Source organism: Canis aureus, chromosome 5 (genome assembly GCF_053574225.1).
Source record: "Canis aureus isolate CA01 chromosome 5, VMU_Caureus_v.1.0, whole genome shotgun sequence".
Taxonomy (NCBI): Eukaryota; Metazoa; Chordata; class Mammalia; order Carnivora; family Canidae; genus Canis; species Canis aureus.
The window spans coordinates 14,482,065-15,635,497 of NC_135615.1; the positions used below are offsets into that span (position 1 = coordinate 14,482,065).

The following is a 1,153,433-nucleotide window of genomic DNA, read 5'->3' on the forward strand; positions in this document are numbered from 1 at the left end:
GGAACGTCAGAGGTAATGGCACCTCATATACATACACACTGTTCTGTACTCCCTCATCCCAAATGCTGATGCTGTTGGCAGCCAAGTTATACCCTTCCTGGTACCTCCCTCATGCTCAGGAGGCAGAAACATAAAAAGAGTTGTTTCCAGGAATGTTTTTTGTTTCTGCTCCCTGTCCTCTTGCAGACTCTGCTCTTGGCCTCAGTGGAATGTACACAAGGTATGTGTGGGGGTTTCGCTGAAAGGATTTTCCTTCCTCACAGGCTTCACATGTACTCGTGGCACGATCTCCACACGATGCTCTAATGCAGTTGTATTTGTCTTTATATTTGTCAGTATTGAAAATGTTTGCTAAATATTTTTATATTTGAAATTTTTTTTTCTCTTTCTCTCTTTCTTTCTTTCTTTCTTCCTTTCTTCCTTTCTTCCTTTCTTTCTTCTTTCTTTCTTTCTTTCTTTCTTTCTTTCTTTCTTTCTTTCTTCTTTCTTTCTTTCTTCTTTGTTTCTTCCTTTTTTTATATACATAGAGGCTCAAAAATGGAGGTGACTCATGTCTGTCTGTGTCCACCCTCCTGGTTTTATCTTGGCATTTCCATGCTCTCTGCCCAGCACCCAAAGATCAGCCATCTGGATGATTCCCCTGGCTCTCTCCCACCCCACATGGCCTGCATCACTGATCCTCTGCCCTTTTACCTTCCATCTTTATCAGATTTTGGTGTCAGGGTTATGTGATTTGTTAAATGAATTAAGTAACTTTCCTCCCTTTTTTGGTACTTTCTTAAAAAGTGTATATAACTTAGGAGTTAATCTCACCTTGACAATTTAAAAGAAATCCACCAGAAAATCTGTCTGGTGCTGAGTTTACATTAAAGGTGGTTCCTGCCTAACTTCTTTAGGTCCTGTTGGTTTCAAAGTTTCCACATCTGGTTGCATTGATTTTGCCTATTTATATTTACTCGAAAAAGCATTTTTTAAAAAAGATCTCCAGAATTATTACCATAAAATCATGTATAATTTTAATTTTTTAATCTTTGAAGTTTATCACTTTCTCATTTCTAATCTTTTTTTTTTGTTCTTAAAACAGTTTTCTTTATATTTGCCAAATGTTAATCGGTTTTGTTTCTTCTCAAAGAACTAAATTTTTAATTTACTTATTCAGTTCATTTCTCTACTAATTAATTTTTTCTACTTTTATGGTCTCATTTTCACTTATTTCCTTTCTTTTTATTACTTTTTTAAGTAATAAAAATATATTTTAAAAATATTTTATTTATTTATTCATGAGAGACACACATGAGAGAAAGAGGCAGAGACACAGGCAGAGGGAGAAGCAGGCGGCTCCATACAGGGAGCCCGACTTGGAACTTGATCCTGGGACTTCAGGACCACGCCCTGGGCTGAAGGCAGCGCTAAACTGCTGAGCCACCTGGGCTGCCCAGTAATAAAAATATTTAAGGCCATGATGTTTCCTTTGAGTTTAACTCTTTAAAAAAAAATAGACTCTATTTTTTAGAGGAGTTTTAGGTTGACAGCAAAACTGACATCAAGGTCAACAGGTATGGGTTCTTCCTGCTATCCAAAAGTAGAGTTTTCATGAAAACTTTTGTAAAATGGTATAAAGCAAAGAGTTTCTCTCTGCTTTCTGAAAGTTCATGTTTCACTGCTTTGCTTTTATAAAAGACCTGCATTGGGTACCTACTCCCTGCACAGCGTCCTCCATATCAACATCCACCACCAGACTGGTACATTTGTTACAATCAGTGATTCTACATGGATCTTTCATAATCACCCAAAGTCCAGAGCTTACCTAAGTCATCAGTCTTTTTTTTTTTTTTAAGATTTATTTATTTGTTATTTTAGACAGTGTGTGGGGAAGGGGCAGAGGAAGAGAAAGAGTCTGCTGAGTATAGAGCCTGACCTCCTGACCATGAGATCATCACCTGAGCTGAAACCAAGTGTCAGACGCTTGACTGACTATACTTCCCAGGCAGCCCCTAAGGCTTCAGTTTTAATGCTGTCATTCTATGGGTTTGGCCAAGTTTGTGATGGCATGTCTTCACCATTATTGTGTCATTTAGAGTAATTTCATGGCCCTAAGAATCCTCCGTGCTCCTCCTATTCCACTCTCCTCACTCTTTTTCTTTGAACCCAACTGGTTTCATATTTTATTGTTTTTTCAGAGTAGCCAATGACTAGATTCTTAATTTTCTTCTTAAATCATTGCTTTTTTGATGACTGTTTTTTAATATCCACGTGACTAGGATTTTAAAAATCATTGTTTTGCCTAGAGTCTGATTTTCAGTTTTTGTTTGTTTTTGTTTTTATTGTTTTTATTGTTTTAAAGTAGGCTCTACATCCAGAGCAGAGCCCAACATGGGGCTCAAACTCATTACCTCAAGATTAAGACCCAAGCAGAAATCAAGATTCTGATGCTCAATCGACTGAGCCACCCAGGTGTCCCTGATATTCAGTTTTTATCATTTGAGATCAAAGAACATGGACTGAGAAATTTCTTTTCTTTTCTTTCTTTTTTTTTTTTTTTTTTTGACTGAGAAATTTCTGACCAAAATTTGGGAGAAATTTTGGTTTTGTTAACTAGCATTTCATCAATTTTTATAAGTACTTTGCATAAACTCAAAAAGAGTGTGCATTTTGTTTCTTTAGGAACTATGAAATACTTCAACATTGTGACCAGGAAGTAGACTGTATATTGTTTTCAATACCTTGATATTCATGGAGATTTATTTTACTGACCAGCCTATGGTGAATGTTCATATGCGCTTAGAAAGAATATACACTCTGAAGTTGGGAGCTGTGTTCTATAAATGTTAAGTAGTAAAGCTAGTTGATTCACACCTTTTATATTTTTCCTGGTATTTTTTCCATCAATTATTGAAATACAGATGTTAAGAAATCTTCTATATTTGCCACCTTGTCTATTTCTCCCATTAGTTCTTTTTTTTTATTTTAAGTAGACTCTACACTCAACATGAGACTTGAACTCACAACCCTGAGATCAAGAGTCACATACTCCACTGACTTGAGCCAGCCAAGCACCTTGATTTCTCCCTTTAGCTCTTTTAATTTTCTAAGTGCATTTTGAAGATCTGCTGTGAGTTGCATATGCACGTCTTCTTGACGAATTGATCCTTTTATATTAGGAAGCGACCCTCTATCTCTAGTAACACTGACTTAAAGTCTACTTTGTTAGATACTGATTACAGCTACACCAACTCTCTCATGCTTATAACTTGCATGGTATCTTTTCCCCCCTCCTCTTTGCTTTAAACCGGTCTGTGTCTTTATACACAGCAGCCTATATTTCATCTTGCTTTTGTATCCTGGTTGTCAAATTCAGACCCCTAATTGGAATGTTTGTCCCATTCACATTCAGTGTAATTATTACATGATTAGATTTATGTTTCCCAGGTGAACTGGCTATTATTCATCTCATTAGCTCTGTGTTCCTTTGTTTCTTCTTTCCTGACTTAAAAAACCCACTCCTTTGAAGTACTGTGGATATACAAAAGGCTGTACATACTTAATATATACACTTGATGAATGTGGAGATAAGTGTACATTTGTGAAACCATCACCACAATCTATGCCACAAAGCTACCCATCACCTCTAAAAATTTCTTCCCCTCCTCCTCCTCCTTCTTCTTTCTCCTTCTTCTTCTTCTTCTTCTTCTTCTTCTTCTTCTTCTTCTTCTTCTTCTTCTTCTTCTTCTTCTTCTTCCCTTTTATTGTGGTAAGAACACTCAACATAAGATCTACTGTCTCAGAAAATTTTGGAATATATGATACAGTATTATAAACTATAGGTTCTGTGCTGTACAGTAGATCTCTAGGATTTTTTTTAAAGATTCAATTTTATTTATTTATTCTTGAGAGACACACACAGAGAGGCAGAGACCAGGCAGGGGTAGAAGCAGGCTCCCCATGGGGAGCCCAATGTGGGACCTGATCCCAGGACCCAGGGGATCATGTCCTGAATCAAAGGCAGATGCTCAACCTCTGAGACACTCAGGTGCCCCTAGACATCTAGGACTTTCCTTGTACTCTTTATCTTCCTGTTTGCCTCTCCCCCTATTTCTTGCCCTTTTTAGGGGTGGGAGGTTACTGGGTATTTTTTAGTATTCTATTTTTTCCCTCGTATTGACTTTTTAACTATATCTCTTTGTGATATTTCTTTTAATGGTTGCTCTCAATCTCCCCTTCTAATAATGTGCTACTTCATGAGCTGTATAAGAATTCCATTTACTATTTTCTGTATTTTGTGTTATTATTGTCTTATGCTATGAAACCTATGATACATATTATTATTTTTGGTTTAAATAATAAATAGTGTTTTTAAAATTATTTAAAAAATATACACACATGCTTGAACATACACACACATACACACAATCACACAACTACAAAGATGAAATCTTTTATATTAACTGCACTGATGTTTACTCTTCCTGTTGCTCTTCATTCCTTCCTGCAGATCAGGGGTTCTATATATTCCATATGCTGTGTTTTTTCCCTTAAGAAAGATATAATTCTTTCAGACTGAAAAATCTTTTAATATTTCTTGTCTTCTTTTAGCAATTCAGTGTGCTGGCAATGATTTCCTTATGTTTTTGTATGTCTGAAAATATCTTCATGTTGCCTTCATTTTCGAAGCAGCTTCGTATTGGGTATAGAATTTTACATTAACATTTTTTTTTCTTTTAGCACTTTAAAAAAGATATCATTCTATTGCACTTTGCTCTCTATTGTTTCTGGTGAGAAATGACATATCCTTCTTCCTTGGCTACTCTTAAGATTTGATGTTTATATTAGATTTTTAGTAGTTTGATCATGTTGTGCCTAGGTATGGTTATTTATTTATTTATTTATTCATTCATTTTTAAGATTTTATTTATTTATTTGACACACACAGAGATAACACAAGCAGGGGGTGGGCAGCAGGCAGAGAGAGAGGGGGAAGTAGGCTCTCCACTGAGCAGAAAGCCTGACATGGGGCTTGATCCCAGGACCACAGAAGCATGACCTGAGCTGAAGGCAGGCACTTTACTGACTGAACTACCCACGTGCCTTGGTATGGTTTTCTTTTAATTCCTTGTGCTTGAGATTTGCTGAGTTTTTTTTTTTTTTAATTTTGGATTTGGAAATTTATTGGCCATTATCCGCTCAAATATTCTTTTGCCCATTTCTTTCCGTCCTCTCCCCTGGGACTCCAATTACACATGCATTAAAATGTTTGATATTTGTTATTGTCTCACAGATCTCAAATTCTTTATTCTATTCTTTTCATTCATTCATTCATTCATTTTTATCTTTGTTCCAGTTTGGAAATTTTCAATTGCTCTGTCTATAAATTTACTTGGTTCTTTCCTTTGCTGAGTCCAGTGTGTCATGAAGGCCATCAACTGAGTAATTTATTTGGGATATTGTATTTTTTATTGCCAACATTTCCATTTTATTCTGTTACAGTTTCCATGTCTCTAGAAATTCTTTGAATGTTTTCCCCCTTCCTACTAGATACTTTAACATTTCTATCATTGTTGTTTTAAAATTCCCTGTTTGGTAATTCCAAAGATGATCTATCTGCTTCTACTATTTCTTCTTTTGATCAAATATCATATTTTCTTGGTTTTTTCATGTGTCTTCTAATTTTTTTTATTGATGCCAGCTATTTTATATTAAAGAACAATAAAGAATGAAGTAAACAGTATTTACTTCCAGGAAAGGGTATTAGAATTAAGAGGCTGAGTTAAAATTTGTGCAGTTGGGTCTGTATTTTATTATAGTTTTATTTCTATTTGGTCTGCTGATAGATACCAAATGTCTCAGAATATTTTGAGAGTATAATCAAAACTTTTCTTTCTCCGGGTCTTGGGGCCTGGGTTAGCAAGATTCTGGAGAATTTGTTGTTTTTATAGCTGAGCTGACAGCTTTCTGAGGCATAGGAGATCTCTCACTTGACTTAGAGCCTGACAGCATTTTGAGTTGTGACGAGTTCTCTTTGCTCGAACCCCAGATTTTCTGTACCTGTCTGCCTAGAATTCCTGGAGCCATTTCCTTCAGCTATCCTTCCCTGCTTCATTTTGTGGCAGTCAAAAGTCCAGAGTATCTCATATTGATTTTTCTCAGCTTTCTTCCTTTGCTCTGCTACTTGCATACTGTCTTGAGCTTGGTGGAAGACCCACATACTTCAGGCAGTATCTCTTTCGGCTCTTTTGCTCTGCTCTCAGCCTTTGACACACTCTTCCTGAGAATTCAGTGAAATCTGTGGGAAGTCATTGGTGGATGGGAACAGCATGGCTCTGTGGCTTGAACTCCTGGGAATTCTTATCTATAATACTAGTCAATTCATGCTTGTTAAACAGTTTTGGGGGTTTCAGCTGGTTTCTCCTTATCCAAAACTACGGAAGATTCTTCCTCTTCTTGCCACTTTACCAGAGACCAGGTGTAGGAGCAGTTGTAGGTATCTTATTTCCTACAGATACAGCTTGGCACTTTTGGTGGTCGAATCCACTCAGGTTACTTTGCGTTCTCAGCTCTCTGATGGGTTCTGAAAAACTATGATTTTGTAGCTTATCCAGTCTGTTTCAGTTGCAAAGGTGAGAGTGAGAATATCTTGTAATCTTTTACATCTTTATCAGAAGCAAAACTCAACGTAATGTAATTTATTGTAATTATTGTTCAAATCTTCCTTCTTTATCTGCTACTGGTAAATCACAAATTCATTAGAACATCCCAGGGCAATTTTGCTGCTGTTAATATTCTATGTATTTCTAGATTTTTTACATTATATAATTTGTTGCCATACTTGGTAAATAAAGAAAGCAATGTATTGAATCAATAAATCCCAAAATGGTTCTTTGGCATACTACTAAACAAACAAATGAAAACCCACAAAATAAATAATTCTCTCAAATTCAGTTGATTTTACCTTTGACAATATGAAATTGTTATTTTAACTATTTGTCTTAATTCCACTTGTGCTATATTAATTAATCTTTTCTTTGTGCTCATGTTTCTTATTTTTGACTACCACAATCCTTTTATATTTAGCGCTTTATGTTATTTATGATATTATGCTTTAGAGATAACCTTATAAGCAGAAAAGTTTTAGATTTTGCTTTACAATTTAATCTAAGTCCTTGAAGATATTTAAGCCATTTATATTTATTGTCATAATTTGATGCTTATTATGACTTTTTATTTACTTATTTATCGAATATTTGTTGAATACCTTTCTAGAAAAAAAAGTAAACAAAGCAAAATTTTTGCCTTTGGGAGGTCACAGTCTAGTAAAAGATTGTGATTACCACTACCGATGATAATTTTACCTAGGGAATATGAAAGAGTGAAATGAGAGAACTGATTCCAAAGAAAAATGCATTTTTCAGTTCTAATATATTATCCAGTTGAATTTATATGGGGGTACAAAATATATGCTTGTTCCTTGCTCCTTTTTATGGCTACAAAGGGGATTTTTTCACTTTCAAGTGATATGATATATAAAGTGGTTTTCTTAAATCTACTCAGTGTACCATGATCCTAGAAGAAAAATTTTATTTTTGTAGCCACTTTGGATCATCTCAATATTTTTTTTTTGGACATCTCAATATTTCAATATAATTTCAGTATAATTTTGCCTAGAGGTTGAGGATAAGTTCTGCTGTAGAACAGTATTTTGCAGGCCAGTGTTGAATTTCTACTCTAGAAGGGAATAACCTTTTTTCAGTGAATGAAGACGTTTCCATCATATAGTTAATAGGTCTTGGGGGGCACTTGACGGGATGAGCACTGGGTGTTATGCTATATGTTGGCAAATTGAACTCCAGTAAAAACAAAAACAAAACAAAACAAAACAAAAACCTCTTTGGTTCTTTGGGGTCTGAGGAGAGAAAAGTTATAATATGATTATTTCAGATAATTTTGTCCCTGAAACTAGAGGAAGTTGTTTCTTACCAAACTGCTGGCTGGCTGGGTTAAATGGGGGGCGTAGAAGGAGATGGCATCTGACCTTCTAGCATTGCTCAGGGTGGGAAAGGATCTTGAGCAGTGGGCCTATCACTGCACCCGTTTAGAATGGATAAAGGACCACACCTTCTGCCTGGAAGCCAAGGACAAATGACTGTTGCAGTCTGTCTTCGGATAGACTTCACAGAGGCCTGAGGGAGGAGAGTGGACTTGAAATTCCAAACTCAGGACTCCTCAGGACTCTGCTGTCTTTTGCACTTGGAGAGGATTGGAGAGGAAGTTGGCAGAACTATCACTTTGCCGAGAGCAGTGAGCAGCTTAGACAAGGAACCTGGCTTTCCTCAAGTCTGTGGCAGAGCAAGCTTTCTCTAACCCTCTCTCTCCCTACTCTCCACTCCCCACCCCTGTATAGCTTCAGAAGGTCATGGCTGCTGACAGTCACCTTCTGTTCCCCCCTCAATCCCTTCTACCTTGTTGGGCCCAGGGTCACTTGGATCCAAATGAATGTCTAATATTGGAGCTGACACCCGCTTAGAACTCACAGTTGATAGGGTGACTCTACGTTCCAGTTTTCTGGGGACAGTCACCCTCTATACTTCTTGTTTCGGCCTAATTATTAATAGCTCTCCTTTTCACTCAACAGTGACCAGAGTTAGGCAATAAATCATGTGGTTACTCTAACTTTTTATCTGTAATGAGACCCATTCTTTGGCTTATACTGACACCTGTAGGACACAAAATGGCTTTGAAGAAAATGAAAAGGTAGAAGACTCGCTATCCTCAATGGCCAGGATGTTAGCCCACCTCCTGAGTATACTGAGAACCCTGATTGTTTGGCATGTTCTAGAAAAGGACAATGTTGGGGAAACATTTCCACTTGAAGATGCTACACACTCTGCTGTGCCGAGTGTCCAGGTTATACTAATAGTTGGAGGAATGTCAGTGCTCTGAAGAGGACATTTTGACTCCTTCTGTTGGTGACCATAATTTCTGATCAAACAGCTCTAAGAGCTATGAAAGACGGTGCCTGGGTTGGGAGGTGTGACACTTGGACCCTTCTCTGGGACGGACAGTCGTCTGGAAAGGGCAGGGAAGGACTCTGTGAGGACAGCCATATGAGCCTTGAGGCTTTGAGTGTTCACAACTAGGAAGGCTTAGAAGAAGGATTTCTGTGGGTCATTGTCAAGGCATCTTGGCTCATCTGTTGGAAAGTAGGTGATGTTGGTCCATATAGACAAAGACAGGGCCATTAGAGAGACATGTGCTGTAGAGGAGCATAACCTCCTTTCTCCTCTCCCTCAGGTTCCATTGTGACACCTGGGGTCTATTCTGAATGTCAGCAACAGCACACCACACTTAAAAAAAAATAAATTCAGAAGTCAGGACAGCTTTGAGCAGAATTAGTCAGTAGGCTTGGCTGTCACAATGATGGATTTGCAGTGCATTAACCCTTGGGCTCCTGGGCCCAACTGCCCTGTGGGGCCACCTTTTCCTGCATAAGACTGACTCCTCATGGGGTCCCCTGTCCTGGCAGAGGTCACCTCCTCCTGTGGCCTCCCAGCTCAAAGCTCAGAAAAGTGAAAATAGACTGTTGCCAAGATAAGAAAGGAGGCTTGAAAAGCGTGTTTGCCCTATTCAGAGTAAATCAGGATAGGGAAGGGAAACACAGGATGTTGTCTGACTTCCAGGTATTCTTGTAGGTTTTTACTGGAGCTTTTGTTTCTGAGTTGTTTTTTTTTAAGACACTAGTTGTTGTAAAGTTTTAGTTAAAGTGAGGCCAGTTAGAAACCCCAAGCCTCACCAATTCCCTTGGAAAGGGCTTGCACTGGCTTTTTCCAGACTCTCTGTGAGAAAATCCTGGCTGTGCCCCCTGACCTGCATCTTGGGAATGTGAGGACTGAGGGGGCCGCCTTCTGGCTGTCACTTGCTGAATGAACAGCCCATAATGAGTCAATTCTCTGCTGCCTGCTATTTAAAACAACGGGTTCCTTCCTGTTTCCTACGCGCTGACTGAGGCTTCTTCTGTGTGAGAGGAAAAAAAAAGGAACTCCGGGATAAAGTGCATCCTCGGAGACTGAATGAGCTACACATCTCAGCCCGCTGTGGCACAAAAGCTTCTAACTGTTTTATCTGTACAGATGGCTCTAATTTGGTGTTGGTGGCATGACTCTGTGAGCTAATTTCCTAAATACTTGGTTCATTAAATCAGGAAAAAAAAAAAAAAAAAAAAAAAAGAACAAATCCTCTAAGCCAAGTTAGACTCATTCCAAGAAAGAGAATTGCTCCTAGGCTTGCATGTTGCATTTTTGCAGAAGTCCCTAAGTATTTAACTGCAAGGTTGCCTCCAAGAGGGAAAGAAGGAGAGTGTGAAAAGCCCCAGGCCAACATTGAAAATGTCCAGCTGTGCGGATTCTTTGTCCTTCACCCTGGGGAAGCGCAGTTACTCACTAGGATGAAGCAGGTCCTCAGTGATGCCCACATCAGGGCCTTTCTCAGGAAGGGCCCTAACTTTGACTCTTTCACATTTCTCCAATCAAGTGTAAGGGATGTAGGGGGGAAGCCGGGTGCCCTGGCGGTAGTGACAGTTGAGTTGCCTTGCAGCAGCGGTAGGAGACAAGGAACTCTTGCTTTCCTGAGGACACCACCGAGCTGTTGCCGAGCCCCGTGGACATCAGGACTATGCCACCTCTGGCTGGTGTGCCTAGTGGCTCTGGGAACCAGAGCTTTTGAGGGATGACAGAGAAGCATGCGGACAGCTCAGAGCGCTGCCAGGAGTGTGTTCACTTGCTCATGCAGCAAGCACACTAGAGCCTCACGGCAGGCCACGGGAGGCGGACAATTAGTGACTCAGGTCCCCACCAGCAGGGCTGTCATTTCTAACTGAGCCAGGCATATAAGAGATGCATCAGGGCATCCAATCCACCTGGGACGCAGGCAAGAGATCGCAAAAAGGGTGCCACTGAGCCAAACTTCAAAGAAAAGGGATAGACCTACATTAGTCACGAAAGGAGGAGGACATTTCCCACTGAGCACATAATAGAAAACACGTTTGTGATATGTTTAAGAAATGGTCAGTGCTGTATCCCAAGCACAAACAGTTGGCACTCTGTCAATAAGTGCACACACGATTGACTGGTAGGGCATGACCAGAACAGAGTGTGCATGGGTGTGTATGTGTGCATATGTGTGTATGCATAGGTGTGTATATGTGTGTGCACGTGGTCTGTAGAGGAGTAGAGGACTCGAGGCTTTATAGAACAGGCTGGAACCTGTTGGTTCCAACCAAGGCCTCAGATTGCCAAGAGACTGTTGACAAAGGGAAGCCTAGAAAAAATTTTTTAAAGTCTCAAAATATGTAAGCATCATTTAGGATGTAATAATCAGACATGTATTTCCAAAAGCTTATCCTGGCTGCTGTTCAGGGGTGAATGGGAGGGGCACTGATTGGGAGGCGAGTGTGGAGTCAAGGCAATGTGCTGCTGGGACTCAGGGAGGGACAGTGGAGGTGGAGAGACATCCAGAAGGCAGGGCTGGTGCTTGAGCAGCTGGGGGCAGGGTGGGGAGGAGAGTCTATTGTGACCCTCGGGGTCCCGACTCCAGGGCAGCAGGGGATCTAGACTCCACACTAGGTGAGGAATGGGAGCAGTAGGTCCAGGGAAAGAGGATGAGTTCAATGTCATCGAATCATAGGTTCTGAGGGGCAGCAGAACCAAGGAGAGCATGGGCATGGGGGTGAGGGGGCTCCTCGAGAGGGAGATGTCCCAGCAGTGACGAGAGGAAGTTCAGGAAGGAACCAGGGACAGAGGAGACAGATGCCCATGGTGGAGCTGGAAGCCTCCACGTCGAGTCCAGGAGAACAAGGGGCCAACCAGAGAGCTCGAAGGGAGAACAAAGTGGAGAGAGTCTGCGGTGTGCAGCAGAGAGAGGCGCGGGCCTACCCGGCCCAGGGTGGCTGATGGCACAGGATCTCAGGGAGGCAAGACAGGCCTACAACCACGGTTGTAGGTCCCCCCTGATTCCGGGCTTGGGTTTGGAGGTAGACTTCTCAGGGTGCTGGGGGAGCCGTTGGGGGGGTTGTGCATGTGGGGGGCAGAGGGTGGCAGCCAGACTGGGCTGAGGGAGGGACATGCGCTCCCCTGACAAGCTCACCCATACAGGCACCCCAAGCCCCCAGGCCAGCTCCCCAGCCAGGCTTGGGCTCTGGCTGCTTATTTCAGGGGGTCCCAGGGAGAGGGCGCCCCCACGCCCTGGCTGCTGCGTTCCAGGGGCAGCTCCGCTGAGGTGACATCTGGAGGGGGTGCCAGTCATGGCCTGTGTGCTATGGGAAGGGTAGGAAATTTTGTGCTGCCACTAACAGGGCACCGTGGGGCACTTTCTACCATGACCCTGTTGGAACACAAGGCTTTCCTCTTCTTATTGGGCCCGAGTGTGAAACCGGGGACAGCCTCCTCAGACTGCTCCATCAGCTGCGGGGCCTCTGGGAGCAACAGCAGAATGAGCCAGCCCGGACCCCCAGACCCCCCGACCCTCAGGCGCAGAAACTGCTCTGGGTTGTGTCTTGTGCAGCTGCTCGCAGCAGTGCCTGACACGGGGAAACGCTTCAGAACACCTGATAGACGGAGTGAGCTGAGGCTCCCAGCTTGCCCAGGCTGGAAAGATGGAATATATGAGTCCTCCCGGGGTACCTGGGTGGCTCAGTGGTTGAGCATCTGCCTTTGGCTCAGGTCATGATCCCGGGGTCCCAGGATCGAGTCCTGCATCGAGCTCCCATTGGGAGCCTGCTTCTCCCTCTGCCTGTGTCTCTGCTTCTCTGTGTGTCTCTCATGAATAAATAAATAAAATTAAAAAAAAAATGTGAGTTCTCTTTCTCTCCCATGACTTTTCCTGCCCCCGATTTCTTTTCCTTTGCCCGGTGCCTCTCCATCATCTTGGTGTGGTTTCTTCTGCCTTCCTCCTCACCTTTCCCTTGCTCACCTTCTCTCTCTCTGTTTCTTATTATCTTTCTATTCCCCTCCTTCCCTTCCTGCTGATATGAGGGGAGTAGTGTTCCTCCCCCCCACCTCACCCTCGAAATTCATAGGCACCTGGAATCTGTGAGTATGACCTAATTTGGAAATGGAGTTTTTGTGGATATCATCAAGTTAAGACGAGGTCATACTGGATTGAAATGGCCCTAAATCCAACAGGACAGGGGGCCTTACCAGAAGAGGGAAGGCTGGACACAGAGACCCCGGGAGATGGCCAACAGTGCCCGAGGGCCCAGGTGGGCAGAGGGATACTGTTACAGGTTTCCTGCCACCCCCCGAGAGGTAGGAGCCACCCAACCAAGGCCTCCAGCAAAGCTACCAAAAGGCATTAAATCAAGCCCACCCACGCTGATTTCAGACTCCCAGCCCCAGAACTGCAGGAAACTTGCTGCTGTTTGGGACCAGACTGGGCTGGGGGAGGGACATGCACTCCCCTGACAGGCTCACCCATACTGGCACCCCAAGTGTGGTCCTTGATGAGGCAGTCCAGGGAAGGGACACGGGCCCTTGTCCATCTTCTCTGCATGGGGTTGTAGGGACCAGGACGTGACTTTGTCCTGCGGAGCTGTGCACACTTGTCGCTGGGCCCGGAGGTGGGGGGCCTGCAGGCCTGCTGTGTACCCCTAGCCTCACCTCTGGTTCTGAGTCACACGATGAAGTCACACAAAGTGCCACCAAATCACAGAAAATACCTAGGGCGGCGGGGAAGTCGCTCTGGGACCCGTGTGAGGAGAGGAGGGAAACAAGACTGGCTGGCCAGCAAGCCGGGAGTTTGAGGCCTGCTAACAAATGCATTGTCAGAACTCGCCACAGGTCGGCCCTGGGAGCAGGTGAAAAATGGGCTGCGGAGATGCGTGCCGGCAGCTGTGCTTCCAGAACACATCTATCTCAGGTACTGGAGTGGCCGGGAGGCAGGCAGGGAGTTTCCACAGGGTTCGTCACCCACATAGACCATCTATGGCCCGGGCACTGTGGGCGGCCTGGCACCAGAGGGGGTGCTGCGCAGGCAGGGGGCACCCTTAGTGAGTTCTCGGGGACGTGGGTGCTCCCTGCACTCATTCTGCCAGGGGGCCAAGGGCCAGCAGCCCTGCTCGGAGGTCACATGCCGGCCAGTGCTCATCTAAGAATCCTTGTTCTTCTTTCACCCGGAAGAGTGTGGCACAAAAGGGTGGGGGGCAGCTCGGTCAACCTCTGCAAGCTCCCCACGGAGCTCTGGACACAGCAGCATCATGGGGAGAAGACAGGGATACAGAGGTACTGTGGGCAAAGCAGAGAGGCTCACACTCTCGAGAACCCCAGAGCCAACAGTGCGAGTGGGAAGGCATCATCTCCTGCTCCCTCAGAAGGACTTCAGGCCTCTTCAAGGAAGAAGAGCCAGGAAGAACACTGCAAAGAAAGAGAACAAGGCTGCACGGCCCAGGTGGAGTCTCTCCACCGTCCCCTCAAACGGATAAGGCCGGGCCACTTCCTCCAAGGGAAGGGCATCGTGGGGGCAAAGGCAGAGGCCAGGAGCAGGACAGGGAGCACCACAATGGTCCATACCCGGGAGAAGGAAGCCTCGTCCAGGGAGATGTGGTGGGTGGGAAGCCTGGGTGCGGAAGCGCTCACGTCCTCAGGGTGTCCTGGCTGAACGTTCCAGGGAGACCCAAAGTGAAATAACAGCAGCAGAGCAGTAGCAGCAACGTGCTGGAGACTCTTGCTTCCCTCATGGCCAGGGAGGAAGAGTCCTAGTGTGGTCAGGGGGAAAAATACGGTGGGACTGCAATTAGCTTAGGGCAGGGATAAGCTGGTCAAGCGGTTGAGCCATGTGCCGCCTGTGCTCACCTAGGGGAGCCGGGGAGAGCAGCGCTGTCGCCCACATTACCAGCGGGGTATGTGCTGTGTTGATGATTCCCTGGGGAACTGAGAGGGCCTCTGTCCCAAGGCTGTGGTGTGAAGGAGGCCTTCCTTCGGGGCGGCTGGGGAGAGCGGTCTGCTCTGGGTGCCGGCACCTGGGAAGGGAGCAGCACCAGGGAGCCCCACGTCTTCCAGATGGGGTAGCTGCAGTGTTGGAGAGCCACTCCCCCGGCTCCAGAATTTACAGGAACAGAAAGGAAACCTGTCTTTCAGGGTTTTAAAACCTGTTTTGTATGTGTCTGTGTGTGAGCCGGGGACTGCTTCGTCAACTTGGTAAAGCCTATAAGACTCCTTAGAAATGGTTTTAAGTGGATAAAATAGTAAACTAGATTGAAATTTGTCCTGAAATACAGTTATTAAGATGTAAAAAAATAATTTGATATACATATCTCTCCTAAAATTTATTTATTATTATTTATTAATTTTATTAAATAACAAGATATAAATAATAAGGGGGTGGTTTAATAACCACCAATTATTTATTTATTTATTTATTTATATTTTATTTATTTATTCATGATAGACATAGAGAGAGAGAGAGAGAGGCAGAGACACAGGCAGAGAGAAAAACAGGCTCCATGCTGGAAGCCCGACGCAGGACTCGATCCGAGACTCCAGGATCATGCCCTGGGCCAAAGGCATGTGCTAAACCGCTGATCCACCCAGGGATCCCTGCACCAACTCTTTAAAAAAAAAAATTTTATTTATTTATTCATGAGAGACACAGACAGAGGGAGAAGCAAGCTCCCTGCCAGGAGCCGGATGTGGGGCTTGATCCCAGGACCCCGGGATCACAACCTGAGCTAAAAGTAGACACTCAGCCACTGAGCCACCCAGGTGCCCCACCCACCATACTTTTGAAGTAGTGATGAGTATAAACGATATTTTGATATAAATGCAACTGTAAGGTGATGTGAAAATATCTTTGATTTCCGTTGGTGATGACATCATAGGCATTGTCAATACTAATGTGACTTATTGACTGCATTTATTTTTGAAGAAAGTGCTAAGTTTACAGAATATAAAGATGTAGCTTTTTTTCTATCCAAATTCACAGATCCCCTGAATTCTCTCTAAGGATCCTTTGGAAATGCTGGATGTAGGTTAAGAACTACTGTTTTTGGATGAAGCCATGGAGATTTTGGAGTTTGTGCATTCCAACTGCAGCTAGCATTAATTATCCTAACATATTTGTTGACCTGCAGAGGGGCACCCTGCCTGTATAAGGAAGTTGAGCTTCATGCAAAGTTACCATGATAGGCTAAATAACGCCCCCCACCCTCCAATTGTCCATGTCCTAATGCCCAGAACTGTGTATGTTACCTTAAATAGCAAAAGAGGCCTTGCAGATGACGATTAAATCAAGGATTTTGAGATGAAGGGTTTATTCTGGATTATCTGGGTGGACCCAAAGTTGTCACAAGGGTCCTTACCAGAGAGGGATCAGGTAGTAAAAGGTGCAGTAGTAGGAGATGTGATGGCAGATGCAAGAGGTTGGAATGACATGAGAAAGGGTTGTTAGTCACAGCATGAAGGCAGCTTCTAGAAGCCGTAAGAGGTACGGGAGGCAGATTCTCCCCTGAAGCCTCCAGAAGGAACTTAGCACTGCTGAGGTCCTTTGGTGGTAAACTTCTGACCTCTTGCAAGATAACAGGCCTGTGTTGCTTTAAGCCACTAAGTCTGTGCTAATTTGTCACAGCAGCAATAGGAAGCAAATACACTATATAGGATGTATCATTCTATCTTGAGAACATTTTTTGTTGAGGTATGTTGACATTCATGAAGCGTCTGGGTCTTACACACACAGCTTTGTGACCTCTCACATCATGCTCTGTATAACCATCCCCCAGACCAAGCTATGGAGCATTCTAGCACCCAGAAGCCTCTTGGTGGTCCATCTCAGTCAGCAGGCCAGGAGTGACCACTCTTCTGATCTCCATCCCCAGAGATTAGTTTTCATTTTGCTTGCTGTTGAGCTTCGTGTAAATGGAAGCATGCCCCATGCACTCATTTGTGTCTTGCTTCTTTCATTCGACCATATGTCTGTGAGGTTCAGCCACGCTGCTGCTTGTCACTGTTCCACATTCCATGTAGTCCTTTTATCAGTTTAGTGGGAAATTCTTACAACCATGCCAAAAAAGGAAAAAGAAAAAAGAGGTGGAAATAAAATAAAGGCACCATCTTGTATTTTTTCATTGCATGGCTTCCCTTCAATGGCCTAAAGCATTCCAAACTTCTTCCTCCTTCCTCCACCAGGAGACCAGGGCCCTGCTCAGCAGCCCGCTTGGAGGTATTTGGACCTGGGTTCTTTTTTCTCCACAAACCGGTGCTACAGGCTGTGCCAGCAGCATCTGGGCAGAGTGGGGGGCCTGTCTGCCACACAGTTTTCTTAAGGGGAACCAGCCTCCCGACTCTTGATATCTCCTGAGATTTTTCTGGCAAAGATTGTCTTTAGGGCCCTCTTGTCACCTGTGTCCTCTGCCCCTCTTCACACCTTTGCTTTAGAATAACTGTATTCCTGGGTCGCCTGGGTGGCTCAGTGGCTGAGCATCTGTCTTCAGCTCAGGTCATGATCCCGGGGTCCTGGGACTCGAGTCCCACATCGGGCTCCCTGCATGGAGCCTGCTTCTCCCTCTGCCTCTCTCTCTCTCTCTCTTTCTCTCTCTCTCATGAATAAATAAATAATCTTTTTTTAAAAAAGGTGGCACGGTCACCTGGAGAGTCTGCGTTCGCTGAAAAGGAGGTTGTCTTCTGCTCAGCCGGGGCGGCTCACAGAGAGGACATCCTCGCGGGCCTCCCTGCCTCCTTGCTGCCGCGCAGGACGCTGTCGGGCCTCAGCTCCGGGACGGCTCCCCCCGCTCTGCCCCTGCCGGCCCAGGGAGACCCCACGGCCCAGGGTTTCCCGGTGCTGGGAGGGCAGCAGGGGCAGCAGAGCCCCCGAGGAGGGCGGGAGGCAGGTGGGCCCACAGGCCCTCATCAGAGCCCCGGGGCCCGGCTCTGAGTCCGGGATCACAGGCTTCTTGCCGGGCTTCCAGTCCTTGTCCCCTTTGTCCTACCCCTGGTCTGCGGTTGGCACCACTGTGTACGCGTGTGCTTGAGGATCAAAATATCCCGGGTATCACTGATACACCTCTCGGAGAAGGATCTGCGGCCAAGAAGGCTTTCCAGTATTCCCCGTTCTCTCCTTTATTGGACTCATTACCCCAAACTTCCAACCTCTCCCCTTACTCTTAAACCTTAGGGTGCGATTCGTCTTCACCCGAGGCCCCGCAAGGCGCGGGGGAGGCCCGAAGAGCGCGGGCGGGTGGACGCGGAAGGAAGCAATTCTGCTGGTTCACATCCTTTCTCTAGTCTGAAAAAGTCACCGCTCCCCCCCGCCCCCCCCCCCCCCCAAAAAAAACCCTACAGACAAAACCCTGGTGAGAGTGTCTGAAGAATTTTGTTTTGAAAGCTGATCCCCGCCCCAGGTCCCCGGGAAGGAGACAAGGGTGCGGGGGGCTGCGGCCGGGGCACCCACCGCCTCCCTCCGGGAAGTTCAGGGCCTCGGCCCCCCCCCCCCCCAGGTTTTCAATAATAAACATTTGTTATCCTTGCCCACATTCGTTGCATTTTTTGAAACGGAAAACTAAGCCATACAAAGAGGAGCCGTGGGCAGAAAAAACCTGGCTGCAGCCGGGCTGGAGAGGCAAGGAAGGAGGGGCCACCTACCATTCATTTTTATAAACATCGTAATAAAAACGCGAGTTTGAAGCGGCGACGGCTATAAATAACGCGGGCTGTTCTCACTCAAGGTTTGCCCAGGCCCCAAGGGCTGGCGGGGCCCGGAGCTGCCCGTCCCGTCCTCCCCTCGCGGCCTCGGGCCTCGCTGTCTTGGCAGGAGCGCCCCCCCCCCCCCCCCCGACCCTCCTGGGGCAGGAGGACAGGAGGACACCTGACGGGGAGGCGGATGGGTCGCGGCTTCCTTCCTCAGCGACTCACGGGCCGCAGCCTCGCAGATGTTCTCCTCGGGTTTGTTTTGATAGCTTGTTTCAAAAACAGTTCATATCCACCAACTGTTCAGATAATAATATTCCAAGTGGCAAGCAACTGTGATTATTTGGGTTGCTGTTTATCCTAGCAGGCCCAGCCCAGCTGGAAAACTGGGGCCGGGGAGTCCTTGCAGCTTTCTTCCCGTGGGAGCCCCCTGTCCCCCAAGGGGCGGTGGAGTCAGAGGCAGGAGGCCCCGTAGTGGGGACTTCCCGGCTCTGAAAACCCCCTCAGGGACTCAGCCTGGTCCACCATCCCACCGAGAACCTCCTGTAGGCGCCTGTGCTGGGACTTCTGGGGGCCTGGCTGAGGGTGGGGGTGCTCATTTGAACCGACTCCCTCTCCAACCTCCTGAACGGTCCAGGCTGAAAATCCAACTTCCCAGATGTGTCCCCCCCACCCCACCCCCCGCCCCCCGACCACCAAGCCCCAGGCGCCCTGCCCTCTTCCCTAAATGTGCAAAGGCACCTCCACTCGGCCTCCGCAGGCACCCAGGCCGGGACTACTGGCCCCTAGGACATTCCCCTCCCTTGACCCCAAAGTCAGTGATTTGCCAAGTTCTACTGATTCTCCTGGGCCGTTTTTATCTCTAACATCCATCTCTTGTTCTCCATCCCAGCTGCCTCCACTCACACGTGGCCCCGTCACCTGTCCCTTCAACTGTGGCAGGAACTTGTGACCTTGGTCCCAGATTTTCCCCTCCCCCACCCGTTACTAGGCTCAGCTTCCCGCAGCTTCGCTGTCACTCTCCCACTCAAAAGCCCTTACTGACTGCTGGCTGCATGCAGAGTCATCACAAACCATGATGCCGGGCCCTCCGTACTCTCACTCTAACCTGACTTTGCCCCTGGTCTCTCTCTACTGTCTACACAGACCCTTCCCACTGCCCAGGCTGGCTCACTGTTTCCTGACCACATCAGTGCTTTCCAGCTGGACCACCATATGGCCGATTCTGGGGCTGGCCCCTCACCTGATAAACTCCAGGAAGATACTTTCTGGTGTTGTACAGCCGGAGTGACCAGAGGGCCCCTGGGCCTTTGCACAAGCTGCTTCCTCATTCTGGGGTACTCTCCTCTCCCAGCTCCATCTGTCAAAACCATACTATTCTCAAGCGCCACTTCTTCCTTGAGCCTTTAATCAAGGCTAGCAAAGGTCACCTTTGCTAGAAAGGGTAGCTCTTGTTCATGAGTCCCTGAGAAAAATTATAGCCCAAGGGTTTACTATTTCTTTGTGTTTGTGTGTCAGATTTTGTTATAACATAAGCCTCCTTATGGAGAAAGACCATAGGTTACTTTTCTGTATATAATTTGCTGTGCCTAGCACTCGGGATGGTACGTAGTAAGTGCTCAGTGGATTCTTGCTGGACGAATGAAAGAACGGACGATTTATGTTGGGCTTGGGCCTGCCAAATTTCACCATTGACCTCTGGTTGCATTAAACTTAGGCACATCTATTAGGCTTTTTCTCATCCTCTTTTGCTCCTAGATTGCAGACAAAGATCAAGTAGAACACTGAGGATGTTCCCTGTGTTATCCGGACTCACATAACAGTGAATCAGGGATTCTGAGGTATGCGAGTCCACAAAATCCAAGCCATGGTTCCAAGGCCTGAGCCCAGGTGAGTCTCCAGGGTGCAGGGATACAGGGGGCAGGGGCTATGGGCTGGGGAGCTTTGGGCCCCTGCCTCCCACTTCATCTCCAGCAGAGATCAGCTCTGCTCATACCTGTCTCATTCTTGAGGTCTGATAGAAGCTGTATGCAACCAGAGGCTAATTTTTTTTTTTAAATGAAAAACCAAACTAAGCCATTGATATAATCCATAGATATGGTCCTAGGTAAAGATTCCAAACTCTTAAGAGAAATGCCTGTTTAAATCTCTGTGTCAGGGTCTTACAGTATGTGCTACAGCTTTCAATCCAGAGAAATCAGGGCCCTGTGCCAGGACAGCCCACAACAGAGTCAGCATGTCCCAATGTCCTGGGTCCAGGAGAAGAGCAGGAGGGTGGGAGCCTGGGTGCCAGGTTCCCACGCTCCTGCTCTGCCATGAACAAGTTGTGTTGACTTAGTCCGGGTTCTCAGCTCCCTAGACTCTGCACTCACTCAGAAGTGCAGAGTGGCCTGAGTGGCCCGAGTGGCCGCTGCAGGGTGTTGCGGAGGTCACAGACGCGGGTGCCCGAGCCCCAGGGAAGCTGTCCTGGGCAGAGAGCCGCGGCGGGAGGTGACGCCCGGGGAGAGGGCACCAGGCGAGGGCTCGGCCTCAGCCCGAACCTGTTGATCTGGAAGGGGCCTCTCCGGCTCTAAGGTTTCGGCCTCTGACTCAGCTGGCAGCCGCGAGGGCCCGGTGGCTGGGGGAAATGCTGCGTGCACATTTATTCTGGGTTTGGATATTTAAAGAGCAGGGAGTGCTGCGCGACATTTCGGAAGTGCTTGAAGAGGGAGGGGGCTGCAGACTGGGCTTTTCTTTAAACAGTTATAGATATCCTGTCCTGAGCTCTCGGTCCACAAAGAGCGATTTTCTTCCCCTAAGAATCTGACGTGGGTCCTGCCCATTGTGTCTGCCCGGCTGGCTCCGGGCTGCTCGGCCTGGCAGGAAGCAGGTGGCCCGAGGCAGGACATGTGCCCGGTCCCCTCCCCGGCCGGCCGTGGGTCCCCATCCAAGTGCCACCAGACTCCCGGAGGGCTAAGCGTGGCGGTGGCCCCCGGGGCTCGGTCCCCCGGGGCCCGGGGCTGACCGTCTCTGGGGGGTGCAAGGAGGAGATCCCTGGCTTGCGGGGGTCTTGGCACAGGGGGCAGCCCCAGGGCCGCGGGGACACCAGGGAGCCCAGGCTTCCTCTTCCACGCCGGCTGTTTTCACTGGCTCAGGAAACTGACCGGAAGCTGGGACTTTGTTTTCAAAGCCCTGCGTCATTTTTACTATTTAAATGGCCACTTTGGGCTGCTTTTGGGGAGGTGGTTCTTTTGTCGCTTTTCTCACTCAGGATGTTGTTTCCAGTCAATTTCCTCCCAGGCTCCGTCTGCCGCCTTGGGCCTTTGTTTGGCTCCCCCGCTGCACACGAGGGGCCTTCCAGACCCGCGCCCCAGCCGGGACGGGACCACCAGCTCCCTTTGGTTTGCCTCAGATGGCGTTTATTGTTCTCGGGTCTGCTCACGGGGGTCCTCCTGCCCACATGCTCGTTATGGCACATTTGAGCAACGGGAATCAGTGTAGGTGATCGAGGAGGACAGTTACCATCACCCAGAGTCCCACCGGCAGCCCTCGCGTGTGGTTTGTCTGTCTGTCTGTCTGTCTTTCGCACTGGGCTCATACTACACAAATCATTAAGGAACTGGCTTTTACACCCAACACGGTCATTGACATCGCCCCAGGCTCTTGGATGTTTCCTAGGCATAATTTTGAAGTCTCTTTCGCTCTCCTTTGGCTCTGCCTCCAGCAAAGCGGCATCAAAGACATTGGCCACTATTACAGAGAAAAGAAGATAAACCATAATTCGCATCTATATGGAAAGCCTAGATGGCTGGGATTGTGGGTAACTCTTATTTTCTCGTTTCTCTTCTGTGGTTTGCACGATTTTCTGGAGCAAACCTGGGAGGAGAGGCAGGACGGTGTAGTGATCAGAAGTGCGTGCTCAGGCAGCTGGTGGCATGGGTTCCTTGCTGCCACTGCCTGCTGAATGGCTGTGACTCAGTTTCCTCGTCTCTAAACTGTGAACACGGATGCTACGAGTGATGCACTAGAAGCTGAGTGAATCTTGGGCAAACAGTAATCATTGTGGCTTTTACTTACATTTATGTCTCCATTATAAATAACAACCATTATAATAAATTATACTTTCATTGTGATAGTAGAAATTCTGAGTTAGGGGCTTATGTGAATCGTGTCCATCTTTCATGTCCTAACCTCCCATAGCTCAGAATCTGACTGTATTTGGAGATTGGGCTTACAAAGGTAATTGAGTTAAAGTGAGGTCATCTGGATGGGCTCTGATCCTATATGATGGGTGTCCTGATAGGAAGAGATTGGGACATGGATACCCACAGAGGGAAGACCATGCGAGGACACAGAGTGAAGCCAGACAGAGAGGCCTCAGAAGAACCCAACACTCTGATCTTGGGCTTCTGAAATTATGAGAAAATAAATTTCTGTCGTTTAAGCTCCCCCAACCTGTGGTACTTTGTTATGGGCAACCTAATGAAGTTCCTTAGTATGAGTATTGGTGCCGCTGGTGTTTATGGCCTCTCTGCCCTGAGATCCTTACAATCCAAGAGCGGCACCAAGAGGTCTAACGACGGTGGAAAAATCTCAGAGAGAGGAAAGAGCCCCTACCGTGGACCCAGCAAAGCAGACAGCCCGTGGCCACCTCTGGAAGCTCCCTCATCTTCCTGACATGCTTGGTGTCCTGGGGTATCCTTGGGGCCCCCACACCTATGCTTCACCAGGACTACTTGTCCATAGAACAGCCACAGCTCTCAACTCCATTTGGAGAGAATTCACTCCTTCCTCCTCCAGGAACCTTGGCCAACCATCCTCCCACAGAAGGTGTCCTCTTTCCTGAAGGTGTATCTGCATTTGAATGAAGTGGTTTTAATGCTGCAGGTACCAACAGGAGGGTATGTTCACATGTGCTCCGTTTGGATCACAAACACAATGGTTTCTTAGGGTAGGACTTTTTTTGAATGCTTTATTATTATTTTTTTTAAATTTACTGTCTTGTGGTAAGAATACTTAATAAGAAATCTACCTTTTTAACACGTTTTTAAGTGTATAATACATTGTTGTTGACTACAGGTACAATCTTGTACAGTAGTCATCTTTCTCGACTATTCTCGAAACTTCATGCCTGTTAACTAGTACCTCCCCTTAACCCCTCTTTCCAGCCCATGGCAACCACCATCACACTCTCTGAGTCTGTGCATCTGACTTTTAAAAAATTTTAGCTACTTCATATAAGTGGGATCGTGTCTTTCTGTGACTGGCTTATTTCATGGCACAATGTCCTCAAGGTTCATCCATGTTGTCCCATGATACAGAATTTCTTTAAGTCTAAACAATATTCCATTGTATGGATACACCCGATTTTCTTATCCATTCATCTGTCGATGGACATAGGCTGTTTCCACATGTTGCCTATTATGAATAATGCTGTGGTGAAAGCCAGAGTACTAGCATCCCTATGAGATCAAGATTTCAGTTTTTTAGGATAAACACAGGGCAGTGGGATCACAGGGTAGGTTTTTGAAGACAGGGAGAGGAGGTCCCTAGGAGATGCCTATGCAGTGCCTCCTCAAGTTATCCAAGTACAGCTAGCCCACCACAGAGAGGGACCAGTGGGGGAAAAGCGGTTGTTGGACCAGAAAATTTTGTTTTTGAGGGTCAGCTCCTTTTCTTGGGCTGGAGAGTTAACCACTGCACCTTGTCTGCTAAGCCAGCCCCTCTCCAGCCCTATTTTCTCAGGAGACAGTCTTATAAATCTGGCTAATAACTCCCATTTCATTTCCCCAAACTCCATTAGAGAGAAATTATAATGAAGCTCAAATACTTGCCAGGTTATTCATGGGAAAGACCTTTGGCTTTTAAAGAATGCATTTTAGATGGCTGGATTAATCTAGTGGCACATTACAATATGGCCCTGCTGAAGCTTGCAGGAGATCCCTGGCACCCAGCATTGTGCATTACACAATGCTGCCAGGGAGCATGAATTATCTTTACAGGAAGAGGCAGGAATTAATATATCTGATGGAAAAGACCCACTAGCAGGCAGCACTTGATGAAAGCCCAGGACCCTTGGTTCTCGTCAAGGTCCTGCAAGGTGGAGTCATGATCACACAACTCAAGAGCAAGCCCTCTGGGCAGGCTCCTCTCCAAGAAGGGCACGGGGCAGAGCAGCAGAGAATTTATGCACTACCCCTTTCCATCTGGCCCGGCTCACCCACAGGGGCCGGGGCAGGAGTGTTTGCAGCCTTGGAAAGAGACACTTACTTAGATACCTAATTTATGACAGGCACGTTGAAAAAGAAAATGCTGATTTCATTCATTTTATTACCTCCCTGGCACAGCAAGTTAATTTTAAAAAAGGTATGATTGCTGCCTTGTGCTCACTTAAGAGTTTGATTTGTAATGTAAATATATGCATCTGTGTGGTACATACGTTGATATAAAAGTAATAATAACGATGAGAGCGTCTATCAGTAAATGGGTTCCAGACCCCGGGGAAGGAGTTATTTATAATCCTGCCAAGCCAGTATTATTCAATTCATTTTATTGATGGAGAAACTGAGGCTCAGGATGGTCACGGACCTTGCCCAAGGTCACACAGCTGCTATGCTGGAATTTGACCTCACTTATAAGACAGTGTTCACGACAGGGTGAACCAGAACTTCTGTCTGTACACCCTGCTCCATCCCACCATCTGCGTCTCTCTAATTTAGTAGTAACTAGTACTAAATTTAGTAGTAACTAGTCTAGTTAGTCTAGTCTAAAGTTAGTCTAGTCTAGTCTAAACTAGTACTAGATTTAGTAGTAACTAGTCTCGACTTCATAAGGGCTATCTACAAAAAATGTATAACTAACATTATTGATGGCGGGAGACTAAATCCTTTTCCTCCCCTAAGGTCTGGAATAAGAGATGTTTGCCTCACAGTCAAGGGAGGACCCTGGGCATTAGGGAGAAGCAAGACTGCCAACCACGTTCACTGTTCCATAATACGAGGAGGCTGAGGACTGTGACTCAGAGCAGACTATATGCTGCCACAGAAATGCAATTTTAATGAGACACAAGGAGGTTAAATGTCAAAGGATGAAAAAAGATACATGCTGCTAACCATTAATCAAAAGAAAACTAGGGAGAAGATATTAATATAAGACAAAGTAGATTACAGAGCAAACAATATTTCCAGGGGAAAAAGAATGTCATTTCATAATGATAAAGAGATTAATTAATCAAGAGGACATGGCAATTCTGAATCTTTGTGTACTGACAGTCCTTCAAAATCCACGAAGCAAAAACCGACAGAACTGCAAGAAGAAATACACAAATCCACAATTACAGTCCAAAATTTCAATACCACTCTCTCAACAATTAATAGAACAGGTGGGCAGAAGATTAACAAGGACACAGAAGACTAGGACAACCCTATCAGCCCACTCAGCTTGACTGACATTTATAGATCAATCAGCAGGAGTGGAATACACGTGTTCTGCAGGTACACACAGAAGATTTACCGACCACATTGTACTCTGATCTATAAAACAAGTCTCAGTTTATTTAAGCAGATTCAAGTCATATAAAGTATATCCTCCGACCGTGGTGGAAGTCAATTACAAATCAAGAACCAATATTCAGAAAATCTCCAAATAATTGTAAATTAAGCAGCACATTGGTAACCAGCCAGTGAGTCAAAGAAGAAATTATATGATTATCTTAATAGCTGTATAAAAAGAATTCAACAAAATCCAACTTTTGTTCCTGATTAAACACACACGCAATGTAAAAGATTTAGTAGTAACTAGTCTCGACTTCATAAGGGCTATCTACAAAAAATGTATAACTAACATTATTGATGGCGGGAGACTAAATCCTTTTCCTCCCCTAAGGTCTGGAATAAGAGATGTTTGCCTCACAACTTCTGTTTGACATAGTACGGGAGGCACTAAACAGGGAAACTAGGAAGATAAAGACCTAAGAGACACTGAGACTGAAAGGGAGAAGCAAAGCTCTCTTTACTTGCAGACAATATAGTCATCTATGATCAAAGTGATCAACTAAGAAGTGAATTATTGCAAGCCTGCAGGATACAATATCAATATAGAAAAATCATTTTTTGTTTTGTTTTTGTTTTGTTCTGTCTTTTTTTTTTTTTTTTTTAAGAGAGGGAGAAAGAAGGTGGGGGCAGAGGGAGAGGGAGAGACAGACTCTGCAACCAGCTTAGAGCCTGATGCGGGGTTCCATCTCACAACCTGCGATCACGACCTGAGCCAAAATCAAGAGTCAGAAGCTTAACCGTCTGAGCCACCCAGGTGACCCCAAAGTCACTTTTATTTCTGTATACTGGCATTGACCAATCAGGAGTTGGAATTAAGAAAAAATAATGTCATTTACAACAGCATCCAAGAAAGTGAAATTGGAGTACATTTGACAAGAGATATGCAGGATCTGTACACCGTGAACTGTGAACCATTGCTACGGCAGTTGGAGAAGACCTAAACGAATTGAGAAAGATGCCTTGTTATGGGTGAGGAGACTGACCCCAGCTAAGATGTCAGTTCTCCCCACATTGATCTATTTCTAGACTTAACCCAACTCCTACCAAAATCTCCATCGTTTTTACGTAGAAACTCAATTGATTCTAAAATTTGTCTGGAAATGTAGAGAACCTAGAACAGTCAAATAACTTTGAAAAAGAGAAGAGGCTACCTGATTTTAAGATCATTGAAATTAGGAGGTTAAGTTCTTTCTCATATCTCTTTTTCAGTGCAAAACCTTACCTGTGACTCCCTAGGAGTCTTCTCATTGGCCTGAGGTTGAGGATGATCTTGTGGGGAGGATGGGTCCCCAGAGGAAACCCTGGGGGCTGTTCCAGAGAAGAGGAACAGACAGATGTGGGACACACAGAAACCACAGATATCCATCGCAAGGGAGCCATGAGAAGAATTCAGGGCCAGCCGCTCATTTCGTCTGGTAACTCCCAATAAAACAAATGTGGTTGTGGAGGTTGTGCACATGCTAGACAAGCTACACACCTCAGGGCCACAGAACCTGGGAAACAGTGGAGGGAGTATTCAAGACACACTTGAAGAGTACGTAAGGTTGTGAAATGTCTTCCCTTGTGAGGCACAGCAAAAGTCTAAGGGAGCAAAGGTGGAACCTTTGCTTCCCCTCCAGTGATATCACCTTTAAAGCTATCCCCATTGTTCAGTGGAGAGTCTCTCACAGGGAGCACAGTCCAGGGCACTGGCCAGCCAGAGGTTGGCAGCACTGTGTGGCCCTAGGAAGTGGGAAGGGGGCTCTTCCTCCTTCTTTGCTAGTCTAAGCTCCCAGATGGAGGACTGAGGAAAGGGTGGCCTTGGAGAAAGGCCAGGAGCTGTGGGATGCCAGAGAAAGTCTGTGAGGGGGACAGCAGATGGGGGTGGAGGGGGAAAGGGGATTAACGCTCAGTCTTCAGATTATGCTGTGGATTGGAATGGCCAGCCTTCAGCCTTTAGCTGCAGAAAGGGCTGCTGCCTGAGGAATACTGGAGTGGCACGTAACAAGCAAAGTAACTTGCAAACTTCTCTGAGAAGTAGTTGCTCTTAGAGCCCACAGACCCAGACTTGGCCCCAGGGGCCCCTTTCCTGCCCCTGCCCCTACTCTAGCTCTCTGTGCCCCCATCACAGAAACTTCCAGGTGGCAATCTCCATGCTACAGGGGCTGGGGAAAGCAGGTAGGAGGGCCTCAAGTGGAGGAAGACATGTCCCCCCCCCCTTCACTTCAGGCTCATTTTTGGCTCCCAATCTGACATCTTCTCAGATCACACACAAAGATGTGTTCTTGTCCTTGGGCCACCAGAAAGATATTCCCAGTATATTAGAATGATAATAAAGTTGCAAAACTTACTTAACGCCTGTTAGGTACCAGGCACTCTTCAAAGCGCTGTACCAATCGTAGCTCTTTGAACACTTACGACTGCATGTGGGAGTTACTATTATCATTCCCATTTAACAGTTGAGAAAACTGAGGCACAGACATATTAGTAACTTAGCCATGACAGGCCTCTGTGTCTTCCCTGAACTCCTTTCCATTCAGCCCCAACCTTTTTGGAAACAGTTGCTCCAGAACATACCCGGTGCCTTAGGAGAACCAGGTGATACTGAGAAAACCACCCCACTATAAATACATACACTCAATTCTCATTATTTAAGAGAAATCTTGACTTCCTGGCCTTTTTCAAATGACTTTACTGTGTTCAGGTTTCTGAACAGGTTCTTATTTTACTACCAGTGGCCCATAATGGTGACTTTTTCTTCCCCCGGAGGAAGGACTATTTGTCCCAGGATGACTTGGTTTCTCCTTGGAAGACCGAAACTGCTAGACCTGTAAAAATGGGATAGTTTGTCTCTAGCTAAAGAATTCGTGGTGGGCAAGGCTGTGTGGGGGGAGTGGGGACAGGAAGAGAGGGCGGCCCCCGACTTTCACTACAGGTCCCTAACACAGAGGATGTCAGACCAAATATTGGAAACCAGGCAGCTATGTCCAGACTTTATCACTCTCCTTTTAACCTTCTATTTTGAAGTGGTTACAGATTCACAGGAATTTGCAAGGCTAGTAGACAGACGTCCTATGGACAGACTATTTACCCGGCTTCCCCTCAAAGGTGACACCTTACACAGCAAGAGAACAATGAGAAAGGCAGACTGACACTGGTACAGTGGTGTCACACATCGGGCCATTTCATCACACGTGCACATATGTGTGATGGGGGCTGCAGTCAGGACCCAGAACTCCTTCCTCACGGCAAGACTCCCTCCTCCTCCTCCTCCTTCCTATCCTCTGGCCATCACGAATCTGTTCTCCATATCTTTCATTTTGTCATTTTGAAGATGTTATGTAACTAGGAACATCGACTATTTACCTTTAATGTAATTATTGGTATATTAGGAGCTAAACCAGCCTTTTTATTTTTTTGTTCTCTGTTTTTCCCTTTGCTTTCTTCTGTTTTTGCTTTTCTGTCTTACTGTTGGTTACTTGAACATTTGTCAGGATTCCATTTTGATTTTTCTCTACTGTTTCCAAGCGTTTCTCTTTACAGAGATGGTTTAGTTGTTGGTTTAGCTATCGTACATTATGCATACATAATTTATAGCAGTCTGCACTATTGACATTTTACCAGTTTGAATAAGGTGCTGAAAGCCTCCCTCTTTTTCAGTTCCTATTACTCTCCCTTGTTTATGATATAATTTCCTGGAGTATTTCCTCTCCATGCATTTAGAGCCAATTGAACAATGTTGTAATTTTTGTTTCAACCAAACACAATTTAGAAGATTCAAGAAGTCTATTGTCTTTGTCTTTTTCATGTTCTTCCCATTGTTCTTTTTCCCCTCCCAGATGTTTCTTTCTGTTCAAGAATTTTTTTAAGCTATTTTAGAATATGTCTGCCCACCACAGATTCTCTTTGTTTTCCTTCATTTTAAAATATCTTGATGTCTCTTTACTCATTAAGGATTTCTTCACTGGATACAGGATTCTGGGCCAATAGCTCTTTCAGCGCTTGAAAATGTGGTGCCACTTCCTTTTGGCCTCTGTGGTTTCTGATGAGAAATTCACTGTCATTCAAATTATTTTTCCCCTCAAGGTAAGGTATTATTTCTCTCTTATTGCTTTCAAGAAGTTTTTGGTGGGGCACCTGGGTGGCTTAGTTAAGTGTCTGATTCTTGATTTCAGCTCAGGTCATGATCTCAGTGTTGTGAGATCAAGCCCCATGCAGGGCTCTGCGCTCAGTGGGGAGTCTGCTTGAGACACTCTCTCTCCCTCTGCCCCTCTCCACCTAGTGCTCCTTCTCTCACAAATAAATAAATCTTTTTTAAAACAATTTTTTTTTGGTCTTTACTTTTTAGAAGTTTAACTATAATATGACTTGGTGTGGTTTTCTCTGGCCTTATCCTCTTTAGGCTTCATTCACCTTTTCAGATCTGTCAGTTTAGGTCTTTTGCTGAATTTTGGAAATCTCCAGCTATATTCCTTCTAATGCCTTTTCCACTCTTCTCCTCTCTTTTGGGGACTCTGGTGACATGAATATTAACTCTTACAAGGCAGTCCCACAGGTCCTGAGGTTCCCTTTTATTTTTTATTCTATTTTCTCTTTTGTTTAGACTGGGCACTTTCTATTATTTTATGCTCAAGTTTATTTATCCTTTCATTTGCCATTTCCATTCTGTTGTTGAGCCCATCCATTAAGTATTTAAAATTTTGGTAATCATCTATTTTTCAGTCTTAAAAATTCCATTTAAAGAATTTACATCCTTACATCTTCTATTTCCTGGTTGAGATTTTCTTTTTGTAAGTGGGCTTGTAATTGTTCATTGGAGCATTTTTAGGATGGCGGTTTGAAATTCCTTGTCACATAATTCTAACATTTGTATTGTCTTGGTGTTGGTGTGCGTTGAATGTCTTTTCTCACTCATAGTGATTTCCTGCTTCTTGGAGTAGTGATTTTTGCTTGTATTCTGAACCTGGATATTGTGTTACAAGACTTTGCCCTTTATTTACATCTTCTCTTTTAGCAAGTTTCTACGGATACATGGGTCAAGCCAAGCAGAGCTCTGCCCCACTTCATGGTGCTGAAAATTGTGGATTCCCACCCACTTTCCAGTGATACTGGGGGAAGGGGAGGTGCTGCCTCATTACCACTGTGTGAGTGTGGAAGTTCAGTGTCCTCACATGGTCTTCACTGGCTCTAGAGAGAGGGTGGGTGGGACTGAAGTTTCCAGATCCCTACTCAGTCTTCTCCGATGCCACCCTAGTATGCAGGAGGAGGAAGGGCACCTTGTTAGAGTAGGCGAGGTGGACATGGAGGCTCCCTGTCCTGTTTGTGCCAATGGAGTGGCAGTGTGACAACATTTTTTCCTTGGTGTTTGGTTGAGGGTGGAGTGGTTATTGTCTAAAAGTTTTCTGGGCAGCCTGGGTGGCTCAGCGGTTTGGCACCGCCTTCGGCCCAGGGTGTGATCCTGGAGCCCCAGGATCGAGTCCCATGTTGGGCTCCCTGCATGGAGCCTGCTTCTCCCTCTGCCTGTGTCTCTGCCTCTCTCTCTGTCTGTCTCTCATGAATAAATAAATAAAATCTTTAAAAAATAAAATAAAATAAAAGTTTTCCATCTTGCTCGGTTGCCCCTTTCCTGGTCCTTTACCTAGGGAAATATATTTACATTGCTAGTATTTACATTTATATTAAATATTTGTATATAAATATATGTAAAATATATCTATATATTTATTACAAAATATAAATGTATCAATAGAAACATATATTTATCCAAGTATTTTTATTTGTATTTAACAGGTGGAACAGAGAAAGTGTGTATACCCCATCTTGATGTGGAGATCTAATCTTAGAAGAAAAGAACTCTCCACCCCAAAGCACAAAAAGAAAGATAAGCTTGACCACTGCCAATGCCCCAGCAGCAGCAGCTCAGTGGACAGATCACCAAGATGGGAGAGCTCTAAGCAGTGAGCTCTCAGCTTTCAACTCACATAACACACTCAATCCATTCAGTGTGTTTTCAACTGCTTAACCATTTTACTCACTAGATTTTGTTTTGTAGGAACAAGCCCCCCTTCTGAAAGTGAAAATTTGTCACTCTAAGATTTAAAAGAAAAAAAACCTACTGACCCTGAAGACTTTTCTAGAAGCAAAGTTATAGCACTGCAGTTAGAAAGCACACTGTCTTCCAAGAGAACTTGTTTATTTGGGGTATCATTTCTGAAGGTATTGTCAGACAAAACCAAACAGAAAAAAGTCACCTTCCTTCTTTCAGAAATAATCTCTCCCTTCTACCTTCAGTGGGTCATGGGGATCCCTGAGGGCTTCTGTATTATTAATAACTTCATGGAGAAAGGCCAGGCTTTAGGCTCCAATAAATGAACAAAAATGTGTTGTATTGATGGAAGCACAACATTATTAGCTTTAGCCCTGGAAGGTTTGTTAAGGATTCAGTGACTAGTTTCACTTGCAAATAACAGTTAGTTACCAAACACCTAAAAGGCTAAATTTAACAAGAAGTACAGCATTTCTACCAGTGTTTTCTTTTTTTAAACCTTCATTCCATTACTTATTCAACAAATATTTACTGAACACTTATTTTGTGCCAGTCACTGTTCTGGGTGCTGGAGATACGGCACCAAAGAAAACAAAACTCTGCCTTCATGTTGGCTGACATTCTGCTGGGAAGACATATGATAAATGTAATAAATAAATAAAATATATAGCACATTAGAAGGTCATAAGTGCTCTGGAGAGAAATGAAGCGGGAAAAGGAAGTAGGAAGTGCTTGTAGGTCGGATTGCATCAGTGTGGCCAGGGGAAGCCTCATTGAGAGGATGACATTTGAACAAGAACTTGAAGGAGGGACAAGGTAGCGAGGGGGTGAGGCATTTGGACTGCAGGGCAAAGGCCCTCCCCACAGTGCTGACAGCCTTGAGCTGGGAGCATGCCTGACCTGTTCGAAGACTGTCAAGAAGGCAGAGGAAAAGACTCCATGAGGTGGACTCCTAGTCAGGGCAAGTGAACATGGTGAAAATAATGTTTTAAGATTAATCTGGCAGTGGGTCCCAGAGGAGACTCACTACTTTGGTCAGAAGGGAATAATCGTGCACCTGGGAGAAGCAATCAGAATAGGCTGGTGTGAGAGCCTCCTGAGGGAAGCTTCAGTGGAATGGGCAATTACTGGTTATTGGGGAGGACTTTAAAGTACATGTGTGCATGTACCTGTGTTCTGGCGCTTTTGACAGTGAGATGCACACCCCCCCCCACACCAGTTTCCTTCCTGCTAGCCCGGAAGTTATATAGCTCCCAAGAGGTTCCTTCTGGCTTCCCCCTCTTATATTGCTTGCCCCCCACGAATGACCCTCCCAGTGGAATAGTGGAGTATCTTGAAGTTCATGGCCCATCATTTCCCCCAGTGGTCTGCTCCTGGGTGGGGAGGCATAGGTGGTGTTGACGCAGCCAAAACTCTACTGTAAATTCATGAAATTTTTGAATTATAGAGGCTCCTAATTAAGAAATAACAATAATAAGTTTGTCATCCATTTGCTGGTGGGGTGCACTGTGCCGAGCAAAAGAGGAGCCTGGCCCTTTCACTCTGGGTTATCAGTGATAACCAGAGCTTCTCTTTTAGATACGCTGGCCCAAAGGTAAGTGTGCGTGAGTGGTGGCGGGGTGGGGGGGTCTTATCAGACACAGCAGGTGTTGGTTCCCCCCAGCCGGTGCTCTGTCTCCCAAATGGTGGATCCAGTCGTTCTTTAGGTATCCTCAGACATTCGGGTCTTTCAGACAATCAGGGACATACCTCGAGTTCCAGGCCAGATCGGGCCAACGTTCATTTTTAAAGTGGAAAAACTGATTAAATCAGACACAAAGTGTATCCCATGGGATTCTGGTCTCATGAATGTCTCTTCACGAACAGCTCTAATAAGCTGAGGAAATGCTTCATTCTCTGTTTCCTGTTACATGACTCACAGTGCATGTTAGCACATTGAAAGCTCTGAGAAGTCCTGTAATAAGGAAACTTTTAGTCTATTTAACTTAGCATTTACTAGTCTTTGCTGACCATAGAATTTGTTTTCCTTTGGATAATTCACCTCAGAGTCAGGCCTTTAGTGTCACCCTCTTCCCTTATCTTTCTCTGGTCACACAGGACGTGGCAGCCCTTTGTACCCTTGTTCCAGGGGCCTGAATCAGTTGGGGACCCTTGACAAATGAGGTCTTCAGTTCAGAACACGGCTGCCACTCAGACAGCCCGGATGTGACAGCGCTGCTCTGCCATTTGCCCCCAAACATCCTGACAGCTTATCATTTCTTAGATACTTGGAGGGTTCCATCTGCTGTCTTATCTTAGACCTTCCTCCAGGGTCCTCAGGTGTAAAGTGAGGTAAATAGTAACAGTACTAACTTTGCAGGGTTGCGATGAAGTTACCAATACGTGTTCATGCATGTCCGGTGCTCAGGACAGTTCCTGACAGCCTGTGAGCTCTATATGCATTTCCAAGTCTTGGCTTGAGGATCTTTCTTTCTTTCTCTTTCTTTCTTTCTTTCTTTCTTTCTTTCTTTCTTTCTTTCTTTCTTTCTTTCTTTCTTCTTTCTTTCTTTCTTCTTTCTTTCTTTTTTTTCTTTTTCTTTTTTCTTTCACTTTTTTCCTTTTCTGGCCTGAGGACATTTGTTAATGACCTTTTTTGTACTCATTATTGTTAAATTACAATTATTGTATAATGTTAGTTGTCTTACACACACACAGACACACACAGACATGCACACACACTCCACTCTCTTCTTCTGAATTCACTGATTCCCATTGATCTATGTCTCAGGGCCTGGGGCCCAGTTACAGGCCCCCTGAGGTATTAACTCAAAAGATGAGAGAAAGAGAAAAAAGAGGCTTTCTTTGGGGAAGAGAAATGGGAGGAAGGGGGTGGGGTCTGCAGATATACAGGATCATTGTTCAGTGAGGGTCCTGGACAGTTTTATAGGAACAACACAGAGAAGTGTGGGCCAGCCATTCCCACTGAAGGGAAGAAGAAGCCACTGGGCTCTGTAAAGTCTCTCCAAGAGTAAGGTATGTGTATCATGTGTTAGGAAACACTGTCACACATGCCGGGAGGAAAAAAGATGTAAGCAAATGGGAAAGATTCCCCTCAGAGGTAACGGCCAGCTGAGAAGGCAGCGGCTGCCTTGTCCAGAGGAGGGGAAATGGCCGGTTTGGGGGTGCTCCTTGCCGCCCACCCTTCCACCTCCCTCACAAGAAGCAGAGAGGCACTAGAGATCCGGGAATAGCAAAGTGTGTGTTTTGCCTGTCACCAGTGAAGGAACATTTCTGAGGAAGGGGGCAGGTTCTGGAGACCCCAGCCTTTCCTCCCAGACCAACTTTTCTGAAGTGACGAGGATAGAAGGGATGCCAAGGAGACTGCATTGACATTTCCAAACCGCAAAAGTGTGTCCCTGACTCTCAGAGGGCAAGACCCGGGCAGGCCCAGGGGCCACTTTGGGAACCGGGCTGTGGAGTAATGCAGTGTTGAATGCATGTGCTCAGGAAGGCGTGTCACCTTACACTTTAGTGACAAAGAAAAACACTCTTCAAAAAATATACGCCTCCTTGTGCATCTTCAGTAGCTAACGGATTGAAGGTGACAAGGGAACACAAACCTCAATGGCTTGCCTGTCTCTCAGGCAGGAAGGAAGCTTCCATCAGCATCGCTCTGCCCTGAAAGGTCTTTGTTCGCGGTCTCCCCTGCCCTGGGATGACTGAAGTCATTCGGAACCTCCAAAGTGAGGCCCAGTCCCATCGGTACCTGGCCACCTGGGCCTGCAAGTCTGGCAGACCCTCATCACCCTGCCACCAAACAGAATGCAAGGTTGGGTCCCCAGTGACTGCTCACACACAGGAAAGGGACAGGTCCAATTTAAATTGTGTCACTGTCTCCATGCCCAGACTGGGAGGGACAGTGCTCAGTGGAGGCATGGGCAGGGTGCCAGTAGGCTGGGGAAATGATACACTGCCTGCCAGCTAGCCCCCCTCCCCCCTCCGTGTTTTCCCGAGGATGCCCGAGTAGGCCTCACAACTCAAACATGGCCCACTTCTCCCTGGAGGTGGCTGTGTCCTTCTGACCCGCACCCAGGTCTCTACCTGCAGAGCAGGGCTGAGGATGAGCTCTCAGCCGGCCTCTAGATTTACTGTTGCACCAGGAGGGCTTGGAAAGCCTTCAAACAGGACCCCTGCCCGGATGGGCACCTCAGGTAGTCAGGTCCCCTGGAGCCCAGCCTCTGAGCTGCACGGCCACCCCTAGCAGAGCTGACTGCTTGGCGTGCTCTGCCCCGATCTGTGTGTCATGTAGTTTTGTTTGAAAGACTTGTCCTCTGCTGCTGCTGCCATGGGCCTGCTGGCCCCTGGCTGCCTGGTGAGCAGCTCCCGGCTGGAGGAGGGGGGCATCTGCAGGCGTCGTCCCTCCCCCAGCCAGGCCTGTGGCTCTGCTCGGCCAGGCCCTGTTCGCCATGGCTGCCTCTCAATTCAGGGTGTGTCTCTTCCATTTGTTCTGGAAAAAGTCCCCAGGGACAACCTGGACCTGCCTGGGAAGCCAAAGCGCAGGCTTCCAAGAATGCTGGGGCCGGTCTCAAAGCTCAGCTCCTCACAGCTCCAGTCCAGGGAGGCATATGGAGGCGGTTCTTTGTGTCCAGTGGAAGATACCAAAGGCCTGCGTGAGGAGGGGGCCACCCAGCCGGGACAAACCATTTCATCTCATCTTTCCTGAAGGCTGAGACAAGGCAGGACAAAGCCCACGTTTTCCCTTCCCCTGGTAGCCATGTAGAGGCGTCAGTGAGGTGGGGCTGAGGCCTGATTCAGTGAGCTCAAGAGCTGTTATCTGTGGGCAGATGGCTTCTCCTTGCTCGCCTTGGACTAATTGTCGGAGGCAGGCCCTGGGCCTCCTACCACAGGCCCCAGCCCAGGGAGATCCCCAGGCTCCTGGACCTCCACCTGCTCTGGGACCAAAGCTGCGGTGGGGATCACTCCTTATAAATAGCACTCACCTAATCCAAGTGCTGAATTAAATGAGACTTAAAATAGTCACACAGTCAATACCTGGTTTACTGCTCCTGGTAACCAACAGCTCCCACTTTGAAGTGCTGGTTTTCTGTGGCAGCTCCCCACTTTCCAAAGCTCTATCTCTTGAATTGAACCCAAGGCTGATTTTCTTCTGTGCTGCATGTGGTCTTTGTGTTGACAGCCAAGTCTGCAGAGGACAGTTTGACCAACATCATTACCCTGTGTGATCCTGAGCTTGCTCTGGCTCCCTCCACTGACTGGCCCAGCAGCAGGAGAACTCATTTCTCTTCACGTCTACCCCACAACCCCCGCTTCCATCCACTTTTTCTCTGTCTCTTGGCACTCACAAGAATGACCTGCTCTATGCCCTGGCCCCATCCACCACACCCTCAGGTCCTGCTTTCAGCTCAGCGTGCCCCAGCCTCAGGCTACTGCTGCAAATACTCTCCTCACCTGCTGGGGTCACAGCACCAGGGCCCCTCAGCCACTGCTGCACAGCAGGGCCCAGTGGGTAAGCAGATGGGTTTGGGTTTTCAACGAACATTAAGTATTAGCTAAGTGTCATGCAGCACGTTATACGTGGGGGTTACAAGAGGAATGGCCATGGTTCCTGCTCCTGAGGCATCAGAGGCTTTGAACAGAAGGGGCGGCGGTGGTCCTGTGTTGTTTATTCTCTCCTTCATTTACTCAAGCTTTACTGGGGGCTTGTAGGTGCCAAAGACAAGGACACTCCATATCCAAACTGAATGACACCTAGTCCCCACTACACAGGAGCTTGCAGCCCAAGTACAACATTAGATAAACCGCTGTGTTCAGGGTAGGAGGCCACAGATGATTGCAGAGATATGCAGAGTAAATGGTGGGGGCCCCCTGGGAAGGTTGTCTACAGCAGAAAGCTGCAGTCCAGTTCTCTGATGATGATCCTGGAGCTGAGTTTTCAAGGGCGGTGTGGTAGATTCACGATGGTCCCGGTCTTTGCCACTCCTCACCCTGAGAAGTAGGCTCTGACTCTTCTGCCCTTGAGTATGGGATGGGCTAACTTGCTTGACCCATAGGATACAGTACAAGTGATGTTCTGGAATTCCCATGTCACCCCTCCTGACATGGGGGTGCTCTTATTGACAGTCCCACCTGGGTCCAACTAATGGACCCATTCCAGGGAATGAAGCTCTCCTGGATGCTCCAGACCAGCCCATCTGCTAGCTGAGTAACACTGAGTGACCTCTGTTGATACCATGAGGGACAGAAGAATCACTCAGCTGAGCCCTGCCCAAATTCCTATTTTAGAAAATATTAAATACTAGAAGGTAAGGCCTACAGAGGGGTGGGCAGATATATCCCCAGGATCATATTCAGGTTAATGGGGATAGGGAGAGTATGCAGGTTGTCATCCTGGTCACAGAACTTAGCATAGGTTGCTGCTGGGTGTCTCAGGCATGTGCTCCTTTCTCTTCATCAAGATAAATGATCACCCCCCACACACACACTCCCTAGACGACCACTCCCTACTCTACAATTAGGCATCCTGGCATTCGCAGATTCATTTTCTTTTTTTAAAAAAGATTTAATTTATTTATTCATGAGAGACACACACACAGAGAAAGAGAGAGAGAGAGAGAGAGAGAGAGAGAGAGAATGAGAGAGGCAGAGACATAGGCAGAGGGAGAAGCAGGCTCCATGCAGGGAGCCCGATGTGGGACTCGATCCTGGGATCCCAGGATCATGCCCTGAGCTGAAGGCAGAGGCTCAACCGCTGAGCCACCCAGGCATCCCCAGATTCATTTTTTGACTCGTTTGAAATACAATAATTTGATGTATATTCATCATACTAGCAACACTGATTTCGCCACTTCTCAGGCACTGGATTTAACACTTATGGGAATTATCTAATTAATCCTCATGCTGTCCCCCTCATGAAGCAGTTAGTACAGCCAGCTTTGCTATAATACTAGTTTGAAAAATGAAAATTTGTTTCACCGTAATTGATGTATGAGGAGAACAATGTGATCATACTGTGAGTTTTGTGTTCAATTTTGTCCACAGGCACAGACAAAACTGGGATGCAAAAGACTGCCACCAGCTGCACGTCCAGCACGTCCTGGTGCCCTTGTACAGGAGCCATACCCACCACATCCCGCCAGTACTTTCCCCCCAGTGTCAGACAGCCCTTCCCCCTCTACTGTGAGGGGAACTCATACACCAACATCCACCTCTGCAAGCAAACTCCAGGTCTTCCGCAAAGTAGAGCACCAGACTTATTTGTAGTAGTTACATATTTCTTAACCACTGAACATGTGTGCAATGATGCTACAGTTTCTACCTTATTCTATGTGTCACTGATTAAATTTTGGGGTATTGTACCCCAACCCCACTGCCTCGAGTTTTCTATCTTGTGATTTTGCAGAGCAGTGATTTTTAGGAACGCGTGTGTCATGTTGTGGCAGAACTGAGTGCACAGTTCTCTCCGCCTTAAAGATGGAGAAAGGGAGATTTGCCGCTAAATAGTACCCAGAAGTCAGAGGCCTGGGTTGAGAAACTGGCCCTGCTCACTCCCCTGTCTCCTGGATCAGGGGCTTGAAGCCCTGTGTTCAGCGCCTTTCTGTGCTCTTCTAGGTGAGTGGAGAGGAAAGACCACTGAGAAAGGGCAAGGCTTTGAATCTCTCCGGTGCCCTAATTCAGTTTGCAGCTCGCAGTTTGTCAGCAGGCCTTTCCTCTCCAGCCCCCCTGCTCCCTGCTCCCCAGGCTTGCTTCTGACTCTGCAGCGTGTGGTGCGGGGCTGGCACCTGTCCCTCTGGGCCTCAGAAATGCTTCTGGAGCCTGCCACCCTGAAGAGATGGCCTGGCTGCGGGGAGCAGAGGGGCCAGCCTCCTGGGGCAGGCATGGCCAAGGCCGGGAAGGCTCAGTGGCAGCCTGCACAAACACAGACCTGTAGTGAAGCAAACTGCTGCCTCAGAGCTCCAGGTGCGATGGGAAGTCTGCCCCCATACCTGATGGGGAGTCAGTGGGGACAGTGGCCTGCAGCCTGTTGAGACCCTGGGAGCTTCTAGAAGTGAAAGCAAGCTCCTTGCCCCTCCTATTTATCCTCGAGCCTGTGTAGCTGCTTTTCTTTGCTCTTTTTTGCCTGCGTTATCTGTTATCCGAAGCCCACCTAGGATTCAGAGCTGATCCCACACTTCCATGGTCTCCAGGGAAACTCTCCACCCCAACACACTGCAAGCTGCAAGATTCTGTGTCTTTAGAACTCAGTGTCCTGTGGTTTCATGCTCCTTTGGTAATTAATCACATCTGCTCCGTGATGAGGCTTAAGTCATCATCTGGTGCTATTAACTCCTCAGATACAGGCAGGTCCCCCCTAAGACGAATTGTGTTCTCAGGTCAAAGGTAAGTGCTGCTGGAATCAGAACACATGTTCCCATAGAAGCTGTGTTGCAATGGAGGGTGGGCCCCTACGTCATCACATAAGAGCCTATGTAACCCATAGTGTGGCTGAACCAGTAGTTGGTGTGCTGAGGTGTGGGGAGGCCATCCAGCAGGAAAGGGAAAGCAGAAAAGAGTTGATTCCTCCTGAGCATAAGACCAGTTGCCAGGAAAACACACAAACAGTCAAAATAAACAAAAAACTCCAAAACAAACAAACAAAAAACAATATTGAAAGGATTGGATGACTCTATCTCTCCTTCTGGAACCTTCTCCCACCTGCTGTTCTTTCTCCCCTTACCTGTCATCCTCCCTTGTGCCTCATGCCTGCATTTGGAGCACCTAGTGAGACGTTCCTGTCTCCAGAATTCCTAGAACTGTCTTTCCCAAGGCTCCCCAAGCCCATGAACATTCTTATTTTGCCTAAAGGGTTTATCCAAGAAAAACATTGAGACTAATAAATGCACTGCTACAAGGAGGATGGCAGAGAGGTCAATAGCAGAGGATTGGTTAGGCTGGTGACCTTGGGTGAGGAATGAACCTCCAGCTACAGCTTCCTCCTCTGATGACAATGCAGTTATAAGGACAGAGAGGATGTGGGTGGACCTAAATGCTATCCTGAGTGGGTGTCTTAAGAGCTCAATGAGCGTTTGCTATTTGGTGGCGTAGGCTCACTACCTAGGCCTGCAGGCATCCCTAATGGGAAACAATCCAAGCTTCTCTAATATGTCCATTTGGACAATTATATTTCAGACTCTATTTATTTTTTATTATTTTAAAAAGATTTTATTTACTTATTCATGAGAGACAGAGAGAGAGAGAGAGAGAGGCAGAGACATAGGCAGAGGGAGAAGCAGGCTCCATGCACCGGGAGCCCAATGTGGGACTCGATCCCAGGATCCCGGGATCACAACCTGAGCCAAAGGCAGATGCTCAACTACTGAGCCACCCAGGCACCCTCAGATTCTATTTCTTTAAATATTACTTCTTCTCTATTTTCCCTTATATGTCCATCTAGGCCTCCAATTTCATTTATTTGAAACATTTTTACTGATTCTTATATGTCTGTTAAGCTTGAAGAAGCATCTTTTTCCCTCTGTCTGTGCTGCTTCCTCCTGGATACTTTTAACTCATCTCTCTTCCAAGTCACTAAACCTGTTTCCTGCTGTGTACTATTGTTTAATCTACTGGATTCTTATTTTCTATTATTGTGGTTTTCAGTTCTAGGAGTGTCCTTTCCTCTAGATTCCAGTTCTCTGGTGAAATTCCCTGTCTTCTCCATTATTTTCTTGAACTGTTGATCATAGCTATTTAAAACCTGTGTCTGTTACATTTAGCATCTAAATCACCTCCCTCTGGTTCTACTTTCTGCTTTGTCTCTTTCTATCCCCTCCCCTTACCCCATGTGATTTGTTGCTGTCTCCTGGTCGTCTGATGATTTTTTAATGTTGGGCATTATGTAGGATAAGTCACAGAGAGTTTGGCTGATGTTACCTTCTTTAAGAAAAGACTTAGTTTTCTTCTGAGAGGCTGATAATTTGCTGATCTCCTTGAGATTATTTCAGGCTCTTACTCCTATGGGCTAGCTCTTCCAAGTCCTCAACTAAAATCAGTGCCCTTCCTTCTTGCCGCCCTTGAACTCATTGCTGTATCTCTAGCACTGTAAGATGACCGAAGTTAATATTGGCTTTCTAACCTCTTAGAGGCCGATTTCTGCTTGGTTTCTCAGTGTGTGATGGATGCTGTGATGCAATGGCCAGGTACCTTCAGAAATGAAAGATTTATCCCCCTAACTACTTGGAGTCTCATCAGAAGGCAGCCTCCAGCAGTGCTTGGGTGGCTCAGTTGGTTGAGTGACTCTTGGTTTCGGCTCAGGTCATGATCCTGTGGGTCATGGGATGGAGCTCCATGTTGGGCTTCATACTCAGGGGGAGTCGGCTTATAGGTTCTCCCACTCTGCCCCTCCCCTCACTCATGCACATGCTCTTTCTCTCTCTCTCTCTCAAATAAATAAATGTATCTTAAAAGAAAAAAAAAAGAAGAAGCCTCCAGTCATCAGCCTTCTTTGGGGATTGCCTCTTCTGAAGAAAACTGCTTCTCCACCTCATTCCAGCCTGTACCCTGTTCGACAACTCAGGATAACTCAGAAGGCTTCTTCTAGCTCTAGAACTTGCTATGGGTCAGCAGAGGCTGGACCTGCAACACAGCCCTGCCTTCTTCCTCTCCCCTTCACAGAGGTTGATCCTAAATACCCTCTGGTGAGCATCATGCTTACTAATCTGTTTTAGGGAACCCAATCTTCAACATTAGGCCTGTATAAGCACAACTGAGAAGTCAGCAAATGCCTCCAGGGGAAGTCCTGCACAGAATATTAGGCACATATCAATGCATTTCCTGTGCCTTCAGGATCTTGGCCCCTTTGGGGCCCTGGTTGCCTTGGTTGCTCTCCAGTGCTTTCCAACAGTTGGCCTTTGTATTTTATCCAGCTTTATAGTTGTTCTCAGTGGGGGATTAATCTGATATCATCCATTCCATCATAGCTGGAAGCATGTTCACTGTTTTAAATCTCAAAAGTCAGAAGGAGCGATGAGGGAAACTGTTGTGGTAGATCTAATTCTGTTCAACAAAGAACAGTTGGTTGGAAATGCAGAAATGATGAGAATGTGAGGAGGAAATGATCTGGTTGTCTCGGACTATGCAGGACTCCCAGGCTGGGACGTACAGAGCATAGCCAGATACATGCTCTGGACTTTAGAAATATAGATTTCAACCTTCCAAGGAAAAGATATAGATACCAGAGCCAGATAAGTAAAAGTGAAGAATTATCAAAAGACTCTCAAAGTGAAATTTTGCTATAAAAAGTGAATTTCCCTCTAATGACAAAATCTCTTACAGAAAGAGAAGCAAATCTAAAATATGGGCTGATATGCAGTATGCCTTTTGGTATTTCTTTTTGGAGAATAGATAATAAATAATGGCTATGAATAGAGATATTAATAGTTTGAACAATAGGAACAACATCAGAAGGACCTAAAGGAGAGGCTGGAAGGCTGGGAGAAACCTAACAAGATAAGATTTAACGGGGACAATGAATTTACTCAGGTCCTGAGAACCTAACTTCACAAGAGCAGGGTGATAAAAATCAGGTTTAGTAAGTGTTGGTGTGAAAAACAACCAACCAGCAACATACCTTAAGCACTTCAGTTTACTTAAAAACACAGGTTGAATTAATAGTATGAAGTTGTCATCAAAAATAATCTTCAGTCATGCTAAGAGAAGTATAAAGTCTCAAATGAAGAAGCTGGAAGAGTTCTGTGATGTTCCGTGCTGTGCGCCAGCAGGGTAGTAGAAGGAGTGGATCACATGAAGTGCTTCTGAAGAAATGAGAAGAGGTAGGTGTGTTGAAGGTGTTGTCTTCAAGTCTGTCTTTGGCTATCACACTGAGGGGGCTTTTGTTTCTTTTTTTCCCCCTTCACATCATGAAAGACAGATTGTGAGGATACAGATTTAGATTCAAATAAATGAAAGAATTTTAAATGAGCAGAACTGTTGGAAAGCAAGGGGGGCTTCCTTTCAAAATAGTGTTGTCTCGCTCACTGCTGTGTGACTAAAGGTCAGTTGTTGGCTGAAAGGTGGAGGAGATAAGGGAATGTTTTGGTTGACTCATACTGTTTAGAAAGTTTGAGTGAACATTCAAGTTTGGGAGATTTTACTTTATTTTAATTTTTAAAAAATATTTTATTTATTTATGAGAGACACAGAGAGAGAGGCAAAGACAAAGGCAGAGGGAGAGGTAGGCTCCCCACAGGGAGCCCGGTGCGGACTCAATCCCAGGACCTTGAGATCACGCCCTGAGCCAAAGGCATTCAGTCAACCACTGAGCCACCCAAGCAAGCATCCCTTTTGGGAGGTTTTAAGTAAAGTATCAAGTGTCTGGATTCTGTTGAAGAATCGGAAGATCTGCCAACACCAGGTCCTCTTTTCTGCATGACAACAAACCCACTGGAGCTAATTTTCTCCTCTCCTTCATACCAGGCTACATTCTCCAGTTCTCCCAAGTCTTTCCCACTCAAGCAATGCATGCTCTTGACCAGACAATTGGACACAGCTCCATCACCTGTCTGGCCACTGTAGGCACTGGAGTTTGAAAACCCTACTGAAGAGGACACTCAACTGTTAGATCAGGGTAGAGCAATCTCACAGCCTTGCTACCCCTCCCTTTCTAGTAGGAACAGCCCACCCAGAGCCCCTGTGGCCAAGATGGCTGTGTTTTGTACTGTGTTTCTCCATGTTGGACTGAACAGTTTGGGTTGACACCTGATCTCAGGGCTGTCAATTCACAGGGTGACAGTAACACATAATCGGGCCTGGTGTGTAAAAAGGTACTGAATAAAATTTTCTCAGATTCTAAAACTAAGAAACGCATGTGAGCCAGCAAGTTTGGTTTTGATGCTAAGGGGAGGCTGGAAAAGTCATAAAGGACCACGAGCAAGTTGAAAGTGTGAGGCAATTAAAAAGAGTTCATTTTTATAGGGATAGGAGGGGGCATGTGAATGAAGAGGCAGAGGTATACCCCTGAGAGGGCAAATCGTGTGGTCTGAGACAGACAAACCAAGTCGCTGGGCCCCAAGGCCGTCTTGGATCTTTATAGTTTTTCAGCTTCAGACCTGGTTCATGCATCTTCTTACTCGAGCTAAGTGGAATGTTCTCTTGTCCTTGCACTTGAGAAAAGCTAATCAGAGCCATTATTAAGGCCTCTACTAACCTGAAAGTCTGTGAGTCTACAAATTGAGTTTAAGCATCTACCTCCCTGATATGACTTCCCTAGGCCCCCATCACTGTGGACAGATAACAGATGCAGTAGGACTCCATCTCATGCCCCCCTTTTGCTTCTGCAACAAAGGTATACGTATAATTGCAAGGCAAAAAAGTGCAAGCATGTGAAGATCTAATTTTATCACATTATCATATTCCCAACAAGAAAAAAAAGCGTGTAGGTAAACCTCCTTGCTTCTTATATACATCTGTCAGCCCTAATCAGAAAAACCCCACTTAAGTGATGGAAAACTATTCAGAGGTTGTCATCATTCTTGTGAACCTGAAGAATATTTAACTTGTTGATTAAGCACTTAACATTACAAATGAATGCAAAACTGTCTATCAGTTCTGGTGTGATTATTTTGGAAATGGTGTGAGTTTTGAGGGTGCTGTGATAATGAATGACCTTTGTGACACTTATGGCTTGCATCAGCCTTTTTTTGAGGAGTCACTCTGAGGGCTCAAGGGGAGAAAAATAAAAAGAAAGAAAGATGCAGATTATAACATCATAAAGTCGCTGATTTGTCTTTTTCAAGCAACTGGTGTTGAAACGACATGACAAAGAATTTCAGGCTGTAGCTGGAGGGAGTGAAGGGCATTGAGGAAGTGCAAGGAAAATGTGTTATTGAGGAAAGCTGCCAACTCTGATGGGTCTCCCTGGCATCCGCCAAATAATCTGACACCAGTCTCTGAGCAGTCCCAGAGACTGAGAGACACACAGAGACAAAACAGCTGGGGAACGGACTACACTTTCCTCTGTGCAGCCAAGTCTTTTGGCGTCACAGAGATTAGGACTTGACTGATCTCACCGGAAAATTGTTCCAGCCTTTGCTATGCTCTGTTTTCGTAGACACCGTTGAGCCTTCCAAGGGAAAAAAATATCCACACCTGCTTAATCATTTCAAAAACAATAGAATACAGGGCACTTATTACCAAAATAGTGCAACAAGCAATTGTTTCCCTTCTCCCCGTTTTTGCTAGTTTCAAAGGGTGTCAGAAAAAAGGTATCTTTGCAATTTCTGGTGATAAAGACAAATTCATAAGAAAGCACCAGGGAGAGAGAGAGAGAGAGAGAGAGAGAACACGTTTTATTATCTACTTTTAACATTTATTTATAAGTCATATGAAGTAGAATACAGGAAAATAGCTCTTTGTGGTGTGTGGGTTTTGACAAATGCACAGCATTATACTTCCATCCCCAGGATCCATAGGGCACAGCTCTCGGAGCCCCAGGGTATCCCTCCACCCTCACCCTGGCAACCACTCATCTCTCCTCCGCCTCTGTAGTTTGCCTTTTTCAGAATATTGTATGAATGGGATCATTCATATAATTGTTTGTTTATTAATTATTGACTCATTAACTTTTGCTAAAGTTTCCACAGATATAGTGGTCTGTGTCGAGAAAAGAAAATCTGGAAAAATATTTTGGTTCCTCGGGATCTTAAAAGATAAGAAGGAGGAAGTGGGGAAGTGGCTGGGCCTGTCTGCAGAATTACTTTCATCTGTGCAGAGGATGTGTCTTAAAGGTGGTAATAAGAACTGATCCCAAAGCTCTAGGCACCCAAACTTGGCCTCTGTAACACACAAAGGAAGAACCCATGTGCTTAGCCCTTGGCCACCTTTAACCAGCCTTGGGATCTGACCCAGGGTTGGGTAATTAACACAAGTAATTAGCTCCTATTTAGTTATGAGCGTAGTTGTGGTGTATGCAGCATCAGGCTTGTGGAGAAAAGTGCAAATTAACTCGGCGTCCTGCTCCATAGCAGCCACCTTTATTATGCTTTATCAACATAGCAGCTGGATTAGCCCTCCATTCAGTTTGCTTTCCCTCATTACGATAATTGCCTTCTGAACAATGGCATGTGTCAGCTTGATCCTCCTTACTCGGGGAACATGATTTGTTTGTACAAGTAAACCTGCTGGCAGAAGGGGCAGCTGGCTAGGCTAATATTTGGTTCTTGAGATTGATATTAAGTTTTAAAAATCAAGTTAGATTTGCTCTACTAGAGATTCTTGGAAGGCTCATTATTAAGTCAGGCCCTATGCCGGTTGTGTTCACCCAATGATGGGTACCCCCATTTTTCAGATGAGGAACTCCCATCCAGCTTCTCTGCCCCTCCCCCCCCCCCCCGGGAGACTTTCCCCCATGTTTGTGGGCTCCACTGGTTTTGTTCTTCAAGATGTTTGATAGGTTCTACAAAGTGGCTGCCATCATATGGAGCTTCTACCAAGAGGCAATGATACCTCAACAGGGGTCACATGTTATGTTTTGTCAACATACTTGGAAACTTTCTGAGAGTTTCACAACCACTTTATGAAGTAGACTGAGGGCATGGGAGTCAAGTCACTTGAGTTCCTTAGAGGCTTTTTAAAATGGCCACTCCTCCATCCTCTCCATGGGCATCTTCAACTGTTGTTTACAAGGAGATTTAGGAAAGACTTTTGAGCCCTTGGCCATCCCAACAAAGAAGGGACTGGCCTCAGCTCAGGCCCTCTAGAGGAGACTAACTCATAACTTCTAGCAGTGAGTGGGCCCAGCTCTGTACAGCTGCCTGGAAGGAGGTCTCCTGCAACCCCAGAAGGTATGGAACCCTCATTAATCCCATTGCAAATTGTTACTTCTGGAGGACTCTGTGTGTGTACCCCATGCAGGAAAGTCAGAGGGAGGGAAAGTACAAGAAAAGGGAAAGACAGTCTGGTTTGTTCCTTCTGGGAGTTAGTTGGGGGAGAAAAAACAGTTATCTCAAGTAACTTGGTGACTTAGGTCCTTAAGATGTACATGTTTCTATAGTCATATCTTTGTAGGAGTAGTAGTAATACTGGCAAAAGATACAACCCCACCCCCACCCCCAGACTCTGGGGTCAGGTAAATGTTGGCTCAGTTTCCAACTTTCATTACTCTCTGTATAACTTTGAACGAGCTCCTTAAATTCTGTGAGCCTCAATTTCCCCACCTGTAAAAGAGGATATTACTGTTCTTGTAGGGTTATTGTGATAGATAAGATCATGCAGCTAAAGCTAATCAACTGAAGGCTATTTAACCTCAAAGACCATGCTCTTGGGCATTAAGCAGATACATAAACTTTTGTTTCTGTGTGAAAGACAGGTGACTGTGTCTGTGCATATATTTCTATTACAGAGCTGGACTGAGAAAGAGTCCATTTAAGGTTCCCTCCCTCAAAAAAAATCTGGGAGTCTTAGGATATAGCCAATAGATTGAAGGTGGGCATGTAAGGCCTGCTAATAAATATTTGGAGTACATGGTAGCATCTTGGCTTAATTAGGGATTCCACCTACTAGGGCTGGAAGGTGGTTTCTTGCAGCATTGTGATTCAGTGGTTTCTACCAAACCCTCTGCCGCAAGTGGTGAGCATAAAGTTATCTGCACTGAGTATAAAAGACTGGTGATGGAGGGTTATGTGCCCTACTCCTAGCCAGCCTGCTATTATCTAGTGGGGTTATTTATGGTTAGGTAAAAAGGACAATCATGAGAACCATCCTTTAAATGGTTTTGCAGGGGTAATATGGAGTCATCAGACGGTGTCTAGGCACCTCATGTCCCACTGGGAAACTGCAATAAAGCGATATGGGAACAAACATCAACTAAACTCCCCTAACTTCCCTCCACCCCTCACAGAAAGCAGAAACAAAAAAACCCTACAACTGTGAGCTTTCTATACTTGTTTATTAGAAAACTGCAAGATGCTCATTTAAAAAATAACATTAGAAAACTATCCAATGAATATGTGTTTATTGTAGAAAGATGGGGAAATGTGGGTAAGAGAAGGAAAGTAGTTACCTATAAGCCTTCTTCCTCTCTCCTTCAAGATAACCGTTGTTAACATGTCGGTATCACTTCGGGATCTTTAAGCCACACACACACACACACACACACACACACACACGCGTGAGTGCGCGCACCCCCACATGTATAGACATATGCATATGTTTGTTTATAGAAATGGGATTGCTCTATACACACAGTTTTATAAACGGAATTCTTCACATACTATCTCATAAACAATTCCAGGTTATGAAATCTTTGAGGTGCTGTATCTTTTTATAGGGGTTAGCTGGCTCCAACATCAGACATTCACAGTGTCCCTCCAGACGCAGCCCTCTGAAGAGGCCTGGCCCCGGGGATTACTTTTTGGGTATACTGTGAATTCAGGAAGCTTGAGTGGGCTATGGGAGCCCCACATGCAAGAAATCAGCTTTCATAAATCCTAAATAAGAACCAGAGTTATTGTTGCTTCTTCATAAAAGTGAACTGGAATAACAAATGCCACCTGACATCTCAGCCAGCAGGGACCCTTTGCTGTGTGCGTACATTTGCAATCCAAATAAGGCATCAAAACCTAAGAAGAGAATGGGCGACAGAGCCGGGTGAGGCTGAGAAATGCTTCCCTGTCACTTCTTTGGCAAGAGAACTGATCTTTCCACCACCTTCTTACCTCCATCATATCATAAACCTGCAGCATATTTCCCTCTGTGGGCTTTTGGCAGCCAGACCTTTAGCCTGTGGATGAAAGACATGGGCTCATTTTATCAACCACCTCTGCATTCCTCTGTTCTTACGAGCTTTCACGCTAGCTCAGACCAGCGACTCTTGGTGTCTTGATTCTGACATGAACTAAGTCTTGAGGCTTCAGAGAAAAGGGTTTGATGTCATTTCAAAATGATACAAATGCAATTAACTCTAATTTGTTAATGCAGAAGCAAGACATTTCCAAAGTTGTTACTAGTGAGTAAGGGTAGCCTATTTCTGAGATGTGGGGTGTTTTCCTGCTTCCTGGTAGGGGTTCCTCTGGCCTCCTAGGTGGCTGGGTGGGCTGCTACCTCTCAGCCTGCAGCTCAGCCTCACAACCGGTATTCCTGATCTCTGGCACCATCTCATTTTTGTGCTCGCAGCCCTGTTGGTGGCAAGCAGTACTCACTAGAATCAGCTGGGGCCCAAGCGGGAAGAATGTGTTGGGGGGCTTCCTGTATCCAAGTCACAGGAAGGACGGTGGTGCGGGTGGGCTCCAGGGGTCCTTGGATGCTGGGGACCATGTGCCTACTGCCTCTTTCCTCTGCTGCTCTCTGAAGGCCTATTTCCTTCTCTCCTCAAGAATATTTCTGTAGCTTCTGCCGGCAAGGGCCCTGGGTGCTGGGGTGGGGATGGGGGTATCCGACTGGCCTGACCTGGCTAACTCGTCCCTGGTAACTGGGAGGGAGCTGATGGCAGCCCCTCTACAGCCCCATGGATGGCATGCAAGGGAGGTTTATCTAAAGGTAAGGAAGTGTGTTTCTCAGAAGCTGGCAGATTTAAAAAGCACAGATATACTCAGCTCTTCCCATCCAGCTTTGCTTTTCAGTTCCTTTGGATGGATGTCATTTTCACACTGGTCTCTCCTTGGTCCTCCTTGGCCTCTGCCCACCCCTGTCCATATGATTTTGTTTACACTGGTTCCCAGGCACAGATGCCTCCTCTCCTCTCTATTGATCCAAATCCCGCCTGTTACCCGAGGGCTGAATCTCATCCAGAAGTTCTCCCCCACCTATTCCAGCCTGTTTGAAGCTCCTTTCCCCAAGCTTGTGATGATAAACTCTTCCTGTACTCTGTTGGCTCCTGTTTTCTGAGTTGAGTCTTATCCCTGTCGCCCTCCCTATGTCCCTTCCGGGGAGAGCTGACCACTCAGTCTTTCTCTGCCTTCTAGTTTCCCATGGATAACTTTAAACCATTTCACTCTGGCTTCTTTCTCTCTTTCCCCAAATGCTTTTGCTAGATCCACCCATGGCATGTGCACTGCCCATTGGCCACTTTTTAGTTTTTATCTTACTTGACGTTTCAGAAGTACTGGACTCAGCTGGCCACTTTGTCATCCTTAAATCCTCTCTTCTCTTGGATTTCATGGCACCAAGCTCTACTTGTTTCTCCCCACTTGAGATACTCAAGTGTTTTAAAAAATATATTCCTTGTCTTCTGGGGTACTTGGGTGGCTCAGTCAGTTAAACATCCTACTCTTGATTTTGGCTCAGGTCGTGATCTCAGGGTTGTGAGATGGAGCCCTCAGTCAGGCCCTGCACTCAGTGTGGAGTTGGCTTAAGATTCCCTCTCTGCCCCTCCCTCCACTCTCATGCATGCTTATGTCCTCTCTCTCTCAAATAAATATTTAAAAATCTTAAAATGTATATATATTTTTTCTTATATACATATTTATTATTTCTTCTTTCATCTGGCTCATCTTATATACATATTTATTATTCTTCTTTCATCTGACATCTCTGCTTGTATGTCCCACAGACATCTCAAAGTTAACATGCCCAAAAGTGAATTTCCCTCAGAAATGTGGCTTTTCCCTAGGCCTTCCCATCTGAGTAAATGGCACCTTCACACAACAGTTGTTTTTACCAGGGTAAACCTTGACACTCTCCTCTCCCTCTACCCACATCCATCACCAAAGGACAGTTCCAAAACATATAAGTTCGTCTGTTTTTGTCCGTGTACCCTGTCGCTGCCTCATTGTACACTAACAAGTCCTCTCACCTAAACTAGCTCCTGACCTCACCTGTTCCTTTTCAGGTCACCTGTCCCACCTTTCCCGCTCAGCAGCCAGACATCTTCCCACATCATTCTTCTGCTCTCATACTTCAATGATGACTTATTGCTATTTAAAAGAAATCCAGAATCCAAACTCTGTCCTATGGAGACCTGATTAGGTGGCCGCTTCCTCTCCAGCCTTATTTTCCCATCAGCTTCCTGCTGACACTCCCACCCACACACTTCTGAGTTCCTGCAATCCCAGGCCCTGGCACACACCTTCCCACAGTTCCTGTCTGGAACTTCCGATTCCTCACTCTTTGTGAGGTCACAGACTAGGTCACTCCCAACACAGGCCTTTCCTGACTTACCCAGACTAAATTGAGACCATGTATCCTAGACTCTATTGGATAGCTCTATAGCGCTCCTACTTTTCTACATAACATTTATTACAATTTTAATTCTATGTTACTTGTGTGATTGTCTGTGTCCCATTAATGGTCTGTTTCACAAGGGCAGGGATCTCCACTTTGTCACTGTTTCCCCAGGAACATGGTGTGTGCTCAATGAGAAGATTTTGAATGAAGGAATGAATAAACAAAAATAAATAGATTTTAATATCCCCAAAGGACAAAATGGTTTTCATTCTTTCACCCTTAGCTAAGAGTTAATAAATACTTATTGACCTCAATACTGTATCATGAAAAAAAATAGTAATAACAAGGAAGAGAATCACAGCACTATAAATCAATGTGACAGTATAAAGGTTATGTACTCTAATATAATTAGTCCCAGCCAGTAAGGGACAGGATTCTCCCCATAGGATTCCTGAATCTGTGAAATAGTAATGCGCTTAATAATGTAAGTTTATTATATTTTGAAATAGCAGATGAATTGAACACACACATCTGGATATTTGGAATTGTATAGACAAAAACATCTGGATTATTGGCAGAATATTTCAACTTAACTAATGTATTTTAGAGCTGTGTAAACTGTCACAGATTACTCTGAAATTATGTTTCTTGGGAGATGGCCACATGAATAAATGACAGAGGAGATTTCTAGTTCCAGAAAGATGATGGACTAAGAAACTTGAAATCCCTCCTGTCACAAATGCACTGAAATTCTGGATACATATACCTTAAAAATTGTATAGCTGAGATCATGAATATCTGAAATGAGGAGAAAATGGAAAATGGAGCAGTAAGTGCAAGAACTGATGTGGAGTTTGCTTTTGGTCCCAATAAACCTAGGCGCTTGGGTTTTAACACCTATTTGAGGAGAGGAGACAAGGTCTTGGGATACTGAGAAGTATAAATTAGGACTTTTGAAAAGCTGAACTCTCAGTGGAAAGGGAGATTAGAAAAAATCTGTCTCTTGGCACAAAGAGAAGACAAGGAAGCAGTCTCAGCTTGGGTCTAGGGAAACAGTCTCCCTAGAGAAAATTAAGCCCTGGGCTAGCCCTTGGGTTTTAGGTCCAAAACATGTCTTTAATCCACTCAGAAACATGCAAATATCTCTGCAAGTCTCAGGAAACTCCTAGCAGAGAAATAAACATGACAATCTGTCCCAAAGTGGATACCCCTGGAATGCCTGGAGTCCTGAATCACCCTGAAGTGACACTCCAACAACACAGGCCTCACTGTATTTTCTCAGAAAATAAGCTCCATTAGCGATGAGCTCATGAGTTTAAAAAATTAAAAACATACAATGAAATAATTCACTGTGAGCAAGAGTCAGCAGACACAACAAACAGTAAGATTCAAGTTCCATGAGCTTGAGATAACAGAAGAACAATTGGAGAGGGAAAAGTATGCTAAAAATGCTTTAAAACATAATAGAAGGAATCAAACTCTGTAGGAAAGATCAAGATACTAATAAAGAAAAGAAGTTTAAAATAAAACTAAATAAACTTTCTAGAAATGAGAGATATACTCACTGAATGAAAAACTCATTTTGATGGGTTACACAACACATCAACACATGACAGGTGCAAATTATTGAACTAAAGGTTAGAAGATTTTAGCTAAAATACAGCAGAGAGAGATAAGACAGAAAATAAGAGAAAAGATAATGAGAAAGTCCAATACAAGGTAGTAAGAGTTCCAGAAGGAGATAGTAAGGAGAAAACTTTAGAGGAAAATGGATGATAATTCTGAACCGATTAAAGCCATGAACTCTCAAATGGAAGAATCCTAAGGAATCCCAAACTGGGTGAGTCTAAAAAAAAAAAAAAAAATCCACGCCTAGATATTTTCTAATGGAACTATTTAAACACCAAGTAAAAAGACAAAATCTGCAAATCACAGAGGGATAAGAGATCACATCACATAGTAACAGGGGTTAAAATGATGGAAGATTTCTCAATACCAACAATAGAGACCAGAAGATAATACAATAACATCTTCTTAGAATTAAAATATTAATCAAGAGAGGGGAAATAATAAAGAGAGTTTAGCTGACAAATAATGTAGAGGATTTGCCTCTCATAGAACTTACTTAGAATAATTACCAAAATATGGATCATCACAGCATGAACTCTTTTTTTTTCTTTATTGTCTGTCTTTTTTCCCTTAGTACAATGCTTTTTTGAGATTCATCTGTGTCATTGGGTATACTGGTAGTTCATTTCTTTTTTACTGGTGAGATGTATTCCGTCTTTTTTATCCATTTACCAGTTGATGGACATTTGGATTTTTCCAGTTTTCAGTTATTATGAATAAAGCTGCAGTGAACATCACAAAGGGTCTTTGTATGAATATATTTTTTTATTTCTATTGGGCATCTGAGGAATGATACTGCTGTGTCGCATGGTAAGTTTATGTTAATTTACAATAAACTGCCAAACTGTTCTCCAAGGTGGTTGAACTATTCTGAATTTTCATCATTAATTGAGAGGTCCAACTGTTCCACATTCTCACCAATACCTCTATACTTCCACGACAATTTACTACAAGTTTAGTGGCTTAAACAATACAAATTTATTGGCTATGAAGCTTTGCTAGACTAAAAATTAAGGTGTTGGCAGGATTGTGTTCTTTTCATGAGGCTGTAAGGGAGGAACCATCTCTTTGTTCACTGCTCATTTTCTTGCTGGCTGTAAACTGATGTACATTCTAGCTTGACTTCTGGCCCCCTTCCTCCAATTCAAAGCTTTCAATGGTAGGTAGTGGCATCACATCTCTCTAACCCATCTTCCATCATTATATCTCTCTGACCGCAACAGGGAAAGTTTCTCCTCTCCATGTGATTAAATTGGATCTACCCAGAACACCAGCATAATCTCCCTGTCTTAACATCCGTACCCTTAATTACACCCGCAAAGGCCCATTTGCCATGTATGGTAACATATTCACAGGTTCCAGGGATTAGAGCACAGACATCTTTGGGGCCATTAGTCTGCCTTCCATAGTGAGTTCAGTACTTTCAATTTTAGCCATTCTAATGGGCATGTCATTAGTAGTATCTCATTATGGTTTTAATTGCTTTTCCCTAGTGACTAATGATGTTGAACATACTTTTATTTGTTTGTCATTTATACATTTTCTTTTGTAAAGCAACTATTCAATTGTTTCTTTTTTTTAAAATTGGTTTATCTTTTTGTTAGTGGGTTTTAAGTGTTCTTTACACATTCTGGATGTAAGTCCAGCACAAATGTCTTATAAATATTTTTCCCAGTCTCTGGCTGACCTTTTAATTTTTTTAACACTGTCTTTTGAAAAGTGAAAGTTGATGAAGTCCAATTTTTCAAGTATTTTCTTGTGGTTCTGCTTATCATATCCTACCTAAGAGTCAGCTTAACCCAAAGTCATAAACATTTGACCTACATTTTCTCATACAAGTTTTACACCTTTGGGTCTACATTTACGTCTGTGATTCATTTCAAGTTAATTTTTGTATAAGGTATAATATAAGGATCAAGTTCCATTTTCTTGCATATGGATGTCCAACGGTTTCAGCACAATTTGTTAAAAATACTGTCTTTTCCCATTGAGTTAACTTTAGTACTTTTGCTTAAATTAATTGGCCAAATATGAGTAGGTCTATTTTGGGAGTCTCCATTCATTGATATATATCATCTATCCTTTGTCAATATCACACTATCTTTCTTTTAAAAGACTTTTTAATTTATATATTCATGATAGACACACGGAAGGAGGGGCAGAGACACAGGCAGAGGGAGAAGCAGGCTCCATGCCAGGAACCCGATATGGGACTTGATCCTGGGACTCCAGGATCACGCCCTGGCCCAAAGGCAGGCACTAAACCACTGAGCCACCCAGGGATCCCCACACTATCCTTTTTAATATGCTATTTAGTAAGTCTTTAAGACAGGTAGTATAACTCCTCCAAGTGGTTCTCCTCCATCCCCCAGTATATTTGACACACAATGTTACATTAGTTTCAGGTTACAACAGTGATTTGACATGTTCATACATCACAAATGTAGCTACCCTCTATCACCATACAACACTATTACAATCATTGACTATATCCCTTATACTGTGCCTTTTATTCCTGTGACTTATTCATCCCATAACCAGAAGCCTGAATCTCCCACTCTCCTTCACCCATTTTGCTCATTCCTTCACTCACCTCCCCGCTGGCAATATATTGTGCAGCCATAAAAAAGAATGAGATCATGCCATTTGGAAAACATAGAGTATATTATGCTAAGTAGAACAAGTCACACTGAGAAAGATAAATATCATAATATTTCACTCATATGTGGGATCTTAATAAATAAATAAAAAGAAATAAAAATAATAAATAAATAAATAAATAAAAATACAATAAAATAAAAAATAAAAATAAAAAAATAAAAAGAAACAAAGTCAAAGCTATAATAGAGAACCAACTTACTCTTTTTCAAAATTGTTATGGCTACTCTAAGTCCTTTGCATCTCCACATAAATATTCAAATTAGCTTATAAATTTCTACCAAAAAAAAAAAAAGACTTCTGGGATTTTACTGGAATTGCCTTGAATATTGAAATTCAGAAATAATTGATATCTAAGCAATATTGAGTCTTCTAACCTATGAACATAGATGATGTATCTACGGTGACATACCTCACCATTTATTTGGGTCATCTTTAATACTGCTTGGCAATGTTTCGTATTTTTAGTGCATTGGTTTTGAAAATATTTTGTTAAATTTCTCCCCAGGTACTTCATACATTTTGATGCCACTCTAAATGTTATTATTTTTCAATTTTCAAACGTTAACTCATATATTTTGTATGTTGACCTTTAATCTTGATACTTTGCTAAAGTGTCTGTTAGCTTTTTTTTTTTTTTTACTTTCTATAAGTTTTTCTCTATAGATGATGATACTGTCTATATGCAGTTTCTTTTGTTGTTGTTGCTTAATTTCCTTTGCTAGGTACTCCAATTTAATATTGAATAGATGTAGTAAGAATGAACATTCTTGTCTTATTCTCAATATTAGGGGTAAAGCATTGTCTTTCATCATAAAATGTGACAGTAGTTACAGATTTTCATATATGCCTTTTATCAGATGGATAGTTTGTATAGCATGAACACTATTTCATCCTTAAAAATGTGAAATCAAAGAAACCATCTGAGCCTGGAGTTTTCTTTGTGAGAAGGGTTATAATTACAAATTCATTTAAAAACAAACCGAACTAAAAAAAAAAAAAAAAACACAAAAACAAACCGAACTTCAGCTGTTCCAGTTTTATGTGCTTTTTAGTGAGCTTTGGCTTACTCATTTGTGATCTCCAAGAAATTTGTCTATTTAATTTGTCTAATATATTGGCATAAAATTGTTCATTATATTTCCTTACTATCCCAGTAATGCTACTGGATCTGTAGTGATGGTTCTTCTTTCATTCATAACATTGGTAATATGTTTTTTTTCTCTCTTCCTGATCAGTTAGGCTAAATGCTTGCTGGTTTATTGATCTTTTCAAACAACTAGCTTTTGGTTTCATTGATTTTCTTGATTCTTTTAAAATTATCTTTTCATTTCTATTTCATTGATATCTACTCTTACTTTTATTATTTTTTTCCCTTTGCTTCCTATGGGTTTAATTTTTCTTTCCTCAGGTGGGCATTTAGTTAATTGATTTGAAATCTTTTTTACTGTAAACATTCAACTACCAATTTCCTCTAAATATTGGTTTGGCTATATTTCATAAATGTTGTTTGTTGCATTTTCATTTTCATTCACTTCAACTTTTTTTTCCTTGACTTATGGGTAATATAGAAGTGTGTTCCTAAAATTTTGAATATTTGATCATATTCCAAATATATATGTTATTGATTTGTGGTTGTGTGAAATTACACTGTGTTCAAATAATGTACTTTGCATAATTCCAGTTCTTCTAAATTTATTGAGACTTGTGTTATAGCCCAGGATTTGGTTTATCTTGGGGAATCACCTGTGTGCCCTTTAAAAGAATGTGTAATTCTGCCATTGTTGGTGGAGTATTCTCTAAATGATTAATTAGGTCAAATTGGTCAATAGAGTTGTCAATACTCTATTTTTTTAAAAAAAAAATTATTTATTTATTCACAAGAGATACAGAGAAAGAAAAAGGCAGAGTCACAGGCAGAGGGAGGAGAAGCAGGCTCCATGCAGGGAGCTCAACATGGGACTCAACCACTGAGCCACCCAGGTGTTCCAAGTTGTCAATATTCTAGATAATTACTGATTTTCTATTTATTCTAACAGTTATGAGAAAGGAGTGTTGAAATCTTCAATTATATTGCGTACTTGTCTATTTTTCCTTTCACTTCCAGTAGTTTTTGCTTCATGTATTTTGAAGCTCTGCAAAAGAGGGCATTCACATTTAGTTTTATTATCCTCATGGTGAATTGATTTCCTTATCATTATGAAATGTCCCTCTTTACCTCATATAATCTCTAATAATATATATTTCTCCAAAGTCTACTTTGACAATGACATAGCCATTCTAGCTTACTTTTTTTTTTTTTTCAAGATTTATTTATCTGAGACAGAGAGAGACCATGAATGGGAGAGGCAAAGGGAGAGGGAGAAAATCCCCAGCAGACTCTGCACTCAGTGCAAAGTCTCATGACCCCAAGGTCAACAACCTGAACTAAATCTAGAGTTGGGTGTTTGAGTGACTCTGCCACCCAGGTACTACCCCCCCCCCCCAGCTTACTTTTGATTACTATTTGTGTGAAGTATCTTTTCCATTCTTTTAAAATCTGACTTTATACATGAAGTGGATTGCTTTAAAGGGCATGTGGTCGGGTCTTACTTTTTCTTTTTTCCCCCAAAACGATAATCTCTGCCTTTTAACTGCATTGGTTAGAACATGTACACTCAAAATACTTCATCATGTCATTGGGTTTAAATCTATCATCTTGTTATCTCTTTCCTGTTTGTTCCATCTTGTCTATGTTTATGTTTCTTTTTTCTCTTTATCGGCTTTCTTTTGGATTAAGTATTTTTAATGATTCCATCTTATCTCCCCTACTGCCTTTTTATGTACGCCTCTTCTTGTGTGTGTGTGGTTGATGTGGACTTTACGATGGACATTGTTCTTTTAAAATTGTCTATCTTAAATAACATTAAGTCACTGCAAGTACATGTAGGAACTTTACAACAATACAGTTAGGATTCACTTCCATCCTGCATGCTCTTGTTGTAAATTGTCCTACATATGTTATAAACTGCACAATATATTCCCATTACTTTTATTCTAATCAGTCAATTATCAATTAAATAAATTCAAACATGAGAAATATGCCATTTATATTTACCCATTTATTTACAGTTATGGCCCACTTCATTTCTTTGTACATCAAAATTGCCATCTGGTATCATTTTTCTTTTGCCTCAAGAAGTTGCTTTAATACTTCTTATAGTGCAGGTGTGCTGGCAATGAATTCTCTTTGCTTTTGTTAGTCTCAGTGAGGATGAATATCATGAAAAATGAGAGTGATAAATGTAAATCTAATATTTTTACTAAAGGTGCTACATTTGAATGTATTTTACTACCAGATACAACATAGTGGCTCGGACTGGATTTTTAAAAATCCTATCCTATGCTGCTTACTAGAAATACACCTAAAACATAATGACACAGAATTGTTCACAGTAAACTGAGAAGCTATAGTAATAACAGAAAAGATACACCTTAAGGCAGAAAAGCACTATTAAGAATAAAGAGGCTTGTCACATAATGATCAAAGAAAAATCCAGCATAAGACATGAAAATTCTGAACTTTTAAGTAACTAATAATTTAGCTCCAAATCATATAAATACAAAATGGATAGAATTATAAAGAAGTTCACAAATCTATAATCTTGGTAGGACATTCTAACAACCTTTGCCTTGCCTTGATGGATGAAATAGGCAAAAAATTAAAATGATACAGGGAATTGAAGTATAATGACAAAGCTTATATATTGGTGGTCTAAATATCTATGTCTGTATCTATATCTGTCTTTATATAGAGAACCTCTCTCTCAACAATTCAGAAATTCACATTCATCCATGAATGTAATTTATAAAAACAGAGAAAACTTCAAAAATATTAAACATTTAATATATGATACCCCATATTCTCTATAACGAGGGGGGAAAATAAATATCTCAAGAAAACATGCAAAACTCACTTTGTTAAATTTTAAAACCCACTTCTCAATAATTGATGGTCAAAAAAAGAATTATAATAAAATCTAAAAAATTAATCATACTTGTGAGAGATATAATAAAATCTAAAAAGTTAATCATACTAAAAGAGTTTTTTATTATTTATTTATTTTAAAAGATTTTATTTATTCATGAAAGACACAGAGAGAGAAAGAGACAGAGACATAGAGGGAGAAGCAGACTCCCTATAGGGAGCCCAATGTGGGACTTGATCCCGAAACTCTGGAATCACACCTTGAGCGGAAGGCAGACACTCATCCACCAAGCCACCCAGGCATCCCACTAAAACAATTTTTAAAAATAAATCTATATCTTTAAATGTAATGAAATGAAGCAATATACTTATTAGGAAAAACAGCAACAGATTAAATAGAAAGGAAGTAAAAGAGAATAACTCCTCAAGAACAGAAATTAACAAAATAGAACACAAAAAATAGAATTGAAAAAAATTACTAAATCCAAACAGCTAGTTCTTTAAAAAGACTAATAAAATAAATAGATTACTCACAAAGTTTAGCTAGAAAAAAAGGAGACCTAGTTCACATATTAAAAACCTTAAGCAAAGTCTATCAATAAAAATATGACAATTGAGGTTAGAGTTTCTTAGAAAAATCTAACTTCTAAAAATTTGCTTGAAAAAAAATAAAAAAAATAAAAATTTGCTTGATAATAGATAGAAAACCTTACTAGATCTATAACCCATTAAGAAAATGAATTTAAAGTTAAGGATCTAGTTGTTTCCCTTCTTTAACACAAACAGAATCCTTGAATTCTCCAACACTCTAAGAGACAAATACTTTTTATCTTATGACAACTGTTCCCAGAATAAGGAAAAAAGGGAAAGACCTTCCTCTAACTTCTTTTATGAGTTCATATAACCCTAATACCAAAGCCCAAAGAAGAGTAAGATGAAGGAAAATTATTGAACAATTTCACTTATGAATATCGATACAAAGTTCTAAATGAAATGTGGACAAAATAAATCCAGCAATACACAAAATACTCTATCACCAAATTCTGGGGTTTTCCTGGAATACAAGAAGGGTAACCAGGGATCCCTGGGTGGCGCAGCGGTTTGGCGCCTGCCTTTGGCCCAGGGCGCGATCCTGGAGACCCGGGATCGAATCCCACATCGGGCTCCCGGTGCATGGAGCCTGCTTCTCCCTCTGCCTATGTCTCTGCCTTTCTCTCTCTCTCTGTGACTATCATAAATAAATAAAAATCTAAAAAAAAAAAAAAAAAAAAAAGAAGGGTAACTGAACACATTAACAAATCAAGGGATGAAATAACGTAATCATTTGAATAGATGCAGGAAATAAATTTTATATCATTCAAAAGCCATTCCTTTTTTTTTTTTTTTTAAGGTTCTATTTATTTATTCATGAAAGACAAAGAGAGAGGCAGAGACACAGGCAGAGGGAGAAGCAGGTTCCATGCAGGAAGCCCAATGTGGAACTTGATCCCGGGTCTCCAGGATCACACCCTGGGCAGAAGGCAGGTGCTAAACCACTGAGACACCCAGGGATCCCCTCAAAAGCCATTCCTAATGAAAATCCTTAGTACACCATGACTAGAAGGGAAGTTTCTTAACTTAATAACCTACCAAGAACCCACAATAAACATTATTTACTGGTAAAATATCCAAAGCATTCCTTTTAAAATTAGTATCAAGCTAAGGATACCTGCCATCACAACTTCTATTTAATATTAGCCCTGAAGTTCTAGTAATAAGAAAAAGAACTATGATGGTTGGAAAAGACAAAATCCTAACTAACAATATTTCAAGAAAATAAGTTGAAAATATGTGCTGCCACTTGTTGACAAACTATTGAATAAGCTAACTAAGTTGCAGATAAACTACTGGGAGAATTTAGCAAGGTTGCTAGATATAAGACCAATGTTCAAAACCTAATAGTTCCATAATTATTAGTAAATGGTATTACAGACAATATCAATATTCTCTGACTAACAACAAAAAGTGGCAATAGGATGCAATGTGGCAAAAATAAGAGGTCTTTATAAGAAATCACATTTATTGAAAGACAACAAAAAAAGATCTATATAAACAAAAATACCTTCATGATGGAAAGGCTCAATATTATAAGGTTAATAGTTCTCCTAAATTAATTTATAAATGCAATGCAATTCCATTCCTGACTGGGAATTTTCCAAACTGATCCTAGAATTATTATGGTATAGTGGAAAAGGCCAAGAATAGAAAAAGTAGTTTTGTGGAAGACTAAAGATGGGGAGGCGTGAGGGGTTGTTGCAGATACCAAGACTTATAAAAGAATAATGATAAAGGCAGCAGAACTGGTAAGGTATAGAGAAACAGACCAGTGGGGCAGATTATTAATTCAGTAATACATATTTGGTAACAGTAAAGTGTCATTACCAATCAAGACTGTTAACAGAGACGACTGTTCATAGACAGGACTGGGCCAATTGGCTGCCCATAGAGAAAAAGAAAAATCGGTTTTTATCTTACTTCATTCACAAATTACAGACTTATATAGAAGCTGTAAACTTTTTAGAAGAAAATATAGCTGAATATGTTTTATGATGTTACGGTCAGGGAAGCTGTTTTTAAGAAACGAAAGGTACAAATGAAACAAATGACAGGCATGAACATTTTGATTAGATGGTTTTAATGTAAAGAGACAAGCCACGGAGAGGGAGAATATAACTGCAATCCCTATACAGTAACAGAATTGATCCACGCATGTAAAGTAGTCCTGCAAATGAATACAAGGAAAACAATCCTATAGAAACATGAAGAAAGGATGTGCACAGACAATTCTGGAAAGGAAATCTAAGTGTGTCAGTATGGAGATCTCAGCCACACTCCTAATCTGGGAAATAAAAATTAAAAAGTTATCACTTATACTCTTCAGAAAGGCCAAATTTAGAAATCTGGTAAGAACTGGCAAGGATGTGGAGAAGTGGAGATCCTGATACCTGGCTGGTGGGAGTATGCATTGGCATGACGGATCCCTGAGGGAAGTGGGGTGGATGGTGTTTGAAGATGCGCATATGCTCTGACTCAGCGGTTCCCAAAGGAGCCCAGAGCACAGATGTGTATTGTAAGCCAGCCCCCCTGTGGAAGAGTCATCATTTCACCAAGGATAATACCAGGTAGTGGTTAACTGGAAGCACTGTGCCCTGTCTGAATTGCCAACCTTGCTCCCCACCCCCAAACACACCCTCTATCCCCTTTCCTTCCTTAAATGTTCTCCTTAGTACTTACCACTACCATAGTATAATTTTCCATGTACATTGTATTTCATATATATCATAGAGATGATCTCATATTCATATTTGACATTTTAATCTTCTCTACTGTCTATCTCATGAAGGTAGGTTGTCTCTGTCTTGTCTTTTTTTCCTAATCCTACCCCCTAGCACCTAAAACAGTGCCTGGTGTATTGTTGGAACCCTATAACCATGTGTGGCAAAAATGAATGGGACAAGTCACAAAAACACAATACTGAAAGAAAAAAATGAAGATATGAAAGAGTATGGATACCATTCATTAAAACACATGATGGTACATAGTTTATGGCTATGGATGTGTAGTAAACAAAATAAATAAAACATGCATATTAACTAGCAGCTCTCTCTGGGGAAGACCCTGGGATGGACGGTCAAGGGCTGGGGTTGTGGAGGGGAAGCTTTGGGGTTGGATTTTGGTCACATCTATAACATCTTATTTCTTAGATTGATGGGCCTGACATAAATTTGGCAAGATGTTGACATCTGCTATCTGTGGTGCTTGAAATATTTTAGGATTAAAAAAATTTGCCGGTAAGTAAGGAAGAGAAAAGTTATTAGGGCATCTCCTTATATGAAGGCTGTCCCTCCATTTCCCATGCCAAGGCCGCCTTGGACATAGGGAATTCTTCACATTAACTCCCTCTCCTTAGAGTTGCTGACGCAGCCCTAGGCAGTCAGGCATAGGTGTTTCTGGTTCTACTTATCTTGGAAGATCTAATTCTTCTGGGTTTTATTTAATCAGGACTCTCTATTTGCCTGCAGGGAGAGGGCATCAGCTACTGGAAATGAGCTCTTCCCCAGTCAGCCATAACGTCAGTGTCCACTAACCAGGGTTGGGAATGGACACCGGCATCTCAGTGATCAGATGATGGGTGCATGCCAAGCAGAACAATCTCTAAGGCCAGCACAGACATACACATGTATTAACACAGATAAGTTTTGATTGAATTAAGAAGGAGCACTTAGAAAGAAGACTCTAGGGCGTAAGAGGATTAAGTCATTCTGAAACCTTTTTATCCTGTCAAGTGAGCAAATGAAACATCAGGGTGGCCATCCGGCTCTGGTTCTCTCTTGCCATGTGGAATGGAAGTGAATGACCCATAGGGTCCCAGGAAAAGCGTCTAGGGATAGGAGTGAGGAAGGACCTACCTACAGGACATTTCCATGAGCAGAACATCCAGAGAGTACACCACTCTGATAACAAAGGAAGGCGATGCGTAAGGTACCATGGTCTTTTTTTTTAATTAATAAAAAAACACAATTTTTAACAAAAAGTGTTGATGTACTTTTCTTCCTTGATAGGTTGCTTTTAGGTAGTACACATAAAATGCCCACCATCTCTGCCACAACCCTGTAGTGGCCATTAGTGTCCTCACTGTGATGATTAGGCTTTGAGGCTCCAGTGAGGTTAAATAATGCTGGTCACAAAGCAGGGGTGGGGTTCCAGGTGCCGCCACCTTCAACACCTTCACCTCTTTCCCTGCTTCACTCCCCCCAGCACCACCCCTGCCGACACACAGACACACACATACACACAACTGAGACTTTGACGACTAAGTATCTTTGGTTCATATTCTGAAAGTGAAATTATGTGTGAGAGATGGTTGGATGTGTTCTGAGCTGAGAGTATCCTGTACAGACTGCTACCTCAATTATTATAGTTTTCATTTCCAGGATTTCTAGTTGGTTCTTACCCCTAACCTTTTCTATTTCGTCACATTCTAGTTTTGTTTCATAAAATCTGGTTAATATCTTGGCTTGCCTTCCTTTATATCTTCCAGAACTTAAACATGCTCTTTTTTTTTTTTTTTTAGATTTTTTATTTATGTATTTGAGAGAGAGAGAGAGAGAGGGCATGAGCAATGGGGAGGAGCAGAGGGAGAAGCAGACTCCCCGCTGAGCAAGGAGCCCTACTTGGGACTCGATCCCAGGACCTCAGGATCATGACCTGAGCCAAAGGCAGACGTTTAACCTACTGAGCCACTCAGGCGTCCAAAACATGCTCCGTTTAAATTCTTTTTGAGATTGTTTCTATTACATGCATTCTACAAAGAGTAGGTTTATCTGTTGATTATGGAGTTGGTGGGAACTCTGTCTTAGAGCTGCATCTCCCGTGTCCCTTAGAATTTTGTTTGTAAAACCACCTGGCCTGGAGTTTGTTTCTGATTTCTCTCCATCCCTCTCATTGCACACCTCTTTGGTTTTCTCGTTGCCTCCAGCTGCCCACCCAAGATGGCCTGTTTCTCTGACCGGGGCCTCCTCCGTTCCTTGGTGATACCTTCACTGGTGAAGACTTTCTTGGCTCCTTCCCCAGCTGTGAGGATGAATCATGACACGGGCTGTGTTCTGTCCTTCCTGCCCCACTCCCCCTGAAGCTGGCCTCCAGGAAAGTGTTCAGTGTCAGCTCCCCCCATGGTTGAGTTCTGGTTTCCTCTGCTTGGAGCTCCACAAGTTTGTGACATCAGCACTTACCACTGTGTTCACTTTCTAGTCCTTAGATGTGTTTATTTTGGTTCTAATTGTGACCTTGTCTTTTTTAGGTTAAAAAAAAGTCATCTATAACTACTATGCTTGCAAAGCAGGAGAGAGTCAAAGGGTAAACTCATAATATTGCTTTGACCTGAAGCCCAAAAGCTGCTATTAATTTTTTATTCTTTGAACAGGAATGAATGTTTTTTTAAACTATTTTTTTTCTGCTTCTTCTGATTTTTTTAATCTAAAAGTAGAATGCAGGACATTCTCCACCCCCTGTGGAAAGTCTTGATTTCTGAGGGTATTGGCAAGGTGGTTTGGATTTTTTTTCAGATTTTTATGGTAGTACATTCATCTATAATGGGTGGAGTCTGACCCATTCCTGTATTAGGAGGACTAAAAATTGGAGGAAGGGAGGGAGGGGATAAGAGCTGCATTCCATGCCTTATCTTTAGCATTTACAAGAACCATATAAATGTATTCAAAATCCCTAAAGCAGGAAGAGAGTAGTAAAACCCATGTGTTCATAGGAAATTCCGTAGCTATTTGCTCTGCAGTGTGTTCTGGAAAGAGCCAAGAGGTAAATACCCAAAGGGAGGTGTCCTGGGTCTCAGAGAGAAGGTGGCAGGGCCCACCCTGGCTTCCCGCTGGGGCCACCATGCCCAGTCGGCCCTCCCATGCTTCTCCTGGATCCCTGTGGATTATGGATACAGAGTGAGAAGCTTTGTGAGCCAGGATGGGTTGGTGGTTGTTGCCAGGCCTGAGCATCTGCATTATTGTGTCTCAGGGCTGAGAAGTCACGGGACTGTCTTCCTACTTGGCCGCTCTCCACCTTCCACAATAGAATGGACAAAATATCAGAGTCTGCCCATTCAGTGTGGCAGATAGCATGGTACAAAGGCCAAAAAGCACAGACCTAGGAATCAGAAGTACTGGGTTAGTGAGGCACCCTTGGCCCCTACCTGCCACGTAGACAGGCTCCTTAGTCCCTCCAGACCTCAGGCTCTCGCTATCACTAGAGTGGGACTCAGGGAATCTGGCTCACTGAAGGCTCTTGTGAAATGATGGGAAAGAATGTACAGTAAGCACTTAGCACAGGTAAGTACTCCATGCTGTGTTATTCTTTTTTGCATCATTTCATCATCTGGTCTCATAAAGGCAAACTAGAAAGCCAACATATTTTTTGTTCCTGGCTAAGTTCCAAGAACTAAGCCATCCTTCCCCCACCTCTACCCTGAACCCAACTGGGACACTCTTTTAAATAAATCTCATTCTGATTGCATATCTATGCCTCTTAAGGTTTATTTGGTCTTTTTTTTTTTTTTTTTTTTAGTGTTCAAAGTTTATTTGCATTTTGCATTCGGCAGGTTTTTCACATTCTCAGCACTGATGAATGTGCTTGCATAGAGTTGATCTGCCTGAGACAAAGGAGTCGGGTCTTGATTTCTACTCCCCATCTATCTGATATATGGCTGTTTCTACAAAAGTCGGAGAATGCATCTTTACTGGGACTCAGCAGCCTCAATTTGGGAAGTGGTAGGGAGCCAGGGGCTCTAAGGCCTTGGCTGAACTGAAATTTCATGCATCCCTCACCCACACCCCACAGGACAAAGCTATCACCCAAAGGAACCACTAGTACCCACTTGTATCTGTTGGGCCTGTGCTACCAAGGCCTCCTGACCCACTCCCTCCACCTGGAGGACTTCTGTGGAAAACAGGAAATTGTTTTGCTCTTCACAAATTGCAAAGAGCTGTGTACCACTCTTTTTAAGATGAACCATGTTTGTTGAGGAGAATCACAAATTTACCTCTGCTATAATATAAACTAGAGTATAAGCAGGGGTGGGAATATTTGTGCTTTCAAGAGAATCTCATCTATACATTTTGTGCTTCAGGTACGTAAATATGATTAATCTTCAAAATATGATTAATCTTATTTTAATCTGTTGTATTTTCTCCATCAACTAATTATTGTTTCTCAGCATTGATATGCTTTCTTTTCCTCACTGAATCAACAAGCCACTTTCCCCAGTCAAACATAACATTTTAGAACAAATTTTTCTTTTTCTCCTATTTATTTATTTATTTATTTATTTATTTATTTATTTATTTATTTATTTTAGAACCAATTTTTCTACAGCTCACTTGAATTCTCTAACAGTATCATGAGGGACCCTAGGGTTCCAAGGATGAGAACACATCAGGAGAGGAAGGGGGTGGGGAGTAATCAGATGGATGAGGCTACCCTACCTTGTTTTAATCTAGCCAGTCCGTTTTATATAGCATATTGTACTTCTGTGCAAGATTTCACCTCGAGAAAAAATTCTACTGTCCAAAACAGTAATTCCAATGCATTTCATGTGTGCCCACATCTTATGAATTGTGAATGTATGAGTGTGATTAAAATGGTGTAGCTATTTTAGTCAACCAGAACTCATACTTAAGGAAAATGCTTCCCCTTTGAAGTTACCACATTAATATAGTATAGACATATTCCAATGGTGTTGCCATTTCTCCAAAAAATTTTTGGCGTGTTTCAAGAATTGATTCCAGGGTTAGTTGTATATTACTTTGGCTATTTTCACTAGAAACAAGATCTCATACATGAAATGGTGATAAAAATAATACTTACTTCTGTTGTAAGTACTTCCATTGATCTGGAGAACCAAGGAAATGTGAAATTTATTGTGCAAAATGTGAAACACTAAACAAATGTTTTTAAAAAATCTCTGAGGATGGGCTGAAATGTTTGAAATGATCCCAAATCACTCTAAATTAAAACTACTAAACAAGATAGATAATCAAGTGAGTGGCCCACAAATAGGGGCAACTGTAATGCAATGGGGTTAACCTCCTTGGTGGTTTAACATTGACTCAAAAGGCAATTCCAGAAGGGCAGCTTTCAAGATTAGAATATTTTAGGGCAGCACCTTTGGGAGGTACCATTGGTGAATATACTCTGCTAGTTACCATTGTCCTATGTCTGGATATGGGGATTTGGAGAGTATGAATCCCATAAAGAAGTGAATTTCCCTACTCATCATCCCCAGAACCTGGCACACTGGCAGGAGGAGGCAGACAAAGAATGGATATTGGTTGAAAATAAAACTTTCTCAAGGCTAAGTATGTACATATTTATAGGAATACTGATTCCTAAAAGATTGTATTTATGAATTGCAAACTAGATTAAAAAACTTGAATTTTCCTCACATCTTTGTTCTTTATCTTGGGTTGTTAGATGACCCAGAGAAGCTAAGTGACTCACCCATAGTCACCCAGCAAGCACATGGCATGTTGAGAACCAAACCAGAGGCTACCAATTCTCAGCCCCGGGCTCTCTGCACACTACCTTGTTGCCCAGGCTGGCTTCATGAGCATGCCACCTGTGTATTCACACAGAGTCCCCACCTTGGTTTAATGATCTGTTGTTGCTATCTTGAAATTCTTAATCATTTTTAAAGAAGGAGACCCTCATGTTAATTTTCCACTGGACTCCACAAATTAAATGGGTCCTGCCAGTACCTTTGTGGATATGATTCAAGGATTAGTCATGTTGGGGAATTGTGATCTGGAAAATTCTGGTCAAAGACAGAGGCTGACAGTAAAGGAGGATCTTTACTCTACCCTTGGTTTTGACTTCTGTTTGGTGCTTCATTCATGGCAACTGCTTACCTATTGGCTTGCTCTACTCCAAAACCAGTTCTTCCTGTGGCAACTCCCCTTGCTGGGAGGTAGCTTGGAAGTAACACTGGCCAAGACAACTACAACCAGCTAATGTCAAAATGGCTGGTTGAAGAGTGAAAAATCTTCTCCTTAAACTCAATCACTGCTGTTTAGTATATTGCCAAGAGAATTGAGCTACTGCTTTTTGTTTATTTATTAGTTTTCCTGCTGAACTAGTTGATGTTTCACTGAAGTGCCTCAAACGCACAGTTTTGATGTTTTGTGGGGATGGCCACTGGCTTTTGTTGTATGGAAATTGGTTTCTTTCCTAATGGGACCTCATCAAGTCATGTGTTCAGCTGATGTGATTAAGTGTGGAGCCCGCTCATAAAAGCTCATTTATCAGCTTGACCATCTTCTTCCAACCGAGGCTGGTCTTTGGCAATGCTAGGAGATGAATAGTGCCTGTTTGGCACCTTCCTCCATTCCTCTGGGCCTTCTCTGACTTGCTTCTTCACACATAAAACAATCAAGTCTCTGGGCCACCACTGTGGCCCCTACCCCCACCCCCCACCCCCTGGCCTAGGACTTTGCTCTGCATTTTTAGTGTTGCTTCCTCATCACAGTTTCCCTGGGCTGGCCCTTGTTTCCACAGAGATCATGCCCTGCTGCCCAACTGTGCACAATCTTCAGTTGTTGCCTCTACCCCAGCACCTGTCTTGCATTGGCTTGCTAGCATGTCCCTGTGCAGGTACATATGCCTCAGCTCATTTAAAAACGTCTGCAGGCTGTAGCAGATGCGGTCACTGTCCTGAACCATCTCACAGCACTGCACGGTTCTAGTCTGTGTGGACAGGTGACTGCAAATACTTGCTATTCTCTGCCTGAGGGCTTTCTCTCAGTTGCCTGGGGGTCACATTGGGGTGACACCTCCAGGAGTCAGTGGAAGTTGAGGACAATGCCTCAGCCTTTACAGCAGGTGAGGATTCTGAAGCTCGTGTCATGTTAGCTCCCAGAGATTGCAGCAAAATGGAACCCAAGTTGACCAAATTGGTAAATTGCTGTGAACATCCTATTAGTGACTTCTCTTCATTTCCTGTCTCACTTCCCACTCCCCTGTTGGTGTTTCCCGGTCTACCTGCCAAATAAATCACTTACATCCAAATCTTTGTCTCCAGATCTATTTGTCAGGGAGCCAGCTTAAGACATTGGTGCCAGAGGAAGCTTCAGAAGCAGAACGATGGGTTTGGCTTCTGGGTGACATCATTGCTGGCTAGTGGGGGTTGACTTACCAGGCTATGTGCAATTACATTTACTAAGGCTTATGCCTGCTTTGGATCAAAACAGGCTCTAGGCTGGAGGGCAACTCTAGTGACTGAAGATATAGGGGGAATGACCATTGTAAGGATTCATTGTAACTGCCATAGTAGCCCAGAAGAAAGACAGTAGCAGGCCCAGGCTGGGCAGTTATCATTCAGGGCACAGAGTGAAAGCCAGGTGTCTCTGTGGAAGCACTTGAAGAGCTCCTTCTCTCCTAGACAGAGAGAATGTGGAAAGCCAGCCCAAACCTGGTTGTAGGGATGGTAGAGATACAAGTACTGGCAGGTCTCATCTGCTGAAGTCAGGACTCTGGTAGAGAACAAGTGGAAACCAGAAACCTGTGATGAGGCCTTTTTGTGGATGAACTTGATCCACTGAGTCCTTAGGACTGACAGGGATGGCACCCTCCTTATTTCCAGTGGTGAGCACTCTCCCATTGTCTGTATACCACAGAGAGGCCTCACATGGGGCAGATACTCTGCAAGGTGATGTATATTTTCCCCAAGAACTTTCCTGCCTTTCCTCCTGGCTTCGAGCTCAGGAGCGAGGGTCCTAACTTAGCCTGGCCTGAGCAGGGAAGAATAGCCTGTCCCTGCTACTGGAACAAAAGGGTATGGTCCCAAGTGCTGCAGGGTCTGCCTGGCATATGCTGGCAAGGACTGGGTAGGACATGCCCAGGAATGGCTCATCAATGGAGGTTGTGAGGACCAGGGAGCAATGAATATAAGCATAGATGGGAGTTTATTGACATAGTGCCACATTTCTGTGACTCAGCAATTAGCAAGCTGGCAAGCACAGCCGAAGCTAGCCCTATGCATTGACAGCATGGCTTCTTGAAGCTCAAGAAGTCAGTGAGGTGGAGATGCTGTAATGAACTGGCATCCAGTATTAGTACATATGACACAACTCCACACTTCTGAGTCCAGGTAGCTGAAGGTAATTCCCATAACAGAGAGTAAGAACAGAATGGCCACTGGAGACATTGACCCACAGAGATCTCTGGTGAGGGTGAATAGACCTGGAGCTCCAGTGTCGAGGTGGACAGGAAACCCATAAGGATATTGCTTGACTTGTTCTCAATGAGATAATGAGAGACTGAGCAGAAGGTTGATATCTACCACAACCGTGAAAATGACTATTCCTTGCCTAGTGTTCAGGACTGAATCTGTTCTCAGACCCAGAGACCAATAAAGGAGAAGCCAAGTTTCCTTGAGGAAGGACCCTGCAGCAAAAGTATGGAGTAGATACTCCTCTAATCCTTCCCCAAAGGAGTATGCAGATATTTCTAGAATATATCCACTAGGAGAAGGGGAACACTGGAATTTTTTGAGGGTTTTTGGTTCCAAGTATATTGGTTATTTATTGTTGTATAACAGATCACCCCAACAGTTAGTGGCTTAACATGGCAATGATCCTTTACTATCTCTTACTGTTTCCATAAGTCAGGAATTTGGAGGGACTTGAAGGCAGGCCCAGAGTGTTCAGGAGCTAACATCCCGGGGCTGCCCATAGCCACAGGTGTCTGTTAGTGGGCTCCAGACTTCCAGCTAACTGTGTGCTGGCTTCTCTCCCTTCCCAGTCTGACTCACCCACTTCCCTGTTGGTGCTTCCTGAAACCACTTCTCTGTTAAATCAATCACACTTCAATCCTCGTTTCAGGGTCTGCTTGTGGTGAACCCAGCCCAAGACACAGGCCCATGTAGCATAGGCTCTCACCTGCTTGGGACCGAGGCACTGTGTCTTTGGGGCAAAGAAGAATATACTGAACAGACTGTAGGAAGAGCCCATGACCTTCACCAGCCTTTTAAGAAGAGTAGTTTAAATCGGTGATTTCCTGGGTACACTGCCATGGCTTGTGCTACTCATAAGGGTCACCATTACTGCCACCCTCACCACAGGTGACAGACTAGGATTGTTGTCTGAGTCAAAGACAGTGATGGCACAAGTTAGACACCTCAGTAGATGATGCAAAATTGCCAAATCCGTGCTTCAGATCATGTGATGACAAAAGACCAACGTCTGGGGAATGTAATGCTGGGCAGACAAAGAGAAGGCAAGTCACTCCATGCCTCATCAACGCCAAGGTGTCATGGTTGATTCTCCCTCAGGTTTGCAGCATGCCCCAGGTGGGAAGCCCTGCAGTGAATGTGTGGTTACTGAGAAGCTCTCTTCTCGTGTATCCTGTCACCTGAGATTAGCTAGGCATCTGTTTTCTTTAAAATTTAAGGAGCCCTTGGAATCCCATCATGTGGCCTCCTAAGGATCCTCTTAGCAGCATACTAGGATCATCATGCTTAAACCAAGATCTATATAAGGTCCCAACCAAAGTCCCAAAACCATAAGTGCCTCTTGGGTTTACCAGGGTGTAGTACCATGACCTTGTGTTACCTTACTGACCCTAGTGCAGTGCTTCTCAACTCTGGCTGCCTTTACTCTCATTGAAGAGTTAAAACACACACACACACACACACACACACGCACACATACACATACACATATATTTACCTGCTCCCACCCCTAGAAATTCTGATTCACATGTTCTGGTTTTTGTATTTAAGATTTTATTTATTTATTTTTAAGAGAGAGAGCATGAATAGCGGGAGAAGCAATTGGAGAAAGAGGAGCAGACTCCCTGCTGAGCAGGGAGCCTGACGAGGAGCTGATCCCAGGACACTGGAATCATGATCTGAGCCAAAGGCAGATGCTTAAATGAGTGAACCACCCAGGATCCCCATACATGTTCTGTTTTGAGGCACTTTTTATTTTGAAGTAATTATAGATTTAAAAAAAAAGTCTTGTGTACTTTCAAACCATCTTCTCCCAGTGGTAACTTTTTGTATAATATAGTAGACTATCAAAACCAGGACACTAACATTAGTACAATACATAAAGCTTATTGAGATTTCACCAGTTATACCAACATTCTATGTGTGTATGCACATCTGCCACGTGTGAGCTCATCTATGTGTGTGCACATCTGTGTGCATGTGCATATGTGTGCACACATCTGTTCGTGCACACGTGCCACCCACTCCATCTCCTACTTTAGGGCAGCCAGCCTTCAACTTTTTGTACTTCAGTTCCATGGGAACCAGGGAGTTGAGTTTTATTATCTCCAAGTCTCTTCCAGGTCCATCACTGAGAATCAGGCCACTTGGATTGGGCCTAAGAGATGAGCTTTGTGTCTCCCAGGAGCTGGGAAGGACAGAGAGTGAGCCAAGCAGGTCCTTGCTGTGGGGGCGGGGTGGGCCGTGGAGGGGCATTGCGAGCACCTAGAGGAGTAGGAGTGACAGATCGGGGAGGACACTGTAAGTACTCACTTCCCTTCTCATTGCTGCCTTTCCAAATTGTGGAGAATGGCCCTTGGTAGAGTGGTGGCTAATGGACCATGGCCAGAGTCCCTGAGTGGCCCAGCAGCCAGATTGACACATATTTCTGAGCTTCAGTATCTGAGAAAAGATATTTTGCAAAGCTACCCATCTGCTCCTGGGCAGGGTGAGGGCTGTGGTTGGGGTGGGAGCTTGGGGAACCCTGCTCTGGGTGGGTCTCTTCAGTTGCATGGGAGGGAGGGAAGAGGGGGACAGAAGAGAGAGTCGGGTGACCGTGAGATCCGTAATGCCCAGGGCTGAGAACACCGTTAATCCAGCATGGGCCTGAGGACAGAATCTTAATAGGTCAGCGCTACCTAGTAACATTGAGGAGAAGGTACAGAGATTTCCCACATACCCCTCCCCTCACATGCATAACCTCCCAGCAGAGTGGTATGTTTGTTACAAGAGATGACCCTGCATTGATCCATCATTATCTGTACATTATATTTTTAAATCCCTAAAAATGCTCAGTACTAATATTATTTGTAGTAGTTGTGTGGGCTTGTTGGTTTGTCAGTGGATTTATAAGACCTTCTGGGGCTGACAGATACCAATGCAGAGATAGTCTCCTCCTGGATCACCAATATTAGGGGATGAGGACAACGTGCTGTGACAGAGACAGAGCATGCCCTGGCACAGGGCAGCTCTTCTTCAAAGGAGAAACCATCACCCAATGGTAAAGGCTACAGTTCACCAGAAAAATATAACAATTTGGAATCTTTATATACCTATGTTCACCCAATGTGTAGCCCTCAGATATGTAAAGGAAAACCTGACAGTCACAGGAAAAGTTGGCAGACCCACATTGATAATGGGAGAATTTAAACTTTTTTTTCAAGCACACGTGGAACAGTTTAAAAAAATGATCACATGCTGGGACATTATGATCACCAATACACCTGGAGAAATGACAACACTTCAGTACCGTCTAGGCCAGGTTCTCTCAACACAGTGCAATGAAATGAGAAAACAAAATGGTAGAAAAAATTCCCCAATTTTCCATGCTCTTAGAAATGTTAAAATACTTCTGAATAACTCATGATAGAAGAAATCATTTGGAAAAAGGACAGTAGGATGGTGGGTAGAGGCAGGGAGACTGGTGAGGGGATGGCTAGAATGGTCCAGAAAGATGATGGCAGCATGAGTGACAATGGCCATGAATGAAAGAAAGAACTGGGATCCTATTTGTGATATACTGAGGAAGTGAAATTGATGGAAAGAAAAAAAAAAAAAAAAAAGGCACCGTGGCTCTCTCTCATCCCCCTGATTGGAACATTGACTCTTTACCCCTGCCATCTACTTCTGGTTTTCATTGCTGGTTTTAAGTGCCATTACAGTTATGCCCGGGGAGATTCTGGTCCCCGGGCATGGGGTGGGACAGACCATCCTCTGTCCTCAGCCACTGAAAGACTGGAGAGGGACCCAGATCTCTCTCTTCCCCCTGCCTTGCTAAATGCAGCTCTGGGTTGGAGAGAACAAGTGTGTGTGGCTGAGGGACACAAGCTCCACTCATTTCCACGGTGCATTCCTGGAAACCAACACAGAGCTGGTTGCTTAAAGAAAATCTTTTTCCCTGCTAAAACAGTGTTGTAATTAAGGGCTATATCCTGTCCGCATAACTCATAGATGTGATGCCCTCACCATGTAAATACTATGCAGTGAATTACAGAATGTAGGTGACCTAATCCAGCTCCTTATTTTACAATTAGACTAAATGTTCCATAAAGTTAACCATGATGGCTTTGCTCACTATCACATTTTCAAGACCCAGAACAAAGAACAAGATATAGAAGAGGTTCTAATTGTGTTTTCTTAGATTTTTTGTTTATTTGCCATCCTTTCATTATTGGGTCAATTATATTAACTATATTTTCTTTTTTCTCTCAGTTTTATTGAGGTATGATTAGCAAATAAAAAATGTACATGTTTTCATTTACAGTGAGAAATGGTGACCATGATCATATTAATTAGCATATCCATCGCTTCATAAAGTTACTATTTGCATGAGTGTGGTGAGAACGTTTAAAATTTACCGTTAGCAAATTCCGAGTGTACAATATAGCATTAATCACGATAGTCAACATGGTATGCATTAGATTTCTATTTCATTTATTTCTGCTCTAATCTTTATTATTTCCTTCCTTCTGCTAACTTTGGGCTTAGTTTGTTATTTTTCTAGTCCCTTGAGGTATAGAGTTAGGTTGTTTGAGATCTATTTTCTTAATGTAAGAATTTATTTCTATAAACTTCTTAGAGCTGCCTTTACTCCATCCCATAAGTTTTTGTATTTTATGTTCTATTTTCACTCATTTCAAGATAATGTTTATTTTCCTTTTGATTTCTTCTTTGTCCCATTGATTGTTCAGGAGCATGCTGTTAATTTCTATTTATTTGTGAATTTTCCAGTATTGCTCCTGTTACCAATTTCTAGTTTCAAACATTGTGGTAAAAAAAAAGAAAAGATACTTGATGTAATTTCAAACTTCTTAAATTTGTTAAGACTTGTTTTGTGGCCTAACATACGGTCTATCCTGAAGAATGTCCTGTGTGCACTGGGAAAGAATGTGTATTCTGCTGCTGGTGTTTGGGATGTTCTGTTTATGTCTGTCAGGTCCATGTGGTCTAAAATGCAGTTCAGGTCCAATGTTCCTTATTGATTTTCTGTCTGGATGATATATACATTGTTGAAGTGAGGTATTGAAGTCATCATCTATTATTATTATTTATATTATATATAATATAATATATATATATTATTTATTATATCCCAGTCTACTTTTTCAATCCTGTTAATATTTGCTTTGTATATTCAGGTATTCCAATGTTGAATACACATGTGTATTTACAATTGTATATTTTCTGAATGAATTGATCCCTTTAGCATTATATAGTGATCTTGTTTGTCTCATGTGACAGTTTTTAACTTAGTCTATTTTGTCTTGATCTAAGGATAGCCACTCCCACTCTGCTTTGGGTACCATTCGCATGGAACATCTTTTGTTTCTTCACTTTCAGCCTATACGTGTACTTAAAGCTAAAGTGAATCTCTCATAAGAGCATATAGTTTTTAATTGTGTTTTTAATCCGTTCAGCCACTCTAAGTCTTCTGATTGCAGAATTGAATCCATTTACATTTAAAGTAGTCATTGATAGGTAAGGACTTATTACTGACATTTTGTTAATTGTGTTTTCATTGCTTTGTAGTTCCTTTCTTGCTCTTTTGCTGTCTTCCTTTGTAATTTGATGATTTTTTTTCTTTTTTTGGTAGTGGTATGCTTTTATTCCTTTCTCTTAATCTTCTGTGTATTTACTATAGGTTTAGGTTTTTTCCTTGTGATTACCATGAGGCTTACAAACATCTTATAGTTATTACAGTCTGTTTCATGCTGGTAACAACTTAACTTCGACCACATACAAAAACTCTATATTTTTACTTCTCCTTCTCCCACATATTGTGGTTGATGTCACAGTCTACAAATTTAATATAGAACAACTCATTAACAAATTTTTGTAGCTATAGCTTAAAAAATACTTTGTCTTAACTTTTACACTAGAGTTAAAAATAACTATATGCCACTATTACAGTACTAAAGTATTTGAATTTGACTATTCTTCCTTTTACAGTGAGTTTTATATTTTCATATGTTTTTATGTTATTAGTATTCTTTCATTTCAACTTAAAGAACTCCCTTTAGCATTTCTTGTATGGCAGGTTTATTGGTGGTGGACTTCCTCAGATTCTTTTGGTCTGATAAATTCTTTATCTCCTCTTCGTTTCAGAGGGACATCTTTGCTGGATATGGTAATTTTGGTCGGCAATTTTTTTTTCTTACAACACTGACTATATCATCCTTTTTTCTCTAGGCCTGTTTCTGCTGAGAAATCCACTGACAGTTTTATGGGGTGTCCCTTGCATGACAAGTCACCTTTTTCCTGCTTCTCTTAAAATTCTCTCTTTGTCTTTGACTTATGAGAATTTGATTATCATGTGTTTTGGGATAGTTCATTTGGTGATGATCTCTTTGTATTGGATCTATTTAGAGTTCTTTGGGCTTCATGGGTCTGTACCCCTTCAGATTTGGGAGGTTCTCTGTCATTATTCCTTTAAGTAAGTATTCTGTCTCTCTTTCTTTTCTTGCTTTTCCTGGGACTTGGGTAATGTGCATACAACTTCCTTCACTTATGATGGGGTTATGTCTCAATAAACCCATCCCAAGTTGAAAATATTGTAAGTTGAAAATGCATTCAATACACCTAACCTACCAAGCATCACAGCTTAGCTTAGCCTATCTTAAACCTGCTCAGGACACTCATGTTGGTCTGCAGTCAGTCAAAATAACCTAACACAAAATCTATCTGATAATAAGATGTTGTTCTTCCTTCTGCTTGATTGAATCTACAGTTAAAACTCTCTTCAATTTCTCAGTTCAGTCATTGTGTCCTTTAGCTCCAAAAATTATTTGGTTCCTTTTTATGGTTTCTGTGTCTTTGTTGAACTTCTCGTTTTGCTCATTATTTTCCTGGTTTTGTGTGGTTATTATTTATCTGTGTTCTCTTGTAGCCCACAGAGCTTCTTTATTTTTACAATTATTTTGAATTATTTGCAAGGCAGTTTGTAGGTTTCCATTACTTTGAGATCAGTTACTAGAGCTTTATTTTATTACTTTGGTGTTGTCATAGTTCTCTGATTATTCATGATCCTCAATGCCTTGTGTTGATGTCTGTGCATTTGAAGAAATAGTTACCTCTTCCCATCTTCACAGATTGGCTTTGGCAGGAAAAGCTCTTCACCAGTCAGCCTGTCCAGAAATTCTAGATAGGCCAGCTGGGGGAGTGGGGTGGTCCATGGGCTAGTTTGGTACTAGAGTCCTCAGTGGGGCTGGGCTTATGTTTGGGTCAGTGGGCTGGTGTGCTGATGCCTGGGTCCATAGGGATTCACTCAGAACCTGAGGATACTGAAGTGGGCCTCAGCCCTGGGTTGGCCTGGGCGGGCCTGACACTAGGGTTCACAGAGGCATACCTAGAGACTGAGTCTTCAGGGATGGTCCTGGTACCTGGGTCTTTGGGGACCCTCCTGGTGCTGGGGCAGGCTTTCAGTCTGTCCTCAGGGGACAGCTTGGCACTGGAATGGGCTAGATGCCTTGATCTACAGGGATGGAGCTGGTCCTGAGTCTCTAGGGGCTGGCCTGGCACCAGGGTTTACTGAAGGAGGTCTAGTGCCTGGGTCCATGGAGGTCAACCTGGCCCTGAGGTCAGCTTGGAGCCTGACTTTCTGGGGACTTACCTGGAGCCTGAGTCCATAGGGGCAGGCCAGGCGCCTGGGGTAGGGGCTGCCTTGTCACTGAGAATGAGCCTGGAGCCTGAACCCTGGCTAGCCTGTGCCTAGGTTCATTGAGGCAAGCCTGATGCTGTTGTCCATGGCAAAGATGGGTGCTTGTATCACTGTCCTACCTCCATGCAGTGTATATCATTCTCTGTGCTACGGTGTAAGGAGTAGAGGAAGGTGTAGTGTGGTGTCAGTCCAATCAGGCTGCTATAATAAAATACTACAGACTGAGTGGATTATAAACACAGAAATTTATTTCTTATAGTTCTGGAGACTGGAAGTCTAAGATCAGGGTGCTCGCATGGTCAGGCCCTGGTGGGGACCTCTTCTGCATTGCAGAATTTTTTATTTCTTGCTGGGTCCTCACACGGTGAGAAGGGCAAGGGAATTTGTGGCCTTCTTTTATAAGGGCACTAATCTGATTCATGAGGGCTCTGCCTCCCAGAGTCCCCCAAGGGCCCTGCCTCCTAAAGCCATCATAGGGAACATTCGGTTTTGAAATATGAATTTTGGGAGAACACAAGCATTCAGACCATAGCACGTGGGTAATGGGAAATTGTCCTTCCTATCCTCTTCAATGCATTTTCTTATTCTGTGCTCTACTCAGGTGCTACCAACTGTCACCTGGATTCCTCAGCTCTCATGAAGGTACTTTTGTGTGAATCATTGTTCAAATTGAAGTTTCTGGAGGGACAAGTGCTGGAAACTCCTATTCTGCCACTTTGCTAACATCACTCCTAATAACTATATTTTCTTATTTTTTGCATTCTTGATACTCTGGCATTTGGGGGTCTTGCAGACCCTGGGAGAGATTGCCCTTCCCAGGACTAGCCATTTCTTAGAACGAGCACATGACTTGGTCAGGAGCATCTCTCTCACATGCAAACCAAACGGTCTCAGGTCTGCCTCCTCCACCACCTCTTCATCTACCTCTCACGCACCTAGCCGCACTTCCTCTGCCCTACATCATCCCAGGGCCAGATGCCAGGTAACTAGAGACCATCCTTATTGCCCAAAGCAATTATTCAATTTACTCAGTCTTAAATTCTTTACCCTGCTTTGCTTTTCCTGAGGGAGCCTTAATAGACTGACTCAGACTTTCCCCTTGCTTTTGTCATCTGCCTCCTGGCCAGTCTGATGCTTCGTTGGTGGCCCTGCTTGGAGTGGTGTGTCCCTTTCTCTTGGAAAACAATAAAAATAAATAAAAAATAAATTCTTCTTTCAATAGTGTTGGCCTCTCAGTGTCGCCTCCATAAATTAGAACTACAGAGTCTACATTTCAGAATAGAAGAGGCCTAATAAATATTTGACTGTCTTAATGAAAGAACAAATGTATTAATTAAAAATGATCTTTGGTGATCTTAAGTGGCTAACCCAAAGTCACCCAGCTAGGCAACAATCAAACACCTAAACCCTTCCTTTGGAGGTCTCCAAGTACTGCCATATTGGTGTACAGGAGCTGTTATATAATCTAAAGAATATACATGGCCAACAAAATACAACTCTGCTGTATCATAAATTTGACCTCCCAAACCATACTTTCAGGCTGTTGCAAATAAAATATATATTTCCTTCTTAACTGGATGTGCTTTTTTCAGAATTTAAGAGGATTTTAGGGATGATTCCTATTTTTTTGAAGTTGTTTCAGGGAGAGCTGATGAGAGCCCTATTTTCTTGTAATATGTTGCCATACAACAAGCAGAGCCTTTTAGAACAACCTCATTGATCAGTCTTCTTAAAGCAGTTATTACCTCTTCAGAGTTTTTGAAGGCTTTGCTAGGGGACCTTAGGTGAGAGGCCAAGGAAATGATGACAGGCCTTTGGGAGCTGCTCTTCTGTTAGATAATTGGACAGTGTTGGAAGATGAGAATATGAAATGGAAGCTAGAATCAAGGACTGTCTGTATGCCGTGATGGTTTAGAGAAGAGTCTTCTAGTTAACCAGACTTGGGTTTGAACTCTACCTGTATAACCCTAAATATGCCAATTAATCCTCAGTATGCTCATCTGTAAAATGGAACTAAAAACATCTACATTCCCAGCTTATTATTAGAATTGGATGACACAGTCACATAGAATCAATTAAGTATTCACCAAAAGGAAGCTGTTGTCACATTTCAAAGGCCAGGTCTATGGAGAGGTGATGATTTCACAGAAAAGGGCTGTGTGTATGGTGCTAATGTGAGGGCAGCCTGGTTGCCTGGTACCTTCCAAGTGCCCAATCACCCTAAGTGCCCATTTGTATCTTTCCTGTGTGCATGCTGATCACCAGCTAGCAGCACAGTGAGTGGGATGTGCTCAGTTCCAGGAATTTGATAGTCAACAAACCAATCAGACAAACATTGAACAGACTGTAACTGATCACCTACTGTGTGGAATGCATCAGGCTTAGAGAATCTATTCTTGTTCTTCCTCGTGAACCAAAAGAGAAGCTAAACTTCCCTGGAACTGAATAGGCTGGAAACCACCTGCTTCTGTCAGGGGTTGAGGTTTTCCAGAGCACTGTGGGCAAGAGTCATTGCTGACCTTAAAGTCAGTGACTATTTTGGACTTTCCAATACAATTCAATGAAAGGTTAATTGCAAAACTTAGGAAAAATTAAGATGTGATTTTCAAAGCTATGAGTTTCTGAGAATTAAAAGAAGTAACTATTCAAGGGTAGTTTTTAAAAAGATAGCTAACATCCTGGTGAATGATCTACAACATTTGAAAATAATTTTGTCTTATCTTCATTAATGTTTATTTTTATTGAAGTAGAGTTGACATACAATGTTATATTAGTGTCAGTTGTACAACATTGTGATTCAACAACTCTATATGTTATGCTATCCTCAGCACAAGTGTAGCTAGCATCTGTCACCATACAACACTATTGTAATGTCATTGACTATATTCCCTATGCTGTGCCTTTCATTCCTGTGACCTATTCATTTCATAACTGGAACCTTGTACCTCCTACTCCTCTTTGCCCATTTAGCTCATCTTGCTCTCCCCCACCTCAATTTGTTCTCCATATTTATGGGTCTGTTTCTGCTTTTTTTGTTTGTTTCTCTGTTCACTAGTTTTGTTTTTTAGATTCCACATATAAGTGAAATCACATGGCATCTGTCCTTCTCTGTCTGACTTATTGTGAAATTTAGCATAATACTATCTAGGTCCAACCATGTTGTCACAAATGACAAGATCTCATTTTTTTTTCTGAGTGATATATGTATACATAACAATGTTTATTTTTAAACTTTAAAAATAATATATGTGCTCTTATTTTACATCATGTACAAAAAAAGTAGGATCAAAGACCTACACATAATATATTATATATTATATTTATAATATTTATGATATTATAATTAATATTATAAAGACTCTTAGAAGAAAAATAGGGGGAATTTTCATAACAGTGGATTTGACAATAATTTCTTGGATGTGATACCAAAGCTTAGGTGGGAAAGGAAAAAATACATAAGCTGGACTTCTTCAAAGTGAAAACTTTTGTGTATCAAATGATACAATTAATATAGTAAAAGGCAAACTATGGAATTGGAAAAATACTTACAAATTATATATCTTATAAGAGATTATTATCTAGTTAAAATCTTTCTGGGAGGTGGGGTGCCTGGGTAGCTCATTTGGTTAAATGTCAGACTCTTGATTTCAGCTCAGGTCATGATCTCAAAGCCTTGAGCATAGTACCTGCTTAAGATTCTCCCCTCCTCCCCCCTCATGCTAGCTCTGTGTGTGTGTGTCTATCTAAAAAAAGAGATTAATAACTAGAATATGTAAAGAACTCCTATAATTAAGCAACTAAAACCAACTCATCTAAAAACTGACTTGAAAAAAAAGATTTCAATAGACATTTTTCCAAAGAAGATATACAAAGAAGACATAAACATGGTCAGTAAACACATGAAAAGATATTTAACATCACTAGTCCTTAAGGCAATGCAAATCAAAATCACCATGAGACAACAGTTCACACCCATTAGGATGGCTACTATCAAAAACAAACAAAAACCTGTAAGTGCCGGTTGTTGGCAAGGATGTAGAGAAATTGGAACACTTGTGCATTACCAGTGAAAATGTAACATGCTATGGAAAACAGTTTGGCAATTCCTCAAAAGGTTAAACATAAAATTACCATATGATCCAGCAATTTCACTCCCAGATGTATCCAAAAGAATTACAAGCAGGGACTTGAACAGATACTTGCACATTAATGTTAACAGCAATATCATTCACAATAATGAAATGGTAGAAGCAGACCAAATGTCCAACAGATGAATGGATTAAAAAAATACACGTGGTATATATATACAATGGAATACTATGCAGCTTTAAAAAGAAATGAAATTTTGACACATGCTACAACATGAACGAATCTTGAAGACATCACACTAAGTGAAATAAGGTGGTAATGGTCCCACCACAATGTGAAAGTACTTAATGCTACTGAACTGACACTTAAAAATTGTTAAAATGGTAAATTTTATGTATATTTTTCTGCAGTAAAGGAGAATGAAATTCTAATACATGGATGAACCATGAAAACATGCTAAGTGAAATAGTCCAGATACAAAAGGACAGATGTTGTATGATTCCACTTATATGAGGCTCTGAGAATAGACAAATTCATAGAGACAATTGTATTGAATTGTGGTTACCAGAGGCTGGGGGAAAAGTGCAATGAAGCATTACTGTTGAATAGGTTTCTGTTTGAGATGATGGAAAAGTTCTGGAAATGCCTAATGGAGGTGGTCATGCAACATTGTGAATGTACTTAATGTTACTGAACTATAATTTTAAAAAGGGTCACCTGGGTGGCTCAGCGGTTGAGCGTCTGCCTTTGGTTCAGGGCATGATTTCAGGGTCCTGGTATCAAGTCCTGCATCGGGCTCCAGGAAGACAGCCTGCTTCTCTCTCTCCCTGTGTCTCTGCCTCTCTCTCTGTGTCTCTCATGAATAAGTAAATAAAGTCTTTAAAAATAAATAAATAAATAAATGAATAAATAAATAAAATGATTAAAAATGTAAAGTTTGTGTCATGTATTTTACCACAATAAAAAAGTAATATGTGCACAAGTTAAAGGCGTCACATAATATAAAATAGTATAAAATGAGAAAGGAATCTCTCCTCCTTCTATTAAATACTTTTAAGCATTTCTAGTGGTTATCACCATTATTCTAAATCACCCATGTGTATCTTTTTGCCTTGATCGTCCCACCGTAGATGATGCCTGGGCCTCTTCTCAAGGACAGATGAGGGATTGAGTATACGTCCACTAACCCCCATCGACCTTCTGACTGCTGATATTCAATATTTACATGATACTTTTGGACTTTCTACTGGTTAATTTTAGCTTTAAATAGCACACTTAAAACTTTATCTTCTGAAACTTTTAAAATACAGAAGTGTTCAAACATACGCAAAACTAGAGAGAAGAGTATAGTGAGCTATGTCTCCAGCACCTAGTTTCCCCTGTGAACCTATAACCAATCTTGGTTCATCCATGTTCCCACTCACTGCCCTCCACTGATTATTTTGAAACAAATCTTAGACATTGTATCACCTTATCTGTAAATATTTCAATACGTATTTCTTAAAAATAAGAATAAAAAAATCCTACAACATGATCACAATGCCATTACCATGCCTAAAAAAGAACAATAATTCCTTAATAGGCAGTTACTGTTGATATTTTAATCTTGGGTTTTTTTTTTTTTTTCAGTTTATTTAAATCAGGATCCAAACAAAGTCTTAGATTGCAATTGGGTGACATGTCTCTTTCACTTCTCAATCTATTGATCCCTCACCCTACTATTTCTTCCTATTGCAATGCACTTTGTTGAAGAAACTGTCTTTTGGTTTGTAGTTTCCATTGTCTGGATTTCCACGATTCTGTCTTGATGGTGTCACTCAACATGTTTTCCCCTTGCGTTCTCTGGTATTTCCTGTAACTTGGTAATTAGATCTGGAGACTTGATCAGATTGAGATTTGATTTTATGGCAAGAATACTTCATACGTAGTTTTATTAAATTCCACCAGGCAGTGCATCATGTCTGGTATCTTTTTTAATGATTCCAGCAGTCATTGATAACTATTGCCTGGATCCTTTAATTCATTAGTAGTAGTGATGGACTCAGTTTGTATTCAGTTAACAGTTGAGATGCTTCTATAAACAGAGATTTCACCTCTGCCTATTTGATAATCCTCAGATACAGGAAAAGTAGAAATGATTGCTGGATCTTAATTAGTTTAAAATGTGTTTAATTACCAGTTTTGAAAGTGATGAGTTCAATCTCTAGCATCCTATAATGGTAAGGGTTAAGTTTCTTTTTCTATTAGTATCATAAGTGAACCCATACTGGATGTGTTTCAAGTCACTGTATTTTGGTTCTTACTGGTGTTGAAATTGTCTTGTTTGGGGCCAATGAAAGTCTCTTCAAATTTGCTCGAATCCTCTTGGTTTGATTCCAAGAGTCTTTGGTACCTTCCTCACTTTCTAGCATGAGTAGGTGTTCCAGGCACATGTGACATATTTGCTGTCCCAGGCCTGTGTTAATTATTTCTCCAAGGAGTTATGGTTGTTTTCAGTAGAAAATGATATTTGGAGGTCACAGTTTGAGTATTTGAGTTCTCATTGCTACTAGTTTAGTCTTTGTTTTTTGTTCTGTTCTGTTTTTAAATTGATAAATTAATTTTTTGAGGGAGAGAGAGTATGCACATGAGAGAAAGAGCATGCAAGAGAGGCAGAAGGAGAGGAAAGAAAGACTCTTAACCAGGTTCCATGCTCAGCATGGAGCCCGGGACCAGGCTCTACCTCAGGACCCTGAGATCATGACCTAAGCCGAAATCAAGAGTTGGATGCTGAATTGAGTGAGCTACCAAGGCACTCCTAGTTTGGTCATTGTTAAATCTTTATTTCTAAATCCATAAAATTCAGACCATTTTTCTTAACTCCTTTCCTCAGATAACTGAAAAATTTAGCATACCTCCATTTTTTCCTACTTTTCTCTTTAATATTCTTAATTTCTGTCAGCTATAGCATTACTTTTACACATCTTTAAAACTTATAACCTTGGCATTTGGTTCTTTGACTATAATCTTCCTGATTTTGTCTGTAGACCAATTTATAAGAACCATAAACTAAAAGCCAGCATTTGTAAAGTTACAATTATGTAAATATCATCTACTGATGGGCCTCAAAAAAAGGTGGCTAGATCCATGGCAAAGGAAATGTAATCATATTCCACTGCCCTGGGCCACTGGGGAAAACTTTGTAAACCACGTGGCCAAATGGATTCTTTTTTATTTATAATTATGATTATTTGCTCAATATCATGCCACCTTTTATTCTGCTTTATATTTGTACCATGATGTTGTTCAGCTATTTATTTTCTCTGGAATTTGTAGCTATTTATTTGTTGTTGTTGCTGCTGTTGACAGAAGCATATGCTTTCATCTGATTAAAAATTTCTAGGTTCCTAATCACAGAACTGTGTAATGAAACCCTTTAGATTTCGAAGGCATTCATGGTGGAGTCTTTTGATACAACTCATTTTAATTTTGACCTGTTGTTTTCCAGGCCTGTCACAGAATTTCAAGCTAAGATTTATTTTCATTGCACTCCTGAGTTAATTTCATTTTTTTTTTGGATCATAGATACTCCTCCTCTTTATTAGATTCTTATTTTCTCTGATGAAAGATGGAATACATCTTCAAATATTTTTTTTTAATTTTTGAAAAGTTTATGGAAGATGAACTTTCTGATTCCTCTCTACCCGAAACTGGCTTTATTTTATCTCCTATTTGATAGTTTGGCTGCATATAGATTTCAGGTTTGAAATATTTCTCACCTGGAACTGTAAATGAATTTCTTTTCTGTCTTCCAGCATTTAGTGTTGTCAATGATAAATCTTATATCTGTCTTAGTGATACCTCTTGGTAGTAGACTACCAACTATCTAGCATTTTTTCTTCCTTTTTAACAAATCTTGATTTTGTTCAAGTGTCAAGACCACCGTTTTAGAAGGAGGAGGACCTCTTTCCCAGCCCCAGGGAAGGACTAATGACTCATTTAAGACAATCATGATAAAGTCATTTCTCATCAGTGATCAATTTAGAAAGAGGCTTTTGGATATTTCTGCTTGAGCATTAATGATGTTAAATGGTTAGCAGCCAAGTGACCATAAAGAGAACTATAAAATGTCAGAGCTAGCAGAGTAGAAAAATGGAAAGAATCCAAGTTATTGATGCTATAATTGTGCAGTTGAATTAATCAACCTTAAAGCTAACTACTTTACAATGTAAAATTTTCATTTGTAAACAGATTTTAGAGAGTCTTAGATTGTGGGTCACTTTGCTTCTTGAGATTACTTTTACTACTATTTATTTATTTATTTATTTATGTAAAGATTCTGTTTATTTATTTATTATTTATTTATTTAGAGCAGGAGTGGGAGGAGGGGCAGAGAGAGGGAGAGAGAGAATTGCAAGCCGACTGCGCTGAGTGCAGAGCCTGATGCTGGGCTCGATCTCATGACCCTGAGATCATGACCTGAGCCAAAATCAAGAGTTGGACAATGAACCGACTGAACCACCACTCAGGTGCCCCTTTTTATTACTATTTATAACTCTTAGTTTGAATCATTGACACCTCAACATGGCTAACTTTTGTATTAAAATGATTTGGGTCTGATGTTTCTCTAATCTCTTCTTCATGGGGCAATAAGGAATTACCAAAAAAAGAGAGAAAAGCATCTTTAAAATAAATTTGATAGACTTGCATACCTGAAAAGGCTGTCAAGAGTTAATTTAGTCTATTGCCTTGACTCTAAGCAGGCCTGATGAGAAACTACCCCATAAAATTGTTCATATGCTTTTCATAGACACAGAATGTCATCACCTCCCTTGCTGGGGTGCATTCCAGCACATTGATGCCAAAGAAGGAGGCACAACCTCAGAGTTTTATGCTGAAATAAATGTGATGGCATTTGTCCTGGTAGAAGCAGTTTTCATTAGTGTATAAAGGCATATGTTGCTGCAAAAAAATAAAGTGCAAATTTGCAGAAGAGAAAGATTTCAGGGAAGTGAGAATTTGAACTGCAGAAATGGCTTTGTTTTACAGAAAGTTTCTTAGAGCGTTCCTTTAAATGTAGAGTTCACCAAATGGATTAAAAATATAACTTAATTTCAAAACTAAAAATTCCAAATACAAAACATTGAATGGATAATCTATTTCAAGTGAAAATGCTGTCAAATGTACAAAATCCCTCTATTATGTAGTAGCCATGTGGAAGCCTCTACTTTGAGAGTAGCATTTGCCTTCTCTCCATTGGGGACTTTCCTAGGGTGGGGTCATGCTCAGCTACCCTAATTCCTTCCACATGGAAGCTATGGACATCTGCAGTTGTAAACCACAATTCTCTGACACGCAAATCCCAGATGGTGCTTTGAATTTAAGGCCCATATTGCATGCAGATTCCTACCACATGTAGTTTAATTTTTTTCTTATTGTTAACTCAATGCCTGCTCATTGTGGGTGAAAAAGTAGATAAACACATTATGGAAAGAAAAAAAAAGCCTCTCATAGCTCCGTGACTGTTAATATTTTAAAATTTATCCTTCTAGATGTTTATTCATTAATATGTATAAATTTATTTTTTCAAAATATCTATTTATTTATTTCGGAAGGGAGGGGGTAGAGAGAGAGAGAGAGAGAGGCAGGGGGATGGGGCAGAGAGAGAGAGAGGGAGAGGGAGAATGTCAAGCAGACTTTCCGCTGAGCATGGATCCTATCGTGGGGCTTGATCTCACCAGCCTGAGATCATGACCTGAGCCAAAATCTAAGAATTTGAGAGTTGGGTCAGACACTTAACCGACGGAGTCACTCAGGCTCCCCTAACTTTATTTTTCCTTACAGAAGTGGTATTGTGCCCTGCTCACCTCTGGGCTGCTCCTACCCTGCCCTGTATATTCATGCTGTGGATGCCATGGCTCACAGGTGACCCGGACGTCCCCCTCATGAACTATAATAGCTCCGGAATCCATGATCTAATTATCATAGTTGACTGCAGTTCACTAACATGAAAGGAAGAACAAAGGGGCCACTGAAACCCAGAGCTACAGGGTATTGAGTGCCTACTGTTTGCTAGTTGAGATTCTACATGCATTATTTAAATTCTCATACCTACCCTCAGGGATGGTTTGTCACCACCTCTTTGCAGATGAGGAAAACTGGCTCTTGGCTGGGTCAGAATTTCAACTCAGAGTGATTTGGCTGCAAAGCCAGTATTTCCGATGGTACCACAGTGCTTCCAGCAGGGGAGTTGCGATTTCCTTCACCCATAGAGATCTGGCATGAAGGCAGCTGGAAGGAGAAGGCACCACTTGTGGAAGAAGATGGAGATGGGGATGGCCTAGAGTTACCTGTGATGGACTGAGAGGGTGCCCAGGGGACTGCTATCTGCATAGTCAGGAGAACATGCTTGTGGCTGGGATCAAGTCTCCATGGGAGAGGCAGGAACGAGGGCAGATGAGTCACTTTGGGCAGGGCTGGCCTGGCGGAAGTCATGAGGCTGAGAGGTTGATTTTGACCCATCTACAAAGCCCTCAAGCTCACCAGGTGCCTGCACCCCCCCAAGGCCCGGGACCCTATGCCCACCTCCCAGGCCTCCTTGAGCAAGACCATGCCACAGCGCAGGTGACCTTCCTGTCACATCCTAAACTCCCACTTCCTGAGCTTTCATAACACTTTCTCTGCCAGAGCTCACTGAAGGGCAGCGTTCATGTTGTTAGGTTAGAGGATATTATTGGTTCAGTGGGTTTCTCTCTCCTGAATATTTGCCCTTTTACAGCAGTGTTGGCACCGGGAGCTGGAAATACAAAGCCCAAGCTACCTTCTCTTAGCAGCTCCTTGTGGCGGGAGGATAGACACTTGCATAAATGAACATGATGCAAGAGGCTGTGGTAGAGGCGTGTGCGGGGTCACGCTGTACTTCTCCCCTCAGAGAGACGTGGGTGATCATAGTCTGGGAAGGATGTTTGAATGGGGCTTTGAGGGATGAGTAGGAGATGTGAAGCAGGCCCAGCAGGGGTGGGGGGTGGTCACTGAGCCAGCAAAGCAGCATAGCTGATGCAGACGGCCTCTCCTCTGGCTACAGAGTGCGGGCAGAGGCCAGCGGCCTGGGCCACGCTTCGGAGAGCCTCCCTGGTATCATAAGACACTGGGGCTGTATCCTATGGGCAGCAGGCCTCATCATATTTAAAAGTGTTTTAATCAAGGGAAAGACTTAATTTGTGTTTTGGAAGGATATTCTTGGTAACAATGAGGAGGCTGGATGAATCACTTGGAGAGAAGGAGACAGTATTCCAGAGAGTTCAGAAATATGGACTTTTCCAGCAGATGGTGAGGGGGAGTCAGGTCAAGGAGGCCTTTTCCCAAGGTCCTGGTGAGGGAAAGACTAGCTCTGTCTTCAGAAAAGGTGGAGGGTGCTATCTGGTTTCCAGCAGGTTAGAGGAGCCATCACCCACCATCCTGCTTCTGGCCCTCACTTTGAAGCCCTGCAGGGACCTAATGCGGGGCCCTGAAGGGAGTGGACCGCCGTTCTTAAAGAAATGAAGACTTTTGTTGTTCATGAGTCCCCATAAATTCTGGGACTGGCCAGTGGAGGCCCTGGATGCCTTTCCTGTGTTCACTCCCTGGCTCCCCCTCCTCCACCCCCTACCACCAGTCCCGTGTTCACTTTTTAATGGCAATCAAGCTTTGTACAACTCTTTTGCTTCTGGAGGTGGGGCACAATATAGGAAACCGGTTCTGGTTGAATTGTCAGAGCTCTGGAGGGGAAGAGGTGTCCAGGTGGGCAGGAGGGCTCCCACCTGGAGAGAAAGCCAATCACAGACCTTGTGGAACCTTCCAGGGGATGAGAGCCAGCAGACAGGGTGTGGTCTGTTTCTTGGGCAGAATAGTTGGTTTTAGGGGCACCTGGGTGGCTCAGTGGTTGAGCATCTGCCTTTGGCTAAAGTCACGATCCTGGGGTCCTGGGACGAGTTCTACATCGGGCTCCCTGCGAGGAGCCTGCTTCTCCCTCTGCCTGTCTCTGCCTCTCTCATGAATAAATAAAACGTTAAAAACATAGTTGGTTTTAAAGTTCACTTAAAGAGGCAATGTAGTGTGTCCTGGTTAAGAGCAGGGACTCTAGAGCCAGATCATGGGTTCAAATCCTAACCCTGGCACTTCCATGCTGTCTTCCTTGGGAAAGCCACTTAACTCTCTGTGCCTTGGTTTTCTCATCTGTAATATAGAGGCAATGATGGCATCCCTTTTCCAGGTTTGTTGTGAGGATTAAATGAGCTAATACACCTATAGGATTTAGAGCAGTGAGCCTCATGAGCACCACATATGTATTCCCCTTTGCTGGAGACACAGAGTGGCGTAAGCTCCCAGAAAGTAAACCTGCCCAGACTCACCCTGGCCGAAGACTCTTCCTTGCCCAATGTAGGCTCCAACGTAGGCAGCAGCCGCACCCCAAGACACCACCCGTCTCTCCTCCCAGCTCTCCTCCCAGATCCAAGGACCAGCTGGTGCCCAGACACATCCAGCCAGGGGCGGTGTGGGGCAGCATGGCTCTCCCACCTGTCCGGAGCCCAGCACAGCCGGGGAGGAGCCCTCCCTGCCCAGACTGTCCAGCTATACCTGGGCCTAGGCCTGTCAGATCACCCCTTACCTGCAATTTCAAAGTGGTTTATTTTTTCCTTTTGCATTTGGATTCCAGGAATATTTAATGGGGCGTGTTAGAGCAAAACAGCCGTAACTTGCAATCTTTCTCTCAAGATTAAACAGGTGCATAATCCTTCTTTAGCCAAGCCCGTCAGCTGCAGCAGCCTGGGAGCTCCCCATCTGTGTGGGCCTCTGTGGCTGTGCTTTCCTCCTGTCTTCGGGGCTCCCCAAATGCTCTTCCATTCAGGGCCTTCCCAACATTCCCAGCTGTCCTGGCCCAGGGCAAAGCACTGTCTTCCCTCACCATGTTGGGCAAAGCCATCTTAGCTGAGAGAGCTGAAGTAAAAATGAAAAATATTTTTCTGTCAGCAGGTGCTTTGGGCTGAATTCACAAGGATTTTGGAGGTGGGGTGTGGTAAGCCCAGTGGAAGCCACCCCATGACAAGCATGTGGAGCCGTTGAGGTGGGACTCACCCCTGTCCCCTCTGATGTGGCTCTGGCTCCCACGTCAGAGAATATTCCGGCATCTCCTCAGGGACAGCCTGGGAGAGAATGGGCTCAGGCCATGACCCACCTCACGCCACTGGGCCTTGGTGTGGTCTGCCTCCCTGCGGGTGAGGCGGCTGGGCTGGCCCAGTGGCATGCTCTCTGCCACCTCTCTTCTTTCTGGAAGTTTCACAATCATATTCTAATGTAAACAGTGCTGTCAGAGAGTCCAGTGGGCCCTTGGGAATTGCACTGAGCAGTGATTGATGGGCCTGAGGACCCACACCAGTCACACCTCCCGCCTGGCTCCAGCACCGGCCTGTTAGCACAGCCTGACTTGGATCATTTGTCTCCAAGTACCAGGGGATTTTCAAACAGCTGTGGAGTCAACCATTTCAAAAAGGAACACAGTTCTGGTTTGTGGTAAGAATAACACACACCGCATGTGCTCCAGAATCCGGGCCTCGGAATTCCTGGGTGTGATGGCCTTTCCTCTCAGGGCCTGCTGTGTCGCCGCCTCACCTCAGCGCACAAACGGTGATGCCGTTTAGAGCCGCCGTGGGACTCCCACTCGGGGCATGCTGAGGTGGAGGAGTTTTTCCTCTCTTTTCCTTCCCCTGTGACCTCATTTCTGCCGAACTCCAGGGGTGGGAGCCGTGCTTGGCGCCAAAACCTGGGCCAGGAAGGACGTTTCTTTCCACAGATGCAAAACTGTGTTGTGTTCTTCCTCTGTCCTCTCCTTGTCCCTTATCCCTTAGCCTGCGGTGTTAGTACAAGAAAGCCAAGAAGCCAGTGCAGGGAGTCGGCGGGGTGTCCGCGGCCACTTCCCTTCTCCCTCCACAGCCTCCCCGGGAGCCACATAGGGCGGGACGCTTCCTCCCTCCGCGTCCTTCTGCGGGGAGGCAGGCCTCACCCCTGGGAGAGCCGGGAGCGCAGCGTGGGCCCTTGGTCCGGAGAGCGTGGGTTAGCCTTGTGGGCTTCAGGAGGGCTGGTGCCGGCTTCCCAGAGCGGATCATGGAAAAGGCTGGCAATAGATACACAGTAAAGACGCTAAGAGGGAGAAAGAGACCAAGAGAGGGAAGATAGGGTACCGGAGGCCAATGACCAGCCAGACACAGTGGCCCGAGGCGGAGAACAGGAGAGGGAAGTGAGAGGGAGAGCAGAGGCACACAGCCACCCTAGGCAGGAAGGAGACCAAGGCCACGAGGACCCCGGGGCCCCACTGCCTGTCCCACACCCTGGGCCAACCTCTCGGGCTCTTGATGGGCTGGGCCTCCAGGCAGGGCCTGGAGACTGGGACCCCCCCTTTATCTCTTCCAGAACTGCCAACCCAAGTAGAAGGGAAGGGAAGAGAGTCTTCCCAATACATCCTGCCCGCCCCAGGGCTGGCTGGCAGAAAGGGTGCCTCTGAGAGCTGGCACAGCTTCCTGGGCCTCCGTAGTTGTGTCCAACCGGGCAGGAAAATTCTGGAGCCCAGTAGACGGAGCCAAGAGCTCAGGCAGCATGCAGACCAATGTCTTCCAAAGATCCCCTCTTCCCCCTGCCAAGTGATTGGGACACTGAGGGACACTTGGGGGGATGGGAATTCAGGACTAGTAGGTCCAGCAGTGTCTGTGAGATTGGACAGTTTGTGTACTGGGTGTCATGGAGCCCAGCTGGGGTTTAGATTCTTTGTCTGCCTCAGAGCTATCTCTATAGGGAAGAAATTTTAGTCTTGGGGTTGTCAGCCCAGGTACGGTCCTCAAGGATGACATAAGCAGGCCACCCGGGGACACGGGCCACCCTCACTGTGACTCCCCTGCCCACCTTCTCGCCAGGTGACTGACATTCGCTAAGCCCAGATGGTGCTTCCCCCCTCCCATTCTTCCACCTCAACTGCAGTGTGTGAAGCGAGGGCTCCACACTTAAGTATCCCACTCATACATGCATACACGCACCCGTGCACGGACATGTTCACTATAAAAGTAATCATAGCCCCATTACAGAACATTATGAAAACAAACATAGAAGGAAAAAAATCCCAAATCCCTTCATGATCTCACTTAACACAGCAGCTGTGACAATTAGAGGTTTATACCCCTTTTCACATGAAAATGCCAATGTAAACACAGGGAGTAGTTTTACTCTCATATATTTTTGTCCCCTCCTTTTCTCAATATTTTGTTATAAGAATTTTATTTTAATTTTTTATAAGAATTTTAGATGTTGTTGTAGATGTTCGGTTTTCAGTGAAAATGAGAGATTAATATTCCAGGAAATGGATGTACAATGGATAATAGTCACACGTTTCGTTTTGGACATTTAGGTGATTTCTGTGCTTTCCCTTCTTGGCAGTGTAGCTTAGTAACAATTTGAATTTGTTTCTGGGAGAGATGAACCACCAGTTTCACATTCCTCGTGACAGACAAGGGCTACTATCTTTCAACCCCATGCCATTTACCACAAGGGAAACTGTGTGAAGAGAGTGGGTGAGTCGGGGCACCCGGTAGCTCAGTCGGTTAAGTGTCTGACTGTGGATTTCAGCTCAGGTCATGATCTCAAGATCATGAAATCAAGCCCGTGGTCAGGCTCTGAACAGTTTGGAGCCTGTTGGGGATTGTCTCTCCCTCTGCCTCCCCAACGTGCAAGCTCTCTCTCTCTCAAAAAAAAAAAAAAAAAAGAAAGAAAAAAAAAGAAAGAAAGAAAGAAAGAAAGAAAGAGAAAGAGAGAAAGAAAGAAAGAAGAAAGAAAAAGAAAGAAAGAAGAAAGATAAAGAAAGAAAAAGAAAGAAAGAAAGAGAAAGAGTGTGACTGAGTCTGTGCATATTCACGACCACTCCTGGGTTGGCTCAGCCCCTTCTGGTGAGAGGTGTTGCAGATTACTGTGGCATAGGTTTTTTTTTTTTTTAAGATATTATTTATTTATTCGTGAGAGACACAGAGAGAGAGAGGCAGAGACACAGGCAGAGGGAGAAGCAGGCTCCACGCAGGGAGCCTGACACGGACTTGATCCTAGATATCCAGGATCACACCCTGGGCGGAAGGCGGCACCAAACCGCTGAGCCATTGGGGCTGCCCTGTGGCATAGTTTACAAGTCAGCAGATGAATTGTTGGAGTAAAGCAAGTTACTGGTCCACCATTCCCAGTTGGCTGGGCTTTGGAGAAGTGGCCTTAGCTGGGACTGCTGAGAAAAGTTTTAGGGGACATTTGTGGCACTTTTGAAATATATCAGGTGCCTCTCAGTGGGAGACACCTGTCCACTTTCCCACATTACTGAGCAGGAAGCAAAATTACCTTGACAAAAGTGCAGTCAACTCTTCCATGGGGGCGGAGGGGGGGATACTTACTGCCCCTCATTTGCCTGAAACTCCAGGATCCCATGCAAATGTCCCCAAGAGCAGTACTAAGGGCACCCGTGTTGTGGGGGGTACTGGCTGAGCCATGGATTTCTCAACGTCACTTTTTGCTTTAAAGGAATTAAATTCAACAAGGAGATATAATTCCCAGCAATTTTCATTTGTAAATGTGGAAAATTTGAAAAACACAACAATGTAACAATAGAGGACACTATTAGAAACATTTGATTGATATAGGGTTCTATTTGCAATGCATGTTTGTGGGGAAAGCAGGATCCCAATTTTTACTGAAAAAAAAAATGACACACATGCAAGTCTGGAAAGCTAAAAATATACACTTGAATCTAAAAATGTTATTTCTGGATAGTGAAATGATGAGTGAGCTTTATTGTCCTTTTTCTAGCTTAATTATATTTTCTACTTCAATACAGTTAGCACACAATAGTGGTGTAATTGTTAAAAGGTGCTCTTTATAGTACAAAAATATCTTTCATCCACATTTCTATTCACTTCACAAAGCCTTTCATAAGTACTATTGTATTTGGTCATCCCAGCAACACAGGAATAAGTAAAGAACAGTATTAAATAAAATTTATTTAATAAAAATTTGTAAAATAAAATAAAACAAATCTCACACCCCATTTTACAGATGAAGTAGATCATGTGGGGGTTCTCTTTCCGGATGGAGTGCTCTCCATTCCAGGCTGTCAGCTCCCTGGTTCCAACAGCCACTCCTGGGCTGCATTCTGTTTTTTTTGTTTTGTTTTGTTTTTAAAATCAATTTCCTAACTCATTCAATATGGACAAGGGAGCTAAGAACACATCTCTAATCATATCACTGCCCTGCCTAGAGCCTTCAGTGGCTCCTCGTGACTCTAGTGTGGAGGTTCTCAATCCTGGGCATTCCCAGCTGATGATTCCTTATTGTGGGGGGGTCCTGGGTGTTGAAAGGCTATTAGCAGCATCTCTTGACTCTGGGTAGATGCTCATAGCACCCTCCCCACCCCGAACACACACCATTGCATCAACCAGAAAGCCTGCAGACATTTTGTCTCTAGACAAAATTGCACCCAGTTGGGAACCAGCCAAAACCCAGGAGCTGCCACCCAGGCCTCAAGTTAGCTCTGCGTATCCCCCTTGCCAGGGCCCGTCACACGTATTAACCTGGGCATCTGCATCATCCTTCACCTCCACCTTCTTCACTTACCTTCTCCGGCAGGTGAAACCTGCTCTTTGTCCTCTCACAGTCCCCGGGGGCAGGAGGCTTCCTCTGTACCCCCCTAAGCCCTTCCTGCCAGTGGAATTCCTCACCTGCTCAGCAGGGTGAGCTTGGGAGCCCTGTGCTCTGTTCACTTCGGAGCAACCACGTGCCTGGGAAGGGGACACTGCAAATACTTCATAAAATATCTGGGTTAGAAAGAAGGAGAGGAGGTAAAACAGGGCAAAGTTACTCGCATTTTGGTGATCCAGCACTCTAGTTTTTGTTTGTTTGTTTGTTTTTTGGAAAGGTCTGTTTATGCCTGTCAAGTTTTGTTTTGAATTGGAAGAAGACTATGCAAGGGAGTCGCAGCCCAGCTTGTCTCTGGCAACCTGAGAAAGGGGGGGGCGGACATCCAAAGAGCATCCGTAGAGCAGCAGCAGCAGGAGGCAACCCGGGGATGTGACACCCAGTGCACATGGGTGATAACCATGCCCGCCGGGGAGTTGAGAGCAGGGATGCATTGAGCTGGAACATGGGGCTCACCCGGCTGGCCTGGGTGCATAAAAAAGGTTCCGCCCATAGTGATTGAATGAGGTTTTAATCTGACCTGTCGCATCGGTAAGACCCCGTCCAGCAGCCGAGGAAAACAGGTCATGATGTGACCTTGGAGCTTACACTGAGGGATAGCCTTTCTGGTCCAGACCTTCTGAAGGGAGCTGAGAGGACACCCTTCTGCTGGCGGAGGTCCTGCAATTGCATTTTCTACCTGTTCTCTGGGTTATTCCCTGGCTGTCAGGGCTTTCTCCCAGGTTCCTGGACCCTTCCTGTCCCCTGGGCTGCGGACTGGCTGCTGAGGCAGTGGGCCAGCTGCAGGTGCCTGCTGCGGACAAGGCTTCCAGGAGAGGTGGTCCCTGGGGGGCCTCTTGAAGTGCCCCTGCTCCCCTGTCTCTGGGGTCTGGCTCCAGGGAAGTGGCCATCCTGCTGGCAGCCAGAAAGGCCCTCTCCCTGCAGCAGGCCTCATGGCACCTCTGGGTTCCTGCCCTCAGGGGCTGCAGGTCTGGAGTGGCTAGCACGGCGTCCAGGACCACAAACATGAAATCTGCCACTTATATCATTGCAGGGTGCTGTTGCGTGTGTGGCCAAGAAAAAAGATCTGGGGCTTCAGGGGCGCCTGGGTTAAGTAAGGATTCTTGGTCTTCAGTAAGTTAAGTGAAGGATTCTTGGTTTTGGCTCAGGTAGTGATCTCAGGGTCATGAGATGGAGCCCCATGTCTCGCTCTGTGCTGAGCACAGTCTGCTAAAGTTTCTCTCTCCCTCTCCCTTTGCCCCTCCCCACCTTTCTCTCTCTCTCAAATAAATAAATAAATCTTAAAAAATGTCTGAGGTTTCAGCATCAGAAAAAGCTGTGCTTCCTCTAAACCATGGGTTTACTTTTGTCTCATGGATACCATGGCCTTTGCAGTTGCTTATTTCCCTCATTGTTTAGGCTGTTAGGGGAGCTCAGAGTCCAAATTGGGTCCTGCTTCTCTATACCTGAGGCAGATCAGGTCATCTGACTTTTATTTTCTCATTCATGTTTCTCTTCAGTCCCTCATTGGTTTTTATTGTTATTATTCTGAATAAAACCTGCTTGTTGTCTGAGGTTCATGGAATCATGTCTCTTGACAACCAGTGAGCTGGCCAGTGAGCACACCAGCACCTGTGTCCCATTATCCTCACACGGTTGCCGAAGGCTGCAGGAGTCAGCGGCCCAAGGATGCGTTGTATTTTCTATGTTCATTTAAAATCCTGCCCTGTTGGTTTATTTTCTTCCATTCCCACGTGAGGCTGTGCGAGTTTTCACGGCTCCTCACGGGATTCGATGCCTGGCACTAAAGAAGAATTAAAGTGGATCTGCGTGTCAGGCACATTTTTCTTAAGTCAAATGATTTTCAAAAACAATTCTCTGAGGCTTCTCACAGCTCTTCTTAAGATGTTCCTTCTACCCCACCCCTTGCTCCTTCTTTCTCCCTCTCTCTCTTTTTCCCTCTCTCCCTTTCCGTCTCTCTCCTCTTCTTTCCCTCCCTTTCCCTGCCCCTCTCCACCACCCCCTGTCTTTCTCTCTCTCTCTCTCTCTCTCTCTCTCTCTCGTGCACCCCCTTTGCCCTTCTTTCCTTGCATCCAACATTCAGTCACTTACCCGCTAAATAAGTGACTTCACTTATTTGAGACTCTGTTGTTTTTTTTAATCCCTAAAAAAGGAATTGAAAAACATCTCATAGGAAGATTGTGTGAATTACATTACATTTACTTGTGTAAAGCACTCAGCATATTGCCTGACACAGAAGTGTAAAAAACGCTAGCTATTTTTGTTCATTTGTTCAAGAAACATTTATGATAGACCGTATGTTAAATGTTGGATGTACATAACCAAACATTTCTCAAAGAAAAATAATTCTTGTTATTTAGACGCATGTACCCTCACAAGAATTTGGGAGCAGAGAGGTCGTGAGATTCCACTAATGGGGGCACCTCTGGCGTCCTAAGAAAGGCTGGAGTGGCCTGTTGCCTCGTCCTCTTTTGGAAGCCTCCGCGGCGTTGCTTATCATTAGTTCTTATCTCCTTGTCTTGCTCCTCCCCCTACTCCTTTTGCTTCTGAGATACTCCTTCTCTGGTTTGGGGTTACCTTTGGGGCCCTAGCCCTTGCCGCCCCCCCCCCAACCCCAAGCAAGCAATTCCCATAACTGAACTTTGATGTTCGTCCCTACCTGGGCTACTTGAATTGTCACTAGCTTTATGCAAATTAGTTTAAAAGAGATGAGTCTCAGTGTAAGATTTGCTTCCTCCCCCTTTTTTTTCTAATCATGGCCTAATTGCTTTCTGTTTCCCTCTCTGCTTTTGTGGACCTGTTGTCCCCGTGGCTCTCACAGACTCTAAACACCCTCCATTCAGTGATGCCATGAGTGATTAATCTGTGGCTCGTTTCCTCCCATGTTCCCCAGAGCATGTGCAGTACCCATTCATCAAGATGCCCAGATAATTGAAGCAATCCACCTTCATTCAGGGCCATGCTCTGGGCAGCGATGCTGGGCCAGAGATCTGTTGTGCTCAATGTAATTACTCTTCCTGAGTGAATCCCTGGGGCCCCTCCCCGCCTCCTACAGATCCCCATCACCTTGACCAGTGTTTCCATGTGTGCCTTGCCTCCTCCCCTCCTCCCCACCAAGTCCTTCTGTGGACTTCCCCCCTGGGCTAGCTTTCATGACGGTCTTATCCTGATCCCGAGAAGAGCTATTGGCATTGAAGGAGCAGGCAGATGGATGCACTAAGATCAGTTTCAGAGAGCTGAGTTGGCCATTGGAAAGAACTGTCTTCCCTGAGGCTTGAGAGGCAGAGATCCCCTGTTGTGGAGGTGGTGTGGTGTTTCTCAGAAAGCTCAGGATAAAGGCCAGAAAGGGAATCTCTCTTGAGTGACGACTGGAGAACTGAATGTCTTCTCTGACCTGTGCCCAGAGGAAGAAGAGCTCGTAGGGTCAGAGGAGGCCTTAGCCATCGTGAGCTTCAACTGCCCTCCCATCCCAATCTTGGGATGCCTCTTCTCAGCACAGATCCTCTTTAATTTTTCACTTATTCATTCATTTACTCATTCCTCAGATACCTGTGACTCAAAGCACTATGGTGCCATGTCTTCACTGTCCTAAGCACCACGTGGCTGGAGGTGACAACAACAAAGTGGTGTCCCAGTAACCCAGAGGAATGAAAGCGCTGTATGAGTATCATCAATATCATCTCCAGACTGTCAGGTTAATAAGAGCAATAAACATCACCAGCTGTTATAGGGGACATTCTGCAAGGGGGGGCTTTTGTATTCAAGAGGGTATGATTTCCTCCAACCAATGCCAATCAATAGCAGCAATAAAATGAGAAGGCATAAATCACCACAATAAAGAAAACTCTCCTGTGTGTGGCCTTGTATGCTATGTAGTGAAGGATCTAACTCCAGTGTTAGACTAGAGGTAGAGAATGTGAGGTTGCCAGTGGCCTTGAAGCTCTTTGCACAGCAGGGTGGGTAGGCTTTGATTGCCTCACTTGGAATTCAAGTCCTGCAGAACATGACCCCAGCTTGATTGTCTCCTAATGGGCTGCATCAGACCTTTCGAGGAACAAGCACTGATATGATCATGCAGTCTCACTTCTGTCTCCATAGAAGGGATTATACATGATTAAAATGTAAGTGTAAGGAAGCCCAATTCTGTTCTAATTTTTCCCATAAAGACTTCTGCATGCTTTTTAAAAAACTATCAAGCCACAAATTCTTAAGCAGAGAATTGTTGGTGTCCTTGCTGGGTATGTATTCAGTGTGATAGAGGGGACCCCGCATTGTCCACTTTTGCCCCCATGAGAACCCTCCATTCAATCCACTCTGAATCTGACTTTTGCTGTTTCATGAACTTTCTCTGTGGCTACAGTCTCTCTCTTTCTTCTCCAGCTACATATTTGTCATCTCCAGCCTTGCTCACTTCCTGGATGAGCAGTATGGCTAGACCCTCTCCCAACCGAGAAGGCTCCATGATCATTCCCATACAGGGAAAGCTCTCTTGCATCTGACCTCATAGAAAGTGTTGTCCACATCACTTAATAAAGTGCCATTTTGTGACACGTCTCACATTCTTACTTTATGCTTGTATTTAATTTTTTTAAGTGTCCCTGTGTCATCTTCCTAATGAGCCCATGAATTTTTGAGGAAAAGACTCCGGTGTTGCACTTCTGTCTCTCACTATGGTGCTGCCAGGTACATAGACAGCTCTCACATTTCAAGGAAGCTTATTCCTTGAGTCAGTACTTCCCAATCTGAGGAACAAAGACACTCTCTTTAGAAGTAGAAAATTCTCTGAAACGTTGAGAATACATTCTACTTTGAAAACAATGCACTAAAAGTTGGTGAGCCCTCCATGCCAATGGGGCAGTAAATTAAAATGCACAATCGAGTACTGATATTAACATGAAGTGAAAATACAAAACTTCAATGTCCTTAAAACTCTCAGACTGTCCATAATATATCCCTAGCACCCTCTTCCATCCCAATCCCTGTTCTCTACCGTCTCCTTCCACTATAATCCACATTTGAGAGACACTGAGCTAAGTCTGTGAGAGCTGCTATCAAAATAATGAAATAAGTCATCTGTTAACACCCTGGCTTCTATGATTTCACTAGATAAGTTAGCCTTCGCTCTGTGATGCACCAGGAGAGCAGACACAGGCTGGCTGCATCTCTATGAGGTGAGAAGAGGTTTTGGAAAGAGGTTTGGAAGAGCTGTGGATCCTTAGAATATTTAGACCCTGGTACAGCTTCTGTAGGTCAGGCTTCTTTGTGTTAGAACAAGAGCCAGGAGGAAAACCATCTGGAGGAGTGCCTGTGTCAAGACTCAGAGAGTGGATGAGTGGGGCCAGATGCTGCAGACAAGCTGCACGAGTTCTGGGACTTGGGCATAGCTCAGGATGCACTGCTCATGGGGAAAGAGGTGCAGGATTGCAGTCTAAAATGGAACTGGGGGATATGGGATAAAGAATCTCACACACATGCCTTCAGAAGAATGGAATTTAAGAGCCAAGAAACTGATTTCCTATCATTGTCTGATTTACAGAAGAGTGAGACTCATCTCCTGACTTATGAACATCCCTCAAGAATGGCTCCCCATCTTCAAGCCCGTGACTTGCGTGCTTGGACTCTGGCTGGACGTCCCCCTCTTGGCACTCCTTGCCTACAAATCTAGCCTGCCTCAAAACCTTAGTGGCCCTGCCCAATGCTGCTACAACATACATTTTCTGAATCGCGCTTGCTCTGTTATCCTCAAATAAACCCGGTTTCTGGTGATTTGAGCTCGCCTCAGCTTACCTCTTTATTTAGGTGAGCAGAGGGAAGATGAGAGGGAGCCGGATCATAGCAGTAGATTGGGTATCATAGGAGGTAAGGAAACAGAGGTAGAAGGGAAGGGACTGGAGCTTGGAGGAGGAAAAAGAGTTGAAAATCTTTGTTTTATTATTTAGTTTTTGGATATAGAGATGAGCATATTTCTATCCCCTGTAGGTCATCAGCTTTGTCAGTCTGAAGGGGGACACAAGGCAGACAGCTGTAGCCACAGGAGACAAACTGGACTGACTCAAAATTCTGTGGAAAGTTCTCACTGGCTCAACTTGAGTCTTTAGGAGCCCGGTTGGGTCAATAAATTGTGGCATGGGGAGGAGGTCCCATGTGAGTATGTGGCAGCGCCCATGGGGGCCACACAGAGGGAGCAGAAAAGAGGGCAGTTTTCATCAAAGAGGGGTGTCCATCAATATATGTAGCTTGGAGGTCAAAGAGAGTGTAGAAAGTTCAAGAAGCTCATACTTCAGATTTATTTTGTTTTTGCTCTTTGTTCTTGAAGAAGTTAGGGCCAGTGCCAAGAGTTAGAGGGTAGGTGGAGATTTGGGTTACCTAAGGCTTGGAATATTACCATGTGAACCGAGAAAGCCCGCAGAGCAACTGAGTGATGCTGAGATGCATTCAAGGGTAGGAAGCATAACTGTGCAATGGTGTCAATCCTGATTTATTCACTTAACAAACATTATTGATGACAATCTCTATTATCTCCCAGCATCCCAGACACAGATAGCACCAATAAAGGAGATGGTTGAGCTGATCCAGAGTTGGAGAGTGGAAATATAGGGGCCTCAGGGAAGAGGGCAAATCAGCAGAGGAGAGAGAGGAAGGGCTGAAGTAGGTGTTCACAGAAGAGGACTAGGACTGATTTTTTTTCTTCATTTTATAAGTGAATATTTAGGGATGCCTGGGTGGCTCAGTGGTTGAGCATCTGCCTTTAGCTCAGGTCATGAACCTGGGGTCCTGGGATCAAATCATTGGACTTCCCATGGAGAGCCTGCTTCTCCCTCTGCCTGTGTCTCTGCCTCTCTCTCTTTGTGTCTCTCATGAATAAATAAATAAAATCTTTAAAATAAATAAGTAAATAAATAGATAAATAAATATGAATATTTAATTCAGCACTGCAATAAGAATTGAACAGTATTAAAAACAGGAGCAGGGCAGCCCAAGTGGCTCAGCGGTTTAGCGCCGACTTCAGCCCAGGGCCTGATCCTGGAGACCCGGGATCAAGTCCCACTTTGGGCTCCCTGCATGGAGCCTGCTTCTCCCTCTGCCTGTGTCTCTGCCTCTCTCTCTCTCTCTCTCTCTCTCTCTGTGTGTCTCTCATGAAAAAATAAATAAAATATTAAAAAAAAAACAGGAGCAGCTTAAAAATGAATATTAATCTTTAGTTTCCTTTGGAGGAGTTTGCCAGTTCCCTACAGCAAAGTGATGCTAGGAAATCGTCTCTAGAAGACAGACATTCTTGCAAAATGCACATCTAAAATTCTTAAAAAGGATGAAGGATTCAGGGAGGGAGGAGCTAACCAACTGTCCTGTTTCAGCAGTATCAGCAGTACCTTCTATCATGGCCCCTGCAGATGGAAACAACCCCTCAGGTAAGGTGAACACACCCTGGTTTGCTCAGGAAAGTTCCATGCAATTATCAGTGGCACCTCTTTTCATTATTGAGAGGTTCCAATGTGGATGCTGGATCACTTGGTCAGCCCAGACTTGGTCACGTCTGAACTGACTGGGGAAAATTGCCTCTCAGTAATGTCACTTCTTTGTGTGGTGTGCTGCAGGCCTGGTGATCTGGAAAGAGGAAACCTTAGCTCTCCACCTGCTTCTCTCCTCTTGGTGACACCAAGGGACAGGGAGACTCCTGGAAGTCACCAGTGCCTGCAGATCTGGCGTTTAAAGAGAAAGGATCCACAATAGAAACAAAGCTACCCTGTCCTGCTGGTTCCCCGTAGGGAGAAGCCACATAAGCGAACGCTCCATTCCTTGTAGGCAGCTGACTTAGAAAATACTGTCCTACCCAAACTGGATTCCCCTGGGCCATTTGATACACCCAGGGTGCCTCAGGGCAGGAAGTCCCAGAAACCACATGCAGGTTCTGACCGCCCACTTCAGCTTTTTTCAGCATGAAAAAGACACAGCCATGCAGGAATCATCTTTGTTTCTGCCACAGTGAAGACCAACGACATCTTGCCTAAAGTGTATTCCCTGTACATACTCCCAGGATTGAATGGATGTCCTCTACAGAACAGATCGGAGCTGTTTTGTCTCAGAGGCGCTTCAGCTGCCAGGCTTCGGCTTGGTCTGCAGACCTAGATGTGCAACAGTACAGCACAGAAGATGGGGCAGGTGAGGATGGGGAGGAGGCTGGCACGAGCTGGGATAGATTTTTTTCCCCCTGAGCCCAGCTGGTGATCAGCTTATACCCTAAAGCAGAAGGATTAATAACCAGAGTCATTTTATCCCCATCAGAATGTAACTACAGATGTGGGCTTATTGGGTGAAACAGCTAATCCTTTCTACATTTGGCTCACTCGTGAAATATGATGCCTGGGGTTGTCAAAAGCACTGTTTCCACATGGGCGTGCGGCTGGTGTGCTGCCCTCGTGGGCTGAGTGGGCAGCTGTCGACTGCCTGTGCGCTTGCTACTGGGTGAGCCCATTTCTCACTGGCCTGATGGAGGAGGGGGAAGGGAACAGGCCTGCGTGTGTGTGTGTGTGTGTGTGTGTGTGTGTGTGTGTGGACACTGAGGGGAAGAAGAGAGTAGCTGAAGGAAAATAAATGTCAGGTGTTGGAGGAGGTGGGTTCACAGAGAGGCTGGGAGGAAAAGGACTCTTGGAACAGCCTAAGTAAGGTTCATCGCAACCACAAGTCCTAAGGTTTCAGGGAGAGGGAGGCAGCAGGAAGAGGGAAGGAGGCTGAAGAAAGGGGGTGCACCTGGGCGTACACGCGCTCCAGATGGGAGCCAGCAGGCACCAGGGGTTTCCAGCGGGGCAGTGGCTCGACGCTCCCACGCCAGGAGACTCCATTAATCAAAGGGCTGCTGCTGCTGGAGCAGAGAGGAAAGGGTTTCCAGGCCAGGCAGTGAAACGCTTGGAGCTGAGCCCTGGGCTGCCCCTGGGGTGGGTAACAGGAGACGCGGTACCTCGCGCGCGAAGGTCTGCGAGCTCGGCGCCGCCAGCCCCGGAGGCCCCTGCAGGCAGCCCGGGGGCCGCAGGGGGCGCGGCCTGGGCGCGGGGCGTGGCCCAGCAGCCGCCTCCGCCTTCCGCCGCGCGCACCGCCTTCCGCCGGGCGGGGGCGGGGCCGCCGGGCGGGGCCGGGGGGCCGGGGGGCCGGGGGGCCGGGGGGCCGGGGGGCCGGGGGGCCGGGGGGCCGGGGGGCCGGGGGGCCGGGGGGCCGGGGGCCGGGGGCCGGGGGCCGGGGGCCGGGGGCCGGGGGCCGGGGGCCGGGCTGCGGGCCCCCCTCCCCGCGCGCGGCCGCTGGGCTCGGCCGGTCGCTGCGGCCCGCTGGCTCACCCGCCTTCTCGGTCCGGGCGGGCGGGGCAGGAGAGTGAAAGCTCCGTTCCGGCGCGCTCCGTTCCCGAGACTTTAAAACACGCCCCGGGGTTCCTGGAAGACGCGGAGACGCCAGCAGCGTCCGACAGCCCCACCCGCCAGCTCGGGATCCGGGGACGCGGCCTTTGACGGAGGAGCGCCGGGGGCGGGAGGAAGCGCTCAGTGGCCAAGGGGCTTGTCAGGGGCCCTCTCGTCCATTTTTCTTCCTGTCCCTTCCCTCTGACCCTGCGTTTTAATTCCTGTCCCCTCCTTCCCTCAGGCCCCAGCGCCTGAAGCCTCCACCCCTCCCCCGGGCGGGGCGGGGCGGGGCGGGGCTGCGCGGGGCAGGTGTCCGGGCTGGGAGGCTCCCGTTGCCGTGGCAACGAGGGCGCCCTCCTTCCCTGGGGATAACCAACTCCCGGAAGAGCAGCAAATTGGAAAGGGAGCTGCTGAGGGCCGCTGGGAGGTGGGGGGTGGGTGCCCGCGAGCACCACGCGGGCCACGCGGGCGGGACACGTGACGCCCCTGCTTCCGCCGGTGGCAGGTGTCGCTGTCCCGGTGCAGCAGCCACTGCCCAGCTCTGCTCCGGCTCAGGGGCACCGGCCCCCTCTGTTCTCCGCTCGGAACTTTTAGCTACGGAATTCGGTTCTCGGTGGCTGAGGCCATTCATTTTTTTAGACTTTTTTTGGAGTTTTAAAACTGGTTTTAGTGGTAAAAAGAAAAAGTGTTTTTCCCCCCAATTCTTAAAAGTGTAAAGAAGGAGAGGAGAATGATCCACAATTCCCAACTCTTATACCCAAAGGTAACCAGTTTATATTTTGTTGTCATCCTTCGAGATTCTTCCTGCACACATGTTCGCACACGAATGTACTATCTGCAAAAGTAGATTATGCTGCACATGATGCTTTGTCATCTGCATTTTCACTTAATGTATCACAGACATGGTCTTTCTCTTTCTTTCTTTCTTTCTTTCTTTCTTTCTTTCTTTCTTTCTTCCTTCCTTCCTTCCTTCCTTCCTTCCTTCCTTTTTCTTTCTTTCTTTCTTTCTTTCTTTCTTTCTTTCTTTCTTTCTTTCTTTCTTTCTTTCTTTCTTTCTTTCTTCTTCTTTCTTTCTTCTTCTTTTTCTTTCTTTTTCAAGATTTTACCCATCTATTTGAGAGAGAGCGAGCATGAGAGGTGGGAAGGAGCAAAAGGAGAGGGAGAAGCAGACTCCCTGCTGAGTAGTGAGCTTGACTTGGGGCTCTATCCCAGGACCCCGAGATTATGACTTGAGCAGAAAGCAGGTGCTCATCTGACTGAGCCATCCAGGCGCCCCAATTTATACTTTCTAATGGCAACATAGAATTACTCTAATGTATTAGCCAAGTTGCTAGTGCTGGAAATTTTAGTTGCTTCCCAATTTTTACTCTTCTACATGGAAATAGATATCCTCACACATGCATTTTTGCACACAGTCTGTTAGTTTTCTTAAGTGAAACTTTTGCAAGTAGAAGTATATGGGCTTTTAAAATTTCAATGTACGTTTCTAAAATCTGGGGCTGTGTGTTGTTTCCAAAGCAAGAGGGCTTTTACCCTCCTCCATCGGTACTTGGAATGGCAGGGAAAGTTCATTATCTATGGTGTCTTGATTGCTATTCCTGCCAAAACAAGATCTGAAACAAGAATTTGGATGTGAGTAGTTTTTTTTTTTTTCCCCCAGGGGTGATCCTAGAAGCACTCTGAAGAGTGAGCAATAAAAGGGGCACTGGTGAAGGGGTTACTACTGTGGGTTGCTGGGGTCCAGTTAGGCTGACGACCCTCCGAGACAACACATGGAATGCCTCTCAGAATGGGTCCCCGTTTGTTTCTGCACGACGTTAACTCTCCACATCTGTGTCTTTCCTTGCTGTTATTTGGAAAATTTCTTCAGGTAAGTTCTAAGGTAGGCCAAGAGGATATGGCTGGAGCATCTACAGCCTCAGCTACAACATGAACTATTACAACTTCCCCTGAACCTGAGCCAAGGCATGAGGTTAATACAGGACAAAATTGCGTAACGGACTAGAATTTTCATCAACTCCTCCACCTTCCCTGTCTGTTCCCTGAACCATTTCTTGGTGCCAACATCAGCTGTCCAGGGCTCCCAGAGCATATGATCCTCTAAGACACATCAAAGAGGTCTCTGTGATTTGCTCTAGACACAAAATCTATTACTTTTCCAGGGACTTTTGCGTTTTCAGACAGGAGGAAGCAGAGGGGAGAAGAATTCTTCACCAGAGGAGTTGATGAGAATGCTGGCATTTCAGGCGTTGTGGTGGCTGGAAGCTTCTCTGGCAGAGGCACTGGAGTGTGAGGCCCGTCCAGCAGAGGAATTCTGCTTGTCCTCACCTGACCTGCAGCAGGTGAGGGGCAGTGAAAAGGCGAAAGTGGAACACGAGAGGACGCTCCAGAGCCTCGTTTCTCTCATAAGGACGACACTCAAGGGGCACCTGGGTGACTCAGTGGTTGAGCATCTGGCTCAGGTCGTGATCCCGGGGTCCTGGGATGGAGTCCCCCATCGGGCTCCCTGCAAGGACTCCACTTCTCCCTCTGCCTGTGTCTTTCATGAATAAATAAACAGACAAACAAACAAACTTAAAAAAAATAAAGGATGACACTCACTGGCCTGTGAATTTAGAAAATGAGGCCGGCAGGAGGAAATAAAGCTGAATCTGCTGGAGGCACTTGGGAAAGCCATGAGCCACCAAGGCAGGTGTAGAGGGAGGAAGAAGCACCTCAGGGCTCTGGGGGGAAGGAGGCATTTGAATGAGAGCCTCAGCCTGGGATCCCCTCTTCCCTGCCTAGAGTCCGGTCTGCCGCTCTTCCTCTTCCCTGGCGCCACCAGGGGCCCACTGGTTTCTGCCTGTGCCCGGGCTGCTGGTGCTACCCAGAGTCCTGCTGGTCACCTGCTGTCTTCCCCAGCGGGTCCGCCAGAGGGGAGGTCAGCGTCCCTCCTGGGCCCCTGCTGTACCGCCCCCCTCCCGCGGCCCTGAGGGCCCAGGCCGCTCTGTCTCCGGAGCTGCCCCCCCCCCTCCCCGGCCTGACCCGAGTTCCCCGGCGTGGCAGGACTCGCGGGACAGACAGCAATTCCCTTCGGGCTGTGTTCTCTGGGTGTCACGCTTGGAAGTAGAGTCCCTAAGGAAGTGGTGAGCCGCGTTGGGCTGGGGGCTGTGGCTTGCGCTCCCCTCATCAGGCCGGGAAGTGGCCAAAGGACAGTGGCCGAGTGGACTGCAGAAGGGGAGCCCCTCCCAGCCCTGCCGCCCGAGCCCGCTCCTCTGTGGGCACCTTGGTGTTCACTGCCTCGCCCCGCTTCCCCTCTGCGGTCCGCGGCCCTGGTCCCTCCGGCCTCCGCCGCCGCAGCCTCCCAGCCTTCCTCTGTCCCGTGAGCCGTGTCCCTGCGTCCCCGGCCCCCAGCTCTGGGGCAGCGGGCCGTGGGGCAAAGTACGCAGGTTTGGGAGCCGACTGCCCGTGTCTGCTTCTGAGCCGCCTCGGTAGCTGGGTGACGTTTCCGGCCTCGTTTTCTCAGCTGTGAAACGCAGATGCGGCGGGGCTCGGAGATGGCAGAGGTAAGGGCCCGACCCAAAGTAATGGCTAAAGGCTTGCGCCCAGGGGCGTCCTCCTGGGACTGCCAAGCATTCCCCGGCCCGCCTTGGCGCATGCTCAGCTCGGAGCTGAGGAAGGGCAGTGCCCCCATCCCGCCATCCCGGACTGCTCTTCTGCGTCCAGCCTCTGTCTCCCCATATCTGCCAAGTATTCCCACTTGCGATGCCCTGCCGTGACCTCAGTGTCGGCCTGTGCGCAGAAACCTGGTCCCTTCTCCAAAGCTCGTCCTGTCGGGATTTCCCTGCTTCAGTCGTCCACACAGCTATTCTGCAGACTCTTAGCCTTGAAAAGCTCGGAGGTGTCTTCCTTTGCCCTTCTCATTTGGAAATAACGATTATTATTGGTAGAGTGCCTTCACGTGCATTTCAGACTTGCCCTCAACAGTGTTTTGAAGTAGGCTGTTATACAAGTGCCGCCCCTGGAGAGGCAAAATAGTCTGCCTTCGGGGGAGAGGCAGAGCCGGACTCAACCTAAATCCTGGGCTTATCCCATATCTCAGAGAAGGCCTTCCACAGACTGGTAGCCAGGCTGATCCCAGTCTCACTGACCCAAAACGCTGAAGTCTCTCCATCCTAAGGACCAGTTGACAAACCCTTCCCAACATCTTCCTTTAGCTCCCAATTTTCTCTCAGTACCTCCTCCCCCCTTCAGAGACAAGCTCCTTTAAAAATTTATACACATCTACCAGTTTGATTTATCCTCTTCTCTTTGGGTCCTCAGGGACTGCTGTACAGCTTTCACCAGCTTGCTTGGCCCTCACCAGGGTCATTAGGTCACTGGGCCCTATTTAACCCTTTCACACACATATATTCCCCCTCCCCAACACCCTTTCCCCTCAGTGTCTCCCCTGAATCCTTTGTGTCTCTCTGGCAACTCTGCCTTAGGGTCTTTGGCTCAGCCCATCTCTTTTTTCTTTTTTTCTTTTTTAAAGATTTTATTTATTTATTTAAGAGAGATCAAGAGAGAAGGAGAGCATGAGCAAGGGGGAAGGGCAGAGGGAGAGAGAGAAGCAGACTCTTCACTAAGCAGAGAGCCTGGCTCGGGGCTCGATCCCAGGACCCCAAGATCATGACCTGAGCCAAAGGTAGATGCTTAACTGACAGAGGCACTCAGGCACCCCGAGATGATCATTAATTCTATTTGAATGTCTCATAGACACATCTACTCAGCATGTTGTAAACTGAGCTAATCCTCTTCTATTTCTGTCTTAGATTGGGTTCCTTAGAAGCCAAATCTGAGACAGGGATATAGATGCATGAGACTTATTGAAGAAGAGGGAGAGAAGGAGTGAGGGAAGAAAGCAGGATAGGGCAGGGGAAAGAGCTAAGCATGGCTGTGATCTCAACTGGAATCTAGCTTCATCCCACAGGGACCTCTGGAGTTGAATTGTACCATTGAGGTAATTCTACTTTGAGACAACCCTTCACAAGCCAAGATCAGGGTTTTTCTTCCTCCATTAGGTCTTAAGTGTGAATCAAAGGAAAAACATTATTATAACGGTAGTGAGTGACATGATGGTTTATGTCACTTGTTGATACAGCTTATATACAAACTTTAGACCTGAAAGTCCAATTCTAGATGTATTATATACATTTCAGTGGATCTCTACTGGGTCCTTTCAACCTGATGATTTGGTCAGTTTAAGAGTACCTAGTTCTGGCTGCATAGTCACTTGACGGCTCATCACCAGATGCTCAATCTCTGAAGTATAGTAGCATGTCAGGAGCTGTTTTTCAAACATCATGGAGGTCACTGCTGTAGATTGCATGTCCTTTCTCTAGATCTCTAAGAGTTATCAATATGGTAGATAAATACAAGGTTCTGTGCAATGTTCAGGTTGCCTAGGTTCCTATAGACTAAGACTGTAGATGTATACTATGGTCCATCCTATGTGAATGCAAACTGTTTCTGACTCTCCTCTTTTATGGGTACTAGAAATAATATATACTATGTATCGAAGGCTGTGTTAATTTGTTCTAGTGAAGATACCACACAGCACCTACAGGTGGAGCTACTACTAGACTAAGCGTGAGGTGGTCCATTGTCAGCCATCATTGTACATCCAATTTTTTGCAGGAGCCAGATAGTGGATTAAATGGAGATACAATGAGGACCATCCCCTTAAAAGGACCAGTCCGTTAAGTTTTTGAGGGTAGCACTAATCTCTGCCACTTCTCTCAGGATGTGATTTTTAAAATTTACTATTTTGGCTGAGTAGTGGGGTCAGTTTTATTGGTTTATACTTGGGTTTTCTTACTGTAGTAAGGTTTACTCTACAGATCAAGGAACCAATAAGGATTATGTCAATGGCTAACATCCATCCCCATTATGAACTTGGGAAACAGGGATTTATGAACCCACTGTGGACAATAGTCTCTTTATTACTAGGTCCTCATGTAACACAATTCTAGCAGGAGGTCTAATGGCATGTGGAGATACAGGATATCTGCATCTACTCAGATCCTATATCCAACCATTCTCAAAATATCTGGGTATTCTTTCCTCACTGTATAGTTCTCTAGGTAAATGGCCATAGGTCCCTTTGGAGGGAAGACTGAAGTATCACTGCTGACCCAGACCCTTCCTGGGTCTGAAAAGTGGTTCAGATATGAAAGATTGTGATTTTTTTTCCACTGGGGCTGCTGACAATCTTCTACTTACTTATTTTTTATCTCTCTTGCTTGTATATATTAGACAATACTTTTGCTAGTGACCCATCTATCTTCCCTTCAGGAACATCATATTCTGTTGGTCAGTCATTCCCATAGCTTACTATAGCTCGGGATCTGTGGTTGCCCATCCAAACTGTTCTCCATTACAATAACTATGTTTATATGGCTTCTGATGGCTAAGTGCTGCCATTGGCCTCTGCTATTCCAGAATCCAATATTATCCTCATTACTACCAAAAAGCCCAGTCTGTGGGGGACATAGGGGTAGACAGGTGAAATAAGTGATAAGAATTAAGGGATAAAAAAAAATTAAAAAAAAAATAAAAATAAATAAAAAAAAAATAAAAAAAAAAAGAATTAAGGGATACACTTGTCATGATGAGAGTACTGTGTGGCGTATGGAAATATCGATCATATTGTACACCTAAAACTAATATAACACTGTATGTTAACTCTAATGGGATTGAAATAAAACTTAAATAAAAAGCCTGGTCTGTGACCACATCTCTACAACAACCCTAGATTAGAGGAAGTCACTACTTACTTGATGGTGCTCTCCTTAGCACTTTGGCAGATGCCTGTCCTCCAGACCCTTCTGAGGGAGAAAGTCAGCCAGTGGGTTTTCTAGTCTGCAGATTTGTTCTAGCACACCCACATCTATGGCCTTTTGATCCCATCTTCCATAGTTGGACATGATGATTCTGGCATTGCTCTTTCTAAGAGCCATTTCAGTAATATAAAAGGACTTCCCTCTTTCATCTGCCCTTAAGTCCTTGCTGTAATGTTAAATTCATATTATTGAAGTATATTCCCATAGCAATAAGTTTGCCTTATTTTCTTCCCTTCATGATCCACCACTCTTTTTTTTTTTTTTTTTTTAAGATTTATGTATTTGAGGGAGCAGGACAAAGGCAAAGGGAGAGAAAGTTTTAAGTAGACTCTGAGCTGGACATGGAGCTAGACACAGGGCTCAATCTCATGACCCTCAGATCATGACCTGAGCCAAAACCAAGAGTCAATGGCTTAAACCAACTGCACCACCCTCGCACCCTGGTTTACCACTCTTAAGATGCATCTAAGCCATAGACCTCCAGTTCCTGCCAGTACATGTTACCTCAATCCCACAGCAACCTTGATATATAATTCTTTTTTTTTTTTTCCCTTTAGCAGGCCCAGAACTTTCCATGAGTCACTCTATACTTAGCCCTAGTCATTGGTCTGGGAGCCAGGAAGAAGGGGAAGAGGGAAGACCCTAAGAGAACAAGCATGATTGTGATGGGCATTTGCCTCAGTTGAGGCTTCTGCATACTGTTCAGCAAGGGAAAGTTGCTCTCTTCTGACAAGATGGAGTGGGACACCTCTGCAAACTGAGAAAGTTAGGGGGATCTGGCCTCTCTAGCACATCTCCTAGAAACAACCCCTCCTTATCTCAGGCCCATTCAGTCCCTTCCAGGTTGTCTCAGGACCTGACTTTGATGTAAAAGGTCTGCTTCCCTACAAGTCTTGAGTTTGGTTTTGGTTTATAACTTGGTTACCTGCTGGCTATAGGAGACGGTTTTTTTTTTTTTTTTAAGATTTTATTTATTTATTCATGAGAGACACAGAGAGAGGCAGAGCCATAGAAGGAGAAGCAGACTCCCTGTGGGGAGCCCCATGCAGGACTCCATCCCAGGACCCTGTGATCACAACCTGAGGCAAAGGCAGACGCTCAAACACTGAGCCACCCAGGTGCCCTGTTTTGTTTTGTTTTTTTTTTTTTTGTTTTTTTTAATTTATTAGTTTGTGGGATCCCTGGGTGGCGCAGTGGTTTAGCGCCTGCCTTTGGCCCAGGGCGCGATCCTGGAGACCCGGGATCGAATCCCACGTCAGGCTCCCGGTGCATGGAGCCTGCTTCTCCCTCTGCCTGTGTCTCTGCCTCTCTCTCTCTCTGTGACTATCATAAATAAATAAAAATTTAAAAAAAAATTTATATATAATTTATTAGTTTGTTTGCTTAACATTTCCCAGGAAGCCTCTGTCTCTTACCTTTTGCTTTGAATTGATCATTGATTGCCTGAGCCTGTCATTTTCTCTTTAATGTGTGTGGTTTTTTTTAAGATTTTATTTATTTATTCATGAGAATACACAGAGAGGAGAGAGAGAGAGGCAGAGACACAGGCAGAGGGAGAAGCAGGCTCCATGCAGGGAGCCCGATGTGGGACTCAATCCCAGGTCTCCAGGATCAGGCTCTGGCTGAAGGCAGCGCTAAACTGCTGAGCCACCTGGGCTGCCCTCTCTTTAATGTGTTAATAATGATCAACAGTAACCACCAATCCCACTGTCCTTTAATTACCATTTGTCCTATATCTCTCAAGTGCCAGAGATATTGCACAAACCAGTGTGTCTCCTTCAATTTGTACCCCTTTCAACTTGCCACAGGTGAGTGAGTCTTTGCATTGCTGCATCAGGGCGAAGTCTTTCACATTTCCCACTCTGCCACTAACAACAAACCCTCAATGCCAGCTAGTTGGCAAGTGATCGACTCCAGGATTCATCTTTAGAATTTGCTCTGAAGATTACTCTTTGTATCTATCTATCTATCATCTATCTATCTATCTATCTATCTATCTATCTATCTATCTTAGAGTGGGTTTCCTAAGAGCAGAGCCTGAAACAGGGATTTGGACTGCTGTGGTTTACTGAAGGAACGCTCTTCGGAGAAAAGAGGTAAGAGAAGTAGCATAGGCCAGAGGAAGGACCTAAGCATAGAGCTGGAGTCTAGAAATAGCTTCGCTTCTCAGGTAGCCTTGGAGCATGAAGGGTACCCCAACACTAGTCCCACTCTGAAGCAAAAGAGCTAGCCCTTTGTACTTCTGTGCCAGTTGGTCATTAGCCGCCGGTTTCTGGGGGGTGTGACCTCCTGCCCGAGGCAGCTCCTGGATTCTGTTTGGCTGAGGATAATTTTCTGGTATTTGGCAGATGGGTGTAGTGGCCTGTAAAGTGATCCGGGCAGGACACCAACAACTTCTAAGACTGTTTCAGTAAATAACTCCTCAGTCCACCAGTTGCTCAAGCTAGAAACCTGGGAATCATGCATTTCCCTTTTCTTTTTTTTTCAATTTTCAGCCCAACCAAATCAATCTCTAAAAAATACGTATTCAATCTCCTAATCATTTCACTAAGTTTTCCCGTTTTCACACTCACTACCCAGTTGATGTCTCCACCATCTATTGTCCTTGTTACTGCAATATCTCTGAACAAACCTCTGTAGTTTCTGATCTGAAAGACAGCCAAGATAATCTTTCTAAATCCTCATCTTTTCACATCACTTCCTTTATTAACCCTTCAATGGGTTCCATTGCTCTTATGATAATATAAAACTGCTTTAAATAACTTAAAATATCCTTCATGACCTTGGTCCTACTCGTATTTCCTGGCTCATCTCTCACTACTTACAACCTCAGATAGCTGACCCAAATGAGCTTCTTTTAGTTACTTGAGTATACCATAGTCTCTCTTGATTCTATGTCTTGCATTCTATGATTTTTTTTTGTCTGCCAGGACACCTGTACCACCTCTCACCTGATTACTTCTTTTTCATCTTTAAGGATCTGCCTAGTTATGCTTGCCCTTGCAAAGCCCTCCTTGCTCTCAGCTTCTAGAGTCCCATAACACCTCGTACTTTCCCATCATGTTTCTTATCACATGGCACTGCAATTGCTTCTTTATTTCATTGCCTATGTCTTCTCACTACAGTGCTATTTCTTTACCAATTTCTTCATTCTGTTCTCACCCTTCTTCCTTTCCTGTATTTCTTAAGGCAAATTTCCTTCCATTTTTCTCTTCTTTAGTAATTTTGCAGTAATACAACTAATTTTTACACTTTAATGGTTTAGGATTAGATAATCTCAAATTGTAAGGTCTGTGGAAGCAGGGATGATGCTTATTATTTATCACTGTGTTATCAGTGCTTGGTATATGGATGGAACTCAATACATTTTTATTATATGAACTAATGCATGTATAAGAAGATTTGGTTTCTGTTTTCATTGCCACTCTAGGTGCCAGCAACTTGCAACAATGCCTTGCATATAGTATGTGCTTAATGAATATTTGTTAAATTCATTAATGAACTTAGCCTTTCTTCCCAATTTGCATGACAGCTCTCCTGCGTGATTTAGGCCCTCAGCACCTGTGTGTCAGAGTCAGGCATTAGATACTGGCACGAGCAAAGTGACAGGCCAGAAAGATCCTTGTTCTCATTTTCCTAAACAAACATCACAACAAAACCCAAGATGTCTTAAACAACTTTGAAGGAGCTCTGGAAACTGGTTAAAGATTACAGCAACTAAGTAATGCCCAATTGTAAAAACTCATTTTCAAAATGGTAAGAAATTTTGCAGTTTTTACTCACCCTCAATTCAGCCCACCTCACCTCTTCCAGCACAGTAGTGATTTTGGTTGGGATTTTGGTTTGGTTAGTGATTTTGGTTGCAGGTGGCAACCCAGCTCATGGTTCTCACCAGCCAGAGGGCACAGAATAGACCTTATTTTCAAATTACCATGTATGTCTGTTCTAAATAGTCCGGAAGTACTAAAGGACCAATGCAAGGCAATATCCCTGTTCCACATAACTTAGAATGCAAGTAGGGAAAGCACTGGGCAATGTTTGTAAAAGTTGCAGACTGGTTACAATCCTACAGACAGCTGGGGCTAGAGATTCTCTGAGTGGAGGCATACAGTAGACCATCTAAGGCCAGGAGGATAAACTGAGGCGAGATGCTTTGGGTAATTAGGACATTCAAAGTAGCCATGTATATAGGGAAATTTATAAACACATGTGCTAATCCCTAGGGTCATAGTAAGCCTACCTAAATGGTGAAGGGATGACCCCAGACCAAACCATTCCGTAGAATGGTTAGAAGTGGTGGATGTTCTCTTTTTGTCTTTTTTTTTTTTTTTTTTGTATTTGTTTGTTTTAGTTCCTAGCATTTCAGGAAACCTCTATCCAAACACTAGCTGAACACAAGCTAAAGAAATAGAAACCTCAGTGATTACACATGACAAGGCATATTGTCTTTGCCAAAATAGTTTGGAAAAGTTTTGAAACAAATGTATTGTTTCCACAACAACCACAACAACCACCTCCAGAAGAAATAAAGAATGGAGGAAAGAAAGAAAGAGAGAAAATTAGCAATCTTTGAGGTAGAGGGAGAATCTGATTTATAGAGTTACCACATGATAATAGTCAAATGCCTAATTTTCAACCAAAAAAAATCCCAAGGCATACAAAAAGTAAGAGCACAAGTCTCATTCAGATGAACAAAATTAACTGACAGAAGCTGACCCTGAGGAAACCCAGACATCAGAATAAGTAGGAAAAGACTTTAAGCCAACTATATTAGATATATTTTACCCTTATATATTAAGGGAATACATGGGCAAAGAACTAAATGAAATCAAGAAAACAATATATGAACAAGATGAGGATATTAACAAGGATATAGAAATTGTAAAAAGGGGGGCACCTGGGCGGCTCAGTGGTTGAATATTTGCCTTCGGCTCAGGTTGTGATCCTGGGGTCTTGGGATTGAGTCCTGCATCAGGCTTCTGGAGGAAGCCTGCTTCTCCCTCTGCTTATGTCTCTCTCTGTGTCTCTTATGAATAAATAAATAAAATATTTAAAAAAATTGCAAAAAGGAACTAAAATTCTGGAGTCGAAAAGCATAATAGCTTAAATAAAAGTTTATTAGAGGGGTCTGACATCAAATTGGAGCAAGAAGAAAGAATCAGAGAACTTTAAGATAAGATGATTGAAAGTATTGAGTCTAAGGAGTAGGAGGGGAAGAGCAAAGAAAAGTGAACAGAACATAAAGGACTTATGGAATGTTATTAAATGGACAAATTTATGTATTATGGGAATTCCAGAAAAAGAAGAGGGCAAAAGAGGTAGAATAATTATATAGAGAAATAATGACTGAAAATCTCTCAAATTTGAGAAAATACATGAATTTACAAATCCAAGAAGCTCGATTAACTCCAAACAGGATAAACCTAAAGAGACCCATAAGGAGGCATATAACTAAACTGTTAACAGCCAAAGACAAAGAGGAAAAATTCTTGAAAATAGAAAGAGAAAGTAACTTGTCACAAATAAGGGATTCACAACTGACTTCTCATCAGAAGCCATGGAGGCTAGAAAGCAACTAGTATGATTTATTTAAAATACTAAAAGAAAAACACCTGTTAAGCAAAAAATCCATATCTGGTAAAAATGTCCTTCAAAAAATGAGAAATTAAGACATTCTCAAAATAAATAAACAAAAGCTGAGAGTTTATTACCATTACCCTCACTCTCCAAGAAATTCTGAAGGGGTTCTTCAGTTTGAAATGAAAGATTTTAGACAGTACCTCGAAGTGATATGAGTGCTCTAGTAAAGGGAAAAATATGGACAAATATAAAATCCAGCATCATTGCAGTTTTGATTTGTAACTTCATTTTGAATTTTCTCTTATATCTAAGAGACAAATGTATAAAAATAATTATAAATCTGTTATTAGGGACACAATGTATAAAAATGTAATTTGTGATATCAGTAATATATAACTAGGAGTGACGGAACTGTATAGTAGTTTTGTATGTGATTGAAATTGATATCAATTCAAATTAGATTGTTATAACAATAGTATACCATAAATAAATCCCCATGGTAACTACAAACAAAATATAAACATACAGAAAGGAAATGAAAAGGAATTCAAAATCTATCACTACCAAAGAATCAAGTAAACACAAAAGAAGGCCATGACAGAAGAAATGAAGAAGAAAAGACCTAGAAGACATAGAAAAAAATAGCAAAATGGCAGAGGTATTTCCTTGTCAGTAATTATTTTAAATATAAATAGATTGAACTCTCCAGTCAAAGACATACATTGTGTCACACAATAAAGAAGGACTGGGTGAAAATCTCCCATAACCTATTATAATATGTCCCAAGTCTTACATTATAAAGACCTTAGGAAAGAAAATAAAATGTAACTATTGGAATCGGAAATGTAATAAAACATTAAAATTAAAGATATATTTTAAAGAAAAAGCATAGATTGACATGTTGAACAAAATAGACATACAAACTATGTGCTATCTACAAGGTACTTATGTTAGATTTAAAGATGCAAATAGGTTGAAAGTGAAAGAATGGGGAAAAAACTCCCAGGCAAATGATAAACAGAAGAGAACTGAGGTGGCTATATTATGATTATACAAAGTAAACTTTAAGTAAAAAACTGTTAAAAAAGACAAAAAAATGTCAAGTCACAAAGATGATATGCAATTAATAATACATATGAACCAAGCATCAGAGTCCCAAAATATATAAAGCAAACATTGACAGATTGAAGATAGAAACAGAAAACTCTGCAGTAAAAGTAAATTTTAATATTACATTTTCAATAATGGATAGAGCAACCAGATAGAAGTTCAGCAAGGAAATATAGGACTTACACAACAAAATAGACCAACCAGATCTAATAGGTATATATAGAACACTGAGTAACAGCAGAATACACCTTTTTCTTAAGTATGCATGGAAGATTCTCCAGGAGAGACCAAATGTTAAACCACAAAACAAGTATTAATAAATTTTAAAAGATTGAAGTCATACAAAATTTCTTTTCTGATCATAATCGAATAGAACTGAAACTCAATGACAGAAGGAAAACTAAAAAATCTGCAAATATATGGAAATTAAATAACATATTCTGAAACAATCAATGGATGGAAAAAGAAATCACAAGGGAAATTAGAAAATACCCTGAGATGAATGAAATAAAACAAAACAATACTCTAAAACCTATGGGGTGAAAGAAGTACTAAAAGGGAAATCTATAGCATTAAACATATATATCAGAAAAGAAGACAGATCTCAAATCAATAACTTAACTGCATACCATAAGCAACTAGAAAAAGAAGAGCAAACTAACCCCAAAGCTAGCAGAAGGAAAGAAATAATAAAGGTTAGATCAGAGATAAATAAATTAAAGGATAAGAAAAACAATGGAGAAAATCAGCAAAATCAAAGGTTGACTATTTGAAAAAACCAACAACATTGACAAAGTTTTAGCTAGGCTAAAAAAAAAAAAAAGAAAGTAGATGCCAGTAATAAAAATTAAAAATGAAAGTGGGAATATTGCTACCGATTTTACAGAAATAAAAAGAATTGTAAGAGGATACCATGAATTATAGTAAGCCAACAAACCTGAATAACCTAGATGAAATGGACAAATTCTTAGAAACACATATATACCAAAATGGAATCATGAAAAAGTAGAAAATCTGAATAGACCTATAACTAGTTGGAGATACAATCAGTAATGAAAACCTCCTGACAAATAAAAGCCCTGGACCAGATGGCTTCACTGGTACATTAGACCAAGCATTAAAAGAAGAATTAACACTAGTCCATCTTAAACTCTTCCAAAAACTGAAGAGGGGGGACCATTTCTTAAGTCATTTCATAAAGTCAGCACTACTCTGACACCAAAACTAGACAGAGATACTACAACAAAAGAAAACTACAAACCAATATTTTTTATAAATATGGATGCAAGATCTTCAACAAAATACTGGCAAACTGAATTCAACAACATATTAAAAGTGTTACACAGCATAACCAACTAAGACTTATTCCCAGATTACAAGGATGGTACAACCTATGAAAATTAATCAGTGATTCACTACATAGACACAATAAAGGGCGGGGGGGACACAGTCATTTCAGCTGAGGCAGAAAAAGGATTTGACAAAATGCAAAATCTTGTCAATAAAAATACGCAATAAACTGTGACTAGAAAGAAACTTCCTGAACATAACAAAGGCTATATATGAAAAACCATCAACCTGCCATTATGGTGAGAGGCTGAAAGCATTCCTGTAGGATGGGGGCCAAAGCAAGAATGCCTATTCTCACCACTTTGATTCTACATCTTATTGGAAGTTCAGACAGAGCAATTAACCAAGAAGAAAAAAAATGCACTTAAACTGGAAAGTAACAAGTACAATAATCTCTATTTCAGATGACTTGATTTTCCATATAGAAAACTCTAAATTAGAGTCCACACACATCCACACACACACCACAGACACACCACACACACAGTATGTTAGAGCTAATAAATAAATTTGGCAAAGTTACAGTATACAAAATTAACACTAAAAAAATCAGTTGCATTTCTATTCACCAACAATAAGCAATCCAAAAAGAATACTAGAAAAATAATTGCACTTATAAAAATATCAAAAATAATAAAATACACAGAAATAGATCTAAGCAAGGAGACAAAAAAACTTTTTGCACTGAAAATTACAAAACATTGCTAAGAGAAAAAAAGACAAAAATAAATGGAAAGATAGCCCATGTTTATGGATTAGAAGACAAGATGAAAATACTACCCAAAGAAATTATAGATTCAATGCAATTGCTATCAAGATTTCAATAGTTTTCTTTACATAAATAGAAAAACCTATCCTAAAATTCACATAGGATCTCAAGGAACCCCAAATGTCAAAACAATTTGAAAAATTACAAAGTCCGATGACTCACATTTCCCTGATTTCAAAACTTTTTATAAAGCTACTGATGTGACCACTGTGAAGCATTGACATAAGGACAGGCATAGACCAATGGAATAGAATAGGGAGGCCAGAAATAAATCCTTGTATGTATGATCAATTGATTTTCAACAAGAGTGCTAAGACTACTCATTGGGGGAAAGGACAGTCTTTCAACAAATGGGACGGGGAAAACTCGATATCTGTATGTAAAAGAATGAACCTGGACCCTTACCTTACACGATATACAAAAATTAACTCAAAATGGATAAAAAAAAAAAAACCCTAAATGTAAGATCTAAAACAATAAAACTCTTAGAAGAAAACAGGACAAATTCTTCACATTGGATTTGACAATGATTTTTTGGGTATGCAATCAAAAGCACAGGCCACAGAAACAAAGCTGATGAATGGAAACTACATTAGACTTACACATTTCTCCTTGTTAAAGGAAACAATAAAAAAAAAAATAAAGGAAACAATCAACAGAGTAAAAAGACAACCCATAGAATGGGAGAAAATATTTCCAGGTTATATATCTGATTAGGAATTTACATGCGAAATATAACTCAACAACAAAAACTGGACAGTATACTTAAAATGTTTTGTTATAAATTTTGTTTTGTGTATTTCACTACAATAAAAAGTCAGTGTAGCGGCTTCTTCACTGCTCTCCCTACCTTCTGGGTGTTTCTTCCTTAAGTTGCTCTAAAAAGAGAGCAACTTAAATGCCTCGATTGGTGTTTAACATGATTAGCTTATAAATTAGGGAAGAAATAATAATTCTGTCTATATGGCCAGATTAATTGTCCCAAAGTCAAGCTTTGATAATGTTGTTATCCTGTTTACATTTCAGTGGTTCCCCACTGCCTACAGGGCAAAATCTAGGTTCTTTCTGATTTACAATCTGATTCCAGTTTATCCTTTCTCCATGCTTCCCTCTCCCACTGTTTCTACTGCAGCCAGATAATGTCCCCAACAGACACCCCCATGTGGGGCTGTCCTTCTCCTCCTCTCCGATCTTGATCCTAATCCATCCTCCTAGGGCTATCTTGAACTCTGTCTCCTTCAGGAAGTGCTTCCTGCAACTTCCGATGCTGACATGTCATTTTTTCCCTCAACAGCACAAGTGCATTCTGTCTGTGTAGCTATGGTTTAGTCCTTCACACAGACTTCCTGGCTGGATTTTGAGCACTGTGCCCTGTACTTTTGTATTTCCCACACTTCCTAACTTTGCATATTGTTATCTGACCACCTGGCTTCCCAGGAAGTTTTTTCAGTGGCCTTTCTGGGAATATCGTTTGCAAAATTTCAAAAAGAGGAGACTGAAGTAGATGATAAGGCAGGTCTCTTGAGTTGTAAGGGTCCATGCCTGTTTCCATGAAAAACAGGTCAAGGCCTTAATCCACATGAGCCACTCCTCTTCATTTAAACCAGAGGGTTGGAATCCCTGGGTGGCTCAGTGGTTTAGCGCCTGTCTTTGGCCCAGGGTGCGATCCTGGGGTCCTGGGATCGAGTCCCACATCGGGCTCCTGGCATGGAGCCTGCTTCTCCCTCTGCCTGTGTCTCTGCCTCTCTCTCTATATATATGTCTATCATAAATAATAATAATAAAAATATTTAAACCAGAGAGTCCTGAGCAGCACTGGGAGGGAGGTGAGTTCTGGCAGTCCTGCGGGCGACCGCTTAGCCCACGGGCTCTGGACTAATAAGATCTTTCTCTGGATTCTGCCCCTCCTTTTTCTTAGTCTAATCTTTCCCCCAAATGCTATAGGAGTATTTCTGTAGACATTGGTCAAAAACAAATTCTAAAGATTGAGTGGTAGAGACTCCAGGGTAGCCTTGTGACTCCTGCCTCCCGGTATCTCTGACCTTGCATAATCTCCTGTAAGTGCAAGTGGTACCTGTGCTTCTGAGAGAGAATACGACAAAGGTGATGGACTGTCACTCCCATGATTAGATTATATCAGACTTAGCTAACTGGGGCTAGAGATTCTCCTTATGATCGGAAAGGAATGATGCAGCCATTTTGGAAAAGGTCACATGTCAAGGAACTGTGGGCAGCCTCTAGCACCCAACAGTGGCCTCTAGCCAACAGCCAGCACATAGCTGTCGTCTGTACAGTCACAGGAAGTGCCTTCTGCCAACAACCTGAATGAGCCTGGAAGCAGAGTCTTCCCCACATGAGCCTTCTGATGAGACTGTGGCTCAGCCGCCACCTTGACTGCAGCCTTGTGAAACAGAGCACTCAGTCCAGACTCGGGACCAACAGAAACCGACATAATAAACGCGTATTGTTTTAAGCCATTAAGTTTGTGGTAATTTAGTGTACAACTAGGAAACCCACACAGATTGTGTTCAGCTAATACACAGTAGCTGAGAAATGCAATGTCCCTAAAGAAATCTGACTATACTTTCCAGCTCCACCTTGGAACCCACGAACCCTGAGCAGGAAGGTTCCAAGGGCCATGTTCTCATGGTGTTTGCTTTCTAATCGTGACTAATCTACTTAAAATTCAAATGTGTGAACACATAGAAAGACAAACTGTCTTGCTGGGTAGAGCCCAGCATGGTAGTTCCTGTAGAATGGAATGTGATGAAGACTCAGTTTCGGTCCTCTGTTCCCACCACAAACACAGGCACCAGTTCTCCAATGGGGTCTCTAGGGGTGATGTTACTGAGGAACAGTTTTAATTTGAGTCTCAAATCAGTGATAAAACCAAATAAAAAATTTCAAAATAAGTTGCCTTAATACTTTTAAGCAATTAAGACAAGACACAACATTTAATGAATTCTTGTTAAACTTGCTTTTATGATTGGATAAGCACACTTTGTAATTAGCAAAGTACTTGCTGATATTCAAAAGGGAGTGTGAAGATTTTAGTTTTTTTTAAGACAGGCTAAACATTATCACAGTCTTCTTTGAATTATTTGTGTTTTAAGAGACAGATACGTTCCAATGGTACCCTCTCTAAATAGTCACAGATAGCAAATAAGTTGGATACCAATGATCAGACTTTTACTTTGTGCTGGAAGGATGCCCATGAACCCCACCGCGCCTCCCGACGGCCCTCCGGCGCTGCCAGAGGTCACAGAAGAGAGAAGGGCATGCGTGTGTTCTCTGTCTGCAGCCAGGAGGGAGCGGTGCCAGCCTTGGGCTGCCTGCCTTGATAGAATCTAACATTTCCTCTTTCTCCCCTTGGAAAGCCCTCCAGCAGCAGCCCCACAGTCCACATGGGGTGGATGCAGGGCTTGGGAATACCAAATGGTGTTAGGGTAATCAGATCCTTTCCAAGAGAATCTTGAAGTTTGACACAAAACCCAAGTTAGTCTGATAATGTGCAATCGGTGTTATGAGGTCACAGTCCTTGACTAGGAGGTGAGGGAGTGCCATTCTGGTCTTAGTTTGTTCTCGTGATGGCTGAGAACGCTTTCCCTCCCTTCTTTCACCATCACTCCCGAAACCACGAAGACAATGCCGAGTGCCCCACACTGTCCATCTCGAGCAGGGAGTGACACTTTTCCCTGCAGCATCCAAGTCAGCATCTCTTCTTGGAAAAGTCCGTGTCTTCCCTGTGGCAGGGGTGAGTCACAGCCGAGAGGGGAGCTGGAGCTCAGTTTTTGCCCAAACTCCCTGCAGTACCACCTTTCCTTCCAGAAGGTTGACCTCTAAGGCCAAGGCACTGAACTGTTGGTAAAATGCTGCACGCTGCCCCGAGAGGCAAGGCAAGGCAGTTGCCACCCCATCTAGCGTCGCGCTGGGAGGACGGGGCAGCCCGTGCCTGCCCAGGACAGCTCCTCTTCCAGAGCCTGCTCTTGGCTCCCAGGTGTCCGTGTGGTCACCAGCTGTGCTCCGGGGAGGTCCGGCAGAGGGAGGTGAAGGCAGCCGAGCTCGGGGCCGGGTACTACGCCAGCAGAGAGGACCCTGCACCCTGGGCCCGTGGCCCCCTGCCAGCAGTGTGACCCTGCAGTGGACCCCTGGGCAGCTCCCAGCTAGGCTTCTCTCCCCTGCGGAACCTGTCCTGGTCCCCGCCGGCATGTCAAGTTCCCGCATTTGTTTCCGCATGTCCCCGAGTGTGGCATCAATTGCAGAATCTCTGATGATAAGGATCAGAACATAATTTTTCCTTTTCTTATATTAGGGAGGATTTATTGGGCTGCATGTAAAAGAAGGTTTCTTTCCCTCTGCTGTAAAAAGTCTGAATGAGGGAAGCACTGGAGGGCAGGATGGATGGTCCCCAAACCAGGTTCTCCAGGCCACCTGCTCAGCCATCCCGAGGGCGTGGCTCCTCCAGGTCCCAGGTGAGTCAATGCCCCCCAAGCAGGGTGGAGGACCCGGAAAGGAGAGGCATGACCCTTTCTTTAACAGATCTTATCTCAGATGTTTGCACGTATCCTTTCTGCACACTCCATTGGCTACAGGAAGGCAGAGAAATGTGGCCACAAACCCAGCTGAATATCGACAGATCTATTATTGTGGAATAAAGAGCGAATGATTATTGAAGGCACAGCATTCAGCCTCTGCCGCCTTTTTTTATACAAAACTCTCTACTATATCAATTTTTTAAAATTTCAAAATACTTGCTCAAAACAAATTGTTATAAAAGTATAAAAAGGAAGACCTCTATGCATCCCCCACCTGGAACTCCTATGAAGAGATTGATGTGCCTTCTCTCATGCCTTTCTTGACAGTCATTTAAAAATATGCAAAGCTTTCTGTCTCCCTGACCACGTCTATTTTTTTAATGAGATCATTCTAGACACAATATTTTCTATGATTTGCTTGTTTCTCAATACATAATGCATCTGCTTATTGGTAACTACATGTAGCTCTAAACCATTCTTTTTAATGACTGCATAGCTCATAATATGGGTTTCTTAGTCGGAGCCACTATAATTTCTTCTACCACTCCCCAGCAGAACATATAGCTTATTTCCTTTTATCATCACTGTGAATAATGTGGCAAGAAACAGCCTTGTGCACACATCCTCAGGTGTTTCTTTTTGTAGGATACTTGATTAAAGGATACGTACAACTAAAAGTGCAACAGATTCTCCTCGGTCACTTTATGGAAAGACCATCATAATTTGCAGGCTGGGGGGTCGCAGATGAGAATGAGGGGGTCCTTGGCAGCACACCCCGCCCCCCCCCCTCGCCCCGTGCTATTGGAAAAGAAGATGAGAGGACAGAGAAGGATGTTGAGCAGAAGAGTGATTTCCAGGAACCGGTTCCCTGGTCTAGTAGCTGAGAAACTGTTCATTCTACCTGCTCTCGGAGAGGCCAGGAGGACACCTCTGTTTCTGCCAAGAAGAGGGTGGAAGGAATCACAGCGTCGGCCGCACAGCAAGCTGCCCTGGCCTGGGGAGGACTATGACAGAGATGCAAAGGCTGAGGAGGATGGGCCTGGGTGCCCTAGAGGGACATGAGCCCTCGCAGCCCCGTGGCCAGGCCAGGGTGGCACTGCCTGGGGGACAACCCAGCCCCGCAGGCGGACGGAGCGCTGAGCCTGCAGCCCAGACTCACACAGCCCCTTCTCCATGGTCCAGAGGAGGGAGCACGGCTCAGGGACAGCATGGCTTGGCCAAGTCCACGGAGGAAGGCTGGGGGAGGCTCTGGGGATGAGAACCCACTGCTAGGACTCCTGAGTCATTCCCCTTGCCCATAGTCCTGCACTTGGCCAGCATTTCTGGGGTTTTTGGCTTGGCTTATCTTTGTTGATTCCAGTTTGCAGCCTGGAGAAGCTCATGGATCGGCCACACCGGCTTGTGATTTGTGGGTGTGTGAAGGTTGGGGAGGGCGGAGGAAGGCTTTGCAGGGTTTGGGGCAGCTGGGAATCACAGCTAGGGGTGGAGAAGCAGGAGCCGCTCCCTCCTGCCCCTCCTCTCTCTCCCTCCTCTGTCTTCTCAGCAGGCAGGCTCTAGGGAGGTGGCAGGCCTACAGGATGACAAGCATGAGCCATCCCCCAGCTGGCCACCACAGGGAGAGGGCTGGCATGTGGGGAGCCTTCAGCCCCAGTTACAGACTGGGAACTGAGAACTCTGAGCCCTCTAGCTAGTGCAGTGCTGAGCTGGGAGCTGACTCACCCCCCAAACCCTTGCCTTCTCCTCCATGGCCACAGGTGCCCCTGCCTCCCCTGCACAGAAACCCAGTGCTCACCCCCAGCTGTAGTCCTTCTGTCTCAACAGGGAAAGGGGAAGGATGTCGGGAAAGACAGGCTAATTCTTGTTCATGCTCAGCACTTTACAGGGCATCCTGTTTTTCTGTTGGGGGTGTTCAGCCCATGGGCCAGGACGGTTGGTGCTTAAGGACGTCAGGTCAGCTCCTGGCAGGCAGCCACACCCCCTCCAGAAACCACTTGGCTTCCTGGATTCCTGGAATCTCCACTTCCGAGGTTCATCTCCTGGAAGGGGGCCACCAGCACCCCCAGCCTCCCCACACTCACGATTGTGTCCTGGATGTATGGCAGAGACTGACCACTACCCAAGCAATTTTACTTGCCACCAACAAGAGGAAATGACCCACACAGCCGGGTAGAGGAGGGCAGGCTCTTTCGCCTTGGGGGGTCCTGTGCATCTTGTGTCTTCTGGCAAAATGGCTGCTGCCATTGTGCACAGACAAATCAAAGTTATTACATCTAAATAACTTCAAGAAACTGCCTTGCTCACTTGGGCCTGGCTGCTGGGAAGATGATCAGTGTTGCTCAGCCTGGGTGTACTGACCTGCCCAGCGCAGCCCAGCGCAGCCCAGCCCAGCATGTAGGGCTGGGCCTGGGAGCCAGCCCCAACGCTCTGGGCCTCCCCTTTTTATCTGCCACTGACTTGTGCTGCATGGGGACACCTCATTCCCATGGGCCTACCCTTTGTTACTCAGGAGCTTATATTTAGCTGTTGTTTTTCTCACATTTTGGGAAGTGCTGACTTGGTACCCATGAGGGTGAAGCCAGAGGCCAGAAGCTGTCTCGTGTGTTTTGCCGAGCAACTGAGAAAGCTGTTGTATCTCAGGATATTCTGACTTTGGAAGAGGAGGGAAATAAAACCTTCCAGGACAGTCCTGGATTGTTGTAGGGCCAGAGCAGCAGATATCTTGTCCTTTGGGTCATTGGAAGATGAGCTCCCTGAAGGGCCGTGATCTGTCTTATTTCTGAATCCCCAGCACCTATCAGGGGCTGGCCTGGAAAGTGCTAGTTAAATATTGCTGGGCAAACGTAGAGAGACGGGGAAATCACAGACCGGCCACAGGCCAGGAATAACCGTGCCCAAGAACCCAATGTCTTTTGTGGTAGGGACTCCAAGAGTGGCTACGGCTCAGGCCAAAGGGGTCCCCACAGCACCCCATCTGCCCCTGGGGCTGGCTTTTGGAGGACTTGGGGGGGGGGGTTAGCTGTGTGTTTGTCCCTTGGCTTCCCGGGGGCAAGGCCACGAGGCATGAGGCCACAGAGGTTGTACCATGGGAACAGCTGTGCCCCGTGAACATCCCATGGGCTCTGGGGTGGCGGGCTGGAGGCTGTGCACCCTGGAAGCTCTCCTGGGAGCTTGATTTCTCCCGGAGCTTTATTTCTGCAGTGCAGGCTCTGCTCCAGGCGGTGGCCAGCCACTGGCCGGCCCTGGCAACAGTTTCCAAGATAAACAAACAGCAGAGGATGCCTGGATCACAGCTCGTTCCCTTTTGGGGCTGGCCCTGAGGGAGACAGGTCGGCCCCCTCAGATGGTCTGGGGGTGGGGTGGGGTGGGCGGAGCAGGGAGCCCACAGAGGGCTCTTGGGATTGCTGCACAGCACAGAGATGAGCACAGCCATTTGTTATGTGTAATTAAATTGAGCTAATTTCATTCTGTGGCACAGAGCCGGAGAATCCGGGTTCTCAAAAAATGTTATTATCTTATCTCATTTTGTGTAAATGTCATCATGGCACAGCTGGAACGGGAAGAAAGGACATTTTTGAGATGTTCCTGGTCCCCTAAATGGATTGCGTTCTGTTCCTTCAGCATTAAAGTCAATCTGATGCCAAAGCCTCCAGGAGCTGATGTAGATGAAATGTTACATTTATATAATCATTCCACAGACAGACAGGAAAGTGCTTTTTCTGGATAAATCTCAGAACTGAGTGAGGGAGGCTGAGAGATCAGAGGATCGCAAGCCCCTGGGGGCCCCTGGCATCTCTGCTCCTGAACCAGCTACAGCCACTCATTTTTCTAGCCTCACCGCAGAGGGGAAACGACCGAAAGAGATGGGGAAATAAACCCGAGGCCAAGCTCCCTTTAAGTCCTTGTCCTGCAGTGGCTCCGTGACAGTAGGCAGCCCCCAGGGGCGTGGCTGGAAAAACAGTCAGTGAAACAAAAAGAATGGCCATACGATTCTTCTCAGTGTAAGGATATGACCAAATGTATGGCATGTGCCGTCAGAGGTCATGACCGCAGACTCCATGAGGCCGTTCCAGAGCTCAAGGGAGAAGGCCCGGGGAAACACACACACGATGGACAGTCTCTTCCCAGGGGGCTAAGAACCTTCTGGGCCCTCCTGCCACGCAGCCCTGGCCTGGGGGATAGAGGTAGGCATCCCCAGCCTCCCTGCCTACCCACCCCCCCCATGACCACACCCCCGGCCTCAACCCCTTTTAGAATTCTCTGTCCCCGAAGCCACTCGCTGTCCCACTGCTGTCCTCGTGGCAGGAATGGCCACTGGGGATGCTGTGGCCTCGCCTGCATCAGGCTCCCGATGACGGCCACCGCGTCCTGGAGGGACCGAGGGCCCTGTCACGTCAGCAGGAGCTTAGCCAGACTGTGGTGCCTCCATCAGCACCGGGGAGTTGGGAGATGGATCCCCATTGTCGCCGACTGGCCGCAGGAGCCGCGGGGCCGAGTATCCGATTGTCCTTGCGCCCCGGGCCTGGGGGCCACCCCACAGTCCTTCCCGGCTCCTGGAAGGTCGGGAGGGACTCGGATCTTAGGGGTGAACCAGCCAGTGGAAAAGTGTTCCCAGCTCCTTGAGGAGGCGTGTCCACTGCTGAGGACCACCCGGGGCATTGCTGTGGTACGGCTGTTTCCCCGCAGAGCCCACCGGCCCTTGGGATGGCCTCGTGCCTGTGTCACTGGGAAGATGGCCCGGCGACACCAGCTCCCTCCTCCCGCTGCATGCCCGCACCTCCTCTGCAGGGTCACCGCGCTGCCGGCCTTTCTGGGTCCAGATTTTGCAGAGACGCACAGCTTGGCTCTGGAAGGGACCCGGGCAGTAGTTTGTATTTCTGTCATGCTACTGCTGTTCATTGCTGTCAGGTCCATGTTCTCATTTCCTCAAAAGATTGTCATCCCCTCCCCCACACCCCTCTGTGAGGACACAGAGGTTGGGACAGGTTAAGTGGTCGGTCCAAGGTCATGCTGTCCCTACTGGGGGCCCTGCCCCTTGGTTTTCCAACCCCGATGCCTCCTCATCCATGTCCCGCTTGGACTCCCCACCGCCTCCCGTGCTGAGTGGATCCGTCACCGAGTGGACATCCTAGGGCCACCCTAGTGGGCAGTGACCTGCCCCGATGCCTCCGAGATGTGGACAAGCAAGTCTTGAGGCCCTTGTCTAAATGCCCCATCCCGGGGTGGGGGGTCCAGGCAGGGTCAGCCCGGATGCAGATGCACTAAAGCCACACTTTGACATGGGTCACCCACGGCAGAGACTGGTAGGTATGGTCGTAGGCGCCGGGCAATTTCATCTCCACCCCCATGTAGCGCTTTGGGGCCATGCGTGCAGTGGCCCCGCCGCCTGGGCCTTTGGACCGTGCTCCCGCCGACGGACCCTCATCTCAGTGAGCTGCATGCTCTGGCCTTCCTCCCCACCAGTGTGCAGCCGGGAGGACGGAGGCCCTGGACCCGGCCGCTGAATGAAGATTCTAGGGGCAAGGCAGTTCCTGGGGATTCTCCGCCAGGGTGGCCTCAGACTCCAGGTCAGCGTGCTGCCCGGTGGTCCGACCTGCATGGAGTTCAACCGTCCCGGGCGTCCGAGCTGCTCCGGCTGGGGGAAGCGACTCCCAGCTCATCACAGGCAGACCGGGCTGACCTATTTTTTAAGGCCAGTTGAGGGAGGGGTCCTGTTACCTGAGGACACAGACCAAAGACGCTGGTCGGCGGCCCTGCTTCCAGATGCCATCGGGAGCCTGCCATCCGGCAGCGGGACAGAGAACACGTCCCGCCTGGGGATGTGGTGCCCACTGGCTGAAGGTGGCGCAGGAGGAGGCAGCTCCCTGGGCCTGGCCTGGGGGAAGAGGAACAGCTGAGGCGTGGAGAGCTTCAGTGGGGTGGGGGTGGGAGGCAGGGGATGGAGAGGCGCATTTGAGGCCAGGCGAGGAGGGCATCTGGGGCCCGCATGCTGGCTGGACGCTGCAGAGACTGGGGCGGGCGGCAGGAGAGCCAGCAGGAGCCTCACGTGTGGCCTGCCGGTTTGCCCTTCACCCCGCAGGCCCCAGGGAAGCCCTGAGCTGTTTAAGCCTGGCAGTGACCACTTCCCTGAGCCCCTGCTCCCACCGCCAGCTCCTGGAAACTACTGATTCATTTTCTGTTCCTGTCATTCCTGTCTCCTCCAGGATGTCGTAAATGGAACCATCAGCCTTTGAATCTGGCCCCTTTCAGTCAGCAGAATGCATTTGAGATGCGTTTGCCGTGTTCTCTTTTCTTGTTTGCTTATCTCTTCTACCATTGAGAGAATTTGGGCAATCAAGCATAAAGCCTCTAGAAACATTTGCATACAGGATTTTGTGTGACCATAGGTTTTCCTTTCATTTGAGTAAATACTTGGGACTGAGAACACTGGGTGTTATTGGTAAGAGCTTTTGTGTAACTTCATGAGAAACTCCTGAAATATTTTCCAAGATAGCTGTACCTGTCTTGCGTTCCCACAGCAGTGTGAGATTTCCAGCTGCTCCCTGTCCTTGTCAACACTTGGTACTGTCAAGTTCTAGGCTTTTCCCTCCATTCTAATAAGTATGCAATGGTTTTTCAGCATTTTGTCATGGCTTTGATTTGCATCTCCCTAATGACCAGTGATGTTAAGCATGTTTGCATGTGCTCATTTGCCATCTATGTATTTCCTCTGATACATTGACTAGACTTTTAAGTTGGGTTGTTTTGTGACTTTTGAATTCTTCGAATATTTTCTGCACCAGTCCTTTATCAGCTATGTGATTTGCAAGTATTTTCTCCCAGTTTGTGTCTTGTCTTCTCATTTTTTTTAGTGATCTTTTTTAAAGAGCAAAAGCTTTAATTTTGATTAAATCCAAATCCAATTTACACATTCTTTCCTTTTTGGATTGGCCCTTCAGTATTACCTCTGAGACCTTTTGATCTCTGCCACTATCATAAATATTTTTGCCTGTGTTTCCTCCTGGAAGTGTATAGTTTTAGATTTTACCCTTTAGGCCCTGGTGATCTTTCAGATGCATTCAACAATTATCTACTGAAGATGGAGGAAAATCTATTTTCTTTAAATGAAAATTTTCTACAGTAATAGTCATTAAAAAAAAAATGTAGACAAAACCAAACCAAACCAAAACTGAAACAGAAACAAAACAAATACACAAAAACCAAAAAGTAGACCAAAGGGCTCAAATCTGTGTCCTTTAATGACAGGGCAAGTCCACTTTCAGCATATCTATCAGACATGGCTGTAGCCAGACTTCAGGCTCACATAGAAAGGGTTGAGTCTGTTGCAGTTTACAGCACACTTTTATCATTGACATTAAAAATATGAAGTATGCTCAGTGTGTTACCCCTCCTTAGCAGATGCAGGGTTCAGTGCAGGATCTCAAGGAATGCATCAGTGCAACATTTTATCAATCCCTGCACATGTCTCTGTCATGTGCTGGTTCTGATGACTTGTGCCTCTGATTTATACTAAATAAACTTGTGCCCCTAATGTACTCCAGAAGAAAAAAACAAGGTGGTTCAATATGCAGAAAAATAAAATAGTATTCATGCTTTCAGATTTAATGGCCACTGTATATATGCATCTTTATAAAATATATGATATTGTGATATATTTCTGTTTCTATTTCCTTTTTTTTCCTACTCAGTGCTGTTTTTAAGACTCCCTCCTGTTGCAGTAGGCAGATCAATTTTGTAGCTTCTAACATTGTACAGCATTAAACAATATGCCTTCCACATAGTTTCTTGCTTGTTCCCAACACAGATTTCTGACCTTCCTGATGTCATAAACAATGCTGTGAATTGCCTCCTACCCACCACCAGGAAAGACCTCTCTGAGAATTTCTCTGGGTTATATGCTCAGAGGAGGGACGGCTGGGTCACTAATATGGGTGTACTTAACTTCACTACATACTACATACTGGCAGGATGGCTGGACTGGTTTACTTTCCCATTAGTGGTATATGAGGGTTCCTGTTTTTGCATTTTGTTTTTTTCACGTTCTCACTCTCATTTCATTTGATCCATTTTCACTTTATCCTCCTCGTCTGGCAAATGAATGCTCTTACTTTTGTTTATATTTGGATCTTCTTGTGAGTTTGTGCATCTCATCATATTTTTCCTAGTCATTTGGATTTTCCATTTATAAAGTGTCCATTCACATACATTTCCAAGCTTTTCTTTTCTTTTCTTTTCTTTTTTCATTTCCAAGCTTTTCTATAGGATTTTCTGTTGTTTTTTTCTTCTTATTTTCCAGTTATTTCTTGCATATTCTGGACATTAATCCCCTATTGGTTTTAGAGAGAAAAAAAATCTCTTTCCTTAGTCTGTTATATGTTTATTAACTTTGATTAGGCTATCTTTTATGATAAAGAAATCTTTAATTCTACGTAGTCAAGTATTTCAATTTTTTTACCTTTTTGTTTCATTCTTTCCAGGTCTTCTTTAAGAAGTCCTTTTCTGCCCATAAATCAGAGATATTCTCCTCCATTTTCTTCCATTAGCCTTTTAGTTTTTCCCTACAAGATTCAGTGGTCCTTAATTCCTCTGGATCACTTGAGGAATTATTGAAGATCAATTGAGGATATTATTTATATCAAATGATATAAATAGTTTTATTTTTCCACATGATGACTTAATTTACTCAGCAACACCTACTAAATAATCTGCCCCTTCCCATTAACTTGTGATGCCAACTTTATAAACGCATACACATACACATTGTTCAAAGAAAACTGAGGCATATTAAAAATTTTTTAAGTTTATTTGAGCAAAAATCGATTTGAATAGGGAGGCACCAAGCCAGAAGAGGTTAAGGACACTCTGCCAATAGGAGCCGGGAGAAGGGCATAGGTGTAGAAGCAAAGAATGGAAATTATTTGAGGGGCTGTAGCTTAAAGCCTGTTTGGCTCTTTGTGTTTGGTTGTTCCTAGCATTTCAATTTCATGACCTTGAGGTATTTATAGGCTTTGGTTCGGGTTGCTTAAATGGGGTGCTAGGGCATCAGATCCACCTCAGTCTAATGGCCTCCCTGTTTAATTAATTTAACAACACACGCACACAGTCGATTCTCATTACTCCCTGTAGTTGTCTTCTGCTGCTGGGTTCATGAATAGTGCTAAATTGATACAAAAGTGGTGAATAGGAAACCATTGTTCCCAGGGGAAATACAAGGTCAAGTTTCTTTGAGCCTCTGATCACAAGGTTTTCATCAACCAATACATACAGAACCTTGTTTTGTAGGTGTTTCTGTTTAAAGACAACTTGTTTAAGATATATTTCTCACAAATAATTACATTCACTATCTTAGAGTGATTTAAAGCCAGGGACTTTGAAGGCCACTCACATTTTATAGGTTCATTTGCCAACATCCTTGTAAAACAAGACGGTCTCATCAGCATCGAGAGCCTGCTCTTCCACGTAGAACTCTTTTCCTGCATAACACTTAGCAGGCATTTTTAAAAATTCTTCTGCAGCCTCTTGATCTGTGGAACCTCCCCTTCTGCAAGTTTAACATTTTTCAGACTGTATTGCTTTTTGAAACTTGCAAGCCAGCCAACACCAGCCAAGAAGGATTTAGCATCCCCTGCCCCTGGGTAAAATGTGATAGCAAATGTCTTTGGCTTTAATGGCACACAACAATGCTGTCTACTGTGCTTTTCCTATGGGTCATCATTTTGAGAGTTGAGTCCACACCCCGCTGCCATAGCTTCATCATGCACTCTGAATGTTACTCTAGTCCATTCCTGAGCAGCCTCCTATACAGATTAGCAAATTTCCTTGTCCTTTCTGTGGATATATTGTATTGTTGGATCCTTAACATTGAAGTCATCATGGCCAACAGCACCCTCACACATACCTGAAAAATATTTATCAAAAAAATGTATTTTTTTTTCCTAAGGCACATCACAACTTTTTTGCTTAGGAACACTAGACAGTACTTCAGCACTATGCCTGCAGACCATCTTAAACATTAAAATCAACACCCACCCTGCCCACCAAGAAATGTGAAAAACATGGCACTGAACAAACCACAAACATTGGTTCACAATATGAAAGCTGAAACAAGAAGACAGTGTTGCCTTGTTTGCCTCAGCTATGAACATGTACATCCAATAAGTCAAAATTTTCACCACTCAGCACATGTTCTCAAATGACCCCTAAGACATTGTGAATATTGATTGTGGGTTACAAATAAATTTTAGTGAGTAGGCAGATTTATAAATGTGCAATGCACAATTAATGAAGATCAATTACATTTGTTTCTGAGCCACTTTTCTTCTCCCTTTATCTATTGTTATGTACCTGTACCACTGCCAAAGTTTTATTATCATTGTTTTGGATTGTGTCAATGTCCAATAGGATGGATTTCTCAGTGCTTTGTTCTCAGTTTTCAAAATTGACTTCTCTATCTGTGTATCTCAGTCTTTCTGTAGACAATTGTAGTAGAATCTTTGAACTCCTCATGTAATCCAGCTGGAATTTTATCAGGCATTCAGTTTATGGATTAATTAGAGAATAATTTAATGTTAACTCATCCATCCATGAACATAGTATATCTCATTTGTTTGATTTTCTTTTTTATCAATTACTATTTTTATATTATTTACTATTTTAATTCCTATATACATTATAGATCAGTTGTAACCATTGTGAACTCTATCTTATTTTTTATTTTATTTCTAAGTTGGGTGTCATAGATGAAGAAAAAAATTACTTTTTGTGAGTTCATATTTTATCTTATAGTATTGGTAAATTTTCTTATTATGATTTATCTAATGGTCCTGTTGGGTTTTCTATGTAGATTATCAAGTTTGCAAATAAAGACTGTTTTATTTCTCCTCTTTGAATTCTTTAAGCTCTTATTTTCTCTTTCTTTCTTTCTTTCTTTCTTTCTTTCTTTCTTTCTTCTTTCTTTTTTTTGTTTTTATTTTTTATTTTTTTTATTTTTTTATTTTTTTTAATTTATTTTTTATTGGTGTTCAATTTACTAACATACAGAATAACCCCCAGTGCCCGTCACCCATTCACTCCCACCCCCTGCCCTTCTCCCCTTCCACCACCCCTAGTTCGTTTCCCAGAGTTAGCAGTCTTTACGTTCTGTCTCCCTTTCTGATATTTCCCACACATTTCTTCTCCCTTCCCTTATATTCCCTTTCACTATTATTTATATTCCCCAAATGAATGAGAACATATAATGTTTGTCCTTCACCGACTGACTTACTTCACTCAGCATAATACCCTCCAGTTCCATCCACGTTGAAGCAAATGGTGGGTATTTGTCATTTCTAATAGCTGAGTAATATTCCATTGTATACATAAACCACATCTTCTTTATCCACTCATCTTTCGTTGGACACTGAGGCTCCTTCCACAGTTTGGCTATCGTGGCCATTGCTGCTATAAACATTGGGGTGCAGGTGTCCTGGCGTTTCATTGCATTTGTCTCTTTGGGGTAAATCCCCAACAGTGCAATTGCTGGGTCGTAGGGCAGGTATATTTTTAACTGTTTGAGGAACCTCCACACAGTTTTCCAGAGTGGCTGCACCAGTTCACATTCCCACCAACAGTGTATGAGGGTTCCCTTTTCTCCGCATCCTCTCCAACATTTGTTGTTTCCTGCCTTGTTAATTTTCCCCATTCTCACTGGTGTGAGGTGGTATCTCATTGTGGTTTTGATTTGTATTTCCCTGATGGCAAGTGATGCAGAGCATTTTCTCATGTGCATGTTGGCCATGTCTATGTCTTCCTCTGTGAGATTTCTGTTCATGTCTTTTGCCCATTTCATGATTGGATTGTTTGTTTCTTTGGTGTTGAGTTTGATAAGTTCTTTATAGATCTTGGAAACTAGCCCTTTATCTGATACGTCATTTGCAAATATCTTCTCCCATTCTGTAGGTTGTCTTTGAGTTTTGTTGACTGTATCCTTTGCTGTGCAAAAGCTTCTTATCTTGATGAAGTCCCAATAGTTCATTTTTGCTTTTGTTTCTTTTGCCTTCGTGGATGTATCTTGCAAGAAGTTACTATGGCCGAGTTCAAAAAGGGTGTTGCCTGTGTTCTTCTCTAGGATTTTGATGGAATCTTGTCTCACATTTAGATCTTTCATCCATTTTGAGTTTATCTTTGTGTATGGTGAAAGAGAGTGGTCTAGTTTCATTCTTCTGCATGTGGATGTCCAATTTTCCCACCACCATTTATTGAAGAGACTGTCTTTCTTCCAATGGATAGTCTTTCCTCCTTTATCGATTATTAGTTGACCATAAAGTTCAGGGTCCACTTCTGGATTCTCTATTCTGTTCCACTGATCTATGCGTCTGTTTTTGTGCCAGTACCACACTGTCTTGATGACCACAGCTTTGTAGTACAATCTGAAATCTGGCATTGTGATGCCCCCAGATATGGTTTTCTTTTTTAAAATTCCCCTGGCTATTCGGGGTCTTTTCTGATTCCACACAAATCTTAAAATAATTTGTTCTAACTCTCTGAAGAAAGTCCATGGTATTTTGATAGGGATTGCATTAAACGTGTATATTGCCCTGGGTAACATTGACATTTTCACAATATTAATTCTGCCAATCCATGAGCATGGAATATTTTTCCATTTCTTTCTTCTTTCATCTCAGAGTGGTTGCCAGTACCTCAGGATTTATATGTAGTGGTAAGGATGATGGTAGGCATTTTTTATATTGATAGCTTTTTGAGTTTTGTTTTGTTTGTTTTTTTTTAAATAAAAATCATCAACAGATGTTGAATGTTACCTAGTACTTTTCTGCATATGTTTTTATAATAATATGATTTTTGGTTTTAGTCCTTAGTACCTTAATCCCTTTTTTTAAAAAAAAGATTTTATTTATTCATTCATGAGAGACAGAGAGACAGAGAGAGAGAGAGAGAGAGAGAGGCAGAGACACAGAGGGAGAAGCAGGCTCCACACAGGAAGCCTGATGTGGGACTTGATTCTGGGACTCCAGGATCACACCCCCGGCCAAAGGCAGGCACTAAACCGCTGAGCCACCCAGGGATCCCTAATACCTTAATCCTTAATGTGGCTGCTTTCCTGATGCTAACACGTCCTTAAATTTCCAGGATAACCTTTTCTTGATGCTGTCACATTGCCAATACCCATTGACTTGGTTAGCTAATATTTGTTTAGGGTTCATGAATAGAAAGAACTGTTACATTTCTTGTACTCTCCTTATTCAATTTCAAAATCAATCATACAAGAGAGATTATCTATTTCTTTGATAGAATGCACCCATAATACCTGTCTTAGTTCAGGCTGGTATAGGAAAAATACCATAGACTGGTTGACAACAACAAACACTTCTTTCTTAACAGTTCTAGAGGCTGGGTGTCCAAGATATAGGTGCTTATAGATTCCCTGTCTGATGAAGGTCTGCTTCCTGGTTCATGAACATCCATTTTTCGTGCTGTACTCCCACACAGTGGAAAGAGAGTAAGGGAGCATTCTGGGAGTCTTTTTTATAAGGACACTAATTTCATCATGGACACTCCATCCTCATAACATAAGTAACCACTTTCCAAAGGCCCCATCTCCAAATAACATCACACTGGGGGTTAGGCTTCAACAAAGGAGTTTTTGAAGGATACAGTCAATCCGTAGCAATACCCTTTGGGCCTGGGAACTTTTTGGAAACTTTAATTTCCCTAATAATTATTAGTCTACTCAATATTTCTTTCTTGTGCCTTTTTTTGTATTTTATATATTTCCAGAATTTATTCATTTTGTCTAGATTTTCTGCATTGGGTTCTTAATGATTTTACTCTGTTGATATCTCTGTTGTGTTATAGTTAATCCTCCTTTAATTCAGGATTTGATTTACACCATTTCTTTTTTTCTTGGATAGTTATGCCAGGGGTATGTGTACCTGGTTAGGCAGATTTATCTTCTGATTTGTTTGTACTGGCCAAAGCAGATCCAATTTTCTTTAAAAATCAGCAAAGCTTTCCCATTTTTTGTTAATTATTATTCTCTTTTTAAATTTTCTTTGGGATTTTTCCAAACTAGACAACCTTTTGGTAATCATATCACAGGGTTTAGAGTATGTAAGTTAAATGTAATTTCATGTCATATATGATAGAAGAGAGAGACCAGATCCCTTTATCTCAGGAAGATTAGGGTCTAGGGGAAATTAGTTACATCAAAGCAAAAATTACACCTGTGGTGAGTTCTAAGGAGTGGAGAAAGCCTATGAGAATTTTGGCAGTTAAGGAAGGTTTCTCTTTGCAAATAATGAGATTTAATCTGATGAGGAAGAGAAAGAACAGCATTTTGTATGGGAGTAGGGGGACAGCATGAACAAAGGTTCTAGTGCAGGGAGCCAGTATGACCGAGTGAAGAGAAAGAAAAATAAATACATCCAGGGATTCCTGTAGTTAAGTCTGAAACAGTGGGGATGATTGTATGCTTAGACAGTAGTGTTGAGAATGAGCATGAGATTATAAACCCAAAGAGGTATGAATTACGGTTGGAAAAAAACAAAAGACAAATTGGAAGATATAAATCTTATTTGCATCCAGAGAAGAACGACAGAGAGAGATTTTAATAAGTGAACATACTCTTCAGAAAACACTTCTCCCTCACTGCAAGTGCCATAACAAATATTGTTTTGGGAAGAGTTTGAAATTGTTCCTACATTGATTTGAAATAATTAAAACTCAAAATGTTTTAGTTTAAAATAAAAATTTAAATTTAAAATGACTCTTTGGGTGAAGGGGTCAAAAGGCACAAACTTCCAGTTATAAAATAAATGTAATGGATACGTAATGTCCAGAATTATGATTATAGCTAATAGTACTGTATTATAGATCTACAAGTTGCTAAGAATAAATGTCTTTTTGTGTGTGCATGAATAAACACTTTATTTTTTATGAAATTATTTTGTAATGTAATTTTAAATTCTAATAGAGTTAATGCACAGTATTTTATTAGTTTCAGGTATAAAATACAGCGCTTCAACAATTTCATACATCACTCAGTGCTCATCACAAGTGTGCTCCTTAATCTCATCATTTATTTCATCTGTCCCCCCACCCACCTCCCTGCTGCTAACCATCAGTTTGTTAAGAGAGTAAATCTTAGAAAGTCTTATCACAAGAAAAAAAAAAAGTTTCTTTGGGATGATATAATCCAAGGGAGCATGTTAGATCTGGAGTAAAATTTGTTCACCTTTCCCATCACTTAATATTAAAGATTAATACATTTTCAACTTATAAAATAATATTTGCCTTTAACTTAATTTGAGGGAAAAGGTGCTGATTAGGAAACTTCCATTATGCAACAACCAGCCTTTCTTAAGAACACAAATTCAGAAGCAATGCATGATGACATCTCACCTTGATTCATTGAGAAAGTGGTGTGCACACATTGACACTTCTGTCTACGTTGTGCCATATACTAGCTTTTTGGTTGAAAGAGGATATCCACAAGCACTAAATATCTCTTGAAGTGAATAGGCTTCAGATTTGCTTACAGAATACAGACTTCAGCCACCCCAAATATGTGAATGTAGGCTGCAAATCTGAGCCAAAAATGAGCCAAGAAATTGGGAGGATGTGATTTATAGCTTCTGTTTCAAAGAAGTTGAAAAAAAAATTTGCTCAGCCTAATAGGGTTTTAATAGATTCTTTCCCATGACACATATTGCAAAATAGAACATTAAGCATGACAGAAGCCTTATTATGACTATAGATTTAGTAATGTGACAAACAAATCGCCTTGGTTATAAAACCTGAGATTGCTTCATTTGGTTTTGCAGCATATGGAATTCTTCTTGGTAAACCATTACACATATAATATGCCTTTCTAATTAAAACCAGTGATTCCTTTGTCACCATTTATTTCATCAGTTCTAAATTTTTTTTAAATTTTATTTATTTATGATAGTCACACACACACACACACACAGAGAGAGAGAGAGAGAGAGAGGGGCAGAGACATAGGTAGAGGGAGAAGCAGGCACCGGGAGCCCGACGTGGGATTCGATCCCAGGTCTCCAGGATGGCGCCCTGGGCCAAAGGCAGGCGCCAAACCGCTGCACCACCCAGGGATCCCCTATTTCATCAGTTCTAGATGCAGAAACCTTCATAGCATCATATGATAAAGGCCAAATATCACAGTCTGCAGTGCAACTCCCCCACAACCTTCCTTCGTTGTCCTGCCACCCTTCAGGCTCTTATAGGAAACTTAGAGATAAGTTTCATAATTTTCCCTGAATGTGACTTGAACTTGCCTGCCTCTGTAGTTTATGGAATGCTGCCTGGAAAGTCCTTTCTTTCATCTTGGTATACTGAAATCCTTGCGACTCTCTTAGAATCAGCTCATATGCACCATGTGTCCTGGAAACTTTATGTGTTCTTCATGATTATGTTTCCCAACCTCAGAACACCAGTCTTAGGCTCATAAGATCTTTATGATCTTAAGGACTTTGCTTTTTGGAGAGTCACAAAACAAAAGCAGTACCTTAAATGCTCTGAGAAGTCATATAGCAAAGACACCTGTTAATTTTTGTTCAGCTCAGGAGTTCATAAACATATTTGACCATGTAATTCTCCCCTTGCCAAACAACATCCATTAGTATTTTAGAGAGCACACTTAGAGAAATGTTTCCCTACTATACTGTGTTCCCTGTTCTCACATCCTATTTATTCATTCATTCAGTTAAGATGGTCAAACACGAATGGGTCAAACAGGGTCCTTAAGGAAGATTAATAGGGCAGTATGTGAAGATGAATAGTCAAAAGAGGAAATCTATTTGTTAAGCATCTACTACATATAGCACATGCTCAAAACACTTGTACACATTTTCTCATTTAATTCTCAGGACAGAGCATATTAAACATTTTATGGATGAAGAATCTGAGGAGTTATTCCTCACATTCTGAGAGTTAAGCCTAGGTTTATCCAACTGGGGGAAACCAAAAGTTTCTTTGTGATAGGATAAGAAGTAAGAGATTTGATTATAAGAATGGAGACAAAGACCCAAATGATAGAGAAGCATGAGGAAAAAGGGAGGGGCCCTATGCTCTGTAAATTTCCTTGTGTTCTCCTGTGTGTACTTGTGTGTATGACAGTATCCTGTGGTGTACTAAGGTATTCCACACATGCTTTACCTTCACAATACATTCCTCATCATAGGTAATCACAGCTAACATTCAGCAGTAACAATGTCCACCATTTTAAGTGCTTTCAATGTATGAACTCATGTAATCATCACAACACCCTTTTGAAGTGGGTTCTGTTACCACCATCTCCATTTTACCAGGAAGGAAACAGATTCAAGATGTTAGGTAGCTTGCCAAGGATCATGGAGCTGTTAGGTATACATAACTGTCTCAGTTGGGATGTGAACATGTCAATCTGGTCCATCTGTAATATTATGCATACTGTCTTCCAACTCAATTTCAATAACTACTGAGTGAATTAATCTCTCATCTGTAAATGGACATCTGGGCTTTTTCCACAGTTTGGCTATTGTGGACATTGCTGCTGCAAACATTGTGGTACAAATGCCCCTTTGAATCACTATGTTTGTATCCTTTTAGTGTAGTAGTAATAGTGCAATTGCTGTATCATGGAGTAGATCTATTTTTAACTTTTTGAGGAATCTCCTATTGTTTTCCAGAGTAGTTGTATCAGTTTGCATTCCCACTAACAGGGTAAGAGGGTTCCCCTTTCTCCACATCCTCACCGACTTCTGCTCTTTCCTGAAGAGGTGATATATACCATGGAATATTACTCAGCCATCAAAAAGAATGAAATCTTGACATTTGTGATGATGTAGATGGGGCTAGAGGGTATTATGGTAAGTGAAATAAATCAGAGAAAGACAAATACCTTATGATTTCACTCATATGTGGAATTTGAGAAGCAAAACAGATGGACATAGAAGGGAAGGAAAAAAAAATGAGAACAGAGAGGGAGGCAAACCATGAGACTCTTGACTATGGGAAACAGAGCTGCTGGAGGTGAGGTGAGTGGGGAGATGGGGTAATGTGGTGATGGGCATTAAGAAGGGCACTTGATGTGGTGAGAATTGGGTGCTGTATGCAACTGATGAATCACTAAATTCTACCCCTGAAACTAATAATAAAAAGAAAAAAATACTGAGTGAATTAAAAGACAGCTATTCCTTCTCATAGGTCTAGATTTTTAGCTTTTTAACCTTGCTAAATGTTAATGTTGTAACTAAAATAATGGTGCCTATGGCAGTCAGAAAGATAAAAACTGCTGTTTTCATTTTCTAAAGGGAGAATAAGAGATCAGTTTCTTCCAAGATATTCCACAGGAGAGAAGATCCCTCCTCCATGCTTTCTTCTTGCTTCTAAAATGTGGCCTGAGCCTCTGGGTGAGTGGCAGTAGTATCTATTGGGATGGGGATTGCTGGGGAAGAAGTAGATTGTGGGTAAGGGCAGAGAGGTCTAGAGTCAGTGCAAATCAAACCCACCATCAGATACCATCTCATGCCCTTTAGAATGGCTATTATAAAAAAAAAAAAAAAACAAAAAAAAAAAACGGAAATAAGTGGTGGTGAGGATGTGGACCAAATGGAATGCTTGTGTGTAGCTAGCAGTATACAAATGTCTTCCACTGCAGAAGACAGTTGGGCAGCTCCTCAGAAAGTTTAACGCAGAATCACCATATGACCCAGCAGGCCCATTTGGTATACACCCCAAAAATTGAAGGCAGGGACTCCAATACTTGCACATCAATGTGCATTGAAGCATTATTCACAGTAATCAAAAGGTGGAAACAATCCAATGTCCATCAACAGATGAGTGGGTAAACATGTGGCATATACATACAATGGAATGCTTAGCTTGAAAAATAAATGAAATTCTAACATGAACTACAGCAATGATGGATCTTGATGGCTTTATAAATACTGCATGATTCCACTTATATAAGGTGCCAAGAATCGACAAATTCATAGAGACACAAAATATAATAAAGGGTTAACAGGGGCTGGAGAGAAGGGAATGATGGGGGTAGGTTTTATTGGTTTAATTGGTCCAGAGTTTCTCTTTGGGATGATGAAAGATAGACAACATTGTGAATGTCCTTAATGCCACTGAACTGCAGATTTACAAATGGTTAAAAAGGTAAATTTTATATTTCATGTGATATATTTGACCACAAAAAGGAATATACAAGCCCAAGAAATAATAGAGAACATTTTTCTGAAGATCCAGATGACTTGGAAAAAAAATGTAACTTGCAATTTGCCTTGACTACGCTTGCCATTTCAGGGATATATCTTTCCACCTTCCAGTATTTGAAAAGAAACTTAATCAAAAAATAGAAATATTAAGTCCCTGCACAAAAACAATGGCAATTCAACCCAAATATATACTTAGAACAGAAAACCAGTGCTTATTACCTGCTGTTTTGATATTTTAATTAATAAAGGAGATGGAGGGTGTTAGTTAACATTTCTGATTTTTACAATTTTTACATTTACAATTTATACATTTTACAAATGTATATACCTGTGTAGCCAAAACACAATCATGTTACACTTAGCATATATCTGCTTTTGAGATTCATCCATGTTGTTATGTGTTTGTTGTTATTATTGCTGAGTGGTATCACAATGTATGAAAATACTGCAATTTGTTATTAATTCAATGTTTTATAGACATTTGGGTAATCGTCAGTGTGGCTATTAGGACTAGAACTGCTATGAACATTTTAATATGAGTCTTTGGACATACGTTTTCATTTATCTAGAGTAAATACCAAGGAAGGGATTGCTGGGTATGCTAAACATGTGTTTAACTTCATAAAAAACTGACAAACTATTTTTGAAAGTGGTTGTACTATTTTAAATTCCCACCACCAATGCCTGGAAATTCTGGCTGCTCTATATTTTGGCCAACATTTGGTATTACTGAACTTTAGTAATTATGAATTTTAGCCTTCTATTGGGTGTGTAGTGTACACGTGATTTTATTTTGTCTTTCTCTAATCACTAATGATGTTGATCATGGTTTCATGTGCTTATTTCCCATCTGTAGACCTTCCTTGATATAATTATCTTTTCAAATATTTTGCTTAAAAAAATTGGGTTGTCTTACTATTTTGTATAGTTCTTTATATATTCAAAATTCATACACATGTATTTTTAAGTTTTTTTGAGATGTAATTCACACATCATAAAGTTATCCATTTAAAGTTCCAGAGATTTAGTATAATCACAGACTTGTGTAAATATCAGCACAGTCTAATTTAGGACACTTCCATTATCCCCAGAAGAAACCCATACCCATTAGCAGTCATTATCCATTCACTCCCCACCCCCAGCCCTGGACTCCCACTAATGTATTTGCCTATTTTGGACATTTCATAGAGTGGAATAATAATGTAGTATTTGTGACTAGCGTCTTTCACTTAGCATAAATTTTTCCTGGTGCATCCATGTGGTAGCATGCATCAATACTTCATTCCTTTTATTGTCAAATAATATTTCGTTCTATGGATATACCATATTTATTCATCAGTTGACTGACAGTGGAGTTGTTTCCACTTTTTAGCTATTATAAACAATGCTTGTATAAACATTATATACAGGTTTTTGTATGAATGTATGTTTTCATTTCCTTTGGGTATACAGATATTCGTTTGCAAATATTTTCTCCAAATCTATGTCTTCCCTTTTGATTTTCTTAACAGTATCTTTTGGGGAGCAAAAGTTTAAAATTTATATGAAGTTCAATTTGTCAACTCTTTTATGATTCATTCATGTTTCTTGTGTCTTATCCAGAGAAATCTTTCCTTAACCCCAGGTCACAAAGAATTTGTTTTCAACGAGATTTACAATTTTAGCTTCTATATTTAGGTCCATAATTCATTTTGAAACAATTTCTGTATATGGTATGATGTTGAAATCAAGTTCATTTTCCTGCATATGGATATTTAATACCAGCACTGCATTCTGAAAAGATGGGTTATCTTGGCACCTTTGGCAACGATTGACTGTAAACGTGTGGGTCTTTTCTCAACTCTTAATCCTGTTTTCTTGATGTAGGTCTATTCTCATGTCAATAAAATCCTATATTAACTACTGTAACTTTATAGTAACTCTAGAAGCAGTGTTAAGTCCTCCAACACTATTCCTTTTTAAAACTGTCTCGTATACTCGAAATCTTTTGCGTGCCCATTTCTATAATTATGAGGCTGGGATTCACCGAAATTGTATTGAATCAATAGATGAATTGGGGAGGATTGACACTATAATGATATGGAGTTTTCTCTTTTATATGTATAAAGAAGGAATATCTATTTTATTTGCATCTTTAATTTTTTCAGCAATGTTTTACAGTTTTCAGGGCACAGGTTTTGTTTTTTTGTGTGAATTTTGTTAAATTATCCCTATTTCTTTTTTTTTTTACTTTATTTTTTTTAAGATTTTATTTATTCATGAGAGAGAGAGGCAGAGACACAGGCAGAGGGAGAAGCAGGCTCCATGCAGGGAGCCCGATGGGGGATTTGATCCTGGGACTTCAGGATCACGCCTTGAGCCTAAGGCAGATGCTTAACCGCTGCTTGCCCGCCACCCAGTCACCTCCAACCCCGCCCTCCTCCCCTTCCACCACCCCTAGTTCGTTTCCCAGAGTTAGAAGTCTTCATGTTCTGTCTCCCTTTCTGATATTTCCTACCCATTTCTTCTCCCTTCCCCTCTATTCCCTTTCACTATTATTTATATTCCCCAAATGAATGAGACCATATAATGTTTGTCCTTTTCTGATTGACTTACTTCACTCAGCATAATACCCTCCAGTTCCATCCACGTCAAAGCAAATGGTGGGTATTTGTTGTTTCTAATGGCTGAGTAATATTCCATTGTAGAGTTTTGTATACCTTGTATCCTGTAACCTTGCTCTCACCATCTCTAGTTGCTTTATGTGTAAATTCTTTATTTTCCTTATAGACAACCAAGCTGTCTGCAAATACAGTTTTACTTTCTTTCCCCCACCTGTGTGCCTTTCATTTCTTTTTCTTGTCATGTTGCACCTGGTGTGACCTCTGGTGCAGTGTTTGATAAAATTGTGGGAGCAGACATTCTAGCCTTAAATTATAAATTTAAGAAGAAAGCATTTAATATTTTATAATTGAGTATATTAACTATAGGTTTTTTTGTGAGATGACTTTTATCAGATTTTGGAAATTTCCTTCTATTCCTAGACTGCTGAGAATTTGTATGACTTGGTGTTGGATTTTGTCAGATGCTTCTTCTACACCTATTGTGATGATTATATGGGCATTCTTTTTGTTCTGTAAATATGATGCATTACTCACATTAATTGAATTTTGAATTCAATTCAAAATCAACCTTGCAATCCTGGGATAAATTCCATTTGGTCGTGAGATATTTTCCTTTTGATACACTATTCAAATTGATTTCCTAATATTTTGTTAAGGATTTTTGCATCAATATTCATGAGACATATTGGTATGTAGTTTTTGTTTCTTGTAATGTCATTTCTTGGTTGTGGTATCAGGTTAATCCTGGCTTCACAGACTAAAGTGGGAAGACGTGTCTTCTCCTTTTTTAATCTTCTCAATGAGTTTATGTAGAATTGATACAATGTCTTTCTCACATGCTTGACAGAATTCACCAGTGGAGCTGTTGAGGCCTGGGGTGATTTTTTCTTTTTCTTTTTTTTTTTTTTTAAAGATTTTATTTATTCATGAGAGAGAGAGAGAGGGAGGCAGACACAGGCAGAGGGAGAAGCAGGCTCCATGTAGGGAGCCTGACATGGGACTCGATCCTGGGACTCCAGGATCACGCCCTAGGCCGAAGCAGGCGCTTAAACTGCTGAGCCACCCAGGCTGCCCCTGTGGGGTGATTTTTAACTAGATATTTAACTTCCTTGACATTGGACTATTCAGGCTATTTCTTCTTTTGGTATTTTGGATCTTTTGCAAAATGTTTCATTTGCATCAAAGTTGTCAAATTCACTGGGATAAATTTCATGTTTTCTTTTTATCCTTTTATTCTGCAAGGGTTTTCTCTCTCATTCTTGATATTAGCAATTCATGTCTTTTCTTTTTCTTTGATCTATCTGAGGGTTTATCAATTTTATTAATCTTCAAAGAATCAGATTCTAATTTCATTAATATATTACTTTTGTTTCCTATGCCATTAATTTCTGTCCTTTATTATTACCTCCTTTCTGCTTGGTTTGGGTTTATTCTTTTTCTAGTTCTTAGGGTAAAAGCGGATACTTGACGCCTCTATTTTTTTTAGGAAGGGGGGGTCTTGCTTATTTAAATTCAATCTGCCAACATATAGTATAACACCCATAAGCATTTAATGTTATAAATTTTCAAATATGCATTGCTTTTGCTGCACACTATAAGTTTTGATATAGTGCATTTTCATTTAGTTTACCCTATTTTATAGTTGTTAATTTCTTTACTTTTTATAGATTACTTTTTTGGGGGAGTGTTTTTTAAAATTTTTTTTTCAATTTGCCAACATATAGAATAACACTCAGTGCTCATCCCACCAAGTGCCCCCCTCAGTGCCCATCACCCAGTCATTTGTTATACTTAGACATGTTTGTCTTCTTTCCAGTAGTTTTTGGGGATTTTCTACATATATTTCTGTCATAGATTTCTAGTTTAACTTTTTTTTTTGTAATCTGAGAAAACATTTGCAGTTCTTTTGAATTTGAGAGTAGTTTTATGGCCCATAAGGCGGTTTATGAATATCCCATATGATCTTGGAAAAAAAAAGTATTCTGCTGTGTTGAATGGAATGTATTTGCTCGTTAGAGTAGAGGACCTTCTGCTTTTTCTTTAGGTTCAAAGTCCATATAGTTATTGTTCTAGTATCCTCCCTTGATCTTAAGAGGAGAAATCTAAGTTTACACTTTCATTTTTCAAGGCTAATTTTAACTTTGCACACAGATTTGAAAAACCTCATGCTCCTATGCTCCTTTCCTTTTTCGTCCTGTTATGAAATGTACATTGGTCTTGCTGACATTTTCTTCTAATATTCTTTAAGGCCAGGTTTGAATTTTAAACACAGAGTGAGCTTTTATATGAGATGTAGTATTGGCTAGTTAAGAACATGGAGTTAGAGTCACCGAGGCCTGTATTTAAATCCTTATTCTGCTGTGTTTGTGGGCACATGGTTTTTATATATTTTTTTGTGAAAATTAAAAAAAATTTAAATTTACATGGCACAAGTAAAAAACACATGGCCCTATTGTTATGTGATCTGAACAAATACTGGCAAGTGTCCAAAACTTCTCTGATAATGGCTAATTTCCTTTGTTAGCCATTTATCAATATGTATCAAGCACTGCCTTCTTTGAGCTTATTACAGTGATTGCAGTATAAATGCTTCCTAGAAAGGGTTACTTACTCTTATTTTTTAACCCTATATGGTGAATTTGTTTATTGGGTAGCTATTCTCAATGACAAAAGAGATGAATCAATATGACATTCATGAGTACTTAGGAATGTGTGGCCATAAAATGGGAAGTGGTTCCTAAAATAGAGTCTCCTAGGACTGGTCATATCCTTCATACTGGAGGCAGTCACATCCACAGGCCTTGAATGCTTGTGTCATGTACCATGAGAGGAAGCGTCAGAAAGACACCTAGAAATAAACACTCAAGTCAGAACAGTAAGGCAACAGAGGAGGCACAATTTACTGTCTATGATGTCAAATGTTTAATAGGGCCTAAGAAAAATATTAGATTGCTAGATTTAACATACATATTCTTGGATTAGAAGGAAAAGAGTAGTAAAGACAGCTGAGCTCTGTTAACATGCAAATTACATTTTCAATCAACAAAGTTTGTTGTACCTCCTAGGTCCGGGCACTCTGCTAGGCAGTGGGGATGTGAGAGTGACTGGCAGACATGGTTCCTGTCCCTAGTGGGGAAGGAATATAAGTCACTGCGTAAGAGTTATGGCAAGAAAGGTACAATGAACAGGGGGTGTACAAAGGAAAGGCATCTACAACCCAGGCTTCCCTGAAGTGACCTGAGTATGGCAAGTCCTAGAATCAAGAGTGGGAGGAGGTGGGTAAGGGTTTCAGGAAGAGGCAGCAACCTCTGAGGAAGCCTTTAGTGGCCAAATCTGATCTTCCCAGAAACATTTAGCCATGGGGAAGTCCATGACTTAATGGTGAATGTCTAAAACATTTAGTTTCTTACTCAAATTCAGCCCAAGATAAATCGAATACAGGATGACTGTGCAATACCCCATTTCACAGAGAGATTTCCAAAGAAAATCTTGATAATAAAAGAATGACAGCAGGTCAGGCTTGTTGATGCATTTTATTGTGAGATGGGGGAGTCTGGTAAAAAACTAGAAAATGACCATGGTGTAACAAGGAACTGAAAAATGAAGAATCAGATTTGTAACTTACATACATGAATACAGGAACAAATTGGCACAAAATGTTAAACATTGTTCCCAACACTGTTTATATAAGGTTATCCTAATTTGGCTTACTAAGGAAATGAGTTTTATGGTTAGGCTAATCTCTTAATAAAACTGCAGAGCATCATGCTATTAGTCACACAGTGAATTTCAAAATTTAAGAGTTTTATATTAAAAACTGGGTAAAGGTAAAATGACTTGATTGTAGTTGTAAAACTAATACATTCCCATTTAAATTCTGTTCTACAGTCCAAGGCAAGTATAAATGTTAACATAATACTGTTAAATCAAATCTCAATGCAAGAGAACCAATTGCATCTCTACTTTAAATCTTATCAACTTTCCAAATTTTCATACTAAAATATATTATTGTATTAATACAAACTACAGTATTATACACTACACTGTGTAATAAATAAAGAAATATAAAAATAAGACACATAAATATAAAAGTTTTCTAAAACTAAAAGTACATGTCAGTAAGAAGGGTATTAATACTGCCAGGTTTGAAGACATACAGTACAAAAATGTTGCACAGATCTATAAACTAAAAGAAATAAAATAATACTGATAAGTAAAACTCAGCTAATGTTGTTAATAAACTCGGTCCATAATAACTAACATTTGGAAACAGTTATGAGCCAGATAATGATGGCATGTCCATGTCTGAAACGCAAGTACATGGACAGAGCAGATCAGAAAATTTCCCTTTCATTTCTGTAGAGAAATTTTGAAAGTCAATTAACACAAAATGAATACTGAGGAATTAAAGGATGAAATGTCCCAGTGTTTAGGTTTCTCTGACAGAGTCAGTGGTTTGAAGTTTTATTTGGAATTTTGATACAACAAACAAATCAACAAATGCTAGTTATTGTAGGCCACATATTGAAGAAAGGCGGTTAGAGCCTTGAAAATACTGATAAATGGCACTTACAGCACACAGGTCTTGCTTAAGGCCAAAGGAGATACAAAGCTTCATATCATATCCTTCATATTTGTCACCACATACTCAAACACAATAGCGAACACTGATTCTGACGACTCTGCTACCCTTCCCAGGATTAACACTGTTAGTCCCTGCAATCAGAACTCAACGACAATCTTCTGAACTCCATTTTAAACCACATGAGTAAGAAACTTCAGTTCTTCTATCGGCTGCTTTCTTAAGGCTAACAATACACTTTAAATGATAATACTCCACTATGACATCTAAATATTAGAAATTACTACCTTCTAGATTGAATTTATAAAAGGTAGTTAGCATGGTTTAGAACTGCGTTATACTTCTCTGTGAAGGGAATTTTGTAGTGCAGAAGTTCTCACATTTTAAGAAACATAATAAAATACTGAAGCGGATTTAGCATACGTTTACCAATAAAAAATTATAAAATTTCTCCCAATTATACAGCTTAAGAATAAACCAACATAAGAGTGATAATACTGACAAAATGAAACAATGCCAGACGCTTATCTAATTAATCAGTTTCCTTTAACCTGTTAAATCTTTGCTTTCCAAGTCACTGAAGTTTTCTAATCTGCTTCGTGTTACAAACTTGTTCCTAACTTTGAAAAATGCATGAAAAATTACTAGGGCTGAGATCAGGCACACCCGGATTTTTTTTTGTGTGTGTGTGTGATTTTTTTTTTTTTGTATTTTGTATTTTTTTAAATTTTTACTTTACACAGTAGTGAACAGAAACAACAGTATACAGGTTACTGTGTTTCCATGAAAAGCATGTATAATATAGAACAAACTTCATTACCAATTAGAATGTTATTTTCCTTCTAGAAAAACTATTAGGCTTCATTTGTTTTTTCTTCAGACACCTGCTCACTATTCTTGCTTACTTTTTGTTCTAAGTTGCTCTCTTGATTTACAACTTCATCTTCCTTCATCAGACCTTCAGTTTTTGCTTCTTCTCCCTCATTCTCTGCCTCTTCCCCCTCCTCCTCCTCCATCTCATCTTCCTCCTCCTCCTCTTCCTCCTCCCCTTGTGGTTTTTCACATTCTTTCTCTTCCTGCAGTTCTTCCATCTCTTTGTCCTCCTCCTCCTCTTCCTCTTTTTCACTGTCTTCATCCTCTTCCCTCATCAGGCTCTCCCTCTCATCGGAGTCGGCCTGTGAGGGAGACCCCCGGGCACCCACGTGCTCACTGGCCAGGACTTCTGGTCCAGCCTCCTCCTGCTCGGTGCTGTCACGCTCCTCAGCTTCCCGCTTGCAATAGGAGTAGCGATGATTCATGTGTTGAGAGTAAGACCCAGAGTGTGAGAAACGCTTTCCACATTTGTCACATTGATAGGGCTTTTCTCCAGAATGTAACCGCATGTGTTCAATCAAATGATGTTTGTGTTTAAATGCCTTTTTACAGATTCCACACTCGTGAGGTCTCTTACCTGCAAAGTAAGAACACAGCCATGAAACAAAATCCTCAGAAGGCTTTTGGGGGTGCTTCAGTTTGGGGAAAGGGTTAGAGAGTCATTTTTCTAAAGTTGTCAGGTTCATTGACATACCTGTGTGTTCATATTTATGTCTCAATAATGAGCTACTTTTTTGGAATATCTTATCACACAAATCACAAGCATACATTCCATTTTCTGTCTTCCGCATTTTCTTTTTGGGTGGTGTAGAATCAGAGTCATTCTGATCCTCTACATTTGATACACCTTCTGAGCTAGTGTCTTGCCTTTCCTCCTAAAGGAAGAAGAAAATTTATTTTCAAATTAAAAGGTAAACAAGAGACCTATATAAAAGCACAAGTTAAAAAAAACCACTTTGATTTATACTTTCAATAGCTTGACCAAAGCAAGCATACTCATCCCTGCAGACTGGCTGGAAGGGGGGGGGGGGGGGCTAGATGCTAGGTGGGGGTGGATACAGACAAAAAGTGAGGTTGGGGGCAACATGGTCACAACATGACAAAAACAAGTGATCAACGGAGGAAAAGAAAGAATGTAAAATGTATAGTAACAAAATTTACCTGGCTCCAAATGAGAAGTTTGCAGAAAATATTAACTTACTGAGTTTGCTGCATAATTACTAATTTCTAACCACATCATTTACCTTCACTGTTTTCCTTCTGGGTTTTACTAAGAAAAAACTAAGATTCTGTTTTTTAAAGGTGGTGTTTCACCTGTATCCTCCAGAACTTTAGTGGTCTATGAACTGACCACTATGGTTTCTTTGAAAAGAGAGAGGTTTGTTCTAGTACTTTTCTAAGGAACCAGATGGCAAAACAATGCAGGGGAGGTCTAGATTTTGAAATAAGAACACTTGTTAGACAAAGTAAATCTTTGTGCAGGGAGCTCTCATGTAGGTAAGCAATGACTGGTAGTGGGATTGGGTCCCCCGAGACCCTTACATCTTTCCTAAAGTCTTCCATCCTATTCCCTCTAAACTCACAAATTTTCTAAAAGCTCAAAGGTTTTTCACAACAGTTCTTAAGAGCAAAGTGGGAGAGGCACATCCATTTGCTTGGGTCATTTGTGAGCTGCATTTGTGCTAAAGGAACTTGATACTTCCGTGGCTGTTTGACTTGGTCCTATGATTATGTGAATGTTGGTGGGTCCACCTTTATTATTCAAAGGTGTGCACAGTGTTTTATGAGTCTAGATGAGTTAATTAGTTGTGTGACAATTTTTTTCAAGAGTAACCACGACTGCAGGAAACTTATTCAATAGCAATATTTAAGGGGAAAAGAGCAGCAGTACACATTTGAACAGGATACTGTAATTATTTCGACTGCACCTACTTATAAATAACATTTGGATAAAAGATCAAACATCTCTAGTATTCTAGTGTTTATCTCTAGGTTCAATCAGAAATTGATGAAAAAGACGGGGGGGGGTGCACATCATGGTTAGTAACCTAGAAAACATTTGGACAATGAGCTGCACAATAGTCACACAAAATCACTCTATCTAAAACTACATCATAGATTTTGGGGGGGAAGATTAAAAGGAAAATGCATCTATAGATTCAGATATATTAATTATGACTAAATGCTGTTTTAGTTTACAGCTCATGAAATGATGAGCAAACTCACTAGATGAGCTCATTGTATACTTAATTCTTGATTAATTAAAGCCTTTAGTAAACATAGGTGTTAACACATAAAAAGTAATATCTCAGTTTTGCTGGTGTGAAAGGTCTGTGAATGGGAATGTATTTTCATGTATTAATGATCATACAGCAGAAACTGTTACTAATTTGGGAATATAACTCTAAAAACAGAACTCCAATTGGTGAATATTCCAATTTTTCTTTTCTGTTTCAAATTTCAGATAGTCAAGTCTTTAGCTGAGAGTTGTCATTTCCACAGCAGAATAACACAACTAGAGTTGATAGCCATACCTTGGGTTAACTGGTAAGAAACCAAAGGTGTGATGCTATGGAAGTTAAAGCAAACATTCATCTATTTTCTTTCAAAAAAAAAAAAAAAAAAAAAGACAGTTTGTAACAACCTGCTCAGCTCTCCAGAGACTGATTTTTATTTTCCCAAATAGCTTTAGGATGGGGGCCTTTTCTTTACCTGATTCCCATTTGGCTGGATCACCTTCAAGGGTGGTTCCTGGACCGCAGGGCTGACTGTAGTTGAGTACGTGTAAGCCACCTGGGGAATCAGAATAGTCTGCTTATTGGCAGCTAGTGCTCGCAAGCATGGGACACTGTTCTGGTCAGCAATGGCCACGATCGTGGGTAACTGGGCAGTGACTGTAGGTATAGCAATATTTATGGGGTTGGCACTTGGTGGGATTACATTTACAACTGGTTCTGAGTCTGTAACACAACTGTCCTTTTGTGGCTCCTTTTTTGCGCAAGACAAGTTCAAGGGTTCTTCCTGGACAGAATAAACACTGTTCTGGTAAACACTAGTGATAGTTGACCTTTCCAATAATTCTCCCTGTTGCTTTGGTAGTGAAAGATCAAGAGGTTCTACTTGTGGCTCTTCTTGTGCACCTTCTGCTGTGTACAAGTAACCCTGTGTATTTCTGGATGAGGAAAGGTTTAGAGGTGATGGGGATGATGGACTGCTTCTGGAACCATTGGTGGTTGATCCCGCTGGTAAAACTGGAGAGTTAGTCATCTTCAGAGGACTTTGTAGATTTACTGTGCTGTCCAGGGGTTCATTTGCATTTGTAGATTGAGGCTGCTCATCGTTCTTTGTAGGGATATTTACTTTGCCTGTTTCAGGAGAAGATGGTTCAGAAGACTGCACTGAAATTTGGCCAGCTTGCATCTTTTCAAACCACTTTTTTACTACATCCAGGGGTAGGTTTACTGAATCAGCAATTTTTGAGAGCTCTTCTGCACTTGGTTGTGCGTTCAAAGCATAATATGCTTTTAGAAGAGACAAGAGGTTCTTTAAAGGTGGCTGACTGGGAGACAAATTGCCATCTCCACCTGATGACACAGAGGACTCTGGCTTCTCAGCTTCTGGTGCAGGGAGTGGAGGAGGCTGAGCAGGCTGTTTTAGGTCATAGTGCTTTAATTCTGGAAGTGCATTAATATCTCCTGGACATTCGTCACACAGAAGGCAAGTGCTATCATTCACTCCTCCTTCAAAGTTTTTGTCCTTCTCTGATTTAACAGTAAGATCTTCTGGCAATTTTTCACTTTTGCAACTGTTTGTGGGGACTGGATTCTCTGTTTTTAAATTCTGAGGAACAACTTGAAGTTGGCTAGGCTGCTCAAGACTGTAGTTAATGATAATTTTGGTTGTTCCATCCTGATCAACCAAAGGAAGACTGATGGCAGAAATAACAGAATGGCCACCTTGCTGTATGGATGAAGCACTGATTGTTTCTTGTTCTTTGGATGCAAGACTGGCTTGATTATTCTCCAAAACTTGCCTTATTACATTACCATCTACTGCCACTTTGAGTACATTCTGAATATCACTTAAATTGATACTTATGGGAGATACCAAACCAACTGTTGGCAGAACAACAGCTTGCACCACACCCTGAGGAGAACTGGTTGCCTGTAATGGGCCACCACCACTAAAAACCCCATTCTGTAAAGGGGTTGAACAGTTGATTCCTGAAGCAACCACTATGGGTTTGAATTCATAATCCACAGGTTCAGTTTTAATTTGGTTTATAGAAAGTTGCTCTTGAAGGGGCTTATTTTCTATCTTTTGCCGTATCTGTGGTCGTGTGGGACTGCCTGGGGATGCAGAAAGAGATGGTGAGGAACACTGAGGTGTCTTGAGTCCTGTTCTTGGTCGCCCATTCACAGGCATCAAGCTGATACATTTCTTACTGCTTATGTGTGAGCTATAGGAACCAGAATGGGAAAAACGTTTCTTGCAGTTTGGGCATTCATATGGCTTCTCTCCTAAACAACAAAAAAAATCATATTTGCTCAATTATTACATATAAATTTTTATGTGTCCACATTTTCCTTAAAACAATTTTAAAAGAGATTAACATGTATCTTGCAATACAGTTTTATTTAGAATTATTTTAAGTTCAAAACTGACGTAAATGTTATGAAGACTAGTATTTGTGCTAACCAATAAGGGAATCTTCTCAGCATGTGTGTATAATATTCCTGCTAACCTCTAAAACTTCAAATAATTCTCAAATGCCAAAATTAATTACAATTGACCCTTGAATAACATGAGTTTGAACTGCATGGCTTGACTTAACATGTGGATGTTTTCTGATAAATATCCTACAGTACTGTAAATGTATTCTCTCTTCCTTATGATTTTTTCCCTTTTTTAAAAAGATTTATTTATTTATTCATGAGAGACACACAGAAAGAGGCAGAGACAGAGGCAGAGGGAGAAGCAGGTTCCTTACAGGAAGCCCAATGTGGGACTTGATCCTAGGATGCTGGGATCATGCCCTGAGCTGAAGGCAGATACTCAACCACCGAGCCACCCAGGTGTCCCTGATTTTTCTTAATTCCCTTTTCTTTTCTCTTGCTTGTTCTAGTGTAAGAATATAGTATATAATATATGCAACATACAAAATATGCATTAACTGATGGTTTATCTTATAGGTAAGGCTTCTGGCCAGCAGTGGGCTATCAGTAGGTAAGTTTATGGGGAGCCAAAAGTTGTATGTAGATTTTTGACTGCATGGGGGGTCGGCTCCCATAACCCCTGCATTATTGTTCAAGGGTCAAATGTACATTTACTCTTTCAAAGTAGATTTTTTTCTTAACATATTTCACCTATTTATATAATTTTTCTATATTTTACTACACTTAACCATCTGCAGGAGAAATTAATATTAAAGGAAAGAAAAGTAAGTAAAGCCTTGATTATAAAAGACTTAACAAGTACAAATAACTATCCTTCCCATATCCATAAGGTTTTAAGGTTTCCTTGAAAGATCTTTCTCAATGGGAAGAAAACTTTAAATATGAGGTATTGCTATAAGCCTTGGTTTATTAAACTGGGAGGCACGTACTCCTGGAGATATAAGGCAATGTTCTAGTGGGTATGCAAAGCTTTCTTGTAGTTTCAATTTTAGTGACAGTGGTTACAGTAATTTAAAACATTATAATATCAAAACACAGCTTATACTATGGAGAGAAATACAACATTCATGTGAATTGTTAGGAACCCCCCCCCCCCAACAATATCAAAGAAGCTCCTTGTTTGTAGAGGCTTCTGTCAAGTTGCCTCTCTAGTCCTTCCAAGATATAAGGCATTTATTATTCTTGTTGACTGTTAGGGATACTTTGGTAAAAACATTTTGAGAGGTATGGAACCAAATGGAATACTTTCAAAAACCCTAATTTTTCACCTTAATTTTAATTTATATTTATAGTTTATTCACCTGTAACTTATAGGTTAGAGACTATCAGTTTCAATGGGGTAGTAACTTAAGTCTTGTGTGTCATTTATGCCTTGTACCTATTGAAGTGTAGGTCACAAAAAATATTCAAAAAACCTTTTTTAGATGAATGGATGGCTAATTGCAAAATTATGAAATATGGTGATGCTTTTTATCTACCCAGCATCAAGATAAAGCTCTTTCTCTCCTGTTATTTTTATAAAACGAAAGTAGTGAGAAAGTCAATATAAGCTCTTCTAATAAAGTAGTTTCAGTTTTGTAAAGTTTTTAAAAAGTTGAGTTATATTTTCTCAAATTACTTCAAGAATTGGATATTAGAAGTGGAAGGGATCTAAGAAGCCCTCTTGTACACAGTAAAAGTTCATTTTCTAACATTCTTGACTTTAGTCTCCTGTTTAACCTCTTTTATTAAAGGGACTGCTGGACTGCTCTATGGAAGATGGTCTAGTTTGGCTCTGCTGAGGATCATAAATTTGGATTCAAAACCTGCTTTTGCCACTAGTTTTTCAAAAAAGATTTTATTTATTTATTTATTTAGAGAGAGAGAGATTGAGATTGAGCAAGAGAACACAGTAGGGGAAAGGGGAGAGGGAGAAGAGGATAGAGAATCATAAGCAGACTTACCCCGAGCACAGAGCCTCATGCAGGACTCAATCTCATGACCCTGAGATCATGACTTGAGCTGAAATCAAGAGTTGGTCACTCAACTGACTGAGCCACCCAGGTGCCCCTGTCACTTAGTATTTTCTTAATCTTTCCAAGCCTCAGTGTTTTGGTGTGTAGATACATCCTCATTGGGATGCAATTATAAGACAATATAGCAAAACTGTGTGTGGTCTCAGTATTGTATTAGTGATTCTTTACTATGGTTGAGTACTAAGCTAGAATTCGCTTGTTATAATGCCTACTTTCCTGTCCTAGTCTGCCCTCTGATGCCACACAGAGTAAGTCTAACTTTTCTTCTAAACATCAGACTTCCAAATTAATGAGAAGCTGTCACCTGTAACCTTAAACTTCCCTTGTGTGGATTAAATATACCCAGGTCCTTCAAAGACTCCTCATAGGACATGGGGTTTAGAACCCTTCCCACTTACCCATTTGTTGACTCATCTCTAGAAATTCTCCAGTTTATCACTATCTTTCCAATGGGACACCTGAAATATGATTCAGTACTCAAAGTGCACCAGGTAAATTTCAAGGGCAGGTAATACAAGGGAATACATTTTAAATTGTTGTATAACATTTTTAGATGAGCTATATATTGGTTCTCTTGTTAGAAACACTCAGAAAATAAGATTCTATGATATAGATTATTTTTAAAAAATATTTTATTTATTTGAGAGAGAGAGAGAGTGCATGGAGAAACTGGGGCAAAGGACAGAGGGAGAGGGAGAAGCAGACTCCCTGCTGAGCAGGGAGCCTGACAGGGGCTCAATCCAGGATTTGGAGATCATGACCCAAGCTGAAGGGAGATGGCTGACTGACTGAGCCACCCAGGCGCCCCATAGATTATTTTTATCTTTAAATAGGGAGATAGAGGAGCACAGTGGCTAAGGCAATGGCTTTGGAGTCAGGACACCTACACTGGGACTCTGGCTTTGCCAGGGACTAGCTGAGTGCCTCTGGAGAGGTTAATTAAAGCTCTCTAAGCTTCCATTCTCTCATCAGCAGAAAGTGAGGAAATAATAGCATCTATCTCATGGGGCTATTGTTTAGGACTATATGAGTTAATGTATACAAGTAACTCAAATGTGGCTGTACATAGTTAAGTACTCAATAAATGCTAGTTATTATTATTATTGTTGGGGATTACCTGATATTTTGTCATTGCCAGAAAGAAAGTCCAGAGCAATTGTTCTAAAGCCAAATTCACTATGTTTGTTGGAAAACCCCATTTCTAACTTCATAGCTTTATGGTTTATAGCTGAAGTCCCTTACCTAATCTGTCTGTCTGGCGACTGTCAAACCCTGGAGGGGAAGTCGTGCTATAAAAAGTCAGATGTCCTATGAATGTTCCTTTTTTTTTTTTTTTGCAATGGTTGGGGTGTGTGTTTGGTTGCATCTGATGTAAAAACTTTCCAGGCTAAAGTTCCTAGGACCATGGAACAAACCCCAGTTCTTTTCTGGGGAGGAACAGAGGCCGGGGAGCAGGAGCTTTTGTGTCTCATCTCTGAGTGTAGGTGAGATGACCTACTCCTCATTAGAGCTCAACTCTCACATGAGGACTTCAGATGATGGCTAAAACACTTAATTCTCCATAGGGCTCATTTTAGTGGCAGTATCAGAAGACAGTAACAGTCCAGGTAATTTTAGGGAGTATAATTTGAAGATTCTGATTAAAAACTCAGCCGAGAAGAAGATTACAGAGGTTTCTTGAAGGATATGAAGCTAATCTATTATTCAGTGATCTAAACGCGCTTTCAAAACTATCTGTGTTCACCAGATAGTGACTTTTTTAATATTCATTTCTCTGTTTTAAATTTCCAATCTACTATACAATCAATATTGTATAAAATATAATAAAATTGTCACAGCATTTTCTTCATATAATACTTTCTAAATTACTTTCAATTTCTGTATTTATTTCTTCAAGAACCAGTCTCAAAAAGCTTACAGACTGGTCCAGTCCTAGGAGGGCACCCAGTCATCTCAACTCAGAAATCTCCCTTTGGAATGGAATAAACATGAGATATACAAGCCTCATCTTAAGTAACCTTAAGGATAAGACTATCATATATGCACATAATGAACAGACAGTGTAGAGTACAGTGGATGCACTATGTCCACGATGTGCCCTAATTTGTAATCAGCTACTTCAGCAGCAGCAGCAGCATGCTGTTAACAAGCCTATATAGAGCTCTCGACCAGCTACACTCCTAAAATTTTTCTGTCAGTACTACAGACGATAGCTCCCTACTCACTACTTGACTGAGACTGATTTTTGAATATCAATGCAGAATTTTGTGATAAATACCAACTTCCTGTTTCTAGTCCTGTTTCAATCTTTAGAATGTTCCATGCTTCCCAATTCTGTACTATCTATGGGTCTGACAGATCCTCCTATATACAATGATTTTGTACATGAGTCTTATTCTAAAATTTATTTTCCTTCCTCTACCCCAATCTCAACATTCAGGAAACTCTCCTGAATTAGTTATATCCCTATCAACAACTTCAAATCATCTGTAGTAAGAAAGCAGGTCATCAAAAATATATTATTTTTTTCCCCCAAGATTTTGTTTATTTATTCATGAGACACACACACACACATACAGAGAGAGAGAGAGAGAGAGAGAGAGGCAGAGACACAGGCAGAGGGAGAAGCAGGCTCCATGCGGGGAGCCTGATGAGGGACTCAATCCCAGGTCTCCGGGATCAGGTGCTGGGCTGAAGGAGGTGCTGAACTGCTGAGCCACCAGGGCTGCCCCCAAAATATATTCTTGATGAAAATTTTTCAGTAACCCAGGAGCCAAGAAATAGGATTTTGTGCCAGACTGCAAAAGACAACTTTTACTTTTCAGAAATATTAAAGTGTGAAAATAAATGTTTTTGCAAAAATCTTGGTTTACACAAATTGGTAACTTTAACACTTAGCCCCCTCAATGAATAAGATAGTAAAACTTCTAAAAATGTAGTTCCAAAATAAAACAGATATCACCAGTCATCCCTCACAAAGCCACCTGCTGTACGTTTTTTGTAGAATGTTTGTGAGATGTCAATATAATAATTTTCACAAAATAAGTAATGTGCAGATACCCGTCATTTCTCATTAATTAGAAAATAGGTGTTTTCACTATTTAAATCTAAAACAACATACCAAAATTAATCAGATGAACAGACGTCACAGTGCAATGTAAGATGCTACCCAGTTTTTGCTATAGCTTTTGTTGAAGTAGAGCCTCTAAAGACATGCACATACAGTTTTTTTGTGTCTAAGTTTCTAAAACAGGCATATTTTTTCACATACCATTTTGTAAGTAATAATTTAGAAAAGGATGTGAAATAGAAATGTGAAATGACAGGTGAACATAGTTTTCTTTTAAATTCTCAATGCTGCCCTGCCTGGGTGACTCCAAATCATCCTGACCACTTCCTATTTGGAGTTTACATTTTTACTTCTGTCATGTAAAGAGTATCTTCACCTCCTTACTTTCTTGTGCAAACTGTACCTCTATCTCCTTTTTCATTCCCTAGTTAATTGTGCAAAAGAGGCAATGAAACTAGCCTTCATTGGAAAGCTCAAGAAAGTTGTACTTTTTTGTTAAAACATGCTATATCCTAATTAGGAAATTTGGAGTATGTCATATTATATTAGCTTAATATGTTTAAGTTAAATATTAAGACTCCAATAAGATACCATTTATAAATAGAAAATTTCTCCAGGTTAGTCTTTGTAAGAAAAGCAAGAACTTTCTGACCATGTGTATAGACCACATGTTATAGATTTATTTATTACCACATGTGCTATGATATTCAAGGTGAAGAAAGAAAACAAATATTTACCACTGTGGATTCTTAAGTGCTCTTTTAGATGATGTTTGTATTTGAAAGCTTTCCCACATTCAGTGCACTTGAATTTACGATTACCCCCGGACTGTGTCACATGTCTCTGTAAGAAAGAATTGATATTTTAATTATAAAGCAAAAAAGCTTTGGACATAGAAGAATAGCCAATCTGCTAAAAGTAGTATTTTGGTGAATTCTGCTTCTCAAAGGCCTCAAATTGAGGCAGGCAGTCACAAAAATCTAACACTTGGAATATTACCAAAAAGAAAGGATAGTGGGAACAGAATTTTGACATACAGAAAAATCTCCATTTGCTAATTTAGAGTATTAGAATCATACTTTATTGAGTAATATAGTTATTTAGCAAAAATAAGATAATATACACTTTACTAGAAACTAGAGATATCTCTTCTGCGGTCAGGCTTTTTCCAGTAGTTTATCCTACTGCTTAAGAGCTTGCTATTTCCAGAATGTACTTTAATCTGATGAATTTAAAAAATACTTCCATCTTTTCATTCAAGTATGGAGTATTATAATGGCTTTCTGTCAAATTCCCACTTTTATATATTTCAAATATATTCTGCATTCTTAGATTTTTTCCAGATCCCATTACTTTGTTTACTTTTGTTTATTCATTAAATTTATTTGTTATTAAGAAATGTTTTTCAATCAAGTATAGTTGACATGCAATGTTAAGTTAGTGTCAGCATACAACACAGTGAGTCAACAACTCCATATGTTATGCTGTGCTCACCACAAGTGTCTACCATCTGTCACCATACAACACTATCACAATACATTGACTATATTCTCTATCCTGTACCCTTCATCTCCTGACTTGTTCATTCTGTAACTGGAAACCTGGACTTCCCATTCCCCTTCACCTGTTTTGCTCCCCCCACCCCCACTTTGGCAACCACCAGTATGTTCTCTGTGTTTATGAGTCTGTTTCTGCTTTTTTGCTTTGTTAGATTAATCATACAAAAGGAATGCTTAAATTGAATTCTATCATAAACCTTATAAACCATCAATTGCTCATAAACCTCCAAAGGCTCCCCATTAACCCTGAATATAGATTCTGAGTTTATATATTCCAAGTTTACCTGAGTTTCCAGGCTGATCCTTCACCAGTTCCCTATAAGAAGTTTATGCCATAGTCACTTAGTGAGTCCCGGGTTTTGTACATATACTACTCTTCTCTTCTCTACTCCTTGCTTTGGTTTATACTTATTCCTTCTTGGCTATATTTCCCTACAATTATGATTATTAAGATTCTAGCCATACTTCAAAGGTTTATTAATTCAGGTACTACTTGCTTTATGCTCACTCTAGCTGGAATCTCCCTTCTTTTGTTTTTCATACAGGAAGGAAAGAGGAATACTTACTATGTATCAGGCTCTACTGCATCCAAACCCATGGCTTTAAGCACCAAATATATGGTGATAATTCCCAATGGTGTATCTCTGGACCTCTTCCCCTTAACTTTAGACTCTCATAGACAATTGTGTCCTTGATGTTGCCAGTTGGAACACAATGGGCATGTGAAACTTAACACAATTAACACTGAACTCTTAACTGCCTGTCAGAGAGCACCTCCTCTGGTGTTTCCTGTCTTTGTGAATGACATTTTCATTAATTTGATTATGCTTAGGCCCTGTACTTTAGGGTAACACTTGATTCCTCGCTTTCTTTTAACACCCTTCATCAACAAAACCATCTGAATATACTCTGAATTTAACATTCATCATTATGTCGTATCTGTCACCACCAGTGATTTCAAAGCCACCACCACGTTTGGCCTGGATTATAACAGCCTCCACAATGGTCTCCCTGCCTCTAAATGGTCTCCCTGCTTCTGTTCTTATCTTTCTTGACCTACTCTCCACCCAACAGCCAGTGTTCCCTTAAAAATAAAAAATAAAGACAAAATTCAGTATCTTTCAAAGGCTTCCCTGTCACATTTTACAACAAAATCAGTCTCTATCATGGTCTATACAAGGGGATATATCATCTGGCCCCTGATACCTCTTGTCCTTACCTATCTTTCTGCCTTTTATTCACACTGGCCTCCTTGCTATCCTTTGCGGATGCTGGGCAGGCTTCTGGCTCAAGGCCTTTTCATGTTTCCCTCTGTTCCTTTTGACCAGAATGCCCTCCTCCCAATCATCCTATGACTGGCTCCTTCCTTTCATTCAGATTTTAGTTCAGATGTCCCATTCTTAGGAAGGTCTCCCTAACCTTAAAAAAGTTGCAACTTTCTACCTTCTGCTTTATTTTTCTACACACTATCTGTTCTTATATTTTATATCACCTGCTAATGTATGTTCCCTACTGTCTTGATCTTTGCTTATCTTTTTCACTATTGTGCCTTTATCAGCTAGAACAGGGCCTGACATGTAATAGAAACACAAATGTTTGCTTAACGAATAAATTAATAATACATGGAAATGCTTAATTAAGTCCTAACATGACTTTTCAAACTCAGGTTTGTTGCCCCATAACCTAAATTATTTCTAAGACATCCTGATCATATTTCCTCACATTGTTGGTCCCCATATTAATCACAGCTCCTTTCTAACATTTGTCTGATCACATACTTCATATATAAAACCTACTACCTTTCACCCATTAGAAAAATCACCACAAAATTGGCTGGCATGCTCATCATTGGTCTTACGATTTGTTTCTATAATGGCCTCTCTCGTTTTCACCAAAAGGATCTGCCTGATTAGTCTGCAGATCCTTTTCTTTGACAATGGCCCGTGGTACAGAAAGGATATTGGGACAACAGTTGGAATTTGGGTCTGCTTCCCAAATGTCACACGAATAGGTTCTTTTCCCAAGGCCTGACTGTACTGTAGTCATGTTAGAACTCAGATGGAAAAAAGATGATTCTTCTGCATTGTCCCTGATAAGACTTGTATAGGGGTAGATGGTAGATAGGTGGTCTTTGTCTTCAGAAGTTCCTGCTCTGTATCAATTTCTTCCTTCTTTTGGTATTCTCCCCAATTTCAAGTGTTCCCTCATGGATTTAACCATTAACCTAAGAAAATCTTGGTCCTATACTTCTTGATTGCCATGCTCTCCCCCTTCATCTTTTGATTTTCTGAGGGTTACTGCCAAAATCCTGAGAAGGTAGGTTGACCCTGCTCGATGAGTCTACTTTGGCTATAGTTTGTTTGGTTTAGCCATCGATGTAGAAAAGGTTTAACTGGTTCTCTATGAGATACAGGACTTACGTTAGGCACATGAATAGGGCAGAGTTCTCACAGATTTGAGTTTATGGATGGTCATAATCCTTTAAGAAACTGGATGCATGTCCTAATCATAACACATACCCTTAAAATATCCTATACAGCTGAATATTTATTTGGTTTTTAAAATTAGAATCACGTTGATATTAATTTGTTCAGAGTTGGCACTTATCAGGATCTTATAAAAGAAGGTCAACTGGCAAGAAGAGCTTCTTCATCTTTAATCCTTAAATACAGAGCCAACATTTCAAATGTAACTTATTGAACAGTTTTTTTTTTTTTTTAGTCTTGGTTTTTATACATCTAGAAATCGAGGCAAAGTGACAGAAATAGAACAAACCATGTGAAAATTGAATCTTCAGAATAAAAATGTTTAGAATCTAAGCTTTAGATTCTTAGAGGAAGCATCTTCCCTTCCTACAGTAAACAGAACCCCGTAACTTATACTGAGAGTAAATATAGTAGTCTTTGTTTCCCAGAAAATTAACTTTTATTATTATTATTTGACTTTCCTCTAAATTTAGTTAGTACTTAGGCATAGGTTTATGAAATGAGTATTTATTTTTCCTACACTGAACATTTTAGTAGAATGCATTTTGAATCTAGTTCTAAACTTAAGGGAAATACTTGTTGCAGTATAAGCAAAATAAATCAAGATTGAAGGGATCTTATCTGAAAAAGAATTTAAAAACTTAGTTACTGCTAAAAGAATGTTCACATGTACTTTGGAACTCAGATAATTCATATAATTACTTTAATTCTTGTAAGGCTGAAGATGCTGCCTAGTACATCCTTTTAAGTATGTTAGAACCCTTGCCTTCAATAGACACTGGATTTCACTTACTTGATCTCTTCCTGATTTATGTGATGTCATGTGACGTTCAAGTTGGGTTCTGTACGCAAAGGTGTAACTGCACAGGGAGCAACTAAAATTATCTTCATTCTTTTCATGGCGATATTTAATGTGTTCTTTCAGAGAGGTAAAGCGTTTATAGCCTCTATCACAATATGGGCAGGTAAGTAACTGGGAGAATGCATCTGGTGTTCCTATAAAAGAAAGATCATATATTTTGAATTTAAGCATTCAAAAAATATTACCAAAGCTACCACTTACTCCCTATGCTTTGTGCCAGATATTATGACACCCACTTTATATTTTATCCTTAAAACAATACAATGATACTCATCTCTATTTTATAAAAGAGAAAACAGGAAGCTCAGAAAAGTTAAATGACTTAAAATTATAAGGCTGGTAAATGATGAAGTCAGGATTCAAATATGTGCTGTCCGACTTCAAAGTCCCATATCTTTTCCACTAAACTACAAGTCTTCCCTTCTTTTTGTATGATTAGACAAAGAAAACAAAGATAAACTTAGAATACATTACATTTGTAAATGTATACATATTGAAGAGGATTTGTATGCCACAATAGAATCTTTCCACTGGTAAGGATGTATCATTATTTATTTAATGCTTGTTCTTTCTAACTTGGAAATGACACCACAAAGTTATTGTCATCAAACAGTAAGTAGTACATAAGTAGACTATGTTTTCAAGACATTCCTGCAGTTAGGTGTGGCCATATGACAGAATTCAAACCACAAGCACAAGTACTAGGGGAAGTGAGTAACAGGAGCCAGATCTAGGCCTGGCCTACAAAGACTTCCTATGCAGGCTTCTTTATGCTCTTTCCCTTACTGAATTATACAGACACATTTTTTTGTAGAATTTTATATGGATAAATACAGGATAGCTTTTAGAAAAAAAGGCAATATGGAAAAACTGGGAGTTCACTGCATGAACCATTTATTATTTTTTTTAAGATTTATTTATTTATTTAGAGAGAGGTGTGCGACTGGGGGAAAGAGCAAAGGTAGAGAATCTTCAAGCAGACTCCTTGCTGAGCACAGAGCCTGCATGTGGCTTGAGGAGGCTTGATCCCAGAATCCAGGGATCATGACCTGAGCCGAAACCAAGAGTTGGACACTTAATCGCCTGAACCACCCAGGCACCCTGAATGAACCATTTTTTTTCCCCCACAGGAACCACCTAAGCCTGACAATCCTAAAATGTAATATGGTTTTGCTAATTAATATTATTTAACTAAGAGCGCTTTTCCATATTTTATTTCTTCAAAAAAATAAGTTCCTAAAAGATAACTTACTGTAAATAGTATCTCTACCTTCATTTTGAAATTTTTATTGAAAAAGAGACTACCAGGGATGCCTGGGTGGCTCAGCGGTTGAGTGTCTGCTTTCAGCTAAGGGCATGATCCTGTGTCTGGGGATAGAGTCCCACATTATGGTCCCTGCAGGGAGCCTGCTTCTCCTTCTGCTTATGTCTCGGACTCTCTCTGTCTCTCATGAATAAATAAATAAAATGTCTTAGACAAAAGAAAAAAAAAGAAAAAAGAGACTACCAAAGAAAATTTCATTACAGTCTCAAAATCCTTCATAAACATGTATCATCTTTATTGAAATTCAAGTCTATATAAATTAAAAGACTTTCCTGAGAACCAGCCTGCGTATAAGAGACTGAGCACCTAACCCCATATAGTTAATTATGTTGAAATATGTATCAAATATATGAATAAAATCAAACAACCAAACCTCCCACAGTTTATGAAGGTACCTTTATTATCAGCTAGCAAGGCAACTGGAATCAGTTGCCTGTTGGTGATATCTTTAAAATGACCTACTTCTGTGGAGACTAGATTAGCCACATGAAATTGTTTTGGAAATCATGCTATGTTTTGTCTAGTATTAATTTCCTTTTGAACAGGCAGGTAGGAAATCAACATTTGGGGCACTCTCCTTGCCAGGGTACCTAGTCTATCCTATTGATTTTATCTGGTTACAATGGCAAGAGTCCAAGTCAGCCGTTGCAGATGCTTCATTATTGGCACCACAATCACAATGTGATTTCCATTACTTAAGCTGCTTATACTCTATAGCGTAATACAGCTGTCTGCTCTCATTATGTACTATTTTCTTCTTTACTTTCATCATTAATAAACAAATACTAATTTTGTAAAATGACAGGTTACTCATGATATTTTACCAGCAAGTTATTATTTTCATAAATCGATTTCTATTGAATTTCTCACACATATGAGGTATGAATTTATTCTTTAGGATACTAGCATAAAACAGTTTTTGTTCCTATTTTTTTAAGAATATTGAATATTTGCTTTTTTAAAAGAATCACTTTTTTAGCAATGAAGGCTTGTCATATAAGGAAAAAAAATTTCTTTTTAGAATTCTTATAATCAACTTAAGGTAGTGATTCAAGACTACTTAAAAATCTAACCCATGTCATATCCTTTGACTATGAATATGCTTATTTTTTAAAAAATCTTTAATTTTTGTATCCTAAATTTCCTTTGCTATGTAGTGTAACATTTCAGACTGATAGTAAGTAGTACTTTATATAAAACCTTTGAAAAATCTCCTTTGTTTGTGACCCACTGATTCAGAGTTTGTGATATTTCAGTCTGCTGGAATAAATTTTGCCCTTTCACAATTTTTGAAGTGCAGGAGAGCATATTTAATCCATTAAAACTTTATAAACTTAAGGGCTTCTGAAGACAATCAGATGTTACTGGTGTGACAGAGTATCTCCTGTGAAATAGTTTATCAGCTGTATACCTGAAAGTAATAACTACCTGAATTAAAAACAGATTCTAGAATTCAAATGTTTCATTTATTTTATTTTATTTTTGTTTTTTTTTCAAATGTTTCATTAATTCAGAATGTTAAATCCTAATTTTTATGGGATTTTACTGTGTTGATTAGTATCATTGGACTTTACAAAGTTTAACCTTATTTTGATCTGTGCAATGAAACACTGCTTTAGTTCTTATTTTCTTTCACGAGGCTTCTTGAAAAACATTTTGTTGCATAAAACATTTACATATATATATACAATTATATTGAAGAATTTTTATTCTTTTTCATTTTTATTATAACCTATTGCTTCTTCAGGTAAAAGTTAACAAATTTTTTTTTTTAAGAAAAAAAAAAAGAAACTGAAGTGCCTGGGTAGTTCATTGGTTAAGCATCCAACTCTTGGTTTCAGCTCAGATTATAATCTCAGGATCATGACACTGAATCTCATGTCAGGCTCCACGCTCAGTACAGACTCTGATTAAAATTCTTTCTTCCTCCCTCTGCTCCTCACGTACAACTAAATAAATAAAATCTTGAAAAAAAAAAACACCCCCAAACCTTGAGGAATCAAAATAGAAATGGTAGGGCTCTACAGGATTACAATGCCTACAATTATATGCAAATATATCAATACAACACTATTCATAAAGCTTTAATGCTGTGTCCCTAGGGGCAATTATCTATAGTCTTCAAAAATGTGTCCTTTTGGCACACTGGAGGAATCAGTTATAGAGTGCCCTACTTCTATTTCCTTTGTCACTGATTTAGTGACAGAAAATCCTACCTATTCTGCGGTGAAACTTCTGTTTCTGCTTTTTCATAGCTGATTCCTGATTTAAGGAAGGCAGTTGACTCTGCAATGGAATATATTTTTCTATACCATTCTTCTCAATTTCCTTCAGATATTTAAGAGTTGATTGATTAGTAGCTTAGCATTTATTTAGCACCAAAACACCAAAATACTTATGTATAAATTTAACAAAATATATGTAAGATTTATATGAGGAAAACTATAAAACTCTGCTGAACAAAATCCAAGAACTAAATAAATGGAGAGACATTCAATGTTTAAGAATAAGAAGACTTAATATTGTCAAGATGCCAGTTCTTCCCAACTTGATTCAATGCAATTTCAATTCAAATCTGGAGAGTCCTTTTACAGATACTGACAAACATTCTAAAGTTTATATGGAGAGGCAAAAGACCCAGGATAGCCAACACAATACTGAAGGTGAAAAATAAAGCTGGAGGACTGACACTATTTGACTTTAAGACTTACTGTAAAGCTATAATAATGAAAACAGTGTGGTATTGGTATGAGGATATAGAAATAAACTAATGGAACAGAGAGCCAGAAATACCCTCATATAGTCAACTGGTCTTTGACGAAGGAGCAGAGGCAATACAATGGAGTAAAGATAGTCTTTTCAACAAATAGTAATGGAACTTAGGAAGCAAAAACAAAAATGAATTACTGGAACTTAAAGTAAAAAGCTTTTGTACAGCAAAGGAAACAATCAATAACCAAAAAACAATCAATAACTAAAAAGCAACCTTCCGAATGGAAGAAGAAATTCACAAATGACATATCAGATAAAGGGCTAGTATCCCAAATCTATAAAGAACTTAGAAAACTCAACACACAAAAACAAAAAATGCAGTCAAGAAATGGGTAGAAGACATGAACAGACATTTCTCCAAAGATGACATACAAATGGCTAACAGATACATGAAAAAATGTTCAATATCACTCAGCATCAGGGAAATACAAATCAAAACCACAATGAAATACCACCTCACACTTCAGAATGACTAAAATGAACAAGTCAGGAAACAACAGATGTTGGTGAGGATGTAGAGAAAGGGGAACCCTCTTATACTGCAGGAGGGAATGCAAACTGGTGCAGCCCTCTGGAAAACAGTATGGAGGTTCCTCAAAAAGTTAAAAGCAGAGCTACCCTATGATCCAGCAATTGTACTACTAGGTATTTATCCAAAAGATACAAAAATAGTGATTCGAGGGATCCAGGCACCCCAATGTTTATAGCAGAATGTCCACAACAGCCGAACCATGGGAAGAGCCCAGATTTCTATCAACAGATGAATGGATAAAGAAGATGTGGTATATAAATATACAATGGACTATTAGCCATGAAGAAGAATGAAATCTTGCCATTTGCAACAATGTGGACAGAACTAGAGGGTATTATGCTAAGCGAAATAAGTCAGGGAAAGACAAATACTGTATGATTTCACTCATATGTGGAATTTAAGAAACAAAACAGACGAACATAGAAGAAGGAAAGGAAAAATAAAATAAGATAGAAACAGAGAGAGGCAGGCTAGGAAACAAAACGAGGGTTGCTGGAGGGGAGGTGGAGGAGAGATGGGATAACTGAGTGATGGTTATTAAGGAGGGCACCTGATATATTGAGCACTTGGTGTAATATACAACTGATGAATCACTAAATTCTACCCATGAAGCTTTTAATACATTATATGTTAACTAAAATGAATTTAAATTAAAAAATTTTAAAAAGTAATGGAACAACAAAACATTCAGGACATGCATAAAAATGAATCTAGACACAGACCTTATGTCCTTCACAAAAGTTAACTCAAAATGAATCACAAACCTAACTGCAAAATGCAAAACTATAAAGCTCCTAGAAGATAACAGGAAAACCTAAGTGACCCTGGGTATGACAATGTCCTTTTTAGATATAACACCAAAGGCATGATCCATGAGAAAGAACTGACAAGCTGGACTTCATTAAAATGAAAACTTCTGCTTTGTGAAAAATGTTCTCCAGAGAATTAGAAGACAAGTCACAGACTGGGAAAATATTTGCAAAGACATATCAGATAAAGGACTGTTATTCAAAACATCCAAAGGATTCTTTAAAACTCAACAATAAATCAATAACTTGATTAAAAAATAGTCCAAAGACCTTAGCAGACACCTCACCAAAGAAGATATACAGATGACAAATAAAGACACTCCACATCATATATCATCAGGGAAAAGCAAATTAAAACAAGATATCACTACACACCTATCAGAATGTCCAAAATCCAGAACACTGACACCAAAAAATGCTGGTGATGATGTGGAGCAACAGAAACTCACATTGCTGGTGGGAATGCAAAGTTGTACAGCCTCTCTGGAAGACAGCTTGGCAGTTTCTGACAAAACTAAACATACTGTTACTATTTGATCCAGTATATGAACTTCTTGGTATTTACCCAAAGGAGTTGGAAAACTTAAGTCTACACAAAAATCTGCACATGGTTGTATATAGCAACTTTACTCATAATTGCCAAAACACGGAAGTAACCATGTGTCCTTCGTCAGGTGAATGGGTAAACAAACTTATGATACATCCAGACAATGGAATATTATTCAGCACTTAAAAGAAATGAGCTATCAAGCCATGAAAATACATGGAGGAAAGTGGGAAAAAAAGTGAAAAAGCCAACTTAAATATTACTAAGTGAAAAAGAAGCCAACTTAAAAGATTACATGTTGTATAATTCCAACTATATGACCTTTGGAAAAGGCAGAGAATTATGGAGACACATAAAGATCTGTGGTTTCTAGGGGTGAGGGGAGGTGGGGAAAATGGAGGATTTTTAGAGCAATGAAAATACTCTAGGAGATATTATAATGATGGATACATTATAATGATGGATACACACTTATAGACTTTGGGTGTTTATGACGTGTCAATGTAGGTTCTTCCTTGGTAAAAAATGTACAATTCTAGTGAGTTATGTTGATAATGGGAAAAACCATGCACATGTGGGGAGCAAGGGGTATATGGGAAATACCTGTACTTCTATATCACTTTTTTTTGAAGCCTAAAACTTCTCTAAAAATGTCTTTTAAAAACGATTATTTAAGTATTAAGTTAAATCTATCTATTAAACTGGGAATCCAAAAAATAAAAAAATAAAAAAATAAACTGGGAATCCTGAAAAACAATCAAACCAGATTTAGGTAAACAAGCCAGTAACTTCTTAGTTCTTGGTGCAGATCTTTAATAAGTTTTCTTACAGAAATATCTGCATGCGAGTCATCTGTTTCTAGCATGGAAGGAGAGAATGGTAGCCTGCTTCCTTTCAGGAGAGTATGAACATATTAGTACTGCATTTTGCCACTCTTCATACACTGGCTGTTCATGTCAGAATGGCCTAGAGCAGATATAAAAAACCCCACTTGTCTCCAAATCGGTATGTTTTGAACCTGACAACCACGTTTTGCTTGCTAGCAGAGCAGAAAAACATCCAGAGTCAGAAAAAAAAGTCAAGAATTAGTTAAGGATCATCCTAGCTCCCATTTCTACTACTTGCTGCTATGTAAGTGAGTGGAAGTCAACATCCAGGCATTATTCCAAACCTCACTGCAGTGGTCTTACTGCAATACACTACGAGATGCCACTAATTTTAATACGACACTGTTACCATAAATGTGTTCCTTTCTCTAAAGAGATTATTTTCTATGGGCACTTGCCATAAATTTTGAATTTCAGATCCCTAGAGTAGAGGAGGTTCCCATTGTACAATTATAGATATAATAATCCTGTACATATGAAAACAAAAACAACTGTGCAGCTCCACTTACCACTGTCATCATGACCACTGGCTTCTGGGGTACCCTGCCTCTGGTCCTCTTCAGGTGCTTCGGGGTAAATGACAGCAGTGTCTTGTTGTTGCAGGAACTCTTCAACGTTAGGATCATGGTTTTGCTCATTTTCTGCATCTGAGTCACATTCATCATCTTTTACTAAAAGAAATGCATATTTTATAGAAAGCTTTCACCACGTTGTTACAAAGTTTTTCTAAATAAAAAAATATTTAACTTAAGAGAATTCACTATTATTCTTGAATTTGTTGGAAATATTTACCAAAAGTTTAAAACAAAATTCACTCATTCTGTTATCCTCTATTAAAAAGTCTTTTAGAAAGCAATATGAAAGTTCTGAAATTTTTACAATATCCCTTTTAAACTTTAGAGTGTAATTCTAGTCCATGTGACTGATAAGCAAGACACAGAAAAGGTAATATAGTTGACTGAATTCTTAATTTCTCAATCAAGGAAAAAAGGAGAAAATCTTACATCTCAAACCTTAGTCCCTCCTAGCAACCTACTGGATATTTATTTAGAGTTGTAGCTTAAATCCGAATCATTGTCAATTTAAACCACTCTGAAGTTCATTGCAGTTATGTGATGATGTCTTCGAAAAAAACAGTGTAAATAGTTATCTATAATTAGAAAAATTTCTAGTAAGAATCAAAGAGTATCAAATCCATAAAACTGCTTCTTATCTCCTCTAGTATTCATATATAAACATGGCTATTCTTTATTTTTGCTTCAATAATGTTTAATGGTGGGCTAAGGGCAAAGGCATTTTTTCCTTTGATTAGAAAGGCTCAAGTGAAAATCAAATGCTTTCACTTTGAGAAGGTACTCAAAGTGCTGCTGAGTTTCTACAGCAGCATTGCTGCACCATGGTTTCCTTCCATTTCCTCCACTGGCTCTAGAGGACAGTGTCTACTCCATGCTGGTGGTAACTGTAGCACATTGTATGGCTCCCAGATGTCTCATGGCTGACTTCTTTATACACTTTGGGCTGAACTGTCAGTTTTAAATTTGTAAAAGAGCATTTCCCAGCAGACTAAAATTGGGCCAAATTAAAATGCTGAAGTATGGGCATGTTTTTGTTTAACAGTTATTGAAAAAAATCTTGCTAAGTGAACTTCTCAGGGCAGCTGCTGTTTTAAAACCTTAAAGCCAATGATATAATCATAATGGTGAGCCACCATTTCCCCCTCCTTTATAATACAGCCAATATGATATCAATTATTTAGCACTGAGTTATTGGATCCAGGGGTAAGTGAAGACTCAAGAGGTAAAGCTGGTACTGTGGGTTTTATGGGAGTCTATTTCCAAATCCTCGACTTCTGTGTATATTCTTTCTTAGAACCTGGAAGATTCTTCTCTCTACTCTCCCCTTTCCACAGTATCTTTTGCTCACATCTAAAAGGAAGAAGAGAAGGGGTACCTGCATAGTTCAGTGGGTTAGGCATCCAACTCTAGATTTCGGCTCATATCATGATCTCAGATTCAATCTCAATCTCGTGAGACTGAACCCTGCATCAGGCTTTCTGCTCAGCTGGGAGCCTTCTAGTCCCTCTCCCTCTGTTTCTGCCACTCCACTCTGCTCACACTGGTACTATCTCTCTCAAATAAATAAAATCTTTAAAGAAAGGAAGAAGAGGGGCACCTGGGTGGTGGTTCAGTCTACCCAGTCTTCACTTAGGTTATGATCCTAGGGTCCTGGGATCAAACTCCACTTGGGCTTCCTGCTCAGCAGGGAGTCTGCTACTCCCTCTCTCTTTGCACCTCCCCCTATCCACTCCTGTTCTCTATCTCTCATAAATAAACAAACAAACAAACAAACAAATAAATAAATAAATAAATAAAATCTTAGGGGAAAAAACGGAAGAAGAGAAAAAAGCATATCCCAGTACATTAATATGGTGCATCGCTTGAAGTGTAAAAACTTTTGGGTTGCCAAAGGAAAAAATCCAAAATACTGATTGGGGAATATTTTCCCCAGTTGATTATTGATTAATCAAAGCAACATAAAACCACCACAATCCTTCCAGTTTTCCTGTTTATATGGATTTCTATCGGGGATAAAACATGGCAATTTTCTGAAATGAATTATTTTGGTTTAGTAAGGAAGTTCTGAAATCAAGCTATATAATAATAATATGGCCAGAGGGAGTGGGAGTTTTCCTTTAATGACCTCATCTGTTCCATTCCGCAACTATTATTAAAACGTTCATTGCTCTTCAGGAAACTGGTCAGAGCAAAGCCAAGAGTATTCTCAAAAATCATTCCTACAATCAATCTGTCATTAGTTGGAAAAATAAGCATTTTTGAGCAGCTAAAGCAGTACAAGTCAGTGCACTGAGTATTTTCAATGTAACTTCAAATTTTCAAGTTAAACTAGATAAAACTTATGAAATTTATATTTTTATGTGACTGATTAACAATTCCATATAGATTATAAGATGCTTAAAATATTTTAATCAAATTATATTTATTTCAATTATAGTCTTCACCTATAAAAATTTCTATTTTCTGCATCTTATTAAGTATGTGTGTACATATGTGTGTGTAAAGGCTAGATGCTAGAATAATGAGTTTTTAAAGTATACATGTTACAGAATAATATAATCTGTATTTTACACATGAAACTTACATCTTCAGTAAGTTATAAGCTTATATATGTACTGACTTGCTCTAAATGTACTACTCATTTTGGTAACATAAAAATAATATTAGATATAATCTTCATCTCACTATTGAAGAATCTATTTTTTAAAAACAATTATTAAGTTTTTAATTTTAATTCCAGTATAGTTGACAAATAGTATAATATTAGTTTCAGGTGTACAATATAATGATTCAATAATTCCATACAATACCTGGTACTCCTCACAACAGGTGCACTCCTTAATTCCCATCACCTATTTCACCCATTCCCTATCCTTACCCCACTGGTAACTATCAGTTTGTTCTCTATAGTTAAGTGAATAATCTATTTTTAAGAAGATATGTTTATTTATACTTTGCATATTCCTCCTTATTTATAATTTATTTCTCACAGAGGAAATTTTTATAAAATTTCTCAAATTGTGTTTTGGCAAAATTACTTGAATTAGAAAAATGAGAACACTTTTTTCTTGACAGAAAGTCTGATTCGGCTGATTGGTATAATAGTAATAATACCTGGCTTTGCTAGTTAGGTTATTAGGTACAAAATTCTCGGAAACTGAATGAACTAAGTCTGTAGCTCTAAGGCATTAATGACAATATTATTATCTCAAGTGATAAAAGGATTTTTGTTAAAATTTGTAATGTATTTATGTTATCATCAACTGTGTAGTACTGATAATTATATGGTAAATCAATCCACAAATTTAAAAAATCTTAAGATCCTGTGCCTAGAAATTAAAAAGAAACTTAAATTTTAATTTATATACATATTTTTCTTATAAAGAAATGACAGCTGATCAGAAATACCTTCAAACAGGAAATATATACTCTGTTAGCATCAAATTCTATTGGTTTATGAAAACAGAAATATGAGTTCAAGGAGTAAATATTATGATATAACACTTCTGACTTTTAAAGAAGAGCTTATAACCAAATTGAATGATTAGCAGGATTAAATTGTTATGGATTTCACATATAAGAGTGATGTTAAAAATGCCATTTTTAATATGTCAGAAATTATATTGTAACTACTTATACTTAAGATGAAAATTTTTAAATGTACATTAAGAAATATGTGGCACAGTGTATAATCGATTAGTTTACATAATATAAAGTTTGGAGGACAATAACAGTACCTCTTAGGGTAGTTGTGAGATTTAAATTAATTAATAGTGTGTTTATTACTGTACCTGCATACGTAAGTGCTATTTAATTGTTAGCTATTTTCCTCAAAGCAGTCCTGGTAAGGTAAACATTATAATTTCCCAATCAAAAGTTTTCCCAATAAAAAAAATAGGGTCAGAAAGCTTAGATAACTTCCAAAGTCACATAGTAAAAAAAATATTACTATTAGATTACATGATTTGGTATTGGGTATGGTATCAACTTCTGGGCTCTTTCCCACTGAACTACACTGTTTCCATGAACCTGCATCTAGCCAAAACAACTTCAAGCTGAGACCAGAAATTCTGCAGTTTTACCTATAAATTTTAAGTGCTGGGAAGTGCATATTGTAAAAAGGTCAATTATGAAGCAAAATTTCTAGTCCTAAGACTGATAAACTTACATATTTCAATAGTAGAGAGATAAGCAAACACATAGGGATGTAATAATAATTTGGCTTCTTGAGATATGACGAAACTCAGAGCTTTCCAATATAAAATTATTTTGGACCATAGAACTATATATGACCAAAGTGTAGAATTCTGAGGTTATAATCACAAATTGGAGCAAAGAGAGAGAGAGAGAGAGAGAGGTAAACTTTTAATATAAAGATAAAAAATTATTTAGCTATTAATATTTTAATTCTACTGGAAAATATATCTTTAGGCTTCTTCCTAGCTTTATCTTCCATTTTTCAAACTTTGTAAACTATTAACTATATAAACAAAAAAGGGATGCTCAGAAGGAACAAAGGATGTTTTGGGTGGATTTTTCACTCTATGAATACTAAGTGAGACTACAGTTCTCTTAACTTCATGAACTGCAAAAGGAAATCAGCTGAAGAAAGGATCTGACAAAGTTCTGAACTAATGATGGTGACCTTTGTACAATGTTTTTGTTTACTTTGTCAGCAGATTATTCCCTAGCAGTCAAGGAAATAACAAATGCAAAGGCAGAACATAATTTTTAAGTTTAAATGCACAAAAACCTCAACCATCTAATTTCTAACCTTTTTTCCCTTGAAACTACACTTATCAGGGTTTTATTAGATGCTTACTTGCTCCCAACTCTCCAAGTTCCAGGGAAATAATGCAGCAGGGATCATCTTCCACTGGGTGGGGGACCTCATATTTCAGCAACAACTTAAGTTACTACAAGATTACCTTACCTTCCAGATGTGATTTTCTGGGGAGAGGAGTTAAGGGAATTTATATACTACTCAGTACTAACTGAAATAATTAATTTTTGTAGTGAAGAGCAAAGTGTAGGTTAAACACTGAAACCTGAAATTGTGAATTTTTTTTTTTTATAGCATTTTGCCTAAAAGGGCAAATGATCTTCTGTTACTCTGGTAATGTAAGTCATCCAACTTCAACATTAGGCAAAAGAATAATGACAGCATTCTTTTGTGTTCATTAATACCATTTTACTAATAACAAATATCCTGTTTAAATATTTTATGTAATGTGTAAGTTAGTATGACAAATATTTGATAACAACATATTTGAATACATTATTCATGTAAGTTAAACGCAACCAAGTTAAAGGCAGAATATAAAATCTTAGGAAGTAGGTACCATAAATGATCACATATCTCATTATTATTTAATTATTTTGGAATCCATCTTTAACAACATGAGGATTTACTCTTTGTTTTACAGAACTGACTGACAAGTATGGGAGTGTCTGTTTATACCATAGATGAAATCTATTTTTGACATATTACTATGAAATATACTCATCCTACACAATGAAAGATAATTTATAGGGCTCTGTGGAATATTCCTAAAAGGCACTGCAGAGAAAAGAAAAAAAAAAAACTAGAAGTGTTAAACCAAAAAAAGAGAAGAAAAACAGAAAATTTAATTAAAGTTATATGATAGAAATTTCTAATTTATGGTTAAATATACAAAATACAATTATACTACTTTGAAGTACAGTGTTTTGAAGAAATGTTTTAATAACTCAGAATTCAGTTTTGAAGCTTTCACTCTAGGAGTTCTAGCTGACTTATGTGACACAATAAAAAGTGCCTGGTGTTATCATACATAAGATCTTGATTTAAGTTTTCCACTTACTCTTTTGCTTCTTAAATCTGATTTGAATCCATTATAGAAATATAGCTTTAAGTCTCAGGGAATATGTACTTTTAGTCACCTAGAAGCAAATTTTCTTGTTTACTAGAATTTAACTTCATCTTGGCCTTTTTCAAAATCATAGAAGTTATAAGAAAAAATTTTGAATCTTTTGTTTGCTGTGACATGTTCACTCAGCTCATCAATATTCATGACTCTCATCTGGTTTATAGATAACTCATGATATTTGCTTATTCTTCTGCTTTCTGTCTTGTGGGCAACTTAATGTAGATCCTGGTAACTAATAATGAAACTCAAAATAGTTAAATCTGTATTTCTGTAGCTTTGGTAAACAATTTGATATAAATTCAAATCATGATTTAAACACTTATTTTTTAGGTTTATCTGTAGGTTGTACTTGTCATCCTTATAAAATGGAAAATATGCTCTGTTAGATGAATCTGCAAATTTATACTGTATTTAAAGAATATAAACTTCAAACTTTTATATAGTGTCCTATATGCTTGGGTACTGAAACACTGAAAGAGGTCAAGATAAAAGAGGAGGAAATAGATTAAATTCATGACTCACAAATGCAAAAACCAGTGACACAAAAGACCTTGTTCAAAGACTACAGTATGAAAGAAAACAAGGAGAGAGTACCTGCACATCTCGCTTCATCTGCCTGAGCTTCAGGCCCCAGGATTTCTTGTCCTTCCTTTCCTGCTAAAATCAAAGAACAAAGGATTAAAATAGATCCATGTGGCACAAACATTTTTAACATCTAGAAATATGAAAAGGAACTTTTAGATTATATTTAATTTGGATTTTCTTCCCTTTTAGAAGTAATGTACCCTTGAAAAGTGAACTTTTTAAAAAGAGGTCTAGCAGACAGTTTTACCAAACTCACAAAGGTATCTTAAAGAAGCAAAATTAGTGAAGATTTCTATATAATCCTGGAATTATACATGCATTAGAATTATACACATACTGGGATTTTAGTGTTTTTTTGGGAGAGGAGTTCTACCTCTAGGTAGCAGGATTCCTTTTTAAAAATTTCTTCTGCAAAACACAAGTTTCCATGTTTTAGGCACTGTGCTAGATGCTTTATAAACTTATTTCCTTTAACCTTCATAACTACCTATTTTATAAGTGGAAAAAAAAAAGAAACCCAAAACTTCAGGCTTGAAGAGGTTAAACAGCCCAAAGACACACTGCTATTAGTAGAAGAGGAATTTTTTTAAAAAGATTTTATTTATTTATTCATGAGAGACACAGAGAGAGACAGGCAGAGACAGAGGCAGAGGAAGAAGCAGGCTCCATGCTAGAGCTCATACAGCAATTCGGTAGCGTGGCAGGATACAAAATCAATGCCCAGAAGTCAGTGGCATTTCTATACACTAACAATGAGACTGAAGAAAGAGAAATTAAGGAGTCAATCCCATTTACAATTGCACCCAAAAGCATAAGATACCTAGGAATAAACCTAACCAAAGATGTAAAGGATCTATACCCTCAAAACTATAGAACACTTCTGAAAGAAATTGAGGAAGACACAAAGAGATGGAAAAATATTCCATGCTCATGGATTGGCAGAATTAATATTGTGAAAATGTCAATGTTACCCAGGGCAATATACACGTTTAATGCAATCCCTATCAAAATACCATGGACTTTCTTCAGAGAGTTAGAACAAATTATTTTAAGATTTGTGTGGAATCAGAAAAGACCCCGAATAGCCAGGGGAATTTTAAAAAAGAAAACCATATCTGGGGGCATCACAATGCCAGATTTCAGGTTGTACTACAAAGCTGTGGTCATCAAGACAGTGTGGTACTGGCACAAAAACAGACACATAGATCAATGGAACAGAATAGAGAATCCAGAAGTGGACCTTGAACTTTATGGGCAACTAATATTCGATAAAGGAGGAAAGACTATCCATTGGAAGAAAGACAGTCTCTTCAATAAATGGTGCTGGGAAAATTGGACATGCAGGGAACCTGATGTGGGACTCGATCCTGGGATTGATCATGCCCTAAGCCAAAGGCAGATGCTCAACCACTGAGCCACCCAGGTGTCCCAGGAATTTGAATTCAGGTATGAATGGCTGTAAAACCTACTTTCAACTCCAGCCTTGCCTGTATGACTAGAGTATCAGACAATCAACTAGAGAGAAGACCATACTAAACTTCACTGTGTCCAGAGCAAATACCTACGGCACTACTTTATCTTTCACTCTAGTCACTATTCTAACTACTGATAAACCATCATAATAATAGTACTGGTAAACATTTTTAGATGCCAGTTGTCCTCCTTTGCTACCTAAGGCTTATAGTGAGCTGACTGTAGTATTCTATACAGAATAAGATCAGAGTAAATAGGCATATCATTTTGGCAAGCAAAAAGTATGTTTTGTATATTCAGGTATATTTTATTTATTATAATGTTTATTAAGGACATGTATAGATATAAAAGACATCAAGGAGTTAAAAACTGCTTTAAAAAAACTAGCAGAATATATATAATTATGATCAGAATACTTAGAAAGACATGCTAAAACATCACATCATGTAGTTAATCTGCACCCCAATCAAATCCCATTGAATGTCAGTCAAAAATCTTGATTTAGATTTCCCCTAAGTTTGATAATTGAATTGAGAAATAGAACACTAATCAAGTAAAATCTTTGCTCACATTAAGCATATTTTTCTGTAAGTGCCTTGGATTATCAGCTGGATTTATTTATTCAGCAGATTTTCTTTACTCATTAACTTTATATTAGTACTTAAAGATGATCACTATGTGAAAAATAGTTAAAATATGTATAAACCTCTTTAGATCAGCATAAAAACACGGTCTAAAGTAGGTAATGAAGAGATTAACGTCTGATAAATAATTCTCATTTTATACTTGCTATCAGCAAAATGACAATTAAAAACCTCATGTTAAAGTGTTTATACTATAGTAAGACAAACACCAGTATTGGCTAAGTGTTTGCATATCTCTAACATCTTTTTTTTTTTCTCTCTCTCTGAAGCATCTACTTAAACTAAAATAATAAAGACTATGACAATTGGATAATTATATGATGGTAATATATTCATTCATTTACTGTTGATCAATCTATACTCTTTATTTCTCCTCAAATGAAAATTAAGATAGCTGGAGTTTTTACTTACAAAGATGGAAGATGACAGTGATATTCAAAGTTAAAATGGTATTTCGGACATAACTAATTTTTCTACTTATAGTTATTATAGCTAATTAAAAATCTGCAATTCAATTAAGTGATTTCTTCATTTCTGCTCAGGATAAAAATCTAGGCTCCTTCGATTTAACATACTTCATAACATAACATAAGCATTTAACTTCATAACAAAACATAAACATTTAACATACTTTATTTAACATACTTTATTTAACATACTTCAGAATTTTGTCCTAGACTTCTTTACTATGATTTAAAAACTGGATGTCTCCATTCCTTCTCTCATCCCTGGGGCTGGAATTTTGGTTAAGCAACTAAAATCATATTGTCTAATGGGAATAGAAAATATCCTAATGTTGGTCTGTAGCATAAACATACTTCTTTCACTATAGAGTGCTGCCAGGAGCAGGCTCCTTTCTGCTTCACCCATGGATCAGCACAAGGGTGGACTGAAATGGCTAACTACACTGTTCAAGTAGCCTTCTCCCCTATGTGTCCCCTATTTCTAAGCTCTGAGAGCTTAGAAAACATAAGGGTAGTAAAGTAAGAGAATCTCCTTGTGCATAAGATTTTCTCTCCTGCAAGACTTACTAATGTCAACACATTGTGACCGACTAACCTAAATGCAATTTAGAAAGGTAAACTAGAATGCTCCTAAGGCTTTTACTTTTAGTTTAAATTCCAAAGCAAATACACAAATGAGGAAAAACTCTCAAATGACAAGACTTTCTTTTTTCAAATAATGGCAAAATATAGCTGAAAAATAAGTCATGAAATACTACTCAGAAATCAAAAAGGACAATTTATTGATACATCCAACAATTCAGATGAATCTCTCAAGAAATTATGGAAGGTGAAAAAAAATCAATCCAAAAGATTATATAACGGTATGATTCCATTTGTATAACATTCTTGAAGTAACAAATTTTTTAAAATGGAGAAGAGGTGTGTGGTTGTGAGGGGTTAGAGTTGGGACAGGAAGGTAGGTGGGAGTATACAGCATTGCTCTATCTTGTCTATATCAATGTGGATATTCTGGTTTCATACTGCACTAAAGTTTTGTAAGATGTTACCACTGGTGAAAACAGAGTAAAGGGTATACAACAGGACCTCTGAATTATTTGTGAATCTAGATTTGTGAATTACTTGCAAATCTATAATTATCTCAAAATTAATAGTTTAAGTGAAAAATAAGTCAATGCCTGATATCACAAATTTAGATCAAATGGATAGCACTTGTTTATTTTGCCATGTCATTCCTGTAAGTAAAAGCAAGAATGGTAAATGCAATTCATTTTAATCAAAAATCCAGAAGGCTTAATGCCAATGGCAGGATAGAATAGCTCAAAGTACAGACTGGTTACTAAGCACACGTTGAAAATTCTAAAACTTTCATTTTAAATTCATACCAGTGTGTTTTTAACCATTTCAAATGTGTTTGTGGGAAGATTTTATAGCAATTTCTAATAAAGAATAAGAAGTGGGTAACTGAACCAGATTTTCCTTTCCTGCTTTCATCTCTTCCTCTATAACACACATGCACAGATGCCATGCACATTTATACCTACCTGTCTTTTCTCAAGTTGACCCCTCTATCTAGAATGCTGTTACCCATTCCATCTGAAAAACTTTTACTAATTCGATTCTTTAAAGATCAGTTCACATTTATCTCATTCTGTAAGCTGTCCTTCACACTGCTCTGAAGTAAATGCCAATAGATTTCTGAATTCAAACATAAAGTGTTCAAACTTTAATTAAAAATTATTTTTTTACTGTGTACTTTTTCAGAGTATTCTCAAGTGGCTTCATTTTTCTCTCTTGTGTCCTCTAGTTTCTACATATATGCATATATTTTTGGTGTAACTATCAAAGTCACAGTAAATGTAATTCACAGTCTCCACGAATACATGTTAACTTAAACAAAGGTAAAAAAAACATGTAACGGAGGTTAGATATTGTTAAGATAAAATGAACACAAACCACCCTGTGTGTCCCACTGAATGCAGCTAGAACAACCTGGGGAGAATTTAAGAAGTTATTTGAAGACTCTAAAAGGTAACCCATATTAGGAAGACCAGGGAAGGCGACATGACAAGAATTCAAAGTACCACTGAATCACTGAGTAATTTCTCCTACTCTCTAGTCTGGATTCAAGGCAGCCTAGATTTAGAAGTGAGCATGGGAGCAGAGCAGAGAAAAACTCCACAAAGAACACTCTAATCTAGGCTCACAGAACAAGAAAGGCCCCAAAGAAGGGAAAAATCATTTTTTTTTTCCTTGATTCTCTTGTGTTCCAGTCCCTAGATCATCCCCACGTAGTAGCTGAGATTATGGAGAAACCAGGAAAGTAAAGATACCTAAAATGCCAAGAATGGGGAACCTTCTTATCCACTCAGAGAAACAGTGGCCCCAAGAGGATGGTACAATTTTCCATCAAATTTTCTCTCACTGAAAATGAGTGGGAAATATCAGTGAGGGTGACAGAACATGAGAGACTCCTAACTCTGGAAAACGAACAAGGGGTGGTGGAAAGGGAGGTGGGCTGGGGGTTGGGGTGATTGAGTGACGGGCACTGAGGGGTGCACTTGACAGGATGAGCATTGGGTGTTATGCTATACATTGGCAAACTGAACTCCAATAAAAAATATACAAAAAAAAAAAGGGGATTGATTCCTTAAAAAAAAAAAATCTCTCTCACCATCTTTCACCTCTTCCTGCAGGCACAGTTGCAGGAAGTATGTGGCAACGTATGATCAAGGAAATCCTAGATTTTTGGATAGAGAACTGACAAGGGCAGTCCCACGGAACTGAAGGTACTAGGGAGATCATGGATAGGGAGTTGCACAGGAAAGCAACCCGATAACACTGCATGTGAACTTCTGGTTTCATATCCAAACTTCCCATGTGTGGATCTGACCACAGGCTTTGAGAACTGAAGTAAGGATAAGACCATTAATCATGTCCCAGAATGGCCAATATAGGGCGCCGATCCAAAAAGCACTGTAAAGTCTTTGAAAACTGAACTGATATTGGAACCAAAACCCACAGAAAGTTATTTAGAAATTATAGTCTGATACAACTGGATAAGTTGCTTGCTAAGCCAAAAATACCAAAATGCTCCACAATATTTAAATAAGACCAAGAATCTCATAATATTAAAAATGTCCAGGATACAATCCAAAATTACTTAGCACATGAAGAACCAGGAAAATCTCAACTTCTGGAGCAAAAGGTAATCAAAAGATGGCAATATGAGAAGACACAGATGTTGAAACTTTCAGAAACCAGCTTTAAGCAGCTATTAATTATGACAGTACTCCAAGGCCTAAGGATGAACACTCGAAAAAAATGGAGAGATAAAAGGTCTAGGCAAATTCTTATCAACAAAAAGAAGGTATAGATAACAACCCAAAGGAAATATAGAATTAAAAATACAGTAAGAAAAAATTTTTTTTAAATCACTGGATGGATTCAATAGCAAAATGGAGATGAAAGAAGACCAGTGAATTTGATGATAGGTAAATGGAAATTATCCAGTTTGGACAACAAAGTGAAAATACTTTTAAAAACAGAGTATCAGGGGATCCCTGGGTGGCGCAGCGGTTTGGCGCCTGCCTTTGGCCCAGGGCGCGATCCTGGAGACCCGGGATCGAATCCCACATCAGGCTCCCGGTGCATGGAGCCTGCTTCTCCCTCTGCCTGTGTCTCTGCCTCTCTCTCTCTCTGTGACTATCATGAATAAATAAATTAAAAAAAAAAAAAAAAAACCAAAAAAAAAAAACAGAGTATCAGTGTGTAGAACAATAATAAAATATCTAACATTCAGCCATTGGAGTTCCAGAAAGAGAAAAAAGAGTATAGTACAGAAAAAATAGTTGAAGAATTAGTCTAAAAACTTCCCAGATTTAATAAAAAACACAAACCAATAAATAGATAAGTTAACTGAATCTCAAACAGGATAAAGGCCCCCATATCCAGGCCTAGATTATCAGTCAAACTCTGAAACTAAAGGTCAAAAAAATTCTGAAAAGAGAAAAAATGATATAGAACTTTAAGGAAATAATGATTTAAAACAAAGCAAATTTATCATTAGAAATGAAATATTTCATAAGGCAATGGCACATTGTTAGAGTGCTAAAAGGAAAAAATACCTGTCAATCGCAAATTCTATATCCAGTGAAAATATACTTTAGAAACAAAGGCAAAATAAAGATATTCTCAGATGAAGGAAAGTGAATAAAGTATACTGCCAGCAAACTTGATATATTACTAAAGGAAGATCTTCAGAAAGAACACGAAGTAATATTAGATGAAAATTCGAAATGTCAGGAATGAAAGAGGACACAAGCTATGATGTAGTATACATGACAACTGTAACATAAAGGAAGGAGGGTAATGGAATCCATATGAGCGTAAAGTTTCTATATTTTACTTGGAGTGGTGAAATACTTAATTCTAAGTAGACTATGAGAAGTTAGGTATATATACATTTTCATTTACAGAGCAACTACAAAACATCTATACAAAAAGCTATAGTAAAAATGAAATAAACAAATGGAAATAGAACACTAAAAATATTCAAATGATTCAAAAGAAGGCAGGAAAGAAGAAACAGAAGAATTAAAAACAGGGAAAAACAGAAAGCAAATAATACAATGATAGACCTAATCCAAACATCAAAACTTACATTATGTGTAAATGGTCTAAATGAGCCAATGTAAAGGATTAAGACTGTTAGAATAGATTTTTAAAAAACCAAGCCCCATTTATAGCACTCTACAAAAAAATTATCTCAAACATAATATAGACAGGTTAAAGTAAAAAGTTGGAAAATATATACTGTGTAAAGATTAATCAAAAGAAACCCAAAGTGACTATTTTACATCAGAAAAGTAGACTTTGCAGCTAAGAAAATTACCAGAAATCTAGAGAAACATTACATAATAAGAAGGTCAAAACAATCTAACAACACAGCTTCAAAATATGTGCCCAACAGAATAGAGAAAAATCTATGTATATACCTGGAGACTTCAATACTCTTCTCACATTAATTAACAGAACAAGCAGAAACTCACCAAGGATATAAATGATCCAAGCAACACTAACAACTACTCCATTCAATTGACATTTGTAGAACATTCCACCCAACAGCAGACTACACATTCTTTTCAAATACACATAGAATACTAATGAAGACAGACCATATCCAAGATTATATAACAAAAACTTAAACTTAAATGAAATCATACAAAGTATGTTCTCTGACCATAATAAACTAGATATCAGTAGCAAAAAGATAAGAAAATCTCCAAACACTTTGGGAATTAATGAACATATTTCTAAAGAACCCCTGGGTCAAAGAGAAAAATGAAAAATACCACATCAAAATTTGTGGGATGTACATAAAGCAGTGTTAAGGGAAATTTAAAGTATTAAATGCTTATTATGTTACACAAAAGTTCTCAAATCAAAATTCTAAACTTTGTTAAAAAACAGAAAAAAAAGACCAAAATATGTCCAGAGCAAGCAGAAGGAAGAAATAAAGAGCAGAGAGCAATACAACGAAAGAGACAGAGAGAGAGAAAGAGAGAGAAACAATGAAAAAGAAACCTAGTTCTTTGAAAAGATCAATAAAATTAACAAGCCATTAGCAATACTGATAAATAGAGGCTAGCCACAAACAACTAACATCAGGAATGAAAAGGGAATGTCACTACAGAGCTAGGAGGTAGTAAAAGGATAATAAGGGAATACTCTGAGTTCAAGGAGTAAACATGATTTAACACATTTGACTCTTAAAGAAGACCTTATTATTTTTTTAAAAATTGAATGATAGGTGTTAAATTGCTATGGATCTCATATATAAGAATGTTAAAAAGCCAATATATTTGATATGCCAGAAATTGTTTTCAAGTATTTACACTTAAAATGAAAAATTTTGCATGCCCATTAAGAAATCTGTAGACAATGCATAATCATTTTATATAATATAAACTTGGAGTATTTCTTATATAATATATATAAAATAATATAGTATAATATATACTATATATTTTATATATTTATAATATATAGTATATATAATATATGCTATATATTATATATAATAGCATTTCTTAGGTTAGCTATTGAGGATTAAATTAACTATAGTATGCGCTTAGTACTTTACCTGGCATATAGTGAGTGTTATGTAATTGTAAGCATTTTCCTTAATACAGTCCTATAAAGTGAACATCTCTACACTCATACATTTGAAAACTGAAATGGAGCAATTCCTCAATAACTAGAAAGTGTTAAAACTAATCTGAAATAAGAAAAGCTAACCTGAGTATTCCTGTAACGGTTTTAAAAATTGAATTTGTGGTTTAAAATCTTCCCCCAAAACAAAACTCCAGGCCCAGATGGTTTTCCTTGCAAATTTTGCCAGACCTTTAAACAAGAAATAATACTAATTTAAAATAATCTTTCCAAGAAAATAAAAAATAAAGGAACACTTTCCAATTCATTTTATGAGGCTAGCATTTTCCTGATACCAAAACCAAATAAAAATAGTAGAAAAAAGAAAGAAAACTATAGACCAATATCCCTCATGAAAATGGACCTAAAAATTTTCAACAAAACTGTCGAATTGACCAATATGTAAAAGGAAAAGGACTGAGTGGGGCTTTCCAGGGAATCTCAGGCTGGTCCAATATTTGAAAATCCATTACTGCATTCACTATATTAACAGACTAAAGAAGCAAAACCACATGATTGTATCAACTGACAGAAAAAAATTCAACATCTATTCATGATGAAAACTCTCAGCAAACTAGGAGTAGAAAGTTACTCAATTTGATAAAAGGCATTTACAACAAATCTAATGTTAACATTATAATTAAAGGTAAAAGACTGAATAGTTTCCCTCTAAGATTAGGAAAAAGGAAAATGTCTACTCTCACCACTCCTGACATCTTATGTCAATAAACAGGAATAAAAAGCATATGGATTAGAAAGGAAGAAATAAAACTGTCGCTACTTGAGAAGATTGTTTATGTAGAAATCCTAAAGAATCTACAAAAAAATTCCTAGAATTAGCAAGTCCACAGTATACAAGGTGACTATAAGACACTGATACACTATAGGACACTGATACAAAAAACTGAATATGATACAAGTAAATGGAAAGATACTCAATGTTCATGAATTAAGAATTAATATTGTTAAAATGTCCATACCATCCAGAGCCTCTCTCTAGATTCAATGAAATCCCTACCAACATTTCAATGGCATTTTTTTTTAATTTTACAGAAATAGGAAAAAGCAATCTTAAAAGGCCCTATATAGCCAAAGCAATCTTGAGAAAAGGAAGGAATGGGAGTTTTGCTTCTTTCTGATCAGGATTTTTAAGAACTTAAATTTAAAATAATTTTAGACTTACAGAAAAAAATGTAAAACTAGCACAGACTTCCAGTATACCCTTCAATCAGCTTCCCTTAACGAGAATATCTTACAGAATCACAATACTCTTATGGAAACCATTAAATTAGTGTTAATACAATACTATTAACTAACATACAGACCTTATTTGACTTATGTCAATTTTACCACTAATGCTCTGTCTTTTCTGGTTTAGAAACCTGTTCGGGACCCATAGTGCATTTGTCAGGTTTCTAGAGCCTTCTCCAAAATCTTACAATCCAATCACATCTGAGAAGTTGCTTCTAGTCTTTGCTTTTTTATGACCTTACCACAATTGAAGATTTTGTAGGGTGCCCTCAATTTGAATCCCTGACATTTTCTAATGATCAGATGAGGAAATGCACTATGAACAAGAATACCACCGAAGTGATATGCCTTTGTGAATAGATCTCACCAGTGGTATATAATGTCACTGTATCTTCTTATTGGGACATTAACCTTGATCACCTGGTTAAGGTATCTGTCAGGTTTCTTTATACTAGTTATTATATAGTTACGATTAATAATTATCTGGTGAGGAAATACTTTGATACTATACAAATATCCTTTTTTCATATACTTTCACCAATTTTAGCATTCATTGAGGATTCTTTTTTATTAATGACTTATTTATTTATTGGAGAAAGAAAGCACAAGCATGTCTGAGTGGGGGGAGAGGCAAAGGGAGAGAATCTTCAAGCAGACTCCCTGCTGAGCCTGACACAGGGCTTGATCTAAAGACCCATGAGATCATGACCCGAGCCAAAACCAAGTTGGACACCTAACCAACTGAGCCACCCAGGCGCCCCCACTGATGGTTCTGGCCTGCAACAATTATTACCATGGTGTTTGCCTAACAATGATTTTCCATTTTCCTAATTACGTCGTAATTTATAACTGAAATTCTACTATAAGAATTATTTTCCTTCTCTCCCATGTATTTATTATTTATATCAATATGGATGTGTGGATATTTATGATTATAATCCAGTACTATCATTATTTATTTTGCTGCTAAAATTGTTCCAAATTTGGTCAACAGGCACTCCCTTGGTTGGCTCTTGTGCCCTTTTCACAGGTTGACTTTTAAAAAATACTCTTACTTGTTGTTCTGAGCTTACCTTACATTTTCCGTACCTCAGTTGTAGAATCAGCCATTTATGCAAAGAGTTTTGGCACCTTTTATTGGTGAATGGTATTTGAATCCCAGATCTGGGCACTAGGTATACTTACTGCTACTGGGTATTACTGTCCACAGGCATTCTCAGAAGACAGAATTAGGAAATAGATGCATGTATACTAATACCTGCATATACCCCATCTATATTTTTGTATCTATCTATCTTATATAAATTAAGAACCATGAGTTCATTGACAACTCTGATTCCAATAGAAAAATATAGGATTTATTCTAGCCTTCTCACTTTTCCTTGTTTATAACCTCTTTCTCTGATAGGGAGGAATTTTGGTCTCATTATCCTCTCTCTCTCTCTGTCTCTCTCTCTATATATATACAATTTATATATTGTATAATATATAATTATATATTATGTATTGTATATAATTTATATAAGTTTATATTATATATTATATATATAATATAATTTTTTTGTTCACTTCTAGTATATACATATGTTCAGAATAAACTTTACCTTTTAAGAAACAAATTTATTAACTATAGGGAAAATGGGGGTGGGGGTAGTAGGCATAGGGGTATGGACACATCTCTGAGTATACCTCTTTGTATAGCTTACATACAAAGCTATACAGAGCTATGTAAGCTTACATACATAGCTTACATATATAAACATGAAAATGTTTCCCATTCACACAAAAATAATTTAAATCACTCAGCAGAGATAATGGAAAATGAAGTACAAGCAATGACAAATGAATCTGAATGTATTATAAATGAGTTATACAACACATTGAAGGGATTATTCCTTCATTACTGTCATCTCTTAATGCTTAGATAGAGGTAATTAAATACTAGAGGTATATATTAGTGCAAATGAAATTGGATTCTCTTATAAGTACAGCTAAAAAAATATCTCTGTGGTTGTCTGGGCCAGTCTTTTCATTTTACAGATGCAAAAGTGGAATTCAAGAGACATAGTGGTATAATGAAGACCAGAAAGCATGTGCTGAGCTTTTTCTACATTACATACTACCTTTGGTTGAAAAGTTCAAAGAGTAGGTTAAACTGATTTTTGAGAGGTAAGTATAAAATGGTTCAATGATGAGTTACATAGTGATTGATATATTCTTTGCATAAGATTATTTATAGTATTTTGTTATAACCTGTGCCTAAGACAGCCTTTTTGCTAGAGTAACATCAGGATTTTAAATATTTTTATCATAAATAAGCTTTCATTTCCTTGGCATTTTTGTAAACAGGTAAATTTCTATGGAGTTTTAAACTTCAAGTCAGAAAAATGTTTTACTCATTATTGGTATCATTCTTTTCAGCTCATCAATTAAAAAAAATAAGAAAAACATACTGAACACTATTTTACATCATCAGATCAGTTTTACATGCTTTTTTAAAACTCAAATTATGAGAGGCCTATAAGAACAGGTGTTTCATAAATAAGAGTATATATTTAAAAACAAGAGTATATATTTAAAAACGTTTAATTGACACAAGCATGAATTTTGTGCTGAACCACAAGAAACTCTTATGAATATAGATATGTTGGAGCACTGCCAAGTTATACTATCTTCCCTACACACAACAGTACTTAATTAACCTAGTTTTATTTATTTTTGAAAGTGCACATGTAGTAGCTTACTTAATATCTACAATAAAAATATTGTTTCTTCTATATATTCCTTCTAAGAACTTGATCCTAACGAGATTTCATTCACAGCCAAAAATAGCTTTTTAAAGGTACTTATTACAAAATTAACATTTCAATGGCACGTTATATTTTTAAATATACTTAGATTATTGATTTACACTATGCTACAGATCTGTGAATATCAGAGTCCCATGTGCTGGTCTCTAGCATGGTTAAATGTTATTGATCACTTTCTTCTCTGTTTTTCCCTATTTAAAAAAAAGTCTTTAAAGTAACTCACTGGCATAAATGGTGTGCTTCCACTAACTAAGTGACAGTAAATGGCCTTTGCTTCACTATTTCTTGGTCATTCTTGAGTAACTAGAGAGGAAACACTTCACTGAGCAATTTGCATTCTAAAAACCTAAGTTGCAGCTACTCTATTTTGTAAGCAAAAACACTGTTAATCTCTTTTTATAACAGCTGGAGATTTCACATATTGCTATCTTCTTGGAAGTTTTAGTAGCGAGATGATCAAAACACCCTACACTCTTCCCCTTGTGTTTGTTTTTCACATTGGTAGTAGTTTACAAATGGAATGCGCAAAAAAGAACACAAGAAGAGCAGTGCAGCAGACAGCGCTCATGAAAGAAAAGAATCAGGAAGTAACTGAAAACAGTGGAGTTCAACTAAGCAGACTGCCCTTCAGAGCAAGCCCCTCTCTTGGAAACTCCAGTATTCTTTTTCTGCTTTAGGAGCAGGTTGGTTTTGTCAACCATGTACAATTTGATAGATTAATTTTTCAAATTTAGCCACAGGGATCATCTTGAGAAGCCTTAAAACAATTCAAGAGTAGAAGTTCCCTGTTTGGATCTGAAGCCCCACCACATAAACTTTCATTTAAATGCATGACTTAATGGTTACCAACTAAATGAACTATTAAGGATTACTAACCTTGATATTTGTGAACTTAATTTACTGAGGATTTTGAACCAGTATTCTATCAAGAAGTCTTGGTTGCCTTGCATCACTGGGCAGTGTTGCAGATCTATTGTGCACATTTTCACAAAGACATTTTAAACACTCACAATGGGAAAGGATACTTTTTAACTGACGGAATGCCAGAATTATCTTGATTTGTGATTTCTGGTGGCTGATAATGATTTTCTTACTTTGGTCAAAATTGTTTACCAGTTTTGTGTTTACTGGTTTGTTCTATTTGGTCAGGCAATATTGTTTTGAACATGGTATGGCACATTTCATAAACCTTTCATTTTTTAAAATTAGATGAGGTAAAACCTAAACTAGTGCTATATAGGCTTAGAAATATAGTTTCTTTACAAAAGAAATGTATCTTCAACTTGAGTTTTTTTTTTTTTACAGGAATTTTAAGTAGCTTTCAGTATCTGAGAGTATTCTCTTTAAAATAATGCATGTTGAACAATAATGACTCAACTGAAAATAGTTGTGTTAAGATAGGAATTAATGTATAATTCTAAATATCCCATAACTTTATCATAAAAGTTGGTTATATAGAACTCTTTAGGTAGGATGTACACAAATTATTATACAATTTATAATAAGTATTAATATTCACTGTATATTTCATTAATTTTATTTTTATTTATTTTTAAAATTTTAAAAAATTAAATTTTATTTATTTTTTTAATTTTATTTTTTATTTTTATTTTTTAATTTTATTTTTTAAAAAGTATTTATTTGAGAGAGTGAGAGATCACAGTAGGGGGTAGGGATAGAGGAAGAAGCAGATTCCCTCCCCACTGTGCAGGGAGCCTAATGCAGGACTCAATCCCAGAACCCTGGGATCACGATCCAAGCCCAAGGGAGATGCTCAACCGACTAAGCCACCCAGGCACTCTCATCAATTTTATTTATCCCTACTCTTGCTTCATCATTATACATAATTAAGAAAACTCTAGAAGGAAATTATATTGTATATACCCATATTTTTACTCTTTCTCATGTTCTTCCTTCCTGATATTCCAAGATTCATAATCTTTTACCATTTCTTTTCTGTTTAGCAGGTTTCTCCTAACTGTTCATTTAGGCTAGATCTGCTGCTGACAAAATCTCTTAGTGTTCCTTCACTTGAAAATGTCCTGATTTCTTTTTCATTCTTGAAGGATATTTTTTCTGGATATAGAAATCTGGGTTGGATTTCTTTGGATTTATCCTGTTTGGGGTACAGGTTTATGTCATTTGCCCAATTTTGGAAATTTTTAGCTATTAATTCTTTGAATACTTTTTCAGCCCTATTCCCATTCTTTTCTCCTGGAATTCTGATTCTAAATTGTCTATTTGGTGCTTCTTTAAATTTCTATTTCAACAAAGAGACTGTCTCTTTCTCCATCTTTTTTTAAAATGTGTAGTGACACAAAATATATTTATTTTTTGTTTTTTTACACAATATTATATTTAGATGCACAACATAATGATTTGACATTTGCATATACATTGAGAAATGATCATCACATTAAGTCTATTTACTGTGTCACCACACGTATTTACAACTTTTTTCTTTTGATGAGAACTTTTTAGATTTGCTTTCTTAGCAACTTTCAAAACTACAATACATTATTGAAGTCCATCTATGTTGTCACAAATGGAAAGAATTCATCCTTTTTTTAATAGCTGAGTAGTATTATATATAAATATGCCACTTCAACTTGATCCTTTCTTCCATATCTTTGCTATTACAAATCATACTGCAGTGACCATATGGGTACATGTATCTTTTCAAATTAGTGTTTTCCTTTTTTTTCAGATAAGTAGCTGGAAGTGGAGTCACTGAATTGTATGGCAGTTCTATTTCTAAGCTTCTTAGGAAACTCCACTGTTTTCCATAATGGCTGTACCAATTTACATTCAACAAAGCATGAGGGTTCCCTTTTCTTCACATCCTCTCCAACACTTATTTATTTTGTCTTTTTGAGAATAGCCATTTTGATAGGTGTATAGGTTGACATCTTATTGTGGTTTTTATTTCTATATCCATGTTGTTTAGTACTGTTGAGCATCTTTCCATGTACCTGTTGGTCCATCTTTGGAAAGATCATTCTTGACATCCTCTGCCCATTTTTAATTGGACAATTTTTTTGCTATTGAGTTGTTTGAGTTTATATACTTTGGATATTAACTCTTCACTGAATATATGATTTGCAAATATCTTCTCCCATTCAGCATTTATTTTGTCAATGGTTTCCTTTACTACGCAGAAACTTTTAAGTTTGATGTAATCCCATTTTTTTTTTTTCTTTTGGTGTCATTGTTTCTAGTATCAGATCCAAATACATATCAATGAGTCTAATGTTAAGGAGCTTGCCACCTATGTTTTCTTCTAGTAGTTTTTTTATGGTTTCTGGTCTTAGACTTACAAGTCTTCAATACATTTTGAGTTAATTTTTGTGTGTGATGTAAGATAATGGTCCAGTTTCATTATTTTACATGTGGCTGTCAAGTTTTTCCCACACCGTTTATTGAAGAGACTGTCCTTTCTTCATTGTATAATCTTGCCTCCTTTCTTGTAAATTAATTAATTATGTATCTGTGAGTTTAATTCTGGGCTTTCTCCTGTTCAGTGATCTACACATCTGTTTTTCACACCAATATTATACTGTTTTCATTCCTATAGCTTTGTAGTGTAGTTTCAAATCAGGGAGCATGATGCCTCTAGCTTTGTTCTTCTTTTTCAGGATTGCTTTGACTATCTGGCATTTTTTTGTGGTTTCATAAACATTTTAGGATGCTTTGTTCTATTTCTGTAAAAATTCCACTAGAATTTTGATAGGGATTACACCGAATGTGTATACTGCTTTGGAAAATACGGATATTTTAACAATATTAATTCTTCCAATTCATGAGCACAAAACAGCTTCCCATTTCTTAGTGCTTTCTTCAATTTCTTTCAGTAATTTCTTATAGTTTAAAGTGTATAAGTCTTTCACCTCAGTTAAATTTATTCCTAGGTATTTTATTCTTTTTGATGCAATTGTAAAGGGAACGACTTTCTTAATTTCTCTAATAGTTCATTGCTATTGTATAAAAATGAAATGGATTTTCATATACTTATTTTGTACCCTGCAACTTTACTGAATTTGCTTATTAGTTCTAAAAGAGCATTCCCTTCGCTTTAATTTTTTGGAAAAATTTGAGAAAGATATTAACTTTTTTTTTTTTTTTAATGTTTGGTAGAATTCACCAGTGAAGCCATCTGGACTTATGTTTGTTGAGGTTTGTTGATTACTAATTCAATATCCTAGCTAGTAATTGGTCTATTTAGATTTTGTATTTCTCTATGATTCAGTTTTGGAAGACTGTATGGTATCCATTTCAGTTTGTTGTATTTAATTGTTCACGGTATTCTTTCATGCTCCTTTGTTTTCTTTGGTGTTAGTCTAACTTCTCTTTCCTTTCAGATTTATTTGAGCTCTCTCTCTTTTTTTCTTGCTGAACAGAGCTAATGGCTTACTGATTTTAATCTTTTTAAGGAACCAGCTCTTAGTTTCAATGATCTTTTTTACTGTATTTTCAGTCTCTATTTCATTTATTTCTACACTCATCTTCATTTTTTTCTTCTTTTTGAGACTGTATTTTTTTAGTTGAAACATGTTCATAATTGCTTGTTGAAACATTTTTATCATGGCTATAATCCGTGAGGATCCATGTCAGGTAATTTGCCACCTCAGTGTTAGTCTGTTGATTGTCTTTTCTAATTAAGTTGAAGTTTTTCTGGTTCAGGTATGACAAATGATTTTTGAATGAAACTTGGACATTTAAGTTATTACAAAAGAAGAGACACTAAATCTTATTTAATCTTCTGTTTTAGCAGGCCTCTTGTGAGAAAGAAGGCATTGTCCCATTACTAGCAAGTGTTAAGGTTTTTGTGGTTTGGCTTCTCTAGCACCCAGTCTGACCTATGAGGGATGTATAAGAGGGCACATAAGCTCAAATAAAACCCAGGGAACTCACTGTAGTATTGTTGCTTAGTTCCTGAGGTCCCTAAGCCTGTCTCCTTCTATTTACCTTTCAGACTCTTCTGTTTTTTTTTTTTATTTTTTTTATATGTAGTATGTTGAGATTTTGGCTACTTAATAGGAGGAATAGTCTATCTACTCCATATTTCTAGAAGAGAAAGTATAATTTAAAAAAAAAACTGATAAAAGGATTATATAATTATCTTATTTTACTTCTTCCTAGATGCCTTATATAGGGCCACAAAAACTCCTTAATGTCTATTCATATTTAATATAAGAAATGTTTCTTAAGAAAAGTGGCAGGATCCCTGGGTGGCGCAGTGGTTTAGCGCCTGCCTTTGGCCCAGGGCGCAATCCTGGAGACCCGGGATCGAGTCCCACGTCCGGCTCCCGGTGCATGGAGCCTGCTTCTCCCTCTGCCTGTGTCTCTGCCTCTCTCTCTCTCTCTGTGTGTGTGACTATCATAAAAAAGAAAAAAAAGAAAAAAAAGAAAAGTGGCACACAGATAGAATTTCCAGGAAGCTCAGATTTTAAAAGTATATTTACAAAGAACAGAAAGAACATCATATAACTAGGGTTAAATTCTGACTTAAGGCAATGTAAGGCCTGACGAGTGCCAAGAAGATAAAAAATGTAAAATACACGAAGCTCTCAAAATGCTAGGGAAACCAAGGAGGGGAAAACCATTTTCTTGAAATTAATGGTATAATTAATGGAAATTAAAAATTAAAAAGGAAAGCATTTTAGCTCATTCACTCATTTGTAGGAGATTTTTTAAAGTATATAATATGGATTAAGCATTAGTAGTAAAAGACAGATCACTAAGTTACAGTTGTTGCCCTCAATAATGTTTTAGTGACACAGAGTGATCAGTCAATCACAATACAATGTGTAAAAGCTATGAACAATTGTGGAAAGCTAACTTACTATGTCTATGGAGGTCAGGCAATGGTTTATAGAGGTGATACAAAAAAGAAGAGAAGGAAATGCTAGGAAGGTAGAAGAAGATATAAGGGCTTAAAGAAATGGATGAGTATTTACAAAGGGAGTGGTGCAAAATCAAGTTTGGAAAGACAATGTGTAGCTGTCATGCTAAAGAATTTAGACTCAAATTCTATGTGTAACCAGGGTCTACAAGAATTAGTTTTGATTTTTCTCTTCTAGGAAGTCTAAGTTCAGGAAGCAAAAGATAATAAAAACTCAGGATAGATTAAATCATTATAGAGAAGATCTTGGGTCTTCTGGCTCAAATAAAATATCTTCAGAAAATGTAAAGGCACTTGAAAATAATCACTGATCTGGTTATAATCTTTGAGGAATAGTGAAGTTTAGGAGAGATGAACAAATGTCATTCAATTTGTACCTTATACCTCTGATTTCCTTTTGTAAACTATAGAGATATTTGATTTCTATCCTACAAACTAGATTATAAAGGTGTGTCTGTGTGTGTTTAAAAAAAGACACATTGATCATGAGCATTCAGGGATGCATTCACTGAAAAAAAGTCAAAGTGGCCTCAGATCCATTTTTGACAGTATTTCATATAATATTTTTGAAAATATGGATGGATTAAAAATAATTGAATAAACTTATTTAAAAAGTCATGATTTATAGAATGATGACAATGGAAGAAAGCTAGTGCCATGTCATTAGGTCTGCTCTTGGCCTGATTCAACACATTTTTGGATGATAAGAAGGATATGGACATGATAAATAACAGAATCAGAATAAAAACCAGATACAGGGACTGGTTCCAACAGGATTAAGAGTAATAAATGTCTTATAATTAGATCCCCTCTAAACATAATCATCAAATGGAGGAAATCATGGAATCATCTTAAGCTCCTCTTTCTTTTGCAATCCTGATCCTATTAGCAAGTCCTATTGACTCTACTTTCAAAATATAACTTGAATTTGTTATCTTCTCACAATTTTTACTGCTTCCTTCCTAATTCAAATGGCCACCTTAGGTAATAGTAATAACCTCCTTGTTGGTCTTCTCGCCCTTACCTTTGGCCTTCTATAGTTTATTTTCAAAACAGCAGCCAGAGTCATACTTCCAAAATAAAAGTAAAATTACACTACTTTTCTGTTTAAATTCTTCTATCTAGTGTCTCCACATTTCAATGAAAGTATTCCTGGGATGCCTGGGTGGCTCAGATGGTTAACTGTTCAACTCTTGATTTTGGCTCATGTTATGATCTCAAGGGTTGTGGGATTGAACCCTGTGTCGGCATCCATGCTCAATGGGGAGTCTGCTCGGAATTCTCTGTCTCCCTCTGTTCCTCTCCCCACCTGCACTCTCTCTCTAAAAATAAATAAATAATATTAAAAAATATTCCCAATGAGTTTTAAGACCTTTAAATGCTCTTGTATTCCATTAATTCATCACCTTCATTTCCACTAATCTCTCCCTCCTTCACTTTGCTCATGAGCTTCCTGGCTGTTCCTCACATGCCAGGTTAAATATCACAGTGATGTCCTAGGTTGATCTAAATTGTCCTGAACTGACTGAATTGTTGAATCATTATATTGTACACCTGAAAGTAATAGAACACTGTGTGTTAATTATACTTGAATAAAAAAAGAAAAAAACAACAAAAAATTAAGTTCATGAGATTACTAGGAAAAATAATCAAAGTGATGGCTTGAGGCTATCATATGCCCACTGATAGGAAGTTGATGAGAAGGGCATTTTACCCCTGTGTTATTCTTTTCAAAATTTCACACTCTCATATAATCATGAGAAAAATATCAGACAAACTTAAACTGAGAAACATACCACAAACACCTAAACAGTACTCCTGAAAATTGTCAAGAGCACGAGAAACAATAAAAGGCTGGTTTCCTGAGACTGAGAAGACATAACTAAATACTATGCAGCAGGCTGGAGTGGATCCTGAACAACAAGAGGATGTTGATGGAAAAACTAGTGAAATCAAAATATAGTCTGGAGTTTAGTTTAAAAAAAAATTGAGTCTTCTAATTTGTGAGCATAATTTGTACCTTCACCTTACTGAGAAATTTGCTAATACCTCTGATAAGAGTTTATAATTTTTTTCATGTGGCTTTATACAGCTATTCCCATTTTATAGTTCTTATTGATGTATAAAGATGACTTTGAGTTCAGTATATTGGTTGTTTCCAAAAACTTGTCAAATTCCCTTATTAGTGTAATCATTTGTTTAGATTCCTTTTTATATACAGTTATATCATCTGTAAATAATGAGGGTTTTTTTTCCTTCTAATCCCTATCTTTAGTGACTTATTTTCTTGTCTTCTTGCACTGGGCAGCAATTCTTTTTTTTTTAAAGATTTTATTTATTTATTCATGAGAGACAAAGAGAGAGAGAGAGAGAGAGAGAGAGAGAGACACAGGCAGAGGGAGAAGCAGGCTCCATGCAGGGAACTTGATGTGGGTCTCCAGGATCATGCCCCAGGCTGAAGGCAGCGCTAAACCACTGAGCCACCAGGGCTGCCCATGGGTAGCAATTCTAATAAAAGACTGATTGAAAGTGGTGATGTAGATATCATTACCTTGTTATTGACTGCAAAAAAAAAGTTCACAACATTTTGTCATTACATATAATATCTGCAATAGATTTTAAAGAAATATACTTTATTAGAACAAGGAAGTACCCTTTTTTCCTGGTTTTCTGGCTTTTATGATATCCATTCATATGTACTAAATTTTACATACTTTTTTCTGTCTGTTGGGATGAATATTTGTCCTCATTAAGTCTGGTAAAGTGATATTGTTTAATTGGTTTAAGTGCTGTTCTGACCTTGTATCCCACATATGTACATACATATATATTGTATAATATGCAATATACATTTTTTGCTTGGAATTTGTATACAACTGAGTGAGTCTGTAATTTTCCTTTCTTATACGTTTTTGTTTTGGTATCAAGATTATTGCAGCTTCATACAAAGAGCTGGAGAATCTTCCCTTTTACACTAGGCTTTGGAAGAGTTGTCTAAAACTAGAATTATTAGTCCCTTGAATGTTTAGAAAAACCAGTAAAGCCATCTGGGCTAGTGTTCTCTTTGTAGGAGAAAAAAAATTATATAAATTTTATAATATATACATGTATAATATATATGATATGTATCATATACATACACACAAACACAAGCACATATACAGATATATAAATTATCATACAGCAAATTTTACTGTTTTTTCTTTCAGAGTATGGATCTTTGAATTTTAACACATGTACAGATTCATATAAACACCACCAAAATCAGGATCCAGAATACTTTAAGATTTATTTATTTATTTATGAGAGAGAGAGAGAGAGAGAGAGAGAGAGACAGAAGCAGGCTCCATGCCGGGAGCCCGACATGGGACTTGATCCCTGGGCTCGATCCCAGGACTGGATCCCGGGATTCCAGGACCACGCCCTGGGCCAAAGGCAGGCGCCAAACCGCTGAGCCACCCAGGGATCCCCAGGATCCAGAATACTTCTATCACCCCCCAAAACTCCCTAATGCTTTTCCCTTTAGAGTCACACTCTCTCTAGCTCCAGCCCTTGGCAACTGCTGATTTGTTACCCAATGTATATGTTGTCCTTTTAAAAATGTCATATGTATGGAATCATATAGTATGTATGTAACCTTTTGAGACTGGATTTCTTTGACTCAGCATAATGACTCTGAGTGAGTCATCACTCACTCAGTAAATACACCCAACTTGTTGCTCCTATGAATAATTTGTTCATTTTTTACTGCCATGTAGTATGTGGATGTACGACAGTTTTCTTATCCTTTCACTTGTTAAAGGACAATGGGTTATTTCCAGTTTTTGGCAATTATAAAGAGTGCTTCTTTAAGTGTTAATGTAGAAGTTTTTGTGAAAACCTAAGTTTTGATTTCCCAAGGAAAAACACCCATGAGTGGGACTATTGGAGCATGATTAAATTTATATTTAATTTTATGATAAACTGACGTTTTCCAGAGTGACACTTCACTTAAAATGAGCAAGATACAAGAGTTTGTTGTTCTGTATCTTCACTACCTCTTTATGGGAATACTTTTGACCATCATTTCAATTTTTTTAGAGGACTGACAACTATTCATGTTTCCTAATTATTCTCCAGATACTTTTGGTTAAGAATTTCTAATATCTTTCCATACTTTCAAATTTATTGGCATGTAGATGATCCAATGCTTTATTTTATCTTGTCAATATCTGTAGTATCTTAGTTATAGCCTCTTTTTCATTCTTGATTTTGGCTGTTTTATATATTATTTTTTAAAAAATTCTTGGCCAATCTTGTCAAAGGTTTGTTAACAGTTTTCAAAGAATGGAGTTTTGCCTATGTTGACATTTGTATTGTAGGTATATTTCTAATTTTATGTTACTTTTTTGTTTTTGCTTTCAAAAATTTCAGCTTGCTGTTCTTTTTCTAAGTTCTTAAAACAGATGGTTAATCCATTTACTTTTAGCCAGAATCTTTACTAAAGTATATACTTAGGTTTCTAAATTTTCCTCTAAAAACTGTTTTATAAATATTCCATATAGTTGAAAAATATTTTGCAATTACTATGTACATTGCTTATACATCTTATGTATATTTTCAAATCTACACTCTCATTGGTTTTGTGTGATTATTCTATCAATGACTGACTAGGTGTGTTAAATCTTCCACAATGATTAGATTTGTATTTCTCTCCTTACAGATTGCCTGTTTTTCTTTCTGTATTTTTTGAAGCCTTATTATTAGGTACAAACACATTTAAAATAATATTTTATTAGGGAATTTAGTCTTTCATTATTATAAAATGATCCTATTATCTATAATCATGATTTTAAGCCTTAAAAGTTGGTAACATCTGAAATTAATTTAGTCACATCCACCTTTTAACATATTTTCATAGGAAAATCTCACAAATTCACAGGAAATATATCTACTGTATCTATTTTTTCCATCTGTTTGTAATTTTCTCTGTTCTTACATCTCAGATCTTTATCAAGGATCTCTTTCCTCATGCCTAACATACATTCTTTAAAATTCACTTTAGCAATAAGTGTTTACTGATAAATTTTCTATCTTCAAACTTGCCTGAAATCCTTACCCGTACTTCATCTATTTTTGCGAAGTATAGAATTCTGTATTGGCAGGCATCTTTTTACTGTCTGGCTTCCATTGTGGTTACTGAGAACTCAGTTGTCAGTTTAATTGCTGCTATATCTCAAACACAATCTGACTTTTTTGAATTTACTTTTAAGAATTTTCTTTTTGTCTCAGATGTTCTGCAATTTCACCGTAATGTGAGTGGGGCTAGATTTATTTATGCTTCTTGAGATTTGTCTTCTTGGAGTCTGTGGTCTGCTGTCCTTATCAATTCTGAAAAAATCTCAGCCATCATCTCTTCAAATATTGCTGTTTCCCTATTCTCTCTTCTCCTAGAATTGAGACATATATTGGAACATCTCATTATACCCTTCATGTTTCTTATCCTGTTTTTAGTTTTTGTTATTTTAAGATTTTATTCATTTATTCATGACACACACACACACACACACACACACACACACACACACAGGCAGAGGGAGAAGCAGGCTCCATGCAAGGAGCCCAACGTGGGACTCGATCCTGGGACTCCAGGATCACGCCTCAGGCCAAAGGCAGGCGCCAAACTGCTGAGCCACCCAGGGATCCCCTTATCCTGCCTTTTTTTTTCCCCCCGTATTTTTCTATATCTTTCTGAGTTGTATTTAGTATAATCTCCCCCACTTTCCAATCCTTTAATTTTTTATTTATTTCTATTTACTTTATACAGAAGCCATCCTTTGAATCTGAATTTCTATTATTCCAGTTTTTCATTTTTATAAGCTCCATCTGGTTCTTTTTAAAACCTGTTGGTTATATTTTATTCCCTCAAAGCAGGCAATTTTAAATTTGCCTTGAAAAATGACATTTTATCATTTCTATCAGATAACTCTACTAATTAAAGTCTTTATGGGTGAGTTTCTGCTTCCTTTTGTTTTTGATAATTGTCACTTATGTTGTTCTCTTCTTATTAACTTATTTGGGAGATTTCTGTAGTGTTAGGATAAAGGTATGTTCTTCCAAAATATCTGTATTTGCTTCTTCTTGGTGTCTATGAGTATTAGCAGTAGTTCTACTTTAAACTCAGTTATGGCTTGAGATTTATCAGGCTATATAGTAATGTGAATTTAATCTGTAAATCAACACAAGGTAGCTGGCGGTTACTCCTTGCCAGAGACAATTCTCCACAGCCAAGGCAATTTTGTTTGCTAACTCCTGAGGATGGTAGGGATGGTAGAGAGTTTGCTTTTAGTTCACCGTAGTTCAATATATTGTCAAGATGAAATTCATACTAGGGGAGAATCCGCTATTAAACTCTTATGTGGTCCTAGGCTTTGTTTCTTCTCATAGGCTTTAAAACCACCTCTTATATTACCCTGGTTAGGTGAATGTCCTTAAGGCCAAAGAGAATTCTATGCTGTGCTCTGCTTACCTCTATGGGTTCTTGTCTCATTTAGATGTAGATCTGTTAATGTCTTAGTATCTAGTTAGCTCTTTTAAAGCTTTCAAGAAGATTTATTTAATTTTAAATCTAGCATCATTAGTTATTCTCAGTGAGACAGTTCAAATAACTTATCCCAACATATTTTCAGAAACAGAACCTCTTCATTGATTTTTCACCTTTCTTTTTCCCCTCTATCTCATTCTCCTATCTCCTATCATGGCCTTCTTGTTTCCATATTAACACTCTGGATCAGTGGATCAATTCTGGTCCCAGAAAGGAAATATATAGGAGATCCTTGATCCCAGAAATTTTGAGCTCAGTATTACAGTTTAACAAGCTCTTCTATTAATGAGATGTGATTTAAAAAAAAAAAACAAAACCAAGCCATTTTATTTCTCTGGGTTCTACTTTTCAGAAGCCTGGGAATTGTCAATCTTCACTTCCATTACCTTCCACGTAGAAGAAACCAAATCTTATATATACTACCCTCCTGTATTCCTGTTAAATCTCTCCCTTTTATTCTCATTCCAAGGGCCATTTCTTCAGTTCAAAACTCTCATCATTTTCTGAATCTTCACATTCTCCTTACTGAAGGGACCATCTGTCTCTAGACTCCCTCCCTCCAAAATTCTTTTTCCATATTGCTACCATACTTATTTCTGAAGTACATATCAATGACATTCTTATAGCTTCTAAGGTAAAAGTTCAAATTCCTTGACTTATAAAGCATACAATGCCCTTCATAGTCTTTTCCTTACGTACTTCTCTGATCCCCTTTTCTGCAAACACCACTGGTCCACTTGTCCAAACTTCTATGGCTTCATGTATATTGCTTCTTCTGTGGAAACACATTCCTTTCTTTCTCCTTTACCTAATTGACTTCTACTGGTCCTTTATAACTAAAGACCAGTGCTGTTTCACTTAGAAATTTTTCTAGGACATCTCTTCCCTCTCTCTGATTTGGACTTTCTGCTTAATGTTCACAGAATTCTAACATATACATCAAACTGTAATGAATTTGTGACTTACTTCTCACTCACTAAATTATAAGTGTTTTTCATATAGGATTGTCTTATTCAAGTTTGCAACTCCATTCCTGCAGAATTTGCTTAATGGACAATTAAACAATGCTATGAGGGAGCCAGCTACATGATTTTGAAAGTTCTTTATTAACCATAAATTTGCCCTATCGTACAAATTTTAGCTACTGCTATACTGCATATTATTAGATCCACATTTTATCTAAGCTTCCATGCTTTGGTATCCAGATTCTCTGACCTGCAAACCTGACTCATTTTCCCAGACTGCCTAGACTGAGTTTTGAATCTTATTTAGATTATCTCCTCAAATATGAACTCTTGCTGAGGAGGCTTCTCCTTTGACTGACTTTGAATGTGATCACTTGCATGTTCCTCTTTGCCTTTGCTGATGCCTCCATTCCTGATCCCCAATCCCTCTCACAATACCTTCCGTCTCCATATTCTTCTGTTTTTATACTCCTATGGTTTAAATATTGGCAAGACAGGCTAAATAATTTAATTAGTTTTATTAGGAAAAGCAGAGAGGAGGAATTTAGATCTAGAAGAAAAGACTATAGTCCAATTTCTTCATTTGATAGATGAGGAAGAATGTTAAATATTCAATGTAAGTAAATAGAAACATTCACCTGGAGAGACTCACTAATCCTTCCACTCATTCATGCTTGATATTGGTAAAAGAAATTTTACTTGAGTGAAAATTTAAAGCATTCTGATATAGATGGGAGAAGGCAGAGAAGTAAAAGGATGGGGAAGAGGAGGGAGAAGCTTTCAAACACTAAAAATACTCCCATGATATATCTGTTTTGGGGATTTTTGTTGAATTACGTTATAATTTAAAAGTAGGTTCAATTATATCAACAGTATATGGAAAGTTTGATTCTGGTTTTAAAATACTACTAAAATTCAATTAATATTTAATTATTAATTAATATTCTAATCAATCAGAATATTATTCCTTTTAACAATCTACTCTTTGGTAAGTAGGGTACTTTCTAGAGATTAACAAAGTCACAGATTATTTCAAGCTTTCATCAAATTTATCTTTTCAGGTAATATATATTTTTTAAAGAATCAGGAGACTAGAATATTATGAAAAAAATTAAACTTACCATTATCCTCCCAGCAGCTCTTAGCATTGCCTTCTCTTTCACTGCTCCCCGGTAACACTGTCTGGTCTGTTGGCAGGTCATCTTCTGGCACACCACCTTCACAATCTGCTGCATCTGTAATACTTTCTTCTTCCACAATATGGAGTTTGTCTTCATCATCTGAATCTGAATTTGTTTCTACCACAGTATTATAATTTGTAACTGTAATACAAACAAGAAATAAATAATCAAAACCAACTAGTATAAAAACCAGTTTTTATACCTCAGTAAAAAGGGATTTTAAAAAGGACTTAGTATGAGTGTTCTATCAATAGTAACTCATTTATTCTTACAACAACCTTATAGCAATCATATGAAATAGAGTATCTGCCATCTACTACTCATAACCCAGCAACAAGAAATGGAAACCAAAACATAGGAATGTAGCTTGTTCAATATATAGCTAGGAAGTAGGAGGGTCAGGATTTAAATCCTAGCAGTCTGGTTCTATATTCTGTGCTCTTAAACACTACATTAAATATCCTCTCCAGTCATAATGAGTTTATTCTATATGATACTGCTTATGTACAATTAGGGCCTCAATTCTTGAAAGCATTACAATTAAGAAAAGAGTTAATATCTCCTAATAAGACAACAAAATCTCATCAAATTTACCAAAGAAAGATATTTTCAAGATGCCAATTGGGCCCATGCATTTCATATTAATCCCACACTGACTTTAGAAAGAATCCATCAAATCAATTTAGTCAAACTTCTACATAAATTAAGGCATGATTTAAGTAATGTTTGTATATAAGCCTGTAATTTTGGAAAAAATAACTGACATTCCAAAGTTTTCAAATGGGCATCCTTTCCACATTTTTAATGAATTTCAAAAAAATTTAAACCTAGCATTATGAGGATAAATAAGTATTTGGAATGACCACAGCTCACAGAACCATCAATAATAGCTGAGAATAAAATTCTCTAAAACAAATAATACAATATAATCAATATTTTTTCTTCAGAGTCCTTGTAATATTCACTCTACTGGGATAAATTATTTAGTACCTCACTGGATATGATCACTCGAATACCTCTTTTCAATTATTTGCAAGGTGATTCTTATTTGCTAAGCAAAGATTGAGAGGGAGAAAAAGGAATCTCTGCTTCGTTTAGATAATAATTACTTTGTTATTCTTTCCATTTCTTCCTTAAAATTTCCAGTCATTCTTGAGAGAAGGTAATAAGCTAAATGTTTAAGCGAAATGAATATATCCCCCCTTACCATATAAAAACACACACACGTCTTAAAACAGGAAGAAAGAAACAATCAGAAGTATGAATGTATTTATCTCAGTGAAAATGAATAAGCAAAAATCTCAAAAACTGATTTATAAACCTTAGAAAGACCCCGCTGTTCAAAAGACTACTGGAATTAACCTTTTACCCACATTAGAAATTTTTTTTTCACATTAGAAATTCTTCAACATTTTGTGTCAGAAGAAAAATACCAAGTTTTGTTGTGTCATTAATATTTTAGCGAGAATACATTTTTCCAAATCTTTTCCTAAGAGCAAATTATTTTCTAAGGTTATTACAAAAGTAATACAAATTTAGTGAAAAAAAAATCAGATAATATAAAATGTGTAAAACTAATGAAAACCCTCCCACTAAATATTCCTTCCTCAAATCATTCCTTAAAGATAACAATAACAGCAAGTTTTGATTTATTAATGCATGGCATACTAAGCATTTTATATACCTTATCCTATTTAATTATAATGCAGACCTCAACTTACACACACATCATATTTAATATCACTTCTCTATATAAATACATTATACATCTTTTTTTAAAAAGCTTTATTTATTTATTCGTGATAGACATAGAGAGAGAGAGGCAGAGACACAGGAGGAGGGAGAAGCAGGCTCCATGCCAGAAGCCTGACGTGGGACTCGATCCCGGGACTCTAGGATCGTGCCCTGGGCCAAAGGCAGGCGCTAAACCGCTGAGTCATCCAGGGATCCCCTACATCATACATCTTTAAATACACACATATGGGATCACATTGTACTGTTTGCCACCTGATTTTTTGCCACTTAATAACATACCTTAGAAATTTTTCTATTTTAGTGTATATGAAGTTGTCTCATTTTCCTCTCACTGGTTACCCATCATTACATTGTACAGACAGGATTTAGCCAATAACCTATATTGATAAAATTTATGTTTCCAAGTGTTTTTTAAGCATTAGCAATAAACTTCCTTGTAAATAGATCTTTGGCCATCCCTTAAATATATTTGTCAGGTATACTAGTAGAGATGGAAGAGCTGAGTCAAAGGGAAACCTTATTAAAAATAGATAGATATGGAAACATGGAGAATTCATTGTACTCCAGCCACACAATGAGCAGAGTAAATTATGCAATTGTATGTGTGGATAAAGGGAATGATTCTCAAAAGGTTGTTCTATTGCTCTTACTGCACTTGGACACGTATGGATAGTTGAAATTCTGACTATTTTGTGAAAAGAGGGCTTAGTAATTCTTCAGTACCTTGAGATGCCCACAGTTTTATATTGGCACTATTCTTGCCTTTTAATGATATAATACAGTTTTATCCGTATCAATTTTGTTAGCTGTTGGTTGTCTAGTCCTACATTTACATTAAGAGTACTGCGGCTTAAAAAGTATCCTATAATTAGTCTTTAGACATATATATCTTTGGTTCAAATATTTGTTTGCATGCTTCATAGTTTTCACTAAATTCCTTTACCCTGAGCTGCACTAGGCTCTTTTCACCCAGAGTTCCCTCACCTTGTTTTGCCTGGGTCAGCTGTAGCTCAAAGTACTCTTCAAGAATACCTGTTAATTCTAGGATTCTAGTCTCCAGTATGAGCTGCCATTGTGGTACGGAAGACTGTAAGATTGTAATCAAATACCCCAAACCATAAAGATTGCATATATTTTATATTTATCTTGGGAATTTTCCCACAGCATGTTTTGCATATGTGGCATAGAACTTACAAAATTTTAAAAACCACTACATTTTACTGGCTAAGTTGGAAAAAAGACCAGTAACTATTTTCCAAGTCTTCTTACTGTCTCTGCTTCACAGTCACTCAGGTGATAGAAAAAGCAGTGAAAACTGCTTATGTTGATTAGTGTAATTCAGAAAAAGTCAAGCTTCCTATGTTTCTGTATCTACCCTTTTATGGATCTACAGAGCTAATTAAAAAAAATAGAGTCCCAGCATGAAAAGCATAAATAATAATGCAAGCCCTGATAAATTCTAGTTGCCAATGAAAATGTCCATTATCTTAACTGCCCATTTATCTCCATACCTCTGTATTTTTAAACCTCTGGTTAAAAAAATGACGAAAAATAGTTTATCTGAAGAGTGGCATAGTCTTAATAATTAAGTGGTTATTGCATCTTGGTTTGAGTTTTAATTAAAATAATAAAATTCAAGAAAACAAAGATAAAGGAAAATAGAAAATGTAAACAGTTTTTAAAATCTTTACATATAATTTACAATACACAATATGAAATTTCTATAGAAAATGGTAATATTTCAATACATTTGTTGTCACTAGAATGTGTTTAAGGACACAATAACTTCTTGGTGGTAGTTCTTGTTGGTTTTATTTGCTAACATTTAGTGCCAGCTATAACAGTATCTACTGAATAAAGTATTTGTGAGGGTCCAATGATTTAAAAATGTACTGTACAGTGTCTGGCACACAGTAAAGACTACAGCAGTATCTTCCATTATTATTATTATTATTATTATTATTATTTTATTTTATTATCATCATCATCTCACTGAACCTTTACAATTCCTAAGAAGCAGGTATTTTTATAGCTCCCATTCATAGACAAAAAAAAAAAAAAAGCCAAAACAAAACAAGAGTAGTTAAGTAAATTGTTTGAGGTTATTTAGCAATTAAGTTGTGGAGCTAGACTTAAATCCTTGTGTGTCTGATTCCACAGATCATATACTTTACCTATTTGTGTATAAAGCCTCTTGATTAAAAATTATTACACTAATGATAAATATTCTTAAACTTGTATTTTGTGTATGGCCTATTCTGGGGCTCTGAAATTCCATACTTAACAATATGCTACTAAAACATTTTCAAATGACTAATATCAACATTATAGTCAATAAACCTTTGAAAGACTTTCATATAACATACTATTTGAAGCACCTGATAGCATGTAGCACCATATCAAACTGCAATAATTAAACTCCCATGAAAACATCTGTTTCTTAGGTAATGTAAAATTATAATAAAGAATTATAAATTAGATGAATATAGTTCAAAAAAAGAGCAATACAATCTCAACTTTAGTCATTAAGATAAGAGTAAGATCATCAAAATGCTTTAAAAATAAGAACTCTCAGGATCTCTGGGTGGTTCAGTGGTTTACCACCACCTTCAGCCCAGGGCGTGATCCTGGAGTTCTGGGATCGAATCCCACATCAGGCTCCCTGCATGGAGCCTGCTTCTCCCTTTGCCTGTGTCTCTGCCTTTCTCTCTCTCTCTCTCTCTGTGTGTCTCTCATAATAAATAAATATATATATATATTTTTAAAAGAACTCTGCCAAGTACTGTTTACCAAAGGTCTGAATAGCAGGTTAGGCCTCACAGGGGAAGAGAGAGGGAAGGGAGAGAGAGGGAGGGGACATATTTAACCCACAGGACTTTGATTCTTATCAGGTGATAACTGTGGCATGTGCTGATGAAAGCCACAGACTAAGGCCACATGTCAACATATTTTCAGGCAGAAGGTTTTTTTCTTTTTCCTAGAGAGAGTAGTTCTGCTTACATCATGCCATTAATACATGCTTAGCGATGTCACACTCATTTCTATCAAACACACACACTCTTCAACAAGGTAGAAAAGAAAGATAAAATCTCGGTTAGGAAAAGGGACTGATCCTTAAAAAAAAACACACAAATGTACTTCTAACAAATTTATCCATATCCATTAGACTAATCCAGTGTCATAAATTAAGAAATACCCAGAAAAACATACATTTTGAGTCATGTTCTCAAGAGTAATGGATTATAGCTTGATTAAGTAACAACGTTAGCATTATGCTGAGAACAACATAATTTAGGATGAATGTTATGAAATATGAAGATAAAGGTGGAGACACTGAACAAGTATTTCCACTATTCACTGACATCAGTTGGGACAAAACCATAATACCACTACTTAATATGCTTTTCTTACCCTGAAGAGAGTCCCTGGCACACTGCCTTCCACATAGTAGGTACAGAATTATTTGTTAATTGAGTGTGGGGCCACATTTCTTTTTCCTGAATGAAGAGGGAAATCAATATACTTAAGTGTTACTGATGATTCAGGATACTGCAGTGATAACCAAAGAATTGGTAGATCAGTACACAAAATGAAAAAGAGAGGTCATCTGACAATCCTAAGAGTGAGAGAAACCTTTATAAATAATGTTACCCCGGGACAGAGGAGCTTGTGTGTCCATGAATACTGTATCTGCCATACTGTAAATATTTGTTAATATGGCTCTTGACATAACTTATAGATAACATTAATGTATATGTATTTTACTGTATAATAAATGTCATGACATAATATGCATATTTAATGTAATATGTAATATTACATGCAATATATATATTATGTAGTTACAACTTAAGTCTTTTAAAATAGGTATCAATGATTTTAGAATGTTCTAAGCACAATGAACATATTAGGTTTATTTATTTATTTGAGAGAGAGAGAGAAAGAGCACATGTGCACATAGAGGGGTGGTGAGGGGCAGAGGGAGCACACTCCCTGCTGAGCGTGAGGGTGAGCATGCAGAGTCTGACATGGGGCTCAATTTCACGACTCATGAGATGATGACCTAAGCCAAATCATGAGTAGGTAGCTTAACTGACTGAACCACCCAGGAAACCCTGAACATGTCAGGTTTAAATAAATACTAATGGTTCAGCAAATTTGGGTCAAGTTTTAAAATCTCTTTCTAGGTAAAGTTCTTTTTAATTTAGGGTGCCTATTAAATTGAACCATAGACTGTTTTTACATTTTAAAAATAATTTTAAAAATCTAGCTCCAATAAATGTCAGTGATTCTGACATTTACCCCTGCAAAGGTTTTCAGTATCTTCAGAAACAAGCCATTCATAAAATGAGAACTAATAGGCAAAGACAGGAGAGACAGTTGCCATCATGCACAGAATCTTAGTTCTTATTTTCCCCCCTTCCCATTACACAATCATTACTTAAGTATTCCTGGGATTTGTCTCTGATTGTTTTCTCCGTTTTTATTCTGGCCTCTTTCTCATTCTCCACAGGTCCTCTATGTACCCCAACAAAAGTCATCCCAAATTACCTTCTTCTTTCCCTGATTGATCAAAGCTCCCACTCTTCTGAGAGCTAATTTCAGCTCACTAAGAAATAGATGAGGGCAGCCCCGGTGGCGCAGCGGTTTAGCGCCGCCTGCAGCCCGGGGTGTGATCCTGGAGACCTGGGATCGAGTCCCACATCGGGCTCCCTGCATGGAGCCTGCTTCTCTCTCTGCCTCTCTCTCGCTCTCTCTGAATGAATAAATAAATAAATCTTAAAAAAAAAAAAAAGAAATAGATGAAACAGTTAAATAGCAAAGTTCTCTAGCAGATTAAACCAAAATCAGTCCCAGGGACAGGTGGTTCTTTTGTATGTGTGAGGAAAAGTATCTAGACTAAAATAATTCATATGAAATTATCAATAACAAATATTTCCTTCGTAGGTAAAATATGCATTTATAAAAAGGATGCTTTTTAATTTATAGGACTTGTTACTTGTAGAATACAAGCAGGATGACAAAATTCCAGTGAAGTGTGAAGACTGAATTAAAAATACACAGAAATTGTAGAGAAGCTATATAATCGATAAATCAATCCAAAGACAGATCTTTGAGGAATCAATAAAATAGATAAATCACTAGTCCACTTAGCCCTGAAAAAAACTGAGAGGCACAAAGATTCAATATTAATGCAGAGAAGTAATTATAGCTATAAAGGAATTTAAGAGACTTACTTTATAAATATTTTGTACAAATCTAAGCAAATAAATTTAAAAACATGGATAAAATAACTCTCTAGGAAAATATTAATAATTACAACTACATTTATTATTTTATAGAATTTATAAAATTATACAAGAGATGGTAAAGGTAGACCATAGACCATATTCTATGGTCTACCAGACCATAGAATAAATTTAGGAAGACATCGAAGAGTTAACTACCCAAAAACTGCCAGATGTTTTCCCAAGTGAATTTCTTCAGATCTTCAAAGGCCTGGTAATTCTGTTGCTTTTAGAGTCTAAATTCTTTCTATGAAGCCAGCTTTGTAACAGTCAACTAAAATCTGAGAAAGAACATACTTGTATGCATGTGCATGCACATGACACATACAACCATAAACTCAGTCTGACTGATGTAAAAATGCTAAAAAAACTATTAAATCCAGTGGTACATTAGAAGTTAAATATATCAAGCATTATTCAACATTAGGAAATATTTAAGATAAGCTCACTATCTTAACACACTAAAGAAGAAACAGTATGACCACGAGAGGCATTTGGTAAAATTCACTCTTCCTTGTTGATACTTTCTCATAAAAATAAGGGTGGAGTTAGTAGTATGATAAATGATTATGTATCAGTCATTTATAAGATAAAGATGATTAACTGTCATCATTACTTATAGCACTTTAAAAGAAGTTATTTTTTTACAAAGAACAAAAGGAGAAAAAGCACAAATAGTAGAAAAGAAAGCAAAATTATTATTTGCAAGGAATATGTTGATGTTCCTGGAAAAATCAAGAAAAAGGACTGCAAAAAGCTACCAGCAATTAGAGAATTTGGTAAATGACTAATTACAAATTTAATAGAAAAAAGAATCAATAGCTTTCCACTAAACCAATAATAACCTAAAAACATAAAAGAAAAAAAACTATCAATCTCTCAATTTCTATCAACTCTATCAAGATAACCCATGAGGCAAAAAACAAAAAAACAAGGACCTATATAAAGAAAATTTAGCATTCTATTGAGGGTAATAAAAATTCAAAGGGATACATGCACCTTGATATTTACAGCAGTTTTACCTACAACAGTCAAATTATGGAGCAGCTCAAGTATCCGATGACTGATGAATGGATAAGACAATGTGTATATGTGTGTATATTCCACATAACGGAATATTACTTGGTCATAAAAAAGAATGAAATCTTGCCAATGGCAATGATGTGGATGGAGCTAGAGTATTAAGTTAACATAAACTAGTCAGAGAAAGATAAATACTGTATGATTTCACTCATGTGGAACTTAAGAAACAACAAACAAGCAAAGGGGAAAAAATAAGGACACACCAAGAAACAGTTCTTACTGGTAGAGAACAATGCGACGGTTCCCAGAAAGGAGAGGGTAGGGGGATGGGTGAAATAGATGATAGGGATTAAGGAGTGCACTTGCTGCGATGAGCACTGGGCGATGTATGTAAGTGCTGAATCACCATATTGTACACTTGAAACTAGTATTATACTGAATGTTAACTAGCTGGAATTTAGATAAGAACTTTAAAAAAGATTTGAATAAATGAAGACATGTCTTGTATTTGGGTAGAATGGTTTCATATTATAAAGATGTCAATTCTGGGGATCCCTGGGTGGCTCAGCGGTTTAGCCCTTGCCTTTGGCCCAGGGCGCGGTCCTGGATTCCCGGGATCGAGTCCTGCGTCGGGCTCCTGGCATGGAGCCTGCTTCTCCCTCTGCCTGTGTCTCTGCCTCTCTCTCTCTCTCTCCCTCTATTTCTATCATGAATAAATAAATAAAATCTTAAAAAAAATACAGATGTCAAAAAAAATAAAGATGTCAATTCTATCTAAAACAATCTATAAATTCAATGCAATACTGATCCAAATATTAACATGATATTTTGGATTCTAAATCTAAGTGATTTAGGCCAAGTGATTCTAACATTTACAAGGAGATGTAGGAACACAATCTCTGCAATAAGCCTGCCTAATTCAAAACACAGCTTCACTACTGATTATCTATGTCACCTTGGGCAGGTTTCTTAATCTTCTTATGCCTCAGTTTCCTTATTTCTAAGGTGGAGATAATAATAGTATGTCCCTAACAGGGTTGTCACAGAGATAAAAATAGCTATATATGCAAGACTTAATACAGTACTGCATGTAAGTGCCCAATACCTATTGCTAGTATTATTATTTTCTAGCAAAATAAACACAAAAATATTCCAGAAAATTCAGAGAAATGATAGTAATTGTGGTGGTAGGAGAACAAGGATTTAGCCATACCAGACATAAAATGAATCTTGAAGCTACAGAAATGGAAACAGATTTGTACTAATACAGGGATAGGCAGAAAATTAATAGACTTAAATATAACCCAGAAATAGACTTATGGTTGTGTGGCTAATCAGATTCCACCTCACAAATTTAACCAAAATAGAATCTACATGAATTGAAGATTTTCATTAAAGAAAAAGGAATTAAAAAAGTAATAGAAGAAAATATAGGCAAATCCATTAACAGTCTTGGAATAAGTAGGGCTGGACTGTTATAAGCATGATACAAAATCCATGCTTGTACACAGAAAATATTTCAAATCAAAAGACAAACTGTGGAAAATATTTGCAATACAGGTTACCAAAAATGGATTTTTATTATACAGAGAATTCCTTAATATCCATGGGAAAAAATGAATCACTCAGTAAGAATATGCAAAGAAAATTCATACACACAAATATGAATGGTCAATAAACATGTAATAAGATGTTCAGCCTCACTAATTAAAGAAATACCTACTTTAATCCTATATCGTTTTAGTCACTCCTCACAAATACTCTTAATTCTCCTGTCTCTCATTTAAAAACCATATTCTGGGGATGTCTATGTGGCTCAGTGGTTGAGCATCTGCCTTTGGCTCAGGGTGTGATCCCAGGGTCCTGGGATCGAATCCCACATCGGGCTCCCCTCGAGAAGCCTGCTTCTCCCTCTGCCTATGTCTCTTTCTCTCTCTGTGTCTCCCATGAATAAATAAATAAAATCTTTAAAATAAAATAAAATAAAAACCATATTCTAATTTTTTAAAGATTTCATTTATGAGAGAGAGAGAGAGAGAGAGAGAGAGAGGCAGGCTCCATGGAGGGAGCCCGATGCGGGACTCGATCCCGGGACTTCAGGATCACGCCCTGGGCCAAAGGCAGGCGCCAAACCGCTGAGCCACTCAGGGATCCCCTAAAAACCATATTCTAGTTAAATCCCTATTTTGATTAAATCTTACTTTTCCAAATTCTATGCTTCAGGCCCTTTTACTACAAAACTTCTTGAAAAAGTTACCTATATTTGTATCTCCAATTTGTTTCTTCCTATTCTCTCTTAAACCCATACCCATTCGGGTCACAAAACTGTTGTTGTCATGATTATGAAGGACCTTTACATTGTTCAAGGCAATGACCATGATTAATCCACATCTTATCTGACCTACTAGCAGCATTTGACATAAAATCTCTACTTTTCAAACCAATCTCTTCTCTTGACTCCCGTAATTTCTCTAACTCACTGACTGCTGCCTTTACATTTCTTTCCTCCACCTCCTGGACCTCAATCTGTCTCATGGCTTTAAAATACTGTTTGATGACTCCCTGCTTTATATCCCAGCCCCAACTTCTCTGCACTCCAGACTTGTAAACTCAATCGCCTACTTGGATGACTAGGCAAATATGCCATATCTAAAATGTAGTCTTGATCATCTCAGTTTTCTCTATTTCAGTCCAGCTACTCTTCTTAGCTGGTCAGGCTAAAATGTTTGGTGTCCGTTTTGACTCCCTTTCTCCCCCCCCATAACCCACATCTAATCTAGAGAGAAGTGCCTTAAAATTTATTTGACATCTGACCCCTTACCAATAACTCCCCACCACCATCTCTCACCTAGAGTGCCAAGATTGGCTGCCATGAGGTCTCCTTGCCTTCACTTTTGCCTTCCTGTAGAGCATTATCAACACAGCAGCCAATACAATCCTTCTAGGGCATTAGAGAAATTCTATTATTCCTCTGCTCATACCATCTAATGGCATCTCACCTCACTGTGATCCAAAGGCTTTTCATGAACTGGCTCCCACTCATCCACTATCTCTCATCTTCTACTTTAAACTTGCTCACTCCATTCCACATACACTGGCCTCTTGCCTCAAAGCTTTTGTACTTCTTCTTGCCCTCCCTGGAATGTTTTTTGATCATGGCTCAATTTTACCTGCTTAGTGAGGACTCCATTTAAATTCATAGACCTTCAACTAAGAGCACATCTCACTCTCCTATGATTTATTTCTTCTTAAAATACTTATCACTAAATGGCCTAATATATTATTATTTTTTATTATCTCCTTTCACTAGAATACAAATTCCATGTAGTCAGGATTATTTTGTTTTGTTTACTGCTGTGCCCCCTTGCATGTGTAACACTGACTATAAGTATTAACTGCTCAATAAATGTTTAATAAATTAGCAAAAAAATAAATCTCAATAACACTGGGTACATACATGTTAAGGAAATGAGTACGTATTTACATTGCTGTTGGGTTGTTTATCAAAACAATTTTTTTAAACTAATTTTTATCAAAATTTAAAAGGTTTACCCGTTGATCCAGAAATTTCTTGGAATTTACTCTAAAATTAACTTATACACATTTGCAAATACAGATCTGTTTATCTGCAAACTTGTTTTTAACTACAAAAAGCCTAAATAATCACCCAAGATATATCCCTTTGTATGGAGAGAGGGGTCCTCCAAAATAGTTTGATTTCATTTTGCAGAAAATGAAGACATAGTAGTATGTGTACATGTACCTGAAAAATGAATAGGATCTAGAAGAACATACAAATGAAATATGGTAAAGAAAGAGTTGACTTGTCTTTTCCATTTTATGCTTTCTATATTCTTTATTTTTTATTTTTTTCTATATTCTTTAATTAAATACATATATTTCTTCAAAAAATTTTAAAGATTTATTTTAAATGTGCAAGGAAAAAGCCTGAAATAATATTCAGCATACTGTTGCCAATGGTGAACTTTAGAAAACTGACCTGGAATTAGGGGAAGTATCTTGATATTTTTGTTATTTGAATTTTGAGAACAGTAGGTAGGAGGTGTAATTAGAAACAGCAATCAAAATACTAAAATGAAATTATAAAAATAAAGGTTAAAATGAAAAAAAAATAAACGTTATCTTATAAACATATATTCTGTGGATTTTGAAATAAAACAATTTATTTTAAGTTTTATTTGGAAACAATCTTTATTTGTCAGGTGTGAAAGCCAGTGATCTGTTTTAGAGTATGAATAAAACTCACCTTTTCTATTCATAACTACATAAAATGTGAAGTTATTGTAAAATGAAAAAGGATGGTAGCACTTGCAAATGAAGTAAGTGAAGACCAAGACAAGTGAATCCTGCCCCTCCTCACTAGTGCTGAGGGCAGGTGTGCACACTCTGCAGACATCCCAAAGAATGCTGTTGTGGAGAGCATATACTTCCCTTTGCCAGAGGCAACTACTACCCCCCAAGTACAGGTTAGAGCCACATACACATCCACACACACACACACACACACACATACACACTTATATGTTTAATAGTTTCTACTATAGGAGTTGGCTTGATTCTAGTTTTTTCTTAATTTACAAATAAGTCTTTTTTTAAAATAATTTATTTATTATTTATTTATTTATTTATTTATTTATTTATTTATTTATTTATTTATGAGAGAGAGAGAGAGAGAGAAAGAGAGAGAGAGAGGCAGAGACACAGGCAGAGGGAGAAGCAGGCTCCATGCAGGGAGCCCGAAATGGGACTCGAGCCCGGGACTCCAGGATCACACCCCAGGCTGAAGGCTTGCTAAACCACTGAGTCACCGGGGCTGCCCTACAAATGAGTCTTAAGAAATATTTTGTCTTTTACCAATCTCAGAAGGCATTTTCCCCTAACTGGTTTTGAGACTCACTGATTCATAGCTGAACTGGTTATGAAAAATAAGATGAAGGAAGAGGATAATTTTATTTGAATTCCTTTCATTTGGGTTTCTCAGATTCCTTTAAACTAGTAATATAGTGTGTATAATTTAAAACCGTTGGACATGTGCTAGATACTAGTGCTCACAATGGGAAAGGAAATCATAAGAGAAAAGAAACAGGTCAAAAACCACATGGATGCAGTCTGAGGACCAATCCTTCCTTGTTTCCGAGGGAGTGGCAGTAAACAATAATCCAAGTAAGGCTTCATGGTACCCATCCAGGGCACCTCCTCTTGGGAAAGCTTTCCTGAGGGCCAAATTTTAATGCAGATGTGCTAGTTCTCTGAGTCTAAAGTCCCTCTCACTCCTCTATTGGCTAGACATGGAAGATCAAGGATCATGGTAATAAAAATTGATTGGAAGTTACTTCTTAATGAACCATTAAAAACAATCAGAGTTTAGTTTTACTGAGACCTCCTAAATATCACGTGTTACAAGCTTGTGAATTATCACATTAGAAGGAATAATTTAGTTCCTCTGACTTAAGTGCTCCAGAAAGTAGAAAGAAGACATAGACTACTTATAATCTCTGCTTCTGAGATACAGGCACTATTTATAAAATATGAGTAATGTACATTAAATATTATAGGTTAAATGTGACAATAAATAATTCAGTGCTAAATTAAGAACAAACACTAAAGGATTCCCTATCCCACTGTATCTAATCTTTTATGCTCTGTTGATGTTCCAAAGAAATAAAATTTTACTTTTTTATTTGAAATATATTGTTGGAAAGTTAAATGGATTTGAATTATATAGTATCAAAGACTTCCTGGTATTTTCTCTTACCTGATTTATCAGAAAAACAGTTAAAATGGTAACCATCTGTGAATACAACTTATACAGAAAATAAATATCCAATAAACAAGAAACCACATGAACTCGCCCACACTCACATTTTCATATAAATTTTATCTTAGAGAGTAAATGGACTTAGTGGTGAAAGAAGTGGACACACCTTGGAAAAATACAGACAAATGGAAACTTTAATTCCATATGTAGAAACAAATATTTTTTAAGTATTTCAAAGAAATTATGTTCTCTCTGGCAGAAAGAAAAGTTAAATCAATCAATGCTGATGTAGTTTTGCATGCTGCTCCCACTCTGCTCCATGAAGTACTTAAAGTATTCACTGCTTTATAATACACTGAATTGCTTAATCCTAGTATTAAAGAGACACATGAAGAATTACTATCCTCATTTTATAGATAAAGGAACTGAGACTTAGAGATATCATTTGCCAAAGGGAGACCAGTTAGTACTGGAGCCAGGATTTCAACCCAGGCCATTTGGCTCTAGAGATTTTGCTCTGAACCTACATATATTGCTTCTCTGAAGCAAGCAGATTATAGTCAACAAACGAGCAAAAAATCCTCAAAAACGAAACAGAAAAGAGGTTACAATGAATTATTAAACACTTCATTGACAAGAACTTAATCAAGTTCTTTCTTAGAATCTAAGAAAATAAAACTTTAAATATCCTTACTATTCGTTTTTGCATCAGAATGACAATGGTAGATATGTAAAACCATAAAACCTTAGTTCAGAAACTGTTTTATTCCCTTGATTTAAAATTCTGACAGCTCTCCACTGTATATACTATGAATTCCAAACTCCTATGCATAGCAAATAAGGGTCTCTAGACTGTGAACATTAGAGCCTCAATTACCTATACTTCCTACCATTGCCCAATATATTCTATTCCCTAGACATTGCTGTACTTTCATGCTTCCCTTTGCCCTTTTTCCTCTACTGCCAAATTCCCACTCATCTTTCAAAATTCATATCCAACTCATCAACAAATCCTGTTTGTTGCATCCCTCCATCTCCGCTGCTGCTACTCTATTTCAAATTGTCACGTCGCCTTCCTGGGTCCCTGTCTCCATTTACCACATAGCAACCAGGGTAACTTTTACAAACCATAAAGTAGAATGTCATTCTACTTCTTGAAAACTTTCAATGGTTTTCCAGTGTTCTATCATGGCCTGCAAGGGCTCACATGCTTGGGTCCTCACCCTACTCTTCCACATCCTCACTGAATACTCTTTTCTTTCTTTGCAGGTGACAAGCCCTTGCACTTGCCTTTTCCTCTGCCTAGAATGCTATTCCTAGTTCTTTGCAGGCCTGGTTCTTTATTTCCCCCATATCTCTACTCCAATGTCCTGGCTTCAACAAACCCTTCTGTAACCACCTAATCAAATATGTTCCATCCTTTATTCCTCACATCTTGTTTATTTCCTTCAAAGCATCGAATCTGTAATTATCTTAGTTACCTGCTTATTTTCCTTTTCTCTACATTAGTTTTCATTGCTGCTGTAACAACTTATCACAAACTTAAGAGGCTTAAAATAACACTCACTTGTTATTTTACAGTTTTTGAGGTCAAGAAGCCCAAGATGGATCTCACTAGGCTAAAATCAAGGTGTTGTAGAGCAGTTCTAGGAGAGCCTGTTTTCCTGCTTCTTACAGTTTCTAGAGGCTGAATGCATTCCTTGGCATGTGACCCCCTTCTGTCTTCAAAGCCAGCAGTGGCCAGTTGAGACTTTTCTCATATCACATTAGTCTGACATTGACCCTTCTGTCTCCTGCTTGTACTTTTAAGGACTCTTATACTGGGCCTAACTAGATAACACAAAATAATCTCCCTACTTTAAGGTTAGCTGGTTATCAACCTTAATTTCTTCTGCTACTTTAATTTCCCTTTGCCATGTAATAGAACATATTCACAGGTTATGGGGATTAGTATACAGGACATCTTTGGGAAGACATTATTCTACCTACCACACTTCTTCACTAAAAGGTAAGATCCATGAGGGCAAGGACATTGTCTTGTTCAGTCCAGTAGCCTAAGTTCCAAATATCAAAGGCACTTAGGGTATTTGTTGAGTTAATGAACAAATTAAAACACTATTGCTTTGTTGATGCTCTTGACTTTTTTCTGACTCTTGTCCTAAACTTTGTGCTCCTATATAATTTTTTACATCTCCCAGCAATAGTGCCATATCCCATCTTGTTTTCATTATGTTCACATGCTTATCATTAAGACCTTGGTCAAGGGTGAAGTGTCGTGATAATATGTCAATAAAGGATTAAGTGCTGTGAAAGATGTGTTGAATCAATAAATTTTATTTTATTTTACTTTTTTGAATCAATAAATTTTAAAGTAAAAGGGACAGTAAAAGTTTCCAAAAGATTTATGTTAATGATTTTGTAATTATTTTCATGATTCCTAATAAAATATGGAATATTCTAATAATGTGTTGGTAAAGGATTACCTTCCTGTAAAGTGTGTATTAAATTAATGAATTTTAAACCTGTTAAGATAAATCTCAGTTCCATATTTTACCCTTGAGGAAACTGAAATCCAATGAAGCTAACTAATTTGTATAGTTACACAAAAAACTGTGAGCCTGGCACAAAATCCAGTGGACTTTCTGTAAAAATCAACCTCCTAAGATTGCCATGAAGATTAATTTAATGCATTTAAAAGCACATAAATAAACACAATGACTAGCACAGAGCAAGTGTTCTATAAGTAAGGGACACAGTAGATGCTTTTACTGGTATGACCATTATCATAAACACTATATATTACATTTCTCAACAATATAAATAACTTATACAAAGAACTCAATAAAATACTTGAATCTATAAATGATATAAAATACAAACATGATTAAACAATTTTAATAATGAAACAAATTAAACAATTTTTATAGGAAAATGCAGGAAAAAGAAAGCAGAGCATGCATTTCACAGTGATCTCTATCATGAAGCCTTCCCCAACTTATTCTAGCTAACAGCAATTTCTCTCCTCCTTTCATGTCTATGCCAATAAGGTCAAAATTGTTTTTATATTAGTACTAAGGTATTACATTATTTGCCTTTTTAATTCTTGACGTTTGCACTGATGCAAAGGCAATGGAAAACAGAACTCTTGGTGCTTTAGCATGATTCAAGGCCATGGCAGCAAACCATATATATCCTACACCCTTCACTGATACTCATTCCCAATAAAAAATAAAAATAAATAAAAAATAATTACCAATTTCATTTAAGAATGTCCCTGATAAAGTAGTAAAAGTTACTTTATTAAATAATACCTCTTAATACATGTTTCTGTGTGAGAAAATATATAAATATATAAACTTCTGCTGGGTATTAAAGTACGTAGTTGTTTTGAAATGCCAGCTGAACCAGCTGCTTTTTTCATGGTACACCAATTTTACAAAGGAATGACGACTATGGTTTTTCTGACTTGAATATTTGAAAGACATTTTCTAATAAACAAACCAAATAATAAGCCTGTCACTTCAAGGAAAATAAAAGACCAAATGTGTTGTTGATAATTAAATTTGAACTTTCAGGTATAAATTAGAATTCTGGAAAACATGCAACTGCCACTGTGAGTTACGCAGCTTCTCAATTTTAAAGACCCTTCTGAAGAAAATGATGCTAGTATCAGTGGGGTTTTTTAATAGGGTAAATTGCAATAACTCAACAACATTTGAAAGATCTATACAAGTAAGTGAACCAATATATTCCAAATGAGTAGTACAGGAAATACAAATTCATGAGTGTGTAAAGAAGATCCATTTAAAGTTCAAGACAGAATTCAAGGTTTCATATTCTGCATCGCAACTAAACTTTAAGACCTGCTACTTGGTAAGTTTTGGTGCAGTAAACAAATAACACTCAGAATTACCTGAAAAGGCTAATTCCACATACATATCTATGTGAGGCCAAGTTTTAATATATTTCAACCATAACAAGTTACAACAGATTGAAAGCAGAAGCAAATATGAAAACTCAGCTGTTTTTATTTATTTTTTAGACTTTATTTATTTACTTGACAGAGAGAGAGAGAGAACAAGCAGGGGGAGTGGCACGGAGAGGGAGAGGGAGAGGGAGAGGGAGAGGGAGAGGGAGAAGGAGGCTCACAGTGGAGCAGGAAGCCCAACGCAGGGCTGGATCCCAGGATCCTGGGATCATGACTTGAGCTGAAGGCAGATGCTTAACCAAATGAGCCACTCAGGTGCCCCTAGCTGCCTTTATTATTAAAGACCAATTAATAAACATTTTTAAATTTTTTTTCTTTTTTAAAGATTTATTTATTTATTTATGATAGAGAGAGAGAGAGAGAGAGAGAGAAAGAGAGAGAGAGGCAGAGACACAGGAGGAGGGAGAAGCAGGCTCCATGCCAGGAGCCTGACGTGGGACTCGATCCCAGGACTCCAGGATCGCACCCTGGGCCAAAGGCAGATGCTAAACTGCTGAGCCACCCAGGGATCCCCTATTTTTACGTTTTTTCACTTTTAATTGTGAATATAGTAAATAGTGATAAATATAACCCACATAATCAAACAGTTTGAGGTATTCAATATTTTAAAAGAGTGTAAACGGATCCTGGGATCAAAAATTTTTGAGACTCATACTGTTAATAAGTAGCCACTCATCACACATGTCTAATCATACTAAAGTTAATTAAAATTATAAATAAGATATGAAGTTTGGGTCCTCATTCATACTAGACACATTTCAAGTGCTCAATGACCACATGTGGCTAATGGCTATGAGATATAATAGATATAGAAAGTCCTATGGGACAGTGCTGGTCTATATTTGGGGGGCAGTTAATTAGCATATTAGTAAAAATATCACTTGTATAATCCTACAGTCTTTTATCATACCTGCTTTAACTCCTTAAAAAGAATATATGCCTTTTGAGGGCTAAGACTAGAACACTGATATATCTATATATGATATTGTTTTATATATATATATATGATGTTATATTCCATAAAATGCTTTATATATATATTATTCGGAATAAATACAACGAATATGATACTTGTTAAACTGATTATTTATTAACTCAATAAATACTTATTCAGGGTTTACGTAGCCAGGTGCCATGCAATTATGATTATCTTTCATATTTCACTAATGTTCATAGCCAAATTTATAAGCTCTGGGTCTCCACTTTTCCTGTTCTCATGTGATTATAATAAACTATTCTATCAACAATTTAATATTTACATTGCTTCAAGTCACATTTTTCATAAATGAGGATTAAAGATAATCTTCCCTCTATTGGTTATATTATTATTTCTTTTTAATTTATTTTTTATTGGTGTTCAATTTACCAACATACAGAATAACCCCCAGTGCCCGTCACCCATTCACTCCCACCCCCGCCCTCCTCCCCTTCTACCACCCCTAGTTTGTTTCCCAGAGTTAGCAGTCTTTACATTCTGTCTCCCTTTCTGATATTTCCAACACATTTCTTCTCCCTTCCCTTATATTAAATAGGATTTATAGTTCATAATTATGGACTACTAATTATGACTTTCAAGTTTTCTAAAGACTTCCATACACATGCTAAAAACAATGTTTTAAAGGTTACATTAAATCTGTAAACAAGATCTGAATTTGTTTTGAATGAATTAGTATCACCTGGGGTTTACTGCTTGATTTTATTTCCTTCATAGCTTTGTAGGATTTTGACTTTTTGAAACTGTAGCACCTATTATTTAAATTTGACAATCTTTATTTCTACTAATAGTGGTGAATGGAATTTATAAAAGCTTGTTAAAATGAAAAATTAAAGAAGATGTGGTTTATGTATACAATGGAATATTACTCAGCCATTAGAAATGACAAATACCCACCATTTGCTTCAACATGGATGGAACTGGAGGGTATTATGCTGAGTGAAGTAAGTCAATCGGAGAAGGACAAACATTATATGTTCTCATTCATTTGGGGAATATAAATAATAGTGAAAGGGAATATAAGGAAAGGGAGAAGAAGTGTGTGGGAAATATCAGAAAGGGAGACAGAACATAAAGACTCCTAACTCTGGGAAACGAACTAGGGGTTGTGGAAGGGGAGGAGGGCGGGGGGTGGGGGTGAATGGGTGACGGGCACTGAGGGGGGCACTTGATGGGATGAGCACTGGGTGTTATTCTGTAAGTTGGCAAATTGAACACCAATAAAAAATAAATTTATTATAAAAAAATTAAATTAAATTTTGTTTAAATACACTTCTGAGATTTTTATATCTCAGAACTGCAAAGGACTTTGGGATGCCAAAAAGCTAGGGGCTGGCTTGTTGTGTTCTAGCTGCCCTCTATTGCTCTTTGTGCAGTAATCAGAGATTTATAGTGCAATGAATGTTGCTTGTTTCCAGTGTAGTTTAAGGCAATGCTCCTGGCAAGCAAGACCACATTTGTAAGAAGCAGAATAACAGGAGAGATATGTGGGCTTCTGGCCAGGTACTTTTCTGGTCAACAACCAAGATATGTACCTGGAACTAGGTGAGACCAGCTGCTGTATGTAAACACCAGCCCTCTGCTAATTTAGGACAATGCATCACCCTCTCCATATACTTCTAGAGAATGTTTGGAAAAAAGTATATAAAATATTTCTTAAGCCTGCTTTTTGGATGAGAAAAGCAAAAACATGATCTACAAAACTGACATATTATTTGTGCAACAGGAAGTAGGCACTGAAAAGCCTTATATAATCAAGTCGACTCCATGCAAAAGAATGTGTACTATAAATTGAATCATTGGAATTTATTTCTTCCATAAAAGCAAAGAAAATAATTGCTATTTAAATAATTTTCGTAAGCTGTAAACTTTATATTATGCTAACTTCTAAAGTTTGTTTTCAATTTTGCTTATAGAAGTTAATTCTAAACAATGTTTCTATAGCTAGAAAGGCTTATGATCTAAATAAAAGCTAACATTTTCATAAACTGCTTTGCTTTCCATACAGATTGGGTGTGTGTCTATGCAGCAATTTATTTTCCAAGTAACAATCTACAGCCAAGGGTAAAATTTTTATACTATATTTTAGTGGTAGAAATTTTTTTAAAAAGTAAAACCAGATTTTATGGTTCAGATTGGTTTGTTAAATTTTAACACAAAAATTAGAAAATTTAGATAAAAGTCATATGACTAAGTAGTTATTAAACTTAAAAAAAGAATTTTTAGGAAGTTCAAGACATGTCTATTAACAGTAGCAATCTATGATACTATATTAAAAGGCAATATTTATTTAGCTTGCATAAGGAGGCAGTTTATTAATAAAAGATATAAATATATAATAAGACAATGTAACAGGCTTTGGAGTCAGGCTGGTATGAGTTCAAATTATGGGTCAAACACTCAATGATTGTTTTGGGAAAAGTATCCTTCCTAAGTCTTGGTTTCTTCACATATAACGGGATAATAAAAATCACTTATAAGACTGTTTAAAGGAGCAAATTAGGTGATTTATGTAAACTGCTTAGCACAGTAAGTGATATACAATAAGTGATAAATAATGCCTTACACACCATACATATACAAAGTTTCCTCAGGGGATCCCTGGGTGGCGCAGCGGTTTAGCGCCTGCCTTTGGCCCAGGGCGCGATCCTGGAGACCCGGGATCGAATCCCACGTCGGGCTCCCGGTGCATGGAGCCTGCTTCTCCCTCTGCCTCTGCCTCTGCCTCTCTCTTTCTCTGTATGACTATCATAAATAAATAAAAGTTAAAAAAAAAAAAAAACAAAGTTTCCTCAGGACACAACCATATTTATAAGCATTTCACCTTGATTCATTCTAGTAATCTGTACCTGGTAGAGTAGGAAATTTTAAATAGTCTATTATTTCAAATACCATTTAGAAGTATAAATAATTAAAAGATTTAGACTTCAAAATCATAAGCACAATTGCATACTAAGAACATGAAAAACAAGATCTCAGAATCCTTTGAGACTCCTCCCCTCAGTAAGAATTTAGTCTATAGGGGATCCCTGGGTGGTTCAGCGGTTTAGCGCCTGCCTTTCACCCAGGGCTTGATCCTGGAGTCCCGGGATAGAGTCCTACATCGGGCTCCCAGCATGGAGCCTGCTTCTCCCTCCTCCTGTGTCTCTGCCTCTCTTTATGTCTATCATAAATCAATCAATCAATCATCAATCTATCTTAAAAAAATTTTAGTCTATAGTATTCCTGACAGACTCACTGGCTTTTAAAATAACCATTTCAAGCCCTTTATAACTCAGATGGGAGATGATGAGAGAAAGAATTAAAAACAGAAAAAGAGACTGAGAGAAACAGATCAAGACTGAGTTTTGATGATATAGTTTGAACCCCTGGATCAATCAAAGAATCCACTCCTTGTTCTCTTCCCTCTTTTAGTCTATGCCTAAGTGACTGAGCTGGGTTTCTAAAGCTCATGACCAAAACAGTCTTTATTAATACACTAATTATGGGTGAGAATGTAGCAATTAGACAGAAGGGAGGTTTTATTTACACCATACCATTAGAATTCTTTCGTAAGTGATGGATTTAGCATTTGTAGTCAGGATATTGATTCCAGAGCTTGTGTCCATAATCATAAGGCCTAATCATAAGGCTGTAGTAAACGGCAGCAGTAATACATATATCCTCTTGAGATGTAACAATAGAGTTCTTTTCTGAATTAAGACAAGGTTGCACACATCTATATGCATCTATCTTTTAACCACACATTTGACACTTTGTAAAGAGAATGGAATAGCAAGGGAGACTACAATGATGTAAATGGTATTTTCCTATTCTTAATGATTTAGATAAGAAGATAATTAAGAAATTCTCTCTCTTCCCAGAACAATCTTTTCTATTTTTATGGGAAGAGGTGTACAATTCAAAACCTATTTCCTCCATTATACAGAAAGACTACAGCCTTGGATTTGTATTTTAGATATGTCTTCCATCTAAATCAACTGGAAATGCATGCAAAGTATGACTACAGAAACATAATTAAATATGTTTTATTATTTAATCTTGCCTTTTTTGAGCAAAGAGACTCACCTACAAGAGGTGTTTGATTAGGGAGAAGGTAAATAAACACTCCAACTAGAGAGTTCTATTGTAGAGGGTGCTATATAATCTGGCACTAGAATTTCCAGGCATCCATCCAATTATTCACAAACAGGATACGGGTGGGATTAGCTTGTGCACTTGAGCGGTCAGAATACAGGACGTCCCCAGTTGTAAAACCTAAACAACACTAGGGTTCTTTGCACTACTGTAGAATTATAAAGTTAGACTGGCTTTATAGTCACAATATCGCAATATTCTAGGCTTTGGAGTGAAGTTACAGACATAAAACTGTCTTTCAAGAAAAGCATTTCGGAACACCAAAATGAACTTGAAGTCAATGAATATCCATAGGGAGCTCCCCACACTATCATGTTTTTTCCCAAGTCATCTCTTAACTCTGAACACCTGGCAACCTGAGTCACCCTGTGTGGGGGAGGGGTGTGGTCGCTTGTGTATTCAACCTGAATCTTCAAGTTGACAAGGAGTAAAATTACATCTTCAGACTTTAAAACTCTATTGCAATTTACAAATTGCAAAGCACTCCAACCAGAACAGAATACTGTAAGACTGACTGGTAGAGTTGGTATTACCACTTTTTAAGAAAAAGGCATATGAAGCTTGAAGAAATTAGGCAGGCTACTCAAATTCACAGAGAAAGTAATTAGGAAAGTTAAGAGTTAAAAACTTCTCTGGGCATTCTCTCCAAAGTACCAGGGTACTCCAGGAATAAATGTTCTTGCTGTGTGGGTGCTTTGAATACATCACATTTAATTTTCACAAAACCTTTGGGCTGTTTATATGTATGCACATACAGTTCTGTTTGATACCTTCAACCAGTTTTCCCACCCTATGGTAAATATTTGCATTCCAATTTCTCAATAGATGGGAAGATGTTCAATTTTAGAAAAATATGCCCTTAGGTACCATCAAAATACAAGCTGCTTCACAATGATTTTTCAGACTTGGAAAAAAATAAAGCAAGGGAAAAATGAAATGAAAAAGTAAGTTTCAAATCAGGCTTTAAAAACTTTAAAAATGGGTACAATTTACATACTTCAAAATGCTACAGATCATGACTAAAAACAGTGGATCAAGTAAGGAGTTTAGGAAGTTTATCACGCTGAGAGATGTGGTTTACTCTGAAATTTTTAAAAAGATTTCTCAGACTAACAGTGAAATATATACCGAGTAATTTTTATGGATATTTCCCTAACCTTTGTTTTTTGTGAAGCTTGACTTTCTCTGTTTCAATTTCACTAACCTCATTCTTTTCAGAAACTTAACCTCCTGGCTGGTAAGGGATAAATGAGTGACAATGCTAAAATGGATATTAGATAAATCTGTAGTGTATTTTAGAATGCACACTGACAAAGTGCTCTGAATGTATGGTAGCAGTGAAAAGTCATTAGGTTAATTATTGGTTTACTCAAATTTTAAAATACTTTCCTACCTTTCTCTTTATTCTTAAATAAAAATATTATCTAATAAATTCAATTAATTCAAGTTCATATTTTTCTGGTCTTGATATTTAAAATTAATAAAGGTTTGCTGAAATATTAAGTATACAGCTCTTTTTTTGGATATATTGTGCTATCCCAAATATCTTCAGAAGTACTGACATTCTCCACCAAAGTAACAACTGGTGAATATCAACTTACTAAACATTTTCAAATTTTCTGTAAGAATTGTTTTTTCCATTAAAAAAAAGAAACTTGATTGCATTTGTCTTATTGGAAAGGTTCAGATAGGAGACCAATGCTGTCTATATCGGATGTTTGATTAAACCCATATTAAGGTTATAATTATTAAGCATAAAATGCTGATTCATTAAGTTGAAGAAAATATGAAGCATAAAGTAAATCAATAAAATACTATGATTTGGTACACAACTTTAAAGAGAAAAACCTATGGAATATATTGCGCCAATAATACACATGTCAAAAGAAAAATTCCTACCTTAGAAAAATAAAGTACATCTGAGCAGCATAAATGTTCTAACACTAGTTTAGCAAACCAGGAGCTGTCAAGTTCCAATAACCTATTATTCACACCTCTTTAATCACTGACACACAGTCGATTATAAATAGCCTCATACATTTTTAAATAAGGTCATTCTGAAATGAAACAAAGAAGGTAGTAAATATTCTTGTACATAAGGAATTCAAATCTTAATGTACAACAGAACTGTATACTTCTTAAATGTTCAATATAAAGAAGGTTAACCAAATCTTTTATTAATTATGTCAAGTACAGACTCTATGTGGATTCAGCGCAATAAACTAAATTGTAGCACCATTTAAACACATCCTCCTAAAAAAAAACCCTTCCCAATGAATTTCATTCATTAATTAATTCATTCATTATGAGGCATTATTCATGGTATAATAAAAACAAAATACAATAATTAATTTGTTGATCTACCTGAAACAATGCCATGGAAAGGCATGATGGATGAGAAGACCATTCTATAAGGAAAAATGTATAATATCACTGATGATGCCACTGGCTATTAATTACCCCATTTAGCTGATAATCTGAATGTATTTCTTCAACATGAATTTAGTAAACATGTTAGAGAAGATGTAAAATGTTTTAACAGAGTGGCAAAATATCTTTCTGAAAAAAATTAAATTAAAATTTAGAATAAAGGGATAAAGTACCACTTAGAAGGCAAAGACCTAAAATAACAAGCTAAAACAAACAATCAAAATAGGCAAAACAAGGACAATATAACAATGAAAAAAAAAAAACAAAAGAAACAATATGGTTTTGCACAACAGGTCCTTTATAGTAACTGATCATTATAGAATCTCTAGGAAAAATCTAAATTATTTCCATGATTCCAGAGTGCTCTGGAATGATTATAGAATCATGACACTTTTGGAGATTACCTGTTGAAATGACAGTGGCACACTACTAAAACTCCTCATTTAAGGACTAACAATACCAACAGATTGGGGCTAAAGAACATTTGATAACAAGTAACTACAATCAGATTTTAATTGACTATTTTAAGATTTCCTATTAAGTTTCAGATTAAAAATCCTACACAACCCACTTTCCCCCATTTTTCCATTTCTTCCTACCAGTGTGCCTGTTTAGAGATAGCAAAAGATAAAACATTACATTTGGGGAAGAGATAAACGAGAAGTCTATGACTACTTAGTTTCTTAAAATCTGACCTTACATATTCACATTATATGGTAATACAACCTTGTGGGAGTATGCCTACTGCATAAACCTTTGTTACCTGAATAATTTGAAAACAGAAAAAGAAGTTGGAAAATCATGCATAATATTAAAATGTTTTACGATGAAAAAAAAATCACATGCATGTCTCAATTTTTACTGAATCATTTATTACCTTCACCTGGTTTTAGAGCTGTTAACTTAAAAACATCATTTATGGCACAATAAAAAGTCATCTTGTGGGCTCAATTTTTCATCCACAAAAGATTCTTTTTTAAACAAGAACTTTTAGTTAATTATAGTCAGTTGAATATCTTCTGATGAAGTAAGTACCAACAAAAAATGATGACCAGAGAAAACCATGAAACTAATTTCTGTTCATATTCCAGAAGAAGAGCCACATAGAGATTTCTGAAATCAATGACGCATTGTTATCCGTATCACTAATTCTATATTCCTATGCTACTGTCATTCGTATTTTATAGAATTCTCAAATTAAAAAGACATTTCCAATTGGACGTGATTGTTCTTCCAAGGCCATATTTCTAGTGATGCTACTTTATCATCTTTAACATTGCTTTTCAACAGTCAAATACACAAGGGTCTTAAATGGAGATGATAATCTGAAGATACTATCTCTGCTAAGTATGAATTAAAAAATTAGTTTCCTTACTCCAAAATATTATAAAACCTTAAAATTATTCATCCCCTACAGTCTTAAAAATGTAGGTTACATTTCCAAATGGGATTTCTGAAGGTCTTCCTTGGCCCATACCCAAACCTAAGGATGCTGGGATGATAGCCCTTATTCTTCCATTTCACAGGCTCAGAAGTTCACTCAAATGTGAAGAATTATAATGAAGATCCTTGGCTATTTGCTATACCCTGTGCCAAGCGCTTTCTTTTCCTGTACTTTCTGGAGTAACTTATGCGGCTTCAAGACAAAAAAGACTGTCCCAGCCATAGTCCCAGACTTCTTTTTGGAAGTCTGGTCTAGTAACTTTAAAACATGCCGGGACGCCTGGGTGGCTCAGCAGTTTGGCGCCTGCCTTCATCCCAGGGCGTGATCCTGGATATCCGGGATCGAGTCCCGTGTCGGGCTCCCTACATGGAGCCTGCTTCTCTCTCTCTCTCTCTGCCTGTGTTTCTGCCTCTCTTTCTGTGTCTCTCATTAATAAAAAAATAAGTAAAATCTTTAAAACATGCTGATTGGTGTGGGAGGGGAGCGGGGAGAGGGAGGCAAAGAACTCTAAGTCAGACCAAACTACCTACAGAACAGATGGCAGTACTTCTACTTCATATATGGATATATATATATATATATATCCATGGAGCAAAGTAAAAAGAGGTTTCTCAGGGTTGATGTCTATACCCAAGGGAATCGGATCTGGTCACCTGAAGTAAAGTGGGTGAGAATATTATGATTTGGGTTAGTGCAATGATTGATTCATTTACTTATTTAAAACACTTATGAGGCATTGGTTATGTCAGGCACTATAGTTAAGAAAATGAATATATCAGGACCCCTGTGCGGCTCAGTCAGTTAAGCGTCCAATTCTTTAATTTGGCTTGGGTCAGGGCTCAGGGTTATGGGATTGAGTCCTGCTACAGACTCCACGCTTAGTGAAGAGTCTGCCTGAGATTCTCTCTCTCCCTTTGCCATTCCTCCTGTATACTCTCTCTCTAATAAATAAGTAAAAATTTAAAAAGAGAAAATGAATATATCCTTTCAAATAAATAAAATCACTTTTAAAAAATAAAATGAATATATCAATTTCTACCAGCAAGGATCTAACTAGTATGGTGGACAAACATGTGAATAACTAAGTTGTCTAATATATTATGATAGGTATAACTGACATAAATCTGGAAAAGGAGAAAAGGATGAACTTTCTCAAGGATAGATACTGGGGGGTGCAGGTTTCTAAAAATGAAAGTACTTTAATAGGGAGATAATGTCTAAGCTTTTTTTTTCTAGGATGATTTTCTTAAAGATTTATTTATTTGAGAGAGAGAGAGAATGAAAGTACAGAGTAGGGAGGGGCAGAGGGGAAGGGGGGATGAGAATCTCAAGCAGACTCCTCCCCAACATGGGGCTTGATCTCATGACCCTGAAATCACAACCTGAGCTGAAGTCAAGAATCAGGTGTTCAACCAACTGAGCCACCAAGGCACCCCTCTAACCTGGTTTTTAACAAACCAATCAGATAAAAAGAGAGAGTTAGGTCATTTCACAAAGAGGAAAGGCACTGCTTTTCCCAAGTAAATTCCTCCAAGCTATTCCTAAATTAAGACTACAGAAGACTGAAGGCCTTAAGTTGTATGCAAGATACTTAATTCTGCTAGAGGACAGAGGTCAAATTCAGGCGAAAATACTACAGCTACACTTAAATTTTAAGAATGTATTTGTTTTTAATTTTTTTATTAAAACTTCTTCATCTTGCAGGCGTGAGTTCAAGCCCCACATTGGGTGTTGAGTTTATTTAAAGTTTTTTCAAATCCATATCCCCATCCTCCTTCCCTTTTAGCAATCTCCAGTGTGTTCTCTGTATTTAAGAGTCTGTTTTTTTCGTTGTTCATTTGTTTTGTTTTTTAAATTCCACATATGAGTAAAATCATGCAGTATTTGTCTTTCTCTGACTTATTACATTTAGCATTATACCCTCTAGGTCTATCCAAACATAGAGTTTTCCACAGTGGCTAAACCAATTTGCATTTCTACTAACAGTGCACAAGGGTTCCTTTTTCTCCACATCCTCAGCAACACTTGCTATTTCTTGTGTTTTTAATTTTAGCCATTCTGAAAGGTGTAAAGTAATATCTCATTGTGGTTTGATTTTGTATTTCCCTGATGGTTAGTGATGTTGAGTATCTTTTCATGTGTCTCTTAGCCATCTGGATATCTTCTTTGGAAAAAGAAGGACCTGTCTTTTCAGGTCCTCTGCCCATTTTTAATTGAATTATTTTTTTGGTATTGAGGTGTAGAAGTTCTTTATATATATTTGGATATTAACTCCTTATTGAATATACCATTTGCAAATATCTTTGTCCATGTTAGGTTGCCTTTTTGTTTTGTTGATGATCTTCTTTGCTATGCAAAAGCTTTTTATTTTGGTATAGCCTTAAGAGTTTAATTTTGCTGTTGTTTCCCCTGTTAGAGGAGACACATCTAGAAAAAAAAGTTTCTATGGCTGATGTCAAAGAATCTATTTGTTTTTAGCAATATACTTTGAAATCATTGGTTGGTGAATTAGCACACTGTTGCCCAACTCATTCATACCTGGTCCCTCTCAATAAGTCATGACCACACTCATATTCTTCTAAGGAACAAGACAATACTCTCTCATGCTATTGCAGCTACATCTTCTAGACTCAGCTGACACAACTCCCTATCTCCTAACCTGGTGAAGTTTTCCCAACCATCCTCGAGGTTTTCTTCACCATCCATGAACAACTTACCCTACCTGAAGTAGCTAGAGCTGAACCAATAATGCTCCTCTAAGCTAGGAATCTTCCCGTTTCTTCCCAAATGGATCCAAGAATGGCAGAATAATAGATGGCTTTTATTTTACTCATTTATCTCACTAGTTTGTGTTCTTCAGCAAGTGATTGAAGGAAAAAGAATGTGCTGTTAGATTTATTTTTAGTAGGAAATTGGTCCTTGGCCAGTGCAAAACAACAGATACAGGGTCAAGAAACAGGATGGAGGGTTAATGGGATATTCTGGGGAACCTCAACATTTACAAAATGGAGAGACCATCAGAGAGACAGAGATACTAAGAAGAGCATGCCTGGTTGGAAGCCAACAGATACCGAGATTTAAAAAAGGGCAATTGTGACAGGCAGAATAATTCCCTCCTGAATATGGATAGGAGCTATGAATATGATGGGATACCACTCTCATTATAATGTTTGGTTATATGACAAATGTGAAGGGATCTTGCAGCTGTATTGCCAGTTTCTAATCAGTTGACTTTGCGTTTATCAAACAGATTATCCTGAGTGGCCTTGACTTAATCAGGAAAAAGCTTTAAAAGAGGTCTTAGGCCTTCTGAGCTATGAGATTCCAAGTAGCAGAGACTCGCTCTCTTCTGTGTCCTTGAAGGAGCAAAGAGCCAGGTTGTGAACTACCTATGGAGAGGGGCATAAGGAAATGAATTCTGTCAACAATCTAAGTGAGCTTGGAAGAGGAACCTGAGTTACATGTGAGAATGCAGTATGACTGATGCTTTGATTGCAGTTTTGAGTGGAGAACCCAGTTACACTGTGCTGGACCCCTGACCCACAAGAAATGTGACTTAATAAAAATGTGTTGTTTCAGCCACTACATTGTGGTCATTTGTTATGTAGCAATAGAAGGATAATCCATTAAGCAAGTTCTCAGCCTTTTTAAGAGTAAAGGAGGATTGGGATTCAATCTTTAGGTTGTCAGATCTCTGACATATGTGTTAGGATTTTTTAGGGGCTGAATTTTCAGTGAAGATAAAGGAGAAACCTAGTAGTACAAATTAGAGCCAAGAGGAGGTAAGGAAAAGATAGTTTAATTCACAAAAACATTGTATGGTTCATCTAGGACATTCCTGATGCTGAGGCTGGGATAAACCGACAAATTCCATGCCACATCGTTTCATAGGGATTAGGCCAAAACTGCTGGCTTTGCTTAGATCTGTACATCTGGCTAACCAGACTAGAAGTCACTTGATGGCAGGTATAATCACTATTTTATTTAGTGATTCTATGTCCTCAGCCCCAGTAAGTACCTGATATTTTAAAACCGCTTAGTATTTGTTGAATGAAAGAATGAATGATGGATTTATTTCACATTAGTCAATGTGAAATAGTAGTTTAAAAATACGAGATTTTGAGGAAACAGGAGTATAAACTGGCACCACTCTTTGTGACTTCTTGAAAATATTCAAGCTAACTCTGTTAAAGTATGAAAAATTTGAGATGTCACAACAGATACTGTGATATAGTGATCATCTAGCTAATCCAGAAATATCTACTGATACCCTACTGTGTGCCAGATTCTAAAATAAGACTTCTGTAATAGTTTCTCAGCTGATGTCTCTGTATCCATTCTAGCTCTTAGCCAATATCCACACATCAGCCACAGTAATATTTTAAGACAAATCATCTTAATCATTTCCCTGTTGAAAACCTTTTAATGGTTTCTCATTATACTGAGAATAAAAGCCAAAGTCCTTAACTTGTCTTTCTCTACTCTGGCCTCTGCCTCTCCAACTTCCATCCCTTGCTACTCATCTCATCACCTCCAAGCATTCATGTATGTTATACACCCTGCCTAGAACATTGTCTTTGCCTACCTCCTACTTATTCCTCAGATCCTAGCTTAAATCTCTACTTAAATATCACTTCTTCAATGATCTCCTAATACCAATTATACACAGCATTTATTGTATAGTTTGTAATTACATTGTATGATTACTTTTTAATATCCATAACCTCCATTACACTGAAGCTACGTTAGGTCAGGTATTATGTCTATTTTGCTTAGAGAAATATCGCTAGTACTAAGAATACTTCATACATATTTGTTGAATAAATAAAATCAAAGGTTCAAGTACAAATTTTGAAGCCACTGCTACCATCATTAGAACAATGAATCCCTACCTAGTAATGTCACTCTAGAACACAATTCGTAACCTCAGTGGAGTACAGAGGCAAGCAACCAAGACACTATCACCCCTACCACTCCAACATCTCACCATAAAAACTAAATAAACATTAAACAGCACCAGAAGTAAAAATAAAGTGATTTTCCTTTTATTATTACTATTTTTCAGTACTGAATTACTGGGTAGAACTTTAAAATTCTCAATAGTTCTAATGCTAGGAAAGCAAAACTTTTAAAAGGATAAGGAGGTAAATATTCCAAATGTTTTTTATAAAGAATATTTTTTGAGAGTAAGAAAGTATAGAGTAACATTTTTAGAAATCTGATTAATAAAAGATATGAAAATGAACTAAACATCTAAATTGGGCTTAGAACAACTCTGACATTTAAACAGGATCCCGTCATTTTTCTTTCACCTAAAACCTTTCATTAACTTCCCATTGGTTTCATGAGAAAGAATCATGAATCATGAAGCCTTTAAAGCCCTTCACCACCTGACTCCTGTCTACTTCTACAACGCATCTATGACCATTTCTGCTTCACCAACCCTTCCAACCAAATCTATATGTAGACCTTAGAGAACTACTCCCTCTAACTCGCCATCTTCTCTTTTCACCACTGGCCTTTGTTCATGTTCCCATCCCAGGAATATTCTTGGTCCTGTCTCCTTGAGAATGACTTTCTACATACCCCACTTAGACTTCCCTTCCACTTAAAGGTGGCTCCAGAATTTCTATATGAGAAGGTTTAGTGGTGGCACTCTGAAGGGAAAGAAAACTGGACGTTTGTCTTACAGCTATATTTGGATAACAAAAAACCTGCTACTTGGATTATAAATTTCATCTGGTACAGTTTGGGGGACTGAAGACTATAAGGAGTTTAAGCTTCCTAATTCTCTCCTTGATACTGCTTCTACTGGAAAAAGTTTGCCTAATACTTTCTTTTCTTTTCTTTTCTTTTATTTATTTATTTTTTTGCCTAATACTTTCTGAACTGAAAAGGTACCACATAATATTATGTATGTACTTCTATCAGAGAACTTACACTGTACTAGGTATTTCTGTCTACTTGTCTATCTCTTCCATTAGTCTGAAAGCAAGTTTAGAGCATAAACTGTCCATAACTATAGTCATAAAGTCCTATGCCCTGGCCCATAGCAGATTTTTAACAAATATTTTCTGACAGAATGAGTCAAATATTTTATGAAAATCTACTCTATACAAAGTACCATATTAGGTGTTCGGAGCAGAGGAATAGAAACAATTACTGCCTGATTAAAAATATAAAACATATAAAATATTTACAATAGCTTCAAATAAATAAAACATCAGGAAATATGAAAGACAGTAAAATTGACATTTCCATTAACCAGCATTCCTATACATCAAAACTTCTAAGTGAAAGCCTTCTATATCATCAAAGAAGCATTAACTATATTGCAGTATATTTTCTCATAACGTTAAGTTGACTGAATAAAGAGTGCTTAGCATTGTTAACCTACGAGTAATATGTGATAAGCCACTAATTAACTAGAATACTCAACTTCCTGATGATGCTTTCAGGATCCAGAACAAAGAATGATCCAGATTAGAAAATCAATCTAAAACTCAAACCTAACAAGGTATTTTTGGCTGTTGTTTTAAATTATAATCAAGGAGGAGTATATCCTTAAAGAGAAATGATGAGGTACCAAGACAAGAAGTGGGATGCCATGCTGAAAAGAATAATTGTTACCATGAAGAAACTGTGCTGAAGAGTAAGAATAAGCAGGATTTGGAAAATGTGAAATTGTAGGTTGAGTTTTTGATTTGGTAACTAATGGAAGACTACTAAAACTCCCAACTGGAACTTGGAAACATAAAGATATTGCTTAAATAAATTTAAGCAGGGCAAAACGGAGGCACAGATTCTAGCATAGAAGATACAATGAACCAGATGTAAAAAGATGAGAGCCAGAACTAGGGTAGCAGCTGCAGAACTGGATAGTAATGGTTTTGTAAATAATCTGACAGCCCAAATATTTGCACTGGAGCTGATTTCATTAATCAGAGTAATGCCACAAATACAAACTTTCAGGCTGTTATGGTACAATCAAGAAAATGTTTGCTTTATAGAATCATTATATTTGGAAAATATGTGCCCAAGTGGTTGAGCCCTTGGATTAGCTATAAAATGTGCATTGGATTCATTCTTTCTATGTACTTCTGTATTTCTCTCTAGTGCTCTCAAAATAAGACTTAGGTACATCTGTAGTATCTCCTAGCTTGCAAGGTACTTTAAATCTCTAATCAAATAACATTTTAAATTAATTAATTAATTAATTTATTTATTTATATCAAATAATATTTTAAAGTTTACTTCAGTATCTTAGAGGAAAATAGCTAAAGAGTTCACAAAGGATTCAAATTCAGTATTTTCAATTTCTTATTTTCCATTTTAAACAGTCTGGTGCATTACCGTCATGTAGATATCTAAGCTTATGACATAAAGACTAGAAAATACATATTACACACATCATATGAGAGTAAGAAAGAAATTGGAATTTCATTTTTTAAAAGATTTTATTTATTCATAAGAGACAAAGAAAGGGACAGAGAGTCAGAGACACGGGCAGAGGGAGAAGCCAGCTCCATGCAGGGAGCCTGATGTGAGACTCGATCCCAGGACTCCAGGATCACGCCCTGGGCTGCAGGCACTAAACCACTGAGCCACCCGGGGATCCCTGGAATTTCATTTCTTATAAAATGTTTTTCCTGAATTTTTAACTTTTTAGCAGCTTTAATGAGATAACTTTGACATATAAAATCATATATACTTTTGGTTTTCAACTTGATGCTTTGATGTATGTATACAATTGTGAGAAGAGCACCATAATCAAGCTAATTAATATATCATCACCTCTATATAGTTACCATTTAGAGTGTGGTGAGATTTAAGATATATCCTCTTTGCAAATTTCAGGTATATAATACAGTATTGTCATCACCATGCTGTACATTAGATCTGTAGAACTTATTTGTCTTGCATAACTAAAACTTTGTATCATTTGATCAACACCACTCCATTTGCTCATTCCTCCAGCCCCTGGCAAATCATTCTACTCTCCACTTCTATGACTGACTACTTTAGATTCTCCATAAAAGTGAGATCATGCAGTTTTCTCTTTCTGTGTCTTGCTTATTTCGCTCAGCATAACATCCTCCAGTTCCATCCATACTGTTACAAGTGGCAGGATTTCCTTATTTCTTTTATGCCTGAATAATATTCCTTTATGTTTCTGTATACATATGTATTTTTTCTTTATCCATTCATCGGTCAAAAGACATTTAGATTGCTTCCATATTTTGATCATTGTGAATAATGTTGCACTTGGGAGTGCAGGAGATTTTTTCAAGATTCTGATTTTATTTCCTTTGGTATATACTCAGAAATGGGATTGCTAGATCATATAGTTCTATTTTTAACTTTCTTTTTTTTTTAAGTCTTTTTTTAAATTTATTTATGATACAGAGAGAGAGAGAGGCAGAGATACAGGCAGAGGGAGAGGGAGAAGCAGGCTCCATGCACCGGGAGCCCGACGTGGGATTCGATCCCAGGTCTCTAGGATCTCGCCCTGGGCCAAAGGCAGGTGCTAAACCACTGCGCCACCCAGGGATCCCTATTTTTAACTTTCTGAGCAGTCTCCAATCTCTTTTCCATAGTGGCTATACTGAGTCAATTTCCACCAACAGTATACAAGGATTCCCTTTCCCCTTACATCCTTACCACTACTTGCTATTTCTTATCTTTTTGACAATAGTCATCCTGATAGGTATGAAGTAATATGACCTAGTTTTTATTTGTATTTCTCTGATGATTAGAGATGATGGGTACCTTTTTGCATACCTCTTACCCACCTGAATTTCTTTTGAGAAATGTCTATTAGGTTCTTGGATCATTTTGAATGGGTTATTTGTATTTCGGTATTGAGTTGTATGACTTCCTTATATATTTTAATTACCCTCTTATTGGATACGTAGTTTTTCCCATTTTGTAGGCTGCCTTTTCACTTTATTTCCCTTTGCTGTGCAGAAGCTCTTTAGTTTGCTGTAATTCCATTTGTCTATTTTTTTTTTTTTTTGCATTTGTTCCTGTGCTTTTGGTCTCATTTCCAAAAAAACTGCTAAGACCAACATAAACTTTTCCCTTTGTTTTCTTCTATCAGTTTGATAGTTTCAGGTCTTACATTTAAGTTTTAATCCATTTTTGTGAATGGTGTAAGAACTTCATTCTTTTACATGTAGATATCCAGCTTTCCCAACACCATTTGTTGAAGAGATTATCCTTTCTCTGTTACTTATTTATGGGAATGCTTATCAAAGACCAGCTGACTATAAATGCATAGGTTTATTTTTTTCTCAGTATTATTCCATTGGTCTACTTGTCTGTTTTAATGCTGGTACTGTTATGATTACTGTAACTTCATAATATAATTTGAAATCAGGAAGTATGATGCCTCTAGCTTTGTTCTTCTTGTTCAAGATCGCTTTGACTATTTGGGGTCATGGTTCCATACAAATTTTAGGATTGTTTGTTTCCATAAAAAATGTCTTTGATATTTGGACAGAGATTGCATTAAATTTATAGAACACTTTGGGGAGGCTTCTGGGGGGCTCAGTCAAGTGTCTGATTTGATTTCAGCTCAGGTCATGGTCTCAGGGTCATGAGATCAAGCCCTATTCTGAACTCCACACTCAGCAGAGGGTTTGCTTGAGATCCTCTCCCTCTCTCTCCCTCTATGCCACCCCCCAACTTGTGCTCATGTGCTTGCTTTCTAATAAATAAATTTAAAAAAATTATAAATCACTTTGGGTAATACGGACATGTTAACAATAGTAACTTTTCCAATCCATGAATATGGGATCCATTTATTGTCTTAATTTCCTTCATCAGTGCTTTAGAATTTTCAGTGTATAAGTCTTCGCCTATTTGGTTATTTCCTAGGTATTTTATACTTTGCCTAGCTAATTTGAATGGGACTATTTTCATATTTCTTTATCAGATAATGTATCTGTCAGTGTATACAAATGCAACTAACTGTTGTATGTTGATTTTACATCCTTTAACTTTGCTACATTATTAGTTCTAAAGGCTTTATGGTGTGTGTTTGTATGCATCTGAGTATTTGGAATCTTTACAGTTTTCTACATACATAATCATGCTATCTATGAAGAGCAATAATTTTACTTCTCTTCTGATTTGGATGCCTTTTATTTCTCTTTCTTGCTTGATTATGCTGGCTAGGGTTTTTTAATGCCATGTTGCTAGTTGTGGTTAAAGTGGGCATCCCTGCCTTCTGCTGCATCTTAGAGTAAATGCTTCCCAGTTTTTTCCCATTGATTATGGTGTGAGTCTTGTGTTTTTCATATATGGCTTTTGTGTTTTAAGTATGTTCCTTTTATACGTACTTTGTGGAGGTATTTTATTAAAAGATTTGAATGCTTTTTCTGAATCTATTGAGATTATCACATAGCCTTTTTTTGGTCTTTCCTTTTATTAATGTGGGGTACACTACATTGATTATCACAGGTTGAATCATTCTTGTATCCAAGGGAGAAATCCCAGTTGGCCATGGTGTATGACTGTTTTAATGAGCTGCTGCTAGCATTTTACTGAGGATTTTTGCATCTGTGTTCATCAGAAATATTTACCTGTAGCTTTTTAAATTTTTCTTGTGCTGTCTGGTAAAGCTGGCCTCAAAATGAGTTTAGGAGTATTCCATCTATTTCATTTTTTTTTTTGGAAGCATTGAAGAAGGATTGGTATTAGTTTGAGTGTCTGTTAGAATTCCCTCAATGAAGTCATCTAGTTCTGGCCTCTTCTTTGTGGGAAGGTTTTCTTTATCACTTATTTAATCTCTTTGTTATAGGTTTGTGCAGATTTTCTATTTCCTCTTTATTCAGTCTTGGTAGGTTGTATGCCTCCAGGAATATACTGATTTCTTCTAAGTTATCTAATTATTGGTGTATAATTATCTTAATAGGCTCTATGATCCTTTTTGTTTCTGGGTCATTTGTTGTAATGTATCCTCTTTATATTTGAGTGAGTGTTCTTATTTCCTTGAACTAGCTGAATCATTTTTGTTTATATTTTCAAAAAACTGATTCTTAGTTTTGTTGATTTTTTTATATTGTTTTTCTATTCTGTATTTCTGCTCTAATATTTATCATTTCATTCCTTCCACTAATTTTGGGTGCAGCTTGTTCTTTAGTTCCTTGAACTGTATGTAATGGTAGGTTGTTTGGGACCTTTCTTTTTAAAATGCAGGCATTTATTGCTATAGATTTTCCTCTCACTGTTGCTTTTGCTTTATCCCAGGTTTCGCTGAATTGCATTTTCATGGTCTTCTTTGTCTCAAGTTAGCTTTAAAATTGCCTTTCATTTCCTCTTTCACTCAATGGTTGTTCAAGAGTATGTTGTTTATTTTCTACCTAATTGTGAATTTTTCTATTTTCTTTCTGTTGCTGATTTCTAGCTTTGTTCTTCTGTGGGTCGAGAGGATATGATTTCAATCTTCTTTGTTAATATTTGTTAGATATGTTTTATATCTAACATGCGATCTATCCTAGAGAATGTTCCATGTGCACTTGAGAAGAATGTATATTCTGCTGCTGTTTGGTGGAAAATTCTATGTCTGTTAGGTCTATTTGGTCTATAGTGTTAAGTCAGCTGTTTCCTTATTGATTTTATGCCTGGGTGTTCTATTCATTTACTGAAAGTGGGATACATTGAAGTCTTCTACTATTATTCTACTGTTGTCAAGTTTTTCTGTTTAGATCTGTCAATATATGTTTTATATATTTAGGTACTTTGATGTTGGGTAAATATCTACCTGTTTATCTGTTATAGCTTTATCATTACATAATGACCTTTGTTTACAGTGACAACTTCTTAAAGTCTGTTTTGTTGAATATAATTATTGCCACCTTGGTGTCTTTTGGTTACCATTTCTATAGAATATCCTTTCTATCCCTTCACGTTCAGCCTATGATATCTAAAGTGAGTATCCTGTAGTCAGCTTATCATTAGATCTTGTTTTTTTATTTTTCTTTAAAAAATCCAGTCAGCCACTCTATCTCTTTTCATTGGGGAGTTTAATTCATTTATACTTCAAATAATTATTGATATGTAAAGACTTAACTATTTGTTTTATTAATTGCTTTCTGTTTTGCAGTTATTTTTATTCTCTTCTTGTGGTCTTCTTTCATAATTTTTTTTATAGTAACCTGGTTTGATTCCTTTCTCTTTCTCTTTTGGGTATGTGTGATAAATTTTTCCTTTGTGGTTACCAAGAGGCTCATATAAAATTTTTTTTATTTATAATCATTTATTTTAATTCTATAAGAACTTAAGTTCAACTGCATAGAAAAATATTATGCTTTGCCCCCACACACACATTTGTGTTCTTGAAATCAGTGTTTACTTCTTTTTATACTGTGAATTTGCTATCCAATTTCTATGGTTATAGTAATTCTTACTACTTTGTCTTCTAATTTTTATATCAAATAACTTGTAGAGTGTTATATTATTCTGCATTTGCCTATGTATTTACCTTTACTAGTGAAATTTATACTATAATATTTATATTATTAATACATTTTATTTTTTTTAAAGATTTTATTTATTTATTCATTCATGACAGAGAGAGAGAGAGAGAGAGAGAGAGAGAGGCAGGCAGACACAGGCAGAGGGAAAAGCAGGCTCCAGGAAGGGAGCCCGATGTGGGACTTGATTCCGGGACTCCAGGATAGCACTCTGGGCTGAAGGTGGGCACTAAACCGGTGAGCCACCCAGGGATCCCCTATTAATACATTTTAATGTTCTTGTTTAGAAATGTTTTAATTCCATTTGAGGAATTCACTTAGGATTTCTTGCAAAATAGGCCTAGCAACAAACTGTCTTCAGTTTTTGTTTATATAGAAGTGGTTTTATCTCCTCTTCATTTTAAATAGTTTTGCTTGGTATAGTAACCTTGGTTGGCAGTTCAGTACTCTGAGTTATATCATCCCACCCTTTCCTGGCTTGCAACGTTTTTATCAAGAAATCCACTGATAGTCTTATTGTGTGTATGTGTGTGTGTGGGTCCTCTGTCATGTGATGAGTCACTTCTTCTTGATCTTCAATTCCTCTTTGTCTTTGACAGTTTAACTGTATGTTTCTTGATGTGGAATTCTTTATGTTCAATCTATTTGGAGTCCAGTGGTTTCATGAGTCTGGATATCCATTTCACTGCCCAGATTTGTAAAGTTCTCAAATTACTATGTCTTTAAATAAGCTCTCTGTCCTTTTCTCTGTTTCTTCTCCTTCCAAGACTCCAGTAATATGTATATTGGTTCATTTAGTAGTGTCCAATAACTTCTGTAGGCTTTTTTCACTCTTTGTCAATCTTTCTTTTCCTCTGACTGGATAATTTCAAATGAACTTTCGCCACATTCATTGATTCTTTCTTCTGCTTGATCAACTCTATTGCTGAAACTGAATTGCATTTCCAGTCTAGTCATTGCATGGTTTCAGCTCCATAATTTGTTGTGTGTGTGTTTTTTTTAAAGATTTTATTTATTTATTCATGAGAGACACAAAGAGAAGCAGAGACATAGGGAGAGAGAGAAGCAGGCTCCATGCAGGCAGTCTGATGTGGGACTTGATCCTGGGACTCCAAGATCACACCCTGAGCCGAAGGCAGACGCTCAACTGCTGAGCCACCCAGGCATCCCTTTGTTGTTGTTTTTTATTTTTATTTTTATTTTTTTATTTTTTATTTTTTTTTTTGTTTTTTTTTGTTTTTTTTTTTTTATTTTTTTTGTTGTTGTTTTTTAATACTTTTCCTCTCTCTTGTCGAACTTCTCTTTTTGTTCTTGTTTATCTGTCTAATTTCAATAAATTGTTTATTGATGTTCGCTTCTGGCTTGCAGAGTTTCCTTAGGACAATTATTTTAAATTCTTTTAAAAAATTTTTAGGGCAAATTGCGAATTTCCATTTCTTTGGGGATAGGTTATTGGATGCTTATTGTTTTTTTTGGTGGTGCCATGTTTCCCTGATTTTTGGTGTTTTTTGTTTCCTTGCATTGGTGTCTGTGCATTTGAAGTAACGGTCACATTTTCCAGATTTTAGAATTGGTTTCCATGAGAAATGGCCTTCTCCACCTGTACAGAGGAGCAGAGGGGAGGTGTGTGGGTGCCACTTGAAGTGTTGTGTGTGAGTGCACTATTGCACCAGGTCTAGTTGTTCATGGGACAGCAAGTGCAGGAGTATACAGCAGCTCCAGGTGTCAGGAGGGGCCCAGTGGCATGGCATCTAGGGTCCATGACATAATCCCCTGCATGGTACTGAGTGGTGATGACGGTGGGGTTTAGCAATGACTGGCAGTGCTAGTGGGGGTCCTCAGCAGTGCCTCTAGTCTAGGAGTGAGTGTTCTTAGGCTGGTTCTGACTGGGTACATGGTAGTGGGGGCCAGCTATAGGCCTGAATGTGGCAGCAGGGGCCAGCCAGCTGTGTGCAATTGTTCTGCTGTGGGAGGTCATATCCAGCAATACACTGAGTAGTACAGCCAGGGAGGTGACAGGAACCAAATGCAGCCATGGGGGGCCAAATGTGTGGTGGCAGCATGCTATAAAGAGTTGTGTGGGGGCGGTGCCAGCAGAGTGTGGGTGTAGCTGTAGAGGGTGACAACTACTGTATGCATGGCAATGACAATTGATAGTGGAAGCTGGGCAATAGAGGCTAGTGGCTAGCTTGCATGTGATGGCAGAGGCTATTTAATTTTTATTATAGTAGTAAAATATAAAAATGTTCAACATATTATATTATTATTTCAGCTTAGAAATATACATCACAAAAAGACAGATATTAAGATACCACTTATAAATATTCTTAAAACTAAACTTTCTGCCTTCTCAAATACAAATACTAAATTATAATCAATCAAAATAAAAATATTTAGCCAAGATAAGTCTTTATAACTATGTTAATAGTAAATACTATTGTATATTAAAAATCTGGGGGAAAAAAGCACTCTTCAGAAAAATCACATTTCTGCATAGGACCTAAAATATAGCAGAAGAAATAATTTCAAACATTTCAACACGTTTTTATACCAGCAATAAAGTAGAGAAGAAAACCAATAAGACATTACCATTTATGTCTAAGATTATTACAAATAATTCAGCATTGATTAACAATTAGCTATCTCATGTTCTGAAGCCCTCTCAAATTTTTGAGAATCAAATTTGGTTAGCTCTTAAAATACTAATTCTAAGTAATTTTTTTGTTCTTATTCACAGTGGAAGAGAAATTAATATTTATCACTAATAATGATTTATAAAGAGAAAACAAAATAACCAATCAATTCAGTGTTTCTAAATTATCTTTCAGAATGAAAAAAAAAGGCAATAAATATCTCAAATACAGGTTTTACATTCATATGCATTTTTCACTTTTCTACTTAGAATCACTAAGTATTTACAAAATTGACAAAGTATGTCAAGGTATTGAGAGTAAATTGTAAATGGCTCTATTAATGTCAGAAATGAATTATGTAAATGAAAAATAATTGGTGTAAATAAGCCCAATAGGATAGGATTTTTAAATTAAAAATGAAAAAATACATAAAAAGATTTTAAAAGAGATGTGATCCAACCACCCATAATCACTGCCCCCTTCCCCATCATGAGAGAGATCTTTTTCTATACTAGCAATAGTATAGTTATAAGTACTAGTAGTAGCAGCAGCAGCAGCAGTTACCATTATTAAGGTATCCTTCCTTAATTTATACAACATATATGGGCTAAATGTTCCTAGCATTACTTCTCAGAAATGTAATTTGGTTTATACGTATATATCATGTCAATGGTTAAGAATTTTTTTTGACATTGGAGCTTTCAGAATTAAATGAACAAGGTAAAAACAAAAATCTATTTTTATAGGACTGTTCTATATTTCCACAGAAATCTTGTTATCCCTTTTGAACAGCTAATTATATTGGAAACATAAAGAGTGTATTGGAAGGAGAGACATCAGGACAGTGCATTTCACCATTAGCAATGCCTACCAGATCAAAGGTCTTTGTAAAGTAAGGATATGGAGGTAGACAAAGAGGAGAACAAAATGATTCTGAGTAAAAAAACTACAATCAGTTATTATAACTGATATAATTTGGGTTAGATGAAATCTATGATTCCTGTTTCTCAATAAGCTTGTCTGAATAAAACTGATCTGCTCATCTTAAGTTTCAGTTCCAATCTTTCATTAGTAGTTAAGCATTATAAAGTATGAACAATGCTTTTATCATTCCTTGAGTGGTGTTATTTAATATATCTAAAAGTCTAGTTGACAATGCTATTTATAACAATCGAGGACTTAATTTTACTTTACTAAGAGATCTTGAAAGACAGTAGGAGATAGTTATGACAGGTAAAAGGCTTCATATAAATATTATGAAGTGTCCAACAGAATGCCACACATGTCCAGGATATAATGATTGGATAATCTATAATGAGTCATTACAGATAATAATGTGAAAACATTAAATCACAATCTCTAAAATCACAGTCATTGATAGAGAGATGGAATTAGAGAGGTAGCCTTAGTCTGAGAAGCAAATAATTTCATAACTAAACTGAGAGCTAAGTATAATGTGTCTCATATAACAAGACCTCTTACTAATTTTCAAAATGTATCTCATATAACAAGCCCTCTTACTAATTTTCAAAATATGCCTCATGTAACAATCCCTCTTACTAATTTTAAAACTTATTTTAAAATAGTTATGTTTTTATGGATTGTTTAAAGACAATGTTTCATTTTCTTATGTCCCAATTAATCCTTTAAAACAGCAAAGCAACTAAGGTAAAAACACTCAATAACTTATCTAATGAGAACAAGTTTATACATAATCCACTGTGTAAGTACAAGTCATAATTTTAGCAAATATCACAGTTCATTTAAAATGTTTTCCCTAAATTATCTAGAGCTACTATTACCGGTTGAAAAGAAAAGCAAATAACATTCGTTGAACGAAAGCTCAACTGTTATGTGCCAGGCACTATGTTAGGTGCACTCACTTAACTCTGAAAGTGACAATAAAATTTTATTAGCCCCATGTTACAACTCAGAAAAATGAGGCACAGAGAGATTAAAGCAATTTACAAAAATTATATCTAGGATTAAAAAAGAGTAGAGAAAAGAGAGAAAATAGGACTTTGCTAGTCCTTAGAAATGCTATTAAGAGAGAAAGGAAGTTTGGGAGGGGACAGGGCTTTGCCCAGAAACAGCATGGAGGAGCATGTGACAATGGAAGTGTCTCTGTGCAAAAGCAGACAACCAAAAGAGCAGTTTTAGGGGCAGCTGGAGACACACACTAGCACAGAAACTAAGACATTTTATCTTTTTATGTTTATGAACACCAAGTTTACTTTAATTCCCATAAAATTATAAAAATATTCAATCTACAAAATTAAACTGTAGCCAACTCTCAATATTAAAAGTATGAACCATCTCTGTATTCTTGTTTTTTTTTTTTTAGGTTTTTATCCATTTATTCATGAGAGACAGAGAGAGAGAGGCAGAGACACAAGCAGATGAAGAAGCAGGCTCCCTCTGAGGAGCCTGCTGCAGGACTTGATCCCAGGACCCCAGGATCACGACCTGAGCCAAGGGCACTCAACCACTGAGTCACCCAGGCATCCCCCATCTCTATATTTTTAACAGAATCAAAGTTTTATAGGTAGCCTTAATAAGAGACTGTATTTTGTCTCTTTCAAACTTTTTACTCTGGAAAAAATGCCTAGTAGTGAACAACTGGGCACATCAGCTTCGCTCTGCATCAGCTTTCTCCTCATCTCTTTTATGTTTGTCCCTTTTCTCTCTTTTGACAAATATGTTCAGCTCTTTAGCCCAACAGGTTTTGCTTTCTAGTTCCACACCACCGCAAGTCTATGGCCACAGATTCCTAAAGTTGGTGCTTCCTTGCCACTGTATCTGTAATCACACATTCCCTTCCTTTTTTAATTGCAACTTGTTGAAAGCAATTTATCCCACCATCCACATAACTAAAATCCTATTTCCTCTGTAAAGCTTCTTTAGGCTAAAGAAAAAGATGCATTTTTTGCTGGACTATTCTAGCAGAAACAAAGGTTTATTATCTGTGAAGCCAAAAATGCAGTAGTTTATCAATATATTCTCTAACTTCCGCTGTTTGTTCAGTTGCTTACATATCTTCTAAAGGGCTGCGTTGACAGTATGTAAGCTTTAGGTTTCTGATGAACAGATATATTTAACTTTATATTTATAGCTATTAACTTATACAATACCATGCAAAACTAGATGCAGAACTAATGCTTCTAATGTAGTTTATTTTCTATATAATTGTACAACTCTGGATAAAAAGAAGTGCAATAAAATCATTCTTATCCATAACTTAGAATCTATGGCTTTTAAAAATTGTTAACTATATGACTCTTTAATCATTTCTTCCTACAACAGGATAAATTGCAGAGTAAATCATGGGTTTAGGGTTCTCTCTGTTAGTTCTACTTTTAGGATGTAGAAAACTTCCAACACCCTTACTAGACTGACATTATTCCTGCTTAAACCTTCAGCCTGATGCTTCCCGATAGCTTTTTGGAATACTTTATAAACCCAGCTGGTTAAAATATTTTGGACTGAAGCCAAGGAGAACTAAAATCAAGCCAATAAGTCCTTAAAATTATGTAAGAAAGAGTCTTACAGAAAAGTGGGCATGTACTTTCACTAAATTAGCAGAGAAACAAGTAGTGTTGTTATTTTTCCACACTCCTATCTTTTTTACAATTTTGCTTCTAAAAGGAGTAGAGTCTCCTATTTCATGCTGTTTAAATATAATGAATTCTGGCTGAGATCTGTAAAGTAGGATTACATATAGCAGAGAATCTTATCCTGGCTTACTTAAATTTTCAAAGATTCTTATGAATTTAGGCAATCCTCTCCCCCACCCATATTTCATATGTTATTAGAGTAAAAGAACTCTCACATGAAATAATGTAAAAAAAAGTTTAGTTTTGTTTTAGCTTTGTTATTCAGTAAATGAAATTCAGCTTAAGCAAGGAAGAATCTGGAAAAGTTGTCTTGGTGTGATAGGAACAATAGATGAATACTATGTAACTATCAAATAAAAGAAAGAAACAGACAAGGCTTCTTATAAACTACTTAAAAACTGTTTGGGATTTTGAATTTCTAAATTTTAATTTCCAAAACTTTTTAAAAATATATTTTTCAAACATTGTGAAGGCAAGGAACAATGACCATGTCAGATACAGTAACAATATTAGACATAATCACCAAACAATAAAGCACTGCACTGAATAAAAAGTCTCAGGCTCTGCAGGTGAAGAAAACACACTGTGGTTTGCATAAACACGTAGTAGGTTCACTCAGGAATAAAATCCTGCAGTTCCCATTGTTTTTACTTCTCAAACTATATATACTGTATACTTACTTGGTAAAGTCTCTATTGAAGTTTGATCCAAACCTTTGATATTTTTATTAAAAAATATTTAAAAGCTCTTACTTCCCCTTACCCAATTCTTTTGGAAGTGAATCAAGTACAGATGTGAGTAAATATATTATCACTTTCAAATTAGGCTAATTTTCTATAATATTTCATTGCCTGTAAGTCATACTTTTAAAAATAATTCCCATTCTGGCTATACTGGGAAAAGGAATGAAGAACCAGGAGACAGAAGAAATCTCTGCTTCTTTTTCTCCTCTGTTATTCACTGATTTGCACAATCAGCTATATCATTTGGGAGATCCAGTGAGAAATGAGAATATTGGGAGGACCCGTGTTTGCTTATTAAAAATTTAAAGATGGTTTACAGCAGAGCATTCAACCAAATGCTGTTGGACCCTGAATGACCACTTAAATCACCTGTCCATGAAACTATCCCTATTCTTTTCCCTATGTGACCTTGACTTGTTTCACTCCCTCACCCAGTCTTCTGCTGAAGACTTATTTCCTCTAAAGTCAGCCACATCTGCTTTCACCTCTTAGCCACCACATGGCTTCTGGCTGAGATCATATTCATTCTCTGATACTGCCACTATCTTCAGAGTGACTAATAAAAGGAGAGACGCAGTCTGAACATGATAAAAGGCAAGGTCCTCTGTTTAGCACAATACCTCTCAATGGTCTTTGAGTTATTTTAATTGTAACCTGGTCCTTACAGGACAAGAATAGTATGTAATAAATCCACAAAAAGATCAACTTGCTAGAAAACTATACAAACACAAAATGCAAACAAAGTGATACATGAAAGTGAGCACAAAGTAAACTTAAAACATGACCAAATACGTTTTTTTTTTTTTCTACAAAGGTAAAAACAAATCCTCTCAAGTAGGAGGTTGAATTTCACTTTTAATTTTTTTTAAAGTAAATTAATACTTGCTTGCACAGGCTAAGTGCTATATATAGGAAAGTAAAAAATGTATAAAGACAGATAAACAGAAGCCTGAAATTTATTAACAAATAAATAATCATTTATGTTTCTGAAACAAGGGGAATCACTATAATGAAACAAACTTTAAGAGTTAAAAATAAAAAAAAAAAAGAGTTAAAAATAAAAAGGTTGTAGAAAAGGGACTGATTTTTAATTAGGAAAGCAATGATTGATTTTATTAACATACACTCTTCAAATATAATTGCAATCACATAAAGTATTTCAAACACACTATTCCTGCCCTTAAAAAGAATGTGATTTACTTTTAAATGCCAGAAGGATAATGTATTGAATCTTTTATAATTTAAATAGGTATTTAATAAATATAGGCCAGTCTGTTCATACTCAATGCTTACAGAGTTTATCCCTTTAACACTATGTGAATTTTCAGTAGCAATGTGCCTTCCATATTTCCTCCATCTATTTTAAAAGTTGTTATCATTTCAGAAAATAATATAGGATTTCTACAAAAACATGATTTTTACCATATTATTAGCATCACGTTTTTATTTAAAGCAAAACCTAAGAGATATCAAGAAGTATCTAGATTTCAAATATTTTTGTAGCTATTTAGATAAACTTTATAAAAGCAAATATAAAAAATATACTAATAAACAATCATCAATACATAAATATCAGCTATATTTTAAAGGAAGTAGTATAAACAAGATTCTGTAAGATACTCTTTGTCTTACTTTGTCTGATCTAGCTAGATTACTAATATGAAGAATTACTTTTGAAGAACTTTTTCATATTTGTTTCAGAAATGCAAGAATTTTTAAATGCAAGAGAATAGAGAAAGTCATCCAGATTTTACACAAATAACTCTTCTCTAAACAAAGGAACGATTTGATTTCCGTGTTTAAATGGCAGAAGAAATTAGTTTACCTGGAACAAGGTCATTTTTTGACTCTATTGCTAGAACCCAGTAAAAAAGAGTCACAAAACAAGCTTTAACACATGTAATTCAAACATTATTAATTTTTAATTGGTTGAGGTGGGGTCAAGTAAAGTTACGCAGTTATTAAGTGTAGTGGCTTTCAAACTATGGTCCTTGGAACAATAGCATCGGTTCCATCTGGGAACTTGTTAGAAATTTCTTGGAAATTCTGGGGCCCCTGCCTAGATCTACTAAATCAGAAAAAATGGGGGAAAGGTCCATCAACCTTCATTTAAACAAGTTCTCTAGGTGATCCAGGTGCATCTAAAGTTTAAGAACCAGTGGCTTAGTAGGTCTTCAAAATGTATCACAAGGTATTTGAAATTAAATGGTCTAAATTTCATGTATTTTTTTATTTATAAAGGGTCCCTAGACCAAATGAATAGTTTAATTGCAGCTTAGAAGAAACACAGAATCAATTTTATAAATATATTATATCTACTCTTTTTAGTAATAATATAATCAAACATATGAGAGAGAAATTATGATTGAATATAATTTCTTGGTCAACAACAGATTAAAAAGAACCACCAAAAATGCTGTAAGTAACACTGTATAATAAATCTTAGGAATTGAGAAATCATGAGTGCACAACACCTACTGACCTCACACCAGGTACAAAATGCAGCATAAAAGGAATGCAACATAAGAGAAAACCATATGCCTGTTTCTTAAAGAAATCTGGTCTCAAAACATAGCTAACTTATGACAGTTTCATCACTTCCAGCATATAATAGGTACTCTGATAGTATACCATTGGCATTAGTAATATTTGCATCTCTATGCTTCTTTAGTATTCAACTTGTCTTTTCTCTTGAAGATAAATAACCTTTATGCTCATGTAATATATATTCCAAGTATTAGGGACTTTAAAAATTTTCCTTTTAATTTTTCATCTTTTCCTATTTTGCCTTCCTGATTAACATCTTTCTTGATAAACCAAAAAATCATTTTCATCCATCTTTTCTTCGTTTTGAAGCTCATGATATGTCTGTATGAACCTTGTTCCCTCACTTACTACTCTTTCTTCCTCCACATGTTTGAATAAAGAACTTTCTGGGCTTCCTTTAAAAAGTATGTATCAAGCCAGTGAAGCACATCCCCCTTTCTTTAGATGCCCAAAGTTCCTGGAAGAGGCCACTGAGAACCACAAGAAACTTCCTCTAGTTAAATCCTAGGGCAATTCTTCTGGCTCTGGCACCAGAAATAATAATTTGTATGTGGTATGGCAACACTCTGTATAACATTATAAAATATAACCAATAATCTATAAAGAAAAGGAAACAAGCCTTCCTGATTCCTATCACAAAACATTCTGCATTATATGACCCAATCCCCTAAAAGTATACTTCCGGTGATTTTATTGAATGATGGTCTCAATCTAACAAGTGTCCTTACAAGAACAGTACAAGATGGGCATTTATAAGGAAACAAACATTTCTTTAAAAAGAAGCATTATCCCATCTGAGACCTAAATGTGCTGAAACTGTAGGATAAGAATTTTTAAAATAATTCTTTAGTTTTGACAAATCATTTAAAGCTGCCAAGAAATTGAATGGTAGAAATCCTAAGGTCTCACACACACATATGATCCTAATTACAGGATAAAAATATAGAGTAAGTGTTTCATACAGGTAAGATTTTGAAAAAGTGTTAACTAAGTACACATACTAACAATGACTGTTACTTTTTCATTTCAACCTGTCTAAAGAGACACAATACAGTAAAAAGAGTGATATTTGAACCCAAACTAATTCCAAAATCTATAATCTTTCTGCTATAGGATACTGCTCCCCTAGATTACACTTATTATGTTTATTTTACATACATATTTACATGACATTATAGTTGACTACATTAGTCAATATGTAATTGAATTACAGTCAATTTTTTTTCTGAATAAGTTATTGGGATTTCTGGTAGCTAATAACAGTTTAAGAACCCTCAAAGTATGTTTTAAAGAAAATTCCAGAGTGCCTTTTCCAAGTCTGGCCTTAATCCAATCTTCCTTGTTCTAAATTCTGATCTATGAGAAGTTCTGGCTGAGAAAGATAAAATGAAACAGCAGCTCTGCACTTCCTGTGTCAAGTCAAGTGTTTCAGTATTAAGGGATGTTTAATCTCCAATAGACTCAGGATTGAGCATTTCATGGTCTTTTCATTATAAACCGAAGCTTTCTTGAAAGGTCACTAGAAAACAGTGAGAAGAAACAGGAATGAAGTTCAAATAAAACACAAGACACAGCAATTGTCCTAAAGTTGGAAGAGCCTTCAGAAATCCTCTAGTAGTCCAATACTTATTTTGCAGATGACAAAACTGAAAGTTCAAGAAGTGAATGGCTATCCAGGGTCCCACATGATTAATCAAACTTTTCTGACACTTAGGTCAGTAGTACTAAACATATCATTTCAAGAATACCTCTCTTTCCACTCACAGAATTCTTTCTGATCCTCTATTCTTTTCTTAGGATCAATATTCCTTAGCTACTCAGGATACTTTGGAGCAATCTTGGACAAATATTTATTTTACTTCCTCTTTATCCAACATTTACCAGGAAACGAATCTTACCACTTGCATTTATGCTTTCTTTTCCATTCTTACTGCCACCATGCTGGATGGCAACCTCCAAAAGGAGAACAGTTTATTAATAATAAACATCAGCAATATGGTCTATTATCAGTCATTTAAAAAGATAAAAATGGAGACTACAATGAAACATGGAAAATGGATGTCATATTTAAGAATCAAAATGAAAAAAAAATAAAAATGAAATACGTATTATGACTATAATTATTTAAAATAGTCACACATGCAGTCAAGACAGAAAATATGAACATTTGAAAACCGTAGCTATCTGGTGGTTTATAATGGTTATTTTAAAAAGGAATAACCTTACAAAAACTACACTGGCAGGCTTAATTAGTATTCATCTTATGCTTTTGGAAGCTTGCAAACTTATAAAACATAAAACAAGGGTCCTGAAGAGTACAGTCTTTTTACTATTTTTGCAACTCTTCTACAAATCTAAATTATTTCAAAGTTTTAAAAACTAAGAAAGGAAGACATACTGCGCTAAATGACCGATACTTTTAATGACAAAAAGATTTTTTATAAATATCCACATTGTACCATACTCAAATTGTAATATTTAATTTCAAATAGTAATTATTTTTTCAGCATTCTACATTTATAAAATTGGACAAGTAAGGGATGCCCAAGTGGCTTGTTGGTTAAGCGTCCAACTCTTGATTTAAGCTCAGGTCACCATCTCAGAGTCATGAGATCGAGCCCCATGTCAGGCTTCGTGCTGGGCATTGGAGCCTGCTTAAGATTCTCTCTCTCCCTCTTCCCCTGCCCCCCCCAAACCCTGCATATAAGATCCCTCTGGATTGCTCAAAAAATAAATTGGATAAGCAAATAATCAAAACCAAGGATTTGTTCAAAGAAGAAACTTAATTATGTTATAATATCAATTTATACATATTCTAACACCTTAGTTTCATGCATGCTATCTACTGAAATGTTTGAACACTTATTAAATGATCCAAGGGCTCTCAAAATCCCTGAGTTATTTTTAAATTTTTTGTGTTGTCAATTTTCAACTGCATTCATTCATTCAACGAATACTGAGTGAAAAACATGAGCCAAGCACTATACATCTATGTGCTGAGAATAGAATAGTGAACAAAGCAAACAAAATCCTTCCCTTTCATTCTAGTGGAAGATAGAAGAAAATAAACAGGAAAAGGAAGTAAAATATGGGATGGGAGATGGCAATAAGGCTTACAAGAAAAGAAACATATAGGAGGAAGGAGAATTATAGTGGTTTAGGGGAATTACAAAATTTTAGATTGAGTGGCTAAAGAAAGACTAAATTGGCTTGAATAAAAATCCCATTGTGATTAAGAGACTGAGCTGTACAGGTAATAGGGAAAAGCGTTACAGGTAGAGAGAAGAGCCAGTGTGAATCTTCTAAAGCAAGAACTTGCCTGATCCCAAGACCAGCAAAGAGGTCAGTACAACCAGAGCACAGTTAGTTGGGGGGAAAAAGTAGTTGAAAGTCTAGGAGTAACAGGGGCCCAGGGGATAGACCTTGGGAGGCCATTTCTTGGACTCTGGCTCTTGTTTTCATAGAGATGAAAAGTCAGTGCAGGGTTTTCATCAGGAAGTGACATGACTTATATCTTAATATACTAACTCTACCTGCTGTATTAAAAACTGATTGAAGAAAATCATGAGTAGGAACAGCATGAAGACCAATCACAGGAAGCTTTTTATAAGAACACAGGCAAAATGTGAAGATGACTTGGATCACAGAGATAGCTGTGGGAATGGTGATGAGTACTAAATTTTAAGTATATATTAAGGGCATAGACGAGAGAAAAGACAGAGATATGGGGAATTATTAGGCATGGGGTAAAAGAAAGCTAGGAATCAAGGATGACACCAAGGTTGATCAAAAGGATGCAGCTATTTACTGAGAGGGGAAAACCTGGGGGTGGGGGAGTTCTGGTGAATTCAGTTCACTACATTATATTTTGAGAAAGCTAAATGACTTCTGCTCATCAGCAAATGGATGGTCATCTAAAGCCACGGTATTGGATGGGGTCATCAAGGGAGTAAATATGGGGGGAAAAAAGAGGCCCAAATTCCAAATGTTGGAGCACTACCAAGGTAGAGATTGGAAAGTAAGAAGGAATCAGCAAAAGAGATTTAGAGTATTAGCCAGAGAAGGAGAAATTTGGAGAGTGGAGTAACTGAAAGCCTTATAAATAAATAAAGTGCTTGGTGCTGCTGCCAGGTAGGTCAAGTAAGACAAGGACAGGGAAGTGACCAGCACAGGGGTCAGTAACGGGGGCAGTTTTGGTGCCATGGCAAGGGTCACAGAAAATGAATTTAGAGCACAGACAATTCTATCAAATAGATTGGTTGTAAATAGAAAGACATAGGGGAGTACACAGAGGGAGAAGTGGAAACAAGAACTTTTTATAAGACGGATGAAAAAATCCAATACTTTTCTATGTTGATGAAAAAGATCTGGTGGTGAAGGAAAAAATAATAATGCAGGAGAGAGAAGTCAGAATTGCCCTAATTGTTGTCCATTAATAAGAATATTTCAATATTTATCTAAAAGTTGGAATCACAGTATCTCATATATTAATAATTAAAAAGTCAAAAATATATTTAACAGTTTCAAAGGTAAGTTTAATGAATAAACCAATGAATAATACACTTTATAGCAACTGCCCTGCCCAACAAGTTATCAGTTAAATGTATGTTGTCTTTTTCCTTTATACAATATACTTGCTTTATGTAAATGGTATCTTCAAAAGTAAAGATTATATTTTTAGGGTAAGGTGAAGATCATATTTTAATATTTATCAATGAGGATCTGTATTGTGGTTGCTGCACTATGTATTTGTGAAGAACAAAATCTACTTTTATATTCACATAGTCCTTTGAAATGGGTCACTAAGTCCACATTTTGTCCATATACTTTCACTGCAGAATTTAAAAAGCTGAATACCCTGCTATGATTATCTTACCTAATCAACTCTGCTAGAACTCTACAAATATATGCCCAACTCCTAAAACATCCACAAGCAATGTATCCTCTTGTAGCATAACATATGTATTTGGAAGAGCATAAAAAATAAACTACTTTTAAACCAAGGATTGGCAAGAAAGCTAAAAAGTAAACATTTTAGGCTTTGAGGGCTAAACTGTCTCTCTTAAGTATGCTTCTTTTTCAATCTTCAATCCTAATCACTTACCATCCTTTATTTTATTATTTTAAAATGTAAAAATAATTCTTAAGTTGTGGGCCATATAAAAAGAAGCTGAAGACTAGATTTGGCCCATGGGCTATAATTTGTTGACTCTTGCTTTAAACTGCTGTATAAAGGATTAGACATGACCCAGGTGAGTCACATCTCAGGATTAAAGTTGGACATTTATTTAAAATGCTTTATATTCTATAGAAAGGAGATATATATTTTTTCCAAAAATGGGAAGAAATTTCTACTTGAAGTAGCATGCTCAGAAATATGCTTGTATCTAAAAAATCAAGTTAGTAGTTCTTTTACTGAAAGCTACAAAACTTAGAATATAGCCACAATCTCTGATGACATAATGAATCCAAATTGATACTATTTAACTCTTAATTACTGTACCTGTAAATCGTGAAAGAAAAATGTCCAATAACATTTAATATGTTTTAATTCTCCTATTTTTCCTATATTACGATTATTTATATAGAAAGGAATTAGATTAAAAATATTTTAAGTCAGGAGAGCAAAAGCTGTTTTATTAACTGCTTTTGGCTTGTCAGATCCTTTAAGACTCTGATAAAGGTAATGGACTCTTCCTCCAGAAAAGAGATATATCCAAACTTCTGCCTTAATTTTAGAGAAATCCAGACTCCCTGAAACTAATCCACAGATCTTAGGTGAAGATTCTTCAATCACTTTACCCCAGCAGGTAACCTTAAATGAAGTTTCTAAAAAGATAAAAATCTAAGGAATTACCACATAATGACAAGTAAAATTATACTATATATAATCTAAAAATCAACACAACAATCCACACTCTTATTGCTGGTGGATGTTTGAGTAACTCAAAGCTTCTTACAACATGGTCTTAATGAAACGTTTTTGTCTCTCCACACACAGTCTGTGTCTCTGCTGCAGTCTGGCCAGTTTCTCACTGTGCCCAATATATGCCATATTTATTTCTGTACTTTTCTCATGATGGCACCCTTGCCTGCAATGCTCTTGCCACACATACTCAAATTCTACTTATCCACTGGGACCAAAATTAAATTCTACCACCTCCATCATTTCTTCTCTGATAGCATAACTTTTTTTCCCCTGAATGCACTGGTTTTACAACACTATTCAGTTAATCCAATAATAATTTGCATTATCACACTGTTTTTGTATGTTTAGTCTCCCAACTATTGTGCCAGTAACAAAAGGCAGAAATACTTCTTTTGCATCATTATCCTAGGCTATAAAGCTGTTACAAATATGGGATATTTTTCATAAATGTATATTGAATAAATTAATCAACTCCAATGGCTTTAAAAAGTACTGGTTTGATTTCCCTATATAAATGTTGATTTGGCAAAAATTTGAAACCAAACCAAAAAAATAAAAAAATAAAAACCCCAACTCCATGAAGTGAAATGGGAGTATTTAATTTTGAAAACACAGAATAAACAGTGACAGATCCTAAAGCTAGGGAAAATCCCATAAACTGAAAATTATGATCATGATTGCTTACTGGTGTTTTCCATGGACATAATAAAATGCTTTTAGTTCAAATTTTGTGGGCTAAATAGAACACTAAATCATAACTTAGTGGTGTAAACTGCCAAGTCTATTAAGTATTCCACTATGTGCTAAGCATTTGCTTATTAATTCAGTGCTATATCCAGTATTCCTCTTCCCATAAAATTTCCCAAGGGCATCAGTCCCAGGCAGCACTGCAAAGTACGCAGAGTTCCTACTTCATAATTCCCATCTAGCCCCTTTAGTATCTCATCCCTCTAAAACCAGGAGCTTTCATTCTGCTTCCTGACATCTAAGATTCTCTGCAGCTCCCTACTTAGTCTTGTGCTTAGGCTTCAGGTTTCACCTCATTTTTATCACTCCTTTCCTCTACCAAAATTTAATGAATATTTATTGCAGTCACTTTAAATGTTGCCAATCATTCCATATGAATAAACTCACTTTAAAGTGTGGCAATTGTACACTAATTCAAGATTATAATGATAGAAGCACAATTTTTAAAGTACGGAGGCATTACAATGCCTTTTATATCATATGTATGGGAAGATATGACTTCACATGCATGTTGTTAGCAGTACAGTAGGGGAAATATAACTATACATACAGATATATGGAAAAAAATAAGATAGGACAAAACCATGCCTACAAACATTAGAAACCGTACCTTATGAAATTTGTAAAACAAGAGATAGTGAGAAGATAAGATTTACAACTTTCCCCAAGTATAAGAGTTCTTTGTTAGCGCCGTTATTAATGAATGTCAAGTCATGCATTCATTCAGTTAATAAACAGGTCTTTAGCTGTACAAAGCAGACCTGTGCAATGGTTCATACCTCAAATATATGGATGCTAACCTCATTATCCCCTTCTACCACTAAAACTCATACAATCCATTCCTCTCCAGTGTTTGGACTTAAAGGGTACCACCACCCACTCCTGCTCAAGTCAGAAACCCATGAGTCATCCTGGTGTCTCTGTATTCCTCAGCTCATTTAATTAATCTGCATGCGCTAAAAATTCTTACTCCTAAATCTCTCTCTAATGTGCCCACTTCTCTTCATCCTTACTGTCACCACACCAGCTCAAACCCCATTATCTCTCCCCTGGACTTACTGTGAAACTTGCTGACTTCACATCTTTCTATCCTTCATGGGGCAGATGTGGCAAGTCTCACGGTACATTGATATGAGGCATATAGCCACAAGACTAATCAGCAACCATCATCAGTAATATGGGCAAATCTCAAAATCAGAATATTGTGTCTGACTTCTTTCACTCCTCTGAAATAAGCATATACTGTAAGGCCCCGTTTATATAAAGTACAATATAGGCAATACTATCTATGTAGTAAGAAGTCAGGTGAGAGGTGTCCTTGTGGGTGGGGTAGCAAAACTCACTGGAAGGAAAGAGGACAGGGAACTTTTAGGGGCTGATGCTGTTCTGTTTTCTCATCTGGGTGATGGTCACATAGGAGTATTCACCTTGTGAGAATTCATGGAGCAATATACTTATGATATGCTCACTTTTCTACTGTATTATTATGCTTTCATTAAAAATTCTAGGAAAAATAAAATACAATGTTCAATGTCTTCCCACTGTTCTTAAGCTAAAGCCCAAAGGCCAAATATCTGATAATGATTTTAAAGATACTTTAAAGATCCTTTCCCTCTCTCCTAAGTATTTTCTCTTCATTGTGTCTTATTTCTTCCTTCAGGGCTTTCACGTATGCTTATTCTGCCTTCCCATTTTGTTTGACAACCCCTAAGAATGCTTCAGGTTCAGTTAAAATTTCATTTTGGCAAAGAAGTCTTCTCTGACCCCCAGATTAGGTTAGAATCCTATCTTCTTCATACCACTCCATCACACATCTTTAGCAAGCTATAGTTTCTAGGAGTGCAGGGAATTTATTTTATCTACCACTCTATTCTCATAATTTTCTATATGTTTGATGACTGATGGAATAAATTTATTTCCTAAACAAGAATATGAAAAGCAGTTGTGGCAGTTTCAAAGTCTATGTACTGCAGTATAAACAGTGAAACTGTTAAAGAGTTTTGACACATGAACTGAAAAGAGTTAAATGCTAAATTGTTTATACACAGAAAGATATAAGCCATGCATGTAGGCATGCAGAGGCTACTTTTAATTATTTTGGTTTATTTGAAACTTCTATTTTTTTTGAAACTTCTATTTTAAACCATAATCTATGTTAATGAAATTGATATGAAATTGACTGTTAAGTAAACTTCTACTCATCTATGTTCAGATGTTGGATTATTTTTAAGCTGCCATGTAAACCAAACTTGTACTACTGATTTAATGAACTGAGTAGGTGAATTAATTTTATCAATTTCTTTGAAAGCATAGAATATTTAAAATTGCTCTACCTCAAATTAAAGAAAAACTATTTCTAAATATTTGTAAATGTTCCTAAGAAAAAATTAAGCTTTTCTATTTTAAACATAAAATAATTTGATGAATTAAAAGTAAAAATACAACTTTTATTTGTTACAATTACCTACAGAAAGTAACATAAATGGCTTACTGGGTAGCATATACAAACTGTTCTTCTTGGATGAAAAACCAAATCTGGTTCTCTTGAAAGGTTAGGTTCTACAAAAGCAAAGCAAAAGAGCATAAGTGATAAATAATCACTTTGAGAATTCCCAAAGGGAGGGAAGGGAATCAAAACTGTAATCTATTTCAGAAATCAACACCATTTTCTATAATGAGCTTTATATTATGTATTTTAGAATCTTTAAGAAAAATTAAATTATTAAATATTTAATTATTAAATATTATTAAAAATTAAATATTAAAATTAAATATTAAATTTAAATAAAAAATAAGGGTGGCTCATTTGGTTAGGCATCTGCCTCGGCTCAGGTCATGATCCTGGGGTCCTGGGATTGAGCCCGAACTGGGCTCCCTACTCAGATGGGAGTCTGTTCTCCCTCTTCCTCTTCCCCGGCTTATATGTGCACGCTCTCTTTCTCTCTCTCTCTCAAATAATAAAATCTTTAAAAAATATATAGGTAGTGTCCTAAGTTGTCTTACTGTTTTCTGCTTTTGGGAAATGACCGCTTTTTTGTGAATCATCCCTCAAATTTCTCTTCATTCTAACTTCAAAAATGGTATAAATTCATTACATCCTGAATTAGGCACACTTTCGTGGCTACCAGAAAGAAAAAAAAAAAGTAAAAAAAGGTATTTCCTTTATTTTGAAAAAGTATTAGTTTCCTTAATACAGAATTTGATTACTTACTAAAATTCTACTGTAATAATAAAACATCTTCTAATAAAAAAATGAATAACCTTAAAATACTCTCATCACAGAAAAACGTGAAGTATGTACAGTCTACTGTAGACTTTCTTTAGAGATAGAACTAGAAGGAGTCTCAGGCAACACTGCTCAGTGTGATGTTAATTAAAGCAATTAACTGCTTTTTTAATATTCTCAAAATAACATTATTTGCCTATTTTCTTGAGTTTTACTCTCTTTGAATAAGGGATTTGAAAAGAGGAAAAAAAGTAGGAATCAAATTATAATAGATAATTCATTTTTTCTTTAACTGATCTTTAAGAATAGTCTCACTCTTTACTGAGGGGCCATTTTTATGTAACAGCTGGTAAAGATTACAGTCAAAGGGTAGAATGGAAGAAACTAGTAGCAAATAAACTGCTCCCCGTTAGGCTGATATTCTCAAATTTAATTAATTCAAGGTAAAACTTTTCCTTCTAAAAACAAGTACAATGTTTTTTTAGAACCAAACTTTATACTTTTTACAAGTATTAAATTTCAAATGAGTAAAGGCAAATAACGTATTCTTTAAAATTCAGCTTATCAGTAAAGTGATAGTGTTAGACTTATCAGTGGCTGTTAACCAAATTTTTTGTTGCAAAACCCTTCAAGAATAGGATGAAAATTATGTACACTCTTCCCAGCAAAATACACATACATGTGAAATTTTATTATAATTTCAGGGGATTCACAGACCCTTTAAAGTTCATCCAAACATCACTGGGTAAAAAAAGGAACTACATTTTAAGATATTTTACAGCTTTAAATTTTGGTTTCAGAAATAAGGTTAAAATCTTTAAACCAAAGGAAGTCAGTCTTGAGAATAAAAGTGAAAACCCAAACACAATTCAGAAATTTACTCATTGCTGTTAAAGATATTAACTCACAAAGGCTGAACACCTTATCTATATATAGATGTAGGTGTTAATTTGACAAAATAATTCATACCTCAGACCTTAGAAGTTAGGCAAAGTAAGATTCTTACATAAACCTGGATATTTCTAGACATGAAAATGTGTGATATTCACAGCTTTCAAATGACAATAAGTTGTCTCTTCCCACTCCCCTCCTTTCCAGGTTCAATTCCTTCTTAGACTGAGGAAGAAAACTATTATATAACATAGGCTATATTTGAGACTTTTTAGGTAACTGTTTCAGGAAAAGAGTAATACTTTCAGATCCTTAAATTTCTTATATAAAAATAATTTTTGGATCACTGCAAAAAAGAAAAAAACCAACACATTAAAACAAACCTTACCTGTAATTCTTGTTCTCTGAAGGAAATGCAGTAATTATAAACATATCCACACTCTTGGGTACATTCTCCTAAGCATGAATGGATTTGGAATGCGCCATAGCTTAAACTGAACTGCTAAACTGCAAACCGCACTGGCGGCTGGATCTATCTGCCTTGCTGGTAATGCAGACCTGTTACCTAAAGTCATTCACCTCGTGAAGGCAAGTGTTCCCCCTGAGAGGGAGTGTGGAGCTGGTGTAATTACTGTCCTTAGAGAACACGAATTATAAATGGTCTCCTTTTTAGAGGTTAAGAGGGATAGATCTACTACTATAGAAACTGTTACATGCTTCAAAATGGTGCTAAAACTTGAACATTAAGAATGTTAAAAAATAAGGATGAAAGCTGTTCTTCTGAAAAAGAAGCCCTCAGGCTGTCGACTGTGTCAGGGTCCAATGATCAATACCAGAGCACAGAATTACAAGTACTTAAATACTTGCCATGTAAAATAAGTCTTATCTTGGCATTTAGCATCCTAATATTTTGTGTTAATGCTTGCCAACTCGAGATGATGTGATAGCTGCAGTGGGCACCAATGGTAAGAAACTAACTTGAAATAGCTAAGACCCTGAAAACTGCCAAGACTGTTATCAAGGGTAAAATGTTTTTCATAAGAGGTGATACTAGCAATATGCTTTAGATAATTTCTATTTTAGAAACTCAAGTAACTAATCACGCAAGCCATAAAATTTTATAAACCTTTAAGCTTAATGTAATAATTTAGATTTATAATGTTTAAATTTTAAGGATTGAGTTTCCACGATAAAAACCCATCTTCTGTCTTAAATATCTTAGAGAATTACAAAGAAACGGGCTGTAGATAGTTTCTGGTTTGCACGCTGATTTTGAGGGGGTTATCAAAATTCCCTGCAGAGGAAGAGATTCTCTACCCTCTAGTCCTACAAGTATCTAGGAAGCCTGATGATGTCTTCTACTTAGTTAAAACCAGCATAGGATTGCCATATAAAATACAGGCACCCAGTTTAATCTATATTGCAAATAAACATTTTTTTTTCCTACGTACATTCCAAGTATAGCATGGGTGACAATTATACTGAACAGTTACTCGTTATTTACCAGAAATTCAAATTAAACTGGGTATTCTGCTTTTTGTTCTTGATTTTTTTGTTTTCTGCTAAATCTGGCGACTCTAAACCTGGGTAAGGGTAGCTTACAGAGTCACCCAGTGGAATTCAGCATGGATGAGGCTAAAAATGGGAGCTTCACTCTTGGTGTAGATCTGCACTAATACAGATCTATTACTATTACTAATACTATTAGCTACATGTGGCTGTTGAGTACTTGAATGTGGCTAGTTCAATAGACAATTTTCTGTAAGTGTAAAATACACATCAAATTTTGAATACGTCATTGAATAAAAGTAAAATGTCTCATAAATTTTTATACTGATTACATGTTGAAGTAATATTTTAGATATATTAGGTTATTTAAATGTAATTAAAATTAATTTCACTTTTCTTTTTCCCTTTTTAATGTGGCTACAAAACAAACTTACAGCTATATATGTATTTGTGGTTTGTATTATATTTTTACTGAAGAGTGTTGGACTAGATGGCTCTAAGGAGAGGGCTGGGCTAAAATGTCCTTGTTCTTTCTCTAAAATATCAATACTGGCAAAAAAAAATATCAATACTGGTAAACATAGAGCTGCCTCTCTTACCTCCCTTTAGCTATTAGAATAGGTAGGGAGTATGATTATGTCAAAGAAACTAAATTTCTAGTAGGGACAGTTTCCATGGATTAGCTATGACTCTTTAAAAATAAAAACAAAACCTGACATCTAAGTGCTAGTGAAAGACAAATCAGAAACCTGATCTTTGACAAATCATTCTTACATAATTCAAAAGAAGAAATAAATACTAGGATGTATATGTGTATATGATTAAATGTGCATATGTATACATAACAGATCCTAGTTCCATTTCCAAGAGATGAATTCCTTAGTGCCAATATGTTGGGTTTTCACTTCCATATGTTATAAAAATCAAAGAACAATAGTTTACTTTAATGCCTAATATGAATGGAAGTCTTATGTTATTAATAAGAATTGTTTAAAAAAGATCTTATTTTTCATACCCTAGATACAGAAGGCAAGATCTTAGTGGTCCCCATTATATATATCCATGCTACATAACTTATTTGAAATTAGAACACTAGTTGCAATGTGGTGAAATAAATTTTTCTTTTTATAAAATATATTGCCAATACTATTGTAAAACAACTCATTTTTAAAAAGATGGGGTAGTTTTTTTATTTAAAAAATTCAGCTACAATAATGCTTTAGTCTAGGCACCACATAATAATCTATTTAGTTATTCTTATATCCTTACATTTTCAGTTGGTTTGACTTTCAATTCAAATTTTTTTCTAAACGGGCTCAAAGAGTTAATGCATTCATCTATTCTGTCTCATGCCATTATAAAAGTTAAAAATGTTTAACATACTCTGACAAATAAAAGTTCAAAAGAATTATATATAGGTTATTTCCAAATACACAGTAATCTCTACATCTTCACTATATTAGCTATATCATACCTACTTTGAAGATTTAAATATTTTAAAGTTGCTGACAGTTACAATAGCAAGACCAGTTCTAATTCCTCAACTATTTTCATAACAAAACAGTAAACTGGTTCTCAAAGTTTTTCCAAAAAAAGTCTCAGCTCCATTTTTTCCCCATTCTAACAGCAAATGCAAAGGGTTTTTTTTTTTCCTCCTTAATATCTTTTATTATGCAGATATAGGAAGAATAATTATTTTAAAAAGACAATAAAATTTATCATAAACCAAAGATAGAGCTACTAGATAAAAATCAACAGATTTCTCCCAAATTTAATGCTTCATTCTAGAAGTTCACATCTTTTAGAACTAAAGTTTCCAAGGTCACTTTAAGGAAAAAAAAAAAAAGATAAATGAAACTAGATGTATACTAATTAATTTCTTCATCAGCACCTTAAATCATCATTGTCAATACTATAGTATCCTGGTGACTACAACACGAATGTTTTGTTAGACGTTTAATCTCTTGGTGGCAGCCCAAATTATCTTATTTAATGCTAACCTACTTTTAATCTTGACATTTTCAAAATCAACATGCTCCTGTTCTTCTTCATAGTCAACGAATGGTATTCAAATGACAATTTAATTTAGAGCTGGTCTTTTTGGGAGGTGTCAATACACTGTATGATAGAACAATAAGGTTTTCTGATATTAGAGTTTAGTAGAAGTAAAAGTGAGACACTAATTTATTTGTCCTTTATGAGGTTTGTCTTATGGAACCAACAATGTATATTTCTTTATTTCCTAGAGATAGGGAAAAGCTGTAAGATAGGAAAAATACCTCTCATTTTAAGTAACTTTTTTCAATTAGGATCTGCCATAAGCAATTTTATGATCATATACTTACTAAAGATTAAGAAGGTCTTTGCTTCCATACTTTCTGAATCTTAATACAGATTTAAAAAATGGTTTAAGAAACTTTCTCTGAAGGTAAGAGACAGCTTCAGAAAGATCATAAAAACAACTCTTCAGAGTAGTTTATATCAATTTAAGCTATTAAATCACCAGACTGCTTAAACCGCTATTACTGCTTCAAAATTCTTGAATGTAAACCTGAAGACATCCAAGAAGAGTTCTTGATGAGGGATCAACCATAGCAGTTATTAAACTGATTTAAATGCCGGCTGAACTAGAAGACAAGTTTTATTAAAATTGGGATTTAAAACAAAACAAAACAAAACAAAAAAACCCCACCCATACATCTCTAGGATATGCCTCACTTCTAAACAAGGAAAACCATCTCTTGATGTACGTGTGTGATGCCTTGCCCACAAGTGGCTGCCTAGGCCATCCGTCTATGAATGAGGAAGTCTGATGGCCTCAAATCCTCAATGGAGCATTCCAAAACCAGACCTGCATTAGGAGCTTGGGCTCATGAGTGTGCACTCACTACACAGTGCTTACCTTTAGAGAACAAGGTGGTTGACACAAACTGATCAAGTTCTCACACCCCACACCTCCAAGAACACTGAAAAAGATCTGCAGATCTTTCTTGGTGCAGGAGGGACCTCTTTTTAATCTTCTTGTGGTGGAAGTTAAAGATTTTCCTGAAGGAGGAGAGAAGAGTAAAATATTATACTGAGATCATACCATCTGGTTCAAGCTTATCTACCTATAGTACAAAATGTAGGTTCTGAAAAAAAGAAATTAGATAAAATCCTGAGTATTCCAAAACCACATTATCATCTTCAAAAAAAAAGAGTATCTTCTCTAAGGAATATTGCATGCTCCAAATACTACTCCTTAAGCCTAAAACCTTCAGTGGCTAGTTTAACTTTATGTCAGCACTGAATTATCAGTTGGGAAGTTGAGAAAAATGCAGAGAAATCTTGGGTTGACAAATGATCATTCTTGTAAATTCAATTAAAAACATCAGTAAAGCTAAATTCATCACAGAACAATGAGCGAGACTCACTGAGTTAGAAGAAATTTCCCCCCATTTTTCTGTATCTCTGTATTTCCAAATAATGACATAATGCATTTACTGACAATAGAAAACTAGCCTTCTGGTTGTGTTAATTGCCACAGAATCATATATGAAGCAATCCACTAGAATATAAGCTTGCAAAGGAAAAGGGTTTTAGCTTGTTTTTTAAACACTGATTACCTAAAAAACCTTAAATAGTTTCTAAAACATAAGCACTAAAAAAAGGGAATAGGAAAAATATTAACCCATCAGTCAATATCCTCAAGGTCAAAACTTGCATAAAATAAAATAGAAGACTACAAATATTCTGAGGAGTCTGAAGCATGATAAATAGAAATAATATTAGCAATATAAAACTCTATTTACATATTAAATGCTGTACCTTAACATACTTAATGAGAAATGCTATAAATCTATTATTACAACCCAAATCCTAAAAAGAAATGGAATACTTTGTTCAGATCAGGAATCATATACTGTACCTTAAAAACATATTACCAAATATCAAATAAAGTAAGATTAATAGAGCTAAGAAGGAACATGCTTAACACATTAGCATTATTTTTCATCTTTTAAAGATACTATACTATGTAAACCAAGTGATAATTATCTAGAATTCTGCTCAACTAAAGCAAATCAAAATATTACAATGAAATCAGAAGATGCCATTCTATCAGCATATTTATATATTTTTTAAATAAATACGTACAATTTGTTCAATCTCAAAAAACACAAAATTTAAACAAGAAATGCTGAACACTACTCATTTATTTTTCTGTAACTTATAGACTGTTATTGAAAACAGACTGATTTCCATCAAGTGTTTTCTAATCTTTTTCAAATTTGATAAACTAAGGAGAAAAAGAATGCTAAAATCAGATTAATCAGTCATATTGACTGATTCATATTGAATCAGTCATATTCAAGGACTGAATATGATTTTTAACCCAAAATGCAAGGTCCCTAGAATCAGAAGAAAGAACAATTATTTAGTACTTGCTTCCATTTGACCCCAAATTCCACAAATATGGAGTTGGTCCTCAAAACAAACTGGACAGCCCATAAGGGGCATTTCATTTCAGGGAACAGACATTCATGATATACTGCCAAAATCACAATAAGAATACAGGTAGTAAGTCTAGGATTATGCTTACCCTGTATCATTAAAACAACGGTTTAGCTGACAGATTATACCTTAATTACAGTAGTAAAAAGCTTTCCATATTTCACAAATAATTCAATTGAATGTCTTGTATCAGGGAATCAAGCATAAACTTGAAAAGGGGAAATTTTAAAACAAAGCATGAGAAGCTCAGTCTAAAACAATTTTCCCATTTTGGACATTTTACAAGCCTCTGAAACAAACTTTGTGGGGAAGATATGAAAAGAGTTACAAAGAACTAAGTGTAACAGTATGCCAAAAGGAGCTTAGAAGGGGTAAAGGAAAATGTGAAGTTGGAAATTCTGCTAAAAGAAAAAGATTCTGCTAGCTGGCTGGATCCCCTCCATGCGCAGGAGGAGAAGAGGGAACCTAAAATAGAGGCATTGACTAGGAAGAATTCCTTTACAATCCTTATTCACACTGTTGAAGAATGAATCTTTTGCCTTGTTTCTACAGCAAGGAGGGATGAAGTCTATCATGTTCAGATATTTAGTGTTCAATTTTTAATTTCACTTGCAACTATATTATTATGCTATACTAACAACTTAAGTTCCTTACAAAATTGCCCTGAGCAGCCTTTCTCTTTTTCCTCTTGACCTGTTTTTCATCCTGCCTATAGTACTGTTTTTCTCCCCAAATTTGTACTAAATTCTAGTTAATCTACAGTGTAATATTGATTTCAGGAGTAGAATTAGGGATTCATCAGTTGTATATAACACCCAGTGCTCATCACAAATGTCCTCCATAATACCAATCACCCATCTAGCCCATTCCCCACCCACCTCCATCAACCCTCAGTTTGTTCTCTATCATTAAGAATCTCTATGGTTTGCTTCCCTCTTTTTTCCCCCCTTCCCTTATGGTCATTTGATTTGTTTCTTAAACTTCACATATGGGTAAAATCATTTGTAGTAAAGAACTGTTTTTATTCCCATTGAGAATCCATACTCGTGGACTACTGCTCACAGCTAATACTCAGCTCATACTACATAGAATTCTACAGGCAGCTTCATTAATAACTAGATCAGTTCAATGAGATAAGATAGGTGATGTGCTTGCATGACAGATAACTATTGTATTGCTATAAATGTTGCTAAACAAGTATGAAATTGAGATGAAGCATTTAGTCATGGAATGATATAATCAGAACTAATTGGCAGCCCATACTTTATGGAGTGCTGATCTAAGTTACAAGTATAAGGTCTTATGATACTGTTCCTTACACTTTTTACTAAAACCACTTTCCAGTTTTAATTCATTTGTGCTCTTAGAAATTATTGACTAATACATAATCAATGACTCGTTGCAGTACATTCTTTTATCAGCTCTGTAAATCTATACAACAGCATTTTTTGCAATGGTAGAAATGTTCTATATCTCCTCTGTCTAAATGGTAAACATTAGCTATGTGTGCTACTGAGCACTTGAAATGTGGCTAGTGTGACTGAGGAACTGAATTTTTAGTTTTACTTAATTTAAATTAATTTAAATGAAAATTGCCACATCAGGCTAGTGGTTATTATACTGAGCAGCATAATGCTAGAGTGATGTATTGTTTTCAACTGATGTTTTAAATCAGCATTTTTAAAAAGTCACCCATTTCCTCCAATCCTAACACAGATATTTTAATTCTGAGTATTATTCTCCTTATGTACATACAGGAATTTACATGCTTGCTTTTTTTATTTTTTTTCTTTATTTATTTATGATAGTCACACAGAGAGAGAGAGAGAGAGAGGGGCAGAGACACAGGCAGAGGGAGAAGCAGGCTCCATGCACCGGGAGCCCGACGTGGGACTTGATCCTGGGTCTCCAGGATCGCGCCCTGGGCCAAAGGCAGGCGCCAAACTGCTGCGCCACCCAGGGATCCCGAATTTACATACTTGTAATCACGTCATATAAACTTATTAATTTTTTGGCAATTACTAAATTACTAACAATTTATTTTTTTCCACCTAACATTTCTCTGTATTTCTAGCACTGCACTGTCCAATACCATGGTCACTAGCCCTACATGAGTATTTCAGTGCAAATAACGTTAAATGAAATGTAAAATTAAGTTCCTCAGTTGCTTTAGCCACATTTCATGTGTTCACATGTGCCTAATAGATACCATATTGGGAAGTGCAAATTACAGAACTTCTCATCAACATGAAAGTTCTATTGGACAATTGTTTTAGAGTCCTCAAAAAAAAACTATTTAAAGAAAACATGATATTTTACATTGTGTCCTATTTAAGTCATTTTTTCTATATCTATGACTTATAATTAGCACAATATTTATTTCCTAAATTCCTTATTAGTGAAATATCTGAACAGTATTGTGACTCTCAGCATATACTCCTGGTGTTACATTCCAAAAGTGTTTGGCGTTGATCATGGCTTATCTTGCCAATATTAGATTTCTTTCTAAAAAAATTTAATTCCTTTAATACAGTGAAAAAACTGCAAAATCATTTTACTCATAACTTTGTAATAAGTACATGGGTAGGTATTTTCCTGCATTTATTATTCATATTTATTTTCATATTCTTAATCTATCATATTTTCTCTCACTTATATACTAGGATCTTGATGCCTAAATTAGCAAATTCTGCAATAATATAAAATTATTAAAGCTATTATCATTTTATTTGCAACTTCAAATGCAGAGATTTCCTACAATCTCCCATGATCCTTTTAATTACAATATTTCAGTCTAACAATTTTTTTCAGATATTCAAGTACATCTTTATATCTTGGTGACTTACACTAATGCATCAAACATGAGATGCAAAGGTATAGTATATGCTTTTTCTTTTAAATTCCTATGGTTGTATAAAACACAAATGAAACATTTTTTTTGGTCTAGTCAGTTTTGCAGTTATACCACCGAAGACTACGATCTAACAATATTGAATAAATAATCCTTTAGGTGGTCTCTCCTATAGGAAAGAGTTTTTATCATATATTCAGTTGTTATATGTAGATGGGACTAATTTTGGATTCCTAATAATGCTGCAATGATCCATGTTTTACAAAATGGAAAAAAGGTTTAATCTTCAGAATTCCCCTTAAGAAACCAACTATATTTACTTAGGAAAGAGGGCATGGATGTGGACAGTAACATTTTGCTCAAAGACCAAGAAAAAAAGTCTGCTGGTAAACTAAAAACTGCTAAGTTTTTGAAACTCGCTAAAGGGGCCAATTTCATACCTGTATTGGCACTAGCAGAAATCAGGGTGGCATGCAAGCAGAAGTAAGAAATATGAAATGCATTAGTCAGGCACAGAAATCTCATCTGTAAGTCACAGCATTTCTCTTAACTCTCACTGACCAGGAAGTCAGGGTCAAGTAAAGTTTATATTTAAATCTCCCAAGAGGCACAGAGGTCTCTTGTAGTTAGCCAGGCTGCCTATCTATTCCTGCATCACTCTACTAATTTAGACATTGTTGCCTTAAAAGGTTTCTGATACATATCAGGGGTGAGACTTCCCCCACTGCAGAATCACTATAAATCACTTAGAGGGGCACCTGAGTGGGGCAGTCAGTTAAGCTTCTGACTCTTGGTTTCAGCTCAGGTCATGATCTCAAGGTCCTGGGACAGAGCCCAGGGATGGGGCTCAGTGGGTAGTCTGTTGGAGATTCTCTCCCTCTCCTGCCCCTCTCGCTGTGCTCTCTTTAAATAAGTATATGAGTCTTAAAAAATCACTAGGAATTTTGAAAATTAGAAGTAAACCCAGAAATCTATAAATTACTTATAGCCAATTTTCCAATATTCTCATGATTCAGAAAGTTTCCATTTATTTGATCTTAAAATATTTTCAAATATATTAATAGTTTCTTTCTAAAGGTCTAACACCTCTCTCAAATTTATTGTTAAGTATTATATTTTGATGTGTTACAATTCTGAGTTGGGTCTTTTTCCATTATTACCAATGTAAAGATACGTTGTATTCTGTACTTCACTGAATTTTTATTGTACATAAACAGTTTTAAAGCTGACTGCCATATGTTTCCCTAATCAATCATGTCATCTAAAAATGAAATATTTTGGTTTTATTTCTTCTTCTTCAGGTTTTGTCCATTGACAGTGTTAAGTAAAAATGGAGTTAGTGTTGATTGTTGAATAAACTAATAAAAATGGTGATTGTTTTATTCTTGAATTTATAATTATAGCAATATAAAATCATCCCTACCTATGCTACTACTCTGCTAGGAGATACGGGTTTAGTTTGCTGACTTAATGAAGTTTCCTATTCCTTGAAGCTCAACTTATCATCCATAACTTACCACAAGGCAGTACATCTGACCAAGCAGAACCAGGAAAAGGTCCTCAATTCCAGCCTGATCAAAACTGAATATGGTAATTATACAAAGTTATCCTAATACTGACAATGTTCATGAAAATCACATATGAAATACTTTTATTACATAAAAATCCTACAATTACATGGGTACGTAAGTGCCATGTGCTCCTCATATCTAAAGTTACTCTTGGGCATTAAACTAGGGATTTAAGATCTATCAAAAGCACCAGGTTTCTATTTAGGATGAACTATGTCAGGGAAATCCAAAAGCCATAGTTCACAAGAGAAATTCTTTATAGAAGAATTTCCACTAATGAATGTGGAAGGGGTAGCAGATTAAAAATTTATTATCTTGCAAACCCTAATGACAGAACTGATTGAGAGAACAACCAGCAAGGGATGAAACAATGAGAGGAGACTGGACTATCACCAGACCAATTTCAGCATCACTAAAAGCATGACAAGGAGACTTTATACGCTCTCTAATGTGATGCAGTCTGAAGGAGAAGTCCCATGTATGAAGTCTTCCTGTCCACCTGCCCCATCATGAGCCAAAATAAAAGCTGAACTTTAATTAAGTATGTTGAGCTAACTTCTAATTTGCAGGCAACTTAGAGGTTAGAGAAGTAAGTGAACTGAGAAAGCTGACAGAAAAATCCAGAATAGGGATGTTACAGGGGAGAACTTATTCAGTTTCTTTAATAAGTCATGAATAGGAAGTAAAGAGGAAGAGAAGAAGGATCCTGTGTGCATTCCTCATGAACAACCCCAAATGGTACATGGCATTTTTGAAACAAAAGTGGAGGAAACTGAATAGGGAGATAATGTCAGGTCATACATAATTATTATTAATTTTGTTTGATGTCAGAAAGATGTTATGTTTATGTAAAAAATGTCTCTTTTTTAAGAAAAAAAAGAAATGCATACTGAAGAATGTAGGAGTAAAAAGAGCTAAAATATGGGGTCTGCTTCAGAATAGTTAAGAAAAAAAGGAGGAAGTGGATGAAGCAAATGTGGCATAATTTGGCTGTTTAATTTGGGCCACCGACAGAGGGCATTTATTAGACTAGTCTCTCTTCTTTTGTATATGTTTGAAATTTTTTACAATAAATTTTTAAAATTCAGGCCCCAGGAATATCACCTAATAAGCCAAATATATTCTCATGAAAGTAAAAACAGAACTTTTATTTACTACCCTATTAAACACCAAACATTCACAATCTATACAAAGCAAGGATGCAGAATATATGATGGACTGTCCTGCAAATGGCAATAGACATGTTCGCATTCTAAAAGATTCATTTTAAAATTGATTTTTTCCCATTTGCTTTTCTGCAAAACCTCCATGTCACTGAACCTTCTATCTTTCCTTTGCATCTCAAATTACCTACTTGAGTTCTCCTCTACTCCCTCTCTCAGCCAGAATTCTCCAAAACGTAGCTCATACCTAGAGACCAGAATCCTCACTGTAGCTAAGGCAAACCCTTCCTGGTTGTCAGGAACCCAGGAAAACAAAATCAATGAGTTAGAACTTAATCTTGGTTAAATGTCTATTATGTAGAACAGTGGATTCTTTTTTTCTTTACATGTTATTTTACTGAATATCTCAACAGTTGTGTCAGAAATATACTATGATCTCTCTTTTACTGATGAGGAAACTGACACTGCACATGAACTATACTAAAAAAAAAACAATTAGACTTGCTTATATTGTTACAGTGTATATAAACATCTGTACAGAAAAAAATGTTTAATTCTAGTCCAATAGTACTTTAGGGAAAAAATTTTCAGAAGAAAATAATTTGTACCCCCAAAAGAAACAAACGATGTTACAGTTTGTTGGGCACACTGAATCAATGCAAGGTAGATTATTTTGCTACTTTCCTACCTCCTTCAAATCTCAATAAACTTATGCTGCTGCCTTATTTTAATGGTTGGGTCTTATTATATTAGTTGGGTCTACATTTTCAAAAATTGTTCCAATATTCAAATGACCCCTTCTTTAACCAATTGGATATTCCCTTCTCTGAATGAGACTGACTGGTCTCAGCTAAGTAACAGGAGGTAGTGTGTTACAGCCTCACTGTGCTAAGTGTAAAAGCACAAAATTTTATATTTAGTAAGTAGGTACTTAGGTATTCAGTGAATGACAGATAAAAGTTTAACATCCATAGGGATATTTGGATTTATATGCTTCTTTTAAAAATTTAAATGAATTTCTAAAGGGTGAAGTATGTGGCAGAAACACATTTAAACCTGAAAGATTTCCAGGAGCCCTTTATGCATGCCTTCATGAGCCTCTATCAAAGAGCAGTAGTGGTCAGGTACTCTTTCCCTTATAAAAAGAATTCTACAGCCTAAGATAGGATTGTCTACTTGTCATCTTATTTTCATAGCAATTAGGTTATTTTTGCTGGTTCTTGACTTCACTTTTACTGTATTAATGATTGCTTAATGATGTATAACAATTTTTTCCACATGACACCACAATTAAGCATTCTCCAAAGAAAATTTTTTCTTTGTTAATTTTATTTTCTTATAAATTTTAGTCTTCTTTCATATGATTGATTTAATATTTCCTCCAAATAACTTATAGACTTAAGTGTTAATTCTTGCCCCAAAGATATTTTCACTCAATACCCTTGTAGCATTTTAATACTTAAAATGTTGTAGCTCCTAATACAGGTGTTCTTAAATCTTCTATTAAGCTTAAAAAGGTATCAATTTTAATTCATTAATTTTTACATAAAAAATTATTCTAATTATGATTATAGTAGCATCTAATAGTTCAATAAACATATCAAGCAAGTTCTTATGGTTAGTAGATATAAATACAACATTTTCGACCCAATATTCACTTGACTTAAAACCAGTCAGGGCATAGAACTCTACAACACTAATAATATCATTGGTGCTTTGATTAGCTACTCCCAACTATCCTCTCCTCTTTAGCAGCAGTGAATGGTGTTTAAGTGAGTCACTGAGATCACTTTGTACAACAAGTGTGTGCGTGTGTGCGTATACACATAAATTATGCTTGTTTTCTTTTCTCTTAAAATGCTTTAGTCTTTCTTTTGATGAATTAGTAAAACTAATCTGAGAATTCATGATGCTACAGAACTAGGGATGTCTTAATAATGTTGCAACAGTAGAGCTGGTAATGACTGTAGCTATTTAAAACTGGTTTATAAAAAGTGAGTTGATATATAAAAATATATATTGGTATAAAAAATAATTTGGTTATCTACTGAAAATGTTTATTAGAAAAAAATGAATCACTTAACAAGGAAATCCAGTTTGAAATTAGGCACACTGAAGAAAGTTTATATTCCCTTTGTGAAATTTTGGAACAGTACATAATTTAAATGAAAATATTTGAGAGGTCCTAAAATAGTATATGTAAAAATCAGTAATGTTGTTTCCCGAAGGAAACATGTAAAATATTTTGTAGTACAGAATTCTTTACTCTGTATATTTGAATATTGAAAAACTTAATGAATTAAAAAAACTTAATGAAGTCTTATCCTTTTATTTCAATTCAGCACATTAATTTAGGATGGATGCATACATATGTGTACACATAGAGACATACATACACACATATATGATGATTAAACTTGAGATGCTAAGATGGCCTCACAATTTTAATAGGTTCTATATCTAAGATTCCTCTGTTTATTAGAAGCAGAACAAGATCTAGGTCTTAGATTTTCTGCTTCATGTCTAAGTATTCTTCCTAGGGCCTAAACAGAGTGGTGGTATGATTATTTTAGGTTACCATGATTCTATTGCTAGCAAGTGCTAGATAGTATGTCTTTAATAGATAATTACTGACTGATCTTATTCAAACTCATTGTGATCAAGGGAAACTACATGTGTAGTATTTAAAGAATTTTCTCTCAGCATTTTATAGTGAAAGAAGTATTTCCACGTTACAAATGAAAACTAGGTTATGAAATACTTTAGATTTAATTCAAATATTTTATCTGAAAACAATTAATTGGAGTACTTGCTTGTACTTAGTATGATAATTAAATTAAATCCACAGATTTAAATTATAATTTTACATATGCAGACTTGAAAATGTCATATTAAATTTTACCCTGAAATTGTTTTTCAACTAGTATTACTTAGCAAAAGTTATTTAAGTCTTACAAACATTTTTCTTGGCTATCAAACTAAAAGATACAGTAAAAGTCTACATAAAAATACATTTTTTTATAAATTTAAAAAATAGTTTCTCAAATTACATACAGAAGTAGTAATGTAATATACGACTATTTTATGGCAGAAAATTTATTTTCTAACATGAGCAAAGTAACAAGTAGTGCTACATATGGTTAAGTTTACAAATTTTACAAATATATTGCAAACCTATTATAAGAAGAAATCCATTGTTTAGATTTCTGCAGGAAAAAAAATACTTAATATCAACATAGTTACTTCCTTCCCAAACTTACTCTAATCTGGTTTGGGCTTATCTCCCATGGGTAAATAAGATCTTTGCTACTTCCTTTCTTAGACAAGGAGGATCAGTTCCATGATACTGGGATGCACCGAGTCTTAGGTTAAATGCTGAGATAACCCTGGCTCTGGAGATGGCACTCTATGGAGGCCTTTGAGTGACTGCTGTATAGCTGCTAAAGAGGGCCTAAAACCTGGGTGAGAATTTCACTGAGATTTTGTTAGCAGCAAAAAGGATAGTAGTTCTTTGTAGTGCAATACCTATATATTGAAAGCAACATTCTGAAATTACTTCAGTTGGCCCAACTTTGTGAATTAGGCAGAACATTTTGACATGGGGAAATTATTTCATTATTGTTATTGTTTTTGTTAACTTCAACAACACATGTGGCCCCGTAAGCATTTTCTATGGGCCAGATGCTGTTTTAGACATTTTATACACATCAAATAATATTTTATAAGATATGTTATAAAATTTTATATTATTATCCCCATTTTACAGATGAGGAAACTGAAGATCAGAAGAGTTATGCAAGTTTTCTGAAACTGCAAAGCATTCAAGTGTCAGTTATTACTCAAATCCAATCAGTCTAACTCTAAAGGGCAACTCCTTAACTACTATGACTTTGAAAATTTTCATGTAATACTGCTTTCATGATTTTATTAAATGATCTGTATAGTGTATAACATACATGAGGCATTATAAGTTTGTTCTACTTATATTCACATTTCTTGGTACTCATTTTTCCTTAGTAGTTTGTTTTAAATAAGCCATAGAAAAACCAAGACTATTTAAGTCTCTACTAATTTCTAAGACTGACTCCCAAAATTTTAGTCCAATTTTTATGTCAAAATGAATAACTTCATTTCGTGAAGTAAGCTGATTAAATGATTGGCATACTAGAGATCAATTCTCAAGGTATGCTTAAGAAAGGACTGCTTTGTTTTCAAAATGTCACAAGCCACTAAACTTTATTGTAATTATATGTTCAATCCCTATCTTCCCTGACAGACTATAAATTAGAGGGTCATATCAGTCTTATTCATGAGTATGCTTCCAATGTCTAGTGCCATGCCTGACATAAAGCAGGTTGTCAGTTAAGAATTTGTAGAATGAATGGATTGGATTTGTTCTTTTATTTCTTAACTTTATTTAGTAAAGATCCTACCATAAATAGTAGCATAAAATTTCTAGTGACAACTATTTTATATAATACTGTATATACTTATTATATGACTATGCCACAAATTTCCTCCAAATAATCCTTATGATTTATATCAGGAAGAATTCCTTCTTTATCATTTCTGTCATAGATTCTTAAAAAAATGGAAGACATTCCATTTTATTTTCCACATTTAAGAGGTTCTTCTTTATCTATTGAGCTGAAAACGTTTTTTCTTCCAACAATTGTAAACATTTTTACTAAAAATTTCCTTTCTTAAACTTCCAATTCAGCACCATCATTAATCACCATTTCTTCAGTCAGCAGTAGTCCCAAAATTCTGAAGAGAAGCCATTAGATGACAACTTATGTGCCCAATCAGACACCACATTGTTTTTTATACTGAAAAGTTACATAATTAAAAACTGATAACCTCTGGCAGACCTTTGCTTGCTTTGAAACAGGGTTATTTTTCATTCATTTCAGTAAAAGAAATGTATCCTCTTCCATCTGTGAGGCTTACATATCTACATTTAAAAAATATCTTTGTGTGGCTAATGCCCAGTTCTCCAACTGACGTCACAGACCAATCAAAGCAAACTGCACAGAAGCAAAAAGAGCTGTCAATAAAATAGAATATCATGGGCACTGCAAGGCATGTCACCCAGCAAGGAACATTTTCCCCAAAACAATCCTAGAAGTATGGAAGGGACATCTTTCTTCCAGCATTGATAGGCAGACCTGCCTAGATATTTGAGCTAAGAACTTCAAATCAGAATACTGAGGTTGGTGAACTTCTTTTGAGTATATCCAGGAAAAATTAAATTTAGAGGTCTCTGTAGAGATGAAATTCAACATAATTTTAAGTTAAAAGTTAACAATAGACTTAATTGCAATTTTGCTCTTTGAAAAAAGACATTTCTTGAATATTGTAAATAGCTTACATTATTTTAGTAGTAAGTTAGGGAAAGATCACTTCTGTTGTAAAACTAAGCTTTTCAAATTTTAGTTGCATACTAGATTGTATGCCCTAATTCAATTTGCTTATAACTATGAGATGAATAAAGAAAAGCTAGTCTTCAATTAGAGTTTTAAAAAATGTTGACAGATTGAACATACAAAACAACGAATTTTCTAATTCTTCAAACATCACTAGAGACTTTCCCTTAGATGAGATTCTGTGTGTCCCACAGAGAAAGTGTAAACATTAGGCCTATGAATGTTTTATTTTCAAAAATTTAATAAATATATGTTATAATATACAAAAGATACACAAATTTTACATTCTTTTCCTTCAAAAAGGGATAAAAGTTGATTAAGGTAATCATACTGCCATTAATAAATGTCTACATGTAACAACTCAGTGATTTGAAGGAATGATAAATAAATTCCTGTACTAGCTTGAAAATAGAATGGAACAGTTGCTAAGAAAGGAGAGTAATTATTTTATGGTTGACATCCTTTAATTAACTTAAATTCAGCTGAAGAAATCAAGGCCCTCATTCATTGCATTCAATCCTGAAATGTTAAAGCATCCTGTAACACTTTTCTCCTATAAGTGAAATTCTTCGAGGAGAATGCTACTTTGACTAAATTCTTGCTACTTTGTTTAAATTCTTCAGGAATATAATAAAATAACAGCATAAAAATGTATTTCTCCCCAGTTAAAATGTAGTCTTTCTGCATATCTTCTTTAGAAGATACCCACACTTAAATAGAATTAAACTTTAAAAGTTAAAAAAAAAAAACAAGTTATCAATTCACTTTAAGAAATAAATGTGTGGGTTCTGTGCTTTATTTACACACCCACCACATTTTTACTCTCAGAGCGACTTCTGCCTTTCCATAGTATTAGTTCCAGTGGCAATTTTACATTCGCAAAATTTTTTCTACACTATAATTACTATCTACAATGGAAGTTCAAGAGCAGGTAGAAAGTATCTCTATTTTTAACCATGCCATTTTATCCTCAGCACCTAGCTGAATGGATGACACATAACAATCTATAAAAATTGGAATTACGAGGTAGATAGATTGAAGGACAGATGTTACCATCTAGAGTACTTAGTTCACTGTCAATGTTTGAATGCTTACATAATGACAGATGCTGTACTAGGTGCTTGCCACATGTGCTATTCATGATATGTTTATTACTAAGCTCTAGAAAATTGTTAAAAACATGGTCACATTCAGTTATCATCACTTTGACATCTCTAATAGAGCAAGAAAAATTACTCAATCTCAAAAACTATAAATTTGACAAGAATCACAATATATTATTAATATCTGAGCTTCATCACCCATTATCCAGTTATCACAAAGCTACTATGTCCATAATGTTACTAAAATAAGCTCTGACAAACAGCAATTTCTGATTTCAACCTTTATAAGTTAACTACTGCCACTTCTGTCCGAAGTTAATGTGACTAATCACAAATCTGATGGGACACAGATGTCCAAATAAAGGGGTATAAAGAGAGCAAATACAAACAGAATAAAAATGTTAGGTTTAAGGTCACCTGAAGCATATAACTGACATTATTTTCTCAATGCAAACTTGTGTAAGGCAGGGGGAGATGTCTGATTTTATCACCAAAATTTGATAAATGCTATATTATGAATAGATATTCTACTTCATTTTTGCTATATAAACATCTAATCCTGATAATTTAATATTTTCCACAGAGATATAGTAGCAATGATACAGTTTTAAAGACCTAATGTTAAACTAAGTGGATTTCATTACATGATACACTTTCTTTCTCTCCCCCCAACACCATCATTTTACTATGGAAGTAAAAAACAAAACAGAGATCAACAGACTATTTTACTGCAAAACTTACGACTTACTTTAGTAAGAAACATCTATGAAACTAACAAATTCAGTTTGGTATAAATTTGTTTTTTAAAAAAGTTAAGCTTCACTCAAGCAATATTTATATGTTATTTTTTAAAGATAACCACAGAACTATAAGAAAGTCAAATCTGTTAAACTATATAAATTATGTAACTGATTCTTCATACTTTTAACTAGTATTTTCTTATCAACATTAAGCATATAAGATCACTTGTCTATAAAACTATTCTTTGCATTTATTTTATTACAAATGTAAATCACAGACATATAAATCCAAACATTTGTCTACATTTCTAAAGTTCTAAAATTTTAATTCAAATAAATTGATATGCTTTACACACACACACACACACACACACACACACACTGTAATTTAAATGAAAACTCTTACCATTGATTTTCTTTTGATAGTTAATCACTCCATTAGTTTTTCTTGATAGGGCCTTCCTATGTCAAGCAGACAGTAGCCAATTCACAAAAGGACATTTTGATGCTCACGTCTTCTGATGGGAGTTTTCGGCCAATTGCCAGTTGAGAATTTAAACTGAAACTAAATTACCCAAACTTTATTAAGTTGTTTCCACACCTACCAACTGATAATGAGCAATGACTCTAAACTGGAAAATAAAGTGAGCGATATTTATCTCCTTTCAAGTCATTACATTATGTTTAAGAAGAAATGCTAGGACAAAAGAAAGAAAAAAACCCTCTAAAATTCTAATATGTTCAGAGAACAGTTTTAAGTAAACTTCAATTTCTTCTAACAAAATTCCCTCAATTATTTTGTAATCCAAATTAACATATCTATAAATTATACAGTCTCAAAATTAAATTGTGTCAAACACTGACTCCACCTTAAAACTAACTTTAATACTTAGAAACATTTTGATAGTATTACCTACAATCACAAAATATATTAAATCATCAATTACTTGTAGTAGTACATACCATAAAAAGCTAAAGGTTACACTGAAAAGACATGCTCCGCCTGCAAATTTCATTCTTTTTATTGAAAAGACAAAGCTCTATGGATGTAAACTTCTAGTAACAGTGCAAAACAACTCAGTTACTTTTCTGCACCAAATTTAGGCTATTTTTCTCTCAATTATTATAGCTATCTTTGTAGAGCCTGTCAATTATATATGATTCTTAACCACTAACCTTTATGATTGTTGAGTTTTACAGTCTGTTTTGATGCTTCTCAAATATTAGGCATATTAAACTGTTCCCATATGCTATTAAGATATACTGCAGAGCTCCAATATTTCCACCCAGCTACACAAGTTGACCCATTTCAAAAATATTTTATTTTTGACAATTTAAGTGTTTGGAAAATATACAATAGAATAAAGCTGAAAGGAATGGAAAACAGGTCCTTATTTCCTGAAGTATCACATTTACCACTGATTAAAAGTTTTTTCTGCATGTCAGTAGTCTACTATTAAGTGCACATAACTAGATAATTATGTAATACTCAGACCAGAATTCTGAACATACCATGTAGCCCCAATTCCCAGATATCTATGCTTTCTCTCGTACACATACATGAGCACATGTGCATGGGCACATGTACATCTATCCAACCTAGCCCCTGACAAGCTTTCTGCTATCAACCTGATACTAAAGGATTATATATAGAGAATATAAGGCAACTAATTAATTTATGGTTAAATCAAGAGAAATTGACTTCAGAACAAGTGCAGAGCTTAACAAAACTGCCATGTCTTTTGAATTAATCACACTGACCCCAATTTGACATCTTAGAAAAGGCTCATTCTACTTTATCCAATAATTTTAATCCAAAACCCTCAATAATAATAACATTTATACATTATTTAGTGACTAACAGAATTCTTTCCTGGGTACTATGAGATAGAAAGGAAAGATTAAATTCCTTTCTCAGCAGGTTTATAATCCAGAACTTAACATGGGAGTAGAGGGAGGAGAAAAACAGCTCATAAAGACTTATAAATGGATAGATTTCCAAGAAAGAAACAAGCACGCTGGGGAAGCTTAAATTGTTTGAAAAGGTTTGCTGTATGTGTGGCTGATCTGAGAAGACTTTATTAACAGGAACATTTTTAAAGCTGAAAATACACAACCACTGTATTCTTATTTAGCCTGATGAAACTCACAAAGCAAAAACTAATTACAGAATATGGCTATAGAAGTAGTTATGTCCTTACTCTGGAAGAAGATCAAAGATCTATTCTTTAGTCAAATGAAATTACAGAACATTGAGTATGTAAAAAATACTGGATCTTCAGTATAAGAAACAATTTTCAACTTGCTCATGTCACTCATTCTAATAATTCCAATCATCATGTCAATAATTTACAAGATACATAATCCTGAGAAGTACTATCAGATTAACAAAATCATGAATCAAAAAAGCACAGTATGATTCTCTTGGTGTAATATTATCGATAAGGCACCCAACACAACAAAACTAGTTTCAGATTCCAACAATGACGAGTAGCAAGGGAACTGCCAATGTATTTATGTTTGTATACATCTTAAATATATTCTACTAATCTACTTATAGGAGTTTTAGATTTTAACACTACCTCTAATTTTATAAATGAATAGTTCCAGTAATATGACATTATTTGTGCAAAGTCACACAGCTAGTCAACAAACTTAAGACCTCTTAAGAACAAATGCTTTTTTTTACTATCATCAAGGAAAGAAACCGTTATATCTCAGAAACAGACATAATTTTATTAGAAAGATTTCAACTTTTTAACCTCCAAACCAAATCTCAAATATTCAAATTATCAGTCCAAGCAAATGCAAAGAACCAATTCATAAAGTTAGAGAAATAAAGCTCTATGATTAAATTAAACCTTTATACGCTTTAAGGCATACATTCAGTCTTATACACAACTCTTACAGTCTAAAAGCATGGATTTGAGGAATATATACAAATGTAGCAAATCTGTTTAATAAAAAACACAACTTCTTAGAATTTGCCATGACATCACTTCTATTTTTCCTTCACTGGCACCTTATTTTATTGTTTTTCATAGGACTGTCTAGCAATTTAAGCATGCTTCACGGATAGCATTAGAAAGAAAGTCTTATTTTGATTACTTCAGGTGATCTAACTAATTCCAACTACATGTAAATGGGCAGCAAGAGGGGTTCAGGATATTTGTAAATAGGAAATATAAAAAGAAACAGTCAAAACACTGCTTAGGTTTAGTTGTAAGGATAAAAGCTGGCTACTAACTCACATGAAATTTCATGGTCTATCCAGTCATAACTCGTAAGATGTTTCTAGTGAAATGCAACAGGCTTTTAGTTCAATTGGTCTCAAAAGTCAGAGTGAGTACTCATTAGGTAACACCTAAAATCATTCAACACTCACCAAAACTCTTTTGAACAGGCAATGATGCTAAGCAAATTAATTCTACCCTACCACTACCCCAACAATCACAGTCTGTACTTACAAATAAATCTCAATAATAAAGCTCATTCATTTCCTTTGGAAGTGAGACTCCTTGCTTCGTTAAACTGGACTCACTTTAAATCTCCTATCATTCTTAAACGTAAGAAAATTCTAAATCACATCTTTGACTCTCATTCAAACCCTGTCTCCAGCCCACCCACCTTCCCCCTCCCAGTCTTTTTAGAAAGCTTTTAATAGGCAATTTTATAGAATTTCATCATATTACACATACAGGTCTTCTCAATCAAGTTGTTCATACTACTATGAGACAGCTCTCTATAAGTCTTTTTGTTTTTTCCCCTATGGTACAATCAAAACTCAATAGCATGAGATGTGTATTTAGAGCGCTTAATAAGTGCATGATATCTTTATAATCTGATCTGTAAATGGACTGAATAAAAGCTGTGGATGATTATAAAATCTCATAGTAATAAATATGTGATTTATAAGAGTACTCAGACAGTACTGTTTCAGGTTTCTGAAGCTTGCTGCAATAGGGTGCATCACTGTTGTGGCACTGGTAAATACAAAATGACCTTGAGAATTCTGTAGAGTTTTTAATTTGTCTACATGGTTTTTAGGTTAACATCTACCTTTGCATTAAAGAAACAGCATTCACTCGTTTATTAACTCTTTGGAAATATCAGTAAAGTATTTCAATATGATTAATCCTATTGGCTGAAAAAAAAAAGAATCCCATTTTATTAAAAACGATTTTTCTTGCTTCTGTATTTGTATTTCAGTTTTCAAAAATATCTCACCTCATTTTATTCATATGACCAACCAAATTAATCAACAATATCTTGTCATATACTATTTATTTCTGATTACAGAGATATTAAAAGCTACCATATTTTAGGGATACTGACTCATTAAACATTAGAGTATAAAATGATACTATAATGGGCAAATATCATTTCTGAAGTAAATGGGTTACTTATTTTAAAACTTAAGGAAAGGGAACTAACATTTATTAAAGTATTTCCTACACTAGATTTAAGACCCATTATTTTTAAGCTCACAATCCTCAGATATTGGTATAATATACCCATTTTACAGCTCTGAATTTGCCCAAGATTCTGGCAGTATTCAATGATCCCGTTATAATCCCCATCATTTGCTTCCAAAATCTGGAACACATGCCAAGTACCATGCTTTTAAGGGAAAAAAAAGGGGGTGGGGTGGGGCTGGGCATAAGAGAGTGGGATCATGAAACAGAGGGGAAGCACCAAGTGAAATAAAAGTAAACATCGTGAAGTCCAAGAACTTCCCTCACTGAAGTACTCTTCAAGCCTATTAAGAACCTTCTTTCTCTTACTTTATTCACAAATACCCTTCCTTCTCTGAATGCTAGTAGCCATAAGAATTAATATCAAGCCTTGAAAAATAGAAACACCATTTAACAAAAATCAAAAGAACAGTTATTGAGAACGGTTTATTGTTAAAGACAAATGGCCCTATGACATACCTCAGTAGCCCCTAAAGACACTATATCAACAAATATTCATCACAATCCAGAATCATTAAAATATATAAAGCTTTCTAAGATTCTTTACAATAAGAATGGTTGAGATGAAATGTTTTAACAATCAAAGAAGGTAAGCACCTATTATCTGGAAAATTTACTAACTGAATATCTAATGATAATAAACTATTATCTAGGAACTTTCTTTTTTTTTTTTTTTTAAGGAACTTTCAAGAAGTATACATGCTGTCATTTTGTTTTCAAAGCAAGATACAGCAGGGAGAAATCAAGCATTATTAATTTAGAGTAAAAACAATATTAAAAATTCCAAAAGGTATAAAGTTCTTAATTTCAGCAAAACTATGGGCCCTGCATTAACACAAACTGCCATAAACTATATTCCTTTCAAAGTTAAAAATATTTCAAAGTAGCCTTTACTTTACTACTTCAAAAATGCAGGTGAAATATTTGTTGTTCTGATATACATTCCCTCTCCCCTTATCTCTGATACTACAACGCTTAAGATTTCTCATTTTATTTTATTTTTTTAAAAGATTTTATTTATTTATTCATGAGAGACACAGTGAGAGAGAGAGGTAGAGACATAGGCAGAGGGAGAAGCAGGCTCCATGCAGGGAGCCTGATGCGGGACTGGATCCCAGGTCTCCAGGATCAGGCCCTGGGCTGAAGGCGGCGCTAAACAGCTGAGCCACCCAGGCTGCCCCAAGATGTCTCATTTTAACTTGGAAGATCCTATCCCATCTAGTAGGACCTGTGAAACAAATTTACATTTCAGAGTTTCACAGGGTCTTTAGGAGTTTCAATGTTCCCAGTAACTGACTGCATACAGGTTGAAACTTTAAGAAATGGGAGAGCTCCTGTGCCCAAACATGGTTTCTTTAGTATCTTAAACAAGTTTTACACAATCATTAGTACTGCAGTAGATAATTTAACATTGTGTGACTCTGTACAGTAACAATTCTAAAACCCAGCAGTCAAGAGCACATTTATTTATTTGCTCTGTTCCCTTGATTCAGGGTAGGGAGAAAAAAAAAGACCAGTTCCGTACAAAAAAAATTAACATAGTACTCTGAGAAACAAGTAAAAGTTTAGTTGAAAGGGACCAAGTAACAGAAAGTCAGGCATAGTCAAACAGAGGAACTAAAGCTGGCAACTGAGAAGCATAAACCATTTTGGCCTAGATTTGTTTATAATGATAGTGTGACCCAGATACTAAATATTTGGCTAATATTTAGAAATCTGAAAACTGAAAGAAATGAAATACATGGTCAGTTGGTTAAAATTTTAAAAGCAAAAAAAAAAAAAAGTGAAAATGATAGGTGCTTAAAATACATCATTAGCATTTTCTACACAAAGATTTTTATTTATTTTGTTTTAAAGATTTTTAAATTTTATTTATTCATGAGACACACGGAGACAGAGAGAGAGGCAGAGACACAGGCAGAGGGAGAAGCAGGCCTCATGCAGGGAGCCTGATGTGGGACTCACTGGGGTCTCTAGGACCACGCCCCGGGCTGAAGGCAGCGATAAACCGCTGAGCCACTGGGGCTGCCCTACACAAAGATTTTTAAAACTTTAATAATAAGTATTTTTGTTTTGTAAATAATCTCATAAATTATATTTCACCTTTATAATCAGATTATAAGGATAACACTACCTATTACAGAGATCATGGTATAAAAATTCTTTGAAGAGCAAAAAGAGAATATACATTTTTTCAAAGTAAAGCTTATTTAAGAAACTATCTAAACTAAGTTTGTTCCATTCATGGTCCACAGTTTATTCTACAGAGTTGTCTATTAAGTGACAAGAAAATTTTTGGATAAAAACCTCAGTAGCATATAAATGTTTTGCTAATGAGACTGTTGAACTGAGACAAAACACATTCACCAGAGACCCACCTCATTCTTTGTGGTATTGACTGAGAGAGATGGTAGTGTTTCACAAATTTCAGACAGCACATACTTCTCCATATACCTGTAGTGCACCAGGCTGAGCTTATCCATCATTGCCTCGCTTTCTCCTTCCTAATTATTCATGATTGGATTCGGGATCCAAGTCTCTCCCAGTAGTCAGTGTGCCTCAGGGAAAGCTGACTGACCCTGAGCTAGGAAGGAGCCTAGACCACATAAGTCTAATCCCTTATTATGGTAAACCCTATCCCCTTCACCAATGATTATTTTAGGTATTTCAGAATCAGACAAATTTAGGTCAACGAGAAGCAAGCAGGGGTGAAGGTAAAGGGTAACTGCTTAGGGCAAACTAAAAAAGCTATATTGCCCTTGAAAGTAAAGTTACCTTCTCTCTGTGGATCTGAAAGAAGAAACATAATTCTGATTGCAACTGGCAGTCATTCTGTAACCACAGCCCTGGGAGAAAGGCAATACACCATATAGAATGGAAAGGCAAACTGAGTCCTTTAAGAAAATCACTGAGCTACTGGCTTCACTGACAATCTACATCTTACTTAAGATGATTTCTTACATGAGGCAATTAACATTCTTTTCCAAAATCAGATGAATTTGGAAACTACTTAGCTTTTGGAAAACTATTAAGTGCCAAGTTCTAAATAATTTCAGAAAATTATAAAATGTATTTTTACCTATTCCTGGCTTTTAAAGAAAAGTGCTATACACTACTTTTCTCTATTTTCTTAATTGCGTACAATGATTGCATAGTATGTGTTATTGGGATGGCAGTATTTAAAACCTCAATTGTAGCAAACAATTGGGCCTCTTTTTGGTCATTAATAACAAAGTCAAATTATGCTTTTAATAGAGTAATGCTTTCATGATCTATACTCAGTTTGCTGTTGTCTGATTTCTTTCTGATGTCACATGAACTGTTTAAGAACCACTAGACTTTCCTCTATATTTCATTGGCTCCCAATACCCTATACACACTCCCATCCCACTCTGAGTTCCCAGCTACCATATTAAGATAGTTGAAGTTGTTACAAATATGTTCTGAAGCATATAAAATTATGCTGGGGACTGTGAATTTCTTTTTGAACTTAAACTAAAAAAAAAAAAAAATACCACCTAGATAATTAATTTTGTATTTCTTTCAAAAAAGTATCTCATCTCTTCTTTCCTCTCTTCCCTTTCTCTTTCCCTATTTTGGCATTTACTTTGCCCAGGAATAATCTGATCTTTTACCTATATACAGTAGACCTCTATAAAGCAGAAGGTATAAAATAGAGACCTATAGGCCAAATATATTCCACAGGCCTATTTTGTACAGTAGTGTTAGAGCGTTTTTAAAACATCCGAATTAGTCGCCAACTGATTCACATAAAGATATGTATTTTAGGATATTTTTGAAAAACTAAAAAACTTGACACCGATATCAGTGTGAATATCTATGTGGCTACAACCAAATGCAACAGAATACTAGTTGTCCCCTGCCCTACTAAGATGAATATAAACTTTCTAGAAGTCCAGTCTCCAAATATTTCCCTAAATGCCCTAATTCTTCATAGTCAAAAGTCCTTCTAGGTATTTGATTATTCAGCCCCTGATACAACAGCTAATATTAACCAGAAGTATACAAAGGAAACTGTTAGCTAAGAAAATAAAGCAATTCATAAGGTGTTCAGGGAAATATATTTCTAAAATTATCTCTTCTTGAATCTTATAACTAGGAGCCTATAGACAATACACGTATCTGCCTATTTCTAAAGCCAATGATCCAGCAATAACTTTTTATCATAATAAAGAAAAAAGTATTTAATAGAATGTTACTTGAAACAGAATGGTTTAATGGTTTAAATTCACCTGAGTTTCAACCAATCGACCAAGAATAGGAGAATCTTAAAGATTCAGTCAACTTTCAAATCTGATACTGATTAAAGAGTGATGTAAACAAAATCACATGCACAATATGTATATGTACCATACATACAAAATTACTTCTATGCTTTACCAGGGGTGCCTGGGTGGCTCAGTGGGTTAAACTTCTGCCTTTGGCTCAGGTCATGATCCCAGAGTCCTGGGATGGAGCCCAAGTCAAGCTCCCTGCTTGGTGGGGAGTCTGTTTCTCCCTTTCCCTCTGAATCTCCCTTCAATACGGTTCTCTCTTTTTCTCTCTCAAATAAATAAACATAAATAAATAAATAAATAAATAAATAAATAAATAAGCAAGCCAAATTCTCTTTTGAAACTAAGCTCTTCCATTTAATGGAATTAAATGACAGGAATTCACTCAACTCACAAATTATTTAAGGAATAATGCTTTCTAAATTATTTAATATAGTCACTTCCTAACATTAAGCATAAGTTAGTGAAAGGATTTTGGCGATAATCTTGCAATCAAACTCTATAGATGAAACAATAATAATACTGGTTTCAGGTTTCTGTCAAATCCCTAAGCTTTGTCTTACCTCAAAAATTTCAACCTATCACCTTCTCTCCAACTCAACTGCTGTATCCATGATCCCCAACGTTGTGTGCAGAAATAGCTTGTAATAAAAGGCTTTTACATGCACTACAGATTCATGTTTTCTCAAATGAAAATGTAATCATATTATTCCTCTACTTAAGACTTTCCCAAGGCTTCCCAATAGTAGCCTTTAGGATAAAGGCTAAAATCCTGAATAAGATCTCGTTTGTTTCCTGCATTCTTCTCTATCTTTACCCCTCCTTCTTCTCAATGCTCAGCTAACACTGATATCCTTTCTGTTCTTTTGCTTTTGCAGTCACTATTTCTGCTACCTGCAACGTTCTTTGACTCAATGCTGATTCTTCCCATCTCAGCCGCAAAGTAATTTCTCTGGTCCTTGCCTGACTTGACCATCAATACTGCCATTCCAGGCAGTTCCGTTCTATGATATACTCTCATATCATCCTATAAATTCTCTTAATGTTCATTTAGTTGTAATTATTTGTTTAGTCTTTTCCAAAGTTTTTGGTTTCATGAGCACACAGATTTTGTTTTATTTACTGTCTTACAATATAATTTAACATAACACCTGGCATACAATAAGGGCATTTAATAAATATTTGTTGAATAATGAATCTCTTGAAATTGAAGTTAACTGATAACTAAATTACTGTTGAAAAGGCAAAATAGGGATCCCTGGGTGGCGCAGCGGTTTGGCGCCTGCCTTTGGCCCAGGGCACGATCCTGGAGACCCAGGATCGAATCCCACGTCGGGCTCCTGGTGCATGGAGCCTGCTTCTCCCTCTGCCTGTGTCTCTGCCTCTCTCTCTCTCTCTCTCTCTCTCTGTGACTATCATAAATAAATAAAAATTAAAAAAAAAAGAAAAGGCAAAATACTATAGTAGGCAATACACGTATCTGGAAGTATTGAGAATCTGTCCCAGATCTACCATTTATTATGTGACTTTAACTCTCAAAAATTCAGATTCTTTACCTTAGTAACACTTTCCAACATCTGCTCTGCCTTCCTTATGTAGGTATTGTGGGGGGAAAAAAAAAGAAATAGTCTATTTTCTCAACTCTAAAATGTGTATTCTTTCACTTTAACTTTTTTCAGATCAAGAGGAGTCTTACAGTAGATAACTAAGACACTTACCAGTCATTACATGTTATAATACCTTGTCACTGTCTATCCAAGTGTAAACTTAGACATGACCAAGAATATGCCTTTTATCTGTCACTTCAGTTATCTGCATTGATAGAACCATAATAGTTGCGTTTTAACCTAATGTTAAATTCTTCTGGGTGACTTTCAGGAGAAGTTACTTAACTTCTAGTAATAGGTAATATAATTAGTGGGGGAAAAAAAACCTACAAGTTTAATAGGAAAGGAAACCAAACCAAAGTAATTGCTACTAGGTGTGCCTCCCAAGTATGCTATCAATCATAAATGCGTTAGGGTCAAGAGTAGCATGTGGCTGCATTGCCTGTGCTTACAAGTAATTCAGAATAATCCCTAGAGAGAATGCTACTTTCTTCCCCAGGAAAAGTGACTCATTTTTCTGAAAAGAGAAGAAAAAGTTATTAAAGCATGTATCTTAAATTCTTGATTTCTTTGAATCAAGCAAAAATAATAATATGCATGCACATGTTCTCTAAATCAAGTGCTACACAAACAGGTAGTTTTAAAGGTGCCCATTGTTTGTATACAGAAAATCATGCTTTACATAAAACTCACAAGTTTCTCCCAAAAATCACTTATAAAGTCAGCGCTTAAAAATACAATGAAACAAGATTTCAATGTTACTATTTTTTTTTAGAAGAAATGAAGCACTGCCCCCTTTTAGGAGACAGACCTGACAAAACGGACTCCACTTCTTTTCTCCCATTCTTTCAGGGCTTCCCACACAATCCTTAACGCTATTTTACGTCCAATTCTTTGAAATATTCTCCTTGGAACCCTATTCTAATATACAATCGTTACTACTGTCCAAAAATTCTTCCTTATGTCTATCTCCATTTTCTCAATTGTCTGTTATATTTAATGTGATATTTTATTTGGGTCTTTGTAGATCTTGTTTAAAGTCAAATCAATATCCTATTCAATCTGATCTTCAAGAGAAAAACAGGACATGGACTTTCACTTATTTTTATACAAGTACTGTTTTCTACAACTTGCTTACCTGGTCACTAAAACTATGCACTGACAATATGACAGGTTGGTGGCACTGGTGACTACTGAGACTGGGACAAACAACTTCTGGCTCAAACAGAATCAAACCTTTGACAATTAGTACCAAGAACAATTCCTTGCTCTCTTGAACAAACAAAGTATAGAATCTCTATGCCCTCCCTTATAAGTGACCACTGGAAAATTATATATCTCTTCAGACTTCTTTCTTTAATTCAGTTTGTTAATCTTTATGTGAAGGACTTAAACATTAGATCATAAACAAATTCTGGAAGATGACCTAAAAAGACTGCTTAGGAAAAGCCACAAGACTTTCCTGCAAAGTGGAAGGCAGAATAAAATGTAGAACTATGGCAAATAAGGACAGCCAATTTGTTTAAACATTTCTACCAACCAGCAGTTCATTACTTTGTGAAACAGCCCATATAAAAGCAGTTTATAAAGAATTTTGTATGAAATAGATGCTTAGAAGACCTACAAATTATATGTACCTTATAAACTTTATTCAGAATGGAATTATCAAAATGCCTTGATGAGATGAGTAAGACTTTAGGTAAATTATGACTTGTCATTAAAAACACACTTTTAAGTACCATCATCACAAATATATATATATGTAAATGTGAAAGACATGAGACAAGGGCAGGAGAGGAGTAACTGAATTTCCAGCTCTATGCTGTGTACTTTCAAACAAATCATCTAAACTGCTAAATTATCCTGTGATGTTAACATTACTATGTACAGCTGAGAAAATAGTAGATAATAGCCCTTAGGTGATTTTAGTATAAAGTCAGTGTACAATCCTATGTGCCTGACTATACCAGTTTGTGAAATGTAGTAATGGCAAATAGCTAAATTAAAAAAAAAAATTCTATTCCCCTGTTATAAAGTTTAAGTTTCCAAAGTTGGCTACAACAATATATCTCATCCCATTTGCTCTTTTATAGTGTGATCTCCCCCCTCCAACAATTAAAAAAAAAAAAAACTACTGCCCCTCCCCTTGATCTGGACTGGTTTTGTGACGTGTTTTGACCAACAGAATGGGCAGAAGTGATTCTGGATAACTCCAGAATCTCATAAAAGAGCTGGTTTCTGCCTTTACTTTTTAGAACATTCCTTCTTGGAATCCAGCTATCCTACTGTAAAGGAGCCCAATTGACCTTAGGAGAACTAAGGATCGGGGGGCAGCAACCAGCATCCATTGCCAGTCAGGTGAAGGACCATTTGAGACTACCCTGCCTTCCTAACACACCCCAACAAAGACCATACAAGGCAGAAGATTCCCCAGTCAACCTTCCAAATGATGAGGAAAAATAAATTATTGGTGTTTAAGCCACTAAACCTTAGGGTTTTTTTGTTTTGTTTTGTTTTTTGTTAAGCAGCAATTGATAAGTGAAATACTATTCTCCTTAAAAATATAGTTCAAAAATAACTGGTGTCAGCACTTAAATGGCCAATAAAACCCAAAAATATTTGGTTTCTGTGACTAACGAAATATAATTGTGGAAAACTATGGTAAAGTCTAAGTTTGAAGAATTACTAAGGGTTACATTTAGTTTAAATTAAAAAACCCAATATAGTTCAGTGCTTAAAATCACAATGTGTCAAAAAATCACAATGACTATTTATGAATAAGGTTAATATGAACTGAATCATTAAGTCTTAAAATAAGAAAATAAGAAGGCATCACTTCAAGTTAAAGAAAATGAAGACAAATAGGTAACAGAGAAGAGTTTGGTTATATCAAAATAGATAATCCAGATCAGATTTAATTAGCCTATTATAGATTACCATCATATGGAGAACAGCATACAATAAAATATACAGCAATGAATTATACTAAGCATAATATTTTATCTCATTCAGAAACTTCTTCAAAGAAGAGGTAAAGTACTAACACCCTGGAGGAGTTGCAAAATATCAAATATTCATAGATATTTCCAGCCAACAGAAGTCTGGATTACAGTCTACAGTCTTACATTATATTTCTATTACATAAAAGTATTGTTATACTATGAAATATGCTGAATACACAGAAATTTAAAAAAAATTTGGGATATCAGATGCTGATTTATTACAAAAAATAAGTAGTTGATTTATAAAAAATAACCATCATCTCCAGTGGTGTCACTGTCAAATTATTAGGATAGACAACAGCTCTGATTCAATATAATCCTGAGTCTCTTAATGATTTAAACAGCAGAAATAAAACAATCTGGCATAATTCCTACTCTGGTGCTATAATATAATAGGTAGAAAAAAATGGAATTTCACATTAAATATTTAATGTAATCTTATCATCCTTAGGAAATAAAAAATTCTACAATATCATATAAAGAATTAAAAACAAAATTTCATGTTTTACCAGACTAACTCCGTGTCATTTAATCCAGTAAAAAGGCTTCTGAAATACTAGAAGAAATTCAATTATTTATTCAAATTTAAAACTCAATTTGATTTTGAGGCCGACACTATGAAAGATACTATATCTGGTAAGAAAAATGTCTTTTGCTAAAAGAAACTCCCAAAGAAACTTTACTATAAGGATAAGGTCTAGTGATTTATAACTACTATATATCTTTCAGCTGCTACTGGAGAATATACATTTAAAACAGATTCTTCATTTTCTTAGGTTGACCTCAGATAGTTAACACTAGTTGCAAGGATGCGGATTTCAAGCCCTTGTACATTCACACAAAGTTACTCTTTGCCTCCAAAGGACCCTTTCTAAAAGAGAGAAAATGAATATAATGGGGGAGAAAGGAACTGGGGAGAAAGAAAAAGCAGCTTTTGTGCCATATGAATTATTTATTCAGTCAAGCAATGAACTCACTATTTCTAACTCTAACAATCTATCAGGGAACTCTAAAGAGTGAACTCAATGACTAATAAGGTTTAAAAACTAACACTATTTAACAAACTTGATTTCTTCTACCTAAAAACATTTTAACTATATAAATTTTGTTTTTACAGGATAATTTATATTTCTCATTTATAAATTTTATAAATCAGATGAGAAGTGCCAACTTACAAAACAGGCAAAAAATCAGCTAAGAACTTTCAAGATATCAAGAAAAAAGTATTTTTTGTTATTCTTCATTTAGGAAGCTAATTACAGACATTCTCATTTATCAACTTTTTATTATTACTATTATTTTTGTCTGCTTAATAATTAAATATCTGAAACTGGTTCAAGGAAATTTTTCTCCACTGGTGATAATGTCATTGAGATGTTTTACAGAAATTTCTGGAAGGCAATCTGGTTCTTGAGAAGCAAAGTCAGGCTAGAGTCAGATTTCCCTCACAACCATTAATGATGTTTGGTTGCCTAAATTATTAATAGAGATTAAGTTTTTTTACTAAAGGCAAAGATAAAGTTGTTTCCTGAAATGAAAAATAATGAGGCTTAATCTACACTACACCTTCACCTTTACCTACATATTGGAGATGATGCAGAATTTCTGCCTCCTTTCTTGTCACAAAACAATTTACTCTTTTTTTTTTTATAAATGTCTAAATCTTTAACATTCTCTCTCCCTTTTTCTGGCTTGGATTAAGGCATCTTGTAACCTATAAGCCACACAGAGCACAACTTTTGAAAAGTTACATACAAATCTCCTTATTCTCTATTTAAAATTGTTTGAAAATCCTTAAGTCTCCACAGAAGTCTTATAATTTGACTGGACTGTATTCTTCTTTAGATAAAACACCTGAATAGAAAACCAAATGTCTTGTCCATTTGGCCTCCCTCCCTTCCTGTTTCAGGTACATCTGTTTCATCCTCTCAAATCATCTGCTCAGATGTCACCACTGATCCTCGTTTCAACTCATTTTTTTTTCCAATAGAATTAGAATCAGAGCTAGGAGAGTACTTAGAATTTATCTTGGTTTACGAGGAAACAGAGTTCCACACCAGTGAGGTTAAGCCAGATACCTACAATTTGTATGTGGCACAGCAGAGATTAGAGACCACGTTTCCAGACACCATCTGGCACTCTCTGCTACATGTCTTCACCAGCCTCCCCAAAGGATCCTGGAATTCACATCCAAGGATATCAACTGATAAAGCCTTTTGGAAAGCACTTTAGCAATATGTACAGTGAGGCTTAAAAGGGTTTGGTTTGCCCAATAATTCCACTCCTGGGACTCTATCTTAAGATAAATTGTCACACAAGCTTTATATATGAATATCCATGTTAGATATTTATATTAAGAACATTTAAGAAAATATATGTCTAGTAGTAAGAGGAGATGGTATATCCACTAAAAGAATTATAATGGAACAATCTGAAATGTTTATTAAAATTTTATAGTGCTATTATAAAAGGCACTTACCCATGTTAAGTGGTGCTATGTGTGTGGGGAGGAGGACAACTTACAAAACTTATGAATGAATACAAAACAAATAGTCTCAATCAAATCCTTATGGGGTGTGCGAGGGTTGGGGGGTGCTCAGTCAGTTTGATGGCTGCCTTCAGCTCAGGTCATGATCTCCAGTCCTGGGATGAAGCCCTGAATCTAAATCCCTGCTCAGCAGGGGGGTCTGATTGTCCCTATCCCTCTGCCCATCCCCCACTTCATACTCTCTCTCCTGCTCTCAAATATATAAATAAAATCTTTTTAAAAATCCTTAGCTCTTCATTGAGTGACATTCTATCACATTAAGATAGATGGAAGTAAGAGGAATCTTATTTTAAATAAGAAGAGATTGTAAGGGAAAGAAAATTATCTTTCTCTAAGAAATACATTCACCTTATTTTTTTTTAATTAGCAGTGCACAATTTCTTTTCTTTCTCTAGTGCTTTATAGGAAACAAAACCCTGCACTGATAATCAATCACTTTAGCTGGAAATAAAATGAATTTCCTAAACCTTATATAAAACTTCAAGACCCTCCTTATCTAAAGCTGAACTGCATTTTACTTAGTAGGATTGTAATAAATATCTTCCAAGTGATTTGAGAAATGTTTTTAAAGTTATTAAGGCACTATTAGCTATTAAAGTACTACATTTATCAAATCTTCTAATGATCTCAATAGAGGCCTTTCAAAAATCTCTCTAAAAAAATCTCTAGTTCTTGTCTAATCTAACCCCAAGTTTAGAGCTGAACTAGCAGAGGCACAGTTTGAAGACAGAAAAATATTTTGTGCTTCTATCAACAACCAGGCAGTACAGAAAAAAACTGCAAAGAATATTCATATTTAAGACTCAAAGGTCTGAGAACACATTTATTTATTCTGTAACTTATAGTGAAAGAAGACCTACCTGTTAATTGACATTACTGAACATGCATGACATGTGGCAGAAATAGGACACAAGTGGAACATATGTGAAAGTTCACAAGATTCATTAAGTTTATAAAAGCTTCTTTTTATAACCAGATTACAAGACAGCGAAAATGTATAATTTTTTTCTAACAGGATGTTTTTCTTTTAGTTACTATTTCATTTTCTTCAACAAGTGGCTTGTTCTTAAGTTACCAAGACACACTAGATAAAAACATTCAAATGCTCATCTACCTCAGAAAGTTCCATTTACATATTTATTTTTTTGCCAAAAGAAATAGTATTACCCTCAATCTCATTTAAGATAAATTGTTAAGGACAACTAGTAAAACATCTCAAAAAGGCATTGTTTCATTCAAATTTTAAGTATTAAACTCACATCATTCTATCTTTATTTTGGGTATAAGGTTTCCATATAGCAAAAAACCTTATACTCCCTTGCTATTAAGTCTCCCTAACTAGGATTCTGAAAAATGGTCTCGTTCCTAAAAATAATCGTCAAGTAGTTGAAACACCCAAGCTGGCAAAAAATTTCCCCGTAATTCCCATTTGTAGGAAGGTCAGAGTCTCTCACACGTTACTGAACGGTTTTTCATCGGAAACAAAGTAGATGAGTTGCAGTGAACAAACTGTAAAGTAGTAGTTCTTCTGTCATAGGGTCCCCTATAACCTCCCTACCTTTTACCAATGACTGTTCACACTTTTAACCAGCTAAACCCAGTAAGGAAATTGGAGCTTCCACCTCAAACTAGCTCTGTAATCTACACCAAATCACATAACTGTTTGAGCTGCTCAATTCCCTTCTGTAAAATGACCAGACCAAATGGATAGAAGTCTCTTTCCAATTTAGGAATTTTTATTTCATTTCTCTCAGTCTTTTTCAAATTGCTTTCAAAGTGATAAGGTACTTACAGTAAAAGAACACGTTCCACCTTTCTCTGATAGTCTGCACAGAAAAGTTTTCTGTGCTTTCCCAGCATTTTCAAAACCCTCCTTCAGATCTAGAGAAGCTGATTTCACTGGTTACATGATGATCCCTAGGAATGAATGAGGTCTCTGCTAACAGCCTCCTTTTGGTCACTCTCCACTTAGACTACTAGTTCCTACTGTCTTCTGCTTACTCAAGATGAGCACCATAACCTGTAACAGGCATTTCTCTCTCATAAAAGGTATTAGGATTTTGTTTTATTTTGCCTTTATACATTTTTGGGAAACATCAAGGCTTCTGGAAAGTTGTTTTGCATGGCTTGACAACTTACAGCACACCAGGTCCATATCCACCATATTAGCTAAAGAATGTGACAAACATAGAGAAAAAATTAATTTTGGGTTACCAGTTTACTTTCCTATCACTGAAAAAATTCTGAATGGTGAAATTAATGTTTCTATTTTAAATAGCTTTAATGGAACTTATTGCATTACATAATACAAACCACCAAAATTGTTTTCATTTATCACAACGTATGCTTTAATCTTTAGCTAAATGAATTTATAGATAAATGGAATAACTTTAGAGCCCTGTAAACAAAAAGACCAGTCAACAAAAATGCCTAAATGGTTTAGTGAAATACCCATGGATTTGTATACTTAGCATGTTAGTGGTTAGTCTGGGTTTAGCTACCTCCACAATTCACTTCCCCCTCCCTCAAATTATTAAAATTAAAACAAGTTCTGGTAGAAAACATCTACTTCTAGTCAAATCTAGACAAATATTTATTTTGATTTTCTATGTTCTACAATATCAAAATTATTGGACCTTACCTCCATGTGATTTCATTACATTTCATTAACCTAAGTTTTAACATTTCTTTAATAAATATGTTGAAAGGCCATAAGCTTTAATCATTAAATACTCATTCATCAAACAATCAAAAAAATTAATTAGCTAAGTTCTCAATCATTTCCTGACTCCAGCTCAGTGTGTTCAAAATACTCCTGAACAAGTTGAAATGATCAAGTTAGCAAGAAATATCCTACCAACTTCATCTAAAAAGAGGTAAGGGTCTTCTCACTCAGGGCACTGAATTGAGCTTTTCTTCTGAAACAAAGTACCTGAGGTGCAGCAAACTATAAAGGTAACCAGTTCTTTTGTCATATGGTCTCCTACAACCTTCTTATGTTTGAACAATTAATTAATGACTGCAGCTTCTAATCAATTATAGCCAGTAAGATGTAGTAGTGTCTGCTACTACAAGTCATGTGAGCCTAAGTATGTTCCTAATTTTCAAAGAGATTATCAGAACTGAAATGAGAAAGTTTAAAAGAATAAGATCCAAGAATTTTCTATTTTCATTACTATAAAATTAAAAAACTAATTTAATACTATTTATTAAGTATATTTATATTTAAGTATTTTATACTTTAGAGTTGACAAATTGGCATTTACAAAATTTACATAGAAAAACAAATATTTCAATATATATTATACACATGAACACATGAAAAACCTCATATGATATTAGCTACTGTGAGACAATCTAATCTAGTTCATTGATAATGGAAAAGTGAGATACTTTCCAATATAATGCCTTGATTTGTCATTTAACGTGTCTATAACAGAGAACTTGGGTCAAATGAGAACCATAAAAACTAATCAGTAACCCACCTGGTCTGCTTTCATTAAAATATCGAAATCAGCAAGGCCCAATGAGGCTGCAGGGAAAAGCATGAAGAAGACAGCAGTCTACCTACTCATGCTTTCTCCTCAGAAAGGAGTGTTAGCCCATCCCCCAAGAAGTCTCTAGAACAGAAAAAGATGAACATGGGGATTATGCTAAATTGACCCAAGCTTTGTTCTCCTCCTCAAGGCATGTTCAGTAAAAAGATCTAATTTGACACATCTAATTTGACAAGCATTTAGGTTTACAAAGAAAGGGGTGAAAGTGAAATTATACTTGGGGCATTCATGGGTTCTGTGTCAAAGGTCATTTAGCAGTACTTCAGTGGCTACTAAGATCTGAAGTGGGCAGAACATAGCGAACCACAAAATCACAGCATATCTGCTTTTGAAGGCACCCTGGAAATCATCTCTTCCAACCTTTTCATTATAAAAAAGTATTTCATAACATATTTGATTAACTCTGAATTTCCTAAAAGCTATTCAGGGGGTGATACTTATTTGTGGGAAAGACACATATATACACAAACAAAAGGACAAGCAGGCATAACTTTATAATACAAAATGAAAAATTCTGTAACTCAAAGTCTATGCTTTAAACTGATACAAAGATTGAATTTTAGGTTAAATATGCTCTTATAAGAAATTATTGGATCTTTATATTTTTCTGAAGGAAAATATTGACAGAAATTACAATGTTATCAAAATATATGAAAAGAAATTAGAGCCTTTTAAAGCAAACAAAATAGGAGATTGAATAATACTTTTTAAAAAGAACCTGGATTGCTTAGGTTACTGAAACATTCTGAAAATATTTTTTTTCTGAAAATATTCAACTTAAAATGTTAACTATAATTTAGTGCTAAAATAAATTTTACTGTTTTTCTCTGCCAAAATGTAAAGTAGAAAGAAAGCTCTCAAGAGCTTCTTGAAACAAAAGCATTCAAAAGAGACTTCGGGGAGGGGGGAGGGCAAAAGGGTCAGCAAGGGAACTGGGAATGAATGACAATGCACTGGGCAGTCACTGAAGAGTTAGAAGAACAATTGCATTTTATTTTCACCATCCTTGAGATGTGTACTCAACAGCTAACAAACAAAAAGAGGTGAGCCATGCTGCTTAGGACTCAAACAGAATATTGCTCTACTATATTAAGAAAAGTGTGGAAAGTTTTTTTGCAGGGGAGATATGTAACATTTAGAATTCAATTTTAAGCATGGCTGCAATACCAGGCAAAATTTTAAACATTCATATTTACATTCTGAGTACTTTTGAAGCTTTCCAACAAGATTATCTAAATAACATTCATCCATTTCCAATATTGTTTCTCAACTACACATTCCACAGAATTACTCTTCATTTATTGAAGACTGTATCATAATCTTCTCTACCCAAACTTCTATCATATTCTTCGAATTTTTCTTTTTTTTTTTTTTTAAAGATTTTATTTATTTATGCATGATAGTCACAGAGAGAGAGAGAGAGAGGCAGAGACACAGGCAGAGGGAGAAGCAGGCTCCATGCACCGGGAGCCTGACGTGGGATTCGATCCCCGGTCTCCAGGATCGCGCCCCGGGCCAAAGGCAGGCGCCAAACCGCTGCGCCACCCAGGGATCCCTTCTTCGAATTTTTCAACAGCTACATATATACTCATAGTTTCCACAATAAACATCTACTCCGCTGTTCTTAAGACCTGACCCTTGGTCATCACCCGGAACTCCACTTCAACAAATTATAAACTCTAATACTTTACTCTCTGACCAGACTTCCTCTTCTTCTATAATCTCCCACGCCTTTATTTCTACTGTATCCCATAGAGAACTCATGTCCTAGAATCCCTCAGTTGTTCACCAGCTCCCTCTGCTAGGCTCATACCGTTCCTCCCCACTAGCTCTGCCACTACATTGCATAAATTACTTAACCTCTCCTTACCCAGTTTCCGTATCTATAAAATGGGAATAATAATGTACTGCATCTTGACTCATTTATTCAACAGGTGTTTGAGCCCATTCTGTATGTCGGGCACGGAGACTATAGACAGACAACAAAATAACCTGCCTTCACGAAACTTAGATACTAGGAATGAGGTTGTGTGAAGCTGGTTGTGAGGATTAGATGGGTTAATAATTCTAAAGAATAATGCACAGCATATAATATGCAACATTTGTCACAGCTCATCATCTAAACTGCTCTAACTTCAACACTTCAATTTCCCTAGACTCATAACTTTTTACTGTTACCAGTATGGTAAAATCTCAATCTTAGACTAATGTTACATTCTAATCTCTATCACTTACTCAGGCTACAGAGGACATCTAAGTAAACCACAAATATATTAAGTTGTTCCATTAAAAATAAGTAGTTTGTAGTCTCAGCTGGATCCATAGGTTGGCTCACTGATTATTTCATTTGTTTTTGGTTAGCTTCTTCTCTCCTTTATGGGGCTTCTTTCTCTCTGCTAGACTCTAAAACACTGATGCTCCCCAAGATCTTGTATTCTGCCTTTTATTTTCTACTCAGCCCATATACACTCCCATATATTGTCCCATGGTTTCCAGCCCAGGGCCCCGAGTCACATCCCACAGCATCAGATTCAAAAGGTCAATTGCCTTGTTAGACCTCCCACACTGGTTATCTCACTACTGTCTCAAACTTAAAATATCCAAAACTTATAACTTCTAACTTGACTCTTATTCATGTATTCTCTTTGTTTGGTGTCATCACCATCCATGCAGTCACCCAAGCTAGGGACTCTGGATTTAATTTGTCTACTTCTCACCCACTGGCCATTTCCAAGTATCAAGTCCTAATGAATTTACAATTTACCAAGAACAAATGTAAAGTGTCTGAAATCTTTCCCTCTTCTCCACGTCTATTAACACAGCCCTAGTTTAAGCTCCCGTCAGCCAACTACTTCACAAATGCCTTCCCTGCCTCCAATCTTTTCCCCTTAAAATTTATCATTCACAACAGCTACCAGAGTATTCTATTAACCCTAACTATAATCAAACCACATGCCCACTTTAAAGTCTTCAATGGCTTCCCAAAACCTAGAATGAGAGATAAGTTCAAGCTCCTAAACATGGCAGTTAAAACTCTCCATGATTTGGTTCCATTCCACTCCATCATTCCCTGTCCCTTGTTTATACTACTAAAACACACATATGCTTATGCTTCCAGAACATACCATGCTGTTTCGTACCAGCCAGTTGGGTCCTCTGCTCTCATTCCTCTCTGCTTCCCTCACCTCAATTTTCTCTCTCTTTCTCTGATCTTTTAATATTCAGGTCGGATATTAACTCTTTCAGCAATGCTTTCTTTGGCCATTCTTTCCATTTCTATTATAGTGACTGCACTGTACCACAAATACCTGTTTTTGTTATTCTACCCATCATTTGTGAGTTCTGGAAGTGCAGAACCTGTTTTACCCATTTTGTATCTCTAGCAATTAACACAGTGACTACAATACAATAGGCAATTATTAAATGTTTGTTACATTATATTATCTTATCTCATACCAAGAATAAGTCATCAAGTACCAAATTGCAACACTATATAAAACTGAAAATGAAAACTTAGGTGATTTATTTATCTTTTATGAATGTTAAGTGCTATGTTATCAGTGGGTCTTCAAGATCAGCTGCAGCTCCATTAACAAAAACTAGACTTTTAAATTGTTATAGTTTATCCTCCAAATGGTTTCAAGTCTGTACTAAAAAATTCCTAAGTGTTTTGACATCTTAAAGAAAGATATCTTGTGCCAAACACAGGAGGTACTTGGTAGAGGAAGGGAGCAACAACATGGAAACTTGAAGCCACAGATTAAGTAAGGTAATCATCCTAGAAGACTCATTTGACCCAATTTTTAAAGGAAAAAAATTAATACAAATTCCCATAGTCCTTAAATTAACACACATAAATAAATTACAGAGTAACACAGCAATTTTGCATTAATATAAAACTTGAAATCAAGAAAAACTCCTCACTTTCTGGGATACATTTTATGAAGGTTATTGCCCAAAATCTTGAAGGATATTTCAAGAAGAATCATGGTAATACACTCTCCCCTGCTGTGTTGAGATGGATTAATCTAAAATAATTTAAAATACCATATATTATATGATCTAGTCTTGCTAGTAGAGAAGCAGGCAAGACAAATTCAGATGTGGATGGGATACTCTCATAATTACCCAGAATTCTTTGGGAGCATCTCAAATTACCTAATGGTCAGAGCTATAAATTGCTGTACATTCATATGTGTTCTTAAAAAATAAATGCATTAAAAAATGTCTTTATTCAATTGTAAAATAAATTTTCTTCTTCTTCTTTAAATATAATTTATTGCTTAAAATATACTACATATGTGCTTGATCTAACAAAATAAAAACAGGCCACTGAAGTAAATTAAGTAGGAAATACTGTCTCTTTGAAGAATCTCTGAAAAAGTATATTTAGGCCACATACAGAGTTTCAACTCTAAAGAACAAATCATAACAGTCATGTGTTTTGACTGATAAAACCACATGTCCCTAGAAATTATCTGAAGTGGCTGACAAAATGTCACAGACAAAAAAGTTGAACTTTTAGAGACAACATATAACATGAGCATATAGCTGTAGGAAGAGTTCTCTCAAGAACCCCTAAAGGCTCCACATGGGAATAAGGTTAGGGGTTGACCCATGGAAGGACTTTAATGCAGTTATAAAACTCTTGAATTTATACAGAAACTTCTGTAAGCTAACACATTCTCAAAAGAGTTTGACCCTCAATGGTAAAGAACCATTCAATGCTCTAAAGGATCTGTCTGATTCTCCTTACTCCTTGGTACATTACTTTCAAATATTACTACTAGCTTCTTCACAAATCACAATTGCATAATTTTCTCCATTCACAGTAACTATTTTATTGTAAGAATTTTCCAAAAGTACCAGGTCAACAACCCTGAATATTGCTTTCCTAAATTCATGCATGCTACTCTTAAAATTTCTGATTTTAAATTATGACTCTATGAACTTCAGAATAAGAAAGAGAAGTCACTATTACCATTTATGCATATGGTCATATCTGTAATTAGACTAACAGGTACTTTTATCTATATATTTTTCTCATCCCGTGAATCTATGGGCGTAAGTTTCATTTTAAAGCAGTGTCTAAAAACATATCAATTGTTAATATTTTTTACATTCTTGGATAAAAGAAAGGGAATTACATAATCATTGCATCATTGTGTGACAGCATGCTAACAGCCCTTAAAATTAGTATGCTATTTAGTAAAGAATACTGAAAAACATGGCACATTCCCCTAGAGATGTTTTTTTTTTTAAAGCTTAGAGGTTAAGTGCACAATATGGAGCCAGAGTGCCTATGTTTAAATAAAGGCTCTACCTACTAGGTATGAGATCTAAGACAATACCTGTGTCTTAGTTTCCTTACCAACACAGTAAGGATAACAATATCTTCCTCATAGGGTTAGATTCTCTTTCTCCCCTCACTCTGCCCTTCCAGCCCCACTCACAGGGCACATACCCTCTCTCTCTTAAAAAAAAAAAAAAAAAAAAAAAAGAAAAAAGAAAAGAAAAAGGAAATAAAAGAAAAATATAAGATAGGCAATACCTTTCTCAAACCTCTTAAAATGCAGCCAATAAACAAGAAAGATGTAAGGGAGGCCCGGGTAGCTCAGTTGATAAAGCAACTGATTTTGGCTCAGGTCAGGATCTCAGGGTCCTGGGATCAAGTCCAGCAAAGGGCTCCCTGTGCAGCAGAAAGTCTGCTTGTCCCTCTCCTTTTACTACCCACCACCTGCCCGAACTTCACTGCCCCAACCCTGGCTCGTGCATACTCTCACTCTCATAAATAAATAAATAAATAAATAAATAAATAAATAAATAAAATAAAATAAAATCTTTAAAAAGCCCAGGAAATATATGAAGGTGGAAAACATGTAAATTTAGTGCTAAGAAAATGAAAAGAATGACAATTGTACCCTTTGAAATAAATGAATAAATACATTTGGAGTATCTCACAATCAGTGCAGAAATTATTAGGCTCTATTAAAATACAAAAATACTATTAAAAGACTAAAACTAGCAAAAAAAATTGACATTTGAAAATTCAGATTAAATATAAGTGTACAGGAAATACACAGCATTCTCCCCAAAATGATTCACTTTTCTTTTTCCAGTTACTATTTTTCTTTTAAGATTTATTTATTTAGGGATCCCTGCGTGGTACAGCGGTTAAGCGCCTGCCTTTGGCCCAGGGCGCGATCCTGGAGACCCAGGATCGAATCCCACGACGGGCTCCCGGTGCATGGAGCCTGCTTCTCTCTCTGCCTCTCTCTCTCTCTGTGACTATCATAAATAAATAAAAATTAAAAAAAAAAAAGATTTATTTATTTATTCATGAGAGACACAAAGAGAGAGGCAGAGACACAGAGAGAGTGAGAAGCAGGCTCCATGCAGGGACCCCAATGTGGGACTCAATCCCGGATCCTGAGATCACACCTGAGCCAAAGGTAGAAAGAAGCCCAACTGCTGAGCCACCCAGGGCTCACTCCAGTTACTATTTTCAATTATCAGTAAACGTCATTCTTAAAATTAATTATCACTATTAAGTATGAAATAAATAATTCTATGAAATAAGCTTAAGGTAAAAAGAATACAATAATTATTTGAGTACTCACCATTCAGTTTAAAAAATAAGATAATTACTTTCACCTCTTGTATCTACACTGTGTTCCTTCCCAAATCCCTAAATTTTATATTTATCATTTCTTTTAGAGCTGTACTATATTCGTATTCTTAACATAACATCATTTTGCATGTTCTTAAATTTTGTATAAATGGAAATATGTTGTATATTCTTCTATGGTTTGTTTTTCCCCAACATTATACTCCTGAGATGGCCCAAGCTGCTGAGCATAGCTATAATTCATTCATTTCAGAATTGTGTAACACTCCACTGAATGAATATACCATGATTCATCCTAGTATTGATAGATATTTGAGTTGGTTTTTGTTGTTTTGGCATTATGAACAGGGCTATATTAACAACTATATACATCACCTTATCACCTGTATAGAGGTTTCACTCAGACATACTTAAGAACAGAGATATTGGATCATAGTGTACATACATCTTCAACTTTATTTAATGATGCCATTTTTTTCTGGTGCACATACCACTTAACATTACCACCTGCGCTGCATATATGTTCCAGGTGCTCCATATTCACATAAACAGCAATACCATTCGGCCCCGAATTTTTGAGCATCTAGGAGGCATGAAATGCCTTTTCACTGTGGTTTTAATTTGCATTTCTTTGATTACATATGAGGTTGAATATCTTATAATGTGCTTACTGGCCAAATGAATTTATTCTTTTATGAACGGCACATTCAACTGCTTTACTTAGTTTTCTATTAAGTTTTTGCCGTTATATTTAACTGTGTGGCAGATCTTCGTTTGCGCTAAATACTAATCCCCACTCTCTTTATGGTACTACCGGTGAAATTATTTTTATGAGGTGATATTTACCAATCTTTTGCATTGTGTTTTATACATTTTTATTTGAAATCATAAAACCATTCTATTGTCTATAGGAATTCTTAGTTTTATCTTAACTATATAATTACCTTATCTATATATTTAGATCTATAACCCAGTCTAATTTCTCTAAATAAAATGAGGTAGTGGCCCAAATCGATTTTTTCCACTTAATTAGCTAACTACCTCAACTATTGAAAGAGCCATCCTGTTTCCTCTGACTGGCAATACCAATGTCATTAAAGATCAAGTTTCTTTAATGAGTATCTTGCTATTATCCCTTGGATGTTTTAAAGAACTTGCTATATAACCTGTGTGGACGTGGTACACTTCTCTACAAGAATATTTTTCCTTTATATTTTAAGACTACCCAATTTTCTATTTCTTCTTCAGCTAATATGAGCTACTTTTTTCCAGGAATTTGTCCACTTGATATAAGCTTTCAATATACTAGCATAAAGATAACTATTCCTGAAACATCTGTAGTAACATCCCCTTTTTCACTCTATTTATTGCTTTGTGACTTCTCTTTTCCCTTGATTAATCTTGCCGACAGTTTTCAATTTTGTCTTTCCAAATCCATCTTTAGCTGCACTGTTTTGTCTCTGATTTACTTCTATTTTCTATTTCTTTAATTTATATTTATTTTTTAGTTCAATTGGGAGAATATTCTTTTAGTCACTTCAAAAGAATGCAGTTATTGGTTTTCAACATTTATGTAAGCATTAAAATCTATAAATTTTCTTAAAGTATCAGTTTATCACAGTTTATCATATAAGTTGTGATATATAGTATTTTATTACTGTTAAATTATATTTTCTAATATTCCTTACAAGTGCTTCTTTTACCTATGGGTTAACTGTAAATAATACATTTCAACTTCCAAACATACAGGAAAATTATGGTGCTTACAGCTAATGACATTGTAAACAGAGAATGTAGTATAATTCCAATCCACTGAAATTATGAAAACTGGTTGTATTTGACCAGGATGTTACCAGTTTTTGTAAACAGCTCTTACGTGCTTTTAAATAATTTTTTAAAAATAATATTTTAGAAAAGTATTCTGAAATGCAGTGTTTCCTAAATGTCCATTAATGCAAGCTTGTAAATCCTGTTATTAAGATCTTCTATATATTTTATTTATTTGGCAGAAGACAGCACAAGCAGGGGAAATAGAGCAAGATGGAGAATCAGGCTCCCCACTGAGCAGGGAGCCCAATGTGGGGCTCCATCCCAGGATCCCAGGATCATGATCTGAGCCGAGGGCAGATGCTTAGCTGAATGAGCCATCCAGGTGCCCAGATCTTCTATATTTTTAATTTTTCTCTGTTTATTCCAGTATTAAAGGGATTATTTTAAATAATTCACAATGCCGATGAACTTGCCTATTCCTTCTGTGGTCCTATTTTTTGCATAATGTATTTTCAGAGTATATTATCAGGTACATAGCAATTTCAAATTATCATTGCTTTTATAATTATTTAGTGACTCTCACTCTCTAGGATAGTTTTTCCACAAAGCCAACTTCAGATAATATTAGCATAGCCATACAACACAATCTTACTTCAGTATTACCAAGCATATCTTTTTACATCCTTTCTATTTTCAAGTTTTCTATATCCTTTTTAAAGTTATGTTTCTTAAAAATAGTACAGATCTAGATTTTGTTATTTTAGCCAATCTGACAATCAGCTTTTGTTAACTGGAGCATTTTGTCAGTTTATATGTGCAGTAATTACTAATACATTTGCATCTACTACTAATCTTACTTTGTGCTTTCCTCTTACCTTTTTTCTGTATTTCTTCTCCTTCCTTCATTTCTTTCTCTTCTAGATTATTTTTTCTCCTCTACTAATTTGAAAGATACCCATACTATATCTAGGTTTTTATTCCTCATCTCAGAGATTTCAACATGAATACATAACTTAACCAAAGTCTATAGCTGATCAATAATTTTATCCTCCTCCCAGGTTTTATAGTTTTTGTCTATAATTGCCTATATTTACCATTTCCTGTGTTCTTTATCTTTACATCTCAGACCTTCCATCTGTAACCACTTTCCTCTTCCGTGAGACTATGGTGATAAGGAACTCAAAGAACATAATGGCAGAAGTATGACCACTACTCTTACCTGACTGTTGACTCAATCAAATACAGTAAGGGCAGATGGAAATCCCCAAGCTCTATATGACCCAGGTGAACATGAACAAGATGGACATTAGTGTGGCCATGAAACCTTAAAATAGCTAATGCTTTGCTTCCCACCGCATATGCTTAATATATTAGTCTTAATATAATAGACACTCAAAGTTTGTCTTACTGCCCTGAACTATTTTTGGAGTTGGTACAGTAAAAGTCCTAATCTACTGCTAATGGAAAACAAAAAAAAAGAGGATGATATTCCCCACCAAAAAAAAAAAAAAAAAAAAAAAAAAAAAAAAAAGCTTGATGTGGTAGAAATTGAAATTATACAGCATTTTATGGGCTATTAAGTTTTACTGTTCTAAGACATAATACATAAAACAAGCATATAAATAAGGTACAGTAAGATATAAATTACTAGTGAAATGAAGTTAAGTTTTAAAGTTTAGATTAAAAAACACTCAGAATATAACTACAGAACACAAAAGCCCCTTACCATATAAATTATGTCACATGTGAAATATTAAGAAAAATGGTGTATAAATAAGGCATTTTTTAAAATAAGGCATTTTTATATAAATATTATTAATTTAGAGACTGAAACATGATAAAGTCTATTTTCTCAGCAACTGGACTAAAAAAAAAAAAACGGCGCTGTCTTTAATCTGTACATCTTGTAGCATATAGTGTAACGTGCAGAAAAGTTCAAATTTTTTTTTTTTTGTTCAATAAGAAAAACTCCTATTAGGCCTACAGCTAGTTTAGATTAGAAACACTCAGGTAAGTGTTTTATTTTATTTGGAATGTGAAGTTTTGTGGATGGCCAGTTATTTAAATGCAAACAATAAAATATCCAGCTTATTTATCAGCCTAATGTATCATAGGCGGTCAGGTACTGGGATCGTGCCAGCTAAAAGAATGGCAAGGATTATCTAACTGTATTTTATTAAATATCTGGAATAAAAAACTGATATCAAAGCACATGTAATAGCTTCTACAAGATGGGACGTTCTACACAGAATCATTAATAAGTGCCAGAAATAACCCAAAAATTTATCTAGTAATAATAAACTCAAGGGATTTTTACATGTTTGAAGAACCATCATTAATGACAATAAAACTAACACATCTATATAAGCTGTGATTTAATGACTGGGAAAGAGGAAAAATGAAAACGTAATTCCTCACAATAGTGTAGAGTTCAGAAATGCATAGCCAACTTGATGCACAGATTTTAGCAACCAACTCTAACCAAGGCCACTTTTGCTTCTAGTAAAGGATGCTTTTTATTGTTACTGATGATGACAGAAGTGGTGTAGTGGCAGCACCATTTTAGAGCAATTACCACATAAATCTATTAACATTATAGTGTATATAAGCAAAAATTCAGGAAAGGACAAATCAGTTTTCCCACTTTTAGTAAAGCATGTACTCTTGAATTTTTAATCACTTAAAATTTAATACATAAGTTTTAAAGAACTTAAAGTTCTTTAAGTTCAAAGAAAACATAAGTTTTCTTTCTTTAGAAAGAAGATAAAATGATGAGCTATATATTTACATTCAAGTCACTCCTACTTTAAGATCTTTGGAAATTCCTCAACACTTTCAAGACAGAATCCAGTCATGGCAATATAAAGCTTGTTTTTTCTTCTCATTTTCTTCCTATCTTATTCTCTAGCCTCGTGTTTAGCTTTTCCTCCACTCACCCTACAGAGTTCAGCCAAACCTGTAACTTGCAGGTCCCACATTATGTGTATGTGTGTGTCTCACATACTTGTACACAATCTATTTCCCTACCTAGAGTAATATTTTCCACATTTTTACTAAGATAACCCACACACATCCTTTAAGATTTGGCTAGCCCCTCTATGTGCATGCATGCACATGTGTCTCATGTGCTTTTACACATTCTACTCCCCTACCTGGAGTAATATTTTCCACATTTTTGTGAAAATAACCCACACACATCATTTAAGATTTGGCCATCCCCTCTATGCATATGGGATAGAATATCACAACAGTTACCAATATATACTGTAAAGGTTTGTTTCTCTGTGGTTCCCCCCCCCCCAGTATGCTGTAAGCTCTTTAAGTCAAGAAATTATATTTTGCATCTTCAGAGTCTCAGTGCTTAACACCCAGTAATCCATCATATTCATTCTACAGATGAACAGACTTAGGCCAATTAACAGCAAATTTAGTATTAGACTCAGACTTCTATCTAAGACTTCTCCTAGTTCAATGCTCTTTCCATAAATGCACCTACAGATACCAGATCAGAAGGAATTGGGTCACTAATGTCTAGAATGTTCAAGGCAGATCCAGAGCTAAATGGAGTATAGAAATGTGAGTGCTTTAAAAACAAAAATAAAACACTAGTTATGACAGATTTTCAAGGAATAGCAATAGGTGATAAAAATAGAAAAGTCAGAAAAATAGTCTTAAAAGTAAGAATTATGTGGGAGCTATTTCAGTGATATATACACTTTACCCATAAATATGAATAAGTAAATAAGTGCATCTGTAATCAACTCATCAAAGTTCAAAGGAACTAAAATAAACCTTTTTCTCTTTGACCATAACAAAATGAGGGGCAAAGTCAGTAGCTAAAAATTAATAAGATCAAGCAATTATGTCAAGGTAATTGGCATAATAATTTGTGCCAAGAAAAATCACCAATTTAAGAAGAAAGGATTGCAAAGGGATTAGACAAAGCATTTTTGAAGAAGTATCCTGTCCACCTTTCAAAATATACCAGAAAATATAAGATAGGGGAAAAAGGAAATAGAGTTCAGGTAGAAGAAACAGAAGTATATTCAAATGCATGGAAGGAAAAATAGGAATCTATAGTTAAAAGGAGGCAGGGAGAGTGGTCAGCAGACAGAAGAAATAGCAGGGATAGGATCATAAATCTGAGCCTTGTATGTCATGGAAAGAATCTTGGTTTTATCCAGCAAGTTACTAAAGATTCAGGGAAGGCATTTGATTAGGAGAAGGACTAAATGAGTTGTTTTTTTACAAAGATAATTTTTGCACGGAGCCTGCATGGCAAAGAAGAGTAGGGACAAACAATAAGCCAGTGTAAGAGTTTGCATAAGAAATGAGGATCCTAAACCAACAGAGAGAGAAATGAAGAGGAAAAGACTGATTTGAAAGACATTCAGAATATAGAACTGACAGATTTGGTGATCATCACAATATGGGAGGGAAGGTAAACCCCTAGTTTTTAACTTGAGTGTAATACATTGGCAGTGGTACTAACAAGATCATAAATGATAAGGAAATTGTTAAAACTTGGTGGGAAATAAATTAGTTTAACTTTGGACTTGTGAAACTTGACAGTCCTGTGGGATACATAGATGAAGAAGTTGTACAGACAACTGTATATATATTTGGAACTCAATCTAGTTCTGGGCAAGAGATAAAGATTTTGAAAACATGAGCATATAGGTGGTAGCTAAAACTAAAAGAACTGGGTCAGACTTCTAGGTAGGATGTGTTGAGTGAGAAGAGAAGCAGCCCTGGGCAATGCCAAAGAGAAAGAGGCTCTAGGAAAGATGAATGGAAAAAAATGAGAATTTAAGAAAAGAGTAAAAATGTAGAAGTTAAGGAAGTAAAACTTTCCAGGAAAGTCAACAATAATAAACATAGAGAACTCAAGTAAGAGAAAGGTTGAGAAAGGCTGACAGGATTTGAAGTTCACTGGAGACCTTTACTATGTATTGCAGCTTCAGTGCAACAGTAGGGTGGAATCCTTATGCTAGAAACATAAAAGTGGTTAATGAGATGTTATTTTCAAATGTATAAAATTATGTCCCTTAATGAATTCAAGATAAATGTAGGTTTGAACAAATTCCTAAGTAAAGATAAAAGCTATGGCATGCAAAGAAGAGTTGGTATAATGCTAAACTCATTAAAACTGTGTAGGGAATAAGAGACCATGAAGATAACATTCTCTACGGGCACCCTCTTGGAGAATCTTTCTCTGAAATGCTAGCTTACTCAATGCTAAGACATTACTTATGTCTCTGTGAATCAAAAATGTGTCAAGGACATGAAAATTTCTGAAAATGGCATTGCTCTCAGTTCAAAAATGCATAAAACCAGGAAAGCAGGATTTGCGTTTCTCTACAATCTTGAGGTCTGGTTCTCAGCTGGGTCCTGAAAAATATTTTTTAAATATTCAAATAGAATTCTCACACAAAACTTTGATTAGTAAGGCCAAGGTTTATTAACCTCCTGCAAACTATTCAGAGCTACCTCAGGCAGGCTTGTAGATGAAAGATCAAAACTGGTTAAGACAAAAATTAACCTGCAATGGATCATAGGTGTAAATGTTAAAGTTATAAACTTTTAAAAACACGACGGAAAAAAATCTTGGAATGAGCAAAGATTTCTTACAACACAAAAATCACAAAGGCCTAAGAGAATAAAATTATGTATTGGACTTCATCAAAATTTAAAACTTTTGCACTTTGAAAATACCTTTAAGAAAATCAAAAGATAAGCCACAGAAAGGCAGAAAACATTTTAAACACCTATATCCAAAAAAAGAACTTGGATCCAGAATATATAAAGAACTCTTAAACCTTAATAATAGAAATAATAGAAAGATAAGCAACCCAATTAAAAATGGGCAAATGAATGAAACAGACACTTCACAAAAGAAAATACACACGTAAATACATAGTAAGTACATCAAAAAAATACTCAAATATCATTATAGTGAAGTCCAAATTAAAAACCAAAGAATACCATGACATACCTATTAGAATAGCTAAAGTTAAAAACATGGACAAAAGTCTGTAAGGATTGGAACAACTAGAACTTTCATAAATTGGCGGTTTCTTACAAAGTCAAACATATACTTACTATGTGACCCAGCAATTCAAATCTTGGGTATTTACCCAAAAGAAATATAAGCATATATCCATATGAAAATTTGTATGTAAATGTTCACAGCAGCTTTACTCTCTCTATACTAAAAATCAGAAACAACCCAAATACTTTCCCATTGTAGGTGAATGGATAAACAAATTATGATACATTCATTCAACAGAATACTACTTGGCAATACAAAAAGAAAGAACTACGGACTCATGCAGTAACATGTATGAATCTTGAAAATATCACATGAGCAAAAGAAGGCAGACCAAAGAGTACATACTCTATGATTCCATTTATAGGAAACTCTAGAAAGAGTAAATCTAATCCCCACTCATCAAAAACAGATCACTGACTGCTTGGGCTAGACTGTGGAGGACTGACTGAGAGGAGGTGTAAGAGAACTTTTTGGGGATGATGGAAATATTCTATAGCTTAACTGTGGTGGTGGTTACACACGCGTGTAAGTATGTGGAGAGTCATCAAAATGTACATGCATAATGATGTATGTAAATTATACCTCAATAAAGTTTATTCACACACACACACAAAATGGTACAAGTTTAGCTTTTGTCTTAGGACTGCTCTGATCTATACCACAAGCACATAACTATGTATTAAGAAGACATACAATCATCTTCTTAAAAATACTCTCAGCTAAATGAATGAATCTGTGTGAAAATCTGTGGACTCCACACTCCTTAGGGCATTCAAATATGGAACATAAAGTTTAGCTTTCTTGGGCCTGGGTTCTTTGTTTTATGAAACAGAATAGCATGGGGACATTATCCTTAAAGTCCATGTAAATATTACAAATAAAAGTAATATGGTAAGGTCTCCCTCAATATAATACCCCTTAAAGAGTCCAAGGCAGCCTTCCTCAAGCTGAAAGATGTATCACAAATAGCATTAACATACCATTTTCTGTTACTCATTTAACAAAAAGCCTTATCCTTAAGGCCAGAACAGCTAAGCAATGTTTAAGGTCAAAGCTATAGAAACAATGAATAAATTTTATAACTACATCCTTTTAGACTGAAGTTATATCAGAGTTAATACTAGACAAAAGAATAAGAAATTGTCAGTTGATGGAAGATATATTTAAACCAAATAAACCTGGGAATCCCTGGGTGGCTCAGCGTGGCCCAGGGCGTGATCCTGGAGTCCCAGGATCGAGTTCTCCCTGCATGGAGCCTGCTTCTCCCTCTGCCTGTGTCTCTGCCTGTGTGTGTGTGTGTGTGTGTGTGTGTGTGTGTGTGTGTGTCATGAATAAATAAATAAAATCTTAAAAAAAAACATAATCAAATGTAAGTAAAATTTTAAACAAATACATACAAAGCACAGTGCTTGATACTTCTCATTTAGCCTTCCCACCTCTGAGATTATCATAACCATTTTACACACGGGGAAACTCAGGCATAGGGAGACTAACTTGATCAGGAGACTCAGCTAGCAAACTACAGAATAACCCAAACTCTTAACCACTCTGCTTCTCTTAAGAAAGAAATGATAAAGAAAAAAGGAAATCCTATATCCAAAAGGTGAACTTCAGATGCATTAAAGACTTAAACATGAAAGGTAAAATTACAGAACTATTAGAAGAAAACATAGGAAAATATCTTTGTAACTTGTAGATCAGGAAGGACTTTTTTTAAAAAAGGATTTTATTTATTTATTCATGAGAGACACACAGAGAGAGGCAGAGACACAGGCAGAGGGAAAAGCAGGCTCCATGCAGGAAGCCCGACGCAGGACTCGATCCCGGGACTCCGGGATCACACCCTGAGCCAAAGGCAGACGCTCAACTGCTGAGCCACCCAGGCGTCTCGATCAGGAAGGACTTTTGACTGCCTACAAAGTAAAAAATTTTAGGCACATTAAAATTAAGAATTTGTGTACCATAGTCAAAGTCAACACATGACTGACAGACTGGAACGATATCTGCCATATCTAAAACCACCAAGGGATTATTATCTCAGAGGATTCTGGGAAATCAACCAAAAAATGGAAACCCAGCCAAAATGAAGGGCAAAGTGTATGAATAGGCCAGATATGGAAAGGGAAACTCAAACGACTAGCAAGGATATGAAGAAATGATCAACCTCCCTGCTAAACAGAGAAACATATATTATAGCAACCATAAGATTTCATTTAACAGTTAAATTACTAAAATGTAAGATGTTCTACAATACCAAATGCTAGCAAAACTGGGAAAAAGTAAAAATTTGTATACATTTTTGGTGACAGTAAACACTGGTGTAGCCATTTCAGAAATAATCTGGCATAATTTAGTGATATTAAATATGTGACTAACCTATAGCACAGAATACCAGACCTGGATATGTATACCCAGAGAAGTTTTTCCACAGCTGTTAGCAACACGTATGAAGATGTTTATTACAGAATAGTTTTTACTCAAGAGTTGGAATCAACCTGAGCATCTATCATTAGGGGAAATGATAATCTGTGCTACATGCAAACCATGAAATATTGCTTAGTTAGAATCAATGAATTAAATGTACATAGAGCAATATGAACAGAAGAAAGTAAAATATATATCAAAATATATAGATGTAAAACATACAAATAACAACATTACTTTCCAAGGATAGAGACATAACTAAGAATATATATAAAACACACTAGATTGGGTACAAGTGAGGGTTGGGAAGGAGTTGAGATGGGGAATGAAGAGTAAAAATTATAATCCAAATAATGAGGGTATGCCTCTAAGAAAAACTAACCTAAAATGTTTTAAATGATATAGTTAGGCCAACTATTGAATTTGATAAGTTTATGCAAATGGTTAAGAAATTCGCTTTTCTGGGATGATTGAACATTCCTTACAATACATCTTGGTTTTAACCATGATAAATTTGAAAATTCACGGCATATAGTTCTTCCTTGTTGCCATCATAGATAAACATGTCCAAATGTTCTAATAAAAGGGATACTGAGCTATGAACCCGAAAAGCTGTTAGTTTAGTCCAAGGTAACTAGTAAAAGGAACCTGGCAAAGTCATTTACCTCCCTGAATGTTTGCTTACCTGAAAAAATAAATTTGAATGATTCTCCAAATCTCTCCAGCTCCAACATTATTTCATTCATTTTCCTAATTAATATTTATTCATATAGAATTATTTTCTCTCTCCCCAACTGTTTACCGCTACCCCCACCAAAACAGTAACAGAAACAAACAAAACAAATAAAAAGAGATTTAGAAAAGAGATGTAGCAATAGAAGTGAATAGCAACTTAGCTTTTTAAGTTAGAAAGAAGAAAACACTGAAGAAATACAGTGATTTTCACAGCCTTTTCAAGTATCTATGGCAGAGTATTTCAGCCCAAGTTCAGACAATCTACTCCCTGAAAGATTTACCACATGTCACTATTACCTCTTCTAAAACCTAAGTTAAAGTCTCTCATGGAATTTCTACTTGAAGGCCCTAAACTTCAGCTTATCTGTATCAGTTTTCAGATTTAAAAAAAAAAAAAATGAGATCTCTAAAGACCCCTTCTATATTAAACATGTAAAATTCCAAAAGAAAAATGAATCTTTAATTAACAAACTAGTCACACTCTGAGCATTTAACAAATAACCAAGCATTCAATTAGAAATGAGGATTAAATGTGGGAAAAGACCTTAAGAATAAGGAAAATCAGAATATACCATAAGTTGGTGACCATGAATAGTAACTGAGATATCTAAAAAATAATAGTATCACATGTTATAAAAAGAAAATTAAAATCAGAATATTAAAAATAACTAAAAACCAAAATTAAGATAGTTATTCCAAATTTCAAATACATAAAATCTGAAATTATATTTTAAAGGGGAAAAGAGAAGACTTGAAATTTCTTAGAATACAACAACAAACATGAGGAATTGACATCATTCTGGTATTTATCTCCCATTCACATTTAATTTTAAATACGGATGGGAAAGAGGGGTGGGGAATGGGAATTAAGAGGTCACAAAACATCTGTTACTAATAATTCCAGCACAGATGTAGTTGTTACTGCAGAAGAGATGACGAAGTTGTTCCCAGGCTGCCATACCGTAAGGTATGGCTCCTACCAACAGCCATAGTTATAGTCAAACTCCATGTATCAAATCTCAATAAATATGTAAAGTTAATTATGAGGGGAATTGTCTATATGGACAGATACATGCAATCTCTATAAATATAGTAGGCACGTATTAAATAACAGAAAGATGTTTGAAGAAATAAATGAGATAAAAATAACTTCTGGGAGAATGAGCAATCTAGTAACATTTCACAGCTAGAATACATGTGTAGACTTAAACTTGGTTGTTTTTGCTCCACCTTTTGGCATCTTTTCCAATTTACCGACACCTAAATGATATACTTCAAAAGAGGTTTTAACAAAATTAACAAAGGGAATTCTAAATATTAATTTTTTTCTCTGAAAACAATTGTAAGGGAGATTTTACTTATTAGAGAACACTTTTACATTTAAGTGTTATAGAATATTGCCATATTTTCAAGCAACCAGTTCCATATTAACCAGCAGCATAGCCCACCTGCATGAATGTTAAAAATCTAGACCTGCTCACACACACACTGAAAACTTTCATTAGTTAAAATTGATATCCTAAGCATGCTGCCTTTAGGAAAACAGTTCTGAAAATACTATACCATCCAAAGGAAAGATTATTTCCTAAAGTAATACCTATGGGATAGATTACATTTTAACCAGGGTTACTAAAAACTTGTTCTGTTAGGTGTAGACCCATTAATCTTCTTTCAACTCACATCTAGTTTAATATTTTACAAGTAATATGTATAAAATATAGCCTTCTAAAAAGTGTTTTTTGAAAATATTTTATTTCCTAACCAAGGTACTTTTCTAGTTTATGATTTATAAAATTTTCTTTTAACAACTATCACTTTTATTCTAGTTTCTAGCTCTATTAGGAACAGATATTTCGCCATAAATTAGTGATCATGCCACAAACATTAAGAAACCTTTTCCAATACCAAATGTTATTCTACAATTTCATCAAGTCCTCTAACCTTTCATTGCAGTTTTACATATTTAATGCACATCTTCTTCCAACATCTTCTCCTCTACTACAATTCAATACAGGTAGTTGAGAGCGGTTAACAATATAATTCCACATGATGTTGCATCTGTGTTTACATATGGCTCTAATCACATGCTTACGAGTAATTTATACAGGGGAAAGCAAAAAAAGAAAAAAAAATCACAATTATGAGAAATAATTGTTATTTTTAAGGTATCATTCCCAATGTTATTGAACTTTCTCACTTCTCACATGATTCAGTGCAACTACAACTGCAAACAGAGGGCATAGACTTTCAAAAATACTATTAATTAGAGAAAGAAAAAAGTAAGAACAAAATATTCCATATTCTTTTACCTAAGGCTCATCTTAACAAATGACTGATGCTTTCAATTTATAAGACGCTTTATGTTTTGCTCCATGCCACAATCATGTATGTTATGGCTTTGTGGTAAACTTCTTCAGTTCATAAAAGTAGTAAGTGAATCACACCTATTTACTACCGAGCTCTAGGAATTAGGTGAACACCAAATTCAAGAAACATCTGTCAGGAAATGTAAAACTATATTTATACACACACTCTCTTTCTCTTTCTCTCTCGAAAAACCATGACACCCTAAAATGAGAAATTCACACAGGCTTACCTGATAATTCAGGTAATTCCTACTTTAATTCAAGATAAACAGTACTACTATTGCATTATGAGATTGCTGTTGGTATATTTATAGAAACACCATTAAAAATAATTAGGGAAATAAATACGTGTAACATTTGACCTAACAAAAGCCTTCCAAAAGTTTACACTTAAATTAGTGTAATTGTATGAACACACACCAAAAAGATATTACTAAATACATTAAGTCTCATGCAGTTATATATATTGAAAGTTATGCCAATTTACAGTTGTTTGAAAAGAATTCCTGAATACAAACATACAATAATTATCAAACTACAGACATTTTTTGCTGCATTTAAAACACCAAAGCAAAATTATATTTCTTAATTTACAACTGATAAATGTAAAACTTATACTCTACCTACTTCTTTTTTTTAATTTTTATTTATTTATGATAGTCACACAGAGACAGAGAGAGAGAGGCAGAGACACAGGCAGAGGTGAGAAGCAGGCTCCATGCACCAGGAGCCCGACGTGGGATTCGATCCCAGGTCTCTAGGATCGCGCCCTGGGCCAAAGGCAGGCGCTAAACCGCTGCGCCACCCAGGGATCCCACTCTACCTACTTCTGATTCTTAACTAGAAGGGAAAGGAAAAGATAAAATCTAAAAATCACTACCATCTGAGTGACTGCTGGTTAACACCTTATTTAGAAGTTGTCTGCCCAATCCATGTATAGTTTAAGTTATGGAAAAATAATTAGTATTAACAATCAATTAATTGCAACCTTTCTTAACCATAGATGTTACATCTTTTAACATCTAAGATCTATGTTTTTAGGGAATCTTACAAAAATAAAAAGGTTTAAAAGTATAGTAAATACGCTAAATAAATACATGTTATTTTCCAAATATAACATAAAACCAAACTTAAAAAAAAACAATAATACAACTGGACTAAAATACGACTAAATTGATAGAAATATTAACCTCAGTATTTAAAAAGCTCAAATTTATAAAACTGTTCAAGTTAAAACATTCCTATTTCTTTCTATCTTAGCAGACTAGAAAACGCTTATGCCTAATTTTCCCAGGGCTAGTTTTCAGTAACACTAAGACCCAAAATTACACCAAAGGTCCCTATTAATGTAGAGGTCCCAATCAACAGGAGATAGACTTATGGTGCTGCTACACCAATAATCACTTTTGTTAGCATCCTCTACTGGCGGCTTCCAATGACAGCAAGTGGAAATGGTGCAAATGACAGAAAAATACGTACCTGCTATTCTATCTAAAGTAAATTAATCAGCATGTGGTCATTAGCAGCTAGAGCACATTTCTCTCCCTGCCCCCCATCCCAAATGTATATATACATACATATGAAAACCACACACAGAGTGAAGTGGAAAATCAGAAGACATATTTTTAAAATACAACAAAGCATTACATTACAAATGGTAAAAATCAATTTTACGCAATTCTAATGCCACTCCTTTATAGATAACTAACATCATCACCATAAAGTTACCACCTAAGGTTTGATGCTTGGTCAAACCTTGCTCAACTGGTTTACCCCTGTTAAGTTACATTACTTGATTCTCCTATTAATATCCTACTTCGAAGATATATTCCAGAAGGGAAATTAAAATGTTTTACTGGAGGCTTAGCAGTAAAATCTGCATATCTTATTTTTAAATGAACAAAAAATTATTTACATATAAATAACAACATAAAGTATCCCTGGGACTGTTGCCCACTGTACACATCATTTATTCCCTCATTAAAAAGATTTAAGAGTTAACATCTTTCATGCAATTCTCTCCAAAAAACAACTGCAACTTAAATCTGACTGCGTTGCTAAGAAATATTTAACCAGCACCTATTCTGAGGTTTCACGACACAATGGCATATAACTTCATTTTTAATTTGCAAATTATAAGGTTTAATCAAATAGCATGGCTGTAATCACCGGCAATGGATGAAATGCATTTGAGAACAAAAAGAAATACAAGGACAGAGCCAAAAGTGATGAAAATGGAAGATACCTGTAGTAGTATGGTGCTATCTTAAACACCTTTTGTTTTCTGTGAGTAATGCAGACTGCAGACAAGACATTTTGTGCTAAATAGCCCAAATCTGTTTTTCTAATATTAAACACAAAGGAAAAACACTGACAGCAAGCATGGTAAATAAATCCCTCCCTTGAGAATGAAAGCAGCAGACAGGAGGGGGCTGACATACATGCAGGAGAAAACTAAACACCATCTTTTTTCTACCTGCACAAGTTGCCATTTGCTGCAGCGATCGAGAACCTCTTTTCCTGTTGATTTCAAGTACCTTTCAGGATAGCTTTTTTCCCCCTTAAGTCATCTGTTGATATGCCTTATGAGTGTAATATTCATATCACGGGATCTTTAGGAGAAAAATCCATTCTTTCCTGTTCAGGTAAACATGTTTACAGCAGCTGCACAGACGCTGGGTGGTTCAGACTCACATGTCACACACATGTCGTCAGCAACAAGAAAAGCCCCTTTCTCCGGCGATGAACATTTTAAATAAGGTAAAAAAAAAAAAAAAAAAAAAAAACCAAAACCAGCAGCCCTTTCCGAACCAACTTACCTTTCATAAAGCCACATCAGCAACAGTGGCAACAGCTCAATATAGCACACTATTTGACGCTAAAACAGGAAATTAAAATTGCAATAGCCTATGCTCCGCTCCTTGCTGTAACAAGTCATCTCTCCACAATGACGATACCAAATATTAGTTATCAGTCATCATTAACAGACGTCTTTAAAATGCAAACGTTTATTTGAAGAACTAAAATCATTCACCAACGCAGTGATTTTAATGTCGGCTCAAATACATCAAAAATATTTTTACGATTGGAAGGAAACATCTTGAAACAGCTTAAAATCTTCGTATCTGCTTCTAGACAGGAAATCCCACACAAAAATCTAAAATTGCCAGGAAAGGTTACAAAACCTCGCGTTTCGCATCCCAGAGCGGAGGGAGGAAAGCAGCCCAGGAGCGGGGGTGGGGTGGGGCGGGGGGAGTGCGAGAGAGTTTGTACTGAAACACGTATTTCCTCATTTTCTGGAAGAAACAGCGATCCCATCATAGGCGCATTAATTTCCCTACAGTTAAAAACTCGTTTAAAAAATCCCGTGGGCAGCCTTAGGAGCCCCCGGGTCCGACATGCGCGTGTAATTCCTTATATAGCCTCGGCGCGGCCAGCGGCGGGCCGGTGCCGCCCATATTATACAAACAGGTACCGGGCGGCGAGGACCTCGCCCGCGCCCCCGCGCCCCGCGCCCCGCGCCCCCGCGCCCCCCGGTCTCGCCCCGCTCGCCACAGGAACCGTCCAGACAATACCAGCCAGCAGACATGTCGCTGCCGCACGAGACGGAGGGAAAGCACAGAATCGCCCCGAGATAAGCAGAAATAGAATCAACTTACAACGTCTCCCCAAACTGGACAAGGCGACTGTGCAACAACCACCACATGTTCGGGTCTCGCTCTCTCTTGCCGTCCGTATCGCTGTCTCTCATTTCTTTTTAAGTCCGAAGTCAGGCCGAGGGGTGCGTGCGGCCCCGGCACCGCGGCGCCCATCGATAATCCCCGCAGCCGCAGCGAGGGCAGCGGACCCGCGCGTCCGTCGGTCCGTCCGCCCCTCCCCCACCCTCCTTCCACCCGAGACCGAGCGCCATCCCAGCTCCATTATCCGGCTTCAGCGCTCCGCGCGTCCGGCCCAGGTAACAACTTCCCCAAAAACCGAAAGAGAACAGCGAGGCGTTCGCACGGAGCCCCGTCCCGGCGCGGGGCAGGAGTGTCCCCCGGGGTCGGGGATCTGTCTGTGGTGCTTCCCGGCCCCCAAGACCAGGTAACAAGTCCACAAGCACGCCCGCCGCCATCCACGCGGCTCCCACGGCGGCAAGTAGGTGCCCGCTCGCGCCCCGGCCGCCCCGCCGCCCGCCAGCTCCCCCGCGGGGCTCGGCTCCGGGGGCCGGGCCCGGGCCGGGGACACGGGGGCCGGAGGCGCGGGGAGGAGGGGCGCTTTAGGGACCCGTCCGCCTGCGCGCCTCGCGGGCCGGTCACAACTTTACCGCCGCCGGCCGAACCCCGTCCGCCCGTCTGCCCGTCCGCCCGCCCGTCCGCCCGCCCGCCGCGCGCCCCGCCGGCGCCCGCGCACACGCGCGCACGGACGACACGCAGCCCGCCGCCGCCGCCGCCGCCCGCCGCCCGCCGCCCGCCCTCCGCGCGCCCGCAGCCCGGCCCGGCCCGAGCCGGGGGCCCGAGCGACGCCGCCGGCCGGGGCCGGGCGCGCGGAAGCCACTCTGCAAGGGCAGCACCGGCCACAAGTTTGTTCCGCGGCTCCCGAGGGCCTCCGCGCCGAGGGAGAATAACGCGGAGGGGGCTGAGAGGAGGGGGAGAGGGGAGGCGCCGAGGGGCGAAGAGTGGGGAAAAGTGCGAAAAGAAGCAACAGCCGCTCCACCCGGGACCAGAAAAGTGGCGGCCGCGTCCCGGCCGCCCGCCCTGCGCCGGGGATGCGGCGGCTAACGGTCCAGGCGGCGGCAGGGGCGGCAGGAGCCGCTAGGCGGAGAGAGACCAGGTAAGAGACATAACGGTTCAGGGAGAGCGAGCGGCCGCGGCGCGGCTCCGGCAGCGGCGGCGGCGGAGGGGGGCACAGAGCACTACTTTCTACTTTCCCACTCCACTTTGCCCGTCCCTGCCCCGGCCGCCCCCAGCCCGGCTCGCCCCCCTCGCCCTCGGGGGCGCCCCGGCTGCCCGGCTCCCCCTGACTCCGCCGCTCCCCGGTCCCCTCCGCCACTCACCGTTATTGCGCCGCGGGTTCGCCTGCTTTCTGCGCTTACACCTGGGGCCATCCGCCATGATCCTCTCGCTTGTGTCTAAATGCTCGAGTCACCTCCTCCCCCTCCCTCCCCCTTCCCCCCACCCCTCCGCCTCCACCCCTCCCCCCTCCCCACCGCACCTGGTTTACGACACTCGCGGCTTTACGACATCACCTTCCTAACACCTAGAGCCGCTCGCTCTACGGCCGGAACCTTGTTGCTAGGAGAGGACGGTTTGCGGCGACCGTAGAAGCAGCTGAGTTTGAATTGAGGGCAGAGGGAAAAGTTTCCTTCAGGTGTTGGGGGACCGGGGAGGGAGCGTTGGGAGGCTGTGGGGACGCGGTCAGAAGGGTGGCGGGCGGTCCGAGTGGGAAAGGTAAAGTAGGAGGCTCAGTGGCGCTGCCCCTCCGGACTGGCCACACCCGCCGCGGCCGCCTGAGGTGCGGACGGGTCTGGCTGATCCCTTCAGGACCCGGTCCCCCCGCTCGGTCAAGGCTGGGCTCCGCGCCCACGCAGCGAGTGCTCGCTCAGCGCACGGTGGGGCGCGGGAGCGGGTTGTGCCCCAGGCCCCCGGGTGGTCCCCGGGGGCAGCGGGAGGGCAGGTGCGGGGAGCCCGGCGAGGGCTCGCGGCGTCACGAGGGAGGCTACCGGACCCTGACCCGTACGCGGACTCCCCTCCTTACGCGGACGCTCGGTTCCCCCCCCCGAGCGAACCGGGGTGGGAAGGGACTTCGGGCAGATAGAGCTCGAGCTGCACCGAAAGACAGGCGAGCAATTCCGCTTGCCGGCGACAGCGGCGGTAAAGCGGAATGAATAATACGCACCCGGCCGCGGTCTCACTTCCTCCTGCGCTTGGGGCTCTCACCTGCTGTCACCTCGGCCGCCCCCGCCCCGTGCCCTGCCCCCCTCGGAGCGGACGGGGCCAGGATCTGACGGCGAGAAACCGGGGCTGACAGATGTGGCCTCTGAAACGGATGGATTGTTGATCTTATCTCCAGCCCCTGACTTTGTACAAGTTAGAAGATTTCCGAAATACCATAGACGTTAACACTCCAAATCCCGAAAAAGTCAAGTTCTCGGTGTCCGGTAGGATTTAGCTTCCCTTCCTCCCCCCATCCCCCACGTTTTTCCCCGTTCAGATGGGGAAATGTCTTTGGTAGCAGCTTCATGGAACAAAATGAGCTGTATTTCAAGTTGTAAATGAGGCATGTGAAAGTTACTGAGAAAGAGATGGAGGATACTGAAAAGTGACGTACGGCATTACCAGCACGGTGCTGTCACGTAGTAGGTGCTCACTCAACACGTTTACGTCTATGATTTTTGCCATACCTATGGCAAAGATTATGGTGTTAAAATCATCCTTTAAAACTCCAGAATTTTAGAAGATCCATTAATAATCTCTCCAAACCTTTCAACTGAAATAAATTTACATTTGAAGCCTGGTAATTTAAAATTAGAAAGTTTAATCCTGAATATAGATGAAATTCTCCCTTCCACATTTTCTTTGGCATTTTGAGAAGTGAATGCATTATTTATTAGGGCATGAAATGTGACTAAATATTCTTTGCTATACATTATGCCTATACATCTACTCATCCTCAGTGCTGAAACTAGACTCATTACTCTTGACGAGTACATTCAGTCCTCAATTTCCTTAATTATTCCCTGTTAACAAATTGTGTATGTCAGAACCAGAACCATGTCCCTGTTTCGCTTGGTTCGGGTGGTAATTTTTTCCTGCCTTCTAAAAGCTGTACGGTGTTCTTCAGTTGCCTTCTGAATCCAGCAGTTCCCCCACCACCACCACCACCACCACACAACTCTTTTACAGGTACCCTAATTTCCAGTCCGGGAAAGCAAAACAAAACAACTTTGTACTTAGCACACACTACCTATTCCTGAACTTAGGAACTATTAATCATGTCCTTTTCTCTTTCTGAACCGTTTGTCCCATACCTCCCTAACTAAGCTTCGTTCAACGTTCGTCTTCACCTTAAAATCAAAGAAACAAAGGGACAAGTAGGTAGTCATTGTCTTCCTTATTTGAATGGTTACTGGTTTAGTTAGCTTGGCCTGGATTTTTTCTGTACCCCCATCACCTAGTGGAGTGCCTAGTTACATAGTACTTGCTCAGGGAAATATTTCTCAAATTAATATTCTTGATCTTTCCAATAGAAAGGGATTGTTTATCTGCCTTCATCACATTAGTTGTTAGGAACAGTTGAAATCATGGATATAAAGGCTGATTAGGGTCATTTATATCTTGCCTTATTTTGAAATTAATTGATGTTGATTTTAGTGTCTCCATAATGGTTTTCCCCAAGTGATTAACTCACTTCTATGTTTTAAATATGCACAGGAAATATTGTTCTCCTAAATCTTCTAATATAAAATTTCAGGTTTGTAAAGTCCTGGGATAATAGTATACATTACAAATTGAATATTTGATTAGTACATTTTGTTGACTGTCATATTCCCAAAATTATTGAAATCTAGACTGAAGAGAAAGCAGACAAAAGTAAATCTCAGGATAAAATTGCTGCTTTAAGCCTGAGCATGTGTAATGGTTGCTGCTTCTCTCTGAAAGAGGCGGAAAAAATCTTTAAGTTTAGAAAAGTAAGAACTTTATTAAAATTTATCTTTACTTAGTCCATTACCTCAATTAAAAATTTAGGGCATTTAAATCAACCATGGTAGGGATACTAATAAGAATTTAACATGTAACTTACTGTTGATTTTAGTTATTAGGATGTCATTATGCAGTATACATTCAACATATTTACTCCTAATTTAAGTGTAAATGTTAATATTCTGCTTCTAGTGTGCACTGGGATTGCATTTGCTGAAAGAGGTATTCTGCTAAAAATGGATTACAATCTTCTTTAAATATATAAAGAAAATGAAAATGGGTAGAATACTCAGTGCCGAATTTTTTTCTATAAATTTTTCATAAACCCTTTGCACCTGCTATTTACTTTCCATGTAAGATCCATGTATAAGTTAGGATAAAATTTGACAAAATTATTTTGAGTTTAAGGTGTAGATATTTCATGGTGTTCTGCATCAAGCATGTGATTTTCACATACTTCACTTCCTGAACACACTAGGAAGTATAACTTATAATATGATTCTATAATCTTCATCAAAATAAGTTGGTTTTCTTTGAAAGATAACATTAATTACACCAATTAACTTAATTACATTACCATGTAATTTTAATCGTAGAGCTTTGAAATGAAAAGAATAAATTTGATGCAGGTTATCCATCAAAGTACAGAATTTAGAAGTCCCTTAATGTTGCCCCTCAATCCTTTGCTTAATAGTGACTCTGGACATGGGGTTTGCAGTGAGACAAAAGAGGGCAATGGCGGTTTAACTGCTGCAAGTTTGACCAAGTTCTACAGTTGCTGAGTCAGGAAGGAAACATGACTGCAGAGTGATCCAGAACCAACAGCGGCCTTAGGGACCCACACCAACTTTTCTAATAAAGTCTCCCAGGAGGTCATAATAGGGACAGATTTTTTCTCTGAACCTCCATGTGGTTTTATGATATATTGCACCATAAAATGATTTTTCCCTCTAGGGAATAAGGCTCCTAATATAAGTCAATGAAATGTTAACACACAGCACTTCTTATCTTGGCGGCATTTTTTCAGGAACATGTCTAATACAGAGTGATATAAGTATAAATAAATGTAGGAAAAGATGTTTGAAGTGTGTCAATGAACATCCGAAAACTAAATCTAATCTTTCCATAAAATCACAGTAATTAATATGACTGTTTTCAAATGTTGCCTTCATGAAAGATAGATAATAGTTTCTAGTATTTTTTTTTCAAATTTTTATTTATTTATGATAGTCACAGAGAGAGAGAGAGAGAGGCAGAGACACAGGCAGAGGGAGAAGCAGGCTCCATGCACCGGGAGCCTGATGTGGGATTTGATCCCGGGTCTCCAGGATCACGCCCTGGGCCAAAGGCAGGCACCAAACCGCTGTGCCACCCAGGGATCCCAGTTTCTAGTATTAATATCAGAACACAAATAACTTTTTTTGGTATGCTTGACAACTATAGGTAGGTAAATTAGAGAGCAACATGCATATTCTGGATTTGAATGAATTTTAGGTATCTTACCAGAGATCTGGTCTTTTCCCCCTTTGTTTCCATATATGTTTTTTCTCTGACATCTTGGTTGGGTTTTTTTGTTTTGTTTTTAGCAGCTGACTAGTTCTGCAACAGAGTATAGCTATTTTTTTGACCTATACTCCACAGATCCTGCTACAATCACTACCACTTTTCATTCCTTGGAGTATATTTATTTAAAATACTTGCAGTCAGTAACAGGTTTTAGATGTCGTACAGTTGTGTTAAAGTCACATGAAAAGTTGGCAATAAGAAACACTATTCAAATATATCCACAACTTAAGATTACTGATCAGACCCTCCTCATTCCTTCTTATGCCTTTGTTTCTAGATCACTCTCTTTATCCTAATTACATAAATAGATCACAGATTCTGCCCTTCTCAACTGTGTTATGTTTTAATCATTCTCTTCACCTTTGGATAGCCTAGGTCTAACACATCTATTTGGATCAGTTCCATTTCTCTTTGTTTTATTTTTTTTATTTTATTTTTTAAAAATTTTTATTTATTTATGATAGTCTCACACACACACACACACACACACAGAGAGAGAGAGAGAGAGGCAGAGACACAGGCAGAGGGAGAAGCAGGCTCCATGCACCGGGAGCCCGACGTGGGATTTGATCCCGGGTCTCCAGGATCGCGCCCTGGGCCGAAGGCAGGCGCCAAACCGCTGCGCCACCCAGGGATCCCCATTTCTCTCTTTGTTCAAAGTTTTTGAGTCATCCCAACTCTCTAAAATGCTTTGATTTCTCATATTCTGGTATTTCTCTGTCCCTCAAGGTCCATTCTCTGTATTTCTCTGTTCTTAGAGGCTGATTTTTATGGACCACAACACCCAGGCTCCTTTGCCCTCTGGTTTCTGTTTGGTTTCAGCCAATTTGGAGGCCTTGGCAAATGATCACAGGAAGGAAAGAGAGAGGTCAGGATATTTATTTCCCCTTCCCTTCCCCCCGCCCCCACTCCCTCCTGCCTTTCTGTGGCTTTTGGCAATAGCTTCATTCCTCTACCTAAGGCCATGGCTCTAGTCATACAAGTCTGTCTCATGGCGACTGGTCTTGGCAAGTTCCAGAAGTTGCTTCCCTCTGTCCCTTCAGGCCTACGGATGGCAGTGGTGTCCTTGTGTTACAAGTCCTTGGGGACTTTATCCCTTATTGGTTCCCCTAAAGCCAGCCCACATCTCTGTAAATAAGTCTTTTCATCAAGCTGTCTTAAGTTTACCCTTTGAGTGTGCCATTTGTTTCCTGCTAGGTCCCTCAGTACTACACATGGCGGTGGGGGGGGCGGGGGGGGGAATGTATTTAGCCCTCTTTATCAACCAAGAATTCTATTTCTGTTGGTCACAACACTAAAGTTTGAATACCAAATAAATATGTCATTCATTGACCAAGTATATACTCATATTATACTGTGTGTACATGCAAAATCTGGCAAATACTTAGAAATATGCCAGAGTCTATTACATAGTAATTATTTGGAGACTATTTGTAGAATGAAGGCCCCTGTGCTAATGATCTGAAATCTAGGAGATGCTACTTTTATATACTTAAGACATGAAGGGGAAAAGAAGATCACAATACCACAGTATTAAAGTAGAGATAGCTGGTTGTCCCAGCATATTTCTTCTACTTAATAATGGAATCCTCCCAAGGCCACTTGAATGGTCTTTGCATGTATCTAGGTGCTACCATGCTACTCAGTTCTGACCAGTGACCTTTAAGTGGAGGTGACATATGTGATATTGAGGAAGTCTGTCCTTCAAAAGGAGGTGGTTAACCTTTCTTTTCTTAACTGGTTGCAATCAGACCTGCTAGCTAGAGCTCCTGAAGATTAAGAAAGGTAGAGAGGTAGAGCAACAAAATTAAAGGGGCCTGAGTCCTTGACACAATGGAATACCAAAACTAGCCCTGAACTGCCTACCTCCAGATCTCTTTTTTTTTTTTTTTTTTTTTTTTAATATACAGAAAGAAACATACCTTCTTTAAGACCGCATTATCTTGGGTTTACTGTTGTAGCCAGCCAAAGTTAATCCTGTTTTATGTAGGCATGTATATGAGCTTCCTAACAGTACTTCAAAAAATTATCACAAACTCAGTGGCTTAAAATAACACAAATGTATTATCTTACAATTCTTGAAGTCCAAAGTCTAAAATGAGTCCCACCAGGCTAAACTCAAGGTTTGGATAGGATTAGGTTTCTCCAGAAGACTCTAGGGGAGAAGCTTTCTTTGCCTTTTCCAGCTCCTAGGAGCCACCCACATTCCTTGGCTCATGGCCCCTTCCTCCATCTTTAAAGTCAGCATTGGGCAGAGTCCTTTTCAAGCTGTCAGCTCACTAGTTCTTCATATTTCTGCCATCCTCTTCTGTTTTTGAGGGCATTTGTGATTCAATTAGGTCCACCCAGATAATTCAGGATATCTCCCCATATCAAGATCAGCTGAGCCCCAAGCTTAATTCCCACATAACATATTCACAGGTTCTGGGGATTAGGGTGTAGACATATTTGGAGGCCACTATTCTGCTTACCAAAGTAGGCAAGCTTTAAGTTTCATGATTGGTAGGTCTTTTTATTGATTTATTTGTTCATCTTTAATTTATAGGCAGCTTTAAAACGTGGCAATTGTCATTACTTTTTATGTAACATTTAGCAGTGTGCCACATATAGAAGTTTTAATAATTACTCATTAGTTCATTTACTCAATTACTATTCTTGTGCATATTCTATGTGACAGATGTGTGGAGCTATACATGCTTCATATACTTTTTGACCTCAAGAGGTGCAGAAAGAAACAGATTGACAAAGAGGCTGTTAAATATCCGGGGGTTGTAGTATACATAGGAAAAACATCTAAACTAACTTGGAGTCCAGGAAGTCTTTCTTGGAGAGGTAATAGAATTTGTCAGGAAACTGAGGGAAGAATGTTAAAGGCAGAAGTTATAGCATATGCAGACCCCTCCAGATGGACGTACAGTGTTTTGGTGGCAGAGGATCCAATTGAATCAGAGCACCAAATAAAGGAATACTACTTATTCCACATGAAGCTGCAGAAGTGGGTAAGCAAGAGCCAGATCACATGAAGATTCTAAGGATTGGGGATCGTCTAGTGAAAGGAATTATAATCCATGAAAGGGTTTTTAAAAAGTCAAGAGTGTCCACATTATACAAGTATTCTGGGGGTCAGGGGATAGCAAGAGGAGCAGAGGAAAAGTGAGCAGAACACCAATCATCAAGGGAGTTTTAAAAGTTTTTTTTTTTTTTTCCTCTTGGATAATCATTTATAAAGGAATAACTCAGCAAGTAAAAGCCATACAAATACAAGATGCAGTTATCCAAATGAAGCGCAGATGAGGAATAACATTTTCAGATTATATTAACAAATAGTATAATTATGTTGTTAAATCTTAAGCAATATAAACTGTAGTTAACATTTCTAATGTTTATAATAGTAATAAGTCATTTCAAGTTGGACATTCTTGTAGTGGTCTTTCCACCTCCTAAAACTGTCTTACTATCTGCCAGGCCCTCAAAATTATATGATAAGTGAATGAATATTTTAAAAGTCTCCAATGTATTTTTAATACAATTTTTTTTCCTCTTGTGTTTGCAACAGCCTAATGCACTAAAATTAACATCCCCTCTGTTCAAATTCTGCTGTCCTCCAAATAGCCTTCTATATTTCCAAGAAAGCAGACTCATTTTCTTTCCCTGGATTTCAGTGTCTCAGCTCTTCTTCCATTGTGTCACAATTGGGAATTAGACAACCTGCCTTGCATAGCTAGTAATTTCCTCACATCCTTCAGAGTATCTTGTATACCCCACTGTTGCAGCATTGACCACTTTTACTGTGTCATCTGTCTTTTCTCCTAGCCTGAAATTTTCATCTTTGTATTTCTGATACCAAAAGCAATGCCTGTATAATGGGAAGCACATTCAAGAACTATGGAAAAGAGTAAAAGTTCCTGCCGTTTGTGAGGAATTCTGGCACAGGAGCTTTTGTGATGAGCAAATGAGATTGTATGTGAAGTGCTTTACTTGGTGCCTGGCACGTGGTAAACAGTAAATGATAGGTAATACAGCAAAAGCAAATTCTTAGACAAAGATCAGAGCCAGATTTTAAGAGCATAACCTATACCATTCCTTTCTGTTCAACAAAGCTAAACGGTAATATTTATCCCCAGAAATTGTCACTTCAGGCATAGATGTAATGATTCTAATTAAAGGACAAAAAGAAGAGATGCGATTAACATGTTTGTTTAGCATTAGTTGGAATATTTGTTGTATCATTTAGAAATACTGTTGGCTTCCATTAGCTATATTATCTAAGGAATTGTCTGCACAATAAGTAAATTTACTACCCTAGGAGAAATAACACTCTTTGCAATGTAATTAGATGGCATACAGCACTTTTTAAAAATATGTTAAAGATTATGAAAGAAATATAAGGGCTTAGTTTTATTTCTTGGTTTGTGTACAACAGACACCATTTCAAAATGGCCCAAGAAAAAAATATAGAAATTTATAATAAGGATGTAAGTTTGTGATTTTTTTTTTCATAGAATCCAAGAGTAGGAGAACAGATCTCTTAAGGAGTTAGAACACCTTTAGATATACCGACAGTAACTCTCCCATCTCTTACCTCTGCATCTCTGCACATCTGTTTCACTTTCTTTCAGGACTTATCACTGTGCATGAAAGTGGTATTGACTCAGAAGAGGTATGAGGAGACACTTAAACATGTCCACTATAAAATTACACAGTACTTAGAGGAAAAACAATCATTCTTATTCCTACCCCAACACCAGTATTATTCAGTCTTTTTTCATGTTTACTTTATATAGTTATAAAAACTATGCCTAGTTTTTGCCATATGCATATGAGAACTACGTATAATTTAGTATTATGCCTTTTCACTTTAACATATCACATACCTTTTCCCATACAGGCACATAACCTTATACTTGATTTTTTTTTACTTGACTGTAATATTCCTAGAATTGGTATACTATAATATACTAAACCAGTTACATATTATTGAACATTTGAATCACTTCCATTTTTTGTTTTGTGAATAATGAGCCCTGTTGTAATACAGTTATTTTTGGTTTTTGATCATTTCCTTGGGGAAATATTCTCAAAACTGAAATTATTTAGTCAACAGGAATAAATATAGTTCTAACTTTTTAAGCCTATTATGAGCCTGCTCTTGAAAAGGATTGTACCAATGAATGATGCCACTGAAAATACATGAGTTTTTCTCACCATGATTAAAAATTTTTGGAAATTGGTAGCTTATCTTCCAGAGTGGCTGAACCAGTTTGTATTCCCACAGCATAGAGATTCCTCAAAAAAGTTAATAATAGAACTACCCTACAATCCACCAATTGCACTACGAGGTATTTACCCAAAGGATACAAAAATACTGATTCTAAGGGATACATGCACCCCAGTTGTTTTTAAAAGCAATGTCGACAATACCAAAATTATGGAAAGATCCCAAGTGGCCTTTAATTAATGTATACATACACACACGCGCGTGCGCGCGCGCACACACACACATATCATGGAATATTACTCAGCCATAGAAAAGAATTACTCAGCCTTGTCATTTGCAGCAACAAAGTTGGAACTAGGGTGTATTATGCTAAGTGAAATAAGTCAGAGAAGAAAAAATACCATATGATTCCACTCATGTAGAATTTAAGAAACAAAACAGATGAACATGGGGGAAAAAAAAGCAAATCCTAAAACAGACTCAACTATAGAGAACAGAGTTGCTGGAGTGGGAAACGTGGGGAGGTGGTTAAATGGGCAATGGGCATTATGGAGGACACTTGTGAGCATTGAGTGTTATATTGAAGTGATGAATTGCTAAATTCTACACCTGAAACTAGTATACTGTATGTTAATTAGCTATAACTTAAATAAATTTTTGAAAAGAAAATTAGTAGCTTACTTACACTGTGAAAACATGAATTGTGTAATGGTGTAGAATATGTACATAGGAAAACACCTAAATATGTGATAAATTTCATATTGGAGTAAACCAATAATTATTTCAGCTCTGGATATTGGAACTTATTCAAGCTCTTTTATGCTTAGTATTACAAAATACAAAACAAAACAAAAAAACCTTGTAAGTATATATAAAATACCCTTACTAGTGAAAGAACAGTTTGTATTTCATTTAGCTTCTAATTAAACTTATCACTGGATTTTTATTTATTTTTTATTTTTTATCACTGGATTTTTAAAGAAGTGTCTAATAAAATAGACACTTCTTTAAAATTTAGAATTTTTCTAAGAATTAGAATTTTCTTAGAATTTTTCTAAGTTTCATATTCTTGATAGCTCTTATGCAGTAATCAATTAACTGCAAGGATTCCTGTTATATGCTAGCAAAAGTTAACCATTTTGGAATTCTTGGCCAAGTGTACTCAACTGCAAAATAAGTTGGAGAGTAATTCAAAGGAATTCCTAGTAATACTATGCAATCATTAGAAAAGATGAAGCAGCTAATCTGAAAAGCTCTCAAAGATAAAGATGTAAATTCAGGTGAAAAGGCAAGGTGTAAAGAACAGTGTGTAGTTTGCTATCATTTACTACACACACACACAATTATACACACCCAAATGTAGGTAAGTGCAGAGATTTTCTGTGGGAGGACACATGGTAGCAGTGTTTGCCTCTAGAGAGGAGTTCTGGGAGACTGAAGCACAGCAAAGAGACTTACTTTGTACTGAATATCTTCATATTTTTTGAATTTTGTCTTATGAACCCATTTATTCAAAAACATGAACAATGATAATTTTTAATAATGGATACAAAGGGCTAGGTAATACTCCTGAAAATTGTTTTGGGTGTAAGATTATTCACTAAGGGATGGTAGTTTTAAACTAGACAGACTGAGATTATGGAACAAAATTATGATTCCATTTATTAGTTCATTTATTCAATTACTATTCTTGTGCATATTCTATGTGACAGACGTGTGGAGCTGTACATGCTTCATACACTTTTTGACCCCAAGAAGTGCAGAAAGAAACAGATTGACAAAGAGGCTGTCAAACAAATGTCCGGGGGTTGTAGCATACATAGGAAAAGCATCTAAACTAGCCTGGAGTCCAGGAAGTCTTTTCTTGGAGAAGTGATAGAATTTGTCAGGAAACTGGGGGAAGAATGTTAAAGGCAGAAGTTATAGCACATGCAGACCCCTCCAGATGGAAGTACAGTGTTTATGTGGCAGAGGATCCAATAGAATCAGAGCACCAAATAAAGGAATACCCTTATTCCGCATGAAGCTGCAGAAGGGAGTAAGCAGATGGAATTAAGCTTGCTTATCAGCTGATCTTGAAATGGGGAAATATCTTGACTTATCTGGGTGGACCTAATTGAATCACAAATGCCCTCAAAAACATAAGAGGATGGCAGAAATATAAAGAACTAGTGAGCCCACAGCTTGAAAAGGACTCTGCCCAATGTGCTGGCTTTGAAGATGGGAGGAAGGGGCCATGAGCCAAGGAATGTGGGTGGCCTCTAGGAGCTGGAAAAGGCAAAAAAAGATTCTCCCCTAGAGTCTTCTGGAGGAACCTAATCCTATCCAAACCTTGAGTTTAGCCTGGTGAGACTCATTTTGGACTTTGGACTATAAGAACTGTAAGATAATAAAATTTTAAGCCACTAACTTTGTGATATTTTTTGAAGTAACGTTAGAACTCTTATACATACTTATATCAAACAGGATTAACTTTGGCTGGCTACAACAGAAAACCTAAGATAATGGTGTCTTAAAGAAGACATGTTTCTTTCTCTCTATATAAAAGTGATTCGATTTAAAGCTGTAGAGACATAGTCAATTCTTAGCCCTTCTAACAGGCAGAGGAATAACATGATCTGACAAAATTACAAATTTCTGTTAGCCAATATTTTTACTTTTAATTCACATCCAAACGATACAATTCTTGCCAGTTTTCCATTTTTCTGATTTTCTATGGTAATTTCTTAATTTTAAAAATTAATTTCTTAATCTCAGGTGGCTTTTCTTGTTCTCCTCTATCAAGTTTGCCTTCAATTGACAAAAGGCACTTAGGAAATGGAAGAACACTTTCAGTATTAACAAAAGATGAATGAATGAATGAGATTTGAGAGTCCACATTCAACTCTCTACTGTGGGTGTAACCTTGAGTAAATCACCTAACTTCTCTGAGCCTGACTTCTCTGCAAAGTCAAACCTAATTTCTCTACAAATTCTCTTCATATTCACAGGGTTTTGGTGTCACATGAGGTCATATATGGGGAAATGATTTTAAAAATCGTAAGATAGAATTTTTAATTTTTACTGTACAAATCTGCTATATCAACATAACTCTTCCCAGAGTCAAATACTAATGAATTTTGAATAACTGACTTTTTTTGTATTTTTAAAATATTTTATTTATTCATATGAGAGAGAGAGGCAGAGACACAGGCAGAGGGAGAAGCAGGGTCCCTGCAGGGAGCTTGATGCGGGACTCGATCCCAGGACCTTGAGATCACAACCTGAGCCAAAGGTAAACAGACATTCAACCACTGAGCCACCCAGGTGCCCTGGCTCTTTTGTATTTTATTACAGCCCCTATGATATCAACTCATTTCAGTTACATGAATTGAGTTGATATTTTTTTACTTCTTTTTGTTTTCTCTGCAATGGAGTTAAAATGTCAAAAACAGGTCTGAACTGACATGGCATATCAAATATTTGACTATTATGTTAAATCTACCTTGATATAGTTTTGAAAAATATTTGCTTTTTATCTCTTAAGGGTTTAGAAAAGGACTGGCTTTGGTTTTATGACCAGTTTTGTCTGAAATTATCGACTTGGATTTGGGCCAACTGTCAAATGCAATTGAATTTAATCTCGTTTTTCTTTCTAGGTTACTTCACAAAGTGTTTTTACAGATCATAAAGATGTCCACAAAGAGCCAAATTATTTTATTCCCACATTTGATATTGTTTTATAGTGTTGCTGTATATGTAGATAATTATGTTGTTTTATCTTTGTAACCATATTTTAGTTATAGCTGAATTTATTCCTAGCTAAAATAGTATGTAAAGCATGTGCATTTAGAACCAACATTATTCAAAGTGATTTGCTATTACTCACAACTAACAATTTACATTATTTTAATGTTGTAAATAGTTACGGAAGCTAGTCATTTTGTATACATTGAATTTATTATTGCCGTTAAATAAGTATCTTTGATCTTTAGTAGCTCAACTTATTTCCTGAATCTACTCATTTGTATTACCGATAAATATGTGTTTCTATTTTTCAAATAATGTCATAATAGTATGAAAGATTTTCTGGCAGATATTTTTATTCGCTAACTGGTAACATTTTTAGTAAATGCCAAAAAGTAATATATGAAGATAAAACATCATATGTTCAGCATCAATAGCAGAAATGGTTAGTAGGAGAAATTATTCAGATACTATCTGCTAAAGAAAATAATTTAAAACATGACTGTATGAGAAAAATACAGTTTTTGAGATGATTGAGTAAATTGTAGTTCTTCTCTATTATATATTTTTAAATTTTTTTATTGGAGTTCAATTTGCTAACATATAGCATTACACCCAGTGCTCATCCCGCCAAGTGTCCCCCTCAGTACCCATCACCCAGTCACCCCAACCCCCCACCCATCTCCCCTTCCACTACCCCTTGTTCATTTCCCAGAGTTAGGTGTCTCTCATGTTATTTTCTGTGCCTATTTTTTTAAAAAGATTTTTAAAATTTATTTATTCGTGAGAGAGAGGGAGGCAGAGACACAGGCAGAGGGAGAAGCAGGCTCCATACAGGGAGCCCAACATGGGACTTGATCCCGGGTCTCCAGGATCAGGCCCTGGTCTGAAGGCAGCACCAAACTGCTGCGCCACCGGGGCTACCCTATTTTCTGTGCTTATAGGAGAAAATGTACAACCTGATTTTTTTTTTTTTTTTTTTTTTTTTTTTTTTTTTTTGCTTATTACCTAGTTTACTTATGTTTTTGTCCTTCCCTGAACTCAGGTTCTTCAGACTTTGGATATGTTATGGACATACATCAAACTACTAAAATCCACTTTTGGTGGTTGAGGTTGGTTTTAAATCATGTCCTTGTTGTATCTGCTCTCCTCTCAGTGCCAGTCAGCATCAGGATGATCCAAAAACTCAACCAGACAAAAGCATTTCATGCAAAGAATTTTGACAGCCCATTAGCTAGAAAACCATCAACTAAATAATTCAAAATTGATTGAAGTTTTTCAATACAGAACAATATATGAAATTGTTCTGTAGTTCCATTCATTTTTGCATTTCTCTTTTGTAGCCTTGGAAAACATAGATCAGTGATGTAGCAGCAAAAGACATCATGATACCAAATAGGAAATGAGGACTTGGGAGATGCTTTGGACCTCTTAATTTTCAGGCCACTTGATAGCAGATACAGTTCATTACACAGGAAAATTGCTTGATCTTGGGAAAAGAGGGTGCTGGAGGTGAGGGAAAATGAGTTAGTCACCAATATGGTTCACCTTGCAATTCAGTCATTTAGATCTAACTGGAGAGTGATTGCTGCCATGTTCCAGATAAAGCATGAAAGCTCTTCTCACAATAAAATGGTGAATCACATATCCCCTGTGCAGATTCTGGAATAAAAAAGTAAAAGAAAGCAAATATCCTATGTATGTTAATACACCAATTTTAATAGAGAATGTACTATTTGTAGAGCCTTTATATACTACACATGGTTTTATTTGAGCTTCATAATGGCATTAATAGATATTTCCATCTCATATGTATAAAGACAGATTGAGACAGCCTATAGTCACACAGTTCATATAATCTAGACTGGGACTCAAATTCACATCAGAACTACAGATTCTATATGTAAATTCTGTTGTACTCAATAAACATAAAATCATACCCAGGGTGGAATGAAGACATGATTCTGAAGCATACAACTTTATTCTAAAACATAAAATTAATATTCAGAAAAAGAATTCTAAGCAGACATATTTTAGTGAATATTTTGTTATATGTTCAATATTTCTATAAATTTTCTTGTACAAAATTTTGCATGGCTTATAATTATTTCTATACTCCCATTTTCTACGTTTCATGAATGTAAAACATTCCCTCCTGCCCCCATTTCAGAAGATCTTTGTCCTTCCTTCCCACTCCCTATCCCTGTCTATCTGCCCTTTAATCTTCATTGATTCCTCTCATCTCTGACCACCGACCACAAGTTTTATCATCTCTATTTCATAATCAGTTGTTTCATGTCTTGTCTTTCATACTCTATAATAAGCTCTTTTGTGATAGAGACCATGGCTAATAATTCCTGTTATAGTGCTGAGCATATCTGGAAAAAATATTTTAAATATCTTTTATGATAGAAAACTACCATCTTTGACTGGTATAAGAAGAGGATCCTGGGACGTCTGGGTGGCTCAGTCAGTTAAGTGACCAACTCTTGATTTCAGGTTAGGTTATGATCTCAGGGTCTTAGGATCGAGCCCCATGTCAGGCTTCACACTCAGAGAGGAGTCTGCTTGGGATTTTCTCTTTCCCGCTCCCTCCACCCCTCCCCCACCTCTCACGTACACATGCTCTCTCTTGCTTTCTCTCTAAATCTCTTAAAAAAAAAAAAAAAGATCCTGATTGGATGCTAACATGGAAAAAAGATCAGTTTGCTTCAGTGTACTTGACAACCTTAACACAATAGGAAACAAAAGAATTGAAAAAATGGTAGCCCTTTTTAAATGAGCAGCCAGGGATTAGCTGTAACATTTTAGTACCATTGCATTGGTATTGATATTAGTATACCTGAGATCTGAGAGCCAAAGAAGGAAAGATTGATTTTTGGAGCAAACACCTTTAACATGACTAGACGAAAACAAAAAAGGAAGACAGCAGTGAGAAGTTGATATCCATCCTCTAAAACAACTGGAATTCTGGATTAGAATTTAGTACCTCTGGAATAGGAAGGGATCTACATTGTTTATGGATGTGAGGACACATGACAATACATCTTTAGAGTTATGGAAACAAAAGAAAATATATATCTAGAGGAGAATACCTCTAGTGGAGAAAACGAAGAGTTAGAAAAAAATCTAATACTGCATTGTTAGCATTACCTACAAACAGAAAGGTTTTCTTGAAACACAATTTTAAAGTTCTTGCATTAATATATGGAGGCAAGAGGCTGTAATTAGAGTAGTTCCTCCTGGACCAGAAAAAAAATGCCGACCAGATACAACACTAATTTGTAGGATATCATGCCTTAAATATTCTAATTTTAGATTAGCCAATGGAAAAATTCATAAATGGTAGAAATAGAGGTAAGGGGAGGAGAGATTTTTTTTAAGATATCACAAGATATTTTAGTTGTCACTAGTTGTCATAGAAGGCAAGAGCTCAAAAAGATGTATCACTTCTATCATGGTAATCTATTTTTTTTTTTCAAAATCAAGACTACCTGTAGTCAAAAATGACTGCAGAATAGAAATCTCAGAAGCCTACCAAAAAAGTTTTAAAAATAAAGTAAAAAATAAGTTTAAAAGTTTAAACATGTGTTTCAGAACCAAGACTGATTCTATAAGAATAAAGATAGTGTTACACAGAAGCACACATGATACAGTGATTGAGAATTTTAAAAAGTGAAATGAAATAAATATATTAACTGAATATCTGAGGAAAATGATAAAAAGACATGAAAGTTGGGAGAAAATCTGATATCCAAGAAAAAAAAGGGAAAGAATATAGGTACAGATAATAATTTTCCACAAAGAAAGAATACCTTTTAAGAATCAAGTCATGGGCACCTGGGTGGGTTCAGTTGGTTAAGTGTCTGCCTATGGTTCAGTTTAGGATCCCAGGGTCCTGGAATTGAGCCCCTCATTGGGCTCCCTGCTCATTGCAGAGCCTGCTTCTCCCTCTCCCTCTGCTTGCAGCTCCCCTTGCCTCTGTGCGCTCTCTCTCTCTCTCTCAAATGAATAAATAAAATCTTTTAAAAAAGAATCATTCAAGTTATTAACAAAGATATCAAAAAAAATCATAGTGAAATAGAAGGACGGATTTTTAAAGAATTTCTGAGTGAAGCCAGCTATTGATTTAAGGAATAAAAATTATCGTTCTGGGGCTCCTGGGTGGGCCCAGTTGGTTAAGCATCTGCCTTCAAGTCAGATCATGATCTCAGGGTCCTTGGATCAGGCCCTGCATCGCATCGGGCTCCCTGCTCAATGGAGAGTCTGCTTCTTCCTCTCCCTCTGCCACTGCTCTTCCTCCTGCTCATGAACACGCTCTCTCTCTCTCAAATCAATAAAATCTTTAAAAAAAATTTTTTTTAAAGAATTATTCTTTCATTGGTGGGGAAGGTCAATCATTACAGAAAATATTGCTGGATTGTTTTTAGAAAACTCTACAGAACTCTTGTGTCTGAGTGTGATGAAACTAAGATAAAATATTAAGCCAAAGATGTCAAAGCATGTCATTTAGCCTTGTAAGCCTAGCCTGAAAACAAGGGAGAGTGCCTAATCTTTTTTAAAGAGGGACACTTAAGAATTCATTTATTCATTTATTTAGCAAGTATTTATTGATCTGCTTCTCTGTGCCAGGCATTATTCTAAGTTTTGGGGGGAACATCAGGGAACCAGATAGACAAAAATCCCTGCCTACCAGAACTTACAGTCTAGTAAAATGAGACAAATAACAAATATAAGTAAATTGTATGCTAGAAGAGGATTAAGTGCTCTGGGAAAATAGAGCAGGATAATGATTGGAGATGCAGAAAGATCATGGTTGCCCTTTTAAATTACAAAATATAAAATTCCAGAGCTATGTAACGAGTTCTAAGAAAGGTGCACGTGAGTATATTGAGGATGTCCATGGAGCTAAGCCTTAGGATATGTCCAGTAAATGACTATTTGATTTTAACTACTGAGTAATTCGTCTTTGGTTCACAGCAGGTGTCATAGCAGAAAGTAAGTTGTGGAATTCTCATAAAAGAAATATATAGTTTTTTTTATGAGTGCTCTAATAAACAAAATCTGTGATGTGTACCATTAATTAAATCCCTAACACCTGTTCTCTATATTTACCTTACTTTTGTTTTTCATTTTGTTAAGTACTATTTCACTACTGTTTTAAAACAAAATAATTGAACATATGTGCACTATTAGTCATAAAACATTTACATTACATTCTTTCCATCATTATTAATGATAATATAATTTTCTGTTTCATAGGTTTAAAAAGATAGAAATAATTACCACAAATGAATATGTACATTTCATCTGTTTGCATAGGGATTTACTAAGTTAGGGGTAGGTGAAGGACCTTTGGCTTCGTGTACCTTTTGCTTAGTTCTTTTAGTTTTATGCAGCAACATTATCAGTGACATGTAAGTTCAAGACCACATGGCTATAGGAACTTCTGCCTCCTTTTCTTAACCTTTGAAAGGTCATTAGAAATAGGAGACTAATATATTAAACTACAATAATAATAGTTCAAAGGCCTTCGTGCTCTTTACTGCTTAAAATCTCACTTAATACTCGTAATAACATGATGTCAGGAAGATTCTTTGCAAACAGGCTCAGAGAGGTTATTTGACCAAGGTCACTAAGTAGTAGGGGTGGGGTGGAGAGCACAGTGCATGGGGCTGAAATGAATACCATAGTTCTTTAAACACGAACATCTCAGCTATGTTAAGTGACCTGGTTTTGTTGCGAAAACTGGAAAAGTATTTAATAGAGTTTACCAAATATAGACATTGTATTGTCTAGGTAAATGCTCATCATTAAATGACAAAGCATCTTTCTTGCTCCAGTGTTCCTTCCTCTGCCTCAGCCAACAGCTCAGCTCACCTCATCTCCCAGGGCAGAAACAGAATTGTTGTAATCTCCAATAAAGGACATGACAAAGGATGCACAAAAATTTTAGTTGGCTTATTTTCAATGTTACGCTCACTCAGGATATGAACTGTACAATTTTTGAGTGAAAAATATCTCTTGTACAGTCTTAATAATTCACGATTCTTTAAGATTGAAAAAATCTCAAAGTGGGTATCGTAAAAATATTTCAAAGTCAGCTTTTTGCTACTTTGTACATAATTTATGGATCAAGCCAAAATTTTGGAATTCAAGTTTGTGAAATTTTCCAGTTTCAATACTCATTACAGAGTAGAAATGCTAAACATATAGTCTTTTACTGTATATTAGTGTCTAGAACATTAACTGCCATAGGTATTGCCTCAGGCCTCTCTTTCAGGTTTGTCATTAAGCTTGCAAAGGAATAACCTGTCACATTTTCTTTAATGAAACTGACAATACAAAATTACTATTCTTGAAATCTAAAGGGTTTTTTTCCCTTTTCCAAAAATATTTTTGGAGTGTGCATATGTGTGTGCACGTATATGCGTGCATGCATGTCCACTCTATTAAGGGATTGGTAAGCAAGTTTAATTGCATGTTGAATAATGAGGTGAAATTTAACATTATCCAGCAGAAGTACCCTCCCCGTTCCCAGGTGAAAATCACTGTATTGTTTATCAAAAGTCCCTAAAGATTGAAGTAATACCCCAGGTAAGGAGATTTATTTTTTTTTAATTTTTATTTATTTATGATAGTCACAGAGAGAGAGAGAGAGAGAGAGGCAGAGACACAGGCAGAGGGAGAAGCAGGCTCCATGCACCGGGAGCCTGATGTGGGATTCGATCCTGGGTCTCCAGGATCGCGCCCTGGGCCAAAGGCAGGCGCCAAACCGCTGCGCCACCCAGGGATCCCAGGTAAGGAGATTTAGAATCTCATTCCGATCTTAACAGGTTTCTTAAGATACCATTTCTTATTGCTCAGACAGCTTACCACTTTTGCATTTTTGGATTTTTTTTTCTGGTTTTCTCTTTAACTGGTTAATAAGGCAGAGTGAATCCTTCGACTTATACACTGAATCCCACAGCTTCTCATCCACTCAGGGGCTGAAATTACCTCCTTTCTTCTCTATCCGTATTCTCTTCAGTACTACAATGTGCTATAATATTGTTAGACCCAGTGGTTCATTCTTAGTCCTCACATACCTTGTGATAAGCAAATCCCCAGTTGATCTTCTGTCCTCTTTGAAATACTTCCTGCAATTAGCTTTAGGACACTTGCCTAGCTTCTCTAATTCTTCTTAAGCTATTCCTTTTCAGTCTTTTCTTACTTGTTCTCCTCTTCCCAAATTCTAAATATTAAAATACCAAGGGTCAGTCCATGGATGCCTTACTTAAATGATCTTATCCCTTTTCTTGGCTTTAATTCTTGTTATATGGCGATGGCTCCCAATTAAGTATCTCCAAACTGGACCTAATCCGCGAATTCCAGGCTTATTTGGTGCCTCTATTTGGATGGCCAGTAGACGTTGCAAACGTAAACTGCCCCAGACTGTGCTTCTGGTGTCAGCCTCCCCAAACCTGCTTCATCTGCAATCTCAGCTTCTTATTTCACACAATAGTAACTCCATCCTTCTAAAAGCTCAGGTGAAAACCTTGGAGTTAATTATGACTTCCCCTTGTTCAATTTTCTCAGAAAATTCATATCTTCTACTTTAAAAGCACATCCAGAATTTGGCCACTTTTCATCAGTTTTCTTGCTACTCTCTCCCTCACTGGGTATTATTATTTCTGCTTTGTTACCCTTCAGATTGTTTCAATAGACCAGCCACAGTTATCCTGTTAAAATACTAGTCATGGTGTTTGCTCAAACCCATGGCTTCTCCTCTCAGTAAATTAAAGCTAGAGTCCTTACAATGCTTTTCAAGGTCCCCATGATCTCCCCACACTCAACTCTCCAACCTTACTCCTACAGTCCCCATCCTTTTTTTTTTAAGATTTTATTTATTTATTCATGACAGACACACAGACAGAGGCAGAGACATAGGCAGAGAGAAGCAGGCCCCTCAAGGGGAGCCCGGTGTGGGACTCCATCCTGGGTCTCTGGGACCACGCCCTGAGCCAAAGGCAGATGCTCAACCGCTGAGCCACCCAGGCATCCCGACAGTCCCCATCCTTAACCCTGTTCAACCACTTCTGCCTCCTCAGTGTTCCTTGAATATGCTAGGCATGTTTCTGCCCTAGAGCAGGGATTGGAAACAAGATCTCTCAGATTCCCAACACTGCCCCTAAATCTAAATAATTTAAAAGAAGATGTAACAGAATTCTGAGATGTATGATATAGACCATCTAATTAAACCAAAAGCATCTAAGTAATGTCTACAAATGTTCACTCAGTATTTATTAAGTGCTAGTATCTATTAAGTCATCTACCTTGACCACATGGGTATCAAGTCTCATGTTAGGGAGGGATACAGTGGTGAATGAGAGAAACAATCTAAGAGAGAGAAACAGGAGAAGGCCCAAGTGATTTTGCAACAATGATTAGCAGATGCCTTTGTCCAATAGGTAATAAGACATACGACTGTTAAATGATTCTGGGAATGCAAGTCTTACTCAATATTATAAGTTAATGAATTATCATATTAATAGATTAAAGAAAGAAAAAAAAGATTAAAGAGGAAAAAACTGTATCTGAATAGATGCAGAAAAACCATTTGATAAAATTCAGTGTTCGTTAAAAAAAACCCTCAAACTAAGAATAGAAGGAAATTTACTTAATCTGACAATGAGTACCTATACAAAAACTTAAACATTGTGTTTATCACTGAAATGCTGAAAACCTTCTAAGATCTGAGTGAGATAATGATGCCCAATACCAGCCTATCCAATCAATATTAAAATGATGTTTAATATTAAAATATTAAAATGCAATAGACAAAAAAAACAAGATATAGTATCTGAAAGTAAAACATAAAGCTCTTTGTTCACAGATGATATGATTGGGTCAAGGAGAATTCAAAAGAATCTTCAGATAAATTTTTAGAGTTAGAGTATTAGCAAGAAGGCTGAGCACACAATATACAAAAATCAGTTGCATTTCTCTATACCAGCAATAAATAGGACTTAGACAAAGAAAAAAAATTAAAGCACCATATAGAATAGTCTTAGGAAGCATCACATGCCTAGGAATAAGCTTAATAAAAGCTTAATAGAAAGCTTTCATATCCAGACAACCATAAAACATTATTTAAAGCATAGAAGACCTTAATAAATATGCATGCATTGGAAAACTTTCTATTGTAAAGATGTTCATTTTCCCTAAATTCGGTGATTTTAATGTGATGAATATATTCAACCAAACCAAATAAAAATTCCAGGTTTTTATGAAAACTGACAAGCTGATTCTAAAATTTATATGGAAATGCAATATATCAAGAATAGCAAAGAATCTTAAGAAAAAGAAATATGGAGATGTTCATTTCTCAAATATCATTATTTTTAAAATATAAAACAAAAGAATTAAGTGTGTGAATTGGCAAAAGGATTGAGACAAAGACCAGAAAAGAGATCTCAAAATTTACTCATATACATCTATGGACTCTTGGTTTATGACAGGTGGCATCTTTCAATAAGTAGGATGAGTCAATTGGCTATCCATATGATAAAAGAGGAAACAGGAGACTTCATACCATATACAAGAATCCATTACAAGTAGATTGATATAAATATGAAATAAATATTAAATCTTGCAGAAAATAAAATAGAGGACTATCTTCAGGGCATTAGGATAGGCAAGGTTTCCTAAACAGAACACTACCTAAAAAAAGAAGATTACTAATACATCACACTAAGTAGACTACATTAAAATTAAGAACTACCACTCAAAGAAATCGTTAAGAGAATAAAAATGAAAGCCACAAAGACAGTATTTGCAACTTGTGTAATCAACAAAGAACTCATATCCAAAATACGTGAAGAACTCTTATAGGTAAATAAGAAAAAAAAAAGTGGGCAGGAGACTTGAACAGACACTTCACAAAAGAGGATTTCCAGATGGCCAATAAAGATATGAAAGGTGACATCATTACTCTTCAGACGAATGGAAATTAAAACCACAAGGAGATAGCATTTCAAATACATAAGAATGGCTAAAATGAAAAGCCTGAAAATTTTATGGGGAGGATATAGAGCAATGGGTATTCATATTGCTGGTAGGGATGTAAATTGGTACTGGTAATTTAGAAAACTATTTTGTATCACCTACTAAAATTGAACGGGTTCATACCAATAGTTGCACTCCTTGATGGAAATGCATGCATGTATGCATAAATACCAGAAGACATGTACAAGAATGTTCATATAGATGTGTGTGTATATATGTGTGTATACACACACACACACACACACACACACACACACACACATACAGATATCATTGTAAAATGCCCATTCAAGCAATGGAAATAACCAGTGCTATTCCGTTTATGTGAAGTTTAAAAATAGGTAAAAATATGGTAACAAAAATGAGAACATTGATTATCTTTTAAGAGAAGGGAGGGTTTATGAGTGGAGAGGGACTAAGAAGAGTATTTTGAAAGTTCTAGTAATGTTCTATTTCTTGACCTGTGTGATGGCAAAAAAGGTGTTTACCTTATGATAATTCATTAAGTGTATGATTTTCACTTTAATATGACTTTTATACTTAATAATTTTTTAGAAATTTTATTGGAGAGAGAGAGAGGGAGAGAATGAATTGAAGGGAAAGGAAGAGAGAGAGAATTTTTCAAGCAGACACCTGCCTGAGTGTGGAGCCCAACTTGGAAGTCAGTCTCATGACCCATGAGATCATGACCTGAGCCAAAACCAAAAGTCAGATGCTTAAACAACTGAGTCACACAGGCATCCCTATACTTAATAAAAAAAAAGATTTTAAAAAATATCCACATACTAGGTGCCATTTTTACCAGTTTTGTCAATCATTTATATCTGTACGGTGTCTTAGAGCTGTTGAGAAAGGCATTATATGAGCTAATGCATATATTAGCACCTCAGGAAATCATAATCTTGGCACTAAAAATGATGGGATACTTAACTGGATATTTTCAGATAGCAAAAATGAGAACAAAATCTTAAGAGGCACTTTATCAAGTAAATACCTTTTCAAATAATATTTTAATTCCTAATTAAAATATTTTTCTATGGTTCTAGACATTAGTCTATGCCTGCATTTATCAATATATGTAAAAATATATAGTTTTTTAAGAGATAAAATGTAATAAATTACAATTTTGTGATTTATTTTTATACCTAAACATGTCTGAAATCGTTCTATTTGTTTATTTTTATAAAGTTATTATTCAAACTAAAAAGCTCTTAGAGTGGGAAGCAAATTCTATGACTTCCCATTCTATGATGGGAGGCTCCTCTCCCCCATCAAAATCTCCCCCATGCTAATCCCCATTAGCAGATTGTTTTTTGCATCCTTCCGTAAATTCACTATGTGTATGGAAATGTGGTTTTTGTTTGTTTGTTTGTTTTTTTACAGACTTTGAGGTCATACTCTTCTACAACTTTTTTTTATCAATATGGTTTCAGCATATTTACATATCAGTACATAAATATCTATATCATTCTTTTAAACCTAGATAACATCCATATAATTATTTTTAATGGTTGCATAGTATTCTAACAGAGAAATTTCATTATTTAGCCTTTCTCCCGCTAATAGGTAGGTTGCTCCCATTTTTGTCATTACAAAAATGTTACAACAAATATGTGGGTGTCTATTTGAGAGAATATATGTATAAGAATTGCTGAGTCAGAAGTATAAATATTTCTTGACATTGAAAATAACCCAAACCATACTTTATTTTTGTGAATAGTCATTGAGAATTGGATATAGCATCATAGCAAGAAAACAAATTTCAAGTAAAGCACCAAAATGGGAACCAATGAGTCTTTTAAGGCAGGTAGAATATACTAAGCCATTAATGGTGTAGGGTTTTAGTAGGAAGGAAGACATACTGGAGATAATTTTCCCTTGCTCCAAGACCATAGTCACAAGAACCACTTGAATTTGAAACGTAAGGATGGCCAAGCAAAACTTAAAATTACACCCTCTATTCACAAACAAAAATTGTAATACAATATAATTAAATCACAAATTTAGAATTCTAATAGTCAAGCAAAATATTTCACTTAGATTCCTTAAAATTAGAAATTGTCTTCTCAGGATGAGGCCACATTTACTCTGAAAGGTGATCATCCTTGAGACATGCTGTTCTAAGAATTGGGTTTCTCTTCTACCAGAGAATTGTTGATCGTTTAAGTCTGTACCTACTGCTGATAGTGATCCTTAGCTTAACACCAGGAAATGAAGGCATCAAAACCTCTTAGAAATGAAGCAGTGACACTATTTGTATTAATGCACTCTAAAAATAGTTGAATTTAGAAAGGCGTGAATGAAATTTCTTCTTTACAGTCAAAAAATTAGTTACTCTAGCTCTGTTATTTGCCGATTACCACACATCAAATTACAATCTTTCTTCACTATAATACAAGATTGTTGATAGTAACTGGAGACATGGCAGAAATTTAGATATCTGAATGACTTTAAGTTTTTGTGACTAGTCATAGCCAGTTTTTGAGAGCTTATTATGTGTTTGGTGCTCTTGTAAGTACCAATTTGTATTAGTCAATTTACCTGTTGTAACAACACTAAAGGTGGATGTTACAAAAGACACCATTGTACAGATTAGGAATAGGAAGTGTACACTGATTTCTAACCCAGGTAATGTGACTATTTCACTAGAAGTGGAGTTTCATTCAGTTCTGAATTTGTGAAGGTTGAGGCTCTGAATATTTTTTTGTCTTCACCCACTTTAGAGCACACAGTATCATTTGGTCACAAGATTCCCCTGCTATTGGGCAGAGGGACTAGATAAGGGCAGATATTTCTGTTTGTATCATTTGCGAGATGAGTGTCTTAACTTTTTGGATAACTTGTAATTTTTTGCTGAAACCTAGATATGATATGCCTGGTGATAAGAACTGAGGTATCAGGTTTGTAGTATGAGGTGTTAACATTAATCTAATCAGGAGCTGGGCTATGTTTAATGTTCGCTGTAGCTGTGCCAGAGGCTTTCGTTCCCTCTAGGGTTTTTTGCTTTCATTTGTGGGTTTGTTCGTGGGTTTTTTGTGTGTGTTTCTTCCCGTTGTCTTTAGGTTTCCCTAAGAACTCCTTCTTAAATAGTGTGTGTGTCTAGCAGCTCTCTCATTTGTAATCCACTCTTATTATACTGGAGCCCTGTTGATATGGTGGTAAGGTATTGAGGAGGGGAACTGTTCTGTAATCTTATGATTAAATGTCTGCTTTTTCTCATGGAAAACCATGCAGCTACATACCGCAGATAAGGTGGTATCCGCAGGAGATGGCAACAGTATCCAGTCATGCACATAAAATGTGGTGGTACTTGATAGGTCTGGCAGGTCTGGGTAGACTCAGTGGATATAGGAGTGTCCAGGAGATGTAGTGATAATCAGTGGAGTGGACACATAGAGAAAAAAAAGGGATTAAAATTCTACAAACTGATGAATTATCTTCATTTATTCTAACTTGGTGAAAATTGACCAGATTTGCTAATGCGCTCATGTGAGACAGTCCTCAGGAACTCACAGAAACACTTGGGGCAGGTTTTTAGAGGCCTAGGATGTTGTATTGGCAAAAAGATTGACTGAAAGATTGACAAAAAGATCCACTGAAATAAGAATTATGCTAGTTAACTATAGTTAAGTTTTTAATTTTAGTTTTAAAACCCAGAGCTCGGGGATCCCTGGGTGGCGCAGCGGTTTAGCGCCTGCCTTTGGCCCAGGGCGCGATCCTGGAGACCCGGGATCGAATCCCATGTCGGGCTCCCGGTGCATGGAGCCTGCTTCTCCCTCTGCCTGTGTCTCTGCCTCTCTCTCTCTCTGTGTGACTATCATAAATAAATAAAAATTAAAAAAAATAATAAAAAAAAATAAAACCCAGAGCTCTAAAATAAAGGCTATTAAATATTCTCCTATTTTTATCTCTATATTTTTGCTATCTAAAACTCCTTATTTGCCATTAACCCAGGTTTTTTTTAATTTGATCACAAGTTTACAAAGTGGTTTAACTGTTTTGGTCCAGAGCTCAGATTACAGAAGAGCCAGTATAGAAGACAGCCAAACATATTCTACCAGGACTTCAAGTTTCTAAGGCAAGCACAGGAATGCACATCATCTTTCAGAGCTCTTGGCTCAGTGGGGAGCAGGGACGGATGAGTTTTTATCTCTTTCTTGCCCCTTCTCTAAGCTCCATCCCTCCTCAATATTCTCTGGTCTCATTAGAGGTAATGGATATTCACAATATGATGTTGATAAATAATGTCAACAAGTACGCTTTCGTAGTTTCTCCTCTGTATAAGTTTCTATTCTTTGTTCCAAAGTGATGGGTACTTGATTTTTTATCATGAATGTTAACTTAGAAAGCCAGTCTCAATGTATGGTTGCCTTCCCACCAACCATCATTGTAGCTCCTGGACCACACTGCTGTGTCCTGTGGCACCATGGAGAACTCATGGAAGCTCTGGAAGATCTTTTAAATTTTCAAAAGAAACACTGTAACAGTTGGATGTCACATGAACTACTATTATTAAGTTGTTTATAAAAGGAATAAAAACGACCTGTTGGATATTTTCTTTGACACCAGAAAAAAGCTACTGGGGCAAGGGCAGTGTGGACAGAGGATGTTGGGCACCTCTGAAGTACCTCCTTCCCAACCACTATTTCTCTTTGAGGATGCACACAGATCTGAAACCTTGACTCTACCTTCAAATCCAAGTAACGGAGTATATGATTAAGTTAAATTCACCAATGCAGTGCCTCTTTAGGTCTCAATAAGAGGGGAGCATGTGTCCCAAATCAGCCCAGTCAAAGTAAACCTCAGGTCTCTTGCTTAAAATGTTTGAACAATCTCAATCTCCTCTCTCTGCCTCTGACTGAGAAAGCGTGTAGCTACTGGAGTTGTTGACAACTATCTTTTGACCATAAGAGCCAGCCTTCTTGGATGAAGTTGACACTGCTGATGGTAGAGTGGTGAAACTGAAGGAAACCGGGTCCTTGGTAACATCCTTGAGCCACTGGATCAAGCCCAGTCTGAAGCCTGAATGCTTCTTTTCATTTATGTTTGTTCCTCTAAATATTATTGTTTCAGCAAGTTTCCACCAGTTGCCTTGTTATTTTTAATTCATAGTTCTTGTTTTATTCTGGTTATTAGTCATATATGCTACTGCAAATATATTTTAGTTTTTCTTGCCTTATTCTGCTAACTAGGATCTCTGATGCAGTTTTGAATAGAAATAATAGTATTGGAAATGCTTGTCTCATTCTCAGTCTCAGGAAGAGAGCTTTCAATAATTCACCATTTAGTATTACACCTGTTCTGTTTTGTTTTTGTAAATACTCATTCACCAGATTAATGAAATTCTCTTTTATTCATTGTTGCTAAAAGTTTATATCACAGATGAGTGTTGAATTTGTTAAATGAGGTTTTTTTTGTTGTTGCCACGTGGTGGTGGGAAGTAGCCATTACTGTACCTGTTGTCCTCCTGGATTGCCCAATCAGTGTTCTGGGCCTGGAGCATTCCCCTATCTGGAAGCTGGGTTCCAGACTGTCATTTTTTCCCATTTACTTCTTTGTTATTAGAGAAACTTCTCTCCTGTTCTGGGTACACAGTGAACTTCCTTGTATTGATTGGCATTATCACATGCTTTCTCTGTGACTCTTGCAATGTCCACATATTTTTCCCCTTTTTTTTCTGTTAGTGAGGTAAATTATATGAACTGATTTTCAAATGTTATATTACCCTTTTGTTCCTATAATAAACTTCACTTAGTCATAATCTAATATTTTTTAATACATAGCTGGATTTGACCTGCTACTATGTGGCTTAGGAATTTTGCATCTATCTTTAAGAGAGAGATTGATTTGTAATTTTCTTGTAATGTTCTTGTTAGATTTTGCTATCAAGATTATTCTGGTCTCATTTCCATTCTCTCAACAACCGTAGAACCTGTTTGGGAACATACATAGTCATTATATCATACCATGTCTTGGTTTGCAATTAAATATTATTGTGTGATTGTAAAAAAAAAAAAAAAAAGTATCTAAGTGAGCAGCTACCTGAAATGTAATGCATACCAAAAATAAATACTCTGGTTTCATTAAAGAGTTGTGATTCATTCTGACCTTTTCTGCTCTTTATAAGAATTTATTAGTGTAAGTCTTCCTTATAATTTGTGGAAGACTTCACCAATGAAGCCATTTGGGCTTGGAGCTTTCTTCAGCATAAGATGTTCAATAATATATTTAATTATTTAGTGTGTTTTCATGCACACATGTGCTCACATGTATGATTATTCAGTATTTGTATTCTTTTGTCAGCTTTGTTCAAAGTGCTGTTTTTCAAGGATTTGTTCATTTCATTCAAACTGCCACATTTTATGGTATAAACTTGTTCCAGTTAGTCCTTTAATATATTCTTTATGTCCATAAAATCTCTAGTGATACTCACTTTTTTTCCCTAATGTTGTAATTTGTGTATGCTTTTTTTTTTCAATGATTGGTCTTGATAGATTTTCATCAGTTTTAGTTGATTTCTGCCATTGTGTTTGTTATTTTTTCTTGTGGTTTATATATTTCTTTTCCTAGCTTTTGAGATGGAAGCTTAAAAAATTGCTTTTTAGTCTTTTTTTCTTTTCTCATTAGTGCTTTTAAGGACATAATTTTTCATTATGTAAGGCTTTAGCTGCATCCCATGAGTTTTGATATGTTATTTCTTCTTTATAATTAGGTCAAAATATTTTCTATTTCTTTTTAATTTTCTTTTTTTCCCATGAATTATTTTACTGTATGTATTTTTATGGCATAAGTTTATTTACAAACATATTTAGTATGTTGAATTAAAAAATTTGACACATTTTTTAAAGAACTTGCACCTCTTAAAATGCTCCTTTTCACAACTGTGTAATGGATTATAGTGTATTGTAGTTGCTGTTGTTATTTTGCAGGGAGTTGGTATTAGTATCAGTTTCTAGCTGAATTCCATTGTGGTCAAAACCATACTCTAAGTGATTTTGTCTTTTAAAATTTGTTAAGACATTTTTGTAACCCAGAATATAGTAGAGCATGTTAAGTATTTCATATACATTGGAAAAGAATGTGAATTCTTTTTTTCTTCATGCTTAAATTAGACAAACTTTGCTGACTGTGTTGTTCAGATGTTCTATAGTCTTTCTAAGATTTGGCTTGCTTGCTCTGTCAGCTACTTAGATTAAATATTAAAATCTCCCTGCTATGATTATAATTTAGACCATTTTTCTTTTAGTACTGTTGATTTCTGTGTGTGTGTATATATGTATATATGTATATATATATATATATTTATATTTATATTTATATATATTTGCCTTATATATTTTGAATCTCTGTCTTTGAGTGCATACGGATTTAGAACTTTTATTTTTCCTGGGGATTGATCCCTTTATTTTTATGAAAAGTCCCTCTTTATCTCTGGTAATGCTACTTGTTTTAAAATCTATTCATCTGATGTTAATATAGCTAAGGCAACTTTTCTCATATTTTACTTTCAATCTTTGTCTTTATATATTTAAGATGTATCTTTTATATTTGGAATATAGTTGAATTTTTTTAATCTGGTCTGACAGTCTTAGTCTTTTACTTAGAATATTTAGGCCACTTACATTTATTGTAATTATACTGTTGGGTTTAAATCTGTCTTCCTTTGTTTTCTATTTGACTCACCTGTTTAATGGTTTTTTCCCTCTCCTTTCTTGCTTACTATTGTCTTAATTTTTTTTTATTATTTTGTTTTCATATGTTACTTGTTAGTCATTTTTTAACTTTTCTTTAGTGACTACCTTAGTATAATTTATGTTCTTGATTTATAGCAAGCTAATAATGTAAATGATTACTTCTAACACTTCCCAGATAATGCTAAGATCTAATAAGTTCTTAATTCAATTTACCCCCTTCTGCTTTCTTTATTATTCTTAATTGCATTTTAGTTCTTCTGTAGTTCAAACTCTGTAAGATGACATCATCATCATCATTCTGTACAGTCAGTATTAAATTGTTACTTTTTCTCCTACTCTTCATGACTTTATTATATTTGGTGTTTTCATCTGTGATCATTTTTCTTCTGTTGGTCTGCTGGCAACAGATTACCTCAGTGTCAGTTTCTGTTTTTCTGAAAAGTATATCACTTGTCATTTTGAAAGATTTTGAGGAGTACAATTCTAGATTGGCAGTTATGATCCTTCAGTAGTCTTAGTTATGTCATACCATTGTTTTATGGTTTCAATTATTGTTGACAAGTTACCAACCAGTCTGTAGATCCATTTTTTAAAGGATTTTACTTATTTGAGAGAGAGATAGCAAGAGAGAGAGCACAGCAATGGGGAGAGGGAGAAGCAGCCTCTGTTGAGCAGAGAGCCTGATGTGGTGCTTGATTCCAGGACCCCAGAATCATGATCTAAGCCAAAGGCAGAGGCTTAACCAACTGAGCCACCCAGGCCCCTGTGGATCCTTTTCAAGTAAAAATTTTCTCTGGCTGCTTTGAAAATTTTCTTTGTGTCTTTTCTTTTTAGAAGTTTTATTCTGATGTGCTACAAGTATTTATCCTTCTTTTTATTTTATCCTTCTTGAAGTTTACAGAGCTTATTGATCTATATTTTTATGTCTTTCATCTTTTGGAATAGTAATCTTTATTTCTTCAAATATTTCTTTAGTTTCTATTTCTCTTCCCTCTCCTCAAAAGACTCCAGTTACATTTTTGTTAGACCTTTGCACTATGCTTCACATGTATTTCATATTCTTTTTTGTGTCTCCCACTCATATTTTACTCTGTTCTTTAGTACTGATATTTCACAATTACCTGCCTTGAGTTTACTTACCATTTTAATCCTTTGTATATAATCTATGTTAAATCCATGTGTTGAATTCTTAATTTCAATTTTTGCCTTTTTCAGTATTTGAATGTATTTTTTCCTTCTCCTCTATTTCATTGAACATGTTAATCATAGTAATTTCAAAGTTGTTGTCTGCTAAGTCCAATCACCAAATCACATAGAGGTCTGTATAATCTCTTGAGTTTTGTTTGTATGATCCTTTTCTTGACATCCTTTTAAATATACAATATCTATTGTGTATCAAAAATGAGTATTGTGTATTAAAAATTATATAGGCTCCATATCATGTTCTCTTTCTGCAATTTTACCTTTTCTGCTGCTAGGTAGGAGTGAAGACTGAGGTTTTTGTAAGCTGTATGGAATATACAAAGAAGAAGGCCCCAGGAGGCATGGGAGACTATTGATCACAATTTGCTTGTGACTTTAGGGGCTGTTATCTAGGGTATGTACTTACACAAGGGGCTAGTGTCAGTTTGAAGCCCCTGCAGGCCATTTGACTAAACAAAATGTATGCTGAGGTAGCAATACTATAGAGTAGCTCAGCTGAAGTCTCAACAATCATTTTCAATTGAGTACTAGCCCTACAAATCTCTAATTTTATATCTCAAGTACTGCAGGGCCACCTAAAACTCTGCTGGTGTTTCTCCATAGTAGCCAATTCTCAGATTCTAAGATCCAGCATTGCCAAATTTCCCCAGGGAAGAAGCGGCTAGAGATTCTCAGCTTTTCTTTCCATGGTTGTCTCTTCTCAAGAATCTTCAGAATCTTGACCTCCCTTCTTTCTCATTGCTTCAGTAGGTCACTAATGCATTTAAATAGTGCATCTCATTTTCAAAATGCTTTAAGTAATGCATCTCATTTTCTATTTGTCTTTTTTTTTTTCCTCAGGGGGAGCATTGGTGTACTCCAAGGTACATTCCCTAAAATCGAAGTTGATTTTTTTTTTCACATTAAGCTTTCCAGTTGAACCGTGTTTTAAGGAATCCAGATTTTCTATGTGGTGCTGAGTGGAGTCAACTAACAAACACTATTATTTAAATACTAAGTACTTTAAGTAAGATAAGTTACATATAAATTTAGAAGGAATCTGGAAGTAATTCTCACTTAAAAAATATTTTTAACGTTTGTAATACAAACAAGACTTTTCAAATACTCCTTTTTAAATTAAAAGTAATGTATGTAAATTTCTGTATGTTACAGGAAGGGGGTGTTATCAACATATAGAAACTGTGTTATCTCTTTTCTTCCATGTGATACCTCCTAGGATTTGGGATAGGGACACATCTGACCAATGTCAGAAAGATAAGGAATTTTGTTGACTTAGAGGGATAGCCACATTTCTAAAGACCAGTTTAGAAAAACAGATTGAGAATTTTCTGTCCTTAGAAAGGAAAAGCCAAGGAGATAAAATCCCTCTAAATGAAGACCAAATTGGCAAAGGATAATCTATTGGGATATAGATACCCAGCTAGCATTAAGAACAAGTCATAAAAGTTAGGATAAGCTATTTGTAGTACATATAAATACCTAGAGAAATATATGAGAAATTTCCAATTAGCCATAGAGGTTATCTGTCTAAGTATAATGGAATTTTGTGCCTCATATCACTTCTTTTAATATCTTCAAACACACATTTGTATTTAAAGTTAAGGTAATATAATGCTCTGGAACAGTTTTGAAACCTATGTTAGCAGAAAAGAAGGAATTTAAGATTGGTAAATCATCAACTTACTGTGTCACCAGTTAATTCTAGTACCACTGATCGCTCCCCATCACTGATTCCCACTTTGTTTCTTCCAATTACTGATCCTTTTTAACATTTAGAAGCCTTTATTACTTACTTTTCTGGCCTCATCTTCCTCTCCTACCTTGTTGGTACTTATACTCCAAGCAGGCCACCTGCAGTTCTGGAAATATACCCTATATTTTTTATACCTCTAAGCTTTTGTTTATTTGGTCTATTTCCTTGGAATATATCCTGCCATTTTATCCAACCCCTTTGCTCTTCTTTTTCCAGTCTCTCTGTTTATGGTAATCTTTTTTATTTTTTAGTACTCTCTCCCATGCCTCTTTCTCTAGTAAATATTTCTATTCCCAGCCAGATGTGATCTGTTCTTCCTTTAAACTGCTCTAACACTTTGCTTATGTCTCTCTTAGGGCTTTTATTATAATCTGCCTTGAGGAAAATTATATGTGTTCTAGTGTTATCCCTCTTATTAGACACTGAGCCCTTTAAGAAACAGAACTGTGATTTTCAAAAAAAAAAAAAAATCACAGCAGAGCCCACTAGAGTCTTACATACAAATACTAGTCAGTTAGTAAATATTTGTCCAATTAAATATAGGTGACACATGGGCCCCATAGGCAGTTCACAATACTGCTGTTGTTTACTTCCAGGTCATTTGGAATACGTTTCTTTAAAGGCTTACCTGATTAGGTAAAACCCAACCGAGACAATTTCTCTTTTGATTACTCATAGCTAACTTATTATTAACTTAATCATCAGAGTGATACTCTGTCATATGTGTAGATTCCACCTGTACTCAAGGAGAGGGGCACAAAAATAACGGGGGCCATTTGAGCATCCTGCCTGTTGTATGCCCCTTACTTTTCTGCATCTATTTTGTGTATCTCACCCAAGTGGTTTTCAAAGTGTGATCCCTGGACTCTCAGCATCAGTAATACTTAGAAATGTAAATTCTCAGGTCCCATTCCTACCTACTGTATCAGAAACAGTCTGTGTTTTAACAAGCCTTCATAGAGATGCTGATGCACACTCAAGTTTGAGAACCAGTGGTTAACCCACTGGCCTTTTATTTAAATCCTGTGCCATATATAATTCCCTCTGTTCTGTGCCTTGATTAACCTTATTCTATTAGCTGTCTTATTCCTCATTTAATGAAGAATTTATAAGGAACATTGATTCCCAAAGCCAGGGTCTCTCCTATGCTGACTGTGACTCTGTGACTTCCCAACCCTTCACTTCCCTTCATGGGGAGGAATTCTGTATAGAAGCCAACTGGTTAATTGGGCAATTCTTTGTTCATCCCTTTGCACTTCTTTACCCTCTTTTTAAAATCTGAATAATTGTCGTGACTCTGTGTCTGTTGTCCTTTTTTGTTCTTATTATTGCTGCTGCTATGTGGGAATAAGTGGAAAATTCTCATGTAAGAGATATGACACTTCCTGAGGCTGATAGTAGTTGATTAATCTCAGACATTAGCACTGAAAATAGGTTAAAAAATGCTACTGAAGTAGAGATTTGCCACATTGAAGCAGAACCATGTTATGATATGGAAATTAGATATAATACTTTATGTGTAAGCTCTTCATGGTATAGGAAGTGAAATCTAAACACTACATATGTTTCCTCCATAATAAATCTATAGTATAGTTATTACTGAATAATTTAATTTATTTCATTATACTTTAATGAATTCTAACCATATAAATTAACCAATCTTCAACCTGTTTTCCAAATCCAAGAATATTTTGCACAGCAAATATCTGTGTATAACTAACTGACACATTTCTGTAAAAAGTCTACCTTCACATTGACTTTCCTTCCTTGCTTTGTTCCTTCCCAAAGTAGTTTTCATTAATGTAGGGCTTTCTGTATGTTTTGGCCTACTACTGAATCCTTAGCACCCAGGAGATGGTGCTCAACAAGTATTTGAGGAATAAATTTAATTTTTTTTATCATTTTATCAATGGAAAAATAAAATTGACTGAATTGCCTTGCCTGAAAATCCTCTAGGAATGTGAGGACCACTGGCTATTTTAGTAAGAACCAATTCCTAGCAAGAACATGGCTTGGGTTTTAGTCATAACAGTGTAGATTATATGTTAAGCTGAATTTTAAAAATCTAATCCAACTTTTTGAATTAAAATCAGAGATTTTCTAATGTGGAAAGGTGTTCCATGGAGTAGGTGTCTCTCTAAAGGAAATTTTTCTAACATTCAATATTTTATTAATTTCAGGTGTACAATATAGTGATTCAACACTTCCATACATCTCCTGGTGCTTATCACAACAGTTGAACTCCTCTATCTCCATCACCTCACACATCTCCCCATCTACCTCCCCTCTGGTAACCATCAGTTTGTTCTCTATAATTAAGAATCTGTTTCTTGAGGCACCTGGGTGGTTCAGTTGGTTAAGCATCTGGCTCTTGATTTCAGCTTAGGTCATGAGTTCAGGGTCACGAGATGGAGCTGTGTGTTGGGCTCCATGCTGGGTGTAAAGCCTGCTTAAGACTCTCTCTCTAAAAAAAAGAAATGTTTCTTAATTTGCCTCTCTCTTTCTTTCGCTTTCCTTGTTTGTTTTGCTACTTAAATTCCATATATGGGTAAAATCGTATGGTATTTGTCTTTCTCCACTGATTTATTTTGCCTAGCATGATATTCTCTAGCTCTATACATTCTGTTGCCAATGGCAAGATTTAATTCTTTTTAAATATACCACTGTATGTCTGTCTGTATATATATATATATACATATATATATGTGTATATATATATATATATATATATATATATATATATACACCACTTTTTTGTAGTTTTAACTTTTTATTTAAATTCCAGTTGATTAATATATTGTGTTTCAGGAGTAGAATTTAGTGACTCATTACTTACATGTAACACCCAGTGCTCAACACAAGTGCCCTCCTTAATACTCATTACCATTAACCCATCCTCCCACCCACCTCCCCTCCAGCAATCTTCAGTTCATTCTCTATAGTTAAGAGTCGGTTTTATGGTTTGCTCTCTCTTTTTTTCCCCTTATTTTCATCTGCTATATTTCTTAAATTCCACATGAGTGAAATCATATGGTATTTGTCTTTCTCCAGTGACTTACTTCTCTTAGCATGATACACCATAGCTCCATCCTTAACATCGCAAATGGCATGATTTCATTTTTTATGACTAATACTTCAGTGTGTGTGTGTGTGTGTGTGTGTGTGTGTGTACTACAACATTATCCATTCATCAGCTGGTAGACATTTGGGATGCTTCCATAATTTGGCTATTGGAAATAATGGTCCTATAACCAAAAGGATACATGTATCCCTTTGAAGTAATGTTTTGTATTCTTTGGGTAAATACCCAGTAGTGTGATTGCTGGATCATAGGATAATTCTATTCTTTTTCTTTAAAAAAAAAAAAAAGATTTTATTCATTTATTCATGAGAGACACACAGAGAGGCAGAGAGATAGACAGAGGGAGAAGCACATTCCCCATGGGGAGCCTAATGTGGGACTTGATCCTAGGACCCGGGGATCATGCCCTGAGCCAAAGGCAGACACTCAACCACTGAGCCATGCAGGTACCCAGATAATTCTATTCTTAACTTTTTGAGGAACCTCCATACTGCTTTCCAGAGTGACTGCACCAGTTTGCATTCTGAACAACAGTGCAAAAGGGTTCCTTTTTCTCCACATCCTCACCAACACTTGTTGTTTCTTGTGTTGTTGATTTTAGTCATTCTGACAGGCATGAGGTGATATTCATTGTAGTTTTGGTATGCATTTCCTGATAGTAAGTGATGATGAACATCTTTTCATGTGTCTGTTGGCCATCTTCTGTATGTCTTCTTCAAGGAAATGTGTAATTATGTCTTCTGCCCATTTTTAAATTTTTTTGTTTGTTTCTTGGATGTTGAGTTTGATAAGTTCTTCATATATTTTGGATACTACCACTTTATCAGATAATGTCATTTGAAAATATCTTCTCCCATTCTATAGGTTGCCCTATAGTTTTGTTGATAGTTTCCTTCACTGTGCAAATTTTTATTTTGGTGTGGTACCAATAGTTTATTATTGCTTTTGTTTCCCTTGTCTCAGGAGACATATCTAGAAAAAAGTTGCTGTGGCTGTGTCCTTTTCTAGGATTTTAATGGTTTCAGGTCTCACATTTCAGTCTTTAATCGATTTGGAATTTATTTTTATATGGTGTAAGAAAAATGGTCCAGTTTGTTTGTTTGTTTGTTTGTTTGTTTGTTTCTTTCTTTCTTTCTTTCTTTCTTTTTTTATTGTTGTTGCTATCCAGTTTTTCCCATGCCATTTGTTAAAGAGACTGTCTTTTACCCACTGGGCATTAATTGACCATATAGTTGTTGGTTTACTTCTGGGTTCTGTATTCTTTTCCATTGATCTACGTGTCTAATTTTGTGCCAGTGCCATACTGTTTTGATTACTGCAGCTTTGTATTAATAACTTGATGTCTAGAATTGTGATGTCTCCAACTTCGCTTTCCCTTTTCAAGAATTCTTTGGCTACTTAGGGTCTTTTGTGGTTTTATACAAAGTTTTAAGGCTGTTCTAATCCTGTGAAAAAAGCTGTCGGTATTTTGATAGGGGTTGCACTGGTAGTATAGATATTTTAATAATATTTGTTCTTCCAATCCCTGAGCATGCAATGTTTTCCTTGTGTCATCTTGAATTTCCTTCATTGGTGTTTTATAGTTTTCAGAGTATAGGTCTTTCACCTCTTTGTTTAGGTGTGTTCCTAGTTAATCTTATCATTTTTGGTGCAATTGTAAATCAGATTTTTTTTAAATTTCTACTTCTGCTGTATCATTATTGGTATATAGAAATACAACAGATTTATGTACATTGATTTTGTACCTTGCAATTTTACTGAATTCATTCATCAGTTCTAGCAGGGTTTTGTTTTTTTTTGTTTTTTTTTTTTTTTTGTGGAATCTTGGTTTTTCTATATAGAGTATCATGTCATCTGCTAATAGTGCAAATTTTATTTCTTCCTTACTGGTTTGGATGTATTTTATTTCTTTTTGTTGTCTCATTTCTGTGGCTTGGACTTCCAGTACTATGTTGGATAAAGTGGTAAAAATGGACCTCCTTGTCTTGTTCCTGACTGTAAGGGAGAAGCTCTCAGTTTTTTCCCCATTGAGAATGATATTAGGTATGGGTTTTTCATATATGATCTTTATTATGTTGAGATATGTTCCCTCTTAAACCTACTTTTTTTGAGTGTTTTTATCATGAATGGATGTTGTACTTTGTCAAATGCTTTTTCTGCATCTATTGAAATGATAATATAGTTCTTATCTAAAGGGAAAACATTTTTATATACTTTTTGTATTCATGTTTATTTTCAGTCATATTCAACTAACTCAGTTGATTTGTGTGGTACCTTTTGCAGTAATTAGTCTCCAGAAGAGTGTTGGTTAGAGGCAACTTATGAGCTAGCTGGCCAGCAGGCAAAGAACAATAATGAAACAAAAGTTGGGTGTAGAAAGCTAATAGGTGCCCTAAGAAACACTTGCCTTGCTCCTGCTCTTCAGAAGACAGGCCAAGAACTTAAGGAGAAAATGTATACTCCAGACCAGGGCTACTTTTATTCCTAGAATTCTTGTAAATATAATTAGAAATGATTAAAAAATAAATTACTGTATAAATTATTGTAGAATAAGCAGGCCATGTCTACATTTACCTTATAGAAAAGATAATGCATTTTTCTTCCCTTTTTTCACACAGTGTATAGGGCTTCAAACTTCTGTTCCCATAAATAATGGTGGCATCAAAATGGCCACTTTGGCTTTAGAATGATCTACCTGTGGCCTATAGTTTCCACAGTGTTGGACAGGCTTTCAGATTTCACAATACATTGGATGCATGGAAATGAGGCTTTAAATATCACTTTACCCAGAAACTCAGAACATTTGGAAATTTATGTAGCACAAATAGTTATTAAAGTATAGAAGACATAAAGGAGTATTAATTCAGAGTTAAACCTGTTTCCAATTAGGGGAGAAAAAAAAAACCCTACACTTCCAAGATCTTTTTCCCAGATCTTCATTTGCCCTACATCCTCCCCTTTTCCAGAGAAAACTGCTCTCTAGCCTGGGAATCCCCTGTTACAAATACATCGGGGAAGAGCTTTCAGCTTCTTTAGAAATGTTTTTTTTTCCTTCTCAAAACATGTTGGTTCTATTATTTTTTTAAATTATAATTAAATATATAACTTAATTCATGTATTTAATGAACTCTTAATATCCCTATAATTTCATAAGTCTCCTTTCTTGGGCTTGAAAGGGAAAAAATAAACCTTTCTAGGAAATAGTTTCAAATCAAGTTATCAATAAATTTTTAAATGTTTTATTTGCCTTCATTAAATCTCTTCCTTCTCATTGCTTTCTGTTTGTGCTTGTGGATGACCAGCACAGGTCTCTGTGAGTCTGTCTTCTTTCCCACTTCCTAATGATTATATAAACCTTTCCACGGTTCCTTGGCTTTCAATGTTACTTCCTTTTCAAGTTCTTTTTTCTAGCTTATTTTCTTTTCTCTCACTTTCCCGTCTTTATTTCTCCTCTTAGTGAATATCTCTCATCCTCAGATTTCCTGCTTCTTGAGTTTGAGGCACTAAAATTAACTTCCTAAATTCAGAATTTTTTTTTAAAGAGCAAAATTACAATCTTTAGCTATCAGATTAGAATAATTTAATATGGTTCTAAAAGCAACTTTTTAAAATTAATATAGACTCTCTGATGAAGGCTACCAACTCAAGATTAGTCCTTTTTAAATGTATTATTTATTTTTATTTTTTCATCTGGACCATAGCACAGGAGCATGTTTACATATTTTGAAATTTAAAAAACCTGAAGTCCATACAACTGAAACTAATATAATGTTATATATCAATTACCTCTCAATTAAAAAAAAAAAAACTTAAAGTCTTGTTGAAAAACAATACTCTCCTCATCATCCCTCTTCACTTCCCAAACTGATGACTCAGAGGCAACCAAATTCAATTCTTTTATCTGCTTCTCTACATTATAAGTAATATACTTGAATATAGTTTCTTGAATTCTAGACAATGTCAACTGGATATTTTGGTAAGTGGAGCTGTAGTTACAGTGTCCCACCCTCTCCATACCTCCTTTTCCCATCTTCGTTACAGAATGGAATTTCAATTTTTGGCTAAATCAGCAGTATTTGTTTACATGAATAGAACTACATAAATATTTTGTTTCCTTTTTTTGTAGCACTTTTATTCTTTTTAGAAGTAATAATTACCTTTCTTGTATTATTTGCTTAGTTTCTATGTATCTATCACTATATATTTTCCTCTAATGCTGTAACATACCTGCCAAACAACTAAAAGATAACTTACAGGAAATCAATCAATTCCATTTTCCCCTCTCTGGAGATTTTGCTCTAATGGCTTTCAATCTTCTTGCTGAAATATAGGCTTGCTGTCCAGGGCTGTTGCATAGCTGTCATTCTGGAACATTCTTTTACTAAGTCTTGGGAATTTCCTTAGTCTACTACATCCTCTATTTCCTGTTATCTCAGGTTTTCCTTTTTCCTCATTCACTTCCTCTTTTCTGTGGAGCGGATTCCCTAGTCGTTTCCTACTAGGAAAAAGAATATACAGAGGAGATAAAATTCTTGTGCCTTCGAATTTCATAAGATCTGAAAAAATTGATAATTTGGGTGTAATGTTTTATTAGGTCAGAAATCATTTTGCCTCAAACTTTTGAAGAGATTTCACCATTCTTGTCTAGTTTCCTGTGTTGTTGAGGAGTTTGATGCTATTTGATACCTGACACTTTTCAAGCAGTTTGTTTGCTTGTTTGTCTTTTTAAGAGGATTTTAGGGTCTTCGCTTCCTTCTGATAATCTTAAATTTCCATGATGATGTCACTTGATGTGGGTGGTTTCTTGTTCATTGTGCTAGCCCCTTTCAATTTGGAAACTTTTTAATTTGGGAGCATTTTGGAAAATTTTTTTCTTTATACTTTCTAGCATCCATTTTCTCTGTTCTCACTAGGACTTGCTAATAATTTCACTGTCTAATAACCTTTTTAAAAAGTTATTTTGTCCATAAGCCTCATTATGATAAATGGTTTTCATGATTTAATGATGGAAAAAGAGGTAAAGGGGGAGGAAATTAAGTCTAAATCTAAAGAATGATTTATCTTACCCCGATTCAGTTTTTTACTATATGTGTATCTTGCTTTTATAATATTTTTAAATGAAGAAATTCCTTTTTGTTTTACTTGCTTTTATTGTTAGATATTAATGCTTTTAAATCCCAACACTATTAATGACACTGTGATTATTAATAGTAATGGCTGCTACTGTGTCAATTATTGTGCCTCAGATCCTCATTGTAAAGTCAAGTCTGAAATAAAATCTATTCCTTAGAGTTGTTTTGAATACTAAATGAGTTATAGCACATGAAGTGCTGGCACCAAATGTTGTACATAGTAAGATACTCAGTGATAATAGATACCTATTTTAGCACTATTTACGATCCAATTTATGTAAGACTAGTACTACCCCCATTTTACAGATGAAGAAATTGAGGCTCAGAGGTTAAATTACTTGCATAAGGTGATACAGCTAGCAAGTGACAGAGCTGGAACCACCTTCTGTGGCTTTAAAATCCATGCTCTTTGCATTTTGCTACTTCAGTAAAGATGTTCTTGTCTTTCCTTCCATGCCCTTTTTTCTACTTATGGATGCAACTCACTCACCTATTGTAAAATGGAATAGTATGCAAGATCAATTTGGAGTCACCAAATAGTAGAGAATATTTTCTTGAAGACACTCCAGAAGCACATTGACAATACTCCGCCCCAAATATTCATGTGTGGAAGGAGGCAGGGACTGGGATAATGCATTTTCCACCTATGCAATTCTATGACATCATGGAAAGTTTAGGATTTGTCTCAAGGCTGTGATGATTTTCGGTTGGTAGTGCACTAAGAGCATTGCTATGCAATGCTAAGCTCACGTTAAAACAAGTGAGATATAGTGTCCCTTCTAGAAGAAGTAAACATTTGCCATCAATGTTCCTTATGACACTTTCCCAAAGTAAAGTTTCCATTTGTGATTGTACAGGCAATAAGTACAGGTTCCTAGTCAGTCACACAGAGTTCAGTCCCTTGAAGCTCTCCTGACATATCCCCCCATTGTGGCCAAGAGCTGGGGCAGCTGAACACCTTCCAGATCCTCAGACGTCGCCCTAACAGAACCAGTTCTATCCTGTGCCAAGTGTGGAATTCTCAGCATGCTGGCTACGATAGGTTTCACTTCTCATTTTGGAACTGGAAAACATTCTTTCTTGATAAACCTGGACACTTTTGCCCAAGTCCTTTGCATTAGACAACTTTTGAACTAGAAATAATATAAATTAGCTTGGGTTGAAAAGGATCATTGCCTTTCTCACCAGTCAAAACCTCTTAACATTTTTAACAAATGTAAAAAAGAACAAACACTGAAGGAGGTGATGGGCTGTGTTATTCTTGTGATCCTGAGCGTATGTCCTAGAAAGGAAGATGCCCAGGGCAAACAGCTAAAGATATTGAGACTATAGAAATACAAGGAATAAAAAATATATGCCAAAAATTTTATAAGCTGGTCAGTCTGTTTCCTTATTGAAAATCTTTTTCTCAGTGAAGATCCAGTTTTCAAAGATTGCTTTCATGCTTCTGACAGTAATGAAACACCTAAGAGTCTGGAAGCCGAAGAATCGGGCTGAAAGGAAATACTGTATATAATTTCCATAATGTGCTCTAACCCTTCTTGTCTTAAGGTTTACATTAATGAGAATGGACTGACCAGATAAGCCAGATTAAATAATCGGGTCAGAACCAGAGGGAAGAGAAGGTGCTAACACACATTGGGTACCTGCTAGGAGTCATGCATGCCTAGATCCTGTACATTTCCTATTTAATTCCTTAACTCAGTGAGGTAGTCATTTCTGTTTTCATTTTATAAGTGAGAAAATTAAGTCATTTAGAATTCGTTTAAAGCAAGTAACATATAGAGAAGGAGCTGGGATTAAGCTTGTGTTGACTTTAAAATCTATGCTTTTTTCAACTATATCATATTACACACACACACACACACACACACACACACACACAGCTATTGCAGTGTGACCTGACCTCTGGAGAGGTAGTGTAACATGGTTAATAGGAAACAGGCATGGAGCCAGGCTGTCCCTGTTCGGATCCTGGCTCTGTTAGTTACTGGGTGTGGTACTTGACAAATGATTGTACTTAACCTCTGTAACTCAGTTTCCTCATCTGTAAAATGAGGTAATATCAGACCCTACCTCATGCAGTTATTTACAAGATATAAATGATTCTTGAATGAAAAATACTTTAAATAATGCTTGTACAGGGGAAGCATTCAATAAATAAAAGTTATTTCTAAAAATCCCATAAGGGGAGAGAAGTACTCTAGATGACCCAGGTAGAGTGGTCATTGGAACATTGATCTTAAAAAATCTCATTTTTTCAGATACTCCAATTTTTAATATGACTGATTACCATGTATGTTTATTAATAAGAAAAGACACATTTCATAGGATTTGCAAACTCATAAATGTGAGCAGACCTATTGCTAGTAAGGCCAGAGCAAGTCTCAATAAGAAAACACTCTGCAATGAGAATTGTGAGAAAAAAAAAAAAAAAAAAGGGAGGGGGCTCCTGAAGTGCCTTATTTATTTATTTATTTATTTATTTATTTATTTATTTATAGATTTTATTTATTTATTCATGAGAGAGACACACACACACACACAGAGGCAGAGACACAGGCAGAGGGAGAAGCAAGTTCCATGCAGGGAGACTGATGTGGGACTTGATTCCAGGTCTCCAGGATCACACCCTGGGCTGAAGGTGGTGCTAAACCACTGAGCCACCTAGGCTGCCCCCATTTATTTATTTTTTATTATTTTCTTAGGCAGGAGGGAGTGGCAAAGGGGGGAGGAAGAATCTTTTTTTTAAAGATTTTATTTGCTCATTTACTTTAGAGAAAGAACAAGCAGGGTGGAGAGAAGGGAAAGAGGGGAGAGAGAGAGAATCTGAAGCAGACTCAGCACTCAGCACAGAGTCTGTTGCAGGGCCCAATCCCACAACTGCAAGATCATGACCTGAGCTGACACCAAGGCTGGGGTGCTCAACTGACTGAGCCACCCAGGTGCCTCTAGAGAGGGGGAATCTTAAGCAGGCTCCATGCCCAGTGAGGAGCCCAACGGGTGAGGGGGCTGGATCTCACAACCCTAAGATCCTGACCTGAGCTGAAGTTAAGAGCTGGATACTTGACCAACTGAGTCATCCAGGCACCCCTGCAGTGCCCCATTTATAGAGACCTATCATAGTGATGGTGTGAGAATTTACCCTCCTAAGGGAAGGAATTTTTGGATGAAATACTCCTAGATTAACTTATCTTATTATCAGAGTCTTTATAGCATGCCTCAGTGACTGATTCTGAGGCCCCTTAAGTGGAAGTAATCACTACATCATCTTTTTCATGGACTCCAAGATTTCTCTGCTCCTTACCCTTTGTTGCCTAGCTGAAGCGCAGTCAAGAAGAAAGGAAGTAGGGGTTTTCGGAAAGGTGAAGAGAGTTTTCAAAGTACAGAACAAACTTTCTCAGAAGCTCTGAGCCAGAGAGCAAAGCATGTCTCATTCTTATCTCCCCTCTGGCCCTGTTGCTTTAGGCATGAATACAGAAGGAAGACAGGGTCTAAAGATTGGGACCACCTTATGAATATTATGTAGCATATGAAGATATGGACTAGGGGGCCTGGCACTTTACAGCTGAACCACTTGTCCTGTGTGCTATCCAGGCAAGTCATGGGAAATATTTGGGCTTTGATATATCAGGGCAGTAATATCCATGGTTCTTTCACTTCTCACATCCTATGACTCTGTTCTATGATTCTTTTGCTCTTTAGGTCTGGAATTAATCTGGTCAATCCAAGAAAGCATCTGGTTGTATAAAATACACAGATGACAGTCTGAGAGCCAACAGCCACCCATCATTATTCTTAATCCCTTTTGTCAGTTCCAGGTGGTATGTACTACCCTGGGGACAATTTGTCCCTCTCAGCCAGCTCAAGAGTAGCACTGCCTTAGAAGACATAGGAGATTAATAATTTCACCTTGACCTCATGTATCTCCCTTCCCAGCATATCTTCGCTGTTCTTGTCCCTTCTAACCATTACTCCTCTTCCTCTTCTCTACCCAAGAGGCAAATAGAATCAAAGGCAAAGGGAGGTCCTTAGGCAAACGCTTTTTAGTAAAAGGGTAATTTATCAAATTATACAATAATTTTCCAATGCTCTGTGACCCAAAGTTGGAAAATCGGCTGAGTTTCTGACAGGCAAATAGTAAGAAAAATGCAATCACGAAGGTAGGCAGGATGGATAAGAAGAACTTTCTGTTTTGAATTCTAAATGTCAAACGGCCATTCTAGTTTTAATTGTAGGGCAAATGATCATTATTTGTTGAGATTCTTCTGCAAATAACAGTTTGTTAAGGCTTTTGAGGAGAAATTACATGGGGAATATATTTGGTTCACTTCCTACTTAAAATTCACATTGGAACAGCTATTTTTGAGTATAGGCATACCTTGGAGATATTGTAGGTTTGGTCCTAGACCTCTGCAGTAAAGCTAATATCGCAATAAAGTGAGTCAAATTAATTGTTTGGTTTCCTAGCACGTATAAAAGTTACATGTACACTGGATTGTACAATAGCAGTATGTCTAAAAAGGCAATGCACATACTCTAATTTTTAAAATATTGCTAAAAATGCTAATTATCATCTGAGCTTTTAGCAAGTCATAATCTTTTTGCTGGGGGGAATGTCTTGCCTCGAGGTTGATGGCTACTGACTGATCAGGATGGTGGCTGCTGAAGGTGAGAGTGGCTGTGGCAACTTCTTCTAATAAGACAACAATGAAATTTGCCACATTATTGACTTTTTCTTCTACTTTTTCTTTGTAGCATGTAATGTTGTTTGATAGCATTTTGCGTACAGAACTTCTTTCAATATTGGAGTTGATCCTCTCAGACCCTATCATGGCTTTATCAACTAATTTTATGTGATATTCTAAATCCTTTGTTGTCATTTCAACAATCTTCACAGAATCCTCACCACAAGTAGATTCCATCTCAAGAAACCATTTTCTTTGCTCATCCATAAGAAGCAGTCCCTCATCTGTTCAAGTTTTATCATGAGATTAAAGTGATTCACTCACATCTTTAGGCTCCAGTTCTCATTCTAGTTCTCTTGCTGTTTCTACTACACCTGCAGTGATGTCCTCCACTGAAGTCTTGAACTCCATCCATGAGATCTGGAATCAACTCCTTCCAAATTCTTGTTAATGTTGATATTTGACGACTTCCTGGGAACCATGATATTCTTAATGGCATCTAGAATGGTATCCTTTCTACAAGGAAAGTTTTTTTCCATAACTCAGTTTTCACTTTACTTTGCCCAGATCCATCTATGGCATCAGTAGCCTTATGAAATGTATTTCTTTAAAAAGATTTGAAAATCAAAATTACTTCTTAAGCCGTGGACTACAGAATGGATGATAGTTTAGCAAGCATGAAAACATTAATTAATTTTGTCCCTCTCCATCAGAATTCTTGGATGACCAGGCATATTGTCAATGAGCAGTAATATTTTGAAAGGCATCTTTTATTCTTGAGTAGCAGATCTCAATAGTGTGCTTAAAATATTCAGTAAGCCATATTGTAAACAGATGTGCTTTGTTGTCCCATTTATAGAGCACAGGCAGAGTAGATTTAGAGTAATCCTTAAGGGCTTGAGGATTTTCAGAACAGTCAATGAGCATTGGCCTCAACAAGCTACATTAGCCAATAAGAGAGTCAGCCTATCCTTTGAAACTTTGAAGCCATTAACTTCTCTCTAGCTGTTAAAATCTTAGGTGGCATCTTCTTCCAGCCTTCCAGAAGGCTGTTTCATCTTCACTGAAAATTTGTTGTTTAGTGCATCCCCCTTCTTTAATGATCTTTTCTAGATCTTCTGGATCACTTGCTGCAGCTTCTACACCAGCACTTGCTGTCTCCCTTGCACTATTCTGTTACAGAGATGGCTTCTTTCCTTAACCCTCTTGAGCTAACCTCTGGTAGCTTTAGACTTCTTCTCTGCACTTTCTCACCTCTCTCAGCCTTCACAGAATTAAAGAGAGTGAAGGCTTTGCTCTGGATCAGGCTTTAGCTTAAGTGAGTGTTGTGGCTGGCTTGATCTTCTACCCAGATCACTCATATTTTCTCCGTATCAGCAATCACGTTAGGTCACTGTCTCTTCATTCACTTGTGTGTTCACTGAAGTGACACTTCTAATGTCCCTCAAGAACTTTTCCTTTGCGTGCATGATTTGGCTAACTGGCACAAGAGGCCTAGCTTTTGCCTATCTCAGCTTTTGACATGTCTTCCTCACTAAATGTAATTATTTCTAGCTTTTGATTTAAAGTGACAGACATGTGATTCTTCCTTTCACTTGAACACTTAGAAGCCATTGTGGGGTTACTAATTGGTCTAATTTCAATATTGTGTCTTAGGGGATGGGGAGGCAGGAGGAGAGGGGGAAAGTGGGGAATGGCTGGTGGGTGGAGCTGCCAGAACATAAAACTGTTACTAAGTTTGCCGTCTTCCAAGGGCGTGTTTTGAGGCACCCCAAACCAATTACAGTAGTAACACCAAAGATCACTGATTTCTAGATCTCCATAACAAATGAATACAAATGACAAAGCTTGGAATATTGCAGGAACTACCAAAATGTGATACACAGACATGAAGTGGGGCAGATGCTATTGGAAAAATGGCACCAATAGACTTGCTCCACTCAGGGTTACCATAGACCTTCAATTTGGGAAATGAAAAAAGCAGTATCTCTGAAGGACAATAAAGCAACATATGCCTGTACAATGAAATGCCATTTTAATAATTGCATGTAATGTTTTAGTGATGAATATCTACTTTAAATTTACATGCCAACTATGTAAATGGCCTTAAGTGATTTTTCATTATCCTAAATGAAAGAATGGTAAGTAGTTTGAGATATCAATGTGAGCGCAATGCAAACATACCATTCATAGTTTATTAAATTAAAAGGATGCTAATCAATCATTATATTTAAAACAACATTCACTGGGGAAGGAGATTGATTTGCTACTTTTTAGAGTTAGAATTTACTCTAACAAGTATTTAATTTTACTAAGTAAATTGGTGGTAAGAACATACAATTATAGTTGCTAAGGATTAGTTTGACCGCAAGAGAAAACTGCACTTGTAGAGCCCAGGGGAGTGAGAGCAAGTGGGAACCCGTTGGAGGATTTCCTAGTATCTGGATTGACTTAACTTCTCTCGTATAAAGAAGACATTGATACTTGACAATCGTGTAAGCCCTAAAACTCAGTATTTCTATAATGACATCTAGACTCTGTACTACATTTCTTTGACTTTTTGTATTAAAAAGAGAGCTTTTCAGGGTGCCTGGGTGGCTTAGTTGCTTGGGTGTGTGACACTTGATTTCGGCTCAGGTCATGATTTCAGGGTGTGAGATTAAGCCCTGAGTAGAGTTGGCTCTAGCTCAGCATGGAGTTGGCTTGAGATTCTCTCCCTCTGCCCCTCTCTCTACTCAGTGTGCTCTCTTTCTTTCTCAAATAAATTTTTTAAAAATAGAGCTTTTCATTAAGCTTTAGTAGCAGAAGGAATGACATCAAGGAGGAGTAGTTTAGCCAAGAACAGCAACACAATCTTTTAAAAATCATATTTGTGAAACAACATGAAATTTGGTTTTTATACTGTAAAAAAATTTGATCTAGGTCTTTAAGTGAATTGTAGTAACTAGAGATGAATTAAATAACGTTTTTAAAGTAATTATATTTTTTCACACAGCTAATTTTTCCAAAGGAACGCAGGATAGATTTATGAATTGTTTTGACCAGATTTTGTCAGCAACGTATCAAGTTTGTTTCAGTGGGGGATCAAGCCCTTAGGTTCGTATTGATTACCTCTTATGAAACATATTTCCAGTTAATTATTATAGCAATGTTTCAACTGATTCAGAAATTGATCATTTTTCTTGGCAAGAAAAAAGTATACATTTGTATGTAAAGTTACTTTAAATGGTTAATTCATAATAACTTATTCTTGATTATATTATTTTATAATTCTATGATACTTTAAAAACTGGAGAAAAAACCTGAAGCATTATTATATAGGTACCATTTTTAAAGCCATTTCATTTTCTGTACTTTTTACATTACCAACTTTAGTTTTAGGCATATTTTGATGTGTCAAGGACAAACCTTGCAGAACATAGTTTCATTTGATGTCCTTTCAAAAGTAAAACCTTTGTGGGATTTGAAATTTTAAAATATTTCTCTCAGTGCTGACATTTTGCATATAAGGTATTTGCTCATTTATTTGATATTTATTTCAATAAACAGCTACTGAAAGCTTATTCAATATAAACCACTGAGCTAAATCATGACAAGCTTACAAAGAGAAGTAAGATATAGTCCCTGCTTCATGGGGGGAGCATATTTGTTAGGCTAATAACTTGGCTGCTATAACAAAGAGATCCAAAATATAGTGTCTTACATAAGATAGAAATTTATTTATTTCCCCTGTAGCAGTCCATAGGTAAGTGAGTCAGGGCGATAGGGGCGTTGTGCCACTCTGACCATGTGGCTTCCAACGTTGCTTTGGTTATCAAATTTTCTAGCCTGCAGGAAGGGAAAACTTAAGATGAACAATTTGCCATTAGGAAGGTGACCTGGAAGTCGCATATATTATTCCTGCCCACGTCTCATTAGAGTGAATTTAGTTTTGCAGCCACACCTAAGGAATGTAGTCTCCCAATAGGGCAGTGGGTACCCAACTAGAACTTAGAGCACTCTGTTACTGACAAGAAGAAGGAGTAGCTCAGCAATTAAAGGGGTCAAAATATAAACATATGCAAAATATGGTTGAATCTCAAAAACATTAGGTTAAGTGAAAGAAGTCAATCACAGGGGTGCCTGGGTGGCTCAGTCCCAGTTAAAGTAATCAAGCTGCCATCCGTCCCCTCACCCCTGCTGCTCAGCAGGGAGTGTGTTTCTGGCTCTCCTTCTTCCCCTCCTCTCCCCTCCCCTTGTCTACTTTCTCTCTCTCTCTCTCTCTCTCTCTCTCTCAAATGAATTTTTAAAAAGTCAATCACAAAAAGTTAGGCATTGTGTGATTTCATCTGTGTGAAACTCTGGAAAAAGTAAAATATTGTGTTGTAGGTCCATGCTTTTTGGAGTGACAGAAACCTTCTAGATCTTGGTTGAGGTTACATGACTATATACAATTACCAAAATTTGTGAAGCTTTACACCTAAAGTGAATTAATGACTGTTGTTGTTACTACTGGGGCTGTCATTATTATTGCCTTAAATGGGGTTCTTAGAATTTTAAGGGAGTTAAGAAAAAAAAAATCACTGGCTAAATTTGGAATTATTGAGTCAAAAAACTAACATTGCTGTATTTTGATTGAATTACTATTTTGAAAAAAAGGCAAATATTTGTTTTTGTGAAGGCAATGAAAATGACTGTTCCACAGGGGCACCTAGGTGCTCAATCAGTTAAACCCAACTCTTGATTTTGTTTTTTGTTTGTTTGTTTAAGATTTTATTTATTTATTCATGAGAGACACAGAGAGAGAAAGAGAGAGAGGGGGAGAGAGACATAGGCGAAGGCAGAAGCAGGCTCCATGCAGGGAGCCCAACGTGGGACTCGATCGTGGGACCCCAGGATCACACCCTGGGTTGAAGGCATGCACCAAACTGCTGAGCCACCCAGGCGTGGCTCAGGTCATGATCTCAGGGTTGTGAGATTAAGCCCTACTTGGGCTCCACACTAGGTGTGAAGCCTGCTTAAGATTCTCTCTCTCCCTTTGCCTTTGCTGCTCCCCCCACCCAAAAGACAAAGAATAAATAAAATGACTCTAATACAAATAAACCTGAAGCTTAATAGCTTCACAGAGAAATAAACACAAGAAAAGATGTATTTCTCATTCATTTCATAGTCCTCCTGGTTGGGTTGCTCTTCTAGCAGCAACGAGGGACCTAGCCTCTTTCCTCTAGCCGCTCCACCACTTTCTGGGGCTCTGGAATTGTTTGGGATCTTGGGACAGCCTCTGTGCAGCTGGTCAGGGCCAGGCTTGGCAGTAGCTCACTCCTAATATCCATATCCCATTGACCAGAACAGGTCATATGACCATACCTGGCAGGATGCAGGGAAATGTAGTCCTTCTGTGAGCCCAGAGCAAGAGGGAAATGCTTAGTAAACCTGTATTGCACTGTGTCTACTACAGTACAAAAAGTTATAAAGAAACAAAAAAGTTGTTCTTAATCCCAATCTGGAAATAAACATCAGACTGCTTTCCTTCTAAGGTTTCAATCTATGCATTTTAACATTTTTTCATCTATGGATTACATAATTGTATGTACTTATTTTTCACTAAATATTACTATATATTTTTCTATTATTAAAAAGTTCACACCCTATCTCTGCAATATACTAGTTGGATGAGTGTGAGACAGTTCCTAGACCTTGAGTTTGTTTTAATTTAGAAATGACATAAATGATACCTACTTACTACTCAGGGACCTGGTGAGGATTAAGTGAGATCATTCATTTAGAATCCATGGTATAGGGCCGAACACATAGTAGGCATCTAATTCTGAGCTACTCTACCTAATTGAGTTTTCTGCCTACTTTTCCTTGTATGAAGACCATACTGATTTAATCATTGTGGATTTATAATACGTATTAATATTTGATTGGGCTACTCCTTTATCATGTTTATATTTAATAAAGAAATTGAACACTGTTAATGATGGCTCATTCTTCCAAATAAATTGCAGAGTAGTATTTTCCCTGGACAAGTGTGTCTTAACCTGGCTTCTCTAGAAGGTAGAAGCCAAGACAAAGGACTTAAGCCTATTAGGGAGTGTAAGCCCAAGGGACACTGTGAGGGACAAGGGAGGGATGCAAGGGAAGAAGAGGGAGCCCATACAAGAATGTGTCATCTAGTTCACTGGGGCTCAGTGCAACTCACTGTTCAGCCTCACAGTAGTGCTTTCTGGGAAGTTGTATCTCAAGCCAGTCAATCCAGGGGGAGGAAGGGAGATTTTGCCTACCAGCCCTCATATCTCATTGATTAAGATATCACCTCAAGGGGAACCTATTCCAAATGCTTCAGGTTTGAACATGACCCACCAGAACCCAGTGGATCCCATGACATGTCATGCCCATCTATCAGAGAGAAGCCCCAGAGAAAGCCCAGGCAAAGCCAACACAGGATGATCAGTGAAGCAGAACCAGGTAGGTGAGGCTGAGAGCACTTGAGGAGATTCTGAGAGAGAGAAAATTTGGGATACGTTAACACCTTTATATTAATACTCAGTTTTCCTATTCTGGAACATAGCAATAGCATTTGCAAAAGAGAGTTACCCTATTTATTCCTCAAGACGTGTTCTTACATTCTCTTCGATTTGTCTCTGTTAGGATCAAATTAACAAATGTATTTGTGTATTAATGATGTAACCACAAGTCCTTGTAAGGTAGCTTCCCTTATTACAGAGAAAATTTGGACAGTTTGGCACTATTTTTTTAAAATAAAGGATTTACTACTGCCTCTGGAGATGAGATGAGACATCACGTGTTCTCTGGCCAAGGAGTCTAGGATCAGAGAGTTAGTGGGCAATTTGTACCCTCACCCCAAGCCACTTATGATCTGCCTCAAGGCACCTTCTCTTCTCCCCAGTTGCTTTTTAAGGTCCCTTAGAGCTGTCCTTAGCAGTAAATTACTCTTGTTTAAAAAATGATTTGAGAATGGACATGTGATGAATGTCCTCCAAAATACTTTTTTCCATTCAAACTTAAACTCTTGTACCAGAAATAATATCCTGGGTACTCTAAGAAGTATCTCTATGGATATATAAAGGGACTTTGCCCCATATTTTGACATGCTATGAATCTGACAGTCAGTTAAAGGTGATCATTTTGCATTCAAGAGAATAAACTGTGTGGGCTTGGTTTTCCCGTCTTGTTCAAAGTACTTTTAATGAGAGCCAGGTGGTAAATTTCTGGCCTGGGATGCTGAGCTGTACATGGGAGTTCTAATATGTGCAACCCATACCAATTCTTTGTCATGAGATTATTCTGGGATGTTCTGAGCTTTAGGTTGTTCCTTGTGTAACCACAGAATTGCTGCATGCCCTTTGGAATTATTTTACTCTGCTCCTCCATGTCTGGATGTAGTAGGGTTATTATATGATATCAAATTTCTCCACAAAATGCCATTGGCTATTCATTTGCGTACACCAACATTATTATGTACTGTACTTAGTCCATTTTGTCGATTCAGTAACCTTCACCAGAAGTTTAGCATCCTGGCAGGCATCTTTCCCCTTGGCCACAGAGGAGCCCTGTATTTCTCTGAATCTTTCCAAGAGTTGGGAATGCAACAGAAGCAGCTGGAGATATGAAAATAACTAAGAATAAAATAGACATCAAGTTCAGGAAAATACTGAAAAAGAATTTCAACAGAAGCAGTTCTCTTCTGACACTGCACATTCTGTAGGATTCAGTGATAGGTTGGCTGCCACTTGGCAGTTTTGAGCAGGGAAAAAAGGACTGGATGTATATTGATATGTGAGTTCATATTTTTTTAAAAGATTTTATTTATTTATTCATGAGAGAGAGAAAGAGAGAGGCAGAGACACAGGCAGAGGGAGAAGCAGGCTCCATGCAGGGAGCCCGACGTGGGACTCAATCCCGGGTCTCCAGGATCAGGCCCTGGGCCGTAGGCGGCGCTAAACCGCTGAGCCACCCGGGCTGCCCGTGAGTTCATATTTTAAATGCAAATGATAGAGTTCAGATTATACTCTTAGACCCATGTGGGTGATTAATATTATGGGCATAATTAGAAAAGGATAGAATTCTAATATAGTTCCATTTTCAACCAGACACAAAGAAAACTTTAGGACTTAACCAAAAAAATGAATCTAGTAGGTGGATGATGTCAGTGCCTAAATTTCTGTTAATACTTTCAAAGTGTTCTTTTTTAATGTAAAAAAGTATGTTTCAGGGATTAGAAAGCCAAAGCTTATTGAGATACACAATGTCTTTGAGTGAGCATTCAAAAAAAAAAATGAATATGTCATCCTGGCATGGATTGTTCTTTCTTTGCCATTCCCAGTTGACACAGCCACATTTCTTCAGTTACATGTTCTATGACCCCTGAGACTCCTGGGCCGTCCCACCCAACAGCATTAAGGTTGCTGTATTACCATAAAAGTCTACCCTGCAAGTAAAACAAATGGGCTGCATTAGCACAAAAAGCAGCCTCCCCTCCTGGATTGAAGAAAACATACACCCAACACTGTGGTTGCTGGAGTTTCAGTCTCTTCCTGAGAGGATGATGATTTCCAAAGTGCAGAAAGCTTTACTCCAGTACAACAGAGACTTCCCTAATCTTTGTGCTTTTTTCCCCCTTTAGGAGTTTTAATGCATAAAATCTTAAATCTAAAGCTGTCTTTGAGATCAGGGAGAAATATTTAAACATTTATGCATTCAGTTCATGATTCAGAGATTTATTTATAAGACTGTTGATTCTGGGACACCCAACTCTTGCATTTAAACTGCTGAAGTGAGTCATGTTTGTGGGAGGTAATTACTACCAGAAAGTACAACTAACTTGTAAGCTTCTCTTTAAAATGTCCACTCACAATCTACAATTACTGTAAATAACAGGCTACCGGGACTCTTGCTCTGTTTTATGGCTGCATATATTTATTATGAGTGCATTAGGCTATACCCAAACATACTTTTGTCACAGAGGGGTTTCTTGGAGGAGAAATGAGTCCCTTCATTGAAGTATCAGTATAGATTTCTGAGGATGTAGGTTTGAAAGATATAATATCACAAAGCTTCCTTCCATTATAGGGAACAAAGCCCAGAGAACAGCTGGCTCAAAGATGCAATAGATTGCAATTGGTAGAGAATGTATACATATGATTAGTGAATCATTAAAGATCAGATCCAACCCACTGAAATTTATAGCAGGCTCTTCCTCTTTACACCTCAGTACCTCTCTCAGACTGATATTGCGTCCTCCTAGAAGGCTGTCTGATCCTCCATGCAGTGAGTGATGAGGCCCACACTCATCTGACTAGCAGCAGAGTGGGTAGCTGCCTGTGGGCCATAATGCCAGAGTTTCTGAGAACCTGCAGTTAAAATATTCATGACTGCTTCTTCACCATTCAGTGCCTGAGATTTCACAGATAAGATGCCTAGAGACCCCATAGTGTAGAAAGGAGAAAAAGTAGGAGGGAATTTGGTGTCTGGAATCAGCTTAAAAAGGGAACTGCTATGGTAAGAATTGGCAAAAGCATCAAAAAAGGAAAGGCTGGAATTTCTGGCTACTTGATGGTTTTACCCTGCCTTTGACCTCACCTTGCTTAATACAACTCAGCTGTGATAGCAAGTCCTCCCAGTCTCCTCCAAAGTTCCTTGAATCCTAAGCCAAACACATACTTTTCTTTGGTGGGTTTGAGACTTAACCAACTATATAACCATGACTGCTTAGGGTGCCTCTGACTCGGCCACCTTCTTGGATCTGTTTACATTCATCCATTCTGCAACCATTTACTCCTCATGCATTCAATAACTGTTTACAGACTACCCTCTATATGTCAGTTGTCATGCTAAGGGCTGGGATACATCTGTGAATGTCACCCAGCCCCTGTCTTTGAGGATCATACTTCCTTGTTGGTAAATAAATCTCTGAATCAAGAACTAAAGGAAAAGTAGGAGATAGGAGACATAAGGGGAAGAGAAGGTAAAATATTCTATGCAGGAGAAGAGGAGCAGGCCAGAACCTGTGAGAAACAGGAAGATCCAATTTGCAGAAAAGCGTGATTAGTTCTCAGTGGAGGGAGCAGGAAGCAGAACAGTGGAGTGATGACTGTGAAGGCCCTTTTCTGCCAGGTTAGGGCATGTGAATGTAATTGGGATCTGCGAAGGATACATGCTATATACCATGTTTCCATTAGAACAGTGGTTTACTGATTCTGACATGCTGGTATCTAAGCATCCATCTGAGCAAGTTAATAAGCTCTCAGTCATTCAGCTAGCTTTCTTACTCTCCTGATTTTCCACAATTAGCCTCCCCTATGGCCAGAACGACTGCACTATTTGCGTCCTCTGACTGGTGGCATCACCCACGTTCTACCTTCCTTACCACACACTGCTGTTTTACACATTTTAATAAAAAATGTCTCTCTTGCTTAATTTTAACTTGAAGCAAAATCTGGAGCATATAGGAATATATGATCTTACTATCCACTCAACAAATATTAAGGAACTCTTGTGTGCAAGGGAATATGTGTTCCAGGTAATACAGTAATGACCAGAAAAGACTAAGCTTCCACTCTCATGGAGTTAATCTTTTAGAAGAAGAAGACAGACAAGTGAGCACTATATCAGGTAGTGATAATTGATGTGTCAAAAAAATAACTATGAGATAATGATTACTATGTAGAAAACTTTAGCAGGCAAGGACTGCTGGAGGGTGTTACCTTGCTGTAGGATTGTAATATATATATATGTTCAATAGAATAGATACATGCTACTGTTGTGTAAGCATGGATCAACAGGGTTTTTTTTTTTTAATGAATTGAGGATTCAAAAATTAGAGAATTCACACAACTAGTTTGAAATCCTAGACTTTGACAGTAATGTCATTGTCGCTTGTAAATTTCAGTATTTTCATGAGTCTCTCTGATTTTTAGCTTATTAAATTCAGTGTGTGATTTTAATTTTAGTTTCATAGTATAATACATAGGATTTTGTAATAATCCTTATACTCTAAACACCACTGTCTTAAATAATGTGATTTAGTGCATTTCTGAATGAAAATTTTGCTTTATGAAAATAAGAGTTAAGCACTTCACTATATTTTATATTAATTTTCCATTTGGAAGGGTAGACAAGCATTGTTGTTACAACCTTGTGAACAATAGTAGGGATTTTGGTAGAGAATGACACAAGTCCTCGACTATGCCTAATAGGAGTGAAGAAAAAGGGAATGGAGAAGCAATATTTGAAGAAAGAGGAGCTGAGATTTTCTAGCGTTGGAAGACGCATGAATACTCAGATTAAAAGTACACTAGTAGGGCAACCCAGGTGGTTCAGCGGTTTAGCGCCGCCTTCAGCCCAGGGCCTGATTCTCATGAATGAATAAATAAAATCTTTTAACAAATTTTTAAAAATTAAAGAAAAAGTACACTAGTAGTTGGGGCACCAACTCTTGGTTTCAACTCAGGTCATGATCTCAGGGTTGTGAGATTGAACCTGGCTTTAGGCTCCACACTCAGAGGGGAGTCTGTTTGAGATTCTCTCTCCCCCTCTCCCATCCTCCCCATTAAAATAAATAAATCTTTTTTTTTAAAGATTTTTAAAAATTTATTCATGACAGACACAGAGAGAGAATGAGAGGCAGAGACACAGGCAGAGGGAGAAGCAGGCTCCATGCAGGGGGCCCAACGTAGGACTCCTCGATCCCGGGTCTCCAGGATCACACCCTGGGCCAAAAGTGGTGCTAAACTGCTGGGCCACCAGGCCTGCCCAATAAATCTTCTTTTTTTTTTTTTTTAAAGTACCATAGTAGCAAATAAGATGAATGAAAATAAGTATAAAACATAGTGAAGTTGAAGAACATCAAGAATGAAGAGAAAAACCTTAAAAGCTATCAGGAATAAAAGATTTCATGCAGAGGAGCACTCCATGGACTGGTGGAAGACTGTCATTACTACAACAGATATGAGAAGAGAGTAATGTCTTCATGACCCTGAGAGAAATTAACTGTCAATCTAGCATTTTGTTATCAGATAAATTATTAAAAATGGAAAAATAGACATTTTTATGATTATAAAGATTTAGATAATTAACCAATCATAAACTCTTACTGTAGAATATACTTAAAAAGAAAAAAATGAACCTAAAGGGAAGGTATCGATACAAGATAATGGTGGACACAGATGTCAGTATAAACAAAAGATAGTGAATTAACCACTAAAAAGCTAGTAAGGTTTATAAAAGTTTTTAGGGTTATAGAAATTAAACTGAAAAAAACTTTTTTAAGAGAGAGACACAACACACACCAACAGGGAGGGACAGAAGGAGAAGGGGATAGAGTGCTCAGCATGGAGCCTGAGGTAGGGCTTGATCTCACAACCTTGAGATCATGACCTGAGTCCAAATCAAAAGTCTGATGCTCATCTGTTGGACCCACCCAGGTGCCCTTTAATTGAAACTTTAAATAACAATGTAAAATATCCAGTGGGAGAAGGTTAAAATACTAAACGACTTTAGATCTTAGCTTTAGAAAAAAATTATAGGTTGGAGTATATTTTTAAATTTTAATACTGATCACCAAAAGAATTGAATTGATAGCGTCTGAACAAGTGGAAGGGAGAAAGAGGAAGATCAAAAACTGATTCACTCCAACAGAAGACAGAAAAAAGGAAAACTACAAAGGAAATGAGAGTAAATTAAAATTACAAGTGTTGCAATTACATGCAGTATATCAACAATCACAATAAATATGAGTGGATTAAACCAGGAGTTGGCAAACTTTTTCTGTAAGGGACCAAATAATAAATGTTTTAGATGTTGTGGGTCACATACAGTTTCTTCAATCCTTTAAAGACCTAAAACAAAAAACAAAACCCAAACATTCTTAGCTTGCAAGCCATATAAAAACAGATTACAAGCCAGATTTAGCCTATGGGAGAAATTAGTCAACTTCTGGGTCAAAGTTTTAACGACAAAAATCTCCAGATTGGGTTTTTTTTTTTTTAAGCCAACTGTATGCTTCTCATAAGAGAAGAGCTTAAAGCACATGAAGGATTTATAATAAAGGATGGGGAAATATACACTTACAAGTGTATTAACCAAAAAGAAGCTAATTGGCAGACCTGGAGGCAAGGATTCAAGTGCAGGTAATCCACTGAGAGGGAATCTCAGAAAAGTGGAGGGAAGTGGAGACATGAGAAAGAGAAGAGAAGCCAATTAATCAAAGATGTGTTGTCAGCCACTTACCACTGTAGGCAACTGGAGAAGCCCCTGAGGAAGTCTGGGAGACAGAGCAGAATGTGCCTCAGAGCCATTCACCTGAGGAGCAAGGAAGCTTTATGACCAACTCTCTGTCATTGTTGAGCAGTGGCTCTGGAGACATGAACTCTTTGGCTCTCTTGGCTTGCCTTATAGATAGGTAGGTAGAGTGTTCTACCACAGCCAGGGAAAAAGCCCTCAAGCAGAAAGTCACTTGTTTGTTTAAAGATTTTATTTATTCATTCATGAGACAGAGAGAGAGAGAGAGAGAGAGAGAGAGAGAGGCAGAGACACAGGCAGAGGGAGAAGCAGGCTCTATGCAGAGTGCCCGATGTGGGACTCCATCCCGGGGTCTCCAGGATCAGGCCTTGGGCTGAAGGCGGCGCTAAACCGCTGAGCCACCTGGGCTGCCCCCAAAAGTCACAGGTTCTTGCAGCAAGCGCTCTTTACCGGTAGAGACAAATACTGAGGGAATAGGTGTTGGGCAAAGAGTGAATTCTGCTATGTTAGTACAATATTAATGGAAGTCAAATTGAATTTAGGGCAAAATGAACTAAAAGGGATAAAATGGGAAATTACATAATAACCGAGGAATAATCCACCAAAAAACCAAACCAATCATGAATTAGCTCAAAACATTGCATCAAAATATGCAAAGCCAATTGACATAATCACATGGATAAATTAACAAATTTAAAATCCTGTTTGAAGATTTTAATGAACCTTAGAAGAAATGAATAGATAACACAGACAAAAGTTAGTAAGGAAAATAAAAATGTGGAAAATATTAACTTGAGATCATTTATAAGAAGAATGAAAATGTGAAACAACTTTCTGACCAAAATTGTTCCCACTGGGCTAAAATCGATGTATCCTCAGGGCTGTGGGCTTTAGGAGAATACCCATTTCTCTGAATTTTTCCACTTCTAGAGGCCATATGCATTCCTTGGTTCATGGTACCTTTCTCCATCTTCAAGGCCTGGCATCTCTAAAACTCTCTCTGACTTTTCTTGCTTTTCTTTTTCACTTCTAGGAACTTTTGTAATTGCATCTGTTTCCCTCAGATAATCAGGATAATCTCACCATCTCAAAATCCTTAACTTAATCATGTCTGTTGAGTCCCTTTTGCCATATAAGGTAACATATTTACATATTTACAGCTTCCAGGACCAGGACATCGCCCAGAGGGTCATCATTCTGCACACCACACAGTCTATATAAAGTTTTGTACTGTGTATATTAGAGACAAAGAGACACATTTCCAAGGCTGATTTAGTTTCAGAAATTTCAGACCACATTCTTCAGCTGGTTTTTGGAATTCTGTTTTGGTGCTATAGTATAAGGTTTAGATAAACTGTTAAGGGTAACCAACCATAGTACAAAATAATAAAATTAAAAGTTACCTATAAGAGTTACTCAGCAACCTTATTTCATGACTTACTCCATATAGTGTTATAGGTGACATAATTTGATCTTACCTACAATGCTACTGAATGTACCTTTGCTTACAATAGTGTAGACTAGGGGGCAGCCCGGGTGACTCAGTGGTTTAGTGCCGCCTTCAGCCCAGGGCCTCATCCTGAAGACCAGGGATCAAGTCCAACGTCAGGCTCCCTGCATGGAACCTGCTTCTCCCTCTGCCTGTGTCTCTACCATTCTCTGTGTGTGTGTGTCTCTCATGAATATATAAATAAAATCTTTTAAAACATAGTGTAGACTAGTCATTTTTCTATCATAAAACACAAAATTAATATGCTTAATCGAATAGTTTTATATAGAGGGCTACATACCCCCTCCCCTAGGAAATACATTTTCTTTTCAAAAACTTTAGGATATTTCCAAATATTAATTATGTACTAAATAACAAAGGAAACAATACATTTTAAATAATTGCTAACATACAAAGAAATTCTCTAACCTGAATGAAATTAAGTTAGAAATCAACAATATAAGATAGGGAAAATATGCTTGGAAACTTAAGTAACAAAAAGGTGAAGAGAAAATCGCACCAGAAATTACTGTTAACACCAATCAGCAAAAAATGTACTACATGATAAACAGATAAAGTTATGGCACTTAGAGGTGAATGCATAGCACCAAAATACCTCTATTAAGATATATATGTGTGTGTGTGTGTGTGTGTGTGTGTGTGCGTGTATGTGTGTGTGTGTGTATTTAAGATAAGCTGGTGATTAAGAAGCTAGAAGAGAGCTGTAAAATGAAGCCAAGAAATATAAAAGAAATAATTTTATAAAAATTAATTAAATAAAAAATAAAGGAACAGTAGAGAGGATAAACAGAATCAAAGACTGATGTTTTGAAAAACCTAATGTTAGATCAAGATTTTTTTAATGTTTACTATGAACAAGTTTATGCTCCAAATTTAAATATTTAGATTAAAAATTTCTTTAAAAAGAATCACAAAAACTCCACCAAAAAGACATCAAGTACTTAGGATTTTATGGCTGAGCATAATATCTTCAAGGTACAGATAATCTCCAACTTATATACATTATTTCAGGGAATTGGAAGAGAAGAAAGGCTACTTATATCATTTTTAAACCTAGTGTGCTGTTGAGATCAGGGAAAATGTAAGAAAAAAAAAACCCTGTAGATCCATTTTATTTAAAAGCACAGCAAAAAAGCATTCTAAATAAAAAATAGCAGTAAATCAAATTCAGCGGTATTTATGTTTAAGTTGGGTTCATCTCAGAAGTGGAAGGGTGATTTCAGAAGGAATTCTAAAATCTTTTGGTATAGAGATTAAGAAAATCTTTATGATTATCTCAATTCCAGAAATGCATATGTTAAAAAATCAATTCATGATGATTTTTAAAAAGCAAGCTAGGAACAGAAGGGAACTTTATTTAATATTCAAAACCTACAATAATCATGCATATTTTTTGATTTACACTTGAAACATTTAAATATAAAGCTAATAATTATGCATATTGATGAGACTTTAAAACCATTTGCATTAAAGTCAGGGACCAAATAAAGATATTTCATGTCACCACTTATATTCAACAGTATGCTAGATGTTCTAGACGATCCAGTAGATGAACAAAAACATAAGAGGTACAAGAATTTGAAAGACATAAAGCATGTTTATATACATCTGAAACCTAAATGTAATATTATTTCTAGTAATAAACCAATATAAAATTCTAAAACTAATTTGAAAGTTGTCCAAATTTTTCCATACAAGCTCAGCATAATCAATAACATTCCAAATAATCCACATAAAGCAACACATAAAGCATACTTTTTGCAATGACAACAAAAACCATAATTTACCTAAGGATAAATCCAACAAATTGTACAATTAGAAAGAAAGTAAAACATTGCCAAGGTAATGAGGGACTCAAATAAATGGAAGAGTGTTCAATAAAAGCCATGTTTTGGGATTAGAAGATTCATTATAATAAAGAAGGCAAGTATTTGCAAATTAATTTATAAATTCAGTGTAAAATCCAATTCCATTTAAAATATCATCCCAGTTTTATATAGAACTTGACAAGTGTCCTTAATATTCATATGGTAGAGGAAAGGACAAGAATAACTTAAAAATATTTAAAGAACAAGCTGAGAAAGTGATAATACTTTTGGCAAAATTATGCTGATTAATACAATACAATTTTGGCACAGAGATAGACAAGATGCCCAATGGAATAGAATACAGAGCTCAGTCCCATGCATACAGTGACATTTAATATTTGTCAGGAGTTGTATTACTGATCAGTGGAGTAAAAAAATGATGTTGGAAAAATTAGTTACCAGTATGGAAAAAGAAAACACTTAATTCTTAGTTTATTCCCCAGGGTTAATTAAATACCAAATGTGTAGAACAGCATTATAAAAATTTAGAACATAGCTTTAAAAATGTCATTAAAATTTAAAGATGGAGGGCAGCCCAGGTGGCTCAGCGGTTTAGTGCCGCCTTCAGCCCAGGGCCTGATCCTGGGGACCTAGGATTGAGTCTCACGTCAGGCTCCCTGCGTGGAGCCTGCTTCTCCCTCTGCTGTGTCTCTGCCTCTGTCTCTCTCTTTCTGTGTCTCTCATAAATAAATAAATAAAAATCTTTTTAAAAAAATTTAAAGATGGAGAAAAGAGAGTTCTTTACATACAAAAGCAATCAAGGAAAGAATTGATAAGTTTGACTCCTTTAAAATTATTAAACTCCTTTACAAAAAAAGATACTATAAAATTAAGGTAAAATGCAAACTGAAAGAAGATATTGACAGTGTATTTAGTTAACAAAGGATCAGTGACCAGAGTATATCATGGTTGCCAACAAATTAAAGAGAAAGAGAAAGAAAAAGAAAGAAAGAGAACTCAGTAAAAAATAAGCAAAGTATTGTGTGTGGAGGGGGTGAAGAATGAATAACCAAAGCCTAAAGGATCTTTTGGGCAGTGAAAATAGTCTGTATGACACCATAATAATAGCTACATGTCATCATACATTTGTCCAAGGCTGTGGAATATACAATCCTAAGAGAGACCTGTAATGTAAACACTATGGACCTTGGTTGATAATGTAGATAATAGGTTCCTCAATCATAACAATTGTAGCACTTTTGAGGGTATGCTTATAATGAATATGTGGGTGCAGGGGTATGTGGGAAGTCTCTGTACCTTCCTCTCAATTTTGTTGTGAATTAAACTGCTCTCAAAGAATGAAGTATTTAATTTTTAAAAATAGGGACAGCTATATGAGATGGCAGTTTATAGAAGAGGATTGTCTAATGACCAACACACATGAACAATTGTTCAACTTTTGGCAGTAATCAGAAATGCAAAATAAGAACTTGCCATTTCACATTATGAGATTGGAAAAAATATTTAAAAGCCCGACAATACCAAATGGTGACTTGGATGTGCAGCAAGGAGAATTTTCAAATGTTTCTGTTGGAAATATTAATTTGAACAAAATATTTAGAGAATATTTTGACAATATCTAGTAGAGATGAACAAAAGAAAAAGGCCAGATTATCAACAGCAACTCTTCATCGGGGATGGAGAGAGGTGAACAGGATCCAGGAAGAGTAACATAGGAGGCTTGTACAATACTTCTTGCAATACTTAATTTCTTTAAAAAATATGGAGTGATTATGGTAATATGTTAAAATCTGATAAAATGGGATGTACAAATGCATTTTCAATTTTAAACTGTGTACTAATCTGGGCCTATTTATTCAAAATGAGTACCTAGCATGTGCCAAACACTCTTTTAAGAACTGAGAATAGAGCATTGAACAAAAAAGAAAATCTCCAGCTTCATAGAATTTAAGTTCCAGAGAGTGTTTAAAATATTCCATATTTTTCAAAGAAAAGAAAAGACCAAGAGAAAGATAGGAGAAGTGGATAGAACTTTTTTGAGAAAGGTTGGTTGGCATTGTGTAGATTCCAGTTGTGCTTGGTGATCATCAATTTATGGTGGTTAGAAATCTATCCATGAAAACGATTTTCTCTAGTGGAATTGAGCTGCCTGATTGCAAACAAGAAGAAGGAGCAACTGGGTTGGTCCAAAGTTGTTTTTGCCAGCTAGAGAAGTGTCATTAAAAACCAAAGGTACTGTGAGGATTCTGGGGAAATGGCAGAATAAAAAGCACAGGAATCTGTGTTCCCACTTAGACAACAATTGCACTGGCAGACTCTCTCCTATGTAACTATTTTGGAATTCTGGGGTCAAGCAACTTCCAAAGGAAAACTTGGACAGTACATTGCGGTTAAGGTCAATCAATTTCGGCTCATAGCATGGTAGTAGCTATACTCCGTATCCTTTCAGCCTCCCCAAACTGGCCCCCCCACCTTCTCTGGCTAGCAACCATGTATGTGTTCCTAAAGCAGCTTGCACAACTTTGGGGAGCCAGGATGGGCAGTAAGAATCCTGTCCTTCAAATACTGAAGATCTATGCACTGATCACGCTGATTGCTGCTCTGACCACAATGTGCAGACAAAGAAGACTCAGCCATTGTTGCAAGCCCCTCCTCCTCTGGCTGAAGTGACTTCCAGGGCATTTAAAATTCTGATGACTCCCCCTCTTTCACTTTTCTCTTTGTCCCCTATTGGGAGCCAGATACTGGAGACTATAATATTAAAAAGGAACTGCATATACAGGGACCATTAGAAAGTTACCACACATACTCAGGGAAAGGTGCAGCCTCAGAAAAGACCTGAGAAGACCTTAAGTTTATACCTTGGGCTGATCCTCAGCATAGAGACAGCCTATAAAAATCAGAAGAAAGAAAGAAAGAAAGAAAGAAAGAAAGAAAGAAAGAAAGAAAGAAAGAAAGAAAGAAAGAAAGAAAGAAAGAAAGAAAGAAAGAAAGAAGGAAGGAAGGAAGGAAGGAAGGAAGGAAGGAAGGAAGGAAGGAAGGAAGGAAGGAAGGAAGGAAGGAAAGAAAGGATTAAAAAAAAATCAGTGAACTCTGGGAAGGGGAAGAATATGATTTCCAGAGTTATCACTTCATTGGGAGAAAATTTACAGTTTTAAACAACAAAAACAACAACAAAATCACAAAAAAATATGAAGAAATAGGGAAGTATGATCCATTCAAAGGGGGAAAAAACTGTCCCAGAAGAAAACCAGATGATAGACCTACTAGACAAAGATTTAAAACAACTGTCTTAAAGATTTTCAAAGAACTAAAAAAGATGAGAAAGCCAAGTGAACAATGTGTTAACAAAATGGAAATATCTATAAAGAGATGTAAAATGTAAATAATAAAATTCTAGCTAGCATGTGGAAGCAACATAAGTGTCCAGAGAAGCAAAGTGTGGTATACGTGTGCCATACAATATTATTCAGCCCTGAAAAGGGTGGAAGTTCTGCCACCTGCTGTGGCATGAATGAACCTTGTTAGATGACATTATGTCCATATAGAAGTCAGTGTTGCTTTTCTTGCTCAGTGATTTTCCAGCATGACTTCTCTTTCTTTCCTAAATTGCATTCCTATTCCCACCAAAGTCACGACTCTTTGTATTGGCTACTACAGTATTTCAAAGTATTTGAGACATTTCTCTAAATTTCATACAACCCAAAATGTTCTTTTGTATGGATCACAAGTGCAGCATCCCTTAATTATTTCTCTTTGTCACAAGTGTTATTTAAAAAACCAAGTTTGTCTTACATGAAAACATTATGACCATTTCTTCTTGGTTTAAATCAACTCCAAGGTAACTGGAAAAAAATGTGTTAAGTGAAGTAAACTAGTCACAAAAAGACAAATATTGTACGATTCCATTCACATGAAGTACCTAGAGTACTCAAAATCATAGAGCCAGCAAGTGAAATAGTGACTGGCAGGCAGGAACTGGCAGGAGGGAGTATTGGAGAGTTTGTATTTAATGGAGACAGAGTTTCAGTTTTGTGAGATGAAGAAAGTTCTGTGTATGGATGGTGGTGATGATTGTATAACAGTGTGAATGTACTTGATGCTACTGAACTGTACACCTAAAAATTGATAATATGGTGAGTTTTATGTTTTGTGTATTTTACCACAATAAAAAAAATGGTGGTGGGAGGCAAAGGGACAAGGGAGTGTACAGTATTTGCAAGAATGTAGTTGAAATAAGGAGTCTTGGAATCCAAACTTGTTGGGAAGGAAATGGAGAAAGTGAAAAAAGGAGAGTTCAAGTTTGGAAGATAGACATTTCTCAGAGGTTGCAATAGAGTGAGTGCTAGTGGGGATACCCGAGCAGGCAAGCTGGAAAGCCAAAGTGCTACTTGGAGAGCTTTGAACTGGTGATTCTTGAGTGGAGCATTTTTCCCCCAATTAATGATATACCCTGGATATTTTTCCATTTCAAAAGTCAGAGTTCTATTTCATCCATTTTGACATAGAATTCCATTTTTCAGATGTATCATAATTTAATTAACCACTTTCTTACTGTAACCAGTTTGAAATTGTAGTAAATTTATTGTTTAAATAAATTATGATCCTTACAGAAATTCTCACCAAGAAGCCTCTGACTTCTTGAAACTGTGGAAAAAGCCCTGTGGTTCCAGAGAAACTGAGACCAAAGGTACCGACTGGCACCCTCCACCCCCACCCCAGGAGGAGGCACAGTCTTGAGGTGGACAGCCTAATTCCACTGCACACTCAAGTCGTGTTGGGAGAGAGATCAGATTATTCCTACTTGCTCATTATTGTATATGAATTACTTAGTTAATTCCACTGCATTTCTTCTATTTTAGAAGAACTGTATCAGGAACTGGGAGTGTTAAAATGCTGTCCACTAAAGAAGGCATAGTTAGATGAGGACATAGGTTACTACAATGTAAAGTTAAATCAGAGGCAGATTATCGTGAAGTGAAAGAAGCTTTGGTGTCAGTGTCCTTCACTTATATGTACTTCTTCTGATGCTCCAGGAGAAACCCTATAAGCATACTTATATGGTCATACATTTTGGTAAACTTTACAAAAGATAATTTTTTTAACTAAGGTTAAACTGTCTCCTTTCCTTCTTACTTTCCCTACTGTTGAATGGCCAATGACATTTTTGAGACTCAGCAAAGAAGTTGTATTAAGGACACATGTAGTTGAGTGTATTGAAATAGATGTATGGGGCTCACAAACACTTCCTTTTAGAATGAACTGATTGCCAGCTGCACCAGTGTAGGAGTGATTTCTACAAACATTAGTGCTGATTCTTTGGGTTCATGGCTTGAAGGTATAGAACAGAGGCTTTACCATGACAGGCCATGTGTAGCACTCAGCCCAGGAAGTAGGTGGGTCCTGGAGGGGATGAAAGGGTCCAAAGTGTATGCAGCCAGAAAAGAATCTGGAGAGTTTTCCCAGTCAGACATGTAGAACTGTAAATGGAGGATTTGGTTCTCAACAGTGCCTGGTTAGAATAGAACTTTCCGAAGTCAGGAATACTCTTAATAACACAGCATAAGAAATTATACACTTGAACATGCACCATCCATTCTTTCTTTTTTGCTGGCAATTGCACAAAATAATAGAAGTCTTGAGGCACAACCCAGTCACAGTACTACAAAGAGTGAGTCCATCTATAGGTGAAGTTGTATGTTCTATTCATTCCAATTATCAACATTAAAAACATGTGACCAGCCATTACAGAAGAAAGACTGAATTGTATTTCCATTTTTTTCTAGAAAATACTACAATTAAGTCACAATAACACGAAAATGTTATTTTTCTAGATTTTGAAATATTGTATTCATTAACTTTTTAAAATCTGATTTTGTTGTAGTTTCTTTGTTCTAAATAAATATGCATTTTTCACTAGGACTTTGTCCTAATCACTTTCAATTATTTTTCCAAAAGAGGTCTCCCCAAATTGTTTAAACTTCAGGACCTACAAACCCAGATCTGCCCCAGTACAAAGTACTGAGCATGATGAGAGAGAGATGAAAGAGGGTCTGTGGGAGTTCTGAGAAGACATTATTCATGAAAGAGATGATCAAAGAAGGGTTTTATCTGAGCTACGATCAAGTGGAAGAACTTGAATTCAGAGATACGGCAAATGACATTCTAACTGAAAAAGCGAATTCTTCATCATAACATTTTTTTAGCCTTTACACACAGTGTAGTTTTTTTTTTTTTTTAAGATTTTATTTATTCATGAGAGATACAGAGAGAGAGAGAGAGGCAGAGACATAGGCAGAGGGAGAAGCAGGCTCCACGCAGGGAGCCCGATGTGAGACTCTATCCCAGGACTCCAGGATCACACCCCAGCCTGAAGGCAGGCGCCAAACCTCTGAGCCACCCAGGGATCCCCACACACAGTGTAGTTTTAATGAGTTAAGCATTTGGCTGTTGCAATATCCTTCTATACTTACATTTGCAAACACATCTTAAGGAAATAAGGTCTTGCTGGAAAGATGATTTATTCACAATGTAGTTTCAATGAGATGAGCTTACGACTATTTCCATACACTTCTTCACATATGTTTGCGAACACTTATATCTTTTTATTTATGTATTTATCATTTATTTTTTCAAGTTTTCATTTTAATTCCAGTGTAGTTATCATACAGTGTTGTGTTAGTTTCAGGTGTACAGTATAGTGATTTCAACACTTCCCTACATCACCCAGTGCTCATTTTCATAACTTCTTAATAATTTCTATCCCCAGTTTTCCTCAAATACTCTGGTTGTCATTGACACATCCCCTTCTCTACCTTCACATCCTTTCTGATTCCATATCTAGAAACCTTTACTGCTGGTGTTTTGTGGACCTGAGTTCAAGTAACAGATTAGTGCAAACTTGGTGGGTGTGCAAGGACAAGAATTTCTCAGGCTGGATTCTGGGTTGGAGTTCAAACCTAGAGAAATGTAACAGTTCTGCAATGTAGTTTAGGTCCTGTTTCATAAATTAAGGCAAACAGAAATATGACATTAACAAAGCAAACTTTTTCCCCTGTTAATTTAATTATGATATAATTAGTGAACAGGAATTAGAGAAAGTCCTACTTGTGAGCTCTAGGCTGGAGTCTCCCTCATATATTCATGTGAAGGAGACAATCATAATCTTCAGAAGTCATGGGCAAGAACAATTTCTCCTGTGCAGCAGTACGGCCTAGATACCAGCACACAATATCCATGACTTAAGATTGCGTGTGCGTATCTGTGTTTGAGAGAGAGATACACAGAAAGACTAAGAGCAGAGACCAAGACTGAGACAGACCGTGTTCTGTAAAGCTTTGGTAGAGGATCCCTGAAGGAAGTGCCTGGTACTCTGTGTCTACATTTCCTTTTTTCCCCACCTGAGACCTCTTTTTACCACTGGTAGGCTCAGCCTTCCACAGGTCTGGTGACTCATCATGCAGCTCAGGCCCCTTGAGTTTGGATGACTCAGCATAGAGTAAGCTTACTATAAACCTAGCTGACATCAGCGGGGAGAAGACAGCAGGACAAACATAGACAGTCAGTCCCTGGGGTCTAAGGAACAAGGCTGGAGGCAGATCAAACAGCTGAGTAGTCGCTGAGTCATAGAAGGAAGAACAGAGAGATGTAATTCCTAGAGATGGGAATATGGGAGCAATGAATCCTGACAGTTGACTTCCTTGTTGTCAGGGGCTTATACTATAGACCCTGCTGAAATAATGGGCCATCTGACCAGTCATCTGACCAATCCTTCCCTAACATCATACCTCAGTTCCAGTGACTGGGCTCCTGCTTTGTGCTAATGACCAATCTGCTTTCCATTCACTGCTGCCTTGATTTTCCAGGCCTCTCAGGATTGGTGGCTGAGCTCTAGATTTCTGAGGCATATTATGTGCAGCTAGATGACCAATGCCAGCTTTTCCCGGTGCCAAGATTATTGTATGCGAATCTGGCCAGGCTCCAGTCCCTGCGCTCTACCAGCCTCTTGGGCTTTGGTAGGGACTTTAGTGTTTGCCACTGAATGCAATTTCCTCCTTGCAACTATCCTCCAAGACAGGTATCTGATCTGTTTTACAGGTAAGAAGGCAGAGACTCAGGTTATATTTTGCGTAGGTCCCACAGATGATCACCTTCACTCTACTTTTATTCTACTTTATCCTAGTGTCATGAAATGTGCTTCCTTTGCCATTTGTCAGAATTGAGGATAATAAAATCTTCATGAATGTTTTAAAGATTAAGTTAAATCCTCAGTATGAAAGTGCCTAATGTTATACTTAGCAAATAGTTTCCTTATTTCATACTATTTTAACTAGTACTTAGAAACCCTGGCTCTGCTGACAGAATTTGGGCTTGGCACACATCTAGTCCAGCACCAGAGCACATAGTAGGTTGTAGTAAGTGTTGGGTGGCTGAATTAATCACTAGTCAATGGAAGCATTTAAATTCCACTTAGGGTTTGTGAAAACCTGATGACCAAACTTACCCCCTACACTGTGCTCCTCTTGACTTGCTTACTATTTGGTTCCATAATCTGAACATTACATATGCTCCTTCACTGGATTTCTCTTCACTGGCAGGTGAGCCTCCTTTAGCTCAACCTCACCTGTCCACAAGAACATGCTTATCTGGGTTGTTTATACCTGTTTACCATATCCCAGGCTCTCCTAGTTTGCCTGTACCTTTTCTTTCCAAGTCACCATCCTGATATTCTGGACTATAGAGGCCAAAGAAGAGGGAATGTGTTTAGCTGTGTGATGGTCCTGAAGGGGCCAGTCTACCGAGATGCAGACTTGTGTAGGACACACACAGTGCTCAGCTGCAGTGTGGTTAGACCCAGGCTGTGCAAGGCCACCTGCTGGCTCAGCACCTTTCCAAATAATTAAGCAATCTGCTAAGAGCCTGGAGTTTGGAATCAGAGAGAAAAAAGCTTTGGATAGAAGTACAAGTAAGAATTCTATAGAATCTTTTTCTGCTAGCCAGCAGTTCCATTAAGGAAATTTATCTTAGTATTTTAGAAGCATGAAGATTTTAGTTCAGTCATAGACACTTCCAGCCATTACTCAGTCTTCAGTCAGCAAATTCAAAGGAAGCTAGGAGGGAAAAACCCAGAGCCCTGGGCCATCTGTAAAGCCTTGGCACAACTGTAGCCATGCCAGGAAGATGCCTGGCCCCTGTTGCACATTTGTTAGGAGTCACAAGAGTAATACCTGGTAATCAAGGCAAAAACTGCCTTTAGTTCTTAATTGATCTCCAAAATTAAGAGTCCTGGAAATGGATAGAGAAGCCCACAGATAAAAAGGTGTCTAGTAAAGAGTGATGCAGTGATGAAGCAATACCCTGGTTTTAAAGTTCTCCTCTCCCATAGCTGGGATCACTGAACAGGCTGCCTGGAGACTAACTTTGCCCCAGGCCCTAAGACCAATTTCATTCCTAATTAGGGAGACTATAGGAAGCCTTTAGGTATCAGTTTGGAGGCTCAGCACAAAGTCAAACTTGCTCTGGTGCCTACTCCGACCTTGCATTCCTGGATCTGGTACTTTATGCTTTTTTGGTCAGTTCACACCTGTGACTCAAAAGTTCCAGGTCTGCAGCCCTATCTTATTCGTGCACACCTGAGCTCTTTCCTGACTCTGCATATTTTAGGACTAGAAGCTTGCCTTGCTATCACAAGAACATGCAAGAATATAGTAAGACTACTCTGTTGCTTGTCCAGTCTAAAGTAGAATTAGCTTGCTCAGTGCTGAAATCCTCTAAGACAGTCTGCTCTGGCCCACTGGATCAGTCAAGTTTTGCACCATAACCCCGCTACAGCTCCATATGTCCAGACCTGAAGTTTGACTAGGCCCTGATCATGAAAGAGTAGAACTGGGTAGATTAATTCATCCGTGCCCAACATTTCTATCTGCATGTAGAAGTCTGGCTTCTAATTCTGCATGCATTCATTCACATCAGCCTTCCAAGACCTTGGTACTTCACCATATGCCTTCATTGCAAAAAACTATCCAGTGAAGGATCTTTAACTGCTGTGAAGCAATAAAAATTTCCCTAAACAATAACTATATAGAGGATCACTTCCAAGACTAAGATTTTGTTATCTCATTTCAGGCATTCTAATTAAATCCTGGAGAAACATTTTACTGCTAATAAATAATCACTGGTTGTAATATGTGTTATTGCTGAGATAATAGGTTCCATCAATATCTATTCATGTTATTGTAACTGGGAAATAAGACCTGAGAATACTACTCTGTGTCCCAGTATTGAGGAAAAACAAATGTTAATTTTCATAATGTCGTGTTTGGTTCAAATTATCTATTCTAAAATATAGGCATGTATTCACCTTCAATATAATGAATTCATTTGTTATCCAGCCACATTTGATTTTGATCAAATTTCTCTCCAAAAAGCCATTTTATATGATAGGACACAGAAAACAAAACAGTCTATGATTTACCAGTTGATAAATAACACATGGAAATATACTAAAAGGGAGTGTTGGGGCACCTGGGTGACTCAGTCAGCTGGGTGTTTGGCTCTTGGTTTGGGCGCAGATCATGATCTTGGGGTCATGAGATTGAGCCCTTTGTCAGGCTCCATACTCAGCATGGAGTCTGCTTGAGATTCTTTCTCCCTCCTTCTCCTTCCGCCTCTGCCCTTTCCCTCCTCACTTTCTCTAAAATAAATAAATAAAATCTTTAAAAAAGAAGAGTATTGATTAAATCTTTACATTTAAAAAAAGGAGCTCTATAATAAACTTTAAAATTCATATCTTGAAGGTTTAAAAAATCTTAGCTTAGATTCTTATGTGTTTCCTCCCTGCTGGGCTACATTACAGAATGTGTTGATTTTTTAAGTCCTAAACCTTTTATATATTCCAATTTTTAACAAGTATTATCAGCTCTTCAAATGGAAAGTCAAGACCTCTGGTTGACTTCCAAGTTTTGATTTGAGTTTTTAAGACATAAAATGAGATTGCTGTAAAATTACCTATTTTCCCCCAGTGGTTGTTTTAAAGTTTGATTTTTAAAAAATTCTTCCAAAATAAATTTAGATGGCATGAGACTCATGAAACAATTGATTTTGAGAGAATCTAAAGCTACTCCAAGATTTTTGTTTCTGATTTTGTGATCCATCACCTGTAAAGCCATTTAACTGAGTGAGGGGGGTTAATAGAGAGTGAATTGGCCATAAATAATCAATTTTGTAAAATGGGGCACGAGGGTGTCTCAGTCGGTTAAGCATCCATCTCTTGACTTCAGTTCAGGTCATGATCTCACAGTCATGGGATCCAGCCCTGAGTCAGGGCTCTGCTTCAGATTCTTTCTCCCTCTTCTTCCCCCTCTGCTCCTCCCCATTCACATGAGCTCTCTCTTCTTCTCTCAAATAAGTAAATTACATCTTTATTTTATTTTTTTAAAGATGTTATTCATTCATTTGAGAGGGAAAGAGCATGAGCAGAGAGGAGAGTCAAAGGAAGAAGCAAGCTCCCCGTTGAGCAGGGAGCCTGATACATAGGGCTTGATCCCAGGACCCAGAGATCATGATCTGAGCCAAAGGCAGACACTTAATAGGCTGAGCCACTCGGGCACCCCTAAAATATTTTTAAATATTTTTAAATATTTTTTAAAAATGAGATAAAATGTAGTAAAACATAGTTAACCAAAGTTAGATAGTTCCTAAAAGAAACACTAAATCAAGTTACAGAAATTGTGATGTTAAGTAAAAAAGGACCTTGAGTTTGCTGAACTTTGTAAAGAAGAATAGAAAAAGCATTAATAAATGGAAAATCATTTTAAAAGTTTTAGGTTTTCTTTTCATACCATAGGGTAAATTTTGGCTTCTGTACCTGACCACTGCTCTCACTGAAGCAGCCAGGACTTGAAGGGCTAGTATCCCAGAGAAAACAGATATTGAGGACAGGCCATTTCCTCAACATTTGGCATCACCAGTCTCTGTAAAGCATTTAATGGATCGTAAGCTGTGCAGGGCAAAGTATGCGAAATTAAGCAGAAGCAACTGAAACACAGAGTGGAATTTTTGACAGTGTCATGGTGCTTGGGAAACAAAAGTTGGATTTTGGAGTATGCCAAAGGGGAAGGAAGCCCTAGTATACACCAGGCTTTTCCTTGGGATCTCTAGAGGCTGCATTAAGCCTTAGAAAGATTGTAGCTCCATTTCAAGACAACTCACTTCCTGACTGAATTGAACTCATCTGATTGCATTCTGGATACCTCACAGAGGATAGGGGGATAGCTGCTTAGGAAAAAAAATAATAGCACCCAAAGCTATATATTTTTAAATCATAATGTCTATCATTAAATACCAGGCATACTAAGAAATAAGACCCATAGTTACCAGATATGTACTTAAAAATAATAGAGATTATTACGTAAAATATTAAGGAGAAAATTTTACAAAGGTACTAAATCTAAAATGAAGATTAAATGGAAATTCAAAAACAAAAATATAATAATAATGTAAATTAGTCTGTAAATATATTTTATAATTAACTATAAACAACTGAAGATTAGGAAATGTAAGCAATATGACTAACAAAATTAACCTAATTAGCAGTGTATCTAATAATAATAGAACTAATAATAATAGAACATACTTTTTTCAGGTCATATTTACCAAATTTTATCAAAATTAAGCCTTTGGTAGGCCATAAACAAGTCACAACACATTTCTTTCTTTTTTTAAAATAACCTGTTATTATTAGGTTTTCATGTATTTTTTTAATTGCACTATACATAGATGACATAATATTCAGCCAATTCCAAAGGATTGAAATTACTTTATGCAGTAGAGTTCAATTAAAAATAATCACTAGAAAAAAAAATAATCACTAGAAAATTCTTAAATATTTGGAAATTAAGCAATTCATTTTAAAATAAACTTGGGTCAAAAAAAAATGCCAATGGAGCTAAATGACATTTTGCACTGAATGAAAATAAAAATATGGCAGAGCAAAATATGTTGAACGCCTCTAATGCTGTACCTAGACAAAAATGTACAACTATCAAATCTATATGTGAAAAAATAAGTTTTTCAAAATAGTGATCTCACTTTTGAGCTCAAAAAACCAGGGAAAATAACTCCCAGCAAATTAAACTCAAGAATGTAGGTGGAAAGAAATAATTAAAATATGAGCAGATATTAATAAAATATAAAATGTTAGTATAATAGAAAAAAATCAACAGTGCCAATATTTGGTTCTCTGAAAGACTAAGTTCTCTGAAGGTTGAAAAAGAAAGAAAAAGACCCACACAATCTGTATCAGGAGTAAAAAAGAAAAAAAGGGAGTTACTACAGATCATACAAACATTTAAAAGATAATAAATAATGAAAATACATTTAGGTAAGAAATTTACAAATTTGATGAAATGGAAAATTCCTAAGAAAATACAATTTACAGGATACCTGGGTGGCTCAGTGATTGAGCATCTGCCTTTGGCTCAGGAAGTGATACCGGGGTCCAGGACTGAGTCCCACATCAGGCTCCTCATGGAGAGCCCACTTCTCCCTCGCTTGTGTCTCTGCCTCTCTCTCTCTCTGTCTCTCATGAATAAATAAATAAAAATCTTTAAAAAAATACTTGCTAAAAAAAGAAAATACAATTTACCACAATTAATACAAAAAGAAAAATAGAAAATTTGAATATCCATTTTAAACTCAAATCTGTAATTAAATACTTTCTCACTTATAAATCTCCAGGTACAAATGATTTCATTTGTGAACATTTCCAAATCTCAAGGCATATATAACACCAGTCTTAGAAAAACTCTTCCCAGGGACAGAAAAAGAGAGTGCTTTCCAATTCATTGTTATAAGGCCACCATAATCTTGATATCAAAACATGGCAAAAACAGAAGAACTCAGAAAGAGAGTTGTAGGTTATCTTTTCTCATGAACATAGATGCATGATCCTAAACAAAATATTGGCAAATTTATTTCAATAATTTATAAAAACAAAAACAAAACCACAAAAGATTAGATTTATTCCAGGAATGCAAGGTGATTTATCATTATAAAAATCAATAAAGTGCTATTCACCATGTCAACTAAATAAAGGAGATGCAGAAAAATCATTTGATAAAATTCAAACCCTAATAATGATTTGAAAAGAAGTAATTTAGCAAAGTGCATATAGAAGGAAAGTTTCTTAATTGGATGAATAAGTATGTACAAAAAACCTGAGAGCAAGCATTATACTTAAGTTTGATGTAGCAAAAGTTTTCCGCTAGATCAGGAATGAGATAAAGATGCCTAACATTACCATTTTCATTTAACATAGTAACAGAGATCCTAGCCAGTACAATAAGGTAAGAAAAAAATAGAATGACTAAAAAGTAAGAAATAAAACTGTCATTATATGTAGTATTCAGAATAAGCTACAAACTATTACCATTTATAAGTTAACTTAGTAAGAACACTAGATAAAAGATCAATACAAAAATGTTTCTTATGTCTGTGTACTAGCAACAAAGAACTATAAAAATGAAAAAAATTAAATATACCATTTAGGATAACATAAAAATTACCAAATATCTAAGAATGTATCTAATGAAAAATGTGCAAAAATGTTAAAAACATCATGGAAGTAAATTAAGAATATCAAAATCTGTGGAGAGTACCTAAATCTACGATACCATGGTCATGGATTGGAAGACTAAAATTGTTAAGATACCAAGTCTCTACAAGTTGAATTACAGAGTAAATATGATCTCAATAAAATAAAGCAGACTTTTTTGTGTGTGGAAATCAACAAGCTTACTCTAAAATTCTATTTTTTTTTTTTAAGATTTTACTTATTTGAGAGAGAGCAAGTGCGAGCATATGAATGGGGTGGAGAGGCGGGGGAGAAGTGGGGAGGGAGAGGGAGAAGCAGACTCCCTGCTGAGCAGGGAGCAGAGAGCCAGACATGAAGCTCAATCTCAGGACCCTGAGATTATGACCTGAGCCTAAGGCAGATGCTTAACTGACTGACCTACCCAGGTGCCCCATTTTAAAATTCTTGTATGGAACTACAGAAGTCCAGAAATAGCCAAGGTAATTTTGAGGAAAAGGTAATTTGAGGAACTTATACTCTGATATGTCAAACTGATGATGAGAACATAGTTAAAAAGTCAGTGTGGCATTTACACAAAGAGAGATAAACAGAAATGAAGCAAAATGGAAAGTACAGAAACAGACCCAAATATATAGCTAATTGATTTATGACAAAGAGGATACTGAAGTGCAATGCAAAAAAGATGGTCCTTTCAATTAATGGTGTCAGCTGGACCCATAGAATATACATATTGAGAAAAAGAAATCATACTCAAAATCAGTTCTAGGTGGATTTTATATCTAAAATTTCCAATATTAGAATCAATGTATAGACAACCCTTGAAACATTTAACTATCAATAGAGGCAAACTGCACATATTTTACATTGGCATTGACAATGTAAAATAGATCTATCAAAGGTAGATGTTAAAAGCTGTAGGAAAGGTTAGAGGCAATAATATTCTTCTACTGCAAAATCAGGAAATCAGAATACACAGTTGATGAAACAGGAAATAGAATTATAGAAATTTAGAGGTAGGGTTTTAATTCACAAAGCTAACCCAAAATGGGGGTGCAGAGGAGAAACAGTGACAAAACTATGAAATTTGAGAGAAGAGAGAAAGGAGATAAAATAATATAAATGTGCTAAATTCTCATCATTTCTAGCAGAAATTCAATAGATAATGACCAAAGCTATACTTTTTTTGTTGTTGTTGTTGTTGTTGTTTTTAGCAATATAGAGTTAATACCAGAAAACAAATAAAACAGAAATGGTTATAAGTGTTTGTCTCTGAAAACACAGGAATGGAAAGATCGGAGGGCTGTTCATTTTTATTATTAACACATTTCTGTATGATGAGTTTGAAAAATATGTGCCTGTATTACAATAAAATGTTTTTAATTTTAAAATAACACAATTAGAGCATGAGTATAAAGAAATTAAAATAAAGCCTCGCTGATGTAAAACTCTGGCATCTGAAGAAAATGGAGTGCACAAATCAAAGCAGAATAGAAAGAATTTTTAAATGAATGATGCTGGAACAGTCTTTATCTGCTGAGATATACTTGTCTCATATCATAGTCCCAAATGAATCCACATGTGCAAATGAAATAAAAGTGTCAATGAAATAAAAAACTAGAAGAAAACAGAAGTGAATGCTTTATTTCTTCTTGGAGGTATCTCCAACCACAGAAGCAGTGAGAAATAAAAACTTAAGGATAATAATTGATATATTTAAAAACATCAAAGTTTGAAGTCTTGTTATGAAGAAAAATAAGCTATCTTGTATTAAGGGAAAATAACTAATGGAGAAATATTTTCAATAATAAGGAAAGAAGTCTACTATGTTGATAGGTTCATATTTATTAATAATAAAAATATGCATTAAGAAATTATTTCAGCTGTCAAATTTAGAGGAATATTTAAAGAGAAACCATTTAGTGTCTGTGAAGGTTGAATGAAATAGGGACTTTCAGATACTTCTCAAAACATTCTAGAAATTTGTCAATATGGATAATGAACTCAGAAAGGTTTGTAACTTTTGGCATAACAATGTCATGCTATGTCTGTTAGTCTTAAGGAAAAAAATCAGAAATTCTAAAGATTTCATCTATTTATTTATTTATTCATGAGAGACACACACACAGAGAGAGAGAGACAGAGACATAAGCCGGCTTCTTACAGGGAGCCCGATGTGGGACTTGATCCCAGGACCCTAAGATGACGCCCTGAGCCACAGGCAGATGCTCAATCGCTGAGCCACCCAAGCGTCGCAAAATCAGAAATTCTAATAAGAGATATATATATATATAAATCAAAAACTTATTTATCTTTTATGAGAGAGTGGGGAAGAGGCAGAAAGAGAGGGAGGGAGAGAATCTCAAGCAGAGGTTCCCCACTCAGTGCAGAGTTGGACCCGGGGCTCAATCTAATGACCCTGAGATCATGACCTGAGCAAAACCAAGAGCTTGATGCCCAACCAACTATGCCACTGAGGTGCTCAGAGATTTGTATATTTAAAATTTTTTAAATTCAAAATGTTTAAAATGAGAGAGGGATGGTTAACATGTTGTAACCATCACATTTACACATGGGACAAGCATTGATTGTTTACTATGTGCCAGGCAATCATAACAAAACAGTGAGCAAGCAAACAAAACTTCACATCCTTATTGAGCTTACCTTCTAAGAGTATTTAATGATGGAGGAAAATGTTCAAGATAACAGGAATTTCTTATAATCTTAATTTTGTAAAACAATATGCAAATAGAACGAAACACACCAAATTCTTTGTGTGGTACAATGGGTGACACTTACTTTCCGGCTGATATTTCTTTAGTATTTTCCAACTTTTCTATTTGGAGCACATATTACTTTAGCAATTAGGAGAAGATACTGTATGGGTATGTGCTTATATATAAGTATATATACTTATAGGATAGTTGTGAGGATTAAATGAAGTATAATAAGTGCTTGGCAAAGAGTAGGCTTTATTTTTTAAAAAGAATTTATTTATTTATTCATGAGAGATACAGAGAGAGGCAGAAGCAGGCTCCCTGTGGGGAACCTGATGCGGGGACTGAATCCCAGGACCCCAGGATCACGACCTAAGCTGAAGGCAGAAGCTCAAGCACTGAGCCCACCCAGGCGTCCCAGAGTAGGCTTTTAATACACATCAGTTTTTCCTTTCCCCTTGCAGTCTGAACATTGATTTTGTCCTTTGCTGTTCTCCCTTTTTACTGTGGATGGTTTGGCCTGTTGCCGTCACATTTCTGCATTTCTTTATAGTAAGTATATGTTCACTTTTCATCAAAATTGCCATTATTATTAAATGAATTGCCTATTATTTTTGGAGAATTCCCATTGCTTTACATAGTTCAGACCTGTAGGAGAGAGAACTTCAAGGCAGAAGTGCTTGCCAGAGCACCTCTAAGCATTCCACAGAAGGAGTTGCTTTCTTTATCATGGAAATTGATTTCTATGGTTACTATTCTCTTATTAATGCTAAAAATCTCCAGTTTTGGCCTCCTAAATAAAAGCAAGGAGATGGGCTGGTCTTTAATGGCATGAATATATCATTGATGTTTTCCAGGCTCCTTTTAGTTAGGATGCTATTCTTTGTATAGTGCAGTTAATATTGTTTCAGACTTAACATACAGACTCCAATTTCCAGGAGTTTCTCAAGCAGCCATAAAATTGCACACTTGGCAGGAACTTGCCCAAAACATGCTATACATGGGGGTCTTTTCTGAATTTAGAGGATTATTTAAACTCTGACCTTTAGATTACTGGTATATACAGTATAAGAAGTAGAATCTCTCTCTCCTAGAATTTTACCAATTCCTGGAGACTTTCATTTACATGAGCACTTAATGATGTGGATTGTGTTGCAACCGGGAAACATCTGGCTCATATCTGCTTCCCTTTACTTCTTACTTTATTACATATTGCTTACCTGGTAATTTTGAGAACTAACAGGTACCCAGAGAGGGAATCTGAAGGGATAATCATCGCATCTACACATTAGTTAGGGACTTGGTCTTCAAGCAGAGTAGGGGTGAAGGAGGGTGACAGGACAGCGTGGAATGCTCCCCCTGCAAACAGATTGTGTACTAGCCCAGCACAGAAGGCTATGAAAAGTGCAGGCAAGAAAGATGAAGTTGGTTTGAAAGGGCGTCTTCATCTGTTTGAGCTGCTAATACAAAATGCCACAGGGTGGGTGGCTTGTAAACAACAGAAATGTAGTCCTCCGTCCTGGAGGCTGAAGTCCAAGATTAGGGTGCCCTCATGGTTGGGCGCCAGTGAGGACCTCTTCCAGAGTACAGACTCACTCTGTCCTCAGAGCAGGGCTCAGGGAGTGCTCTGGGGTCTTATAGAAGAGCACTAATCCCATTTATGAGGGCTCTATGCTCAACACCTACTCATTGGAGGTTAGGATTTCAACACAGGAATTCTGGGGGTGAACACAAACATTCAGACCATAGCAAAGGGAATCTCAAACATTTCCCAAAATGGGTATAAAGAGTTAAAATTGCTAATCTTTATTGAGCACTTACAATGTGCTCGGCAGTGTAACTGTTCTACGTGGGTTTACTCTCAATCCAGATGGTATGGGTGCTATCTTATCCCAAATTTATGAGAAATTTACATACAGGAGGAAAATAGACACACAGAGGTGAAGTGGCCTCCCCCAGCTAATAAAAGGCAGGTCCAGGGCTCAAACCCCACAGGGTGTCTCCAGGGCTGGCTCCCTGAGGGGAAGGCACTCCAGACACCAGAAGGATACAAAAGCAACCAGGCTCCTCCTCCCCTGACCCCATCTCTGCCCACCTGTTTCATCTTCAGGCTGCTCAAAACCAGATTACCTAACCCCTCCTTCCTTTTTTCCCTCAACTTACTTATTGCCATGTAATGAGAAAGGCACATTGCCCTGTATTGTTCAGCAGTCTCTACCTCCTTCCGTCTTAGAAATCACTCGGAACTACACACATGATGAAGTTAAAGGTCATGGACATTTGAGGAACATCTACCTGAAGATCTCTCTCTCTCTCTCTCTTCCTTCCTCCCTCACTCCCTCACTCCCTCTCTTCCCATCACCTCCCTCCTTCTCTCCCTCTCCCTTTTCCTCTACTAACAGGCAGATTTTTTTTTAAAGATTTTATTTATTCATGAGAGACACACAGAGAGAGACAGAGAGAGACAGAGAGACAGGCAGAGACACAGGCAGAGGGAGAAGCAGGCTCCATGCAGGGAGCCTAATGTGGGACTTGATACCGGGACTCCAGGATCATGCCCTGGGCCGAAGGCAGGCGCTAAACCGCTGAGCCACCCAGGTTGCCCTAATAAGCAGATTTAGAAAGAAATAGGAGACTTGGACTTCTTGTTTGCATACAACATTCAGGATAATCTTTGAACTCAGGTGCTAATAAGCCCTATTTTAACGTTTTTTTTTTAATTGAAGCATATAGTTGACACACAATGTTATATTAGTTTTAGGAGGACAACAAGTGATTCCCCAAGTCTTTATATGATCCCATGCTCAACAGACAACACTGCCGTCTGTCAACATACAATACCATTTATTATATTCCCTATGCCGTGTCTCTTACTAAATCTTGAGTTTTGATGAGAAACTATATAGGATCCTATATAGGATGTGTGTGTGTGTGTGTGTGTGTGTGTGTGTGTGTGTATATATATATATATGAAATATAATGGGATATTATTCAGCAATAAAAAGGATGAACTTTTGCCACTCGCAACAACATGGATGGAGGGAGAGAGTATAATGCCAAGTGAAATAAGCCTGTCAGAGAAATGCAAGTACTATATGACTTCACTCATATGAGGAATGTAAGAAACAAAACAAATGAACAAAAGGAAAGAAAGAGACAAACCAAACAACAGACTCTTAACTATAGAGAACAAACTGATGGTTCCCAGAAGGGAGGTGGGTGGGGAGATGGGTGAAGTAGGTGATAGGAATTAAGGAGGGCACTTGCTATGAAGAGCACCGGGTGATGTATGGAAGTGTTGAATCAGTATATTGTACAACTGAAACTAATATAACACTGTATGTTAACTACACTGGATTTAAAATTTAAAAAAAAATAGTACCTGCTCAATAATGTGTTTAAATTAGTGGAGGGGGCAGGAGTTTTCAACATTTAATCCAGTATCTTAGTTTTAGTCGGGAGAGTCATTCAGAGTACTCATCAGCCAGACCTCTGGGAACAGAAGGCCCAAAACCTACTCTACAGTGGTTGATTATTTTCTGGTAAGTGCTAAGCCTGGAGTTTCAATAGTGCTCTAATGTAATCATGGCTCTGTTCTGTGAACTATATTACAAATTACTGTTGGAAGAAACGATTCTTTCTTACCTAACATCAGAACTTAATTAGGCATGTGACCGAGACTTATCTGGGGAAGTGTGTGAGTGGTAGAAAGCCTCCCTGTTATTGGAATTACATCTTCACATTTTAAATCAGTCCAAACATTCTTCACTCTTTCCATTGTTGGAACAGTGGGAAGCTTGGAATGGGTTTTTTTAATGCAATCATTCTTCCAAATGCATAACATGGCACCAGTCCGAGCACTTGTAACCATCTCCAAAATGAGCAGAATGATTCCAAATTCTACTGTGACAGTCTAGCCTGTGGGAAAATGATTTACTGATTTATAGGGCTGGCCGAAGACCATAAAACTTATTGTCCAAGTTTGTTCTGTGAATTGTCTTTCTTTTCCTTGCCTCCTGCTCTTTACCTCCCACTTCTTTATCAAGTTTTTATAAAAGTCACTGGTTTGGAAATTCCGTTAAGAGATCAATAACAGGATTCATAAGTCAAGCAAGATAAAACAGTACATCCTGCATAGTTATTTTCCAGAATTAGAATTTTTCTCTTTTATAAGGAATCTATTTCTAAACAGTTATTCTATGGAAAAGGAAATCAGTTAGGAAAAGTGAAAAAATAAATATTTCATAATAATGCTCTTAAGAGGGAAATGCACAAGACATAATTAATGTTCAGTGTTCTTTTATTTTTTTTATTTTTTTCATAGTGTTCTTTTAGAATATTTTTCTTTCTATTCCTGTGAATTCACCACCAATCTTTGTTTCCACACCCCCCTGAAATCATTACAATTCTGAATTTTGTGTTTATCCTTGCCTTGACTTTTTTAGTTTATAGTTTTATTGAATACTTTCATATGTTTGAACAATATATTTAGTTTCATGTATCATGAACTTCATAAGAAAAGATGTGTAGCTTTATGAGACTTGTTCTTTTTTTTTTTTTTTATGATAGTCACAGAGAGAGAGAGAGTGAGGCAGAGACACAGGCAGAGGGAGATGCAGGCTCCATGCACCGGGAGCCCGACGTGGGATTCGATCCCGGGTCTCCAGGATCGCACCCTGGGCCAAAGGCAGGCACCAAACCACTGCGCCACCCAGGGATCCCGAGACTTGTTCTTTATTCAGCATTGTTGTGAACATTAATCATATTGTGTATATAATTTTTTGTCACTGCTAAATACCTTCTTGTATACGTTTCTAGACACTTCTGTGCAAGGGTTTTGGGAAGTTCTTTCCTAGGAGTGGAATTACTGAATTATATAATGTATAAATACTCAGCTTTCCAAAATAATGCCAAAGTGGGTGTTAAAGTGGTTGTGTCAATTTCTGTTCTGGTCTTCAATGTATCCCCTTATCTTCATACTATTCAGTATTTGGTATCATTAGATTTAATCTTAATTATTGCTGACACTTGACAAACGATATCTCCTGTGTGGTCTTGATTTGCATTTCTCTGATTCGTTTTTGCATCTCTCTGCTTCTTGAAAATCTAAGCATTACTTCATGTGCTGATTGGCTGTATATATTTCTTTGTGAAATGCCTGTTCATATGTTTTGTTCAGTTTTCTATTGATTTGCTTGTTTTTTCATTATCATTCTTGTAGTGTTTTGTAGATTTTTAATACATTCTTTATAAGGAAACTTTATTACATGTGGCAAATATAGTTTCTTAGATATAGTTTGTCTTTTCACTTCTTTTAAGAATAATCTTAAAAAAAGAGAGAGAGAATAATCTTCAATAAACAAAACAAGAGCCCCTACCCCTACCCCCCTCAACCCTGTGAAACATTTCATTTCAGTAAATAATAGACATTTATTTCATGCTAACTGTGGCTCCAGGTAGCAAGGATGTTACTCTGAACACAGCACATCAGGTCCTTCTTTTTGTGGAACAGACTTGCTGGTAGGCTCATTCCTGTCCCCATCATTCAACAGTCTGTGGGAACTTTCAAAACTATTTCAGATTTTGTCTCTATAAAGAGGAGTCTGAGATTCTCACCCCTGCCTTCCTGACAGACTCCAAGCAGGCGAATCAGAGGCTGTCTCTGCTTTGATGGAGAAACGCAGAACTAGTGCTCTTTCTCCTTTGGTGCTGTCACAGGCCTTTTCATTGGATGGTGTCCTCATTTCAAGGGACTGGTTGGCTCTGCATTCTAGCTCACCCAAGAGAAAAATGAGCTGTGTCACAATGAACTCCTATTCTCTGCAATGCTCGGCGGGTGGTGTTCAAAGAAAACAAATACTCTTAGATAAATTCAACCTAATACTCCATTGTTTCAATGCTTGTTTCCGGAAAATTCTCTAATTGAAAAAGAAAAATCTCATTCAACATCTTGATTGTAGCACATCCACAGATGAAATGTGTGCTTACTCTGGGCTTGGATGTCTCTTCTGTTACATACATGTATTCATGCTCTCAAATGAGGTAAAATTATGACAAACTGTGGGGCTGGCCGACTAGGAATCTGAGATTTTTTTTCTTTTCTTTGGAAATGATCACAATGTTCTTCTGTAGGGGAAATGTCTTCTTAGCTTTTTCCATCTAAATATCTGCCCCTGAGAATTAAAGGTCATGCTCCTTGAGTAGCTTGGGGTGGCACTTGATTTCCCACATTGGACCTAATTCACCAGCAGTCTCAGGGCAGGTAAGAATGACTGGCTCTCGGCATCCCTGGGTGGCGCAGCGGTTTAACGCCTGCCTTTGGCCCAGGGCGCGATCCTGGAGACCCGGGATCGAATCCCACGTCGGGCTCCCGGTGCATGGAGCCTGCTTCTCCCTCTGCCTATGTCTCTGCCTCTCTCTCTCTCTCTCTCTCTCTCTGTGTGACTATCATAAATAAATAAAAATTAAAAAAAAAAAAAAAGAATGACTGGCTCTCTCATGTGTGAGAACCATTCTCTGCTACAGCAGCTCCTACCAGTAAACATACATCCCTCCTTTACCTCTGTTCATAAGTACTCATACTCTTCATCTTCATGACCATGAGATGCAGCTGTGATGCTCCTCATCTTACAAAGGAGGAATGGAAGCAACAAATTTCCATCTAGTTGGTCCAGTTTGGAATCTTAAGGTGGAAAGGATCCCCTCCTCCCACCTCCTGTCCGGGGAGGGAAGCCTTACTTAGGTGGCCTCAGTCTGCAAACTGCAGAGATGGGGAGCTTTGGCCTGTGTCTCCAGGTGGAGCAAGTGGTGGCAGCCACTTTGTTATCTACCAGGGGACTACCCAATGGCCTCTGAGGACAGAAAAGAGCCCTAACTCCAAGCCCTCCCTTCACCCTCCTCCAATCTCCAAAAGATGGATAAGGTGTCGCTGACCAAGTCAGTGTCCTTCAACCAGGCCCTTAAAGAGCTCTGAGCCTTGCAAGCTCACCCCAGGGGAGGAGACAATGATGGGGCCAAGGGCAAACTCATCCGTTTGGCAGTGGCCCAAATACGGTAACACTTTCTGTAGCACTAATTGCTACGCTGGGCACTGCCAGCCTGATTAGTCTGATGAAAGGCTGCTTGGCCCAGAGGATCCAGGCCTCGCTGCCTCAGTGTGCGCCCTGCCTCCCTGGCCGGTGCTGCAGCCCCTAGAGCACACCTGTGGCTGTGGCCATAGCCAGGTCCACACAGAAGCTGAGTCCTGGCCATGCCAGCACCTGACCAGGAGCTGCAGTTGTCCTAATGTTTGATTTTCCTCAAGCAACCTCACTCAGTTGCTGTCAAACATGCTGTGTCATTTCGAGAGCTCAGCATTAAGCAGATTTACCGCAAGGCAATGATCACAAAAAAAGGAAATGAAAATATCCTTGATTAAAGGCCCTGACAAGCTTTCTACTTGCTTTCTTCTTTTATTGGTCTTGCAGGGACTGTCATCTTCCACCGTGAATGAGATTTCCCATAGCACCAGCAGCCAACAGGGCAGGCTCTGCACTTTGGGCTGGTTTACCTGAAAGGTGTAACATTTTAGACTCTCAATTTGACTGGTTTTGGCGCAGAGCACCAGTCCTCTCCGAAACATAAACTTGAAGTCATGGCTATAGGAAGATGCTTTCAGGGCTGAGCAGGTCTGTGGAGCTGCGATTTGTAGAGCCCGGGAGTTCTCTAGGACTTTCCCTCTTGGCTGACTGTGTCATCATCCAAGGTTAATGGAGTTCTGTCTGTGCGTGATCCTGCTCCAGATGTTAGCTCTCCCTTCCATGTAGGAAAAGGTGCCAGAGGTTTTCTTTTGGGATGCTCTAATTTGTAAACTATTTGCTGAATATAATAACAGACAAACTTGCCGACAAGCGATGGTTAAGGAATGGTTGATAGAAATGGTCTAGTTAATTGAGTGTTCTGGAAAATAAGTTTGGCATAACCATTAGAGTCAATTCTCAAAGAATTAGAGTTCCAGACGTAGCAAAATTGTGCCAAAAACCATGCAACTGTTCATTGATGAAACCTGGAAACGTTTGAGGCGCTTGTTGTATAGAGCAGCTCTTTTTGCACACGACTGTAGCTGTGGAAGTGCACCGATGTGGTGAGGTCTATGATTGCTCAGAACTTAATGATGACCATCAAGAAATAATTATTTGATGAGGGAGACATTTTGGGAAGTTTGGAGAAAAGCGGTTAGTCATCTTAGATTTCGCAATAGACAAGAACAGGATGTGGTTTGCAAGCCATTCCAGGATAAAGGGTGGGGGGGGGGTGGGGAGTGAGAAGCTGAGCCAACAGTTGGAAGAAGGCAGGATTATCAAGGGGTCTCAGGAAGAGGCTGTAGGAAGAAGAAACAGAGCAGTCAGGGCCTCGAGGAGCATCTCAGAAGATAATGTTTGTGGGGCCCATCCTTGAGCCAGGCTCCATCCAGATCCTGAGGACTGGAGAGAGGAGGATGAGGCCACAGTCCCAGAAGAGCAGGGACACTTAGACAGGTTCCAGGAAAGAGATATAGGCATTAGGCAAGGGAATAGGCACTGACAGGGTGAACTGGCTAGATGTGTGGGATGCCATGAGAGTAAGTACCTTTCTGGAAAGGGGCCAACAGGGAGCTGATGCACGAATGATGTTGGATGCGCTTTGTTTCCAGGACGGCTGGGGTGTCAGACCTAGCTGGAGATGGGGCTTGTGCCTTGTTGTGCTGCTGCCTGAACTTCTCCTGACCATGTCTGTGGGCACTTTGGGTGGGAGTTTCAGCTGCTGAAATTGGCCAGCAGCAAGGGCAGGGAATCAGGCCAATCTCTACAGAGGAAAGAACCCCAGTCACAGCCTGAAGCAGAGCTTGCAAGCTCAAATGTCTGCAGACACCAGGCAGATAAAATAAAATGCAGGAAGCAGTCAGATGTGTAAGATGATTGGGAGACATGGGGGCCAATAGGAAGTTCAAATTCAAATCTCAAAATTCGGCATTGGCCCAATCCAATCTTGTGTCTAATCTGGGCCAAACTCGGCCTGTGGACCATACTTCACAGGTCCAGTTTCTGGTGGGACTGAGATTTAGGAAAGTGAAATCTAAAGACTCAAGACAAAGACCCTGATCCCAAGACCAAGAAGGTCCAAAAGGGGAAGTAGAAACCAAATATTTACAAAACAACCACAAACGAACCTAAGAAGGAAGGAGAGATGGCATCTAAAGAAACCATGATTCCAGAAGTAGCTGGTCTATGAGTTCATGTTTTTTGTTGGGTTTGTTTGTTTGTTTTTTGTTTGAAGAGAGAGATAGTGAGGGAGAGGGAGAGAGAGAGAATCCCAAGTAGACTCTGTGCTGAGTGTGGAACCCTCTCATGAGCCCAACATCATGGCCTGAGCTGAAATCAAGAATCAGACTCTTAACTGACTGAACTACGTAGGTGCCTCCAGTAAGTTCATGTTTTTAATGGGCAGGCAAAAATGATGGAAGTGGGGAAAGTTGACCAAGAACAAACATAACAATAAATCAGAGCAGAAGAGCAAAGGTTCACACTGAATTGAGCCTGCAAAGATGCTGAAGGCATGAAGAGGCTGTTACAGCTATAAGAGCAATAAGAACGGAGAAGATCCTTTGCTTGCAGCTTGGAGGAATAGTAACAGAAGACCGAGAAAGCAGATAGAAATAGAAGCAACAATTCCTGTTTTAGTTCCTTCTTCATATTTAGAATGTTCTTCACACGTGGCACAGAGAAATGTAAACTTACATTGTCAAGCAGAATGATGCCTGAAATAGAGAAGGCCAGAGCAAGACCCCACTGTGCTGCTCTAGTCAATCTCAAATAGCCTTCAATGGACATCTCTCCTTTATCCAGGAGCGCCAGGGCCGGGATGCATTGCCGCCTGCACCCCCCACCTCTCCCACCAATACTCTAAACAAATGCCCAGACATTGTCTGAGAAAGTGCAGAGCCTCTGATAAAGTGCCTGGCACATGGACCCGGGCATGACCTCAGAGTCCCTTAGGCACCCCTCCAGCTCGGAACCTTGCTCAGCCTTCACCCTTTCAGGGTCACTCCCTCTGTTCAGTAGATCCTGTGTGTGAGGTGTGAGCTTGCTGGCTCCCAAGGCCATGGGAGGGGCTGCACCCGGCCCGTGTGGCACAGCAGTCCTCAGCACTGGCTTCCACTAATCAAAAGGGGCCTGGAGATTATAAAACCATGTGTGGAGGCAGATGTCCGGGCCCCAGTCCTTTTATCCTAGTACGGAGTCAGGATTGAAAACACTGAGCAAAGCAAGCTAGATGTTAGTCAGAAAAGGGGCGCAGGTCCATATTTGCCATTTATGCCACAAGAAAAATCATGTAGTCTCCTTCTGTTACCTTCCCATCTGGAAAGTAACAACAAACTTGCTGGCTTAAGAGGCATGGTGAGGTCTGCCGAGAGAGAATCTGTGGAAGTACCTGGTGCACTGAATAATGCTATTCATATGACCATTCTGCTGGGCCCTGGCACCCACAGAGAGAGAGCCAGGGGTTCAAAGGCAGCCACAGGGTCACCATAATAAAGAAGTGCATCACTGAGCATATGCAGCCTCATTTGGGCCCCCTTTTCCGATTATTAAACACATTTGCACAGCCAGTTGAAATTCAAAAGGTTTGTTAAGGTAACATTTTCATGAAGAAAATAAGACCAAGAACATTTCGATCTCCTTCATAGAAAAAAGTTTAAACTTACTCTGTTGTGTCTAGGGAGTGAACTTCTCTAGTGTGAGTACAGCATGTTAATCCCACTGTGTCCTGCTGAGTATAACCAAATGTACTCAAGTGTGGAGAGACCTCGCATTTAGGATTTTATGATTGTATCTCATAAAGAACATCTTAAGGTGGACAGCTTCTAACATTTCATGTTTCTTTCCTTCTCTTTGGACTTAGGTAAAGTTCAACTGTTAAAGTTATAAGAATACTTATTTGACCAGTAGCAATGAGGACTCAAAAGCTGTAATTTGAAAATGCATTGTATAAGCCAGGTCTTGGTCTCAAATTCCATTCTTAATTAAAAGGAACCAGGGCTCCTTGGAGAGAGAGTTGATTCCAGGAATAGGGCAGGGAAGGTACAACCAGGAGCCCAGGATACCCTACTGTGCGGGAAGGTAAGTGCTTGAGCAATGGTGGCCATATGTCAGAAGGACACAGCAGTCAATCTGCAGTGGTTCCCATTGCTCAAAGCTGGGGCATTTTGAGCATCAAAATATATCATGACATTCACAATGAGTAAGTGATGAATGTGTGAGTCCACATGCATACAAGTAAATAATTGAGGAAGAGAAAAAAAGCTCTTCCTTACAACAGAGTGCCAGTTCATAAACACAGAATAAGTGATAGGGTTAGAAAAAAATCACAATTTGATAACTATCATAGTAATAATGGATTCGGGTAATGGAATCATCAATGAGTGCTTCAAGTACTGGGTAAAACCAGGAGAAGACAGAGGATATTCACATAATTGCAAAATAGCTCTCCCCACCGAATTGCAAAATAGCCTTCCCCCAAATTGCTTATCAGTTACAAAGGGAAAGGTAATAACCTTACAGTGGAAAAACCTGACAGGCACCACCTCAACCAAGACATCAACACAAACTCATCCTACATCCAATCCCAACAGAAAATCCAATAGGTTCTACCTTCAGAATGTACCCAACCAGAGAGCCATCATCTCCCACCCAGAAGTTACAGTTCATCTCCTCAAGGGTGTCCCTGCTTCCGCCGCCCCGCCCGCTTCATTCCCCTACTGTCCGCTGTCAGCCTGCTGAGAGTCAGATCACATCAATTGTTGGAGCAAAACCTTCTTACACTCTATCTCACTCAGAACCAAAGCCATGTCCTGACAATGACCCCAGGCCCTCAGGGTCTGGCCCCTGTGTCTCTAAGGTCCCCAAACTGTTTACCCTTGCTTCTCCTATGTCAGCCTCTTTACTGTCCCTTCATTGCATCAGCCATGCCCTCATCAGGGTCTTGGCACTTGTTGCCTGCAAGTCTTCCTCCAGATAACTGTCCGGACTGCTCCCTCATCTCCTTCAAGTCTTTGCTCAGAGGTGTAACATCTTCAGTGCAGCGTTCCCTAGAAACCATTTACAACATGATTTCTCTGCTCGCCCACCTTGCCAATCCTTGTCTCTTCCTTGCTTTATTACTTCTGTATCTGCTAATGCTTTCTATATACCACATGGCTGGTGATTTACTTTTGCTAATTGTCTGTCTCCCACACTAGTATTTAAGTTGGGAGACACGTATTCCTGGGAGCTGGAACATAGTGGACCCTCAATGCATATGTGCCAATATGCTCGTTGAATAAATGTACTGATGACGTGCCTACTATAAATCACCAGGACTATGCTAGGTATGCTATCGGATACAAAAACAAAACAAAACAAAACAAAACAAAACAAAACAGAAGACAAAAAAATAACTCCAAACTAAAAACCAACCAACCGGGCACCTGGGTGGCTCAGTGGTTGAGCATCTGCCTTTGGCTCGGGTCGTGATCCCAGGGTCCCAGGATCAAGTCCTGCATTGAGGAGCCTTGCTTCTCCCTCTGCCTATGTCTCTGCCTCTCTCTCTGTGTCTCCCATGAATAAATGAATTAAATCTTAAAATAATAATAATAATAATAACCAACTAAGCAAACAAAACAAGGATAAGAAACTAAACTAAAGAAAAACCATGTTCTATGGTCCCCAGCTCGCCAGAACCTGACAACTAAGTTGGAAGAGGAAAAGCAACGCCGAGAAGCATCAGCACACCAATGTGAGCCGGGTTCCAGGAGGGGTGTTCCCAGTGGCTGGCCCCCTAGAGAACGTGGGGTAGGCAGTGGGAAAGGCAAGGAGAGTGATTCCCCCACCCCCACCCCACCCCACCCCCGCACAAGGAGACAGTGCTGAGATGCTTCTTCTAGAGCTGGGGGGAGGAGGCCTGGGGATCCTAGGAACAAAGGTCAGAGTGTGGGTCAGGCCAGCCTGGAGGGATATGTGGCTTTAGGGATCATTCATCCTCCCTCCCCCCTTGCCCCTTCCCCACCCCCCACCCCCAGCCTCTCCTGCCCAGCTGGCTCACTCACTGTATCCTCTTAGACGAGGACTTGAGGCTAGTGACATGTTCATGGGAGTAACCCCAGGAGGAAATGAGACAGGGAAGGAAAGGAAGCTGATCCATGTGCATAAGGGAGCAGGATGCTACTGAAGAGAGAGCCAGCTGATCCTGTGGGGGAAGGGAGAGGACTCAGGCAGTGAAATGGAACAAGTCTCCAAGGATTCTCTTCCACTCTTGGTCCTCCTCTGTGGGGTGCCGCTGGGGTACAGGGGACTTCACCTCCCTGGTACCTCCAGACTGCCCCAAGCAGAACCTGAGAGACAACCTGAGGGACAGAGGGCTTCAGGAGACCGGGATGCACAGCTGGCACTCATGAGAGCAGTGAGCTCCCAGGGGCTAGAGGCAGGCCCAAGGCTCCAGCACGCCTGTGGCTTATGCTTTTACAGTAAATAGAAAGCCAAGCTGTAGAAACCGTAAGAATGGCTTGTTTTTAAAAAGAGTAAGAATTCTGCTTGCACCACCTCAAAGCCTCACCCAATTTAGATTCCTAGGAGACCCAGTCCCTAACACTTGATAAAGACATGGAAAGACCTGGCACATCTAGTAAAGCAGGCTGATGGGAGCCTGCTAATCGCTCCCCTTGTCCGTTAGTGACTAAGCCGTCCTTCCTGCTAAGGGCTGCAAATCACTATCAATGTCATCGATGCTCTAAAGGCCTCTCCCCTGTGGGGACTGAGTATGAGGCCAAGAAACAAAACGTGAGTCACACTCGATTCATTTGCAAGGGCAAAGAGGCCTTATAAATGTGCCATTATTTAAATGGAAAATTAATTTAAATGTATAATGAAATTATAAACTTTTACATTTAGTATTGGAATTCAGTGCCACAATTCCCAGGTAAAAATATCAGGCAAAACCCACATGCCTCCTGCTGACAGGGCATTTTTGAGAAGATGCAAAGGAGCTCACAGGGCCTTTGTGGCAGAAGGGAAATGCCTCTGAGGCTGGCTTCCTTTGGAAATCCTTGGGTTCGAAGGAGAGCAGAGCTCTGTGCACACCGCTGTCTCCTGTGCCGGGCACTCGGGGTGCTCACAGGCCTGGAAAGGCCAAAGAGCAGGGACTTCATGAGAAAGGGAAGCACATCTCTACAAGATGAAGCAGGGCAGGGCAGTGCAGCCCGCGGCCTTGCCTGCCAGTGGAACACACCCCTGAACTCTGGAGGTCTGTCCAAACCATTTCCATCAGAAGCAGCCCCACCTTCCACCTGCTGGTAACTGGAGAACACCGAGGCACGTCTTGTTCTGGAGGATTTTTCTTGACTCCAGGACCCGCCAGGAATGCGGCTCAGGGGCAGCTGGCCAGGCCTGGGATGTGGGCCGCAGAGGCATTCCAGCAGCTGCTCGGGGGCGGGGAGGGGGGGGCAGCACGTTTTCATTGTCTTGGGGCAATTAACCCAGGGGTGCGTTTCCCCCTCCGACCTTTCGAGAAAGTGGGATAAAGGGGGCCTTTGTGGTCCTGTTGGGGAATTCAGGGATGGAGTCACTCATTAGGACCACTGCCTGAATCTCGGAGGCGGGAGGAGTAAGGAAAGAGCACTAGTCCTGTGTTTCTCTTGGGGGCTCACTGTGGACCCTGCCCGGCGATTTCCCTCCTGTCTGCAGGGTTCTGTGTGCACAGCTGCCCAGAAAGGAGCCCCCCTCAAGTTCATATGCAGACAAGCTTCGGCCCCTGGTCCTCCCAGGAGATGGTGGCTGCTTTTATCTTTGATGGGAGGGTGGGGAGGCACAGAGAGGCCGTGAGTGGGTTAGGGACACACAGCGGGCAGGTGGAACAGCTATGCTGTTTGGGGCTTTTGTCTCCAGTCCCAGGAGACAAGGGCTCTTCCCTTTTGATTGCAGTGTCTTCCCCTCAGCCTCCCATGGAAGCAACTATTTCATTTTGTTTATTTTTATTTTTAAAGATTTTTATTTATTTATTCCTGAGAGAGAGAGAGGCAGAGACACAGGCAGAGGGAGAAGCAGGCTCCCTGCGGGGATCCCAATGTGAGACTCAATCCCAAGACCCTGAGATCATGACCTGAGCCGAAGGGAGACGCTCAACCACTGAGCCACCCAGGTGCCCGCAAGCAGCAATTTTAAAGTACAAACCTGCTATCACATTATTAGCAGAAAAGGGACAAATGTTCCCCCACTACTCATTCCTCTACAAGTTCTGTTTTCCAAGGTCACTTTCATGCAAGGAAGGGTTCCCAGGTGGGAAAGACAAGGATGACAGCAATGACGCTGGCCACCTTCATTGAGTACACGAGTCACAGAGCTACGTGATTTATAAGCATTGTTTTCAAATCAATCCTTTAAACAACCCTATGATTTAAGTAATACAATTATCTTCATTTACAGATGAAACACGGAGGCTTGGTTAAATCCCGGGCCCTAGATCCCAAAGCTGGTAGTGGTCTGCCTGGGGACCCAAACCCACTAGGGTGCTCCTGACCTTGCCCCCGGCCTTGGGCCTCACTGGCACACCCTGCAGCAACCACCTCTCCTCAGGCTGTAACCTCCAAGCTGCCCAGCTAAGGGCCCAGAAGACCTGCCCCTCACAGGTGGTAGTGCCTAGGAAGCACGACAGCACGACTAGATGTTGAGCACTGTTCTCCTCGCCCTTGCATCCTAACTCATTTCATCCTCACAACAGTTCAATGAAATACAAAGGGTTCCCCTGCACCATTTTACAGATGGACAGCCTGAGGCACACAGAATAAGTAACGTGTCCAAGTGCACGGGAAAACCGGGGCCCAGAATTCATGATCCCACCACCGCCCTCAGTGCTCTGCTGCAGAGATGACAGGTAACAGGCCACCTTTCACCCTGAGGGTCAAGGGATGAAGATAGACTGGGTTCAACAGACACCGTATTCGGAAACAAGGTAGTGTTTGAATTTTTTTTTTCTTTTTTGAGGCAGAGGTTTCGCTCTGGCAGGAACATGAAAGAGCATTTGCTTCATCAGCCTCAGAAGCCACTGAGAAGCATTCTGCTTTTGGAACTGGGCAAGAGGGCAGTGTAGACATATGCTTTGCTAATAGCGCTGCTGGCAGCGCAACCCACATGGGTTGTCTGTTACCAGCACATCTTGTGCGGGGCGAGAGGATGCAGGAAGCCTCCAGCCCTGGGGATGACTTCCTGCTGAGACAGGGAGTCACCCCCTGCCCACAGAAAACACCACCCGATTCCGCAGGTGTGGGGATTTTCAGGAAAGACCAAAGCATATCTTTATATAGCATCTCGTGTGTGATTTGATTTTAAAGGGTTGTGTTTTCCAACTGGTATTTTTCTTGGTCTCAATTCGAACCTTTTTGTCTTCAGCTGTGAGCTCCGGCAAAAGGAAGGATCCCTGTCTCAAAACAAACCAGTCTAGGTGGGAGGACCTGAACATGAACGTGGCTTATGTATTTCATGGGAAATGTGGAGTATTTGCCAACAAGCACCACAGGCAGATGCTGACACAGATTCGAGGAACCCCATTGCCCCAGAGCCAATCTATCTTCCTAGGATACCTTCTTCCCTTCCTCTTTCCCTTTCCTGGGAGCTGGGGAGAGAAACCTATGTTGTCGAATGCCTTTAATGGGCCAGGTACTATGTCAGCTGCTTTCGGGGTATCATCTCATTTAGTCTTCACAGAAATCCCTTGACCTCAGAGTTGTTATTTCCATTATACAGACTCAGAGCTGTTAAGTGACTGATCCAAGGTCATACAGCTAAAAAGTGAACCCAGGATTCAAACTGAGGTCTTTTTGACCACATCCCTACCACCATTGAGCACGTTCTCAAGTCTGTAGCCCCGAAAATAATCTTACCACACAATGCTGCCCCACCCATGCCAAGCACAAGGTAGGGGCCTAATTAAAGCTTGTTGAGGGAATGAATAATGAATGAATATCTTTTTTTTTTATGGACACTCATTTTACCATAAGCTTCTCCTGTGAATCCCCATATCAGGCCACTCCTCCACTCTCCAATTCTTTACACCTATCCCAAAAATTGTCTATGCTATGCAGCCATCACTTTCATGTAGGCTTCCAGTAGACTTGGACTTATTTATTTTCAACCCCACATCGGTTGCTCAGTTGAATCATTTGGATTAACCTGCTTTGCTCTCATTACCCAAGTCAGTGCTGACAGGACTGCAAATCTGGTGAACCTCCAAATCTACTGGTCCAGAAATAGATTATGAAATAAACAAGAGGGTAAGGCAGTTATAATCATGATGCTATTAATACACAATGAATGGAATTCTTACTACACACCACTCTTGGTTGACCACCCAGTAGCCTCATTCATGTACTTTAGAGTTACAGAAACTTCAAGCATAAATTGTGCATCATTTAAGATCCCCAAATGCATTGTAAACTCATTGTCTGAAGCCCTAGGAAAATTCTATATCTATCCTCTATGCTGTATCTACTCTTCCATTTGGAGTGGTTAATAAAGGCAGTGCAGTGTTCAGCTGCTCAAAATTCCATAGTTTTCTACCCCAAAATGTACTCTAAATCCAATATTCTCAAAACTCAAATTTCTGTAGAAACTTTGTTTCCCTTCACAATAAAGGGAAAAAATTATCTCTGCTCATGGCCCCATTTAACCATGAATTAGTAACATTTTCCTGGAAGAAGATAGAAATCAAGGATAGTTAAAATTGAAGTGCACTATAATAGTCCAGCTATCGCTATCAATGCCTCATAAACTCTTGGTTTCTTGAGGCTTAAAGAAAAGAGAAAGAGAAAGAAAAGATGAAAATGAAAGGGAAAAATTTACTCGACTCAATATTTCTAGAGTGTATATTTCTACATGTTAATTAACAAATAGAATGGGTTGGATCGGGCCAATCATTATACACCAATTATTGGGTAAATGTAATTTTGAAATGGTGTTTTCAGGTTGATTTATTCCCTCCCACAGTGGAAAATGCTGTGCTCCTTTACTTTAGTGAGCTTCTCCCGAAAAAAGAGTGATTTTCATGGGAATCAAAGAAAACACTCACCAACATCAATAATTAATGTCCGCTCTTCACTCTCATCCCCTGAGAAAGGTGCCTTTAAGGGAAGACTGTTAAAAGATGGAAAACAAATCTAGCTAGTGGTGATATCACAGGATTCAAGGACTTCCCTCGAGAAGATGCCCCTTGAGGTCAGAAGGACATTATTTAGATGGACTAACTCTCAGTATCAAACTTATCAATATTTGATAAGGGCTAACGCTGGGCAGGTGCAGATGGGAAAGCTCTTCTTGCGCAGCCTGATCCACTGCCAAACAGCGACAATAAAGCCACACAGCCAAGCTGCACCCAGCACAAATGTGTGTTCAAATTTTATTTAAATGTATCCATTCTTAATTCATTCACTCAACAGACTTATTCAACTACGGCATAAGGTGATTTTCTAAGTGCTAGAGGTATAGCAAGGAACAAAACAAAGTCCTTGCCCAGATGGCATTTCTATTTTAGTGGACAAGAAAAAAATATGTACATATGAGCAATATATATATAATACACTATACAATATACATATATATACAATATATATAATATACTATACAACATGTGATATGATTATATATTGCATTAATAATATAGCATACAATAGTATTTATTATTATATATCATTTAATTATACATACACATATTGTCAGTGATAAATGCCATGGAACAAAAGACAGTAGAGGACAGTAGATGGAGGCATACACAGGGGGGTGCCATTCTTTCCCATTGGATGGTGTCAGGGACAGTCACTGTAATAAGGTCGCATTTGAGCAGAGGCCTGAAGGAAGGGAGAGGCGAGTCATTCTGACCTGAGGGAAGACTATTCTGGGCAGGGATTCCAGGGGCAGAATCTCTGAGGTAGGAGCAGGCTTAGCATGTCGGAGCAGCCGCAAGGAGATCCCGCACTGGCACACGGAGTGCAGGAAAGACCGCGCCCGCGGGATGAGCAAGGAGGCCAGGGGCCAGGCCACACAGCAGGGTGTGAGCCTTTGCCCCCAGTGAGAGTGAGACGAGTGAGAAGGGAAACACTGGAGCTGAGAAGGGTTCGCTGAGGAGGGACGTGACCCAGGTCTACTCGACACAAAACAAAACAGAACGCTTGACTCTTGAGTAGAAAAGAGACCCAACGGCAGCGAAAGCAGAAGCCGGGAGGACATTTTGGAATGTTTTTCAATAATCCAGGCCAAGAGATGAAATCAGAGGCTGCCGATAGCTCAGGTAAGAGGAGGACCACAAACTGGCCGCTGGATTTCGCTGTGGGAAAGCCCTGGGGATGCGATCAAGGGCGGGAGGGAGGTGAGGATAAAGCCTGACTGATGAATGAGTTCGAAAGAAAATGGGAGAAGAGAGGATAGACACTCTTCCCAGTGGCAGGGAATGAGGCAGTAACAGTAGGAGGTCATAGAGCCAAAAGAGTGTGTTTTTCTTTTATTAAAAAAAAATTAATGAAGTAGGGTTTGTATATAACACTACCTAAGTTTTATGTGTACAATGTTGTAATTTAACATCTGCACATTCTACAAAGTGATCACCACTAAAAGTCTGGTTACCATCCATTAAAATACAGTTGACCTCCTTCACCCATTTCCCCAACCCCCGGCTCCTTTCCTGTCTGTAAACCATCAATCTGTTCTCTGTACTGTGAGTTTGTTTGTTTAAGTAATTAATTAATTAATAAGGAGGCTCCGCACCCACTGTGGAGCTCAACCCAGGGCTTGAACTCAGGACCTTGAGCTCAAGAACTGAGCTGAGATCAAGAGTCCAATGTTTAACTGACTGAGTCCCCCAGGGGCCCGTATGAGTTTATTTTTTTACTGTCTTGTTTTATCATTTTTTTAGGTTCCATATATGTATGAAATCATATGGTATTTGTCTTTCTCCTTCTGACTTATTTCGCTTAGTATAAAACTCTCAAGGTCCATCCGTCTTGTTGCAAATGGCAAGACTTTATTCTTCTTTATGGATGAGTAGTATTCCATTACCTATGTATACACCACACTCTTTATTCATTCATCCATTAATGAACAGATTACTTCCATATGTTGGCTATTGTAAATAATGCTGCAATGAACAGGTGTGCATATATCATTTCAAATTAGTGTTTTCATATTCTTTGGTAAATACTCAGAAGTGGAATAGCTAGATCATATGGCAGATCTATTCTTAATTTTTTGAGGAGGGTCTATACTCTTTTCCATAGTGGCTGTACCAACTTATATTCCTACTAACATCGTGTGGGAATTTCCTTTTCCCCACATCTTCTCCAACATTTTATTTCTTAGCTTTTTGATAACAGCCATTAATGGGTGTGAGGTGATATTTCATTGTGGTTTTGGTTTCCATTTCCCTAATAATTAGTGATGTTGAACATCTTTTCATGTGTTTTTGTCACAAATTGTCTATATATGTGTGTGTGTTTATTTTGGGGTTCTCAATTGTGTTTCAGTGATTTGTGTGTCTGTTTTTATGCCAATACCATGCTTTTTGGTTATCATAGCTTTATAGTATAGTTTGAAATCAGGAAGTGTGAGACCTACAGCTTTGTTCTTCTTTCTCAAGATTGCTATGACTATTTGAGATCTTTTGTGGTTTTATTATACAAATTTTAGAATTTTTGGTCTAGTTCTGTGAAAAATGCCATTGGAATTTTGATGAGTTTTGCATTGAATCTCTAGATTGCTTTTGGTAGGATAGAAATTCTAACAATATTAATTCTACCAGTCCATGAACATGGAATATCTTTCCATTTATTTGTGTCTTCAATTCCTTTTTTTCAGTGTCTTATACTTTTCAGCGTACAGGTATTTTTACCTCTTTAGTTAAATTTGGTCCTATGTAGTTTATTCTTTTTGATGCAATTTTAAATGTGATTTCTCTCTTAATTTTTCTTTTTGATAGTTTATTATTCCTATATAGAAATGGCATGGATTTCTGTAGATTGATTTTGTATCGGGCAGCTTTACTGACTTTGTTTATTAGTTTTAAGAGTTTTTGTGGAATCTTTAGGACTTTCTATATATCTTCATATAGTGACAGTTTTACTTTTTCCTTTCTGATTTGTTTTTTTTTTTTAAGATTTATTTATTTATTCATGAGAGACAGAGCAAGAGCAAGAGCAAGAGCGAGAGAGAGAGAGACATAGGCAGAGGGAGCCTATGTCTGCAAGCAGGCTCCTTGCAGAGAGCCCAATGCAGGACTTGATCCCAGATCCCCAGATCACACCCTGAACTGAAAGCAGATGCTCAACTGCTGAGCCACCCAGGCGTCCCTTCCTTTCTGATTTGAAGGCCTTTTATTTCTTTTTCTTGCCTTACTGCTATGGCTAGGACTTCCAATAATACATTAAGAAGAAGTGGCAAGAGTGGACATTCTTATTTCTGATCTTAGAGGAAAAACATTCATTTTTTTCCCCATTTAGTATGATGTTAGCTGTGGGTTTTCATGTATGGGTTTTATATTATGTTGAGGAACATTTCCTCTATACCCACTTTTTTTGAGAATTTTCATCATAAATGGGTCATATTTTGTCAAGCACCTTTTCTGCATCTTTTGAGATGATTATATGAATTTGATCTTTCATTTTGTTAATATGGTATATTACATTGATTGATTTGTGGATGTTGAACCATCCTTGCATCCTTGGAATAAATCCCACTCGATCATGGTGTATGATCCTTTTAACATACTGCAGAATTTGGTTTGCTATGACTTGTTGAGGATTTGTACATTAAATTGTTCATTGTTCATTAAAGATATTGGTTTATAAATTTTCTTGCAGTTTCCTTGTCCGGTTTTGGTAGTAGGCATTTTTGTTTAGTCCTATGTTTAGATTACTTTTTCATTTTATTTTATGTATTTTTAAGTTTTTGCTTTGTAGCTACCATAGGTGCACATAATATATCCTATGTATATAACATTCAGTTTTAAATTGATAAAACTTAAATTTGAACACATTCCAAAACTTAACAATTTTGTTCATACCCTACATTTTATATTTTTGATGTCATATTTTATATCTTTTTACTTTATGTATCTCTTTATTCATTATTGTAGTTTTAGTTAATTTTTCTACTTTTGTCTTTTAACCTTCATACTTGCTTTATTAGTGAATAATCCATTATCTTTACTATCTACATATTTAACTTGCCCAGTGAGATTTTTACTCTTATATGTTTTCTTGTTATTAATTATTGCAATTTCTTTTCAGCTTAAAGAAATACCTTTCTTATAAAGCTGAGTTCATGGTAATAGACTGCTAGCTTTCACTTATCTGGAAAATTTTTAATCTCCTTCTTAATTCTGAATAATATTCTATCAGGGTAGAACATTCCCTGTTGAAAATTTTTTCCTTTCAGCACTTTGAGTATGTCATGACACTTTCTTCTGGTTTGCTAAGTTTCCACTGAAAAATCTGCCAATAGCCTTATTTAGTTTCCCTTGTATTTATTTTATTATTATTATTATTATTTTAAAGATTTTATTTATTTATTCATGAGAGACACAAAGAGAGGCAGAGACAGAGACAGAGGGAGAAGCAGGCTCCATGCAGGGAGCCTGACGTGGGACCCGATCCCGGGTCTCCAGGATCATGCCCTGGGCTGAAGGCAGACGCTCAACCGCTGAGCCACCCAGGGATTCCCCTTCCCTTGTATTTAACAAGTGTTTTTGTCTTGCTGCTTTTAAGGTTCCCTCTTTAACTTTTACCGTTCTAATGTGTCTTTATATGGATATCTTTGGGTCCATTTTATCTGGAACTATCTAGGCTTCTTGGACTTGCATGTCTATTTCCTTCCCCAATACGGAAGTTTTCAACCATTACTTTTTCAAATAAGTTTTCTGACCCTTTCTCTCCCTTCTCCTCCTACAACCCCTATTATGCAACTGTTATTTCACTTGATGTTGACCCAAGGGTTCCTTACTACCACTTTTTAAAATTCTTTCATCTTGCTGCTTTGTGTGAGTTCTATTGTTTTGTCTTTCATTTGATTCTTTCTTCTTTTTCATCCAGTCTGTTGTTAAACACCTCTCATGTATTTTTCAGTTCAGTTGTATTCTTCAGTGATGTAAATTCTATTGGTACTTTCTTATATTTCCTATCTTTTTCTTGAAGTTAACACTATGTTCATCCATTCTTCTCCTTGGTTCAGTGAGCATCTCTATGACCAGTACTTTGAACTTTTTATCAGGTAGATGCTTATATGTTTAATTAAAGTCTTTTTCTGAGGCTTTGTCTTATTCTTTCATTTGAAAATATATTCCTCTGTCTCTTCATTTTTCCAGACTCTCTGTGTTTGTCTCTATGTATTAGGTAAATCAACTGCCCCTTCCAGTCTTGAAGAATTGGCCTTGTTTGAAGATGTTCCGTGGGAGTTCAGAATTACTATTGTCCCTGACTACTGTGTGGGGCTGCAGCTGTAGCACAGGGTGAGTGCAGCCCTCTCCTGACCTGGCTATAACATGTAGCTGTGGCATCAGGGTAGGCAGGCCCTCCATAGGGCATACTCTGGCCTTAATAAGCTAGAGGGAAAGTCCTTAAGTGGTACCTGTCAGAGCTGGCATTAGCAAGTTAGAATAAATCACATAAATGGTGCCTGCCAGTGTCTCTGGTCCTCAGTGATAGTCCCAAGACATTCCTGCCTCTCCAGAAGATACCCCAAGTTTAGTAAATGGGTGCTTCATACACAGTCCAGGTACTTTCTGAATTGGTGTTTTTGTGCTAGGTCCCTGGATGAGGTAGTCTGTTTGTGAGCCCTTTCAAGAGCAGGTTCTCTGTTCCCTACAGTTCTATGGGTTCCTAGACATAATTCCCATTGGTTTTCAAAACCAGGCATTTGGAGAGCTTGTCTCTCCTATGCAGAATCTAGGGGTTAGGATGGCTGATGTGAAGCACAGTTTGCTTCTCAGGGAAAAGCTCTGCATTTTCTAGATCCTTCCCAATTGTGGATTGCTCTGCCAGGTGGGGTTTTTTTTTTCCTAGTGAGAACATGTCTCTGCCTCTCCTATCCACTTTGATGCTGCTCTTTTATCTTTTAATGTGGAGGCTCCACTCATCCAGTTTTCTGGTCTTTTTCAGAGGAAATTATTCCATACATACCTGTATCTGTGGAAGATGGCAGCTCAGGAGCTGCCTATGCCACTTTCTTAAACCATTTCTTAAGAGTCTGCTTCTATGATGGGAGAATTAGCAGGATGTTTGTATGCTGAAAAGAGTAATCCAGCAGAGAGTGGAAAAAGTGTACAGAAACAAAAGGAAACAGAAGCTGAAAAAGATGTAAGTGGAGTGGATTTTCTGTTTCATTTGGAGAATAGAGCTTAGATCGGTACCATCATAGATGGTTCACAGTTATGGGAGAGAAGGCAGTGTAGGTGGGTGGGTGGGTGGATCAGCTTATAGGGATTCAAGGGAGCCCTTTTCTGACCATCTGCTATCTCAATGGAATAGGAAGTAAGATCACATACACACAAAATCAGCACAGGGTGGAGATAGAGAAAGAAAATTTGAAGATCTCCAGGGAGAAGAGAAATTTTGAAATAGCCTCCTAGGAGGGGGAAGAGGGTAAAGGGACAACAGAATGTAATAGGGATTTCCAGGCTTGCAAAGATCCTACTTCATTTAATCTCTTGATTTTGAAATGAGAATAATCAGATTGGTTGCATGTTTTCCAACCACATTTAGCTAGCAGGTTCAAGTATGAAATAGGTTAGTGGTTGGATTCAACTAGAGTTAGGATTTTTCTCAGAGGAGCAGGACAAAGAGAGAGATCATGGGAGTTCAGAGTGTGTAATTGAGAGTTGCAAGTGAGTAATTATAATTCTATGTCATGAGGTCTGAGCTGTATAAGGAAGGAAGAGAGAACATGAGTGGGTTGAGAGATGGTATGATGATTATGGGATCAATGGATTGTAGGTGTTAGTGGGATCAAAAAATTTGTTACAGTTGGGGTACTAGTGGGTGTAAACTGTTAAGATAAGAGAGTGGGTTGCTCAGAGGCAAACTTGAACTAATTTGCTAGTGGAAGGAAAGTGTATTAGTTTCCTACTGATGCCATAACAGATTATCACAATTTATTGGCTTAAAATGATACAAATGTATTATTTTATAATTCTTAGATGTCAGTGCTCTGAAGTGGGTCTTGCTGAGCCTGAATTACAGTGTTGACAGGGCTGTGTTCCTTTCTGGAGGCTCTGGGAAAGGACCAATTTCCTGGCCCTTTCTATCCCACAGAGGTCACCACATTTCTTGGCTCATGGCCTTCTTCCTTCATCTTCAGAGCCAACAGTAGTGGGTCAAGCTCTTCTCACAGAGGGCCATTCCGATTTCCTCTTCTGCTTCTCTCATTCACACTTAAGGACCCCTGTTGTTACATTGGGCCTACTTGGATAATCCAGGATACTCTCTGTATTTAAAATCAGCTGATTAGTAACCTTAATTCCATCTGCTACCTCAATTACCCTTTGCCATGTAGTGCAACATATTCACAGATTCTAGGGATTACAAAGTAGGTATCTTTGACAGAGGTTGTTATTCAACCTACATAGAAGTAGTGTTGTTATTGGTAAAGACAAGATTTAGCTATGACTATGAGAGTGAGTGACTTAAGTGGGATAGAGAACAAGAATTAGATGCAGTGGAAGTTGGAGTCAAAGGAGAAGACATTTTCCAAGGTCTGCTTCTCTAGAAGAAGATTTATAAAAGGTGATCAAATGACCAAGAATTCCAGAAATGTGGAATTCCTTTATTACATGTCTCAAGGTGAGCTATCCTATGTGTAAGGTCTTGTTTTAAACTTTTCAAAACTTTTAAACATCTATCACCTTCATATATGGTCAATTGTAAGATGGAAACAGGTAAGTCCTATTGCCATTCTTTCATGGTTTGGAAAGAGAGGGATCAATTGAGGGCAAATAAGTGGAAACATTAGATCTATCTGTGCGCAATTACTTAGCTGAGCTATTGAAAATACTGTGAGAAATACAATAAAGTATCTTATAGCTTCTCTCCTCCAGGAGACTAACTCTTGGATCAAAATCCCTTTGAAAATCTGCCAAAAGATAAGGATTTTGGCCCTAAAAAGGTGCATAGGCACATACACACAAAATTTACTTGTAATTTCATGACATTCCCAGTTTCCCTAAAGTCACAAGGGATCCCGGCATCTTAGAATAAGAACCTCTTGTCTAATTGTTGAGGTAAAACCATACACAGTAAAAAGTGGACTAACAATGTAAGTCACAAGGGAACCACCCTCCCCCTCAAGGGCCCTCAGCAAGCTCTGGTCAATGGTAACTCCCCAATATCACTACCCAAGCATTGGCCTGTCTTCTTTGCTTTACTCCCATTTCTCTACAGTTTCTTCCAACAAGCACCAGTTACAAAAATAACCTCCAGGGGTGCCTGGCTGGTTCAGTTGGTAGAATGTACTACTCTTGATGTTAGGGTCAAGAGTTTAAGCCCCATGTTTGGTGTGGAGCCTACTTAAAATAAAATAAAATACAAATTTTAAGTTAAAAAGAACCCCTCCAGATCAATTAATGATCTAGGTGTAAAAATAAAACCACTAAAAAACTAGGAGGTATGTGGATGTATATTTTTATAATCTTGAGACAGGATAGGTTCAAGCATGACATAGAATCCAGAAACCATAAAAAAAAAATAAACTGACTTGGGGATCTCTGGGTGGCTCAGCAGTTTGGCACCTGCCTTTGGCCCAGGGTGTGATCCTGGAGTCCCAGGATCAAGTCCCACATCGGGCTCCCTGCATGGAGCCTGCTTCTCCCTCTGCCTGTGTCTCTGTTTCTCTCTCTCTGTATCTCTCATGAATAAATAAATAAAATCTTAAAAAACAAAAAAATAAGAAATAAACTGACTTGATTTAATAATTTAAGGCCCTCATATAAGAAAATAGTTCATTATAAAATAGTTCAAGGAAAATCATGGAATGTAAGAAAATATAAGAAAACCCTATCTAACAAGTTAGTAGCCAGACTTTATATAAACACTCTTACAAATTGAAAGGAAGAAGAAAAAAATTTAATTGGGAAATGGGTCAAGGATATGAACAGGTAACATGTAGGAGAACCATCAATGCTAGTAAATACATGAAAGAAATCATGATGAAATGAAACACCTTTTTCGCCTAACAGATTAGTAAATACTGAAAGGTTTTTTTTTTTCCAGAGGCAATATTTTATTTCAAAAGTATGTAAATAATATGGTCACATTAATTGGTGAGAGTTACAATGATGGAAACCTTTAAAATTCTTGTAAAAATTGGAATTCTGATAGGTTTGATAACCCCAGTGTTAGGGAAGGCTTGGGAAAACAAGCATTTGTACAGTTGGTAGAAGTGCAAATCTGTGCAACCTAGTAGAAGAGACAAAAATAGCAATATCTAAAAAAATAAAAATAAGTTAAAATGTGCATAAACATCTATTATTTGTTTTTTATGAATTTATTTAAATTTTTTAAAATGAGACAAGATATATGTACAAAAATGCTTGTCACACCATGGTTGTACCTGCAGATACTAGAAACAATAAATGTTCTCTAATAGGAGTTGTGGTTAGAAACCTATGGTGTGGCGACACACCATAAGGCCATTCAACTGCAAAAAAAGCTGCATGCGCAAATATAAATGCTCTCCAGGATATATCATTAAGTAGAAGAAAAGGTGCCAAGCACAGCATTAGAATTATTCCATTTAGAGAGGTTTAAAAGGATACATGTACATATATGTTTGTATAATCATATTTTTTTCTAGAAAGAAGGAAAGGAAACCAACAGGCATTACTTGTGGGTAGACAGATTAGAGGTTAAGAAGATGAAAGATGTTTGCTTTCCATTTTCTATCTTTTATACTTAAAAAAAAAAAGTACCATGTTCATGCCTCACCTTTAAAGAAGAAACTTTTTTCCCCCTGAAAGAAATAAGAGTGTCTTAGTTTGAGCTTTCCAGAAGCAGTCCCCGAGACAAAGATGTGAATGTGAGGGTTCATTTGGGAGGTAAACCTAAGAAAGATGCGTGGGGGATCTGGGAAGTGAGACAGAAAAGGGAAGGATGTCAATCAAGAGTGTGTTGTTAATCAAGTCACCACCGTGGGTGACAGGACACTGCAATCCAGTGTCACATGCACACCTCAGAGTTAACCCAGCAACAGCTGAAGGAGCTGAGGGGTGTATCTGTGAACTCCTGTGGATCACTGATTGAAGTTGGCTTTGAGGCATTCATTGCATGGCTCATATACAGAACAAGCTCTGGTGGCTGCAGGGAGCCCCAGGCAGAGAGTTGGGAGAGTCTGCACGGCCACAGTAGGTGCAGGGGAAGTGGTGGGCCACGAGGCACATCTGCTAGGAAACCATAGCCGTAATATCAGATTAGAGCAGTTAAATCAAATGTGCAAATTGCTGACCTAGCAAACTCACATGTAGGAATCTCCCTCCTGAGATACTAACATACCTGGGCCCCAATCAACAATACAGGAGGACAGGTTTTATTGCAGAATTTCTTTAAATTAAAGTATTTATTTATTTTATATACAGAGAGGGAAAGAGTGTGCACAAGTGGGTGGGGTGTGGTGGTAGAGGGAGAGACAATCTCAAGCAGACACCACACTGAGCCTGGAGCCTGACGCAGAGCTCAATCCCAGGACCCTGATACCATGACCTGAGCTGAAATCAAGAGCCAGTGGCTTAACTGACTGAGCCACCTTGATGCCCCTATTGCAGAATTTTTTTTAATACAGTAGAACCAAACCAAACCAAAGAAAACAATCAGTGTGAAACACATTAAATACACCATGATATATCCTATACGTGAAGCCAAGAAAATGATTGAGGTATATTTTACTAACTTTCATGAAAAAAAGTCTCTGAGACACGTCACATTGTGAAAGAATATGTAGAGTAGAATCTCATTTTTCTAAAGGATAAAACAAAATAAGCGGGTGAAAGCACATATAAACGCCTAGCCGAAAATGTGTGCATTTATGTGTACACAGAAAAAAGTCAGGAAAGAGTGAATGCAACCTAAAGTATAAATTATTATATATTTAATGTATTATTATATGTTCATTATATTTTAATGTATTAGTATAAGAACTCACATATTCTTATATATATGAGGAAAGTGAGAGATAGTAAGTACTTCACAGATTCTTGCAGACTGAGGTAATCCATGTAAAACAACCTAGCATGGAGCCACATGTATAGTGAATCTTCAATAAATGATGGATGATTGTTTTCAAGGGAGATGAACTTTCCACAGCACGAAGAAACCTTGGGTACAAAGTGAGTTGGATATTCTCCAGCTCATCCCACATCACTTTACCAGCCCATTTATTTGAATACTATCACGGAGGGCCTCCTACCAGCCAGGTGTAGGAGATGCATCAGGAAAGAGGACCCAGTCCCACCCTCAAGGACTCACATTCTACTCGGACAATTATCTAATAAATGTGCAATATGTCAAGAGGTGACAAGTGTTGTGGAAGAAGATACAGCAAGGTGAGGGGATTAGGAGTGTTGGGGGCAGGCTGCTGTTGTTTATAGATGGTCTCTCATAAAGTGGTATTTGAGGCATTTTTAAAAAGATTTTTATTTATATTTATTTGAGAGAGAGGGAGGGAGGGAAGGGGGAGAGCAGATGGATAAGCAGACTCTATGCTGAGCATGGAGCCCAATGCTGGGCTTGATCCCATGACCCTGAGATCAGGACCTGAGCCAAAATCAAGAGCCAGATGCTTAACTGACTGGACCACCCAGGGGCCCTGGTGGAGTCTGAGGCAGGTGGGGAGGGGGTGATGTGGAAAAGAGTTAAAAATTGAAACCAGCAGAGCCTAGTAATTAATTAGAAGTGAAGTAAGGAGGAAGGGGTGGAAGGGAGAGGGGAGGCGGAGACAGGGAGGAGGAGGATGGGGAGAAGAAAGTCAAAATGAGGTCGAGGTGAAATTGAAACTATAAGGAATGACTCTGAAAGCTGCCCTTCTGCCTGCCACACATTGAATTCTCCCACTGCACCGGATGGTTGGGCCACCCAGAATGCCCTTGCGTACTTGGCGGCCTAGAGAACTCATGTTCATTCTTTAAAACCCAGTTCAGACATCACCACCGGGCGGTGGCTTAATGCTACAGCTCAAATGAATCGTGGGCTCTTCTGTGCCACTCCGAGCCCAGTGCACAGTCTAGTGCAGGGCTTCCAACCCATGTTAGTAGCACAGGTTGTGTTGCAAATAGGTTGTGGGTGTGCACTTAGGCCCGGAGGTGTCCAAACAGGCTTAGAGCCTCTGGAGCTCCTGGCTAGTGACCTCCAGCTGGGAACAGCACATCCAGGGAGCCTCGAGGACCACACAGATACTATCATTTTCTGTCTGTGCTGTGCCCAGGGCGGGAGAGAGGGATGTACTGTGGTAATTGCACAGGATGCTAAATTAGAACTATTTTAATCTCAGTTTCCACTGAGGCCCCAAGCAATAGATGAAACATTCCAAAGTGAGCTGCAAGATTTGCAGAAAGTGCTTATGGAAACCAGTTTTCTACCCTCAGCCACCCACCCACCTCCAGACTATAAAAGATGATAGAGAGGCCAAGAAAAGAATTGAAGTTTCTAGTAGAGAATTTTGTGTGAGAGAGCTAAGCTGTGGGCCTCACCCAGAAGCGTGGGTGACTTGGCCCACCTCACACCAATGTACAGGGGCTCTGAGGAATATTGGGACGGTGAGCTTGTGTCCCCGGGGACACAGTGGCTGGAGTTGGGCTGAAGAGTCTGGGGGAGAGGCTGGCTGGTCAGCTGCTCTGATGGGAGGACAAGGGGTAGGAGCTGCCTTGAATCATCCAGCACTGAGATACAGGCAGAGGACCCCCAGTGAAAAGGGGAGCAAGAGGGCCATGTAGAGTGAGGTGCCGCCTAAGGGGAGGTGACTTCAGATTCCCAGGAGCTGAAAAAAGTGGAAAATGAGCAGCCCCACCAAAAGCACCACACTCGCCTTCTCCTTAATGCCCCGCGGGTCCTGGCTTGTCCGTTCTGGCCGGGCATGCCCATCTCCATTCTTCCCAACCACTCAGAGCTCCTTGCAGGCGAGACCACACTGACTCCTGTCGGGGTGCTCGAGTCGTGGGCTGTGTGGCACATGGCGTGCGGTGTGACAGAGTCACATGGATAGATCCAAACCCCAGAGTGTCCCGTTTCATTTCTCTCTCTTTTTGCCCAGTTTTCCCAACCTGAGCTTCACCTCTGCGCCTTGAGTGAGTTCCAGGGGAAGGGAGATCTCAGCCACCCCTGAGCATCCTTTATCCCAGCACATCTTCCCAAAGCCTCATTCCCACCCTCCTGCTCTCAATACCTTTGTTTGTTTCCCATCTCCCCCAAGTTCACCACTCCCTACATTGCTCGCCTCCCTGTTACCTCTGGAACATTCTTCCTTATGCCTGCCAGTTACACTTTGAAAACTGTATACCTTCTGCTCCACCTTGTCCCTGGCCACATAGAGATTCACAGTGTGACCCAGGTGGCAACCATAGTCACCGGAGAACAGGGGTGCCCACACGCATGGCCCCGGAACTGCCGTGCATTTAAACCCCCTTTGACCCTCCATGGGCCTGCTGTATGGCCACCGCGGGCTCCAACCCATGGGCTCTGCAGCACCCCTGGGGGACCCAGCCTCTGACTTAGGACTCGATCTAGGCACGGAGGGTGATGTGTGACAGTGACAGGCTCTCCGTTCATCCACGGGTGCCCAGGGGGCTCCCCTAGTCTCTGGCTGATTCCCAGCTTGGGTCCTATGTCTCCTTCTCAGCCACCTCTCCACTGTGGGACCTGCTGGACTCGGAGTGTGGCTGTCCCAAGCCCCGTGTACCTGCCCGAGGCCCCTCTTCTGGGCTCTGCTTCTCCCAGGTCCCTGCCACCAGCCTCTCTGGCTCATAGGGGCTCTAGGATCTGCTATCCTCATTTCTGGGCCTGGATCCTTCCTGGCCACCCTGCCTGTTCCGTGGCAACCCAACCCTGCTGAGGACTTCATGGGTCATGAAATCTTGAAGTAATTGAGTTTTTATTAGAAAAGATGAGGACAGTGGAGGAGGTGAGAAAACTCACCTGATGGCAATGATCATCTGAAATGAACTCGAAGGAGAATGTTCCTGGGGAACGGTCAGAAAACTCCACAGTTGTTGGTTTGGGTTGCCTGTCTCCAGCTCTGACCCACTGGTCTTGACTAGTCGCACCATTATTGGTAGATTCAGTCAAGACAGCAGATGAAAAAAATTGTCTCATGAAGCCTGCTTCATTCTGATAAAGCTGTTGGAAATATAAAATTTTGCCTTTTAGGCTGGGAGATATCTTGCTTTTTGAAATTACTACAACAATCTTAAATGAGAACCATGCTCCCTGAATCTCTGAGCTACATAAATCTCCTAATTTCATAGCTTGTTGTTATGGGGGCAACGACTTACAGCAAGTGAGTGAAACTACTTCCTCTTTGCCCAAGACTGTTCGAGAAAATGCGAGGCCTTCCTTATAGCATGTTCCATGTGTTCATCCTCTGTAGATTGGCTCACTCATATTCCTTCACGTTCTCATTCTCCACCACACACCTTGCCAGCTGCTCCTCCCCAGTGGTGGAATTCCCTGGAGGTGAGCAGAGGGCAGCCCCTGGGACACCCCTGTGGGAACACAATGGAGATAGAGTAATGTCTGCACCAGGAAGCCATGAGATGCTCCAAGAGCTTCCAACCCATTTCCTCTTGGGCCCAGGTTCTGGGATGGAGGTGAGGCAGCTCATTGGCTCCTTCTGTGGTCCCTCTCCCCTCACAGGAAGAAAGTGCTTAGTTAAGCAGCTGAAGCCTCTAGGCACTTCTCTTTCCTTATCCCTGGCATAGGGCAGGCACTTGGGGTGCCCTCTTCAACTTGGGACACCTACCCCAGGATCTCCAAGCCCCCACAAGACTACATTCTTCTCTTTTATTAGTCCTTGTACTGCCTCTGCTTCCCAGAGACAGGAAAACACCATGGCAGCCTATACAACATGACAAATCTGACTGTGACTTCAGGGCCACCGACAAACTGCTCACACCCTTCCAACTCCTTTAATGGGGGACAAAAACCTTCATTCCTCAAATAAAGATAGGGCTGCAGTGTGAACCAGAGCTTCCCAAACCTCTGTTACAATGGGGTGAATAGGTATATGCATAAATTGACCCCCTCAGCCCTTGGGCAGCTGGACAGGGGCTGGAGTCAATCCATGATCCCAGAGACCACACCAATACACTGTTCCCTGGGACAGCCATGATGCAAAAACTGTGAGTATTGGCAGGTCCTCCCCGAGGGAAGGTTCTGAAGAGGGAGGACCCACGTTCTGTTGGAGCCATGCCCCCCTCCCTCAGCTTGTGAGCTGGAGCACAGCATGGCCCAGCGGAGGGCAGCCAGTGGGCAAGGGCTGCGGGCTGTGCTCCACCACCAGCTGGGCAGGCCTGAGTCCTGGGGGGTGCCCGACCCCCACTCGCCCCTAGAATCTGAAGTGGAAGATTTCCCATAGTTCTAGCTGCCCTGCAATCCTTCCTGGCCCCCTTTTCTTTTCTTTTTTTTACCTGGGGATAGGGTCTGCCTTGGCAAGCATCGTTCCCTGAGCCTCACTGGGCTGGGCTCAGAATTCTCTAGCAGGTGTGAGAGCACATGGCTATGCCCTTTAGCCCGTGGCCCCAGGGCAAAGGGCCTCACATTTTCCCACAGGAGGAAGGCTCCAGAAATAGCAACTATGGTCACCATTGGGGGATTTTATAATAGAGGTTTCCCTCCCCTTCAAAAAAGTGAAGGAATATTTTTACATTAAAATATGTGATATTTTCTAGGCAAGAGCTATTCTGCTTTCCCAGTGGCAGTTTTCAAACATTTGAAAGATGTTAGCTGGTGAGTCAAATCTCCCTTTATTCTTTCTGTTTTCTCTCACTCTGAAAATATGTGTGTATATATGCACACATTACATTTGGAGGCATATTTTCTGAGATGTAAATAAGAAAGGAAAGTGTGTGGCGTTTGGAATTCTGGTGCTTAGAAGAGAAAGTATGCGCTCTCGATTCCAGCACACTGTTAGCACGTTGTCACCTACCTTACACGCCGAGCATCTGTTCGTTCATCTGCAACCTCTGCCACCCTCTTGCTCTGCATTTACCCGTCTGATCAACAAGGTGCTCGGGCTACTGTCCTGCTCTCATGAATGAGTGGAGACAGTTCCCAAGGCCAGCAATTCCAACCCAGGGCCAGGTCGCTACCTATTTCCAAAGAAATGTGTTCATATGTATTTCAGGCCCACCTTACTGCTGTTTGAACTGTTGTCAAGGAGAAATGAGCAGGCTTGGCGAGCACAAAAGCAAAAAGAGGATAACATTGGAAATTGCAATGTATGCTTATTTTTAAAAATTATAGGAGCCCTATTGTGATCTCGGGGCCAGGGTGCTGGTCTTGGTGTGTTCTCCAACCAAGGTTCAGAGGAAGTCTGCCCTTTCACTTGGTGTTTTGTCTTGGCCTTGTGATGCCTCGGCTCACTCCCCTTGCACACAGGCAGCGTCCTTTACACATGGCCGGGGTGTACTGCGGAAATAAAGCTAGTGTTGCGTGGTAAATTCCATTGCAGCCGCTCTCCTAGCAACATGGCGACACTAACAAACCCAACAATAACCTTTTGTCTTTAGCTCTATAAAGCAATGAGGCCATTAGTCTCACCAGAAAACTCAGAGGATATTTTGCAAGTGAAGAGTGATTTGAGCTGAAACTTTGGATCCGTTGCTTTTCTCCCATCTGCTCATATCAAACTGGGTGGGCAGCAGATTTTCACTTCCTGAGCAGAGCATACCCAAAAGGGGCACCAGCTAGGGACAAGACGAGCCTGGGAAGGTCCTAGTCCTGATCAGTGAGCCACCTGTTCCATTGGCCAAGTCAAGGAAGTCTCTAGAGCTTGCCCTTCCTCGTCTTCCAAATGAGGAATGACTTCCTAACACTTCACAGTGCTTGTGGACAGTCCAGACTCTTGAGTCTACACTAGGTTCCTGCTCAATAGGTATCTCTGGAATGCCATTCCACCAATGTCACTTTTAACCAAAGACAAATGGATGATGACATTGCTGAATAATTGTGAAGATGCTTATGTAACTAGCTTTCCAATGTTGTTTGCCTGGCACGAGAGGATGAATGCACAGTTTAGGATTGGTTTGTTACATGTATTGTGGGGAACATTGTTTTCTCCAACAGATTTTATAAAGGGTTAAAGTAGCCTGTTTTCTTTGCTGTTTCTGATTTGCTGTCCTCTATACAAGACTACATATCATGCATCCCTATCAGTAAAAATCTTTTGAGCATGGGCTTCCCATATATGTACATACTTTAAATAAAAGTATTTAATACTAATATCTGTATTTATATACTATATGTGCTTTAATGTTAACATATTACAAACATTTAAAAATACTTAACATAAATGTTTGAAAAGGAAAAATGCTGAAACAAGATTTAAAAAATCCAATTAGTGAAATTTTGGTTTGACACTGTCAAAAATAATTTGTGATGTTGGTTTTGAGCTCGCTATATTTTATTACTTCAATATAATAAATGAAAATATGCTTCACCAAAGTATGCAGAGTCAAGTGGTAGAAGTGAATTTTTTTACTACATTTACTAAATTATGATACTGATATTTTATTTTTTATTTTTTTTTATTTTTTTTTTTTGATACTGATATTTTAAATTCCATCTACTCCTCATCCCAAGGTTTCTTAAGGGCTAGTAAATTTCCAATTTTCTTGATGTCAAATGGATGTTGTGGCAAATTAACTGGGAAGTGTGACATTTACATTATCTAACAAACATATTCAAAGCATGATAAAATTCATTTGAAAAAATTGGGGGCATGTTGGAAAATTTTGTTTCTAGGATTCTTAGATGTTGTGTAGATAGTTTTTATATTTGTTTCTGCCAATAAAAACCATATAAATTAGTATTTCTAAACATTCATTTTCAAAATGCTTTTCTGTAGCATGGATTTCTCTCAGAAGTTATTACTTTGTATTACTCACTCATTTTATGTAATTTTCTCCTCACCTTTATTTCAAATGGACAGATTAAGCATATTTAATTTTTTGAAAATATTTGCTGGATTGTATGTCAAATCCTTATAACCATAAAAAAAAGCCAGCATATTAGGAACATTTGTATTTGTGAAAGAATAATGACTATTTCAAGTTCAATAATATTCTTAAGGGCTTTGCCATGAGATAACTTAGAACCCTCTATGGACACAAAAGATTTTATCCTCATTAAGATTCCATTCCTATTTTTCTTTCAAGTAATCACACTGATGACATTTTGTGGATTTTTGGTTCAGCTGTTTTGCTGCAATGACATCCTTGTGACTCAATCAGTCAATGAATGTCATAGGAGGGACAGGTCTGTGCATTTTTCCTTGGTGTCTTCTCTTTTTAAATTCTGTCAAACCTGTCATCCCATGAGGAGTATACTATGAAGTATACACACCAGCCTCATTTCTTCTTAATTAAAGAAGCCATTCATTGATGAGTATGAGTCTTTTTTTGGTACATCTTTCCTTTGGCAGACCATGTAGAAGCATTTCTGCATGTGTTCCATTATTGAAATGGAGTCAAGCAGCTCAATGATGGAGTCATGTTAGAAGTATATCAACTTTGATTCATCAGTGACCATTCATTCAGCTACCATCTGCAATGGGTGATTTTTACTAACACTCTATGTCCTCTACAGGGTTTTCTAACTAAAAGAGCATTGTAATATTTCACCATTGCCTTATGTAAATTATTTCTCTCCTGCAGTTTTTCTAATGGTATATTTTCTGTCAGATAAGAAATCCCAAATGTAGCTTTTAATTATGTGTAAAGGGGTACCTGGGTGGCTCGGTGGTTGAGCATCTGCCTTGGGCTCAGGTCATGATCCCAGGGTGCTGGGATCAAGTCCCACATCAGATTCTCCACGGGGAGCTGGCTTCTCCCTCTGCCTATGTCTCTGCCTCTCTGTCATGAATAAATAAATAAAATCTTTAAAAAATAAATAAATAAATAAAATATGTATAAAAGTTTAGTAAATTGCTTTAAAATCCTGAATTGAGAATCACACAACTTTACACTTCCAATGAAACCAATATATATATACTATATATATATAATATATATAGTATATATATAATATATTCATATATAAACCAATATATATGTTATATATATTCATTTCAAGTAGTTTGTTAGTCATGATAATTTTGTTTTCTAATATTGTAGGGAAACACTATACACTGAGGTCAACATTCACTGTTAATAATGGATGCAAAAAACAAACAAACAAAAAAAGCTATATTTCAAAAAGGTTTTTAGAAAGACCTTTTTAATTTGAGAGTAGTTCAGGTTTACAGATGAATTGCTGACCCAAAACAGAATTCCCATACAGGCTTCACGCAGCTTCCCTTAAAGTTAACCTCTTATAACCACAGCATAATTATCAAAACTAATTGATAGTTCCTTAGTTAACTAAAACTAAGGAATTAGCATTAGTAAAGTATTATTAACTACCGACTCTATTTGCATTTCTCCAAATCTTCCATCATTGCCCCTTTTCTGTTCCAGGATCCAATCCAGGATACTGTGTTACCAAAATTGTCATTGGTTAGTGCTGCATAATAATTCTGTGAAGATTTATTTAGCTTAAACTAAATCATATTATTTGTCATTCCACTTAACCAAGAATGAGTTAACTGCAAAATGTTACAAGATGCTAGAAGCAAGGGTGTCTTTGCCATTGTCAGTTGGGTCAAAGAATTAGAGTTTTCTCTTCTACTGTGCTTGAGATGAGGCAGTTTAGTTTGGCTTATGGACTGATGATGGGGCCAATCTCCATTTGTTTATTAAATATTGGGTAGTCTTCCTTGTTATTCCTTTTTCAAAGACAAAAATATGTATATATAAAAACCATCAAATTTCTTTTCCATAGCAAATGTCTTTGCTACAAACAGAGAGTCAGTGGATGTCTTTTGTATCCTCTGGAATATGTATATCTCATTTTGTAGAATACTGCTCTGTATTATATATATGCTCCTTTGGTTTCCCAGAGAACTTACCCTAAACTCCTACTAATATTTATAAGGTCTAAACTAGAGAAACTGGAAATTTCAAAGTCTAGTTCTCTACTGGCCAGTTCTTGCACTCCTGAATTGTTGATAGGTAATAATTATTGAGTAACCTGTGAAGGCAGTTAGTATTCATAAACGTCTTCCAGGATGCATGGCTTAAACCATCCCTCAGCAAAGTGTTAAAATGTCACTTTTTTTTTTGGCAGAGCAGTGTAGGAAACCTTGGGAGGTAAGGGCAGGTAGCCCTGCAGCACCCATTGAGTCACACCACAAAGGCTACCTATCCCCCATGGTTGGGCTTGCCCAGTGTTTTCATAATTGAGACTGGAAATTAAATCCTTGATAGCTGCACCATTCATTTACTGAAATAACAAATAATGTCCTGGATACCATCATGGACTACCTGAATCTTCTTTAAGAAGAAAGGGCTTATTCCTCAGCTTCTGGGAATGTACTAAAAGGCCCTGTCAGTTTTCTTTGGGTTTTGCTTCAGTTGAAGAATACTACCTCACAGGAGGGCCCCCTTCTTCCAGGGTCAGCCAGCATCCAGTGATTGATCAATAGAAGGTATGAAGGGCATCTCAGGACAACTCTGAGGGGCTACCCCAACTTCAGAACTCCCCAGAGAGTTGACTGAGGCCTTTGTTGGGAACCAATAACAGATCAAATTCTGCCCAATTCTGCTTCTTCCCCTTCCCCTATAACAGAATTTCATAAAAAATGTCCTGTGAATTAACCTCAGCTCAGAATCTGCTGCCAGAAAACCAACCTGCCACATAGGCAAGTGGCCAAAAGTCAAACAGTACTGAAAAGTGTGCAAAGGAAAATAAGGATACCACTTACTTGTCTGTGGATGCTTCCAGAGATGGTCTTATGTGCATGAATATGTATACATAAAAATACATACTGTACATGTCTGTACATTTTAGCTATTGTCTTATAAAATTATAGCACCTTATACTTTTGAAAATGTATATCTTGTTTTAAAATTTTAAAATTTATTTTTACATTTTGATACATAAAGTCTTAAAATTACTGCCTAATATCTCATGGTATGGATATAACATAATGATAACCACCATCTGAGTGCCAGCTATTTGCTGGACATTCTTGCAATGCCTGTGTTTATTCAACAACACACATTTAGTGAGCCACATATTTATTATGTGCCAGTCAATATTGTAGGAGCTAGGGATATGAGAAACCGTTATCTCACATTTCACTTCAACCTTAAGAACTAGCTACTACTATTAGTTCTGCTTACAGATGAGGAAACTAAGGTTTAACTAGTTTGGCCAAGATCACATGAAGTAGTAAGTAGCAGCAGAACAGGAATCCATTACCAGGCATCTGGTCTCCAGGGCTTCTACTCTTACCCCCTCCACTAGCATGCCTTCCAAGCAACGCTGCAGTGAACATCCTTTCTCTTGCATCTTTGGGTGCTAGCTACCCACTTTTTAAAAAGATTTTATTTATTTATTTTAGAGAGAGTGAGAGAGTGTGAATAGGGGAAGGGGCAGAGGGAGAGAATCTTCAAGCACACACCCTGCTGAATGCGGAGCCTAACATGGGACTTGATCTCAGGACCCTGAGATCATGACCTGAGCCAAAACCAAAAGCTGGATGTTCAACCGACTGAGCCATCCAGGTGCCCCAATTTCCCCACTTTTAAGGAGGACTGAAAAAGGGAAACAGTGAGCTCATTATTTAATGGATACCTGTTAGCAGCCCCAGCTCATTATCCAGATCATTTGAAAAGGTGCCTTTCCAAAAAATTAGAGGTTTAAGGAATCAAAAGATACTGCATTCCATCCTTAATATGAAAATCTTAGGTTAAGCTTTTAAAATACTTCCATGCAGGCCTTGTGTGTTGGATGCATATTTGCAGATAGGGTAATACCTGGATTACCATTGGCAGCGTCTCTGGTGGGAAATGGAATGTTTTCATTGAAATTTCTCTTGTTTGTGTTTCAGAAAAAAATGAAAGCCCTACAATCTGGGTCTGGTTTTAATCAGAGCATAATCTTTATGAGACAATGTGAGGCTAAAAATGTTTTAATCTGATATTTTTAAAGAAAAATACACGTCCAAAAATGATACAAACTAATCAGCCTCAGAAGAAAGATGGAAAAAAAATCACTTGCATAAAAAAGAAGCAGGAAATTCCAGAGAAGTTTCACAAGGAAGGGGGGGAAAAAAAGTCTTTATCACTATTTATTAGGTTATTTCTTAGTGCAGTGTAATATCTGGTTTTGTTGAACAACCAAAATTCAGTTTAGAAGAAATTAGAGAGTTCAGATTCCCTGAAGTGAGAACATAACAATTTACTGAACATATTACAAACCACTATGTGTCCTATGATCCACTGGCCCTTTAAATAAATCTTTTGTCCCCTTTAGAGAATCTTCTGGCCATAGATCCATCTTATACTCAATGATTTAATGTCTATGTAATTTGTAACATCCCTGTACAGATATTTGAAATTTTCATATTTTCATTTCATGGTGTATTTCACTGATTGGGGGTGGGTAGTAATTTGGCATGGGTTCAGCATTAGTTTTGGAGATTTAAAGGCATTTTTATATAATGCTTTACAACGGTGGGAATAGTAAAGTCTCCATCTTCCAATAAGCTGCAAAGCTATTAATGGATTTCTAGGTAATGTTGTTTAGTGTTAATACCCAGTGGAATATATTTTTCATTAAATATGAAAGTGGTCCAAGTATGTTTTATACCAAGTATGTTAACTTTACTGTTTCCTGGAGCGTCTATAATTTCAAAATTAATCTAGTCTTCTCTTCTATGGTTTTGCATGAGTGTTGGCTTTCTTTTTAACAGTCATAATGACTCAACTATGGAGACTGAAAACTGGCAAGAAAAAGCCAATAAAAGCATAAAGAAAGTCAGAAGTTTCAGGGAAATGAGATTTACCAAGTGATATACAGTATAGCTGCCTCTCTACCAAGGCTTTTGATCTTAAATTTATTCTGAAAATTGCTCATTTAGTGTTGGTTTGTGCCAGTTTCATAGCATGAATCAAATCATGAAGGTTAAATGAATAAATCAAGCACCATTTTAAAATTCATCCTTGGGTTATAAGAGAGACTATTTTCATTGTCTTGTCTTTTTCTTTCTTTCTTTTTTCAGATTTTATTTATTTATTCATGAGAGAGAGAGAGATAGAAACAGAGGCAGAAGCAGGCTCCATGCAGGGAGCCTGATGTGGGACTTGATCCTGGGACTCCAGGATCACACCCTGAGCCAAAAGCAGGCGCTAAACCACTGAGACACCCAGGCGTCTCATCTTGTCTTTTTCTAAAGCAAGAAACTTCAAATTTCATGTTACAAAATAGTCACATGTCAGAATGCCATAGAACTTAAAACTGCAACCACTTTGGCTTACACATTTTAATTTCCAAAATCCACTGCAAATCGAAAAAGAACACTGGAGAAATTAAATATCTATTATTTTCCTATCATTATTCTCCATTTATTTCCCTTTGCTACAAATGATACATGTTTACTAGGACAAATACTATTGCCTTGTCTCCTGTTGCTTAAATCCCTTTGTCTACAGAACATGGTAAGAGCTCATCCATTATTTAAGTTACTATATCTATAACTGAATTCATACATACATCTACTCGAGCAAATAGGTTAATAGAGTGAAGATCCACACAGATTTTCTGCCTAAAGTTGTCCCATTTCATAATCTCTGTTTAGATGCTTATTAGTGAGACACATTGCCAGAAATACCAGTTTTTAGTGTTATGCTAATGGCGTAGATAATACTGTAAGAAGAAAAACTCAAATGTTTTTAGCAAAAGGATGTTCTCATGGTTTACAAGATTCCTCTCCTACTCTCTTTCTTTTTTATTTTTTTAATTATTTAATTTATTTATTTATTTATTTATTTATTTATTTATTTATTTATTTTTTCTCTCCTACTCTCTTAATTCCCTCAGTGCCAGAGTGGAAAGATGAAGCCCTTAAGTCTTGCTTGGTGGAGTGTAAATCAGGCTGAAATGTATTGATTGCCCTGGATTGTTCAGTATAAAACTGTGGGGTTTGATCTCGCCCTCCTTAATCGGTCCAAACTCACTCTGCCGCTGCTGTGGGTTCCCCCGACTCTGGTTTCCCGGCTGTGACCCACAAGCCCCAGTGGCTGCGTCTGTGATGGGAGAAGGTGGAGCAAAGAGGAAGAAATTTCAGGGCAGCTCTGTAAAGAAACCTAGTGTGAAAACCTGAAGTTTGTAGGAAAATAAGATCTGTCACTTGCCCATTGGCCTCCACTGTTGCACCTGCATATGTGCATTTGTTTAATATATAAACTGATACACTTTAAGAGAAGATTTATTTCATTTTAACAGATTGCCAGTACATTCCAGCTTATGGAAGATAACCCTCAGCAAATGAGAAAATGAAATCCCACACATCTAAGTTGTCAGAAACATTTACTTTTTAAAATAAATGCATGGCAGGGGTAGTATGGGAAAGAGGACTGAAAAGGAACAAAAGAACTGATCATAACAATGCCCCACTTGGAGAGATTTATTGAATGAACTGGCTCATGTGATTGTGGAGACTGGCAAGTCCAGAATTTATGGGGCAGGCTGATAGGCTGGGATCTCAGGCAAAGAGTTGCTGCAGCTGTAGTCTTAAATCCAAAATCTACAGGGCAGGATAAAAACCCAGGCAGGATTTCTCTGTTAGAGTCTTGAGGCAGAATGCCTCCTGTCCACAGAAATCTCAGTTTTTGCTTCAACTGATTGGATGAGGCCCAACCACATTATCAAGGGTAATCTATCTTTAAAGTCAACTGATTGTAAATATTAATCCTATTTACAAAATATCTTCACAGCAACATCTAGACTAGTTTTGGCCAAACAACTGAGCACCACAGCCTAGCCATGTTCACATAAAATTAACTGCCACTTTACCCCAATTATAAAGGAGGAACCTGAAACTGGAAGGGTTAAGCATCTTGCTCAAGGTCAAACCATGAGAATGAATATCAAACTTTACCCTATATAGCCTCAATTTTTATGCTCTTAATCACACACTCTGGCTGCCTTCTTTGATGAATTGCTACATTTAAGAAAAAAGAAGGCCTAAAAGAGAGACAACAGAACTCAGCATATTTTCATTCAAGACAAAGGTTTTAAAATAGGGCGGCCAAAATGGACTAACAAGGACTGAATTTACCCACCTGTTTGAAGTAACTGAAAACAAAGTACTATATATGAAACAAGAATTGGAAAGACATTGGACATTAGGCAATAAAAGAGAGTAGTCTTTGAGATGAAAAACAAACCAGGTGAACCCTACAATTGCCTAACCGCACAGCAGAGTTTCCAAGCCATGGGAAGAGAAGGGTAAGCCATGCAGGTCCCAGCGATCTCCCTGAGTTAAGGAGACACAGAGGGAGTCTGGGAAGGTCAACGCGGCTAGAGTCAGCCAGAGAGGCAAGAACCATATGGAGAAAGAACTCCAGAAATAGAGGATAATAAAGATACAAGATCAATATACAAAAAATTGGTTATTTTTATATACTACCAAGGAACAATTGGTTATTGAAGTTTTTCAAAATTCCTTTGAAAATAGCATAAAAATGTAAAATATTTAGGGATAAATCTGGCAAAACATGTATAAGATCTATACACTTAAGCTACAACATGCTGCTGAGAGAAATGAAAGATCAAAATAAATGGAGTGATTGACTGATGTCACGGATCCAATGACTCAAAATAACTCATATGTCAAATTGCTCCTGAATTAACCACGAGAAAAAAATGCATTTTCAATCAAAATTCATTTTGTGGAGTTTATTTTTTTGTTTTGTTTTTTTTTTGTAGAAAGTGACAAGCTGATTGTAAAATTCATAGGAAAATGTAAGGGACCTAGGAAAACCAGATTTTATATTACCTTACTTTGATGTTTATTATAAAGCCTCAGTAATTAAGATACTGTAATATTGACATCAAGGTAGATAAATAGATCAATGGAACAGAATGCAGTAATTAAGATAATATGCTATTGGTAAAAAAAAAAAATATATGCTATTGGTGTCAGATAGACAATATGATCAATAGAAAAAAAATGAACAGTCCAAAGTAGACTCACACCAATATAGTTAATTGATTTTTTACACAGGTATAAAGACAATTCAGGGAAGAAAGTCTAATGTTTTCAACTCATAAAAATGGAACTGTCAGCTATCCTTATGCAAAAAATTAACTCTGTCCCACCTTTGTACTATGGACAAAAAAATAAGTTAAAATGGAGCAGAAATCTAAATGTAAAAGTAAAATTATGAAATTTCTAGAAGAGAAAATCTTTGTGGCCTCAGGTTAGGGAAAGCTTTCTTAACATCCAACACCAAAAGAATAAAACACGCTCATAAAAAAATTAATTGGGCTGCATCAAAATTAAGAACTGCTCTTTGAAGGACATTGTTAAGAAAATGAAAAGGTGAGGCACAGAGTAGGAGAAAATGTTTGCAAATCATGTATCTGATAAAGAATTGATATCCACAATATATTAATAACTCCCAAAACGCAGTAATAATAAAGCAAGCAGTTTTAAGTGAGCAAAAGACTTGAACAAAGAAGATATATGGATAGCAAATAAATACATTAAAAAATACTCAACATCATTGTTCATTAGGGAAATGCACATTAAAACCACAATGAGATAGTGTTGTGCCATCTCTTAGAATGTCTAAAGAAGGTTGACCATATTAAGTGTTGGGAATATGAAATGGTACAATTACTCGGGAAACAGTTTGCCACCTTCTTAAATGGTTAAACATACACTTACCATACCATCCAGCTGTTCTACCTCTAGATATTTACTCAGGTGAAATAAATGCCCGCGCCCATACAAAGACTTGAAGGCAAATATTTACAGCAGCCTTCTTTGTATTAGTGAGAGAGAAAGAGAAACGAGGGAAGGAAGGAAAGAGAGAGAGAGGAAAGCAAGCAAGAAAACATAGCAACACTGAAAACAACCCAAGTGTCCATCATCAGGTGAATGGATACACACACTACGGCACGTCCACACAGTGGAATACAGCTCAGCAACAAAAAGAGGAATAATGTAGGGATACCTGGGTGGCTCAGCGGTTGAGCGGCTGCCTTTGGCTCAGGGCATGATCTCGGTCCAGGGATCGAGTCCCACATCGGGCTCCCTGCATGAAGCCTGCTTCTCCCTCTGTCTATGTCTCTATTTCTCTCTCTGTGTCTCTCATGAATAAATAAAATCTTTTTTTAAGAAAAGGAATAATGTATTAATCCACACTACAACATGGACAAAGCTCGTAATAAATACGCTGGTGAAAGAAGCCAAATAAAAAACAGCATACACGGTATGATTTGATTTACATAAAACTCTAGCAAATGTAAACTGATCTGGGGTGATATAAAGCAGATCAAGGATCCATGGAGACAAGAGGAAGGGGTGAAGGAGAGATTATAAAGGGACAGAAGGAAAGTTTTGGGGGTGGCGGACAGGTGGATCACTTTGTGGTGATGGCTTCATGGGTGTGCACATATTTCAACATTTGTCAAATTGAACACTTTAAATATATTGAGTCTATTGTTTGTTCATTATACATCAGTAGGGCTGTTATAAAACAGGGCTAATCTTGCTGAGGCAATGCGGTGGTGGATCCTGGGTGTAGAGGAGGCAAGACTCGGGACAGCAAAATCATGCAGGAAGGTGCTGAGAAATCCAAGCATCCTTATACCTAGAACCGGCCCTGCAGGCACCAATTTTATAAAAATAACTCTAATATACACTTAAGAATTCAGGTCTGTTGAGAGTTACCTCATAATAACAAATAATGAGCAAGGCCCCTACTAGTACATTGGAAGCTTTTGTGCTACTTACAAAAAGAGGCCTCCTTGGCTCATGGTGCCCTGTCACCCATCAGCTGGGTGCCTTTGTGCAGTGCACAGTCTGCACAACCAACCACAGCAGTCCAGATCCTATAGACAACATGATATGACAGAAACAGCACTGACCACAAGAATCTTGGCTCTGTCATTAACCATATGACCTTTGATGAATCACCCAAAATTCCTCCCACCTTAGTTTCTTCCTCTTATGCCCTGTGGTGGAGATAGTCCTATGACGAGGCTTTACAAACAGACATGACCAGGAGGTGACAAAGAAAAAGTTGGTTCTGAGGTTAAAGTATTACATTCCTTCCTTGGAGGAAAGCTAATAAGAACACCCCAAGAACTGTTATTAAACTTTATTAAGATTCATGCTGAGTTACTGAACTCTCAAAGTGTGAGAGATAGGCTGCCTTCTGAAGCCTTTTTCCTTTCAACTCCCACACCCAGTTCCCACTCCTACCTCCTCAGCTACCCAAGACCTGCTGGAAATTTCCTCCTAGTGAGGTTTGCTTCCCCAGAGTCTCAGGTTAACCTATGCCTTGCTTCCATCCCTCCATCCCTTCTCTGTGTAGATGACAGTTGGGAGGAATGAGGATTACTTAATGGATTCACACTCAGGTGGGTCTCTATGACTAGGGCTACTCCCTTCACTTTTCAAAAGACACTTTCATTTTATTTTTAAAGATTTTATTTATTTATTCATGAGAGAGAGAGAGAGGGAGAGAGGCAAAGACACAGGCAGAGAGAGAAGCAGGCTCCATGCAGGGTGCCCAATGTGAGACTCGATCCCGGGACTCCAGGATCATGCCCTGGGTTGAGGGGTGCTAAACCGCTGAGCCACCCAGGCTGCCCGACACTTTCATTTTAAAAGAGATGTTTATATACTCCAAAGGGTGGCTCTCTAATGGTGGGATCTGATACCAAGTAGCTAGCTGTTGGGGCATAGAATCAAAGGGTGTCTCCCAAAACAACTTTCTAAATTCAGCATCACCAAATCTTTCCATGGTAAGCCTGTACACCGACTTTTCAACAGGACTTTCCAAGCTTATCTTTTATAATTATATATGTATATGTGAAAACTCTAGACTATATATTCATATGTATATGTTATATACACTACAGAAGTTCATATATATAAACATTTATATATAGGTATAGTATATGTAAACTCTAAAGTGCAAACTGCACAGGAAGGAATCAAGTGAAGAATCAAATATGGGTTTTTCCTTTTCTAATATTGCAAATTGATACACTGATCTAAGGCTGCTTCCACCCTTGGTAAGTTGTTTTAGATGCTCTTAATGCCTGAAGTTCAAGTTACTAGTTCAGTGATTTAGCTTAATATACTAATTAATGACCTAGAGGATGAAGTGAATGGCATTGTGGAAAATTTGCTGCTGACACAGAGTGTTTAGGTTGCTAAAAGCTAAGGAGGATTGTGAGGAACCCAAGATGGATCTAATAACTTGGATGACCGAACAAACATGAGGACTGATAATGGTTTACAGGAAAGGGCAAAAGGTAATAGAGACTGAAAAACAAATTATATAAGTCCTACATAATTTAAGCAGCACACACTGATGGACTTGGAATTTATGTTAGTCTCAAAGGAAAAAGACCTGCCATGGGAATTAAAATAATCAACATATTTCAGTAAAATCATCTAATCTGCAATAGTCCCTCCCACATAAGCCAAAAGAGTCTAGATATGTGCTCAGAAAATATAGGAGTAAACACAGGAAAATGTGGTGGACAAAGCTGGGTGCCTACCTAACACTTTCTTCTGCTGACTTTGTCCTGATATTTTCCCCTATTTACCTCTAACTCCACTCCATTCAGAGAAGGTGACTTTTCCCCAGCCCCAGAAAATGAAGTAAGATCTATTGGAACCAGTAGCCCTCAAAGAGTGATCCCCAGATGACCAACAGTAGAACAATCTGACAACTTATTAGAAATATGCAGTTCATTAGGCACTATCCCCAAAATATTAAATCAGGAACTCTGGTGGTGGAAAACAGCCATCTATAGTTTAACAAGGCCCCCAGGAGATTCTGATTCTGAAGTTTGACTACCACCGGACTAAATCAATTTTGATAATTCTATTCCCCTTTGCCAATGATTATATGAAGCATAAGAAGTGACTCCCTATAGGCTAGTGAGATACAAGTTAAGTCTGCTGGGGATTCTAAGAAAGATCTTTCTCTCTTCACATAAGATATTGAAGCATTTGGCCACACTTTGCATGAGGATGTGATGCCTGGAGCTGCAGCAGCCATCTTGAGGCTATAAGAAGGCACACCAGAGGACAGCAGAGCAAAAAGATGTCCTTGAGTCACCAAATTAACCACCCTTAGCACCACTCTACCTCTAGGATGTCTGGCTATGTGAGGAAGCAAACTCTACTTTTGGTCAGCTATCCCATTCTTAGCATCCAGAAGTATCCCCCCAAAAGCACATTCCTTCCTTCTCCATTGTGGTACAGGGGAAGCAAATCTGAATTGGCACACGTTCAGAAACAGCGATACAAAAAAAAAACCAGAATGTGTATCTTCTTATCCCTCTCACCTGAGCAGTGCGAGCTAGATTCCCCAATCTTAAAGCAAATGTAGTTTTGAGCCTCACTGCTCTTATATACTGTTAGTATAACAAATAGGTACTTTTCTCACAGTTCTTTGTAAAGCATATTTAGTAATGGAGCTATGTACAAACAGTACAAAACAAAAACAAAACACCCTCCTTCTGGGGTCAGCACACAATCCTCCCAGCTCAGGGCTCCGTGTGACTGAAGGACACGCCGGGAAGAAGGTTCAAGGCGGTGGCAGTGCTGGGCTCCCCCTTGGAGCTCACCCAGTGCACTTTCATGTTCCCTGAAAACCCAGGAGCTAACCATTTATGAATCTCAAGTCTTAATACTGCCCTTCCTTATGGATTAGGAGATCACACAGCAGAGGCAAAACCCTCGTCTCTGTTATCACTTTCATAGGAAATAAAATGGCAAGACGGAGGACCGGCTGCAGGTCCACAGAGAGCCGGCAGCGTCTCTTGCTGCGTCCTGGTATCTCCGCACCATGCCCTCTAGTGCATCGGCTGGGCCTGGGAACAAAGTCACAAGAAAGGGGAGGAGGAGGATCAGCCGGATACCTGCATCCTTTTCTCGCACCATCCCTGCTTAACTTTGGACCAGCTTTTTACAAGGAAGCCCCTCCAGTGACTCGCAGCAAGAGCAGACGGGTTTGTCATCATGACCGAGAGGTCAGGAAATCGAGGCTTTACAGGACTGACAGCAGGATCGGTTCCAAAATCAACCGGCCTCGACTGAGAATTGCCCGTTAGCTGTCAAAGGTGGCGGCTCCGTTCAGTTGGGCCCTCGGAGCGCAAAAGGGGAGAGGAGATGTCCGAGGGACGAAGAGCAGACCTCGCAGGCTTCTAGGGCGCAGGACCAGGGCCTTTCCCTGCAGCAGCATCTGCAACCCCGATGCCCCGGGCGGGCCTCCCTGGGAGCCGTGGCCGCATCAGCTCTAGCCCCGCTTGCACCGAAGCGCCCTGGAGTCGGTCTCTGTGTCAAGCATCCCTTGCCCTACCTGGTGCAGGTCCTGAATAAACCCCGGGGACCACAGCCGAGGGTGGGCCCAGGGCCCCGGGGGGCGGGGAGCAGGGATGGCGGCACGTTTGGAGAGAGGACTCGTGGTGCTCAGGTGGTGCCGTCTCTGCTCGCTTCACGATCCCCCCTTCTCAACGCTGTTACCCCGAATGAAAGCTGCGGTCCTTGTCGGGTTGTGTCACCTCCCGCCGGCTGTCGGTGTCTACGCAGATGGCCAAGGACGCTGCTTAAACAGACCTTACGGATTTCAGGGTCTGAAGGAAACGTACGTGGTAGTGGTGACGCCGTGGGCAGTAGCGGTGAACATCCCGCACCACCTGGAGATCCACAGGGGAGCTAAGAAGCCTAATGCAGCTTCAGAGTGGCTCGCTTGTACCGACTTCTTCCAAGGCCCTGGGAAGGGCCCTTAATGTGATTTTTCTTTTTTTAAATTTGCAGAAGTCAGATATTTTAACTGATAAGTAAGACATTTTAACTTAAAATCAGTTAAGACCTCTCTCCACTACAACTTGCGTCTACACACCTCCCCTTGTTTTGGATGGCATGAGAGGGCCCATGGGCATTTTGGGGAATCCTGCTAAGGGGAAGTTGAGTTGGGGATACATTTAATATTGGTATAGAGGGTTAGATTTATGTTGATTGCGGTTTCTATTGAACATAGCTAAGTTACTACTGGTCATCCCAGTACGGAAATACTTCTGGGAACACTCCTACCACCCACTGCGGAAACTCAGCAACATGAAGACCTGAAGGACATATGAAAGGGTCCTACACTACGTAGCAGAAGAAAAAAAGGTTTGAAATATAACAGCCATAAGTTAGCCTGCGGTAAATTTTTTCAAACATCAAACGTGTAAAATTGCAAGTGGAAACTTTGCTTTTCATCAATGCTGAACCAAAATGGAAGGTCTCTTCTGTTAGGATTTATATAGGATTTGATAATGCAGCATATACGATTATGAGTGCACCATACATTTGGTTCCTTTTTAACAAAAATTTCACAAAATAGAAATGGTCAAAATTCCTGTAGTTATAGGGCGACTCTTAAATCATGGTACTCTCAGCAGGGAGGGGATATGTTTTTAACAATTCATATATGAAAGAGACTTGAAAGAGGTTTTTTCCAAGTTTGATGACAATCTAAAAAAGGGAATTGTATTAGAAGTGATGAATGAAATTTTCTAACCTATCAATTACAAGAACCGCCATTCTGATCAATTATGCTGGAAGAAATAACTGAATTCTCTTTGTCTTCTTTCTGTAGAAAATATTATAAAACTATTGTTTTTTAAAGAGGTGTTTGAATATACACAGACCACAAAATGTGTGTTGGGGGGTGGAAGTGTCAGAGAGTGGCCTGAGGCAACTAATAAAAATATGTTACTGCCTGGATCATGTAATGCTTGTGGCATTTGTCAGGCTTTTCACAGCGTGGATTTGTGATTTCTCATTCCAAACAAAAGTTTACTTCCCTAACAAATTTGATATTTGTAATTGGAGACTCTTTTTCTTGAAAAATCATCTTTTCAAGATTGTCTAAGCTGTGGTCCCCACGAAACTTGGACCTGCCTCTGCCTACATACGTCATGTTTTGCCACCAATGACTCACCTTCCTGCAAAGCTAGACTCCTCTTTGTGTCTCTGGTACATCAAGGTCCCTGTGCTAAGAACATTACTGTGCTTACATGTTCATTTATTGACCTCCATTCCTCCCTACTCCCCTCATTCTGTATCAAACCAGCCCAGTGTCTCCTACTTCTGAAACTGCTTCCCCTCACTACTACACTCACTGCCCCCCTCACTCCCCATGTGAGTTACTACTGCTTGCTTTTCTTTAGTAGCCTTCTCTGGTGGGCCATATATTGAACCCCCACAGATCTCTAGCTCCTAATCCTTGGGACCATGAATGTTACTTTCCAAGGCAAAGCAGGATTTTACAAGGGGATTAAGTGAAGGATCTTGAGATGGGAGGTTAACCTGGGTTGTCCCAGGGGGCCTTAAATGTTCTGACAAAAAGGAGGAGAGATGTGATCCACACAGAAAAGGAGAAGGGAGGTGACCACAAAGGCAGAAATTGGAACGATGCTGCCATGAGCCAAGGAATGCCAGCATCCATCAGAAGATAAAAGAGGCAGAGAAACAGATGCTCTTCTAGAGCAACCCTGGTTGAGTTGAAATTGATTTTGGACTTCTGGTCTCCAAGAGCTGTGAGAGAAGAGACTTGGCTTATGATCATTTGTTATAATAGCCACAGGAAATGAATACATCTCCCAACACAAAGTCCATTCTCAGAGATCAAACATCCCCCAATCAGATCACTTCAGTTCCAATATTCTGGTTACAAGACACCTCTTCATGAGACATGTTCTATTTAATTAATTATTTTTTTTAAGATTTCACTTATTTGAAAGAGAGAGAGAGCAAGAGAGAAGGGAGAGAACACAAGCAGGGAGAAGCAGGCTCCCCACTGAGCAGGGAGCCTGATGCAGGGATTAATCCCAGGACCAAGATCATGACCTGAGCTGAAGACAGAGGCTTACCCAACTGAGCCACCCAGGTGCCTCTGTTCTTTTCACTCACAAGGACTTGGAGCCTCTCTTTGAAAATTCATGTAACATCCCCCACCCCCAACTCATTCCGTTTAGCAGCCCCATGGCCATGACATCCTTGAAATGGCTCCCTCCAGTGGAGCCCTCATGGATGAGGAGGCAAAGCCTCCCTTTGGTGTATTATCCTGATCCAATTCTTCTCCTTCCTCTGGAGTCACTCCATTTCCCTTCTCCAACATACAAAGCACAAAGCTTTTAAAACCTGCCTCCTCTAAGAATCTTTTCTTACAGGGAGGAATAGGTTGTATCGACTCCTGCCACATTTTCCTACCTTGTCTTTCCCCAGAGGGGCATGTTGAGTATTCTGGACTTCCGTAGAAGAAAAAACTCCTGGTTTTTGAATCAAGTAAGTTTCCACATATCCACTGAATGATTGTCAGCAGGGAGCTGGGCTAAACACTACTGACCCCTGAGACATGGCTCCTGTTCTTAGGAGCTTGGAGACTCAACTGGGGTAGGAGGGGAATGCAACAAGACCTGCACATTAGTGTTTACAATAAAAGTCTGATGTGCAAAATGCCATGACAAAGTGTGACGAGTGGAGTGGTGGGTGCAAAACAGGGACACATCACATGAAATGGGAGTCAGGAGAGCCATTTGAGAGTAGGTAATTTGCTCTGAGCAGAGTAGACTGGTTTAAGTCAGGGTGCAAAGGCAGGAAAGCCCAGACTGCAAGGAGATGAAGCTGGGAAAGAAATTTGGGACCATATTTTAGAGTGGGGATCAGTCAGCAAAACACTTTTGCTAGAGGGCCAGACAGTATTTTAGGTTTTGCCAGCCATGTGATCTCTGTCACAACGACTCCACTCTGCCACTGTAGCATAAATGCAGCCATAGACGATATGTAAACCGATGGGTATGGCTGTGTTCCAATAAAACTTTATTTACATAAATAGGCAGTGAGCCAGAATGCCCAGCTAAGGAAGCTCTGGGCCCCCTAGAAGGCACTGAAGGTCTGTGAGCAGGGGGGTGACTTTTTAATGTTACCAAAGCTGTGTATTTGAAAAAGTAATCTGGCTATGCAGCAATGCTAGGATCAGAGGAAGGGGAGTTGAGTGTGGAAATAAACAGTGGGCACTGGAGGCACCTGAGTGACTCAGTGATTGAGCGTCTGCCTTGGGCTCAGGGCGTGATCCCCGGGTCCCGGGATCGAGTCCCACATCAGGCTCCCTGCATGGAGCCTGCTTCTCCCTCTGCCTGTGTCTCTGCCTCTCTCTGTCTCTCGTGAATAAATAAATAAAATCTTTAAAAAAAAAAAAAAAAAAGCCTCTGGGAAGCTGTGAAAGTGTCTGAGTGAGAGGCCAGAGTTAGGGTACTGAGCTCAGAAAGGAGGAAGCCCAATGTCTAGGGCGGGGCAGCTCAGTGGGCAGGGCCAGGGGGCAGAGCCCTGAGAAAAACTGGCTTCTGACTTGGGAATGAGGACCTGGGATTTCGGGCCTGCAGGGAGAGTCGGGGAGCTACATAAGGAGGGGGACCTAGGGTCTGAATGCTTCGGGAGAGGGTCTGCGCTCAGGACGGGTGGGTGGGCACTGGCATCAGGTGACCTGGCCTCCCGGGAACAGGCACAGGGCCCGGGGGCACGGGTTCGGCAGGGCTCCGATCGGCCAGGCCCAGCTCCCTGAGCTGCTAGACATCCCGGAGGACAGCCAGGACGACAGCCAGCGCAGAGCAAAACCAGTCCCGCCAGAGGCGGGCTGAGGCCGTGCCAAGTGACCAGGGAAGCTGCGTGTGTGGGCCAAACTGCTTTCTAATTACATTGCGCTCCAGACAAGACAAAACTGTGTCTCTTGAAAAGCATGTATGCGGAGTCGGGGAGAGCCTAGGGGAGGTCAGGCCCGGTGGAAATCCGGAGCAGAGTCATGTTGCAGAATTCATTACCACCCCGTGGTCCCGGCGAGGGAGAGCAGGGAGGCGAGGCTGGGGACGCTGCAGTGGGCGACCCCCTGGAACCCTGGCCACACTTCTCCAAGCGTCTCGCACATTTAAATGGAGTAGGTGATTCTGAAGGAAAATGTGCCATTTCACTCCGAACATCTCATCATTTCTCCCCGGAATTTAATATAATGCCCTCCTGGAAAAATATTAAGAATGTTTCTTCTCACCTGTGTCCTATAGCAAACATTCCCCCCGCTGCTCTGCATGCTGAGACAATTTAGTTGAGAAGGAGCCACCTTAGAATTTGCCACATTTATGTTTGACAAAGAGGCAGTTTACTCACTAGTTACACACTTTCTCGCTGAGATGCAAATGTTGTTGGGCAGAGATTGAAAATGCTGTTTTGATATTTTATGCCACTTTCTTGGGAATTTATTTTAGGAGCAGAGCAATAAGAGAAATATCCTGACTTAGAAATATAAATATAAAACTACCACTTGGGGTTATTTATTTCCCAGGCAATCAATCAGGAGATGTTGGGAAATACATTCAGAGTGGTTTCAAACAGGATTCCAGTCAAGTGAGTCATCTTTCCATTTACTTTTCATATATTATTTAAAAAAAAAAAAAGATGAAATAGTAAAAGAATTAGAAGGCACTCTTGAACTTGGATCATAATTATGAATTTGAGACTGTCAATTTTTTAAAGGGATGAAATGGCTTCAGAGAAGCTGAAACAAACTTTGATAGTGAAACCAGATAACACTCATTGTATTAATATGCACAGTAATTTGTTATGTAATTAATTATTTTTGTTACTGAAATAGAGTTGACACATAAGGCCATGTTAGTCTCAGGGATACCACATGGTGATTTGACATCTCTAGGGTTATGAGAGGCTCATCACAAATGTAGCTGCCATCTGCATCACCATAGACCATGCTATTACAATATCATGGCCTATATGCCCATGCTATAATACACACGTTTTAAATACACTTGGTGATTCAGGACTTTTTGGCAACTTTTGTAGTTTTTTCAAAATGGAAGGTCAACCAGCCCTTATCTGGTCCCTTCAGCCCAGGCCCAGATGATCCACACCCAGTATGTCCTCAGTCATTTCAACAGTTGGGTTTCTATTGTCCTTGCACATCATGTGCTCTGCCTATACTTTCTGGCAAAATAGTTAAGAAGTGATTACAAGTACAAGTTAGATGTCTTTTATGTGTCCTTCCCGCCAGTGCTATCAGAGAGAACAGACTGGTGGGAGAGCTTGCCTGGCTAAGTCAGGCGAAGAGAGCAAGTGTCATGGGGAAGTATGTTAGTTTGGTCTTCTTGCAGTGCTCTTTCTGATAAGCGGTTCCTCTTCCTGGATGGACTATGTTCAAGGTTAGTTCAGCCTTTTGAAAAACCAGATGGAATGGTCCAGGTGTTTGGATCAAGAGCAGACTCTACTTTAACATCAGTTGTCCCCATTTGGAGATGCACATTGGCTGCGGGCCTATGGATTCTTGCCTGCACTTAAAGGCACGTCATAAGCCAAGTCTTGGTAACCAGAGTGCTGTGTCCCTGTGCCTACCACCAGGTGAATAAGAACTGGACCTCTAACCAAGTTAACTACTCCTGGCACTGCTTGGGGATGGGAGGCAGTCAGTGTAGTGCAGGGTGAACTGAACACAAGCCCAGCTTTATGTGCTATTGGCCTTGGCATCTGAGAGAGAGGCAGATTTCCTCCCCCTGAAAGGCCTAGCACACAAGCCTATTCCCTGATGATAGGAGAGTCTTCAACTGACAGCCAGGCATGTTGTGGAATAGTGAGGTTGGCTTCATTTTCTCTTCTGTCCCTTCTTGTGCACTATACCCGCTTCCATTTTCAAGGTCCTAAGGACCTTCTTATTCTCGACCACCTTCCATCCCCTCTAACAATGGCCTAAAAAGCTCACCCTCATGTAAGAATCTGTATGAGTCATTGAAATCTTAGTGGGAAATTTTCAATGAGCATCTTCTCCTGTCATATTGGCATAGAGTCCTTAGCTCAGATGGCAGAGTTAAGGATTTAGTTTCTTGTTTAAGGATTTCAGGCAGTAAACTGGCAGAGGAGGACATATAGAAACATCTCTTCATGCAGATGGCAACCCGAGTTTGGCCTCACTATATCCACATCCTGGGCACAAATATCAGGCAATATTTGGAGGCACAAGATAGAAATAGGCTGATTCTTAGAAATTCGTATGTGAAAAATCAGTTCATCTGTGCTAGTTTGGGTCAATTACATGGTTTGGACCATAGTATGTGACCTTCAGAAATAGAAGACAAGTGGGGACGATTCTAAGGTTACTCTCAGCAGATATGAGGTATCTACCTCATTTGGATCACAGACACCTCCAATAAACTCAGCCCAATTTCCCTCTCTGGCCAGTTCTGGTTTGGCCTCAAGAAAGCCCTCACCCTAGTTGATGCAGTTCTTGTGGCTGTGGCCTGAGAAAGGAAGTAACCTGCTGTGATGAGAAGTTTCCCTGGTGACATCCATCCATCTGTCCACTGTTGGGGCTCATCTGGGGCCCACACATACAGGAGATCAGAATGTGCCAAGATCAGCCAAGATCAGACCTTTGCACAGAATTCCTCCAACCAGAGGAGCAAGGAGACAGGACCAACTAACAAATCTGAACAGGGCTGGCTTCTCACATCTTTGGCCCACAGAACTAAACTACACTCTGGGAGTGGCCTGTTAAAGAGATGAGAAGAGACACATCAAGGTTGTAGCTGAAAAAAATTGGATCTTCTGTAGCCCTGAAAGGCCAGAGCATCCTACAGATAAGCTCCCATTGGTCCTGAGGCAGGAGAGTTGCTCTGGCCAGAGTTCCACTGAGATCTACCAGCAACAGCTTTTATTTGTTGAGCCCCACACACTCCCGGGCATGATCATTTTTCTCTTCTAATTGGTCTTGACATTGAGCTTAGGGACATAATGAAATTAGGAAAAGCATTCTGGAGGGAAAGAAGAAAACCAACTTGCAGTTTGGCCTTTGATAAAATATCTGCTCTAAATGGATACAGAGCTCTGGATCTGGCATGGCCTGATGGGCCAAGGTGGGTAGGCACGGGGGAGGGGGCAATTTCCATCTGATACCACGTGGGCTCCCCCAACCAAACAGTGAAGATTGGATCTCAGAACCCTAGCAAGGTGGCTTGCCACTTGGCATCTTCAGCTGTCCTGTACTTGATGAGCTTCGAGAAACACATGATCTTTCTACCTTTAGAAGGAAAAGTATCTGATGGAGCTGGAAAAGCATGAAAAGTTTTTTTGCCTACTTAAAGACTGGTGCTGATGTGTATTCTTGCAGAGGGCAGGATGATGGCTTCCTCCTCGGGGCGGAGCTTGCTGACACTCCTCAGCCACTGCTGTTGCCAGAGGGACCTGCCCGAGGCTGGGACTTGTTCTATAGGTTGAATGGCTGCTCTTCACTTTCCGTCCTCGGCCTCTGCAACAGTGCCCTGGACCGTCTGTGGTGCACCAGACTCTCCTGTGCGTGCATGTAAAAACAAAAAGAAAAACAAAAACTTGCCTTCAGTTAGTGCTTTGCTGTATGAAACAAGGACTGAGAAAGTTGGTCCTCTAACTTTCCAAGTTGATGATACTCGAACTTTCACAACAGATGTTTTTGCATTTATTTTCCCCTTGGAGGATGGTAAATGCAAATTGTTCATTTGAGCAATTTCCATCCCTTTTGGATGGCCCTTATTCCTCTTGCTGTGAAATGTGCAGGATCCTCAACTAAATTGTATGGGATGGTTTCGGAAGGAGAAAACCTAGTTTGCATACTTCAAATTAGAGGTCTGCATTAAAGTGTGCAGGAATCAGAGGCTCACATGGCCCCGGTCCCAACCATCTCCAGCCCTTAGGGAGGGAGATGCTTGAGGCTTAGCAGTTCTGACACCCCAAAGAGGTGGAAGGAGATCTACTGGCACTTATAAAAAAATGTATAGATCATTATAACATGTTTTGAAATTTTAAGTGGAGCATCTTCCTCATGCAGGTGTGCTAGGGATCAACACTTCAAAGCCTCCATCTCCACGCAGGCCGGGCTTAGGCCAGCAAAGTGTATCAAGAAAGGGGGAGGAATCCTAATTGGGTTTTCCTTCCTCAGCACTGAACTACCTTCTGCAGCTGAATTGCTGGCACTCCCTTCCTCGGCAAATTCAGTTTCTGTGGAACTCCAAGGCAAGCAGAAAACTCTGGAAACTGAAACCATGAAACCTACAGAGTTCCCAGAGGAAACTGGACCACCCGGAACCTTCCTAACCCTGGTGATCCCTGACCAAATTGAGTCAGGAAAATGGTCTTTGGTGAATGAGCATTTCTGAGGTCTTGGAACTTTTTCCTCTGACTGCGAATATTTGGGCTCAAGTTTTTAGTTTTGCGTCTGGATTGGAAAAAAAATACGTGGTGTGATTTTCTCCTCTGGAGAACAGAGCAAAAGGACAATGACTGTTGCGAGTGCTGCAGGGCCGCGTTCCTACTCCTTGTCCAGCTGTTTCTCTGGTGACTCTTGCTCTTTCCAGCCCCTATGCATGTTTATCCCTCTCCTGGATCTCCAGCAGCTCGAGCACACAGACTTTTGGTGACAAGGATTTTTAATTTAGCTGTAAAGTTTTGCTGTTTTTCTCAAGTAGATAAAAAGTCCTGACTTCCTTTGTTTCTAATTGAAGACATATGGGCAGAGGATGACCAGCTCCCTCATTTTACCTCTGTGTAAAAGAGGGTGGCCTAATGGCATCCCCATTTGCCTGTGACCAGCTTGCTGAGAAGTTTTAAACAGGCCACCCCGATCTCTCTGCAACCTGAGAGGAATGTGCACCTTGTTGATTGGTGTCCTGTGCTATTTCACTGTTGGGTGATATCAAGTGGTAATAAAAATGCTTTAGAAGCAACGCTGTGGGTTGTCAAAATGCCCATCCATCACCATAAGCAAATTTATTCCATAACACTTCAGGTCTTTAGAAGTAAATTGAATAACTGCAAAAAGTGTCTTTGAAATAAAAGGCAGAAGGATCAAGTAATAGCCTGATCCAAACGGTGAGTTAACTACCCTTTGGGAGTGGAGGTTTTTTTCTACTTGGGAGGCTTTAAGTCTGTGAGTGCAGCAGCACTAGGACAGCATAGACTAGTAACACGTTTCTATACTACCAAAAAGGCAAGCTACTAGTTATATTGGGTTCTTCGTGCCTTTTCCAAAAAAAGAAAAAAAAAAATATGCATTGAAACAAGACATAATTTCTGCACAGCAGTTACCATTAATGCCAGGCTAATCTTTCCAAATGAATCAGTGTTCAATTGATGTAAGATGTTTTCAGATCTATTGGTGGCAAATGATAATCATTGGAGGAGAAGGAGCTCACATTCACTGAGCACTTACTCCATGCCAGATACTATGCCAAGTGCTTGTATATTAGCTAATTAAATCTACATGAACTCTCAGAGTAGGAATTCATTCACTTCCTCCATTTTAGAGAAGACAAAATTGAGTTGCAAAGACATTAAGGAACTGCCCAAAGTCACATTTCTTGGATGAGATAGAGCTAGAATATGAACCTGGGCAGTGTGGTTTCAGGCTACAGTCTTAGCCACATGCTGTCCTGCCTCCAGGCTTCCTATGCTAGTCTGATGGAGGAGCCCTGCCGTGTTAGAATTCTGATTCACTAGCCATTCATTGACCTGGAATCCAGTAGTCACTCAGGACATACTACTGCCCTCTCCCATCCTCTCCTGTCAATCCTGTCTTACAGACATAAAGGGGATATATTTTCAAGAAAGAATCTTCTGAGGGTCAGGAGAGAGTAAGAGTAACCTCTAAGAAAAACAACAACCAAAAAAAAGATCTTTTTTTCTCTAAATTGCATAAGGATTTAAATAGGTAGAGGCTTTGTCAGTCACATCACAATAAAGCTAGAAAAAAATAAAGTGCATTGCTTAAGGTAAATTAAAAAATAAAAATAAAAAGTAAAAGGGTGGAACCTTTCAATATTTCTAAATGTGTGAGTCCCAAAATGTTGATGATAGCTGCATTAGATATTTTGGTAACGATCTTTGTCAGAGTCTAAAAAAACTAGTCATCCCCCTCAGTGTGACTCATCAGAAATGTGCTCAAAGCTTCTCGTGTTTAATACACATGGAAAATAGCACATCCACCTGCTAATGGAAGCCCCCTGAAGTGGTTCCCTGGGGATCCATAGGTGACTATGTTATTATATCTTCCTGGGATTGCCTTTTCTTTTCTTTTCTTTTCTTTTCTTTTCTTTTCTTTTCTTTTCTTTCTTTTCTTTTCTTTTCTTTCTTTCTTTTTTTTTTTTTTTTTTTTTTTCTGGAAGGAGGTCAGAAGCAAAGAGGAAGTTTCTGTCCTAGGACATACTGAATCGGGATCAAAACCTATTATAATTCTAACCCCTCGGACCCAAGTCCCCAGGAAGGAATCTATCCGAAACTTCAGCAGAGAGGCTCAACTGCTGGAAGGACAGAGGGAGGAAGATACATTAGCAAGAAGGGTCAGAAGAGGGACTCATGCTATAGTCACATACCCTGGCTCAGCTGGGTTCTTTGCGAGTCACCACCGATGAGCCACGGCTCTGAGTTTTGTCCATCACTCATGACTGTAAACCGAGGCACATTGGGTTTTATTGGGGTAAATATTGTGTTTTTCATGATTTTGTTGGTGGTTATCCATACTCAGAAGACCCTGAAAACCATGAGTTGGCCACCACCATGAGAACTACCCCAAATCCCAGTTTCTACTGAAGGAGACTCAAGTAAAGAGGTTTCAGGGGGCTTTGTGCTTATGTGGGGTTTTTTGTTGTTGTTGTTGTTTTAAACTGGTTAGCACCGTTCAGAGTCCTTAGGAGGATTTTTGCTCTGAGCCCTGGCTCTCCCAGCAGCACAGCCCCTCCACCACATCCTGCCTCCCCACTTCCTCCCCTTTCCCAGCTCCAGAAGCCAAGATGGGAAGTCTCTCACGACCCTGTGGCTTGGCCGGGAGGAAGCCTGAACTTGATACAGCTGGCTTTCCCGGGGCCTGGTGAGAGCATTTATCCCTGACTCCGGGCTTCTTTGCTCACCTATTTTTAGATTTGTGCTGCAGACCTTCCTGAGGGCTCCCACATCGGTCTCTTTCGGGGCTGGCTGGTGCCAGGGATGGGACCCACGTGTGGACTGTTGCGCACCTGAACGGGGATCCGGCATTAACAGCATCGGCAGCAGTTAAATGTGGTTTGCTTTAACGTCAAAAGGAAGAGAAATAAACACCCTAAACCAACTCCCTCCCTGTCTCCCAAGAACAAAGGGCTGAGTTTTCTCTCTTCTACTTTAGCGGCAAGCCGGCAAGCCCAAGCTGTCCCAGGGTGGAGGGTGGATGAGGACACGTGACCTGGGAATCTGGTCACATCCGAGGGGCAGGCAGGATGGCAGGAATGTCGTATCCAAGACCAGCACCAGGCACTCAGGCTATGCCTCAGCAGAGAGCCGCCCTCCAGCTGCCCTGGGACCACAGAGTCCCTGGCACGCAGGCCTGCCCTCCCCAGGCCACACCACTCCCTGGCCTCCAGGGCTGGGCACCTGTTGCCTCTGTGGAGCTGTTCTTTTTTTTTTTTAAGGTTTTCTTTATTTATTCATAAGAGACACAGAGAGGGAGGCAGAGACATAGGCAGAGGAAGAAGCAGGCTCTGTGCAGGGAGCTCGATGTAGGACTCAATCCCAGGACCCCAGGATCATGCCCTGAGCCAAAAGCAGATGCTCAACCACTGAGCCACCCAGGCGTCCCTGTGGAGCTGTTCTTGATGATCTGCTCTGTGCCCTTTGAGACCCAGATCAGACACCACCAAAGCATCCATCGTCTCAGAACAATGGGTGCATGGCTGTCACCCTCATGTGACTGAGCAATGTCGAGGGGCAGAGACCGACCATGTGTCCTTTTACACCAGGAGTGTGCCAGACAGTATGTGTGTGTGTGTTGGGGGGGGTGGCGGATGTGACGGAGATGCGTGGCAGAGGGGGCAGGAGGTGTAGTCCAGGGCGGCTTGTGAAACATCACAGGTGGCCCCACAGAACAGGTGTTCAGTAAAAGCCGAATGAATGCAGGAACAAATGACATACGACAAAAAGTTAAAATCAAGACACAGTAAATTGCCACAACTGGAAAAAAAAAAACTAGCTAGTTCACATTCTTGGTTTTATTTGGACTTATAAAGCTGTTTAAGCGAGACTTTATGAATTGACTCAATTTATCAGTTCAAGAGACTCATGGCACCAAACCAGTGTGGGTTGGTCCAAATATTACAAATGCAAGATTAAAACATAATTACAAGATGGGAGCATATGGTCCCTGACTGGTCACCAGTGTCAGCCCTACCAGGTGGAATAGCATATCCATATCACATCATATCAGACTTGACAATAGAAATTAAAACAAACAACCCAGAATTCATAAGCTGGTGATAGCTTTTGCATGATGCAAGCTGTTACCGGTCACTCAAACATGATATTATTGTGATGTCTGTTGAGGTCTGTAGATGGCCAGAGCTTGGTCCTGGACAGGCAGAGCAGGAGGGGTCTGGGCTGGGAGTGGAGGGGATGGGGGCGCAGGGGGAGAAAGCAACCGGGAAGCAGGCCAGAGGAAGGGAGCAAGCTGGAGAGGCAGGGCCGGTGGGGCTGGGTCCTGAGGTCCACCTTCTGGTCAGGCATCTAACTGTCCTGTCACGTCCCTCCCACACCCATAGGCACTTGACAAAAAACAAACAAAAAAACAAAACAAAACAAACAAACAAACATGTCCCCTCCCACCCCGGCCCCCCTGTTTGAGCTCTGTCACCAGAGCCCCATTCTTCTCTCACACTGACTTCTTCCTGTCTAGCTTCTGTGCGTGGCCGAGTCCTCCTGCCCAACTCCTCCTTTGGATTCGGCACCTTTCCCAAGTGCTTCTTTTCTGACTGCTGTGTCAACTCCACACACGTCAGCCCATGGGAAAGCAGTATGCTCCACCCAGGTGCCCAGGAATAGCCATTGGTGGCCCGGGTGCCCTGGGTCTCCACATGACTCACAAGAGAAATTGGCAGGGTTTTTAGAGCCAAGCGTAGAGGTCCGGTGACCAGGTAGGTTCAGCATAGGGAGAACCCAAAACAGCCCAGAACAAAGTACAGCAGAGAGGCATGTGGCCAGAGCTGGCATGACCCTATGACTAGAAACAGCCCCTTCGGACTGGGCAGATTCTCATGGCCATGAGCATGTTACTGCCGGCCCAGGTCAGGCACTGTCCGTCTTCAGATGACTCTCTGGTTTGGGTGAGGAGGAGCTCAAGGTTATGCTGCCCCATGAAAAGGATCTGAGTTCTACGGAATTCTGGGACGATCACTAGAGCAATGGTTCCTAACTCAAGGGTGTGATGAAAATTACCCTAGAAGTTTTTCCAAACCCACATGCCAGGGTCTCACTCTGGACCTAGAAAATCAGAATCTTGGATGAATTTGGGGTAGGGTACACAGACACCTATGACTTTATTTTTTTTTCAAGATTTTATTTATTCATGAGATACACACACACACACACACACACACATACACACACAGAGGCAGAGACACAGGCAGAGGGAGAAGCAGGCTCCATGGAGGGACCCCGATGTGGGACTTGATCCCGGGACTCCAGGATCACACCCTGGGAGGAAGGTGGCGCTAAACCACTAAGCCACCCAGGCTTCCCCACCTATGACTTTGGACTCCAATACAACCTGCCATTCCTTACCCAAGGTGGGCACCATCTTAGTTGTGCCACTTGGGGGCCAGAGATCATGTGGTCTTACTTTGTACTTGGCACAGTTCCTCCCACATAATAGATCTAAAATAATACGTGTGGATGAGTTAAATGAATGAATATGTGAATGAACGAACAAACATTTCCAGTGATTGAAAGAATTGTTGATTCTGTCAACACACACAGGGAAAGAACCAAGGTTCCCATAATGGATTTTAACTCCCTTGTAAGTAAGCCTTCCAGTTACCCATTCATAAGAATAGCTAAATATGACAACACTAATGTGTATTTCATGGACTAGTGTGGCTCAGGGATATATGGTATTGCTGAACAAAATAAGGATTTGTATTAACATCAGAGATGAGAGTATAAAATGAAAGAAGGCACTCTACTTCACTCACAATTAATTATATAATCTGAGGCTTAATTCTGGCTTTGCAAACAATGGGAACCGTAATTACATGTCTAAAGCCCAAGATGGAATCCCACAAGTGTTTGACAAGCAGAACATAAGGATGATGGAGTGGTTTACCCATGAGCTTGACCACAGGGCAACCCTGGTGAGTCACGATTTCAGGCTGTGGTAGGATTTCTCATTATCCTCCATTCTTCTATGGTGAGTATATTGAGCTCTGGGCCACTTGATGGATGTGACTCTGTTTGTGAATTCAGGCTGGCCTGCTGTCTTGGCGGATCTGACCCGTATATAGAATAGCCATGCAAATTAGCATGGGCCTCTGGCCAGAAAAAATTAATCCAGGCCTGAAAGCAATCAAGTAAAAGGTGTCAAAGGGCAAACAAAGAGGGAAAGAGGACTGGGAACACCTGGCACCCTAATTTTCAGGTTTCCCTAACTCACTACCTTGTGGGTTTTTTTTTTTTTTTTTATTGTTTTGTCACTAGAAAACTCAGTAACAGAAGAGCCGGTATAAATCTTTTCCAAATACTTATGGGATGAGAAAACAAAGTCACGTTGAAAGTTGAATTGAGGCGTTGAGAGAGGCCTTCCCTTAGGTCTGGAGGGGGCTCCAGGCCAATCCTCAGTGTTAATCTCACTGCCCTGTTGTGTCTGCATAGCTCGTGCCACACTGAGTGGTTCCAGTCATCTGTTTTATGGTGTTTGTCCCTTCATTGGACTGGAAGTTCCTTGAGGCTAAGAATTGTGTCTGTCTTCCCCACCTGACTCCCAGTGTGTGGCACAGGCATTGAACAAACACTCATTAAATGAATGGATGGATACTGCATAGGGATCCTGCAGTGACAGGAGTGACACTCCTGGCAGTGACAAGGCCAAGGTCACGGAGAAGGACATTTCTCTGTTTCACAGGAGAGCTGCCTGCCATAGGGGCACCGCTGACTGTTACAGCAGTAATAATAACTAATAGTTACTAAACTCTTACTATGTATATGGTGTGGAGTATCCTCCTCAGGGGAGTAATTGACCTATTTGAGGGACTGGTAATTGTCAGAGGTTAGAGGTCAGAGAGGTGACGTTTTGATGGCCAGGATAGTATTGTCGCTGGAAAGCCAGGAACACCCCTGGTCTCTGTTCGTCTTTCCTCGTCCCACGAGGTTGGTGTGTAATGACACACAAGGAGCATGTGTGCAATAGCACACAAGAAATAATGGCAGAATGGCAATCAAAATGCCACTTTATTGTTATCTCCCAATTGCCCCCAACAGAGAGCTCACTGGTTAAGCTGGATTGGATCCATGGTTTAGACTTAAGGCCAAACAGACCTCTTAACCTTCCCACCCTCCATCAAAACAAGATTAATCACAGAACTAGCAAATTAAGGGTGTCTGTAGAGCACACCCTGACCTCCCTGGTGAAGCCAGCAGTGTCCTGGATGAGGTCAATCAGAAGAGAGATTGCCTGAGCACACTTCTTCGGATGACGGTGGCCTGAGTCTCACAGTTGTGTAAGCAGCTCTTCTGCAGAGGAGAAGGATGTCTCACCAGGCAGGAGCAAGGCAGGTGGCCAGGCAGAAGCATGCAGACATGGGAGGCAAAGCATCCCTCCTCTATAATGATGACGATGATGATGATGATACATATTTAGATGTGATCATTTCCAGAGTGCATTTAAGTGTACTGTTCAATCTTTATGACTATCATTTTAGGTAGCCTGTTATTAGCCTTGGAATAAGCATACTATTTAAGAGATTTCTCTGGATCACAAACCTAGAAAGTGGCAGAGTTAGAGCTCAATATAAGAGGACAAAGCCCACCAGCTTGCTATCTACCACATAGGTAATTGAGTTACTCTAGCTGGGGAACATGAGTGGGATGTGAGGGCAGGCCTGACACTGTGCCAAGCATCCCAGCCAAGTCTTCTCCTTCCTATCACTGGTTCTTCTAAATGTCTGTTGACAGCATACTCTCTCTTCCTTGCTGGCTCCCAGCAGAGGAAAGTCTCCAACAGGCTATACCTTTCCAATGTATAATTATACATAATTTAAAATGTTTCTAATAATGGATTAATTCCCAAACATAGAGGTTAGTTACTAGCCTAGGATTTACAGCAAAAGGCACCACCTAAATATATTGGTAACTTACTGTAAATAAAATAGCATGGTCTAGGTGCTAGAATGAAACAGATCTAAGAAAATGGCTGTTTATTATAACCAAAAGTAGTCATTTCAAATTACTGATGAAAGCATGGATTATGTAATAAATGATGATTAACTGATTAATTTAAAAAATCCAGTTGGATCTTTATCTCATTTCTTGCCATCAGCATTTAGATGCATCAAATATTTAAGTATAAAGAACAAAGCCACAACTGCATAGGGTAAAAACATGGATGAATATTCTTATAATTTTGGAATGGGGAAGGGTTTTTTCACCCCAAGACCATATTGATTCAGCATATAATTTTAAATTTCATATAGCAAGTAATATGTAAAGATAAATAGCAAATTGGGAAAATTAATTGCAAGCTGTATAACAGAGTTATAAGAGTTATTATCTTTACTATACAGGAACTCCTATAAACCAATCAAAGGAGACACCCCCATAAAAATGGGAAAGGATACATATAGGCTTTTCACAAAAGAAGAAATACCAAACATGAAAATATACTAAATCCTTAATAATAAGTATAGTCACACAAGTAAAACAATAATTAAAGTGTGTGTGTGTGTGTGTTTACTCATCATACATAAAGAATAAAAAAACTGAGAACACAGTGTTGGTGATATGCTGAGCAATGACTATTTTCAGGCACTGGTATTTGGAAAGTAAATTGGCATAACTTCTGGAGAGAAGTTTAGTAATATATACCCCAGTTTAAAAGACATAAACTAACTCTTAGCCCCAAATTTCCAACTCAAGGAATTTATTTTTATTGCGTTAAAATATATGCACTCTAAAATTTATGATGTTAACCACTGCTAAGTGTCCAGGTCAGTGGCGTTAAGTATATTCACATTGTTGTGCAACCAGCACCACCATCCATCTGCAAAATTTCTTTCATCTTCCCCAAATTGAAACTCTGTATCCATTAAACACTAATTCCCCATATCCTCCACCCCTGCCCTTGGCAACCATATTCTACCTCTGTCTGTAGGAATTCAACCACTCCAAGAATTTGTTTGAAGGAAAGAATTGTACACGACAAATACATATATACATATATTTGCACAAAATATATATTCATCCAAAAAATATTTCTGAGGACCTACTCCATGCTAGGTAATGAACAAGACAGACCAAGTTACTTATGCGCAAGTGGTGATCTAGAGACGTAAGGTGGAACGTTAGCAAGCATACAAGCAATGAAGCGTTGGGTTGCCATAAGTACCATGAAGAAAATAATAGATTAATGCAATAGTGATTGTGGAGGATCCTTCAGATCAGGCAGTATGGAAAAGGTGTCTCAAACGCTACAATGAGAAACAAATTAGAAAACCCTAAACGTCTGAGCAGCATCCCCACTGAAGCTGAGAGTCCACCTGGCCGGATGTCAGCATATGACAGTTCACAGTAGGCTGGAAGAGCCTTCCTTAGAACAAACACTCATAATTCGGCGTGCCTTCTGTAGACTATTTTCCTGGAGAGAAAGAGTTTCCAAAAGTTGGGGGGAAGGGTAGAAAAATAATTCAGGAGGGTACATGCCAGTGCTGCTTTATTCTGAGAAGGAATGTGCAGATGACAGTTTCAAGTGTTTGATGTCCAACCCCTCCTAAAACTATAAAATAGCAGCAGGGTGATCAAGAGGCTGATCTAAATCTTCTCTCTGTGGTTTTACTTTTGTTCTGGCAGGCTGAGCAATGCTGGAAAAAAAGTTACAGTGTGTGCAGGGGAAACCTATTCTTCCCTCTTTCATGACTAACCTACACACTGGAAAGCAAGTGTGAGTAAGGGGCAATGGCATTGGTAGTGCTAGTACCAAAATATAAGAAACAATTATTTAGCTTCGGGGCCTGGCCTACCCTTAGCCTAAGGCAGGAAACTCAAGGGGAATAGAACACTTTGCTGCTAAGTAATACCATTGGAATAAAAGCATGTTTGGGATGACTTTTGGCTTAAACTAGGAATTTCTGTTTCATTTGCTTCCACAAAGAACTTTTTTCCCACCTAAAGTTCTTAACTTGTATTTCAGAAGTTTCTGTAGCTGCATAAACATGGTGTATACCAAGTGGCCTTGAATTAAAGCTGTGTATCATAAGAGTGTGCTGAAAAACAGATTCAGGATCTCAGTTTTAACTACGAGACTCTGGGGCAGCAGCTTTGTATACAAGTCACAGGCTAGAGACCTCTCTCCGCGACTTATTAGCTGTGTGCTCTTGGGTGATTATTTGACCCCTGATTCTGTAAAAGAGGAGTAACAATAATAGTAATTAGAGAGTTTTTGTGAGGGTAAGGTGCAAGAACGTGAAAGGCACAGTGCTAGCACACGAGAAGGCCGTCTCCTTTCCTGGGCTTCCTAACTAAGTCTGGCATTACTGACACAGAGGAGAAAAAGACGAAAATGGAGACCCCAAAATTATTTTTGTCAGAATAACTCGGGCCTGGTCGGACTGATTATGGTTTTAAGCCATACTCCTCCAGCGCTGCCTCCTGGAGAAGCAGAATTTCAGCTTGAATTGAAGCACTATCTTGAGCTTCAAAGGGACTTAGACCAATCAGAGCATCGCTAGGTAACTTGGGAGGGTACAGGAGACTCCCACCCATGGGGCAGAAACAGTTCAAGGACCCGGAGATGTTTCAGCTGGGAGAAGCCTCTGAGGGGACTGGGCGGCATTTCCAAATACTTCAAGTATAATATCACATGGAAGAGAGATTAGATTTATTCCGCATGGCTCTGTTAGAGGAAGCAGATTCCAGCCTCAGATACAAGAAAAGTTTATTAAAAAAAAAAAAAAAAAGATTCTCAAGGAAGGATGCTATCTTCCAAGGTAGGGAGCATATCACAGCATAGCTGATCACTCCCTGGGAGTGGAGCAGGGAATTCTGTATCAGCAAAGAGCTGGATGAAGTGCCCTCTAGGGTTCTTTTCCAGGTCAAGGGAGGCTCTAATTCAAATAGCTACAGAAGTGCAACATTTTGCTGCAGGAACGTCAAGAAGAACAGCCATGGCGAGGTGTAAGGCACACACAGATTGTGCTTATGTGTGAACTGTAACCTTCTAAAACAAAAGAATGTCATGGGCATGGAAAAGAGGGCTTTTTCACTGCTAGAAATGAAAATGTTCATACTTTAGCGTATCATATTTTATAGGTTCATGCAGACACGGGCCAAATGAAATGAACCAAGATCGTAGGCATTAAGTTACACACTTTAACTTTATCTTTTTTCCCCTGTGTTTTTGACACAAGTGATTAAAAATGAACCTGGACCTTTGACCTACTCCTTTGGGTTGTTGGTTTTGTTTTTTTTTTTTTTCCCCCTCCACCATTCACCTGTGAACCTCTGCTGATTGTTTCATAGAGCCTTGGTCAACTGCTTTTAACAGCTGAACATTAAAGCCACCGAGAGCATAAACAGGAAGCTGGTGTTTAGGTGGGAGTTCCTAGGAATTTTATACTACTGACCACAGAGGCCAAGAGAGAAAGGAAATAGGAAAAACAGTGTAAATACCTGGGTGACTAATGACTTTGCGCAGCATAGCTGGCTTTTCTGAACATTTAATGCTGTCTCTTCTATGGGAAACACGCTTAAAATTAATTTTTCAGGCCCTTGCGTGGCATCAAAGGGGCAGATACACGGGCGTTTACTGCAGGCCGTCGGCGGTTTTGTTCCCCGACTGCGGGGCACAAACGTTCTCCTGCCCGCTTCTCCAGGGGGGCGACTCCATTTGCATGCGCGGTGCAGACCCGCGGGGCGCCGGGGTTCCCAGGCCTCCGATTGTAAAGGATTGTAAGGCCAGCCCTTCCCTCGTTCACAGGGACAGCGCCTAAGAGGATTTAGAATCAAGTGGGCACATTTGCACGGCCTGGTTCTGGAGAGGCAGCTGGAGCGCGGCCGGCCGGCCTGGCGAGCCCAGCGCGGGTCCCCGGGGACCGCATTGTCCTCCGAGGGGCCGCCACGGGGGCTCCATTGTGCGCCGAGCAGGCCTTTTCTGCCGGCCTCCGTCTCCCCCGGGCTCCCCCCCCCGCCCGCCCGCAGACCGCCCGGATCCCCCCGCCGCCGCATTTCCAATGCAGAGCAGCGGGCAGGGCTTCGGGCTGGCCATCTGCACGCCGAGATTGACGGCGGCCCCGGAAGGTCAGTGCCTCAACGATTTCGCTCTCAACAGCAGGCCACCCAGGCCTCCCGAGCAAAACAGGGACATCTGCTCCCCTTAATTTAGAACACCGGTTCCAATTTCACCGGAGCCCCCAGCTCCACGCCGCGCTCCGGCTCCGGCTCCGGCTCCGGCTCCGGGGGAGGGGGTCGGGGAGGGGCCGAGCAGACGCGCCGCCTGCCCGCGCCCCCCGCCCCCGGGGCCCAGCAGCTGAGCCCGGCGGGGGCGGGGGCGGAGGCGGGGGTCGCTCACGTGACCCGGGTGACGTCGTGCGGGGGAGGGGCGCGCGCACACACACGCGCACACTCGCCCACACGCGCACACACGCGCGCACACGCGCACACACGCACGCGCACCTCCCCGCCGCCGCCGCCTCCAGCGCCCGCGACGCCCGGATTCGTCCCGGGTGTGCGGAGGCGCGGGCTGCGGCGCCCCGGGAGTTGGCCGGGGGCGGCCTGGGGCGGCCTGGGGCGGCCTGGGGCGGCGACCGGCTCGGCGGGGAAGGTCGTGCGGCCCCGTGACGCAGGCCCCCGGGCGGCCCCCCCGCGGGCGGGAGCGCGTGCAGGGCCGGGAAAGTTGGCTGCACGAGTGGGGACCCAGCTCGGCCCAGATCCCGCGGGCTCCGTGGAAAGGCTTCCTGCCCTTTCTGCTTCGTAGTGCGGGAAAGCACGAGACACCCGCGTTTCTGAGTGTCCCCACCGCATCCCGAGCTCCCTGGACGTAGACCCCGCACCTCACTCGTCACTGCGTTTCCGGTTCCCGGCGCGAAGGTGGGGAGACCACGTTAACGTGTGAAGTGGCGGCGGACCTCGAGCGCGGAGTCGAGCTCCCCTCCTTTTTCATGTGACGGAAAAGCAGGCCTGGTGGAGAATGAGCCCGTGCACCGCGCTGGGGAGCACTTACTTCCCAGCCTTCTTCCCTTTGCTCCTCTCAACGGCCAGGCGGCAGCGCTGGGCTAGGGATGGGGACAAACGAGGCCGGGCCCTGGGATGGGGCCGCCTTCCGAGGGGCGCCGTGTCCGTGTCCGTAGGCGGCCGGCACTGTGCGACCCGTGCGGCGGGCGGGTGCCTCCATCCAGCCCCGAGAGAGAGCAGGGGTCCGGGTGAGTCTGAAGGGTGCGTCGAAGCTTACTAGGAGAAGGGCCCTCTACCCGCACAGCTCACTGCCTGCGTTTCCCCCGACCCTATTCACCTCCTGTTCATTCTTCAGTCCTCGGGTGAAATGTCACGTCCTTGGTGCCTGGACAACCAGCATATGGTCGTCCTGTCAAGCGATCCTGTGGCACCTCCTGTGGCTCACCGCGTGCACAGCTGGGTACGGTTTATGGTCGCGATTCAGCCGTAAGCTTCTCGAAGCAGGAACAGGCCTCTCTGTTCTTGGAGAAAGTCTCCATACGCAGCACGGTGCCTGCCCCAAATACTCCCTGAATGTTTGGTGATCGGATGAGTAGTAATCAGACTCTCTTAGGGAGAAACCTATTCCTGCATCTTGTTTGGGATATGAAGCCAGACTACCAGGTGGGAACAGAATGACCTTTGAGAGTGTATTTCGTGGCATTCTGCAGCTCAGTAATTTCAGAACCCTCTTCTGCAGAATCGGCCTGAGGTTGGTGCTCCTCAAAAAGAGATACCATCACGGAACAAGTCTGGGGAAGACAGCAGTACACAGGGCCTTCAGGGTGCTCCTGCACCGAGTCCCAACCCAGAGAGCTTGTTTTCAGGAGCCTCAAGTAACATTTTGCAGGGGGGCGGGGGGGAGGGTCATGGATGAAGATAAATGATAACTCTGCGGCACCATCCTCCCACCACCCACCCCCAGGCCCTGGGAGGTAGAACAAGCTGCTGCGGGAAGAACTGAACCAGATTGATTTGCCAGCATGAAGGCTGCCTCCTTCCCCCTGGTTTCCTTGTTACACCTTGGACAAATTTGTTCTTGGCGTTTTGACAGCAGGGAGAGAATGGATGCGCATGGAGAGGCACTGCTGCCACACCTGAGCTGGAATGCGACTCTCCCACATCTTAGCTGTGTGATTTTGAGGTAGCCCTTTGCCTCTCTGTACCCCAGATGCTGTATCTGAATAGAAATAGTGGTATCTCATGATGTCGCTCTCATATGTACTTAGAATTTTCATGACGGATATAAATTTTATTTAACTGCTAGTAAATAATTAACTAAAAATTTAATATCCTACCTCTAATAGGTTAATTTAGCTAATTAAGTCTCCTGTGGGTAGAGCGGGATCACAGAGGACCAGGGCCTAAGGGAGAAATTTTTCTCAGCTCACCGCCTTCTTGGCTCAAGTGAAGCATTCTGAGCGTTCATCATTGCTTTTCCAGCGAGGAGGATTCTAATTCTTTAACAGCATTTGCCGAGCTCTCCCTCTAAGTAAATTTAAACTGTGACGTCATTGTACTTTATTCTCGAACAGAGGAGTGGAGTGGCTGTATATCAAGATTCACAAGTTTTGCCTACAGTCAGTTTTCCAGGGCTAACTTACTAGCCAAGAGCTAAGCGCCTCGGCAACAGGATTAGAATTCAGAAGTCCATATTATTTTACAGAATAGAGATCTGCTTACAATGAAAACGTGAATAGGATCCTGTCTTGTTTGTTGTAGCTTAATTTGACCCTGAAAAAATCAATACTGGATTCTCAGAGAAGAAAAAAATGTTCCAGGCCTGTACTTAGACCACAGTGTCGAAAATTCATATTGTTTCAACATTGCACCTAAATTTCCCAGCATTAAAGAAAGCTGCTTCTGGAAATTCAAAGGTACTCTGAAAATGAGTGTAGAAATGATTTCTTACTTGTATGTATAATACTGCCAGTTTTACTCCTTCAAGTCTTTATTTTACATATAGAACATTAACTTGTGTAGAGTTTGCTAGACTAGATGTTTAGAGTAAATCTGCTTTCAGATATAAATATTAGATGCATTCATGAAAGCTTTATATTTTGAAACAGGGAGCAAAGGACATACTTTCTAAATGTTGCCTCTGGGGGCACCTGAGTGGCTCAGTGGTTGAGCATCTGCCTTTGGCTCCTGCATCTGGCTCCCCATAGGGAGCCTGCTTCTGTCTCTGCCTCTCTCTCTCTCTCTTATGAATAAATAAATAAAATCTTTAAGAAAATAAATAAATAAATAAATAAATAAATAAATAAATAAATAAATAATTGTTGCATCTGTTCATGGATAGACTCTCCATGCCCAGAATCGCTTGGCCCAGTAATCTGACATAGCTTATATCTTGCAGGGGATCACTACTTAGATATCAGAAATTTGTTCTAGGTCAAAAGATTCTCTCAAAAGATGCTTTGAAAGCAACATCTAGTTTTAGATCTGAAGTATGCGCTGGGAACCTCTTGGGTACCACCTCTCACCTTTGGGCATCCCCTGCGCTTTGTTCCAGTCGTTGGTTCAGGCTCTAGGCAGCCTCCTTTGGGTGCAGCATGCCAGAGGCTTGCCCCATGCTCGGCCTCACGCCTCTGCTGGAGCTTCCCATCCACCCAGGAGGTTCCCTGAGCCACATGGGGCACATGCACTGACGAAACCTGGGAGTAAGTTTGGGTTCAAACTGTCGACCTACAAAGCATAAGCCCCAATGGATAAGTGCTTTCTATTTTCCCTCCAAGATGGACAGCCCTGATTGGCTTTCCTACAGCCCAGGCAGGACAGAAGGAGCCAGCAGCCACTTGCCAGGAGCTGTGACTCATCCCTGTGTTAGTTTCCCATCCTTCTCTGCCCCATTCTTCTTGTCCCTCCTCCTGTCTGGATCACACTCCACGGTAAAGTATTTGCACTCCAGCCTTTGTCCTAGGATCTGCCATCTGGGAGACCCAGGCCAAGTCATTTCAATATTATTTTTTACCAAATTAAGTTATATTGTTTAACCATCTTTACCGCACACAACACCCCCCACCCCATCCGATCCCTCTCCTCACTATCAGCATGTACATCTAGTTATTTTGTGAGACGGTTCATGGCCTTTCCTCTTTCCTTGATCTGGATATGGTGGGGCTTTGTGAGAGTGATTAACTGTGGCTGCCTTTGCTTCAGCCACGACGGGACCCAGGGGGAAGTTTGCCATCTGCATCTGGCAACTGGTCAGTGGCTTTGGCCCTGTGCTTTCATCTGCTAACTTTAACCTGGCTCTGTTTAATTTTTCCAATCTGTATTTTTAACTTCCTCTTAAGTTTTTTATTTGTTCATTTTATCTTGCTCTATTTATGGATTTCAAGAGTATAAATAAGCAAAGATTAGTGGAGTAAGACTTTAGAAAAAAAAAATCATATGGCCCAAATGTCCCAGAGCATATATCATACTTTTACCATGTGACAAAGCTTTTAAAATAGTAAGAAGGTCATAGGTTGGTTTTTTTTTTTTTAAGTGGTAGTGGAAAAACTTTGTTGTCTTCATTTGGAGACCATTTATTGAATTTGTTTAATCACTTAGCCTCTGGATTTGTATCTGCGTCTTGCTAAGGACCTGCCATATTGGTACAGTTTTTATGAGTGCAGTGCTCAGGGGCATGCCAGGACATCACATCCAAAGGAAGAGACCAATTTTTGCATTTTCCTCTTCCACCATAAAGATGGAAGTGTAAAACCTGATGAGTGCATCTGAGTTCTGGAAGCGGTGTGTTCCACTGCTTCAACCAAAATATCATTCCAAGCTTACAGCTTTGAGAAAGGACCAGAAAAAGAAAAGATTCTGCATCAGGTTTGGGTTGTGATGCAAGCAATCTTACCACTTGGGCCATATAAGCCAATAGGGTTTCTGGTGTTAGGTGTCAGTGCTGGGTAAAGAGGCCAGGTGGAGTTATTGGCAAGCCCCAGTGGAAAAATCGCAATACAGACCTCCAGGATTCTGGAGCATGGCTGAGCCATTGGCAGCAGAGAATTCTATAACTTTCTAACAATAGCTCTTACATGCTATGGGGACCTAGTAGAGGAGAGCTCCTAACCATGGGACACCACCTAACCATGTGGCCAAAACAGCCTATCAAGACTGGGTTCTGTCAGAACCACCACGTCATATCGTGGGGTAGGCCAAGGGACAATTCATTGCAAGGTTGGATTGGTGCACCTGGAACTAAGAACGAGAAGGAGTAGGGGACACAGCCTAGCTGCACAGGGGCTCATGTCACCCACTGTTACTGATCCAGCACTTCCCCTGGAGCTCACACCTATGACCATATGGAAGATCCTTTATGATCAGTTGATTGAAGGGGGAGGTGCTCAAGCTTGCTGGATGGGCCAGCTCTGTATGGTGCAAGCTGAAAACAATGAATGCATGGCTCCATTCACTTTTGGAAAACAGTGGTGAGGGAAAGGTTCCGGTGGTGTCCCTGGTCATCTGCTTCCTGTTGAAAGAGAGGTGGCCTGCGGTTAGACTCGTGGGCTGTAACAAATGGCTGAATGAATGGGCAGGGGCCTAAAACAGAAAATGGGCAGATTGGCAATCAGGAGGTCTGGAGTAGACATGTGCACCGACCTGTGAGAGGACATCCTGTGGGAAGATCTTGTATTGAATGACAGTGCTCACAAGAGAGAGGCACAAAGCATGCAGGGAGACAAAATGACTGACCAGTTAATGGCCCCCAGCCTCTGTCATCAGCCACTTCTAGTATTGGCACAATAGACCCCTGAATAGAAGAGCCATGGTGGCAGGGGTGGAGGCTATGCATGGACCACTGGCCTGGGCTTGCACTTACCAAAGTTTTTCTAGCTAATGCTGCTGCCAAACGGCTAACATTCCAGTAGCAGAGAGTGATACTGAGTTCCCAATATAGCACCATCCCTTAAGGAGACCAACCTGACACTCTGGCAGGCTGCCTACATTGGACATCTTCCAACATGGGAGAAATAGCAATTCATTTGAACATGAATGGACACATATTCTGGATATGGATTTATATTTACTGCTCTCAGGGCCTCAGGAAGCACTGCTATCCGAGGCTTAAACAGTGTTAAATCCACTGTCATGGAATCCAATATTACATCACATCATACCAAAGAACACATTTTTCTGCAAAAGAGTCATTGGAATGAGCACATGACTCCACTGTTCTGTCTCATGCTATATTTCTTGAAGCTGCCAGGCAGCCAGAGCAGAGCATAGACAAACCTGTTCAAAGTTGACCTGATGTGCCAGCTCAAAGGTGATACTTCTTAGAGTGGAGCACCATTCTTCAGGATTCACAGTTGATCTTAGATCAAAGACCTTTAAATGCCACTGTGTTCACAACAGGTAGAATGCAGGAGTCCAGGAGCCGAGGAGTAGAAGTAGAAGCGGTCCTGCTGACCATCACTCCCAGTGACCGCCTTGAAGAATTTGGGCTTGTTACCTTCACAAAATTGAGCTCTGTGAATTTCGAGGTTCTGGTGCCTAAAGAGTGTGTGTGTGTGTGGGGGGGATACTTCTGACCAGAGTCACAGTGACTGTCCCCCTTGAACTATAAGTATGGCTGATCCATGGGCATTTCTAGCTCCATGCACCAACATGCCAACAGGCAAGAAGAAAAGTCACTGTCTTGGAAGGGGTAGTTGAACCTGGTCACCAGGAAAAGGCAGGAAGATACTGTTATACACAGGGAAGGGAGGAAGAATGGAGAACCCAGGTGACCTAGTTAGGTACCTCTTGGTTTCCCTAGTCCAACTTTGAAGGAAAATAGATCACAGCCTGAGAGAGGCATCATGGCTAGTGGCTCAGACCCCTCAGGGCTGAGAGATTCTCACCACCAGAAAAACCACCAAGGTCAGCAGAGAGGCTTGTTTAGAGTGAGGAGGATCTTCAGTGGATGACAGGAGGGAGAAGATGAGTACCAGTTGCCACCCTGAAACCAGCTATAGCATCAAGATCTGTGCTTTGTCCCACTCACCTTTATCTGTTAAGTTCCCACTAGGAACAGAAGGCTCACCGGTATCTTGGAGAAGATTTCCCTAGAACCTCTAAGAAGAGGATCCAGGTGCTGCAAGGGGTGGACTGTAGTGGATGCTCTCATGTACTGTCCAGATTCCTATTCAGGAAGATTCCTATTCAGGGATGGAGACCTTATTCCCCAGCTGTGGGGAGTTCTGTGAGAAGCTGGCCCTTAACTCTTAGCCTGTGCAGTTTTGCCTCACGTAAGCGGTTTGCCAGTCTCTGGTCATCTGAGGATCACACCACCTTCCAGGGACAACTGCACTGAATGCTCCTCTTGCTGTAATTTGGGAAAGCTCTAAAAGGCTACTCGTGGTCCAGAGCTCCATGCAGGTTGGCTGATGCTTTCACCGAGACTGCATTACATCTTGATTTCTCCTTCTGCTAATCCTGCTTCCTCCCCACCACTCCCTTCCCAGTTGATCCCAAGAACACTCTTTAATAAAGTTTCCTGGGAACATGACCCATAACAGCTAGTAAAACTTGGGTTATTATCAGATGAAATAGTTTGTGTTTGAAGACTGGGGAACCCTGTGAATAAAGAAACTTCAGTTCTAAAAAGTAGTGGATTTGATTAATACCAAACTCTAATTATGAGTCTCTTGCTAGTTGCCAGTTGATTTTGATCAAATATACATATATGTAGAAAAGCAAACTCTGTGAGAATTCCTGAGTACATTCAATCTGGGCATATCTCACTTCAGATGCCAGATTTCCAACTCTGATTTCAATTCTCTGTTTGGATTTTAGCCATTTTGTACGAGAGAATGCACTTCCACAGAGTTAAGTAGTTGCAGACATTCCTCAGAGTTTTGATACATAGTCAGAAACTTGAGGAGAATCTGTGGATTCATATATTCATCTCTAGAATCCTAAGGTTTGGTGCCTCCTTTGCATGCATGGTTTGTTTCTCAGCCCAATCCATGCTTGAAACTGATCCACACTGATCAAGCAAACGTTTAATAATTCAGATATCTGCCGAGGCTAGAATTCCACGAGCAACTGTAGAAACTTAAAAAACATGATTCATTTTTATGAAACTGTCTGAATCTTCTTGAATTATGACCTTCTATTCATGCAATAGTAGCTCTTAAACCCTGTGGAGGTTTGGGGGAGCTCAGGACAGACCAGAAAAGAGGGATCAGTGTGTCCCCAGCTGCTGTCTGCTTGCTCACGTGTTCCTCTAACACTGAAACACCTGGACAAATCGTCAAAGCAAACTAGTCTTTGCCACTCTAAGTCCTGGTCTCTCATTGCATTAGCAAGAAAGTTCCATGTTGAGACACCTGGGGAAAGGAACAAGGTGGTTCCTCTGAGTTTTTTCATGAGCAAGAGTTATTGATCAGAGGAAGTAGTTCAGAAAGCCTCTTTGACAAGTTTGACCACCTTAGCACTAACTGTGCTATACAGGGTAAGCCCACACCACCCACCACCCACCCCCTGCAACTTCTTCTGTAAGTCTATACCCTGAGTGTCATGAGGAGACAAGTATAAAGAAAACGAATGCTGACACCTCTCATGTAATAAGCCTGAACGGCCATGTTCACAGATAAATTCTTCTGATAAATGATATGGTGGAAGTTGGGCACACATGCCTCTTCTTTTGACTTAATGTAAAGGACTGACAACTTTTCCCCCTTCTTGTATGATCCTTCTGAGGCCAGTGAGCTAGGTTTTCTATTTGATACCACACTTCTCGGACCTTTTGCTGGAAGGGGCATATGGACCAGTCCATCGTGAGCTGTTGTCATTGCACATGGTCCTGATGGGTTATTCCTCCCCTGCCCTCTCCTGCTTCCTCTCAGCCCCATCTCTGCCCTTTATGATCTGGATGATCCTGTCAGCTTTAAAAGTCTCTGGTTAGAGGGAGGGTAAGCACAAGGCCCCTCATACTTCCTGGTTTTGAAGCTTGGGGACATGAGGGCCCATTGGAGTGAGGGCTGCAGAGCGTAGGAGCAGCAGGTGGATGCGGCAGGAGCACTCCGGGAGAGCAGGGCAGGTGGGGCGAGTGACATCGCCTGGGACTGTGAGAGGTTGAGTCAGAGCTCACATCTTTGGGGCCCACGTGCTTTCCCAATTAGGTTAGGTCCTCTCCCCCACGCGGACTTCCCAATTGATTTACCCGGCACCAGGGGAGCTGGTTTATGAGAATGTTGAGCCCAGCCCTCCTGTTTGCCTCATCAATATGCATTTTGATGTCAAAATTCTTGCAGCAGTATTTTTCCTCTTCCTTTCAAAAACATCTGCGCTCTTCTCCCGGACTTTTCCATCGAAAAGGCAGCTGTTGAAAATAATAGTAAACTTTTCTGGTGTTGGTAACTCTGTCCTTTTCCGCTCTGATTGGCCATTTGATGGGCCATCTGTGCCCTGGGCTTCTCCCTCTCAGCGTGCCAGATTTAGTCCCTCCTGTGTTCACACGGGCAATAGGGTGGTGACCCCCACATGAATTTGCACCTGGAGTTGCAGACTCTCCCCCGTGCTCAGTTCCAAAAGAATCTTCCTTGGTGTTTTCAGGTCTGTTCTGCAAAGGATCTGGAATGGCTCCCTGACGCCCATTGTGTGTAAGCTCCACAGAACCAGGGGCGCTGGGCTTCTGTGCCACCACCGCTTCCTTGGCCGTGGGAACAGTGCTGGTTCAGGGGAGACACTCATAGAGTCTTTGCCGACGGGCACCGTGCGGGGCTCTGCACATGCAATGGGAGACCGGAGCTGGGGAGGCAAGAGAGCAAAGAGACTGTTGTTAACGGCTCATCTCAGTACAACGTGTTTAAGTGCAATGAGATGAGGGTGGAAATCGGGGGGGGGGGGGGGGGGGATCCAGAGGTGACGTCTGTGCAGAGTCCTGAGGACAGTAGGTATTTACCAATCCATCTACGCTCCTCAAGCTAACGATGGGGCCATTTGCCATCTGCTTCCAGTCCTGCCTTTATCTTTTTAATCTAAGTTCTTCTTGCTTCCCAGCCAGCCAGCCCTTCTGTTCCGGAGAACTAATCTACTTTCTGTAACCCCCAAGGACTGGCTGCATACTGTCTGGCCGCTTTCGTCTGCGCTAGCCTTTCCCTGTGAATATATGTTCATTACATCCTGAAAGGTCTTCCTCAAACCCGAGGGCTCTAGGCAACCTTCCCTAATGAGTTCTCTTCTGATCCCTTTATTTCCCTCCTACTCAGAGCGTAAACTTTTAGCTTGTACAGTCTCTTCTAAGAGCGCAGATAAATCACGCTGGCGCTGAGCATGATTTGGATGTCTATAGATAAAAATAATCCAGAGGAAGGTGTCAGGATTCTCCTCATGTACTTTTTATGAAGGCAGGAAATGTAGTGCATGCTGCATTGCATTTCCATGTGAAAGTCAGCACAGTAGAGAGTGCTCACCTCCTTTGCCCAGAGACTCCTGGTGTCCTCACGTCAAGACTTAGTTCTCTCTATAAATCTAGCACTGTTTGTAGAGATGAATATTTGGGGAGGAATCTGGAAGGAAAGTGTGTTAACATGGGTTTAATAACCACTGTCAAATGTTTATATTTGACTCCCCAACTGAGTTATAGATTCTTCAGGAATCTTGCATCTTTGTATCTGTGTAGAAGAGTAGTTAAGGAAACAAAATTATAATAATACCTTGATAATTTTGTATGGTGGTTTACACTTCACCTCTAAAGTAACTGTCACCTCCTCTGAGAAACCATCCCGAGTCTCCAGGAGAGTTGCCCTCACCTTTCTTTGTGCTCCATCACCTCTCGTCAAGCCTCTAGGGTGGTACCCTCAATGAACTACTGTCATTTATGTTACAGTGCCTGACTCCTCAGCAGATAGATTTCTTCAAGGGTGAGGAGCTTAGCTTTTTCAGGTGCACACATCTATGGCCTGGCTCAGGATAAAGCTCAATACACCTTAAAAATATCCAACAGATAAATGAATGAGTGAATGGATAACATATAAATGAATGTCATTTCTGCGTTAAGTGTTTGATAAAGGCTTATTATAGTCCTCTTTGATGGTGAGAGAATAATGAAAAACAAAAGCAGATAAATCTTCCTGATAACTATGGAAAACATATTTGTGAGAGAAAGTTTGGAGTTGGTGAAATTCTCTAAATTTTCCTAAGAGTTCTTTTATTCCCAGAATAGATACCAAAGAGTTCATTGTGCCCATTTGCGCCCTTACTTCTGCAGAGTTGGGAAATTGATTTAATTAAGTCCCGTCTTTTCCCTAAGAGTTAGAAGAGAAACTATTCCAAGGGTTGAAAAAACTCATAGAACAAATAGTTACCATGTAAATTATGGAGTATTAGGTGCTACTCTGAGTATTTTCTCCTTCATGATTAAATATTAATCTCTGAGTTATGCACTGTAATAATAGATCCAACTGAAAAAGTGTTTCTGGCACTAATGCATAAAATATGTGCATGCAATTTGAAGGCTGAAAAAATGGCACATTCTTGGGGTGGGGGTGATGAAGGATGGTCTGAAAGTTACTGCCACTCTGGGGAAACGGAACGTGATTATCTACAAGGTTAGCTGATTTTAAATACTGATTGCCAAACTGTTCAATAAAATATGAATACTTACTATGGCAATCCGTATCACATGTTACATATCCTATTTCGGGGGCGACGTGCCCCTTCTTAAAGAAACATGCGCTAACTAGGTAATGTCAAACATTATAAAGTGAGTAAAAATTGAGACTGAAGTTCTCCATTTCCTACTGGTTGCTCAACTAGACTCTAACCTCTAGGAAAAGACTAAAACTATAAACAACCCTCAGTATCCATGGCAACATGCATAAGAAGGTAATTATTTTTTCTTTACATTTTTACATTTTAGAGTTTAATAGCGTATTATATGCATTGCCTCAGGCCCACAGTTCCTGCAGTTAGTCATTAAGTATCAGGAAATGCCCTCTCTACCAGTCATTATTGCTTAAATAAAATGCCACTTACAAGCCTGGCGAACAAAAGAGCTACAGTGTCTATGTAAGGCATACCTTGACTATTGTAGTGATTTTGGCAATGAGTCCAAGTACCTCCAGAGCACCTGGCCCAGAAGCCAGGCTTGTGTCCCAGGAGCAGCATTCACAAGGAAGCCTTTTCAGTTATGGTTAATTAGACTCCAGAAACAGCTCCGTCCTTCAGGTGAACACACCAGAAGAAAGACCCCAAACCCATGTTCTTGTATGGTCAACCAGCTGCTGTAGGAATGCTGCCGGGCCAAGGGTTCTGGGTAAGTCCAGCATACCTTAATTCCATCATATTGTGGTGAACAACTCTGATGTTCCATTTTGAAAGTTTAGAGTTTGTACTACTTAGTTTTTTTAAGGAAGACTCATTCACAACAAATCCAGTGATTGAGAAAGTGTAAAGGGAGACTACTTACAAAATCTATCTGATATTTCTTCTAACCAGGCAGAGTGATTCACCCAGTAAGCCAGAAAATTCAATCCAAGTTAAAACCAAAACTCCTTTCCCTGGCTACAGAGGCTCCTTTCCCTTGCCCCCCCCCCCCCCCCCGCCCCCACACCGACCCTTCTACACCTGGGTGGCTTGTATCAGACGAGTGTCAACCTCATGGTTTTGGTTTGCCTGCAGAGGCAGCATCAGTAAACCTGTCCCCAGATGACTCGTGCAAACAAAAGGAAAAATCTGTGCTGAAAACTCAAGCTAATCTAGGAAGTTCTAAATTTAGATGAGATTTTTCTTCCAAGACTTTGTTTGTAAATCAGTTTTTGGAACCCGGAACAAACATTTCCCATAGAAATGTTGTAATAAAGTGGCTATGCAAATTTAACTCCTACTAAAGGTGAAATCTTACACATTAGCAAAAATAATTTTTTATCAGTTGTATTTTCTCAATCTTTTCCAGCTACAGTATGGACTCAATGGGTTTTTGTGGGCTGGTGTAGGAGGTAGACCACCATGTGCGATAGTGCCCATGGGAAATCAGTCCCCACTCAAGGAGCTGGGTGTGAGAAACTCTCCTCCTGCTGCCAAAATTTCAGAGAAGGCAGAGCTTGCTCCATGGCTTCTGAGATGCCACAAAGAAGTAAGAAGGGGCAGCTTTTTCATAAATTTGGTGTTTGTATTTTGGAAATTGCCGGCACTTAATTTAGAAAGTATTACAACTGTATTAGGCAGCAGGTGAACTTGAGAGTTTAGACCAGGAGGTTGAATAAAGAAACATAAATAGTAAAGTAAAATATAGAACCAAGATTTGAACAGAGATAGACTCTGCAACTATGAGCTTCATAGCAGAGTCATGAGCAAGACCAATGTTCTACTGCCAAACAAGGCAATGTGAAAACTTCTTTATTAGGAAAAGTAAAGAAATTTGAGAGCAGCAAAGCAATGGATCATGATGCTGATCACGCAAACTTTCTATTCCTCTTTTGCCCTTGCCTGATTTGACTCCAGAAGTTAATTTCTGAACAGTCTAAGCTACCACAAAGTCCTGTGTCCATCCCACAATGCATACACGATCCACATCCCAGCTACTTGCTCTACCCCTCAAAAAGCGAGCAGCAAAAGGTCTCGTTCTAGACAAGTCCCCAATTGTTTTTGCTCCAAAATGACAAGAGAGAGAGAAGTTTTTTTCAGTCAGGATGAGGAGTGAGGTGGGATGCAGGAGGGGAGCAAAAGATGGAGCCATGATTCATGAAGAAGAATAGGAATCAGTTTAAGAGGTTGTCAGGGACAAGGGGCCTTTTGGAAGAGAGAAAGAGAGAGAACCATGATTCTTGGGGGAAGGAATTAAAGTAGTGGGCTAGGAAGAAGGCAGAGGAGTGCTGTGTGAGATGCATGAAATGATGTTTGGAATCTTCTAGGAAAAACAAAACAAAACAAAACAAAACCCACAAATGAAAAATGTATGTGATGACACCAAATGTCTTGTGGTACCAAGGAGAGAGCAGAAAGTAAATTCCTAAGTGAGAACAGCAATTGTGGGGCTCACCAAGAACTCTCCAGATTGCCCAAATTGGGAGTTTGTGCCCTGTTTGTTCCAGAGCTCTTCAAGCTCTTCAGGAGTAATTTGACTTTCTGTTCTCACCATCTAGTTTGGGCACCTCTGGGGACTCTTGTGTTTGCATGTGCAATTCTAGCTGTGACCCCAAAGAACCACACTGGCTGGGTTGGGGGCCAAACTTTCTGTGCTTTTAAGGAAGTGGAGAGGGATTCCAATACTGTGTTTTTTGGTCATCACACGTGTCCTGTCATTTGGGGGCAGTTTGTTCCAATTGCCACCGTTAGAACCAAATGACAGATGATAGGGATTTTTCAAAGCTTTTTGGAAATTGCTTCTCTGAGTCAGTTAAGAAGAGGGCCATACTTAGTTATTTTCACTGTACCAAAACAAAAGCAGTGACTGTCTGTAAAGATGCTATTGGAAGGGCAAGTAACTGGCAGTCTGATGATTGCGAGAAATAGAAAGCATAATTTAAATTACATCAATGGTAGGAGACTTTTCCCGCTCCTCTAGACCTGGAATTTTGAGCCTCTGTGGGACTGGTTCCAGCCTCATTTTGCAGCCCTGAATATAGAGGCTTAACACCTTCAAATATGTTAATTTCAGAAAGAAAAAAAAAAAATCCCGCTTCTTGCTACTTAGTTCAAATAATCTCTTCCTGGATGGATTGAGTGAAGAGGAATAGGAAAGTCAATTTAAAAAATAGATTTTGTTCCAATCTAATGAGACTGTTGGAAGTCTGCTTGGTGGGAAACCCTAGCTTCTGGGATGTCTGCCGCGGCAGCCGTGCCCTCGTGGCACGGTAACTTCCCGGCTCTGAGATGTTTGGAGAGAGTGGTTTGGACAACACGGATCATAAAAATATATCAGCCTCCTGAATGTTCAGCCCAGAAAGTTCATGCTCAGGTTAACACCATACTTGTCATCTGGATCAGAAGGGCCACATTTCTCGGTTGGTTGGTTAATGCTCTAGCTCATTCCAAAACAGGCTCTGGGTTGGGTAAGAGGGATTATAGGTGCTATCCTGTTAGTTATTTCCCCAACCTCATTGTGCTTATTAATGGATATTAATCAGAGCAAGTCATTTTTTAAAACTTCACTGATTTGCATACATCAGAGGAAAAACTTTCTGAATCACTAAATGTCTGGATTGTGAAACAATTTGAAGTACACATGAAGTTTGGTTGGTTTTTGGTGTGTTGTTTGTTTTAAAATTTTTTATTTATTTATGTCAGAGAGAGAGAGAGAGAGAAAGCATGAGTGAGGGAAGAGGCAGAGGGAAAAGCAGACTCCTCGCTGAGCAGGGAGCCCCGCTGTGGGACTCAGTGCCAGGACCCTGGGATCACGACCTGAGCCAGAGGCAGATGTGTAACTGACTGAGCCACCCAGGTGCCCAAAATTTGATTGTTTAAAGCAGTTTCACTTGACCATGAGACTTCCCTAAGCAAGTTATTGGGGGAACACTTCAACAAAATAATATAAATGATTTGTCTTTGTGCATTCACTGTTTGGTTGTATTCTACATGTGACCTTAGATTGGGCTGGTTACATTCCCTTTGCCTCCAAGAATCACAGATCATCAAGAGGTGGAGAGGGATAGAGAGCTCCTCTCGAGGCCAAGGGCACAGTTTTCTGTAAAGGGCCAGATAGTAAATATTTCAGGCTTTGTGGGCCATGTGGTCTCCATCACAACTATTCAGCTGCCACTGTGGCATGAAAGCAGCTGTCGATGATACAGAAATGAAGGCGTGTGGCTATGTTCTAACACAACTTTATTAGAAAAACAGGCAACACACAGGATTTGGCTGGTGGGGTTTGGTTTGTCAGCCTTGATCTCATCCAACTTCCTCGCTTACAGATAAGGAAAAAGGAAGCTGAGAAGATTGGGAATTCCCCAGAGCCACTTGATGATTAGTGGCAAAGCCGGATCCCAAACCTAGAAATTAAATCTAGAATCCAGCTTTATTTCTACCATGATGCACTAGTTCTGTCTCGTTTCATGAAGCTGCTCCTGCCCTCGAGATGACATAGGCTTGAGTCAGAAAGCAGTGTTTGAGGAAATTATGCTCTAGTAACAATTCAATTATTTAATAAAAAGTACTTTGAAGAAGAGATTTTATAGGAGATTGTCACTAATTGTTGACATTACTCCCAGTGCCAGGGTTTTGCTTAAAGATGGCATCGGGGAGTGACAAATTGAAAGATTGTTATTATGTCATAGGGTCTCATTTTAACATTTTTCACTAGAGTTGATTTGAATAAAACTAGCAAACTAGGGATTCTAATTTACCAAAAAACAATCAGCCCCCAGAACAGAAGTCCTTATCACGGGATTCAGGGATCTAATGAATCCTTGAAATTCATACAGAAGTTTCTGTGTGTGCACTTTTTTCCCTCAGGACAAGGATACAGAGGGATTTTGTGACTTCCCCCTCCCCACAAAGTTACAGGATTTCAGATGATAGAAGATTCTTAACCAGCCAGGCTATCTGGAGAGAGAATGAAGAACCTCCAGTCAACCAAGTCCCTTCCTCACATGAGCCTTTAGTGGCAGGCACTCCACAGGGTAGTTAGCTGGCCACCAAAAGGGTGGAGAGGTGAAGGGAAAAGTAGTCATGGTTTGGTTAACACAGGTGGGTACAAAGTATAATAGTGGGACAATTTCAGCATCAGAGGGTCCGAAGCAGTGATGTGCAAGGTCAATGGGCAGCATCGCTGTAGTTTACGTTAGCAGGTGGCCCAGGGCAAGACTCCAGTCAGTGAGTAGGTACATGAGGGAAAATTCAGTTCCCAGGAGCTAGCATGTGGGCTTCACTTCTGGCAATATGGCAGACCAAGTTGACTCAGCCCTTCTGCTCCAGACACAGAGTAACCCTGGAGGAAAGAGACTGGAAAAAAAATTATGTTTTGTGTTGTTGGTTTTAAATACAAGTTGAATTCAAAAGAAAGAAATGGAAACTCTTGCATGCCCGAAGCAAAGATTGAACTAAAATCGGAATGGTTAGCTTCAGCTGAAGCAACAGTGGTCCAGGAGGAGAAAGCTAGACTTTTTATTCCCTTGCGTAAGAAACATGGCCTTGAGTCTACTCTAGGAAAGGAGTGAAAAGAGAAGTTTTAGCTTAAAGGCAGAACTCTTTAAGAGCTGTTGGTTTGTGCCATACGGTTCAAGAAAACTCCACCCTGTGGTCCAGGTAGGTATTAAGGAAGCTTTCTGCCCAGCCTGGGCTCCAGGTAGGAGAGAGTGTCTATAATGAATAACATTAAAAGCCAATCTTGCTCTTCATGCTCGGGGAATCTGAATTTACATGCCACACATGGATCGGGACTCCCTGCCTGAGGTAAAAATGTTCCAAACTGAAGAGTGCTCGATGCCCAGTGGGGGCCTGCACAGAACTAGGGCAGATACCTCATCGCCCATGGTGCACCGACTCCCACACAAAAATGCCCTCTCCTGTAGATTAGCTTCTACCAGAAGAGTTCACCTACACACACAGCTAAATCACCATGGGAGAAACACAAACCACAGAGACTGAACAACCTGGTAGAGACTATAAAATAAACATTTTGAAAAATCTAGAATAAGGTATAGAAACCACTAGGAAAGAATACATTAAAAACAGCAATAACAAAGGCTTGTAAAAGCACCACACAGAAATTATAGGAATGAGAATGACAGCCATTAATCACGGATCTGTAAAACTATAGTTCCCACATAAGTGAGGCACATTTCACTGAACTGGAAGGCAGATCTTAGGGAATGACTCAGAATGTTACACAGAAAGCTCAAGGCATGGAAATCCATTTTGACTAAGTCTGTGGAAGCCAAGGGAGCTCAGACTCTGAGGGCTTTGGCAGCAAGACCAATGCCAGACGCCCCCCGGCCAGGTTCCCACCCAGCCAGGACTCCTGTTCTCCTTAAGCCTAGTCAGAATGGCTTCAGGAGGGCCTGAGCCTGAAAATCCAGGGCCTTGGAGGCCCTTGGGGTACAAAGCTTGAGAACGGGGGGCTGTCTTCCTGACAGGTCTGACTTACCTACCTGTCCTCTCAAGACTTCTGTCCTAAGCTTAGATCTTACATGGAGAGGGAGAGAGGGAGGTATTCACCTGCCCTCCAATTTCTTACCAGGCCTGGAATCCTCTAGCTGAGAAGAGCCTTGCCATGGCTGGAATAGCTGTCAAGGATGGTTATCTAAAGGCCACACTGGTCAGTGCTTCCCTGAGTAAGGACCTGACCCTAGGAGGGGAGGACCGATGGCAAGACCTGTGGTAGACCTCATCAGGAGGCTTGGAGAAAGCGGCTTTCTCCTCTGAGCAGAATTATGTAACCAAAGGATGAATGGCAAGATCACTGAGCCGACTCCTTCTGTAACATCCCGAGGCCAGCAGTGAGTCCCTGATCTCTGACCCACTGCTGGCCTGGTCTCTGAAAATTGGCCACCGCTCCCTCCACATTTGCCTGCCCCTCCCAGGCCTGGCACCCCAGACACACACACTCCCTCTGCTTTGACACAGCCCCCAGGCCTGGCTTGGTCATAGCCCAAGGAAGACCGAGATACTGAGCAAGCAGGATCTTTCCAGAAGGCAAACCCTCCCTTGGCTTCTGTTCCTAGGAATCAATACTTTTTCTCAGAATCTTCTGACACGCAGGAAAGCATCGGGAAAAACACACTTGCCACAGGAGGCCTGGAACAATTTGATTTGGAAGCTGGCCCTTTGCTCAGGGGAACCCCAGAGAGCTGCGGTTATTAGCATTTTGCAGTGATTTGGGCAGCGCGCACTAATGGCCAATGCATTAGCACCGTAACGATGGGGCCGCCTCTCTGCAGACAGGACTCCCATTGACTTCAGAGGGACCCGGGCCTCAGGTGACGTTCAAATGCCCTCTACCTCCTTTCCTTGTTCAACATGTACCCGTTCCAAAGCTGAGTCAGCAGTGCGAGCCAATTCTAGGACAGAATGACGACCTTTGTTATCTTAAATTGCTCGTACCATCTAACTCCCTATATAAAGCAAAATGTCTCTTAATAAAAATCACCTTGATTTCCATAAGTATGTAGTACATCATCACAGTGCTGATTTTATTTGGCCACTAGACCCCCAGAGAGGGTTAAAAGGCTGGCAAAGAGGATGTCAATTTAGGAGGCAGGCTGAGTGTCCAGTTTTCTACCAGAAACTAAAATCTTGATTCTGGAGATCTGAGCAGGCATTCGTTTTACCTGATTTCTCAAGACCACATTGTAGTCATGATATTCTTTATTGTAATCCCAAATCAGATCCCAAAGGACCGCCCCTACCTGAGATAGGCTACTTCTAGCAAAGTATTATGAGAATAAAATATTTTGGGGTCAGCTTTTGCTCCTGTGTTAAACGTCACAAGCAGGAAGATCACCTATTTCGATTTTCTTTGCATTATTCCCCATAAAACAGACCCGATGCATTCTGGATCTGGCCCGTGTGCACATATGACATATTTCATGGGGCCTTCTGGTGCCGGGCAATTGGGAAGGTGGGTGAGATGGGAGGAGCACAAATGCCCTGCCTGTTGAGTGCCTTCCAGGGAGGCAGATAATGGCAGTGAGGTAGGGCCTGAGTCCCAGTCCTGCCATTAGTCGGCAGTGTGACTTTGGACCTATCACTTAACCTTCCTGTTCCATGGTCTCCTCGCCTGTTAATTGGAAATGATAACGGCCTGCCTCATACAGTGGTTTCGAGCATCACTGCATAATACCTGTAAAGCACTTACCTTACAATACTCTACTTAGCAGCTAAGTGAACTTCCCCTCATTTCCAGAACAACATAACATCACACACCCAAGAGAGGAATCTCTCCTAAATTCCATATGCAGGAGAAATCCTTTTATGGCCTCGTGACTGCTGAGGAAGATAGAAACATTTCCAAGAGGATTTGGGCATTTCTTAACTGAGAGGACATGTTTTTATTGAATGAGAACTAGATTTTGGAAGACTAAAGATGAAGAGCAAGGACAATTAGGCTGCACTAAATGCCGGCTCTTCTGGCCAATGAAGGTAGGATTAGCACCTGGCTCGCAGAGTTGTTGGAGAATTATATAATATAACCTTTGTGAGAGCACCTGGGTGGCTCAATGGTTGAGCATCTGCCTTTAGCTCAGGGCATGATCCTGGGGTCCTGGGACCGAGTCCTGCATCAGGCTCCCTGCAGGGAGCCTGCTTCTCCCTCTGCCTGTGTCTCTGCCTCTCTGCATGTATCTCTCATGAATAAATAAATAAAATCTTAAAAAAAAAAAAAAAACTATGCAAGAGTGATTAGCGAAGCGCATGGCACGTGGGAGGCGCTCAGGTTATGTTGGCTGTGCAATGCCTGAGGCTCCTGTACACAGCGCCCCCTCTAAAGCTCAGCTGAGCCCATTGCACAGGTGGTCTGCACAGGTAAGGAATCAGGGAACTGGAGCATTACATGAGGGTTTTATAGTGTGTGCCGGAACGGGGGCTGGAGCCAGGGCTATGGGGCTTCATAGCCAACGCTTTCTACCCTCTGCCTGCCTGTTCCTCATCTTGGTATTTTGCGAGTGTGAAAGACTCCTAACCTGCTCACAAGACTTGATCCCCTGGTAGTGCAGCTTTTACCATGTGTTCCTCCCAGCCAGCAAGGTGGCCAGCACGCCCTAGAGGGACTCTTACCTCCAGGGATTGTGTGAGGCCTATATAAGGCGATCATTGAGGAAGAATTGCTCCAAATCCTACCGTGTTTCAGTCCTCAGAACCTTCAGCCCCTGAAAGCACCCCATGACTGGGGGGAAATATATGACTGTAAAATGTTGTTGAGCGCTAATTAGTGGGCCAGCCGGTATTATACAACAGCACCCCATAACACCTCACAAAGCAGTCCTTTTGTAACACTGTTTATTCAGGTTTTAACTTTGAGGGTTTTTTCTCCTTTCTCTTCACTCGCTGCTAATCTCGGGAATTCACTGGCTCCTATTCATTACTGCGAGGGACCACAGTGACCTGTGACATGGTGTTTCTCATTTCAAATGACCCGAAGACTTTGGTGAGCAATGTGATCCAGCAACCTGGCTTTCTTGTTTTCTAAATATAGAAACAAACTGAAACAAGCAAGCACACAAACAAACAAGGGGTAGGAGGTATGGAAGTCCCTATTTAATCTGCGTTTGGATCTGGGAATGAATTTCTGGGAATGAGATGCTGATGAGCATCACGTCGTAGGCCCACCTGCAGGTGGGTTAGTCTTTGAAGGGGCTGATTGGCATTAATCCATCGATTGTATTGTACTGTCCAAGTTATAAGGGACTTGCATGTGCATTATTTTGTGTGATGGTACAAAAACCCTGTAAAGTAGGTAAAACATTTTTACAGGTGAGGACAGTGACCCTCTGAGAGGCGAGGCCCTTTGTCCCGGGTTACAGAGCTCAGCAAGTGCTCTGACCTGAGGCCGGGTGTACAGCCTGCTCTACCACCCGGTGTCCCACAGAAAGTAGCCAATGCAGCTAAGGCTAGGTCCGAGCAGCCCCAGGCTGGGTGCTGTGGGAGTCTGGGCAGATCACTGGAACAGGACAATTGGAACAGCTTTATGGGATCGAAACGTTGGAAGGTGTTCAGCATGGTGTTTCCAAATATGAAGGGAGAACCAGAGTCTGGGTCCCCCAGATAATGATGCTACCTTAATTTTGGAGAATGCTTTCATGTTTACACCCTCACAATTTTCTTGCTTGGTTCCAGACACACTCTGGGATGGGTGTGAAAAGTTTCACTTTCATTAATAAGTACAATAAAGTTTTGAAAAGAAAACAAGATGATGGAAGTGAACAGAAAGGAGACAGGCCTTCTCGACACCACTTACCAGTGAGCTGCTGGCTGAGAGTGCCCTGTGGGCCCGGATCTCTCTGCCTGTTAGGCCCCGTCCACTGGACTGTGTTGCCAAGTGAGCTTTCTGACCTCAGAGGGTGACTCTTTTACTGGCTGTGAAGGTGTTTTACTGACTTGAGTTAATGTCCACCGAGGCTCATTTGAAAGCAAGCTTACGGGGGAGCCCAAGAGTAGAGATGGGGCTGTGGGAGTAAAAGCTGGGCAGCACTGTGCGCCTGGACAGGTGTACGGTGCCATGAAGTCTGGAAGCCTCCCTGGCTGCAGAGCTAACAGCCCCCAGGTGCAAAGCTAGTCTTTTTTTTTTTTTTTTTTTTTTAAGCACTTCAGTCAGAGGGGATGCCCTGCCAGTCCTTGGGTCTCCTCTTTCTTGGGTAGTTTTCCCTGTAAATGCTCCTGAGGGCTCTACACTGTAAAGCTGTGGGGAAGAAGCCGGAAGAAATGAGGCCACAAGGGGCCCAGCCAGGGTGGAACCTGTCCTGAGCTCCCCCCCTCCTCCCCAAGCATGAAGGCAGGGGTAGGGGATGTGGGAGGATCAAGCCCGAATGACGATGTTCAGCGGAGCACAGAGACTCGGGCCTAAACCCCTGAAGGAATGTACACTTTCCCTCTGGACAATTAAATAGCTCTCTGGCTGGTCTTCATGCTTCCACACTTGCCCTTCTATGGTCTGCCCTCAAACAGCGGCCCCAGAGATTCTTTTGGAACAGACTGTGTCACTCTGCTGCTCCCAGCTGGTGTGACCAGCCCCTCCCAGGTCCTGCCCCTCTTCTGGCCTTTCTTCCTACCTCTCTCCTCTTATGATCTCCCACCACAAGGCCTCCTTACTGTCAGCCATGCTCACTCCCCCTTCGGGCTTTTGCACCAGCTGCACCCTGTGCTGGGAATGCTCTTCCTCCAGAAATTAACCCCCTCTAATCCTTCAAATCTTGCATCAGATGTTTCCTTCCTAATGCATACTGCAGCCTCTCAACTCTCCCCATCTCCTTACCCTGCCATTTTTCCATAGTACGATTCATTTTTCAGCCCACAAATTTAGTCATTGATTATTCTGTTCACTCTCTGACTTCTCCCACTAGAATGTAAACTTCCTGGGGAGGGGGAGGTGCAGAAATGTCTTTATCCTACTGACCTGTCCCCAGTGTCTGTGTAGTGCCTGGTGCATGCTGAGCGTTCAGTTAGTGTTGGTTGGGTAAATGGATGCAGAAGTGATGTTCCTCGGGTATGGATTGTGGCTGCTCCGAGGTACCCAGCATCCCGTTCATGTTGGAAACTACAAATGCCCATGTAGTTTGTAAGCATCCAGGCTTCTGTAAGAGGGGCTTGAAATGCTAGGCAGAGAGTCTGGCTCCTGTCAAGCCAGCTAAGATGATTCTCATTTCAGCCAAGAGCTACAGCAGAAACTTAGTCCTTTGGGCTGTGGACATGTGGTGTGGTGGGGGGCTCTGGGACAGGAGACAACCAACCACCAACCTATGATGGGGGCGGCAAGAGTCACTCAAAACCCCTCTACTGCATAGGGAAGGTGACCTCAAAACTTTCAGCCCTAGTCAGGATTGGCCCTAGCACTCAGCAGAGTTGTTCCAGGTTAAGACTTATACAGCTAGCTAGGAAATGATCAGGACCAGGACCCGATTTTTTTTTTTAAGATTTTGTTTATTTATTCATGAGAGACAGAGAGAGAGAGAAAGAGAGAGAGAGAGAGAGAGAGAGAGAGTCAGAAATACAGGCAGACAGAGAAGCACGCTCCATGCAGGGAGCCCGATGTGGAACTCCATCCTGGATCCCAGGATCATACCCTGGGTGGAAGACAGATGCCCAACCACTGAGCCATCAGGCAGGACCAGGACCTGTTACATAATTTACAGGGACAAGTTCAAAATGAAGATGGGGGGCCACATATTTAAAATGTAGTAAGAATTTCAAGGCATATCTCAGGCAAATGGGGACACAGGGGTGGGGGTGGGGGCGCGAGAGGGCACTGCTGCTGTGGACCCCTTCGGCTTCAGCCCAGAGCCCACACCTGAGGACATCTGCTGCCTTCATTCCGAGTTTGCTGCTGAACAGGACTGAGGCTAGTTCCACCAGACTCGGAGCCTCCTATCGGCCTTTGTGGGGGGTCTGGGGAGTTCATGGATCCCTTTCAGTAGAAGCCCGATAAGGAGACTGGCCCCCAAGCCTGGTGCCCCTAGAACTTAGGGATGTCTTCATCTACCTGATTAGCAGCCTGCTGCCATATCGATCTGCCTAAAGCAGTACTCTCCAAGGTGGACACCAGTTGGCAGGCTCTGCCCTCAGGAATACAGATTTGCCCCATGAGGCCACTTCTGAAGATGAAACTTGGGGCCTACAGACCTTGCCTGTGAGTCAAGAAACATGGGTGCAGGCCTAGAAACATGGGTGTGGGACTTGCAACTCAGCATGACATCTGAGAAACAGAGGGTGGCCTGGCCATGGAACTTTGTTCTAGTCCTTTCCTAACAGATCATGGACTAAGGGCCCTTCTTCCTAAGGTCTAAGGCCCAAGAACCTTTAGAAGACAGCCTCTTGGTATTTTTTTCAATCAATAAAAGTTTCGGTTAGCAAAAAACATAAAAATAAAAATTATTTAAAAAAATAAAATGTATGAAGAATTTCATGAAATGAATGTTTCTGCAACAGCAGAGCATTAAACCAAGGTGCAGGGCCCTTCTGATGACTGACAATGCTAATAATATTTCACAGATCTCCCTGCCTGAAAATTTTCCACAAATGCAGACTGCTTATACCTGAGATGTGTAGCATGTTTCTCCTTGAGGACAGTAGCCCCAGGATGCAGTGGGCAAGGGTTCCAAAAACCGTATCTGTGCAACTAGCCAAAGGACCTGATATTGTGTTGTAGGATAGGGGTTAGGTGAGGGGTGGCAGATGAGGTGACAATCGAAGGTGGCATCTGGGGCAGACTGGGTTAATGTCTATGGAAAATGAGCAGCCAGGACTGTGGAGCATTGTCCATTCAAAAAGGTGGTCAGTGATCAGCAACAGATCAGTAAAGAGATGAGCAATTCGAAGAAATAAAACCGAAGTTGAGTCATGTGGTTGTGACTTGTTATGCTGGGAAGCATAGGGTCTTTCCACATGAATCAGCAGAGAGGTGGTGTTACCAACATTTAAGTAGGCATCCCTGGGTATCAGATGCTGAGGGAGGTACCATCACCTTACAGTTGGATGGCACTTGACAGTTTAAAAAATGCTTTGGTATACATAATGGTTCCAGTGGACTCAATAAGCCTACTAGGTTAGCAGATTATTGTTATCTCCAGACAGTATGACTGACTAGTCCTGGTCCACAGAGTCAGTAAGGGCCAGAGAGGGCATGAAGAGACACAGCTCTGCGTCTAACACTTTGAGTCTAACACTTTTGTCCCTTCCCTCCATGATGCTTTGGGAAGCCACTGGTGATAGCTGCCATCTTTCTAGAGTTTGTGGCCTGAGACAGTCAAATGCAGCCCAGGGCATCACAAACATATGGCAGCGCACTGACTAATTGCCTCTGACATACTAATATCCTGCCAGCAAAGCAAAAGGGACAGTGAGCTGCTACGGATGCAGAGTATTAGCTCCGCTTTCTCAGGAAAATGTAGATTTTCAGAAGGATTGGATGTTTCCCTCATGCAAACATTACATGAACTGCTTTTCAGGGTCATCCGATGAATGTGAACTACAGATTAAGTAAAGATGAATACTGGGATGCTATCCTGAGTGAGTATGCGTTTTGAAATGGCCCATTAACCTCTTACCAGAAGGATTCCTTCCTTTGAAGTGTGTTGGTGGTTTCCTGCACTAAAAGGTGTGGAGACAATTTGCCAAATCACATTATTATGCACAGCTAACTCCAGTACCTGGAGATGCACAGTCAGTGGGTTTGAGTTAAATACCTCAATCATTAACATTTTCTCTAAAAACTAACAAGTGCAATTAGCTCATATTAATGAAATAATCTCAAGGAGTTCATTAAAAAAAAAACTGAAGCTCCATTTGAGTCACACAAAAAGAAAAATGCATCTAAAAATCATTTCCATTTTAGAACAGGCACATGTTAAAAACAGCTGAACTTATTTTTCCCTCTTCAAATTCTGCAAAATTCACTCCCAGGTTTACTCTCTATGCCAAGTTTCAGAGCTGAGCAAATTTTTATGGTCTAGTTATAAACCCTAGAAAAACAAGGTTTATAGGAAATGTTGACACAACCTTAACTAAAGTGGTGCTAGCTGACACCTCTATATTTTCAATTTGGGGATTTCTACTGGGAAAATATAAACGCTTATTCAGCAAAGGAAGCCAACTATAATAAAAATGTTGTAGTCTTCCTGTTCACCCCATGAAGTTCTACTTCAAAAGATGCCAGCACAACATGGAGGTGAGTTAGAATTAGTATGCTCAGTATGTAGGGCACCTGCAAATAGCTCAGCCTCCTGGTTACTATAAACTTTGCCTGGGAATGCATGACCTCACCATGAGTCATGGCTGCCCACTGCAATCCAGTTGGAGAGGTGGTGGAAGGTTCCAGGTCTTTACCCAAAAGGCATCTACTGTCCTTGCACCGCACACCTTCGAGTTTACCATAAATAGAGGCAAGAGTGGGTTTTTCACAGACCAGGAGAGCAAGCCTTAAAATGCAGAGAGGCCCAAATGCTACAAGTTGAGCAAAGATGCACCGTGGAAGTTGCTTTTGAACGTGGTCGGCTCAGGCTGGGGCAGTGCCAGGGGGAGGGGGACCCAGGTGTGAGGGCACGCCGAAACATTGGGACAAAGAGCCAATGACAGTTCTCATTTCCCCCATCCCGCTAAAGAGCCCAGATGAGAAGCACATGTGTTCCATATTTAGGCTTAGGGTTTTCTTTCTTTTTTTTTTCTTTTTTCTGTTCTGAAACAGGAGAAGATAGATGGGAACAGGGGTGAAGTTTGACTCAGGTCCAGAGATAAAGACTGACATACACAAATGGACCATACCAGGGGGCAAAGTGAGTTAAGCTGAAGTAAATGTTTGAAAATCCTCGGCTAGGTAGACTAAACAGTATTGGCCTAGGAGCCAAAAGACCCAGCTGTCTGCCCAGCGCTCCCACCGGGGAAGCGGGCGAAGCCTCCCTGGTGCCTCTGTTCTGTCATCTGTACAACGGAAGCCAGTCTCCACCACGCGACAGCGGTGATGGTGACGAGTGAGTAACCTCCCCTGGAAGTGCTTTATGAATGTTCAGCTGCGGGTTGAATGGGAGGAGCATGTGTCGCACCGATTGCATTTTTACTTTGGAAAAGTGTGTTCAGAAAATGGAAGTATTTTGAGTGGAGGGACACATCCATCCATCAGGATAAAGGAGGAAAAAACCCTTCCTAACATATTTGTGATTGCTTTTAGTTCACCCTAGGACTGATTTGGAGGCCCATTGCCCACTGACATCTCTGCTTTTGTGTTAAGTCTAATAGTCTACTAAAAAGGCTGTTTGGGTCACACCCCAATTACCATCACATATGTCTAAATGTCACCGGCTCACGAGGGACCACTAAGTTACGTATCTTCACGAACAGAAAGTATTTTGGATGACTTTTTTCCTCCCAGGTTTCTAAGCCTGTTGGCAGCATTTTCCCAGAGTGTTTTCAAAAGCTTTCACAAGATATCCTCATAGCACTGGCAACAAATATGAAGCATACTTGAAAGGCTAATGCTTAACTTTTGCAGACCCTGTTTTTTTTTTTTTTTTTTCAGGTTGAAAAGGAAGACAGTGAGTTTCTGGATGTACCTGTCAAGACTAAATGATTGTTCATTTCCTGTGAATTGGGAATAACGTAATAACATGCAGCTGGGGAGCTAGGCTGTTTCTTGCTTTTTCTTCTTCCAGAAGCTGGGTCCCTTACCAGCTGGGAAATATTACTGTATGAACGTGCTGAAAAACTGAACGGAAGTGAAAAGAACAACATTCTAGATGTCAGCAATCAGTTTGATGGTCTTACCTGTTACCAACCTGAGAGGATTTTAATAGCAAAGGTTTGCAAAGATTAATTTAATTTAAAAAGAGCTCTTGGAAAAATAAGAAGGAAGAAGAAGAAGGAGGAGAAGGAGGAGAAGGAGGAGAAGAAAGAAGAAGAAGAAGAAGAAGAAGAAGAAGAAGAAGAAGAAGAAGAGGAGGAGGAGGAGGAAAGGGGAGGAGGAGGAGGAGGAAGAGGAGGAGGAGGAGGAGGAGGAGGAGAATTTGCAAAGTCACAAAAATCTTTCTAGTAGAATGAACCCTGCCACAATTATGCATGCCAATGACTGGGTAAGTTTGAGAGAAACAATTTAAAATAATAAAGTAATTTCACCTCAGAGAAACGGATTAGTAGGAATCAAAGTATCTGTGTCTTGCTAATGCAGTCATTACCTGGAACAACAACAAGAAAACAACAACAACAACAAAAACCCCACATAAATTCAACGCTGAGTTTAAAATTGGAATTCAGCAAAATGTAATCTCAGGCACTTATTTTAATTGCACACTTATGTCTTTTAGTATCATAAGTTTTGTTCCGTGTTTCATTAGCCATTGCACTATACATTGTGATTATATCAGATATTAGATGCTGAGAGATGGGAGTCAACGTTTCACTCCAGTCCTGTTCCAACTCATCATCACAATTAATTAAAGAAATAGGAGGTGGGATGGGAGAGGAGATTGATTGGATGAGCCAGGTCGCGGCTTTCCCTGGGAAGGTGAGGAATGCAAGGAGAGAAGCCAAGGCAGAAGGAAAGTCTCTGCCAGTGGAAATCTTAAAGCATCGCTGCCCGCTGCACCCAGACTTGTGCTTGGAAGAAAATAAATGTGGGGCCTCAGGGGAACAAAAAGGGGCTTCCCTTGCCCTGGATCACCATGTGCCTGTGGTTCTCAAATCTGGCTAGGCGTCAGAATCACTGGGAGAACTTTTAAAAATAGAAACCACTGGGCCCCATCCAGTCCTGGGATGAAGCTTGTGCATGACATTGGTATGGTTTTGTTTTGTTTTTTTTTAATGTACAATTGATTCTGAATGCTGAGCCAGGTTTGAAAACCAGGGGTAGGTGATAGTACAAGGATACTGAAAGGTGAATTTGACAATACTGCGCTTTATCTAAATCTCTGCCCTATTGTTTGAATCCAAAGAAAGAGCTGTGTACATAAAACAGACATAAGATGATGAGGATGGCAGTAATAAAAAATACCTAACACTTGTGGGGCTCCTTGGGGATTCTTCTTGGAATGACACAGCACTTACACATCCATTAGGTCATTTCTTTCCCCTCGTCTGTCCCTTAGTGCTTTGAGGTTGGCAGTGCAAGCATCATTGTCGCCCCGTCTTACAGATAAGGAAACACGTCACACTCAGCTGAATCCCCCACCGTGGCAAGCGGGTGGGCTGACCCTCCTTTTGGGCTCATTCCCCTGTGGCCACTCCATGGGCCTGGCCTGACAGCTATTTCTGCGGCGTGCCTGGGGCAGGGGGCAGGGGGCAGGGGGCAGGGTAGTCCACTCTCAGATAATTTTATGCTCCTGTAGCCAAGAAGGAAGAATTGGGCAGGTGCACACTTACCTCTCAAGTTGATGGCAATTGGACCAAGAAGCTTTGTGTTTTGTTTTCATCTTAAAGACTTGGCTGACATCCAGCCTGTGGGATAGATTTTTGGCTTTCCAGTGTACACTAGTTCTTCTCTTAAATTAACACATTGCGTCTCCTATGTCCATATCATTGCTTCCTGGGACTTGAGAGAAGAGATAGTGAGGAGAGAATGACTCAGGGGAACAGTGAGCAGCAGGTTGCCCCTGGCAGGCCACGTGAGGCCAGAGCTGTGTAGGGCTCCTGCCTGCCAGCTCCGTTCACATCACGGGAAGCAAACTCTCCCCAGGTGAAGGATGGAAGAAGACACTAAGAAATCTTCCCGTCATATTTGGATTTATTTCCCTGCCGCCTGAGTAAGCTTTCAGTAACCTTGGTCTCCTGACTTAACTATTCTGATGGGAAGAAAGCATGATAACAGCATCTGCGTCTGATGGATGTTCAGAGCTAGAGATGATCCTTTTTGGGGAAGACTATTTGGGAATGGACTTGAGGACACAGACATTCCAAAGCATGAAGCTGGAAGCTCTGCACTTGCCAATATGATTTATCCGATTAACAAAATTCCCTCACGTTTTATCAAAACTGCCTAGATAAGATCATTTTTTGAAGGTGTGTGATGCTATGGTAGCTACTACTGTGGTAAAAGAGCACATTAAAGTCCAATGAATCCATCCCTCATATAATATTTTACAGGTCAATAACTTATTGTGCTTACAAGTTAACTCCATCATATAAAAATATGTTTGTAAATAAGTATCATTCAGGCTTTTATAAATTAGTAGGCCGACCATTCATGTCACCATATTTTCTATGTGCATGAAGGTAGAAGATCCGTGGTGTTTTAGTTAGGTTTAAATCACATCTGATTTCACAATAGCCTATGGAGAAACCTATTTTTGATAGTAACACAAAGGAATTGAATATACAGTTGAATATATAGAACTTAGCTAACCTTTTAAACCAACTGGTAGAGCCACTGTTTGTAACAAGAATGACAAATGAGTTTTACATGAGCACTAATGGGCAGCTCACTGAAGTGATATCTCCAGAAAGCTGGTCTGGGCACAGCAAACAAGTGTGACAGATTGATAGTGATATCTGCTGTGGAAGGACAAGGTGTTGGCACCACTTGTTTGCCATCTCCGCTAGGGGAGGCAAGGGGAAATACTGAAATATGTAGCAAATCTGTATTACACTACGTACAAAGTCTGTGAGATGCATAAAGAATCCTGGGTCAGCACGGGTGGCTCAGGGGTTTAGCGCCGCCTTCAGCCCAGGGCCTGATCCTGGAGATCCGGGATTGAGCCCCACATCGGGCTCCCTGCATGGAGCCTGCTTCTCCCTCTGCCTGTGTCTCTGCCTCTCTCTCTCTCTCTCTCTCTCTCTGTCTCATGAATAAATAAATAAAATCTTAAAAAAAGAATTCCTCTGATGGTACAGTTTTTGCTAGAGCAAAGACTCAATTGATGATTTCGAATAGTTTTAGATTTAAGAGCATTATTAAAACTATTTAATGCATATCTGGGTGTCTAAGAGAGTAAGGATTATTCATTTTTCTCAACATGTTACATGGTTATGTGAAATTCTGGAATTAGGTCTGTCATCATTATGGTAGTGAATGTCAGTCAGAATCTTCCAATTATGTAAGTGGCTCACAAATAAGTCTTTTTCCTTGAATTCCATCAGCACTCGGGTACACTGCAGCCTGGTTATTTTCATTAATTTGGCTTTCTTTGCACTCAAAGCAAATGCCATCGTTTGGTGATTATGATGCCTGTGCGGAAGTCATAAGGCCTGTCATATTTCTAAGTTCCACTTTACAGTATCAGCGAGGATGCAACTCTAGCCAAGTCATTTGTTTCCTGTTAAAGAGAATATCAACAGAAAAGCAAAGTGGGGTTACTGGAGAGACCCTGAGTTTAAGATGATTAATGTTGCAAAGAAATAGCTTTCTTATTGAATAAATGGCCTTTTCATCAGATTGTTTTAAATTGCAAAATTTAATTTCAGATGGAAGAAAACATTCCTCAATTGTATTACAAATAATGACATGTTTACACATCTTTAGCATGTTTTCTACCAAAGATTTATCATTTCAGATCATTTTCATTGTGTTTTTCTAGTTGCAGATTATTTCTCTTACTTGTCAAATGTATGGACACTTTTCGTTATCCATTGGCTGGGTTCTTGAAGACATAAGTTGACTACAAAGGGTTGGATTCTGGTTATTTTATATAGCCAGGTAGGTGACTAGTCATGAAAGATACCCTCCCAGAATTTGTCATTCATTACCATACCCCTCCTCTCTCTGTGGCTAATGAATCTGTTTTCTGGGATCTTAGTCAGCAAATCGTAGTCCCATATTTCCAAGCTGCCAGTCAGCGCATCTTGCTGCTTTCTCCAAACTAACGTGAGCCCAACCTAAAGTTGTTGTTGTTGTTGTTGTTTTTAACTCAAACTCTTCTCCTTTTCTTCATGGGTGTTCTAGATGCAGGACTTTTTTTTTTTTTTTTTTTTTTAGGGTGTGGGGGTGAAAGTAGAGTTTGCTTTATTTATTTTTTAAAAGATTTTATTTATTTATTCATGAGAGACACAGAGAGTGAGGCAGGATTCCTGTGGGGAGCCCAGTGTGGGACTTGATCCCAGGACCCTGGGATCAGGACCTGAGTCAAAGGTCAACCCCTGAACCACCCAGGTGCCCCCTGGAGTTTGCTTTAATTATGAAAGACGGAAGCAGGACATGATTTTTCTGAATTGTCCTTTTAATGGAGCACATTATCTTTCCTGTTTCCATATATCATTCATCTTTGGGGATCTCTGGGTCCTACCTGAAGCCATGAGAAGCGAGGAGTATTTCCTTTGAGGTCCCTGTTTCTGAGATAGTTGTATTCACCAAAATGGAAATTTTCTCCAAAATTATATATATGCAGAAGCTCTAGGAGAATAGATGTAAGGGCATAGTTTGCTTTTATTCAACCCTAATGGCTAGCACAATAGACCGCCCCCCCCCAAATTTCATATGTAGGTATTTCAAGCTGGGTGAGGACAAAGTGCTCATTTGCCTTAATTTCAGCATTTGACAGAAACTTCTTTTAGAATTGTGTCATGACTGCTGGTTGCCTGTTTAGTATCCACTCTCTCTTATTATGAGCAATGTGCCCAGTGAAAAGGTTTGGTTTGCCAGACTCCTTTGTAGGTGGAGAGGGCAGGGGGCCACTGAGAGGGAAGCCTATGTTGTTGGGTGGAACTTTTTCTATCGGCTGGCCCTTAGGTATCTCCAGGAAGAAGTGTCTCCTTTCATCCTTTGACAGCAGATTTCTGAGTCCTTAAAACTGGTCTTAGCTCATGTTCTTGTGATTGTGAGTCTTGCCCTTCCAGTGAGTAGTTTGGGAAAGATCATAAGAAATGAAGAACACGCTCTGGTCATGTTAATGCAGCAGCATATAAAACAAAAATGCAAAGATGCTGTGAGGATTTTACCAATTTAAATCTAATTATGAATACATTGCCTTGGAAAAATTCATATATGATAAATCCAAGTGGGAAGGTTATTTGCATTAGCAAAGATAGATTTGTTATTTTAATTAGAAAGTGTTAAGCACAGGGTAGGGCGCCTGGATGGCGCAGTTAGTTAAGTGACCCACTCATGGTTTTGCTCAGGTCACGATCTCAGGGTCCTGAGATTGAGCCTTGCTTCAGGCTCTGTACTCAGCACAGTGGAGTCTGCCTGAGATTCTTTCCCTCTCCCTTTGCCCCTCCTCCCTGCACTATCTCTTTATTTCTTAAATAAATAAATAAATCTTTTAAAAAAGGAAATACTGAGTACTAATACTTACCAGCAATAGTGTTAGGTGTCGAGAATAAAATCCTGAACAAGGAGACATGGTCTAGGGACTCTGGAGTTGACAATCTAATGGGAAAGACATATAGTAGAATAAGCCATCAGAGTGGAGGTGTACAGCCACACAGGGTATGCACTGGCCAACTTCAGGGGACATTTTTCACATAGAGTACAATATGAATGGTGTCCCATTGCAAAGCATGACTGTCCAATCATAAAGGTGGAAGCCCTTGAGGCGAGTTTTCTGAAGTGTACTAAGTGAACAGTGTTGGAGGACGTACTGTGCCACAGTAGGACAGAGCACTAGTACCTGGCCTAGCCTAGGAGGTGGTTTCTTGGATTACATGACATGACACCTGAGACTTCAAGATCAGCCCAAGTTATCCAGGCCAAGAGGAAGAAGAGTTGTCCAGATAGGAAGAACAGTGTATACAAAGGCCAGGATAAGAGGTGGTAGGGTCAAGTTAATCAAGGAATAAATATAAGGGATGTTATGGAATAAATATAAAGGATGGTCCTTCCAGCCATCTGGAAGGCTTCTTTTTCTTGCTTTACAAATCCAGATCAGCTGCACTTAAACTTGATGGATGGTGAAAAAGGAGGAACTCCTCACCTCCCACCTCTGTTTTCTAAAGGTCTCAGCAACATTTCCCCATCTAGTACAGTTGGTTCCAATGCTCCAGGAAGATTCCCTGCCTCCAGACAGATGGGTCCCAATGGTGGGCTCCCGTTCCTGCCACCTGTTCAACTTTATCAAATGTCAAGCATTTTGATTCAGAGAAACTAAATCAATCCAATGGTGACATTTCTCTGCTTAAAGTCTTTTAAGGCTTTTGTGATTAAAAAAACAGAACAAAATACTTTGGGGGATCAAGTTCAAAGTTCTTAGCCTGGCTTACATGGTAGAGTCGTCTCCCACAGAGCAGGGCCATTTCCATCTCGTCACTTAGCCTTTGGTATAATAGCTGGCACACAGAGTAGTATTACAGAATAAGCGAACGAATGAATGCATGAACGAATGGTCAGGCAACCTTGCCCTGTCAACAGCATCTCCCTTTAATCTATTCCAAAAAGAAGTGGTCTGGCTTCCAGGCAGGGCAAGCCCCCATCGAGAGCCTTGGTTGTCCCAAGAGAGAACCACCCCTGCCTGTTCAAGTTTTTGGTCTGCCCTTCCCTGGCATCCTGGAGCGTAGGCTCTCCAGACACGGTCTGGAGATGCCCAGTCAAGGGGCATAATTTTAATATCTCTGCAACTTGACACTTCTCAAAATTTTGGTTTACTGCCCTAAAGAGAAAATCACACAAGTGTGAAAGATGTATGCACAAGAATATAGGTTGCAGCACTGTTTATCATAGTGAAATTGGAATGACCCAAATGTCCATTAATAGAGGGCTGGTCCCATAAATTATAGAATATAACACACGGAGGAATATAAAGCAACCTTAAAAAGGAAGGAGAGTCTATTGTATTTAATCAAATCTGAGACACCATCATTTTTCAGATGCATTGTTATTTTATAATACTAAGAGATGCAGTCAATTAAGAGACACAGTACTTTCTTGTTACCTAGAATTTTTATTTTATATTCATTAGCTCTTTTTAAATTAGGTATATTTTTATATATTACTCTTATGCATACATGAAAGAAAAATATATAAGCATAGTAAGTTAACATGTTTCTGGGGGACTCTGGGTGGCTCAGTTGGTTAAGCATCTGCCTTTGGCTCAGTTCATGATCTCAAGGTCCTGGGGTTGAGCTCCATTGGGCTCTCTCTCTGCTCAGCAAGGAGTCTGCTTCTCCCTCCCCCTCTTCCCCTGCTTGTGCTCTCTTTTTCTCTCTCTCAAATAAATAAATAAAATCTTAAAAAAATATATGTTTCTGGAACTTCTTCATATTTAGAGTCCAGGTCTTCTGAATGCTTATTAACCCAGAGTTTTCAATGTCCATGTATTTCTCGATGCCATTAAGAGTGTTTTGGTGCTGGGTTTCTTAAGAAACTGTGAAAGACAGAAAGCCGTGGGCTCCTCAGCTGGCTTTGCAGTTATGTAGCACTGGCCAATTTTGGACTTGTGCTTGGGGAATATTGATAAACCAATTCAGATTTACTTGCAACAAAGCTCCCCCACCCTTCCCTCAATAATGTTGTTCCTGAGGGTTAAAAGAAAACTCACCTCTTGCTCATAGATTTTTCTCCTAAGCCATTAACACCCATTCTGTATGTTTTGATGTTTATGTGAATATGCCTCCAAGGCTGCTACACAACCAGGCACCACAGGGTGTTCAGGTGCAGCCCCACCCCAGGAGTGCAAAATGTTTTCTAAAAAGGCATTTTAGGGGTGCCTGGGTGGCTCAGTCGATTAAGCATCTGACTCTTGGTTTCAGCTCAGGACATGATCTCAGGATTGTGGGATCAAGCCCCACATCAGGGTCTGCTTGAGAATCCCGATCTTCTCTCCCTCATACACCTCTCTAAATAAATAAATAAGTAAAATATTTTTTAAAAAGGCATTTTAGAATCAATGAAATATTTTATATGTCCAAAACATGTCGAGGAGTGACAAAATATATAGTAAATAAACATATGTAGTATTTATATGAGTTTATACTATAAAACTATATATATGAGTATATATGTAGTTTATATATCTACAAATAGATGTATATATATATATCTATTTGTATCAACATGAAATTAACATAAAGGATGTTAAATATAAACATGAGGGATGTCTATCCAAATATTATCCGTAGTTTCCTCTAAGTAGTACCATTTAAGATGATTTTACTTTCTTCTTTGTATTGTTCTGTATACTTAGCACTTTTATTTACAGTAAAGATACAACATGTTTTCAAAAGTAACTTATTTATTAAAAGGAAAAATCGTATTATGGGAAATTGTCTAACATTTATGTACTTCTACTTAAAATTTTATTCTATATCCTATGGATAAGTTTTAAGAGGTCTGCAAGGCCCCTAAAATTAGAGCCATTCCTTTCATTTTCCTATCACACTTAGCATAAAATCTGAACTCCTCCCCAGGACCTCCTGCCTATAGCGCTGCTACTGCCCCTGCCTATAGCGCTGAAGTGACCCCCTCCGACTGTTCTGCACTCTCTTTCCACTAACCACACACACTGAACTGTGTTCAGTTCTTGAACACAGACTCCTGGTCCCCCTTGGCTCCCTCACATGGGCCTCTGACATTTAGCTACATGCTAAATGAATGAAGCCATCCTAATTACTTGATCTAAAACAGACTTCCCCTCATTCCTCACCTCCTCGCTCTGTTTTGTTTTCTTCAGAGTACTAATTACTATCTGAGAATCCTCTAGATTGTTGTCTCATTTATACTCTGCCTTTTGCCACTAGAACACGCACTAGGTCCATGTGAGCAGGATCCCTGACGAGGTACTATGACAACAGTACCTTGAATCATCAGTGGATGTGAGTTAGCTCCTTTGAAAAGCAGGTACTGAGATTTATTGGAGAATAAAGGTGAGGGAAAAGGCAGGGAGAGTCTTTAGACCCCAATGCAGGTCTCGTGCCTATGAAAGGAGAAAAGAAAGGAAGGAAGGTCAGGGTAAAAGACTCTCAGACCACAGTACAGCCTCAAGAAAATTTTGACCAGGTCCACGGAAGATCATTCAAGGACTCCTGCCTCTTGCAGGAATGGGTTGGCACCTTCCTCTCTGCCATGCTCAATCACTGACTGGCATTGGTAGCAGCTCGTGGGATGGTGGCCTTGGTGTGCATGGTGGTAGATTCAGAAGGGAGGCCTCCTCACAGCAGCAGATCCAAGCAGCTTATTCCCATGGCTTAGCATAACTTGGAACAAAGCACAATCTTTGCATATATGTGTTTTTTTTTAAATGAATGAATGTAAAGTTTTCACAAGTAGTCCACAACTCAGAAGAGATTAGAGCTACTGTTCTAAAAATTTCCCCAGAATAACTTATACACTCATACCACATGATTTATATTCCCATAGGCTTTCTTTTACTGAATTGGGTGATGGTATTTTGTCTTCAGTCATCTTGACAGCTGATACAAGAAACATCTTCACAAAATGCATTGCCTTCTTTACTTTCAAAGGCCGTTGTGAGAGTTATGGCTCTATTACTCAGTGCCTTCTTTACAGAAGACCCATGGGGGAAAAAAATCCCTGTGGTATCAATACCAGGAAGAGCTGTGCAACTGGTTTGTGTATTTAACTAATTAAATAATTAAGTAAATTAACTAAGTGATTAAGTAATTGACAATGTGATTAGAGTTCTCTTTTTTCGAATGTGTGTCTGAAACTTGGAACTGAACTTGAAGCCCATTTTCAGCAAATACAATAAGAATAAGAATGCCTATAAATATTTATGTATATTATTTTAACAAATATTGATTTTGGGTCACCCTTACTCATGAGTTAATCTTATTTTTCCTACCCTAAATCTCTTGCTCCATATTCACCATCTGCTTATTTTTACTTTCTCTTCTTGTATTGCATACATTTTCATAGGGCATCTTGCATACATTTTCATGTTTTGAAGTGTGGTGGGGTATAAATAAATTGGTTGTTGTTTTGTTGTTTAATGCTAAGGATGACAACATGTAGCCACAATTTAGCCCTCATCTTCAGCCTTTACATCCACCCCACACTCCTCTTCCACTCTGCCCTGCTGCTCACCGTTTTCTTCTCCATCTTCCGCTGGAGTCTTTACTACATTTTATTACCAAGATCTTGCCTGCCTTGTAGAAGAGTATTTTGATGTAACCCTATTAATTTAGCCACTTTAAAAAAGGGAAATCATTATTAATTACCAAGTGTCATGCTCACAGAAACTTCCTCCATTATTCCTTCTCCCACACCCTCCATTGCTAATTGTGGGAGACTTTCACCATCCACTCCATTCATTCCCAAATGGCTTATAATCTTTATGGGTATGAGTTCTTCATCATCAGAAGGGAAAAAATGAGAAAGATAGATTAAAGTCTACGGGTGGGCTAGCCTCTAAGAGGTGTTAGTCTTACCTCTCAACCATCATTATAATGGAGTTTTAGATTTTTTTTTTTTTTTTTTGAGAGAGAGAATGGGGGAAAGGGCAGGGGGAGAGATTGAGAGAATCTTAAGGAGGCTCCACGCTCAGCACAGAGCCTGATGCAGGGCTCGATCTCATGACCCTGAGATCATGATCTGAACTGAAATCAAGAGTCAGATGCTTAACTACCTGAGCCACCCAGGTGCCCCTATAATGGAGTTTTAGAATATTACCTAAGATGTGTATATACAGCAGAGAATTTTTTTAAAAGGCTAGAAATTTTCTTAGCTTAAAGCTGATAATAGAGGATCATATTATGGACAAAATATCCCCCCACTCTGATGTCCTATGTATACTAAATCAATAAAGATAACGAAATCAGAAAGAAAATCTAAAAAGCAAGAATGTCCCTATTGAAATGGAATGAATCCCATCATTGAACAGTTAAATCTGTTTATTACTAGAGCAAATGCATTTGACCACTACAACTTTAAGGGATCATCGGGAGAATCTGATATGATATTCAAGATTCATGTGAAATCAAGGGAAGGAGCAGACATCTTATTTAGAATGATTGATGGCTCCTGCTGTGATGAGCAAGTGTGAAAAACATATGGCGCCTGGTTTTCTGTGTTTTGGCTGCCAGATGGTGCCTAACCCCACCCCACCCTTGAACCTTCCCTCACTCTTACCCATGCCAATCCCTGCTGTACCCCAAACCCTTTCTTTAGTTATCTCCAGTCCCTGTAATCTAACTCCCCCTCAGAAGTGGGAGAGGGGGACAGTGCTGTGTGAGGCTCATGAAGTACAGATGTCTGTTTTGCATATTATTGGGCAAAATTAAAAGCTTAAATTAGACTGATTTGTTTCCTAGGATATATGTTGACAGCATCTAAATGTCACATACCTGTCTCTCTTATTAGAAGCTCATCTTCCTATTTTCATTGCCAACACAGTTCCTAGAACATGGTAGGTATGCAATAAACGTTTGCTGTATGAATGAATGAATAAATTAATTAATATAAGATCAATAAAAAAAAAAGAAATAAAGTGAATTTGGCGTAATCTGATCTCTGTAAACCCAGGCTTCTTCCCAGTATTCTTGAGTCATCTGTGTAATAGGCTGCTATAGAATTTGCTGGAGAATCAACTCAACCTTCTTGTTTTGTTATTTAGGAATTATACTGTTTTCCCTTCTGGGAGAGCTGGGACATCACTGGCTTCACTGCAGTCTTCCTGTACTGCTCCTCTTTTTTTTTTTTTTTTTTTTACTGCTCCTCTTTTTTAAAAGATACCCCCCAGTGGAATTGGGGGTCACATTTTTAATCACTTTTCATCACTAAGATTATAATTCATCTGGTTTTACAGACCAGGCTGTCTTTAGACTACATACTCTTTTACTGGTAATCAAATCCTTTCTCTTTTATATATAAAATTATTGAAATTAATGTAACCACCATACCAAGAAATCTAGAAAATAAGGATGAAGGGAGGGAAAAAAAAATCACTCCTAAGACCACCTCTCTAATACAATCACTATTAGGATTTAGGTAAATTTCCTTCCAGTACTTTTCCCTATGCAATTGTTTTTACATGATTTCATGTACACATACAATTATATTCCCTGATTTTTCTAGCCAGTCAGGAAAAAGTGGAAACAACACTAACGATTTAGCAGAGAGAATTTAATATAAGAAATTAGTTAAACAGGTATTGGAGCACTGAAGACACATAAAGAAGACTCTGAAATAAAACAGACATGGTAAGTGCAGAAAGCATCTACTACCCCTAGGGCTGGAGGAACAAAGGGAAAAAGGGTCAGGGTAATCGGAGCTCAGAAGCTTGGGGGAGGGGCTGCAGAACTGGGACCCAGACCTCAGGGAGGAGACCCCACCAGGGTTAGGCTGATGGTTCTGAGAGGAGCGGTGATGAACATGGGCAAACAGTTGGAACTGGTGAAATCAACTGCCACTGCCTATGGCAGGGTAACTGACATGACAGACAGAAAGCACTAGGGGAGAGTCCTGCCCTTCCTTTGTCCCACTCCTGCCTTGAAGTCTACCTGTTGGTGGAATATAATCGGGAGCCATGTGGCTAAGCAGAAATGTAGTTTGCCAAGTTCCAACTTCAGAGCTTGGGTTCCAAGACAGGGGAGCTCAGGAAGTGGAGAATAGCTCAGTGACCAATTTATACCTTTTAAACTTTGTTTTGGGTGTTACTACCCAGCTTAGGTTTTAAATGGCTGTGCCATATTTCATAGAGCAGTTGTATCTCATTTACTTCACCATTTCCTTATTGTTGAACATTCCAGTTTATGGCCAGGGTTTTGCTTTTGAAAGTAAAGATGCAATGGAAATTTGTGATTTGGTTTTCCATTCTCTTAGGTTAAATTCTCAGAAAACTAATACTCTTTGTGCTAAAGGACGATGAAAGTGGCATGACTCTCAGGACACATTGACAAAATGCTTTTCAAACCAGCTGTTTCAGTGTGTGCTGTCACGCCCATGATACAAAAACACAACAGCAGTGCTATGGCCAGAGCCTATCACATCCACAGAGACGGCAGTGCCCCTGTGCCATTTGAGACATCGCCTTCGCTCCTCTGACTTCACATCCTGATTTTATAAACAAATAACAAACACTTTCTCCATGTAGCTTATAGCAAGTATGATCTACATTAACACTTTTATTAACATTCTAGGCTAGTATATAGTGATTTGATATGCAAACTTTTTGGTATGGTTCAAAGGCCATCCTTATGACTTAGGAAACTCAGTTGAAGAAGCTTCTTTTTCTCTTCTCTCTTCACCTTTAATTGTTCTTTGAGCACATGCACCCCAGGAGCTCAGCCCTCTTGCATAGGAGCAGAAACTATTCAGAGGAGTCCTACCCACGTCTTGACCCCAGGGAGTAAGCGGTGTACTGTTGGGATCCATTCAGTTCGTGAACTCAAAAATAAAATACAAAGAGCTTGAGGTAAATACAAAACTCTTGACAGACTAGATGCAAAAGCTATCTTATCTTTTCCAAAGCTTTGTAAGTCTTTACAATAATGATATATATTAACCATACAATGATATATCATTTGATTCTATATCTTTATAATGTTCTTTGCATGAACAAATTTATAAGTAAAAAAAATTCCCTTTGGGTCTCAATGTTTTTTGAGTCAGAAAATGTTATATATAGATAAAGACACATGCTATATCTCTACACACATATTGTAGTGTACCTACACACAAATTTGTATATAGATTTATAAATTTGTATTCACAAGCTCTTTCAAGGAGAGCTAGATTCTGATAATAGATGACCATTTCCACTTCCTTTAATTAACTTTAATAAGACAGATTTCATGTAGCAGTTTGTTCTATTAAGTCTAAGTCATCTCCTCTCAGCGCCCAAATTTATGGCTCCTAATTTCAGCGCACCTCCCACTGATCAAAACCAGGAAAATGATGGCATCATTTCACAGTGACTTAGAGTATGCTGTAAAGATATTTCCTTTGTTCCATCCTTTGGCCTTGCAAGGTCCATGCAAGTCTGTCAGGTGCTCTTCTTTTCTTTCAAAAGTGTGGAGGGGAAGTGAAGAAGACAGGGAGCAGCCTCAATGTGGCTCATGGACCCCCCTCAGTGTGGGAGGTATAACAGGGTGTGGGGGGTACAGTTATCACTATTTTATGGTCTTTCCCAATTTACATGTTCGTCAACAGCAGAGCCAGAGAGCAGGGAGAGGAGACCATGTTTGTGGCCGGCATCAGGTTTCAGGGCTGGTGACCTTACCTCTTGAAGATAAATAAATAGAAGAAGCAACACTTGGAGCCAATTTTGAGGGACAAGTATGTGGTTGAGAGGAAAAACAGGTCGTGGGAGAAAATAGACATTAATTCACAGGCCAGCACCTGAAAAGACCTGGAAAATGTGGCCTCTGCCACAGCAAGGTGCTTGGGAGGTGAGCGTGAGGGCAGAGGGGCAAAGCAGGGGTGACAGAGGGCTCAGACTAGTGACAGGCTTTGTTGTCAAAAACATTTATCAGAAGTAAGAAATAACATCAGGAACCTAAGAATGCGCTTTGGGTGACTAAGAAGAGAGGGTTATTAAGAAAAAAAATTCTACCACGCTTAGGAAAATAGAATTGAATGAGTTGAGCTGTGCTGAGTGTTTGGATAGTAAACATAATGGAAGTGTTTGCTGTTATTGTTAGCACGAGCATCACATGGGCTAGATGAGGAAAAGGCGGGAGGAAGGGGAAAGGTTCAGAGGGAGGCCAGAGGACGGACAGCAAGAGGAAAAGCATCCAAGTACGCATCTGTCTTAAGTCTCATGGGGTTCTAGGACACAGGGTAAGTTGATAAGAAAGTTGGCCAAATATGTGCAAGTTCCAAAAATAGGCTTGGCAGGGGGCCCAGGCAGCCCTGAGCTGCTCCTCCTCCCAGATCTCTGGACGAAGTGGGTCAGAGCCTACCAACCTTTTCAGATCACCTACTCCAGTCATACTCAAAAGATAATTAGTCCACTGGCCTTCTACAATTTCTGCCGCCCACCCCCCCCACCCCGACCTACTAATTTGGAACACAAACTTTTGTTCCACAACTGAAGAGAAAACATCCTAAAATATTAATCCAGATAGTGGCATCTTGCCTAAAACTTAGGTCTACTGGATATAATTAATCCATCAGTAGCTAAAACCCACTCTTCCAAGAACCCTGGCAGAGTGGTAAAGAGCCCGGGCTCTGGTATCAAACAGACTGGGATTTCATTCCCAGGTCTGCCTGTTGCCCGTTATGTGATCTTGCGCAAGTTGCTGAATCTTTATGAGTCTCAGGTTCCTTGTCCATAAAATAGGGATAATAATAATATTCACACTTTGGGATTGTTACAAGGATTCAATCACCTATTACACACGAAGGAATTAGCACATGCCACAATCCATTTGGGGGTACAGCCATTGCTGTTATTATTCCTAAGGTGAGTGCTTTGGAAGGCAGGATGGTGCTGACCACAGAGGGGAAAGGGGGTAAGGACAGGAATAAAGATCCTGGATCCACAAGAGGTTGGCCTATGCAGCTTCAGCTTTATTTTGGTCACTCAGCTCTGTGATGACACTCTGCGTTACTCATATGTCTTAGGATCATAATTTTTTCTCTCTTTTTTAAAAGATTTATTTATTTATTTGAGAGACAGAGAAAGGGGGGGAAGGGCAGAGGGAGAAGAAAGTGAGAGAAATTTTAAGCAGACTCCACACTGAATGTGCAGAGCCCAACTCGGGGCTTGATCTCATGACTCTAAGATCACAACCTGAGCCAAAAACAAGAGTCAGAGGCTTAGCCGACTGAGCCACCCAGGTGCCCCAGCACAGTTTCATTTTAAGGAAGTTTTGTTCCCAGAAGCATCATTGGTTGAGGCCTGGCCAAGGGAAGGTGTTGGAGCTTGACCTCTGGGCCTGCTCACTTCAATCTCAAATTTCAAAAGGTCTGTGTGAACTTTCTGAAGAAACTACTAATTCAGATTATTCATTGGTGTAAACACCAAAATTCAGAAAACCTCCAAGTCATTTAGGAACCTCTAAGCTGAAAGGCCCATTCCCACACCCCTCTATCCAAAGGGCATCCAGCATCCCCAGGTTGCGTCCTGAAATACTTGCCTTGGTCCATTTTGCTGGCCACTTCCCTTCCCCAGCTGGTCCCAATTGTCCCAGGTCATGGCCCTAGACCTGTTTCCTGCTCCTTTGACCTGTGGTCCGATACAATTTCCATCAGGCTGACCTCTGGCTTCCTTCCTTCACTCCATTTTTCCCTTGTCCCTTTCTCACATGGCTTCATGACTGCTCTAAGCCAGGCTCCACTCTCTCCACGCATGGTACCAGCTCTCATGCTGGAGTACCTGCTTCCAGGGTCGCCCTGCCTTCATATCCCAGACCCACACATCTCCTCTTATCCTGTAAGAAATTAGTTTTGAGCCACTTTAGAGAATGGGCTGATACTAAGACTTTAGAATTTGGCCATCACTGAGAACCTAAATATGGATCGTGAAGCTAAAAAGGCCATGTGTACATGAGAATTGACTTTCTCCAGGTGAGCATATGTGTGAACCAAACCTCACTCATATAACAGGTAACAGTGATACATAATAGAGTTTTGCATATACAGTGGTCAACCCAATAGTCAGAAAATAATTATAGTTGATAAACTAGAAAAGCCAATGGTTTTTTGACTTTATATCATGATTTTAACGACTTTATCTCAGGTGACATGGGTTATGAGCCAGGCCTTGTACAATGGCTTTCTAGGCACCCTGTCCACATCCCAGCACATGCATTATTTTCTAAACATGTCTATTTTACAGATGAGAAAAGTAAAGCCCAGAAGTTAAGTGTTTTCCCAAGGTCATGGCTTGTAAATGTTGGAGTTGGAATTTGAACCTAGGTCATCTAGCTCCAGATTTCATGCTTTCAACCCCCTACATTATGCTATCTCTCAAAAGAATAGTTTCATTCAAGCATCCTGCAATAGTAACTCTTTTTATTGATTTTCTTGTTTTATGCAACTCTGCAAGGTGGGTGTGAATTTATTGGACATATTCAAGGTGGTTACTGACTGTTTTCAAATGCTAAAAGGATAAAGCATTAAGGAACCAGAAATACATGGAAGTGAGCTTTTTAAATCAGTTAGCCCAGACTAGGGAACTGTAAGCTGAGAAAGAGTGGACATTATGTCAATTGTTTGATAGTTCAGAGTTCTAACTTCTGATCCATCTTGGGGCAGCTAGACATTATTCATCCCTGGCTCAGCAGAACCTTCAATTAACTGGCATTTTGTTTGTGAAACTTTTTTCATTACCTGGTCTTTTCACAAAGAGGGCACTATCAACAAAATACTCCGAGACCCAGGCTGTTTGTTGGTTTCTTTACTTATTTATTTTTAGAGCAACTTCTAGTGGTTGCCTTGAGTTCATATAGTTTGGCCCAGCGTCCTTCATCCAAATGACCTTTAGCATGAGGACGGTTTTGTTCTCCATTTTCTCCTTTGGACTATACTGATTAAGTGAAACAAGCAGACATGAGGGCTTGATGGGTTCCCAAAAGCACTGGCTCTGAAAAAGGGTCAATAATATTATATTCCCTCAAGTTTCTAGTTGAATACATTTCTACTATTGACCTTTTTTTTTTTCATTTTATCAGTATAAATGGTGAGAAAAATATTTGGTATACTTACTTATTGAGTGTTATATGGACACAGGTTGCCATGGGCATTTCATAGCTGTAAAGAGAGCACACAGATTAGGGGCACTCAGCTAAGTGGTGCAAAAGGTCAACACTGCCTATTGAGCCCCCATTAGTGTGAGATCTGGTTTAGCTGGGTAATATGAGTGAATCAAAACTATGTAGGATGATGAACACCTGAGTGGCTCAGTTGGCTAAGTGTCTGCCTTCAGGGATTGATCCCTGCATCAGGCTCCCTGCTCAGTAGGGAGTCTGCTTCTCCTTCTCCATCTGTTCCTCCTCTCTGCTCATGCTCTCTCTTCCTCTCTCAAATAAATACATAAAATCTTTAAAAAAAAAAAAAGCTATGTAAGATGCAACCTTACAGATGAGGATAGCATAGGTGATGACAACATAGAGCAAACTGATGAGCTACAACACCATGGGATTCATAGAAATGTTCTCACTCAGAAATGGCAGGTTCCTGGCAATGCCCTGCCATACCCCTTGCCCAGGTCCATGGCAGACAATATCGATCAATCACAGTACTCTTCCACTGAGCCCCAGAATTAGCCTTAAGAAATAATGATGCCTGTAATAACATCTCTCTCCTTCCCTTGCATTTCCTTCTCAAATGGGACAGCAAGGAGTGAGTCACAGCTACCAAGCTGGGAATACCCATCAGGTCATGCATGTAAACACGAACATAAACTGTCACATGCAGAGCAATGGAGAAGATGGAGAATTTTGGTGGGGTGGGGCTGTTTTCAAGTTTCCATGATATTCACTTAAAAAAATATTGTGGCTTCATTTGCATACTTTTGGGGCTTAATTGTTAGTAAGAAATTGTTGCACCCCTCCCAACTCATTCCAACATACCAGGCTGTTGGGACACCTCCAGGACAGCTGCTCTGGAGGCTTAAACTCCAAAGACTGTTTCAGACCAAGGTGAAAGAACGAGCTAACTAAATAAAGCCACCTCAACACCTTAAGAAGTGACTAACCCAATCCAAAACAAACTATCCTCTTCCCTCCACATTTCTGAGCAGCTGTGCATGTTCTTCCTACACTTAGATGCTTACAATTCTTGGTTACCGAGTCAGTTATGACAAGTGAGAGCCAACACACTGGCTTTTTCATTTATAGACACCTTTCCCCCCAACCCCAAATATGAGTAAGGCAGGTGTGGCTGTGTCCTCCCTGGCAGCTTCCCATGTTCTGACCCTGTTTCAGTCGTGGCCATGACTCAAAGCAGTTCTCTACCTTCTCCTGGAGAAAATTTGCTCCACAAGGCCTCAGTAAAATGTGGGATACTTCACTGAAGGTTCTTGAGGGTTGGTGTCTGCCTTATGATCACTGTCTAGCACAGAGCCTGGCACCCAGCAGGTCCTCGATAAAGATGTTTGAACAAGTGAATTACTTGATGGATGAGAAATCAGTGAAGCTCCCAATACACATCTGTGTTCCCCTTCCAGAGCTTCTCCTCGGTCACAGGTGGCCCTCTGGCTTACTCTCCTTCCTTCCCCTTTACGGATTGGAGCCAGCCTTCCTCCCTTCTCCCCACCATCCAACACATCCTTTCCCAGGCAAGCTGCAGGCTCTGTCCTGCCCCGCTGTCCCCACACACACCACTTCATTCTGCCAAGGGTCCCCTTTAAGGATCATCCTTCCTTCAAAAGCAGCCAAAAAATTGTAAATACCAAAGAACTTCGCTCCCACAAATAACATTTTCCTGTCACTCACGTATTTGTCACTTTCCTTCTCTCCAAAAGGAGTAATATCTTTAAAGGCAAAGGACCCTGCCTTTTACTTATAATTCAAGTGGTCCGTGGGGGTCTGTGTGTTGCGGGAGGGTGACTGTTACTGTCATACTCTGCATAGGGAGGGCTCTTTCGATGCTTTGTGACTCTCAGAACACCACCACCGCCACCACCACCACCTTAGAAGTGTTGATACTTTGAAGAAATATGAGCGTGTTAGCAATTAGAGGGAATTAAGTTCCTACCTTATTTCTCAGGAGACAGAAGACTTCTGTAGAGAAGGGATCCTAGGGACTTAGAGTAAAGAAAACATGAGTTTGCCTCTCTTAAGACCTACAATCTAATGAGCATAAACACATTAATTTAGGCAGATGTGAAAGCTCCTCAATTCTGTCCAGTCACATGTAAACAGAAATACAAAAATCCCCATTTTGTCAGTTCTTTCATCTCTTCCTCTGACCTCTTTCAAACCTTCCCCACCCTTGAGTCTTTCCCTACCCATATAATATATAATATATAATATATATATATATTTGCTCATGCAGAAACAGGGGAAATAGAGTTGTCAGAGAATTTAACGCAAAGTTGTATGATTTATGGTTGAAAAATCTTTTTCTGAAACAATTTTCTACTTAAAAAGCCAGTTCCAAGAGCTCAGCTCCTTTTCAAATGCGCTTTGTGTGGCAATATTGCATATCTCCATTCCATTCCTTGGAACTTAATTTTTATTTGATTTTATTGACGCCGCTCGATTGGAATGTGTATCACTTGAGCCCCCACGGAGAACTGAGCAGGTGTGAGTAAAGCAAAACATCTTTTGTTAATAGAAGTACACCCTGGGAGTTCATGGAGATGCTGTAATTTCTATTGCTTTTATGAAAATTCTGTAAATTCCCATGCTGTGAATTTCAAACAGAGCTTGGGAGACCAACGGTCTTTAATACAAGCCAAGATATGGTTATTTCTACGACTGAAATAAATGTTCTGCTTTCTTTTTGCCAAAAGAGAAATTCAGGTATTTAATTAGAATGTTTAAACTGTAAAAATCATATTAACTTTGAGTTTGGCTCTCAATAGCTAAAATGAAGATCTTACTGCAATCGCCCCACAGAAGGGTGACTGGGTTTCCTGAGTAACTTCTGAAGCATGAAAGATCATTCATCCCACCTTCATCTGAATCCAGAATGACTTTGCAATAGCATTGACCATTTCCAGCCTAAGTCATATCTAATTTAGAAACCAAGGGAATGGGAACTGGTCCCCTAAACCTCTCAACTTAAGAGAGTGATGTATTAATTCTCTGCATCTAGGTCTCTTGGATCAGCTGCCACAGAGAATCTAGCGGTGAGGCCAAGCCCAACTTTCTTCCTGGTTTGGGGCCAGACACATATGGTGTTGCACTCTCCCAAGCTGGAAGGAAAGACGTAAGCTTGGTATATTACAAAATTGCATGTGTCATTAGAAAAAGATGTCAGAACGCTTTATTTAAAACTTTGTTTTCTCAGGTTGTGTTGCCCAAGTGTATCTTGGCATAGACAGCTTAGCTTCAAAAAGCCCAAGATGTATAAAGAGTTTCACATAGCTGAAGCTATTATATTTGGTTTTTTGCCACTAACACCTTTCCCCCCTTCATTCTTGCAGAGGAGTGAAATGATGACTGAATTTCCACTAAAAATTGTGTTCTCTTCTCCTTGTAACCATGGGATCTACTCTTGACAGGATCATTTATCTGCTCCAAAAAGACAAATGTAGGGTTCGCAGTGGTGTGGGACTTTGGGGGATTTCTTGGATAAGGCCTGTAGAGTCAAAGCTTTCACCGTTCCAGGACAACTTTCAGAAGAATGATCTAGCAGTCCGTCCTGGTAAACTTGCCAAATTGCTCGTACTTGGCTAAAAACCACGGGTGCTTGAAGGCCTTTCTTTCCCCTGTAGAGCAATAGAGTATCACTTGACAGGAGCTAAGCATATTCATGTGATGTGTCTGGGAGTTTTTCAGGCTGAGGATAAACTCCTGCAAAGGACCTGTTTCAAATGACATCTTCACATCCACTTAGTCACACTAAACCAAAGGTCACCTATAGAGAAACAGATGTGCTTTTTTTTAAAACATATGCCCTCATGGTTTCATATGCTACTTGACAACTGGCTGGAGCAGTAATAAGGGCTCTGGTTATTTTTTTCTCCAAACTTCTCCATCAGGCTCTTATGGGCCAGGGCTATTCTTAAGCGTAAAGATTCTGATAGACTTGAGGAGGCTCCCATACAGCCTATAAATTTCTCTGGAAATGTGGTTCCTATGTCTAGCATCCCAGGAAGTTCCTGGGCCTTGCCAATTACCTCAGCACAGAGAAATTGAAACGGGCTGGCTCAAGTGTAGTCACGTCTGTCCCCAGAACCTTGCTTCATTTCCAAGCTACATTACCTCAGCCTTTCAAAGTTACCACAAGCAATGTTGGAATTTAATGTTGGTCCCCTTGGCCACAGCACGTATCTTGCCAGTCCTGCACATATCTTCACTCCTGTACTGTTCATGATGGCTATTCTACCACCCTTTCCACTCCAGACAAGTCATGGGAAGGGAGAGACAGGGCCCTGGGAAGGTCAACGATGAGTGTGCAGAGCCTCTGGGAAGGAACCAAGGAGCTAGGACTTTAAGAGAACAGTCACGTGAGATGGGAAAGTCAAGATTGTGGCTGGTCTGGATGGTGATCCACCCAGGAAAGGAAGAGATTATTAATGACTTCTCATTTCTCTGGTGTCTCAGCTGTAGGAAACAGCCCATGGAACCACCCAGAGCCTATGCTATTAAGAGTTGGTGTTCCTCAGCTGCAGAGTTCATGGCCCTCTCCCACTGACTGCAGAAATGCTGAGTCAAAATGTTTTAAAGTAACATGGTGCACAGATTCTCATTTATGCCTAATTATCATGCAGTGAAGTAATGATTGTGTGTGTTGGGGATGTTGCAATTGTAAGGAGGTTTTTTTTTTTTCATGTTTTTGTTTTGTTTTGTTTTTTAGTAATAATACTATGGCATGATCATGGGTGCTCAGTCTTCATAGTTCTGGAAAATAGTTGGATCCTTATTCTCATTTATCATCCTGGCACCCAAATTTCTAGATAATAAAACCTAAACCAGCAGTTCTTCAATATTAATCTGTAGATTAATGCTAAAGTTTTATAGTGTTTGTTAAAATGCAGATTCCTGGGCCTCACCACCAGAAGCTCAAACTTTCTGGGCACCAACCCTGGGTAACAGCCAACATCATCTCCGGTAACTCAAGAATTGCCCCCAATAAATCCAAGTTCTAGTCTTTCCTGTTACATCCTCTGTCTTTCTCTGTGTTTCTCAATCGCCTCATCCTTGAACTATATTGAGCTAAAATCTCTACCCTGCATGCTTCTACTTTGTTACATTATTTGCATTTATTCACCTTAATATTTCTTTTGGAAAGTGCCCTCCTGTTCTAAGGTGGGATCCCAGAGTCTCTTTCCCTGCAGGAAGGCTCTAGGGACTCCATTTTCCCCCACTTGATGAAAATGATGGGATGATAGGAATGGGGACCTCTCACTCCCACTACCTAGGCAAGTGGTTCCCAGAGAAGGGGCTCCCTGGGGATGGGAATGGGGTTGCTGTGGGGACTTTGGTTGAAGGCTGTTCCCTGGGCTGTTTCTTTGCCTTGGGCCAATTAATTCTTTTTTTCCCAAGAATTCTTGGGTTTGTCCCACTGCTTTGATTTCCCCCATACCCACCTGTTTCTTGGGATCAAGGTTTCCTTCCTCCTCTGGCTCCTAAGCCTTGGGATCAACCCTAAATACCCTCCTACTTTCCAACTCCTGAAGCAAGCCACAATCCTTTAATCCTTTTGAAGTTGGAAACAGCTGGAAACAGACTGAGGGTAAAAAGGGCAAACAGAGACCCATGGATATTAAGTCCAAAGTGTCTATGGCACTTGACTGCTTCAGGCTCCTCAACGTGTCACTGGAGCTGAGGCCTAGATGCGAACCTGCAAGCTCCTTGTTCTTCGTGGGTCCTCCCAAACCCCCGACAGCCCCAGTCCCAGGGCTAATCGCCCTGGGCACTGCTGGTCTCTCTGTTCAACAGTCCCTCTTCCTGTTCCAGTTCATTTATTCATTCCATGCTGCCCCCACCCCTCCTCCCCAGGAGAAAAGGACACCGGGACAATGCAAATGATAGATTCTAGGATTACCAAAGATCCCCAGAAAGAGGCCTTTATGTTCTAGAGAAATCGTCCAACTATTTTTCCAGTATCTATTTTTTTTTTTAAATCAAAATAAGGCTACACTCTTCCTCTCAGGAGGCAGGGCTGGTATGAAAGCAGGAAAAGCACAGGCCTTTTGGGGCTGGCATCTGTAAGGAACAAGAAGTGGCAGGTGAAGTACCCAAAGTGTACTAGACCAGGAAGCTGTGGTATTTGTCCAGCATGCACTGGATCCCACCTTCCTTCCTGCTTTAGGTAACAAAAACTTCCTCACAGCTGCTCCCTCCTGATTCATGCCTCTGCCTGACCCTGGGGTGGGGAGCCTAGCCTGCTTAATTTAGGGCACACCATAAGCCTTCAGGCCGAAGCCCCAGCTCCAAATGTAGTCAGGCAGCAGCAAAAGTAGCCTTTGGAAAGGCTGTGCAGGCTCCGTAGGGGAAAGTCTGGGCTCAAATCCCAAAGTTAGCATTTATGTGACATTGGGCAAGTCATTTAACCTTTCCATGCCTCAGTTTCCTTCTCTGTAAAAGTGAGGTCATAAGAACCTACTTTATATTACTGTGTGAATTAGGTGGGTTAATCCACAAAAAGCCTTTGGAATTTGCTGCAAAGTATTTGGTGTTGTCTGAGTAGTAAGCCCTACTATTACTAGCTGGCCTCCATCAACCTCACTTCTGCTCTTCTTTCTCAGATCCCCAGCACTTGAATTCAGATGGATCCCAAGGCTCTCTTTCAGGCTGTCAAAAGCAACATGTTTCTTAGTAAATTGCTTTGTAATTTTTCTAAAAATATATAAAATTTCTTAACACCATTTTGGACACATTAGACAAGCTACAATGCAAATTGACTCGCATGCAATTGATCCATAGGAAATGAGTTAGCAGGATCAGGAAATTGCATGGGTTCATGATCTCTTTCTGGGCAAGGGGCACTGTTATAGCAGCACTAGAATCATAACTTCCAGCGGAAAAGGAAAAAGAAAACAGCTTGATTACCACACCACACTAGGAATCTATACCTGGGATCTTTAGGAAAATAAACATCGTTGGTCTCTGGGGCACCCTCCCCACCTGAGTGGCTATCACCCTGAGGAAGCCAGCAGAACCTCTGGAGCTCAGAGCCTCAGTCAGCAGCCTGCAGCCTCCCCAACCTGCTCTGCAGCTGCCCAGCCAGCTCTGTTCTAATGGAAATGTTCCCAGCACTGCCACTCGTTTGTTTGCTGTGGCATTTTCTAGACTCCCTGAGAGCTGCCTAACTAGGCTCTTGAGATTATTGTTCCAAGAACCAATTTTTGTTTTTATACTGCTCTGGTTACAGAGTCACATAATTTTAAGTGGCCTGCTCCAACCTTATTTCTTCAGAAACTTAGTTACTTTAGCACAGCATTTGGCAAAGCATAGTTTTGTAAGGAAACATAACACATCAGAGCAGAAACAACTGCAGTATTATCATTACCTTGAAGACACATTTTAACATTTAATTTCAATATGTCTACATTATCTTGGTAAATGGATTTCAAGTCCTTACTTTATGTCTTGAAATTACCAAAAGGAAAACTTAGATGGTCATTTGCCTGGAAATGAGATGATGTTCTAATACCTTTCATCCTGGGCAGCATTGGCTCCATGCTGACTAGTTTCTAAGATCAGTTGAAATCCCATCTAGACTTCAGCTTCTGAGCTGCATAGTGATCATATTTTTATGAAAGTGTTTTTATTTTACTTTTATGTCCTGTTTGTTCACTGTCATAGTTTCTCTCTCTCCCTCTCTCCTTCCTTCTCTCTTGTTGCTCTTGGAGGGAAGGGCTAACTTTGTTAAAGCCTAGTTCTTTTGTTTTCAGTGTTGTCAGTATGATCCATTATGGTAAGAGAATATTTTATATTCCTTGAAAAAGAAATGAAGACAGATACACCATATTAATGTTATGAACTTGGAGAGATCTGTCAGTATTCATACATCAGGCCTCCATTACCTTGTCATGTGATGTGAGTCATTTGCCCGTGATGATGATATCAAATCAGAAAAACTTAGCTGGTGTTCATATAGACCTTACCTCTTGCTATGAAATATATTCAGATGAAATCTTTGCTATCACATTTATTGAGCATTTATTTTCTTTATATGCATTATTTAATTTAAAAATCACGATAATATCTAACAAATGAGTAGCCAATGCTATTTTAATGCTATGTGCTAAGTATTAATCTTTCAATGGTATTAACTTATTTTTATACTCATATTTTATATTTATATTATATTTACGTATTATTTATATATTTAGATGTTTATAAGTATCTATATTTATATGTATTGTTTATATGATATATATTACATTATATATTAAAATATAAGCATATTTATATTATATTTGTATTTCAGTGATATTAACTCATTTAATCCTCAAATCTCCTCCTTGAAGATAAAGACCCTTATTGTGCTTATTTTTCAGGAAAGGAAACTGAGGAACAAAAAGGCTAATGTGCCTAAAGTCATTAGAGAAGTGGTACATAGTAAAGCCAACACTGAAAGCTAAGTAATTGGACTCAACGGCCTGCAGGATAAACATCCCCAGGCCTCACCACCGTGATCCTGCCACAGTGAGGAAAGAATTATCATGTCCATTATATAGTTAAAGAAATTGAGGCTTGAAAAGATAAGGTACTTTGTCCAAAGTCACAGACATTCAAAGCTAGAACAGAGATTTGAATTAAAAACATTAAGTACGGGATCCCTGAGTGGCTCAGCGGTTTGGCGCCTGCCTTTGGCCCAGGGCGCGATCCTGGAGACCCCGGATCGAATCCCACGTCGGGCTCCCGGTGCATGGAGCCTGCTTCTCCCTCTCCCTCTGCCTGTGTCTCTGCCTCTCTCTCTCTCTCTCTGACTATCATAAATAAATAAAAATTAAAAAAAAAACATTAAGTACTTGACCATTTTGGTTTTTCTTGAATTTCCACATTTCTCTGTTATCTTGGACTCCTATAACTACATTAGATCCTCTTGAATATTTTTGAGATTTCAAATGTAAAGGCCTCAGTGCTTTTCATTTATTACTTTTGAATTTGCATATTTATCATTTATTTCTAGAGGGTGGAGAAATAAGAATATCTGGTTTAAACCAGAAGTCTTTAGTAAAAAGACATCAATTTAAAAGAACCCTCAAAAAAGTTCTCAAAAGTGCAAACATTTTTTTTTCCCATTTAAAAAGCTTCTGAATTAACTTGGCAGAAGACTGGGCAGACCTGATAGCTTTGAAATTCCTTCCAATTTCTCTTTAAAAGTTCCTTGAAGATAAACAACAAGATTAGGAGTAGAAACTGAGAAGAGGGATCCCTGGGTGGCGCAGCGGTTTGGCGCCTGCCTTTGGCCCAGGGCGTGATCCTGGAGACTCGGGATCGAATCCCACATCGGGCTCCCGGTGCATGGAGCCTGCTTCTCTCTCTGCCTGTGTCTCTGCCTCTCTCTCTCTCTGTAACTATCATAAATAAATAAAAATTAAAAAAAAATTTAAAAAAAAAAAAAAGAAACTGAGAAGACCATATGCAAAAGGCCAGCCTGATTCTCCACTATCTGCACCATTCCAAGAGTTGTGTCGAGAAGCACATTTTTTTTTGGATTGAAACTCACACACACCACAGCCAGAGCCAGAATAGGACAGATGCTGCCCAAGGAGACTGGACAAGCTTCTGACTCACCATTCTGTTGTTGTGATACACACAAGCTGGTGATACACCAGCTTGGCAATAGTAAGTAAAACAGACACACTCTCTGACTTTTTTTTTTTTAGATTTTTATTTATTTATTTATTCATGAGAGACACACACACAGAGAGGCAGAGACACAGACAGAGGGAGAAGGAGGCTCCCTGCGGGGACCCCAATGGGGGACTCTATCACAGGACCCTGAGATCCAATGGTAGACGCTCAACCACTGAGCCACCCACGTGCCCCACTCTCCGACTTTGGAATTAGGAAAAGCCACGCTTCTGCCTTCCACCTACCAACGTCTCCTTTTTCTTTCCATCAACTTCTTCAGCCATTCATCTAGGACCAGAGTGGTGGGACCTATGGGGGAAGAAACAATTTAATAGCTCCCACTGGAAGAAGCCATTTTCAGATAAAGGAGCATGTTTTCCTAAGAATTAAAAGGTATAGGGTTAGCTGATAAAACCTGACCCAAGTCCATGAGATCTGCCCTAAAAGAAGACTAGACTTTATAAATTGAACTGGGTTCCATACATTAATTATATTCTCCAACCTGGGTAGAAGAGAGGGGTATTTGCCAGTGTCTGGACCCCTGCTACTGAGCCAGTGCATCCTTCCTCAGGCTCTGTGAGCTGAACTCCTCTCCAGAGTTGACAGGAACTGCCACATGGGGAAGGGCAGGGATGATAAAGCCCTTTTCCCAGAGGTGATGTCCAGCCAGTGACCGGCAGTATGCAAAAGGCCAGAGCCTTGTTCAAGGTTGGGTCAGTGCTGTGTGCTGCTCTTACTCCATAGCTCCCGCTGGTTTCAAGTTGAGACTAGACCTCAGCTGAAACCATGGATTCACCTTGCTTCTTCCTCAGCCCCAGTGCTGGTCCCTCCCCTCCTGCAGGGGCTCTCACTAAATTACTGCAAGCAGTCCCCATCTCAGCCTCTGCTTCTAGGAACACAAAGCCTCAGACAATCTACTAAACTAATGAATAGCAGGTCTAGGTACACTGAAAATCTCATAGATCAAGGTGTTACAAAAACCCCTACAAGAGTAGGGGTTTTTTTTTTCTTATTTTATAGATTTCAAATTCAATTCCACAAAACACAGAGCCAATATATTTTGTGGCTCTTGAAATGCATTGCCAAATTATTTTTTATAAGGTTTGTCCCAATTGTGCTACCTCCAGCCGTGTTTCAGAGAAGTAACAACAAAGCAGCCAGCACTAGCAACCAGCATTATTCTGAACTCTTGAGGTTATCTTACCGTGCCTGTTATTTCTGTATCTTAGATTGCTAATGAGGTTGAACAGTTCCCCATATTTGTTTACTCATGGTAGATCTTTCTTAGGTCAATTTCAAACCTAAGAAGAAAATGCTATGCCAGGTTTCTGAAAGTTTTGACACCATGAGATTAATGTCATTGTGTGTGAGGGCTTTTAGGTTCCATGTAAGACAATTCCAAGTTTAGAAACTCAGCGAAATCATCAGCACTGTTTTTCCTGTGTAGAAAGGTTAAAGTAAAGCAGATGTGAAACTAGCCTCAAATCCCTTTTCTCATGTGGTATGATTTGTCAGGGATGTTAACTCTTGAACCTACACACAAAAGAATACTGAAGAAATAAATTTAGTAGTCATTAAAATTACTTTTCTTGTCATTTTATTAATAAAAACAAACATACTAACTGTCACAAGCATGATTGTGATAAATGACCTCATTGGCTTTGCTCTCTCTTTCCATGGCAAACTTCCATGTTTTCCTTACTCTATATCACCCCCTTTCCTACTCTTCAACGGGCTTGATTCTGGGTGTTCCCCCAAATTTCTTGCCTTTTGTTATTTCCCTGTTACATTTTTTTCCCTTGATGATTTATTTACGGTGTGAAACTAAACTGTCGTGATTTTTTCCCCAGATCTTTCCACTCCACTCGAGAGTGTAAAATGCCTCAGGATTTCCCACAAACTCAGCAGTACTGTCTGATAGAGAACTTCATGATGAGGACACACTCTTGTCAGAAAGTGCTGCTCACTGGGAAATACCACAGAGATGGAATCTATGTTTCAACACAATTCCCACATCACCACCTGCCTGCTGATCTGGTTTATTGAGCTTGTTCTCCACAGGTTTCATGCTTTGTATTATGGGCATGAAACAAAAGTTTTGGACAAATGTAGCCCAAAGTTATGTCTCTAGCTTATGTTAAGATTTGAAATTACTACTTACCAATATCCAAAAGTTGGAGATTTTCATATCCAACTTCTTCTTGCTTCTCTTTAAAAAAAAAAGAATGATGATAATATTGGTTCCAAATTCCTACATGAGAAGAGACTATAAAAGCCTATAATGGCTCCCTCCTTTTAATGAGGAATGTACCTCTAGTTAACTGCAGTCTCCATGGCTCCCATTGCCTTAAACCTCTTCATATTTCTTTGCCTCTTTTCTTGACACACTTTCCCCCCTCTCTTCCTCCCTCTGTTTCTTTTTTTTTTAAAGATTTATTTATTTACTTGAGGGGGGGAGGGGCATAGGAGAGGGAGAGAGAGAGAGAGAGAGAGAGAGAGAGAGAGAAAGAAGCACAGAGCCCGATGTGAGGCTTGATCTCAAGACTCTGAGATCATGACCTGAGACCATGGCCTGAGCTGAAATCATGAGCCAGACACTTAACTGACTGAGCCATTCAGCCACTCTCCCATCCCTTTCCATATTATTTTATTGTATTGTATTTTTATGGAGAAAAGCAATTTATCACATTATATACATGTTTTTTCCCTGCCTGAGATTCTCTCCCCACATGCTCCTGTCAACTTAGCCCTCTGCGCAGCATACTCTACTCAGTTTTAGAATCCTATATGGTGTCATCTCTTCTGTATAGCTTTTCCTAGCACCCCTACCGAGTTAACTATTAGCTCCTTTCTACTTACTCTCTGTGACAGGTATACCCAGGTGTATTTATCAAAAAATATTGGGCAACCAATGTATATTGAGAAACTAGCATGCAACACTCTGCAAGGGACTGCACATGAAATCAAATAAAATATGGCCCTGGGAAGCAGGGAGTGCGTAGTTTGCAGGAACTGCCAGGATAAAAGGTTAAGTATAGTTTTCTGGAGAATACAAGAAAGTCTACTTCATTTGAAGCAAGCTTTCTAGAGTAAGAGACTTACTTGATCTGATATTTGAAGGACAAGGAGGAATTAGCTTAGCTAATAATTTGAGGAAAAATGAATTTCAGGGAAGGAAAGCATAATCTGAGAAGACTCATAAGCATAAAATACACAGTAAAGACAGGGAATTGCAATCAGCTCTATACTGCCATGGATGACAGTGCTTCCCCTGAAGTAGCAAAAAATGAGACGAGAATCATTTTAACCTTCTTTTATTTGAAACCTTCGGTTCCATTTTAAATGGTAGAATTAGAGGAACTGGGGCGGCTCAGTCTGTTAAGTGTCTGACTTCTACTCAGGTCATGATCTTGGGGTCCTGGGATTGAGCCCCACCTGGGGCTCCCTGCTCAGTGAGGAGTCTGCTTCTCCCCTCCCCCCTACTTGTGCCCTCTCTCTCTCTCAAATAAACAAAATATTAAAAAAGGAAATAAATGATATACGTAGTTAAACATCACAACTAAAATAAATAAAAACAATTGTATTTTAGAAGAAAATTTTAATTTTTAACTCAGGGCCTACAATTTTATTCTTAGTTGTATGATTTTATGTGCATATCCAGCCTGCTATTGAGCTTTCTTTGGAAACAAGAGCTTGGAAGCAAGAACACAACATAAACCATTTTTAACATCAGGGCTATCCTGCTATTTTGTTTTCATAGCCAGAAATATAAAAATTAAAGAAAAATGTTTCACAAATAGAGTGAATGAAAATTGGATAAGGGCATGCAAGGCCTGCTTACTTATTTTGGGTAAAATAAGAACGTATCTTATCCAAAACTTTTCCAAATTATTTTCTGGAAGTTACGGCTAGATCAAATTTGATTCCCTAAATCTCCTCTTGGGGATCGTTTGGCAAATACAATATGTTAGTGAGTAGAAATTTCCTTCTAAACTTCCAGGTGGAATTTTTTGCCACAGTATCAGGAAAATATTACCTGAATTTATCTTGCAAGCAGACTAAATGACATTTTACATTTTTTCTTTGAAATTACTTTTAAGAATCCAGTCAGAAAATAAGAGACCATTTTTTAATGATTTGCTTGCTCTCCCTATAGATGGATTTGGTCTTAACTGCCTGAAGTATATGTAGCACACATTAAAATTGGTGTTTACCTCTTGAAATGTCAGGTTCTATATACAAAATTCCAAATATATCTGGCAAATATGACAAGTGCCAATGAAAGTTATTACTTTTGAAAGTTTTAAGTAATTGGTAGTTTTCTTGATGTTCTAAAAATAAGGCCCCTACATTCTTCAGCCAAATATCTTTCCTTTTGATAACTAATAAATTTCAGAACTTTAAGAACTTTGTCATGAACATCCAAATAATGACAAAGTAAAATAAATACTCTAGTACTTTTCATGGGGTCAACTACCTTGATAATGATATGAATAATTCTCACAAATTGCTGGGTGGGGTTTTAGGTACTTAACAGTGAATAGTTCTGATTCCCCCTTTCCCTCCCACTGCGAAATTCCTCACTATGAATCCTGTGTTGCTGGAGTAACATCAATGCACATTCCTATCCATTTTTTTTTTAAGCCCATTTGTTCAGAAGAATTTTGACAGGGCTTCAAAGATATTATTAGGTTGAGTTGTAGCCCAAAAGTTTTGAGAAACAGCTTCTTTTCTTCCATGCCATTTTTAACCACAAGTATACATCTATACATGGTGCAGCCCAAAGTTCTTCGGGTCAATCATAAGATGCCTGAAACTAATAGTAAGAAAAGGCAATGATTGGATCTTCTGCAAAATTCAATATGTGGTATCATCAGGTAAGACATTATAAGGCCTGACTATAGAAAGGAAAATTCTGGAAAAGCTTTAAAATATCTTCTCAGGTAAAGTTCTGGCAGCATTCAGAAACCATAGTTCCCTGAAAATTTCTCCAGTATTGTGTAATTTGGTCCTCCAATGATTAAAAACGCTACTTTATACAAAGTCTTCATGGTTATAACAGTTTTTTCTTTAAATGTTTTCTTATATTATTTAATATTACATGCTGCAGAGAACTGAACTCTAATAATAGAGGCTACCCATATAAAAATAAGGTTCGTGTGAATTTGATTTAAACATCATTAATGCTGAGATAAGTGCAATATGGTTCCTTTGATTCATGTTGTTAAGTATAAAACACACTGAAGAAGTTAATCTTTATTTGCAATAAGCCTAGATCTAGCCTTGATATATAAGCGAGCCTCATTAGATCTGTTTTGGCTGCCATCTTCAGCTGTCAATTTTTTTTTCTTTTAACAAGAAGTATTTTCAAGGCTGCCAAGCTAATTTGGAGAAGTAAAGAGATACTGATAGCAGAAGATGGCGGCCTAGCCCTCCTGAGCCCAATAAGCAAATTATTTGTTCATTCTATACATGCACTTATGTCAACAACCTAAAACATGCCACATTTTAAAGGAGACTTAGACAGATTTTAAAATATTTTCATGATTTTCAGATTTTCCTGATTTTCTGTTGGAAAAACTCCATTGTCAAACAATAGAGAGATACATAAAGAAAAGTCATTCTCCTAGTCTCCTTACAAACTCATCCCTCTGATGTAAATCAAACTATCTCTCCACTTTATTCTTCATATTTCGACAAACACATACATTTGTATTTATGTTAACACACAATCAAGTAGTGTTTTTATTTTATAATAGTACTCTATTGCACATTTTCTTGCAACTTGCTTTATCAGTTAATGGTTTCTCATGGATGATCCAACTGGTCCATCCCTGGACACATAATTCATTTTAAGGAACACCAAAAGCTGAGATTCGGATTCAATTTGCATTAAAACATATTACAGTGGAGAAAGAATTTTTAATCATATTATATTGCCATCTAGTAACATGGCATATATTTTCATTTATTTGAGATTTTATGTCTTTCAAGAGAAAAAGTTCTTCATACAGATATTATAACTTTTTTGTTAAATTTAGTTTTGTTATTCTTTTTGTTTTTTATATCATTAGAAGGAGCATTTTATTTTCCATTTTTAGTTAACTGGTTATTGCTAGTATGGTGAATTGTATTGATGGTCATTATCTACTTTTCCTATCTAAGAAGAATATACATCCATGCTTGTTGGGTATGGTTTGCAATACCTTCCTAGAGATGAAGCATACTTCTTTCCCTCAATTGGTCTGGCCATATGACTTCCTTCGGCCAATGAATGTGAATGAAAATGACATAAACACATCCAAACAGAAGCTCTAAATTCAATTGTGTGATTTCACTTGGCCTCTTGAGCATCTACTTTCTGGCATAAAAAAGACCAGGTAGGAGCTGCTTCTTCAGTCTAGATCCTGGCATGAGAATGCTGTGAAGCAGACCTGCAGCCAACTCATACCTCAGAGTGGAATATAGCCTACTGTTAAGAACTGTGAAAGGTCTCATATTTTACCTAGCTTTGAGGCTAAGAAGTTACTTTGCCAGTTTCATGGATACTGACAGAAGACACTTAATTCCTGGGTTGGAGACAAAAACTATTACAACAAAAGCAGCATCCAGAATATCAGCATGATTGTGCTGCTTCCCTGAGTCTCTGTTCCCACATTGGTAATGTGAAGGGGTTCAGATGGATGCCTGGACACATAGTAGGTTGCATTACAGGAGAGGAATGCTGAACTTGAAATCCCATCATTTCATAGCAAGCAGTGAGAAAGCTTGCTCTTTGTCCCTGAAATAGAAATTATCTCTTCCTTCTAGGTTGCCCACTGCAAACACCCCTAAGAAATGGCTGAATAAAAAAATGGTCAGGGTCTTCAAGGCTTAGCAGACCTAATAGGACACATAGGGTCATGAGACGTATGGAACAGTGTCTCTCAACACCAACCTTCAGCCCCCAGGTAATGTCAGTGAGAAATAAATGTTTGCTATTGTAGGACACTGCAATATTAGGTTTGTTTTGTTACACAGCAAAGTTAACCGAAGCAAAAAGTATGGGGGAAAAAAATCCACTGATGTTTGTATATTTATCTTATATCCTGCCACCTTGCCTAATTCTCTTACTTGAAAAAAATAACTTACTATAGTTTCTTGGGTTTTCCAGGTATAACATCTTCTGTATGTAAAGTGATTAATCCCTTTTTTCACCCAGTATTTATATTGATTATTATTGATTATTTTGTTTTCTTACCTTTAATATTATCCTAAATCTTCAAAAACAGCTCTGATTAATGATGGCAGTAAATATGCCACTTATTAAGCTATTATCTCTTAGTTCCAGACCTACCCTTTGATGCTTCACTTCTAATGCCAGAACTGGAACTCTGTAAACCATGTTTTTGCTTTGCAAGGTGGCTCCCTGTTAACCTCTGCTGACAGAGGAACTGCTGAGAGATCTCAAGCTGGAGAAGAAAGACTTGTTTCTTCCTGTCTGCTTTCTGGGGGCTTCTTATTTGCTCCCAGTTCTTCTGGGTGTCATCTGATCAATGCTTCTTTATCTTGGCAGCAGCAGTTCCTTCCAATAGCAGCAGGAGAATCCCCAGGAGAATCCCATAAATAGTTTTCCAATATGTTCAGAAGCCACCTCTTTGCACTTCCCTACCCTCACTCAGAGATACCAGAGGTCTGAGTTTCATTTCCACAAGGGCCCTTCTCGAAGCTTCTAAGGTTTATTTTTGTTTTTAAGATTTTTATTTACTCATCTGACAAAGATGAGAAGGGGAGGGAGAGAAAACAAGCAGGGGGAGCAGTAGATAGAAGGAGAGGGAGAAGCAACCTCCCTGCTGAGTGGGGAATTCATTGCAGAGCTAGATCCCAGGAACCAAAGGCAGATGCTTAACTGACTGAGCCACCCAGCCCCCCCCCCCCCCCCCCCCCCGGAGCTTCTAAGTTTTCATAAATCCAACCTCTCTTCTTGATCTCATCCAATCATAGGATGGTAGGTGCTTTCTGCATTTGCTACCTCTGATTCCAAGATTCTTTTTTTTTTTTTTTAATTTTTATTTATTTATGATAGTTACAGAGAGAGAGAGAGGCAGAGACACAGGCAGAGGGAGAAGCAGGCTCCATGCACCAGGAGCCCGATGTGGGATTCGATCCCGGGTCTCCAGGATCGCGCCCTGGGCCAAAGGCAGGCGCCAAACCGCTGCGCCACCCAGGGATCCCTGATTCCAAGATTCTAAAACTCTTTTTAAAACTACCTTGTAAAAATAATTTGACACCTTGTTAGTAATTCCTTATATTAAGTTCTCCCTTCTAAAATAACTAGTGTGATTTCTGCCTCCTGATTGACCCCTGACTGATAAAGTAGGTAGGTACTCCTATTTATTTCCTGATTTTAATGATGATAACTATAATCACTCACCTGTTAGCTTGTGGTTGCTTGGCTTAGGTTAATTGCTGCTGAAGTTCATCAAATGTATTTGTTATATATTGACAAATATATTTTTTCCTTAATTGTTACCATAATAAACTAGGTATTTTTCACAATGTTGAATCATCTTTATAATTCTGGAATAAATAGCTAATAGTTAACACTTTTGTAGCACTTCCTACATATGCTCTAAGAACTTTATATATATTGATTCACTTAAAAAACCTACTTGATCATGGCTTATAATTACATTGCCAAATATGAACTACCAATGTTTATTTAGAACTTCTATTCATAGCTGAAATTAAACAAAACTTAGAAAGTTTTATCATTTTTATTATTACTTGTTTCCTACTATCTTGTCTCTATTCAACTGAAAGATCCTTCAAAATTAGTGCCTTACTGATATTTATCTCCTATTCAGTCAATATCACAGCATCTTGCAAGACCATATGATTGATGAGTGTTGATGAATAAACACATTTAATAGATCTTAAAGTAAGTCTACTTTTTGAAAAATCAGCATGCATGCATTCTATAATAAATTTTTAATTGTATATATATTCTAAAATATAAGAAATTAAAAATATATAATAGATATATTTAATATTAATTCAACTGGATCTTTCAGGGCATATGTGTTCATTTCAGAACCCTAAAATTTTGTAAACTGTTGCTGATGCTCTGTCTTTTTTTTTTTTTTTTAAGATTTTTTATATTTATTCATGGGAGACACAGAGAGAGGCAGAGACATAGACAGAGGGAGAAGCAGGCTCCTCACAGGGAGCCCAGTTGTGGGACTCGATCCCAGGACCAGGATCATGCCCTGAGCCAAAGGCAGATTCTCAACTGCTGAGCCACTCAGGCATCTCATGATGCTAAGTCCATAATATGTTTTCATAGTTTTTAAATTTTCCAACACTTAATTAATAGCAATAATTACTTTTGCATACTTTTGAGTTACTATGTTATATTATGTAGATTGTATCAACATTTTATCTCTTTCCAGAAGATTAAAGACAAATTAGTAAAAGATATGCATCAAAAATTCTTAATGTATGAAACCATTTTAAACAAAATGTTTTTTGTTAAGGTCAAAATTTGATTTCCATGGTTTGGGGCTTCAGGGCTTCTCCTGCTTTGCTCCCACAGATTCAAGACTTGAACTAGACACCAAAGGTTATCATGTTGCCCCTTTAAGGTACTAGCTAAAGGATTTGGCAACTATTTTCTATGATTTAGCTTTGCTTGGATTTTTCCCTTCAGAGCAGCTGTTAATTTGTCTTTGTGATAAAATTTAAGGACAAGACATGCTATTATTTATTTGTGTCTTTTTTAAATTGCATTTTAAGGATCTTCTGTGTACACAGCAAAAATATTGGCAAACAGTAAGTAAAAGTGTATCCTCTACCACCAAGGACCTTGAAATATGAGGGAGAAACCATATGCAGACTCAAATTTTGTATAGAAGTAACAGTGTAGGACAAACTCTTTTTTAATCCCAATAACAAGAGGAAGAAAAACCTATCAAAAGGAGCACGAAACTAAAATGGCAGTCTGAGGGTTTTTTTTCCCTATTGGTTTTTGTTGTTTTAATTCTAGGTTTTAATTTTATGTGGTTTGGGAGATAATGATTGGGCATTTACAATCACAATCCTAAAGGATGTTTTTCTCACATTGTCATGTCATGTTTGGGTGCAGTAATGTAAACAATTATACCACTATTTTTGTTTTTACCTTCCCTTTTATTCTAAAGTTTATAACTAATTTTCATAAAGAATGATTAGGATGGCATCCTTTTACTAAAACACTGTTTTATAGTTTGGGCTGGATTTATTTGAGAAAAGAACTGTATTTTAATTTATTATGTAGCCTGAAAATGACCTTAAGTACCTCGTTTAATTCAGTTTGTTTATCTCAGCTTCTATGGTGTGTGTGTGTGTGTGTGTGTGTGTGTATCACACCCTTGATGATGGCAAAACCTACACGTAGTTTTGAAAAACAAAAACACAGGGAGCTATTTTGAGGATACTCATCTAATTTTAAAAGTAAATTAGGTCAGAGAATTATAGTTTGATTGTATTAACTATATTCTGCATTACTATTCTATATTTTTATCTCATTTTTTTTACTCTACCTCTAAATATGAGATCCTTCTTTTAGAAAGTTTTCTGGAATTCTGATTTGAAGACAAGGAAATAAGAAATACATATAGTTTATAGGGTGTTAAGTGACAGACATGGGAATCTACTTCAGGAAATTAAAATGGCAACTTGGGGGAATTAGTTTTTCTTTTAAATTAGGTTTATTAAGAAATATAAATTGTCTCATTCAGATCAATTATGTGATATTTTAAAATATTAGAAAGTTTGTTGTTTAAAATTGACTAAGAGTAAAGGTTCATTCAAAGTTTTTCACCAACTGTCCAGAAAGCCAACCAGGGGATTAAAGTATAACACATTATCTATTTTTAATATAATGTTAGCAGTCCCTTTATTATATTGCTTACTATATATATTTTTAAATTTTTGATATTTTTTGTTTGTTTGATTGATTTTTTTGTTGTTTGATCCTTTAAAGAATGTTGATGCTATTTTCACAGAGGCAAAAAAAAAAAAAGCATAGACCAAAGGGAGAAAAGGATGTTGAACAAATGTTAATAAAAAATTATTTAGGACACTTACTTGGTTTTAAAATTGAAGTTGACAGTTTTGAGTTGTAAAGATTTTTTGTTTTGTTTTTTGTTTGTTTGGTTCTGTTTTTTGTTTTGTGTAATTTAAATGGAAATCTCTAAGAGTTTAGGAAAATGATTGAAACCAGGAGATGATCTAGAATGTGTAAAGATAAAAGACAGGGAAAAGGGTGAAAAAAGAAGAATGAAGAAACTTTAGCAAATGTCTTTGTTCCACAGCAACATCTTTTCTGTTTTGAAAATAAGTCTTTGCAGGTGCGTTTCCTATCTTGCTTTCTTGCGCAGGGAAGAATGTTTATCATTTTCTGAATTTACCAGCAATTGGTGTATGCTGAGGGCTCATTTATTTCTTACAAAATGTCGCTAACCCACTTCTGTCCTCTTAAATTTAAAACAGCTGCTACCCACAGGCAGGATCTAAATCTTAACAGAGACAGAATTCCGGATTCTTTGTATGCCTGTATTACACTATTGTTAATAATAATCTCTGTCCGTCAAGGTGACAAGGGCACAATATGCGTCTATGCACATAATTTCTCTGTACGTATATAAAAAGCTGAGGCTTTTATTTTGTTAATAAAAACTCATGATTTAATTAAAAAAGAAAACTGTTGCTGCCATTTGAAGTCCTATAATTTAGTTTTGCTTGAAGCATTGTATCTTTCAATGTTGTTTCCTTTCTGTGTTTTTTTTTTTAATATTATCTATGAACTGGAGCAGATAATTTACTGAGAGAAAAGAGCAGAGGAGTCAAAGCTAAATGTTAAAAGGCAAAGCAAATTTGGAAAAAGACAATAAAAAATTTAAATTTATAAATTTATAATTTTATTTTTAGAATACATTTCATAATTAAGAATTTATAATCCTCTCAACATTTATTTGTAAAGGACAGTTCCAACTTTTTTTTTCAATGAATACTTCACTATTTAAATTATGAATTTTGACATAATCCTTAAATACTGGGACTTTCAAAGATATATTGCTTTTTCTCATTTTTTTAGTTGTTTTTACATTGCTACCTTACCAAAAAGAAATAATTTTGTTTTTCTCTACTAGATTTTTCCTACAGAACAACTGTTCAATTTCTATAATGATAGGTTCATCTGTTTTGAGAAATGTTAAGGCTTATTTTCATGCATAAGATAAATCACTGAAAGAGACAGTGAAGAATTCAAGAGGTACTTCATGTTCTACCAGAGTGAAACCCAAATAATTCTTCTCCAGAGTGGATTCATGGTTTCCTGCAAGATAAGATCTCATCCTGTTAAGGACTTCATCTCTGAAGAAAGAGAATATAATTTCTCCAGGGAACTCTAGTATCATAATTCATAAAATCAAATATATCAATAAGCACAGCTCTTATTTTAAAATAGTCATCCAAGTCTCTGGAACCTAGAGTCTAGTATATTGATGTAAAATTGTAATATGCTATAATATAAATAAGTAAAAGAGAACAAATAGTTGTTTAATTATTAAAAAGTTTTCAATCTCATGAATAAAATTAAAATGCCAGTAATCCTTAATTAATACGTTTAGGATCCCTTCCTTGGTGATGAGAATTAACTTTGCAATTTAATTTGACACTTCACAGTGTGAAAAAGAAAGATAAAAAATAAGCCTCTTGGGAAAGGAAGGAAAATTTCCAGTCTCTAACCAGCCAATCCAATTTAATCAGGTTCTCTCTCCATCCCTCGCCTTTCTCTCTCATTTTCCCCCCTGAAATCATTGATTGGTGTTTCCACTCCAAGTCTTTCCCAGTCCTCTTTTTTTTTTTTAATATATATATATATATAAACAGAACTAACTTTAAAGATCTGAGGTTTGGATTTCATTTCATCTTGAAGTGCTTGCCTAGATTTGTTGCCAGTTAACGTGGTAGTCCAGAATCTTTAAAACATTAACAGATACATAGCTTCTTTCGATGGACACCGAGGCTCCTTCCACAGTTTGGCTATTGTAGACATTGCTGTTATAAACATTGGGGTGCAGCTGTCTCGGTTTTTCACTGCATCTGTATCTTTAGGATAAATCCCCAGCAGTGCAATTGCTGGGTCGTAGGGCAGGTCTATTTTTAACTCTTTGAGGAACCTCCACACAGTTTTCCAGAGTGGCTGCACCAGTTCACATTCCCACCAACAGTGTAAGAGGGTTCCCCTTTCTCCACATCCTCTCCAACATTTGTTTCCTGTCTTGTTCATTTTCCCCATTCTCACTGGTGTGACGTGGTATCTCATTGTGGTTTTGATTTGTATTTCCCTGATGTCCAGTGATGCGGAGCATTTCTCATGTGGTATATATATATAATGGAATATTACTCAGCCATTAGAAACGACAAATACCCACCATTTGCTTCGACGTGGATGGAACTGGAGGGTATTACGCTGAGTGAAGTAAATCAGTTGGAGAAGGACAAACATTATATGGTTTCACTCATACGGGGAATATAAAAAATAGTGAAAGGGACTATAGGGGAAGGGACAGGAAATGAGTGGGAAAAATCAGAGAGGGTGACAACACATGAGAGACTCCTAACTCTGGGAAATGAACAAGGGGTTGTGGAAGGGGAGGTGGGTGGGGTTGGGGTGACTGGGTGACGGGCACTGAGGGGGGCACTTGACGGGATGAGCACTCGGTGTTATACTATATGTTGGCAAATCGAACTCTAATAAAAAAATACCAAAAAAATTATTATTTTTATAATAAAAATAAAAGTGTATAAATAAAACATGGTAAAATATATATATGGTAAAAATATATATATATATATATCTTCTGTTAAAGAAGATACATGACATTCTAGGTATAAGATACCATGAGCCAAATATGGCAAAAATTTCCAAATGTTTAATACTTTTTTACAGTGCCCAGCTTATCTTGGTATATATTATTCACTTCTTCACCAAAAACATATTGAAAATCTATAATCCACGATGGCATAGGGCTCCTGGATTCTGCTCCTGGTAGAGAAGCTCACAATTTAGTATGAGAGTCGGATAGTTTTAGTATTAGATGCTTTATTGTTTTTTTTTTGTTGTTGTTGTTGTTGGTGGTGGTGGTTTATTTTTTTTATCCTAAACCTGACCAGAGTGAGAAGGATGGTCTCAAGGGAGGATACATTAATTAGAAAAAGATCAGATTGGATTTTGTGAAAAAAGAAAAAAAAAAGATAACGTCAGAGATGATGTCAAAGGTACTATGGAAATTCAGCTGGGGAAAGATAGTTGTTACATAAATGGCTCTGGAACAACTGGTTATCTATATGGGAAAATAAAGAAGCTCAACTCTTGCCTCACACTACACAACAATTTAATTCTAAATAAATCATATTCCTAGATATAAAAGTTAAAACTATAAAGCTTCTAGAAGAAATCAAAAGAGAAAATCTTTGTGACCTCAGGTTGGTCCAAGCTTTCTTTGAAAACAACTTAAGCGTTTCTCATTAAGTTAAGGATGTGCTAACCATGCAATCCAGCCCCATTACTAGATATTTATCCAAGACAAGAGAAAACATAAGAGTTGTATTCCAAAGTTTATATGTGTTTAATCTATAATGGACAAAAACTGGAAACGACTCAAATGTGTGTCGATGGGAAATTGGATAGACTGCAATATATCCATAATATTGTGTATTACTCACTAATAAAAAAAGGTTTGAGCTACTGAGACAATAACATGGGTAGATCTCACAGACATTTTTACTAGACAGAAGGTGCCATACACAAAACACTATTTACTCTATCTATATGAATCTATTTATATAAACACAAAAGAATCACTGGTACCAGGAGCCAGGGGAAAGGAGCAGATTGCCCACAAAGTAGTAAAAGAGAACTTTCTGGGTGATGGGAATATTCCATTATATATATATATTATATTTATATATTTTATATATATATATTCCATTATATATATATATTCCATTATATATATATAATAACTGTGTAGTAGAAATGTGGCTATATTTATTGGTTAAAACTCATTGAATTGTACATTTATTATTTATGAATTTTATTCTATGTATGTTACCCTCCTACTAAAAAGTGAAACAAAAATAAACGAACAGCTCTTAAACAGCCACTAAGGCTTATTTCATTCCTGTTTCTCAGAAAAATTTCCTTTGTATACCCTGCATTCATTCCTTGAATGAGGACTGATAGTGTACCAGGCTGCATGCTTTTTATAAATGTCCCAAAGGAAATCTAGGAATTAGATAACTGTAGTCTTAGTGCTTTTGATCTTAATAAATTGGTCACCAAGTCCATATTAAGAAACTGGCCTAACATTCCTGGAGGGAAGGGAAACAAAAGCAAAAATGAATTATTGGGACTTCATCAGGATATAAAGCTTCTGCACAGCAAAGGAAACAGTCAACAGAACTAAAAGACAGCCTATGGAATGGGAAAGATATTTGCAAATGACATATCTAATAAAGGGTTAGTATCCAAAACCTATAAAGAACTTATCAAACTCAACACCCGCCCTAAAACCAAACAATCCAGTTAAGAAATGAGCAGAAGATATGAATAGACACTTTTCCGAAGACATCCAGATGGCTAACAGACACATATAAAGATGTTCGACACCACTCATCATCAGGGAAATACAAGTCAAAACCATAGTAAGATACCATCTCACACCTGTCAGAATGGCTAAAATTAACAACACAAGAAACAACAGGTGTTGGGAAGGATACAGAGAAAGGGGAACCCTCTAGCACTATTGGTGAAAATGCAAACTGGTGCAGACACTCTGGAAAACAGTATGATGTTTCCTTAAAAAGTTAAAAATACAACTACCCTATGATTTAGCAATTGCACTACTAGGCATTTACCCAAAGAATACAAAAATAGTGATTCAGAGGGGTACATGCACCCCAATGTTTATAGCAACATTATCTACAATAGCCAAACTATGGAGAGAGCCCAAATGTTCATCAACTGATGAATGGATAAAGAAGATGTGGTATATATGCATATACAATGGAATATTACTCAGCCATCAAAAAAGAAATCTTGCCATTTGCAACAATGTGAATGGAGCTAGATAGTATTATGCTAAGCAAAATAAGTCAGTCAGAGAAAGACAAATACCATATGATTTCATTCATATGTATAATTTAAGAAACAAAACAAATGAACATATGGAAAAGGGGAAAGGAAAAAAGGAGAAAGGGAAATCATAAGAGACCCATAAAGAACAAACAGGGTTGATGGAGGGAGGGGTGGGGGACTGGCTGGATGGGTGATGGGTATTAAGGAGAGCACTTGTGATGAACACTGGGTGTTGTATGTAAGTGATGAATCACTGAATTCTACTCCGGGGTCAGTATTGCACTGTATGTTAACTAAATTTTAAGTAATAATAATAAAAAAACTGGTCTACTTTACATGACAAGAATAATATAATATTTCAAATTAAAAAGGAGGCTTTAGAAATAATATATGAAAGGAAAATTCAAAGCACCTTAGTATAAAATGCATGTCTTTTTCCTGTACTTTTTGGAGTGTAAGTATCCATTTAACTAGATGGATTTGGCAGGAATGAAAATTTTAAAGTGAAAAAAATTAGTTTTGCTACTATAAATCAGAAGATATTGATAACAAGGAAAATATCTAGTTAGGAAAATATTTGACCTTTTTCTCAAGTCGTATGAGCCAGAAAACACAAACATCTCTCTGAGTTTCACCATCCATACCTGGGGTTCTTCAGGTGTCATCCTAAATTTCTATTGATATCACCTCTCTGCTTTGTATTCACGCTAAACAGTAGCTTTATAGTTATAATCAGATAATAATTAGAGCATGAGAACTTATATATGACAATAAAGTATTGTTTAAATATAAGGTATTTTCCTGCACATATATATCAGCTTTTGTCACATCCACAATTTTGTTCCATGAGACTTGAGTCACAAGAACCATCACATTTCTTTAATTTTTCTAAATTAAATCCAATCTGACTTAGCTTCTACACTAGAGAGGTAGAAAATGCTATTATCTATCTATCTATCTATCTATCTATCTATCTATCTATCTATCTATCATCTATCTATCTATCTCTGTCTTCCTGACTCCTATCTTTCTCTTAGAGTTGTACACAAATCCAAAAACAATGGGAAAGAGCCTCAGATCTTCAGTGCCTGGTGGCTATCACCTCTGGTCATCCTAGCCCAAGGTTTGTGTCATCCATTCACACATATATGAAGCCTTAAGCCTCTGGATCATGTTTGGACTCAGGAATATCTACATAGAATCCTAGGCTGATGTGTGGCTTCCCTGGCACACATACTCCTTAGGGTCCTGTGTCTACATGAGCCCCTAACAGAAACTACAATGAGGGTAAACCCCCTCTCAATGACCCCATCCCTGGCCCCCAACCGTCTGTCTTCTTTTGCCTTTGCGGTTTTTCTCCAAGTACAGATCCTGGACCACCAATGGCATCTGAGTACTGCTTTTCATTTTAAAGTTTCTTAGGCATCTTTAATGCGTAGCCAGGGTTGAGAATCATTGTTCTAGACTTAAGAACAATGATGATGACAGAGATGTTGAGACTATTCATAACATAAATACATTTTAAAGTATTTAAATGAATAGACTCTAGTACAGGTAGGTTTTAAGTGAATTTAGAAGAGAAGTCAATAGGTCAGTCTCTTAATTAGCTGAGAAAAGCTTCTTTGAAAAAGTGGGATGTGAGGACTACAAGCTGCAGAATATTCTGGACCTTCTCCTTCCTGCATGATTACTGGAGCTAGGCTGCCATCTTGAACTACGAGGTGACTTTGGAAATGTAGGTCATGCATGACTGAGCAACAATCTAGAAAGATCTCAAGTCCCTGACACCTGACATGGACAAACATCATCTATGTTCAGACATTTTTACACATGAAAGAAATAAACCAATTCCTCTTAACCTGTTATTTTGGGGTTTTCCTGTCATTTGCAACCAATGTCAATAGTCGTACCTACTATAGTCTAGACAAGAGAATCTCACCAAAATAACAGACTAATGAATTATTCACATTCTATATAGCCTCAAAATTTAAAATACAATGTAAAAGTGACTGTGACTACCCTTTGTGGTATAGGATAAAACATAAACCTGATAATCAACAAATACTTCCCTTCTTTCATGTGTAACAAGAGAACTGTGAGGCCAGTAAAGAAAGTTGCATGCTGGGTAGGTGTGTATTCTGTGAATTAATCAATACAGTAGTCACATATGCCAGACCATACTGTGAACCCAATCGTCAATTTTGTGCTTCAATTTCTCTTAAGGATTTTTCTCTTTTGTTTAAACACTAAAAAGTAATACAGTATTGAAAAATCCCTAATGCACAAAAACATTTCTTCTCTGGAAGAAAAATATAAAAATTGTGAAAACTCTATTTATAAAGGAAAATGTGACTATTGACTATCATTACTTCACTTACAGCATTACTGAATTTCTGGGCAAAGCTTTTCTGATCCTTCTGAAACTAGAGACTTAAATGATCAAGCCCTTCACTTTCAAGATCTGTCATAAACTCAAGTGCCTCAGGGGCCAAGTGGGTAGGTTAAATAGTCCCCAGCTGGGGGTTATGGGAAAATAGGGAACATCTGCGCCTCTGAACCAGTCAGTTTCATTCCAATGATGAATGCCCTGGGTGAGTGGGCAGCCAAAATTGTCGGAGCTTTTGACTTTTTGGAAGAAGTCAAATGCTGGCTTTTAAAATGCGTTATCTGCCTTGTTAATTTGCCCCATTCTCACTGGCATGAGGTGGTATCTCATTGTGGTTTTGATTTGTATTTCCCTGATGCCAAGTGATGCAGAGCATTTTCTCATGTGCGTGTTGGCCATGTCTATGTCTTCCTCTGTGAGATTTCTCTTCATGTCTTTTGCCCATTTCATGATTGGATTGTTTGTTTCTTTGCTGTTGAGTTTCATAAGTTCTTTATAGATCTTGGAAACTAGCCCTTTATCTGATACGTCATTTGCAAATATCTTCTCCCATTCTGTAGGTTGTCTTTGAGTTTTGTTGACTGTATCCTTCACTGTGCAAAAGCTTCTTATCTTGATGAAGTCCCAATACTTCATTTTTGCTTTTGTTTCTTTTGCCTTTGTGGATGTATCTTGCAAGAAGTTACTGTGGCCGAGTTCAAAAAGGGTGTTGCCTGTGTTCTCCTGTAGGACTTTGATGGAATCTTGTCTCACATTTAGATCTTTCATCCATTTTGAGTTTATCTTTGTGTATGGTGAAAGAGAAATACAAATCAAAACCACAATGAGATACCACCTCACACCAGTGAGAATGGGGAAAATTAACAAGGCAGGAAACCACAAATGTTGGAGAGGATGCAGAGAAAAGGGAACCCTCTTGCACTGTTGGTGGGAATGTGAACTGGTGCAGCGACTCTGGAAAACTGTGTGGAGGTTCCTCAAAGAGTTAAAAATAGACCTGCCCTACAACCCAGCAATAGCACTGTTGGGGATTTACCCCAAAGATACAGATGCAATGAAACGCCGGGACACCTGCACCCCGATGTTTCTAGCAGCAATGTCCACAATAGCCAAACTGTGGAAGGAGCCTCGGTGTCCCTCGAAAGATGAATGGATAAAGAAGATGTGGTTTATGTATCCAATGGAATATTACTCAGCCATTAGACATGACAAATACCCACCATTTGCTTCAACATGGATGAAACTGGAGGGTATTATGCTGGGTGAAATAAGTCAATTGGAGAAGAACAAACATTATATGTTCTCATTCATTTGGGGAATATAAATAATAGTGAAAGGGAATAAAATGGAAGGGAGAAGAAATGGGTAGGAAATATCAGAAAGGGAGACAGAACATGAAGACTCCTAACTCTGAGAAATGAACTAGGGGTGGTGGAAGGGGAGGAGGGCGGGGGGTGGGGGTGAATGGGTGACGGGCACTGAGGGGGTCACTTGACGGGATGAGCACTGGGTGTTATTCTGTATGTTGGCAAATTGAACACCAATAAAAAATAAATTTATTATTAAAAAATAAAAATAAAATGCGTTTTCTTCTATAGTCAAGTAAAAAATGTAAAAACACAAATCAAACACCTCTGTGAGCTGAGTACCATCTCCAGTGTCAAGTGTAAATGCCATTACATCTGAGTTTGCAAAATCAGATTTTAAAATACTACTTCGATTTGGCCTTAGTATAACTGCTTTAATTGGTTAAAAATTGTGTGAACCCAACATAAAGGGTAAATGATAAATGACATTTTGTCAAGTGGAGAAGAGGCATGCTGAATTAATTGCCCAGGAGGACTGTCGCATACCTTTAGAGCCAGAGAGACCTTAACTAGGACAAAACTCGGAGGAAGTTGTGACTTTGTTGTCTCAGGTAAATGAGGTCTTGGGGATAACCACAAGTTTTGGTGACAACAGTCTCTGACTTTTGTCTCCTGGATTGCACCTACCTGTCACTCTGTCAGGGAGATGACATTCCTTCTTCAACTGATTTCAAGAAGTCTGTCAAATGTTGTTTATGTGCTAGAAACTACATTAGGGGCTAAGGACACAAAGTTGAGTAAATCCCTCTCTATATTCAAGGAATTCACAGCTTAGTGGGGGAGAGAAAGAAGCACCAGCAAACGTAACACAACACAGTATTGAAGATGCCATCAACTGTAAGATTCACCATTAGTTTCTGTATGTCTAAGAAGAAATTAATAGTTGTCAAGATTAAAGGTTTCACAGAGAAGGCTCAGCTTTAGATTTAAACAGGTGCTCAGTAAAGGTTGGCAATTATTAGCAGAGGTGATTAATGATAGAACCTGAATTTGAAGAAAGAGTAGGCCTTTTCCAAGAGATAAGGGAAAAAATAGATTCCAGGGAGGAAGAACAGAATACACAAAGACCCAGAGGCCTGTTTCTGGAACATTCTGCCGGCCAGTTGTGCTATAGTAAGTGAGGTTTCTTCCCTGAGGAATTGTAAATCTTTTCGACACCCTCTTCTCTCTCCTGCATCTTCCTCCCCTGCTCTCTAATCCTAACACACACACACACACACACACACACGCACACGCACATGCACACACGCACACACACACAAAGGCAGCTTGGTTCTTTCAACTTCATACTCAAAAGCATGCACCTGGCCTTGTACTTAATCATGAACTTGGCTCCTGAGAGCAATGACACTAGTTACTTGTCTTCCATTTCCCTCCTCACTCCCCCATCCCACCCTCTTGTTGTTGGGGGAAGCCTTTGTCCAACATCTTTTGTTTAAGAGGATTAATTGCCAGCTCCCAGTCCTGTCAGTTTCTTTCAGGGAACTTCATGCAAATAAGGCTCCAGGTGGCCTGCCCTGATTTCCCAGAGTTCCCCCAGAGTAACACTCTATTAGGACATTCACCACAAATAATATTGAGCCTTCTAAAGGCTCAGAGAAGTTACTGGACTTGCACAAAAGTACTCAGTTAATAACAGAGCTGACCCTGTTCACTGTTTTGCTATGATTCACTGCGTCACCATACAAAATGGCTTTTTCTCCTTAAGGATTTTTCTTCTCAGTATTATTTCTATTAACACAGTGCCCCCTTTTTAGGAAACAACTAGCATCCTGAGTAATAGGCCTAGCCAGTCTTTAAATTTGAGTTCATCTATCCATTCATTCCTCCCTCCACACATAGTTCCTGAGTACCTACTTAGGGTATTCGGCTACCAGTAGAGGATTTGAGGTTGAACAAGACCAACATTGTCCTTACTCTCACAGAGCTTACAGTCTAGCAGAGAAGGAAATCAAAATAATTTTCAAGGCCAAGAGCTAAGGCAGTGTAGGAAAAAGTTCTCAGAGGGAGTTCCTGCTAAGAAGAGACTAAAAGGACGGGAAGAATTAGCTAAATAAAGGGGGGAGGGGCACCTGGGTAGCTCAGTGGTTAAGTGTCTGCCTTTGGCTCAGGTCCTGACTCAGAGGTCCTGGGATTGAGTCCCGCATCACGCTCCCTGAGGAGAACCTACTTCTCCCTCTGCCTATGTCTCTGCCTCTGTGTGTGTGTCTATCATGAATAAATAAAATCTTTAAAAAATAATAAAATAAAGGGTTGGGGCGAGAGAGCTGATAAAATGACATATGAAATACTTTGCAAACTCTGTGCCAGGAAATCCGTGAAAGATTGTGTGGTTATTATTCACATATCCCTCCATAGCTCTTCAATCTTTGTCTCAAGTCTTCCTTCCACCAAGCTCCTTACCTCTGTTCCCTTCTCAGAATGACCTATGCTTTATTCTGTGTAACTCTCAGCTTATGGATGCTTATTATATTGTTATTAGTACACTTTTGGGCTTGTGCTGGAGACAAGAGCATTTCCGGATGTAAGAATGATCTGATTATTGTCTTTATTGCCTGGAAAGAGACCTCTCGGACCAGATCCTGGAGCTGAGACAAATGCAAGGAGTGGGAAGGAAATGCAAGGGGTTTACAGAGTAGGATTTGGTTTTCCTTGGTCTTGATTCTGAAAGAAGAAATATGCTAAGAAGTCAAGCAAGGGGTTGTAATAGTGTTTTTCACATTTTTTTTTTAATTGAGACTCATAGTAAGAAATACATTAGCATAGCAACTCAGAAAGCACACACATTATTACTAAAACAAGTTTCCCCAGATTTATGCTTTGGGAAAAATCATCCTTATCACATGTTATACAATCTGATCTTTCATATTTTGGATTTTGATTAGTGTTTCTCAGGGTGGCCATCTATTAATAGTTACAAAATCAACTCAGTGGGTTATGACGAGCACCTTAAACAATTAAATAGAAGCATCCATGCAAAGACAGGGTGGGGAATAGTGAAAAAGATACCCATGGAATCAGTCTTTTGGAGCTAGAATTTACGTATCTTGGACTTCCTGAGTCTGTCTTTCTTACTTTGTCATATGAAACTTCATACAGATCGGTGATTATGGCTGTGGAATCTGGAGCATGGATTCAAACCTTAACTTTGCTACTTAGACACTGTGTGACATGAGATTCTTGACTTAGCACCAGGTACCCTGCTTGCCTTGTGTGTCTGAGAGAGATAATGGCAGTGTTTATCTCATCCAGGTGCAAGGATTAAATGAGATAATGCAGGGATGAGTACATATAAAGACTCAATAGATAGTAACCATTGTATTTCCACCATTCATTTGTCCCTAGTAGTAGAGTTCAGTTTTTTTCTCAGTTTGCAGTGTAGGACCAAAGGAAGGAAGAGTTAGGGCGCAGAGTGCTCAGGGGGCTAGCTTGCTAGTGGCAGCAGATAACAAAGTGAAAGAACCACCAGTGGAAACCAAAACCCCAATGGCCAGAATGGAGGCCCTTAGTCCTTCTGTGCTAACCATCGAATGTCTGGGGTTTTATTTTCTTAAAGCAAGAAGTTCTTAGAGTTCCTCTCTCTAATGTCAACACATGTTTGACCCTAGCTCCTGGTTACTTATTTAGATTAGATTCCAGTTTGGCATAGGAACTTGACTGAATCTGAACGTGTAAATGTGTATATGCCCACAAATTTTTCCTTGACATTCCCTGTGGTTCCTCTTTGTTTGGGTACCCTTTCCACTTGTCAGTCTTTTCTTGGCCACATTACTTCTTTCCTACATCTCTACTAAGTTTTTGTTCTTGTTTTAAATCTTGGGGTACCAAGAAAAGAAAACTGAATAATGAGATGGGAAAAAAAGAATGCATCCTGTCAAACCGTCTTGTAGAAGCGTAACTATTCGATGTTACAAACATTCAATAATTTGATGTATACTTCTTAATGATTTCCACTCCAAAAAACGAGAGATGACACTTGCTTGTAAAAACAGTCCCATAGATATACCTAGAATCTCAAAGAGAATTCCAATGTTTGGCATGATATACATAAAACATTTTATACATATGTTAACAGCGAAATGTAAAATTTAAACTTTCCTAAAAAGTTGTTTCACAAAGAAAAATATCAGTATCATTTTAAAGATAAGTAGCCCTTTTAAAAAGCGCTAATTTTTCTAGAACTCCGCTCCACAGAAAAAATACTTCACTGTTAAAATGATCATTTTCAGACTTTACATTTACAATCCTTACATCATTTGATGATTAAGATCTTGTACAAAATTCTATTAACATAAATGTGCGAACAGTATCCAAATCGGAAACTTTTCAGAACTTTAGATTTTTCCTGAATAACATATTTATGTGTAGCCAGATTAGATGTCAGGAGTTCAAGACTAATATTCTCCTGTAATCATTTTTTTTTTCCTATGAAAATACTGCAGTATTTTCAACGAGAGTGTAAGTCCATTGTTTCAGGTTTTGTTTACGCTGGAGCTGCTGGGCAACATCCCACGGCCCATCTAGCCATTTGTCGTGGTTCCAAACGCATCTTCGATACTTCCTCCTGAGGGTCTATCTCCCAGGTCTGTTTTTCCTATTATTCTTCCCCCAGGACTGATTTGTGTGAGCCACTCTTTACCATAACGTTTATTTTCTCCCCCTGCTTCTAAGAGTAACGTAGGCACCGAGAAGCCAGAGATAGCCTGTTAATACGGTTAGTTTTTCGAGCTTCATTTTCCCTTCCGCTGAGCCATCCTTTAACCAGAACTCCCGGTTTTGCCGAGCTTAAGGAAGAGCAGACGCCGGGGCGCGGGAGGCGCGGGCAAGTTCACACGGGCTGACTAGTGCGCGCACTGTTTACACAGGCCGCCTCCGGGCACACTTTCGTAGACGTGCGCGGGGCCCGTGAGCGGCTTCACGCGGCCCCAACGGGAAACCCGGCAGGAAGGAGACCCTGGAGCCCCCACGGGGCGGGGCGGGGCGGGGCCAGCGGGGGCCGCGAGCGGGAGCCGGAAGGGCGGGCTCCAGCGGCCGCGTCTGGCGCCGGGGGAGGGGGCGGGGCCGAGCCGGGCCGGGGGCGGGGCCGGAGGCGGGGCCGGGGCGGGGGCGGGGCCGCGGAGCGCCGGCTCCACCCGCCCGAGGGCTCGCAGGCACCTGGCGAGGCGCGGATGGCTGCTTCCCCACACGTGGAAAACTTTTAATGAACACGTGAGGGAAGGGAGGCAATGTCTGCGGAAAGTCTACCTCACAACCCTGGCGTCCGACTCCAGCCCCGGGCGGCAGCTCGTTCGCTGTGCTCCCGCTGGGGGAGTGGAAGGGTGTGTGCGTCTACGTCCCCTCCCATTGGTGCCCCCTGCCCCAGCCGCACGCTCCGGGCCGAGCTCTCAAGCAGTCCCCGCCTTGGGAGGCGGCCAGGCAGGCCGTGTGCGCCTGCGCCCTGCGCCTCGCGGCGGGGTGGGGGTGGGGCGGGGGCGGGGTCGCCGAGGAAAGGGGCGTGTCTCCCGCCGCCGCGCACGGGGCGGAGCCGCGGGGGCGGTGCGGCCCGGCGCCCAGCGGCCTGACCTCCCCGAACGCCGGGTCCCGTGACGTCACCTCGCCGTGACGCGCACGCTGTAGGAAAACTGTAAGTTTCTGAGGAATCCTGCAGCTCCCTGGGCCTGCGGGCTCGCCCTGCTGCCCGCCTTCGCCGCGTCGGTGGTGGCCGCGGGCGTGTGATCCCTGGGCGATCGGGGCGCCGCCGAACGCGGCGAAGGGACAGGTGCCCGCCCCGAGCGGGAGCGCGCCCTCTGCGGCGGGCGGGCCCGGGGGTCGAGGAGGCGAGGCCGCGCTGCGCGGACTGGTCGCCGGGCCCGGCGAGCCGACCGGGAGGAACGGGGAAGGTCCACGTGGGAGCGGCCCCCCTCTTTCCCTTCCTTGATGAAGGGGCTTGGATTGACATGTGAAGTCTGGCCTGGAGGGTTGCACCAGGGACTCCGCATCTAGGCTTCCTTTGGGATCCTGCAAGTTGTAAAGATAACCACCTGCTGCCTCAGTTGCCTCTTTGTGTCAAACGGAGGTGAAGCAGCCTCTGGCCTCATTATCACTTGCAAAGAACGGGGACATTGTGAGAGCACGCGAGGTAGCACAAACATGTAAACGTGCCAGGTGAAAGCCCAGAAAGACCTCCGTTCTTCTGGGATGTGGTGGCCAGTGGCCAATGGCCATTTAACAAAGGTCTATAGGTAGGGATCTTTTTCACAGTTTTGCCTCCTCAACCCTCACGCACCCACCCACGCGTCCGGTCATGGGCAACTCTGGAGTCTGATGGGCGATCTTAGTGGCATAGGGGTCCAGAGACGACTGGTGCCGTTATCATTATGTTCTTGACGGTTATCAGGTTCCCTTGGCGGAGTTTGTCAGAGGAAGGGTTCAGCATGCCGGAACGAGTACATTACACTCAACACGATACACCGAGTTTCAGAGGTTGTAGCTGTGTGGACTTGGAACGTGTGACTGTTATCTGTGACTTTGAATGTTTTGGCTTGCCCAGGGTTAGTATGTTATTGATGAGTTAGTACTATACTACTCAAATGTTGAGATAAGTGTTTGTTAGGATCTTTGAAGGGAAGACCATTATACACATCCCGGGGAGTACTTATTCTAGAGATCGAGAGATCACATTTCTGTAAATTCAGAAATTTCTTTGAGAAGCCTTAGCATTAGAAAGCAGGGGTGCCGATTTTGGTTCTACCACTTAATAGCTTTGTGTCCAAAGACAAGTCACCCAAATTTGGGATTTTCTTTTTCTACCTAAAATGGGAGATGATAGTGTATATGCTGTTGCTTTTTCAAGGATCAGATGAGATCACAATGTAAGAATGAAAGGCCGAGTATGGTATTGTTATTAGGAAATTCCCATAGGTCTCCTAGCCTGGATAAGAGGTGTGCTTATTCAGAAGTCAGGTTCTAAGTCAGAACTGGGAATAGAGCAGCAAACAAGGTTGTCCCTAACCTGGTGGAGCTTATTTTCTAGAGGGGAAATAGGCTACAAAGAATAAGTACATAGTATTATTCAAGATAGCGATTTAAGTACAGGGAGGTAAAGCAAGATAAAAGAATGACAACAGGGGAATGGGGCAGGTTGTTTTAGATAGGATCAGGCATAGAAGGCCTTCCAAAAGAGGGGACAGCTGAATGGATTCGAGTTGAGAGGAAGAGCCTGAGCTAAGAACATTTCAGGCAAGGTTCCTAAGAGCAATCAGCACTTAGATGGACCTTACTATATGTGAGGCAGTCTTCTAAACACTAAATTTTTACACCTACCTTACGAGGTAAGTAGTAATATCTCCATTTTTGGAGAAGAAGAAACTGACACAGATAGCTTTGCTCAAGGTTGTACAGCTGAAAGATGACAGAGACACTATTCGAATTAGGGCAATCTGACTGCAGAGTCCTGCTCCAGATGACAATCCTATACAGCAAGGAGCAACCCAGGAGCAATGGTCTGATGGAGGAAGCTAGCCTGAGGTGGCCAAGGCCTAGCAGGGTGAGTGTTTAGATCATAGCAAGGGAAAGTGGGGGCAGATGATGTTGGAGGACCAGGCTGGACTTTGGGGGCCCTTGTAGGCTAGTAAAGATGTTATTCTAGGTGTGATAGAAAACCATGGGAAGGTTTGTATCAAGGAAATAGCACCTGATTTTGGTTTTGTTGGTTGAAGAATTAACTGTAAGGTCATGGAGTAGGGGGTTCTCAGAAATTGGAAGCTAGGAGCCTAGAAGACAGATGCTGTTGTCTTGGCTTAGGAGAAATGGTTGTAGAGATGATAGCAAGTGGTCAAATTCCTGATACACTTTTTGAGGGTAGAGCTGTTGGGGTGGATTTACTAATCTGGAATGTGAGGAAAAGGAAAAGTCATGACTTCTTAGGTTCTAGCCTGGAACAACTGGGAGAACAATATTGCTATTGACTGAGCAGGGAGAAAGGGGTTTGGTGAGAAAATCATGAATTCTGTTTCAGGCCAGTTTTAGATACCTTGTAGACATAGTAACCATAATACTAGAGCTAGTAGTAATAGTAAGTGCCTTGTAGGCATAAACTGTACTAGGAAGGGTTTTAAGCACTTTTATGTGTATTAATTAATTTAATCCTTATAGTAGTTGTATGTGCTAGGGGCCATTATAGTTCTAATTTTGCAGATGAGAACACAGAGGCATGGAGAAGTTAAAATTGTGACTTGTCTAAAATCACCCAGCTTGCGAGTGACCCAGCCAGGATTCAAAACCCAGCAGTCTGAAGTCTACATAATCAATGTCTGTAACTACCTGTAAGTCAGTTTGTTGAGCAAGGCAGTTGGATATATGAATTTGGAACTCAGGGAAATGGTCAGAAATGGAAACTCAACATTTATATTTCTGAAGAGAAAGCCTGTTTTGTTCCTCATCTAAGCCTTGGTTGGCGATGGAGGAGAAGAACTTAGGCAGTTGGGCTGTGCGGACTGGACTTTCATTACTTTGATTCAGTTCACAGAGCCAATATCCGGCATCCCCCTTCCAGGAAGTTCTGTGAGGGTGAGGTCTGTATCTTTTTTATTCACTGTCTCTACTTCCTGACCCAGTGCCTGCCATGTAGTAGCTGTTAGTCTGGCTTTATATGCAGAGCATTTGATTAAGTTTTGGGAGTTCAGAGATGAATAAAACATAGCAGTCTCCTTGGAGGAGCAGAGTTTGAGGAAAACCCTGCGGGAATAAAACCAGAGCAGACCAAATGCATAAGTGCATGCTGATCCTTTCATTTGGGTCTTCTGCAAGCCCCCTCCACTCCATATACTTGAGGGATGGGGCATGAAGGGGTCAAAGGAACAAAAAAATTGCCTAAGGAATTGTGCAGTGAAGTTGAGGCTCCCCAAGAGTCCTCTTCAACAAAAGAATTACTCCTAATCTTGCATATTTTACTATATTTGCATTATCTTTATTTGGCAATGGTATAATTTTTACCAAATGAAATAAATTCTGACATTTTAGTATTGTTGTGGAGTGATGAGTTTTTCCAATTGTATTACGTCAGTGTTGACAGGGTTTACTAGTGAAATAAGGGAGTTGGCTTGAAATGTTGCAGCTTGCATAATAGAGGGTGATGGAAGGGCTGTGTGAGGTATTTAGGCAGGTTTCCACTGACTTAAGTATGTCATGCCAAAGTTCCACACATCAGAGTAAGTTTCAGTTTCTCTGCTGATCATCTCCTTAACTTTGATATATATATATATATATATATATATATATATATATATATATATATATTTTGGTCATAGAAAGGTGATCTGGTGGTATATGTTATAGATGGAATTATAGATTACATCTCATATTTGGAGCATTGTAGAACGTAGAAACTAGAGCAATATGCACAAAAGCGTGTGTCTTATTTCTGTAGATCTTTTGAAGGATATACCCTAACATCAATACATTTGTCACAATTTTATTACTTCCTAACGTGAGTATTTCAAGTTTGAACCATTAAAAGATTATGTAAAATTACACCATTTTAGATTTTGTGATTAATTTCAGCATTTTTTTCTTGCAATATATAAATTATATATATTTTATAAATTATATTTTGTTTAGCTTTTTTAGCTTTGGGAGAGTTGATATGAATAACCAACTCCACCATCACTCTAAATGGGAACCCTCCACAAATATAAATGTAGAAATGTGCCATCTCATTTTGCAGTTCAACAAAACTTTAAATCTACTACTGTGGCTAACTCTAAATTTAATGGGGTTGAAATGATTAGTATTTCTTTATACCACAATTGCAGCTAGCTTTCCCAGGAATATCAGATATGCATATGTGGTATAAAGTATCTTGAAGGAGCTGCTGATTGCTCAGGCTTTGTCATTTTTTAAGTTTAGGCTTAGTGAGGGCAGGTTGATCATGATTTAATTGTGCTAGATAGCTCCCAACAGGGCAGGCATAATAATAAGTCTTCCTATTTGAAGACAGGATCCCCACTGACCATCCTAGAGAATGTATCCAAATTCTTTTAAGAATCTCTATTTACACGAGTGAATTTAGAAACTATTAGTTAAGAGTACAAAAATGTAAGTATATGGAAATTGTTTCTTGTAGAAAATTGTGTCTAGCCCAGTGATGACATGTAGTGGGCACTAAATATTTTTTAATATTTAAATTTCGTGTATTTTTTTTAAATTTTTGCATATTACCTTCAACTCATATATGTGTCTGTATGTGTATACATATATGTATATATATTTTGTGTGTATGTGTGTATATATATGTATATACCACATATAGACACTGTGTATTTGCAGTAATAGCTGAATATTTGTATACTTCTGCTTAGCATTGTAACTGAATATATTTAAATAATGTAAACAGTTAAGTATCACTTATATTTGATTCATTTGATACATAGCTACTTAGAAATTAAGATCTTGAGGTTTGATTTCTTTTCCCCACATAAACAGTAATGACTACTAATTAGTAAGACTAAGCTTTAGTGACAGATTAACCAAGTTGTCATCCCAAAAGAACATGCAAGAAGAAAATTCTCAGAGAGGATTAAGCAAAAATGGCATGTTGATAGAAGGAATAATTTAACCATAACCATAATTCACAGCTATAATTCTTAAGATATTACTGTCCTAGAGATAGCATTCTTTTCTTTGGTTCTTACACTGCAAAAGTGCTAGTTTGAAGCTGCATTCTGGATAAATGAGATAAATACTGGAATATATGGAATATATGGAACTATGGATTTAGCTCAGTGGATTTCCACTGGGGATGATTCTGTTCCTCCCTACCTCATTCTGAGGACATTTGGCACATGTCTAGAGACATTTTTCATTGTCACAACTATGTGTGAGGGCATTGCACCTGTCATGCAGTTGGTGGAGGCCAGGACTGCTCTTAAATATCCTACAAGGCACAGAGCAACCCAAACAATAAAAAAATTATCCAATTCAAAAAGGAAATTATCCAGTTCAAAATGCCAGTACTGCTGATGTTGAGAAACCCTGTAATATGTAACTATTTTCCTTTCTTCCTTAATTTTTTTTGTTTGCTTTTATTTGACGCTTTAGAGATTGAGGTGGTAGTTGTAAGTAGCAAACACCCGACTTAAACAAAAGATTGCATTGAACTTTTAGTTTGTTGGAGAGCTGAGGTAATGTGGTCCATTTATTGTAAGGAAAATAATTTTTGTAGCTATTAGCTACAATGTTGAATTTTTTTTGCCTGCCAATATGTCTAGTGTTTCTGGTTTGTATTTAGCTATGAATTTCTTTTCTTAGTAAAACTAATTTAATTTGGGCATTATACAATCCTGGGTTGTAATAGGTTTGCTGGTATGAATCGCCTTCATGTATTGAATTAACTATCTCACAGTTACGTGGTTGCTTATATATTTCAGAAATCCTGTCATGTTAATTTTTATATGTGATTTTCATGAACACCTCATGAAATGTGTAGGGCCTGCATTACCCTCACTATTTGCCAGATGAGGAAACAGACTTAGATCAAATAGTTTGCCATATATATTATAGCAAGAGACAAAAGCAAATCTAGGACTCAGAAGTTTTGATGCTTAAGATGTTTTTAAAGTTACTAGTTACCATAGTTACCATATTTGATCTTCCCCACTGTCCTGTTGAAAACTGGGAACTTATTTAAGGTCACCCAATTCATAATGTAGTTTTGACTATTTCCACTGACCTATGCTGCCTCCCCAGATATTCTCTAATAAATAAATTTGACAATTTCTGGATAAATTTACCAAATCCATGCTTAACCTAAATAAGTAGGTCTCTTGACACTGTAAGGGAAGAAAAATTCTCCTTTGTCTTTGGGTCTTAGTCTGGGCCTAAGTATTAAGCTGATACATGACAGATCAGCCGTAGAAAACCAGACAAATTTTATTAAAATTTTACTTGTACATGGGAGCCTTCAGTGAAGACCCAAAGAAGTAATCAGAATAGGTAGCTTTTATACATTTTAGACAAAGAAATAATAAATTTGTGAAGAATTGACAAGACCCAGAGGAGTTTGGGCTAGGGGTCGTAAATGGTGAAGATGTAACTAGGGAGATAAGGATTAATTTAGTAAGATTTCTTTGTACAGGTTTCTCAGCTCCCAGTTCCCCATCTCTGGTGATAAGAATGTCTTCCTTGCTCCTGGTACAAGGGAGGATACCTTTCACGTGGGAGTTTTATCTTTTATTTTCAAGATGAAAAAAAGGAGAGTCAGAGTGTCCTTGCACCTGCTGTTTCTTAAGTCTCTTTGATTCAAAATAATCAAAATGTCAAAATGGCATATTTGGGGGTGACATTCTGGTTTGTACAATATGAGTACTACAACATGTAGTCAGATGTTCATGTTATCACTTGAATTGATCGGTAATTCAGTATTTGTAATCCTTCTGTGATTGGACTTGAGTGGAAACTTCATTGAGTTTTGATAAAGCATAAGGTAGTGCTACTTGCTATGCAAAATTAATTTTTGAGCACACGAAGTCCAAAAGCAGGGTGAAGAGATGGCTTTCAGCTGTATTTGAGTATATTTGGGCGCAGCAACCCCTTGGCATGATTTACTTTGCCATTCTGTTAGAGGGATTTATATTTGGGATAGGACTTCTATTCATTCTAATTTTTAAATTAGAAACCATCTTATTCTCTTTAGCCGTTGCCATCTTTTATGTTACATTTGAGGCTGTTTCTCTTTCAAAAAGAATATCCACTCAAATATTTGATGAGTTATCATTTTGCTTGAAGATTATTTGATGATATTCAATTCTTGATGTGAGTTTCAGTAATTGGAAGAAAAATTTTAATACCCAGAAGTGGGATTGCTGGGGCATATGGTCATTTTATTTTTATTTTTTGAGGGATCTCCATACTATTTTCTATAGTGACTGCATCAGTATACATGGGTAGCAATAGTGCACCAGGATTCCCTTTTCTCCATAGCCTTTCCAACATTTGTTACCTCTTGTCTTTTTGATGATGGCCATTCTAACAGGTGTGAGGTGCTTTCTCATTGTGGTTTTGGTTTGCATTTCTCTAATGATTAGTGATACCAGGCACTTTTTCATGTTCCTGTTGGCCATCTGTATGTCTTCTTTGGAAAAATGTTTATTGAGTTCCTCTGCCCATTTTTAAAATCAGATTGTTTTAATGAAGTGTAGGTGACACAGAATGTTAAAATTAGTTTCAGATATACAAACATAGTGATTCCTTAACTCTATACCTTGTGCTGTGCTCACAGCAAGTGTAACCATACAAGCTATTACAATATCTTGACTATATTCCTCATGCTGTACCTTTCATCCTGGGGTCTTACTCATTCCACACCCAGAAGCCTGTACCTTCCATTCCCCTTCACGCATTTTTACCTATCCCCCACCTCCCACCTTCTGGCAAACACCACCAGGTCTCTACTTACAGGTCTGTAATTGGAAATTTTAATGTTTCATATAATAACCTCCGCTGTGGGCAATTGATAGAATTATATTGTGGGATTGAGAAGGGGAGGGAAAAGACCATTGTTAGTGCATTTGTGTATTGCGCATTGAGGATTATATTTAAAAGGTGAAGATTTTCAACTTTCCGTACAACTGAATTGGCATAACAAAGTATTTTTCTTACCTCCATGAGGGAAAATGCTATATCCAAGAAACCACAATATTTATAGTATTATTGAGGGGAGAGACCACTGTTAGGTTATTAAAACAGAGCTGGATTTCATACTTGCTGAGCAAGGGAGAGTGATGCTTGTAGAATATAATCCTCCAAACAGGCAGAGATGTACTTGGATAGGTTTTTTTTTTTTTTGGATAGGGTTTTGAAGAAGCATGGAGTTTTAGGATTGGCTTATTTTCAGTGAGACAATTTAGGGATTGGCCAACTTTAAGCTTGGAGTTTAGGGACTGGCTGGCATTGAGGAGCAAGGGTATGGAAGCAAGGCAGTTGCTGATCCGCTGACTTCCTCAGCTGAGTACTGAACTGGAAATGTTGGCTAGAGTTTAAGGATTGATAGATTGGGGCATATTTAAAACCCGTTCCGTGGTTACTTGTTCCCAGCTTGGAATAGAGCCAAAGAATAATCTTTTCCTTTCTTGAAGTTGGAGAATAGGTACTTTTATTTTCCATTGACATTTATGTCAAACATTTATGTTAGCATTGTGCTGATACACACTTCTGGTTTTGCTTTTCTTCTGAAACTTTTTAAAAAAAGAAATGAATGCAGTGAATATCATTTGTTTTCTATCCACCAGTCACAGGATTGTATGTTATTTGGGACCCAGCCTGCTTCAAGGATTATTTTTATATATAGTTAAGAAGGTAATACGTTATTTATGGAAATACTTTAATGTTTTAAACACTATGGTGAAAGCTGTTACTTTTATGTCTATATTTCTCTCTTGTGGGAGTGTGTCGTATCATATGCCTGCCAAAAGTCGACTTGATGGATGCTGAATTATAGATCTAAAACTTTGTTGTTTTTGCTGTTGTTAGAGATACATCTAGAAGTGATGACTTTTTGAAAGTTAGCTAACAATTCTTATCGACATTTTAGAAGGTTAATGATTATATGTCTTTTACATAAGGTAGGCTGAATTATTTTACCTGTGAATCATCTTACCACAATTATATCATAGAACCATTTTTATAAAGTATTTTGGTTTAATTTTTATTTTATAATATTTTTATTCAGAATGAAATAAAGGCTATTTATGACTGTTTACTGAAACTCTGACAAAAAGATATTTTTCTAAATTGATCTCACAGTAGTATTTTAGTTTTAAAAATATTTTTCTTTGAGATGCTAAAATAAACTCAAGGCATTTTTTATATTAGAACTTAGAGAAGGCAAATGAATTTTTGGTATACTTTCTTTGTTGTATTGAAGTTTTATTTAAGATAACCTGTGTACTGTATTTACATATGAAATGAGGTGATAATACTTAAAAAAAGAATAGATAATGAGTATTGTCATGTTTATATGCAGCCCTTGTTTCCTTCTTTAACCTACAGCTTGTGCCAGACCTCTCTGCCTTCCAGACCAGTATTATCTAGTAATAAAACTACATTTATGATTTGGATTAAAGCATTTTTTGCATGAAAGCTCTTTGAAAATGTGAAGCCTGATTCTTGTATTTATTTACAGTCCATATTTCTGACCTGCTATGATAGTTAATCTTAAGAGCTAATCTCAACCCAGTACTAAAATTAATATATTGCTTATGAAGAGCTATTGTTTAATTACTAAATGATACTCAAACATTTTTATCCTCAACATTTAAATTTTATAGATTAATGCTAAATAAGTACTTAAAATTTCTAGGAAAAAAGATGTCTTCAATGCCTGAATATTGTTATTGGGATTATGTATATGCTATTACTTATGTGTATGAAATAATGGATTTGAAATGTGGTTTTTCTCTGTGCATATTCAGTGAATAGTTGAGTTGTTATTGCCTAGTGATATGATCAAAAAAAGAATTCTAAGTTAAATCATCTTCTGTAGTAAGATGGAAAAAACAAGAGTTATCTACTAATATAATGGGTATAAAATGGTATCTCATAGTTTTATTTTACACTTTAATTACCAGTGGAGCTGAATTTCTTTTCCTTCACTTGTTAACCATGTAGATTTCACCTTCAGTTGTCAGATTTAGCAAATAAAAATACAGGACAATTTGTTAAATTTGAATATTAGATAAACAACAAATATGTTTTTAGTATAAGTATATACCCTCACATTAGTTGGGATATACTTAATACTAAATTTTTTTATTGCTTATCTTTAATTCAAACTTAATGGGGCATTCTGTATTTAATCTGACAACTTTACTCTCTGTAAATTGTCTGCTGCTGTCTCTTACCAAATTTTTAATTGCATTTCCTGTCTTCTTGTTATCTTCAAGAATTCTTGGCATACACTGGATATTAGCTGCTTTTTTTTTTTAGAAGTTGCAAACATTTTTCCAATCTTCTGTCTGCTTGTTAACTTTATAATGCTTTTTGTTGAATAACAAGTCCTTAATTTTGATGGAGTCAATTCTTTCAGTTCCACCAGGATGTTCCCATATTTTTTATACTTTTGAGATCTTAAATATTTTATTTAAAATATTCCAAGGTCACAAATAGGTCATCCTACTTTTTATTTCATTAGCTTCATAGTTTTACATTTCAAGTTTAGATCTTTAATATATTTAGTGTTTATTTTAAGGGAAGAGTATTAGGAAATGAAGAGAGAGAGGTAATGGAGAGAGCAGATTGCATGGGGGTTGTAGGCCCTGTGAGGCCTTTGGTTTTTTTGCTTTAGTGAAAGAGGAAGCCAGTGGAGGTTGTAAGCTGAAATCTGAAATATACTTCTAAAAAAATTCTCTGATGACTCTGGTGAATATGTTGTGTGAGATATGGCAGACTATTCATTCTTCCCCGGTATTTAGGATATCCTTTTCTCTGTTAGTATCTGAACCTCTCTTAGAGACTGTAGCTTCCAACTTCCCCTGACTATAGGAAATGTCTACATTAGATTAGGTTTGGACTAATTAAATGTGAGCAAAAGTGGTATGTGCAACTTCTGGGTTATCTTCTTAAAGATGAGGTGCTTGTCCTGTTCCTCTCCCTATGCCACCCTCGCCTTCCTACTGACTAGAAGACAGCAACAACTGCCTTGAACCCAGAGGTAGACATCCTGTGATGAGGATGGCAGAGCCGTCCCTTGTCAGCTTAGGTCCTGGATGACCTTGTGGAACAGAACCAACTACTACTCACCCTCCCCTAAGCACTGGCCTGTCTCTGGACTATTTCCAGGAAGAGAATAAACTTTCTTGTTTGAGACACCGTATTTGTCATCATTTAATCACAGCATCTGTACCCATACTCAATTTAATGCCAAAATTGGTACCTGAAGTGTGGTGTTGCACTAATTAATAGCTTAAATACATGACACTGGCTGAGTAGGTGGTCAGCAGAGAGTAGACACCATGTTGTAAGCTGGAAAAGTGGTGACCCACTTTTATGCTAATGGTACAACTCTTGATGGAGCTGTCATTTCTGATAACTTGGAAAGGCATCCATGTGTGTGTCCAGTTTGTACCTCCAGGTGGTTAGAAAGACTGCTAATGTGAGCCTGCTCACACGAGTTGGCTAGCTGCTTTAGCAAGGAGCTGAAAGAGGGTGTCAAGTAAGAGAACAGTTGGCTAGTTTGCAATTAGAGTTGCCCATGGCCTATGCTCTTACTGCACTGACTGAAAGGACAGTAGTATGGGGGTATTGCGGGCTTGGAAAAGTTATTTTCTTTTTCCCAAACAGCAAGAGGTTATATTCATTTTCAGGAACCTTTGTCAGATTTTCTTGGCCAGAGAAAAGTGGAAGCCAGGTGAGGCAAGGATCATGTTAAGATTTATCTTCCCTCTAAAAAAAAAAAAAAAAAAAAAAAAGATTTATCTTCCCATTTGAACCAGTCAGTTAGTTAGGTAAACCTCCAGTTACAAATAGAAGGTTTTAGTTTCCTACAACAACAACAACAAAAGTTTATTTCTTACTCATGACATGTCTATGGCTCTGTTCCACCATCCTCTGTCACTCTGAGCCAAAGGAAGAGGCTTTTTGGGGACATCACTGTTCTGTTTCAGAGGGAAAGGAGACATAGCAGAACCAGCTGCTTGGAAGTAGCATATGTTACTTTTGTTCACATTTTATTGGCTGAAGCTAATCAAGTGGCTGAGCCTGAAGTCACTCAGGCAGGAAGAACATTTTAAGTCACATAGCTTGACCGGACGTGAAGGGGTGTGGTGGTGGTATTATCATCCTGCCGTGTGAACGAGATGCTCTCAATTTAGCTAACCTTAATTCAAGGGAGAGAGGAATGAATCTGCCTCAGAGGTCAAGTCATAATAACAGGACAGAATTGACAAGCTTAGTATCTACCACCAGACTAAACCTTTAGTTGTGGTTACTTTCTGGGGGCACTGACTGAAGACAAAGAGATCTGTGGAGATTTTTGAGAGAATTGTGTTGATAAAGATGTCACAAGTTTAGCTTGCCAAAACCTGTGATGGTTTGACGTTGTTTGACAACCAACCAAAGCAACCTTTGACCCCCCCAAACATGTACCCCCCAGGAAATAAGCTGTTAGCTCGTTCCTGCCTCTTTGGAGCATGTACTGTCCCATGTTCACTTCATGGTTTGCCAGAAAGGATAATGGAAGAAAGTATCTTCCAGACTCCAGTAGACAAAGGGACATGAGAGTCCGTCCCCTTGTACTTTTTTTCTTTGCTTTGCTTTGCTTTGCTTTCTTTCTTTTTTTTTTTTTTTTTTTTCCTGAGGAGTGGAGGACTAGATAGAACCAGTAAAGCTGAGATGGCCCCAGAGCAGACCCTGGAATGAGAACCCCAGGTCCAGGCAAGGCTCTCAGGGAGATTATGAGAGAGCAGGACAGGGTGGAGGAGGGTGCCAAAGAAGACTCCAAATTCCCATAGAGTCCCACAAAGGTGAGTGTTGCTCCCTCCCCAGAACTAAATTTTAACCAAGGAATTTTCTTTCCTGGTAGAGTGGAGGATTCTTTGCCATTCCTATGTAGTAGTACTCCATCATTGGTAAGAATAGTATTTGCCATTCTTTTCAAAATGGAAGACTTAATTACATTAATCTTATTTGTATTCCATTGTGTATTGGCTGTAATGCTGGGGATAGAGAGCAGCATTACTTATCTAGTAGTTTGTAGGTCACCTGACTGGGACAGAGACACATTGGTATCTTTTGGAGAGGTTGTGTATCACCCAGAGATCTTAGACTTTGAGCTGAATCCAGTAACTGGATGGGACTTCAGGTTATCCCTTTAGAAAAGGAGAGGAATGTTTGAGTGGGAAGGAGGCACTCCCACCTCTGATATTTTACTGGCATCTAGCTCTTATTTCTTAGGCTCCTTGTAGCCAGATGAGACCGCATATCTAAGTTTTGGCTAGTGGATAGAAGTGAGGAGTACACCTTCTAAAACACATTTGTATTTAAATAATGCTGTTATATTCTTTTTGCCCTGCCCTGTGGATGAGGTGTGGGTGAGCCAGCTTCCATTGTACAGGCAAGGGCAGTGCCCCAGGGGAGTGGCAGGATAGGAGGGAAGGAGTCTCAGTCTCTGGACTGCAGAGAACTGCCCACCTTCCTGGGACCACTTGTCTGGGCTACATAAGAGAGAAGTGAACTCCTCTTTTGTTTGTGCTGCCACATTCCTGGTCTTGTTACTGCAGTTTAGCCTATACAGAGGGCAGTAAGGAAAACAGGAAACAAACATGGAAGATTAGATTTGGAGTTGTTCTTAGTGATTTTTTTTCACTTGAAGCTTTTCTCTTATATATTCTTCCTGTGAAAGAATGAAGGAAGATATTCTTATATATTCTTATATATTCTTCCTGTGAAAGAAGAAGGAAATAATATTCTCTTATATGTTCTTCCTGTTTGTCTTTCAAATAATCTAACAGAGTTTAGAAATAAGGAAACTCTTTTATTTGCACATCACTCGTGATTTCCGTTTTATTTCATATGCGTATTTACATATTGTTATAGAAATTTTGTATCTTGATATTTTCATGTGAATATTTTCTTTGTTGCTGAAGAGTTCTTATACTTGTACAATTATTGTTATATAACATTTGGTTTTACCACATGTGTATTGCTGTTGACTGCTATGGACTGAATTGCATTCCTCTCCCCCCTCCCAATTTATTTATTTATTTATTTATTTATTTATTTATTTATTTATTTATTTATTTTAAAAAAATATTTTATTTATTTATTCATGAGAGATACACACACACACACACACACACACACACACAGAGGCAGAGACACAGGCAGAGGGAGAAGCAGGCTCCATGCAGGGAGCCTGATGCGGGATTCGATCCCAGGACTCCAGGATCAGGCCCTGGACTGAATGAAGGTAGGCGCTAAACCGCTGAGCCACCCAGGGATCCCCCCCCCCAAATTTATATGTTGAAACCTTAATCCTTGATGTGACTATATTTGGAGATAAGGCTTTTAGGGAGGTGATTGAAGTTAAATGAGGTCATAAGGGTGATCCAATAGGTCCTATAGAACTGGTGTCCTTATAAGAAGAGGAAGAGACCCCAGAGGTCTCTGCCTTATGAGGATACAGTGAGAAGGCAGCTGTCTGTAACTCAGGAGGAAGGTTTTCACCAGAACCAGACTATATAGGCATCTTGATCTTGGGACTTCCAGCCTCCAGACTGAGAAAAATAATTTTGTTCTTTAAGCCACCCACTTGTGGTATTTTGTTATGGCAGTCCAAGCTAGACAGCCCAGGCTTTTAACTGCTACACCACATGCAGGGGGTTCTTCTCAGATCACAGTCAGTAACAAAGCAACCTGTGAAGAAAAGTCCAAAAGAGGAGGACACCAAGAAAGAGTAATGTTACTGAAGCCAAGAGATAAGCATTTTTTTTTTAAAGATTTTATCCATTTATTCATGAGAGACACAGAGAGAGAGGGAGAGAGAGGCAGAGACACAGGCAGAGGGAGAAGCAGGCTCCATGCAGGGAGCCTGATGTGGGACTTGATTCCAGGACTCCAGGATCATGCCCTGGGCCAAAGGCAGGCGCTAAACCCCTGAGCCACCCAGGGATCCCTGAGATAAGCATTTTAAAATTGAGAATGTCAATATTAAATTGACAGGTCTTATAAATTCGGAATGAATTTTCAGGTAAGAAGTCATCTATATTTTGGAGAGTTATGTTTGCACAAAATCCAGATTGCAAAGGTTGAGTAGTGAATTGGGAGTGTTGGTGGGAGTGGTAGAAATAATGAACTTAAAGCCTCTTTTCAAGACACAGGCTGCAAAGGGGAAGGCACAAGTAGGACAGTGGCAGGAAAGAGAGCCATCATACCTGGGGGAGTAGATGAGATTTGTTTGTTCATTTGTTTTATAATGGGAGAGCTTTAAGCATTTTGTTGGGGGGGAGGGAGTCAGAAAGAAGTGGAAGATTTGAGAGAGGAAGGTGGATAAATGATGGCATCAGATCCCTTAGGAAGAGAGGTGGCTTGAGTTTTGGAGCCTGGTTGGAGGTGAGCTTTGAGGAGGAAGAGGGGCATCCTTCCTCCCTCCCTCTCAGGAAGGAGGTAAGAGAGTGGTTGTTGGAGTGGAGGTGATATCATTTGCTAAGTGGAGGGGAGAAGAGGAAGCTTAAAGAAAGTGATGAAGTTTGGAATTGATTCTGTGGGATTTGGGAGAGCCCACAAAGAGCCTGATGTAGTGATCAAGAGCCTACTGGAGATGGGAGGCCATGTACTTGGAGAGGCTCCAGTCCCCTTGGTTGGGGCTTTGAAAGCAGTGATCTCTAGTCTGGGTGTGGGAGTGGAGAAGTAGGTTCTCAGACTGGTTTAGAGGAAGGACAAGCCAGCAAGAAAGTTCACTTTAGGCAAGGGAGTAGGCAAAGCTGGATGATCAGATCCTAGGTGTATAGAGGGCAGGAAGTGAAGCCTAGAGTTTGGTTGATGGATCAGGAAAAGAATAGAGAGGGCATGGGGAAAACCTGGAATCTTAAACATGTTAAGATTAGGTATGATTTATTCATTTATTCATTGAATAAATGTTGATCATTTATCTTCCAGACACTATTCTCTGTGGAGTGGCTCCTTAGATCAAAACAGTCATCAAAACAAAGTTCCTGCCCTGCTAGAGCTTATTTCTAGAGGGGAGGTAGATAATAAACAGATATACATATGTGTGTGTGTATATATATATATATGTGTGTGTGTGTATATATATATATATATATATATATTTACACACACAAAAATGTTAAGAAGAAAAATGAAGGGTAAGAGGGTAGAGAGTGATGCAGATGCTATTTTAGGTGATATGAACAAGAAAAGGCTCTTGGAGGAGATGACCTTTGAGTGGAGACTTGGAAGGCACAGCAATTGGAAGAGCATCCCAGAGTGTGCAAATGGCAGGAAAGAGCCCTGGCCCAGAGCTTGCATGAGGAGTGGCCAGGTAACTGGGGAGCGTGAGTGAGGAGGAGAGTGGAATTCCTGAGGGCCATGATACCTTAGGCCTGCAAGTGGGATCTGGGATTTCATTCAAGTGTCATAGGAAAGCCATTGGAAGGTTTGAATCAGAGAAGTGATGTGATCTGTTTTACTTTACTGAAGGTTCTGTGCCGAAGGCTCACGTTGGCTGTTCTGTGGAGTTTTGATTGGCAATGGTAGGAAAGGAATTTAAAGAGCTAGAAGGGTATGAGAATGTAGCCCATAAGTAGCGTATTGGAGTTGAAGATTTCAGCAATTGAATGCTTCTGGGTGAAGGATCCCACTGCTGCTCTTTTAAGCAGACACACCCAGTCCACAATAGGCATTATTTCCAGTGGATAAAGGTCTGACCCCGACCCTTGGTTTCTGCCGCACCCTTTCCTGTTTTTGACTCTGCTCCTCACCAGCTTCATTATTCATTCTCCCATTTTTGTCGTCATTGGTCTTTCAGATGTGATGCATACTGCTGTCTGCCTAGCCAAGACTTCTCTAGATTTAGGTTTACAGACCTTTTCGTCAGAGTCTGATTGTAGTCTTCAGAAAACTTCCCTGGAGGCCACAGTGTGAGAAGTAGGGGCGGAAGTAGGGTCGAGGGGAGCTGGCAGCGCTGTGTTCTGCCCACTGAGCCCTGTTCTCACTCCCTGAAGCAACCCCTGACACCTCCCGTGAACCCCACGCCTCTCAGCCCACAGCGTGCAAGAGCCCAGCACTGATGTGTGCTGCCACCTCCCTTCCCGGATCAGCTCAGGTCACACCATCCACGCTCAGCCTGTGCCGCCTCAGCCGCTGGCTCCTCGCTGGCTGGGTGGTGGGATGCACAGACTCCGTGTACAAAGTGGTCTGTTGAGGACACTGAAAACTGTGAGGCAGGCATGGCATATCATCCCAAATGTTAGTTTTACTCTGGCTGTTATTAAATTTACTGAATTTGCACAGCAAAAAATGAATGCAGCTCTAATTATGAACCATGAGATGTTGACAAATTCTTTTATTGACTAATTAAAAATGCCAACTTTTTTGTAAATAGGAAAATAGGTGTATGATAGTTTGGAATGTAACATTTGTGTGAACCCTTTAAGGAACAAAACGTAAGGCCAAGAGATGTAGATTGTGTGGGCCATTTAGTGCATGGCCTTCAGTCTCCAGGGGATTATTCAGTCCCTCTGCTTTGCATTAAGGATACTTTCATAGACAAGGTTAGAACTACCTTTTCAGGTGGTTGGATTTGTAACTCTGTATTTTTGTTTTTATGTTTAATGGAGCTATGACAACATTTTTATTCACATGGGTTAGGAACTGACTATAATATAGACTTTGAGCCTTCAGGCTTTCTGGTTAAAGGTAAAAATATGAGTATTTTCCTCATTTATTCTGGTTTCATTTTGACAGATGTCATTAAAGTAAACATTGCTGCATTATAAAAAGAATTTATAAGAGCCAAATGATGGCCTAGTAAAGTCAATACTCAAAACAAGATTATCCTGGGCCACAAAATAAGTTTGATGCTTCGGATTTTTTTTATTTTTTTTATTTTTTTATTTTTTATTTTTTTATTTTTTTTTAAAAGAAAAATAGGGTATCCCTTGCATTAAAATCTGCAGTGTTTCTTCTGAGTTAAGGGTAGATTTTTAAGCACTAAGATAAATTTCTTTATTTGGACTGTTTGCCATTAAGAAATTGATTTAGCACTAGGGATTTTGTATAACACTGCCAAATTCTAAGGTTAATGAAGGATTTGGTCATGTTCACTGATGCATCCTGAGCACAACACCTGCCACATAACACTTAATAACTATTTTTTGAATGAATGGATGAATCATCTTTGATATAATTGTGGAAATAATACTGTCTGGTTATTGATACAGGCAGTATCATGGTAGAATGAAGCACCTCCCTGGGTGTGCTATCACAGTGTTGCCATGAATATATGGCTTCTTTAAATTAATAAAAATAGGAGCATAACTATAAGTTTTTTTTTTGAGTCTGCCAGTTGACAAGTCTGTTTAATTGTGTAAAATGCTAATTCTTCTGGTAAAATGAGGATAGCAACACAGACTTTGTTTATTGAGTGTAAGTAACTGCACTAAGATTGGATGAGGTATAGAGAGTAGAAGAAAATACATATATGCAAATCAGTTATCTGATGATGGACTTGTATCCAGAATTTATAAAGAACTCTTACAACTCAGTAATAAAAAGAACAACACGATTAAAAAATGGGCAGAGGACCTGAATAGACATTTCTCCAAAGAAGAGTTATAAACTGTAAATAAACTCATGAAAATATGCTCAGCATCATTACTCATAGGGGTATACAAGTCCAAATCTCAAAAGATAGCCCTTCATACCAACTGTTTGATTATAATGAAAGGTAATAACAAGTGTTGGTAAGAATGTGGTAAAATTAGAACAAACATACATTGCTGATGGGAAAAACGGAGGCAGCCACTTCAGAAAACAGCTTAGCAGTTCTCTAAAAGATTAAAAAATAGAGTTACCATGTGTTACCTAGCAATTCCACTCCTAGGGCCATACCCCAGAGATCTCAAAACACATATCCATGTAAACATTTATATACTAATGTTCATAGCAGCATTATTCCAGATAGTTAAGACATGGAAACAACCCAAATGTCCATCAGCTGATGAGTGGATAAGCAAAACATGTATATTATTCATACAATCCAATGGAATATTTCTCATCATGAAAAAGGAATAAAGTACTAACACTACAAAGTGGACAAATCTTAAAACATGCTTAGGAGTTGGACACACAAATTGCCCAATGTTGTATGATTCCATTTTACAAAGTGTCCAGAATAGGGCAATCATAGGGACAGAAAGTAGGTCAGAGACTAGAAGGGGTTGGAGAAGGGAGATGCGGAGTGACTGCTAACGCATAGAGTTTCATTTTAGAATGATTAAAATGGTCTAAAAAATTGTTTGCGGGGCAGCCCGGGTGGCTCAGCGGTTTAGCACTGCCTTGGGCCCAGGTCGTGGTCCTGGAGACCCGGGATCAAGTCCCACGTCAGGCACCCTTCATGGAGCCTGCTTCTCCCTCTGCCTGTGTCTCTGCCTCTCTCTCTCTCTCTCTCTCTCTCTCTCTCATGAATAAATAAATAAATGAAAATTTTAAAAAATGCTTGAAAAAATTGCTTGTGATTTTTTTTTTAAGATTTTATTTATTTATTCGTGAAAGACACACACACACACACACAGAGAGAGGGAAAGAGGCAGAGGGAGAAGCAGGCTTCATGCAGGGAGCCTGATGTGAGACTCAATCCCAGGACTCCAGGATCACGCCCTGGACTGAAGGCAGGTGCTAAACCACTGAGCCATCCAGAGATTCCCTGAGGTGATGGTTTTATGACTCCACGAATATACCAACCAGTGAATCGTCTACTGTGAAAGAGTTAATTGCATAGTATATGAATTATGTCTCAATAAAGCTATTAAAAAAAGAATAAATGAGGTAATGTGTGGGAATATACTTTGAGCTACTTGAGAAGATATTATTGTAGTTTGACTGTGAGGCCTTTAAATAGTAGCAGGATGACTTAGATATTTTCACTTGCAGCTCTGTGATTTTTATGCCATGACTCAACTTTATAAGGCTGTAACTCAGCAATATAAAATATTGAAAATGTTGAAACATTAAATGAAAACTGCTTGGCTTACTGTTTTTATTTAATAGGATTTTCTGAATCTGTTAATTAGCAATGAGTAGAATGTCATTAAGGAATTAGGTTTTTGAATCATAAAATTTTAGAGCTGGAAGAAATTTTAGGAGTCGTGTATTCTAGGCCACCTCATTTTGTTTTATAAGTGAAAGAAACGGGCCCTATAGGGTAACTAAGGTTAACCAAGATGTCTTAGGTCACAGAGTTGAGTAAGTTCTAGAACCGAGTCAGGGTTCTTTCTCTTGACTACCATTGGTTTTGGTGCTGTGATAGTATTAGCACTAATAATCCTAATAGCAGCTATTTAAATGTTTCCTGTATGTATCCTAGGCATTCTGTTTAGTACTTATGCATATTTATTTTTCCTAGTTACTCTACACAGATTCTGAAATTGATTCATTTACCTATGTGTTAGTTTCCTATTGTTCTGTAATAAATTGAGAAAAACTTAATGACTTAAACACAGATTTATTATTCTATAGTTCTGGGGATCAGAAGCCCTAAACGGGTATTACTGAGTGTCCGCAGGATTGCATTCATTTCTGGAGGTCTTAGGGCAGACCTCCTTCTTGTCTTATCCAGCTTCTAGAGGCTGCCCACAACATGTGACTGGTGGCCCTCCTTCCATCTACAAAGCCAGCAGTGGGGGGTCAAGTCTCTCAGGCAGTCTTTTTGGTTCTGACTCTTAAACGTTTCTTTCTTTTCCCTCTAAGATCCCTGGTGGTTCCTGTGGGTCCACCTGGGTGTTTATTCCAGGATACTCTCCTTCTTTTAAGGTCAGTTGATCAGGAGCCTTAATTCCTCATTGCCATATAACATAACCAATTCACAGATTGCAGGGATTAGGATGTGGATGTCCTTGAAGGGCATTGTGTGCCTGCTATGCCTACCACAGTCTGTTGAGTGAAGAGAGTTAGAATCAGAGAGAGGTTAAAGTAAGTCATTTAATGATGCATCATTAGCAAATGAAAAAGCCTGCATTTTAACCCGTGACAGGGTTATTTAGCCTATCTTTCATGATTACATGGTCTTTTCCACAAATGCTGTTTGGTCCTGGTGTGGCAAAGTAAATAGGATTGTTAGCAGTGTTCCTATAGTAAAGAGGTCTTTCTGACTAAGGTAAAAATCCCATTTACTTTAATGATATCAAGAAATAGGGTATTTGAATATGGGACAATTGAGAGCATGGTAGAGGAGTATATTTGATATGGAAACATGTTTATGATTCATCAAAACCTTCAGTCCATCACCCCCCCCCCCCCTTCATGAATTCCCTTTGGCATCAGTTCTTCCTTGTCCAACCCAGCTGCCTCAGTTCAAATTGTTCCCCTGCAAATTCCCTGATTCCTTTGCCCTCTCCTAATCTGACAAAGCTGGAGGACTAGAGGAGCTCAATTACCTGCCTGTTGGTTACATTTGAGTGATGTCCGTGGCAGCCTCACATTTGCCCAGCAGCCTTCCCACCTGCCTCTGTGGTCTTACTCCTGTGGCCCACCTCCTCCATTCTTCCAAACACCTTATCCCCAACCGGTGTCACTTACCATCTTGGCTGTTTTCTGTGAAGTGGACTACTGTTGAGCCCCCTTTCAAGAACACTCTTCTCTTGGTCTTTGGCCCTCCACCCTTTCCTGTGTTGCCTTTTCCCATTCTGGCTGACCCTTTCCTGTATTCTGTTTTGGTTCCTCCACTTTTATCTGTGCCTGCTGAAAGAGGAGCTCCTCATATTTTCCTTACCTTGCACTTCTGGTTTAAAATTTGATCTGTTTGAGTATGTCTCCCATATTTATTTCTCTAGCATAAATCTTCTCAGCGACATCTTAGGCAGGGTCAGTGTTTGTCAGGGGGGCTGTCTTGTGCACTGTAGGATTTTCAGCAGCATCTCTGGTCTCTACCTACTAGATGCCAGTAGAACCTCCTCTGTCCCAGAAGTGGCAACCAAAAATGTGTTACATATTGCCGAGTGTCTCCTGGAGGACAGAATCACCTTGGGTGAAAAACCATTTATCTAACCTAAAGCTCTCTTCTGAGGATCTAAGGATAGTGCCTTCCTTGCAGCTCCACTGGAATGTCTCATAAGCATCTCATATTTAACATGTCCAAAACAGACTCCTGTTATTTCTCTCTGATACACTCTTCCTCCAGCTTTCCTCCTTCCATGTATGGCCTTGCTGGCCATTGGAGATATTTGGCTTTTATTCTGAGTGAACTAGGAAGCTATCAGAGGATTCTGGGCTTGGAAATGATAGGAGCTCACTTAGGTCAGATCACTATTGAGAAGTGACTATGTGTTACAAGATTGAAGCAGGAAGACTCACTGAGAAACTGCTATGGTGATCCAGGAGAAAGAGGGTAGAGTAGCTTAGACCAGGGTGGTAATAAAAGAGATGGTAAGAAGTGGTATCTTTGGATTAAGCCTTTGATACAGCTATCCTGGGGAAGAAGAGTATATTGTATTATATGAGATTAGTATCTTAGTGTGATATGTTTATCAAGTTATTTGCTGAAAACTTGCAGGAAACAGGTTTGGTGGATCAGAGTGAGAAGAGTGTAGCCATAGCCCAGAAACTTGTGGGGATGTTACTTGAATGAATCCAGGCCAGAATGGCCAGTAAAGCGAGAGTCCTCTTAGGAGGAGTAAGGAGGACATCCAGTCCAGCCAGGTACACTTCACAGTCTTTCCTGGGGCAGGCCCTATCACTGTGAAACATATACCTATGGCAGGTTGGATAGAACAACCTGCCACTTGAGAAGTCAGGAGATTTGCCTTCATTAGATATTGGAAGCAAGTCATATTGCCCTGTAAGCTAACGTAAAGTGGCCATTGGCACTTGGGGTGAGATCAATTTTTGTTGTACAAGATTGCCTTCTATGAAGTGAAATACTTAGGATCCTCACTGATAGGAAGGTATGCTCCCTTATGGTAACATCTAAAATGTGCCGTCTCTCAGAAAGGGAGACAGAACATAAAGACTCCTAATTCTGGGAAACGAACTAAGGGTGGTGGAAAGGGAGGAGGGCGGAGGGGGGGGGGTGAATGGGTGACGGGCACTGAGGGGGGCACTTGATGGGATGAGCACTGGGTGTTATTCTGTGTGTTGGCAAATTGAACACCAATAAAAATTTTTTTGGATTTAAAAAATAAAATAAAATGTGCCGTCTCCCCTCCAGTTTCCAAGCTTCCATGGGAGTCAGACATGCTCAACTGAAAACCACTTGACTAAGTCCCCCTTTCTAACTTGAAAACTGACTATCATAACATGAAGTCAAAAGGCTATGGCATGTCAAGCCCTCAAAGAAAACACAGATTGTTTCTAGTTTGGGGGACTTAGAAGAGAAATGTTGCCAGGATTACTTCAGAATTAGTGCTGATTTTTATTGTGTTGCATAAAATGCATCCTTTAAGTATTTTGTGTCCTTATATGTACCTTAAAATATTAATTCTTAATTCTTTCATAGAGGGTGTGGATGTCTCAGGGCCATCTCTAAAGATAGTGCAATAGGACACCTGCTCCTGCTGTTCTATTTGTAGCATTGTTAGGTAAGAGAATTTGAATTAAAAGGAATGAAGACATAAAAAAGAATTCTCTAGCTATATTTTGGCAAAGGAAATGGAAGCAGGGTAGGAAGAGGGAGATTAATGGCTATATGTCAGTGTTGTGTATATCATGTCTTTGTCAAGTCTAGCTGATATCAAGAGCTAAATATTTTTAAAATCACATTTTAGAAAACTCAGTAGAAAATAGAAGGTAGGGACACCTGGGTGGCTCAGTTTGTTAAGTGTCTGACTCTTAATTTAGGCTCAGGTTATGATCTTAGGGTCATGAGATCCAGCCAGACATGGGGCTCTGTGCTTAGTGGGGAGTCTCTCTCTCTCTCCTTCTCCCTTTGCCCCTCCCCCTGGAGCTTGCACATGCTTGCTCTCTCTCTTTCTCTCTCAAATAAATCTTTAAAAAAAAAAGAAAATAGAATGTAATATTTATCAGGTTTGTGATAGCTCAGTAAATCAGTATAGTAACTTAGTATTGGAGCAGTGAAAAACTCACCAAAGAATTGATAGGTCAGCGTGAATATATGACATTTAAGACTTATTCACAATGAAGAAAATAATAGACTGGGAAAAGTGCTCCTATCAGGTGTGATTAAGGGTTAATATCTATAATGCTTGAAGAGTTCTCTTAAACTTAATGAGGAAAAAAATGTCAAGACTTAGTACATAAGTGGACAGAGAATTTTAACAGATATGTAATATAATTAGTAATAAAAATGTAGGAATATGTTCATCATCACAGGTAATCAAAGAAATACATTTTAAATCCACTTTGAGTTACCCCTTCTATTCTCTTGCAAGTACTAGAAGTTAAAATAACTCCCAGGTCTGGTGAGATTTTGATGAAGTGGAAGCCATTCATGCTTACTTGTTTCTTGTGCTATGCTCTTAGCCACTGCCTTTCTCTGAACATGTGTGATTTCAGATTCTTTTGCCTTGTCCATATTACATTTCTCCCATCTTCCCCCTGACCAAGTCCTGTTGACTTCTCATCCTTTGGGAGCAGCACTCAGATGGGAGAGGCATCCCACCCTAATTATCACTGCTAGTGAGCCACCCTTGATTTGCGTTCAGCACTACAGTGCAGTGCCAGGTAAATGCGTCAACCCCTGCCACTTGAGTAGGGGTTCTTGAGGTTAGGGGTGGTCAGCTGTCTCAGGGCCTGACACATAGCTGTTCAATAAATGTTGAACTAAGTTACTGAGATTTGATGGATGTTTTAATGAACTAAAGGTATGTCAAGGTGATAAAGTAATGAGGTCACTGAAAGTGTAATTATGAGTGTAATTTATGGCAGAATTTTGTAACTGAATACAAAATGGTATGTTTAGTGTGATGTAACCACATTTGAGAAGTAATATGCAGAAAATAAATTTTTAACAATTTTAAATAACAGAAAATTTTCTTTATTACATAAAGATAACTTTTTAATCTTTATGATAAAATATATAATTTAAAAAGTCAGCTGGCAGACTTATCTCCTCCTCTCTTTACCAAAGGCTAAACTCTTCTTTTTGTCCAGTTATCTGGTTTAACTATCAGGAAACAAGGTAGACCTACCCAGATTGTGGGCTCATAAGGGTTAGCTGCATTTTTGTGAATGGGAATTAAGCATATTTAAATATGCTTTAAACTTTTACTATGTTTGGGTATATCTAGCTTAAAAGTTCTTTTCCTTTTTTGTTTTATTTTCGAAATGATTCCGTCTTATAGATATATGGTACTTAGTATTTTGTAGTTTATAAATGCATTCACATTATCAGTGATAAGTTCTATAGCTTTGATGATGTCAGATATAAATGGTAATTGACTGATTTTACATTTTTTGAGTATTTACCATCTGTCAGTGACTGAGATACAGAATGCCTTCAGGGAAGTCCTTGTCTGGCAGGGAAGATAGGCAGCCATGATCACATGATGAACATATGGTGGGGTGCAGGGGAAGGGGGAAGCAGTTATTTACCAAGAAAATTGGCAAGATAAGATGACTTTTTTTTTTTTTCCAGTGAGATGATTCTTGAACAGGACTTCAGAAGATGAGCAAGATTTTTGCCAAAAGGAGAAAAAAAAAGGAAAGCATGAACAGAAAGATGGAAATGTGGAAGTCCATGACGTGTTCAGAAGCCACTGAAAGACTTTAGAGAGGAATATGATGTGATCATATTTGTATTTTGGAAAGAAAACAGGTCAGTATGGGGAAAAATTGTTCTGAGGAGACTCAAGAGGAGTGGTTCTCAGTGTTTTTACTTTTACTTTTAGATGCTTTCCCATATGACATTTTTCTAAGTGTCCCTAGATTTTGATTGCAACATAGGTAAGACAGGTTTTATATTATGTACAGTTCTGTTCTGCCAACCATATGGCCTATCTCAAATTCATAGCGTATGTATAGAAGAGTATCTCTTATGAACTTCTGGATGAGAACCAATGGATTAGAAAAATGAGATCAACTAAAAGGTCATTGCAATGTTCCAGGCAAGAGGTGATGGCTTAAATCAGGCCAGTAACAAAAATAGACGGGAGGAAATATATATGAGACATTTTTCTGTGTAGACTTGGTGGACTTGATTTGTGAGAGTAAGGAGAAAAGGAATTATAGATCAGTGTTTCTCAGATTTTAACGTGTATATGAATTGCCTGGGGATTTTGTTAAAAGGTAGATTCTAATTCAGCAGGTCCAGAGTGGGGCACAGTCTTGTGTTTCTAAAAGATTCCAGGTGATAAACAACAAGCATTATTGGTTCATGGACCAATCTTTAAGTAACAAGAGTAAGAGAATTTGAGTGTCAGGTTTGAGTTTCCAGGTGGTAATGTCATTATCTGAAATGGGGAACACAAGAGAAAAATGTTGGAGTGAAGTCCTTACATTCAGGTATAAAATTATAGACACCTGGAAATTTGGATTTTTAATGTAAGAGAGAAATTAGGTCTAGAGATACAAATTTGGGAATTAGCATTTCATCGATTGCAGTAAAAACTTAAGAATGAATGACATTACCTTGGCATAATACCCTCTGGTTCCATCCACATCATTGCAAATGGCCAGATTTCATTCTTTTTGATGCCCCAGTAATATTCCATTGTATAATATATGCCACATCTTCTTTATCCATTCATTTGTCGATGGACATAAATAAGTCCGAGAAATACAAATACTGTATGATTTCACTCATCTGTAGAATTTAAGAAACAAAGCAGATGACCATAGAGGATGGTAAGGCAAAATAATATAAGAAAAAAACAGAAAGGGAAGCAAACTATAAGAGACTCTTAACTATAGGAAACAAACTGAGAGTTGCTAGAGGGGAGGTGAGTGGGAGGATATGGTAACTGGTTGATGGGGATTAAGGAGGATACTTGATGTAATAAGCACGCACTGGCTGTTGTATGCAACTGATGAATCACTGAATTCAACCTCTGAAACTAATAATACACTGATAATTAAATTGAATTTAAATAGTTAATAAAACCAAAACGAATGAATGACATTACCTGTAAGAAAGAGATAAAGGTAATATTAGAATATATACTTATGTTTGCTAGAATTTTAACACTCCATTTAAGTTACTTTATAAACTATCCATGTGGAAGAAATTGGATAGATAGCCTCCTTTCTATGAACAATGTGTAGGTATGAATTCAGGAGTAGAGAAATTTTTGGAAAACTGCTTAATCTCTTGGTAATGGGTATAGATAAAGGTAAATATTCTGTGGGCCAGGTTAAAAATGAAGTACCTCATTAGGTAAACTCATTCGTACAAACAAATATGTGTTAAACATCTTCAAAATGACAGCTACTCATCTATATTCTAGGGCTAAATAGTGTCAAGTAAGATGCCCCAAATACAGAGATTATGAGGAGGATAAACAAAGTGATTACGATACAGTGGAAGAAGTACTGGAGTGCGAGAGTCTAGCAGCAACCTGTGACTCAGTGTGGGGATAAGGAACTGTCTTCTTGAGGAAGTATCATTTAAGTTGAGACATGAAGGCTGAGAGAGGTGATCTAGAAGAGGTCAGGGAGGGCACGACAGCAGCATTTCTGCAGGTTGAAGAGGGCAGTGTGGCTGACCCAGAGAGTGTGCAATGTAGAGAGTAACGATGAGATTGGAGAGGTGAACAGAGTCCATGGCTAGGCCTACTCTCCTGGGACTCGGAAGAGGGTGGAGGGAGAAAATGATGTATTTTCCAAAGGAAAAAGTATTATTCTGCCTGGGTGTAGTTCAAACAATAGTTTTATGCATATGGTTTTATAAGGGTTTTGTGGACTGGCGCAGCAACGCAGTGAGTGACTCATAGTAATATTGTTTCTATAGGAAAAATGTTTTGGGCTTCAAAAACTGTCTTAAAATTTAGTTTCCAATTGTGTTTTTCACCATTTGGGGACTGCCTGGGTAGTCATACGTTTCTACTGCTTCTTGTTATTTGTGTTCAAATGGTACTTTCTCTGGTGTTTATCTACCTGGCTACAGTGTTGACTTTCTACCCCTTGATAAAGGAATCAAAGGTATCATTCCACAGATCTGGTTGAAATGTTTTCTTTTCTTGAACAGATTAGAAAATGTATGGAAATAAAAATAGAAATCTTTTTATACATTGTTTGGCTTTCGGAATGTTGTTCTTTCAAATTAAGGGTTCCCTCTGTAAACTACATTGTGGTACAGTGTTATATACCAAGAAAATTTGAAAAATTAAGACACAAAAATTGTAATAAACAGAAAGTAGAAAGTGTTGCCATGATTTCACTGTTGAAGTCAAATGAAATGCAGAAGGTAAGCAGTACAAGGATAAAATGCCTTTGCTTTAAAAAATACTTTAATAAGCATAAGCTTATCACCATCATCTTCATGACTTTTGTTATCATTAGAAATACTACATATTTTAAAGCAGAAAAGAGCTGGTAAGGCAGTCTCTTTATAAAATAGATCTATATAAGCTTCATTTGTTTAATAAATGAAACTTTAGTCTGAAACTCTCTCAAATTCCCATGTCTCCAAGAGGCAAAGTTAATTTCATTGACACTCCTCTCAGTGAAAATACCTTTCTGTATCAAAATGCTTTCAGCTGGCAAGTAAAGGAAGACCCAGCTGAAACTGAAAATAATAAGTAACTTTTATGATCTCATATAACTAGAACTTTGGAAGAAAGATGGTTTGATGGTTGGTTCATGTAGCAGCTAACTGCAGTCATTAGGCTCTCAGGATCTTTGGGTCTTTTCATTGTAACATCCTGTTAGCTTTTGTCCTCAGGCTTGTCCCCTCCAGGTCTGGAGATGTCAGGCACCTTGAGCTCCAAGATTTATATCCTCAATTCTGAGTATCCAAGATTGTAAGAAAGGAAGGTATCTCTTGTCTTGTACAGCAGCAGTTTGGGCTGTTATAGTAAAATACTGTATAGACTGGGTGGCTTAGACTGTTTTGCACAGTTAATGGAGTCTGGGAAGTCCAAGTTGCCTAAAGATTCATGGTAAGGGCCTCTTTCTGGTTTGAGGACAACCACCTTTTTGTTGTTGCCTCACATGGCAGAGAGAGAACTTTGTCTCTTTGTCATTTTGTAAGAACATTAATACTATTATGGGGGCTCCACCCTCGTGATCTAATGTAACTCTGATTACTTCCCAAAGGTCTCACCTTCAAATACCATCACAATGGGGATTAGGGCTTTAACCTGTGAATTTTGTGAGGTGGGGAGCCCAAAAATTCAGGCTATAGCATCTCTTTTATGTCTTTTTTTAGAGTGAAAAAACTTTCCCAAAAGCCTCTTAGGAGACTTCACTAGCTGAATGTACCTCATATAACCCATTTCTAAACCAATCAGTGGCAAAAGACATAAAGTCCTGTGATTGGCTTAGACTAGTCAAGATTCTTCCAGCCCTCTTAGAAAAGAGGTAAATTGGGATTCTGTTATCCTGGAAAGAGAGTGGACTGGGAAGGCAACCACTGGTACCTGCCATACCTCCCAAGGCCAGTTCCTCTGCTTGGGCTCTGAATCGTTTTCTGTCTTCTGGAGGACTTTATTCTGTTAATAATTTTTTTTTTTTTTTTGAGGAATAAACAGTCAATTTTATTGGGCTCAGACGAGGAGTCCATGGGTCTTGAGGAACTCTGTGTATTTGTCAGTTTTCTTCTCCACATTCTTTTTGGCCTGTTTCCATAACCTCATAAGCTGCTTCTTCTTCCAGTAATGGATCTTGGCCTTCTCCTTCCTATTCTCCTCCAGGGTAGCTGTTACTGCCTGGTACTTCCAGCCAACCTTGTGAGCCAGGCGCCCCAGGTAAGCAAACTTTCGTGTAGGCTTCAGGCGTACCACCTTGAGGGCAGCTGGAACCACCATTTGCTTTTTATTTTAATAGGGTGGTGGGATCCCATCAAACACCTTGAGGCGGTCCAGGGCAGCCTGGCCTCACTTGGTCTTGTGGGGCAGCATGCCTCGAGCTGTCCACCAAAAGATACGGCTGGGTGCTTGGAAGCGGTAGGGGCCACGGGATGGGTTGGTGTTCATCTGCTTGCAGAGGAAGGCCAAGTACTTCAACTTGTTTCTGTAGAAATTGCCAGAAATGTTGATGCCCTCATAGTGCACAACTACAACCTTGCAGCCCAGAGCACCTGTTTGGCTACAGTGGCTGCCAGGCAGCCCAGGAGATGGCCTCGGCCACTGAGCACCAGGACCCAGTGCTTGTTATATACTTGTGATTGTTGAAGGCAGAAGGATACAGAATCTAAAGCCAGACTTCCTGACAATGTGACTTTGGCTAAAAAATCTCCAGCTTCCTCACCTGCCCCTCCGCCATCTTTGGCAGCTGCCTGGGAAAGTGTTAATAATTTTTTTAATCATCTTTACTTCAAGTCTGTCTTCTTCAGGCTATATTGGAAGAAGAGTATATATGTGCTGTCTCCATTTCTCTTTTTAAAGCATATTCCTCAAATCTTCTGTAATCTGGATTCTGCTCCTCCTCATAATAACCTTTCCCTACTGTCATCATTAGTGTCCACCTGATTGCATGAACCTTTGCCAGTATTACGAGTGGTTTTTTGCCAGTCTTACCAGTGTTTGGCAGGATCAGTAGTTTTGCAGGTTTAGTGTACACCAGAATCATCTGGAGGGCAATTAAAAATACAGATTGCTGGGCTCCACCCTAGAGTTTCTAATTCAATAAGTCTGAGTTGGGGCTTATAGATTTGAGCTTACTTTTGTTATTATTGGTTTTATTAACTACTACCTTCTTCATGAGTTTCAAACCTGCACTTTTTTTTTTTAAAGTATTTATTCAAGAGAGACAGAGAGGCAGAGACATAGGCAGAGGAAGAAGCAGCCTCCATGCAGGAAGCCAGATGTGGGACTTAATTCTGGGAATCTGGGATCACGCCCTGAGGCAAAGGCAGATGCTCAACCACTGAGCCACCCAGGCATCCCTCAAACCTGCATTTCTTGTTCTTCCTGTATTCTGTCTTATTGATGAATACCAGTGTCCTTTTTCTCAAGTAAACTCTGGAACCCACCTTGTTTTTTTTATTCTCCTTTATCCCCATACACAGTCAGTTCATGTTTCATACTCTAAATATTCCTTAAATGCATCATTTTGTCTTCATCCCTATTGTCTCTGCTTATTTGGAGCACTCATTTCTTTTCACTTATGCCACTAGAATGATCTCTAAAGTGCTCATCCTATCTCCTATCTGATTTTCTCTTATTTATTCTTTTCCTATTGCAGAGTGATTTTTTAAATGCAAATCTGATCACATTATTCCTGAACTCAAAATTCTTTGGACTCCTGCATCTTCCAGATAAAACCCAGTCTCTGTACCATGCAAGCAAAGAGCTTCAGGATTGAGTCTCTGCCCACCTGTCTAGTGTTCTTTTCTCCCCTCTTCTGCTTTACTCTACTTCAGTACTGAACTTGCCTCCATTCTGAATGCTGTTGAGTTTTTGAGCCTTTGCATGTTTTCTTCTTGCCTGAAACACTTCTCTTACCCCCTTGACTGCTTTGGAAGGTCCTTCTTATCTTCCAAGACTTAGCTTAGGGATGCCTCTGCTATTGCCTCACTTCTCTGATACCTTTTCTTATTTTATTCCTGGAAATCAGGTGTTCCTTTTCTGTGTAACCATACAAGTTTGTAAATGGCACTCATTTAGCACTTAACCACCATTTAATTCTGCCAGTTTATTGGGTGCTTGCTCCCTCTGGACTATAATTTCTTTAAGGATAAAGATTGTACTTTTCATCCATTTCCTAATAGAGCACCTAACATAATAAGAAATGTTTGTCAAGTGACTGAAAGTTAAGGACCATTTTTAGTGATAGAAACTGGTCATAAAATCAAATCGGAAGCACTTAGGACTGGGAAACAAATAGGAGGGTGACACCTTAGGCTTTAGTTGGATTTGTTTAGATTCTAGTAAAATTCATGGTTCTTGTAGTCTGTACTGAGCAGCGATAGGGGTTGGTGATAGATTATAGAAAACACTTGAGTGATGTTCAAATTAGGTTGCTTTTTTCATTTCCTTGAGAGTTTGGATGAAATCTGGAAATAGCACTGCTGTTAAGAGTTCTTTGGTGTATTAAGAGCTCTGTCCGGTAAGATGAGAACAACTGATCCCAAAATTTTCTGATATATATATTTACATATATACATACATTATACATTAATATGTATAATATATATATGTGCATATATATATACTTCTTGTTTATTGCTTTTTTGAGAAATTTATACAGACTTAAAAATTATTATATTTATATTATTATAAAGCTGCCAACTCTGTGATACAGAAATTTTATTTTTAATATTTTAAATGTTAGCTTATTTATCCACTGTTTTTGAAAATTTGTATCTGCTAGAAATTTCATAGTAGTTATATGCTCTAAGCCTGCATTGTGCACGTGGTAGCCATCAACCACATGTGGCTATTTAAATTTGCATTTAAACTGGTTAGAATTAAATTAATAATTCAGTTCCTAAATCATGCTAGCCACATTTCAAGTGCTCAATAATTGTATTGGACAGCACAGATACAGGATAGGAGCAGTGGCTTTGAATGACATATTAGACCAGATGAACTTAACAGATATATATACATTCCATCCCCAAATACTAGAATATGTATTCAAGGTGCACATGGAACATTCTCCAGGATAGAGCATGTGTTAGGCCACAAAGTAAGTTTCAAATTTAAGATTGAAATCACATCAAACATTTTTATTCCAACCACAGAAGAATAAAACTAGAAATAAATTACAAGAAGAAAACTGGAAAAAAATCCCACAAACACATGGAGGCTAAATAGCATGCTGCTAAACAACAAGTGGATCAATGAAGAAATCAGAGATGCATTAAAAAATACATGTAGACAAATGAAAATGGAAACACAACAGCTCAAAATCTGTGGGACCCACCAAATGCAGTTCTAAGAGGAAAGTTTTTATAGTAATAAAGTCCTAGATCAAGAAATAAGGAAAATCTCAAATAAGTGATATAACCTTACACCTAAAGGGACTAAAAGAAACAAAAGCTCAAAGTTAGTAGAAGGAAAGAAATAATAAGGATCAAAACAGAAATAAATGAAATAGAGGCAAAAAAGAAAAGACCCATGAAACCAAGAGCTGTTTCTTTGGAAATATAAATAAAATTGATAAAACTTCCAGACTTGTCAAGAAAAAAGGACTCAAAATTAGAAATGGAAGAGGAGAAATAACAACTGATACCATATAAAGATATTGATATCATGAAATATAAAGGATCCTAAGAAACTACTATGAAAAATTTTATGCCAACGAATTGGATAACATAGGAAAATGGGTGAATTCCTAGAAACATATAACCTTCCAAAACTGAATGAGGAAGAAATAGAAAATTTGAAGTTGATGACTAATAATAAATTGAATCAATAATAAAAAAAAATTACCAACAAACAAAAGTCCAGGACCAGATTCACAGGTGAGTTCTACCAGACATTCAAAGAAAAATTAATACTGATTCTCCCTATTTCAAGAAATAGAAGAAGGAAACTTCCAAATTACCTTTATAAAGCCAATATTACCCTAATGCCAAGACTAGACAAAGACACTACAAAAAAAGAAAACAATAGGCCAGTAATCCCTGATGACCATAGATGCAAAAATCCTCAATAAAATAACAACAAAACAAGTTAAGTAATATATTAAAAGGATTATTTATGACGATGATGTGGGTTTTATTCCAGGGCTACAGGGAGGGTTCAGTATCTGCAAATCATTCAATATGATTCATCATATGAACAAGAGGAAGAGTAAAAACCACATGATCATCTCAGTAGATGGAGAAATTGCATTTGACAACATTCAGCATTCATTCATGATAAAAACTCTCCACAAAGAGAGGTTTAGAGGAAACATAGTTCAACTTAATAAAGACTATGACAGACGCCCCGCTAACATGATCTCAGTTTCAAAAACTGAAAGCTTTTCCTGTAAGATCAGGAATAAGACAAGGATGTCTGCTTTTACTACTTTCATTCAACGTATACTGGAAGTCCTAATTGCAGCAATCGACAAGAAAAAGAAATAAAAGGCATCCAGGTTGGTAAAGAAGAATTAAAACTCACTATTTGCAGATGACATAGTACTGTATATAGAAGCCCCCAAAAAACTAGAACTGATAAATAATTCAGTGAAGTTGCACTATACAAAATTAATTTACAGAAATCTGTTGCTTTTCTATACACTAATAGCAAACCAGCAGAAAGAGATATTAAGAAAATAATTCTATTTTAAATTGGACCAAAAAAAAATACCTAGGAATAAATTTACCAAAGAAGTAAAAGACCTATATTCTGAAAACTGTAAGACACTGATAAAATAAATTGAAGATTACTCAAACAAATGGAGAGATATAGCATACTCATGGATCAGAAGAATTAATGTTAAAATGTCCGTAGTACCCAAAACAATGTCCATAGTACCTGAAACAGAGTCAGTGCCATTCTTATCAAAATACCAACAATATTTTTCACAGAACTAGAACAAATACTCATAAAATTTTCACCTCATATAATTACAGTCTTTTTCTTTGTTGTGTACTGCTGATATTTTTAATGATTTTTTTTTGAGATTCTTTAAGTACTAAGTAATACACTAATGGGGCAGGCATATAACGGTGATGAAAACATACTTACTCTCTGCCCTCAGGGAAATTACAGTGTAATGGATGAGGCTAGACAGACAGTGAATACATCAATAAACTATATAATTACAAAAAAAACCCCAAAATTTGTATAGAACTACAAAAGACCTCAATTAGCACCCCCCCCAAAAAAAAAATCTTGAGAAAGAACATAGCTAGAAATATCAAAATGCCAGATTTCAAGATATACTACAAAGCTGTAGTAATCAAAACAATATGGTAGTGGTGAGCGGGTGCACACACGATACATAGATCAGTGGAACAGAGTAGAAAGAAATCCAAGCTTATATGGTTGATTAATCTGTGATGAAGGAGCCAAGAATACACAATGGGGGAAAAAATCTCTTTTAATAAATGGTATTCGGAAAACTGGATAGCTACATGCAAAAGAATGAAACTAGACCACTCTTACTCAAACACAAAAATAAACTCAAAAGGGATTAAAGACCTAAATGTGAGGCCTGAAACCATGAAAGTCCTAAAAGAAAGCATAGACAGTAAGCTGTTGGATTTTTTGGCTTTAACATCATATTTATGGATATGTTGCCTCAGGCAAGGGAAGGAAAAGCAAAAATAAACTAATTGTGACTATACCAAAAAGCTTTTGCACAGCAAGGGAAACCATCAAGAAAATGAGAAGGCAACCTACTGAACGGGAGAAGATATTTGCAAATGATACTTCTGATAACAGGTTAATATCCAAAATATACAAAGAACTTCTACAGCTCAACACAAAAATCCTCAAAATAATCTGATTAAACATGTGCAGAGGATCTAGATAGACATTTTTCCAAAGAAGTCATACAGCTGGCCAGTAGGCACCACAACTGGTAGTTGCTGGGGGGAAGGGGGAGGGAGAAGGGAGGGCAGTGAAGGGAAGAGTAAAATAGGTTAAAGGGATAAGGAAGTACAAAATTCCAGTTATAAATAAATGTCATGAGGATGAAATGTACAGCACGAGGAATACAGTCAATAATATAATAATGATGTATGGTGACAGATGGTAATTACACTTAATCATGGTGAATATTGTATAATGTATAGAATTGTCAAATCACTGTTGTATACCTGAAAATTAACACATATGTCAACTATACTTCGGTAATAAAAAAAATTTTTAATTCAGTTCCTCAGTCATGCTAGCCATGTTTCAAGTGCTCAATAATTGTATACAGATACAGGGTATTTTTATTGTTGTCTTAGCAATAATTTAGTCAGATGATTGGGATATAATCTCATATTTTAAAAATCCAAACATGTCCCTTAAAAATGTGTTTTTATTATGAAATAAAGCATAGATATGGAAACCCATTTAAATCAAATACATGGTTTATTGAATTATTACAATGCTGATAACACCCAGGTAGGGAATAGATCTTTGTCAGTCATCTTTGAAACTCTTCCATGTGTCCTGTGTCTATCACAACCTTCTCTCTTATGTAATCATTACCCCAATTTTCATAGTAATCCCTTACATTTTTCTTTTTATTATTTATGGAGTTAATTAGCTTCCTTAGACATTATAGTTTGGTTTTAACCAAAATAATAACATGGTTATTGTGATACAATTTCCATGCCATTAAATTAGCTCATTTAAAGTATATAATTTAGTGGTTTTAGTATAGTTACAGAATTATACAACATCACTACAATCTAGGTTTAGAACATTTTCATCATACCTGTTGGCAGTCACTCCCCATCCCTATTTTTCCAATCACCCCAGCCTTGGCAATCATTAATCTACTTTCTGTGTATACATTTGCTTATTCTGATTTTTTATGTAAATTGAATCATACTATATGTAGTCTGTTGTGTCAGACTTCTTTCACTTAGGTATAGTGCCTTTGAGATTCATTCATGATGTAGTAAATATTTTAATTCTTTTCATTGCTGAATACTATTTCATTGTATGGATATGTCACATTTTGTTTATCCATTCATCAGATGAAGGGCATTGGGTCGTTTCCACTTATTGGCTCTTATGATTAATGCTGGTATGACATTTATGTCCAAGTTTTTGTATGGATGTATGTTTTCATTGCCTTTGAGTACTTACTTAGTTGTGGGACTTGCTGGGTCAAATGGTACTTTATGTTTTAACTTTTTGAGGAACTACCAAAATGTTTTTCTAATTGGCTGCACCATTTTTCATTCCCACTGGCAATATAGAGGATTCTAATTTCTCCACATCTGAATCAATACTTGTTATTTCTCTTTTTGATTATAGCCATCATATTGGCTATAAAGTGTTGTCTCACTGAATATTAAATTGATTAAAAATGTATTGTGGTTTTCACTTGCATTTCCCCAGTGGTTAATGATGTTGGTCATCTTTTCATGTGTTTATTAGACATTTGTAAATCTTCTGCATAGAAATGTCTATTCAAACCTTTTGCTTATTATTTGATTTTTAATTAAGTAATTGTTTAGTTTTTATTAATGAATTAGAAGAGTTCATTATTACTGGTAACAGTTTCTTTTTTGGAAATATGATTTACAGTTATTTACTTTCATTCTGTTTTTTCCCCCAATTTTCTTGATAGTATATCATTTGCAGCATAAAATATTTTAATTTAGAGATGTCCTAGTTTATTTTTTCTTTTTGTCTCTTGTATTTCTGGTATATTTAATAAACCATTGTCTAATCCAAAGTCACAAAGATTTACTACTCTGTTTTCTAGAAGTTTTATTGTTTTAGCATTTACATTGATGTCTGTGATCCATTTTTAGTTAATTTTTGTGTGTGATGTAAGAAAGAAGTCTAGCTTCATGTTTTTGATTGTGGATATCCAGTTGCCCTTGTACCATTTGTTTAAAAAGACTATATTTTTTCCATTAAATTGTTTTGGATGATGCCCTATTAAATTAAAATTGACCATAGATGTAAGAATTTATTTCTGGACTCTCAGTTTCTTTCCATTGTTTTACATGTTTATCTGTATACCAGTACCTTACTATATCAATTAAACTATAAGTATACAGTAAGTTTCCAAATTGGGATATGTGAATCTTCCAACTATCTTTTTTATTTTTTAGGATTGTTTGACTCTTTTGGGTACCTTGCATATCCGTGTGAATTTCAAGATAAATTTTTCAATTTTTGCAGAAAAGGCAGCTTGGATTGTAATAAGAATTCTGCTGCATATGTAGACCAAGATGGAAAGTATTGACATCCTAACAATATTAAGTCTTAACAGTACATGAACAGGGTATGTTTTTCCATTAAAGTTGTCTTTAATTTCTTCTAACAGAATTTTGTAGTTTCCACTGTGCAAGTCTTATGCTATTTTTGTTAAATAAATTCCTAAATATTTTTATCTTCTTGTTGTGATTGTAAATGGAATTGTTTTTATAATTTCATTATTTCATTTTTGGGTTGGTCATTGCTGTTGTATAGAGAAAAGAATTTTGTATATTATTCTTGTATCCTGCAACCTTGGTACATGGTTGGTTATTCTAAAAGCTTTTTTTAAAAAGAGATTCCTTAGGATTTTCTATATGCAAAATTGTCATTTATGAATAGAGATGATTATAGTTGCTCCTTTCCAATCTGGATGCTTTCTTTTTTTTGTTTTCTCTTGCCTAATTGCATGGGCTAGAACTTGCAGTGAAATGTTAGGCAGCAGTAGTAAGAAATAGGACATAATTCTCTTGTTTCTAATTTTAGGAGGGACACATTCAGTCTTTCATTATTGAGTATGATGCTAACTGTGAGGTTTTGAGATGTCTTTGTCTGTTTGAGGAAGTTCCTTTCTATTCCTAGTTTGTTGAAAGCTTTTTATGAGGGTGTTGGATTTTGGCAAATGCTTTTTCTGTGTCTATTGATATGTAGTTTTAAAAAATTTTGTTAATGTAGGGATCCCTGGGTGGCGCAGCGGTTTGGCGCCTGCCTTTGGCCCAGGGCGCGATCCTGGAGACCCAGGATCGAATCCCACATCAGGCTCCCAGTGCATGGAGCCTGCTTCTCCCTCTGCCTATGTCTCTGCCTCTCTCTCTCTCTCTGTGACTATCATAAATAAATAAAAATTTAAAAAAAAAGTAAAAAAAAAATTTTTGTTAATGTAGTATTGGTTAACTTAGTTAATATAATATGCATTAGGTTTTTGTGTGCATGTGTGTATTGAACCAACTTGGCATTCCTAGTGTAAATCTCACTTGGTCATGGTCTTAATACTTTTTACATATTCCTGGATTTGCATTGCTAGTATTTTGTTGAGGATTTTTGCATCTGTACCCATAAAGAATGTTGGTCTGTAGTTTTCTTATGATGCCTTTGTCTAATTTTGGTATCAGAGTAATACTGGCTTATGGGAGTATTCTCTCCATTTATGTATATATGTGTGTGTATATACTTTTATATATGTGTATATATAACTAATGAAGCCCTTGGGTCTGCGCTTCTTTTTGTTGGAAGTGTTTTAATTACTAACTCAATCTCTTTATTTGTTATAGGTTTATTCAGAGTTTCTTTTTTTTAAATTTTTATTTATTTATGATAGTCACACACACAGAGAGAGAGAGAGAGAGAGAGAGGCAGAGACACAGGCAGAGGGAGAAGCAGGCTCCATGCACCGGGAGCCCGACGTGGGATTCGATCCTGGCTCTCCAGGATCAAGCCCTGGGCCAAAGGCAGGTGCCAAACCGCTGCGCCACCCAGGGATCCCCAGAGTTTCTATTTTTAATTCAGTCAATTGTAGTAGTTTGAGTTTTTCTAAGAGTTTGTTCTTTTCATCCAGGCACTCAATTGGTTGATGTACACTTGTTCATAGTATTACTTTATAATAACTTTTATTTCTGGAAGGTCAGTGGTAATGTTCTTTTGTTCATTCCTAATTCTGGTAATTTGTGTGTTCCTTCCTTTTTTTTTCTTGGTTACTCCAGCTAAAGACTTGTCAATTTTGCCAGTATTTTCAAAGAATCAGCTTCTGTTTTCATTGATTTTTTTCTTGTTTTTCTATTCTGTATTTTATTTGTTCGCACTTTAATCTTTATTGATCCCTTCCTTCTGCTTGCTTTTCTATTTTCTCTTTTTTTTTCTTGGTTCTTAAGATGGAAGTTTAGGTTATTCATTTGAGAACTTTCCTCTTTTTTCATATAAGCATTTAGAGCTATGGATTTTACTCTAAGCATTGCTTTCTTTAGCTGTACCCCATGAGTTTTGGTATATTGTTTTGGTTTTCATTCATGTCAGGGAATTTTCTGATTCCCTCTATAAGTTCTTCTTTGACTTATTGGTTATTTACGAGTGTATAGTTTTATTTCCACATATTTGTGAATTTCCAAAATTTCCTTCGATTACTGATTTCTAATTGCATTCTATCTGGTCACAGAACACTGTGTGATTTTAATCCCTTTAAATTATTGAGGCTTGTCCATGGCCTGAATTTTGTCTACCTTAGAGAATGTTTCATGTACACTTAAGAAGAATGTGTATGGTGTTGTTTTTGAGTGGAATGTTGTATAGATGCCTATTAGATCTCATTAGCCTATAATTTGTTCAAATCTTCTATCTCCTTGTGGATTTTCTCCTTGGTTGTTCCATCTAATATCAGAAGGGGATATAATGTCTTCCATTATTGGTTTTGAATAGTTTACTCTTTGATTCTTCCATCATTGTTTTAAATTTTATTTTTTCTGATTCTTTATGGTTCCTCTTTGCATAGTGTGTCTTTTTCCTTCCTTCCTTTTCCTTTCAGCCTATTTGTATCATTGAACCTAAAATGTTTCTCCTGTAGAGACACTGTTGTCCTTGAACAGGGAGTTTGTGGTGCTGACTCCCAGCACAATTGAAGATCCACATATAACTTTTGACTCCCCTTGAAATTAACTACTAATAGCCTACTGTTGACCAGAAGCCTTACCAATAACAACAGTCAATTGACACATATTTTGTATACATTGTATGTTATTTGGTATGTTACATGTTCCAATAAAGTAAGCTAGAGAAAAGAAAATGTTACTAAGAAAATCATAAGGAGGGGGGCGGTGCCTGGGTGTCTCAGTCAGTTAAGCATCTGCCTTCAGCTCAGGTCATGATTTCAGGGTCCTGGGATTGAGCCCCAAGGCAGGCTCCCTGCCCAGCAAGGAGTTTGCTCTCCTCCTCCCGATGCCCCTCCCCTGTGCTTATGTGTGCGCATGCTCACTCTCTTCTTTCTTAAATAAATAAAATCTTTAATAAAAAAAAGATAATCATAAGGAAAAGAAGAGAAAATACATTTACCAGTACTGTATTTTTTGAAAAAAATCATTGGATTTTAAAAAATACAATCTGATAACTCTGCTTTTTGATTGGGCTGTTTAATCTGTTCACATTTAATATTACTGATATTGTTGGATTTACATCTGCTATTTTGCTTTTTGTTTTCTATAGATCTCATGCCTTTTTTGTTCTCTTGAATTCTTTTAAATTTAACTGAATTCTTTTGAATTAAGTGAATGTCTTCCAGTGTAGTATTTTGAGTCCTTTAATCATTTTTAAATTATGTATCTTGAGTTATTTTCTTAGTATTTGCTCTAGACTTCGCAGTATACATTTTAACGTAGAAGAATCTATTTCTCAGTTTACTTACTTTCAGCAAAATATACTTTTCTCCTGTATGGTTCCATTTTTCTCTCTCCCCACTTTTTGCTATTATTACACATCTTATGTCTATATATTATAGAAATCCAACAATATATTGTTATAATTTTTACTTTATATAATCTCATGCTTTTTACTTTTTTATTAATTAATTAATTAATTAACTCATTTGAGAGAGTGAGAACACATGTACAAGTGAGGGGAGAGGCAGAGGGAGAGTGACAAGCAGACTCTCTGCTGAGCGGAGAGACTGATATGGGGCTCAGTCCCAGGATCCTGAGATCATGACCTCAGCTGAAGGCAAACTAAACAGATGGAGCCACCTAGGTGCCACTAATCATATGTCTTTTCAATTGTATGTTGAGAGAAGAAAAGAGAGCAAATACATATTTATAGAATTAATTATATTAGCCTTTCTATTTTTCATTCTTTTCTAGTATTCCTTTGGATTTGAGTTCCCATCTGGTGTTATTTCCTTACTCTAGTACAGCTTTACTCTTACCTGCTTTCTATATGTTGTTATTGCAAATATATAAAATTTTTGGACGTTATTAGTCCAACAGTACATTTGTATGCATATTGTTTTATTGAATTATTCTCTAAATCAGTTATGAAAAGAAAGGGAAATTAACTGAGTTTTCACACAATTAGAAAGCTGGCATAATTTTTAAGTGTGAATTTCTTTTGTTAACAGAGCCAAGAAAGTAACGGCTATCTGGGACACCTGGGTGTCTCAGCGGTTGAACATCTGCCTTTGGCTCAGGGTGTGATCCCAGAGTTCGAGGATCGAATCCCACATCAGACTCTCTGAATGGAGTCCCCTTCTCCCTCTGCTTGTGTCTGCCTCTCTCTCTCTCTCTCTGTCTCTCATGAATAAATAAAAACAAAATCTTTAAAAAAAAAAAAGAAGAAAAAGTAACAGCTATCACTTAACTTTGTGTAAACAAAGTAAATTGTAATTAAGATTGAGAGAGATAAGTTTAAAGAACAATCATTTGATCTAAATGAAAAGTCATGCTTTATAGAGTAATATGTAAAACCTCTCCATCTGCTTTTCTTAAATTGGTCTTAGAGTTAGTCATAAGCAGGGGCAGCGACATTGAATATTTCTTCGACTTCCACCCAAGACTGAAGGAGTTAGTTGTCTCTAACTATTCCTGTCTGAGCGCACTTTTTTTCCTGTGAGTGGCTTGGGTGCTGTCTTTGAGAATAAATTATCAGTTACAGCCCATCCAAAAGTGGGTTACTGGTCAAAGTCTTTCAGACTGAACTACATGTTAAATTGGCAGCTAGGGGATCCCTGGGTGGCGCAGTGGTTTGGCGCCTGCCTTTGGCCCAGGGCGCGGTCCTGGAGACCCAGGATCGAATCCCACGCCGGGCTCCTGGTGCATGGAGCCTGCTTCTCCCTCTGCCTGTGTCTCTGCCTCTCTCTCTCTCTCTGTGTGACTATCATAAAAAAAATTAAAAAATAAAAAAAAAATTGGCAGCTGGGTTCTCTGCACATGCATCTCATAGTGCTTGACAAGATAATGGCAGAACCTAAAAGTGAAAATCCAGAATTATTACACTGCTACCATTAAAAAAAATAGCACTGAATAAGAAAAATCTAAAAGAAATAATAAATTGAGTGGACACTGTGACAATAGGCATACATTGGGACTGTCTCAGACAAACTGACACACAAAGACACTTTACCAGAGATGTATTTTTTTCAAAAACCTTCTAACTCCAAACTTTGGATTACTGTTGTCCCATCAAAAGACTATGCCCTCAATATGATTCACTTGTTTGTGACTGTTTAGTAATTTCTACAGCATTACGTATGTGGAAAGAATGTGAAGCATTCTTCCTAGTTGGTTTCATTCATTTGGCATTTCTTTTTTGTGGAACATTTTCTATTCATCTTAAAACTTTTATTAAATTTTGTATGCCTTCATTTTTAAACTAAAGACATGTAATAAGTTTCCTGAATTATTCTCCCTTAAATTAGTTCTTTTGTTACCTTAATAAAAATATATAGTAATTAAAACTGAAGTTTAGGAATGAAAGGAAGGCAGTATCTACATATGTTTGATAAAAATGGATTATTTGAATATGATTATAATAATACTTTACATTCTATTACAGGATTAGTTAAAAGGATTTACTGTATGTCTTAGGACTATTTATTGGAGCTTTGAGAGATAGGTAAGTGACAAGCATTTTTTGAAGAGATATTTCTGAGACATTAAATAATTTGATCTCATAGATTCCTAACAAAGTTCCTGACAAAGTGACTTACTTCTTTTTCTCTTTAGAAAAACATTAGTAGAAATATCATGTTTACATGAATCTTAATGTTTCTCTAATATCTGATAAGTCATATTTTCCAGGGAGCTGAGTGTTATTCTCTGTCATGTTTATCATGAAGACATCTAATAAGACACACAAGTTTGGCATGTTCCAGAACTGAAAGCACTAAAAAGAAAAAAAAAAAATCAATACATGCAATGTGGTACTTGGATTAGACCTTACAACTGAAAAAAGGTGTTAGTGAAAAATCCAAATAAGCCTGCAGCTTAATTAATGGCAGTATATCAGCATTAATTCCTTAGTCTTGACAAAACCATGACGATGTGAGATGTAACTTCAGGGGAAATTGAGTGAGAGGTATAAAGGAATTCCATAGTATCCTTGCAACTTTTCTGTAAATCTAAAATTATTCCCAAATAAAAATTCAGTTAAAGCAGAAAAAAAATCAAGCTTTATTTATTTGAAAATTGTAGTTTTGCAGTAGCTTTTCTCTGTAATAATTTGAAAAATTAGAATTATCACTTACCTTTAAAAAATTCAGACCATGAATAGAGGTACAAGGAAATAATGTGACTATAGGTTTCATTTCACAGGAGGCGTGGGATTTTGGGTTTTGGATATTCGCTTGGTGTTTGTGACTGTCTGCTTATGCCTGGTTACATACTTGCTTTTTGATTCTTTTAAGGTGCATCTATGCCCTTTGGTAGTTTAGTGCAGTACTTTATATTAACATAAGCAGGTTCTAGGTGTACTGCCTTTTTTTCCTTTTTCTTCTCTTTAATGTACTGTTGGAGGCAAAAAAGCCCAGTGATGGGCCTTCATTGTGGGGTTGAGACGCTCTCAGTGCAGTGTTGTTCATTTAGACCTATGTGAGCTACTAGGTCAAGTACAAGACACAGTTGACCTATTGTTAAGGAGTATGAATAAAGATGAATGTAACTTTTAAATAACCATTTCTGTAATTGAGCTAAAATAATTGATTGCTGTCAGAGAATAGAAACTCTCAGTTTCAAAAATGAACTCTAGCAGTATAACTCTTAAATTTCTATAAATATTAAAAGACTACCAGAATGGAACTCTGTAGTTTGCTGAAACTATTATATAACTTTTCATTAATAAAAGTAAAATAGCCATGCTGGTCTCATAAATGGTTTCCTGCTTCTGTTGCCAACTTTAATGACTTTAGTTAAACTTAAATTTCATAAAGGGAAATAGAAATATATTATACTTAAAGGATATAGACATGTAAAACAACAACAGGCCTGAGTGACTGTTGCAGAATAATTACTAGGCTTAGAGGTTTCTGTTTTGCTTGATGGTATTTATTCAGAATTGGTGTTAATCAATGTCATGTTAATAAAATTGACATCTTTATCTCTTAGTTGTGTAATGTAATTTTGCCAAATCTTGGTAGGGAAGTTCAGAAAAATGGAAGAGAGCTTTTTCAGGACAAGTTTAAATTCTATTGATAACATAATAGTTCGTACATTAAAAAAAATCTTCTTATATTATTCTTTTTGCTAGGAGAGCACTAAAAATGTTTTTCAGAGACATATTTTATCATTCAGCTGACTGTCTTTTTGTGGTTCTCTAAAGTATAAATGAGAGTAGTTAATATGTATTGAGCACTGTCTATGTACCAGGCACTTTACTTGGAGTGATCCCATGTAACCTTCACAAATACAAAAATAGTTTGAAATTCCCTTTATAGATGTGGTGGGAAAGTAACAGATGTCTCCAGGCCAACACTGAGGCTTTGATGCAGAAAGAACAGGTACCCATGGCATGCAGTACCTACTGTTTGGTTCATAATGTTACCAGCTTCCAGGAAGTCCTTAATCCATGGATATGTGGTAAACTTCAGAGTACTTTAACTCTTCTGGGGAAAAGGATGTCTGACTACACTGGGTAACCTAGACCAGATTTCCCTGGGGTGACTAGCCTGGAGTATAATCTCTTGTTCTCTGTTCCAGCCTTGATCTGGCTCATTGTACAGTTCCCTAACATGTCAGTGGTTCTCTGTCACCTGATTAACTGCTGAACAGTCACTCATTGTGTGCTTCATTGATCATAAGCCAAGAACTCTTGGCAGCTCTGGGAAACATGATCTCAGCGTGTCTCCTGGTCAGTGTTGGGCAACTAGAAGTTGTTAGTTGGGGTGAAAATTTGGATTCAGAAGCCAAGACACATGCCAGAGGCCAGAGATCTGGTAATTGAGCAGCTGACACGTGAAATTCAGCTATCCAGACTCAGTAAATAGGATAGGAGTCAGAAATAGAGTAGGCACATGACTTTGAAAGGTGGTTTTTAAAGATTATGATGGGTGGCTATGTACTTTGTGGATAAACACTTAAACAATGTGGGCTTTAGGGGTCTTGCCCACCTCACAGTCAAATCCACATATAACTTTTGACTCCACTAAAACTTAACTACGCATAGCCTATTGTTGACAGGAGGACTTGCTAATAATGTAAATAGTCAATTAACACATATTTTGTACATTATATGTATTATATACTGTATTCTTAAAATAAGTTGGAGAAAAGAAAGTGTTATTAAGAAAATTGTAGGGAAAATACATTTATAATGCAGTACTATACCCAAACAATGATAACAATAACAAAACAATCACACAGTTTAAACCCATGCTTTTCAAGGGTTAATTGTAATTCCAGTTGTTTTTTGAAGAAGAAGAATAAGAGTTATTAACTTAGTCATCATAGTGCACATTATACTGTGCAAAAATCTATCTCTCTCTAACTTCTCCCCATCAATTCTAACTATATCTTTCTGTAGCTCTAAATCTTTAGTTCCTCTTACACTTGAAAGCATAAAATGCATCTGGCCTCTTGTTTTAAATGCCTCTGTTCTCCCAGGTTTATTCTTTACCTTGATCTTTCCTGTGAACTTCAGGGTCATATCTATGGCTGCCTATTCAACATCTATTTGAAAGTCTTAATAAACATTTCAAACTTAACGTGTTTGAAACAGAACTCTAGAACTCTCTTCCCCAAATTTGTTTCTTCCCTCCTTCATCTCACTAAGTGGTCCACATAGTTGCTTAGGCCAAAACTAGAGGCCATCTTGAGTTTTCTCTTTCCTTCTTAACCCAATTCCAGTCCAATCAGTTAGGTTATATACCCTCCTTTCAACATATATCCCAAATACTCCTGTATTACCACCCCTCTACTTCTTCCTAGTATAATCCAACCTGTCATCATCATCATAAGTTACCTGGGTGATAGCAGCAGCCTTGTATCTGGCTCTCCTTATTTCCTCCTTGCACCTCTCCAATCAGTTCTCCATATGGGGTCAAAAGTGTTTTTTTTTTTTTTTTTTTTTTTTTTTTTTTTTTTTTTTTTTTTTTTATGTTAAACAGTTCCTGTCATTTTCCTTTCCAGAACCCTTGAGTGTCTACCCCTCACACTCAGGATAAAACCCTGTCTTACCATGTTCTACCAGCCCCTGCAGACTTTATCTTCTATCATTCTCTGTCTTGCTCACTCTGCTCTAGCCGCAGTGGCCTTTTTTGCAATTCCTTAAATTCTCTAAGTCCATTGGAATCAACTAGATCCTTCTTACTCCCTACCCTACACCCTCATTCCAACCTGTTCAGCTTCCAGCCTGATACTCATGGAGGTAGATTTAGAACAAAGGTACATGTCTAAGGCTCTTTAGTGTATGTAGTAAGTGAAGTTACACTAGAAATGTTGCAGCTCTATTATTCTAAGTTTCTGTAATTTGCATTTTCTTTCTTTCTTTCTTTCTTTCTTTCTTTCTTTCTTTCTTTCCTTCTTTTCTTTTCTTTTCTTTTCTTTTCTTTTCTTTTCTTTTCTTTTCTTTTCTTTTCTTTTCTTTTCTTTTCTTTTCTTTTCTTTTCTTTTCTTTTCTTTTCTTTTCTTTTCTTTTCTTTTCTTTTCTTTCTTAGAGAGAGAGTAGATTTGCCGGGAGAGCACAGAAGAGGGGGAAAAATGGGGAAAGACTCTCAAGTGGACTCTGCAGAAGCCAGATACAGGGCTTGATGTCACAACACTGAGATCATGGCCTGAGCCAAAACCAAGAGTTGGATGCTTAACTGACTGAGCCACCCAAGCACCCATCCTACATTGCTTTCAAGTGGAAGAGGAACTGGAGATTTAGAACTGTAGAAAGACATAGCTAGACTCAATGGGAGAAGCAACAGAGAGAATTTCTGCTTAGTATAATGAGCACTATAATGAATAAGTTGGCAGCAATTACATCTACATGCAAATAAACTGGGCTCCTTTACTGGACCATGAGTTCTCCAGCCCTGGCAGAGAATGATTGAGGCTGATCAGGTTGAGGCCACAAAGATTTGTGGAGGGAAAATATGCTGGAGTAGAGGATGAGAGAACTGATATTTGATTTGCATCTTCCTATCTCAGATTACATAAGTTTAAAAAAAATTTTTTTTCCTATAGCACTCATTCTCAGAGTCTTCCTCAGATATATTCTCCTGTATTTGTATTGGAAACTTTTACCAATAAAGGGTAAGCACTTCTCGGTGAAGTTTCCAATAGTTGAAGACAAAGAAGAGCTACTTTCCAGGTTGACTCCAGTCAGATTGGCCAGGTCCTCATTTAAGGAAATTACTTTGAGGCATTTCTCTTTCTTCCATTTTTTTAATTTAAAATTTATTTTGATTAATTTTTGCTCTAAAATAAATAACACATATATGCACAAATTCCCTGATGGATTTCAGTTATTAAACAAAAGTTTACTGAGTCGCAGAAGTAAAGAGAATAAATAATATTTAGTAATAGCCTGTTTTGGGTTTTTTTTTTTTTGGAAATAGCCTTTGATCAGAGTTTACTAGAAATGGAAAATTTACCCCATAATTTCTCTTTTATCAGAAGCCCTTTGAGAATTAATGATCATGTTTGAATGTTTCCTTGAGGATGAAATAACCATTCCCTTATGTTGAAAGGTAAAAATATGACTTAATAAAGAAGTTTGTTATCAATGATTTTAAGTTAGGCCTGGATAACTCTATTCATGCAAATTCCAGTTTCTTATAACCCCTGGACTATAGAACTTGGAAGAATAATATAATAAAGAATAATTTTCAGGGTCTCTGGATACTAAAGTACTGTACTTTATTCCTTTGGTAGCTAGGACCTAAGTAATAAGATGGCACATTGCCCCCAGCCTGACAGCTTCCTGCAGCACCAGAGCAGGAAGCACACCCGGCACAGTGCTTGGCAGGCCAATATGAAATTAGCGCTGTGATGTATATACTGTACTGGCTAAGGAAGGCCTAAACTCCTTAACATGTTTTCACCTTGCATCTCATCTTGTTTCTCTATCTTTCCTGGGTTTCTGACTTTGCTGCCTCCTTTCCCATTACATCTATTTCTGTCTTTTAGATTTGACTCCTGTTCCTTCTTGGTCCCTATGTTGACTTTACCCAAACAAAACTATTGCTCTGATTCAAAACATACAGTTTGGATTGTCTCCTGTATTGATATTCCTGTCTTGACATGAGCCAGGGATTCTCCTACGTGGAGAGATAGACAGTAGTACCTCCTTGGTTGTAAAGGTAACATGAGCATTGCATATGCATCATGGTTCTTGACCTCTTGCACCTGGGCAATTAAGATTAATTTTTGCATCTGGCCTTAGCAGAATATTAATATATCCATGTTCCTTTTAAAACTGATAATGAAATAATATAGGAAGAAAGAGAAGATGCAATTTTTAAATGTAATGTACTTTTCTCTGTGAAACTCATCTATTTAGGACAGATCCTAGAATCAAGGATGAGATGATAAAGAGACTTTTAAACTACATACAGAAGATGTTTGAAAATTCAAACCTTAAAATGGTATATCAGGTTCACTTAGAGCCTCTTTATTTACTAATTTCTCCTTTTAATTGCAAGCACATAAATAACACCATATTCTAAGTGCTTTATCTGTTTTAGCTAACTTAATCCTCATAGCAATCCTGTGAGGTATCTATTACTATAATCCTCATTTAACAGATGAAGAAACTGTCTCAGACAGGTTACATCATTGCCCATAGTATACAGCTAGTTTTGTCAGAGCTGGGATTCAAGTTCAAGTGTACAACCACTTGCTATACTGATCTGTGAATTCTGTAACTCATATTTCCAAGAAACCTGATTAACTGGTATCTCACAGCAGGTTAGAAGTTTCAAAAAATTTTTAAAAGATTTTATTTATTTATTCATGAGAAACAGAGAGAGGAGAGAGAGAGAGGCAGAGACACAGGCAGAGGGAGAAGCAGGCTCCATGCAGGGAGCCCGACGTTGGACTTGATCCCGGGTCTTCAGGATCACGCCCTGGGCTGAAGGCGACGCTAAACCGCTGAGCCACCTGGGCTGCCCAGAAGTTTCAAATTTGAAAGAGAACATAAGGGTAGTTCCATTATAATGTTATCATAGAAAAATAATTATTATAGCAAAATAATTGAAAATAGTACAGAAGTTCAATAATGATAAACTAGAGCACTGCCTTTCAAACTTTAATGTACATATGAATCACCTGGATATCTTATTAAAATGAGATTTTGATGAAGTCTCTGGTGGGGCCCAAGATAATTACATTTCTAACAAGTTCCCAGGTAATGCTGATACTGATCCATGGACCCCACTCTGAGTAGCAGGGAATTTCAGTACCTTCATATTATGTTTGTTAAGAGCAGGTCTGGGACTAAGGAGAGAGAGGTGCCTCACTCACCTCTCTTTAGCCCCATTCCTGGCTAAGGATCATGTTTTAAAAGACCATTAAGTGACTCTTAGTTATGCTTATCACGTAATTAGAAGAAAATTCAAAAATGAAATTTGCACTATTACTCAATTTGTTTTAAAAAAAGGTATCAACTGGGTTTATGACAGCCTAGGCTTGGAGGAAACATTTGCTTCCTGCCACCCACATGTGTCTTCAGCCTCCCCAAAAACATCTCATTTTTTTCTCAATAAATGTATCAACTATTCAGTGGTTTGTGGGGGCCTCAGATTGGGCATCTACCGATACAAATAGTAAAGGACAAATATTTTTAAGAAAAAAGGTAGTGAAATAAATACTTTTTAATGTAATTGTGGTTTGGATGTAGAGAGTCCTACTTTTAGTATTTATTGATATTATTACCTTTTCAGCTTAAGTTTTTTTTTCTTTTAAAAAAATATTTTATTTATTCATGAGACACACAGAGAGAGAGAGAGAGAGAGAATGAGAGAGGCAGAGACATAGGCAGAGAGAGAAGCAGGCTCCATGCAGGGAGCCTGATGTGAGATTCAGTCCTGGGACTCCAGGATCACACCCTGAGCCAAAGGCAGGAACTCAACCGCTGAGCCACCCAGGCATCCCTAAGCATAAGTTTCTTAAGAAGCAAAATCTGTGCTTTTTCTGTATTAAGTTCCTGATGTGTGTGTGTGTGTGTGTGTGTGTGTGTGTATGTATAAATAAAATAAGTACCCTTTATGTCGCTGCCCCCTTTTTTAGTGAGATATGCCAAGCAAGTTTTTAAAGGGAGATCAGTTTTCCTTTCAAGCTTTAAAGCTCAGTAATGTGAATCTAGAAGTGAGTATCTTTTGCTATGGAGCAGGGAAGAAAGTAGTAAGGAAGCAAGATAGGAAAGTCTGATACATTTAAATCTCATTCTCCGAGGAGGGTGTTGGGCACAGAAAGAATTCCTGAAATCTGCATAGGGGTGTTCTTGAGGATCTGACTGAACACCAAACTGTGCATTCAGTTTGAAACCCCTAGAAGCTGCTAAGTACAAATTGAAAGAAGTGGAAATTTACCAGGTCTTCATAAGAATGAGCGCTGGAATAAAGGTTCCTCTACACAAGTTATAAAAGAGCTTAAAACCAAGTCTCAAAAGAATCATGTTAATCCACAAGTAATTTAAGTGTCTAGCAGAAGTTTAACACTCTATAAATTAATATAACAAAATCTGGCACTCAGCAACATAACATTCACAGTAAATTGCATCCAAACAAGCATTACTTGATAAAAAAACAAGAGAAAAATCTCATGACCAGGAGACAATAAAAATAGACCCTAAAATGACAGAGATGGTATAATTAGCAGACAAGTACATTAAAACAGCTCTTGTAAATATGGTCCATATAAATAAACATAACGAGAAATGAGATATAAAATATAAAAAAAATAATTGAGTCATCCAGAGATTGAAAAATACAGTTAATGAGGTGGGATTAGTGCACATTAGATCTTTTAGGAGAAGAGGTTAGTGAACTTGAAAACACTGAGAATTTCAGTTAAAAGGATAGAGAGAAAAAAGATTGAGAAAGATGAACAGTAACTTGATTCCCTATAGGATAAATCCTGTGAGTCTAACATAAGTGTAAGTGGAGTCTCAGAATTTTCGTAGGGAGGGCAAAAGAGAAAAAAATTTAAATAAATAATGGATGAAATTTCCCCCAATTTGAGGTCAACTCTAAACTCACAGATTTAAAAAAGTAAATAGACCCCAGGTAAGATACACACACTATCTCCCAAGGCACATCATAAGAAAATTGCTGAAAATCAGTGATAAAGAGAAAATTTTGAAAGCAACCAGAAGGAAAAAATACAGAAGAATAAAGTTAAGATTTTAGAGAGCAGACTTATCTGTTTGAACTAGAATGCAATTTAAAGCATTTTTTGAGTGCTAAAAAACTGTCAACCTAATATTACAAAGCTAACAAAAATATTTTAGGAAATTGAGGAAAAAACATAAGGGAGAAAGAGCTCTTTTAGACAAAAATTGAGACTTATGACCAGCAGACTTACATTATAAGAAATATTAAAGGAATTTCTTCAAGCAAAAGAGAAATAGTAACATGAAAATTTAGACTATAGAGGAATAAAAAAATCCCTGAAATGGCTCATGTGAAATGGCTCATAAAGGTTTTTTTCATTCTAAGTTTTTTTAAAGGTAACTGAGGCAAACAATAATAACATCTGTCTAGTGGGGTTATAACGTGTAAAAGTAAAGTGTATGACAACATTAATTCAAAGAAAGGGATAGGAGAAAGGAAGCATATTGTGGTAAGAGTCTTAGACATGAAAGTGTAATGGTTTTTGAAGGTAGGTTATAATAAGTTAGAGAACATTCACTGAAAAGATTGGAAAAACAGTTTTAACTAATAAAAAACCATTGGTGGATATGAAATGAATTCCTAAAAAAAATAATAATAATCCCCAAAAAGATAAGAAAAAAGGGGAAAAGGAACAAAGAACAGAAGGGACAAGTAGAAAACCTGCAATAACATGGTAGAACTACATACAGCCATATCAATAAACACATTAAATATAAATGATGTACTCTAATTAGAAGGCAAAGATTGTCAGATTGAATAAAAAAGTAAGAGTAAACTCTGTTGTTCTCAAGAAACTGTTGAGATGGATTAGAGAAAGGGTGGAAAAATATATACAATGTAAGTCTTAAGTATAAGAAACCTTGGGGTGGCTTATTAATGTCAAAGTGGGCTTCAAAACCAGTGATGTTAGTAAGGTTAAAAAGGGACACTTCATAATGATAATGATAAATGGTTCGATTCTCCAAAAAGAAATAATATAAGTTTAAATGCAACCAGTATACTGCATTGTCAAAATACATGAAGCAGAAACTGATAGAGTTGAAAGAATACATTGAGAAATCTTCTATAATAGTTGGACATTTCAACAGTGATACAAGTAATTAATGGGACAAGTACAAAGAATATCAGGAATGATATAGCTGTGTTTATAACAGCACTGTAAACTAATGTAATTCCATTGGTATTTATAAATCATTCCATTCAAGAATAGCAGAGCATATCTCCAAGTGCACATGGAACATTCATCAGCATAGCCCACCATATGCTAATATATAAAACAAGTCTTATTAAGTTTAAAACAATGGAAATTAGGCATAGTGTGTCCTCTGACTCCAACAATTAAGTTAGAAATCAGTATCAGGTATCTGAAAAATCCTCAATATTTGTGATTACACCAAATGCTTCTAACACATTGGTTAAAAAATAAATAAAACAGGGAAATTAAAGTTGTTTTGAAGTGAACCAGAATGAAAACATAAAAATCTGTGGGGTTTAGCCGAAGCAGTGCTCAGACAAATATTTAACTTTAAATGCATGTATTAGAAAAGAAAAAAGGTATAACATAAACGATCTAAATATTTCACTGTAAGAAGTTAGAAAAGGAAGAACGAATTAAAACCAAAGTAAGTAGAAGGAAGGAAATAATCACAGGAACAAATCGAAGAGAAAATCGAGGAAAACAAAAGCAGTCTTTTTGAAAAGATGAATAAACCTCTAGCTAGTCTAATCAAGAAAAATGAAGGAAGAAAACACATGTTGGTAAATATAACCTCAGAATTGAAAGAGGGGATGTATTACATACTATTACATATTCTACAGAAATTAAAAGCTTATAGAAAGAATATTAAAAACATCTAGAAATAAGTGTGACAACTTTGATGAAACAGATTAATTCCTTGGACACACATTACCGAAATTGATTCCAGAAGAAGTATAAAGTTAGAGTACTAGCATATCTTTTTAAGAAATTCTTAGTTAAAAACCTTGCCATACAAACAAAGCAAACTAGAAACAAAACCAAAAGAATTCCAAGCCCATACATATTTTAACTGATAAATTCCATCAAACATTTAAAGGAAATAATTCAGAAAATAGAAGAAGAAGGAACACTTCCCAGCTTATTTTAGGACATCAGCATTATGTTAATACCAATCAAGTTAAAGACATTACAAGAAAATTATGGACAAATATCCTTCATGAATATAGATGAAAAGTTTCTAAAAGTTAGCAAATCAAATCCAACAGTAATAAATGAGTTTATTCTGGGCATATAAGGTTGGTTTAACATTGGAAAATCCCCTAGCATAAGTCATCACTTTAATAGGAAAAATGGGGAAAAAGCTGTATGATCCTGTGAATAGTTGCAGAGAAAACAATGGACTAAATTCAAGAGCCATTCATAAAATGAATCTATTAGAAGGGAACTTTCTCAGCCTGACAAAAGACATCTACATAAAACCTCTAGGTAAAATCTCATTAATTTCACGAGAAGGCTTTTCCCCTAAGATAAGAAACAGGGCAAGGATGCCCACTCCCCTCCTTATGTCTTTCTAACACTGTGATGGAGATCCCACTGTAATAGACAATAAAAGAAATAAATGGTGTAGAGATTGGCAAAGTAGAAATAAAAATCTTTATTTTCACATAACATGATCATATATAGAGAAAATGCTGAGAAATCTCAAAAGCCATTAGAATTTATCTTTGAATTTAGCAAGATTGCAGGACACAAGGTAGATATACAGAATCACTTGTATGTGTATGTATATACTAGCAATGAAAAATTGGAAATTGAAAATTTTAATTTATATGGAAATACAAAGGACCTAGAAAAAAAAAAAAAAGAATTGACAAAGAAGAACAGTATTGGAAAGTTTCCATTACCTAATTTCAAGACTTCCTCTACTTAAAATAAAATTATTTATTTTAGAGAGTATGTGTGAGGCAGGGTGAGTGTAGAGCTCAACGCAAGGTTTGGTCCTGTGACCCCTGAGATCATGACCTTCGCCAAAATCTGGAGTTGGATGCTCAACAGACCAAGCCAGCAAGGTACCCCAAGGCTTTCTCTACATTTTAAACCTTCTTCTTTAAAGCCACAGTGATCAAAGCAGTGTTGGCCTAAAGTAGATCTACATATCAATGGAATAGAGTATAGAATGCAGAAATAGACCCACATATATATGGTCAATTGATTTTTGATAATGATGCCAAGGTGATTAAATAGAGAAGGGGTAGTCTTTTCAACATACAGTTCTCGAGCACCTGGACATCCAAATGTAAAAAAGTTAACCTCAACCATTACCTCTTCATGTACAAAGATATCCTTAAAAGAATCATGGATCTAAATATAGCAGCCTAAAACTACAAAACTTTAAGAAAAAAAATCACAGAAAAAAATATTCATGAACTTGGGGTGGGCAAAGATATCTTAGGACACAAAAAGCATGAGCCATAAAAAAATTTGACAAATGAGACTCTATCAAAATTTAAAACTTCTATTCTTCAAAAGACATCATTAAGAAAAAGAAAAGGTAATCTTTAAACAGAACATATGCACAATACATATACCTGACAGATGACTTGTGACCAGAATATATAAAGAACTTTTACAACTCATTAATAGTAAGACAACCCAGTTAAAAAAATATGCACAAGAAAATAATGAATGGCCAGTGCAGCACAGGAAAAGAGATGCAACATCATTAGCCCTCAGAAAAAAAGCAAATCAATACAATGAGATACTACTGTAGATTCATCAGAATAGCTAAAATTAAACATTAAAAAAGAGCAAGTGTTAGCTGAGATGTAGACCAATTGGATTTTCATATATTTTGCCAGGGGGAAGTTAAATGATAAAACCATTTTAGAAAAAGTTTGGTAGTGTTTTAAAGGCAAATATATTATTACCATAAGATGCAACAATTTTACTCTTACTTACCCAAAAGAAATGAAAACCAATTTATACACACACCTGTACCTAAATGTTCATAGCAGCTTTATTGATAAGAGCCTCAAGCTAGGACCATCAACTAGTGATTCGATAAACACATTGTGGTATATCCATGAAGTGGAATACTACCTGCCAATAAAAGGGTATAAAGTACTGATATACAACATGAATGACTCTCAGAAACATTATGCTGTGTAATATAAAACAGACACAAAAGAATACAAATTCTATGATTCCATTTACTGCTTTGGATTACTGCATCAAAAGTGTTAGAAAAGGCAGATCTCCTCAATGGTGACAATAAGCTGACAAGCTGTTGCCTACATCTGAGAGTTCAGTGTAATTGACCTGGATTAGGTATGAGAAAATTTTTTGGCATGATGAGTGTGTTCTGGTGGTGATTATATGGGTATGTAATATATATATATTATAATATATAATATATACAAACACATATATTTATATTATATATAATATATACAAACATTTGTATTATATATTTATATTATATATTTATATTTATTTATAAATATTTATATTATATTAATTATATTTATATTATATATAATATATATGTTTGTATAATGCATGCAAGTGTACATATTTTATTGTATATGAACTATATTTTGGTAATTTTTTATTTTTTAAAGACTTACTTATTTGAGAGAGACAAAAAGTGTGAGCAGGGGGAGGGGCAGAAGAGGAGGGAGAGGAAGAGGGAAAGGATACCAAACTGACTGTGCTGAGTGTGGAGCCCCATGCTGGGCTCGATCTCACAACTCTGAGATCACGACCTGAGCTGAAACCAACAGTTGGACACTTAACCGACTATGTCATCCAGGCGCCCCTGAATCTCTGTTATGACAGAGTGTTTATACGCCAATCCAAAGGAAAGGACTCAACAATTCCAAGTTTTTCTCTATATACTTTTGAGCCATATCCAATATTTTAGTGTGTAGTCTCAATTAAAATAATTTGGGAGAATATCTCTCAAAGTTCAAGTTACTTTTAAACTTTAGGTACTAATTATTAATACATTGATATACAGGTTTTCTTCAACTTACAGTGGGGGTTATGTCCTGATAAACCCATTGTAAGTTGAAAATATCTTAAGGTGACAGTGCATTTATACATGTAACCTACAAAACATCATAGCTAGCCCAGCCTACTTTAAACATGAATAGAACAGTTATATTAGCCTGCTGGGCAAAATTCTCGAAATCAAAGACTATGTTGTAATAAAGTGTTGGATATCTCATGTAATTTATTGGATGATCTAGTGAAAGTGAAAAACAGAATGGTTTTAAGGATATTGGTTGTTTATCCATGATTGCATGGCTGACTGGGAGCTGTAACCTGCTGCCGCTACTCAGCATCATGAGCGTTCAGTGTTATTGTTATCAGTTTTTCAGTGTTCTATTGTTTACCTGGAAAAAGCCAAAATTCAAAATTTGAAGTACAGTTTCTACTAGAATTCTATTTTGTTTTCAGCTTTTCTATAATTATTTTTTTGTCTAGTCTGTCAAAGGCTTAAAGATATAAATCGGTGATTTATTTTATTAATTTTCCTTATATCAGTTTTTGTTTGGAATGTGTGTTAACATCTCAATTGAGAATTACAGGGGATCCCTGGGTGGCTCAGTGGTTTGGCACCTGCCTTTGGCCCAGGGTGCGATCCTGGAGTCCCAGGATCGAGTCCCGTGTCAGGCTTCTGGCATGGAGCCTGCTTCTCCCTCTGCCTGTATCTCTGCCTCTCTCTCTCTCTATGTCTATCGTGAATAAATAAATAAAATCTTAAAAAAAGAGAGAGAGAGAATTATAACTTTCATCAGAATAATAGGACTTTCTTCCTAATTTTTGCTCTGTGCTTTGTGTTTTAGCTGACATGAATATTGTTACCTTAGTTTATATTTTCCAATATGTCTTTATACTTATTTTATTTGTTCTTTCTTTGTCATGTCTTTTAGATAATTCCTAAAAGTATTGTATAGCTAGATTTCATTTTTTAACCTAGTGAGAACCTTTGTCTTTTAAGGATATTTTAACTCATTTATATTTATTGTCAAATTGATCTAATGGGTTTTACTTCATTGATCTTGTTTTAAGCTTTTTGTTTCAAATTCTTATTTGGTTTCATTGTGTTTTGGACTTTTTGCTATTTGATTTAAAGTTTATCTTTGTTTAATTTGGTTTTGATTTTTTGAATTTGTGGGAACATTCCCAGTTATTTACTAGTTAGCTTGTTTTCTAAAATGTCCCTGTCATTACTATATCAAGTAACACAGGGCGTGGCATTTACATTCTCATTGTTTGCTTAGTGACAGAAGCTATCCTCTCACTGCTTTGAGTCTTTGATAGGCTGTTAGCCTCCACTTTAGGTCATGTGATGACCTAAAGTGGGTACTAGCTCCATTCCCTTTCTGTAATAATGGAGCCCATTTATGGGGCTTCCCCCCAACTTTTTTTTTTTTTTTTTTTTACAATATACTTGACTATTTAGGGAAGTAGGGTGATAGATAACACTCTATCTTGTCTTGGAAACAGTGTGGAAGGAAGAAGCCTGTAGTGGTTGCTAGGGGTATCTTTAAGAAAACAATGTGTTGCAAAGTTATTTTTAGAGACGGAAGTCTTGTCTTTTTCATATTTTTTTATAGCAGATAATTATGTTGCTGGACTACCAAGATGTAGGGAGTGAGGTGAAGCTGAGAACAGCCTCTCCAGGATTGCAGGTTATGGTGAAGTTCTTGGCAAGAGACTCGTCTTAGTGTGGTATGTGGAAAACACATGAGCTGAGGAGGCAAGAAAGCCTGTTTTCCAGCTTTGGTTCTTTGTTATTCTTTGTGACTGTAGCAAAATGCTCAACTTTTTTGGGGGCCTCAGGCCAGATCTATTAAATAAGAAAGATTACTCTCTGAGATCCTTTCTAACTTTAAAATTCCATGGCTGACCAGGGTACCAAGGATAGCAAAGAAGTTTCCATTTGACAGCATTTTTATTTTTAATTTCATTAAGCAAAGAAGTCAGCTTGATTTCATCTTGCAGAGTCAAGAGGAAAAAATCACTTATCTTACTACTTTGAGTAAGGAGAGTTAGAAGAAGGGATCATATATGACTTCTGTATTTCTGCTCTGACCTAATATTAGATAAGTGACACATGTTGTGCTGGAGATCCCAGTTATAATACCTGGAAGTAGTTTGGTAATAGAATGACTCAGAGAAATGTCAAATCACTACTTTTCCTTAAGAAAATGAGGATATTTATCTACACTCCCAGAAGATTATTGTAGGATGTATGCTTGTCTTGAGATTGAGAATGCTGGGAGGTAGACCCACTGTGTGATAATAATTAGACATCAGACTAAAGGTCACACTGAAGGTCTCTTATTGATGAGCTCCTGAGTGGTAAAAAGGCTGCTAGCATTGAATTCATGTTTCACAAGATCAGCAATAGGATGCTGCCCGAGCTGGCTTTTTGTCATAAGCTGAGCTGGGAATGGTTACAAGCTGGGTGAGAAGACAGAATTTTGAAATAATGAACATGTCACAATTGTGAGAGAATGAGGAAACAGTGCTGACTGAATAAAATCTATACAGCAGTCAAAGGGTGACTCTTTTGAAGAAAGGTTTTGTTCTGGCTCAATTCTGGAGGATGAACCACTGACAAAGGATCATCCACAGCAGCATGGAAAAGATCATGCAGCAGACATTGGTTGCTTCTCTTCTCTATAGTCATCACGTTGGGGAGTTTTATTTCCCTCTCTACCAACAGCTTCTAGGGAAAAAAGAGAATTGTTTCATTTCAGAAATGAATTTTGTTCTAGTAAATAAAGACATGTCATGAATAAATCCAAATAAAATTCAAAATAAGTTAGAAGCTTGGATTAAAAAAATACAGGTGATAGGCTTTTATGAAGTGCCATTGTATGGTAGGCCCACCTAGGAATGCAGAGATCAACATTCAGTGGCTTCTGTCCTCAAGAACTTAACTTGAGTAAAGCAGACAGATAAATAGCTAATACTTTTTTTTTTTTCTTGGTAGAACTTTGTTACTGGTGGTAACAACCTGAATTCTAGACTCTTCTTGGGACTCTAGATTCCTCTTTTCTTCAGCCTGTACATAGAGGGGTACTGTATGTCTTTATCATGCAGAAAGTTACTCATCTTCTGCTGGGTGATTTGGGTATTGAGTTGCTAAACAGCTCTGTGCAGAGGAATTGATGTCATGGCCATGGGCTTGCAAGGTTAAATTTTTAATACTACGTTTCATTAAGTTTTTATAGAGCGTCTACTCTATGCAAGGCTCGGTGCTAGATGTTTTTTTTTTAAGATTTTATTTATTTATTCATGATAGACACACACACACACACACACACACAGAGGCAGAGACACAGGCAGAGGGAGAAGCAGGCTCCATGCAGGGAGCCTGACGTGGGACTCGATCCTGGGTCTCCAGGATCAGGCCCTGGACTGAAGGTGGTGCTAAACCGCTGAGCCACCAGGGCTGCCCTCAGTGCTATTGAGACTACAAAGTAAGATAGAATCCCTGTTCTCACAACTTTTATAGTCCAGAGGGAGATGAGTAAATGGGTAAGTGAAGCCCAGGGTACATGGAGGAATACAGGAGTGACTAAATCATTAGAATGCACAGGAGAGAATGATGCAGGGAGCTTTGAGTGTGTTCTCATAGAACTAAACAATCTCAAAGAACCTATTTCTTCAATGGTTGTAGTAAGCTGTGCTTAAAGCTCTGTTTTTTCCCAAGAGCTGTACATTTCTGATGTTAAAGATAATAATAACAGCCAAGATTTTCGTAGTGTTTTAGTCTATGTCAGGCACAATTCTAGTGTTTTATGTATAACTGGTTAAGTGATCCTACAGTCGTCTTATAAGGTAGGTATTAGTATTAAGTAGAAACTGAGGCACAGAGCAGCTGAGTAGCTTGACCAATGACAGTTTGTAGTAGAACTGGGCCTTGCTTCCAAAGTACATGTTCTTAACTTCTGTGTGAAGTTAAGCTGTCTAAAATTAAGAGAGTTGACTAGTGGAGGAACCATTGTGCATTTTTGTAGGTACAGCAGCTTAATATTAATGAGTCCATAGCTGAACATCTAGGTGGAAAAAAATATCAATACATATGCTTGTTTTCTAGAAATGAAGCTGCATATTATTATAGTTATTGTAATTGCCCTTTAGCAGCTATAAAACTAGAATATTTTATTTGAAATTAAAGGAAGATACCTTTTGATCAAATACTATTCCCTATTATTTACAGAGAGGGGCTTTTTAAAATTTTGAATATATGTAAAGAGATTGCACAGCCTCCCACAATCACTGAATCCCACAGCTCTTTGAGTTGGGGATTTCCTGTTAATCTCAGTGTCTTCTGGACAAGGAAGAGACTACTTTCTCTATCGCTTATCCGTTGAAATGTTGGTCTCTTTTTTACAACACTGGAGGCCTTTAATTTATAAGCTGGATTTGTAAATTGAAGGGGCCCAGTCTGGTTAGGTCTGTGGTGCATGTGGCTTAGCTCCATGCCTGAACCACAGGAGGACCGCTATTTGCTGCACTGAGGGAGTTAATAAGAGCTTTTGTGACCTGGTTTGCCCACTGTTTATAGGCTCGAATCTAGATGATCTGAAAGAAAAAAGAATGGGATGAAAAAGTCGAAGTTATGGTTGTAAACTAGAAGGGAAGTTAGAATTTTAAAACCAGCATCAATATAGCACAGACAAGAATTAGAAGTTAGGAAGAGCCTAAGAGAAAAGATTTTTAATTAAAACAGCACTCAAGACATTTGAGATTATTATGATGATTTTAAATTAGCAACCCTTTGGCTTTAAAAAGAGTCAAGGACTTGACTCTATCTGTGGTTTATTACATGTAAACACATAGAAAATTTAAAAGGAAAAGTTAATCTTTTAATGTAAAACTGTTTTGATTTATGGCTTCCTGGACTTTGAAAGACTCCTTGCCCCTTGGTTAAATACATTGAGTTGTTCTAAAACTTAATAAAATATATTTTTTGTGCATCAACAGGCATTTTATTATAGCAATTAGAAATATCATTAGGAAGATTATTGAAAGCAGTAGGTAGCATAAAGCTTGAATGGTATTACTAAAGAAAATGAGGTTTCAGACATTGGATACATTAACTAAAAGAAGAAGTAAACTTTTCATGTGCTGCTGAAATCAACTATGAGATTGAAGAAACTTACAAAGATAAGATTTCGTGTAAATGTGTTTTCTGTTTTGCTTTTTAAAAAAATTAATTTTATTTAGAGAAGGAATACATACTTTTGTTTTTAAAGAAAAGCATTACAGATCAGAGTTTCCTTTGAGTACCACTGTCCCATCCTCCCAGAGGTCATCATTTTGTCATTTATTCCATCCAAGAGGTTTTTTTGAATATTTATATGCATGTTTGTATGCATAGAATGGGTATGTTGTGCATAAATGTTAAAAAAAAATAACCATGGAATGTATGGTTTGCTTGTTCATTTTACTTATGGCCTTCCATCATGTTTTGTTTTTAATTCTTCAATGATGTGACTAATGGCAGCCGACCTTTATGGAGTAGTTACTATGTGCTAGATAAGATATTTAGCATTTTTCTTATAATTTAGTTTAATAATCTTCATAAGCCTCAGTGGTGAGTAAAAATAGTTGGTTTTATATGAATACATTTTCACCATCCTTATATCTCACATGTACAGTAAATTACTAATGCCCAGAGTTTATTCTTTAATAAGACCTCAAAAATAAACATGTGGAATGATTTGTAAAAGTTGGTAAGAATATAACTTTTAGCTCTGTTAGTTTTGTTATTCTTGTCCAGTCAGCCTTTCGCTACCAAGTCCCTGGAGTGGATGCCTTTGCTAAGCCAGAAGGCCAGGAATGTCAGGGGGACTCCTGCTCACCTTTCAGGAATGAAGAGGTAGTTTGTGTCATATTTGACTCATTCTAAATGAAGAACAGACAGCCCCAGACATTTCCTCACTGGTTAATGGTTTTAAAAGCCTTTGCCTGTGATGATGTCCTTATTTGGGAGAACAGTTACAGGATCCAAGTCCTAGGTGGAAGGAGGTTTGTTTTTGGAAGATGCTCTACGCTGTGCCCTTAGTCATTCCTGTATGAGGAAAACAGAGAGGCTGCTGCAGTAGGAGCTCAGAGGTTTTCTTATGGGAATTGGTAGAAAGGGAGTGATACTGAGAGGGAAAAAAAGGTTGTGTTTATTATGTATTCCCTGATTTTGGAGTTTGGAGGAAGGTATTTTCAAAATTTCATGACAAAATAAAGAACTTTTAATGAATGAGATAGCTTTTTAGAAGGACTTATTTTTTTTTTTAAGATTTTATTTATTTATTCGTGAGAGACACAGAGAGAGGTAGAGAAATAGGCAGAGGGAGAAGCAGGCTCCTCTCAGGGAGCCTGATGTGGGACTTGATCCCAGGACACTGGGATCATGGCCTGAGCCAAAGGCGGATGCTCAACCACTGAGCCACCCAGGCATCCCTTTAGAAGGGTTTAAATCCCAGGTCTGCTGCTTAACTAGCTGGGTGACCTTGAAAAAGCCACTTTATGCTGTTTCAACCAAATGATAATAATATCCACTTTGTAAAGTTTGTGGGGCTGAAATTATATAAAATATTTTATACATTGGGAATTGTTGTACAAATGTACGAATATTAGGTGATATTCTTACTATTTTTATTACCATAATTCTTGTCAAGGCTGTCTGCAGTTTGCCTCTTCTAACTATTGCCTCAATAATGAATATTTAATCTGCTTGTTACTTTTATCCTTTATTACTTGTAGCAAGAGAGGCTCTGCTAGGGCTCTGTTACTTTTCAAATAGAAGAAGAGGCCTTATTGCTGAATCATTTAACAAATATTGAAGGCCTAATATGTATCTGTCACCATTTCTTCAGGCCCAGTATAAGAGCTGAAAAGGTCATTGACAGTAACTCTCCAGGAGAGATTTGCTGAAAGTCCCAGTTATCATCATCTCATTGTCATTATACTTTCTAAATATTTTTTTAATTTATTTATTCATAGAGACAGAGAGAGAGAGACAGACAGGCAGGCAGAGGGAGAAGCAGGCTCCATGCAGGGAGCCGGAGGCGGAACTGGATTCCTGGTCTCCAGGATCACACCCCTGGCTGCAGGCGGCGCTAAACCGCTGCGCCCCCGGGGCTGCCCTCATTATACTTTGGTGTTTGTAGGTTTTTTGATATTTTTGTCTTCAAGATAAAAGCAAACAGCTGTAAATTGACATCTATCTACTTTAAAAAGTATTTGTAATAAATTCTGTTGTAGTGGGACATTGTTTGAAAATACAATCAAACTATCTTGCTGTGATTTCTTTTTGGTTATAATGCTCAAGTTATTTTGAGATCTCAAATAACATTCAGTAGAGTATGAGGTGTTTGTGTTTATCAGAACAAGACATGGGTGAATGATGGCTAAGAAGTGCTAAAAGTAAGCTCTCATTTCCAGATAGGGAGGTGGCTGCACCGAGTTTCCATTTGGTGCATATCAGGGTCCTCATTTAATGGGGAAATGATCTTTGTGTGAAAGCCCAATCACAAGTCTGAGTTTCTTATTCAGAATTTGTTTATTATTTTGCTCCCTTGTCATTTCCCTAATGCTTTTTGTAACAAAAGATTATAGCAACTCAGAATCCCTGGAAAGAACAAGCCCCTTTAGCTTGTTGAACAGTCAGTCATTGGACTGCCTCTCTGGGAGCCAGAAATCGGACATCAGTTGTTTAAGGCAACTAGGAAGTCTCCAATTTAAATCTCATTTGCCATTTGATTGATGTGCTATTTATTATACAAAAAACACTACTGGTATATGCTGTTTCTTAGGAAGACCCGAGTACTTTAGAGGAGACACACACACACACACAAAAAAAAAAAACAAACCGTTGGTTTTATTGTTTCTCTTTTGGATAGTTCTAAAAAGCTAACACTTTTGACTTTACTGGTGGCTTCCTTCGTCATCTCTGTTTATGCTCATTTATTTCTTAACCTGCTCTTTGTGGCAAGCCATCTCTGTCCTGAAGTTATACCAATGAAAAAAGTTAAATCTAATTTCAAAGTGATCTGTGAAATTCCATTCCATATTTTAAGCTTAGCCCATTGGAAATATATTTTTCTTTATTTATTTTGCTGCCCCACCCATGCCCTCACCGTCTGAGGTATGGGTAGGTGTATTTTTTGGTTTGTTTTTAATTAATCTCTTAAACTCACCTGTTTATAGAAACTGAGCATTTCCCCTTTTCTGAAAGGCAGTTGTGGCAAGAGTCCCTTGTTTTCTTGAGATCACAAGCCAGGGGTCCCTAGAGGAGTCTAGTGTCTGCACAGTCACATCTGCTTTTTCAAATGAGAAGCAAGAAATATTTTAATCTGCCTTGACTACAACTAAACTCTTTTTTTTTTTAAACTCTTTTTTAATAGAGTTCAAAATTAGTTGAATTCTCTGAGCTTCTGGTTTATAATACTGAAGAACTTGTACATGGAGTAGATAAAGGATGGAGTAAGAATTTCTGATTCAATTGCATGTTATTTATTGTGGAAAGAATGTTTTCCCTACAGACTGGCTAGGAACAAGATGTTTAAACATAAGCCAGGGTGGAGACCTATTTGTTTGGTCAGCTTCAGAGGAGCCACATTTCCCTACTTGTGATGCGTCTGCCAACTATTCTGTCCCCCCACCCCGCCTGATGCTTCAAGTTTCTTTGGAATTTTTACTTAAGGCTCTGTTGGATAAGGCAGTGATACAGTGCATACGTGGCAATTAGAAAGGCTAAAGGCGGTTTTCTGGAGAAACATGATTTTATCATGTCATGACTTTTTGCTGGGCTGTGAGTGTGTATGTATGTGTGTGTGTGGGGGGTTGTATTTATATAAAATGGCTTTTTTCCTTTCTCCCAGTCCCCCTCTGCTGTTAGTCTGTGTATTCACATAGCTGGATGGCTGCAGGACTCCATTTATCACAGACGGTGGGAGGGGGTGTGAAGATATGAAAGGGTTACTGTTCACATTTCCTGTGTAATTCCCTCTGATCTTACTGAGCTGTAATTTCTTTCTTGATGTTAAACATTCCCAGGCTCCTATAACCTTCTAGCCTGCTTGCTCTGGCCAAGTTTGTCCCAGGTGATCATGTAGGCGAAACTCCTGTTTTTAAAGACTAGAAATCTCTGCTTTCTTCGTGAGATAGGCTTCATGCTCATTCCTTTGCAATCCCAGAAGAAATCCCTGCGATTTAACACAAGAACAGTGTATAATATACTGGTTTTAAAAATAAAATTTAGCAGCCAAGTTTGTTGTCCAATTGGTTTGTGTAGATTTTTAAATCTCCTGATTCCTAGTGAATTTTTAGTTAAATGAAAGCCCATTTATCTATTAAAGATTACATTCTTTCTCCTAACAACACACTTGAAAAGTGAGTTCTAAATCTAAAAGAGTTAAGTTTGACTCCACCATGTTACTTTTAGTTTGCTTAATAACTAGATCATTTTAAGTTGCCTCAGATGCAAAGCGACTTAGCTGAAACTGCCACATTTCTGCTTCAGTTCAGTTCAGAAGGTTGTAGTTGAGCATAGGGAGGCTACTGGTACTTGTAATTTTCTACCTTTTCTTTGGTTTTAAAAGTATATAGCAGCTCATTTTTATTCTGCAATTTTTTAAAAAAAACTTTGTGGTTGGCAAAAGATTTTCTATTTTTGCCTTTCCCCTTAAGTGTTAGAAGAGAATGCTATGCTCCTGTGAAGCATAAGAGTATGTCAGCAGCTGCTTGTGAATTGATAGGGGCAGGGGGCCCGTGCTCCAGCACTGCCCTCATTGTTAGCTAAGGAGTGTTTCTTTACACACAGCTCTGTGGAAGTTTGCTTGTATTGCTTATAGTGCATCTCTGAGTCTTCATTCAACAGCTTGGGAACTTTAGGGTTTGAGGACAGACAGAAATGAGACAAAATCTCTTTGAAGGAGTTTCTAGGATAATTTAAGCTTGCTGGTATTTAGGCCAAAGTAAACTTTTTGCATTGCTTAAAACAGCAAGATAAAATGCTCTTTATGCACCTTAACCATGTGTAATATGGTTTTACATGGAGGTGGGTAGATGAATTTTTGGATTAATTCTGTTTGGATCTGCCTTAGGGAACCAACAGGAATGGTTTATTTTTCTCTTTCACCATTAGTTCCCCTAAGCCTTAAACAGAGCCTGCCGTGCAGTTGGCTTTCAATAATGGTTGAATGAATGAATTTGACTGGCGGATTACTTTTGTAGATTCTTAATTGTTCTGTATGTGCATGATTATATATATGCCTAATAATATTTCACTTACCCTTCCTGTTAGTCCCTAATGATAGATCCTGTTCAAAGTCCTTTATTATTAAACAGTTAATTCCCTCAAAACATTTTGTGCCTAAGTCCATAAAAGTTGTACACCTGGCTGGTCTAACCATGCCATTGCTGTGTCATAGAAAAACAATGAGTATTTAAGTAATAAATTACTTAAATAATCAATAGTCTTTTAACATTTCTGAAAACTGGTAAGCCCCTTCACTATTCTCATAATGGAAAAACACTTGTATTTTCTCCCAAGGAATATCTATTCCTAAGGCTGTCAGAAAGCACTAAATAGTAATATCAATCATCAACAAATACTTACTGAATAAAATGTGCCACCTAAAGTCTTTTATGCTTTTTAATAAATAGAATATATACACTTAGTCAAATTACACAACATCTTATGGTATATTAATGTGGTTATGTGCTAAGTGAGAGGCCTGAACAAGAATCATACAGCTTAGTAGAAGGAGAAATTGTTTTGACTTGAATTAGAGAGTGGTGAGAGATTTCATAGAGGTAGTGTGAGTTGGGTATTAGACAAATAGTTGAGTTTTAGATATAAAGGAGTGAGGCTATTTTACATTTATAAATACCAGTGATAGTTATCGCACTTCCTATTCCCAACAACATGAAGAAACAACAACAAAAAAGCTTAAGTATATGATAGAGCCTTTTCTCCATTGGTGATTTATTTATTCCTTATTTTTTAGTGCAATTTCAGAATAATTTCCACTGAGGACATACAACTCTGTGAGTTAACATAAGGATCCACTTCAGTAAAAAGTCCCCTCAAATTCAAATTTCAGTGGGAAGACAGGATATGTGTTGAAAAGTTGTCATTATGATTATACTTTGGTAATAAAGACTCCATGGAATCTCAATGGCAAATATAACAGACTTCACAGCTGATTTATTCTTTGACTTGAAGTCTAATATATAAGGAGATAGATCCAAATTCCCTGTTTTTTGTTGTACAGATATAGGTAGCTATAGTAGCTATGTAAAAATATAACTTCATAGAAATTTTTTATCAACCTCTTAAAGATTCTTCTACAATAAAGCAATTACTGTAATAATATCCCAAACAAATCCAGTTCTTGGTTTTGTAAAGCAAATTAAAATATGGCTAAAATTTACATGAGGCCCTTTGATTGTATTTACTTGTTATTGCTTAGTATTAAAAGCAAATACTTTAGTGCATTTAATTTTAGAGCCAAATTTCTATCTCTAGTTTTATTCTATTATTGCATAAACAAAGAAAAAACAACAAAGAAATGAAACTAGCTTCTATAACATAGTAAAGATAGAATAAGATAGAATCTTAAGACAGTCTATTGACTTTTTTAAATGTCTTTTGGCCTGTAGCATATTTATGTGGTCCTAAGCATATTTCTTCATATCCTCATTTGTTCAACTGTTGCTGCCAGTGTGATGATGAAGGGAAACTATAACCAGTGCTTATTCCCCACATTGTATTTTTGCCTCAGTCTTTCAAGGTATCACTAGGTGATCCATGATTAAAGAGTTTGGTGGTCAGCTAATTTTATGAAAGGTGGGTGCATCTCAATGAATATTGATATTTTATTTAACCCAGTATTTCCCAAATGTATTTGACTTTGGAAATGTCCACTGCTGCCTGCCTGCTTGCCTTCCTTCCTTTTAACTTTCTTCTTTCCTTTTCTTTTTTAAGAATATGTTTGAAAATCTCCCGTAGAAAAAGTTTCAGGAACCGTTACTATAAAGTTTACACACACACACACACACACACACACACACACGCTGTTTATGTCCATTTTTCTCAATCTCCATCTTTTCTAGGTCATAGGATGGGATATAGAAGGAAAAAGAATAGTTTTTAAGTCTTGCTAGCTATTCTATATCATATGTAGTGGGAAGGAAGCTCCTTTATAAAACAAGATTTGAGATTGTCGCTGTGCAAATAGAGATTCTCTATTTTTGTGCTTAGGGACTGTCTTATTTGTCTCTGTATCTTTAGCACCTAACTGCACCATGCCTGATATTCAGTAAGCATTTGATAATGCTGATGTGGGTGTGTGTTGGGGGAGACTTAATTTCATAATTATTCCTAGGAGAATCCCTTAGTTATTGTCACTTTCAAATCTTTTATTTTTTTAGATTTTATTTATTTATTCATGAGAGACAGAGAAAGAGAGAGAGAGAGAGAGAGGCAGGGGACACAGGCAGAGGGAGAGGCAGGCTCCTTGCAGGGAGCCCAGTGTGGGACTCAATCCCAGGACTCCAGTATCACACCCTGACCTAAAGGCAGGTGCCAAACTGCTGAGCCACCCAGGCATCCCAGTCACTTTCACATCTTAAGAGGAATATATTCTTTTGAAATAATCTTTAAGATATATTTTATTTTAGTTTTGTATTATATCTGTCTTCCCTCAGAAAGAATTTAAGATGGTATTTATTAGTACACATAATATAAAATAAAACTTTAAATAAATGAATAAAGTAACAAAATTGGAGGACTTTTTTACTTCCCAAATTTGAAACTCAATATCACATGACAGTAACCAAGATAGTATGTCATTGACATAATGATAAAATATGCAGATCAGTAGAGTGGAATTGAGAGTCTAAGAATAAATCCTTACATTTTTGGTCCATTGATTTTTTTTTTTAAACAAAGTTGCTAAAGACTATCAATAAACAAGGGGTTATCTTTTAAACACATGGTTCTGGAAAAACTGGGTATCCATATGTGAAAAAATGTACTTCCTCACAAAGACCAATGATAAACAAAAATTAGCTCAAAATTAATTATGGACCTAAAGATAAAAGCTAAAACTATAAAACATCTGAAAGAAAGCATAGAAGAAACTTCATGGCTTTGGGTTGGGCAACAAGTTGTTAGATATAACACCAAAAACATGAAATAATGAAAAAAAATAGAGAAAAAATGGAGAAAAAAATGGATAAATTTGACTTAATTAAAATTACAAACTTTTATGTTTCAAAAGACACTGTTAAAAAACTGAAAAGACAAGCCACAGAGAAAATATTTATAAATCATGTCTGATCAAGAATGGTATCCAGAACATATAAAGAACTTCAACACATGAATGATGTAAAGACAAACAACTCAATTAAAAAATAAGCACAAGGGAATCAAGCAGGCATTTCATCAAAAAAGACATAAATGACTAATAATCACTTGAAAGTGTGCTCATCATCATTAGTTATTAGGAAAATGCATGTTAAAAACACAGTAAGATACTACTTCATACCCACTGAGATGCCTGTTGTCAAATAGACACATCATGTCTCCTGTCTAGGATGTGGGAAAATGGGAACTCCCATACACTGTTAGTGGGAATGCGAACTGATACTCCCACCTTGGAAGACAGTTTGATCATTTCTTTAAAAATTAAACCAACTTAACATATGCATTGGTCAGGTTTCCAGAGAAACAAAAGGATGTGTCTATTTTAAGGAATTAGCTCATATAAATGTGGAGGTTTGATGGGTCCAAAATCTGATGGGGAGGTTGACAGGCTGAGGGACTCACGAAGTGGTTATAGTTTGAGTCTATAGCTAAGTCTGCTGGAAACTAGTAAGAGCTGATGTTGCAGATGAATTCTGAAGGCAGTCTTCTGGAGAATTTCCTCCTGCTTGGTGAGGTTAGCTTTTTGTTGTGTTCAGGCCTTCCACTAATTGGATGAGACCCACCCACGTAATGCAGACGAATCTGCTTTACTCAAAGTCCACCAATTTAAATGTAAATTTCATGTAAAAACACTTTTCCGGAATAATGTTTGACCAAATATCTGAGCATTGTGCCCAATCAAGTTGACACATAAAATTAACCAGCACAGCAATTCTACTGCTTAGAGTCTACCCAAGAGAAATGAAAACATATATCCACAAAAAGACTTGCTTGCAATTGTTCATGGTAGCTTTATTCATAATAGACAAAAATGAGAATTCAAATGTCCATCAACTAGTAAATGGATAAGTAAAACATGGTATGTCCATACATTAGAATATTCTTCAGCAATTGAAAAAGTGAAAATACTGATATATGCTATAACATAGATGAACCCCCAAAATATTATGCTAAGTGGAAGATGCCAAATTCAAAAGACTAAAAATTGTATGATTCCACTTTTATGAAATGTCTAGATAGACAACCAGAGGAGTTTTGGGGGTGGCAACAGGGATGACTGCATATGGATTTAAGGGATACTGAACAGTGAAGGAAATGAAATTTTGAAATTGGATTGTAATGATAATTACACACCTCTGCAAATTGACCAAAGCATCATTGAACTTTACACTTATAACAAGTGAGTTTTATGGCTTGTAAATGGTACCTCAGTATTGTAAAAATAAGATAGGTGATAAAAATGGGACAAATGGACTAAGGGCCAGGCTTGCAATAAATCTCATAAAAGCCTCTATATTTCTTTGAAGTAGATCACAAATTTTGCTCCAAGTTTTCTAAAGTGGCCATTCTAAGATTAGATGTGTTTATTGTTGTTTGTTGTTGTTTATTGTTGTTCACAAGATATTGTTGTTCACAAGATCAAATTTATCAGCATTTTAAGAGAAACCTAATAATTATAATTCAAAGAAAAATGTATCCTTTTATTCATAGTGCAGCATATTCAACTCTGCCCTCAATAGCATTCTTGTAGTAAACAACTGAAGACTCATTTCTACAACTGTTTCTTAACTCTCCCTTCAATATAGACCAGTGGCTTAACGTCAGGGACATTACACTAAATACAGTAAATGCTGAGTAAAAAGGAAGAAGAGAGGTAGAAGGACAAAGCCAAGAATGCTGCTCTTTGGTGGTATGTCTTAGTCCAGATATGCAGTTTTACAATAATGAATGGCTGTACCAAATAGATATGCAGCAGTCCTGCAGAAGCTTTTTATAAAAACAGTAATAGTTAAGTTTAGCATTTTACTCCCTGGCAAGTACCTGAAATGTAGTTAGTCTCAGTTACAGGTTAGATATGGAGCCATTATTTTTAATAGGTAGATTGGGAGTATGATTGACATCCTCTCAGGAATGTTGGGAACCCTGAGGAGGAAAGTACCAGAATAGACCATCTACCATCTATGAATAGAGGTAGCCTGGAGAAATATGTGCCGATGGGTTATGATTCTCCCTGAGAAACCAATTGGCTCTTCTCCAGCACTTAGACCAAGGGATCATTCAGGCTCTGAAGACAGTATAACATGGCCATAGACATTAAACTTGGAATAGTGTGGTTTTCATTAAATTTTCAAAAGTGGTACATAATGTATTGTAAAGCATTTCTAACAGTTCAATTCATATATCAAGTAAAGAATATGTAGAATAAAAAATTAAAATCTTTTCTCTGTCTCCTTATTTTCATGGTAATATATATTTAAATTATTTCCAGATTTTTGCTGTTATAATGCTGTGATGAACATACTGGCACAGGACACTCCTCCATTTAAATAAAAATGAGTGACCATACAAACACACATAGTTACACAGTTACATATGCATATATATGTATATGTTTATATGTGTGTGTGTATATATATATATATATGTATATTATCACTTTAGTAACAGCTATTACCTGTTCTATACTTCATAATTTAACATACCAGTATTTCTTTATTTTATATTTTAAAATCACTGTTTTAGACTACTACCAATGATGTTTTATATTTGTAATTCTGGTCTTACTCCAATCATGAGAAAGTATCTAAATTACCATTTGTTAAATTAACTAAAGAACAACCTAAGTATGACTCTTTTGGATTGATTATGTACGTACAGTAGTTTATTTAGGAAGAGAATGTTAATTCTAATAACTTAGCTGAAGTTTATGTTTGGAAAATTGTTTGTTTTATAGTATCCCTGAAAAATGTTGGCCTTTTTATCTTTAAGGAGTAATTTTACCTTGTAATTAATTTTGCACATTATTTCTTAATTATATCTAGGTTTAGGCTTTTGCTTCCAGTTAGGTTATAGAAAGTGGTGGCAAGACATTGTGGCCCTTGTAACAACTTAAAAAAACTACAAAAGTCACTGTTGTGATGATCTGTTATTACATAATAAATTGCTGTAACACTTAGTGATTTAAAACAATTGTTTTATATAGCTTATGATTCTGTGGGTTGGCAATTAAGGCAGATCTCTGATTTTTCTATTTCATGTTGCATTGAATGAGATCACTGGATAGGTGAATTGGTTTGGAGGATCCAAGATCTCTTTATACATATATATGGTGCCTGGGCAGAGGTGGAATTCTAGGTTCACATGACCTTTCTAAAAGCATGGTAGTCTTAGAGTAGTCAGACTTCTAACATTTGAAATATTTTATACCAGAAGTAAACTGATTGGATTGAAGAGATCATCTCCTTACTCTGCCTGTCTAATAAAGGAAAAGATGGGTCCTATTAAGAAAAAATAATATCCAGCACAGTTATATGTTAGTTGCATTTACAGTATTAAGAATACACTAAAAAGTTACATTAGATGTGAAAAGTAAAAATCAATTAATCAATCCAAGGACAAAAAGAAATAGAAATAGATCTGTTAGTGACACTGATACAGGAGCTATCAAACAAGGATTTTATCAGTTATAAATATATTAAAAGAAATAAAGGAAGTGGTTAAAAATGGAGGAAAAGACAAAGAATAGCAACAGAAAGTTGGAATCTCTAAAAAATAAGTACTCTAGAGTTGAAAAATATATATGAAGTTAAGATTTGCTTTTAATAATAGTAGGCACAACCAAAACTTAACTAGAATAAGTAAACTCAGGAACAGTTCAGTGGGAAAATATACAAGCTAAAGCACAGGAACAAAAAACCAAGAATGGAAAGAACAATACAGGATAAGAGACATATGGGACTGGATCATTTTATCTAATATACATATAATTGGAGTCCCAGGAAAAGAGAAGAAGCAAAAACAATATTTGAATTTTTTTTTTATTTATTTATGATAGTCACACAGAGAGAGAGAGAGAGAGACAGAGACACAGGCAGAGGGAGAAGCAGGCTCCATGCAGGGAGCTCGATGCGGGACTCGATCCCGGGTCTCCAGGATCGCGCCCTGGGCCAAAGGCAGGCGCTAAACCGCTGCGCCACCCAGGGATCCCCAAAAACAATATTTGAAAAGATAGTCACCAAGGATTTTCCAAGCTGATGAAAGATTGCAATCTGCAGTCAAGAAATTCAAGAAACTTCATGAACCCCAAGCAAGATTAATATAAAGAAAACCACACGTGGATACAACATAATGAAACTTGAAGAAACTAGGTTGAAAATCTTAACCCAAGGAAAGAAACCACAGCAACTTCAAAGGAGCAATGATAAGATTTATGGCAGACTATTCTAACAGAAATTTTTAAAATTAGAACACAATGGAATGACATCATTAAAGTTTAAGTTCAGAAAGGAAAAATATTGCCAACTTAAAACTTTATGCCCAGTAAAAGTATTAAAATGAAGGCAAAATAAGGATATTTTTAGACAAAAGATGGGAGACTTTATTACAGGTAGAACCATAGTACAACAATATTAAAGGAAGGTATTCAGTTTAAAGAAAAATGACCCCAACTGGGATCATATAACTTTAGGAAAAAAATGAAGAGCATAAATATGTGAGTAAATATAAGAGATTTTTGCCTATTTAAAGCAGTAATAACAATATCTTTCAGGCTTAAAACATATGTAGAATAAAATAAATGAAACCATAGAACAAAGAGCAGGGATCCCCAGGTGGCTCAGCAGTTTAGCTGTTTTCTTCGGCCCAGGGCAAGGTCCTAGGGTCCCAGGATCGAGTCCTGCATCAGGCTCCCTGCATGGAGCCTGCTTCTCCCTCTGCCTGTGTCTCTGTCTCTCTCTCTTTGTGTCTCTCATGAATAAATAAATAAAATCTTATTAAAAAAAAAAAAAAGAACAATGAGCAGTTAGGTATAAATGGAGTAAAACCAATATTTTTGTCTTGTTAGGAAGTGGTAAAAGTCAAGTGTAGTAATTAAAGGAAGTATTTGTAATTGCTTTTAAAAAGTACAAAGGTGGTTGAACAGAAAGCTAACAGAAACAATGCTAAAATTTATAAAGAAACACAAAGGACCCAGAAGAGTGAAAGCAATCTTGAAAAAGAAAAGCAAAGCTGAAGGTATCACAATTCCAGACTTCAAATTATATTACAAAAGTGTTGTTATCAAAACAGTATGATAATGGCTCAAAAATAAGTACATAGGTGGAACAGAATAGAAAACCCATAAATACACCCACAACTATATAATCAACCTTTAACAGAGCAGGAAAGAATATCCAATGGGAAAAAGATAATTTCTTCAACAAATAGTGTTCAGACAACTGGCCAGTTACATGCAAAAGAATGAAACTGGACCATTTTCTTACACTATAAACAAAATCTAATTCAAAATAGACCTAAAAGTGAGACCCCAAACCATGAAAATCCTAGAAGAGAGCACAGGCACTAATGTCTCCATTGGCCGTGGAACATTTTTCTAGATATGTCTCCTAAGACAAGGGAAATAAAAGGAAAAATAAAGTCTTGAGACTGTCAAAATAAAAAGCTTTTGCTCAGTGAAGGAAACAATCAGTAAAACTAAAAAGCACCCTTCTGAATGGGAAAAGATATTTGCAAATGATGTAACTGATAAAGGGTTAGTATCCAAATATATAAAGAACTTCTACAACTCAACACCCAAAAAACAAATAATCCAATTAGAAAATGGGCAGAAGACATGAACAGACATTTCTCCAGAGAAGACAGTCAGATGGCCAAAAGACACATGAAAAGATGCTCAACATCACTCATTATCAGGGGGAAATGCACATCAGAGCTACCATGAGGTATCAACTCACACCTGCCACAAAATAAAAAACACAGGAAATAATACATGTTGGCGAGCATATGGAGAAAAAGGAACCCTCGTGCACTGTTGGTAAGAATGCAAACTGGTGCAGTTGCTGTGGAAAACTATATTGTATACCTGAGTCTAATATAATGCTATATGTTAACTATACTGGAATTTTTAAAACTAACAGATAAAATGCAGCAGTAAAAATTTACTAATTAAAAGAAGAAAAAAGATTAGATGGAATGAATAAAAAACAAATAATAAGGTGTTTTAAATATCAGTAGCTGATTACATGTAAATATGTTTAGTCCTCCAACCAAAAGCCAAAACATTTTGAACTACATTTAAAAAAAGACTCAACTATGTTCAGCTTGCACAAAAGAATATGAGAAGAAAAGGTACCCTGCACAAACGCTAAAAGAAGTCTAATATGGTAATAGCAGATAAAGTAGACTTTAAAGCAAGAACTATAATGAAAGACAAAGGGAGAATTTTATGATGATAAAAGGGTCAATTCAATAAGAAAATGGGGATCCCTTGGTGGTTCAACAGTTTGGCGCCTGTCTTCGGCCCAGGGCGTGATCCTGGAGTCCCAAGATTGAGTGCCTGCTTCTCCTTCTGCCTATGTCTCTGTCTCTGTCTCTGTCTCTGTCTCTCTCTCTCTCTCTGTCTCTCATGAATAAATAAATAAAATCATCTGTCCAAAAGACATCCGTCTTTTGTGGAAACCTCCCTTCTCAGATAAATTTATACACCTTTTAAGAGATAAGCAAACTGTTCTATTGACTTGCTGTAGCAAGAGAGACCACACAGATGATTCTGAAATGGTGCCTCCTTTGAGGAAATGAGTATAGGGTTTCTGCTGATTATAGGTTGAAGCTCTCAAGTTCTAGGGTCAGATATTAGAGATGAGGCAAGTCTTTGGACTTCTTGATTTATTAAGGTAATAGTTGATACATACAATGCATGGTTGTGATTGAAAAGAAAGGCCTATTGAAACCCAGGACACTGCATTTTTAACCGTATAATGGAACAGTGGTAATTATTTCAGTTCTCAGTCCAGCATAAGTGATGGAGTGCTTCTCATTTTCAAGCATATCTTCAGTGAATTTTTAACGTTTTACTTCCATTGCAGTTGCCCTGTTTTCTTCTTATTTTGACTATGGCAGTAGCAAAACAGGTCTCACTGCCTTTGGGATCTTTTCAGAGTAACTCATATTCTAAAACCAGAGCCAACATTCTAAAATACAAATTTAAACATGCTTTCTCTTGAAAATCATTGATGGCTCCTTTTATGTATAAAATAAAACCCCACATACCAAATACAGTATTCAACCCCTTCTACAATATGACCTGAACCCCTAATTCTAGTCCTTATCTATCTGTTGGCCTACAGTCCCCTTCTTTTCTTCCCTCTCTCCTTCCCTCCACCCCCATTCTCACTTATCTCTTCTTTTCCTCCTTCCAATCCCCAACCAAGCTATAGTCATATTATGGAAGTATAGTGACTTATTTCACACTGTACATTTTGGTCCATATGCCTGAAATAATTTTTGTTTCTTCATAGAATGTTGTTTCTTACCTTTATCCAATTATTAAAAGTCCTTTTAAAACTCTATTTAAATTTTACTTTACAGAGAATGTTAGTTTGCTAGGTCTGCAAAACAAAATACTACAGGCTGGGTACCTTAACAGAAATTTATTTGGTGTTTTAGAGGCTAGACATCCAAGATAAAGGTGCCCACAGGTTTGAGTTCTGCTTAGGCTTCCCCCTTGGCTTGCAGATGTGCATCTGTTTGCTGTGTCCTCACATGGTCTTCTGCTGGTGTGCACATCCCTGGTCCTCTCTGTGTACCCTAATCTCTTCCTGTATGACACCAGTCAGATTGTATTAGGGCCCACTTCAACAACCTGGTTTTAACTTAATTGCCTTTTTAAGGGCCTTATTTTCAAATATAGTCACATTCTGAGATACGGGAGATGAGAGCGTTACTACATGAATTTGGTGGGGCTATAATTCAGCCCATAACACAGCCTTCTTACATTTTTCCTTTAGTAATTAACCCTCTCCAGAATCCCATACACCTCATACTACTGGTTGCACTTATTATCTGCCTTGATACGGAGTTGTTCATGTTTGTCTCCTTTTGGGTTTCTTGAGGACCCAAACTGTCTCTTATGCAACTTCATCTTTCCCTGTTCTCCATGATATTAGTTCCAAAGAGGGCTTGATTATTGACTAAATTAAAGAATTCAGTGTGAATCAGGCTTGAATATCTAATAATATATTTTTCAGAATTTTGAGGAGATTGACATAAAAATGTATGAAGGGAATGTATTATATCTCCTATTTTAGAAGTCTTTGAACATAGCTTGAGATTTTTATCTGACGTTCTTAAATTATGCATAGTATAAGTAATGTGAGTTTTATAGTACTTCATATAACTCTCTTACGGTCTTTAAGGTGTAATCATATAATTGGCTTCTGTAAGCTACCTATCAATTCTTTCAATTTCATTACTTCCATTACATTTTTTTTCAGATAGAGATGGATGTCGTGTCTTATCCAGTACTGAAAATTTGAAGTTTAGAAGACATTTGCTAAGTCAGATCACTTCAAGTAAGTCTGCTCATATCCATTTTAACACCAATTTAAGATTGATGTAACTTGTAAAGAATTATAAGTTCAGTACCTTTGATACTTTATCAACTCTGAAATTTCTCTGAATATCTTAGAATCACCTTGTATTTTGAATCAGTGGCCTTGGAAAATAGTGGAAAGATTATTTCTTATTAAGTTTCATGCACTTATTAAAAATATAATGCTTAAACTCTTGGTATTATTTTTAAAATGAGATTAACACCTCAGAATCTTCCTTTATTTTACATAAGTCTACTCATCAGGTCCTGACTATTTGCCAAACTTAATGTTTTTAAAGGTAGTTTTTCCATTATAGCTAATACTACATTTTACAGTTTTTTAAGGCATTGTACGGCTTTTCTAAATGATTTATATGTTTGTGATCATTAGAGGGAGGTATTTAGTAATGAACTAGTACTTGAACCTTAAATGTTTATTTATTCAAAAGCTTAGCTTTGAGAGGTCATCTTAACCAACCTTAACTAATATAATTATCTCCTAATGGTCTTCTGTCTTCATTTACTCTTCCTCCATCCTGTATTCCACTGCTAGGTAGATCTGCATATAGTACTCCAGTACTTTTAAAACCTTTTTTTTTTTTTTTTTTTTTTTTTTATAAATTTTTATTTTTTTATTTATGATAGTCTCACAGAGAGAGAGAGAGGCAGAGACACAGGCAGAGGGAGAAGCAGGCTCCATGCACCGGGAGCCCGACGTGGGACTCGATCCCGGGTCTCCAGGATCGTGCCCTGGGCCAAAGGCAGGCGCCAAACCGCTGCGCCACCCAGGGATCCCCTTTTAAAACCTTTTAATGGCTCCCTATGCACTGTTGGATAGAATCTGTGTTCTGTTGCCTGGTATTCAGGGCCCTCTAACCAGCTCCTAAAAATATCCCTCACCTTAACCAACTGGGCTCTTTCCTATTCCCTGAATTCTCACCATTTTTTAATGCCTCCATGGCTTGATGTGTACTGTATTTCTTGATGTTTTCTTTATGGTGTTCTCCGCTTCCCCCTCACTACGTCCTATGATTGTTGAAATCTTGTACAAACTCAGCCCAGGTGCAAGCCCATCCATAGAGCTTTCCCTGATTGCTCCAGCTGAAGCACTAACTCTCTCTGCTGACTTCATCTAATATTTTGTTTTTATCCTATCATTGCACATTTTACCAGGCAGCTTTATTATTTATGTTTATGTATGTCTTATCTCCTATTTTAGATTGTAAGGACTATAGAATCCAGCTTCTTATCTGAGTAATTTTTGTGTCTCCCAGCATTCAGCATAGCCCCAATAGTGCTCAGTAAATACTTGCTTAATAAATTAATAATGTGTCTGGATTTTTTTTCATTGTCCTCTCTTTCATCCTTATAGTCACATATGGTCCATATTCATGGCAACTGTTCATTCCTTTTATGGACTCCTGGCAAGCCTCCACACTGCCATCTTACCCTAGGAAAATACTGACCATAGTGTACTTAATAAGATACAGTCAGTTCCTAATCTAAGCAACAAACTGTATTCTAGAAGTTCATATCTAATTCTGTTATTTGGAATGCAGAAAACATCTTCCTACAAAAAACAATGTTATAAATAGTGGTTAGGTTTTCAGCCAGTCCTCCCAAGACTATTTAATTCATAAGTACCAGGGCTACTTTAACTACAGGAAGCCACCATGCATAACGCTGTTTGGTAGAGAAGTTCTAGCTCTGAAAGTGGAATCACATCTCCCATGCCCTAGAAGCAGAATAGTACCTTTCTGGGGCAACTTGAACAATAGGAGAGCCTGAGCTGGAGCTCTGGCAGTGACTCAGCATATTAGATACTCTCCTACCAGTAGTTTTTGGTTTTCAGTATTTGCATAAGAGATGTTTACCTGTAGGTTACTGATACTCACATGTCTTCTAAACTGAGGGCAAGGGAATACTTGCTCTTTTGGTCCTTCCTGCAGTAGATGAGGATAATCCCCTATCTTGATTCTATCCTGATTCTTCTACTGTTTTATCACATGGGTGGGTCATTTTAAGTCAGGTATTGACACATTATGAACTGTTTTACTATTTTTCCCTTTCTGTTGTTCTGTGAACTTATGGAAATTGAATATATAAACATGGAAAATACTTTTATCTATAGGAAAAATACATTTATTAGGCATCAGCCAACCATGTGTTTGACATCGTATCAGCTTTTGTGGACAAGTGATTATCATTTCTGCACGGGCATAGTGATGCTTCCATGAAAAACGCATCACTGTATGCATAAACAACCCTGAAGGTTTATAATTTATGTTGTCAGTCTCTAAGAATATACTCTATAAATTTTAGGACTTTAATTTGTTTAGTCTTCATAAGCTTTGAGCACATGAGTGAATGCTTGATGTTTAATGCTTTCATTAAGTTCAAGGTACACGGGGCTAGGGAATGAGAACCAAAGATATTATGAAAAGTTTATTTTCCCTCCAGGAGGCAGGAGTGAAGTATGAAAAAAAAATGCTCACATTGCAAACGATATGTTATTAATTGCCATAAAGTACTTCATGAAGATAACATGCTCTTGGGGTTTTCAGAATGGCAGTATTGTTATGATTCACAATGGTTGTAAAGATAGTGGTGGGATATTAGTCTTAGAGGAATGGCAAAGATTTAAATTTAAATAAAGAGCCAGAAGAGGAAATGATATTCCAGGTTGGATTAACAGCATGAATGGAGAACTAGGGATACAAACAAACAAATCAGCTTTACTGGCTGGAACAGAAGGTTTATTAGTTCATGTTGGGTGAAATAATAGGTGTGAAAATTACACCATTGGTTCAATGCTGGCAGTGAATAAAAGTCATCCAGAGAGATTTTTAAAAATACTAGTCTCTGGATCTTACCCCAGAACTAATAAATAGAATTTCTGGGGCACAAGGTGTAAACCTGTTTATCTTTTAAAGCTCCCCTAGTGGTTGAGAACCACTGAATTAGAAAGATGGGCCAAATTTAGGAGAGCCATAAATGCCTAGATGAGGAGTTGAGCCTTTGTGTCTCAAGCAGTGGGGAGTCCTCAGAGGTTTCTGAGATGGGTGACATGGTGGAATTCATGTTTGCCAAGATAAATGATTTACCAACTGCATGTGAATGGAAGAGAAATAAGAAACAGCTTGAATTAGAGCAGTGGTGGCGGGAAAACAGAGGTCACATTTTGAAGGGTACTTAGATGTGTGGGAGTTGGCGGTGTCAGCCTTGACCTCGCCATGATTTGTTTTATAAACTGATTATACAACTTAACCCTCATTAATTTGATCTCTTTTCTCCTACAACCTGGCAACTTAAGCAGTAATTTCAGCCAGTTTGCATTTAATGGAAGGAGACCATTGTCTACTCATGTACACGTCTAACTCATAATAGTCAAGTTATGTGTATGAGGAATATGACCTTTAACATAGTCATTAAAAAGCATTTAATAGCCACCCACATATGTAATAACACAACCCCAGTTCTGCAGGATGGTGCCAAGAGCTGGAGTCAGAAATATAAGACAGCTATTGGCATATAATTCCCTAGCATTAAGTTAAAATTTGAAGAAATATTCTAAATCACGTTATGCATGTTAATATTTTTAGCGTCAGATTTGCTAATTACTTAGTTTTTGTGGTAGTAGGCCTGTGAATGCCTCCTGACATTAGCAGCTGTGAGCTTACACTTCTCTCCTCCCGCATACACAATTAGTGTAGTCCCTTGCCTCTTATTCAGGCCCATCCCCTGTAGTGTTGGTCATGCATGCCCCTACTTCTTCCTCACCCAAGTGAGCCAGCAGACAGGAGGTAGAAAGGAGTCAGCATTTAAGTTCTTCCATGGTACTGACAAGCCCCATGATCCTAGAAACTCCACTCCTGGCTGCTGCAGGACAGGACAGCTGTTAGGATAACCCATATTTGGAGTCTCAAACAATGCCATAAGTTGGAAGCATTTCATCCTTCTTTGATGTGTTCTGAATATTTTGTGTTTGGAAACAATGAGCCATGTTTATTACATGGCAGAAGTGTAAGTTCAAGGTATGATGTTTTGATGTGACCTGTCCTCCTTAAAAAAAGACTCAACATCATGGATTTTTTTTTAAGACACTCTCTTGGCAGTTCTGTAATAGCACAAGCATGACAACAACCTCTCCCGTGGTCTTCTTTGCCTTTGACAATGAACTTAGTGTTGAACCATCAGTGTCTCTGCATCTTTAGTTAGTTTTCTATGGCTACTTAAGATTTCACTAATCATCCAAATGTTTAACCAGAGAATGAGTGGTCTGCTTAGATTTAAGGGATCTTGTAGGAGAAAGCGAGAGAAAGGAACTGACATTTGGTGACCCCACTCTGCACTGGGGTGTTTATACGGGTTTTATTATTTTAACTCCATTTTACAAATGAGAAGCTTCAGATTTACAGAGTTTTTGAAAGATTTATCTAACGTCAGACATCAAGGGCAATTTTGATCACAGGTTTGGCTATCCTAAAGGCTGAGCAGCCTGGTCTTCCAAGTCTGCAAGCCTTATTTGTGGGAAGGGTCACTGAACTCAAAGTCAGGGGGTTTGCATGCAAGCTTCTAGCTCCATCACTAACAACCATGAACAAGTTACTTAAGGCTCTCGGCTTCACTCTCTTCATCTGTCACGGGTGGGGGTAGGGTAGGGATAAAACCAGCTTTACTGACCATTTGAGGTTTTGTGAGAAACACAAGTTAGTGAGTTTCCGTATGATTTTACAGGTTTGGAATGGAAGATTGAGATATTTTTAATTCAAGCAAAAAATAAACTTAAAAACCCCAAACCATTAAATGAAGATGACCTTGGATGGGTTTTGTGGTATTTCACTTCTTAACATTGCTCTACAAACTTTCCAAAATAATATTTGTCGATCTTGCAGGTCCCAAACACCACAGTGTGCCAAACTGCCTCACTGAATTTAATATCTCAATGTAGCAGAGAGAGTTCTGGCAATATATCAAGTACTTCTCTTTCCCTTACCAGCAGCAATCATTAGTTTCTATACTGAATCAAATAGGTCTGAACTCCTGTAGATACTGAAGACATGTTCATATCCAGTGAGGACTCAGGAGATTCTCTAAGGCTACTATATAGTGATAGACTTCTTGAACTAGAGTTGATATTCACAGTATCAGTACAATTCTTTATATTTTGGAAGTTTTTTTAAAACAAGCCTGAGAAATAAAGTTACATTTTATAAAACTGATTTCGTAGAACTCCTTTTCAAAAATGCTTCCAGATTTCTGGACAACTTTCATAGGTTATAGGAGGGTGAACACTGAAAGGCAACTATGAGCTATTGCAATCCACTTGCGTTTCTTTCAAGTATACATACAAGAGATAAGAAGTTTGGAGAACTAATTAAGTTATAAGCACAGTGCTATGAGTGAAATGGCAGTGAGCCTGAGCAGTACCAAGGTCAAATCCTAGACTGACCCCAAAGTTGTACCCAGTAAAGTTCTAAGTCTCTTATCCATCAGACTAACAAAGATAAAAGAAAAAAAAAAAAAAAAAGCTTTAGGAAGACCAGCTGACAGAATAGAGGAATAGTGTTAGACTCCAAATCCAGATCCAGAGGAGTGCACCCATTCAGAAGTGTGTAGGACTCTTCTGCATCTGCCACTGTACCTCAGAGAGGGTTCTCTAGTCCTGGAGTGCTGACTACCACATGGCTTCTCACACACCCATGCTATGCCTGAGTCCTAGGTCTGGTGGCTAGATGACTTCAATTAGGGACTGGTCAAGTAGAGTGAAAGGGAAAGTGGACATAAAAAATAAAGCAAACATAGAAAGCAGAAATCGTGGTCATATTTAGTCCATAGATGTGTCACGTTTGCACAGTGTTTTAAACAGGAAGTAGTTATTAACTAGTGTTATTTTAACTAGTTACTAATATAACTTGTGAAATAATTTAATGTACAAATCCACATTTCTGGGTTCTCATGAAAACTGAAGACTTGGTAACTTTTGTACTACCTTTCTATATGACAGTAATCAGCTAGAGCTGAAAAGAAGCTGCCTCTACTAGATGGGAGGCTGTGTTTTTCCATTCTCACAGCCCCACCCCTGGTTGTTGATTTTCTTTACATAGAGTTAAGAGGAAAGTTAAATGTTACTTATACTACCATCTGTGTGAAAATTGGAAATAACAGGTTGATAGGATGGTATATTTCAGTATAAGTGAAAGACAGTGTTAGTTTTCTAGGGCTGTCATGACAAAGTACCATAAACTGGGTAGCTGTAATCAACTAAAATTTATTCTCTTATTGCTCTAGAAGCTAGAAGTCTGCAACCAAGGTGTTGGCAGGGCCATGCTCCTTCAGAGACCTCTAAGGAACATTCCTTCCTGCCTGTTCTAGCTTCTGGTAGCCCCATGTGTTCTTTAGCTCATGGCAGCATAACCCTAATCTCCGCCCTGTTGTCTCATGGATTTCTTTCTTCTGTGTCCAGGTTTTCCTCTTCTTATGAAAGCAATCATAAAGCATTTATACTTAACCCAGTATAACATCATATTAACCTAATTATATTTACAAAGACCCTAATTCCAAATAAGGTTACATTCACAGGTACCAGGGGTTAAGACTTCAACATAATATTTTGTGGAACACAATTCAACCCATAATAGGATGGCATATTTCTTTGGACAGAGCAGAGTAATAGCTTAAGAACAGAGATCCTTGAGACAGAGTACACGTATTCATATTTACAACTTATTTCCTATGTGCTCTTGGATAGGCTGTTTACCCCTCTCAGTGTCTCTCCATGCTCTCATCTATAAAGTGAGGAAAATGGTACCTAACCTCATAGGATTGAAATGAGTACAAAATAACTTTATGTGTAAATCATTTTAGAACAGTCCATGGCACATACTAAGTGCTCAATAAACTGAACTATTTTTATCATTATTATTAGTTCTTATACATAATTTAGAGTATCAGTGCCAAAAAACTATTATTTATGATAGCACTGTGAAACAAACCATGGATGAACAAGGAACAGTAGACAGAAATGATGCATGAAAAAAAAAATTGAACCAATCAAAGAAGAGAGGTGAGAGACACTAGAATTTTAATAAGAATATTTTTTAATGCAGATGAGGTTATGCAATACATTAAAAATGTTTACCTTCTTCATTCTTTGAAATTACCTTCCTAGCCTCTATATATACTTGAAACCAATAAAGACCCAGGCAAGAACTTCAAACCCCGAAACTTAGACACTGACCATTGGATTGGCAAGCACATGGCCTGTAGATAATAATGGCGAAGTTACTCCAGGGAGTGCATCCAAGAAATACATGACTTCTGAGCTTTCCTACCTATCTCCTTAGAAGCATGTTATTACCGTCTACCTCCTTCCCACAAATACTTGGGTTGGAAATATCCTTGTTTCCAGTCTTTAGGTCAGAGATTGGGGCTGAATAATTTTTTGAATGTAAACCAGACTTTTCCTCCTAATGGAAATATTTTGAGATATATTATTTTCTTTTTCCACATAGCCTTTATGTAAGATAACCATGCAACTTGAGCTTTATTAAAAACTGAGAGCTCTGATAGAGAAGGTTTTAAGAAATGACGAGACTTCTTGAAGTACATGGAGGAAAATTAATTCTGTAGTTTAGTGGCTATAAGGTTTGTAATACTACAGAATATACATGACTCATTCTCAAAGATAACTGCTACCCTGAAAACATGAGAATACTCAAATAAAAGGGACATATGTATATATTATTTATGATTGTGATTTTATTTTAATAAAAGAAGTTAGGCTGTTTAATTTTTGGCAAAGAAGTAGTGTTTTATAGTTCAAGTGTTAGTAATTTGGAACATTTTGATTAAATGATGAATTCATCAGGACTCCTTCGCTTGCAAGTGAAAGAAAACCAGCTCAAGCCAGCTTATGAAAATAAAAGGAGCTTAATTGTTTATATAACTATGGTTTCCAGAGGTGCATCTGGCTTCAGGCATGGTTGCAGCTAGGAGCTCCAATGATCTCATCTGGACCCTTTTTCAGCTCTGCGGGTTTCTTTATTTGTCATTATTCAGAAAGGCATATGATCAGTGAAATAACCACGAGCAGCTTGAGACTGCCATCTTTCTGGTTTAGCGATCCCAACAGGAAGAGAACTTGTCAGGCCACCCGGCCAGCTATCAGCCTTAGAGAAGATATGACCCTACATGTGATGAGGAATTACCATGGCCCAGGGAATGGGGCAATCTGGTGGGCCAGCCTAAGGTATGTTTACCAATGCTACCACAGAGCTGCATTGTCTTGTGACCCTAGTGTGGGGTGAGGGAGGCTTTCTTCAAAGGAACTAGAAGAAAGGACATGGGAATGTGTGCTGAGCAGACTAAAACCGTAGTAAATTCAACCATTACAAATGGTGTGTGAGCTAACTTAGAAACTAAACTGTAACTTCTGATCTTGAGATGGCACATGAAGGACTTTCTGCCTTCTTCTACTGGAATATCCATCCAACTCAAAGGAAATAGGAAACAAAAATTCCAGCTCTTTCTTTGATAAAAAGTGGGTGACATCAGTAACTCTCATAAATTTGAACACAGAAAGTATATGATACTGTGACCTAGTAGAGTAGAGGAAGGCAGAACCAAGTACCTGCAGGGCAGGAAAACAATGTCAGGAAACAGTTTTGCCTCACGGAGCCGTAGCAGGTTCTGCAATGAGGGGTATCAGAGTAGGCTGAAGGAGGAGATAAAGCATGATGGTCCACATGGATGGTCAGCTGCACAGCCAGGTCGTTGTCTCACCCCAGTCAGATGAGTACTTCCCCTCACCCCCCACCCCCGGAAGATGGCAGGTTTAATCTCTGGAGAAGCTGAAATTAGCAAGAGTGTAAGCTTGGGGGATACAGGAAGAGTGAACACCAGGAGCCAAACATCTAATTACCAAACCTAGTATTGGAGGATTCTCTGGAGAAACAGAATGATCCCAGGGAGAAGACCTTGTAGTGCTTCCGCCACCAAGAAAGCCAGCCTGCTCTTCAGTGAAGCTCACCTTCTACAAGCTCACCCCCACCGACAGAGCTGCCAGCTTGCTTTACTAATAACTTACACTTAAATAAAAATAGGCATCCAAGGATCACCAGATATTCGGGAATGCCTCCAGTATGCAAGCAGAGATAAAGTCAACACAAATGAGGGCCTCTGAAGAGGCAAAAACTAGGGAAATAGCAGTGGGAAACCAAAGAAACGATAATTGTTGTCTTTGAAAATGTGAGAAGATTTTGCATAGAAAAAGTCTTTTTTATTTTTATTTTTTTTTAAAGAGAATTTTTTTTTTTAATTTTTATTTATTTATGATAGTCACACAGAGAGAGAGAGAGAGGCAAAGACATAGGCAGAGAGAGAAGCAGGCTCCATGCACCGGAAGCCCGACGTGGAACTCGATCCCGGGTCTCCAGGATCGCACCCTGGGCCAAAGGCAGGCGCCAAACCGCTGCACCTCCCAGGGATCCCAATAGTCTTTTTTAAAAAGGAGAATTAAAGGGAAGAAAAATTTTAAAAATAGGAAATAACTTTCAAAAATTAGAAATCTGAAGACTGAAAGAAATTCATTGAGCTCTTGAAAGGTAAATTTGAGGAAGGAATCATTAGTGATATAATCTAGCAGGTCCAGTAGCAGCTCACTGATGCAAGAGACAATGGGAGAGAATCATCCAAGAAATAATATATAAGACCATTTCCTAGAACAGAAGGAAAGATAAGCCTTAAAGTTTCCAGAGAAGAAAAAAAAAATGTCATATGCAAAGTGTTTTGAATAAAAGCAAATGAGGGACTTAACATCAGTGTTGATATGAAAACATATAAGTCTGTGAAGTATTTTTTTTTTTAAGATTTATTTGAGAGAGAGAGAGAGCATGACAGGGATGAAGGGAGGGAAGAGAGAGAGAATCTCAGGCAGACTCCCCTGAGATCATGACCTGAGCCCAAATCATGAATCAGACACTCAACCCACTGAAGCCACCCAGGCACCCTGGGAAGTATATTTTTAAGGGGTAATTTTTATCATAACAAAGGCTTATCTTCCTTTACCTGTTGCTATTGTCAATTATCTCTAAATAGTTTCCTTAAATGGTTTTTATTTTATTTTATTTTCTTAAATGGTTTTTAAAAGTATGTCACAACTTTCCATCATTTGACTTACTGAAATTTTTATATAATCTGAGGTATATCTGTAAATTTTTCTTTCAGAGATTTGAGGTATGATCATGGTACTTATTCTTATTTTTCTTTTTCTTTGATTCACTAATTCACCCAACAGAGTATTAGTGTGAACTTTTCTCAAGGTACAATAGAGTTGATATTTCTTGTTTTATATAGTAGCCCTTAATGTATCCATAGTTTTATAATCAGTGACAATCAATAACTGTAATTGAGTTAGAAACTTACTGATAATACTAGGATATATAATAGCAGGACTTGTAAAATATTAGCCATTGTTTCTTTGTGCCAGCATCTCATGGTTTCAAGTGACAGAGTTTGGGCCTTACTCTCTTAAAATGTTTGGCTCTTATTTTTAATACATGTATAAAGCTAAATGATTATGAGTAACAAAGTATTATATGGAATATCGTTTTTATATTCTCTTCTCTCAGTGAGGAAGACAAAGTCCTGATTGGGATTTTCTTCTGAAAATTAGAAGGGGCATCAAAAGCTAAAATATAGCAGATATATTTTTCAAGTTTTAGTTATTTGAACAAAATAATGTTTTTAGGATTCAGTGATTATTGTTGACTTTATAGCTAATTTTTTTTTATTATGGTATCTATCTTTAGGTTAAAAGTTACTCCAAATTTCATTTTTGTTTTTAAAATATTCTAGCTTTTAGTTTGCACATACTATAAAAGAATTGAAATTTTTAGGTACAATGCAGCTTCCCCTTTCTTTTTGGATTAGTTTCTAAAGCCTAATGAAATGGAAGGTAGGTGTCCTTTCCAGTTAAAAAAAAAAAAAAGTTATGTTTTATTCCTTAATGTACTATAATGAAACCAAAATAATATAGAGAAATTAAGAAATGAAAGAGTGCCAGGATTTTTCTTGCCAATATAACTTTTTCAAATTGTGCTGGGTTGCTTTTGCTGTAAAATCAGACCAACTAGTTTATTATGTATTCTCAGGTAATGACATTTTATAGAAGATTTTTGTAGTTCTTTTGGTTCAGTGAGGTCTGGAACTTTAAATTAGAATTATTAGAACTGGAAAGCATCCTCCTATTCACTTTCTAAGTGAGAGAACTAAAGTCCTGAGAAATCATGATTTATCCAGGGTTACAGAGCTAATAGTGAAGTTTGACAGAGAATCATGGCCTTTTGGCAGTCAGTTCAGTGATCTTTGTAAAAGACTTTTTGGATTTATTCTCACCACCACCAAATTATGTGCAGTGCCCATAATTTATTGCTTTGGACTCAGCAAATTCCAAGTTTATGTTTAATTTCCTAAAGCCAAGGGAATATTTAGAATTAGGAATTTTGACAGTGACAAAAACAGGAGGTGGCAGGAAATATTTTGAAGAATTTTTTACTAGGATCGAAGATATGCCTTGATTAGGCTGTGGTCCTCCTCTTTAGAAGGAATTCTATTGTTCATTATTCTCTAGGACATAATTCTGCCTTCCAGAAGGCTCTCCCTTGTTTATTTTCCTCCAAAGTCAACGTAGGTGGACACTGGGCAATATGTCCCCCATGGAGGTTATGTAACCTTTATTTCCTTCTTTCTGTCCCTGCAGTTTTGGTTGTGGGAACCTTGTTTGATGGGTTAAAGGCTCATAAGCAAGGCTTGTGGGCTTTTTGTCCATGTTATCCCCTCAGAAATTTAATTGGCTCTGATCTTTTTTTTTAATCTATCTTTTTGTAGTTAATTCCTTGTGCTGGTAATAGAGTGACTACATGTCCTGTCTGGCAGAAGGAGTCTTAGTTTATATATATTTCTTGTGCACGGTATGTAAGAATTCCCTCTTTCACTCTCAAAACTATCCTAACTTGGAAAATAAATTGTATGGTCACTCTAAACAAAAAGTGCACCAAAACATCCCAGCCACTTTTATTGTTTTGCTTCCTTAGTCCTTTCTTCCTGCTCTTGCCTTCTTACCTCTTGGGTGCTGTCATACAGTCATCTGAAATACGTTTCATGGGAGGTAACATACTTACCTTGATCTGCGGCAAGGCTGACTTCCTCTGTTTACCAGAGAAAACCTGATGGCCATTTTTGCCCACAGCGTTTCAGCCTTCTCTCTTACCATATGAAATCCAGAAGCAGCCAGCATTTCTAACCCTTGTAGCCTCCAAATTTCTGGATTCTTTATTCTCTCTCATTTCTATTCTCCAGTCTGTTATTTTTGCCTATGTGCATTCCTTGCTTGTAAATTCTCAAGAAAAGCAGTAGGTAATATTGTTATTCTGTTTTCCATCTCCTTTACCCCACAGATACACACTTGGTAGATGCCATTGTGTCTCTGAAGCTGTCTCAGGCATTTAAAAAAATCAAGGTATAATTTACATAAAGCAAACATGTAGCTCTGAAGCATTCAGTTCAATGAGTTTTGACAGTTGTATACACCTGTAAAACCACTGTCCCAAATAAGATGTAGAACACTTCCATTACCCCAGATGTCTGCCCCTTTCCAGTTAATTCCCTGCTTGGTTCCCTTAGAGGGAACCACTTTTTTACTTCTATAACCATGGACTCCTTTTGGCAAGTAATATTTTTATTAAGTTTTTGTGACTACATGACACAACTATCTTCCCACCCTTTCCTCAGTTTTTCTATTTCCTGCTGCCTGGCTTCTGAGCAGTTGCCATATATTTTAGATTGTTTTGTGTGGTCTGTACCCCCGCTTAAAGATACCATTTTTCATGTTAGTGAAAGCTACCTGAGCAGCAGGTACTGCTTTTAAATATCATAGATTAAACCAAAGTAAAATATATTTATTCCTAATAAATAATGTATTGAAGGCATTCCTGATTGATAGGCGACTTTCTGTAACCTGGGCCTTTGAGTCCTCTAGCAGTTGGGGAAAGAGCACGAACACACCTCACGTGCTTCTGAAAAGTTCAGGGTGAACCTGAGAAATGACAGTCTTGCACTGACATCCTTCGGAGGAAAACTATTCACAAGGCCACACCTGGTGTCATGGGAGTAGGTGGGGAGAAGGTTTAGAAATGTCGACTCTGGCTAGGCAGTCACTTCTCAGTGACAGTTCCACACTGTGACACAGGGGGAAGGTAAAATTTGCACAGTGTTAATGTCTACAGGTTAACAGGGTTAATGGCACAGCTTTTATTTTGTTTTAATAACATAATACCATATTGCTTTTCTTTTTTGTCTTCATGTTATTTCCTTTTTTGTGTGTTATACTCTTTTATGCCTTTTGAATAAACATTTCAGTATTTATTTATTTTTAAAGATTGCTTAACCAACTGAACCACCCAGACACCCAAAACATGTCAGTATTTAAAACTTAAAAAAACCCTACAATGACATTGCTATCTCTGTGGTGATGTTCAAAGTAAAACCAATTAACTGTTTTTTTAGATTATTCTGATGAAATTAAGATTATCTCTGGCCATCAAAAGAGATAATTATTTTTTAAAAGTTTTTTTTTAAGATTTTATTTATTTATTTATGAGAGACACACACAGAGAGAGGCAGAGACAGGCAGAGGGAGAAGCAGACTCCATGCAGGGAGCCCGACGTGGGACTTGATCACGCCCTGGGCCAAAGGCAACACTAAACTGCTGGGCCACTGGGGCTGCCCTTAAAAAGTTTTTTAATTCCAGTATAGTTAACATATAGTGTTATATTAATATGTTGCAGATATACAATACATTGATTCAATAATTCTATATACATTACTCAGTGCTTGTCAAGATAAGTGTACTCTTTTAATTCCCATCACCTATTTCATCCTCCCCCACTCATCTCCCCTCTGGAAACTATCAGTTCTCTATAGCTAAAAGTCTGTTTCTTAGTTTGTCTCTTTTCATTCCTTTGTTTTGTTTCTTAAATTCCACAGATGAGTGGAATCACATGGTATTTGTTTTTCTCACTGACTTACTTTGCTTAGTGTTATATTCTCTAGCTCTATCCATGTTGTTGCAAATGGCAAGATTTCATTCCCTTTGATGGCTGAATAATGTGTGTGTGTGTGTGTGTGTGAGAGAGAGAGAGAGAGAGAGAGAGAGAGAGAGATACATCACTTCTTTATCCACTCATCCATTGATGGACATTGGGGTTTGTTCCATAACTTGGCTCTTGTAAATAATGCTGCAATAAAAATAGAGGTACAAATATCCTTTCAATTAGTGCTTTTGTATTTTTTGGGTAAATAACCAGTAGTGTGATAACTGGATTGCAGAGTAGTTCTATTTTTAATTTTTTGAGGAACCTCCATTCTGTTTTCCATAGTAGCTGCACCAGTTTGCATTCCCACCAACAGTGTACAAGGGTTCCTTTTTTTCCACGTGCTCGCCAACATGTTACTTCTTGTGTTTTTTATTTTAGCTATTATAGGTGTAAAGTGATATCTTATTGTAGTTCTTATTTGCATTTCCCTGATAATCAAGTGATGTTGAGCATCTTCTCATTGTCTCTTAGCCGTTTGGATATCTTTTTTGGAGAAATGTCTGTTGATGTCTTCTGCCCATTTTTTAATTGGATGATTTGGGTTTTGAGTGATGAGTTGTGTAAGTTCTTTATATATTTTGGATACTAACCCTTTATTGGATATGTCATTTGCGATTATCTTCTCCCATTTAGTAGACTTTTAATTTTGTTGATTGTTTCCTTCACTGTGTGGAAGGTTTTTATTTTGATATAGTCTCAGTTTATTTTTGCTTTTGTTTCCCTAGCCTCAGGAGAAATATCTAGAAAAAGTGTTGCTACAATGTCAGAGGAGATAATTTAAGTCTTAAAAGATAAGGATCTCTGATACCACCATTTGTATTCAATATAGAATAGAATAGAGATCTTACCAGAGATCCTAGCCAGCCAAATGAGATGGGGGGGGCGGGGAGGGAGAGAAGATGATCATTAAAGAAAAGGTGTATGGGATTCGAAAAGAAGAAAAAACACTGTCATTATTGGCAAATTGATGTAATTGTCTATGTAGAAAATTCCAGAATTCTACAGCTCAATTCCTAGAATTAGAGAGTTTAGCAAAGTTTTTGGATACAAAACCATTATAGGTAAGCCAATTATGTTTCTATAGATCAGCAACAACATAAAACCAGAGAATATAATTTAGAAACATTTTATTCTGAAAAATTAACATCGTATGTGGCTACACTGTATTTTTTCAAAACTAAGAAATTGATATTGGTGCAATAATGTTAACTATGTTTTAATTCAGATTTTCCCAGTTTTTCTACTGATACCCTTTTTCTGTTTCAGAACCAAATTTGGGTAGCTGTATCCCCATAGTTTACACCAATTTACAGCTATTCTTTGCTCTTCACTTTTCAGAGCCCTGACACTTTTGATGAGTAGTGGTGAAGTCTTTGGTAGAATGGATCTCATGATTTTATCATATCATACAACATAAAGCTATTGGTAATGTTAACCTTGACCACTTGATTAAGGTGGTGTTACTGTCAGGTTTCTCCACAGTGAGGTTACTATAGTAAATGTAATTTTAAAACTACACAATTTACAATATAAAATGAAATACAGAACACAATATAAATAACACTGAATAAATCTAACAAATAATGTCTATGACCTTTTTTGAGAAAGTTATGAACTTCTATTGAATACTATGATCCAATTAAATGGAGAGAAATGCTATACTAATATATTGGGAGACTAAATGCTGCAAAGGTATTAATTCTCTTAATGCACTTAAAATCAAATTCCTAATAGGCTTGGGGGTTTTAAAATATTATTACTACTGCTACTATTATTATTATTGATAATTATTGTTGTTATTTTGGTAATGCCTAACATGATAATTCTGGATTTATATGGAAGAGGAGTGGTCCAACAGACACATGAAAAGATGCTCAACATTGCTCATCATCAGAAAAATACAAATTAAAACCACAATGAGTTGGCACCTCACACCTGTCAGAATGGCTAAAATCAGAAACTCAAGAATCAACAGGTGTTGGCAAGGATGTGAAGATAAAGGTGCCCTTGTGTACTATCAGTGGGAATGCAAACTGGTGCAGCCACTGTGGAAAACAGTGTGGAAGTTTGTCAAAAAGTTAAAAATAGAACTACCCTACAATCCAATAATTGCATCACTACTGGGTATTTACCCAAAAAATGCCAAAGCACTAATTCAAAAGAGTATATGCACACATATGTTTTTTGTAGCATTATCTGCAATAACTGGATTATGGAAGCATTCAATAGATGAATGGATAAAGAGGATGCCAGATATATATATATATATATATATATATATATATATATATATATATATATATATATAAAATATTCCACTGTGGAATATTATTCAGCCATAATAAAGTATGAAATCTTGCCATTTGCAACAACATGGATGAAGCTAGAGAGTATAATGCTAAGTGAAATAAGTCAGAGAAAGACAAATACCATGTGATTTCACTCATATATAGAATTTAAGAAACAAAACAAATAAACAAAGGAAAAGAAAGAGAGAGAGAGAGAGAGATAAAGCAAGAAACAAATTCTTAGCTATAGAGAACAAACTGTTGATTACCAGAGGGGTGATGGATGGTGGTAGGTGATAGGTGATGGATATTAAGGAGAGCCAATTGTTGTGATAAATGGAATTGCTGAATCACTATATTGTGCAACTGAAACTAATACTGTGCTAACTATACTGGAATTAAAACAAAAACTTAATAAAAAATGAAAAAGAAAAGATAATGTCATGTGATTATGTTCAAAGATATTAAAAAAAGACATTAGAAGAATTCTATAGAAAATTATATTTTAAAAAGTCTATCAATAAAGTATTGATGTAAATTTTTTTTAAATGATGGTCCAAAAATTACAGACACTCCTGGAGAATGAAGTGTTTTTCCTGCCTTATGTAATGATTTAATATAAAACTAATAATTAATCCAGTGTAAGGATATATATGTTGGTCAGTGGGAAGAACAGAAAATTCAGAAACAGATCCACCTATATATAGAACTTAGATTTATGACAAAATTGGTATTGTAGATCATTGGGGAGAGAGATGGGTAGATTTTTCAGTGTATGGTGCTGAGGCAAGAGGTTGCTCAGATGAAAGAGAATAGTATTGGATTCCTACCTCACATCATACACAAAATGGGAAATGGTTAAACTATAACCTATAAATTAATTATAAGTAAATCTAATTTATAAAATTAGAACTCAGGAACAAAGTTAAAGAAAAAAACAAAACTACCAAAGAAATGAAAACATAATTGGAAAGAGTGTAAGAAAAAAGAGATGGTACAGAAAAATAGATCCTAGAGATTAGAAATAAGAGAAGTGAGGGGTACCTCGGTGGCTTGGTTGGTTAGGTGTCCAACTCTTGATCTCAGCTCAGGTCTTAATCTCAGGGTCAAGCCCTGTGCTCGGCTCCACACTCAATGTGGAGCCTACTTAAAAAAAAAAAAAGAAAAGTAGAAATGAGAGGTGAACCAAGTCAAATACATATTTAAAGCAGGATGTAACATCTTTAGTTTTAAAATATTAATGTTTACAATATATCAGAACTGCATCATTTAATTAACTTTTCTCATCCTGCTTAGTTGCCAGAAATCATAAAATGATCTATAAACCATATAATGATCTATCTACTGGCAACTCAATTGCTCAATCACTTGTAGAAAGCGAAGTGTTAGAAACCACCTGACTTGCAGAGGGATTTATTATTACTTTGTCAGTTTAAGGAAGTTTATCAAAAATGGTTAATTAAGATTTCTCAAATGACTATTAAAACTTAGTATTCTTTTATTTAGAGGCACCTTGTTTAACCCAAAATACTTAGAAAAGGCTGTTTAATTTTAATACATATTTTCCAATATACAGTGTGTTTTTAGAGTAATTTTTGTCTTAACATATGTCTGAAATGTATTATCAGAACCTCGCAGCTATAAATGTAGATCACTCAATTTAAGGAAAATGGTTGTCATTTAATCTAATTGACAAAGCTTGTCTTCAGTTTCAAGTTTATCTTTCAAATCAGACTTCCTCTCGGGGTAAACGTCCAACTTGATTTTTCAGCTCAAATAAGTATGTTAATATATGTCTCCATGACAACCATCACACAGCTGAATTCTAATTCTAATATAGATAAATAGATATGGCACAGAGCCTTACTATGCGTTGCCTAGAGACAGTTAGATACTGCTGCCTTCAATATTTCTTTGCTTTGTGTTCACTAAAGTCTTCCAAAGTTGAGATGGTTCTTTTACAATAATAAGGGTATGAAAGATATAAGGTCCTTAAGTAAAAATTCCCTCATTACTGCTTCAAATCTACTATATATCTAAACTTATACTAACAGGCCCACATAGTCCATTTCTTAATAAAATTGATATTATTTCTATGCATATATGATGGGGGAAGAACATATCATTATTGTACGACTTTGATTAAAGGGAGGATGTACAGGTTTGACATTCTGGAGAGTTTTTATATTCCAGGGAAATGCACTAGTTAGGATTAGTGAGTGCTATGCATTTCTTTTGTTAAAGTGGGAAAAGTGATTGTGAATGAAGGGAAGAAGAAATGAGAAAGAGGCAGGCTTGATACCTTAGCTACAGGTACATTTGCAGAAAGATCAGTAGTAGAAAAGATGGACGTTGAGGATCTGGAATTTGATTGCTTTAAAACTATCTGTGCCCACATATCTCTTGAAAAGTCTTCGTGTAGCCCCAATGTACTTCAATTTGTAGATCACTGATACAGAAGACAGAGCAGATCCATCATATGTATAATTGCAGACAAAATAACCAAGCTAATGCAGTAAAACTAATGCTTAGAGATTAAACTTTTCTAAAATAAAAGACACCTAGAATCTGAAGATTAATTGGGCATACTGTGTGATTGGGTTTTTATAGTAAAGTTGCTGGACTTCAGAAGTCAAGAAAGATTTTTTAGGGGAGCCAGGCAAATAGGTTGAGTTATTTATAAGGAAGAAAGTTATATTGGCTAAAGATTTCACTTAGTGCAAGATTTCATACAGTAGAGTATACTTAAAAGATTTTCAAAAAAAGAATAGGTTAGAAAGAACTGCTCTATTTCTCAGGCCTTTGGTTTTTCCAAGAACTAGAAAGAGTCACAACTTTTCAGCAATCTCATCATTGATAGGATCCAAGACAAGATGTTTAAGAAAATCAACCACATAAATATACTTGTTTCACTGCCAGTTTGGCTTCTTAAACGTAAGGATGAACCAATAAGTTTTCAAGGTAACCAGTCTCAAAGGTTAGTTTATGATGAAGTAGAATCTTGGGCATCAACTTTGCTGATAACTCTGCTATCAGTACAGTTATCAGAAATCTTCCCCAGAAACATTTACTTTTTTTCTAAGCAAAACAAATCAAATCCATAAGAGACCTTATATATTTAAGTTATAAAAAGCCTGAATATATTTGGGGTGGTGAGAAAATAAAAAAAAATATATCACCTCTGTCAGTTTAGAAGAAAGCTATGTAGTTCATGAGCTGTGATAAAAAAAAAAAAAAAAAAAAAAAAAAAAGTTTCCTACCTTTCTTTTTGAAAAACCATCTGAAGGAGTATGTTATATATTTTTTTTCAGTTGTAAAGAGGTTCAGTGTTAAAACAAGATTTCTATTGCCTAAATACTCTGGTATTGCTATTCTTGACCTCTATGGGTGACAGCAACAGATGAGAAAAGTGGAAGTCTGAAGTGAATTTATTTGCAAGAGAGCTAACAGTGACCTTTGCTCCTCGTACTTCAGCCAGAGAGTTGGATATACAGGCCATGAATTGAGTTCTTCAGTTTGATTGCCTGAGGCTGCCAACTATTATTCACAGAGCAGATGGACCTGCTAAGTAGATGATGAAGCTTTATTAATTTTGCTTCTCCCAGAAAAAGAAAAAAGGGTGGTATAGCAACTTCTTGAGAAGGAAGTGCCTATGAAGCACATAAAAATCCAGAATACTTAAGGATATCCAGAAGAGAAACAAACAAACAAAAAACAATTTATAGCTGGAGTCATTTATAGCTCAAGATCAACATTAGAAGAATGAGCTCAAAGGTATTAGTATATATGTTGAATGATGAAGAAGCATTTGATTTGAGTAAGTTACCTTTACCCAAATATGTGATATCTTTTGGTCTTGCTGTAACACCATGGATAAGATTTCTTCAGAAAATGTAGAAAGAGCTGATTACAAACCTATTAATGAACCTAGCTAGGGCTCTGTCTCTTACCAACGACTAAGTAGAATTTAGAGTTTATTTCCATCCTTCAGGCAGGTAGGAAGAGACAGAAGCAGAGGAAGAGTTCAGGCTGGCCAGTGTTAGTAATAATAAAGAAAGGGAAGAAGAGGAGGAAAAGAGGCAGATGAGGGGGAAACTGGAAGAAAAAGTGGTAAAAACAAAAAGGCCTCCTAATACTGATGAGGTATAGTCTGCTCTTAATACTGAAGTGGCACAGAAAATCAAGGAAATCACAGAAACAATGAAAACAGTTTGAGTAAGAAAATAATGTTAACTAATGAAGGGAAGTTGGCTCACCTGTGGCCACCAATGTAGAAATGTGAAAGATACCAGGGAAGAGGATCATGTGAAAGGTACTAACCTTAATAAAGCAAAAGAAAGACTTCAGGAAGAGGACAAATTTGACTAAGAGTGTATGAGGGAAGTTAAGGAAAAGCATATGGAGAAAAGACTTAAAGAAGGGAAGCCAAGAACATGACAGAGTGAGAGGACCCTGCGCTTATTACTGTTCTACGTTTACAACTAGATATCATCCACATCCAAGGCAGTAAACCAGGGAGTGATCCAAAGACTGGAGGAACAAACTCCACAACTAAATATAGAGAAGAAGCTGCACCTGAAAGATTAGGAAGGTTAGAAGGATGGAGGGAGGCTTCCTGCAAGAGGGAGGGAGCTGCATGTATGGACAAGGCAGAGAAACGAGCCCTTGCAACAGGGAGCTCACAGGAAAGATTAATCCTCGTAGCATTTGGCTTTAAAAACCAAAGAGGCTGAGTTTTGGGAGTTTGTAAAACCAATGGGACTTGGAGCCTGGAGCTTTAAAAGCTAGTGGCACAGAAGTAAGCCAAGAGAACACATGAGAGCTAGGTCTCTGCCCTTAAGGAGACGGCAGCCTATATGGACAGGCAATATAAAAACAGCAGTTTACACAAAACCAGGGGCAAACAGGAGACAGATCTGTTTATACTGATTTCAGAGCATGTTGGGAACTTCTCTGGAAACAAGGGAGCTGGCAGGTGCCATTTTCCTCTCCATCCCTCAGCATAAACACAGAGCCATCTGTGGGAGGCAACACTCACTGCACAGACACTAGCTACCTAACCTGCTAGAAGTGGGCCATACCCATGAGTTCTTCTGAGGACTCCCGACTCCAAGCCTTGGCCCAGTGTTCAGGGCAAATTTTGTTACAGCCCTGCACACACCCCAGGCAGCCACAGTATGCACAGCTACTGGCACAAACTGTACCCAGCTGCTGCAGTATCGAGCCTTGCACCCCCAGCCGCCCTGGTGCACAGATGATGCAGTGAAAGCAGTTCTGAGAGGGAAGTGTATACCAATATAGTCCTACCTGAAGAAGCAAGAAAAAATCTCAAATAACCTAATCTTAGACATATAGGAGCTAGAAGTAGAATAACAAAACCTAAAACCAGCAGAAGAAAGATTAAATTAGATAAAATAAATAGATAAAGATTAGAGCAGAAATAAATAATATAGAAACTAAAAAAAAAAAAAAAAAAAAACCACCAGTAGAATGGATCAGTGAAACCAGGAGCTGGTTCTTTGGAAAAAAAAAAAAAAAAAAAAGTCAATAAAATTGAATAAACCTCTAACCAGTCTTATCAAGAGAAGAAGAGAAAGGACTCAAATAAAAACACCAATGAGAGAGGAGAAATAACAACCAATACCACAGAAATATAATTAAGAGAATATTATGAAAAACCATATGCCAACAAATTGGACAACCTAGAAGAAATTAATACATTCCTAGAAACATAAACTACCAAAACTGAACCAGGAAGAAATACAAAATTTGAACAGACTGGTAACCACAAAGAAATTGAATCAGTAATCAAAAAACTCCCAACAAACAAAAGTCCAGGACCAAATAGCTTCACAGGTGAATTCTACCAAACATTTAAAGAGGAGTTAATACCTGTTCTTCTCAAGCTATTCCAAAAACTAAAAAAAGGAAGGAAAACTTACAAATTCATTCTGTTGGCCAGCATTATCCTACTACCAAAACTGGATAAAGATAACACTAAAAAAGAGAACCATGAACGTAGATATAAAAATCCTCAATGAGATACTAGCAAACTGAATGCAACAATACATTTTAAAAAGTCAGGGGATCCCTGGGTGGCTCAATGGTTTAACACCTGCCTTTAGCCCAGAGTGTGATCCTGGAGTCCTGGGATCGAGTCCCTCATCGGACTCCTTGCATGGAACCTGTGTCTCTGCCTTTCTCTGTCTCTGTCTCTCTGTGTCTCTCATGAATAAATAAAATCTTTATAAAAAAAAAAGTCAATCACGATGATCAAATGGGATTTATTCCTGGTTGTAAGCGTAGTTCAATATTCACAAATCAATCAATGTGATAGACCACATCAATAAGAAAAAGGATAAGAACCATATGATCATTTCAAAAGATGCAGTAAAAGCTTTGACAAAGTGCAACATCCATTCATGTAAAAACCCCCAACAAAGTGGGTTTAGAGGGAACATATTTCAACATAATAAAGATTATATATGAAAAACCCATGGCTAACATCATCCTCAGTGGGGAAAAACTTAGAGCTTTTCCCCAAAGATCAGGAAAAAACAAGGATGGCTACTGTCACCACTTTTATCCAACACAGTACTGGAAGTCCTAGCCACAGCAGTCAGACAGCAGAAGAAATAAAAAGCATCCAGACTGGTAAAGAAGTCAAACTTTCACTATTTGCAGATGACATGGTAGTATATGTGGAAATCCCAAAATATTAAAAAAAAAAAAAACCCTGCTAGAACTGATACACAAATTCATTAAAACTACATGATGCAAAGCCATTGTACAGAAATCTTGCATTGCTATACACCAGTAATGAAGGAGCAGAAAGAGAAATTAAGAGAACAATCCCGTTTATGATTTCACCCAAAATAATAAGATATCTAGGAATAAACCTAACCAGAAAGGTGAAAGCACTGTACCCTGAAAACTATAAAACTTTGATGAAAGAAATTGAAGATGACACAAAGAACTAGACATGGAATGTTAAAATGTCTGTATTACCCAAAGCGATCTACATATTTAATGCAGTCCCTATTAAAATACCAACTACATTTTTCACAGAGCTGGAACAAACATTACTAAAATTTGTTTGGAACCACAAAAGACCCCAAATAACCAAAGAAATCTTGAAAAAGAAAAGCAAAGTTGGAGGCATCATAATTCCAGACTTTAAGTTATATTACCAAGCTGTAAAAATCAAAACAGTAAGATACTAGTCAAAAATAGACACCTACATCAATAGAACAGAAGAGAAAACTCACAAATAAACCCACAACTGTATGGTCAATCAATCTTCAACAAAGCAGGAAAGAATATCTAGTGGGAAAAGGACAGTCTCCTTAACAAATGGTGTTGAGAAAACACCATAGCTATATGCAAAAAGAAAGAAACAGGACCACTTTCTCACAAAAATAAATTAAAAATGGATTGAAGATGTAAATATGAAACCTGAAACCATAAAAAACTTAGATGAGAAGACAGGCAGTAACTTCTTTGACATTGGCCACATAGCAGTTTTTTTCTAGATATGTCTCCTGAGGCTAGGGAAACTGAAACCAAATATAGACTGTTGGGACTACATCAAAATAAAAAGCTGTGCACATTGAAGGGAACAATCACCAAAAGTAAAAGGCAACCTACAGAATGGGAGAAGATCTTTGCAAATGACATGTTCAATAAAGGGTTAGTATCTGAAACATGATAAAGAACTAATGCAGCTTAACACCCAAAAACAAATAATCCAATTAAAAATGGACAGGAGACATGAACAGAAAGATACATGAAAAGATGTTTATCATCACTCACTTGCATTGCATCAGGGAAACACAAATCAAAACTACACTGAGATATGACCTCAAACCAGTCAGAATGGCTAAAATCAACAACACAAGAAACAGCAGGTGTTGGCAAAAGTGTGAAGAAAAGGGAGCCCTTGTATACTGTTGATAGAAATGCAAACTAGTGTGCCACTGTGGAAAACAGTATGGAGGTTTGTCAAAAAGTAAAAAAATAGAACTACCTACAATCCAGTAACTGCACTAGTAGGTATTTACCCAAAGAATACAAAAACACTAATTCTAAGGGGTACACGTACCTGTATTTTATAGCAGCATTGTTTATAAGAGCCAAATTACAGAAGCAGCCCAAGTGTCCGCTGATAGATGAATGGATAAAGAAAATGTGTAGAGTATATGCACAATGGCATATTATTCAGCCATCAAAGAGAATGAAATCTTGCCATTTGCAACAACATGGATGGAGCTAGAGAGTACAATGCTAAGCAAAACAAGTCAGAGAAGGGCATTTACCATATAATTTTACTCATGTGGAATTTAAGAAACAAAACAAATGAACATAGGAGAAAAAAGAGGGGGATGGGTACCTGGGTGGCTCAGTTGGTTAAGTGTCCAATTTATGGTTTGGCTCAGGTCATGATCTCAGGCTCATGAGATCAAGCCCCACATCAGTCTCCTTGTTCAGCGTGTAGTCTGCTTGAGATTCTCTCCCTCTCTCTCTGCCCCTCCCACTCGTGCTCTCTCTCCATCTCTCAAATAAATAAATCTTTAAAGGAGAGAGAGAGAGAAACCAAGAAACAGACTCTTAATTGTAGGGAAAAAACTGATGGTTACTGGCAGGGAGGAGAGTGGGGGATGGGTTAAGTAGGCACTTGTCATGATGACCAGTAGGTGATGTATAAAATTGTTGAATCACTATGTTGTCCACCTGAAACTAATATAACACTATATTAACTAACTAGATTTAAAATTTTTAAAATAAAATTGAACACCAATAAAAAATAAATAAATAAATAAATAGATAAATAGATAAATAAATAAATAGATAAGTAAAATTTAAAAAATAAAAGGAAAGCCAAGACAGATACCTATTAGAGTTGGTGTGGTGATGATGAGGAATTTGATCCATTCATTCTCAGATTCTGATAATAAAGATGCTGAAGAATCAGTGAAGATATGGAAAATGAAATTAGAGATGCCAGGAAGAAGCAGAGAATGGGGAAAAGGAGAAATAATGAATTAGAAAAAGTAAAACAAACAAGTTGCAATAGAAAGAAGGCCAAATGGGAAACCTAAGAGCCTTTGGATACAGGCCTGTCTTTAGCAGAGACCAAAGAGCTATGTTATATATGCTCAAAACTCAAAGGTAAATACTTCTTGCTTTACTCTCTTTGAAACCCTTTGTCATGATTATATGGCCAGAAGTCAAGAGTTGGCTTTGGAATAGCTAACAAAGAGTCCATGCTTGAAGGATCTAGATTCTAGACAACTATAGACCAAAGTCATCATACACCTAACCCCTTTCTTAACCCATCATAGAATATACTTCAAGTGAGAGTGGATTAAAAAAATGTCCTGATCCTATTTCCAGCATGTATGCTCTTGGACTATATCCATGTCTTTATTTTACTTCCAAGTTGTAGAGTTCTTGTCCCATTTTTAGAAATTATTTTCTTACTATACAGAATGTACTATGTACTATTAGACAAAATTGCTCAGAATTTGATGTATTTAATATTTAAAAGAGAGTATATGATGGAGTGGCCTTAATAAATAATGAGTATTTTTTAATTGAGACTATCAATAATAATCTTATTTCCCATTTTTAATAAAATTAAAGTATTTAAGAATATATTAAAACATCTGTAAAATATTTATGTTGGAAACAATAAAACATTCTGAAATGTTTCAAAATTCTTCATTTTGTATAAGTGAAGAGAGATGACATGTTCATGGATCAGAAGACTCAATTAGAGGACAGCTATCTCCAAATTGATCTATAGATTGAACATAATCCTTACCATATTCACACAGGCTTATTAAATAACATTGACAAGGGAATTCTACAAATTATGTGGAAATGTAAAAGATTGAGAATTTCCAAAACAATAATAAAATCATAGCTGGAGGCCTTGACTTCATAATGTAACCATACACTACAATAACCAAAACAGTGTTGTGTTGCTATAAGGACCAACAGTTATTTGGTCATTTGATTTCAAAGATTCAAAGCAACCCAAGTTTTTCAATAACCAGTGCTGGAACAACTGGATATCTATATGGGAAAAAAAATCTCAATTCCTACGTCCCAACAAGCACAGAAATTAATTTGAGATGGATTATATTACTAAATGTAAAAGCTACAACTGTAAGGTTTTGGGGCAAAAAAAACAAAAAACAAAACGAGACTATCTTCATGACTTTGGAAGGGTCAGGTAAAACTACTCAGCATAAAATATAACCTGTAACAACATGGATGAATCTCATTATGCTAACTGAAAGAAGTTTTCTACAAAAGAATACATACAGTACAATACTACATTTTTATGAAGTTCTAGTACAAGCAACTTTTATAAGGGAAAGGATAGAATGTTTTTGTCAAGGATATGGAGCAGGAATTGACTGGGAAGGATTACAATGGAACTTTCTTTGTGATAGTAATGGTTTGAGTTACAAGGTACATGCATTTGTAAAAACTCATGGAATGGTACACTTAAGATTGATGCATTTTATGTAAATTTTACTTCAAATGAAAGAAAAAAGAGCTTTAAAAACATTACAAGGAGATACTATTTTATATCCACCAGATAGTTAAAAAGTATTGGAAGGAAGGAAGTATCCCGACCTTTCTCACCCTTGCTAGTGGTAATGTAAATTGGATCAACCATATAAAGCAGTCATTATCTAATAACTAGTGCATATACCAACCAAACAATTCCACATTGAGGGATAGAAACTCTTAAAATGTACGTAAGAGAAATGTATATGACAATATTCCAGAAAACTGAAAAGAACCGAGATATCTATCAACAGGAGAAGGCATAAATTGCGCTATATTCAAACATACCATCATGGATGAATCTTATGAACCTATGAGAATATGCCCAGTGTGATTTCAACCAATATAATTTCATCCAAAATCTTGAAAAATTACATACTATGTTGATCCCCAATCAACATTTCTTATAAAGGAAAGCAAAGAAAGCTTTCAGTGTATGGGAAGAAGACATGGCAAGGAGGATTGGAATTGGAATGGAAAAACCCATTAGGCAACTTCAAAGTTACTAGTAAGGTTTTATTCCCTAAAGTCGCTAGTGGGAAGAGTGTTTATTACTTTTCTTTATAACTTACACATGTTAAAATGTGCTTTGATATGTATTTTAAATATTTGATAATTTCATGAGAAACAAAATGTACATTTTAGAATTTAAGAATTGTTCATTAGCAACAATATGATAGGCAAAATTTAAGAAGTTAGCCATTTATTCAAATGTTTACCAAATGCATGCACACAGCCTGATAGAGATGTGACATTAGTTAACTCCTTATTTGGAGGCTACCACTTTGGTAGCTGTATCTTAAAAATGAATTTAAAAACCACTGAGATCTAAAATGATGACAATCTTATATAGGCCCGGCTTTGATCTCACTCCCCTAATGCTACTCCAGCAGACTTCTGAAGGCATACTATTATGAACTGGAATGTCAATTGAATTGATCATTGACCAGTCATAAAGATACCTTATCATCAGGTCATGGAGAAGGTATCCCATAATTTATTTTCTTAAAACCTAACTGTGATAAAAATTCTCAGGATGCTGTGGCTAACATGTAGATTTTACTGTTCTTTTGTTGAATCTTTAACATTTTTGAGGTATTTGTAGATTTTTCATTTCAACATTTCCTGCAAAATCCGTGAGTATTTTTCATTAAATCAACTTGCCAGAAAATAAAGGTTGAACTCTGTAGCTCTAATGTGGTCCTGAATTTGTAGCTTAAAATTAAAAGGGCTTACCCCAACCCTTTACTCTTTATAAGTATTCAAATATTCCTTTAGATGCCAAATAATAAATTCATAGTGCTACATATCCAGCAAGATGACAGTCTGGTTGCCTATATGAAGTACTTAAATATACCCAATTGCAATTCCAAAGCCTTATTGCTTCATTTATCACAGGAAGTGCCAGAGTTCTGAAATATTTTGTAAGAAAAGCTACTCTACTTGCATGAATTCTCATAGGAATGACCAAGAATATTATGCCAATTCAATCCTAAGTCCTGAAGTTAGGTTTCTAAATGACTTTTAATAGTATGATTTATTTTCTATCTTAAACTTTATAAGGCACAAAACAAAATCCTACCCTTTCATATTGCTTTTTATTTTTAAAGCATCTGAGTGATGATAAAAATCTAAGCTTAAGACCTGCCAGATGATTTATGATATTTCATTTATTTTTCAAAGGATTGGGGTGTCACCAGTAAGCCTATTAGAATTGTAGGTTTAAAGTTCTTCAATTTTAAAAAAGACCAGCTGCATAAACAAGCATGTTAGCTTTGTAATTTAATTCTATGTGATTTTTTTTAATACTTCAAAGTACCAAAGGAGGCAGTTCCTCTTAGGTCATAAATACTTGTTTATGTCATTATGATCTCAAACTTTCAAGTACATTTCTAGATCTACTTTTTAAAATATTAATATGTTTTTATTGCGTTCTTTACAACCTCAAGGCATTTCTCCCTTTGTCCACCTAAATCTGCCTTTCTTCATGGGCTGACACCAACTAAAGTGGAATGTAGATTAATTGGAGGAAGATTACTTTAAAAAACTGGATTCTGGAGTCAGAGACAATTTAATAACCATATTTGTATATGTACTATGAACACCTTGAAGCTATTTTTAAATTTTTTTTATTTTATTTTTTTAAGATTTTATTTATTCATGAGAGACACAGGGGAGTGGGGGAGAGAGAGAGAGAGGCAGAGACACAGGCAGAGGGAGAAGCAGGCTCTATGCAGGGAGCCCAATGTGGGACTCGATCCCAGGACTCCAGGATCACGCCCTGGGCCAAAGGCAGGCGCTAAACCGCTGAGCCATCCAAGGATTCCCCCCTATTTTAAAAAAATTTTTAACTTTATTATTTTTAAAGTTTTATTTATTTATTCATGAGAGACACGGAGAGAGAGAGAGAGAGGCAGAGACAGGCAGAGGGAGAAGCAGGCTCCTTGCAAGGAGTCCAATGCAGGACTTGGTCCTAGGACCCCAGGATCACACCCTGAGCCAAAGGCAGACACTCAACCACTGAGCCACCCAGGTATCCCCTTGAAGCTGTTTTTTAATTAAACTTTTAAGTTTGGGATAATTGTAAATTCACATGTAGTTATAAGAAATAATAGGCACCCAATGTAATCTTTATGCATTTTCCCCAAAATGGTAACATATAGAATACCATCCATATGATACACTGATACAATTCAGGTCTTATTCAGATTTCCCTAGTTTTATTTGAACTTATTTGCATATGTAAACATTTAGTTTCTGTGAATTTGTTATCACACGTGTAGCTTTTTTCACCACAGTTTATCACCAAACAGTTCTATCACAAGGATTCTTCCTGTTGCCCCATGCTCACCTACCCCATTTTCCCATCTCTAACCCCTGGCAACCTCTAATTTGTTCTCTATTTCTACAATTTTTTCATTTCACTAATGTTATATAAATGGAATCTTAGAGTATATAATCTTCTGTGATTGACTTTGTTATTTAGTATAGTTCCCTTGATATGCATCCCAGTAATTGCATGTATCAGTAGTTTGTTTTTTTATTGTTGAGTGGTATTTTGTCAAAATCTACTTTGATTTTTGGCATTCACATACATACACATAAAATAATAAGAGGTAACTAAAATATCTGTTCAAAACTTTTTAAAAATGTTACATTAACCTATTATTTAAAGTTTTAGGTAAGCTTTTAATGTCCTTTTAGTCATTTAGATTGGATTCGTCTATGTCTTGTCATATCAAGACTAGATGAATTGTTAACTATATACTGAAGATATATTTCCAGTAGGAAAAAGAAAGATATTCTGTTTCCTACAAATAAGTCATTTTAATAAAAAGTGGCAAGGTTGAAGAAAATACATGTACATATACACATATAGGAAATCCTGTCATTTGTGGCCACAAATGGATGGATAGATCTGAAGAGCATTGCTAAGTGAAATAAGCCAGAGAGAGAAAGATAAATGGGGAATCTAAGAAAAAAATTTGAACTCACAGGCAAAATTGAGAGTAGAAAAGTGGCTGCCAGGGGCTGGGGTGTCTGGAAAATAGGGAGAGGTTGGTAAAAGGATATAAACTTTCAGTTGTAAGATGGATAAGATCTGAGGATCTAATGTATGACATGGTGACTATGGTGTATCATTCTGAAATTTGCTGAGAGAATAAAGCTTAAATGTTCTCACATAAAAGAGGGGGGGTTACAGTATGAGGTCATGAGTGTTGACTGACTTGAGGAGGGGATTCTTTCACAATGTATATATGTGTCAATCATTAATTACCTTGTATACTTTAAATGTCTTGTGATTTTATTTGTCAGTTATACCTCAGAACTGAAAAAAACAATATTTGGGGTGATTTAAATTCTTTCATTGAAAGAATCTTCTAGTGATCCATATTATCATATATTTTATTTATCCTGCAAGACCTTTTTTTTCACCAGCAAGACTTCCAACTAGCGTAAGAGCAGAACTTGTATATATCTAAGCAAGCTGTTCATTGTGTATACCCCACAGATACTCACTAAATAAATGGTGGAAAAATGCTATAATGATACTGTGGGACACACTTTATTTGATCAGAGATTTTTAATAAAATTGTATACATTTTTGCAAACTTTTACTAAATAGATAAATGTTCTTATTTGAAATAACAGTGACTCCTACTTCTTTGACCTCCCAAGAGAATTACTTCCTCTTACCCAGTTAAACTTTATTTAATGTAGCTGAGAAGTATGAATCATAATTGATGTATTATATTTATTCTTAGTTCAGATTTTTTAAATTATGAACATTTCTATTTACTGGAGCCATGTTCCTCTACTCTATTTTTTTTTTGTAGTAATTCCCCTGGATGTTTTTAATTCTAGAATATATGAAATTTTAGTCTTGATTTTTGTTAGGAGAAAGACACTGAATATAATAGCTTCAGTTTTAACTCTATCAATTTAAAATTGGCTTAAGAAAAACAATGTTTATCCAAAAATTCCTTAAGAGATACTTTAAAATTATATATATATATATTTTTTTTATTCAGTTAGAGAATTTTGATATACTTTTGAAGTCTGATTTTTCTGTTACCAAATAAAGATAAAGATGGCAATGATTTAGTAGCAGTTCATGGATAGTAAGTGTGAGGTGCTGAGTATTTAATAAAAGATAATCAGAATCAAAAGTTAAGCATGTCTTTAGGATTTGTAACTTTATATAATTCAATAGTCATTATTTAAATTATATCTATGTGCATATACTTTGAAAAATCTTAGTACTTTACTGAAGTGGTAAGCTTTCATATTGTACAATAGAATAAGGCAAATATCTTCATGGATTTTGCTTAAGATCCCAATACTCTTTGTTTTTTTTTTCAATAGATGTGGATGTGGCCTTCATGATATACAAATACTGCTTTGTGTTTTTCTCCTAAGTTTGAAAATTCAATTATCTTTCCTGAGAATTTGAAGAAAGTCAACAAGTTTTATTTTCTAGACATTTTGAGACATCACATAATAAAAACATTATATAATTTGTGCACATTGATGTAGTTGTCACAGTTTTCCTAGACCTACCTCAAAAGGCCTATTTAAAAATAATGCATAGGACTTCCCAGAGTATCTTATCAATTTCATAAATTAAGTTTCTTAATCATAAAATTTATTTTGGCTAAATCAAATAATAGGATCTTTATTTTAGAAAGTGCTTAGGCAAACTAGTGTTTGAAATAACATTTTAACATTTCATTGTGCACTCGATAGTAATTTTTTATTATCAGGGTGTTTTACAATCCTTTATTTGCACCCAGGAGATAGATATAAAATTAATTAGGAAACCTAGAACAGCTACATTTTTTTCCTACTTTGCTGTCCTTAGAAGTTTTTTTTTTTTTTTTTTTTAGAACAGATGTATTTTAAGAGCAGATCCAAACTGAGAACTTTATTTTGCATACTTCTTACCATTAGGGTAATATGAAATGGAGTAATGTACACTTAAAAAGATGAGCCCCCTCTTAGATACATCAGAACATCTTGGGTTCCATTCCAACACTGTGAATTAACTAGACCTAAGAGACATGTATATAACACTCTACTCAACAAGAGCAGAATATACATTCTTTTCAATGTATATGGATTATTCTCCAGAATAGGCTATAGGCTATTAGGCTATAAAACATAGCTATATGTCCATTAAGCTATAAAACAAGCCTCAATGAATGTAAAAAGTATAAAAATCATACAAAGTATGTTCTCTGACCACAATAGAATACAATTAGAAATAAGTAACAGAAGGATATGTGGGAAACACACAAATATGTGGAAATTAAGCAACACATTCCTAAATAGTCAGTGGGTCAAGGAAGAAATCACAAGGGCAATTAGAAAATACCTTGATATAAATTAATCTAAAATACAGCATATCAAAATTTATAGGATACAGCTCAAGAAAACAGTGTTTAGAGAGAAATGTAGAGCTATAAATGTCTGTGTTTTTAAAAAAAGATCACAAATCAGTAACTGAACCTTTCACTTTAAGAACCTAGAAAAAGAAGAGCAAACCAAAGCAAACAGAAAAAAAAAAAAAAAGGTTTAAGCATAAATTTAAGAACTAGAGAATAAAAAAATAGAGAAAATCAATGAAAGCAAAGATTGGTTCTTTGAAAGATTAATAAAACTGACAAACCTTTAGACTGACCAAGAAAAAAGAGAGAACATTCAAGTTACTAAGATCAGCAATGAAAGAGGGTACATTACTACTGATCTTACAGAAAAAAAAAGGATTATAAAGGGACACTAGAAATAATCATATGCTAAAATATTATTAGGTGGCTTAGATGAAATGGACAAATTCCTAAAAGACAAAAGCTACCAAAACTAACTCAAGAAATAGAAACTCTGAACTGACAAGTGATTGAATTATAATTAAAAAGTTCCCACAGAGGAAAAAAAAACCTAAACCCAGTGGCTTCACCTGTGAATTCTATCAAATTTATAAAGAAAAATTAATACCAATGCTTTACAAAGTCTTCTAAAAATTAGAAGAGGAGAAAATACTTCCCAATTAATTAGTATACCCTGATACCAAAATGAGATGAAGACTACACAGGAAAACTACAGACCAATATTCCTTATGAATATGATGGAAAAATTGTCAACAAAATACTAGCAAGCCAAATCTAGTAACATATACAGAAGATTATAAACAAAGGCCAAGTGGAATGATTTTATCAGAAATGCAAGATTGGCTCAACATAAGAAAAGCAATGCAATACATTAATAAAAAGAAAAAGAAAAGCCATGTGATCATTGTTTAATAGATACAAAAAAACCTTTGACAAAATCTGTTCCTTTTATGATGAAAACAATGTAGAAATAGGTGGGAATTACAAAAACTTCACAGCTTATGTCCAGAAAAACATAAGGGTGTGTTCTCTTGCCATTTCTGTTAAGGACTTTAGGCAAAGGTAAGGGGGAAAAAATACCCATATTGGAAAAGAAGTAAAACTTTCTGTATTTGCAGGTGGCATGATCTTATATTTGGAAAACCTTAAGAAACCAACTGAAAAAACTTAGAGTTAATAAACAAGTTTAGCAAGGCTAAAAGATACATGATCAGTCTAAAAATCAATTGTATTTATGTACACTAGTGATGAACAATGCAAAAGTGAAATTAAGAAAACAGTTACATTTATAATAGCACTAAAAAGAATAAATACTTAGCGATAAGTTTAACAAAAGAAATGCAAGACTTACACACTAAAGCTTAAAAACGTTGAAAAGTAAAAGCAAATATATTGAAAGGTATCTTATGGTTTTTTAATTGAAGTATAGTTACATACAGTATTATATGGATTCAGTTGTACAACGTAGTGATTCGACAATTATATACATTATGAAATGCTCCCCACCATAAGTATAGTTACCATCTATCACCATAAAACTTATTATAGTATTATCGATCGTATTGCATATGCTGTACTTTTCATCCCCATGACTTACTTATTTTATAACTGGAGGTTTGTATCTCTTAATCCTCTTGAATTGGGAGGCTTAACATTGTTAAGATGGCAATACACTCAAATTGATCAACAGATTCAATGCTCTCTGTAAAAATCCCAGTTGCCATTTTTTATAGAAGTTGACATACTGATCCTAAAATTCATATGGAAATGCCAGGGACTCATAATAGCCAAACCAATCTTAAAAAAAAAAAAAAAATAGAAGAAGACTCACACTTCTCAATTCCAAAACTTACTATAAAAATGCAATAAACATGATAGGGTGGTACCGACAAAAAGGATAAACATATAGATTAGTGGAATAGAATTGAGAGTCTAAAATAAACCCTCACATCTATAGTAAATTGATTTTTCACAAGAGTGTGAAGATATTTTACTGGGGAAAAGAATAGTCTTATCAACCAATGGAACTGGAGGAAGTGGGTATCCACATGAGAGAGAATGCAAGAGGACCCATACCTCACACTAGCTCAAAAATTGACTCAAAATGGATCAAAGATCTAAATGTAAGAACTAAAACTGAAACTATAAAACTGAAAGGAAAACAGAGTTTGCAATCTTTATGACCTTGGAGTAGGTGATCGTTTCTTAGTTTAAGATGAAAAGCATGAACAATACAAGAAAAGTAGGTAAATTTAAAATGAAAAGTTTCATGCTTTAATGGACACCATCAAGAAAGCGAAGAGGCATCTCACAGAATGGGATATTTGCTAAGGGACCTGTACTGAGAATATATAAAGTACTCTTACAACTCAATAGCAAAAAGAAACTCCAATTTTGAAGTGAGTATCTACAAAAAAAGGTATACAAATTGCAGGGAGCAACTAACTAGTTGTTCAACATCATAGTCTTTAGAGAATGGCCACAATGATATACCACCTCATAGCCATTAGGATGGCTATAACTTAAAAAATGGACAGAGATTCAGTATGAATATATGGAAGTTGGAAACTCATATATTACAGATGGGAAGGTAAATGGACAGCTGCTTTGGAAAAGTTCTGGCTATTCCTCAAAAGATTAAGCACAGAGTTACCCTATGACCTAACCTATACCTGTATGGAATATACCCATTGCGTTCCTAAGTATATATCGAAGAGAATTGAATATCTCTACACAAAAACTTGTGCACAAATGTTCATAGCAGCATTATTCATAGTGGCTAAAAAGTGGAAACAATATATTCATACAATGGCATATTATTTGGCAACAAAAAGGAGTGAAAGTACTGGTACATTCTGTAACATTGACGAACCTTGTAAACATTATGCCCAGTGAAAAAAGTCAGACACGAAAAGGCCCACGTAATTCATGATTCCACTTATATGAAATTTTCAGAACAGGTGAATCTGTGGAGACAGAAAATAGACTAATGATTTCCAGGACAAGCAGGTAGGGTGATTGCTAATGGGTATGGTGTTTCTCTTTAGGGTGATGGTATATTCTGGAATTAGGTGGTGTGATAGTTGTGTGTGTGTATAAAATATATATATATATATATATATATATATGTTTTATGTATTTTTATATTATATATTTTATATTTATATTTTATACACAAAAAATATATATAATACATATATATACTGTGAATATACTATATTCGTGAATATATTATGAAACACAAAATAGTACACTTTAAAAGGGTGAATTTTATCACAAATACAAATAAATAAATATGAACTGAGATCCTCCCAAATACTCTGATATTGTGCCAAATGTTTAGGGTACCAGATGAACTGAAAGGGATATGACCACTGCCTTCTGGAGCTTCTTGTGTATTGAGGATACTAGGCATTACCTAAGTAAAATTACAATTGTGGTACATGCTTTGAGAGAGAAGGTACAGTGTTCACTGAGGTTATTAACAGGAGTATCTGAGCCAAATTAGGTCAGAAAATTCTCCTAAGGAGTTGATACTGCCTTGAGATCTGAAGGATGAGTCCATGTTATCAAGAAGAAAAGCAGCATTACTGGGAAGGGAACCAGCATGTGTAAAGGCTCTGCTGACAGAGCCATGCTGTGTTCAGGAAACTGAAGGATGGCTTGTGTGGCTGGGACACAGAAGGTGATGGTGAAGAGTGTAGGATGAAACTTTGGAGCAGGCAGAGACTAGACTGCAAACCTCATGGACATGCTGTGGTGTCTAATGGTTTTCATTATGGGATGGTTCATTCTAATTTATGCTTTGAAAACATGACTGTGGCCATGTTGGTTGGAGAAGGAGCAGGAGAGGAATACTACTTAATAGAGTAGTTTGTGGTCTCTGCAGGGAATGACACAGCAACTAGCACCAGGGAGTTAGCAGTGGAAATGAGAAGATATGGATGTATCCAAGGGCTTTATAAGAGATAAAACTGACACAACTGGGTGAAAACCTAGATCTGGGAAGTGAGGGAGATGTTGGACTTTTCCCCATGACTAGCTTGGAGGGCCATTGCTAAGCCAGAGAGATTCCTTCAGTATGTATTTTGTTATGAACAACTTCCAAGTACCATGAATGGATTTTTTTTTCTCTCAAGAAATAGCTCTTTCTTACCAAGGCAGTCACATAATATAGAACTGTGCAATTTACTGATAGCAAATATTTGGGGAAAGTTAAAAAAATTTTTGAGAGAATTAGACAAATAATTTTTGTATATTTGCCAGCTGAGTCTCTCTCTGGGAGTCTCTTTGTCCTAGTATACATCCTCAGTGTCTTATTTTAATATAGTTGGCCTTGCTGTTGATCCCCAATGCTGTAGAGATCATCTGTCATTTGGGTTTCTTCAGTTTGATATAAGTAATGGAAATAAATTCTGAAATAATTTTTTGGCAAGTAGGTACCTTCCAATGAGGAATAATTGGAATGAATTCAGTTTTAGCAATTCTTATTTCCTTGGCCAGCCAAAGTCTTAAAATGTCAAGTTCTTCAAAGATATTTTTATTCTGCAGTTATGTGGAGTGGTAGTGTTTTATTACAATTTCTAAAAGCCACTTTGGCAGTTTAAGCCTACACTGAAATAAATTTTAGTCTGTACCCTAAAATTGTTTTTCAAATGACCCTTGAAGAATTAGCTATTGGGCATCCACTCAGATTTGAAATGTCAGCACACAGAACCAACTGAAAAGTTAAAGACCTGGCAAAGAAAAGAGATCATATAAATACTTGTGATTTAAGTTATGTTATACTGTAACAGTTACAAGGAAGGCATCTCCCTTTTTATTAGTATTTTACTGCTAATGTACAAGTAATAAGAGAAACATTATAACTCTATAAAGGCCATTGTTTACAGCAAAGCTTGAGACAAATTTAAATTAGGAGAATCAAGAGTCATTTAGAGAAAATTGCAACGACCTGTCTTTTGCAATCCTCTTCTGGGGCATTCTCACCAACATCTGTTCTCATCAGCTGGTATACACACAGGAGGGAGGCAGGGATCATTGCTAATTTTTCCCTGAGAACACTGAAGCTTTAACCCATTTGAATCAAGTTTCCATTTGCTATCAATATAGGCTCAACCTTAGGATTAGCTCTTTACTTAACAGCATTAACTATATTATATTATTTTCTACACACACTTATCTCATTGTGCATTTTAATTTCTGAAAATCATCATTTTTCATATGTGCTCATTCCACTATGCATTTTAATTTCTGAAAAATGTCATTTGCAATGGGAACTTTAAGAAAAGAATGGGGACATTTTTGAGGTTGGAGCATTTGTAATTAAGAGCAGAACCCAATGCCTGTCTTGAAACTTTAGCTTCACTATTTACCAGCTGTATGAGCTTTGATAAATTACTTAACTTCTCTGTGCCTAGTCCCTCATTTATAAAATGGTGATCATAAAATATCTATCCCAAGACTGTGATGAGAAATAAATTAGAACACATTTAAAATGTTTAGAACACTATTTAGGGGCACCTATGTGGATCAGTCATTTAAGCATCTGACTCTTGATTTTTTTCTGAGGTCATGATCTCAGCAGAGTCCTGGGTTGAGCCCCCACTCAACCCCCCGCCCCCTAGTAAGACTCTGTGATCAGTGGGGAGTCCGCTTGGATTTTCTCTCTGCCCTTCTCATTGTTCATGTTCTCTCTGTCTCTCTCTCTCTCTCAAATAAATAAGTAAATATTTTAAAAATGTTTAGAACACTATTTGGAACATAGTAAGCTCAAAGTAAATGTTGGCTGTCATCACCATGGTTATACCAATAAAATAGCTAACTACCACCTGAAAATTAAGATGTTATTATTCAATTATGGTGGTTGTTTTTGTTGATTTTGTTTGTTGTTAGGGCTTTTTTTTTTTTTTTTTTTTTGGAGGAGGAGGAGGAGTCAGGACCATGTCACATGGCTAGCAAGTGGAAGTTTCTTAAAGAGTTGGTTTAGGTCCGGAGTCAGTAGTCTATGGCTTATAGGCCAAATTGGGCCAGTTTTTGTATGGTTTGCAAACTTAGGATAATTTTTACATTTCTAAATTATTGAAAAAAAATCAAAGGAATATAATGCTTTGTGACACATGAAAATTATATAAAGTTCAAGTTTCAGTATCCATAAATTAAAAAAAGTTTTATTGGTACATAGCCACATTTATTCATTTATATTGTCTATGGCTGCTTTCAAAAGCAGGAAGGATTAGTTGTAACAGAGCCCATAGGGCCCACAAGACTGAAAATATTAACTATATAGCCTTTAGAGAAAAAATTTTCTAATGGCTGGCTTGTGGGGTTGTTAATTGATTTGATGAATGAACTCCTACCTTTTATACTGTCCTACTTTGACAAAAAATGTAAGCTTGCATAAGAAAGCATATGACTTTAATTAGTTATCCTTGTGGCCAGAGAAGTTATGTTTTGTTTTGTTTTGTTTTGATTCAGAAAAAGTGTAACCTTCCACTTCAGTTAAAATTCTGCTGAAAGTGGAAAGTTCGTGAGTAGACCTAATTCAACTATAGTAGATTACATAAATTTGGACATGCCAAAAAACATACATATTCAGTAAAGAGTATTAAGATTTGGATTTCTCTCAAGAATTGTCACAGTGGAAGTCTGGCTGTGTGTGTGTGTGTGTGTGTGTGTGTGTGTGTGTGTCTATGTTTAAGGACATTCTCCATCTCATAATTCTTTCTGAAAGATTCTTGAAATAAAATGAATTCCAAGAGAATCTGCTAATAAGGCAAAGTTTTCAGTGATAACATACGTTAAGACTATAGTATTATATAATCCCATTTCAGAAGTTACTTGTGGTTATTTTTTCAAGGCTTTGGCTTTGTGACTCAGAGCCTAATATTTCTAAGATAGCCAAATTCTGGAGGCTTCTGGCAATTGTGCTTAGAGAACATATGCTTTGATTTTCTCAGACTGGTGGTTTAGGCAAATATCTTTTTCTTCTTTCCTTATACTATTTTTAACTATGATATGGATCTTTTTTTTATTGGTTACATAATCTTTGTTTAGGATCTGTGTTGCCCTTGAATATCTGTAAATCTTACAACTCCTGTTATTTAGGTTTACATCTTCCGAAGTCTGTTCATCAAATACTTGTGGAAGACTTCTCCCCCTCCAATGTCCTGGGTCTAATGGGAACAAGACAAACCTGGACCCTGCCCTGAAGAGTTTTGAGATTTTCCTGAAAGATAGACATTAGTTCAATATAAGTATGATCAGTGTTGGAAATTTAAATCATCCATTGGGAAATAGACCAATTGAACTTAAACTGTGGAAGAAGAGAATATTCTTTATAGGAATTTTTTTCAGTTTTATGTTGATTTTGAAAATCCATCCTTAACTAAATGTCTACTACTAAGCTGAAATCATTTTGAGCTGAACAAAAGTATTAAAACAAGAATTTTAAGAAATTACATCTGATGTTGCTCTTATTGATGTAGGCACAATCTACTAACTTCTGTTCATTGTAAATATTAGATGGTTGATTGGTGAGCCTTGTGCATTTGATCTTGACAAAAAATTATTTATTGATAATGGTGACTGTGAATTTAGAATGAGGAAAATACATAAAGACTATCATTTTTTAAAAGATTTTATTTGTTTATTCATGAGAGACACAGAGAGAGAGAGAGAGAGACAGAGAGAGAGAGAGGCAGAGACACAGAGGGAGAAGCAGGCTCCATGCAAGGAGCCTGACATGGGACTCGATCCCTAGTCTCCAAGATCACGCCCTGGGCTGCAGGCAGTGCTAAACTGCTGAGCCACCCAGGCTGCCAGAAAGACTATCATTTAGTTTGTTAATTTACTACTTGAAAATCAAAATATCAGGGTACCTGGTGGCTCCATCAAATGGGTGTCCACTCTCTTGGGTCATGAATTCAGAGTCCTGTATCACAGGATTGAGCCCCATTGACTCCACTCAGCATGGAGTCTACTTGAAATTCTCTCTCCCTCTCTGTCTGCCCCTCCTGTGTGCCCACATGCACACATATTCTCTCTCTCTCTCTAAAATAAATAAATCTTTAAAAAAAAAAAAAAGAAAATCAAAATGTCCATTTGTCTTTCTTAAACAGATACGTGTTTTTAAAGTGGAACCTAGGGTGTCTTCCTCTCTTTTAGGATAGTTGCTTATTGTTTTTAGTATTAAAAAAGATGGTAATGTGGTTTTCTGTGCACTGTATATGTGCATGCATAAACACAGGCACACACGCACACAATGTACAAAGAAGAAAGGAAAGTTCTACAAACCCAAAGTCCCAGAGGCAATGACTGTTGACAATTTGATGTTTCTGTAGCAACACACCTTTTCTTTTTAAGACAAGTGGGATCAGAGTATACCCACTGTTCGACAATTTGCTTCACTTAAGATTATTTCATGGACATTTTTCCCTGCTAGTGTTTATTAAGAACCACCTGTCTCTCTAGATCTGTTCATGCTTTTCATTGTTCTTATTGTTGATAATGTTGTCTTAAGTAGTATAACCATAAGGTGAAATATGCATAAGATTTACCAACGAGCACACAATGGCAAATCATTCTCTCTCCCAAGTGTTCATCTCTCAGTTCTCTTCTTTCCAGAGGTAGCTTCCCATAGCAGTTCCTTTGAAATCATCCTTTTATTTCTATATGCCTTTACTTGGTTAGACTAAAATTATCTCCCTACCCAGTCACTTATAGAGAACTGAATGCTGAGTGTGAATGTACTGCAGTCACCAATTGTTTTTGTAATATCAGTTTTTTGAGAACATATACCAAAATGAGAAAAGATTTCTCATTAGTAGGGCTTCATTTTTTGGATTTCATGCAGTGTGATTATTAGAGAATATAATCTGTAGGTGTACAGTGCTTACCAGTATTTTAGATCCTTCAACTATAACTGAATATCCCCAGAAGGCACTGCATGGAGGTGGGAGAATTATGGATGGGAGACTATTGCCTCCCACCCACCCTCACCCCTGTCTGTCTGTCTTACTGTCTGCGTTGTGAATACAGACCCAAGTCTTGGGAAGCCCAAGCATAAATAGCCTTACTGCTTTAATCTCAAAGCTAATTGAGGGGTTTACAGCTGAACTGTAAGATACCTGTGGCTGTTTTAATCTAAAACCACTCAGGTTACCTCGATTCTCTCAACTCAACTTTGATAGTGCCAAAGCCTAGGGAGTGGATTGAAGGAAAAGGGATAGACTCACCCCTGCCAGAGCCAACCTGGAGCTGAGAAAATGTTATTTATTGAGGCACTATCCCTATAACATTTTGTCAGCTGTTAATATTAAAGTAGTCTCATGAACAAATGTTACCTAGAAACCCCTTGCGTCTCTGATACACTCACCAGAGAATATGGTGTGATACACATTTGGGGACATAGAAATGAGCCAGATCTTGGGGTACCTAGGTGGCTCAGTCAGTTGAGCATCTGCCTTTGGCTCAGGTCATGATCCCAGGATCCTAGGATAGAGCCCCACATTGGACTCCCTGCTCAGTAGGGAGTCTACTTCTCCCTCTCCCTCTGTACCTCCCCTCTCCTGGTGCCCTTCCCCCATCTCTGGTCATGCTCTCTCTCTCTCTCTCAAATAAAAAAATAAAATAAAAATCTTTAGAAATGAGCCAGATCTAATCTTCAGAGTGGCTATGTTCACAGCCTATGGCCTGAGGAGCTCTAGACTAGGAATTTCTCTTTATAGGCAGTATTTATTTTTGTATAAATTATGTTCCTCAAGAAAATACACGAAAGTGTGTAATGCTATATAAGAAGATATTCTATAACTGGCAAACTACTAAAACATTATATAATTCCTTAATGCATCATTTCTTTTGACACAGATATGTATAATAAATAATGTATATTCTGTAAATATTCTTTAATTTTATTACTTTTTTTTCCTCACAACTACACACATATATATGGACTAAAGTCCAGCATGCTTCCAATAAAGGTTAAAGATTTGCTCACATAAAACACCCTGAATAATTGCCACTTTTGCCTAAACTCATATGGTTTATAAGATTTATTTTTTTCTTTTTTTAGAGACAGAGAGCACAAGTGGGGGATGAGGGTGGGCATGATGAGGGGGCAGAGGGAGAGTGAATTTCAAGCAGGCTACCCCCTGACTTGGGGTTCGATCTCAGAACCCTGAGATTATAACCTGAGCCAAAATCAAGAGTGAGATGCTTAACTGAGTGAGCCACTCAGGCACCCCCAAGACTTATTCTTCTTAATACTAATAAAATCATATTTACTTTTTAAAAACTATAATAAAAAACACATATAATTCATCATCCTAACCACTTTTCTGTCTTCATAGTTCCATAGTGTTAAGTATATTCACATTGTTGTATAACCAACATATAAAACTTTTGTCATCTTATAAAACTGAAACTCTATACCCATTAGACAACAAATCCCTCTCTGCACTTTCCCCCAGCCCTTGGCAACCACCATTCTACTTTCTGTTTATATGAATTTCACCACTTGAGATACATCATGTAGGTAGAATCACACATTTGTCATCTCGAGACTGGCTTAATTCACTTAGAATAATGTCTTCCAGATTCATCCTGTTATAGCAAGTGTCAAAACTTCCTTCTTTTTTAAGGCTGAATACTATTCCATTATATATATATACACAACGTTTACTTATCTATTCATTCATCAATGGATGCTTGTGTTACTTCCTGGCTATTGTGAATCATGCTGCTAATGCACATGGATGTGCATAGATCTCTTCAAGATCTTGCTTTCATATCTTTTGGATATATAGCCAGAAGTGAAATTGTTGGATCATGATAATTCTGTTTTTCCGTTTTTGAGAAACCACAATACTGTTTTCTAAAGCAGTTGCACCATTTTTCATTCCCACCAGCAGTGTTCAAAGGCTCTAATTTTTCCACATCCTCATCAAAACTTGTTCTGTTCCTTTTTTGTTTTGTTTGATAGTAGTCATCCTAATGGGTGTGAGGTGACATCTTACTGGGTTTTATTTGCATTTCTTTAACAATAAGTGATACTCCACACCTTTTCATATACTTGATGACCGTTTATATATTCTCTTTGGAAAAATGTCTCTTCAAGTCCTTTGCCCAATTTTTAACCAGATTATTTGTTGAGTTTTAGGAATTCTTTATATATTTTAGATATTACCCCATTATCAGATATATGATTTATGAATATTTTCTACTGTGTTGTAGGCTGCCTTTTCATTCTGTTGATTCTTTACTTTGATGCACAGAAGTTCTTAATTTTGATGTGGTACAAATTGTCTATTTTTGCTTTTATTGCCTGTGCATTTGGTGTCATATTAATCACATTTAATCTTTTGAGCTCCACTAATTTTTCTAAAATAATAACTACAAAATATAATGAAACATTCAAATCATTATAAAACAGAGATGGCTACCTTCATGTTGCTGCCAGACAGTGCCATCATGCATGAGCTTGAAAGATTGTCTCATCAGTTCTTGTGAAAATACACGTTTGGAGTACAAAGGGCAGTTTGCAATGTGGATCTATTAGCTATAAAACAATAGGTTGTGGGGAAAAAAACAAAAACAAAAACAATAGGTTGTGGGAACATGGTAAATACATAAAAACAAAAGATCAGGGAACCACTCCTAATTATATCTTTTGAATTGGAATCCCTGCATGTCCACAGTAAGCCATTGTAGAAACCCTTGCAAGAGAAAACAATTCTCTGCTTCATTCTGACTTTTTTTTTTTTTTTTTAATTTTTATTTATTTATGATAGTCACAGAGAGAGAGAGAGAGAGGCAGAGACACAGGCAGAGGGAGAAGCAGGCTCCATGCACCGGGAGCCTGACGTGGGATTCGATCCCGGGTCTCCAGGATCGCGCCCTGGGCCAAAGGCAGGCGCTAAACCGCTGCGCCACCCAGGGATCCCCATTCTGACTTTTTTCAAATCTTTCCGATGTAGTACTTCCTCATAGTTCTGTAACACTTCTAAACAAAGACAATTAGAAAATCTTATTTTAAAACTAACTTTTAGGACGCCTGGGTGGCTCAGTGGTTGAGCTGCCTTCGGCTCAGGGCATGATCCTGGAATCCTGGGATTGATCCTGCATCGGGCTCCTTGTGGGGAGCCTGCTTCTCCCTCTACCTGTGTCTCTGCCTCTCTCTGTGTATCTCTCATGAACACATAAATAAAATCTTTAAAAATAAAAACAAAACGAACTTTCAAATTTAGAGAAACAAAATGCTATTAAACTAATTTTAGCGGCACCTGGGTGACTTAGTCTGTTAAAGCATCTGATTTCGGCTCAGGTCATGATGTCCGGGTCCTGGGATCGAGCCCTGAGGCAGGTTTGCCCTCTCCCTCGGGTCACTCTCTCTGTGTCTGTCTCTGACTCAAGTAAATAAATACTCTAAAAAAAAAAAGTATTTAATTTTAGTCATCTTAAGTTTTAATAAACTATTGCAGTTGATCAGCAGCAAAATCATTTACCAAGTCATTAGTCACTGAGATTATTGAGACTATCACTGATGCACAGAACATCCTGGTCCTGTAAATGTCTTTACTAATTGCAAGAAAGCATATGAAAAACTACTTCTTAAATAGTTTTCTGTATCTTCTGAGATATTTAAAGAAACTGAAATTTAAGTGATTTTTTCCCCATTAATATGCCATTTCTCCTTTTAAAATAATGTTGCCATTGTTCCTTTTTCCTCCCACTCCTTTTTTCTTTATCTTGTGATTGCTACTTATTCATCTTTCTGCTGGTCTCACACAGATGTGGATAGTCCTTCTTCCCTACCTTTCCTTCCCATCCACCCAGATTTATCATTCTTTGTCCTTGGCCCTCATCTCTCTGCCAGCATTTGTAAGGATTAAAAGAATCCAACAGAGTCTGCATGGGTCATCATTCCAGTGTCAGGGCGCTAGAGGACACAGACAGCAAACACTTCCCACTTGCCAGGCGAGGCGGCTTCCTCTCCCATCTGGAGCCCAGGCCAGTGAGTGGTAATGAGGGGAAGACTGAGCCACCAGAAAAACTCTTGAAGTTTAGATGGAGCCTCTGGATCATGTTGTCCTCCAAATACCTAAAGCAGTTTGAGTTTCAGAAATTTAGCAGAAAAAGATGTTACTGAGATTTTCCTCCACATTTTATTTTCTATTTGGTGTAAATAATAGTAATAGGAGCCAGTCCCTAGTTCACAAAATAGGAGAAGTAGCGGACCATAGAAAACAAGTGGAGATAAACTGTCCGTGACTATTAGTTCAGTATTCTGCCCCTGTGAAGTTTTTCCTTTTTAAATAAAGCTTGTAAGAGCATTTTATACATAAAGATTCCATGTATGCTTATTAAACGTTTTAGTTAAGCTTTAGGTGAATGAAAATTCAGATTTTTCAGTGGTTACTTTGTTCAACTAGTCCTCTGGTGAATCATTTTATGATATGAGAGGATGCAGTAATCTTACTTGGGAAGTTTTATTCATTAACAAAAGGTACCACGATAAATTTAGCTTGGGTCACAGTGTTTAATTTAATAGTATTATAATAATAACTACCATAATTAGTTTCAGATTTGCCTTCCTTCCCAGAGGACAATATTTTTTTTTTTTTTTTTTTAGCTTTCTGATGCCTATTTAAAGCATGAGAATGACAGGAAAATTAATGTCATGACCTTTATAGCCTGTTTATGGTTTTCTGTGTTGTACCCTAAAGGATTTAGGGAGTAGTATACATCAAAAATAAACCACTTAGTAGGGACAAGTAAAAATTGGGTTAATTGGGTTCACCTGATCCTCAGCTGCTAGCACCTCAGTCAAGACATCATTTCATATTAGACAAAGGAGCACCATTTTTACACTATAATATTATCCTTTAAACTACATCTGTATATTCTGTGATGTCTTGCAAAGAAAAACATTTTTTAAAAGGCTAGTTTTTCAAATATGTAGGATTTTTTCTCCTGTTATTTTATCTGGTTTGTCTTTTTCAATTAGGAAATTGTCTCTTCATTTCATAGCAAGAATGTACTGACACCAACTAATGGGCGATGGTCCCCATGACATTAATACCTACTTCCTTTCGGTGATGCTAGGCAGCAGCACTTTCTTGTACAACTGACTCTTTTTTCCTTTTCCAGTCTGTCAGGGATTTTCCATAAACAATCACCTTTCTAAATCCTTGAGATGTGAAACTTGGTTTTCATTTTATTGTCAGTGTTTCTATATTTCAACAAAGAGCAATATTTTTATATGCAACTAAAGTTGGGAAAAATATCTAGGCGTGCTAGAATCTTTGAAGCTTTTGGATAGTTGACTGAAAAATCCCTGTGGCAATTTTTGCAAGTACTGGCTTAGAGTCATTTTTATACATTATTGGGTAAATCAGTATAACTTCTTTGAGTGATAATTTGGTAATATCTATAAAAATCTCAATCAACCTAATAAATCACTTACTGTGCTTTCATCCCACTTGCAAAGGTGTAAGTGTAAGAATGTACACTGCAACTTTGTGAGAGCAGAAGACTGAGAACAATCTCATGTCAGTCAGTAGGTAGATGGTTAAGAAGTTGAGGAGTCTATGCAATAAAATACTAGACAGCCTTTAAAAAAAGAATGAAGAGGGGACACCTGGGTAGCTCAGTCAGTTGAGTGTCTGACTCCTGATTTCAGCTCAGGTCATGGTCTCCGGGTCGTGGGATTGAACCCTGTGTCCAGCTCCACACTCAGCAGAGAGGCTGCTTGTCCCTCTCCCTCTGCTCCTCCCCTTGCACTCTCTCGCTCTCTCTCTCTCTCAAATAAATGATGACATGAAGACGAACCATAAGTGCCAATAAGGAGAGCTCTTGAAAATATATTAAATGAAAAAAGAGTAGCATGTATAATCTATTCTGATTTGGGGAGGGAAGGAGGATAAAACACATTTCTATGCATGTTAGCTTAAATACATTCAATTTCTGAAGGGAGATCCACATAGGTACTGAGAGTTGTCTCTGTAGAGGGAATCAGGGTTATAGAATGAGAGAGAGGCTTGTTCGTTTTTGCTTAGCTTTTTCCATGTTGGAGATAATCATTTTATGATAATCTGAGTATCAGACAAATGCCATTGAGGGCATAGAATAACAAAAATTTAGCTGATGCTTAGAAGGTAAATCGGTGACTAGAGTGTTCCAGGGAAACAATGAAAGTTTGAATTATTTTAAAAGAGGAAGAAAAATCACCAGAATCATTTGTTAAGCAGCAGCTCACACACCCACAAGAACATAAAAAATATGGATGAAGTTAGCAGGAAATAGAGCAGTGATGTGGTTTTTTTTCTTTAATTGAAACAGTCGTTGTAAAGCTAATTGATGGGATTTTAATTTAATGCAGACACTTTAGAGGAGAAAGAAAAAGCTAAAGATGGGAGTAGGGCTGAGAGAGAAATGGACCTTATTGGCAATGTCATGATGAGGTGAGAAAGGAAGAGATATGGGAGGTAGAACTAGAGTCTGTTGAAAGCACGCCAATTGGTTTATGGTAATGAAACCAAAACTCCATGGCACTTGGCAGCAGGTGAGATTTAGGAGAGGAAAAGAATGTGAGGAATCCAAAATGATATTGAAATTATACCAATTTTCTGTAAACCTGCTTCCTTTAAAGTTGATTGCATCACTAAATGTAGACAGGAGAAGAGCAGGAATGGTGGAGATGTGATTATTTCAAAGCAATAAATTAAATCTAAACTGATTGAAACATCGCCAGCCAGAATGGTCCAAGGAAGTGAAATAATAATGAACAGTTTCACATATGTATCTCTATCATGAATGTGTAAATGACAGCATCTTTATTTTAGGCATTTATTTTACTGTTGAGTGTCATTTATTACCAAATGGTGCAATTCTTCTTTGCACTGCTTTTATCTTCATCCTAGTAGTAACCTCACTGGCTTGAACAACTCCATTCTTTTAGCATTGAGAGTCCAGGCGGGAAATTCCAAGGATGCTCTGGTTGATGTAGAAACACCCAAATATTTTTCTTACATCTGTATGCTTAACATTTGAATAAATAAGAAATGGAAAGATCCCTGTTTGTGAAAACTTACCAAAACTTGAGTCTTTTTAAATGTGACTAAAAAGGTCTTTTCACAGAAAAGCTGCAGTATTCAAGTATTGCACTTACAGGTAATGCTGGGAGGCATTGTTTCCTAGGACTTTTTATCAGTAGGTGATGACACTTAAAGCAACATTGATCTATCTGAAAAGCCCCAAGCCTGGCACTAGAGAAATTGAAAGTAGGACCTTTTTTTTTCTTTTTACAGTTACATAAGATAGTTTTTAAGTCATTTTAGGAGTGTTTCAGTCCTTTTAAAAACACAGCCAGGCGATCTGTCGTGATCAAAGGAAATTTACTACTGAAAAAATTACCTTAGTCAATTAGCTGTCACTTTAGGTTATGGAAAAGTGTAATTATGGCAAAATTAAAAAGACATTGCTTCAGATTTTTAAAATCACTATTAATTACAAAAAATTACTTGTAGTTTTAGGAACTTACTATGGCAAACTAAAAGATTTAAATGATATGAAAAGCACTAGGTGGAACTGTGCATGTATTATTAAACAATTTTTAGCACTATTGTTTTTGTAAGAGTAGTGACATTTAGTCATTCAATAAACATTTACTAACCCTTACTATAGACCTAGACCTCTAGGTTCTAGAAATACAGAGATAAAAATGACATTGGCCCTGCTACCAAGGAACTCACAACGTTAAGTGGGAAACAGAGAAATTTAAACAAATGCTGCATGCTAAGAGAGAGAGCCAAAGTGTGTTGGAAGATAATGGACAGATCAATAAAAATGCCTCAGATGGGCCAGATGGACATTGCCGATGAAAGTAAATAGGAATTATGTAGCCAAACAAGGGAAAGAAGGCCTTTCCATGAAGAACTGTGGAAGCATATGAGTGGACCTGTTTGGTTACCTTGGAGATATAGCTCTTAATAATGTAGCATGGATGACCCCACAGGCCACTGTGTGGAAGGCCCCATGTGCTGTGCAAAAGAGGTCCAACTTTGTCTTGTGGACAACAGGGAACCACTGAAGGGAACCTAGGGAAAGCATGATTAGATTTGCATTAAAAAGACCATTCATGGGAGCGCCTGGCTGACTCAGTTGGTGGAGCATGGGATCCTTGATCTCAGAATTGTAAACCATTCATTGGCCACTGGGTAAAAATGATAATTGGAACTCAGTTGAACATTGGAAAATAAATTTTTCCAGAAAGAGAAAAATAAAAGAAAACCTAGGAAGAGGGGGAAGGAAAAGTATAAATGACCAGGGAGAATGGACATCTGAATAATAAGAGTTCAAGGGGGAAAAAGCAGAGAAAAGTAAATTAGGAAATTTCAAGAAAATAACTGAATAAGCCAGGATCTGAATGTAAGAGATTCCAGGTTAAAAAGGCCCACCAAGCACTTGGCGAATGGATGAAAATATGCTGAGATGCTAAGTTGTGAAATTTCTAAACATTGTTTCCATAGAGAAAAATAAAAACAGACTGCATACAAAGGACCACAGATACTTTTGGATTTGTTAACACCAACATTGGAAACCAAAAGACCATGGAATGCCTTTAAATTTCAACTTGGAATTCTATACTCACAAAAATTATTAAGCAAAATTTTTTTGATGGGAAGAGAGAAATAGAGATAACTTTTCATCCTCCACAGTGGATCATCAGTAGATACTGCCTGAAACTGAACAATAAAGAAGTAGGATCATGAGCATGTTATCCACAGATACAGAGATACAAATCCAGAAGAATCAGCTCTTAGAATTGAAAGTGCTTGTCTCTGGGGATCTAATGTACAGCATGGCAACTCTAGTTAGTATTACTGTGTTGTTTCCTTGAAATTTGCTAAAAGAGAGACCTTAGTGTTCTCAGCACACAAAACACACACACACACAAGGTAACTGTGAGATGAGGGGATATGTTAATTACCCTGATCGTGGTAACCATTTCACAAATATACATACATCAAATCATTGTATTGTACACTTGAAGATGTATGGTTTTTATCTGTCAGTTATCCCTCAACAAGTCTAAATAAAATTTAAAAAAATTTTTATTAAAAGGGAAAAATAGTTCTAGCTGTATCACAAAGAATAGATTGGAAAGATGGAAGCCAAGAGGCAGGAGAACAATTGAGGAGGCTGTTGTAGTAGCAGCAAGACCTGACCTAAGGCAGGAATGAGTTTGGAGTAGAGGAGATAATTTTGAAAAGCACTTCAGAGGAAGCAGGAGCTACATGTAGTCTGCCCGTAACCAGGTGGAGAGCCATAGTAAGCAGAGAACATTTCGCCCTGGAACCTGGGAACTAGAAATATAAATGTCGAGTTGTAATTAGAGCCACAGGAGTTGGAAGAAATTGTACAGAGAACCTGAGGAGGGAAAAGAAATGGAAGTCTCAGGCTAGAACATAATTTCCTGAATAGATTTTGATTGAGACAAAAAAGTGGCCTCCCAGACATCTGCCTAGTTCAGTGGCATGTAGAGCACCTGTTAAGGAACCTGAGTATCTATATGTACGTGTGCTTTATGAGGGTAAATGATTAGATCTTATGGTTGGAAATACCATTGTTTTTGTTTTTAAGTATGTTCTACTATATTCCCTTTTTCTACTCCTGGAAATGCCAAAGGTAGTTATAACCATTTCTTTATGTGTGGAAGAACTCTGGAGAACTTTATTAACAAATAAAACACACTAGTTTTTTTAATAGCTTTTTTTACAATATTTTTACATTTTACATTTTTTATAATATTTTTACATTTTATACTTTACCATATATACTTTCAACACATTAACATCTAGCCTAATGCTTTCTTCAGCCAAATGGTTTACATATTCTCTCTCCCTTCCTAATTTGGGGAAACTGAAACAGAAAAGAAGATAAAATGACTTCTCCAAGACCACACAGTAAGAAGTTTTAGTGGAAAACATACATGTTCTCACTCAATTTGCTGATCCTTTTACAACTTTTAGCTCATTGCATTGCATTTAATTCATTGAGATTGGGCTAGAACATGGCCCTGAAAATTAAAGGCCAGTCTCATCTTCTAAGATTTTCTGGTTTGGAGAACAGTAGAGAGCATCTGGTGAAACCACATTAATAACAAATCTAAAAAGTGAGGGGAAATAAGGACTATGTAATTCCAAAGTTTCCCCAACTCTAACTAGAAAAGAAGTTGCCTTTAAGGGTCTGAAAAATTAGTCCTGACTCTATAAAGCACTTTACTCTGTCAGTGGCTGACATTCAGAAATATTTGAATTTAAAGAGAGACTTTCTTACTGAACTCATTAGCAGTATGCAGCCATTTAGGGAAGGAAGGAGATTGTCAAATATTAATACATTATATTAATGAAACATGAAGAATTTTCTAAGTGGTTCAAAATGTATAGATTCTCTTTCAGCTTTTCTAATCCTTTAGTACCAACTTGAGAATTTTATTATTTGTTTCTTAAATATGACAGAGATAGGAATAAGCATTTATTACAATTGAGTGAATGATGAATACTCCTATTAGTCCAAATTTATGTACTATAAGCTTATATTATTTTAACAAAATTGAACCTTAAGGTATTTGGGTCCTGTCATTTATATAGAGATCCCAAAAAAACATGAATTCAATCATTGCTTAGAAGAGGTGGTTTTTTAAAACAATGAAATATAGTACAACCACTTTGGAAAATAAGCAATTAATTGCTTATAAAGGTAAACGTACATTTAATAGACCACCCTCGGCTAAATTCCACTCGTAGGCTTTCACCCAAGAGATGTAAACACATTTAGGTCTGCAAAGACTTGAACACAAATATTTGTAGCAGTGCTATTCAGGATAGCTCAAAACTGGCAACAAGACAAATGCCCATTCGTGGGTGCATGGATAAGCAAATCATATTACACTCAACAAGAGAGAGGAATGATTTGATGCATGCAATAAGAGAATTCATACTGTTTGATACGAAGTGATATAAAATCATAGAACAAGCAAAGCTAATTTATAGTGACACAGAAAGCATCAGTGATTGGTCCTGTGATGAGGGGTGGGGATAAAGAGCACAAGGGAACTTTTTTCAGGTGATGAGGGAACTTTTTGAAGTGATATTCACAGTTTCTTTTTTTGTTTTGTTTCCTTTTTTTTCCCCCTTTATAAGAGACACAGAGAGCAGAGATATAGGCAGAGGGAGAAGCAGGCTCCCCATGGGGAGCCCAACCTGAGCCAAAGACAGATGCTCAACCACTGAGCCACCCAGGTGCCCCCACATTTTATTTTTTCTTAAAATATATCTGGGATTTGTTTCAGATATAATAAGGTGAAAGACACAGGGAAAATTACCTTTAGAAGAAGAATTTATCACTTCCTAAGAGGAAAGGGCATGCCATGCATCCAGGGCCACATTGGGAAGTTCCAGGGTTGGTCAGGAAGCACACAGAAGGAGCTACCTAGAGCCTTTATTGTGTTTTTCTGGGAAAGGCAACACAGGGCAAGATAAACAGTTTGGGATTGGCTTGGTTGAAAGATTTCAGCAGTTCAAGGCTTTGGGTGGGCCTAGTTATCCAATACCTGGCCCTGAGGTGATTTAGGCCAGTGAAAATATTAGCAAGTTGTGTGACAGTCAGATAATGGAGGTGGTTGGGGATATGGACTCTGGTTTGTTTGCATATGAAATGAAGTTCACAGGGGAGCTGTTTGTCATCTCCAGGATTAGCTAGCTAGCCAAGAAGGGCACTCTGTCCTGTCAGCCAGGGCCCTAGTCTGAAAAAAGAATGTAATTACTACACTGGGGTATATGTTTGTTGAATGTAATTTATATCTCAATAAAGTTGTTTGGAAAAGTTAAAAAAAAATGGTGAAATATAATGGACACATGAAATTACTTAAAGCAAGCTAGGAAAATTCCTTCTCAAGTACATTAAATGTTTTCAAACAATACCTGAGTATATATAAAGGACAAGAACAACGCGAAGTACTTCGCAAGTGTAAGTTCATTCAAGCACTTCTTTTTTTCCTCTTCTGTGTCATGACCGGTTTCATTTCCTCAACACATAAAAGAAAGGTGGCTTTTTCAGTTATAGGTTGTCTGGGGTTATTCAACCTTTCTTAGTCCTTTGCTGCCATGTTCCTAAGGTATAGTGTATGCATTCCTAGGGCTGAAAACCAAAGCTTCAGTCAGCTTCTCCCTCAACTTTTTCAGAATTTAATATGTCCTTTAGCACTCCATGGTGTAGGTTCCAGAGTTAAATATCAGTAGTCATGAGGAAGTCCTAGCTTGTATCCATTTGGAATGTGCCCCCTATTACTTGTCTCCCTCACTGGTCTTAGGATGCCCACTGGAGCTACATAGGATCCCCTCCAAATTCTTCTTCTAAGTAACTGCTCTTCAGTTATTTGAAGATGACTATCATTCCCTCTCTGAATTTTTTTATTGCCCAGGTTTGCTCCTTTCCCAGCTTCACTAAGTCATTTTTCCCCATTACTTTATTCCCATTCTTTGTTTCCCTGATTGTACTTTGACTCCAGAATCCAGCACAAAAACGTTCTGTGCGTATTTCCATTGACTTGGTCCACACTTGTTTGTCTGTTCATGTGTGCATTAGAGAAAAAAGGAATGAAGTTGGAGAGGGAGGGAGAATCTGCATGTGGGAAAACAGAGCATATGTATGAATTTAGGAATCAGACAGTCCTGGAGAAATTAAATCTGGCTCATCCTAGTGACTTTGCACATGTAGTTTCATTTCTTTGAGCCTCAGTTTCTTGACTTGAAGGATGACAACTGCTGATCCTCAGGTGAGGATAAGAGGTATGTGTGAATTACCTGACAGGTCCAACACGTAGTAAGCACTCAGTGTGGGAGACTTCATGTCGGTAAAGCTCTCATCTGTGGATTTACCAATTCCATTAAACCTAAAGCTTGTGCGAGAGTCAGTGTACAATACTTGAAAATTAAAAGTCACAGTAGGATCAAAATGTGGGGAAGGCCTGTGGGATGAGCAGCTGCCCAGTCACATTATCTTAAGATACAAAGAGCCCGTTATAAGTTACCAATAGTAAGACACCCAAGACTTTATCACCTTTTTAAATTTTTTCGTATTTCAGGTTCTCCTGGCCAAATTTATTATACTATGGTATTTGTCTCAGTGACAGTGTATCAGACAGGTGATATATGACATGTTTATTCTCTATAAAATGATTCCCTAAAATAATAATCTAGATAAACATCCACACTGTAGCTCTGGTTGGTGCCCATATACACACAATAGAGCATGCACTTAAACACAAACTCACATCATGGGTTAATGTTAATAAGCTCATTGAGCATGGAGCCAGTGATTTTTATATATTCTGTAAGATTCTGTATCTAAATTTATTTTGAAGGCAAAGTGGCATAACAAAGACATCGCAACATCTCCCTGAGCTTTCCTCAACTAGGAGTAAATGGGAGATTTCCATTTCCAGAACCATTGAGCTATAACTTCTCAAGTGACCAATTCACCTAATTCATATTTTTAATCAACTCTTTAAATATGACATATTAAATAAAATTAAAAGTACTCATATGAGTGATTTATAAAGCATATTGTAATAAATCTTGCCATAATTGATGGCATTCACTGTTTGCATCCCTTAACTTTTTTCCTTTCAGGTAGATTTTTCTACTTAATAGAAGTCAAGCAAGAAAAGTTAGGTTATAATGATCAGAGATTGTGTATACTATGAAGGACACACTGACTGCTAATGTTGTATCATGGTGCCTTGACCTTGCTTGTGTGATATTTGAAAAATAATGTTAGATCTTATGTGACTTTTTTAATGCCACTTTTCCTCTAGCACATTTATATAATGCACTTTTATTTCCAGGCCAATCAGAAGATGCAATATTGTGATTATTCATAAGTTTTCTTTAATAAGCATTAGGTGCATTTATTACATAATTTATTCATTTTTCATAATACAGTAGAGTTAAATACAGCAGTGCTTTATGTGGTAGAAGAAGACATTAGACTCCATTTGAGCAAATTTTCTACTTTAAACACCAAAATATTGAGGGTACAGGTGAAATTATTTTAATGGCACTCCTTATCTCATATAGCATTCCAGAGCAGTAATATAAAGACTTATCTTTTTTTTTTTTTCTGATGGCAAAGATGGTATTTGTTCATTAAGGAAACTTAGTCATGTATCTATCCATAAGAAAGTAAACAGTAATTTAATTTTCTCTCTCTCTCCCTGTCTGTCATGAATAAATAAATAAAATCTTTAAAAATAATAAATAAATCTTTAAAAAAAAGAAGAAATAGTCCCTTTTAATATTTGGTAGTTTTTCTCATGCATATAGGGGAGAGGGTATTGAACCTACTACCTCTCTGTAACCAGCCCCTTTCATACATGTATGATAAGCTTTTTTTATATTTTAAATATTTTAAGAAACATTATTTGTAATAGCTTTATTGTAAAAATATGTCCTAATTTACTTAGGGGTTTTACATTTTGTGTGTATTTTAAATGGCACCCTGAAAAATTTTAAAAAGGTAATAAAGATGAAGATCATGAAGATGGATGGCTTTGCACATTATTATGATAACCTTCTGAAGTGGAAGAAAGGTCTGAATCAGAAGGAATGCAGAACTTTAAGGCTCAGGATGCCTATTGTAAAAATACCCCTCAAAGAGTCTCCATGTAAATATCTCCTACTTAGTAGATTGCCTTGTTTTGTTTCTCTTGCTATGCAAAAAGCAAAATTTTGGTGTAATCCCAATAGTTTATTTTTGCTTTTGTTTCCCTTGCCTGAGGGAAAAAATGTTGCCAAGGCTCATGTCAAAGACATTACTACCTGTTTTCTTCTAGGAGTTTTCTGATTTCACATTTAGGTCTTTAATGTATTTTGAGGAATTTTTTTTTTTTTTTTTTTTGTATGGTATGGTGTTAGAAAGTGATCCAGTTTCTTTTTTGCATGTAGTGGTCCAGTTTTTCCAACATTATTTATTGAAGAAACAGTCTTTTCCCATTGTATATTCTTGCCTCCTCTGTCATGATTGATTGACCCTGTAATCATGGGTTTATTTCTGGGCTCTCTATTGATCTGTGTGTCTGTTTTTGTGCCATACTGTCTTGATTACCATAGCTTTATAGTATGGTTTGAAATCTGGAATTGTGATACCTCCAACTTTCTTCTTGTTTCTCAAGATGGCTTTGACTATTTGGGGTCTTCTGTGGTTCCATGCATATTTCAGTATTATTTTGTCTAATTCTGTGAAAAAATGCTGTTGATATTTTGATAGGGATTGCACTGAATCTGTAATTGCTTTGGTACTATGAACAGTTTAGTAATATTAATTCTTCTAGTTTCATAAGCATGGACTATCTTCTCATTTGTTGGTGTTGTCTTTTATTATCTTTCATCAGGGTTTTTTTTTTTTTAAGATTTTTTATTTATTTACTAGAGACACAGAGAGAGAGAGACAGAGAGAGAGAGAGAGAGAGAGAGAGAAGCAGGCTCCATGCTGGGAGCCCGATGTGGGACTCGATCCCGGGTCTCCAGGATTACACCCTGGGCTGAAGGCAGCACTAAACTGCCAAGCCACCAGGGCTGCCCTCATCAGTGTTTTGTAGCCTTCACAATAGAGATCTTTCAACTCCTTGGTTAAATTAATTCCTAGGTATTTGGTTCTTTTTAATGCAATTGTAAATGGAGTATTTTCTTAATTCCTTTTTCTGGTATTTCATTATTAGTATACAGACATGCAACAGATTTCTGTACATTAATTTTGTATCCTGTGACTTTACTGAATTTATCAGTTTTAATAGTGGAATCTTTTTTGGGGGGGGTGGAGTCTTCAGAGTTTTCTATATATAGTATCATGTCATCTGCAAATAGTAAAGTTTTACTTCTTCCTTACCAATTTGGATGCCTGCTATTTCTTTTTCTTATCTAATAGCTGCAGCTAGGACTTCCAGTACTATGTTGAATAAAAGTGGTGAAAGTGGACATCCTTGTCTTGCTGCTGATCTTAGGGAAAAGCTCTCAGTCTCTCCCCATTGCGTATGATGTTAGTTGTAGGTTTTTCATATATGCCCTTTATTATGTTGAGGTAATGTTCCATCTTATCCACTTTGTGGAGGGTTTTTATCATGAATGTTTGTAGTATTTTGTCAAATGATTTTCCTGCTTCTATTGAGATGATAATGTGGTTTTTATTCTTTTTCCTGTTAATGTGCAGTATCATACTGATTGGCTTGCAAATATTGAACCACCCTTGTATCCCTGGATTACGTCTTAAGTGATCATGGTGAATAATCTTTTTCATGTGTTGTTGAATTCAATTTGCTAGTATTTCGTTAGGATTATTGCATCTGTGTTCATCAGGGATATTGGCCTGTGGTTTTCTTTTTCTAGTGTTTTTTGGTCTAAAATTTTGTTTGTAATATTTGCATTTATGTTATGAGGAATTGTCAGTCTGAAGGTTTTTCCTTCTATTGGCTTTTTGTCTGGTTTTAATATTGTATAATATCTGTATAATATTGGCCTCATAGAATTAGATTGTTAGAATTCTCTCCTTTTCATTTTTCTAGATTTTTTACATAATTGGTATTGTTTCTTCTTTAAACATTCAGTAGATTTCACCAAACCAATCTTGTGGACTGGAGTTTTCTTCAAGAGAAGCTTTTCAACTAGAAATTCAATTTCTTTGAAAATATAGGGTCACTTCTTGAGTGAGCTTTGGTAGTTTGTGTCTTTCAGGAAAATTGTTGATTTAATTTAAATTATCAGATTTTTATGGCCAAAATGTTGTTTGTAATTATCCCTATTATCTTTTTAATAGGAGTTAGCATCTGTAGTGAGGTCATCTCTCTCATTCCTGATATCGATCATATGTGTCTGATTAGTTTATCAAATTTATTGATATTCTCAAAGAATCTATTTTTTATTTAATTTATTTTTATCTATTTTTCTGTTGTTATTTCACTCATTTACTCTCCAGTCACCTATTTCTTTTCTTCTGCTTACTTTGGGTTAAATTTGCTTTTTTTGGTTTTTAAGGTAGAAATTGAGGTCGTTGACTTGAGACCTACTTTCTTTACTAAAGGAGATGCTTAGTACTCTAAATTTCTCTCTGTGTCCTGTTTTTTGATATGTTGTTTGTATCTCATTCAGTTCAAAAATATTTTTAATTTTCATTTTGATTTCTTCTTTGAACCCATAGGTTAGTTATAATTGTGTGACAACAAATATTTGAAGATTTTTCAGGTAATGTTTCTGTTTTTTTGTTTTCTACTTTAATTCCACTGGGGTCAGAGAACATACATTATATGACTTGAGTCCTCTTAAGTTTATTGAAACTTGTTTTATGGCCCAGAATATGTTCTGTCTTGATAAATATTTCATGTGCACTTGAAAACAGTGTATATTCTGTGGTGTTGGGTGGAATGCTTTATAAATGTCGATTAAGTCAAGTTAACCTTTAATACCTTTAGTGATTCTCTGTCTCTTATTGAGTATTGATTATGAATTATTATCTGTTTTTCCATGCAGTTCTATTAGATCTTTCTTTAGAAGTTCAATTATTTGGAACATAAACATTTGAGATTAGTATATCTTTTTGATGAGTTGACATTTTATAATTATGAAGCGACCTTCTTTTTGCCTGGTATAATAGTCATTGCTTTATAATCTTTTTCTGATACTAGTATTGCTACTCTATTTTTCTTTTGTCTCATGCTAATGTGATAGATCTTTTTCCATTCTTTTTACTTATAACCAGTTTGTATCTTTGTATTTGAAGTGCCTTTCTTATAAGCAACATAAAGTTTGGGTCCTGCTTTTTTAATACAAACTCTATCTTTTACTGGAATATTTAGATCACTTGCATTTAATATGATATTGATATGATTAGATTTTAATCTATCATCTTACTGTTTTATTTCTATTTGTCCCATCTGTTTTATTCTCTCCTATTTTCCCTTGGAAAACTGAGTATTTTTATGATTCCATTTTTTAATTGTTGGTTTTTTAGCTAAAATTCTTTGTTTTGTGATTTTAGTTTTGCTTTGAGATGTATAATATACATGTTTAATTTATTATAATCTACCTCCCAGTCATATTATACCACTTCACTGATAGTATAAGAACTTTACAAATGTATACTTCTATTATTCTTCTCTCAACTTTTGTCCTATTGTTATCATTATAAACCCCACATTACATTCTTAATTATTTTTATTCAAATAGTTGCCTTTTTAGAAGATTTAAATATTAAAAAGAAAAGCATTGTATGCTTACTATACAATTCCCATTTCTAGTATTCTAATGTTCCTGCCTAAAAGACATTGTTTAGCATTTTTATAGTGTGAGTGGACTTGTAATGTATTCTTTCAGCTTTTGTATTTATAAAATACCTTCATTTCTCCTTTATTTTTTAAGATACTGTCTCTAAACATAGAATTCTAGATTACAGGTTTTTCTTTCAGTATTTTAAAGATGCTGCTCCACTGTCTTCTCACTTGCATTGTTTCCAATGAGAAATCCTCTATATGTAATGTATTTTTGGAATGCCTTTACATTTTTTTTTCACTAGTTTTGAGCAATTTGGTCATAATATGCTTTGGTGTAGTTTTCATGTTTTCTTATGCCTCAGGTAATTTTGAGCTTTTGGGGTCTATGTTTATAGCTTTACTCAAATTTGGAAAAAAGTCTGCCATTCTTTCTAAAATGATTTTTTTTTGTCTTTCCATCTTTCTCCTCTCCAATAATTTGCATATTAGGCTGCTTGAAGTTGTCCTGTAGCTCACCAATCATTTCTTCTTTTCTTTTTTTTTATTATTCTCTGCTTCCTGAGTTTCATTTTGGAAAATCTCTAATTACTATGTCTTCAAGTTTGCTAACATTTTCTTTTGACATGGGTAATATGCTGTTAATCCTATCCAATGTATTTTCATTTTATATATTACAGTTTTCATCTCTGGAAATATCATGTGGGTCTTTTTTATATCTTTCCTATATATTTAACTTTTTGAACATATGAAATACAGTCATTACTTAATCAGTGTTAGAGCTTAATATTCATGACTGCTAATTCTAACGTGTGTCAGTTCAGAGTCAGTTTTGATTATTTTATTATGGCTCATGTTTTCCTGTTTCTTCATATGCTTGATAATTTTTAAATAGATGTCAGATATTATGAATTTTATTTTCTGGGTGATGGATATTTTTGCAGATCTGTTCTAAATGTACAGTTAAGACACTTGGAATTAGTTTGCTCTTTTCAGTCTTGCTTTACAATTTGTCATATGAAACCAAAAATGCTTGGTGTAGGGCTTGATTTTTTTTCCCTACTGAGGCAAGATCCTTCTTTGTCCTTTACTGGATGTCCAATGAACGAGGATTTGCTTCAATCTGGCTGGTAGGAGGAGGTGCTACTCCTGCCCCTCCGTGAGTGTTGAGCAGCGTGGATTTTCCCTTGACCTCACATAGTTTCTTCACTTGCATGTGCTGATCAGTACACATGCAAATACTTGATAGAGACCCTCTTCGTTGCTCTCTCTTTCTCTTTCTACAGTTCTGTCTTCTCCGTTACTCTGGGTGTCTCCACCAGGGTTCTCCCTTCCTACAAAATTGTCATACGGCTCATCTCATTTGTTTCCTGTCTCCCAAGAAAAGTCTTGTGATTTGATGTCCAATGTTTTGAAATATTATTTCACATATTTTGTCTATATTTTTTATTGATTCAGGCATGAGGACAAATCTGGTCTCTGTTTCTCCATCTTGGCTGTAGCAGAAGTCATGCCTGTTAATTTTGGCTAATTTTCTATTGAAAAACATTTAAAATTTTAAATAGATTCATCTGTCTTTACCTTAATGGTGTCTGTCTTTGGTGTCATGCTTGAAACACTTGTGTATTTGATGGCATATAAAATATTTACCTATATGTTTTTCAGTCTTTAACTGCCATATTTTTATATTCAAATATTTTTAATATATATTTTATTATAAACAATTTGGAAAATAGCTAAATTGGAAGTGAAAACACCTGAAATGCTTCAGCAAACACACTGCCAGCACACATCTTAACATATTTCCTGTCATGCATTTTGCAATACCTTTGTTTTTTAGATAGTTGTTACCCTAGAGTGTGTGTCATTTACCATGTTCATTTAATTTATTTTCCATCTTGCTGCATAATCTTTATAACTGTATCATAATGACTTAGTTATATTTCATCAAGTGAGTACACTGCAATTATACTACCTTTACCTCTATTGTTAAACATTTTCATTATTTCTTCTTAAATAGAGTATATGAAACATAATTATCTGGCAGGGCATTTTTAGGGAATCTTAATTTTGCTTTTTTCTTTTCTTTGCCACTCTGGGTAGAGATGCAGATATAGTCCCTCTCTCATTCTATCATCACTTCCCCCTCCAGGCCCATACCACTACACTCAGTAAAACCGTGTCTCTATAAAAATGAGAAGGAAATAAAAACATTTGTTTCCTAATAATAGTGCAGTCTATTTCTTATTACTCAGATAATTATAAATAGGAAAAATTTTTAAAGAGCCTGTAATATACATTTTCCATATGTATTAACAAGGCATTGAATTGTTTTCTAATTATTATTTGTGCTTGGTTCTTTTTAGAGAAGTTGCTATTCAAGTCAAATACATCATAATGCAGAATTCTTTATCAGTACCACCAAAAGATCAAGGTAAGATAAACCATGCTGAGGAAAATGGTAATGTGCATGTTATAAATAGTGGAAATTGACATATTCAGTGCCACTGTCCTCTGACCACAGGTAATTTATTTCCTGGAACTAAGAACAAAATTCTAATTATATCAGAAAGTTAATTTCCTTTGATAAATTACTGAAGTGTATATAAGGACATGTATCCTTGATAGAGAACTCCTCGAGAGCAGGGCCATCTCATCCCACACAAAACTCAGAGAATCCAGCCCATTCGCTGGCAGTTAGTTGGCACCAGTTGATGTGAAATGCAATTATCAAGTACTGGCTTTGGTGAAGCAGAACAACATGTTTTAGTGAAAGGACTATATATATATATATATATATATATATATATATATATATATATTCATACACATGCTGTAGAGATAGGGGATATTCACAATACATTTCTTTGACTTGTTTCTTCCCATTTTAAAAAGAAACATAAAAAAAGCCATTCTGCAGCCCCACGTGATTTATAAAGAAAATCATGTTTTTTTAACAGGAATTCCTGGAGGTTTTAGAAAAGTAATATATAGGTGGAAATAAAGTCTTTCTGAATACAGAATAATTAAATTTCCTTCACTGTCAAGGGCAAACTCTAACCCTTAGGAAGAATTCAAATCTTTCACCTACCCCTACATACTCTGTTCTACGCAGAAGTTTTGCTATGTATGTGAGGAAAATAATGTTTTAATGATGCCAAATTGGGCTTCCTTCACAGAAGATGTAACTTTTAATGAATGGAAGGAATTTGCTACAAAGAACCCATAACCAAAACAAAAGGCAGCATCGTAACTGGAGTCTATGTTTGACATTTAATTCTAGCACTGAATTGCATGTCTTAAGACACATCACTCGATCCATCTTTCTCATCTATAAATCTATAAAATGAACTTAGTAAGTACTACTTTACAGGTCATGTGGAGATGGAAGGAGATAATACATGTAAATCACCCAGCTCCTTCCTACTTGTGTATTAGGCACTATAAGATGACAGTGGGTATGCTCCTAATGGTTGTTTTTAATATCTGGGCTCCATCTGAGGAGGCTGATATAATGAGATGAGCATGGCTGCCTCCTGCTTCAGGTGCCTACTGGCCTGAAAAGGCCAAGCATGATCCAAGGGGATCCAAGGGGAAGAAACACAGAAGAGACTCTAGCTTAGTTTTGGTCTGGACATTTGGCCAAAGGAGAGTAAAAGTCCTTGAGACTCAGGCAAGATCCAGCCCTGGACACGAGGGCAAGAAAGGACATGGGATGAGAGAGAGGAGAGCAACACTAACTAGAAATAAAACTATGCATTTTCGGGGATCCCTGGGTGGCGCAGCGGTTTGGCGCCTGCCTTTGGTCCAGGGCGCGATCCTGGAGACCCGGGATCGAATCCCATGTCGGGCTCTCGGTGCGTGGAGCCTGCTTCTCCCTCTGCCTATGTCCCTGCCTCTCTCTCTCTGTGTGACTGTCATAAATAAATAAAAATGTTTAAAAAAAAAAAAAAAAAAACTATGCATTTTCTATGAGTTGTCTTCTGGCATAGCCTTTGGAAGATTTCTGCAGTAGTAGGTAGCTGATCAAGGGTTTGGAAACTTAGTGTCCTACCTGGTATCACCTTCTTCATCTGAGTTAGAGGTATGACTGCTTAGAAGGAAGAGCAGTAAGGGATCCCTGGGTGGTGCAGCGGTTTGGCGCCTGCCGTTGGCCCAGGGCGCGATCCTGGAGACCCGGGATCGAATCCCACGTCAGGCTCCCGGTGCATGGAGCCTGCTTCTCTCTCTGCCTGTATCTCTGCCTCTCTCTCTGTGTGTGTGATTATCATAAATAAATAAATAATTTAAAAAAAAAAAAAAAGAAGGAAGAGCAGGAAAGCTGGCCTCCTTTCCTACATCTACTGCCAACCAGCTGTGGAACTTCAGACTACTTATTTTGTCTGTAAGCATTGATTTAGTAAAGCCAGGATTACTAGATATTCTTTTCCATCTCTAAAAGTTGGTAAATCTATGTAACTACGCAATGAGCTGCTTGGTTTCTGGCTGATAGAGGGAAGTCATTCATGTCATCTCTCACACCTTCTGCCTACTTTCTCATCAAGCCTTGTTTTGTTTTCAGGTCTACTTCTCCAGCTATTGCATAATCTTAGTTACCTCTGTGGGCTTGGTGGGAAAATAAGATGCCTTCAAGCCTAGCAAGGAGTTCAGTAGCTCTAGTAAATACTTCGTCAGTCTTTTCTGAGACCAAAGATGCTTAAGCCTCAAACCCAGAATTTAACAGAGAAAAAGATGACATAACTAAAAGCTCAATTAATCAAGTGCCTCCCGTCACTTTAACCACATCTTTAGATTTCTTTGTTGTACTTAATCCTCACGTAAGTTAGATACAATCTTTATTTGAAAGTTTCAGGGAGATTGGTTACTTTTACCAAGATCACCAGTCAGGGAAGTGACTGAGCTAAGATTTGAACCCAGATCTATCAATATCCAATACTCACTATTTGTCCCCTATGTCACACTATAAATCTATAAAGAATACTTCTGGTTCTATTTTTAGATTATTCCCCTTTTCCTTCTCTGATCAAACATTAATTTATATTTCTGTCATCAAATATAATCAGTTATGTGACATGTGAAGTGTGCTGGGCACATGTCACTTGTTAATTAAATGCTAAGTAATTTATTTAACACATCATTGATGGCTATCTATAAATTACAATACTTATAAATTTCAGACCTGTAAACACACATGCACATATATTTTACATATTACTGTATGAAATTCAGGTAAGATATTACCAGCAGAGTTGTGGGGCTTAAGAAAATCCAGCATACCACATACTGTCTCCTAATAAAATTTCTGTAGTGGAAGCAGATTTAATGATCACCTGTATGATAGTTAACCAGGAATCATGTCAGGATTCAAAGATCTGAGGAATCCAGAGATAAGTCAGACACAGCTGGTGCTTTCACAACATATAAAATCCTGTTAGAAGAGCAGACATTGTATGTAATTAACACATGACAAATGCTCTCTTTGAAGAGAGTATGATGTCCTTTGCGAACCTGGGTGAACCTGGACAGTTGGTTAGGTCAGAAGTTTTGAGGCTGATGTTTTGGCCAGGAAATACAGCAGAGGAGATGACATTTGTTCAGGACATTAACACCTGTAGAAAACAACCTAGTGGAATTTAGAGGTCAAGGGATATGAGTTTAATGCTGAGAAAGAACTGGAGGAAATTAATTATAAATTCTAATGCCTTTTATTTAAATGTTTTCTAATTTTTATAAAGAAATTTAATATCACCGTATCACTGTAATGATAATTTATAATATATTGAAAGATTTCCATTGTAATTTAGTGTCATCATTATTTCTCTCTGCATTGAAGTATTACTTATAGCACCTCCAAAAGTTCGTTAGACTTGCTTCATTACCATTTTCTATCTTCTCATGCATTCAGGATTTGGGGATAGGACTTATGGTTTTCCCATAACTTTCTGTTCTTTTGATTGATATTTTCAAATGATAAGATAATAGAAATATAAGGGCAAGTATTTTGTGTTGGAAAATAGCAAATTGTAGCAAGTAATAAACCATGTTTTGAAGGGAAAAAAAAGGCATGAAAACCACAGGATAAGGCCAACTACAGTTGTTGTAGTTTCTACTTTAAATTTGTTGAAGGACAAACAGAACTACCACAGTGATTGAAAATGCCCATGAATCTGCTTACTTGCCAGATAAGGAAACATACAAATGAGTGGCTCTGCCAAATAGGTCTCTGACAGGGACAGTTTATGTTGTCCGTGTGCTAGATAGTTCACTGTGGTGATGCCAGCCAATGAAGGATTGAAGTTTGCATCTTGGAGAGGGCAGGATGAATTGTCGGTCTCCACGTAGTTGGTTAAAACACGTCCTGCTATCCACTAGGCAGGAAAGAGTCTTCATGTAAGCCCAGGGAGGGTCTGTTTTACTGGAGTCGTTGGAAATTCTTCATCCTCTACCAGCTTCACAGTTCAGCTTTGCCATTGATGAGGCAAGTGTGTCGCAGGTAGAAAGGTCTACTTCCATGAGTCTTCTAATGTTTTTTCTCAGCTCTGTCATATTTAGATTGTTCAAAGATAGTTTTAAAATTGTGAGCACTATTTTTAGTCAGTGAGAGTAATAATAAATGGGGGTGAGAACACAGCAGCTGCTTTGAGGCAAGAGGGTTTTTTAATGACCCCCTTTGGAACTACTGCAAGGAGCTGAATATGCACTGTCAACCCCGACTCACTTCCAAAACCTGGACAGTGTTTAACTGTGTGGTCATGGCCATTACTGTGTATCACGGGAATTCAGATTTGGATCTGGAAAAAAAAACTGGATTTTCTGATTTAATAAAATACTTTTAAAATAATTACAGTATGGCCTAAAAATATAAAGACTTAAAAATATATACTTACATACTGATGTAAACATTTTGATATTGGCAAATATAGCATGTTAGAACTCAGGGAACATTTGGGGAAAGTAGTGAAAATTCATTTTTTTTTTTTAAGTTTGGAAAAATAATCTTATTTTTAGGCTTCTAGTATCAGGTTCCTTATAAACTTCTTGATGATTTCTTGTGTGTGTCTCTGGCAAGCTTTAAAGCAGTTCGGCATGTAGTGCCTTCTCATATATACATTAAATTTTGTTGAAAATGCTTTAGACTCAAACTTCAAAAAAACTCATATGACTTAGATGCTGTGAAAACATTTTAATCTGTGCTTCTTGACGAAACACCCAGGTGGAGTTCCCAAGTCTGCATGTTCACTTAACAAATACTTATGGCCTTTGGAGAGGCCATGAGCAAAGCACAGGGGGAGAGAAGGAAACCCAAACTAAGCTCTCCTATTACAGCTCAGTTTCAGTAAAGGTGTGCTGCCTATCAGAATGGTTCGCTTTTTATGAGAATTTAACCTAAAAATGGTGTATTATCCTATTATCTAACTACAGTTTGACTTTTCCCAACATGGTATTAAAGCTACTTCTTAAGCTCCTGTCCTGTTTTCTCTTCTCCTCCTCTTCCGTCTCTCTTTCTTCCCTCTCAGTCTGGGGAAAGAACATGAAACTAAAAGCTGAAGGGTTGAGCTCTATTTATCCTTCCACCCTTCTTTTTAGGCTCTGTGTCTTGGCTCAATCAGTGAGCCTCAGCCCCTTCATCTCTAAAATGGGGGTAATAATACTTGCTCTGGAAGAGCCAAATGAGGTAAGATACAGTCAATCCTCATCATTCACAATAGTCACATTCTCTAAAGTCACCACAAACACTAAATTAGATAATACAGAACCGTGGCTCCACAGCATTAGGTTCCTGTGAGCTTCTAGTCAAACACAACATTTTCATTAACTGTCAATATAGAATCTAGGGTTTTGTTTTCTTTTTTTAAGATTTTACTTATTTATTCATGAGAGACACAGAGAGAGAGGGGTAGAGACATAGGCAGGGGGAGAAGCAGGCTCACCTCAAGGAGCCCGATGTGGGACTTGATCCTGGGACTCCAGGATCACACCCTGGGCTGAAGGCAGGCGCCAAACTTCTGAGCCACCCAGGAATCCCCAGAATCTAGTTTTATGTGGAGTCCTTAACCTTGAACTCCCAGACACAACATTATATAACTCATGCCTAAACAGAGCTTATCTGACACATATATTTTTTCTACAGAGCACATCAGTGTTTTCACGCTTAGGAACACTGGATAGCACAGCAGCCCTATGCTTGAGGGATATTTTAAACAGTGAAATCGCCAACCAAAAAGGAAAAAAATAAGAAAAATGTGACACTACATAGAACACAAAAGTGACGATAGAAGAGCTGAAAGAAGGCAGAGCATCAACCACTGCTGAGAATGTGTACATGAGTTGACACAGGTTCTTTGCTTGTACGAGTCCACAGATGACCATGCAAGTGTCATCAGTATGGGATTTGGGGACTGCAAATAAATTTTAGCAAGCAGAAGGATTTGAATCTGTAAACAATGAGGATCAACTATATATAAATGTACCTTGTAAATTCTTTTAAAGCACAATGTGCATTTCAGAATAATTTGCAAAATAAGTTACTTTGGGTAACATTTAACTCAGATACAATAATTTTGTATAAAGTTGATATTATCAATGTTAAGCTCAGTTAAGTGCCTGCAGCTCAGTCATGACCTCAGGGTCCTGGGATCAAGCCCCATATCATCTCCCTGCTCAATGGGTTCTACTTCTCCTTCTCCCCCATCCCTCTCCACAACTTGTGCTCTCACACTCTCTCAAATAAACAAAATCTTAAAAAAAAAAAAAAAAAACCTTTAAAGGGATGCTTGGGTGGGTCAGTGGTTGAGCTGCCTTTGGCTCAGGGTATGATCCTGGAGGCCTGGGATTGAGTCCCATATCAGGCTCTCTCTATGTATGGAGACTGCTTCTCCCTCTGCCTATGTCTCTGCTTCTTTCTCTCTTTGTGCCTCATGTATAAATAAATAAAATCTCAAAAGAAAAACCTTTAAAAATATAGTAATAAATACATTATTTGAAAAAGACTGCAAGTTCTTAGCTCAGTAAATCTATGAATATAATTATTATTACAAATTCCTTAGCTCTTCAGCACTCACATTTAATGCACAGTAGCTGGAGAACCACTATAATCTGACGCTTTGTGTTTAGTGGTTAACATGGCTTTGTGACCTCATAATTGGGAGAGGGAGGGAGAACATTCCCTATGTATTACCAAAATATTATGTTTCTAAATATGTGACATTCATATGGAAACATTTTTATCTTAACTAGTGGTGTAAATGCTGTTCTTGGGCTTTTGGTACCATTTTATTTCTCAGACCAAGTACAAATTGACATTTTCAACCTGGTTTTGGTTAACTTACTTAATGTTGGAAATTGGAACTTTCCAGTGTAATCACCTCTGCAAAATACCACTATGGATTATTAGTATGTTATGCTGTTGACAGAAGTACAAATGGAAAACACACACATACCTATAGGAATTTCCTCATAGAACAAAATGGAAATAACCTGAGTGGCCTAAAGTTTATCAGGTAGACCTAATATTGGAAGTTACTTTCCTATTTTGAGATAAAACACTAGAGTTTAAAATATTCTTATTGGTAAATTCAGATTATGAGTATTTTTGTTGTTTGAAATAACCATATTTCCACTGCTTAAAAAGCAGGCTACTAATCATAGTCTGCTTGGGCATGTATCAGTGTCAATGTGGCCATTTGGCAGCAGAGTCAGAAGCTCCAGTTAACCATGCAAATATATTTCATAGCATCACATTCCACTTTGTCAGAACCCCCCGCTGCCTTTATATTATTAACGTAAATGCAGGTGCAAATAGCATTTATGTTCTTTGATAGAAAGCAGTTGGAGACATTTCACTGAGGGACACAACACTTTCAGATTGTGTACATCTGTTCAAATAATGTATCCAGCCCCAGTGACATGAACACAAGGATGGAAACATCTGCCCCTGAGACCATTTGCCATATAGCAGGTGCTTACATCTTTATTTATGCAGATGGTTAGTATGATGAGTTGAGCTGGGATAAAAGCAAAGAAGTTTGACAGAGGTATTTAGTATGCTTTGCAAGCCAGAAATATAGGTTAGGTGTTTCATGTTTGTAAAAGTCTAATACTAATAAGAATAGAAATGCATAAGTCTTGTAAAGCTTTAATGAAATAAACATACTGTCCCTCTGTAGATTAATTGGCACCAAAATTATAAAGATATTTACAGAAATTCCAACATCCAACTTATGCTAGAAACAAAACTTAATTAGTTTTAATAAAATGATTTTGAATGCATTTTGTTACAAGTTCTTTAAAACAGTGTTTTATTTTTTAAAAGATTATATACTACCAAGAAAATCTTGTGATAACATTTCCTAAAACTAGGGGAAAATACAAATATCATTTTAAAAAAATATTTTTATTGGAATTCAATTTGCCAGCATATTGCATAACACCCAGTGCTCATCCCACCAAGTGCCCCCCCTCAGTGCCCATCACCCAGTCACCCCAACCATCTGCCCACCTCCCCTTCCACTACCCCTTGTTCATTTCCCTGAGTTAGTTGTCTCTCATGTTTTGTCACCCTCACTGATGCAAAATACAAATATCATTAATTTAAATATAATTTATTAGCTATTCCATGAATATAAATTCAAACTAAGTAAAATAAATTTTTGCAGCATTACATCTTTATAAGATTTTTGTCTAGCATTTTATTATTTAATCTTCATTCTAACATTTCCAATTACTGATATTTTAGTTATAATTGATATTTTTATTAGGATAAATTACCTTTAAATGCCTTATTTTCAAAACTGTGTCCCATGGACCTGCCATATTATATTCTCACAGGAAACAATAGTGAAGGGAACAAAAACTTATCAACCAAAAGCAAGACATTTCCAGATTTTGTCTTATGTTCTCATTCACCCACAGAACAAAAAATCATAGAATCTCAAAAGAGCTGGGACATTAGATTTTATTTAGTTCAGCAGTTCTCAAACTTTTATAAAAATTTGAGGACTCTAGAGAACATGTTTATGTCCATTATATCCAGTGGCATTTATCACTTTTGAGATTATAAACTGAAAATATGTATGTACTTGTGAATTCATTTTAAAATAACAATAACAAGCTCATTACAGCTGAATATAAATAACCTATTTTATGTAATTAGAAACAATTAGAAGACTGGCATAGACTTTGGTTTTTTTCAAATGTGTTGAAAGTCTAGCTTCATTAAAAATGTTGGAGTCTTATATCTGGTCTTATATTCAGTATGTTGTGATATGTCATTTATGTTGAAGTGTTTGTAGAAGATCTAGTTTTACATTAGCTGGAAAGAGAGAGAGTATATTAATAGCCTTTTCAGATAATTATGCTTATTTTTCTTGATACAATGCCAAAATGTGTCCAATAACTGTAACGGACTTTAAATGAGTCAGGTAACTTCTTAAAGTTCAGTTGTGATGAGAAATTTGAAACTTAGGTCAAGATGCTTCTTATATTCTGCTACTTTTTGATCTGGCTTACATTTGAGTTAGTCTTTTAACCATCCATGTAACATCAGGTATGGGTTATTTTGGGGGGAGGGGGAAGTTCACTGAGTTTGTGGATCTTCTATACATCATTTTAGCCAGTATTTTAAAGATCCTCTTTGTTCATGTGACCAGTCCCACCCCAAAAATCATTAAGTATTTGGAAGTTTCAGATTTCCAGTGATGGATTCATGTTTTCCAAAATTCTAACTGCCCCTTTTAAGAGTACTTTTTTTTTTTTTTTTTTTTTATCACTGGCAGTGGTTACCATCAGTTTTTTTTTGTTTGTTTTTTTGTTTTTTTTTTTCTTGTAGTGACAAGCTTTGTTCATCCACTTTTGGGAAAATATCTGCCAAATACCCACGTTTGACCATGCTCTTTCAACATGTGTCTGTCAGATGTTCTTTCAAGTAAAAGTGGTATTCCATGACAAAAGGCACTAGATCAGCTTCACAACTCAGTGGCACACGTGCTTTCCCTCAGGTCATCCTTCAGTATGCAGCAGAAGGTTCTATGCTATGAACCATTTCATCACACAGAATTTTAAAATGGCATGTAAGGACCATGGTTTTTATAACACTAAAATTGTGTGCTGCTTCTGCTGTGTTGTACTGAGAGAGTGTGTTAAGAATATGGCTGTGTGGACAGTTTGCTGTCATTGCCTGAACTCAGGCTAAGGTGCCAGAGCACTTTGACCCAATGCTTCCTTTTGTCCCATCAGTGCAACATATGCAAAGGTCAACACACTGGAAAAGGCAAATGGCATCTTGTTATTAGTATGAGAGGAGGGTGTTGGGACCCTTCCCAGGGTTTGCAGACCACATTTTGAGTACTGATGCTCCACTCTCATCCATTCTTGTTAAAGGAAGCAGCTAAAGATCAATAAGGATTATTATCTTGCTCAGACTAGTTCCAGTAGCAAAAGGAAGAACCAAAGCCAGCCCTCTGCTCTCCTTCTTATATGTAATTTGTTTGCTTTTCCCTGAGGAACTCCTTCTCCCCCAACACCACCAAAAAAGGGAAAAGCCCCCAGATCCATAGGCCACAGCACTGATGTTTGATCAAGCTTATTAAAGGGGCAGGGCTTTCCACAGGAGGAATTCAGAAATTCTTTCAACATTTTTAGACTTTTTTGCTCCCAGTGTTCCTCAGTGACTTCCATTTCAAAAGCCGGTGGTATGGGATTAGAAAATCTATATTATTTCTACACTATAAAAGACGTTTGTAATGATTTTTTTCTTCATTTTTGCACATCATAAAAAAGTACTTTAAGTCAGTACTTAGATGTGTCATTAAATATATTGTGTAATTGTTGCTTTTAAAAGGTTACTTTGGGTGTGAGCCTGATTTTCCCACTGGAAACTGTAAAAGAAGGCCACCTTTGCAAGAGCCTAGCTTTTAGTGCCCAGGATACTGTGAAGGGAATCACTCTGTGTATTAACTGCCCCTCCAGCATCCATGCTATGGATTCCTATTAGAAAAAGAAAGCTCACTCTCTCTCCTGATAGTTACACTGTGATTGGAAAAGGGTAGTCAAAAAGATCTTTATTTTCTCAACATAGAGATGGATTATGTGGCACTCATTAGCCACTGGGGGAGACTGACATATGACTAGATAAATTGCAAAACATCTTAATAAGTAATAAGTTCAGTGTGTTGGAATATCAGGGGAACAGCTTTGGTGCTAGACAGACCTGGGTTCAAATCTAATTCTCACCAGCCTTGTGCCCTTACAGGAAATATTCAGTTTCCGTGTCCATAGACTGGAGATGTTAATATTAAGAGTTGGTGGAGGATTAAATAAGATATAATAGATTAAGCACCCAATCTGACTCCTGAAAGTAGGACATTTTAGTATTCCACAATGGAATTTAAGGGGGTAGGGGACTGAGGGATGAATACAAGTTGATGAGTAGAGACAGGGACCATATATACTAACTACTATTAAATTTTCTCAAGAAAAGAAAGGAGGTAGGAAAGTAGCTTGAAGAGGAGATAAAGCCCAAATACTCTTTATTGGTGTTTTTGGTTTTATATTTTTGTGTTCAACAAAAGCAAAGGAGAAAGCAAGACAGTATGGTTGAGAGTTAATAGTTCACTCATTAGTGAATAACATATTGTGTGATGGCTGTGTACCAGAATCTGGGGACTGAGGTCCTGGAAGTGAATAAAATGAGCTCCTGCTTGCTTGGAGATAGATAATATTATACCATTATAATGAAGGACAGTTAAAGCAGAGAAAGAAACAGCAGGTGATCATATGGGGCTGAACAGGTACTTCTAGATAGGATGGTCAAGAAGGCTGGGAGCTCACTGATGGTAAAGGACCTCTGAGGCAGCATGAGGGGCCTGGAGAGAAGCATGGGGTGCAGAATAGGGTTGGAAATACTCCCATTTCCTTATTCTAAACTGCACATTTTTTCACATTTTACTGTCTTGGGACTTGAGGTAGATGAGTTGTATATTTAGAGTAACAGTGATTCTCCCTCCTTTTCCCTCACTTTTGAATAGGGAAGTTTATTTGTGTTGTCTAATTACATATAAGAATTTAGAAAAAAGGAGAAGGAACAGTACATGAGTTCCTACTTGATGACTTCTCTTTTGTGCACAAGGTCCTAGTTGCTCTAGGCTGCTATAGAAAAGTCTCATAGAATAAGTGGCTTATAAACTGTCACAATTCTGGAGGCTGAAAGTACAAGATCAGAGTCCCAGCTTCATCAGATTCTGGTGACAGCTGTTGGGGAGGAAAAATTTTTTCTCTACCCTTTTTGGTTCTTTGGCTGACCTAATAATCATATTAACAGAGGACAAGAGAAAAACAAATTTAATTATGTATGAATGGAGGCCCCACAAAGACAATGAAATCAAGGATAAGTTGGGCAATTGATATTTATAGGCCATCCTGAGCTAAGAAAGGAGTAGGGGCCTGAGGCTTCAAAGGGGAGGAAGGTAATTCATAGGATGATAAGAAGAGCAGGTGTTTGGTAATTAGATGTTTCCCCTGCTATATACAGATAAGGCATTTAGATCAAAGTTATCTCTGGTAATATATCTCTCTCTGATCCAGGCCCCCTAGCAAAATTCTTTTAGGTAGTTAGGAAGAGGTAAAAGTTTTTCTTGAGTCTTCTGGGTCTTGATTGCCTTCAGTTCAAAATAAGCCACATACCAAGGATGCCTAGGTAGCACAATCAGTTAAGTATCTGAATCTTGGTTTCAGTTCAGGTCATGATCTTTGGGTCCTAGGATTGAGCCCCACATTGGGCTGTATGCTCAGCACAGAGTCTACTTGAGATTCTCTCTCCCTCTCCCACTGCCCCCACCACCACTCATGCTCTCTCTCGCACTCTCTCTCTCTCTCTCTCTCTCAAATGAATAAATCTTTAAGAAATAATAATCCATATGCCAAAGTAGGACATTTTGGGGTCATGTATTCTGCTCCCCTTCAGAATCCTCTTCTGGGTTGCAAACCAACATCTTTTCATTGTATCTTCACATGGCAGAAAGAAAGCAAGAGAGTTCTGGGGTCTCATTTATGAAGACATCAATCCTATTCATAAAGGTTCTTCACTCATGACCTAATTCTCTCCCATTGGCCCCATCTTTGAATATCATTATACCAGGGCATTAGGATTTCAACATATGAATTTTGGGGTAACACAAACATTACATCCATTGCAAGGTCAATGCCAAAAATCATTGGTGAGAGAGAGAGACAAAGATAAATTGGGGGTGGAGGAGAAAGAGAGTGCCTCAGAAAAGCAATGAGAGAAACCTGAGTGAGGCCCAATGAGAAACTGAGGAGAGTCTCTTAGGGATAAAAAGAGATTGTGGAATAGGTCTGCAGTTCGACACTAGATACTTTAAATTTGTAATGTCTATTGTTCACAGTGGTTGGAGTTCTCAGCACTAGGCAGCAGGCAGTGGGAGTGGAGAGCAGTGTAGGACCAGGTAAGATAGATGCTGTAGGAAGACAGCAGTGGGGTGAACCCACCATATGCTGGCAGTGTGCATGGATGGTCAGCCATTAGGCCAGCTCCAGAACCAGGGGTCATCTAACCTAAGTACACACACATACAAATGTGCAGAACCTTGAGAAAAAAAAGAATGCAAGTGGACTGCATAATCACTGTATCTCTTCAGGAATGATGGAGAGTTAACTCTTACATGTTTCTAACATGTAGATGAGAGTACATGTTCCTTCAACCAGACTTTGTCATTGCCATCCAAATAACAATAAAGGTGTTGATGGAGGAGAAGCCAAGCAGAATTCAAAAGGAAAGGATTCCAAAGTGGTCCTACAGCTTTCCAACTCTGAGGATTCTGTACTAGCTTGTGTTGGCATCTGATTACCTTAGCTGCATCTCAGAATCTGTATTTGCTAGTTAACTCATATGCAACCAATCTGGTCAGTTCCACAAAGATAATCATCGCGCATGCAGTTAACTTAGTATCAGTGGGTGCCTGGTGCTTCCTTTTCTCTTTATTTTCTTCAATGTGTCAGTATCACAGGTAGTCTCTCTATATTAATCAAGGTGTATCCTGATTAAGAAATAATTAACAGCCAGGACGTACTAAGCAGGAGTTTTAGGGAATAATAATCTACATGACAAAGGTATGCACAGTCCTGTGCATTTGCACTTACAAATCATGAACTATTTGATATAAGAGCTGAGGTACAGAAAAACTTGCAGCAAAAAGGGTTATAAATCACTGTGAGTTGAAAATAAATTAGAAGTAAAAACAAAACATCTGTAAAACTATACTGTAAAGTCATGGAACAATTACTTCATTTTTAAAAATGCAGTTTGTGTACTCCTTAAAATTGCCCATTCTATAAAGTAAACCTACTTTTGAAATCACAGTATAAAAATATCTTTGTGATTCCAGTCCCTTGCTTTTAACCCTATTGTGATCTTCACCACGTTGATTTCATAGTCATGGTATTTTGACCAAAGGCAAACCTTCTATATGTGTCCTCATTTCATTGTTCCCACTGACTGCACATTCTCATGTTGAAAGCTTATCTTTCTGTTTATCTCACTAAGGAAAAGGTTTTCTTCACCAACTGTCATCTTGTTACTCATCCCAGATACTTAACTCTTCCAACTGATATTAAAGTAGAAGATTAAAGAGAAGGGACCCATTTTTTAATTTCTTGGTGGAAGAATTCTTGTCACAAGGCATTCATGCAGCCTACTAAAGCTCTTTTGCCAGAGACGTTTCCTTGCTTACTCATTGTGTTGAAAAACCACTGCCTCAGAAAATGTCAGAATCTTCTGGAAAGATGATATGCACAGATATTTGCTATGAGTGCTAAGACATCAAACAAAGTGATATGCTGCTTTTTTACCTGCATGAAGTTCAGTTATCAAGGTCTTCTGAATTTCAACCATGTGACCCCACTGCATCTTAATAATTCTAGTAATATTAACTGAAGAATGGGAGAGTGGGATTAATAAAGCATTTTAAAAGTTTCTATTTGTCTTGCTTTGTGTCCTCCATAGATCATTAGCTTTTCGTTAAATTTTCATGCTACTCAGTCATTCTTAGATTGGGGTAAAGATACAAAACTGAGTTTTGTAATAATGAATAAAATCTTGCCCATGTTATAATTTTTTTGGCCAAAAAGATTAATAACTTTATCTTTCTAAATGTATTAAAAATTTAAAGATTTCATATAGTTTTCAACTGCTTTTCATCAGAAGCACTTGAAATAAAAAATTCCTCCCAGAAATAAGGACTGATAGAAGAACTGATAATTAAAATGAAGGAGAAATTCATTGAAATTGGGATTAGTAAAATATATTTTAATGATAAAGCTTTTAAAATTTTCTTTTCATTTGGGACATGAATTATGTGGCCCAAAAAAAGAATAATTACTTGAACTTATAACAAACCACGTTGTATTAATTTTCCTTTTATTGCCATTAACATTTTAGGTAATTTGCATTTAGATTCTTCCATAAAGAATGCTTGTTTCCTCTTGCTTCCTTCTAATTTATTCAATTTCATGGGCTCCTCTTTCGGTACCCACCTTTTCTTTTCCAAACTCAACCTGTCTTAAATGTTTTTCTTAATGAGTTCCTCACAAAAATACTGAAATCTACAAGAAAGTGTGTGTTTTTTTTTTTTTTTAAGAAAGTGCTTTCAGAATCGTGGTTGACCTGTTCCTATCCTCTGTGAGAGTCCACATATTTTTCCTCCTGAACTGAAAAATCAGATGGCTATTGCTCTCATGGTGCTGCAGAACTGTGGCCAGCATCCCTGGTTCTGCTCTAGGTCTCTTTCTTCCCAGGGCCACTGAGACCTTGGCTCACCCCCTCCCCCTGTACAGGCCTGCCTAGGGTGGAGAACAACAACAATTAGCCTCAATACTCAATATAAACAAAAGCAGGGAAGAGTGTCCCCATAAAACAGCTCTTTAAAATGCGCATATGTTAACTCCTATTCACAATAATTGTTCATCTGATTAGCACTTTGTCAACTGGGATGTAAAACTTGGGGGTAGGGAGGTAGAGGGGGTGATCAGATAGATGAGATGAGGGGAAGGTCAAGCTGCCATGATAGGTGGCTGCAGAGCGGCAAGAAAGAAAAACTACTTTACAGTTTTATTGGGACCATTATTCACAAATAATAGCCATTTCTTCCCTCTTTTCTTCATTTACCTTTCAGAAAAGAAACATTAGTTTAAGATTCAGGACTATTTCCATATGATTAGCAATTCAAGATTTGTGCACTTTTTTCCTTCCCACCAAAAACAACCGTCAGGAACTGAATACTTTTTGTCAAGAGAAAGTGAAAAGCTAATGTCTGCTGAGCATCTCACTGTGATAGGCACTATCCTGGCACCTTCGTGGGTACTTTTTTCATTGAGTCCTGACAGTGACCTTTGCACAAGGTATTCTTATCCCCATTTCATGAAGGACAGTTTGGCTCAGAGTGTGACATTCCCAAGCTACGAGACAGAGCCACAAGCTGAAACCACATCTGTTTGAACCCAAACCCTATGTTTTTACTGGAGACTATGATAGTGGCCATAACCATGCATAATAGCTCAGTCAGCGTGGACAAGTAGAAAGAGCCCTTGGAATCAACTGGGCCAAGGTTTGAGTTCCAGCAGCATTACTTTGCCAGCTTTGAAATCTTTAACTATAAAAAGTACCTAATAATAGTTTCTCTTTAAGACTAGCTATTTGAGAGAGAGCCTGTGTGCTAGCACGTACAAGCGGTGGAAAGGGCAGAGGGAGAGAATTTCCAAGCAGACTCTTGCTGAGAGCACAGAGCCTGATGTGCTCTATCTTATGACCCAGGCGATCAGGACCTGGGCTAAAATCAAGAATTGGATGCTTAGGGATGCCTAGGTGGCTCAATGGTTGAGCATCTGCCTTTGGCTCAGGGCATGATCTTGGGGTCCAGGATCAAGTCCCCGGTCGGGCTCCTTGCAAGGAGCCTGCTTCTCCCTCTGCCTACATCCCTGCCTCCCTCTGTGTGTCTCTCATGAATAAATAAATAAAATCTTAAAAAAAAAAAAAAAGAATCAGATACTTAACCCACTGCACCACCTAGGCACCCCTCTCAGAAATTTCAAACTCAGGTTTTTGTGGCCATTCAATGACATGGTGCATGTAAAGTATTTGACGTGTGCTAGGACGTAAAGAAACTCTGATGCTCAGAAAGCAGGAATCCTCTTCCTTCCTAAGAGAGGCAACAAGTCACTGTTTGGCAGGACAGCTCTCAGCTGCCTGTGGTGCGGGGAGGGTGGCCGACTCTCACTGGCAGTGTGACAGGAAGGAAGGAGAAGGCGTTAGCTGAGACCATGGCTCTGCAGAGCAGGGAAGTGTGCAAGCGGAAGGGACCAGACTGGACTCTGATATAAGACACTCGATTAGGGAAGTGCCTCTTTCCTTTGTGTGGTATCAGATTGCCTAAAATTTGGGTCCTAGATGCACTGATTCTCGGAGGTCTTAGTGCTACAGATAAGGGGACTAGAGATGATGTTTGGCATCCCGAGTCCTTAGACTTGTGCCTGTCACCAGCACATTTTGCAGTGCACTCTGCAGTCAGTGCAGAGGAAATTCCTGTTAACTGTGGCTGCAAAGACTGAGTGGTATCTTGGGGAGCGAGTAGGCAAGGGCTCAGTGTGTTCATAGGTTTTTCAACAAAATTAAGTTGAGCTCCTTCGCGTCATGAAATTATTTCTTTTATCTTGTACATCTCCAAGATTTTACCATATTTGTTTTAACCAGAGACCATCTTGGAAAACAGTTTGAATCCCAACTGGAATTTATTATTTGAAAGCCAAGTGAGAGGGAGAATAGGGATGCCAGCAAATAAAATTTAAAATAGGGTTTTTCAGTTTAATAAAATTAAGACCTAAACAGCATCTGAAAATTCTGGCCCTTTGTGGCGAAGACTTTGGCAGCACTTTGGTTCAGAGCCTAGGTCCAGGGAGCCCATTTCAAGAGCAGGGACTCTCGTCTCTCTGCCCATTCACTATTCCATGCTCAGCAGAAGGCCCCAGAGTCAAAGGGGTGATGGAACTGTGCCCAAACCATCGAAGGGACGGGCAGGAACAACTTTACTCAGGAGCAACAGAGCAGACCCTGGTTCTCACTGTGGAAACCAAGGAGGCACTTGATGATTGCAGTCATCTATAGAATGGCCAGCCCTTGTAATTTTCTCTTACTCAGTATTTTCTAGACCTTGTTGTGAGACTGTGTGATCAAGCTGGCTGCCATACTGGCACTTTAGCACCATCAAGCCCACCGTCTTCTCCCTGCTGTCCCTCCCTGCAACCAACACCCATCATACCAGTTGTCTGATGGTGTTGGAAGAGGAGGAGGATACACATTGTCCTTTGTCCAGACAGTTATGATCTGGCAACCTTATTGGACTTGTTGGAGTCCTATGGATAGTAAAAGCAAACTCAACTTTTAAAAAAATCTGCTTTAATCTTCAAATGAATATTAATTTTTCGTGAATTCTCTCTAATGAGTGGGCTTTCAGAAAGTCTCATTTAATGATAATTGAAGTTTTGGGATATGACAAGTCGTTTCTATTTTGAGTTTCCTTTTTCCCCCTCTTCTTAAAATTCAGAGATAACATTATACCTTGTAGTTAATTGCGGCAACCTTGTATATAATTTAGTCCCTTGGAGGGGAGAATGAAGGAGAGGAAGGTCTTTAGTTCAAATCGGAATGGGACAGATCTGCAAGGTGTGGACTTTGGCACGTAAATTAATTTCCTCGTCTCATTTGTCTTAACCTGTGAAAAGGGAACAAAAATAGTTATTTGCAAAGTTTGTGTGAGGGTTCAATGAAAAGACCTAGCACAGATTCCAACTCATAATAAGGACTCCGTACCTCCGTTCTTCTTTAATCCATAGTTACATCCATTTTTCACCAACTGTAAATGCCACTTTGCAAAAGTTATTTTTAATACACTTAACATAGAAAAAAAAACAGCCCATATTTAAAATCCTAATATTAAGTTTCACATTGTATAATTGCACAACATTAATTTTACTGAGTGAGCCTTTTATGTTTTCAGTTAATAAAGTCCATGTTTAGTGCCCGAGAGCCCTGTGAGTCTCTTTAACTGTGTTATGGGAAATTTTGCAGGATTTCCAGAAATTATGAATGTCACTGGAAGTTTCTACCTCTCATTATTTAGTGCACAGTTCCTTGAGATCTACAATTCAGTAGGTGACAGGGGAGGGTTTTTAGATCACGCCATCTGGGGAGGCCTTGTAAATGCGTATGGAGCAAACCACTGTCGTAATTGCATTGCCAAGAAAGGCTTCCTGCAGTCACACCGTCCTAGTAGTTTAGAGTTTTAAAAAGTTAACAGCATTTTCACCTTCCTCTAAGGACTCCTGTTGTTCAAACTACTTTAAAAAAATTGTAGTCATTCTAGCATAACTGACCTTTATTGCAAATTGCGTCGTTCTGTCCTAAAGAGCCCAGTGTTTGCGGGACTCTCATTGTCCTTGGGAAGTAATGAGCTCTAGTACTTCTCAGTGTTTAACTTTGGGGGGTAGTTATGCACGGCCTGTCAGATTATTCGATTACTTCCCTCATCGTTAGCAATTCTTGTCCTTAAATAGGCAACAAGGAAAAGAGAAAACCGAAGACACTCCGTGTGTAATCTAGACATGCTCATTTATGCAGAGGCACACACATACCCACCACAACTAACCCCAAAGGTACCCGTTTTAAAAACAGATTCAAAAGGGAAATTTAATTTTCCTTGCATTCATTCAGCGGATATTTGTGAGCACCTCCTGTGTGCCAGGCAGAGGGAGTATTCAGTGGGAAATAAGCATGTGTCCCATGCTTCATGGGAAACATGCCCCCAACCCAAAGGCCACCACCAGTGCCAGTTTCTTTTGCTTCCCTTCAGAGATATACTGTGCATAGAAGGAATATATTTGTGTGTGTACCTCACTATTTTTTTGTAATCCAAGTGATAGCACACTATCCATCTCACATCTTGGAGAATATTCCAGATTGGTCTAGCTCATCCTTCTTTCTTACTGTTGCATAGCATTACACTGGATGGTTGGATGGTTATTTTATGATGTCCCTGTTGCTGGACATATTGAAGTAATTCCTAGGGGATGTTTTTCTTCTATTTTAGGGCCTTGTGTCTTTCTCCTCTGCTTTTACATTTCTTCTAGTGCATCACCCCATTCTGTGTCGTTCCATCAATAATGATTCTGGGAAAAGGGACACATCACCACCTTCATAGACACCCTCACCCTTGTCTGTACTTCCTGACTGATCCAAGCCAGCATGACAAGGTTACATTTATCCAAGGTTACATTTACCCACAGATTTCTTGTGATCGCCTTATAATTGTTGATCTTGAAGACAACAGATCAACTTTCCTACTCCAGGATCCACTGCTTTGAATTACAGCAAACTTGACAGTTGACTCCATTTGGCAGGCATCACCCCTGTCACCTAGGACTCTGGTTGCAGCTGCCCTGGCTGCTCACTGTCCAATGTTCTCCTGTGCTGAAGCAGCCAGGTACCCCAAGGGGCTCCCTTTGCTCCTGGATCAGAGGCGGCCTCCTTTTCCTTTGAATGGCATTACTCTTGCAGTGTGATTTTATTTCCACCATAACATAGAAACTTTTGAAGATCAATCAAAGCACAGTAACTTTAAATGCATCATAATTAGATCTCTCCCTTTTGGATGGCTCTATAAAGTGTATCTTGTTTCATTTCTGGAAACCTTAACTGTCAGAAGGTTGCTTTCTCACACTTGGTCATAAAAACATAGGAAGCCCCTTCCCAACTTAAATCTTTAGAGATTTTGAAGTGACCTTGACCACTGGTTGTTGCTTCAGCTGTACTTTCTGGTTTCTATTATTTCTGCTCTTCTTCATGTTGACATCACCTTTCTGTGCCTCTGAGGTTCAGTTTTTCCATTTCTAGTTGTTTCTTCTCTCTTCAACCCCTGCTTTCCCCCTCTGTGGATATCTGGTTTTTGTTTGTTTGTTTGTTTGTTTGTTTTTTAAAGCAGTTTCTTCTTCAGCACTGGCTTGTTGCTTTGACTGTGTTATCTTGTACCTGAGCAGCATAATTTACTGTTCTCTCTTATTCCCCCAGATGGTTAGTCAGCAGGTCTCACCAATCCCCTTTATATTAAAGGGTTTTATCATGATGCTAACCCAGTTTCTTATACTGGCAGTGAAATTAAATTGAAAAATATATATGATTTTCTAGAGATAGAGCTTTTCCTTTTTTAATTTTGAAATTTTGGAAAAGTTAACATTTGCTTTTGAACTGTGGCCCCCTGAGTGTCCAGTGGTTGAGCATATGCCTTCAGCTCAGATCATGATCCTGGAGTCCTGGGATTGAGTCATGCATTAGGCTCCTTGCAAGAAGCCTGCTTCTCCCTCCTATGTCTCTGTCTCTCTCTCTCTGTCTCTCATGAATAAATAAATAAAATCTTTCAAAAAAAATTAACTGAGGCCCCCTTTCTTCCTTTTTTTAAGACAATTTTCTAAACTCTATCTGTAAATTCTTTATTTTAGCCATTTATCACTTAATTGCCACTTACAGATTCAACAAATAATTATAACATTTCTGCCACATGCCCAACACTGTCCTGGGCCCTGGAGACTAGACAAGCTCTGCCCTCCAGAAATCCACTTTAGTGAGAGAGACAGTGGCCCATGATATAATCCAGGAGATGGAGCCAATGTGCTAGAAAATGACAACAGGAAAGCAGGTGGGGAGTTCAATTTTAATTAACGGGATTAGAGATGAGCTCCCCAGGAAGAAGCCATTTGACCAGACTCAAGGAAACACAGTAGCAAGTGCTGGGGATTTACCTGGAGGGAGAAAGGCATCCTGGCAGTGAGCACAGTGTGAAAGCGAAGGAAGTGGGTGTGTGACACCCGGAAGGAACAGCAAAAAGTCCCCCATGCTGGAGGGGAGCAAACAGAGGAAGTTGGTCAGAGAGATTCCCAGGAGCCCATGGCGGGAGGCCTTTCATACCATCTCAAAGACTTTGGCTCTGGCTCTGAGATGAAGAGCCATTGGACAGTTTTGAGCAAGTGAGTGAGGGGATATGTCTTGTTCTGTGAGGCACTATTGTCACATATTATTTCAGGGAGATTTATGACTGATTAAGAAAGCAGCCTTTCTTCTAGTTATTTTGTGTTTAGTCAGAGTACGAAATAGTTCTAAAGGACCTTGAGTTTTCTCTCCTCTTCCTTCCTCATTGTTGTGTAAATGCCCAAGACCATTATTATTATTAATATCATTTAATAAGCCTGGTCTTTCAGCAACCAAGAGCTGTCAGTAACATTAAGCTTTTTATAAACTCAATCCTGGGGGTGCCTGGGTGGTTCAGTCAGTTAAACATCTACCTTCAGCTCAGGTCATGATCCCAGGGTCCTGGGAAGGAGCCCCGCATCAGGCTCCCTCCTCAGCAGGGAGTCTGCTTCTCTTTCTCCCTCTGCTGCTCCCCCTGGTTGTGCATGCACACACGGGTGCGCGCGCGCTCTCTCTCTCTCTCTCTTAAATAAATAAATAAATAAATAAATAAATAAATAAATAAATAAATATCTTTTTAAAAATCAATCCTGATTTAATATATTTCTTTACAACTTATTTCAGTACTTCTTCCACAAGGATGAGAAGATAAGGCTGAAAATGAAAGACATTTGAATTCAAAAGCCACAAATACAGAACCAGAAAATAAATCACAGTATGGTAGGAAGGAGAAGCGAATATGGCAGACTCATTTAGGAGACTGTCAAGAGGTGATTGGCCTATTTACCCACAAACTTCATGGAAACCAAGCTAAAAAGGATACCAACAGATCACACAATTATCCTGACCTGAGTTTTTCCAGACCATAGTGCTTGTCTTTTCCCATCTTACTCTAATGCAAACTGCCATGTGATATAGGTTTTTAACATGCTTCTTCCTCCCCCAAAAAGTGATTACTTTCTAAAAGTTAGTCAGGGGCACGTGGCTGGCTCAGTGGTTGTGTGTCTGCCTTTGGCTCGGGTCATGATCCTGGGTCCTGAGACTGAGTCCCTCGCAGGGACCCTGCTTCTCCCTCTGCCTATGTCTCTGCCTCTCTCTGTGTGTGTCTCATGAATAAATAAATAAAATCTTTTAAAAAAATTTTAAAAATAGAACAAGTTGGTCAGTATGCATTTCACCATTATTCCTACTATGCGGCTTATTTATGTGAGGAGTGTCATTTTTGCCAAAAGAAATAACTTCCCACTAAAATTGTTAGTTTTGGTAATTGTAGACATTAAAATCAAGGCTGATTTTTAAAAATGTTTTAATTCTGTTTCAGTAGACTGAAACAGATTGCCAGCTTCCGGAGGCAGAAATTGTGTCTGTTGTTCACCCTTGTGTCCTTGGTACCCCCTGAACATCCCTTCAGGTCTTCATCCACAACTCCAAAATCTCAAAAGCTCAGAAAACAAAATTTTATCAAAAGTTGGGTACCAACACTCATTCAGAGGCTAGGCCTGAACTGAGTGAGCCTATTTAAAAAATATTCATCTGTCCCACTTTTTGTGAAAACTCATGTATATTACTACAGACGTGATAATAGATCTAATTTGAGCGCTTTGCAGACCCTGCTGGGTGTTCTCTAACATTTGGTTTATGCGTCTTACTACTTCTCTACAATTTTTTCCTAAAGGAAAAGATAATTCAGTTCTTAGAAGCAGTGCATCGAAATGTTGCCTTAATTATTCTCCTAGAGTAGTTGTAATTGGTCTTCAGCTAACCTAGTAAATCCCAAGAGTGGGAAGTGTTATTGTTATCAGTTAAAATTGTCCTAATTAGTGTCCTAGCAGGTGATTCTTATGGGATTCATGTTTTCGTTATGTTGTCTCTGTATCTTATCATTTTGTATCATTTTGTTTTTCTTCAACATTTTTTAAGGTGTCACATCAGCCTTTTTAATGCTGGCGACTTAATTGCAAAAGCACACATAAACAGTTTGAAAGGTGTGAGAAGAAATTCACAAGTCACATGAGTAACAGCAACAAAGCTAGCATTCAGTCTGGAATTCCTCCGCCGTGCAAAACAACCCACTGCCAGTGGGTCGAATGGTGTGTCTTGAAAGGGAGAGAGAAATGAGCTTGATACAAGAAACATTTGTTTCACACTGAAAATACAGTGGGAAGTATGGATGTAAATTAAATATAGGCTTTCCCCTCTCCAAGCTTAATAGGGAAAATGAGACGTGTCCATAAAATAAATGAAATACGCAGCAGAAATACCAGAGGAGAGTCCTTGCAGCTAGGGGACCGGGAAGGGAGATCAGGAATCGGAACATAGGTACTTGGAGAGGGTGAGCTCATGGAGTACAGATGGGAGAGGGAGTCCAGCTATCGAGAAGCTAGCTCTGTGTTGAGTAGTAGAGACACACAAACAAATAAATTATTACAGAAAGCAGTATATGTTATCCTGGGGGCTTTGGAACCATAGCGGAGAATGATCAGTCCTTGGGAAGGTGGGCAGGAGTTGACTGTAGGGCAGGGTCTTGAGGAACTTGGGAGTTCACCCAGAAGGGCCGGGGTGGGTAACCTCTCAACAGCCCGACAGCTGCATGAGGTGACTTGTCATATTGTATCCTCCCTACAGGTGAATCCCACATCTCTTCTGGAACGATTCAGAGTGGGAAAGGCTTGCAGAATAAGAGTCAGTTTAGGACCATTGCGCCCAAAATTGTGCCCAAAGTCCTAACCTCCAGGGTGCTACCATGCCATTCACCGTCGCTCTCTGACCCAGTGAATCCGGGCCCTTCCATCAACGCCAAGCCACTGGGGGTGCCTGCCCAGAATTATGCCCTGATGCAGGTTGCTGGACAGGAAGGGACCTTTTCTCTCGTCGCCCTGCCACATGTTGCTTCAGCTCAGCCAATCCAGAAGCCCAGACTGCCACTGCCCGAAAACCTCAAACTGCCTATTCCTCGATACCAACCACCAAGAAATAACAAAGGATCGAGAAAGAAACCTGTTCAGAGCTCCTCTGCGAGTGGCGGTGACATACCTCCTGCCCAAAACCAAACGCCCCCCTCCCCCCCTGACCGGCCTGAACCTCCGCACAAAGCCAGTACCTCAGAGCAAGCACTGTCGCAGTCACTATACCCAACCACCGCCAGCGTTGGCTCAGCGGTACCAACCCACCGAGGTGGCTCTGGAGACCCTCCGCCTCCAGCAACCAGTGACCGTGGAGACCTGCACCCTCTTGCCACCCCGACGCCATCCACACAAGCAGAGCCCTCTGCCAAGCAGGCCCCCGCCAAGACTCTAGGGAGAGCGGACGTGCTGAACAAGAAAACGTGCAGTAAACCTTGTGCCATTGCCGGTGGAAAACTTAAAGAGAAAGGTGATCTCGCAAAAGCCATGACCATTTTATCACCAGCTGTTTTTGGCAACACAGTGCAGCTGATCTCTCCAGTCCCCAGAGGTAAAGTGCCCATCCTGCCCTACGCCAGAATGAAAACAGTGGAGCTGTGCAAAGCACAGTCAGATGTTAACACCGCAGACAGCTCTGTCCCTGGGCTTGGGGCACCCTGTGCCAAGACACTGGCCGTCACAGGAGGCTTCCACGCCACCACCAGAATGGCTAGCAAGACGCCTGCCCCGCAGCCAGCAAGGCAGAGTCCCTGTGGAAGCGCTTTCTGTCCCGCCACCAGACTGGACCTCAGCCACAAAGCAAAACTGAACAATGGGGCAGCAAAGAGACGAGTAAGGAAACGAAAGGTACCAGATGAAATGTTGGCATTTCAGGGGAAGAGGAGGAAATGTATCATTAATAGGTGTAAAGACAGCAAAGAAAGGGTGAAACCCGATCCCCAAGAACCCAGGGACCAAAAACCTGGGGCTCTGAAGAAATACCGTAGCATTATGCCCAAGCCTGTGATCGTCGTGCCCGCCCTGGCTCCCCTGGCCTCTCCCACGGGTGTGGCACAGGCCCAGACACCTGGCAGCCTGGGACAGGACATTGTGTTAAATCATCCATTCACTCCTAAATACCTGGGCTGGAGGCAGGATGGCAGCGCCCCTCCTAAGCCCAGCTCTGCATTGAGGAACGGCTTCTCCGGCATCAAGAAGCCCTGGCACAGATGTCACGTCTGTAACCACCACTTCCAGTTCAAACAGCACCTCCGAGACCACATGAACACACACACGAACAGACGGCCCTATAGTTGTCGGATCTGTCGCAAGGCCTATGTACGTTCAGGCAGCCTGAGCACACACATGAAGCTGCATCACGGTGAGAACCGTCTGAAGAAACTCGTGTGCTGTGAATTCTGTGCCAAGGTGTTCGGTCACGTCAGAGTCTATTTTGGTCACCTAAAAGAAGTGCACCGGGTTGTCATCAGCACTGAGCCGTCCCCCGGGGAAAGGCAGCCAGGGGACGTGCCAAAGAGCAGAGGCCTGGGTGTGCGAGGGCCAGAGGGCCCCGTGGAGAGGTGAGTGCTGATGGGACGGAGGCCTGGCACTGAGGTCGGTCTGGATTTGGAGAACAGGGCATGATTTCGTATTTGGAAAGATGAGTTTGTAAAAACATCCCTGGATTGAGATTTGTAAGGTAGCTATGTCTTCCTCCTCGTTCTGTGAAGAGGTTTCTCTCTGGTTTCTGAGCAGTGGTGGGTTTTCATTGCTTTCTGTCCTGTCCGCCATGGCCCAGATGCTGGGGACAGCAGAGTGAAGGACAATTTTTGCAGCTGAATTAATTATGAAGCAGTAAATTGCTGCATACAGTTCCCAGGGCTTTGTACAAGTAAGTTTCCCCAAACCTGTGGCCACAGAATTTATATCTAAACATCATCCTTCGCCCCAGAATGCAGTCTGACCCATGGTGGGGACTCTGTGTGCCCTGCACGGCCGGCCCCCGGGTGCCAGACCCAGCCTCTACAGTTGCCCTGTCTTTCCTGTCGTGCTGGTTTCCCGTGTCACTGTTTCCTGTGGAAGTACTACTCTCTCGGGCTTCACAGACAAACAGGCTGTGTAGCTGGACAGCCTGGCTGGCAGGGCTTCAGGCACTGGGTACACCAGGGAGGCCCCTTCAGTTTGCCTGCTTTCTACTGAAATCTGTTCTCAGCAGCACGTTCTAACTTTAAAAGCTCTGCCCCTCGTCATTCTTAATTGTCCTGATTGTTCTAAACTCTTTCTATCCAGTTGTGTCTTTCTCTGTCACATTCACTAAAATCAGGGCCTCCTATCCTGTTTCTTCCTGGCTTTTCTGTAGTTTCCCTGCTTTTCTTTTGGGCATTCCCATCCACTTGCAGATAGTCTGTGCCTGATTTCTTTTTTTTTTATTATTATTTTTTTTAGATTATATTTATTCATGAGGGACACACACACACACAGAGAAGTCTGTGCCTAATTTCATTAACACATCTGGCGGCCCCACTAAAGAAGCCCCCCTTCTTAACAGCCTTCTGTAATACATTTTGATTTTTAAGTGAATGTCCAAACTGCTCTCTCTCCGTGCTCAGGGTTAGTGAGGACAGGCAGCAGTGACGGTGGCCCTGTGCTGCCCTGCTTCCCTTGCTCCTACCCGGGGTAGAGACCAAAAGGGAAAGCCTCCTTTACTCAGTGGACACCGGGAGCTTGAGGACTGCGGGGCTGGGGCCGGAGCAGGAGTGACATGGGCGTCCCCCGGCCTCTGCTTCCCCATCCCCTGAACTTCTCCTTAGAGGGAGTGTTCTGGATCCCTGAAGGCCAACGTCCCAAAGGAAAAGCTTCAGGGATATTTTCTGTGAAATCTGATGTTGGCTATTTTCCCCCTTTGCAGGGAAAACAAGTCAAGCCCGGAAGAAGAGCTCCTCCTGAGCCAGGCAGATGAAGTCAAATTACAGATCAGATGTGGCCGCTGTCAGATCACTGCCCAGTCCTTCGCTGAAATCAAGTTCCATTTACTTTACGTTCACGGAGAGGAAATTCAAGGCCGGCTACCAGAGGAGATCCTTCCAGGAAGCCCGGCAGCTCCAGAGGAACTGGCGAAACATGTGGCTCCTTTCTGGAAACAGCATCCTGAGAGAAGAAAACTGCTGAAGAAGCTCAGTCCCCCCGAAGATGAGCTCCCCGCATTTCCCAAATTGAAAGGGCAGCCCTGCCTGCCTCCTCAGAACAGTGTGGAGACGCTCAGGAAGATGGAGGGAGCCCTGGCAGGGAGGGAGCAGGAGTGGGGGGCGGCCCCCCAGGGCCCTGCGTGTCCCAGCCCCCACGCCCCCCCCTTCCTGGGGGCCCATTCAGGCCTGAACTGTGTCCTTTGTGCACAGACGCTGGCCAGGAAGGAAGACCTCCTCCTACACTGGGAGCAGCGGCACTGCTGTGAGGACCCGCCCAAGCTGTGGACCATCTTAAATTCACTCCCCAACCAGGGGGGGATCGCACTTTCTGGCAAATCTGAATCCTGAAATACTGGGGCAGGAGGGGGTTCAAGAGAGTGTTGCTTGCTCTTTCTCTCAAGGCTTTGTTCTCTTAGGGTGGTGCTTAATTATAAAACCCAAGCAAGTTAGGATCAGCATTAATGAGCACAAGGGATTTTGTACATAGCTATATTTTCTTATTTTCTTTCTCCTTCAATGTATATTTTTCTAACCATGTGCAGTTTTATTTCAGAATTCTGTGTACTGTTAATGTCTTAGACTTTATGTGAGAATAAATAAAAAGATCAAAACTTGGAGATTGAAATGTAAAAGATTATAGGCTGTTCTCCAAGTACAGTTTTCAGCGGGTTTGAGTGTGTGCGTATATCATTTTGTTCAGCTGGTTTCTGTTTAAGTAGACCGACAAATGTGATCTATTTCCAGGTGGCAAAACCAGTTCAGTCTCAACCATAGTACAGTGTTGATATTTATCAGATTTGCTGGTGTATTAGGAGAGGCTATAGAGCAGGATATTTAATAAACTTCGAGGCTCCCATAATTGAAAATCCATGTTTCCAGGACTTAAATTTTTTTTTTAATTTTGCTATTTTCTTAAATGTACACCACCTTGGAGATCAGATGTTGGTTAAGTCTTACAGCTGTAGCGTTCCGTATCAAAGTAATCAAAACGTATTTAGTACTCCAGCTAATAAAAAAACACTTTTTTTGGTTAAAAGTTCTTTTCAAATAGTCTTTCGGGCCAGGAAATTTACAACCTGGAAAGTGCACTAGATAGTGCAGTCCAGATGGCGAGGTGTCTGAATCCGCCCTCCCTCCCAAGGAACTTCGCGGGGCTGTCGCTAGCTGGGCTTTCGATGCCACTGGGCTTTTTCAGCCCAGGGTTCGCTTTGAAAGTCAAGAGTGAATGATTTGCCTCTTAAATTCCTGGGAAGTGACCTCGAATCAGCAAAGTTGCCATTTGGAGCTCTGGGCCGTCCTGGCTGCAAGTGTATTTTCTTAGAACAGGGGAGCTTGAGCTGTCATCCAGCTGAAATTTCAGCCTTTGGGCGAAAATGCTGTGCATGTGGCCACCTCGTCTGCGCAGAGCCAGGCCCAGGCAACAGTGGCCTGTTTTCCCGGTGCTGCAGGAAGTTACCCAAGCAAGAGGAACTGAATTTGAATAGATGAGCTCGTGGGTCTGTCTTAAGTCATCTGTTTTTAATGTCTTATTGTAAAAGCAAGCGTTTGTAAGCATGATTTGGCTCAAACAGTCCAGGAACGGAAAACTCAATCCTTGACCTTTTGTAAATCATTTTTGTAAATTTGAGAATAGGAGCCTAAGAGTGGAAATCTCAGAAAGATTTTGCCATGGTTTACGGAGCAATCGCGCTCTACCGAGTTTGAAAGGGATCATGGCAGACCTTCACTGATATTTTTAGAATGAGGTTGGTAATGAAACCACTTTACCATTCAGTATAGCACTCTGTGTGTTTGGGGAAGATTGGTCTGAAGACAAGAAGAAGGACATCCACTAAGAATCCTACTTGAATTCAAGCCATGAAACTCGGATTCAAACTGTAATTCGGAGACTCCTCAGTGCTCCAATACTAAGCAGCATTTCTGAAACACGAGCCAGTTGGCTAAGGCATAGGAGTGGGCGTGGAGTGTGTCTGAAGCAGAGGTGTGGGGTCAGGATGCACTCACCCAGCATGGAAAGTCCGGGTCCCCAAGGTTCTGGAGACACCACCCACCTACGGCCAGTGTATAACCACAAGGGCACAACACTGAGGGTATAGACGGCCTCTGAAAAGGAGACTTAGGAATGGGGCACCTGGCTGGCTCATGCTGGAGCTCCCTGGCTGGCTCCCCTTCTCATCAGGGCCTTAAACCCTAGGTTTGGAGGGGAAAAATGGGCATTCATCTTTAAGAAAACTCTTGTTAGGAGAGGAGATGGGCAGCGCACAGGGGCCTCACTGGGTGCTTAGGATGGGGGGTTCATTTGGAATAGAATGTTCTAGTTCTCTCTCCCCTGTATCACAGTGGGAATGGCCCCACTGCCACTTAAGGTGCTTCTGGCCCTTAAGAGTATAGCACGTTGGGCAGCCCGGGTGGCTCAGAGGTTTAGTGCTGCCTTTGGCCCAGGGCCTGATCCTGGAGTCCCAGGATCGAGTCCCACGTCGGGCTCCCTCCATGGAGCCTGCTTCTCCCTCTGCCTGTCTCTGCCTCTCTCTCGCTCTCCCTGTGTCTCTCATAAATAAATAAAATCTTAAAAAAAAAAAAAAAAAGTATAGCACTTCTTCAAGAATGGCATGGAGAGGGACCCCTACTAAGGGGCAGGGGTGGGAAGAAAGGAGAGTCACCCAGTTAAAGTACTCTGGGAACAGATTGATGAGCCATGGGTCTTCATTGATAAGCCTTCCTTGGGCACAGACCTGTAACTAACGCAGTCCTCACTACATCCTTGACCCAAAGGCAGGGAGGTTAGAAATGTGTTGCTCGGGGCACCTGGGGGCTCAGTGGTTGAGCATCTGCCTTTGGCTCAGAGCGTAATCCTAGGGTTCTGGGATCAAGTCTTGCATCAGGCTCCCCACAGAGAGGAGCCTCCTTCTCCCTCTGCCTGTGTCTCTGCCCCTGTGTATTTCTCATGAATTAAAAAAAAAAAAAAAATTGAAATGTGCTGCTCCCTTCATGTGACCATGAGAGGGTGGCCTGTCAAAGGTTCCATCCCCTCACCTGGAAAACGTGGTGCTTCTGTCTCAAAGCACCACTACAAAGGGCCCATGAGACACAAAGGAAATGTCTGGCACATGCAGGCATCATTGGAAGGGGGAGCTGATATTTTCTACACTCCCGGCCAGCCTTGGAGAAGAGGTATGTTACACCATAGAAAGACCACTTAAAACAGCTCAGGTAGGCCTCGGGTCCAGAATTCAAAAATGAAAACTCTACTGAGAATTGTAGACATTTATAGAAAATGTGTATTTTAATTTTTCAGTAATCTGAATTGTATGGAGGCTTGCTGAGTGTTTATTTAATCATTACAGAAAGCAGAATTCATGAAATCATGTTCAGTTCAGGCCCCATATTTCTCCCCGCGGTTGCCACTCCCTGGTCCTGCTCTAGCTGGTAGCACGCGGCACCCACCCCAGTCTTGAACTTGACAGTGGACTTGTCTACTTCCCACTGGACCATAACCCTCTTAAAGGCAGGGATTGTGTCCATTTGGCCTGTAGCCCCAGGGTGGCCCAACACCTGACATGGAAACATACAATAAATATTTGTTGAAAAATTGGAGACATTAGCTCAAAACAAACAGAACTGCCACTTGCCATAGGAGCAACCCATATCCCAGCTAGGAAGACATAGAGGCAAATTCGGTCTTTAGCACACTCATTTTGCTTCAATGTCTTTTGCTTCTTGGAAAATTGTCCCAAAGCCAGCAAAATGAGACTTTTTTTCCTTTTCTTTTGGCCCTAAATTATTTCTGAAAGTTACAGCATTTTAGATTTGTATTGTTTTATTAGCTGTCATTTTTATTCATGTCCTCTTTTGTTTCGCTCCCTTTCTCTGGACCTCTTCCTGGTCTAGCTCGGCTGTTCCTCCGTTAAGCTGTTCCTCATATGGAAAGTTGTCTCTTCATCAGCACGCCATAAATAATCAAACCTGGGTGCGTTCCATTACCTTCTCTGGCTCCACACTCCCACCTCCCAGATGCACGGCTCCAGTTTTCTGTGGCCCTAGTGACAGGACTGTTGGCAATAAATGCTCAACTTCATTTATTTATTAGAATCCTCAGATCTGGACTGGCTCGCTCCATTCAAGCCGCTGACATGCTTTGTTAGGTACATATTTTATGGAGTCTCCTCCTTTCACTGAGCTCCTGTAACGGTGTCCCGGTAAAGATGAACCGGGCTTTAACAAAACGGGCTTTTAGCTTCGACTTTATACTGACTTCCTTGACATTAGACAATCAGCAGCTTATCTAGGCTCATGGTGCAATCCAGTATATATTTCACCCATATCCACCTCTTTGGGAATGTTCCTTTTGAGGTGAAATGTTTATGGTAGTTCTTATTTGGTCATGGTTATCCTCATAATAAAACTACAGCCACAGTTTTGCAAGCATATTTTAAAGTTGTGTTCAGTATGCAGACGTTAGCTTAGTGGTACATCACATTTTCCATGCTCTGAAGTGCAAAAATGTTTCAGTGTGTTGCCTGACCCTAGGAAAAAAATTGCTATCTATGGAAGGAAACCAAATGTGGCAACTAAAGAGAAATAAATATTATCCGTTCTAATTTTGATGTGAAGCTAATCAGGATTTTGTTTGTATGAAACTTGCTCCCATCTTTAATATTGCTCCCCAATTTTGCAGCAAAGAAGTCACCTATAATAGGATGGCTCTGTTGCCTCTTCCGGGATGTTCCAAAAACAAAATTGCAAGCAATTAACATGTTGGCTCATTTCTGATAAGCCAAACAGCCACTAAGCACGACTCAAAAAAATAAAAGGTTTCACCTTCTATTATTAAATATGAATTTAATCTCCTACTCAGAGTTGTAAAAAGACCACCAGATCTTCCATAGGCTTTTGCAGAAACAGCAATGAACCTGATGTGACTATGGCCCGAGTTGCAGTGTCGATCGCAGTACAAAAATTTGGCCGTGGAAGAGGTCCAGGTGGCTCAAACATATGAGCTGCATAACCATCCCAAAGCTCTGGCTATATCTGGAAGTAATACTTAAGAATATGTTCTTAGGAAACTAAAACACTGCCTTTTCCAAGTGTAATCCAAATTAAAGCACAGTTCAGATTTTCACAAGACATTCAGGGAGCCAAGCCGTTTGAACAATGGTTACACCCAAGGAAAGTTAAAATATCCAAGATGACAAAGTCTTTTGAATGGTATTTACTCTTTCTTGAAGTAAAGGGTGGGGTGGGGGGAGTGAGAGGCCAGTCCTCCCGTGTCAGGATGGGGCATGAGGATATTTTTGATGATGAAAAGCCCCAACAGGGCACTGTGAAGGTAGCAGGGATCTGGATCTGGTGTCCACACAGCAAAATGCCAGTAATATTTTGGTACAGTCACAGTGGAGCAAATGAAATCTGACACACATTAGAATCTAAAACGTCCAGACTTCTTGACCCAGGAACTCCACTTCTGGGAGTAGGTCCTGTAGATACCAGCACAGAGGCGCACAGATAGATGTGTGAGGATATTCATGCAACACCGTTTATAATCAGTGGAAAACTTACAATCCACATGAAAGTCCAACTTCCTGAAAATAATAGAGTGTAGGCAAGAATGCACATTGCGCTTTGATAGGTTCTCTTCCAACTTATTTTTTAAAGCCTAAGGCTACTTCACATTAAATTGATTCCATGACCCACTAAGGAGAAAATGCAATACACTGAAATACACTGTGGTAGATTTGAGACTCTGTGACCCCTCCCTGTCCCATCATGGCCTTTCTGGGCTGTTTCCCATTCCTTGGGGCCTTACTGCCAGAGGCTAATGAGGGACTCTGCTCTCTCTGCACAAATGCGCACCTGCTAGACCTTTGAAGGGTGGCCTCAGGCCAAATGGATGACTAACACTGGGGATGGCGGACACCCTGTGCCCACAAGGAAGACCTTTGGTGCCTCTCCAGCAATGCCCCGGTGGATCATGAGTGCACCTCCAGACATGGGCAAGAAGAGACATTGCTGCCTTGCTGGGGCTCACCCCAGTAAGCTGCTGGGGTTTGACACCCTTTTTCAAAGTTTCACTTGAGGGGCACCTGGGTGGCTCAGTGGTTGAGCATCTGCCTTTGGCTCAGGGCGTGATCCTGGGGTCCTGGGATCGAGTCCCGCATCAGGATCCCTGCAGGGAGCCTGCTTCTCCCTCTGCCTGTGTCTCTGCCCCTCTCTCTGTGTCTCTCATGAATGAATAAATTTTTTTTTAAAAGTTGCACTTGACTAGAGTGACTCTTTGGGTTGGGGCAATGTTGCAATTGTCTCTAATTTTTCCCCTGAAGTCACATTAATGGCAGAGATCTAGTGGGCCGAAGCAGAGGCAATCTGTCAGCATTGACCCCCGACAGCCTTCCTCTACCCTCCACTCGCTCCCCCTCTGCTGCCCTGTGCTGAGAGGCCCACCTGGCCGGTTTTCTGAATACAAGGATAAAACCCCTCCCTCTCCTCCTCCCTGGAGAACCTTCTGCCATTTGCCAGGTCACGAGGGCAGAACGTGGTGTGGCCAAAGAAAGGGCCTCTGAGCCTTCACGGTGATCTTTATCCTCCCATTGTCTCTGCAAGGAGAGTTTCTGAAATTCAGCCAAGTCTCTAAATTGATGCAGACAAATGCTGTGCCCCCACCCCATGTCAGATACCCAGCTAGCTGTCCCTTGGTCCAAACCATTCAGAGGCAATACCTAGCTAATTCTTTCTGTATGTATTCCTCAGAGGTCACTCTTTTTCGTGTTTCACTGTGTTGGCGTCAAGAAAATAGATCTGATTCCCTTTTTTATAGTGGCTTAAATTCATCCTGAGTTTCCAAAAAAGTGTTTACTTTTTTGAACTACTCACAGGTCCTCCAGGGATATACCAAATCAACACACAGCTACTGAATGCCTGGGCTTACGTGGAGAGCTACACCCGCACAGGCCATGCTGGAGCCCGTCTGGTTCAGGCAAGAGCTTCTGGACTTCCAGTCGGATGGGCTTACCTAGGAGGTGCTACTGCGGGGCTGTACTTGCAGATGGACAAGACAGGACAGGAGAATTTGGCCCTCTCGTTGATAATAAAAAGGCCCTAGGAAAGAAGAAAATTGGAAGGTATGAGCCAATGATTGGATGTTTTCATTTTGCTTTGGTCTTCCCCAGGGCGCTGAAACATGACTTCAAACATGTTCGCCATCTTCCGTGGAAAATAATAATTAGAGCAATAATTGGTATAACTCTAAGGGCCTTTATTGTGGAAGAGGGGAAGCTTACACAGGTTTCACAAAAGACTCCTGCTCTTCTGGGTCCTGTAGGATTAATTGGGGATTTCAGTCCATTTAGAATTGGGAAAATTTCCACATCACAGAATCCATTGCTATAACGGACACTAATAGGTCTCATTGTTGACAGTCCCAGAAAAGAAAGCTCTTGGCCCCAATACTGAGCAAGGTGCTAAAAAGTTGAGACAGTAGGTAGGAAGGAAATCCTGCTGTCCTGACCAAAGGTTTGCTCTCTTCCAGGGATAAGGGAGCATTCGGGTCTGCAAGGGCACAGACAACCCATTCAGAAATAGTAAAAGACCTTCTGGTACGGCAAGGAACTTAAAACAGGTTCAGTAAGACCTCCAGCACACTCTGGCATGAATGGTCTTTGAACTTAGGGAAGAAGCCACTGGATTTCAGTTGGTGGCAGAGCAGATGGAAGAGGAAGAAGAAAGAGCGAATTCTCCTGGAGTCAAGAGTGTTTGACTGTATTTCAGGAAAACAGGCTAACTGCTCTCTCTTGATGAGTTGTGGCTGGGAGGTGCTATTTGCAGGGACCACAGGAGTCTCAGGTAATGCGAACAGGCTGGGAGGTTTGAATTGAACCTTTCACACTGATCAGAGTGGCATCCGATTGTTAGCTGTACTTGCCAATTTCCCTCAAGCGGGATCGGCCCTGGTGCCCATGCGGCCAGCACTAAGCCGTAAGTCATCCCCACATCTTCTGTCAGATTCATCACCAACACCTTTGAGAAAACGTCTTCAGTGGGCAATTCTCTTAGAAGACCATTAAAATAATAATCAGGATGCCTGGGTGGCTCAGCAGTTGAGCATCTGCCTTCGGCTCTGGTCGTGGTCCCGGGGTCCTGGGATCGAGTCCCACATCGGGCTCCTGCTTCTCCCTCTGCCTGTGTCTCTGCCTCTCTGTGTGTGTGTCTCTCATGAACAAATAAGTAAAATCTTAAAAAAAAAAAAAAAAAAAGACCATTAAAATAAGACACAGAAAAGATCCACCACCATAGTGGCATCTGTTGACTCTGCAGCACCTTCCCCCTTCCCCTCTCCCTTGGGTGCCTTATTTCTCCCCTTTGGAACCAACACTGACAGGGTAACCATGCTTTCCAGGCCTGGACACATACTTGCCATCCAGGGAAGATGGATGAACCACCTCACCTCTGGCTCTGAGGTCTGCCCCCCCTTTGGAGCTGGTCGGCTTTTCCATTCCCGGCCAGCCCACCCTGCATTCTGCCCTGGTGACAGGGGCTGGCCCCACCCTGGGTCTGCCCATGTGCTCACCTGACCCCTTGCACGTGGTGACTAATAAGGGAGCCCTAGCTGTGCTCCCATGCCACCCTCTCGATGCTGAGCCCTCCACCTCACACAGTTTTCACTAGTCCCCAAGGGGGGAGGTAGCCCTCAGTGTCTTACAATTACCCCTGATGGTCAGTTTGCCCTCTCCTGTCCACCCTGGGCTGGTGGGAGTTTGGCAGGGAGCTCCGGGGCCACTAGGTGCCATGCCCAGCTCCTTCCTCCCCTCGTGTGGCCAACGAACTCTTGGCCTTCCTCCCCACTGCTTGTGAGCTTTCTGCACTGAGTCCCTGGGCCATCACCCCGGCCCACGTCGGGCTCCCCCAAGGCAGGCCCTGCCTCCCTGTAGTGCCTCCTGCACAAGTCTCCCTTCAACACACGCTGATCCACGCCCCCCTCTGCCAACAACCCTGATGCCAAACAGGGGCTGCTCCATTCCCCCTGGAAGCACCCTTCTGTTTCTTGTCCTGGGAGTCACACAAATGAGCACCGAGCAGAGGCCCACCTTCCAGGGGGTTGAGTTCTAACCCTCTGCCGCACACACGCAAGGAATGCGGAAAGCAAACGTCACAGACACCGTCAAGCCTCCCTCTGGCCCACGAAGCACCAGGCCTGGGTGTAGCGAACACGGCGCAGGGCACCTACTCATAGCATGTGTGCAAAGTGCAAGCTGGCAGCACTCATCACGCGCACAGAAGGGGCTCAGAGAGGAAACTTTAAAGGTGACGTTGGACCTGCATCTTCCCTGGGGTGGGAGTGGGGCCTCCAGGAGCAGGATGAGGGGGGCACACAGCCCTGGGCACACACTGGGGCACGGCTCTGGGAGCGCAGTCCAGCTCTCGTCCGTCAGATGCAGGCACCGTGCCGCTGCTCCAATGCCTTATCCAAATCCTCTTGCTGTGGAGGTTGGGACTCGTCAAGGATCTTGGTTTCCTAAGTAAGTGGCGCTCCTCAATCTCAAAGGCCTCGTGCTGTTTCTTCCACTCAACTTGATCAACAACTAGGAGAAGGACCGATGGGTACGTAGGCCGCACAGGTGACCGCCAGGGCTCCTGCCCAGACCAGTGAAAGCCATGGACCGTCTGCATGCCCAGGACCCGAAAAGTCACGGCCCTTCCTTCCCAGCAACTGAAGATCCCGCCCTCGAACACTGAGGCAGAGGCCTACTCGTCACCAAAACAAACGGATCTGTCCTCTTTTCCCAAGTAGAAAATGTCACCAACTCACCAGCTTGGCCGGGGACGGTTTCTCCCAGCGACCCACGAGGCCCGAGGTGGGGATCCAGCCGCAGACCCTCCAGCAACTCCTGATTGTGATTTATTAGCGGAGGGAAATTTGGAATTGGACTTTACCGCGGGGATTCGCTCACATTTGAAAGCAATGCAGTTAGTAGTTCATCTTTCAACACTGAATGTATTTTCTCCGCTTTTATATCTTTCTGATGAATTAAGGGTTTATGTAAGGTGAGGGCTTGAAAGCATTAACAGCTGAATCTCTTAGTGGATCTGCTTGCCAGATATGGCTGGATGGGAAAACACAGGGACCAATTTTACATTGTTTCTCCACCAATTCATATCAGCCATGAACTGTGAAGCTTTCCCCGTCCTACAATGGGCGGATAATTTGAGTTCCTGGCCCTCGGGTTCTCCGGGCCGTTTTGAACAAGGTCTGCTAATTGAATTCAGTTGTTTGCCGTTTTAAATGCTCTGTGTTTTCCACAGAGCAAGAATATATTAAACTCATTTCATCTGTCATCCAAGAAGAATGGAGCCTAAATTTTATTACCAACTGACTTGTGTTCACCTTTATCCTAGATTTTTTTTTTGAGTGTTTACAATGTAATTAAAAATAATCAAGTCAAATTATCTATTTAATGGGTCCCTTTTGGGAAAGATTAGAGAAGAGAAAAGGTGCCTACAATTACTTCATTTTTGCTGAGCATTTCTGCTTTCTCACAGAAATACATCATGCAGCTGGTCACCGAGAGCGTTTTGTAATGTCACTGGTCACTCAACAATTACAAAATATCGTAATTAAATGTCCGAATACTCTCTTTCGTTTTCCCATTACAAATGATCATGGAACTTGATTAACTTCAGCCGGGTAGAAAGAACCTGGCTTTGGTGATATTGTTTTCCTGCAATGCACACCTCCAGGGAAAATGATGATCTAAATTTTGAAGTCAGAACCAATTAAAGTCTTGCATTTTTCCCACTACAGCTGTAAGATGAGCCACATTTTTCAGGCATGGCTCAAGCAGACTCGTCAGGTCTCTGGGGCTCTCTCTGTGCCTCTGGGCGCTGCGTGCCTACTGCCAGCTGTGAAAAAGCATTCCCTAGGAACAGTTGCAAAATAGGGAAGAGAAATGATAAATTCACAAAGGCAGGGGCCATGGTGGGCAGTTCTGCACGTTGATTGAGCATCAGGGCTGCCTGGACCTGCTAGAAAGCCCTGCCACCTGGTGAAAGAGTTTGGTACTTTGACATGCACAGCAGGGTGGATAGTTTTTTGTTTTATTTTTTTGTTTTGTTTTGTTTTGTTTTGTTTTGTTTTGTTTTGTTTAAGGACTTTATATATTTATTCACGAAAGACACAGAGAGAGGCAGAGACACTGGCAGAGGGAGAAGCAGGCTCCTTGTGGGGAGCCTGATGCAGGACTTGATTCCAGGACCCCGGGATCACGACCTGAGCCACCCAGGTGTTCAGGGGGGTGGGTAGTTAAGAAGTTGTGGAGCAGAAAATGAAACCTCAGTAGTAATGTCAGAGGGGGGAGGGCTTCCTAAAGAATTGGCCTTGGGGCTGATTGAATGGAAGAACAAATCCTCAGATAAGCTGTCAAATAAGAAATTAGCAAACAGGGGTCATTGATCAAGTCTCCTTATTTTTAAAGTTAGTTTTAATGATTCCCCAGATGATTTATAGAAACAACTTTAATGTCCTGAGTGTCTCCTCTAAAGAGTCGAACGCTGTGCAATTTTGTTCCATCTGACTCTTCCCCCCAACTTTGGTATTAAATAAACAAACAACCACCACCAAAAACTCCGGTATAATTAAGATGGAACAAATGAGTTGTCAGAGGGAACTGGCTCCTCTTCCCGGGAGGATTGTTGCCAGTCTGTTTGCTTTGGAGGATTTAAACAGCTCTGCCCTGGTGAGCAATAAACGCAAACCCCAAATTTGCTACTCCGAATGTTTGTTTGACAGAAGAGATTGGTTTTTCTGTTTTATTTTGTTTTTGCATTTTCCTCCCTGACCTAAAATGGGTCTTTGATATGTCATGTAGAGGCCAGTGTCTTTCTGTCACAATTAATTTATAAGGGCACCTGGGTGGCTCAGTGGTTGAATGTCTCCCTTGGGCTTAGGGTGTGATCCCGGGGTCCTGGGGTTGAGTCCCACATCGGGGTCCCTGCGTGGAGCCTGCTTCTCTCTCTGCCTGTGTGTCTCTGCCTCTCTGTGTCTCTCATGAATAAATAAATAAAATCTTGAAAAAATCCAATTAATGTATGAAGCAATCAGACAGCATGGAGACACCACAGAGGGCGAGGCCTTGTAATGAAGTCTGAAGGAGCCTCTGCCAGCCGCTCCCCTGGCATCTCACGCTCCTCACCTACCTGCTCGGAGGCTTCTGCTCAGTCTGTTCCTCTTCCCTCCTCTTGCTCTTCACATCAATATCTGCCCATGTATTAATCAGTCTTTAACATGTGCCCAAATTTTTCTAGACATTTCCCCAAAGTTCAGCAAAGTGTTTTTTTCTTTTTTTTAAGATTTTTATTTATTTATTCATGAAAGACACACAGAGAGAGAGAGAGAGACAGGCAGAGGGAGAAGCAGACTCCATGCAGGGAGCCCGACATGGGACTCGATCCTGGGACTCCAGGATCAGGCCCTGGGCCGAAGGCGGCGCTAAACCGCTGAGCCACCCGGGCTGCCCTTTTTTTTTTTTTTTTTAAATGTGACATGAGCGATATTAGCTCATTCTTTCTCATTAGTGCTGTCTCATTTGTGGCCATGCAGAACACGGCAGCACATCATTTGTATTTACCGAGATGTTATGTGCGACGTCATGATTCTTCTCAAGGTAACCAGCCGCCTTCCAGATGTGCCCCGGCACCACCCTGGGGTCAGAAGGGAGGTCGTGGCCTCCTGTGCTAAATGGAGACAGCCTGCCCTGGCCAGTCTGAGGGGCTGCACAGGCCCCGTGCCATCTTCCCCTGTATCTGAGCTGTGGCAAAGGAATGTTCTAGAGCAGCAGCACCAGCCATGTAGCCCCGCCCCCCATCCTCCTGGAGTCTGAACAAAGCCTGCAAGCCCACCTAATAGCCTGGGGCAGGAGGAAGACAGACCATTGTGCATCAACCAGGAGGGCAGGTATGGGGGATCCCGGAGGGGAAGTTGGGGGAGATCCCAATACCGTCGGGGCTGCACACAGAGAGCACTGGGTCTTGCTGAATGTAGGCCCCCCACCCCACCCCATCCAGCTGCCACTCTGCAACCAGGAAAGCACCCCAGGGTGTTTGCACAGCCTGGAGAGCCAGACCAACCCCAGACCTGAGGCTCTCGTTAGGCTAGTGCCTGCTGCTCAGCTCTAAACTGGCCACCTGCGGGTATGGCCCGGCAAGGCTTCGGGGCTTGGGAGCCCCAGCGGGAATTATAGTGAGCAGAGTCCTGAGGGTGAGGAATGGAAGGGATCAGAGAACGTGGAAGAGAAAGAAAAGTGGGTGGGTGAGCTGCAGGTGTCTGGGAAGGGACGGGATGGCCTGACGGAAAAGGCCAGTTTGGAAGGAAGCCAGCCCAGGCAGGGCCCTTCACAAGCCTGGCAGTGGGCTCAGCCCCAAGGTTCAACTCTGCTAGACTCAGCACTGTTTTCTAGAATGAGGGATGCTTCCACTAAGCCAGATTCTCCATCTTGGTGCTTCGGGTAAAAATCCCATTATAACTTCTGAAGCCCAGTCGGATTTATGACTGGAGAGGGCTGGCTAGGTGGGAATTGAGCTGTTTGTTATGCCTGCCCAGCCTCCCTCCCCCAGCCATTACCAGCCAGGGGCCAGTTTATGCTCCAAAACCCGAGCCCGGCTGAAATGCACCCCGCTCCAGACTGCAGAGATAAAACAGGATTTAAAGGCAATGCATTTTCTACCTGGCAACCTTATCTGGATTGACTGCTCTGGGTTCTCAGCTAAGTGTGAATGTGCAGGATAATTACCATCGGGTGTTACCTGAGATTACAGGGTTGTGTTCCAACTAATGACACCGCGAGAACCAAGCAGTTGTTAATATTTAATCAGTCTCTTGGCTTAACAATTGGATAAATGAGGTGTGTAATTACACAATTATAAAAGACATTTCAGATAGGAATGGTACTGGTATCAATACTGAAGGTAAGAGCTGCTGGAAAGACACCACCGGGTCATTTCAGAAACATTTACCAAAGAAGACCCTTTGGGGACTAGGTGTGGGGGTGCGGGTGGGGGGTTGAGGGGGCTCCCTTATGAAAATATAAGCCCAGATGTCAAATGCTTTTTCCAATATGGACTTTCACTCTTCCTTTGGGGCTGTCAATATTGAACATCAGGCCAGATGTTCTGTTGATGTTACAGACAATTATCACCGGAGTATTTAAATAGGCCCCAAGAGACAAGCTCCGGAGTTTGCTTAATCGCATCCTTAAGATGAGTCCTGTGTGGTGCCTATATGCACTGGATTTTTGCTTGTTTCTGATGTTTGGTTGACATTTGGGAGAGACTGACCAAAACCCAGGACAGTGAACCCTCTTGGGGCTGTTTCTACAACCCCTTCCCACTCCCTGCCCCGGGGGCACGCCTCTACCAAGGAAGCAGCCCCTGTGTGCCCACTAGAGGATGCCATTGACAATCACTGCGTGGTCGAACTGGGTGCCCTGGTTGTTCTTGGGTGTTCACAGCTCTTCAGCGGAAATGAGGGGCCCAGGCAACCACTTAGCTAAGCATTCTTCAGTGGCCAACATCTGAAAAACACAGTCGGGAGCCCATTAAAAGTGCCGGGCACATTTTAGCACCCAAGCTAGAGCTGTTACTGACCAGGATGATGGCAGTTCTGTGACATAAAGCAGAGCGATGTGTGTGGAATTTATTATGGTAAGATCATCCCTCAAGGGTGGTTTGTCAATGCTGCAAAGAAGCCCTCACCCCTTTGTTGATCATTTTAAGAACCACCTGTGTTCACCCCTGGCCAGTGACCCATGGCAGGTTATTAGCCACTGGGAATACACATCCTCACCTGCCCTGTCGGGCCGCCCAGCCTCCATCCCCTTCCTCCAGGTGTGGGCCCTCAGGGCTTCATGGCCTTCCTTTCTTTCTGAGCTGAAGAGAAGGATCAATTCAGAATCTCCTTTTGCACCTCACCTACCTAGCAACGTCCCTCCCTCGATATTCGAGGCCAGCCCATTGGCATATGCTCCAGCGCTGGCAGGAAGCAGAGCCCTCCTCACACCCCAGCCTTCTCTGAGGGCAACCACCAGGGCTCTCTGAGATGGATGACGTCAGCCTCTCTCTGAGGCCTTCAGCTTCTCTAGGTAGAGCCCACCTCCCCCCCTTGCTCTGGAACCCCAGTACCTTTGGCAAGGCTGAATGGTACATTGGAAAATTATGGGCCCCAGAGCCCAGATGAATCTGTGTTTGAATTCTGACTCTACCACTTATTCCCAGTGGGAACCAGGAATAGATTCACCTTTCTACGCCATCACACCCCCAGCTGTAGGATGTGAGTGATTCTGCTCCATCAGAGCACTGTCATGGCGACAGAGAAGCTCAGCCCCTTGGCAGGCACTCAGGAGATGTTGGTTTTCTTCCCGTCATTCTGGCTAGGGTTATTTATTGGTGCCACAGACTGTGGGCTCCTTAAAATCAAGTAACTGGGACTAGTTCATCTTGAGTCTTCAACTCTTAATACCATTCGAGCCTATAGTTAAGCACTCAACGAGCACTAGTAATAATTCTCAGCTACTCAGCGTTTTATGGTGGCTCCTACATCATTCCTAAAAATCAAAGCTTCCCATTTTACTATCTCTTCTTAAAAGCAAAGAGAAATTACGAAAACACCTGACATAAACCCCTACACCTAGCAGTTTGGCGAATAAACAGAATGCACGATGAAGCTGTGCCCCTCTCGCTGTGGTGACCTCAGGGATGTCCTCTCAGTGCTCCCTGTGGGCCACACAACATATGCCCTCATGACCAACATGAGGCCTGTGAAAGTGGGCCCCACCACAAAACCCCTTGGCCTGGCTCACTGCAGACACACATCATAAGCAAGTCCACCCAGAGCAGGCAAATTATCAAAAGTTTACAAGATAGAGCCATCTAGTTTCATAGGTTTTGGCTTCACATGTGCAAAGAAGCACATTGAGCAGGGATGCAGGGATGTGGCGTGGGAACATCTCTGAACACCTTGTGCTTAAACTGTCAGGGATGCTAGAGGAGAGGTATTTAAATCCTAACACAGCGCTGCCCCTTGTCCACATTTCCACTTCCTGGAGCTTTAGTGGCCCATGGTCAGCGAAGGGTCCAGAGCAGGTGATCCTCCTTCCCACTGATGGTCAGAAGGTCAGTAGTGGCCTGACGCCATGTCAAGATGCTCACGTCATGAATGTCACTTCGTCTCATCACTTAGGCATTCTATTATCCTACATCATCATGAGAAAGATGACTACAGTACAGTAATATTCTGGAAGAGAGATCGCATTCACGTAACTTATTACTGGTATCGTTTTATAATTGTTCTATTTTGTTATTGTTGATGGTAATCTCACTGTGCTTCATTTATAAATTAAACTTTATCACAGGTTATGTATGTATGAGAGCAAATAGTGTATACGGAGGGCTCTGTACTGTCCGTGGTTTCAGGCATCCACTGGGGGTCTTGGAACATATACCCCACGGACAAAGCAGGGGGACCACCGTAATCACCATTAACCAAGCAGGTGAAAGCCACCCCTCCCCAACCGAGAGTGTGGTTGCTGATTATAAGCCTGATTATGCAGTCCTTTCCTAAACACAAAAGTAAAACCCTCCAGTGTCTCTGTGCCTCAATTAGATGTCTGGCCAAGTAAGAAACGCAGCAGAGAATGGTGCCAACGTCTTTGTAACGCGTCCGCGTCATCCTCTCTCCTCTCGTCACACCTCCCCCAGGGCTCAGACTTCCTGGTCTTTCTCACCAGGCTGGTGTTGAAAGGCAGTTCTCAGCTAAGTAAATAATGTTGGGATTGAGCCAGGACACTTGAAAGTGAGTTAATCCTTTCCCCATCAAAATCCCCAGCAACAATCTGGGTTTGTTTAGCCATTTGGTACTGGTATTTCAGGGCTTTTTAATAAACACTGAGGGAATCGCTCACTTTGGCAGTGGCCAGCGTGGCCGTCACAGCCAGGCACCTAGTCGCTCTTGCTCGTGAGGGCTGGCCGCATCGTACCCTTCATGTTACAAGGTGGTCTTAACTCTGCGAGGTCTGCTCGAGCCTCCGGGTTAAGGATCGCAACGTATCTAGCAGCTAACACGGGCCGAGCACCGGGCCAAGCTCTTCATATACATTAGCTCCTTTAAACCTCGCTACATCCCTCTGAGGTCGGTATTTTTATTATGCCCACTTTACAGATGAGGGGACTGGATCACTGAGAGGCTAAGCAACTTGCTGTCAAGTGGTTGTTACTGGATTTGAACCCAAGAGCCTATTGTACAAACATGCCCGTTGCGCCCAGGCATCCTCAAGAACACCTCTCTCCCGAAGCCACACATTCCTGTCGGTCTACAGGTGTTTCTAGAGTCTTGGTGTCTCAGCAGACAGAGCCCCAGAGCGGGGATCAGGGAGGAGGAATCTGAGAGGCTTCTGTCACCCTGTGCCCTCAAGCACTGCCGTGTGCCCTGCGGAAACAGGACACCGCAGACGCACTGCTGGCCTGGCCTTCAGCTCTGCCCCGGGTGGCTGCTCAGCTGTGCACCTGCCAGTGGGAAGACTCTTCGGGTTCGGGGGCGTGCACCCTGCCAGGAGGGAAAGAGGGCAGAGAAGAGAGGCTGTTTGCAGAGCAGCCTGCAAGCTTTCTCTTCCCCTCTTAAGAGGATAGCGCTGATAGGAATGGTTTCCCCTTTGTATCATGGAGCTTTGTAATTTTCTCTTCCTGCTGATTCTGGAGAAGAAACTCCCTGGGCTTTTCTGAGTAATATTCTACAGTAATTTGCATTTTTGATGATGACACTTTGAAGTAAATGTTCTCTGTTTTTTTGTGTATTTATTTAGACATCAAATCGTATTTCTCGGGTCATTTGTCATGTTTGCTATTATGATTGTTGTAGCTGCTGATTGTCTATTTTTTGCTATAAGACCACGAGCCCTTGGATCTTTTGCATCTCTGGAGCACGGTTTTGAATTTGGCACATAGCAGGTACTCCAAAAGTGTCCATCAGCCAAGTGATTGGATTTATGGGAGGTCTCGGGTTCAAGTGGCAGAGTGGGAGAGGAGAAAGCAGGGCTCACTGGCAGGCATTGTGAAGAGGCACATTCTCTCCTATAATCACTCTGGACCTAAGCCATCAACCCCAGAACTGCTGGTGATGCACAAATTGAAAAGTCAGGCAGAGCTGTGGGCAACCTTCTCTTGTCCACACTTTCATCCCTACTTCAATGCCGCACCATTCTCCCCTTCTAGCTTTACCATCCTGGCACTGACCCTACTCTGGAATCCTGCACCAGCCAATGTCATGTACAATCATTTATCTCAGCTCTTCCCAATTGTTCATTTTCATCTTTTAAGGGTTTGGCATTATCTGCCGAGGGCTGTAAATAAAGTCTTTTCGATGAGCTTCCTAATGATCAGTGTATTAGGCTTGGTGGCCAGGGACAGAAACTCAGCTCAAACTGTCTTGAACCAAAAACAAGGTGGGGGTGGGCAAGGTGCTGAAAAGCTTAGACAACTACCTCCAGATACCCAGATGATGTTATCAAGGTTCTATGGCTTGTTCTACTCTTGGTTTGTTGAGTATCATCTCCAAACAGACTCTGGACGTGGAGACAAGATGGATGCCAGCAGCCCCACACCTACCAAGCCTTATATCTCACAACAACAAAAAGAGAAAACCGCTTTCCCCCAGACTGCTAACAGAATTCCTGAAGAGTCCTGATCATGGGTTTGGGTCAAGGGCCTGGTGCTGCCAAAACCTTGATCACAGGCCACTCTGGGCCTGGGGTGGGTGGTGTGAATAGAGAGTCCTACCCACTCAGTCGGTTGGGCATCCAACTCTTGGTTTGGGCTTGGGTCATGATCTCAGGGTCCTGAGAGTGTGCCCTGCATTGGGCTCTGAGCTCAGTGGGGAGTCTCTCCCTCTGACCCTCCTGCCTCCTGCTCCTGTCCCTGCACTCTCTAGAGTAGGTAATTAAATTTTCAAAAAGAAAAAAAAAAATGAAGGAAGGAAAGAAGAAAAACCCCCTCCACACCACCACCAAAGCAAACATGAGCACATGCCCTATAGAGAGATAGCTCCGTCAAGGAAGGCTTGCTGGAAGGACAAAAAATATCAGATGCCCATTCCAATAATGCAGTCCCCTAAGCATCCATCTAGAACAATTTTTTTTTTTTAGAACAAATTTTCAACAAGATTTCATAATGCCCAGTCAAAGAGAATCCAGACTCCTGTTGGAAGGCCCTGGATGGGCCTCTCCATGCGTTTAGTTGGCAGTGAGAGCAGGTGCTGAATACAGGAATCTTTCCTTACGAGTAGCACAGTTTTGGTGTCTCTGATTCTCCCAGTGACACATGGTTGGAATGACAGCCTCCACTGAGAGAAAAGGCTGGATTCGGGGGGGGATCTGGAAGCAGGGGAAGGGTCTGAGGTGGCACCACTTTCAAGGCCCAGCTCAGGCCTGGCCAAAGTTTATCAGCAAGATCCAATTCTTCTCTGAAGTATTTATTAAGCTTTTCCAAAGGCCACTAGGATTTTGGAAATCATTCCTAGCACCTTTATTTAGAGCTGAAATCTCTCACTCCTGGAGCCTTGCTCAAGGACGAGGCAGCTGAGGGGCTTGAGTGCCACCTCCCAGGGCAGAGCTTACCCCAGGCATACTCGTCTGGCCCAGAAGTGCTCCTCTGAGGAAGCAGAGGCTTTGCAAGCCCAGTGGAGCCAGTGTGCACCATATGCCACACCCTGAACCAGCCTGAACCTCTCCCAGCCTGCTGAGGTGCTATCATGGTCACCCTGTCCACACACAGGGGCCTCACAAAAGTTAAGGACCTGAGACCACACAGCTGGTAGGTGAAGAGGCAGCCCCTGCTTGCTTTCTTCATGCTGCGCTCCCTCGCTATCCTCTGCAATCACGCAGTTCTCTGAATTCAGTCATCCAGTTCTGGAAAGTCCCTACAGCCCCGTCTTCCCCTTGGAATCATATCCAAGTCTTAAGATTGGACCTCACATTGGCATGAGGCCATGATTCGCCAGCCACAGAGGAAGATGAGGCGGAGTCCCAGGGTTCATGGGTGAGTCCCTCTTGCTACTCACTGCCCCTCTCTCTAGTTCTTGGTGTACACACACACACGTGCCTGTGCTCACACTTACATGTGCACATGCACACCCACTCACACACATGCTTGCAAAGTGCACACCCACAAATGCAGGCACATGTGTGTACATATATGTGCATGCATACACTCACACACATGCACACAATACACACATTCGCACATGTTTATATATACATATTCTCACAGGACACACACTTGCACTCACATGCATGTGGACTCACACAATCACACGTGCACTCACACACAAACCTATACACACTCACACGTGTGTGAATATGTGTCAGTGTTATGCATATGCATAACATGCATTCACACATGCATGCACACACGTGACATTTCTGTCAGAGCTTGGAGGCACCAGGGTCACCGGGTCGGCATGGCCCCAGTGCCCATCGCGTCCCATTAGCATCTCCCTTTATAACAATTCCAGTAGTACAGTGATGCTCCAAACCTTTGTCTCTTTAGAGAGAGCAGGGAATGTGGAGACAGTGTGAATGACTTGGGGACATCAATTGTCCTCGGCCACACAGCCAGGTGTAGGTTCTCAGGTTCCACTTTGCTATACCATGTGTATTCCTCGTAAATCTCTGGTCACAAGGCAGCCTGGCATCCTCTGAATTCAGCAGAAAGTTGGGGCTTGGAAAGCAAGCCTGGAGGCTCCCAGCTCTGGGGGTGCCCGAAATCTCAGAGGGAACTTTCAAATCCCCCAGCCTAGTTCCACACAGAGACTGACACCCACTTGGCCTGCAGGTGGCCAGGGAGAGCAGCCTGGGCTGATGACCACTGCCTGGGGTGCAGCTGACTGGCCCATCCAGACGAGAGCGTTCCCCATCTGTCCCTGCATCCTGTCCCTTCCAGGAGGTCAGCCCCCCACCTCCAGCCCCTGAACCTTCCCATGGGCCAGGCTGGGCTCACAGCCCAAAGGTGGGGGAAACATGCCTGGCTCCCTGGTACCAAATAACAGGCTGCGGGAGAGCAGAGGGAAGAGGGGTGATGGCTGGGTGACTGTGTGGCCGGAGGGGGTGACACTGAGCTTGGAGGAGCTGGAAGGCAGGGCACTCAGAACCAGGAGCCCCCCAAGTGCGCCGCAGGGACACTAGTGCTGGAGCTCAGGCCCACCCCGGGCTTCGGGAGGAAGTGCCAAGGAGGCTGTGACATCAGTCCAGCCTGAAAATGATGGAGGCCAGGGTGAAGGAGGCCACCACCTCCGCCAGCAGCAATGCCTGGTTTCAGGGGGAGAGCCCTGGACAAGACGGTTGGGCCTCTTGCCCACACGGCACACCTGGAGCGTGACTGTCCAGCGGAAGGTGGGGCTCTTGGTCCACATGGCCCCCACGGTAGCCGCCAGCTGCAGGTGGCTCTGGAGCGCTCCCAAGGATGTGACTGTGACTGAGGAACCGAATCTTTCATCTTACTTAATTTTTAATAATTGAAATAGCCACACATGACCTGGGGCTACAGCACAGGCCGGGAGGATTGAAGGTGGATTTGGTAGGGCTCAGTGACAGACTGGACTGGGGTAGCTGGGTGGAGGGTGACACCATTAACAAAGCCAGGCCATCCTAGAGGCTGAGGGCTCTGGAGGAGGCTGGCAGGAAGAGGGTGAGGGAGGGAACTGTGCATCTTCCCTGTGACAAAGTCATCCTGTCCCTCGCTTTCTCTTTCCACCCTATCCCCATCCCCCCACCACAGTCAAGGCCTTCTTAGAGGAATTCAGAAAGTGTGGTGGCTGTTCAGAGTGAGGAAGACCCCTCTCGCTGGCTTGGCAGAGTCCCAGGACCTTCCCAGTGTGAGCCCACCGAGATGTCACCTCCTCCCCACGGCCTGCCCGTCTCTGCTCCTGGGAAGCCAAGCTGGGCAGCGGTGGGTTAAGCCAGCCTCATCAAATATGTGCTCATGAAAAATGTAAAATGTTCCAAGGATGCAGCTTAATAAATGTCAGCAGGTAAGGCACTGGGCTAATTGATGTGCTACCTAGTTTTGCATGGCCTCTGTGTTTACTTTCCTACTCCATTGAAACATGCACCTGACAACCCTGAGTTATTGTTTTTAAAAAAATTTAAAGATTTTTGATTTATTTATTTGAAAGAGAGAGAGAGAGAGAATGAGCACACAAGCAAGGGGGGAGGGGCAGAAGGAGAGGGAGAAGCAGAGTCCCCATTGAGCAGGGAGCCTGATGTGGGGCTCGATAGATCCCAGAACCCTGGGATCATGACGTGAGCTGAACTGAGCCACCCAGCCGCCCCAAGCCCTGCATTATTTATGCTCCTTCAGACACAGGACTCTTCCTGCCAAAGCCTGCCCCACAAGAGGGCAGGGACAAAGGGAAGAGCTTAGGAAGAGAAAGAACTGAAATAATCCACATTAAACTTGAAACTCGCTACAAAGAAGCCAGGCCTGTCCCACTGATTGAAGAGGGTGGAATCCAGCTCTGTCCTTTCCAGTTATCTGGTAGGATTTCGTTCCGTGCCTAAGTTCCCTCTCAAGCTGCTCCCCACTTATGCCTTCACCTTTCCTCCCCTCCGGCCCCCATTCTACCTTTTTACCACGTTCCTCTCCCCATCTTTCTCTTGTCTTCATTAGAGCATGTTTGACAACACAAGTTGGTGGTGGTTCCTCCGACCCACACTACGACTGCAAGCCTGTTTCTTCACAAGGAAGTCCTTGACTGGATGCTCTCTAGATTGCTCTCATTCACTGCCGTCCAACCCCGCTGCTGGAGCCACCACCCCTCCACCAGCCCCAACGCTGGCCACTAGCTGTTACAATATGTTTTACAGGCAAAATGTCCCAAGAATTTGAGAAAAACAGTGAATCACTAGTCCCCAAAGAACCTGGAAAATTTTCTTCAGTTCTTCAATAGAGAAATTTCACTGCCGCAGTCAAATCATTTATTGGCTGATCGTTTTTCTCCCCATGCTTAGAACGTAAGCACTTTTGCTCTGCTTCACTACTATGTCCCTGGGGCCCGGAAAGTGCCTGGTATAAAACAGAGCTCACCGTATATCTACTACTTATCTTGACTTGGGTCAAGTTCATCAGGCTCACATATTTGAGGTAATGTTGCATATTTGTGACTTGTTTCTTTGTACAAATCGCTGTGTTGTGATCCTACTTCTGAATTTTGCATAAACTTGAGAGAATTAAAGAAAGGCTATCCCCTTAATCTCCTATAACAAATAAAAGGAGTCTGCTTTGTTAGCTCTGGCCATCCGTCATTGGCACTGCTGTCCCATTCTCCTGGGTGGGAGCAGATAAAATGCACTTGGCAGAAAAGGATGTGCATCTGCAGAAGTTCTGCAGAACTGTCAGCAAGAGTTAATAAGCCACACTAACAAACTTAGTCCTGGGACTTTTGCTTGAAAGCTTCATCAGGCTTTCAGTATAAAAGACCCCAAATAGGAAGCAAATACTCATAACGGGCAGGAGGAAAGTCAGTTTTTAAACTGACCAGGAGCTGGTTAACGACAAACGCAGCTGGAGCAAGTCAGTGTTCAAGGGACCTCTTCTCGGTGGCATCTGCTACTGCATTGAACATTTCTGCTCTTGCCTCTTGGAGTTTGTTCCTAAAAACTAGCCCAAAATATATTAATGGAGGCAAATCACTGCATTAAAAAAGGGTCAATCCAAATTGCATTTAATCCAGTGCAGTCACTTTCTAGGCCGGAGATTGAGGGCATACCTAGCGAGGGGAGAATGGGAAAAGTGAACCAGCTTGGCAAGAACAAACCATTCCTAACCCCAGCTCATTTCAGTAAAAACAGGCATTAGAGTGAGGGCAAGTTTTCAAACTGAATTCTCTCAACGTGACTCAGGGGTCATCTTTCTTATGCCAATTTTCAATTTGTTTTTATAGATGGATGAATGGGGGCCCACAGCACAAGCCTCACACTAAAATGCAGAGTGAGCACATCTGCCATATCAGACAAGCCCAAAGTTGAAAGGGGCTCTTCACCAAAAACCTAGACAAATATCTGAATGCAAGTCTTAGAAAGGGAGATAATGTCCAATTGGTCTCTTTTATAATGCATTTGTGTACGGGCGGGGGGGCGGTGAGGAAATGGGATTTAAAAATAAAACCATCTACGTCAGAAACTTGGATTGTAAAAGCATAGGTTTCTCTTTCAGGACTCTCTGAAGTTGGAAAGTATGAATTACATACGCTCATTAAAACTTTTTATGTTAAATTCAAAGAGTAAAATTAGAAGCCATGTTAATGATCCAACCATGCAACAACTGGCCAACAGATGTTGGAGCCTTCTGGTTAAGAGATTACATGGTTCGAGCTGACAATTTACTGTATGTGTCCCTGGCACAGAGAAGGTGTAACAAACATATTATCAGACACAGAAAGTATGCAGCCCCGGAAGAAGGGAATGTGCAAATCTGACTGCCTGCAACACTTTAAAGCTGCACTTTCCACTAAAGTGCTATTTCAGAGAGGTGGGGTTTTTCTTTCTTTCTTTCCTTCAGAATGAAGAGTTAATCTTGTACACATTCAGAGCCAGAAATGTGTCATATTAAATCCCAGCGACGACCGACATTCTTTCCAACTTCCTTATTCACAATGTAGCTGAGTTTTCCACTGATCCACAAACTAACTAGCTGTCATGCAAAATGGAGCCACTCATCACCGCTTTGGGGATCCCTGGGATGTCTAGCTGGGGACAGGTCTCTTGGTGTGTTGGCCTCCCTTTGGTGGTGAAAGCTGCCTGGAGAACTCAAGGATAGAAAATCTGAAAGACTGGGAGGGACTTGGTGGGGGTGGGGGGGAAGGGGGGGAGGGTGTCCTGGTTTACACAGTACAGGTAGGTCACACTTTCGGTCCCCTGCAAAGGTGTCAGCACACTGGCGGAAAATGTTCCAGGCTCTGAGCCTCAGACTTGATTCCTACCCCCCCACCCCACCCCCGCTCAAAGCTGCAAATCACCAGGAAGAAGGAAAGCTACAAGTGAGCTCTGAAGGAGACAGTGCTTGCATGGGAGGCAGAGATGCTGCAAGGATCCCACCACTAGGGGATGAGCATGAGGGGAAATATATGAGATGATTCTGCTTGGTCTGAGCATCCAGGCTCCTTTCTCTTTTCCAAATTGCTTCCAGGATTGTAATTCTTTCTTTCAGGGACAGGCAGGACTCCACTGTTTTTCTGGTTTCCAGGGTGTGCCCCGTGGGTAACCCAGGGGTGGGTGGAGAAGTGAGGCCACTCTGAAACATCCTGGAGCAGACACAGCTGCCTAACCTCAAAGGGAATGGGTAGATCCCAAGAAACCAACCAGGAGGTAAAATTGGGGGATCCACAGTTTCCACACGTGCACCCCTATGGAGGTTTTGCCCATGCTAGGAATGTGCAAACAAAGGCAATATACTGGAGGTCATTTGGTGAATGCTTAGCTCACCTAACAAGCATCTAACAAATATCTATGGTGTACCAAGTGCTGAGCCAGTCACTGGGCAGAGAAGATGGGCCAAGGCCAAGCCTTACCCTCCAGAAGCTTGCAGTTTGGTGGAGAGACACTCACAGCACCAGAGGGTCCCGTCTGCTCTGTTTCTGAGTGAGGCTAAGTGCTTCTCACCTGCCTGCATGAACTTAGTGTCCCGGCCTGTCACCAGCCAGCCTGTGGTTAGCAAACCTCCAACCACTCCTGTTACCTGACTGCCTCTCTGGGCGGCTCATGGTCTCCAGGCTTCCCTAGGGTCCCAGCAAGAGGAGGACCAAATGTCTATATCGCAGCTCAGATGTCCATGGTGACTGCCTTCCCCCCACCCTTTGTGGCTGAGATCCAGAAAGCTGTGACGAGTGAGCTTCCTGGGGATGTGGGCAACGCCGGTGGCCAGATGGCTGAAGGTCTTCAGTTTGTGAATTGTACATCTTAACAGTCAGAGTCTCCTCTATTTCAAGAGCGCTTTCCTTCATTAAGCCGCGAATAGGCAGGGCGTTCAGATCACGGGCCTGCGTCAACACCTACTGAGAGGCTGGCCTTAGGTGCCCAGACAGAGCAGCAAGCAACGTGGGTGAAAATCCTGCCCTTGTGGCCCCTACCTCCCAGGGAAGGGGGCAGACAGCGAGCACAAATAAGTAGACTATGGCTTATGAGAAGCGGAAGCTGTCTTAACAGGGAAAGGAATCAGGAAGGAGGGAGCAAATGTCAGGGGGCTGGTGGGAGAGGTCATTATAAATAGAGTGACCCAGGAAAGCCTCAAGGGGAGGGCGACAATTAGAGAAAAAATTGGAGGCTAGGAAGCAAGTCATTCAGATAGCTGGAAAGCATGCTCCCAGAGGAAGGGCCCTCTGGGATGGGCAAGGGGCCCAGAGAGACTGCAGGGGGTGAGAGGAGTGCAACGGCACCGGAGGACAGAGGAACAGCGCGGCCAGGTCAGGGGCCCTGAGCTACACGGGATCTTGGGGGGCTCTGAGCCGAGGAGGGCCGTGGCCCAACTCACATGGTGAGGACGCGCTGGGCCGCCACGGGGACGCCCTGCGGAGTGGGAGGCAAGGGGAGAGGCCCGGAGTGTGTGCAGAGGCCGGGCAACAATCCAGGCGGGCAGCAGGGGTCCTGATGTAGACACAGGCCAGGGAGTGCCGAGCGTATGCTTTGAGCAGACAACCAACCTCCAGAGTGTGCCGTGGACTGGGCGTGAGGCGTGAAAAACAGAAAGAACCCAAGGATAACTTCAAGAGTTGCTGGCCCGAGTGCCTGGGAGGTTGGGGTTGGCATTAGCCGACGCGGAGGGCAGGACTGGTGTGGAGCGATCGGAGAGGGATGTGGGATACCCATTAAATACGTAGGTGAGCATGTCAGGTGTGCAGCTGTCCACCTGGAGTTCAGAGGGAGATGCTGGCTGGAGGTGGAAGGCTGGGGTCCCCGACACAGGGAGCACCGCCGTCAGGGGCATGGGCGTGGCTAGAATGGGGTGGGCGTGACTAGGGTGGTGGGCGTGGCTAGAATGGGGTGGGCGCGGGAGCCTGGGCCCACTTTAACCTCCGAGGTCGAGGTCGGAGGTCTGGAGAAGTCCCTAGCTCGCGGCTGCATTGGCTGGTCGGCTGGGCCTTTTAGCGGCTCCCAAGGCCTTAGGGGCTGGGCTCTCAGCTATTTTGTCAGTGGGGCTTTTCCCTAGCCGGGAGCGTCACTGGTGACCTAGCCACCGGGTACTGCACGGGGCCAGGGTGGGCAGGACACTGCACATCGACCCCCGTGGACACACGCGCTGCCAACCAGGGAGCGTGCTCCGCGGGGCCCCCAGGGCCGACCTGGATTCCAGGTCCAAAGGCCGGGTCACTAACAGTGCAGCATTTGCCACTCTGCATACACCTGGTCCCTGTTACCCCTGTGATAGGGAGGGCCGATAGGCAGCAGGTCAAATCAGCCCCCCCCCGAACCCCCTATACCCACTCATCCATGGGTTTCCCAGGATGCTCCCCAAGGAAAAACAGAACTGGCTCTCCCTCCCTCACCAAACCCGGGATCAGAGGTTCCAGAAGGGGTTTCCGATTCCCTGCCTCCACCTTCCTCCAGCAGAGCTAGTTCCCGGATCAGGTTTTTTCCTGGTCGCAGTCACATTTTGAAACCCAGTTACCTGGGGATTCTTCTAGATTCTTAAGATTCTCATGTTGTTCTAGTCAATCCACAATGAGGCCTCCTCAGTCCACAGTGAAAATTACTGACTGGAAATCCATGGATCTAGTGTTTGGTTTGGTTTTGTTGTGTCTGAGCCCGTGACAAGAAAGGATGTAAGTCTCAGAACTTTTTTCTTTTGAGGGAGGCAGTGTTCCCGTTAAGGGTTTGAAAGCCTTGCTCTGTGATTTACTGGCGGTGTGACCCTGGGCACTAGCGTCTCTGTACTTTACTTTCCTCACTTTTAAAATGGGGATAATAACCGTCCCTGGCTGAGGGGGTTAAGTGAGTTAGTAAATGTCAAGTTCTTAGAATAGTGCCTCACCCAGGACATGCCCTCACTAAATCCCAGTGGCTATTATTATTCCCTACTGGAGAGTGATGAATGGGCAGGGCCCTCCTGCCCAAGCCAGGTTGGAGCTATAGTCAGAAAAATAGAAAGTTTTACATTATTTAAGCCTGGCCATTTGCTCTGCAGAGAGCCCTGTGTCACGTTAAAGTGCAGCGTTAAGGGGTCCACTGGAGACCTATTCTGAGCTAACTGAAGGAGTGCTGTGCTCTCCTACCTCGGAGTTAAATACAGCTTCAGGCGGTGTACTTGGGAGCAGTGCGAACTAAGATAATCTCATCCTGTGAATTAAGTCCAGGTCTTGGAAGCCAAAGGTTGTAAGGCAGCCGGACAGACAGGAAACACTCTGGCCTTTGGTTTCCATCTCCAGACTTGGTTAGGCATCATTGGGCATCTGTACTTCCGGGGACGTAGGGCAGAGCTGGGACAGGTGCGCTCCGTGGCTTGGATCTGGGTTCCCACAGCCTCAGGGGAGCAGAGGAGTGAAGTCCTCTGTTAGCAACATGGGTCAGTTGCTGCCGTTCTGAGAAACAACTGAGCTTCTGTACTGCTCAGCCCTCTCCTGGTTGCCGGCCAGAGGGATTTAGGGGGACAGGGGGATGGCGAGCCCCAGGCACCAGCTCCCTCACATAGTCAGGAGGCCTTCTTCCCCGGAGTGACTTCTGAAGTTTCATGGGCATCCAGAACTACAATGCCCTTTGCCTGCTCTCGTTTTTGTCATTTCTGTTCCCATATGTATAAAATTCAGGAGCTGAGCAAGTGGAGTTCCCTGCTTCAGCCTCCCTCGATGCAGGAATGCTGGGAAGAGCAGAGGCTTGAGGTTCTAGTTCACATTTTTTCCTAAGAAATGTTAAAACCGAAACATAACCAAAATACAAAACTGTTTGTGTTCCCCCTTGGTTCACCCCACTTGCTTCGAAGGTACCATCATACTTTGGGATGTGCCAGACTGGGAGGGTCTTTAGAACCATCAAACTCCCCAATTGGAGAGATGAGTAAGCCGAGGCTCACGGCAGCTGAAGGAGAGTAGATGCAAAACAGGGCTCCACCCAGTCTTGGCCTGAACAGAATCTTCGTGACCTGCTGATTATCTACTGTGCTGGGCTGGGCCCAACTGGTACCTTCCATGTGTTCTCCAGCGCCCCAACCCCCATACCCCAGAGGCCTCTCTCCCGCTCATCGCGGCCTCCTGGGAGCTGTACACATCTGCTGGCTTGGGGACCTCCTCCTTCTCACCCTCCATACCATCTTCCTGTAATCTCCTCACAACCAGCCCAACCCACATTTACAGATGGCTCTCGGGGCCACCCTGAAGATGCAAAAGGGAAAGAAACCCAGCCCCAGCCTTGCAGGAGCAGCACTTGGGCATTGGGGTGGCCCTCTGGCCTCAGCCTCTGACGGCACCCTCCCAGGGCTGGCCCAGAGTCTTAGGCAGGATCTCCCCAGCACTGTGATTCCAGATGAGAAAGGTCTTGGTGTCTGAGAACCAGACTGCAAGGGTATATGTCCTCCAGCTTTACAGGTTCCATTAGATTCTCTAAAGCTGGAGCTCTGTCAGTTGGTCCCAGAAATTGGGTTCCATGGAATTCCAAGTGTTCCTTGAGATGTTTGATGAAGACCGGGCTCTATGCTCAAGGAACCTTGAGCGACACTGCAGACTATTTTATCTATCTATCCATCTATCAGAGAGAGAGAGAGAGCATGTGCAGGTGGGGGAAGGGGCAGAGGGAGAAGGAGAGAATATCCAGGCAGATTCCTACTGAGCGCAGAGCATGTCGCAGGGTATGGTTCTCACCACTCATGAGATCTGAGGACCTGAGCCAAAACCAAGAGTCAGACGCTTAACCTACTGAGCCACCCAGGTGCCCCAACACTTCAGACTATTGTTGCCTTTTAGAGCATTACAGCCTTACTAGCTCATGTAAAACTCTAAGAAATCCTATGGTAGACAAATTCATTTAGCCAAGCATTTCCCTGACTTATTTGATCATGGAATTCTTTCCTTGAGGAATGCAACTGGAGACAATGGAAGACACTGGATTATATTAAGGTCCTTCCAGCTCAATACCTGCCCCCCACCCCCACCCCACCGCCTATATCTCTTCTACTCTGGTCTGGTGGTGAGCTCTCAGTCAACATTTGGGACAAATTGAGTGATTTTTCAGTGAGGGGTAACAATTTCTGATAATTGCATGTTAGAGGCCTTCCTTCTCCCTCTCCCATAAGAAACTTAACCACAGGGAAAAAAATAAGTTTCTGGCCACAAATGGAAGTAAACAGCTGGAGCTGATGAATTCCAGAAGTGAGTATTCTTTTCTCCTACAAGCATCTATGAAAGAGAGAGAGAGAGAGAGACACCACAGAGGCTATGTAAATATAATTATTTCTAAGTAGAGTACCTTCAACATTTTCCATTAGGTAGCAGGGAGGTCATTGTGAGGCCAGCTGTCCAAATATGGCTGCTGATTCCCCTGAGTCAGCAAAGTCTATAAAAAAATGATCTTTCGGACAGAAATTTCTTACCACACACTCTAGTAAGTATCTCCAAATGTATGGGATATTAAATTTAGGTCTGTGGTTTTCAAACTTTTTTTTCAAAGCATGAAAACCCCCTTTTCAAAGGAAATCTTACTCATAACACTTCACACAATCCCAGCCCCTGAGGCATCTTCAGGAAACCCCTGGAATCTAGTCTGGAAAGCTGTGGTCTTGAGCCACACTGCTCAGGGCATGGTGTTCAGACTAGAATCTTCTGAGTCACTTAGCCACTTGTGAGAAATATGGCATCCAGCCCCATTCAGACCAGCAACTCTGAATGTGCATTTTCACACCATCTCCAGGGAATTTGTGTGCACATTAAAATTTAGGGGGCAGATCTAAGGGATTTACTCCCAAATATTCCTTCTCTCTTGGGTCATCCTAAATACCTGTACGAGGCTCCTTGACAATGATTCTGAAATGAGGTGAATCCAGCTATGGTTCCCAGTAGGGCAAGCCAGAATGGTTGGGTCATCTGTATAATTGAATCTGTGTCCCTCCTCACCATGGAAACATCGAGAGAAGTGAGGGCTGCTTAGAAAGACACAGGAGAAGAGAGCACAACGGTGAAATGCAGACTATGGACCAGAGTTCCTGGGTATGAGCCAACACTCTACCTCACCTCTGAGGGGGACTCTGGCTGGTGAATTACGTTTCTGTGCTATTTGTCCCCGTAGTCAGACACGGGTAAAGGATGATGATGGTGGTGAGGGCGATGAAGGTATCTATTAAATAAGTTGGTGGGCTGGAAGCACCTAGAATCTCTAGGTGCTTGGTCAAGGCTTTCATTCCCAAGTTCATAGAAGTTAGCCCCATGCAAGGCACTTCACTTTAATGAATGTGTGAAGGAGCACCTGGGTCAGTCAAGCAGATTAAATACGGGTCACACAGGAGTCACTGTCAGGTTCTTTCAAATAATCACACTACCTAAGTATGATTGAAAGACTGAAAACTGCAATTTAAACTTTTTGATACATGAGTAACTTCTTTTTAGATGTAGATTTATAAATCTATGTTTCTATCGGGGCTTCTCCATTTATGAGCTCAGTGATCTTGGGCAAGCTCCTGTAGCATTTATCTCATTTTCTGTGACAGGGTGGGGGAAGGAATCCGGTCCCACCAAGCTCATGGGAATCCTGGAGGCTTGGTGATGAGAATCAACACGCTAGGCTGTAACCTCTGGATCTGCCAGCAGAAGTAAATGCAAGGCCCACCCATCTGCTATTCCTGGCCTCTGAGAAGTGCAGAATAAAAACACACGGGGGGTCGGGATGGCGGGGGGGCTTCTTCACTTCCAGGGTAGGGCCAGGGCAAGAAACAGAGAACAAAATAGGAAAGCATTCAAAGGTGTTATTCTGGCTAGCACCTCACCCACCAACACTCATTCTTCTATCGAACACTATTGAGTCACCTGCTCCCAGCCCTTGCCCCTCACCTAAAGATAAAAGCGAGGCTCCCTACTGGAGCCGAGGCAAGCCCCAGCGCAGTGGCTGTTGTGCGCCTGAGCTGTGAGCCCTGCTGAGCCCGGGTGCCCATCTGAGCCCAGGTACCCGTAGATCTGCTTGCAGGGCAGCCGCTCAGTGGGGTGATGCTGGCGCCAGGAGGCCTCTCTGCATTACATTGGAGCCTCTCTGGGTGTTTCGGCATCATGAACCGCTTGATCTCAGTCCAGCAATTTGCTCTTATAAACAAGAGAGGAAAAAAAATAGAAAAGTCATGAATAACAGACACAGGGAATTAGGTCACCGTAGAAACTCTAAGACATCAGCAAAGCTCTTGTCTGGCATGATTTTCATTTTGTGACCTCTGACCATAGCAAGGTCTTGGATGGATAGGTAAAGAAAAAGAGTCAAGATGGAATGGGCCCGGAAGGAGGTCAAGGTGAGCCCAGGCCCTAGAAGATCTGCTGACCACTTTATCTGCTGCGTGGGGCCTGCTGCGGGGCCTTCTGGAGTGGTGAGCGCATTTGACGTTCTTTCCGATCCGAGAGTTTTGGGTCCTGACATAGTAACTACAGCAGGCCAAACCTCTTCTAGGGCTCAGTGTGGAGCCGCCTGCTCCCTGTTTTGCGAACTTCATCATCACACTTCTGCTTCCTTGATTTCGATGCCAGTGTGGTGTTTGCCGGGGATGTGGAGCAGCGCCGAGTTCTGCCCTGCAAACGCATCTCGAATGATGAAAGCTGGTCTTCCACTTTGCAGCAAGCCTTTAAGCCACTTCGAAGACTACTTTACTGTAAACGCATCTCTCCATGGACAACCTTGGGGACACGCTTACACCTTGGAGTGACGGGATGCATTTTAATTGAGTTAGTAAGAGCTGGACAGGAGGGAAGACAAGAAGCCCACCCCTGCTACGTGAAAGGTGGCTAGGTAAGCCGAGGGCAGCAGACAGCCTGTCCCCCGGGAGCCAGGGACAGCAAGCACGGGCTTGCTGCTACAGACCCGGAGTAGGAAGGAAGCTGCCTGTCGTCTGGTCTCTGAAGCTTGCAAGGGAAGGGGGCTTATGGGTAGCAGTGGGGTTTAACCAAAAAGGGAACAAAAGAAAACAGAGGGATGCCTGGGTGGCTTAGGGGTTGAGCTGCCTTTGGCTGAGGTCGTGATCACAGGATCCTGGGATCGAGTCTCGCGTTGGGCTCCCCGCAGGGAGTCTGCTTCTCCCTCTGCCTGTGTCCGCCTCTCTGTATGTGTCTCATGAATAAGTAAATACAATCTTTAAAAAAGAAAAGAAAAGAGTCTTAGTGTAGTGGAATGAGCAGTGGCCTTGAGATTGGCTTTGAAGCAAGTTCTTTAACCTCTCTATTTGCTGGTCTGTAACATGGGTGTAACCATCTCCATATCCTAATGTGATGAAGACAAAAAGAAGAGGTTTCAGAATCCATAAAGTACTATGAAGCATGATATTATTCTTCACAGGCTGCCACTGATGCTGCATTGGCTAGAGGGTCAGGACCCATGCCAGTGACTGTACAGATACTGTCTCCGTCTGCGTTTACAGCAAGCCTGGAAGGAAGGCAGTGGTTGCTACCCCATCATACAGATGAGGAAGGCAGAAGTTAGTTAACTTGCTTGAGGTCTCATGGGTCTCATGGGAGGTGATGGTGCTGAGCTTTGAATGCAGGGCCACCAGGCTGTTTCCTTTACCCTGGGGAAGGTGTGTGCTTCTGTGCTTTCCTGGTGACCATATAATGGGACATGGCCCTATGCCATGGAAACGGTAGCCCACGTCCATGACACAGCCCCCTCTGCAGCGCAGCTCCGTGCCTGTGTCCATCCGCACCCTCCCTCCGGGGCCCACCACCTGGCATGGGAGGGGCTCTGTTGTCACTCCTTGTCCAGCTCTGAGCCAGGGCTGCAATACACTTCACTTGCAAAAGTCCTTCTTCCTTCCAGAATCATGTTCCTGGCTTGGTAAAGACTTCATATGGGACCAGAGAGCTCTGAGTGTCTCAGATACCTGAATGGAAGTCTCATCCAGTCCCTAGCACTCAGCTAGCTCATTTGTGGTCGACACTTCCAGAGACAAGAAGGCAAACCTCCCTCACCTGCATTCTAGGGGTAGAACAACTCAATCTCAGTGGCTCCAGCCACTCCTGAAGTATCCACTGAAATCTGCTTCTTCCATAGGGACGTAGCATGGAGAGACTCTCACCTCTATCTCTGTGCAAGGACATTGGGAGGCCACCTCCATTCTATTCTCTAAGCAAGACACCCCTGTCCCCTTGTCTCTGGGCTTACAGGGCCAGGTTCTCAAATAGCAGAACCATCGGATTAACCCAAGGGCCACTTTCAGCTTCCTGCACCTAGAGCCCCTCTCCTTGCCCTGTCTGCCCCTGATGTACTCTCTGTCCTACTGTCTGCCTGACTGAGGACATGAGCAACTTCTCTAAGGCTCAACCACCTCATGTGTAAAGTGAGGATGTTCACATACAACAGGAAGGTGGGAGGACTGGGGATCCTGTGGGCAAAGTGCCTGCCATAGTGCCTGGCTCTAGGGGAGCTGAATAATTAAGGGGTTCCATCATCACCAGGTTCATTCTTACCTTATTCACTATGGTGTCACCTGCGATGAAGATGGGTTTTTGTATAATTGTACCACCTTATATTGCTGATTCTTCATCTGCATGTACAGACCCCGAAGTCTGAAAAAATCTGGACATTCCAAAATCTGAACCAGAAATGTATCAGCCATTCCCTTTCCAGAGCTAATGAGCATGGAAGAACAAAGCCACCAGCTGGTCCCCATGCTCCATGGCTGTGTGGGATGTGTGATTCTAGATTGACTGAATGTCTTCTATGTGAAGGGGGAGAGGCTGGGCAGGAGGCAGACACACAGAGAGAACGAGAGAGAGAGAGAGAGGAGAGAGGGAGAGAGGACTCTCTCCTCACATTTAAAGTGTTCAGTTTGGTAAGTCCTGACCTGTGTAGAACCCAAGGGCCCCCTCCTGGCATGTTGAGTTGGTGGGCTTGGTGCCAGCCTGGAGCCTGCCCTTATGGAACCTGTCCTCACGAAGCCTGTTCTCATGGAGTCTCTCCTTATTGACCCTGTTCTTATGGAGCCTGACCTCATGGAGCTTGCTCCTCCTGGAGCCTTGTCCTCATGGAGCCTACCCTCATGAAGCCTGTTCTCATGGAGCCTGATCTCATGAAGCCTGCCCTATGGAGCCTGTACCTCATGGAAACTGACCTCATGGAGCCTGCCCCCCATGGAGCCTGTCCTCATGGAGTCTGCTCCTCATGGAACCTGTCTTCATGGAGCCTGTCCTCATGGAGCTTGTCCTCAGGGAACCTGTCCTTCATGGAGCCTGCCCTTCATGGAACCTGACCCTCATGGAACCTGACCCTCATGGAGCCTGACCTCATGGCGCCTGCTCTTATGGAGTCTGTCCTTCATGGAGCCTGACTTCATAGAGCTTGTCCTTCATGGAACCTGTCCTCATAGAGTCTGCTCTTCATGGAGCCTGTCTTCATGGAGCCTGACCTCATGGAGCATGTCTCTAATAGAGCCTGTGGTCCTGGAGGGGGATCATGAAGGGTCAGGGCCTGGTTAAAACTCTCTGGGACCAGACTGGGGGAGTTCTCTAGAAGCCACTATACATTTGCCCTATATTCATTTTTCTAAGGTTTCTGAGAGAAAACACTCTCAAACTAGAAGCCAAAAGTCAAAGCTCAAGGAAAGAGGAAAGCAGAAACCAAGAGAAGGCCAACAAGAAAGAAAGCAGACATTATGTGGATTCAATTAAACTAGAGCTTTAGTTTTGGTCAAATTGTAAGTTAATTCCTGCCTCCTGGACTATTTAATTAAAGGCAAATCTTACAGGCTGCCTGTTGTGTTAACCATTTTTCTTCTCTAGTGGAGACACCAGGACTGTGCAGAGGGAGCATGGAGCACTAACCAGTGATTGGATTCTCCTGGGGGAAATGAAGGAGAAAATGAATGATAAACATCTTGTCTTCAGAACATCATAAATTTTTCAATACCAGCCCCAAAAAGCATTAGATTTTCATCCTTAATTTGAACACAGGCTACTGTGTTCAAAGGCACACACTACTTTACATTCCCCACATGTGTGTTTTATTTTCTTTATGGGGTCAAGAAGGAAAAAGGAAGACAGACCTATCCCTCATTCTGTTTGTGTCTGCACAGTGTCACTGCCGAGCTGATTCCCTTTGATTAAATCACCATCTCTCCTCTCTTTGCTCCTCACCAGGGAGGGATGTGGAGCCGGTGTTTCACGCTTGCATACGTGATGTAACAGTAACGGCTTGTGTATCTATTCTGTTGTTCGTTCTCTAGCAGCTTGAAGCCTGGAAGGCAGTTCACCAAACCATGATGTTCAGGAACAGGTTTGGGGGCTGGTGCCATCCTGTCAAGCATCGCTGGGACCCGGGGACCAGGACAGTGGCCACAGTATTGGTGTTTGCAGTATGTCGCTCCAGGTTGTGAGTATTATATCAGCAATGAGCAGCTAGCAAAACCCCCAAGTGGTACAAATTCAGATTCGAAATTACAGGGACTGACATTGTGTTTGGGTTGGTCATCCTGCTGCAAAATGGGCAGTTTTGCAAAGGCAACCCTCATGGTCATCTCTCACGACAAGCTGTAAGGCCAGATAAACAAAGTGCCTCTCTGGAAGGAGCCATGCCAGCTCCTAGACTTGGACTCCAGGGCTCCCCCTCCACCAGAGCCTTTGCCCACTTCACTCCTTCAGGGACCATTATTTGTGCCACATCCTTGCACCATGATGTACTCTCTTTTTGCCATCTTCACAGTCCACTTGTAGTCTATTTGCTCAATCTTGTTTCCTTAAATGGTCTCAGTTTTACTTTGATTAATTAGTTTCTAAGGAAATTTCTTAGTATAATGCTAAATGGGAAAAAGAGTATCATTCGTGAGACATAGAAGATAATCACACTAGGGGACCTTGGGTGGCTCAGTTGGTTAAGCGTCCGACTCTGAATTTTGGCTCAGGTCATGATCTCAGGGTTGTGAGATTGAGCCCCGTGTTGGGCTCCATGCTCAGCATGGAGTCTGCTTCACATTCTCTCTCTCCCTTTGCCCCTCCCTCTGCTCATTCTCTCTCTTTCTAAAAAAAGAAGAAGGACAAGGAAGAGGAGGAAGAAAAGATGAGGAAGAAGCAGAAGCAGAGACAAGAAGAAGAAGAAGAAGAAGAAGAAGAAGAAGAAGAAGAAGAAGGAGAAGGAGAAGGAGAAGGAGAAGGAGAAGGAGGAGAAGGAGAAGGAGAAGGAGAAGAAGAAGAAGAAGAAGAAGAAGAAGAAGAAGAAGAAGAAGAAGAAGAAGGAGAAGGAGAAGGAGAAGGAGAAGGAGGAGGAAAGCAGTAGTAGGAAGACGACAACAATCATACTAAATTCAATGAAAACAAAACAGGATCATCAAAATGTAGCTGTTGTCTGAGGATGCCTCTAAGCCTGAGGCCTGCTCTCTGTTTCCAAGAGAAGATGAGCCAGCATGGAAGGGACACTGGGGACCCACCGCTGTGAGACAGAGGTGCTCTCTGACATCACCAGCTGGAATGGAAGGGAATCGAAAGAGGAACTCTTCCTTCCCAGGGACTCAGGGTTACTGACGGGCCACTGGTCTCTCTCAACTCCTAGTGCTGGGACACTGTCTGCAGGTCATCATCTTGGCCCTTGTTTTCCTCCTCAGATCACAGCAGTGCAGCTTCAGTCATCCTGCCATCGGGACCTCCTTGTCATCCAGTCCTGTGGTCTCATCATCATCCTCATCATACGGTACCTCCTCACAGCACCCAACTCTTCTCTCTCATAGAAACCCCTTTTCTTGGTCCTGGCATTGTTTCCCTGCCTTCTAGATTGTTCCTCCCATTCACCCCCTGACACACACACACATGCTCTGAATTTGTCCTTCTCCCCTTTGTCTGTGTGCTGATGCAGCCAAGGGTTCAGAGCCAGTTAGACATCTCCAGTCACAAGGACTGAGGGACTCCCTGACCTCTGTCCTTGGAGGTCTCCTGTTGGAATGCACTACAGGTGGACAAGCCAGATCAGAGACAACAGAAGTGGTGTTGCTTTGTTGGGATCTGCGCTCTGTGTGAATTTGTGGCATTTTTGCTCAGACAAGTGGGAAAACCCAAACCCATGTCCTGTGCCTTTCAAGATGGGAGATGCACAGAAGTAAAGATCCCAAAGGTCCCCTGTGAAGGGACACTGGAATGATTGTAAAACCACAGACAAACAGGGGCACCTGGGTGGCTCAGGTGGTTAAGTGTCTGCCTTCAGCTCAGGTCATGATCCCAGGGTCCTAGGATCAAGTCCTGAGACAGGCTCCCTGCTTAGCAGGGAGCCTACTTCTCCCTCTCCCTCTGCTCTGCTCATGCTCTCTCAAATAAATAAACAAAATCTTTAAACAGACAAATGGTTCTGTAGCGCTGTGCCCTGACCACCTCCACACCCCCTCACGGCTATCCCATGAGGGAGCCTCATCCTGCCTGGAGTGAGGACAGTGGGCTGACAGGTCAGGGCTTGAACACAGGCCACACAACTCTAAAAGCCTGGCTCTCTCACTAGTGTGCACACATGAACTCAACATGAAGTTCCTATTTTCACATATATTGAAATGTTAACACTCTTAGATTAGTTTATGATGCTAAGGATTTAAATTGATTCTATATTGTCCCTTGTCCAACAGGTTCTCTTGTGAGGCTCTCCTTGGCCCATGGGTATCAGGTTCCCCTCAGAAAAGAGAAGAACAGGGGTGCCTGGGCGGCTCAGCCATTGAGCATCTACCTTCAGCTCAGATCATGATCCTGGAGTCCCAAGATCAAGTCCCGCATCGGGTTCCCTGCTTCTTTGGGAATCTATTTCTTCCTCTCCAGTTCTTCCTCTGACCTCTCCGCCCCATGCTTTCTCTCTCTCTCTCTCAAATAAATAAATAAATAAATAAATAAATAAATAAATATCTTTTTAAAAAGAAAAGAGAAGAACAAAGACCAAGCCTGGAGACACAATTCTCCTCTTCAAAATTGAGACTTGGAAAAAAACAAAAAGCAAAAAAACCGATGCCTTGTCCCATTAGGGGAAGGTTAAGCACATGCCAAGAGCCCAGTATCGGGGTCAGATGGATCCAGTGAATGCAGGGGTCATGAAATCTAGCACAAGGTATAGGGCACTGTAGAACATTCTTTCAGGGCCACATTTCCCCATTGTGTGCTCACCTTTGCCTCTCCGAGTGTCACCTGAGCTCAGCCCGAGGATACCCTGGGTGGAAAGAGCGCAGCCTCTGGGACTGTTGGGCCTGACTGTGTCCACCTGACCCATGAAGAGCGGAGGGAGTACACGTCACAGACCGGCCTGGTTTACCCCTGGAAGATGTTAATGAAACAGCTCTTTGACACAAAACATAGTAATGGTTACTTGGATCTATTTCAATATATCATGTCACCCTTTGCTCTTGGAGATGTTACAAAGCTGTTATGGACGGGGTCCAGAGTCTAGTTTTACAAGTTCGTTGCTCAGAAGTGCAACTGTGTGTTGGCTCAGCTAATGCTCACATCTTCGGAGGAGTTTAGGGGAAAGAAAGATTAAAGTGACTATAAAACCACAAACTATGTTCAAAATGTATTATGGACTTTAATTTGTGGGTTGTTCTTTTTCTTTCTTTTCTTTCTTTTTCCTTTTTCTTTCTCTCCTCTCTTTTTTTTCCTCATACAGCTTGAGGCAGTGGTTTCCAGAAGAGCCTCTTGTTTGTGTTTAAAGCTGCTTTGTAAAAAATAAAAAAAAAAATAATAATAAAGCTGCTTTGTAGAAAAATACTCCATTTTCAAAGGTTCTGTGGATCATAAAACAAATCGTGTTTGTCCTGCCTGGGCCCCAGAGGCTGGTTTCTTTGGGGCCGGACTAGTTTCTGCCAGACTCCAGCTTGGGCGGGATGAGGCTGAAAACCTGTAAAGCCCCAGAGCCTCGCTCATATCTGCCTCCCTAACTTCCAGTTAAAGAAACTGAGTCCTAGGGGCTTATTTAGTGCCTAAAGAGTTTTATCCTAAGAGTTGACATCGCAATGCAACCTTCAGACACAAACCACATCAACTGCCCACACCTTTCGAGTCTTCAGATGCTTCTGGGCTCCAGGTGGTTCTGAGCATGGACCAGAGTATTGTGCGGCTAGGTAAGGCAGGAGGTCTCTGTTGCCTGTTGTTGGTGACAATACCTCACACTTCCTGCCTTCTCGTCCTCTGTGTTTCATGGGTGGAGAGGCTGCTGTTGCTCATCCTCCTGGGAGTACCTCTTGCCTTCCACCAGAGGGGAAGCTCTGCCAAGCCAGACACCCTCCTATAAAGCTTCTTTCTTTGCCCTAATGGTAAGCATACTCGGTACATAATCTGGATTGAATTAAAAGTCCCAAACTCAGTGTTCCCACCTCAGACATCTGTGCCTGGAGGAGGAATGTCAGAAGAGCAGCCAACTCCCTGGGATGAAGGTGCTTGCCACAAACTTGCCATTTTAATCTTAATCAGAAAAATCACACACTCAAGGGCAACACGAATAGCATCATGAAGCCCAGGTTCTGCCGTCTATCAGGCCTCATACTCAGGTGAGGGAATCAGCACCCCTTTCCAGCAACATGTGGAGCCTGCAACGTAAGGTCCTCATGACCTTCAATGTCCAACTTCCAACCTCATCTTGGCTTGGAATTCAAAACAAGTTCCATCCTGAGCATGAAGATCAGAAAAAGCTCCATGCAGAGAGGGTCTAAGAGTTCCCTGAGTTGGGAAACTTCTACTAGACAAACTGCAATATGTTCAAAGGCTTGGCACTGGGCTGGAAGTCAGCACACCCGAGTTCTAGGCTGGCCTCCCACCTGTAATAGTTCACTCAGGCTGCTCTAACCAAGTAGCGCAAGTCAAGCAGCTAACATAATAGCAATGGATTGTCTCACAGATCGGGATGCTGCAGTCTAATATAGCAGTGTGGGCAGGATTGGTTTCTTCCATGGGCTGTGAGAGAGAATCTGTCTCAGGCCTCTCCCCCAGCTGTGGGTGGTTTGCTGGCAATCTTTGGCTAATCCTTGGCTGGAATCCTTGACTTGAAGTATCACCCTAATCTCTGCTTTCACACTTACATGGTGTTCTTTCTATGTGCATGTCTGTGTTCCAATTACACACACCCCCCTTTTTAAAGATTTTCTTTTTAAGTAATCTCTACACCCAATGCGCGGCTCAAACTCACAACCCTGAGATCAAAAGTCGCACACCCTAATGACCGGGACAGCCAAGTGCCCCCCAATTTCCCTTCTTAATAAGAGCACCAGCCATATTGGATTAGGGCCCAACTTAATAACCTCATTTTTACTTAACCAATTACATCTACAATGACCTTATTTCCAAATAAGGCCATGTTCTGTGGAACCAGGTTTAGGAATTCAGTATTTGAATTTGGGGATTGTGAGGGGATACAATTCAACCATAACACCACCCTACCTTTTGTACCTTAGGTGAGTGGGTGAATACTTCTGAACCTTATTTTCTCCATTGGTGACATTGTTAATCTTCAAGATTCTTTTCAGATTTAAGCTCAGTGATTCTAAAATTCTATCAAGTTGATGGCCTATTTCATTTCCTTTCTTAAGAGTTTTCAAGCAATTCTTTTCATTGAGTGTCATTTTTAGAAGCACTATGTATAGGCTTTATGGAATGTGTCCCTTTCTCCCTTTGACCATAGTTATTTGTATAGGTGATGTTAAACATTTTTAATAATCCATATGTCAGGGTGCCAACCCATCACATGGCCACGAGGCATTATAGCTGCACATACTGGAGCATACTGGTGTGTACTGGTTGAATACTAGCCCTGGGCCTTTCTATATGTGCCTTAGCTCTCCTATTAGATTTAATATTCTTCTGCCAATTTTTTTCCAATTTTTTAAAAATTTTTATTTATTTATGATAGTCACACACAGAGAGAGAGAGAGAGAGAGAGAGAGGCAGAGACACAGGCAGAGGGAGAAGCAGGCTCCATGCACCGGGAGCTTGATGTGGGATTCGATCCCGGGTCTCCAAGATCGCGCCCTGAGCCAAAGGCAGGCGCCAAACCACTGTGCTACCCAGGGATCCCTTTTTCCAATTTTAAAATAAACATGTAGTCATTATTTTTTAAAACCTAAAATAATTCTTTTAAGTGATACACTTTAGTACCAAAACAGGTCATTGGGTGTACTCTCCTTTTTTCATATTTTATCCTAGATATTCTCCTGTACATTAAATACTTTTTGGAAACATGATTTTTAGTTTTGAAAAATATCCTATTCTATGGATGTGTGCTACTTCCATTTTTCAATATTATAAATCACCTGGTCTCTAACATAATGATGTTAAGTTATGATAATATGTAATCTTGGTGCAAGTCCTAATTGCTTCCTTAGGTGAAGCTCCTTAGTGTGGAATTCCTTAGTGTGGAATTACTGAACCAAAGCTGATACATATTTTAAATGTATTTTGTTAAACTACCCTCCAGAACAGTGGTGACTGGGGACTCTCACCAGCAGCATCTAAAATTACCTCCATTTCCTACAGGGATATTCATTCTTTCTTATTGATCTGTAAGAGCTCTTGTTATACTTAAGATATTAGATCTCTTTCTACCACACATATTGAGAGTATGGACTTGAAACTTCTTAAAGTCAAGGTCTCTATCTTATTAAATGTGAATCTTTCATAATATTGAGTTCCATGACTTGTGCACAGTAATACCCGAACAATATCCAAAGGACATAAAGGAGTGATTATCTGCCATTATGAAGCATCTATTATAGGCAAAGGAGTATGAAAAATACAAAAGCCAAAATGAAATAAATATTAGACACCAGATAACTATGGGGGAGGGGGTCAAAGAGGAAAGTATGATCAATTCCCATCAGGAGAAATGGGAGGCCCAATTTCATTTAGATCTTGAGTGTGATTTCTTAACCAGGGAAGACATTCTAGACTGAAAGATCATCATAAATACAGCATATGGCATGAAAATGGCTGGCATGTTTGAGAAAGAGAGGCATTTACCCCTCCCAATGCTGAGAGGGCTCTGAAAGCTGTAAGGCTTCATATGGACAACAGGGCCATGTGGAAAACTGTGACTTTGACTGTGTTCAGGGAAAATCATACCAACATCTGTGTGAATGAGAGGTGGGAGGAGAGACTGCTAACTTGCTTTATTTATTTATTTATTTTTAAAGATTGTATTTATTTTTTGACAGAGAGCAAGAGAGAGGGTCTGAGCAAGAGGAGGGTATAGGGAAAGGGAGAAGCAGACTCGTCAATGAGCAGGGATCCTAACACAGGTCTCAATCCCAGGACCCTGGGATCATGCCCTGAGCTGAAGAAAGATGCTTAGCCAACTGAGCCACCCAGGCACCTCTGTTAACTTGTTTTAAAAGAAGGTTTGTGGGAGTCTAGCCCAGATGGTGACACAGAAGATCCCTGAATTTCCCTCCTCCCATGGATGCATCAAATTTACAGCTACACACAGGGAAATTCCTTCTGAGAGAGATCCAGAAACTAGTTGAGTGACTCCTATATATTGGGCAATTGGGAAAATACCCACATTAAAATAAGCAGAAAGGGCTGAGACACACTCTCACCATGCACCCTGCCTCTGACACAGGGCCATACAATTGAGAGGCAATTCCTAACTCCTAGATTCTCCCTGAGGATCAAAGGGTTGGCCCATATATCTAGTGATCCAACTGCTAAGGCTGCCACCTTAGAAATGGGTCCCCACGTCATCTATCTCTGAAAGCCAATGGGGCTTGCATTCACAAGTCCCATAGGACTATAGCAAACAAAAAAATAGCAGTTAATGGGCACATGAGTACTCACTGTGGTGATCACCCTAGGGCTCAATGCAGAGGGACCAGGCAAAAGTACTCATTTTCCAGTATTTCCTTGGAAGGGGTTTGATTGCATACTTTAAAAGCTGCTGCCTGGGGGTACTAAGAAGCATGCATCTAGATGATGACTATTAGGGTCCTTATTGCCTGATACCCAGTAAGCACGTCCCATGCCTTTTTGCTGCCTCACTTCAATGATAAAACCAAGTCACCAGTATGTTCCAGGAAAGAGCTTTTCCATACATGTAGCACTCCAACTTTTATGGCTACTACCCAAAGGATGGGCGTCCAAATCACCCAGCTTTGACAGTCAGTGAGACTTACATTCATGAATCCCACAGGATTATAAAAAGCCAAAAAGCAGTTTTTAAATGGACACAGGAATCTGCACCCACCATCTGGCTCTGCACCCAGGCTCACCACAGAGGGTGTAGGCAAAAAATGTCCATCTCCCAGTTTCTCCCTGGAATGGGTTTGAATTCTTACTTTCTCAGCTGCTACCTGAGAGTCCAGGCTCTAATCATCTTGCTTGTAGGTGATGACTGTGATCCTCCCCTTTGGGGATGTGGACAAATCTTGATATACTTTCAAATACTAGAAGTAACTGGGAACAAAGTTGACAGCTTAAACAATCACAGAGTTTTGATAGTCAATCAGGAGCTCAAGCCAAGCAGACTGATGAGATCCTTCTCCTTTGTGAGACTAGTCTGTCAAGAATGGGATAGATGACTGTTTTATCTACTGCACAGAAACAAACACAGAGAATCAAGGAAAATGAAGAAACAGGGAAATATGTTCCAAAAAAAAAAGAACAGGATAAATGTCCAAAAACTGATCTTAGTGAAATCGAGATAAGTGATTAACCTCAAAGACAAGGCAGTGGAATTCAATCAGAGGAGCAAAAGAAAGAAGAATGAAAAGAATAAAGATACCTTAAAGACTTACACAGCATCATGAAACAGACAAACACATGCATTATAGAGGAAGGAAAAGAGAGATAGAAAGGGGCAGGCAGCTTATTTAAAGAAATAATGGCTGCAGCACCTGGGTGGTTCAGTTGATTAAGCGTATTACTCTTGATTTTGGCTTAGGTCATGATCTCATGGTGGTAAGATCAGGCCCCACATCAGGCTCCAAGCTTGGCATGGAATCTGCTTGAGATTCTCTCTCTCTCCCTCTTCCTCAGCCCCTCCCCCACTCACGAGTGTGTGTGTGTGTGTGTGTGTGTGTGTGTTTGTTTACTCTCTCTCAAAATGAATAAATACAATGAAAGAAAGGAAAGAAAGAAAGAAAGAAAGAAAGAAAGAAAGAAAGAAAGAAAGAAAGAAGGAAGGAAAGGCTGAAAACTTCCCTACCCTGGAGGAAGAAACAAACATCCAGATCCAGGAAGCCTAGGGAGTTCCAAATAAGAGAATTTCAAAGACAGCCATACCAAGACACATTATAATTAAATTGTCATAGTTGAAAATTATAAAATCAGCAAAAGAAAAACAGCTTGCTACATACAAGAACTCTCATAAAGAATATCAGTGGATCTTTAAGCAGAAATGTGAAGGCCAGAAGGAGCGGGATGATATAGTCAAAGTTCTGAAAGAAAAAAAATCTGCCAACCAAGAATATTTTACCCAGAAAAGTTATTATTTAGAACTGAAGGAGAGATTAAAAAAAAAAGGCTTCCCAAACAAAAGCTGAAGGAGTTCATCACCACTAGAGTGGCCTAACAAGAAATACTAAAGAGAATTTTTCAATATAAAATAAAAGGACTCTAATTTGTAACATAAAAATATATGAAAGTATAAAACTGGTAAAGGTAAATATATAGTTAAATTCAGAATACTCTAATATTGTAATGGAGATGGGTAAATTATTTATAACTCTACTATAAAGATTAAAAGACAAAAGAATTTTTTTTAATTTATTTTTTATTGGTGTTCAATTTACTAACATACAGAATAACAAAAGACAAAAGAATTAAAAATAATTCTAACTACAATAATTTATTAATGGATATACAATATAAAGATGTAAATTGTGACACCAAAAACACAAAATATGGGTGGGGGATATGTAAAAATATATATCTGAAAGTGTGTATGTAAAAATATATGTAAGTATGTAACATTTGAAGTTAACTTGTTATCAACTTAAAATAGACTGTTATGAATATATGATGTTACATGTAAGCCTCATGGTAAGAGCTAAGTAAAAACCTACAGGAGATTCACAAAAGATAAAAAGAATCAAAGCATACACTACAGATAACCAACAAATTATAAAGGAAGAGAGAAAGACAGAAAGAAAGGAACAATGGAAATCTAAACAGCCAAAAACCAATTAACAAAATGGCAATAGCAAGTCCATATCTATCAATAATTACTTTAAATGTAAATGAACTAAACTCTCCAAACAAAAAATACATAGTACCTGAATATATAAAAGAAAAACAAGACCCAATTATATGCTGCCTACAAGAGATTCACTTCAGCTTTAAGCACCATAATGGCTCAAAATGATAGATGGAGAAAGATATTCCATGCAAATAAAAACAAATGAAAACAAGGATAGCTATATTTATGTCAGACAAAATAGACTATAAACTAAAAACTCTAATGAGGCAAAAAAAGTCATTAAATAATGATAAAGGGGTAAATCATTAGGTGGGTATAGCAATTGTACAGTTTATGCATCCAATATCAGAGCACGTACATATAGAAAGTAAATGTTATCAGAGCTGAAGGAAGAAATGGACAGCAATACATTAATAGTAGGGGACTTCAATACCTCACTTTCAAGAATGGATAGATGATCCAAACAAAAAAATCAACAAAAAAACATTGGCCTTAAGCTATATGTCAGGCCAAATGTACTTAATAGATCTATCAGGCATCCCACCTAACAGCAGAACACACATTCTTTTCAAGTGCACATGGAACAGTTTCCAAGATAGATCAGATGTTAGGCCACAAACAAGTCTTAATAAATTTAAGAAGATTGAAATCCTATCAATGTCCTTTCTGAGCACAATGGTATGATACTAGAGATCAATTAAAAGAGAAGACTGGAAAACTCACAAATATGTGGAGATTAAACAACATGCTCCTGAATAACCACTGTCTGAAAGAAGAAATCAAAATAAAATTTAAAAAATCTTGAAGGAAATGAAAATGGAAATACAAGATATCAAAACTTATAGTATGCAGCAAAAACAGGTCTAAGAGGGAAGTTTGTAATAATAAATACATTAAGAAAAAAAGAGATATCTTAAATAAACAACCTAACTTTACATTTCAAGGGGCTAGAAAAACAAGAATAGCAAACTAAGCCCAAATTAGAAGGAGGACAGAATTAACAAGTATCAGAGTGGAAATAAATGAAATAGAGACTAGAAAGATAATAGGTCAATAAAACTAAGAGCTGATATTTTGAAAAGAAAAACAATATTCACAAGCCTTTAGCTAGACTAAGAAATAAAGAGAGACAACTCAAATCAGAAATGAAAGAGAAGACAGTGAGAGTGGTAACACGGAATTAATAAGTACAAAAAATACTACTATGAACAATTATTTGCCAACAAATTAGATAACTGAGAAGAAATGGATACATTCCTAGAAACAACCTACCAGGACTGAATCATGAAGACTGAATATCTGAATAGACCGAAGTGAGAAGCTGCTGAGTCATTGACCAAAACCTGCCAACCATGTCCAGGATCAGAGGACTTAACTAGTGAATTCTACCAACTTGTAGAGAATTTTTAAAGAAAAAATACTAAGCCTTTTTAAATGCTTCCCAAAAACTGAAGAAGAGGAATCACTTCCAAACTCATTTAACAAGGTCAGCATTACCCTGATACCAAAGCCAAACAAGGACACCACAAGATAAGAAAATTATAGGCCAATACCCCCTGATGAACATAGATGCAAAAATCCTCAACAAAATATTAGCAAAGCAAATTCAACAGTACATTAAAAGGATGGAACATCATGATCAAGTGGAATTTATTCCAAGGATGCAAGGATGACTCAATATCCGCAGATCAATGGATTTGATGCACCACATTTACAAAGAGGAAGATAAAAATCATAAAATCAGAGCAATAGGTGCGGAAACAGCTTTTGACAGAATGCAGCACCCTTTCATAATAAAATCTCTCAACAAATTGCATACAGAAGGAACATGCCCTCAACATAACAAGCCCACACCAACATCATACTCATGGGTGAAAACCTGAAAGCTTTTCCTCTAAGGTCAGGAACAAGACAAGGATGCTAAATTGTTACTACTTTTATTCAACATAGTATGAAAGTCCTGGCCAGAGCAATTAGGCAAGAAAAAGAAATAGAAGTCATCCAAATTAGGAAGGAATAAATAAAATGTCTCTGTTTGCAGAGGACATGATATTACATATAGAAAAACCTAAAGACTTCACCCCAGAAAAACTTTGTTAGAACTAATAAACAAATTCAGTAATGTTACAGTGTAAAAAATCGATATAGAAAAATCAATTGCATTTCCATATATTAATAACATACTATCAGATAGAAATTAAGAAAACAATCCCATTTAAAATTGTATCAGAAGAATAAAATCCTTAGGAATAAATTTCACCAAAAAGGCGAAAGATCTGTACAATGAAAACCATAGAATGTTGATCAAAGAAATTGAAGAAGATACAAATAAATAAAAAGACAACCTGGGTTCATTGATTGGAAGAATTATTATTAAAATATTCACACTACACAATGTAATCTACATTTTCTATACTATCCCTATCAAAATTCCAGTAGCATTTTTCATAGAAATATGAGAAACAATCTTAAAATTCCTGTGAAACCACAAAAGACCCCAAATATCCAAAGAAATCTTGAAAAGGAAGAACAAAGTGGGAGGCATCATGCTTCCTAATTTCAAACTACATTACAAATCTATGATAATCAAAACAGTAAGATATTGGCATAAAAACAGATACATAGGGGGCACCTGGGTGGCTCAGTGGTTGAGTGTCTGCCTTTGGCTCAGGTAGTGATCCCTGATCCCCCTAGGGGTCCTAGGATCAAGTCCTGTACTGGGCTCCCTGCAGGAAACCTGCTTCTCCCCCTGCCTATGTCTCTACCTCTCTCTGTCTCTCATGAGTAAATAAATAAAATCTTTAAAAAAAAAGAATTTGGCCAATTTATAAAAAAAAAAAACAGATACATAATTCAGTATAACAGAATAGAAAGTCCAGAAATACACCCATACATACATGATCAATTAATGCTCAACAACAGAGCCAAGAATATACAATGGGTAAAGGATTGTCTCTCCAATAAGGTGTTAGGAAAACTGGATATCCACAAGCATAAGAATGAAACTGGATCCTACTTAACCATATACAAAAATCAAGTAAAAATGGATTAATGCTTTGAATGAAATATTTGAAACTATAAAATTCCTGGAAGAAAACATAGGGTTTGTGTTCCTTGACATTGGTCTTGGCAATGATTTGTTTTGAATTTGGCACCAAAAGCAAAGGTAACAAAAGCAAAAAGAAACAAATGTGACCGCATTAAACTACAATTCTATATAGCTAAAGAAATCATCAATAATAGGAAAAAGCAAGCCACAGAATGGGAGAAAATATTTGCAAGTCATACGTTTGTTAAAGATTAAATACCCCAAATATACAATGAACTCATGCAACTCAATAGCAAAAACCCAAATAACCCAATGTAAACATGGGCAGCATATCTGAATAGACCTTTTTCCAGAGAAGACATACAAATGGCTAACAGGTGCATGAAAGGGTGCTCAACATCACTAAGCATCAGAAAAATGCAAATTGAAACCACAATGAGCTATCACTTCACAGTGGCTAGGATGGCTGTTATCAAAAGGACAGGGTATGACAAGTGCTAGCAAGGATTTGGAGAAAAGGGAAACTCTGTACGCTGTTGGTGGAAATGCCACCATGGAAAACAGTATGGAGGTTTCTGAAGAAATTAAAAATAGAACTACCATAGGATTCAGCAACCTACATTCTAGGTATGTATATCCAAAGGAAATAAATCATTATCTTAAAGAGATATCTTTACTCTCATGTTCATTGAAGTATTATTCACGATAGCTAATGTAGGGAAATAACGTAAGTGTTCGTTGTTGGATGAATGGACAAAGAAAATATTGTATATATGTGTGCGTGTGTGTGTGTATATATATATATATATATAATAGAATGTCATTGAGCCTTGAGAAATAAAGAAAGAAATCTTACCATTTGTGGCAACCCAGATGAAACTGGAGGGCATTATGTTAAGTGAAGTAAGCCAGAGAAAGACAAATACTACACAGTATCATCTAGATAGGGACTAAAAAAAAAAACCCAAAACAAAAAAATCCCATTAAATCATAGAAACAGAGAATAGAATGGTGGTTGCCAGGAAGGGGAATAAGGAGAGGCTGGTTAAGGGTATAAGTTTTCAGTTATAAGAGCAATACAGTCTGAGGATGTAAGTATAACATGGTGACTACAGTTGATAATGCTTTATTATATAGTTGAAATTTGCCAAGAAGAATGTTCTCACCAAAACCAAAAAATCTGTGAGGCAATGGATGTGTTAATTAACTGGATAGGGGTTAAAGTATATAATTCAATCACTTCTAGCGTATTCAGAGTTGTGCTACCATCACCACAATCAATTTCAGAACACTTTCATTATGGCCTGGAAGGAATCTGGCCCTTAGCCATCAGCCCTTTCCAATCTCCCCATCTCTCCTGGTCCTAGCAACCACCACTCTACTTCCTGTAGCTAAGGATTTGCTTGGTTTTGACCTCTCGTGTAAATGGATCACACAATATGTGGTCTTTTGTGACTGGTTTCTTTCACTCTAGCATAATGTTTTCAAGGCTCATCCCTGCTATAACACGTGTCAGTACTTCATTCCTATTTATGGCTCAATAATATTCTGTTGTGTGGATATGCCATGTTTTGTTTCTCCACTCATCAGATGATGGACATGTGGGCTGTTTGCACCTTGGGGCTATTATGAATAATGATGCTATGAACATTCAAAACACCATCTCTTTTTGAGGTTTTTTTTTTCATCCTTCAACCAAATGTGATTCTCCATTGTGTGGTCCCCATAGCTTGGTCCTTCTCCCATGATGCTTAGCACCTCTAAACTTATACCAGTTATTCGCGGGCTCCTTCGAAGCCCCTGCTGGAGGCTCAGTCCCATGAGAGACTGTGTCTTACTCCTCTTGTCTCTTAGCTTGTCTTACTCTTTGTGCCTACTTGGTATGGTGGCTGGAGAATGGCAGAGGATGCTTTTTTAGGGGCTGTAGGAAAGCAGTGTTCTCTGTACCTTTGTTTCTGAGACAGGGAAGTTTAAATGTCTATATGGGAAAAACAAAATGGGCTGTGGTGTAAGTTACCCTATTCATTTTTTCAAATTCTTTCTACATTCAAGGAAAAGAGAACCATTCAAATTAAAATCAATGTCACCTGATGTAAAAGATCAATATTAAAAGAATAGGCAAATATGGTTTCCCCTGGCTCCCTGATGAATTGTGTAGAAATACCATAGAGTAGTCGTTCTATTATTAGTGACACAGTCCATAATACTCAGAAAAAATACTGGTCAGGCTTAATCAAAAATTTAATGACTTTCAATGTTTAGGCTCTAAAGAAAATCTTCTCTTTTTTTGGATATGATGTCATTGAAATGGCTAAGTTGTGAATTATGAATTTTAAACAAGGGTACTTCTATCCTGGCCTCTAATGAATACTCCAGAATATGCATAAGTCCAGAAAAATGTGCTTTTGTGAATGTCAGATTTTTCCTTAGTTACCCCTACTGCAACCCCCAGTGACACTTGCCCAAAGTGGCTCCTCATGTCTCTGTCTTCCCTCCCCCACTCAAAGAGGCTGAGAAATTCAATCACAGGGAGATGAGACTGACACTCAAGGCTACTGTGTGATCACCCTAGGGAGTTGGCCCTTTTATAGGGTTGGGATCCCTTGTCACTAGGAAGCCCCCCACCCCCTGCAGCTGCCACCATGCAGTCTCAGGTGTCCTTTCTTTGCCAGAAGCCATCTTACCCCCCTTCCTTTATGCTGTATCTGCATCCTGTTCTTCTTGTGCCCTCTCCCCATCCAGAGTGTAGTGGACTGAGGACAGGGACGTAGATCTGAGGTCAGAGGGCTTAGATTTAGATCTGACATTTTCCAGCCATGTGATCCTGAGCCAATCGAACTTCTCTGGGCTTTGGCACCTTTAGCCGCAAACCGGGATAACAACGCGCCGGATTAGACGGTGGTTAAACCCCACAGTGGGTACAGGGCCGGGTACAGAAGAGGCAGGCACGCTGGGCATCCCCCCTTCCCTATATTTCTCAGAGACGGGTAATTACCCAATCATCCGAGTTTCTAGGGGACATTGCGTGTGTACCCTCTTGCATTATTGACGACTGTGTGTTCCCACAGAAACCCCTCCTCTCCTGCCTATGCGACCCCCCCCAGCTCCTGGCAGAGGCCTGAGCACCCTGAGGACACAGTCGTCCTGCGGACTGGATGACAGATGACTCTCTTCTCCTCTGTCCCAGGGAGGGGGACCGCTGCTTAGTGTTACCAAACGTGAGGAGTGTTGGTGCATACTGCCCAAAGCCACGGCCTGAATCGGTGATTTGAACAGGATCTAGCTTACACACATTCTTTCCTACCCTCCATTCATAGCTAGGGGAGAGACGGTTCCCGAGCTCATCTGTGTGCCGTTTCATGCTGCTTCCAGGAGAATGAAATTGATAAATGCACTGCAGTTCCTGGGGAATAAATAGTTCTTGTAAAGCCAAACTAAGTAAGGTGATTTGCAATATGGATTTTTCCCTCCGAGTTATTAGAATATGTTCAGTCAGCACATTCAGCCTCTGTCTCCAGCGATACATTAAATTAACAGCACTCACCTCCCACCCTCGTCTCAGGTGGTGGATGGTGCCTTGCATTTGTCTTGGCAGGTCAGGCTGAAGGAAGCAGGGACGAGGAGAGCAGGCTCTGGATGTGTGTGCTCGCAGAGATGCTCACTGGCTTATTGCTCTCTTGAGGCCATTGCCACTGGGAGATCTGGGAGCCACTGGCAGGTGCACCCAGGGGCCACTTTGGCCTCCCTCCCGCCTGCATCTCCCATGAGTGCTCCCACAGGGCCCCTACAGTGCCTGGCATACAGTAGGTGTGACTGTCCGACCCCATCTGTCCAGCAGATCTGCCCAAGAGGGACCAAGGTACCATGGGAGAACTCTTATAGGACCTGGCCCAGCTTCCAGAGACGTCCACACGCTAGAGTCGGGCTAGGCATCTAATGCAGTGGGGAAGGACAGGTGGGCAAGGAGTCAAGTACAGTTTGCAAATGTTTAAACAAGAAAACCTGATGTAATAGTTCTGTTTAACTCTAAAATAAGTCCTTCCATAGCTAATTATGGAATCTATAATATAAAAAGAGCCCCCACGCTAAACAGCGGGGAAGGGGCGGCAAGGAAGGGTGCCTCTCTCTGGGTTAATTATGCACTCAGCTCCACATCTTCTGACTCTCTGCGTGGGGTGAATTTGGGCTCTGATCACACTGCATTGATTTACTTACCTCTTTGTATAGCAAAATGTCCTAGCATTACTGTGTTCTGTAACAAATTTTTGGTTCCACTGACCAGTCCTGTGCTTTCCTTTGTTTTTGCTGAAATTATGCAACAGCACATACACAATGTCACACATCCTACTGGAAAAACCAACTCTTACTTGAAGGGTCCAGGTTTGAAATATCCCATAAAATAAATGATTCAGGGAGCTCACCTTGTACCTCCGGGACCTTTGTGGGTTTTACTCTATTCCTGTCCTCGGGATCTAAGAACATGAGGGCACCCTATAAGCAAAGATATTTTTAGTATCTTTGGATGCGGTGCCAGAGGACCCTCTTCCCCTTGCTCTATGTCCTCCATTATCACAGCTACTGGCTCAACACCCAGAGCCTTTCAACCTTTTCCTCAATCACACACAAGGGCATAATCCAGGATCTTCACCTCATTTACAAAAATCTGCCTCTTATGTCCAAACTTCAAGAAGCCTTTTTGGCACTATGAGGATCGGTTCCAAGTGTCCTTGCCAGGAACTGAACTCCTAGCCATGAGTGATACCCCACGTCAATAAATGCTCTCCTTTTCAAGCTACTTATTCCACCCACAACAGCTGAGAATCATCTTCTTAAATGCTGCCAGAGGCCCCTTTGCCCTTCACCTCATACCTTGAGTTGATAACTGGCTGTCCTGAGCCTACAGGGTAGCACCTGGCCAGCTCTGCTGTCCTTAAAATTACTGCTGCCTTTATGTTGGTCAGATGCCACAGCTACACATATCATAATACTCCCCTTCTACCTGCACTTCTTCCAAGCACAGGTAACAATCTGAGTATGATGCTATCACCTATCAGCTGTTAACACCACCTATTTGCCACATGGCCACCACAACAGGGAGCTGGCACTTCTTCCTGAGAGACCTGAGGCGTTTATGAATGGTGTCTCACGACTGTCTTCTGGGGAAACAAAGGGCAGGAGACTTTACCCATCAATTCCTGTCCCCCACTGGTTGAGGATGGAAACATGGGCAGTAAGCCCCTGAACTTCCAACTTGCACATGGTAAGAGCCAAGCACTTTCCCGCAGGCGTAGGAGACCGTGAGAATCAGGAATCGCGAGGCTGGGTACACTACAGGAGCCCGAGGCAAGGCATGGTCAGGTCGCACCCCTCAAAGTCCCTCGGTCCATAGAACTGGTCTCTGCCGTAGGCTCTGGACCACAAGGTGGGGGCCAAGAGGATTTGAAGCGATACTTGAGGGTGTCCCATACAGCTGCCCGTTGCTAATGGAGGAGTAGATCATCCCAGACAACACACTGTTTGAGTTGACAATACCTTTAGCATTTCTATAACATCTACCTTTTAAGTTCTGTGTAGCTCAGATTAATGTCGACATTGCGTTCCCTAAGCACACCGAGATAGGCAGGGATGGGAGCGGGGAGGGAAACCTAATCTGCTATTTGAAATACTCTGTACAGGGCAGCCCCAGTGGTGCAGCGGTTTAGCACCGCCTTCGGCCCAGGGCGTGATCCTGGAGACCCAGGATCGAGTCCCACATCAGGCTCCCTGCATGGAGCCTGCTTCTCCTTCTGCCTGTGTCTCTGCGCCTCTCTCTCTCTCTCTCTCTCTCTCTCTCTGTCTCTATGAATAAATAAATAAAATCTTTTAAAAAAATGAAATACTCTGTACAGAAAATTCTCATGTGACTTATTTGTTAAAAAAACAAAACAACAACAACAACCAAAAACAATGTTCTAGCACTAGGGTTACAGCAGTAAACAAAACAAAACAATCTCTCCGGAAGCTTACAATATGCGGGAGGGGGTCAATGAGCAGGAAGAGGGTAGGGCCTGTAGGTGGTAGAGGAGACTTTGCTGTATTAAACAGGTGCTCAGAGAGGGCCTCCTGACCAGGCAGAGTGGGTGCAGAGACCCATGGACACCCAGACAGCTTTCCAGGGAGAAAGAGTAAAATGCAGAGGCATGGTGGGACCGTGTCCAGTGGGCTGGCATGGCGTGGGCGGGTGAGCCAGAGGGGTGGCGGGATGCCTCCTGCTTTTACTTGGAAAGAGGAAGGAGGGAAGTCACTGGAGAGTTTTCAGCAGAGGAGAAGGTGATGCTCTGCTTATATCTGAATTGTGTGCAAACTCACACATCATTGTGAACACATCAGGCCTCCACATGGTTCAGTCTGATATTCTCAGGGATGATGTCCAGCAGGTGCGGCAGCTAAGCAGAGCTGCAGAGAATGCAATATCGAAGGTCACTATCTGGGACTTGGGTCACGGATGAGACAGGGCTGATGGCAGAGATCAACTTTCAAACTGTAGAGATGGTCCAGGCTGAGGGCCCCAGGCCCCCAGAGGTACACGTGGGGCCAGGCCTGGAAGCACTCAGCATGGGACTCGTGCATGGGGACGTCCGTCCTCCTGGGCAGGACGGGCCTCCGTCCTCCTCTGTCCCACACCGTGTGTCTAGCACAGAGCGGTAACTCATAAACCATGCCATCAACGCGCATGGCAATAAAACTCCATTGTTCCTGATGGCGGTAGTCTATTTTTTTAACCTTTGGCTCCTCTTTTTTTCTGGTACTTATACATCTGGTTCTGGTAAAATAAAGAGATTCACTCCGTTTACAACAGTACTTCCTGTTCAGGCCTGGGTTTTGCTCCTCACCCCCTCCCCAGCTGAAGTGGAAGTATCCGAGCTCCTCCTGGAGGGAACATCCCCAGGCTCCAGGCCTACCAGAGGAGGCCCCTCCCCGGGCTGGCCAAGCGCCCCCAGGAAGGCATCACCTAGAAAATGCCACCCTGGTGCACTCTCCAGCTCTACCAGCCCCCCAGATGGGACTCAGTCCCTAGAGGTGCTCCACAGGCCACCTACACCTCCTGAGAACATGGATCCTGGGTCTGGGTTGGGGTTTACTTATTATTTTCTATCCTAAACTGTGTTTTCTCACGCTCAAGCAAGATTACCTGCAAATGTTACACAAAGTCTGTATGGAGGGGCATCTGGGTGGCTCAGGTGTTGAGCATCTGCCTTTGGCTCAGGATGTGATCCTGGGGTCCTGGGATCGAGTTCTGCATCGAGCTCCCTGCGAGGAGCCTGCTTCTCCCTCTGCCTGCGTCTCTGCCCCAGTGTGTCTCTCATGAATAAATAAATGAAATTCTTAAAAATCAAAACAAAAACAAAGTCTATGTGGCCAGAAAGAGGCAGACGCATGACAGAAAAGCAAGGCCCACAGTGAAAGCTGCTCACTGGGGCAAGAGAAGGAAGAGATAAGCAGAACACAGGTCCTTGTCACCTAACGAGGGGCTTAAAATCAGACCCTCTAACTGCTAGTGAGCATGCCTTTTCCTCTTGACCAGGGAGGAAGGGGAGGCAAAGTGAAGCCCTCTCCCAGCCAGGCCTCAGGCTGTCCTTCAAATCTCACTGTGCGACAGGAAATCGCACAGCCAACAGACACACCAGATATGTGCCCAAGAAGACTCCTGGGGACAAAGCTATGGAGCACAACCCCACGACCAAATGTCCCCCCGCCACAGCAGGCCTCACTGGGAGCAATGCTCTGGGCATGGGCCTTCTCATTTGCCCTCGTCCTCTGCCAAAATGAAAAAGCATGCTCTACTGTTCCCATTTTACTGAGGGAGAAACCACCTCAGAAACATAATTTTCGGGATTCCTGGGTGGCACAGCGGTTTAGCGCCTGCCTTTGGCCCAGGGCGTGATCCTGGAGTCCCGGGATCGAGTCCCACGTCGGGCTCCCTGCATGGAGCCTGCTTCTCCCTCTGCCTGTGTCTCTGCCTCTCTCTCTGTGTCTCTCATGAATAAATAAATAAAATCTTTAAAAAAAAAAAAAACATAATTTTCCAAAGGTCCTCATGACTAGACCCATATGACTTTGTGGGTGTAAATGTACACAAACAGCCCCCCACATACATACCCCAAACTATACACACTCCACACACCCCAGACACATATACTCCCCACAGGCACATTCACACACCTTACACACACGCTTTTACACATTTACACGTACACACACCCATACACATTCCACACATGCACCTGCCACATGCACCTGCACACACACACAGACACTACACAACTGAACACACAACCCACGTGACACGGGCCACCAAACACTCCATACACAGATATGCATGTCCAAAAACATGACAGAAAAGACAAAAGATTGAAATATTCAGACTTACTAGTGTTCAAAGAAATACAGATTTTAGAAAAATATGAAGTTGGCCCCATGACACCAAACACTTCTCCGTGTGTGGAAAGTATGGACTGCCTGGGTGGCAGTGTGTTTGTACTGTGTCCCTGCTGGGCGACGGCAGGCCAGTTAGTTAACCTCTGTGCCTCCTCCAGCTCCACTGTGTTCTGGGGATAATGACACCTACTTCAGAGTGGTGTTGTGAGAATTTAATAAGTAAAAATATGTGAAGTGCTTAGAACAGGGCCTGGCACCTCGGGAGAAGCACACACATTCCACAGTTACTGTGGTCATCACCGCTGCTGCTGTCCTGGCTGAGGGCACTGCAGAAGGAGCTCTGTCATTGCTACTTGGCAGGAACACCTCTCTGGAAGGTGTTTGGTCCAAATCCTTAAAAACCATCCCACCATATGAGCCAGTGATTCCTTTACCCCAAGGACGTAAACAGAGAGGCTCCCACAAACTTATGGAGAAGGGTGTTCATTGCAGCATTATTAGCAGCCAAAAAAGGAGAAATGGAAGCAACCTGAAGTTCCTACACCAGCAGGTTGGTCATGGGGCCATCCCTCCTGGTTGCTCAAGCAAGAAACCTTGAAGCCATCCTTTGCTCCTCCCTCCTATCCAGGGTTGTCGCCACCTCCCACTTCAGGAATCTGATCACTTCCAGCTTTCACCGCTCAGAGAAAGCCCACCACCGCCCTGCCCACCATTTGACCACTTGACCGGGGCTGCCCCTCATCCCCTCAGGTCCCTCTCTCCCACGCTGACCTGATGCTCTGCCCTTTTCCATGGCACTCATCACCTCTGTAAGGATCAGCTCCCCACATCTGCTTCTCCCACCAGATTATGAGTCGCTGAGGGCCACATGTGGCTGTCTTGTTTCCTACTGTCCCCAAAGCCTACAACAGTGCCTGGTACACATGATGTTTCCTGGCTGAGGAATAAGCAAGTGAAGAAGGAATGTGAATTGTGATCTTTCTTTCTTCCTTCCTTTCCTTTCTTTTTTTTCTTTTTCTTTCTTTCTTTTTAAAGAGAGAGAGCACAAGAGGGAGAGGGAGAATCTTGAGCAGGCTTCATATCCAGTTCGTAACCTGAGTCAAGGCTTGATTTCATGACCCTGAGAGGGTGACCTGAGCCAAAATCAAGAGTCAGATGCTTAACCAACTGAGTCACCCAGGTGCCCCAAGAATGTGGTTCAGTCTTAAAGCCATATTCTTAATGAACCTATATGACAATGGTATGTATCCATATGACACAATATTCAATGAAAAAAAAGTCTATAAAACTGTGTGTATCACTTGACATTAACATTGGCGTAACTGTAACTAGTGTGAAAATCCAGGCACCACATCCTTAGCTGTGGTTCTTCTTAGTCATTTTAACTTTCTTTATATTTGCATCTATTTTTCCAGATATTTTGCAGTAAACATCCCTTTCCTTTATAATTGTGAAAACAGTGGATAAAATAGATAGATGGGTACTGCCAAGGATCCAGAACTTTTGGAAGGAACCATTATTTTTGTGCGGGGTCTGAATGGTTGAGCCATCCTGAGAAATACCCACATTTGAACCCGCCCACAACAAATGTATTATAGCTGTCATTTCCAGAGCAGCTCTGCACGGTCACCAGTGATTCCTCTAATAAGGGGCTCCTTCCTTTCTCGTGGGGACACATGAGGCCAAGTACAGCAGAGATGACAGGTTTCAGTAAGATGCCATAAATTTCTTTCTCCTTCCTAACAGAAAAAGGGTAAATGAGCCCTTTTTTCTGAGTCACCATACTCACACATTCACAGTAACATCATAGAGGCTCTCATAGAGAATTTGTTTCTATGTCCACATGGCTGTGTCTTTTACTAATTGTAGGAACTTTTGAAAGGTACCAATGTGACAGCCACTATTTGAGAACATCAGAGTGATGTTAGGCCTCACCTCCTCAGTTCTGGGAATCCAAGGGAGCCCAAGGTCCCAGCACACAGATAAGTAGCCCTTGGATGGACCCAGGGGGGCTATGACCTGGCGGCAGCAGTGCTTGTGGAATTCGGGACAGTGGTTTCAAGTGTGGATCTGGACTCTGTGTTTCTTCTAGTGCCCAATTCCTCAGTACCTGAGTTTTCCCACAGGCAGAACTGGAATGTTTATGCACCTCTCAGAGACAGTTTTAAGGAGTAATGAAATTTACAGCACTGACACTGGGGATGCATCCTCCTGACCTTCTGCCCATTGGTCTCCGTTAAGCAGATCATCATATGAGGAATGGAGTGGGAGGAAGTAGGGATTTTCAGCCTAGAGAAGAGTAGAAAAAGTATAGAAAGGTAGAACATAAAAATTGTCACATGCACGAAGGACAGATTTTTCCATGTGCCTTCCCAGGGTAGAATGGAAGCCAGCAGCAAAAGTTCTAGAAAGCCGGATTTCTGCTTCACTTAAAAAAAAGAACCTTCTGAGCACCTGGGTGGCTCAGTGGCTGAGTGTCTGCCTTTGGCTCAGGGGGTGACCCCGGGGTCCTGGGATGTAGTCCCACGTCGGGCTCCCCATGGGGAGCCTGCTTCTCCCTCTGCCTGTGTCTCTGCCTCTCTCTGTGTCTCTCACGAATAAATGAATAAAATCTTTGGGGAAAAAAAGGATCTTCTAAGAACAAAAGGTGACCCAAAAGCCTTGCCTTTAAGGCAGTACTGAGTCACCAATCACTAATTATTTCAGTGGGGCTGAGCGATCATGGGGCTGTTGGGGTAGAGAGGATTTCTGAGTTAAGTTGAAGACTAGACAGATAAGCTCTCACATCACTCCCAATTCCAAGAGCCTGTGTTTCTGCCACTTGGCCTTTTTGCCTTTGGAGCTATTTGAAAATAATTTACAATTCATTCTCAATACCATTTTATCAACTTCCAGCCAGAGCTACAATCTCCAGGAGGCCTCCCTCTCCATGCTCCTCTGGTGGCAGAAATGTCTCCTTTGTGGCTGTTGATCTCATTACGGGAAAAGCTCACAATATGAGTCCTGCTTCCAGGTAAGAGCCAGAACTCAAATTCTCAGCACTGCTGGAAGGATGAAGCCTTGGCCCTTCCAAAGCTCCCATTTGAGACTTGAATTTGGAAGTAAATAACCTGAAGGAAGAAAACGGGGAGAAGGGAGCCCCCCACTGGAGTCTGTGGCTGGGTTTCAGGAACGCTCCGGGAAGAATAGCCTCAGCTCTGACTCTTCGTGCCTCCTAACATCACCTAAGAGAATGGCTAGATATCCATTTTTTCTTTGTTGTTGGGCACACACAGAGCTGGACCACCTCTCCCACTCTTCCTTGCTCTTGCGTATGGCCACATGGCTGAATCTGAGTAATGGAAAGTGGGCAGAAATGATGGACTTCTGTGCCTGGTCCCTAAAACCTATGGTTCAATCTTCCATGCTCTTATCTCCAAGCACGGTGCAGAGGATCCAGTGGAAGACAAGATCCCTAGAAAGTTGGTGGAGCCACTAGAATAAAGGAGTCTGGGCCCTTGAGTTCCCCAACTAGATTGTGATGTGAATGTAAAATAAGCCTCTTACTGCTTAAGCTGCTTTGATTCGGAGGTTGTTATAGGGTTAACAACCCTTCCTAATACTTAATAAATCCATTTTTTGCTGAACAAGCTAAAGTAGATTTCATTTTTTATGACTAAGAGTTCTGAGTGTTGGACTTTCCTACATGATCTGCCCTCAAGAGGTCTGATTTGTTGATTTGATAGAGCTGGAGGCATCTGGCTCTGCTTAGACTTCTCCCTCTAAAGGGAGGAGGAGGTAGGACAGACAGCTCCAGCCGGTGCTGCAGCCCAGAAATCCCATCCTTCCTCAGGCCCAGGCCCAGAAGTTTCTCTAAGGAGACTCAGCTTCTCCTCTTTCCTGGTCATGGCAGGGCCTGTGTCTTCACCCCTCACACCCTACTAGATGCTTGTAGAATTCAGGCATGTTCCTCTTCCTGGGGCTCTCCAACTCAGTTTACAGAATCCTAACCTTTCCCTTTATTATTAGGTGAAGCCAGCTCTGGGTCAGGAGCCCAAAGAGTTATCTTGAAGGAAATTAACTTGTGCCTAGTAGAAATCAGGCTTTGAGTTAGTGCAGTAGGTCCCCTTTGGCATGACAGGCCTACACACCCTCATAATCCCCTCTCCTCTCCCTGCCAGGTGCAACCCTATGGCAGCCTGTTTGTAGTTTGTGACTGACTCTCCTCTCCCATTTGATTGGACTAGGCCTGGGCACACGATCCTAGCTGGGCCAGTCCCAGACTGTGTCCCTGAAATCTGGAAAGGCACTCTCAGACCAGCTGCCCTCAGATCATCTCACTGTTGAACGCTGCTGATGTAAACTGATAAACAGTGTGGGTGGGACCGTCTTCTATGCAGAACAGACTCGGAAACAGGCCTGGGGAATCCAATCGGCTAACAAAAACAAAACAAATAGAGAAGAAAACGTGAGTGAAGAAGAAACTAGGAACTTTCTGTACCTGGCTGCATTCCATGTTGTGGGCCTCTGAGCAAACCCTCTATCCATAAAACAAAATTTCTCTAGTTTGCTTAAGCTAGTTGGAGTCAGTGTGTAAATTCTAAAATCGAAGGTCTCAGCCGATACAGGAAGAAACAGAAAATGTCACCCCCACAAGACTGCGTATCTGGGAAACCAAGGCACCTCCTGGCTTGTCATGAACTGGAAAACCTAAAAATATTCAGCGCTAGGGAAAACGCAGTGGCCAGGCAGATCTCTTGGGATATTTATGGGTAAGTGAAAAAAGGATGTGTTTCTCCAGTCCGGCTGCAGCTTCACATGAGAGCAGGGCAAAGGCAGAAGGCCCCGGGAAGTGGGGTGACTTACCCGCGCCCCCACAGGCAGCCGGAGCTGGGGCTAGCATCTCGGCCCAGGCCTGCAAGCGGCAAGGTCAAGTCAAACCCCAAACCTGAAACCCTTTTAGAGAGAGCATCCCTTCCAGGCACTGGGCGCTGGCAGGCGGCGAGCTAGCCAGACAAGTAAGCAAGCACGTGTTGCTAGGCCGGCGACAAGTGACGCGGCTCGCTCCCTAGCCGCCCCCCCTCCCCGCCCCCGAACCCGTCCCCCGAGCCGCCTAGACACCGCGCCCCCCGCGCCCCCCGCGCCCCCGCGCACACGTGCGCACCCGGCGGGCCCGGGAGCAGCTGCAGAGGCCGCGCGGCCGGGGAGGGAGGCGGGGGGCTCCGCGCGCCCCGCGCCCCGCCCCGCCCCGCCGCGCGTCGCTCCGCCTCACCCCGCCTCACCCCGCCTCACCCCTGCGCCGCGGGGAGGGCCCCGCCCGCCGGGCCTTTCAGAGTTAATTAGCCTTCATGCATATGGATGCCGGCGCCGACTGCGAGCGCCGCCGAGGTCACAACCCGACCCCGGCGAGGCGCGCCTAAAGAAAGGACCACTTCTCCCGGCTCCGTCCCTAATTGAAAGCCAAGTTGTCGGGCGCTGCGCCGTGGGCGCGATCGCCGCCCCCCCGGTGACCCGCAGGCCCTCGAGGCCGCCCCGCCAGCCTCCCCCTGCCCCGCCGCCCTCGCGGGGTGCGCGCAGGGAGTGCGCTCCGCAGCCTTCCTCCTCCACCACGGTTTTCATTTCCTGTCACTTAGAGCTGGAAGCATTTATGGAATATCACATGGTTTTCGTTTACGCAGGAAATCAGCTGCAGTTGGGAGAAGATACCGACTGACTTTTGGTGTTTGTGTTTTAAATCCACCCTCGAATGCGCGCACACGCACACACACGCGCGCGCACACGCACACGCACACGCACACACAGCACCAGCTGGCAGCATTTTGCTTTGAAAGAGTTTTCCTTTCGGATCCAGAGTCCCCGTTCTCCGGAGCGGCCGGTGATTGTTCAGAGAGCGCTCGATTTCTGGCACGTGGTAATCGGTTTAGGCGAAGAAAGCCCCGCAAGAGACAGAGACGCTGGTGCCCCCCGCCCCCTGCACCCCCAGCGCAGCTGCGCGATGCCCCGCCTCCCGGGGGGCGCGCGACGCGGGTGTCCGCGGGGGGTGGGGGTGGGGGGGGCGGGGGGGGGCTGCGGCCGTCGGTCCGCCGCGGGCAGCGCTCTGCTGGGGCCGGAACAGAGCCGCGAGCTGCGCCCACCCCGCTTGCCCCAGGTCCTCGCCGTGTCACTCTTGCTCCTGACCCGGCCGCGACCCATCAGCCCGGGAACCAGAGAACCGCCGGGCTTGCCTACGGAGATGGGCCCCGAGGATGGGGGAGACGGCGGTTGTTCCCCGCGCCCCGGCCTCCGGTGGCCGCGGAGCTGCGGGCTCCTGACGCGCAGCGCCCCAGAGACGGCCCTCCCCGGGGACCCCCTCCCGGCTCCGGTGTGGCCCCCGCAGCCTCTCCCTCCCCACCCCCGCTCGGGGGGGGGGGGGGGGGGCCACCGCGCGGCCCTGGGCAACGGCGCCACCTGGTGGGCAGCGCCCTCCGCAAACGTCCGCCTTCCTCCGCCAGGGTGCTGAACAGTCCCTGCGGCCTGATGGAGATGGGGTGCCCAGAACGGGTTCGGGCCAGGTAGGGGCCCCCGCCGCGAACTGAAATGGAAATGATCTCTGTCCCTAAGCAGAGGACAAGAGGTTCTCCTTTCATGCCGTGTACTAAGACATTCCACATGATTTAAGACTGGAACCCCACCTACCCCCGCCCCAGTAAAGTGGAAAATGTCCTAGAAGAGATATGATTTAGATATGTACTTAAGAATGAACTGGTTTCTAGGCTCCTAGGGAAGGAAGAAAGCAAAGAGCAGGGAACCCTCCCCCCTAGGTCCAGAAGGGGCAGGAGGTGGCACTGAGCGCTGTGGCCACCCTTCAAGGGCAGGGGTCATCCGTACGGTGAGACTGAGACGAGGAGGTGGTGAGGCGCTGGCTGTGGAGGCGGGGTACAACACAGTGCTGTGCACCGATCAGGGGTGGGCAGGGAGCCTCCAGAGAACAATGAGTTCCGTGGGGCGCCCCCAGGGCCCAACCTCCCTCTGTAGTTGCTGTGCCCCAGGCAGCTGAGTCCCATTTAATGGAGACTCTCAGCCTCACCATGACCATCCTCTTCCGCTCCTCTCCCCCCAGCCTGTAAAACCAACAGCCATCTGTGTGAACATGAGCCCCACATTTTTATGGGCTGCCTACTGGCGGCTGCGGGACAAGTGCAGGACAAAAGCTTCTTGCTACAGCCCTTTCCGTCTCCAGTATTAAACTGTGTAACGTGACCCGCTCTCTGAAACCAAATATTTGCAAGGACACCCAGAAGCCACCTGGCTACCACATCTCTTGATCAGGCTGGTCATTTGTGCTGTGAAAATCCCACCTGGGGATTTTTCTCAGCTTCTGAGAGGTCAGCAGGGAAAAGCAGGGGAGCCTGGGGTCTGGCTGCCACAGGCAGGCTCCAGGTTGGGGTGTGCAGACTCCATCTCAGTTGGGCCTGGGACCCGACTGGAAGAAATCTGTTCCTTTCCACAGCAGGCAGCCCTGGTCTCCGTCTGAGGCCCTAAACTGTTTTCTTCCCAGGAACTGCCTTCACCTCATGTTGCTTATTACCTAATTGATGAACTATTTGAGTCAGCGTGGTGCTACTTTGAGGCTCTTGAGCTCTGCACTAGCTCTGCCCTGACAAGCTTGCAGAGAGCAGTCCCTTGCAGGCCCAATGCACTGATGTGGTACATTTCAAGATGCATCTTCTTGCTCTCTCTTGCTCTCTCCCTCTCTCTTCCACACAGCACTCCTCTTTCTTCTCCTCTCTCTCTGGAAGTATGGAGTTTATTGGCCTGGGGGTGGGAGGAAGGATCACAAACTTAATTACTATAAGACCCAACCCCTGCCTGGCTGTGTTGGTTTCAGGGTGGTTCTCAGTGAAGCACTAGGGCACACCCTCTCTCTGGTTAGGGCTCCTCCTGGTCCCCGTGGCTTGGCGGAAAAGTGGAGGGTTTTTTGGAAGGAGGGGCAAGTTTTGAGAGGAAAAATCAGAGGCCTGAGAGCTTCTCAAACCACACGGGCCCCATCGAAGCCCAGTCTCACCGGGGTGGCTGCAGCCTCTCCCAGAGACAGCCTTCCCTGAAGCAGTGAGTGCCTCCACTCACCTGCACCTATGGCTTTACCATCGGAGATTTAATTTTAAATAAATCGACATTTCAATGTGTATTTATTCCTGTTGCATTTACAAAAACCCAAATCCAAACCCAACCTCCTGGTAATATGCCAGAAGAGATATATAATGACGTTGTTTAGCGGCAACTGTGTTATTCGGTGTTGTTGACAGTAAAATAAATTAACATAATAAACATAATTTGCTCAAAAAACGGCTAAGGAAAAGCAGATGGTTAGCACATTTCACAGGACCTGTTGGTCCAAGTTTGCACGGATGTTTAGACATTGTGCTGCCTGCAACAGATGCTCGCCTGGGTCCCCACATGACGCGTGGGGCACAGGCCCGGGGGAGGGCCCTTTCTGGGGGGTGCAGGGCGGCCGCACAAGTCGGGTCCCAGCCAGGGCCGGCCCAGGGCAGGGGCATCCAGGGCGCTGGCGAGGTCTCCCAGTGAGGTCTCCCAGCGAGGTCTCCCAGCGAGGTCTTCCAGCAGCTGGCCATTCCAATGCTAGCCCTGCCTGCCCAGTGCCCATCCTTTGTGCACCTGGAACAATCGAGCTTTCTTCCGGTGAGGGGATGGCCCCTGAGTCCTCCGGATGCTGCCATCGAGCCTCAAGCCTTGCAGTGGCTTCAGGGACCAGTGGGCCCTGTCTGAATGCTCAGAGTGGTGCCTAACAAGTTATTTTTTAGGAGGAAGACCTACCAGGGCCCAGGAAGCCGGGGGGGGGGGGGGCTGTTCTCTTTCCTTCCCCAAGTTGGAGGGGAGGGAGTATGCAGGTCACTGCCATCCAGGTCCTGGTGGCCAGGGCATGCCAGGCTCTTCCCCCAGCTCCTTTTGGTGGCTTGGGGGGGTGTCAGGCCTATGACAGTAAAGAGGACCGTTACCAGCATTCAGAATGGCCCAAGAAGCTCCTGGAAGTTCCTGTACTGCCTGGGCACCTGTATGCAGAACCCTGGGTTAATACTGGAGACCAGAGATGGCTCAGATGTGGTCTCTGACAGGAAAGAACTCAGGGCAGGAGGCTCAATGGTACAGGAGACAACCAGAAAGACAGATGCCTGTTGTAGGACGGCCTGGATGCTGTAGCTTGGCTGTGAACACTGCAGTGAACCCGAGTCCAGCTCCTGGCTCCCGAAGTGGGATTGTTGGGAAGGCTGGATATAATGGCTGTTACAGCGTGCTATGCCCACACGTGCCGTGGGCTGGCTAGGTGGCAGCCATCTTTAATCTTGTTGGCAACATCTACAAAAGTAGCATTCTCCCGGGGTCCAGAAGACGAGGAGGAACATATGCAGGGGTCTAATGGGCCACTCAAACAGCACAACCAAGACCTAACTGTCCCCAGCAGCTCCCGACTGATCTCCAGCTCACTTTCTGCTGCTACAAGCCATCTTTCATCCAACAGCCCCCAAAGCAGAACATGCTGCTCCTCTGCTCAGAACCTGCTATGGGGCCGGGTTCTCTGGGATGCAAGGCAAGACAGAGTCAGAAGGCTTATGATGGGGAAAACCCGTGAGGGAGAAAGGGGTGAGGCAGCAGTAGGATTCTGGGGAGTCTTCAGACCAGGATTCAGGCCCGACACCTGGGGAAAGAGAGACAGAGGAAGATGGGAGTAGCCACAGCCATGGACCACAGTGCTGCTTGAGGAAGTCTGTACCAGCCCGGCAGGGAGCACCGTGTTGGGGGTCCCAGCTCCAGCACTCCTGTATGGGTCAGTCATGGGGCAGAGCATGGCCTAGGGTCGAATGCTGGGTGGATCTTGACTACATTGCATCTGGAAGCTGTCCGCTGACCACTTTCCTCCTAGATGTTTCTATCCTGAAGGGAGAATGGAGCAGCACACCCGGAGGGCACCACTCTGACCTGTGGGTTCCCATAGCACTTAGAGCAATAAGCCCCTGCTCTCCAAGCTCCTGCCTGCTTTGTCACACTCCTCTTTCCCCCGCCTCACCCCCAGCCCCAGCCACTGTGCTCCATGCCCTGGATCCTCCGACAAGGCCAGCTTCTCCCAGTGTTGTTCCCAGGACGCTGACCTCCTCCTCTTCCCCTGGTGGATACTTCTTGCAGTTGAGGTCTGAGTTCAGATGTCAGCACGGCCTTCCCTGCACTCTGAAGTCGCCCCATCCCCACCCCCCATCACCGTCTTCCACCGCACCTTATTTCAGTTTTGCATAGCCCTTATCGCTGTCTACATTCTGTGTGTTTCTTCTGGCTGTTGTTTATGTGTGTAGGGATTGTGTCACTTGTGGAGATCAGGGGCCTTTGCCGATTGTTTACCACCGTGTTTCTACTTGACGCGCAGTAGCCACACAATCTGTATATGATGCAGGCATGAATGCAAGACCCAGAAAGGCTGGGAGCACTAGAATTTAGTAGCTGAGTGCTCTGAGCAAGGTTTTGCCCACTTTTCGAACAAAAAAGAATTAGATACTGAGTGTTTGTGGGCCTCAGCTCTGTTCCCCTGGGGCCCTCAGAGAAGTCTAATAGGAAAATCTAACAGGGAAAGTGCTCTGAAAAACCAAGGGCACCAGACCCATTGAAGTTATTTATGCCTTATTTAAACTTTTTAGGACTTTTAGCATAACAACCACTGTGATGTGCTAACATGCCAGTGAAGGATGGATCAAAATCTCTTCCCCCAACATCCCTTCTCTCTGAGTAGTTTTTAAAAATCCTTTGACATAAAAGACCTGCTTTTGTCATCTAACCCAGGAGGCTGGCTCAACCGTTGGCAATTTAGTTATTACCAGTATGAATGTTCTAGAACATGCCAGTAATTTGCTCTATGACCTTGGGCACTTTTCAAGCATAATTCTTAGGTTATTTTGCAGGGGCAGTGGGAGACTGTAGCTATACAAAAGTCTTCTGGCTGACAGTTATAAACAAACTTTTGCAATTGATACTTATATACCCAAACCAAGGAAAACGTTCCCCCACAACCACACCCAATAACAACCTTGAAAACCCTGAAATTTCCAATTATCCCAAATCCTTTAGGCTCGCAGAACATAGCCCTCTCAGTACTGTGTGTACCGTGCTAGCGAATCATCCCAAAACTATTACAAAAACTCCAACTGGGGCCATGGCAGCTGCGGCACAGATGTTCTGCATAGCAGCTAGGGCATTGTTTAGTATCAGTAAACACTATCTCTAAGACCTAAAACGTGAGCGTGGAGCTAGAAATAGTGATAACAAGAGCTATGCCGACCATTTGCAGGGAAATGGGATAAGACTCAGGACTGAGAACAGACCCCTCCCTCCCACATGGAATGCCCAATTTCAGAGCACCCTGGGATGTAGGTGGTGAGTGTTGGCAGGTCCCAGGCTCGGATCTCTGTGCCAAATGGCCAGTTTGCTCCTAGAGATGGATGCCTGGAGTTTGTGCTAAACCTGAACACCCCAATTTGTGGTTCTCAAGTGCTGGATCCACCCTTTGGCATTTACCTAGCAGATGTCTCAAAAGATTTAACTCTGCATGTGCTAATTTCTAAGCCACTCAGGTTGTGGTCAGTTCAGCCACAGCCAGTTCAAAAGAAGTAACTCCCGACTAGATACCATCTCTCCAGGATAGCTGGCTAGTGCTCTCATTTCTGCCAGAACAGGCACACTTTAGAGATGACAAGCCACCATGCTGAGCCTCAGAGCTCACCAGAGGTTCCTTGAGGTGTGATGTTAAATCAGTGCACGTACACACCAGCAGGAGGCGATGAGGTCAATCCCAGAGCACCACTGGACTGAGCCCAGAGGGGACCTGAGGGATGGGCTAGTCCAACCCTCATTTTGTAGAGGTAGACCTAGGCCAAAAGGGTGACATGATTGTCCAAGGTCACATGGCCAGATAGAAGCATTTAGAACTGCACCTCAGACCAGTTTGATGCTTGGTGTCAATATTTACTTCCATTTAGTCCTTTTGTAGTTGTGCCTCATCTTTTTTTTTTTTTTTTTTTAAGATTTTATTTATTCACGAAAGACACAGAGAGAGAGGCAGAGACAGAGGCAAAGAGAGGAGCAGGCTTCCTGTGGGGAGCCCAATGTGGGACTCGATCTCAGGACCCCAGGATCACACCCTGAGCTGAAGGCAGATGCTCAATCACTGAGCCACCCAGGCATCCCTGTGCCTCATCTTTTAAGTGCAATCATTGCAGAGTGATTAGTACATCCTCAATTAAAGGGAAATTCTTCAATAAATGTCTGACATGTTTTTTTAAAAAGTCAACCAAAGCAGCATATCACCCTGAGAATCTGAATTTAAAGGTTCCTCATTCTGTAGTATGGGAAAGATTTGGGAGAAGAACACGAGGTTTTAAACTGGTCCAATCCCAAGGACATTTATCCTTAGAAAGTAGAAGTCTAGGGGCGTCTATATGGCTCTAAAATTGTTAAGAAAGGGCCAAGATTCTAGAAAGTCTTGTTTGCGTATATTCCAGTCTACCCCAGGGTTGTAAGTCCGATCACTGTGTGAGCTACAGGGTCATGTGCCGCTCTGAGTGTTGGGGGCGGGCCCAGGGTGGACACCTCTCAGGGACTGCCTGCACCAGGGGGGGATTTGAGACAGGGACAGCCTTCTCAGGCCACCTGGAAAAAGCTCCCTTTCATCTCTTCTGGTCTAGACCAGGGTATGTGCATGCTCTCTGACCCGTTACACTATGTGTTGTCTGACTTGAATCTTCCAGAAAAGGAAAGAATTTCAGGACCTTTTTTATTGGTGAGGGGGAGTTTGCAAAGTTCTTCACTAAGTCTTACTCTCCCTATTTCAAAGGAAGACTGTTTTCCAAAGTGGCCTATGGTGACTATGGGAATTAGGGCCTGGTCAGGAGCAAAACCTTCAAACCCTGGCCACTGTTCCGTGGCCCTCATGAACCAGCATTAAGAAACGAGAGCAGAGAAATGCCCCAGCTAATCTGAGCCTACAGAGCAGCTGGTGAAGGGTGGGAGGAATAGACAACTGCACAAGGATAGCCTTCCATGTTTTCCCAACAGCCCTGCAGTGTTTTAGGCAGGGGGCCCCCAATCATGACAGTCGATGCTGGGACTCATGGGAGGCAGATCTGGGAGCATCTGTGATCGTTAGACCAATATTCTTGGAGCATCTGCCACTTGCCAGGCACTGTGCTGGGCACCAGGGCCACAAGGATTGGGAAGCAAGCTGCTATCCTTGCCCTTGGCAGATGCAGGAGGGAGACTATTTCTGGTCCATCAGAAAATGCCCCAGGACAGGGGCGGTGCATGTGTGCTCTTTGAAAAGCAGCTCAGGCCTAGAGAACCTGTCCAGCAAGCCCTGGCAATGGTGGTAGAGGCTGCTGGATGTGCCTCTCACAACTCTCTATTCCTCTGGACCACTCCGGTGAGTGTGGGATGGAGGTGCTGGCCCCAGCTCCTTGTCACTCTGATGTTGGACCATATTCCCATGTGTGTTTGTACCTGGCTGTTCTTCTAGCACTAACTTCAGTATTTGCAAGCACTATAGGGTCCTGAGAAGGCAGCAGGAGCAGCCAAGCCCTGCTTCCTCTCTCTGGCCAGGTGAGCTAAGGCAATGGGGTTGAATTATAACCAAGACCTGGGGCCAGGTGAGGCCTGAGAGGAGATTGGTGCTGAATGAGGACTGGCTCAAGCCATAATCCTCCTCTCCCAGCTCATGCTTATTGCTCTTAAAATAAAGGTGGGTGCTATAGGTAGCACCCAAGACAGGACAGGTCTCTGGACACCTTTCAGCATGGATCCTGAAAGCAGCTGAGGGAGCAGCCCCCAACATACACATTGCCTCAGGCCTTGTGGACTAAAAAATGCCATTTAAAAATAATTAGAGGTGATTGATAATTAATTTCAGAAATAGCCTTTGCCAAATAACTCATTAAATGTAATCTCCCTGGGTGTCAGTTCTGCTCATCGTCAGGCCTTTGGCACTCATGGAAAGCAATACAGAGTTTAGCTAAAGTTTCCATTTGGAATCTTTGCTGTTTTCAGCTACTTTTCTGATGTGTGAGCCCTCTGACGTCCCAGCAGAGTCCATCCTGGTTCTCTGCAGGCCGGGATTGTGTGGTGTGTGTGTGTGTGTGTGTGTGTGTGTGTGTGTGTAGGGTGGGGTGGGGGGAGGGTCTTGCAGGGTATTAGATTGGAGGTCTCCTTGGGCTTCTCTGAGGCAACCACAGCAAAGGTGAGAAATTCTCACTTCCATACTTAGGTCCTCCTTGATCTTTTCTCTGAGGTGGACTTAACCAGCGAGTGTCCAGTGAGGGAGGGAAGGGGAATGTGGAATTGTGGGGTGTGTATGCCAGGGAGCATGCAAGAGGCTAGATGATTGTAGCTGGGTGAATGGAATTTTCTTTCCCCTTTTTCCATGTAAGTCAGCAGTTGGCTTTGTTTTTGCTGTACGGGTGGGCTCCTGGCAACAAAACTGGACATAACCAGGGAGACACAAGGGACCCAAAGAGCTGTGACACAGGCCCTTGCCTTTCGGCGACTCATACTCTACTGAGAGAATTGGGATGTGTGTGTGTGTGTGTGTATGTGTGATATAAAAACAATAAAACTCTCCATTGACGGTAGAATGTGATGTCAGATGAAGGATTTGGACAATGATCCCTTTTAGAAGTCTAAGAGAAGTTGCTAACCCTTTCATTGTGGTCCTGGAAATCCTTCACAGAGAAAAGGAGATTTAAGTGCTGGCCTAAAAACATGGTAGAGTTTGAAAAAAATTGGTGGGGATGGGGATGCGGTGGAGGACGGCAAGCATAAACCCAGGCGCAGGACAACACAGAGCACTTTGCACAGTGGGCTCATTGGCCCGGTGGCCTGAGGGGGTGATAGGCAAGTGAGGCTGCAGACATGGGTCAGGACCCAATTATGCAGGGCCTTGAATGCTAAATTTTAATCTGATAGAATATTTGTTCTAAAAGAAGTGACGAGGGTGCCAGGGTGGCTCAGTGGTTGAGTGTCTGCCTTCGACTCAGGTCATGATCCTGGGGTCCTGGAATCGAGTCCCATGTAGGGCTTCCCACAGGGAGCCTGCTTCTCCCTCTACCTATGCCTCTGCCTCTTTCTCTGTGTGTCTCATGAGTAAATAAATAAAATCTAAAAAAAAAAAAGAAAAAGTGATGAGATCTGGGTGTGAGTTAGGTTTTTCCATTTATAATGGAAGGTATTGTAGGGGAGCTTTTGCCAGCCCCCAAATGTGGTACCTCAAGAAACTCTGGCTATGGGGCACAGAATGAATGATGGGGGTACAAAACAGTCTTCTCGATTTGCAACTCTGAGAATATGTTGTGCCCCAAGTGACAGAAAAGACCCCAAATAACATTGACTTAAGAATAATTAGTTTCTCTCACATTCTAAAAATTCAGGAGTAGGTTGTTCAGGGATTGGATGGTTTTCTATGGTATCAGGGATCCAGACTGCTTCTAACTTACTGATCTGCAGTGCATAACTTTTCTTCTCAATATCTTCTCATGGGTCAGGATGGCTGCTGCAACTCCAGCCTTCACATGTCATCCCAGGCAATGGGATGAAGTATGGAAAACTAAACATGATCATGAGTTCCTTGACAATCCTACCACTGAGACGTGGGGATTATATTTTCTCCCCTTGAGTGGACTATTTTGTCTGCTGAAGATGGCAGAAGTGATTTATACCAGTTTCCAAGACCAAGTCTTAAGAAAATGGCAGCTTCCACCATTTCTAGGAACATTCTAAAAGCTGTGAGCTGCCATGTGACACACTGGACTATCCTGATGGCCATGCTGGAGAGACCCTATGTAAGGACTGTGTTTGACAGGCTCTGTTAAGTACAGCCTTCCAGCCTTCTCCATCAAGGTGCCAGCTATGTGAACAAAGCCATCTTGGCCCCCATTGGCCAGCCCACCCCCAGCTGAATATCACCAACCTACCCTGTAGAGGAAAAAAAACACCACCCAATGGGTTCTATCCCACTTTTAGATCCACAAAATGGGGTAAGACAATAAAAATTATTGTTTTAAGCCACTAAGTTTTGGGGTAATTTGTTATGCAGCAACAGATGGCTACAACAAAATTTGGTACCTGGAATTAGGCTGCTGCCATAACAAAAAGCTAACACATGACAGCGTTGGGATGAAGCATTGGGCAAGATCTGGGAGGACCTTGCAAGGATTGTTAATAAAAGCTGGAGGGACTTCAGAAAGACTGTTTTGAGAGCCTGGAGGGTAGTGAGGAAAATGTTATTGGAGGCTACACAGGAAGTTTGGCAGCATTGTTGCCTGTGGTCACATGGAAAATGGAAAGGATACCCAATGGATGTAAGGTTCTGGCTGAGGAGTCACCAGGCAGAAGATGGAATGTACCACTAGCTGCTTCCAGCTGCCTGGGAGAGCTACCAGAAGAGAGGGATGGACTAGGGAAGGTATTATTAAGCACAGAACAGAGCTCAGAGGACATCTAAAGGGGCCAGGACTTCCTGAGTCTCATTCCCACCATCTCCCACCAAAAGGGTCTCATGGTACAGGACAAAGATCAGATGCAGGAGACTCTCTGCACAGCATGGCCTCGGGCTGACGATCTCAAGGTAGCTGGAAGATTTAAGACTTTAGAAAGACTTCAGGATATACCTAGTGGGCTTCTAGGAGTCCTAAAGGCATGCCTTGTAGAATTTCTCAGACAAGAGGGAGTTTAAAAATGTTAAGGGCACAAGGGATGCCTGGGTGGCTCAGTCGGTTAAGCGTCTGCCTTCAGCACAGGTCATGATCCCTGGGTCCTGGGATCCAGCCCCACTTTGGGCTCCCTGCTGGGGGAGCTTCTTTCTCCCTCTCCTCCCCTCTTGTACTCTCTCTCCCTATATATATCTCTCTCTGTCTGTGTCAAATAAATAAAATCTTAAAACAAAACAAAACAACAGAATGTTAAGGGCATTTCCCACAATAGCTCCTGAGTAAGCCACAGGGCGGACATGGCTCTAACCAGAGAACTGGAGATGTGAGTCTGGCTGGATTTTCAAATTGTGATGGATCCACTTAGGCTTCCCCTTCTCTCTCCATTTGAAGGGAAGGTGTTAAATGGAGCTTTCCTACCCCGATGTCATCATCATTTGTTGCGTGTGTGGGAGCCATGGAATTCTTTCTTGAGTTCAGTCTTCAGGACATGGGGCACCAGACTCGAGGAGCTGCTTCTGAAGAAGCACCCGGATGGACCTCCTTGGGGAATGTGATGCAGGACATTGCAAGTGAGCCCGAAGCTGTGCTGGGAAGAGACTTTGGGTGGGGGGAGGGGGGTCCTGGTATGTTGTGTGTGGAACAAATGGAAGTAACCAGTGCTGGAGTGTGGTCTGTGGCAGAGGAAACATAGCACGGGTTCTTTGATGCTTGCCCACCACGCTCTGGGTTTGGATCACAAACCGGTTGGATTTGTTTGAGGTAACTTTCAGTCTGGTTTAAATGCAAATGAAAACATTGCAGGTTAATCCTTGGTGTCTACAAATAATCTGTCAGCATGTCACTTCTGAAAAACCTGAGCTAGACTCTGAGGGATGACAAATTGATGACACTGTATGGGGGAGGGGCGTGGGGTGAAGTGGTGGAGACATAAAACAACCCAGCAGGAGGGGGACTGGCCCCTGGGCCCGCCTGCACACCCCCAGGTTCCTGTCCGGCCATGGAGGGAGCCCCTCAATGGGGGAGGTGACACAGTCTAATGGACTTTAGTGGACCCTCACGGAAGGTCACGTGAGAGAGGGCAGAGGCAGCAGGAGCTGAGGGGCCTGTGATGAGACACAGCTCCCCAGATAGGCCACAACAGGGGACTTCCGGCAGGTACCTCCTCAGCTGTCTGTGGCTGTGTCCCTGAACTCCTCCCTGCGGGAGGTCCCACTCCACGGGAGGGAGAAGCACAACTGGCAGGTGGGTCCAGGGACAAGGAGGCCCCGCCACAGCCCCTGGGGGCACAGCCTCCCTTGCTCTGCGTGCTCCCCTTGGATTTTTCTTGTAGCTCTGCTGCTGCACCCAACTGTGTCTGTCCCACTGTTCTTCTGAAGGCACGTCTGTCTCCAAAGGACCAGTTTAGAGATGATGATTAAGCCCAGACTCGAAGGGCAGGGAGGGCCCACGTGAATCCCACTGCGGAGCAGGACAAACGTATGTGAGAGAGAGGGTCTCCCCACACCCCCGGCGCTTCTTTCCCTCTCTCCCAGAAACCCCTTTCTCTGCTCTCCATCTGTCAGAGACTTTAAATAACTGAATTAAACGGATTATATTGCACACAATCATAATTGCCTCGAGTCAAACAATAAAAAAGTTTTACTGCTCTTCTGCAGTTGAGTTGTTATAAGGAAAGTAAAGGAAAGTGTGCCAACTTAAGAGCCCGGAACTAAGTTTCCTCTGGGGACAAAGGCCAAGCTGTCAACTCACTGCCACCCCTTTCCGCCCCTGGGGCGCCGGTCAGGCCTTGCTCCCCACCCAGAACTGTGACTGCAGGCACCGAGGGAGGGAGGGAGGACGCAGAGCTGGTCCTGCGAGTCCAGTCCTTCCCTTTTCTTCATAACTTTTTCCTAAATGAGGCAAGTGCTCCACTATAGAAATGTCAAGCATTTTCCAAATGACGTTCCAGGTAGAGCCAGTCAAGCCGCCTTTCTGAGAAAGCACTTAAAGTCCAGCTCCAGGAGCCGATGTCAGCCTTCTGGCCCCTCCCCTGCCAGGAAGGACGCAGGTGGGGCGGCCGCGCCCGGATCGCCAGGGGCTGGCCCCCGAAACCACGACGGCGACGGCGACGGCGTGCTGAAGGAAGCCGGGGCGGATGGGCCGCACGTTTGAAAACATACATTCTTTGATTCCAGATGGGATGTGCCTTCCCATCAGGAGAGGGAACAAGCGAGCCAGGCTGCCGCTCGCTCGGGGCTCCTGGAGCTCAGCCTCGCGCTGGCCTCCCCCCCCCCCCCCCCCCCCGCGGGGCCTGGGTGCAGCTCCGCGCCCACCGCGCCCACCGCGCCCACCTGGGGACCCGCCCGCCCCCGGCCACGCGGCCAAGGCGTCCGGCGGAGCTGGGGGGCTGCCTGCGGCTCTCGTTTCAGGAAGCAGCGAGGCCTCCGGCCTAATTGTAGGGGTGGCAGCGCCGAGGCAGCCGCAGGCCTTTCCTTTGCCAACAAAAAGGCTGAAGTCCGGGCCTCCCAGGTTTCATTTCAAAGAAAGCTACCCCCCACCTCGTTTCCCCTAAGTGCTGCCTTCACAGAGTGGAAATGGAGACTTTTATTTGTCCCTGCCCACTGCTTTCTGCACCCCACCTGCTTCTGAGGGGGTCTCATGGGTAAATTACTCATGTCCTGCTAATCAGTTCCAGGACCTGCGACAGGAAAGTGACAGAGGCCAGTTACCACAGGGCTCCTCCTCCTCCTCCTCCTCCTCCTCCGAGGGGCCCTGGACCTGGCCATTGGCTTCCAGGCAGGGGGGGGGCTCCAGGGACGGCCCTCCGGGAGCACCGGCGGGTTCAGCTGGGGCTCATCTGGATGAGAACTGCAGAACAGCTTCCTGCTCAGGCCTCTTGACCCGGCCGGTGGGGTCTGAGCTGGGGCAGGAGGAAGCAGTTGCTGCCTCTCCCGCCCCCTCACCAGCTCCCAGTAAGCAGGGCAGGGCCACAGGGCCTTACATGACTCAGCTGGACCACATTTTTTTTAAGATTTATTTAGTTATTTATTCATGATAGATGGAGAGAGAAAAAGAGAGAGGCAGAGACACAGGAGGAGGGAAAAGCAGGCTCCACACCGGGAGCCCCACGCGGGACTCGATCCCGGGACTCCAGGATCGTGCCCTGGGCCAAAGGCAGGCGCCAAACCGCTGGATCACATTTTTAAAGGAATATTTGATTTATTAAAATTAGAAAATTTAAAGACCTGGTCCTTCTTAAACTTGTAAGTTCAGCTTCCAATAAATCTAGCATTTGTTTTAAGCTTGAAATGTTTGATCCCATCTATTTTGTTAAGAGAGAGCGTGCGCATATGTGCACATTCAGGGCAGGAGCGGGGACAGAGAGAGAGAGACGGAATCCTAAACAGACTCCATACCCAGCCAGCATGGTGCCCGATCTGGGGCTCCATCTCACGACCCTGAGATCACAACCCCGAAATCATGACCCTGAGATCACGACCTGAGCCGAAATCATGAATCAGACTCTTAATGGACTAAGCCACCCAGGCACCCTGTTTGGCCCCATTTTGATCCATCACCTTACCTTGCTGGCACACTTTAAAGCTTGAAAGTTTTCATGAGATCTTCCGTAATAGTCTTAGATTTCCCCGCAGTTCAGTCCAGCCAGTTTCCCTTTGTCCCTCTTCCTGTCTGAATGCCCCATCATTTCAGGGGAAAATATGACTCAGAAATAATGTTCAAATGTGAAGTTTCCTCAAATGTAGACACTGGGAACTTGGTTCTCAGCAGGATCTATTTCAGTGTATGTGCTGTGACCATGTGGCATACAAATTTTCAGGGCCTGGAGCAAGCTGACAGACCAGAACATTTCAGGAAGAGCCCCTCTCTCTGCATCCCTTCTACTTCTGCCTGGAAGGCTGGGTCTAAGCATGCATCAGGGTGGGCTGCTGGCAGTGCACATCTTCCCCTCGGGAGCCTGGGTGGATTTGGAGCACCTCCCCCCCAGTCGCTCCCAGGCCAGTCTCCGTCCCCAGGTGCTCTCATCCCAGGCCTGGGAGTGAAGCAAGGTCGCTCGCTCACCTGGGGCACCCTTCAGGTCACCTAGGGTCATACTTCCACACCTCATCTCCACACCCCAACTCACAACCGTTATTCAGTAAATGAGCAGCCCATAACTAATCTAATCTTTTAGGATTTCTCCAATGGCCCTATTATATATTTCGTAAAACTGGTTTTGTATTGATGGATAAGTCTGTGAGACGGGACCTTTCAGGTGTGACTCGGAAGAGAAATTCATTGCTGGAAAATTAGGGAAACTTCATGTTTTAAATACACACGCACACACACACGCATGCACATGTACGCGTGCACCCCTCCCCCCGACTTTTACAATAATATATATATATTTTTTAAAGATTTTATTTATTTATTCATGAGAGAGAGAGAGAGAGAGAGAGAGGCAAAGACACAGGCAGAGGAAGAAACAGGCTCCATGCAGGCAGCCTGACATGGAACTCAATCCGGGGTCTCCAGGATCATGCCCTGGGCCAAAGGCAGGCCCTAAACCGCTGTGCCACCTAGGGATCCCACAATAATATATTTTTAACGAAGGAAGTCTTTGGAGGGTTTGAAATGAGTCCCTTCCTGTGCTATCCCTGGACTCTAAGCAGAGGTCGTTAACAACGATGGGGGACTTGAGTCACCAGTTACAGTCATGCCCCGTGTAGCCCGTCGCTTGCAGGCCTGAGCCAGACTAATAGCCCAGGGTTAGTGCGAGCAGTCTTGGCTCGGCTTGCTGAAAACCAGTAGTTGTGTAACCAACACCCTGACTAGGTAATTTGAAAGCTGCCCTAGGGATCCATATATTTTAATTTCAAGACCTTAATTCACGAGCAAGTCTATTAGATGAGGAACAGGCTTGGGGAACTGCACAGAGTAAAGAAAATGTCCACCAGGCCAATTAGACCGAGTCTGGACCTTTAGCAGCTCCCGTGCTGGGGACGTCCTGCCCGGAAGAAAGTGAACATCACTTCACTGGTTTGCATGTGTTTCAGGGATGAGGGATTTCTGCTTTTGCTCAGGTTGACTTATTTTTCTTTTCCTTGGTAATCGCTGAAAAACAAAATAAAACCTCCCGTGAGCCTTTTTGGAGCTTCTGGAAAAGTCTCTTTGCTGAGGATAGCTGAATCTGAGAAGAGCTGAGAGCAGAGCTGGAAGCCACTACTCCGCAGCGCTTTCTGTCCTGGGTGTGTCTGGGTGCTCACGGGGCTCCCCAGGATGCCGGGAGGGAGCAGGGGCTGTCCTGGGGCTGTCGGCGAAACAAACCACACCGCACCGGGTTTGTGTTGGCTGCAGGCACCGGAAAACCTTGCTGATGGTACAAAGGGACGGCTTCACCATACTGGGAGCAGAATTAAGAAAAAGAAAAAAAGATGGCCAAAAAAAGGGGAAAAAAGAAGTTTACAATGTCTTAGTATGAGGATCCTTTTAATCCAAAGCTACCATCTTATGCACTGAAGGCCACTCTGAGGCAGTTTCCAATGTAACCCCCCCCCCCCCCGCAGGGGGTTTAAGGCGGGGATGCTGGGCCTTCCATTCCAGGGTGCGTGTCCTGCAGTCCTGTGGGAAGGCCACGCTTCCTTAGGTGGGCCAGTGGCGTTCCTAAAAACAAGGGAGACAGTCTGTGGAGTTGGTTTGACCGGGGGAGAGACTGCCGCGGTGTCCCTCCCTGCCCTTGGCACCTGCGCTGCCCCGACCCGGGTGGCCACCCCGGCTTGGACCCCGGTGCCCGCAGACACCGACGGGGCAGTGGGGGCTTGCACACTTCTTGCCCACAGCTCGCTGGGTCTGCCCGGGCCACGGAGGGGATGGCTGTGCCCTCGACGCTGGGCTCCGTGGGACCCTCTGGGATTCGAAGCTTTCCATCTCCTCCAAGTCCCGTCTCTCGTCTTTCTACACTGATATCGTCGCTTACCCCTCAGTGGGACCCTGAGGAGACCATAGGTGGCAGGAGGAGGGCTCCCACGGAAGCTGCATGTGCTGGGCAGAAGAGGACGTGGGGCACGGAGGTCACGTGGTATGGGCTGGGCCTCTTACTTGGGGGCAGGGGTGAGACATTACATGGTCCCCGCAGGGCCCATTGGGCATCTGTGACATCATCCTGAGCCCCCCAGCCCTCACCTTCTGCAGCTCCTGCCTCACTCTTGTCATTGCTTCCCAGGGAGGCTGGGGGTTCCCCCAGGGCCCTGCACTGTCTGCGGCCGATGTCACATCTCGCTGCGCGGCTACCACGTCCTGCCCATCGTTGCCTTCACACCCCATCTCCTCGGTGTCACAGGGCCGTGCGCAGCTCTTCAGCTCCCAGGAAGGGAATAGCCTGTAGGAATCGCTTACTGTTTTTTTGTTTTGTTTTGTTTTTTGTTTTTGTATTGACTGACGCCCACCTTCTTCTGGAAAGCACTTAAGGTGACTCAGAAGGTATGTCAAATACCGCTAGATGGGATAAAGTACTTTCTGACTAAACGAGTTTTAGTTCTTTCCAGCTCTGAGAACGGGAGAGTTGACGTGTAGGAGATGCCTTCTCCGCAAAGGTGTACACAGAAATCTGAAGTAGAGGCCTAAAGAAGCAGTCCTGAGTCTGGAAGGAAGGCCCAGCACCTGGCACCTCTCGTTTGGCTGTGGGGCAGCTGAGAGTGCCTCCGAAGTCATGCCTGTAAATCTTTCTGACCCACTGGGGTGTGTGACACTTGGGGAGAAGCATGGTCGGCCACCTCTGTGTCGAAAGCTTGGGAGAGAAAGCCCACAGGAAGTGTGTGATAGAACTTCTGGCCTGATTTGTGCCCAGCCCTGGGGACCATTGTTCATAAAGTCTACAGGAGATGATAGCACACTTTCATCACTTACCCCTAGGCTAGGGGCCAGACGCTACTGCCTTCTAAGTCTTTTTAAATGTTTGTTGCATTTCATGGACCATCCAGTGTCTGTACTGGATTTTTTAGCACAGAAACAGACTCTGGTGAGTTTCTGCAGAAAAGGAATTTCATGGAAAAATGGCAGGTAGCTCACAGAATGTGTGGAAATCTGCAGATGCTGGAAATGGTGGGAGCAAGGATGGGGGTGGGTGGGTGGGTGGGTAGCAAGATGACCTTGTGGGAACTTGGTCCCGTTGATGCTGCTGACTCACCACCAAGTGGGTCCTTGCCCTTGCCACCCTGGAGTCACAAAACTGCCACTGCTATAGCCATTCCTCAGTGGCCTCAGCTCCTCCTCACTCCCTTGAGAATTAAGCCTGGGGGTTGCCTCTGTGAAGGCAACCCTTCATAGAGCCTGATGCAGGGCTCTATCCCAAATCAAAACTAGTGATTTGACTTTGTTTTCCTCTCTAGCTGTCCAGTTCCACTGCAGGCGGCCACCTCACCCTATAATCCTCGCAATCCTTCACCCCTCGAACACCATTCTATGACAGGTCAGACCCAGCCCAGCCCCCTAAAGCCCTGCCCTCAGCGGGCACCTCATTTCCAGCAACCTCAGGTAATAGTTTAGCTTGCTATTTCCCCATTGTGGTTCATGATCCCATCCCTGAACGCTGGAATTGCTCTGCCCTTGGCCAAGTAACAATCTGGTCTCTTCCCCATTTCCCGTGGAGTCGGTGAGTGGCAATCGGCTTACAGTGAGCAATGCATCCCCTGCTAGACTGTCAACTCCAGGAAGGCAGGAAATGAAGAGATGATTGCAATAGCACTCTGCATCACAGAGCTATACTTAGGAAATTCTTCCCTGGGATTCTAAAATCTTCCATGTACAGCCAAGATCAGCCATCAAAGAATTGTGTATGTGTTTTTCAGGGAGCAGCAATATGGTAGGTGGGATCCTTTGTTCGCTCTTTGAGGCCAGAGAGTAACCAACCTCTAGTTGTAATCTTCCAGCCTATTGCTGTTTCAAATCAGTGATGAAGCAACAGGTGGGTCTGATTACCTGCATCTATCCATGCTAACTTGGGGCGGGGGATCCAGAGCAGGGGCTTCTTCTTGCTTCCTCCTCAGTGAAGTGGATTCAAGTGGAAACCCTTAGAGCTTCATGCTAAGCTATGGCCTCTGAGTGGCTGAGGGAGGCCTCCAAAAGATTCAGGTTTGGGAATATTTGAAATGGCAATTATTTACAAGACATTGCTTTGAAAATTTTTTTAAGACTTTTTTTTTTTATTTAGAGAAAGAGAGCTTGTGTGAGCAAGGAGAGGGACAGAGGGAGAGAAAGAATCTCAAGCAGACTCCCAGCTGAGCATGGAGCCTGATGCAGGGCTCTATCCCATGACCCTGAGATCAGGACCTGAACCAAAACCAGGAGTCAGACGCTTAAACGACTGAGCCACCCAGGTGCCCTGCTTAGAAATTTTTACAGGTGAACAACGGACTGAAGTTTTTTGTTGAGTCTTTGTTGAGTGATTATCTCTGAGGCACCACCCAGAAATTGTCCAAACAAAATTCCCTCAGTTCTGAGCACACATTTCTCTATGAACTAACATGACAAATAGTGTTTCCTAGATTTGCTGGAGTCCAACTCTTTCTCGTTTCCGGGGACACCGGTGTGCCGAATACTACCCCGGGGGAAGTTATCACGTGATACTGTGTCTTGGAGAAGGCTGCCTGTTGGTAAAATGCATCATTGCATTTTAAGAGATGCTCTTAGTCCCACCCTGAAAGGGGCCTTCAGATCTTCCCGTCCAGCTTCTTAACCTAAAGGGAAACAGGGAGTACTTAAGGCCCACGCTGGCCTAGAACTCTCCTTTGCCCCTCCAAGAACTCCCAGACTCTTGTTGCTGGTTCTGGCCAAGGAGATGGAGAAGTTAATGATTTGAACCTGAAGTCTGGAGGGTTCTCAGCACTTTCTGAGGATCATGGCTTCTCTCCTGACTGGACGTGTGTTCTCCCAGTTGCTTCCCCCCATAATGTGCTAACGTTGCCTGGTTTTGAGGAGCTACACAGGCTCTCAGGACTTGGCAGGGCCCCCTGGTGCAGAGCCTGCATCTGGCTGGGACCCACCTGTCCTCCTGCCTGGTTCTCAGATGCCCTGCTCAGGGTGGGGGGTAAGGAAGGAACTCTCCCTGCCCCCCCACCCCAGAGTGGGCAGGAGGCAGCCAGCAGGCCAGAAGCCGCACAGCTGGGACTCATTCAGGGCAAGCCTGGGGCCGGTAGGCCCAGCCCCAAGTGGAACCTCATTCTCTGTCAAGTGCCGGCCAACTCCATCTGCCCCACACCTTCTTCACACGGAATGTTCTTCTGGCTTCTTTGGAAAGTAACTTTACCCTAGCCCATCCAAGCTGAGGCAAGGATTTGAAACTTTAGCATAGGCCCATTGGGATGTAGGAACAAAAATTAAACAGCCCGAGATAGGATCCTTTTTACCCATTCCAACACTGATTACATGGCCTCCAGCTGGAATGTGGAGCATGTACCTCAGAGCACGCGCGGAAACAGCTGGAATTTATCAATGGACCCCATATTAACCCATTGGTTCCAGGAGGTGGGATTTCCTGATCCCCAAACACTAATTTTTGCACGTTTTTTGGTCTCTCCTTTCTGACTTTTGGGGAAGTGGGGAGCTTGTGGAGGCAAACAGGCCCCGTGGAGCAGCAGCACATCGCTCCTCCATTAGCTTCACATAGTGCACCGATTTCCCCAGAGAGAAAGTAAAACATGCTCTGGAAGGCCATTTGTTTACTGTTCCTTGCAGGTATGCTGAGGTCTCTGTGTTCCTGCCCCACGCTGTACCTTTGCCTGTGGCCTCTGGAAAATAAGGCCCGAAGCAACACTGACCTTCCTCACACCCTCCCTGAACGGATTCACTAGGCGTGAGGATGTTGGACCCGAGAGGCAACACCTCCCCACTCAGGAGGGGTGCTGGCAGCCCCGGAGCCAAGTCTGCTGGACCCCCAAGGGAGAGTCACGAGAGGCGCTGGTGCCTGGGCTGGTGGTGGGGTGCCAGGACACTCTGAAAGCAGTAGGCAACTTCTCACCGGCTTTCAGGATTGGCTTAATGCTTCTCTGGTCCCCGTCTTCAGAGCTGCTCGGAGCTCACCCCCCAGGAGCCTGCCAGGAGCGAGAGGAACTGAACTTCAGCGAGGCGGAAGGCGATCCCCACTCTGCCCAGGTGCTGCTTCCCCCGGGGCTCGGGGCTTGGCAGGCGCAGCACCCCAGTCTGCGCAGCCGCGGTGAGCCTGTGAGGCAGGAAGGCCCCCTCGTCCAGTGCCAGGCCCGGGTCGCCCCCAGGCAACGTAGCTCCTGCTGCCTGCTCAAGCTCTTCTGCCTCTCAGGCCAGCGAAACTTCCCTGCAGAGATCACCGCGTGGTAGGTACCTGGTGGTCCGGGTGGCTAGTGGCTGGTGGGTGAAGAGTGCTGGAACTTTCCCACGAGTTGCAAACGTTCAGAACCCAGTGGCCGAGTCAGCACGTAGCCAGCACCTGTTTGACCCCTGGACCGCTGCTGCGCCCTCACCAAACACCCCGACGCTGCCTGGTGGGTCCCTGCCTCGGCCAGCAGATAGGAGGCCTCTGTTTTCAGTAAGCACATTGTCGGGGTGGAACTAGGCCCTGAGGCCCTCTGAACATTCTAGGCCCAGGGCGATGGGGGAGGGAACACAGAGGCCTCCCCATGGGCCTTGCAGGGCCAGAGGGGAGGGAACGATCTCTCAGTGCTCGGGACCTTTCCGAAACGGTGACCTGGCCTCTTAGGCTTTCGGTACCTGCTACCTGCGTGTGTGGGAAGGCAAGTCTGCAGACCAGGACTGAGGTGAACGCAGGGGGTGCCCCAGCTTCGGGCTGCAGGGAGGACAGCGGGGAGAGGCCAAAGGAGGAGCTCACACAGAAGGATGTGGGCAGGGGCGCTGGGTGGCTCAGTGGGTTGAGCATCTGCCTTCAGCTCAGGACATGATCATGGGTGCGGGATCGAGTCCCACATTGGGCTCCCCACAGGGAGCCTGCTTCTCCCTCTGCCTGTGTCTCTGCATGTATCTTATGAATAAATAAATACAATCCTTAAAAAAAAAAAAAAAAAAGAAGGTGGGCAGACGTGGCCAGTGAGCCCACAACAGAGGCCTCCAGGATATTCCAAATGCTGTGATGTGAGGGACCCAGGAAACAGCCCTGGGCTGCTCTCCAATCCAGAAGTATTGGTAGCATTTGTCAGAGCTGGGTGGTCTCCTAGCCTGTGAAGTGCAAATTCCCCCAGGATGGGTGCACTGTCAAAAGTTTATGGACCCGTCTGCTCTAGGACCAGGGCTCTTGGGGTGCTGCTCAGCAGGAGGAGAGAAAGGGGAAAGAGGAGTCTTGCCGTATTTGGTTTCCTTTACAATTAGGCCCTGGGTGGCCCGGATGGCAAACGGTGAAGCAGTCTTTAAAAAAGTAAATAAGGAAGGATGCAAAAATAGCTAATAGTCTTCCCTCAGATGAACTCTTATTTACTTGCAAACACCCTAGAAGACGGTGCAGATTCATTTTAAAAACCTGGATGATTGTATACATAAACCACATCTTCTTTATCCATTCATCTTTCGATGGACACCGAGGCTCCTTCCACAGTTTGGCTATCGTGGCCATTGCTGCTAGAAACATCGGGGTGTAGGTGTCCCGGCGTTTCACTGCATCTGTATCTTTGGGGTAAATCCCCAACAGTGCAATTGCTGGGTCGTAGGGCAGGTCTATTTTAACTCTTTGAGGAACCTCCACACAGTTTTCCAGAGTGGCTGCACCAGTTCACATTCCCAACAGTGTAAGAGGGTTCCCTTTCTCCACATCTTCTCCAACATTTGTGGTTTCCTGCCTTGTTAATCTTCCCCATTCTCACTGGTGTGAGGTGGTATCTCATTGTGGTTTTGATTTGTATTTCCCTGAAGGCAAGTGATGCAGAGCATTTTCTCATGTGTGTGTTGGCCATGTCTATGTCTTCCTCTGTGAGATTTCTCTTCATGTCTTTTGCCCATTTCACGATTGGATTGTTTGTTTCTTTGCTGTTGAGTTTAATAAGTTCTTTATAGATCTTGGAAACTAGCCCTTTATCCGATACGTCATTTGCAAATATCTTCTCCCATTCTGTAGGTTGTCTTTGAGTTTTGTTGACTGTATCCTTCGCTGTGCAAAAGCTTCTTATCTTGATGAAGTCCCAGTAGTTCATTTTTGCTTTTGTTTCTTTTGCCTTCGTGGATGGATCTTGCAAGAAGTTACTGTGGCCGAGTTCAAAAAGGGTGTTGCCTGTGTTCTCCTCTAGGATTTTGATGGAATCTTGTCTCACATTTAGATCTTTCATCCATTTTGAGTTTATCTTTGTGTCTGCTGCAAGAGAGTGGTCTAGGTTCATTCTTCTGCATGTGGATGTCCAACTTTCTCACCACCATTGAAGAGACTGTCTTTCTTCCAATGGATAGTCTTTCCTCCTTTATCGAATATTAGTTGACCATAAAGTTGAGGGTCCACTTCTGGGTTCTCTATTCTGTTCCATTGATCTATGTGTCTGTTTTTGTGCCAGTACCACACTGTCCTGATGACCACAGCTTGGTAGTACAACCTGAAATCTGGCATTGTGATGCCCCCAGCTCTGGTTTTCTTTTTTAAAATTCCCCTGGCTATTCGGGGTCTTTTCTGATTCCACACAAATCTTAAAATAATCTGTTCTAACTCTCTGAAGAAAGTCCATGGTATTTTGATGGGGATTGCATTAAACGTGTAAATTGCCCTGGGTAACATTGACATTTTCACAATATTAATTCTGCCAATCCATGAGCATGGAATATTTTTCCATCTCTTTGTGTCTTCCTCAATTTCTTTCAGAAGTGTTCTGTAGTTTTTAGGGTCTCATTCATTTGGGGAATATAAATAATGGTGAAAGGGAATAAAAGGGAAGGGAGAAGAAATGGGTAGGAAATATCAGAAAGGGAGACAGAACATGAAGACTCCTAACTCTGGGAAACGAACTAGGGGTTGTGGAAGGGGAGGAGGGTGGGGGGTTGGGGTGAATGGGTGACGGGCACTGAGGGGGGCACTTGACGGGATGAGCACTGGGTGTTATTCTGTATGTTGGCAAATTGAACACCAATAAAAAATAAATTTATTATTAAAAATAATAAATAAATAAATCTCTTTCAAAAAAAAGAAAAAAAAAAAGAAAGGAAAGGTAGAGAGTATTGAATTTCTGATTAGGCCTGCTGCCTGGTGCTCATCAGCTCGGCTCTGAGTCCTCACGGGCTACAGATCATTTCTATGACTGGTGAATAAATGATCATTATCTACATAATACCCCCAGCAAAAGGGCGCCGCCTGCCGTGGCTCCGCGCCATCGGTCAGGGGTGGGGCATTTGTGGGCACAGCAGCGTCCTGCTCCATGCCGGCTCTGGGGCCTCCCTTTAGGGCCAGAGCTGAGGACGCTGTGAGTGCAGACAGCGAGGGCTGCGTGGCCTGGCAGGTGGGCTGAGCTCCATGAGGGGCAGGAAGGGGAGTGGGGTGTCCTGCATGGCCTGGAGCTGGCACCAGGCCTGCTCCGAGCCACCCCGGCTCTGCGCAGCCTCGCCATACCCAGCGAGGAGGGCCCAGGCTCCCGGCCCCTTTTGGGAGGAGGAAACAAAAACCCTGGATGGCCTCTCGGTCCAGCAGACAGCAGGCTCTGCTGCTCTCAGGCCACCAGCTGGCGCCGCCGCCGAGGCAGGGCCTCAACTGAGTGGAGCTGGAGTGATGGGGGCCGCTTTCCTGTTGGGTGAGCTCGCTCCTTCCCCAATGCCAGTGTGTCCAGGCATCTTCTACTCCCCCTGGGCACCATCTCTGGACCCGGGGCAGCGCGAGCCGCAGACCCCTGTGGGGTCACGTAGGGCAGGCACGGAGCTGCAGTCACGTTTAATTTTCTGAAGCTGTCACATCTCAGCCTTTGGAAGACGCTGCCCCCTGGAGAAGGGATCTGGGCCTCACCTGCCTGGTCCCCCTCGTGTGCGCCAAATGGCTCCAGCTCCTGGGTCTGCAGCCGCTCCTGCATGGGCCTGGTGAGGTCAGCGGGGGCACCGCCAGCGCCCGGCCACCGCCCCGCGTTCTCCACCCTCCCGTCCTCGCTATGCAGCTGCAGCATTACCAGCGTCGGCCCGATTTACCAAGAAGGCACCGGGGCAGGCCTTCCAAAGGCCCACAAGCGCTCCCGGGCACCGGTCAGAGGCCCGCCCTAATTAAAAGCAGGGCTTCCCGTCCCCTGCGGCCCCCCTCCGCCCGCAGGCAGTCTCCTTCCTCTGGTTGTGTAATCTCTGTCCATCGCCAGGCACTTTCCATCGTATGTGACTTCACCGCGGACTTAAGGCTCCGTCAGGTCGGCAGGTGGGGACTGAGCCAGACGGTGCCCCACGGACCTGGACCTGGGACCTCGGCCTGCAGGGTGTTCTGGGCTCCGCCCCACGCGGCCGCTCCCCGGGCGGGCCGGGGGCGCCCTCTGCCGGCGCTCAGCCGACATTGCGCCGAGCGGCGGGCCTCGCGGGCGCGCGCCAGGCCACCTGCACCTGTGGACGGAAACTGGGTGTTCTCCTAGCACCCCGAAGGAACTGCTAATAGGAAATCAAGACAGAAGGTGACCCGCTGGTCATACTTCATTTGTAACGCCCACTCGCCGAAGCTGACTTTACCCCAACATTCTGTGTTGATGCGCCACGTCTGTGTACAGTTTAGGTGTGTTCTAGGAGCCGCCTATATGAACACCACACCTTCTTAACCATTCATCTGTCAAATGGAATATTCCTCAGCCATCAGGAGGGACAAATACCTACCATTTGCCTCCACGTGGATGGAACTGGAGGGAATTATGCTGAGTGAAATAGGTCAATTGGAGAAGTCAATTGGAGAAGTGAAATCAGTCAATCATATGGTTTCATTCATATGTGGACTATAAGAAATAGTGAAAGAGAAAGAAGGGAAACTAGGTGGGGAAGTATCAGAGAGGGAGACAAGCCATGAGAGACTCCTAACTCTGGGAAACAAAAAAAGGGGAATGGGGTGACTGGGCACTGAGGATGGCACTTGATGGGATGAGCATTGGGTGTTATAGGTTGGCAAATTGAATTTAAATAAAATTTTGAAAAAGGAGCTGCATAGCCTATATGGCCTGTGGCACAACTTCCCACAAGCCCCAGTGAGCTTCGTCATGTCAGGTCAGTGTTCAGTTTGCTCCTTCACTCAGAGAGCTCCCTGAGATCCCGTGTGGAACACAGAGCTCTGCCCATAGCAACGGCAAGTATTTCTGAATCAATGTGTGAACAACTCTATGAATGACTCACTGGGTGGTTGGTTGCTAAGTGGGAGAAAGGTCTGGTCACTGAAATATCAAAAAAAAAATTTGTTTTGAAAGTGTGCTCTCCTACAGCCTGCCAGGCCAGTCACCGTTTTCTCTCACAAGTTGTCTGACCTGGCAGTTCACGTGCCGACGACCTAGGAGCACTGTTGGAGCTCTGTCGACAGTCCAGCAGAATTTGGAAGCTGGAAATTCTTAAGAACGTCTTCGTGGATACACATCATGTTGAAAATTCTCACAGGTAGACTGAGATACAGGCAGATAAGCATCAAGTCAGGCCACGCAGAATAAAAATAGACCAATGACCCAAAGGGGGCTTTTTTTTTTTGGTTGCCTCTTGGGGCGGATTTCCTGAGCAGTAGGAGTGTGAAGCATTTGCCCCTTGCCTCAGGAAATCCTGAGTCCCCAGATGGCGGTTAGAGCAAACACCTCTGTAACCTCCCCCTCAGAACCAGGAAGAGGCCTAATCAAAGACCTGTCGCTGGTCTTTGGAAAGCTCGGGGGGATGAGGACAATGGCTTCTGTGGTAATTGGCCGGCCTTAAGGGGAAGTCATCTGCCACAACCTCTGAGTGCAGTGAGGCTCAGAGCTGCCGCCTGGCCTGGGTTTGTGCTGGGTGGCCAGGTGGCCACCTCCTTCTTGTGGAGGTTTCTGTATGCAGCACCTTCCTGTCACGATGGTCAGCTCTCACAGGCTGGTTGTCGGAATTGCTGCTAGTGACCAGGGAAGGCCCCTCTTCTAGGCCATGGGGACCCTTTTGTCCCATCCCAGATAGATGTCCTCACGTTAGCCTGTGGGCACCCTCCTGTGACCCCGTTGTCCTGCCCCATGAGGACCACCTTGCTAAGCCCTGTGTTGTCATTAGGTCTGGCTCCCTGAGGCCTGGGTCCTCCCTCCATGCCCATCCCCACAATGGGCTGCTCTGTCCTCCTGGTGCCCCTGGCAGGTCTCTGCTTTGCCTTTCATTCCCTTGGCAGCTGCACCTCACCTAGTGTTCCCTCTGACCAGTCTCCCCTTTGGCCACATTCTGTCTCCTCCATTCATCTGTCTTTGTCTAATTGGAACCTCGTTGCAAATGCCCCCTTTTCTCAGCTCTCGTGGCACTTAAATGTCAGGCAGAAACTGCTGGTGTTTCTGTCTCTGTGACTCTGCACTAAATCCTCTGAGGAGGGGACCATGATGGAGGACAGACAGGTCCCCTGCAGGCTTCGGCCTCTGGCTCCGGGCTCCTCCTTAGCCCCTGACAAATCACTCCTCCCCGCCCCCCCCAGGGGCTCCCAACTAGGGGGTGGTTTTGCAATGTCTGGGGGCGGTTGTGCAATGTCTGGAGACAGTTTCTGTTCGTCCCCAGTAGGATGGCACTCTGGTTCCTGTTGTGCCAAGGCCAGGGATGCTGCTACACCTCCTTGGTGCCCAGGGCAGGCCCTCTAGCAGAAGATTATCTGGCCTCAAATGTCAATAGTACCAAAAAGTGAGAAATGCTGCTTGGCCTTTGGTCCCCTTGTCCTGTAAAGGAGGAAGGTGGTGAACAAATCAACTGAGATGGCGTGTGTGACAACAGGCAAACTGTAAAGGCTGTTTCTGTTCTGCTCTCTCCCCCCACCACTCAATGTTTCCTCCCTTGAGGTAGGGACAATGGAGGATGACAGCCAGTGGATTATCTCATTTGGTCTTCGTGGACACCAACCAAGTGGCCACTAGGATGGTCCCTGCCTTCCAGGTGAGAAAGCGGATGCTTGCAGGCCCAAGGAGGCCACCAAGGGCACACACTCCATGGCGCAGCACTCAGGGACTTTGGAGCCTGCACTCTAACCATTGGTCATGTCACCTCAAGACAATACAGGGTGGCAGTCATGCAGCTGAGACACAATAAATCCTTGCAGATTAATTCAATATGGAGCCCACACTCAGACTGACCACTGTTCTCAGAAGACATGTAGCCCCTGTGCACGTTACCAATGCACCTGTTTATGCAGCTGGCAGATTGAATCAACAGCTGGGGCCCCCGGCAGCCTTCTCTCTGGAGGCAACAGTGCTGTCACCCAAGGTTGTTGACCAAGATCTTGCAGGACTGGGCGGGACAGTGTGACATCCACAGCATGACTGTCCCATGAGTGATGACTTGTTCTCCACTGAGAAGGATTTTAATCTCCAGGGAGAGGTTACCATGTTCCTTGCGGGGAACACATGTCCACGAAGATGGAAGGCCTAGCGTCAACTGTCTGCCATCCACCTATCAGTTCATAGTTGACCATTGTCTTCCTGTCATGATCTGGCCAGCTCTGAAGAACAAAGTTCCTCATCACCATTCATTGTTTCCTTTTTGATTTTCCATTTGGGAAGCACAAGATTAAATTTGTATCTGGAAATCTCTTTCTAAGGTTCTCCTCTGAAAACAAGTCTGAGATTAGCAATGGTTCTTCTTATGCCCTGGGCACTAAAGCCTGTGACACTAATGGCATTAATATAATTTTCTGAACAACATGCAGGAGGCAACATGGTCCTTCTGGTAGGATGAACATCAGTCCAATAAGAAGGTGACATATTGCCCGTTACCCTGTAAATAGAACGGGCCACATCAATTTCTCTTCTGCCTGTGAATGATGACCAGTTTATCAAGTAAGTATACACTGAATAATGATTTCCATGGGGACAACAGCTCTTATGATAAAGTATTACTGCTCTAGCTGCATTATTATAAACAGCATCCAATTTATGGAGTTAGGAAACAGATACATTTCTCAGAAATGTGTCACTGTTATCTAGAACCAGCCATAAAATCTAGGCTGTCATGTATTTTCTGGCGGCAAACTTTAAGCAATTAATATTCTGATAACACAGTCTTGATCACAAGCCCAATTTAGAAATTAGTGATTCAATATGATGACTACATCCCAGGGCTGGAGCTTGCTGTGGCCAAATGTGAATAGCCAAATGTGACAAACCTTATACAGCTTTTTCAGACAGAAGGAAATGTTTCAGACATTGGGGGTTTTTGGTGAATTTCAAATGAGACACCTTCACCTTAGGAAAGGGCTACAGTCTTGCTGGCCTTCCCGAGGAAGATGAGTCACTGGTATTTTCCTCCATCAAATACCATGGCTGTTCCCTAGTCAGTGATATGGAGGAGGCACAGACATGCCCAAATGGACATGGCACTGTGATGCAAGGCAGGGTCTCCATACCACTGTCCCCAGGAGAGCTTAGATGGCACCCCTGTTTTCCCCCCAGCTCAGAGAAGCCACACAAAACTGCAAGGACCCCAGACGAGAACTAGGAGACATGAAATGGTGGGAGCATAAAGCTTGGGGTAAGATTTTTTTTAAAGATTATTTATATATGTATTTATTCATGAGAGACACAGGCAGAGACATAGGCAGAGGGAGAAGCAGGCTTTCTGCGGGGAGCCCAATGTGAAACTGAATCCCAAGACCCTGAGAGCACGACCTGAGCCAAAGGCAGACGCAACCACTGAGCCACCCAGGTGTCCCTTGGAGTAAGATTTGAAAATACAACCCTTTAGAGTTTAGAGCCAATGCCTCCAGAAACTGAGTGGAAAGGGTGACAAGAGTTCGGGATATTGTCACTGACCAATCAGTCATTTTAAATATATGGGCAAGGCCATGTTTGGAATTTTAACTCCTTTTATGTCAGCAAAAGAGTTTTGCTAAATGTCCTACCATTTAGTTTGCAAAACCTAATTCAGCATTTGGTTCACATTGAGATGTGTTATTTGTTTCCCTGGTCATTTCAGAAGGCTGTCTTTTGTTTATCTCTAAGCTACCCAGGATGGTGACAAATCCCAAAGATGAATTTCATTGTGTTGAACATGGCCCATTGCATTTAAAATGAGAGCCAAGAAGAAACCACCCCTCACTGATGGTAAGTGTCTGGGGAAAGGAACTGTCTGTCCTACATATTCTCGTGAGGGTGCACACTGTGATGTTATGAAACTTGGGGAAGACAGTTTGGCAATAAATAGCAAAAACTATGTCCTTTGTCCCAGTCATTTCACTTTCAGGAGTTTATCCTAACAGAAAGAGTTGGTGGGGAGATGCTGAGGTGAGCATTGCTTGTGCTTCAAATGTCCGCCATAAGGTTATTGGTTAAGTAGGTGTTGGGACATCCATGCCATATAATGATGCACAGCCATAAAAATTGTGTTATGGAACATGTAATGGGAATATTATTCAATGTAACGAGTCATTTAAAAAGTAGACTATATTATAAGATCTCAATTTTCTATTAAAAAGAATATATTCTAGATGGTTGAGGGAGAAGAGTCCCCAATATGTTAACAGTGATGGTCTCTGTTGAGTGAAAGAGTGATTTTCGATTGTTTTCTTTATGCTTTTCTGAATAGTCTGTAATAATCATACATTGGGCTTGTTATCGGAGGAAAAGAAATAATGTCAGTATTGAAGAACATTAGGCAACAATATGACTGTTGAAAAACAGCACCCATCCTATAAAGACTATAATAATTTATATGATATACAATACTATAGCCTATGAGACCATCTTATACTCTGAGATGCTATTAGTCATGAGGGGATGGGTTGCGGTGACTATTTTTTTTTAATTTTATTGAAGTATAATTGACATAAAGTAATATATTAGTTTCAGGTCTGCAATATCGTGATCCAAGATTTATATAAATTACAAAATAATCACCATAGTAAGTCTACTTCCCACCTATCCCCATACAGAATCAATACAATACTATTGTCTATACTCCCCAGGCTGTACTTTACATCCCCCTGACTTCTTTTATAGCTGCAAATTTATACCTCATGACAACCCCTTCATCTATTTTGCCCACCCTTTTCAACCCCTCTTCTCTGGCAACCTGAGTCTGATTTTGTTTTGTTTATTCATTTGATTTTTAGATTGCATATATAAGTGAAGTCACATGGTATTTGTCTTTCTCTTTCTGACTTACTTCACTTAGCATGATATCCTCTAGGCCCATCCATGTTGTCACAAATGCAAAACCTCATTCTTTTTTAATGGTTGAGTAATGTTCTGTTGTATATATACCACATCTTGATCCATTCATCCATTGATGGACACTTCTGTTGCTTTCATATCTTGGCTCTTGTCAGTAACATTGCAATAAATATGGAACTGTATATATCTTTTTGAGTTGCTGTTTTTGTTTTCTTTGGATATACCCACTGTCTAGTTCCATTTTTAACTTTTTGAGGAACTTCTGTACTATTTTCCATAATGGCTGCACCAATTTACAGTCCTACCAGCAGTGCACCAGGGTTCCCTGTTCCCCACATCCTCACCAACACTTGTTATTTATTTTTTTGATAATAGCTATTCTGACAGATGTGCTGATACATAATTATATTTCCCTGATGATTACTGATACTGAGCATCTTTTCATTTTGGCTATCTGTATGTCTTCTTTAGAAAAATATCTGTTTAGATCTTATGCTCATTTTTAATTGGCTTTTTAAATTATTTTTTTGCTATTGAGTTGCATAAGGTCTTTATATATTTTGGATATTAACCCCTTATCAGATTTATGATTGGCAAATGTTTTCTCCTATTCTATGGGAATGCTTTTTGTTTTGTTCATAGTTCTTTTGCAATGTAAAAGCTTTTTAATTTGATACAGTCTCATTTGTTTATTTTTGCTTTTGTTGCCCTTGCCTATAGGATTAGGTTCAAAAAATATCACTAAGACTGGTATCAAGGAGCTTACTGCTTATGTTTCCTTCTAGGAGTTTTATGGTTTCAAGTCCTATATTCAAGTCTAACCCATTTTGAGTTTATTTTTGTGTATGGTATAAGAAAGTGATTCAGTTTCCTTCTTTTGCGTATGGCTGGCCAGTTGTGGTGTTTTCCCAATACCATTTATTGAAGACATTGTTCCCCATTGTATAGTCTTTTCTCCTTTGTTATAGATTAATTGATCATATATGTGTACATTTATTTCTGGGGCTCTCTATTCTGTTCTATTGACCAAAGTATCTATTTTTGTGCAATTACCATACTGTTTTGATTATCATAGCTTTCTAGTATAGCTTAAAATCAGGGAGAATGATACCTCCAGCTTTGTTCTTCTTTCTGAAGATTGCTTTGGTTACTCAGTGTTTGTGTGTGTGTGTGTGTGTGTGTGTATGTGTGGTTTCATGTAAATTTTAATATCTGTTATAGTTGTATGAAAAATGCCATTGGTATTTTGATAGGAATTACACTGAATTTGTAGATTGCTTTGGCCAATATGGACATTTTAACAATATTAATCCTTCCAATCATAAGTATGGAATATCTTTTCATTTGTTTGTGTCTTGTCTGATTTCTTTCATCAGTGTCTTACAATTCTCAGAGTATAGTTCTTTCACCAAGTTGGTTACATATATTCCTAGGGAATTCTTTTTCATACAATTGAGAATGGGATTGTCTTCTTAATTATTTTTCTTATAGCTCATTATTAGTGCATAAAAATACAACTGCTTTTATAAATTAATTTTGTGTCTTACAGCTTTCTTGAATTAGTTTATCAGTTTTAACAGGGTTATTTTTTGTCTTTAGCATTTTTAAATATATAGTACCATGTCATCTGCAAATAGGGACAGTTTTACTTCTTCCCTACAAATTTGGATGCCCCCCCCCCTTTTTTTTTTCTTGCCAAATTGCTATGGCTAGAACTTCCAATACTGTGTGGAATAAAAAGGGCAAGAGTGAGCATCCTTGTCTTGTTCCTGATCTTGGGAAAAACTTTTAGCTTTTCACTGTGACTATGATAGCTGTGGGTTTATCACATATAACCTTTATTATGTTGAGATATATTTCTCCTCTACCTGCTTTGTTGGGAGTTTTTTAAATCATAAATGGACGTTGAATGCTTGTCAAATACTTTTATGCATGAATTGAAATGATCGTATGATTTTCACCCTTGTTAATGTGTAGATCATGTAGATTGCTTTGTAGGAGGTGGACCATCCTTGCATCTCTGGAATTAGTCTCATTTGATCATGGTGTATGATTTTTTTAATGTATTGCTGAATTGATTTGCTAATATCTTGTTGATGATTTTTTGCATCTATGTTCATCAAGGATATTGACCTATAATATTTTGTGTGTATGTGTGGCATTTTTGTCTGGATTTGATATCAGGGTAATGCTGACCTGGTAAAATGAGTTTGGAAGTGTTCCCTTCTCTTCAATTACTTTGGAGTCATTTGAGGATAGTACTAATTCTTTGAATGTTTGGTAGAATTCACCAGTGAAACTGGCTGGTCCTGGACTTTCGTTTGTTGGAAGTTTTTTGATTACTGATTCAATCTCATTATTAATAATTGGTCTATTCAGGTTTTCTATTTCTTCATAATTAAGTATCAGAAGACTGTGTTTCTAGGAATGTATCCATTTCTTCTAGGTTGCCCAATTTTTTGGTGTGTAATTTGTTCAAAGTAGCTACTTTCTTTGTATTTCTGTGGTATCAGTTATAACTTCTCTTTCATTTGTGATTTTATTTGGGTGCTCTCTCTTTTTCTTGATGCGTCTAGCTTAAAGTTTGTCAACTATCTTTTCAAAGAACTAGCTCTTAATTTCATTAATCTTTTCTATTGTTTGTTTCGTTTTTGTCTTTGTTTCATTTATTTCCACTCTTATCTTTATTATTTCCTTCCTTCTACTGACCTCTTTTTTCTAGTTCCTTTAAGTGTAAATAAAGTTAGATTATTTGAGATGTTTTTGTTTATTCCTTAAGGTAGGCTCATATGGCTATGAACTTTCCTCTTAGAACTGTCCTTGCTGGGTCTCATAACTTTTGGAATATTGTGGTTCCATTTTTATTTGACTCAAAATATTTTTTTTATTTTAGAATTAATTTCTTCATTGACCCATTGGTTATTTAATCTTCATGTGTTTTTCCCATTTTTCTTCTTATAATTGATTTCTAGTTTCCTACTATTATGATTGGAAAAGTTGCTTGGTATGACTTCAATCTTCTTAAATTCGTTGAGACTTGTTTTGTGGCCTAACACATGATCTGCCCTAAAGAATATCTGTGTGCACTTGAAGAATGCGTATTCTGCTGCTTTTGGATGGAATCTTACATAAATATCTATTAAGTCCCTCTGGCCTAATGTGTCATTGAAGGCTGATGTTTTCTTATTTATTTTTTTGTCTGAATGAGATATTCATTGATGTAAGTGGGGCATTAAAGTCCCCTATGATGATTATATTGCTATTAATTTCTCCCTTTATATCTGTCAGTATTGTTTTATATATTTCACTGCTCCTACTTGGGGTGCATAAATATTTACAAATATTTTATCCTGTTGGATTTACCCCCTTATCATTATGTCACCCCTTTTTTGTCTTTCGTTACAGTCTTTGTCTTAAAGTCTATTTTGCTTGATAGTAAGTATTGCTATCCTAGCTTTCTTTTCATTTCCATTTGCATGGAATTTCTTTCTCCATCCCTTCAGCTTCGGTCTGTGTGTCTTTAGCTCTGAAGCAAGTCTCTGGTAGGCAGAATATGTATGGGTCATAGTTGTTGGGTTTTTTGTTTTGTTTTGTTTTTTGTCCATTCAGCCACCCTATGTCTTTTGATTGGGAACTTAGTCTATTTACATTTAAATTACTTATTGATAGCCTTAAACTTAATTGCCATTTTGTTAGTTGGTTTCTGGTTGTTTTGTAGCTTTTCTCTGTTTCTTTCTTCTTCTCTTGCTCTCTTCCCCTGTGGTTTGATGACTTTTTTTAGTGTTATGTTTAGGTTTCTTTCTAATTATTATTATTATTTTTGTATCTATTATAGGTTTCTGGTTTCCGGTTACCATGGAGTTTGTATATAATTACCTATTTATATTGCAGCCTACTTTGATAGTCACTTCAGTTTGATTGTATTCTAAAAGCACTACATTTTTATTCTCCACCCCATGTTATATGTTTTTGTCATATTTTACATATTTGTATTTTGTGCATTCCTCACCCAATTATTGTAGTTATAGTTTTTACTACCTTTTTCTTTTAACTTTCATACTAGCTTAATAAGAGATTGATCTACAACCTTTACCATATTTGCCTTTACCAGTGAGATTTTTTCTTTCATATATTTTATTTCTAGTTATGACCTTTTCTTTTTAGCTTAAAGAGGTCCCTTTAATAATTCTTGTAAGGCTAGGTTCGTGATGATAAACTCCCTTAGCTTTTTCTTGTCTGGGAAACTCTTTATCTCTCCTTCAATTCTGAATAATTACCTTGCCAGGGAGAGTGTGCTTGGTTGGAAGTCTTTTTCATTTATATATATCATATATATGTCATGTTTCTCTCTTCTAACTTATAAAGTTTCTGCTGAAAAACCTGATAGTCTTATGGGGTTTCCTTGTATGTAACCAGTTGTCTTTCTCTTGCTGCTTTTAAGATTCTCTCTTTATTTTTAACTTTTGACATTATTAATTATAATGTGTCTTGGTGTGGAACTCCTTGGATTCATCTTGTTTGGGACTCTGTGATTCCTGGACTTGCTTGTCTGTTTTCTTACCTAGGTTAGAGAAGTTTTCAGCCAATATCTTTTCTAGTAAGTGTCCCGCCCCTTTTCTCTCTTTCTTCTCCATCAGGAGAATAATAATGTGCTTGTTGTTTTCATCCCACAGATTCCTTAAGCTATCCTTATTTTCTAAATTCTTTTTTTTTTCTTTTTGTTGTTCTGTTTGGGTAATTTCCACTGTCTTGTCTTCCAGGCCATTGATATATTCTGTATCATCTAGTCTGCTGTTGAATACTTGTAGTGTATTTCTTGGTACAGTTATTGTAGTCTTCCAGCTCTGTAATTTTCCTGTTTGGTACTTTCTTATTTTTTTCTCTCTATATTGATAGCCTCACTATGATCATCTATTCTTCTCTTGAGTTTGGTGAACATCTTTATGGTCATTAATTTGAATTCTTTATCAGGTATATTTACCAGGTAAATTACTTATCTCCATTTTATTAAGGGTTTTTTTTCTGAGATTTTATCTTGTTCCTTTATTTGGAATAGTTTCTTGTTTCTTCATTTGCTTGACTGTGTTTGTTTCTGTGTGTTATGTGAAACAGCTCTCTCTCTCTCTCTCTCTCTCTCTGTCACGAAGGGGTACTCTGTGTAGGAGATGAACCTTATTCTTTAATCTTGCCTTGGTTGTCTCTCCAAGTTTTTCAGACTCTTGGGGCTCAGAAATGCAAAACCCTTCACCCCCTGACTTGAGCCTAGGGCTTAAAGGGCATCCCCTATGTGGGTTGTGGTGCCTGTTGCCTCTGGTAGTGTCATGTGAGCAGTGCAGGGCTGCTCAGCTGCTGGTATGGTGGTGCTGTCCCGGCAGTACAGGTTGGAGGCATGCTGTTTGCCTAGGACTGTCAGGTGGTTAGGGTGAGGGTATAAAAATGGCACTGCCAGTACAGCATCAGCATCAGCACTAGCACCAGCAAAGTAAAGGTAGCCCATAAAAATGGCATCTGCCACAGAGTGCAGACTCGAGAAAGAGTACCAACAGATTTCTTGGGGGGAGTGCCAACAGACTTTTGCTTGGGGGACTTTTTAGCAGTTCTGTTTCTGATCAGATGATCTTGTGGAGAACCAGTAAGAGAGGAGTCTGGCCTGGGGAGCTTGAGCTAGTGATCTGCATCCATCTAGTTGGTGGTTCCATGAGACTCAGTGCTAAGCCTACAAGTTTCCCCAGACAGAAGCCTTGGCAGGCGGAGGATCAACTGTCCTTGTCTAGGACCACACATATCCATCCACATGTGTGTGTTCTTGCCAGCCAGAGTCTATCCAAGTGTGTGTGCATGCGCATGCATGCAAGCATGTGTGCCCGCCATTTTCCCGACCATGAGGGCCCTCCTTTGTTTTGGCACCAGGACCGGTAAACCCAGGAGGAGGCAGCTGTCAGTGCCACTGCTTCATTCTCTGTATCTTAATAAACAGTGATTTCCTCTTTTCTTGGTATTGAGTGCTCAGTTCCTTAGAACCGTGGGGCTTGTTTAGGGGGATATGTGGTCGTATTATGCCCCTGCCAACCAGATCCCTTCAGTGTTTCTCAACAAAGGTGGTATTGGCATTAGAGCAAGAAAAATTTTTGTGGCATGGGCTTGACCCAACATTGAAGCATAGGTAGTTTCCCTGGCCTTCCAGGGAATACCAGTAGGATGCTTTCTGGCCCCATGATAAAAAAAAAAAAAAAAAAAAAAAAATTGCCCTTGCCACTCTTCTAAAGCTGATGCAGCAGACTTTCTGAAATCAGAGGTTTACTCTCCAAATAGAATTGGATTAATTCTCAATGCCTTTGGACCTGACTCTTCTCTTAGTCTGTGACCTTTTCTCTAGGACAATGGCTTTGAATAACCACACATGTGCATGATGGCTTTCTCATTTGTTATTCCCAGCTTTATGATACCTTCTATCTCAGATAAGAACCTATCCCTGTGAATATGTGGAACTTGTGGCCTTGACCTATTTTGTGATGTCATAAATCTCTGATTGTTAAAGGATGTGTCATGACCCAAGTATTTTTAACTCATTCATTCATTCAATCATATTTGTTGAGAACCTACTACTGTGTTGAGGTTCTGGGATGCAGAGAAATCAATCAAGCGATCACATTAATACTATGAAATTGCAAATTGAGATTCCTGCTCTCAGGAAATGAAAGAATAAGGTTAAAGGGGAATTTAGTTATAAAGGAACCACCTAGACCAAGCAGTCAGAGAAGGCTTTTAGTAAAATGATGCTAGAGCAGAGATCCAAGGGTCATGCAAAGGCTAGCTAGATGAAGGGGTGGGTTGTCGTGGCATTTGATCATTCTAGATGCAAGAAACAGCATGTATAAAGGCCTATTGGAAAGAATCACTGGGCGGGGATTAGACAAGCCAGTATGGCTGAAGCACGGAGAACAGGGGCATTTGAATAGAGGCCTTGTAGGCTTGTTAGGTAATTGGTTTTTATTTTAAGAGCAATGGGAAGCCTTTGGTGGACTTTAAACAGGGAGTACTAGGATCAGCCATGCTTTTTGGAAAGATCCTTATAGATGCAGAGTTAGAATCAGGTTGGAAGAGAATCTGACTGGATCCAAAGAGGTGGCCACTATAGTTATCCAGGTAAAGGATAAAGATAGCCTGGATGAGGGAGGCAGCAGTGAGGGTGGTGAGCAGTGCATGGATTTATAGATACTCAGGAAACAAAATGGTTGGTTCTTGGTGATGCATGGCTTGGGTGGTGAGAATAGAGGAAATAAGGATGACTTAGTTTCTTGCTTGTGTCATTTGAAAAATGACTGTTGATGCCATTTACTGATGTGGAAACTCAGGAGGAATCAAGTGAGGCTGGCAGCCAGGTCTGGGAAAAAAAACATGAGTTCACTTTTGGACAATTTGAGTTTGAAGTGTCTCAAACAATTTGAGGAGAAGTCAAATAGGGAAATGCCTGGGGGAGGTGAGGGCTGGTTACAGGGTGAGGACCAGAGAAGATACCCAATATTGGGCTTGCAGACCTTTGTGAATATTTATTTCTGTCATATTTTTCCTTTCTTGAGGGTTCTAGAAGATGCTGGGGTGGCCTTCCAATGTGATAAGTGGTAAGAGGTGCTTGACAGTCTCTCTGGCATTTCTTAAGAAAACAAAAAAAGAACTTGCACTCCTCTTTACAGATTGTATTCAAAGTGAGATTGAAAATAATATTTTGTGGGTATCTGGGTGGCTCAGTGGTTGAGCATCTGCCTTTGATGCTCAGGTCGTGATCCCAGGGTCCTGGGATTGAGTCCTGCATCAGGGTCCCCACAGGGAGCCTGCTTTTCATCTGCCTATGTCTCTGCCTCTCTCTGTGTGCCTCTCATGAATAAATAAATAACATCTTTTTTTAAAAAGTAATATTTTGTCGGGGATCCCTGGGTGGCGCAGCGGTTTAGCGCCTGCCTCTGGCCCAGGGCGCGATCCTGGAAACCCGGGATCGAATCCCACGTCAGGCTCCCGGTGCATGGAGCCTGCTTCTCCCTCTGCCTATGTCTCTGCCCCTCTCTCTCTCTCTGTGTGACTATCAAAAATAAATAAAAATTAAAAAATAATTAAAAAAAAAAAAAAGTAATATTTTGTCCTTTGAAAACCTGAGATGTAGCACAACACATACATAATCTAGGATCTTTTAATGAGCCAGCAATATTAATGAATTAAGAACTCAAGTTTTAGGGGGAAAAAGTGTTTAGAAGCATTATGACTGGTTAGGATTCCCTAAAGTGCCCTAATGACCCTGGCTGGAGGGAAAATGGGGCTTAACTCTTATGATATGAGATGAAGGCCTATGTGTATCTTCAGGAAGGTTCTGAAAGACCCTGCCTGGAGTCTCTCCTTAATGAGACTGTGCTGTGATATCTCCCTCCCTTCTGAGGATGCTCTCTGGTCACTGTGAAAATGTAGATGGTGGTATTTTTTTTCCAATGCCAACAATCAGTTCTCTGGTTCTTCCAATGCAACTGGATGAACAATTCAATGAGATTCTGACACTGTCTACCCAGAGTTAGGGCAAATCCTACAAGGTAAGGGCTTATGGCCTCAGGACTGCCCCTACTTTAGACAACAGCCACAAGGCCTAGGCTTCCCATGCTTCAGAGCAACCAGCTATAAATCAAGGATTCTTGTGATGATTTTCTACAACACTTCACATAACACAGAAACATAATTTATATATATATTTTTACTTTATTGTAAAGGATACAAATGAATAGCCAGATGAATAAATGCATAAGTCAAGGTCCAGAAGGGTCTCGAGCACAGGAACCTCTGTCCCTGTAGAATTGGGGTGTGCTCCCCTCCTGCCACACAGATGTGTTCCCCAGCCTAGAAGCTCCCTGAACTCCATGCTACTGGGAACTTTATGGAGGCTTCCTCACATAGACATGATTGATTTGACTCAATCTTCAGTCCTAGCCCCCTTCCCAGAGGTTGAGGGGAAGGGCCGAAAGTTCCAGGCTTCTAATCAAGGTCTAACCTGGCAACTTGCCCCATCCTGAAGCTGTCTAGGGTAACATCCAGAGTTGTCTCACTAGAACAAAAGATGCTCCTATCATCCAGGAAATTCCAAGAGAGATAGGAGCTCTGTTGTCAGGAACCAGGGACAAAGACCAAAGGGTAGAACAAAAGACAATCACTCGTATCACTCAGGAAATTCCAAGGGTGTAGGAGCTCTGTGATAGGAACCATATATATATTTCTCATTATACTACAGGTGGCTAGTGCACCCTGGAGGTGCTGCTTGGGTAGGGCTATTCCTGTGGGATTTTTAGAGGCCATTTGCAGCAAGGCCTCAGCAGGAACTGCTTCTTGTTGCCCTTACCTACCTTGAGTACCACCCCTACTGACTGGAAGAGGAAGACCCCTCTGATGCATGAACCACCAGTGACCTTCCTGGGCTGGGACAGAAAACCCAATTACAAGCAGTTGAGGACTTGCTGGCAGGGGAGAAAGTGTGGGATGGGGAGGAGGCTGTGTTCATGCCACAGGTTTGTGTCTCTGGTGTATGGTTGTTCCACTAAGATGGTAGCTCTTCCATCACAGGCTTGTTTTCAACCAGAAAAATAAGGTAATTCTCACCACTCATGGGGTTTCTAATCTGAGCAAACATATACACACATGATTGCTAATTCTCAAACCCTGGAGGGAGACATCACCTTCCCTCATTTTATACATGAGTAACAGAAGTTTTTAGAGATTTGAAAACTTGCTCCAGGCTCACAGGTAGGTGGCAGAGGCTGAATTCAAACCCACATCTGTCAGGTGCCCCTGTCTGTTCTAGGACATTTCATGATACCTTCAGGTTCATGTTAATGAGGACAAATGAGACCCAAGAGTTTAATCCCTGGAGGCTGGCCAGACCCAAACAACAGCTGGTAACTTAGCCCATAAAGTGGATCAGGGAGATGAGAGCCCCAAAATGTCTGAGCGATTTGGTTCAGGGTCAGCAGCAACCTCTGTTCACCTGGCAAGACGGAGGTGAATTTCCTCTACTCTTTCCTAGCTCATTCTGGTGCCTCTGGGACCCTATTTGGAAGCTCCCGTGTGTCTTCATGAAAGCCAACTTTGCAGCCAAGAGAGCCCTGACCTGGGTCCCTCTTTTCCCCAGGACACAGCCAGTCAGGATGGTGGCCCTCACCAGACCCCGGTTCCCCACTGCGTGCAGGTATCTGGGCAGGACCCAGGTGAGAACTTGGTGGTAAATCCATCAGCTGGTGTAGACAGGCCTTATCATTTAATATACAAATAGCTTTCCCTTAGAGAAAGGGGCCGCCCCATGGTCTTCCCCACCCACTTCTCATCCTGCCCTTTTTTTTTTTTTAACATTTTTTTTTATTTTTTTAATTTATTTATGATAGGCACACAGTGAGAGAGAGAGAGGCAGAGACACAGGCAGAGGGAGAAGCAGGCTCCATGCACCGGGAGCCCGATGTGGGATTCGATCCCGGGTCTCCAGGATCGCGCCCTGGGTCAAAGGCAGGCGCCAAACCGCTGCGCCACCCAGGGATCCCTCATCCTGCCCTTAATAGCACTTAACTCACTTTCTTTGGCCCAAGAAACTGGTGGGGGAGGGGAGCCCCACTGTCCCACTGAGGGCAAGTCTGCTCCTTTACTCCGACTCACAAATGCTTCCACTTTGGCTCGCGCCCCAGCCGGCCTCTCTGGGAGCCTCCGCAGCCCCCCACCCCCACCCCGCGCCCGCCCCCTGCTGCGAATTCCTCGGCCCCGGGTACTTGGGGGGGGGGCGAGGCTGACGGAGGAGCACTGCACTGCACTTCTGCACTTTAAACTACTTCCTTCCTTCCAGATTCCTTCGTGACCTCTGGGGGCGACCTTACAGATGTTCCCCCATCACGGCCGACGGTGTGCACCGCCATCTGGCCGCTTCCTTCTGGAAACATTGGTTTGGGCGGCGCATGTCCTCCGTGTCTGGCCGTCAGCGGCCGTGGCCGGGCCTGCTGAGACATTAGGGGCCGGGCCGGGCTGGGCAGGGCAGGGCTGGGCAGGGCTGGGCAGGGCGGGGCTGGGCAGGGCTGGGCAGGGCTGCTGGAAGTGGCGCCCCCCCCCCCCCCCCCGCCCCCCGCCGCCCGCACTTTTGCATTTAATCACCCCCGCTTCGCTGTGTGACTGCTTCCTGGGGATGTGTCCTGCCTCGTCAGAGGCGGGCGGTTGGTTTCTCCCTTGGCGAACCCCTCCCTGCCCTGGGGCTGCCCCCCCCCGCCCCCGCCCCCCCCCCCCCCCGCAGGCCCGCGTGCGGCCTGTTCTCACAGCGACCCTGGGCGGCGGGGCCTGGCGCCTCCTTCTGTAAACGGGGGGGGGGGGGGGGGGGGGGGGGACCGGCCCTGAAAGCCCCAGGGCCCCTTCCCCAGCAGGGGGCCCGGGGAGAGGCGGGTGCAGCGCTGACCTCCGCCACGAGACCCCACTCACCCCTGCTCGGCTCGGCTGGGCTCGGCTCGCGGAATCTATGGGCAATGAGGGGTGGCTCGGTGCAGCCGCCGTCGCCGTCGCCCGGAGAGACCTGAGTGCGGGTTGGACCCTCCCAGGGGCCCGCCTGCTCACGCCCCCTGGAAGGAGCCGGAAGGCCCCCGCGGGGGTCTGGACGGCCTGCCTGGCCCACCAGGACCACGGGGACTGCGCCTTCCCATTCTAGGTCCTGAGTCCTCGGCCTGGCGTTCAGAACAGAAGATTCTCCCTCTGATTCCCATGTGCCAGGGGGCACGGGAGGCAAGAGGGCATGAGCTCTGCTCGTGGGGCCCTGGCACCTCGAATATTTTAGAGGAAGAGAAGTGCGGATGTGCCCTCTGGCCGAGGAGCTGGGGGCCAGTGGCAGCTGGCAGGACCACAGCCCGACAGGAAAGGACGGAGCCCTGTCCCTTCTTTCCTGAAACTCCTGCCCAGCATTGGCTCTCGGCCTGGTTGGCCCAGGGCAGCTCCAGCCCTTGACGTCGCCCTCCACTGTCACCTGCTCAGCACCATGACGTAGAGAAGCACCAGCCTCCACCACGCGTGTTTCTCTGGTCAGCCAGCCCTAATCACCTCTGTCTGTACTTTGAGAAAATGGCCTCACCAAGGAGGCTCCCGCAAGATTGTCAGAGACAAGGAGGCAGGCCTTTCAAACAGCTCCGGACCTGGCCACCTGCTGGATGAAGATTAGTATCCCCATTTTACAGGTGAGACCACCAAGGTCCAGAGAGGGGAACCAATGAGCTTAACAATGTGGTCAAGATTGAACCTCTCAGAAGCTACCGATGGGGCATCCAGAAAGTAACCTGGATAGGCTCTGGGTCCACCATGATCAATCTATCAGTTATCAAGTGCCATTTTTGTTTCAAGTTTTTATTTATTTATTTGAGAGAGATGCAGAGAGAGAGAGAGAGAGAGAGTATGAACGGCGGGAGGGGCAGGCTCCTGTTGAGCAGGCTCAATCTCAGAACCCTGAGATCATTATCAGATGCTTAACCAATGGAGCCACCCAGGTGCCCCTATCAAGCATCTTTTAGAATAGTGTGACTTTTCTTTCTGATTAGAGAAGTACATTCTCCTTTTAGAAACGATCAAAAAAGGAAAATTAAAACTTTTGTAATCTCATCACTTGGAGGCAACCCAATACTCACACTTTCATATATTGCATACTCTTCTTTATATACATACTTTTTACATCACTATGTTCATGTACATCAAATTTTTTGTAGTCTGGTTTTCTCACTTAATATGATACACATTTCACTAGTCATCAAAAAGTTCTTTGTAAGTATGCTTTTCCTAACTACATCTTGACATCATGCAAAACTTTGCTTAAATATTTCCTTGTACAATAGTTGCTCAATTCCAATTTTCAGCTGCAGCAAATAACTCTGGGATTAATATTTTTGGTACCAGCCTTTTCTGCATTTTTGTGAGTTTTTATGATATAGATTCCCCGGAATCTCCTCCATGGAGTTACTGGTCAGATGATAGCACTTTGAAGGTTCTTGGTAAATTGCTGTTCAGAGGAGTTGTATTCTTTTATATGCCTGCCAGCTGTGCTTGTCCCACACCCCTTCTCCAAGTTGTTATCAACAAAAATATAAAAATACTTAGTAAAATGATCAAAGACCATCAACAGCTTTAGTCACAATTTTCTCTATGGCTTCCTTTCCATTGGTCACTTGAGTGATAAATCAGACTGTGCTAAGCACTCTATGTGCTTTGTCTTGTGTGGTCGTCCCCGCATCCCTGCTCAAGCATTATTATTACCTTTGCTTTGAAGATAAGAAACTTCAGACATGGGTTAAGTGAGTGGCCCAAAGTGCACAGCTACTGAGTGGTAGGATTGTCTCCTTACCTGGCTCTCACCACCAGTCCTGAATGCCAGGGCAAACCTGGGGCCAAGTCTGGGCTGTCTGCCCTGCATGGATCCCATTCCTGGTTCTGGGTGAGGAGCCCATGACCAACTTTCCACTTGGTTGCATCATGGCGAAGTCAAGGAGTAAACCTGACAGGGTCAAACCAACAAAACCAGCAGCAGCCTTTCACTGGGGCTAGTATAGTCAACTCCACACAGAGTTGGGTTTCATGATGTGCCTGAAGGATTTAAAATCAGCAAAACATTGTTCTTTGCCTCAAAGGCTCACAACTACTTCAAGAGTGAAGGTAAATACACAAATGACTGTTCTAGAAGGTAGAATACTTAAGGGCCTAAAAAGAGGTAAGATTTGGGGGTCTTGGTCATTCAGAGAAGAGGATGGTAGCTGGCTGAGGAGGCACCACAAAAGCCCCCTACAGGGCGAGAATTTCCTCTGGCAGAGATACCAGGAGGGGACCCCAAACGGAGGCTCTGAGTGGCCTAAAGGATGGAGAGATGTGGAAGTGGTGGGTGTTCATGTGGGAAATGGGGGAAGGTCATTTGAAGGGTTGTTGTTGCCAAAGGAAGGTATTTGCTCTTGACCTGGGCTGTGGGACCACAGGTTGTGGAGATGATGCCAAATGCCCATGGGTAATGGAGGGGAGATCTGAAATCAGGTGAGAAATGAAGCCTTGAATTAGGGAGATAGATGTGGGAATGGAAGCCAAACAATGGCCCATCTACGTGTTGGGCTGAGAGAGTCATTCACAATGACCTGAATCCCTGACCCCCTCTTTCCCTGCCCACCAACCCCTCAGTCTAGTAGCTGTCTTGCTGGTCACATCTCTGTAACACATCCCAAGGGCATCAGTTTCCCCCAGCCGTCCAGGTATCTACCATCGCTTGCCCACCTCACCACATTCACTCCCAACTGATTTCTCAGCTGCCACAATGGCTGTCCCTATATCTCCGTCTTGTGGCCAGAGTCGGGGAGATCTTGTGACTTCTTGTCTGAATCCCGACACTTTGGAAAGCGAAAAGAGGGGCCATAAGTGATTACACCAAGTAAAAGGCATAAATCAGGAATTTGTTGGGCAAACCCAGACATATGGACTCTGCAGCCAGAGGGATAATTAGCAAATGTAAGTTCCACCACAAGGTTTTCCTGCTTAATGGCTTCCCACAGCAATGAGGATGAACCTGCATGTCTTCCCGTCTGATGCCTGCCCAATTTCACCCTCCACTCTCCCTCTGCCTGGCCTCTAGCCACACGTAACTTTTTACAGTACTGAGACCTTCCACCTGCCGGCCCTGTGCCTGAACACCCTCCCCTAGCTTTTCGGGAGGCCGCCCCTGCTGCATTCGCATCTCTTCTGCATACCCTCCTAGACACTTCTCATGATCTTGCAGTAACCCTTCCCCATCCCCAGTTGGTTCTCTAACCCTTATCATTATCTGAAAGTAAGTTACTTACAGATTTCCAGTTTTAGCTCCAACTTGTAAAGAGCTTGGGGGTTGTCACTCCCAGCCTTACAATGAGAAAAGCTGGACAGACTGAAAATTAATGACTTTTTTGTACTCATTAGAGAACTGAGGTTTCTGGGCCAGCCCCTGCCCTGGAATCTGCAGAGTCACAGCCAAAAGCAGGAGCAGAAGCCACTGGCCCCGTGAATTGGGAGGAATTTGAAAAAGTGACAAATTGCAGAGACTGAGTGTAGGCTAATGTGAGAACAACAAATTCCCAGGGACAGCAGTTTTGGGGAGACCCCACACTTTCTGGGCTCTAGCTCTAGGAATTCAGGTTCTTCTGGAAAGACCTGGGAAAGATCCCTGGCTCTGGCTGGGGTAAAGAGCCATCCTTGTGAATGTACCAGAGCATTCTCCATAAGGAAGGCCTAACGTCAGGGGAAAGGTAGCCCTCCTGCCCCACCTCACCATTCAGGAAGACCACAGACCAGAAGCCCATGCCCACTACAGGGCTGAGATTGGATTGGAAGATGGTAGCCCTCTCCCCCTTCCCTAGGCCAGCAGGGCCGGCCTGTATAGGAACGGTAATAGAATAACCCCATACCAACCCCCGGCTCTCTGAGGAGGAGTACTTAGGGGAGCCCAAAGTCAGGAGGGAAGACAAAAAGCAGACACAAAGATGCTAGAGTCTCTGGCAACTATAGCTACAGAAAACATTAGACAAATCTGCCCTGTCCTAGGCAGATTATCACAAATCTTTCCGGAAGAGGCCTATTTACTACCTTGGTTCCTATTACTCAGTACAGCATCTCCTGCTTTCAACAACAACAAGAAAATCACCAAACCCAAGGAAACCCACAGTCTGGAGACAAAGGCAGCATCAAAATGAGACTCAGAAATAGCACAGATGTTAAGAATGATCACTTTGGGAATTTAAAGTAATGATGCTTAATCTGTTAAGGGCTGTACTAGAAAAAGTAGATTACGTGTAAGAACAGCTGGGGAATGTAAGCAGAGAGATAAGGAAGCCTCAGAGGAAGCCCTGGACCCGGAGAACGCCCTTAATGAGTTCATCAGTACATTCAACAGAGCTGAGTGAGGAATCAACGAGCTTGAAGATGTATCAATGTAAGTACAATGGGGGAAAAACCCCAGAACATCCAAAAACCTTGGGACAATTACAAATGATGTCACTGACACATGATCAGAATACCAGAAGGAGAAAAGAGAATGAACAGAACAAATATTTGAAGTAATAATGGCCAGCAACCTCCAAAAAATTAATGACGTAGAGCAAACCACAGATGCAGGAAGCTCAGTGAAATTAAACCAGGTCCGTTTGTGTTTATGGTTTGTTGTGTGCCCCCCACTAGTAGGCAAGCTCCTTGAGAGCGTGCCCCCCACTAGTAGGCAAGCTCCTTGAGAGCGTTGGCTCTTGCTCAACTCTTTATGTCTGGAGTCCAGACGGGGCCCAGCACAGTAGGTGGGCAGTACATGCTTATTGAATGAATGAGGGAGTCAGATTGGTTCTGAGCCTGTGTGCCTGCGCACCGTTTCCGTAGCTGCAGAGGACTTTGAGGCTCGTGTGTCTCTTTCTCGGCCCGGCATCCTTCATGTGGCTGACCAAGAAGCCTTCTGAACAGCGACAGTAACCTGCGTGGGTGGGGGGCCAGGCCAGCCCAGCTCCCCGAATGTCCCCATAGCCTGGGTGTGTGACACATAATCTGCTAGGTTCCCCTGTCCCCACCCCCCAAGTTTGGGCCACCATCACCTCCTACCTAGATCACAACAGCCTCATGGCCCACCTGCCATTCTAGTTTTAGTGTCCTCCAATCTCCTTTCCACACTCCAGCCAGAGTGGTCTTTATCAAACATTGATGCTTCAGATATTTCAGCGACTCCTCATTGCATTCAGGATAAAAATCCCCACACCTGAGCATGGGGCACAAGATAGTTCACCCGTGTCCCCACTCGTCTCATGGCTTGCTCCAGTCCCAGGACCATCCCCTGCTCACCCTCAGCCCTCGGAAACTATTTGCAATTCTCAGAGGTGCCCCTTCAGAGCCTTAGTGTTGACTTCTCCTGTCCTTGTACCCACCCCAGCCCTGCACCTGGTTAACTCTACCACACTTCTGGCTTCTGTCGAGTGCCATTTCCTGGGGCAGCCCTGTGTCCCCACGCCCCGGGCTGAGTCTGGTGGCCCTCTTGTGGGCTGGCCCTTGTGGTAGCATTTGTCATGTAAAGTTTTAGGTATCTCTTCTTACTTCTGTCTTTCTTCCACTAGAATGTAAGCTCCTCAAGGAGATAATAATTATCCAAAACTCAGAGGTGAAGTACAAAGATAACTTCTTGCCCGTAGCAGTGACGCATCACCCGGTAGGCCCACCTGCCCTCTGTACCTCTCGAGGGAGCACTCTCTCTCTTTTTTTTTTTTCAGTTTTTAAAAGAATTTTTTTTTTATTGGAGTTCAATTTGCCAACATATAGCATAACACCCAGTGCTAATCCCATTAAGTGCCCCCCTCAGTGCCTGTCACCCAGTCACCCCCACCCCCCGCCCACCTCCCTTTCCATCACGAGGGAGCACTCTCTTGTCCGATCACAGCTTGCTACTGATGAGGGCTCAGACTCTAATGTTAAATGTTCATCTGTAGGAAACAGATAAACTATGAATGATTTTTGTCCAGGAGAGGTGCAAATGATTTCTGACTGGTACGAAAGAGGAATTGCCAATGTTAATGGTTTTATTACCTTGTGGGACATGGGCCTGTTTTGAAATCTGATTCCCTTACTCCTTTCCCCACTGTCTCCCCGCTGTGCATAGACAGGAACAGACATGCGTCTGCATATATGTATATGTTTTTTCTCCTAGCCTCTCCTGAACTAATGTTTTTATCGTGTTGCTTAGTTCCATCATTGACCATTTAATGATTTAAGTTAAGTCTTCGACATGGCCATGGTGGGCCTGGCGGCCCGCTGCTCAGGGTGTGGACTGCTGGCAGCTTCTAGGCTCAGCGCCTTCTGGGTGCGCCCTAGCCTTCGGGCCATGATCAGGCCCGGCCAGTGACCCAGCCCAGGGTGTCCTGGGGCCTGGCCATTTCTGCTCGTGTCCTGAAAGAGCAGCTGCGGGGCTCCCTATGGGCTGGCCAAAATCCCTCAGTGCTACCCCTGACACTACAGCTTGCTCTCCTCATCCTCCTTCCCTCCTCCCGTCCCAGGTGCAGGCCTCCATCACCACTGGGAGGCTCCCTCTGCCTCCTCCTGCTCCCCCTCTTTTCACATCCCCCCATAAATGTTCCTCCCCATACTGTCTTATGCGTCTCACCCTGTCTTGGTGCCTGCTTCCTGGAGGCCCCCAATGTCACCTGTGTTCACCATGCATCTGGAGGAGGGTTTTGCTTTCAGTTTTTTGAAAATTACGCTTTGCCAGTGAGTCCAAGGCCATCATTTGTACCATTTTAACATGTGTGCCTAGGATAGCTCTTACACCAGCTGCAGGAGCTCAGTACATGTGTGCAGAACAAGTGAATGTGGGGGAAAAAAACGGATTTTGCTTTTAGAGGCTTGCATGGATGAGTATAACAGCACGGTCTTGGTGGCCCAGGAGCCCGGATCTTCAAAGCAACTGGAAATGCCTGAGTCACCTTCACTCTCAGCCGGTTTGGCGTCTCTCCTTTGAAAGTGCCGGTGTCTTCCATGTGACCTAATTCCTCCTCCCCGAGCCCTGCCAGGGCTGCAGAGGGGAAGGCCTGTGACAGGACGTGAAGGAACTGGCTGGAGGAGGAAGGGGGAGGAGGCCTGCAGGGACAGAGAGGAGCGCAGGGCTCAGAAGCGTGGTGGGCCCTGCGCACCTGGGCCAGGCCTGTGGGTGAGGGGGTCATGGCCAGCAAGCCCAGTGGGAAGGCAGCCTGTGTCCTCAGCGCCTGGAGAGCAGGACTGGAATGGAGAGCTAATGTGAATGTTCTCTCTCATTGTCCTGACCAGGCACAGAATCTATGAAAACTTGTATTTAAAATCATTTTTCTGCTCATGCCATCTTTCTCTGGTTATAGCAAGTTGAATAGATTATTACAAATCACTCCCCAATGGTGGCTAATTAAATATTTGATAAATAGAAGTTAGCACTTTTCATCTGCAGACAGATTTCCTGACCGGCTGACTTGAGTGTAAGAAGGGTATCCCCTTCGTGCTGTGGACAAGGTAACAAAATAAAAATAAATAAATAAACAGATGCAAATGTGTGTACAGTCTCACAGCAAGACTCTCCTGGCCCGCGGAAGCCCAGGTCCTTGGGCAGTTCCATTCGTGCCACTTCCCACCCCGTGTGCCCCTGCCCTGCTGGCCTCACTGGAGGTGCTTCTGGAAACGTTCTTGGAGCCCCAGACAGGGACCCGATCCAAAGGCGGCAGGACGGGAACTCCTCTCCCAGGGCCCCTGGATTTAAGGTTTTTTTTTTTGTGCTGGAAGCAAATCAGCGCGTGCTAGTGAGGTCACTCGGGGTCAGCTGGGGTCTCAGGGGGAAGGACGCCTCCCGCGCCTCCCGCCCGAGGCCGGAGACCTGGCGCTCGCTGCCCCGCTCAGGCCCAGCCCAGCCCCGGGGCGCCCTGGGGCTCCTCCGTCTGCGGCCGAGCAACAGCGCCACCTGCTGGGGATGCAGCTCCTCTCCCGGCCTTGCCGGCTGGGCCGCCTGCCAGCGGTTTTCGTCTGTAATTTCCAGATTTCCTTCTCCCGCCAGTCCCCGCTCTGAGTTCCGGCTTCTTCAGCTGGAGAAATGCCGCTGACAGGTTATTTCAGAATCAATATAAATCTGTCAAAGGACCATTTGGATATAAACGGCAAGCACCTCACCCTGGATTAAAATGAGTGTTAATGAAGAAATTTCAGTCTTCACTGACTAGCCATTGCGAAGGAGGTCTTAGAATCCGAATGGAAGCTGGACTTTCTCCCTGGGGGGGGGGGGGGGGGAGGGGGAGGGGAGGCTGGGGGGAACTCTCTGCCTGGGGTGGGTTTCAGGGGGACCTATTTGCTTTTTAAAAGATTCTTAAAAATTTATTCATGAGAGACACAGGCAGAGGGAAAAGTAGGTTCCCTGCAGAAAGCCCAATGTAGGACTCGATTCCAGGACCCCGGGATCACAACCTGAGCCAAAGGCAGATGCTAAAGCACCGAGCCACCCAGGTGCCCCTAGAATCTGTGTTTGTATAGGAAGTACTGTTCTTTCCCTTAGCCGGTTTGCTTGTTTGGGGGAGTGGCAGGGGAAAAGAAGGAGCTGATGGGGACCAGGGGATGGGCACAGTCAGGTAGCATGGCTTTATGAGGGCCCCACATGAGGCACTGGATCATCCTGCCACAGCTCCTACCTGGGTACCAAAGGCAATCGTGGGGATTCCATCTGAATATATTACTCCCTCCAAGTGAACAGAGATGGAAAAAAAACTCCATTTGTTCCTCCAAATGATGGACACAAGTCCTGAATTGCTTTATAGGCCTACACATCCTTTCTTCTAGAGTGCAAGGGGATTCAGCTTCTTGTTTCCCACCCAGCTGCCCCGTGGAACGTTAAACCAGAATTGCTGATTGTGAACACCCTAAGGAACCCTGTCCCCATAGAAGCCCAGACCAGGGGATGAGGCCGTCAGAATTCCAAACCGAGGTGAGGCAAAACCCTTCTGCACCCAGGAATCAGAGAAAGAGGGTGCCCATCTCTCTCCCCCGCCCCGGGAACCAGCAGAGTGCAGTCTCTGGGGATGAAGAAATGGGAACCTCCCTTGCTGCATCCAGCTTCCAGAAGGGAGTTTCCTGACAGCTCTCTGGGCTTCTGGAGCCCAGCACAAAGGGTCCTGCCTAGAACGGAAGGGCCCGCTTAGATTGCCCTTGAGGACATCTGGCCTGTTTCTCTCCCCCTGGGGTCATACTGAAGATGAAATTAAAACTGTCAGTGAAGCAGCTTTAGATTTCTAAGATGTGTTTGGAGTCTTGCAAATGAGGGCAGTGTTGGACATTGGCTAAGCGGCGTGATGCCGCGTCACCAGTGGAGTTCCTATGCAGGCAGTGGCCACAATTGCTGCTGGTGGAGTCCTGGCCCCGCCCTGAGCCCCCAGGAGCCTGAATGTCAAGGTTGCTCAAGCATCAATGAGTTCTGCATCTTGCTTTTCCAGTGAGCTGTACCATCGGGTGGTCTGGCTGATGCGGGCAAAGGCTTTTCAACATTGCAACCATCCTGTGTTATTAAACTGTCCTGTGGCAGGACAGTGCTTTGCACACATTCTGTTATTCCATACAGCCTCATAAAGGGCAGGGACTGGCTCACCGGCCCCATTTTACCGAGGTCAATGAAACTGAGGTCTAGAGAGGTTAAGGAACTTGTTCAAGCTCAAAGCTGGAAGTGGCAGGGCTGGAGGTGGAAGTCTGAGAGGCCCCAGAGCCTGTGCTCCTCTTTCTGTGATCCTCCCTCCCTGTGTTGTGTTTGTGGTGCCAGCAGCATCTCCAGTTATCTTAGTCTCCAAGAGAAATGGCAATGGGTAGTAGGGAACAGGTGGGCCAGTTGAGGTACTTTCTAATACTTGAGTCAAACTTTGGGTTGGAGGTTGTGAGAACTAGTAGCTGCTTTCTTTTGGCCATGAGGAGGCAGCAGGCCACAGTGAAATCAGAGGCAGAGTCAAGTTCAACCTCTACCATTTCCTAGCAACAGGAGGACAGCATTGAACTTGGCTTCCGAGTTCCTCATCCATATGGTGGGATAACAAGCACCTCACGGGGCTGCTTCCCAGGATGTGATGAAATCACCTGGTACAAGACTCAGCATGTAATGACTCTCCTGAGTGCCTCCTATAGAAGAGATAATGGGCTTTCCTTGGTCTTGATTATTCAGTAATAATTGGATAGAGATGGAGCACAGCCTAACCTGGGTACAGCCTTGCACTGCCTCTGCCATAGCTCGGTCTTCCATCTCGGCCAAATCCCTGACATTTTCCATGCCTCAGTCTTTTATCTACAATATGCCCAATCAATCTTTCAGGGCTTTTCAAATATATATATGTTAAAAGGACCAAGTAAAGTGTTGCTATATTTTAATGTTGCTCTAAAAATTATGTAGTTGGTTTTCTAGTAGCAATTTCATGATTGTTGTAAGGTGCCTAGAAGTCATGAATACATTGATAAAGAGTTTGTTTTAATGGAATAAAAGTTGGGGGACCTCAAAGAAAATAAAAGACCAACATTTAAAAAGCATTTATATTTCACACTTAAACTAGCAATGGAAGAGCAAGATTCAGAAATGTAAATATTTTCAATGTAACAAAATAATTTCTTGTCTTCTTCAGTAGCTTCTAAGATTAAAGCCACAGTTGGCAGAGCTACTTTGTGGTTTCAGGATATTTGTAAAAGATGGCATTATTGTGTAAATACCCCAAGCCAGCCTTTCCCATATACTATGCTGTCTGTGAGAGTTTTCAGAGATATCTTTATAAGAAGATTAGACTGGAAGGAGATTTAACAGACTCAACACCTTAATTAGGTGACTATAAAGGTACAAGATAGAAGTGCTAGCACACGGTATAAGATAAGAAAGATGAGACCAATGAGTCCTGGAAACAAATGCACCAGGTCACTGTGAGAAAGGGATGCTGCCCACTTGGCCCAATGCATCCTAGAGACCAGAGGAGTCAGTCCTAGGTAGTGTGGCCAGATCATCTTCACACGTGAACGTGTCCTTTGCTCTGGGTCAATCAGCCTCTTCATTTCCAGCTTCGTTCCCCTTTCATAGCATCACTTCACCCATGAGGTCCTGTTATTCCCCACATCCTGCCCATGCCATAGTGGGGAGATTTGGGGGCCCTCCCTGTCTCCCCTTTTCCAGTCCCTTCCCTTTGGAGCTTCTGCCTGATGGGTTGATGATGCCCAGCTGCAGTGGGAAATCCTGCCTGCCCTTCCAGGCCTACCCCATGGGACTTCCTCCAGGAAGCTACCCTGATAACTCTCCTCCCTCTTTCTTCCAACTGGGATATCCAGTGTGCACTCTGTAGTAGTTTTCTAGGGTGGCTGCCACAGAGCACCACAGGTTGGGTGGCTTAAACAACCAAAATTTAGTGTCTGAGGGGGATCCCTGGGTGGCTCAGCGGTTTGGCACCTGCCTTTGGCCCAGGGCGTGGTCCTGGAGACCCGGGATCGAGTCCCGCGTCGGGCTCCCGGTGTGGAGCCGGCTTCTCCCTCCTCCTATGTCTCTGCCTCTCTTTCTCTCTCCACATCTATAATGAATAAATAAACAAATCTAAAACATATATGTAAAAACAAAATTTAGTGTCTGACAGTTTGGGATGCTAGGAGTCTGAAATCAAGGTGTCGTACCTTGGCTTGTTTCTTCAGAGGCTACTCTCCTTGGCTTGTGGATGGCTGTCTTCCCACTACCTATGTGTCCAAATTTCCTTTTCATATTAGGACACTAGTCATATTGGCATAGGGCCTACCTTAGTGATCTCATTTAGGTTATCTATAGACTATCTCCCAAGAAGGTCACATTCTGAGATACTGGGAGTTAGGACTCCACATAACTTTCTTTTGGGGGGTGAGGGCTGCACAGTTCAACCTCTACTAGACTCTCATTGCATCATTATTGATACTTTTTGGTGAGTTACCATCATTCTCTCCTTCTCTGGAAGGCTCCTTATGGGATCTGAGCCTTGACACAGCTCATATTTATGCTCTCTGTTGAGCCTTACATTGTACACACACTCCATAAATATTTGAATGAATGAGCAGTAAATACACATGCTCCTGAGTGAATATGGACCAATGCCAATAATGACAGGTCTGGAGTATACAACATGTGATCCTAGACGTCAGATGATGTGGCTCTGCAGTCAGCTCTGTGGGAAGACCCTAACCTACAGTTAGGAAAAATTCTTTCCCCTGAGGGCGTGAAATGTCATCATTGGCAAACAATGCTCCACGCTCACTTTTATGATTCCTGATTCAAAAACCAGAATGGCCTCCTGCAGGAAGCACAATCATCCAAAGGGGAAGGAGACACTGCAGTTGGGGGATTGGAATAGACAAGGGAAGGCAGCAGGAGGGGAGGCAGCGTTCCTGTTTTATAATCTCCTCCAAGGCTGGGCTCTGACACTAACCATATCTAACAGCTCCCAAATGCATTGTTTAGTTGCTTGCTTTTTTTTTTTTTTCTTTTTAAATATGGAGAAACCACTAATCAAAAAAATACCAGTTAGGTTGTCTGTCATTCCTGTCCCATTTTCTTTTTCTTTGCTTCCACCGAGGCATAGGGGTTCCTTGTTCAGTGGTTGTTCGATATTTCTTTATCTTTATGGAGATAACACATCCTGTTAGAAACATTTCAGAGTGGATGCTAAAATGGTGTTCAGATGGCAAAGTTGGACTTAGCAATTCAGTGAGATTTAATAACAGGCAATTTATGTCAATTTCCAGATAATACAAGTCAGTTCCAATATATCCCTTAAGAGACTTGTAGAGCTCTACAGCATTCAGCGTCAGAAACATTTCCCACAACTGTGGTGAGGCTGTGAAGGCATGTTGGGGCTGCGGCACCATGAACACTGCCTTCCTGTACCTCAGCTTGCATTCACTTCTGCTCCTACAGCCTTTTTTAAATCTCAGAATGATGGAAAAGCTCAGTAGGGGATCAGTTTATTAGAAATGAGGAAGGCTGGTCTGTTCATCTTTCTTCCCTGCTAATCCTCAAGGGCCAACGTCATGCACTGTGCATTCGAATGATGAGCCTGAGAGGAGGTATTCCCACACAAGTTCCCCAATGGCAGCACATCCGGGGTAGTGCATACGGAAACAGAAAGCCTCCAAAGTTCTCCCCTTGCAAATCCATCTTTCTGGTCTAACTCTTGGCATACCTCTATTTCAGGCAGTCTGAAGCAGCCCCGACATTCTTTCTCTGGTGCAGAAAGAGCAAGTACTTACAATGCAATCAATGCATTTACTCTTTAGAAGTAAAGTAGGAGTTTGTCTTTGGGTCAAATGCTATATCAATATATTCAATTTTCCATTATTTGTGTTTGAATCATTACCTTGTTCTGTGACATGCTATTGCCCGCCTGGCCCTTCCTAGTCACTCACTAGTCACTGCTGTTCAGCAAGGCTTTTGCCTGTTTTGGTGCTTTTGGCCCTTATTCTAGACTGGAGATCAAGGAAGGCCTATGAAAACCAATCCCTAGATCCCTTCTGTGGGCCCAGCTTTATGCTGCCCACCCTTAGCAAGGAATGGGGAATGGTTATGGGGTAGGGGGCTGCTGGGGCTGACTTGGGCCTTTACACTGTGCCCCACGTGGCCTCAACCTCACACACCCTCAAACATCCAAGAACCAGCGTGGGAGCCCTATTGCTAACAGAAAATTATGATGGTAAAGAACAAATGCAACTTTTTTCTTAAAAAAAAAAAAAGTATGAGCATACATCTGTTAATAGATGCAAATAAAAATCTAGAATATAAATCAAATTACTGAAGTATTTGGATTTGAGAAGTGGTGATAAAGCCTCCTTGATCAAACTTTAGACAGGCTCCTCTAAGCCCAACAAGTCCCGGTCTTTGGGCATGTCCTCCAAGAGCACAGTTGTAGCACAAATCCTGTCAGGTAGGTTTGGTCGGATCCTCTACCGTCTCATTATCCCATCACCCTTGGTGTCTGATTAGGTTCATCTTCTTTCACCATCCCTAGGTCATGTCTTATCAGCCTGGCCTGGCTTCAGCAAGAATCCTGTTGGGTCAGCAAAGTCAGGACTCTCCCTTACCCTCGTGCTTCCTCTTAGTAATTTTCTATCTACTGACTTTGGCTACAAATTCCCACACTTCCTTGTATTTGGATTTGAGCTCACTCTCTGTCCCCTACAACTCATAGCCACAGTCCCCATACCTTTTGTGAGAGTCCCAGTCTGCCTTACTGCCTTCAGTGGCAGGAGTCATTATTTAGCAGGGAGGACATCTATGATTTCCAAGTCCTAAATGATATGTTCTGTTTGCATCCTGTTATTTGCATCATATTATCATGTTTGCATTTTTCACCTAGATCAAGTGTATTTTTTAAAAGTTTTCTTAAGCTATACATGAGCATAACACCCACCTATGTAAGATGTACAATACGCCTTAGGACTTTTATAGAGTTGTGCAGCCATCACCACAGTTTTTAGAACAATTTCCAATTTTAAAGCAATTTCCATAACCTCCAAAATCACCCCTGTGGTCCTTTGCAGGCGCCCTTCATTCCCATCTCCATCTCCAGCCACCATGGATCTTCTTTCTGAGTAGATTTCCTGAAATTTTACATAAATGGAATTAAGCAGCATGTGGTCTTTTGTACTGGCTTCTTCGCTTGATAATGTTTTTGAGGTTCACTCATGTGGTAATGTATATCCGCCTTCTGTACTCTGCATTGTTAGATGGTGTGGACACACCACATTTTGCTTGTCAATGGACAAGTGGGTTGTTTACGGGTTTGTGCTGTTAGGAATAATGCTACTATGAACATTCATTGCAAGTCTCTGTGTCGAAAGAAACATTTCTCTTTTATAATCAGAAAAAGAGAAAAACAACAAAAAGACCAACATAGATTCTCAAGCTATTTCTGAAATGCATCTTCTCTTAGCAAAATGGAGCTCTACAAGTGGGGCCAAGGTTTTAAAATAAAGAGGGAAAGAAGTGGCTCCCTGGGCAGGATTTCCCTGACCCTGACCTGTGCATGGCCCAAGAGGAGCAGGGACAATGGTTTCCCCTCTCTGGAAACTCATGGCATTCACACAGTTCCTCCAAAGCCTCCAAACCTACGTGACATGTCGTGTATCCCACTGCAGCTCTGATGTCAGTCAATCCCAACCCAAAGAGCATTCCCCTCTTCCAAAGTGCCCTTTGATTCAAAGGCAGCACATTAAGGTAACTGCATGACTCTGTTTCAATAGGTGTTCCTCAGGATGGTTCCTCAGCTTTCGGGAACGCTGTTGCAACCTACCTGGCTGAATTGCTCAGATTCAGCAATTCAGATTTGTAGCCTGGCTTCTTTCCCCCCGTGTGCAAAGTTCAAGAGATGCAGCTGTGAAGGGAAAAGTATCAGAAAAACCAAGGAGGAGCCAGTTCTGTAAGCAGGAAAGAGACACAGGAAATGACTCAGAGGAAGAGGCAAGCAGGAAGTTGGCAGGTAGATGAGATGGGCACCTTCTCTGCAGAGAAGAGGCAGGAAACTCACTGCTGGCATCTTATCTACACTGCCGATGACACCTATCTCATCTATTTCCTCAGCAGGCTGTCCACTGAAGCTCTCTGAGCACCCCAAGTTCCTGTGTATGTAGGGACCTGGGTGACTCTGAATGTAGGTCACCTGCCTGTCCTTTGGAAACTCCCCTGGCTGCCCCACCAGCTCTGAATCCCCACTCCTCTTTGCATTCTGCTTGTGGGACACATACTCTGAATGCCTAGTCTCCTTCCTCCTCTACATTTCTTTGGAAGGTTCTACTTTTTCTGGTTTCGTCTGTAATGTTGAGGTGTGTGACTATGCTCCTTCAACACCGATGGTTTCCTATTTCAGCTACTGTCACAGTTATGTCAACACAAGCAGGTATTAGCACTTGACAGTGTCCAAAGAGCTTCAGCCTGATTCTCACTGAGAATCAATCCTAGGATGTGGGCAAGGTAGCTAGTATTGACTACTTTTTTCTTTTTTCTTTAAAGATTTTATTTATTTATTCATGAGAGAGACAGAGAGAGAGAGACAAAGAGAAAGAGAGAGAGGCAGAGACACACACAGGCAGAGGGAAAAGCAGGCTCCCTATGGGGAGCCTGGTGCGGGACCCAATCCCAGGACCCCAGGATCACACCCTGAGCCAAAGGCAGATGTTCAACCACTGAGCCACCCAGGCATCCTTTTTTTTCAAACAGAGGAAATCAAGGTGGGAAAGTTGAGCAACTGCCCAGTATTCCAGAGTCTCAAAGTGGGGAGACCAGGAGCGATAGGTGATGGGCCAACCCAGGTGCAGTCCCAGGGTGGGGGCACATAAGCAACTTCACATGATGACGTTTAAAGCAAATGTTATCTGATGTGTTAAACTGAGACCAGAAAGGGGGTAGGTGGGTGGGAGGGAGGAAGAAACAACTCATAGCAGGTCTATAGAATTCATTCAAAACCACAGATGTGCGATTTAATGAATATGGGAGCCTGTGAGGAGTTTTCTCATTTTTTGATTTTCTAAATGCCTATATATTCAATATTCTTAAAAAGACATTGAGATCCTAAAAAGGAAATACAGAGAGTTTTAGTGTAAAAAGCTTGAGTGATGATTTGTAAAAATAGGTCTTCAATATGTCAACAATAGTAACCCAGAACTAATGTTATGGGTCCCATGTCTATTTAGTTATATGAGCCTACATAAAATCTTGTCCTAAATTAAGAGTTACAGCAGCTAATATTCAATGGCAAAACACTGATACTAGGTTAACATTTATAAAAATGTAAAAAACCCCACATTTTCCAGAAAGGAACATGCTTGGGATTCAATGTGAATCAATCATCGTGTTTATTCTTGAAGCTTTTATTTTGGAGCTCTGTACCGCAAAATGACAATGTTTCATGTTTACAACAGGTATTAGAAATTTGAGATTTTTTTTTAATTTCTACTAGTTTTGAGTAAAATTGGAGATAATGTTCCAAACCATCATCAAAAAATGCAGAGCAAACTTTTCTGTATATAAACTGTACATAAAAACAAGGCACTATACATTTTGGGGAGATATTAAGGTAGAAAGGTGGATTTGCACAGATTCTTCAGAGCCCATGCCAGGAAGTATAAATTCATTTGTTCATTTTAGCACCGGAAGCAGCACTCAGAACAAGTCATACCTAATGCTGAAGGAGACATTTCTGAACACGTGTGAAGATATGTATGGGTGCCAGAGCTAATTCTGTAGAAGCAATTCCATCTACCTTTGAATATTATTTTGACACAAAAGAAAAATCTTAAAAGTGAATGAATACATATTGCTTTGTTAAATACATATTTGATTTATATGTTGTTTATATAAATATATATATTTTAGAACCCACAAACTATCAAAATAACACTTTATAAAGAGAGTCGCTTCCAAAAAAGTAGGCAGCGCTGAGCTGGCACAGGAGGGCAGCGCAGGAGGTGCTGCGCAAGTGCACGCAGGGACGCCTTTATTAACATTACCTGCTGGATTATGGAAAGAGAGTTTCCAAAGGGTTCGCTTAAACATTTACAAAATACACAAATCCGGGACAAGCAGTAGAGCTAATAACTTCAGGTTTTGGAAAACTCTGATTAAAAAAATCTTTTTTTTGTTTTTTTTTTTTCAAAATACCAGTTCAAAAAAAAAAAAAAACAACCCATTTCCCTGGTCCAATGGTATTGAAAGTGATGACAGAGGTGCCTCTAGCATCTCTCCCGCTCAGAACAGACCCTTTGCTTTCTTCAGGTTCACCTGCTTCCAGGCGGGCAGAGCATTGTATTCGTCTCTTGTCATGTCTAGTGCAAACTGCAAAATTCGGAGAGACATCAGCGGGTGAGTAAAAAGGACTTCCCATCCAAGCCAAGCATATTGCTTAAATGCTGTCCCACACGAGGGCATGCTTACCTCAAAGTCTTCATCGGTGAGATAAATCTCAAGCTTCAGAGGATCAACTCCCTCGGGTAGCGGCCTGGCTAGCAGATCAGCCAGGGGATAGATGGTTTTACAGAGCTTGGCTAAGACATCTTCCACAAGGGTGATCTGATTTGAAACTTCGGTATCCTAGGGAAGAGGAGAGAGCAGAGAGATTCGTGCCCTGCATCCGCACAAATGTTCTACTGCGCGCCTGCAAGTCCACGAGCCTGTCCGCCCTGTGCCCCTGCAGAGAGGCTCGCTCAGGAGCAAGCAGGCTCTGACATTGAAAGGAAGCGCCCAAAGCTCCATGGTTCTGACTTTTAGGTGTCTTCCTGCCCCACCAGATAAATCCTGCATTGGGGCTGTCTTGGACAAACGTTTAGGGAATATCACGAGTGAATTATGGCATAAGATTAATTTATTTGAACTCTAGACACTAGAAGCATTTGTTTAAAAGTATTTAAAAATAACCTTCAAAGGAATCACAGGCTCCCACGTCAGCCGCATTTCTTAATCCATAATAAAAAAGGTAAGAAAATGCAGCTAGAATATGCTGCTGAATCTAGATTTTTTTTTTTTAAACCACTCTGTGCAGGATATTGCAGGTAAATTATCTTCCTCTGTTAAACCTGGAATTCCAGCTTGGCTTCCCTCTTTCTGATTGGAGGGAAATGAGTAACACTATTGACAAATTCATCAATTGATGGCACACACTCGTGATCAAGGAGTGGGTTTGGGGGCAAGCTTGCACCTGAGACCTGGGACGAGCTACTTCAGGTTTCTGGGTCTCAGCTCCTTCCGTGGGGAAACAGGGATAAGGTGAAGATGTCCCTTAATAGATGGTTGTGAAAATAAAGGAGAAAATAAAGGAGAAAATACAGTAAAAAGCCTGGAGCCATGCCTGGTGCACACAAGCACTCGGCGATTGTGTTATTACTACAAGGTGGTGTAGCAAGCCTGCAGGCCTGCTCACAATGATGCTGTGAGCCCACGGCTCCCCGAGGATCTATGGGGGGGATGCAGGGAAACAGAGGAATTCCGACCTTAATTCAGACTACAGGAAGCATGACCTTCTGCATAATCCTCACCGTGCACTGCATGTTTATGGTAAACAGACCCCTTATTGCTGCTCTCGGGCTCCTCCCTGTGTGGACACTGAGTCCGCTCAGTTCCAGAAGAGCTAAGACTCATCAGTGCTGCTTGCACTAAACACACATTTGCACTAAATGTCCGTTGTCAAGCAGCAATGAACTCTTTTTATTTAAAACTGTCCAGACCTCCCATTAAATACCCAAGTCTTCTCCCCTGAGCAGCAGCTCTCACATCAGTGAGAAAGCCAACATAGAACCTATTTCCTTACTAAAACAAAAATAACCAAAACAAAACAAACACCCCTTGGACTATTACTGCTAGCAATGTTAACAACTCATAACTGAAGAAATCCGATATAGCTGTAGTAGCTTTTCTTTCTGTGTGGTTGGAAATATAACGTTCTGGTTAATAATATATTTTAGTAAATAAAGGTTGTGATAAATGCTTCCTGTGTTAACACCAGCTGGTCTCATAAAAGACTATGAATGAGCTATTAACACTGCTTATCGGGAGTGACTCCCGATACATTCATTCACTTAGGTATTAAAGCAGGTTAATCCATCACAGGTTTATTATTTGTCTCCTCTAACACAAGGTTAATGGCTGAAACAAGAGGATTTTTGTTGTGTCTTACACAGACCTCGAGAAGCAATAGATTTTTAGCTAAATGATGAAGAGATGGCAGCTTTTATGTATGTATTGTCTTCAGAGTAATTAAGTTCACCGTTGCTTTTAAGTTTTTTTAACTTGAGCACCAGGTGTAGAAAATTAACCAAAACAGCTCAAATGATTTATTAACCACGATAGTTCAAATGATTTCTCCTCTTCCTGAGCTAATTCTATGTAGACTTGTTAACATGTTGTAAAAGAAACAAAGGTTTTCTCTCTTTGAAAATGCAGTTGGGTGCTTCTCCAAGGTAAAGTTAACCTGCAATTCGAGAGGCAGGGAGCTACCCTGCACGGGGAAAGACGGCGCGCTCACCATTTCTGTGATTTCAGCAATGTCCTCTCTGTGCTCCCAGCTGGGGAACATGTTGGTGAATGTCAAGGGCTCCAGACCAGCATGGATAAGGTAAGACTTGGGGGGCGGCCTCTTGATATTTTTTCCTGTAGGTACACGGAAGGCAATGTCAGTACACCCAGGGTTTGGGTCCGAAGACCTGGGCTTTCTCTGATTTCCCTTGGAATCTTTTCTTCTTTCTTGGGATCTCCTATGGCTAAAATGCAAATTAGGAAGTAGTTCATAATAACACGTGGATGATGTTTATACAAAATGTCAATTTTATGCATATAATGATGCATAAAACTGCATGTAATTGACCTGACTCTGGAGGGGAGAAAGCCTCTCTCTGTGGCATCTGGGTAAGACATCTTCTTTCTCTTGTGCTCACTTGTAGAGAATGCCTCTGACTTCCTAATGCAGCGTTAGGTTCAATGACAGTTACACAGCTAATGACAGCATTTTATATGCCACTCTAACTTAAACATTGGTGGAAATTTATTACTTATTACTGACAAGCTTTTCAAGAGAGAATGGACTATATGGACTCAGTGAAACTAATCCACGAAACCTTAAAAATTAAGATAAGAAATTTATTACTGGCATCTTCACTTTATAAAAAATACTATAAATTCTAGGTGGACAGTATAGTAAAAAGCCATGAGTTATCTGTAGATCTTTCTTTCTTTAGCTATAACACTAAACATGATAATGAATGACAAAAAGATTGCCACTGGTCAGCCCACGTGGAGGAGCTTTCAGCTCTCAGACATGAAAGTGTGGTGCCATGCGTGGATGGAGGCCTATGTGTCCCAAACATATTAATCCTCAGTGCAAAAGGGTATCCAATCCAGGGTATCCTATAACATAGCCTTTGACTTTGAGGGTAGCAACTTAGATGGCCCAGTAATATAAAAGAGAACAATAAATTCTCATTCATGGGGATGGCCAAAAATGCACTAATCTCAAAATTAAGAAGCCTCAAAAAATTAAAAGTGGGGAAACACTGGGTTCATCACTGTCAGCCAGGCTTTACGGCAACACAGGAAGAGGAAGACTGGTCTGTGAGTTCGACGTGGGGGGCAAAGCTTGTGGCCATGCTGCTTACCTTTGCAGTACTGGAGCACGGTTTCCATGGCGCTCTTCCGGTCGGAGGCCCAGCGAATGCGGGCCGATCCAGTGATCTTGTTCTCTATGGGCCACCAGCCTTGCCAGAGGTATACCTCGTGGTGATTGTCAACAAGGAAAAGTGCTGTGAGGGCAAAAGGGCAGACCAGACAATCAGGGGCTCCTCCATGGATGCTTCTAGGTCACCCTTGCCCAAACCTAAGGGATGCCTTCCCTCCCTGCTGCTCTTGTCAGGGGGTCAGGATCCCCTTGGCAGGAATAAGGGGAGGGTATCAGCCCTTTGAGCATTCAATCAGAAAAGGCCTCCAGGCAGAGAGGGGTGGCATTTGTGACACCGGCCTCTCTCTTCCCCTCCTCTTGTCTCCCTCTGCCCCTCCTCAGCCACAGGCCTGCCAGATGCCCTTTTGGGAATCAGTAGCCCGCTGAGTGCAGGGGCAACACATGTGCCCCTTAAGGGGCTGTGAGCACCATTTATCCCCAAAGAACATATTCAAAACCGGAGAGTACATCTCCCTCACCCTACAAGTCACTGAGGTTCGTGGACCATGTGTGATTGCTTCTTGGTGACTAAGTTCATGGTTCTTTGTGAGAAAAACAGGCTTTGAGAAGTAGATGTGTTATACTTCTTCTTCCCCACTTTTTCTCATCAAACAGTCACCCTGATTCTTGCTCCATGTGGCAAAGGGGTTTCACATGTGCTAGGTGTGCTGGCCCTGAGTCCTTTCTAATATGCATTTCAGGATTCTGTGTACACCACACCCTGATATCACCAGGCTGATAACTCGTCCTGAGTGTTGGCAGGAAGAGGGTGGGCAGCCGCCTCTCTTAAGAAAGTTGCTGGTATTTCCCACAGTCTGACCAGGGCACCACTTGAGCTTTGAAGGTGCAGACCTGGGCGGCCAGGATACCATGACATTCCTGGCTGAAGGGAGAGGGCACAAGTGCTCAGACTCGACTGCAGGAGGGCCAGAGGGTCCATGCAGTCCAGCCTCTGGTGAATGAGACTGTCCCCACCAGAACAAGAGCACAGATGTTCTGCCTCAAGGTGGAGGTTGAGTGGAGATAGGGGGCCGTGGGATGGGAAGACGTAGGCGGGGGCCTCAGCCCTGCCTGCAGCCCTGGCACCACGGCAGACTCTGAACTTTGGTGGACTCAGCAGATGCTCCTACCCCTTCGCTCCCAGAACACTTGCTTTCCCAGGCTCCCTTGAAGCAGAGGTGGTCGTGAATGTAAGCAGAAGTTAGCTGGGGGCGTCTGGGAAAGTGTTGGTTTTACTGGATAGAAGGGAGAGACAGGCCCATCACTGCCCTCCTCCCAACCCTTCCTTTCTGTCTCGGGTGAAACATGATGGCTGGAGCAGGGGCAGCCAACTGCGGACTGTGAAGCAGCAAGACAGAGTGGAGGCTGGGAGAGATTCTGGGCCTGATGCAGATATGCTCAACCTTATTTTAACTGACATATCTGGGTGAGTTCAGTAACCAGGTCTCAGTTTCTCAGACTGTTAACATATGGTTCATGTCCTCTTCATTTTGGGGTAGGTGTGAGGATGAAATTAGGTAACATAAGGATGTTATTTGCCAGTGTGCTCGGCAAATAAAAGCTGTTTGCTAAATATGAAAGTAAAATAAAAAGGCTTTTTGGAAGGTGTATCTTGCGCAGCCATACCTGGCTGTGGCGCGCTGTAAAGATCTTCCTGCAGGAAAGGCATGGAGTTGACCACAGAGGGGTCTCGGGCGGGATATATGAACTCTGTGGCTAAGAAGTCACCGGAGGAACTGCTGAGGATGAATAGGCGAGGTGTGAAGTTAAAATTTCCAGGATCTTTGAAAGAAAAGAGAACAAAGCTGAAGATAAAATATACACCAGAGTATACATCCCAGGTGGATCCAAGAATTAACGTTAAGACATAAGATAATCCAAACATTAATGTGAAGATAGGTAAGAATCCTCTGAACTTGCAGAGGGGGAAGACCTTTCTAATCAGAATTATAAAAGAAGTAATGGAAGAAGGGATTTATGCATTGACAGTACAGAAATGAAAAATTTCATGGCAAAAAACCCCAAACAAAATGAAAAGGCAAGTGACAAAAGGAGAAATATGGAAACTTGTATCTTTAGTATATAAAGAAGTATGATAAAGATAAATAGCTCAATAAAAATAAAACATTCACCAAAGTAGAAACACAAATGATTTAAAAAATTAAAGTATTTAATAGTACTTCCAGTTTAAAACATTAAGTTAAAACAGTGCTTAGGTATTAGTTTGTCTCACTAATTTTGGCCAAGAGAAGAAGGAGAAGTGCCGAGTCTCTGTGCTGCTAAGTGCGCATTCTTGTATGTATACTGCTGCTGAGAATGGAACTCGGTGCCAATGTCCTGGGGCACCCTTGTTGATATGTACTCAAAATCTTTTCTATCTTCATCATAACAGTTCTGTAACTAGGAACTTAACTACAAGTAAACATAGATACTTATTTTAAATTTATTCACAGTTCTATTGTATAATGGGGAAAATTGGAAACAGCTCTCTAAAATAAAGTTAAAACAGAAGAGGTTAAGTAGAAAATGGCACACAGCATCTTCATTGGGATATCCTGCAGCCACAAACATCTAAATAAGAACTTGAGAAACTGTTCATAATAAAGGGAAAAATCAGGTTATAAAACTATATATATATACACACACACTGCTCTCCAAAATTTTCTTAAATACAGATATGTACGGATCACATACAGAAATGTTAATTCTGGTTACCTTTGAGAGAGATGATTGTAAGGGCCTTAGTTTCTTTTTTAGCCACTCTCTGCTTTTAAACATTTCCCATCAACATGCATTATTAAGAATAACTGTATAGAGGCACCTGGGTGGCTCAGTCAGCTAGACATCTGACTCTTGATTTCAGCTCAGGTCATGATCTAGGGTGGTGAGATATCCCTTGCTTGAGATTCTCCCTCTCTCTGCTCCTCCCTGCCACACCACCACCCTGTTGTGTGTGTGTGCACTTGCATGTGCACCCTCTCTCTCAAAAAAACCCAAAAAATATAAAAGTTAATGAAAATTGAGAAGCAGTATAATGGAGTGGTGGTTCTGAGTACTCCCCACTGTGGTTCAACGCTGGGCAAGCAGATGAACTTCCTCATGCCTCAGTTTCCTCATCCATAGAAACATGGCGGCGTTAGGCTATGAGTGCTGGGTTAATGTATATCCAGTGCTGAGGTGATGCCTGGCTCATCCTAAACTGCTTAGTACTTGTTAGCTCTTCTTACATTCAACTGTATTGAAGTTGATTTTGTGTATTTAAATGTAAAAGTGACCCCTTCTCTAATCTGAACTCCACTATGTCCCTGCACCCAGGACACTGGCCAGACTAAAGGGTCACAGTGTGTTACTACTCATCTGGTTTCCTGGACTTTTCTTCTTGCCTCTTTCTAAGTCATGATTACCTTCAAGGCTCTGTGTAAATGCCAGATCTTTCATGGAGCCATGTGTGATTTTCCTGGTGGAGCTAATCTTTTTTCTTTTTAACTTTCAACTTCCTTCATTTGGACCTCTTTTATGACATGCAAAAGTTTTATTTGGCATTATACTTGTCTTGCATATTATTTAGCATCCTTATTGGGTGGTAGGCCTGTGAGGACCTAGCCTAGGTGTATTCATTGGGTGCTGTACACAGTACATGCTCAGTAAATATGATGCTAATGTATTGACTACATTACTGAAAGGAAGCTACAGAATGTTCTGTTCCTATGGAATGTTCTGTTACCTTGAAGCATACAGTCGTACGCTTTTCTATCTCTCCTTCCTAAAGCATCCCAGAATCCCAGCGGCTCGGATCCTTCGTCACACTCGTGTATTGTCACTTTGCTGCTACTATGCAGTCCTGCTTCCAGGGGACATCTGCATGGAGAAAATCCAGTCAGTTTTTTTTTTTTACTAAGCCCTGGAAGTGTTGGCAGTACAAAATCATTCAAGACTAAATCTACAGATTAGCTCACCATCTCTCCTACTTTTTCACTAAATCAGTTCTTACTAATGAATGAAAACATGCTCTGTGGTTTTTGAGAATGTGTGTGGGGGGGAGGCAATGAGAAGGAGTGGCTTGGCCCTTTGAGAAGAATGTACAATTACATATAAGACAGAGTGAAAGTGATTTACATTTTTATATATAACATACACATTTATTATTCCTTGTCTTCTCCTGCTGGAACATTAGCTTCACGGGGACGGATACTTGGGTTTGTTCACTAGCTGAGTCCCTGGTCCCTAAATCTGAACTCGGAGCTGAGTACATGCTCAATTATACCTGCTGAGTGAATGAGTTCATTGTTTTGTTTTTTCTCAGTGGTCCAAGGGGAAAAGCCAATGGACCAGAGATACCTGACTACCTCACTGAATGTCACTTATCACCCCTCCTTGCCTCCCGAGCACACAGAACAGTGTTTCGAGATGAGACGTTTTGCTCCTCCGCTGGCTGCCTGTTCAAAGGGCACTGGCCTGAGTGCTCCTCTCTGCCGCTGCCCACAGCGCAGCTCTGGGAGCAGCCCCAAGGGAAATCTGCCCACGCCACACTGCCCTGGTGCCCAGGGGAAGGATCTGACCAAATGGCACTTCAGTGGCATGTTGTGGCCCTGGAAACTCTTCACTCGTAATGTTCACAAGTCACCACTGTCTTTGCGGGTCTCAGGCTGTGGAAACGCTAGGCATGCCCTGAACACCTGGGCGATGTGGGGATCTTTCTGGCTGTCTGCACAGCTGGGTTGGCCCGGGCCACAGCCCCCTCTGGATGGGGACTGCACAGCACATCCTTCCCTTGCACACCTTCTCTTCTTGCTTCAGTTTTTCCTCTCCCCCTGGGGCCCTCACATAATGCCACAGCACAGGGGGCTTCCTCCGGGTGAATGCCCAGTCAGGGACCTGCCTGGACCAGTTTCTGGTGTGCTGTGCCCGAGAACCACCCCAGGCCATCCAACGACTCCCTGGCCAGTGGCTGCCTTGGGAGTGCAGAAATACAGCTGTCCTCGGCAAAAGGGGCGTGTTACAGCCAGGCACAGGTGCTGTCTCCCAAACTCCCCTTCAGCCAAATGCTTTCTGACTTCCCACTGCTCTGGCAGAACTAAAACTCTGAACCCCTAAAAGATATCTGAAATTTGCTCTCTTTAAATAACAAAGGACTCCAGGCTTTTAATTCAAAAGCTGAAATCTTACTACAAAGACACTAAAGCACTTGGGGTCATTTCCCTCACTCCTCACTCTGCCTTTTGTTGAGCCAAGTAAATCCTCTGAAAGGAGGGGAAGCCCTCCCATTGGAGGCTTCAAGAGAGACGTGTGTGACATCCACTTGCATGGTCAGAGGTGGCTGACAGCTTTCGTAACTACCCCTCGCTGAAGTCACTTTAAGTACCCTGGGGTGTCTACTGGCTTCTACTGGGTAGCTTTCCAGCCTCGGCCTACATGTCCCAGGGAAGCCCCTGCTGGAGGGGCCCTCACACACAACACTCACTGTTCTTTGATTTTATTTGCTGCAGTCCTTCCAACCTCCTTCGTGTGGGCTTGGGCTTTGCATCCGTGCCATAAGTAAATGAGGGCTTTGTTTATGTTGAGGACAACCATGGAAGTCCTGGACCTCAGGCTACTACAGTGACAGGCCACTTCCAGCAAATTTCCTTCCATGGGCACTTCTCCTCGGACACAGTACAGCCTCCACTCACCTGCAGGGGGCACCAGTGGCACAGAGTTAGGACGAGTGCTGCGTGGAGAGCTGCCCCTGCTGGGCACTCAGTCACCAGCCAATACCAGCGCCCTTGGGCCTGCGCCTGGGAGGCAGGATGGAGGGGAGGCTCAAGGGAACAGCAACCAGCTTACTGCTGGCCCAGAAAGCACATCCTTTTGGAGTTAGAAGAAGGTTCATGATATAGGAAAACCATTTTTATAAAATCTATAAATACCAAGCAAATCATATAACAGGCATAATTTCAAGAGGCTCCGATGCTAAGCATTTCTTTTCTTTTTTGGATGCTGGCCAACAAAAATCTCATAATTTATAATAGACGACCCACTGAATTTTTTCCCTCTTAAAAACAGAGTCGCTGTGAGGATTCAGTTTAAAGTGAAGTAATCATCATCCAGCCTCCTGCATGCAAAGTTGTAGCCTGAAGTACATTGTACAGGCCTGGGAGGCTTGTGAGCTCCCCAGACAGCTGATTTGTAAGGCAAATGTTAGGAGCCTTTCAGGGGTAAAGGCACAGCTTTATAAAGGTAGACTTTCTTTAACCCCTCTTGTGCATAAAAATATCTAGCAGAAGGAAGAAAATCTGATTCCAAAAGTAAAAGTGACTTACTTTGTGCATTTTCTTCCTCCTCTTCCCGTCTCCCAGAGTGCACCACCATTCCCCCCTGGAAACACTGCAGAAAGCAGGGGGGCTCCTTTCCCTGCAGAACCTGGACCTTCCAATGTAAACACACCCAGATAAGTCACATGTACTGGTTTTTCAAAGTCTTAAATATAATACATGCCTATGGTAGAAAATCTGGAAAATATCAAGAAGTGCAAACAAAAGCCAGTGATAATACCATTATCTAAAGATAACCACTAATAAAATTCTAGGGCAGACCTTTCCTTTCAAAATATTTTTCAGATATGTGTTTCTCCCAAGCAAAACTAGGATTGTTATTTTATGTTACTGTATACCCTGATTTTTCTTCACTTGATATTTTTTGGGCACCAAAGACTCTTGAAACACGAGTTTTGATATTTTAATGGTATTTCATGATACAGATGTAACCTGACTGATTTAAATGCATTTTAAACAAAGTCTGCCTCTCAGCACTGATCACTTTGTAATTCTGGGGGAAAGAACTGTCTCTTTGGCAACAATTCCCACAGTCCACTCATGGAGCCATGTGCCTGCCAGCCACGGCCTCGCCCTCATCTGTGAACCACTGTGTTCCATCAAGTGTTAGCGGCTCATAAAACTGTTAGGGTTGACTCCACTCATTCTCACTTTGGCTAGACATTTTCCTTTAACGAGGAAATTGTTTATTGAGCCTGGCAGTCAGGGCATTTCCCAGCAAGTGTTAACTTACCAATCTCAGAGCCCATTCTGCATAATTAAGTACCATTTTGTGGCAGTGTTTTATAGGTTTGAAGTGTTTTTTACATCCCTTGGCTTGACAAAAAATGCAATGCTCAAACCAGAGAGATTAAGACTCAAAATTCTCATGGTGATTTTGAAGGTATGATTCAAACCTGGCCTTTACGATAATTAAAAATGCAGTTGAAATTACCCACTATTAAGACTAAATTAAAATGCAGTGGTCAAAAAAAAAAAAAAAAAAAAAAGCGGGGGGTGAGAGGGCAGCCCGGGTGGCTCAGCAATTTAGCGCCGCCTTCAGTCCAGGGCGGGATCCTGAAGACCCGGGATCTAGTCCCACATGGGGCTCCCTGCATGGAGCCTGCTTCTCCCTCTGCCTGGGTCTCTGCCTCTCTCTCTCCTGTGTTTCTCATGAATAAAAAAATAATAAAATAAAAAATAAAATAAAATAAAATAAATAAAATAAAATAAAATAAAATAAAATAAAATAAAATAAAATGCAGTGGTCACTAGCAGTTACTTACAATTGTTATATAGTCCACTGTAGAAAATATATGTTAAGTATTTTTTAGGGAAGAGGAGCGGTTCTTAGGAATCTAGAAGGCTGAGTGTTGATCTGTTTTGGAGAAAATGTCTCTGTTCTCTTTCCTCAGGCTATTGTTAACTACTCATCCATGATAGTAAAGATATCTGCACATGGTATCATGTTCTCCCAAAATGCCAAAGTCAATTTTAATTACTAAAGTCTGGGACCGTAGGCAAAGATCATCTGCACATCAAAAAGAACTGTTTACAAAGTCTTGGCATGGGGCATTATACAGACCCTGAGGTTATAGCGTTGTGGGAGACAAGCTCACACTGGCTCTTTCATGCTTGTGGGGAAAGACAGATAATAAATAAGTAAACACGGTGTATTCAAAATGTAAACAAAAATGACAAATTGATTATGTAGTTTTAAGTAGTAGTAATAATAGTAAGTGCTATAAAACAAAGCATAGTAATGGGAAGGGATTTGGGTAGAATACATGACATTCAAACAGCTAAATCATATGAGGTTGAAAGCTACTTATGGATGCAGAAGATATCCAGATGTGAAAATTGTGCAAAGGCCCTGGGGTAGGTGGAAAGAGATCTGAGGAATGGCAAAAAGGTTAGGGAAGCCCCGGTCCCGGTGCAAGACCAGAGGGAGGTAGGAGAGGTGTCCAGGGCCAGCCACGAAGGCGCTGACAGACCACGAGCAGATGGCTTTGACTGCAGTCCAGGGAATGACATGATCTAATGTGATCCAGAAAAATCAGTCAGGCTGGTGTGAGGGATGCAGAAGATGGGAATACTAATTTTTATGTTGATCTCTGATATCTCCTTCGGATAGGTTTGTGTAAGTGAAAAAAATGATCAGAATTTATGAGAATTTTAAGATTCTTGAGCCAAACTCAAGATGTTCAAGGATGGTGGTTTCAAGCTACATTTCCTGATGGAAGCATCCTGCTAAATCCTTACCCGCCCAGGATCTGTGCTTTATAAAATCTCTACCAGCTTTAGAAGTGGAAAACAGCATCTCTTTGTTTTATTTATAGTTCCTTAAGTATTAAGTGGAAACTTAAAAAAAAGAAAAAGAAAAAAAATCCAAACCAAACCACTCACTGGCACTTTGCACTTGTTTTGGGGATTTACTATCTGCACATACAACATCTCGCTAAGAGCACATGACTCTTGGCCAGGCGGTGGGGAGCAGAGAGCCTGGGATCTGGAGCAGCTGGCTAGGACTCAAAGGCACTTGGGCGCTGCTGTCTCCGCAGGGCACCAGCCACACCACTGTGGTTCCCCAAGAAGGCCAATCCTGGCATCCCCGGAGGCGGCCACTTTCCAGGACTTACCTGGGCACCCCTCTCCTCATCCAGCTCCACTGTCATCAGAGCTGATGTGCCCTTCTCACTCACGGTCGACTGCCGGCCTTGCCAGAAGAAGTAGACACACTTCTCCTTGCCAGCTACCCGTACTGGGTGCTCTCCCTTTTGTCGACTTCCCACTGCAAACAACACAGAACCCAAGGATAAATGGCTGATAGGCCAAAAGAAGAGCAAATATATGGCTTTCTTCTCCAGGCTCTGTGAGGACAGTGAAGAAACAGCTTTTTGGGCAGGGGGCTAAGGAGAAAAACCATCCTTCTTCCAGTTAACTGACCCTGAGCCTCCAAATGGGAGAAAAAATGATCTAGTCTTCTCAATGCCCTGGGAGAAACACCTGTCATCCACAGGCAGGAAGCAGATCACTCCAAGTGTGTGACAGAGAAAAATGGTGGCTGCCAAGGCAGGACCCACGCTCCCCAAGACACAAATACATTTTCCATATTACACCATCCTTTTGGCAAAGGATTAGCTGGTAGAGAAGAGATACTGAAAACAACAGCTGGGCCAGCTTTAAGCACAAAGGGAAAAATTTAGTCTGTGAAAACGATTCTAGTAAAATAACGCTCTGAAGTTTCCAAATTCTGTCAGAAATGGAAGAGATATATTGCTGACATATCACTTTCATAAACTAATCTGGGATTTTAATAATATCTGTCCCCAGGACTGCAGCCAGGATGAAGTGCTGGTTGTCCTTACTGTCTGGCACCTCCTAGGCTCTCGGTAAACATGAGCAGCCCATAGGACACGCATCTCACCAAAGAGCTGGCACAGAAAGTTAGCTGGTCAAGTGGCCACTTTAAAAAGGCGATATCTTACACCCCGCCTCACCGCTTCTAGATATATGCCGCATTCCAGACTCTTCTTGCTCGTTCATTCAACAGATACTCACTGAGCACTTGCAGTATGCCTGGGACTCTTCAGGACACCTGATAAGCAAGACAGACAGCTGCCCTGCTTTCATTCTAGCAAACAGATGAGCGAGATGGTTTCAGATAGTCCTAAGTGCTCTGAGGAAGACAGACAGGGGGACGCAACATAGGGGCAGGGTGAATGTTGATGGGATCCCCTGTTGAGGGAAGGCCTCTCTGAGGTGGTGACCAGTGACAAGATAACAAGGACCTGCAGGCAGACCCTTCTGGAATGAATGAGATAAGAAGACTAAGCTGTTACCTCCAATGCCTGCCCGGGTGGTCCCAGAAAGTGGTGGTCAACCATGGAAGAAAATAGGCAATTATAATTCTCATGCTTGTTGAAAATTAAAGATGATAACTGGATTCTCTGGTTCTATATTAGCTCAATTTTTCTCAGCTCCAGTCCCATTTACAATATCACAACTGTCTTGAGGTTTGAAGGTAAGAAGAAAGTTCATTTATTTTAAGTTCTTAAGAGGCCAGGGCCCTGTTTATTTTACTTTTTTGCCCTTTAGCAAAGCACTCCATGAACAGTTTTCATAATTGATAATAATAACTCTTACAGCACTTGCCAAAGTACGACCTTTAGTGCCATCTCCTGTGGACATGAACTGGTCAAGTTCGTGTATTTTGAAGTGGACAGAATGAAAGAGGAACCACTGATGAATAGGTTATGCATATTCACCATTAGTTTGGAAGCCACTCTTTTGAAATTTCTGCCAATTTAGATAGGAACAAAACCTTGTCTTCGATTAGCAAATCCCATTCTTCACAGTAGTGAAAATCAGTATGTCAGCTGGGGAAAGAGATGCTTAAAATAGGTCATAGAAGTTGATACGTATCTTGGAATTTGTCAGCACTTAGATACACTAAATATATCCAAATTTCAATAATAAACAGTGTTTTATCACCTAACATCCTAATGTGGACTTCAGTATCTGTATCTATCTGTATCTAAAACAGAATTATTTTGGGGCACTTGGGTGGCTCAGTGGTTGAGCGTCTACCTTTGGTTCAGGACGTGATCCTGGATCCCAGGATTGAGTCCTGCATTGGGCTGCCTGCATGAAGCCTGCTTCTCTCTCTGCCCATGTATCTGCCTCTCTCTCTGTGTCTCTCATGAATAAATAAATCTTTTAAAAAATAAAATAGAATTATTTTCTTAAAATATTTCATAATAGTTTTCAGTATTTTTCCTTGTAATTTTCTTCAGTATACCTAAGTTGAATCCTACACACAACTTTTTCTTAGTTCATTAATTTTTAATTTTAGCAAAATAAAGATTAAGCTTTCATTGGTAAGAAATTACAGACTGTAACCTTTATAGCCTTGATCAGATGGCTAATTTAAAGTGCTGATCCATCGTACCTCAAAATACTTTCCAGAGTATGTCTGTGACCAGTAGTTGTGTTTAGGAGTAACAAAGGACTGCGGTATGAGGAACTGCTCATGGTCAAGTGGTCTTACAGCTGAATCCCATTTACTGCCTGCCTGCTCATGGCAATGAGACCTGTATCATGCTCCGGAGCTGCCTGGCCTGGTGTCACTGGGTCCCTTGCACACCTTGTCCTTACTAGCGAGGGCATGCGCATGCGCATGCCCTGCTGCCCCGGACACGGTTACTGGGGCAGGATCCAACCCACCCCACCGAGGTCTCGGGTCTCCCTTCCCTGGAGCGCATGGTTCACTTCCCAAGGAGTTTTTCTGTGTGCCTGTGTGGGCTGGTGGGGGTCCGCCAGAAGGATGACGGGACTGTCTCTACAGCCGCTGGTTTCTGTAGACCTGGTCCCAGAAGAGCTTCCCGAGCTCCGGGTTCAGTCCCATTTGCGAGGACGGCCCTTGTGGGGTATGAGTGTGAAGGAGCTGGACTGCGGTCACTGCAGGGGCCCTGTTAATGCCACTGGGCTGTGCTTCTCTGCCCCCAGGGGGACCATCTGGAATCTGAGAGCTCCCTGCTCTAACTTAATGCTCTGCAGCTGGACTTCTTCAGAATTGTAACTTAGCTCGTAAAGATGCTGCTGGATCTGGCTGTGAGATGTGCATTGTGTTTACTGGGAAGAAATACAAGAAGTATTTATGCCAAATCATTATTTCCTAGAGGCCTCCGAGAGAATAGTCTATGAAGGCCTCAGAAATCTTAGATTTATTTCATTTCAATATTGTTCTATGTTCTATTTATTAATTTTTTTTTTTTTTTTTTTTTTTTTTACTTCTTATAACTAACAGGTAAGGAAATGACTGAATTTCTCATGAGAGTGACTTGTTATTACTTTGGGTAGATTCATGCTATCACATCTTCAAGTTAAATACAGTAATTTTGCTTTTGTTGCTCAGGACATCCGTGATGATTATTTCCTGTACCTTGTGAGCACGTGTCAGGCCCTGTGCTAAACCTGATCCATACCAGATTATAAGAGTCTGTGGGCTGCATATCATGTGTTTTCTAGGTGAGAAAACTGAGGCCCAGATAGGCTGTCACTTTACCCACCTTGCATAGCTGCTATGTAGGGCCTGAGAGAAGATGCCGACCCCAGCATTCCCATTCATATGACCCCGGCCATATGAATGGGAAAGGGGCTTGCAGTATCCTAATCCACTACTAGCTCTGCAACTTCAGGCAGGTGACTTAATCATGTGTCCTGTTCCTCACCGAGAAATCAGCATAATGACCGAGTACATCCCATGGACCCACAGGGAAGCACTCAACTAGCGTGAGCAGCAAAGCTGCCAATGCTGTGCCTCGTGGGCTTAGTGGACCGACAGCTCTGGGCACAGCCTTCTGTCCTGCTGGGCAAAGCCCATCTACCAGCTGCCTAGGGAACAGTTTGCTGGGCTCCCCCACTGCCAGCAGAGCCAACCTCAGGGAATCCGGCTCTCCTCCCATGGCATGACACGGTTGCTTCTCCCCACACTTGCCTTATTGTCATTTACACTAAATGCTTCTTGCAGGCAGGGTCTGATGTATTTACTCACTCCCTAACATAAGCGTCTTACACACAGAGACAGAATAGGTGCTCAGTAAATGCTGCCAGCTGATTAACAGACTTTAGGCCAATTAGGCAAGAAAGCAAATGGTTTTACATCTGTGGGCATCCAATCAGCACATGACAGCCTCCACCCTGTGGCCCCAGAGCAGCCACCGCAAAGAGATTCTCAGGAGCTGACAAATCACAAAGCTGTGACAAACTCTGTCCTAAGTGGTGGGGCTGAGGGACACTGCAGAGAACTGGCTACTTCTTGGCAAGGAAAAAGGATTCTCTCTCCAAAGTTCACTGGCTTTCCTCCCTCCCTGCCTCTAGTGCACAGCACACAACTGAGTGTTTCGCTTGAGTATTTCACTGACAGGAGCCATGAGCAGTTTGATTATATATTTATTCAATCAAATCCACAAAGTGTGTTAGTGTTCCCAGCCTCAGAGGAAATAGCTTCTTTTGTTTTTAATAAATCCTTTGTGCGTTACTACTACACCATTTGGTTTCAGTTTGAAGTCAAGCAGATATGCTTTACTTAAGACTTTAAGCAGCAGACAGCCACATGGTAAATATCATTTGGAGGCAAATCATCACTTTCCTAGAAAACCTCTGGGAATGGGGCAGGAGAGGGAGTGGGGGGAGCAGAGAAACCTTACTGTGCACGTTTCATTTCTATAAGGGAACATGACCTTTGTTAGCAATGCTAGGCTGTCAGGATCTATCCTTAACATTTTCTAAGTGGTTCTCAAAGCGAAAGATCAGATTGGCGCACAGGGAATGGGTCCTAAGAAGCACTACATTCCCAGCCCCAGAGCTGGGGTTACGCCCTCTTGGTCGGAAGAAAACGGTAAGTGCTCACTAACCTGCGGTGCTCACCATGTACTTCCACTTGACCACATAGGCGTCTCCCTCGTGGAACTGCCCGATGCTCTGTTTGGGTAGCCTGCTGTAGTCAAATTCTAGGATGTGCCACACATCCACAGACACACTGGCGATCTCAAACTGCCTCCTGTCATCCCCATCCACCAAGCCGTAGCCACGACCAACATTCACCCCATCCAGCACAGTGCCGGTTGTGGCCTGGGGTGCCGGCACCATCCGTGTCACGTCATATGCCTTGGCTTCTGCCCTGGGATCTTCCTACAAGGTAATGTAAAAATGGTTCAGTGTGGCCCATTTCTACAGCCATTTCTTGTCACACTTGCTGGGGTTTCACTGTTAATGGGACAGCATAAAAGTAAGGATTTTCAGCTCTGTCTCAGCATTTAACCATGTTCTGGGGAAAGACTATGGGCCCTGAACACCCAGCCGACTACAGTGAATCAGACACCTATAAACCTACGACACAGGCAGAGCCACTTTTCATCCAGGAGGTGGAACGCGATTGGAACCCATGTGCTGGGTCCCAGTAAACACTGGGAAGGCTTTTAGTTTCTAGGCCTATTTTGTTGGGACCTAAACCAAGGCCTGACATTTAAGACTTGATTACCAAAAGTACCTTTTGCTGGGTGAGTTCGCCGGCACTCTTCTCATTAGGCCTCTTCAGTTCCGTCCAATCCAGAAATTTCTCCTTGAACAAAATCGTCTCATTGTGTTCTGTAAGTCTCCCGAAAATTGCCCAATCCGGTCGCCCTTGTCCTTTTCTGCAAGGGTGGGTGGGTGGAGGGAGCAGATGGGGAAAGAACCGAGATTAAGCCACGTGAAAACAAAGGAAAGGAATGGAAAACAGACCCACGTGGCTACTGAAAACAACCCAGAAGACATTAGTGGTACAGAAAATGAATGGTTCCTTTTGTCAGATAAGTGACATTTTGGTATTTCAGCCTGAAGCCCTCCAAGGCTGTGTATGCAGGGAGCTGATGTGCCCGAGGCAATGTGAATCCCGTTAGGACTGGACTTTGCTTTAATTCTAGCAAATTCTTGCATTTGGGATTGGCTGGGCGCGGCGCACGGGACGGGAAGCTGGGCGAGGGCAGGAGCCACACGCACATCTTCGCCGCCGGCTTCACGTGCTCAGCCCCCTGCCGGCGTGCACCACGCCGAGGTCCCATGATGGGCAGATGGGAGCCAGCAGAGCTCACCCCGAATTCCCGATTAGCTCTGTTGCAGCGAAGCCCTCCAGGTCCAGGCACAGGTGAAGACCTCTGTTACTAAAATGGGCATACTTTGTCCGCTGATCATAAAGAGAGTTTCTGCATGTGCATTTCTAGGCCCCCAGACACGACGGCGGGCAGGGGCAGCACGGCCCGACCGGAGGCCTGGTCCCGCCTCAGGATCTCAGAACTTAGAACCGCTCGGCCCACAGGTAATTCCGGAAAACACCGAGTTGGGGAAACAGTGGCTGCAGAGGGCTCATGCGGGTACCGCTCCTCCTTCCAAACCAATCCTGCGTTGTGGACGGACAGCGGAAGGCGCGCTCCACGGTGAGACTGACGGGCCGTGCTTCCGGGCCTGCGGCGACCTCCGCTCCACCACTTCCTGCGTCGTCACGACCACTTCCTGTGTCGTCGCGACGCTGGTTCTGACGTCACGGCCATGGCCCAGCAGAGAGGCTGCCCGCTGCTAGGGAGACTGCCGGGGTGGCGCGCGAATACACACACTTGCGCCTCGTACTCGGGTAGGCCTCGGGAGCCGACTATCAGCAGCCGTGGAGCATTCAGGACTCCTTTGCCAGGCTCTGGTCTTTCACGGCAAATGTCTGCATGACTGGTTCTTTATTATAAATTCTCCCCTGCAGACGTGCTCGGATGCCTATAGGAAGAGCACTTGATCTCCGCTTTCGACACCGATCTTTTACGTTGGGAGTCGAGCAAGCGCGAGAGGCAGCGGGTGGCAGGGTGAGGGTGAAGCTAAGAGCGGGAGCTGGAGGGTGAACCTATTCCATGTTTGAACTGGGCTAGGTCTGGAGACCTCAGAGTTCCGGCCTCCTCATCTGGAAGGAAGGGCAGGGCGCTTCATCTTGGCTGCACTTAAAACCCCTAACAGACTCTTAAGACATAATGACACAATGGCCCCACCCCACACGAATTGAGAACACATCACTCGGGCTGGCGCAGGGGCCCGGCCTGGCACATGCATTTTTTTTTAAAGCTCCTCAGGTGATTGTGATCTGGGATGTTGAGAAGCAGTGGGTTGGGGGCTCATTCATTTACTCCCAGATTTGTGATTATGTCACTGCTACATATGTTATCCATCATATGGATTTTATGCTTTGGCACTAGTTTTTCTTTTATTACATCAAATAAAATGCTCTTTGCAGCCTTAACTTCATTCCTTAAAATACTAAGGCTACAGGACCAATTTTATCTTAAATGTCCAATTCTTTAAAATGTTTCCCCACATTGACATAACTTATGATTGTTTTCATAATAATAAAATCAATAATTTGATTTTAAAACAAAACTAGATAAGAAAGTTGAAATTTGTAAAACATTAAAGCCCAGTTGCATGATATTCAACGTTCTGTGCCATTTGGTGGCACATCCATTTCTAATCTATTGTATGACACACATAATAGCACTTTTTTCCCCTGGTAGTTAAGAAAAACAACAACAATGTAAGAATTACTTTCCTTCTGATCATATTTCTTAGAGTTTGTGCATATTCTGATTTGCCCAAAAAAAAAAAAAAAAAGTCCAGTGCACTGTAGGAAACATTAAAATTACATCATTATTTCAGTACAGTATCCTCTCTCTCACAACCTGTCCCTCAAAAGGCAGAGACATCATCTACTGCCGAATAAATGGTAAGTCCTGGAATTCAAGAGCTACACTAAGAAGGCATGAAATTACAAGGAGATATGTTGCTTTTGCACCTTCAGATCAATGGCGGAATTCCAGGTCCTGGGAAGCTTTTCAGATCAGCGTGTAATCTGCTTCAGCAATTGCTACTCATCTGCCAGGACAGCACCTGGAATGCCGCAAGTGGGAATAATTTGTGCACCTCATGAAATGAGATTGGACACAGGGTCCAGAAGACTACAGCATCTATATTTCTGCATCAGTTAGGCAAAAGCTAAAGAAGTGTTCTTTCTGAGAATATTCAGGGCACTGCCTGCAATCACTTATGAAAAGGAAACCCCACAGAGTGACAGTAGGTGAGCGTGGTGGGAACTCAGGCCCACTGACAGCATCCGCTCACTCTTCTATACCATTGGTAGGTGACGGAATACCTGGGAATAAGCGGATTGCATTCTCCAGGATCCAACGGGTTGATGTCACAGTTCTCGTAGTCAAAGGTTCCGTTCCATAAGTGCTTTGCCAGTTGAAAAGCTATTTTCCGTTGCGCTAATGTGACTTCTTTTCCATGCCACACGTACACTTCACTACCAAAATCAAACACCAGTACCTGGGAAGATCACAGAGAAGAACAGGTTAACTTCAAAATCATGCTCGGGTTGAATCAGGGTCTGTACTGACAGTGAGTCAAACTGTAATGGAGCAATCTATACAAACACGAAAGGACCGCAGGGTGTGACCAGTGGGTGCCACCCTGCCATGCTACCTCTGCCATGTGGGTGTGATTTCTGTCTTGTCCTACACTTTCAAACTCCGCAGCACTTCTAATTCACAAAAGAGTTATTTAACTGTGTCTTCCTATCTTTCCTTCTTCCCTGTCTCCCTCCTTCCTTCCTTCCTTCCTTCCTTCCTTCCTTCCTTCCTTCCTTCCTCCCTCCCTCCCTCCCTCCCTCCCTCCCTCCCTCTCTCCCTCCGCATATAGAGGCCACGTCTTAAAGGCCAGGCACTGAGGACCAGTGAAGTGGTCTCCCCTCTATATAGTTTCAGGATCCTCCAAAGCAGAGACCATACCATATTTATAGGACTTTACTAAGTGTTTGCCAAATGAATATGTGAATATAATGCTATTTCTTATTTCCATGCCTATGGCTTATTCTTTCTTCCTAGAATAATTTCATGTCCAGCAATCCAAATCCTATTCAACTCCTAACTAGGCTCAATTGCACCTTCTGTTTAAAATTACTAATTATTTCTTTTCTGTGATTTTGTTTTCCATTTAAATGCCCATGCGTGTCATACAATCCATCTAGCTTTGAATTGCATTCTTTCTAATATTCTTCCATTCAATGAAATTTAAGGTTCTTTTGTGTCTTCTCCTTTTTTTTTTTGCAACTTTCACAATACAGAATGGTAATGACAATGTATGTATTTTTTTTTAAAGATTTTATTTATTTATTCATGAGAGACATAGAGAAAGAGACAGAGAGAGAGGCAGAGACACAGGCAGAGGGAGAAGCAGGCTCCATGCAGGGAGCCCGATGTGGGTCTCGATCCCAGGTCTCCAGGATCACACCCTGGGCTGAAGGTGGCGCTAAACTGCTGAGCCACTGGGGATGCCCAATGTATGTTTTAGTAAATATTTACCCATGGGGAGGAAAAAGCTAGTATATTACCTGTCAAACCCAGATTTTATATGTAAAAAAATATATATATGCATCTATTTTTCCTGAAACTTAAGGACTGAAAAAAATTTTATTTAATGTTTATGGAAAATCAAGAGATAGGGCTAAGGAGTATTTACATTTCATTCCCTGGTTATTTTGAGATATGATTGACACCTAGTACTGAATAAGTTTAAGGCATAATGACTTGATTTACAGGTATCACAAAATGATTACCACAATTTAGTTGACATCCATCACCTCATACAGATACAAAAAGAAAAAAAATACGAAAGAAAATAAAAAAAAATTTACATTTTGCCTAAGATAGAAAAGCCTTCAATGACCCATGCCTCCTCTGAACAATATTCTGAAGTCTATATTCGTATTTAAGATGGAGTGATGGTTTGAAATCACAAGTTAATACCCTTTAAAAATATGTCACTGTTCAACAACAGGCACAACCACTAGCCAGTGTTTCTCCAGCACTTCCGATCTATTTTATCAGGCCCTGTGCAAAGTGCTTTCCTGGGGAGGGTGGCACCCACACACTGTACCTCTTTTGACTGCAGAAGGGAGCACTTGGGAATCTTTCCCCAGTAGTCGTCCTCAGGGACCAGTTTGTCATCCATCAGACGGTAAATGCAGTTTGTTTCAATTATGGCTGTTTCATAAAGTTCATCTTCTTTTGGGTCTCCGGCAGCTTTGGAAATGAGAACAACAACACAGTATGACATTTTACACTGAAAAGTGGCTGGTTTAGAAGAATGAGGTAGGAGCTAAGAAAAGTCTCATGATTCTCTGAAATACAGTAAACTCTTACACTGGTAACTGGTTTGGCCACCCAGAAGCTTCCAGAAGTCTTTGGCCGCATGAGTGTGTGTATTAATTCCTTCTTCGATAGTTTGGACATATGTAGCTCTACAACCAAGTTCCCTCTTTGTCTGAATTAAACTTGCAAGTTCCGAGGCCTGGAAAAAAGGAGGAGCACAATTACCTGGGTAGACAAGCCTGTGGTGAGGTGGTGTGGCATGTACTGAAATCAGAAGCAAGATATGGTGTGTATGCCAGGAAGACCATGTGACCACAGGGGCTGCAGGCAACCGGTTACTGGGTATTTTCAGCAAGGTCAAGAGAATGGAACAAAAGGACCAGGGGTACATTTCTCTAGAGCAACAGTTATTTTCAAATTCAGTAGATCACTCATGAAGTTTTTTTTAAAAATACCCATTTGCTGGGCTTTTCCCATGAGATTCTCCATCAATAAGTCTGTAGCAGTTTTTAAAAAGATTTTATTTATTTATTTATGAGAGAGAGAGAGAGAGAGGCAGAGACACAGGCAGAGGGAGAAACAGGCTCCTGGCAGGGAGCCTGATGCGGGACTCGATCCCGGGTCTCCAGGATCAGGCCCCGGGCTGAAGGCGGCCCTAAACCACTGAGCCACCCGGGCCGCCCCTGTAGCAGCATTTTTTGAAGTGATGTGCCAGTTCCTTTTTCACACAGGAGAATAGAACTTAAAAACCAGTGAGATAGGTTATAATCCTTCTAAAACATCCCACTCAAGCACCTAACAAAGGCTTGTTTGGGAGACATTTGACAAAAGAAATATTGCCTCTCCCTTCTCACTTGAATGAAACATCAGGCATTTGAGAAGCCTTGTACAGATCTAGCAACTGGTAGACATTCTATCAGTGTATAAAGGAGATGCCTAACTGAACAATTTTAATTCTTCAGATACCAACCTTTGCCTTTTCTATGACATTTGCAAACTCTCCTACCCACACGAAGCAGTAGTGAGGGGAGAGCAGGAGGAAGCAGTCCCCACTGTTGAGGGATGAAGCTCGAGGTTCGACCAGTCTTGTCTGCACGTGTCTTCTTCCTGTAAGGCAGGAGGCCAAGAGTCACCACCTTCCCAGAGAAGAGAACTCTCCAAGCCACAGGAAGGACCAGGAAGCACCCCTGCTACAGACTCTTGCAATGCTAAAGATTCTCGTCTACCAATCCCAGTTCCATGATGCAGAGGGTAGAAGGGGGTTTCTAGTGATGGCCTTCTGGATTATTCTCCCTTGTTAGCACTTTCCTAAATGTCACCAGGTGTCTTAGGATCACCACTGGTGGCCTTTTACAGCGTGTGTGTGGATTAATTAAGTTCCCGCCTCTAGGAAAGTTAGCAAATGTGCTCCTTTCCTCCTTTTAACTCATCTCCTGGTCCCTTCTCTGCACTTGGCCCACATCCTACATTTCACAGCCCCCGCCAGCCACTCCCCAGCCACAGTGTCCTCTTCCTGAGGGTTTTCACACCAAACCCAGGGCAGTCTTAGAGGGAATCAGCTTGGAGGGAAGCACTGCTTTGGGCTGCTTTCCACACCTTCTCCTAAATGACTTGATTTAGGCCTTTCCACAGTCATGCTGAGCTTGTCGCCTCTGGTCAGAACTTGGGAATGGAGGTTGGTTATTTGCACTTGTCACTAGTCCTCCAAGTGCACTAAAAAGGCCAGGGTCATGCAGAAACATAGTAACACCCTCCATGATGGATATTCCATCCATCTTCCCTGTGGTGATTTCTCTAGAATTGCTGCTGGGAGGCAGCTAAGTTTCTCCTCACAACCCAAGGCCTCTCTGTTGTCTCCCTTGCTATTGACAGAACGGGTGCTGGAGTGGAATTTAGATCAGCTTCATTGGCCTCTGCTTTCCCCGGATTCCTTCTCCAAGAACTGGCATCTCTGCCTCTGGTGCGCACTGAGCTTGCTTACCTCAGCGAGAAGTGAGTGCAGAGAGCCACGTGCAGACTTAGGGACAACTGGGACTGCATGATAACATGGTGGGGGGCCTCCCCCTGGGCAGGGGGAGGCGGCAGCAGAAGGTGAGCTTCTGGAATGGGGGACCTGGGTGCAAATTGACCTCTGCCACTCAACGGCTGCTGTGACCTCAGGCACGTCACTACCCTCTCCAAGCCTCAGTGGGTGGAATATCTCCTGCCTCACAGGATTTTGTGAAGCTCACATGACAGGAGGTAGCACAGCACCTGGCACACAGTAAGTTCTCAAAGAGCATGCATTCTCGTCCCCTTACTCAGGACTCCTGCTGTTACCAGACTAAAAGCTCTTGGTCAATGTGTGATTCCTCTCCAAGGCTCTTAGGTACCTTTAATCTGTAACAACATCAGCTTCTTGTAGGGTACCGCGCTATTGTTGGAATTCTGTTCGGTCAGGTTGACGCTCCGCAGGCTGATGTTGCTGAAGTTTTCTTTACTGGCTAAGCCTGCCAGAGTGACTTCTGAGAAGTTGGAGTTGGAGGACACTGGGAGGGTTTGAATAAGGAAAAATGGGGAGGGAGAGCAAGATGGGCAGGTGAAATGACAATGTTTACAGTTAGAGGTTCATAATCGACTTTTTCTTTGAAAGTTCATCTGGGGGGGAGAACATCCCCTGGTGCGGTTATAGATGCAAGTTCAACGTTGAACCACTGTACTCAGGATTTAACTCTACGGAAAGTATCAACTGCATGTGGACACATGTCACACCTCACCTTGCAGGGAGACAAGAATTGAGGAACAATGTGGATCAGCTATTTTAGTATGACATCAGGAGCTGGACACATGTTGCAACTCCACTGAAAGCTGATATAATTCCTAACAATGTTTAGATGTTAATGCAAGCACTCTCCCCAGGAAAACCATGAAATGTCTGTCAACAAAAGTCTCTATACATCGAAAAGCAGGTACTCTTGTAGGGATGGGTTAATCCTAATCTTTTTCCTGGAGGCAAAGTGATCAACTAGGTAATCTCTTGAGGTTTTCCGCTCTCAGAATTAACACAGTCATAACACGATGCTGGGTTTTCCATGTACACTGACAAGTGTGTACTTGTCAATCATCACAGAGCCACCCCCAAAACCCCAAAAGTGGAGGTAGAGGAGGTAAAAGTACCAATAAGCCTTTACTTCTTCACTGATTGCTTTAAAAAATGTCTGTGCTAGAGAGAAATTCAGAAAATTATTTTGCTGGGATTAGGGTCTTACGCTGCTTGACAATCTGTATGGCATAGTGGTTTTGAAATATCTTTTCTTAGTCAATCGGTTACAATGAAAAGACTCAACCACTTCATATAAACACATATTTCTAAGAAAACTCTAAGCACATCGGTTTATGATTGCTAGAGGAAAATACAAATTACAGCAAGAATATTCAAACTAGCAAGATGGTGTGTACCATTAGCTCCACCAAGAAAACCACTGTTTCAGAATGAGGGACCCCACCTTATCAGGCTGAGGAGAGCAGAGCAACTCAGCTACCTCCTTGCTCCTATTCACCACTCTACTCCAAGGCCCCTGTGCTACCCAATCCATATCCCCAGTTCCGAGGCTCCTGTCAAAAGCAATTTGGTAAGCATTGGTTTAGGCATGAATTAATAACATGAAAATCTAGGATTAGGAAAAGCAGTAATTTGGGACATTTTCTCATGAGAGATCAAATGACTTGCTCTCGAACAAAAGTGGGGAATTACTGTGTTTGGGCTCCACAGAGCTGAATATGGGCTGAATTACAAAGCCCAGGGACATCCTTCTCCTCCAATCTCTTGAAAGAAAACTCGGCAAAACAGGATAATTTAAATTAACCAAGAGATGCTCCAACACTATTAAGAATCTCTGTGAAAAGCTTTTCCATTCCAGGCAAGTGTGCACGTGTGTGTGCAAATGTACTCATTTTTATTTGATGGGTGTTTTCTGAGCACCTGATTGGTGATAGCAAGGTAGAGCAAGATTAAAATCGCCTCACCACCAGTTGGCAGGCACAGAGGTGGGGTGGCAGTTCCACGTACTTACTCTTTTCTACTTTCATCCGCTTTGACTCCATGAAGGCAATGTTTAGTCTCTGCTCCGTGTACTCCTGAAGGAGATCTTCTCTGGCTGCCAGCATTTTCAAGGGGTTTCTGGAAGCCTGAACCCGGCGCTTGGGCCTAACTGCACGCTTGTGCTCGGCCACAGAGGAGGTCAACCTGCAGAACAGAGCGGAGCTGAGGCCTCGGTCTGTATATCACCCGTGCCTGGTCTCTTTGGGGGTCTCTGATTTTATTTCCTGATTTTGTCGCAAGTCTTAACAACCCCTCCTCCTGCCCGCCATTCCCTGACAAGGAGACACAGAATCTCGGAGCTGGGGGATTCAGGCCCCCTTTAGTCCGAGATCCCAGAGGCTCCTCTGATGCCACACTGTGTGGTCTCTGCCTGGAGGCTCCTCTGGCAGCTCTTTCCACTATGAGATAGCTCTGAAAGGCAAGTAGTTCTTCCGCACCCATGGACTCTTCCTACTTTTCCTGTTGGAATATTATATACGTCTACTTCTTCTGTCCCTGGAGAGCCCTACAAGAATTTACAGCCAGTCGTTGCTTCTTGATTTCTTTTTCCTCTAGACTAAACTTTCATTCATTCATTCATTCATTCATTTATTTACTTATTTATTTATTTATTTATTTGAGAAAGTGAGAGAGAGAGAGCATGAACAGGGGGAGGGTTAGAGAGGGAGAAGCAGACTCCCCATTGAGCAGGGAGACTGACTCAGGGCTTCATCCAAGGACCCTGAGATCATGACCTGAGCTGAAGGCAGATGCTTCCTGGACTGAGCCACACAGGTGCCCCTAAATTTTTTTACACATTTTTTCAGTTTCCTTACGAACTCCCTCACAGCAAGCCCCCTCTTAACCCTTTGCGCTTTTCTGAAAAGTAACCATGGCTTTGAAGAATATATGGAAATTAAACAGGTCTAAGAGGCCAGCTATGACTGCCATACACTCACACAACTCTCTGGGGCAGACCAGACATGGGGAGGTGGGTGATCCAGTCACAGGGTTTCCTGACAGCTCCACTGCTACTCTCAATTTCCAACTGCACAGCTTCTGTGCTATTATATATCAGACTGTCCTCTGTGTGAGAGGGTGCATATAAACAGAGATATGCTTAAATACATAATGATTCAAGCAATGACATTTGGAGAAGATGAGAAATAGTTAAATAACTGTGTAAGCAAATATGCTAAATATCATTTAAAGGTGGGAAATGACAAACTGTTCATGTTTTAAGATAAAAAATTGAGAAAAACTGAAAAAAAAAAAAGCAAGAAATTTATTTGGAGCAGCTTACAGAAAAAAGCATGATGACCACATGGTCTTCTTGGAGAGATGGTCACTTGGAATAAATTTGTGGGGAATAGACAAATGTGGTAGGTAGCTATGGGCTTAGCCTGCCCAGTGTCTACTCTTCCTGGCTTCTGCTAAGGAAACCTTGACATGGGCTCTGGCTCTGAAGGGCATCCTGGGACCAACTCTGGCCAATCGTCATCTCCTATCCCTCTGGCTACAAATGATTGCCTTTGGGCTGGACTCAGACTGTAGAAAATCAAGCCTGGAACTTGTGCTGGAAGACACTGCTGAGAAGAGAAGCTGCCTGTGCTGGAGTGGCCAAGTAGGGAGCCGACAAATCCACAGCTGGGATGGCCAGCTTCCACCACATGGGCTTGGCTGGAGCAAAGCAGCCCAAAGGAAAACAGGCAAGAGAAATACATCACTCTGAGGAGCCTCTGGAACCTAGTTCACACCTGCACTGCTCAGGGAGTGAACCTATAAATCCGTCCACAACTTTCTTTTGCACAAGTCAGTTTGACTTAGATTTTTTTCTGGCCCCTGCAACTGAAAGAATCCTAAAACCATGACTGCTTTCCTTAGATGGCTCAGTCATGATCCTCTGTGAAGAGAGGCCCTTGGTCATCACTGAGAAGACTCTCAGATCTATTAATTTCATAAATTATTGCAAGTTAAGCAATATGCTTTATTTGCTTTATTGATCGTCTAGCTAGTTGTATGAGTCTGAGCCCATGTGATCCAAATATTTTTCAAAGTTATGAGTAAGAGTTCAATATGACAAATGAGAGACAGTACAGAGACCTCTGGCTAAACTTATGTTCATCTAAAAATCTGCAAAACGATATTCAATTATGTGAAAAAATTCAGTGGCATTACTTTTATGGGCCAGGACAAACATCCGTGGATGTTTGCACATCTGTTCTGGAGCGCGAGTGTTTTATCTACCCCACAGCATCACATTGTCTGGCTCTAAAGAATAATCATGACACCATAATGAAGTTCTATGGCAGAAAGAGGTGGTGGTGAGAGAATCCCTGTGGAAGGACTACATGAAGGCTGATGGAGGAATCAGCCCTTTTTCAGTGGGTGAAAGACAGAAACCAAAATAACTCACTTAGGGGCATAAGGATCGAAAATGACATCGAAATCTTCGTCTAGCTCCACGGGGCTTCGTGGCACAGAATAATCCATGCTGCGGTAAAATCTGGCAAAGGTCTCGTCATCATCCAACTTCATCACCTCTTTAACAGATTTACCGGTGACAGTGAGTACAGTCTCCTGCATCCCACCAACTACAAACAGACGGAGCAAATACACGACATTAGATCTGTGTCAAAACACTACCCCAAATATGCATCACAATAGCTTCAAAATTACTTCCCCGCTCTGTTCCAGGAGTGGAGAGAGCATGATAGTGACACCCAGGGTTCTGTGGATGCTTCCTGGGCCTTACTTGACTTTTCACGAAAGGACTGCCCATCCCCATCTGAAGCTTGCACCATGCAAGTGGTAGGAGAGGAGGCACTGCAAGCCCACTGAGTATTTCTGAACTTGTTCCTTTTGCTACTGCAGGAAAAAATGGCCTCAGCCTCATTCCAGATCAGGAATTGGCAAAAACTTTTTCTGGAAAGGGTCACATAGTAAACATTTGAGGCTGTGCAAGGGAAGCTCTATGGCCTGTGTTGCAAGCCGTCAACTCTGCTGCAGTGCAAACGGACTCTTCACAATTCACTAACAAATGAGCTTGATTCTGTTCCAAAACAACTTCATTAACAAAAACAGGTGGAGAGCTGGATTAGTTTACTGACCCCCTGAGCTAGATCACCATAACATCTATGTAATAAGCTTTGAATTGTTTGAATTCCTTGCCTTGTCAGTTTAGTTATTACATTAAACTTTCATGTTTCTGGTATAAAGTGGTTGTCTATATGATTTCTGACCTATTGGGAAGTCATTGTCAACAGTAGCAACTCTCAGTGCTTAGTATTCAGTTTCAAGTACTGGGCATATTTTTTTAAAGATTTATTTATCTTTAGAGAGACACAGAGAGAGCACAAGTGAGGAAAGGGGCAGAAGGAGAGGGAGAGCATCCTCAAGCAGACTCTGCGCCCAGAACAGAGCCCGATGTGGGGCTTGATCTCACAACCCTGAGACGATGACCTGAGCCGCAATTAGGATTTGGTGGCTCAACTGACTGAGCCACCCAGGCACCGCTCAAATACCGTACATGTTTATTAAGAGATGACACTAGTTCTGAATATTATTCCTTTAACTTTGTATACTTCATAGACTTTTGTACTAAAACAAGAATTTCAACATTTATTCAGAAATCATTTATGATAGGTCATCTGCTACTTTACTAGAAACTGACATATACGATTTAAATTTCATCAGGCCCAAGATCATGTCGATTTTGTGTAATATCTGCTTTCAAGTATAAAAGCAAAATTACTGTGTTCCCAGTCCTGATTAGGTGACATCCCAAGGACTGACACTCAGGAATTAATCTTCCTGGAGGTCCCCAATCGAGTACAGGATGGAGTGATTCAGACCTAGGTAATCCAATCATTCCTGACTTCCCTTTTAAAATGATAATAAAGATAATGCTTTCACTATGAATCAGTGAAGTCAAATAGAAAGAAGACAATTTAACTTAGGAGGAAAAGCAATCAGAATTGTGATTTAGAGATTTTGAGAGAGAAGCACGGTTTTGCTTTTTATTTTTTTAGGTTTCCTTAGCTACTCATTGAAATATGAATCCCAGTGTGCTACAAGCACAAAAACCAAAGCTTCTCTCTGGCTTCTGACATGTACCTTTGTTATTCAGCCTTCTTAGAAAGGTTTCCAGCCTGTCCAACTTCAGGTCCGATTCCAACTGCATGTCTGGTCTGGCTTCAATATCTAGGCAGGCAGAAATCATCCATGAGAGAGTGCCATGGGGACTCTTCTGGTCTCAGACCCATTGGCGTATCAAGTGCCTTGATGACTTACCTTCCAAAGGTTTAGAAACTGGTGTGGTGCCCCTCGTTTTACTGCAAATAGGAGACGCTACTGGAGTTATGGCGGTGGGTGATGCCAAACCTGCAAAACGTCAAAGAAGCTATTTAGTATCTCAGGATCTTTCCTGGAAATTTCCAGGACCCTGGTGGATCTCCATTAGTTCCAATGTAGGTTTTACAACTTACAGAATTTACACACATGCATGCATTTGCACACATACATACATTTGCAGATATCATGACTATGTAGGACAATTGCAAATGTAAGTATAGTGTTATAGTTTGTAAGGACTACAGGAGTGGAGAAGCTGTCATTCCAAAATGAACAATGAAGACAGGTGAGAGAACATGCCCATAACATGTAAATGGAATAGAAGAGCACGTGAAGCATCAGAATGTACTTGAGCAGATGGGAGTTGGGAGCCCTGAAGGCCCTTCAGGGTGGTGGAAGTAGTTCAAGAAAAAGTATATTTGCACCACATCCCACGGAGGAGGAGGAGAATGGATCATGTCACACTAGCTGGCAGGTGATGCCTGGCACTGGACTTCTTGGCAGGCTGAGATGAAGTTGGGGCAGTCTGGCCTTTGGGGGCACCACTCTGAGTGTGATTTTATTGAGCAATAACTCAAGGAGGGCTAATCTTTTAGAAAAAAGACACAGAAGTAGATATATGTAAAGTGATTTATGATTGCTGAAGGGTCAGTATCATCTTAGGTGTGGCTGGGAATTGGCAACATGCTTTCACATGTATCCATGAAGAAGCAGAGTGGGGAATCTTCTAAGGACATATGAAAGAAAAGGATCCCAGCACAGAGAGGGTATCTGGTTGGTACAAGAAACCTTAATAAAGATAAAGGTGAGTACTTTTCCCCTCACCTAAGTAGAAGGGCTTGCAAAGGAAAGTAACTAGTGCGTTTACAAAGAACAAAATGAGACGTTAATGTTCTTTGTATTCATTTGTAATAAATGTGAAATAGATGACATTGCCCCTTTAAGCATCATCTAGAGAATATGTAACTATCAGTTATTAGGAAAAATAAATGAATGAATTGCTCTGCTCCCTCCTATTAGTGGGAGAAGGATGTGTAATAGCATAATATTTTTAAAGAAAAATATTGAAATGTGGTTTGAAACTTCAGCGTTAGATGTTATTCTAGAAGTATTTCTTAAGATGTACATATATTTGCTTGATGATGTCTATAAAAATTAAAATATGTATTTCAATGACCAAACTCGCAAAAGGTTTATATCAGTGAGAAAGCAAACTTTCTTGAAAGATAATAAAGTAAAATTTGGTATCACAGGCAGTACAAGTGTGGTAAATCATCACCTACTAAAAGGATGCACAAGAGACAGCAGAAGAGTTCAAAAGCACTGAGGTCATTAACTCTGAAGCTAATAAACAGGCCCAACTCTGGAAATCTGGCCCCCTTGACCATTGGGGCACTTCCTGCCTGTGCCAGGGCTCCCACGGTGGGACATCTCTTTCCCAACTCCAGACAAGGGTTTTTCCCTAATGGATGAGGGCATATAAATTTTAATTACACGACACTGTTGAACAAAGCATTCTCCATACCTCTTTTCAGTATATGCTACATGCAGTAACCAGTCACCTACTCTTTTTAGAAACATTTTCATAGCTCTCTCATTCAAAGGCATATTTTGAAAACTTTCCTTTAAAGATAATCATAGGATACCACGGGAACCTTGTAGAATACTAATTGTCAGGTACAGTCTAGGGATATCAAAAAGTCTTAATGAGGCTCATGGAGAACAGTCTTCTGGAGTGAAGGAATGAAAACTGGGGTAGAGGGGCACCTGGGTGGCTCAGCGGTTGAGCATCTGCCTTTGGCTCAGGTAGTAATCCTGGGGTCCTGGGATCAAGTCCCACATCGGGTTCCCTGCATGGAGCCTGCTTCTCACTCTGCCTGTGTCTCTGCCCCTCTCTCTGTGTCTCTCATGAATAAATAAATAAAATGTTTAAAAAAAAATCAGGGTATATAGCACACTTCTTGCCAACTCGTCGATATGTCGCAACCTGATGGGCTGTTCGCAAAGTCTGTGGCTGTAGCAGAGGGGTTATTTTACTCTGCTGTGTGTGAGTACAGCACACTGGATGCCCTATTACTGCAAATCAGAAAGAACTGGTGATTCAAGTGAAACATGTAGCTCAGCAGGTGGTAAAAAGTATTAGAGAGACAGGATGCAGGTTTTTCATGAGATTAAAAGTAGAAGAAAATTACTTCCTGAGCAAGCCATAACAGCACCTGTTAAATGAAGATCCTGGATCTATTCAAGAAATGTAAAAGCCAACTCCTGCCCTAAAGGGATAAGAATTTCTCTAACCTTGCTCTCCAAACTGGCAGAAGAGCAAATCCACTTCTGACATCACTGTGGACAGGGACAGCAAACAATTGTTTGGTAATAAGGGCCTGCTTACAAATAAATGGTTATTTTTAAGATGGTAGAGGAAGAAAGAAACCAAAGTAAAAGGTTATCAGGATAAAGGCCCAGGCTAAAAGTTGGAAGACATGGACTCTGGTTCAAGCTCCCGCTTGAGTTCTTAACCAGCATGGACCTCTGGGTCTGCTTTTGTTAACACAGGGATGGGGCTCAGGCCAAAGTAGTTTAACACAAGTATAGAGGTCTGTGATCCGATGAAGAAACTCTGCAAATACCACCTTATTAGGCAGAAGCAAATCATCCTCTGCTTTCTTCCACCAAGATTTGAGTTAATCATAATCCAGGGTTTCTCCTCCTTTTCTTCGGCAAATATTTATTATGAGCCTATAATGAGTTAGGCACTATTTATAAGTGAGGATCCCAAAAGGTTTCCAGGAAGTATGAATTGAGAAAGCTGATGACAATGTACGTTAGCTCTAAGTATGTGTGAGCACTTTTATCACTAAGTCAGGAAGTTATTTTTAAAATAAGACCTTAGAAAATGAAGGTAAATGCATATAAGTGATGAAGGGACCCCAGATTTTAACCATTTCCTGCCAGATATGAAGCCTCACAGCTTTACTGACCATAAAGTGACTTCACTGACCATGTGAGGTGTTAGTCAATTTCTAAATCTTTCAATACTGGCTACAAATCAGTGCTAAGAGCTCAGTGGCAAAGAAATGACCGTCTGCAGGGAAACCCACTTCCTCAGAATGACATACATCATTCTTAATAGATGTATCTTGTAGGCATATATTAAGACCTATCTGGAAATAGGGCTTTGAAAGCCAGAGAATTCTAGTTTGATGGAAAGGGACCTAGGAATTACTCTAAAAAAGAGAAGACATAAACTCTTTTTTTATTGACAAAGGCTTATTTGGGCTAGCTGATTGCCAGATGTCAAGAAAATGAAAATAATCTAAAAGCAATTATGGGAAAGGACTAAGATTTGTTAGAAGACTTGCAACTGCTTTTGAAATCTGTACTCAAATTCCAAATGGCTGAATTTTGAAATGTGACTAATTGTATTTTGCTTCTTACATGAAGAGGACACTATCTAGGAAGAAAAAGTTTTCAGTAGGAATAACTCACAAAACCTACCCCAAAAAAGGTTTACACGACTTCAATTAAGAGTAAAAACTAGGTATGCCCGGGTGGCTCAGTGGTTTAGTGCTGTCTTCAGCCCAGGGCGTGATCCTGGAGACCCGGGATCGAGTCCCACATCGGGCTCCCTGCATGGAGCCTGCTTCTCCCTCTGCCTGTCTCTCTCAACTAAATAAATAAATCTTAAAAAAAAAAAAAAAAAAAAAAAGTAAAAACTAAAACAAGACCATGGCTTGATTTATTTTACTGGGTTATTGTCACACGCCACCCTCTCGTCTGTGGGCAATAGAGTGTGCCCCGCCCCTCCCCCCGCATGCACACCTGCACACACAGGTATGCCCACCTCCCATGTACACAGGCATGCACACCTGCACACACAGGTATGCCCACCTCCCCATGTACACTGCTGACCTTTCTTCACCATTCTGCCAGCCACCGTAAACTGGGTGGAGTCGTTGGCCGCTCCTTTGCCTTTTGTCTTCCAAGCTTCTTCTCTCACAGTGATGAGATGCTTCCTCTCTTCGATAGTCATCTGGCTCTCTCGACTTTCTGTGACCCGCTGTTTATAAGGTGTACCAGGAACAAAATGGGACAGGGAAAGGACAAAGACGTGAATTTCAGCAGGTGGCATTTTGTGAGCTGAAGAGCAGGCAAACAGGCAGGAGCACTACATTGTCCCCAAAGTGTCAGTAACTGCCCTAGCTGAAATAGGCTTGGCGTCCTTACTTCCAGCTTGGGCTAGAGATCACCATCAACAACACTGAAACTTTAGGTTAAGACTTTTGATTTTGTTCCCACTCATTTGTTTGGAATACCAGGACACCCAAACGAATGATACCCTGTAAATAATGAACAAAACTAGAGACTCTCTCCATGCCATGAGTTTTAAAGCTGCTCAGTTTTACCTAGCTAGCTAAAAACCCCCTTGATTAGGAAATTTTATCCATATATTCTCACAAAAAGATATGATCAATCCAGAAAAATATTACCCACTTCAGTGTACGAGGACCATGGTGAATTATAAAAAAGAGAGAAAGCTGAGTGGGAATAAGGTGCGCTACAGGAAGGTTTTCTGGAATTCCGCACGCTTTCTCCTACACAGCTCTGTGACATGGGCCATTGGAAGCAGGTCAGCCCCCAAAAGAGACTTCTGGGTCACAGTGGGTCTGACACCGAGGATGAATTGTGCTGTAGACATAACCTACATACAGAATAACATTGCCACCTAAAGACTGCTTTTGAAAGCTTCTAATTGGGGTTCTAGAGATACCTGCATCTTCAGTTTCTAAGGCCTTGGTGGACTCATTTGACTTGGGAGAAAGAGGTTTAGGGGACTGAGAGAGGCCGGGAGAAGGGGGGAGGTGGACAGGACTGGGAAAGGGGATGAGCTAAGTGAGAGTAGGAGGAGCAGGAGGCAGAGGACTGAGTGCTGGGGGTACTCAGGGCCAGTGCAGAGAAAGCAGTGTGCCAGGGACACAGTGTGGATGACCAGCGGCAGGACGACACCAGGGCGGGAGGTCCTAAATGCTGGTAGGACAGCATTTGCTTCCCCTCCTCTTCCGCTCTGTCTCTCCTCTCATCACCAAACCCCCTCAGAATTACTTGGAATTAGGGTCAAATGAGGCACAAATCATGAGGGTAGAAATTAAAAGAGTTTTTACATTTTTTGATAATTTTTAATTTTGATAGAATTAAAATTTATCAAGTGGCAGGTGCCACAGGAGTGAGTGGTAAGGAAGGAAGAGAGGAAGAGCCTCTGCCCCGAGGAGAAGGAGCTTCCCTCATGTGCTTGGCTGTCCACCCCAAGGTTGCCCTGATGACCGGGGCTCTGAAGCTGGTGTGGACTCCTGGCTTTGTGCTTTGGCTTTAACCTGAGCCCTTTCTCAGACATGAGGTGGGCCATTCCTGCTGGGGCTTTGCTTTCAAACTACTGGTGAGCTCGCCTTAACCTCTTCTGGCAGGAGCCCCAGCTCCACCTCCCTAGTTCAGTTTTTCTTTGGATAAGAAGCAATAGAGATCAAGGTGATCATAGACCTTCCACTGACAACAGTCAGAAATTCAGGAGAACCCTGAGGGAAGCACCTCTGATTCTGTTCCTCCCCACTGTCTATCCAATTGACTTCCTGTAACTGACCAACAGAAAAAAACCTTCTAGATCCATTCAGCAAGAAAGTAGAGATAAGCAAAGTTTATCTTCTGAAAGCACTGGGATGATGGAGGGTGATACAGAAGAGAGCTCCTTCTCTCCTTCCCACATCTGCCCTGACCACATTTGTGTTTTAAGCCATGAGCATGGACTTCTCCATCATCTAGTTCATGAATCTTTTACAGAATTCTACAGAGTAATTGCAGCCAGAATAGATTTTGAGATCTTTGGTAATAATTTAAATTAGGGGGCAGCCCCAGTGGCACAACGGTTTGGCGCCACCTGCAGCCTGGGGTGTGATCCTGGAGATGGGGGATCGAGTCCCACGTCAGGCTCCCTGTGTGGAGCCTGCTTCTCCCTCTGCCTGTGTCTCTGCCTCTCTCTCTCTCTCTGTCTCTATGAATAAATAAATAAAATCTTTAAAAAAATTTAAATTAGGTTAAAACCTTTTTTCCTGAGGAGACATGGCAACTAAAGGCAAGGCCCAACCCTGGCCTGAATCATAGATGGGGTGGGGCGGGAGCTAAATGAGACATAGCTTGTGGGAGGGGAGGGGGACTAACACAGCTGGAAATGGACTGTGCATGAGACATTGCATCAATGTTACATTTCCTCATCTTGATGACTGTATCGTGCTTACGGAAGTGAGCTAGACTGAATGTTTGCAGGCCCCAAATTTCATTATGTTGAAACTTAATCCCCAGTGTGATGTATGAGGAGGTGAGGCCTTTGGGAGGTGTTAAGTCAGGAAGGTGGAGCCCTCCTAAAAGAGGAGGAACGCCCTCATAAAGGACACCCCAGAGAGCTCCCCTGCTCCTCGCACCATGTAAGGATGCGGTAAACAGATGGTCCTCTAAAAACAGCAAGCAGGCTCTCACATGACACAGAATCTACTGGTGCCTTGGTCTTGAACTTTCAGCCTCCAGCACTGTGAGAAGCCAATTTCTGTTGTTTATAAGCCATTCAGCCTATGGTGTTCTGTTAGAGGGGAGCCCCAACTCTACATATCATATACATGTACATAAGACAGGAGTGGGGAGGGGGAGAGCAGCAGGGGAGGGGGCAGGGTTGAGGGAAGAGGAGACAGCAGCCGGGTGGCCACTGAACGCCAACGGTCAGTGGCTCTGGTAAAGGGTATATGAGAGAGCCCTATCACGGCACCTTTTTTATAAGTTTTAAATTTTATCAAATTAAAATATTATTCCAAAGTTAAAAACCCTTTTACTTTACCTTCCCACTCATGATTGGTGAGATGACCCTAATTCCAAGTAACTCTCTGAATCATATTCCCTTATTGAATAAACTCTGAGGTTGACTTGCCAGGAAGACCTCATCAAAATTCAAAAAAAGATAATACATTTTCTTTCTAAAATGAAGTTTCAGGAGTGAATTTTAATCCAATCAATACAGCACTTAGCTTAAAATATTTTGATAAAAACATGATAAAGTGCCAAGGAAGCTTGCTTCTCCAAAAATCTCAGATACCCCTAGTTCTGGTGAGCTTGGTAATGTATCTCCAAAGTCCTGGGTGTGGTGGTGGGGTGTGGTTCATGAATCAAAAAAATGGAATCCCTAAATCCACAACTCCATTTCCCAAAGCACTCAGATTCCCCTGGAGCTCCTGCAAGGACGTTGAAGCTGTGAGCCCAGGAATGATACAGCTGTTACAGGCTTGAAAGCTTCCAGTAGTCTGCCAGATGTTTGTCAAGGAATATTTTTTTACTCCCCTCTCAAGCATAATATCAAACATGCAAGTTTTTGCTTCTTTATCCTAACTTGACAACTTAGTGAACTTGGTTTAGGGCCTCTAACTCCTTTATCTGACTTCAGGTGGCTCTACACTGGGGTGAGAAATATGCAGCTTATTTATCCACTGAAAAGATTAATACAATTTCTCACAAGCTGCTATTTAATTTCTGAACTCAAAATGTGAGAACAAGATACACATGTTTGCCCATTGACTTTTTTTTTAGCTTTAAATATCATTATTGTCTTGTTTTTCCCTTCTTAGTTTTTCTTTCCTTGTTTAGAGAAGGATGTAGTATATATCATAATAAGTACCATGCCATTTTCCAGGCTTGTCCAGCATTAGCTAATGATGTTTAAGATTGACTGGAATAGTAAGGAAGTTGGGACAGGAAATGAAGAAGTCCTACCCCATCTGCTTCAAATGCTGATCCCATGAATGTGGTATAGAGAAATGGAGACAGCAAGGGGAAGGAATAAGCGTGTGTGTATGTATGTGTGTGTGTATAAGGCAGTGAAATAGCTGGGAAGAAAGGCAGGTCTTAGGGATGGAGAGAGACTTGGTAAGACACAGTATGAAGTTAGGCCACAGATCAATCCGCAAGAGTGTTTTCAGGTTCCTGCATTGTCACTGATGGGTTTGCTTCTGTCTACCTACTGAGAATGCATACTGCAAATCCTCCCACATGTTGCTGACACAGAGAGGTGACATGAGAAGAGAGAGCAAATCTAACATGCTTCACTAGGATTAGTACAGATTTAAGGGTAAAATTCTTCCACAACTGGAGAGCTTCATGGATAGAGAATACTGTGATCTGGCTTTAAAATTTTTATTTTATTCATGTCTACTTAAGCTAAAGGAATTTTAAGAGCATAGATTAAGTAGTAGAAATAAAGTGACAAGTCAGTCACTTTATTTCTGCTTTTCAAAAATGCTACTGCCATTTAGAATTCTGTATACTGTTAAAGAAATGTGGCTTTGCCCCAACCTTCAGTGACTTCACTCCCTTGTCACTGCACACAGCCTTAGATGGCCTGAAGAAAACATGAAGAAAGATCTTAACTAGGCTTAGCCCTCAAACTAACCATAATCTGGTCCTGCCACCATCTACTAGCAATTAAGATGAAGGGAGGGGAATACAGGGAAATCTTACTCTGGAAGAGTCATGAGGCACATGGGGAAGAAGGAAATGCATGTTAAAGCCCAACAAAGAGACAAAAAGTCCATTTCAACAGAACATATGTCCTGTTGTAATGCTCTGTTTTCTTTCCTGAGCCTCTGCATTAGCGAACACGGATACCAGGACTGCAGGAGGTAAGGAGTCTCTGAGAACACCGACGAGCTAGTGCTACAAAGGCTAGTACATAAAATATCTGGGAAAATTGTCAAGATATAAAAATATAGAATTTTAAAGCTACTTTAATTTTGAAGCAGTTAATCATAAACTACCTTTAGATTTTTCTTTAAATTTAAAAATGTGTGAAGAGATATTCCATGTTCATGGATTGGAAGCTGCAATACTGTCAAGAAGCCTGTTCTTTCCAACGTGATCTACAGACTTAGTGAAATTTTAATTAAAATCTCAGCAAGTTACTTTGTGGATACTGATGAACTGATTCTAACGTTTATATGGAGAGGGGAAAAGACCTAGAATAGCCAAAACAATATTGAAGGAGAAGACCAAAGTTGGAGGACTGACACTATCCGACTATAAGACTTACTATGAAGCTACTGTCAAGCTACAATAAGAAAGTGTGGTATTAGTGGAAAAATCATATAAATAGATCAAGAGAACAAAATTGGGAGCCCAGAAATATACTCATACAAATATACTCAACTAACTTTGAAAGATCCAAGGCAATACAATGAACATAACACAGACTTTTCAACAGATTGTGCTGGAACAACTAGATATCCACGGCCAAGAAAAAAAAAAAAAAGAATCTAGACACAGACTTTACACCTTTCACAAAAAGTAACTCAAGGTGGATCATAAATCCAAATATAAAATGACAAGTTTATAGCAGATAGCATAGAAGAGAAACCTAGGTTACCCGGAATTCAGTGATGACTTTTTAGATAAATCACTAATGAAAGAAAGAAATGATAAATTGAAATTCATTGAAATAGGAAAGCCTTTGCTCTATGAACACACTGTCAAGAGAATGAGCAGTCAAGCCACAGACTGAGAGAAAATATTTGCAAAAGACACATCTGATAAAGAAATGTTATCCAAAATGTACAAAGAACTCTTAAAACAATAAGAAAACAACCAATTAAAAAATGGATGAAGATCTGAACAGACATCTCACCAGAGAAGACATATGTGTGGCAAATAAGCACATAAACAGGTGTTCCATATCACTTGTCATTAGGGAACTGCAAATTCAGACAACAATGAGGTACCACCATACACCCATTAGAATAGCCAAAATCCAGAACACCGACAACACCAAATGCTGGTGAGGATGTGCAGCAACAGGCACTCTTATTTTTTGCTGGTGGGAATGCACTTTGGTACAGTCACCTTGCAAGACAGTTTGGCAGTTTCTGACAAAACTACACATACTCTTAACATATGCTCCTTGATACCCAAATGAGTTGAAAATTTATACACAAAAACCTGCATACGGATATTTTAGCAGCTTTATTTATAATTGCCAAAACTTGGAAGCAACCAAGATGCCCTTCAGTAAGCAAATGGATAAATACACTGTGGTACGTGCTTGCTTCAGCAGCACATATACTAAAATTGGAATGATACGGAGATTAGCATGGCCTCTTGCACAAGAATGACACACAAATTCATAAAGTGTTTCATATTTTTAAAACAAACAAAAACTGTGGTTGATATAATCTGGAGAGAGAATATTATTCAGCACTAAAAAGAAAGAAGCTGTCAAGTCATGAAAAGACAAAGAGGATCCTTAAGTACGTATGACACAGTGAAAGAAGCCAATCTGAAAAGGGTACATGCTACAGGATTCCAGCTATATGACATTTTGGAAAAGACAAAACCATCGAAACAGTAAAGAAATTGCCAAGGATTAGAGGGAGGGAGGGAGGTATAAATAGATGGGGTGCATAGGTTTTTAGGGCAGTTAGACTAGTCTATATGATACTATAAGGATGGATATATATCATTACACATTTGTCAAAATCTGGAGAATGTGCATCATGAGTGACCCCAAATATAAACTATGGACATTGGGCACTGATGATGTGTCAATATAGGTTCAACAAGTTTAACAAATGGACCACTCTGGTGTGGGATGTTGGTAGTAGGGGAAGGCTAAATATGTGTGTGGGAGGGGGCCAGAAGGTATATGGGAAATCTCTATACTTTTGGCTCAATTTTGCTGTGAATCGAAAACTCCTTTAAAAAAAAATTAAGCTTATTAAAAGTATGTATATATGTGTGTGTATCTATATAATAAATATAATTTTTATTTAAAGACTTCAATAATAGATCTTGTGTTTTCGAGTTTAATAGGACTTATTCAGAAGAAACAACCCATTCACTCCCGACCCCAACCCCCTTGGCAATAGAATAGCAAGTGCGCTCCAGATTTCAGCCTGTTTTTGAGGGTGGCTACTGCTGTCTGGGTAGGGCTGGGCTTCAGAGGACCCCAGGCGAGTGAGGGGAGAGGCTGCCTTAGGGAGAAATGCAGTGAGTTTCCACGGTGAAGATATAGATGAAGTAGGAGGGGGTGCTCTCTCTGCTCTCTATGACAGCACTCTGCCAATTTCATATTTGAAATGAGGTCTCAGTACCTCTTACTCAAAGACTTGTTTGGTCACCACCTAGTCCTAAAGGAACAGTATAGTCATGACATCTTTAGTTAGAGCTCACCTTGGAGGTAAGAAAGTCCCAGCTCTGCTGAGGAGACAGAGGCGCTCAGAGGGAAATGACTAGGTTAAGGTCCCTCAGCTGGAGGGAGGCTAGAATTTGGGACTTATGATGAATTGGATATAGGCACTTCTCATGGCTATTTTGACACCAGGGACATTCCAAGGGGAGTAAAAAACAATCACTGGTACTTTGAGCTTTAAATATGATCATGGGGATCCCTGGGTGGTGCAGCGGTTTGGCGCCTGCCTTTGGCCCAGGGCGTGATCCTGGAGACCCGGGATCGAATCCCACGTCCGGCTCCCGGTGCATGGAGCCTGCTTCTCCCTCTGCTGTGTCTCTGCCTCTCTCTCTCTCTCTCTCTCTCTCTCTCTCTCTGTCTGTGACTATAATAAATAAATAATAAATAAATAAAATAGTTTAAAAAAATAAATAAATAAAAATAAATAAATAAATATGATCATGTATTATGTATGCACCAACTGAATTATTCAGCCCAAGCCAGGTCTCCCTTTCTGGGCTGGGGTTCAGGTGAGGTACAGTGAAGACAGAGACTAAGGGGCAGGGGGTCTGTGGTTTCTCATCCCAGAAAATCACTGCAAGCTCCTGTCTGAATGGTCTCTTCCTTGCTGTATCTTCCTCTCCAACCAATCCACACCCATCTATCTCTACCACATCTTCCTTCATCGAGCTAAGCAAGATAGCACTGTCCCTGAGCGGGGGCAGGAACTCTGGTGTATCCTTGGGCTTCCGACTTCCCTTAGGATATAAAGCTTGGACATTAAAGGGGGAAATTTTCCTCTAGACCCAGTTTCATGATTACAAGGTGAATTAATGCCATCAAGTCTACCTCAAAGTCTGATCCAAGGATGGAATGTGTGTGACTGACTCTAAATATATGAAAAACCGATCACACACACACACACACACACACACACACATTGAAATGCAGCAAAGAAGTTATTTCCCCAAAGGAAACAAGTTCTTCCCTACTGCTCAGAAATTGCAATGAGGCTTAAAATGTGTAGGCATTTCCTCACCTGATTAATAGATACAAAAGACAGGTGTTTATGGGCAGCAGGTATAGCAGGAGAATAAGTAGAAGCATATACAGGTTCCTATAGAGCAAAGCAAGAGGATTAGAGGTGAAAAGAGAAGGTTTATCAGAGCTGGGTGGGGAGGAGTAGAGACAAATACAGGATTTCTCAACCAGAATGTTAATTTTCTCATTGCAATTTCAGTTCTCTTTTTGAGACAGTCCTTCCTATTTGTTTGTTTTCTTAGAGTGCTAACAGAAATCCACACAAGCACAGTAAATATACCTGAGTCAGTTCTATGCGGTAATTACATGAGTTAATGACAAGATTACTGCGATTTCTATGATATTCAGTTACAGAGAGGGGAACCGTGACTTTTGTCAACAGTTTCAGCATTCAACATAAAATCTTTCATTTAAAGTCTTTAAAGTTCATCATTATATGATTTTAAAAAAATTAAAGAAGCAGGATAGTTCTCTTCTCTGCGTAGAGGTGGCATCTGACCTCCAGGTAAGAAACCAAACAGCAAGAGCTTAAAAGGGAACCACCACTGATGAGAATTACACATGGCTCGGTAGAAGTGTGGCTGTAATCTAGAGGACACCTATGTTAGAGTCAGGCTTACCCAAAGCAGATTAGAAATGGCACTATCATCTGCAAATCCTCCTTCTTCCTACAGGTTAAAACAAATAGGAAATATTGCAGAGTGCTGGAAGAATAGGGTTGGGTTAGAGTGTCACAATCATTTTCAAGGATCTTGTGCCTGGGTTCAATCAGATGCATGCACATGCTCACACGGTTGGGTGGCACAAACACCAAGTAAACTCATATCCCATCAGTGGGACGATAATCTTGAATTTGGAGGTCGTACCATCAGTCTTTTTCTCCCTCGGCTCTTAGCTCTTTGAATGGACTTCTTTCTCCTAAATTGTGATTTGGAATGTCAGTGCCAGCAGACAATTAGAAGGTAAATCTGGCAGATTTGCCTTCGTTGGATTTTCAAGAACATGCTCTGTGGATATCACAGGTCTTAGCTTGATTCACTGACCTGATGTCACTGAGCACAGCTGGCTATCAAACCCACATCCATGACACAGGCACAGAGCTGGGTTGTAATGGCAAACTCTGTAAAGGGATTTTATTTCCTGGAGAAAGTCTGGTATGCTGGATGATGATCTTAAACTGTATGGGAGTCACTACATGCCTTGATGTCAAACATGCCAAAATGAGGTTGAAATGTAAAGTAATTACTTGGTAAAAATAAATAAATGCAATTGAGTTTTAAACAGAGAGACTCCTGGCTTGGAAACTTTGCTTCATTTTTCTTGCTCTTTGGATGGAATGAGTTAGCCTGGAGGAAATAGTCTTCACATCATGCTCAAGTGCACACATTCCAGACACCGCGGGCCTGGCCAAATCTACAAACCACATGGCTTTCCCATCTTCGGAACTAATTATATATGCTAGAGAAGCAAAAATGCTGCAGTCAGGTTAGCCCTGCCCTGGACTAAACCAAGAACAGGAGAAAGGAGAGAGAAGAAAAGAAGAGTGGCAAGGGGAGGGGGAGAGAGGGAGAGAGGAGAGAGGAAAGAAAGAACCCAGACTGGTTATTGTGGGGAATGAGAGAGTCAGCTACATAAATGGTTTGTACTCAGAAGTTCCAAATAATTGATTTTGATTCAGGGAGAATAAATTTGCAAAGCAGGGAACTGTTGTTAAGTTAGGTATTCTTTGAGGGACACCTGGGTGGCTCAGTGGTTGAACATCTGCCTTGGACTTGGGGTATGATCCTGGGGTCCTGAGATTGAGTCCTGCATGAGGCGCCCCACAGGGAGCCTGTTTCTCCCTCTGCCTATGTCTCTGCCTCTCTCTGTGTGTGTCTCATGAATAAGAATAAATACAAATCTTTTTAAAAAAAGGGGGATCCCTGGGTGGCGCAGCGGTTTGGCGCCTGCCTTTGGCCCAGGGCGCGATCCTGGAGACCCGGGATCGAATCCCACGTCGGGCTCCCAGTGCATGGAGCCTGCTTCTCCCTCTGCCTGTGTCTCTGCCTCTCTCTCTCTTTCTCTCTCTGTGACTATCATAAATAAATAAAAATTAAAAAAAAAAAAAAAAAAAAAAGGTATTCTTTGAGACACGACTAGTCTTTGTAGGGAAAAGAAAGTTCTAAAAAAAAAAAAAAAAAAAAAAAAAAAAAAGGAAAAGAAAGTTCTACGTTAGTTCCCCAAATCTATTCCTGGGACAAAAGATATTTTCTTACCAGGGAGGATCCAGAATGAGACACCAGTTAGAGCACCACAAATTTGTTCTGTTTGGGGACAAACTCTTTGATATAAACAGGACACTTACAGATTTTCAAGGCATCATTTAACATTTGTTTTTATTTTTATTTTTTAAAGATTTTTTTAAAAAAATTATTTATTTATTTATGATAGACATAGAGAGAGAGAGAGAGACAGAGACACAGGAGGAGGGAGAAGCAGGCTGCATGCCAGGAGCCCGACACGCGCCTCGATCCCGGGACTCCAGGATCATGCCCTGGGCCAAAGGCAGGTGCTAAACCACTGAGCCACCCAGGGATCCCCTAACATTTGTTTTTAATGTGGCTACTAGACAATCTAAAATTACTTATGTTGCTCACATTCTATTTTTATTGGATAGCAAGGATTTTCATAGGGGCTGCGGACGTGATTTATCTAGAATTCTGTCTCTGTTTCCTGCCTCCTCTGCATTTCTCCAGCCTGCAATTCATGGGGCTGGGCTTATAGCACACAAAAGCTGGATGAAGGCAAGCAGAAAATGTTTGGCAACCACAATTATGTGCCTTTAATGAATTAAACTGTGCCAGAAGTGATGCCCTGACTACATAACCAGCTCTCTTCTTCCATTGGTGGAAAACATGGAATGTTCCAGAGCTTGCTCCCCTTAGCAGAGCTCTCCACTGGCAAGTCTAGATCCAGCCCATGCAGCAAGATCCCATCTGCACGCACCCCATGGTATGAATGTCTTTCTCTGGGGCAGCGCTCAGACACCCAGCAAGCAGTGGCGTCTCTCAAGCACTCCTCGGCTGTTGGGGGACTGTCTGAAGACAGATTAGGTTTCAGCCACCTCACATCTGAGCCTAGTGAAGGTGTCACTGAAATACACTGCCAGCCCTTGGGAAGTAAGAAGCCAAGGGCTTATCAGGGTCCATGTGAAAACCACTTGACCTCAACAGAACTTGAGATCTCCCAATGTCTGCTACAAAGCCTAAAATAGATTGGCTTATTTTAACTTCAAAGAGCTTACTGTCTCAGGCCGGAGTGAAGTAGGTCACTGAGGAGGAGGAAGAGCAAGTTCACTGTGGCTGTGGCTTCTGCAGCGTCCAGTAGCCCAGAGACACACCTTCACACTCAGGCCTCAGGCTGGCTTAGAGTCCTAGTGCTTCCCCCACCATGGGCAACTACAGTAACCACCGTGCACCTTCTGCCTTCTGAAAACCTTAGTCAAGTGGGAGGTAGTTCAGATCTCATCCTCTAGCTCAAATGATCTCTCTACCCCATCTCCTAAGGGATAAGGCGCCTATCCCATTCACTGTTCCTGAGGAACCTAGCTGGCTTTGTGCATGACATCTGTATCTGAATTTTCACCTGACCATATGGGACTGTCAGCAACTCAGGGTTCTTTGCATCTTCCAAAATGGCCAACAAAAGGTGAGTGTTAAAGTCATCATTGAACCAATGATTTCAAGACTCTTTCAAATAAAGTGTGTGGGCAACAGGGATAAATTGAGGGACCAGGGTTTTTTTTGTTTTTTGTTTTTTTCACCTCAAGATCTCATTCTTGAAATCCTGATTTTGCACACAAGCTTTTAATATCCAGCTATATTGGAGAATTTTACAAATGGCTGCAATTTAATGTCTTTGGTCATTATCTTTAATAGCATATATGTCTCAAAAAAGAAAATTCAAATTGCTGTTTCAATTTAACCTAAGAGGACACACAAGTGCCATATAAAATGGTGTCAGAATTCCCACCTCACCATCCTATACGGACACCTCCCTTTTATGTAAGTCTCTGAATGCATGAAGGCCACATTCATAATTCCTCTCTTCCACAGATGCTAAGAGAGGTGTAGGTGATCATCCTGGTGGATTTTTCTGGTTGTTGTTGTTTTTTTTTTTTTTCATTTCTGCTTGAAGACTTTTGACCCTAGAAGTTAGCCAGTGGATGTGTGACAGGTGGCCCACTTGTCCCCAGCCAGCACATGCATTTGCAATCGTAGGGCCAAGCAATAGGAAAGTCATCATCAACTTTGAAAGTGTGCACTGACTGGTCAAGAGCTGGTCATCATTACATTAGTAATTTAACAACCTGTCGATACTTTCATAGATGAAATGCTTGTCAGTATCGATAAAGTATTACTTTTATTTACACTTGTAACATATTTTGCTATACATTCTCAACAAAAGGCACTCCTGTTCATTGTAAAATATGCTCAGCTCAGGATTATGAAAACGATTACTGATCACAGGCATGCCCTCGTTTTGTATGTTTCGGTTTGAAATCTCAGCAGAGGACATTCAAGTCCACATTTTATATGCAACTTATAAACTGCTCATGGTCCATTAAAGATTTTCACTATAAAGGTTTTAATAACACTGTAATGTCTGACTTTGTTTAGGAAGGTTTTAAACCAAAGTAAAAATACATACTTTAAAATGTAGGAACTTGCTTGCTGATACCTTAGGGACACAGTGCTGTTACCGGTTTGATAACATCTCAAGACTTTCCCCTTTGCTCGGTTTCAGCTGCTATGTGATAGATGTGCAGTGTGTACCCTAGCAAGACAGTGCTTTGTAGAGTGGTAATTAGTTGGGGCATGCTTGCCTATCTGATGCACTTGCAAGCATGATGTTAGTTGAATGATTTTTCCCAACACGGAAAACATTACCTTCTTCTTGAGGGACTGTTCCGCTTCTTGTATGTGCAGGCTGCTGGAGACAGACGCCTTGCCGTACTCCTGCTTTCTGCTCAGTCTGTTCTTCCAATCTTCTTCACCACTCTTCTTCAACAGCGCTAATCTGGGGGAAGAAACAGGCCAACCCAAAAGAGTTCAGCACCAATCTCTTCCTTTTAACACAACCATAGTTTGGGTTAGTCAGTCTTTGGCCAAAACATGACCATGGCTACCTCATTTTAATCTTTTTGAGTTTCACTTGTTCTTAAAAAAGTCATGTCTGGAAATTAATACAAACATCCCATTTTCTAAGATGCCCCCCACCCCTGGATTTTAAAGTTGATTGTAACACAAAGCTGAAATCTGACCTGCCAGATAGAGATGCATCATCATTCCACCAGAGGAATATGTCTGTTTTTTTCCCTGCCCTTGAGTTAAGAACTAAGAACAAGGAAATAAAGGGAACCATCCCCAGAGAAAAATGTCTCCTAATGACCCCTTCTGGTCACTTTGTGAAATAACATTTAATGACTATAGTTGGATGGAGTACTCCTTTGCAGAAAACTTAGCAGAAATGGATTTGAAAACTTAAAGCATTAAAAAACTGAAAATTGCTTAGTAGCATACTTTTCAGGAAAAGTCAAAAGAAGATGTTTGAGATTTTCATTTTTCTTTCTTTCTAAGCCCTACTCCTTTCCTCCAAAGGCACTTGGTCTCTCCAATCTATCTTAATACAGAAACTATTCTCTACAAACCCGTTTCTAAAATGATTACTCAAACTTTCCTCCTGGGGAAAGCCATATACCAAAAAAGAATCTAATTAATTGAGATTTTTACCTAACCTACTTTAGCTCAATTCTGAAGTGACTTGATACCAAGCTGCCTGGATGCTACAATCTGTGAAAGGCTGTTTTCAGGAGTGTGAGGCTGCTCCGGCTCACTCTCCTATGATGAATGAGGCAGTCTCAGGCATTTCAGTTGGACAAATGTGGGCAAGATAAAAGGAAACAAAGTGATCATTGAATTCATTTGAACTGATGTTCAAATAATGTAAAGATTAGAGGGGAAAAGGGATTACATCTCCTTTCTTCTCTGCTAACCCTGCCAGGCCAGGTCTTTTAAAACATCTTAGTACAAGTCCATAAATGGCATATTGCAAAGCAGCACATTGGCTCTGGCATAGTCGTGAACTCAGGTCCAGCAACTGGGCTTCCATTCCTTGTTGGTCATACTGGGAACTGGACTCGATGGTCTCTTGGGTCCCTTCTAATTTTCCTGACTCCACTAAAGAAAGTTTTTCTAAGCAAATAAAAAACCAAACTTTGCAGTACTCAAATAAGAATCTACTTCCATCTACAAATTTATACACAATCATACCTTGACTTATCTATTCATTTAGTCAATAATGGAAAGTAAGTAACAAAGAAAAGAACTCCCCCAATGGAGCAGGAGCTTCAAACTCTGGACCTATTCCTTTCTCTTCCTTCCTTTCTGCTATGTGACAGCAGATAAAATCTCACACAGTCATTCTACAGAACTGATACAATACCACCGTGTCAGTCTGTGATATTGTGATTTATAATAAGAAATATATATACTCGGTTTTCATCACCTCTTCTTGCCTAGAGCTGCTAAACCCCTTGGAGTTTCCTAAGTGATGGGAACAACAGAGGTGTCTTTCTATTAATCAGGTGACTTTGGGAAAACACTTAAGGATGAGGACTGGTTGCCAGGAGAACCAACCATGTGGTTTGTGATTAGAGGAGGGGGACTTTCAGTCCCATCCCCTGACTTCTGTGGAGGGGAGAGTGGATAGTGGTTGAATCAATGACCAATGACTAACTAGTCAAACATATCTATGTAATGAGGTTTCCATATATACCCAAAAGGATGGGGCTCACAGAGTGTGGAAGCTCCACATCCTTTCCCCATACCTTACCCTAGGCATCTTTTCCATCTAGCTGTTCCTGTGTTTATCCTTCTATAATAATCTTGAGATCTAGTAAGTAAAACCTTTGAGTTTAGAGGATCCTCTAGTAAATCAAAGGAGGCAGTCATAGGAATCTCCATTCTATAGCCTATAGGGTCAAAAGTCTAGGAGACAACCAGGACCTACCCCTGGCATCTGTGTGTGTGTGTGTATGTGTGTGTGTTACGGGACATTCTTATAGGATGGGACCCTTAACCTGTGGGACCTGATGTCATCTCCAAGTAGACAGTGTCAGAATTGAGCTGAATTGTAGAACTCCCAACTGTTGTCAGACACATGATTGGTTGTAGAGAAAAAAAAAAACCATGTTGGCAATTAGATAGAGTCAGAATCCTAAGACAGGTCCCATTTGCCTAAAAGTTCCATTTAGCCCTACATTCTATAGTCTGTGATATTTGACAGTACTCTGCAAGCCACCAGGGCTGGTTCATATACTTAAAAAAAAATTCTCAGTGCCTTCAGATGTTTTCAGACTATATAACGATTTCTCTTTTCTCTAAGTATTCTGAATGAGTCAGTTTTGTTCTAATAAGAAAAAAATTACCTAGTAAAATCATGAAAAAATAATTAGTATTTGCAAGAGCTTTCATAGGTTTCAAAGTATCTATAAATGAGATTTTTAAAAAGTGAGTATTGCCAGTATTTTTACACCCAAATGGAAAAGTACTTCTAATTTACCATCTTGTGACAAGAGATATTCATCTTCCTCATATTCTCCTTGCAAACCGGTCTCAGAACCAGCTTCTGTCTCTTACTTCACCTTTGACACAGACCTGTTGGCCATCTACCTTTTTAATCAGATTTGATCCCAAATGAGTTGAGAGAATCCAAAAAGTCAAATTCATCCTCATGATTGGGCTTATGGGAAACACTGTGTTACAGTCTTTGAGGATGTTCTCAAAATAAAGCTCCTGGGTATCCGGAGCAATGAAAACATAATCCAAATAACCATATGGTTTCCTTGGTGTCTGCTCTGAGGAACGTAAACCTGACTTAGAAAAAAGCAATCTGTGGAATATAATAATCACTTTATAGTCCACTCATGCTCTACTGGTTTCAAAAAAACTGGATATTGTTCTCAATGTGACAGATGAGGCGAGAGTGCACACACAGGCCAAGGATTTCATTGACGGAGGTCACGCTGTGTGTCAGGGGGCAGGGATTTTCGGTTCCCAGGTGGGGGTGCCCTGCTTCCCAATATGTGCCTTGTCTCTCTACACTAGTGTTGTTAGCTGACCGGACACATTTTTGTCCAAATGTTTTAGAAACTGCATAGTATCCTGGCTTTCTTATAATGTTGTCCCCCCCACCTCCTCCCGAGATGGCCTTCAAAGAATTCATCCATTCCAAAAACCTGAAATCTTGCTTCTGGATGTGTTGGCAGGGTCATCGTCTGGCACTTCCAAAGACTACAGAGTGAGTAGGATAACATGGAAGAAGCAATGTTTCAATTTAGCCCACATGGCACTTGGACCCAGCCCTAGCTTATGGAGTGTAAATGATGGCTAACTTAAAAATAACATGCACTGAAACTGCAATGCATCATTCCTGTCCCTTCAGATTTCCTACTTGGTGTTCAACAAGCTGAGGAGGGTGGGACGCCTTTCTCTCCTCCTGTGATCCCATGACCCTCTGAGTCAAGGAGACCGCTGTGCACTGGTGGGGGCTGAGGAGCGAAACGTCTGCTCCTACACATGACATAAATTACTGCCTATGCAATTCCAACAACTGTCAGCACTTTTAACATCCACCAAGTCCAAGTGCTATTTGCAGGGCTGTGATGTTGAGAGCCTAGGCATCTGCTTAGTCTGAGGCTGGGAACCCAGTGAGTGGCACTGGCTTAGCCTATTAACCCCAAGGCCTGGCCTGGGGCCACCATGATGTGTGCTTCCAAGGCCGCCTGGGGAAATGTCTGCTTCTCTTGCCCAGGCCCACGCTCTTCTCAGCAGGGAACGCTGGCCTGACATGTTGTGTTCAGCCTGGTCTGAGAGGCCGGCCTGCTTAGACCAGGCTCTGCAGGTTCTCGGCAGTCAGGGCTGGGTCAAATGTGGGACACGAAACCACGTGCCCCTTAGTCTTACAGTTTTTCTTTTTCCGTTCCCCTTGAAAAATGCCCCCACATTTCAGAGAATCACAGGCACTGCACAGATTTCAGATAGGCCTGACGAGCACTGATTAGTACTTGTATCAGATCTTGGTCTTGGCTGGTTTGCAGGCCGCAGGAGTGAGCTCATGTGTCTTTTAAATGAGGACAAATCAAAGATCAGAAAAGGAGTCTGCAAAGGGGACAGACATCTCTGTCCCTAAGTCTTAAGTAAATCTGGGGGCCCTCTGGAGCTGAAATCTTGAGCAAGAGCCTCCAGTCCCTGTAGAGGAAGTAGGGACATAGCCTTTGACTGGTGGGGAGCAGGTAGTGGGTGGAGGGAACTGTAGGGGGCATGGAAGCAGGAGTGGGCCTCTATGGGGCAGACCACTATAGGCTGGTAAGGGGCACATTCTTCCTCATTCTGGCAGTTCAACTAAGCCCTAATGCACCAATTTCCCAGTGAGAGGATGGTTTTCTTGCCTCTTTTAAAGGAATCCTCCCCTGAATATGAAAGTACAGATACGATTGCTTCAGTAACTGTGGATAATATTTGTACACTTTTAAAAAGGTTTCAAAAGTTTTCCCCCTAAAGAATTTATTTGACTTAAAATGTTTTTCAAAGAAGTACCTAAACAGGGATGCCTGGGTGGCTGCTCAGGGGGTTGAGGATCTGCCTTTGGCTTGGGTTGTGATCCCTGAGTCCTGGGATCAAGTCCTGCATCAGGCTCCCCAGAAGGAGCCTGCTTCTCCCTCTGCCTGTGTCTCTGCCTCTTCCTCTGTGTCTCTCATGAATAAATATAAAATATTAAAAAAAAAAAAGCAGTACCCAAACAAGGGCAACTTAAACCCAAATCATTTAGGCAGTTATGAAATAGTGATTTTATTAATCCAGTGGAAAAAGCCAATTGTAGCTGAAGTATTGTGCTGCTTATGACTCAAACTTGGCATTCTGGATGTGAGAAGAGATGAAGAAAGGAAAGGAGCCTTTGGGTTCATTTCCTTGAACCCCAGCCTACCCGAAAGGAGGAGTGTACTGCGGATTTCCTGTAATTTCTTAGTGGTTACACTCTTCTAAGACCCAGTTATCATATACAAAATGGGGTTTGCATCACCTCTGCGTGAGGGCTGCCTTTGGCATTCAGTGAGGTAGTACATGAAGAATTCCAAGGGTGGAAGGTGACCCCAGGTGCCCCTTAGAATGCATGACTGACTTAACATCTCAACATGCCCACGTCCTGAGCAGAAAAGAGACAGATGCACGAAGCTGAGGAAGCCAGAAATGCCACTTTTTAGAAATGATGAGGGAAATCTTCAAAGTCTGGTCTCTACCTCTTGAAGAGTCTGATGTGAACATGGAATTGGAAATAAGCCATGTAGAGAACAGGTGAATTGAGAAAATGACTGCAGGAGGAGGACAATCTTTCTACCACTGCTGTCTTGCTAACATTTCTGTCCCCTGGTCAGTTTCCCAGATGGAGCACAGGTGGGCTGCTGATGCACCAGTGTGGGGGCTGTGTGAATCTCACCCCACTACCTACCAAGGAAAGCTGGAGCACCTGGGGTTGTCCCATTGACCCCTGTGGGACTTTGTGGCTCTTGGAAAAACAAAACCCCTCCTTTGGTAAAATGAGACAGTCAGAAATTAAAATAAGGTTTAAACGTTCCATGTCATACTTCACATTATTTGGAAAGCCCAAATAATATGCAAAGAGCATTCTTATTTGAAATAGGTCAAGTTTCATTCTTTCTTTATAGAAGGGAGGGATCGGGGCCCCACTTAAGGAAAAATGATCATAGATGGACTGTCAAGATACAGAGTTTTCTTTTTTTAGCAGAGTACAAATAAAAGTACTATTAAGATAAGGGGGAAAAGATCACTGGCAATGTATTTTCTAAGAGAAGTGTCTCTCTTCCTTAATTAGCAGCTATGTTTGTCATAAATGATGCTAATAGAAATACATCGCCAGTGATCTTTCCCCCTTATCTTGACAGTACTTTTATTTGTACTTTCCTGAAAAAATAAAACTGTATTTTTACAGTCCATCTGTGATTAAAAAAAAAAATGTTTAAAAAAGTGTCCCTCATCCTTTTTTAAGCATATATTTTTAAAAAGCTCAATAACTGAAATATTCCTTACTCTCATGGTTCTCAACAGAATGGGATCAGGAGTCTCTTGGAGACTGTGAGAAGTTCTGTCTCCCACTGGCCAGAAGATAGATGCCTGTGCACGGACAGCCAATTTTGAACCCACTTCCAGGCAGGTCACAGAAAGATACAGATAAACTCAAATTTACCAAGAACAGGCAGGTAAATCAAGATTTACTGCATAGTGGAAAGGCACAAAACTTCTTCATCAAAAGTCCTAAGTCCCAGCAGACAGATCATACCCAAAGATGGAGACTTTCCTTTAAGAGCCTGTGAAAGAAGGGGGCATATTGATATTTTTCACTGTAATTTCACCCTGGGAATATTTTCTGATGTATAAAATACCTGAAACTTGTGTGTAAGAGATATTTGTCATTAATTCCCTTAAATGATGTCTCTTCCTTCTCATCCAACTGATTATCAGAAGTAGGATCCCTGGGATCAGAATCTCTCTGGTCCTGGTGTCTGTGGAGGAGGCCTTCACGCCAGCACAGGCCAGACAGCTTCCCTGATTCAAGACATCACCGTTATTTAGCTGAAGGGGTAACATCAGCCCTTTCATCTAAGTCCGGTCCAGCAGTCTCACCTATTATGAATTTTAAACAAGTGAAGGCAAAAGTAAGATTTAACAATCTTACTAATTTGTCAGTTGTGAAAGGTTCCATCTATCTAACCTTTTATGAATCATGCTCAAAAAGTTTGACTTGAAAACAGAATGATGAATTTTCATTGCGGCTTGAGATATAGTCTTAGGGAGTGCAAAATGCATTCAGAAAAATCAGAGTAGCCACTTCCTGACAGAGAAAGAAAGCTTCTGAATGATGGGAGGTGCTAAGGAAGGGTCCAGCTGGGCAGAGTAGATGGTGCTTGTCACACTGGAAATGTATAGAGATCTTTTGCAGCCAGTCTTTCTGTCGCTATGACATCTTTTGCTGCTTAATTCCTCGGTGGCTAAATATTTCCTCCAGGTCTTTGTATCTGTCCCATTTAAACATATCCTTTCAATACTCCATTATTCTTTTGAATGAAATGAGGTTAGAGCGTTACTTGATACTGAAATGTAATCTTTCATAGCTATTATCTGATATAAAATTTCTAAACCCAGTTCAGAAGAGTCATCCATCTCACTTTCTGTAGAATAAACAAAACTTAGATTCTAGTCCCAAAGACATATGTCCCAAATATGGGTTTATCTTCATTCCATCTAACACATACTTTACATAGTCACAAAGCAGTGGATGCATTCAATTTGAAGCCATGTGTCTGATGGGGAAAGAGCCAGGATCTCAGCTCCCATCACCAGACAAAGAATTTCATATGAAAAAAAGACAATGGAACCCCAAACAAATGAAGCAAGAGGAAGTCTGCGTCTTTTTCCCTCATCTAAGTCTGGAACTGACACTCCTTCACGGTCACCACCCCCTACACGTCCAGGATCACGACGTCATCTCTGCCCATTACTTGGATATTTTCCTATGAGCAAGTTGTCAGCTCCTCCCCAATAGAATTACTTCTTAATCATTCAATCCTATTACCTTTCTTTAATTGACATGGTTTTGCTGGCTGAATCCAGAATGCCCTCCACCGCTGGCACTTTGATCTCTCCGGCAGCAAACATGGCACATGGATTCCTGGGGTACTTCTCCTGTACTGGTTCTACAGAATCATGCTGCTTCCAGGACATGGGGGCTGCAGTCTGGGTGACGGTTTTCCCGGCTGCTGTTCCCGTCTGCTCAGAAGCAGGCTCCCCAAACTCTGCTGGGAAGGAAAGGAGCACCGTCAGCACTCACTCCTCCAGGCAGACATTCCTTCAGCGACTCACCCCCAGCCATCCGCACGCAGAGTTCAATCTGTGGGCGCAGGGGGGTTACCCAATCTCCATGGATTTATGCAAATCTGCAGCACGCTATACTCTGCGGGGAAACCAAACTGCCCAGTAGGTTACTGCACACAGCAAATGGTTTTGTGACAACTGGTCTTTTCCTGTGTGCAAGATGCAGGAAGTGAGCTTTAACTACACACTACAGAATGTTTCTCCTACTCCAAAACCATCCTTTTACATTTCAAATGGCTATAATCACAAACTAAAACCACTATTGTAACTTATACACTATCATTTTATGTAACTGCAGAAAGAGAATTAAAGCCCCAGGCAGGACAGCTTACTTGTCTGCATAACAGGACTGTGGAAGGAGTCTGGAAATCCACAGACCTGGGTTCAAGTCTTCATTCCCTGTGCTTACCCAGCCCTTTGGGGTGATCAACTCCTAAGAGGGGCTGACACAAGACTGTTATGTGAGTTAATGTGGCCTGAAGTCAGCAAGAATCCTTATCAGGATGTGTAAAAGAGCTCCAGCTATTTTTATTGTTGAAAAACTGATTAATCCATGGACCAGATCAGCTTCAAGGGGAAGAGATATTCAGGGAGGAGGAGAATTCACATATGATTCGCAATCGATATGAGTTATAAACCATCCTCCTACTTTAATTGAACATAATCACAGACACACTCAACCAGTCAAGCAGACACCAAAAACCCAGCTGGTTTCTAAACCTTTTGGAGCAGTAACCTACCTCTTAGCGAAAACCTCCTTCTCGTGACATTTTCCAGGTCAACCTTCTCTTCAAAGGGCTGCCTATCTGTCCAGTCTGGGCTCCCCTGTGCAATGCTTTTACCCACGGAGAACTCCTTCAGTTCATCGCCAAGGTGGGCAACGGGAGGGTGAGCTAGTTCCAGGCTACCCTTTCTTGGAACAGCATATTTGGTTTCCTTATGGCTGTCTCCTTCCCAGACTCTGTTCAGGGTAGGACAGGGTGGCTCCACTTCCTCAAAGGACCCGTACTTTTTACCACCATCTCCACCTGCCAAGACTCTCTTCCCTTCTGTCTCGCCCAGCTCTCTCAACATTCCTCTGTTTCCACTGCCCTCAGTCAAAGGCTGCCAGACTTGGGACTTCAGAATGCTTCTAACCGGAGAATCTGAATTTTCCATCAAAGAAGGAAATTTATGGTCAGTGGCACTTGTTCTGTCATCCACAGGCAACTTTGTCCGAAGATCCCCTGCATACATTGGAGTGACTGTAGATGCCATGGTGGACACAGATGTGTTAACGGTAGGTGAGAAAGGAATGAGCTTTCCACTTTGCACCTGGGAGGACACAGTTAAAATGCAAAAAGCCGATTCAAAAATACGGTCTCCCTGAATCTCAGTTTATCTGTTGACACAGACATAAACTGAACTACTACATTTGGTGTCGTTTCATGGCTTATCTTTGCAGGAAGACATATTTTGTATAATGCATCTCATTGATCAAAATCATCTGGGTGAAAAGCAGGTTGTTCATCCTATTTTTCTCTCCATAAAGGACTCATTCCAGATGATTTCAGCACGCAAATTATAAAAACAAGAAAAGAGAAACATGCTCAGCATGGCTATCTTAGGAAGAAAGTCATTACCAAATTTCCTACAGGTAACACTGTCGACAGGTAGATCACCTTAATTTTATCACTGACCTCGGAGACAACGCCGTGGTCCTCCATTTTAAGACCAGACCTGCAAACTAGAATTCAATCACAGCGTACCCACCTGTTCCACCTCTCCAAGCGTGACTGGCTGAGTCTGATAGCGAGCATTCATTCTCCTCTGTCTCATGTCTATTCTGTTTCGGGTAGAAATAGCTTTTGAGACTGGCTGGGATAATTTGTTAAACAAGGCCAACTTCTCTGCTAAGCTTAGAGTGGAGGAGTCAGGTTCACCTTGTTCAGCAGCATCTTTGCCCTCATTTGCCTGGTCTCTGGCTAAGGCTTTGTGGTGAGCAGATGCCTGCAACCTGAAAGGGATAAATACTCAGTAACACAGATAAACACCAACAAAAGCCCCCTGCTAAATTTTGAATATTAACATTCTTCCAAGTGTCATGTAAGTTTGAAAAGGGTTGATTTCTCCCTTCAGATATTTAAGACAGGTGTAGGCACTGTTTAGCTATTAACAAGACCATGAGTAGCAGAGGAGGCGTTACCAATTTCACAAAGAGCAGATCTTTATCTCTGAATTATTTCCAAAAAGTGAATTTCCTCTTTAAGAAACTAAAGTCAGCTTGGATATACCTTATCTTAGAGAGACGATGTATCAGTGGTATCAACAACAAATAAAGCAGAGTCCCAAGGTATTACCCATGACACGTCTAGACATTCTCTAAATATGTGGTTCAGGGGCACCTGGGTGGCTCAGTTACTTAAGTGCCTGGCCCTTGGCTCTGGCTCAGGTCGTGATCTTAGAGTGGTGAGATTGAGCCCCGAGTTGGGCTCTATGCTCAGTGTGGTGTCTGCTTGAGATCCTCTCTCTTCCTCTCCCTCTGCCTCTCCCACTCCCACGCATGCTCTCTCTCTCTCTAATAAATAAATAAAAATAAATAAACAAACAAACAAACAAATAAATAAATAAAAATGCAGTTCAGAGGTATTCTTTTCCTTTTATAGAACTGGGAAATACTATGTTCTGTCAACAACATATCTGTAGAAGAGTTTTGATTTTCACAATTGATTGTAAAGATTCCTTCACTCCTTTAGTGCAGCATTTTCTCTCACAGCTTTCTACCAATTTTGTAAAAGGTACTTAGATCTGTAAGTCCCAGAAACTTGAAAAGTAAAGGACATTTCAAGTGCTGATAAATCCCTCCAACTTCCAGGTGGAGGAGGAAACCTCCCGTTACCTGGTCACAGTAGATCTTGGAAGGTTTATGACAATGTAGGTTGGTGCCATTGGCAAATCCAATTCTCAAACCCAGCGGACAGTATATTGTCTTAGCTCCAATTAATCACCAACTCAGGGGTTTCCCCAGACTAAAGAGCCAGTATTCCAGGGTATCATGAAGATGGTAAGAAAGGCAACCTGAGTCTCACATATTTCCGAGGTGTAGCACAGAGCAAGGAGACCAATGGCCACCTACTTCCCCAGACAGACCCCTGCTTCTGGGAGGGGGGGGGGGGGGGATCTATTTCTGCCCTGCCATTTGATTTTTTTAAATCTTATCTTTGGTTCTTTTGTTTTGGCCCCTCACAGTAAAACAGGGGATATCTAGATGCCTTAAAGGTATATTTTCAAAACATCACAATTCAAAACTTAGTAGTAAAACATCTAAGTTCAGACACCATAAATTAATATTGTCTCAATCCCAAAAAGTCATGGTCTTGTCTCTCTATACATTAGAAGCAGATAGGGTTGTTTCCAGCATGTATTTAGGACTACAAGTGCTTACAAAGCAGGGTATTACTGGAATTTCAACCTTCATGTTGACTCCTCATTTTCCTATTAATCTTTATTAAGTGCTAGTATTTTAGATGAAGGATGAAATTTCTTAGGGGTGACCATGATTATGAAAAACAAACAACAAATGAATAAGTGAGTTAGTGGGATTCTAGTTCCAATACATAATGTAAGCAGAGAGATGAAACGTTTTCTCATGCAGGCCTACACGAAGTTTGCAGTGTCTCACACACCATGACAAAACAAAATGGAGCCCATTCCCACAGCAACTAGTTGCCCTGATTCGTTTCTCAAACACATGAAAAGCATTCAGGATTATGAGATGCATCTGTTGTCTAGGACTTTTGCCTTGAGGGCTGCATGCAGCTACTTCTATCCAGTACCTGGCAGGCTGCACAGTGCTCTTAGCTACAGTGGGACTAGGAAGTCTTGCCATTACAGGGTGGGTGGCCACAGAGCACGAAGCAGGGATAGGTTCACTTTAAAAGCAATTGCCAGAGAAGGAACATTCATAAGGAAAGAGAAGAAAAGAAGCATTAAAGGAAAACATAGTTTTAAATTCAGAAACAGTACATAAATATTTATTAATATATTCTGGGGGAAAATACCAAAGAATTTGAAAAGCAATTACAAACTTAGGAAATCAGAGAGGGAGGCTATGCAAAGTAAATGGAATAAGATTAGATTTCTAGAGCTTGGAGAAGATTTACTCTAACTTCAGAATAAATGTCCTGATTTTAAAAAATAACTTGAGAAAAAGCTAGTATCAATCACTAGTAAATCAGCAGATTACGCTCATGTTTTAGAACGTTGTTTTCAATCTCTTTTGTAAAAAAGAAAAATCAGTATCCTCATATAACCTATAAGCACATCAAAGTAAATTCGGGGAGCCTTTTAAGGTGGTAATTTTTGTTTATATTTACTGTTTTGCTCTCATGGATAGTTGCTTCTTGGTATATACAATAGCCACTCAAACACTAAAAAAAATGAAAAAGCTGATTTGCTAAGAGTTCCTAATAAATACAAGAAGTTTGATCTGCAAACACAACATGGAGTTGAGGAACAGCTGGGTAGGGAAGTGAAGCAGCTAATCTAATAGCAGGCCCATAGGTGTGGGCTATGACACAGATGCCTCTCGGGATGTCCATGCCCTGAATGAGGTGAACTTGCTTTCTTCAGGAAGACCGTGTGTGTGTCCAGGAGAAGCACAAAAATAATTTCTAAAAACCAAATATGAGTTTTCACTTGATTGAAGCAATTATCTCTGAATGAATTACTTTGAGAAATTCACTCTAAACATATTGGAATAGACTGCTCAAGTATGGAAAGTCATCAAACTTCCAAGGATTTTTTTTTTTAGTTTTTTTGGTGATTGTTTAAAAACAAATAAAAAAACACCCCCAGACCCCTGGAGATATCTGCTGAAATATATATGGATGAAATGACATCTGGGGTTTTTCTGAGAATACACTGGGAGATGGGAAGTGGATAGGATGTAGGTAGAGCAAGCTTCACTAAGCTGCTGACCTTTAAAACTGGGTGGTCAGTACATGGCGGCTCAGTATATTAACCTCATGTTTTAAATTTTCCACTGTAAAAAAAATTAAGAAAGGCACAGACCAAAAAAAATTAAAATTCCTCTAAAAAGAGGTTTTTCTAGGAGATACAATGGGCAACACACTCCTTTACAAAGTTCAGAGAGACCACGGTTAAGGAGAATCCCAAAGTACCAATGTCTCTGTGGCTTTTAACTAAACCATCTCCCAATCACTTCATTTTTATTTAAAATCTTTAAATCTTTTTTTTTTTTTTTTTTTTTTTTTGCAAGAAGGTATTTCAGCTCAAGCCAAGAGGTCACGAGGGGGACTTACGTGGCTGCAATGGCCACTTCCTCGGTGGTAACGGGCTGGGTGTGGGATCTATCCTGTAGCCGACGCAGCCTTTGCTCCACAGCCGCGTTTCTGGAGCGTCGCTTTGGAACATTTTTCTCATCAAATGATTTTTCCATTTCCTAAGATCAGAAATAATGAGGAATCCTTATACATTGCAGGAAAGGACACAGGGGCAGCAGAGTCTCTGCTTTGTTGTCCTAGAAGCCCCCCCACCCCAGGGACCTCCTGCAAGGCACATTTCATTCTGAGAAGCACACACCTGTTAGGGTGTCAGCTGGTGGTCACACCTGCCAGAGGCTCAGCCAGAGGCAGAGGGGCCAGAGTGAGGCAGGCTGAAGGGGTCCCCCTGCAGGGAGCAGGGGCAGCAGTGGCACCTCCCTGAGCAGGGGGACAATTTCCCTCAAGCACTTCGGCACACCTTACCCTGAAAAGCAGCCTTTTGGCAGCGACACTCAGCTTGGCTCGTTCATCTACCTTTTCTTCATCTGTAAAAAAGCCATAAAATAAAAACTGAACATCATTAGAAAAACACAGGTGAAGTCTCTGAAAAGTTTCCCAAGGCTGACCTGGAAATCCTTTGAATATAAGAATCCCTTGGAGGGATTCCATTCTTCTGCTCAGTGAAAAGGTGCTAATTTCCATTGCAATTAGCCAGACAACCCTTAGTCTGGAGAATATTTTTCTGTGGTAATATTTGAGTAATTGAGGTCTAAGAATAGATTTTTCTGAAAGGCATTGCTCTTTATTGTTACATAGTAACGATAAATTAATAACAAAAAGTTGCTTCTTTAGCCAATCAGTTGTTTTAATATTGTTGTTTGTTTAATATTATCCATTCAACAGTTCTCTCTCAAAAATAAGGAAAAGCTCACTCTAGAATCTCAACTAGGTTTTATTAGATTCACAGAAAGAAAACATGCAGAAAAGAAATCAGTATGCTCCATAATCTCATCCTCTCAAAAAGCAAATCTTAATGGAAACCTAATCTGGGTGAAATGATAGAGAAGTGGCAAAAGGAAAACAGGTACTTGCCCTCAGTGGTTGGCATTTCTGAATGCGAAGCAGACCTAGGAAAGACATTAGGCAATAATAATAACAAAAAATTAGTTGGTGGGAATAGAAGATCCAAATAAAACATCAGATTAAAACTAAAAGCAAAAATAAAAATAAAAATTCAATTCAACTCTTTTAAAGAATATCATCCTGCTAACAATTCTTGTTGTGAATACACAGGTACAGGTGTTAATGGACACGGTGGAGTGCGTGTGCACACAACCCAGCCAGGTGCACACCTCGTGGAGACAAACCAGAACTGAGTGTGACTTATTAAACATGACCGATCACTTTGTAGAAAAATTTCATCATCTTTATGTGTAAGGCTACAATCGGGTAAAACTCAAATGTGACAAGTAGACAGATATTTATAAGAGGAATATAAAATCCCTATTTCTTTGCACTGGAAAATCTAGTGAATTTTGCACTGGTGGATTCTAATTTAATGAGGGCATAAAAAATGAGAAACAGTAAATGAAGAAAAATAACATGTCTCATTTCTTACCCTCCGAATGCAATGTAAAATCGTATTGTGATACTGTTGTCACAGGCAGCATCCTTTAAAAATACATACACACAAGCCAAATAAAGATCTCTTAGAGACTAGCTGGAAGAATGATGGAATCGCCACATCCCGTTTAACCAGCACTAGGACCGTGGCTGTAGGAAAAATCCTGGACTATTGCCTTTACGTTCCCTAGACTACGGTACTACACATCACGCATGCCTACCTATCCGATTCCTTTCGTTCTGCTGAGGTTATAGGTTGAGTTCTAAATCTCTCAGAAGTTTTTCTACTTTCACCAGGAGAAAAATAGCGTCTTGGTTTCCGGGACCCTCTCTCCCGCTCCACACCGGTAGGCAAGCCAACTCCTTCGGTTGACCTCTCAACCCGGGATGGGCTTTTAGAATCATTGGGAGGGAGTATACAGAAGAGAAATGAGAGAGAGAAGAGAGTGAGAGAGAGAGAGAGAGAGAGAGAGAAAGAAGCAGAGGTTTATGCATCTCAGTGAGGTAAGGCCCAGACACCGCCAAATCCCACCACATGCCCCGACCATGCACGGAAAGGGGGCGGAACATTCCAGCAACCCAATACTGTAGCTCCCCATTAGTAGGCAGAAGCAGAATGGTAGTTTCTGAGCCATTGCCTGTACGGGCTGCCCTGCACACTGGTGAGCTAAGCTAATATGATTCAATGCAGGACACAACACAAGTTGCGAAGTGAATAATTCTGCCAAGGACGTGCAAGTGACACATCAGGATGACGTCTGAAACATCACCTACAGTTCGCGTTTCTTGCTGGCATTGACAGACTCCAGAAATGCATTTCGCAGCTGGGCCACTGAGACCTTTGTGTCCAGCATGCCAACTTCTGTGGGGGGCCCTTCGGCTCTGGAACTCTGCAGCTCTGGATCCTGCTTGGAAGTGGAGTCCTTACACTTGAGGGGGGCCTGCAGCTGAGGGGGGCCCGTGTAGTCAGACAGGGAGCGGGTGAGGACCTTGCGCTTCTTTGTAAATGCTTCCCTTCTGTGGCCTGTCACCCTGGCATCTTGGGACACGGGCTCGCTCTGAACATATAGAACCATCTCTTGTCTGCTAATTCTCTCCGTGGGTTGTTGCTGAGTTTCAAGGGGGTGTGGTAGACTTTCTGCTTCCATCTGGTGTTCTAAGGTGACTGTGCTAACAGCAGGCTTGCCCAAATCTTCATTTCCAGAGGGCTCTTCGTGGCTTCTCATAAGCTCATGGTCCTCCAAATCCAAAAGTGTTTTCCTGCTTTTCTCCAGAGCTTCGGTGAAGAGCATATCTTCCTCTGTTTTTGACTCACAAATATGGAGAATGGGAGTATCCTCCCTTCTCTCACTTTCTAGAACCTTCGAGATGGGAGGCTTCCTGACATTCTGGGTGGCTGACCCCCCCCAGCTGTATTCTGATATGTTTTCAGGGATCTCTGAGGTCACCAGAGTGGCCGTGTGAATGGGGTCTGCCGGTTGGACATAGCCGCGGATGGGCTGTCGCACGGAGCTGGCCGCCTTGCTGGAGACCCTATCAAAGGCCGAATTTTCTGACTGAAAGGACGAGCAATGGACGGACACTGGCTGATGTCTCCTCTGAGTGAAGGGCTCGGAGGCCACTTCGGGGCTGCTGCGAGCACTCTCCTCTCTCACCAATTTTTCTCTAACTTTAACTCTTTAAGAAAGAAAAAGGATTTAAGTTGCAAAGTACAGTAACTGCTTAACGGGGGGAAAGCATGCGTGGATCATAGATTACTGGTGAATGGAAATCCACCCAAGGACAGAACCACTGGGGACAACGCATTTCTGGTGGTTAATGTCAGAACCCCACTGCGTGCTAGATGAGCGATTTTGAGTTGAGTTTCCAAAAGTGCGTACAGATGCCAGTGTGGCGCCAAACTAACTCCACCCTCCATAAAGCTGAGATGGCTCAGATGCCATCCTGGGTGAGAATGGACCTCTTCTGGCTACATCAATGACCAGAAGCCACAGAAAAATCCATTAATATACACCACCAGTATGCATGAGGGCACACTGCGGCTGGCCCTGGGAATCCATAAACCCTCCATATGAACAGGCCTTGTGTATGGACTCCAGGGTGGGGAGGGGGCTTTTCCAGGTATACACACACACCTATTGACCAAATGTAATTTCATTGTTTCCTGGAAATGTAAGAACATTTGTGATTTTTAAAATTTTTTTAAATTGGACTCAAGATACAACAATTGCCCCTTTCAAGCATTCAACTAAACATTCCCAAGCTTTGTCATGCAATGCAGACTATATTCATTCATTCTTAAGACTTGTGACCAGTTTGGACATCGTTACTACTAACAATTGTGGCACCAAGGAGGATGTTAGAGAAAAGATATTCTGTTGAAAGAACTAACACAACTGAACGTTTTCTTCCCTTTGGGGTTGCTACTAGGCCCTTAGTTAAAAACTAACCTGAAAAGAGATTGCTCTCATTTCTAGAGTTATTTGAGTATCTGAGAGCAAAACAAATCCATTTTAAAAGCTACACACCTTATTCTATTACTGCAGAAGCAAAATAACCAAGAGCTCTGGCTAGAGGCACCTAGGAGACCTCAGTCCAAGACTGGCTCAGCCAGTTCTAGCTGTGTGGTCTCAGGCAACTTACTTGGCTCAGGAGTCTTGCTTTTTAAATGGAAATGGTAGTGACAAAATGTAATGTGGTGGTTTGGAAGTACATGGAAGGCTTAGTATTTAACCATTTAATAGCAGTAGCTGGTACTTATCTTTACTTTTTGAAATGCCATGTAGTGAGAAAGGAGAAACCACTGAAGCTGTTTAAGAATAGATTACTAATTCGCAATCATCTTTAAAAAGTAAAACACGTTTTTAGAGTGGGAAAAGTGATTTCTTGGGGCTAAACCTTCATTTCCTGAATATTGGTCAGCAAAAATAATTATTAATGACAGTTTCGGAAGAGAATATTTCCTTAAATGACAAATGCACCCAGCTAAATTTGATATAAACGCCTACATGTTTTTCAACATGTAGGATATCTATGTATATTTCGTTAACAAAAAAATCAAAGACACACATAAAAGGCAGTTACCATGAACAATTCAGGAGGAAAAAAGAAAGCATTCCGAGTTGTTATTTTTCCCAGAGACTAGCCAGTGTTGGAGGTTTTCATATTTATAAGCTTTGTTAATCAAAAGAAGACTGAAATGTGGTTCAAGTTCTCCTGTGGAATGTGTCCTTCTAATCAGAGACAATCTGAATGTTGTCCTCAGCTGAGAACAAAGTGACTGTTAGAAACTCAGTATATGGGTGCTTTGTCCTGCCACAGCCTTATTCATTCTTACTCCTTCCGCCTCTCCCTGCCCCCAACCTTAAAAATGAAATGATAGGGGTTTTTTGTTTGCCTTTAAAAGCACATGCCTTAAGTGCAACTGGTGAAAATTAACTATTGATTTAGAGATGAGGAGACATGGAGAGGAGGAGGCTGGAAGTGCTGGGTGGATCCAGCTGGTGTTGACCAGATGGGACACTAGCTGGTTAGAGTGACTCAAGGAGAGCAACCAAGAGGCTTTATTTAGGTGCTCACTACTGCCCCCACTTGGTGGTGTGTGGGTTGGTGAGAAAGGAGAGAAGTGAGAAGAAGTGTAATCCAAAAGATTTTCAAAAAGGGGAAAAAAGAGGAGGGGGGAAATACTATTAGCAGGGATTAAGGCAATTGGAGTAGAAAAGCAAACATTCAAAAAGTAACTTCCAGCAGCTCCTTGTGAACACATAATTTTCAAAAACACTGCCATTAAGAGGGCAAGAAGAGAGTTAGCATTCATTCAGTAATGTGTGGAAGAGCAAGGCATGTCAGCAGGGAAGTAGAAGCACTCACTACACATAAGCCAAGACTTTCATCTTGGGATATACCTGGAAGGCCAGTTGATAAGAGAAGGTGTGTCCCCTTCGGAATCTTTCTGGAGAAACCACTCATGTTTGGGTTTCCCGGTACTATCACGTACAAAAGACAAAACTTCAGATAATTTCTATTTGAATGTCAACACATCTACAGACAATTATAATTTAAAACTATAAAGGCAGATTTTTGTTTAAGTAAAGTCTTTAAGTAAAGACTAGTTCTGGCTTTTGAAAATGTGTAAGTGCATTTTGCCATGGAGTTTATATTCACTTCACGAACCCCCAAGGACACGTGGCCCATTACTAAACCCAAGAGATTGAAATATATCCAAAGCCACCTCCTAAAGTGTTTTCCAAGTAATCTGAAAGTATTAGGAGTCTGTTAAAGTCACACTTTCCCCACAAATACCAGATAGTTTTCTTGTAAGAAGTCGGATTAAATATCAACTTATCTATAAGTTTTGTCAAGGTACATTGGTAAAGAGCCAAATATAAAGATAGTGTCCATGCAAAATGACATGTATCACATAAAGGAGATAAATAAAAAGAAATTCAATAAGATCATATCTTTAATTGCTCTTGTACATTTTCCTTTTATATTTGTCACTAAATAAGGGAACTAACATAACGATTATATAACCATTACTAATTCAGGTCAATTCAATAACTGTTGAGTTCCTACCATGTACGAAGCACTGTACTAGGCTCTGAGAAGTACCAAAAGTGACTCAAGCATCATCTCAGCCATTAAAAAACTTACACTACAGACAGGCAAGATATGATTTACACATACATTCTTCAACACACGCTCAGCTATAATGCAAAGTTGAATGTTATGAAGGAATTATGCCAGGCTGAAGATATTTTAGAACAGGCCAGGAAAACCCTGTGGTAAAGCAAGCCACAGGAGGTGAAGACTGCTGATCTATATCACCTTACAATGCAGAAAGGGAATGTTTACCAGCTTAAAACCAGACCATCTGTATGTTAGTAAATTGAACACCAATAAAAAATAAATTAAAAAAAAAAACCAGACCAACTTATTTGTAAGAGTTTTTTCAATACTAGGCTAGAAACACATTTTAGTTGAAAGCAGTTTCCAAGAAAAGAGAATAATAATCAAATAATCTTAATTTTCTAAAAGTCATTTTATTTCAAGTTTTAGTTGAAGCTGACAGGCAAGAACCAGTCTATAACCACTACCGTACTTTTTCTTGTGACCACTGAAATCTGTCATAGTCTAGGCTTGGAATCCCCATCTTTCTATACCCAAACCTGTTAGCCCACCCTTCTATCCCCAGCATTACAGTAATTTAGTCAGTAGTGAACAAAAAATCAGATGTATGGAAAGCTGTTTTATTTCCAATTATAAAAGGTCTATTTGGGGATCCCTGGGTGGCTCAGCAGTTTAGTGTCTGCCTTTGGCCCAGGGTGTGATCCTGGAATCCTGGGATCAAGTCCCGCATCAGGCTCCCTACATGGAGCCTGCTTCTCCCTCTGCCTATATCTCTGTCTGTGTGTGTGTGTGTTTGTGTGTGTCTCCCATGAATAAATAAATAAAATCTTTTTTTTTTTTTTTTAAAGGGTCTAGTTTTTAAGGGTGGTATCTGGGTGGCTCATCAGTTAGGTGTCTGTCTTTGGCTCAGGTCATGATCCTAGGGTCCTGGGATAGAGCCCCACATCAGGCTCTCTGCTCAACAGGGAGCCTGCTTCTCCCTCTCCCTCTGCCTGCTGCTCTCTCACCTCATGCTTTTCTCTCTGTTAAACCAATCAATCAATCAATCAAGTTTCTAATTTAAACATAGGAATAATTAGCTTATCATTTGCAGCTAAGAAAGGAGGCAATCACTCCAGGACAGGATATAGTAGAAGAGGGAGCAACAGATATTTGCTTTTGAAAACCATCAAGTTAATATAACTGAGATGCCTACCTCACAAAACTATTTTAAGACTCAAATGCTTTTTGTATAACAGAATTCTTTGTAAACTGAGAAGTGCTGTGCAACATTTTGAACATGACTTTCACTGATAAGACTAGAACTTGGTCAACACCACCAAAAAAAAAAAAAAAAAAAAAAAAAAATCAGGAGCTAAAGAATATGATGGATCAGCATCTGAAAAGTGAAAATCATACAGAGACTTGGGATCCTTGCTGGGCTCCATTTATTCATTACACCTCAGGTGTTTAGCCCTCTAGCTAAACAACCAAGTAACTATGAGCATGGTAGCAAATACTCAAATTTTGACAATTTCACATATGATACATATGAATGTAATGATAAATAACTGAAAGTAGAGAAGGCATCATGCCAAGAATGTGGCAAGCCCTTTCAAATGCTCTTCCTCTCCTTCCTTTTTTCATAGACAACATCCAACTATCCATCTCCGAGTTACTGCTTTTATATTTTAAAGAGATGAGACATACAGAGTCTTAATTCAGAAGTCACATGATTTCAAGGAACATGGTCCAGCCTCAACCAGGAGGATGATTTTGTCTTAAGTACGTTTACTTAAGCAGGAGTGATTTAGAACAGTATTTCTCAAAGTATTTCTAGGATCCTTGACTTTGGTTGAGGCACTTACTTTGGTGATATTTTCTGCCATCAGGACCAGAAAATAAGGAGAAGGGATGGGGAGACACCTCATCTGAATGGGACACTTTCTGGACACAGGCTGCTTAGAGCATGCCTCGCCCCCTGGCTCGAAGCACAGGCTCCCTCCTTGGTCCTTCTCTCCCTCATCCACTAGCAGCATCTGATGCAGGCGATCCCTCCCTTCACCTGGCTCAGCAGCCTTCTGGGTCTCCTCCTCCCCATACCGCCTGCCCCTCTAGAGCTCGGGGTGCCCAAGATGGGTTCCTCTCCTCCTCCACTGACATTCAAGTGCCTTGATGTTCCCATCAGTCTCTACTTCCATGCTTCCCTCCCCTTCACCTCAGACTCTTGGACTCCGCTGTCCACTTGATGCTTCCATTGGGATATCTGGTGGATATCTTGAGTATAACATGTCCAAAAACTGGACTCTTGGTATCCCTCCAAAGTCAACCTGCATTGGAGCTTTCTCTATTTCAGCAAATGACAATGCCCCACTTCGAGTTGCCTCGTCTCAAGACTCCTCTTCGATTCCTTGGTTTCTTTTATGCCCCACATCTGTTATCAGCAATTCCCCTGGTGACCCTCAAAACCTAACCTCTTTCCTCCCCTCTGCTGCCATCATTCTAGTTCAAGCGACCACCATCTCTCACTCAGATTACTAAGATAGCCCCCTAATTATTCTATTTGTTTTCATCCTTGCCCACCTACACTCTATTTTCAGCTTAGCAGCCAGATCGGTTATTCCTCTTTTCCATCCCTTATACGGCTCTACACATCATTTAGAGCACAACTCACCCAAAGCCCTGGTGATGGGCCCTCCCTGATCTGTGCACCCCTCTCCCCCACATCTCTCTCACCTCCTCTTCCCCTCCTCAAATGCTCCATGCATGGAGTCCCCTCAGATCTTTGTGGGTGCTACTTCTGCTTGGGCCAATTCACCCCAACAGTTGCAAGGCTGCTTCATTTTATGTAGGTCTTCACTTAACTACTATCCTATCAAAGAGTCCTTCCTAACCACTCTATATCAAAATAGCAACTGCCAATCATTTCTCTGTCTCCCTCTACTGAATTGCTCGAATTTTCTTCATAGCACTTACTACATTTATCATGTTGCATGCTTGTTTGCTGCTTTTTCCTAGGGGAGGGAGATTCAGTAGGGGAAATGAGCTTCTTGAGAAAAGCCCATTGTATCACCAGCACCCAGAACAGTGTGTGGGAAGGAACAGGTCTCGATACCTGTTCCTTTGTGGGATGGATGAACTGTTCAATGATCACACACACCCTCAGAGGTGTTCTTAGATTCATTTTATAGATAAAGCAAGGAAGGTACAAAAAAAAAAAAAAAAAAAGAAAGAAAAAGAAAAGAAAAAAAGAAAGGTATATTAACTGGCCCAGATCACAAGAAAGGCTGGGGCTTGAACCCAAGTGTTGTGAGACCCTTGAGGCTACATCTTCCTCTCCAGTGCTATAGGCTTTGAATTCTGGAAAATGAATGGGTAATGAATGAGCAACCCCTCCCTGGCTGGAGTGAGATGATGTAGTGGGGATGCCAGTGTTCACGTGCTCTGAGGCTAAGCAAGGAAGGCACCAAAGGTGTCCTGGCCATACCCACAACTCTGACTGGATAGTGGTCTCAGCTGCAATTATTCTACCTTCAGCAGAAAGCCTGGAAATTACCTGTAAATCCTACAAAACTTAATTATCTTCTTCCTGTTTTTTCTCCAAATGCACAACATGAAATCAAAGGTGTCCAACAGTGAAGAGCAGTTTGGTTCAGAAGGCCCTCCTGCTGAGTCTGGGGTGGGAGGGGACTGCAGGGGCAAGGTGCATGAGACCTTGTCTCCTTTCCCCACCAAAGCCATCTATAGCAGAAGACAAGTGTAAGACTCAACCATCTGGAAATAAGAAAATCCATGGGAGGGATAAACTGGGAGCAGGTGATGCTGGGTGTTAAGTGGAAAGAATCAGAAGTACTCTGAGGCCCAAGTGAATATTATAGTTTGACTGGGTCTCTTAGCTGCCCCTCCTCCTCTGGCACATGCAGAAAATGACAACATGACATGACACCTAATTCACAATCTAACTCCCACTTTCATAGGCACTTTTCAGGCTCAGCATCACAATAGCTAACTATCAACTAAACATTCATTGATAAATATTCATGTGTCTGCTATGCCACAGGTACAATGTGTGCATCAGGGAAAATAATTTTAGCATGGACACCTGACTTCACTGCATGCTGAGAATTCACTAGGAAATCACAAATTTAAAATCAGCTCTGTATGAAGTATCTTGTAAGTTTAAATCTCAGCCATTTAAGATGGATTCCTTTTCTGATGATACTCTAAATAGTTGATACTACATTTCTCCTATGATTAAAAAAATAATTTCATTCAATTCTTATATGACTTCTTTGGAACTGACAAGAACAAAATACTTAAGGAATTTGATTTTATATATTTAAAAGTCTAAAACTGTAGTACAGAAAACAGATTATTGGTTGGTAGGACCTGGAGGTGGTGGTAAGGACTGACCACAAAGGCACACAAAGGAATCTTTGGGCTGATGGAATGGTTCTATATCTTGATTGTAGTGAGAGTTACACAACTTTAGATATTTGACAAAATTCACAAAATTTCACTAACAAGGGTGAATTTTACTATATATAAATTATACTACAATAAAAATATCTTATTAAAGATCTAACATTTCTAGAAACTGTAATTTGGCATACCTTCATAATTGATCTAGACAACTGTCACAGTTCAGGGATTTACTTTGACATACATGTTTAGCATAGTTACTGGAATTTTTAAATTCAAATCTCTCTTTTCATCCTTTAAAAGCAAAAATATGTATAAATAAATAACAAATGAAAATGTGAGCTAAACTCAGTCAATTCCACAAAATCTATTTTGGATCTTTTACTTTCTTTTCTTTAAATTTTCTCCCCAATGCCCAAAGAGGCTGAGAAACCTGCCCAGAGTGGTCACTCTTAAGTGTTGACATTAGTGGAGAAGCCAATTTAATTTCTTCCTTTTGAATTAAATGCTTGGCTCCCAAAATGGTGGATCAAGGTGTAAAACTGATCTGGCTAATTCACAGACATGCTAAAACTATGGAATATAATGGAAATTTTTAAAACATATTTTATTTATTTATTTATGAGAGGCACACAGAGAGAGGCAGAGACACAGGCAGAGGGATAAGCAGGCTCCCTGCGGGGAGTCTGATGTGGGACTCAATCCCAGGACCCCAGGATCACCACCTGAGCCAAAGGCAGACGCTCAACCACAGAGCCACCCAGGCATCCCTATAATGGAACTTTTTGGACCACATTTTCCATACAATCGGACTGTAAGACTGACAGGTGGCTAAGGGATGTTCAAACCCAGATTAAAAAGTCATTTCATGGGATCCCTGGGTGGCGCAGCGGTTTGGCGCCTGCCTTTGGCCCAGGGCGCGATCCTGGAGACCCAGGATCGAATCCCACATCGGGCTCCCGGTGCATGGAGCCTGCTTCTCCCTCTGCCTGTGTCTCTGCCTCTCTCTCTCTCACTGTGTGCCTATCATAAATAAATAAAACAAAAAAATTAAAAAAAAAAGTCATTTCATAAGAGTACAAAATTTATTTCTGGGGCCAAGGGGCTATTGTTTTGGAGAAGTAGTATAATATTAGGTGAATTTTTAAAAATAAAAACAAAAAGATCACATCTGAATAGTGGCAAATAATACTTAACGTTCTTTTTTTTTTTAAAAAAATATTACATTGATGCTGTTATTTAATGCAGTGTCCTTTTAATGTTATGCTTAACTATGTCTAATATTTAAAACTTAGTTAAAAAAATTAACCAGGTGGGAAGGGTTGGTTTGGTACAACATGAGTTGAGTGTATGATACTAAGTTAGGTCCATGCAAAAAGAGAACAGGCAATGGTGGACAGAGGTACAGCAGTGATGTAAACCTTTTCTATCTCAACTATAGTACCGGTTACACTCTTCCCAAAACTCACCAACCTGCATTATTAAAATATGTGCATTTTGATGTGAACTGTACCAAAACTGTACCTCAATTAACAAATATACCACTGTTGGATTATAAGGTGGGGACTTCTTGGGGTGGCTCAGTTGGTTAAGCATCTGACTTTTGATTTCAGCTCAGGTCTGATCTCAGGGTCAGGAGATCAAGCCCCACATTGGTCTCACGCACTAGGTGTGGAGGCTGCTTAGTTCTCTTTCCCTCCTGTTTGCCTCTCTAAATAGATAGATAGATAGATAGATAGATAGATAGATAGATAGATAGATGACTTCTTGAGCAATGAAAAGGTAGAAATACAGAGCCTTCTTGAAGCAGAAGTAGGATAAACGTGAAATAACAAATTTCTTCCAGCTTCCCTCTGAACTAATCTGAATGCCTAAATGCTACAGCCTCAGATGAGAAAGTGCAATGATGGAAGGTATGTGCACATAGATAGAACTATCTAGAAAAGCACTGGAGTCTGAGGAAGGTGCCCTAGGGGTTCTTCCAAAGTGGCTCAAGCTTCTAGTGCCAGCTAGATTGGGATTTCCACCTCTCCGCTTAGATTCTAACCACCCCTTGCTAGAACAAAGTGGTTCAGGGACTTGGCTGCCTTAGTCCTGAGACTAACCTAGAATCAGCCAATCAAGGCAGCCCAGGTGGCTCAGCGGTTTAGCGTCTCCTTCGGCCCAGGACCTGATCCTGGAGACCTGGGATCAAGTCCCGCGTCGGGCTCCCTGCATGGAGCCTGCTTCTCCCCCTTCCTATGTCTCTGCCTCTCTCTCTGTGTCTCTCATGAATAAATAAATAAAATTTAAAAAAATCAGCCATTCAGGACTGGAGACTGAGTTCAATGAGGCCCCAAAAAGCAGCCTTATCCACCCCCCACATCATGATTCCCACTCACAGCTTAGTAATATTTACGAGCACAATGACTCGAGATCATATACAAGAACTCCAGCTTCAGAGAAAGTAGAAAGAGCCTTGTCACATGTAAGCGCTCAAAGTGTGTTCTGCTCATTGGTGTCACCAGGCCATGATTAGATAAGAGACCAGCACAAGAGTGGAGTTCCCAAGCCTGCCATTTAGTTCAGCTGACATTTTGCTCACAGCATGACATTTTTGATGAAGAAAAGGACCCAAGATTCATACTCAGCTGCAAGTCCCTCATAGGTCACTGGCTGATAAACAGTTTGCAGAGTTGCTATTTCAAGTAGCACTGTTACAGTCTGGTGACGCTTGAAGAAAATACAGAAGACAACAGAACCTTCATTCAAAAATGATCAACTGAAATACTTGGTATGGGCTAGATGCTGGCAGTAGCAGGGAAGGAGACAAGAAAATGACTCTGACCAGGTAAGTCCCCTTCATGTAAGGCCTGTTTTCTAAAGTAATGCCATCATCGAGATCATCCTTACTGATCTTATGGATCAGCATAATACTAAATTCCTGTTGCCATGTTTGGGCCATCCTGACAGAATTGCTAAACCTGGGTATGTCAGCAGGCAGTAAGGCATTTGAATGTCCCTCTTCCCAAGACACGAGGTACAGGTGAAGCTGCATGTGTGAGACACCTCACAAATTCACGATCTCTTTCTGTGCTTCCCTTCAGGCAGAATCATCATCAATGAGAAGCCAGGTTGGTAACAACAGGGCTCCCTATGCCATGCCAAACTTCAGCCTTAGAACCACACTGGGAAAATGACAATCTGATAATGAGAACAGACTGGCTTGAGAGTCTAAGCATCTGAGAATGTGTAAGAGACTTCTAAAATGACTCTAGTTTCTATTAAGACAGGGAGAAGTTTCTAAAGACTTTGAAAGGTCAAGAAAGCAGGGCAGACAGGAAAGTAGACTCTCTGGATAAGTTCTCATTTGTCAACAGCTCAATTAGAACGAGATACCCAGATGTAATCTGACCACTGTAGAACACGGGTGGACCAGGACTATTTGTGCTATTGGCAGTTCACTTTCAGTACTGTACCCCAAGACTGGACCAGCCATTTTGGCAGCCACATAAAGAATTTACTGTCAACTAAAACTTCTAGGTCTGTTTCCCATGAACTGTAGTTAAATCAGGTTTCCCCAATACTGAACTTGTATGCTGATTCTTCCCCCCCAAGTAGAGGACTTTATTAAATTTCATCCTGTTAGTTTCCAACCTTGGCATAGGTACATGTGCTCTCTCCTCTCTCTTCCTGTTCTATCCCTCCTTCCACTCTCTTCCTCACCATCACCAAACTTGTTTACAATCCCTCCTTCAGAAATCTAATCAGCCTATTATTGGTATCTGCCAGACTATCTAATGAAATGCCAAACAGGACCAAGTTAATGACAAAGGCCAACTTCAAAGCACAGACTTCATTATCTCATGCCTGGGTAACTGCAACCTACACACCTGTGGCCTGCCTGACTGGAATCAACTCTCTTTCTGATCAACCAACCTTCCATACTCCTCCAGAGCAATCTTTCTAAAAAGCAAAATCAATCATCCTTGCTTTAAAATGCTTCAGAAATTTCCTATTGGATACAAGGCAAAGGCCAAACACCTGCTGTGTCATCTGAGGCACTCCATGACTGCTCCCCACCTGGCACTTGGCCTCATCCTACCTCCTCCTCTTAGATCTTCACTGGGTATTGACGTCTTGGTCCTGGGAGCAGCCTGCCTTCCATGGCTAGCAAATTCACCACATCTGTAAGGACTTGGTTCAATTTTGACCACTTCTCCATGGAGGAAAAATTAATACGCCATCTTGGTATTCCCCTGGCACCCAACCTTGATCTCTAGAACCTTACTGACTCTATTGTGTTATAGTTATTTCCTACACTTTTTTTTTTTTTTTTTAAATAATATAGCCAGGTAGGAGCACAGTGCCTGGTACACAGGAGACTCAATATAATTTTCTTCAATGATTAGTTAAACTATGTCAGAGCTGAAATTAATCTATAAATCCATGCCTATGAGGTATGCATGGATACGTGGATGCCTAGGATGAACTCTCTTAAATTACAAGTTTTCATTTTGCTTATAAGGGCCAAGTTTTTAAGGACCTTATGTAAATCCACATAAATTGTTTCTCTAATTCCTCTGTTCTTTCCTAAAAATCTCTAACCTTCAAAGGGCAAAACCAGCAAACTCTTCTCCACTGTGTTAGATAATAGAACTGATATAAGTAAGGGGAGCAGAGCACAATGGAAAGAACTGGCAGATTCAGGGAATTTGACTGAATGAATGGGTGATGGATGATGGTCAACTTTGTCAAAGTAGCCATATGGTCTTAATTTAATTCTTTAATCCTTAGTTTTTTTCATGTATAAAACTGATGTTTAAATAATCTCCAGGATTACTTTTGTTTCTAAGAATTTAAAATTCCTTAACATTGAGTATCTATTTTTGTGGGGTCTTGGGGTGAAGCAACTCTCTATAGGGCAGAAGTCACTCTCCTGGGAGAGGACCACAGGGTCACTGGGACAAAATAGTGAGATGGTGACCTTGGGTATAACAGAACTCTCCTATGATGTGGCAACTGGCTAGCAGGAAACAAGAACTCACCCTAAGTTGTCATAGAGGTTGGGAGTTGCTTTTGGTTGTATCCCTAAGTATATAATAATAGGCTTTCACTCCCTGTAACTCCTAAGAATCAAAAGACTAAAAAGTGCTTCCTGCTGCCACAATGAAGTCAAATCCAGCACAGTAGAATTAGTTTCACCCTGTGGGTGCCCAGCTCTAATAATATAACAGCTTCTAATTAAAAACCAGTATTCAGCTTAAGAAGAATGGTTATGAACTTAGGCATCTCATTAAAATTAACAGTTTATATGCTTCAAGTTGCTTGTTCAGAAAAAGTACTAATGATTGCTTTGTGTCTACGTGCAGGCACACGAATGTGGGACGGCACACGCACATGGCAGGTTCTGCACTTAAAATCTGGCAGACATTTGAATTTTAGGACATACTAGCTAGGATTCTGGGTGACATTCATAATTTAATTCAATGAACAGAAATTGATACTTGCCAGTGAGAACAGAAAAAAAATGGGAATGAGTTAACCATATTTTAACAGTCAAAAGCTAGCAGAGCAGGGTGAAAAGAAGATGTTTGGGGATACAGGGGCTAAAAGGTGAAAAGAGTTCCATCCCATTAGGAGATCTATGAGAGTACTGGCAGGCCTCTTCTTTAGAGACCTAGGTGTTAGAGATCTAGGTTTTCTAGGACACCTGGTCTGACCTGGAAGCTATGTCAGGAACACTCCTGCTCTTGGGGGACAGGGGCTGAGACAGGAATGCAACGTGGATGGCCAGAGGCAGCATTCTTCCTCTGTATCACTCCCTTGTGGACATTTCTATCATGGCAGGTTAACAGGCAATTAACAAGGAAAACAGTCAGTTTGAGGCTCCGACGGCAGTTTTTAGACTGAGACGCTCCCGGAAGATGAGCAAATATAATCAGAAATAACCTATAAGAGCATTGCCTAAGCCCCTTTCCTTCTCAGTTGGCTGAATCTGCCTGTCACCAAGTCTCTGAAAAGGCCTATTGTGGACAAAGCATCATTGACCAATGACAGCTCTCCCTGGGTCAAATTTCAGGGATGGCTCTACATACCATATTCATTTTCTAATGATGCAATTTGCTAAGTGGGAGAAAAAGGGGCGGAGACAGAAGTGGAGTCATGAAACAAACAAAGGAGGGTTTTCTAGAGTGGACCACGACTGGGAAATTAGGTATAATTTTCCTCTTTGACTAATAAACAGGTCGTTGAGAACTGGGAGTCACAGTATACGCTCAGGAAAACAGCAGGGGTGGGGCTCAGGGAATGAGTTTAGAAATAAAAATATGATGCATTTTCTTTTTTTTTTATTAGCTAAGAAATACAAATTCTGCATTTGGGATTTCTATTAGTAACAGGAGCTCAGATTTTTAAAAATTTGAATAATCCACAGCCCCCAGATCCCTTTGAATTTTATTCTAAAATTCACAATGGCTGAATTAGCAAAGAAGGTTCATATCGGCAAAACTACTCTAGTAGTTTTGAACTACTAGTTCTGGTAGTCTAGAACTCTTAAACACTGTTCTAAAATTCTAAATTGAGGGGCTTGGCAGGATTGGGGGATGAGGATTAAGAGGTGTCTTAGCCTGGGTGGCTCAGTGGTGCCTTTGGCTCAGATTCTGACCCCCTGGGGGTCTAGGGATCTAGTCCTGCATTGGGTTCCCTGCAGGGAGCCTGCTTCTCCCTCTGCCTATGTCTCTGCCTCTCTCTATGTGTCTCTCATGAGTAAATAAATTTTTAAAATCTTTAAAAAAAAATGAGGTGTCTTAGGCTCTATTCTAATGGAGAATATATATATATATATTCTCCATTTGCTTCAGAATGATGTGTTCACCTGCACTCCCAGGCAGCTATAGGATTTTTGAACTAAAGACCCTTGACATACATATTTTCTTAATGATACACGTGTTCAAATGAACATTAAATAATTCTAATAAATTTAAATTTACTGCTCAGCTAAATATTGCCCTATAGACAGTTATGAGCTTAGAATGCTCCTAACTGTATACTGACTGTTCTGTATGCACATGTGTTAGTGTGTGTAGAGAAATACAGAAGCTGTGCATTTGATGTCTGGCTTATAGTAGAATTTTTAGGATGCCATAGGAAGTCTTTGATAGTATATTTATGAGTGACACATTCTTTTTGTAATTAATGAAAAGGAATAGCCTCTTGCTAGTGAGCAAAAAATAAAATGATGTAATGGGAATGAGTTAATTCAGAGATTAATAGCCAAAATACTTGGCAGAGGTAGGTGATGAGAGAGTATAGCGTAGCAGTGAGAAAAATATTCCATCTCAATACCACAAATTCATGTGGTATAAAATAATTTCATTATCTGTAGATACTTTTTATGGTCACTCCTTAATCTCCCTAAACTTTTCTTTTACATATTTCCATATTGGATGACATTGCATTTTCATTTATGGTTATTAAGACACTGAAATTTCTTTGGTTATTGTTATAATTCACAAAGTATTTTTGTGTTTCTTCTTCCCAAATGGAAATCAGATGACCATGGCTTTCTGATACCCGTATTTCCTGGCTCTAAAGAAAGGACATCTAAGTAGAATATTAATCCATTTAATAAGTCTTTACAAGATGAATTGCCATAGTCAATACAAAATAAATCCTTTTTTAACATACAGTGCTACATTAGTTTCAGGTGTACAATATAGTGATTCAACACTTTCATCCATTACTCAGTGCTCAACATGATAAGTGTACTCTTTAATCACCATCACACAAAAAAAAATCACCATCACATGTTTGACCTATCACCTCACTCACCCTTAACCATCAAATTGTTCTCTATGATTTCTATAGTTAAGAGTCTATTTTTTGGTTTGCCCCTCTTTCTTTTTTCCTTTGCTCATCTGTTTTGTTTCTTACATTTCATATGAGTGAGATCATATGGTATATATCTTTCTCTGACTTATTTCACTTAGGATTATACTCTCCAGCTCCACTCATGTGTTGCAAATGGTAAGATTTCATCCTTTTTTAAGGCTGAATAGCATATCTATATCTATATTTATATCTATATCTATATCTATCTTTATCTATCTATGTATCTATCTATGTATATATAATCGGGTAACGCTGCTATAAATGCAGGGGTGTATGTATCCCTTTGAGTTAGTGTTTTTGCATTTTGGGGGTAAATACCCAATAGTGCAATTACTGAATTGTAGATTATTTTTAACTCTTTGAAGAACCTCCATGCTGTTTATTATATCTTCTATCTTTATTTATTTTTAAAGATTTTATTTATTTGTTCATGAGACACACACACACACACACACACACACACACACACACAGAGGCAGAGACACAGGCAGAGGGAGAAGCAGGTTCCATGCAGGGAGCCCGCCGTGGGACTCGATCCCGGGACTCTAGGATCACGCCCTGGGCCAAAGGCAGGTGCTAAACTGCTGAGCCACCAGGCTGCCCTATATCTTTATTTTTTAATGTCATACTTGTCACACATTATGTTCCATCCTTTTTAATATATGACAGTAGTTTCCTAATATATATGAAATGATTGGTTTCTCTGCCTATGAATCATAAATTTGTATGCCTTGAATGGCTTTTAAAAAACACATGCCTTTTTAAAATCAAAAAACAGATAAATAAAGCATACGCCTCCTCAAGAATTCCTTTACAATTTTTTAATTCTTTTAATCCCCTCTTTGTGAAAGTCAAGTGCTAAGAGGCTGAGGCTAGGCTTATGGAAACTTCCAAGTAATATGCCTCTTCAAATAATTGAGAAAGAAATATCTCTTAAGATTTCACATTCTAGATGATTTTTAAATATTAAGATTTTAACTTACACAAAACTATTATATACCTTATCTTTCTACCTGGAGCATCCAGCCAAGTTTTAGTTATTATTACAAATGATTCAAGATCTCAATGAGGATTTTATGTGATTTTGATGACTAACCTGGATGCCATGTTAACAACTCAAGTTTTCATAATATGGCAATCAGAAATTAGGCTCTGAATTTTCTTTAAACCCATGTAATTATAAATTTCTAATTTCCTCTCTAAATTGGACTGCTAGGTTTCTCTGTCTTGTTCACAAAGCACACAAAGAGTTGGCTTTGACAGTGACTAAGGCAAGAACATTTTTTCTACTGTGAAATGCAGGCTTCCCAAAAAATAGATTTTCATTTCAAAAACTGAGACAACAGGTCACAGTCTCAAAATTCAAGAAGTCCAAAAGCTGAACAAAGGCGCTCAGAATCCCAAATCAGGCTTTAAAGTATTTAAAGTAAAGTTAGTTCTAAGGAACTAACATCTCTAAATATTTTAGTGTGAATGATCAAGTAAGTAGGGACAGGTCTTTGACTCAATAAACTTCAATAAGTAAAATGATCTGTTTCAGTTGTAGTACTGGCACCTAAAGAGGACCACATTTACTGCTCTGTTCCAGTATGAAAGAAATAGGAGTATTTTGCAATACTTTTTTTTCCCCCCAGAATAAATTTGCTGGATCCTCACCTCTCCTCAATTCGCCTGAGAAGCTAATGCTTATTTGGACTGAAAATCATACTTAGCAGTCTACCTAGACAATTGCCCCAAACTTGTAAGTAGGACGTTTAAGTGAATTGCATTTTGAACATGGTCATCACACTTACCGAATTTAAATATTTAAATTTCACTTCAATTTAGATATTTAAATTTCATTTAAATTTAGAAATTTATTTTAAATTTAGAAATCTAAACTCAAATTTCTAAATTTAAATTTAAGTTTAATTTAAATTTCTAAATTAAATTTAGAAATTTTAAATTTAAATTTAGAAATTTAAGTTTAGGAACATATATTCTCTTCTGGCATTTGAAAAGTTTCCGATTTTATACCTTTTTAAATTTTGTTTGTCCTTGTGCTGTTGTCTTTGTGTAGGACAATTACTCTTAATGACTGATCTTTGCAATGAGGCGCTCTTCTACCCAGCTGTCTTCTTAGCATGTTGATGTATTTGTGCGTGCAGCTATACGTTACAGTTATTTTCAGGGTGTACTGCAGTCATACTTCATCCCCTAAACCCAGACCCTTCCACAGTGTTCGTGGTCCTTCTGCTTTGTGATTTTAGATGACAGCAACAAAACAGTCACCAATTAGCGTGAGTTTAATTATAGAAAAATATATATTAAAAGAGACAATTATTAGAGGCATGTAAGAAATGCATAAAAAGAAGGGTCCCGATGTGATGGGAGGCTCCCATCAAAGTGTCCCCACGACACCTGTCAGCTTATCATTTGCAAAAAGAAGAAGCTGAAGCGTCCTGCTGTGGCAGAACCGGTTCTGTTCCTGTGGACGTTTAAACATTGCTCTGTTACCTACTTCCGCCAGCAGCAGACCCTCGGCAGGACGGGGGTGCCCAGACCCCGGCTGGGGAGCAAAGCAGACACAAGCGCAGCCCGCGGGCCGCACGCTTACCTGGCTCGGGCCTCGGGAGCCAGCGGCGGGTCAGCGGCCGAGGGGCCCAGGGAGGCCGGGGCCGCGCTGCGCGTGGGCCTCGGGGACCTCGGGGACCTCGGGGACCTCGGCACTTCACTGAAGGCGCCTTCTCGCCCGGGGAACGGGCAGGGCGAGGCAGTCTCGGCCGGGGGCGCCGGGTCACGGGGCGGCCCGCCGGCGCCGGGCTCCTGTGCACGTCTGTGGTTCTCCGCGCCGAGCAGCACGTCGGGGTCGGACAGACCATCGCCCGCGAGGAGGCCGTGGTCCCTGGGCTCGCGCACGCAGGGCCTGGGGTGCGCAGAGCTCGCCTCCGGGCCCGGCTCGGCCTGCCTGTCGCCCTTCCCAGCCCTTTTGTCCGCAGCCTCCGCGTCCTTCCTGGACTTGGAGTATCGGGACTGCGATTCCGCGTCGGCTTCGGGATCCAGGGCTATGCCGTACTTCTCGGCCAGCTGCCGGCGCCTTTCCGCCTTGTAGCGCGCGATTCTCTCGGCCTTGGACTCCAGGGCCTGCGTGTCCGGGGCAGCTGGACCGCCCGACGGCTCACCGTGGACGCCCGAGCTTGGCGTGCAGAGCCTGGAGCGGGTCTGCTTTTCCGCCGAGGAATCCGAGGTGTCTTCGTCTTCATTGGACCGGCCTACAAGGGGACCACACGGGGCACACAGACAGCGTTCAAGGACAGGCGCACGGTTAGCCCTCCGCCTTCTGTGCACAGCATGCACCTGCGCGCCCGCGCTGCGGAGGACCCGCATCTCAGCAGGCGCATCCCGCCACCGACCACCTGGGCTGCGGGAGAAGCGCGAGGCCCGCAGGGAGACCCGCTAGCCACCCACCCCACGGCCCCCGCTAACGCTCCGCTCCTCACTCCTGGCTGGCTGGCTGCCTCTTACCTAGTTACCTTTCTGTTTTTGAGTTTAATATTTCACGTAGGAGGCCAGAGGATGAGTTGGGAGTCCTCTAGAAAAGATAACAGATACCTGAACCACTGTAATGGGCAGCCCCGGGGGCTCAGAGGTTTAGCACCGCCTTCTGCCCTGGGCGTGATCCTGGGGATCCTGGGATCCAGTTCCACGTCAGGCTCCCTGCATGGAGCCTGCTTCTCCCTCTGCCTGTGTCTCTGCCTCTCTCTCTCTCTGTGTCTCTCATAAATAAATAAAATCTTAAAAAAATAAATAAATAAACCACTGTAACTTGACAAATGACAGATTGTGGTTTCACAGGATCTGACAGTAACCAAAGGGCCCTCTCAGTATGTACCGAATTCGTGTATGTGTCCCTTCTTTTTTTTTTTTTTTTTTTTTAACAAAAGTGGAGTTCTGCGATTGTAGCACACATACTTAATACAGAAAATATCTAGGGGTGCCTGGGTGGGTCAGTGGTTGAACGTCTGCCTTTGGTTCAGGTTGTGATCCCAGGGTTCTGGGATCAAGTACTACATCTTATGTCCCTAAAATAAGACTTCCAAATATAGGGAAATGTATATACACAACATTAAGGATACATAAAACATGAATTATTTTATATAGAAGAAATCAATTTTATAAAGGACTAGAAGGAATATATAGAAATGTTAAATAAATTAGCAGTTTATTGATTACTATATATTAGTCATTATTGGTGATTTGGAGTTTTATCTTCCTGTTTTCATGTTAGGCATTTTTTTTTTAAGATTTTATTTATTGATTCATGAGAGAAAAAGAGAAAGAAACAGAGACAGGGGCAGAGGGAAAAGCAGGTTTTCTATAGGGAGCCTGATGTGGAACTCGATCCCAGGACTCTGGGATCACGACCTGAGCCAAAGGTAAACAGATGCTCAACCACTGAACCAGCCAGGTGCCCTGGCTTCATAATATTCTGATAGACATTCCATAACTAATTTAAACCTTCTCATATTCCTGGGCATTTACGTTCCTTTTTTTTTTTTTTTTTCATTGTTTCTAACTTTTAATCAGTCTGATTTTCTGACTACTATCACAACAGATAAACATCTAATTGCTTTATCAGAAAGTATATCATTTTAAGAAACTTCCTAGACTACCAAATTAATTTCTATAAAGTTTGTATCAATTTACACTTGAATCTGCAAGATGTGTTCTCTTATAAACACTGAGTATTCATTTTAAAAATTTCCTTTCATTACTAGAAAAAGAGAATATATGCATTTTTAAATTATTTATTAGCCATTTTTATTACTTTTTTCTTCTCTGGAATATCTGGTCAAGCTTATTGCTCTGTATTCTATTGATTCATAGTGCTATTTCTATTGGTTTTGCATGCACTTTTATAAGACTATGAACCTGAATCTTATTCATGAATATTTCAAACTTGTTTAATATTTTGTTGTCTATGTGGAAGGTTTTTTTGGAGTCTAGATGTGAATTGCTATGTAGTAGATTGACCTGGTCATTTGATTTCTCCAGCTGTTTCTGTGTCTTGAAAGTCCTTTTCCATTCAATTTGAATGAAATATTCACCCATGTTTTCCATGGTTTTTTTTTGTCTTTCTTTTTTTTTTTTTTAGATTTTATTTATTTATTTATTCATTCATTCATTCATTCACTCATGAGCGACACAGAGAGAAAAGGCAGAGACACAGGCAGAGGGAGAAGCAGAGAAGCAGGCTCCATGCATAGGGCCTAAGGCGGTACTTGATCCCGGACTCCAGGATCATGCCCCAGGCCGAAGGCAGGTGCTTAACTGCTGAGCCACCCAGGGATCCCTTTTTGTCTTTCATATAAATGAGAAGAGGGCTACGTCCCCTCTCCCACTGTACAAGAACCTGTTTTCCCAGTACTGTTTTATTAAATAAGTCTACATTTCTCACGAATATGTGATGCTTAAATTATCATATAATACATAGGTTTACTTTTATATGAGCGAGGGTTTATTTCTGACTCTAAATTTTGGAACTCTGCCTAATTCTTGATTCTCCATGTAACTTAAATCTTAATTCTCTAGTTTTCTGGCCACAGAAGATCAGGACATCCAGATAAGTGACATGATTACATCATGAAGTGAGATCAACAGCCCTCTCTGAGGAAGAAACTAGAAAACACTAGCTATAAAAAGCAGCAGCACAGAGCTGCGGAGCCAGGAATGGGGTAAGAAGAACAGCCCCCCATATGGGTCATCCTCTTCCAAGGCCAAGTTGAATATTTGATGTTCCTAACATTGACAGTTATCAAAAAAGTCACGTTTGAAATACTGCTTAATATAAAACAAATATCCAAAACATTAAATAGAATGTTTATTACATAAACACCTAGACTAAGAACTAACCACTCAAGGTCCAGGTTCACTTTTAATGCTCCCTGCTTCGAGCGGGCCCCAGGCCCTGTGCTGGGCACCTGGGTACTCTGTTTAAAGGAGCCTCATTCAGACCCCTAAAAACTCTCACTGAGGATCTCAGGCAGCAGGTCCTGTGCCAGGGCGCTGAAGGTACTAAGAGGGAGACATGGTTCCTGCCCTTTAGGGGTCCCAGGAGTTACCAACAGTAGGAATCACTTCTTACCACTATGATACTGGAGCAGGGCAGAGCTGATATATGTGTCATTGCAGTTTTTCACAAATAATGTATATTTAATAAGTAAGTACATCTACACAATTCATTTTTGTGGAATATCTCATTTTCTAATAGCACTGGATAAAAAGGCTTGATGGCAGGCCACCAGGCAAGCATGCTCACCAGTGTGGGGGCTGGCAGGGTCTGTGGCTCGCATGTATCTGGGTGTGTCTTCCTCCAACAGGCGATGAGTCACTAACCCCGTGCAGCTCTGTAAGAGGATGGGCTGGGTGTCCGTCTCGATTCCTTCTAGGCGCCTGGCAATTCTTTCTTTTCTGTGCAGGATACCAAAACAGACCTCGTGAGCCATGGAAATCAGTTCTCGGGAAAAAGTGAATACTGCTTCAGCAAGCTCTTCTACTTTCTAATTAGGTACGATAAATATCTTACCTTTTCATTTCTAAAAATTCGTTTCTCTTTGGTTCAAAGATTTTTCTTAATTCTGCAACTAAAATAAAGAAGAATAAAAAGATGCTCCAATTTCTAGTAGTCATGCATTCATTTTACTCATTCATGAAGCATATATTTATTGAACTTATGTTTCTGTTCTTGGCTCCCATGAGCAGTGATACACAGAACTGACACAGGTCCTGTTTTCCGGGAGATTGTCTTCTAGGGCAGGAGGGCAGATGCCAAATGGGAAGCATGTGCATCCAGGTACATACATACACACACATACACACACACACACCATACACACTGCAGGTTTTGCTAAGAAGTAAAACCATGAATAAGGGATAGATTGATAAGAACGAATTCTACTTCATCCAGGGACGTACTGAACATTAAGATCTCTCCAGCAAGTACACAGCTCACTATCTGTTTTTAACTGTTAGTGGGTTCAATAAAGTATTCCAAGCTTTGCATTCTGGAAAACTTCTAATGTCTGCAAAAGTAGAGACAAGTACTAGAAGCACCACACACCCATCAGCAAGCTACAACTACTGTCTCACCACACCCCTATTTTGCCCCATTAATTAACCTGTAAAAATCTGTAACTACCTGATTGTGTTCCCAGTGGTACCTAATAGAGGATATAGCCATTAACTGCAGTTTAGGTTAACACAGTTCCTCAGCATCCCCTTACCAGCATTTGCTAGAAGAAAATGTTAACATTTGTTTCCTTGCTATAATTTGGGTGGATGATGGATAAAGTAATTGCCCTAATTCTCCTGGTAACACGGGATGGGCAGACAAATGTTTTGCTGAGCTTGGGAGGATCTCACGTGATACTGACTACAAGGATATTACTGAGATACTAAATAATTGTTCTTTGGAGAAATGGCCAAATTTGATGGAGAGTAAAGGTCTCTCTTCTCACCTCCTCTTCAATCACATGAATTCATAAAGACTTGTCTGAGTGGCTCCTGTTGAGGGCCCAGGAATACTGGGAAGAGGTATCACTGACAGCTCTGGGGGCCCATGGAACTTTGAAAGGTTGAATCAAAGGAGGCATACTAGAATGCTGGAATATTTTTTAATTTTATTTTTTTTCAAAGTAAACTTTATATCTTGGGGCTCCTGGGTGGCTAAGTCAGTTAAGGGTCTGAGTCTTGATTTTGGCTCAGGTCATGATCTCAGGGTTGTGTGATCCAGCCCCATTTTGGGCTCTGCACTGGGCACGAAGCCTGCTTAAGAATCTCTCTCCTCCTACCTCCTCATCTCCCTCTCTAAAATAATAATAATAAAATAGTAAAATAACATAAAGTACTTTATGTCCACCATGGGACTTGAACTCACAACCCTGAGATGAAGAGTCACATGCCCTACTGACTGACTCAGTCGGGTGCCTGTGAATACTGGAATTTAATTTTCAACTACTTTAATTTCCTTTCTTTTTTTAAAGTTGTCATTTTTTTTTTCTGTAATGAGTCAAAACCACACAGAAACACACACACACACACACACACACACACACACATCTTTTATATTGCCCTTTCATAGTCTTTGGAGATACAAGCCTTGTCTTTATTTATTTTTAAATGATAGCCCCTTCAAATTTCAGTTAAGACTAAATTGACTTGTGTTAAGATAGTTGGCTTCAAAAAAGTCTCTCCCTCAGTGGCCTTTCCCAGGAACTGGAGTGATGGGAGGCAGAAGTGTACTCGTTCTGCACTGTCAATGATGTTCCTATTTGGACAATGAGGGTATAATGATAATAATGCATCCTGCCATGTTTCCTTTTGAGGAAGCTTGACTAATCATAGCCTCCTAGTTAACAAATTAACTCCAGCAAGGTGATGGTGTGATAAAACTTCAATAGCTGGTAGTACGCATTTTGAAAATATTTTCCAAGTGTTCTGAAAGGTAGGTTTCAGACATGTGTCAAAATCGTACCTAAGAAGCAGATTGTATTAATAGGATCTACAGGGTGTAACGCCACTGACCCTCCACCCAGATATGCTATGGTCTAAATGTTTAGTCCCACCCCAAATTCATATGCTAAAGTCTTAATCCCAAAAGTGACAGTATTAGGAGGTGGGAACTTTGGGAGATGATTGGCTCTACCCTCATGAGTAGGATTAGTGCCTTTATAAAAGAGCCTCCACAGAGCTCCCTCACCCTTCTATCATGTGAGACACAGTGAGAAGCTGAGAGTCTGTAGGTCATAAGAAGGTTCTCACCAGAACCCAACCACGCCGGATTTCTGGTCTAGCCTCTAGAACTATGAACTCTTTAAAAGCCACCCAGTCTATGATATTTTGTTACAGAAGCCTAAATGGGCTAAGGCAAGATAAGGATAAAAATATTAATTTAACACACAGTGTCCTATAGCTTCTATTGGAAAAAGTTAAGATATACTTATCTAATTTGAGACTGAAAATTACTTTTATTTCGTTAGATTTTAAATTTTTCCATAGAAATTAATGTAACTAAAGACATTTTAAAAAGATTCCAGCAGTACAGTGAAAAAGCTAAGTAGCAAGTTGCTTCCTGACAGTTTTTTTTTTTTAAGATTTTATTCATTTATTCATGAGAGACACAGAGAGAAAGGCAGAGACATAGGCAGAAGGAGAAGCAGGCTCTGCGTAGGAAGCCTGATGTGGGACTTGATCCTGGGACTCAAGGATCACACCCTGAGCCAAAGGTAGATGCTTAACCACTGAGCCACCCAGGCGTCCCATTTCCTGACAGTCTTATTATGGAAGGAATGATCAACTAGTTGGCAGAGTATGCAAATACCTCACCCACAACAAAACTACTTTTCCTACTGCCATTACCTACATGTTTCAATATTCTATAAAAACTAAGATGATATGAGAAGGGAATGGGCTGATGGTCAGAATAGTCATTTGTCCCAGAAACTGAATTCCAAGAAGCCCTGGCCAGTGAGGAAAAAAGGTAAGGGAAAGAGTAAGCCAATTTATCCTACTGTCCATGGTGATCTCTGTCCTTTTCTGGACAGAACACGCTGGGCAGTCTGCTAGTGAACAGTCATCTGACAGCCACTCCCTGCTCTAAGTCTTAGGATAGCATTTAGCAGACATTCAGGTGCATGTCCTCAGGTTCCCAGACTCATCAGCTGGCTCTGGACCAGATAACAGATCATGATGGGGATGCTAATGGCCTTGTGAATGAAAAGCTTCTTCATGAGTCCTGCACCTCAGGATGTTAAGTATCCTTGGCTCTCCTGCCAAATGCCTAATCATCATTAGTTGGAATGACACAAAAATGCTTTCATTTGTTTCCAAAGCCCCCCCCAGGGATGAGAAACATAGATCCCAGGACAAAGATTAAAATAAGCAGCCAGTCCCCAGGATGCCCATGCTCTAGGTTATCCCAATGACAGACACCACTAGCTAGCATTGCACTCTTTTCAACAACACCCAGGTTTAAACTCAAAACCGTTTCAAGCCTATAACCTATAGTCCTCTCTGATTATTTACTGAGGAGTGAAATGAGGTCATAAATCAAACAATACTTTAAATGTATCAGCAAGCAAGGGGCACTTGGCTGGTTCGGTTGGTAGACTACCCAACTCTTGATCTCGGAATGGTGAGTTTGAGCTCTATGTTGGGTATAGAGACAACTTGAAAATTAAATAAATAAATAAATATATCAGCATGCTTATTCATTCTTAGTAGAAATCTATAGTGAATCTTTTAGGGAAAAAAAAATCCCTTAAGCAAACAAATTACCTCTCAGTCTATTCTTTATAACAAGTATATTTTTTAGTTACCAAGATTTGCTTCATTCCTATACACATGAGATTACAGGGGAAAGAAAAGATGTGGAAGACAAAAGAAATCATAGACAAGCTTCCTTTCCCAAGACTATAATTTTAAAGTAAAATTAGCAAAACAAACATGCGATATAATTACTCTAGTATATCTATCCCATGGGAAAACACTTCAGTTGTATAAAAGAGAATGAGGTTTTATTTGAATTGCTGATGTGTGTGTACTTTTTCCTCCCTTTCCAGGGGAGGAAATCCAACAACCTCTTAGGCCCTCCAGCTGGAATTTTTGGGTCAGGTTTATTATAAAGCATTGAAAAAGAGCTAATACTAAGAAATCACAGAAGTCACCCAGCTGTAGAAATCTATGTTGCCCTCTGTTGTTTCACTCATAAAGCACTACGCCAAGGTATCATGTGAATGATAGTCTTTTTTTTTTTTTTAAGTTCTTATTTATTTATTCATGAGACACACAAAGAGAGAGGTAAAGACATAGGCAGAGGGAGAAGCAGGCTCTCTGTGGAGAGCCTGATGTGGGACTCAATACCAGGACCCCGGGATCATGCCCTGAACCAAAGGTAGACACTCAACTATTGAGCCACCCAGGTGCCCTTGGATGATAGTCTTGAATACAGTTTATTACTCTTTATGGTCTACCAAAATTTATCTTTTCTTTCTAATTGTTACATCATTTTAGATTTACAGAAAAATGAAGACATGGTTCATAACATGCTTCCACTTTACTACATTTGCTTTATTTTTATCCTTTTCCGTACACATATTTACATGTGTTATGTGTGTACACACATGCATGGATGTACACATATTTACATATCAGCTTTTTAAAGATTTATTTGAAAGAGTGAGAGAGAGAGAGAGAGAGAGAGAGAGCGGGGGGGGGGGGTGGTGTAGAGGGAAAGCGAGAGAAAGAATCCCAAGCATGCTCCACGTCCAATGTGGGGACCGACTTGGGGTTCCATCCCATGACCCTGAGATCTCAACCTGAGCCAAAACCAAGAATCTGATGCTCAACTAACTGAGCCACCCAGACATCCCTACATATTAATCTTTCTGAACCAGTCAAGTGTAACTGGCAACATGGTACACCTTAAATTCATCAGTGTATATTTCCTAAAAACAGGAAATATAAATTTTTTTAAATGGGATTAAGCAGACATAATTCAATTGATTGCATGCTGTGGCATAATCTGTACAATTCATAAATGTCTCAGGTAATAGAAATACTAGTCATCATGTAATACAGATCTAAACAGGCACTGTTGATCTAACTTTGGTTGTAATGAATTTTCTACTTCGCCTTCAAGTACATTAAAACTGTGACACACACTAAATTATCCCTCATTGCATCTGCTCTCTTAGCCTGCTGCCCTTATCTGAGGATTTCCGAATGGTGCTTCTGTGGCAATACGGATTCCATGAGTCTATTTCTTCAGTTATTTTTGACGGGAATCAATGGTCATTTTCCAAGTCAGGTAATTTAAGGGCAATGGCTGTCAGGTCTATCATACTTTATAAAGTCATTTAACTGCCTAACATGCTTTATCATAATATATAATGCCAATACCCAGCATAATTTGGTCTGCTGGGTAGTCTTCTTGGGGAACAGTTTCTTTAATTAGCCCCGAGAAACAGGCTTTCTGGTAAAGTTATTGTCGAGTTCAGTTGTCCAAACCCAAGTACAGTAGAATCTTCCAAAGAAATATAAGTGGCAAGGGACTGCCAAGAACACCTCTCTCCCACCCTGAATTGGACAGGCCAAGAGCACAGGCCAGACCCAGAATGTCCTGAAAACTGATCTGACTTCCCAGAGAAGTAACACACTTTAACTTTTACACTTGGATGGCAGCCACTAATCTAAAGACAAGCAGCTTATAAAATAAGTGATTACAAAACTAGAGGAATGGGCAGAGGGGTGGGGGTGGGGGGGCGGTGGCAGTGACAGCTAAGAAGTGTGGGATTTCTTTTTGGGATAATGACAGTGTTCCAAAACTGACTGTGGTGATGGATGTACAACTCTGTGGATATGCTAAAATCCACTGAACTGTATATTTAAAATGGATGAATTGTATACTACGTATATTATATCTCAAGAAAGCTATTAAGAAAGTAGAGTAATATACTTGGTCCATTTCATAATTGTTAAGCGGAAAATCTATTTTAATATTATAATCTTTACATAGGTGAAGGCTCTTAACCCTTGGAGAACTTGCTTGTGATACACAGTTAAAGGAAGACCCTCAGAGAAAAGCCAATGAGAAAAGCCAATGATCATTTTAACGCTCAATTTCACAGAAGCAAGAATTTCCCACTAAATGAACACAAAGAAACTTCTGTAAATGTATAGACAGACATGAAACTCTACGCCATGAAAAGCTGCAACCGATTCCTACTTTCCCCATTATACTGCCAAGAGTTGACAGAATCATTAAAATATTTGTTAAGATGGAGAAGTGAGATTATCGGTAATATGTGGGTCTTTCCAAACATGCCTGCCCAAATTCGTAAAGTGCAGAATGTGAAATAAGACTATGGGGAAGTCACATGAAATTCAGGGGAGGAGGGGCTCTAACACTTTTTAAACACATTTTAAAGACCGTGTGAATTTGGAAACATAAATCTGATTAATACGTGGCGTTATCTTTGATTTGTGAAAAAGTATGTTTTTATAACCAATTATGATATATTTTCTAATGAAACTGGTTCATCAACTTGTGTGTTCTTAAATTTTGGCACATATGGAGTTACAAGCTGTTGAACCTGAAAGAAACCTCACATCTCATGTGCTGTTTCTAATTTTTCTGATCCCAATATTGCATGTACTATCACATATCAAGAAAAGGAACAGGGTAGACAAAGAGGAAAAGTAAAGCAGCTTTTGTGATAGAACTCTGCCTAATTAGTCCAATCTTCCAAGCTCATGCTAAAATCAATTTGGTCACCCTTGTACTTTGTTTGGATCATTTTCATAGATTGTAAATTTGACTCAGATTAACCAGTTTCTTTGTCTTTCACAAACAGTCTGAAAAATCAGAAGGGCCCTTCCACATCACACTATCTGGGGGGCACCCACAGCATGCATGGTGTCCTTCCCATGGAAGCCTATGACCTTCCTTGAAAGTGCCAATGGGAGCAGATAAGATCGTAATAAAGCCCATTCCACTTGCAGGTCTGCAAACTATCAGAATTGTCACTCTCCTATGAAACTTCACCTATTTCCTTGTAATTCAACACATTATTCTTGGTTTTGGCCTCTGGGGCAATATGGAGTAAGTCTGTATTTCAGTTGACAGTTTTCTAAGTACTTGAAAATTGCAAAATGTCATTGTTTAAGTTTTCTCTACAAGGCCAAATCCCTGGGGACCTTTGAATATCCATCCTTATCAGACTATGTCTAAGCATATCACCTTTTCAATTCCTCAAGATGTATGCACATTTATCAGTGGGTATTTATTTATTTATTTATTTATTTTTTATCAGTGGGTCTTTTAAATTAGATTTAGTTTCTATTAAAAGAATATTTTTTCTGGTCTAATTTCTTTTGGGTTTGATCTTATGTTTGTTTCTTTCTTTCAGAGGACCAGAAAAAAAAAAGAAAGAAAGAAAGAAAGAAAAAAAGAGTATCTGGCCTTCTATCAAACTTGTTTCTTCTAAAGTAAGGGTTACACAGCTGATTTGGGGGTGAAGGCAGCTTGTGAGCTGGTGCTACCCTGTGCTAGTGTTAGAGCTGGGGGAAATAAAGATCTGGTTCACATTTACATCACTTTGCAGTCAAAACACAGGGGTAGTTGGTTGATGGCAGGTGTAAATGTTTTATTGCTCATTCACCAATGAGCATTGGTGCTCTTCATTGCTCTTCACCAATGAAAATACTAGTTCACTGAACATGTGAGCACCTACTGGAGAAAGGAGATATGTAAGATATGCACTGGAAGTTCAGTGTGCTGCCCGGCAGGGAGCTCTAAGATACCCGGTGTAAATGCAACACACTGGCAAGCACACAGAAGTGGAAGGAGTGGAAAGAGTGGACCAAGAAGATATGGGCTTATAAGCAAAACTCACGGCCCCTGGAGAGAGTGAAAAGTAAGAGAGGTAACAAAGGTTGATTCTATGCTGGCTCCCTCTGTCACCCTCCCCACCTGGCCTCCAGGGAATATCCGAGGATGCCTAAAATGAATGAGAAAGATGCAGATGAAACACACAAGAAGAGAGGTACCTTCACTGGGGTTAATTCTTGGAAGAGGCAGAAAGGAACACGAAGGAGGGTATGCATGGGAGATTAATGAATGAATTCCCCTCAAAAAAAATCAAGTGGCAAAATATTTACATGCTCAAGACACTGGTCAACCAATAAGAAAAAGTCTCACCTTTAGGAAGTGCAGTTAAAAGCTTAGCATCGATTCCTCTTTTGTGGTTAGCAAGCTGTTCTTTATCTTCAAGCCAGAACTCTTTCTGAAAGCTAAAAATTAAATTATTCCATTAATAATATTTAAAGTCAGCTTGAATCAAGATATATGAAATTTAGTGAAAAAATGCAGAACAAATGTTACACAACTGTTATAGTTAAATATGTTTATGTGGATTACAAGTAAAAAGTCTTATTTCAGAGAGTTAAATGGCAGCTTTTTTTCATCTATTTATAGTTATATTAATACGGCTTTTTTTGTGCGCTTGAAGAATTACATTAGTATAGGCAGGTGGCATGGTGTCAGGGGTTAACAACATGGCTGAACTGGGAGCTGGGCACCTTGGTTGGGATAGACAACCTCTTCTAGAGCCACTCAACAATAGCTGTGTAAGCTTGAATTAATCACTCAACCTTTCTGTTTTCGTCTCTTCCTCAGAAAATCAGCAACTCGTCTCAATTATGTACATGCTTTCCTCTAGAGCTGAAATTATATTGAAGTAACAAATGCCTTCAACCAACCAAGTAAGCAAAGCGTGGTGAACAGGTCTGAAAGGCTCATGAAAACTTGTCTTGGAACAAAGGAAGAATGAGGAACTCAGTACTTACTATATGTATTTTTTTTTTATAACTAGGCATAATCCAGGTATAATCTTCTTTTTTTTTTTTTTTAATTCATGAGAGACACAGAGAGAGGCAGAGACATAGGCAAAGGGAGAAGCAGGCTCCCTGCAGGGAGCCCAATGTGGGATTTGATCATAGGACCCCAAGGGTACCACTGAGCCACCCAGGAGCTCCTTCAGGTGTAATCTGAATTATCTTCACAAGACCCCCTGAGGCCTGAACTACTCCGTGCTGTGTTGGTAAATGTTTAACAACAGGCTCCTACCCTCTTGCTCTCCCACCCACTTCCCCCTAAGCCCATGCTTTGCGGTCTTTGCTGATGCTATAAATACTCCCACTATGGCTGATTTTCAAGCTTCCCACAGAACTTGCTGGACTCAAAGCTGAAAGGGAGGCACACATTTGCTCTCACGAGGTGTGAGCCGGCCTCAGCACACCACTGGCACTATCATCAACTTTGGTTTGCAGATTAGGAAGCTGCTACATAGTTTGCCCAAGGACAAGATACGAATCTAGCTCCTGCTCTCACACTGTGCAGTGGCTTCCAGGATGCTGTGCACCAACCCCATGGGCCTCCTCGGGAGTGTGCCTGGGGTTGGGCAAGAGAGACAGAGTTGCCACCATGCAGGAAGAAAACACAGTATGAAAACAGGAAAACTAATATCTAAAACTAATATCTCAAAAAAATAAATAAATAAATAAATAAAATAAAACTAATATCTCCAGTGATATGATCACCTCCAGAGAGGTGAATGACTTGCAAGGCTTGCAGAGGTCAGTGCAAAGCCAACCTTCCTCAAGGGCTGGTCTTCCATTTGTGTTTCTGCTCTGCAGGGGTGCATGTCCCTAGAGGTCCAAGCGTAGACTGAGGAAGGTGCTGGGCATAGTAGGTAAGTGAAACACACAAATCATCTATGTCCCATACATGAATTCAATCAGCACATTTTTTTCAAATGTGCTGCTGCACATTTCAAAACATGGGATGCCATTCATCTCATCTGAAATCTTAGTTATTGCTTACAGATGTGGTAGGGCTTTATTCATAAATCTGACTCCCATGTATTCACATTATTTAATAAAAAGTCTTCAGAATAAGGAGTCTTTATAGATCATAGTCCAGATGGCTTGAAGATCCTAGAACACCTGCTTGGGTCAGAAATCTGGACTGAGTGCTGACTTCTATATAGTGAATCATGATGTAGTGACAATTCTTTTTCAGTGTTTCATTCAGATGTATGACTTAGTATAAACCTACAGAATTAGATAACTATAGAAATGTAGCCCACTAAAGGAATGGCATGCTACTGTAAATGATTTATTTACTTATTTAAACATCTTGATGAGGTTTTGTACTTTCTCTGGGAAAGTAAAATTTCAGGAAAAGAGTTCTATATTAAAATGAAATGGCCCACACACTGAAATACTGAGTTTCTCAGGCCATTGACCTTTGGGTACAAATATTATCTTATATTTTCAAACATAAATAGAAACATGCAGATAATTAAGACTAAGAAACTACTTCCCAGTTAAACACCTTTCTGAACTTCTGTAGTGGGGTTTCCAAGTCATCCCCTGACACCCCCTGCACTTACTGTCTTCATTTTTTTTTTAAATTTTTTATTTATTTATGATAGTCACAGAGAGAGAGAGAGAGAGGCAGAGACATAGGCAGAGGGAGAAGCAAGCTCCATGCACCTGGAGCCCGACGTGGGATTCGATCCCGGGTCTCCAGGATCGCGACCTGGGCCAAAGGCAGGCGCCAAACCGCTGCGCCACCCAGGGATCCCCACTTACTGTCTTCAAATAAGCTACAAGAGTGTCAGCACCAATAAAAAGTACAGCCTTTTCACCGTTGGTCAGAAACCAATGGAAAACCCAAGCGCTCTCATGAAAAGCTCTTATAGTTCTTAACATGGTTTACTGTAAATGCTGTATCCTCTACCTGAGTTCTCTCCTCTCCATCCTGCCTGCATCCTGTTTCTGCTCTGGGTCTCTGTTTAAGGTCAGTTCCTCAAGGAAGAAACCCCCTGCCCCAGTGCCTGTTCCACCATTTTCTTAATCTATATTATGCGCCTCTGTTGTTTTCTCTCACAGTATCCTGATTTCTTATTTGCAGAACATACTACAGTATTTTATTTCAAATTATTGATTTATAGGGGCATGTGAGTGGCTCAGTCGGTTAAGCCTCCGATTCTTGGTTTCAGCTCAAGTCACAATCTCAGGATTGTGAGATCGAGCCCCTGTCAGGCTCCACACAGGGCATGGAGCCTGCTTAAGCCTTTTCTTCTGTCTCTCCCTGTCACATGACTGTCTCTCCCTTTCAGAGACTCTCCCTTTCTCTCTCTCAAAAAAAAAAAAGAAAAGAAAAGAAAAGAAGAGAAAAGAAAAGAAAAGAAAAGAAAAGAAAAGAAAAGAAAAGAAAAGAAAAGAAAAGAAAAGAAAGAAAAAATTCTGGAACATCTGTGAACTCCTGATCATCTAAAGGCTGATAAAACACAAATATCTCAAAGAGCCCTAACATTACTCTCCTCTTACTTTTTTTGAGTCAGAAGCACCAGAGCAGTGTGACTAGGGGAGCCCAAGTCACACGGACATTGGCTCACATGATGGGTAACTCCGAAGCACTGAGCTCCACATACTGGATGGCGTTCTCTTCTTCATGGACCATCACCCGACATCCTCTGTAGGCATGGGTGCGTTGCCACAGCTCAACGAGAAGGATGATTCTATATTTCAGTTTGAAACCATGTCTCCATGTATAACTAAAGTAAATGCTACAGACTTGATTTTTGAATTACCTTTTAAAAGTTTCTACTATTAAGAAGCACCTTTTATATTTTTTATATATCTTTATCTCTGAAATAGTGCTCTCTTTAGGACTACATTTTTCATACTCTACCCTCCTTCCCTCTGCTTCAATAATCTAAGAAGAGATTGCTCCCTACTTCCATAATTTTTTTCAATGTGTCCCATTAACCTACTTAAATGCCAGCAGTAGCAAACGGGAAACTTTATGAAAGTGAGGACAGGATATCCTTCTGCAGTTACTACCTCTGATCTTTCACAGAATGGGGCTACCTATGACAGTGATTAGTCAGCACCCCTGCTGGGAAAGGCTCCCTACAATCTGCTCACTCTTCTACTTGAAGTTTATATTACAAGATAGGAGAGCTCAAAGTCTACCACCTCGTATTTGTACCTCTGGTGTCTGGTTGACTAGACTGCTTTGAAGGAGGCAGGTGCTTGTATCTCCAGTCTATTTCACTCAGTACCTCGGCCAGGAGGCTGTAATTTGCATAGGTCCACAGGAGTCACTGCCCACCACTTCAGAGCGGCTGTGTCCCTCTGCTGAAATGTCTGACCTTCTATTTCATGCTTCTGCTATCCTTAAATAGGCAATCCTTTCCTCTTCTTCCTTTATTTTTAGTCACTTACTAGCTCTATTTCAGCTAAATCAACCTGCTAGGGACGTACTGGGTACTAAGCTCCTCTGGTCTAAATAATCAGTATCCCCCCAAATTCATATGTTGACATCTACCAAAGGTGATGATATTAGGAGGTAGGGACTTTGGAAGGTAATTAGGTGATGAACAAAAATAGTGTCCTTATAAAAACAGACTCAGAGATCAACTATACTTCAATTAAAATAACTGAAATAAAATAAAAATAAAACAAAACAGGGGATCCCTGGGTGGCTCAGCGGTTTGGTGCCTGCCTTCAGCCCAGGCCGTGATCCTGGAGTCCCGGGATGGAGTCCCACGTTGGGCTCCCTGCATGGAGCCTGCTTCTCCCTCTGCCTGTGTCTCTGCCTCTCTCTCTCTCTCTCTGTGTGTGTCTCTCATGAATAAATGAATAAAATCTTTAAAAAAGAAAACCAAACCAAAAACAAAACAAAAGAGACCACCTAAGAGACCCAGTGATCTCCCCAGCCCATTTCACCAAATGAGGATTCGAAAACATGGTAGTCTGCAACCAAAAAGAGGGTCCTCACCCCCAGTATGCTGGTACCCTGACCTCAGACTTCCAGCCTCCAGAATTGTGAGAAATAAATTTCTGTTGTTTATAAGCCATCTAGTCTATGGTATTTTGTTATAGTAGCTGGAACTAACTAAGATTTACATCTTAGTTAGACTTAGGTTCTATCAAAAGTATGGTAAAGACGAGAAATATAGGAGAGAGTGTCAAGCCCTACAAAAGTAGGATTTCCTGAGTCAAATAAGACAGACAAGACAGCCTTACTGATGACCCTGCCTCATTCCTGCTCTAGTTGACCTGGTACTAAGACACAGATCAAATCCATCAAGGCTTTATCTCATCTAATGTGCTCACAAGATCAATTTTGCCATTTTCAAATGCAGAGCCAGGCTCAGCCTGATGGGAACAGCTATTTATTCAATGCCATTGAAATGCAAACCCTTTATAGAAAAGGAACAATGTCATAAGTGATACATTAGGAACAAAAGCATCTGAGTGGAATGAGGGGTAGATCAGGGTTGGGTGCTTCTATCATCATGAATTGTAGATTGGGATCAATGTCTGCATGTCTTTAGGGTAATAACTTTGTGTCTTCAATTGAAAAATCTCAGAACTGATTAGGGACAGTGATCTTACTAAGAAGCATCTGAGATACAGTCATCTTGTTTAGCACAAACTTTAATTTTTACAAGAGCTTATATAAATGATTATGTACCATAAAGTCTCACCGTATTAGGTAAATCGAATTAGTACCCATATCTTGCAGTCAAGGGAAGTGAAGTGCATAATGGTTAAGAGATCTCACTGGACAGATGGATGAATGGGTTGGTGGGGGTCGGGGAAGAAAGGAAGGAAAGAAGGATTGAAGGGAGGAACTAGGCTAAAGTCTTTCTTAAAAAAATCAAAAGCTCTCTTACTTGATGGACAGATTGCAAAAGAACATTCCACATTTAGAGGTGGGTACAAGAAAAAAAAGATAACAGCCCTTTACAGGTTCAAAATTTTATCTGTTCTGCAAATAGTTCCCATAAATAGCATTAATGAATACAAAAAGAATTTTTTTTGGCTGAACATATTATTAGGTCAGCTTACTTCATATATTTTAATAAATCAAACTCTGGAGAAAAAACATATTGCCAAACATTCAAACTCATGAATTAGGAATTTAGGAGAATAATTCCAAAAGCTACCACAAATCATCAAAATTTAAGATTCCTTGAGCAAAGACCACTTTACCTTGGAACTTTTCTTTGACGTGGTAATCCAATGAAGCTTAAGTTTTTCTGGTTGAAATCTAAGGAGAAAGAAATAATATAAAATTGAAATAGCTACACAATAATCTTAAAAAAAAAAAAAAAAACAACAAAACTCCAATGTGTGTGTGTGTGGGGGGGTATTTTTCAAAGTCCCTTTGAACATACGACTTAAGAAAAAGGAAACTGTTAACCAGACAAGAAATATGAAGACAAAAATGACACCGTCTAAGAATCAAATTCCACAACACGCATCTTACAAAGAGGCAAGGTTTCTTCTTCTCCCAAAATTTAGCCTACATAACTCTGCTTGGGGGGGTGGGAGACAGAAATCTGACATAGTTCAATGCTATCATTTAAATTTGTTATAGCTACAAGAATAACTCAAAGCAATTAAATACTGAATAACATAGTTAAATACTCAGGGGGAAAAAAAGGAGAAAAAATTAAACAATTTCAGTCAAGGTAACCAAAAGCGGTGAAACTCATCACCGCCTGATGTATTTGAGATGCCTTTAAAAAATGTGTGTGTGCAATGGGTTGATGGAGAGCAGGGGAACACTTCTGCTGTTTTAATTGCCTCCATTAAAATCTAAACAATAACAACACATCACATCAACTTCTTGCTCCTTTATTTTTGAAGAGAAGATATGTATTATGTAAAGACAGGTGGTAACAATCCCATGCAACAAAAACACACATCCGGGTGGACCAGTTAATCAAAACCAGGCACAGACAAATTTATACCAGTCTGATGGCAAGCAATCTGTTTTACAGCTTTTGGCATAGTAACCATTCATCCACCAAGAAAACCACAAGCAGACCACTTATACAGACTTCTAAGCAAGTGCCTCTTACTGCTTAATATTTGGGGGGCAGAAGCCTGAGGAAAATGAAGTACAAAATACCCCAGATGCTGACATGTCATTATCCAGCAACACACATCGGAATCCTGGAATTTGGAAATTCTAGACCAACTAGAGAGATACAACAAAACGAAAGGTAATAATGCCAATTAAACATCTAGGCTTTTTTCCCCTAATTATACAAATATCTTGTTATATATTTTAAAAATGAGAAGTCACTTCAAAAAGCTACCAAATGTTGTAGAAGAATATTCCCTGAATCTGAGGACTGTTCAAATCACCTCCCAATCGTGCATCTGTGCTGGAAAAGATTTTGACACAGAATGCCTGAATTTCACATGTGACACTCAAAACAGCTAGCATTTCAGTTTCATTCAATCAGTGGACAGAATCGGTGGTGCCACTCCAGTAGTTAAATGGAAAGCATGTATTTTCGTGTACACCCAAAACAACATTTTGTTCTAAAGAGTATCACATGAAGTTTTCGTACAAAGACAAGCACCACTGTCTACGTAATAATTTAGCATATATAGCATTCGGCTTAGAAAACTATTTTAGCTAAAACACAGCACATCCAGAACTTGATCCAAAGTTTGGGCATTCTGACTGAATTTGCAATTTTTCCTGCACAAAGGCTCTAGTGGTTGAGCAGTATCTCTAATTTAAAATAGGGGGAAAAAAACCCCCAAACCTCATGTATTTCAGCCACAAAATTAGCTAATTTATAAACTCAATTAGATCTTTCAAGTGTCCTTCGAGGAAACTGTATCACTAATGGGACACAGCAGAACACAAGGTAAAATGGAGGATGCAAAGGTATTCATCAATGTTATAAAATAAACCCGTAAGTGCAGCTCCTGTATTTCTCTTGCCTTACCTTGTTTCTCAGAGAACTTGAAAGCTCCCAGATAGCTGGCAATCTCTGGGCTTCTGAACATGGTGGCACAGAGAAAGTTGAGGTGCACAGCCTGCTCTATAGCTCAGTGCTCAACCAGCCCTGGCCTTCAGCTCGTCTAAGCAAAACTGGGTTGAGATTTTTCACAGCACAGGGCTGGAGCAATTGGGCACTCGTGTCCTTGAAAGTATAGTAAATGCAGAGCAGGAGGCTGCAGGCTGGAACAGCTCAAACCCCGTAATCAGATTACAAGCAGAAATCAGGCCTGGGGATGCGGGAGCAGGCTGCACTCCACGGACCGGCCATTCATGATGTTACCACTTCAAAGCAAGGGCCGAATCCCAGCTCCTGCTCCAGCTACAGAGACAATGCTGCAACCCAACCGCCACCGCCACCGCCACTGGGGGAGTCAAAAACAACTCCTCCTCTCCCTAAAAATAAACAAAAAGGAACTGTACAGAGACTCTTGATGTATTGGGAAGCGGGGAAGCCGCCTAACGATTCCCAGGCTGCTCTGAGTCTGGCTTTGGCTAAGTTAAATGAAATATTTCACCTAACAGGGAGCCAAAACCCCATCGTTAAGAGTTAAGATTTATGAACAACATGTGAGTTAAATTGTGGGAAAAGACAAGGCAGATATTATTGGAGGTTCAAATATTTTAATTTGAGACAGAAGCTCTTAAGTTAGGCATTACCTCTTGGGCTGCCCCCTTTTTATTTCATTGTTATTTTTTTAAAGGGACTTAATTTTTATAAAGTAGGTGCAGGTTTACAGCAAAATTGAGGGGAAGGTGACAGAGAGGGTGTCACCTGTAGGGTGACAGCCCTACAACACGCATGGGCTTCCCCAGGGGCAACATCACTCCCCAGAGTGGTGTATTTTTACCAAGGATGAACCTGCATTGACAAGTCATAATCACCCACGGTCCATGGTTTACCTGAAGATCTACAATATCCTATGCGTTTGGACAAATGCATAATGACATATCTTTCACTGTGATATCCCACAGTCAGTATTTTCAATGCCCTCAAAATCCTGTCTATTCACTTCCCTCCTCTGCCCCCTGCAAACTACTGCTTTTTTCCCATCTCCCTCATTTTGCCTTTTCCAGAACATCATGTAGCTGCAGTCACATAGCATATGGCCTTTTCAGATTGGCTTCTTTCATTTGGTAACACACATTTAAGGATCCTCCATGTCTTTCCATGGCTTGACAGCTCACATCTTTTCAGTGATTAATAATATTCCATTGTCTGGATGGACTGCAGTTTGTTTATCCATTCACCTACTGAATAGTTGCTTCCATGTTTGGGCAACTATGAATAAAGCTGCTATAAACATCCATGTGCAGGTTTCTGTGTAGAAGACATGAGTTTTCAACTCCTTTGGGTAAAGACCAAGGAGTGTGATTGCTGCATCGTATAGAGTAGGAACATGTTTAGTTTTGTCAGAAAGCGCCAAAGTGTCTGGGAAAGTGGCTGTACCATTTTGCATTCTCACCAGCAATGTATGAAAGTTTATGTTGGTCCAATCCTTGCCAGCATGTGGTGGTGTCTGTGTTTGGAATTTTTGCCATTCTTTTTTTTTTTTTTTTTTTAAAGATTCTATTTATTCATGAGAGACACAGAGAGAGAGAGTCAGAGATACAGGCAGAGGGAGAAGCAGGCTTCCTTAGGGGAGCCCAATGTGGGATTCGATCCCGGGATGCTGGTATCATGACCTGAGCCGAAGGCAGACACTCAACAGCTCAGCCACCTAGGTGTTCCAATTTTTGCCATTCTAATAAGTGCATAGTAATATCTTACTGTTTTGAGTTTCCCTGATGACATGTGATGTGGAACATCTGTTTTTATATTCTTCTTTTTTAAGATTTTATTTATTTATTCATGAAAGACATACACAGAGAGGTAGAGACATAGGCAGAGGGAGAAGCAGGCTCCTTGCAGGGAGCCCAAGGCGTGACTTGATCCCAGGACTCTGGGATCATGCCCCAAACCAAAGGCAAGACCTTCAACTACTGAGCCACTCAGGCATCCTCTCTTTTCATATTCTTATTTGCCATCTGTGTATCTTCTTTGGTGAGGTGTCTGCTGAGATCTTTTGGCCCATTTTTACTCCATTGTTTGTTTTCTTATCATTACTTTTTAAGAACTCTTTGTATATTTTGGATAAAAGGCCTCTATCAGATGTGTCTTTTTTTTTTTTTTAATTTTATTTATTTATTTACGATAGTCACAGAGAGAGAGAGAGAGAGGCAGAGACACAGGCAGAGAGAGAAGCAGGCTCCATGCACCGGGAGCCCGACGTGGGATTCGATCCCGGGTCTCCAGGATCGCGCCCTGAGCCAAAGGCAGGCGCCAAACCGCTGCGCCACCCAGGGATCCCAGATGTGTCTTTTGCAAATATTTTTCTGTAGCCTGTGGCTTTTCTAATTCTCTTGAAATTGTCTTTTCTAGGAGTTTTATAAATTTAATGAAGTCTAGCTTGTCAATTCTTTCTTTCATGGATCATGCCTTGTGCTTGCTTCAGGAGTACATATACTAAAAATCATGGATCGTGCCTTTGGTGTTGTATCTCAAAAGGCGCCTGGGTGGCTCAGTCTGTCAAGTGTCTGGCTCTTGATTTCAGCTCAGGTCATGATCTCAGGATCATGAGATCGAGACCTACATCGAGCTCTGTGCTGAGCATGGAGTCTGCTGGAGATTCTCTGTCTTCCTCTCCCTTGCCCCTCTCCCCATGCACCCCCTCTAAAAAATAAATAAAAAAAGAATAAAAAGCATCACCATTCCCACAGTCATCTGGGTTTTCTCCTATATTCTTATCTAGGTATTTTGTAGTTTTGTGTTTTACATTTAGGTCTATGATCCATTTTGAACTAATTTTTGTGAAGGGTGTAAAGTCTGTGTCTAGATTCATTTTCTTTTTCATGTGGCCATTGAGTTGTTCTGTTAGCTTTTGCTGAAGAGACTATCTTTTTGCTCCCTCACCTTGCCTGAGAGTCTCTACTCTCATGTGCCCTGACTCCCTGCACTGTCCTTTCTATGTCTCCAATCGTAGGAGCAGTGGTTTGCCCTGGGTCCTCCCCTCTCCTATAGATCCAAGAAGAGTTGTTGATTTTTCAGTCCATTCCAGCTTCTTTCTTGCTATGGGATCAAATGGTGACTTTAAGCTTCTTACATGCAGGACTGGAAACCATGGAGAGCCCCATTTGTTTTTAACTGCAAAATGTAGATGGTGAGGCCAAGCAGTAATGATGCAATTCCATGAAAAAAATATGCAATAATTAGAGGCTGGTAATTTTATAGCTAAAATAAGCATTAATGAGAACATAAGAAAATGGTCTCATTTACAAGATGAGGAACAGGACTAGTGGAGTAACTTGCTTATGTGTAGACATTTGGTTAGCGATGGATCTGGGGAAGGTGGGCTCCAGATCATGATTTGCCCCATACACCACTGAGAGGCAGGAATCTTGAGTACATCCATCTTTGTGGCCTTGGTCCTGAACACCATACCTGGTGCACAGCAGGCCAACAGAGAAGGTGTGCTGAATGACCATATAAAACAATGGTGTTATCTTTACTGATGGCTAGAAGTCACACTCTAAAGTGATTTTCATTGACTTTATATGCTGATTTCAAACGAGATGGATTAAACTGATCTCTAAACTACTAACTTAACTGTAAAAGGAAGAATCATATGTCAAATAAATCAAGAAGGTACATTAGCACTGGTTACTTCGTGGGTGTGTAGTGGCATTTAGCATTCTCTCTATACTGCTGGTTACTACAACTCTGATAAAGGCTAGGGAGAAATATGGCAAATAGAGCAGTTAAAAAAAAAAACTCAGCAAGGGACAACATGTAGCCGTAGATAACTGTAGTAGACATTTTGTTGTCAGGTCAGGGCTGACTGGGAAAAAAGGAGGAAAAAGGAAGTGTTGGAAGGTGAAGAGGAAGGGAGGAAATTGTGCAAACAACTGATTCTGGAAATGAATAATTAGATGAGATGAAATAATATTTGTATTTATATATAATCTTTATAAAGAATTTAGTTTATAAAACACAGTACCACATGCTCATGACCATTTTCATTCCTGAAAACTACTCATCTTAGAGAATACTCAGAATTATACTAAGTATATCTAAATGTTTCTTTTTACTTATTACTAAGGAGTAACTAGTTTGAATTTTTTAAATAAAATTCCAATAGAAAAATAAAAAGAATCTGGATATTCTCCATAAGTTGGTAATGGAATCTAACCAGAATTATTTGCCTCGCCCATCCATTATGGAAAAAAGCAAACATTTAAATATGGCTTCAGTCTTGAAAAGAAAAAGCCAACATTCTTTATTAAATTGTGGATATACAATTTCTTATTTAATTATCCCATCCTCACGAGATCATAAAGATGACAGAAATCTACATTTTACATCAGTAGAAAGTATGAAGTTTTAAAATTTACTCTCCAATAATTAGAAATGACAATTAATAATAATTTTATTATTTTAGTTTGGTTCATTCACACAGAGGAGCTACTAAATAGACATTTCATCACATCATTCTGTAGGTTAGCATATTTTATTTCTCTGTAGAGAAAATTATAAGTTGTAGTTGTGATTTTATTACATTTCAGGGAGAAGATATCTTAATTTAAAACAGAGATGGTGCCGATTCCCTTTCCAACAACATCATTTAACCACCAGCTCAGAACAAAGAAAGGAGGGCTACAAAATACATGAAATTCTCTGCCACTGTGTACACTTAGAAACACTAATCTTTTCCATTTTTAAAGCACCATAGTCTTCAATGCTCAGAAGTAATGTTTTATGGAAGTATGTTACAGGATATGTTTTGAAGTTTCAATCTTGAAATTAAAAAGAAAGCAAACGGAGTTTTCTCTATATAGGCACACATACAAAGAACGCTTCATGAGAAGGAGCATAAATGTGTGAATGGGAGGGCAGGAGGGAGATTGCTGTCATGGGCAAGCATATGTCATGTCATGATCTGTGGGTGGTAGATGCCCAAGAAAGATCTATGAGTGGGCCACTGAGATGCTGACATCCCACTGTGAAATCACTCAGACAACTGAATCAGGCCTTGGTAAATCCAAAGCCATAGACTCTGAGAAAATGAGCTTAAGGGGTCTTTCTGATCACGTGGTGTTTATTTTGCTAAATGTTAAGCAATCTCCTCAAGGTCACACAGCATACGGTGTGGCAGTGCCAGACCAGAAATCCACATTCTCTCACTCTCCCTACCACAACTCTCACATTCCCGATTGGCCTGGACACAAAATAACAGGGGCTATTGCTGTAAATGTGTCCTGGATTGATGTCACAGGGTCCCCAGCCCTCTGACCTACATTGGTTTTATTGGTAAAGAGGCCAGTCTGACCCCAGGAAGAGTCAAGCCAGCTTCCGGTTGCTTCTTACAAATCTCATAAGACTCCTTGGTCTGGTTTTTGTTTTAGAGATGCTCCTCAAACCCAATGGTGACACGAGACATGAGTGAATAGAACAGATATATTTGAGACCTTTAGGCAAAGACAGAAGTCAGGGCTTCATGGAGTATGGGTATTATGGAAAAAAGCAAGTAACCTATGATTCTTCCTTCCCTTAAATAAGGTCCCCACCTTATTGGAGAGGGACAAGATAAAGATGTTTCTATCAATCTGTAAGACTGTATAAAGCCATGACTCAGTAATTCTACTTCTAGAAATGTACTAAGGAAATGACTTTGAATGAGTACAAGGATGTTTACCACAGTCTTGTTTATAAACACATGAAACTGGAACCAGCCTACATAGGAAAACACATAGAAAAATGGGTAAATAAATTACACAAGAAAACCAAGTTTGAAACTCAGTTGGTGATTTGAAAAGCTTTTCATCATGATGAGAGATAGACACCCCATCTTATCACAAAGACAGTAAACACATCAAAACATGAATTGTTGCACATACATAACAGACATAACTCTGTTCATATATTTCCTCCTCTATTGTCCAAAGTTCCCACAATAAGCATGAATGACTTCTAGAATTACCAAAACAAATTACAAATAAAGACAAAGGTTCTAGGTCTTTTAGAAATCCCAAGGCTTAGATTTGGTCTAATCACGCAGAAGAAAATTATGAATGGAATTGTGTCTGTGGGCTCACAGCACATCAACCTGCCCTTCACCCCTGAGCATATGCATTTCTTGGCTTTAGGAGAGTTGGCCCAGAGAATCGCCAAGGCCCTTGGTAACATGCAACTCAGTGTTTCTCAAACTCCATCCCACACGGGCCACAATCCCATGGAAGTCTTGGGCCAACTCTCGCTGCCAACCAACATGGAATTTACCTATTCAAGCCCTTCCATGGTCTTCTCTCTCAGCATTTCTCTATTGCCAACTACACTTTTCCTGCTCTTTAGAAGACATGGCTTATCAAAACTTGAGGTGCAACCCCTGAGACACATTCCCAGCACAAGACCTGGCTCAGAACAACCAAATGTAAATACTGGATGAACGAGTGAATGAAGTGAACAAGTAAACAGACAATGGGCTCGCTTCTATTCTTCCTCGTTCTTAGATTCTGGCTCATTCACAGCCAAATCTATTTCTTTTCTAGGAGGCATAAAGGAGAAGTCTTAACCACTCCTTCTTTAACTTGAGACTCTTCGGAACGTCTTGTCTTTCCTACACCATGAAGTAGGGACGTGCAAGGGGAAGAATAGGAAAAAAACATTAAAGATTTGCCAGGGATATGATGTAATAGAAAAACAGGAGCTGATTTCTGCAGCCCAACTGGGGATAATGTCAGTAAGAGTTCAGGTAAGAAGGGTCACCTAAATGGCCAAGGTCAAAAGATAAGGCATTAGATGACAGAGGATCAAAGTTTTAACCCCTCAGGGACTATGGTTCACAGCTTTGGCTCAGGATTACATGGAGGCTTTACTGCAGGGCCAATCCTCCAGTCTGCTCTCTGGTTGACAACATTCATGCACCCTTCAATGTGAGTGGAAGTTATCCTTTGAGGGTCGTCATCATGGAGGAGGAAATGGGAAAAAGCCAAATGAAAAAGAAAACAGCCCAATACCTCAACTGGCAGCTACCCATTTTCTACCAGACTTACTGTGATGAGGTACAGAATAGCATATGATCTGGGACCCTCACTGACCTTTCAACAGGGGGTGGGGATCATGTTAAGAGTTCTGGGGCTTTAAACTCATTTAGTACTCTCAAAGCCTGCAGGGAGATGGTGGTACCATCCCCATCTGCAGACAGGAAAACTGAAATACAGTTGGTTCTAGGATAAATCCCTAGACTGGGATGGACCATTTAAAATGTAGCTCTAAAGGCAAAATGACCACTTCCTGGTCAATCAAAATGAAATCAAAGAGGTAAATATGAAGGTGAGGTCACGATTAAATGAGAGAATGTACAGTTCACCCTTGAACAACATGGGGGTGGCACCTGGGTGGCTCAGTGGTTGAGCATCTGCCTTTGGCTCAGGTCATGATCCCGGAGTCCCAGGATCAAGTCCCACATCAGGCTCCCTTCAGAGAGCCTGCTTCTCCTTCTGCTTCTGTCTCTGCCTCTCTCTGTGTGTCTCTCATGAATAAATGAATAAAATCTAAAAAAAAAAAAAAAAAAAAACACCCAAAATATGAACATACGGGTTGGGCACAGATCCCCTGAACAGTCAAAAATCAGAGTAGAACTTTGACTCTCTCAAAATTGAAGTGAAAATTGCCTGTTAGCCAAAATCCTTACCAAGAATATATGCAGTCGCTTAACACATATCTCGTATGTCATGTCTATATATCCTGTATTCTTACAATGAACTAATAAGCTAGAGAAAAGACAGTGTTATTAAGAAAATCATAAGGAAAAATACATTTACAGTACTGCCCTGTGTTTCTTGGAACAAACCACAGAGCAGTAAATCTGAACTGTTGAAACCTGTGTTGTTCAAGGGTCAATCGTATGGGGGAAGCAGTCCAAAAACTGGGGTGTGTCATCCAATCCCTGCATGGATCTCTGTATTGAAAAGAGACACAGGAATCCCTGGGTGGCGCAGTGGTTTGGCGCCTGCCTTTGGCCCAGGGTGCGATCCTGGAGACCCGGGATCGAATCCCACGTCGGGCTCCCGGTGCATGGAGCCTGCTTCTCCCTCTGCCTGTGTCTCTGCCTCTCTCTCTCTCTCTGTGACTATCATAAATAAATAAAAAAATAAATAAAAAATTAAAAAAAAAAGAAAAGAAAAGAGACGCAGGTGCATGTGACATTCCCGCTCAGGCCTTTGTGCTGTCACCTCACACTTCCTCACTGTGGTGTCTGAACAGCACCTGAAGTGCTCCCAGTCCACAGGAAGGTGAGCTGATGTTTACACGGGCAATCCTGACTACATAGTATGAGTTACGGATACATTTCTATGATTTTAACAAGTACGGCAGAACAATTTTAATGAAATCTACTATAAACTACTACAAGCTCTGGCTGGACTAAAATTCCGTAATGAAGGTGTTTTTATAGCCTAGTAAAGGAGCATTTTGTATGCTGGAAGCAGCTGGAAATGGTATTCACATTTTCTGTGGTGGATTTTATTTATGTGCAGAGACACTGAATCTGGGACAGATCTGCCTGATGTGGGGCCATCCCACCAGTGGGAAGCCCAGTTAGTGCTTTTCGTTTCCCTTTTATCACGTACTGGTTTATTCAGGCATTCCAGATTCCTTATTTTAGAGTTATTCTCCTCCTATGTGCATAGTAAAGGCTTTGTGAATTTTGGTTAGTGTTATAAGATTGTGTAATTTTAAACAGGCCAAGTATGTAGACATGAAAAGGCAAAAGTACTTTCAACGATAAGAAATATGACTATTCACATATACTTCTGTATCAGATGTGTTGAAAGAACCGTGTCCCTCTTGCTACAGGAAAGATCTCGTTTTTAAAGAAAAAGTCTACTGCAAACTCTTAGGGACTTATTCAGGTCTTTGAATGTCCAAAAAAAGAATGTTAACAGTTGAGGTAAAAATTATCTCCAATCATGTTAGTTTCTGGCCAATTCTGAATCTGTAGCTAATGATTCTTGGGAAAATAACCCAGGTAGCTTACAGGAAGAGGATGGTCAACCATTTCTCAGAGCAAGGAAAAAAGAACAAAAACAAAGGTCAGTTCCATGTTTAAAATGCATGCTGAAATACACCTGCAATGGAATATTATTCAGCCTTAAGGAATGAAGTTCTGACATGTGCTATGATGATATGGATGAACCTTGAAGACATTATGTTCAACGACTAAGCCAGACACAAAGGACAAATATTGCATGATTTTAAAATATGAGGTATGTCAAGTAGTGAAATTTATAGTGACAGGAGGTAGAACTATGGTTACCCAGAAGCTGGTAAGCAGGGGGAATGCAGAGCTATAATGGGGACACAGTTTTATTTGGAGAAGATGAGAAAGTTCGGGAGATGGATGGTGAGGATGGTTGCCAGCTAATGTAAATGTACTTAATGCCACTGATTTGTGCACTTAAAAATGGTTAAAATGGTATTATATTTTAGCACAAATTTTTTAAATAAAAAGTATATTAAAGGTAAAACACAAAGTAATGCAAGTTATAGGCATACGCTGGGCATCCAGGCACAGGTCTCCTGAGGGGCATTGGACCAAAGGCAGATGCTGGCTTACATGCGTCCACTACTCCTTCCAGGTCGGAGATGCCCAGAACTTTTTTGACCTATTCGAAACACCAATACACAAAAGGTCCTTCAACAATGATCTGACAAATAAGTATATACTTAGGTATTTAGTGTGTAAAATCTGAAACTATGTCCTAGAACAGGAGGTGGAGAACACTGTTCCTGAGAGCTATGGGGGCCCAAGCCCCACCTGGCTTGCTCACTGAGGGTGGAACCCAAGCTGAGGGGAAGGGGGTTGGCATGATTACAATTATCCAGGGAGCTCACAGAAGGCTTCTGCCAACTGCAGTCATTCAATACTTGCTATTTGATGGTTTTAACATGAACAGAAAGTAGGAAATACTGAATCATCAGATATGAGAATTTTTTATAAGTCTAAAAATCCAGATGGTAGACCAGTAAATGTATAATATTACTGTTGATCCTGATAGATTATAGCTGTCATTCAACTATACTTGAGTGATTTGAAAGAAAGGGCTTTGAATAAAATAATTTCTGGGCTTCCTCGTCCCCAGAAGAGCATTTTTATAAAAACAACAACAACCCCCTCACAAAACTAATTAGTTTAAAAAAAAAAAAAAAGTCCAGCAACCTACCATCCCCAGCATCTCAATATTTTCTACAAGTGTACATTAACTGGTACCCAGGACCCTACCTAGAGTCTCAGAACAGTTGCCAATGTGTTTGCTGACTGATAGAGGGCAAGGGGGAGGGTGTTGCTAAGATCAGACGTGTTCTTAATAGCTTTCTCCACGGGCAGTGATCACCACGAAAGCAGATCCTGTGCTCAAAGATTAGTGGCATAGGAAGGTTATGACATAGAAGTTGAAGATCTAGTCTTTTCTGCTTGAAATGACTAAAAATATACTTACACTGATGAGTCAGTTTAACATGTGATACAAAGGCAAATGATATCAAAGTTTGGTGCTCCTCAGAGCCACATGGGTGCTTGTTAAGAATGAAGGTTCTCCCTACCCCAGGTGGTTAGGATGTGCTCGAAAGTTCGAAAACCACTAGAATAAGCCATTCATTATATTACGTCCAGGAAGAAGCAGGAAAATCTAATCAAATGGATGAGTTTGATGAAAGAAGGCTCCCTGGAGAAGGTGATGGTGAGCCTAGCTAGGAATGGGGGAGAGTATGTGCCAGGAGGAAGCAGTCATGTAAGCGTGACAGATGGGATGAGAGCAGTGCTTTATCACAGGAGGTGTGAGCTGAAAGGGGGGGGTCATGTCATAGGAAGTGCGAGAGTCCAGGCCGCAGCACAGAAGCAGGGAGGCAGGAACCTCCCAGAACAAGAGATTCACCCGCTGTGAAGAAACATGAAAGCCATCATGTCTGCTTGGACTTTTCCAAGCAGAAGAAGAAACTTCAGATTCTCTTCAGCTTGACACCAAGCTGAAACACATCATGCTGCATGGTTTTTAGGTGGTGTGAAAAGCATTTCTAGGAGCACAGATGTACTGGCCAAGTCTCTTCCCATAAGAGGCTGGTGTGCCTCTTACCATAACGGGGACTGCAGATAGCAAAATAAAAAAGTTTATAAAGGCTAACATCTTTTTGATAAACTTGCTATTGTGATCCTTCGACGGGTCACAACCTGGCCGGTGGCTGGCCACCGCGCTGCTGGGCTTTGGTCTCTGTTACCAGACACAACTGGCCAGTCAACATGTCATGGGCACCTGAAGCCAGTGAAGCGGACGGACTGCCCAGGATGTAAGCTACAGGAGCAGTTCAGTGCTGGAGGAAGATGTCCTCTGAGAGCTAGCATTTCTCCCCGTCTGCACAGGATTTCCAGTTAGATGCTCAGCCACCTACCTGAACCCAACATGCAAAAGACAAATGTCAAAGATTTTGTCTCTCCCCGCTTCTTGCCCCAGACCTGTCCTACGTCCTGCAGTGTATTCCCACTTCACTTACAGAAGCCATCTCTTCGTTCCCAGTAGGATTCACTGAGCACCAGCAGTCAGGTCCCAGAGTGGTCGGCATGCTGAAATGACTGCCTGCCCTCGATGAGTCCCAGTCTAGACGAGATCACCTAACAGATGCACGACTGGCTTTTGCACACAGTGCCAAGTCCTCTTCCATCTTGTTCTCATTGAACCTTTTGAAGTTTCCCTACTTCTTCCATTATTCCCATCAGGTACATAGACTTGTCTTCCCCAGGTTAGATATTGCTCCTCATGCACTCATGCATTCATTCATTCACTCACTCATTCATTACTTTTACATTAAGTTCTTCCCAAGGATAATGGGAGACCATTCCCTCCTGCTTCAACACAACCAAGTGCACAGCAGAGTTGAGACAAACATGGAGGGAGGACAAGTCCTCACTTCCTAAAAGGGAGAACAGGAGGCTCCTCCTTCCACCTCTTATCTTCAAAACACCTAGTGATATGAGCTGAAGTATTTTAACTGTGACAACGTGGAAATAAGTATGTCAACTCTAGTGTCCTTAGTTGATGTAAATTATGTGATTTTTTTTTACACTCATATTGATTTGGAGTGAAATATTTTATCATTGACCCATTGTAGCTAATCACTTATTGAAGTAATTAAGAAATAATCAAAACAACCGATTAAAACAGTATAATTCATATGAGTCAGAAATCCTTCCCCTTAAAAAGGCGACACTTTAAACTTTCTCAGAACAGGGGCTATTCCTTAAAATCAAATCATTGTTTACCATTAAAGCTATATACATCTATTTTAAAATCACATTGGAAAACTCAATTACCTACCTGCTAGAGTCCTAACTTCCTCATTCGAGATAACTAGATGTAAAAAAAACTCAAGCAACAGTCTTGAAATTTACAATGCCGTAGACTTCGTGGCTTCTCATTCAGGGACTCAAAGTTTATGTTCTAACAAGAAGCCTCTTCCTTCCCCTTGACGTCTTTGTGATGTATAAAGAAAATGTACCCACTCCAGAGGTTTCTCTGCTCTTTCTTGTTCTGCACACAGTTAATCTTTTTCTCTCTACAATTTGCGGTGCAGTAATGTGCCCCTCAGGCAACACGCTTTGCATCAAGTTTCAAGAGTCTTCTAAGGTCCTAGGGAAGCTCAGCAGCAAGCTAACAAATCCCTTTTTGTATAGGTCAAAGGTTCTTGTGTTAAGAACAAGTAACTCAAAGTCTTAGCCTGTGCCTTCAGGAGTCAGTCAGCCAGGCAGTCAACAGAGATGGAAGGAGATATTTAAAACAGAAAAAAAAAAAAAAAAAGAAAGAAAGCATTTCTTTAACAGGAGGGGCAAAGTGATTTACCATTTCCCGAATGAAAAGAAGCAGACAGGAGTCAATCAAAAGAAGACAATGAGGTCAAAACCGCCCAGCAGCAACACCTCAGGTGCCCTGTCTGCTCCCCTACCAGTCCACAGGCATTTGCCTACTCTAACCCAGTGGTGGGAGCAGTCTCTGGGCACAAAAAGGTGGTGAGCTTTGCTACTACAAGATTTCTGGGGGGACAGGATAACCTCATGGTGACCTGGCAGGTAGAACGAGCTACCATTTGCTCCTTGCATCTTGGTAGGCTGTCCAGAGCCTGCACCACATTCAGAAATGAAAAAGAAATCACTTAGATAGGGGGCGTCTGGGTGGCTGAGTCGGTTGGGCAGCTGACTCTTGGTTTTGGCTCAGGTCATGGTCTCAGGGTCCTGGGATCGAGTCCCATGTCAGGCTCCATGCTCAGTACGGAGTCTGCTTGAGGAGTCTCTCTCTCTCCCTCCCCTTCTGCCCCTCCCCTGCTTGTGTGCATGCTCTAATAAATAAATAAGTCTTAAGAAAGAAAACACTTAGACAAGAGACAGGATTTTGAAGTTCCTGTATGGTCACATTATTAATTCAGGTTCTTGCTCTGTATATACCTGTGAACCACATACAGCTTTGGTTCATGAGGCATGACTGCCAATTTCAAGAACTTGAAGTCTGAACAAAACTTTTGGTATAGAAAAGTGCCATCCTCCCTAGTTTCTAGCTACTGGATCAATTTGGAAACACAGAAAAGAGAAAAGATGAATTCAGCCTAAAAGGCCCAATTGTGTAGATATTTCCCTCAGATGCTAAGCTGGGGGCTAGTCACCAAAAACACTGAGTAAAACTTATTGAAGAGAACAATAAGGCAGATGACATAATGTAATGAATGTAACTTCAGTAGAGAATTTAAAAATTTTACCCTACATTTTACAGAGAGCAAAGGAAGTGACTTGTTCAAGGTCACTTAGACCATTTGCAACAGCCCGAGAGAGCCCGGGTCCCCTGGCTCTTAGGACTCTGTTCTTTCCACTGTACCACCTTTCTGCCTAGTGATACTTCCTCCCTCCCACGCACAGGTAAGACCTCACCACAGGCAAGACTTTACTAGAAAATACGATCAAGACACTAAGAGTCTCCACAACATCTTGGGTTAACAGAAATTGATTAAACATTTCCTGATAGGAAAAAAAAAATTCCTGATAGAATCCATACTCCATAGAGTAAGTCCTAATATAGTACAAGCTACCCAGTGTGTAAAGGCCTAGGAAAAGGAGATCTAGCACTCTGTCCTTGGGGGAGCCACCTCCTGTTTTCCATCCATAGCATAAAGAAGGTCTACCAAGGACAGTGCATATTCCTGTCATCACGGTGCACTAGAATTAATTGAGCAGTACTAGGCCAGGTCTCCAGAGTCTGGGCTCTCTGGCTCCTACAGGACCTAAGCCCACAGCCACCAGCTCTGCCGGCCTGTCCCCAGATGCCGCCAGCCTCCTTGGTCGGCCGGCCTGCCTAATAAGGCAATGTGCAAGTTGACTGGCTGGCTTATAGGTCACCCACTGTTTACTGTGCGAACTCTGGACTCAGAAGTAAAGGGAAAGCCTACCTTTTGGCAGACAAAGGGTTACCCTTTGCCAAAATCTCTTAAAAGGCAGCACTGTTGGTCCATTTACATAATAATAGATAGTGGTCTGCAAATCCCTCCAGACTCTAAGACCCTGGGTGGCTTGCAGTGTTAAAGGAACTTACCTCCAGCAGGCCTGGCCCTAGGCTTCCAGGGAAATGTCTTTGCCTCTGCAGCCCCTGGCCCCTTTTCCGAGGTCCCTCAGAGAACTCACAATCTTTTGGAGCAACTTATTTAGCATGCATCCTGACTCCTGAGGCCTGAGGCGCCCACTTCAAAAATAGCCACTGACTGTCTCCAAATAGATTGCATGTCCTGAGTACTTAAAAGGGAGTCACTGGGTCAGGTGCAGGAATGGTCCTTAGCACTGCACAGAATACGTGCTGGTGAAAAATAAACTTGTCTTTTAAATTAAGGAGCCTGAGCTGCTGGCCAAACCGTGCCTGAACACAAACATCCATTATTTTTCATGCTGTAAAGGTCTGGGCTCAGAGACTCTTCCCACCCACCCTCCACCCCCGCTCCTGAGACTTCTTCTCTACATATAAGGGCAAGAATACATCCGTTATGATGAACTGTGGCACATTCATCGTGGCACAAACTTCCTTCAGCTTCTAGCCATCAGTCTCTGTCACTGAGAAGGCATTCCACCCACTGGTCCACCAAAATCTGATGAGTTCCAACAGAGTTCTGAACACTACCAGCATTTCAAGTCTCCACAGTAGATTGGCAATGTTGAATTGGAGCGAGATGAGGAAGGGTCAGGGACCATGAGATGGCTAACCTTGAGGACAGCATTCACCAAGCTCTCAGTGCACGTGTGAAGTCCAATATACAGCCCAAATCTGTAATTATGGAGCGGAAACTAATCTGACAGCCCGTCCTTCCACACTTCCCCCCACCTCCCCCGCGTGAGTATCCAATGCTAACTTCTTGTGTAAACATACGGTTCCTTCAGAATTTCTCAGAGCCCCAACAGTGAACACACAGCAGCCTTAGTTTGCTTCTCAGAGGAATGGGGTTTAGAGTATCTGAAACGAGGGTTAAGAAAAACATGCCTATGCATTGCTGATATGCTGGGGATGAAAATATTAGATCAATTTTTAGCCTTCAGGAATCCAGGGTCTCCCTCTTCAGTCCCTAGGGGATTCTTCCAATGGAGGCATTCAGAAATTCCTGTCTAGATATTCATAACAAAGAGAAAGAGCAAGGAATAGGACCCTTAAAACCAAAAGCGTGTCCTTTAGCTCTGCGAAAAGCAGCCTTGGAAAGCAGAGTTTTAAAAAAGAAACACCAACCCCGATATTGTCCTATCAAACCTTTGCCCCTCACAACCTCAACCAGAAAGCTTGCACTCTCCTTTGGGATCTCTAAATTAGGCAAAGCAGAAGAGGAACCATAGAAGTGTGGGTGTGGGCAGCATCCCGAGCCTGTGGCTCTGCTCTGGGTCCCTGTGGCCCCTCAGCAGGCAGAGGGAGGTCACAGGTCCTCCACTGCAGGCAACAACCACCTGGTTGGCTTTTGTGTTTATTTTACTCCCAAACAGCTGATCTCCCACAGTTCAAGGCCAAGTTAGCAGTGAAGCATTGTTACTCCCCTTTCTTCTTGGATTGCCAGCTCTAGTGGTTGTTTGATTCCTAATTAGCACTTCCAGGGAGCCTAGGCCAGGAAAAGGAAAGAAGAAGAAACCCGTAGCTACTGGCTACCAACCCGACAGCAGGGCAACCAGGATCCCTTGAAGAGGAGGAAGAGGCAGCTGCAAAAGGGAAGGGAAGGCCAGGCATCGCAGGGTGACTGCATCTACCTTGGAATTCTATGTGGCCAAGCCTCGGGACGTCAGAGATCCTGAACTGAAGACAGTAAAAGAAAAAAAAGTTCATTTCTTGAATAATCTGCAGTGACTAATGAGCTAATCTAAAATGTATTCTAATTGAATGTTGTAAAAAAAAAAAAAAAAAGATAGAAAAAGAAAAAAGTCCTCTCTTCTGGTCCTGGTGACTCTCTCCTTAACAATAAAGACAGGACTGTGCTCACCCTCCCCTGGCATTTCCCTCTGAAGCCAGGCTGTTCAACAGGTTTCCAGGACAAGAGATGCATTCATGGACCTGATTATATTAAACCAGCAGCTGCCCATCAGTTTGAACGTATATGCATTTAGTCAACAACCAGTTAGCAGAACCCAAACCACTGTGCTGTCCCCCTGAAATTAAAACTATGCCAATTACACAGTCAAAATAGTGGATTTTTATTAGATCCTCTCCTGTTCGGAAGAGGCAACAGTGTTCTCTTTAATATGTACCTGATATCTTTTTTGGCCATTAGGCCATATGAGCTATTTGATTGGGTGGCAGAAAGTGATTTTAAAATTAAGGACTATGGGATGCCTGGGTGGCTCAGCGGTTGAGCATTTGCCTTTGGCTCAGGTCAGGATCCTGGGGTCCTGGGATCCAGTCCCGCATCCCGCTCCCCACAGGGAGTCTGCTTCTCCCTCTGCCTAAGTCTCTGCCTCTCTCTCTCATGAATAAATAAATAAAACAATTTATTAACAATAAATAAATAAAAATAAAATTATTAAGGACTAAATCTTCATTTGCTACCTATTTATATAATACTTTGTTTTTAAGCACATTGTCAGGCTATTTTTACGGATATATTTTTAACCCGGACACATGCTTACTCTGTGTTAAGCTTAAAATATGCTGATACAGCTTGAAACTCCCTCCTGCAGGACTGATTTAACTTAGTCATAGCTCTCCACGTCTAAGAGTAGGAGCTCAAGAGCCAACCTTTCTTTTAAAACGAGTAGACTCCGTTCTGTAGCTGCGCTATGTTGCCCCCTGGTGACCAAAAGAAGTTGGTGCATTTTCCTAAGTCCATTTCACAAACATCCCTCCGAAATGGAAAGCCTGAAGTCAGGACATCTTTGCTTCCAGCAGCAGCAGCTTTAAGAGATCTGAGATGTTCACAAGCTTGAAATGTTAGCAAACGATTTCGTTCATTTACTCAACAAATATGCCCTAAGCATCCCTGCTCTGGGGCTGCAGAGACCGAATCAGTAAGGATACAAGAGATGATTCCACTCTAGTAATCACCAACCAAGTATAACGTAATGTCCCACATGCCCAGTGGCCTTTAATTCTAATGTGTGTGAAACATATGTCACAGGAGTTAAGTACCAGATACTCTGGAAACAGGAGTGATTCTGTATTGCTGGTGCCCCTCCTCAATGCCTTGTTTGTCCTTGTCCCCTCCGGTTTACCATTCCGTTCCTCCTGGCAGGCTTGGAGCTGGCTGCCAGTGCCCTTGGTAAGCACCTGCTAAATAAAGCCACCCGTGAAATCCAAACTAATGAGGATTTATTATCAGTGACATAAAAAGGCTTTGGCTATTTTCAATCATCCATACTATAAACTAAAATACTGACAGTTATAAAAGCAAGGGAGTCTCATAAAAACGCAACAGGTGTCTCTTTCTCCATTTAAACTGATGCAACAATGTGCCACGATATTATTTTGTATGTAAACATTGCAATGCTGTGAACAGTTTATTCAGAAGCTCACATCTGATGAAACAATAATCATAAATTCCAAAGCCATAGAACACTATTGTCTTACACTCCCATTCCCCACATTTTTTTAAACTGGCTGTTCACAACTGGCATCATTCCTCTGTGAGTGTGCTGTAGGAGGGACCAGAGTAGCAGACAGCATTGTCATGCCAACTCAGAGCCCTGGCCTTGGCTGCGTGAAGCTCCATGCTGAAGCCCACCATGCATGGGGACGTGCAGGTGCTCTGGGTGGCTGATGTCTGCTCTGGGCTCAGAGGGAGGGAGGGTGGCTTGCCCTCTACCACCATCTCTGCTGCTGTATACTAGTCCTGGGTTCTGCTCTCATGCTTACAGCATGCTAAGAGGCTCCTTGAAAACAACACTAGTGTTTTTCAAGTGTTTAAGTGTCAAAAACACATATTCTGCTTTTCCACATATTACATACCTTCGAGTAAGAAAATAAAGCCACTTGAATATTTCATAAGACAAAGGGCAAGAGTGTCTCTCAAGAGCATGAACTCTCATAAAAACTGAATACACGTAGGTTCTCGTTTCTGTTTCAATTTCCATCTCACCTACCCAGGTGCTGTTCAGTTACTTGCTGCTGAGATTTTTTTTCCACTTAATGGTGAGCTTCCATGATGTAGATTTAAATGTCAAGGGAGGGCAGCCCCAGTGTCGCAGCGGTTTAGCGCCGCCTGCAGCCCAGGGCGTGATCTGGAGACCCTGGATCGAGTCCCACGTCAGGCTCTCTGCATGGAGCCTGCTTCTCCCTCTGCCTGTGTCTCTGCCTCTCTCTCTCTCTCTCTCTCTCTCTCTCTGTATCTCTATGAATAAATAAATAAAATCTTAAAAAAATAAAAAATATCGGGATTCACACCTACAAGTCTCCATTAGACATGTAGTAAAGGGAAGGTGGCATTTTACAAGACCTGCTGTGTGATTCAAATTAACAATACGCAGCAACTATGATTATTAAAATACGCAAAGGCAGCTTTGTTAGGTGAAATGTTAAATTGGAAAAGAAAGCCTGGTTGATTTTCAAGCAAAACCTGTGTGACTAGTACACTGTTAAGTATAAACAAAATTCAAATAATTTACCCACATATCTCTATTCACTTAAGTTCCACCTCATTTTTTTAGGGCTAGGGAAGGGTAGTGGCAATGTGTTTAATTTCAACTCAGTGTCTGAATTAAAAGAAAGAAAAATCTCTAGAGTTCTAAATTATCAATTTGCTAAACTAAATCTTTACACAGAAGCAGGACTTTGGATATTCAAGCTCACATCAAAAGTTACCAACTATGGTGACCCAAGCTAAACACACCTCCTGTTCCTATTGTGATTGTGTCCTAATAGGATTGTGTCGTATTGTGATTGTGTCCCTAATCTCTGAGTTATACTTAAATTCTTGATAGCAGCCATGTTAATATTTGGATAGTTAGAGGGCACCTGTAAAAGAAGAGGGGTCTGTAATTTTACACTAAACCTGTACTATAATGTTTTATACAAATTCATATAGATGTTTTATACAAATTTCACACTATTTTAGGAGTGCAAACAAGACATAAATTGTCCCTCAGTCCTTTGCAAGAACCGCCAGTTGGAAGTAAACTGGTAAGTGTCTGAAACCTTCACATGAAGAATATAAGAATATTCTTATAAGAACATAAACTGCTCTCTCTGAAGTTCCCAAAATGCCTCAATTGGGAACCAAGGGACATTTCTCATTCTCTATACCCATTGTCCAGGAAGATACTCAGCCAGTGGACCCAGTTAATGTTCGATCAGACTCAGGTCCTCAGAAACCAGGTTGTTTCCACTAAACTCTGACCAGGTTGGTTATCAAAATCCAAATATGTCAAATACCTGCTACTCCTGACTTGCCTGCCTCTTTTATCACACAAAGGAATTCAAAGTGTTTGGGCAATTTGCCTCCAGCCTATACCCTCTAAGGAAAAGAATGTGTTATTATGGAAGTTCCAAAATTAGTAATGTATTTTATAATTATAGAAACAGAATTTCTATAACTGCAAAACACATAATATAGGATATTTTGAACGAGTCAAATTTTATTAAAATCAAATTTAATTAAAATTTTATTAAAATCTCTAACTATATATATATATATGTATATAAAGCTAGTCAATATACAAATCCTATAATTTTTTTTTAAAAAAGATAGTATGTTATTTTAAAAAATTATTTTATTTTTCATTTATTTGAGAGAGAGAGAGTGCACGCAAGAGAGCACATGTGGGGGGAGAGGGACAAACAGACTCCTCCTTGAGCAGTGAGCCCAACTCAGGGCTCAATCCTAGGACCCCAAGATCATGACCTGAGCTGAAGGCAGATGCTTAACCAACTGAGCCACCCAGGTGGCCCAAGACAGGATGTTTTTAAATGTACAGAGTCCAAATCCTATCCTGGGAGATTCAATAAGCCCTTTTATTCTATTCACCCAATTCTAAAGAGCTTGGTTGTCTGATTCCCTAGCCCCTGACAAGACACCAAGAAGCTTCTGGAAGGTTATGAACTCTGAGAAAAGAGGGGCGGAGAAGCTGGTCCAAAGGTGGAGGACTCCTTCAGATCTCTTAGGTCTGCCTTTGCTACCTGACATCTGTTAAGCCAAGATGTGAAAGTTCAAGCTTGATGGGTCTCCTTCATGGAATTCGGGGTTCTTGTGGATGGGGCCCTGGAAGCAGCCACCACTGTGTGTCCAGGACAGCAGACAGGTGTGCACAGCCCTCTTGGGGAGCACGGAAAGGAGATTCATCCACAGAGCAGCCCCATGTACACGGAGGGCAAAGCACCCTGGCAGCAATGATGCTGATTTACAATGGTGATAAGAACAGAAGAGCCACTGCCATTCAGTTGAATAGCAAAGGAAAGTCATTTCATTCATCCAACTAATCAGTTTCTTTTTTTTTTTTTAATATTTATTTATTTATTTATTTATTCATTCATTCATTCATGAGAGAGAGAGAGAGAGAGAGAGAGAGGCAGAGACACAGGCAGAGGGAGAAGCAGGCTCCATACCCGGAGCCCGACGCGGGTCTCCAGGATCGCGCCCTGGGCCAAAGGCAGGCGCTAAACCGCTGAGCCACCCAGGGATCCCCAACTAATCAGTTTCTTGATGGGGAAAGAACTAATAAGGTAAACACTGAACAAGATACCCTTTGGGTGGGCAAATCTTTGAAACTCAGTTTGCAAGACATAACTACATGTAGGAGAGGGAAGTCTACATCTCATTCTTGCTCTTGATTTCTACCCATTTCTATCCCACAGGCTGGCTCCATACCTCTGGTCACACATGCCTTCTTCAATGCCTCATAGTGGCATGTGATCATGTTTCACCTTCTGTGGCCCTTACCCTAGACCCAGGGCACCAGGCCACCACTGGTCATGGTGCACAGAGGAAGTGAACCGCTTCAAGACGCTGTCCTCACCCCCACTGCGGTTTGTGGCTCCTAGGGGAAGAGCAGCTGTCCTTCTGTCCTTGCAGCCATGGCCTAGCCTATGGCTCATAGCTCCCCAGGCCTTGCAGCAAGACCATTCCAGAAGTTCCTTTCCTGCAGCAGTGACTGCCCTGTCTCTGCGGCCAAGGGTCATGAGCTGGTGGTCCTCACGTCTGAGAAGGCAGGCTGTGCCACAAGCCACTTCCCCTCACGGGAACTCCCTCTCCAGTGAGTGCTGGGCTGTGCCAGGGGGGCCCTGTGTGGGGCACCACCTGTCATTTGTCTTTTAAAAATTCCTTTCCCACTAGACACAGAGTTCATGGTGAGAGCATTTCAGCAAGCCATCAGCAACAGAGAGGTTAAGGGGTTTGGGAAATGATGCCATAACTAGTGAGATACTGGGTATAGCCACCGGGGCATCCAGCCAGAGGGGTCACCCCATCCTCTGCTGTACTCTCCCCTTTCTGACCCTCTTACCTGGGGAAACCAAGTCCTCCCCCAGTGCCAAGTACAGACAGAAGTTTTCCAGGGCAAGTGTGAATCAACACTAGCTCTTCCCGGGTAGATAGTCTTTAACACCATACAACATACTTTCAGCATCTCATTTAATCTTCACTTTGCAAAAATAGACATTGTAAAAGTGTTTTATGATCTAAAAGGCAATTTAGTCACTGTGACTTCACGCAATCCTGCTGGCCTGAAGGAGAAGAGCACAGATGAAGATGCCGATGTCCAGGGAGGTTGAAGCAGAATCAGTGAGAGATGAGGGCAGCACACAGTTAACCCATGGGTCCCTTACAAGGGTATGGGACTGAGGAAAGGCCCTCAGGTCCTTGAAAGCTACACAAAAGCCTTGGATTTCTGCTTGAGGTTTTAAAGGCAAAGGTGATCAACCCGAATCACAAATTCAAGTTCTCAGCCATGGCTGTTCTCAGTTCTGGTTCCCACTCCCTCCTTACGCCCCACCTCTCTGTCTCTCCACCAGCCCCCTCTCTCCCTCCTTCTCCCTCCCACCAGCCCCCTCTCTCCCTCCTTTCCAGCTTCAGTGGAGACTTGCAGATATTATGAAAAGGATTATCCCATATGTCTAAAACTCAGCAGCAATTACCTCCAGAGTGAGGGGGGAACAGGGCCTGGAGAGGTGTGTGTTGGGCTATTGGGAGAAGTGCCTCCATTTCTTCTTATGAATCATGTAAAAAGTCGGTTAGGTTTTATACAAAAGTGCTGTTTTTAAGTCTTGGCGATCTCGACTATGTAGACACTGGACTCTGGCTAAGCAAAGGGTGAGGAAGAAAAGATTCAAACAAGATTCTCACTACATTCTTCTGGTGACAGATTTGGAACATGAGCTAATGCACACACCAGCCCAGCCAAAGCTGAACAAAAACAATGCTATCTACAGCTGCCTTGGGGCATCTTTCTGAGCACAAAATAGCCTCTCCCCACTCTCTCCCAGTGGCAGCTCCATTTTTTTTTAAATTGATGCAAGGGTGTGGATAATCTTTGTAAGCCAATATATCATTTGGTTTAGCTTTAGAAATATTTGATCATGCTGATTTGGCAAAGAAAAAAAAAGTGCTCTCTAGCAGGAATAGTTCATCTCTGCAGTAACTAGTTTGAGCAAGTCAGTAACTAGTCTGAGACACAGACAGAAGGGGAGTCTCAGGCCGAGGGGCTGGTGCCTGCGTTGGGGCCAACGATTGACTCCGGAGCCTGACTCTGGCCTTCAGGCAAACTCACAGGCAAACAGCGGCTTCTTCCTGTTGAGTAGAAAATTTAGAGCAAGCTCTGAATCACAAGATACTTTCTCTTTCTTTTATTTTTTTTCTCCAGTTTTGCCCAGTCTTTCTTGTATAAAGGTTTTTTGTAATCTTCCGGCAGGAAGCACAAAAACCAAAATCCATTCATAGACCAGATTTGGGTTCCTCATGAGATGCAAGAACCAAAGCCCACAGGGCAAATATAATTTATAGCAAATGTGAAAGATGCCCATGGAGTGATATATTAACTAGGGTGCTGTTACCTAGAGCCCTCTTCTGTGTAGTCGGCTATTCTAACTGCCTGTCATTCTGAATGGACAAGGTGGAGGTAGGGAAAAAGTATCTTTTACACGTAGCCCACAAATGAACACACACAAAAAAAATACCCTACAAGTAGCAAAAAGAAGATGCTCTACTACTTAGCATTTGGGGCGAAATGATATTCTTACAAAAATCACAGAAAATTTTAATTGAATTTTGGTCATTAGTTATGTATGACACAGACTAGAAATCAGGAAGGTGAGGCCAAATTCATTTGGTACCTCATGGTAGAATCAGTTACCTGTAGGGTTGGAAAGGGCTTTGGGAACCCTCTGGTTTAACAGTTCTCCACTGCAGCAGAGTGTCAGCCACTCCTGAGGAGCCTAAACACCTCCCCATGTCCCAGCCACACCCCAGGCCCATGGCACCAGAATCTATCTCTAGGCTGGACCAGGTTAGGGGATCTTGTAAGAGCTTCCCCAGAGAGAGGATACAGGGCTGCAGCCTGGGTGAGGACCACAGCTCCCTGCACCTTCCCATTGGATGAGGGAATGCATGCGGGTAGGCTCAGGTAGAGACAGCAGCAAAGGCAAAACTGTAACAACGTAACCATTTCTTTTTTAAACAGCAGCACCATTTATATAATAAGTTTGTCGCAAGGTCATGTATTTAAACAAACATTATTAGAGAATATGGGATTCAAACATTCATTTCATTCAAATGAAAGAGCTTCATCACTAAAATGGGCTCCATGCCAGGGGATCCCTCTTATAGGAGATGGTAGTTGGAAGGACCCCCTGATCTAAATTACATTGATATATATTATGATTAAATGCCAGTTCACTTCTAACAATCAGATGGCAAGCAATGCACTTCTAGAAATCAGATCTAACCACAGGACCCAGGCACTCCCCCAGAGTCTACAGCGTTCTTTCTTCAAAACCCTCTTTGCTGGCCCGTGTCTCTCTGTCATTAATCTACATTATTCATGTGCTAACTTGAAAGCTTTATATTCTGTTGTGGTTTTCATGCTCTGTATCTCAGAAACATGTTACTACAATTATACAAGTTTGTCATCCAAGGAAAGCAGCTAACAATACCAACATAAATAAGTTCCCAGAGAAAAGCCATTACAAAAAAAAAAAAAAAAAATTCCCCCCCTAGGGTTTTATTTGTTCACTTTGTTTTCCCAAATACCACATGCCACATTTTAATCTAAAACCAATGCACACATCAGATTTACCAAAGCCCAGAGTTGGAGCTAAAAAGGATGATGAAGCTAGAAAGTGCTCTTTTTCACCTGTGAAAAAGATGCCTCTTAATCAGTATTAGGGAGCACTGCATTCTAATGTCTTTCTCTAAAAAGAGGACAAATGTGTAAACCAGTAAGCTATACACCTTCACCCTAGCACCCAGCCACTTCTAGGCCCCAATTTTGGGAGGAGCCCGAGGTACAATCTACAACTAAATAATGCAGTCTTGCCTGAGGCCCATTTCAGGATTGAACCTGTGGCTTTCAGCTTTACCAATACCATTGTAGGCAACTAATGACAGGCCATAGACTATACTTAATGCAAACAGGTGCCCGGAGGTCAACAGCCAGGGTTATTTAGACAGATAGGAGTTCAAACCCCAGCACTGGTGTTTCTAGTTCTGTTGCTCTAAGGCCAGTTATGCCCCATCTAACTGGAAGTTAGGTTTTTCTAAGGAATGAGGACACTCCTGTCTATAACAAAGCTCTCTGTTCCAGCAGAGAGAGTGAGAGAGCACAAGCAAGGGGAGATGGAGAGGGAGAGGAAGAAGCAGGCTACCCGCTGAGCAGGAAGCCCGATGTGGGGCTCGATCCCAGGACCCCAGGATCCTGACCGATCCCAGGACCCCAGGATCCTGACCGGAGCCAAAGGCAGATGCTAACTGACTGAGCCACCCAGGCGCCCCATCAGGCAGGCTTCTGTAGATACCACTACCTGGTCTATCATCTGTTGTTGTCCACCATGCTTTCCCTCTCCATCCGTTCTTCTGTCCAGCACCCCTTCCCAGCACACATACACACACATCCCCTCCCAACTCATCATCTGTCCATTCTGCGCTCTTGGATCATTATCCAGTTTTACTCTCCTAATTGTTTCTCTTTTTTTACTAGTTCACTGCCTGCCAGGATCCCCGCAAATTCCACTTCGTCCAAATCAGTGAGTGTTTGGTATCCTGGTGAGAGATTTGAAAGAGTGTTCTTTTAAAACATGGGACTCTGGATTATTAGGTTATATTTTGACCTTTTTGCTCTTAACAGCATATGGAGCTTTTAGCCATCCTAAACAGTTATCCACACCAATGCAGTTTTGATTATTTTGCGGTAATTCACAGATAAGGAGAACACGTCCTGCTCACCGCTGTGGACCATCTTCCGAAATCCCAAGGCCTCGCCTGCCTCTCCCTCCTCTCGCTGCTCCAGGGCAGGGGGTTCCCCGCTCCACTAGACAGAAAGGCTCCACTCTCCCACCAAAGGGCTAAGTGCTCACCACCAGAATGATTTAGGCAAGAAAGCACACACAAACGCCTCCATTCAGGACACAATATAAACGAGTGTCGGTTCCTACTTTCTAAGCAAATACCTGTAAACTGTGTGACATTGATGAGCTGCAGTTTTCACGGCTTTGCAAATAATAATGTTTAAAGACGAAAACTGTCAAGTCTGAAAGATGACCAAATCTAACGTCTAAAAGAAAGCGGAGAGGGCAGCCCGGGTGGCTCAGCGGTTTGGCGCCGCCTTCAGCCCAGGGCATGATCCTGGAGTTGCAGGATCGAGTCCCACGTCAGGCTCCTTCTTCCTTATAAAGAAGAGCATAATAGGGGAGGAGAGAGATGACTACTTTTGCCTCCCAAACGATGAAACATAGCAATCTCTGTCACAGAGTTCTGCGGCGCGTGGTGTGAAACCAACAGGTGCAAACCTACAGCTTTTAAAAGGAAAAATGAAAGGCATCCAGGTGGCTCAGTCAGTCGGTCACTGTTGATTCTGGCTCAGCTCATGATCTCAGGTTTGAGGAATGAACCTCACACAGGCTCTGTGCTGAGCCTGGAGTCTGCTTAAGATTCTTTCCCTCTCTCCTCTCCACATGCCTCCCACCCTCTGCTTCTCACATGCTCGCTCTTTCTAAAAAATTTAATAAAATAAAAATTTTTTTAAAAAGAAAGAAAAAGAAAAAGCATCCAGCAAGCAAATACTTGAAGTCCCAAACACAAGTAAAGCAGCTCTGGTTCCAGGCTAAAAACTCTCCCAAAAACCAGGATATAATTTATGGCCAGACAGTTCATCTCGTTTCTTCACCTGTAGTTTTGAGACATATGTGGTATTCACGTGTAATAGAGAAGCTGGCTGGATTGAGAGGAAGGCGGAGGAATGACAGAGGAATGGATGACGGGGGCCTTTCCCCTCGCAACACCCACAACATCTTACTTAATCCAAGTGGCCACCTAGGGCTGGTCAGATCACATTCTGAACAAAACGTATATTGAAAAGCCCATTTAATGGGCACCTGAGGCATATGTTTTCAAATGACCTAACTGTTATTTTTGGACTTTTAACTCAATTCATATAAAATTATATTGCTAATAGATGTAATACATAAAGCCAGAACTTGACCTGCGAAGGTGACTCTCATGAACTGAGCTCACGGTACAATCTTTTAAGAGCCATCTTATGCATGTAATTTCCTGATGTATGTGAATCCCCCAAAGTAGGAGAAGGCTAGCCAGGAAACCTTCCAGCCCTCTCCCCTTGTTTCCTAGTTGCCAGTGATTCATCTCATCTGTCCTTACAGTTTCCTTATGCAAGAAAATCCACACGAATGCCTCTCTCCTCTTTTATGCCCAAATACGGAGAACCTTTAGCCCTGTTCTTCAGAGATCTGTCCCTCCAGGAGCACAGACAGCATTGCCCTGCATTGCCCTCGTCTGCCACAACTGCACAGGATTCCACACTTGACCGACCCAGTCCCCCTCTGATGGGCACCAAAGTTTCTAGTCTGCTGTCTGACACAGAGCTGCAGTATATAACCTCTGATGTAAATGAAGTCTCCCTGAAGGTGTTCTGGCTGCACCTGCCACGTCACACTTCACCGACATGGTGACATTCTCATTCCCATCAACAATGGTTCTTGGTTTCCCAGCTCACAGCTGACTTCTAGGTTTTTGCTATTCTGAGGCTTCCTGGTCACAGGACATTTTTATTTCTCTTACTCTGAATGCAGTGGAATGTTTTTTTTTTTTTTTCACATATTTTAGACCTATTTAAATGTCCTTTCTCTTTTTGTCAGTTGAGATGCTTTGCCAATTTTCCTACAGTGTTTTTTTGTTTGTTTTGTTTTCCTAGGATTTCTAGAAGTTTACATAGTAATATATTAACCACATAGCCTGTGATATGAGTTGCAGGTAGTTTTCCTTGCTTTTTCTTTCTCTTTGGTGGTGTTTTTTTTTTTTTTTCCCCTCCAGTAGGAAAGTGATAGTGTCTTTAAAATACAGTTAATTCTTATCAACCTTTTATTACATGACTTCTATACTGTAAATCAGTAAGAAAAGTCTGCCAAGCCCACAGCTCTGAAGAAATTTTTCCTGTTTCATTTTGGCTTTTTTTAAAAAATGTACATCTATACAAAGTAGACAATGCTACAACGAACTCCCCTGTGCCTACCACTAGATTCAATTATCAAGGTTTTGCCATACTTGCAGCTTCTATTCGTTCTCTCTGTACAACACTATTTTAAAGCAAACCTAAGATATCAAGTCATTTTACCCCTGTATACTTCAATATACACTTAAAAACATTGTAGACATTTTCTTTCATGGCTATCATGCTACTATAATATATAACAAAATTAACAAGCTATTTCATATCATCTAATACTTGACCAACATTCAATTTTCTCCGATTGCCTCAACAATGTCTTTATACAGTTGGTTTGTTCAAATCAGGATGTATCTGTGGTCTAATTTTTTTTAAACATGTAACCAAATATTTGATCTATTAAAAATTTATCCTGGAATAGGATACAACTTAATTATTTTTCCACTTGGTTATGCAGTTGTCTGAACATTCAGCAGTCTAGTTTTCCCCATTAATTTTAAATCTCACTTTTCCCCCATTTATTTTATTTATTTCCATATATTTTAGGGACTATTTCTAGATTTCTAATCTGTTCCACTGTTCTGTTTATTCACACACCAGGACTACCTTTTTGTTACAATGTAATTAAGGCTTTACAATTCACTTACTAAGTGGTTGCTCTTGTTTATTTATCCACATGAACTTGAGACTCCACTTAATTTCTTTTTTTTTTTTTTTTTTAAGTAGTGGATATTTTATTAGGAATGTGTGGAACTGAGGAAAAAAAGGATATATTCATGATCTTGAATTTTCCTATTCTAGAACATGAGGTATGCCATTCTACTTTTTTTCAAATTCTTTTTGAATTCTTTAGGAATGTTTAACAGGTTTCTACACATAGATTTCACATATTTCATGTTAAGTTATTCCTTGATATTTTATCCATTTTATTGCTTTAGTAAACGTGGTCTCTTCTTTCCGTAAGTATTTGAGCAGGCTATTTGGAGGTACAGCTTTTGACAGGGTCAAGTTCTTGCTCTCCACCTCAAAAAGATGCTCAGAGGCCCTGGTTCACTTGCACCATGACCCAGGCCACATCCTTGAAGCAGAGCAGGGAGCAAGCCAAATCATGCCAAAGCCTTTCTGTCATCCTTCTCATACCATCCATGGGCCAGGTTCAAGGAGTTGGGAATCTGGAATAAGCAGAAGATGTGACAAAGCACACTGTGGGAGTTGTGGGACTCTTGGCCTTTTGACAAGCTTTTATTTTTATTCAATAAATAATCTGTGATTAACGGTACTGCAAGACAGGTTTGGATTTCTTTTTTTCTTTTTCTTTATTTTATTTTATTTTATTTTATTTATTTACTCATGAGAGACACAGAGAGAGGCAGAGACATAGGCAGAGGGAGAAGTAGGCTCCCTCAGGGAGCCTGAAGTGGGACTCGATCCCTGGACCCCGGGATCATTGCCTGAGCCAAAGGCAGATGCTCAACCACTGGGCCACCCAGGTGCCCTCAGGTTTGGATTTCTAAGGAGAGTCATAAAAGGCCCTTAAGGATCATTAGGCTACCCACAGACTTGCAGTGGAACGACTGGTTCTCTACTGGGAGATACCTCGAGATCGCCGAGGTGAAGATTGGCATTATTACTGCAGCAAAACCGTTTCTCGCTGGGGACACTGTGCCATGCCTGCTTTCCTGCTAACCCCACCTAACCTTCAGCAGGATGAACCAGTGAAGACGAAGCAAGCTCAGGGCTGTGAAGTCAGAGCAAGCCTCTCCTTTTTCTTATTTCCTTCCTGTGAGCCCCTGTGGATGTAAGTAAGTGATCCCACAGTGTCTCTTCCATTCTGACAATGTCTACATCCTGTCGACCCCTCAGGTGACTCTGCCCACACCACTCTGGCCACTTCCCTTGTCTTCCTGCTGCCATCAGGGTGCTCTCAAACTCATACAATCCTGCCTCCTAGCTACCCCAGTGCCACCCGCTCCATCCCATCCTTCACGGGGCCCAAACTCCCAAGGTTTCCTGTGGCCAAGAAACACATTCCACGTATCCTATCATTCAGGGCTCTCCTTGCCTGAGCAGTGTCCGTTCATTCTACCTTTGTTGGCACTTCCCTCCTGCCCACCAACCTCCATTGTTCCACTTACTAATATCCTACCCACCTTTTACATCTGTGAAGACTCCCTGAACTCTCTCTTGCTCCTCAACCCTATACTTTGACACAGTCCATCAACTTGTGAATGCTTGTGAGTGCACTCACCTTTGAGCTTCTGAGCTGCCTGAGGCTCTACAGTACCCAGAGCACTGCTTGCTTACACCAACCGCCAAGATGCCTTTGTGTACAGAGGGATCAACTATTTTATATTTGCCACACACATTGGATCTACTTTATTTCGATCTTTCAATACATAACATCTTGCTTTCTTTTTTGCATTTATGGTTAACAGTAATACTTCTGTAACATTCACAAAGTGCCCAAGGGGAATCTTACCTTTTCCTTCTCCAGTGTCTACACAATCTCTTAGAATTCAACAGTCTCCTCATGCCTCACCTAAATCCCTCTTAAGGTAATTCTTGGTTTACTTTTATTTGGTAGGAGGAGAGGTCGTTCATAGTCTTGAGTACATTGCTCCTTCAAACTTTTAATGTCTAGAAGCACCTGAAAGCCCTTCTTTATAAAATCTTTAACTGTTTCAAATGTAAAGGCCTGACACTGGTGCAGGCATAGTGCTGGCTCATCCCGGATAGTGACAACAGCAGGGAAGAACTGCCAATAAGGGGCAAGTGGTTACTCATCCCCAACTGTTCCCAAGCCAGGACAGGATGTGATAAGAGGCTATTTTTAGCTCTAGTAGGCATGTTCCTATGACATATGATGGTTCAAATGCCACCCCTTGTTTAAGATAAAAATTACTTGACATTTTACAACATCCAGGGGTATTCTGGAGGGGAATGGGGAATAAACCAATGCCAAAGGTAGAGAAGTTCTTGAATTCAAGAGGTACCCAGAAGATTGGGTTGACTACTGTTAGATGAGTCTACAAACTGGACAGGTCCCCAGTTCCATAGTATTCTACAGGTGAGGGAGAGAGATATCTCAGAGGTCAAGCAATGGCTTAGAGGACTTCCAATCTCAACCATACAGAATTCAGAGTGAATCCTTCAAGGTGACTCGAGCCAGCTGGTTTCCTGGGACCCTAACACTGGGGGTAGTCTCAATGTTCAAGGTTATATATGGATATTATAAAAGAAAAGAAAAAAAAAAAAGAGGCCATGCCAGCAACAAGGGGGAGAATCTATCATTCCAGACATAAAGCTGCAGGAAATACCGAATGCCACAGGGGGAGGAGGTGAGTCGTGGCATGGTGTGAAACCTGTCAGCAAAATGGTGCCTCCTCTTCTATAGAAATATTCTATCTGCTAGAGAGGACGACCCAAATGTTGCTGGGACTCACTTACCCAGCTATCTCAGAAAATATCAATTCTCAGCCCTTACTCCCATTACAAGTAAGAAGAGAATGTGTTTGGACTTGGGTGGCAGGTGTGTGCCAGCAGGGTGCTGAGGTCATCTGAGCAAAGGTCCTGGGAATCTGGAGAAACCCAGGCAGTTACAACTGACCACAGGTTCTTAATGGCCAACAGAAACTTAATCCCCTCATTCTAGTTATTCTCAGGGAAAACTTTTTAGAGTCTTCTGCTGTCCTTTCACCCCTCTTCTAGCTTCTTGTGTGTTGGAAATGACATCAGGTAATAGAATGACTAAGCATTCTTTACATCCAAGCATGATGGCAATGATGGGATTAGAAATGATCTCCACTCTCAGTTGGACTGAATTATAGTGAATCATTTATAAACAGACACTTGATTTTCTTACTGTGAGAAGTCAGGGTCTGGGAGCAGTGCTATCTTCCCCTGCCTCTCCATTCTGTGTGCTTTGCCTAGGTATACTGCAGTTGAACAAATAACTTATATTTCAACGAAACAGCTCTGGAGCTTTGATCTGATAAAAATAAGAGGATATCATGAATTCTCTTGGATTTTAAATATGATTTTTCTTTTCTTTTTCAAGAACTTATTTATTTATTTGAGAGATAGAGTACAAGTTGGGGGAGAGGCACAGGGAGAGGGAAAAGCAGGCTCCCCACTCCACAGGGAGCCCAACATGGGGCTCGATCCTAGGACCCCAGGATCATGACCTGAACCAAAGGCAGATGTTTAACCAACTGAGCCACCCAGGGTGCCCCTAAATATGATTTCTCTAAGAGATGTTACACAGTTTAAAAAGCACAAAAATTTAGCAAAGGAATATTCCATTTTCAAAATATCCTTAGATCCTTTTAAGTAGGTTTTTCCTAATCATCTATGTCCTGACCATACAGATAATTGGAACAATGTTCACAAAGCTCCACTGCAGGTAGATCCATTCACATGCCAGATGGATGGGGAGACACTGGACCAAAATGCTACAGAGGAAGGGACAAGAAGCCAATACCAGTGAGACCCACCATGCTGTGCATCAGAATCACTTGCGGGAGGATTACAGTCCTTACCCCCTAAGTATGAGTACACAGGTCTGGGATGGGGCCCAACAAACTATATTTTTCAAGAGCTTTATCAAGCAATTCTAATGATCATTCAATCTTAGAAAACAATCACCTTGATGAACTATGATCTATTTCAAACTGACGATGATAGGATTCTTGTTGAATATCTTATTTCAATTAATTGAGAATTTCCTCTAGATGAATAAATATGCCATTTGACATTTGAAGAAGAACAAACTCTTCTTTTATGTATGTTTTTAAAAAGCCTATAGGTACTTGAAGTCCAGATAATCCTCTTACATATGAGTTCCAAAAACTTACCCAACTCCACAAAAGAAGGAAAGTTTTCCATTCCCCTTATGGGATGTGTAAGATTTATGATCAAGGCTTTCTCGGTGTAAACCTGCTACAGAATGCTGGTTAAGTCTGATGTACTGAGCTCCACATACTCAGGAAACTGGCTTTGGAATGATTGCTCTGGCATCATGAGTAGCCATTACCATTACTAAGGACATATTTTTTTTTTTAATTTTAATTAAAGGATATGAATCATTTCCCTATATTCAAAGAAATCACTGGTTCAAATCACCTACTTTTAACACCAAAGTTATAAAAAGTACTGTAATAAAGTTTTAGCCAAAAAAATCCTTACAGCTTAAGGCTAAAATTGAAACCTATATATCGTCTTAGTCCCAATGAGGGTTAATAATAATAATCTCTAAATCAACATTGCCATCCAACAAATGACACTTTCAATCCTCAAAACAGCACTCAGCCCATTTAATCCTCAAAACAACTCTATGTGCCACGTACTATTATCATTTCCATTTTACAGATAAAGAAATTGGGACAGAATCTGAATTCCCCGCCTGTGCTAATACCAGTAGTAACTAACTATGTTGAAATCTGAACCTATCGAGTCCAGTTCTAGACGCCCCAGAGTGAGCCTGCAGTCAGACACCAGGTTTGAACTTTCAAATAAGTGAATCATTAGCAAATCTTTTAAGGCAAAAACAGTATCTATTTAAGAAAAACAGTAATTTGGGGCAGCCTGGATGGCTCAGCAGTTAGCGCCGCCTTCAGCCCAGAGCATAATCCTGGAGACGCAGGATCGAATCCCAGCTTGGGCTCCCTGCATGGAGCCTGCTTTGCCCTCTGCCCGTGTCTCTGCCTCTCTCTCTCTCTCTCTGTGTGTGTGTGTGTCTCTCATGAATAAATAAACAAAATCTTAAGAAAAAAAAAATAGCAATTTTTAAATTGCTATTATTAAAATGATCCTATCACAATGATCTGTTCTTATTTGCTTTAAATTTAATGAAACAACTTTCTAGCTATTTGCCACCTTGTTTTTGAACCTTTTAAAAACATCCTAATTCTCTCAGTTATTTAAAAAAAATTCACCAGTGCATTATTTAGCATAGTTTCCCCATCAATACACAAAGCAAATTCAACACAGAACTGGATTAATGACAGATTTTATTGCAATATTATTGGCAGTACCTTCTGTGTTTAATTACTCATTTCATTTAAAGCTAAAAACTGGTTGCTCCTCACTTGTCACCTGCAGTATAAACATGGAACTGCTTAAAACAAAACATTTAATTACTTTCTTCCGGGAGAAGGCTTGAATGAATCAGAAGTGTTACAAAGCAAATTTTCACTAAAGAGCTTGGCAGATGAAGACAGCAAACAGGCTTTCCATTCTTTATGCTTTTGGCTGATTCATGTGTGTTTGTGTGTGTGAGCACATGTGTGCATGCATGTGCATGTGTTTGTGTATTTATTCCATTCATTCATTTCTTCACTGTACAACTATGTATGGACCACTTGCTCTGTACCAATTTTGGGGCAGTTATGGTTAGAAGTCCTAAATATCAAACATACCAATATAAGTATCATTATAAAACCATTTTCTAAATCCTGTTTAGATATGCTTAAAAATATTTGCCACTTTGAAATAACTAATTTTCAGAATAATTAACGAGTTCCCTGTACTTCAAACTCTCATCCCAACTTCCTCACATTCACTTCTACAACTTTGAACTTAAGTTGATGCATTTCCTACACAATCTGCAAGAACTCACATAATGCCCCACCTAAATAATATACTTCTAAAGAAGACCATGTTTAGTTTTTAAATACTTATCAACTCAAGATACTTTCAACATATAACTGGGTGGTTTATGAAACCTTTACTATTTGTGGAAATTATATTCCTAGCTTTAGGACAAAAACATGTAAACCTGTTCTAAAACACCAGAGATCAGGCTCAGGCAATTAGGATATATATACATGCAAGTTGTCCCCAAATCAAATGAACTCTACAATAAAATGATATGTAAGACAGAATTCACATAAATAAAATCTCACATTGAAAACTTGTTAATTTGCTACTAGGATTTACTATACTGCATCCATATTTTCTATGTAAAGTGCATGATAGGTCATGCATTTATCTTAACAACGACATGTTTCATTTTCAATTTCAAATAATACGTTAATTCTTTTGCCTAATCCTATTATGAGGGAGTACAGTGTGCAGCCAGAGTACACTCAAGCAAAGCTGTTCTGCCTGGGGCCAGGTCTACACAGAGCCCAGCTCTGGGAGGCTCTAGAATATTCTCTTGTGTGCCCAAGTTTTCCACAGGTAGGGCTGTGTGTGTGTGTGTGTGTGTGTGTCTGCGTCTATGTCTGTTCTTCGTGCTGTTATCTGGCTATTTAAATCTAAGTCAACTAGAAAACCAGCCAATTCACATTAAGAAATTCTGTCTACTTGACTAAAAAACTCCATAAGGTGTGTGAAAGGAAACCACTTATGGAGAGGGGCTTTGGAAGGATCTTTCCAGGTGACCAAGACAGGTTTCTGTGTGCCCTTCAAGGCATAAAAGTCAACTTATTGCCAATGGCTCCATATTTCAAAGAAGGATTAAACTTTTCTCAAGTTCATTTCTGTGTGGCTCTCCTTGGACAACGGGGAGTGGGGAACGATTTAGAAGACAGATGCCTCCTTGAATATTCCACAGTCCGGCCGAGATGTTGAGGTTTTCCAGTCCTCAAACATGGTCAACATCATGCTCCACAAGGAACCATCCTAGGAACCGCTAATCGCGTGACTGTCCTAGGAACTGCTAAACAGTGACTGTGGATTGCTGCAGTGTGGCAAGACCACTTATGAGCATCTCACACAAGCGAAAGGGAGAGAAATGTTCTCCTGGGAGGCTGGTGAATCCAGTCCTCTTCAGGGTGGAAGAATGTTACATAGATCTGATTTTACACAAAGTTCTAGAATCAGCCAAAAACCCAACAGCTGGATACAGTTCATTTTAAGAATCAAGTCCTCAACACATGATTCTTAGGGAGGGGAAGATTTATGTTAGAGTTTGTAAAATTCAAGTTTTACTTGATGTCCATAACACTGTGGAAAAGAAAACACTATTTTTTTGCTTGTTTGTTTGTTTCTGATTACGGCATGCTGCAGAGAAGAGGCATGGCCTCTGGGGCCGCAGGCAGAATTTTGGCACAAACCAAAAGTCAAAGCACAGTCAGACCCAAGCCTTCCTCAGCTCTGCTTCTCCTGGTGCAGTCGGGAGCCTCTCAACCACTGACGAAACCCAAATACCCTCGTTCTACTCATGTGTGACTGTCCAGATCCAATGGTCATGGCAGACGCAGGGGAATCACTGGGAGCTTTCAGAGTCAATAGGTCTCTGCCTCAAACCCTCTGCTGCCTTGTTTTCCAGGAACAGCTGTGGCCTTTGAGCAGACACCGGAGTGCAGAGCAGTGGTGTGGCCACCAAGCACCTGAAGAGCCACAAGCACATGGCAGGGGATCTGTGCTCAAAGTGGCCAATTAAGATCCAGGTGGCTTTGCCATCACTTTAAGTAGCCCAGGAGGACAATAACCAAATCCCCCAATGGAAAAGCAGAGAAGGAGCAGCAGTTGAAGCCTCCAGAATCTAAACAGAAACTCTAATGATCCTCTTTGAATTCCTCAGAGGACTGACAGAGAACAAAGAGCCCCACAACATTCTTTTTTTTTCAGTCATCCAATGTTTAAGTTCTTTTCTATATTTCATTGGATCAAGAATATATATTTAAGGAGATATGCAGTACCAGAGAAGCAATGTTTTCAAATGGACTGTGAGTCACAGTCAAAGCCTATGTGAGAAAAACAAGGGATTCTGTATAATTTGTCGGGCTGTCAAACTTTAAGGACTCTGCTGCCAAAATGATTTTGGTCAGTAAAAACTAAAACTAACCAGACATATGACAAATGTTCATAGTCAGGGTCAAGAGTGTTTACTCGTCAGCAGTTAGCTTTTCAAACACTAGAGCTTCGACTAGAGATGAACTGAATGTGGCTGAAGCCGACGTATTTAACGCGTCTGGGAAGAGTCTCGAACTCTCAGAACTCTCCGCTGCTGCTGACAAAGCCTACCGGTTAATCCAGAGGCCTCGCTGTGGGTGCCACCTAGTGGGTTCACCTCCTTGCAGGACAAGATCTATTTTTAAAGGCCAACACATACACACATACACTACGATATGGTTTCCCTTAGAAAGTCAGAACTGCCAAATAATTTTACATTTGAGTTGACGAACACCAAAGCAGAAGCGGAGGCTTGATTTTTCATTTTTGCTCTACTAAAATTAACCCACCACGTCCAGTACTCACTTTCCCCTTATTACTAGTGGCAAACTACATAGTGAAAAATGTAAGTAGAAAAAAAAAAATGAAAATAGGTATTTTTTGGTTGTTATTCATACATATCCATGAGTAGATATATATAATACACACATAAGCATAACATGGTGGAAAGATAGCCAATTTGCTCTAACAAGACAGGTCTCTTTCTACAAAATATAATGATGCCTAAAAATCAGATTCCATGTTGCAGAATACAATAATTTTTCAAAGGTCATCTAAAGTATTAATTGGATGATGAAAGGTTATCAGAATTGGGTAAAGGGAGATTTTGTGTCTATAAATAGGTCATCTGTACATATACACACACATATATTCTAAAAATCACACACGGTAGTATAGTGGGCAAAACTTACAGATATCCATGGCCATGCTGCTTATGTCTTGATTTAGTGAAGATAAGAGAAGCAGCAAGAGAAAAGAAAATAGAAAAAAAATTGGAAGAAGACGAAAAGAGGAAAGGAAGAGGGAGAGAAAGAAGAGGAGGGGGAAGAAAAGAAATGGGAAAAGAGAAGAGAAGAAGAGGAAAGGAGAAAGAGGGGGAGCAGGACAGAGGAAGAAGCAGAGGTGGCTGCCCTGCCTTTTACTGGCCCCTAAATATGCCCCCACCCCTCCAACAAACCAGAGGGTCAGGTGGCAACGAGGAGCGTCAACTCTGTTGGTTATTTTAAAAACATCTATTCAGCTCAACAGCTGAGCTGAATTGTTTTTGCTATATGGTCACCTAATCAAATTAACCACATTTATTCATGCACACTGGACGCAAGGTTACTCGGGGCAATAGAGAACTGCCCCTGCCTCTCCATTCGGGGTATTTAATAATGGATCACCACATTCTTTTCCAATAGAAAATACGTTTTCAGCTACTCGTTGCACTTGTAGAGTAAAACATCACTCTAGTCTGTTAAGATTTTTAAACGGAAGGCAGCAGAGTGGACAACCATCTGACCAGCTTATGTTATTCTACACATGAGGCCACCAGGTCTGTCTCTGAGCTGGCGCAGCCCAGCCAATTGCTGCAGAAGCTGAAAGGTGGCCCCCAGGAGAGTTTCCTGGGAAGGCAGCAAGCTCCCTCAGGCTGGAAGGCTCTGAGGACTGGCGAGGAGTGGCATTCCACACTCAGGGGAATGTAGGTGCAAAAGCAGAGGGTGGAGGCCCATGGCACCCAGGCACACAGGGATACCATCGTAGTCTGAGCCCGGGGTGCAGAGGAGAGCAATTCCCTGGACTCCCAACAGCCCCTCACCAACCACCTGGACTGTGGGCAACAGCCCTGGATGTCAGCTGGCCCTTTCTCAACTCTAACACACCTTAGGCCATGTCCTTCTGTGCCCAAGAATTCCTGTTCTCTTCTGTTTATGGGCTCATTTTAATCATAAAGATTCTAATGAAAAGCTATACAGTCACAAGCCCCAGGGGCTTGAAAGTTCAAGCAGCCTGTGACAGTGTGGGTCAACACCTTGATGTTGGGATGTGAGCTTAAGTGACATGTGCAGGTTGGCAGGGCTCCCTCTGGGCTCCCCATCACACTCCCTGGCACTCACGGGGTTCATCAGCCACAGACATTTGGGGGAAATAGTATCACTAGTCACCCTGGTAAGTACTCAAAAATAACCAGGATGAATGAATGTGTGTTCTGAATGTTTGTGACATAGGGGCCATCACAGGAGTCACCAGCACATAAAAATCTCCTCCGTCATACATACCACATCCCTGGTCCCCAAAAGGCAGCTTTAGTTTCTACCCGTAAGTATAAAAAAAACTAAACACCAAATCACATAAAGTAAGTTCTCACAAAACCGCATCACTTTAAATCAAGACACAAATTTAGGAAAAATAAATAAGTAAAGCCGCCAAAGGACATGCTGGCAATTTATCAGATTAAGCACCAGTGACTTCCCCTCCTGACTGCCCTCCCCACCCCCTGCCTCCCTCACCAGACCAAACCACTTTGCTGCTGGATTCACAACCTTCGCATCCATGCTGATCATCAAGCAGGTGTTGCTATGATATCAGGCTGAAGGTTCCAACTCATGTGACTAGCGATGTTGAGACTGTAAAGCATGGATCTTTGGATATACAAGTAAAGTGTGGAAAGGAGTATTTACTGTGGTCAGGGCCACAAAGAACTTAAAGGACCATACTGTGTGTGTGAACATGTGCACTGGGTATATTTGTGGGCAAGTGAGAGGAAGAGGGAATCTACAGGAAAGTTTCCTCAGATTGGATAAGTTTTTAGTTTCTTTTGAAAAGCATAGTATTTGCTATTTTCCCTCGGCAACCCAAGCATCACCCATCACGTGGCTCTGTCAACAGGTGAGACCCTACAGCTCCCCAACTCCTATCAGCAGATGCACAAAGCACAAATCCATTTCTTCTGGACCTGCAACGCCCAACACAGAAGGTTAATGCAGTTTAAACTAATTAAAAGTAATTTAAAAGTTCAATTCCTCAGTTGTACCTGCTACGTTTCTAAGTGCTAACAGCCACCTGTGGCTGGTGGCCACCTTACAGAACAGCACCAACCTGAGATCACGTCCACCAACACGGGAAGTTCTGCTGGACATTGGTGACCCAGACCCTGCCCTGACCCTGTCTCAGCAGGTGGATGCTGAAATATCACACATCCCAGGGGGTACCCCCACATGCAACTCCAGGAGTTTCATAGATCTTCATTTCTATACAAATAATTAGAACGTGACTTTAGTTTCTCATGGGAGTCACAGCCCCTCTAGTAAAAAAATGGAAGACAATGGATCGTCACCTCCACTAAATGCACTTTCAAAAAAAGGAATATTTTTCCATATAGTTTTTGGGAAATATTGTAGCCTTCGAAAGCCTGTTCACGGACCTCTTTAAAACATACGCTCAGGGAGCCTGGGTGGCTCAGTCGGTTAAGCATCTGATTTTGGCTCAGGTCATGATCTCAGGGTCCTGGGATCCAGCACTGTGTCTGGCTCCCTGCTCAGCGGGGAGTCGTCTTCTCCTTTTTTCCTTCCTGTCTTCCTCAGTCTCCTCACTCTCCTTCTCTCTCAATAAAATCTTAAAAAAAAAAGAAAAAAAAAGCTCTACAAGAGCATGTTTCACAGTGGTCACCTGAGACACAACTTCTCTGCAATAATAACCTTGGCTTCATGCTGCCCTACGTTATCTCCTTATTAGTCTTTTTTTATTTTTTCTAACTTGAGCTCATTAATTATAGAAATCAGCAGCAGCCCTCACATTAGCCAAAGAGATGCTATGAATAAAAATTAGCTCAAGGAAACTCTCTCCATTAAAATATCAAAATAATTTCTTCTCCTCCAATCTTAGAGCATTCATTTACCATGTGATTAGCATTTTTATCTGGAGCTACTGAATAAATTGTAATTTACTTTTGACGAAATAATTACCTTGTGGAGGTTAAAGGTTGAAATGTTTATAGCCCTATGAACCAAGAATGCCCTTTACAACTTGTGCAAAATGAAATGTAAAAATGTAACAACTTTAAATGTAAAAAACTAACATAGACTGTAGGTGGGAAGGCAGCTACTATGTAGTATAAAACCAGCTTCCCCTGGTAATAAAGGTGACCAGACAAATAATCTTAAAAAGAAAAAACACACAAAAAGACAGATTATGGATTCCAAATTTTCTGTCATAAGGCAGCTTCTCTCCTACTACTAGTGATATACGCAACAGTTTAACTGATGTGAGTCAGGTCTTCTCAAACTCACTTCAAAATCTTCAGGTAAAACTACCTTTATTTTTAAATTTTTTTAAATGTAATAAAAGCTTCAAAGCAGATAGAGTCTGAAAGTAAGAAAGAAGTCAAGGTGATTTAATGATTTATTTCTGGAGTTATCTTTGTTGAATGTTATCAGTGTCAACCTTTACCTCGGCAGTGAAGCAACATTTTATAGACAGCACTTTGTGACAGTGAAGAGAACATGAATTAAAAAATTGAGGGAAAGGCGCCTTTCCATCGTTCAGATGGTGGAACATGAGACTCTTGATCTCGGGGTTGGGGGTTCGAGCCCCACACTGGGTGTAGATGATACTTAAAATCCTTTTTAAAAAGTTGAGAGAGGTATCTGACCTGTACATGTCTAAATCAAATGTTTTTTCAAAACAAACTTATGATCTTTATCAGTACATGGGGGAAGAGAGAATTTCAGAAAATAATGCAAACAGTAGGCATATACTAAACCTAACAAGCACCTCCTTTGGGTTAGGAACCATGGCAGCTATTTTAAATTCTGCTATTTCAGCACTTTAAAGAGACAGAAGGTTAAAAAGAAGAGAATCATACTTGAGTCCATTAGAACTCAAGCCCCGTGATGGCAGGGATTTTTATCACTCTTCTTTCCTCAGAAGCAATATCAGTCCCGGGCACACAGTCAGTGATCACAAAATAATTGTTGACAAAGAATGACTATCTGGCAGTGGAGCTAATAAATGTGAAGGGGAAAAAAAAAATCCTAGTACACCCTACTCCTGTTCTGAACAGGAAATTTGTGTTTCAGGCATCCCTTCTGGGGTTTGGCATGATCACCCTGGGGTCTCACATCAGGAGAAAAAGCAAAAGTGCAAAAGAAGAATAAATTAGGCTACAGGAAAGAAAACTTGAGTATTTGAATGAACACAAAAGAAACAATGAAAAAAAAAAAAAAAAGAAACAATGAGAGTTCAGTCTGAAGAGATGGCAGAAACTTCCAAAAGTAAACGACTGAAGACCAAGCCAACAAGAAGGGAGAACAGGCTGCACGGATCAACAGAAGCATACCAGTGCAGTGAGAAAACCTTTTAAAACATATAGGTCTTGCTGTTTAAGACATTTCTAACTTGGTCCTGCTCTGCTGCCTTGAACCAAGCCTTTCAGATGCAGGGTTTCCAGTGGAAGACAGAATATTTTCAAGCTCTGAAATCTTTGAATTATAGAATCCTAATATGTAGGAATCTTAGAAATCCTTCATTCCAGTGCTCACTAACTAAGGCTCAGAGAGGGTAAGAACTTACCCAAAGTCACACAGCCAGTTATGAAGACCACGGCTACTCCCACTTACTCTGCTATTGCCCCCAGCATTCCTCGGAATCAAACACCCTGGATTTCTAATTTTCTTCCTCCTCTGAAAGCGAGGGGAACAGTTTTAGGGAGCTTTGGGAGATGGGCTGAGGTGCATAGGGCACAAAGCTTATTTGCTATCATTGCTTTCATATTATTTTCCTCCCTTATGCTCCCCACCACCTACTTACTGAAACTCTCTTTTGAAATATTTAAGGTCAGTTAGATGTCTGCAAGCTCCTTGAAGCCTCCAGAGAGAAGAACTGATACAAATCCAACTAAAAAAATTCCATCTCAAATGGGAGGATCCCACATCGGGGCAGAAGGCATCGCATGAAGCTTACTCATTCTCTACAACTGCATCACGACAATATTTATCGAATCACAGAATTTTAAAATATTCAACACTTTCAATCAAAAATGCATGAAACAGTAAAGCCAAACTATTATGTGTGTCTGGCTAAAATGAACATCTGGTGGAAATTAAGACCATGAGCATGATGATTTGTGGAGCCATCTACCTTTGAACAGCAAGACTGAGTTTATTTTTCTAACCTAGCTCAAACCTATAGAGCCATTAGCTGTGTAAGGTACCAGAAGTGATAGTTGCAAACTATCAGTAATAGATGTTAAAATGTCATTTGTCCTTGGCTTTCATAATAGCAACTATTATAGGCATGAAGTAATTGCAAAATTAACAAATGTGGCTAATCTTGTGACCAATCTGTACCTGAGAATCTGAAATCTTAGCTTAAATTTTTTTTTCTAAGAAAATCTACACAAAACAATACTAACATTTTCAAAGGTTATTTTACCTTACATTGCCAACTTCTTAAATCAACGTATTTTCAGGTACTGGAAATCAACTGTTTTCCCACTTCAGTTTCAGCTGGAGTGGCTTGTTTTGTTGAATGTGTAATACATGTGCAAGTGCATGTGTATATTTTAAATTTTTGGTTAAATGAGATAAAACTAAGTAGTGTTTTTAGAATGTATGAAAAGCCTGGGGGTTAAAATATTTAAAATATTCGATGTCTCAAAAAATCTAAAGGTACCAACATGATTTTTCTGTTCAATGACACTATATGTCTGAACCTAAATTATCTGTTGACTTTCTGTACTCAGAATGTAACTGAAAATCCAGAAAGAAACATGAGGCCTTTGATCAACCAAAGCAGTCCACAAATTATAGGCACATTACTTATAAAAACCCTTTGAGTCTTCACGCAAAAATGAACTGATCTTTCTTTAAGTACAATTCTCTCAACGCTTGTTGTCTAGGATGCAGATGTTAACAGTTGATTGGAAGTGAACAACTTCTAATTAAAAAGAGAAAATACACTGTAAAACCCACATGAATACATTTCATCTGGAATGGATGAATCTTCTAATTCACCGTAGAGAGAGGAGCGAATGTTCACCCTAACCCTAAGAAGAGAAGCCATAGCAGAGAGGAGACAGTGCATGATTTAGAAAATACAGGTGTCAGGAGAGTGCAAGAGCACAGCAGTCGGTGTGGCCCTGAGGCAGGATCCTCCCGAAGGGTTGCGAAGGGGTGCTCGGGTGCTCAGAGGTAAAGCAATCCGGAGGTCACGTGGGGCTGGGAGGGAGAGAGAGCTCCGCAGAGCCTGGGTGCTGAGAAGTGAACACGCAGTGAAAGAAATAGCTCATGGCTGGGGTCAAGGGGAGCTTTATTTAGGATGGTAGAAACTTGAGTATGTTTGCAACGTGAGGAGGAGGAGCCAGGAGAAAGGCAGACATCAGAAGAGAAGTGGGAGACAACTGTGTAAGCAAACACAGGGGAGGGATGGCACAAGAAACACAGAGGAGCAGATTGGCCTGGAAGACCACCTGGACTGCCCGGAAAGCCCTCGGATCTCCCTCCAACCTGACTGCATCCGTCTCTGGTTTCACTTTAAAACAGTGCCACTCGCGGGCAGTGCTCGCCAGAGACATTAGTGTCACCTGGGGTCTTCTCTGCTGCATCGCTGCCCCACCCCAGACCCACTGAATCAGAATCGGTACATTCACAAGATCACGAGTGATGCTTATTACAGTCCGAGAAGCACTGGTTATGACGATGGGCGTAGAAGTCCAATGGACCTGTTTGAATTCAGCTCTACCCCGGCCCCATGGTATGTGCTCTTGGGCAAGTCTCTTTCAACCTCAGTTTTTTCCCCTGTAGAATGAGGACATTGACAGTCATATTTCTTAGGGGCCACTGTACAAATTAAATGAGATCATGTAGGTAAAGAGGTTGGCACCGAGCATGGATGGTACATTACTAGTGTTTGTCCCTTCCAGCTTTGTTAAGATGTGGCCGAACCCCTTTAGGAAATTACTTCACCAAGGATGGAAAGGAGTTTCATCATCTTCATCCCATGGCATCAGCTCAGAGACCTGCACACAGACGTGTAATATTAAAGTGAAGCATCCAATAGCAACGCGCTGAGATGAATCCAGCACTGTGATATGGGTGAACCAACTCTCCCAAGGCAAATATGAAAGCTTGTTCTTTGACTGTATTTATACAAATGCCAATTTGGAGTAGGTTAGGAACTTGTTTTGGATTAAAGGATCAACTTTCAGAAGAGAATAAGCAAGGTTCAAGGCAGAATAAATTAGTCTTTGAAAATCTCCTGCAACTAGGAGTAACCTAAGACAATGAGTTTCTGAACCAGATGTCAGGGTGCTGCATTCTGGTCCGGGATCAGCAGTGCAAACCAACCCGAGATGCTGAATCTAAGGGATCAGGGTTAATGCTCGGGGAAAGTACCTAAGTCAAATCACACCGCTAGAGCAGTTTCTTCATTTTAGGCAAGGCTCCAATAATGAAGTGGCTGACTTCATTGAATGCACCATAATTTCCTGTGTTGGCAAAAGCATATATATATATATATATATATATATATATATATATATATATATATACACACACACACAAACACACCCCATCACACTTGTACTAAGACAAATCTGCTTGCATTATTAAATATGGAAAAAAAAAAACCCAGAACATATTACACAGAACACCCACTTCTGTTGGGAATAACACATAACAATGGCTAAAGTATTTCAGAGACAGTTAATTTTTAATATGAAGAATCCACAAGTTATTCCAATGCATTCAATTCGATTAATTCACCTGCTGGGCTAGATCCTGGGTGGCAAGAGGGCTAGAACCCAGGTGCCTTGTTGGGTAACCCCCTACAAAGGAAGGAGGCACCAGGACACAGTGCCAGGAACCTGCACTACAGGCTGGAGTCAAGGCCTGGAGCCCAGAGGCTGATCAGTAGAAGCTTCTGGAAAGATCTCATTTGATACCACTTCCCTGGGATGCAAAGGAAGACAGAACATTTCTGGTAGGGATGCCAGTAAGACAATGGCATGAAAGAACCTGACGGGGAGGCTAAGGAGTCAGGCTCTTGCTTTCATTAGTGGGAAACCATGAAAGGTTCAACTTTTGAGGAGTGACAAGATCAAATCTTGTTATAGGGTTAGTCATTTTGAGGATGGACTGGACGGCAGGGAACCTGGGGGCAAAATAACAAATTAAGGGCAATGCACTTAACCAGGCAAAGGACAAGCAGGCTTGGGAGGAGGTTGAGGGCAGGAACATCATTTCAGAGTCAGATGTGGGGACCTTGGTGACCTATAGGGAGAGGAGTCAAGGGTGACGGCATGGCTTCTGGTTCAGAAGTACAAAATAATAAAGCCCAGAACTATAAGAAAGCTCCAGACCAGGAATTCTCCCGGTCACAGGGAGGTCATTGTGAGTATCACTATAACGCATGTCCTAAGAGCCCAAGCAGCACTACAGGGAGGACAGGATTTCCTTTGTGTCCAACAGTAAGAATTCCCCTCCACAGCCTCTACACAGTCTGTGAACCTTGAGCAGCCACTCTGGGGACATCCCTGTGAAGGCCGATGGCCCTTTTCTCTGGATTCAAATCCTCAACTGGATAAGTTTAAGTGACTCCAGGTGTTAAAAAGGTGTTCCTTCCGAACTGAAATTCACAATGTTCCAGAGGCGTGGTTACCAAGAAAGAGCAGGTCTCAAAAGTACAAGCAAAGATACCTGGGTTGGTTTGTTAAATGAAAGTGACGTAAAAGCTAAGTGCTTTAACCAAATTTTACTCTGAAAGTTATGCTCCTGGCACCAGTTAGTTGATTTCAAAAAGGCATTTCCTTGAAGGCTAACAAGCATTGTCCCACTCTCAACAGAAGGAAGCATGATGAGCAGTGTCTCTGCTCATCTGTATCACCTCCTCTCCCCTCCCAGGGCAGCAGCATGGATGATCCACTCCTGGCAGGACACTCAACTGTTTGGTGCCTCAAGGGTTTCCCTAGCTTGGTGAGAAGAGGCAGCCTGTATACGCAGCCTGGTGTTGGTTCTCCCTGGAATGGGGGGCAGCATTTATACCTTGCCGCTTTTGTCAGCAGGAAATACCACCAACATTTTGGCCAGAGCCATGCTTCACCCTGTGAGATGGTCAGAGTATTTATAATTCTTCACCTTACCCCAAATGCCAGCCACAGTTATCACCCCAAGCATTTCCAAATGCCCACTAAACTTGTGATACATTCGGTTTGAGAGCCACAGCGGTATCACTGATGAAACTCATCTCTATAAATATTCTGTTTTTCTACCTGATAAAAATAATTACTGTTCCTACTGGTCCATCTGATATAGTATAAAAAAATACTTTTTAAAGGAGTAATAGGTCAAACAAGCCATCAATCTCCTATAGCTCTTTGCTATTCTTTAGTAGAAGCAAATTGCTAAGTGAAATTATAGAGAACACAGCTATCTCTAGGACTTAAAATGGCTAAAGATGGCATTTTTTTTTTCTTGGAGAATTTAAAAATGAAATAGAGTTCAAAACTCTAGGAACTAAAGCTTGAGGTTTTTCTTTTCTTTTTTTTTTTTTTTTTAATTTAGGAACAATAGAGGTTTTATAAACCAAGCTGGAAGAATCAGAGTACCAAGGTAAAAATGCCTCAAAACAAAGATAATATAAAAGGATCACTGGCGATTTACATTTTCACGTGTATTAGTAACAAGAATGAAATAAAATAAAACATGACTTCTGAATCTCACTCCCATACTTGTGATAAAATTATTGAAGTACTCTGTATTGTGAATATGCTTTTAATTCCAAGGCTTCGAGTATTCACATTTAGACAGGATGTATTTACTAAATAATATTAAGTAAATTGTTAGTACAAACTTCTCTGTACCGGAAAGTTCTTTGATTTTTAAGAAAAAAGAATCCTATCATTCCAAAACCAAAAAACATGCCCAAGGGTACTCGGAAGAGCAACAGCAATAACTAGCACATACTGGCAGGAACATTCCAGTGCTTGAAGTCCACAAACCTCAGGAAGCATGCTTAGACAGATGGTACTTAACATACAACTGCATTTAGATTTATAGGAAGATTTTTCACTTACTTCAAATTTCTGTTTAACCGCTGTTCCTCTAAGTTAAAGGGGTGGGGGGGAGATCACACTGTAATTCCTGATTTTTCTAATTAAAAAATAAACAAAACACGGTTTGGATGTCCTCAAGTAATTGCTTTGAGTCTCCTTTCAATAAACACGATTTTCAAATTCTAAACAAAAAGCAAAATATCAAAAGTTAGCCCAAGGAACACTGTACAAAATCAAATATCACAGCGCAAACCAGGCGATGGCGTCTATCAGAAGTGATGATTCAGAACAGGGTAAATTTAGATCGGTGCTTTCCAAAAGGCGTTTGGATGCCAAATGCAAGTAAATAGGTGAAGGCTACATCCCAAAAGTTTCTTGGAAAAAAAGATCGCCAAAATATTAAAAAGACTCTTCTTTTTGAAGTTTTCAGGGCCCTGGTGTCCTTGACGCTGAACTTCCCTGATCTGGCCTTGGTGTGGCCATCCATTACTGGGTAAATCCACGTGAAACCTGAGGACGCTGCAGCCTCCGAGGGCGCCGTCAGGAGCAGTGGGGCAACTCCACATGGGACCGGCCTTTTATGGCCTGAACTAGAGAGCCCTGATCCCAGCTAATCTACCATAAATAGCTCTTGAAACTCAGAGGAGCCCATCAGCTGTTGCAACAAGCCTGGCCAGCAGCTCCTTTAAATGCAATTAGATCATTCGCATTGTCTCTCAGCTTGTTTTATAGAGAAATTAAAAATGCAACAGCAGTCTACTCCACAGGCTGCAACAATAGAAAATTGAGTGGGCAAACATTTCTTAGATTCTAGCGTTTGCATTCGAAAGAACACATCAGCACTGATAAAGCTCAGATACCGAATGCCGGAAAGTAGGTGACACGCACAGTATATACGTTAAACAGCACATTATGAAGGCACAGACGGGTCTGTTTACAGGTTTACAAATTGTGTGGCCAGCTGTAGATTTCTTCCTACTTCCATTAACTGTAGAAAAAGTTAAACACACAAAGGTTTCTCTAAAACACACAAAGGTTTTGTCTTAAGATCAGCAGCAATGCTCCCAACTAGCAAGAAGGATCCTTCAGAAGGATCTCAGGTCACTCACCTCACTTAAAAACCAAAGGAAGCTTAACTACTGAGAAAATTTGAACGACCTCGTGCGATCACTTCTTAAAGGCTATTTACATTTTTTTAGATATTAAAACTAAACATTACCACCCTGCTTATAAAAATACTTACAATTACAGATGTCCTTGCTGTTCCCCAAAATAACAGTCTTAATTGTTCATCCTAATTTCAAAATACATCCCAAAACCAGAACTCTTGGGCTGGAGCAGAAGCTGCCGGCCGCCAGGCCCCGGGTGGTGTGCCTCTCTGGGTGTGGGCTCTTAGACCACCAGCTGCATCAGACAGCAGAGGCTCCCAGAGCAGGATGTGAGTTCCTGTTATTAATTAACCCTGCAGGACAATGCCTCCCCCTGAGCAGTCCTGTGGCCGAAGAAAAGATGGCAGAAAAGCACCAGAGTAATAATTAAACACCAGCCTCAGGACTATTTGTGCAAGGGTTAAAAATAATTAGTCCAAGCCTAATTGTTTACCCACTTCAAGCCAACACACAAAACCTCACAGCTTGACTCCTGCTTCCAAATCCCGGTCATGGTCACGGTCCTCATCTTTTCCCTTTGACCAATTTCTCTTTTTACCCACTTAAAATTCTATTTCATCTTGTTTTTACCTTCATAGAAAGCTGCTTTAAACTCCTCGTGGAGGAAAGCAGGGTTAAAATTAAAAAACACATGTAAAATAGTTGACTATCTGGGACTTTTAAGATAGGAGGAGACAATGAATCACTGTTACCACAACCATGCAGTTTTTGTTGTTTTTTTTTTTTTCCCTAAAAAAGATTCACTCCCACAAAACATCTAACTTTTGGACACTTCTTAAATCATGGCTCCCTGTTCCCCTGTAGCAACCAAACCAATCTAGATGAATGCAGTGGAGTCTAACAGAGTAATTCCTCCCAGTTTCCTCTTCTATTTTTTATTCACCCTTTTTGTCTTTGTTCAAACCGCAGTTAATTTTACCTGTGCAATCTGTTTAAACATGTTCCTAAATATTTTTGCTATCTGAACTCAGGAGACCCCCATTACATGCACTTTTTTCCAAAAAGTGACAGCAATAGATCTGATGTGCATGACAGATTTCATAAATATATCCATAAAGAAAATGGAAAATCATATTATGAGCTAAAATAAGAACTACACTTATATTAAGATATTTCCAAGATAGTTGATAAGCTATTTCATACTAGCTACTATTTAATACTAGTATTAAAAGCAATGTGGTAGTCTACCATTCTTTCTAGCAATTGCCCATTAAGTCCAGCTTTCTTAGGCACTTTAATCTTTTTGTGTGCTAATCAAACAACTACATCTATTTATGATACTGCTTCTATGAGAGATGACATCATATATCTATAACACCTATTTTATAACTACAATAAACATGTGGAAACCAAACTGAGAAACAGCACACTTACAATCATTCCAAAGAAAATAAACTGTTTAGATATAAGCTTAACTAAACATACACAGGAGCTATATGCTAAAAATTACAAAATGCTGATAAAAAAAAGACCAACATTTATAAATAAATGGACATATACTGTGTTCATGGGTCAACACAATAAATGTCAATTCTCCCCCAATGTACATCCTTAATACAATTCCTATCAGCATCCCAGCAAAGATTTTTGATTGATACAGACAAACTTATTCTAAAATGCATAAACAGAAGCATAGAGCTTAGAACAGTTAACAATCTTCAAAAAGAATAAAGTGAAAGTAATCAATCTATTCCATATTAAGTTGTACCATATGGCTACAGGAATGGAATAGACAGCCCAGAAATAGACCCACAAAATATAGCCAACAGATATTTGAGAAAAGTTACCTTTTCCACAATAATGTTGGAACAACTGGATACCCACTAGCAAAAAGAAAGGAAGGAAGGAAAGAAGGAAAGAAGGAAGGAAGGAAGGAAGGAAGGAAAAAAAGAAGAAAAAGTGAGCCTCAACCTAATCTTCACACCTCATACAAAAATTAACTAAAATGGATCACAAAGTTAAACGTAAAATATAAAACTATAAAAAAAAAAAACAAAACAGGAACAAACTACTGACACATGCAACAGCCTGGATGAATATCTAGGAAATTATGCTAAATAAAAGAAAGCCAATTCAAAAGGTTATAAGCTGTAAGATTCCATTTATATAAACTCCCCAAATGATAACACTGTAGAAATGGAGAACAGGTTAGTGGTTATTGGATATTAGAGATGAGGCAGTGGGGAAGTGGCTATAAAAGGGAGCCTTGTTATGGACACTTCCACTGTTCTATGGACTATCAACGCCAATTCCTGGTCGTGATCTTGTTTCATAGTTTCACAAGATGTAACTGTTAGGGAACACTGTATAAAAGGCATATAGGATCTTTCTGTATTATTTCTTTCTTTCCCTCTCTCTTTTTTAAAGATTTATTTATTTTAGAGAGAAAGAGAGAGAGCGCTACATGAAGGGGGGTGGGGAGCAGTAGTGGGAGTGGGAGCAAGAATCCCAAGCAGACTCCATGCTGAGCACGGAGCCTGATGCAGGATTCGATCCCATGACCTTGAGGCCTTAACCTGAGTCGAAACCAAGAGTCGGATGCTTAACTGACTGTGCCATCCAGGTGCCCCTCTGTATTATTTCTTAAAACTGCATTTGAATCTGTAATTATCCCAAATTTAAAAGCTGAATTAACACTTTTAATATTTTTTGAACATTATTTTTTAAATCTACTTCAAATAAAACTTCCAAATGCATCCTGTTTATGTAACTGAACTACTTATTATAATTGCAATTTAAATAAATCTATATGGGTTTGCCTATTATCAGTGCCATCTTAAGAAATTCAAACTGGTGGGGCACTTGGGTGGCACAGTTGGTTGAGCCTCCAACTCTTCGTTTCAGCTCAGGTCATTATCTCAGGGTTCTAGGATCAAGCCCCATGGCAGTCTCCATGTTCATCAGGGAGTCCACTTGAGGATTCTTTCTCTCCCTCTCACTCTGCTCTTCCCCAGGCGCTCTCTCTCTCTCTCTCTCTTAAATAAATAAATAAAACTTAAAAAAAAAATTAAAAAGAGAGAAAAGAAGGGTATCTGGGTGGCTCAGTGAGTTGAGCATCTGCCTTCAGCTCAGGTCATGATCCCAGGACCCTGGGATTGAGCCCCACATCAGGCTCCCTGCTCAATGGAGAGCCTGCTTCTCCCTCTCCCTCTGCCCCTTCTCCTGCTTGTGCGCTGTCAAATAGATAAATAAAATCTTTTTAAAAGAGAGAGAAGAAAATACAAATTGGAAAGGTTTCTTTTCCTGTACAAGAATGGAAGTCATTGATCCAAAGTAAGATATTTGATACAGAAATAAAGGAAAGCATTACTTTCCAATTAAATAAGCTTATTTGGAAGGTTGTATGAATACTTAGAGAATCTCTAATACCTTGGGCCTCTCCAACAATAAAACAGGATACTTCCACATAATTTTCAGAAGTTCAAGCCACTGCCCAAGATGATTAATTTTCGAGTGTATATAGACATTCAAGAATTAGCAAGAAAACAACTCTTTGGAAAAGGAGAAGACTGAGTCATCTCAAAATTTAATGCTACTATAAGTATCATAGGAGACACATTTTAAAACTCCAGGGTTCTACAGTCTTGAAGGTTTCATTCTTTCTTTTTTTTTAAGATTTATTTATTATTTATTTATTTATTTATTTATTTATTTATTTATTTATTTATTTATTTATTTATTCATGACAGACACACACATACACACACACACACACACACAGAGGCAGAGACACAGGCAGAGGGAGAAGCAGGCTCCATGCCAGGAGCCCACCATGGGACTTGATCCCGGGACCCCAGGATCATGCCCTGGGCCAAAGGCAGGCGCTAAACCGCTGAGCCACCCAGTGATCCCCTGAAGGTTTCATTCTTAAAAATAAAAAGACAATACACAGGTGATAGAGTTGGCAGATGGAGAATGTTCCCTGCCCTTCATCGTCTCAGACTCTGTAACATCACACCCAGATGCAAATATCAGGAACCGTGCCTCCTAAGGGCCAAACTAACTTGCATTGGACTTTATTATAGGAAAGGCTAGCTCTGCGGCATGCCGTGGAATGCGCAGATGAAGTGAGGTGAAACTTCTTTTCAATTCATTGAAGGAGCATAGCACTAGCTCAAGAACACGCTGTGGCTTCTCTGTCTCCCACCCCCAAAACTCCCTCAGCGTCCCCTTCCCCTTTGAGGGCTTGCCCTTCTTTTTCCTCTTCTTCCACTACCAAAATCTCCATTCCTGCAGCCCCACTGCTCTCTCACTGTTTTGCAGCTGGATTCTAGCTCCTTCCACTCTCCAGGGACTGTTTCCCCACCAAGGGACCCTCCCAGTGCCTCATCTGGACTTGACCTCTCTGTTGTCGGACATTTTCTGCCCACTTCCACAGTCACGGAACATCCTCTTTTTTAGGAATGTCTTTCACTTTACAGTCTGGTCCCTCTCATGCCTTGCCGATCAGTCTCTCCTCCATTGCTTCACTGCCCCTCTTCTTCCCTGCCCTACAACCATCCACGTGTTGCCCAGGAGGCTGATGCTGGAGTCTTCTCCTGCCCAGTTCCCATTGCACCTGCAGCAGAATTCAGGATGTGGGGGGGTGCCCCCAAGATCAGAATACTAGGCTAGCTCACAGGAACAAGAAGCCCAAGACAAATAATCCTGCACTAGTCCTCACCCATCATGACATTTGCTTCTGTTTCCCTGGTGGACAGGTGCACACCAGCTCCTCCTAACCCCTCAGCTTCCTTCTCTGTGGCCACTCCCCTGCTGGTGCTCTCACTGCCTCTTGGCAGGACTGCACCAAGAGCCTCCAAACTCTTCTTTCCTCCCCCACTGACTCCTCCCCAAACCCATCCTCTCTCCTGCTCACAGAACCTTTGAACCAGCCCCAGCCTGGCCACATGTCACCCAGCCAAAACCTCACTGGTTCCAGCAGCCATTCTCCTGGGCAGCCAGTGACTTCTCACTGATGGAAGCTTGTGCAACAAATTTTTGAATTAAATGTTCTTGAGGAATAAATGTGAAAATGTCCTTGCAAATATGTCGCTTTCATCCTCTTTCATGTCGGTATTCATTAGTAGGAGGAAAAAGGAATCAAGTCATACATAAATGCTTTGGAAACTGCACTTAAGCCAGAGATTATCTCATATAGACCAAGAGCTACGATGATGTACTTTTATGAATATGCTGCTAATAGTTGCGTGATGATTACAGGGTATTTTAATGCCTTGCTCATTACAAACATCATATCTGGATATACCCAGGAGGTTTGTGACACATATGGATATATTCTAGCATACATGTGCTGGAGGAAAACAGAAGGTCAAGATTGGCTGGCCTGTTGTGTAAATTCCAAAGTCCCTAGCTGCTGTGACCTGGCGCCTTCCTACCTCATGAGCCATATGTCCCCCCACACTGCCCCTGAGTAGGTGCCTATGAAAAGCCACAATAACCATCATTGCTGGGTCCAAGCTATTCCCTCTGCTAAGAATGCCTTTTCTTCCTTCTCATTTAGAAGATTCCTCAGCATCCTTCAAGATTCAGCTGACTTCCTTTCTCCTGTATCCCCTCCCTGACATGGTCTATTATTTCCAACCTTAGACTCTTAGCATCCAGAAGGCAAGGACTCCGTCTCATCTCTGTATTGCTGGAACCTACTATGTCTGCCACTTAGTAAATGGAATAAATATTTGTGACATAAAGACTGAGAACCACAATCAAAATAGCTATAGTTATATATATTTTTTCTCATTTAAATGCAGTGACAACATTCTCCTTTTTAAATCAGGTTTGACTAATCAATGCCTAATGTCCCTCCAAAGTTGGAAAGAGACAAGAAGAACAAGTTGGCTTCTCAGTTTACAGACAGCAAATAAACAGAGCGAGCACAAGCACCTCCTTTGCCATTCGTCCTTCCATGAAGCACCTACTTCTGAAGTAAGGATGATGTCGGGGCACTAGCAGAACTGTCTGTGCAGGGAAGCAAGGTTAACAAAGCTCTCCATCGCACTACGCCTGCCTTCGGAAAGGGTCTGATTTCTAAACGGCAATGAACTTAAACGATCATGAGGGATATTTTTTCAAGCTGCTCATTTCCAGGGCATGAAAAGACTAGGCAACTAAATTCATATTCTGTCCTAATTTCTGATCTAACAGAACTAGACTTGGAACTATTTCATTGGGGGTTTCTTTTTGTTTTTTGTTTTTTTGGGAGGAGGTGCCCATTTTTGCAATAAGCTTAGAATTTTGACATTACTGAGTAAAGACAGGACCATGCCTTAGTTTCCTAACATCTACACTGATACACTGGTAGGAGTCTAAGATTGTAGCCTTCTACACCACATATGAATAATTTTGTTTTGGAGTAGATTTTTTTAAAAGGGGGAATGATTTTTTTTGGTTAACATTTGTCTTTCAACCACCATATCTCCCCCTTCCAGATGATCTAAATCAATAATGACAGAGTGTGTGTCTCTCAAAGCTTATGGAGAGCTTCACTGGCTTTGGATGACAATCTTTCAAGTTCCAAGGTCGTGTGTAGGTCACTGGCTTGAACAACAGATGAGCAAGCCAACTCTTCTCTCCCAGGCTGCTGCTTCAAGAGCAAAGGGCGTGGAGCCGTGCTCAGCATGCACAGAGCTGCTGGCCTCATGGTTGAAATGAAATGTGAGTTTGCCGGGGTGGGGGAGCCTGGACCGTGTCTTATGAGTCCTGGCTCCAGGGACACAGCCTATCACAATGGAGGGACCAACATCACATTCCTGGACACCAGGCTCAGAGTCCCGAAGAATATTCAGAGATATACAAATTGTGACATGCTCCATTTAGGCCAACATATATCTAGATATATGGGATCTCTGCCCATTCATCCCATGGCAGAACCATAGGGGGTTACTTCTCAGGTGGAAACATGAAGTGGTACAGCTGATACAGTAAGGACTTCCTATACCAGAGAAGATGCATAAGGCCTTTTCTTTTTCCATGTCATTGTGGGCATCACAAAGCTGACCGCCATAAGTGGTTTTCTCTGCTGATGCCAAATACCAAGGGGGAATAGGCAGTTCTTACTCCTGAATGAAAAACACCAAGTACCTATGATTCTCCTCAAGGAGCACTTTGAAAATTCAAACATCCACACTGTGTCACAAAGGAGAACACCAAGGCCCCAGAGACCCACTGGGGATGGAGAGCACCTGGGCAGCTTTCTCTGCAGCCACGATCTCCAGCCTCCACAAGCCATGAAACCACATATACCCTTGACTAGAAGCACAGTACATGCATCTCAAGCTCAATAAGGTTCACATTGTAAAAGTTCTTTCTCATTTTCCTCCAGAAACAGTTATAAGTGATGGCTACACACTTGGCCAACCCACAAACGCCTGATAAACCTGTAATAAAGTGGAACCACAGTACCAATAATTCTATAAAATTGAACCGCTGCATGTTGTAGCTTAAAATGTATCTGTGGCTCTAACTGGGAATCCTGAAACACAACTCCCTGGCAGTACAAGCAGCAACTTTCTACCCTCAGGTTTAGGCACTGATTCTTATTTTGGGGGCATGTGCTATAAAATTGAGGGGGGCACCAGCTGAAAACCAGAGTCAACTGTGGGGAGCAGCATGATGAGGAGTGGGGGGCTGAGTTCAGGACAATGAGTAATTTCTAGGGTAAGTGGAAGATACTAGAAACTGAAAAGTTCAAGGGAATATGATAGAAAGATACAGGAATCAAATAGTGAAGTTTAGCCTCATGAGGCATTTACTTCATCTTCTTCTATTTCTCATGTCACTGCATCAGGTGAATGCTTGCTTCCAGTCCAGAGACCAGAAATTGCTGGTTTCAACTAAGACTCCTAGGACCCCATCCAGTTCCAGGAAAACAGATTCTATGATTCTGCAGGAAAGCACCATCTCAGAGTAACCAAAGGAGAATGGAGAGGATTAAAAAAAAAAGAAGAAGAAGAAAGGAGGGAACAAAGAAAGGAAAGGGATCCAGGGAGAGCGAATGTCTATCAGTAAGAGGCATTCTGGAGTCAGAGTCCCTCCACTGTAAGGCTGGAAACAAAGGTAAGAGTTCTTGATCACAAGGCAGCTCCCCTTCAACAGAGGCTCGGGCTGTAGCAGACAATCCACCTGCAGCCCCTGCAGTCACCAGCCGGCCTCATCACACCACAGCGGACCACATGCTGGCATGCATGAAGAACTCCCTTCAGAGGCTCCACTACAGATGGCTGCAACCTCATTAGTGGGACGGAGGCACAGGCTCAACAGAGGGAAGAGAGAGAATGTACATGCAAACGCATCTCTGAATGACTTCACTTGTTAAGTTGTGCCAGGGGCTATGGCTTTCTCCGGCCCATGTTCCCACCCCACCCGCCACCCACCAGAGCCACAAGAACATAAGCTCCATCCAGTTTGAGATTATTCTGTTTTGTAGACTGTTGCTAATCCCCAGTGCCCGCAGTCGTGCCTCGGATATAGTAAGTGCTCAATAAGTATTTGTTGAAGGGACAGAATAATGCACACTTTACAGGAGAGTGCCAAAACAGTTTTTTCCAAAGGTTACTTTACCCCTCTACCCTCCCCAGTCTGATCATGATCCCTGCTGGCTCTGGGTAGACCATTCCACAAACCTGAATTAGTTATCTCCTCCCCAAATATTTATCTGGGCAAGATTTTCCTCATTAGGCAGCGCCTGATTTCAGGAGAGGACTCCTTGCAAAACTCTGTGTGTTCTGATCTTTGAGGCATGGCGTCATGTATGCAAATCCACTGCACCTGGCCAAGTGCATGCCACAGCCCTGTTTGCAGGCCTTTATGGTGAACTAACTGACATGGTAAGTCCTGCAGCCAGGATGACCTTCCAGAATCAGGCTCACAACAGGCCCTCCCTGCATGTTTTCTGGTGATGGCCAAGTAGGCAAGTTCAGTCCTTTCTCCCCCGAAACATGATACGGCTTTCTATACCAACAAGAATTAATTCAAATCCCTAGTGAACAGTACAGGATAAGAAAATTACAGTAATCTAATCTTGTAGAGGAAGAAGTATGAATCATCATTACAGGGTCTGACAGCAAAATGATTAATCCCAGGCTGCGCAGAGGTTAGGGTCCATGGCCATGGCTCTTCATGGGCTACCAACCAAACAGGGGGACCCCACCAGGCAAATATCGGAGAGGCAACATTGTGGTTTTCATCCCAGATAAGAAGCAAGGAACAACAATGCTATGTTCTCAGGACCATACTTTAAAGCTTTTTGTTCAGGGAAGTGCAGAGGAGAAGGACTCTAGGGCTCCAAAACCTTGTGTGTTCTAACCCTGGTGTAAACGGCTTAGGCTCTGGGGCTTATTCATAAGCAGGATCCATAAGGCCTGCAGAATCATGGCATCTCAAAAACAATTAGAAACCCCAACTGTCCCCAAGGGGACAACAACAGGATATACATAGGACAAGCAGGGAGATGGATAATAATACTTAGCAGAATGTTCTTCTGACTGCAACAGAGAAACTCCAGTTTTGAAGGAAAGTCTTGGTCTTTTCCTGAAACTTGCAAAAAAGAACATTGGAGCTCCCCATCCACCATCAAGAAACCACAGCTCCAGTGTACTGGGAAAGCTGGTCAGGGCGCCCGCAGCCCTGAACCATCACTGGAGTGGTTGCTTTTTTCTTTTGCACAGCTGTGTTCAATTTTCTGTCCTTGGGGTTTTAAAGGAACATTTATTCTAGAGCCAGGATTCTCAAGTTTTATGGTTATACAACTCCCTTCCAGAGCCAAAGAATGTTTGAAAAGCCTAAACCCAGCAAAGAGAATTAGTAAAAGGATCCAAATGAAAGTGAAATAAAATGTTAGGACTCATTCCAATTTATATTCAACCTCTTACTTAATCATATTGTACCTTCTGTTTGTCCTTCAAGACGTTTGCTGCTTACTTTTCATGCAAATATAGGTAAGCATGTGTCTATGTGTGTGTGGGTAAGAAATAGAAGAACAAAGGTGTATTTACATTCTTCCATGGTTTCTGTTTCTCATTCTGTGGCAAATTTTAACTAAGGCCTACATCTTACACTGAGTTTAAGTAAAGATCACCAAAAAAGAGATTCCTTTAGGATTTTTTCTTAAAAAAGTCAAACCAGTGGCATTTTTAGATGCAATCCTCTAAGCTGAGTACATTATCAACATCCAAAAATTATTGCTCCCCCAACACACCCCAGAGACTATAAGGCCCTCAGCAGCCCATGGTTTCTGAATGCTGCCAAATAAGGTTACTTCAGAAAATCCAGAAGTCTCTTACCTGTCTTCTTCTGTCTTCTCTCTTCCTGTCAACTACATTCCCACATCTCAAAGAAATCTGCCCAAAGTCTCTGTCTACATCAATTCACAAACATCACTTTTATGTTTGCCTCTTGGCGTCTCCCAAAGGCTATTTCATACACTCATCTTATCTGACAAAGCAAAATTCAGGTTTTAGGGCCTGAGGTCTGTGATACAACACACACCACCCACATGAGGGGCCTGGCTGCATCCCAAGACAAGACGCTTTTGAGAAACAACGTAATGTACACAAATCTACCCTGAGCAGAAAAAAAAAAAAAAATGAATCTGTGCTCCTCCGTGAAATGATCTAAAACGTGGTCAATAGCACCTGCTTTATTAATACAGTCCAATTCTCCAAAAACAATTAGAAAACACTGTAAACTGACCTTGTCTGCCCCCAGTCTTGGTAAGCACCTGAAGCAAACTTCCCTTGAAGCCTGTCTTCAATAGAGCAGACTAAACCCTCTCTTAGCAGTCACTTTCTCTTGCTTTTTTAAAAATCAAGACATCAAAGTGCTTGTTAGGGGCACCTGATGGCACAGTCAGTTGAGCGTCCAACTCTTGGTTTCAGCTCAGGTCATGATCTCAGGGTCGTGAGATGGAGCCCTGAGTCAGGCTCCGTGCTGAGCAGAGTAAGACTTTTTCTCCCTCTCCTTTTGCCCCTCCCTGCTGGGTGTGCACGTGTGCTCTCATTCTCTCTCTCTCACTCTCTCGCTCGCTCTCTCTTTCAAATGAATAAATAAATCTTAAAGAAAAAAAAAAAGCTTCTGTCAGCATGGCCCCATAGGTAAAGTATAGGTTGAAGTTCAAATGATTCCTCCCAGATAACCACTCTAATTCTCCCGTGATTGGAAGTCGCTGCAAGTTACTAAAATCTCTACACCTGGTTGGAGAGCAGCTGGAAGGACTGGGTAAAGTCGTGGTTTCTCTTAAGCTGGTGATTTCCTCAATGGATGACAATCTACTTCTAACCAAGTAGGACACACCACTATATTGTTTTCTTATAATAATAAATGAAAAAAAAAAAAACACTCTGTGCTCTAGAACAAATTAAGAGGTTTCCTTCAGAATAAGAATGTTTGGATGAAAGTAATACTCAAATGTTTTTCCTTCAAAATCGCCCAATGCATGTCCCCTACATATAAAGTGAAACACAACCAAACAATTATGACCACATAAAATTTTCTTTAAAAAACCACACACAGGGCTGCCTGAGTAGTTAAGTCAGTTGAGCAGCCAACCCTTGGTTTCCACTTAGGCCACAATCTCAGGGTTGTGAAATCGAGCCCCGCATCAGACTCCACACTCATTGTGGAGTCGGTTTGGGTCCCTGTTCCTCTCCCTCATGCTCTCTCTCTCTCATTCTGTGTGTTTCAAATAAATAATAAAACATTAAAGATAAATAAATAACCACACACAAAAGTAATCCTTACAAGGAGCCTTTAACCAGGGCTTGAAAAGTTTTCTAACTGCCAATGTTTTCTAATATGCCAAGCCAGTTAGAACACACTGGATTTCAAATATATAGTTTTCTGATAGGTCATTTATATTCCACATAAGGCAGAAATTTGAACTAAGAAGACTCAGATATAACGTTAAAACCTTGATTTAATAAAGCATGCATACACAAATACAAACACACGCCACACATGCATGCATGCGCAGACACACACACGCACACACACACACACACACACACATCTTGTAAAAGAAAAAACAGCACCACTTGGACTCATTCAAAATGAACAGCCTATAGTCATGTGGCTCAAAACATGTTTGTTCAAAACATCAAATGGGCTTTATAGACTAAGTAGCAGCTCATTTTCTGAAGAGAAAGTAAAGACTGAATTGTTGGTTGAAGGAACATGTATCTTAAAAAGTTGCTTTTACAGTCTAACAAGTAAAGGAGCATGGAGGAAGAACATGCTAATGCAGATGGTAAGATGTATAGTCAAAGCACTTTTGAGGTTTATTTTAATTTTTTAAAAGATTTTATTTATTTATTCATGAGAGACACACACACACAGAGGGGAGGGTGCAGAGACAGAGGCAGAGGCAGAAGCAGGCTCCATGAAGGGAGCCTGATGCGGGACTCGATCCTGGGTTTCCAGGATCACGCCCTGGGCCGAAGGCAGGCACTAAACCGCTGAGCCATCCAGGGATCCCAGGTTTTTTGTTTTGTTTTGTTTTGTTTTGTTTAAGATTTTATTTATTTATTTGACAGAGAGAGAGAGAGCACAAGCAGGGAGAGCAGCAGAGGGAGAGGGAGAAGCAAGCTCCCTACTAAGCTGGGAGCCTGATCGGAGTTTGATCCCAGAACCCTGAGATCATGAGCTGAGCTGAAAGCAGATGCTTACGTGACTGAGCCACCCAGGCGTCTCAACTTTTGAGGTTTATGAAACACAACTTCCCCAAGCATTTGTATGGGGGCCTTTTGAGAAAGTCACCACTTTTCTCTCCACCTCACATAGTCTTGGTGGTCCTAGCTCTGAGTTCCACCCATGTCTGAAGACATACAGAGCAGCAGTGTATATAAAGCCAGGACTCTGCTTTATAAGGACCTTCACTGCATCTGAAGGCATGGACTGTCTTTTCTCTCTATTCTGTCTTCAAATGATTTTTAAACAATTTGATCTACACTCCAAAAAAGCACATTACTAATAAAATCCTCCTCTAAAATAAAATAAAATAAAATAAAATAAAATAAAATAAAATAAAATAAAATAAAAATAAAAATAAAATAAAAATCACCAGAGAACAAAGCCTAGAATGACACTCTTCTCTGGTACCACTCAGCCTAGCACCACTCTCCTGCCCCAGCCCAACCTACAAGTGGGCAACTCCCTCAATGCAGCATTCACCCCCGAAGTTGCTGTCTCCAAGGGAAGAAATGGCCTTCAAACACTACCAGCACTCTGGGGATTCAGCAGAGCAGGAAAGGATCCCAGAGGAATTTTCACCAGAGTGTGGTTCCAGGAAAACTTCTAAAAACAGTTGCCCTCCCTCTCTCAACTCTAGCATTTCACATTCCCTCCTCGATCCACAATTCCAGAGTCTCCAGGATTAAGCTACTCTTGCCAAGGTCATCAACAGCATCCATCTTGGCATTTCCACTTTGGTCCTCCTCTTCCTGATTTTTCAGTAGCACCAGCTCTGTGAACACTGACTGCCCTCTTTCACCTGACCTTCATGTCCTCATGCTCCTCTACTTTCCTTCCTCCCTGGCAGACCCCTATCTCAGGTTTCTCTGTGGCTCTCCTCCTCAATCCCATTTCATTCTGAGGCTCATTTCTGTGTACGCACACACATTTTTCATCCTTTCTTATGGATTCTATCACCTAAATGTTATCTGCATTCAGGATTGCTCCTCTGAGTTCCAGACTCACATTCAACTGTCTACCTAGTATCTCTAGGTGGATATTTACCAGGTCCCTCAAACTCAGTATGTCCAGAACAGAACTCTTGATTCTCAAAGCTGACCCTCCTTATTCAAACAAAACAAAACAAAACCTGTTCTCCCAGTTTTTACTCCCTTCAGATGTTGCCAGGGCCAGAATCTGGGAGTTATTCTTAATTTTCTCTTGTTCTTATTCCCTACATATTATCTATCACCAAGTGCTGATGCTTACATCGCTAAGACATATCCCTTTTTACATATACAACAGGTTTATTGATATATAATTCATGTACCACACTATCCACCAACATAAAGTATATAACTTAATGGTTTTAGTATATTTATAGACCTCTATATCATTATCAAATCAATTTTAGATATTTTCATCACCCCAAAAGAAACTATGCACCCATTAGCAGTCACTCTCAATTTTCTCCAGTGCTAGGCAACAATTAATCTGTCTCTATAGGTATGTCTGTTCTATAAATTTCATATAAGTGGAATTATGCATTATGGTCTTTGTGTCTGGCTTTTTTCACTTAGCATATTTTCAAGATTCATCCATATTGTAGCATGGATCAGTACTTCATTCCCTATAACAGCTAAATAACATCACATGGGTATATAATATTGTATTCATCTGCTCATCAGTTGACAGACATTGGGTTTTTTCCATTCTTTGGCAATTATGAATGATACTGCCATGAATATTTGCATTTTCATATAGACATGTTTTCATTTATATTCGTACATACCTAGGAGTGAATATGTTGGATCATAAGGTAACTCTATTTAACTGTACGAAGAAATGCCAGACTGTTTTCCAAAGCAGCTGCTTTGGAATGATTTTGCATTCACACCAACAGTGTATAAGAGTTCCAATTTCTCCATATCCTCACCAACACTTGTTACTGTCTTTCATAGTAGCTATGAAATAATACCACATTGTGGTTTTGATTTGCATTTCATTAATGGCTAGTGAGGTTGAGAACCTTCTCATGTGCTTATTAGCCATTTGTCTACCTTCTTTGGAGAAATGTCTATTCAGATCTTTGCCTATTTTGGAATTAGGTTATCTTTTCGTTACTAAGGTATAAGAGTTCTTTATATATGCTACATATAAGTCCTATATCAGATTATACGATTTGCAAATATTTTTCCCATTTTGTGGGTTGTCTTTTCATTCTCTTGATAGCATCTTTTGATTAATTTTGTTGATGTTCAAATTAACTATTTTTAATTTTTCACTTGTGCTTTTGATGTTGTATCTCAAAAAAAATCATTACCTAACCCAAGGTCATGAAGATTAATACCTATGTTGTCCTCTAAGGATATTATAGTTTTAGGTCTTACCTTTAGACCTTTGATCCACTTTGAATTAATTTTTGTATATGGTGTGAGGTAATGGTCCACCTTTATTTCTCTTCATGTTGATTCTCAGTTATCTCAGACCATTTGTTGATGAGACTATTTCCCTAAAGAATTGTCTGGCATAACGATCAAATATCAATCACCATAACCTTTTGGGTTTATTTCTGATCTATAAATCCTATCACAAAAAAATCTATATGTTTATCCTTATGCCAGCATCACAGCGGCCTGATTATTGTAGCTTTATATTAAGTTTTGAAATCAGGAAGGACAAGTCTTCTAATTCTCCTTTTTCAAGATGTTTTGGCTATTCTGGATCTCTTAAATTTCTATATGAATTTTAGGGTCCGTTTCTGCAAGGAATCCATCTGAGGTTTTGATAAGATTGCACTGAATCTACAGATCAATTTAGGGAATACAGTCATTTTAACAACAGTAAGTCTTTTGATCCAAGAACATGGGATGTTTTACCATTTATTTAAATTTTTTAAAATTTTTTTCAACAATATTTTGTAGTTTCAAGAGTGTAAATTTTATACTTTTCCGATTACATTTATTCCTAAGTATTTTATTCTTTTTCCTTCTATTATAAGAGAAAATATTTTCTTAAGTTCATTTCAGATTGTTCACTAAAAGTGTATAGCAATAAAACTGACTTTTGTATATTGATATTATATCCTGCAACCTTTCTGAACTTGTTTATTAGTTTTGATAGTGTAGTAGATCCCTTAGGATTTTCCAAATCCATGATCATGTCATTTGCAAACAGAGATAGTTTTACTTTTTCTTCCTCTCAAATCTAGAAGTCTTTTATTCCATATCCTTTCCTAACTGCCCTGGCTAGAACTTCCAGTACAATACTGAATAGAAATTATGAGAGTGGACATCCTTGTCTTGTTCCTGATCTTAGGGGAAAAGCTCTCACAGTTCTTCACGTTAACTGTGATGTTAGCTGTAGGTTTCTCATAGATGCCCCTTTCAAGTTGAAGAGCTTCCCCCTCAATCCTACTTCATTGTTGTTGTTTGGTTTGCTGTTGTTTTAATCTTAAAGGGATGTTGGAATTGTCTAACGCTTTCTTTCTGTAAGACATGCTCTTTCACACTTGTGTTTCCTTCTGTATACTCCATACTATCTCCATAGCTCAGTATTTCTCATCTCTACAGGTTTCTACTTCAGGAAGTCCTGGACTATTCTATTCAAAAGTCTCTATCCATCACTATCTTTCCCCCAGTCTATCATATAGACTTCAAAGAACTCAGGTATTATTACTATAAGTACAAATTCTGATAACCCTTGTATAAGGTTTAATATTTGCCAGCATGTATTTATCATCTTAATCCTCACAATAACCTCACTAGGGTAGATGCTATTATTACCATTTTATATATATAGAAGTTGAAAGAGAGTTTAAGTGTCTTGTTCAAGGTTACAGTTTATAAGTGGCAGAATCAGGTTGAAAACCCAGGTCCCCTAGCTCTCTTAAACATTTTCTATCATGTCTACCAGTAATTGCTCTTACATAGTTCTGACCTTAATTACGATCTGTACATAAGCATTGCCAATCTCACTTATTGATATATTTTAGTATCTAACACCATACACAGCTGGGGTTCATTAACTATTAAATGGACAAATGGAACACTAATCTCAAATGCCCAACAGGAGAGGACTCTGGTAAGTACTGCTGAGTAGACACACCCATGAGATTCATAAGGCTCATTTGTTTTTGAGATCCTTCAGGAAGAAAGGTTGCTTAACTTTAACTCAATGTTTTCTAAACTCATTTGGACATAGCTCCATCTTCCCACCTCTGTCCCACTGCATTAATAGTCTTGGGAACTGTGGTCCAAGGAACACATGTTGAGAAATACTACTCAAGAGAGGCAGTCCAGAAAGCACAGCTCCTGGAAGGATGCTCCTTTTCTGTGCCCTGCTCCACTCTCATCTAAAAAGTCTCTCTAAAATAAATAAATAAATAAATAAATAAATAAATAAATAAATAAATAAAATGCAAAGCCTCTCTCATAGCCTCAGCTCAGTACAAAAAGAAAACCCCAATATTAAGTTTTCCTTTTCTTACCTGGAACTCCTAAAGGGCTAATGTGACACTAAAGAGATACTCAGATTTTTTTCAACTATCGAAAGGGCTCACCTCCCCTGCATGTTTGTGGCCCCATAGCTTATCACAGATGAAGCTTTAATTTTCTCAGAGCTCTGGTTTCTTGAATGTGATTCAAACAAATTCATCCTTTATGATGTACTTTAATCTGCATTCTCAGGATTCAGACAAAGCCAATGATGTGTTAACCACAAAACTGTATTTCTTTCCTAAATACTTACTGTAATGCTGATATTTAAATCATAGCTTCAGATGTAGAATCACTTCAAAATCTTTGTATCTCAGTTCTGTAAAGTCTTCAAAGTCATCTATTCAAATTCTCTCTGAAAGGGGGAAAGAAAAATTTTAATTTTGAAATCTAATAGCAAACCATATAAGACAAACACATGTATGAACAAAGGAGGATACACTGCTGTGATTAATTTTCGGCTTCTAAAGAGCTTTTACTCTTTCAATTAGTCATCTACATCATCAGCTACAACAAATTATAGGCAGTGGTTCGAGCACCTTTTTAAACCTCTTATAAAAAATACTCACTAAAAATGTGTTTTCCTTCATCTTAAGTTCAGTGAATTAAGCCATTTCTATGCAATGGTTCTCCAAAGCTCTAATTTTCCACAGTGACTGGAATTTTATACATTTGGTCTAAAGGCAAGAATCATCTTGAGTAAATAGGAGTACTTCCTAAAATGCAAATTTAGATCAGATCCAAATAAGGGGATTTGGGAAAGAAGCCTGAAACAAAGGGAGACTTGAGAAAACGGAGAAGGATGGACTGGAATTCATCAAGGATTTGGATATGGATAGCCAGAAGGAATTGTCAAAGGCGCAATTCCTTAGAAAAAGAGATACTGAATAAAGAAGTTGGAGATGAGTGTAACCCCCTCTAGGGCATCCAGAGTGAGTGACTGGGCTAGAGCTTGGTCTATGCCATTAATTCCAGGCAGAGAAAATCTTCCACATCTATTTTCCTCACAGGCTGGGAAACGAGGGAAAACCCTACTCATACTGGAAGTACAACAGAGGTGGACTATGGCATATGCACATTCCCCCATATGATTTTCCTAGCTGCCTGTAATCTGCACACAAGAGAAACTCCCTGGATAATATTAGTTCATTCCCTATGCTCAAAATGGCTGACTGCCTGTGTGGCATCCCAATGACTCATCTTGCGAGAAGGATACTAAACACAAGCAAGGCTTCAGCCCTGAGATCCCAGACTAAAGAGGAAAGCCCCCAAATTTATTAGTTGGTTAATGGTTAAACAGCTGTGGCTTTGGAAAACCTTTTGTTTCGGGATACTGAGGCACTTCCTTCTTTCTCCTCCCAATGTCTGCTCAGCACTTCCTTGTGTTACCTTTTAAAAGAGTCATCTTAGCAAAGAGTTCGCTCAGGCACAGAAGGCCCTGAATGGGACAGCAGCCAATGACACACCAACATTGTAAAGGACCAGAGCTGGCATCAGTTTTCTGTTCTTAGAAACATATGGGAGGCATGGTGTCTGATCCTATCTTACTTAACTCATGTAGAGAGAATGGGGTTCCTCTCTAGAAGCCCATGCTGAGGCAACTTATAAGGCAATCATCTGGTGGTGCTGAGGGGGCAGAGGGGAGTCAACCCACGTGTAGTTCCCTCAAAACAAAAAACCATTGTCACCCCTGCTCGGTAAAATTCAGACAGCTATGAACTCATTACTTAAAGCCACAAAGATGGTTGTGGTAAACACAAACTATTGGGTTTAAGTAGACTGTTTTTTTGTGCCAAAAAAAAAAAAAAATTCCCTCCTCCTCCACAAATCTGTTTATTACTAAAAAGCTTTGGAGACTTGTGAACTGGGCTAGACCAATTTAAGCCTGTCTTCCCCCCAGGGCCCCTCCTTAGTATACTAAACTGGGGAGAAATTTGCCTGCTTTAGAGAAGGAGACCCACTTTCTGTACTGGCCACAGAGGAATGAAAAGTGAAATATTTAAAAGGAAAAGAGCCAAGAGGATCAAAAGAAGCAAAGAGGTAAGGGTAGGAGAAGACATCCTCATCTCTCCCTCTTGGCAAGCTCTACTCTTTGACCAGACTCCCATGTCTGTCTGTCCTTGGCCCATGCACCTCAAGTACCCTCTAGAACAGGGGTTTTCAAACTTGAGTGTGCAAAAGCATCCCCTTGGAACTCTACAACTGTGGGTCAAAAAAAAAAAAAAAAAGAGAATCTACCATTGAGATCATGAGCCCAAAGACCAAGAAAGAGTTTGAAAGGCCTGTACCTACATCACTAGTTCTAGGAATCTGGTTTGCCCAAAGACAAAGGGATAGTCACTAGCTAATAAAACTTCAGAATATAGTAACTGATAGGAAAACAGAACAATAAATCAGCTTTAATGCACACAAGATAACTTGGGGAAAGAAAAGAGCCAAACCACAATCAGGAAAGGGTCCAAATTATGTGACAGGCTGAAGTTTAGTAAACTAGTCAAACATGCCTAACAGCAGCAAAGATTTCAGAGGAAAACAGGGCAATGGGGAAAAGAGAATCAATGTGCAGCAGGAAGAGGCACCCAAGTCAAGGTCGGACCCATAAGGTCTTAGCTCATAGTGCCAGGGCTTGTTCCATCCTTCTGAAGTATTTCTTCCTTGTCAAAAACAAACTTTCACCTGGGCTTTCAGACTATTATCAACCCCTGTGCAACACGTCTCACATGACTTTGTGACTAATTCTAGACCAACTGTCTCTGGAGGGAAGATACAGCAGAGAAAAACATATTTATATGCTACACTTCAAAAGACAGGTTTGACAGAACATGCCGATGGAGGTGCCCACAGTGAAGGGACATTTCTGGTGAGTTTCATTCACATACTACTTCACTACAATGTCAGGTGCCTCAAGGTCCAGAGCATTTAGCAGGGCCTTTCCCCCTCTTCACCAGGCACCCAATGGTGAATTCCCTATTACAGATCCTAGGGATGCAGCTTCCACGAGACCTACTCTCACTCTGGCTTCTTTCTCCCATATTTCCTTTCCTGGATACAGCAAGGAAAGGAGATTCTTTAAGATATTTTCAGGAGTGGGGCACCTGGGTGGCTCATCTGTTAAAGCCTCTGACTCTCGGTTTCTGCTCAGGTCATGATCTCATGGTCATGGGTTGGAACCCTGTATCTGGCTCTATGCTCAGCCTAAAGTCTGCTTCTCTCTCTCCCCCTCCTGCTCAATCTCTCTCCCTCTCCCCCCCCCTAAATAAATAAATAAATAAATAAATAAATAAATAAATAAATAAATATTTTTTTTAAAGATATTTTCAGGAGCCATGGGCACTTCCTCCCTACCCCCAGACAAATCTCAAGATATCTTTCAGGATTCAGCTTAGATGCCTCCATTTCCATGAGACCCTTCTCTGACTGTTTTAATTCTTTCTCAGTGAGCTTTCTGTCTCTTCAATTCATGCCAATTATCTAATTATAGATGGCCACTATAGCTAATTCTCAACCATCTAGGATTTGATTAGCCAGAGCAGCAATAATATAATAATAATAGCAATAACAATAAACAGTAATCATTGTTATTATTTGAACATTTATAAATAATAAACAAAATACCTACAAGTCAATAAAACTGTATCTATTAGATAACACCCACTGACTGGAACTCCACAGTAACCTGTAGACATCATCATGGATCTGTAACTGTGTGGGGACAGTCTCATTCCATCACCTCCCAGATATGTACTTACTATATTGGTGTCCTAGGTGTCATTCTGTTAGCATTAATTCCAGGACCACACAAGTTGATGGAAAAACCATTAGTAAGTGACTGAACTGGTCATGTGCAGGAGCCAAGGTTAGAGGCAATTGAGCAATGACAAAAGTAGGAAGGTGACACAGGAGAGAGGGCAGCAGGAACATTGCAGGGAGGAGGGGGATGCCCTTCAAAGATCACTGGGCCCACTGAGATGACTTCATTATTTTTTTTAATCTTTTTTATTTTTATTTTTGAGATGGCCTTAGAAAGAAGAAAGGACAGTTATTGAGGACACACTAAGACCATCTAGGTTTTGTTTTAATATGGGGGAAGGTGTACAAAAATCTCGGTTAAAGAACAAATAATAGACCACTTTTAGAGTACTAACCATTGGCCCATTTTATTTGTCAAGTAATTTATAGGAGTTTGTCATCCTAAACTACTATGTTGTACTACTCTTACATATTAGGATAATATCCATAGAATGGTGAATAGTTTCCTAAATACTGGATTCTTTGTGAACTAAATGTTGGTAGCCTTCACTAAGTAATGATATACTAAATGCATCTTAAAGTATAATTCAACTGTGACTATCCTCTTGTATTCCTCTTGATCAAGAGATCTTTCATTTGTTCATGCATTTTTTTTTCCTCTAAAATGAGACTGGGTTTTTATCTTGTATTGTATTTTTTAGTATTTCATAGGCATGAGGCCAGTGCTCAACAAATAGATTCTGAAAGACTGACAGGGGTATCAGTGGGCAGAGGGCAGCTCATTCCCCTTGCAAGGGCTCTGGCAGTCAGCACACCACCAGCTGCAGGAAGATGCTCCCAATCAAAATAGCAACTGATGTGGGGACACATGAAGGAGAGGGAGCTAAAATAAGCAGTTCAATCCTCCCCAGTGAGATCCAGAAACTCTGCCACCCTGCTGTCCTTGAGGCTATCTTCCTAGGGGGACACGTTTCCTGCTTGATAGGCTTTCTGCTGCTACTAGGGTAGGTTTCCCATATATCCCATTACAGCAACAGGTCTTAAAAGAGAGCATCAGGTCTTCTTACGTTTTCAAACATGCTCCTACAAAACCTTAGGAGGTGTTACGCTTCAAAATCCAAGGGATGTGGGTATTATCTAAAATCACAGGTATACAAATTAAGGGGCAGAATTCTCAATTTTACCTTCTACATATATTTTTTTCAAAACCTTTAGTGTCTTCCAGTACTTGCCTCTTAGCAAACACAAAATGCATAAACCAGTAGCAAATATTGAATAAAAATTCAGCTTGCTATGTGATAGACACATGTACTTGTGACTATGACCTTATATTGTTTATAGCACCCAAATATAGAACTGTGAACCAAATGTTTGTGTTCTCTGAATTTAGTATGTTGAAGTTCTAATCCCAAAGGTGATGATATTTACTGTTGGGGCCTTTGGGAGGTGATTAGGTCATGAAGGTGGAGCCTTCATGATGGGATTAGTGCTCTTATAAGAAGAAACAGAGAGCGCTTGCTGCTTCTCTCTGCTCTCCACCATGTGAGGACACAGCAAGAAAGTGGCTGCCTGAAAACCAGGAAGAGGACACACAGGACCCACACCAGGCACTGAACCTGCCAGCACCTTGACCTTGGACAGCCTCTAGAACTGTGAGAAATAAGTGTCTACCAATTAAGCCATCCAGTCTATAGTATTCTTGTTGCAACAGCCCAAACTAAGATAAATAGTAAGAGCCAACTTTATATTTAGTAATTTTAAGGGGGGGAGGATAGGTGAAATAGATGACAGGTATTATGATCACACTTATCTTGACTGACTGATGAGCACCAAGTAATATACAGAGTTGTTGAATTACTATATTGTACACCTGAAACCAATATAAACTATGTTAACTATACTGGATTTAAAATATAATTAAATCAGTAGATAGACACACACATAAAATAATAGTACACATGTGAGGCATGACATAGCTAGCCCTCAGACAATGCTTCCAACGACATAAATTCCTTCATCCCCTGTGATAACTCTGAAGTAAGTGAGCAAAGCAGTGCTCTGACAGAGCCAGGCACATATATGGGCAGGTCTAATCCTGAGTGGGCGTGAACAGACCCGCTTGCTGGCTGTGTGCATGCTCACTGGTACCCAGAACCACATACTCTGGCCCTGAAGCATGACCCCCAAGCACAGAGAGAGCTTAGTGGACTCACAAACCACAGGTCCCAAATGGGAAAGCCAGGTAAGGTCTGTTCCCTGGAGAAATATCTACTTTTAAGAAATATCAGGGGAGAAGTTGCTCAGCAGTGCTAAAACAATTTTATTTATTTACTTTAGAGAGAAAGGAGGAAAGAGAATCTCAAGCACACTCTGTGCTGAGCGTGCAGAGCCCAATGTGGGCTCCATCTCACAACCTTTTAGATCATAACCTGAGCCAAAACCAAGAGTTGGTTGATTAACAACTGCATGACCCTGGCACCTCTAAAATAAACCATTTTGAATGGAGATAGCAACCAAAAGAATTAGGAAGAGAGAAAGGACTCAAGATCTTGTGCTGGAACCTCCATGTGACTCAGTGACCAAACTATGTTGGGCTCGCCCCTCCCGACAGGGGAAGCAGGGACATCTTCTCTGATGGAGGAAGACAGCGTACCTGGAAAACTTCCTCCTGAGCCTCCAAAAGTAAAATAAGCAAGCTAGACCAGAGAACTGATACCACTTAAAAATGTGACCTGAGTCAACATATGCAAGTAGAAATCACACATGCAAGGATAATCAGCTCCAGGTAATGTCATAAAACTCTGGTCCTCACTGTTAACAGAACGTTAATCACTCTTTGAATGGCATCTCATATCTGACAACTGTGAAAGTGTGATAAATGTGTGAAAAACATCTGTTTTCAGAGTAGTGAGAGGAAAGATTACTTAACAATAACAGCAGCAACTGGTAGTCACAGCGCACTCAATATTGGCTAGGCAATGTTCTAAGTGCTATCTGTAGATTAACCACTTCCTTACCACTTCTAGCTGCTATTCATATCCCCATTCTACAGATCAAGAAACTAAGGCGTAGAAAGGTTATCCAAGGTCACACAGTCCGCTAGTAGCATTTTTGGCTCCAGGGTCCTGACTCTAATCCACTATGCTATGCTGCACCATTGATTAAAAAATAATTTAAAAGCTTTAAGAAAGATAAATACCTTTCACAAGATTCTTCTCACTTCATAGTCAAGATCACCAAGATAAATCTAACACAGGTTAGTAAAAATTACTATATATACTACAATAAATACAAATTATTATAAACACTGTAATAATGTAATAAAACAGATTAGTTTATGACTTCTCTACCTAGAGCAAAATGGATCTACACCACTGTGAAAGTCCAAACACACTTCTGTATCCCACACCTGGTGGGTGACACCTTACTACCTGAAGAGAAACAAAAGGACTCTCTCCCCAAATCTGGGGGTAGGGCTCAACCTGTCCTGGAGGCATCCTGTGACCCTGCTACACCCACACCAAGGTCCCATGATGGGCGCTCATTACCCTGGAGATCAGTTTCATTTGGTTTACAACAACCAAATCAGATAAGATGCAAACTTAGCATCTACAGAATATAAGGCCCTGTGTCACGTGCAGAAAAGAAAAAAAGAAACCCAGTTCTTCAACAGTGAAGAACTGAAAAACTATTAAATATAAGTAATCCAAAGGTCCAAATAGAAGAGCGTGGAACATAAAATTGAAAGGACATAAAGGGAAGGGATAAATCCCGAGGTCTCTAAGGAAAAAAGCCAAGTGGGCATTAGCAGCTCATGAAAACCTCACAGCTTAGTGGTGGGAATAGAAAATGATACAGCTACTCTGGAGATCAATTTGTTTGTTTTTCTTTTAAAGTTTAAATATATATCTATCATCTGACCCAGCAATTCTGGTTTTTAGGTATTAATCCAAGAGAAAAATGAAAACTTATGATCCCATAAAAACCTATACATGAATATTATGGGAATTTTATTCATAATTACCCAAAACTGGACATGACCCAAGTGTTCTTTAATTGGTGAATGGATAAGCAATCTCTCTTCTGACACAATGGAATATGACTCAGCGGTGAAGAAACAAATCATTGAACACACAACAACATGGTCATATTTCAAGTGCCTTAAGCTGTGAGAGGAGCCAGACTCCAGAAGCTATAGACTGTATGTTTCCATTTATATGACATTTGAAAAAGGCAGAACTTATAAGGACAGAAAGCAGACCATGGGTTGCAGGGGTGAGAACTGAGTGGAGAGACTGATTAAAGGGGGGCATGAGAAATGTTTTACGGTGATGGAAATTTATATTTTCATTGTGGTGGTTACACAACTGTACGTATTTATCAAGACACATCACTTTTAGAAGAGTGAATTTTAGTGCATGTAAATTATACATCAGTAAATCTTACTTTTTTTAAAGCAGCACTTTGTAATTATGCAAACAAAATTATCTCATGGAATGGCACTATTCTTATTTTCTACAAAGTTCTACAAACCATTTATCGAACTTCCTCTATTAACTCCCATTCCCAATTCCTTCTCATACAATATTTATAAGAAGATTATCGGTTGCTCATTTGTAGGAGAAAAAGCTCCTTTAGGCACATAAAATATCTCAAAGTAACCTCTGAGTCTTTATATAATTATGGGAACTCTCCTATATTAAAAAATAGACTTGGGTAAGTGCCTCTTTCTCCTCATGCTAAATATGTGCCTGCTGATCACTGAGGAAAGTAGGCAGGTGTCCCACACCTGACGGGTGACAACTTACTCCTCCAATGGCTCTGTCCATCTACACAGATGCTCACTACAAAACACTAAATCACCAAGAAGTTCAGATACTACATCCCCTACAAGTTGAACTACATGGAAAGCAAACCAAAGTTTCTGCTAAAATCCTCAAGCAAGAAGTAAATCTAAGATAAATCTTGACTTTCATTGCAAACCTTTAGTAAGGTAGAAAAATCACTCACCATCAGTGCCCTATGAACAACACAGCTGCACTATGATCTGATCTACAAATGCAGACTAAAAACAATATACATGATTCTGGTTCTTTCCTTGATTCAATACCCTGCAGATACATCCTGATTGCCCATGCATGCTAGACACAAGAGATACAATGACAAACCAGCACCCCTGTCATTATGGAGCTCACGTTCTCTCAGGAGTGATGGACAAATTATAAGTACATGAATGGTTAAATAGACAAACTGATCAACTGATAATAGGTTGTAGGTTTATAAAAGCTTGGGGGGGGGAACAGGGTAAGAGAACAAGGAGTATTTATTTATTTTAAAAAAAATTATGGAGCTTTTATTTTAGATAAAGAAGGCAGATATCTCTGCTGAGATCTAGAAGAACTGGGGGAAGCAAGCTGGTGAGTATGTAAATGAAGAATGGTCAGGCAGGGGAAAGGACAACAGTGCAAGTCCTCAAGTTGTGAGACAGGAGTGTGACTGGGAGTCCAAGGGATAAGCAAGGTGGCCAGTGTGGCTAGAGTGTAGTGAGGGAGAGGAGAGGGGTGCTGGGGAGCTGGCAGTAAATGCTGGTCAGAGACAGCTGGCACAGATCAGACAGGCCCTGTGTCAAAGGATGACTCCAGGTTATTTGGAGTTACCAGAAGCCACTGTTAGGTGTGGGCAAGGGAGTGACGTGATCTTGATTTAGTTTTAAAGATTAATTGTAGTTACACTAAGGAGAATAGGCTCTAGGGGCAGGCAGATGGGGACGTGGACCAAAAGAAGTAGAGAACCTGACAGGGGGCCACCCCAGCCACCCAGGCAGAGTCAGCGCTGGATGGGGTGATGACGGTAGAGGAGATGAGAAGGGGCGCTGGGCAACCGAGTGCATGATGGTATCACTGACCAAGACACGAGGTGCTGAGACAGTGCAGATTCATTCTGTATTCAGTAGCAGCCAAGTGAGTCTACAGAAAATGGGTATTATATTCCTACCCAGGAGTGAAAGAGACGAATTCAGAAAAGAAAAGGTGAATTTGACCCAAATAACATTACTCCTTATGACTTTAAAAGCTTTACAGTGGTAAGAAATGACTCAGGACCCATTTAGATACATTAATTTTATCTTGCAATAGCATCCCCACTGACTAGGTTATTTACTATGTAGAGTTAAGGAATGGATTTCTATAAGAAACTATGTATTCCACTAGTGAACTTGCCAGGAAACAAAGATTTCCAGTGAAGCTAATAAAAACTTCAAAGCTTTATCAAATATATCCTCAATGCTTTGAAGAGCCCTTATATCTAATCCTTACTAAAGGAAACGAACGTCAGAGAGATTGAAGAATATGGTTATTCTTTACTATACTCACGTTATAAAAGAGCTCTGTCTGATGGGAAACAGAAGTCAAATTATAAGACTCTAATTAGTTTACATGTTAAGGCCTTTTATATGAACACTGTTTGCTTGACTTAAACCACATCAAAGCATTTATCTGCTTCACCGATTATGCTCTTCAGCTGCCCTAAGATTTTTTTTTTTAAGATTTTTTATTTATTTGAGAGATTGAGAGATAGAGACAGCAAGACCAGGGGGTAGAAACAGACTCCCAATGAGCAGGGAGCTTGACTCTGGGCTTGGGGCTTGATCCCAGGACCCTAAGATCATGACATGAAATGAAGGCAGATGCTTAAGTGACTGAGCCACTCAGGTGCCCCTGCCCTGAGATTTCTTTCTTTTTTTTTTTTTTAAGCATTTTTTCCTCAATTTAATTTATTTACTTGCGAGAGAGAGAGAGAGAGAGAGAGAGAGAGAGAGAATGAGTGGGGCAGGGAGTGGTAGAGGCAGAAGGAAAGGGAGAAGCAGACTCCCTGCTGAAAAGCGAGCCTGACTCAGGGCTTAATTCCAGGACCCTGGGATCATGACCTGTGCTGAAGACAGATGCTTAACTGACTGAACCACCCAGGCGCCCCCACCCTAAGATTTCTATGTTGAGGAAGCTCTTTCTGAGTTTGCCAAAGCTGGATCTAACTTAGGAAGAGCCCAGGAACAGAAATGCACAATGGGATCAAGGTTGGTGCCTGCAAGTTAGAAGGAGGTACAGTAGCAGGAAGGCCAGCAAAGCGAAGCTCCCACATTATGGAACTCTGTGCACATCCCAGATCACATGTTTCATCCATGACAAGATTGGCGCCCGGGACCCGAAACACAAGGAAAAGTTTAAATTGTTTTGATTGGCCTAACTGCAGCCTGCTAACACGCAAAATGTCTTCCAGGAAGATATCACTCCCATATTTTCCATCTTTTCCTCCCTCTTTCCCCTAATTCAAGAGCCTGATGGGAAACCAGATCAAAACACAATTGGGGACGCTGAGCAGAGGGACCTCTGGAGACAAGAGGCACAGACATCACTTTCAATCTGTTACTGTTGGTGAGAAAATGTTTCAAACCAGTTGGAACCATCCAAATTTGAAAACATAAACTCAGTCTGCCTTTGGTCTTTTAAACATTTTTCTCAAAATAAATGGGTTCCCAAAAGTAACCATGCCCTGTTCAGTGCTATCACTAGCCAAGAGAAAAATGTCCTTTTATGAGGGCCAGGACATACCAGGCCAGGACAGGAGACTTCATGGCTTCCTAGTGTTTCCTCTTGGTAACATTTTGGAAGTCCTGCCATGTTTTCCAGGTGTCTTCCTACATCCCTCTATCTCTTCGATATATCCTTGGAAAGATCTTTCTATAACAATTCACCGTTTTGCTCTAAAAGATTTTTTTTACCCAAATCTCTGAATTCAGTGACTTTTCCCACAGTATCAACTTTTAAAGACAGATTTTTTTTTTGCTGGCTTCTTGCTTTAAGATGTCAAGATGTATTCTGCTATTCTAATCTCACTTAGGACTTCCTTCCACATAGCCCCTCACTGTTACAATAACCAGATGTTTCTGCCTCTTTCCAGAAGACAGCAGCAAAGAACCTTTAGGCCCTAGGCTCCACCCCCAACCCCAGGTCATCTGTTCAGATATTTACCTAATTTCTTCCCAATGGTTCCAGACAAATCTTCTCTATCTCTGTTTTTTAAAACCTCAGAGTTAAAACACACACATACCCACGCAATGTCAAATCCTCTGCCAAGAATGAATTAGTGTGGTTTTCTCTTTGGACTCATCTGTAATGACCTAAAGATGTATTATATCTGGATTCTCAGAGGTCTGCTAAGTATTAACCACAATGATGTGAAATGTTAGAAAATTGGGTCAGTCTGTACCTCCATTATTAATACAGTCTGCTATCACTTCTTGGTGAGAGTCCATTAACACGTTCTGAAACTGTCACTGACCCACTTGAGAAACTAATGAAACTTAGAAGTGCCCTCTCCAGAAATATTCCAAAACAAAATGGTGGCTATAATTGCCATTCTGAAACAGGAGTCAGCAAACTGCAGCCCATGGACTAGTTCGGGGCCACTGCCTATTTTTCTCAATAAAGTTTTCTTGGAATGCAGCCATGCTCATTCATTTCCCTGTTAATCATTAGCTGTTCTCCATGCTACAATGCAAAGTTGAAGAGTTATGACAGGAGTCCACAGAGTCCATAGAGCCTGAAATGTTTACTGCTCATCCTTTACAGAAAGTTTGTCCACCTCAGATTTAAAACCAGTGACTTTTAAGACAATGCATGTAAATCCTACCCTGTGTGGTGCTGCAAAGTTACTTATCTAGAATATAATTTTCTTCAGGTTCAAATCAAATGACGGAGTTACATGCAAAAGTGCCTGGTACAGTGCCTGAGATTCAGTAGGCAATTAATATGTCCCCTTCTTCTACTGGCCAACCTCCTCCTGGTCCTTCAGTTCCTGGTTCAAATGTCTCCTCCTCTCTGTGGTATTCTCAATGTAGAGTTACAAGTTCCCTCCCTGGGATGCCTGGGTGGCTCAGTGGTTGAGCATCTGCCTTTGGCTCAGGTCATGATCCCAGGTACTGGGATTGAGTCCCGCATCAGGCTCCTCCCTCTGTCTATGTCTCTGCTTCTCTCTCTCTGTCTCTCATGAATAAATAAACAAAATCTTTTTTGAAAAAAGTTCCCTCCCCTTAGCACCACAAATTATTTTAACATTGAGTATCCCACATTCTCATTATGCATTTGCCTTTCTTCCCATCTAGAATGTGAATTCCTCTGGAGTAAGTGCCATATCTTATTTACCTTTGTTTCTCCAGGCCCTGGCATAGCAAAATCCTAGCAAAGATTTTTTTCAAAGAATAAGTAAAGAGGGACGCCTGGTTGGCTCAGTGGTTGAGCATCTGCCTTTGGCTCAGGGCATGATCCCGGAGTTCCAGGATCAAGTCCCACATCAGACTTCCTGCAAGGAGCCTGCTTCTCCCTCTGCCTGTGTCTCTGTCTCTCTCTCCAATGAATAAATAAATAAAATCTTTAAATATATATATATATATATATATATATATATAAAGAATAAGAAAAATAAGTAAAGAAATAGCAAATCAACACTAGAAATATTCTTAATTCTAAAAGATGCCATGTGAAGATCATTAATAATATTATTAGTAAATAAAATCAAACTCTCCAAAATGAGTTTTGGAAAAAAAATGAGCACTCTTTTTTTTTTCATTACCAAATTAAGGTCACAACATGTTACATATCACAGCAGTTTTACCCAAAGGCAAGTGACGAGTTAACACTCCAATCGTGTGTAGGTTCAAAGAAGAAAGAAATAATGACTTTTGCTTAAATACAACTTAAAAATATATATTGCTAAAAAAAATATATATATATATTGCTACTCAAGCCTCTCATCTTTAAATGGCAATTTAAATGGTATGATTTTCCTTATCTATAACAAGAGCCTGAATTTAGATTTCTAATATTAGTGATATGCTTTAGAATAAAATAGTTATATTGGTTTTGTAGGGATTTTGTTTAAAAAAAAATCCATTCATTTGAATATTAATGAGTCAGGTACTGAACTAGGCAGTGAGGATATAACAGGAAAGAAATAAAGTTTTTGCCCTCATTCTAGTAAAACAAATTAGCTGAAAGAGACCTTAGAATTAATTTTGACAAGAGTCTTCTTTTCATTATTTCTATTCCATTACTTTTCCATTATGTTGTATTACAGAATAGAGACAGGTTTCCATATTAGATGGTTTGCTGTTGCTACTACAACAAATTACTACATATCTGGTGACTTGAAACAATACAAATGTATTATTTTATAGTTCTAGAGGTTAGAAGCCTAACGTGGGTATCACTCAACTAAAACTCAAGGTGTTGGCAAAGCTGCATCCCCCTGGGAGCTCTGGGGAAGAATCCATTTCTTGGCTTGCCTCATTCCTTGGCTTGTGGTCCCTTCCTCCATCTTTAAAGCAGCAAAGACAATACAGACTTTATCACATGACATCACTCTGACCCTGATTCTCCTGCCTTCTCCCTTCACTTTAGAGGACCCTATGATTACATCAGATCCACCCAGATCACCCAAGGTAATCTTCCCATCTCAGGATCAGTTGACCAGCAACCTAATTCCTATGTGCCATGTCTCCTACCATATTCACAGCTTCCAGGGATTAGGACATGAACCATGATTCTTTGAGGGAGCCATAAGATTCTTCCTACCACAACATGTAGCTCTGTAGCTGTCAGGTCAATGAGCCCTGGTCACTTGTATAACTCAGTGAGAAACCTGGAATACCATCACTCCTGGATACCAGTCTTCTCACTTGCTAGAATGTTACTCCTCCCCAGCACCACCATCTATTCCTCCATGGGTGCCACTGTGGGAAGCTGCCATTCTACTCATCAAACTATGTTCTATCCACCCTCTCAATAGTTTTAATAATAAAACTAATAATTTTTCTCCTGTCTGCCCCACCCTCCCCCAGTGAAGGGAGAGCCGTGCCTGGTCTTCCATCCTGGTGAGGGATAGAACCCCCCTTTGCCCATGTGTTACATAAAGATTTGTTAATTATAGTAAAAATGTATTCATCTACATTTTGTTGCTGTATTATTTCTGTTAGCTCAACATACATCCATTCATTCACTATTTTTAAAGTTCAAAGAATGGAGGAATGTGTGCATGTGCATATATGACATAAACCCCTTGAGAGCAAAGATCGCCTAACTTGCTAAATACAAATACTTAGCAGACAGTAGTCAGCTAAGCAAAGACTAAGTAGTCTTTGACCATGACATTAAAAAACACATGTTTCTGGGACTATACACAGAGTCCTCTAGAAATTTCCTGTCATCGAAGGTTAAGTGGAAAGAACTGGGTGGTGTGGCTGGCTCAAGTGGGGCAAGGGAGGTCATTCTGGGTCTTGAGGTGTCACCTTAGTGGGGGCAAAGCAGCTGGCTCTTCAGACACCCAGCTGCCTTCTGGCATGGGGAAGTCAGAGCCAGCTCTTCTGTTTTTGACAACAGCATTTGGCCACACATAGAGCTCCATTTCAGCTGGCATCCACCTAGGATAGAATGCCCATTTGGCTATAGGGAGCAGATTTTCCAACTCTGTTTTCCTATCGGCACACGGTTGTGACCCTTGGGTACTGGAAGCATCAACTGAGAATCAGATCTAGTCACTCCTACAAGGAGTTCATCCCAGGTCATCAGAACCCGTTTGTCCACTAGGCTAGAGATCACTTACCTTAAGAATATTTCAAAACAAAAGTTTATTAAACACCTGATCAACTGGGTGTTTAATGACTGCTATTTAACTGGGATCGTTTTCACAATTTTAAAGTTAAAAAATGTAAACTCAAGAGGCTGAATTGTACGACCCTCTCTCTATTTGAGTGTCTCAGATACCCAGTGTCCTTTTTTTTTTTAAGCCATGCTTCTTTTTTTTTAATTTTATATATTTATCATGAGAGACAGAGAGAGAGGCAGAGACACAGGCAGAGGGAGAAGTGGGCTCCATGCAGGGAGCCTGACGTGGGACTCGATCCCAGGACTCCAGGATCACGCCCTTGGCTGAAGGCGGCACTAAACCACTGAGCCACCTGGGCTGCCTGACACCCAGTGTCCTAATATACAAGTTCTCCCTCTTCCTTTCTCACCCTCAGCTCAGCTGTCACCCTTAGGACACAGATGTCAAAAAGTATGTTCACTCTCTACCCCTAGGGCATGCTTCTAGGCATGAAAAGCGAAAACTCCTAGAAGATTTCCATTTCCTTTGTTCCTTTTCTCTGCCAGGCACTGCAAAATCCCCAAACCAAAGAAAAGAAATTCTATCAGGGGATCTAGAGCTTGCTCAGCCCCATATGCTGTTAGTGTCACTATATGCAACACCTGGGACATAGTTTCACAGGCTATTTATGGTCAGTTGCCCAGATTCCATGGGAAAAGAACTGCCCTTCCAGTCTGATAGCTGTTACCTATGCTCTCAGGGAGTCTGCCAGAAGTGATCCATGCTTGCTGCCCCCACCCACCTTCATTTCTTAACTCTATCTTCAATCCACAGAACCCCAAAATGCACAAGCAAGAAGATACTCCAAAGATCATCCTGCCTAGACCCCTCCAGTCTGTGGGTGAAGACATGCTTATGAGAACATCAGAAAGTCATTAGTCTTCATACTGGGACAGATCCTTATCGTGAAGCTGGAGTCGGCCCTGGATGGAAGACCAGGTCTAGAATCTCCCAGGAGCCCTGCATTTGTGAACAACAGTCATGTGGCAGAGGTGAACTAGAGGAATTACGTCCAGCACAGTGCAGCACGCTGACCTGGAGTACAAAGAACAAGGCTTGTCCGAACAGAAATAATTAAATGTAGCAGAGGCCTCAGAAGCTTGGAGAATGTTGAACACCTCCTTTGCTCCTCCTATGACTCGCCTCCATTTTAGGATGAAGGGACCAGGAGCGGACTGAAGCTGAATGCATGGCCATTTCCTGGCTGAGGTTTTCTTGTAGCAATCTACATATAAAATAAAAAACTCTAGGTTTATAGCTGTTTGTAGGAAATGGAGGGATGACCTTGCTCTGCTGACTTTCACTGAATTCTCAAATGTAGTGGTGAATACATGACCTTGTGAGAATAGAAGCAGCTGATAAGGTCACTGAAGCCATGCTTTAAGAAAGAGTGGTGACCTCAATCTACATGCTCTCATCCTCTCTGCATTCCTAAGAGATGGGATTTTTTATATTAAATATTTTATTTGAAAAACAATAAGCTAAAATAAGTAGCATTGAGGATAGGTGGGAAGGTCTAAGGACGCGTGATCAGAAAGCCAGACATTTTCTACACAACGATGTGTTAGGTGCAATGCTACAGGCCAGGAGTCCTGACCCACCTTTATAGAAACCTGTTACCTGAGGACGTCACCTTGTAAAACACAGTCTGGCAGGCTCTAATACAAGTTTTCTCCATTGGGGCCCAAAGGCCATCTTCTACCTCCAGCAAGTGCACCTGACCCAGGCTGGGTTCTCGGAAGAGGCACCTCAATGACCTCTTTAGTGATCAGTCAGGTTTATTCCATTGAGAAGGAAGAGGAGATGTATCCAAGGTAGTAGGAAGGTTGAAACTGAGCCTATAATTTCCAGAAGGTTGATAGTAATTATGCTTTACTAGAACATGGTACAAGAAGGCAGGGGATGAAGGGCTGTGTCCAAAGATCCTCTCTGCTAGGCTGAGACTCTAGATATTGGCCCTGAGGCTATAGCCAAAGACTTCAGCTGTAACAACTACCCCATGCATTTCAGAAGGGTGATAGGGTTCAATGCAAGATCAAGAATGGCAAGGCAAGGGGGAGGGAGGGAGAAGGTGGTTACAGATGAGGCTCCTGACCAGGCCAGCATGCCAAGGCATTACCTGCTGGGCTCACTCCACCGGAGCTGCCTCAGGGCAGGAGGCGAGGGCTGAGAGATGCACAGAGAACCGCAGGGCTGAAAGCAGGTGAACTCTGGGGAAGGTGGAGTAGGTAGGGAATAGAGTTTTGACTAGTAAAACCAGAAAGGAGATGGCATGGGAAGAACGGAATTGGTGGAGTCCAAAAGCATAGGTGCAAGAGGACAGGCTGCAGAGTGAGATTTCAGGCGCATGCAGGAAGACAGGCTGGAAGCAAGTAAGTGTGTGACACAGAGTGACAGCTTCATTAAACACTTAGTGATGAGGAGATGGGCTCTAGCTACCTCACCATGCAAAGACTGACATGCAAAAGCAGGGCAATTTCTAAAGTCAGAATGACGTGCATGTGTGTGTGCACGTACATGTGTGTGAGAGAGAGAGAAACAGATGCACAGAAAGAGACAGAGAGAAACAGAGAGAAAGGGAAAAGAAGAAGACACAGACTATAAGTTTATGGTTTCATTAAGTGAACATCTCATGACTGTCTCAAAATCATTCATCAGCTGACTGAAAGGTAACTACTATTGTGCTTTAAGGTTAAAATCCTTGGAAAGACTATCCACTGGAAGAAAGACAGTCTCTTCAATAAATGGTGCTGGGAAAATTGGACAACCACATGGAGAAGAATGAAACTAGACCACTCTCTTGCACCAGACACAAAGATAAACTCAAAATGGATGAAAGATCTAAATGTGAGACAAGAGTCCATCAAAATCCTAGAGGAGAACACAGGCAACACCCTTTTTGAATTCGGCCACAGTAACTTCTTGCAAGATACATCCATGAAGGCAAAAGAAACAAAAGCAAAAATGAACTACTGGGACTTCATCAAGATAAGAAGCTTTTGCACAGCAAAGGATACAGTCAACAAAACTCAAAGACAACCTACAGAATGGGAGAAGATATTTGCAAATGATGTATCAGATAAAGGGCTAGTTTCCAAGATCTATAAAGAACTTATTAAACTCAACAGCAAAGAAACAAACAATCTAATTATGAAATGGGCAAAAGACATGAACAGAAATCTCACAGAGGAAGACACAGACATGGCCAACAAGCACATGAGAAAATGCTCCGCGTCACTTGCCATCAGGGAAATACAAATCAAAACCACAATGAGATACCACCTCACACCAGTGAGAATGGGGAACATTAACAAGGCAGGAAACCACAAATGTTGGAGAGGATGCGGAGAAAAGGGAACCCTCTTACACTGTTGGTGGGAATGTGAACTGGGGCAGCCACTCTGGAAAACTGTGTGGAGGTTCCTCAAAGAGTTAAAAATAGACCTGCCCTACGACCCAGCAATTGCACTGTTGGGGATTTACCCCAAAGATACAGATGCAATGAAACGCCGGGACACCTGCACCCTGATGTTTCTAGCAGCAATGTCCATAATAGCCAAACTGTGGAAGGAACCTCGGTGTCCATTGAAAGATGAATGGATAAAGAAGATGTGGTTTATGTATACAATGGAATATTACTCAGCCATTAGAATCGACAAATACCCACCATTTGCTTCGACGTGGATGGAACTGGAGGGTATTATGCTGAGTGAAGTAAGTCAATCGGAGAAGGACAAAAATTATATGTTCTCATTCATTTGGGGAATATAAATAATAGTGAAAGTGAATAGAAGGGAAAAGAGAAGTAATGGGTAGGAAATATCAGAAAGGGAGACAGAACATGAGAGACTCCTAACTCTGGGAAACGAACTAGAGGTGGTGGAAGGGGAGGTGAGCGGGGGGTGAGGGTGACTGGGTGACAGGCACTGAGATAGGCACTTGACGAGATGAGCACTGGGTGTTATTCTGTATGTTGACAAATTGAACACCAATAAAAAATAAATTTATTTTTAAAAAATTACAAAAAAAAAAATGTCAGTGAGGGTGACAAAACATGAGACACCTAACTCTGGGAAATGAACAAGGGGTAGTGGAAAGGGAAGTGGGTGGGGGGTTGGGGTGACTGGGTGATGGGCACTGAGGGGGGCACTTGGTGGGATAAGCACTGGGTGTTATGCTATATGTTGGCAAATTGAACTCCAATAAAAAAAAAAAAATTTTTTTTTAAAAAAAAGGTTAAAATCCTTGTATCTAAAATTTCCTTTCCAGATAATTTCACTCAGCATCAAGGTTCTGGAAGAGTCTGCCTAACTCCTTCTTCCTTATGATCCATTACCCTGGGAAGGGAAGCCAAAAACCAAAACTTACCCTCAGGGCACCTACTCAAAGATATTATTAGATGATCAGAATTAGATTTGATTTCTCCATCAGCCAGACTTTGTATCTGCTATAAATCAAATTGTACACATCACAACAAAGCTTCCTCTCTCTGCGCCCCTTTGAGCCCATCTATTTACTTAAACAGAGGCAGGGCTTCTTAGGGCCAGACGTTCTGCCTCCACATAGCTTACCACACACTTCCTCTCAGACTTGACCAGAGGGGAACACTCAGTTGTGACAACCAGCACACGCCCTTCCTGCTGCCCCCCAACCCCCACCCCACAGCCCATCAGAGATGTTTCCTGGGAGAGGCGGGTGAGCACAAGTGAAAATCTGCCATGGACACCAATGCTGGTCTTGGCTTTTGCATTTCTTCCATGTCTATTTGTAAGCATCTCGGAAAGAATCTTTAATGCTTTAAGTAGATAGCCTAACCTGTGGTCCTCAATATAGTGACCTTACAACACATGCTCTCCTCAGCCTTCCAAGAGAGAGGACCAAGGGTGGGTTGTGACCACCCACAAACCAGTGGTCAATGAACACAACAACCGTTGTGTCAGCCCACCAAGATATTTACAGATGAAGGGATTAGTCCTATCACCAAGGAACTTTTGGATTGGTCAAGGAGATGCATTTATTACATCATTAAGTCAATGTTTATTGAATGCCTACTGTGTACCAGACACTGTTCTAGGCTCTTGACAGTAAGTAGCAAATGAAACAAAAAAAAAACCCTTTGCCTCATGGAGCTAATGTTCTAGTGCTAAGTGAGGACACAACTTTTCAACACATAATTAATAAAGGAACTAAAAAAAAAAAATAAAAAAAAATAAAGGAACTAAACCAGTGGCATAAGGAAAGGACAAAATGATACTGCATTTAGAAGGAAAGGAGAGGAAATGCTTCTTGCTGGAATAAGGGAGGCTCAACGAGGAAATAGGAGCCTAAAATCTTTGCTAAAACTCAAATATGCCCTTACAGGCTCAAGTATATACAATCTCCAGGCATGGTCAGGGGATATTCAGATATTTTCAAAAAAGGTTACTACATTATCTCATGCCTGATGACTATTCCACCACTGTCCCCATGGAATGGAGAGGAGACATAGCTCTGGGAGGTAGATACTAAAATTTCAAAAGTGCCAAAGCATGTGGGGTTCAAAAGTCACATTAAGATCCTCCTTACACTCGGGTTTATAATCAGCTCATGGTTATCTTATCTCTCCCAACCTAGTAAAACACATACCGCCCACTTCAGACAGCTTTTTATCACATTTCTGGGTAGCTCCTAGTGATCAGCTGAAATCCCTAATTCACCTGTACTAAGACCTCCTTTAGGAGTTACATGCAGCGTGCTCTTTGCCTTGCCAGGCTCTCTTTCTCCATGGCACTCTGCTCCAAAACCATCCTGAGTAGCTCCTCATCATGGAAGTACCTTCACAAAACCATCCTCTCTCCAGACCTCCCTCCAAGCGCAGGAGGGCTAAGAGTGAGCCATTCAGGAAATATGCTTGAGAATGAGACTTTGAAGAAAGTTATCCCCAAAGCATGATACATACACCAGATATTATAGGTGCAATAATCTTATTGAATATTTCTGCTTAATTTTTTAAATGGATGAAAAGAAAATAAATAAAATAAACACTTCACTTCCTTTGGACCATCAGTGGAGAGATTGTAGGATCAATCTCATTCAGTTTGCATAAGCCTAGAAAACTTTCTATCCAATTCAGCCAGGCTCCCCTTCCAAAACATCCACGTCAGATAGGTGTGCAGTTTCTACAGAAATATCTCCATCAGTGAAGCTCTTCCTCAAGGCATGCAACCTATTCATTAGACAGCTGTTTCAAAAGTTCTCTAGATGTTTCCCTCTCTCTCTCTCTCTCTCTTTTTTAAGAGAGCAAGGGGCAGAAGGAGAGAGAGAAGCTTAAGCAGGCTCTCACAGAACAGAACTCATTGAGGGGCTCATCTCACAACCCTGAGATCATGACCTGAGCTGAAAACAAGAGTCAGATGCTTAATCAACTAAGCCACCCAAGTGCCCCTCCAGATGTTTCTTTATATCCTCAGCCCATTGGCCCTAGGACCAATATGGCTAAGAGGGTAGATCAACATGATTTTAACATGCCTTCTTTTCAACTGTAAATCCAATCATTAAGTAGAATAAGTTTGAGAAGATAGGATAAATAAAATGAGAATTGGCACGCAGGAATTGTGATTGTCCCTAAGAACAAAATATGGTGAGTGGACTTCGGAAAGATAATCTTTAAGGGAGACAGTACATGAGAAAAGAGCCTGAGAGAGAACGAGTCTCATCAGGGTGAGGCCATCACTTCTCATGGGTTTTCAAGGAACTGGGAAGGGACTAAGGCAGATGATTAGTATGTTTTTATCAAATGTATGTGTAATTAAAATGAGTCCCTGTACATTAGCAATCATTTATAACAGACATCCTGGAAATTCTGACATTCTCTCTCTAAACGTGGTGATGTCGTGCAGAATGTGGGCATGGGACACATGCAGTCTAGGAAAAGGAGTAAATGCTTAGGTGGGTCACACCTTCATTCTCAGGTATGCCTATCTGGAAAAGCTTATTTAAGAAGATTATGCTATGTTTGGGGACTCCTGGGTGGCTCAGTGGTCTGCCTTTGGCTCAGGTCATGATCCTGGGGTCTTGGGACCGAGTCCTGCATCGGGCTCCCCACAGAGAGCCTGCTTCTCCTCTGCCTATGTCTCTGCCTCTCTCTGTGTGTATCTCATGAATAAATAAATAAAAATAAAATCTTTTTTAAAAAAAGATTATGCTAAGTTTGTTAAGTTGGGTTTTTTTTTTTAAATCACTTATCTAACTCAGAACAGAACCAGTTATTTTTTGTGTGTGAGAGAAAAATATCCAAAGCTTTTTGTTTGCTGCTTTTGCAGTTAACCTACACACCAGTATTATAAACACATTCTGAAATCATCAATAATTACCTTTTATTGTGTTACTCAAAACTCAGAAAGAATTTACCATTCCTTCCAGACTCCAATGTACCTAAACTCGGGGGTTGGGGGGGGGGTTGTTAAAAATTATAGGAGATAATTTCCAAAACTGAGAAATATACACATATGTGCAGTGGAATAAATTGGTCTGAATTTATATTAACCTCTGAAAATACTGGACTACATCCTACTTTATAAGTATCTCTCATTCCCGTATGACCTTGCACAGAAGAATTTGAAACTGACACACAATATCTATAATTCTCTAGTTTTCTTCTGCTTGGTAATTTTAATCATGACTAACATTGTCTTGATTGAATCTACTTTAAGCTGACTTAACCTGAAACATTTGCCCTTAGCTACTGCAAGCAACCTAGGTACCCCCATTACAGCACATAGTTCCCTTTCTTGCCCAATAACCACTTCAGTACTGTTGCAAGTTGTGTCTAACAAGCATTGCAAACAGTTCACCCACATTTGCAGAGGAAGCAACAACATCCATAGACCAAAGTAGATATTACCAGGGCCAGTTATGTTTCCTTTATCTTAATAAGAAGGCAGCAAATCTAATTATAACGGATGAGCAAACTGTCACCCCCCAAGGAGGCACTGAAAATTTCCAAGATCTTGCACTAACATGAAGAGTGCTGTGATTTTTAATACTGTTTATGGATGCTTTATTGCTGCGAGCCCATCTTCTTCTGGAGACTGTCTCCCCTCCCGTGATGATGGACAGCCTTATTCTCTGGACCAGACCAAGTACAACTTCAAGAAGCCAAGAGTCACCAACCTTCCCAGGTGACCCAATATTAGGTGTAGGGTGGCCGCCTCTGCCAAAGCCTGGAATCTGAAAATGCCATTCAGAACCCACTTTTCTGTGTCTCTTCCACCTGCTTTGTCATTTAATGCAAGACTCCCCAGGATCTGTTTGCCTTGCTTGGCAGCCTCAAAATACGATGTTTTTCCAGTGTTCTTGTTCCACACCACACCTTGCTTTACTTAGCCAGATGCTTTGCCTTAGTTAAGCTTCTTCCTGTTTATAGCAGCAGCAAAAGGCACTTAGGTACTGAAATGCACACAGAAGTATGCTACACATGTGAGAAGCTTTTTACAGAACTGTCTGCCTACAGAGATACCTATGGTGATGTGGCCCAACCCTGCCCCCCTACTCTAGTACAGATCCTAGCCTCTGGAGATGCTCAGTTGCCCAGTGGTCAGGGTATATTTAAGTATGTTAACACATTTACTCCATGGACTATCAAGCAGCCATTAGAACAGGTAAGTGTGAGAAGAGAAATATTAAGATCACGACATACAGACGAACACTTAGAGAAAACTACTAAAAGGAGTATTTCAAATTGTTGCTGATCACAACTTTACCTAAAGTATGGCTTCATATGGACGTGGCCCATGGAAACTATGAAAGTATAACATACATACATATATATTGCAAATAAACTAAAGGAAGGAGATGATCACCTACTATTACATTCTAGAAGTCTATGGAAACAGTGACAGAGCTCTTGGCAAGCTTAAACACCTGACACTTTAAGGGGTGCCTGGGTGACCCAGTCAGTTAAGCAACTGATTCTTATTTTGGCTCAGATCATAATCTCAGGGTCCTAAGATGGAGCTCCACATCAGGCTCTGACCCCAGCAGGAATCTGCTGGATATTCTCTCTCTCTCCCCCATCTCCCACTCACGTGCATGCATGCTTGCTCTCTCTCTCTCAAATAAACATATTTAAAAAACTGACACTTTAGAATCACAGAATGCTGTACCAGAAGGAACTTTCACTCAACCTTCTGATTTTACAGATAAGTAAATTTATAACAAAAGAAATTAAGTAACTTGTCTATGACCTAACAGCTACTCACTGGCAGGATGGAGATGAGCCCCGGGACCTCCTCACTCATGAATCTGTCCTCTTTTCTATCCAGCACACTGCAAGGGATTCATGCAAATAAATCAGCGACCCTCCTTATCTGAGGAGTCGCCATTCAAATCCCTACATGGTTATGAGCTATCTTAGGGAAACATGCTTTTCAAACACAAAAATATTTCCTAATAACCAACCATTTTGACTTCAAACCCCCCCCCCCACTCAAAATTCCATCCTCATCTATAGCTGGCATCTACAACTGAACCTGCCTGCGAGTGAGCATCTTGTACCCCCACCAAACGACACGTATCCACTGCAAACGTTGCAAATCTTGCCCCACAAATACAGATTTCCATGAGGCTAATCGAAATGACAACAGAGAACTTTCCCAGTAACAGAAAAACAATGGCAAATGGGGGCTGAGCAGTTTGATGAGGAAACAATCATTTCAGGGAAAAATTTTAAGTCGGTAGCAAGATAGGGATTTTAAAACAGAGCGAGTTTAATATTAAAGAATCTTGAAAGTCCAAAGGAAAATTACTAAGATCGCAGGTATATCTGTAAAAGTGGCCATCTTGAAGATATGATGTGTCGAATGTGATTTAAAATTACCACAATATACAGTCATACAATTTTGTCCAAAAATTTGCTCCTCTCAAAAACACTCAACATTTGATTTTTACATTGCTCATTCTAAGAGATAGCCATGATCAAAAAGATAATCTAAGTTTTGTTAAATATGAACTAAAATAAATCTATTTCACATTTTCCAGGTTGTTTTTGTTTTTGTTTTTTGTAAAATGAAATCCCAAAGGTTCTTTTCATTAAATTATGAAACTCTGGTCCCCACTTAAGTGGATTCACTTTAAATGGCCTTTTTCTGGTTCTAATTATCCTTGGATAACAAGAACCTGCTGGAGAATCTTGAAAAGAATTTCTTAAATATAAGTCAGTAATGTGAAGGATATTTATATCATTTCAAGCCAAGCATACATTTTGGAACCAAGAAGTTCAGATCCAGAATATGAAATACTAGGGGGCACTGTGTTTTTATTTTGCCCCCCTCATCAAAAACAATGCATTTCATATTTTATTTTATACAAAATAAAAACAAAGGTTACAAAATCATGAATGACCAATGACTATATTCATCTCAATTCTCCAAAAGCCTGTGAAGATATACCAATGTATCTACTATCCTGAATTAATAAGTAAGTTTCTAGTTTTACATCCTATTGTTCTTGAACAAAACATGGAAAAAATCTTCATAAGGTTCTTAATAGGGGCTTATTTGCATATTGTGATTAGTTCTATCACCTGTAATTATCTATGGCTCTGTATAATTTGTGGTCTGAACTTCACCTGAGAACAATCAACTTGGCTGAGTTTTCCTATGTTCAAAATATTTATTACATGAAAATAGTTAATATTCAGGGCTGTCTAACATTCACTTGGATAATGAAAGCTATTCTAGTCTCATAAAAACACAAGGCTTTATTTTAGACGCATCAATTATTCAGTAGAACATTTTCTCCTAGAAGAATAAGAGAATATTTCTTCCATTAAATAAAATTGCAACATTCTTTAATAGAAAGATATTTTTTTACTTTACTTTTCAAACCTGTAACAATACTACAAATCTAAATAATTGATGAGGAACAACTTAAAATATGTGGGATAATAAAAATTCACTTATTAGGGACTTTCCAGCTTCTGTGACCAAAATAATAAACAATTTATAATTCAGTTTATTTACTGATCCTGTCTCAAAAGTCAAGGCTCAGATTATGATCTCGGTCTTGCTGTCAAATGCGCTCTCTCTCCAATCAGCATAAATGCAAAGCTCAGATTAAGATGTGACTAATTGTTCCTTCTAGGAAAGATAAGAAAGCCCTAGCGCCACAGCCACCAGAGACTGAAGAGGGACATGATATGGAATGCTTGTTCTACTGAAGACACTTGAGTTATTTCACCACTGTGATCTAAGAATGTGAAGAATCAGCTCAATATCACCTCTCAAGTGTTTGAGACTTATGCTTTCTAAGTCAGACCCTCTGCAGTGGTGTCCTGCCAGGAATGGAGTGAACGTGCAGTGGGAGGGGTGTTGGCCAATATACAACTAGAAATTCAAAGGCCAGAGGAGTCCTCGCTCTAGTTCACTCAGGCAAGTTACTATCAACCTTTGGGAAGAACTCCAGTTGTTCTACAGGTCTATTGGGGTGGGGGTGGGGGGCAGTTTGGACAGGGAAGTTTGATCAAATCACAGGAAACAAGAAATCATGAATTTGGCTTCTTAATTTTGCCAACTCATGTGGAGGAAGATGTTGATTGACATTAAGGCTGCCCTTAAAAGGAAGTATATTATTAGTCTTACTATCTGTCCTAAGAGATGATATGATTAAGATGATAAGAAACCAGACTCACTCTCCCCTGCTCTGCTGGGCAGTTTTCCAGCCACAAGGGAGGCAGAGCCTTCCCTGCCACAGACGCAAGTGGGCTCAGAAATCCATCTGACAGTGCTCAGCCACTTCCCAACTAAGGCAAGTCACTTACCACTCCAAACCTCTTTACTCTTCTGTAAAATGGGTATAGGAACAAACTTGTTAAGATTCTTACAGCATTCAATGTCAGGCATGCAGCACAGTGCTTGTCATAAACAAAATATCCAGATGGTTAGTTATCATTTTTTTCTGCTATGTACATAGTGGAATAACTTTCTACTTTTGCTGAAATTTGGGGGAAAGCCCCAGTAGATGTTTTCCCTACTTAGAGCTAATCCTTTCCACCTAGAACTGTGAAGAGGAATTCATTTTCTTTTTTCTGTGAAAATTTAGAAAACACAATACTTCAGAATGTAGCATCCCCAAATCCTTTTTCCTAACTGTTACTCTGAACAGAATAGATATGACCCACATGGTTTGGGTTTAATGATTACAAATTTTTAAGTAGGGCCAGGTACTCAAAGTGTTTTCCACATGTTAACTCAATTAAAATTCATAATAATCTGAGGTAGAACTGTCCTCATTCCCATTGTACAGATCAGGAAACTGAGACACAGAGCTGTTCAGCAACTTTCCAACCATCAGAGCCAAGCCAGGATTCACATGAGGCAGGGAGACTCCACAGTCCACACTGGACCTCTGTTTTATGTATTTATTTGGGAGATGGGGAGAGGAAATACAGAGGGGAGAAGGAAAAATCAAAACCGTCTAGGAGACTCTCTTCCCTCCCTGGCACACACACATGCACTGCAAAGAAAATTTCTATTGTGAACACATCACCAAGTTCCATTCTCACTGACTGCTTCTTCAAATAAAAATGTTCACCTTCTTATTAAAAGGGCAGTAACAAACAAACAAACAAACAAAAACACAAAAGAAAAAAAAAAAGGGCAGTGAGTTCTTGGAAAAGTAGGGGAAAGGAGGAGCCTAGGCACCAAACAAGAATGGTGTCATGCAGATACAGAGAAGGAGACCAGGCAAAACTGTCATTGGAATAAAGGGTGGTCTAGACCTTACTGAAACCTAGATCCTGTGAATTTCAGACTTTTCTCCCTCTGTAGGAACAGTCCCTGAGGTATTACTCAATATGATGTCTTCACACATGAGGAAAGTAAGAATAACAGTGGCTGCTACAGAAGCACAAATGGAAATACATGGGCTTGGCCTACACAAGTTCATTACCAACATTCATTAAATCTTCATCCATCATTACGTAGTATTCCCATATTAGAGGCAAGCCTAAGACAAAAAGTGTTTTGCCCCAAGCCAAGAACTGTATAATTGAATTTATTATATAATTGAAATTCCAGCTTCTAGATGCTCTGATGGGGCTAAGGAGTCCAGTGAGGTCCCTGAAAGACAACCATCTCCCCTGTCATGTAGAGAGACCCTTGAGAATGGTGATGGGTGACCCAGCAAGAAGGTGCACCCAGCAAGAAGATGTGTGTACCTGTATACACAAGATGGGAATAACAAAAACTAATGCATTTACTATTATGGTTACATTGCAGCTACATTGTGAGGGGTTCCCAAAATACAACTTATTTTATTTTATTTAAGAAAGAAGATGTGGTATATGTATACAATGGAATATTACTCAGCCATTAGAAACGACAAATACTCACCATTTGCTTCGACATGGATGGACCTGGAGGGTATTATGCTGAGTGAAATAAGTCAATCGGAAAAGGACAAACATTATATGGTCTCATTCATTTGAAGAATATAAAAATTAGTGAAAAGGAATAAAAGGGAAAGGAGAGAAATGAGTGAAAATATCAGTGAGGGTGACAAAACATAAGAGACACCTAACTCTGGGAAATGAACAGGGGTAGTGGAAGGGGAGGTGGGCGGGGGGTTGGGGTGACTGGGTGATGGGCACTGAAGGGGACACTTGGCAGGATGAGCACTGGGTGTTATGCCATTATGAACTCCAATAAAAAATTTTTTTTAAAAATTTAAAAAATATTTTATTCATGAGAGAGAGAGAGAGAGAGCACACAGAAAGCACAAGTAGGAAGAGGGACAGAATAAAAGACAGAAGTAGCCCCCCAACTGAGCATGGAGCAGGATGCAGGGCTCGATTCTGGGACCCCAGGATCATGACCTGAGCTGAGGCAGACACTTAACCAATCAAGCCACCCAGGTGCCCCTCAAAATACAATCTAATGCTTCCTTAATATAACCCAAGGAGAAAAGAAAAACTAAAGAAGGATTTGGAATTTGTGGGAAACCTGGATGTGAAAGATTGACACAGTAACCCATGTGTAATTTGGGAAGATAAATGAGCTTAATGCCTCCCATGAGAAAACCCTGCTGTCTCATTCCATGCCTTATTCCAAAAAGGGGGCACATTTTGAAGGAAAATAAATCCCATATTTTGTATTAAAAAAAAAAAAAAAGTCTAGGTGGCTGGGTGCAGACTATGGGAAGCTCATGCATAAAAACAAATTAAAAATTGCTTAAAGTTTTCTTCAAGCTCCTTTTCAGAATCAAGAAATGGCCTAAGGGGCGACAAGGTGGTGAAGCCGGACGCCTGATGTGGCTGCACCTGTTTAAGCAAATAAGAGACAGTCTGACTGAAAAAGCACGCTCATCAAATGACACTGTAAAACTATGTATTTTAACACGCTCAAAAGACAAATCTGAACAACTGGTCGACAGGCTGGATTTAACCCGGCCCTTTTCTTTGTCTGAGAGCTGAACCAAAGAATGGATTTTAATAATTGAACCACTGCTGTTCAGTCACTATATTTTTCATGATAGCTCAGAACTTGGTGAGGCCAAAGTGACAGATTTTTTTCAGCAAGATTTGCTAAATTTTTTAGTGAGTGGTATTGGTGGGGAAAGTGGGGATGCCAGATACAGATGGGGCCCCATCCCCAGGCAAGATGGTGGCAGGTGGCTCAGGTCCAGGCCCCAGCTCACCTGAGAGTCCCTGCAGGCCATGCTGTCAAGGCATCATGGGCTGGTGAGAATGGTAAGCTCTGACAAAAACAACCCCAACACACTGAACAGTAGTTTAGATTCTAAACCCTCCCTTTAGACAAATTTGTAAGGAACTGGAAAGTGATTTTCAAGGCTTACTCAAAACTACTTAGCTCTGGCTTACTGAGGAAAGCTGAGGGAAGACAGGTTTCCAAACTCAGGGTGGAATTCGCTATTTTTCTTCAAAGAAGAAAAAGATGACACAACAAAGAGTAAAGATATAGATGAAGTAAATTAATTCATCTAAAATAAAGAGGGGCTCAAAATAAGGTTCCTTTAGCAGATATTTTGCCAAGACATATCTGTTCACGGCATAAGACAAAACTGTCGAAATCAAAACAGAGCTTAAGAGTTAGATGAAGATGGTGCTTGAGAGAATGCTGAAGTCTCTAGCTTTGTTCACATGTGATAGAAATTCATGATAAAACAAAGATCATCATCAGTCAGTTGTTCACTGAGAAAGTCCTTTGATGAGTATTTCCCCGAAAACACTCTAAGCTACCATGCTATCCCAGGGACACCCTCTCACCAAGAAGGCACACAAAATCTTTCCGTCAACAGGAATCTGAAAATGTCACAGGAAGGATTCTGGGCATTTCCCCCCCACTCGGGGAATCCCCACCCACAGCTCCTAAAGCAGTGAAGAAAGTCATATCATCTCCATTATTTGTGTGGGACAGTCCTAAAACCACGTTTGAGAAGTGCTGAGTTTAGCTGTAACCTCAAGGCTCACCTGACTACCTCAAGGAGAAGGAAGGAGACAAGCAGGAGATACAGCTGGTACTGCCACTTCCTGTCGTGTGCACTCCAGGCCTGCCCCAGCCCGAACACAACGACAGGAGGACCCACTAGTAATATGAAGGTTCTGTCTACCTTTTCACCTGGGAATCCTTCTTATCTCCCCATTGTCATGCCCCACCCTCCCCTTACTGCAAGGACAGGACTGGCATGGTGCCCCACTCCCCTTCCATAGCAATGGGCATATGACCCAGGCCAAAGGAATGCCTTTCATAAGACCTGACTTAGCAACAGTAGAAAAAAAGAGGGTCTCCTTCTGTCTTTCTGGGTCAAAGCAGTAAGGGCTCCTGTAGCCATCTTTCAGACCCAAGAGAAAATAACGCCAACATACAGAGTGTTACTTGACGCCCCACAAAAGCCAGCTTCACCCTTGCATTTCCCTAATATATAAGTCAACAAATTCTATGTTTGGCTTAAGTTACTTTCAAGTTGGGATGGGGAGGGAGATGTGCAAGCCCCAATTTTCCTCAAGAAAACTGTTCCCTTTTAAAATTTTTTTAAAAGATACTATTTATTTATTCATGAGAGACACACAGAGAGAGGCAGAGACATAGGCAAAGGGCAAAGCAGGCTCCCTGCAAGGAGCCTGATGCAGGACTCAATCCCAGGACCCCAGGATCATGACCTGAGAGCCAAAGGCAGACGCTCAACCACTGAGCCACCCAGGTGCCCCTGTGCCTGTTTTAATAGAAAAAAGAAAAACTTTGCGTCTAATAATATACTCAGTTACCATTTCTGGTAAAAAATAAAAGATTCCTCATTTGGACAGGAAATAATTTGTCACAAATACATTCATAAAACAGCCCCCTTATTATTTGCAGAAATCTGTTCTCACATGACACTTGAAATCTTATTCGTAAATAGTTTAATTGTAATGTTCTAAGTTATTCTTTAATATGTTGTGACGCTCCAACACATCTGAAGGATCACATCAAATACTTATTAAAGAATTGTATCATGTCAGACAGGACAGGGTAGCATTTAAAAACTTAGTCACAGAAAAACTTGTATAAAGGACAAAGTATATCTTACTCTGAATAAAGGTTCCATCAGAATAAGAAAAGCCACTTAAAGGAAAAACTCCACACACATCAGCACAACCAAAGGTCTAAATGCAGCATTTATGGGGGGGAGCGGGGGCGGGGGCCAGGGCAGAGATGCTGACTTCCCTGCTGGCTACTGCAAGAGATGAGCTCCAGCCAGGTCCACCTTGCAGCTCCCCACTGCAGGCTGGGGGCTTCTGCACTCACCAGGTGATTCGTGCGGCCATAGCCAGAACCAGCAAGTTAGCTCAGGCCACACGTCGATGAAGGTTATCAGAGTGGTAGAAATGATCAATGAGGTTATTCCATTTCATAAATAAGGCAACTCTCTGAAAAGGATCAGGTTCAAAATGACACGAAAATAAATCCCTAAACTGACAAAGCTCACAGACCTTTGATCTTATATGATTTTCAAACATATTGTCCAAGGCCAATCTGCTCACCAGACATGTCACCTCCTCATGAAGTTGCCTCTGGGCTGCTCCTCTTCCTCATACAAAGCCCCAACTTCTGACTCACTGCTGACGCTGACACCTTCCTTTTGCACATCTGCCTCCTAGGATGGGCCTCAAACTCTAGAACAGGGATGGGGTCCCTGGGCCAGATTCTAATGGAACTTGACAGGCTGCCTAACAAATAAATATTTGTAAAATGAATACAACATATTTCCTTTTGCTTTGTTGTAAAAACAAACAAAAATGAAGAAAATGATTTAAAAAAAACTTGCATATTAGGTTCTCAGTAAAGACATTCCAAAAATTTGAGAGAGCCCAATGTAGGCTTAGGGGTAATGTGAAAAAATCTAGGCATTTGTTCTTGATACAAGAGAAAGTTTAGTTCTTGATAAAAGGAAAAAAATTTCTAACTTTAACAGATACTGATTCTTCCCGCATTTTCATGGTTTCTCATCAGTATTCTTAAATTTCTCCAGGTTCAGTTATTTGAGGTTCCCTCCCAACATGATTTGAAGGTAACTCGGGTCAATTCAGGGTCAAATACCAGAAACTGGGCCTGTCTGCACCTCTTCTCCATGGGCTGGCCTCGCTGAGAGAGAACTGTCCGCCCTCCAGCCATCTCTGCCACCTGTTGTCAGAAAACCGCCTCTTGAAAATCACATCTTTCACCCCAAATGCATTCCTCTTCTCCACTCATGTGCTGTTCATTCATGACAAGTGAAGCGGGGAAAGAGCAGGAGGACAGAACACAGGCCCCTCTGTCAGCGAGTCCTCCAAATGCACTCCAGCAGCCCCCGGGGCCCTGGGCTCAGAACAAAGACCCCAGCATGGGGCCAGTGGGGGCAGACTTGGAGACCTAGGAGGGCGACTTCTGCTAAGTCAGTGGCCTCAAAATGGTAGAGAAACCCTAGTGGGGAATCCCTGGATGGACCTGCATGTAATAGTGCCCTGCAACATGGTGACACAGGGTATTTCTTGTCCCATCTGGAATTCCTCAATAGCCCCAAGAAATGATCCAGTCAGGGTGACAGCAAAGCCCTCACTGTGAGGTGACTAGTAGGTGCGTTTGTGAACTGTATATTTATTGCTGCTGACTGAATGCTTGTGTCACCCCAAATTTGTGTGTTGAAGCCTAATTCCCCTGTGTGATTGTATTTGGAGGGAATTAGTTCAGAAGGGTAGAACCCTCATGAATGATCCCCTTAAAAAGGAAAACCCGGAGAGCTCCATCCCCACCCATCTCTGTGAGGTGAGGGCACAGCATAAAAACAGCCATCTCTGAATAGGAAGAGGGCCTGCAGCAGATGAGGAATGTACCAGCACCTTATCTTGGACTTCCGAGCTTCCAGAGCTACAAAAAAATCAACGTGTCTACTAAATAGTCTGGTATTGTGTTAGAGCCACCCAGACAGAATAAGACATTTATTCACCTGGAAATGCACTGGTCTATCCTGCTTCTGTGGGCTCGGATCCCCAGCCTGCCACCCCAAAAACTGCAACCACTCTTTCTCAGCCAAATCTGAGATTTCCCCTTAAGGTTTCTAAGTCCATGGAGCTACATCCCTAGCATTTGATGTAGCGTAAGTGTGTGTTCACTTAGTAACTGAGCACGCACTAGAAGTGTGACATAAAATAGACTGTTTTACAATACTTTTGAAATGCTTATTCCATTTCTTTCTCCCTAGCAGACATTATATTTTCTTACATTCTTTTTTTTTTAATCTCCCAAAGCATCTAACACAGGTCCTCATGTCAAGTAGGTTCTCAATTATTTGTCCACAAATACCTTTAAAGTTTAATTTCTCAGGTTATTGTTCATTTCCCCCAATTGTTCCCCTCATCCGCAACCAAGACAATCATTTACTGGCAAAATTGAAAAATTAACTATTGTTTACTTTCACTTGAGGGAGTGTGGGAAGGACGATCCTAGAAAGTCTTCAAATAAGAAAGCCAGGATAAAAGATGCAAGAACTTAACATTATTCTGGGGGTATGATCATTCATTCACAAAACACATTCAACTTTGGAGTAACCGTGACAAACCCATCACCTCTGTCCCCAAGGACTCGCAATGGACAAATGCATGCTCTGAAGATACAGGTGCCAGGAGGGCCAATCCCACGTCTGTGGTCAAAGGTGGCCGAAGTCAGAAAAGCTGTCCTACATCAGAGGAAGTTCATGGACACAAACAGTCACCCAGAGGAACAGAAGAGCCAAGCAGACCCCAATGGCTCATCTTGCTCCCTCCTCTGACTAGCATAAAATGCGAACAGCTGCCACTTGACAGGATTGTTGTCAACACCTCTAGCACAGTGCCTGGTACTCAGTACCTGAGCAATTACTGTCACTCCCTCCACTCTTCTCTTGAGCCAAATGACCAGGAGAAACACACACATGCAAAGCAAAGCATAAAATCCTTCTCAGCTCAATCTAATGGGCCCAGGTCACCAAGGAAGGTGGGAACAGAAAGGGAGGAGTGAGACAGGTGGAAAGGAGGGGGATTACATCAACAGAATGTAAGCTCCAGCTTACACTGAATTGGGGCAGAACTAGGAGCTATGGTGTGCTCCACACTTAACCCCCTCCCCCACACTGGCCATTCAAGTAATTATTCCATTTCACTGTTCCATTCATCATAATTTCTTCCATCAGGAAGGCTAAGCCAGTGAGATTCAAGACCTAACCTCTGAAAACAAAAGACATGCACAGGGACCTTCCACCATCCAGGGGTGGAAGGAGGGTACACTAACTCTAACTTTAATACATTAAAAAAAAAAAAAAAAAAAAAAACACTATCACTCACTTATGCACAGATTTTTACATTTGAACTGAGATGCTTGCAATGGATCTGTTTAAACCACATAAATGTGGTGCCAGTTTTTAAATTTTTATTATCTTTTGAAATGCAAAGGGGGTAGAAATGAGAACTCCACAATTATATTTTTGAATATAGGTAATATAAATCACAAAATGCTAGAAGTGCATTTATCCCTGGATATTGGTAATTAAAGGAAAATTGGGGGGGGGGGGGACATTTTCTCCTTAAATTTGCAACTCTCCCAAAAAGATTTTGCAGTACAGCCAAAGATAATGTAGGCTGCATAATATTCATGATCAAAAGGAAAAGGCGATGAATGGCAGGCTACATTATGCCTGCTTAAGGATATTCATGTCATAATCCCTGGAACCTGTGAACGTTATCTAATATGGCAAGGACTCTGCCAGTGTGATAAACTTTAGGATCTTGAGATGGGAAAATTATCCTGCATTATCTGGATGGGCCCAACATAATCCCCAGTGTCCTTTTTTTTTTTTTTTTTTTTTAACAGAATCCCAACTTCTTTTTTTTTAAGATTTTATTTATTTATTCATGAGAGACAGAGAGAGAGGCAGAGACATGATGCAGGACTCAATCCCAGGACCCCAGGATCACACCCTGGGTCAAAGGTAGATGCTCAACAGCTGAGCCACCCAGGCGTCCCTCTCCAGTGTCCTTTAAAGGAAGGAGGCCAAGGGAGCCTGACTCCAGAGGAAAAGGTGGGAACAGAGACTGAAGTGATATGCTTTGAAAATGCAGCACAAGCGAAGGAATGCAGGCAGACACTAGAAGCTGAAAAGACAAGGAAACAGATCTTCTTAGGAGCCTCCAGGAGCCTCCAGGAGCAATGGGCCCTGCCTTGATTTCAGCCCTGTGAGCCTCATTTTGGACTCTTGACCTCCAGGACTATAAGAGAAATCTGTGTTAAGTCTGTGGCAATTTGTTACAGTGGCAACAGGAAACTATAGTATGATTGTTGGATTCCAAATTGTTTGATCATAAAGCTAGTTAAAAAGAATAATTATAAGTTTTCATACTTAAATATGTAAACTTCTACGTCTGACCTAGTAAGTGCTGGGTGCCCTTTCTCTTTGCAAACGCTAGAGCTCTGGTGGCATTCCAGATCATGACCCCCCCATCATTATCATAATCAAGAAGTAAGTGGAAATCTGTATTCTACTTTTATTCTATTATAAAAGTATGTTTTCTTGAATCTTATAGTACATTTATTTCTTAGATACATATTAGGATTCAAAATATCTTTCAGGGGGTGCTTGGGTGACTCAGTTGGTTAAGTGTCTGACTCTTGATTTGGCTCAGGTCATGATCTCCTATTGTGAGATGGAGCCCTCCCTGGGCTCCTGGTTCAGCAAGGAGTAGGCTTGAGTCTCTCTCCCTCAGCATCTCCCCGTACTCATGCTCACATGTTCTCTCTCTCTCTAAGATAAACAAAATCTTAAAAAAAAAAAAAAATCAAAGAGTATTTTACAGATTATAAGTGATTTTAAAACAATAATTTAAATGGGTTATGGCCAGTTTAAAATAATGTGGTATATTTACAAATAATAGCCAAAGCCACCATGCTAAATACTTTTCATGTATTATCTAATTTACTCTCATAATGCTTCTGAGATAAGTATGAGCATCTTTCTCATCTTCTAGACACAGAATTCAGGCTTAAAATGGTCACATAGCTAGTATACTATAGGGCCTATGATTTGAACTCAGGTAGTCTGACCCACTAACAACTTTTGGTACAAACAACTGTTTTAAATGTATAAATTTCCATTTGCAAAAAGAGGAAATCAGCCATCAGGAGACAAAAGATTTGCACACATTCTGAGAAGATGACTATAACCATAAGAACATGCAACCAGAAAAGAACAGAATACAGAATTCCTAGAAAAATATACAATCTGAAAATTTTTTAAATAGAGCTACTGGTATTTAAAAAAATATAGTTGCTAAGTAAAAAACCTCAATAGTAGAGTTAGAAGATAAAATTATGGAAATCTGTCAGAACACAGAGCAGAAGAAAGAAATGAGAAATGAAAGAAAAGATAAAAAGATGGAGGATTAATTCAGGAAACTTAACACTACTAGAACTTCTAAACACCACAGAAAAGTGAGGGGGGAAAAGGAAAAGAAGCAATTATCAAAGAAATAACATAAGAAAGTTTCCCAGAGCAACAGACAGACCTGTGTTTAGACTTCAAGACCATCCAGTTGTCACTGTTTTGCCTCTCAGCGACCAATCCACCCCATTTCCCTTCTTGACGATACTGGAACTGGGTGTAGAAAGGCTTTCTCCTTTGCCAGCTGACACTGGGCAGGAGGAAGGGGCTTCTCATCAGGTGTGCTCTTGCCGGCTGGCTCAGCAGGAGCCAGCAGCATGCAGAATGCCCCAGAACATGTACACCAATGAGTCTCAGCCTGAGCACCTTGTGGATGGACTCCAAAGAGTCTTGCAGACACCCAGCAGGTGGCTTCCCACTGAGGTATAACAGCAATATGCTTGTGAAGATTCCCCTATGAGAACTTGTAGGCAGGCACCCAACAAGTCTGGTAGACACCCTGGTAGGCACTTCCTAGCAAGTTTCACTGCCACCTAAGCAGGCAGTTCCCCCTTGAGCCTGCATAAAGCACCCCAACCACCTGCTCTGGTACCAGTGGACCACATGGCATGCCCTCTCCAAGGAGATGACTCTCAGCTTTGGAGACAGGCAAGGGGCATTCACTCCCAAATCTGATGCTGCATCAATCCTAGAGGAAAGCAGCTGCTCCCTGTGTCTGCCATTCCTGTATTCTTTACTGGTTCTCTTTTCCCTTAGTAGTTAATCTCCTGCTAACCCCTTAGTAGCTAATCTCTCACTACTAATTAATAATTCTCTACACTTCCCCTTCCCAAATTCCTGTTTGATTTTTGTCTCCTGAATAGAACCTGATACACCCACTGACTACCAAATACATTAAATGAGAAAAGACACACCCAGACACTTGACAATGAAATTGCAGAATATTAAGGAATAAAGAAAAAGAGAGAAACTCTAGGAGATTCCAAAAAGGAAAAAAGAATCAGTAAAAAAGATTAAAAAAAAAAAAAAAAAAAAAAAAGTCTGACCAGCACGTGGCTTTTCACATCAGCAACTTCAGGCAAAATTTTTGAAATTTAGAGAAAAAAATTATTTCAAACTTATAAATCCATACCAGCCATGGTGAAGAACATTTTCAAACATACAAGACTCAGAAAATTTACTTCAATCTGAGGAAGTCATATGAGATTATATTCTACCAAAATGAGAGTAAAAAACAAGAAAGGGGAAATGTAGCATACCAGAACAATAGAACAAAGCCTAGATAGAATTCCAGGAAAATTAGCAGGAGCAGATCTAGAAAGCACTGAGAAACTCAATGACTGGGGTCTACAGAGAACATCTTCAAGATGAATGCATATTTCAAGCAACAGACAAATGTATTAAAACCTAGAGATTATTAGGGTTACAGTAAAAAAGAAAATCCCCTCAATAGGGAGGGAAAAAAAAGGCAGGCCAATATAAACTCAAGAACAACTGCCAACAACAAAACATAAGACATGATTCAAATGTGCCATGATTTTGAGCACCTGGTGACATTTTAACAGAGAAACCCAGTTGAAATCAACATTTCAAATAGAAATTTCCTCCTCTGAGCAATGGTACAGTTGTAATATTGGAACTACAGGGAGGGAAGTACAACTATAGCACACTACTTGGCTCCACCACAGACAGTATTTACAATAACACACTTGTTGGCTTCTAACCTTGAGACTCAACCTTTGGAGAAAGCAAAGCAAATTGTGCCAGTTAGAGACAGCAAATATTAGCAACCTCAACTTTTCAAAGAGATAGCTAAGAAAAGCTGAAAGATGGACAAGTGAAAAAAAAGAGGCAGAGTGAAGGGAAGTGGTACTTAGTATCCACATCTCATATAATTTGGCATGTCAGATAAAAGGTGGTAAGTAGGTGGAACAAAATAGGGAGATTTATGAATATTACAATTGCAACAGTAACAAATAGAATTCATATGGTGATAAAACTAAGATGTTACATATGCCTCTGTGTGTTTGTGTGTGTGTGTCATCTATCGTAGCAGTCAGAGTCAACAGATAAAACCCAAAGCAGATACGCCAAAACAGCTGAGCAAATATGTTATTAGTTATAGAAGTAATAACCACTAACAGAATTAACAAGAACCATTAAAAATGTGTTGCCTCTGGAGAACAACTCTTGTTTTTCATTATCAGTGCTTCTTTAGCACCTGATTTTTTTCAGCCATGTTCATCAATCACTTTGATGCTTAGAAAACAATTATCTAGTGCCAGAGTTGGCAGACTTTTTTCTGTAAATAACTGATGGCAATATTTAAGGCATTGTAGACCACACAGGTCTCTGGCAGTTACACAACTCTGCCCCTGTAGTGTGAACAGACACTCTGTAAATGGATGGGTGTGACTGGGTTCCAATAAACTTTAATTACACAAACAGGTGGCAAGCCAGCCTTGGCCATCAGGCTGTAGTTTGCTGAACTCTGATTTAGTCCAGGGTTTCCCAAAGTACATGCTATAGGATACTCCAATATATTTAAGAATATTCCTCCAAAATTTGGAAGAGAGATTCCATGATCAAAGACTTTAGAAAACGTTAGGTTAAATAAGCCTAAACAGTCTTCTTTACTCGAGGCCCACAGCCCCAAAGGTGCTGATGAGCTCTGAATACCCAACATGGAAGCCATCTGGAATACACATTTCTCCAATTTGTCTGAATACACTGGAGGAGCATCTAAGGCCACTGGTATTCAGTGAAACAATTTAGGAAACAGAGTAATAATCAAATTCCTACCCTGTAAAGATGAATACATAAGACTGGGCGGGGAAAAAAAAAAAAAAAAAAAAGACTGGGCAAGTAGCACATGACTTGCCCAGGGCTGCTTGGCCAGATGGTGTCCAAATGGGACTAGGGGTCAGCCAACACAGGGTGCCTGCTGTCTCTCCAAGGTGCTGCCTGTTGAGGTGCCTACAGAAGAAAACAGTGCAAAACTAGTAACATCTCTATCCTGAGTTACTTCAGGGGACACACTTCAAAGCAATGCAACCACACAGATGCAACAACACTTAAACCTCATAAAGCTGAAGACTTGGGGGCTGGATTTTATTATTTTCTTTAGAAACATCATGACATAAGCCGAAGTGTATAATGAGCTTCATTTACTGTGAATCTATTTCCTCATTTCTAATACAGGGGGAGGGGAGTAGAAACAATAGAAAATAAAAAGGAACAAAATAAACTTTTCTCCCAACTCTTTTTATGATTCCAACACATATTATTTGGTGGTACTACATATACTGGATATGTGATGGCATACAAGTAACAAGCTCCTGTGACTAGGCTCTATCGGAATAGGCAGTACTGCACAAAGCCTACAGCATGTGTATAGGAGATATAAAAAAGCTGAGGAGAGTCAGAGGTAAAAGAATATGATGGGGGAAAACTAATTCTGCGAAGATAGTACTGAAACAGGAAACAGAGCAACATACTCCCAAATAGAGATGTCCAGGACATAAAGTAGAAACAAAACAAAAGAAACAGAAACAAAAAAAGGTGAAATGCAGCATTTAGCCAGGTGGTCCTGGCAAGGTGGGCTTCAACAGAATTGGGTGTATCTGCTCTGAAAACAACATCCTGGTTCATGAGGTGGTTTCTGAATCTTAGAATGCCTTACATCATTTTCTCTTGATTCATGAATCAACCCTTCCATTTTCTCCATGTTTTTGAGATGTACTTTCACAGCCTGTGATTACAGAGATGGAGTTGTAAAAACATTCCTAGCCAGCTTTGTTAAGGGGAAGCCCCTCCTACGACTTTCACTAACAGTGGGGGAAATGCAACCTGCTTCTTCTAGAACCATGGGAATGCCAGCCACCTCTTGCTGACAGAATTCCCATCCAACAAAGTTGCGGTCAGACTGCTCTAGAGGTCATTGGTTAGTAGCCCATGAAAAGAGGAAGAGTAATTGCAGCTGACCTACAAATGGGACAGGACATTTGCCCTGGCCCTGGCCCAATATTACAACCCACAGACTGTCCCCTGAGGTCACAATTCCCACTCTGAGACTTCTTCTAATGTGGCCTTAGATGGTGAGAGGTTGTCCAATCCTTGAGGTGCGGTCATCAAATCTTTTGGAGAACGCTAATTATGTAAGACTTCCTTTGCAACACCCCTAAAATTCCTGGTGCTGTGGGGTCAGACAAGGAGGAAGCAGCTGCAAGGCAAGAAAAATGAGAACCCATCTAGGTGTTGATACAAGGTTCCTAGATTTAAATGCAAACCAGCCCCTGGCCTGGCCTGCCCTGCCCAGTACAAGAATGCCTGGTTACACAGTCTGTTTAAAATGTCACAAGAACTGAGAAGCTGAACATTTTTATTAATTTTATTTTCAAAAATCAAAGTAGTGTAAAATGTGTCTCCATTAAGCACAAATGTATTGATTTAATAGGATTACATTTCACTTCAAATGCTCTATTGCCTAAGACAGTATTGGTCTATTGCCTCTATTGTCTTGTGTCAGTCTACGCATAAGCATATCAGTGATCTACCTGGCATTAACAAGATGATTCATTGTAAATGATTTTTTTCCTACACACTGATAGACACTGTAATGTGTTTACATGACTATTTTATACAGACAGCACAAGTTACAGTGACAATTATGTAACTCGTAATCGGTAGGTAAATCAAAATACATGTTTTAATTAAATACATAATTTAATTTATTTTTCTGGCTTATAAAGTAAATATGAACAACTTTTCAAATTTATTTTTTAAAGATTTATTTATTTATTCATAGAAAGAGAGAGAGAGAGAGAGAGGCAGAGACACAGGCAGAGAGAGAAGCAGGCTCCATGAGGGGAGCCCGAGGCGGCACTCGATTCCGGGTCGGTCACACCCCAGGCTGCAGGCGGCGCTAAACCACTACGCCACCGGGGCTGCCCAACTTTGCAAATTTAAAACAAAGTCCCACTATTGATATAAAATCAAGCAGAGATACAAAAGCTAGCACTGTCATTAGAAGAGTAAGGGAAGAAAGGGATTGGAAGAAATAAAAAATGTCATGATCAATACCAACTGCAAATTGCGGTATCAGAAAAATGAAAAAGCTGTTTAGCACACCCCATAATCAAAGATGATAAAGCGACAATGTAGCAGATAATTAAGCAGATTATTAAAGAGCGGTTTCGACAAAGACACATATGATGTGAAACTTACTTTCAATAGTCAAAAAGGAATCAATAAAATTAGTCACCTGAAATCAGAATTAAATGACCAAAAATTTTAAATGATTTTTAACAAAATCTGAGCTTATAACTTTGGTCAGCTATAAAACATCTCAGATTCTTGAACAATAACAAAAAAATACATATATTTAGATGGAGAGATGGTAAAAAAAATTTATTTAGTTATGGGAATTCTGTTAGAAAATTATGAGGAAAAGATAAAAAACAATAATGCACAAAAAGTGAAAGATTTTAAATTAAGCAACCAAAGAATTGCCCATGGAATAAGATCTTTCTAATAATATCAAAGATAGATAAATTCAAATTTTGAAAAATTACAATAAGTTTTCTGTAGCTTTAGATGAGTCATGCAATATAAGGACATTGCCAAATTAGTACTTAGGGTGCATTTTTGTCTCAAACAACTTCCAACTTATACAGAAATGTTGTCAATTCATAGCTGGAAAGAACTGAACTCGTGGCATAGATACTTTGGAATCTTCTTACAACTGTCAAAGAAGAAGTTTCACTAGATATGAAAACATAAAGCTTCTATTATACTAGTGCTCCAGCTATGTTGGGTCAAAAAATCGAGACTTACTAAACTTTTAAAATAGGAGACTGGTATTTTCCTCTTAGTGATTTGACATTAACTTGTAGCTTGTTTTCTAAAGCACAGCTTATGAAAACTGTCATGGATATCATTGGTAAAATTTTTTAGTATACACATATAAATGATATGAATTACCATCAGTTTATAAAATTACTGAAATAAATAGAAAATAGTTAATACAACGATCATGTGTTCTCTGCAAGCAGATCTTTGGTTGGGTCATGGAAAATTTTTACTAAGATTCATCCTATACTTAACTCCAATTCAAGATTTTCTCTAAACAAAAAGAATCTTGCCAAATACTCAATAAAGACCAAAAAAAAAAAAAAAAGGCAGTGTGAATTGTTTTCTCACAGGTATCACAGTGTATGCACAAGCTAAAATGGAAGCTCCAATAAAAGATAAAGCTTTTTTTATTACCTTGCCAAACAAGTATGAAAATATAAATCAAAAAAAAAAAAAAAAGAAAATATAAATCAAAATTGATGCTTTTCATAAATCAAGTAAAAAATGTTTTGTACATTTTTCTAACTTGCATCAATATACAGAAGATCAAATTGAAATCAAAAGCATTATTGAAATTGTCTTCAAAATCTACAGGAAAAATTAGAACACTTTATGGAGATTGATAAGTTTGTTTTTAATTTTTATAGTATCTCTTTGAAGTTAATGTTAACAATTTTGATTTGGCATAAGAGTTAATGAATTTATATAACTTAAGCAGACACAGCTTCAAAACTGATAAGCTTTTGTTTCAAAAATGAAATCAATGTTTCTAAAAACCACTAACTACTTTTGTCAATTGAAATGCAAATATTAAAAGAAAATGATTTTTGGCACTTGATTCAGTTATTGGAAAACTTAAGTATGTTTGGGACTTTGTTACACAAATCTCTTTCAACTATGAATTCTATGAAATCTAAGTACAGACTAAGTATTTCAGATGAAAATGTAGTATCTGAATTTAGATCTACTATAATTCTAATATACACAGCAAATTTTAAGACTTAGTGCAATAAAAAGTCTCATATTTTTATACTGATTACATGATAGCATCTGGGATTGAATGGGTTAAAGAAAATGTATTATTAAAATTAACTTCCTTTGGTTTCTTTAATTATTTCAATGTGACTACTAGAAAATTTAAAATTAGATATGTGGCTCACAATCTATTTCTGTTGAATAGTTAGAGACTCTGGCTACTCAAATAGTCCTTTCCCAGAAGCATCAACATCATTGGAAAATCTCTTAGAAATGCAGACTCTCAGGTCCCAGCCGAAAACTACTCAATAGAATCGGAATTTTATTAAAAATTCCAGGTTTGGCCAAGATGAAGTAATAGGAAACAGATCTGTGCTTTCATCTGAGACAAGAAAAGAAAAAATATGTGAAACAATGGTTTTCAGGAGTCAGGACATCAGAAAGTAAATGAGGTGAGCCTATGATTATTGTCTCATCTTACTGTCTTAAGAGATTTCCTGGCAAAAACATAGGAGGGGAGAAATCAGGAAGAGCCCACTGACTTCCTGAGTTGAGGATACAGAGCTGAGAGTCTTAAAAGACAAAGAGTTCAGGGGACAGAAAGGAGCCGCACACAGAGAGAACTTTGGAATCCTCAGAGGCTCCCCTGAGGAATCAGCTCAGTATATCAGTATATGTGTGCGAGCAAACTACCTGTGGCAAGTGTAAGAGATACCAGAAAGGATTAGAGGTAACACTGACTGGTGCTCACACAGGGTTAAGAACAGTACCTGTTTCCACCAAAAGACTTGAAAACCTCATCATTCAGAGACATTTGGGACTCAGGAAAATCTTGCCTCTGTAGTGAGAACAATTAGCCCTAGACTGAGCATTGCTCCAGTCCCACCTAACAAGATTTGTAAAGCAAGACACAAAAGAATCAACTGTCTCCATCTAATTTAGCTATGTCCCAAAACAAAACTCAAGAATATTTTATTAATACAAAACTATGCCGCACCCAAGAAGATAACATCACAATATCTAACATTTAATCAAAATTTTCCAGGCATGCAAAAAAGCAGGAAAATCCAACCCATAATGAGAAATGTCTATGAAGATGCAGAATGAAGACAGATATTAGAATTAGCAGACCAGGATGGGTACTCATGATTTTAAGCACAGACATGAATATATAAAAACAAATCCAATTTGTAGAGATGAAATCTGCAATGTGGGAGATGAACAATCATTACATGGAATTAATGACAGACAGAAATCACATACCAAAAAAAAAGAAAATAAGTGAACTTGAAAACATAGCAAGAGAAACATCCAAAATTAAAAAACAAACAAGAATAAAAACAAACAAACAAAAAACCCCAGAGCATGAATGAACTGTGGAGATAGCTCAAACAACTTAATATATATGTCATTGGAGCCTTCATGAGGAGGAGGGGAGCAGAAAATAATATTTGAAAAAAAAAAATCACTAAAAATATTTTAAACCTAATAAAAATATAAACTCAAAGAAACAGGAGCGTGACTAACCCTAATCACAAGAAACAAGAAGAAAAATACACCAAGGCACAGCATAATCAAATTGCTCAACACCAGCAATTAAAAATAAATCCTAAAAGAAACTGGAGAAAAAGAACACCTTGAAGAGGAACAAAGATAAGGATGACAGTAGATTTTATGTCAAAAACAGTGTAAATGACAAGACAGTGAAGCAATAGCTTTAAAGAACTGAAAAAGGAACCCTGCCAATCTAGATTCTATACCCAGCAAAAATATCTTTCAAAAAATAAAAGCAAATAAAGACTTTATCAGACATATAAAAGTGAAAAGAGCTTATCAGTGGCAGTCCTGCGTAACAAGAAATGTTAAAGGAAGCCATTTTGAGCAGAAAAAAAAAGACATGCCATAGAATTATGCATAATAAAGGCATGAAGAATACTGGAAATTACAATTACTTAACATATAATAGTTTTTTATTATTTAAATATTAAAATAGAAGTGACTTCTTTGGGCACCTGGGTGGCTAGTGGTTGAGCCTCTGCCTTCAGCTCAAGTCGTGATCCCAGGGTCCTTTGATTGAGTCCACATTGGGCTTCCCGCAGGGAGCCTACTTCTCCCTCTGCCTATGTCTCTGGCTCTCTGTGTCTCTCATGAATAAAAAATAAAATCTTTTTTTAAAAAGTGACCTCTAAAAGAAAAATAGAAACAATTTATGTGGAGGTAATTACAATATGTGGAAGTAAGATGCATGACAATGGTAATAGCCAAAGTGGAAGCATACTATTATAAAGTTCTTATACATGAAGAGTTTAACATCATTTAAGCGTAGACTGGTAAGTTCAAGATGTAGACTGTAAACCCTGAAGAAATTATTAAATAACAAAACAGAGATGTAGCTGGTAACCCATCAAAGGAGAGGAAATGGAATCATGAAAAATGGAAACATAAAAGCAAGAGCCAATTACAAACTGCCTACAAGAAATGAAACATAAAGGCACAAATAGATTAAAAGGAAAAGGATAGAAAACGACATACAATGATATCACCTCCAAAGAAAGCTGAAGGGGCTTTATTAAAATCAGACAGATTTCACAGCAAAGAATATCACCTGGTATAAAAAGACATTTTCAGGGGCAGCCCGGGTGGCTCAGCGGTTTAGTGCCACCTTCAGCCCTGGGCCTGTGGAGACCCGGGATCAAGTCTCATGTCAGGCTCCCTGTATGGAGCCTGCTTCTCCCTCTGCCTATGTCTCTGCCTCTCTGTGTGTGTGTCTCTCATGAATAAATAAATAAAATTAAAAAAAAAAGACCATTTCATAATGATAAAGTAACTAGAAGCAAAAACTGATTGAACAGCAAGGAGAAAGACAAATTCACAAGCACAGTCACATATTTCAATACTGCTCTGTCAATATTTAATAGGAGAAATGGACCGAAAAATCAGTTAATACATAAAGATTTGAACGAGATCCCCCAGCGGTCAGAATGCATACTGAAGTCAGAGAAGCTACACTACTCTCAATGGATAGACAGTCCATATTTGGGTCAACTTCTGGTAAGTTTTTCTTTTGGCTTCTTACTGGTATCATAACTGGTGCTCTTTTGCCTGACTTCTAGGCTAAACAGGAGTTAGAGAAGGTATTTCCAGGAAAGCTAATCTTGAAAAGCAAACCACAGAATTTGGAGATGGTAGAGGTGAAAAGCTCCAAACTTTTTTTTTTATAGAGCTGGAAATAAAATCAGCCCCACTGCTTAGATTTAAACTCCTTGAGATTTAAGGTACTCCTCTATAGAACTACACTTTAAGCTACTGTGAAGTATTACGTAGACAATGCTTGGCATGTGGCCTAACACAGAACACCTGCTCAATAACACATGCTTTTCCTACCTTTCCCACCACACTGACTAGTCAGTATGAACATTCCTAGTGCAGAGCTGAACTTTCCAGCACATCTGCTTGAGTAATCTCAGAAACGACAGGGAAGGGTATATCTTCAACAGCAAACCATGCTGGTATCTCTATTTTGATCACTGAAAATTCTGAGACACACAATTCAACTAGCCGATACTTTTCCTTTTAACCCTGAGTGAAGACCTTTATTTACAGCTATTGCCACACATCTCAGAATGGATTAACAGAGAAAAGTTGGGTTGGACACCTTTGTAACAAAGCTTCAAGTTGTGGCAAGTATATAAAAAATAAATATGACTAATTTAATTTTTTAAATCCCATTGGAAAATCTCTATCACTTGTTATTGACTCAAATCAAGGGAGGTAAAAACAAGGGATAGAAGTCAGAAGACCTGGCTTCCAGGCCAGATCCTGCTAATCTGCTTCCTTTATCCTCTTGAGTAGAACACTTTCCTTTGTAAGCCTTAATTTCCTCATTTATTAAAGAAATATAAGAGACAAGCTCTGTTCATCTTATGGAGTACCAAAAGAATTAAAAGGAGATGCATATAAAACCCTTAAACACACATAAGTGCAAAGTATTATTTCCAGTGATTATGGTCATTGGTTCCTTCTATTAATATAGAAAACTAAGAGATATTTGGAGGAGGGAGGTAACTGTTAAACATCGAGCTACTAGCTTTTTCTCCTTTTTAGATGTGTGCACTCAATACGGTGTCACCAATCATGAGTTTTTAAACTCAAAAATTTTCCAAATTACTACTTAAAGGTTTTCTCTGCAAGTAATAAAGAAATGTAGCAATAAAAAAAGTTTGAGTAACTTATCCAAGACTATATCATGAAGCCCTAGGAGTTAAGAAATTTTGGCTTAACACTGGCCCAAACTTTTACCAAAAATACCTTACTAGAAAGTTAAGAAAAGAGTGGCAATATTATATTTAATAAAGCTAGAAGAAAACAAACAGTGGCTGTGACCTTTGGAAGATGCACACAGTAAAACAACAATCAGTGTTTTCACAATGAGTTGGCCACAAATCTGGAACAGTCCATGTCTTTAGCAAAAAGCAGGCAAATACTTGAATCGATCCTCCAAGCCCGGTGTGGACTAAGGGCATTAAAAACCCCAGCCCTAATCTGATAGTTTTATTCTTAAAATTTTATTACATTAGTGTCAAGCTGCACTTCTGGAATCCTATTCTATGGGTGACCTTCACTGTGATTTAACTACGGTTTAGTTATTGGCTCAGTGCACTGGAAAGTAAGCATGACCTTAGAGTTGGAAGATCCATATTTAAATCTGAATCCTGTCACCCACTAGATAAATTATTTTGCCCAGTCACTGTACCTTCGTGATCCTCAAAACTCATTGTAAAATGCAAGTAACACTACCTACTTGGTGATGGTGGTTGTAATTACATGACATTAGTTATGTGAAAATGCTTCGCACCGTGTTCTGCCCACACTGGTGTTCAGAAATATTTATAAACTTGAATAAGCATCCCTTACATTTAAATGATGATTATTCTCGATGAGTCATTTTCATAGTACTTTAACTGAAACTTCCAAGTATTCACTGTTATGAAAAGGCTTTACTCTTAGCAAGAGCTGATGTCCTACCAGACCATGAATGATACTTCAGGGAATCATAATCATAATAATCCTAGAAAAAAAATTTTTGAGAGGGAAAAATTCTGTCATGCTATGCAATCTTTTCCTCTTTTAAACTGTCTCCACTTTCCTGTCTGTACTGAAACTAAAACATTAAATCCACAGGCAGGCATCCTGTGATGATAACTAACTTGGTAAGCCCAACCACAATGGGGGCAACTCTCCCGCAGGCTCATTAACTCTCCCCAGCCCTCCCAAGAATTGATAACAATGGGGAAACCATTTGGAAAATACAAGTTGAAACAGAAAAGCCATTCTTCGGTAACTGTCGGCAATCCATGTGAACTTGGCAACAAAAGAGAATAAGAAGCTTGGAGGAGAAAAAGGTATAGTGACGACTTCGTAAACAGAGCCCTCAATTTTTGAAACCCAACTTCTAGCTGAAATGGGAAATGATGGAGAAGAACTTGTGTATTGGAGATCATGGTTGTGCAGGTAGGAAATAGGAGTGGGTTTATCAGTGTTAGTAGCTGTACAATGAGAGAAGATGCTACTCTTTGAACCTAGAACCAGTCTCTGTGCTCAGAATGAAAGTGGGTTTTCCATAGTAAGCTTGCAGTTTCCTCTGTCGTGTGTGTGTGTGTGTGTGTGTGTGTGTGTGTGTGTGTTTTAAGAAGCCTAGACACTAGAGATGGAACTAATTTGTTCATGGAAAAAAATATATAAAACACTTTCACTGCTTGTAACGAGCTTGTGTTTTCTTCCAACATTGTGAGAACCAAGTTCAGCAAAAAATGCCATGCGACGAAAGCCTTTAGTTTGTTAAATAAAGTGATGAGGAAGTTTTTTTAAACACACACACACACACACACACACACACGTTGGGTTTACATAAATAATCAACCAAAACATTTTTCTACCGTATAATTTTCTTGTCAAGCATATATTTTTCTTTTTCCTGGAAACCCAATGTCAGATGCCTATGATGATTATTATTTTTGAACAGATAATTGGATAATTCTGGGGTCAGAATGAAAAATATATGTATAAATTCTATTTAAAAGTCTTATATCAAATTCATTTTTAGGAACAGGATGGAAATAGTCTAACGTTGCTTGAAGTAAGTTGTCTCTGTACTTGACCTCAGGGTCTATCAATTTTTCCAGCCTAAGAATGTAGGTTCTTAGCCTTATTCTTAGAGCTTTAGGATTTAAAATCCAATGGACTAAAAATTGCAGTATTTTCTTAAAAAAAAAAAAAAGAAGAAGAAGAAGAAGAAGAATGTTTACTTCTAAATATTCAAGCATGGAATTTCCTCATTCTGCCACATAGTTCAAGGACAGAGCTCTGTCTTTCTACTTGCACTACTATCAAGAGCTACATCTGAAACATATAGACATGGCCCTAAAGCAGAAGGTGCTTGTGAAGATTTCTTCTTGAGCCCCAGAGTGATTCATTCTAAAGAAGGCCACCCACTGTCCTCACAGACTCTCTCTAGAAGAAGGCGGGATCCAATTTCCCTTCTAAGCTTTTCCTTTCCTTCAAGAGTGGTAGGTTTCCTCCACCTGCCCAGCCAGTATTCTTACAATCACACCTAGGTTTTATCAGAAACACAGACTAGTAATCCTTAAAAGGCAGAAAAGGAGAGATAAGAGCCAGGTAGCCTGCATCACGCTGGACATGAAGACAAGACTTCTGAGAGCCTGTACAGGGTGCACTGATAAGTTTCTGCTTCACAAGGAAGCTACTCTTTCCTTCAACAGGCCTGAAATAGAACCACTCTCCTCAGCCAAACACAGCTGAGGACAGCGAGGCAGAAACCAGAGGCTGCCAGCTGCTATGCCCAGCACTGAGAAGTTGAGAGCTGTGGGGTGCAGTCCCTCCTGGGTGACAATAAGCCTGGCAGCCAGTTTCTGCAAAGCCTGGCAGAGGGAAAAGAAAGACTCTTTAGAAATACAGTTGGCAAAACATTGAATATAAAGGGTACTCTGAGCAACTGCATAATTACAGACTCAGAGTAACTATCTAAACTGGATCCCCCATAGTATATCGTTTGTATGGCAGCAGAGTAGGCTAGACCCCCACTGCACATCCTTTCACAAAATGGTTCTCTGGGCTTCCTTCTTTCTTCATTACAACAGTGATGGAGATAGACGGAGAGGAAGAACTCAACCCAGGAAAATACCAATACGTCCTCTCATCTATTGCATAAGGTGTAGGATTTTGGATCTGAGTGCAAACCCTGGCTCTACTACTTACTGTCTACTTGTATTACCTTATTTGAGATACTTAACCCCAGGCTTTCCATTATAAGACTGTGCTGATGATGAGAGGTACAGCATGTCAAGCCTTCAGCGCAGGGCCTGGCACATGGTACACCCAATCCACAACATTCCTATCAGCAACAGCACCCACCTCCACCCCTGCATCTTCTGTGTCCCCATTACATCTGCAATGTGCGTCCATCACAGCACCTAAGACACTTTCCTAGGCTTTTGTGCTGACAAGTCATCTCCAGATTGTAAGCCCTGTACAGGCAAGGGTCATTATATTCTCAGCTCGGAGCATGTACACATACATGCACATGCTTGCATGCACACATACACATACATACACACACACCACCATGAGGTTAACAAATGTTTGCTCAACAAATGAGTGAATGGACAGACTATTAGGTTATTTTCATTATTTCTATAGAATTCCAGTTTTAAGAACCTTTCTCCAGATGTTGTTACAGATGGCTAACTAACTTGTCTAGGCTAACTGAACCTGCTGACCACATTTGGATTGTGCTGCAACATCCAACTCAAGAAGGTCACTAAATCAAAGGTCCCTCGGTCTGATGAGCCAGTCTCTACTAACACAAGCTCCTGTCCCGGTGCTATAAACAGATTCCCATATCTACTGGGGGCAAGAAAACTGTGCTCCTTTTTAATTGGGAATTTCTACAGCCAAACTCCATTTTGGCTCAGGTAAGCATCCTTTCACTTTTTTCAGAATTTTAAAAAAGGAGAGTGAAAAGAAATGTAAATTAAGTTGTTAGCATACACATACACATGAAAAAAATTTCCAGAGAAAGAGCAATTTCCCTGCAGTGAGCAAGTACCAGGTGGGAGGATGCCAGAGCTCATGGCAAACACTGCCAAGCAGGAGCTGCACCAGCCATGGCTGTTCACCCTGAAGCTCTGGCTCAAGGCAGGGCAAGGACATCCCTTTCCACCGCTTCCCAACAGCCAACTTGCTCCATTCCTTACCCCTCCTTGTTCATAGCTTTGGACAGAAAACTAAAGATTCCTAAAGCAAGGATGTCCACAGACTTATTGTCTAGTATCTCTTCATGGACTAGAATCACAGCTAGGAAATACCCCTGAGGAGCCTTTAGAACAAAAGGCCCAGCACAGTTATAATCCGCCCAAGACTTCCACACAAGCCACACTGGCCACAAAGCACCAAAGACCTTTCAGAAATATAATTTGGAAAGGAAAAAAAAAAAAAAAAAAAAAGTAAACATTAATTCTGCCCTGTGTATGAACAATTTCCATCTGAGAAAAGGTTATCCCAAAACAAGCCCATGTTTCAGCTACTTTCAAGGTCCTGCCATGTAAAAGAAAAGCCAAAATAAATTTCAAATGGTTTTCCCCAAAGTTCCAGCCTTTGAAATACCCTGACCTGACCAGCTTCAAAACTGGTGTTTCCAAGTTCCAATTCCAAAGAACCTTTTTTTTTAAAAGGCAACATTTCTTCTAAATAAAAACTGTGATAGATTATGTTTAATGCGATGATTTTACCTGATGCAGGGAAAGCCAAACAGGACTGGCTGGCAACAGGGGCAGAAGAGCGAGCCTGCAAATGGTGAAGAACAAGAGAAGGAAGAAGGAATCATCTACCTCTCAGGAAACACTGTCAGAAAAGGGGAACCAGACCTTTGAAAGTTGCTTAGAGAGTAAATCCTTAAAGTTCTCATTGCTAGGAAAAAAAATAATAAATTCTGTGATGTGTGGTGATGGATGTTAGTTAGACTTACTCTGCTCATCATTTAATTTCTACAAATACTGAATCATTAAGCCGGATACCTAAAACTAAGGTAACTGTTTGTTATATGGCAATTACAGCTAAGTACAAAATTGAGAGGGTTAAAAAAGGGGGGGGGGGGGCAAGGAGAAGAGAGAAAGAAAGGGCAGGGCAGCCCTGAGAGAGATAAAGACACACTGGAAACCCAGGGAAGTGAGGATACAAATGGGCAGCGTGCAGGAGGAACCCACATGGGGTAGCCTGATGGGCAGGAGGACAAGCTGACAAGTCATCAGAAAGGATAGCTCCCCAGTGTCAAAGAGCGGGCTCGATGGTGGGGGCAAGCAATTAAACACCAATGACAGATGGAGATAAGGGCATCCAAGGCGAAGTGTCCCTAAGACACTTGAAACCAAGGGCTACCGGGAGGTGGCCAGGCAGCAGTGACAGCACAGCAGCAGGAGGGGTAGCATGTCAAAGAGAAAACAAAGGGTCCCAGAATGAGGACAGAACTGCCGAAGTTTGGGGGCTGGAAGAACAGCTCTTGGGATGGCCATGGGGAGGAGGTTGGGGGCTGGACAAGAAAAACCAGAGCTGTGCCAAACAAAGGAGGAGCCCTCCACACCTCATCAGCTTCGTTCTCCTACGGGGAAGAGTTGTTTCTCAGCAGTTCTCAGCTGAGCAGTTCTCAGTTGTTTCTCTGAAGAGCCTGATGCTGAAGGGACAATGTGGTCCCCATTACCAAGGGCTGCTGGCTCATCTTCCAACAGTCCCCCAGTGGAAAAGACCAGACAGGTTAAGTCTGAGCATCCATCTGTATCTGGTAACCACCAGGAAGGCTGTAGCACTCCACACCATCAAACAGGAATAACCACGTGGACACAGTCATCTTCTGAAAGGAGTGAGGCTGAACGAAGGCAGACAATGTATGTACGTATATGGATAGGTGTGTGCATGTGTGCACATGTACGCGCGACAGGAAAGAGGGATGCATGTATCAGGAAGTTGCAACTGCATTTGAGAGCCAAGACCTAAAAACACAATAGAAGAACAATTATAACATGCAGCAAAATGTGATGAGGAAGACAGTCGCTCCAGGGAAAGAACCCAGTGAATACCCCAGTGAGGACCATGGCGGTGGGGACATGCACAGTGAAGCCTCTGGAAGGGGGTGACTCAACTTCTGGCTTGGTACAAGTTGATATTTCCAAGACAGCCAGCAAGAGTGCAGAGTTGTGAGTTGGGAGATTTTCTGTTCTAATCCCAGCCCAGGCAAGACCCTCGACGGCTGAGCCTCAGTTTCCTCTTCTGCAGTACAGAGTGTCCTGGCCATCTGCCCTCAGAACCAAACAGAGCTCTTGAAAAATCTCAAACACAAATGGCAATAAAACCAACTAAAAGCCGAAACACTGCACAGATCAAAAACTGCTGTGAAAAGGGACCAAGTAAGAGATCCGGGGATGTGTAAATGGAGCACAGAGGGGATTAAGGGCTTAGAACCAAGAGTCTAACTCAGCATCTATGAGTCGCTTGGGGATCTGAAGCAGTGGTGGTTTTCAGTGCAAGAGCCCCTAAGAGTTAGAAGAGCTTCGGTCTGGGTTTTATACATGTCCAAGTGATTACAGTTTGTTTTATAACCTTTTATAGAACAATGGGATTGCAGCTGACTGATGCTAATAAAGGGCTGTGATTTATGCTGCTGCTCCTAGAGAGCATTTATTCACTTCCATGCACAGTGACCAGGAGGCGGAAGGCATCTGAGTCCTATGCAGGAGTCCAGGCACAGTGAGACTCTCTCCACAGATGCAAGGCCTTCCTTCTCTAGTCCATGTACTCCACACGTGTTAAACCACAGAAGTCCATCTTCCTGCACACAGACTCCCCCTCTCAATTTTAAACGGTGCATCAACTTGCTACTTTGGCTTTATCTGAGCTGCCCTGATTACGACACCAACATGATTACACAAAAAGGTGCTGCCTCCTACCACAGCCCACACACTGCATGGGTTTAGTCTGTTTTTTCTGAACTGTGAATCCAGCCAGGGCTGGGCTCAAGCCCCTCTTCATCTTTATAGGTTCTCCAGGCCTGCCACATTGTCAACATTCAACAGAAGATTTGCTGAATTAAACCAAAGAGCCAGATCATCTTGGATAAGTAACAACTTCGGGGAAACTCAAGTTTTGTCATGGATAAGCTAAGGGATGTGGGCAAAGCACCATCCAGCAATGGCAAATGCCAAGTAATCTAACCTTCTGAAAACAAAAGAGCACTTCCTGAATACACACCATCCTTTTTATATACTTCATGCAAAAGAAAAATGCATGTAATTAAACCTGATTCATATGTCAATTAAAAAAACAATTTTAATCTTAGACCCGTCCCTTTGTTAGTCAATGAAACACAAAAGCTGTGTGGGTTTTAAGTTATGAAAAAGCTATACATACTGGTTATCTCTGAAAAAAAATTTATTCAGAAAAAAAATGTTAATTCTGACATTTCCTTTAAAAACGTTCTCCCCTGAAAGACTGTATCTAGAATAACATTGACCTAACAGAAACAAATAAGGCTATTGACAATGGCTACAGTTTAACAAAGGCGTCTGGATTTTTACCTTCCTTGGTTACTGCACAAAAGCAGCAAATGGAAGTACAGTTGCCCCAGCAGCTGGCAAGTTCTCTCCCATAAGCGAAGAAGTTGTGAAACAGCTGGGGAATGCAAGATGCTTTTGAACAAGCTGCTATGTGATCCAAAATAACGTGCTGCCTGTTCGTCTTCTGTACAATGGAAGCGACAGCCCAGGGCAGGTCTGGCGCATGCCCTGCAGCTGTTTCTTTCTTTGCAGCCGGGGCCCAACAAGTGGCTACAAATGGAGTAAGACACACAAAAGCGGAAACCTTGCTCCTAACCCTTTGCATGCTGACAGTGCACGCGGCTCATTTTCCAGTGTGGGAGGAAGCTGCATTCTATACCCAAATGTAAAACCTCCGTAAGGCTTTAAATGGCAACCCCTCCCCGTACTCCAGACCCATGCACTTCTTGGGGACATCTTTCACAGTGGGGTGGTGTTTGATGACATTATAGGGTTTCTGGTGCTTTTGCCCGTGACTGATCGTTTAGAAGATAAATGCACAAGAAAAATCCGCAACTACAAAGTGGCAATGTTAAAGAGGTCCTTCCAAAACAATCTGACATAAAAGAAAACGAGTTCTCTACTTGTAATTGCCAAGTTTAAAGCTTTGGGGTTTCATAACATAGGAAAGAGCTATACTGGCTGTTAGTTGTTCGGCCTAACTAAGCATGGCCTTACTTCTTCGTATCAGCTTCCAAGATATAGTTCAGCCATTTTCAGAGCATACATCGTTTACCATATTTAGGCAAATATTTCTGAAATGTTATCACAAACTCTCCTCCCTTCTCTACCAGTCTGGTGGCTCACCTTTAAACAGACTCCAGGAAAATACTCTACTTCCAAGGAAATGTTCCCTCTTGCCCAGATTGGACCAGCACAAGTTCCACAGAAGCATATATATTTTTCTTCAGTGTTATGAATGGCCAGTGAATGAGCAAAGAGAATGCTCGCTTCCTTTGCTCCAGTGTGTTTGGTTTTGAGTTTGTTTTTTTCTTTAAGTCCTTGTCATCCTAGCCATTAGGATACTGGCTTCAGATTTAAAGGAAAGATAAATGGCCAGAGGACTGACCACAAAATTATACAGCGGTAAAATGAGGAAGAAAGTGCTGCAGTTCCAGGGCCCCTTGTAAATTCCTTGGGCAACTAGACAGAATTTTCCATCACTACCAGCCCTGCCCCCCACCAACCGCTGATTCCCAAAGAGGGAGCACTCACTACACAGCTGTTACCTAAGAAGAGTGGCAAGTTCAAGGCAAACTATCAACTATTTTACCTCTCTGGAGGAGACAAGGGAAGAAAGAATCTGTTCTTAAACCCATGGTTATTATTTAACATTTGTTGCACAGTTACCATGTGCCACACTCTGTGCTACTAAGTGCTTTGTATGGATTATCAAATTTACCCCTCATAGCTTCAAACCAGGAGGGGCTATTATTATCTCTGTCCTAGAGGAGGAAAACAAAGTTCAGGGAGGCTGAGCAAGTTTGCCCAATATTACAGAGCTGTAAATGATGGAGGTGACATTTCAAGCCTACCATTGTGACTTCAGATGCCTGCCCTTAATCACCATGCCTCGCAGTCGCCACAACTGGCATTGCCCAGAGGCATTCGGAGTCACAGACTGTCATTCCAGAGTTTAAAACATCTTTCTTTAAGGCAATGCGCTTTAAGTACACTCAAGACAATACGAACATCCTAGATCACAAACTTGAGCTCAATGATGCATAAATGTGCAGAGATAAAATCATGTTGTTAGATGCCTAAAAGGCATTTGAGTTTTAACTCATTAGGCAGTTAATTAAGGTTGGCCGTATTTCCAAGGCAGCCTTTATTTTATACATATATCCAGCATGGTGACCAAGTATATCACACCACTTATCAAGGGTGGGAACTGCAGCTCCTCACGATCGGGTAGGCAAATAGAGATTCATGCCATGGGGAGCTCCTACCTCAGGCCCGCCTGCCTAATGAGACAGCACATAAAGCAGAGGACAGCTATTTCTGACTCTCTTTGGCATTGTCAGAAAATTCTATGGAGTTTTGGGAGAAGCCTTAGTTGTCATACACCTACAACTCTAAGACTTGGTTTAGTTTTGGTGCTGGTCCTTAAAAAACCAGTCCTATGTAGAAAGTCCACCTAACCCAAATGCCTAACATAAGAAAACCTGAACCAAACCGGGCTTCTAGCATATATCCTGACTCTTCAATCAGCAATCGCTAAACAACTCTTCGGTACCAGCCTTAGCCAAAGACAGCGGGAAGAGCAAACAGTACTCTCGGGAGCAAGCCAGACTGCTGTCCCATAAACCTCTTTAAACCTCAGTTTACTCATCTGTAAAATAAAAATAACCGCCTCAGGGAAGGAGAATGGTGAAGATCCTTTCAAAGTGTGTGTGAAGACTCTGTCATCCACCAGGCACTTTATAAAAACCAGCATGGTTCCTGCGCTTTCCTTACTACAGAAGGGAGTGGAGGCAGACGAGAAAGCATGTGAATTCTATCCATTGATCACCGGGGGATACGGTTTCACAGGCGAGCGAGCGAGCGAGCGAGCGAGCGAGCGGAGGGCCCCGGGGTTCTCTTCAGCAGCAGCTCCTCCTCTCGCGTCCAGAGCCCTGGAGGCCTGGTGCGCGGTGCCGCTGTTGCCCAGGCCACTTCAGCCACGGGACCTGTGCACGGGCTGGGTTTGCACAAGCTCCCACAAAACAAATCTTCCCTGCCATCTTTCTCTCCCATTGCACGAGGAACTTCCCGGTGCAATAAAGCGTCAGACTTCAGCAGGGCTGGCCCGCCTTCGCCGGAAGCGCTTAACCCCGCACCTGACCCAGACTGCGGCCCGGCCCGCAGCCTCCCGGCCGCTAACTCGCCTTCCTGCAACTCCCGCCCGCGGGAGCTGCGCCCCGGGTGCGGGCGGTCCCCGGGGCCGAGACCACTCCCTTCCGGAGCCGCCGCGCCGCCCGCCCTTCAGGGAGGGGCGTGCACCGCCAGGCCGGCCGCGGCGCCGCTCGGCGCGGGGACTTCAAACCCGGGCCCGGGAGCGCGGGAGGGGCGCGGGAGGGGCGCGGGAGGGGCGCGGGAGGGGCGCGGGAGGGGCGCGGGAGGGGCGCGGGAGGGGCGCGGGAGCCGCAGCCACCCTCGCCGCTCGCCCGCGCGGCCCCGAGAGGAAACGGGCGGTGCCGCCCGGGTCGCCCCCTTCCCCGCCCCTCCTCCCGCCCCAACGGGCCGCGGACCTGACTTCCCCAAACTCCGCAGAGGGAAGCCCTGCCCGGGCCGGCACCTCGGGGCGGCGCGCGCCGGGGACGGAAGTGGGGGGAGCCGTGGCCGCGCCGCGCCTTTGTTAGGGCTCGGGACCCCGCGGGCCCCGGCGAGCACCCCGCCGCCGCCCGGGACGGGACAGGACGGGACGGGACGGGACGCGGCGGGAAGGGGCGGGGCGGGGCGGGGCGGGGCGGCCCGGGGCCGGAGTGGCGGCGGCCCCGAGGAGGGCGCGCGGCGGCGCGTCCCGGGGTCCGCCTGCCCCGGGGCCGCCGCGCCTGGGGACGTTCCTCACCTTCCTGCGCCTCCCCGGGCCGCGGGCTGGCCCAAGCGCGGCTTCCCGCGGGACAGCGGCGGGCGGCCCCAGCTTCTCGGCAGCGCCACGGCCACTCCCCGCCTCGCTGAGGCGAGAGAGCGCTGGTCCCTCCTCGCGGGATGATTCACTGCGCTCCTTACCTGGAGGCTCCAACAAGTCCCCTCCCCTCCCCTCCCCTCCCCTCCCCTCCCCTCCCCTCCCCTCCCCTCCCCTCCCCTCCCCTGCGCCGGCCCGCGCGGCGGTCGGAAGCGGGCGCCCTCTGCCGGGCCACCCGCGGGATCACCGCAGGGCCGGGGCGCGGAGCCGGGCCGAGCGCCGGACCCTGGGGCCCCCCGCGCGCGGGAGCGGCGCCCACCCGTCGCCGGGGGCAGTGCCCAGCGCGCAGGGCCATCGTGGCCGCCGAGTCCGCGCTGGGCAGACCCCGGGACAGGACCGGAGGTGGCCCCGCGCCCCCGACCCCTGGGCGCGCCCGGAGCCCCCCGCCCGCGGGCCAGCCCCGCCCCCGCTGTCCCGACGGAACCACCAAGAATCGCGTCCGCACGCCTGCTTGCAAAACACTGGAAAGGCAGTTTTACCAAGTGAGAACAAAGTTTGTGTCTTCTCTCTCCGCAGCCTCCTTCTGAGCGAATTAAAGAGGCGGAGGGGAGGGCGGTGGCTGTCGCATCTGCCCCCCGCCCCCCCCCCCCGCCGCGTCCTGGACTAGGAAGCGGCCCGGGTGGGCTCCCGGCGCATCCGCAGCCCCGGGCCACGGGGGCCCCGGCTCTGGCTTAGGGCGGGAGGCCGGGGCCGCCGTGTCACGCACCCGGCGGCCGGGAGGAGCGGCTGTGCGAGCGACTCGAGCTTTCGCCAGAGCAAACGCACTAGCGGCAGGTTGGCCTGCCCCCTGCCCCTCGGTCCTGAGCGAAACTTTGCACGGGGGCACAAAGAGGAGGGGCAGACGGAGGCCCTTGCGGGGGCGCCTGCACACCCGTACCCCGACCTCCCGACCCCACTCACCCGCTCGGCGCGCCGGCCACGGTCCCCACCTGCGGGGCGGGCCCCCAAGCACCAAGGTCCCCGCGGCGACGAGGGGGCGGCCGCTCCGCAAGGGCGCGGGGCGGGGAGGCGCGCACCGGCGGGGTCCCGGGGACCGCGACACAGTCCCCACGCCAGCCGGCTCTCGGCGAGGGGCCGGCGCAGTCCCTGCGGCAGCCGGAGCAGAGCGAGTCGCAGGCAGGTCGGGGCCGACCGGGAGCCTCCGTCCCCGAGCGCGGGCGCGGGGCAGCACTTGCAGGGCCCCCGGCTGTCGGCCGCCGGGCGCTCTGAGTGGCTCGGACCGCTCGCCAGGCCGGCTGGGCGGCGCGACCCACCCCCTGGGCGCGCCCCCGCCCTGGCCCGGCCCGGGGACGCGCCCGCGCCCGCGCCCGCGCCCGCGCCCGGCGGCTCCGGGGCTCCCGGGGCTCCCGGGGCCCTAGCTGGGCTCCAGCCGCGCCGCCCGGGGCCCGCAGGGGCGCCGCTTACCCGTGAGACTCGGGGTGGCCGCTCCGAGTTTGAACCGTTTGCGGGATAAAGCCCTCCAACGCGTGCGAACGTTGCAGTCCCTAGCGCTCCGGACAGGTTGTCTAGGAGACCGTGGAAAAGTCTCGTCACACACACACATACGCCACCCCCGGCCAGGGAGGCCTCCGGACTGGGGACCGTGCCCCGTGTCACTTCTCACCCTTTACACTTGAGCCAATCACAGTCCTCCGAGGTTTGTTAAAACACGGGTGGCTCTTGCCTCCCCAGCCTCCCCTCCCCCCCCCTCCTCCCCTTTTCTGATTCTTTAAATCTAATAAGGGCCCCAGAATTTGCGTTTCTTACAAGTTCCCAGGGGATGCTGAGGCCGTTGTGAACGTCAGATCGGTTCAGGCTTGTGAAGTAACCTGGCAATCTGCGAGGCAGAAGGTACATTTATACTTGTTAAATCCACTTGTGCTATTTATCTGTTCACGTTTCATGGCTTTCCAACCCCGGCTGCTTTTCTCAATTTTCCTCTTGACTATGCACCAAGCTTTTGTGTATACCGGCCCCCATCAGAAAAGCAACAGGTGAGTATATTAGTTTGCTAGGGCTGCCTTAACAAAGTACCACAGTCCTGGTGGCCTTAACAACAGAAATTTATTTTCTCACAGTTCTGGAGTCTAGAAGCCTAAAATCAAGGTGTCAGCATGATTATTTCTTCTGCGGCCCCTCTCTTTGGCTTGTAGATGGCCATCATCCCTTATAAAGACACCGCTTATGTTGGATTTTAGGGCCCGCCTATAAGACCTCGTTTTAATTTGATTTCTTCCTTTAAGATCCTATCTTTGAGCACAGTCGCATTCTGACATGCTGTAAGTCAGGACTTCAACAGATGAATACAGCTCAGCCCGTAACTGCGCTTCACTGCCTCCAAGAACCTAGAACAGACCCTGAACTCTACCTTCCCACCCCTATGCCTTCTGTAGACTCACATACGATGGCCAAGTGCTGTGCTTCACAGCTGGAAGAGCTTAAAACCTAGTAAAGAAAACACCCTCTCAATTGAGCGTATATGTTCCTCTAAAAGACAACATCCAGTGTGTGAAATGAATACTGGGAATCTGTCAGGAATCTGGGACCTCCTACCCAGCAAACATTTCAGAATGAGCTTTTTGTGAATGACTACCTAGCTGTGACCTCTACCTGGCACCTGTGTCATCTCCAGAAGTCTCCAGAAGGAAGGACTGTATCAAATAAATACACTAAAGACTCTTCATTCCTCCTGCTATCCGTGAGAGCTCCACACTTACCCGAGTCATGAGAATGCCTGATCTCCAGCAAAATAGTAATTGTCCTAAATTTGGGGCCTCATCCCCAGTCTTCCGATTCTGTCCTAGTTCATATATTTTGCCTTGTAGCTTTCTTTGTCTAACAAGCCAGATCAGACTTTTCCCCAAGCCCTGGATCCAAATGGCTATTAGATCACCATAGTTTCAAATTCACTATATCCATCATTGAACCCTTCCCCTCAACCATGTCTCCACCTGCTGCATTCTCCATCTGAGTGGATGGCCCAAACACCACTCTAGTTATGCCAGCCAGGAATCTGGGAGCCATCTAGAATGTGACCTACTTTAATCTACCTGCTACTGTGTCCTTAATGTTCCTCAGAGGCCTCCCCTCTTCATTCCCACCACCATTACCTCAGCCAAGGCCCTTTGAACTATTTATCCTCTGGTGTTTGATACCAGACTCCTAACTAGACCCTCTGTTCCAGTGTGGCTTCTTGGCCAGCATCCTCTACACTGCTTCTCCAAGCATCTTTCAAAAACAAACCTGGTTATCCTCTGTCCTTCTAAAACCTCTCAGGAGAAAATTCAAGCTTCTTTGCTCACCTCCCTCCAGAGGCTCACTTTTGATCATTTCCCCATCCATATTCTTCCCTATAGTCAGGGACCACTCAAGAGCCTCCATACTTTCTGAACACAAATATTCATAACTTTCTTGGTCTAGAGAGAAGGAGTCATCCATCCCTTTCTGAATTAGGGACCCCCTTGCTTCTCTCAAAGCACTCCATGTGGGTCTCAGGCATAGCTGTTAGAACACTGGGGCAAGATTACTAGGTCACTTTTCTGTGTCCTCCATGAAGCCATGAGCTCCTGAAGGATGAAAACGTCATCCATTCTTCATGTGTTTCAAGTCTAGGTTGGAGTTGATGCTTAGGGAAAAAAGTTTGCTTTAAGGAATGAATTAATTCTTAGGAATTCAGAGGATCTGGTCAAACCCAACATTTGCCTACAAGTACCTTACTTGGAGCAATCTTCAGTTTTCTGACAACACTTGCTGAACACTTTAAAAAAAAAAAGAGTTATGCATTTATTGATGAGAGACACACAGAGAGAGGAAGAGACATAGGCAGAGGGAAATGCAGGTTCCCTGTAGGGAGCCCAGTGAAGGACTGGATCCCCAGGATCATGCCCCAAGCCAAAGGGAGATGCTCAATCACTGAGCCACTCAGGTGTCCACACTTGCTGAACACTCTTAAGTCACCCCCTGTTTGAATTATAGATTCATCCTTTAGAATCTCTAACTTCTAAGCTTTCTAAATACCCAGAGTTCTCTAGAGTTTTTCAAACTGCCAGTCAGGAGATCAGTTTTTGTGGTTAAAGAGGAGTATTTTTGTTTTATGAAATCAAATCAGAGTTAAAACAGTCAACTACATCCTACATAGTAAATATTGCTTTCATGAAACTTTTGTTTTCGTTGACTGTATTTGCAAGGGGTATGTGCATGTGTGTATGTGTACAGGGCTGTTGTATCATCACATTTATTCCTCCCTTTGGGTCATGGTCAAAAACTGGCACAACAGTATCTTAGGCAGTGCTGCAGCTGTGCTCACCAGAGGACACATTTATGGAGTCGTTAGAGAGAGTGGTGTTAAGCAGAGAACATTTTCTGGAAAGTTATTCTGAACCACTCTTTTAATCAAGGAATTGGCAGAATGGAGAGTGAAACACAGTCGTCCCTCAACACATAGTAGGCGCCCCATAAATGCTTTCATTGACTGGTGTGTGCATGGAGATGGGCGAAACAGTACAAGATGTGTGTGGGAAGTTCTCCTGGCTGGAGTCTGACGGAGTACGAAGAAATGAGATCAGTGACACAGAGAAGAGGGAGAAGCCTGGTTTGTTGCCAGACATTGCTGGTGTTCCCTAAGGTTTCCAAATATGAGCAAGAAGTACGGTGACATGGGATTTCCTAACCCGGTTTCCGTCATGAATGTTCCAAAATCAAAAGTATGTTATTAACTGAGCCTTTGCTGAAATAAAAGTACCACTTTCTCTGTGCTGGAGTTGGAAATACAAGAAGCCCACAGTGATCTGTAGGGCTCAAAGCAATGTGTTCAGTTCAAGAGTCAGATTTTCTCATCTTGATAGTCCACTAGTCTGGAAAGCCTATTGCAAGAGGGGCAGAAATGAGATAGGATTATGTAACAAAGGAAAATAACAAGTGGCCCTTATAAAACTATAACCTTGAGAGTTATGCCAAGCATTTCCATCCATTTTGAATGCCTCCAACCAAGGAACCTAGATCCAGCCCACAAATATTTAGAAGGCAATGTTCTTGCTCCCAGGTCTAAAGCTTAGAATCTGTTAAAGGAGGTTGTCTTGTAAATAAAGAATAAGTATTCCTACTCTTTTTTTTTTTTTTTCATTGCTTAAGTCATTCTGGCCTGGGCAGAATAGAAGAATAAAAAAATTGGGGCCAGGGGAAGATAGACAAGATTTTTAAAAAGAGAGAGAAACGGGAAACCAGAGATAGCCAAAATTACAATAAGAAAGACATTCTAGAGGACAACTTCTCTACTCTCTAGCTTCCAAGTATAAAGACACTTGGCCATGAGTGTTATTAATAGAATTATATTTTGAATTTGGAAGATGGACAAAATCTGAAAGAAATCAGACTGTGGCAAGCATGAGTTTTAACAAAACTTTAAGATGGATTCCAAATTCTATTTCTTTGGCTTTGGGGAAAAACAAACAAACAAACAAACAAACAAACCCACAATAGGATGGGTTGGGAAAAAGAAAATGTGGCTTTGAAAAATCCCTGGAGGCTGAAATATCCTTTGATATTATTTAGAACACTGGTCATGTCTCAACCAACCCTCTCAAACAACCAGAGGGATGGCAGTTGCATTTTCTCCCTGAAATACAGAGAAGATTCTTTATCTATATTTAATCCCCATTCTTTATCCTTTGAAATTTCACAGTTAGAAAAACCATAGTTAATACCTTGAAAATTAGCAGTAGTTTGGGTAGTTACTAGTAGAGGAGTATGTGACCAAATTTTCCCACAAAAGTTGAAAGTAGAGGTGGGGCAAACTCGCTTAGCAAAAGCTGCTCATCTCCTTCAAAGTAGCTGCTCTAGGAGCCCATGTGGTTAGTTCCTTTGTGCTGCTGCCTTCGTGGACATGGGCAGCTCTGTTTTAAAGAGTCACATTACATTGGTAGTGAACCTTCATCCCTTGACCGCTTGGTTTTGCCTTCTCTCTGCCTTGCCTGTCGCTTCCTCCTGGCCTCCTGTCAGCTGCAGACTGCATCCCAATCTGGCGTTGCAGTTTCCTGCCTCTCCAGCCTCTGAAGGTTGCAGAGCCAGCCCAGTTGGGTGCAAAGCTGTGTTACTTTAAGCTTGTTAATTAACCTTTCTGTTCCTCAGCTTCCTCACCTACAAACTGGGGTAATAAGAGAACCCCCTTCTTAGGACCTGTTGTAAAGAACTTTGGACGATATTGCAAACACGGTAAGTGGTGCATAAATGTCAACTACTGTTCTTAGTTATTGCAAGTGAAAACTTCAGCTGTAATTCTCTTAGCTGATCACTTATTGAATGAGAACCTCTGGGGCACCTGGGTGACTCAGGGGTTGAGCATCTATCTGCCTTTGACCCAGGGCGTGAGCCTGGAGTCCCGGGATCGAGTCCTACATTGGGCTGCCTGCATGGAGCCTGCTTCTCCCTCTGCCTTTATCTCTGCCTCTCTCTCTCTCTCTCTCTCTCTCATGAATAAATAAGGAAAATCTTTAAAAAAATAAAATAAATTGAATGAGAACCCCTTCGGACTTTGCCAGTGTCGTGGGCGGTCTGTGGACATGGGTGCGGCCCCCCCTTGCCTCTCATGACCATTTCACTTGTATGTTGCAACAGATTTTCATCGAGCTTCTCAGCCCCTGTGCCAGACAATAGGTAGAAAGTTGTAGGCTGGCATCTTTGTATTTGAGATAACAAGGAAATTATTTGCGGTCACCAACAGGTGAAGCCTGAGGATGTCAGAGTTGTATTTTGCATGCTGCCTTTCCCATCAGATTGTAAGCCCCTTGCAGGCTGACCTCCATTGCCCTGACTAAAGGGAAACTTGCTTTGTCCAGGGTTTCCTTTCTAAGTAACACCCAGGATCCCCAGAGTTGCTTAGCTAATATTCTGCTACATGCCAGGGCCTGGACCCAGGTGTGTCTCATGGTGCCTTGTGACAGCATTTAAGCAGAGGCATAAAAAGAGGTGCCAAGGGGTACCTATAAGAGATGAAGTAGTGACTGCCACATAGAAATTACCCAGTGAAGAAAGACAGGAAGAAAACCTTGAGAAGATGTTCTGCTAGCATTCCAAGGGCCTCGTTACATGAGCTGTTTGCTTCTGAGAGAAAACATTCATTTTTATGCCAGCATAAAACCACCTGACTGACCTGGAAAATACCATCTCTACTTGCTGCAGCATTGGGTCAGGTGATTGTTTCTGCCTCCACAAGACAGATGCGAGCCCTGGGGTGGTCCACTCCCTGCAACTGGTGTTCACTGCAATCATGGTGGACAGACGCCACCCCAACAGCAACCTGGGCTACTTTGAAAATTTCCTGAACTTCTCTAAAGCCTATCTGACCCAAAGCCTATATGCCACAATTCAAGCCTGTTCCTTCCAGTTCTATTTCTGGGAGAGACAGCAAACAGCTGGTTGTTGATCAGTGCTGTGGACAACAATTCTTCACGTAGCTGGAGGTCCTCCTGATTCTATTGTGTTACTGAACTGCTACAGAGAGAGCACATTTCTTATCATTCCACTCTGTTTATTAAAAACAACCCCTTTGTCTTCCTTATAAAAACTTGCCTCACTCTAAACCAGGATTTTATTTAATATGGCAGGATGAAAAACAAGTCATTCTCCCCTTCAGGATGAACTAGAACAACACAGGAAATAAAAGACTACCCATGCAGTCAGAGGCTCACAGAGCCTTTTCCTGCTGAGAATATTGATCTAAGACGTGCCTTCTGACTCGAACCTGATATGCCTTAGAGAAGATGACTTGAGAAAAGACTTAAAGAAACTAAAGTCCAGTAAATTAAAACCAATAAGCTTGCGTGGCCACGGCACAAAGTGCATTGCAAACACTCGGCCTGATCCTATGGAAATAAAAAAGCCTCTCCTATGACACTTGGACACCATCTGTGTGCAGCAGCTCAACAATTGGGAGGTTTGCAATCATGCTACATGACTGTCTCATGACCTGGTCTTGGAAACTGTAGTTAAACCCAGAGGCACATCCTTCAAGAGGGATCAGAGAGAACCAGCAGGAAATCTGCACTGAAGACCAAAATCTGGGGTTAATCATGGGTCTTAAGAATAGTGCCTTATTCCAGACAGTGTAATAGATCTTTCCTAAGAGATTAAGAGTTTCAGAATGGGCCAGCAGAATGCTCATGTTGCCAGGGCTCATGGCTAAATTTGGTGGTGGTGGTGGGAGGGGGTGGCAGATGGGTGTGGTGGCAGACCTTAGACATTATGCACATATTCTGATTGTTGCCACTGCTGGTTCCTTGCCACCCATGGTGCTAGCTGTCCCAATTCTGCTCCTTCCCCACTCTGTGTGTATACCCGAATGTTCCCGATCTGAATGCACTGCCCTTCTTTCTCTAGGTCAACAGGAAGATAGCAGTATTGTTAGGTTGCTTGTGGCTAAAAGTAACAAAAAATTCTTTTCCTGTTAGCTTTAAGAGAGAGGCTTCATTATGGAAAGTCCAGAGGGTTTTAGGGTTCACTCTATCCAGTGGCTCTAGGTCTGCCTCCCTGTGGTCTTTTTTTTTTTTTTTTTTTTGAGCTTCATCTTCAAGTTGAGGGCAAGAAGATGCTCCAGCTGGTTTCAGGACTCAGAGTTGTGCTTGACAATATCCACAAGACAAAAAAGAAGTCTATTCTAGAAGCTCTTTAAGAAGACTGAAAAATGAGTTTCCCCTGAGCCTCCAGCAACTTAAAATCTCTGTTTGAATGCCAATGGCCTGAGTTATTTGTGCTCATTGCTAAGATAGTCACCAGCAAGAAGGGTGGAAGTGCCCTTTGACCGGTCAGGCCTGCCCGCCATGTCAAGGTTGTCAATCATATTCTCCTTGGAGCTCCATGACTCTGGGCAGGGGGAGAGAGACCTAAACAAAACTGGGGTTCTATTATAAAAAAAATAAAATCATAAGAATGCTGAACAGGCAGCTATAATGTCTACCATAGGATACATTATTATAATTTTTAATAATAGTAATAAATAAAAGCTATGATAATCACCATGCTGTCCCCAAATATTCTGCCTCCCTGCCTTCTGAGCATGGGGCCATATCACCGGATCTGGACAGTGACCTATGAACTAGAGTGGTATACTTGACTTCCGAGCCCATGCACTGAATTGTCTGTACTAGTTTCTCCTGATAGTTCTTTTCCTCTGCCCCAGGAACCAGTGACACTTCAGATAATGGTTGCCCTGACAGCCTGTGTCCTGGAGTCAGGACAGTGCAGAGCAGGGCCTCCAGGCAACTGGCAGTGGACAAGTGACATGATAAAAAAATAAAAATAAAAAATAAAAAACCTTTGATATTTGAGCTAATTTGTTACAACTGCAGAAGTCTTGCGTACTTTGTTACAATAACTAGTATCTATTCAGTGTTGACTACGTTCTAGGCATGTGTCACTAGTTCCTGTGGATATGAGACATCAGGACTGGTAGAGCCTCCATCCTTTTACCCACAACACCAAAATGACTTTATTCATAAGCATTTGTACCAACTGGCCTTTACCTAAGATGTACCTGAGTACGAATTGCCCCACCACACAATGGATAATTGCCCTAGGGATTTGGAGGCAGAGAACAAATGAGTTTTGGTGTGTGTGTGTGTATGCATAGGGGCCATTAGAAAGAGATGGAGGGGGACGGGCAGCCTGGGTGGCTCAGTGGTTTAAACGCCTGCCTTCTGCCCAGGGCGAGATCCTGGAGTCCCAGGATCGGGTCCCATGTCGGACTCCCTGCATGGAGCTGTTCCTCCCTCTGCCTGTGTCTCTGCCTCTCTCTCTCTCTTTCTCTCTCTCATTCTCTCTCTCTGTGTGTCTATCATGAATAAATAAATGAAATCTTTAAAACAAAACAGAAAGAGATTGGGAACATTCAGGTATACACATATGGTGGGACTTCAATGAGAGGACAGAGGGGCAAAAATGCTACTGGAATAAAATTATCTTTTGTTTCAGTACATCTTACCATCAATGCACTAACTGCATCATTTTATTCCAATTATCTTTTTAAGGATGTTTTTATAGCACACAGCTTGGTGATAGAGATAATGTCTTCCCTAGAACAGAGCAGATTTGCCTACCACCTTGGAAAGTGGAGACAGTATCTTTCCCTGAAGCAATGGCAGGTATATTTACAATCTAGTATAATAAAAATAATATGTCCCTCTAGCAAAGTAAATGTGTCTAGTGCCCATTATAAAAAATTCAGGTTCCCTAAGCCCAGGGTTCCTCTCCTGGAATGCAACTCCCTATATGTGTAGCTGTCATTGCCTTGTGGGAATTAACACTTGTGGTGAAAAAATTCTGATATGCTAGTTAACTGTTATTGCTATGGGTAATGCAGTGTCCTTTGTCTCTGACCCAGGAGTCTTGTGTTCCCTGGAATCACTCACAAAACTGTGGTAGGCTCGCAAATGGGGTAAATCTCATACGTGATTGTTTATGGATAGGTAACATTCCAAAGTAAGTATGTAGATAGGCATTAGAGAGAATTCTTGCTTATGGAGACTTTACCCAGAGAAAGTAATCATTTTCCAAGTAATATTCTTTATATTCCTTTCTTAAACCTTGCTGACTCAGATAATTAAAACTCCCAAGGTCAGGTATGGCCTTTGGGCTGGATTACAGATGTGCACAGCTGCTCCCACCTACTGTCACCTGTTAAAAGAACTTTTCTCTGCAATCTTGACATCTACCTGAGAATCTAGGCAACTGGCTTCTGAAAATAAACCATACTGCTATCCTAGAGCATCACTCTCAGATTGCCCAAAAAAAGGTCTGCTTTCTGTTTTCAAATATCAGGAAACCTTGGCACTTCAAGTTTCCAAATTAAAAATTAAATCTGCTCAGTGAGAATCCTATTTGAACAGAGAGTGAAATTGATTCTAAGGGTTTGGTATAAGCTTCAACATCTAACTTATAGTATGTCACCTGCCATGTCCTAATGAAACAAACTTATGATAGACAATCAGGAATCAGAGCAACAAGTTGTATAGAGCTCTTCACATCTAGTCATACATTTCCCCCCACAATTCATGTCACAAGTCATATATGGGATATGGATGCACATATATTTTTACCATTGCAGGAAATAAAGACAAGGGATGCCTGGTGGCTCAGTGGTTGAGTGTCTGCCTTTGGCTCAGGGTGTGATTCTAGGTCCTGAGATCCAGTCTCGCATTGAGTCCCAGAAGGCAGCCTACTTCTCCCTCTGCTTCTGTCCCTGCCTCTCTCTGTGTCTCTCTCATGAATAAATAAATAAAATATTTAAAAAACAAAAAAGAAACAAAGACAAATAAAACACTGTGCATGTAATTGAGACCTCCAGGCAATAATCTTTAGATCTATCCAAGTCACTGAGTCAGACTTCAATGATTTTTTTTTTTTTAAATGAATCTTCATTGTTTCAAACTGTCAACCATATCTTATCTGGATCTATGAGATTCAGGGGAAAATTTTCTCTCAGAGTAAAAATGAATCATCAATATGGCATTTCTGCAAAGATCTCTACCCATTTACTTTCAGGTATTAAGTTTATTTATTCATTACTGCAATCTTAATAATTTACTGAAGGCTTCCTAATGTGCTAGGCTAAAACAGATACAAACCCTGCTCTTAGAAATGTTCACACACACAAAAAAAAAAAAAAAAAAAAAAGAAATGTTCACACAAAAAGGGTTTAATTTTGAAATATGTTAATGCTATGAAGAAAAAGTAAATACTGCTTTGAAAACTTATAGTAGGATCCCCAACCACTTCCAGGTGGCTCAAGGAAGGCTTTCCCAAAGATAGGCATCAGAGCTGAGATCTCAAGGTTTTAAAGGAATTTACTGCACAAAGAAATTGGGGATGGAATAATGATGATGAGGAAGGTTAGAAGATTATTCCAAGCTAACATAACAGTAATGTTCAAAGGTCTCGTGGCAGATGAATACTTGCTACTTTCAGGCCAATGAAAAAAGGTCAAGTCCAAAATTTGTGACAATTTGAGCTATAAAATAAATAATAATAGCAGCAGATTATAACTTATAGAATAAAATACGTATCCATCAGTCCAAAGTGATAATCAACAATTGAATAAATAAACAGGGGAGGAAAGCTCTTCCTTACAGTAGAATCCCAACTAATAAATTAAAATGGATGATGGAAATAGAAAGTCACCTTTGCAAAACAGCACAATAATAATGGTCACGTGAAGGAATCATCAACTGATGATAAAATTGGTAAGTAAAAGTATAATAAGAAACAATATTTACATACATTCAAAATTTCTCTTTTCTTCACCCTCCCTCCCTCCTTCCAATTAAAAGTAACTTTACAATAATGAAACTTGGCTGATACCATCTGAACAAGGGCTCAAAGGTAAGTTAACATCACCAATAATGAGACATTGACATCACATGCCTCCTGATATAATACACTGAAAAGAATGCAACATCACCTCTGTGATAATCTTGCCAAATTATGTATAATCTGAATTTAACATGAGAAAACATCAGACAAACCCATATTGAGGATTATGGTACTAGATAACTGCCCTGCGTTCTTCAAGACTGTAAAAGTCATAACTAACAAAGAAAGAACAGGTCACTCCAGATAGGCGATGAAGGAGATATGACACTCGCATGCAATGAGAGGTTATTGACTGGATCCTGAACCAACTGTGGAAATCCAAGTAAGATCTGTAGATTAGTTCCTAGTATTGCATGTGAACATTAATTTCCTGTTTTTGATAATTACACTCTGGTTAGGTAAGACGTTCACATTTAGGGAAGCTGGGTAAAGGGTACATGGGAAATCTTGGTAGTATTTTTGCACCTTTTTTTTTTTTGTCTGTCTGAAATTATTTAAAAATAAAAAGTTAAAAAAAAAAGAAGGATCTAAAGGAAAAAGGGTAGGGCAGCTGGAGCATAGGAAGTGAGAAGTGGCTGTTGAGGTGGACCAGCTTGAGACTACACAGGGGTTTATTTGTAGGTGATGTTAGAGATTGAGTCTTGACTCCAAGAGTAAAGAAAGACATTGAAGAGTTATAGGCAGGGCAGAGATTACATTGTCTGCAGTGGGGTAAATGGGTGAGAGGCAGGCTAGAATATGTGGGGGGATCAGTAACAGGACATTGCAAGCGTGTAAGAGAGAGGCTGCTGCCAGCTTGGTCTATGGTGATGACAGCAAGAATGGATGAATATGAGGAGAGTCTAGAGGTATTTAGGAAGTAGAGTCATGGAGTGATGTGGGTGTGAAGAATGACTGGGGCGTGGGTGTCAAGGATGATTGTACATTTCTGGCTTGCCCAGCCAGAAATAGAGAAGCTATTCACCAAGAGAGAGCAAACACTGGAAAAGGTAGAGATGTCATGAGTTCAGCCTTGGGTATTTTCAGTTTGAGTTCCCGTTGGTGGACCCAACATTGATGTCAGGAAAGGCAGTTGGATTTTAGGGGAATGGAGTTCAGAGGCAAAGTCTGAGATGGAGATAAATGATGACCGTTGAAGCAACCTGTCCCTGGAATAGTGGGGGAGAAACAGGCAAACAAGATAGTTGTGATTTATCATAGAAAGTACAAAGCTTGAGTTATGATTAAAGTTCTATGTGAGCAGAAAAGAGGGGCAGCTACTAATGTGGGGAACGGAGAATGGGTTTTATAGAGGAAGTGCTGTTGAGATGAGCTTAGAAGGATGAACAGGAGTTCATTAGGCTAGTGCAGAGGAATTTTGGGACAATCTGCATGAATAGTCCTATATTTATTTAACTGATAAGCAAGTCAGCCTGACAGGTCCTGCTAATAGGCAGTAGCTGTTAGTCAACTATGTGGGTGCTATAATGCAGAAAGAAGGCAGTACATTTTCTGTGCTCCAACTGATCTTTCTTTGCCAAAATATTGGGCATATTTTGAACTTTATTTGTAATGTATGAATGTTCCAGAGTTTTTCTTATTTCTCACCTACAATGCTCCTCTCTTCAAGAGTCCCCCCAAACTACAGAGCACTATAGACTGTTTCCAAGGTGATTAATCACTCATTCAAGTGTTAACTTTTGATAACGACCTACCTAGGCTATGGCCCTTGGGGCATTTCCATGGCAATAAGGGGTTGAAGCACTCTCACCAGAACTTGTTGCAAACTATAGGACTTTAGTTTTATAGCAGGCATTACATACAGGTTCAGACTTTTCTTCAGAGCCCCACTCTAAGTACCCATAGTGTAAATGACCCCATGTCATTTAGAGCTATTTCCCACCCCCACATATCTTCCCATCAATAACTTGGCTCAAGATCACAGTGGTTATCAAAGTGGGAATAGAAGAGAGGATACATGCCTGTAGATTGAGTATCTAAAAGCTTCTAGTGATTCTGGAAAATTGCCAAGAGAAATCTGAGAAGCTTAGGGGAAGAACTTTTTCTTTTTCCCCCAGGTTTGTGAGCCACTGCCCAAGAACCCTTGATTCTTTTTCGCACAGAGTCAGGATTACTGAATTTGGCACTCAATGAGCCAAATGACCGAATGGAGAGAAGTACTATGTACCTGGATTGGAAAATATTGTTTTCATGTTAGTTTTTCCCAAATTGATCTATAGAATGAATGTAATCCCAATAAAAATTCTAGCAGATTTTAAAAATATATAAATTGACAAGCTGATTCTAACATTTAGATAGAAATGTAAAAGATATGTAATACCTAAACAATTTTAAAAGAGAAGAGCAAAGTTGGAGGACTTATACTAATTTCAAGATTTACCTTCAAACAATAGGAATCAAAACAAGTCGGTATTGGTGTATGAATAGACATCTAGATTGAAGAATCAGAATAGAATCCAGAAGTAGATCCACACACACAATTGATTTTTGACAAAAATGCCAACGTAATTTAATGGGGGAAGCGGTAATCTTTTCACGGTTCCAGTCATATATACATATTTGAAATACATATGACAATGTGCTTATAGCAGAATGCTTAAGAACTCTTCAAACGTATTGATAGGAAAGAATCCAATAAAAAAAATTTGAAGACACATTTCATACAGGAATGGCCAATTAGCACATGAAAAGATGTTCGTTATCATTAATTATCAGGGAAATGCAAATTAAAAGCCAAGGAGAAACTACTACACACCTATTAGAAAATCTAAAATTAAAAAGACACACCAAATTGGAAGCCAATGTTGGCAAGGATGTGGAACAATGGAACTCTCATACATTGCTGGTGGGAAAGAAAATTGTGCAACCACTATGGAAAAGAGTTTGGCAGTTTCTTATAAAAACACACTTTAAAGGATAACACCCAGAAATCCTATTCCTAATATTTACCCAAGAGAAATGAAAACATATGTCCACAGAAAGACGTGTAGACAAATGTTCATAGAAGCTTAATTCATAACAGTTAAAAAGTGGAAACAACCTTAATTTCATCCATAGGTGAATAAACACACTGACGTATATTCATGCACTGAAATGCTAGTCAGCCATAAAAACAGAATGAACTACTGCGATATACAATGACGCGGCTGGATCTCAAAAACATGCTGAGTGAAAGAAGCCTGACACAGAAAGAGTACGTACTGTATGATTCCATTTTTATGAAATTCCAGAAGAGACAAATCTAATCTACAGTGACAGAAAGCAGATCAGTGGTTGCTTGGAGCTGGGGGTGGAAGAATTGACTGGGAAGCAACACAAGGGAATTTTCTGAGGTGAAGCAAATGTTCTGCATCTTGATTATAGCGCTGGTTACTTGGGTGTATAAACTTGTCAGAACTCATCAAAATGTACATTTTAAATAGTTACATTTACTGAATTAAAATTATACTTCAACAAAGTTGACTTAACAGAAAAAAACATTTAGTGAATAGAAAATACTATGCTACACAAATATCAAACTGTGAGAAGACTACATATAGACAGGGAGAGAGGAACTCCTGGGAACCTCAGCCTGTAAAAGGTGCTCACCATCATGATGACCCCAAGTTCTTCTGAGAGCTGCCTTATGCCTGGTGTTCAGCGTCTTGGCCACCATGAGGCACCATTGTTTGTGCTGAGTCATGGGATGCCCTGAGAATTCTGTTTTGGCCCTTGGTTGAAGGACCTTGTCCCCTCCTGCTAGCTCTGGTCTGCTACCTGACTTTGTAGTCTGCTCTCTTCTTCTGTCTTCCCAGAGCTCCCAGGGTGTGGAGAAACTCATGCTTGCCCAGCCAACTCTCACCTGGGCCGAGGTCTTTTAAAAGTTCACAGAGAGGCAATGTCACTACTTTTGCCCTCATTGGCCCCTTTTTTCTCTTCTCACTATTTTGTCCGTCAAGGCCCCCAAATCACACCCTATTTCTATTGGGTTCTGCTAGAATCTCTCTGTCTTTTCAGGGCTTAGCTCCCATCCCTTGATTCCATGTCTCAATAGCAAATAGCACATAGCACAGGAGAAAATTCTGAACTTTCCCTTTGATTTCAGAGTGACATGGGGCCCAGGAAAGTATGGGATAGCCTCAAATGAGACAGCAGCCACCAGGGCAATGCCTGTCATATTGAGACTTAACAGTAAAAACCTTTCTTCAAATAAGAGCCGTCAGCCATTTGCTCCAAAATAATCTTATTTAAATGTGATTACACTTTTGCTTGTTGCTTATTTCTACAGGATAGAGTTCAAACTCCTTAGCATTGCCCACCAGGCCATCATAGTCTGGTCTTTGCATAGGCGGTCCCTGCCCTCACTTGTCCCCATCTGCTTGGTAACACTTCAAACTTCAGCTGAAACAAGCCCTTGTACATGAAGTCTGACCTGCACTTCCAGGTAAGCATGAGTCAGCCCTCCTCCTCATTCAGGTCTTTACCTGTCTCTGTTATAGGACTTATCACAGGCCCACAGTGATTCAACTGTCTGACCCTCTCTCCACAGAAATGTCCGGCTTATCAAGGGCAGAAAGAGCAGTGTGGTTATTTTTGTTTAACTCCTGTGCCAAGCACTGCTCCTAACCCATAGTAAGCATTCAAATAGTTATTTTATTACCACAGTGCTTGGTGCCGTAAGAGACACAAACACTGTCTAAAATCTGGTTTCTTTCTGATGGAGCTTGTAGGCCAGCAGGAAAGCTGAACATTCACATAACTGTAATGTGAAGGAAAGTGAAATACTAGCTCAAATGTTGAAGAGGTTTGGAAGAGCAAGGGAGAAGGTTTCAGGTCAAACAATTGGCACAGATGTTTGAATTTATCTACTAATTGCTAATTTTTAGTGAGTACTTTCTCTGGGCTAAAGACCAGCTTGGGACATGCTACATTAGTTTCCTGTGGCTGCTATGACATAGAACCACAAACCGGGTGGCTAGAAATAAGAGAAATGTATTCCCTCACGGTTCCGGAGGCTCAAAGTCCAAAATTAAGGTTTCAGCAGGGCTGTGTTCCCTCTGAAGGCTTTAGGAAAAAGTCCTCTCTTGCCCCTTCCTGCTTCCAGTGGTTGCTGACAGTTCTTCACGTTCCTTGGCTTGTAGTGCTTTACTTCCATCTCTGCCTCTATCATATCCCCCTCTTCCCTGGGTGCATGCACATGCCTCTGTACGTCCTCTCCTTCTCCTACAAGGACAGCAGTTATTGGCTTTAGGGTCTGTCCTAATCTAGTACCACCTCATCCTAATTGATTGCATCTGCCAAGGCTGTAGTTCCAAATAAGGCAACATTCTGAGGTTCCAGGTGGACGTGAGCTTTGGAGGGATGCTATTTAACCTTCTATATGTGAATAATCATATTTACTCTTCACCGCAACTCTATAAAGTAAATATTATTGTAATACTCACTTTGTACATGAATAAAGTGAAGTATGGGGAACTTAAATGGTTGCCCAAGGTAACATACCAGGAATGCCAGGAATTCTGATGTTGGAGCGTTTTATCAGACGACCCACTGTAATTCACCTCTCTTAAAACTTAAGAACAAAACACAAACTTTTAAAACTGTGAAATACATCATTTATTTACAATAGTGTATGTACAGATAAAGGAGTATTAATAAAATAAATGCCTATCTATCACCCAGTTTAAGAAGTCAAACACTACCCGTCCCTTAGGCACACAGTCCTGCTCTATTCCTCTCACCCATAGGTAGGAGTCTGTGATCACTCCCTAATACATTTTCTGTACACCAACTTCCATCGCTGAATCAGCTTCCCAGGGAACCAGCCACTGAGGGTTGGCACCAAACTTTGTCCAAGAAATCACACTTTAAAGTGGGATTTTAAACAGCGATATCCAAAGCTGGGACTATATGACCATGAGGACACCATCGCTGATGGTAGGTGGGGTTGTAAAGAGTCCCAGACACGCTGTGGTAGTGGGCCTGCTGGAGGCTGGGAGCATGCAGGATCTGTTTTAGAGTCTAGAGGATTGTGAATTAGTTAAATGTCTGGGATGAGGAAAAGATGATAGATTGAGATACTTAAATACAATATAGTAAGATACTTAAGATATATTAAGATACATGAAGTCACCACACCCCAAATCCCTGTGGCTTAATACAACGAAATTCATTTCTAGCTCACATTATGTCTCTAAACATTGGTTGGTAAATAGCAGGGGGAGGGGCACTCTATTCCACACACTGGTTCAGGGACTCAGGTAGATAGAGCCTCCTTTACCTTGTGGCGTTACCATTCACAATGCAGTGTCTATGTGACTTCTGAGGCAGCACAAGAGAAGCAGAAATATGAAGTGCAGTTTCTACCTGTAATTCCATGACCATTACTTAACTGCAAGGGAAGCTAGAAAATAATCTTTCTGGTTGCTCAGGGATTGAAAAATGAAGTGTGGGGGGGGGGCACCCCGGTGGCTCAGTTGGTTGAGCGTCTGACTCTTGGTTTTGGCTCAGGTCATGATCTCAGGGTCATGGGATCGAGCCCCACGATGGGCTCTGTGCTTAGTGGGGAGGATGCTTGAGATTCTCTTCCTCTCCCTCTACCCTTGCCCCATTTGTGCTCATGCACATGCATTCTACCGCTCAAATAAATAATCTTTTGAAAAAGGTAAAAAGGAGCTGCCTGGGTGGCTCTGTCAGTTAAGCATCTGCTTTCAGGTCAGGTCATGATCCCAGGGTCCTGGGACTGAGCCCCACATCAGGCTCCCTGCTCGGCTGGGAGCCTGCCTCTCCCTCTCCCTCTGCCTGCCACTGCCCCTCCTTGTGCTCCTGTGTGCTGTCAAATAAGTAAATAAAATCTTAAAAAAAAAAAGGTAAAAAAAAAAATGAAATGGAATACACTGAAGTATAGAATGTTATCTCTGCTACAGAAATGGATCTGGATTTTTGGCTTGGGCAATTAAGTGGATGGGGGTGCTGTTTACTACGGTAGGAAAGACAGGTTTTGTGGTGGTGGTGGTGGTGGGGTGGGCTGATGAGCACAAATGGATGGCAAAACTTTCTGTAATAAATAGAAAAGTCAGAAGGACGGAAGGATTTTTGAGGACAGTAGGAAGATAGGCCCTGTTGGATAATATGGCTTATGTTCCTTTCCTTCAGACTTGGGTGCTATTTATGGTCTGTATGTTCTATAGAAAAGAGAAGTGTGGAAATTCTGAGCATGACCCAGGAATTTGCAGTGTCACTATTTCTAAAAAATGGAAGCCAATTTTTTAAAAACTATAAATGTAGTACATGCTCATTTTAAAAACTTCAACAGTAGAGAAGGATATGAAAGATGAAAAATTTAAAAAATTCCCTCATATACCCCCACTTTCTAAAGGTAACCATGGCTAATAATTTCCTATATATCCCCTGTTTGAAGATTTTGTAACTGAATAGTAGTGAATGCACAATGTTTAACTGCAGATTGTGAACAGCTGGTTGTGTGAAACTGCTTAACAAAACTAGATTTAAAAAAAAAAAAGCAATTTGCTATATATCCTGCAGAGTTTTCCATGCACTCATAAGCACTGAAAATACATATTTTAATGTTTGTATACACTATTATGAAACTTACTTTATAAATGATTATTTTTACTTATTTAATAATATGTCTTGGCATATTTTATTTCAACACATACAGACTTGCTTTATTCTTTTTAATGGCTACATAGTATCATTTTTACAGATATACTTTCTATTAATGGACATTTAAGTTATACCCAGATTTTTTTTAATTACAATGCTGCCGTGAACATTTTTTATTTGTACATTTTCGCACACTTGTGCAACCATATCTGAAGGATAAATTCTTAAAAGTGGAGTTGCAAGTCAAGTGGGTATATTTGTAAAAATAATTTTGCAGATATTACCATGCTCTCCATAAAGGTCTTCATGTTTGACTAACAATGTGTGAAAGGGATTATTTCCCTACATCCTCATCTCTCCTGGGTTTTATTAAACTTTTAAGTCTTTGTCAATCTGATATGTAAAAACAAAACAGAACAAAGTGTCTTTTTGTTTCAGTTTGCATTTCTTCCTTAAGTGTCTGCACTTCAATCTTTTAGCAAAAATAATACACAGGATGTCATTCGGAGTTCATTGCAACTACAAAAGGAGTGATTTGTTTTCAGCAGTATTTTGTGTCTTTTGACCTAATTATTTCCAGCGTCCAGAGATTTTTCATGGAATAGGTAGCTTTTGAGCAGATTCACAAAGGCAGAGTAAGAGATGGGTTACTCATAAACCAGTGTTTTGGCAAAGAACCGCTGATGCCAACATCCAGACACAACCCTGACCCTGCTGCCCTCTTACTCGGTCTGCACTGGTGCTGACTGCATGGATGTCGTCGACAGCTAGGACACTGCTCATAGTACTGACCTGGCCTTGGCACCTGAGCACAGCCAGGTTCATTGGATGCATGCTCTCCTAAAGCAGCCTGTTGTTTTCACTTTTGGGGGGCGGGGGCTGGGAGGGGCTGTTCAGAGTTTCATAAATAAGGCATGGATCACACTGAGCTCATTTTCTTTATCTCACTGCACCTGCCCCCAGAGTGATCCTGTTGAGTGCCATATTGGGTATAGAATGAGCAGATCTAGGGGAAGGGATATGTTGGGGGGAACATGAACCTGTCAATCTGTGCACAGATTTCCAATTGCTTGACATATCCGTTGGTCATCTTTGGAGGCTGCCTTTGTATCCTTGGATGTGACAGGGATTGGCACACAAAGGGCTTGCTCACCCGCATGCCTCCAACTATATTGGGACACTTTGAAGGTGGTCCCTTAGGTCAGAGCATCAAACAACAGGCATGCTTGAGTTCCTTTGTAGGTCTTAGAGACACAGTGGCTCAGCAGCAGCCTCTTCCTTCCCAGGTGCTTTTCTTGGGCCACATAGAAAAATCATGGCATAGCGGTTAATGGGCAGGCTCATGAATCTCATATGCTGGGGTCCAAATCTCAGCTCATCCAATTAATTGCTGTGTGGGTTAGAGAAACTATTCAACCTCCCTGTGCCTCAAATTTATAGATGGTAATCTTACCAAACCCAGAGGCTATGAGGCTTCCAATGAGATAATCACATACAAGATAAGTGCTTGGCCTAAGGCCCTCATTCAATAAACTTTGGCTGCTGTTATTACACCTGGCTGGTGAGACTTCACCTCTCCTGATACATAAAATCTGTACTCCATTTTCAGATTTGAGTGACACTGAATTAGTAACTCCAGGATTCATCAGACATCATTTCTCTCTCCTTTCCCACCCCCTTTGTCTTGACTCTGTCTACTCTGTCTGGTGTATTGCCTCACTTACTTTTCATGTAGAATATTCCACTTTTTTTAGCAGCAAGACTGATGAGGGAAGGTGCTAAGACTCAGATGAGTAGTATCGTGGAGTTCTCACACTGCACATGACTGCAGTCTCTCCTGCACTGCCCACCAAATGTGGTTGTGGACTAAGGACAGCTACACTCATGAAGCAGCTCAGAGGAAATGGTGTGCAGATGTGGGATCCGAGGTAGGGGAAATGCCCTGCTGTCTGGGTAGGATCAGGCTGAGATTAAGAGTTAGACTTTCCTTTAGGATCAAATATTCCCCTTTGCTTCCAAGCTCCAGTTAATTGTGTTCATGGAATTAGGGGGAGAAGGCAGAAATCAATGATGCTTTTCAGTGATTTGTGCCATGTTCCAGTCCCGAGATCATTTCTTTCCAATAGGGTGCCTTGCATCTGGTGCAGAGTCAATCCACTCCCACTCCCAGAGGCAGCAAAGGATGGAGATAACTACCATGCGTGTGGTGGCTAAATAACAAATCATAAATTCAGTGGACTTATGTAACCTGGGAATGTGACTGAGGTAAACTTTCCCAGAAGTACAGGTTCAATACCATGGAAAGTCACTTTATGCCCCAGTCTCAACTTACAGTTTAGAAAAAAAGAGAGGACAAGGAAAGTAAAGTCCACCAAAAGGCACAACAGTGGGTATTTCCTGGAGAGGAAACATTCTACAGGTAAACTGTCCTGGATTCTTCAAAAAGTCAACATTCTAGGAAGAAAGGAGAGACTGTCCTAGATGGAGAGGGGCTAAAAAGACGTAAAACCCAAATGCAAGGTGACAACCTCAATTAGATCCTTCTTCAAAAAAGTAAAGGAGAACAACCATAAGGGGATATTTGGGGACAATTGGGGGCATCGAGGCAGGGGCTGATTCTTAGGGGGTACCATGGAATCCCTGTTGATGTTTCTGGGCACGATAAAGCCATTGCAGTTACCAGGAGAATGTTCTTGTTCCCAGGGAATATCTGCCAAGATAATTATGAGTCGAGCATTATGATAAATGCAGACAACTTTCCATCAATGAGAGAGAATATGAGTGAGAGAGAGTAATGAGGCACATGTGTTAACTGTTGACTCAAGGTTGTTCTAGGTTGAATCTGTGGGGAGGTTATCTGGGTATTGATAGTGGGGTTTTCTTTTCTTTTACAACTTTTCTGTAAGTATGAAAATTTTCAAAATAAAAAGTTGGGAAGAGGGGCATCTGGGTGGCTCAGTGGTTGAACGTCAGCCTTTGGCTCAGGTTGTGATCCCAGGGTCGTGGAATCGAGTCCCACATCAGGCTCCCTGCAGGCAGCCTGCTTCTCCCTCTGCCTATGTCTCTGCCTCTCTCTCTGTCTCTAATGAATAAATAAATAAAATCTAAAAAAAGAAAATGTTGGGAAGGGAAGGAGAGCCTATGAATGTAGGAACTTGCACACACTTGGTGGCTTTTGTATGATAGCATAACCATAAGTGTGGGCAAGCCTCTTTCCTTGGGAAAGGAGGAGGCCTCTCATGCCCATTCCTTTTTTTTTTAATTTTTTTTTTTAATTTATGATAGTCACAGAGAGAGAAAGAGAGAGAGGCAGAGACATAGGCAGAGGGAGAAGCAGGCTCCATGCACCGGGAGCCCGATGTGGGATTCGATCCTGGGTCTCCAGGATCGTGCCCTGGGCCAAAGGCAGGCGCCAAACCGCTGCGCCACCCAGGGATCCCTCATGCCCATTCCTGAATTGCGAATGGTCTTGCTGTGGGCAGCCCACCCCCTGAGGTTGGACCAAGAGGATACCTTCTTGAATCAATGGCATCTCCAGACCCCTGAAACTCTGAAGGTCACCATCCAGGCTTTCTTTTCCTTCTGTCCTCATCTGGCGCATAGAATAGAAGACTAGCTTTGCCTCTCCTTTCAACATCACCATGTAGAAAACAGGATTGTGTGAGAGTTCACTGTCAAAGTTTATTTACTTTCTGTGTGGAACCTCTTCTCATTGCTCAGCCATCCTAAATTCTAACATTTATGCTTATTGCTCAGAATACAAGGTCATTTAAGAAGTAGATTGAACATTGTGTTTTTCCTATATCTTCTACTTGCACTCCAGGAGCCAGAATAGTTTTATTCAAGGAAAGAACTCTAATAGTGGGTCTTTCAGGCATAGACACAGGCTCTAGAGAGAGCTTTGGAGTAAGAAGGCCTTGTAGCAGAACAGTTCAAATCACTGGACCTTGAAGACAAATGCATTCCTTGATGAGAAATGCCCATCCGTTCTGAGTGGCAGAAATTCACACTGTGCTCTCACCAAAAGATGAATCTTTAACCAGCTATGGGAAACTTGCTTATCACAAAGCTAATAAATTTTAACTGGTGTGGGCAGCCAAACAGGTTGACAGCAGTGGAAACCAGTACCTGAGGCATCGTTTGAAGAAGAAACCAGAACCGTGATGCTCGGACATTAGCGCCTAATAAAATATTCATTAAAAGAAGGAAAGAGAGCACAGGATTGGCAACATTGAGTTTTTTCATTAAAGAAATGAATACAACCTATCATCTGCTCTTTACTATAATTTCATGAAATGAGGTATACTTTAATTCCAAATGAGGAGTAAGGGCATGATTAGAGAATAAAGGTGCCTGGGCAAGAGGGCAAAGAACCCAGATGGGCAGGAAAACCAGATAGGTGAGGGGGATCAAGGTGTTAAGACCTTCCATTAGAATGCTGTCAAAAAAAAGATGAGCTCTGGGTGTTATATACAACTGATAAATTATTGAACACTATATCTGAAACTAATAATGTATTCGATGAGGGCTAATTGAATTTAAAAACAAAACAAAAACAAAAACAAACAAACAGAAAGACTCATATAACCATACACCAAAAAATTAAGGAAGGTCATGAATTATTTAAAATTCAAAGTAATAAACAGTATTTAAAATGGGAGAAAAATAGAGCAAAAATCATCTCTAGATCAAAGCAGATGATTATTTTCAAATATGTTTCTGACATCGTCTTACATTGCTGAGACTTAATAATGAAACATTAAAGGTTTTCTCTGCATTAGCCAACAGCTATGCCACATATTTCACGATGCCAGTAACAACCCCATGTGTGTATGAAAATCAGTTTATATTTTTTAAATGCTATTTAATTCATTTAAACTTCAGAGCAGCAATATGAAGTTCTTACAGTAAATTTGATCATCCCACTTCTCACTTTACATTGGGAATCTGAAGCCCTCAAATGGATTCCTGTTGGATCAGCAAACACCCAAACATTCGTCAATAGTCAGCTGGTCAATGGGTCTGAATCTGAACTTCCTGGGCAACACTTGGCCAACGGAATCCAGACTTCTAAAAATCGGAATCACTGTAAGCCTTCTTGAAGTGTTTAAAGTACCTTGCAACCATACTTCAACTCCAATAAACATAGAATCCAAATGAAATTGTGCAGAAGCAAGTTGTGGGCATAAGTTAATTCTGGACACAAAACATGTCTAAAACAGACATAAAAAAAACCATATAAAGAGGTTGGATCATCACTGCAGCCTTTGGATCTTCTAGAAAGCAAAGCCTGAGGCAGGATTATTAAGGTGTCGACACTCATGTGAGAGGTGCAAACCCAAAGATTTGGGAGGTGAGATAGAGGGGAAGTAACACAGTCAAGGATGCAGGGCAGTCATGTGGGGCATTGCACAGCAAGCCAGAAACAGTGGGTGGCACAAGAGCCTGATCACCAGCATTCTGGATTTTTCTAGAAGGCTCTGCAAAGGAACCACACCCCAGTGTGGGCCACAGAAGAGAGCAGGTAAGGGGACTGCCTGCCCAGCTCCCTCCTATCCCCCATGCTCACCATCTCATCCACCAGGAGCTTATACTGTACACTTTCCCGTGTGTCTGTAGCTACTCTGGAAGCCAAATCCTAAGCCCTGTGATGTGGTGTTTTATACAGGTCTGAAGGAAAAGGGACTTGGTTCTGAGAGAGAGAGAGAGAGAGAGAGAGAGGGAGAGAGAGAAAGAGGGAGGGAAGAGAAGAAGGGGAAGGTGAAGAACAGGGAAGGGGGTGGAGAGAGAGAGAAAGAGGTAAGCCAATCTTAAGAGATCTGTGTCCTGTACAATCATTATATTTCCTGCTACTTGATTATACACAGAATTTTCTTTGTCCTATTGGTTGGTACAGTACCAGTGAAGACATCAAGAAGCTTGATGATAGCTTTCAGTGCTCAAAGATCCTTAATAAAGGATTCAGTCAGTAAGAAAACATGGAAATGTCTAAACAGACCCAATTCAATTTTAATAAGAGCTATGAGTGGCCATTTAAGTCAAGAATTCTGCCAAAATTGAGGATATTGAAAATCACTTAGGTCTACATTACCGTGTAAAAAAACTAGAAATTTTTAGATTTCAGCTTGAATATTATTTGCCAGAGATATTATATTGTCTAAGTTTGGGTTCCCCCAGAAGCTGACCCAAAATACAGGGGTTTGAGGACACGTAGTTTATTTAGGAGGTGAAGGAGAGACAATAGAATAGAAGAAAGTGAGAGAAGAGGGAAAGCAGGTTATCAGGCAGGTCATCACTGTTAGTAGTTGGATATAGTGCTACTGGGGACTCTGGGAGCCAGAGTGATGGCATCCCAGGGACAAGGGAGCTGGGGTATTTATATACCAACTCTGATCAGTGGTTGTTGAGGGTTGTTCCCAGGGGCGTTAAGTCTCCAGACCTTACAGCCTGCTTTGTGGGAGGAACACAGAAACTCCTCAGGCAAAGAGATGCAGATGCTGACAGCTGGCGGTCAGGCCTTTGCAATACAAGGTGGTATGGGCAGGGTGCCCACAAAGCTAGAGGTGATCTGTGCTACCTTGTCACCTCTCAGGATGAGATGACTCAGCACACGCCTTCAGATGTTATGGTAGTTTTAAATTTCTAAAAATGCTTAATATTGCTAACAAAGCATCTCTTTCTTTGTGAAGGGGATGCTTTATTTTTAAACTACTTTCAGAGGCATTGTCATGCATTCTATCAAGTAGAATGCTTTCTTCTTTGCAAAACTAAACTTAAAAAAATAGATTACTATGTAGGTAGCTAAAACCAGAAAGCTTTGGTTTTGGAAAATTTGTGACATTTTTTTCTGTACCAGGAATATTCCTACAAAAAAATACTTCAAGAAGTTAACTAAACTTGCCAGTTATTTGAATTGTGGAGGTAGGAGATTATTCAATCAGGCTAACTAAATTTAACTAGGGAGGGAAGCTGACTTAGCAGACACATCAAAAATAGACACGCTAGCAGAGGACTCAGCCTCAGTGCCAACAGACATCACCCCAAAGTTCAAGGCATCCTGGTCAAGGGCCCGTGGAACGCTCCTGGCCACACTGCGTTAGCATAGGGTGGTGGAGCAGGTATTAGCAAAATATTAATGCACCTAATTTATTTTGTCACAAGCACAAGAAACACTCATGTTTTTTTGCAGAAAGGAATCCAAGGACCGAAGTGGTGTCTTTAATGGGAAAGTCAGTACTAAGGGGACTTCTGAGCATGACTGCTGCTGTTTTCATTGCTTGGTGCATAAACAGCTCTCAGATGTTCTCAGACCAGGGGTAGGTAAAACAACCCAACACTGGCCTCTAATGAGCATCTGCAACTTCTGCAACTTGCTCATCTCTGTTCTTCATGTTTTCCAGTGGGATCTCCCATTTAGAGTCCATATTCCCTGAGCAAGGGCTCTTCTGGCTGATGATTGTTGACTGTTCTTCCCTGAAACTTGCCTGTGATCGTTTCAAGTCATTTTGTTTTCCTGGCCTCATTTCTGATTTTTCTTCTTGTTTTTCCATGTTCTCTGCTGGTTTGGTCTCTATCTTATCACTCCTCTACTATTTCATAGGTGTTTCCTCTATGGTGCTTCAGAGTCTTGTGCATTGTTTAACCAAGTTTACATTTAAAAAAGCAACAACAAAAACTTTTAAACCTTTAAGCAAACACATACTCGAAAAATGTGTAAAAGTCGCCAATTACATAAATAAGTGCTCAGAAACAAGTGCAACTGTTATAAACACTTTCATGAGCTGTATTAAGTTGGAAATGGGTGTTGGAGAAATTCTAAAATTAAAGAATATGAAATAAACAAATGCTTCAAGATATAAGCACTTCCTCTGAAGAACCACTACCCACATGTCATCGGTTTGTAAATTAACAACCAGAATGATCTCTCCAGGCTTGTGCATTCATTGGGAGAATGATCACACAAACTCTGATCTAAGTCTTGGTATTTTTTCCCACCTATTAAATGGGAATATTAGTAATAGCTACTTCATAAGTTTGTTGTGAGGATTAAAGAAGATAAGGCTTATAAAACACAGTGCTGTGCCCAATTACTATTTTCAGTCACCTATTATTATCTAAGATATTTTTGTACTCATGTTTAAAGTAAAAGTGGAAGGGATAAAATTTTTAAAAATCAGCTTGTAATCACCCTTATCTCTGATTCTTCTGGAAAAGGCTGATGTTGTGACAGACATCCCAGCAATGCTCAAGGAAGCAGAAGAATTCAGAGCCTTTCCAGAGCCATGTGCTGGTGTCCCACCAGCCACTCCTAACTACTGAGCTATATCTACCTTCCCTTTTACTTCCATGGTCAAAAATGTAGTTGAGAAAAGAGAAAACAAATCCTGCCCGATGAGGGAGTGTTTGGATTGACACCAGGACCACCTCGGTCATATTTATGCTTAAGTCCATTTAAAATTTGATAATGGCTTCGTGGAGGTAAGAAGAAACCATGCATTGCTCACTGCTTAGACAGTACAGTGGGTCGAACACTGTCTTCAAAATTTACGTCCACCAAGAGCCTCAGATTAGGACCTTATTTGGAGTCATGTCTTTGCAAATGTAATTAGTTAAGGATCCCAGGATGAAATTGGTTCCTAAACCCGATGGCTGGTGTCTTTATAAGAAGAGGAGAAGAGGGCAGCCAGGTGGCTCAGTGGTTTAGCGTTGTCTTCAGCCCAGGGCGGGATCCTGGAGACCTGGGATCGAGTCCCACATCAGGCTCCCTGCATGGAGCCTGCTTCTCCCTCTGCCTGTGTCTCTGCCTCTCTCTCTGTCTCTCATGAAAAAAGAAAAAAAAAAAAAGAAGAAGAGGAGAAGACACAGAGGGTCCATGTGGGGGAAAAGGCCATATGAAGATGAAGGCAGAGATTGGAGTGTGTCACTTGCTACAAGCCATGGGATGCCTGGGATGTCCCAAACTGGAAGAGGTAAGGAAGGATCTCCAGAGGGCCTTCAGAAGAAGTATGGCTGACACCTTGCTTGGGACTTCTAGCCTCCAGAACTGTGAGAGAATAAACTTTTGTTGCTTTAAGCCATCAAAGTTTGTGGCACTTTGTTATAGTGGCCCTGGGAAACCAATACAAACAGGGAGATACAACCTGTCTCCGCTTTGTGAAAATTGGAGAAATAATACAACTGCTCTCCTCTGTGACCCTGGCCTCATAGCACTCATCGTAGTCCAGTGCATTCCTTGCTCTTCTTTTTGCTTGTTTTGTTTCATTTGTTTGTTTTGTTTTTGTCTCTCCTTTAACTAGAATCTAAGCTCTACGAGGGCAGAGATTGTCTGTCCTGATAACTGATGCTTCCTGGGACTATGCCTGGCATAGTAGATACTCCATAAATATGTGTCAAATTTATGAATAAATGCAAGCACAAAATAGGCAGGATTCCTGTGATTATCTAATGTCACTTTTTCTTCTTACAAGGGGCAAAACTGAGAAGCATAAGGCATTCCAGGAAGAAGGAGCGAGAAACGTGTGTAATAGCTGATGGTCAGAAAGAACAGAGCAGCTCGGAGAACACTTGAGAGTTGAAGGTGAAGACAGTATTGACCAACTTCCCAGGTGGGAAGGTGGGATGTGAGCTGGAGAGATGGATTGGGGCCTGTGTGTGAAAGGCCTTACAAAGTGGTCAAGACTTTGGATTCATCACAAAGCAGTGAGAAGCCAAGCCAACAGGTTTATTTAAAGCAGAAGAGTAATACAAAAGTTTTAAGGAGTTGTTTTGGAAGAAGTGGCAGCAGTTAATTCAAGAGGTGAGAGATGAGTGGCAGAAAGCATAAGTAAGAGACATCTTTGCCCAAGGGAAAGCCATTCCATTCTGAAGTGCATGGATATCTTGGTGAGGGGAGGGAGACAAGCATTCAGGGAGCAGCTCCACATGGCTCCCACGTGTCTTGCCTGGTACTGGAAAATATAAGAAATGGAGCAAGTTTGAAGTGGCAAACATAAGTTTGGGTGATCCTGGAACATACGGATGCAGATGTCCACTGTCATCTGGACAGATAGGACTGGAGCTCAGGACAGAGGTGATGGAAGCTGAGGACTCATCACTGGGAGACAACAAAGATGAAGTCAGGAAAGTATAGGAGACCACCCTGGTTGGGCTTTGAGAGAGAGGAAGCCTGAGGACAGGCTTCTCAGGAATAGGAAGGAAAGACATCTTCTGTGTGAGCATACTTACTCCAGCGCAGGGGAAAATGCAGCAGCCATATTTTGGAATGCAGTGTTAATATTTTTAAAGACTCTGTTCTCTTTGTCATTTATAAAACTTACAAATAATAAACTAGCATTGCTCATGTGGACAACATAACAGGCTCCACAGTAAAAGATAATTATAACAAGAAGAAACATCAGACTCGATCACCCAAAATAAACAGGAAATAGGAGTGATGGGCACTAAATTGGACACAGAAAACAAATGGCTTCCTGTTAGTGAAAGGAAGAGAGTAACAAAAAGAACCAAAAATGTTTGAAAATAGCCTTTGCCCTGGAGGGATGGTATGGTTCAGTAATCTAGCCAGGGTCTGGTCCGAGGGCTATCCAGTTCCTTCCTGTGCAGTGTGGGAAAAAAATCATTCCTTTCGTAACCCTACCTGAGCTTCTTTGCGGTTTTATGATCATTTGTCACCTGTTAATAAGCTCTCATTAAATGAGCCCTGGGTGTTATATGCAACTGATGAATCACTAAATGCTTTCCCTGAAACTAATGATACAGTATATGTTAACTAAATTGCATTTAAATAAAGAAATTTTAAAAATCAAAAAATAAATAAAATGTTGTCTAGATGAAGCAAGTGGGTTAGTCCTTTTGCATCTGACACAGGGATTTGCGATTTGACTTAGAATCCTCCCAAGAAGAGGGCTATAGAAAAGGAGAAGGAAGAAGAGCACCTGTCCTAGGTTTGTTGTGATTCCTACTTCCTGCTACCTCCTCATCCTTCAACAGTGAGCTCAGGAGTCACCTCTCCTGGGAAGCTGCTCTCGTCACTACACTGCTCCCCGCCCTACCCACCATCTAAATGCCCAGACATAAGATTAGCACATCTTCTCTGAGACCCTATCAATCCTCTATACATATGTCTGAAATTGAATTCATTTCATAACCATCTGCTTACCTACCTTATTCCACCACTAGACACGAGTTCCTTGGGACATGAATCAGACATCGTCATCTTTGCAACCCAAACTGGTGCCATCCCAAAGCTCAGGAACAGTGATGCTGACAACCTGCCCACTGCCCGACAGCAGCCTGGGGGCCTCCGCCTCCTACACAACTTCTTCTATATAGTAAGGCATTGTTTCCAAAGGACGCTTCTATCAATTACCTTGTTGATCTTATTGGAATGTAGGCTGGGTATTACTCTTGTCACTTTTTATCATGGAAAAGTTCAAACACAAAAGTAGAGACTTTAACAGTCCCCACCCTGCACTTTCCTTCAATAATTATCCACATTCTGCCAATCCTGTTGCATTTATCCTCTATCTCTCTTCCTTTTCATTATCCTGAGAGCATTCTAGAGCAAATCCAAGATAATGATATTATTTTCACAATGCCATGATCACACTCAACAAAATTATAGATGATTCCTTTATATCAAGTAAAAAATAGTCAATTGTAGAATAAGTATCTTACCCATTTTTCTTTCTTATCCATAAGAAAACTGAGGCTCAAACACAAAAGTGATTAATTCAAGGTCACATGGCTGTAAGGAAGGGCACTGCACCAAACTGGGTTCCTCTGACCACAAGTCCAATGTGTTTTCCACCCTGGCTTCCATGCCAGAGAAATAAAAGTGGGGAGCAGAAACAGAGCCTCAGAGGCAAGATCCAGCTGGTGTGTTTCCCAGGAGGTAAGATATTACAGCTGCAACCCTTTGTTCTTTGTGAAACTTGTTTAGATCTTTTCCCAGAATCAACCCAAATACTGTATTGTAGACAGAACACACAGCCCCTGCTGCTTAGCCTCTGGAGCCTTCCGGTATGCTAGGGTGCTTGGACGCTCATACTGCTTGTCAGGGAAGGAATGGCTCCATGTGGTATTCTCTGAATCTCAGGGACTCTCATCTGTTTAGTGACTGTATGAGGTCCACTTCCTATACTCCATCACTTCCTGGAACTTGGTGAGTGCTGCCAGGAGAAAGGAAAAAAGTCTAGGAGAGTGAAGGGAAAATCCATGTGCTATCCAACCTTTCCCTGGAGAAGAAGGAGAGCATGGTGGCCAACCTGGAGCCCTCCCAAGTAATTTTCAATTAATTATGAGATCCTGTCTCCTGGTCAGGGCCCCAGCCTTGTTTGTACATACCCTTCCTTGTGCGCCTGCTCTGGTTCTTTCTGAACAAGACAATTGTTGGGATGCTTCTCCTACACAACTGATGTGCATTGATACAGATATACCAGAGAATGAGAAAGGATCCAGGAGGAGGACAAGAAGGAAGAAGAGTTGGTCAGAATAGCCTGTGACTGGGAAGTCCTCAGCTACGAAGGGTGTTTATTTTAGCCATCCTGAGTCATCAGCTTCACAGGCTTCCCAGCTGCAAGGCTGTGTCACTCTCCATGTTGACAAGTGGCTGGGAGGCAGGAAATTTCAGAACAGAGGAAAGGTGGTTTTTAAATAACGACAACAACAAAGATATGCTAACTAGGTCAGGGGGCCAAACTCTATCCTCAGCAGGTTCTAAGAACCAAAGGACATTTTAGAGCACAAAAATGTCTAACATACTGTCAGCCAAAGGGAGTTAGCTAGGGAATGAGTAGTGTGGTTTTCATTTTTCTCTAGGAAAAAGTCCAACTCACTATTATATATTTAACATTTAAAAGATTTAGTATTCATGCTATTATGCTTTGTAAAACACACACATACATACATTCTTTTGTACGTATCAAATATTATATTAAAAATATTATAAGCTGTTGGGAAGTTAAAGTAGCCATATGTTTCCTATTTTTCCCATTAAGTACAACTAAAAGCCCTGGACATGACATAGAAACCATATAAAAGAAGAACCTGAAAGGTGGAAAGAAGGCAGACTGGCGGGGACCTCAGGACCTGAGGAACAATATAGCAGTAAGATCTCTGGGTTGTCTACTGCTTCATATTTCCAAGACTTGGAGCTGAAGAACCTTGCAATCGAAAATGACAATAGGCACAAACAAAAATAAAGCTGCAACAGAGCTTGCTCTCTTCAGACAAAGGAACAAGAAATGGACAGCCTTGTAAGACAAAAAACTTTTAGACAATAACCATTCGGATATAGCCAAACCCAAAGAAAAGATTGTGTACCCACTTATAACCATACCAGCAAAGTCTGAGTGAGGAGCCTGAATTTTGCCTCTTTACCCCCCACCCAACAGTAATGTGGTGCCCCTCCCCTGCCCCACTGAGGAGGTATGAGAGGAAACTTCACAGAGTCAGCACTGCTACTACCACTCAGGGGTAACTAAGTCATAGTGTCAGTGGAGGCCACATGGGAAGAGGAAATGAGAGATTTCTATACCTCTCAGCCAGGGAAGTATCAGGGGAGGCCCGGAGGGAGCCAGAACCCCTACACCTACCCTCCACTGTCAACAGAGCCCAAATGGGGAACCTAGACTTCTATTCCCATGATCAGGAAGCATCCACCCCTTCTCTTGCCAGGGGCATGTTAGAGAAAGTCAGTTAACACAGAGGGTTAAATAAGGTTCATAACAAAATAGGCTCAACTCCAGGTTTCAATAGAACATTACTTCTTATATCAATAACTAGTAAGATTGCAAACTGAATGAGAAAAGGCAGTCAACAGATATGAGTAGCAAGATAACAGACATGTTGGAATTACCTAACAAAGATTTTTAAAGAAGTTATCATAAAAGTGCTTCAGTAAGTAATTGCAAACACACTTGAAGCAAATGAAAAAAAAAAAAAAAAAACACCTAGAAAATCTAGCAAAAAAAAATAGAACATCTCAGCAAAGGAATCAAAGATATAAAGAAAAACCAAATGGAAAATCTAAAAGCAGAAAATACAAGAACCAAAATTCAAAAAGTCTATGGATAGGGTCAAGAGCAGAATGGAAAGGAAGGAGAAGAGTTTCTATGACCTTGAAGAGAGAATAGAAACTATGCAATCTGGGGCACCTGGGTGGTGCAGTGGGTCAAGCATCTGATTCTTAGTTTCAGCTCAGGTCTTGATCTCATGGTCACAAGATTGAGCCCTGTGTCAGATTCTGATTCTCCCTCTTCCTCTGTCCCTCCCTCTGCTTGTGCTTTCTCTGTTTTTCTCTCACAAATAAATAAATAAATAAAATCTAAATAAATAAATAAATAAGTAAATAAGTAAATAAGTAAATCTTTTGAAAAGGAAATTGCCTCTGAACAACAGAGAGAAAATTGACAGAAAAAATAGATCTTGGAGAGACCTAGGAGATGATAATAAACATCATGTCATTGGAACCCTGGAAGGAGAAGAAAAAGAGGAAAGGGCTGAAAATGTATTTGAAGAGATAGAGGCTGAAATCTCCTGCATTTGGCAAGAGATACAGACCTACAGGTTTAAGAAGATGAGCATATCCAAACAGGAAAAACCCAAGGAAATCCACAAGACACATCATAATTAAACTTATGAAAAATAAAGACATGGGAAACTCTTGAAAGCAATGAGAGAAACAACACCTTACCTCTAGAGGAAAACTATTTTAATGACTGGATTTATCACAAGAAACCATTGAGGCCAGAAGTAAATGGCACATTTTTCAAATGCTAAAGGAAAAGCAATTGTCAGCTTAGAATCCCAAATCTAGCAGAAATATCATCCAGAATTAAGGATAAATCAATACATTTTTTCAGATAAAGGAAAATTAAGAGGATTCATCACCAGCAGACCTATTCCTAAAAGAATAGCTATAGGAAGGAAATGATGAAAGTAAGACTCTTGGTACATGAGGAAGAGAAAGGAACAAAGAACATGGTAAGCAAAAATATGGGTAAATACAATTGATTTTCCTTTCCTCTTGAATTTTCTAAATTATGCTTTATGGCTGAAGCAAAAATTATAACATTGGCTGATGTGACTCAGAAGTATGTGAGTATTTAAAATAATTATAAGGAGAGGATAATAGTCTTTTTTTTTTAATTTTTATTTATTTATGATAGTCACAGAGAGAGAGAGAGAGAGAGAGAGAGAGGCAGAGACACAGGCAGAGGGAGAAGCAGGCTCCATGCACCGGGAACCCGACGTGGGATTCGATCCCGGGTCTCCAGGATCGCGCCCTGGGCCAAAGGCAGGTGCCAAACCGCTGCGCCACCCAGGGATCCCCGAGAGGATAATAGTCTTAAAGGGAAATAGGGCTTACACACTTCACTAAAATGGGTAAAATGATGACATCAGCAGACTATAATAATTTATATCATATATATTTCATATAAATTTAACATTTTAATATTTCATATATTTATACATCATACATAGAATAATAAATATTATTCTATCATGTTATACATAAATCAAAACAAAATGGAATTCTAAAAAATGTTCAAGTATCCAGTAGGAAGAAAGGAAAAAGAAAAGAAAAACAGAGACAACAAACAGAAAACAAAAAATTAAATGGCAAATTTACTTTTAATGTAATAATCACATTGAATATCAATGGACTGAATATAGCAATTAAAAGTACATTTAAAAACATGATCCAACTGTATTTTATCTCTATGAAGCTCACTTAACAATATATAATATAAATATAATGATATAGGCAAGTTGGAAGTAAAAGGATAAAAAAAAGATAAGTCATGTAAACATTAATCAAGAGAAAGCCAGAGTGACTATATTAATATTAGATAAAGCAGACTTCAGAACAAAAAAAACTGTATAATGATAAAAGGATAAATTCACAAGGAAGACATAGCAATCCTAAATGTATATGCCAAAAAAAAATCCAAAGTTACAAAATATGTGAACAAAACTAATGGAACTGAAATGAAAATAGACAAATCTACAATCATAGTTGAAATCTTCAAAACTCCTCTGTCAACAACTGATTGAACAACCAGAGAGAAAAATTAGCAAGTGTAGAGAATTTAATAGTGTCAACTAACAGGGTCTAGTCAACATGTATAGAATACTTCACTCAATAGTATAGTACACATTTTCTCAAGCACCCAAGAAACATATACAAAGATAGACTGGCCATATCCTAGGTCGTAAAGCAAATCTTAACAAATTTAAGAGATTTGAAATCATGCAGAGTGTTCTTCAAACACAATGGAACCAAGCAAGAAAGCAATAACAGAAAGGTAATAGAAAAATCTCCAAACACATAGGATCTGAATAATACATTTTTAAATAATGCATGTGTTAAAGAGGAAGTATCAAGGGGAATAAAAAAATACATTGAACTGAATAGAGATGAAAATAAAATATATAGAAATTTGTAGGATATAGCTAAAAGAGTGCACTAAATTCTTACCTTAAAAATAGGAAATATCTCACATAATAATACAAGCTTCAATGTTAAGAACCTTGGAAAAAAAGAGCAAAACCCAAAGCAAGCAGAAGAAAGTAATAAAGAGCAAAAATTCAATGAAATTAATAAAAAAAAAAAACAATGGGGGAAATCAATGAAACAAAGAACTGGTTCTTTGAGAAGATCAATAAAATTGACAAGCTTCTTATAAGACTGACAAAAAAAAAAAAAAAAGGGAGGAAACCCAGGGATCCCTGGGTGGCGCAGCGGTTTGGCGCCTGCCTTTGGCCCAGGGCGCTATCCTGGAGACCAGGGATCGAGTCCCACGTCGGGCTCCCGGTGCATGGAGCCTGCTTCTACCTCTGCCTGTGTCTCTGCCTCTGTCTCTCTGTCTCTGTCTCTGTGTGACTATCATAAATAAATAAATAAATAAATAAATAAATAAATAAATAAATAAATAAAAGGAGAAAACCCAAATTAACAATATCAGGACCAAAACAGAGGCTAAAACTCCACACCCTACAGAAATCAAAAGAACAATAATAAGGGAAAACTATGAATAAGTCCACTTACATCAAATTGACAACTTAGATTCAATGAATCAATTTCTCGAAAAACACGAACTATCCCAATTTACCCAATATAAAATTGACGATTTGAAAAGCCCTATACTATTAAGGAAATTGAATTTTTAATGAAAAACTCCTTAAAAAATGCAGCCAGGCTTTGATAGTTTCCCTTAAGAATTAGACTAAAGGTTTAAAGAGGAATTAACACCAATTCTATGAAATCTCTTTCAGAAAACAGAAAATAACACTTCCTAATGTATTTTATGAAGCTGATATTACCCTGATACGAAACAAAAGACACTACAAAACCTACAGACAAATATTCCTCATGAATATAGATGCAAAAATCTTTAACAAATATTAGCAAATAGAATTTTGCAATATATACAAAGAATTATTCAACAGGATCAAGTGAAGTTTGTTCCAGTGATGTAGAGCTGGTTTAATATTCAAAATTCAACAAATTGTATCATATTAACAGGGTAAAGAATAAAAATGATGTGATCATATTAATTGATGCAGAAAACACATTTGGCAAAATTCAACACCTATTTATGATGAAACGTTCAGAAAAATAGAAAGAGAACTTTCTAAAACTTGATAGAACATCTGTAAAAAACCTACAGAACATTATACTAATGAGGAAAGACGAAGTGTTTTCCCTCTAAGTTTGAGAACAAGGCAAGGATGTCCACTCTCATTACTTTTTTCAGTATTTGGCTGGACATTCTAGCCAGTGCAAAAAAGACAAGAAAAGAAAGTATAAATTATACAGATCAAAGACAAAATAAAACCCTGCCCCCATTTCAGATGACATGATTTTCTACTTAGAAAAAGCCAAAGAATCTATGTGAAAATTCCTAGAACTAATAAGTGAATTCAACAAGACTGAAAGATACAAGATAAACATTTTAAAAATCAATTATGTTTCAATATACTAACAATGAATACATGAACACTGATTTTAAAAATACAAATTTACAGTTGCTCAGAAAAGTGAAATATTTAGGTTTTTAATTAACATAGATTTAAAATACATATGGGATATGCATGCTGAAGAAATAAAAGATCTAATTAAATGGAGATACATCCTATATTAAAGAATTAGGGGGCTCAACATAGTAAAAATATAAATTCTGCCCAAACTAATATACATACAGGTCTAATGAAATCCTTATCAGATTTCTAGCTAGATTTTTTTGTAGATATAGAAAAGATTATTCTAAAATTTATATGGAAAGGCAAAGAAAATAGACTGGCTAGAATAATATGGAAAAAAAAAGAGAATACAAGAATACAACAGGGGGAATCAATCTACCTGGTTTCAAGACTTACCATGTAGGAACAAAAAAATGAAAACTGTGTGGTACTGGCAGAGAGAAAAACACATGGATCAATGTTAGTACCCAGAAATAGGCTCACACTGATATAAATATATATATATATATTTTTTTTTTTTTTGCAAAGGTGCAAAAGTAATTCAATGTGGCGTGGGGGAAACTAGCCTTTTCAACAAATGATGCTGGAGCCATTGGGCATCCAAAAGCAAAAGGATAAACCTCAAAGAACCTCAACATAGGTCTTACACCTTACACAAAAGTCAGCTCCAAAAGGATAATGGAGTTAAATGTAAAATACATAATTGTAATTTTTTTCAAGCCATCGGAGTTTATTTATTTATTTTTTAAATTTGTTTATGATAGTCACACAGAGAGAGAAAGAGAGGCAAAGACATAGGCAGAGGGAGAAGCAGGCTCCATGTACCAGGGGCCTGACATGGGATTTGATCCTGGGTCTCCAGGATCATGCCCTGGGCCAAAGGCAGGCACTAAACCGCTGCACCACCCAGGGTTCCCAACCATCAGAGTTTAAAATAAGCTTCTAAACCTTTTTAAAAACGGGATAAATCCTTGGGACTTAGGGCTAGCCAAAGTGTTCTTAGGCTTAACAACCCAAAGCATGATCCACAAAAGCAAAGTCAATATATTGGACTTCTTCAAAATTAGAACCGTTTGCTCTTTGAGACAGCCTGTTATGGGGATGAAAATACAAGCTATAGACTGAGAGAAAATATTTGCAAAGCAAATATCCAACGAAGGTCTAGTAAACTTAATAACCTAAAACAAACAATCCATTTAGAAAATAGGCAAAATATATGAAAAGACACTTCACCATAGAGTATATACAGATGGAAAATAAGCCCATAAAAAGATGTTCAACATCATTAGCCATCAGGGAAATGCAACCTGAAACCACAATGAGATCTCACTATCAAAATGGCAAATAATAAAAAATAGTGACAACACCAAATGTTGACAACGGTGTGAAAAACTGGATCACAACTCTATTTCTGATGAGAATGTAAAATGGTATAGCTACTCTGGAAAACAGTTTCACAGCTTTTTTTTTAAAACTAAACATGAAACTACCATTTATCTAGAAATTATACTCCTGGACATTTATTCTGGAGAGATCAAATTTATGTTCACACACAAAACCTGTACACAAATGTTTATTACAATTTTATTTGTAAATGCCAAAACCCAGAAACTATCCAGCTGTCCCTCAACAGATGGAAGGTTAAACAAACGGGTACAGTACACCACGAAATACTATTCAGCACTAAAAAGAAAAGAATTATCGATACATGCAATAGCCTGGATGAATTTCCAGAGATTTACACTGTGTGGAAAAAAAGCCAATCGGAAAGGGTTACATGCTTGGGGCATCTGGTGGCTCAGTCCCTTGAGCGTATGACTCTTGATTTCAGCTCAGGTCATGATCTCCAGGTTGTGAGATAGAGCCCCCATCTCGCTCTGAGCTGGGTATGCAGCCTACTTAGGATTCTCTCTCTCTCTCTCTGCCCTCCCTCCATACACCTTGTGTGTGAGCATGCTTTCTTTCTTTCTAAAAGAAAAGAGGGGGTTACATGCCTTATGATTCCATGTATATAACATACCCAAATGAACAAAGTGTAGAGATAAGGAACAGATTAGTGGTTTAGCGGTTGCCTGAGGTTAATGAAAGGGTGGGAATGTGAGAGAAGTGGGTGTGGCTATAAAGGGAACAAATGAGGTTTTCAGGTGGTGATGGAAATGTTTTGTATCTTGATTATATCAATGTCAATATCCCAATTATGATATTATTCCATAGTTTTGTAAGATGTCACCATTGGAAGAAACTGGGTAAAGGGTACAGGGGATCTCTGTATTATTTCTTACAATCGTGTGTGAATCTAAAATTATCTCAAAATAACGAGTTTTATATATATTTTATATATATATATATATATATATAAAAGCGCTCAGGCCGTGACCCTGAGGTCCTGGGATTGAGTCCCACATCAGGCTCCCCACAGGGAGCCTGCTTCTTTCTCTGCCCATTTCTCTGCCTCCCCCTCTCTCTGTCTCTCATGAATAAATAAATAAATAAAATGTTTATATATATATAATCATATGTGTGTATATATATATATATATATATATATATATACATATATATAATCAAGAGGGGTAAAGATTCTTGGCTGCAATATTAGAAGCAGCTGGGGTGGGGAGGGTAGATAAAAAATACTGACTCCAAGGACTTTCTCCTCAACCAGAGTACTATACTAGTTCATTTAGTCTGCCTTAGGCCCCAAGGATCAGTATCTGCTAAATACTTTAAAGTCAAATTTCAAAAATATATACAGAGGTAGAAACATATAATGAACCTTTTTGTACCTATCATTCAGGTTCAGTAATTATAAATATTTCCCCTAATCTTGTTACATTTGTTGTCCTCTCCATCTTCCTTGGTTGCTGTTAGAGTATTTTAAAGTAAATCCCAGGTATAATTTCTTTTTTTTCCAAGATTTTATGTATTTATTCATGAGAGACACAGAGAGAGGCAGAGACACAGGCAGAGGGAGAAGCAGCCTCCATGCTGGAAGCCCGATGTGGGACTCAGTCGCTGGACTGTGGGATCATGACCTGAGCCAAAGGCAGATGCTCAACCACTGAGCCCCCCAGGCGCCCCCCAGGTGTAATTTCATTTTGACTCTAATACTTCAGTATGTATTTCTAACAGATAAGGGCAGATAAGGGCAAAGTGTGTGTGTTTTTGTGTATGTGTGTATACACAAGCATAATGCTATAATCACACCTAACAAAATTAACAATGATTCCTTCTTACTACTATATAATAACCAATCTCAGGTTCAAATGTCCATGACTACTCAAAAATGTCTTTTTATAATTGAATTGATCGCTTAGAATCAGGACCCAAACAAAATTGACATATTATATTTGGGTGAGACCTCCCTTAGGACTCTTCATTTGTAAAAATTCTTCCTATTATTTTTCCCATTCATTTGTGGAAGAAATCAGGTCATTTGTCCATCTTCTGCCTTATTTTTATTGCTTACTTCTTCCATATGGGTATTTATCTTGTTCTTCAGCAGCAACATTTTACAATCTCCTCAAGTGTTTGACATTGATCACCTTTAATAATAACTGCACCCAAGCTTATAAAAATCAGATTCACCCTGTGGCTGCAAGCCATTGGGTATGATCTGTTTCTTCCATGTGCATTAGTTGTGTGACTCCAGTGATTGTGCACAACTCTGGAGGGGCTCTTGGTTTGTGTTTCCCTTGAGGTTGCTGTTCAGTTGGTCTTTTTTTTTTTTTTTAAAGATTTTATTTATTTATTCATAGACACAGAGAGAGGCAGAGACACAGACAGAGGGAGAAGCAGGCTCCATGCGGGGAGCCCAATGTGGGACTCGATCCGGGGTCTCCAGGATCACACCCCAGGCTGCAGGCGGCGCCAAACCGCTGCACCACCGGGGCTGCCCTGTTCAGTTGGTCTTATTGCTTAGTCAAAAAGAACTTAATTTTTCTCTTCTTCCCCTAAGCTCAGACTATTTTATTTTTGAAGGCGTACCTTTAAGGTGTGTGTGTGTGTGTGTGTAAGAGGACAAAAATTGGAGAAGAATAAATAAAAGTCAGCAGGATGATCAGCCAAAAGTCCAACTAGATTCTGCTGGGACTTAGAAAATGTCCACGCTCATTCTCTTTGCAACTCCCCTCTTGCCAGCACTGATTTTCTGGCACCTACTTCTGTTTCCGTAGACCCCTCCCTGCCCACCTCTTCCTCCTGGCCATCTTTAGTCCCATCTGCAGCCCAAGTGTCTTCCTTTCTTCATGACTACTCATCCTGACCCTCCACTGGTCCTTACCTATTCCAGTTCTCTTTCTAGTAATCTCTATAGTTTCAAAGAAAATGAGGGTGTCATATGATTTTCCTCCTAATATTATACTTAAAATTATATTTTCTGGGGGAAAACTTTGAATCTGATCTGACAAGAGAACATGATATTTGAAATTTGGTGGCTTCCCCCATCCCACAATTTTGGTTGTTTAGCCCTCACACTTTCTAGAAAATGTCGGTGCCTTTCTAGATTACTTAGAATATTGCAAATATTAATGTGTATGTATAGATGTATATGTATTTAGATACATCATAAAATAGAATCCTAAGAGTGGTCTGGAGATTGGAGACATAATTTTAAGCTGGAAAATATGCAAAGCCCTTCCAATTTATTCAAGATCTTTAGGGAATGATCTGAACTAAGTCAGAACCCCTAAAGTTAGATATTGAGTATTCCTAAAGACGAATGAGGCTGGTAAGACAAGGAAAGTTTCAACGTTGTACCTTTTGTTATAAGATAGCAGGTAAAGAAACACCTGAAAATTTTAGAGATTATAGGCCTAGCAAAATACTTTTGTACGGAAAATTATCAAATGAAATAAGAAAAATTTTGGGGAATATGTTTCTGAATTCTAAAGCCATTTTTATTAAATAAGATGGCTTATATTTAATACGTTTGATCAGTCCCATGCAGTATACTTTTCTGAGGGTTAGTCTTACAGTGATGATTAAGCATGGGTCTTGGCTCCCTTATATGTGGGACACAAAGTAACAAGGTGGGGAATTATGCTTTCAGGGAACTCTATCAACCAGGGGCATAGGAACAATTTCAGAGGGAGCCAAGGGAGGCTTCCTTCCAGAGAAAGTGGCAATGGTATGAGTATGTGTCTCCTAGTTCTCTGACTTCCACAGTCATGATCTTTCCCAGGAGCTGGCTTCAGGCTTTGGCTCTAGGGCTGAAGGGCTAGTCATTCAACATCTATTGACCTTATTTCTGAAATGAAAATAATATTAGCATGACCTTTATCTAGTATATTATGTAGGACAGGATATTAAAGACTATACCACTAGCTCCGTGTCTAGGATACTCCGCTGTATCCGATATCTAGTTTCTTCCTCGTAGAAAGATAGTTCACATAGAGCTCATTATGTCATTCTTATACAAAAACCTCACCAATTTCTTGGCCCTCTGATTTCAGACATAATCCCGAAATTCTTCAAGTCCAGTTTTTGACTCCTGGAAGGCTCTTGTAAGTTAAGAACAGGACTCATCTAAACTAGTTGCACTAAGAAAGTTTGTCACCTGTACCACAAGCCCAGGTAGAAACTAAACATGACAAAGTGACAGAGGCTTTCCAATGAGTTCATCCCCTACAAAAATCCCTGCATTACTCACTTCAAAGGATTTTACCTATCACCACTTTTCGGAGTTTCTTGGAAAAACTATTCTGGCATTCTTTCCTCCAGGACTTGCTTATGAGAGCACTACTTTGCCTCTTTTTCTACCAGATCTGGAACTTATGTCTCCCAAGGCTTGGCTGAGTTAAAATGCCAGTCCTTTGTTAAACATAAAAACAATATGGCTTTACTTTTGAAGTCATTCCTCTTAAAATACTTACTGATTACCAAAGGGAAAAAGCCTGGCAGACATTGTCTGCATCGCGTGATCAAAGTGCCCATCCCCAGCAATGGGACAAACTGAAATATCATGGATTTCACGTGGGATGCTGTGACGAGAACACAGTATCACTCATGTGATATTCTTGCCAAATACACATAACCTGAATTTAATTATGAGAGCACATCAGACAAACCCAGACTGAGGAGCATCTTATAAAATACCTGGCCTGTCATCTTCAAAGGTGTCAGGCCATGAAAGTTGAGAAGAGACTGAAGAACATTCCAGAGTAAAGAAGACTAAGGAGACATGGTGACAAAAAGCAATGTATGACTCTGAACAGACTCCCTTTGCTATCAAAAACATTAGAAAAATATGGTAAAATTTTAATGGAGCCTGAGGATTAAGTGGTAGTAATGGATCACTTGATTTGCTGCTTTGAATGGAAGAGAATATTCTCGTCCTTATTCAGTGGGAATAGGGCATTGGATTAAGAACTCACTCTCAAATAATCTAGTGGGAAGAAGTTACTTATACTGTACTTAACACCTTTTCTGGAAGTTTGTGATTGTTTCAAAATCTAAAAAAATATTTTAAAAAGTATGTCATATATTACAGAGTCAGAAGAGAATGTTTGTAGGGTTTTTATTTTTTATTTATTTTTTTTGTAGGGTTTTTAAAATTTGTTTATTGTTTTGGGATTTTTTGGCCCCACTAGCCTGGAAAAAGGTCTTCTTTGCTAAAATATCTTTCTCAGAGCTGGCATGATACAGCTCTAAGCTTAAAACACTGACTTCAAAGATGGGTTCAGCATTGAAATTAAGCAGACAACTGTGAAAAGAATTCACAACTGTTGGAAGTACTGGCCCTGGCTAAAAAAATAAAATAAAATAACCTAATGTAGCTTTTATGTGTTATTTCAAACCAGGGCCTGGTTCAGGAACCACAAAGTATGTGGTGTCCCCACTGTCATGCTGGACTCTTAGGAGCTGCTCACTAATTAATGTCCTTTTCACTTTACCATAGTTCTCTCAGCTGAGGGATTGGGGCAGACAGAGAGAGAGAGAGAGAGAGAGAGAGAGAGAGAACCATGTTCTTTTGACATTACCCTTCACAACAAAGCACTACCTCTTCCTAATAAGGCTCTCTACACCCTCAGACAGAATTAGCCACATAATGCAATTCAAGTTCTCTGTGCATGGAATGTCAGACAGCAAGACAAACATCTATTTATATGTTTAGTGATAATGATGCTTATCTATTATTTAATAATTTCTCTTACATTTTACAAAAAAGGCTATGTTCTCGGTAATGATCTTGGCCTGCATCATTCCCAGCCAAACATGGGGAATGAGAAAGTCACCAACACACTGCCTGAAGTTTCAGCTTGGTTTCCAATTTTGCCTATTTTTACCATTTTAAAGCTGAATATTACAAACAGTTAATGAGTCAGGCATAATCTAAAGGTGGTGGTAGCAAAGAATGAGTTTAATTTGGCCAGAGGCCTAGAACTAAGTCTCTTTTCTCTCGAGAGTCACATTTTATTATGTTTGAGGTGCATTCCCTTTCTGGTTTGTCCCAAACTAAATTGAGAATGGAATGTGCTCCAGTACAAACAGAATCCAGCTTGACAATAAAACCCGGGCTAGGCCTGCTGGTAACATATTGAAGTGTTATCATCAACAATCTTTCTGTAGGAGAAGGAAAAAGTCATTGTCATTGTTGATGTGTGTGGAAACGAGGGGTTGCTCAAGGCCACCAATCAGTCCCTTCTCGTCCCAGTGTCCTTTTCTCCTGCCACACAAGTAGACTCCCTGTACCTCTTAGTCGAGGGCCTTGCATTGGTGGTGGCGTTCAGTACATTCTCAAAGAGCAATCATCAGGGGAAATACAGGGAACAGCGGAGGTAAGAAGTGGTTGGGACAGGAAGAGATAAAAATCAAAGCAGTCAGTGCTAGGGAAGGCAGGAGGGAAAGTCTTCTGAAGGGGTCACTGGAAGGATTTGAGAGAGATTCTTTGGATCCAAAGATTCCAGGCAAAGAACAAGTTTGTTTTTCCTTTCCTTAAAAGAGACAGGTGTCATGGGAAGACTTTGGCTTGGGAAAAAAGTATTTTTCTAGTTCTGAGTCATACAAAGAGTATTCATTCATCAGGCCAGGTGGGAGATATCCCAGAAGAAAACAATAAAACACTAACCAAAGATGGAGAAGCCTCTATGGTCCAGCCAGCATAGAACGCTGCAAAAAAACCCAACCTGGGCATCAGGCCCCTGGCCAGATCCCCTGGAGATTAGCTGGAGCTATGACCACAGAAGATTGAAGACTGTGACTCAGTTTCTCCACCTATAAAATGACTGACTTGTCTAGGATCTTTCCCAGATCCGTATTTCCTGACTCTGGTCATCATGAAGACCCAACACAGCAAAAGGAAGATGCCATTCCTTGTGGAGTCCTGCCTCCCATGATTCTGAAATGGGGAGAAATAGGGTTCACAGAACTCCGTTGATGCTGTAGGAGGCCAAGACTCAACACCAGCCCTGGCTTCGACTATTGCTTCCAAAGCCCAGATGGAAAAGACAGGCTCTTCTTCACTGATGGGAACTCCAGCTAGAGTCTCACTCACTTTGTGACAAAACTCTGAAGTAACCTAACTACTAGAGCTACAATGAAGATGCTACCACCTACTGAACCCTTACTAAGCACTTTCTATATTAACCCATATATCCTCTCAATAAATTTCATTTTCAGTTTTACAGATGAGGAGACCAAGGCATGAAAGGTTTGGGCACCTTATGTTAGGTCTTGTAGCTGAGAAGCTGGGGGCTATGATCTGAAACCTGACAGGGGACTGCTGTCCAAGCTGCTCCCACCTCCACCTTTATACTACTTGGTGACATCTCTTTGTATTGTCTTATCAATACCCTTTTGCTTAACTCATCAATGACTCCACATCACTGACTGCAATAAAATCAAACCCTTTGGTAAGGAGCATCAGCCCTATATGATCTGTCCCTAGCCACCATGCCTGGCTTCCCTTGCCCCGCTGTCCACTTGCATGGGAGGCTCCAGACATGAGGAGTTGTTTCCCTTCCCCTGAGTGAACCATACTTCCTCCCTGCCCTGTTTCTTTTGCCTCATATCCAACTCACTGCCATATCCATCTAATAAACTCCTGATCAGACCTCAAGTCTCACACAGGGTGACACCTTCTAGTTAGATATTTCTGACTCTTCCAGGCAGGATGAATTACTCCATCCTATGTTCCTTTATATTCTTCTGAAGCTTGTGCATTTCTCTGTCACAGGTCTGAGCCCATAGTAGCAGAACTGCCTGCTCCCACCCGTCTGTTTCTCCACTGAACTGGGAGTCCCATTGCATCTTATTTACTTTTGTGTTCCCAATGCCTGGCACTTAAGACTTTCAATAAATATTTGCTGGATTGAATCATATTACTAGGTAAGTGTGGATTTGTATATCTTCCCAAAGCAAAATGTAGGACATAAATCCTTGGAAAGCAAAAAGGACCCTCCACTAGAGCACATGAACTGGTGCTGGGGGCTTTGCTAATGTTAAGTAAATATTTGTGAGGCAGCTGAATAAATGAACAGATACTTTGTGGAAAAGCTTTGACATGAAATGAGTAAAAACAAAATTTTGATTCAGTTATCAGGAGAAACACCCAAATTTCTGGATATTATCCACAGAATATTATCCACAGAGGTAGCCAATGAAGCCAAAAATGGTGCAGTGAGAAACAAATAATTTCAGAAACACAGAGCAACTAAAAGGTCAAGCAGGGAACATTGCTTTTCGGATTAAGAAGAGACTTGATAATATATTAATTGATATTTCAATGACAAATCTGCCTCCAATTTTTAATTTTCCTCTTGAGTTTATAGTGTTTACATTAAAACAAAACTGCTTTTATGCATTAGTGCCAATGGCTAATCTTTCCACTAAATGCCAAAAAAGAAAATGCTCTGGCAGTCAATAGAGACAAACCCATCTTCTTTGTTTTCTCTTTGTCCAATCACTTGCAAATAGTTTTATGGGTCTACAGAATACAAGGTGATGAGATTTCTGACCATGAGAAAGGAGTTTCACAATTTACAAATATAAATCTTGGAAAGTTATGCTAAACCACGGAGGAAATGTTTAAACAATGACAAAGTCCCTTTTCTTCTTCTTCTTCTTTAAGGATTTAAATTTCTTTTTAATAATTCTTATTTCCCATGGTAAAATTTTATTGTAGACCACAACTTAATTTCATTACTCCCTAGAAACACCCTAGCTTCAAAGGTGGCCTCAAAATTTGGCTGGGAGTTTGTTGTTGCCTTTGTTTTTAGGTAGCCACTACTTTTATGTCCCTTTTATTTACTTCTTTTTTACCTTAAAGATACAGACCTTGAGGGGAATAAATGAGCAAATCTAAAGTGTGTTTAAAACATGTTCTTAATTGTTTCTGTATGTCTCTCTGGAAAGAAGGACTTTTTCAGAGAAAAACTAGTCACAAACATTACTGGTAGATAGAGTCCATCTGGAAAAGTGTATAAAAATCACATAGTTTAGTCCTGGCAGGGGTTGATGATCTGGCCCTACTTTTTCAGATGAGGAAACTGAGGCCTTTTAAGGGTCTTGGGGAGTTTCCAGGTGCTGGCTGAGTGGGGTCCATAGTCCAGGTTTCCAATGCCTAATCCAGGGAAATAGTTCACAGCCCCACAGAATGCAAAAAGCCTCCTATTGACTGTGACTCTGAGGAGACTGTTGGTTTAGGAAAATTCTAACACCAGGGAGCATTCTTTGTTAAAGAAGATTCCGAGTAATAAATCTACTTTACAAGCATATGTGCTGTTCAATGGCAGGAAATATAGAGTAAGTAGCACAGCAATGAGGCCAGTCATGGGAGAGAGTTTAAAAAAAAAAAAAAAAGGACTTTTAATGGGGACTTTTTGAATTCCTAAATCAAATGATTCCCTTTCCTCCCCAAAAGGGGCAAATCACCCATCAGTAAACAACATAATGGACTCCCCAATTCTCAGAAATCATAGAAAATGGACCAAATAAATAAGTTATAAAGTAAGAAGAGAATGATAGAAATTTGGAAATAGGTGCAAGTTAGCTAAAGAATTTTCATCTTAGACCTGATTAGTGGGAGCTTAGATATTTCATTACAACAAAAGCCTTGAAAGAGTTAGAAATGGATAATGTAAAATGGGCAGAAAACTTAAGGTACCTACTCCAGGTAAGCTAAGGCAGAGAAGAGAAGCCCCACAAACGAGATATGGGAAGTGTGGTGTTAGGGACCTCCAGAAAGCGCCAGCCAGATGAGGGCAAACCACTTCTTGCAAGGAAAGTACTTTCCTGTGTCACTAGAAGACCCATCTCAGCTGTCCTGGAGGCGTCTCCATGAAGAATGGACTAGAGAACAATTCAATAATACATAACAAAATGGAAAATGTGTAGAGCCTCCATCCAGCAATTCAACACCACAGGATTTAATCTATAGATATACTCACAAATACACACCACATACCCACATAAGCATGTATTCCAGTGCTGTTGTGTAATTACAAAGAAGGAAATGACCTAAATGTCCATCCACAGGGACTGGCCAAGTAAGGAGATGTCTGTATGAAGGGTAGGAGATAGAGATACATATGGGCTGCTATGCAGAGGAGTGTGTAGAACCTGTTACCTCCCATGTAAAAACCTGGGCATGTACTTATGTTCATGTAAACAATTTCCAGAAGGCTACATAAAGAGCCGTTATCTTTGGTTGTCTCAATGTCTTAGGAAATAACAATAGTGGCAATAATATCATCTGTCTCTCAATAGAGCTTATATATGCTCTTTACCTGAATTAACAGATTCAATCCTCATGGCACTTCTCCATGGTAGGTATTGTGCTCTCCGTATTTTGGACAAGGAAACTGAGGTATAGAGGGTTTCAGTAACTTGTCTACACTCTCCCAGGCCTCAGTGGAGGGGCTGGGCTTGAATCCAGGCAGTTTGCCTGCAGTCTGTACTCCTAATCATTACACCATGAAATTTCCTTTTCATTGTATATCCTGCCTAACTATTTGAATTGTTTCAGTTACCATATTTATGGTTTTATTTTTTCAGTAAAAAGGAAAAAATACAAACAACAACTAATTAAAAAAGAAACCAGTTGTCTCCTCAGACCCCCAGAATGTAATGTAGAAGGCCCATAAGAAGGGGGCAGCAGTGCTGGGAGGGGCCCAGCGTGAGGAGATGTGGAGGGGAGGGTGTCTGCCCAGCACCGGGGTATTGTGGAGGGCACGCACCTCCATGGGGAGCAACTTGCCCCTCTACAAGCTGCGGTTCATTTCTTTGATTACCACTCTCTCTCTTGGCGGAAGGTTTGCTATTTTGAATCCTGCTGCAGGACATGCAAAAATTTGCCTTATGTAGCTAGTTTCATTGACTTTTGGCTCTTCTTTCATGTGGCCAGTGGTCAGAAACCTCTTCTTTTTTTTTTTCTTTTTTTTTTTTTTTTTTTTTTTTTTTTAGAAACCTCTTCTTCCCTGTAGAGGTAGTGGGGGCATTTGACCTTCTTATGCCAACCAATGACCCCAAGAGAGTTGACTCTAAGAGAGACTGCTGGTACATGTCAGGTGGAGCAAAGGCAGTACACCTGGTCAACCCGCCTGATGTCAGAGTAAAAGCAGGAAAGGGTGCCCTGGTGATGAGTGACACAATCATACATGCTGCTGTGATTCTGGGTTCACCAAGCCAGACAAGGAAGATGTCCTGTCCTCTTCCTAGACACCCATTTTTCTCTCTGGTTTGATATACTACAAAGCTGAAGCAAAATCCTCTTGAAATTTTACGATAGAATACTGAAAGTTCACATTGGTACTGTGACTTCTGTGTATGCCCCTGAGCATTGGAGATAATCTCACTGGCTTTCAGGTAGGATTAGGCTGGTGGAAATTCCTGAGAAATGTCCCCAGCTCGTTTGTTGGTAGGATCAAGGAAGATAGGGTGGGAAAGGCAGGGAGGACAAATTGTCGAGCCCATGGAGAGCAAGGTGACAGGTAGGCTGGGATTGGCTTCCTTGGAGCTTTGTGGGTCATAGTGCAGAGTTACGGTGGGAGCTGCAGGAGGGTCTTAGCAGATCGGTGATAAGACCAGATTTATGTTTTCTAGAAGGCCACCCTGGCAGTTGTGGAGGAGGAACAGTTGGGGAAAGAGTGGAATCAGAGCATTTGGGAGGCTGTGTGATATCCTAGGTGAAAGACGCGGTGGCTACTGTGGCAGGAGCTGGGTTTTGGGGTGGTGAGAAGTGGATGGACATGGGGTAGGTTTGGGAGTAGAGCCGTTAGGATTTGCTAATATGGGAGAATGGAGTGAAAAGGAAGCAAGGCAGACAACTGGGCATGTGGACGTACCACATACATAAGACCAGGCAGACTCTGGAAGGGTCGAATTGAGGGACGGAAGAGGAGGAACGAATCTGTTCTATTTGGGTCCTGTTCAGTTCAAGATGACTATTTGACAGTCAAGAAGAAATGCCAAACACGGAGCTGAGAAGATCAGAGCTAGAGACAAGATCTGAGAGAAAGAGATCAGAATTACGCAGGGTTACGAATGACCGACTGTCCCAAACATCCATAGCTCACACAACGACAAGACTTCTTTCTCTCCCACCTAGCTGTCATTTGGAGGAGGTGTGTCAGGGATGCTATGGGTCCCCACAGTGCCATCAAGGACCCAGGCACCTGTCTTCCTGCTTTATCATCTTCAGCGTGTGGCTGCTCTCCTCAAGGCCATCCATGGTCTAGGATGAACCGTGGACCTCTCCCCATTACTTCCACGCTCTAGGCGGCAAGGAGGTGAGGGAAAGGCACAAAGCTGGGCCTTCAGTTGACTCGGTGCCCTTTGAGAAGTCTTCTTCACATTCCCCCTTGCATCTTGTTATCCAGAACTTATTTATATGGCTGCAGGGGGATGTGGGAAACATAACCTCTTCATGGGTGCATTGCCTCCCTTAGTAACATCTGTCACTAATCTTCTAGATAATGGGTACAGTCTCTGCTATAGAATCATCAGAGTATAAATGGTATTTCTGGCCATGATGTTGGATAATGACATGGTCAGAGAGGGGAGGGCCAGTTACAGGGGTAGCATAAGCAACTGCAAAATGCCTCCGGAACATGGAAACATGAAACACAGGAGCTTGGCTTGGCTTGAATAAATCTTTCTGTGTCTTATTCCTTGGCCTTGTGTTGTTAATACCCCTTATTTTCCCTTCTCCTGTTGACCCATTTCACACTTACACAATTTTGTTGTGTTTTATATGGACCCTTTCTAGAACAAGACTGTGTGCCAATAAATAAATCTTTGACCCGTCTTCCTCTGGTAGAACAGGGAAAAAAGGCAACAGAAATAGAGAAAGAGAGGCAGAGGGAGGGAAAGACCAAACTTGGAGCAAAGTGAGTGGTTGAGACTTTCTCTGGGCAGAGGGGAAAGGAATCCCTTGTGAAGTGTCTATGTAGATGTGTCCTTTTTGAAGTGTGGAGTCCAGATTCAGACTCTCAGAGCTTCTCTTGAACCACCTGCTTCCTGGGGTCTGTCCAAAGAGATGATCAGGGGATAGCACTTGACTAGGAGTAACAGTTACGTGGGCAGTGGTTGTTGGCAAAGGGCATGCATTTTTTCTTGATTAGCTGTGACCAGTGGTTTGCATCTCACAGCAGAACCTCTTAATAATGGAAACAGAGGAGAGCTCCACATGTGTAATTATATAAAGAACCTTGTGATTCTGGCCATGGCAATGATCTGTGCTCCTGACCTCCTCCTCTGTTTTCACCGATGGTAGCTGGAACTGAGGCACCAGGGTCCAGGTGGGTGCCTAGAATAACTCTATACGTATATAAGAAGTTAGGACATACTCTGAAGTCAAAGAAAGATGTAGGAAGCACATAGCCTCATTTGAAATACGCTGTGCCTTCCTCAAATCTTGCCTCAAGGACACCATTAGTAAATTCTGCAAATGAAGGATCCTGTTTTGATCCTGTGATTTTGGGGGCAGAACAAGTCACCTCAATTGCATTGGGGCCCAGGGAACCCCCCAAAACCAGAATGACTAGGCTATAACTGAAGTCATGGACTGCTGGAGCTGGAACCAGAGAGGGGCCTGGGTATTGGGGGAATCAGCCGTTTTTAAGCCTCACACTCCTTTCTCCAAGGCAATGATGGAAGGGCCACCACCTGGACCATGCGAGTACATGCAGTACAGCTGTGCAACTGTCAAAGAGCATCCTTGCCTCTGACAGGTGTGACCCCCATGCCCAGGCTCAGGTGAGTGTCCTTGCCGTGAGGGCAACTTTGGCTCTTACCTACTTCACATCCCCTACCTGTCACGGATTGGGGCTGTCCTGATGCATCAGGTCTTCAGAGTGGCAGACTCTGGCATAGAATTCATCATGTTGAATATTTATGGAGAGTGCACTTGAGCTCATCCCCAGTGGATGGGAAGGGGCAGATGCAGGCAGAAGGAGTCAAGCTGCAATGAAGTCCATTGTCAGCTTTGGCCAGCCCCACAGGGAGCTACAATGGTTCTCTCAAGTTGGACCAACATGGTCAGGCCTGTGTCTCCCCCACTGGGTGTGGGCTGCCCTGGAAAGGGTGTGATTTGGGGTAAGGCCATTCTCTGCAGCTGAGGTGATCTCTGAAGTGGCTGAAGCTGACACTCAGCACCAGTACTCCCAGCCGCAGGGTAACAGGTCCTTCATTGAAGAAGGATCTAGAAGGCCCCTCACCTCACCCCAAGGCTATTCTTTAAAATCCTATATTTTTCTTTAAAACTGTCTTTGATATTAAGTTTAATCAGATATCAGCAGTATACTAATATACAAGGGGTAGAGAAAAAAATCACTTTTCCACAAATTGTCTTAGGTCTTGGGTTCCCTTGGAAAAGCCAAGCCTTATGATGATACTCAGAGAAAGCTGTCTTATTCTAGTCTTGGACTGGACCTTTCAGTTCTGACCCCAAATTAAGCATGATGCTAAAAGAAATGTTCAGAAAGGGTTAGGAGGGGCAGAGTTCACTGGCTGCCCTGGTGCTGGCTCTCACAAGGGAACCCACTCCGCATGGGGTCTCTGTGGGCACATCCAGTTTATCAACCACTGTCTTAGTTGCCTACATTGGCTCTGAGATAGTCATGCTGGGAAGTTTTCACAGGGATCCCATATTCAGCCTCAGGGGAGAAAGCCCAGTGAGAGACACAAAAAGGAAGTTGGCGAAGGGGCTCTAAAGGGAGGTGTGGTTGCCACTGCTTTATTCTGGGTGGCTAGGGATAGGATCCCTGGAAATATAGGTGGGGGATGAGGCAGGGTATTCTCATGGTGAAGCTCTGGATTTGGGGCCAGACCCCCTGGTCAACCTCTGGCCCTGCTGTGCATTAGCTCTGAGGCCTGGGAAAAGTTACTTAACCGCCCCATGCCTCGGTTTTCCCATCAGTGAGATAAGGAGTAATAACCTACTTCACAGGGTGCCTGTCAGGATCAACACATGTGAATCACTTAGTAAAGGGCCCAACACATAGTCGGCTCAGGAGATACAGCTCTGAGAAGATGGAAGGCAGGAAGGATCCTGCCGATTTGGGGTCAAATCAAGGCCAGTTCCTCCTACACAGAGCAGTCTTTATTGGAAGAAAGCTGCCCATGGATTCAACCTCAAACAAACTTCTGGGAAGTTTTCAGATGCTTCAATGTGATTGTTTATTTGGTTAGAAGTGATCCGTAAGGCAAGTTTTACTCTTATAAACAGAGCAATTTTCAAGGAGTTTTGGTTTTTATTCTTGGAAAAAAGTGTTTTATATGCTACAGAGAGGCAAACAATGATACATACCCCGAATCAAGGACACTAATTGGTGAACCTGAAAGACTCAGCCCCAAAATTGCTTTTTTACTGAATTACTTTCTTAAGCAAAGTTTGGTTTTAAGCAATGTTTAACAAACCAATTTGAGCAGGAACAGAACTCCTGTGAACATAAGAGGTGGGATTTTCATACAGTAAAAAACAGCATAGTTTAATAGTTAAAAGCTGTTCTCTTGAATTCAGCTGCCTGGGTCTGGTCCTCACTTTGCCTGACACTGGCTGTGTGATCTTGGGCAGGCTACCTAACCTCTCTGAGCCTCCGTGTGTCTCAAATATGAAATGAGACTCTAAGAGTAGAACCTCACCCATAGCTTGTGGTAAGACTTGAAGAGGGCAGTGTGCATAAAGCGCTTATCACAGTAAACCTTCATTAATTAGTAAAGTGAGTAGAGTAGCAATACGTATAACAAAAACCCAAACAAACATACGTGCCTTTTAAAAACTCCATTTGCACTCCACACTAGGAGGTATCACATAGGCAATGCCGCAGTAGCAAAATCCTCCACGTCTCAGGGGTATAGGAGACAGAGACTGAAAGAGATTGAGGAGCATGGGGGCAGAGAGAGACAGAGAGAGACAAAGAGAGTTCCCTGTCAGACCTCACGTCTAGCACACACTGGTGGTGGGCAGAGCTGTCTCTGGGGCTGCAGGTGCAGCAGCGGGAAGGGGAGGTGGAGAAGTAGGCACTGCCTCTCGAATGTTTCCACCTAGAAGTGACACATGCCACTTCTGCTCCTGTCCCACCAGCCAAAGCAAGCCCTCTCTCCCTATGAAACCTCCGGAGAATTGTAGCATGCACTAGATACCCCACACCCAAGAATGCGTGCCGAGCTCCCCTGACAACATTGCAGGTGATTTCTGCAGCCCAGGAGGTGTGAAACGCAAGTCCCCCTCAGATAGAGGACGCCAGTCTCTACCAGTGATTCTCATAGGCCCCCAGTTCACTGTTCTGCCCCAGAACACATCTGTGTGGTTTTGTAAAAAAAAAATTTAAACAGTTATTTATGCCTATAAAGTCATAAAATGTCTTTAAAACCTGTTCAATAGGCAACATGTTTAGTGATACCCTAGAATTCTAATTTTTTACTCTAATTTTATTAGTATGTGGTCTACCCTGTTAGAAAGAAAAGAAATGCTGAGAACTCAATGCCAACAGATTCGAATTTAACACTTAAAGCAAAACATAAATCTAGATAGTCTAGCAATTAGCTCTATAATTTTTACTTTGTATTTATTTATTTATATATTTGAGAGAGAGAAAGAGAGAGAGTGCTCACACACAAGTGGTGAGGGCAGAGGGTGAGGAAGCAGGTTCTCTGCTAAATAGGGAGCCCGAAGTAGGACTCAATTCCAGGATCCTGAGGTCATGATCTGAGTTGAAGGCAGATACTTAACCAACTGAGCCACCCAGGTGCCCCCTCCCTTTTACTTTTTAAGACTCATCTTAAATCCTCTTAATTTTTAGGTTTTACATAATGAAGATGTCAAACACACTCCAAAGTAGAGATAATAGTGCAATGAATCCCTTTAGACAAAGACTTGATATCATTTCACCAGTGCATACTTCTGTACGTATCTCTAAAAAATGGACTTTTAAATTTTGGGGGGACTTTTTTTATATAACCACAATGCCATTATCACACATAGCAATTCTTGGGGTCATCTTATACCCAGTCTGTGTATAAATTTGCTCAACTGTCTAAAATTTCTTTTTGAAGTTGGTTTATTCTAAGTAGGATCCAGATTACTTTTGGTTGTGTCTCTTAATTCTCCTCTAAAGTAGAGAAGGCCCTGGGTCTCCCTCATGCATGGACTGATTGCAGAAACTTGGCCATTTGTCCTGTGGAAGGTCCCACTTTCTCGATTTGTCTGCTTCCTTTCTTGGGTGTCATTTACTTTGTCCTTTTAGGCTTGTCTTTCCTGCCTAAGGAAGTTGGCTCTAGAGGTTTGATTTGGTCTAGAATCACCTATCTTGGAGCTTTCATAGGTAGTGTGGGTGGTACACATGGCAGCCCAACAGTAGGTGCCTGATGCCATGTTACCCACTCATGTGGTCTTCAATCAAGCAGCAGGGGCAAGTGGTCATGACCCAAGTCTTCCACTGCCAAGTTCCTCATTAGCCCTTCATCTTGTTTGACTGTAGTTGGATCAATCTTTTCATCAGAGGTTACAACAAGCTGTTTTTAAGAATTCATTAGCTTTTCACATTGATTAGATTCCTTCATCAAGTGATGTTTCCCTTATCAGTGAAGGCTATTTCATTATCCTCAAATATAATTAGTGCATAGGTGTTTAATTATTTCCGTTTAAGTGCTCATCTTCAAAGTAAGGATTTGGTGCCCTACCTAACTCCAGTGATGTCCTAAGAAATTTTTTGGTTTTTAATTTTGTTTTATTTTGTTTTGGCTTTCTTAGTGGGGGGATGAAAGACTGTCTCTTGATGATGATAATGATGATGATGAACTCTTGTTTTGTTTTTTTAATGTATTCAATGTGTTTTAATCAATGGCATTCACTAATCTTTTTTATTCTTATCCTGCCCCATCTTTGGCCAATGGGAGTCCTTTGGTGTTGACTCCTGTGTCTTTTTCATAAGACTCAAAGTCTCCGCTTTCTGATGTTACTACACACCACATCTCAGCTCCTCTTGTAGATTTTCTGCCTAGACTTGGACATAGTCATTCCTCCAAAGAGTCCTGCTTCCTTCTAGTGCGTCTATTTATTACATTTTAAAACACAAAATACATGTCTCTTTCTGTTCATCAGCCTGGACATGAAAGATAGCATCTGTTCCTACAGCACCCCTCCCCAAAGCCTCTTGCACAGTGGCTGTACTTTATCCTGAAGGACTGGAATAGACGATGTTTTGTGGTCCCCTCAGAAAGCCCCGTTGCATTCCAAATGTGTAAATAATTTTATTCTTGCATCTCTGATGCAGCTGTGAATCTGATAGTGAGATGTAAAATAAGGCAGGAGCTAATCAAAGAGAGATGTGGAGGTACATGCTCATGGGACATTGGAGGTCAAGGGAGCATGAGACTCAGGTGAGGAGTCAAAACATAAGGTGGCAGCAGTTCCTTCTCTGAACACGTGTGCTGGCCCTGAGGGACTGTTCCCTTTCTCTGGGGACATCACCCTCTTGGAAAGAGACAACACAGCTTCTAGAAGGATTCCTAGGGAGCAGAGAAGGAGAAAGGGGACCCCTGACTGAGATCCGCTGAATATACCCAAACCATCAGTGTGACATCAGACACAGACCCTGTTGGGTTCACACCCACTAGGAACCAGTGACTCGGGAGACCCACTGTGCTTTGGAAAGTCAAGTAAGCTGAAGCAATGAATGAATAAGGGAATGTTCATGTCAAGTTCCCTTGAACCCAAGTAAGGGAAACTTTATACAAATTATAAATATCAATAAGCTAATTGTCAATTAAGTTCTTGGATCACTGGCTGCTTGAAATCCAGAGGAGAGCCCTTCTGAAATGCAGCATTGACTCTCCTAGATGGGCAAGGCCAGACAAAGATGGGATTTAACCATTCGGGTTCTCACTCAGCCCAGCAGATTATGTGTCAGAGAAATGCAACATTGACTTCTTCTCTTGGACTTTGCATTGGGAGCGGGAGAATCCTCACTCCACAGCTGCAGTGCTAGGATAGACTGAGGATTCAGAATCTAGCTAAATTTATGCTCTGGGCTGCCGTCCATCGGCTGAACCACGTTGTTCAATTAGCAGATCTCTCCTCTGTAAACCATGAGACCTAGTGCATGGTGTATTTGAGCCTTTGCCATCCAAATCATTTTTATAAGGGCAGTCACTGCTCAGTGTTCTGCAAGTCATTTCCCTTGCTTAAGACCATACAAGGTTAGGGTTTGTGTCTACTGCGTCTCCAAGGTTCAGCTAGCTAGGTCCTGCAGGATTTCACATACAATTCAGAGGAACCCAGAGTTCTGCTGTTCCCGGGAGAAGAAATGTGAGCAAATAAAACCTGTGGTTGACATATGGGAGAAACGGACGGGGAGACTGAACTCTCTCTGAGAGTTTGTCCAGGTGGGCTTTGTAACATGCTTTGCTCCAAAATTTCCTGTTCGGGCAAAGCCCAGATATTTTCAACGGGCAGAAAGTTGGCAGAGAGCCCCGCCCCCGGCGCCCCCTGAATGACAGGCCCGGCTGATGTCATGTTATGTGTGCCTGTGACAATCTGTCTTCTGAGAGCACAGAAACAAGCCCGAGATGGTTTTGAGATAAGCACATTCAGGGTGCACTGATTTGCAGTGTTTGTGATTGCAGTGCTCCTGGGGACTGAGATCCAAGGAGAAAACAGCACCTGGCAGCCTCTGGGGGGTGGGGTGGATTTTGTGCCCTTGGGTGATCATTTGTGTTTCTACCACCTGTACCCATCTCCCTCCTCCTTCCCCTTCAAGTCCTCCCCACCCCACCCCACCCCACCCCAGGAAAATAACTGCCAAGTTTGAGCAGGGGCAGCTTCTAGTAGATCCTAGAATACAGGTCCTAGAATATGTCTAGGGGAGTACAGAGACCGCAGGAGTGGCAGAGATCTCCCTGGCGGGGGTGCAGGTGGTAATGGGGAGGCTTTTTAGAGAGGGGGCCCCCATCCCCACATTGTCCTGTCAGAAATATACTTTAGGAGACAACCAGGAAAACGTTCTCATTTTACAAGTGTAAGATGCACTTTCAGCTGGTAGAAGGCCTCCACTCCTACGTCGCTAAGAAATTACAAGCATGTGGAGCAAACAGCTGTAGAGATGGCTTCCTAGCTAGACTCCTTGACCTTGCTTTGTCCCCATGCAAGAGGCAAGTCGCAGCTGACGCAGCTGGCACCTTCGCCTGCCATGTAAATGCCCCAATTGCCCTGCATTCTATTCTGGAAGCTTTCAGAAGGGTTCAGGGGCGCCCGAGGAATGTGGAAGGAATGCCAAGGCTTGCTTCAGACTCCTCTGGAAGGTCAGTGATATCCAGCACAAACCCAGCTCTTCACAGCCTTGCCTTTTTGTCACTTGGTTTCTTTTCGGGCCCCCACCTGGGCTGGAGGCAGAATTAAGTGCTAGTGGCCAGAGGCCTGTTTCACCACTTGCTTCCCAGGGCTCAAGACTACACACCCCTTAGGAGTGTGCTTGGAGCACCAGGCAGCCCGGGACACACATGGGGCAGGGCCCGCAGGGGGCCTGGGTGCGTGCTCAGCAGGATCTGGCGTCTGGTGCCCAGGTTCAATCTCATCTCCTGTACTCATCTACTCATCTCTTCTCTCTTCTGGCCTGATCCACATGGGCTGTTTCTCCCCCCAATCTGCTCCCAGTCTTGCATTTTGCGGCTTCTCTCCCTTCCCCTTCTCCCGGTTCCTGCTTTTTCCTCCGTTCCTCTCTCTCCCTGTGATCTCTTGAGCCTGCACCACCTTTAACCCCCAGGCCACTTAATCAGTCAGTTCACTGGGCACCTACTGTATGCGAGGACTGTTCCCAACACTGCCTTGGGAAGAAGACAGAAAAATCCCAGACCTCCAAAATGGATGTGGTGGGGAGATGGTGCGACATGTTGTCCCCAAGGAAGTGGAGAGGTGGATATGATGATTTTTGATAACTGAGAGATTCAGTAAAGAAGATAAATGAGAGAAATGTGACAGAAAGGGACAGTAGGGAGAGGACCACTGTTTCAGACAGTTTGGTTATGGAAGGACGTTTTTGAGAAGGTGATATATATACTTCAGACTTGAATATTTAAAAGGAGAATATTGTAGGAAGATTTGGGAGAAGATATGTAAGTACAAAGGTCCTGAGGCAGCAGGGAGCACACTGTATCTGAGCCAGTGTGATTGGAGCTGCAAACCTACAGTACAGAGGTAGAAAATTCATTTCTAAAAGTTGTAATCTGGGGCGCCTGGGTGGCTCAGTTAGTTAAACATCTGGCTCTTGATTTTGGCTCAGGTCACGACCTCAGGGTCCTGAGATCAAGCTTACACACAGAGTTTGGAGCCTGCTTAGGATTCTCTCCCTCTCCCTCTGTCCCCCTGCCCCACTTGCACATGTGCACATGTGCTTTCTCTCTCTCTCTCTCTCTCTCTCTCTCTCTCTCTCTCTCTCAAAAATAAATAAATAAACAAAAGGTGGTCATAAGCAAGTGCTTGGGGTTGATTCTGGAAGTTTCTAAACAAGTGAGTGGTGAGGTAATGTTCATGTCTTAGAAAGCTTCTGTCAGTGCAGAGAGGAGGCACCGGTGGCCAGGTGTAGCCCAGGGCTAATGGGGGTGAAGCCACTAGTGTAGCAGAAGAGGGGCTAAGGAGAGCACAGATTTGCGGTACATTTGGGAATTGGCTTGGATGAGGCAAAGGGATGAAGAGGCAAGATTTCCTTTTTTGTTCCTCCCCTCTCCTCCTCCCCAATTGACTGGTGCCATATACTAGGCATAGTGGGTCTGAGGTGGGGAGAAATCAAGAGATGTATCTTGGCCACCACCACAGCCAACTCATAAGGCAACTTGGTGGGTATTAGAAAGGCCGTGGAGTATGCGGCCAGGTAGCGGCTCCAGGGTGCAGAGTGGTATGGAGAGGGATGCTCCGTCCAAGTTGGCTGGGGAGAGAGAACTTTGGAGAAGCTCTGACAGAAAAGGGAGAGAGAAAGAGGGGGTGGGTCTGGGTGGGCTTTTTAAAGATGGGTGATCTTTTAAAAAGCAGCTCTCTATGCACGGAGATGGTCCAGGAGTGAGGGCGGAATTGACGATTCCAGAGAGGTGCAGAGGTGCGGGGTGCAAAGAAGGGTGGCCCCTGGTGCTGAGTCCACACGGCCACCGGCAGCGGCCCCTCTCTTCTCAGTGGCGGCAGGCAGAGCGACGAGAGGGAATATGAAGTAGAGACCTCAGGCTCGGGAAGGGACAGGCCCGGCGGTGCAGGAGGACTGCGGCTGGGGTGCGGGCTCCGCGCAGCCTGCGGCCCCTCCAGCGGGCAGTGGGAAGCAGGAAGCAGGCCACGGAGGGAGGCGAGCAGACCTGAGGGTGTGCAGGAGCATGGTCAGAGCAAAGGACACAGCCTCTTACGGGAGGAAAAAGGAAAGGCCTGAAGTAAACAGAGGAGAATATAATTATAATCTCTGGGCAAACAAGACCTTTCTTCGCTAGGCCACAAAAGCAGAAAGTATTAAAAGAGGACTTTTTACCCAAACAGTATACCTATAAAAGATACCGTAATGGAAATCAAAAGTCTCATAAAAGGGGACTTCTTGAAGCGCTTACTAAATCCAGGCCCTATAGTAAGAAGTTTATAGGCATTCTTCTCGATTAATCCTCAGTACTGCTGCTCTAGCACAAGCTCAGGACTTAAACTGGAAAAGCCCATGCATTTAACCTTGTTTTAAGGTTTCCTCACACCTGGCAAGAATATTTACAAAACATAGATGGCAATTTAGAAAGATTGAATACCCACTGAATTTTAGAAGCTTCTATAAATCAGTAAGGAAAAGAACAATCCAACAGCAAGAGAAGCAAGGAGCTACCAAAAACAGCTCACAAAAGAAGGAAATCCAAATGACTAATAATCACATGCCCCTCATCCCTGGGCATCAGGAAGATATAATAAAGCAAATTACAATGATAATAAGTCCCTATTAGTTTAACAAAGATGACACGCATACTGGCAGCCCTGCTGTCAGTTTTTATTTGAACAGAGTTTAAGTTGGTGTGCCTTTGTAACCAGCGACTTGGCAACATTGGAGGCTCTTTTCTCCCAAGAATACCTCTTGAGAATTTATTTTATGGAAATCAAGCATCCAAAGATATATCTTCAAAGATTTCTGTTATTTCATTATTTGTTATTGAAAAAATGGAAATGGCACAAATGGCCACGAATAAGGAATTAGTGACATAAATTGTGGGAAACAACGAAATAAAAGGGAAAACTTAAAAATATTGCAGTTGAAGCCAAAGAACTGACCTGTGGAAAAGTCTGTAATGTACTCCTTTGTGAATAAAGGAAATTTTGTACGTAGACTTCTCCTCTTTAGCCAACTAGGTACTTGTTTGCATAAGGGAAAAAAAGTATACAAAACTGTTCCTGTTGTTCGGGGTGCAGCATGAGGGGAGGCTTTCACTTTTGTTTTCTCTATTTCATTACAGAATTATATGATGATAAAGAGATGGCATTTTTCTAGCCATAGAAAAGGGAATAAAGTGTCTTATAATTAAGACAGATCCTTCAGGATGGGAGTTCCCTTTTGTCAATTTTTACCAATCTCCTTTCCTCCCTTCCTCCCTTCCTCCCTCCCTTCCTTCCTTCCTTCCCCCTCTCTTTCTGATGATTCCTCTGCTGGCTCAGGTGCGTGGCTGCATGCCACCCTGTAAAGCCTCCAGCTGTGTCACCTGTGAGGGGCCCTACCTGACAGGTGTTCTGTCCCTGGCCCCATGCCCAGCACAGCCCCAAGCACAGCAGCAGCCGCAGCCTCACTTACTACCTCCTGTTGGGCCGCAGATTCAATGTTGTTTGCTAACACATCTGTTTTTGCTCACTCTTGGGAGGAGCGTGGCTCACAGCAACACTTGCTCGACCCACTGTGAGTGGAGAACTTATCACACCGAATGCTCAAGGTAAATTTGTTGAAGGTTCACAGAGACCTCTGGGTAGACAGAGATGTACATTTGCGTCAGCTGCTTATCTGGTGCTCAGCACAGAAGTCACAGCGTACAGGGTCCATAAACGGAAGAATGAATGGAGGAACAAATGAATGAATGGCAAAGTATTTCATAGAACATTTGCGGTTGCTGAAAGGTTCAACATTCAAAGCCATCATGCAGAAGACCCTTGCTACTCAAGTGTTTGTGGTGTGAGGACCAGCAGCATTGTTATTGCATGGGAGCTTGTTAGGAATGCAGGATCTTGGGGGCACCTGGGTGGCTCAGGCAGTTGAGCATCTGACTCATGGTTTCTGCTCAGGTCATCATCTAGGTTGTGGGATCGAGTGCCATGTCAGGCTCTACGCTCAGCAGGGAGTCTGCTTGAGTTTCTCTCTCCCTCTCCCTCTGCCCCTCCCCTTACTCTCTCTTGCAATAAATAAAATCTTTAAACCAAAAAGAAAAAGAAAGAAAGACAGAGAGACAGACAGGATCTTGAGTACCACCTCCCAACCTGCTGTATCAGATCTGCATTTGGACATGAGTCTCACTAACATATGCATGTTGAAGTGTGAGAAGTTCTGCTTTAGAGAAAAAGTATCTGCCTTTAAAAATATATATATTTCCAGGCTTCATGTTCTCCCTACCCTCCTAAAGTCCAAATTATAGGTCTTTAGAAGTTTTGCTTCAGAATAGCCCAGAAGAAAAGGCCCCAGATAATGGCAAACTTTTGCCAGCCAGGAGAGACTTTTCAGAGGGATTTTCTTTTTCATCAAGGATGAAATGTCTGTGTTCCCACTATGTGGCTGATCCTGCTTTAGCTTTGCCTGGTTTCCAGCTAACCCCAGGATGGTCAGGATTAAAGCAAGAAGGCCCCTCTCTTTAGGTGCGTGGAGCAAGCTGGCTGTTTGCCTTCCACCGCCTGTACCCGAAGCAAGGCCTGGAGGCCCTAGGAAGCCACCGGTGGTAGGGTGTTCTCCATCAGAGCTCAGCTGCCAAGGCCAAACGTGCCCTCTGTGCTGCTGGCCACACTCCGAAATCCCCATGAAATCAGCCACAGCCAGATGGCTCTTCACAGACAGGCGGGGCGGGCTCCGCAGGGGTGTCCAGGATTATGATCGAGGGGCCCTGGCAGGGAGGAGTGGAAAATGAGGTCCTGGTCCAAAGCCCGAGTTGTGGTTGTGAGTCCCTTACTGCTTTCCAGCAGAGCACTAACACACGTCGCTCCCAGCCAGGGTGCTGAGCCCGGCCTCCCAACCCTGAGACAGAGACAAAGACAGGCCCAAGCCAGTCTCTGCTGGGGGTGGCACCTTCCAGGGAGGAAGGTTGCTGTGGCTCTAGGGCAGGTCCATGGTGAATCTCAGGGACACCCGACTCCTGGGTTGAAGAGCTCTGGAGGTAGCTGCCCCCCATTGTCCAGCTCCCTGTCCCCATCCCAACCCCCACCGCCCTCTGCCTTTCTCATCCCATTTATTCCAGGGCAGACAGAAGCAAGCTGAGCTGGGCTGGGATTATTCTGCCTCCAGCTGCAGGAACTTGACTTTGTTACTGAGACGGTGCTGTCAGGGTAAAGATTCTAAAAAGATGGCCTCTTGGCCATCTTGAACTTATTGAATGAACTTAATGCCAGTCTGCCTGGAATAGCGGAGATAAGTATAATCCCATTTTAATTGTATCCAGGGTCGTCAGATAAAGTTGGAATTTGATAAAGAGGTAAAACACTGTTGCAACATGGGAAGTGTTTGGGGAGGCTCTGGAGCGTATTGTAGATCTACCACCTGGAAGTTCTCGCTAGTTCCACAAACGGAGCATTCCACAAATATTATTGCGTTGTTTCGGGTCCTGACCAAGGTAGGCCCAGGGGCTCTGCAACCAGTGACCTGAGCTCCTAGAAACTCAGCTTGTTGCTTGTTACTCACTCATCTGCTGGGGGAAATCTTGATAAATGGCAAGAATTCACTAGTTCTCCAAAAGCAAAAATGATTCTGGCACTCAGGATACCTCAGCCGTTGAGACGCAATGCTGTTCAGAAGCAAGCAGCCCTCTCCATGAGCCCTCAGAGAGGGCACTGCGTTCTCCCGCAGGTGACCGCTGGGGGGCGAAGAGTGGTGGCGGACCTGGAGGCAGGTGTGCCAGCAGGTGGTGGGCTCAGGGCAGATTCAGCTGTGCGGGTCATTTGAACTCTGCCCCTGGCTGACAAGCTGTGAGACTGGCCGACAAAGTTCTTTTCAATTCCTAGCTGCTTCTTCAGTGGTAAAATAAGAATAGTGATACCCTTTACAAGTTTGTTGATTAAATGAGGAACGTCCATAAAACACCAAATTATGTACCTGTCACACTGCTGCTGCCAGTGAAATTAGTTCTCTTTATTAGCATCGGAGATTCTCCGTGGAGATGTGAGAGAAAGAAATGGGATAGCACAATGATTTTTTTTAACCTACATCCCTCTATCCCTCTAACTCCTCACCTGCCCCAAGTCAGGTATTCAGAAGTGCCTCCCTCCGACCTCCCCCCACACCCAGGTCTTGGAAAATCATGGCCATGTGTACGTGTGCCCCTCATGGGAGTAGCTATTTCTCAGAAGCGCAAGCTCTCCTTGGAGGAGAAACATGCTAATTTCCAACCCCCTGCATGGTATGGATGCATGTCCCAGATGTGCACCCCAACCCCCAGAAGTGCTTTGGCTTC

General features: G+C 40.5%; 3 protein-coding genes, 12 long non-coding RNA genes, 1 other non-coding gene and 1 pseudogene across 64 annotated transcripts; 9 read left to right on the forward strand and 8 right to left on the reverse strand.

Moving 5' to 3' along the window:
* Positions 1 to 15,877: 15,877 nt before the first annotated feature.
* Positions 15,878 to 18,208, reverse strand: LOC144313334 (uncharacterized). Its single transcript, XR_013379000.1, has 2 exons — positions 17,621 to 18,208; positions 15,878 to 17,026 (listed from the first exon to the last, which is right to left on the reverse strand). It is a non-coding gene; the product is annotated as an uncharacterized LOC144313334 (long non-coding RNA).
* Positions 18,209 to 26,924: 8,716 nt separating this feature from the next.
* On the reverse strand, positions 26,925 to 52,261 carry LOC144313714 (uncharacterized). 2 transcript variants are annotated; one of them, XR_013379341.1, is made up of 5 exons: positions 51,998 to 52,261; positions 49,901 to 49,965; positions 36,737 to 37,398; positions 35,816 to 36,002; positions 26,925 to 27,128 (listed from the first exon to the last, which is right to left on the reverse strand). It is a non-coding gene; the product is annotated as an uncharacterized LOC144313714 (long non-coding RNA). The 2 variants fall into 2 exon arrangements; XR_013379342.1 differs by lacking the exon at positions 26,925 to 27,128 and adding an exon at positions 27,137 to 28,998.
* A 40,512-nt stretch (positions 52,262 to 92,773) lies between these two features.
* LOC144313335 (uncharacterized) lies at positions 92,774 to 94,416 on the reverse strand. Its single transcript, XR_013379001.1, has 2 exons — positions 93,240 to 94,416; positions 92,774 to 93,101 (listed from the first exon to the last, which is right to left on the reverse strand). It is a non-coding gene; the product is annotated as an uncharacterized LOC144313335 (long non-coding RNA).
* Positions 94,417 to 152,798: 58,382 nt separating this feature from the next.
* On the reverse strand, positions 152,799 to 333,950 carry ZEB1 (zinc finger E-box binding homeobox 1). 5 transcript variants are annotated; one of them, XM_077896914.1, is made up of 12 exons: positions 333,829 to 333,944; positions 289,741 to 289,899; positions 274,892 to 275,034; positions 268,855 to 268,922; positions 210,774 to 210,974; positions 183,357 to 183,419; positions 176,788 to 176,949; positions 169,339 to 169,541; positions 165,238 to 165,343; positions 157,452 to 159,259; positions 155,434 to 155,614; positions 152,799 to 155,316 (listed from the first exon to the last, which is right to left on the reverse strand). In XM_077896914.1, exons 4-12 carry the CDS (start codon positions 268,862 to 268,864, stop codon positions 154,721 to 154,723), a joined length of 3,330 nt encoding a protein of 1,109 aa, XP_077753040.1. In that variant the 5' UTR covers positions 268,865 to 268,922; positions 274,892 to 275,034; positions 289,741 to 289,899; positions 333,829 to 333,944; the 3' UTR covers positions 152,799 to 154,720. The 5 variants fall into 5 exon arrangements, with proteins under 5 accessions (XP_077753040.1, XP_077753041.1, XP_077753042.1 ...); XM_077896915.1 differs by lacking the exon at positions 333,829 to 333,944 and adding an exon at positions 332,453 to 332,648; XM_077896916.1 differs by lacking the exon at positions 289,741 to 289,899 and having other exon boundaries at positions 333,829 to 333,946.
* LOC144313720 (uncharacterized) lies at positions 168,137 to 197,024 on the forward strand. Its single transcript, XR_013379349.1, has 4 exons — positions 168,137 to 168,375; positions 188,625 to 188,717; positions 195,417 to 195,561; positions 196,708 to 197,024. It is a non-coding gene; the product is annotated as an uncharacterized LOC144313720 (long non-coding RNA).
* On the forward strand, positions 228,275 to 279,347 carry LOC144313721 (uncharacterized). Its single transcript, XR_013379350.1, has 3 exons — positions 228,275 to 228,551; positions 231,669 to 231,724; positions 279,292 to 279,347. It is a non-coding gene; the product is annotated as an uncharacterized LOC144313721 (long non-coding RNA).
* ZNF438 (zinc finger protein 438) lies at positions 333,296 to 736,347 on the forward strand. Of its 16 annotated transcripts, none has more exons than XM_077896927.1 (8): positions 565,781 to 565,907; positions 591,564 to 591,743; positions 595,777 to 595,830; positions 609,424 to 609,483; positions 644,892 to 644,969; positions 707,589 to 707,656; positions 731,870 to 733,706; positions 735,035 to 736,347. In XM_077896927.1, exons 6-8 carry the CDS (start codon positions 707,620 to 707,622, stop codon positions 735,657 to 735,659), a joined length of 2,499 nt encoding a protein of 832 aa, XP_077753053.1. In that variant the 5' UTR covers positions 565,781 to 565,907; positions 591,564 to 591,743; positions 595,777 to 595,830; positions 609,424 to 609,483; positions 644,892 to 644,969; positions 707,589 to 707,619; the 3' UTR covers positions 735,660 to 736,347. The 16 variants fall into 16 exon arrangements, with proteins under 16 accessions (XP_077753048.1, XP_077753050.1, XP_077753053.1 ...); XM_077896931.1 differs by lacking the exon at positions 595,777 to 595,830 and adding an exon at positions 704,157 to 704,200; XM_077896930.1 differs by lacking the exon at positions 609,424 to 609,483.
* On the reverse strand, positions 469,481 to 477,671 carry LOC144313719 (uncharacterized). Its single transcript, XR_013379348.1, has 3 exons — positions 477,585 to 477,671; positions 475,809 to 475,964; positions 469,481 to 472,222 (listed from the first exon to the last, which is right to left on the reverse strand). It is a non-coding gene; the product is annotated as an uncharacterized LOC144313719 (long non-coding RNA).
* On the reverse strand, positions 595,471 to 596,362 carry LOC144313717 (large ribosomal subunit protein uL13 pseudogene; annotated as a pseudogene).
* Positions 625,102 to 700,700, reverse strand: LOC144313718 (uncharacterized). Of its 5 annotated transcripts, XR_013379346.1 has the most exons (10): positions 698,888 to 700,700; positions 698,290 to 698,418; positions 690,717 to 691,002; positions 690,185 to 690,326; positions 689,345 to 689,460; positions 680,776 to 680,869; positions 663,737 to 663,883; positions 662,479 to 662,580; positions 631,385 to 632,392; positions 625,102 to 625,902 (listed from the first exon to the last, which is right to left on the reverse strand). It is a non-coding gene; the product is annotated as an uncharacterized LOC144313718 (long non-coding RNA). The 5 variants fall into 5 exon arrangements; XR_013379343.1 differs by lacking the exons at positions 625,102 to 625,902; positions 631,385 to 632,392 and adding an exon at positions 658,656 to 659,287 and having other exon boundaries at positions 698,888 to 700,694; XR_013379344.1 differs by lacking the exons at positions 625,102 to 625,902; positions 631,385 to 632,392 and adding an exon at positions 658,656 to 659,287 and having other exon boundaries at positions 662,479 to 662,577; positions 698,888 to 700,693.
* A 63,139-nt stretch (positions 736,348 to 799,486) lies between the features above and the next one.
* LOC144313336 (uncharacterized) lies at positions 799,487 to 812,006 on the forward strand. 2 transcript variants are annotated; one of them, XR_013379003.1, is made up of 4 exons: positions 799,487 to 799,627; positions 810,200 to 810,378; positions 811,140 to 811,285; positions 811,758 to 812,006. It is a non-coding gene; the product is annotated as an uncharacterized LOC144313336 (long non-coding RNA). The 2 variants fall into 2 exon arrangements; XR_013379002.1 differs by lacking the exon at positions 811,758 to 812,006 and having other exon boundaries at positions 811,140 to 811,703.
* A 7,103-nt stretch (positions 812,007 to 819,109) lies between these two features.
* Positions 819,110 to 841,029, forward strand: LOC144313337 (uncharacterized). 2 transcript variants are annotated; one of them, XR_013379004.1, is made up of 4 exons: positions 819,110 to 820,131; positions 828,871 to 828,972; positions 840,095 to 840,275; positions 840,899 to 841,029. It is a non-coding gene; the product is annotated as an uncharacterized LOC144313337 (long non-coding RNA). The 2 variants fall into 2 exon arrangements; XR_013379005.1 differs by lacking the exon at positions 819,110 to 820,131 and adding an exon at positions 827,982 to 828,400.
* Positions 841,030 to 858,399: 17,370 nt separating this feature from the next.
* SVIL (supervillin) lies at positions 858,400 to 1,088,998 on the reverse strand. Of its 19 annotated transcripts, none has more exons than XM_077896945.1 (41): positions 1,088,832 to 1,088,998; positions 1,028,158 to 1,028,259; positions 959,869 to 959,926; positions 953,996 to 954,087; positions 945,824 to 945,881; positions 945,557 to 945,708; positions 941,855 to 942,509; positions 926,262 to 926,342; positions 923,131 to 924,033; positions 922,578 to 922,748; positions 921,826 to 921,860; positions 921,217 to 921,278; positions 920,773 to 920,912; positions 919,285 to 919,380; positions 917,222 to 917,465; positions 916,210 to 916,783; positions 915,171 to 915,393; positions 907,409 to 907,538; positions 903,101 to 903,148; positions 902,479 to 902,556; positions 894,107 to 894,254; positions 890,138 to 890,227; positions 889,961 to 890,047; positions 888,261 to 888,438; positions 885,837 to 886,009; positions 884,157 to 884,312; positions 882,755 to 882,891; positions 881,836 to 881,983; positions 881,570 to 881,715; positions 879,786 to 879,961; positions 877,113 to 877,257; positions 876,478 to 876,754; positions 871,699 to 871,850; positions 869,069 to 869,174; positions 868,231 to 868,438; positions 866,494 to 866,627; positions 864,396 to 864,551; positions 862,711 to 862,854; positions 861,585 to 861,709; positions 859,502 to 859,657; positions 858,400 to 859,402 (listed from the first exon to the last, which is right to left on the reverse strand). In XM_077896945.1, the coding sequence occupies exons 5-41, from the start codon at positions 945,829 to 945,831 to the stop codon at positions 859,316 to 859,318; spliced, it is 6,729 nt and encodes a 2,242-aa protein (XP_077753071.1). In that variant the 5' UTR covers positions 945,832 to 945,881; positions 953,996 to 954,087; positions 959,869 to 959,926; positions 1,028,158 to 1,028,259; positions 1,088,832 to 1,088,998; the 3' UTR covers positions 858,400 to 859,315. The 19 variants fall into 19 exon arrangements, with proteins under 19 accessions (XP_077753071.1, XP_077753072.1, XP_077753073.1 ...); XM_077896946.1 differs by lacking the exon at positions 1,088,832 to 1,088,998 and adding an exon at positions 1,088,328 to 1,088,437; XM_077896947.1 differs by lacking the exon at positions 1,088,832 to 1,088,998 and adding an exon at positions 1,087,907 to 1,087,923.
* On the forward strand, positions 877,484 to 879,652 carry LOC144313727 (uncharacterized). 2 transcript variants are annotated; one of them, XR_013379358.1, is made up of 2 exons: positions 877,484 to 878,451; positions 879,435 to 879,652. It is a non-coding gene; the product is annotated as an uncharacterized LOC144313727 (long non-coding RNA). The 2 variants fall into 2 exon arrangements; XR_013379357.1 differs by having other exon boundaries at positions 877,484 to 878,231.
* Positions 900,311 to 900,415, forward strand: LOC144314980 (U6 spliceosomal RNA). Its single transcript, XR_013380807.1, has one exon. It is a non-coding gene; the product is annotated as a U6 spliceosomal RNA (small nuclear RNA).
* On the forward strand, positions 1,088,944 to 1,111,977 carry LOC144313726 (uncharacterized). 3 transcript variants are annotated; one of them, XR_013379354.1, is made up of 7 exons: positions 1,088,944 to 1,089,063; positions 1,089,177 to 1,089,257; positions 1,093,533 to 1,093,616; positions 1,099,724 to 1,099,775; positions 1,102,824 to 1,102,959; positions 1,104,034 to 1,104,189; positions 1,111,468 to 1,111,977. It is a non-coding gene; the product is annotated as an uncharacterized LOC144313726 (long non-coding RNA). The 3 variants fall into 3 exon arrangements; XR_013379355.1 differs by lacking the exons at positions 1,099,724 to 1,099,775; positions 1,102,824 to 1,102,959; positions 1,104,034 to 1,104,189; positions 1,111,468 to 1,111,977 and adding an exon at positions 1,095,008 to 1,097,399; XR_013379356.1 differs by lacking the exons at positions 1,093,533 to 1,093,616; positions 1,099,724 to 1,099,775; positions 1,102,824 to 1,102,959; positions 1,104,034 to 1,104,189; positions 1,111,468 to 1,111,977 and adding an exon at positions 1,089,650 to 1,091,797.
* Positions 1,111,978 to 1,112,630: 653 nt separating this feature from the next.
* On the forward strand, positions 1,112,631 to 1,134,677 carry LOC144313724 (uncharacterized). 2 transcript variants are annotated; one of them, XR_013379353.1, is made up of 7 exons: positions 1,112,631 to 1,112,895; positions 1,114,561 to 1,114,687; positions 1,116,839 to 1,117,167; positions 1,118,550 to 1,118,701; positions 1,119,072 to 1,119,264; positions 1,130,810 to 1,130,860; positions 1,134,532 to 1,134,677. It is a non-coding gene; the product is annotated as an uncharacterized LOC144313724 (long non-coding RNA). The 2 variants fall into 2 exon arrangements; XR_013379352.1 differs by lacking the exons at positions 1,118,550 to 1,118,701; positions 1,119,072 to 1,119,264; positions 1,130,810 to 1,130,860; positions 1,134,532 to 1,134,677 and having other exon boundaries at positions 1,116,839 to 1,118,208.
* Positions 1,134,678 to 1,153,433: the final 18,756 nt, after the last annotated feature.

What these genes read in the sequence shown, in the direction of transcription:
- SVIL (XM_077896936.1), bottom strand. Translation starts at nt 961,689, where the DNA reads ATGTTCAGAAGCCCAGAGATTGCCAGCTATCTGGGAGCTTTCAAGTTC. An exon ending in GCAAATAAAATCAAAGAACA is followed by an intron (nt 866,628 to 868,230) that starts GTGAGTGTTGTG and finishes TTCTCCATGCAG; the next exon opens with ATGTCCCCTGGAAGCAGGAC. An exon ending in GTACGACTGTATGCTTCAAG is followed by an intron (nt 864,552 to 866,493) that starts GTAACAGAACAT and finishes TTTCTTTCAAAG; the next exon opens with ATCCTGGAAATTTTAACTTC.
- ZEB1 (XM_077896912.1), bottom strand. Translation starts at nt 333,886, where the DNA reads ATGGCGGATGGCCCCAGGTGTAAGCGCAGAAAGCAGGCGAACCCGCGG. An exon ending in CAGTGGTCATGATGACAGTG is followed by an intron (nt 169,542 to 176,787) that starts GTAAGTGGAGCT and finishes TTTCTTTTATAG; the next exon opens with GAACACCAGATGCATTCTCC. An exon ending in GCACTTAAGAATCCACAGTG is followed by an intron (nt 159,260 to 165,237) that starts GTAAATATTTGT and finishes TTTGTTGTTTAG; the next exon opens with GAGAGAAGCCATATGAATGC.
- ZNF438 (XM_077896917.1), top strand. An exon ending in GCTAAGTCAGATCACTTCAA is followed by an intron (nt 644,970 to 731,869) that starts GTAAGTCTGCTC and finishes TCCTCCCTACAG; the next exon opens with GTGAATCCCACATCTCTTCT. An exon ending in CCAGAGGGCCCCGTGGAGAG is followed by an intron (nt 733,707 to 735,034) that starts GTGAGTGCTGAT and finishes CCCCCTTTGCAG; the next exon opens with GGAAAACAAGTCAAGCCCGG.